The following is a 1,153,433-nucleotide window of genomic DNA, read 5'->3' on the forward strand; positions in this document are numbered from 1 at the left end:
CAGCTACATTCAAAGTGGTTTACATTATGTACAGGTACTTATTTGTACCTGGGACAATCGAGGGTTAAGTGACTTGCCCAGAGTCACAAAGAACTATAGTGGGAATTAACCCAGTTCCCCAGGATCAAAGTCTGCTCCACTATCCACTAGGCTACTCCTCCACACAGGTGTGCTGGTGTTTTTAGCGCGCACTAACCATATAGACGCCCATAGGAATATTATGGTCATCTACACGGATAGTGTGTGCTAATTTTTAGCATGCACTAAAAACACTAGTGCGCCTTTGTAAATAGGGCCCTTAGTGAATGATGCCATCAGGGGGTGGGCTCCCATATATATCTTGCTGGTGTCTTTGAGCTGTTAACATTTTGGGACTATGGAGGACTCGCCCTGTGTGATGCCACATAATGGATTGATTTACAGTATTTTTGAGGTGGTATTATTTAGCGATTAAATACAAAATATTTTTGACTATTTGATATATACTTGAAGTGTTCAGACTTACCTCTTGTTTTATTTATTTATGGATTTAATCTTTATGCCCTTAAAGAAGCGTTTTTGGGAAACACAGCTTGTGTTGGGGATAGCATTATGCATGAACTGTTTTGATTACACTTTTGGAGCATGGAGGTCGACCTGCCATTGTGAGAGCTTCATTTTCAGCATTCTCTATGTGCAAGTAAAGTGAAGTCCGACAACAGATAAGATTTCTATGCATACTATTCATTTTTCTTCCAAGCAGACATCATCGACCTGAGCTCAGTGTGAAGCTTGGAAGCTGCTATGTGTAGTCTAGCTGCTGTGGTTAAGAGGTTTTGTGCCAGTGAGTAAGCAAGCTCAGAGGAACACATTTGGTCACTAGGTTTCCATCACATCACATCCATGGTAATTCCTTTATAAACCAGAAATGTACCTCTAGGAGGAGGCATAGTGCCAGGGGTACAGTGAACATGCATATACTCTCCATGCCTATTCTCATATCATCATGCTACTGTGTCTGCAGTTCAGCACCGCATAGGTTAGAATACCCAGTGGGACATCCAGGAGTCAGGAGGACAGGCAGACAGCTTGGCAGTCTCCTGGAAAATCCAGGAAACTTAGGTTGTCTGAACTCCATCCTGTAAATTTCAACCATTCATATGAGGGTTTGACTGCTAGTTTATTCTAGATTGGAAGGTCTGCTCTTAGGAACTTTGCCAACAATTCTTGAGAAATGATAGGTATGCTGAGTCACTTTTCTACCCAGAAGGAATCCACGATAAAATTATGAGAAAGAAATGAGAACCAAGCAAATGCTGGCAGACCAAAGCAAAAAGCTCTTCTTGTTGAATTTGCAGTAACTTCTAAAAAAGTTTTTGCAGAAGAACCAAAAGCTCAAGAAAAGTGGGTCACTGCAGCTGCATGACCTAAGGCAGGTGAAACCACAAAACACAGGGGATAATGAATAAACCGTAGAGGGGTAAATCACACGATTATCATCAAAGAAAATTCCCATCCCAAGCAGGTATTAAAGCAAATGAATATAATAATCATGGCACTAAACAATTACAAATCATTCCAATCAAATTTGTATTGTTTTTTTAAATTGCAAAACTTCAAAAAAACAAAAAGTCATCCAATGTACACTAAGAAGGGGCTCATTTTCAAAACAGAAAAACATCCAAAAAAATGGCTTAACAGGCAGATATATGTATTTCTCGCAGAAAAACATCTAAAGCACATCATCAAACAAAAAAGCCTGTCCAAGTCCACTAGTCACAGAAAAGTAGACATTCCCAGAGGGAGCATTTTGGGGGCGTGACATGGGCAGTGTTGATGAATGATTTTTTTTTTTTTTTACAATAATGGATAGCAAAACAACTTCTGGTGGACAGAAAGAAAAACATTCAGAATCAGACCTGCTTTAAAAGCATCTAGGGTAAGACTAATCCTAACTTTGGACCCATTTGTGAATTTGCTGAGTTGAAGAGCGGCGAGGTGGGTCATTTTTGAGAAATAGTAGAGAGTTGCTGAGTGCTTTGTTACCTTTGTATGTTTGCCCCACTCTGAACCTTTTGACCCCCACTTTTCCTGCCTTGCCTCCTCTGTGTCTTACCAACTCCTTGCCCACACCTGCCAGCCCCCTCAGCCACATCCATCCCTTCCTCTGTATCTGGATCCCTCCTCTCACCAAGCCCTCACTATCCCCAACCCCCCCCCCCCCATCTCCTATTATACCTCCCTACCTGCTTGTCCTCTGTCTCTTATTGTTTCTCTGTTTGTCCACTCCCAGTTTGTCTCTGTGCTGCAGCTGTGTGTGATGACTATTTTCTGGTGGTGGAAGCGTGAATGCTTTAGTGCTACAGTTGTGTATGCCTGGACTGTTTGTTGGAGGGGGGGAAGTGAGTGTTTTGGACAGCTGGTGTGTATCTCACGACTGTATGCTGGTGCTAGGTCTCATGAGGTGCAGTAGGTGGAGGTGTGCACACTGGTGTTTCTAGGGTCAGTGGGTTGCACCTGTGGTGGTGGGATACCTGCATGTCAATCACAGATGCGCTGAATGCTTTGGTAGTTCACACCTTACTGGAGGTGGATAAGAGTTTGTAGGGGAGGCCCCAGAGGAGATATCTCTATCAGAAAGTCTTCAGGCCCCGCACTTCACTGACCAGGTATGCTTACTAGGTTCTGCTTTGAGAGGGCTGCCATACAGCACCTCTGTGACCAGCTACAACCCCTCCTCCCAGGGCCGTGCCAAGGGTCTCTGGCGCCCCCCTGCAGACTATCAGTTGGCGCCCCCCCCCCCCCCCCCCCCGGTGAAAATGATCGCTCACCACTTACCACACTGACAGGAATTGTCAGCAATATTCTTAGAAACAAATTGCTATACATTGCAAAATAAGATAGCAGATGTAAATTCTCAAAGTGGACATATTCCAAACGCTAAAATGAAAATAAAATGATTTTTTTTCTACCTTTGTTGTCTGGTGACTTTCTTTTTCTGATCATGCTGGCCCAGTATCTGATTCTGCGGCTATCTGTCCTCTTAACTCTGTTTCCAGGGCTTCCTTTTCATTTATTTCTTTCCTTTCCTCCTTTCTTCTTCATTTCTGGTCCTCAGCTTCTGCCTATTTTCTTCATCCATGTGCAATTTTTCTCCTCTTTTCCTTTTCCCTCATTTCATCTCCTTCATCTCTCTTCCCTCCCCTTTATGTCCAGCAGTTTCTCCTCTCTCCCTGAGCCCTGCCCTGCAATCCATATCCATCCATGCCCATCTGTCCCCTGCCCCCTCCATTCATCCCTATCCAGCAATTCCCTTCTCTCCCTGAGCCCTACCCTCCCATCAATCCATGCCCATCTGTCCCTTGCCCCCTCCATTCATCTCTGACCCTATCCAGCAATTTCCCTCTCCCTGAGCCCTGCCCTCCCAATCCATGCCCATCCATGCTCCTCTGTCCCCTGCCCCCTCCATTCACCCTATCCAGCAATTCCCCTCTCTCCCTGAGCCCTACCCTCCCATCAATCCATGCCCATCTGTCCCTTGCCCCCTCCATTCATCCCTGACCCTATCCAGCAATTCCTCTCTCTCCCTTCCATGAACCCTGCCCTTGCATGCTCCTCTCTCTCCCCTGCTCTCCGGCAACTATTCCCTTTCTTTTTTTTTTTTCTTTTAATTTTACCTCCGTGACCACCCAGCAGCGCAGCGTCAGTGCAGGAGGCGGCGCTCCCGATGTGTCTAGCCTTCCCCTTCGCTCATGTTCCGCCTTCTTCTGACGTCAAGGAAATGACGTCAGAAGAAGGCGGAACATGAGCGAAGGGGAAGGCTAAACCGGGAGCGCCGCCTCCTGCACTGATGCTGCACTGCCGGACGTAGGTAAAATTAAAAGTATTAAAAAAAGAAAAAGGGATTTGCTGCAGGAGAGAAGAGAGCGCGGGCAGTTGGGCAATGGGAGTGGGAGGGCGAGGAGGTAAGCATGGTGCGGCGGCGCCCCCCTGCCATGCTTACCTCGCTTACCATATTGGCACGGCCCTGCCTCCTCCAACCCAGGACATGCAGGAATTATTCCGTCCAGTCCACCTGAAGAAGGTCACTGCCTCCCTCTTTTTTCTGGCCACCAGCACTTTCCAGTCAGTGCTAGCAGTCAATTCAGGCCTCACCCAGCCTGCCATCTCCAACTGTTTTGCCCAGTTCCTCGATGCCTTCTTCACCCACACCTTACATTACATTACCTTCCCCCACTACCACCCAGGCACTCCAGAACAACATGGCTCAGTTTTACACCATAGACTGCTTCTCCTCAGTCATAGGCGTCATCAACTGCACACATGTTGCACTCAGATACCCCTCCCCCCTGTCTTTGCTACAAATATATATGTAAGGGAGACAGCTTGTTCTATGCACATTTCATCATTTTGATGCAGTCACATATTTGACCCCTGACCCAGGCGCTGTGCGCTGAAATATGGCCCAAATTGCCACTAATATATGTGCAAGGGAGAAAGCTTGTTCTCTGCACATTTCATCATTTTGATGCAGTCACATATTTGACCCCTGACGCAGGTGCTGTGTGCCAAAACATGGCCCATGTTGGGTCATTTTATGGAAGATTGATGATCAAGCTATACAATTAAAGGAACTGTGACTGTTTTGAAGGTTCTTGGTACTTTTTTGCTAGAGCATGCTACAGTTAAGTAACACATAACCCCCCCCCCCTTATGTGCCCTTGGCTTCTGGGTAATGGAAATAGGAAGTTTGGCATGACAACCCCGCAACAAAAACCGTTGTAATGCTCTATGCATCAAATGCTCATCCTGTGCTTTTAAATAAAGTGGAAGCATCTGAAACACATACAGCCAACGGGGTGCCAACATCATGTTAAAGAAGTGGATTCTCCCCAGAAGGGAGAGGGGGTAGTCGCGCCAGAGCTGCAAAAGGTGAAGCAAGTCCTGAAGAAAAGGGCAAATGTTATAGTCATACAAATGGGACAGCTGCAATGGTATAAATACCTTTAGGTACTTCAGGCGATCGGCATCCTAGCAAAGGGGAAAATCCCCTCGCCATCTGGACCTGAGTTCCTTCGTCATTAAGAGTGCCTGGGATTTATGGCAATTAAGCTGAAAACCCACCAGCTTCCCATATTGTTCTATAAGGTAAAGTAGGGCAGGCAGGGAATTCTGGGGATCTACCAAGGTCAGTAACACTTTGATTGTTCCAGCACACAGCTCAACACCTTTTTCATCCACAGCAGCTAGCACCATACAAAACAAAGGTTCTAAAGAAATCAGGAAAAGAAGTGGGGAAAGGGGACAGCCTTGATACGTGCCCCATTGAACCAAAATGGGGTGAGTATGCACACTGTTAACCAAAAGAGATGCTTGAAGAGCAGAACAAAGGGTGGACACCATACAAAAAAACACCCTTGTATCCCCACATGATGTAGAGTCCGAAACAAAAAGAGCCAGTATACCTGATTGAAGGTACGTGTCGCATTCAGGCTTCTAGCCAACAACGGAGTCACTGTCTGTCGTCTGTACAACATTGCCAATAAGAGCTTTTGTACGTTAGCTACAGATTGGCAACCACGAACAAACCCAACTTGATCTGATGAAATCAAGGTCGGTAACACCCCTGCTAATCGATCTGCCCAAATATGAGATAAGATTTTGATACCTACATTAATTAAGAAGATTGGGTGATACGCCTCTAGTACTATGGCACTCCGACTCGCCTTTGGGAGCAATGTTCTAAGGACCGGGTTCTCGTGGAGAGGAAAGGACTGCTGAGCTATCACCTCCCTATAATAATCAATCAAAGGACCAAGGAAAGAGGTCTGTGAACGTTTGTAAAATTCACCAGTAAAACCATCTGGGCCTGGAGCAGAAAGAAGTCTAAGCAATCAAATGACACCTTGCACCTCTTTAGCAGTTAAAGGATGATTCAGAGTAGCTACCAAGTCCAGAGTAACAGAAGGCATCTGAGAGCGAATCAAATATCATCACTCAAGGACAGCTCAACCATATTTCCCCCTCCAGATGCGTACAGGGCCTGAAAATGCTGTAGAAAGACCTCCACTGTTTTCTATCCCATTTAATTTCCTCAAGAGTTGTTCATGAGGTAGTGTGAGAGAGCATATAGGAAGTTACTGAGCCCCCTTAATAACTTACCCTGTCCTCAGATAGGTCTCCTTTGAGTTTCTGGATGCCTTGTTGTTTGTTACTTCTTGGTGTGTGACCTCCGCTAGCATTCTGGTGATGAATCTGCTGCTCTGCCTGCCCAGAACTTTGCCAGTTCCTGGACTTTTTCTCCTGCTTGCTGATTGGGTCTGGTTCTTCACTCAGTACTTCTCCCACCTTTTTTTTTTTTTTTGGGGGGGGGGGAACAGTATTACATCAGGGTTTTAAAAATAGAATCATAATGTTTACGTGCTGTTCTACAAATGGGACTGGAACAATCAACTTAGCAAAGAGCCTATTTAAGCTAAGCAATTGCTCAACTGCTAAAATGAGGCAGATGCGAACAGTTCCGTTTCTTTGTGCTGTTGAGTTCATGATGTGTGTTCTCACATATATGCTCAGCTTAGCGGGAGCACTGGTGGCGGGTATGTGGCATCATTATGAGTCCTGTATTTTTTTTTTTTGCTTAAATGCTAGTCCAGTCCCCAGGCCAAACATTATATCTTACACTTAGATAAACCCAGTTTGCAACAAAAAACAGGGCATAAGTTAAAGACTTTCTTCCAAAATCTAGAGATAGCAGGAATAACAGTGCCCTCCCTACATAAAGCATTAGTGAATCAGAGCCCCTCCAAAAGGTTTAGAGGCATTAAACAGAAGTGGGAAAAGAAATCTGGGAGGACTCTTGAGCGGTGGGATATAGTAGCCACACTGAAGTCGATACCAACTCTTACTATATGAGAGATTCTGAGAGTGGATATCGGGTGGTCCTGCGGGCATACATGTCGGGACAACAATGGGGGCATATCAGCAATACGCAGGAGGCAAAATGTGTTAAATGCGGTCATACCCCTCATACCCTATATCATGCCTTCAGGGGCTGCGGGCCTTTTGGGGGCAAATGCAGAGATTTATGGCCACAACACTTCGGGCACCAGTGAGTGGGATCTGGGACCATTTTGTGTTGGACACACAATCCGCGTTTCGGATGCAGACTAAAGGCCTAAAACATGGTGTTGTAAGATATGTCTGGTGGCACGTAAAAGTATTCTGCAATGCTGGATATCTACAGAGCCACCAGCATATTGGCAATGGCGAAACCAAATGCATGTTAGCCACTTGGGAAGCTAGGGAAACGAAAGGGGCCCTGAAACGGAAAAAGTGTTTTCTCTTGGTTTGGAGTCTGTACCTGCAGGGGTTGAGTCCATGAGGGCGCAATATGCTTTTAAACCTGCTGTAAGATGGGGGACCACTGGTTCTGTGATGTTATTTTACCCCAGGGATGGTTGGCATTAAGGGAGGGGGGGCCTACCTGGACTATCAGGAACCACGTTCAGGTAGGCATAGGGATTGAGGATTTTGGAGAGTTGGGAGAGGGAAGGGGAAAGGGGGATGAGGGAAGGCTAGTATGGGGGGGGGGGGGAGGGATCCAAAAGGGGTTGTTACATGTTGTGTTACACAAGGTTCAGACACATAAGTTGTTGTCTATGATTGTTCACACACCACAGATGAGTTGGTAACTTTGAATTAAGTGCTAGCTTAAAGACTGACATATAAGAGAAAAGGATGGGATGGGGATATAATGATAAAACAGAGAAGGACGTCCTGAGGTACTGTGCTCGTAGCGAGCATATCCTCATTAGGAGTTGCCATTGAGCACCATTAGACTGTGGCATCTGTACTTTTGGGAATGTCTTAAATAAAATAGTTGAATTACAACATGGACAGGGGGTGGGGGGGATAAAAAGTTAAAAGTTTGATGACAGATGGTAGCAAGTGACTTACCTGGATATATTTGTATATTTGAGTTTCTGTATGAAAAGTGTTTTTCCTCTTTGCTAAGTCATCAATAAAAATGTTGATACATAAATGCTAGTCCAGTCACCTGGTTATTTTTAATGAGACTAACAGAAAATAAAATAGGAAAGGTTTATACATTTTGTCAGCTCCCAAGTATAATTCATTCCACTTCTACCAAGTTTACTCCAGAAGCAGGCTAGGTCAGCCAAAACATCAACGTAGGGTTTTGGACTTTTTCCTGCTTTGAATGCAGTTAGACATTTTTCAGCCTACCTGCTTTGAATGTGGGTTTGAAGGCTTGCCTGCTGTGAATGTGGAGCTGAAGACGTGTTCAAAAAGAATTGTTACCACCATGATTATATCTAAGATAAATGACATCATTTATCTTTAAAATTATAGTGTTATTTACTTGGTTACTGTTGGCAAGGAGTGGCCTAGTGGTTAGGGTGGTGGACTTTGGTCCTGAGGAACTGAGTTCAATTCCCACTTCAGGCACAGGCAGATCCTTGTGACTCTGGGCAAGTCACTCAACCCTCCATTGCCCCATGTAAGCCGCATTGAGCCTGCCATGAGTGGGAAAGCACGGGGTACAAATGTAACAAAACAAATGATTACTTGTGATACCAGCCTTTGAATGATTAGCATAGCAGTTGTGTGAGTTCCATAGAATTGTGAGTGCTGAGTGGAGTTATTTTGATGCTAATATTTCATTAATATGTTTACATATAAAGAAATCTTTCCTAAGTCGTTTTTGAAATAATCCTAGTTTAATTGCCTGTGGTTGTTTAGGAAAGAAGCTTAGACAAAGACTTTATCCCATCCTTGAAAGACAGAGAGACATGATCATAAAGAAATTTTGAGATGTTCCTTGTCTTGGTGTAACTGAACCATTTCTGAATGATTAGTGTAGTCTGGCCATGCTAGCTCCCAAGAGGGTCAATTTGTTTTTGTGTGGATTCTTACAGGTCTCCAGGTTTGATGTAATGCCCCCTAAACAGATGAATTTTATTTTACCATTCCTTATTAGTGATTCATTCCACACACACTTACCTCGCAGATGGCTGGTCCTACATAGGACCTGAGCTCAGGGTCTTCCTTTAACTAGTCTCAGGCTGATGATGTGCTGCACCACGATTGGTTCCCTATGAATACCCCTGCTCTGATTAGTTCTTGTAGTGTGCATTGCTGCAGATTGGCCTCCTGTGCCTATATAATCCTGGCCCCCTTATTTACCCTATCCTCAGATAAGTCTCATTTGAGTTTCTGAACGCCTTGTTGTTTCATGGTGTGTGACCTATGCTAATCTCCTAGCAATGAACCTGCTCTACTTGCCCAGAACTTTGCCAGTTCCTGGACTTTGGTCTCCTGAGCATGAATCATCTGATGATCTTTCCCCACGTCTCTGTGAGATTTTTGTCTATCTGAAAGAAACTGCTGCTTTGGCAGGGGAATACCTTAATACTACAATGGTGTTACTTCTCAAGAAGAACAAGGATGAGTTGGATGTAAACTACTTCTGCCTGATTTCCTTTCTCAACATAGATGTGAATGTGTTGGCTAGGGTATTACTAGAAAATGTAATCCCAGTCCTCGTTCACCTAGACCAGACTGTGTTTATCTGGGACAGGCTTCGACTGATGTGTTATTTAATATCCATCAGTTAGCTGAGCAGGATCATGATAACCCAACACTAATAAAGCATCTGATTGGTTGAAAAGGCCTTCTTTTCTCAATTCTACAGAAGATGAGGCTTCCTGAGGAGTTCTTAGGTTAGGTTTCTATGTTATATTCCTCCCCTCAGACAAAACTTCTGATTAATATAATATTGTCTGACTTGTTGCCAATATTTTGTGGAAAGAGACAAGGTCACCCCTTCTCTCCTACTTTATTTGATCTTGCTATTGAACCCTTAGCTCTGGGCACATGAAAGTCTTCTGGTGTGTTGAGGGAATTGAACATAAAATATGTGTATGCCAACAATGTATTATGATATTTGAGTCAATTGGATACCTTGGGACCAGCTGTGATGCAGCTGTTAGGAGGTACCACACCAAATTCTTTTATCAAATTAATATAGTTAAATCAGAGCTTACGTTCTGTACGGTGCTATGTTTCACTTATTTGGGTTTCATATTCCAACTAAAATGCGACCTGTTACGGTCCATTACTTAATAAGATACAGACAGATTTGAGATTTCAGATAGACTTGCTGCTTTAGAGGGTCTTTTACTAAGGTGCGCTCACGATTTTAGCACACGCTAAAAACATGAGTGCGCCTTAGTAAAAGACACCCTTAATGAAGAACATGCATCAGCCTAATTACATATTCTATATTTGTTCCAGCCATTACCTTGTTTGATCCCCAGACTGGTTTTGTAGACTCTCCCTGGTAATCTTTCTAGTTTATCTAGCATAATATACTTCATAGGATAGGTTTGGATATCCTCTGAAGACCCAAATCAGAGGGTAGAATAGGGCTGCCTAATCTGGAAGTCTATTACTGATCCTCTTACTTTATGGGAGTCAGGGCATGGTACAGGGAAAAAGAGCCAAGTTGGGTTCAATTGGAGAGTGCACAGATAGTGAATGATACATACCTGTAGCAGGTGTTCTCCGAGGACAGCAGGCTGATTGTTCTCACGACTGGGTGACGTCCGCGGCAGCCCCCACCAACCGGAAGAAGCTTCGCGGGCGGTCCGCACGCAGGGCACGCCCACCGCGCATGCGCGGCCGTCTTCCCACCCGTGCGCGACCGTTCCCGCCAGTTGAATGACAAGCAAAAATGATGATGAAACGCAACTCCAAAGGGGAGGAGGGAGGGTAGGTGAGAACAATCAGCCTGCTGTCCTCGGAGAACACCTGCTACAGGTATGTATCATTCACTTTCTCCGAGGACAAGCAGGCTGCTTGTTCTCACGACTGGGGTATCCCTAGCTCTCAGGCTCACTCAAAACAAGAACCCAGGTCAATTGAACCTCGCAACAGCGAGGATACAACAGAAATTGACCTACGAAAAACAACTAACTGAGAGAGCAGCCTGACCAGAATAAATGCGGGTCCTGGAGGGTGGAGTTGGATTTACACCCCAAACAGATTCTGCAGCACCGACTGCCCGAACCGACTGTCGCGTCAGGTATCCTGCTGGAGGCAGTAATGTGATGTGAATGTGTGGACAGATGACCACGTCGCAGCCTTGCAAATCTCTTCAATAGTGGCTGACTTCAAGTGGGCCACTGACGCTGCCATGGCTCTAACACTATGAGCCGTGACATGACCCTCAAGAGCCAGCCCAGCCTGGGCGTAAGCGAAGGAAATGCAATCTGCTAGCCAATTGGAGATGGTGCGTTTCCCGACAGCGACCCCTAGCCTGTTAGGGTCGAAAGAAATAAACAATTGGGCGGACTGTCTGTGGGGCTGTGTCCGCTCCAAGTAGAAGGCCAATGCTCTCTTGCAGTCCAATGTGTGCAACTGACGTTCAGCAGGGCGGGTATGCGGCCTGGGGAAGAATGTTGGCAAGGCAATTGACTGGTTAAGATGGAACTCCGACACCACCTTCGGCAGGAACTTTGGGTGGGTGCGGAGCACTACTCTGTTGTGATGAAATTTGGTATATGAAGCATGAGCTACTAGGGCTTGAAGCTCACTGATCCTACGAGCTGAAGTAACTGCCACCAAGAAAATGACCTTCCAGGTCAAGTACTTCAGATGGCAGGTATTCAGTGGCTCAAAAGGAGGTTTCATCAGCTGGGTGAGGACGACGTTGAGATCCCATGACACTGTAGGAGGCTTGATAGGGGGCATTGACAAAAGCAAGCCTCCCATGAATCGAACGACTAAAGGCTTTACCTTCCACACGATAATGGTAAGCACTAATCGCACTAAGGTGATTCCTTACTGAGTTGGTCTTGAGGCCAGACTCTGATAAGTGCAGAAGGTATTCAAGAAGGTTCTGTGCAGGGCAAGAACGAGGTTCTAGGGTCTTGCTCTCACACCAAACGACAAACCTCCTCCACTTGAAAAAGTAACTCTTTTTAGTGGAATCCTTCCTAGAGGCAAGCAAGACACGGGAGACACCCTCAGACAGACCCAACGCAGTGAAGTCTACGCCCTCAACATCCAGGCCGTGAGAGCCAGGGACTGAAGGTTGGGGTGCAGCAACGCTCCATCGTTCTGCGAGATGAGAGTCGGAAAACACTCCAATCTCCACGGTTCTTCTGAGGACAACTCCAGAAGAAGAGGGAACCAGATCTGACGGGGCCAAAAGGGCGCTATCAGAATCATGGTGCCGTGGTCTTGCTTGAGCTTCAGTAAGGTCTTCCCCACCAAAGGTATGGGAGGATAAGCATACAGGAGGCCAGTCCCCCAATGGAGGAGAAAGGCATCCGACGCTAGCCTGCCGTGTGCCTGTAGTCTGGAACAGAACAGAGGCAGCTTGTGGTTGGTCTGAGAAGCGAAAAGGTCCACCGAGGGGGTGCCCCACTCTCGGAAGATCTTGCATACCACTCTGGAATGAAGCGACCACTCGTGCGGTTGCATGACTCTGCTCAGTCTGTCGGCCAGACTGTTGTTTACACCTGCCAGGTATGTGGCTTGGAGGAGCATGCCGAACTGGCAAGCCCAACGCCACATGCCGACGGCTTCCTGACACAAGGGGCGAGATCCGGTGCCCCCCTGCTTGTTGGTGTAATACATTGCAACCTGATTGTCTGTCCGAATTTGAATAATTTGGTAGGACAGCCGATCTCTGAAAGCCTTCAGTGCGTTCCAGATCGCTCGGAGCTCCAGGAGGTTGATCTGCAGATCCTTTTCCTGGAGGGACCACAGACCCTGGGTGTGAAGCCCATCGACATGAGCTCCCCACCCCAGGCGAGATGCATCCATCGTCAGCACTTTCGTGGGCTGCGGAATTTGGAATGGACGTCCCAGGGTCAAATTGGTCCGGATGGTCCACCAGAGCAGTGAAGTACGGCAACTGGTGGAGAGGCGGATGACATCTTCTAGATTCCCGGTGGCCTGAAACCACTGGGAAGCTAGGGTCCATTGAGCAGATCTCATGTGAAGATGAGCCATGGGAGTCACATGAACTGTGGAGGCCATATGACCCAGAAGTCTCAACATCTGCCGAGCTGTGACCTGCTGAGACGCTCTGGTCTGCGAAGCCAGGGACAGGAGGTTGTTGGCCCTCGCTTCGGGAAGGAAGGCCTGAGCCGTCTGGGTATTCAGCAGAGCTCCTATGAATTCCAGAGACTGTGTTGGCTGGAGATGGGACTTTGGGTAATTTATCACAAACCCCAGCAGCTCCAGAAGTTGAATAGTGCACTGCATAGACCGGAGGGCTCCTGCCTCCGAGGTGCTCTTGACCAGCCAATCGTCGAGATATGGGAACACGTGCACTCCCAGCTTGCGTAGGTACGCCGCTAACACCACGAGACACTTTGTAAACACTCGTGGGGCAGAGGCGAGCCCAAAGGGCAGCACACAATACTGAAAGTACCGTGCGCCCAGGCGGAATCTGAGATACTGTCTGTGAGCTGGCAGTATCGGGATGTGAGTGTATGCGTCCTTTAAATCCAGGGAACATAGCCAATCGTTTTTCTGAATCATTGGCAGAAGGGTGCCCAAGGAAAGCATCCTGAACTTTTCTTTGACCAGGAATTTGTTCAGGTCTCTCAGGTCTAGGATGGGACGCATCCCCCGTTTTCTTTTCCACAAGGAAGTACCTGGAATAGAATCCCTACCCTTCTTGCCCGGGTGGTACGGGCTCAACCGCATTGGCGCTGAGAAGGGCGGAGAGTTCCTCTGCAAGTACCTGCTTGTGATGGGAGCTGAAGGACTGAGCTCCCGGAGGACAATTTGGTGGCAGGGAGGCCAAATTCAGGGCGTATCCGCACCGCACTATTTGGAGAACCCACTGGTCGGAGGTTATGAGAGGCCACCTTTGGTGAAAAAATTTTAACCTCCCTCCGACCGGCAGATCGTCCGGTACGGACACTTTGAGGGTGGCTATGTTCCCGTGGATCCAGTCAAAAGCCCGTCCCCGGCTTTTGCTGTGGAGGCGCAGGGGGCTGCTTAGGCGCACGCTGTTGACGAGAACGCTGGGGCTGTCCCTGTGCCTGACGAGGCCTTCGGGCCGGCTGGGTGTACCTACGCTTTGCAAAAGAATAGGGCACAGCCTGCTGGGCCCGGGAAAAACGTCCACCTGCTGAGGTGGATGCTGAAGGCGCCCGGTGGGAGAGCTTGTCGAGAGCGGTTTCCCGCTGGTGCAGTTGGTCCACCAGCTGCTCGACCTTCTCACCAAAAATATTATCCCCCGGCAAGGGACGTCGGCCAGTCTCTGCTGGGTGCGGTTGTCCAGGTCAGAGGCACGCAGCCATGAGAGCCTGACATCACTATACCTTGGGCCGCAGCACGAGATGCCATGTCACAGGTGTCATAGATACCCCTGGACAGGAACTTTCTGCACGCCTTCAGCTGCCTGACCACCTCCTGATAAGGCCTGGACTGCTCCGGCGGGAGCTTATCGACCAGGTCCGCCAGTTGCTTCACATTGTTCCGCATGTGGATGCTCGTATAGAGCTGGTACGACTGGATGCGGGTCACGAGCATGGAGGATTGGTAGGCCTTCCTCCCAAACGAGTCCAGAGTGCGAGACTCCCGCCCCAGGGGCGCCGAGGCGGTATCCCTCGAACTCCGTGCCCTCTTGAGAGCAGAATCCACGACCGCCGAGTCATGGGGCAATTGGGGCCGCATTAACTCTGGGTCCGAGTGGATTCTGTACTGGGACTCTGCTTTCTTGGGAATGATGGGATTAGATAGTGGTCTCATCCAGTTCCGAAGCAGTGTCTCTTTGAGGACATTGTGCAACGGCACCGTGGAGGACTCTCTAGGTGGTGATGGATAGTCGAGGACCTCGAGCATCTCAGCCCTCGGCTCATCCACAGAGACCACGGGGAAGGGAATGCAAATAGACATATCCCTTACAAAGGAGGCAAAGGAGAGGCTCTCAGGAGGCGAGAGCTTCCTCTCTGGTGAAGGCGTGAGGTCCGAGGGAAGACCCGCAGACTCCTCTGAGGAGAAATATCTGGGGTCTTCCTCTTCCCCCCATGAGGCCTCTTCCTCAGTATCGGACATAAGCTCATGTAGCTGAGTCCTTAACCGGGCCCGGCTCGACGTCGAGGCACCGAGGCCTCGGTGTCGTCGAGTGGTGGATTCCCGCGCCGGCGGGGACGAAGCTCCCTCCATCGACGTCGAGTCCACCTGCGTGGCGGTCGAGACCGGCGCCACAAGCGGCGGCGGTGTCGACGGCCTCGGCACCGGGCTAGAGCTCGCCGGCGCCACAGTCAACGGCGCCGAGGGCGCAAGCACCCCCGGCGCCGAGGGCGCAAGCACCCCCGGCGCCGGCACAGCCTGGCGCATCAGCCCTTCCAGGATCCCCGGAAGGATGGCTCGGAGGCACTCGTCCAGGCCCGCTGCCGGGAAAGACGGGGGGGCCGGTAGAGGTGTCGGTGCCGGAAGCTGCTCGGGTCCAGGAGACTGCACCGAAGTGCTGGGACCCTGACGCGTCGGTACCTCCACAACCAAAGGGGATCTCTCCTCTCGACGCAGACGCTTCGGCGTCGACTCCTCACCGGTACCGAGAGCCGGATGCATCGAAGGCGACCGATGACGGTGCTTCTTAGATTTCTTACGGTGCCCGTCATCGGTGCCAGGTGGAATGGAGGAGGAGGTCGATCCCCCTCGGTCTCGAGGAACCGGGTCAGACAGGGTTCGGTCCCGAGGGCCATGGGCCGAGGGAGTGACCGGGGCCGATTGCCCACGCGGCCTCTCACCCCTACCCTCACCGGAGGACCGGCGGGCCCTGTGCTCCTGGGGTCGATGCCATCGGTGCCGATTTCGCGGGCATCGATACCGGTACCGAAGAACCGGCCGTCGATACCGATGCCGTCGACGTCGAGGGGCCGGCGCAAGTTCCAAAAAGACGGTCCCGAAGAACTTGCCTCGCAACCTGAGTCCGTTTCCGGAGACCAAGACACAAAGAACACGACTTGATATTGTGCTCCGGCCCAAGGCACTGGAGGCACCAAGCGTGGGTGTCGGTCTGCGAGATAGGCCGGCCGCACCGACCACACTTCTTAAATCCACTCAGGACCTTCGAGGACATCGACGGAAAAATCGCGTCGGCGAAGTTAAAGTCGTCGATGGTGGCGGTACATCACACCTCGAAAAATAATCGACCGCGCGGCCACAAGGCCGCAACGCGACGCCCCCGCTAGAAACGAGGGAAAATAAAGCGCGTGCTCTCTTTTTTTTTTTTAGTAAAGGAAAAGGAAAAACTGGAACGCGCAGCAACAGAAACAAAAAATAAACGAATTCGCGAAGAACGCGACGGTTTTCCGGGGCTGACTAAGAGAGAGCGGCAATCGCACGACTCTCTCCAGGTGCGGAAAAGAAAGGACTGGCGGGAACGGTCACGCACGCGCGGTGGGCGTGCCCTGCGTGCGGACCGCCCGCGAATCTTCTTCCGGTTGGTGGGGGCTGCCGCGGACGTCACCCAGTCGTTAGAACAAGCAGCCTGCTTGTCCTCGGAGAATGAGGTTCTCTCCTTCTGCTTGCTCCTCAGGGTAAAGATATAGCATCAGGTCTGCCATTTCTTGCATATTGGAAATGAGACAATCTCACCAATCTCCCCATTAGCCAAAATTCTTGGTATTTCTACTGAACTTTTTTCCTAGCAATGGTGCAGAAGGAAAACTAGCAGTGGAGGTTCATATCCCACTTCAGGGTAGGATGAAGGAGTTTAATGTTCTACATCACTTATACTTTCAAATGCAGGGGAGCTCTGGTGCAGTTGTAGAGAAGGGGGTGGTGAGGTTTGTTCCCAAGTCCCTTTAAAGTTTATATCTGTCACCCTGGTGGTGTTGTACCTTATGCCTGGTGGATCATGCTGTCTCTGGTCTTATTCAAATCTAGGTGAAAAGCCCACTTTTCTGAGGTTGCTTTTAACTCTTAACCCCTTATGCACCTGTTCAGTACCCATCTTTGTCTTAATTCCCATAATAACTGCCTAATCTTTTATGTATCCTGTGTGTCTGTCTTACAGTTTATAAAAATTTGATATTATCAGCTCAAGGCAATTTAGAATTTGAAAAAAATTCTAGAAAAGAACACCATAAATAAAAAAAGGACAGACGTAACATATATTCCAAGAGGAGAAAAATTTTAAATACATTGTATTCCATTTTTCATTTCCAGCAGTAGATCCTTCTCTCCCCTGGAGGTTGAATGAGTTTTTAAAAGGCCTTAGTATCTTTTTCAATTAATTTCTGCACAAATTACTTTTGGAAAATTATTCCAAAGGACAGGAGCCAACCAAAAGAATGCACGTGAGCATGTAGGTTCCCAAGGGGCCCTAAAATTGTGAGGTAAAACCATTCCATAGCCCTGTAAAGATCTAGAGTTCTTGTAGATAGGCTAGCTAATTACTCAAATGAGGTGGTAGCTGCTCATAAGAGGCTTTCCAGCTTATTTTCAAAAGATAAGGGTGGCCATATTTTCCGACCCAAATCGGGAGATGGTCGCCCTTCTCCCGTGGGCGCCCAAATCGGTATAATCGAAAGCCAATTTTGGGCGCCCCCAACTGCAGTCCGTCGCAGAGACGAACAAAGTTCCCAGGGGTGTGTCAGAAGGGTAGCGAAGGCGGGACAGGGGCGTGCCGGGGCATGCTTAAGAGATTGCCCCCTTCCCCATTCATCCAATACATTAAAAAATAAATAAAAATTACCCAGACACAGAAGAGGTTGAAACCAATGTTTATGAAGTTATACAATTCTATTTAATATGCAGATCTAAGCAAAGAGGTCACATAATACTGAATTTTCATTGAGGGACACCAGGTTAAGTGCTGTCTGTTGAAAATTAACCAACATCAAAAATCATATTTAGTAAAGAGGCCCTTTTACCAAACTGCGACAAAAGGTGGCCTCAGCGCACCCTTAGGCAGGTCTTTCCCAAATGGCCGAAAATCTTATTTTCTATATTAAATGGTCATACGCTTATTTTCCCAATAGCACATGATCCCCTACCATGACCAATTTTGTAGGAAGTAAGGGCGCAGGTGCTAACCATACGCTGTTAGCATGCGGCAATGTAGCTGAGCTATCTGATTAGCACAGACTGCACCTACTCTCCAGAACCGAATCATCCCCCTGCGCTACAAATTACTGTAGGATGCCTGAGCGCACCCCCACAGTGAGAACTTTTTTTTTTCCCACAGCTTTATAAAAGGGCCCCTAAGGAGGCAAATTTTTGTTTTATTTTTTTTTTGGTATGACAATCTCTGCAGTTCTCGAGCTTGCACTAATGCCAGTGTTGTGTAATGGTAGTAGTGGCATCAAAATATTTCCTAAATACTTGGTCTTGCCATAAAACAGCTACAATCTTTTGAGAAAAAGCAACATACAGCTTATAACACCAAACTTAAAAGATTAGCATGTCATCTTATATAATGTTTATCAAAAAGCTATTGGGAACAGCTCCAAAATGAATAAGAATTGTGGAAAGAAAAGGGGATGGAAAAGACTTCAGCAAATGCTGGAGAAACTCTAAAGGGGTCAAGTAGATCCTGTCACCCGAGATAGACAGTAGATTAGTTAATATGGGGGAAACAACGTATGAGAGAAATGTGCACAGGAAGTAGTAGGGAAATGGGGGTGGTGTTGTGGGTTTGGCTTAACAGGTAGTTAGACAGTTACGAGTCGGACACAAAATTGTTGTATACTTGACGGTTGGATGGTTATAAATGTACTATCAGAAAAATGCAATAAAAATTTAAAGTAAAAAAAAAAACAAAACAGAATTGTAGAAAGCAAAAATATATCTCCACACACACGCAGCATTGCTGTTCAGTTACAGTCAATCACTAAATTAAGCATTCCTAGTAAACTTTGGGGGTCTTTTACTAAGCCGCGGTAGCATTTTTAGCTCACGGTGAAAATCAGCTCGCGGTAAAAACAGAAACACTCATTATCCCCTGGATTCTATATAGCGTTACTAGAGATCCGTGCCAAAAATCAGCGAGTATTCTATAACAATGTTATTAATTTAACACACTAATGAGCGCTGATAACAGCACTTAAGCAATAATGAGCACTAATTGGCACCAATTAGAACTTAGGTGCACAACTCACTAAGCTTATTCTGTAACGATATGTGTCAAACTTCTAACATGTGCAGGGAAAAAAGGGGGTGGATAAAGGCAGGGAAATAGGCATTTTATGGACATTCTGAAATTTACGCACCTAGTTATAGAATATGGCCCAGTGCGCCTAAATCTTCTTGCCAGAATTTATGCCACATTTTCATTGGTGTAAATGGATGCGCATAATTTTAGGCGCCAAGATATCAACTAAGGTCATTCTATAATCAGCGCTAAATCTAGGCGCTGATTACAAAATATGCCTAGTCGTGCCAATTTTTTTTTTTTAAGCGCCATATCTAGAATCTCTCCCTATATTCATACGGGCATCTTGGCGTTTATCACCAGCTAATTTCTACCACGAGCAAAATACGCTACCACAACTTAGTAAGATACCCCCTTTGCCTCTAGTAATAAGTACTGGATTACAGGCACAAGCAAAATAAGACCATACTTTCAGGAAGGAATTTTTTTCAGTTTTCTTCCCAAGGTCAGCAGGATGTTGTTTCCAACAATTTGCTGGATTACACAAACAAGCAACTTGAATAAACATGTTCTCTTCTGCAACACTGTAGTGAGACAGCAGTATCCCAATCTCCAAGTCAGCATTTGCTCAGTGTTAATAACCATGAAGTTTAAAATATTGGGCCCTAGCAACAACATCATTGGAATAATCACCATGTGTGGTTTTAGCATCTACTTTATTGTAGCTTTTGACACTATCGACTCCCATATTGTAGGCAGCAAGTCCACCTAGAATGGAGAGGAAAAAATAAAAGGTAATGTCAACAATGACATGAAAGTCTTTATTTTCTACTTTTGTCATTTTATCTACTGGGTCCCATTTCTTTCTTCCTTTTTCTTTGGAAACTCATATCCTTACTTTTCGCATCCTAGGGCTGGCCTACACCATTAGGCAAGACTAGGAAATCACCCAGGGTAGCAAATAGTAACTAGTGAAAGCAAAAAACAGTTTTCTGACAGGCACTCAAACTTGAACGATCAGCGCCTACTTTTACCTGCAAAACAAAGTTTAATATTTAAAAGGAGGATGTCAAAATAATGTTTTCACACAGTTGTTCTAGGATGAACATGATTGTAGATATTAAGTTATCAAAACCTTGGAGTGGGGAGCCAACAGACTGAAAGAATAAGGGGGGAGGATTAAGACTAAATGTTCACTTTGGGTACCCAATACACTTGGCACCAACCCTGGTGCCATCCTAACATTGTTTTGCTCTGTATCCTTCCAGTTAATGCAGCTCCTATGCTCGCTGATGTGCGTTTTAATCATTCTCTTAGCTTTTCCGATGTACAATTAGTTACAAGGACATATACCTCCAGATTCTATAGCGCGTGCATAATCGGCACCAAAATCCAAGCGGATTCTATAACTACGTGCGTAACTTAACAAGCTTAATAAGAGCTGATAACAGCATTTAAGCAATAATGAGCACTAATTGGCAATAATTAAAATTTATGCACACAACTCGCTAAGCATATTTTGTAACATGCGCCAAACTTCTAACACGCACAGGCAAAGGAGGCGTGGTTGTGGGCGGAGAAATAGGTGTTCCGAAATTTACATGCGTAGTATAGACTATAGCACGTAAATCTACATGCTAGGATTTATGCCACGTTTTCGTTGGTGTAAACGGATACAAGCAGTTTTAGGCATCAAGATATCACCTAAGCGTATTCTATATACCGCACCTAAATCTAGGCTCCACATATATGATACTTAGTTGGCACTGATTTCCACGCTGATTTTATTTTAGGCGCCATATATAGAATCTACCCCATAATGACATAGAAGACTAATGTGGTGGTATAATCTGAAAATGATTAAAATTGAACTTCTTTCCAGTTTGGGGGTGTTTAAAATCTTTTAATTTGCATAAACTGTTTATATATATACGGGTCCCAGTGTCTGATGATTCAATTCTAGACAGAACCAAAATCTCTCGCAGTTTCTAATTTCTGGTATGTGCAAAAATAAGCCTCTTCTCTAAAACATGAATGGCTTTCTAATATGTACCAATGTTTTTGATGGATCTCTTGATGTTACTGGACAGGTGAGAGAATGGCAAGGTGCATACCAAATCTGGTGGTGAACTTCATGGTCATGGGACAAGTAATGTCTCATGTCCTGTAAGTAAAGCTTTGGTGTAACCTTCACATATAGAACTTTCAGGGTAACCTCTATTCTTGAAACATTTCTCCATAATGGCAGCTTGTTTTCCTAAATTCACCAAGGCCTTTTATATAGCCTCCTTAAGTGTAAGAATTGTGAATATGGTAAATTATGTTTCAAAACTCTAATGAAAAATTGTGATAATGAAGATATATAGGAAACCAAAGGATAAGAGTGCGTATGGTGATAAATAAATATCTGGTCTTGCGGATAATGATGTCAAGGAACGAAAGATTCCATATCATATTGCATTTTAAATCATAAATTTTGGAGCAATGATCAAGTACTAAAGGCTGCAGAAACAGAATCTAGAATCACTGATGCAGAAGAAAAACACGATCAAGTCTGGATATAAAACTGTATTCCAATTGGAGCTATCTTTGGATAGAATATGGTTGAGACTTCATTAAATACTAGTGGAAGGACAGACAGGGGCCCTTGTCCATTAAGATTTTTGGTTAATGTAACTTCCGCAGGATCTTACTGCACATTAGCTGCAAATCTAACACAGTAAATTACTAAAGGCATTTATAGTATTTCTTTTTATTCAGGTTATATGTTAATGTGCCCATTAGCGCAAGGTATTTGATCACAATATTTATTTGGATTTTGATCACACCTTTTTTCAGTGGTAGCTCAAGGTGAATTACAGTCAGGTACACTGGGTATTTGTCCTTGGAGAGCGTTAATGTGGAAGCACTGTACTTAAGGGGGAGATTCTATATATGGCGCTCAAATCAGTGCCGACTAAGCATTCTATAATTGGTGCCTAGATTTAGGCACCAGTTATAGATTATGCTTAGTTGATATTTCAGCGCCTAAATTCTTCATGCATCCATTTACACCAATGAAAATGTGGCCTAAATCCTAGCACGCAGATTTACGTGCACTGGGCCATATTCTATAACTAGGCACGTAAATTTCGGAACACCCACGAAACACCCATATCCCTTTTTGCCTGCACGTGTTAGAAGTTTGGCGCCCACTGTTACAGAATATGCTTAACGAGTTGTGCGCCTAAATTCTAATCAGTGCTCATTATTGCTTAAGTGTTTATGAGCGCTCATTAGCTTTTTAAATTATGCACATTTGTTATTGAATCCGCACCAATTTTGGCGCAAGTCTCAAGGTGTGCTATACAGAATCTTGGGTAAATGCTTCCACGTTAACAGTGAATTAGCCAGTTAACACGCTGTAAGTATAACATGCTAACTGGATACCATTTCCATACCTATTCCTTGTCTATGCTATGCCTCTTGATAGGGAAATTCATTAACATGTGATTCACCGCAAGATAACAGGCAAATTGTTTTCATATGTTAAATGCCTCACACACTTTTAGACCCCCATAGTTTTATAATACAAGAGTTACTGCATGAGTATTCCAAAGCTGTAAACTTTCCTTCTTATTTTATATGTTATATTAAAATTTGGTTTGCATAAAACTGCCTGCTTGGGTACATTTTAACATGATGCATCATTAAAAGGAAAACTTTTTGCTTAAATTATCTGATGAAGTTCCAGAAGTCCATTCAAATATTAAACCTTTGGCTCCACAGCACTCCTCCCTGCTGCGGCCCGCTCTCCTTAGCTACTTCCTGTGCCAACCGATGTCAGCGTTCTGGCAGGAGTTAGCCCCCCGACACAGGAGGAACACCAAGGCCTTCACTTCCAGGTCAGTGAGTATTTCAGGAAGCTCCCTGAACTCTTGCCTTTACATTCGCAACAGTCTCCTTGCCGTATCAGCTGCCTCATCTTAGGCGCCTACCTATCCCCAGCCAAGCCCTGCCCACCTAATCTCCAACCAAGCTTTGACAAGTTTCTAATCCAAGCCTGCTCTGCCTTGCCTAGTCTTTGCCCAGTGCTGGCCTTGCCCAAGTGACCTGCCGCCTGCTGCTAACTAGTCCCTGGCAGCAGCCCAAGGGCTCACCTTCCCCGAGCTCATGACAGCCATGAGATAGAGCAGCAGCTAAAAAGTTGCACTCCAGACCTACCCTTCCTAACAGCCCTCCTGTTCTGGAATAATAGAGGAAGCTGTGCTTTAGATAGCAGAAACTGTACACTAGTGTAATTTCATCCAGGAGTGACTTCACAGCCAAAATGTCAGCTAAAAATGCAGCATAAAGATAAGGAGAAGCAATGCATCCTGGAAAGCAAGATGGTGGCCCCTCCCCCACGTGGACAGTTAGAATCATAAACAGGAGTGATGGTGGCAGTCAAGGCAGCTCTTGATAAAAAGTTGTAAGGTTATTTTAACAATGTAGAAGTTGTCCACGATCAATTGGATACCATCATACCAGAGTTTAAAGCGGACTTTAGATAGAGAACTGTGTGGATGCTTAGATACATGGCTGCCACCATCCTTACAGTTTAGTAGAGAGCTGGCCTAAGGTACCCAGAGAGTTCCCACCCTCATTCAGTCATCTTTAAATTCTTAAATTTTGCACACAAGCAAGCGATTTTACAAACACTGAGGTGACCCACAAGGGGGCGCACATTACTTCACATTGCCTACTGCAGCAAATAATTATCTTGCTTCCCTGAATGGCAAGGAGAATTAAGCTGGGTTTTGTTTCCTGTTAGTCTGCACCCTGGGGACCTATGGTGACAGGGCCGGTCTTAGGCAGAGGCGACCGCATAGGGCCCCGCGCGGCGCACTTCAACTCTGCCTCTCCCTCCGACCCCCGACATCATCAATCGATTCGTGATCCCTCTCCAGTTGCACCGATTCGCTCCGCTGCCTCCCGCCGCCACAGCCCACCCCCCCACTCCCACCAGCACAACGACAGTGCAGAACTCGACGGCCCAGCTCCGCCCCGACACAGACAGTTGCAGCACAGCAGCAGCAGCAGGCACGACGAACGGCTCACCCCAGCCTTCCCGCTCAATGTCCCACCTCCTTCTGATGGTATTTCCTGTTTCCACGAGGGTGGGCGGGAGTCATTGAGCGGGAAGGGAAAAGGAGCTGGAGCGTGGTTGGAGCCTCGTGAGCCATTGACGTCGTCGATTCGCTGGGGAGTCAGAAGTGTGCCGAAGTAAGTGCGAGTCTCAGTTGTTATTGGCTGGTTAACATGCTGTGCAGCTGCTATGGCATGCTTAGAGCCTGAAGCTTACTGTAGAAATCTTTGTATACAAGACTGAAAATCTAACTCAAATATGAAGACCTAGAAGAAAGCTTCTCAGTAGAGGGCATTTTATTTCTACACAGGGATGTGCCTTGAGCTACTTAACAGTACTTGCAGTGGGACAGAGCCCAGGCATGAGAAGTCAGGCCGGGGCAAGCACAGTGTGAGTCTATGAGAATCATCTGGAAGTCAGATATTGTGTGGGCAGTAGTATAGCTAGTCCTGACGATTTGGGTGAGCCCAGAGTCAACAAGAGTGGGCACTAGGCATCTCTCTCACCTGACCAACTTCCCTCCCCCTACATACATATACACAGGTCCACATCTCTGTCCCTTTCCCCATGGGTCTGGCATCTATCTCTCCTGACCCCCCTCTCCCCAGCCCTGGTTCAAGCATTTGCTCTTCACCCTTAGTCTTTCAGTATGTTTTTCACCAGTAGCAATGAAGCCAGGTTACCTCCAGCCAGCCTAGGGTTCCTCTCTCTTCTACACCCCTCTCATGCAGCAACAAGAAGTTGCATCAGAAGAGGTGGATGGTAGGCCTAGAACTGGAATCAGCAAGGAGTATACCAGGCTGGAGCAAACACTGAAAATGAGTTTGAATGGCAGGCCTGGGACAAGCCATGTGCAAGAGCAAAAAATTCTAGTGTTATTGAAATGGAGGCGTGAAACATCCTTCCACTGGCCCTGAGTTATAATTCTGAAAAATCTTTTATAACTTGCAATTAAAAAAAGAAGTATTCAGAAAATATATTATACAACAAAAATTTCTTATCTTCTGAACGTGTCCCCATTGAGGTTAAAGAGCATTTGAAAGAACCATGTTTTGAAATTCATCCAACTTGGCCGGAAGTTTGCCTTGCAATTGTACCAGGAAAATCTTTAATATTTTACAGTGCTCTGAAATTAATAAAAAAAAGATGTTTTCACAATAAAGTTTTTTCAGTAATATATTTCTGAATACTTCTGTTTGAAATGATTAGTTGAAAGTTATAGCAAAGTTTTCAGACTGATGGCAGCACAGAAGAAGTGAGATGACAGTATTCTGTTTGCACCCTTCTTTCTGAAGTCTTTCCCTCCCTTTCAGTGACAAATTCTCTCTGAACAATTATTGAGTTGGCAGATTTTATGAAATTTATGATTCAGTTTATAAAGTACCATCATTGTACAGTTGCATGAAATTTAGTTTATCTGATATCGCAATGCCCTAATATTCTACCATTGAGGCCATGAGAACATTTAGAAACCTGATCTCCTTTTCTCATCCTTGGAATTGCAGCCTAGAAGTGAACATCAGGTAGCTCATGGGTGTAGTTTTTTGAAGGTTTTATACTTATATGTACTGTACGCTATACACATTCCTGGGGGGGGGGGTGCAATTTGGACAGAAAAGGGGTAGAGTTGCTATGCACACATGTTATAAAATACATGAATATAAGTGTAGAGTACATACACACATTTACCCCAGCTGTGGATCAGATATAAATATGTGTGTCAACATTTGTATTCTATCCTAGCTGGTTCTGGGAGCCTATTTTATCATGGCATAAAGGGGCCGATATTCAGAAAGCAGGCGTTAGCCAAGCTGATTCCCATGGTCGGCACATAGCTTGGATATTCAATGCTGGGCCGTTTCCAGTGACTGGTATTGAATATCTGGGTTGAAATTTCATAAATAAAAAATTTTTCTAAAAATGGAATAATCTTATCAATGGGGTGGAGCGGGGCTATGGTGGGGTGGGGCTAGGATGGGACTGGGCTAGGATGGGGCCCCACCAAATTGGTCTGCATAGGGCCCTGCACTTGCTAAGACAGGCCCTGTATGGTGATAGAGATTGCACCAGCAGTTGCCTGGAAATTTTGAACTTCCTATACTAGGCTGCAGCTCCACTTATTTAGATGGACAGATCAATTATTATGCTGGCATTGTGTACCCATGGTCTAATTGGTGTACCTTTTAAGAGGGAGCCTAAATATTGATGGGGTCCACAAGGAGACTGTGGCTCCCTAAATATTGGATATACAGGTTTAACAATTCGCCTGATATGACTAGAAAGCCTTTACATGAATAGGAGTATGTCAAAACACTACTACTAAACAATTATCACTAACCTGAAGAGGTCAAATAGGCAATTTAGCAAGCCCACTGCTTAAGGCCCCAGAACCATACAGTTTTAGGGAGATAATTCAGAGATTCCCCCAGGGATGGAGAATACAGCCTTTGGTCGCTGGGAAGCGGAAGGGATGTTTTTAATAGAGCACTTGGGTATTATTAGGAAAAGGTATGGAAAACAGGTGTGAGGATGTTATAATGAAGTTGTATCGCTCCATGGTGCGACCGCACCTTGAGTATTGTGTTCAATTCTGGTCGCCGCATCTCAAGAAAGATATAGTAGAATTGGAAAAGGTGCAGCGAAGGGCAACTAAAATGATAGCGGGGATGGGACGACTTCCCTATGAAGAAAGATTAAGGAGGTTAGGGCTATTCAAGCTTGGAGAAGAGACGGCTGAGGGGAGACATGATAGAAGTATATAAAATATTGAGTGGAGTGGAACAGGTAGATGTGAAGCGTCTGTTCACGCTTTCCAAAAATACTAGGACTAGGGGGCATGCGATGAAACTACAGTGTAGTAAATTTATATTTAAATCATTTTTATTGATGTGACAAGTAGTATAAACAAAATTGTACAACCTTTACAACTGTTCACCATCCATTTTCTGTTTATCCCCTCAACAAGCCCTCCCCCCAACTCTCCATACATCAACAAGGTTTAACATTCTTTGGAATGCAATAAATTCTGTATGTCTCTGCCCTGTATAATGAGAGGAGGTCGTACTCGTGGTATCCTGTCTTGGGTCCGAGACTAAATTGAAATCTCCCACCACTATTACTTTTAAGGCCTTGTATTGCAAGCAAATATTAACTAGCTTATTAAAGAAACCTGAGATATGCTCATTTGGGCCATATAAATTTACTATCATGAATTCTAGACCCTGCAACCATATTTTTGCGATGATATATCTTCCCTGCTTTCCTTGCGCGAGCACTTTAACGTTACATGACAGCCCTTTCCTTATTAGTATTGCTAGGCCCCCTCTCCGCCCCCGTGCTGCTATTGAGTGGCATTCTCCTACCCAGTTCCTACACAATTTGGCATGTTCAATATCATTCAGGCGTGTTTCCTGCAAGCAGGCAACATCTGCTTTGTGCCTTTTTTTTTTTTTTTATGTAATCTTTTTATTAATGAATAAGTGCATATCACAAATGACAACCAAATTCTGTAACTTCAATACACCTTAGCCAACAGTATACACCATTTGGTATATTAACATCAATTTTTCATTTTCCTTAACATACAAAATAAACGCTCTTCAATAGAATGTGATGGTCATTACCTAAACATAACATAACTATTCCCAGCCTCCAATTACATCAGATATTTTTGATCCCCTAAACTTCCCTTATCCCCCCTCCCCCCCACCCATCATCGGTACAGAGCATATCCTCATTAAATTCCTTTCCATTGTTCATACACATGCCATATTTTTTGGAATTGTTGTATTTGCCCTTTACGGATAGCTGTCAACTTTGACATTTGATAGAGATGGTGCAGTCTACCTTTTATTATCTGCATTTTGGGGACTTCTTTCTGTCTCCAGGCTTGAGCTAACGCTATTTTAGCTGCTCCCAGGAGATGGATAACCAATTTATGGCAATGTATAGGGCTCTTCCCCGGACGTGCATTCAGTAAGCAATACTGGGCTTGAGCTGGGTATTTTATCTTTAACATGTCAAATATCATATCTAGAATCTCGGTCCAAAACCCCTGAACTCGGGGACAATCCCACCAGATGTGCCAAAATGTCCCTCGTCCCCCACATTCTCTCCAACAGTCTGTTGTAATCTGTGGATAAATTTTATGTAGTCGCATCGGCGTATAATACCATCTATACAAGATTTTATATCCGTTTTCTGCCAATGACTGGGCCACGGTCAGTTTCAACAGATGTCTATATCCAACCGCCCACCACTCCTCCGAGTACTGTGTCCGGAGATCCTCCTCCCATCTCCTCGTATAAAAGCCTTGGGGCGACGAGAGGAGGAGTAATGCTCTATACAGTCGTGTTATGCTACCTTTCCCATCTCCCCCTCTCATCGCTTGCTCCAACCCTGTCTCAGTCAGTTCTAGTTCATCCCTGGCTCGTTTCAAAATGTAACTCCTTAAGCAGACATAAAATACCAGATCTCTTTCCTCTAGATCAAACTCTTCCTGTAAATCTTCAAAGGATTTTATTTCTCCATTACTCCATAGCTGTCCTAGTCTATCGAGCCCTTTCTTGGCCCATATTGAGTACGTTCTCTCTTCTTCTCCAAGGGGGAAGCCCGGTGCACCTCGTATAGCCGTCTGTAGAAAGTACTTTCTATCTGGAAACACCTTTCTCCTAACTTGGAGCCATGTATTTAGTAAGTGTTTGAGACCCATCGGGACTTTCCCTGCTGCTGCTAAGATCTCCCTTCCCGGGCCCCATAGTATGTCCCTCAGGTATCGGGTCCCCAACCACGCTCTTTCCCAATGTAGCCACTTCTTGCTGTTCCTTGAATCCCACCCCGCTAGAATCCTAAGTTGTGCTGCCTGGTAATACAGATAAAAATTAGGGACTCCCATTCCACCCTTTGCTGGAGTTTGAAACATCATACTCCTTCGTACCCTTGGTGGTCTCTTTCTCCAAATATATGCAAACATTTTCTTATTTAATTGTTGAAAGAAGGTTCGGGGAATCGGCAATGGGAGTGCCAGAAACAAGTACAGCAATTTAGGTAGAAGCATCATCTTTACGGCCTGAATTCTACCTAGCCATGTTATTGTTAGGCCTTCCCATCTGTCCAGCTCCTCGAACAACTCCCTCAGTTTCTTTGGGAAATTTTCCTGGACTATGTTCTCAATCCTAGATGTGACCATTATGCCTAGATATCTGATTGTTTTGGTTGCCCATTGAATTGGATATAATGCTTTCAACCTCTGGGCCTCATCCTGGGGCATGGTAAGATTAAGTATCTCTGATTTATTTACATTTATTTTAAATCCCGACATCTTCCCATATTGTTGCAACTCCTCCATCACCTGCCCAAGCGATTGTGCAGGATGAGCCAATGTCATCAGCACATCATCCGCGAAGAGCATAATCTTATGCTCTCGCTTCCCTCTAATTACTCCCCGTATATTCCCATGCTCCCTGATCTTCTTAGCTAAGGGTTCAATTGAGAGTGCAAAAAGCAGAGGAGAAACTGCACAACCCTGTCTCGTCCCTCTTCCCAGGTTCAGCAATTTCGTGTGGGAGCCATTTATTTTTAGCATTGCCATAGGGCTTGTGTATAATAATTGTAACCACTTTAGAAACCTCCCTCCCATTCCTATCTGTTCTAAGACTGTAAATAAAAAGGACCATTCCACTCGGTCAAAGGCCTTTTCCGCGTCAACCGAGAACAAAATTACTGATTCTGTCTCATCAGACGCCTGCTGGATGATATGCAAGAGGCTTCTGATATTATCAAACGTCTGTCTGCCCTCAATAAATCCCGCCTGATCATCATGTATAATATGTGGTAACATTTTTTGCAACCTATTTGCAAGGATTTTAGTGAAGATTTTATAATCAATATTTAATAGCGATATGGGCCTATACGAGCCACAGCTCATGGGGTCTTTTCCCGGTTTCTGTATTAAGACTACTTCAGCCAGTCTCCAGGAATATGGTAACTCCCCTGCCTCATCAAAAGATGTTATTACCTTCAGCAACAAGGGGCCCAACCATTTGGCAAACATTTTATAGAAACGTGCGGGAAAGCCATCCGGCCCTGGGGCTTTATTCGTAGGCATTTTCCTGATCACTGTCTCAATTTCTTCTAATGTCATGGGGATTGACAAGGTTTCAGTCGCTTCTTCAGATAGTCTTGGGAGCCTGACCTCCTGTAGATATTTCTCTATATCTCCCTGGGCTGTTTCCTGCTCTGAGTTATATATTTGGTCATAATAGTCCCAGAATATTGTTTGTATCTCCTCTGCTTGAGTTAACAGTTTACCCGTGTCGTCATATATACTCGATATATAATTCCTCTGAACTTGCTTTTTTAATTTGTTGGCCAACAGTCTACTAGCTCTGTTCCCAAATTCGAAATGTTCTTGCTGGGCTTGTTGCATCTGATGTGCTATATCTAATAATTGCAACTCATTAAGCTGGGCCCTATATTGTTGTAATTCCTGCAACATTTTTGTATCTGTCTGATCCCTTTTATGTGCTCTCTCACTGGTTTCTATCTTTTTTCGCAAGTCAGCCTCTTGCTCTATCTTTTTTTTGGTGGTATGGGACTGTAAAGCTATTAATTGACCTCTCAGGACCGCTTTCATGCCCTCCCACACGTGGGCTGGGTGCACCTCTCCCGTGTCATTATACTTTATATATTCCATAATATAGTTTTCTATTATAGGTATATTTTGTGGGTCCAATAACAATGCCTCATTTAATCTCCAGGGCTTTCGCCTTTTCTTCTGAGTATCTGATAGCATTGTTAGTACTACCATAGAATGGTCTGACCAGGTACATGGTTCTATCTCCACCTTATCTATTTTGGATCTCATGGTCACATCACCCAACCAATAATCAATTCTCGAGTATGTGTTATGTGTGGGTGCATAATGAGTGTAGTCTTTTTCTAACCCATGAGTGTCTCGCCATAGGTCCATGAGTCCCCATCTTGCCATCCATGCCCTAAAGGCCATACGCTCTCCTTTGGCATAGCTTTCTGCACCACCCGAATTATCCAATTGTGGGTTAGTTGTCAAATTAAAATCTCCTCCCACAATCAAATTGCCTTTGACATGATCCCGTAGGACCCGCTCCAGTTCTGCCAGGAACACCTTTTGGCCCTCATTGGGTGCATAGACACACAATAGTGTGTAGTACACATTACCTCTAGAGACTATCAGCAGTAAATATCTGCCCTTCTTATCTTTAACTGTTTTATGTATTATCCACGGGTGAGAACTCGAGAGCGCAATCAAAACCCCTTTTTTTTTTTATCTTCTATACTGGATGCACAGATTATGTTGGGATAGTGTTTATGCTTTACTAGGTGTTCATGTTGTCTTTTGAGATGGGTCTCTTGTAGAAACACCACATCTGCCTTTTGGCGCAGCATTTCTCTGAACATCTGCTTACGCTTTTGCGGGGAATTTAAACCCCGTACATTTATGGTAACATATTTAAACATGGCAGAATAGTAATGTGATATCTAATTCACTGAGAACCTTATCGTGTACCAAGATGATAGTCCCTTTTCCCTCTCTTCCCCACCCTCCTCCCTCCAATAGCATAATACCCCAACCAATTTCAGCTTCCCCACCCTCCTCCCCCCTCCCCTCAACCTTACCCCATAACTTTAACATCCGATCCCACAATTAGGTCGGAACTTAGATGGGGGGAAGTGACCCTCTTGCCCTCTTCCACCTTCAAACTCAGCCAAACATTAACTTTTATCTAATAGCCCTCTAAGCACCCCGGGCATAATATCTTCGACCCAACTTAACTTTTCAACCATATGTCCACAGTTAAACAGACAGCCAGTTCCACTCGCCTCCTCGAGTGTACCGTTAGCCTTCAGCCGGCCATCTTTCACCCAGCCTCCCGCAAACCGGAAATCTCTCAGGTGAGGCGTCCCGCTGACTTCTGGCGTTGCAGACGCCTCTGGCCTACTCTCTGCCATTTCGGGTGGGTTCGCTGACCTTGGACTGGCCGTGAGGCAGCTGGCGTGGACGGCGGATCTGCCTGCTGATCTCCCTGGAGAATCTCGTGGGCCTCTGCTAGTGATTTTATTTGATACTGTTGTCCATCTTTGTAGAATGCTATCGCAAACGGGTATCTCCAACGATAGCGAATCCCCAAGTCTCTCAATTTGGTAGTAAGTGGCTTAAGATCTGCTCTACGCTTTAATGTGATCGCGGCCAGGTCCTGATAAATTTCTATAGGGTACGAGTCCCATTGGAAGTCTGTTGTTTTTCGAGCCGCAGCTAATACTCGCTCTTTTAATTTGAAGTCCTGGAAACATGCAATTATGTCCTTAGCGAGATTTCGTCTATTGGCTCCCAGTGCCCGGTGGGCCCGTTCCAGGTTTACATTTTCTGGTGGGATCGGGTCAGCTGAGTCCGCTAGTATAGCACTCACAATCTTTTGTACCACCTCTTCACTATTTTGGTAAGTCGGGGTCTCAGGTATTCCACGAAATCGGAGGTTATGGCGTCTACTCCTGTTTTCCAAGTCCTCCAGTTTATCATTGATTGTTTGTTGCCCTAGCCGTTCATCGGCTATTTGTCTCTCCAAAGAGCCCAGAGTCTCCGCATGGTCATCCAGGCTGTTCTCCACTTCCTCAACTCTGTGGCCCAGCTCCTTTATCTCTCCTCTGAGATCGTTTCCAAGAGTAGCCAGCTCTGAGCGCATCGCTTTCAAATCGGCGCGAATCTCTTGAATCCAGCCACAGAGTTCTGGTAGTCCGGCGCCCTCCGAGTCTCCGCGGCCTTGTGTTGCAAACAAGTCCCCCGAAAACGGGATCTCCGCTGCCATTTGGTCCGCTGTCTCCTCTAGCGATTGAGGCGCCATATTTTTTTTGGACCCGTCGTTCGCGAATGCGAACTGTGAAAGATCGACGGCGTCCGCCCGCTTCTGCATGGCCCTGACGGGATCTCTCCCCTCCGCTAGTTCTGCCGCTGTTTTTTCCCGGTTGCACGTTGGGCTTTCACGCTCGAAAACGCTAATTATTGCGGTGGGCAGTCGGGAGCACGGCACTTAAGCGGCCATGTTCTCCGATGACGTCACTTCCTCCTGCTTTGTGCCTTTTTAATGCGCTCAGTATCTTTGCCCTTTTTATGGGGGTACTAATACCTCCCACGTTCCATGATATTATCCGGGCTGGCATATTACAATTTCACTGCTATCATCCGAACCTCCCAGAACCATCTGTACCAATTAGCACGCGGGGCACCTGAATCTTTCCCTGGGCACTCCACTCCTCAATTCTAGTCTGTCCTCATTTACATATCTTGAAACTCCCCACAACTTATATAAAATTATTGAACTTCGGGATTCCCTTACCCCACCCCAACTGCCCCCCCTCCCCTTCTTATTAACCCGCTCCGTCCCCTCGGACCTCAAGGGAAGGAGTAAGGCCACTCGTCGTGCCTGGGGTCCCCATCCCGCCTGTAAACATTATCAGTTATCTACCTAGAAAATTACATTCATATACCAAACCTCTTGGCGTTTCACTTAATTCACTGGTCACAAACAGGAGGCTACTATAAGTCAATTATCTTATGTTCCAATAAGTGGTGCTTAGCTTCCGCCATCGTGTTGAATGTCTGCCAAGTGTCTTGTATCTGTACTCTCAACTTTGCTGGGTATTGCATTGCGAAACGTATCTTTTTTGCAACTAAAGCTGCACAAAGTGGATGATATTGTCTCCGCCGCTCCTGCACTTCAGTTGAGAAGTCCTGAAAAATTAAAATGTTTTTCCCATTGTATTTGAGCGAATCTCTCTTTAGTCTAAATCCTTGCAATATTTCTACTTTATGTCTATAATTCAGAATTTTCGCCACCACAACGCGCGGTCTGTTTTGATTCTCCATTTTCCGACCTACGCGGTGAGCCCTTTCTATTATCAAGGCGCCCATGGTATCCGTTGTAGCTAGTTCCTTAGATAGCCAATTTTCCAGCCATATTTCCAAATTTCGTTCGGGAAGGGATTCATCCAAATCCACAATGCGTATGTTGTTCCGGCGAGCGCGGTTTTCAAGATCCTCTAACTTTTTCGCCTGCTCGTTTAATTGTTGTTGTGTTGCGGCGAAGTCTGGGCCATAACTTCGGGTATCATCCTCTAATGCTGATATTCGGACCTCTGCATCCGCCACTCGCGTTTGTAATCCTTCGAGCCGCGCGTTAAAGCCCTCCAGTTTGCAGTCCAAAGCCGCCCACTTGGGTTCCCAGGCCTTTGCAATGGTCTAACTGTGCGTCAGTGAATTCTTTTGGCGCCGTCTCCCCCTCGTCGGCCATCTTGGGTTCACCTCCGCTCGATTTTGTTTTGTCTTTTTTAGTGGTTTTCTGCGCCATTCCTGTCGGAGTACTTCTCAAATATTTGTCCATATGGGTGAGTTAATTTGAGCCAGCGATAAAGTAAGGTAAAATTATGTATAATCATACCTGATAATTTTCTTTCCATTAATCATAGCTGATCAATCCATAGACTGGTGGGTTGTGTCCATCTACCAGCAGGTGGAGATAGAGAGCAAACTTTTGCCTCCCTATATGTGGTCATGTGCTGCCGGAAACTCCTCAGTATGTCGATATCAAAGCTCCATCCGCAGGACTCAGCACTTAGAGAATTACACCCACGAAGGGACACTCTGCCCAGCTCACCACCGCCGAAACGGGGGAGGGGAATTAACCCAGCTCATCCCCACACAAGTGGGGGAGGGGAATCCGTCCAGCTCATCCCCGCGGAGCGGGGGAGGGACACCACACCCGCCGATGCGGGGGGATCTGGCTTATCCTGCAACCGCAACCGCGGGAGGAGCTGACTGACCCTAACACCGCCGAAGCGGGAAGGGTACAAAGCTGCCCTACAGCCGCACGAAGCGGGAGGGAGTGCCGGCAGAATTTTAAGTCTCAATCCGGCCCCGTAAAACGGAGGGGAGAGGAATGCAGCAGCTCACTGTAACACAAACTCGTCTTAACTCTTGAAGAATCCAAGTGAAAAAACTTGAACACGAAGTCTTTCTGAAGTAACTGAAGACTAAACTTGAACCTGAAATGCAACCAGAATAAAAACAGTACAGATATCTGGGAGGGGCTATGGATTGATCAGCTATGATTAATGGAAAGAAAATTATCAGGTATGATTATACATAATTTTACCTTCCATATCATCAAGCTGATCAATCCATAGACTGGTGGGATGTACCGAAGCAGTACTCACCCAGGGCGGGACATTGAAATCCCTGACCTCAACACTGAAGCTCCAAACCGGGCCTCCGCCCGTGCAGCCACAGTCAAACGGTAATGCTTGGAGAATGTATGAGCCGAAGCCCAAGTTGCCGCCTTGCATATCTCTTCCAAGGAGACGGATCCGGCCTCTGCCATCGAGGTCGCCTGAGCTCTCGTGGAGTGAGCCTTCAGCTGGATAGGCGGCACCTTCCCTGCGGCCACATAAGCCGCTGCAATGGCTTCCTTGACCCATCTTGCCACTGTAGGCTTAGCAGCCTGCAGACCCTTACGAGGACCTGCAAACAGGACAAACAGATGATCCGATTTCCGGAAATCATTGGTCACTTCCAAGTATCTGATGATGACTCGTCTCACATCCAGATATTTAAGAGCAGAGTACTCCTCTGGGTAGTCCTCCCTACGAAAGGAAGGGAGACATAGCTGCTGATTCACATGGAAGCGAGAAACAATCTTGGGCAGGAAGGAAGGCACTGTGCGAACAGTCACTCCTGCCTCAGTGAACTGTAGAAAAGGCTCTCGACATGAGAGCGCCTGGAGCTCGGAAACTCTTCTGGCTGAAGTGATAGCCACCAAAAAGACTGCTTTCAACGTCAGGTCTTTCAGAGATGCCCTTGACAAGGGTTCAAACGGCGGCTTCTGCAATGCTCTTAGCACCAGGTTGAGATTCCACGCAGGCATCACTGAGTGCAGAGGAGGGCGCAGGTGATTAACCCCCTTGAGAAAGCGCACCACATCTGGCTGCGAAGCCAGGGAAGCACCCTTCAGGCGGCCCCTGAAGCAAGCCAGAGCCGCTACCTGGACCTTAAGGGAACTGAGCGACAGGCCTTTGTCCAGACCTTCTTGCAGGAACGTCAACACTGAAGAAATTGGAGCAGTGAAAGGAGAAAGAGAGCCTGCTTCACACCACGCTGCAAAGATACGCCAAACCCTGGCGTAAGCAGTAGAAGTAGAGCGTTTCCTCGCTCTCAGCATAGTGGCGATGACCTTGTCTGAGAAGCCCTTCTTCCTCAGACGCTGCCGCTCAATAGCCAGGCCGTAAGACCAAAAGGGGAGGGATCCTCCATCACCACGGGACCCTGATGTAACAGGCCCTGCTCCACTGGCAACCGCAGAGGATCGTCGACTGAGAGTCTGATCAAGTCCGCATACCAGGGACGCCTGGGCCAATCCGGACCCACCAGGATTATCCTGCCGGGATGCTTTGCCACCCGGTCTAGTACCCTGCCCAACATGGGCCAGGGCGGGAACACATAGAGAAGCTCTTGTGTCGGCCATTGTTGGAGAAGAGCATCTACTCCCAGGGATCGAGGGTCCCGTCCTCTGCTGAAGAAGCGCGGCACTTGGCAATTGGCCGATGACGCCATCAGATCTAGGCTCGGCTGGCCCCAGCGCTTCGTGATGTCCAAGAACGCCTGAGCAGATAGCTGCCACTCTCCGGGCTCCAAGGTATGGCGACTGAGAAAGTCCGCCTTGACATTCATGACTCCGGCAATGTGGGCCGCTGACAGCTGTTCCAGGTTCGCTTCCGCCCACTGGCATAGACTCATAGCTTCCTTGGCTAGAGGGGCGCTCTTGGTACCTCCCTGGCGGTTGACATAGGCCACAGCCGTGGCATTGTCCGACAGGACCCGTACAGGCTTGAACACCAGTACCGGGATGAACTCCAAAAGCGCCAACCGAATGGCTCTGAGTTCCAGGAGGTTGATAGACCACTTTGCCTCTGCAGGAGACCAGAGCCCCTGCGCTGTCCTTCCCAAGCAGTGGGCTCCCCAGCCCGATAACGAGGCGTCCGTCGTGACGACAATCCACTCTGGGGACACCAGAGGCATTCCCGCAGACAACTTGTCTGTCTGCATCCACCAGCTCAGCGCCTTGCGCACTGCTGGATCCAAGGGAAGACGCACCGCATAATCCTCCGACATCGGAGTCCAGCGCTGCAGCAGAGAGTGTTGTAGTGGTCTCATATGAGCCCTGGCCCAGGGCACTACTTCCATCGTGGCCGTCATAGAGCCCAACAGCTGCACATAGTCCCAAGCCCGAAGAGGAGAGGCTACTAGGAACTGGTCCACCTGAGCCTGAAGCTTGACAATCCGATTGACTGGCAGGAACACTCTGCCCACTTGGGTGTCGAATCGAACTCCCAGATACTCCAGGGACTGAGTCGGGCGCAGCTGGCTCTTCTCCCAGTTGATGATCCATCCCAGGGAGCTCAAAAGAGCAACTACCCGGTCCACAGCTTTGCCGCACTCTGCATAAGAGGGGGCTCGGATCAACCAGTCGTCCAGATAAGGATGGACTTGTACTCCTTCCTTTCGCAGGAAGGCCGCTATGACCACCATTACCTTGGAAAAGGTCCGCGGAGCAGTAGCCAACCCGAACGGGAGGGCTCTGAACTGGAAGTGTCGGCCCAGGACTGCAAAACGCAGAAAGCGTTGATGAGGAGGCCAGATGGGAATATGCAGGTACGCTTCCTTGATGTCCAAGGATGCCAGGTACTCCCCTGCCTTCACTGCCGCTATAACAGAGCGGAGAGTCTCCATGCGAAAGTGCCGCACTTTCAAGGCCCGATTGACCCCTTTGAGGTCGAGGATAGGCCGGACAGAACCTCCTTTCTTTGGTACCACAAAGTAAATGGAGTAACGCCCCTTGCCAAGCTGACTTTCTGGCACCGGAACGACCGCACCCAGGCGGATCAGATTGTCCAAAGTCTGCTGCACTGCCACAGCTTTGACCGGAGACTTGCAGGGAGAGAGTACAAACCCGTCTCTTAAGGGTCGGCAGAACTCTAGCTTGTAGCCGTCTCTGATGACTTCCAGCACCCAAGCGTCTGAAGTTATTGTGGTCCACTCGCCCAGAAACGAGGACAGCCGTCCTCCAATCTGCACTGGGGCGTGGACCAATACCCCGTCATTGGGTACGAGACCCTGGGGGAGGACCGGAGGGAGCACCTCCGGGACGGCGGTCTCTGCGAAAGGAATGCTGCTTGGGGGAGAAATTCCTCTTAAAGGAAGAGGGGGCAGAAGCACCCGACCTGCCCGGGCGGTACCGACGGGCTTCCTGAAACCGTCCTCTGGAGGTACCGGGACGAGCACTAGCCCGAGCCCTGACCTCCGGTAACTTCTTGCCCTTAGACGTGCCGAGATCAGTCACGATTTTGTCCAGCTCGACCCCAAAGAGCAGCTTGCCTTTAAAAGGCAATCTAGCCAGGCGGGATTTTGAGGCGTGGTCAGCAGACCAATGTTTCAGCCAAAGCCACCGCCGCGCAGAGACAGTCTGAGCCATGCCTTTAGCTGAGGCTCTCAATACATCATACAGCAAGTCTGCCAAATAGGCTAAGCCCGATTCCAGGGCTGGCCAATCATTCCTCAAGAAATGATCCGAGGGGGAAGCCCGCTGCACCATAGTCAGGCACGCCCTGGCCACATAGGAGCCGCAAACTGAGGCCTGCAAACTTAAAGCAGCCGCCTCAAAGGACGACCTTAAGGCCGCCTCCAATCTCCTGTCTTGGGCGTCCTTTAGGGCCGTGCCACCTTCCACCGGCAATGCCGTTTTCTTAGTCACCGCAGTGATTAAAGAATCCACGGTAGGCCACAGATAGGCCTCACGTTCACTCACAGCCAAAGGATAGAGGCGGGACATAGCCCTAGCCACTTTAAGGCTCGCTTCTGGGACATCCCATTGAGCCGAAATTAAGGTGTGCATGGCAACATGCACGTGGAAGGTTCTAGGCGGGCGCTTAGTCCCCAGCATAATGGCAGAGCCAACAGGGGCTGAGGGAGAGACGTCCTCCGGAGAGGATATCTTCAAAGTGTCCATGGCCTGTAACAACAGGTTGGGCAAATCCTCCGGGCGAAAAAGCCGCGCTGCAGAGGGGTCATCCGCTCCAGCCGAGCGGGGATCCGTCTCCTCCAAGGAATCCGCAAAGGACCGTTGGGAGACCTCAGACACGCTGCCCTCATCTACATCGGAGGAGACAAATTCCTCCAAGGCCTGGGAATCAACCCGAGGGCGTTTACCTCTGGGAACCTCAACCTCTTTACCAGAGGAGGGAGCGGGGGCAGCGTTGTGCATGAGGAAGGCCCGATGCAGCAGCAAAACAAACTCGGGGGAGAAACCCCCCAGACTGTGCACCTCCGCAGCCTGGGCAACAGCCCTAGGCGCGCTCTCAACCGGCGCTCGCAATAGCGGGGGAGAGACATGCTGCGCATCCAAAATGGCGTCCGGCGCGAAACTCCGCGAAGGAGCCGCGCGGGAAGAACGGCTCTTAACTTTAGCCGCTTCTGTGCCGTCGCCCAAATTAAGGGCGTTCATGGCATTAATGTCTCCAACCTCAAGGGCGGCCCAAGAAGAAGCCGTCCGAGCCGCGTGGCCGGCCAAGATGGCGGAGGCGAGGAGCGGGGGATGGGCGTTTATGGCGGGAAAAAACCGCCACGCCGGAGGAAGGACCGGGACATGCATCGGTCGCGAAACTGTCACCCACCAAGGGCGAATCCGGCTTGAAGACCCCCGCATCCCCTCTAGAAGCGCTCGAGCGACCCGGGGAGCGACCCTTTGCGCCCTCGCCCTCCGACGCCATGAGCCACGAGGAGAAGAATCGGGGAACCCCCGCCCGCTATAAAAAGGTAAAATTACCTGCTGTCCGCTCCGAGTTGTAACGACCTGGTGTCTCAGTGAGTAGCTGCAATAGACGCTTAAATAAACGTCGAAATAAACGCCTTTAAGGCCGTTCAAAAAAATTTTTTTTTTTTTTTTTTTTTTTCTTTTTAACGGAGCCAGCGGGAGGGGGGAGAAAAGGAGGGACCTGGCACCACCAGGTTTGCACTTGCTCAAAAGAGCCCTCAACCCCAGGCACTCAACAAAACCTAAAAATTAGGCTTGGAGGCCTAGCCAGAGCTGCTGCTGTGTGTGACCACCACCTGCTGAGATAGAGAACATACTGAGGAGTTTCCGGCAGCACATGACCACATATAGGGAGGCAAAAGTTTGCTCTCTATCTCCACCTGCTGGTAGATGGACACAACCCACCAGTCTATGGATTGATCAGCTTGATGATATGGAAGGTAGATTTCTAAGTTTTCCCCGTGTGGCGGGATGGGGGCTCCGGAGCTCTCGCCAGCTGCTGCTATCTAGCTCATGGCACCCACGTGACCCCCCAGTGTAGTAAATTTAAAACAAATCAGGGAAAATTTTCTTCACCTAACGTATAATTAAACTCTGGAATTCGTTGCCGGAGAAAGTTGTGAAGGCGGTTAGCTTAGCAGAGTTTTAAAAGGGGTTGGACGGTTTCCTAAAGGACAAGTCCATAAACCGCTACTAAATGGACTTGGGAAAAATCCACAATTCCGGGAATAACATGTATAGAATGTTTGTACGTTGGGAAGCTTGCCAGGTGCCCTTGGCCTGGATTGGCCGCTGTCGTGGACAGGATGCTGGGCTCGATGGACCCTTGGTCTTTTCCCAGTATGGCATTACTTATGTACTTATGCTTCACAGTGATAGCACAGATTAAAATATACAGACCTCCAACAACTCCTTACTACTCGATGGGATAGTAAGAGCAGTTTACTTTTTGTCAGGCTAAGCGCTATATTCAATCATTGAATGCCAACAACCTAAAAAAAGCAAACCGGGAAGAAAATGTGGACTGTTTCAATTCAGTATCACCAGAAAGTAAGTCTAACTTTGGAATACACAGGGCCTTAGGTTTTTTGGGAGAATTTAAAGATTTTATGGACCTGCAAGGGTGATGGGAGAAAGTCTTGGAATGTGGCATCTTGTCTTAGAGGGATCCCTAGTTCATTGTGCAGACTTTATGGAATGCCAGTTCCAAATAATACACAGAGCCTATTTTACACAATCTCAAATGTATAAAGCTGAGATTTTAAAACACCTTTATATTTAAAATACCACAGGGAAGACCTACCACTCCCTTTAGCATTGTCCATGTATTTACTCTTTTTGGACAAGCATTGCCAATTATCTGAGCCCGTTGCTTCATCAATAACTTAATGTCATCTCAGTGATGTTTCTGCTTGAAATACCAGATAAGCTTAATGTCACTTGGAAGGGCAAGAAAGTATTAGTTCAGAAGACAGGCTTGGTGGGTAAAAAAAAATGCATATTGCAATTTTGAGTACATCCTGAGCCCTCCACACTTATGGAGAGTGATGCTTTAATATTGTGTTTTCAATGGCAAAAAAAAGACAAGCAGATTCCCTGGAGTAATGCAGAGCTTGCCTGTCTCTCATTGAAAAAGTGATAACATAACAGCAACCCCTCCACTGGCAGACTGTATTTGGAGGACTTCCACTCAGCTTAAAGGGAAGAGTGGGCTCAATTTAATATCCTGGTGATGTAGGAGGCAAGGGCACATCTCACCCATAAATATAAAAACAAATTTTGGTATGGGAACCCTACATACTATCTCTCCCCCCGAAAGCTAGAAGTTTGATGTTGAACCAGATGTTATAACAACGGAAGATGCCAGACCTCCATCAGCTATGCCATGTTCATTCCTCTTAGTCATAAGTGAGATTGGAAGGGTTATTTTTTGGAGGGAGATTGGGGGGGGGGGGGGGGGGGAGAGAACTGGATATAAGGGACAGGTAGAAGTTTCTTGGAGATGGAAGGTCACAGGAACCCAGAACTCTCATCTTTATAAAGTTTGATACTCTACTGTACTTGAGAAAAAAAGATAGAGGGTTGATTTACCCTCTCTCTTTTTTGACGCTGAGAAATACTTAAAATTGTATTGTTGTTTCTTGCTCTTGTTATTATGAAATAATTACAAAAGTGTTTTATGTTAAAATATTACACAGTTAAATGCACAGCTGATGAAGTAGATATCTGGATCTATTTTGCTTTGACTTCAGGTGCTATTTTACTGCTCCCGTTGACCACCTAGTTTTGCTAAAGGTTAAGTCAGCCACAGAGAAATTAAAACAGATTTGAATCACCACATACATATATCATGCAAACTAAGCTGATGATCTGTTCAAATACTGCCCCTTTTGCTACTATTTAGTGCATTACCTTCTCCACCAAATACCTACCTTTCAGCTGCTGCTCTGCTGTCCAGTCTGGAAATTTGTCTCCGATTGCATTGATCATATAAATTAGAATATTTGTAGCTTGTGTAAGGTGCTCTACACTATCCCATTCTCCTTCTAGCTTATGCCATCGTTTGTCAACCTAGGAAAAAAATAAATATTTAAAGCTCAAGATAAAAATGTGTGTGTTTGGATAAATTAAAGGAAAACAAAGAAATAAAACCTTTTTTTTTAATTAGTTGCACATCTTTTCACTCAGTATAGAAGGTACCTCATTATTTTACCTCATTTTGACAACCAACTGAACAGAACTGGGACATCACTGCTAAGAATATGCAACACAAATAAGCCATACTGAAATAAGTATTTGGTTTATTATTTTAGTCCTGTTTTGCAAAAACTAAAAAAAGGTGGTAGAATGCCTGCCTTTCTGTCTATATTTGCTGCATGTGCATGTGTTGCTGAAAGAATAGCAACAGGGCTTCCAATCCTGCCACCTGAAGGACTGGGATCAATTGTGACACAAACATTTGAAGTGCCAGCAGTCTTCCCAACTAAGTTGAAGAGAGGACCTGAAGTGGAACAGGGCATGTTCATATCCACTCGCACAACATATATTCACATCCATTGTACATACAGTGGGGGAAATAAGTATTTGATCCCTTGCTGATTTTGTAAGTTTGCCCACTGACAAAGACATGAGCAGCCCATAATTGAAGGGTAGGTTATTGGTAACAGTGAGAGATAGCACATCACAAATTAAATCCGGAAAATCACATTGTGGAAAGTATATGAATTTATTTGCATTCTGCAGAGGGAAATAAGTATTTGATCCCCCACCAACCAGTAAGAGATCTGGCCCCTACAGACCAGGTAGATGCTCCAAATCATCTCGTTACCTGCATGACAGACAGCTGTCGGCAATGGTCACCTGTATGAAAGACACCTGTCCACAGACTCAGTGAATCAGTCAGACTCTAACCTCTACAAAATGGCCAAGAGCAAGGAGCTGTCTAAGGATGTCAGGGACAAGATCATACACCTGCACAAGGCTGGAATGGGCTACAAAACCATCAGTAAGACGCTGGGCGAGAAGGAGACAACTGTTGGTGCCATAGTAAGAAAATGGAAGAAGTACAAAATGACTGTCAATCGACAAAGATCTGGGGCTCCACGCAAAATCTCACCTCGTGGGGTATCCTTGATCATGAGGAAGGTTAGAAATCAGCCTACAACTACAAGGGGGGAACTTGTCAATGATCTCAAGGCAGCTGGGACCACTGTCACCACGAAAACCATTGGTAACACATTACGACATAACGGATTGCAATCCTGCAGTGCCCGCAAGGTCCCCCTGCTCCGGAAGGCACATGTGACGGCCCGTCTGAAGTTTGCCAGTGAACACCTGGATGATGCCGAGAGTGATTGGGAGAAGGTGCTGTGGTCAGATGAGACAAAAATTGAGCTCTTTGGCATGAACTCAACTCGCCGTGTTTGGAGGAAGAGAAATGCTGCCTATGACCCAAAGAACACCGTCCCCACTGTCAAGCATGGAGGTGGAAATGTTATGTTTTGGGGGTGTTTCTCTGCTAAGGGCACAGGACTACTTCACCGCATCAATGGGAGAATGGATGGGGCCATGTACCGTACAATTCTGAGTGACAACCTCCTTCCCTCCGCCAGGGCCTTAAAAATGGGTCGTGGCTGGGTCTTCCAGCACGACAATGACCCAAAACATACAGCCAAGGCAACAAAGGAGTGGCTCAGGAAGAAGCACATTAGGGTCATGGAGTGGCCTAGCCAGTCACCAGACCTTAATCCCATTGAAAACTTATGGAGGGAGCTGAAGATGCGAGTTGCCAAGCGACAGCCCAGAACTCTTAATGATTTAGAGATGATCTGCAAAGAGGAGTGGACCAAAATTCCTCCTGACATGTGTGCAAACCTCATCATCAACTACAGAAGACGTCTGACCGCTGTGCTTGCCAACAAGGGTTTTGCCACCAAGTATTAGGTCTTGTTTGCCAGAGGGATTAAATACTTATTTCCCTCTGCAGAATGCAAATAAATTCATATACTTTCCACAATGTGATTTTCCGGATTTAATTTGTGATGTGCTATCTCTCACTGTTACCAATAACCTACCCTTCAATTATGGGCTGCTCATGTCTTTGTCAGTGGGCAAACTTACAAAATCAGCAAGGGATCAAATACTTATTTCCCCCACTGTACACTCGCAATCACATGTACTTTTGCAGTTACATGTTGGGTGAGGGTGCCGCGTACAATACAGGTGTGTTCTATAGATAATGCGGACGACGTTAACTGCAAGTGGACCACAAATTGTTTTTGTGAAAGTCTTGCCTGATTACCAAGAAATGTATTCTACTTCAATGGATGGATACAATCAGAACCTCCGATAGTTCCCTTATGGAGGAATCAAATGCATGAATTGCCGAGAATGGAAAGATCATCTGCACGTCGAGCTGGGGAAAAAGCTACAGTTGAGGAGCCATTTTACTAAGCCATGTAGGCACCTACGCACGCCCAACAAGTTAGAACTACTGCCTGGCTATCGCGTGGTCCTGGCGGCAGTGGCGTTCCTAGGCTGGCTGACACCCGGGGCGGATCGCCGATGCGCCCCCCCGGGTGCATTTTTACCTACTTGGGGGGGGGGGGGGGGGGGTGAAACGCGCCTGTCTGCTCCGAGTCCGCTCGTTCCCTGCTGCTCCCTCTGCCCCAGAACAGGAAGTAACCTGTTCCGCGCAGAAGGAGCAGCAGGGAGGGAACGAGCAGACTAGGCCAACAGGTGCGCGGCACCCCCCCCCCCCCCCAGCGGTGTGCACCCGGGGTGGACCGCCCCCACCTTGATACGCCACTGCCTGGCGGTAATTTCATTTTGTACATGCATCCAGTAGGTGCGCTGGAAATTTTCCGGCATGTGGCGCTAACCAGGCGGTAATCGGCATTGAACACTTGCTGATGATTACCGCCCAATTAATGTGCAAGACCTTACTGATAAGGTTTCAGGCCCAAAATGGACATGTGGCAAATTTTCATTTTGCCGCACATCCATTTTCGGCCCCCCCCCCCCCAAATTTTTTTTAAAGGCCTTTTTTGCAGGTGCGCTGAAAAATGGACCTGCACACGCCCAATACACACATCTACACCAGCCCAGGCCACTTTTTGGTGCACCTTAGTAAAAGGACCCCTAAGTTTTTAAAGATCTGGGACCCCTTTTTGAATTCTGTGACAGTGTGGTTAAGTAGTACACACTGTTAAATCGCTTTCAACAAAATAAGGGGGCCGATACTAAGGTGCACTAAAGGATTTAATGTACACCAATGATTAGCGTTCGCTAAATGATTTTTTTAAAAACCCATTATATTCCTATGGGCATCTTATTTAGCGCACGCTATTAATCATTAGTACATGCTAAATCTATTAGCAAACCTTGGTAAAAAGGAACCTATGGTTGTGATGATTTATTATGGTGTTAGAAGGGGGTGGGACTTAGAGTGGGATTTTGATAACAGAAAAATGAAAAGCTATGACTTACCAAAGGCAGCGCTTAGCCTTACACAGTGAAACATCACATCTTTAAAGAAAATAGCCAGCGATTATGAATTAAATATCTGCTTACCATGTAAATATCTAAAACAAGTTTTGAGAAAATTAAACAACCTGCACTTGCTATGGTTTGTTATTTAAATAATGTCAGTGCCGACATGACAGCGAAATGAATATCATTACCGTTCTTTTCACCATTATCACCAAGAGTTTGTTTTTGCTGTTTTGATCTTACTTGTATGGCAGTCCTGTGTTTTGGTGTCTTTGTAGTCTGGATTTATTTTTATTTTCTAAGAATATTTGTCCTTCGTGCTTTAATGGTGTACGGTCTTCATTTTCTCATCAGCCCATTTTCCATCAAGCATTGTTTCACTGGCCTTCAGTAGAACTCTTCTAACATTAGTTCACTGACCAGGTACACAGTTACTCAATATTGTTACACTCTGGTCACAGTTGGTCCCAAATCGTTCCTTCAACTACACAGATTGTGTTTTCACTTTCTTTTCTTGCATCTCTCACTGTTGGATCTCACTGATTTTTACCACATATCACTAGATCATGTTAATTTCTCTCTCCGTTTTGCTCTTTCAGTATGTCATATATGGGTTTCTGAGACTATATTCCCAGTCTAAGTTGTTCTTAGTGTTACATCAACCTGAAGTTTACTGTTATATCAACCTGAATGCTTTGCGTACGCTTCTCTCCTTTTAATAAGGTCTATTCTGTAGTCTACATTCGTTGCAGGTGGGATGAGTCTGGATAGGTCTAGTAGGACTCAAGAAAAGGAAGTTAGCAGGTAAGGTAAAAACAAATTTCAACTTCCTTATCATACTGCTAGACCAGTCTAGATGAATGGGATGTACCAAAGCTCCAAAGAACCTGGGTGGGTTGAAGATCTGGCCAGGAACTACACACACACTCTTCAAAGTGACAACACTGAACCTGATGATCCTCATAGTGATGGATGACCAAGGAACAGTGGTGCCAAAGAGAATATATATAGTCCCTAGTCCCAAGTACTGCTGTGCTGGGACCTACTGGAAGAGGTGCCCGTGCTGTCATCTAGAAAGGTCTAAAATTGCTGAACCCAACAGAAATAAGAAAGCCAAAGGGGGAAAAAAAAAAAAGCTTACACGGTTTCACTCCTCTGCTGATGGCCAAGTGGGGGAGCCTGACCTGCAAAAATACTAAGCCTGGGCATTGAAGCCCGAGTCCACAAAAGCAAAGACCAGGCTGGGCATCATCCTATTAAAACCACTGTAAAAACTGAGCCCAGCCAGCATTAAATGGAAGAGTACCCAAATATCAAGACCCTCTAGTCTGAGAAATCTGAACCCCAGAGGAGTACTGTTTAAAGTGTCTAAATCCAATAGATTACTCTGTTGCTTTTGGAATTCCATTGGCTGACTGCTCCTCCCTTGGTTGGTCTGTCTCTCTGCTCCTGTGTGTCAAGGTCTTTCTCAATTGCTCTTGTAGGTAGACTTAATGCCCTGCATTGTGTGTGTTTTGTCTTTTTGCTTAGTTGTATTTTATTGTTGGACAAAATTAATGACAAAAAAAAAATAAAACCTTGAATTCTATAGAAATTCTGCAGTGCTTCTCCTTAAGGGGATTTCTAGCTTAGCCCAACTCCAAAAGTTAAGCCCAGCTCCTATTAGTGGTAAAAAGCAACAAACAGAACAAATGACATCTATTCTTTTAAGAAGAAAACAGCTTTCAATCTGTCAAAATACCTGCATCAAGCCAAAAGCATTTCCATAATCACCCCATCCATCATCCAGTCCTGTTCCTGCACGGGACTCACGAGAGATGATACCTGCTATCACAGCTCCATCTATGCCCAAGTCTTCAGCAACAGTTTCAATATCTTCCTTATAGTTGTCCATATACGGCAAGTCAGTTTTAGCCATTCGTTCAGAGGCTTTAACTCCTACAGTCAGTGTAGAATTCAAACGTTATTAGTGTGGCATAATTGGATTACTTGTTCCTCTTTTAACAAAACTAGGAGTAGAACATAATCAAAAAAGTATAATCATCGGCTTTTAGAAATTGTGGTTTTCCTGATTTATATAAAGCAACACATGATAGAAGGAAAAAATTCCTTCGTGCGTCCCAGGAGGCTCGCACTCTTCGGATGCAACATGTGATACACATAGATATGTCTTTTTTGAGTTTTCACAGCTTCAGAGAAAAGAGGTCCATTCCAACAGAGGAAACATAAATAGAGGACAGTGGACTGCAAATGTACTTAATGGATTAGTTTGGACTTTCATAGAGAAACGGGGTAGGCCCAGATTTTTCCTTTAATTCCTTTTCTATCTTGGATTCTCTCCTAGATTTGTTTTAGTTCTAATTTTGAGACTGGGAGAATAGGCATCCAAATGGTAGATGACGTTTAATGTGAGCAAGTACAAAGTGATGCATGAGGGAAAGAGGAACCCGAATTATAGTTATGTGATGCAAGGTTCCACATTAGGAGTTACCAACCAGGAAAGGGATCTAAGTGTCGTCACCGATATGTTGAAACCCTCTGCTCAGAGTGTAACGGCGGCGGCTAAGAAAGCAAACAGAATGTTAGGAAAGGAATAGAAAGCAAAATGAGAAGGTTATAATGCCTTTGTCTAGTGCCATGGTGTGACCAAACCTTGAATACTGTTTGCAATTCTGGTCACTGCATCTCAAAAAAAGATGTAGCGGAATTAGACAAGGTACGGAGAAGGGCGACAAAAATGATAAAGGGGATGGGATGATTTCTCTAAGAGGAAAGGCTAAAGCAGCTAGGGTTCTTTAGCGTGGAAAAAAAGACGGCTGAGGGGAGATATGATAGAGGTCTATAAAATAAGTGGAGTGGAACAGGTAGACATGAATCGCTTGTTTACTCTTTTCAAAAATACTAGGACTATGGGGCATGCAGTGAAGCTACTAAATAGTAAATTTAAAACAAACCGAAGAAAACATTTCTTCGCTCAACGTGTAATTAAACTCTGGAATTTGTTGCCAGAGGATGTGGAAAAAGCAGTTAACTTAGTAGGGTTTTAAAAAGTTTTGGATAATTTCCTAAAAGAAAAGTCCACAAGCCATTATTAAGATGGACTTGGGAAAATTTACTGCTTTTTCTAGGATAAGCAGCATAAAATCTGTTTTACTGTTCTGAGAGCCTGACAGGTACTTGTGACATGGATTGGCCACTGTTGTAAACAGGATATTGGGTTTGTCGATATGTCTCAGTATGGCAACACTTTATTTTGTTATGAGTCAGACCATAGTCTGTTGAACCTAGCATAAAGCTTCTAACCAACAGTGGCCAATTCGGATCCCAAGCAGCTGGCAGATCCCAAAAAGTAGATATTCCTGTGCAATGCCAGCTTTTAAGAATGCAGTAATTCTTGGTAGCAAAAATATTTAGTATGAATTAATAGTTTCAACAAAAACTTACAATGAAAAGTTGTTTGGGTTGAGTGACTTAAGCATATGGTACAAAATGTCTCAGTTTGTCCTTAGGAGCACTTGGCAGTTCAGTACAAGTTATAAAAACAGCCCAAAACTGTGGCTCTGCCCTATTGTTTCTCCATAAGTGGCTGCTTCCTTAAAGGCTGTGCTCTATAAAGTGTGTGTGTGGGGGGGGGGGGGGGGGGGGAAGATGTGTGGTTGATCAGTCCTACAGCTTGTTTTACTCCAAGTCCAAAAGTCTAACAGCTTTTTAAGACCCCATTTGAAGAATTTTCATAGGACTATCCTAGCCCTGAGAACCTAGCTCACTCAGAGTGCAACAGACCTTGGGAGGAAATGCAAGAGGCTTGAGTTCTTAAAGGAACCACACCACTTTAGCACATCAGTGCAAAACTCCCACTGGCAAGTAATTCTGTCTTCACATATTCTCACTGCTCTCTAACAGCATGACCCTGGAGAAGGACTAGTCTGCAGGCAGGGTTCATAGAGAGAAGAAACTCTTACGAAGCACAGAAAACCAAAGGTTTGCATCTTTTGGGGGCAGAGTACTGAGAGTTACAGCATCCATTTCAGAAATCTGATACGGTGCTACTGCTATGATGTGTGCATCTGAATACTGGGGGAAAGGAGAGATTGAGGGGCTCATGTGTTAGCTAGGTAATGCTATATCCCAGTCACAGGAAACAGCAAATTATGTTTCTTTCTATGACAGTTACATTATTTACATTTGCCTCAGTCATGATGACTTCCAAGTCTGGAAATTTATTTCCTAGACTAAGACAAACAAACACAAAACAAGACCACAGCAGAGTGGATGAGAAAGGCTGGAGAGTGATTTGGCAGAAGAAACGCTAGATACTCTTATTGACAAATCGGAGACATAATTGCTTATTGGATGTGTGGATTTCTTTCCCAGGAAAGGTTCTCGATTGATTTTATATGGATCTAGTTTGTATCTAGACTTAAGATTTTTTACAGACTCCTGACCAAAGCCCTGTCCCTGAAACACGGTCGGTCCGTGTCATGTCACTTTGAAGATCTATAATGAAATCTTCAGCCTCTTTCATCCACTCCACTGGGTCTTGCTTGTGCTTGCTTTGTATGGAGTGTGAACTCTTACTTTTGTCCTGTTTGTTTACCTAGAATAGAAACATTTGTGCTCATAGCCTTCCAGAGTCCTCCTTCCCTTATCTGTGTCATCCCCCCCACCCCATGTTCTTTACAAACTATAGCATTTTTTAAAAAAATATTTCCTAAACACAGCCTGAAAGCTATTGAAGCGGTACACATCCAGGTACTACTACTACTATTTAGCATTTCTATAGCACTGCACAAACATAGAAGAAAGGCAGTCCCTGCTCAAAGAGCTTACAATCTAGTAGACAAAAAATAAAGCAAACAAATCAATTAATGTGTAGAGGAAAGAGGAGAGGAGGGTAGGTGGAGGCGAGTGGATACAAGTGGTTACGAGTCAAAAGCAATGATAAAGAGGTGGGCTTTCAATCTAGATTTAAAGATGGTCAAGGATGGGGCAAGACGTAGGGGCGTAAGGTACAGTAGGTATATTTCTGTCCCTAGAGAGTTCATAATCTGAGTCTGTGCCTGAGGCAATGGAGCATTAGCAGGCATAAGATAAAAAAACCCCATGCTGTTCTGAACAGCGCTGTAAAATTTAGTGCCAGATTAACAGCGTGGGGAAATAATGCCCCAGATGATCAGAGCTAACAGAATGCAAATTTAGGCGCGCACTATTAGCTCCGATGGGGTACTTCTGTGGGAGAATTGTGCTACAATCCTCCCCCAGAAGTTGTTTGATAAGTCTGGGCTGTCAAAAAAAAAAAAAAAAAAAAAAAAGGCCTGGACTTGTCAAATTGTCAAAGAGTAAAACAAGGACTGCAGGCCTGGTGGACCTCCAGACCCCCCCACAGCATCCTGGGATAACCTGGGCGAGGCTTCAGTACCATGTAAGGGGGGGGGGGGGGGTCTGTAAGCATGCTGGACAGAGCTCCCCATTCCAACCCAATGCTCTGCAAAACCTAATGCCAGCTCTGAGCTGGCCTAGGATTTGCTGCAGGAGCAGCACCAATGTTTGGCTCATGGCCCGCTGAACATTGGAGAGGAATACCTAATGCCTTGTCTAGCATGCATTTGCACATTACTTGCACTCAAGAGCCAGCAAGCTCATTGTTACACTCGCTCGCCAGCTCTGATCATAGGGCAAAGGCAAATGCGGGTGTTAGTCTGGCGCTAATGGACTCCACAGTTTGCCTTTGATCGTCAGCCAATAAGTGACTTGCTGAAGATCACAAGGAGCTGCAGTGGGATTCGAACAGAACTTCCCCGGTTCTAGCCCACTGCTCTAACCATTAGGCTACTCCTCCACAATAGTTGCGCTATGGAGGAGTTTTGTGGCTAATGAGGAAAGAACCCAACACTGAATAAAGGTGAGCCATTCTAGCTAGCTAAATAAATGCAAAAAAAAAAATGCAAGACCATAATTAGTATAGTATGTATTCATTTCAGTTCACCAAAACGAGTCAAGAAATAATGGGCACGTACCATTATACTTCAGATTGTCCCCTTTTGCAGTTTCCCAAGATGCTCCAGTGGTGTCCACATTCTCAATATCCCCATAGGATTTTGCAGCTACTGGAAAAGCAATTAAGTAAATTGAGATGTGTTGCAATTTCTATGGCAATTATTGCAAGTATGAAAAAAAAATAAGGGAAGGTTATATTAGCACCACGACAGTCAAGGTAAAATTATGTATCATACCTTATAATTTTCTTTCCATTAATCATAGCTGATCAATCCATAGACTGGTGGGTTGTGTCCATCTACCAGCAGGTGGAGATAGAGAGCAATCCTTTTGCCTCCCTATATGTGGTCATGTGCTGCCGGAAACTCCTCAGTATGTCGATATCAAAGCTCCATCCGCAGGACTCAGCACTTAGAGAATTACACCCACAAAGGGACACTCTGCCCAGCTCACCACCGCCGAAACGGGGGAGGGGAATCAACCCAGCTCATCCCCACACAAGTGGGGGAGGGGAATCCGTCCAGCTCATCCCCGCGGAGCGGGGGAGGGACACCACACCCGCCGATGCGGGGGGGGATCTGGCTTATCCTGCAACCGCAACCGCGGGAGGAGCTGACTGACCCTAACACCGCCGAAGCGGGAGGGAGCGCCGGCAGAATTTAGGTCTCAATCCAGCCCCGTAAAACGGAGGGGAGAGGAATGCAGCAGCTCACTGTAACACAAAATCGTCTCAACTCCTGAAGAATCCAATTGAAAAAACTTGAACACGAAGTCCTCCTGAACAGGAACTGAAGACTAAACTTGAACCTGAAATACAACCAGAATATAAACAGTACAGATATCTGGGAGGGACTATGGATTGATCAGCTATGATTAATGGAAAGAAAATTATCAGGTACAATACATAATTTTACCTTCCTTATCATCATGCTGATCAATCCATAGACTGGTGGGATGTACCGAAGCAGTACTCACCCAGGGCGGGACATAGCAATCCCTGACCGCAACACTGAAGCTCCAAACCGGGCCTCCACCCGAGCAGCCACAGTCAAGCGGTAATGTCTGGAGAAGGTATGAGCCGATGCCCAAGTTGCCGCCTTACAAATCTCTTCCAAGGAGACGGACCCAGCCTCTGCCATCGAGGCCGCCTGTGCTCTAGTGGAGTGAGCCTTCAGCTGGATAGACGGCACCTTCCCCGCGGCCACATAAGCCGCTGCAATGGTTTCCTTGACCCATCTTGCCACTGTAGGCTTGGCAGCCTGCAGACCCTTACGAGGACCTGCGAACAGCACAAACAGATGATCCGACTTGCGGAAATCATTGGTCACTTCCAAAGTATCTGATGACTCGTCTCACATCTAGATATTTGAGAGCAGAGAACTCCTCTGGGTAGTCCTCCCTACGAAAGGAGGGTAGACAGAGCTGCTGATTCACATGGAAGCAAGAAACAATTTTGGGCAGGAAGGAAGGCACTGTGCGAATTATCCGGCCCGGACGCTTTGCCACCCGGTCTAACACCCTGCCCAACATGGGCCAGGCGGGAACACATAGAGAAGCTCCTGTGTCGGCCACTGTTGGAGAAGAGCATCTACTCCTAGAGCTCGAGGGTTCTGTCCTCTGCTGAAAAAGCGTGGCACTTGGCGCTTTGTGATGTCCAAGAACGCCTGAGCAGATAGCTGCCACTCTCCTGGATCCAAGGTATGGCGACTGAGAAAGTCCGCCTTGAGATTCATGACGCCCGCAATGTGGGCCGCCGACAGCTGTTCCAGGTTCGCTTCCGCCCACTGGCATAGATTCATGGCCTCCGTGGCTAGAGGGGCGCTCTTGGTACCTCCCTGGTGATTGACATAGGCCACAGCTGTGGCATTGTCCGACAGGACCCGTACTGGCTTCAACGCCAGTACCGGGAGAAACTCCAAAAGTGCCAACCGAATGGCTCTGAGTTCCAGGAGGTTGATAGACCACTTTGCCTCTGCAGGAGACCAGAGCCCCTGCGCTGTCCTTCCCAAGCAGTGGGCTCCCCAGCCCATCAAACAGGCGTCCGTCGTGACGACAACCCACTCCGGGGTCCAAAGAGGCATTCCTGCGGACAGCTGGTCTGGCCTCAGCCACCAGCTCAGCGCCTTGCGCACCGCTGGATCCAAGGGAAGGCGCACAGCGTAATCCTCCGACACCGGAGTGCATCGCTGTAGTAGAGAGTGCTGTAGAGGTCTCATATGGGCCCTGGCCCAGGGCACTACTTCCATCGTGGCCGTCATAGAGCCCAACAGCTGCACATAGTCCCAAGCCCGAAGAGGAGAGGCTACTAGGAACTGGTCCACCTGAGCCTGAAGCTTGACAATCCGATTGTCTGGCAGGAACACTTGGGTGTCAAAACGAACTCCCAGATACTCCAGGGACTGAGTCGGGCGCAGCTGGCTTTTCTCCCAGTTGATGATCCACCCCAGGGAGCTCAAAAGAGCAATCACCCGGTCTGTAGCTCTGCCGCACTCTGCATAAGAGGGGGCTCGGATCAACCAGTCGTCCAGATAAGGATGGACTGGTACTCCTTCCTTGCGTAGGAAGGCCGCGATGACCACCATTACTTTGGAGAAGGTCCGCGGAGCAGTAGCCAACTCGAACGGGAGGGCTCTGAACTGGAAGTGTCGGCCCAGGACTGCAAAACGCAGAAAGCGTTGATGAGGAGGCCAGATGGGAATATGCAAGTAAGCTTCCTTGATGTCCAAGGATGCCAGGAACTCCCCTGCCTTCACTGCCGCTATAACAGAGCGGAGAGTCTCCATTCGGAAGTGTCGAACTTTCAAGGCCCGACTGACCCCTTTGAGATCGAGGATAGGCCGTACAGAACCTCCTTTTTTTGGTACCACAAAGTAAATGGAGTAACGTCCCTTGCCAAGCTGATCTTCTGGCACCACAACAACCGCACCCAGGCGGATCAGATTGTCCAAAGATTGCCACAGCTTTCACCGGAGACTTGCAGGGAGAGAGTACAAACCCGTCTCTTAAGGGTTGGCAGAACTCTAGCTTGTAGCTGTCTCTGATGACTTCCAGCACCCAAGCGTCTGAAGTTACCCTGGTCCACTCGCTCAGAAACGAGGATAGGCGTCCTCCAATCTGCTCTGAGCCATGGACCAGGACCCCGTCATTGGGTACGAGACCCTAGGGGAGGACCGGAGGACGCACCTCCGGGACGGCGGTCTCTGCGAAAGGAATGCTGCTTGGGGGAGAAGTTCTTTTTGAAGGAAGAGGGGGCAGAGGAGCTCGACTTGCCCGGGCGATACCGACGGGCTTCCTGAAACCGTCCTTTGGAGGAACCGGGGCGGGCACCACTGGCCAGAGCCCTGACCTCCGGTAACCTCTTGCCCTTAGACGTGCCGAGATCGGTCACAATCTTGTCCAGCTCGACCCCAAAGAGCAGCTTGCCTTTAAAAGGCAACTTAGCCAGGCGAGACTTAAGGCGTGGTCAGCAGACCAATGCTTCAGCCAAAGCCAGCGCCGTGCAGAAACGGTCTGAGCCATACCTTTAGCCAAGGCTCTCAAGACATCATACAGCAAGTCTGCCAAGTAGGCCAAGCCTGATTCCAGGGCCGGCCAATCAGCCCTCAAGGAAGGATCTGAGGGGGAAGCCTGCTGCACAATCCTCAGGCACGCCCTGGCCACATAGGAGCCGCAAATTGAGGCCTGCAAACTTAAAGCAGCCGCCTCGAAGGACGACTTTAAAGCCGCCTCCAATCTTCTGTCTTGGGCGTCTTTTAGGGCTGTGCCACCTTCCACCGGTAACGCCGTTTTCTTAGTCACCGCAGTGATTAAAGAATCCACGGTAGGCCCAAGATAGGCCTCCCGCTCATCTTCAGGGAGAGGATAGAGGCGGGACATAGCCCTAGCCACTTTAAGGCTCGCGTCTGGGAAATCCCATTGAGCCGAAATCAAGGTGTGCATGGCTTCATGCACGTGGAAGGTTCTAGGCGGGCGCTTCGTCCCCAGCATAATGGCAGAGCCAGCAGAGGCTGAGGGAGAGGAAATTTTCAAAATGCTCATGGCCTGCACTAACAGGTTGGGCAAATCCTCTGAGCGAAAAATCCGCGCTGCAGAGGGGTCATCCGCTCCATCCAAGCGGGAATCCGTCTCCTCCAAGGAATCCCCAAAGGACCGTTGAGAGAACTCAGATACGCTGCCCTCATCTACAACAGAGGAGACAGAGTCCTCTAGGGCCTGGAAATCCACCCGAGGGCGTTTGCTTCCGGAGGCCTCAACCCCTTAATCAGACAGGGAGGCCGGGGCAGCGTTTTGCGTAAGAAAAGCCTGATACAGCAGCAAAATGAACTCATGGAAGAAACCCCCCAAACTGTGCACTTCTGCAGCCTGGGCCACGGCCCTAGATACACCCTCAACCGGCACTTGCAAGAGCGGGGGAGGAACATGCTGTGCATGCAAAATGGCGTCCGGCGCGAAACTCCGAGAAGGAGCCGCGCGGGAAGAATGGCACTTAACTTTGGCCGCTTTCTTGCCGTCGCCCGAATCAAGGGCAACCCTAGCATTGTCTCCCGTCTCGAGGGCGACCCAAGAAGAAGCCGTCCGAGCAGAGTGGCCGGCCAACATGGAGTGGGCGAGCAGCGGGGGATGGGCGCTTAAGGCAGGAAAACCCGCCGCATCGGAGGAAGAACCGGGACACTGACCGGACTCCAAACTGATGCCCAACAAAGGCGATTCAGGCTTTGAAACCCCCGCATCCCCGCTAGACGCACCCATGCGGTCCGGGGAGCGAATCTTCACGCCCTCGCCCTCCGACGCCATAAGCCACGTGGAGACCGAACGGGGAACCCCCTGCCCGCTATAAAAAGGTAAAATTACCTGCTTCTCGCTCCGAGCTGTAACGAACTGGTGTCCCAGTGAGCAGCTGCAATAAACGCTGAAATAAACGTCCTTAAAGGACGTTCAAATTTTTTTTTTTTTTTTAACGGAGCCAGCGGGAGGGGGGAGAAAAGGAGGGACCTGGCACCACCAGGTTTGCACTTGCTCAAGAAGAGCCCTCAACCCCAGGTACTCAACAAAACCTAAGAATTAGGCTTGGAGACCTAGCCAGAGCTGCTGCTGTGTGTGACCACCACCTGCTGAGATAGAGAACATACTGAGGAGTTTCCGGCAGCACATAACCACATATAGGGAGGCAAAAGGATTGCTCTCTATCTCCACCTGCTGGTAGATGGACACAACCCACCAGTCTATGGATTGATCAGCATGATGACATGGAAATATCTTTTACACTACTGGCAGTATCACTTAAGCTAAAGAAATATCCCTTGTGATGATAATTAGGTGGGGTTTTTTTTTTCTTTTTTTGGTTTGGTTTCTTATCCATAAAAGATTAGCATTTCTTGGCGGGACATTTTTACCATGGTCTAGGAGTTCTCAACTCAGTCCTCGGGACACACCCAGGCAGGCAGGTTTTCAGGATATACACAATTAAAATGCATGACATATCTATAGAATAGAGGAAATGCATGAAAAATTGTCATGTATATTCATTGTGGATATCCTGAAAACCGGACAGGTTAGGTGTGTCCGAAGGACTGGGTTGAGAACCACTGCCATGGACTGAAATCAGTTTGCTTTGCATTAGCAACTAAGAGGCTTGTGGGACAGGGCAGAAAATTTGGCCCCACAACTATAAAGGAATTCTCTTGCTTCTGCTCTCAATAGTTATAAATAGGGCTTCTACTCTTAGGTTCCTAACACTGCTGTTAAGAATACGTGGAGGGGCATAATCGAACGCGAACGCCGATCTCCATGGGCATCTATCTCCAAGAACAAGTACATGAAGGGGCGGGACAAACCGTATTTTCAACAAAAATGGGCATCCATCTTTTTTCCCCGATAATACGGTTTGTGCCAGCCAAATGCATCAGATTTGTGCAGATTTGAGCTGGGCGGTTTCGTTTTTCAGCGATAATGGAAACCGAAGGCGCCCACCTCAGAAACGAACAAATCCAAGGCATTAGGTCGTGGGAGGGGCCAGGATTCGTAGTGTACTGGTCCCCCTCACATGCCAGGACACCAACCGGGCACCCTAGGGGGCACTTCTAACAATTAAAAAACTAAAGTTAACTACCTCTGAAGTCCTTAGCTCCCTTCCCTTAGGTGCTGAGCCCCCCCAAAACCCACTCTCCACAACTCTACACCATTACCATAGCACTTATGGCTGAAAGGGGGCAACTAGATGTGGGTTTTGGGGGCGGTTTGGAGCGCTCCCATTTACCACCACAAGTGTGACAGGTAGGAGGAGGGATGGGCCTGGGTCCACCTGCCTGAAGTGCACTGCACCCACTAACAACTGCTCCAGGGTCCTGCATACTGCTGTGATGGAGCTGGGTATGACATTTGAGGCTGGCATACAGGCTGGAAAAAAAAAAGGTTTTTAAAGTTTTTTTGGGTGGGAGGGGGTTAGTGACCACTGGGGGAGTCAGGGGTGGTCATCCCCGATTCCCTCCGGTGGTCATCTGGTCATTTAGGGCACTTTTTTGGGACTTGTTCTCATCTCTCCTCAGTCGATAACCATGCCCCAGTCCCGCCTTCACCACGCCTCCGACACGCCCCCGTCAACTTTGGCTGTTTCTGCGACAGATTGCAGTTGAAAACGCCCAAAATGGGCTTCCAATTTGGGCGCCCATGGGAGAAAGACGCCCATCTCCCGATTTGGGTCGAAATATGGGCATCTTTCTCTTTCGAAAATAAGCTGGCAAGGGTACTGGGGGAATTCTGTGCAATGCAGAATTTGCAGAGAATTCTTCATTTTCTGTGCAGAATTCTGGCAGTCGGAACAGCTTGGAGGTACCATGTCCTCACTGCCTCCCTCCCTCTCTGCTGCAATGAAGGAGGAGAGGCACAGCTGCACATTGGGCCATGTCCTTCTCCTCTTCTGCTGCCTTGGCCCTGAATAAACGTAACAAAAACCTGAGCAGGAACTAATGTGAACTGCAAAACTGTAGGAACGATGGTCCTACAACAAAGGGCATTAACTCAGAATGGAGGGAATGAAACATCCTCCCGGAGGGCATAAACTCATCCTCCACTGAGACATAACTGGAGGGAATAAACTCATCCTCCAAAACATGAAACTGGAGGGAATTAAGTCATCCTCCTTTAATTGAACGTAATTGGAACGAAGGCCAGACTAACTTCATTTCAACACACATGTGTAACCAACTCCAATGTACCAGTATTAGGAGACATCAACCTTCACTGAGAAGACCCAAATGCAATCAACGCATGAGAAAGGGAAAATTAGGTTCTTACCTTTAGTCATAGCAGATGCAGCCATTACAGATGGGTTGTGTCCATCAACCAGCAGAGGAAGATAGAGAGCACACTTTTTTCAGTGCCTCATACCAGCTTGCTCCACTGCCTCTCTTCAGTATGGCAAACCGCAATGGGAATAACATAAGCTTTCCTCACAGCGAACGATGGTCCTACAACAAAGGGCATTAACTCAGAATGGAGGGAATGAAACATCCTCCCGGAGGGCATAAACTCATCCTCCACTGAGACATAACTGGAGAGAATAACCTCATCCTCCAAAACATGAAACTGGAGGGAATTAAGTCATCCTCCTTTAATTGAACAAGAATCCTGAAGACTGTTTTCCGGCTTTCTCCCAAGGATGGAATCTCCAGGAAACACGAACAGAATCTGAAATAGATTTACAGCAGATAGCATCAGACAGGGAGGGATCATGGCTGCATCTGCTATGACTAAAGGAAAGAAAATTATCACGGTAAGAACCTAATTTTCTCTTCCTTGTCATCAAGCAGATGCAGCCATTACAGATGGGATGTATCAAAGCAATCCCTAGATAGGGTGGGAACAAGCCACACCACGCGCCAGCACTTGCGCTCCAAAATGTGCGTCCCTCCTGGCAGCCACATCCAGCCTGTAATGTCGGGCAAAAGAGAGCTTAGAAGCCCATGTTGCTGCACTACAAATCTCTTGAAGAGAGAGTGCTCCAGTTTCAGCCTAAGAAGAGGAAATTCCTCTAGTGGAATGCGCCTTAAAGGCATCAGGCGGAGGCCGGCCGACAAGCAAATAAGCTGAAAAGATAGATTCTTTAAGCCAGCGGGCAATAGTGGCTTTAGACGCTGGAGACACTCTGCGAGGACCTGATAGCAAAACAACAGATGATCAGAGGTCCTGAAAGAGTTAGTAACTCACAGGTACTGCAGCAGAGTCCTGCGCACGTCCAACAGGTGCAATTGCCCAAAGATTCTGGAAACTCCTCCTCGACAAAGGAGGGCAAGAAAATAGGTTGGATTAGGTGAAACGCTGAAACCACCTTAGGCAAGAAGGAAGGCACGGTACGAACCGTGACCCTGGACTCTGAAAACTGCAGAAAAGGGTCTCTACAGGACAGCGCCTGGAGCTCTGACACCCGTCTCGCCGAAGTAATGGCCACTAACAAGACGGCCTTCAGTGTCAAATCTTTCTCTGAAGCACGCCGAAGTGGTTCAAAGGGAGCACCCTGAAGGGCCTTCAGCACTAGCCCTAGGTTCCAAGCTGGACAAGGTGCACGCATGGGAGGACGGAGCCAAAGCACCCCTCTAAGAAACCGTGCCACATCCAGATGAGCAGCTAAAGACACGCCTTCAACCTTGTCACGCAGGGAGGCCAATGCTGCCACTTGCACCCGCAGGGAATTATAGGCCAAGCCTTTTTGTACACCATCCTGCAAAAAGTCCAGAATCGGCGAGACAGGAGCCCTCAGGGGTGCGATCTCTCTGGAAGCACACCAGACTTCAAACTGGCGCCAAATCCTGGCATAAGCTACGGAAGTGGAAGGCTTGCGGGCTTGCAGGAGAGTGGTAATTACTTTATTGGAATAGCCTCTGCCTCTCAATCACCAGGCCATAAGACCAAATCGGCCGGCGTCCTCCATGGTCACCAGACCCTGTGACAACAGGTTGGGAACCAGAGGTAACTGAAGGGGATCCTCCACGAGCATCTGTCGGAGGTCCGCATACCAAGGCCTCCTGGGCGACGAGAACCACTTCTCCTGGATGCAGCCAAATCCGCAGGAGCACTTGCCCTATCAAGGGCCACGGAGGGATCACATACAGTAGGCCCGGAGGCCAGGGTTGAGCCAAGGCATCCAACCCCACCGCGCGAGGATCTCTCCGTCTGCTGAAGAAGCACGGGACTTTGGCATTGGAGCTTGTCGCCATTAGATCCATCACGGGCTTGCCCCACTTGGCACATATCTGCAGGAACACTTCGTCTGCAAGTTCCCACTCCGCTTGATTGATCTGATGCCTGCTTAGATAATCGGCTTGCACGTTGCTCTGACCTGCAATGTGAGCTGCCGACAGAAACTGTAGATGCAGCTCGGCCCAGTGGCAAATTTGTTTGGCCTGTGCGGCTAGAGCTCTGCACTGAGTGCCGCCTTGTCGATTTATGTAGGCCACTGCTGTCGTGTTATCCGACATCACACGGACAGCCAATCCTTCCAGGGTCACTTGAAAGGCCAGAAGCGCCTGAAACACCGCTTTCAACTCTAGGCGGTTGATGGACCACTCCGACTCCTCGGGTGTCCATAGACCCTGGGCATGCTTCCCCTTGCAATGTGCGCCCCAGCCTTTCAGACTGGCATCTGTCACCACTAGGCACCAATCGGGGAGCGCCAGCGGCATTCCTCGCCGCAGCATGCTGTCTGAGAGCCACCACTCCATGCTGAGTCGGGCCACAGGGAGCCAAGAGAGTCTGCATTGGTAATCCTAAGATACTGGAGACCATCTTTGGAGTACAGCATACTGTAGAGGTCTCAGGTGCGCTCTCGCCCAGGGCACCAGTTCCATGGTGGCCGTCATCGATCCAAGCAGCTGGACAATGTCCCAAGCTCGCGGGCGGGGCATCCTCAGGAGCAGACGGACCCGATTCTGAAGCTTGCACCGCCTTTGCTCGGGTAGGTACACATACCCCGAGGCTGTGTCGAACCTGGCCCCCAAATATTCTAGAGACTGCGAGGGGGTCAGGTGACTTTTGGCCAAATTGATGACCCAGTCCAGAGATTGAAGTACTGAGACCACTCTGGCTGTTACATGCTGACTCTCTGCAGCAGAGTTTGCTCCAATGAGCCAGTCGTCCAGGTACGGGTGAACCCGAATACCCTCTCGCCTTAGAAAGGCAGCTACTACCACCATAACCTTCGAAAAGGTGCGGGGAGCTGTGGCAAGGCCAAAAGGCAAGGCCTGGAACTGGAAATGCTTTCCCATCACCGCAAACCTCAGAAACTTCTGGTGCGGGGGCCAAATTGGAATGTACAAGTAAGCTTCTTTCAGGTCCAGAGACGTGAGAAACTCTCCTGGCTGTACCGCCGCAATGACGGAGCACAGGGTTTCCATGTGAAAATGCCACACTCTCAGGGACTTATTTAATGCTTTTAAGTCCAGAATAGGCGAAAAGACCCTCTTTTTCGCGGCACCACAAAGTAGATGGAGTAGCGGCTGCAGCCGTGTTCGGCGGGAGTTACTGGGGACACGGCCCCTATCTGAATCAGACCTTGTAAAGTCTCCTCTACCGCCACCCGTTTGGCGGCAGAAACGTATCGGGACTCCACAAACACGTCTCTTACAGGGGCGTGGAATTCTATTCTGTAACCGTCTCTGATCAGGTCCAAGACCCACTGATCTGAGGAAATGTTGGCCCACTCCTCGGCAAAGAGGGAAAGACGTCCTCCGATGACAGGACTCGAGGAGAGGGCCGGCGCACCATCATTGAGAGGGTCGCCACTGAACTCCATGCCTTGAGCCAGTGGCTGTGGAACGTTTGTCCGAGCGAAAGGAGTTCCTCTGCTGAAAACGGGCACGAGAAGTGAACCCAGCAGAACGCCCCGGGCGGTACCTTCGAGCTTCACAGAAGCGAGGTCTGTAAGAGGAGTGGACCGCCGCACCCTTAGAGGAAGGCCGAGGCCTATCTTCGGGCAAGCGCTGGGGTTTAGCCTCACCCAGGCCCTTCACAATTTTCTTCAACTCCTCACCAAACAGGAGAAGGCCTTGAAAGGGCAACTTCACCAACCTTTGCTTAGAGTCCATGTCCGCCGCCCAATGCCATAGCCAAAGAAGACGGCGAGCCGCCACTGCTACTGCCATGTGTTTAGCCGAAGCTCTGATAATATCATAAAGGGCGTCAGCAAGAAAGGACAAGGCCGACTCCATCCGCGGAGCCACATTTGAAAAGGGCTCCGCTCCATCACCGGGCTGTTCCACTGCCTGTTGCAACCAAGCCAGGCAGGCTCCAGCAGCATAACAACTGCATGCAGACGCCCGAATAGTGAGACCTGCAATTTCAAATGACCGTTTAAGTGCTGATTCCAGTCTACATAAGTACATAAGTAACGCCATACTGGGAAAAGACCAAGGGTCCATCAAGCCCTGCATCCTGTCCACGACAGCGGCCAATCCAGGCCAAGGGCACCTGGCAAGCTTCCCAAACGTACAAACATTCTATACATGTTATTCCTGGAATTTTGGAGTTTTCCAAGTCCTTTTAGTAGCGGTTTATGGACTTGTCCTTTAGGAAACCGGCCAACCTTTTTAAACTCTGCTAAGCTAACCGCCTTCACCACTTTCTCCGGCAACGAATTCCAGAGTTTAATTACACGTTGGGTGAAGAAAAAGTTTCTCCGATTTGTTTTAAATTTACTACACTGTAGTTTCATCGCATGCCCTCTAGTCCTAGTATTTTTGGAAAGCGTGAACAGACGCTTCACATCCACCTGTTCCACTCCACTCATTATTTTATATACCTCTATCATGTCTCCCCTCAGCCGTCTCTTCTCCAAGCTGTATAGCCGTAGCCTCCTTAGTCTTTCTTCATAGGGAAGTCGTCCCATCCCCGCTATCATTTTAGTCGCCCTTCGCTGCACCTTTTCCAATTCTACTATATCTTTCTTGATATGCGGTGACCAGAATTGAACACAATACTCAAGGTGCGGTCGCACCATGGAGCGATACAACGGCATTATAACATCCTCACACCTGTTTTCCATACCTTTCCTGATAATACCCAACATTCTATTCGCTTTCTTAGCCGCAGCAGCACACTGAGCAGAAGGTTTCAGTGTGTTATCGACGACGACACCCAGATCCCTTTCTTGGTCCGTAACTCCTAACGTGGAACCTTGCATGACGTAGCTATAATTCGGGTTCTTTTTTCCCCACATGCATCACCTTGCACTTGCTCACATTAAACATCATCTGCCATTTAGCCACCCAGTCTCCCAGTCTCGTAAGGTCCTCTTGAAATTTTTCACAATCCTGTCGCGATTTAACGACTTTGAATAACTTTGTGTCATCAGCAAATTTAATTACCTCGCTAGTTACTCCCATCTCTAAATCATTTATAAATATATTAAAAAGCAGCGGTCCTAGCACGGACCCCTGAGGAACCCCACTAACTACCCTTCTCCATTGTGAATACTGCCCATTTAACCCCACTCTCTGTTTCCTATCCTTCAACCAGTTTTTAATCCACAATAGGACATTTCCTCCTATCCCATGACCCTCCAATTTCCTCTGTAGCCTTTCATGAGGTACCTTGTCAAACACCTTTTGAAAATCCAGATACACAATATCAACTGACTCCCCTTTGTCCACATGTTTGTTCACTCCTTCAAAGAATTGAAGTAAATTGGTCAGGCAAGATTTCCCCACACAAAAGCCATGCTGACTTGGTCTCAGTAATCCATGTCCTCGGATGTGCTCTGTAATTTTGTTTTTGATAATAGCCTCTACCATTTTCCCCGGCACAGACGTCAGACTCACCGGTCTATAATTTCCCGGATCTCCCCTGGAGCCTTTTTTAAAAATCGGCGTTACATTGGCCACCCTCCAATCTTCCGGTACCACGCTCAATTTTAAGGATAAGTTGCATATCACTAGCAGTAGCTCTGCAAGCTCATTTTTCAGTTCTATCAGTACTCTAGGATGAATACCATCCGGTCCAGGAGATTTGCTACTCTTCAGTTTGCCGAACTGCCCCATTACGTCCTCCAGGTTTACCGTGAAGTCAGTAAGTTTCTCCGACTCGTCCGCTTGAAATACCATTTCCGACACCGGTATCCCACCCAAATCTTCCTCGGTGAAGACCGAAGCAAAGAATTCATTCAGTCTCTCCGCTACGTCTTTGTCTTCCTTGATTGCCCCTTTTACCCCTCGGTCATCCAGCGGCCCAACCGATTCTTTTGCCGGCTTCCTGCTTTTAATATACCGAAAAAAATTTTTACTATGTTTTTTTGCCTCTAATGCTATCTTTTTTTCATACTCCCTCTTGGCCTTCTTAATCTGCGCCTTGCATTTGCTTTGACACTCCTTATGCTGTTTCTTGTTATTTTCAGACGGTTCCTTCTTCCATTTTCTGAAGGCGTTTCTTTTAGCCCTAATAGCTTCCTTCACCTCACTTTTCAACCAGGCCGGGTGTCTTTTGGACTTCCGTCTTTCTTTTCTAATTCGCGGAATATGTATGGCCTGGGCCTCCAGGATGGTATTTTTGAACAGCGTCCACGCCTGTTGTACAGTTTTTACTCTCTCAGTTGCCCCCCCCTAAGTTTTTTTTTTATTACCGTTCTTCTCATTTTATCATAGTCTCCTTTTTTAAAGTTAAACGCTAACGTATTTGACTTTCTGTGTACAGTTACTTCAAGGTTGATGTCAAAACTGATCATATTATGGTCACTGTTATCAAGCGGCCCCAGTACCGTAACGTCCCTCACCAGATCATGCGCTCCACTAAGGACCAAGTCTAGAATTTTTCCTTTTCTCGTCGGCTCCTGCACCAGTTGCTCCATAAAGCTGTCCTTGATTTCATCAAGGAATTGTATCTCTGTAGCGTGTCCCGATGTTACATTTACCCAGTCTATATTTGGATAATTGAAGTCACCCATTATTATCACACTGCCCATTTTGTTCGCGTCTCTGATTTCTTTTATCATTTCTGTGTCTACCTGCTCATCCTGGCGAGGTGGACGGTAGTACACTCCTATCACCATTTTTTTCCCTTTTATACATGGAATTTCAACCCACAGTGATTCAAAGGTGTGATTTGTGTCCTGCTGAATTTGTAATCTATCTGAGTCAAGGCTCTCTTTAATATACAATGCTACCCCTCCACCAGTCCGGTCTACCCTATCATTACGATATACTTTGTACCCCGGTATGACAGTGTCCCACTGGTTATCCTCCTTCCACCAGGTCTCAGTAATGCCTATTATATCCAATTTTTCATTTAGTGCAATATATTCCAACTCTCCCATCTTATTTCTTAGACTCCTAGCATTTGCATATAGACATTTCAGAGTATGTTTGTTGTTCTTATTTGCATGATGCTTAGTACCTGACACTATTGATTTGACATCTTTTGTCTGATCTTTAGTTGTATTTAAGGGCACCTGGCCTACCACGGTCTGTTGTGCAACCTCACTATCCAGAAACCCTATCTTCCCTGTTTGTGAGGTATCTTTGCAAGATACCTTTTCCCGAACCATGCGCTTTTGAGCGACTGTCGGCCTTCCCCCCATTTCTAGTTTAAAAGCTGCTCTATCTCCTTTTTAAATGCCGACGCCAGCAGCCTGGTCCCACCCTGGTTAAGGTGGAGCCCATCCTTTCGGAATAGGCTCCCCCTTCCCCAGAATGTTGCCCAGTTTCTAACAAATCTAAAACCCTCCTCCCTGCACCATCGTCTCATCCACGCACTGAGACTCTGGAGCTCTGCCTGTCTCTTGGGAAATACTGTATTAGAAAGGTTCATATTTACCGTGTCAGGCCTTTAAATATATCAGAAATTCTGCAGCAAACTCCCTATGTCACTACTGATTTAAGCAAATATTTATAACATTTTGCTTGCAACACCTCCTCTGGAATCTTGCCAGGTACTTGTGACCTGGAGTGGCCACTGTTGGAAACAAGGCTTGATGGACCTTTGGTCTGTCTCAGTATGGCAACACTTATGTACTTATAAGGCAAAAACTCTACAGTTAAATAGATATCTTAAGAACTAAGAGCTCTATAGCTATATATATATATATATCTAACTCATTACAACAAAACCAGATTATTCAAAATACAATCTCATTCTCATGGTTCATTTGGTCTTACTTGCAGGTCTCATATAATCATTTCTAAAATATAAATGTATTTCAGTTGTTTGTGCCGTTTACAAAGGATACCAGAATCCATGGAGGTATCTAGCTTCAGCACAGAAGCGCAGTTTGCTTAGCCTCATATCTAAACGTGTGAATACGCAGATGTTTTCACTTTACAGAACTTTTAAATTATCAGCACGGTGAGAGCCACACACAGATACAGTTTAATAAAAGCCAGTAACTTAACTGTGTAACAGCACAACACTTACAAGCTATAGAAACATGCAGTAACATTTCCTAAAACAGATTGCTTCAATCCCTCTAGGCTTGCCCTGTTGATAGATGCTGTATACAATATATTACCGGAAATTAAGTTTCTGACGCCACTAATATGGCTAAAAAGAAAGTATTTTAAACAGATTTTCTGAGCACAAGTTCAAACTTTGATAAGTTTACTGCTTGCAGCAGTTGCCCATAAATGTTATAATATATTAGGACATTGCAAGACCGCTCCCCAAGTTCATAACTGAACTCTGGCGATTCTACAGTATATACGCATTACTGTCGTCTCCAAAATAATTTTAAAGGGATACTTGAAAAGCAAATACTACCTTAAGACACACAAAGAAGTGGTTATATAGAAATTAAAGCGTACAAAAGTTATATTGAAACTTTAAAACATAGCTTTAAACAGGATCGAAATAAACATTCGGCAGAACATTAAGTGAACGAACAAATAACCAGAGTTAAAGATAATTATAACATTACCGGCACCCATTTTGCGAAGGTAGAGTTCTAACGTCTAGCTGAAGATATCCCACTACCTAAACGGCTGCTTTTCAGGATAGGTCTCTCGTCTCGAGTCGTCGCCCCTTGAATCCTGAATTTTACTGCAAGTTTCTCAGCTCAGCCTACTTCCTTTTAAAGCTACAGTACACCTCTAATTTCTGAGCCTGCACTTTGTCAGGTGGGATATATCCCCCCCGGCCCCAACTTAACTGACTGCTTTGCACAACACGTCGTGCCTTCCCCGCCCCCCCCAAAAGTATCTTTCTGTTTCGATATGCTATAAGAAGGCAAGAGCGTAAACAAGTTGAATTTCCAGTAAATTATTTGAGAAGGGCATCAGAGGGGCGGATGACCTCCCTTTTAGCCGACTTTATCAATGCCTTGCATCTAGTTTGCCAGCGCTTCTGCTGCTTCTTGTTTTCTTCATTCCGATCTTTCTTTCCACACTCTCTAAAAAGAGGTTGCTACACCAAGCAGGAAAAGCATCAATAAGGTTTGAGGTCCTCAGCCCTGCGATAACGGGTCCATCCGAGGGCAGCAGGAATGCTGCTAGGCTCATGGCCAGAGTCCAATTCTATTGGCCAGTGGCTGGGGAACTTCAGGCAGGGGAGGGAATTGGGCTGGTTGCAGTCAGAGTAGGGCAGAGACAAGAGTGGATGCATGTATTGAAAACCCAGTGTGTTTTTTCTAGTGAAAAAGGTGCTGGAACTCAAATGCCAGGCCACCCTTCCGGTGTGGGGTGATAATTGAGGTACTCACCCCACAATAGCCAGGCCCCCTGCAACCAGTCACAGAATCTATGACAAGGCAGAATTGGTGTATAGGGCCTCAGCTATTTCATTAAAACATGGGGAACATAGGTCAATTTTAGCAGACAATGGAAAAGGTGCAGGTACTCAGTACCTCCTCAAAAAAAGCCCTGTAAAAACCTGACTGGCTGGGGTGGACTGGGTGCTGCTGGCAGAGCCCATTCAAGACTATTAAGACTCTCTAGGACAGGGATGCAGAAGTTCAGGCCTCCAGTACTGCAAACAGGCCAGGTTTTCAGGACATCCCTAATGAACAGACTCCAAAACTGTAGATGGTAGAAATTAAAAGGTAAAATGATCCAGTTATTCACCACACATAAAACAATCCTATCTAATAAAACACACCTCCAACGTTCTGAAGCTGACTGCGTGCGTGGCTGTCTGGCTGAGGCATTCGTGCCCTGCTCTGCTGTAAGGCTACTGAACGTCACGTAGTTCCGGGAACATCAGCCGCAGTACTGACCAACCGCACGAGGCCCCACCCCTATTGCCCTCGCCGCAACACCACGCCCCCCAGGTTGCCACCACCAGGCGTGCAGGCTTGGCCCTTCTCTCTCTGTTAGCTCTGGTCCCGCCCTCATTTCCTCTTTCCGCAATGAGGGCGGGACCAGAGCTAAGACAGAGAGAAGGACCGAGGCTGCACGTCTTTAAACGCTGCTTTCCTGGGAAGATGATTTTTAAAACTTGGAGTGAGTGCGGCTGGAACTGGGAGGGAGGGAGGGACAACGACCCTAGAACTGGGAGGGAGGGGGACCCTGAAACTCAGAGAGAGGGGGGGAGGGAGCAGGGTGACCCTGGAACTCGGAGGCAGGGGGGGTGACCCTGTAACTCGGAGGGAGGAAGGGGGGGTGACCCTGCAACTCGGAGGGAGGAAGGGGGGGCGACCCTGCAACTCGGAGGGAGGGGGGGCCAACACTGCAACTCAGAGGGAGGGGGACGACCCTGGAACTCAGAGGGAAGGGAGGGGGACGACCCTGGAACTCGGAAGGAGGGGGTGGGACGACCCTGGAAGGAGGGAGGGGACAACCCTGGAACTGGGAGGGAGGGAGGGAGGGTGACGACTCTAGAACTTGGAGGGAGGGAGACCCTGAAACTCAGAGGGAGGGGGAGGGAGTGGTGCAACTCGGAGGAAGGGGGGCGACCCTGCAACTTGGAGGGAGGGAGGGGGGCTAACACTGCAACTCAGAGGGAGGAAGGGGGGGCGACCCTGCAACTTGGAGGGAGGAAAGGAGGGGGACGACCCTGGAACTCAGAGGGAAGGGAGGGGGATGACCCTGGAACTTGGAAGGAGGGGGTGGGACGACCCTGGAAGGAGGGAGGGGATGACCCTGGAACTCGGAGGGAGGGAGGGGGACGACCCTGGAACTCGGAGGGAGGGGGCCCATGGCACACACTCTCATTCTCACACACACACTCTCTCACAGACACACTCGCACCCAGTTTCACTCTCTCTCTCTGTCACACTCACACACTCGCACATTCACTCTCTCTCTCTCTCTCTCACACAGTCAGTCTCACACACACTCTCTCAAACATACACACTCCGAGGACAACCTTGCTAGCGCCCGTTTCATTTGTGTCAGAAACGGGCCTGTTTTACTAGTAAGTATATAAATCATTTAAAGCCTAACATAGCCATGTTTCGCCTTCTCAAAGGCTGCGTCAGGGGCCTGTCAAAATATCCAAAGGTATAGTCTCAGAGAGTGTCACCTGACGGACGGGATCCACCCCAGGATATTGAGGGAGATCAGAGAGGTTCTGGCGGGTCCTCTTAAAGATTTGTTTAATAAATCCTTGAAGATGGGAGAGGTTCTGTGGGATTGGAGAACGGAGGACGTAGTGGTGATAGGGAAGAAGCTGGAAACTACAGGCCAGTAAGCCTCACTTCGGTTATTGGAAAAGTAATGGAAGCGATGCTGAAGCAAAGGATAGTGAATTTCCTGGAAGCCAATAAGTTGCAAGATCTGAGACAACATGGTTTTACCAAAGGTAAATTGTGCCAAACAAATCTCATTGAATTCTTTGACTGGGTGACCAGAGAATTGAATCAGGGTACAAGAGAATCGTGGATAGGAATTTAGGGGAGATTTTGTCAAAAAAGAGATTGACATCTCAAACGGGACAGAATGAGCCGTGTGGGCATACACAGTGTGGAGCATGTGTATATTGCAGGTATGCTTTATGCACGGATCGAATATGGGTTCAGATGATAAGAAAAGATTTTTATTTGAGAGCACGTTCTGATTGTAATACAATTAATGTCATATATGGGATACGATGTCCTTGTTCCCTTTGGTATATTGGGGAGACAACTCGGAAAATTAAGATGCGTATTGCCCAGCATTTGAGCAACATTAGACTGCAGAAAATTGATACCCCATTGGTTTCCCATTGGGTACAATTGGGACATGCTGTGGAGGATTTGCGGTTTGTGGTTCTGGTTTGTTGGAAGGGAGGTGGACAAAATTGCGAACGGGAGCTTATTAAGAGGGAACAAAGGATGATTTATAATTGGGATACGGTGGAGCCCAATGGGTTAAATAAGGAAGTAGATTGGCCATTATTGATGACGTTATAAAAAGTGGCTGAGAGGACAGGTAGAGCCATCTGGTCAGCAGTGCGGTGAGCCGCATATTGGAGGAACTCCTTGGTGTTCCAGACAATTTTGAAAGGCTGTATGAGGTATGTGCAATATCACGCTTTAAAAATTATTCAGAAAAATGATTTAATTATATTTGTATTAGTATGGATTATTTATTATGAATGTTCTGTGAAGGGTCTCCTGATGAAGAGATTGAAACACCGCCGGTGTTGAGACCGTTTGCAAGTTAAGGATGTATGTGAAGATCACGTTCAGTTTGCTCAAGCCTTTGGTTATGTAGTGGAGGTGAAGATCTGTTTAAGCTCCTGTGAAGAGTGACGGATCAAGTACCAAGTGGATTGGATTATAATTGTGAGATTTTGAGAGTGTGGATTCTATTCACGTCCATCATTTCCGGTGAAAGTAAAACACTCAACAGAAGGTGTAATAAGTTGAAAATTGTGGACTTTTTCTCCTACATAACAGACTATTTTATGGGACTTGATGTGGGAAATGTGGGATTTTATGTGATGGTGTTGTTTAATTGTTTTGATAATAAAGAATAATGTAATTTGATTCAGATATATGATTTGTAGTAGTCTAATTGAAGTAGGTAAATAAGTAAGATCTACTGATATTTATTATAACCCTTGTATTGTGTAAGCTATAATGAATATGCATGAGATAGATTTGCATATAATAGGGGTAGTATATATATGCAATCTCTCTCATGCATATTCATTAGATGTATCCTGAAAACTTGGCCTCTTTGTGGCACTCAGGACCTGAACTTCTGCATCCCTGCCTTGGAGAACCTTCAGTGTTGCACCGCACCCCATTCTGGGTCTCTTCCCCTACCCCAGCACTTTAAGATCTCTCTGGTCCCTCTCTCTCCCACCCCCCACCCCCATAGTCCAGCATCTTCCTATTCTTTTGTTCACCCCTTCTGTGGGCCAACAGTCCCCCATCTGAGCTAGACATGTGCTCTGTGTGACACACCCCCTAGCACCCCACTGTGAGGGTTTTTAAGTCTGTGATAATTGTTTTCATATTTTTCTGCAATGTATTTCTCTAGTGTGGCCAGCAAGTGGTGCATGTTATATTTTAAGCTGTTGCAGATAAGCGAATGATTTCTCCTTTAGATTAAGCACAAAGAGGAAGTGCCTGCAGTGATGTTGTTGTTCTAGGCTCTGATTGGCCAGGAGTTTGACGTTACTCATGAGTTACAGGTTTTGCCTCCAGTTTCAGCCGGGGAGAAGAGAGAGATCTCTTTGCTGAAGCCCTGTGAAAATTTATATTTGATGACTTGTGAGTAGCTATATGTCTTGATCTCCCTAGGTACTATTTAGATAATATACACATGTTTAGATAGTGTTATAATTGATCCATATTTCAGTTACCTATTATTGTTTTGCTGATTGAACTTTTTCCGTTTCACTGTTCAAGTTCTGTGGCAATAAACATTTTCAGTTTATTGCTCCTGCTTGTCTGAACTGATTAAGAATCCTAGTGATTTGTGTGTTGGGTCTGTGAGTGCTTTGTGAACTGTGGGACCACTGGGAGTGTGGCTCCAGTAACCTAGAAATCACTGGGGATAATTTGAGAGTGGGAGACCCAGAGGTGGTTGTGACCCAGTCGGTGGGAGGAGGGTGCTAGTGTAGAGCACAAGCAGCAGGTGCAGGCGGACCTGAGTTGTGCTGGGGATAGCCCCTGTAAGTGGCCACAGGATAACCCCAGGCGGGTGGCTAGGCATTTTGTGACACTTGCTCTATCCATTGTCAAAGAGAGAATGGAGGGGGAGATATTATTTGCGCCCTTGTTGTCTCCCTTATGCCCTGCATAGTTGCACTCTTCACACAGCTCTCAGGACAGCCCTGCCAACATCTCCCCCTTCTCCTTCCTGTCCCGTGCTACAGTGGAAACTGAAAGTCTCATGAGACAACCAAGAACATAGCACTGCATAGCATTGTAATAAGGCAGAGGGCCTGAGTGCACGGTGCCGATATTAACATAGCACTGTGCACTCGTGTACCCATGCCCTGGTTGTGGAGGTGGTTTACTGCAGGAGGCAGAGTCCTGGTGGGCGAAAGGAAGTTTTGTGCCAAAGCGGGCTCCCTGGTGGAGAGAAAGGGACCTGAGTCAGGGGTTTTAAAGCCCACAAATTTACAGGAAGTGCCCTCTTGTTCCCGAGAGCACGAAAGAGAGCAGTCTCCTTTTGGAAACAGGTTAGGAGTGAGCGTCACTTGGCGCATGGTAACCTTTCTTAGAGAAGGCATTGTCTTGTTCAAAACAGGGGGTTGAGTACTGCATTGAGCACCTTTCGATAGAATAATTTAACTACGTTTATGGCTGAGACTTTCCTCCAGGGACTGCATGTCGAGTTTATTTAGAAAGGTGCGCCTTTTTGACTTCCTTTGTGCCCTTGGGGAGAATTGGCATCACCCAGGTTGAGTGGAACGGACGCCTCCTATGGCATTCTCAGGGCAAGAGCATCGGGTTTCTCCCTATTGCCTTTGTGGTACCCAGAGTTGTCTTCTTCTCAGCGCGACATCCGGGTCCTCCCCTCTCCCCTTCGGTATGGCTCTGGGCATTTGGGTAACTATACAGGGGCGTGTTGCGCCTTCAGAGAAACCATACCAGTACTGGCTGACATGGTCGCCCACCAGCCCCTATTCTGGTGCTGTTTTGCCTATTTTGAGATGAGCATTAGGTGGGTGGATTCATTCAGAGGGCCTTTCCCCCCTGTCTAACCCCCCCTCCCCCCGTTGCCCCCGTGGCTGGTGGGAAAGGGCACATAGTTCCTTGTGTTGCCCTTCTACAGCTGAGGATCTCATTCCCTCATCTTCAGGCAGGCACAACCACATTGGGGCAGTTGGAGTAATGTATGCAGATTTTGCATGCCAGTGGCGGTCTCCTATGGGAGGCCCACAAAGGAGTTAAAAGGCTTAGAGTAGGTAGCACTATCCTATACTGGATCAGAAGCAGGCTAGAAGTTAGAACTAAAGAAGTTAACCTATTCATGAGTGGAGGAAAGGAAAAGTGGAGGACCATAAAAATCTGTATTGGAATGATTAGTCAATTGACAAATGATCTAGCAAGGAACAGGACGCATGAGGTGATTTAAATTTGCAGGTGACTCAAGGTGGTTAAACCACATGTAGATTGTGCACAGGATGTCTTTGGGAGAAATGGAGACTAGGCATCCTAATAGCCGGTGAAATTTAATTTGGATGAATACAAAATTAAGCACATGGGGAGCATGATCCCAGGTTATAGTGACTCACTGCTAATGTGGGTCCGCATAAGGGGTCAGAGGAAAACTAGGTGTCATTTTGGACAACACAAAGAAGTCTTTTTCTCAGAGTGTGTTAGCAGCCAAGGAGCCAACAGTGTATTATGATATATTAAGATGAGATTAGAAAATAAAATAAAATAAAATATCACAGTACCTCTGTATCACTCAATGGTGTGTATTTTTGATCAATGCAACAACAACAACAACAACAAAAAGAGGAGATGGGGGCAGGTAGGGGCTGAAGTGAGGTTTTTTTTTGTTACATTTGTACCCCGTGCTTTCCCACTCATGACAGGCTCAATGCGGCTTACATGGGGCAATGGAGGGTTAAGTGACTTGCCCAGAGTCACAAGGAGCTGCCTGTGCCTGAAGTGGGAATTGAACTCAGTTCCTGAGTTCCCCAGGACCAAAGTCCACCACCCTAACCACTAGGCCACTCCTCCACAGCCAGAGTTCAGATGAGCAATCAGGGCCAGCCTAACATTACACTGGGCCTCAGGCAGGGGCATGATGGTGAGGTCGGATAGTGGATTCCCATTTAAACCCTACACTTACATTGATAATTTAACTCCCCTTTTTCCTCTGGCAATCGCCAACTGATTTCTGAAGTGGTGTGAGGAGACTGCTTGAGAGTGGGCCTATTACATTGGCATGCTCTGTTGGCATTTATTCATACTGGAGGACCTTTGCTTTTTCCACACCTGGTCTGGCAGTGCAAAGATAAAGAAAACCACCAACGCTTTGGGTTGTCATGATGATGGGGTCGCTTCAGGTGCTTCGATCCTGCACACATTGCATTGCTTTGTCAGTGGTATGCTTGGGACATTTCTGGGTGTCTTTTGGATGCTTCAGTCTCAGAGTTACCCCACAAACCTCTGTCACCTTGGTGCGATAGTTAGCTGCCATGCAAGATTAGGGGGAATCAAGGATTTATTACTCCACATTTGGATTTATAGCTACTGCGGATCTATATCAAAGTTTTTCATGCAAACTTGGGGACCCTCTTTGGCATTACTTCCTAGAAGACTCTTAGGATCTGTCCTCAGGGTGGAGGATCTATCCCTGGTCATCTCATAGGAGCCTCCATGTTCTGGTTGAAAGCGGGATATACGTTTGAAAATAGATAAAGAAATAAATTCTGCACCCATATATTGGGTGACATCCACCTCAATAGTGGCTTTAGGCAAGGGTGGAGGAGCAGCCTAATGGTTAGTGCAGTGGTCTGAGAACTTGAGGAGCCAGGTTCAACTCCCACTGCAGCTCATCGTGGCTTGGGCAGGTCACTTAACCCTCCATTGCCCCAGGCACAAAATAAGTACAGTTAGTTTGTTGAATTCAGTTAACATGCACACCTCAGCAGGTATGGGTTGGGTCCACGTCCCCAATGCTACCAGTGACCATGTCACAAGCTGATGTGTCCAACAGTAAGTGTGAACTGAGGGAGTATCATGCCCCTCCAGGGAACAGAATCCCTCAATTTTCACCAGTTGTAGAATACCCATTTGTTAATATGGTCTTTGCTCCTGTACAGGTGGTAGGAGTAAGGTAAAAGGAGTTAGCTCAGCAGAGCTTTAAAGAGGTCCGGGCATAGTTCCAAATAAGTCATTATTAAAATGGGTTATAGAAAAAAATTGCTGCTTATTCCTGGGATAAGCAGTGGACAAACAATTTTTACTCTTTTGAAATTTGACAAATTCCAACCTGGATTGGTTACCGCTCAATTAGGAGGCTGGGACCAAAGGCCTCAATCTGTTTCAGTATCGCAATCACAAGCTTGATGTTCTCATTCTTGGCACACATGCATTATCACTGCTTCCCCGCAGATTTTATCCTATGGCTGATATCACCGCTGCAAACAATGGGTTCTAGTATTGACTTCATGCCATTGCAGCATGTTTTTGGCACTCTCACTGTTGCCTGGATTGTGAGTTCACCAGTTTCACCTGGAACCTGGAAACTATGTCTGCTGGAATTGGAGTATCTTTAGACTCTATTGCTGGTCGGTCTAGTCCAGTTTTGTTGGCCATGCGAACAGTATCTGACAAGAAACTGGAGCACCTCTCGCGGCATTGCCTGCTTGTCAGGATTGATGGTACTCGGCACATCATTCTGCATGCTTTGGTTTTGGTTTCCGGTGGCTCTGTTGCTCAGTCCTTACCTCAAGTAATTCAAGCACTACAGGTTCGTAAGTTGCAGACACATGCTGTGGTCCCTGTGTTATCAACAATGTCTCCTTAAACATGATCCAGATTATTTTTTAGTGAACTTTGAAAGAACTGCTTGGATGGCTGGCTGGCCAGAGACAACATGGAGTACCTATCTAGGAAACCCGTTAACTGGTCGTAGTCAAGCAGCATTTCAGATGCTAAACCAGATGACAAGGCTGCCTATGCAGCAGTTAAGGCTGGCATCTTAGAGCAGGTGGGGTGACTGACGTGCCAATATGACTCTTTCCTTTTATTATTAGCATTGCTCAATCAGTAAGTTTTGAATAATGTTTTCTAGTGATGAAGACCACATGCTTACATAGGCTCTTAGTTGTCCAGCACTTTTATTGTGGTATTAACAGAATTTTTGTGCTCCTATGATCAGGCTGAATTTTCTTATTACTATTCAGTTTATCTGAATGATGGCCCTTGCTGAACTGTAGTACGTTCTGCAGATTGTACGCCTCTTTTAATGGTCCAGTTTTGCTATTCCAGGGACACTAATAACTTATTTTCTTCTAGTGTTATGTGTTAAGCTACATGATGGATGCGAGGGGATCGCATCAGACCTACCTGTAATTAGCATTTTTCCATATATTGGAACTACCCCAGTTTTGGAGTTGTTGTTTTTCTGTTATTAATAGTGGGGATGGAACCTGCTGCTTTAGGTTTTCTTGATTATATTGTTAATACTGACCATAAGGCTTGCACAACACTGGCACTTGAATATACACAGGTTCATAACCTGTATTGCCATTTAGAGGTTTGGATTCAACTTCCTCCTCTTCATTTCATAGTGTATAATAACATTTTTGCTGTTTTAAGTTATATCAGCTTACTTGGTTAATATGTCTATTTCTCACATGCCTTCAGCACGTATTTCATGTTATGACAGGTCTTGGGGGGGGGGGGGTAGGAGGATGAGGGAGCTTCACAGTGATCTTGGTCCTATATAGGGACGTCATTCTATAGCTTCACAGAGGTAGAGGGGAGAAGGGAAAAGGGTATGATTAGGTGAGGCGGGGTGAAGAGATCCGCTTTGTTTGTTTTGGGGTATTTTGAATTATTGGGGTTTTTTTAATGTTATTTTTTGTTGCTCATGGGAGGTGGGAGTCCATTGGCAATATTTTGTGCTTGTGTGTTGAGGTGGGGCTGCTGGCTGGGACAGTCTTGCCTTAAAATATGTCATTTATGGCCACTCATAATTATCACTCTTAGGAATAGTTGGGATGTTAGTTAAATTATTTTCGTGGAATGTGAACAGGATTACCTCCCCCATTAAGAGACAGAAAATCTTGCAAGCTTTGAACAGGCATTCAGCCGACATAGCCTTTTTACAGGAAACTCATTTATCTAAACAGGAACATGAGAAATTTAAAAAGTGGTGGGTTGGGGACATAATTGAAGCCCCAGCAGTACAACATAAGGCTGGAGTGTTGATGTTGTTTCATAGGATTGTAAATATCAATATTCAACAAGTTTGGTCAGACCCAGCTGGCAGATATGTCATAGCAAGGGTCATATTATAATGGCAGACCTTACTACTATGCAATATGTATGGGCCAAATGTGCTGGATAATAATTTTTTTTCATTCTCTCATAAAGGTTCTGATCGCACTGGAGGGACTCTTCAACATAAACAAGCCAAATTACTAGAGATTGCTAAACAGAAATTCATGGTGTTGGTCACACACACAGAACACAGATACCAAATGCAGAAGAACTGACAACAAACTAGAAATACAGTAGAAATATGTAGACAGAAATTAAACTGAAACCCCAAGAAGCCAGACCTTGCATGTAACACAACACCAGAAAAATAGAAAGTGGTATATTTCCCCCATGTGTTGTGCAACATATAAAGATAGCAGATGCCAGGGATGGTGTTAGGGGGTAGGGTAAGGTGCAACCAGGGAAGTTGACCTTGACATCCTGGCCAGAGAGTCCCAAGCATGCTTGAAACAGAAGGAGGCACAGCTTGGTATTGGGCCTTAGAGTCTCCTCCCAAATTTCTGCCCTGAGCTTCACCTGTGTCTAATACCAGCTCTAGTAGTGGTATATTCCAAAAAACTGACGTATTCTAATCAATAAATAGAAAATGACTTACCTTTGTCATCTGGTTTAATTGTATTGGTCCCATTCTCTGGTTTCTACTTTCCTTTGTTTTCTCTTGGCAATGTCTCATATGCATTTCACGTTTTTTTTTTTTCTTTCTCCATGTTTATTATTCATCTTCCCTCTATGTCCCTATCCTCCTCCAATGTTTCAGCATCTCCCCTTCTGTGTCCCTATCCTCCCCCCCCCCCCCCCCCCCGTGTTCAGCATTGTTCCTCTGTGTCCCTACCCCTCCAGCATTGCCTGTGTCCCTACCCCCTCCCCATCCAGCATTGCCCCTCTGTGTCCATCTCCCTATGCTCCCACAATGCCGAGCATCTCCCTTCTGTGTCTTTGTGCCTCCCTGTACCCAGCTTCTCCCTTCTCTCTGTCCTCCCCACTTAATATGATCTCTATCTGTCCTAGTCTTCCCCCATTCTACATGTGGTTCAGCATGTCTCTCTCCACTCCTATCTGACATCTCTCCCCCACTCCTCGGGTCCAGTTTTGCTCTCTTCCCTTCATGCCCCTCAGTCCAGCATCTCTCTTACTCTATCCCTCCCTCAATAGTCTAGCATCTCCCCACACTTCCCATTTCTCTCACCAGTAATCCAGCATCTCTCCTGTCCCCCTCCTCCCACAGATCCAAGAACATAGTACTAGTAGCTACCCCACCTTCTGCGCCTGCCCCTACTCTGCAGATGCAGCACCTCTTTCTCTTCCTTTCTCACCCCCCCCCCCCCCTCAAGTCCAGCACCTCTGCCTCTTACTCTCTCAGGCTGAAAACAGATAGTTAGTATCCCCCCTCCCACTAAAAAAAAACCCCTATACAAACACAGTACAAATTATACTGTGTGTTTGGAAGGCTATGATGGCAGACAATAAAATAGTGTATGACTATGAGAAAAAGGTTGCTAGCAGCTGCACAAGCTGAAAGAAGGTTGGATGAGTTTTTCCTAACTCTGTGGGCACTGGTGCTTATCTGTTCTAATAGATAAGAGAAGTATGCAAAAACTTGCTTTTCTGTGCTAGCCTGTAATAGTATCTTGGGTTGTTCTTTCTGTGCCAAACTAGGAACTTCCTGGGCCACAGCAGAAATTTATAACTTAAAGACAGTAACTGAGGCTCATTTTCAAAAGTACTTAGACTTACAAGGTTCCATAGGTTACTATGGAACTTTGTAAATCTAAGTACCGGTACTTTGAAAATAGGCCACAGTTCACATGTTTTGATTTGGTTCACATCAATTATATACAAGTTGAAAAGTGCACACTTTTTTCTTTTTCTGGTCACCCCTGCTGTATTTCTCCTACCACAAACTTTGTGGCACAATGGCACATTTTCCCTTCTTCCATTTGTGGATTAGGGCATGTTTGCATCGAGGACTTGGTGAGAGACATGGTATGTCTGAGTACCAACAATTGCTTGGGGTAGTGTGTGTGTGTGTGTGTGGGGGGGGGGGAATTATATGGTGTCTGTGGGTTGTGACCTTGTGATATGAATTATGCTTGTTTCCACATAGCTGCTCACAAAGAGTTTAAAAGTTACAGAGTGGTGGAGAGTCGTTAAGAGATGCTGAACATGCATGGGGGATGGGAGGGAGAGACACCAGGAGTCTTCAGCTGGTTGGACTTGGGGAGCTCCACCAGCCACATCAAATGTGCCACTGCTGGATAGGCCTGTGCTCACCTATGGCTATGCCATTGTATAAACCAGATGTATGCTTGCAAATCGAGAGCGAGGCTTCAGGGAGGGTGCCTTTTTAATTTTCAAGCTCCATATCAGTCTTGGAGGGGTGAAGGTATCAGGCCTGAGCCATCACAGAATAGGAGGTCTCCCTAGTGAATGGGATCTACAGCGACCTCCAATTCAAGGCAGAGGGGCCTTTAGATTCCAGCTACTGTTACTGTGCAAAAGGTGGCCCTTTGAGCAACCATAAAAACATGTGGGACAATACCTACAAAGCTCTAGTTGTATCCAAGGAAAACGAGCTCCCAGAGTCATGTTCACATGCTTATGTTCACTCTTTTCATTAATAAGCTGCTTTTCCTGATTTTGCATTGCAGCAGCTCATTAACGGACAGATTTAATTGAAGACATTCAAAATATAGCTGTGAAAGGGGAAGTACCACTTGTACAGCACTGCGTAACCCTGGCAGCGCTATAGAAATGCTAAGTAGTAGTAGTAGTAGGTGATTTCCTTGTCATCAAGCAGATGAAGCCATTATGTATGGGTTGTGTCCATCAACCAGCAGGGGGAGATAGAGAGCACTCAAATTTCACAGTGCCACATGGTCAGCTAGCTCCACTGCCTCTTCAGTATTCTCTATCTCCCCAAGCAGGGTGGTTGCAGCTTGATCAAGCTCCTTAAAAAATCTGCCTGGGGGTGGCTCCTGGCTTGCCAGTTGTTAGCCGGGGTGTTAGAGGCTATAGCAGCTTCACTTTAAAGGCACATAGGTTAGCCCTTTCCCTGCCTTACCCATCCCCCCAGTGGATGTGAGCACATTAGTTTCACTTTTCCCTGCCTTTCCCACTGTTCTGTATCTTCGGAGTTGATTTGATTGCCTCTTTTGCTGTTTTCTCTGCTTTCCTCACAGCGTTAAAAAAAAAAAAAAAAGCAAGAGGTTTTCTTCAGTTTCTACAGCATGACCGGAGCTTGTATACTCGGTCCAGTGAGGTAAGAGTGTTTTCTGACTCCTCCGGGGAGGGCCCGCGATCGGGACATTTTTGGCGCAAAGCCGCCATTTTGAATTTTCCACCATTTTTCGGCGATGGCTGCAGAGAGTGTTAAGCGCTGTTCCAAGTGTGGCAAGCGCAGATCAGCAGCGGGGCTCTGTAAAACGTGCTGTTCAGGCGTAAGAGCCGGCCCGAGCATGGCGAGTAGGGTTACCATTCGTCCAGATTTCCCCGGACATGTCCTCTTTTTGAGGGCATGTCCGGGGCATCCGGCGGATTTTGCCTGCACCCACGTTTGTCCGGATTTCTGGACAAACGTGGGCGCGGGTGCGGGCAGGCGCGTGCGTATGGGCGGGCGATCGGCGCCGTGGGTCTGGTCTCCCGTCCCCTCCCCTTCCTTACCATGTTCCCTGGTGGTCTAATGACGTCTTCGGGGCAGGAAAGAGCCCCCTCTTTCCTGCCCGGAGCGCTGCCTCCCCTGTCTATCATCCTCCTCGGTCTGGCTGGGGATTCAAAATGGCCGCCGAGAGTTGAACTCTCGCGAGGCCGCTTCAACTCTCGGTGGCCATTTTGAATCCCCAGCCAGACTGAGGAGGATGCAGCAGGCAAGGGCAGGCAGCGCTCCGGGCAGGAAAGAGGGGGCTCTTTCCTGCCCCGAAGAGAAGACGCTACTAGACCACCAGGGCTAGATAGTGAGGGGGGGGTATGTGAGAGGGGGGGAGGGGACTATGTGACGGGGGGGCGGGGAATAGGGGCGGAACGAGGACCCGAAGGGGCGTAGCGGGGGCGGGGTAGGGGGCGTGACATGTGTCCTCTTTTTCAGAGGACACAAAATGGTAACCCTAATGGCGAGCAATGATTCTTCCCGCTCGGTGGAGCTGGCAGCGGGCGCCATTTTGAAAGCACCACATGGCGCGACCCCCGCTGAGGTGGAGGGTCTGGAGACCGGAGGGGGCTCTCGAATTGAGGCTGGCCAAAGAGCTACTAGCCCTGGACTGGAACCGGGTGCCCAGGGCGAGTTTTTCTCCCCTGACTTTGTATTATTGCTTCATAATGCATATATGCTTAAAAGAGCTCAGCCACAGGGGTTTTCTACGGCCCCCCTTACTGCCCCTCTGGTGGATGCAGGCCTGGGATTGCCCTCTGAGGCATTTTTCCCTGATAGCTGGCCGCAAGAGAAGCGCAGAAGGGTAAATTCCCCTTCAGAGAGTGGCGCACCCCCCTTCCCCCCCCCCCCCCCCGTGGTCGGGATGTGGTGACTCTGAGGGGTCTGGCAGGCCCTCGTGGCCAGAGGAACCAGAGGAAGGTGCAGAAGGGCCACTGGATCCAGATGATCCGTCCGCGGTGAGGATTTTCCACCGCGAGGAGCTGCCAGCGCTTATTTCAGATTGTCTTACAGGTCCTCTCTATTGAAGATCCTGGGAGTGGCGTGGCCTCCTCTGGAAATCCGAAGATGGCAAGTACCAAAAAGCCTGCTCGAGCCTTTCCTTTGCATGACTCCATCCAAGAGCTTATTTCAGCTCAATGGGCTGACCCCGAAGGACCTATGAAAGTTTCCAGGGCTATGGGGCAATTATAACCTCTGAGTGAGGAGCATTTGGCTCGCTTTGCAATGCGTAAAGTGGATGCCCTAGTCACAGCTGTGACAAAGAGAACTACCCTCCCGGTTGAAGGAGGTGTTGCCCTGAAGGAAATGCAAGACCGTAGACTGCAATCAGCACTTAAACGGTCCTTTTGAAATTGCTGGTCTTACTATTTGGGCGTCTGCATGCAGTTGTTATGCTGCTGGAGCCTGCCTGGCATGGTTGCAACAGGCAGTGGAACAGCCCGGTGATGGAGCGGAGACCTTGTCTGAAGTGGCTCCGCGAATGGAATCGGCCTTGTCCTTTTTGGCTGACGCCCTTTATGATATTGTCAGAGCTTCGGCTAAACAGATGGCTGTAGCAGTGGCGGCTCGCCGTCTTCTGTGGCTACGGCATTAGGCGGCGGACATGGCCTCTAAGCAAAGATTGGTGAAGTTGCCCTTTCAAGGCCTTCTCCTGTTGGGTGAGGAGTTGAGAAAATTGTGAAAGGCCTGGGAGATGCTAAACCCCAGCGCTTACCTGAGGATAGGCCGCGGCCTCCCTCCAAGGGTCAGGCGGTTCACTCCTCTTATAGACCTCGCTTCCGTGAAGCTAGAAGGTACCGCCCGGGGCATTCTGCTGGGTCCACTTCTCGTGGCCGGTTTTCAGCAGAGGAACTCCTTTCGCTCGGCCAAACATTCCGCAGCAGCAGGCTCAAGACCTGGAGTTCAAGGGCGACCCTCTCAATGAGGGTGCGCCGGCCCCCTCCTCGATTCCTGTTATAGGAGGACGTCTTTCCCTCTTTCCCGAGCAGTGGGCCAAGATTACCTCAGATCAGTGGGTCTTGGACCTGATCAGAGGATACCGAATAGAATTCGATGCCCCAATAAGAGACGTGTTTGTGGAGTCCCGATGCGGCGGTAGAGACCTTACAAGGCTTGGTTCACATTGGGGCGGTTTCCCCCAGTGCCTCCCGCCGATTTCGGCTGCAGCCGCTACTCCATTTACTTTGTGGTGCCGCGAAAAGGTGGGTCTTTTTGCCCTATTCTGGGCTTAAAAGAATTAAACAAGTCCCTAAGAGTGCGGCATTTTCACATGGAAACCCTGCGCTCCGTCAGTGCGGTGGTACAGCCAGGAGAGTTTCTCACGTCTCTGGACCTGAAAGAAGCTTACTTGCACATTCCAATTTGGCCCCCGCACCAGAAGTTTCTGCGGTTTGCGGTGATGGGAAAACATTTCCAGTTTCGGGCCTTGCCTTTTGGCCTCGCCACAGCTCCCTGAACCTTTTCCAAGGTAATGGTGGTAGTAGCTGCTTTTCTCAGGTGAGAAGTTATCCGGGTTCACCCGTACCTAGACGACTGGCTCATCAGAGCAGACTCCGCAACAGAGAGCCATCAAGCTACAGCCAGAGTGGTCTCAGTACTGCAATCTCTGGGCTGGGTCATCAATGTAGCCAAAAGTCACTTGACCCCCTCGCAATCTCTAGAATATTTGGGGGCCAGGTTCGACACAGACTCGGGATATGTATTCCTACCTGAGCAAAGGCGGTGCAAGCTTCAGAATCAGGTCCGTCTGCTCCTGAGGATGCCCCGCCCGCGAGCTTGGGACATTGTCCAGCTGTTGGGATCGATGACGGCCACCTTGGATTTGGTGCCCTGGGCGAGAGCGCACCTGAGACCTCTGCAGTATTCCCTGCTTCAACGATGGTCTCCAGTATCTCAGGATTATCAATGCAGACTCTCTTGGCTCCCTGCGGCCCGACTCAACATGGAGTGGTGGCTCTCAGACAGCATGCTGCGGCGAGAAATGCCGCTGGCGCTCCCAGATTGTTGCCTAGTGGTGACAGATGCCAGCCTGAAGAGCTGGGGTGCACATTGCAAGGGGAAGCATGCCCAGGGTCTTTGGACACCCGACGAATCGGAGTGGTCCATCAATCGCCTAGAGTTGAAAGCGGTGTTTTAGGCGCTTCTGGCCTTTCAAGTGACCCTGGAAGGATTGGCTGTCAGAGTGATGTCGGACAACACGACAGCAGTGGCCTACATAAACCAACAAGGCGGCACTCAGTGCAGAGCGCTGGCCGCGCAGACCGAACAGATTTGCCACTGGGCCGAGCTGCATCTACAGTTTCTGTCGGCAGCTCACATTGCAGGTCAGAGCAACGTGCAAGCCGATTATCTAAGCAGGCATCAAATCGATCCAGCGGAATGGGAACTGGCAGACGACGTGTTCCTGCAGATATGTGCCAAATGGGGCAAGCCCGTAATGGATCTTATGGCGACAAGCTCAACTGCCAAAGTCCCGTGCTTTTCAGCAGACGGAGAGATCCTCGCTCAGCCGGGTTGGATGCCTTGGCTCAACCCTGGCCTCTGGTATGTGTTCCTTCCGTGGCCCTTGATAGGGCGTGTACTCCTGTGGATTCGGCTTCACCCAGGAGAAGTGGTTCTCATCGCCCCGGATTGGCCCAGGGGGCCTTGGTATGCGGACTTCCGACAGATGCTAGTGGAGACTCCCCTTCCTTTACCTCTGGTACCGAACCTGTTGTCGCAGGGACCGGTGGCCATGGACGACGCCTGCCGTTTTGGTCTTACGGCATGGCTATTGAGAGGGCGCAATTGAGAGGCAAAGGCTATTCCAATAATGTTATTTCCACTCTCCTGCAGGCGCACAAGTGGTCCACTTCCGTAGCTTATGCCAGGGTCTGGCACCAGTTTGAGGCTTGGTGTGTTTCAAAAGTGATCACACCCATGCGGGCTCCTGTCTCGCCGATTCTGGACTTTTTGCAGGATGGTGTACAAAAAGGCTTGGCCTATAATTCTCTGCGGGTGCAAGTGGCAGCATTGGCCTCCCTTCATGGTAAGGTTGCAGGCGTGTCTTTAGCTGCTCATCCAGATGTGGCACGGTTTCTTAGAGGGGTGCTTCGGCTCCGTCCTCCCGTGCGGGCACCTTGTCCAGCTTGGAACCTGGGGCTAGTTTTGAAGGCTCTGCAGGGTTCTCCTTTTGAGCCGCTACGGCGAGCTTCAGAGAAAGATTTGACACTAAAGGCCATTTTTCTGGTGGCCATTACTTCGGCGAGACGGGTGTCAGAACTCCAGGCGCTGTCCTGTTAAGACCCATTTCTGCAATTTTCAGAGTCCGGGGTCACGGTTCGGACCGTGCCTTCCTTCATGCCTAAGGTGGTTTCAGTGTTTCACCTAAACCAGCCTATTTTTCAACCCTCTTTTGTTAAGGAGTTTCCAGAATCCTTTGGACAGTTGCACCTGTTGGATGTGCGCAGGACTCTGTTGCAGTATCTGCGAGTTACTAATTCTTTCAGGACCTCTGATCATTTGTTTTACTATCAGGTTCTCGCAGAGGGTCTCCAGCGTCTAAAGCCACTATTGCCCGCTGGCTCAAAGAAGCTATCTTTTCAGCTTATCTGCTTGCCGGCCGGCCGGCCTCCGCCTGTAGCCTTTAAGGCACATTCTACAAGAGCGATTTCTTCCTCTTGGGCTGAAACTGGAGCACTCTCTCTTCATGAGATTTGCAGTGCAGCAACATGGGCTTCGAAGCTCTCATTTGCCCGACATTATAGGCTGGATGTGGCTGCTAGGAGGGATGCACGTTTTGGAGCACAAGTGCTAGCGCGTGGTGTGACTTGTTCCCACCCTATATAGGGATTGCTTTGATACATCCTATACGTAATGGCTTCATCTGCTTGATGACAAGGAAGGGAAAATTAGGTTCTTACCTTGGTAATTTTCTTTCCTTTAGTCATAGCAGATGAAGCCATGAGCCCTCCCTGTATGATTGTCTGTATGATGTGAATCTGTTTCAGGTTCTGTTCTTGTTTCCTGAAGGTCTAATCCTTCCTTGGGAGAAAGTTGGAAAACAGTCTTCAGGATTCTTGTTCACTTATAGGAGGATGAGTTCATTCCCTCCAGTTCATGTGTAGGAGGTTGAGTTCATTCCCTCCAGGAGGATGTGTGTATTCCCTCCATAAATACAAAGAGGAGGATGAGTTTATTCCCTCCAGGAGGATGTGTTCATTCCCTCCTTTTGAGTTCATGCTCTTGTTATGGGGCCATCGTTCGCTGTGAGGAAAGTTCATGTTATTCCCATTGCGGTTTGTTATACTGCTTTGGAAGCTTCAAATACTGAAGAGGCAGTGGAGCTAGCTGACCATGTGGCACTGTGAAATTTGAGGGCTCTCTATCTCCCCCTGCTGGTTGATGGACACAACCCATACGTAATGGCTTCATCTGCTATGACTAAAGGAAAGAAAATTACCAAGGTAAGAACCTAATTTTCCCTTTAATATGCCATTCTTCTTGATCTTTCCGCTGCTTTTGACACTGTCGATCACAGCATACTTCTCGATACCCTGTCCTCACTTGGATTCCAGGGCTCTGTCCTTTCCTGGTTCTCTTCCTACCTCTCCCTCCGCACCTTTAGTGTTCACTCTGGTAGATCCTCTTCTACTTCTATCCCTCTGCCTGTCGGCGTACCTCAGGGTTCTGTTCTTGGTCCCCTCCTCTTTTCTATCTACACTTCTTCCCTTGGTTCATTAATCTCATCCCATGGCTTTTCCTACCATCTCTATGCTGATGACTCCCAAATCTACCTTTCTACCCCTGATATCTCACCTTGCATCCAAACCAAAGTTTCAGCGTGCTTGTCTGACATTGCTGCCTGGATGTCTCAACGCCACCTGAAATTAAATATGACCAAAACCGAGCTTCTCATTTTCCCCCCCAAACCCACCTCCCCGCTCCCCCCGTTTTCTATTTCTGTTGATGGCTCGCTCATTCTCCCTGTCTCCTTAGCTCGAAACCTTGGGGTCATCTTTGACTCTTCTCTCTCCTTCTCTGCTCATAGCCAGCAGACCGCCAAGACCTGTCGTTTCTTTCTTTACAACATCCGTAAAATCCGCCCCTTTCTTTCCGAGCACTCTACCAAAACCCTCATCCACACCCTTGTCACCTCTCGTTTAGACTACTGCAATCTGCTTCTTGCTGGCCTCCCACTTAGTCACCTCTCCCCTCTCCAGTCGGTTCAAAACTCTGCTGCCCGTCTCATCTTCCGCCAGGGTCGCTTTACTCATACTACCCCTCTCCTCAAGACCCTTCACTGGCTCCCTATCCGTTTTCGCATCCTGTTCAAACTTCTTCTACTAACCTATAAATGTATTCACTCTGCTGCTCCCCCGTATCTCTCCACACTCGTCCTTCCCTACACCCCTTCCCGTGCACTCCGCTCCATGGATATATCCTTCTTATCTGTTCCCTTCTCCACTACTGCCAACTCCAGACTTCGCGCCTTCTGTCTCGCTGCACCCTACGCCTGGAATAAACTTCCTGAGCCCCTACGTCTTGCCCCATCCTTGGCCACCTTTAAATCTAGACTGAAAGCCCACCTCTTTAACATTGCTTTTGACTCGTAACCACTCGCCTCCACCTACCCTCCTCTCTTCCTTCCCGTTCACATTAATTGATTTGATTTGCTTACTTTATTTATTTTTTGTCTATTAGATTGTAAGCTCTTTGAGCAGGGACTGTCTTTCTTCTATGTTTGTGCAGCGCTGCGTATGCCTTGTAGCGCTATAGAAATGCTAAATAGTAGTAGTAGTAGTAGTAGATATTGTTTGTGGTATTCCTACTACAGGGATTTATAGAAGTAGGGAGAGCCTTGATTCTCTACAGGGTAAGCTATTCCACCAATTGGTAATGGAGTCCAAACTGGACTTAGTGCTTACAAATGGGGAGTGTGTTTCCAATGTTATGCATGATCATCTGGCATCCAGTGATCAGGGGATGGTGTTCTTTTTAATATTAAGACAGGTGTGGAGACTATTATAACAGCAACAAATCTTTTTCTAAGGAAAGTCAATAAAAAAAAGGCTGCTTTAGTTATCAAATGTAGTAGCTGAAAAGGTAAGGAAAAAGAGGTTAGCCTTCATAAACTATCACAGAAAGAGGAAGACTGGTGACAATATCTGGAAACGCTAAGAGAAGCTGGAAGAGTAGTCAGGAAAGCAAAGATGAAAATGGAAGAAAAAAATAGCCAATACAGGAAAATGTGTGTGTGTGTGTGGGGGGGGGGGGGGGGGCAAGGCATTCTTTTAGATATGTTAGTGATAGGAGGAAGTGCAATCTGGCATTGTGAGACTCAAAAAGGTGAAGGGGAGAAATGTGTAGAAATTGATAAAGATAAGGTGGAATTGCTTAACAACTTTCTGTTCTCTGTTCACAGCTGAAAGGCCAGGGCCAGGACCAGGACCAGGACCACAGAAAACAAACCCAAATAGAAATGGAGGTATGGTAGTCCCTGAATGTTTTTCAGAGGACTGTGTTCATGAGGAGCGAGATAAAACTAAAGTTGTACAAAGTGATGGGGCCGGATAGCATACATCCAAGGGTACTGAAGGAACTTAGGGAAGTTCTGGTGGCTCTGCTAATATTTCCAATGTGCAGGAGTGGTCCCGGAGGACTGCAGGGCAGATGCAGTCCCTCTCCACAAAAGTGGAAGGAAGAGGTTGGGAATTACAGACTGGTAAGTCTGACTTCTGTGGTAAGTAAATTAATGGAAATTCTTATAAAACAGAGAATAGTGAAGCTTTTGGAATCCAATAGATTACAGGACTTGAGACAACATGGTTTCACTGGAGGCAGGTCTTATCACACAAATCCGGTTAATTTCTTTAACTGGGTGACTAGAGAGTTGGATCAAGGGGGAGCACTAGATATAGTGTATTTAGATTTTAGCAAAGCCTTTAACATGGGTTCCGCATAGAAAACTAATAAATAAACTGGGTGCCCTCAGTCTGGGCCCTAACGTGACTGACTGGGTTAGGATCTGGTTGCATGGAAGGCAACAGGTGATAAATGGAGCACTCTGAGGAAAGTGCAACAGGGTTTGGTTCTTTTTAACATTTTTGCAAAGATATTGTTGAATGACTTTCAGGTAAGGTTTGCCTCTTTGCAGACGCCAAAATCTGCAATAGGGTAGACACCCTTGTTGGTGTGGAGAACATGAAGGACCAAGAGGGGCATTTTCGATATGACGTCTAAATCAGAATTTGGACATTTTACACAAAATGTCCAAATTCTGAACAGGAAAGAAGGTAATTTTCAACAAACAAAAACGTCTTATCTTTTCCTTTTGAAAATACTGTTGTGAAAAACGTTTTGTGATTTGGATGATTTATTTTTTGGTCCATTTTCAAACAAAAAAAAAACGTCCAAAATACACAAGAAAATCCACAATTGAGTGAAACCATTCACATGTTCTAGGTGTGGTAAAAGCTTTGGTTGTAATGTAAATCTCAAAGTGCATCAGAGAGACCACACAGGAGAGAACCCATTTGCATATAGGGACATATAAGCATCTCAATATGCATACTTTGGAAGAAAGACGGGAGATATGGAAAGGTTGGTGAATTGTGGAATGGCCTCTTGGTAGAGGTAAAGGCTATATTTGAATTCCAGAAAGTTTGGGCCAAGTACATAGGTTCTCTAAGTAAAAGGGAGAGTAGATGGCATGGCTGGGCAGATTGGAAAGGCCATATGGACTTTATCTACCTTAATTTTTCTTTGTTTCCATTTGCATAAAGTGTGGTTTTGTGTAAAATTTTACTACTGCAAAGTGACTTTGCAAAAGATCATACTGTGCATAAATTGCACACAATACCTGCATTTTAGTGTTTGAACATTTCCAAGTATTTTGTGCTGTTTTTCATGTGAAGTACAAGTCACTTCAAATTTTAGCTCAAAAGGGCAAATGCAAGGCGCAGATAAAGAAGGCCAAGAGGGATTACGAAAAAAAGATAGCATTAGAGGCAAAAAAAACATAGTAAAAATTTTTTGCGGTATATTAAAAGCAGGAAGCCGGTAAAAGAATCGGTTGGGCCGCTGGATGACCAAGGGGTAAAAGGGGCGATCAAGGAAGACAAAGACGTAGTGGAGAGACTGAATGAATTCTTTGCTTCGGTCTTCACCGAGGAAGATTTGGGTGGGATACCGGTGTCGGAAATGGTATTTCAAGCGGACGAGTCGGAGAAACTTACTGACTTCACGGTAAACCTGGAGGATGTAATGGGGCAGTTCAGCAAACTGAAGAGTAGCAAATCTCCTGGACCGGATGGTATTCATCCTAGAGTACTGATAGAACTGAAAAATGAGCTTGCGGAGCTACTGCTAGTGATATGCAACTTATCCTTAAAATTGAGCGTGGTACCGGAAGATTGGAGGGTGGCCAATGTAACGCCGATTTTTAAAAAAGGCTCCAGGGGAGATCCGGGAAATTATAGACCAGTGAGTCTGACGTCAGTGCCATGGAAAATGGTAGAGGCTATTATTAAAAACAAAATTACAGAGCACATCCAAGGACATGGATTACTGAGACCGAGTCAGCACGGCTTTTGTGTGGGGAAATCTTGCCTGACCAATTTACTTCAATTCTTTGAAGGAGTAAACAAACATATGGACAAAGGGGAACCGGTTAATATTGTGTATCTGGATTTTCAAAAGGCATTTGACAAGGTACCTCATGAAAGGCTACAGAGGAAATTGGAGGGTCATGGGATAGGAGGAAATGTCCTATTGTGGATTAAAAACTGGTTGAAGGATAGGAAACAGAGAGTGGGGTTAAATGGGCAGTATTCACAATGGAGAAGGGTAGTTAGTGGTGTTCCTCAGGGGTCTGTGCTAGGACCGCTGCTTTTTAATATATTTATAAATGATTTAGAGATGGGAGTAACTAGCGAGGTAATTAAATTTGCTGATGACACAAAGTTATTCAAAGTTGTTAAATCGCGACAGGATTGTGAAAAATTACAAGAGGACCTTACGAGACTGGGAGACTGGGCGGCTAAATGGCAGATGACGTTTAATGTGAGCAAGTGCAAGGTGATGCATGTGGGAAAAAAGAACCCGAATTATAGCTACGTCATGCAAGGTTCCACGTTAGGAGTTACGGACCAAGAAAGGGATCTGGGTGTCGTCGTCGAGAATACACTGAAACCTTCTGCTCAGTGTGCTGCTGCTTATTAGGAAAGGTATGGAAAACAGGTGTGAGGATGTTATAATGCCATTGTATCGCTCCATGGTGTGACCGCACCTTGAGTATTGTGTTCAATTCTGGTCGCCGCATCTCAAGAAAGATATAGTAGAATTGGAAAAGGTGCAGCGAAGGGCGACTAAAATGATAGCGGGGATGGGACGACTTCCCTATGAAGAAAGATTAAGGAGGCTAGGGCTATTCAGCTTGGCGAGGAGACGGCTGAGGGGAGACATGATAGAGGTATATAAAATAATGAATGGAGTGGAACAGGTGGATGTGAAGCATCTGTTCACGCTTTCCAAAAATACTAGGACTAGAGGGCATGCGATGAAACTACAGTGTAGTAAATTTAAAACAAATTGGAGAAAATGTTTCTTCACCCAACGTATAATTAAACTCTGGAATTCGTTGCCGGACAAAGTGGTGAAGGCGGTAGAGTTTAAAAAGGGGTTGGACGGTTTCCTAAAGGACAAGTCCATAAACCGCTACTAAATGGACTTGGGAAAAATCCACAATTCCAGGAATAACATGTATAGAATGTTTGTACGTTTGGGAAGCTTGCCAGGTGCCCTTGGCCTGGATTGGCCGCTGTCGTGGACAGGATGCTGGGCTCGATGGACCCTTGGTCTTTTCCCAGTATGGCATTACTTATGTACTTATGTACTAAACTGCATCAAGCAACAATGTGTACTTAATGTAGGAAAAATGGCCTAATGTGCTATTTGCACGTGCTAAGCACATGGTATTTATTTATTTTTATTGTGGAGGGGGCAAGTCAAGGGCAGAGAATGGCCATGAAAGTGCTATTCAGCTAATGTCAGCACTCTAGGGCATGCTGAGGGCCTCTTATCAACACAATGCCAACAGAGCCCGTTCAAAGTGAATGGGCTTTGTCGGCATTACTAAACCAGGAGCTGCTAGCGCGGCTTGATAAAAGAGGTCCTAAATAATGCTGTCAACGTGGGAGGCCTTAGCACCTCCTAAATAGCACTAATTTCTTTTTCAATAGCTGTGTGCTAATGCTAACATTAGTACATGGCCAGAAAAGAAATAATCAAAAAAAGGCCAAATTTACGGCCAGGCTAGAAATGGGCTTAGCGTGCGGGAAAAGTCCCATAGTAGGATGCACTAAACCCATTTAGAACCACAGTTTAGTCAAAGTGATTTAATATCATTTTATTGATCAGATGTGCATATTGTTTAGCTATATATTAGTTTGCAAAAATAAACACAATTTACTTCTCAACAACCAGAAAGATTCCTTAAAAACAGATAGTAGGGGGGAATGTGTTCTTTTATTCAACCTTATTCAAAGAGTTCATTAACAAATAAGTAAAATTACATGTTTAATTTAAAAAGTGAATATTGCTAAAAAGTAATGGCTCTTGGCAATGGATACAACTGTTTCACTAAGAAATTTTTTTTGTCGCGCTTCTAAAGGCTCCATTTACAAAAAAAAGAAGTCATGGCTCAGGAAAAAGCTTTGCAAAACAGAATTCAATTCCCCATAGAAACAGTTGCCACTGAGAGTGGCATCTACTGCACCATTATTTTAAATGAACATCTAAAAGTAGAATGTCCATCTTCAACATTTTTCTGACATTGACTACTATATAAATCAAAATCAATCACCTTATATGGTTGTTACAAAGGCATTACTTCCTATCTAAAGGTATAGAATTTTTAAACAATTCTGCAGTGCAAGATCATTGGACCAGACTGGTTCAAACTTATGGCACTAGTAGTGAAGTCAGCTATCAAAATAATAGTTCTTTAAATATTTTCAAAATTGGCATTATTCTATAGTCTAACATTGAATGCAAGTTAAAAATATGTTACTAGTTGAAATGGGTTTCCTAATTGCTACTGAACTAAGAAATTCGTTTCTGAAATTTTTTGCTGCATAACTGTCTAATTCTTTAGCTTATAAACATGATTCTCAAATATTATTTTTTATAAGTAACATCTGTGGCTCAATGTGGTATAAAACTGTATACAAATTGGAACATTGTAGGGGTAATTTCATAACAGGTCACCAATATCAAAAGGGCCAAACATATACCTATTTTATTCCTAACTTATAAAGAGTTACCAACAAGAGTATCCCATAAAGATTATAACACTTTTGAAATAGTTAAGCCTTTGTTCACTTTTACAAAGCTGCATAGTCCTCAGCTAAATGCTTTTTATTATAGAAAAGACTTTTGTAAGGAAGACTTGAGAAGAAAAATATAAGAAAAAGTAAAATAATAGGAGTAAGGAAGATTGGGAGCAACTTCAGAGCCTTTTGAAAAAGCAGGCTACCATATTTGTTAGCTGATGGTCCAGCTATTTATAAAGGGCCATGTTTACTAAACTGTGCTATAGGTGCGTTGGCATCTTTAATGTGTTAACAATGTACACGCATTAACCGTGTACGTGCCTACAAGCTTCCTTGATGTCCAGGGAGGCCAGGGATTCTCCCTTTTTCACCGCAGCTATTACGGAGTGGAGGGTCTCCATCCGGAAGTGCCGAACTTTCAAGGCCTGATTGACTCCCTTGAGGTCGAGAACAGGCCGAGCAGATCCTTCTTTCTTTGGCACCACAAAGTAAATGGAGTAGCGCCCCTTGCCAAGCTGATCTACTGGCAGCGGGACCACCGCACCCAGGTGGATCAGGTTGCTCAAAGTCTGCTGCACAGCAGCTGTTTTGACCCGAGACTTGCAAGAAGAGTTTACAAACCCGTCTCTTAGGGGTTGGCAGAACTCTAGCTTGTAGCCGTCTCTGATGACTTCCAGAACCCAAGCGTCTGAAGTTACCCTGGTCCACTTGCCCAGAAACGAGGACAACCTCCCTCCTATCTGCACTGGGCCATGGACCAGGTCCCCGTCATTGGGTACGCGACCCTGGGGGCGGGCCGGAGGACGAACCTCCGGGACGGCGGTCCCTACGAAAGGAATGCTGCTTGGGGGAGAAGTTCCGTTTGAAGGAAGAGGAGGCAGAGGAGGCCGACTTGCCCGGGCAATACCGACAGGCTTCCTGGAATTGGCCCTTAGAGGAACCAGGACGGGCACTGCCGGCCCGAGTCCTGACCTCCGGAAACCTCTTGCCCTTGGACGAGCCGAGCTCCGTCACGATCTTGTCCAGCTCGTCCCCAAAGAGCAGCTTGCCTTTAAAAGGCAGCTTGGCTAGGCAAGATTTAGAGGCATGGTCAGCGGACCAGTGCTTAAGCCAGAGCCACCGCCACGCAGAGACTGTCTGAGCCATGCCCTTGGCCGAGGCTCTCAAAACATCATACAGCAAGTCTGCCAAGTAGGCCAAACCCGACTCCAGGGTCGGCCATTCCGCCCTCCAGGAAGGTTCCGAGGGGGAAGCCCGCTGCAGAACAGTCAGGCACGCCCTAGCCACGTAGGAGCCGCAAACCGAGGCTTGCAAACTCAGAACGGCTGCCTCAAAGGACGACTTTAAGGCCGCCTCAATTCTCCTGTCTTGGGCGTCCTTCAGGGCAGTGCCACCTTCCACCGGCAGCGCCGTTTTCTTAGTCACGGCAGTGATTAAGGAATCTACCAAAGGCTTCCCGTTCCCCCTCAGGAAAGGGGTACAGACGAGACATAGCCCTGGCTACTTTCAGGCTCGCCTCAGGGGCATCCCATTGCGCTGAAATTAAGGTCTGCATGGCTTCATGAACGTGGAAGGTTCTAGGCGGGCGCTTCGTTCCCAGCATAATGGCAGAGCCAGTAGAGGCTGAGAGAGAGCCTTCCTCCGGAGAGGCAATCTTCAAAATGCTCATGGCCTGCACAAGCAGGTTGGGCAAATCCTCTGAGCGAAAAAGCCGCGCTGCAGAGGGGTCGTCCGCTCCATTCGAGCGAGGCTCAGTCTCAGCCATCGATTCCGCTAAGGATCTCTGGGAGAACTCAGACACGCTGCCGTCATCCACATCAGAGGAGACCGAGTCCACCCAAGGGCGCTTAAGCATAGAGGCCTCATCACCCCGATCAGAGAGATGGGCAGGGGCAGTGTTCTGCATAAGAAAGGCCTGATGCAGCAGCAAAATGAACTCAGGGGAGAAACCCCCAGTCTGTGCATTTCTGCAGCCTGTGCTGCGGCCCTAGAGGCGCCCTCCATCTGCGCTCCCAGTGGCGGGGGAGAGGTGTGTTGCGCATCCAAAATGGCGTCCGGCGCGAAACTCCGAGAAGGAGCTGCGCGGGAAGAAGGGCGTTTAAATTTCGCCGACTTCTTACTGTTGCCCGATTCAAGGGCGCCCAAGCCGTTAACGTCTCCCATCTCGAGGGCGGCCCAAGAAGAAGCCGACCGAGCCGCGTGGCCGGTCACGACCGGGAGGGCGGCCAGTGGGGGATGGGCGCCACGCTGCAGGAAAAGCCGGTGAACTCTCCCGGTTCCGAAAGGGCGCCCAAAAAGGGCGACTCTACCTTCGATCCTCCTGCTTCCCCGCTAGGCGCGCGAACGCATTCCGGGTAGCATCTTTTCGCGCCCTTGCCATCCGAGGCCATAGCCACGTGGAGACCGTTCGGTGAACCCCCTGCCCGCTAGTAAAAGGTAAAAATTACCTGCTTCTTGCTCCGAGCAGCGACGACTTGTTCCAGTGAGCAGCTGCAAATGGACGTCCTTTTTGAACGTTTAAAAATTATTATTTATTTATTTTTTTAACGGAGCCAGCGGGAGGGGGGAGAAAAGGAGGGACCTGGCACCACCAGGTTTGCACTTGCTCACGAAGAGCCCTCAACCCCAGGTACTCAACAAAACCTAAACAATTAGGCTTGGAGACCTAGCCAGAACTGCTGCTGTGTGACCACACACCTGCTGAGATAGAGAACATACTGGGGAATTTCCGGCAGCACATGACCACATATAGGGAGGCAAAAGATTGCTCTCTATCTCCACCTGCTGGTAGATGGACACAACCCACCAGTCTATGGATTGATCGGCTTGATGATAGGGAAAAATTTTAATGTACCTTAGTAAACAGGGTCCAAAGTGAACAAAAGGTTTAACTATTTCAGAAGTGTTACATTCTTTATGAGATATGCTTGTTGGTATCTTTTGTTTTTGGTAGCCCTTAGAAAAACAAACTATGGGCTCCTAAGCCACGGTAGTGATTCCCAGTGCAGCAAATGCAACAAAACCCACTCATGGGCTTCATCACATTTACCATGCAGGAATCACTACTACAGTTTAGTAAAAGAAGCCCTATATATGGGACCACACTACTGCATGCTGAGAGAGTAATTTATAAAGAGTGCATAAGTGACAATGTGGGGCTCAATTTCAAAGCACTTAGACATACAAAGTACCATAGGTTACTGCATAAAGTTTAGATAGTCTTTTTGTCTGTCCTAACTTTATGTGGTTTCTCAACTGATAGCAGATTGAAAATCTCTGCTAACTGGCTAGGATCCCACAGTGCCCTAACTCCGCCCCTGGACCCCCCCCCCCCCCCCCCCCCACCACACACAAACTAGCCAGCTTCAACCTGGGCAGTTAGAGGGTATATTCAGCGTCATTGTCCAGTTAAGTGCCACTCACTGAATATCCCCGGTTATCCCCGGACATGTGATTTAAATGGCCAGGATCCTCTCCTGGCCATTTAAATGACTTTGAATATCGACCCCATTGTTATTTTAAATTTTGAATGTGTTCTTAGTATGTTTGACTTTTCCTTCATTATTCATGTTGTTCTTTTTTTTCCTAATAATTTTTAAAAGTTGTAAACCACTTTGATTTGTATTGCAAGTAAAACGGTATATCAAATAGAAATAAATAATACTATTTTGAAAATTACCTCCTGTGTTACCATCTTCTTATGCTCCCAAATATTAGTTTCAGGTATAGTTAAACTGTCTCCAGTTTTGTTAAATTTAATTCATAAACTATATCTTTCTATGCACCAGTATTGATTTCTTTTTCTATTTTGTTTATGGAACGGTATAAAACTCTCAAAATAGGACAAACATTTCAAGCTATAATTTACAATATTTCTGTAAATATATATATATTCTAAGGACAAGCAGGATAAATTACATTTGTTGTATTTTTGTTCCTGTTTCATGGTAGTCCCGTTATTAACTTCAGTTTGCTGTTTTCAAGTTTCTAATTTTTTTGTAATTTGTTTATTCTTGGTCATTTTACTATTGTTATGCTGTTAACAAAATTGTAAAGTTTGATGTTAAACTGTGCCTGCTGTACACCGCCTTGGGTGAATCTCTTCATAAAGGCAGTTTAATAAATCTCAATCAATCAATAGGTTACTATGGTACCTTATGTGTCTAAGTGCTTTGAAAATGAGCCCCCCTAAGTATCTTTACAAGATAGTTCTGGGTGCTTGCCTATCGCCAACAACACACAAACAAATTTATGCCCGTTTCTGAAGGTGTAAATGTGTGCATGTTCTCTTCGAGTGTGAATTTTATAATATACTTCATACATCACATCTACAACTCTTCCAGACTACACCCCTGGGAATGCTAATGCACAAATCTTGTTAGCCTGTGTACTTACACACGCATATTTGTTTGTATGATTTTATGAGATCTTTTCCCCATGTAAAATGTGTTTTATTTGAAGAAAATGCTTTATAAAATTATTCTGATATGTATATAGTGAAAACAAAGGTCTGATTGAGGAGTTTTATAAAATAAACTGTCCAAGTGCACTCAAGCACAAACGAGCATTTATTATTTGGAGAGAAAAAAAAAGTTAGGCGATTTAATCATCATCATCATCATCCGAGTCAGAATCATATTTCTTTCCCCGAGTGGTTTTCTTCTCCATCTTTGTGAAATTGGTTCCAAATTGCTTTTGGCGTTGAAAAGGGGGCTCCATCAAATTTTCACTAAAAACATACAGGATAGCAAAATATCACTTGCCATTTTATTCATATCCATATCCAAAAAACTACAAGTGAGCACCTCTCCTAAATAAATCAAGTTAACCTTATGCATTCTTAGAAGTCAAAATAATAGGGCTGACTGAGTGGCAAGTGCTGTGTCCTGCCATGCAAAGATTAGATTCCTAGGATCAGCTTCTGCAACTTAGACTAACTGGAACTGGGGATGTCAGACTTGGGGGGGTCCATGTTGGCCATTTTCCATAAGAATCCATGGTTTGAGGCCTCTGGATGAAGTCTGTCACCACAATGATAGGCAGAATCAGAAGGCAGATATAAAATAAGGAAAAACAAAATTGCCTTGCAAATGGGCACCCATAGCACAAGAACCCATAACTGCAATACCATTTAACATACACACACACATGCATTCTGGTAGAAGTTCTATTCATAAAAATGGGGTCTGGAGTAACTAATTAATTTTCCAGCTAAAATACTACTGTACCTTTGTAAAATCAGGTTCTTGTCGATTAAAATAAACAGCAATATCTTACAGCTAATCAATAGGATATAATTAATTAATTTGATTTGCAGCCCATCTTAGTTTGGAAATGCAAATAATTAAATCTAAATAATGATTGGGCCACAAATATTTATTACAGCAGCGACTTTAACTCAATTCCTCAAAAGATGCAACTGTTTGTTACTTGACTAACGTCTTCTTTTAGATCTTCATTCCTACAACTCATTTCTTTTTCAACCTATGTGTTTATTATGCACTTCATAATCAATTTTTTTTAAACAAAGTCGTTAATCAAGACTACAATAAAATGGAAAGGAAATGGAAGAAATCTAATGAGGAGGAAGACAGTTTAGCAGGATGTAAAGAAGGGTAAAAGACCATAGCCTATTCGCTCCCCTACCACTCAGAGTGGCTCTAGAAAGCCTGGCAAAATAAAATCAGCCTTTAACGCCACTTAGAATCACAAGTAGGTTCAGAATAAAGAGCTGTAGGTAGGGAGTTCCATGCACAATTCCTAGTAGATTACAGATGAAAACAATGAAAGGACAGAACAACAAGATGGTAGTCTACAGCTGAACGGACTAATTTTGCAGCAATTGCACAGCTTTTGTTCTAAATAATGGGAACCAGAACCTTCAAGCACCATGTATGGATGACTGACGTTGCTTATTAAGCTAAGGCCAAGTCGGTGTTGCAAGGAGGGGCCCAACAGCACTGACTCTGCCAGTATGAGAGAAGAGAGGCTCCACTCTAAATTTCCAAAAATCTCCTTCACCCATTAGTAAAGTTTTCTCTTCATTTCTGCTTTCATTAATCCATACAATCAGAATCAGGATTGTCAAACAGCTGGTTTTCAGTCGGCCTGACTAGCATTTCAGTGGCCAGGGCAGCAGACCTTCAAAACCAGCAGTAGAAAAGCTAAGGTTTTGGTCCCCGACACCGAGGCACTTTGGCATCTCCCTCTCCGGTGTAGCATCTCTCCACATTGCTTCTGTCTCCACTCCCCCCCCCCCCCCCCCCCCCGGTCCATCCAACATCTCCTCTTCACCCCATGTACCTCCCAGGTTCTAAAAGTGCCTTTGCTGACAAGCAACACAGCCAGAGTGGTTCAAGCAAGAAGCCTCTGCATTTGGAGCCTTCCCTCTGCAGTGTCCCACATTCCATGACACAACTTCCTGTAGAGTGGGTGGGTCGTAGCCGAGGGAAGGCCCTGAATGCAGACAGAGGCTGTGTCACTTGTCAGGAAAGTCACTTTCAGGACCTGAGAGGTGCAGGGGAAGATGATGAAAAGTAGGACCTGCTGAGGACGGGAAACAGAGGCAGTGGGAGAGAAACTCAAGGAATGCTGACCTCATCAGGGGGAGGGAGGGAGGGAGACTCCCTGCAGATCCAGCATTTCAGAGAGAAACCAGTTTGGGTGGGGGGAGGGGTTGGAGAGGGGGAGAGATACTGGTCCTAGGGTGGGTTGTGTGGGAGGACAGGAAGAGGGATAGGGACATAGAAAAGAGATGCCGGGAATGGAGGTAGTATAGGGATAGGGACATAGAAGAGCAGTACTGGAAAAAGGAGGAATAGGGACATGGGGAAAATGCTGGAAACGGACAGAACAGGGACAGAGGCATAGAGAGGAGATGCTGGAAGGACAGATAAGAAACACAGAGGGAAACTGGATGATGGACATGGACCGTGAAGAAATGTTAAACAAACAGGAGATCCTGCAAAGACAGGAAAAAGAAAAAAGAGACAGTGAGACAATTGGTTGTAGAGGGGTGGGAAAGGTTTTGGGTTTTTCTCTATCAAATGTTGGAAACCATAATCCGAAAATGAAAGGCTTAATTTCAAATGGATAAAATGTCTAAGTGATGCTCTCCTCTCCACTTTTAAATACATCTTCTTCAGAAAAATAATCAGAACACTAAAAACTTACACTATGCATGAATATATATATATATATATATATATATTTGTACTACTGTGTAATGATTTTCATATAAGTATATAAGTACATAACTATTGCCATACTAGGACAGACCAAAGGTCCATCAAGCCCAGCATCCTGTTTCTAACAGTGGCCAATCCAGGTCACAAGTACCTGGCAAAGTACAATACATTTTATGCTGCTTATCCTATAAATAAACAGTGGATTTTCCCGAAGTCCATTTTAATAATGGTCTATGGACTTTTCCTTTAGGAAGCCATCCAAACCTTTTTAAACCCCACTAATATAACTGCTTTTACTACATTCTCTGGCAAAGAATTCCAGAGTTTAATTAAACGTTGACAGAAGAAACTTTTTCTCCAATTAAATTTACTACTTTGCAACTTCATTGCGTGCCCCCCAGTCCTAGTATTTTTGGAAAGAGTAAACAAGCGATTCATGTCTACCCGTTCCACTCCACTCGTTACTTTGTAGATCTCTATCATCTCTCTATCATACCATATCATTTTTGTCGCCCTTCTCTATACCTTTCTAATTCCACAATATCTTTTTTGAGATGCGGCAACCAGAACCGAACACAATATTTGATGTGTGGTTGCACCTTGTAGTGATACAAAGTCATTATAACGTCCTCATTTTTGTTTTCCATTCCTTTCCTAATAATACCTAACATTCTATTTGCTTTCTTAGTTGCCGCTGCACACTGAGCAGAGGGTTTCAACGTATCATTGGTGACAATGCCTAGATCCCTTTTCTGGTCGGTGACTCCTAACGTGGAACCTTGCATTACGTAGCTATAATTCGGGTTCCTCTTTCCCACATGCATCACTTTGCCCTTGCTCACATTAAACCCATTTACCATTTACATGCCCAGTCTCGTTAAGGTCCTCTTGTAATATTTCAATATTTTGTTTAACATTATGATGATCCCTTTTAGGCCATTTGTTAGAATAGAAACAGGTTTTTAGCATTCATATATGCAGATGTTACAATTTATATCCCATTCATCAAAGAATTACATGAGATTGCAAACAAAATTGAAGCAGGTATCAACTTAATAGAATCCTGGGCTCTTAATTTTAAATTGAAACTTAATCACCCAATAACCATCTCAAATTTTAAGATTGATAATGTTATTCTTTGGCTTCCACAATGAAAATCTTGGGGATCTTAATTGATCAGTTTCTCTCTTTTGATTGCCACATTTCTAAAGTAAAGTAGTCTCGAATGTTTTTAATTCACTGTGGAAACTTTGCACTTGATTTCTTGCCTCAATTTTCCAACCTGAATTGGCCATGGCTAACATAGAATCAAGGGCTCTTCTTCATCTGCACTGCATGACTCATTAGGTTTAAGCTGTGCATGAACTCAGGCATTATTTTTCCATCTCGTGTCTTGTGAGACTGGCACCAGAGTTCCTTTACTGTAGAGCTTGAACCTAAATTGACAGTCATGTAGCACAGCTGGAGAAGAGCAGTGGTGGCAAAGTACAGCGATAGTGAAGAGAGGTAAATTAAGCCTTCTGGTTTGCTGGTATGGGGGTGGTAAAGGGTAACTGGCTGACTAGATAGCTTACTCAAGGAGAACTGACTGGCTTGTTAGAGGTTAAAAGAGAGGGAAACCTGAGACAGGGAGGATGCTGGACACAGGAGGACATGTGATACAAAAAAGTAAGTGAAAGCAGAATGTGAGGGAACTGAGAAGACGACTAGGGGAACCTCAGTTATGATGATATGTGTACCCAAGGCAATTGCCTTTTGCTCCATGTATCAGATAGCACCAGCATGCTTGGTGGGGACAAGAGAACTACTGGCTTCTACACATTAACTCCAGGATTCTATATATGGTACCCAAATTTGGGCGCAATCTTGGAGGTTGACGTGCAAATAAATTAATGAGCTATTAACAGATCAATAATTGAATCTAATTTGGATTTGCATACAAATCTGGCTGCATGCGATTCTATAAAGATCTATGGCCAAATCCTCACACGCACGTCTATGGGAGGGGCATGGGCAGCTCAGGGGCATTCCAAAAAATTATGCACAGTGTTATAGATCATGGGGGTTGTGCGCCAAATTGCATGCCAGGCTTTACACCAGGTTTCACTTGGTTTAAGTCCTCATACCCAAAGTTGGGCGCCAGAATGCGCATTAAAAGTGCTATTCCATAAAGAATGCTCAGCCCAGAGTGCCCCTTATAGAATAGCACCAAGCATGAATTTTTCCCTGCATCTACTTTTCAGCACCACTTACTGAATCTGGCCCTAAGGGCCTGATTGATTAAGCTCTTTTGCCTTAGACACAGAATGGGAAAAACAGTAATCAGGCCCTAAATCTCTTAACTTTAGGGTGGGAGGAGTATAACGAGACTGCTGGTTTGTAAGTTTTTGGGCTGGCTTATGGATCTGAAAATTGTCAAGGCCTGTAGAAACTACTGATCACCTCTCCTTGGCTGTTTTGCAACTATATCATTATTTAAAGATTAACCTCATTTTTTGTGAGACAGCTAAATATTTTAATGCTGAATTATACTTACTATACATTTTTCTTACTTTCTTAACACTACGGGCCAGATTAAGGGGCCAAACATTTGATACTCAACGCTATTCTACAAAAGGTGCTTCAGGATGAGCACTCTTTATAGACTAGTACTGAGCATCAAATTCGGTGCTCAGCTTTAGGCCCAAGGACTCAAGCTAGCTGAAACCTAGTGTAAAGCCTGGCATACAAATTAGGCACGGATCCCTGCTATTCTGTAACACTGCGTGCATCTTTTGTGAATGCTGCTGACACACTCATGCCCATCCCATGGCCCCTTTTGAGTTATGCATGATCCAATTTAGGTGCCCACTCTTAGAGAACAGTGTGTAGCCAGATCAGTGCCCAAATCATAATTTGTGCCAAGTGCTTGTTAGCTCCAATAATTAAATCACTGGAGCCCATTAATTATTTTGGGTGCCAATTTGGGATCTGCGCCCAAATTTGGGCAACCTTTATAGAATTCTAGGGACATACCTATTAAAATATTGCCACTTATATTCATTTAATTGAAAAATACATAAGAGTAATATTTAAAGCACCGCTTCCCAATCTTTTTGTGGCTGTGATCCCATGACTGCAGCCCTGGAGGTAAAGCATAATGATGCACCTATGGAGGGCCCACCTAGGTCATGAACTCGAGCACGGATTTTGTGAACCCATCTGGGGACCCAATCCATAGTTTGGAAAGTTCAGATGTAAAGCAGTCTGTTTCCCCATTTTCAATTGTGATTCCTCAAAATCAACACTAGGTGGCATTCTATTAACATGTTTTACTACAGTGCTGTCCCTAATCAGCCCCCGCCATCACCTTGTCTAGATTAAGAGACTATTTTACTACTACTACTTATTTTACAATAATATTTTACAATACCTTTTCTCAAGATTACCTGTAATTAATAATAGCTGCACAACCTAATCTCCATTCCAAGGTCTCTGTAGTGAAGTCATCTGTGCCACCAAGATCACTAAAACCGACCACATACTCTTTAGTCTTTCCATCCTTTACTAATGCAAGAGTGGGAATAACTTTGATGCGTAGCCTCTCACACAGAAACGGTGCTTTCTCAACATTTAATTTAAGGAACTTGGTTTCAATATGCTTTTTTGCCAATGCTGCCAAGTGCTTATCTAATATTTTACATCTAGAGGAAAAAAAACAAACATACGGTCATTAGTACAAAACCATAATATTCCTTCAACAGTTGGGCTTTGAGTTAGCTAAGCATGAAGTTACAATGGAGTGTGGGTATCCTTGGTCAATTGCATCCTCCCTCACTGCATCACAAAACAAGAGATATCTTTGTTTAATGTTCTAAACTAAATCCCTTAGCTACTCAATTCTCCTTTATATAATTCTGGATTCTGTAGGCTTTAGAAATTAACTTTAGAATACAGTGAAACTGGGAAATCATTCATCCTTCTCGTTTTTTTTTTTATTCCATATTATGCAATTTTATATACCTTTACCATTTAATTTCAAAATCACAATTCAACATCCCAAGCAAGAACAACTTCCACGGCCCAAATGTATTCCTTTATGCTAGAATTGTAATAAATTAATTTCCAGTCTCTTACCCCATTCCCAAGGTATATAAGAAGTGATTAGCAGCAATTTACCTGAAAGTGGTATCTCTGTAGAAATGACAGACCACATTTTTACTTTCTTTTACTTCCTGGAAAAAATCTCTCTCACTTGGAATTTCTCTATATTCTCCATGCCCTTTGGAAAGCCATTCCTGATGAACAATAAGGAAAAGATCATCATTTATGTTCATATCTGGATGACCTTTTCTAAATAGTACTCAAAATGATTTACAAGATACACATTAAAATGCAAATATCAAATACATTTACAATAAATATAACAGTCATAAAACATCTCTGACATAAAATCAATATTTGAGTTATTCCCCAAAATATAATGTCCCCTTTTAAACTCACCAACAATCAAAACTATTTCCTTTAGATTGTTACAAGGGGATACAAAGTAGTTATCTGCAAACCTAAGCAAGCCCATATATTCTTTCACCTTCTTCCTCTAGCTTATTCCCTGGATACGCTTGTATTTAGTTATTGCAATAGTAAAATGTGTGTTCATAAACAATATTTATGAGAGTTGACAACCCTATTTCTAAAACACACTCACTTTCTTTCTGGTGTACTACAGTATATGTTTTAAGCATTTCATAGGATAACTTTCAATCAATTTATATGAACAAGTGCATAATATAAATGTATACTCATGACAACATTTTTTGGTACATGTGAGTGTTCCAAATACAAGTAGCATTTTACATATTATGAAAAGGCCTCGAAAGATTGGATGTTTGAATTGGAGTCTTGCATTCCCACAAGAACCACTATGAGAAGGGAACATTAACCACTGATAGTGCGTCTTTTGCAATGGAAGAAACACAAAAGCAAAGCATCTTTTCTACTATGAGGGCCTGAGCTCTTTTAAGCTGTAAAAATCTGAATAAAAATGCCCATGCAACATCAGACCTCATCTTCCCAGGGTATAAAAAGGGCAATTTACAGAAGTTTAACCACTCAAAGGGCCCCTTTTACTAAGCCATGTAGGCGCCTACGTGTGCCAAATTGGAGTTACCGCGTGGCCCTTGCGGTAATTTCAATTTTGGCGCACATCCGCTAAGCACATCTGAAAAATATTTTTTATTTTCTGACATGCGTAGGTCATTACCACCCAAATTCTTTACCGCTAGGACTATGGCTGGCGGTAAGGTCTCAGACCCAAAATGGACGTGTGGCAATTTTGATTTTTCAGAGAGCTTTTGTAAAAGGACCCCATGGACAGGATGCTAGGCTCGATGGACCCTTGGTCTTTTCCCAGTGTGGCATTACTTATGCACTAATCTTTTTACTGCCTTCCAGTTTCTGGGGGGAAAAGGGGTGGAGCCAGGGCAAGAGAAGTGGTTCAGCTGAAGTGCATACTGGGGTTATTTCTTTATTTAGATCCCAGGGAATTCTTCCTCCACAAAATTTATACCTACAAGTTATGTGGGGATAGAGATCCTTGCAGAACTAGCCAGCCACCAGATTTTCAAACAACTCCATAGGGAATTTCCCTTTACAACAGTTTGTAAGGCTGCAGATACAAAATCCTGCATTCTCCCCACACTGCCATCTATTTGGCAGGAACCATTCTGATGCCAAGATCTGCTTGTGCATATGGTTAATGAACTAGGATTACTTACTGACATAATAAAAGATAAATAACATCTTTTCTTTGGTAAAACTGTTACAGCTACCCAGAATAGAGCTATTCCTGTGCTAGTTTCTAACACAGAACAATTATTTAATAATCAGCAAATCCAGGAAATATTAACGTATATACTCGACTATAAGACCGAGTATAAGCCAATTTAACAGTGTTCCCCTGAAAAAGGGGGGGAAATTTAACATGTGTATAAGCCTGGGGGGGAGCATAGTGTTGGGAAACACTGTGAGGACAACAAGCTCCCCTCCCCAGCCATCATCCAGTTTCTCTCATGCCCACTCCCCAGCCTTCACCCAGATTCTCTCCCCCTCTACCCCTCGTTTACCTCTACAGATTGTCTCCCCCTTCACCCCTTGTTTACCTCTAAAGCAGAGCCTCTGGAATTGTTTTCTTGTCTTCCCATGCACAGCCAGACTCTGCAGAAACTTAAGCTGCACGATGCAGGAAGTTGTGGAAATCTTACAGCTTCAAGTCCTGTGAGAGTCCAACTTCCTGCACGGCATTGCTCAAGTATATGCATAGCTCAGCTATGCAGGGAAAAACAAGGACTTTGATGCTGTGCTGAGGAAGGAGAAAAAATCCGGAGCCCAGGCCCTCCTGTAGAGAGGTAAGTTTTACTTTACCAGGGACTTATATTCCGCTCACACCTCCAAAGGTTCAAAACGGATTACAGAACAGAGAAACCAGTGACAATTACATAGTAAGACAAGAAACATTGTTACACAGTGGGAGCGTGTATAAATTACAATATTACAAAGAAACAGATCTTCAAAATTAACATATTCAACTGGGCCTGTGGTGAATCAATTTCAGTTGGATTTTGACAGAACATATTTCTTACATAGTATGTATTTTATTTAGGGTTTTATGGATGGGGGCGGGGCCTAAATATCTCAGCTTATAGTGTAGTATATATGGCATTTCCAATATGGCTAAATGTTAATTAGTTAACCTCAGTTATGCTCACAAAACATGGCAAGAAAATTACTTGTTTCTGTTGCTGGGCCTTCTTCAGAGCTTCCAACCTTCTTTCTTTGAGACGTTCTAATTCATCTTCATCCATCTTGTCCAATTTCTCAAGCTCTTTATCAAGCTGCTCTTCCTTGATTTTAGTGGTCTGAAGCATTTGATTCTCTATCACTTTTGCAAGTAGCTCAACTGATGGATCAGCAGCCATTTTTTTTAAATATTTACAGTCAGACCTGACAAAACATAACAGAAACCCATGATGAATATTATCACATTATGATAGACACATTAAGGTTTTCAACAGTTTTCAGGCAGGGGCTGAGAACTCCTGGCCCATGGACCTTTCTTAAATGGCTCAATACAAAACTAGGAATCTGGAATAATCCTGTCATGTAACACAAACACAAGCAACAATGGTAATTTGAAAACTCCTCCTCTATCGCCATGGACAAAATGCAGTTACCATGTAGTCCCGCTGTTCTAATAATTTGCTTTTTGAGGGATAACAAGAGGTGGGAGTACATTGCGAGTACACATTCCTCCACTCTCTGTGCAACCTCTCTCACACTTCTCTAATTTGCATCATCTTCCTTTTCCCTCCCTACATTACCCAGGCGCAGTCCTCTTTTCCTCTTCTCCAGTCTTCCCTCAACTGAAGCTATATTTCCCTTCAGTTCTCTCTTTCCTCCTGTCCTTTCCATCCCTGCTGAAGCCTTCCCTATCCTGCTTGAACCCTTATGTTTGTTAATGGGCTATGAATTCAACTAAAGACAATGGGGCTCATTTTCAAAGCACTTAGCCTTCCAAAGTTCCATAGAAACCTATGGAACTTTGGAAGGTTAAGTGCTTTGAAAATATGCCTCAATATCACTTCCCTTAGGGGCCCTTTTACTAAGCCGCGGTAGGGCTACTGCACGGGTAGCACATGCACCATATCGACCCTACCGCTGGGGCAGTGTGGGCACCCAGCAATAGTTCCGAAGTTGGTGCGCGCAGTTTCCCCATGTTAGAAAGTTATTCTGTATTTTCTACCGCCAGGGTATTCCTGGTGGTAATCGGCAGCAAGGCCACACTGCCGTGCAGTGCCTGATTACCGCACAAGTAGCGTGTGAGCCCTTACCGCCATCTAAATAGGTGGCAGCAAGGGCTCAGGCAATAAATAGCCGCGTGCTAATATTTGCGCATGGTCATTTACTGCCCTATTTTTTAAAGCCTTTTTCCCACCACAGTAAAAAAAAAAAATAGCCCAGCGCGTGCCAATTTCATGCACCAAAACTAGCGCAGACCACTTTTTACTGCAGCTTAGTAAAAGGGCACCTTAATGGGCTATGAATTCAGTTAAAGACGACGTCACTTCCATCTCACCAGTTGAGAAAATGTACTTGACCAGAGACACTGGTTTTTTGAAACATGGGGCAACAGTATTACATAGAAAAGTGAAAAAAGCTACGCATTGTCCCTACAGCAGTCGAGCCGTCTATTTTCCTAATGGCACACAATACCTAATAAAACGAAAGTGTGGGTGTATGAGGAACAGGCAACAAGATTTCAGCTGGGATAGCACCATTACAGTTCCCATTATACCAATTAACTAGATGATCCAGAAATGGGGAGATGAAACCAAAGTACTTTAGAAAATGTATTTGTTTAATAAGATGCAGATATTTACAAGGCATATGCCTGAATTCTAAAACATGATATATGCTGCTTTGAGCATTATTTAGAAAGCAAGGCTAAAAAGAAATTTACAATTATATAAGACTGTAAGAATTATTTTTAGTCACTATGCAGAGCACAATCTCAACCTTAGGGGTGCTCTTACTAAACTGCAGTAGGGCTACCGTGCAGGTAGCGTGTGCCAAATCGACACTAACGCCGGGGTAGCACAGGCACTTGGAAGTAATTCCAAAGTTGGCACATGCTCATTTTCTATTTTCTACTGTGGGGGGTGTTCCCAGTGGTAATTGGTATTGCGGCCGTAATGTTCCAGTGGTAATTGGTATTGCGGCCGTAATGCCACACGCTGCCCGATTAACACACGAGTAGCGCGTGAGCCCCCCCCCCCCCTTACTGCCAGCTAAACAGGTGGCGGTAAGAGCTCAGGCAGTAAAAGTCACACGCTACTTTTAATATTGGCACATTGCCATTCATTGCCCCATTTAAAAAAGGCCTTTTTACCCACCACAGTAAAAAATGGCCAGCACGCACCAATTTCACATGCCCACACTAGCATAGGCCACTGTTTACTGCAGCTTAGTAAAAGGGCCCCTTCATTTTCAACCACACTTATATATTCCAAATTTATATGATGGAAAAAAATAATACATTGCCAGAGTTTAAAACATAAGAGACAGCTTATATCAAGCACCTATATAGAGACAGGCTGACAGAGTAACAGCATATACCTGGGGAGCCCTTTCTATGGTTAGATTTACCTGAAATTTGGTAGGATGACAATACTGCTGCCAAATTTCAGCCAAATCCAAAGAGGGTCCTCCATTAATTCACAGGAGTAGGTGGGAATCAGTGTAAAATGAGATGACAAAGATATGCTTTCCTTCTGTTAGTTAGAAATATACATATCGCCTGCTTGTTCAACTAGAAAATTAACAAGGACTTGGAAGGCAACCTTTCCAGAAAAAAAATTAACACAAAAATTAGTGGTCAACAAACTATACTACTTTATTTAAAAAGGGAAAACAAAAATCAGAGTGAACATGAAATTTAAAATAAAAGTGCTTCTAGAACATTAATCATTACCACACCACTCTTACTGTCATATGAACATAAGAACATAAGCATTTCCATACTGGGACAGACTGAAGGTCCATCAAGCCTGTTTCCAACAGTGGCCAATCCAGGTCACAAGTACCTGGTAAGATCCCAAAACAGTAAAACAGATTTTACGCTGCTTATCCTAGAAATAAGCTATGGATTTTCCCAAGTCCATCTTAATAACTGCTTATAGACTTTTCTTTTAGGAAGTTATCCAAACCTTTTTTAAACTCTGCTAACTAAAAATTCCAGAGTTTAATTACAGGAGTGAAGAAATATTTTCTCCCGTTTGTTTTAAATTTACTACATACTTAGTAGCTTCATTGTGTGCCCCCTAGTTCCAGTATTTTTGGAAACAGTAAACAAGCGATTCACAGCCATTCATTCCATTACATCATATCTCCCCTCAGCCTTTCCTTCTCCAAGCTGAAGAGCCCTACCTGCTTTAGCCTTTCCTCAAAGGGAAGCTGTCCCATCCCCTTTATCACTTTCATTGTCCTTCTCTATACCTTTTCTAATTCCACTATATCTTTTTTTTTTTTTTAGATGTAACCAGAATTGCACACCGTGAGCAAGTAATTTTCATCAAAGACAACAGCCATGACCTTAAAGAATTCTGTTTAATAAAACTAACTGTTAAATGTCGATAGTATTCAAAATAAATTACCTAGGCTCTGCTAATGCTCTCAGTAATCCCTTCCTTTACTTCCAAGTACATTCCCCACCAGCACCACCTGGTGATCTTCAATATTGCACAACATTCACTTCCAAGTTAAATTATGAGGCCAACTCATTCTCCTTTTGTTTCAGATACCCACTTAAGTGTACCCTTGTTGGGACTTGGCCTCAGTGCTATAAAATACAGTGGACATCACCTAGAAATATAAGATTCATATTTTTTTTTACTAATTACTATACCTCTATGACTTCCTAGGATTTCTGTTGGGACTAATCTGTATTGGAAATTAACCATGCATATTCATGTCCTGTTTAATATTTCATAAACGTATTTTTAACTACTATAATCTTTTACAAAATTTTGCTTTGCAATCCACCAGGCATTAAAATTGGTTGGACAAAGAAGATAGATGGCATTTTAAAACAGTTATTGGTACCCTTATTAACAGCTTTATCCAAAATGGCACTATAATAATATTACTATAAAAGAAATCATAAAAGTAAATGCAAAAACTGTGATGCACAAATTCAGTACGACATAAAATGTAAGGCATGAGGAAGCATAACGCCTGTTCGTTTGTATAAGAAATTCTCATCTGTCCACTGGCAATTGCAAGAAAGGAGCCCACATTACTTGTAACACATAGAAACATGCAGAGACCACATGAAACAATAAGGACCGGCGCGAAGAGCGAACGCCATACACGCACCCGCCCTGAGTGCCAGCCCGTAGCAACCATCGCTTCCGCTCTGCGAGACCCTAAGCACACGGATAATCAATGCACGGCCTTCACGTCCCCATTACAAAAAAAGAACAAAAACAAATGAACTCCGATCCACTCAAGCGTAGAATCCAACCACCATGGCTAGCTCCCAACTCACCCAGCAGCGCGCAATTGTCCAGTTCTCCAACCCCAATCCCCGGCACACCTGCAGTGCTTCCGGTTAGAATTACAGTAGACGACCACAACAAACGTCACAACAGAGGCCGGATTTACATATTCACGTCGCGTGCTTTTGGCGTCATTTCCACAGAAAAGGGAGAAGCGTTGTTTTTTTAGATTATAGTCATTCTGCATGTTGTTTTAGATTTTTTAATTTTAAATTTGTATATTATATTTCTTATCTTTTCATTACTTTTAATTCTTTTATTTAGGTCTGCATTTCAACTAAAATTTGTAATCACATGATTAAAGTTGGGGGGGGGGGCAACTGCAGTTCCTTGTGACTCTGGGCAATGGAAAGTTAAGGGGTCCTTTTACTAAGACGCACCTAAAAGTGACCTGCGTTGTTTAGGTGCATGTTTTGGACATGCACAGGTCATTTTTCAGCATGCCTGGAAAAAAAGGCCTTTTTTTGTGGCCGAAAATGGTCGTGCAGCAAAATTTAAGCCAGCATGCGACCATTTTCTGCTTGAGACCTTACCACAACCCATTGACTTAGCGGTAACGTCTCATGCGCTAAACGGGCGGTAAGCGGCCAGTGCACGTAAACTGCCGATTACCGTTGGGTAAGCACCACACAGTAGAAAATAGAAAATATTTTCTACCGCATGTTTTGGATGTGTCAAAAATGGAATTACTGCCTGGGGCATGTGGTAGCTGGGTAGTAGTTCCAGTTTGGCAAACGTAGGTGCCTACGCGCCTTAGTAAAAGGGCCCCTAAGTGACTTGCCCAGAGTCACAAAAGAGCTGCAGTGGGAAAATAAATAAACAACATTCCTTTAATGGTGATTTAAATTTTAATTGAAATGCAGCCCTATTTTCTGGATTTACTGATTTCATTAATGTTTTGTTACACTATGAGGGGCCTAATCGAAAGGGACGCCCAAGTTTTGTTGAGGACGTCCTCGCAAAACGTCCCAATGGAGGGGCAGGGAAACCTTTATTATCGAAACAAGATGGACGTCCATCTTTCGTTTCGATAATACGGTTGGGGACGCTCAAATCTTGAAATTTAGGTCGAATTTAGAGATGGTCATCCCTAGACTTGGTCGTTTCTGATTTTCGGTGATAGTGGAAACCAAGGACGCCCATCTCAGAAACGACCAAATCCAAGCCCTTTGGTCATGGGAGGAGTCAGCATTTGTAGTGCACTGGTCCCCCTGACATACCAGGACACCAACCGGGCACCCTAGGGGGCACTGCAGTGGACTTCATAAAATGCTCCCAGGAACATAGCTCCCTTCCCTTGTGTGCTGGGCCCCCCAACCCCCTAAAACCCACTACCCACAACTGTACACCACTACCATAGCCCTTACAGGTGAATGGGGGCACCTAGATGTGGGTACAGTGGGTTTCTGGTGGGTTTTGAAGGGCTCGCTGTTTCCTCCACAAACGTAACAGGTAGGGAGGGGGATGGGCCTGGGTCCGCCTGCCTCAAGTTCACTGCACCCACTAAAACTGCTCCAGGGACCTGCATACTGCTGTGATGGAGCTGAGTATGACATCTGAGATTGACATAGAGGCTGGCAATCAGTATTTTAAAAGATATTTTTTGAGGGTGGGAAGGGGTTAGTGACCACTGGGGGAGTAATGGGAGGTCATCCCCAATTCTCTCCGGTGGTCATCTGGTCATTTTGGCCATCTTTTTGTGCCTTGGTCGTAAGAAAAACAGGACCAGGTAAAGTCGTCCTAGTGCTCGTCAGGGATGCCCTTTTTTTCCCATTATGGGTCAAGGATGTCCATGCGTTAGGCACGCCCAAGTCCCGCCTTTGCTACGCCCCCTTGAACTTTGGCCGTCCCTGCGACGGAAAGCAGTTGGGGACATCCAAAATCGGCTTTCAATTATACCGATTTGGACGACCCTGTGAGAAGGACGCCCATCTTCCGATTTGTGTTGAAAGATGGACGTCCTTCTCTTTTGAAAATGAGCCTGTATGAGGCTCATTGTCATAGACTTACAAAGTTACATGTTAAGTCTAAGTGCTTTGAAAATGAGCCTTATAGGTTACTACGTAGCTTTTTAAGTCTTTGTGCTTTGACAATGTGTATCTATATTACAAAATTTCTATATATTGAGCTGTTGTCTTTAAAAGAGTATAAGGGGGGGTTGAAAGGAGAAGGGGGGAGGCTAGACTACAGGGTCAGTGGGGGAGATATGCTGGAACACAGGTACAACAGCAGTGCAGAGGGAAGAAGATGTGATGGACTACAGGGGCGACAGAGGCAGAGAGAGGACAGAGGGAAGAATGTGTCGAACTACAGGAGTGGCAGGAGGGATAAAGGGAAGGGGATGTGCTGGTCTATGATAGAGGCAAGGGGATGTGCTGGACTACAGGAGGGGGACAGAAGGAGGATGTGCTAGACTACAGGTGTGGCGGGAGGATAGAAAGGAGGATGAGTTGAGATGGGGGAGGGAGAGCACACATCAGCATCAAGGGCATCAGCTACCCTTTGGTGCATTTCTATAAATCTGTTGCCTAAATGCTATAGTGCACAATTACAAAGGGGGCATATACATGGGGGAAGCAGGTATTTCCAGAATAGCAGTTAAGCAGACCACAAAAGCAGAATACACATCTTCTGATATTGTAAAGCATTTATTCCAACCACTTTAAAACATATCATGCCCGATGTGGCAATGTTTCACCTTCCTAAAAGGCTGCGTCAGGGGCTAAAATTGTATAATCAAAACATATACAAATAAAAATCATAAGAATCTTAAACAGAATTGAATAAATTAGAATAAAACACAAATATGTACTCAACATGTATATCTACATATCTAGTTATAAATCCATTCATGACAAGGGTGTTAATACACATATACGTTATAGATTTCTATAACAAATTATAAACCTTTTTTACACATGTTGATACACAAGCTAATTAACATAAATGAGTGAATCAGACCCACAGGAATAAGTTAAAAGGTTACAACTTACATCACAATCATAAACTGACAAGGGTCTACAACATAAATAGATATCACAAAGACATGCTAGAACATATAAAAGGGACACATATCTATTAGGGTCCCAAATGGTTCTTGCACCTAATAGTTAACTGTTTATCCAAACCAGACAATAGGAACTGTCAGCAAAGCCTAAAGGCAGCACAAGTTATCAGCAGGGATTTCATAAAAAATTAATCTAGAATCAAATCATATTATTATTAAAATGGAGTAGATATAGCATCGTTCACGGAAGAGAGTGTGTATGAACAACTTCAAAATCTAAAGGTGGATGAAGCCATGGGACCGGACGGGATCCACCCTAGGATATTGAGGGAGCTCAGAGAGGTTCTAGCAGGTCCTCTTAAAGATTTGTTTAATAAATCCTTAAAGACGGGAGAGGTTCCGTGGGAGTGGAGAATAGCGGATGTGGTCCCTCTTCACAAAAGTGGTGATAGGGAAGAAGCTGGAAACTACAGGCCGGTAAGCCTCACTTCGGTTATTGGAAAAGTAATGGAAGCGATGCTGAAGAAAAGGATAGTGAATTTCCTGGAAGCCAATAAGTTGCAAGATCTGAGACAACATGATTTTACCAAAGTGGAATCATGTCAAACGAATCTCATTTAATTCTTTGATTGGGTGACCGGAGAATTGAATCAGGGACGTACTATGGACGTAATCTACTTAGATTTCAGCAAAGCTTTTGGCACGGTTCCCCACAGGAGGCTCTTGAATAAACTAGACAGGCTGAAGATAGGACCCGAAGTGGTGAACTGGATTAGGAACTGGTTGACGGACAGACGCCAGAGGGAGGTGGTAAATGGAATTCGCTCGGAGGAGGGAAAGGTGAGTAGTGGAGTGCCTCAGGGATCGGTGCTGGGGCCAATTCTGTTCAGTATATTTGTGAGTGACATTGCCGAAGGGTTAGAAGGTAAAGTTTGCCTTTTTGCGGATGATACTAAGATTTGTAACAGAGTAGACACCCGGGAAGGAGTGGAAAACATGAAAAAGGATCTGCGGAAACTATAAGAATGGTCCAATGTTTGGCAATTAAAATTTAATGCGAAGAAATGCAAAGTGATGCACTTAGGGAGTAGAAATCCACGGGAGACGTATGTGTTAGGTGGGTAGAGACTGATATGTACGGACGAGGAGAGGGATCTTGGGGTGACAGTATCTGAGGATCTGAAGGCGATGAAACAGTGTGACAAGGCGGTGGCCGTAGCGAGAAGGTTGCTAGGCTGTATAGAGAGAGGTGTGACCATCAGAAAAAAGGAGGTGTTGATGCCCCTGTATAAGTCGTTGGTGAGGCCCCACCTGGAGTATTGTGTTCAGTTTTAGAGGCCGTATCTTGCGAAGGATGTAAAAAAAATTGAAACAGTGCAAAGAAAAGCTACAAAAATGGTATGCGATTTGCGATACAAGACGAGGAGGTATGAGGAGAGACTTGCGGGCCTGAACATGTATACCCTGTAGGAAAGGAGAAACAGGGGTGATATGATACAGACGTTCAAATATTTGATAAATCTGCAAACGAACCTTTTCCGTAGATGGGAAGGCGGTAGAACTAGAGGCATGAAATGAGATTGAAGGGGGGCAGACTCAAAAAAATGTAAGGAAGTATTTTTTCACGGAGAGAGTGGTGGATACTTGGGATGCCCTCCCGCGGGAGGTGGTGGAGATGAAAACGGTAACGGAATTCAAACATGTGTGGGATAAACATAAAGGAATCCTGTTCGGAAGAAATGGATCCTCAGAAGCTTAGCCAAGATTGGATGGCAGAGCCGGTGGGGGGAGGCGAGGATGGTGGTTGGGAGGCGGGGCTAGTGCTGGGCAAGACTTCTACAGTCTGTGCCCTGAAAATGGCAGATACAAATCAAGGTAAGGTATAAACAAAAAGTAGCACATATGAGTTTATCTTGTTCGTCAGACTGGATGGACTGTGCAGGTCTTTTTCTGCCGTCATCTATTATGTTACTATCAGGCTTATTTTTGAAAGGGATCGCCGGCGATCTTCCGACACAAATCGGGAGATCGGCAGCGATCTCTCGATCCCGGCCAAATCGGTATTATCTAAAGCCGATTTTGGCCAGCCCCAATTGCTTTTTTGTTGCGGCGCTGGCCAACCTTCAAAGGGGCGTGTTGGTAGGGTAGCGAAGGCAGGAAGGGAGGAGGAGCGGGGCGGGGATTACGAGATGGCCGGCTTCACCTTATTATGAAAAAAAAACGCCGGCTCGAACGAGTATTTCGCCGGGCAGACTTGGTCCATGTATTTTTAGGACCAAGTCCCAAAAAAGAGCCCCAACTGACCAGATGACTACCGGAGGGAAACGGGGATCACCTCCCCTTACTCCCCAAGTGGTCACCAACCCCCTCCCACACAAAAGAAACAAAAATTAAAACATTTTTTGCCAGCCTGTATGCCAGCCTCAAATGCCATACCCAGCTGTGTCGGAAGATCGCCTGCGATCTCTTTCGAAAATAAGCCTGTATGTTACTATGTATTAATATATCCAGAATAGTAGTTACGCAGGCTGTTGGCAGTTATTTATTATTAGGATTTATTTGCCGCCTTTTTAAAGTTATAAGCATATCTGAACACATAAATGCATAAAAGCCATTATTTTAAACATTTGCATGTGTCATTGATACATAAATGCTAGCACCTATGTTAAAGATTACCCTCATAGTGCCAATGTTGTCTTTTGTGTCAATTATTGAACTGGTATCCTTGTTAGTGAATTAGATTTTCTCAGGTACTGATTCCTATTTCTGATTACATCATTAATATAAGTCCAATGTGAGCCATTGATTACTTTTACTGGAACAAGGTTTTCTCAACTAGAAGAGATTAAATTCTTTACAGGACAATTTTGAAACCCTACACAGGGTTCGCAGGCCTGCAGGGACATTTCCCCATGGGTCTGGAACTCCATATGGAATTTCCCTTTGAAAATGCAGGGCTAATCACACTTCAAAGAGGAAGGAATATTTTCAGCCCCTATTTTCCTTATTCACTGCTCCATTCCCTGGTAAAATTGTTTGAAAATCATCAGCATACATAAGAACATAAGCGTTGCCATATTGGGCCAGACTGAAGGTCCATCAAGCCCACTATCCTGTTTCTAGCAGTGGCCAATCCAGGTCACAAGTACCTGGCAAGATTCCAGAACAGCAAAACAGATTTTATGATGCTTAAACTAAAAATAAGCAGTGGATGTTCTCAAGTCCATCTTAATAATGGCTTATGGACTTTTCTTTTAGGAAATTATACAAACCTTTTTTAATCCTGATAAGAAAACTGCTTTTACAACAAATTCCAGAGTTTAATTACACATTGTGTGAAGAAGTATTTTATCCAATTTGTTTTAAATGTACTACTTAGTAGCTACATTGTGTGCTCCCTAGTCCTAGTGTTTTTGGAAAGAGTAAACAAGTGATTCACATCTACCCGTTTCACTCCACTCAGTGTTTTATAGACCTCTATCATATCTTTCCATATTCATCTCTTCTCCAAACTGAAAAGCCCTAGCCACTTTAGCCTTTCCCCATAGGGAAGTCATCCCATCCATTTTATCAATTTCGACGCCCTTTTCTGTACCTTTCTAATTCTGAGATGCATGTGGGAAAGAGGAACCCAAACTAGCTACATGATGCAAGGTTCTACATTAGGAATCACTGCCCTTGAAAAGGATCTAAGTATCATCGTTGATGATACGTTGAAACCCTCTGCTCAGTGTGCAATGGCAGGTAAGAAAGCAAATAAAATGTTAAGGATTATTAGGAAAGGAATGGAAAACAAAAATAAGAATGTTATAATGCCTTTGTATCGCTCCATGGTGCAACCACACCTTGAATACTGTGTGCCACTAAAAGCTTTTTCACAATTTGTGATTCTTTTCATACATGAAGCACTATAAGACAAAAGATACAATACAGAGCAACAGCTTTACATATAGCTTTATATATAAACCTCTATTTTGTTTTCTTTACTAGCTATTAAAACTTCAGAAATATAAGTAACTAAACCACTAACCAGCTTATAATCGAAAGTGATCGCCGGCCATCTTCCGACACAAATCGGGAGATGGCCGAGGATTTCTTAAAAGCAGTGAAATCGATATAATCGAAAGCGGCATTTTTTACAGCATCGCCGCTTTCCCGTTGCTTCGCCGGCGAAAGTTCAAGGGGGCGTGTTGGTAGATTAGCGAAGGCAGGACATGGGCGGGCATGGGCGTGGCTACCAGATGGCCAGCTTTCGCCGATAATGGAAAAAAAAAGCAGCGTTAAGCAGTATTTCGCCGGCTTTACTTGTTCCTTTTATTTTCACGACCAAGCCTCAAAAAGGTGCCCCAACTGACCAGATGACCACTGGAGGGAATGGGGTATGACCTCCCCATACTCCCCCAGTGGTCACCAATCCCCTTCCAAACTAAAAAAATAAAACTAAAAACTTTTTTTGCCAGCCTGTATGCCAGCCTCAAATGCCGTACCCACCTCCATGACAGCAGAATGTGTTGTATCCTCTGGACAGCCTTTCCCTGGTTGCAATGTGGCTCTCGGGTGAGTGTGACACCTTTTCTGTTAGGTGCCCTGCAGAGTCACATTAGCAATGCATCGTGGTGGGTGTAGGGTACTGGGCTCTACTCCCATGGTGCTTTTCTCCCCTGCTAACTGGGTCAGAGTGTGCCCTGTTTTGTTTCCTGTTGTAGTCCATGCAGTAGTGGCCATTTTTGGAAGCCAGTTTTAGTTCCCTTTCCTGTGTTACCCAGGCTAGAGAACGTAGTTCTTACCTTGAATAGTGCTGAAAGAGGGCATTGTACACCATTCTGCCAGCTCTGACCTACTGCTAATCTTAGTACCAGGGGACTCTTTGCCAGTGGGGCACAACCTCTGATCTGCAGTTAACTGTGAGTAAACGTGGTTATTTCAAGAAAGGACTTTTTCAGAGAGATTAGTCTTCAGGTGTGAACTGGTATGCCAAAGTTATACAGCAGCAATAAGTCCTAGAGGCTGTATGCAGGTCCCTGGAGCAATTTTAGTGGGTGCAGTACATTTGTGGGTAGTGGGTTTGGGGGGGGGGGGTTGGGGAGGCTCAGCTCCCAAAGTAAGGGAGCTATGCACGTGGGAGCTTTTCTGAAGTCCACCGCAGTGACCCCTAGGGTGGCTGGTTGGTGTCCTGGCATGTGAGGGGGGCCAGTGCACTAAAAATGCTGGCTCCTCCCACGGCCAAATGCCTTGAATTTGGCCGGGGTTTGAGATGGCTGACATAACTTTCCATTACCGCTGAAAAACAAACCCGGCCATCTCAAACCCAGCGAACTCCACGGCATTTGGCCGGGCTAAACCGTATTATCGAAAAAAAGATGGCCGGCCATCTTTTTCGATAATAGGGTTCCGGCCAGCTGTAGCGCTGCCGCCAACATAGATCGCCGGCGATCTATTTGGCCAGCGACGTTCGATTATGCCCCTCTAAGTCACTGTCTACATAGTTACTTGTTATTATTTCCCCACATACATATATAAAATTACACACACAAAACAATGCAAAAATTGTTCAATGTAGCTTGCCAAAAGATAATCTACAGTGCACCACTTCTCAGCAATTAGTGCTTAATATGCAGTTTCTCCTCAAATAGTTAATTGTTTCTCATTTTATGTTGCTGATAGAAAGAGTTATAGTACAATTCAGCAGAGAAATTATCCTATAGGAGTCACAAAGCATGACATCCTTCCCTTCCATAAATAGTACTGTGACCCTGCCAGCCTCATAAAATATGGAAGTGTACTGCCCAAATTGCTTGTAGAACTTAACTGTAAACCCATGAAGCCCTGGGGCTTTCCCAGGTCTCATGGATCTCAGTGCTTAATGCACTTCTATTTCAGTAATAGGCCTATTTAGGTGAACTGTATCCTAAGGAGCCACTACTGCCATTGGTATGGAGTTTAATAATTATCCATCATAGACTCCTCCACATCTGGGGTATGATTAGCAAAAATTTAAATAATCTTTATTTCTTCCCCCATCCCCCATGAGTTTAGTTCAGTCAGTACTTCTGGAAGTATCTGTGGCAATACTAGTCTCGTAAAGAATGTATCCATAAACTGGCGTTTGATAAAATGGAATACAACTCTCACTGATCTTTATATTAAAGTTATGGGCCTCGTCATTCTTGTCTTTAATAAACTTAGAATCCCTTGCAGCTTTAATTAAATGTGCCAGGCTGTTACCTACCTTTTTCTCATATTTAAATATAGCCGACTCCCGATTCAATGTACCCCAATTCAACAATTTTGGAAACAACAGACCAAACATTAAGTGGAATCCAAAACATTACAGTATTTTCTCTTCCTCTTCCCTGCACACGCTCTCGTCTTTGTGGCCAGCATTTGTTTCGCGGTATCTGTGAACTGTAGGCCCCATACACTCTAATCAACAAAGTCTTCAAAACCTAGTTCTATTGGTGGAGACAAGAGAAAGTGTATGAATTTATGTGTGGCACAGAAACGTGAGTTAATCAAGAAATTGGAAAGTGGAGTTTCAGTTGCCCAACTCTGTGCAGAATATGGGGTCAAAGAATATGAGGTCAAGAAACAAACCAAGTTGGATATTAAAAAAATCAAAGCTGAAACTAAATGAATTTGCTCTTAGGTATAGTGTTGAAGATGCAAATGGTATAAGAACTAGAAAACACATGAAAGTAGCAAGAGTAAAGATTTGGAAGAGGCGATATACAAATTACATGTTCAACAACATTAATGGGGTGGAATTAAGTGTTGCTGCACAGGAACTTGCTAAACATCTGAACATCAACTTTCAAGCAATAGACGTTTGTGGCGATTTCGGAATCGTCATGGATTAGACAACACTGGCATATTGAGAGATAGGCAGCACTGACACAGGAGTTGAGCCTTTCCAGATGCAGCTGAATGATTTAGTTACAAAGGAGGAGCTGCACCTATCAAGAGTGTACAATGTGGATAAGATGGGGCTATTCTGGTCGGCCCTGTCACGAAACACTCAAGTCTTTAAACATGAAGGCCAGATGCTTGTAGAAAGCTAAGTAAGGAGAGGTTATCTATGCTGTTATGTATGAGTGCTGATGATATGCATTGCTTCAAAGTTGTGGAAGTGGGGCAATCTGCTTGCCCATGTGCTCTCAAAGACTATAAGCATGATTTGCCAGCTCATTATTATCATTTGCAGAGGGCATGTGTTATGATCTCAGGGAAGCCTGCTGGATATCGGCTAGTGGCAGGAGAACCATCCAGGCAGGACAAGGTGGGCTAGGCAGGCATGGTCCAAAGCAAGGCTCTAGGCAAGGCTGACAGGGTCCAAAGCAAGACTCTAGGCAAGAGTAGTAGGATTGAAAGCAAGGCTGGTGTCAGACGCCTGGAGCTAGAGACTAGCAGGACTGGAACTAGAGCTGGTGACAAGCAGGGATGGAACTGGAGTGGGAGACAAGCAAGGTCAGGAAAAGCAGGTCAAGTCAGAATGGACAACACAAGACCAGGTATGCACAACTAGGCAGGAAACCTCGGTGCAAAAGCAATGCATGAGAGTTCCATGGTTCCTTTATAAAGGCCCTCACTAATGATGTCACAACCTCTAGTGTCTTGGAATGAGACTTGGAACACACTGAAGAACACAGCAGGGGCACCAGGGAGAGGCTAGAATACTGGGACATCACACTGACGCTTGGACAGTCTCTGGAAGGAGGCTAGAATGCTGGAAGATCAGAGTGAGGCTTGGATAATCTCTGGAATAAGGTTTGGAAAACAGGGAAACAGGCAGCAAAGGCATCAGTGCAAGAGGGACGCAGTGCCAGGGAGGTGGTCTGGAGAAGCTGCAGAGCCCAACCACTGGAAGGAAAGGTGAGTCGGGATGTGGGGGCACGGCCATGGATGTGACAGTACCTCCTCCCCAAAGACCCCATTCTCTTCAGTCCAATTTTGGGTTTATGAGGAATCACACGGTGGAACCTCATGATGAGTTTCGGAGGATGAACGTGCACCACAAGACTGGAGTTTAAAGGCATGGCTGGATCTTGTAGACAGGCGCCTGAGAACAGGGCCCTCTGTTCTTCTGGAGTTTGAAAGGGCTCACCATTTGCTATCTTACCTCAGAACTCTAAATACCTACATGCAACACATTTTGGAAATTCAGCCGTTGGCTAATTCGAAAGCACCCATCAAGTTTGAAGGTCACACCATTTTATTTGTGGCAGACCTACACAAAAAAGCAGTTCAGCAGCGACAACAATTTTTGCTAATGCGGCCGTAGCTGAAAAGATCAGGCGCGACGTATGGTCTCCTTTTTCCTGCCACCATGAAAGTGACCATCAACAATTCTACCAAATTATTGTTGCGTGCTCGAGGACCTTGGCATACTGTCAGGCTTCTTCCCCGGGAGCACTGGGTTCGTGAGCCCATGGGCCACTACCGTGGAGCAGCAGTGGCAGACAAGATCACCTCCAAGTTAGAGATGAGACAAAACTGGACCGGAACCCCGGACTGGAGTTCTACACCGGAATACACGGAACTGGAACGCACCGGACGGGTGCGCACTGGAGTGGAGCCCGCTGGACTGGAACACACTGGAGGGCCCCACAGGACTGGAACATACAGGAGTGAAACCCGCTGGACTGGAACACACTGGACCTAGGCTTCACCTACGCTAAACAAACACAGAGCACTAGCAAAGCTATACACAGGCTAACAAGCCACACGGTGCCTAAGCTGGCTAGTCAAACATAGAAACTCACACAGAGCAAACACTGAAACAGTGTACAGAGCACTCTATACACCAGGGCCCTAGATGAAATGCAAAGGCCAGGGCTGTAGTCTCTAAGTGATTAATAAAGCCCTTCTGCACCAGAGGCACAGATGCAGCAATCACCTTGCATCCAAACAGAGGCTTGACACACAGAGAAGTCAGCCCAGCGGGAGCCATCTTGGATACTGGCGTAGAGGAGTCGGCGGCAGCCATCTTGGAAAAGGCATAGCCCACACAGGTGAGGTTCAGTAGGGCAAGCAGCACACAGAGCCAGAGAGAAACTAAGACAGAGGCAGACACAAAGACTAGCAGAAGCCAGCACAGCCACTGACTCCCAGAAACAGGGTAAGTCTGAGGGTGGTCACGGCCACAGACGTAACAGTACCCCCTCCTCAAGACCCCCCTCTTGGTCTCCCTGAGGAGTTCAGGTGTCCAGGGGTAACTATGGTGAAACCTCCTGATGGGTCTCAAAAGCCAGACATAGATCACTGGACTGGAAGTCACCAGGAAGTTCAAAACTGGCAGACAAAAGTAGAACCTGTGACCAGGAGGCTCCTTCGAATCACCACGGGGCAACCTCAGGAACATGGATGCATCAAGAGGAACAAAATTCAAAAGTAACCCTTCCCAGAGGGAACCCACAATGTCCTGGACCTCTTGGCAATTCCGTGTAATGGCAAGAGCAAGGCTGAAGCCACTACCCCAGCTGACATCAGAAGCTGGGCTGGGGCCCAAAGTGGCATCCCAGTCTTGACAGGAACTAGAAGTCTGAACAGAAGCAGATCTGGAACTGAAACCTGGGTTGGCATCCAAAATGGAGCCGGGATTTGGACCCGGACTGGAATCAACCCCTTGACTGTAACTGGAACTGCAACTCGATCCAGACTCAGCATCTTGACTGGAACACCAACTCGGTCCAGACTCAGCATCTTGCCTGGAACTGCAACTCGGTCCAGACTCAGCCTCTTGACTGGAACCGCAACTCGATCCAGACTCAGCCTCTTGACTGGAACTCCAACTCGATCCAGACTCAGCATCTTGCCTGGAACTCCAACTCGATCCACACTCAGCATCTTGCCTGGAACTACAACTCGATCCAGACTCAGCATCTTGACTGGAACTCCAACTCGACCCAGACTCAGCATCTTGACTGGAACTGCAACTCGATCCAGACTCAGCATCTTGACTGGAACCCCAACTCCATCCAGACTCAGCATCTTGACTGGAACTGCAACTCGATCCAGACTCAGCATCTTGACTGGAACACCAACTCGATCCAGACTCAGCAGCTTGCCTGGAACTGCAACTCGGTCCAGACTCAGCATCTTGACTGGAACTCCAACTCGACCCAGACTCAGCATCTTGACTGGAACTGCAACTCGATCCAGACTCAGCATCTTGACTGGAACTCTAACTCGATCCAGACTCAGCATCTTGACTGGAACTCCAACTCGACCCAGCCTCAGCATCTTGACTGGAACTCCAACTCGATCCAGACTCAGCATCTTGACTGGAACCCCAACTCCATCCAGACTCAGCATCTTGACTGGAACTGCAACTCGATCCAGGCTCAGCATCTTGACTGGAACTACAACTCGATCCGGACTCAGCATCTTGACTGGAACTGCAACTCGATCCAGACTCAGCATCTTGACTGGAACTGCAACTCGACCCAGACTCAGCATCTTGACTGGAACTCCAACTCGATCCAGACTCAGCATCTTGACTGGAACTGCAACTCCATCCAGACTCAGCATCTTGACTGGAACTGCAACTCGATCCAGACTCAGCATCTTGACTGCCACTGCTGCAACTCGGAGTGGACACAGCATCACGGCTGGCCTCAGTACTCGGTGTAGACTCAGCCCACAGTACAGACTCAGCATCTCGGCTGGGACTGGCACTTGGTCCGGGACTACTAAGCCACCTTCTTTCAGCTTGGGCTTCAGGAGTATCCCGTAGGGTTGGCTCCGAGAGGAGTTGGAAGCGGTAAAAGAACAGCTTGGTAGATGGATCAATAGCAGAAACTGGGTTTTCTTCAAACCCAAGCCAGGAGACACGCTTTCTCTCTGCGGCAGCTTCAGGGGTATCCTTCAAGGCTGGATCAGACAAAAGGGCAACCTGGTACTCCTGGAGCGTCATAAACGGATCCAGCTCAAAAATGGGGTTGGAACTGGGATCCACACTGGTACTAGGAGACTCCGTAGACAGCGCCACTTGAACTGGACGCAGAGACTTGGCTTGACGTGCTGCTTGGACTGGAATCGGAGACTCGGTCAGAAGCACCCCTCAGACTGGACTCAGAGGCTTGAGTGGAAGCGCCACTTGAACTGGAGTCGGCGACTCGGTTAGGAGCGTCCCTTGGACTAGGCTCCGAGGCTTGAGTGGAAGCGCCACTTGAACTGGAGTCGGCGACTCAGTTAGGAGCGCCCCTTGGACTAGGCTCCGAGGCTTGAGTGGAAGAGCCCCTGGAACTGGCATCGGAGGCTCGGTCAGCCGCGTCCCTCGGACTGGACTCTGAAGCTTGGCTGAACGCGCTGCTCGGACTGGATTCAGAGGCTTGTCAGGGCGCTCTGCTTGAACGGGACTGGACCCCTGCTGGGCCCAGAGCATGGAATTCCCAAGACGTCTCCTCTCAGCGACAGCTTCAGGAGTATCCCACAAAGCTGGATTCAAGACAAGGCTGCGGCGATACTCTGAGAGCGTGATGAAAGGGTCCATATCTGAAACTGGGTTTTCAGTGATTCCAAGCCACCGGACACGTTTTCTCTCAGCTGCCGCTTCAGGGGTCTTCTTCAAAACAGGATGAGACAACAGTTTCCCACGATACTGACGAAGAGTCATAGAAGGATCAAGCACAATGACGGAGCTGGACCCCAGCTGGGTCGGCTGGGTGGGGGTTCTTGCCGGGCTCATGGCCTTTGCATTCTGTCGCGTGCTCGAGGACCTTGGCATACTAGGCTTCTTCCCCGGGAGCACTGGGTTCGTGAGCCCATGGGCCACTACCGTGGAGCGGCAGTGGCAGGCAAGATCACCTCCAAGTTAGAGATGAGACAAAACTGGACCGGAACCCCGGACTGGAGTTCTACACCGGAATACACGGAACTGGAACGCACCGGACGGGTGCGCACTGGAGTGGAGCCCGCTGGACTGGAACACACTGGAGGGCCCCACAGGACTGGAACATACAGGAGTGAAACCCGCTGGACTGGAACACACTGGACCTAGGCTTCACCTACGCTTGACCACCTTTCCCCGAGGGTTGAGCCCTCAGGTTCTGGCAGCCGGTAGGACTTACAGGAAAACCCGGAACTGGAACTTGCAAGCAGGAACAGCAGGAATGAAGATCCAGGAGTGCCCCCTGGCACCTAGGCGCAGGCAAGGCCGACAGGCAGGGACTGTCCGGGTTCTGGCAGTCGGCAGGTTTAAACACAATGACTAGTAAACTGTACCTAGGCTAATAGAAACACTATACCCAGGCAAACCAGTCATACACAAGAAACATACACAGAGCACACTCAGGAGACTTGAAAGCTATACACCAGCTAACAACAAAGCTGTGCCCAAGCTAACAAGTCATGCACTGGAAACAAACACAAAGCACTAGCAAAGCTATACACAGGCTAACAAGCCACACGGTGCCTAAGCTGGCTAGTCTAAACAAACACAGAGCACTAGCAAAGCTATACACAGGCTAACAAGCCACACGGTGCCTAAGCTGGCTAGTCTAAACAAACACAGAGCACTAACAAAGCTATACACAGGCTAACAAGCCACACGGTGCCTAAGCTATCTAGTCAAACATAGAAACTCACACAGAGCAAACACTGAAACAGTGTACAGAGCACTCTATACACCAGGGCCCTAGATGAAATGCAAAGGCCAGGGCTGTAGTCTCTAAGTGATTAATAAAGCCCTTCCACACCAGAGGCACAGCTGCAGCAATCATCTTGCATCCAAACAGAGGCTTGACACACAGAGAAGTCAGCCCAGCGGGAGCCATCTTGGATACTGGCATAGAGGAGTCGGCGGCAGCCATCTTGGAAAAGGCATAGCCCACACAGGTGAGGTTCAGTAGGGCAATCAGCACACAGAGCCAGAGAGAAACTAAGACAGAGACAGACACAAAGACAAGCAGAAGCCAGCACAGCCACTGACTCCCAGAAACAGGGTAAGTCTGAGGGTGGTCACGGCCACAGACGTAACAATTATTTGAGGATCCATTAGCCTTACATGGGCTTCCAAGATAAGGATACTTCTTATGTTTCTGCTTCAACCTGATAAATCTGGTGGTACTTTTCTACATTTTCTCTATGTGCATGGTTTAACCTATCTCTTTAAGAAGTAGCTCAGATTCCAGATTCAGACTCACTCTTTGATTTTATAAACAGGATATAAATCCTATTGCATGTTCATTATAACTTAAATTAGAGGTTCTATTCATTCTGTATTGGCATGCGTTTCTATTTTTCCCTCTAAGCAGCACTCCAAAATCAAGACTTAGCTCCGCTCTGTTGCATGCCGTTTCATCTCATCACATCAGCATGATGAATGTCTGTCACGTTTTCAAAGCAGAACCTGGATTCTGGGAGTGGCAGTGGCAGGCAAAACCACCCCACACAGGGATAAGGCAGAACTCTGGCAGGGCCAGCTAGACTTCACCTGCACTTGACCACCGTTCCTCAGGAGTTGAGCCTCTGGGTACAGGTGGCCGGCAGGACTTACCGGACAGGGCAGGAACTGGAAACCAGCAGGATAAACACAGGGTCTAGAATACACAGCTAGGCAGAATACTAGACTAGGACTCTCAGACAGACAAGAGTCAGAACTGAAAGCTGCAAGCAGCCACGGAAACAGGGAACAAACGCTGATAGACCAGAGACAGAACTGAAAGTTGCAAGCAGCCACTGAAACAGGGAACAAACACTGATAGACAAGAGACAGAACTGAAAGCTGCAAGCAGCCACTGAAACAGGGAACAAACACTGATAGATAAGAGACAGAACTGAAAGCTGCCAGGCTGCCACTAAACAAGAAACACAGGCAACTAATAACTAGACAAAGACATACAAACAAAAAACAGGACTGGGAAACAAGCAATACAGAATAAGAAGCTACACAAAGACTAAACTAGAATCAGGCAAGAATTACAGACTTTAAACTGGACTAGGCAGAAGTGCACCAGCACCCCAACATACCAGGGACCTAAGACGATGCAAAGGCAAACACAGAAGTTTCTAGGTGATTAATAAAGCCCATCAGCACCTGAGGCTCAGCTGCAGCAATCTCAAGGCAACTACGGGTGCTGTTCAGGCACAAACAAGAAAGACAAGTCTGGCAGCCTGGAAGATCCGGACCGGACTGGGCTGAAGCCTGGAACGGGTAAGGACAGCAAGACAGTCTATGTCAGCCACCGGTTCTGGTCACCAGAGGGCAAGGGGAGCACAAACCAAGAAGCAGGCAGAAAGCATACTGAAGCATACACAGGTGCAGCACAGTGGAGCAATCAGAGCCATGCTGGAAGCAGCCAGCACACAGAGGCAGAGCTAAGTCAGGCAACACACACAGGTGCAGTATAGTGGAGTAATTAGAGCCACGCTGGAAGCAGCCAGCACACAGAGACAGAACTAACTCAGAAAGGACAAACAGAAGCCAGCTCAGAAGCTGACCCCCCAGAAATAAGGTAAGTCTGAGAGGGGTCACGACCACAGACATGACAATGTCCTACTGCATGATTTTACAATTTTATATTGACTGTTTTGACTTTTTCTCTTCTTTGCTTTAAAGGTTTTGTATTTTTTGTATATTTCAATCTTAATGCAATCATTTGTCTTATTATATTTACAAAATGTAATTTATGTCTTTTCAGTATATAATAGTATTTTTGTTCAATGTTATTTTTACGGTGAAATTAGTTAATTGAATATATAAAAGTATGACATTATTTTTACCCTTTATATTTTACTTAAACCATAGCTCCATTTTTATTTTTCTATATTGCAATATTTATTAATGTTCAATACTCGGATCTAATTAATACTTCATTTGCTCATATATGGTATTTCTCTTTAAATTTAATCTTTTATCTTCTTTACTTTCTTTAACTCTGTTATTTTGATATACATATTATGAATATTTATATCTGACAGCTTTGGCTTATTTTTTTTTTATATATATTGGGACTGAATTTGTCCGTTCCCTATGCTATCACGCAGGCACATACACTTTTGCCTTTTGGCTGGTTACTAACGTTTCATGTTTTTCATCAGAAGATTTTGATGTTTAAATCATTATCAAGGTTCGTAAAGCATTATGGTTATCTTTTTCACCACTTATACTTTTGTCTATTTTATTTTTATTTATTTATTTTTATTTGTTACATTTGTATCCCACATTTTCCAACACATTTGCAGGCTCAATGTGGCTTACATAATACCGTGAAGGCATTCGCCGGTCCGGTATGGGAATAGTACAAAGTATTATATTGGGATAGGGAAGATAAGATTCAATCAAGTTGGGTTTGAGGTAAAAGGGTTTGTCAATGTTCAATACGATCTTTGATAGTGAAGTGTTGCAGGGTTGACATTACTGTTTGTAATGAAAGATTTTAAAGATTGTTTTTCAACTTTGCCTTGACTGACAAGTGCACTTGGGGTCTGTATTTTTTTTATTAGAAGTAATTCTGTTTGTGTGAAAGATAAGACACAGCTCTAATTAAATTGGTATGTGAAGGGAGAGGTGGAGCCTGTTTCGAGTTCAGACTGGCCACCTGGACTGAGAAACATGTGACCACATTCCCACAGTATGGCTTGTTTACCTAAACAGAGAAATTCTCAAGCATTCTGTAATTTTCCTTAGCTCTGAACATGAGTTCTAAGCCTAATAAAAAAGGGAGTTTCTGTCAGTGAAATTGAGAGCTTGTCTGTGAGTAATGTACATACTGCGCAGAGAACCATATTTCCTGGTGAAAGAAACTCCTGGCTTTCACTGTGAACAGGACCCCCCCAGCTGATGATAAGAGCCTGGATGATATAACGATCAGTGATGAACGTAAGTATATTATAATGTATTATTGCTTATTTTCCTGGTCTAGAAACTCCTATCATTGCCTGGATGCAGGGACCAGTGATGTAATGATTGTTTCTTTTTAACTGTAAATAGGTTTTGTTTCTTTTCAGTTATATAGCTTAATCATTGTGTATATAGCTTAATCATTATGTATCTTAGAACCTCTAATATAAGTCTCATTTACCTAATACGAATCCAAAAGAATCCACAGTAATTGTTGAGTAGTCTGTTAGTGCTGTGTCAGTGAGGCAGGCTGTAAAACCAGGGCACTTCCACCTAATCAACTGTCTAATTCCTTAAATATTATTTTTTTCAATATAAAGGGTTTGAACAATCCATTCAAAAGAAGCAAATTCTTGGTATACAAAAATAAACTTGCTCCTGATAGTCTGTTTTTACAAAAAAATCATCTAGATGTAAAACATTATAATCTGTATTCTAAATATTCACTGGCAGCAGTTTCTCCAGTGCTTGGTAGGAAAAATGGTGTAGCAATTTATTATAAAACTTCCCTTGCACTTACTATTAGGTCACAATACACAGATAATGAAGAATGCTGGATAATTTTTAATACTCTTATTGGTCAAATATCCTTTGTTTTTTTGCAATATTTATGCCCCTAATTTAGATGACCCTTTTTCCATACCACTGCAAATACCTTGCTTCTGTTTTCTGATATTCCTATTATATGGGGTGGTGATTTTAATCTTATTCTTAATCCTATATTTGATAGAAAATCTTAGGGCCCTGTTTACTAAGGCACACTAGCGTTTTTAGCACACACTAAAAATTAGAATGCACTAACACTAGAGACACCCATATAGTCCTATGGGTGTCTCTAGTGTAAGCATGCACTCAAAACATTAGCGCGCTTACAGCGTAGCTTAGTAAACAGGGCCCCAGATGTCTTTCTGCATCATCTAAAAGGAGTCCAGCAGTACTTAGCATAATAAATTAATTACTACTCTGTGAAGTATGAAGACTAACATATGCTAAAAAAAGAACAATGATCCCGCCTTTCAGAAAATATGTTATATTCATAAGCAATATAATTCTAATTGTGCTAAACGTGCAGGTCAACTTAATATTTATTTTGGCGCTTGTCAGAAACAAAATAAGGCAGGTCGGATGTTAGCTTCTTATCTTAAATGCAAACACACCAAGCATAGAATTTCCACTTTAAAAGATCCCATAAAAGGTATTGTCACTAAAGACATTGAGGGGTCCTTTTACTAAGCCACGGTAAAACGTGGCCTGCAGTAGTGTAGGCGTGTGTTTTGGGCGTGCTGGGCCAGTTTTTACCACGTCTGCAAAAAAGGGCTTTTTTTATAATGGGACAGGAAAAGGGCATGTGGTAAAATTGAAACCAGCACGCGTGTAAAACCGTCCTAAGCCCCTTAACACCATCCATTAATCTAGTGGTAAGGGCTCATGTGCTATGTGCGTGGTGACCGTTTGGTGCATGCCAACTGCCGATTACCACTGGAAAGGCCACATGTGGGAGGAAATAAATAAATCATCCAGGCGTTATGGGCGCATGTCAAATCTGAAACCACCATCATGGGGCGTGGTAGCCTGGCGGTAGTCTAATTTTGGCATGTGCTGCACATGCATAGAGTCTAATGCGCCTTTGTAAAAGGGTCCCTGATACAGCTGGTCTCTTCCAAGAGGTCTATAAATCTTTATACTCAACTGAATTTGTCTTGTCTGGGAAGAGTGTGAGCCCTTAGGTCCCGCAAAGCCCCGAAGGACCTCAGAGGACAGCCGTGCAACCCCAGTCTTCACCTGCGGCGACCGCCGTTCACCGGGGGTTGAGCCCCCAGCTGCAGGCGGCAAACGGGACTTCCGGAACTGCGGGGTTGACGGACTGACCCGGCACCGGAACCAGGAGCAGGGAAGGCAGGTGGAAATCAGAGTAGTCCAGAAACAGGCAACAGGTCAGGGCAGGCGGCTATCAGAGTCGTCCAATGACAGGCAACAGGTCAGGGCAGGCAGCTATCAGAGTTGTCCAACAACAGGCAACAGGTCAGGACAGGCGGCTATCAGAGTTGTCCAGTAACAGTCCAAAGGTCAAACCAGGAGAGCAAGGGAAACGCACTGAGTACTAGAACACACGAAGACTGGCCTCGGGAAACAGAACCTGAAGCAACGTCCTGTTCCAGCCCCGCTCCTTAAATACTGTCAGTAATCAACCGCCCAGCCCCAGCCGACATGGGCGGCCAATCGGAACTCGGCTACTGAAGGAATCCCTCTGGTTGGTTCCGTCCGGCCTCCCAGGTGGGGCTACAGTACTGGCATCCCAATCTGGTTCCTCTGAGGTGGAGCTTCGGGTTCCCGCGCCCGAATGTGGAGAAGACGCCGGCCATCGCGTCTCGGCGCCATCTTCCCTGCTGGCCTACGGGCCCGGCCTCGGACAGGGCGGCTATCGCTGTGACGGGTCCTGGCTCTTAGCCGCGGTTCTAGAAAGGCCGGCCATCGCCGCAAGGGATACCGGCTCGGCCCCGACTGTACTCGAGATAGGCGGCCATCCGGGGAATTGTCGGGTAAGTCCTCTCTGGCTGCGGGTCCTTCCTCCCGACCCTTGCTTCCCGCAGAGGAGCAGCCTGAGGGAGCGAAGGATGTGACAGTATCCTCCCCGGATGCCCCCTTCCTTCTGGGTCCTGGTTTCTGAGGATAGCGATCATGGAAGGCCCGGACCAACTCTGGGGCATGTACATTGGTGGCCAGTTCCCAAGAGTTGTCCTCGGGACCGAAATGCTTCCATGATAACAGGTAGAGCAGCTTCCCCTGGCGCCTCTTGGAGTCTAAGATTTCTTCAACTTCGTACTCAGGATCATGGTCGGCCTCTGGAACAACTGACTCCTTGCCCTGTGGATGCCACTTAGACCCCCGGAAGACCTTCAGCATCGAAACATGGAAAGCATTATGTATTCGTAGAGTTCTAGGTAACCGCAGGCGGTATGTCACAGCTCCGATCCGAGACTGGATCATGAATGGCCCGATGAACCGCTGCCCCAGCCTCTGGGAGGGCACCCGGAGCCTCAGGTATTTAGTACTCAGCCATACCTTTTGCCCCGGCTGAAGGATCGGAGCGGGGCACCAGTGCTGGTCTGCGAACGACTTATACCTGGCGGCTGCTTTCTGTAGATGTTCTCGGACCATGTTCCAGACTTCCCGCAGGTCAGCAAGGGTTTGAGTGACCAGGGGCATAGATGAGTCAGAGGGAATGGGTGGAGGAAGCCGCGGATGTTGTCCGTATACAATGAAGAATGGAGATTGCCCGGAAGCAGAGTGTTCACTGTTGTTATAGGCGAACTCGGCCCAAGGGAGAAGAGATGCCCAGTTGTCTTGCCACCTGTTGACAAAAGCCCGCAAGAATCTCTTTAGCGTCTGGTTAATCCGCTCGACCATCCCGTTGGTTTGGGGATGGTAGGCAGAGGAGAAATGGGGGACGGAACACAGGGCTCTCCAGAATCGCGAAGTGAATTGGGCTCCCCGGTCGCTGATGATCCTGACTGGTAGCCCATGGAGCCGGAAGATGTGCTGGATGAAGTGCTGAGCTAACAGTGCTGCCGACGGAAGACCTGGCAGGGGAACAAAGTGCGCCATGCGGGAGAACTGGTCCACCACCACCCAAATCACTGTGTGCCCCTGGGAGCGGGGAAGATCCGTAATGAAGTCCATAGACAATTCTTCCCAGGGGGCTGCAGGAATGGGCAAAGGCTGCAGATTCCCCCAGGGGTGCCCTACAACAGACTTGGTCCGGGCACAGGTAGGGCAGGTTGTGACAAACTGAAGGATGTCTTGGTTCATACGAGGCCATCGGTACTGTCGAGTGATCAGACGGAGGGTTTTTTGAAACCTGAAGTGTCCGGCCAATGCAGACGAGTGTCCCCAGTGCATCACCTTTCCCCGGTTCTGTGGAGGCACGAATTCCCGCGTTGGGGTGACCTCACCCGGGGCCGCACAGAGGCAGGCCGGATCCAACATAGGATGAGGTTCCTCAAGGTCCTCTGGAACTTCAAAGGCTCTGGAGAGGGAGTCCGCAGGGGTATTTTGCGCAGCCGACCGGAACACTAGTTGAAACCGGAACCTGGCGAAGAACAACGACCAGCGGGCCTGCCGCGGATTCAACCTTTGTGCCTCCTGCAGATACAAAAGATTCTTGTGATCCGTAATCACTGTAAATCGATGCTCTGCCCCTTCCAGCAGATGTCTCCACTCTTGCAGAGCTAACTTCAAGGCTAGCAGTTCTCTATCCCCTACGGTATAGTTGCGCTCCGCTGGGGAAAACTTCCGGGAGAAGAAGAAACAAGGTTGGCGCCGGCCTTTGGCGTTAACTTGAGAGAGGACAGCCCCGGTGCCCAAAGCAGAGGCATCCACCTCTACCACAAAAGGTTTGCCCGGATCCGGGGCCTGAAGGATGGGAGTGGATTCAAACGCTTTCTTCAATTGACTGAACGCCGTGTGCACCTCGGCCGGCCAGTTCTTGACATCTGCATGCTTCTTAGTGAGCGCTGTCAATGGAGCCGTCAATTGAGAATAATGGGGAATAAATTGACGATAGTAATTAGCAAACCCCAGGAACCGTTGCAGCGCCTTCAGGCCTTGGGGTTGGGGCCACTCCCGGATAGCGCGGAGTTTGTCTGGATCCATCCGCAGACCCCCAGGTAGGAGAATATGCCCCAAAAAAGGCAAAGTCTGCTGGTGGAAAGAGCATTTGCTAAGTTTGGCAAACAAGCGGTACTTCCGCAAGCGCTGGAGGATGGTCCGAATGTGGGCCACATGCTCCTGGGGATCTTTAGAGAAAACCAGGATGTCGTCCAGGTATACAATTACAGTGGAATAGAGCAGGTCTTCAAGGGTGAAGTTCATGAACCTTTGGAACACCGCTGGAGCGTTGCACAGGCCGAAGGGCATCACTAGGTATTCAAAGTGCCCCTCGTGCGTGTTGAACGCGGTTTTCCATTCGTCCCCCTGCCGGATACGGACCAAGTTGTAGGCCCCACGGAGGTCCAACTTGGTAAAGATCTGGGCCCCCTGCAGCCGATCAAACAACTCCGGGATAAGGGCAGAGGATATCGGTCCTTTACGGTGATGGCATTTAGACCCCGGTAGTCGATACAGGGCCTCAAGGAGCCATCCTTCTTGGTCACAAAAAAGAATCCTGCCCCGGCAGGGGACGTGGAGGAGCGAATGAACCCCTTCTGGAGATTCTCCCGGATGTAGGCTTGCATGACCTTCGATTCCTCTCGGGATAACGTATAGAGCCGGTCCCGCGGTGGCATCTTGCCGGTCATCAAATTAATAGCGCAATCAAAGGACCAATGTGGGGGTAGCACGTCCGCTTCCACGGGATTGAACACATCTGCGAAGTCCCGGTACTCTTCTGGCAGAGCAGCTTGACAGACTGGCATGGTTCTTGGAGTGGCCACCACAGCGGGGCAGCTGGACTCCTGACCCCTCAAACAGGTCTTGGCGCAGGCGCCACCCCAGGCTTGAATCTTCCCTAGAGTCCAATCTACTACAGGGGTGTGACGCCGTAACCAGGGCAGGCCCAGCACCACGGGATGAATGGTATGGGGCAGGATCAGAAATTGAGCCTCCTCTCGGTGGTCTTCCCCCACCTGGAGCCCCAGGTAATTGGCTGGGGTAACGCCGTTCCCTGGATGGACGTCACTTGCAAGGCGGGCCAATAGGGCAGTATAGGCCATCCCATCTGCTGCAGGAGCTCCTGACTAATAAAATTTCCCCCTGCCCCGGAATCCAACAAGGCTCAGGTGTGAACCACTGTCTCCTGCCACCGCAGGGTCACCGGGAGAGTAATCAAATTGTCTGGTAGGGGATTTGAGTGACCCAAGACCCCTCCCCTTATGGCGCCTTGGGAACGGCGTTTCCCGGCCGTGCGGGACAAGTGCTGACGAAGTGACCGGCCTGGCCGCAATACAGGCAAAGGCCGCCCCGGAGGCGTTGAGTCCTCTCAGATGGGGTTAACCGTTGACGGCCAATGACCATAGGCTCCTCGGAGACCTCTCTCGGCCCTCTGGAGCCCCGTCGGGGGGAGAGTACCCGACTAGGCCGGGGCCCGCCTCCGGACCCCTCTGCCGGTCGGCACAGGTTCTAGGCATCCAGCTGCCCCGGAACCTCCCGACCGGCCAGCTCGTCCTTGATCTGATCCTGAAGCCCCTCCAGGAAGATAGCAGATAGGGACTCCTGATTCCAGCGCAATTCTGTTGCCAGAGTCCGAAACCAGATCGCATAGTCCACCATGGTCCCTTCACCCTGCTGAATCCGCAGCAGCTCAGAAGCGGCGGAAGACGGCCTTCCTGGAAGATCAAACACCATGCGGAACTGGTGCTGGAACTCCGCGTAGTTGTCCAAAAGCGGATCTTGTTGTTCACATAGCGGAGACGCCCAGGCTAGTGCTCGTCCAGTTAGCAAAGAAATAACATAGGCCACCTTTACCTGGTCTAAGGCAAAAGCCTCTGGTTGCATTTTAAAGTACAAGTTGCACTGGTTGAGGAACCCTCGGCAGCTTCCAGGGACACCATCAAACCGGGTAGGCTCAGGGAACCGAGGTCCTGGGAAGGACCCTCCCTGACAGGGAGCCGCTGCAGCAGCCTGGTGCACCGCAGCGGCCTGGTTCAGCACCTGGACCGTGGTTAACTGGGAGCAGACATTCTGCAGGGCCCCCGACAGGGCGTTCAACTGCTCCTGCTGCTGCTGGAGAATCTTAGCCAGGTCTCGTAGATCGAGTTGCGTTGGCGAGCTCATGGCTTCAGGTTCCTGTCTTGTCTGGGAAGAGTGTGAGCCCTTAGGTCCCGCAAGGCCCACGAAGGACCTCAGAGGACAGCCGTGCAACCCCAAGTCTTCACCCGCGGCGACCGCCGTTCACCTGGGGTTGAGCCCCCAGCTGCAGGCGGCCAACAGGACTTCCAGAACCGCGGGGTTGACGGACTGACCCGGCACCGGAACCGGGAGCAGGGAAGGCAGGTGGAAATCAGAGTAGTCCAGAAACAGGCAACAGGTCAGGGCAGGCGGCTATCAGAGTCATCCAATGACAGGCAACAGGTCAGGGCAGGCAGCTATCAGAGTTGTCCAACAACAGGCAACAGGTCAGGACAGGCGGCTATCAGAGTTGTCCAGTAACAGTCCAAAGGTCAAACCAGGAGAGCAAGGGAAACGCACTGAGTACTAGAACACACGAAGACTGGCCTCGGGAAACAGAACCTGAAGCAACGTCCTGTTCCAGCCCCGCTCCTTAAATACTGTCAGCAATCAACCGCCCAGCCCCAGCCGACATGGGCGGCCAATCGGAACTCGGCTACTGAAGGAATCCCTCTGGTTGGTTCCGTCCGGCCTCCCAGGTGGGGCTACAGTACCGGCATCCCAATCTGGTTCCTCTGAGGTGGAGCTTCGGGTTCCCGCGCCCGAATGTGGAGAAGACGCCGGCCATCGCGTCTCGGCGCCATCTTCCCTGCTGGCCTACGGGCCCGGCCTCGGACAGGGCGGCTATTGCTGTGACGGGTCCTGGCTCTTAGCCGCGGTTCTAGAAAGGCCAGCCATCGCCGCAAGGGATACCGGCTCGGCCCCGACTGTACTCAAGATAGGCGGCCATCCGGGGAACTATCGGGTAAGTCCTCTTTGGCTGCGGGTCCTTCCTCCCGACCCTTGCTTCCCGCAGAGGAGCAGCCTGAGGGAGCGAAGGATGTGACAGAATTATCTATATCAGTAGAAGACATTGATTCTTTTGTATCTAAACTTCAACATTCTACTTTAAATCACAAATCAATATGTTTGACTCCCCCATTACTTTATCTGAAATTGCTTCAGCCATAAAATCCTTTCCTCTAAATAAAGCACCTGGCCCTGATGGCCTATCTGCTGAGTTCTAGACATGTTTTCTTTAGAGCTTTCTCCTAGTTTGCAAATTTTCTATAATCATATTGTCAATGATCAAAAGGTTGCTGGTTCTTTTGTGAAGCTAAAATTGTAGTTTTGCCAAAACCTGGCAAAGATCCAGCCTATGTAGCCAATTGTGGGCCTAATTCACTTATAAATTTGGATAGTAAGATATACGCTAAAATTATAGCCCTAACTTGGTTTTATCTTGAGAGTTGTCTGAGCTAAGTTGGGAATTTTCAGACTTGGTTTGTTTGCTTGTAAACTGAGGTTACCTGTGTCCTAGTTCCACCCACCCCTCTCCCATCCACCCAGTGGCATTCCTAGGGGGGACGGTGGGTGCGGTCCACCCCGGGTGCACGCCGCTGGGAGGGTGCCGCGCACGCCTGTCCGTTGTTCGTTCCATGCTCCCTCTGCCCCGGAACAGGTTACTTCCTGTTCCGGGGCAGAGCGGGAGTATGGAACAAACAAAGGACAGGCGCGTGCAGCACCCCCCCCAGTGGCGTGCACCCGGGGGGGGTGTCCTTTTGCCAGGGGGGGTCACGCTGCATCCAGGGGGGGAGGCGGGGTGCATCGGCGATCCGCCCCGGGTGTCAGCCCCCCTAGGAATGCCACTGCATTCACCCCTAGGCATAGGCGTAGTTTGACTGTTTCATTGGGGGGGGGGGGCAAAGGATGGGCGGAGCATATTAGCATATGGGCGGAGCTTATTAGCATATTCATTTGCATATATACATATGCAAATGAATATGCTAATATGGAAGAAGGAATTGAAATTTACAGGCAAAATATCACAGATGCACATTTCAAAAAGCTGACATATTTCAATTAATAAATTCTGAATAAAATACTTGTATCTACTTTTGTTGTCTGATCATTTAGTTTTTCTATTCGCTTTGGTCCCAGTGTCTTCTGTTTTATGCAGTGTCTTCTTTCCAGTAGGCTTCCCTCTGCTCCCCACCCCTCCCAGTCCCAACCATCTTCTGTTCCTTCCCTCTGCTCACCATCCCTCCATCCCATCCATCTTCTGCTCCTTCCCTCTGCTGTGCCTGACCTGTCCCAATCCCATCCATCTCCTGGTCCTTCCCTCTGCTCCCCACCCCTCCCAGTCCAATCCATCTCCTGGTCCTTCCCTCTGCTCCCAACGCTCCCAGTCCCATCCATCTCTTGCTCCTTCCCTCTGCTCCCCACCCCTCCCAGTCCAATCTATCTCCTGGTCCTTCCCTCTGCTCCCCACCCCTCCCAGTCCCATCCATCTTCCATCTGCTGCCCCCCCGCGCAGGGTCCAAGATCGTGACTCCGTCTACCCCCTCTCTTCCTCCCTCCCTCCCTCCGGCGCAGGCAGCAGTCTTTTCCAGCGTTCCTGGCAGCAATAGCGATGTACACACTGCCTTCGGTCTGCCCCGGAAGCCTTCTCTTCAAGTTCCTGTTCCCACCTATGCAGGAACAGGAACTTGAAGAGAAGGCTTCGGGGCAGAGCCAAAGGCAGCGTGTACAACGCTACCGCTGCCAGGAACGCTGGAAAAGACTGCTGCCTGCGCCGGAGGGAGGGAGGAAGAGAGAGGGGTAGACGGACACGCTCCTCTCCGTCTGCTTGGCTTCCCTGCCCTCTCTGCGTCCAGCCCGAAAGGAAATGACGTCAGAGGAAGGCAGGACGCAGACAGAGAGGGCAGGGAAGCCAAGCGGACGGAGAGGAGCGCGTGCCTGCTTGTTTTGTTTTTTTTTAACTACTGGCGCGGCGGCGCCTCATCGTCGTTTGGGGGGGCATTGCCCCCCCTCACCCCCCCCCCCCCCCGTCTATGCCCATGCCCCTAGGTTAATTCCCTTTATATAGGTCAATAAAGGGGACAAGTATCTTTATTACACTTAATTGGTCAATCTTACTCCTTGTTATTCCCTATCATAGTTCAATCCTACTTCTTGTTATTCCCTATCATAGTTCACCTGTTCACACTTGTGAATCACATCAATATGACCTTCATTCAATGCAATACATGTTCTACTTTAATCCTGAGGCAAACTATCTGGAACCTTAGAGCTTGTCCTATCTGTCTCCAAATATTAGCTTTGAAAGATGAGATCAATAAACTCAAGAAGGAATTAGCTACAATGAAAGAAGCATCCAGGATTACTAATTTCCCAGTCAATTTACCACCACCACTGCCTCAGAGAATGAAACAACAGAGGAATAGATGGGTCACAGTAGGCTCTGGTAGATTAAGATCTGTGACAAAGAAACACTCACACTCCCAAGCTTTGCCGCGGTCAAATTCTTTTGCAGCGTTGCATCATTATGATGCTGAATAAAGAAGTACTGTGGTGGGATCAGAGACAATGAAAGCAGCACAACCCAAGAAACACCCCCCAAATAATGACAGATTGGTGAAACGCAGAAAATTCTTACTGCTTGGAGACTTCATTATCAGAGGCATTAACTTAGGAACACAGTTCAGGGGTTCCAACCTACTGAAATGTCTTCCAGGATCTTCAGCTACAAGACCAAATACTGAAAGTGATCTGAGAAGAGAGCAAGGCTTCAAACACTGATATTGTAATTCACTTGGGGACAAATGACCTGGCCAACAATAGCAAGTTTATAGCACAGAGAGCATTTCAGCAGCTTGGGGAGGGACTGAAATCTTTAGTTCGGACTGTGGCTTTTTCTGAAGTAATTCCTACATGGGGGATTGGAGAGGAAAGACTACGCAAAACAGTGGAATTCAATAAGTGGCTTGAGTCTTGGTGTAAAGAAGAAGGTTTTAGATACATAAGAGCAGTGACGATCCTAGGTCGGCTGCCACCCGGGGCAGATCGCCGATGCGCACCCCCCCCCTGGGTGCAGCATGACACCCCCCATGGCGCATCCACCCCCCCCCCCCCCCGGGTGCATTCTTGGCTGCTGGGAGCAGCTGCGCGGCTCTCGGCTCCGCTGGCTCCCTGCTCCCTCTGCCCCGGAACATCTCCACCACCTCCCTGTGGGAGGGTATTCCACGTATCCACCACCCTCTCCGTGAAAAAATACTTCCTGACATTACAGACTATTATCAAGAACAAAATTACAGAGCATATTCAAAAGCACGGACTAATGAGACAAAGTCAACATGGATTTAGTGAAGGGAAGTCTTGCCTCACCAATCTGCTGCATTTCTTTGAAGGGGTAAACAAACATGTGGACAAAGGTGAGCCGGTTGATATTGTGTATCTAGATTTTCAGAAGGCGTTTGATAAGGTCCCTCATGAAAGACTACAGTGGAAATTAGAGGGACATGGGATCGGAGGTAGTGTCTTAATGTGGATTAAAAACTGGTTGAAAGATAGGAAACAGAGAGTAGGGTTAAAAGGTGTTAAAAGGTCAATATTCGCAATGGAGAAGGGTAGTTAGTGGGGTCCCTCAGGGATCTGTGCTGGGACCTCTGCTTTTGAACATATTCATAAATGACCTAGAGATGGGGGTAACTAGTGAGGTAATCAAATTTGCTGATGACACAAACCTGCTTATTTTCGAAGGAGATCGCCGGCCATCTTCTGACACAAATCGGGAGATGGCCAGCAATCTCCTGAAGCCGGCCAAATCGGTATAATTGAAAGCCGATTTTGGCCAGCGCCAACAGCTTTCCATCACGGAGCCGGCCAAACTTCAAGGGGGCGTTTCGGCTGGGTACAGAAGGCGGGACGGGGGCATGGTTACGAGATGGTCGGCTTCACATAAATACATTACTCATAAACCACAATAAAGCAACAGTGTCATAACTTATCCTATTATAAACTCAATTTAAATGATTTTTTTTCAAATAATAATCTAGAGCAGACCTGTGGCGGGAACCACTTCCTCTCCCTCCTCCAAACCGGCTAGACACCGGTGCCTGCGCTGTCAGTAGCCTGTAGCCCTTCCGTGTATTTAAATATCCTTAAAGGTGTATCAATGACCACCAATTAATCTCTTTATTAAGACCCATGGGGGTTACCGTTTGCAAGCGGAAAATAAATTGTCATTAAAATGTAATGTGAAGAAGTGTAGAGTGATGCACTTGGGGTGCAGAAACCCAAAAGAGAGATACTGGATAGGAGGGGAGAGATTAGTAAGCTTGACTCAGGAGAGAGACCTTGGGGTGTTGGTGTCTGAGGATCTAAAGGTGAAGAAACAATGTGACAAGGCGACGGCCATGGCCAGAAGAATGCTAGGCGGCATAGAGACAGATATAACCAGCAGAACAAAGGAGGTGTTGATGCCCCTGTAGACTCAGGAGTAACGTCAGGAAGTATTTTTTCACGGAGAGGGTGGTGGATACGTGGAATACCCTCCCACAAGAAGGTGGTGGAGATGAAAACGGTAATGGAATTCAAATATGCGTGGGATAAATACAAAGGAATCCTGTTTAGAAGGAATGGATCCTCGGAATCTTAGCGGAGTTTGTGTGGCGACGCCGGTAATTGGGAAGCGAAACCAGTGCTGGGCAGACTTCTACGGTCTACGCTGCTGGGCAGACTTCTACGGTCTACGCCCTGATCATGACTGAATAGATAGGGATGGGCTTGAGTGTAAATTTTAAGGGACTTCAACGTTAAGCTTCAGAACTTTTAGTAGAAGAAGAGTGCTAGGCAGACTTCTACGGTCTGTGCCCTGAGAATCAAACTCGGGTATACATATATAAAGTATCACATTCCATGTAAAATGAGTTTATCTTGTTGGGCAGACTGGATGGACCGTACAGGACTTTATCTGCCTTCATTTAGTATGTTACTATGTAAGACTTTCTTCCATTCTTCCCGCATTAATACATCCATATCAAAATGGATTTAAGACAAATAGGACCACTACTGACAACTCCAGACTTTTGTGCAATTTACTTTCACTAACTCAGTCCTCCGCTCAACCTCTGGTCGCAGTGTCCCTGGATGTAGAGAAGGCATTTGACAGAGTGGAATGGTCTTATTTATTCAGGGTTTTAACTTGGTTAGGTTTTGGTCAGGATTTTATTAATATGGTAAAAATTATTTATCTAAACCCACAGGCAAGGATTTTTGTCAATGATATGCTCTCTTCTGTCTTCTGTGTGTCTAGGGGTATGACAAGTTTACCCATTATCTCCACTTTTATTTAACTTAGCAATTGAACCTCTAGCTATTGTTTTACTACAGCATCCTTTCATTGAAGGTTTTAATCTCCCTCAGTCTGAAGATAAATTATCCCTTTATGCAGACGATCTGCTTTTTTATACCACAGCCCAATCTATCCCATATATACTTAAAGTTATAGATTATTTCTCACATATATCAGGCTATAAGATAAACTGGGATAAGACAGAATGCCTCCCTCTAAATAAATTGGTTATTTACAAGATTTAGCTCCTTTCCCATTTAAACTTCAACTCTCCTCAATCAAGTATTTAGGTATCCACTTTTAGACCTCCATCGATTAAACTATTGATAAAAATATCGAACTATTTCTCTCTTTTTTGAAAAATATCACATCTAATTGGTTCCCCCTGTTTCTTAGCTGGTGCGGCAGACTTCAAACAATTAAAATGACCCTCACTCCTAAAATAACGTATTTATTAAGCATGCTTCCTCTCAACATTTCCTAATTAAGTTTATAAAAAAAATTGACAGAATTCTACTTAATTTTCTTTGGAAGAACAAAACCCCTAGAATCACTTTAAAGGTTCTTTGACTTCCAAAAGATAAAGGTGGGGTAAGTATCATCATTTATTTTAAATCAAGTCTCAAAATGGTTCTCCTCTGCTGAATCTACCCCTAGTATAGGTAATAACATCTATTTTTCTTCCACTTGGCTACTTTTAGAGAGGAGTCTACTTCTCCCTATCCCTATCCAACTTTTTTTCCGGAAATTATTCCTAAACTTACTAATCCCTTTTTAGTTATATCTGCTTCTTAAGTCCTTAAGGGGCTCTTTTACTAAGCTGCGTAAGCGTCTACATGTGCTCAACGTGCGCCAAAATGGAGTTACCGCACGGCTACCATGTGGCCCTTGCGGTAATTTCATTTTTGGCACACGTCCGCTACATGCCATTGAAAAATATTTTGTCTTTTCTGGTGGTCAGCTACGTGCGCCAATTGGCATTTGGCACGTGTAAGTCATTACTGCCCAGTTACCGCATGAGAATTTACTGCTAGGTCAATGGCTGATGGTAAGGTCTCAGACCCAAAATGGACACGTGGCAGTTTTCATTTTGCCATATGTCTATTTTCAGCAAAAAGTTAAAAAGGGGCTTTTTTACAGGCGTGCTGTAAAATGGATTGGCACGCACCCAAAACCCACGCCTACACTACCGCAAGCCATTTGTCAGCGCACCTTAGTAAAAGGATCCCTAAGCATTTTGAATCCTGTCTTCCTACTGACTCAGATGTAATTAATGATATGCCTATTTGGAATAATCCACAATTTACTATAGATTATAAATGTTTGATTGGCCTTTTTGGTGCAAAGGAAATGGGCTCTGGCTTCTTTCTGAACTTGTATCTAATGGTGAGTTTGTATCCTTTGCACAGTTGCAATAGGATTTCCATCTTCCTGATTCTGAGTTCTTTAACTGGTTTAGATTACAAGAAGCAATAAAGCATTCACATCTTAACATTACAAACCTATCAGATTCCCTTCCTTATGCATTTTTTTCAATACCTTTCCTCCCCATACCCACTTTGCTTCTTTACTCTATAAATGTTTTCATACCCTTTCAAAACAATTTAGCATCTCTTCTCAAAAAGCATGGGAAACAGATAACGGTGAACAATTTCCCAATAACAAAATGGTGTCTATTTTGCTTATATGGTCCAAGAATCTTCCTTTCCTCTTTATTACACAATCACTTTTTTTTTGAACAACATAATATAGGCTCATTGGACTCCCATCAAATCTGACAAAAACAATTTATCTCCCAATGACTTGTGTTGGTCTTAAGGAACACTTCAACATATATTGTTTGAATGCAATAATGTACATACTGTATGGCCTGTACATAATGTATGGCCTAAAATATTAGAAATTTTACAATTTTCAGAGCCTTTACCCGTATTTTTCAAGTTTATTGTTTAGGAAATCCCTTGCTTTCTTATCGAAAACTCTCTTTCTGAAGAAAATACTTCTTTGTTTAAAAAAAAATTTCAATAGCACTTAATCTCATAATTCAAAATTGGAAGGATTATTCATGTATATCTATTTTTATGTGGTGGAACACAGTATTATTGTAATAAACGTAAACGGAAGGGTTGTAAAGTAGATAAAATTTTATTAGCATCCTCTCTGTAATGCTTTTCACACTACAGCTCAAATATTGTTATCATGTTTTATTTGAGATATTTCTTGTTTGAAGCATGTTATAACTAAGCTATTTCATTGCTGTTCATATTTCGGCTTAATTTGTTATATTGTACTTATTAAAATGTAAATAAAAATGATTTTGGAAAAAAAATACCTAAGCGACAACAGCACATCATTACGTCACAAAACACATTCCTAACTTGTTTGTAAAGCGGTACCTAAAGAGTTATTATTTCCTCAACAGAGCACGGTGTTCTTTAGGTCATCACGTCGGATGACGCAGGCAGCACCGAGACGCGCTTTTTGGGGTTATGCGCTTGCGCCCAAGGAGGTGCGCTCAATGTAACCTCCTTGCTTACGCCGCGCGTGAATCTTTCACCATATGTTCTGCTGTTTGTGGAGCGAGTGGTCTATGACCCTCTCTTCTAAGGTTCCTACCGCAAGCTACGGATACCCGCAGCACTTGAGTTTCTGGGCGCGAGCGAGAGAGCGTGGCCGACGCAAGGAGCTACCAAGGGAGGAAGGAACGTTGTCGCCATGGGGAAGAAACAGAAGAACAAGAATGAGGACAGGTAATGGTCGGCTTACGGTGCAGAGAGGCCAGCGGTGGAGAAGTGAACCCGAGTTATACATTCATTGTGATAATGCGTGGCATGGTCAGTGCTGGTTTTTCTCTTTGTGCCCTTTGACCTCCTCCAAAAGCTATGGGTTTACTGGTGCGGCCTGGATATGTCGCGGGGTTGTTTGGATTGCGTCTCCGAGGGCAGCTACTCCATGTGAAGCCTGTCGTTAGTGTGGTCCTCTGGCTTGTGTGCAATGTTTAGGGTCTAGGATAGGAGGGTGAACGAGAAGCTCTGGGCACGTGAATGGGGAGTAGGGGAGAGCTTGATGTATTGTCCCAACTTGTAAGAAATGAGAGCAACTAAAAGGTGTGGCCCACTGGGCGTAAATTCTGATTGTTGCCCATTTAATCAGCGCACTCCGGCCTGGTTACGAATAAAGACTCGAGATGTGGCGGTAAGGGTGACTGTAACCTGGCGATTGCCTTAGATCTGACCAACTATTTTGCTGACGGTGTCTGAATGTGTATTAAATATGAGCAGTGAGAATAATCCAGGTGTGATGTTACTACTACTACTTATCACTTCTATAGCCCTACTTGTTCATTTTGGAAGACAAGCAGCATTTCATTTAGTTGTGGACATTGAGGTAACACTAACAAATACATATTTTGTAATGCTACTATTGGAAGTAAAAAGGGTGTATCTCTCTCTCTCTCTCTCTCTCTATATATATATATATATACTAGTAAAAAAGGCCTGTTTCTGACACAAATGAAACGGGCGCTAGCAAGGTTTTCCTCGGAGTGTTTATGTGAGAGTGACTGTGTGTGAGAGAGAGTGAGTGAGTCTGGGTGCGAGTGTGTCTGTGAGAGAAAGAGAGAGAGTGTGCAAGTGCGTATGTGAGACATAGAGGCATATTTTCAAAGCACTTTGGGAGGCTAAGTTCCATAGGTTTCTATGGAACTTTGGGAGGCTAAGTGCTTTGAAAATGAGCCTCAAAGTGTGAGAGAGAGTGTTTCACACAGATACAGTGTGTGAGAGAGAGAGTGTGTGTGTGTGAGACACAGACTCTCTGTGAGACTGAGTGTATGAGACCAAGAGAGTGTGTGAGTGACTGTATGACACATAGAGAGTGAATGTGATACAGTGTGAGACATAGAGTGTGTGAGAGAGAGAGAAAGACATTGTGAGAGAGAGTGTGTGACAGAGATACCTCTCTCCCCCTCTCTGGTGTCAGGCCCCCCCCTCCCTCTCTCTCTGGTGTCAGGCCCCCCCTCCCTCTCTCTGGTGTCTGAGCGTTACTGTGCAGGACGCTGAGCTCTGGCTGTGCTTCAAGGAACTGACCAATCCTATTTAATAGAATGCACCTCCAACATTCTGAAGCCGAGAAACCTCGTGTGGTTGGTCACTTCTGCTTGTGACGAACCCGGAAGTATGTGATGTCAATTCAGGAGATGGATACAGAGAGCAGGAATGCCTCAGCCATGCAGTCAGCATCAGAATGTTGGAGGTGTGTTTTATTATATAGGATGTGTGTGTGTGTGTGCTTTTTCTGTACCATCTCTCTATATAAAAGGCAACACCAATGTTCTATGAAGCCTCCAGCCGGAAGTGTGAAGGGGGCGAGATATCCGGTTTCCCTATGAGTGTCTGCCCCGCCCTCTCTGTAACACAGTCAGTGAAGGAAAACAGCAAAGCACGAAATCAAATCACTGGCTCTGTAACAGGGGAGGGGAGAGAGGCAAGAGGGCAGGGACACACACACTCCCACATGCACACAGAAGAAAACATTGCTAGCCCCCGTTTCATTTGCATCAGAAACGGGGCTTTTTTACTAGTGTTTCTATAATTATTGGGGTATTTTCTTGAAGCTTTCTTTGCAAGTGAATATCTTGGTTTGTGTTCTTAAGTGAACGGGTTGAGGAGTAGTGGCAGATTTTTTGTGTAAAGATTCTTACAAATTGTTGGGACTGCCTAATAGCAAGTATTCTGTATATTTAATAAAGCTAGTTGGCTTCTAATGTGTTCAGCTGTCTATGACAGCCAATGTCCCTAGAAGTAAACCTAAAACTATTTTCCATAGTTAAGTTTTGTCTAGTTTTCTATTGACAGGCTGTAATTACTAGGTAAATACTATACTGTTTTATAGGTATGTTTTTCTGATTGGTTAATTCTTATTGACTGTAATTCCAGGTTAATGACCTAGTTTTCTTAATGTGATCCGCTTTGAACTATATGGTATGAGTGGAATATGAGCTGTAATGTAAAAATGTATGTAAATAAGTGAATTAAAGGTAGATTGTCCAAAGCTGTGACCATGGGCGTAGTTTGACTGTTTCATTTGGGGGGGAGGATGGAGTGGGGCATATTAGCATATTCATCCACCCATATCCAGCAAAATTCCTCTCTCCCCTGCCCCCATTCATCCATCCATGTCCAGCAATTCTCCTTTCTCCCCTTCCCTCCCCTCCCTTCCTCTCCATGTCCAGTGATCTGTTCTCTCCCCCTGCCCGCCTCTCCTCTCCATGTCCAGCGATCTGTTCTCTCCCCCTGCCCGCCTCTCCTCTCCATGTCCAGCAATGTGTTCTCTCCCCTTGCCCGCCTCTCCTCTCCATGTCCAGCAATGTGTTCTCTCCCCTTGCCCGCCTCTCCTCTCCATGTCCAGCAATCTGTTCTCTCCCCTTGCCCGCCTCTCCTCTCCATGTCCAGCAATCTGTTCTCTCCCCTTGCCCGCCTCTCCTCTCCATGTCCAGCAATCTGTTCTCTCCCCTTGCCCGCCTCTCTTCTCTATGTCCAGCAATCTCTTCTCTCCCCCTGCCCACCTCTCCTCTCCATGTCCAGCAATCTCTTCTCTCCCCCTGCCCTCCCCTCCTCTCCATGTCCAGCAATCTCTTCTCTCCCCCTCCCCTCCTCTCCATGTCCAGCAATCTCTTTTCTCCCCCTGCCCTCCCCTCCTCTCCCCCCACCCTCCCCTCCTCTCCATGTCCAGCGATCTCTTCTCTCCCCCTGCCCTCCCCTCCCATCCATGTCCAGCGATTTTTCCCTGCCCTCCCTCAGCTGCCCGACAGCCCTCTTCTCCGTTCCTTCCCCCCTCCCCGGCACGTTTAACCTTTTTATTTTCAGTGGCAGCGATGGCAGTGAAGAAGAAAGCACTCGGGTTCGCCTCCAGCTTCTCCCTTCCGTCACATAGTGTCCTGCCTTCTGCGATGATGCATTTCCTGTTTCCGCGAGGGCGGGACACTGTGTGAAGGAAGGGAGAAGCTGGAGGCCAGCTCGAGTGCTTTCTTCTTCACTGCCATCGCTGTCGCTGAAAATAAAAAGGTTAAACGCACCGGGGGGGGGGGGGGGGGGGAGAGGAAGGACCGGAGAAGAGGGCAGGACGGAGGGAGAGCTGCCTGCATGGTTGCGCCTGCCCTGCCTTTGGGGGGGGGGGCAATGCCTCCCCTCGCCCCCCAAACTACGCTCATGGCTGTGACAGCCAGTTGCATTCTACAGGCTGCTTGACAGCTGTTACAGCAATTTGTAGAACAAGTGAAATGTATTTATCAAAATTTTAATCAGTAATATACAAGAACCATACATACTAAAATGTTTTCTCAAAGTTATCTGAAAAACAATGCTCATATAAAGGCTTAAAATGTGAGTGGTAGTTAGGTCATTCTTCAACCAGAAGTACACCTTGGAGGAAGTGGCATGGCAGCTGGCCAACTCAAACTTAGGTTGCTCTTCCTTAGAGTGGTTTCAATGGCTTTTGTACCTAGATACTCTATAGAGGAAGGTCAGCCTAACAGGGCTGCCGAGAGACAAAGATGAGCCCGGGACAAACAATCTTAAGGGCCCCGACCCGAAGTCTGCCATCTCTGTCCCTCTCCACCTTGCCTGCGTACTAGCATCTTCCTTCCTGCTAGAGAGTTGCACGGGGACAGAAATCTTACCCATCCCCGCCCGTCCCTGCTGGAATCTTACCCGTCCCCACCCATCCCCACTGGAATCTTACCCATCCCCACCCATCCCCGCAAAAATTTAAACCATCCCAACCCGTCCCCACCCGTCCCCGCAAGAATTTAACCCATCCCCACCCATCCCCGTAAGAATTTAACCCATCCCCACCCATCCCCGTAAGAATTTAATAGTACATAAATGAAAGATCCAGTCAGCTCCCTCAGTCTCTTTCTGGATTTGAGCCACAGCACTGTAGGCAAGGAAGGAACGGAAGTTGGAACTTGGAACACTCTGGTGCGCACATGTAAGATTTGTCTCTGATTCACTGGCAGTGTGTGCTGAGAGGCCGCCACATGCACGCGCCAGTAGGTCAGGTGACATCTGATTCTCGTGCCTGTGTCAGAGCTGAGGTCTGTGCATCAGCCTGGGAGCAAAGAGGATTAATAGTAACATAGTAAGTGACAACAAATAGACCTGAACGGTCCATCCACTCTGCCCAATAGTCACACTCATGATCAATTCATCATTAAATCAACGAGTGTGATATTATATACTTGATTATGATCTTTCTTTTGTGTTTCTGGAACAAAGACCACAGAAGTCTATCTGGCCCCATCCTTATGTTCCAACTGCTGGAGTTGCCATCGAAGCCCACTCCAGCCTATTCATGTTCTCATTTGTGGGACACAGACCGTAAAAGTCTGTCCAGCACTGTCCTCATGTTCCAGCCACTGAAGTTGCTGTCTAAGCCCTTTCCAGCCCATCCTACACCAGATTGCCATGTATGAGACACAGACCATACAAGTCTGCCAGGTATCAGCTCTAGTTCATCACAGTCAGAGTTGCCATCTAAGTGTCACTTGACATAGCCACACACATGCAGCCATTTAAGGTTAACTTTTATATAACTTCCATTTTCTAATTAGAGATCCTCTGTGTTCATCCCACGTCTTTTTGAATTCCATCATCATTTGTGACTCTACCACCTCCTTAATGGAAGACTTTCCACATTTATGCTGTTAAAGCAAGGAAGAAGAGGAGGAGGAGGAGGAGGAGGAGGAGGAGGAGACAGCACTCAAATCAATTGGTATTCGGTAGATGAGAGGCTGGTGCAGGTGCAGCTTACACTTCCACGGGAAGCCCACAGAACTGGTTCCATCCCCGCGGGAACCCCGCAGGAACTGCCTCCGTCCCCACGGGAACCCCGCAGAACTGCTTCCATCCCCGCGGGAACCCCACAGGCACTGCCCCCGTCCCCGCGGGAATCCCGCGGGGACGGAAGCCGTGCAGCTCTCTACTTCCTGCACAGGCTGGCATCTTTTACCCTTCTTCCCCCTGCAGTCCGATATCGTTGTCATCCGTCTCTCCACCCTTTCAGTTGTCCTCCATCGTTTCTGTGGGCTGCCGACAGTGTTGAGCAAGCTACCTCTGGCTGGCCCTGGAAGCATTTCCTCTGCTGTCTCTTACCTATATGGACACAGGAAGTTGTGTCAGAGGAACATAACATAAGCGTTGCCATACTGGGACAGTCTGAAGGTCCATCAAGCCCAGCATCCTGTTTTCAGCAGTGGCCAATCCAGGTTACAAATACATGTCAAGATCCCAAAACAGTACAATACATTTTATGCTGCGTATCCTAGAAATCTTAGGGGAGAGTTCCGCACTTCAAAACTAAGCTAAGTTAAGCTTTTTCTATAAGTACAATTACAGCCTTGTCAGATTTGTCAGACTGTTCAATTACGAAGCTCCCGATGTGTATGCAATATTTGGTATTCGTAGAACAACAAAAACAAAAATTAAAAAAAAGAGATAAATAAGCAACTAAGGAAGGTGATAGGGCAAGTCGTTGATTACAATTGTCGTGAAATAGGGTTATATATGAGATTGCAATTGAACCCCCGCGACCTATGAGACTTCCCTACTAAAAGTAATGCTATGCTGACTGCATACGTATGAGTTCTACTGAGTTTTTGTGAGGTATATGTATCCTAGAAATCAGCAGTGAATTTTCCCCAAGGCCAACTTCATAATGACTTATGGACTTTTAGGAATTTATCCAAACTTTTTAAAACCCTGCCAAGCTAACTGCTTTTACCACATTCTTTGACAACGAATTCCAGAGTTTAATTGCACTTTGAGTGAATAAATATTTTCTCCAGTTTGTTTAAATTTACTACTTTGTAGCTTCACTGCATACCCCCTAGTCCTAGTATTTTTGGAAAGAGTAAGAACGTAAGAGTAGCCATACTGGGTCAGACCAATGGTCCATCTAGCCCAGTATCCTGTTTCCAAACACTGGCCAAGCCAGGTCACAAGAAGCCCAAATCTTGCAACATTCCTTTGCTACAAATCCCAGGACAAGCAGTTGCTTCCGTGTGTCTATCTCCGTAGCAGGCTATGAACTTTTTCTCCAGGAACTTGTTCAAACCCAGATACGCTAACCACTGTTACCACATCCTTTGACAAAGAGTTCCAGAGCTTAACTATTTGTTGAGTGAAAAAATATTTCCTATTTGTTTTAAAAGTATCTATGTAACTTCCTTGAGTGTCCCCTAGTCTTTTGGAACGAGTAAAAAAATCAATGTACTTCTACTCTTCTAACCACTCAGGATTTTTTTGTAGCCCTCAATCGTATCTCCCCTTATCTGTCTCTCTTTTTTTTTTTTTTTTTGTAAGCTGAAGAGCCCTAACCTCTTTAGCCTTTCCTCATATGAAAGGAGTTCCACCCTCTTTATCATTTTGGTTGCTCTTCTTTGAACCTTTTCTAATTCTGCTATACCTTTTTTGAGATACGACGACCAGAACTGAACGCAGTACTGAAGGTGCGGTTGTACCATGGAGCGATACAGAAGGATTATAGTATTTTTGGTCTTATTCACCATCTCTTTCTAATAATTCTTAGCATCCTGTTTGCATTTTTGGCTGCTGCCGCACACTGAGCAGAAAATTTCAGCGTATTATCTACAGTGACACCTAGATCTTTTTTTTGAATGCTGACCCCCAAGGTGGACCCTATCATCAGGTAGCTCTGATTCGGATTATTCTTTCCAATGTGCATTGCCTTGCATTTGTCCACATTAAATTTAATCTTCCGTTTGGATGCCCTGTCTTCCTGCAGTATTTCACAGTCTGCACGTGTTTTAACAGCCTTGAATAATTTTGTCATCTGCAAATGTAATCACTTTGCTCATTCCGATTTCCATATCACTTATAAATATATTAAATAGCACCGGTCCCAATACTGATGCGGCACTCCACTGTTCATCCTCCTCCATTGAGAGAAATGACCACCTAACCCTATCCTCTGTTTCTGTCCAATAACCAATTCCTTATCCATGACACAGCAGAGGGAACACTTCTGGGGCCAGCCAGAGGCAGCCTGCTCTCCTTATTGACACTGCTGGTAGCTTGCAGAAACGATGGAGGACCTCTAAAGGGGAAGAGGGAAGGACAACAGTGGAGGGCATGTCTAGGTTTTTATGGTTGGTGCTGGGTCCTCCTTGGAGGCCAGGCCCAGGGAATTTTATCCTTCCCTGCCCCCACCCCCTTCAACAGCCCTTCAGCCTTACGTTCTGCTGTGCTTAGCAAGCTGCCCAGGGAAGAGCTAATGCAGCTAGCAGGTAAATAAGCATGTTATTGCCTTTCTGAAAAGGGTATACTCTGTGTCAAACTTTGGAGTATGTTCTAGTGTAAATCATTTTTATTGTCCTATACACATGGCATGGTACATAATTGGTTGTTACATATTTACCAATGAAGCAAGTACAGCTTTCTTGTTGATAGCTCAGCTCTCCTTTCTTTCTATGATCTCTGTTCTATCTGCTGTCCTGTATACATTTGTAGTTCCTTTAAATGTTTTTGAACTTTTATTGTATTTGTAAACTGCCGAGTATTGCCAGTTGGTAGTGGCGGTATAGCAAATCTTAAGAAACTATCTATATATATATATATAAAAAAGGCAAGACCAACGTTCTATGAAGCCTCCAGCCGGAAGTGTGAAGCGCCAGAGATATCCGGTTTCCCCATGAGTGAAGGAAAACAGCACAGCACGAAATCTCACACAGTGAAGGACTCAGAGGGGGGAGGGGAGAGAGATGCCCTCACTCTCTCTGTAACAAAAACACAGAACAGCAGGAAACAACACTGAAGGACTGGACTCTGAGGGGGGAGGGGGAGGGAGAGAGAGAGAGGGCAGAGGGCAGGGACACACACTCCCACATGCACACTCTGAAGAAAACCTTGCTAGCCCCCGTTTCATTTGCATCAGAAACGGGGCTTTTTTACTAGTATATAATAATCCCAACCCTTACTACCATTCTTATATCTCTGTCCCATTACAGAATAGCACCAACTGCATTCTCAGCCATCAGTAAAATACTAAGACACAACCTTTCAAGGACTGTTCAAGATCATATTATGTAAATCACTGTCTCATAAGGGTACAGGGTATAAAGATTCCAGTTTTTTTTTTTCAAAACTCTTACTAGGTATAGACTCTTTTGCAGGTAACAAATATTTGCATTATCATCAAAGTATGAAAAAGATGACCACTGAGTAAAGAGAGGTCCTCTCATGTTAATATAGTTTTTTTTTTTTTTGAGTAGCCTGAATGCTTTCTGTATTTGTAAATGTTACAATCTTTTTGTTATTTGTTCAAAAATGTTCAAGAGAGAAAGTTCTGCTATTACTGCTGGTGGACAGTGTAGCAGTCTTGCTAAATACCAAGTTACAAATATACTTAACGATTTGTGGTTGTATTAAGACAAAACCATTTAGTTTATTTATAATTGATATCTTGATAGCTACCTCCAATATATATAAGCTGTTCTAATAACTTTGTACTGAAGTTCTCTCAGTACATTCTCTAAAAATGTTTGTATTTTTTCACATACATTTCTGCCATTGATAAAAGAAGCTCTGTGCTTTGTTGCATGCACCCATATCACATTTCACAGAAATAAAACTTTTGAAAGTCTTGCTATTTCCTGTGTCTTATGTATCCAAAATATCTCATTTATAGCCTATATTATAAACAGTTCTTTATGAAAATATGGCTAAAATTTTCAGTTACTTCATATTGTTAGCAAAAATGTAAGCAGTAACTGTTGGGGGGGACACACACATTAATTGCATTGCAGTTAACGTACATGCTCCCCAATGCCACCTGTTAATGCACATCACTTAACACAACCTTATCTGCTGCAGTAAGCTACTGTGTGTTGTGAGGTGCAATGCACACCACTTTCCATATTAAGCAGTTAACCATAGGTGGTTGGTGGCCCAACTGTTTGGGGAGGCTAAAGGGGCGGGGTTAGGGGTGGGGCTTATATCTATAGTTGTCTGACAACACAGAAAAAAAAGTAAAATAGTCACAATTAATACCTTTTATTAAATTTAGATATTAGATATGTATCATGTCAAAGAATAAAGTGGTTGTTCAAAGCATATATTAACCAATGTATATCATTAAAAAATGTTATAAATTATTAAGCACTGCTATTTCCATCCATGGAAAATCCCAAAATGAAATGGTCACATTAGTGAAGTAACATTATGCATGAAAAGGCAGCACTGTAAATATTACACTGGGCAGACCCATACGGAAAACACAGACCATCAACAATATGAAACAAGGGATCGTAATATCACAATTCCTCATGTGCAGCGACAAAACAACCTGTTAGGGTGGATAGTGTTCACAATGAACTCCTTTTATTAATGACCAGATAGAGATAAGAGTTTTCAATTTTGCCACAGTATAAATCTTCACAAGAACAAAATATAAGAAAACCAATGGACTGCATAAGGGGCTTATAGCCCATTTAGTTATGTTTAAACAAAAGAGATTTGCATGAAAGAAAATTTTTATTTTGACTTATGAAACCTCTCTGCCCCAATCCAACTTTGCCCCTATGTCTCCCCATCTCTCTCTCTCCTCCCTTCATCATCCAGCATCATCACCCCTCACCAGTCTCCTGTTCAGCAAAACAGTTTAGCAATGAGACCCAAACCAATGGACTGCATAAGGGGCTTATAGCCCATTTAGTTATGTTTAAACAAAAGAGATCTGCATGAAACAAAATATTTTTATTTTGACTAATAAAACCTCTCTCTGCCCCAATCCAACACTGCCTCATGGTCTTGCCCCCCACCACTATCCAACATTACTCCATGTCTTCCCATCTCTTTCTCCTCCCTTCATCCAGCATCATGACCCCGTCCCCTCACCAGTCTCCTGTTCAACAAAGCAGTTTAGCAATAAGAGACCCAAATATTCCTTACCCGCTTGCTTGCTTGCTCAATCAGCTTCCTCCCTCTCTGGCTTGGTCGGTGTCGATCACTGATTGAAAAGAGCCATCGCGTGCTGCAACACTCAGGCTCACAGGCACAGCCAGGCTTTGACGCGGGAAAGGCAGCAGGCAGGATGTGTGTCACAGGGGGAGGTTCCCTTCCGGCAGAGCCGGAACTGCTGAGGAAAGAACCTTAGGGGAGATATTGAGTCCGGCAGGCAGCTGTAGCAGGTAAGAAAAGAAATGAGTGTGTGTGTTTGTGTGTGTGTGTGTGTGGGGGGGGGGGGGGGTGGCAGGTGCTAGTGCCGGCGGGGAGAGGAAGATACAATTTTGTTCTTGTCTTAAATTCAAGGAGAAGGCAGGGGAAGCCCATGCCTCTTTTATGGGATACCTATGCACTTAATGCATGACGTTGTGTGGACTAAAAATGTTCAGTCAGCACGGTAAGCTACAGAAGCCATGTACTAACAGCGCAAACTAATTCACACAGTAAGGGGGTAATTCTGTACATGTCACCTAAAGTTGAGCACCTAAAGTATGTGTGCTAAGTGAGAAATCCTTGAAGTGAAGTTATTTGTAGCAGGGATGATGTCGTCCAACAGTCCAGTGCAGTCCCTGCCCAGTGTATACTGGAAAATTCTATCAGCATCATGCCATACGTGTGCGGGTGCTTTCCCACCCGATGCGTGAGTGCAGATTCCTCAGTATATTTTTTTTTTCCATGAAACTGGAAGGACTCATCTTGCGGTCTCTCTTCAGCACTTTTCAGTGATATTTTTTTTTGTGCTTTCCTGTGAGTTTTCCTTGTATTTTCTCTCATTCCACAAAAATTGTATTTTTAGTTCCTTCCCTGCCCCCCCCCCCTTTTTTCCCTTGGGGTTTAAGCTCTTAAATTATTTTCTTTTGCGATTGTTTACGTCTCTTGTAGGCTTGAGTACTGGCCCCTTTTGACGCTCAAGATTGAGTTTGTTTTAGTAGCAAGGAGTTAGGTCAGTACTGTAGGCTAATGAGTTCAGCAGAACATGAATAGTACAGTTTGAGACCGACCTAGCAGGCTGTTTTATTCATACTGCCTGGGAGCATCAGGTAATAAACTGTGGCCTGATGCTCTTGGGCCGTATGTTAAAGGGGCTAGGCATTAGTTATCCACCCTACCCCCTATATTCCCTCCTTTAAGTCTTCCCCCCCCCCCCCCCCGGTCTACCTGTACAAATCTGGGGGCTAGTGGGTTATGGGGCAGATGCAGACACCAGGGTCAAAAGGTGCTGGTGACCCCTAGTGGTAGTCTTGCAGAACTTATACAGCAGCTGGACCCCTAGCAATAGTACCACAAGGCTACTGCTGGGTCGCTGGTGCCATTTTTAACCTGGAGTTGGCAGGGGCAACGGGCAACAGTGACTGGGGATCGCACCTGCCTTCTACTCACAGATCCTATGGATTTATAAAGGTGGATAGGAGGGGCTTTGGGGCATGGTATACATTATGGGGAAATTTAGGCATTGTTTCCCCACCCCCTAAAAAGCAGTCCAGGAACATCCCTATTAGCTTATGTTATTTTTCTGAGAATAATTAATTTGGTAATGTTCCCTGCAAGCTGTTCTGTTATGTGTGTGCGTTCTTTGCATCTCATTATTCTGTGGTAACGTGTCCTATGGTAATACATGATATTACTGTTTAACATGCATTACGGCTGTAGTGTTCATTGTGGATGTCCTGGGGGCCTGACTGGTTGGAGTTTCCCTGGAGAAGTTTGGGAATCGCTGACCTAGGGCATCAGATACTAGCACCAGCCAAAGATTAGCTTTTTTTTTGTCGTTTGTTTCAAAGAAGGGTTTAATATTTATTTATTGGGATTTGTCGACTGCATCTGTGAAGGGATTCACCCAAGTTAGTGTACAGTTTAACATCAAACTTGCGGTTTTGTTGGCAGCATGACAATAGTGGAATGTACAAGTATAAACATAAGTACAATGAAGGAGGAAAGGTTGAGCGCAGTGGATTGGGGCCTACTAGTGGGACTACCATGGGGCAGGATTGGAAGTGTACACGTTTGGCAGTACTGGAGTTCAGATAAGACTTGGTGCGATGTGAGCATGGTGGTGATGGAATATCTAGTGGGCACGCAATTAGAATGTTCAAATAACATTGCTGTGATATTGATGCTTTTCTACAGTACGGCTTCCATGTGGCTGTGGGGTCAAATGCAGATATATAGACGGGGACAAGATGCGTGGTACAGAGTCAGTTGGGATAAATAAATGGGTATCTAAACTAAAGTCACGTTCTTTGTACAGTTAATCAAGATATAAGGAACTGGTAATCCAGGCCAAAGTATCAGCCTGCCTGTCTGACATTGCTGCCTGGATGTCTCAGCGCCATCTGAAACTAAACATGACCAAGACTGAGCTTCTTATCTTTCCCCCTAAACCAACCTCTCCTCCTCCCCCATTCTCTATTTCTGTGGATAACACACTCATCCTTCCTGTCTCATCAGCTCGTAACCTTGGGGTCATCTTCGACTCCTCCCTCTCCTTCTCTGCACATATTCAGCAGACTGCTAAAACCTGTCGTTTCTTTCTCTATAATATCACCAAAATTCGCCCTTTCCTTTCTGAGCACACTACCAGAACCCTCATCCACATTCTTATCACTTCTCGCTTAGACTATTGCAACTTGCTTCTCACAGGTCTCCCACTTAGCCATCTCGTTCCTCTTCAATCTGTTCAAAATTCAGTGGTTAGTGTATCTGGGTTTAAAAAAAGGTTTGGACAGATTTTTGGAGGAAAAGTCCATAGTCTGCTATTGAGACAGACATGGGGAAGCAACTGCTTGCCCTGGGATTGGTAGCATGAAATGTTGCTGCTAATTGGGTTTCTGTCAGGTACTTGTGACCTGGCATGACCACTTTTGGAAAATAGGATACTGGACTAGATGGACCATTGGTCTGACCCAGTATTTTATTTATTTGGATTTTGCTTACACCTATGGCTACTCTTATGTTCTTATGATTGGGGGGAGGGGGTTGAGGGCATTGGACTCCAGGGATCTGAGCCCTCCTGAGAGAGGGAGCATCAGAGGAGCTTCTAATACAGGCTATTAGGGCTCTGTAAAGTCTTCTACAACTGCACAAAGAAGACAGCTTTTTACATTTCTCAGGTAACACAGCTGGGAATGCAGGAAGTTCTAGCTATGGTAACATGAGAAATTTCTTACATTTGTTGGGGGGAGGGGGTTGTAAAAGTTTTCATTGCTATACTGGGTTCGATTCCCACTGCAGCTCTTTGTGACTGTGGGCAAGTCACTTAACCCTCCATTGCCCCAGGTACGAATAAGTACCTGTATATACTATGTAAATCACTTTGAATGTAGTTACAAAAAACCACAGAAAGGCGGTATATCAAGCTCCATTCCCTTTCTTATATGCAGTTGTGATGCAACTGTGAACTTCATTGGACATCCTTGTTACTGGAATTGTGGTTGTTCAAGAAATAAATGAAGAAGTAGGCTAGGCCTTGACTGACCAGAGTTGGTAACATATATTTTTTGTATATATGTTTATATTTTGGGCAAAATCTAGTATCTATATTGTGCTTACACAATTTTTCTGTGGTAAGATAGAGTTGGCAAGACTGTTAGCAATTTATATTCTGAATAGAAGTTTAGGAATAATGTGGCTTTACGGTTTTTCATTTTAGTGCCAAGGATGATGTTGACCTGGATGCACTTGCTGCAGAAATAGAGGGTGCTGGTGCTGCCAAGGAGCAGGAATCTCAGAAATCTAAAGGCAAGAAAAAGAAAGACAAGAAGAAGCAGGACTTTGAGTAAACAAACTTTTTATGCTTTATTTTATAATATTTGTTTTCATATTTTGTTCAGTGGTGCTATAAAAGGGACAATTTTTCATTGCAGTGAAGATGATATCCTGAAGGAGCTAGAAGAATTGTCTCTAGAATCACAAGGAGGACAGAACCAGGAACCTGTAGCAAAGGTAAAAGTCAGGTAGAGGGTTTGACTATTATAACACAGGTATTAATTTATTTTGATTAAATTGTAATAAATGCAGGGAAAATGGTGTATGACTGGAAGGATAAAAGAAAAACCAGATTTTGGATTATTTGAAATTTATTTAAACAAATTTATAATCTACACAATCCAAGTTTAAAAATACGAAGTGAAAGTTGCCTTCTCTATAGACAAACAGATGTGATCCTTTTCTGTAACTGGTCAATCGCAAACCTTTCAGAGCTTTCTGGTAAAGGCTGAAGAGAAACTTCTCAAAACAGGGTTCATGGATACATTTGTTATCTGGTCACTTTCTATTCAAAAATGGTATATCTAGTTTACTGGGGCAGAAACGTGCCTGTGTACTCTGGTTACATAGAACTACATATTTCCCAGAAATATACCTTTTCTTAGTCTGGTTAAGATTGTACACTGTGATTAATGCACATGCTTTATAGCTGCTGAGAACAGGGGAAGGAGGGCAGTGTTTCATACTGGCAGGGCTGATATTAGACATTATGGGGCCCAAGACAGAGTCTACCAGCAGGCTTGGCCGCCTCCAGTCTCAGACAGATGTGGGGCTCCCTGTGGCCTGGGAGTCCAAGCATGCCCTGTTTGCAGGGCTGGCGTTGGGGGGGGGGGGGGGGGGAGGGGTTCAAATAGGGAAGTTGGTCCATTCTGGATGATTGTAGGAAAATAGAATAAACATGTTTTGCTTGGTATCTCTGCAGTGAACTTGCTGCCTTTGCCTCTGAAATATTGGAGATCCTGAAGGGGCTATGCAGAAGTCCAGTATAAATTTTGTTGGGACATAACCTCCTAGATTACAGCTGGGCCGGCCGCCTTAACCCCAACCCCAGCCCCCGGGCCTATCTTTAAATGCCCTGGTTGTCCAGTGGCCTCAGCCAAAATGGTTGCTGAGACTTCCCGCAGCAGCCTTGCGAGTCTGCATTGGGAAGGTCAGAGTGCCAAGACTACTGCAGGAGTTCCCAGCAGCCACTTTGAGATTGGAACTGGCATGGACAGGAATACTCCCCAGTCTCAAAATGGCTGCCGAGACCTCCTGCAGTAACCATCTGACTCTGGAACAGGTGAGGGCAGGAGCAGCTGGGAATTCTGCTTGGAAGAGGCCTCTAGACCATCAGGGCATTTAAAGGTAGGCCCAGGGAGGGCCTTATGGTGGTGGGAGGGGCTGTGACCGGCTTGGCCCAGCAGGACCCACTTGCTGGTGGTGCTTGTGGTGGTGGTGAGGGGTGTGTGTGTGTTTGTGTTGATTTCAGCCTGAAATACACTGGCATTTTCGGCCAAAACTGACCAAACCTGGATTTTGGGTTGGTTTTGGTGCTGGAGCCAAAACTGAAACCAAAATTCGGTTGGACTCTTAAAAGTGGTGTTAACCCATTTACTGTCCTGCAATGGTAGAAGGAAGTAAGTTCCCTTGTGCTCAAAAAATGTTTGCTCCTTTCAAACTGCCTTCCCCTGATCTCAACTCTGCCCCTAGCACCCCCAAACTTCCCCATACTTACCTTCCTCCTTCCCCGCAGCTATCTCCCAGTCTCTCCAAACTGCCTTCTCTTTCCAAAATTAACCCCCTTGCAACCTATGTACAAATATACATTCAGAATCGCGCAAGCAATGCACAAATATGCTCACACCAACCAACCCACAGGTAACACAGGCATACAAGCACCCACATACATATGTAGTGGGGGGTGGAAAGAATTTTGAGCCATGCACAGCGTTCTATCCCAATTTGTTTTATATTATTTTTATTACTATGCTGTTCATAAGATTGGTGGCCTCTTTGCTGATTATTTTGCAATAGACTTCAGAATGTCTCATGAAACAGTAGATAGTAAGCATTATACCATCATTAGTCAGAAAAACCTCCCAAATAATTTTTTCTTACACTTTTTTCTATGATTTTTTTTCAATTTTTTTATGTATTGTATCTTTTTTTAATGACGGTGGCGAAATAAAAATAACAGTAACTTATCAGAAAATAGCGTAGCTCGATGGAGCTCTCCATTTCAAAACATAGCTTCCTCAGGAGATGCCTCCAGCGGCTAATGCAGCGTTTGATATTTATGTTCTAGAAAGAAGCAGCATTTAGAGTGGGGGTTGCTTCGTTGGCTATTGTAGCGTTTGTTATATTCTGGAAAGCAGCTCCTGAGAAAGCTATTTTATGAAACGGAGAGCTTTATCGAGCTACGCTATTTCAGATAAGTTGCCATAATTTTTATTTTGTTTTCGCTGCTGTAATACAAGTAATATAAAAAAATTGACAAATCATAGAAAAGTGTGAGAGAATTATGTAGGATGTTTTTCTGACTTGATGGCTTATTGCTTACTGTCTACTGATTCATGAGACAGAACTTCTGAAGTCTTTTTCTCCCTTCAAAATTAATATTGAAGTTAATACTGTTGAGGATTTTCCTTTTGGCTTACAATTGTGTGGTTGCTGTTACTGAGGTGACTCCACAATCGGAATATTTATTTAGTATGTTGAGTTGTGTGGGGGAAGGTCCTAGATCTGTATTCCATCCATGAGGAAGGGTGTGTGTGTGTTTACACACATGACCATCATGGAATTAAATGTAATGTCATATATGCTAGCTTCATAGAAGGTATAGCTCAATAGAAAAAAGGATGAGAACTGTTGTAATGCAGTGTACCTAAATAAGATACTGAAACTTTTCTGGAAGATAAATGCTATTGACATAAAATGAAAATGTATAATTTCTGTTCAGTTTGTAATGATATATTCATGACATGTTAAGTTTACAGCTAAATCCAGGAAAATCAGAGGTCCTTTGAATCAATAAAACAAAACGGTTTTGTTCTTAAAGTAATGATCAGTAGTATAATTCCTGTAGAAGATAGTGACTGGGCATCATTTTAGGTTCTGCAATCTTTATGATCCCGCAGATAGCCTTAGCAAGTATTAAATTTAAGATTTATGTGACAGATTTGCCCCCCCCCCCCCTTTTTAAACTTTCTTAATTTTTATTTTTTTGGAGGCATGATCACTATACAGTAATTCCTTACATGCAGGGTTACATTAAATAAAAAAAAAAATCCCAGTTGATGTAGAGTGGCCTAGCTCACATTGGGTATTAATTTGAAGAACATAAATTTTCCTGATTTTGACTGACTTGCATTGGCCACTAGTTAGCTATCACTTACAGTTCAAAATACTTTCTAGTATTTGAAGCTCTGTGTGACATGGGCCCTCTTAATTTTAATAGCCAGTTGATCCCCTTTGTCCTGCAGTCCATTTTTTATTCAGTTAATAAAGCATACTTGGCTGTTCTCTGTCCAGTATTAGACCGAGAAGTACCAGGTCACTGCCTCTTCTGGTTTAGCTCCGTTATTTTTGTATAGTTCCGTTTTATTGTGACTTGTTCTTAGATTTGGTGGTATGTCAAATTAAAGTGATAAAAGCAAGAAATAATTTCATAAATATTGTTTAAGCCAGATGAGAGGTTAAAAGAGGTGCAGATGCATTTTGATGTATTAAATGCTATGCAGTTTTTGAGGACTCATTCATTTTTTCATGGTTCTTAACTGTGTGATCTGATATTCTACATTCTATTTAAAGTTGTATAAGTGTTTTGTGTTTTTTTGTTTTACAGTTTATTTTTGAATTGTGAATTTTTTTTGTCTATTAGTATGTTGTGCCCTACCTGGGGCAGAGTTTATTTTGAAAGGCAGGATATGAATACTTGCAAACACTGGATTTATTTTAAAAGAAACTTCTAGATGATGTGCTTTAGTGTTGAGATGCTGGTTGAAGTGCCCGTAAAGTTTTAGCTTTGCCTTCCAAGGTTAAAAGACATGTATGCACACTTTCTGGGCTAGCTCTTGTAGCAGAAATACAGCTAGAAAAAGATTGCAGTTGTAAATGTATCCCTACAATGTGGCTATCATTTTCTTTCAGTCACATGAAACTTCTTTTAAAACAAAATGTATTCTGTGTCATTTGACAGAAAGACGAGAATGAAGTTGTTTCTGGCTTGTCCAAACAAGAAAACAAAAAGAGAGGACAGAAGGGGAAAAAAGCCAGCCATGGCGATGATGATGATGACAGTGAAGAAATGGAGGACAAAGATGCAAAATCTGAAAAATCCCAAAAACTTAAAGAGGATGATGTGCTTGACAACAGTAATGATTTTGATAGGCTTATTAAGAAAGGTAAAGCGAAAAATCAAAAAACAGTTAAAAAGTTGGACCTTTCCGAGGAAGATGAGGATTACAATAGGAAAAGTAAAGAAAAGGGCAAGGCAGATTTCTCAGGAGACAGCACTGAAGAATCTGATGAGATCCCTCAGACTAAAATGGGACAAAAGAAAAATCAAAAAGGCAAACCAGCTGCCAAACCTGAAAGTGAGGATGAGGAAGAGGACTCTACCTTCAAAATAAAAACAATGGCTCAGAAGAAGGCAGAGAAAAAGGAACGTGAGAAAAAAAAGCGGGAGGAGGAAAAGGCCAAGCTGAAAAAGCAGAAGGAGAAGGAGGAAGCAGAAGGTGGTAAAAAAGAACCTCTAGAGTCAACTATAGATGTGGCAGCTCCAAAAAAGGAACCAATGGCTATTAGTGAGGCCACTTCAGCTACAGCCACCCTTGAAAAAGGAGAGGCTCCTGAAGCAGCGGAAGGTTTGTAACAAAATTAGAAGGAAAGGTGCAAGCTGATTTTCACTGATGCATTAGTGAATCTGATCTTTGCATGGCCCATCCATCTGCTAGCACTTTTTAGTCTGCAAGTTAAGGAATGTTATTCAGCAGCAGATGCGGTACGCAAGCTTTGTGTTTCTTAGAGGTCTGGTGATAACTTTCGAATAGGGCTCCTCTAAAAGCTTCCAGAATATGCCTACTTATGCATGCTTTTATGAAGAGCATATAGACCTCTGTGTGCATTTATAAAATAGGCTCCCAGAACTTTGTCCAATAGTGCACAAATGCTTTTGTACAAACTTACATCTGCTCTGAGGCAGGTGCAAATGTGTGCATGCACTCTGTACATGTAAATATGCATTTTAAAGTATGCACACTCATTGTAAGCCAGGTCCCTGGGAACACCTACACATTTCTTATATAAAAGAGGCACTGCTTGTATGCATGCAGTGTGTTTGTATGTTGTGTGTTTAAAGATCTAGTTATGTGTAGAGAGAATTTTGTAAATAGTACACTGCTTCGTACAAATGTATAAAAGAATTCTAAGAACTATGTATGTATATTTTTTGAAGGTGATGAAAATGAAGGTGATAAGAAGAAGAAAGATAAGAAAAAAAAGAAGGGTGAGAAAGAGGAGAAGGAGAAGAAAAAAGGTCCCAGTAAAGCCACTGTAAAAGCTATGCAAGAAGCCCTGGCTAAACTTAAAGAGGAAGAAGAACGTCAGAAGCGAGAAGAGGAGGAGCGTTTGAAACGACTTGAAGAATTGGAAGCTAAACGCTTAGAGGAGGTAAAGTAATTCTTTCTGCCTTTTTTTTCAAGAGAAATTGCATTTATAGAACAGCAAGAATTGTGACTTAACTACAGTATTAAAACCCCCCCAAAAAACAAACCCTCTAATTCATATTTCTTAGAGTCGGCTCCAATGTTCTGAATTAGTGGGTGTTATCCCTTCCTATCAGCAGATGGATGTACAGAAAACTGAATTCTGCCAGTGACATCACCAGCTTAAGCTAAGGTGCTCCCTGGAACAATCCAGTATTTTTCTCTACCTTCAGGAGGTGGTAGGTTGTGCTGATGGTGCCCCTGTCCCAGCTCCCCGCTTTGCTGGTCACAGCCATATATTGTGGTCAAGCCTAACTGCCGCTCCCAGATCACAATCTCAGGACCAGCTTTGTTCCGAAGCCTCCAGTTGCACTTGTTAGTACCACTGTGTGAGGCCTTGGCTTGGTCCTGTGCGGCCTTCTCTGAGATGTGTGGGTCTCCTTCCCCCCAACCCCTCTTGCACGTTTACCCTCTTTGAGTGTACTCCCCTCCTTCCCTCCCTTCCCCGGGCTCCCTTTGCAGCTCCCAGGCTTTCCAAGAGTGCTTGCTTTGGCAGCACATATACCAAAAACAATTCAATTGGCCTGGCTAGTTTTATACCCTTTGTCAGACACTAATGCTATAGTAAAGAATTAAGTAGGGAATTTTCCTCTAGGCGCTCCCAGAGAGTGCTGGGGATAGCAGAGATGCTGGATCCCTGGGCCGAGTAAGGCCTGACAGGCCTGTGTGCGTCTGCCATGTGGTAGAGCATGCTGGTTGCACATGTGTGGCTTTCAGAGCCAGCAGCTGTGTAGGAGTAATGGGTTATTTTATAGTCTGTAAATATGGATTCCTTCAGTCTCTTTTCTCTCATTGAGCATTTTACATGTGCTTTTCCCTTCTTCAGCTCAAATGGATACATTTTTCTCTGTGTGCCTGCCAAGGCACTTTGACAGTTAGTCCTCTCTTCTTCTCTCAATTCACTCAGACTAGGAGGACAAATCCTTGGTTATGTGATGGGCTTTTTCATTCCTGTCTGCCCTGAGTTCCTCTGCAGGGGGAACCCATAGGGGCCCTGATGTTTCTTTGGCTCCAGAGCTTGACCCAGATGGTTAAGCAAGCTTCACAGGTCCCCTCTTGGGACTAATCCTAGGCCTTCCCCTAACACTCATTCTCTTAGTTGGAGTCCCCTGGAGTCCCTCTGGGGATTGACAGCGCCTGTTTGGGGTCTCAACACTAAGACTACCAACATCATTTAACACCATTAGTACTATAATTAATGATCAAGTGAGCAGTTTCCAAAAAATATATATAATTGGTATCCTGATCATAAATACAGCTTCTACGTGGGAAATGCAAAAAGAAGGAAGCTCCCACAGCCATAATTCGAGGCTTTAACTGTAGGAACTGTTTCCTCCTCTGTTGAGTTAATCTTGACACATCAGGAAAATACATCATCTTGTAACCACAATAAAGAGCATCTTTTTTTAGAAAAATAAGTTTTAAGAACCATCGTCTTTTCGGCCTCATTTAAAAAGGTGACAGCTAAGGTCACTCTGGTTAAGATGTTATCCTGAGTTGATTCCAGGAAATCAGTTAAATTAGTAATAGTAGAATCCCTCTCAACCGGGAAAAGCCTGGGCTGATCACCCCCCCAAAGGGGTTAAATAATACAATTTAGAAATTAATATATTATCCACATTAACAAGCTGCAAAATGTCATGAAAATAATTCTGTAACAAAATCAAAGGAGAGATAGGAAAATTAAGAATACACGTTTCTAGCTTTTTTTTTTTTAATTTATAGAAGATTTTATTGATCATTGCAGAGGATAACCGTTCCAAACTCAATGAAAGAAAGTACACTTTCGTAGCACAATATGAATCTAACATTGGGTATCTAGCAAAGGAACGCACCATCACCAACGCAATGCTTTAACAGTAGCTTATGTTACTTCCAACATTTTTAATTTTATACAACAGTCCCTCCCTCCCTTCACCTGCCTTGACCCTCCCCCCACCCTACCCTCCCGTCTTCCCATCCTTATCAGTAAAGACTGCTAATATTACATTTGTTATCCAGTTCCTTTTATGTGCTTTAAAAAGGGAGCCCAAATCTTTTGCCATTTTGGCAAGTTTCTCCCTTTCGCCGCAGTCAGTCTCTCCATTTCACATATGTAACTCACTTTAGTAAGCCAACCACTCATTGAGGGTACCTGTGGCCTTTTCCAATTTCGGGCCAAGTGGACTCGGGCCGCCACTAAGGATTGTCTTACCAATCCCCACTGATCAGATGTAATGCCCTCAGGTCTCTGTCCTAATAAAAAGATCAAAGGATGCCACCGCACAGAACTGCCGAGCCATACTTGAAGTCGAGAGTGTACACCCCTCCAATAGACCTGTGCCTTAGGACATAGCCACCAGATGTGTCCCATGGTTCCCTCCCCCCCACAGTTCCTCCAGCAGCCCTTTGAAACCTGTGTAAACATATGGTGTAATCTAACCGGGGTCAGGTACCATCTATAGAATACCTTTACAGCATTCTCCTGCATGTCCACTGCACGAGAGACCCGCAACAGACTCCTCTCTAAGGTCAGCCAGCTTGTCTCCGGTAACGAGAACTGTAACTCCTGTTCCCACCGTTTTCTATGCAATAGTGATGTTTTGGAGCCTTTCACTAAGTAAGTGTACAATTTGGAAATCAATCCTTTCGTGCCCTTGGGGTCCACACATACCTCCTCCAATGGGTGAGTATCCCGTTTCAGGCATCCTATGTACGCCTTCCCTTTCAAAAAGTGTTGTAGTTGCAAGTGAGCGTATCGATCCCCCCGTGAAAGACCAAAGTCAATCACAAGGGTCTCGAAGGGTACAATAGTCTCCCCCACATGTAATTGACCCAACATGTCCAAACCCGCCTCCGCCCATTTACAGAATGTAGTGTTTCCTATACCCGGGGTAAACAGCGGATTATCCACTATCGGGGCTAGTCCTGACACCAAAGGTTGCTGCTGAGGAAACAGGAGGTCCCAGTAGTGAAAAGTAGCTTGTACTGTAGGTGGGGAATTTATCCACTCGACCCCTATGATTACCTGCGATCCACATTAAATGTCCCAACTTACGAGAACCCACCAGATTTTGTTCAATGTCAACCCACAGCTTGTGGTCCTCTCGTCGAAACCAGTCTACTGCTGCTCTAGATTGTGCTGCACAATAATACCATTGAAGGTTGGGCATCCCCAACCCTCCCTCCCGTCGACTCTTGTATAAGAGGGCTCTAGGTAGCCGTGGTCGTTGCTGATTCCATACGAATTTAATCAAAATATCTTGCATCCCAGACATAAATGCTCTAGATACTCGCAGAGGGAGTACTTGAAATAAGTACAGGAGTCGTGGCAAAAAGTTCATTTTTATCGCCGCTATCCTCCCAAACCAGAAAAGACCCATAGCCCTCCATCTATCCAGATCTCTCTGCACTTCCCTCTTGAGGATCGGGTAATTGACATTAAACAGCTCGGATAACTTGCCTGTGATCTGCACCCCAAGATACCTCATTGCATCATTCTCCCACTTGAAAGCAAAGGACGACCTCAAGGTGTCCATCAGGTTCGGGGGAATTGCAACCGCCAGTCCCGTTGATTTGCTTGCATTCAATTTATATCCCGACACCCTCGCATAATCTTCTATCACTTTCATGAGATTAGGGAGAGAGGTCAGTGGTTTCGTTAAGGTCAAGAGAACGTCGTCAGCAAATAAAGCAATTTTGTATTCTCGGGCACCCACTCTAACTCCAGCAATATCATCATTATCTCGGATCGCCGCCGCCAAAGATTCCATTGCCAGGGCGAACAATAACGGGGATAATGGGCACCCTTGCTGCGTCCCACGCCCAAGTGGCAACGCCGCAGAGTGCCCTCCGTTCACTCGGACACAGGCCGTCGGCGATGAATATAATGCCTGAACCCAGGCTCGATATTGCTGACCAATCCCTGCTCTATGCATGACCTTATCTAAGTACCCCCAGTGGACCCGATCAAACGCTTTTTCAGCGTCCAACCCAAGCAGTACCACTGGTCTAGCTTTTGTCTGCGCGGCGTAAAGTAGGTCCACCGTCCTTCTGATGATGTTCATAGCTTGGCGTTGGGCTATAAAGCCCACCTGATCCGGATGTATTAAGCTAGGAAGCACTCTACCCAGGCGATTCGCCATCTCTTTAGCCAATATTTTCACGTCAGAGTTAAGTATCGAAATTGGGCGATACGAGGCACAGTCGGTTTTGTCCTTACCTGGTTTTGGTATCACGGCCACCCACGCCTCCAGCATTGTCTTAGGGAGAGGCGTTCCCTCTGTCACCGAGTTCATGATCATTGCCAAGTAAGGTGCCAATACTCCCACATATGCTTTGTAAAACTCGTTCGTGAAGCCATCTAGACCTGGAACCTTCCCTGTCGGAAGTTCCTTTACCACACGCTTAATTTCTTCTACCCCCACTGGCTCCTCAAGTTCCCGTCTCTGAGAGTCGGATAAGGTCGGCAGACCCCTGTCCACCAGATAGTCCTCTATTTTCTCAGTCTGTACGGCAGCATCCTCTTTATATAAAGTCTCATAGTATTGGACAAAGCATTTCCTGATCTGTGCGGATCTATGGAGCATCCCTCCCTTACCGTCTTTAACTCTCATGATTTGCCGATCTGATCTCAACTTTCTTAATTTGGCAGCTAACAGTCTGCCTGGCTTATTGGTACCCTCATAATAAATTTGCTTTACCCTTGCATGTACAAACTTCAAACTGTCCTCGTGCAACGAGGCAATCTCAAGCCTCGTGTCTTGAAGCTTTCGGTAGTTGGACACCGACCCCGTGGTCCGATACCTGGTCTCCAAGGCCCTCACCCTGTCCATACATTGAATCAATCGTGCTTTATGGGCCCGGGCCTTCTGACCTACACATTTCATAAAGTATCCCCTAGATACTGCCTTAAAGGTGTCCCACACTGTTCCTAGGGACGGTCCCGAATCCACATTGAGGTCGAAATATTCTAACATTACCGGGATAAATCCAGCCACAATTTCCGGGTCTCGTAGCAGGCTATTATTAAATGTCCATCTTTTTTTCTCTCTCTTCCTCTCGCAAGGACGGAAGCACCATCAAAGCAGGGGCATGATCAGAAATAGTGATGGAGCCTATACCCGAGTCCCCTCCCCCCTCTGACAATGTTTTATCAAGGAAAATATAATCCAATCTTGAGTAAGAAAGGTGTACAGGGGAGTAATAGGTATAGTCACGTCCTCTAGAATGCCCTTGTCTCCACACATTATACATACCCATTTCTTCTACAAAATTTTGCAACCCTCGAGAGTTTCTACAATCCACCGAGGCAGGCGGTGCCGATCTGTCTATACTTGGTTGCATAGTAGCATTAAAGTCTCTCGCCACTAACACTTTACCTGCTGCAAAGGATTGCAACTCTCTCAGAAGGCGCAAGAAAAAAACCCTCCTGCCCTTCATTTGGAGCGTAAACGTTAGCCAAAGTATATTCTTCCTGCTCCAGCAGTACATGCAGAAAAAGAAATCTACCCTCCCTGTCCCTTTTCCGGTGGAGAACCTGCATCTGGACATCCTTTTGGACTAGTATAGCCACCCCCCTCTTTTTTGCACCCGATTCATCTGAGGCACACACCACATGCGGGTATTGCTTAGATATCAGTAACCCTTCATATTTTTTTAGCAGATGAGTTTCTTGAAAAAAAAACAACATGCGGGTTCATCAGCCGCAATTCCCGCTGTAAGGCGTGTCTTTTAAAAGGAGAGTTCAGACCCTTTATATTATAAGTAAGGAACTTAAGATCCGCCATATATCAAAATCTGATCTACACTGAGCTTTGAAGGAAAACCCCAATTCCTCCCCATCTGCCCCACCCCCACCCAGTCTCACGATCCCTCTGTACCCACCCACCCATCTCCCCCCCCTCGACTGACAAGCCACCAACCAGCGCTATGTAGCGCTACCTGGGACCCAGAGGAATGTGACCCCCTTAACCAATTTTATAATAACAATACAAACTCTAACATAAAAGAATGACCACTCAAACCCCCCAACTCCACATCCCACCCTGCATAAACATTCACATAGGTGACTCTGACCACCCCACCCGTAAGGCACTCAAAATCAGCTCTCCCCCCCGACATCTGTTCACTGAGATTCTGAAAAAAGAAAGTTATCTTCCCTATCCAAGGAACCATTGCATCCCACCAGTCTTTCAAGTCTTGGATCTTGAAGCCTTTGCGGTTTTCTCCACACGCTTCCACCGCTGGAACCGGGCTTTCGTTGCAGGCGCTATCTCTGTCGGTAAAGATGCCGTCTGGGCCAATCCTGCTTCATGCAGTCGCTTCCACGCGTCACCTACGCTGCGGCATCTGAGCTGTTCTCCGTTAAGGATAAAACATATAGCAAACGGGAAAGCCCATCTGTAGGAGATTTTCTCTTTGCTCAGCACTTCTATGACCGGCTTCATTGCTCGTCTCAGGCTTAGGGTGAACAGTGAAAGATCTTGATATATTGCCACTCGGGCTCCATTAAATTCCAAACCAGAGGTCTGACGCGCCATTTGCCAGATCTGATCCTTACACGTGTATGAAGCAAAGCGTACCACTATGTCTCTTGGCCTATTTTCACATGGTTGGCCCAGTGCTCTATGGGCTCTTTCTATGCCCATCTCGTTGGAATTAAATTCAGGGCCCATCATTTGGGCACAGAGAGCACGCACCACTGCTGGGACGTCTTCTTTGTCTCCGTTCTCCAGGATACCCTGGAATCGAAGGTTTTGTCTGCGCCCCCGATTCTCAAGGTCATCCAGCTTATAGTGAAAGTCCTCAGCCTGCTCCCCCAATTTTTTAAGGAGTTGCTCTACCTCCTCGTTTTTCTCTTGCTGCTCGTCTGCCCGCTCTTCTAGGGCCTCCACCCTGCCTCCCAGCTCTCTCAAGTCCACACTGAGAGCATCCACATGCTCCAAAATCTCTTCTTTAGATGCACGAATCTCGGCCCTCATTACCTCGAAACATTTTGTGAAGTCCTGCGGGAGGTCCTGTACAGAAGCAGACTCACTCCGCTCCTCACGGGAAGACGCTGACCTCGATTCCGACATTCTCCGCGCCTTCGGGGAAGCATGGCGAACCAGGCCCCGATCCGTCTGTCTCGTGGAGGGCCGTTCGCTTTCGTGTTGCAGGGCGCCGCTTTTTTTACTCATGTTGCGGCTCCGGGTCGAAAGCAAGACTTTGCAGTCACTTTAAACGCCGGGAGGTAATGTTTGAAGTCGGGTGGTAGCTTATTTAAGGTGAGTTGGCACGGAGCTGCGGGACTAAGCAGCCATTCAGTCGCATGACGTCACTTCCTCCACGTTTCTAGCTTTTAATGAATTTTATATTAATGCTATATGTCTGTGCATACTCATACTATCCTTAATACGAGCAGCACCTACGTTCCGAATAACATTCACTTGTGATTCTAATCTATTAAGCGAACCAGCTACTTTAGACACATCAGATTCATGTTCCTTCAATTTAGCAATAGTCTCCTCCACCCAACCCCCACTGTGCCCTGTGCCCGCTGAACGGCCCCAGCTGTGTGCTCGGCGGGAAAACGCCGAGGCGAATGATGGAATGGGCGACCCTCAGACAGGCGTAGCCCCGGGAGGAACCTGGGGCTGCAAGCTGCGTTCGAAGTGTCGATGATCAATGTGTCCTTCAATTCACACTAATTCTCGCAGCTTCAGAGTCCCTTACAAATCCCTGCTGAAGCAAATTATTCTTAGCAAGCAACGTTCAATTATCTTTCAAAGAAATATCACCAGAAGAAGATGACTGTAAATCCAAATCAATTGGCAACTCAACAGGATTTGGAATTGGCAACCTGTCAGAAGACTGGAGATGGTCAAAGGCAGGGAGCCAGTCCAAGGTTGAAACTCATTCACTGAGACTTCTCCCTTAAAACCTGGACAAAGAGGTGGAGGCAGTCTCAAATTGGGGCTTAAAGTAGCCACTACAGTAGAGGGTGTTGATGGAAGAGGACTAACTAGAGCCAAATCACTCATCGGTTTCTGAAAGCTTACGTGTCTGTCCATAGGTCTTGTAACAGGAAGCAATGATGTTAAAACAGGCTTAACTTTTTTCGCTTTCCTTTTCCCCTTGGTGGATGAAAATTTTTTTTTCAAGACGCCAAAATCCAGATGAAAGAAATAGAAACCATAAGTATAAATATGCACGGCCGCGTTCCAGGTAGCTGCTGTCCTCGCTACCCTCTCGGGGGGAAGCAGCTCTTATCTTTGGCAGGCCGCTGACCTCACACACAGGGGCAGGGCACAATACTCCTCTCTGGGCTCACCAATCCCCTGGTTCCCATCAGGCTCTACTGGACCGAGGCACAGGATTCTAGGTAGCTGCTCTCCTCTCTACCCTCTTGGGGGGAAGCAGCTCTTATTCTCGGCAGGACGCTGACCTCACACACAAGGGCGGGGCACTACACTCTCCTCTCCAGGCTCACCACTCCTGGTGGTTCCCTTGAGGCTCTACCGGACCAAGGCACAGGACTACAGGTAGCTAGCTGCTCTCCTCCGGTTCCAACCCTTTTGTCATGAGGAGCTGTCTCGTCTCTTAGACTCGGGGGGGGGGGGGGGGGGGGAAGGAGCTTTGGTTTGCTTAAGTCTCCTGGAGTGGGCCCCAAGAGGCCGTAAAGCATTTTCTGCTCCATGAGGCCCTCATCTGCTTAATGATGGTAGAGTTGGGAGTCCCTGGATGGTCCCCTCAGGGTCGCTGGGGCTCTTTCTTATCTCTGCCTTTGCTGCGGAGGTAGAGAAGGTTGGGTTTTCCCAAAGGTGGACACCCTGGTTACAAAGGTCACAACAAAGGTGACCACTGAAGCTGTCCAAGGGGGTTCGATCCTTGTGGAGCTCCATGAAAAGTATGTGGAGCAGCAGCTCTGCCTGGCCTTTTCAGTGGGGCCCCCAGCATTTAGACTGCTATTTGTGGCAGTTATCTAGCTCTATCCTGTGTTGGTTGCAGCAGTTGCCAGATCCCCAGAGACTTCTCACCTGGAGTTCAGGTCGGCCTTTTTGGGCGAGTGTCCTATACGATCTGGCTCATCTTCTTCCTGCTCAATGGCGGCATTGAGGGTCATCGGTCTTCGCCACTGGGTGCAGATGTGACTTCCAAGAAGTTTATGAGGCATCTGCCCTTTAGGGGGTGCTTGCTGTTTGGTGATCGCTTGGAGAAGTTAATGAAGGATGGGGAGGTGTGGCTCTCCGTCTCCCTGAGCTGCGACAAGGGTGCGCAGCGATCTGCTCAAGAAAGCAGGCCGCTTCAGGCCCGCTTGGTGCCCTTCAGCCCAGGCTTGGGGAGGGGGAGAAGGACACAGAGTAGATCCTTTAAGCAGGGGTCCTTTCACGGCCTTAAGCAAGCCTGGCCCTCGGGTCCCTCTGATGGGACTGCAGCCACTCGGCCTGCCCAATGAGGGTGCACCAGGTCCCTTGTTTCCATTTTGGAAATAGGCTGTCTCTCCAACGCAACGAGTTGGTTTACATCACTTTAGATCAGTAGGTTCTGGAGGTGGTCCGGGGGGGTACTTCATAGAGTTCACCTGTCTGGTTCTGGATGCCTTTGCTTCCTCTCCCTCTGGTTCATGTATAAAGCGCCAGGTTGTCATTATTACCCTTCAGCATCTCTGCAGTATGGGAGTGGTAGAGTCACAATGGCGAAGCGTGGTCTGGATGATACTCCATCTATTTCATGGTCTCAAAGAAGGGTAGCTCCTTCCAGCCCATCTTGAACCCCAAAGGGGTCAATGCTTGCCTCAGTCCAGCACTTTTGGGTGGAGGCTCGGTACTTAGTCTGCGGGTCGGTGCAGCCAGGGGAGTGTGACTTCCTCACAGAGGATTATTTCCCATTTCCCATTGTGGTTCATCACAGGAGATAACTATGCTTCTGTGTGCTGGGGCAGCATTTTCAATTTTGGGCCTTGCCTTTGGCCTGGCTACGGCACTACGTACGTTCTCCAAAGTGATGTTGGTGGTGGCTACGCATCTTCGGCACCAGGGGGTTTGAGTTCTCCCATACCTGGATGACTGGCTGATTCGAGCGGATTCAGTGGCGGAGGCCAGTCAGGCCACCGCTCAGATAATCTCTCTAGGAGTTTCTGGGCTGGGTCGTAATTCGATCCAAGAGCCACCTCACTCCATCTCAGGTACTTCAACACAAGACAGAGAATAGATTTCTTTTTGGAGGCGCAGGCAGAGAAGCTGAGGGCGCAGAGACACCAGTTGTGTGAGTTTCAGTAGTGCATGGTCTGGGACTATTTGCAGCTCCTGGGCTCCATGGCTGCAACTCTGGAGGTGGTGCCATGGGTGAGGGCTGACATGCGCCCTCTACAGGGGGCTCTGTTGTCCTGGTGGGCGCTGGCCTCTCAGGACTTCCATCGTTCTCTCCTGCTATGCCCAGGGCGAGGATCAGTCTGGCTTGGTGGGACAGACTGGTGCACATTTCGAGAGGGGATCACTTTGCTTCCTCCTCATCACTATGAATGCGAGTCTGCTCGGTTGGGTAACTCACTGTCTTGGACATGTGACACGGGGCACCTGGTCAAGCCAGGAGGGTGTCCTGGTCCATCAACTGCCTGGAGACTTGTCTGTCTGGCTCTGCAGAAGTTTTAGCTGCTCTTGAAAGGGAAAGCAGTCAGAGTGATGTCTGACAATGCCACAGCTTTGGTGAACATCAAGCAGGGCAGAATCAGGAGTATTGATGGCCCTGGAGGTGGTGAGTCTGTCAGTGGGCGGAGATATATCTGTAGGCGCTCTCAGCAGTCCATATTGTGGGCAATGACAATGTGCAGGCGGATTTAGTTGCTCTCTCCTGGAAACGGGAGCATGGGAGCTAGGGTTTTAGGCCTTCCAGCTCATTATGAACTGCTGGGAGCCTCAGTTCGACTTGATGGCACCCAGAGTCAATGCAAAGGTGGAGCGCCTTTTCAGTCACCGTAGGGACCTGGTCTCTCGGGTTAGATGGCCTGGTACAGCCTTGACTGGTAGTGGAGCCTCTCTGTTTCTTCCCTCCATGGCCTCTCATTGACCACTTGTTGTGCGTCATCCTCATCTGGTCTTGTTGGTGGCATCAGATTGGCCTCGCGGACCTTGGTATGTGGATCTCCAGCGTTTGTTTGGTGGATGACCCGCTTCCGCTGCCCAAGGTTTGGGCTCGGCTCTGGCAAGGGCTGATAGAGATCTGGATCCCTTTTGACTTACAGTATGGCCATTGAGAGTCGAAGGTTAGAGAAGTGCGGGTTTTCTCCTGCAGTGGCTTCAACCTTGCTTCACTCCAGGAAGTCCTCTAAGTCCCTGGTGTATGTAAGGATCTGGCGTGTGTTTGTGTCCTGGTGAAGGGAACAGTTCCTGTCTCTCTGGAGGGCTCAGGTTCCTGATCTGGGTTTTCTGCAGCAGGGCCTGGAAGAGGGGCTGGTTTTGAGCTCCATGAGAGTCAAGGTGGGTGCGTTGTCCAGCTTTCGGGGAAAGGTGAAGGGCATCTTTTTGGGTTTGCATAGAGAAGTAACTCAGTTTTTCCTTTCCTTCTTGGGACCTCAATCTGGTCCTCTGAGTGCTGTCCGAGGCTCCATTTGAGCACTTGTGCTTGGCTTCCATCAAGAATCTTACTCTCAAGATGGTATTTTTTGTGACCATCACCTCTGCTAGGAGGGTTTCAAAATTGCCAGCCTTATGTTGGGATCCCTGACTATCCTTCTCAGAGGATTCCATGTCCGTGCGCAAACAGTATCATCCTTTCTTCTGAAGGTGATGTTTCCGTTCCATGCGAATCAGGAGGTTTGTTTGCCTTCCTTTGTGGCGCAGGAATAATCTCCAGAGGATTGGAGACTTCACAAGCTGGATATCGAGAACGCTGCTCGAGTACCTCAAGAAGCTGAACGAGTTTCATCTCTTGAACCGCCTCTTTATAGCTTTCCATGGCCTTTGGTAAGGCCAGGTGAAGACCTCAATTGCGAGGTGGATTAAGGCAGCTGTTGAGTCTGCTTACTTCGGCAAGAATCGTCCAGTGCTTCTGGATCTCTAAGCCCACTCTTCAGGCTCAGGCCATTTTCTGGGCAGAGGCCCAAGTGGTATTTCCTGAAGAGAGCTGCAGGGCGGTGACGGTCATCACTTCGTTCCTTTGCTAAGCACTACAGTTTGGATGTTCTGGCCAGAGTCCACTCAGACATTGGCAGAGTCGTTACTTAGGGGGTCTTGTCTTCTCCCACCTAACAGATCTGCTTCAGTACATCCCATTGGTTCAGAACAGTGGAGCTGATGCTAAGAAAGGAGAAATTGTCTTACCTGATAATTTTCTTTTCTTGTCAGCAACACTGTTCTGAAGTCTGACCCTTGGAAGACCTCTGCCTGGGGTTCTGGGTGTGGTCTGTGCTTCCTTTTCAGTGCTTAAAAAAAAAAAAATTTCATTTTGTGGTTGGCAACCATATGGGTTCCCATGATATGGCTATATCTTGGTATGCAGGGTAGCGAGTGCCACTCTATGGTGTTTTGCTGACTTGATTATCATTGCAGCTGCAGTGGTTGATGGGGTCATGGGTGCCTTACAAAGGGACCTTCTGCTGCTTTGGCAGATGCATACTGATTTGTTTCATGGAGCACCAGCACCTTGGCTTATGCTGGTGATATCACTGGCAGGATTCAATTTTCTCTACCTCCACCTGCTGATAGGAAGGGATAACACCAGTTGGTTCAGAACAGGGTTGCTGAGTAAAGAAAAGAAAATTATCGGGCAAGATATAATTTCTCCTATGAAGGCCCACACTCTCTGATACAATATTAGAGTGGAGGAGTAGCTTAACGTCTGTGCAGTGGGCTGAGAACCTGAGGAACTGGGTTCCATTCCCACTGCAGCTCCTTGTGATTCTGGGCAAGTCACTTAACCCACCATTTCCTCAGGCATAAAACCAGATTGTGAGCCCACTAGGGACAAAGAAAGTACCTGCATATAATAAAAATGTAAACTGCTTTGATCGTACCACTGAAAGGTGGGTATATCAAATCCCATGGGGTCTCAGCTAGCACTGCCCCAGGAGCTCCTCCATTCTGTGTGGTTAGAAGGATTCACATTTCTACAATGTGTCTGTTTTTATCTGCACACTCATGGGAGATTTCCAATAACTCATTTCATGCAAGTCAAGCATTGTTTTACCTGCTGAAATACCTTTGAAAATTGTCCTCCATAACCTATGCATAATGTTGTTAGCATACGTTATTTTTCAGAATTATATTGCCATTTGACTTGATGAAAATTGAGTTGTTTGATTTTGTGGTGTATGATTTTTTTTTTTTTTGTAGGAACGACTAGAACAAGAAAAAAAAGAAAGAAAGAAGCAAAAAGAAAAGGAAAGAAAAGAACGTTTGAAAAAAGAAGGAAAGCTTTTAACTAAAACCCAGAGGGAAGCTAGAGCCAGAGCAGAAGCTACACTTAAACTTCTTCAGGCTCAGGGTAAAAAGCCTCATGGTTTAAAATAAGATTGTTGAATGCCTTTACTGTTGAATTTTTAGTTTCCCCTTTAGTCATGGTTGTCATGCTATCCCAGGTACCACAGGTTAAACAAAAAAGTCACTTGTGTATACTCCTTCAAATCTATTATCAAGGAAAATAGTTTCTGGGAGTACAAGCAGAAAGACAAATCATCACAAATGGGAAGCCACATTAATTGACACTGGGGTTTAGATGCCAGTGGTCAAGAAGCATTCTTCATAAGGTCTTTGGGAGTGGCTGTGTGCTTGAAAGTCTGGGAGAGATGAGGGTGAGGTGGAGGTAGAATTGTCAAGATTTAGGCATTGAGAGTGACTTTATGACAAGGTGCCTAGGTTAATAGGGCGGGAAAGCTTCTATATTTTGCCTTGTAAAGATGCATAGGTGTGTGCATGTTTATAAAATACTAGTACAGGTTGTGTAGAAAATGCGCCTAGATTAAAGGCACGGACATAAATGCCTGCTCAAAAGCAGGTATAAATGTACATGCATGTTTTATAAAATAGATAATTGACTCTACTCACGTTAATCCAAACTGCCTCGAGTGTGCCTATTGTACAATTACATGCTGGCTTACACCACATGTACTTTTAGGTGTGACCTAATTTTGTAAGAGCCCATTTATGGACAATGATTTATAAAATTACCCTCCATATATGTAAAGCTGGGGGAAAGGGGTATTGGCTGAGTAGCAGAGGTATGCTCTTGTTCTTGTTCCTCTTACCCGCATGCACTTTATCATAACTGTAGGAGACCTATTTCAGGGTTGTCCACATCAGAGCCTTGCTCAAGCACCACACCAGCTACTTATTGAATAGTAACATCTTCTTGCTCACCCTTTCACCCTGGGCACTATTATGTCTGTCCTGGGAAGAGGAGTCAAAAAGCATTTTCTGCTCTGCATGGGCTGTGAGGAGCAATGATACCTGATTGATGAAACACAAGAAGTGCAAGCTGCATAAGGCAGGAAAAGAGGCTGAAGGAGGAAAAATGTTGGAAGGGATAAGGTGGAGAGCAAGTGTAAAAAGGAAGAGTTATAAATGTTTGATACTTAATTTTTCTTTAAAAAAGAAAAAAAAAATCCCACCTCTGTAAACAATGGGGCTGGTTATACTCTCTGCATTTTCGGGAATTTTATACTTGCATACAGATAGATCCATCTCATCAGAAGTATGTGTGGATTGTCATAGGGAAATACCACTTTCAGTACTGCCTTCAGACCTAACATCTGCTTCATAAGTTTTTGTGAAATAACTGTTGTAATATTCCTGGAGGGAAGGTTCCTAACTCAAGAGGGTTAATATTAGCTATTTCAAGTTACTTTGAAATCCTGAAAAAGGTGATGGATGGGTTAATTGAGAAATCAGATTAGTGCCAAATTCCATCCAAGCAGCTTCTCGAGTGCAGGGGGTGGCCCCAAAGAAAGGAAAAGACTTGAGGTTTGCCACTTCCAATTCGGAGGACCCTTTCCAAAATGCTTCTTAGGGGCCTTTAATTTTAACTTATTTATGATTGGAATTTACTGGATAAAGTAGTAATTACTGCCATTTTATCCTTTACCTGCATTCAGTTGGGCTAACAAAACAAAACAAAAAAAAAAGTAAATGTTTTTATTGGGCTACTATTTGACTAGTTTTTGGGAGCTGACACTTCTTTCCTCAGGTCATAACTGAATGAGCAATAAGTGATTCCTTAGCGTCCCTCCAGACTGGCCCAGAATGTGACTGATGGGTTGTGCACACCTTCCAGCAGGTGGAAACTGAGAACTGTGACTCGAGAGAGAGAGCTAATAAGAGCCCTTGCCAGCTAGAGAAAGATCCAGTATTCTCAGTCTCCAGCCCTTCACATTCCTTGCTATCTCTCTTCTATGGTTTCTTTTTGTTTGGTAGTTGGGGGGGGGGGGGGGTAACTTTGGACATCTTCTATGTATTTATCTCTGTGTAGTGCGAAGGCATTGAAGTGTCCATTTTGCCTTTTCTTGTTGCATGTAATGATGTTCCTATACTTTAAATGCAGAGTTACCCAAAAAACCCATTAAAAAGGCATATGACAGTTTTGGAAGTTTGTTTCAGTACAATATTGATTTTCGTTTCAGTATTATATTTTGTTGCAATTACACTTTACGGCCCAAACTGCATGCCGGTCTCAGTTACATGATTGATCTTGTAAAAAGTTTTTCATTGCATGATTAATTGCGATTACATTTTTTACTCATTCCCTTCCCCTAATTATAGTATTTTGTCTTGTTTTCTATCCCTTTCCTAATCCTAGCATTCTGTCTGCTTTTTGGTCACTGTCACACACTGAGTGTGTTAAAATGTCTATATTTTTGTAGGGGTTGAAGTACCATCCAAAGATTCTTTGCCAAAGAAGAGACCAATTTATGAAGACAAAAAAAAGAAGAAACAATTGCCTCAACAAGAAAATAAAGGTGAGAGCACTCTGTGCCTTTGTAATATGAAGAACTAGTAAAAAAGGCCCGTTTCTGGAGCAAATGAAACGGGCGTTAGCAAGGTTTTCCTCCCCAACCCCTACTCCCTACCCACCTCTTCGTCATTGTGAAGGCACTGACGCCATTGCTGCGCACCTCGTCAACGCACGCCACCTTCATCTTCTGAGTCCTTGTTCGTTGTGAAGCCACTGACGCCATTGCTCCACCCTCGATCTGTGATGCCATTGCTCCGCCCTCAACGTCATAACGTTTGACGCGAGGACGGGGCCCAGAGACAGTGATTTTGGTGGCTTCACCACCACGAACCCTTCGAACCCAAAGGAAGTGACACTGACGTCAGTGTCCTCAGAACGTTGAGGGTGAGTTTTATTATATAGGATGTTTCTGCACCACAAACCTTTTTTTGAATCTGTATATGAAATCTGGTGAGTAATGAATCTTTGCAGCAAATTTTTTTTTAGTAATGACGTGAACAATTTTCTACTCTGATCAGCTTTGTCAAAGAAATGGTTTAACGCACTGATGAAAAAAAAACACTGTCAAGTGGTATTCACATTTTATTGGAAACGTATCTTGTGTAAACTGTTTTTTAAAATAATCATCCTAAGACTTGTCAGTTTCCCAGATTTCTCTCTTCAGTTCTTTTTTTAATCTTTCAAGTATCTTTTAAGATGTTTTTGAAATGTAGGTTTCATTATTTGCTGTGTATGGAATTGAAGAGCTGCCAAGGAGAGCATGTTTATTTATGACATTTATGTCCTGCATTATCCCAAGAATTGAGGGAACGCTGGTGTACCAGATATTTTTGGAAATATATTTAATTACTAGTAAAAGAGGCCCGTTTCTGGAGCAAATGAAACGGGCGCTAGCAAGGTTTTCCTCCCCAACACCCGCCCCCCCCTTCTCCCTCCCTACTGACCCCTTCGTCGTTCTGACGCCATTGCTCCGCACCTCCTGAACGCACCGTACGCCATTGCTCCGCCCTCGGTGTGTGACGCCATTGCTCCGCCCTCGATGTCACCATGTTTGACGCGAGGGTGGGGCCCCGAGACGGCGATTTCGGTGGCTTCACCACCATGAACCCTTCAAACCCGTTTTGATGACAGAAGTGACGTCAGTGTCCTCAGAACGTTGAGGGTGAGTTTTATTATATAAGATTATTTTTTTTTCCTTCAAAGAGTATATACCTGCAACAGAGTAGTTTGAAGTTTTGGCTATATTAAACTGCTTTGAATGGTGTAAAATGACTTGAATTTGAAGATGAGGTTTATATAGTTTACCACCAAGCTAAGTGAAAGATCAGATTCTTGGGTACAGGCCACTTGTAACACAGGCAGTCATGCCTTAAAAATGCTCACTGCTAATTGACATGGATGACTGTTGGGAATGTTTACTAGATGTGTTCATGTGATCTGTAGTTTGTTGTGCAATCACCACTGTTAAGATTTCATTCTATCGTCTACAATACCAGACTAAGTAGAAGGAAGCAGGAAAAGAGTTGAGTGATGCTTTTATACAGTAATATTTAAAACTAGTAAAAAAGGCCCGTTTCTTAAGGCAAGGAAACGGGCGCTAGCAAGGCAATCCCCCACCCTCCCTCGCTGTGTCGCTCTGTCCCCATCCCTGGCTTGCCACCCACCCAGTTCAAGGCCCCCTCACGCCCCTCCCACCGAGTTCCAGACTACGCCCTCCCTCCTTTTTCAATACCCCCCCCCCCCCCTCCGTGTTACGGAGCCAGCTATTTCTGCAACATGAGGTATTTTACGTATTGACTGATAGGGTACATCATCTTTTATACATGCCATATTCACTATTCTTATTTTGAATTTGTAAAAAAAAAAAAAAAAATCCACTGCAAATAGTATCTTTCAGAAAGATATTTTATGTTTTCTCAGCTTTTGTTCACCTTCACTTAAGACAGTGTTCTTCAAGCTGGTTCTGGAGTATTCCCTAGCCAGTCTTGTTTTCAACAATGAAGATTCATGACATTAATGAGCAAAGTATCTATCTTCATTGTCAGTTCATGCCTGCAAAGTACATGTTTTTATTTTAACTATGCTTTTAGACAGGAGATGTAATACCATTTCCTGCTTTAGCCTCAGAACTCATGGAAGTGAACTCTCCAACAGAAGACCTTCCTGAATCACCTACTGTGGAAAAGGAAGAGATACCTATTTCAGTGGAACAAACAGGTTAGTATTCTTGAGTCATTGCTCTAATTTGACTTCAGACTTTTCAGTTGTGGTTAAAAACAATGTTGCCTAATTTTCCATAATCCCTAATATAATGCAAAAAGTTTGACCTAGAACTATAGCGGCCTACTTTCTGCGATGCATACATGCTGATCTCGTAAGCCTTATTTCATTTCAGAAAGATATAAAAAATGAAAAACTAGCTGTGATATTTTTAGCAATTCTGTCCTGAAAAACAAATTCCTATTTGATAAGCACTTGAGGAAAGGCCAGTGGGCTTTCTTTCCTTCATTTTTAAGTATTGATGGATACTTTTAAAGTAGTTCCCAATAGATGATTTGGAATATGATTAAAATATGATAATGGAGACTGTGAAATTGCTGTCTGTTTTCTTGGCTCCAGTTTTCCAAGTATATTCTGTTGAAACCTAACCATTCCATATGATGCATCTATGCCAAAAGAAAAAATATTTTTGGAACATAAACATGTCTAATAATGTGAAACTAAGGGTCAGATCTGTTGTCCGGTGAAAAACGTCTCCCCACACTTTTGAAAAACTAACGGCAGTAGAAGAGCCATTATTTATATTTATTTCACCTGTTTACCCACCTTAATTCAACATTGATAATGCGTATGTTTTATTTTTATCATTAAATGCTGCTGAAAATATACTAAAGGTTCGATCATTTGTCCACTAACTGGATTGATACTGGATAATGTGGAATAATTTTCTATATTCAAGAAGGTAGTTTTTGAGGGTACGTTTGGATATTAATTGCCCTGTGCCAGTGGTTCTTCACCAAGCCCTTGGGGTACACCCAACCAGTTTGGTTTTCTGGATATCCACAATTAATATGCATGAGAGATTAATATATCAAGGAGGTTGTGTGTGCAGATGTGTCATGCATATGATTGTGAATATCGTAAAAATATAATTGGTTGGGATGTGCCCTGTGAACTGGATTGAGAACCACTGTCGTATATGACATTCCAACTGAGGAAGTCTATTCCAAACATAAGTACATAAGTACATAAGTACATAAGTAGTGCCATACTGGGAAAGACCAAAGGTCCATCTAGCCCAGCATCCTGTCACCGACAGTGGCCAATCCAGGTCAAGGGCACCTGGCACGCTCCCCAAACGTAAAAACATTCCAGACAAGTTATACCTAAAAATGCGGAATTTTTCCAAGTCCATTTAATAGCGGTCTATGGACTTGTCCTTTAGGAATCTATCTAACCCCTTTTTAAACTCCGTCAAGCTAACCGCCCGTACCACGTTCTCCGGCAACGAATTCCAGAGTCTAATTACATGTTGGGTGAAGAAAAATTTTCTCCGATTCGTTTTAAATTTACCACACTGTAGCTTCAACTCATGCCCTCTAGTCCTAGTAGTTTTGGATAGCGTGAACAGTCGCTTCACATCCACCCGATCCATTCCACTCATTATTTTATACACTTCTATCATATCTCCCCTCAGCCGTCTCTTCTCCAAGCTGAAAAGCCCTAGCCTTCTCAGCCTCTCTTCATAGGAAAGTCGTCCCATCCCCACTATCATTTTCGTCGCCCTTCGCTGTACCTTTTCCAATTCTACTATATCTTTTTTGAGATACGGAGACCAGTACTGAACACAATACTCCAGGTGCGGTCGCACCATGGAGCGATACAACGGCATTATAACATCCGCACACCTGGACTCCATACCCTTCCTAATAACACCCAACATTCTATTCGCTTTCCTAGCCGCAGCAGCACACTGAGCAGAAGGTTTCAGCGTATCATCGACGACGACACCCAGATCCCTTTCTTGATCCGTAACTCCTAACGCGGAACCTTGCAAGACGTAGCTATAATTCGGGTTCCTCTTACCCACATGCATCACTTTGCACTTGTCAACATTGAACTTCATCTGCCACTTGCACGCCCAGTCTCGCAAGGTCCTCCTGTAATCGTTCACATTCCTCCTGCGACTTGACGACCCTGAATAATTTTGTGTCATCGGCGAATTTAATTACCTCACTAGTTATTCCCATCTCTAGGTCATTTATAAATACATTAAAAAGCAACGGACCCAGCACAGACCCCTGCGGGACCCCACTAACTACCCTCCTCCACTGAGAATACTGGCCACGCAATCCTACTCTCTGTTTCCTATCTTTCAACCAGTTCTTAATCCATAATAATACCCTACCTCCGATTCCATGGCTCTGCAATTTCTTCAGGAGTCTTTCGTGCGGCACTTTGTCAAACGCCTTCTGAAAATCCAGATATACAATATCAACCGGCTCCCCATTGTCCACATGTTTGCTTACCCCCTCAAAAAAATGCATTAGATTGGTGAGGCAAGACTTCCCTTCACTAAATCCGTGCTGACTTTGTCTCATCATGGTATAGCAAGGTGTAAAGTTCTCTTTTTTTCTGTAACCCTTGTTCTGTAAGGAGGTAAATCTGCTCTTAGGCCCCGTTGCTTTTAGTTTATTAGGCATTTGATATACCGCTCTTCAGTAAATATCATAGCTGTGTACAGAGCAATAAGAACAAAGGAAAGGAACTACAAAAACAAAAGGACAGGGATAGAACTGGAAGTATATTAAAGAGAAGGAGAAGTAAAGTTTAAGGTGTTTGATCAGGAAAGGCAACTGAGTAAGATCATTCGAAGGTGAGGAAGGAAAAGGCCTGGGTCTTGAGGAGAAACCGAAAGCGGGAATAAGATTGCTCAGCCTGAAGTTCCACAGGAAGAGCATTTTAAAGAGAGGGGGCAGTGCAAAAGAAGGCATAGTGATGAATTGATTAGAGACGGGAGCAATGAACAGGAGGAGTTAGGTGGGAAGTTGGTTCAGAATCCTGGAAAGTGTGTAGGAAGTGATGAAAGCAGAGAGATGGGAAGGGTGCCTGGTATGTAAGACCTTGGGAGCCAGAGTGAGACTCTTAAATTGTATCCGAAAGGGTATGGGAAGCCAGTGGTGGTGAGCAAGGGGGGGGGGGGGGGGGGGGATATGGATTTATGTGCATGGGAAAGCAAACAAATAGCAGTATTTTGTATCATTTGAGAGCAATTTTAGGGACGACCAGAATAAACAATATTACAGTAATCTGAACATAGAGTAGCACAAGAGGAATCATCTATGTAGCTATGGAGAGAACAGGTAAAGCAGAATGATTGGAAACAAGATCTAACTATGGCAGAGATGTGAGAACTAAAAGATAATTGAAGATTAGAAATAATACCTAGAAATTTTGTGAGCCAGAAGTCAATCTTGCTAAGACAGATTGGAAGAGCCGAGAGATCAATGTTTGCTGGTTTCTGAGAGTAAACTAATAAAATGTTGTCTGCATAGATATATAACTTAATAGGGGTAGATTGAATTAAAGAGGCCAAAGGGCTCAAAAAGATATTAGAGAAGTGGAGCAATGAGGGAACTTTGAGGGGCACTGCATTTAAGGGGTAAAGGATTAGAACAAGAACATGGGAGCATGACTGAAAAGGGTGTGGCCTTTCAAAAAAGAAGAAAACCAAGGAAGCAATCCTTTCAAGAAGAAGAGAGTCATGGGATAGGAGGCAAGATTCTGGCATGGATTAGAAATTGGTTACTGGACAGAAAACAGAGGGTAGGGTTAAATGGCCATTTCTCTCAATAGAGGCAAGTGAACAGTGGAGTGCTGCAGGGATCTGTGCTGGGACCGGTACTATTTAACATATTTAACAATATGAAAATCGGAACGACGAGTGTGGTGATCAAATTTGCAGATGATACAAAACTAATCAAGGTTGTTAAAACATGTGCGGACTGTGAAGTATTGCAGGAAATCCTTAGGAAATTGGAAGACTGGGCATCCAAATGGCAGATGAAATTTAATGTGGGCAAATGCAAGGTGATACACATTGGAAAGAATAATCTGAATCTCAGTTACCTGATGCTAGGGTCCACCTTGGGGATCAGCGCTCAAGAAAAAGATCTGGGTGGTGTTGTAGATAATACGCTGAAATCTTTTGCTCAGTGTGTGGTGGTGGCCAAAAAAGCAAATAATGCTAGGAATTATTAGGAAAGGGATGATGAATAAGACTGAAAATACTATAATGCCCTTGTATCGCTCCAAGGTGCGTCCGCATCTTGAGTATTGTGTTCAGTTCTGGTCACCATATCTCAAAAAAGATATCATTTAATTAGAAAAGGTTCAAAGAAGAGCGACTAAAATGATAAAAGGGATGGAACTCCTCTTGTATGAGGAAAGGCTAAAGATGTTAGCGCTCTTCAGCTTGGAAAAGAGAAAGAGACGGGTGAGGGGAGATATGATTGAGGTCTACAAAATCCTGAGTGGTGTAGAACGAGTAGAAGTAAATCGATTTTTTACTCGTTCCAAAAGTACAAAGACTAGGGGACACTTGGAAGTTACATAGAAATACTTTTAAAACAAATAGGAGGAAATATTTTTTCACTCAACGAATATTTAAGCTCTGGAACTCTTTGCGGGAGGAGGTGGTAACAGCGGTTAGCGTATCTGGGTTTAAAAAAGGTTTGGACAAATTCCTGGAGGAAAAGTCCATAGTCTGCTATTGAGAGACACAGGAAGCAACTGCTTGCCCTGGGATTTGTAGTATGGAGTGTTGCCACGATTTGGGTTTCTGCCAGGTACTTGTGACCTGGCTTGGCCACCGTTTGGAAAACAGGATACTGGGCAAGATGGACCATTGGTCTGACCCAGTATGGCTACTCTTATGTTGTGAGAGTGTCTTACCAAGGTACTGCTTCAAGCAAGGATCTTACATTAATACAAAAAAACTTGGTAATGTCAAGCTAGGTCTAAATGCAAAGTAATATAAAAGAAAAAGTAAAAATAGTGTATAAAATAAGTTGGACCTCTAGTTGACAGAAAGAACCATTACAGTCGATTTGTTAGTTGTGACATTTTAGCTGGTGTTGCTACACTGGTATACCCTGTTTTCAAGTCACTACTTTGTCTCCCTATCTGTTTCCTTATACAGTTCAAGTTTCTTGTATGATAGGATCAGTGGTGGTTAATCTTTTTTTTTGAACATTTGTCAGAGAACCATTTTATAGTTGTCTTTACTGTAGTTAAGCCTTTTTCTTGTATATTGCCTGTTCACAAAGGTGGCATTAGTTTTTCAGATAAACTGTTTCAACATGTAAAATTTTTAAAAAATTGAAATGTTTGTTTGCCTCAACTGTACCAAAAAGTTCTCAATTTGTGTTTTGATAGAGCTAGACAAACGTACTCATTTTTAATTTTCTAACATGTTTTTCAAAAAATTTCAAGCATATCGGTTCTTTTCGTGGGTACCTTCTCTACAGCCAGGACTGTCTGTCTTATGCTGTATGCACAAGATTTATTTATTTATTTGTTGCATTTGTATCCCACATTTTCCCACCTATTTGCAGACTCAATGTGGCTTACAATAATACATCATTAGCAAGCGTCAATCAAAAGTAGATAAACAATCTGTTACATAAAGAACAGGTCTAACATAATGGATATAATCAATTCAAAAAACATATCAGAAAAGATGTCTCTGTCATTTGCCAGTGCTGCTTGGCAAATGGCTGTGGTACTCAACAAGAGCTGCTAGAGAATGTTTGGGCTTTTTCCTACCCGGTAAGTTCAGTTGAGCTCTGAGCTGCTCCAGAAGCCTACAAAGACTCCAGTGTCAGTGAAAAGATCCATTCATTGTTAGGCCCTGTCCAAGCAGTCCTTAGCTGCTTTAATGTTGCCATGCAGGGCTAGGATTTGGAGCAAAGACTTGCCCAGTTTTGGTTGTCAACTGTTTGGAAGAACATAAGACACTCAACCAGTGAATACAGGTGTAATGTCACAGCACTGGCTAAGTCCTTAATGCACCAGCACTCGTTGCTATCTGCAAACAATTTGAAATATCAATCATCAGATATGATGATTTGATTCTCATGCCTCAAAAGATTTTATTTGTGCTGATCTCTTAGGTTGTTGTATGAGCCCTGATTGCACAAACTATACTAATTTTCCATTTGAAGTACAAGCATGTTTGTGTTGGTACTATTGCGAGCTCTACAGTAGTCTCCAGACTGAGACATTTCAAAATTTACTGTTCCAGAGCTGGCATGGTCTGTTGGCTCCAGCTCTTGGATAGGGATTGGAGATTTGGATTTTGGAATTAGTACACATTTTTTTGGTAGTAGCTAAAGGTGAATTACATTTAGATACAGTAGGTATTTGTGTCCCTCTAAGGGCTCATAATCAATATTTGTACTTAAGGCAGTGGAAGGGTGAGCAACTTGCTCAGGATATCAAGAGGTATCAGTGAGATTTCAGCCCTGGCTTCCCTAGCTCTCAGCTTCCTGTTCAAACCATTAGGTGGTTACTTTACTCGAGGGCTCACTGGGATCTTGACTGTTGGTTCCAGATTATTTTTAGAGCTCCTGTGCATGCTGTCCCCTTCCCCCCCCCTTTTTTTCAACAAAGGAGTCTATTGTAGTTTTCAATCCTAGGTGCCAGTAATAGTCTTTCAGCTGAGGATATTACATTTCCTTGTAAGTGAAAGATGTTAAGGTGGTGGTTAACTTAGAAAGCAGAAAGGGACTGCTGTGTGGATATTGAGTTACAGTAATATGCATCTAGAACCTCAGTGGCATTTCTCATCTACTCTGTTCTAGCTAGAACAGTGAAGCAGATGTACAGACAAGCAAAATCTGACATGGTATGAACAGCCAAGAAGATAATCTTTGTCTCCTATGTGCTTGGGCTTTCAATTGGGTTTGCAGTTAATCTTGCTGATGGTTTCATTTGCTGGCACCCTTTGTCCAGGAATCTGAGGCAATATCAAACTGAGATTTTCCAATCTGCAGACATTCCAGGTAAAGATAGCATTCTAGTGTAGCTGTAGGCCATGAGGAACCTGTTTGTGGACCTACTGCTACAGGAGACAGACCATAGAAGTTAATGAAAAAAAAATTAAGAGTACTAGACAGCATTAAGTAGACCCCTGAAAATAAAAAGGAGATAATGTACTGCTACTTTTATGATATATACCATGTATTTAAATCAAGAGTTTACAGAGAGGAGAGGAATACTGTCAAAGGGAAACTTGCAAAAGCAACAGCTTCACATTTTAGAATGAGTCCTCCTCTGCCTACACCAATTTTTCTTGCTAATATACCTGTACCCCAAGTGGAGACTGTCCGTTTTCTCAGAATACTTATAAGATTCTAACCTCTTATTTCTTCAGCAAATTTCCCAGGTAAACTCTCCTTTTACAAGCTACGATTTATTTGTTCAGTTTGCTCTCTGCTTCTGCCAACAGCACTTAACATATTAGTCCACTCTAGTTATTTCACAATTAGATTATCGTAATTCTTTTACAAAGGTCTTTGAGTTAAAGATATACGCCGCTTACAGATTATTCAAAATAGTGCCATTCGTTTCATCTCCAACTCGCATAAATATGACCACGTTACCTCCTACCTCAAAGAAGCTCACTGGCTCCTCATTACTCACAGTATTATCTATAAACTTGTGCTGCTTGTCTTTAAATCTTGCAAGTTTGAACAACCTCTTTATCTGTTCCATCACCTTATTCCTCATAGTCCTGCACTTCCACTCATATCTGCGCAGCAAAATCAATTAGTGATATCAAGCCATTGTGAGGTAACCCATGAGCACACTAGGCATGTTATTTTTGATGTGCAGGGGTCATATCTTTGGAACTCCCTGTTTCTGTTCACCTTCAGACATCACTCAATCAGTTGCCTTAAAATGCATCTTTTTAAAGATTCATATAAATGAGTTTATCTGTATCTCCAGCAGATATACTGGAAAGTACCTGGAAGATCTTGTTTTTTCCTTCCCCCTTCTGTCTTATCAATTAACATTCATGTCTGACTTTTTTTGTCTACCTTGTTTCTTTCTACATATTTTAGATTGTAAAGCACCCTGAAAGTGTCCCTAAGGGCAGGATAGTAAACCTATAATAAACTTGAAACTTCTATTCCTCTAATTTTTATTTATTACATTTGTAACCCACATTTTCCCACCTATTTGCGGGCTCAGTGTGGCTTACATTACATTGTGAGTGATGGAAATACAATTTGTTACAATACAATTATGGGTTACATTGTGAAGAGTTATGGGAAGACAAAGTCAAAATATCATTTGGGGAGTAGAACAATGGAGTGAAACAATGAGGAAATGATATGGCGATAGAACAATAGCAAGAGAACATTAGGGTATTACAATTGGGAAAAATCATTTGTTGGCTTAATGTACCGCCTCTAATTGAAGCTTGTTGAAGCAGTTTACAGTTGTTTAACCCTAGAACGCATATTGGGGGCCTTTTAGGCCCCCATGCTTACATTTTTGCTGTTATCTGCAAAATTACTTTAGTTAGAATTTTGAAACTCAAGGTATTCCTCAAGTATGTCATTGTTGATAATATCCAGTTGTTCATATAATTTTTTTTCATAGGCATTATGGTGTAACAATGCTTGTTTGGTGAAAACTACATCTGTACGAATTGGGGGCCTTTTAGGCCCCCGCTGTTTTTATCATGTTCTCAGAAGTGTTTGTGTCTCAAGTTACTTTATTTGTACTCAGTAATGCTGGTGGAGGGGCCAGGGTGTGGATAATAACATGTGAGGATGTCATGTGATTTTTGGAGGGAGTGATAAGGCCATGACATCACCTCAGGTCCTCTGAACACTGAGGACAGTATACACTGTGAGCTAATTGCTGAAGGACCTGTGATAAGATAAGCTGTTGAGAGGAAATCTGTTTCATTTTCTAACATCTAGTCAGCAATGGCACAGTCTTCCTCCAAGTGTCTGACTGACCAAGAGATTGAAGCGATTATGTTTCAAAGCGATGATGAAAGTGAACTATCTTTGTCTGATGAAGAATATCTGCCACCAGCTAATCAAACATCCTCATCCAGTGATTCTTCTGATGATGAAGAAGTGAATCTAGTGGATCCTCAAGAAGTGATAAGTAGAACATCCAAAACGAATGTTTTTTGGGACAGTAATCCTACATTAGTCGGACGTACTCCAATACACAATATTGTGAGACAGGCTCAGGGAGCTGTGGGAAGTCCCATTTACTTTACCCCTAAAGATGTATTCTGTACTTATTTTTCTGACAATATTGCAGAAGAGGTCCTATTATGTTCAAACCTAGAAGGAAGATGTATCGCTTCAGCAAAAAATAAGTCCTGGAAAAATATCTCAAAAGAGGAACTTTATGCATATATTGGACTTTTCCTGCTGGCAGGGAGTCAAAAATCGTATGATGTCCCAATACGAGAATTATTTCTGGACCCACTTTCTGATCCACACTATAAGGCGACAATGTCAGTGGGCAGATATGAGGAAATTAGAAGGATCATTCGCTTTGATGATAAGCGAACTCGTGCAGCGAGGTTTGAAACAGACAAATTAGCCCCTATCAGTTATATCTGGAACATATTTATCAAAAATTGCACAAAACTTTACAATCCTAGTACTAATGTTACTGTAGATGAGCAACTTGTACCGTTCAGAGGACGCTGCAAATTCATACAATACATGCCCAGCAAGCCAGCCAAGTACGGTATAAAAATCTTCTGGATGTGTGATTCTGCAAATTATTATGGCATAAATGGCGTAATCTACTGTGGCAAAGAGGTTGGTGCACCAGTACAGAAGGATCTGGGGTCTGAAATAGTCAAAACTCTTGCTGTTCCAATATTCAATTCAGGTAGAAACATCACCATGGACAATTATTTCACCAATGTTGAACTAGGCAATTTTCTGCTTGCAAAAGCTATTACACTTGTTGGTACTATAAAGCAAAACAGACGAGAAATTCCAGCAGCACTCAAACACAATCGTCAGCGAGCACTTTATGAGAGTGTCTTTGGATTCAATAACAAAGCGACTTTGGTATCTTACAAGGCAAAGAAGGAGAAATCTGTAATTTTACTCAGTACCATGCATCACGATTGCAGTGTTGACAGCAATAACCAAAAATTGAAACCAGAAATCATCCTGCATTACAATGCAACAAAAGGAGGTGTAGATAAAATGGATGAGATGGTGGGAGAATATTCGTGTAAGAGGCAAACAAAACGATGGCCTGTAGTACTATTTTCAAATATGCTTGATGTAGCAGCCCTAAATTCATTCATTATTTATACAGAAACTCATCCTGAATTTCATGCACAGAGGAAGGACAGGAGACGCTTATTCTTGAAGGACCTTTGTCATGAACTTGTAATACCTCACATGATAGAGCGAAGCGACTTGAAATGCTTGCCAAAGAAAACTAAAGAAGCAATGAAACGGTGTGGCGTACAGTTTCAGATTACTCCAGAGCCAGGAGAAAGAAAACGAAAGCGTTGTTTCATGTGTCCAAGAAACATAGAGAGGAAAACTGAGCGATATTGTTCCACTTGTAAGGAAACTGTTTGCAAAGAACACTCTTCTGAAAAAATAACATGTCAGAATTGTTTGGAAGACTAATATAATAGAAAAGAAAGTTAGAATAAAAATGTAGCTGCAGCTAATTTGCTATAGATTTCTATGCATTTTTGTGTGTTTTCATGTCTTTGCGTGAAATTTGGGAAAAAAAAGATTTTTTGGTGTTTTCTGTGAAAAATTATAATTAAAATGTTGTCCACTATTCATATTTTATTGAGCAATTTTGAAATAAACTTGTGAAAGTTATTTAAGTGTGTTTTTCTACATTATGTGCATGGGGGCCTAAAAGGCCCCCATGACGTTAATATGTATATTTTTAACGTCATGCGTTCTAGGGTTAAAAAACAATATAGTAAAAGAGAGAGAAAGGAACTCCATAATTGATAGGAAAGAGCAACCAGCAAAGACACTCAAAACAACAGGATATCACCACTCACATACCATCTATACTGCAAACTTTAAATACCAAACAAAACCATCCAGCATCTATTCTTTGTTCAAGGCCATCCCACCCATCGCAGGTATTACTCGTCGACAAATTCCAATTGGAAAAGGTAGGTTTTTAGGGAAACCCGAAAAGGGGAATAAGATTTCTCCAACTAAAGAGTTTGAGGCAAAGCGTTCCACAGAGCAGGGGTGAGAAAATAAAAAGCAGATTGGGTGGACTCCATCTTGCTTTGGAAGGAGGTGGTAAGGCTATCGCTGAGAGAGCAGAGAGCACGTGTAGAGGTGTATGGTGTGATCAGGGAACCTAAGTATGAGGGTAGAGTTGTATGAAGACCCTTATGAGTCAAAACAAGAACCTTAAATTTGAATCTGTATTTGATCGGAAGACTGGAGACTTAAGAAGGGGTAACATGATCATATCACTTTGCCTGACAGATAATGCGCATAGCCATGTTTTGGAGAGTTTGGAGACGGTTAAGATTGGATTTAGAAACACCAGTATACATGTTACAGTAGTCATAGTGGGTGTTTTATATAAGCATAAAAAAGTGAACATAGTGAATTGAAACTACGAATTGACCATAGCACTTGTGAGATTTGAGGGGCGAAGGACAGTGCAGTATCGGATTCTTTTCCTGTTTTAGATTTTAAAAAAAGATCTCTTTTAACATACATAGGTTTGTTACTCTCTATATAACTCTAATTGAAGAATATTAATTTACCTTCTCATATCCATAAACTTGTTCATCACCATACTACAAGCTATTCCCTTTGCCCACTTCAATGGGGGCATGAAGTCATACTCTTTTTGTATACTCTATAGAGATCTGTCCCTTCTGGCACTGTTAGTAGTAGCAGAATTGTTGGAGGGATAACCAAAAAGAAATCATTGTCACTTAACTATATATTGAGATCAGTTTTATTCGGGGTCTCTACTTTGTAAGAGTAATCCCTTGAATTAGGCCTACAACTAAACAATATACATCAGGAAAAAAGAAAAATTCCTAAAATATGACAGGATGGTTTTCCAAGAGCTACAGAGCAGTGATAGTGTCCAACTTACAAGGAAGGGAAGGGACGAAGTATCTTCAGTAACAGACTGACTAAAGTACTAAAGAGGGCTTTAAACTAGATTTGCTGGGGATGGGTGAGAAAAGCCCCAAAGTCATTAATAACCCTCAGTAAGGTAAGGCACCAAATACCCTTATAGAAAAGGGAAAAAAGAGTAACATCTGGAGAGCCTTGTATACCAGTGCCCGGTAGTATGGGAAATGATAGAAGCCAACTTGGTCACGGAGACATGGTTCACAGAGGACCATGACTGGAATATAGTTATACCTGGCTATAATCTATTCAGGAAGGACAGGGTAGGGAAAAAGGGGGGGAGGAGTGGCGTTATATGTTAAGAAGAATAATCAGGTAATAGAACTGCAGGACATACAGGGTAAGGAAGAAACACTGTGGGTTAAACTGCTAAGAGGGAAAGAAAAATATATTAACATTGGTGTACTATATAGATCACATTCTCAGTTGGAAGAAATGGACAGAGACTTAATTGAAGACATCTACAAGATAGTTAGGCAAGGGGAAGTACTACTGTTAAGTGATTTTAATATGTCAGACATCGATTGGGGCATCCCAGCCATGTGGTCGTCTGGAAGGAAATTGATCTTGGATTCTCTACAGGAAGAATTGTTTCAGCAGTGGTTAGTGGAACCGATGAGGGATGGAGCTATTCTAGACCTGGTGCTTACAAACGGGTGACAATGTTTCTATTGTTACGGAGGGAGATCGTTTGGCATCTAGTGATCACCGAATGGTGTGGTTTAATATTAAGACAAAGGAGGAGAGGGCTTATTCGAGATTGAAAGTCCTAGATTTCAAAATAACTTTGTGGAGATGGGGGAATTTCTCAAGGAACAGTTAGTTGGATGGGAACAGCTGAAGGAAGTAGAACAGCAGTGGGCAAAACTGAAAGATGCTGTTTTAAAGGTGACAAACCTTTGTTAAAAAATCATATAAAAGTAAGAGAAAAAGAAGGCCGCTCTGGTTCTCAAATGTAGTATCTGAAAAGGTAAGGGAAAGAATATTAGCCTTCATACATTAAAAGAGGGCTCAGAAAGATGAATACAGGCAAAAATACACGGAAAAGATAAAAGAAGCTGGAAAAGCTGTCAGGAAAACGAAGAGACACATGGAAGAAAAGGTAGCTGATATGGTAAAATTGGGGGACAAGACCATTTTCAGATATGTAAGTGACAGTAGGAAGTGCCATAATAGCATTGTGAGGCTCAAAGCTGAGGGGGAGGAATATGTAGAGGCTGATAAGGATAAAGCTGAACTGCTTAACAATTATTTTTGTTCTATGTTCACGGATGAAAGGCCGGGGGTAGGACCACAGAAAACAAATGCTAAGGAGGATGGATGTATGATAGACCAGGACCAATTCTCAGAAGACTTGTGTTTGTGAGGAGCTGGCTAAACTAAAAGTAGACAAAGTGATGGGACCTGATGGGATACATCCGAGGGTACTCAAGGAACTCGGAGATGTTCTAGTGGCTTCAATGCTTCCTTAGAGTCTGAAGTAGTCCCGGAGGACTGGAGAAGGGCGGATGTGGCCCCTCTGCACAAGAACGGAAGTAAGGAGGAGGTTGGGAATTACAGACCTGTCAGTCTGACCTCGGTGGTGAGTAAACTAATACACATGCTTCTAAAGCGGAGGATTGTCAGGTTTCTCGAATCAAATGGACTGCAGGACCCAAGGTAGCATGGTTTCACTAGAGGCAGGTCGTGTCAGATGAATCTGATTGATTTCTTTGACGGGGTGACCAAACAGTTGGTTGTGGGAAGGGAGCTAGATGTGGTGTACTTGGATTTTAGCAAAGCAGAGGCAACTGATAAATAAACTGAGTGCCCTCTGTATGGATCTAAAGTGACTGAGTGGGTTAAAAACTGGTTAAATGGGAGGACACTGAGGATAGTGGTAAATGGAGCTTGCTCTGAGGAAAAGGGCGTTATCCATTAGTGTACCGTAAGGATCAGTCCTTGGGCCAGCTCTTTTTAACATTTTTGTGAGTGATATTGCGGAAGGGCTGTCTGGTAAAGTTTGTCTCTTTGCAGATGATACCAAGCTCTGTAATAGGGTGGACACCCCTGAGGATGTGGATGGCATGAGGAAGGATCTAGCAAAGCTTGAAGAATGGTTCGATAATTGGCAGGGTCATACTCTTTGGTTACAAGAATCCAAGGGAACGGTACAGTATAGGAGGTGAAGTGCTTCAGTGTACAAAAGAAGTGTGGGACTTGGGGTGATTGTGTTTGATGACCTTAAAGTGGCTAAATAGGTAGAAAAGGCAACGGTCAAAGCTTGGGTGCATAAGGAGAAGAATGACCAGCAGGAAAAAAAAAGGTGATAGTTCCTTTTTATAAGTCTCTGATGAAACCCCATTTGGAGTACTCATGCAATTATGGAGACTGCACCAATAGAAAGATATAAACAGGATGGAGTCGGTCCAGAGGGTGGCTACAAAATTGGTAAGAGGTCTCTGCCATAAAACATATAGGGACAGGCTTATAAATCTCAACATATATACGCTGGGCGAGAGGTGATATGATAGAGACGTTTGAATACCTCATTGACGTTAATGTACAGGAGGAGATCCTTTTTTAAATGAAGGAAAACTCTGGAATGAGAGGGCATAGGATGAAATTCAGAGGAAATAGGCTTAGGAGGAATCTAAGGAAATATCTTTTACGGAAAGGGTGGTGGAAGTGTGGAATAGCCTCCTGGTGGAGGTTGTAGAGATGAGGACTGTGTCAGAATTTAAGAAGGCATGGGACAGGCATATGGGATCTCTTAGGAAAGGAGGAGTTTTTGGTTGCTGAGGAAGGGCAGACTGGATGGGCCTTTTGGCCCTTATCTGCCTTCGTGTTTCTATGTTTTTATTTACATTTGCCTTTGTTAATATTGAGGGATTGTAAGACCTTGAGTGAGGGATGGACTCTGGCGTACAAGGAGAGACTTAACGTATACCCTGGAGGAAAGGAGAACCAGCGGTGATGTAATACAGACGTTCAAATATTTGACAGGTATTAATCTGCAAACAAAACTTTTCCAGAAACGGGAAAGTGGTAGAACTAGAGGACATGAATTGAAGTTGTAGGGAGGAAGACTCAGGCATAATGTCAGGAAGTATTTTTTCGTAGAGAAGGTGGTGGATACTTGGAGTTTATTTATTTAGATTTTGTACCTTTTTCAGTAGTATCTCAAGGTGAGTTACATTCAGTACACTGGGTATTGTTCTGTCCTTGGAGGGCTCACAATTTAATTTTGTTCCTGAGGCAATGGAGGGTTAAGTGATTTGCCCAGTATCACGAGGAGCAGCAGTAGAATTTGAACTGACCACCTCTGGATGTCGACTGGTGCTCTAACCACTAGGCGGCTAGTCCACTCTGCCGTGGCAGGTAGTGGAGATGAATACTGTAATGAAATTTAAAAATGCATGAGAGAAACACGTAGGAATCCTGTTTAGAAGGAACTGATTCAAAGAAGCTTAGCAGAGACTGGTAATTGGGAAGCAAAGCCAGTACAGGACAGACTTCTACAGCCTGTGCCTTGATAGTGGCTGGATAGATTTGGATGGGCTGGAATGGAGCTTATCAAGGGCTTCAATAACAACTTCAAAAGTTTTTGAACAAGGACAGTGCCAGGCAGACTTCTACTGTCTTCGTCCTGAAAATAACATGGACAAATCAAGTTCAGGTATACATATTTTGTATCACCTTATACCTTATGTAATGAGTTTCTCTCTTTGAGCAGACTAGATGGATCGTACAGGTTTTTATCTGCCATCATCTACAGTGTTACTTCACAGTTCTCTTCACAACACCTCTAGTACACTTACATAGTTCACTTAAGTAGTGCCAGTGCTTCTAGCACTCTTCCACACTTCTCTAAGTAGTGCCAAGTCTTCTAGCACACTTCCATACTTCAATTAAGTACACCTGGATAGAGAATGACGTATCCCCGCCCCGTCCCCCACGAACTCTGTCCCTATCCACAGAAGCCTCACTGTTTAACCACCCTTAAGATTTACCTTTGAGTTTAAAAAGCAAAATCATGTGCATGTAAGGACTGCGTAAACGAATTAGAGCAAATGCCCTTAAAATGTAATAATAGTGGACTGGTCCGGCAAGCAATAATGAAACAGTGATGGAATAGTCATTCACATAGCAAGCAATAATGAGCACTAATTTTTCTAATCATTCTACAACTCCAAGCGCATTTAATTCTTTTCTCACTATACAAAACAGGGAACCACAGAAAAACAACTACTACTACTACTTAACATTTCTAGAGCGCTACTAGGGTTACGCAGCGCTGTACAATTTAACAAAGAGAGACAGTCCCTGCTCAAAGAGCTTACAATCTAATAGACAATCTAATAACTAGAGATCTCCCTCAAGAAAGCCAGACTCTGTAAGCAGTGTAAACACTGGTAAAAGAGAAAATGAAATGTATTTTCTCCTGCACTCTGCAAAATACAAAAATAGAAAAGATGTACATTTCACAAAGCAGGTACATCTCAGTCCTTAAAAAGTATTAAAAATATTTCTTTTCTACCTTTGTTGTCCGAGCACTTTATTTTTCTAATTGGGCTAGTCCCAGTCTCTCTTCCACTTTCCATGTGTCTGTCTTCTCTAAATTCTTTTCCACGTTGGCTTTTCCATTTCTTCTCTCTCCTCTTCTCTACATCTGTCTGGCAGTGACTTTTCATTTCATGTCTCCCCTTCCCCCCCTTATTTGTGTTTATCCCCCTTTCTCTTACCTTAGTCGTTGTTTCACTTCTTATCTTGGTCCCCTCCTCTTTTCTATCTACACTTCTTCCCTTGGTTCATTAATCTCATCCCATGGCTTTTCCTACCATCTCTATGCTGATGACTCCCAAATCTACCTTTCTACCCCTGATATCTCACCTTGCATCCAAACCAAAGTTTCAGCGTGCTTGTCTGACATTGCTGTCTGGATGTCTCAACGCCACCTGAAATTAAATATGACCAAAACCGAGCTTCTCATTTCCCCCCCCCCCCCAAACCCACCTGCCCGCTCCCCCCGTTTTCTATTTCTGTTGATGGCTCTCTCATTCTCCCTGTCTCCTCAGCTCGAAACCTTGGGGTCATCTTTGACTCTTCTCTCTCCTTCTCTGCTCATATCCAGCAGATTGCCAAGACCTGTCGTTTCTTTCTTTACAACATCCGTAAAATCCGCCCCTTTCTTTCCGAGCAGTCTACCAAAACCCTCATCCACACCCTTGTCACCTCGCGTTTAGACTACTGCAATCTGCTTCTTGCTGGCCTCCCACTTAGTCACCTCTCCCCTCTCCAGTCGGTTCAAAACTCTGCTGCCCGTCTCATCTTCCGCCAGGGTCGCTTTACTCATATTACCCCTCTCCTCAAGACCCTTCACTGGCTCCCTATCCGTTTTCGCATCCTGTTCAAACTTCTTCTACTAACCTATAAATGTACTCACTCTGCTGCTCCCCAGTATCTCTCCACACTCGTCCTTCCCTACACCCCTTCCCGTGCACTCCGCTCTATGGATAAATCCTTCTTATCTGTTCCCTTCTCCACTACTGCCAACTCCAGACTTCGCGCCTTCTGTCTCGCTGCACCCTACGCCTGGAATAAACTTCCTGAGCCCCTACGTCTTGCCCCATCCTTGGCCACCTTTAAATCTAGACTGAAAGCCCACCTCTTTAACATTGCTTTTGACTCGTAACCACTCGCCTCCACCTACCCTCCTCTCTTCCTTCCCGTTCACATTAATTGATTTGATTTGCTTACTTTATTTATTTTTTGTCTATTAGATTGTAAGCTCTTTGAGCAGGGACTGTCTTTCTTCTATGTTTGTGCAGCGCTGCGTACGCCTTGTAGCGCTATAGAAATACTAAATAGTAGTAGTAGTATCTACCTACTAACTTTTACCATTGCTCTCTCTCTGTCTCTCACTTATCCAGTCTCCTAAACCCCATATCTTTCCCCATCTTTCACCTACTTCCTTATCCCCCATTACCATCCTCTTAGCCCTCATCTACCCTCCACTGAATCTCCTTATCCCCCATTCCCATCCTCTTAGCCCTCATCTACCCTCCACTGAATCTCATCAACCTATCAGTCTCCAGCTCAATCCCTGTCTCGCTTTCATTCCCTTACTTCCAAGGCCATTCTTATATCTCTTAACCTATACCCCATGCCCTTCCTTCCTCTGCTCCCCCTCCCTCCCAGGTTCGGGCTGCCTCCCTTCCTTCCCTCCAAGGTCCGGTGTCGCTTTCCCTCCCTCCCCCCTTCACAAAGTCTGGTGTTGCTTTCCCTCCCTACTCCCTGCCCCCCCCCCCCCCCACAAGGTCCAGTGTTGTTTTCCCTCCCTCTCCCTCCCAAGTTCGGCGTCGCTTTCCCTCCCCCCCACAGGGTCGGTGTCCCTCTCCCTCCTTTCCCACAAGGTCCGGTGTGTCACCCGCCCTTCCTTCCCCCCTCCTTCCTTACAAGTTCGGTGTCGCTTGCTCGCTCCCCCCCCCCCCCCCCGGTGGGTCCTGTGTCGCACTCTCCCTCCCCCCTCCAACATGTTCCGGTGTCACTCCTCCTCCTCTCCGCTGTGCTCCCGCTGCATCCTTTCCATCTTCCGGGCTGCTGGCAACGTTAGCAATGTAAGCACGCTGCCTTTGCATGGGCCAGAACCCTTGTCTCTATTGCGACTTCCTGTTTCCGCGTAGGCAGGTTGTTCGCTGCAGAGAGAAGGCTTCCAGGCCGCATAAAGGCAGTGTACTTACATTGCTAACGCTGCCGGCAGCCTGGAAGATGGAAAGGCTGCAACGGAAGCACAGCGGAGAGGAGGAGGTGAGACGCCAGAGCTTGCGGGGGGGGGGGGGGGAGAGTGCGACACAGGACCCGCCGTGGGGTGGGGGTAGGGAGAGCGAGCAACACTGGACTTATAGGGAGGGATGACGGGGGAAAAAAGTAGGTGTCCGTTTTACCGCAGGTGCAGGGGTTATTACCGCTCCTGCAGGGTGGGGAAATAACCTCTGTTTGTACTCACGGTAAAACTTTGAAAGTTTCTCCCATTCCCGCGGTTTTACTGCGGATTACCCGCTCCCGTGTCATTCTCAACACCTGGAGGCATATTTTCAAACACTTACTTATAAAGTTACATAGCACGTATGGAACTTTATAAGTCTAAGTGCTTTGAAAATGAGCCCCCTGGGCCCTTAAACCCTTTCTCAGTAAAGCCCGCTAATTCTGCTCTCTTAGATTACAAAGCTTAACATACAGAGGGTTCTCCCCACCTTTTGCCTTGTGTCTCCCCAGCCCAAACCTTCTTCCAGGTTTCCTTTCTAGACTGTAATAACTTTCTCTAATTCTTTTTTCTCCCAGCCTCTCTTTACCTTTAGTCAATTCATCACAGTCAAAATAACACTTACAGCTTTTACCTTCCTGGGTCCTCTGAATCTGGGGGTGGGGGGGGGCTCAATTCCCTCCCTAAACCTCTGCATTGGGCATTTGCTGGAGCTTCTGTCTTCCCTTGGCCTCTGTCTCCTAGGTCTCTCAGTTCTGCTCTCTTGCTGAGCTTTTAACTTCCTCTTGTGCGTTGTGGAGCCACTCCCTCCTAGTCAGGCAGCCTTCCCACAATGCACTACTCTTTCACAATAGTTCTGCAGTTCAGCCCTTGACCCAGCAGGTTTTAGTGCCACCTGCTGCAGGATGTCTGAACAGCTCCCGACGAGGGAATATCTCTGGGGACATGTGCACTAAGTCCCTCACTGCCTCACAGGGATTTTAATATTGCAGTGGATCCTTCTGTTGATCGGTGAGGAGGAAGGAGCCTCAGAGTTAGTCATGGCCTCCAACATTTTTGCAAGGTATTAGATCTGGTGGATCCCTGGTGGATTTTTCATCCTTTAGATAAAGATTTTACCCATTTTGCTAGGGCCCACTTGACCATATCCTGCATAGACTATATCTTTGTGACATCCCTTCATTTTTATAGGGTTATAGATGCTGCTATAGATCTTTTTACGAGCTCCGATCATTCCTTAATTCGAGTAGATCTGCAGGGGGTCTTGGTACTCTCATTTTAGGCCCTACTTTGCTCAGAAGTGGCAACAATACTTAGCAGATAACAATCAGTACACCTCTGACCCCATATTATTTGGGGAAACTGCGAAGGCTATTTTGAGAGGGGAACCATTGCTTATGTGGCTGCTAAGAGAAGGAAATTGCCCAAAGACTTATTGTACTTGGAGCGTCAGGTTGACCGCTGTAAGCGGGAGTGAGTTCTGCAACCCTCTCCAGTGACTAAAGATAATTTACAAGCTACCAGAGTGGTCCTTAAGCCCATTGTGGAGGAGTGGCCTAGTGGTTAGGGTGGTGGACTTTGGTCCTGGGGAACTGAGTTTGATTCCCACTTCAGGCACAGGCAGCTCCTTGTGACTCTGGGCAAGTCACTTAACCCTCCATTGCCCCGTGTAAGCCGCATTGAGCCTGCCATGAGTGGGAAAGTGCGGGGTACAAATGTAACAAAAATAAAAAATATGCATGACCAGGTGGTTAAATCTTATCTGTACTATAAGCATAACTATATTGAGATGGGAATCGTTCTGGAAAGTTGTTAGCCCATTTAGTCTATCCTTGGGAGACCACCAGGTTTTCTACAGACATAAGTCATCAGGATAAGATTGTTTCTAATACTGGACTGCTGAGGCTGCTGTTTTCCCAATATTTTGCTCGATTTTATCAGCAGTCTTCAGTGCTAGTTGGAGCAGTTCAGTCATATGTGTCTTCTTTGGTATTACCCAGGGTCTGCCCTCAGCACGCTGAAAAATTGCATGCGCCGATTTTGGCCTTGGAGATTCTTCAGACCATAAAACAGGCCTTCGTGGCTAAGAACCCAGGCCCTGATGGCCTGAGTGCCAAATTTTATAAACCGTTGCAGGACCATATTTCTCTCCCTATGGAGGTGTATTTTGGGTGTGTCTGTGAAGCCGCTGCTTTCCTGGCTTGTGCAAATCGTTCGATAATAGTGGCTTTGCTTAAGCCTGGTCATGATTTTACTCTGTTGGACTCGTATAGACCCATCTCCTTACTCAGTTTTGAACTGAAACTGATGACTAAGATCCTCGCGGCTCGAGTAGTGGACCTCCTTCCAGGTCTTATCCATCAGGATCAGGTGGGCTTTGTGCATTCCCGACAGGCAGTTTGGAATGTTCATAAGGTTATGACTGCTATGGGGTATTGTGCTACTGGAAAAGTTCCTGCTCTCTTAGTTTGGATGCCCAAAAAGCATTTGTGTGCATTGGGACTATTTGTTCCTCTTATGGGATAAATGTGGTTTTGGGAGTCCCTCTCTGGATATGATAAAGATCCTATGTACTAATCCTATGTTGGCAGTGCTGGTCAATAGGGGGCTCTCTGATTACTTTTCTCTGGTGCGGGGCACCTGTCGGGGGTGCCATTTGTCACCAATTTTATTTCCTGCTTGCTTTGTAACCCCTCTTGATTGCATTGTTTGCAGATCTTGAAGTCAGTGGTCTCACTATTGGGTAGGAAGTGGTGAAATGTATGTTTTTTGCGGATGATATGCTACATGTCCTCACCCATCCAGGCTGCTCCTTACGATGACTTTTGCACTTGATGCAGTCCCATATTCAAATTTTTGTAAATATGAAGCTCTGGCCTTGGGATGGTACCAATATTCTAATTAGGGGGACAGTTTCCCATTGAAGAAGGTACATAAATTGAAGTATTGAAGGAAGTGAAACTAGGAAATCAAGTACGCTAGCGTTTAACTATAGAAAAGGTGATTACGACAAAATGAGAAAAATGGTGAAAAAAAGACTGAAAGGAGCAGCTCGCAGAGTAAAAAACTTGCATCAGGCGTGGATGCTGTTTAAAAACACCATCCTGGAGGTTCAGGACAAATATATTGCACGTATTAGAAAAAAGGGAAAAAAGACTAAACGTCAGCCGGCGTGGCTAAACAGTAAGATAAAGGAAATCATTAGAGCCAAAAAACAATCCTTCAGAAAGTGGAGAAGAGAACCAACTGAAAGTAACAGGATAGATCATAAGGAATGCCAAGCCAAATGCAAAGCGGAGATAAGGAGGGCAAAAAAGGACTTTGAGAAGAAATTAGCGTTGGAAGCAAAAATACATAGTAAAAATTTTTTTAGATACATTAAAAGCAGGAAACCGGCCAAAGAGTCGGTTGGGCCGCTGGACGAAAATGGTGTTAAAGGGGCGATCAAGGAGGACAAAGCCGTAGCGGAGAAATTAAATGAATTCTTTGCTTCGGTCTTCACCGAGGAGGATTTGGGGGGGACACCGGTGCCGGAAAGAATATTTGAAGCGGGGGAGTCGGAGAAACTAAACAAATTCTCTGTAACCTTGGAGGATGTAATGGGTCAGTTCAGCAAGCTGAAGAGTAGTAAATCACCGGGACCTGATGGTATTCATCCCAGAGTATTAATAGAACTAAAAAATGAACTTGCGGAGCTACTGTTAGAAATATGCAATCTGTCCCTAAAATCGAGTGTAGTACCGGAAGACTGGAGGGTAGCCAATGTTACTCTGATTTTTAAGAAGGGTTCCAGAGGAGATCCGGGAAATTATAGACCGGTGAGTCTGACGTCGGTGCCGGGCAAGATGGTGGAGGCTATTATTAAGAATAAAATTGCAGAGCATATACAAAAACATGGACTGATGAGACAAAGTCAGCACGGATTTAATGAAGGGAAGTCTTGCCTCACCAATCTAATGCATTTTTTTGAGGGGGTAAGCAAACATGTGGACAATGGGGAGCCGGTTGATATTGTATATCTGGATTTTCAGAAGGCGTTTGACAAAGTGCCGCACGAAAGACTCCTGAAGAAATTGCAGAGTCATGGAATCGGAGGTAGGGTATTATTATGGATTAAGAACTGGTTGAAAGATAGGAAGCAGAGAGTAGGATTGCGTGGCCAGTATTCTCAGTGGAGGAGGGTAGTTAGTGGGGTCCCGCAGGGGTCTGTGCTGGGTCCGTTGCTTTTTAATGTATTTATAATGACCTAGAGATGGGAATAACTAGTGAGGTAATTAAATTCGCCGATGACACAAAATTATTCAGGGTCGTCAAGTCGCAGGAGGAATGTGAACGATTACAGGAGGACCTTGCGAGACTGGGAGAATGGGCGTGCAAGTGGCAGATGAAGTTCAATGTTGACAAGTGCAAAGTGATGCATGTGGGTAAGAGGAACCCGAATTATAGCTACGTCTTGCAAGGTTCCGCGTTAGGAGTTACGGATCAAGAAAGGGATCTGGGTGTCGTCGTCGATGATACGCTGAAACCTTCTGCTCAGTGTGCTGCTGCGGCTAGGAAAGCGAATAGAATGTTGGGTGTTATTAGGAAGGGTATGGAGTCCAGGTGTGCGGATGTTATAATGCCGTTGTATCGCTCCATGGTGCGACCGCACCTGGAGTATTGTGTTCAGTACTGGTCTCCGTATCTCAAAAAAGATATAGTAGAATTGGAAAAGGTACAGCGAAGGGCGACGAAAATGATAGTGGGGATGGGACGACTTTCCTATGAAGAGAGGCTGAGAAGGCTAGGGCTTTTCAGCTTGGAGAAGAGACGGCTGAGGGGAGATATGATAGAAGTGTATAAAATAATGAGTGGAATGGATCGGGTGGATGTGAAGCGACTGTTCACGCTATCCAAAACTACTAGGACTAGAGGGCATGAGTTGAAGCTACAGTGTGGTAAATTTAAAACGAATCGGAGAAAATTTTTCTTCACCCAACGTGTAATTAGACTCTGGAATTCGTTGCCGGAGAACGTGGTACGGGCGGTTAGCTTGACGGAGTTTAAAAAGGGGTTAGATAGATTCCTAAAGGACAAGCCCATAGACCGCTATTAAATGGACTTGGAAAAATTCCGCATTTTTAGGTATAACTTGTCTGGAATGTTTTTACGTTTGGGGAGCGTGCCAGGTGCCCTTGACCTGGATTGGCCACTGTCGGTGACAGGATGCTGGGCTAGATGGACCTTTGGTCTTTCCCAGTATGGCACTACTTATGTACTTATGTACTTATGTACTTTATTTGACCAGTAAGGTGACTGATGCTTATTGGGAAAATTATACTGTATTGCTCAAAATGTCTTTGGATGTTTTTTGCTCTGTGGGCGCCACTGCCGCTGTCCCTCACAGGGCATATAGCTTGATATAAAATGGTTTTATTCCCAAGTGGCTTTATGCTTTATATACTTTTCTGTTGTACCTTACTAATTGTGATCTGGCTATTTTTCTGAAAAGTCTCATAAAGATTTATGGAATTACAAGAGGCCTTACACCAGGTTTCTCTGCCTTTTGGTAGGGGGGACTTAAATCTACCTGACTTGAGGTGCTATAATGTGGCCTGTATTGCTTGACATTTGGTGGACTGGATTAAAGGGACTGTTTACGCCTACTGTGCTGGAACAACAGTTGATTGCATTGACTCATCTGTTGTACTATCTTCATACCAAACAACCCAGGCAGGTGGTGACTGCTGCAGCACATCCTATTTAAAAACATGTGCCTGGGTTGGAAGTGGCTCTGCAAGCAGTTAAAACTCCCCTCTACCATGTTGCTCCCTCTTTGGGATGAAAAAGACTTGGACCCTGATGCGACAAAGTTGTACTTAAAATGCTGGTCTCACAACGGATGACTTATGTTCGCAACTTTGTGACGGATACAGGAGCTATGAAATCCTTTTTGCAACTTAGGAGGGGAGCCTGTGCCCTATTGACTGGTTCGCTTATCGTCAAGTACACCATTATGCAAGTGTGCTGGATGTATCTACCTTGAATGAGGAAGCCGTGGATTTAATCTCTGACTCTTGACTCAAACTACCAAGGCAAGTTTATCTTTTTATCAGCTCAGTTTGCATAGCTTTGCACCTGCTTGGGATTATGATGCTTTGGCTGAAGTTTGTATCAACTGAAGAGCGGGTTACCAGTGATGTGCTTCGGTTGTTAATGGAACTCTTGAAGTGTGTCTCAAGTTCAGCATCCTTTCAGGATCAACAATATACGTTTCTGCTCCGTCTCTATATTTCTCCTCATTGGGCATATCTGGCTCATATGATAGATATGGCAAAGTGTCCACACTAAAGAGCTGAGCCAGCAATGTTGGTGCATATGTTTTGGATGTGTCCTTTGAGCAATCCTTTCTGGATGCAGGTGCAGACTTAACTATCTATGTTATTGGGCAGATGCCTGCTGCTCTGTGCAGACATTCAATTGTTCTTGAATTTTGTTTCTTTGGGCCTAAGAATCCTAATCTTCTACATAAGGCATTTTTTCTGGCCAGCAAGTGCATTTTGATGTGCTGGAGGCAGGCTGCTGCCCCATCAGTGACCTCTTGGAGGAGTGAACTCTTAATTTAATGGAAATGGAGAGATTGGATGCTGGTCGGAGGTCACGTAGGGCCTGGAAAACCTTTCAACAAATTTGATCCCCGGTGTGGGAACATTTGCCACATTGCGCTCTTAGTTATCTGTTGAACTTATAACTTGAAGTACTTGATTTTTTGGAGAGGAGGGGTGACACTGGAGAGTTTATGATTGTGGGATCAGATTGCCGTGAATAATCAACATGTGCAGTCTGGTCCGATAGTTCTATATTTTCTTGATTGGGAAGGGGGTGGGGGAGGGGTAAAACTTGGAAAAATTGCCATGTATTCAATTTTTGGTGCCTATTTCGGTATTGTGTGGTTATAATAAAAACCAAACAAAGCGAACAGTGGATCCAAAAAATTCCTCTCTCAGATGGTGTTTCTTGAACAAAGTCTTTATTAAAATCAATAAAAAGCGACCCAACTTTGTTCAAGAAACACCATCTGAGAGAGGAATTTTTTGGATCCACTGTTCGCTTTTTTTTTTGGTTTTTGTTTCTCTTGTTGAGAGGTCACCTTCTGTAGGTGTTGGCGTGGTTATAATAAATACTTATTTAAAAAAGTAAGGTATACAACAAAACCATTTTCATATAAAGTAGATTAATTCATCAGGAGAAAGAGAAATCAAAATGTGAAGGTTCCCTTGTCCACAAATAGGTAAGCAAGGATTGCAGAAAAATAAACACCATCAGTAATGTAGAATAAATGTTCAGAATTATAGTTAGCAATAAGCTACACTTACAGAGAAAATATCTGGACTTATAGAGGGGTTTTTTAAACCCTTAGCACATAGGACAATCAGCTTTATACAAGATGCCACAAACTTTCTGAACAAAATTTAAAAAAAACATCAAGCAGCTACTATTGGATATTCTTCTGGTCGCAATAGATGTAGAAACACTATACAGCAACATTTCCCATGTAGATGGCATAGCGGCATATGATAAATTCCTAAAAACATCAAAGCAGTTTACAATTTAAAAAATCCATTGTGGACCACCAGTATTCACCACAAACTATTACCCATTTAACCCGTGCCCAGGGCCTACAGGCTGTGACTCTTTCTGGAACATGTTATGCATGCAAGCAAGCTGTCTGGCCAGTAGGTGTAGCTGACATCCTTTCTTTCAAACACCCAGGAGCTATGTATGCTGCCTTCACAGCAGCTGCAGTTGAACCAGGAATCAGAGATTGGGCTTACAAATGGACATCTGGTTTTGTGCATGCAAGTGCTGCTGCTGAGCCCCTGAGCTACCCCTGGTTTATTTCATATGTCAAAAGACTGAGGATACAATGTGTGCTTTTATGAGAGGACCTTAACTGACCCTTAACCTGACAGTGAAAGAAACAATCCCTAGTACATTTGGAGCATAAGGAACAAGATAGTTCTCATTCTTAAGGTGAGTCTGTAACAGTCCTAAACAGAAGATGAACTTTTTTGTTCCCCAGGAAGAAACATGCTGCCTTCATTAGAAAGAACCAACCAAATATCGGTCAAAATCCCAAGTGGATCGTCAAATATAAATTAACAAACTACTCCTGAATCCCTTGTTCATTGAAGCAGAGGATGTTAAATGTAATCACAGGCCATAGTTAACTATCAACTGGATATCCAAATACAAAAAAAAAAAATGATGACATTCAAAATCGTTTGTCTAGACTAGTTCATATAAGAAACTGTGAAAACTCTACTTATATAATAAATGCTGCATCTTCTAAGTTTACTTAGAGAAGACGCTATTTTCGGCATAATAGCACCAACACAATTGTGTTTCGATCATCAGAATGCTCTGCTTCAAGACAAATCTAAATTCAGTGTAGATTATAAGAACATAAGAACAAATCTTGTTCATTTCTATAGGCTGAAATGTATTTATTTATTTATGGTTCATTTCTACCCCACATTTTCCCACAAATGCAGGCACAATGTGGCTTACATGAGTTACAAAAGGAGAGAAGTACAACACATGAATTTTACAGAAGAATAAGAGTAAAATGCTAGCAACAAGTAGGATGACTAAACAGCAGAATCACTAATGGAGTATGTTTTTTTCAAAAAGGAATGTTTTTAGCAACTTCTTGAAAAGATGGTGATCAGTTTGTGATTTTTAGCTGCAAAGGTAGAGCATTCCAAGTCTTCGGGCTGGAGTAGTGGAAGGTATAGGCAAAAAGAAGCTTGTATTTGACACCCCTACAAGATGGTTAATGAAGTTGGAGATAGGAGCGCGCTGTGTTGATGGCGTTTCTTGGCGGGAGATCTATTAAATGAAGCATGTATTCCGGAGCTAATCCGTTAATTATTTTATGTGTTAGTGTGCAGATCTTGAAAGCGAATCGTTCTCTTACTGGTAGCCAGTGTAGATTGAGACATAGAAGCTATTTAAAATATATTTCCAGTATTGGCATTACGATAGTTGGTAATCTTGGTCTCCTCTCAGAATTGAGGGTGGAATCACGTCTATAATTTGCCACTGAATCTCAGTGTACGTGACATCTCTTGCCTATGGGAGCCAAAAGGTTCTGTCAAATGTACCGTATTTAGTTTTGAACTATGTTCATTCAATCTAAGCTTCACAGTTCATTTAGTATGTCTAAGCATGGACATAAAAACTCATAGATAACATATGCAGAATTACAAGTGGTCATCAACTTCACTGATACCTTAAAACGTAGACGGAATTTTCCATTCAGTACCTTCAATTGTCATACTGCTTCATGTAAAGTGGCTACATTTAAAGTGCCCTGGAATAGTTGCAGATGAGATCAATTCAACATGAAGCGTAACCCGTTCACCAGTGTTACACCTTCTTTGTTGTGCAATAATTGGAAAATCAGCCAAGATAGTATGACTCAAAACAGTGGGCCATTATATTTGCAAGATCCTAACCATTTTTTAAGTTCCCATTATGTAAGGTAGAGTACAAACTACACGATCTGTTGTGTCTCAGGGTTGAAGTAACCAGTCTTTATTTGCATATTTAGCTCTTTCATATGTTGCTCTCAAAATAGAGCCTCATATTCCCTCTCGATATCTATTGGGCAGATCAGCTGCTTGAATTTTATATTCCAAATGAGTAGTGCAGTTATGTCTTGATCTCAGATATTGTCCAACTGATAGATTACATTTAAGCTTTAATGGGTGAAAACTGGAAAATTTCAAAAAGTTAATCTGTTCTACACTTTTATAATGTAAAGTCGTTGCTAGTCTTCCCTGTATATATCTGAAGATAAAAAAAAAATGGTTCATTGTCCATAATGTATAGTAAAATGTAAGATGGTGTAACATCATTCATCCAGTCAAATTTTTGAAGTTCTTCTATACAGCTTGACCATGGAAAAAAGAAAAGTCATCCAAAAATTGTTTCCAGCACAGAATGAATGTATATGCAGGCTTTATATATGAAATGCTATTCAAAACTCACCATATACAGCATAGCAGCTATTCAAAGCATCATTTTCTGACCACACATGAAAAAGATCATGTGACAGTATGATTCTATTAGAATACTAACTGGACAGCTGTAATTATACATTACTAGAAATGCATTTGTGGCTAATGTGATCTAAACATTTTATGGACTTGAAGAATTTTGTTTCAGCTGTTGAACCAATGGAGGAAGAGCCTGGAGTGGATGACTGGGAAGCAATAATCAGTGATGAAGAGAGAGAGAAAGGTATATTTAGCTTGTGCTGTTTGTTTTATGGTTTACTAGTATAAAAGACCCGTTTCGGTAAGCAATGAAACGGGCACTAGCAAGGTAATCCCCCCCCCCCCCCCCCCCCGCAGCGTCCCTCCTGTCTTCCCTGCCGCCCCTGCAGCCACCCATCTGGTCTCAGGACCCCCTGCCCACCAACCCTCCTCTGTCCCTGCAGCCACGCGTGTGCAGCGGCACTCCTCTCTCCCCTGCTCCCCCTGCAGCCACCCATGTCCAGCAACCCTCCTCTCCCCCTGCAGCTATCCCTGTCCAGCGACCCTCCTCTCCCCTGCCCCCCTGCAGCCACCCATGTCCAACGACCCTCCTCTCCTTTCCCCTTGTCCCCCCGCAGCGTCCTTTCTGTCTCCCCTGCCCTCCCCTGCAGCCACCCATCTGGTCTCAGGACCCCCTCCCCACCTTCCTCTTCCCTGCCCCCCCTGCAGCCACCCATGTCCAGCGACCCGCCCCTACCCCCCCCCTCGGGCACATCAACCCCCTCGCCACCCACAGCCGCCAATACTAACGCTGTCCGGCCGCTGCTGCGTCTCCTATTGAGCAGCAGCGGCTGGTACAAAAAGAAAAAAGCCAAAAAAAGGTTTTAAACCTGAAACACGGCTCCGTAGACAGCCATCTGGCATTGGCTGTCATCTCTGCTGCACTCCTCCAGGGTCTTCCTGCAGGGGCAGTGACGTGGAGGGGAGAGGAGGAGCGGCTGCAGTGACGACAGCCAGTGCCAGATGGCTGTCTACGGAGCCGCGTTTCAGGTTAAAAATCTTTTTTTGGCTTTTTTCTTTTTGTACCAGCCGCTGCTGCTCCACAGGAGAAGCAGCAGCCGGACAGCGTTAGTATTGGCGGCTGCAGGTGGCGAGGGAGTTGATGTGCTCAAGGGGGGGGGTAGGGGCTTTGGTGATGCACCGGGGGGGGGGGGGCTTGGGTGATGCGTCGAGGGGGGGGTAGGGGCTTGGGTGCTGCGCCGGGGCGGAGGGGCTTGGGTGTTGCGCCGAGGCGGGGGCACTGAGAGCTGTTTGGTAGACAGGGGGAGGAGTAGGGAAACACGCTCCACGTGTTTCCCTACTCCTCCTCTTGCCTTGGAATCAGCTGTCAGTGACATCACTGACCTCAGTGCATTCTAAACTGCCTAGCAGACCACCTCTGAGGGAGCCACGGTCCCAGGCACATTAGAACGTTGGAGGTGAGAATTATTATATAGGATTTACTATACTGTCTTTATCAAGTAATTACGTTTGAAAAGGTATGAGTGGTAATAATCTGCATTGGATGGATGTTAAGGTTTACTGTTCATTGAGCATATGCATCGGAGCTGTATACTGGGGTAATAGCTTGTGCCACCGCTGTCAAGCACATATCTGTTGTATACACTAATTGTTATTGTTTCTCTTTAACTGAAATAAGGAAAAGGAGCAGAGACCAGAGCAAATATGAGAATTAAAATTAATGTGACTTCCATAATGCAAAGCTTGTCATTTTTTTGTTTCCTTATGTTAGATAACAGATTTGATTGTCCTCACATTAAATTCCAAGCTGTAATATTAGGGAAAAAAAACACTTTTGTGAGTCTCAATTAGAGAGCATTATAGAATTCTCAGGGCTAAGCACCTCTAATTGACTGTTTCTCTTTGAGGAATGTTTACATGACTTCATGTCCAGCTCTGAAATAAACTTAACAGCTTCTGCTTTTCTTCATAGAAGTTAAAACTGTGCATATTGAAGTCAATGAAAACAATGATGAGGAAGATGAGGAGGAGGATGACGAGGAGGCAGATGAGGAGGAGGGTGAGAGTGAAGAAGAAGATGAAGAGGAAGGAGAGACAGAAGGCAGTGAAGGTGAAAGTGATAAGAAGGAAATAGAAAAGCCCAGCAAAGAACTAAGTTCAGAGTCTGAATCAGATTCTGATGATGACCGTACCAAGGAGGAACGTGTCTATGACAAAGCAAAACGAAGAATTGAGGTACCTTTGTCTTTGCAGCATCTTGTGATGCTTTTTGGAAAGCAAAATGCAATTTGGTAGAAATTATAAGCCTTTTATCAGTATAGTTGCTTGTATGAAAACATTGAACACTTTTGTTTTATGACCACAATATTCCTAATTGAACATTTTCTTCTAAATACATATTTGAGTTTCAAAAAAACCCTCAACACTGTTCCTTCATTGTGGAGGAGTTATGTTTTCTGAACAGCCAGCACTACCTAGAAGAGAGGGCAGAAGCAGAAATGATTGTTTTGAGATGACAAAAAAATTGTGGATCTCATTATAAAATTCTGTTCACTGTCAGGATTTCCATGCAGTGACGGAGACGCTTATAACAGGAGATGAAGACTCCTTGTTTATCTAGGCTAGTTGTTGTCCTTTTGTAGTATGTTTTAAAATTACAGGGCCATCTTGATATCTAATGTTGCTTCCTCTCAACTAAGTATCTTCTGTTCTTATTATTTATTCTATTAATATTACTGTATTTGTCTCCCCTATCAGTACTGCAAGATTATTCCATGTGTTTGCCGCACCCCCTATATAAAGAAATATTTCATTGTGTTAATCCTGAGTGTACTCTTTTTGAGCCCTTGATTTGGAACCTGTCTTCCACTGAAAAAATGGTAGCTATGTATTCATTATTTTTTACCTTTGAACTTATACATTTTTCTCATATACCCTTTTTTCCCACTATTTAGATCCTTCTGTTCCATTTCATAGGGCTTATGGTACAGGTTCTGAACCATTTTTCTTACCCTTTTCTGGACTGCTTGTATATTTTTGGAGATTTAGTACCCAGAATTGGTCGTAGTATTGCAGATGTATTTGACATCTATTTGTGGTCCTTCTCAGTTTCTTTCAGCGAACACGGAGTAAAAATATTCAGTATTTTTTAAAAAATCTCATCACCCTTCACGCATTACTCCTTTATCCTTTACGTCTTACAGTCCTTGCTCTTCACATTTCTCCTCCCATGAATACCATTCTAAAACAAATCTTGTCACATTGATTTATTTGCCTCCAATATTTTTCCACTGAACATTTGATATCTTTTTACTTTAATTACTGCTGTATCTTTCCATATACTTTTTACCTGTTCTCCTTAGGTCTGTCTGTAACTTTTTAGTAACAGTATTTTGGCCATCATGTTTTTCAGCCTTTTCTCTTGAAAATCATACAGTTAGTGAATAAAGGAATTTTGATATAGAGCTGAGTTACTGTCAGTGGTGCTGACTCTTAAATTATCCCACCTTTCTTCTGTCTATTGGTATTATAAGGCTGCTCAGGTTGCTTTTGAATGGTTCCAAGCTAGCCCTCAAAAGCAGTGGATAGGTTTGGAACAGGCTTTGGTCGGTTCTTACCCTTTGCGTTCACTAATGTGGCTTCCGTGTAGATACCGCTCTTTGAGCAAAGATGCGTGTCCCTCAATTTTGACAACCTTTTATTACTGGGAAGGATTATTTGCCAAGCCTGATTCAGTTTTATCTAAACTTACACCAATATCATATAACCCACTCTTTCCTCTTGGCCTAGAACCAGGGCCTTTTTTCCGATGGTTTTTCCTGGGCCTTGAGACTTGGGGTCAACTTTTTGATGATGAGGCCTTCATCCCATTCGATACCTTGGCTGAAACTTATGCAGTTTTTCAGAACGAGATTTTTGCCTATACTCAATTGAAGCACTTCCTCTCTGCCGCTGAAATAAAGGCCAAGGTGATTCGAGAGGATTCCTTTCTTGAAGATTTTTGTGAAGACTCTAAGGGGACGAGGGGTCTTATTTCTTGTTTGTACAAATATCAACGTATGCAAATGCAACCCCATGTGCAGCATCGATTGCGTTGGCATCATGAATTGGGTGTGACGTAGGGTGATGAGGATTGGACCTTGCTTGAAAATGCTTTACAAAGGATCTCTATCTCTTACAGCATTTTCTTTAAAAGGAACAAAGTTTTATATAGGTGGTATCTTACTCCTGCCCGTCTTCACCACATGTTCCCTACGGTCTCACCGTTGTGCTGGTGGGAGTGTGGGCAGAAGGGTACCATGGGCCACCTTTGGTCCTGTGTGAAGGTTTGGGCTTACTGGAAGGCAATTCAATATAGACTTCAGTGTTGGCTGTCCAAGCCCATAAAGTGGTCACCTGAATATTTCCTTTTTCCCAAGAAACCTCCAGGCCTTACTAAATCACAGGCCGTATTGGTTTGTCATGCTATGTCGGCTGCTAGGGTCACTCTGGCTGCTCAGTGGGAATCTCCTTCTGTTCCTTCTTTGGTTTGCAGCACCTGGTAGCGCTTTAGAAATGTTGAATAGTAGTAGTAGTTTAATGGTTAAATAAGCTGTGGTACATATGTGAAATGGAGAGAATTTAGGCCATTCATTGCCATACTCTGTCCAAGTGGGAAGCTATCTGGAATCCTTTCCTGAAACATATTCTTGTTGAAAGCTCGTGGTTGGGAAGGGGAGGGGGTGGGGGGGGGGTTGTGGGGTTTTTTTTTTTCTCTTTTTTGGGTAGAAATCTTAGAAGTACATAAGCATTTGTTACTCTAGGCTTGAGAGTTGAATGCATATTGTTCATGTTCTCTCTGGTTAATGGAGGTTGTGTTCCTCCATTATGTCCTCCAGGATGTCTCAACGCCACCTGAAATTAAATATGACCAAAACCGAGCTTCTCATTTTCCCCTCCAAACCCACCTCCCCGCTCCCCCCGTTTTCTATTTCTGTTGATGGCTCTCTCATTCTCCCTGTCTCCTCAGCTCGAAACCATGGGGTCATCTTTGACTCTTCTCTCTCCTTCTCTGCTCATATCCAGCAGATTGCCAAGACCTGTCGTTTCTTTCTTTACATCATCCGTAAAATCCGCCCCTTTCTTTCCGAGCACTCTACCAAAACCCTCATCCACACCCTTGTCACCTCTCGTTTAGACTACTGCAATCTGCTTCTTGCTGGCCTCCCACTTAGTCACCTCTCCCCTCTCCAGTCGGTTCAAAACTCTGCTGCCCGTCTCATCTTCCACCAGGGTCGCTTTACTCATACTACCCCTCTCCTCAAGACCCTTCACTGGCTCCCTATCCGTTTTCGCATCCTGTTCAAACTTCTTCTACTAACCTATAAATGTATTCACTCTGCTGCTCCCCAGTATCTCTCCACACTCGTCCTTCCCTACACCCCTTCCCGTGCACGCCGCTCCATGGATAAATCCATCTTATCTGTTCCCTTCTCCACTACTGCCAACTCCAGACTTCGCGCCTTCTCTCTCGCTGCACCCTACGCCTGGAATAAACTTCCTGAGCCCCTACGTCTTGCTCCATCCTTGGCCACCTTTAAATCTAGACTGAAAGCCCACCTCTTTAACATTGCTTTTGACTCGTAACCACTTGTAACCACTCGCCTCCACCTACCCTCCTCTCTTCCTTCCCGTCCACATTAATTGATTTGATTTGCTTACTTTATTTATTTTTTGTCTATTAGATTGTAAGCTCTTTGAGCAGGGACTGTCTTTCTTCTATGTTTGTGCAGCGCTACGTATGCCTTGTAGCGCTATAGAAATGCTAAATAGTAGTAGTAGTAATTTTATTATACTTGATTAAGTAGCTGGTTTGTGGCTTGCTTGTCTTTTGTTATGCCTCTCAATATTTAATAAAGACTTCTATAAATTAAAAAACAGACAAACCGCAAATAAGTTGGCATGGCATTCCAGGAAAGTGGCTCAACTATGCTGAACATCTTAGAGCGCACAGTTTCCAAACAATGTCCGAAAAGATGGCACTATCAAACTATTTTGGGAACTAGATCTCGAAGATCACACTGGGACATAGGGAAGTAGCAAACCAGCAAGATATGATGGAATACCCTTACAATGGGCCTTGAAGACCAAACAAAGAAGCTTAAATTGTATCTTAAAAGAAGTAGGCAACCAGTGTTCCTTTCTCAGTAAAGGGGTAGGTAACATGATCATATTTGTATGAATTTGTCAACAACTTCACTGCCATATTTTGCACTATTTGTAAAAGCTTAATGTCAGACGCGTACCAATGTAAAGGGCATTCTCTGAGGACAAGCAGGCTAAATAATCCTCACAAGTGGGTCAGCGATCTGCGCCGGCCTGGGAACCGGTATTTGAAATAGCAAAAAGTTTGCTAGAGCCTTCTGAGCGCACAGTGCGTCCGACTTTGCATGTGCCGAGTGTCTTCCCGCCCACTGCGTGGCCGCGCTCCTCAGTTATTTATTTTTTTCATGTGAGGAACGGCAGTTGTTTTTCTGGCTCCGCTTCTTTGCCCGGGAGAGCCTTCAGTGCCTTGTTTTTTTTGCGGCATTTAGCCTGTATCTTTTTCCTTTAAGTATTGTTACAAAAAAAAAAAAAAGTTCCCTGTTAATTTCTTTATTTTTCAGTACAATCGCGTTTTTTGATTTGGCTAGGGCAGTCTTCCCTTCCATGTCATCAAAGACTCCCAGTGGCTTCACACGGTGTTCTCTTTGCAACCAGACCATCTCAGGCACTGATACCCATTCATGGTGTATTCAGTGCCTTGGGCCCGACCATAGCTCAACTCGTTGTGCCCTTTGTCTTCATATGAAGAAAAGGACTCAACTGGCTCGAGAAGCCCAGAAAGAAAACTTTTTGGGGCTTGGTCCAGTCCTTCAGCATCGAGGGAGGCATTGACGTCGGGAGTGGAGGTAGGTATGGTGAAGGATAACATGACAATGACTAAAACTCAATGATGGAATATTCATACTCTGGTTTCTAAATATTGTTCCAGAAGTTTCCATATAGATGTTGTATATAAATACAAATTTAAAGCATCAGAAAAAAACAAGGCATACAGCATGCCACCAGCATGTTTCTTTTAAGGTGGTTGTGTTTTTTTTCTATGATCCTAAAATCATTTGAAGAGCAATTGAAAGAAGTTCAGTAAAATATTGTGATCATCTTTTTAAGTTAAGATCAGATTGCAGTGATTGAATAATTATTTTGGAAAATGAGATTGGTACTTAAATATTCAGAATCTTTTATATAGTTTTTCAAATAGAACATCAAAAGCCATCTGTGATGAGATATTCGTAGAACATATTTTGTAAAGTTCCAATTGTAGTTATAATGCCAGCAAAAATGATAAATATGTAATTTTGCTTTATATTTCTGTTCTGGAGTCCATAAAGCTCTAAGCTAAAAAGTTAATAGATTGGAAATTCTGGTCCAAATGTGTTCCCATGGTATTGAATATTGTTAAATTCAGTTCTGTAGTCCAACGGGAAATCAATCTATTGTCTAAATTGAATATGGAATGATTTATCAGTTTGTAGGTAGATGAGAGAATTTTTCCTTCAGTCATCAACTTTGTACTAAGTACATATATAGAAGATGTCACGTAATGTATTTATTTCTATTGAGCTGCTTTTGATTATCTGTGTAAGTCACAACTAGTTGAAATATTCCGAAGAAGGAAACTTGTATTTTAGAGACAGCTCATCAGAGTTATAAAATTGTGATGGAGGAAGTGACGTCATCTAACAGCATGGCCGCATAAGAGCTAAGCTCCCACAGCCTCACAGAGGAATTAAGCTAAAACAGAAGAAATAGCGCTGTTTGAGACACGAGACAGAGCCAGAGAATTAAAGAGAAATCATAGCGGCGAATATATCTGGGATCAGAACCCAAAGTGGCGGATCTCTCCCGTTTTGCTTTTAAAGCAAAAACAGCGGCGTCCCGAAACAAAATGGCGGAGATGCGGAAGGCATCGGAGCTAGCGAATGGAGGGAAAACAAAGTCGGCGGGAAACGCATCAGAGCTCCAAAACGAGCGAGCAATAGACGACAAGGTCCCACAAAAATTAGAAACGTGGTTACAGGACATTAGCGCTGATCTGAAGGCACTTCGGGCGGAGATGGTGACGCTCAAAGAGGATCTGAGAGGGGAGATACGAGAGCTGGGCTCACGCCTAGAGGACATCGAAGCGCAGATGGAAACTCACAGTGAAGCCATGGGAAGCATGGACCAGCAACTTGGTGAGGTTCAGGGGACCCAGCAACAACTTTTGGACAAAATAGAAGATCTAGAAAATCGGGGCCGACGCAACAATTTAAGGTTTCGAGGCCTGCCAGAAGTACCCGCGTACCAAGACTGCGAACATGTGGTACAACAATTGGTTAGTGCACTGCTCTCAGACAACGGAGAAACGGTAGAAGCCGCTACCATACAATTAGAAAGAGCACATAGAGCACTGGGTGCCAATAGGAGCAATAAATCAAAGGACATAATCGCCTGCTTTTCTAACTTTAAACTAAAAGAGCGGGTGCTGAAAAGAGCCCGCCAGGTGCCAGACTTTCACTGGGACTCTTATGCTATCGAAATTTATCAGGACCTGGCTGCAGCAACTTTAAAAAGAAGGGGTGACCTGAAACCATTTACCAGGCACTTAAGAGAACTCAAAATTCAATATAGATGGAGGCACCCCTTTGCACTAGCTTTTTATAAAGATGGAAACATGCATCAAATAAAATCTATTGAAGAGGCGAGGGCTATTTGCCCTGAAACACCAGAACCGGAAGAGAGAAGAGCAGGGGGTCAAGAGAAAAAGAATATCACTAGACCCTTACCACCAAGATGGCAAAGAGTGGGGAAAGGGCCCAGAAGACTACAACGCCAACAATCGGCTACAAGAGTCACCTGAAATTAAACAAGACTCAAATGGACTCAAGTTCACTGTTAATGCATAAGCTGCAGATAATCTGTTAATGTAAGGTATGGAATCATGAGAACTCTGTGGGGTAAACGGGAAGCGGGGCGGCTACTTCCTCCATAGGTAGACACTCGCGGATATACCACGGGGTATTACACAATTGTTAGGGACATTGGGGGGGAAGGGAAGGGGGTTAATCAAAAGAGGGAGGGGGAGGGGGATTTGTGTTGTGTGATAGCAAGGGAGACTCAGATATATATAACAAAGATCACGGAGCAATTGGGCAGTAATGGCCAGCAAGCAAATAGGGGAAATAAGAGAAGTATAGTAACACTTTATGAGAATGGGGGAATTTAAATGTATGTCTCTGAATGTCAAAGGGCTAAACATTCCCAGAAAAAGGCAGCTGTTGTTTCGGGAAATGGTGAGACTACAAATAGACGTGGGCTTGATTCAGGAAACTCACCTGAAAACAAAATATGAAAAACTATGCAAACATAGGCAATACCCGATTATCTACTTTGCGTCCAGCAGGGATAACACGAAAAGCAAAGGGGTGCTAGTGATGTTTCGAGGGAATAAAACTTGGGGGATAAAAAAAGTGATAAAAGATAAACAAGGGCGATATTTACTGATAATTTTTGAATTAGCAGGCCAGACTTATACACTAGTAAACATATATGGGCCCAATACGCAACATTCGGAATTTTTTGCAGAGCTTGACCTCATGTTGTGTGGGAATATAGAAGGAGCCTTACTAATGGGAGGTGATTTTAATCTAACACTGAACCCGAATTTAGATAACTCAGCGACTACTACACACTATGCTAAGCAGGATAGACGAAATTTTCAGGATTTCCTTACACGCTGGCAATTAATAGACTATTGGCGTAAAGATAATCCTACTGCACGTACATACACCTTCTATTCAACAGTACACCATACGTCCTCTAGGATAGATATGTGGTTAGGGGATGCCTCCCTACTAGGGCGAGCTGAAACTCCACAGATCATTCCACATACCTGGTCAGACCACTCGCCGGTCATTCTACACATTAGGGGAGTAGGACCCAGAAAATCGAGACCTCCCTGGCGAATGGATGATGCACTACTATCGGACGCAAATAATGTAACACAAATAGAACAATCTCTTAAAGAATATATATCTATTAATGATAATGGAGAAGTTTCCCCAATCACCCTATGGGAAAGCCTTAAGGCTGTGACTAGGGGCTACCTTATAGCATTAAAATCACGGGTATGGAAAGCTCGCTGTACACAGGAGAATAATATCCGCCAGCAATTGGCAGAGGTTGAGGCACTATTGCAAAAGGGAGAACCCACAGATCTCACAGCCCTTAAGATGCAAGCACATGACCTGCGTTCGCAGTTGCATGATTTGGAATTAGCGGATATAAATGAGCAATTACAGCGAGTGCACCAGATACACTTTGAATTTGGTAACAAGCCAAGCAAATTGCTAGCCCATAAATTAAAACAACAGATAACAAGAACTGGAGTAGAAGGGTTACGAGATGAAGGGGGAAATATACATTCTGATCAAAATTTTTTGGAAGAGGCCTTTAGGGGATTTTATAAAAAATTATACAAACCAGAAAAAACACAGAGCCCAGAGGAGGTAGACAACTACTTAGAGGAAATAGAACTTCCAGTGCTTCCAACAGAAGCGGACCAAGCTCTAGGCAGTCCTATCACATTGGAAGAGATAGAGCAGACGATTAAAGGATTGGTGCCTAATAAAGCACCAGGGCCCGATGGGTTCACTAACAAATTTTATAGGTGCTTTGGACAGATATTAGCACCCATCTTAACAAGAGTTTTCAACTCCATAAATGAGGTCACTGGCTTACCACCAACCTGGAACTTGGCGACTATAACAGTAATTCCAAAACCGGGCAAAGATCCTCTTGCATGTAGTTCGTACAGGCCTATCTCATTACTAGGGGTAGATTATAAGATATTTACTAAGATTTTAGCCACTAGACTGCAGAAATATCTCCCCACACTAATACATGAAGACCAAGCAGGCTTTGTGCAGAACCGCCAAACCTTTGATAACATAAGGAGAACTCTGCAGGTAATTCAAGGGGCACAGCTTACAAACTCCCCAATGTGTATACTTTCCCTGGATGCCGAAAAGGCCTTTGATCGTGTTAGCTGGCCCTTTCTTTTTGCAGCACTAAAGAAGGCGGGTATTGAAGGGAGGTTTGCGGAATGGCTAAAAACTATATATAGACACCCGAGGGCAGGGGTACGCGTTAATGGGATTATATCTCGACCATTCTCTCTCCACAGGGGCACCAGACAGGGCTGTGCACTGTCACCATTGCTGTTTGCTCTGGTTATGGAGCCCTTAGCAGCCAGAATCAGGGCAAACGACGGAATACGAGGTCTACGAGGAGGGGGGATTGAAACTAAAATACTTCTGTTTGCGGATGACATTTTACTGCTCCTCAAGGATCCCATATTAGCTTTTCCATTGATTGGCGAGGAAATACAAAATTACGGAGATGTATCAGGCTTTAAAATAAACTTTGACAAATCAGAGGCACTGGACATAAACATAAAAGATACACAATTAGATCAACTGAAGGCCCAATTTCCATACAGATGGGCACAGAAACAGGTCAAATATTTGGGGGTGAATATACCTCGAAATATAGAGGAAATTTACAAAAGTAATTTCCCGCCAAAAGCAATGGAACTGTTTCGGGAGTTGGAAAAATGGGAGGGCCTAACATTATCTTGGGTAGGAAGGATTAGCGCTATCAAAATGATGATTCTACCAAAACTTCTGTATCTATTTATGGCCTTACCAATTGATATTCCTGAAGATTTCTTTCGGGGTCTGCAAAGGAAAATATTTTCCTTTATCTGGAGGAAGAGACCACCCCGGGTTAGAAGGGAGGTGTTATGCCAATTAAAAGATAAGGGGGGGATGGGAGTTCCAGCATTCCGTGAATATTATCAGGCGGCCCATTTAAGAATCTTAGCGATCTGGATGCAAAATAAGGGAAAGATATGGGAACGCATTGAACAGAGTTGGCTGGAACCATTTCCACTTAGGGCTATACCTTGGCTACAAAAGCAACAACTGAAAAGGGTACTAAAAGACAGTCCTCCCCTGATTCGATGGCCACTGAATACATGGTACAAGATTAGGGAGAAATTCTTCTCGGAGAGGAAGTACTTTAAACATGCATTCCTTAGATTCACACCTCAGTTTGGACCGGGAGCAATTGATAAAACGTACGAGGAGTGGGAGGTCATGGGATTATGTACACTGGGTCAAATGTCCGAAGAGGGGCAGATTCCTTCTTTCCGGGTACTGCACCGGGAACATGGGCTCTCACCTCTCCAAGTGTTTCAATACTATCAGGTACGAGATTTTATCTGCCGGGACGCAGGGGAGGAGTTGAGCTTAGCTGAAACAATGCTAGAAAAGGGGATGGTGGGCGGAGGGGAACGAGGTTGTATCTCAAGGATATATAAGGCCCTGCTTGCCTGGTCCCAGCCAGTAGAATACTACACAAGAAAATGGGAATTGGCAATGGGTGCACCCCTTGAACCTAAACAATGGGCACAGGCCTTTAAATCTCTCCTGAGAGTATCAATTTCCAGTTCATTAATCGAAAACGGACATAAGATTCTATATAGTTGGTACTACACTCCCAGCCGCTTGGCAACCATATATCGTTCAGGTTCAGCTTTGTGTTGGCGGCAATGCGGAGAGGTAGGAGATATGTACCACATATGGTGGGCGTGTAATCAGGCACAAAAATATTGGGGAAAGATAGGGGATTTTATTAACCAGGTAACAGGGACACAATACCCAATGACACCATATACATGTCTACTACACCTCAAGCCGCCAGGATTCAAAAACCACATTCACAGGTTTGCTACACAGGTGTTTGCATCCGGAAAAATGGTCCTGGCGGCATGGTGGAAACAATCACACTTACCAGATCTGTCCGTGGTTATAAATAAATTAAGGTCCATTCAATTGATGTCTAAGCTTACAGCAACACGTACTGGGCAAATCGCCCAATATCATAAGATATGGGACTCGTATATCACATGGGCCTCCAAGCATATAGCGACAGTTCCGATACACACACAGACATAGGGTTGGGGGGGAAGGGGAGGGAAGGGGGGAAATAAGTTTATGGTTTATTAAGAGACAATAGCTGACGCTGTTAGATACTCTTTATTTTCAATGTTTCTGTACAATATGCAAAGTTATTACAACACAAAATGGTTCTGTATGTTATGAACATTGAAGTTGGTTGATATTGAAAAATGTATAAATAAACAATATAAAAAAAGAGTTATAAAATTGTTGTTTCTGCATAAGCTGATCCAATGAGTTGATTCCAAGAGTGTCCCAAAGAGATCAGTAAGCTTACCTTGTACAAACTGTAGGACTCCAGTCTTGTTGCTACCAGATGCCACACGATGGAAATATGGTATAGAAAAATTTGACTAGAACGACCTGTCTACTGCCTGACTGCTATTAAATGGTAACTGAAAACATAAGAGAGACTATTTGAAATATGTTTTCTATTGTAATAATAGATAATAACTGTGAAGAAGTTTACTTTAAGGTTTGTTTTATTTTGTGTTTAATTACAGAAACGGCGAATTGAAAATAGTAAAAATATTAATGCAGAGATCCTGAGGGCACCTGTTATCTGTGTACTTGGACATGTGGATACTGGCAAGACTAAAATCTTAGACAAGGTAAGATGTGTAGTAGCAGCTTGAGTTTTCATTGTATTCTGACATGTTAAAATATAAATGAAAAAGGCGAAATGGAAGTTGGGAACAGCATCAGAAATTTAGAGGCTAAAAGAGGTAAAAAGGAGAAATGGGGAACGGAAGGGGTAAAATGAATGAAGGGCTGGGGTTAATTGCATCTGATTTCAAGGTGGCCAAACAAGTAGAAAAAGCAACAACAAAAGTCAGAAGAAAAGGAAGTGATAGTGCCTTTGTATGGGCCTTTGAAAACTCATTTGGCATACTGTGTCCAATTCTGGAGACTGCACCTTCAAAAGGTATAAATAGAATCAGGGCCACCGAGAGCCGGAGCCGGGCCCGGGACAAGGCCGCCCCCGGCCCCCCCCCCCACCCGAGATCGCCAGGCCCCCTCCACCCGCTATCGGGCCGGGCCCTCGGAACTAACTTTAAGCCTCCTTTCACTTCGCAGCAAGCAGCGGCAGGGCAGACCTCTCCCGTGCCCCGCCCTCGCGGACGTTGCGTCAGGCGAGGGCGGGACATGGAAGGAAGGAGTGGCCTGACCTGCTGCTGCTTGCTGCGAAGTGAAAGGAGGCTTAAGGTTAATTCTGGGAGTGACGGAGGGCGGGCCAGGTGGCGGCGGCGCCGGGCCCCCCTGGAGGCCCGGGCCCCAGGACTTTTGTCCCCCCTGTCCCCCCCTCTCGGCGGCCCTGAATAGAATGAAGTCTGTTCAGAGGGTAGGTACTATAATTGACAGTGGGCTTTGTCATAAAAGCATATGGGGGACAGACTTAAATATGTGTACTCTGGAAGAAAGGGGAGAGATGCTATGGAAGCATTTAAATGTCTGTATTCATAAATGCACAGGGGGCGGGCCTCTTTCAATTGAAAAGAAGCTCTGGAATGAAGGGGAATAGGATGAAGGTCAAATAATATGCTTAGAAGTAATCTAAAAGACTATTTCTTTATGGAAAAGATAGTGGACAGCTTTCCTGCAGTGGTGGCCGTTCTTGCATAATCTGGATTTATCAGTTCCATCCAATGGGTCACAAGGCCAGACTTCTGTTTTGATCTAGCAGACTCCTGGTTCAAGATATGAATCTCTCTGCCTTAAAAATTCCAGAGAGGCAAACCTATCTGCACTGGGCCAAATAAGCAAAGAAGCAGTGGTTAGAACTAATAGGAGCTATCAAACAACTTTATTCAAAACAGAACATGAGAAAAGAGTTTAGATAAATGTGGAAATCCAAGAAAGTCCATTGTGGATGACTATCGCCTGCATTGGGGCGAGGCAATAATTCTGTTGCCTCTGCACAAATCTGTTTTGAACCATCTGTGAAGAGGAGAAATTGGGAATAAAAGCAAAATAAAAATAAAATCAACTCAAAATATAATAAGTGAAACCAAAAGGCAAAAAAGAGAAAAATAAATACAGGAACATAGAAAAGGGGAATCAGTCGAGTGCTGGATAATATCCCAGGAGGTCTAGAGCTATTTTCAAATTAAATACTGTATGACTGGCCTCAGTCAGGAAATATTGGAGTGTCTTATGATTCTATGAGGGCATATTGTGACCTGTGAGTATTACTTAATTTAGGTGGTCATTTTAGAAGGGTTTGAGAGGTTGTAAACTGGTACTTAGATGTTTATGCAACATAAACATTTAAGTTCCCATTTAACAAAGCCAAGATATGCACACTGAAAATTCCAATACGTGCAAATGGCAAGGGGAGTGTGTTTTGAGTGAGGCTAGGGCATGCATAGAAGATGCATGTTTATTCCCCATTTCAGAAGGGGAATAAACGAAGTAATAACAGATTGACATCAGCATTTACACCTGGTACTAAGCACATTTAGGTTTAGACAAACTTCTCTGAGCATCACTACACTGGGGGGATTAGGGGAGGATGCCTCCTTAATCCCCCCAGTGCTTTCTGTCCCCCCCCCCCCCCCCCAAAAAAAAAAAAAAAAAAACCAAACTGGCAAGGAATGCTGGTTTCTATGACATCAGGAAACTACTTGTTTATATTTCTAAACTGTTTAAGATATATATGTGTGCTGGCACATACACATTTATGTTCTGGATAAATGGATGTTTATGCTGCATTTTAGAACAGCCTCTACATTAGCAGCTTCTGTTCTAAAATACGTGTAAAACTTGATTTTTCTGACCTAGACATCTCCGTTCCAAATTCTACATCCTTTCAAAAATGTGGCAGTTAATGGTTTTTTTTCTGTGTTTGTGTCTAAGCTTGTGTGTATGTTTATCAGTTTTTCTACTTATTATTTTTTGCACATTTCGTAGTTAACATTTTACAGTTTATTGTATCAATCAGTTTATTTTTAATGTTATCATTGCTTATCTTTTTACATTATGTCCACTGTATTTTCTTAGTTTTTTAAAGATGTTTCCTAATTTGTATACTTTGTATTGTGTGATATTTGTATTCATTGCTCTACTTTTTTCTTTTATTTTTATATTAGCTTTAAATTTAAGATAGCTTTTTATCATCAAGTGTTTCACTCTTCTCTAAACCAAACAATTTTCAGTCTTAGTGTGTGGTCTGTTCTCAAACTGTCATATAAATTTAAATGACTGTTTTTACACCCTTCAGGTCTCCTCTACGTTCTGAATCATATGGGCATTTGTTGTATGTTTTCTTTTTCCATAGCTGAGACACACTCATGTACAAGATAGTGAAGCTGGTGGTATCACCCAGCAAATCGGGGCCACTAATGTACCTTTGGAGGCAATTGATGAACAGACTAAGATGGTGAAGAGTGTAAGTAAGGTTTTTATGACTGACCATAAATTTATGTATGTAATTGAGTCTATCAGTTTTGTCTTGTTTTCTTCTGTCTCTTATCCTTTGCTTAAACTGGAGATAATGGAAGGATTGCTAAATTATGCCAAAATTTATAATTGGGCCAAATATAATGAAAAATTATGAGGCGTGGTTTGTCCTTTTCATTAACAAAAGGTGTTCCTGGTTGACAGAGTTCATGCTGGGGCAATGTCTCCAAATGGATTTGTTTTGTACATACCATGACTGTAATGCCCTTGTTCCCAAGCCAGGGTATGTGAAGTATCTGTCTTTCAAATTTACTTCTAGTGCTCACTGTAGTACTTGATAGAGGCTGTCCTAAACCAGTGGTTTTGGCCGAAATCTGCCACTCTGTTTCGGTCATAACCAAAACCATGGCCCTGCCTCCATTTCCACAAGCCCACCCCCTCGGCCGCCCATCAACTCCCACTGTCCCCTCCTATTAGCGTAGCTAGGGGTGCCTGCATCTCTCCCTGCCCGGCCCCACAAAGATCTCCCTCCCACTGTACATAAGTATTGCCATACTATGAAAGACCAAAGGTCCGTCAAGCCCAGCATCCTGTTTCCAACAGTGGCCAATCCAGGTCACAAATACCTGGCAAGATCTATACTGCTTATCCCAGAAATAGTGGATTTTCCCCAAATCCTTTTAATAATGGTCTATGGACTTTTCCTTTAGGAAGCCGTCCAAACCTTTTCTTAAAATCTGCTAAGCTAACCACCTTTACCACATTCTCCGGCAACGAATTCCAGAGTTTAATTACACGTTGCATGAAGAAATATTTTCTCCGATTCATTTTAAATTTACTACATTGTATCTTCATCACATGCCCTAGTCCTAGTATGTTTGGAAAGCGTAAACAGATGCTTCACATCTACCTGTTCAACTCCACTCATTATTTTATAGACCTCTATCATATCTCCCCTCAGACGCCTTTTCTCCAAGCTGAAGAGCCCTAGCTGCTTTAGCCTTTCCTCTTAGGGAAGTTGTCCCATCCCCTTTATCATTTTTGTTGCCCTTCTCTGCACCTTTTCTAATTCCACTATATCTTTTTTGAGATGCGGAGAGCAGAATTGAACACAATATTCGAGGTGCGGTCGCACCATGAAACGATACAAAGGCATTATAACATCCTCATTTTTGTTTTCCTTTCCTAATAATACCTAACATTCTATTTGCTTTCTTATCCGCAGCAGCACACTGAGCAGAAGGTTTCAACGTATCATCAATGACGATACCTAGATCCCTTTCTTGGTTGGTGATTCCTAACGTGGAACCTTGCATGATGTAGCTATAATTCGGGTTCCTCTTTCTCACTTGCTCACATTAAACGTCATCTGCCATTTAGACGCCCAGTCGCCCAGTCTCGTAAGGTCCTCTCGTAATTTTTCACAATCCTCCCGCGATTTAACGACTTTGAATAACTTTGTGTCATCAGCAAATTTAATTACCTCACTAGTTACTCCCATCTCTAGGCCATTTATAAATATGTTAAAAAGCAGCGGTCCCAGAACAGACCCCTTGGGAACCCCACTAACTCCCCTTCTCCATTGAGAATACAGACCATTTAACCCTACTCTCTGTTTTCTATCTTTTAACCAGTTTTTAATCCACAATAGAACACTACCTCCTATCCCATGACTCTCCAATTTCCTCTGGAGTTTTTCATGAGGTACTTTGTGAAACGCCTTCTGAAAATTTAGATACACAATATCAACCAGCTCACCTTTATCCACATGTTTGTTCACCCCTTCAAAGAAATGTAGTAGATTGGTGAGGCAAGATTTCCCTTCACTAAATCCATGCTGACTTTGTCTCATTAATCCATGCTTTTGAATATGCTCTGTAATTTTGTTCTTAATAATAGTCTCTACCATTTTGCCTGGCACTGACGTCAGACTCACCGGTCTATAATTTCCCGGATCTCCTTTGCAACCTTTTTAAAAAATTGGTGTTACATTGGCTACCTTCTGGTGTCTCACACTATTTTAAGGATAAATTACATATTTCTAACAATAGCTCCGCAAGCTAATTTTTCAGTTCTATCAGTACTCTGGGATGAATACCATCCAGTCCAGGAGATTTGCTACTCTTCAGTTTGTAGAACTGCCCCATTACATCCTCCAGGTTTACAGAGAATTCATTAAGTTTCTCCGACTCGTCAGCATCGAATACCATTTCTGGCACCTGGTATCCCACCCACATCTTCCTCGGTGAAGACCGAAGCAAAGAATTAATTTAATCTCTTCGCTACGGCTTTGTCTTCCTCCGATCGCCCCTTTTACGCCTCGGTCATCTAGCGGTCCAGCCGATTCTTTTGCCAGCTTCCTGCTTTTAATATACCTAAAAACATTTTGTGTTTTGATCTCCAACGCAATCTTTTTTTTTTTTCGAAGTCCCTCTTAGCCTTCCTTATCAGCACTTTGCATGTGACTTGACATTCCTTATGCTGTTTCTTATTATTTTCAGTCTGTTCCTTCTTTCATTTTCTGAAGGATTTTCTTTTAGCTCTAATAGCTTCCTTCACCTTACTTTTTAACCATGCCGGCTGTCGTGTGGTCTTCCATCCTCCTTTTTTAATACGCAGAATATATTTGGCCTGGGCTTCCAGGATGGTGTTTTTGAACAGTATCCATGCCTGATGTAAATTTTTAACCTTTGCAGCCGCTCCTCTGAGTTTTTTTTTTTTCACTATTCTCATTTTATCATAGTCTCCTTTTTTAAAGTTAAACGCAAACCTATTTGATTTCCTATGTATACTTACTTCAAAGCTAATATCAAATCCGATCATATTATGATCACTGTTATCAAGTGGCCCCTTCACCATTACCTCCCGCACCAGATCATGCGCTCCACTAAAGACTAGGTCTAGAATTTTTCCTTCTCTCGGCGGCCCTTCTCTCGGCGGCTCCTGTACCAGCTGCTCCATAAAGCAGTCCTTGATTTTGTCAAGGAATTTTACCTCCCTAGTGTGCCCCGATGTTACATTTACCCAGTCAATATCAGGGTAATTGAAATCATCCATTATTATTGTGTTTCCCAGTTTGTTTGCGTCCCTAATTTCCTTTAACATTTCTGCATCCACTTCTGGTCTTTGCCCAGACAGCGGCACTCATAGGCTGCCTACAACCTGCACCGGGGTTTTCTCTCTGAACCGTCCCGCCCTTCAGATGCTTAATAAACTTTCCTTTTCTCAAAGCTTTAGAAATTTTTAAAGTACATTTTTAGAAGTGGTTTTCACATAGTTTCCCTTACTTGTAAAATTTGCTTGTAAAATTTTACATAAAATATGAGGGTCAAAAAGTCTAATGGACTGTTATGTAGCTACTAGTAAAAAAGGCCGGTTTCTCAAAAAAATGAAACGAGTGCTAGCAAGGCTATCTTGTAATGGTGATTGTTTTTAAGGCTCTTGTCGAAGCAATTTCTCCTCTCTCCCCTGCCCTCCCCTCCATGTCCAGTGATTCTTCCCTCCCCTCACATCCCCTCCATGTGCACAGATTCTCCTGTGCCCTGCCGTCCCCTCTGTGCCTTGCGATTGTGGCTTTCCCTCCATTTCCAGCAATGCTCCTCTGCATTGCCCTCCCCTCAGTGTCCCGTGATTTTGGCCTCCCCTCCATGTCCAGTGATTCTCCTTTGCACTGCCCTCCCCTTGGTGTCCCTTGATTCTGGCCTCCCCTCCAGGTCCAGCGATTCTCCGCTGCACTGGCCTCCCCTCCATGTCCAGCGATTCTCCGTTGCACTGGCCTCCCCTCCATGTCCAGCGATTCTCCGCTGCACTGGCCTCCCCTCCATGTCCAGCGATTCTCCGCTGCACTGGCCTCCCCTCCATGTCCAGCGATTCTCCGCTGCACTGGCCTCCCCTCCATGTCTAGCGATTCTCCGCTGCACTGGCCTGCCCTCCCCTCTGTGTCCCACAATTCTCTTCTGCCCTGCCCTTCCCTCTGTATCCCAGGATTGTTATCTGCCCTGCCCTCCCCTCTGTGTCCCGCGATCGTCCTCTGCCCTTGCCCTCCCCTCTGTGTCCCGCGATTGTCCTCTGCCCTTGCCCTCCCCTCCGTGTCCCGCGATCGTCCTCTGCCCTTGCCCTCCCCTCCGTGTCCCGCGATCGTCCTCTGCCCTTGCCCTCCCTTCCGTGTCCCGCGATCGTACTCTGCCCTTGCCCTCCCTTCCGTGTCCCGCGATCGTCCTCTGCCCTTGCCCTCCCCTCCGTGTCCCGCGATCGTCCTCTGCCCTCCCTTCCGTGTCCCGCGATTGTCCCCTGCCCTCCCTTCCATGTCCCGCGATTGTCCCCTGCCCTCCCTTCCATGTCCCGCGATTGTCCTCTGCCCTGCCCTCCCATCCGTGTCCCGCGATTCTCTCCTCCCATCTCATCCGTGTCAATTCTCCTCTGTCCTGCCCTCTCCTCCCCTCGATGTCCCTCAATTCTGTTGTCCCCTACATGTCCAGCGTTCCGTTGCCTTCACTTGTCTTGCGTTCGTAACATCCTGACGTCAGCTCACCTCCAGCGTTCCCTTCCCTCTCGCTGTTCTGTCAGTTTCATCTTTATGCGAGGGCAGGACAGTGAGAGTGAATGGAACACTGGAGGCTTGCTGACGTCAGGATATTATGAACCCAGCCAGCCAGCCATGGAACGTTGACGGTACAAATTATTATATTAGATTATGGAAGACTAATCTGAATTTTTTACAATGTTTGTTTTAGTTCAGCAAAGAAAACACAAAGATTCCTGGAATGCTGATCATTGATACTCCTGGCCATGAGTCTTTCAGGTAAGCCATTTTTCTTTCAAACCCTACAAATTAGATGATATTAGTATTCTGCTATGTAATATAGTGTAATAATTTTCATGGATATATTTGTGCATATATGCTTTATGGTCAGGATAAAAGGGGTCTGATTCTGATTTGCCCATTGGGATACTAGGGGTGCTCCAAGTATTGAGACTCAATCAGCATAGTTGGTGTCCTTGTAAGTTCATGTCATGACAGCTTATAAGTGCCATGAGCAATCCAACTGTAAAACATCCAGGCCACACACATTGAGAAGTGCAGGAAATCCCTATTGACGTCTCAACTGCCCCAGTAACTCTGCAACTGACAGTGGCACAAACAGTCTACAATGACATGAAAAGCAGACTCCTATATAGCGACAGGCATGCTGTCTGCTGACAGTTGCAGGTACACTCTAATGCAAGCTAGTCAATAGGTAGCTGCCTTATAAGATGGCCAGCTTCATTGACCCTTGCTGCAACACCCTTGGCATAGAATTGCACTGTTCAAGCACGGCAGGTTTTCAGAACCTGAAACCTGGTTCTGCATTGATGGTATACGGAGTAAGTAATTAGACGCACAGAACACTGGTCTCTGTGGTTACTGCTATAATGTTTACCACCTGACAGCACTATCCACAGTCTGCTTTTCCCATTACTGATATTCCAGCAATCCATGCACCTTACCTTTTGGGACTGCAGTCATAACCCCAATCACTACCTATACTGCAGAGAATATTATGATGCCTGCAGCAATTTCCACTGACATCTATAGGACCACTGGCGTAAATTATAGGCCTCCAATATGTGGCTGCGAGCTCTTCCGGGTTTGTGGTTGCCTCTTGCTTCTGCTTGCATTTAGTTTTAGCTGCTCTGGCATGTCAGCCAAAAACCGGAGCCCTCTGGACCAGTTGAAACAAAATGTAGACAGAAGTAAGAGGTAGCCACGAACCGGTCCAGCTGAGGATCAAAGCTGCTCTGGGCCAATGATAGGGAGATGAGAGAGGCTAAACGGGGGAGGGAGGAGGAGGTAGATGAGAGATGCACAGGCAGAGGGTCAGGGTGCTCAGGCTGGTGACTGGGAAATGAAAAGAGACTGCACTATTTTGAGGAGGGGGGGGGGGGGGGTGAACAGGAGAAAAACAAAGGCTACATTCCATATCATCAAGCTGATCAATCCATAGACTGGTGGGTTGTGTCCATCTACCAGCAGGTGGAGATAGAGAGCAAACTTTTGCCTCCCTATATGTGGTCATGTGCTGCCGGAAACTCCTGTATGTTCTCTATCTCAGCAGGTGGTGGTCACACACAGCAGCAGCTCTGGCTAGGCCTCCAAGCCTAATTTTTAGGTTTTGTTGAGTGCCTGGGGTTGAGGGCTCTTTTGAGCAAGTGCAAACCTGGTGGTGCCAGGTCCCTCCTTTTCTCCCCCCTCCCGCTGGCTCCGTTAAAAAAAAAAAAAAAATTTTTGAACGTCCTTAAAGGCGTTTATTTCGACGTTTATTTAAGCGTCTATTGCAGCTACTCACTGGGACACCAGGTCGTTACAACTCGGAGCGGACAGCAGGTAATTTTTACCTTTTTATAGCGGGCAGGGGGTTCCCCGATTCTTCTCCTCGTGGCATATGGCGTCGGAGGGCGAGGGCGCAAAGGGTCGCTCCCCGGGTCGCTTGAGCGCTTCTAGAGGGGATGCGGGGGTCTTAAAGCCTGATTCGCCCTTGTTGGGTGACAGTTTCGTGACCGATGAATGTCCCGGTCCTTCCTCCGGCGTGGCGGTTTTTCCCGCCATAAACGCCCATCCCCCGCTCCTCGCCTCCGCCATCTTGGCCGGCCACGCGGCTCGGACGGCTTCTTCTTGGGCCGCCCTTGAGGTTGGAGACATTAATGCCATGAACGCCCTTAATTTGGGCGACGGCACAGAAGCGGCTAAAGTTAAGAGCCGTTCTTCCCGCGCGGCTCCTTCGCGGAGTTTCGCGCCGGACGCCATTTTGGATGCGCAGCATGTCTCTCCACCGCTATTGCGAGCGCCGGTTGAGGGTGCGTCTAGGGCTGTTGCCCAGGCTGCGGAAGTGCACAGTCTGGGGGGTTTCTCCCCCGAGTTTGTTTTGCTGCTGCATCAGGCCTTCCTCATGCACAACGCTGCCCCTGCTCCCTCGTCTGGTAAAGAGGTTGAGGTTCCCAGAGGTAAACGTCCTCGGGTTGATTCCCAGGCCTTGGAGGAATTTGTCTCCTCCGATGTAGATGAGGGCAGCGTGTCTGAGGTCTCCCAACGGTCCTTTGCGGATTCCTTGGAGGAGACGGATCCCCGCTCGGATGGAGCGGATGACCCCTCTGCAGCGCGGCTTTTTAGCCCAGAGGATTTGCCCAACCTGTTGTTACAGGCCATGGACACTTTGAAGATTTCCTCTCCGGAGGACGTCTCTCCCTCAGCCCCTGTTGGCTCTGCCATTATGCTGGGGACGAAGCGCCCCGCCTAGAACCTTCCACGTGCATGATGCCATGCACACCTTAATTTCGGCTCAATGGGATGTCCCAGAAGCGAGCCTTAAAGTGGCTAGGGCTATGTCCCGCCTCTATCCTTTGGCTGTGAGTGAACGTGAGGCCTATCTGTGGCCTACCGTGGATTCTTTAATCACTGCGGTGACTAAGAAAACGGCGTTGCCGGTGGAAGGTGGCACGGCCCTAAAGGACGCCCAAGACAGAAGATTGGAGGCGGCCTTAAGGTCGTCCTTTGAGGCGGCTGCTTTAGGTTTGCAGGCCTCAGTTTGCGGCTCCTATGTGGCCAGGGCGTGCCTGACTATGGTGCAGCGGGCTTCCCCCTCGGATCATTCCTTGAGGGCTGATTGGCCGGCCCTGGAATCGGGCTTAGCCTATTTGGCAGACTTGCTGTATGATGTCTTGAGGGCCTCAGCGAAAGGCATGGCTCAGACAATCTCTGCGCGGCGGTGGCTTTGGCTGAAACATTGGTCTGCTGACCACGCCTCTAAATCCCGCCTGGCTAGGTTGCCTTTTAAAGGCAAGCTGCTCTTTGGGGTCGAGCTGGACAAAATCGTGACCGATCTCGGCACGTCTAAGGGCAAGAAATTACCAGAGGTCAGGGCTCGGGCTAGTACTCGTCCCGGTACCTCCAGAGGACGGTTGCAGGAAGCCCGTCGGTACCGCCCGGGCAAGTCGGGTTCCTCTGCCCCCTCTTCCTTCAAGAGGAATTTCTCCCCCAAGCAGCATTCCTTTCGCAGAGACCGCCGTCCCGGAGGTGCTCCCTCCGGTCCTCCCCCAGGGTCTCGTACCCAATGACGGGGTCTTGGTCCACGCCCCAGTGCAGATTGGAGGACGGCTGTCCTCGTTTCTGGGCGAGTGGACCACAATAACTTCAGACGCGTGGGTGCTGGAAGTCATCAGAGACGGCTACAAACTAGAGTTCTGCCGACCCTTAAAAGACGGGTTTGTACTCTCTCCCTGCAAGTCTCCGGTCAAAGCTGTGGCAGTGCAGCAGACCTTGGACAATCTGATCCGCCTGGGCGCGGTCGTTCCGGTGCCAGAAAGTCAGCTTGGCAAGGGACGTTACTCCATTTACTTTGTGGTACCAAAGGAAGGAGGTTCTGTCCGGCCTATCCTCGATCTCAACGGGGTCAATCGGGCCTTGAAAGTGCGGCTCTTTCGCATGGAGACTCTCCGCTCTGTTATAGCGGCAGTGAAGGCAGGAGAGTTCCTGGCATCCTTGGACATCAAGGAAGCGTACCTGCATATTCCCATCTGGCCTCCTCATCAACGCTTTCTGCGTTTTGCAGTCCTGGGACGACACTTCCAGTTCAGAGCCCTCCCTTTCGGGTTGGCTACTGCTCCGCGGACCTTTTCCAAAGTAATGGTGGTCATCGCGGCCTTCCTACGAAAGGAAGGGGTACAAGTCCATCCTTATCTGGACGACTGGTTGATCCGAGCCCCCTCTTATGCAGAGTGCGGCAAAGCTGTGGACCGGGTAGTTGCTCTTTTGAGCTCCCTGGGATGGATCATCAACTGGGAGAAAAGCCAGCTGCGCCCGACTCAGTCCCTGGAGTACCTGGGAGTTCGATTCGACACCCAAGTGGGCAGAGTGTTCCTGCCAGACAATCGGATTGTCAAACTTCAGGCTCAGGTGGACCAGTTCCTAGTAGCCTCTCCCCTTCGGGCTTGGGACTATGTGCAGCTGTTGGGCTCTATGACGGCCACGATGGAAGTTGTGCCCTGGGCCAGGGCTCATATGAGACCACTTCAACACTATTTGCTGCAGCGCTGGACTCCGATGTCGGAAGATTATGCTGTGCGCCTTCCCTTGGACCCAGCAGTGCGCAAGGCGCTGAGCTGGTGAATGCAGACAGACAAGTTGTCTGCGAGAATGCCTCTGGTGACCCCAGAGTGGATTGTCGTCACGACGGACGCCTCGTTGTCGGGCTGGGGAGCCCACTGCTTGGGAAGGACAGCGCAGGGGCTCTGGTCTCCTGCAGAGGCAAAGTGGTCTATCAACCTCCTGGAACTCAGAGCCATTCGGTTGGCGCTTTTGGAGTTCATCCCGGTACTGGTGTTGAAGCCTGTACGGGTCCTGTCGGACAATGCCACGGCTGTGGCCTATGTCAACCGCCAGGGAGGTACCAAGAGCGCCCCTCTAGCCAAGGAGGCTATGAATCTTTGCCAGTGGGCGGAAGCGAACCTGGAGCAGCTTTCAGCGGCCCACATTGCCGGAGTCATGAATGTCAAGGCGGACTTTCTCAGTCGCCATACTTTGGAGCCCGGAGAGTGGCAGCTATCTGCTCAGGCGTTCTTGGATATCACGAAGCGCTGGGGCCAGCCGAGCCTAGATCTGATGGCGTCATCGGCCAATTGCCAAGTGCCGCGCTTTTTCAGCAGAGGACGGGACCCTCGATCCCTGGGAGTAGATGCTCTTCTCCAACAGTGGCCGACACAAGAGCTTCTCTATGTGTTCCCGCCCTGGCCCATGTTGGGCAGGGTGCTAGACCGGGTGGCAAAGCATCCCGGCAGGGTAATCCTGGTGGGTCCGGATTGGCCCAGGCGTCCCTGGTATGCGGACTTGATCAGGCTCTCAGTCGACGATCCTCTGCGGCTGCCAGTGGAGCAGGGCCTGTTACATCAGGGTCCCGTGGTGATGGAGGATCCCTCCCCCTTTGGTCTTACGGCCTGGCTATTGAGCGGCAGCGTCTGAGGAAGAAGGGCTTCTCAGACAAGGTCATCGCCACTATGCTGAGAGCGAGGAAGCGCTCTACTTCTACTGCTTACGCCAGGGTTTGGCGTATCTTTGCAGCGTGGTGTGAAGCAGGCTCACTTTCTCCCTTCACTGCTCCAATTTCTTCAGTGTTGGCGTTCCTGCAAGAAGGTCTGGAGAAAGGCCTGTCGCTCAGTTCCCTTAAAGTCCAGGTAGCGGCTCTGGCTTGCTTCAGGGGCCGCCTGAAGGGTGCTTCCCTGGCTTCGCAGCCAGATGTGGTGCGCTTTCTCAAGGGAGTTAATCACCTGCGCCCTCCTCTGCACTCAGTGGTGCCTGCGTGGAATCTCAACCTGGTACTAAGAGCATTGCAGAAGCCGCCTTTTGAACCCTTGTCGAGGGCATCTCTGAAAGACCTGACGTTGAAAGCAGTCTTTTTGGTGGCTATCACTTCAGCCAGAAGAGTTTCCGAGCTCCAGGCGCTCTCATGTCGAGAGCCTTTTCTGCAGTTCACTGAGGCAGGAGTGACTATTCGCACAGTGCCTTCCTTCCTGCCCAAGATTGTTTCTCGCTTCCATGTGAATCAGCAGCTCTGTCTCCCTTCCTTTCGTAGGGAGGACTACCCAGAGGAGTACTCTGCTCTTAAATATCTGGATGTGAGACGAGTCATCATCAGATACTTGGAAGTGACCAATGATTTCCGGAAATCGGATCATCTGTTTGTCCTGTTTGCAGGTCCTCGTAAGGGTCTGCAGGCTGCTAAGCCTACAGTGGCAAGATGGGTCAAGGAAGCCATTGCAGCGGCTTATGTGGCCGCGGGGAAGGTGCCGCCTATCCAGCTGAAGGCTCACTCCACGAGAGCTCAGGCGGCCTCGATGGCAGAGGCCGGATCCGTCTCCTTGGAAGAGATATGCAAGGCAGCAACTTGGGCTTCGGCTCATACATTCTCCAAGCATTACCGTTTGACTGTGGCTGCACGGGCGGAGGCCCGGTTTGGAGCTTCAGTGTTGAGGTCAGGGATTTCAATGTCCCGCCCTGGGTGAGTACTGCTTCGGTACATCCCACCAGTCTATGGATTGATCAGCTTGATGATATGGAAGGTAAAATTATGTATAATCATACCTGATAATTTTCTTTCCATTAATCATAGCTGATCAATCCATAGCCCCTCCCAGATATCTGTACTGTTTTTATTCTGGTTGCATTTCAGGTTCAAGTTTAGTCTTCAGTTACTTCAGAAAGACTTCGTGTTCAAGTTTTTTCACTTGGATTCTTCAAGAGTTAAGACGAGTTTGTGTTACAGTGAGCTGCTGCATTCCTCTCCCCTCTGTTTTACGGGGCTGGATTGAGACTTAAAATTCTGCCGGCACTCCCTCCCGCTTCGTGCGGCTGTAGGGCAGCTTTGTACCCCTCCCGCTTCGGCGGTGTTAGGGTCAGTCAGCTCCTCCCGCGGTTGCGATTGCAGGATAAGCCAGATCCCCCCGCATCGGCGGGTGTGGTGTCCCTCCCCCGCTCCGCGGGGATGAGCTGGACGGATTCCCCTCCCCCACTTGTGTGGGGATGAGCTGGGTTAATTCCCCTCCCCCGTTTCGGCGGTGGTGAGCTGGGCAGAGTGTCCCTTCGTGGGTGTAATTCTCTAAGTGCTGAGTCCTGCGGATGGAGCTTTGATATCGACATACTGAGGAGTTTCCGGCAGCACATGACCACATATAGGGAGGCAAAAGTTTGCTCTCTATCTCCACCTGCTGGTAGATGGACACAACCCACCAGTCTATGGATTGATCAGCTATGATTAATGGAAAGAAAATTATCAGGTATGATTATACATAATTTTACCTTATGGGGGAGGTTGAAAAGGAGATAACCAATGGTTGTGTTGTTGTGGGGGGTGAAAGGGAGAAAAGAGGCAGCATTTTTAATGTGTTATGCTGTGCACTGTATGTGAAATGCAGGGATGTTTTGGAAATGTTTGCTTTTTATTTGACCTTGGCCTGGTAGCTGGTTGTTGTTTTTCAAAACACCCCTGCAGTTCGATCAATGTGATTAAATGCACAGTTTAAAATTCCTAATCATGATTAATCGCATTGACCAAAATGCAGGGGTGTTTTGAAAACCAACATCTATGATCTGCATATGTTGATGGGAGAGAGGAGTGAGTGTTTTTGTGGATGCAGAGCATGTTTACATTTAATTCATAAGAACCACCATATTGTATCAGAACAAAGGCCCATGAGGGTCATGTATGAAGTGTAATGTATGTCAGCATTGTCCATCAGATGTGTCCCAACAGGAAAAAAAAGGTTGAAAACTACTGCTGTAGAGAGAATCAGGGTCCTAAAGTAAACACCTTACTAATCGAATTAGATGTAATTTATTTTTAAACAAAATTCTTTTAGATGTGGTATTTAAAGAAAGTATTTATTGTCTAACACCACTGCTAAGATTTTCAAGAATGAATTCCAGGATCCAAACATAGAAAGTGTATTGCTGGGATGTTTGTTTTTTCATCTAGTAAATACCATACCTTTAGTGTCGTAAATTCCTGTCCAGGGGTGCTTATGATACTTTTGATGTTGCATCCAGGGCCGATGCGCAGGCTCTCATGACTGTGTGCCACTGACCTAGACAGTAGAGTGCAGAAGCGAGTGGCGGATGCGTCTTGCCGGGGGGATAATATTTTGGGCGAGAAGGTCGAACAGGTGGTAGAACACCTGCACCAGCGGGATACCGCTTTTGACAATCTCTCCCACCGGGCGCCTTCAGCATCTACCTCAACTGGTAGACGATTTTTTGGGGGAAGGAGGAATGCTCCCTACGCTTTTAATAAGCGCAGGTACAATCCACTTTCCTGACAGCCGGCTCAGGCTAAACCCCAGTGCACTCGTTCTCGTCAACAGTGTGCGCCTCAGCAGGCCCCTGCAGCTCCCCAGCAAAAGCAAGGGACGGGCTTTTGACTGGCTCCAGTTGAGCATAGCCAACATCAAAGTGTCCGTGCTGGACGATCTGCCAGTCGGAGGGAGGTTAAAAGTTTTTCACCAAAGGTGGCCTTTCATAACCTCCGACCAGTGGGTTCTGCAAATAGTCCGGCTAGGATACGCCCTCAATTTGATCTCAAAACCTCCAAAATGCCCACCGGGAGCGCAGTCCTTCAGCTTCCAACACAAGCAGGTACTTGCAGAGGAACTCTCCGCCCTTCTCAGCGCCAATGCGGTCGAGCCCGTGCCACCGGGGCAAGAAGGGCTGGGATTCTATTCCAGGTACTTCCTTGTGGAAAAGAAAACAGGGGGGATGCGTCCCATCCTAGACCTAAGGGCCCTGAACAAATACCTGGTCTGAGAAAAGTTCAGGATGCTTTCCCTGGGCACCCTTCGTCCCATGATTCAGGAGAACGATTTGCTATGCTCTCTGAACTTAAAGGATGCTTATACTCACATTCCGATACTGCCAGCTCACAGACAGTATCTTTGATTCCATCTGGGAACACGGCATTTTCATTGGCTGGTGAAGAACACCTCAGAAGCAGGAGCCCTACAGTCAATGCAGATGACTATTCAACTCCTGCAGCTACTAGGGTTTGTGATAAATTATCCAAAGTCCCACCTTCTTCCAGTACAGAAACTAGAATTCATAGGAGCTATGCTGTAGACAGCTTGTGCCTACCTTCCCGAGACGAGAGCCAACAATCTCCTGGCTCTCGTCTCTCGGGTGTGGGCGTCTCAGCAGATCACGGCTCGACAGATGTTGAGATTGCTTGGCCACATGGCCTCCACAGTTCATGTGACTCCCATGGCCTGTCTTCACATGAGATCAGCTCAATGGACCCTAGCTTCCCAGTGGTACCAAGCTGCCAGGAATCTAGAGGATGTCATCTACCTGTCCACTAGTTTTCTCGAATCCCTACATTGGTGGACAATTCGATCCAATTTGACCCTAGGACGTCCTTTTCAAATTCCTCAGCTGCAAAAAGTGCTGACTATGGATGCGTCTCTCCAGCTTCACACCCAAGGATATTGGTCCCTCCAGGAAAGACTATTTCAGATCAATCTTCTGGAATTACGAGCGGTCTGAAACGCTCTAAAGGCTTTCCGGGATTGGCTGTCCTATCAAATTATCCAAATTCAGACAGACAACCAGGTTGCCATGTATTACATCAACAAGCAGGGGGGCACAGGATCTCGCCCTCTGTGTCAGGAAGCCGTCAGAATGTGGCTTTGGGCTCGCCGGAATGGCATGTTTCTTCAAGCCACATATTTGGCAGGCGTAAACAGTCTGGCCGACAGGTTGAGCAGGATAATGCAACCTCGCGAGTGGACTCTCAACTCGAGAGTAGTATGCAAGATCTTCGAAGCATGGGGCACCCCCTTGGTAGATCTTTTTGCCACTCAGATCAATCACAAGGTCCCTCAGTTTTGTTCCAGGCTTCAGGCCCACGGCAGACTAGCGTTGGATGCCTTCCTCCATTGGGGGAAGGGCCTCCTGTATGTGAATCCTCCCATACCTTTGGTGGGGAAGACTTTACTGAAACTCAAGCAAGATTGCGGAACCATGATTTTGATTGCACCTTTCTGGCCCCGTCAGATTTGGTTCCCTCCTCTTCTGGAGCTGTCCTCCGAAGAACCGTGGAGATTGGAGTGTTTTCCAACCCTTATCACTCAGAACGAGGGGGCGCTTCTGTATCCCAACCTCCAGTCCCTTGCCCTCACGGCTTGGATGTTGAAAGCGTAGACTTTGCCTCCTTAGGTCTTTCAGAGGGTGTCTCCCGAATCTTACTTGCTTCCAGAAAAGATTCCACTAAAAAGAGTTACTTCTTTTTATGGAGGAGGTTTACCGTTTGGTGTGACAGCAAGGCCCTAGATCCTTGTTCTTGTCCTACACAGACCCTGCTTGAGTACCTTCTACACTTATCTGAGTCTGGTCTCAAGACCAACTCTGTAAGGGTTCATCTTAGTGCAATTAGTGCATACCATTACCGTGTGGAAGGTAAGCCGATCTCGGGACAAACTTTAGTTGTTTGCTTCATGAGAGGTTTGCTTTTGTCAAAGCCCCCCATCAAACCTCCTACAGTGTCATAGGATCTCAATGTTTTGAGCCTCCTTTTGAGCCACTAGATTTCTGCCATCTGAAGTACTTGACCTGGAAGGTCATTTTTTTTGGTGGCAGTTACTTCAGCTCGCAGAGTCAGTGAGCTTCAAGCCTTGGTAGCTCATGCTCCTTATACCAAGTTTCATCATAACAGAGTAGTCCTCCTCACTCACCCTAAGTTCTTGCTGAAGGTGGTTTCGGAGTTCCATCTGAACCAGTCAATTGTCTTGCCAACATTCTTTCCCCATCCTCATACCCGCCCTGCTGAACGTCAACTGCACACATTGGACTGCAAGAGAGCATTGGCCTTCTATCTGGAGTGGACACAGCCCCACAGACAGTCCGCCCAAATGTTTGTTTCTTTTGATCCCAACAAGAGGGGTGTGGCTGTAGGGAAACGCACCATATCCAACTGGATAGCAGATTGCATTTCCTTCACTTATGCCCAGGCTGGTCTGACTCTTGAGGGTCATGTCACGGCTCATAATGTTCGAGCCATGGCTGCGTCAGTGGCCCAATTGAAGTCAGCCACTATTGAGGAGATTTGCAAAGCTGCGACGTGGTCATCTGTCCACACATTCACATCTCATTACTGCCTACAGCAGGATACCCGACGCGACAGTCTGTTTGGGCAGTCGGTGCGGCAGAATCTGTTTGGGGTTTAGAATCCAACTCCTCCCCCCTAGGCCCATTTTTATTCTGTTCCAGGCTGCACTCTCAGTTAGTTGAATAAGTTAGGTCAATCTCAGTTATGTCCTCGCCGTTGCAAGGCCCAATTGACCAATGTTTGTTGTTTTGAATGAATCTGGGGGCTAGGGATACCCCATCAGTGAGAACAAGCAGCCTGCTTGTCCTCTGAGAAAGCGAAAGCTACATACCTGTAGAAGGTATTCTCCGAGGACAGCAGGCTGATTGTTCTCACAATCCCGCCCACCTCCCCTTAGGAGTTGTGTCTTCCCTTTCTTTGCTTTTTACTGGACTGAGGAGCACGCTCGTGTTTGGGCGGGAAGACGGTCGCGCATGCGCAGTGTGCACGGGAGCACGAGGCTAGCAAACTCTTTGTTGCTAGGGAGAATTCCAGTTCTGGGGCTGCCGACGACGTCACCCATCAGTGAGAACAATCAGCCTGCTGTCCTCGAAGAATACTTTCTACAGGTATGTAGCTTTCGCTTTTTAGTATGTTCATGCACCATAAGCATCTCCAAAAGATATCTTTTAAAGATTCCATGAGAGGTAACAGTAGAAAAAGAAAATTTAGTACTCACAAATTAAATTGCTGAGATACATAATCCGAGACTTCTACCTTTATCTGCAGTGAAGAAAGATCTTTAATATTAGCGGATTGTAAAGCCTGAAAAGATTCGATTAACTGTTCAGATATGACCAACAGAGTTTTTTTATTGAATCAATTTCTTGATACAGTTGTATATTACTCTCAAACTGGCTAATTTTTCCCTCACAGAATTACCCTGAGGCAAAAAAAAAAAAAAGCTTCCCAAAGAGATTTCAAAGTTATAATGAATGATCTGGAGTCACGTGGTGCAATGAGTGAGTGAAGACTGTTTCTGTGCTTGTTCCAAGGGCCTGCTACATTTCTTTTGTATTTTTGTTTAGTATCTGCCCTCATTTCCCAGGATTGCTTTACTGGGGCTGGGACTTTAACAGTTATGGACAAATTTGTTCATAGGTCCCCCGAGCAATGATGAGTAAAAACAATAAAATAAGAACATTGTGGCAAGCCTCTTGAGGACAAGGTGGAGGCACTCGTCGGGACAGTGGTGACCCAGTTCTCTGAATCAGCCTTGGCACACCTTACAACGGCGATCATGAAGGTGCTTGATCCACGCCTGGAGCAACTCTGTACCCAGATTAATCAACTAGATGTCTCCTTACAGGGAATTAAGTCGGACCACAGAGCTCGAGGCCTGGGTGTCTATGATGGAAGATGACGCAGGGGCACCGAGGTCTGAGTTGGATACCTTATGGGAACAGGTCACAAAACACTACAGCTGCATCGAAGAATTGGAAAATCATTCTCGGCGAGCCAGTCTGCAATTTCTTGGCTTCTCAGAAACCATTGCTGATAATCAGATACTGCCCGTGCTGGAGGGCTGGTTGACAGACAATTTTTCCTTGAGGGAAGGCCTGGGCCCCATTAGACTAGATCGTGCACACCAAGTGGGGCGCCGACACGAGGACCGCTCAAGAAGGAGAATAATAATAGCCTGATTCTCAAGTTTCCCCTCAATGAATGGAGGTGCATCAATACTGCTCCAGTCGGTAGCAGTTCACTTATGACATGTAACAAATTTGTATATACCAAGATTACTTGGTGGATTTACAGGAGAAATGGTGATGGTTTGGTTATTCAGGATTCACACTAAACTTGACGAAGTTTAAAGCCTTACTGGTGTTACCAGAGGTCCACACTAGGTGGACAGGGACTTTTCAGTTTGCATGGGAAGACAGGCACTGACATACTTAGGGATTAAATTACGTGTAGACGTAAGCACTTTGTGCTGTTCGAATGTTAAAACACTCTTAGCGGACACTAGACAAAGTTGTGTCTCTGGAATACTTACCCTTATGGGGCTGGATCCACTTGTTTAATATGATTCAGGCCCCTAAGTGGCTTTATGGTTTTCAAATGCTATCCATTTTTCTTCGCCATTGCAAAATTATTTGTGGTTGGGGAAATGACCACACCTGCTTCTGGTCACAATTCAGACTCGAAAAACCCATGGAGGTACAGGGTTGCTTAATATTCAGTATCTAAAACACAGTGGCCATCGGCATGAGACATGTTAATTATTGGTACAGGGGAATAGACTCCTTTTCTGCCATGGCTCTGAAACGAGTCTGCTTCCAGGGGTTCACTTTATTCATATTTTACACGCTTCAGGCAGGTTGCCCTGAGGAGTTTTAACCCGTTATATTCTATTGAAAACAGCTAGAGACATCTGGAGATGGATTTTGTTGTAGGTTTCACTTTTCTACCAAGGTGACCCCGTATTTATTTTTATGTGATGACTCTGCTTTTCCCCCGGGAAAAATTGCTTCAGTATTTACTAGATGGGCCCGGAAGGGAATAATCTATTTAGTAAATGTGGTCATGGAGGAAGGCAAATTGAAACCATTTGCTGACCTGTAAAGTGCCTCTTCTCTCCCAGCAATTCATCAGTTTGCTTATTTTCAGCTGAGTCACTACATATCTTCATTGACATGGCAAGATCTCACAGAGGATGTTCAAGAGACTTTATCGGAAGCATTTGCATTGGAATCTCGGAGGCCTGTACCACTCCAGTTCCATCATTGCTATTTGAAAGATACCACCAGATATTGACTATGCGGCGCTGGTGAGGACTTAGTTGAACTATCTTTCCTGCACGGTTACAGAGACCCAGTTTAAAGATTTTGTTCTCAAATTACCCAAATACTATAGAAGTATGCTGCAGCAAGAACGTTTATATAAATTTGCCCTCCAATTACACATTTCTCCACATAGAGCCTTTGCAGCTTGCTTTACACCACAAGACAGTTGCTCAAAATGTGGAGGAACACCGGCCACTTTAGGCCATATGTTCTGTCATTGCACAGTGGTGAGTTCACCATTTTAAGAGTCGTAGAACAAAACTGGCATTGCATGGTGCACTGTAATCCCTTAATATTTTTTGGAGTATATGTTTCTATGGACCCCTTGCCACAGGGCTTTATGTTTAAATCTGTTTGTTGATGATGATATCAACACAAAAGTACAAAAGCAAGAAATCAAACAATCCAGAAACCGTCAAAGTTTTATATTTTCTGCCCCGAACAACCACTCCCCTCAACAACCAATCCCCAATCCTATCTAATGTCCCATACTACATGGGAACTATCAAGTGCACTTCCCCTGTCCAAACCACCCACACAAAATCTCCACACTACTAAATATAATGAAATAGAAAAGCCACAGAATTGCAGCGATATGTCCAATAAACAACATACAGGAATAAGCCAGACGTGAGAGGAAACAAAATAAAAGAAAATCATCAGTCCATCCTTCATCTAGACAAAAAAAATCAATCAATAAATAAATAAAATACAAAACTAGGTTCCAAAGATAAAGGCCCAAGGGTCAAACCTAAACCAAGCAACACAATAAACAGTATGCCTCCAATTAATGGAAGCAACTAACTAAGAGCCAACAGTGGCTGGGATAGTGTGGAAAAAAAAGATTGCGCTACCTCCACCGATAAAAAGATGAGTTTGACCCCCATAAGTAATCCGAAGTCGTGCAGGATAAAGTAGTGCTGGAAATCTTCCGCTGATACAATTGAGTGCAAAGAGGAGCAAAAGCTTTACGCTGAGCATGCACTCTAGTGGTATAGTCTTGGAAACAAAGAACTTTATGATTATCATATTTCAGACGATTCACATGGCGTAATGCCTGAAGTATGGCACACTTATGATCATAATGACAAACATGGAGAACCACAACACGAGGATAAGTAGTAGCAGTATTCCTTGAACTCATCGACGAACCCACTCAATCTTAAAAGGTACCTCCAAAGTACCCAAGTGTAAAGATTGTGGAATCCAGCTCTCTAATATACACACAAGGTCTATATCACTCAGGGTTTCAACTAGGCCCACGAGACGCAAATTATTGCGTCTTGCTCGTTCTTCAGAATCAAGTTTATTTTCCATTGACAATACTATACAACGCAATTGCTCCACTTCCCGAGAAGAACTTTGGGTCTGCGATTCCAATGCTCCAACCTGATACTGCTGTGAATCCAATTCCAAATCAAGATTATCCAAACGCTCGTGTGCAGCTTCTGTTCTATCATGAAGCTGTTGTAATTTAGCATCCAACGCTGCTTCCACTGCAGCCTGCACCTCCAGTACAATTTCTGAAGTCCACTTGGTGCTTACTGAAGGACTCGGTGGGGGTGATATAACTGCTATCTTCGGGCATAGCGGCTTGATGCTCCTGCCACTCCTACTGCATCTTGCAGCCTTTGTTTTGTAACGCTCACCACATCTAGATCGGATGTTGGAGGAGCCAAGTTTGGTGAGCACTGGGCCCGCATCTGTGGAGGAAGTACTCGCAGGTCCAGGCTCAGATTTCTGGCCCAGCAGCTTCACAAAGCTTTCCTTTATGTGGGTGAAGCTGAAGCAGGCCACCAACAGATCCCATCTCACAAGAGTTGGCATGGGAGTCAAAATTATCCATTGAGCCAGAAGTGGCAGGAGAAGCTGGTAAAGAGGGCTGTACCTGGTTTCAGCCTTTCTTCTCCAAACAGAAGAACAAACAACAAAGGTAAGAGAGTGTACTGCATAGAGCTAACACATGGCTGCCATCTTGGGACACATGCTGCCCTGCCCATATGCTGCTTTTTTTTTTTATTTAAAAAAAAGGTGTAATATATTTACTCCTTGTGCCTTGAAAGCTTTTTCTAAAATTAGCCTCCTTATACCTATTCTCTGCAAGCTTGAATTTTTCCACTATTGGAAAACTGTTCCGGGCTCATTCAGTTAGTGTGTTTTCAGATTCTCTTTTAGAGCTTCGTGCATTGATTATATTTATCCTTGAGCTTTTCTTTCTATGAAAAAAAAGTCTGCTTATATTAGATTATAGTTGGTGCTGCCAGTTTCCCATGATTCCACAGCCACGTTACTGCAGGTTAGTAACTTGCTTGGTAAATTTAGCTGTAGTAAAATTGTCTACCCCTCTTAATGTGCAAACCCATTCTTAATGTATACAAATATGCCACGTAATTGCCACTAAATATGGAAAATCTACTTCCGAAAATCAGAGGAGGCTGTAATTATAAAAATAATTTTATTTAAGAGTTCTTGTCTTGTCACTTTGCTCTGATGTTTTATTTTCTTTTAAGAAAGATGCCCTAGACAGAGTACCGTTTGACCCTGCTCTGCTTTTCAAATGCTTCTTCAGCTTGCTCTTAAGCATATCTGAGTTGCCTGGCTACTCTTAACATGTGAAAAGGGTTGTGGTACTTCAGAATAGTGAAGTACAGTATGTTGAGCCAGCTTGAATAGTGTGTTACCTTTTTATGACCATGAGAATTATTCATTGGATGCAGTGGTGGGGTTTCTTTAAAATCATTGAGGCTAATGCTTGTTCCTGTAAAAATAAAAAATAAAAAAAGCATTTTTTTCCTCCCTAAGAGTGCTGGGGTTTCCCTATTGAGAGCCCAGTGTGATGATCTATGGTATCTTTAAACACTACGATTTACTTATGACTTTCTTGCTGTAGTCTGATACAGTAAAGTTTTTATTGTGGAAAATCCATAATAAAACAATCATGCTAAAGCAGGGATGGGCAACCTTTATACACAGAAGGGCCACCTGAATATCAGTACTGATGCTAGGGTCCACCTTGGGGGTTAGCGCTCAAGAAAAAGATCTGGGTGGTATTGTAGATAATACACTGAAATCTTGTGCTCAGTGTGTGGTGGCAGCCAAAAAAGCAAATAAGATGCTAGGAATTAGTAGGAAATAGATGGTGAATAAGATCAAAAACACTGTTAATGCCTTTGTATCGCTCCATGGTGCGTCTGCACCTTGAGTATTGCATTCAGTTCTGGTCGCCGTATCTCAAAAAAGATAGCGGAATTAGAAAAGGTTCAAAGAAGAGCAACCAAAATGATAAAGGGGATGGAATTTTTCTCTTTTGAGGAAAGGCTAAAGAGGCTAGGGCTCTTCAGTTTGAAAAGAGACGGATGAGGGAAGATGTGATTGAGGTCTACAAAATCCTGAGTGGTGTAGAACGAGTAGAATTATATCAATTTATTACTCGCTTCAAAAGTACAAAGACTAGGGGACATTTGAGGAAGTTACATGGAAATAATTTTAAAACAGGAGGAAATATTTTTTCACTCAATGAATAGTTATGCTCTAGAACTCTTTGCCGGAGGAGGTGGTAACAGCGGTTAGCGTATCCGGGTTTAAAAAAGGTTTGGACACATTCCTGGAGGAAAAGTCCATAGTCTACTTTTGAGACAGACATGGGAAGCTACTGCTTGCCCTGGGATTTGTAGTATGGAGTGTTGCCACAATTTGGGTTTCTGCCAGGTACTTGTGACCTGGCTTGGCCACTGTTTGGAAAACAGGATACTGGGCTAGATGGACCATTGGTCTGACCCAGTATGGCTACTCTTACGTTTTTATGTAGTACTGTCCCTAGTGGGCTGCAGTATTATGTCAGAACCAGAAATGCACAGAACTTCATAGACCTGTGATAATTAAAAATTTAACTAAAAATGATGGAAACAAACCACTGGAGTGGCTATTCTGAAAATATTTGTGAAATACTCTATTTAGAATTGCCAAAGCTCTGGTTAATGATGTTTTCTGTGTATATTTCCCATGGTCTCATGAGCCGCATAAAATTCAGTGGCTGGCCACAGGTTGCCCACCCGTGTGCTAAGGAGTAGCATGGTGATTGTGCAGATCACATGCAAACCCACTGAACTGGGAACTGCTCACGTTAAGAAAAAAAATTACACAAAACTTTGACACGCTTTAATGGAGTGCAGTATCTCTGTTTCACCTTGGGGCTGAGGTGTAAAGATCCTACATGGGAGCAGCAATATCTGAGGTGAAATGCAGCAGTTCAAATGGGCCTCATAGTTACCCGTGTTCCAAGGCTATCTGGTCCAGGCACTTGGCACAGGGAGGCCTCATCTAGAGAGCCTCCAAAACAGCTGAAACATAGCCCTGGGACTGATTATTGCTGGCGGTGATGCAGATCAGAGAATGGATCAGAAGGCCCTGCCTGCATTGTTCTCCAATTCAGACCTCATTTTCTCCCCATATATAGAACGGGAGAGCTTATCAAACCCATACATGAGTGCCTGTGTTTCCACTTGAGCTTCCAATTATTGTATATTTAAAGCGGCGATTCTCAATTAGTATGTCATGGCATACTGGTGTGCATATGCCCTCTAAATTTGACTTGACCTCCAAGAGTACTGATAGAACTAAAAAATGAACTTATGGAGCTATTATTAGTAATATGTAATTTATCTTTAAAAACAAGCATGGTTCCAGAAGATTGGAGGGTGGCTAATTTAACACTAGTTTTTAAAAAGGGTTCCATAGGTGACCTGAGCAATTATAGACTTGTGAGTCTGATAGTCACCTCCATTTTTCCCAGCACTATCATAAAGAACAAAATTACTGAACATATACATAGGCATGGGATTAATGGAACAAAGCCAGCATGGATTTAGCCAAGGGAAATCTTGCCTCACAAATCTGCTACTTTTGACTATCTTATGAATGACTCCTGAGGAAATTAGAAAGTCATGAGGTAGGAGGCAGTGACCTATTGTTAATTAAGAACTGGTTAAAAGATGGAAAACAGAGTAGGGTCAATATTCTGAATGGAGAAGGGTAAATAGTGGGATTCCCCAGGGGTCTGTACTGGGACCACTGCTTTTTTAACATTTATAAATGGTCTGGAAATGGGAATAACAGTGGGAAACTGGCCATACAGATGGCAAGTGACATATGTGATCAAGTGCAAAGTAGTGCATGTAGGGAAGAAGAATCCAAACTATAGATACGTGATGCAAGGTTCTTCATTAGGAGTCATTGCCAACAAAAGCATTTAGGTTTTGTCAATGTACGTTGAAACTCTCTGCTGAGTGTGTAGTAGCAGCTAAGAAAGCAAATAGAATGTTAGGACTGGTTACGAAAGGTATGGTGAACAACACTGAGAATGTTATAATGCCTAGTGTATTACTAAGTGGTGCAAATGCACCTTGAATATTATGTGTAATTTTGGTCACTGTATTTAGCTCTTTGAGCAGGGACTGTCTTTCTTCTATGTGCAGTGCTGCGTACGCCTTGTAGCGCTATAGAAATGCTAAATAGTAATAGTAGTGTATTTCAAAAAACATATAACAGAATTAGAAAGGTACAGAGAAGGGCAGCAAATGATAAAAGAAATTGGACAACTTCTGCTTGGAGAAAAGACAGCTGAGGGGAGATAAGATAGAGGTCTATAAAATACTGAGTGGAGATGAACGGGTAGATGTGAATCACTTGTTTACTCTTTCCAAAAATACAAGGAGTGAGGGACATGAAATGAAGCTACTAAGTGGTAAATTTAAAATTAATTGGAGAAAATATTTCTTCACTCCATGTGTAATTTAAATGCTGGAATTTGTTGCCAGAGAATATGGTTAAAGCAGTTAGTTTAGCAGGGTTTAAGAAAGGTTTGGACAGGTTTCTACAAGAAAAGCCTTTAAGCCATTATTAAGATGGACTTGGGAAATTCACTGCTTATTAAGCAGCATAAAATCTGTTTTTACTCTTTTAGGGATCTTGCCAGGTACTTGTGACCTGGATTGGCCACCGTTGAAAACAGTATACTGGGCTCAATGGACCTTCAGTCTGACCCAGTATGACAATGAGGGGCATAATCGAAAGGGACGCCCAAGTTTTGCCGAGGACGTTCTCACAAAATGTCCCGGTGGAGGGGCAGGGAAACCCGTATTAGCGAAACAAGATGGACGTCCAACTTTCATTTCGATAATACAGTCGGGGGCGCCAAAATCTTGACATTTAGGTCGTCCTTAGAGAGTTATTTTATTTTTTTTAAATTTTTGTTAGATTTGTACCCCGCGCTTTCCCACTCATGGCAGGCTCAATGCGGCTTACATATTATATACAGGTACTTATTTGTACCTGGGGCAATGGAGGGTTAAGTGACTTGCCCAGAGTCACAAGGAGCTGGCTGTGCCTGAAGTGGGAATTGAACTCAGTTCCTCAGTTCCCCAGGATCAGAGTCCACCACCCTAACCACTAGGCCACTCCTCCACTCCATTCATAGACTTGGTCGTTTCTGATTTTCAGCGATAATGGAAACTAAGGACGCCCATCTCAGAAATGACCAAATGCAAGCCCTTTGGTTGTGGGAGGAGTCAGCACTTGCAGTGCATTGGTCCCCCTGACATTCCAGGACACCAACCGGGCACCCTAGGGAGCACTGCAGTGGACTTCATAAAATGCTCCCAGGAACATAGCTCCCTTACCTTGTATGCTGAGCCCCCCAAAACCCACTACCCACAACTGTACACCACTACCATAGACCTTACAGGTGAAGAGGGGCACCTAGATGTGGGTACAGTGGGTTTGTGGTGGGTTTTGGAGGGCTCACATTTACCACCACAAGTGTAACAGGTAGGGGGTGAATGGTCCTGGGTCTGCCTGCCTGAAGTGCACTGCACCCACTAAAACTGCTCCAGGGACCTGCATTCTGCTGTCATGGAACTGAGGCTGGCACAAAATATTTTTAAAGATGTTTTTTTTTTAGGGTGGGAGGGGGTTAGTGACCACTGGGGGATTAAGGGAAGGTCATCCCCGATTCTCTCCAGTGGTCATCTGGTTAGTTTGGGCACCTCTTTGTGGCTTGGTCATAAGAAAAACAGGCCCAGGTAAAGTCGTCCAAGTGCTTGTCAGGGACACCCTTTTTTTTTCCCATTATGGGTCAAGCACAGCCAAGTTCCGCCTTCGCTATGCCTCCAACACGCCCCTGTGAACTTTGGTCGTCCCCGTGAATGAAAGCAGTTGGGGACGCCCAAAGTTGGCTTTCGATTATACCGATTTGGGCGACACTGTGAGAAGGACGCCCATCTTCCGATTTGTGTCGAAAGATGGGCGTCCTTCTCTTACGAAAATGAGCCTGAATGTGTACATTCTGATGTTCTTATACATTCAATGACCATATGTGCCTGCTGGCTTGAGAAGAGTGCAGAGCAAGGTTTTAAATATGTGAAATCCCCATTCCTGTTACTCATTGCTGCGTCTCTCATGCCAGAAGATCATGCGACTGCCAGCCCAAGATAGAAATGTGGAGTTCTGCTCCCTCCCCCACAGATATCACTAACTGCAAAAAGGAAGATATGAACAGAGCCACCTCTCACATGATCATTATCTTTTTGTCAGGTATGATCATTGGGTAGATGGGGTGAGTATTGCAGTTGGTGAGCCTGGGAGCAGGGTTAGAGAGAAGACATGAGTTGGGAGAGGGAGGGTACCATGAGAGAGAAGGGTTGTGCCTGAAATAATGATGTTGCTATAGGCTCACAGGATTGACATTAGGTGAGAAGTCAGGATTTAGTGACTGAATGGAGATTTAGGGTCTGGGGCATGGGGATTCGAGGATTAGAGGCCAAGTATAGGGATATATTAGATAAATTAGGTTAATTTGAGATAGGTTATAGAAGGGTGAGGTGGAGAGATGATGTGAAATTGAAGGATCTGAGAGGGGATGAGAGAGAGGAAAGTGACAGATCTGTGAAAGAAGGTGGAAATGAGTAAAATGGAGATCAAGCAAAAGCAGGTAAGGTAATGTGAGTAGGGAGCAAGAGAAAAAAAAAGGATAAGCGATGGGGAAGGAGTTGGCGCTGATGAGGGGATGAGGATCATAGGGAATCTGGGGAAAGTGTGGTTACAAATGATAGAAATGGGGAACCGTAGGAGTGAGTGAAGGGAAGAATGGATTGACTGGGGAGGGGAGTGAGTTGGATGTGGTAGGTTGGTAGTAAAAGAGGGATATTGGAGACTAGAGGTTGAAAGAAGTCACAATCTCATTAAAAGTGAATAAAAATGGAGAGAAGTGAGAAACAGAAAAATGAAAGATCAAAATGAGAGTTGGAAATGGGGGAAAAGAAGGAAAAACACAGAGAGAAGTGAAAAATGAAAAGATCAACAGAAGAAAGGGGTGGGGGTAGAGATAAGGACAACCCCATTTATTAAAATGGTCATGCACCAAAGATAGAAAAAGGGAATTTTATTTTCACTTGTTAATGTTGTAATCAGCTTTGGAAATGCACACTTTTCATTTTTTTTTTTTTGTATTTTGCTTAGTACAGGATGAAATTCATTTGTTTTTTTCATTACATTACATATTAATCTTGTATTCCGCAAAAGCCTTCACAGTTCAGTGCGGATCACTAAAGACAGAGATAATTCGGGAATTTACAGTTTGAGTACAGTGAGTTAATAAAAATTCAGCGTATTTCTTAGAGAAATGTTTTCAATTGTTTTCTAAAAGTTAAATAGTCCTTAGATGACCTGATTATCGTAGGAAGTGAATTCCAAACTGAAGCATCCTTATATGATAGGCGTTGAAGCCAGCTGTTTTGTAAGTTTAATCATAGCCATAGAAGAAAATCTCAAAATTATCTGGCCCCTATGTAATTGTTCAACAAAGAGAAAAACTCAGCCAAATATAATGGAAGATCCTCATACAATGCCCTAAAAACCATACTACATAATTTAAAATAATACCTAGTGGCTACTGGTAACCAATGAAGTTTAACAAGGTAAGGAGATATATACTCTTCCCTACTCAGAGAAAAGATAAAACTGCAAAATTTTGAATCATCTGAAGTTTTTTTAGGATCTCATTCATGCAACCAACATAAACTATGTTGCAATAATCCAACTTGGAAAGCAACAAAGATTATACTATGAGCCTAAAACAATGTAATTAAAAAATTTCTACGTAATAGAAAGAAGGAGCTCTTTACCACCTTATTAACCTGATTTAACATTATAACAAAAGTCTCTTTACCTTTTATATTCTTAGGTGGACCTATCCAAAGAAATTTTGTTTTACCTTGATTATGTTTCAAGTGAAAACATGAAGCCCACCCTTCTATAACCTCTACACATTTTTGAATGTCTCTTATCTCTTCATAACTCTTTGAATAAAGCATCAGAATTAGTAATGTCATATGCATAGGTAAAGGTATATAACCTTAAACCATCTAGGACCTTACTTAGTGGCTGTAACAGATTAAATAAAATTGGTGAAAGGGGTGAGCCCTGTGGGACCCCACACGTTGGAAACCAAACATCAGACAGGGCACCCTGCATCTTAACCCTATAACTGCGACCAGTCAAAAATCCCCTAAACCAGTTTAACATTGCATCTTGTATGCCAAAGCTGTCCAACATAAGCAACAATAAATCATGGTTGACCAGATCAAAGGCACTTGATAGATCAAATTGAATAATAGTAACACTTTGACTGCGACTCGACAGATGTTTCCTATGTACCACCAGAGATCCTAAAACGGTCTCTGTGCTTTATCCTTTCCGAACTCCCGACTGAGATGGATATAACAAATCATATTTATCAATATAACATGTCAGCTGTTTCATGACCCATCCCTCTAAAATCTTAGCAATGGTATAGAGGCTACCAGCCAATAATTTGCACTTCTCATGATGAATATGGCTTCTTTGAGTTTCTTTTTTTTTTTTCTTTTTGTTTCTACATTTTTGGACCTTTTATTCTGTATTTGGTGAGTACTATCTGTTCTGCGTGTGTGACCAAGGTAGGAGATTCTACTAGTGTGTAGTTTTTTGTATGAGGATTTATAGGAGTCCTGAAATTGTAGCATTATGTCTCCATTGACAGGATTCTTGCTCTTGGGTTCTGTAAGTTAGTGCTGTTATATCATGGCAGGTTTGATTCATAGGCTCTTTTTGCAAGGTTCTGCATGTCTAAGGGAAGATAATTTTCAGAGACATTTCTGTGGTAAATCAGTATTTTATGAATAAAAATGGCTTGTAACAAACCAGCCTGCCTGAACTGTGGCTGGCTTGCGCATGGTCAGGCTATATACACATCAGCTTATGCACTGTTTGAGGAGATGTTTCTGAAGCCAGGGTTGGGAGGTGGGTTTGCGTTTTATATACAGCTTTTGAAAATTAAAGTGGCTGAGCTAAATTTTAGGAGCAGATAGAGGATTGGGAACAGAACCAGGCTCTTCAAAAAAAAACAAAAAACAAAAAAAAAAAACAGACCGAATATTTATAATATATTTATTGAGAGAGGACTCTTCAAGGTACCCTGTTTCGGCACTAGGGGTGCCTTTTCAGGAGTCTGGATACTTTGTCTTCATAGGTTACTATGGAACTTTGTAAGCCTAAGTGCTTTGAAAATATGCCTCAAAGTGTACAAGATAGTCTCTTGTGAATAAGCGTATTGGTCTTGAGAAAGACCTTTGGTATATAGTAGAAGATATGGCTACTACATGCCCTAGTAGTCATATCTTCTACCAGAGGTCTTTGCATAACTTTGTTTGAAAATCCAGCTGTGGAGAAGTAGCCTAGAGGTTAAAGCAGTGGGTGAAGAACCTGGGAAGCAAGGGTTCAAATCTCACTGATGCTCTTGTAATCTTGAGCAACTCACTTAGCTCTCCATTTCCTTAGCCCTATGGGGAGAGGAGAATACTTAATCTATCTGAATTTAACTTTTCTTGCGCTAAGAGGCTCGACTAAATTTAAAAAAAAAATCTTCACAGTGAAGTATGCATGTAAGAGTTTTAGAATTATAAACTTACCTTCAAAATGACCAACAGTGGAAGGATTTTGTATTGCTGTTCTGAAGTGATACTAGAATGTGAATATATTTTTCTATGGTGAGTCATAAGCGAAAATGTCATAGATTTGCTCTGCAAGTATTTCAGGACACAATAAACCACCTTGATATTGATGGAGGTTAAGGTGAGTTTGTTCAACCTTCAATCCTATATAGTAATTCTCACCTCCAACGTTCTGTGCTTGGGACCGTGGCTCCCTGGAGGTGGTCTGCTAGGCAGACATGCACTGACGTCACTGACGTCATGACAGCTGATTCCAAGGCAAGGGGAGGAGTAGGGAACCTGCCTCGGAATCATCTGTCACCCCCCGTGCTACAGCCCCTTCGACCCCCCCCCTTCTGCGAACCTGTCGACCCCCCCCCCCCGGCCCACCGAAATCCGCCCCCCACCGCCGTTGTGGACTACCTATGCTGATGGGGAACCCAAACCCCCGACAGCCGAAGTGCTGTTGTGCCCTTCGCGTTGCTTCCTCAATCATCTTCTCTGGAAGTTTCTCTGTGCGTGTTTCTGACGTCAGACGCACGCAGAGAAACTTGCAGAGAAGATGATTGCGGAAGCAACGCGAAGGGCACAACAGCACTTCGGCTGTCGGGGGTTTGGTTCCCCCGTCAGCACAGGTAGTCCACAATGGCGGCGGGGGGCGGTTTTCGCTGGCACGGAGGGGGAGTCTAGGGGGCCGTAGCGCAGGGGGGGGGGCGGAGAAATTGCCTGCCTAGGGCCCGTTTCCTTGCCTTCAGAAACGGGCCTTTTTTGCTAGTTTAAAAAAAAACCTGTCTAGCACATCTTTCCCAGATTTTCTTTTTTTTTTTTAACCAGTGAAGCAAGTGAGGATTAAAACTTTTGGAAAAAAAATGAATTTTATTAACAGCTTGTAAAAGTATGTATTCTGTTCCTTGTATCATATTGAACAAAATATTTGAACTAAAAATACAGCTGAGTCGTGTGTTGCATGCACATATGATATGAACATTTTGTGGATATCATATGGTAAAAAGATTGAGAACTACAGACTTAAAATAGTCTGCCAGACAGAACTGCCTGCATGATTGCTTGACTTTCTAGTTATAGCTGAACAATTATATTATTGCAGCCTGCCAGATGAACTCAGTTTCTCAGTATGGGGATTTGGGTCATTAGTTTTACAAACTGAGGGGCGGTTTTACAAAGCAGCGGTAGGGCTACCATGAGTGTGTAGCGTGTGCTAAATTGACACTACTGCTCGGGTTAGCATGCCCACCCGGCCATAATTTCAAAGTTGGTGCACACCATTTCCTATGGTAGAAAATATTTTTCTATTTTCTACCGTGGGGCCTTCCCGGTGGTAATCGGGAGTGTGGCTACATTGGCGCGCGCTGCATGATTACCGCACATGTATCGCGTGAGCCATGCATGCTGCTTTTAATTTTAGCGCTTGGCCATTTACTGCCCCAATTTTTTAAAAGCCTTTTTTTCCAAGTGCAGTAAACAAAATAAATGGTGCAGCGTGTGTGCCAAAAACATGCATCCATACTACAGGCCACATTTTACCGCAGCTTAGTAAAAGGACCTCCCCAAGCAGGATTTTGTGGTGGTATAAATTGGAAATCTAGAGAAAAGACTTATAATGGTGCAGGATCTCATCACAAACTTTTGGATACACATGAAAACATACAACAGTAGTAGTCTGTTAAAATTTTGTTCCTTTACTATTTTTATCTCATGTGAAAAATGTTGCAGTTTTGTCTATTCATTGGTGCAGTAACTTTTGTTAAAGTAGATTAATCAGGTTTAGACCTATTGCGAAAGCCAACCAGGGTCTTCAAATTTGCCATATTGAAATTAATCAGAACCTTATCAGTTGCCCTCAGTTTATACAGCTTTCATCTAAAAGCATAGTACTAATACCTCTTAGTTCTAGCATTTTGTTAAAACAGAAGTGCTAAAAAAAATCATTGCATATGCATGATTTTGACTACCTTTTTATATCTTCATTAATTATTTTTACCTCCCTTTCCTCTATTCCTTAGCAACTTGAGAAATCGTGGAAGCTCTCTCTGTGACATTGCCATTCTTGTGGTTGACATCATGCATGGTTTGGAGCCACAGACAATTGAATCTATAAATCTGCTAAAGACTAAAAAGTGCCCTTTTATTGTAGCTCTGAATAAGGTACGTTAGCTCTTTGATCAAGACTTATATACCCACCAATTTTCTATTTTCCAAGTTAAATCTGCTTTATCAGTTTCATTTCACTCTTTTTTTTTTTTTTTTTTTTTTTCCCCCCCCCCATTTTTTTAAGAACTTGACTGACATGGATTCTTTTCAGACTTTTGAAATGAGTTTACATATTTAATTTCTTACTAATGTATTTTGAAATAGCAGGTATACATGTCTACAGCTATTGCTTTAAAGGACGTTCATTTGGCATTTTTCTTACAAATTCATGCCCACATGGTAGGTAAAGTCATAAAATGTAAGACTGTGGACAGTACCCTCCTCTGTGCTTTATAAAGCTGTAGCAAAATTAAATGATATTGGAGGACCATTATCCAGTATATATAAAGGCTGATAAGGTAAGGCTGATAAGGTAAACAATTACATTTACTCCTTTGGAGTTGTTGTTGTTGTTTTTTTTTTTTTTTAACTAGGAACAGCAAATGCTTATTGAATTAATGGGAAAGGAGCCAGGTTACATCTAATTAAAGCCAGCATAATGGGTAAGAAAGATGTCTTCAGTGTTGGACAAAGGAAACTCTTACTGGCAATGGTGGAATAAATTTCATGCTCCCTTGATAATAGAATTCAAGGAGCAAGATCCAGTCTCAAAAGGAAGAAGAATTCTTGATATTAGATAATTACTAGTAAAGAAGGCCTGTTTCTCAGAGCAATGAAACGGGCGCTAGCTTGTTTTGGTGGGGGGGGGGGGGGGGGGGGGTGACTCACGGAGACCAGGAGCATGGCCATCCAAATGGATTTCTTCTGTCAGTGCTGTTCATGTTGTCGGTGCTGCAGTGTAAGTGAGCGGTTATGTGTTCATTGCTGCTTGCGCTCCGTTTTGTCCAGTGTCAGTGCTCCGCCCTCGTCGTCGTCATGTAGTGACGCGAGGGCGGGGCACACACTGATGGGGAAAGCGGCTATCTCGTCGCTTCAACTTCCGGTGGGGAAAGCTGATCTCGACGCTTCAACTTCCGGTGGTGGCTTTATTTAGAATGTTGGGGTTGTGAATTATATAGATAGATATTAGTAATGGGCTACAGTGAAATTGGGGGAGAGGCACTGGGGTTGGAAGCTTAACATTACCTCTGCTTTTCTTCGATCCATAATGGATCCTGTTGGAAGAAAATCTCACCTAAACTTTAAACAGTTCTATTCTCTTTGGTGTGAAATATAAATCAGAAAGTGTCATCTTAATTGTATGGTCTGCTTGCAAATTGATCTAACTAAAAATATTGTTCATACAGCTGCATTAACCTAGCTTGCTCTGCTTTTCATTTAACACTATTGTAGATGTTTTTTCCAACTTACAGCCTAATGTGGTTGCAAAAGTAGTTCTATGCTTCCATTTGCTGATCTAGTAACACCTTCAATAATTAGAAAAGTGATAAGGAGGCTATGAATTGTAGTTGACTATAGGGTGTATGATAGTTAAAGCAGCTTTTCAGATGAGAGAATTCTAATGCAGTTTCTTCTATGTTGTACTAGATACTGGGTGTCTAACATGTAACTTGCAGGCCAAATGCAGCCTGCCTTACCTTGGGGTACAGTCTGAGAATTCTGGCTCTCCATTTCTGCCTCTTGGTAGGTTCTGAGGCAGATGACTGTACAAACAGTCATGCATAAAGCTGCATTAGTTCCTTCAGCATCAGGCAGAGCAGAGGGACAGGTTTACATGTCTTATGCTAAGTACCATGAGATGCAGCTGCATAAGCAGAATTGCGTGCAACTTGCTTTCCCTGTAGTATCAAGTGGAATAGAGAGACAGGCCCAGACATGAATTACAAACATAACATTAGGACCAAAGAGAAACAGAGTCATGCAGTGTGGCTTAATTCAGTGGCAGATGCTGCAACATTGACAGTATGGCCATTTGCTATCTGCACACAGCATAGAAAAGCTGGATTCATTCACCAAAGATGGAGTACCTTCAGTGACAGGAAGTAAAAGCTCTAACTTATCCAAGTCAAGTGAGAAGGTTGGTGTGTGAGCTTCCATTGTATTATTCATCAGGAGAATTTTTGCTGTGAAGTTTGGAAGTGGAATTCATTGCACAATGTGATGGAAAAAGCGATCAAGGCTGTGGATTTTCTTAATGCTAGTTTCCTTAAGCATTGCTGGTTTATAGCATATTTAGAAGAAGTTGAAGCAGAGTGTGGGGATTTAGATTATTTTTGAGTAGTCAGATGATGGTTGTGGAAATTTGAAAGGATTTACTGAGCAGCTTTCTCAGATGTACTTTGTGGCATTATAAGTACATTAATATTGCCACACTGGGACAGGCCAGCTTCATCGCACGTGCCCTAGTCCTAGTATTTTTGGAAAGAGTAAACAAAGATTCATGTCTACCCATTCCACTTATTATTTTATAGACCTCTTATTATATCTCCCCCTCAATCGTCTTTTCTCCAAGCTGAAGTGTCCTAGATTCTTCAGCCTTTCCTCATAGGGTAGTTGTCCCATACCCTTTATCATTTTCGTTGCCCTTCTCTGTACCTTTTCTAATTCACTTTATCTTTTTCTGAGATGCGGTGACCAGAATTGCACACAATATTCAAGGTGCAGTCGCACCATGGAGTGATACAAAGGCATTATAACATCCTTATTTTTGTTTTCCATTCCTTTCCTAATAATACCTAACATTCTATTTGCTTTCTTTGCCGCCACAGCACACTGAGCAGAGGGTTTCAGTGTATCATCAATGACGACGCCTAGATCCCTTTCTTGGTCGGTGACTCCCTAATGTGGAACCTTGCATTAAGTAGCTATAGTTTGGGTTCCTCTTTCCCACATGCATCATTTTGCACTTGCTCACATTAAACGTCATTTGCCATTTATTTGCCCAGTCTCGTAAGGTCCTCTTGTAATTTTTCGCAATCCTCTTGCGATTTAACAACTTTGAATAACTTTGTGTCGTCAGCAAATTTAATTACCTCTGTCAAAACCCCCAGTGGCTCAGAAGATTGTACTTTCTTACTGATTTGACAAGACTCATGAACACGAATTTAAGACTTCAGGAAGAAAACCAAGAGCGTTGCTGATTGATTTATTTATAAAATGTCTGGCCCATATTATTTAAAAATCAAAGTGGGTTACAACCAACATATAAAATCAATCATAAAGCACGTAAAACAATTATAAAAGTAAATAAAATTTAAAACCGCACACAAAATGTTTCCCTAATACTTCTGTGCAAAACATAGTACCAGATTAAAAGTGCTACTTACTGTCCCATCATCTGTAGTAAAGAGTACAGTTGAAAAACCAGTCTACATAAAAGAGCCCTGCAGTGCTTTTGGAAAGTATGTCTTTCAGCATGACAGGCAAAGAATTCCATTATCTATGCATCAAACAAGAACACCTCTTTATGAGTCTTAGCCAACCATGCATAGTGATGTAAGGAACATCTAAATTACCATCATTGTTAATGGAAAATTAAAAAGTCATGGGATAGGAGGCAGTGGCCTTCCGTGGCTTAGGAATTTTTATTGGATAGAAAACAGAAAGTAGGGTTAAATGACCATTTTTCTCAATGGAGGAGGGTGAATAGTAGAGTGCTGCAGGGATCTATACTGGGATCAGTGCTATTTAACATATTTATAAATGATTTCGAAAATGGAATGAGTGAGGTTATTAAATTTGCAGATAAGACACAAAACTATTTAAAGTTGTCAAAAACACAATCAGATTGTGAAAAATTGCAGGAAGACTTTAGGAAACCAGAAGACTGGGGCATTCAAATGGCAGATTATTTAATGTGGACAAATGAAAGTGATGCACATTGGGAAGAAAAATCTGAATTGTAGTTATTTGATGCTAGGATCCACTTTGAGTCAGCACTCAAGAAAAGATCTAGGTGTCATTGTAGACAATACGCTGAAATCTTCTGCCCAGTGTGAGACAGCGGCCAAAAAAGCAAACCATGCTAGGAATATTTGGGAAAGGGATGCAAAATAAGACCAAGAATATTATAATGCCTCTGTATCTCTCCATGGTGCAACCTCACCTTGCTTTCAGTTCTGGTCTCGTTTCTAAAAAAGATATAGCAAAATTAGAAAAGGTTCAAAGAAGAGCAACCAAAATGATAAAGAGGGTGAAACTTCTCCCATATGAGGAAAGACTAAAGAGGTTAGGGCTCTTCAGCTTCGACAAGAGATGGCTGAGTGGGGATATGATTGAGGTCTATAACTACCTGAGTGTTGTAGAACCAGTAGAAGTGAATCGATTATCACTCTTTCAAAAAGTATAAAGACCATCGGACACTCAGTGAAATTACATGGAAATACTTTTAAAACAAAAAGAGGAAATATTTTTTTCACTCAAAGAATACTTAAGCAGTGGAACTTGCTGCCAGAAGATGTGGTAACTGCGGTTAGCATATCTGGGTTTAAAAAATATTTGGACAACTTCCTGGAGGAAAAGTCCATAGTCTGCTGTTCAGACAGACATGGGGGAAGCCAATGCTTGCCTCGGGATTGGTAGCATGGAATGTTGCTATTAATTGGGTTTCTGCCAGGTACTTGTGACCTGGATTGGCCACTTTGGAAGCAGAATACTGGGCTAGATGGACAATTGGTCTGACGCAGTATGGCTAATCTTATGCAGTAATGAATAAACTATCCATTTTGAAAGCTTCAGCATTCACAGTGCTATGTGGATTACTCTTTATCCAGTTTACTTATGATGCTTATGAAACAGCTTCTAGAACAGTAGCAGTTGCTGCTGTTGCCCATAGAACATATTGGCTCTGTGCTTCTGGTCTCAAGATCTCATGAAGACAAAACGCCAGTTAAAAAGTTACTCTCATTCTTGGCCCAGGCATTTTAGTGAAGCTTAAGACATAGAAACAGAGAAAAATGAAGACAAAGACCATATGGCTTAACCAGTCTGCCCAGCCATGCCATCTACTCTCCTTTTCATGCCCTTAGCGATCCTATGCATTTATCCCAAGCTTTCTTGAATTCAGATACAGTCTTCATCTCCACAACCACCGGGAGGCCGCTCCATGAATCCACCACCCTTTCCATGAAGAAGTATTTCCTCGGGTTACTTCCAAGTCTATCCTCTTAATCCTTCATCCTATTCCCCCTCATTCCAGAGCTTCCTTTCAGTTGAAAGAGACTTGCCTCCTGTGCATTTATTTAAGTCTTTATCATATCTCCTCTTTCTTCCAAAGTATACATATTCAGATCTTTAAGTCTATCCCCATCTGCTTTATGATGACTTACCGTTTTATGAGCCACCCTCTGGAATAAGGCAACTTCTGTATGTCCCCTTTGAAATACTAGGACAGGCACCTCTAAAATACCTAACTTGGAAGACACTATTCCTAATTGCAATAAATTCTGCACATAGAATAAATGAAATTTAAGTTCTTGTGTATCGTCCTTTGTGTACTCCAGTTCTTTCCTAACCAAGTGATGCTGCACACCCATCTCAAATTCTTGTCGGTTGTTTTGGAGTTCCTGCTCAATCAAAACATCATTCTAAGACACTGTAAGCTCTAGACGGCATACATAGCAAGCTATTCTATCTCCATTTTTGTTTAACCCTAACAGTCTTGGTTCACCTGTCAGCAAATACACAATCTCAGATTGGATTTCAGAATGTATTGTCTTGCTTTAACATTTTACACTTTGTCTCCAGGTTAGATGAGAATACTTCAACTCAAAGAAAAAGCCGCATCTGTGGCCAGTCTGCATGCAACTTCAGTTTAGAACATGTGCAGAGCAGCAATGTGATCCTCAGTCCACACTTTCACAAAACACTACTGCTTAGACAATCAAGAATTGTTGTTGCATTCAGAAAATCAGTCCACCAAAACCTCTTCAATTAAGCAACCATTCCAACCCTCCTGATTTCTCATTTCTTGGGTTGCAAATATAGGTGTAATTTATATCAACCCTCAACTTTTGAATAGTTGTCATTTGACTGCATTTTACTGTATTCTTACTGGAGAAATTGGTGTTGCTTTACCATAACAGGGGTTCTCTGTAGATAGCAGGGAAATGCAGCCACACTTTCCTTTCCTCCCAGCTCCACTAATTTACTGTATACCTATAGCCATGATATGGACATTGCAGACATGGCAGGGAAAGGGGGTGAATCTTTCAAAGTAAACAAGCTTGTTTGTCATCTACGCAGCTGCCATCATCGGGAGATATCACTTCTCTTCATGGTTCCATTTCTCTGCAGTGTGTGGAGTATCCCATTACAGGTAACCAACTCTGTTTAGATCAAGGCACAATTTGGAACCCCCATCACTGGTTTGAATAGATCAAAGACTGCTGACAAGAAATTTAATGGAGTTGGCACTTTTGTATTGTGCTTCATTTTGAAAAGCAGAGATTGTCTGTTTCCCTAAGAGAGCAGTGTCAGGATTGACATAATTCCAGGTTGTTGAATTCTATAGTTGTGTACTTGTAATAACCATGAATAAATTAATATGGAAGAAATAGTATGTTTTGTAAACTTTTAGGGCACTAAACTGAGTGATTGATACAAGAACATATTTTTTATTATAGGTGTGGCTTATAGTAATTGAGATGCTCTTTGAGATCTTTTTATGTGCGTAATATCTCTTATCTGCCTACCAGTTTGGACGTCAGAAACGTAGGAATGGAGAGTATGTTTCTGACGTTAAGGTGGTAGACCATTTGGCATCTAGTGATCTTCGTATGGTATGGTTCAATATTAAAACAGAAGAGACGGCTCATTCGAGATTGAAGGTCCTGGATTTCAAAGGAACTAACTTTGTTGAGATGGGGGAATTTCTCAAGGAACAGTTAGCAGGATGAGAACAGCTGAAGGATGTAGAACAGCAATGGACAAGACTGAAAGGAGCTATATTAAAGGCAACTAACCTTTACGTTAAAAAAATTACATAAAAGTAAGAGGAAAAGAGTTACTGTATGCATTACCAGTTTTGCTCATGGTATCTCTGCTGCATAGGAGCCTAGTAGTCTGTGTTGCACATTTCTGTCTGTCCTAGATATGAATAGAATCTATTGAGAGATGAGGAGCTTCCTGTTTCTCCAACAATCAACAAGTTAAGAAGTGACAAAATGGTGCATTTACCATTTCCTCTCCCTTCATTTGCAAAACTCATCTGTCTGTTTACAGACTGAGGGTGAAAAGACATGATAAAATGTGTCTTAGTAGGGTGGCAGAGACTATATCACGTGTATATGTCCTTGGTAGGTATAGATGGAGCCTCCCCAATAGACATTGAAATTTCATAAATAAAAATTTTTTCTAAAAATGGAATAATCTTATCAATGGGGTGGAGCTGGGGTGGGGCTAGGGTGGGGCCCCACCAAATTGGTCTGCACAGGGCCCCGCACTTGCTAAGACTGGCCCTGCCCCTTCCTTTCTGAATACGCTACCAGAGCCCTTATATAAAACCTTGTCACCTCTCGCTTGGATTATTGCAATTTGCTTCTCACTGGTCTTCCACTCAGCCATCTCTCTCCTCTCCAGTGTGTCCAAAATTCTGCAGCACAACTTATTTTCCGCCAAAATTGTTATATCCACACTAGCCCACTTCTCAAGTCACTTCACTGGCTCCCTGTCCGCTTCCGCATACAGTTCAAACTTCTCTTACTGACCTTTAAATGCATCCATTCTGCAGCCTCCAATTATCTCTGTACTCTCATCTCTCCCTATATTCCTTCCCGTGAACTCCACTCACTGGACAAATCTCTCTTGTCGTCCCCCTTCTCCTCCACTGCTAACTCCAGACTTTGTTCCTTTTCCCTCGCGGCACCTTATGCCTGGAATAGACTTCCTGAGCCTGTACATCTAGCTCCATCTCTACCTGTTTTAAAATCTATGCTGAAAACCCACCTTTTCACCACTGCTTTTGGCTCCTAGCCACTACTCAGTTGCCCTCCCCTTGTTCCTTCTCACCCAGTACTTCCCTCGCCCTTAATTGTCTTGTCTGTCTGTATTTTTAGATTGTAAGCTCTATTGAGCAGGGACTGTCTGTGTCAGTTGTTCAGCGCTGCGTGCGTCTGGTAGCGCTATACAAATGCTAATAATAATAATAATAATAATTCTCCGAGGACAAGCAGGCTGCTTGTTCTCACTGATGGGTGACGTCCACGGCAGCCCCTCCAATCGGAATCTTCACTAGCAAAAGCCTTTGCTAGCCCTCGCGCGCCGATGCGCACCGCACATGCGCGGCCGTCTTCCCGCCCGAAACCGGCTCGTGCCGGCCAGTCTTCTTTTGTCCGCGCTCGGTACAGTCGTGTTTCGCCATTCGTGCCCCGGAAAGTTGACCTCGCGCGTCGTTTTCGACTCGTTTCTTCTGAGAAAGTGTGAAAGTGTTTCGGGAAGGCCTTTTTCCGTTTTTTCCTTTCCCGTATTTCGAGCTTTTCGCCCCGGTAAGTTTTCTTTCGTCGTCAGGGTAGGCCTTAGTTAGGCCTCGGTCGAAATTTTCTTCTCCCTATTTTTGTGGTGCCAATTTTCGCCATTTCGAGTTTTGATCTCGCCGGCGTGATTTTTCTGCCCATGACATCGAAGCCTTCCAGCGGCTTCAAGAAGTGCACCCAGTGCGCCCGGGTAATCTCGCTCACTGACAGGCACGCGTCGTGTCTTCAGTGTCTGGGGGATGGGCACCGCCCTCAGGCCTGTAGTCTGTGTTCCCTTTTGCAAAAGCGGACTCAGGTAGCGAGGTTAGCCCAGTGGAACATTTTGTTCTCGGGCTCTTCGTCGGCATCGGCACCGGGGGTATCGAGTGCATCGACGTCTTCATCGTCCAGACCTTCATCCTCGGCTGCCAGTGCATCGAGTGTATCGAGGCATCGACCCTCTGCATCGGCGCTGAGACATCGGACGACTGTATCGACGTCGGTGGTACCGGGACCTCGTCTGCTGATGTCGTCGGACGGTGGTGCTTCGTCTGGAGTGCAGGTGAGGGCTGTCCATTCCCCTGCTGGTGGCGGTGAGCCTTCGGGTGGGTCTCCCCCTACCCTGAGGGCTCCTGCGGTACAGCCCCCCCGAGACCAACCTTCTTCGGCCTCGGCCCCGAGGAAGAGACGGCTGGATTCTACGTCCTCCTCGTCGGTGCCGGGAAGCTCCGGTGACGTGCTTCGTTCCAAAAAATCGAAGAAGCATCGTCACCAGTCCCCTTCCTGTGTCGGCACCGAGAGCTCTGGGTCGCCGAGGGACTCGGCACCCAGCAGGCATCGGCACCGAGAGGACCGCTCACCCTCTGTCCAAGAGGTGTCGATGCGCTCCACTCTGGACAGCCCGGAACAGCCTCCACGCCCGGAATAGAATCTAACATCGACGCCTGCATCGACCTCCATGCCTTTTTCTGCAGCCGCTCTGAACGAGAGCCTCCGGGCCGTTCTCCCAGAGATCCTGGGAGAGCTGTTGCGCCCTACCCCTCCGGTACCGGCGGTGCTTGCGCCACTGGTACCGTCGAGCGTGGCGCCGGCTGGTCCATCGCCTGGGGTGAGGTCTCCGGCGTCAGTGCCGCGTGCGGTACCGACTACGGTCGCCTCCCAGGAAGGCTCCCCGACTATGTTGGCGGAGGGAGCTTCGCCGGTGCGGGCGAGGGAGTCTACCTCTCGACGCCCCCACCGTGGCCGTGGTTCCACGGAGTCGAGCCGGGCACGGTTGCAGACACAGGTTCGTGAACTTGTGTCTGACACCGAGGGTGAGGCCTCGTGGGAAGACGAAGGAGACATCAGATATTTCTCTGACGAGGAGTCTGAGGGTCTTCCTTCTGATCCCACTCCCTCTCCTGAAAGACAGCTTTCTCCTCCCGAGAGTCTGTCTTTCGCTTCCTTTGTCTGGGAGATGTCTACGGCCATCTCCTTCCCGGTGGTTGTGGAGGACGAGCCCAGGGCTGAAATGTTTGAGCTCCTGGACTATCCTTCTCCACCTAAGGAAGCGTCCACAGTACCCATGCATCATGTCCTAAAAAAGACATTGCTGGCGAACTGGACCAAGCCTTTAACTAACCCCCACATTCCCAAGAAGATTGAGTCCCAGTACCGGATCCATGGGGACCCAGAGCTGATGCGCAGTCAGTTGCCTCACGACTCTGGAGTTGTGGATTTGGCCCTAAAGAAGGCCAAGAGTTCTAGGGAGCATGCTTCGGCGCCCCCGGGCAAGGACTCTAGAACCTTGGACTCCTTTGGGAGGAAGGCCTACCATTCTTCTATGCTCGTGGCCAAAATTCAGTCTTACCAGCTCTACACGAGCATACACATGCGGAACAATGTGCGGCAGTTGGCGGGCTTGGTGGATGCGCTCCCCCCTGAGCAAGCCTAGCCATTTCAGGAGGTGGTCAGGCAGCTGAAGGCGTGCAGAAAATTCCTGGCCAGAGGGGTGTATGACACCTTTGATGTTGCGTCCAGGGCCGCTGCTCAAGGTGTGGTGATGCGCAGACTCTCATGGCTGTGTGCCTCCGACCTGGAGAATAGAATCCAGCAGCGGATTGCGGACTCGCCTTGCCGTGCGGATAACATTTTTGGAGAAAAAGTCGAGCAGGTGGTAGAGCAGCTCCACCAGCGGGACACCGCATTCAACAAGTTCTCCTGCCGGCAGCCTTCAGCCTCTACCTCTACAGGTAGAAGATTTTTTTGGGGAAGGAAGACTGTTCCCTACTCTTCTGGCAAGCGTAGGTACAATCCTCCTCGACAGCCTGCGGCCCAGGCTAAGCCCCAGCGCGCTCGCTCTCGTCAGCAGCGTGCGCCTCAGCAAGGCCCCTCGGCTCCCCAGCAAAAGCAAGGGACGAGCTTTTGACTGGCTCCAGCAGAGCATAGCCGACATCCAAGTGTCAGCGCCGGGCGACCTGCCAGTCGGAGGGAGGTTGAAAGCTTTTCACCAAAGGTGGCCTCTCATAACCTCCGATCAGTGGGTTCTCCAAATAGTCCGGCAAGGATACACCCTCAATTTGGCCTCAAAACCTCCAAATTGTCCACCGGGAGCTCAGTCTTACAGCTTCCAGCACAAGCAGGTACTTGCAGAGGAACTCTCCGCCCTTCTCAGCGCCAATGCGGTCGAGCCCGTGCCATCCGGGCAAGAAGGGCTGGGATTCTATTCCAGGTACTTCCTTGTGGAAAAGAAAACAGGGGGGATGCGTCCCATCCTAGACCTAAGGGCCCTGAACAAACATCTGGTCAAAGAAAAGTTCAGGATGCTTTCCCTGGGCACCCTTCTTCCCATGATTCAGGAAAACGATTGGCTATGCTCTCTGGACTTGAAGGACGCCTACACTCACATCCCGATACTGCCAGCTCACAGACAGTATCTGCGATTTCAGCTGGGCACACGTCACTTCCAGTACTGTGTGCTACCCTTTGGGCTCGCCTCTGCGCCCAGGGTGTTCACGAAGTGCTTGGCTGTAGTAGCAGCGGCACTTCGCAGGCTGGGGGTGCACGTGTTCCCATATCTTGACGATTGGCTGGTGAAGAACACATCCGAGGCAGGAGCCCTGCAGTCCATGCAGATGACTATTCGCCTCCTGGAGCTACTGGGGTTTGTGATAAATTATCCAAAGTCCCATCTTCTCCCAGTGCAGAAACTCGAATTCATAGGAGCCCTGCTGGATTCTCGGACGGCTCGCGCCTATCTCCCAGAGGCGAGAGCCAACAACTTGTTGTCCCTCGTCTCGCGGGTGCGAGCGGCACAGCAGATCACAGCTCGGCAGATGTTGAGATTGCTGGGCCACATGGCCTCCACAGTCCATGTGACTCCCATGGCCCGCCTTCACATGAGATCTGCTCAATGGACCCTAGCTTCCCAGTGGTTTCAGGCTGCTGGGGATCTAGAAGACGTGATCCACCTGTCCACGAGTTTTCTCAAATCCCTGTATTGGTGGACGATTTGGTCCAATTTGACTCTGGGACGTCCTTTCCAAATTCCTCAGCCACAAAAAGTGCTGACCACGGATGCGTCTCTCCTGGGATGGGGAGCTCATGTCGATGGGCTTCACACCCAAGGAAGCTGGTCCCTCCAGGAACGCGATCTGCAGATCAATCTTCTGGATTTGCGAGCGATCTGGAACGCTCTGAAGGCTTTCAGAGATCGGCTGTCCCACCAAATTATCCAAATTCAGACAGACAACCAGGTTGCCATGTACTACGTCAACAAGCAGGGGGGCACCGGATCTCGCCCCCTGTGTCAGGAAGCCGTCAGAATGTGGCTCTGGACTCGCCGTCACAGCATGGTGCTCCAAGCCACATATCTGGCAGGCGTAAACAACAGTCTGGCCGACAGGTTGAGCAGGATTATGCAACCTCACGAGTGGTCGCTCAATTCCCGTGTAGTGCGACAGATCTTCCAGGTGTGGGGCACCCCCTTGGTAGACCTCTTCGCATCTCGAGCCAACCACAAAGTCCCTCAGTTCTGTTCCAGGCTTCAGGCCCACGGCAGACTGGCATCGGATGCCTTCCTCCTGGATTGGGGGGAGGGTCTGCTGTATGCTTATCCTCCCATACCTCTGGTGGGGAAGACTTTGTTGAAACTCAAGCAAGACCGAGGCACCATGATTCTGATTGCTCCTTTTTGGCCGCGTCAGATCTGGTTCCCTCTTCTTCTGGAGTTGTCCTCCGAAGAACCGTGATTGGAGTGTTTTCCGACCCTCATCACACAGGACGAAGGGGCGCTTCTGCATCCCAACCTCCGGTCCCTGGCTCTCACGGCCTGGATGTTGAGAGCGTAGACTTTGCCTCTTTGGGTCTATCAGAGGGTGTCTCCCGCATCTTGCTTGCTTCCAGGAAAGATTCCACTAAGAGGAGTTACTTCTTTCTGTGGAGGAAGTTTGCCGTCTGGTGTGACAGCAAGGCCCTAGATCCTCGCTCTTGTCCTACACAGACCCTGCTTGAATACCTTCTGCACTTGTCTGAGTCTGGTCTCAAGACCAACTCCGTAAGGGTTCACCTTAGTGCAATCAGTGCATACCATTACCGTGTGGAAGGTAAGCCGATCTCAGGACAGCCTTTAGTTGTTCGCTTCATGAGAGGTTTGCTTTTGTCAAAGCCCCCTGTCAAGCCTCCTACAGTGTCATGGGATCTCAATGTCGTTCTCACCCAGCTGATGAAACCTCCTTTTGAGCCACTGAATTCCTGCCATCTGAAGTACTTGACCTGGAAGGTCATTTTCTTGGTGGCAGTTACTTCAGCTCGTAGAGTCAGTGAGCTTCAGGCCCTGGTAGCCCAGGCCCCTTACACCAAATTTCATCATAACAGAGTAGTCCTCCGCACTCACCCTAAGTTTCTGCCAAAGGTTGTGTCGGAGTTCCATCTGAACCAGTCAATTGTCTTGCCAACATTCTTTCCCCGTCCTCATTCCTGCCCTGCTGAACGTCAGCTGCACACATTGGACTGCAAGAGAGCATTGGCCTTCTATCTGGAGCGGACACAGCCCAACAGACAGTCCGCCCAATTGTTTGTTTCTTTTCATCCCAACAGGAGGGGAGTGGCTGTAGGAAAACGCACCATATCCAATTGGCTAACAGATTGCATTTCCTTCACTTACGCCCAGGCTGGGCTGGCTCTTGAGGGTCATGTCACGGCTCATAATGTTAGAGCCATGGCAGCGTCGGTAGCCCACTTGAAGTCAGCCACTATTGAAGAGATTTGCAAAGCTGCGACGTGGTCATCTGTTCACACATTCACATCTCATTACTGCCTGCAGCAGGATACCCGACGCGACAGTCGGTTCGGGCAGTCAGTGCTTCAGAATCTGTTCGGGGTTTAGAATCCAACTCCACCCCCCTAGGCCCATGTTTGTTCTGTTCCAGGCTGCACTCTCAGTTAGTTGGTAAATTTTTTAGGTCAATCTCAGTTATGTCCTCGCCGTTGCGAGGCCCAATTGACCATGGTTGTTGTTTTGAGTGAGCCTGGGGGCTAGGGATACCCCATCAGTGAGAACAAGCAGCCTGCTTGTCCTCGGAGAAAGCGAATGCTACATACCTGTAGAAGGTATTCTCCGAGGACAGCAGGCTGATTGTTCTCACAAACCCGCCCGCCTCCCCTTTGGAGTTGTGTCTTCCCTAGTCTTTGTCTTGCTACATATGAGACTGGCCGGCACGAGCCGGTTTCGGGCGGGAAGACGGCCGCGTATGCGCTAGCAAAGGCTTTTGCTAGTGAAGATTCCGATTGGAGGGGCTGCCGTGGACGTCACCCATCAGTGAGAACAATCAGCCTGCTGTCCTCGGAGAATACCTTCTACAGGTATGTAGCATTCGCTCTAAGGTTTAATCCCAAAAAATGCAGGGTCATGCACTTGGGTGACAAGAATCCGAGGGAACGGTACAGTATAGGGGGTGAAGTGCTTCAGTGTACGTAGGAAGAGCGGGACTTGGGGGTGATTGTGTCTGATGACCTTAAAGCTTCCAAACAGGTAGATAAAGCGACGGTCAAAGCTAGAAGGATGATTGGTGCATAAAGAGAGGTATGACCAGCAGGAAAAAGGAGGTGATAGTGCTGTTGTATAAGTCTCTGGTGAGGCCACATTTGGAGTACTGCATGCAGTTCTGGAGACCGCACCTACGGAAAGATATAAACAGGATGGAGTCTGTTCAGAGGGCGGCTACGTAATTAGTAAGTGATCTTGAATGCAAAAATTATAGGGACAGGCTTATGAACCTCATCATGTATACACTGGAAAAGAGGAGGGAGAGAGGAGACATGATAGAAACGTTTAAATATCTCAAGGGCATTTATGTTCAGGAAGAGAGCCTTTTTCAAATGAAAGAGAGCTCTGGAATGAGGGGGCATATGACAAAGTTAAGAGGGAATAGGCTTAGGAGTAATCTAAGGAAGTACTATTTCACAGAAAGGGTGGTGGAGGCGTCGAATGGCCTCCCGGTGGAGGTGGTGGCATCTAGGACTGTTCCATAATTTAAAAAGGCATGGGATAAGCATGTGGGATCGCTTAGGAACAGGAAGAATTAGGGGTTACAGAGGATGGGCAGACTGGATGGGTCATATGGCCTTTATCTGCCGTCATGTTTCTATGTTTCTATTAATAAATGCTTCCAATTTTGCTATACTTTTTCTTGCATGAGAGCATTGTCATTTCATTTTACAGTATATATCACAGTATCTAAAAAAATATGGTTAGGAACATTGTTCTATGAAGTCTGTAAAACTACATTTAGGGATTGCAGTATGTATTAGAGTTGCTCATGCATATAGATTTTAAATTAGCTATTTAAAGAGAAGAGAGAAAATTGTTCTGGTTGAATGTCTTAATTACCTTTAAATAAAATGTTTAATTGACCGCACTCCATATGAGAGAATCATTTCATAATCTTCATAGTTGACGGTCTTTGTGAAGCTTTGTTTAGAGATTCTTGCACACTTGTTTCCCTGTATGAGTTTTTTATGCAGGCTATTAGGAAAGGAATGGAGAATAAAACAGAGAATATCATAATGCCTCTATATTTCTCCATGGTGATTGCATCTAGTCACTGCATCTTAAAAATGATGTAGCGGAACTGGAAAAGGTATGGAGAGGCAACCAAAATGATTAAAGGGATAGAATGACTCTCGTACGAGAAAAGGTTAGGGTTCTTCAGCTTGAAGAGATGTCTGAGGGGAGATACAAAAAAGGTCTATAAAATCCTGAATGGAATGGGATATGTTAACGCAAATTATTTACTGTTTCAGAAAGTGTAAAGAATAAGGAACACTCCATGAGGTTATACAGTAGCACATTTAAAATTAGAAAATATTTTTTTCACTCAGCATATCGTTAAGCTGTGAAACTCATTGCCATAGCAACTGGGTTTAAGAACATTTTGGACAAATTCCTGAAGGAAAAGTCCATAAGCTGTTAAGGTTGACCTGGGGAAAGCCACTGCTGATCTTCGATGTTAAGTTGCATTGAGTCTTGCTACTTTCTGGGACTCTGGCAGGTTGTTGTAAGATGGTGTTGGCACTGTTGGAAATAGAATACTGGGCTAGATGGGCCCTTGTTTTGACCCAGTACAGCAGCTCATTTTCTTATTAGTTTTAGGTTATTGTAAAATAGATTCACCGAGGACAAGCAGGCTGCTTGTTCTCACATGTGGGTCGACGTCCGTGTCGGCCCAGGAGTTGGCATTTTGCAAGCAAAATATATAAAAAAAAGTTTTGCCAGAGTCTTCTGACGTGCGTGCGTGGACCGATTTCCCACCCGCCACGTGAATGCGTTCCTCAGTTTTCTTTTCTTCGTGTTTTCTGCGCTCCTCTCAGGCCTGGGAAAGAGTCTTCGACAGTTTTTTGGCTTTTTGTCTTATTTTTCTTTATTTTATTTTCATTTTGTTTTCAATTCTACAGTTAAAAAAAAAAAGATTCCTGTAGTTTTCTTTACTCTTGTCCACCTTTTAAAGTTTCCTTTGTTTTCGAGCCGGCCACGCGGTCAGGTTGTTCCCTTATTTTTATGCCCTTTTTTCTTTTAACAGGCACAATCATGTCTTTTGATTTCACCAAAGCTGTTTTTCCTTCCATGTCATGGAAGACACCCAGCGGCTTCAAACATTGTACTCGGTGCAACCGGACCATCTCAGGCACCGATACCCATGCCTGGTGTATTCAGTGCCGTGGGCCTGACCATAGCCCAACCACTTCTAGTCTGTGTCTTCGTATGAAGAAACAGACCCAAGCGTCTCGAGAAGCCCAACGAGAAAAGCTTTTTGGGGCTCGGTCTGGTCCTTCGACATCGGTATCGAGGTCGGTGGCGTCGACTTCGAGGGAAGCATCAATGTCGGGAGCAGAGGTAATGACTGCTGAAAGACCTATTCGCGATGGGAGCAGTGATGCGTCGAGTGGGTTTCCACCTGCCTCAAGGCCTCCTGCTATGCAGGCCCCCCGGGACCGACCTTCGTCAGACCCGGCCCCTAGGAGGTGTGAGGATTCCACATCCTCGGTACCGAGGAGTCTCGATGACGTACGTTGAGCGAAGGCGAAGAAGCACCGTCATCGTTCTCCTTCGACACACAGTGCCGGGAGCTCCGGGGCATCGAGGGAATCGGCACCCAAGAAGCATCGGTGCCGAGAGGATCACTCCCCCTCTATTCAGGAGGTGCTGATGTGTCGGTCTTCTGGCAGCCTGGTACCTGCTCCCGAGCCTCGACAGATTCTGCCACCGGCTCCTTTACCGACCCTGCAGCCTTTCCCGACGGCGGCTTTCGATGAGCGCATCAGGGCCCTGCTTCCAGAACTTCTGGAAGGATTGCTGCGCCAGTCTGCTTCGGTGTTGGGGGTGCTTGCGCCTTCCGTAACGTTTGCTGCAGCAGCATCTGGCCCTTCGCCTGTGGTGAGGTCCCCGACCTCAGTGCCGTCTGCCACCCAGGTCGGCTCCCCTTCGACGTCGGTGGAGGAAGCTTCACTGGAGTCCAGGTGGGCGTCGACTTCTCGGCATCGCCATCGAGGACGTCGTTCCTCGGCGTCGAGGCAGGCTCAGTTTCGGACTGCTCTGAGGGATGTCTTGTCCAATACTGAAGATGAGCATTCGTGGGAGGAAGAGGAAGATCCCAGGTACTTTCCTTCTGACGAGTCCTTTAGGATTCCCTCTGAACCTTTCCCTCCACCAGAAAGGAGACTTTCTCCACTGGAGAGTCTATCCTTTACCTCCTTTTTCCGGGAAATGGCTGTGGCTATTCCCATCCATATGGAGGTTAAGGATGAGCCCCCAGGGCTGATATGCTTGAGGTGCTGAATTATCCTTCTCCGCCTAGAGAAGCTACAACGGCTCCTTTGCATAATGTACTGAAGGAAGTCCTTATGCGAAAGTGGTCGTTCCCTCTGTCTAATCCCGTGATCCCGAAAAAAAATGAATCCCAATATCGGATCCACGGTAAGCCTGGATTGATGAGGTCTCAGCTACCTCTCAATTCCATGGTGGTGGACTCCGCCCTCAAAAGAGCCAAGAGTACTAGGGACTATGCCTCGGCGCCCCAGGTAGAGAATCTAGAATCTTGGACTCTTTTGGGAGGAAGATGTATCAACCCGCTATGCTCGCTGCCAAGATCCAAACATACCAGCTCTTCACGAGCGTCCAGTTGTGGAACTGTGTGAGGCAACTGTCGAGCTTGGTTGATGGCCTCCCTCCGGAGCAGGCCGAGCCTTTTGGCCAGGTGGTCAGGCAGCAGAAGGCGTGTCGTAAATTCCTGGCCAGGGGTATGTTCGACACTTTTGATGTAGTATCCAGGATTGCTGCCCAAGGTATAGTGATGCGCAAATTCTCATGGCTGCGTCTCTCTGACCTGGATCATTCGGTCCAGCAGCAGATGGCGGATGTTCCTTGCCGGGGAGGTAACCTTTTTGGTGATAAAGTAGAGGATCTAGTTGAGCAGCTCAAGAAGCACAATGATGCTGTGGATTCTCTCTCCCGCCGGGCGTCTTCTGCTATTACCTCCTCATCTAGGAGGTTTTTTGGAGGGTGGAAGAGTGCTCCCTATTCCTATTCTAGGCGTAGGTGCACTCCTGCTTCTCGGCAGCCTGCCCAGGCTCAGTCCCAGCACGCTCATTCTCGTCAACAGCGTGCGCCTAAGGCCACTGCGGCTCCCCAGCAAAAGCAAGGGACGGGCTTTTGACTGGCTCCAGTTCAGCATAGCCTCAGTAAACGTGTCCATACGACGACTTGCCGGTTGGGGGGAGGTTAATGTTTTTTTCACCAAAGGTAGTCTCTTATAACCTCTGACCGGTGGGTTCTTCAGACTGTCCGGTTAGGATACACCCTCAATCTGGAATCCAAGTCTCCAAATTGCCCACTGGGAGCTCAGTCCTACAGCTCCCAGCACAAGCAGGTACTTGTAGAGGAACTGTCCGCCCTTCTACATGCCCAAGCGGTCGAACCCGTTCCACCAGGGGAAGAAGGGCTGGGATTCTATTCCAGGTACTTCCTAGTGCAAAGGAAAACGGGGGGGGGGGGGGGGGGGGGGGGGGGGGGGGGGTGCATCCCATCCTAGACCTAAGGGCCCTGAACAAATTTCTTTTTCGAGAAAAGTTCAGGATGGTTGCCCTGGGCACCCTTCTTCCTATGATTCAGGAAAACGATTGGCTATGCTCTCTGGACTTAAAGGATGCTTACACACACATTTCGATACTTCCAGCTCACAAGAAGTATCTTCGATTTCAGCTGGGAACACAACACTTTCAGTACTGTGTACTGCCTTTTGGCCTGGCGTCTGCGCCAGAGTGTTTACAAAATGCTTTTCTGTAGTCACAGCGTCGCTACACAGGCTGGGAGTGCATATGTTTCCTTATCTCGACGATTGGTTGGTGAAAAGCACCTCCAAGGAAGGTGCTCTGGAGTCCATGCGAATGACTATTCGGGTGCTGGAGCTACTGGGGTTCGACAGTAATTATCCCAAGTCCCATATCACCCCAGTCCAAAAACTGGAATTCATTGGAGCTCTGCTGGACACTCAGACAGCTCGAGCTTATCGTCCCGAGGCAAGAGCAGACAACCTTCTGTCCATGGTTCGAGCGTCTCAGTAGGTTACGGCTTGGCAGATGTTGAGACGTCTGGGGCACATGGTCTTCCACATTTCATATAACGCCCATGGCACGCTTACATATGAGATCTGCTCAATGGACCCTTGCTTCCCAGTGGTTTCAAACTGCGGGGGATCTAGAGGATGTAATCCAACTATCCATCGAATTTCAAAATTCTCTTCAGTTGTGGACGATTCGATCCAATTTGACCATGGGGTGACCATTCCAAGTTCCTCAGCCATGAAAAGTGCTGACGACAGATGCATCTCTCCTGGGATGGGGGGCTTATGTAGATGGGCTCCACACTCAGGGAGCCTGGTCCTTTCAGGAAAGAGGTCTGCAGATTAACCTCCTGGAATTAAGAGCGATCTGGAACGCTCTAAAGGCTTTCAGAGATTGGCTGTCCAACCGAGTAATCTTAATTCAGACAGACACAATCAGGTTGTCATGTTTTACACCAACAAGCAGGGGGGCATTGGATCTCGCCCTCTGTGTCAGGAAGCCGTCCAGATGTGGCTTTGGGCTCGCCATCACGGCATGTTTCTCCAAGCCATTTATCTGGCAGGAGTAAACAACTATCTGGCCGACGGGTTGAGCAGGATAATGCAACCTCACGAGTGGTCACTGAACATGGGCGTAGTCTGCAGGATCTTCTGAGCATGGGGCACCCCCTCGGTGGATCTTTTTGCCACTCAGATCAATCACAAAGTCCCTCAGTTCTGTTCCAGGCTTCAAGCCCACGATAGACTAACATCAGACGCCTTTCTCCTGCACTGGGGGACAGGCCTTCAGTATGCGTATCCTCCCATATCTCTAGTAGGGAAGACTGCTGAAACTCAAGCAAGACTGCGGAACCATGATCCTGATTGCACCTTTCTGGCCGCGTCAGATTTGGTTCCCTCTTCTTCTGGAGTTGTCCTCCGAAGAACTGTGGAGATTGGAGTGTTTTCCCTCATCACTCAGAACGAGGGGTCGCTTCTACATCCCAGCCTCCAGTCTCTGGCTCTCATAGCCTGGATGTTGAGAGCTTAGAATTTGCCTCCTTGGGTCTTTCAGAGAATGTCTCCCGAGTCTTGCTTGCTTCCAGAAAAGATTCCACGAAGAGGTGTTACTTTTTCAAATGGAGGAGGTTTGCCGTCTGGTGTGACAGCAAGGTCCTAGAACCTCTTTCTTCTTCTACACAGACCCTGCTTGAATACCTTCTACACGTGTCAGAGTCTGGTCTCAAGACCAGCTCCGTAAGAGTTCACCTTAGTGTGATTAGTGCTTATCATTGCCGTGTAGAGGGTAAGCCTATCTCTGGACAGCCTTTAGTTGTTTGCTTCATGAGAGGTTTGCTTTTGTCAAAGCCCCCTTTCAAACCTCGACCAGTGTCATGGGATCTCAATGTCGTTCTCACCCAGCTGATGAAAGCTTCTTTTGAGCCACTGAATTCCTGCCATCTGAAGTACTTGACCTGGAAGGTCATTTTCTTGATGGCTGTTACTTCAGCTTGTAGGGTCAGTGAGCTTCAGGCCTTAGTAGTACATGCACCTTATATCAAATTTCATCACAACAGAGTAGTCCTCCACACACACCCTAAGTTCCTGCCAAAGGTGGTGTCTGAGTTCCATGTGAACCAGCCAATAGTCTTGCCAACATTCTTTCCCCATCCTCATACCCGCCCTGGCGAAAGCAGTTTGCACACCTTGGACTGCAAGAGAGCATTGGCTTTTTACGTGGAGTGGACAAAGCCCTTTAGACAGGAAGTTGAAACAAAGTAGGCGGGACTCACAGAGAGAAGCTCTGACTCTGGCAGGCTGTCTTTATAGCTTCACTGGCTGGCAGGCAGTGGAGAAGGAGGAGGGCTGGGGGAAGAAGAATTGCTGGACATGGATGGGAGGGGAGGGCAGGGGAGAGAGAATCACTGGACAGAGGATCACTGGACATGGATGGGAGAGGAGGGCAGGGGAGAGAGGAGAATTGATGGGAGGGAGGGCAGGGAAGAGAGAATTGCTGGACATGGCTGGGAAGGAGGGCAGGGAAGAGAGAATTGCTGGCCATGGCTGGGAGGGGAGGGCAGGGAAGAGAGAATTGCTGGCAATGGAGGGGAGGGCAGGGGAGAGAGGAGACATGCTGGACATGGATGGGAGGCAAGGGCAGGGAAGAGAGAATTGCTGGACATGGATGAGAGGGGAGGACAGGGGAGAGAGGAGAATCGCTGGACATGGAGAGGAGGGCAGGGGGGAGAGGAGAATTGCTGGACATGAATGGGAGGGGAAGGCAGGGAAGAGAGAATTGCTGGACATAGGTGGGAGGGGAGGACAGAGAGGAGAATCACAGGATATGGGTGGGATGGGAGGGCAGGGAAGAGAGGAGACATGCTGGACATGGGTGGGAGGGGAGGGCCGGGAAGAGAGAATTGCTGGACATGGATGGGAAGGGAGGACAGGGGAGATAGGAGAATCGCTGGACATGGAGGGGAGGGCAGGGGAGAGAGGAGAATCACTGGACATGGAGGACAGAGGAGACATACTGGGCATGGGTGGGAGGGGAGGTCAGGGAAGAGAGATTCGCTGGACATGGATGGAAGGGGAGGGCAGGGGAGAGAGGAGAATCGTTGGATATGGATGAGAGGGGAGGGGAGGGAAGGGGAGAGAGGAGAATTGCTGGACATGGATGGCAGAGGAGGACGGGACAGAGGAGAATCGCTGGACATGGGAGGGGAGGGCAGGGGAGAGAGGAGACATGCTGGACATGGATGGAGGGGAGGGAAGACAGGAAGGAGATGCTCATGGAGGGGAGGGCAGGGGAGAGAGGAGAAATGCTGGAAATGAATGGAGAGGAGAGCAAGAGATAGAGGCGAAATGCTGGACTTAATGGAGGAGAGGGGAGAGAGAATTATTGCTTTATATGAGTACAGGGGAGGGAAGAGAGAGGAGAAGTGCTGGACATGGATGGAGGGGAGGAGAGAGGAGAAGTGCTGGACATGGATGGAGGGGTGGAAAGAAAAAAGAAGATGCACATGGATGGAGATGAGTGAAAGGAAAGAGAGGAGAAAAACTGCACTTGGATGGAGAAAATAGTCAAAAGCTGGATCCACGTTATACCTCCTCCAGTCAATTCCATGGAGGAGGACCCAGCTTTTACTTTATGGATGTAGGGCAAGAAATTAAGAAGAAAGGAGGAAAGTAAAGAAATAAATGGTGAGCAAGCCCTGGAAATGGAGTTAAGAGAACAGATAGAGAGCAGCAGAATCAGAGACTGGGACCAATAAGGATAGAAAAATAGTCACCAGCCAACAAAGGTAGAAAATAAAATCATATTATTTTCATTTTAGTGTTTGGAATATGTCCAATTTGAGAATTTACATCTGCTGTCTTATTTTGCACTGGGAATACTGGAGCTGTAACAGCTTACAGAAATTATTTATAATGAAAAAAATGTACTAGTATAATATTTTCAATGATGTCTGTTTATATGCGCCATGGCTGGTATAAGGGGTGTGGCTATCATAGGTGTGGAGCCATATGTGGTGACCCTGCCCATAATGAGTACCGGCACCTTTTTTTTTTTTCTACAAATAAAGCACTGAGCATACTCATCTGGTATTCTTGCCCATCTTCAGATAGGGTGCAGTATTTTGTGTTGTGAATGGGATCTTCCTGTGTACTGAAAATTTATTTGTGTTTTTTTAAGATTGATCGGTTATATGATTGGAAGAAGAGCCCAGATACAGATATCGTTGCTACCTTGAAGAAGCAAAAGAAGAACACAAAAGATGAATTTGAGGAGCGCACGAAAGCGATTATAGTAGAATTTGCACAGCAGGTACCTAATTTTGCTGATTATTCTTTTAATATTAGGGAGTGGGAGTGGGACATGAATTAAGACATTACTTGTATCCTGACTAAAATCTTACTAGAGGTGAAATAGTTTTTAGCTTCCAACAGAATGGTATTTAAAATAAATAAACAAATTGTCCTTTCACACAGGCTCAAGGACAGTTTTAGCCCAGTATCCATATTTAATATTGTAGTACAGATATTTAGTAACTGTATAGAAAACTGAGTTCTCCAAAGCTATTTATTACATTGTTGTACCAGAAATATCTTCACATGACCTATGAGGTCTCAAACGTATGTATGGCATTGCCCTTATAGGATTGAGGTTAGTCCAAAAACAGTTCTGTCTTTCATGTTGTGTAGGAAAATGACAAATAACATTTATTTGTAACTGTTTCCACATGAAAGGGTAACCGTGGTGACAAGGCAATTATATACCTATTTATTTTCTGGTTGCCTTGGGGGGGAGGGGGGGTCTTTTACTAAGCCACAGTAGCATTTTTAGCTTGCATTAGAAATTAGCTGGCAGTAAACGCTGAGACGCCCATAGAAATATAATGGACGTCTCGGAGTTTGCTGCCAGCTGATTTCTACTGCGAGCTAAAAATGCTACCGTGGCTTAGTAAAAGACCTCCTTAGTATACTAAGAGGTGTATTTTCAAAGCACTTCGACTTACAAAGTTCCATAGTACTTATTGAACTTTGTAAGTCTAAGCGCTTTGAAAATGAGCCCCTAACTTTCTTCACCTCCTCACATTTTTCTCTCATTTTAAGAAGGTTTTCAGCTTATGTAGTAATGTGCCTGTGATGTCTATACATACATTATAAAATTAACTGAAATGTTAGCTCTCGGATGCTATTTTTGTAACATAACCAAACTGAGGCTGTAGCACCCCAGGGTGCTGCAGTGAACTCGGGGTACCGTGGCATATTTTCTTCACCTCCCTCCCACAGACCTGCTAAGACTACCGCTTTGGTGGGTCATCTTCCATGCTTCTGCAAAAGTGGGAAATTCTCCTGTTGAGACACAGTGCCACCACCGCATTGCCGCCGCTGCTTCTTCAATGATCAGTGGCAGCAAAACAGAAGGCAAGCATGGAGCCGCAGCCTTCAGGCATGCGCTGTTAGCTCTGCCGGTCCTGTTCCCCTGCTGATGCCAACTTCCCGTTCTAGGGAGAAGACTGGCAGAGCCAACAGTGCATGCCTGAAAAGGCTGCAGCCCTGCGCTTGCTGTTTGTTGTTTTGCTGGGCTGCTGCTGCTCATCGGAAGAAGCAACAGTGGCTAGGAAACAAGGTAGCAGGGGAAGGGGGAGGGGCATGGAGAGAGGCAGGAGATGCTGAATGGAGAGAGGGGAGGAAAAATGATAGAAGAGTGGGGACGCTGGATAGAAGAGGGGTAGAGAGAGAGATATGAGTGGAAAAATGGGGACAAAGTGGAGAACACACTGGATGGAAAAGGGCTGGAGAGAGAGAAGATGCTGGATAGAAGGGTGGGGAGAAAGGGGGAGACCATGTCTGGAAGGATGGACAGAGAAAGAGGAAAGGTACTGGATGGAAGGAAGGAGAGAAAGCGGGAAGATGCTGGAAGGATCGGGATAAAGAGGGGAGACACTGGATGGGAGGATGCAGAAGGAAGACAGGAAGGATGGGGAGAGAAAGAGGGAAGACTGGATGGGTGGGTAGGAAGAGAAAGAGGGAGGATGCTGGAAGTTTAGTGAGAGAAAGAAAAGAAACTGGAAGGATGAGGATAGAGGAGACACTAGAAGGATGAGAGAAAGAGGGAAGGTGCTGGATGGAAGAGAAAAGGGAGAGAGAAAGTGGACAGAAGCTAGATGGAAAGGGGAGAGAAGGTGGTTAGAAGCTGGATGGAAAGGGGAGAGAAGGTGGGGCAGAAGCTGGATGATGGATGGAGAGAAGGTAGGGCAGAAGCTGCATGAAGGAGGGAGAGAAAGTAGGGCAGAAGCTGCATGAAGGAGGGAGAGAAGGTGGGCAGAAGCTGCATGAAGGAGAGAGAGAAGGTGGGCACAAGCTGAATTGAAGGTAGGACTCAATACCATTGGCGGTGGGGGTGTGAAGACTTGAGAGGAAATGTTTAGCCTAGGGGCGCCATGCCCCTAGAAAGTTTGGGAACCACTGATGGTAACCATTTATAAGATTACCTAACTAGATGTGATGTGAAAAGGCTTGTGTGTTTAGCAGAAGCTTATGAATCATTGTGGAAGCAATAGACTTGATACCAAGGAAGGAGGAAATGCCATCTATTGGTCTTAAGTAGTGGTGAGGGGTTGAGGAGATGCTTCTTCAGTACTTGGGCTAGTAATCATTTTGAGTGCTCTCTGCGATGAGAGGAGATCGGGAAAGGGAAGGAGAAACAACCAAGTATGTACATCAACATTGAATGCATTTTGTGGAGGTCCAATAAGATATGACGATTTCAAGCTATACTGTGTGAGCATCTTATTGGTGATTGATTAAGCATTTGAATCAAGGTGGGTTCATTAAGGTATCAGGGCTCCAGGGGAAGGGTGGAATTTTGGAGTGGGGGTATATTAATGGCTGATTACTTTATCTGCCAACTATTTGTATGCCTAGTTTCCACTTCAATGCCAAGAAATGCAAAGTGATGCAATTAGGGAATAGAAATCCACGGGAGACGTCTGTGTTAGGTGGCGAGAGTCTGATAGGTACGGATGGGGAGAGGGATCTTGGGGTGATAGTATCTGAGGATTTGAAGGCGACGAAACAGTGTGACAAGGCGGTGGCTGTATCTAGAAGGTGGTTGGGCTGTATAGAGAGAGGTGTGACCAGCAGAAGAAAGGGAGTGTTGATGCCCCTGTATAAGTCATTGGTGAGGCCCCATCTGGAGTATTGTGTTCAGTTTTGGAGGCCGTATCTTGCTAAGGATGTAAAAAGAATCGAAGCGGTGCAAAGAAAAGCTATAAGAATGGTATGGGATTTGCGTAACAAGACGTAAGAGGAGAGACTTGCTGACCTGAACATGTATACCCTGGAGGAAAGGAGAAACGGGTGATATGATACAGACATTCAAATATTTGAAAGGTATTAATCCGCAAACGAACCTTTTCCGGAGATACGAAGGTGGTAGAACAAGAGGACATGAAATGAGATTGAAGGGGGACAGACTCAAGAAAAATGTCAGGAAGTATTTCTTCACGGAGAGAGTGGTGGATGCTTGGAATGCCCTCCCGCGGGAGGTGGTGGAGATGAAAACGGTAACGGAATTCAAACATGCGTGGGATAAACATAAAGGAATTCTGTTCAGAAGGAATGGATCCTCAGGAGCTTAACCGAGATTGGATATCAGAGTCGGTAGTGGGAGGCGGGGCTGGAGGTTGGGAGGCAGGGATAGTGCGGGGCAGACTTATACAGTCTGTGCCAGAGCCAGTGGTGGGAGGCGGGACTGGAGGTTGGAAGGCAGAGATAGTGCTGGGCAGACTTATACGGTCTGTGCCAGAGCCAGTGGTGGGAGGCGGGACTGGAGGTTGGGAGGCAGGGATAGTGCTGGGCAGACTTATACGGTCTGTGCCAGAGCCGGTGGTGGGAGGCGGGGATAGTGCTGGGCAGACTTATACGGTCTGTGCCAGAGCCGGTGGTTGGGAGGCGGGGCTGGTGGTTGGGAGGCGGGGATAGTGCTGGGCAGACTTATACGGTCTGTGCCCTGAAGAGCATAGGTACAAATCAAAGTAGGGTATACACAAAAAGTAGCACACATGAGTTGTCTTGTTGGGCAGACTGGATGGACCGTGCAGGTCTTTTTCTGCCGTCATCTACTATGTTACTATGTTCCTAAATTAGCTGCACTAGGTTCCTACATTTTCTTCCTACCACTTTTTCAGGTACCTGAATTTAGGCACAAGAGGAGAGGAATTTTCACTCTGGCAGATCTAGATGCTTAACCCCTTAAAGAAGGTGTCTAGATCTTTTGAATAGTTACCCGTTAACAATTTAATATTGGTTGTCAGTCTGTAGCTGAGGAAACAAGTCCTGGCATAGCCCACTTCAGCACTTCCTCCTGATTGACTGCACAGCTTCCATGTCCTCTCAGATGTTGCAGCAGGCTGGGCCACCGTTGACTAGGATGCAGACTTGTTTGTACATACTGGGTAGAGGAGAAACGTTTTGTTACAGCGGGTTTCAAATTTGTTTAAATGGTTAATCTTTTTCAATTTCAGTTGTTTTAAATTAACGTTTTAAAATATTTTCATCCTTAAATGCTAATAAATCATGGTGACTTCTACAATATTTTTAAGATGGATAACCAAATTGCTAAACTCTCATATCCATAGGCATAGTTTGCCTCCTTGGTTTGCTTGCTTATCTTTCTTTCTTTTTTATTATTTATTTTGATTTCTCTAGCCTTTGCTCCTTAATTCAATGTATTTCTTTCCACATTTCCTCTCCACTCTGATATTTAAGTTTTTATTTTTCTGTTAATCATTTTATTCTCTAGGCATTTCCTCTAGATTTTTCCATCCTGTTCTAATCTTTAGTTTACGTATATTATTGTGTTTCTTTATCCTGCCTTTATTGTAACACTTTCTTCTCCTCCTGCTCTCTCATACACCCTGTGCTTCTCACTTCTACAAAAATTCTTCCTCAGCATTTGCTCCTCTCTGCCTCTCAGTAATGCCCTCATCTTTCACCTTCCTTATATTTCCTCCTTCACTCCTCCTTCCTGGCTTCTCTCTCCAGTTTTTGCCTTTCCCACCCTTTTCATTTCTTCTTCCTTTCCTCTTCCCTTTCCCCTTCCTCACCTTCCATCTCCTCTTGTCTTTACCCATCTTTTTCCTTTATTGCCCTCTCTTCTCCCATTTGTCACCTGTCCCTCCTGGCACTCGTTCACATCCTCCCTGATACACACACTCTCCCTTCTGGCATATTCTCTCTCCCCTGCCACTTCAGGTCCAGCCTCTCCCCTCACCCCCCCAAGTGACTTGTACATCTCCCTCTTCTCCCCCGCACCCCCCTCCCAATTAAACCTCCCTTCTTGCTGGGGCACCAACAAAAATTTTAAATGCAGCAACAAGCACCATGTGGAGCTTTTGTGCTCCTGTACAGCTGTCTCATCTTGCCTCCATATGGCAACAGGAAGGGCGTGGCAGAGCCTCCAGCGGCACAGCAGCATGAAGCCTGTGCCGTGTTCATTACTGTTTTTAAAGTTGCTGTTGCTGCTCTGGCAGGAAGAGAGGTTTGAAAGGGCGAGACGGTAGGCTGTTGAGGGGAGGGGGCATGCAGAGGACTGGAACCTAAAAAGGGAAGAGCACCAACAGCTTGGAGGGAGGTTAAAAATTTTGACAGGCTATGAATTTTGTCCTTCCCCTTTCCAGTCCAGTGTCGGCCTGAAGAGTTTGAGGAAGCATCAAGACCCCTGCCTCCCCTACCCTCAACTCTGCCCATACTTGCATCCTTTTCTTTTAGTCCAGGGATATCAGAATAACTGTGCATGCTATACAAATGATTATTTCTTGTTTTAGGGTCTGAATGCTGCTTTATTTCATGAGAATAAAGATCCACGTACTTTTGTTTCTCTGGTGCCCACCTCTGCTCACAGTGGAGATGGAATGGGAAATCTGATAGCCCTTCTTGTCGAGTTAACTCAGACCATGTTGAATAAACGACTAGCACATAATGAAGAGTTGAGAGCTCAGGTTATGGAGGTAATTTTCATTTATATACTTAATTTTTTTTTTAAATTAAAAATTCGGTAGGTGAAGACTCAAGAGGGGAAATGACTGTGATAAAATTTTTGTTCTTCAGGTTAAAGCCCTTCCAGGGATGGGTACCACAATTGATGTCATTTTGATCAATGGACGTCTGAAGGAAGGAGATACAATTATTGTGCCAGGTGTGGAAGGACCCATCGTTACCCAGATCAGAGGTCTGCTTCTACCTCCACCTATGAAAGAATTGCGAGTAAAGGTATGGTTATACCTGGCATTTACAGAAGGGTGTGTGACAGGTTATTCATTAGAAGCATTGTGCCTAGTTTGAAAGTATGCAAAGTAATCTGTATGGTTGAAGTTATATGAAGTCTGCATAGCAGAAAAGGGGAGGATCCATGATTGAGCATCAAAAATACCCACAATCAAAGATAGTCCCCCAACCTGCCATCTATGAAACACTGAATTCTGCAACCAGGGTGAAAAATCTAAATGTCTAGCTATTAGCAGCATAGGTGAAATGGTGGAATCCCTCCGTCTGACGTTACGAATAAGCGTTGCCATACTGGGTCAGACCAAAGGTCCGCCAAGCCCATCATCCTGTTTCTAACAGTGGCTAGTCCAGGCCACAAGTACCTGGCAAGATGCCAAAACAGTACAATACATTTTATGCTGCTTATCCTAGAAATACAGTGGATTTTCCCCAAGTCCATCTTAATTAATGGCTTATGGACTTTTCTTTTAGGAAGTTATCCAAACCTTTTTTTAAACTCTGCTAAGATAACTGCTTTTACCACATTCTCTGGCAATGAATTCCAGAGTTTAATTACATGTTAAGTGCAGAAATATTTTCTCCGATTTGTTTTAAATTTACTATTTTGTAGCTTCATTGCGTGCCCCCTAGTCCTAGTATTTTTGGAAAGAGTAAACAAGCGATTCATGTCTACCTGTTCCACTCCGCTCATCATTTTATAGATCTCTGTCATCTCTCCTCAGCCGTCTTTTCACAAAGCTGAAGAGCCCTAGCCGCTTTAGCCTTTCCTCATAGGGAAGTCATCCCATCCCCTTTATCATTTTCGTCACCCTTCTCTGTACCTTTTCTAATTCCACTATATCTTTTTTGATATGCGGTGACCAGAATTGCACACAGTATTCGAGGTGCGGTCACACCATGGAGCAATTCAAAGGTGTAATACCTTACTCATTTTTGTTTTCCATTCCTTTCCTAATAATATCTAACATTATATTTGCTTTCTTATCCACCACTGCACACTGAGCTGAGGGTTTCAACCTATTATTATGTTGAAACAACATTTATTTCCAAGCCCACCTTATGTATTTCCGGACAGCATACTTTTGTGAGGCACTATCCTAGTCTCTGACGAGACGTGGAACAAATAATTCCCTGAAAGGGAGGATAACTTCTCCCAATTCTAGCCTTGAGGAGGTAAAAAGACTTGTGTTCTGTATCCAGTCTCATACATGCCTCATGCTGCAGGCCAGGTTATACATTTGGCAATCTAAAAGTCCCTAGCCCCTTTTATTCAGCGGTAACATAAGAACTTGTAGGAAAATTTTAGCCTTCTGTAAGATTCTCAAAGCATTATAAAGGTGTTTAAGGCCCTTGCTCTTAAGAGACATAGGTGGTGTTTGGAACATATATAGTCAACATGAAATAATTAACATAATGTAGAAAGATCCTCCCTGATGAAGCAAGAGGTAGCTAATTAAGCAATTTGTCCATGGTACTTTTAAGCATAGGTTGAACATTTAGATCTAAAGTTTATCCATTGTGGCTGGGTTGTTGTCTCCCAGGTATTTATTTATTTTTGTAACTATAGATTTTTATTGCAAAAAGAATACAGAAAGCTGTATCACACCAACAAAACAGTAAGAAACATTTTAAACCCCACAAAAAAAACAATTACTACAACCTGACAAAGCATAATAAACCACAGCCCACCAAGATGAACCAACTTTCCCCAATCCTCCATAGTCTCACTTCTTACCATCTGGGACCCAGGAACTCTTCAGTGTCCCAAATCTGTAAACCCCCTCCGCCGTACCCTCTCCCCCCTCCCTTTAAGAAGGTCTCACAGTTTGCACCTTGTGTTCAAGGTGAGTCCATTCATTAGCAGTTAAGCAAAATGCCCCAAACGCCTGTCTGTCTTTTGCTCCATTTCATCAATGAGCCTGAATTTCAAATTTCAATCTAGTGACGTTGGACAAGGCGTTTCCAGTGAGCAGCTGTAACAAATTTAGCAGCTGCCAGACACATCCTTTTGAAGCACTGGTGCCATTTAGGATCCCTCTGATTACTCAACCCCAATAAAACACCACTTAGGGTCTCTAAGAAAAACACACCTCAATACCGTGTCACTAGTCCAAAAGTCTCATATTGGTCCACATTCCCGTCCAGTATGTAAGAAAGTTCCCTGTTCTACCCCACGCCTCCAATAGACAGGCACCGTGGGGAACATTCTATGAAGTTTTACAGGGGTATTATACCATCTAGTAAGAAACTTATAACCATTTTCCTTCAACAAAAGACATGAAGATGCTTTTTTAATCTCTAAACACACAGCTGCCATTCACCCATACTTGGTATACAACCTAAACCCGCTCCCAATACTCCATAAAGGCATATTTCTGAAATTCTTTACCTTAGGTAAAGTGATAAAGAATTGAGAGAGCCCTTCTGAGTTTTCCCAAACCGTTCCATAAATTCTTAAAATGTTCAGTGTCATCTGGATCTACCCTCAACAAGCCCTGCTGCGATATGTAGTATTTAAGCTGCAGATAGGTCAAGAAATCTTTATTGGAAATATTAAATTTATCTTGCAATTCTTGGAACATTGGTAGTTCTCCCACATCTAACAAATCCCGAAACCTAAGCAGCCTAGCTTGTGCCCAGTTCTGCAAATTAGTTCTCCCCTGTCCGACTGAAAAAGCAGGTTCATCACCTATGTGAGCTAGAGATGAAGAGCGCCGCCCTCCTCTAAGTTTCAGTTTGAGAAAACCCCACAAGGAAAGCAAGTGGAACACCCAAGGATTATGCGTAACTTGTTAGTAAACATTTTGAGAGAGAGAGACCTAAAGGCACTCCCCATGTGATATCTTGTACCCCATGCTGCTCCATCCTAACTGCCATTGACTGCAACCCACTCTCCCATACTGAAATAAACTTCAGTTGACAAGCCCAATAGTACCAAAGGAGATTGGGGACCCTCCCTCACCCTCCCAACTTAACATCCTGCTACAGCACGCTTATTAAGCTGATAATGGTGCCCACCCCAAATAAAAGCCAAAATCTCTCCTTGAAGGACGCATAAGTCAGTCCAAGGAACATTTTTCAGGCAGAGTTTGGAATAAAAACAGTCTCAGAAGCATGCTATATGACCCCATGACGAGAACGACTCCCCTCGGCAATGTTGCAAATCTTGCCAAAGCTGCTGAAATAGAGATGTATAATTCAATAAAAACACCTGTGTCCATGCCCTCGGAACCTGAATCCCCAAGTATTTAAACCTAGGCACAGCTCACCGAAAGGGAAAGCTTTGCTTTGCAGCTGTGCCTCCTCTTGTGGGGTGGTAGCGATTTTCATCAACTCCGATTTATTGTAATTGACGTAAAATCCAGTCAGCTCACCATAAACCTGAAATTCCTGCATCAAGACTGGCAACTTACAATAAAATAAAAGGTCATCTGCAAAAAATGCAATTTTGTACAGTGGTGGAAATAAGTATTTGATCCCTTGCTGATTTTGTAAGTTTGCCCACTGACAAAGACATGAGCAGCCCATAATTGAAGGGTAGGTTATTGGTAACAGTGAGAGATAGCACATCACAAATTAAATCCGGAAAATCACATTGTGGAAAGTATATGAATTTATTTGCATTCTGCAGAGGGAAATAAGTATTTGATCCCCCACCAACCAGTAAGAGATCTGGCCCCTACAGACCAGGTAGATGCTCCAAATCAACTCGTTACCTGCATGACAGACAGCTGTCGGCAATGGTCACCTGTATGAAAGACACCTGTCCACAGACTCAGTGAATCAGTCAGACTCTAACCTCTACAAAATGGCCAAGAGCAAGGAGCTGTCTAAGGATGTCAGGGACAAGATCATACACCTGCACAAGGCTGGAATGGGCTACAAAACCATCAGTAAGACGCTGGGCGAGAAGGAGACAACTGTTGGTGCCATAGTAAGAAAATGGAAGAAGTACAAAATGACTGTCAATCGACAAAGATCTGGGGCTCCACGCAAAATCTCACCTCATGGGGTATCCTTGATCATGAGGAAGGTTAGAAATCAGCCTACAACTACAAGGGGGGAACTTGTCAATGATCTCAAGGCAGCTGGGACCACTGTCACCACGAAAACCATTGGTAACACATTACGACATAACGGATTGCAATCCTGCAGTGCCCGCAAGGTCCCCCTGCTCCGGAAGGCACATGTGACGGCCCGTCTGAAGTTTGCCAGTGAACACCTGGATGATGCCGAGAGTGATTGGGAGAAGGTGCTGTGGTCAGATGAGACAAAAATTGAGCTCTTTGGCATGAACTCAACTCGCCGTGTTTGGAGGAAGAGAAATGCTGCCTATGACCCAAAGAACACCGTCCCCACTGTCAAGCATGGAGGTGGAAATGTTATGTTTTGGGGGGTGTTTCTCTGCTAAGGGCACAGGACTACTTCACCGCATCAATGGGAGAATGGATGGGGCCATGTACCGTACAATTCTGAGTGACAACCTCCTTCCCTCCGCCAGGGCCTTAAAAATGGGTCGTGGCTGGGTCTTCCAGCACGACAATGACCCAAAACATACAGCCAAGGCAACAAAGGAGTGGCTCAGGAAGAAGCACATTAGGGTCATGGAGTGGCCTAGCCAGTCACCAGACCTTAATCCCATTGAAAACTTATGGAGGGAGCTGAAGCTGCGAGTTGCCAAGCGACAGCCCAGAACTCTTAATGATTTAGAGATGATCTGCAAAGAGGAGTGGACCAAAATTCCTCCTGACATGTGTGCAAACCTCATCATCAACTACAGAAGACGTCTGACCGCTGTGCTTGCCAACAAGGGTTTTGCCACCAAGTATTAGGTCTTGTTTGCCAGAGGGATTAAATACTTATTTCCCTCTGCAGAATGCAAATAAATTCATATACTTTCCACAATGTGATTTTCCGGATTTAATTTGTGATGTGCTATCTCTCACTGTTACCAATAACCTACCCTTCAATTATGGGCTGCTCATGTCTTTGTCAGTGGGCAAACTTACAAAATCAGCAAGGGATCAAATACTTATTTCCACCACTGTATATATCTCCCCCCCCCCCCCCCCAACCCCTTCAGTATCATCCAATGAGTGAACCCGTTGCGCTAACGGTTTGATAGTGCAAAAATAATAGGGGATAAAGGGCATCCTTGCCTAGTTCCTTGCTCAATCAAAAAGGAGTCCGTGTACCCCCCCATTGATCCAAAGACGAGCTGCCGGTTTCTCATACAATTGCTGTAAACCCCATTGTCGACAAGGTGTGTCAGAGGAAGGGCCAAGAGACTGTTGAAGGCCTTCTCAGCATCAGTAGCTAAGAAGGCCACCAGGTGTCCCAGAGACAGAGCCGCCCACATCCTACAAATATTATCAGCCGCCCAGACTGGTCTGAATGAATCAATCCAGGGAGCCTGTGGCATAACCTTTCAGCCATAATCTTCACTTATGTTTAAGCACCAATCTTTCTTAACTTTTCCACTTAATATTTTTATTCTTTTAATTCATTTTTTGGGAACTTCAGCGGTGCTCATTGCTAACGAGAAGCAATGTATCTAGCACCCACCTCTTCATTGGCTCACCCAATTACCTTATCGTCCTATATATTTGTATTAGGAAACATCATTTTACTTTGAGAAGTCTGAAACAAAATACTCATCTTTTTTTTGTCTGGCTTACGGGGTTAAAAGCGTCCGACACGCATGTTTTGCCCATCCACGGGCTGTCTCAAGGACTCTCCCTAAAAAAAGAAAAAACATAATTCAAGGTACTGCAAGGGCTTACTAACTTCATTCGCCCCTGCAATGTACCCGGTGTCACTATTTGCAAACTGTAAATATACCACTGTTCCCTATAATTCAGAAGCTTATTTATAGAACCCCCCTCTCTGCCCAGCTGCACCTGTTCCACTGTCCTCCATCTCATATCCTCTATCTTATGTTGTTTCTCCTACCAATGATCCACTAACGGGGCTTGTGTGTTCATCGTGGTAATATGAGACTTAAGTTCTGTCATCCGGATCTTCACTGGGCGGGTAAATGATATGTTAGAGTCCAAAGTATTAAGCCATTCTATAAATTTGTTCAGTGATTCTTCGGATTCTGTCCATAGAAAAAATATGTCATCCAAAAAGCGTTTCCACAACAAGACTCCTCTAAAATTTTCAGAAGGGTAAATCAGCGTGGATTCCAGGCGAGCTATGTACAGGGTGGCCCCCATTGCGACCCCCTTTGGACTCTAACATATCATTTACTAAATCAGCAAGTAGGAAGGTCATTGAATGTTTAGATTTATGGGTATACAAAGAAGGGACGAAGCTATCCACAACTATGTACCGTAAACCGGTGAATCGTAATACTCTGTTACAGTTTGGAAGTTTTCATCCATACCAATTGAAATACAATCTCCCAGTGAGTCAGTTTCTAAGAGCTAGACACGTTTGCTCTTCTATGCAAGCATTTAAAGAACAAGCCAAAGATCTGCAGCAGAGATTTATGATGAGGGGGTACCCTAAATTGATGATTAGAAAAGCGTATTTAAGAGCCCACTTTGCCCAGCGTTCACTCCTTTTGAAAGAACATAAGAATATGGAACCAGAAAGTAAAGAGGAGGATCAGGATAGATTGAAAATATATACAAAGCAGATCGTTGAAAAACCAAAATATATTTTATTGATGAAAACCAATTAAAATATGTATACAATAGCCTGACACAGGCCGTGTTTCGCCCAACTGGGCTGCTTCAGGGGCTACACAATAATCCTTCACTATTGAAATATAATGATGATAACAAGGAAAACGACTGTAACTGAATATACAGGAGATCACCTTGATTCTGTCTTGATAAAAACAGCTCACTCAGAGATGCCAAAACCAATAAAAGTTGACATGAAGTCAAACAAACAGCCTCTTGTCTCTGAAAGCATATACCAGGGGCAAAACGATGGGGGAACGGCTGGCCCCCAATAAGTTCCATGAATGGTATGAAGAGCCAGGGGGAGCACTGCACGTGTGGGAAGTGCCAGTGGTGCAGACTAGCAGTAGTGGGATTAGAATGGGTGGTGCCAGGTACGGGCAGATTGCTGAAAGCGAAGGATTTTACAAATTGTGATACGAACAGTGTTATTTATGTAATAGAATGCCCTTGCAAATTAGTGTATGTAGGGAGGAAGACCTGCCCAGTGAAGATCTGGCTGACAGAACATAAGTCTCGTATTACCACGATGAACACCCAAGCCCCATTAGTGGAGGATAGTGGAACAGGTGCAGTTGGGCAGGGCGGGGGGGGGGGGGGGGGGGTTCTATAAATAAGCTTCTGAATTATAGGGAACAGTGGTTTTTTTTTACAGTTTGCAAACAATGACACCGGGTGGGCTAAATGCAGAATTAGAATGGGCTTCTCTGTTGTAATATGGAGGAGATGTAGTAGCCTATGGGAGCCGGGGGGGGGGGGGGGGGGGGGACATGACGTCATAAGCGGGAAATGTTTTAAATAAGAATAGATGAATGCCGTCGCCATCTTTGCAGAAGGGTGGTCCCTGAAAATAGTTACAGAGCTGGTGCTATTTACGGTAGAGGGTAAGAAAAGAGAAGTATTTTATGGGAACATAGCAGGGGCGAATGAAGTTAGTAAGCCCTTGCAGTACCTTGAATTATGTTTTTTCTTTTTTTAGTGGAGAGTCCTTGAGACAGCCTGTGGGTGGGCAAAACATGCGTGTCGGACGCTTATAACCCCGTAAGCCAGACAAAAAAGATGAGTATTTAGTTTCAGACTTAAGCTCAAAGTAAAATGATGTGTAATGCCTAATACAAATATATAGGAAGATAAGGTAATCGGGTGAGCCAAAGAAGAGGTGGGTGCTAGATACATTGCTTCTCGTTAGCAATGAGCACCGCTGAGGTTCCCAAAAAATGAATTAAAAGAATACAAGTATTAAGTGGAAAAGTTAAGAAAGATTGGCGTTTAAACATAAGTGTGGGATCTGAGCCGTTTGACAGAGTTCGTTTTGCAAATATTTAGTGGCATCATACATCTCTCTCTGCTTAAACGTACTGCATACTAAGTCTTGAAACACAGTAATCAAGCAGTTGTTCCACTTTATCTTGCCCAGAACATGAACCTTCCTCCATACTAGTTCTTTCACTCCAAAATCTTGAAAGCATGCAATTAAGTCATGTGGAACTGCATCCCATTGGGGCCCAAGACTCCGGTGAGCCCAATCCAAGGTAATCTTGCACTTGGCAAGCTCTGCTCCATCTACTTTAACCCCTTGTAGAAGCACCACACAAATATCCTTAACTTGCTGATTGTTCTGGTATTTTTCAACCTCTGGCATGCCTTTGAACTGCAGATTACAGTGTCAAGCGATTTTCAAGGTCCTCCAGAGAGCTTGCAGTTCCTGCCTCATTTTACTTTCCTGTTGCAAATCTGTTTTCAGCATGCTTAGAGCGGCATCAGCACCATCAAGCCTATCCGCCACCTGCCAGTGTCCCTCACTTCCGTGCGCAGCTCCACCACTGCAGTTTTAATATCTGTGCGGACCACTAAGATCTCATTCTTTAAATCTTTAAACCGTGTCGCAACTGTGCTTGCAGAAAGCTCACCATCACTATGCACCATGTCGTCATGCACCTTCTCCTCCAACTCGGAGTCCACTGCTGCCATTTTATGTTGGGCCCCAATGCTTTTTGACAACATGCTTTGGGAACTCTTGCCACCATCAGCTGTATATTTGAACTGTTGAAGCTTCTTTCACGTCGACTGTCTTCTCCAGCACTCGCATCAAGGAATAGGGAATATTCAATCCCCCAGGGGAGCAGGTAACCACAATTTCAGCAAAGACCCTCATGGAGCTATGCTTCTTGATATCCATTACCTAGCAGTGACGTCACTTCCTCCTCCAGGTATTTGTTTTTCTTTTTTATTAGGGTTTATTTACCACCTTTTTGAAGGAATTCACTAAGGTGGTGTACAGCAAGAATAAGCCAAACATAAGCAATAAACATTTACAGTAATAAAAATATTCAAACAATATAACATATGGCATCGTATGCTACCTTACAGTGTCAACACAATACGCAATAAAACAGCATAAGGTGTAAACCAGTGGTTCTCAAACCTGGTCTTGGAGGCACCCCAGTCAGTCAGGTTTTCTGGATATTCACAATGAATATTTCTGAGAGAGATATGAATACAGTGGAAGCAGTGCATGCAAAACTCTCTCATGAATGCTCATTGTGGATATCCTGAAAACCTGACTGGCTGGAATGCCTCCTGGACTATGTGTATTTCCGTCCCTTAGACCCCCAGGGAGGGAAAACACAGATAAGAAAGAGAACTTAGACTCATTTAGGCGCAGCCAGTAAATTACCTTTATTAGTATCTCACAGAGCCAAAAATTACAAAAAATAGTTCTCTTCCTGGAGCAGGTTGTCAGTCAGCAGTGCACATCCTGAAAGAAGAACTGCTCAGCTCACACCTCTCAGACATTACGTATATACTGTTACAAGTTCTGCTTTCCCAGAAATCACGTGACTTTTGTCAAACTAGAATCAGAAAGTAGCCTCTTCCATATATGGGTATATCAGTCTCTCCTGACATTGTGGGCACATGCACCCTTAGTGGCCATTGGCTAATCAGTTATCTGTTCTTCATGCACAGCCAGAACAATACCCTTGTGTCCTCTCTCTGTCTATTTCCCCAAATGAAACATTCTGGACATGTTCAGCTCACACTGGGTCCTCAGCCTGTCTCCTACCAACTTACAAAGTTACATCCACCCTATATGAAAAACATACTCAGCTGCAAACAAATGTTATGAAGTGTCAGTTCGCAGCTCCTGAGAAAGCAATGATTGTTACACAAGATGCTGAGTTAGTAGGCTAACATGTGAGAACCAAACTGACAGTACAGGCCCTAGGCCTAGCCCTTAGTAACAGGCCAAGCATAGGAAGGCATATACAACCAGGTTTGGGAACCACTGGTGTAAGCAAATGGAACATATAAGGGGACTAATTTAAGAAAGTTGCAAATGGGATCAGGTGCTTGAATATTATTTTAGCTAGGTTAGGAGTGGGTAAACATGTTCTGTTATAGTATATGCAGCCGGTGTCACTCCTTGTGTGTGTGATTAGCAAGTTAGTTACTGCTTCCATTAAAGGCCTGGTTGAAGAGCCAAGCTTTCACTTGCTTCCTGAAGTAGAGAAAGTCTTATGAGAGAGTGTATTCCACGGTGTGGGCGCTATTCCGGAGAAGGCTCACTGGCCGGTGTCTCACATCACATGATGCCCTTTGGAGAGGGTGTGGTTAGAGATACTCCTTGGGGAGAACCTTAGTGACCTTTGAGATCCTGTTCAAGCACTCTGGGCCATTTAACCCATTAGTGCCCAATGTTCCCATATGGGCACTTATTATGGGAACATTGGGCACTAATGGGTTAAGGGCCTTAAATATCAAATATAGAGTTTTAAATTTAGCCCTCTATTGTACTGGTAACCAGTGAAATTTTTACAAAAATGGTGTGATGTTACATCGCTTCCAACCTTCTATTAGTCTTGCTGCAGCATTCTGAATTATTTGAAGATGGTGTAGACCTTTTGTAGTCAGACCAGTGTAGACATCATTACAGTAATCAGTCTTGATGTTATCATGGCGTGCACAACTGAGACAAGTCTTGCCTTCTCAATGTAAGGAGAGAGAGGCAGTGTAGTTTTTGCAAATGATAGAAGCAGCTCTTGAAGGTTTCTTGGATTTGAGGGATCAGAGTAAGTGTTGAATCTAGCTGTATCCCAAAGTTCCCGATTTGTGATTGGAGGGGGAGTTTTACTTGGGTTCAGGCAAAGTTTGTTGTTTAGCCCATTCTTGAATTGTTGTTAGCAGGTAGTCAGTTTATTCAGGGCAGTGGATAAATCAGGCTCAATGGATATGAGTAGCTGCACGTCATCTGCATAGATGTAGAACTGAATGTCCATTGACCAAATCAGCTCGGATAGTGGCTTGGTCAGTATTGAACAGAATAGGTGACAATATCAATCCTTGTGGTACCCTACAGGTCAGCGCCCATGGTGGCGATGAGGTGCTGCTGAACAGTATGGACCGTTGTCTGTCTAATAGATAGGACCTTAACCAGGCAAGTACTGTTCCATTGATACCTGTTTCTGCCAGTCCTGCTAGTATGATATTGTGATACACAGTTCAAAAGCTGCTGAAAAATCTAGCAGTGCTAACACCAAAACAAATCTACTGTCTCTGTTTCTGTGAAGATCATCTAGTAGGGGTTCAAGAACTATTTCTGTTCCACAACTGTGTCTGAATCCAGATTGGCATAGATCTAGCCAGTTTCTCTCCTAGCCAGTCATTGAGTTGATCACACTGTTCTATAAGTTTTTCTAGAAATAGGATGTTAGGTACTGGTGAGTAATTCAAGTTTGTCCTGGTCAAGGTGGTTGTTTAATTTTATTGGTAAAGTATGCAGCAAAATCACTTCAGTTCAATTTTGACTGGGCAGGCTGGTTCTGTTTGGGGGGGGGGGGTGTAAGTAGGCTGTTTACTATGCTGAACAGGTATTTGGTTGAATTGGCAGCCTGTTCAATGGATTGAGAGAGAGAGAGTGTGTGTTTTTTTGGCTGCTATTAAGGCTTGGTGGTACGTGGTACTTTATGTGATTTAACCTTGCCCTTCACTTTCAGTGAGAAATTCATCCAAAATAGATTCACCTGGAAATTGAGAGGCATGGCTTCCAATTTAGAAACATTGCCAGGCATTTTACATATGCTCTGCCTATTTTGAATACCTCTGATGTCTGGGTGAAGTTTAAGATGAGCTAACAATAGATATAACACTGGGGAGAGAGGGCAACCTTGTCTGGTCCCCTCTCTGATTGATTTGATTTGATATATACCACGTAATACAATAAGGTTTTAAAGCGGTTTACAATAGTAAAGTGTTCAAAACATAAAGAGATAACCCAGGGCCACATTGTACCCTCTGGAGGACGGCCTACACGGTGTGTTTGCTTAGCCCTCAGTGGGTCATAGGTCTCATCTGCCAACAGTTTAGTTGCAAGCTATGATTTCATAGAACTCCATAGTTCTGCGTCATTTAGGGTCTCAGGGAACCCGATCAGCCTGATGTTTCATTGTGACCTATTCTCTAGCTCATCTGGTTTGTCCTCCTACCCTTTGACCAGCTTGCATAGTTTCTGTAATTCCCCATGGGTGTTTTTTTACAGAATCCTCTCTCTCTCACCCTGTAAACTTACAACTGATTGTGATAAAGTTTGTAGGTTATTGTTAATTTTGGTAAGTTTCTGGTTCAAAGCAAATATGGCCTCCATGAGCTTCTTCATAGGTTTCACGTGTGTGACAGGCCGCTCTGCTGCTGATTCCTCCATCTTGGGCTTAATGTGTTCTGGAGTCTTCAGCTCAGGGCCGTAGCCATGGGTGAGCCTGGATGGGCCCAGGCCCAGCCACTTTCCCTCCAGGCCCGCCCACCCAACATCTCCCGGGGTTTAAATCTTTTTTTTACCTCTGTCGAAGCGGCCACGTCATTGAAAGCCCTGCCCATCAAGCCTTCCCTTCGTGAGTTTGTTCCCTCAGAGTCCCACCTTCTGACATTTCTTCTTTCTGCAAGGGCTGGACTCTGAGGGAATGAACTCACGAAGGGAAGGCTTGATGGGCAGGGCTTTCAATGACGCGGCCACTTCAACGGAGGTAAAAAAAGATTTAAACCACGGCACGCAGGGTGGCACTGTGGCAGGAAGAGAAAGGGGGATGTTGGGGGGGAGAAGAGGGCGGGCAGGTGGATATGAATGGGAGGGGAGGATGGGGGTGAAGGAGAATCACTGGACATGGATGGGAGCGTGAGGGGAGGGCAGGGGAGAGAGGAGAATCCCTGGGTATGGATTGACGGAGGGGGGCAGGGGAGAGAAGAGAATTGCTGAGTATGGATGGATGGAGGGGGGCAGGGGAGAGAAGAGAATTGCTGGATATGGATGGATGGAGGGGGGCAGGGGAGAGAAGAGAATTGCTGGGTATGGATGGATGGAGGGGGCAGGGGAGAGAAGAATTGCTGGGGATGGATGGAGGGGGGCAGGGGAGAAGAGAGAATTGCTGGATATGGATGGATGGAGGACAAGGGAGAGGAGAGTAGCTGGACATGGGTGGATGGAGATTAGGGGAGAGGAGAGTTGCTGGACATGGGTGGATGGAGGGAAGGGGCAGGGAAAGAGGAGAATTGTTGGACATGGATGGAGGGGAGGGAAGAGTATGACAGGAAGGAGATGCACATGGATGGAGGGGAGAGAGAAGAAATTCTGGACATAGAGGGGAGGGAAGACAGTGGAAGGAGATGCACAAGGATGGAGGGGGAAGGGAGAGAGAAGAAATGCTGTACATGGATGGAGGGGAGGGAAGAGAAGAGAGAGGAAGTGAGATGAACATGAATGGAGGGGAGAGAGGAGAAATGCTGGACATGGATGGGGGCGAGGGAAGGGAGAGAAGAAATGCTGGGCATGGATGGAGGGGGAGGGAAGAGAGAGGAAGGAGATGAGATGAGGGAAAAGGAAGAGAGGAGAAAAAAAACTGCTCATGGATGTAGAAAATAGGCAGAAGCTGGATCCACTGGACAGTCAAGTCTGCGGAGGACCCAGCTTTTACTTACGGATGTAGGGCAAGAAATGAAGAAGAAAGAAGGAAAGTAAAGAAATAAATGGAAAAGAAGCCCTGGAAACGGAGTTAAGAGGACAGATAACAGCAGAATCAGATAGTGGGCCAGCATGATCAGAAAAACAAAGTCACCAGACAACAAAGGTAGAAAAAATAATTTTATTTTCATTATAGTGTTTGGAATATGTCCACTTTGAGAATCAGGTGCTCAACGTTAAAAGTTTATATTTATTTACTTATTTATGGCATTTTATCCCACATTAAACATGAATTACATTGGAACCTGGGATCATTTAATTTTTTTTTCCTGGAGAGAGTAATGCATTGCCCCCCCCCCCCCCCCCAGGCACTCTCCCCAGCTATAAGCCAGCTCTGCAATTTTGAGGGGAGGCACAGAGGTGGACGAGGGGCATAGAGGTGGATGGGGGGGGCGCAGAGGTGGAACAGGGAGAGAGCCTGTTGTTAAACATTTACCAGCACACCACTGTGTAGTGTCCACCTATCGAACCTGTTGGCCCACCCAAAAATTGCCTTCTGGCTACGCCACTGCTTCAGCTTGTCCTTATTTTTTTTTTTGCTGTTTTATAGCCATTTTCACACCACTTTTACAGAGAAATTTGTACATAAACACACCTCTGAAGGGACCTTAGAAGCAGAGTTTAGACTGTTGGGGCTGTGTTTCCTGAGAGGGCATCTGAGCTCAGGAAAAACACTGCTTCCCGGCTCACTGCATCATGTGATCTCCACTATATACAATGCTTCACCTGTTTTCTTTGTGGTGTTTCTCCATGGCTTACATTTTATGCCTGTCTGATTTCTTATAGGACCCGATAGGGATAGGTAAAGTCAGTTGTGGGGGGGGGGGGGGGGGGGGCACATGAACTTGTATTGTGGTTGTAAGGTCCAGACAAATATGGTGCTTATTTTCAAAGAATATGGAATCTCCAAAGGCCGAAATGTACGTCCATGTACTTGAAACATCCTAGTACTGATTTTGCAAAGACAGAAAAGGGCCATCCAACACTGCAGTAGCCCAAATAGCAAGGGGGGGACATGTTTTGGGTGTGATTAGGTAGAGCCTGAAATCTGGACAGCCAAGAGCAATTACAGAAGTGGAGGAAAAGTCCATGTCTAAAAGAAGTGTGTCCTTATTTAGACCTGTTTCAGGCACATCCAGGGTACAAAAAGGTGCCCAGATTGAGCATCTGTCCACGGGAGGGATTAAGGCATGACACCACCTTTATCCCCCAGTGGCTACTGTCCTCTTCCCTGAAAATAAAACCAAAAGGGAATACTAGGTTCTATGACAGCTTCAGGTATTATGGACATTCTTAAAGCAGGAAGCAAGTCTGAGGAGTAGCCTAATGGTTACTGCAGTGGACTGTAAACCAAGGGACCCAGGTTCAAATTCCACTTCAGCACTTATGTTTTTGTTTGTAATAACTTTTTTAACTGTGAGCCCTCCAGAAATCAAAATATGTCTACTGTATCTAAATATGTCACTTGCAAGCCTAAAGGCTATAGAAATGGTGTACATACAGGTACAGTAGGTATGTTATTCCTGGAGGGATCACGATTTGAATCAGAGTATCTTGGTTCACAGTCCACTGCACTAACCACTAGGCTGGCCCTCTGTTCTGCATGGTTGTCTGTGTGGCCATTTTCAACTAAATAAATGTAAACAATGCCAATGGTACTTTTTAACACAGATTAGAATTGCAAATACTTCATACTATTCCAAACAAATGCAGCAGGCTTCTAACTCACCTAAGCAACTTTTTTCTATAGTAAAACAAATAACAGCAAAACCGCAGTCTTGTGAAACTACAACCCATGTAGATGTAAAAATCTTAGCTAGTTTCTTTCTAACGAAGGTAGGCAAGTTACGAGCACAGTTTGTAAACATTACTAACATAGTAAATGTTAATCCTTTCTCAAGTCTCTTGGGATCATGGCATTCATTTGAGTTTCTCATTCACTTCATTTCAAAAGATAATGTCTATTACTTATTATTCTCTTGATCCTATACCTTCAGATTGGCTTAAAATTTAATCTTTGGGTTTATTAACTCGCCTACCTTCAATGACAGTAAAGATTCTCCAAGGACAAGCAGGCTGTAATATACTCACAAGTGGGTCAACATCCGCATTGGCCTGGGAACCGGCATTTTGCCATAGCAAAAAACAAAAACTTTGCTAGAGCCTTCTGGCGTGCGTGTAGTATGCACACTGTGCATGTGTGGACTGACTTCCCGTCTGCCGCGTGAGTGCGTACCTCAGTTTCTTTTTTTCCCGCAATGAGGTGCGGCAGGTTCCTCCTGTAGTCCTCATTTTGGCCCGGGAAGAGTTGCCTTTCAGCAATTCGGGTTGCCTTTTTGTTTGTTTAGTTTTTTTTAAAAAAAGGGATTCCTCTTAGTAAATCCTCAGTTTCTTTTCTCCCAGCTTGTTTTCTTTCTTTTTCGATGCGGCCGGCTTTATGGCGCGCGGTCGGGTTTCTCCTCCTTTTTGTGCCTTTTTTATTGGCACAATTGAGTCCTTTGATTTCGCCGGAGCTGTTTTTCCTTACGTGTCATCGAAGACACCCAGCGGCTTTAAACGTTGTACTCTGTACAACTGGTCCATCCCAGGCACCGATACTCATTCTTGGTGTATCTAGTGCCTTGTGCCCGACCATAGCCCACCTACTTGTGCTCTGTGTTTTTGTATGAAGAAGCGGCTCCAAGTAGCTCAAGAAGTCCAACGTGAGAAACAATTTGGGGCTCGGTCTGGTCCTTCGATGTCTGCATTGACATCAGTACCGAGGTCAGCGACGTCGACATCGAGGGAAGCATTGACTTCAGGAGCAGATGTAATGGCTGCTGAGAGGCCAAAACACGCTGGCAGTAGTGTGGTGTCGAATGGGTCTCCACCTGTCTCGAGGCCTTCTGCTGTGCAGGCCCTATGGGACCGACCATCATCGGACCCGACCCCGAGGAGACGTGAGGATTCTACGTCGGCACCGAGGAGCCTCGGTGACGTGCATCGAGCAAAGGCGAAGAAGCACCATCACTGTTCTCCTTCGACACATGGTGCCAGGAGCTCTGGGGCATCGAAGGATTCGGCACCTGAGAAGCGTCTGCGGTGAGTGGACCGGACCGCTCCCCCTTCATTCAGGCCGATGCGTCGGCCTCTTAGCAGCCCAGTACCTGCTCCTCAGCAGATTCTGCCACCGGCTGCTCCACCGTCCCCTCAGCCTTCTCCGATGGCGACTCTCGACGAGTGCATCTGGGCCCTGCATCCAGAGCTTCTGAAAGGACTGTTGCGCCAGTCTGCTTCAGCATCGGGAGTGCTTGCGCCTTCCGTTCCGTCTGCTGCAGCGGTATCTGGCACTTTACCTGTGGTGAGGTCCCCGTCTTTGGTGCCACCTCCTGCCACCCAGGTCGACTACCCTTCAGCGTCAGTGGAGGAAGCTTCACCGCAGTCCAAGCGGATGTCGGCCTCTCTACATCGCCATTGAGGACGTTTGTCCTCGGTGTCGAGGCAGGCTCAGTCTTGGAGTTACCTTAGGTAAATGCTTTCTGATACTTGAGAGTCAGAGGAAGATCCCAGATACTTTTCCTCCGATGAATCTTTTGGGATTCCCTCTGAACCTTCCCCTCCACTTGAAAGGAGACTGACTCCTCCTGAGAGTCTCTTTTTTTCATCTTTTGTTCGGTAAATGGCTGCTGCCATTCCATTCTCTCTGGAGGTGGAGGATGAGCCCAGGGCTGAGATGCTTGAGGTCCTGGATTATCCCTCTCTACCTAAGGGAAGCTGTGACGGCTCCTTTGCATAAGGTACTCAGGGAAGTCCTTATGCGAAACTGGTCGTTTCCTCTGGTCCTGTGATCCCGAAGAAGACTGATTCCCAGTACCGGATCCACGGTGAACCTGGGTTGATGAGGTCTCAGTTACCCCACAATTCCATGGTGGTGGACTCCTCCCTCAAAAGAACCAAGAGTTCTAGGGACTATGCCTCGGCGCTCCCAGGCAGAGAAGCTAGGACCTTGGACTCTTTTGGGAGGAAGATGTGTCAGGCCGCTATGCTCGCTGCCCATATCCAGTCTTACCTTGATCGATGCCCTCCCTCCGGAGCAGGCCCAGCCTTTTCGCCAAGTGGTCAGGCAGCAGAAGGCATATCGTAAATTCCTGGCCAGGGGAGCTTACAATACTTTTGATGTGGCATCCAGACTCTCATGGCTGCGTGTTTCTGACCCTGGATCATTCAGTCCAGCACAGGATGGCGGATGTACCTTGCTGGGGGGATAACCTTTTTGGAGAGAAGGTGGAAGATCTGGTTGATCAGATCAAGAAGCACAATGATGCTATGGCTTCTCTCTCCTGTCGGGCACCTTCTGCTACAGCCGCCACATCCAGGAGGGTTTTTTTTTTGGGGGGGGGGGGGGGGGGCGCAGAGTGCTCTCTATTCCTATGCTAGGCGTAGGTACACTCCAGCATCCCGACGGCCTATTCAGGCGCAGCCCCATTGCACTCGTTCTCATCAGTGGCGTGCGCCTAACGCCCCTGCTGCTCCCCAGCAAAAGCAAGGGATGGGCTTTTGACTGGCTCCAGCAAAGCATTGCCACAGTAAAGGTGTCCATACCGGATGACTTGCCGGTTGGAGCGAAGTTAATGTTTTTTTCACCAAAGGTGTGGCCTCTTGTAATCTCCGACCAGTGGGTTCTTCAAATAGTCCGGTTAGTATACACTCTCAATCTGGAATCCAAACCTCCAAATTGTCCACTGTGAGCTCATTCATACAGCTCCCAGCACAAGCAGGTACTTGCAGAGGAACTGTCCGCCCTTCTAAAGGGCATGCGGTCGAACCCGTTCTACCAGGTGGTGTCGGAGTTCCATCTGAACCAGTCAGTTGTCTTGCCAACTTTCTTTCCCCATCCTCATACCTGCCCTGGTGAAAGCAGTTTGCATACCTTGGACTGCAAGAGAGCATTGGCCTTTTACATAGAGCGGACACAGCCCTTCAGACAGTCCGCCCAGTTGTTTGTTTGTTTCGATCCTAACAGGATGGGAGTCGCTATCGGAAAATGCACAATCTCCAATTGGCTAGCAGATTGCATTTCCTTTACTTATGCCCAAGCTGGGCTGACTCTAGAGGGCCATGTCACGGCTCATAATGTTAGAGCCATGGCTGCATCAGTGGCCCACTTAAAGTCAGCCTCTATTGAAGAGATTTGCAAGGCTGCAACGTGGTCATCAATCCACACATTCACATCTCACTACTGCCTTCAGCAGGATACTCGACGTGACAGTCGGTTTGGGCAGTCAGTGCTGCAGAATCTGTTCGGGGTTTAGAATCCAACTCCACCCCCCAGACCTATTTTTGTTCTGTTCCAGGCTGCACTCCCAGTTAGGTGTTTATGGTTTCAGGTCAATCTATATTATGTCCTCACCGTTGCGAGGCCCAATTGACCAATGTTCGTTGTTTTGAGTGAGCCTGGGTACTAGGGATACCCCACATGTGAGAACAAGCAGCCTGCTTGTCCTCAGAGAAAGTGAAGATACATACCTGTAGCAGGTATTCTCTGAGGACAGCAGGCTGATTGTTCTCACAAACCCGCCTTACTACTACTTAACACTTCTCCCCTTTGGAGTTGTTGTTCTTTCTTTGTTTTATGCTTTTTGATTAAACTAAGGAACCACGCTCACGCAGAGGGCGGGAAGTCATTCGCGCATGCGCGGTCCGCGCTGCTAGCGCGACGGATCTCTTTAGAAAACTTTGTTTTATTTTGCTTGCAAAATCTTCTGATTTCTGGGCCGCCGCGGACGTCGACCCACATGTGAGAAAAATCAGCCTGCTGTCCTCAGAGAATACCTGCTACAGGTATGTATCTTCACTTCGCTGTCTTACAGAAGGAGTTGTACCAATAACTCTTAAAGAAGGCTTGGTAAAGCCCAGTTTTAAAAAACCCTCACTTGATCCTCTTTGCCCAAGAAACTATTGACTGGTTTCAAATTTTCCTTTTTTGACAAAGATATTGGAAACCATCGTATTTTCACAGCTTCAATCACACTCTGAATCTATAAATGCATTACACCCAAGACAGTCGGGTTTTAGGAAAGGTTATAGTACTGAGACAGTAGTGACAGCCCTTTTGAGTGAATTACATTTAAGACTTGAACAAGGCAGGATTGCCTTACGTATCTCACTTGACTTACTTGCAGCATTTGATTTGATTGATCACAGTCTATTATTAGAACACCTGCAGTCACTGGGAATTTCTGGTACTGTTTATAAATGGTTCGCCTCCTTTCTTAGTAATAGCTCATTTAAAGTGGTACAGAAATCAACTATCTTGAAATCTCATACTGTTTCCTGTGGTGTTCTACAGAGCTCAGTCCTGTTACCGCTATTGTTTAATTTATTTGTCAGCCCAGTAGCACTGCTTATTCAATCATCGGGTATCAGTTCATATTCTTATGCTGATGATTCATTATGTAGATCCATCAAACATAGATTTAAAGCCTATACAAGACTGTCTTAAGCAAGGTTGCAAGCTGGCTTTTTAAGCACAAACTGCTACTAAATCCTGAAAAGACAATAGCTTGTTGGATAACTGGTTATAGTCCTACCTTGTTTGACAGGCAAATTGTTCTGGTACAATCTGTCAAATATTTAGGTGTGATTATAGACTCAGTTCTATTGATCAGATATCAGAAGTAGTAAAAAAAATTCTTCTATCATCTAGTACAATTACGCTCTATTAGAAATACAATAGATAACTCACTGCATATCTTGGCTTACCCTAACATTATGATACACCTTGATTATTGTAATATCATTTATTCGGGCATTATGAAATTCAATTTGAAACACCTACAAACTATTTAAAACACAGCTGCACGTATAATTTGTAGAGCCTCAAGATACAATAAGGCTACGCCTTTATTACATCAACTTCATTGGATCCCGATTTATCTGAGAATTTCATTTAAAACACTGTACTTAGCTACACCTTGCAAACTTAACTATTCCATACACACTGTTGTGAACTTTACATTCACTTACTGATAATAGGCTGGTAATTCCACCTCCCTCGAGAGCTAGGTGGGAATTGACCCGAGTCTCAGCCTTTTGCTTTCTATCACTATCACTGTGGAACTCCCTCCCAAACTTTATCAGGGTGGAAGAATCATTTACGCTCTTTCGTAAGGCTTTGAAAACCTAATTCTTCGAAAAAGCTTTTGAAATCTAGTGCTGTCAATCTAGAGAACCACTCAGAAAGGAAAGAAAATATAGCTATTGAACAGGGAATATATATTACCAAAGGTAATAGTATTGAATGATGTGATGTGTATGATTGATAGAATAATTTGTTTTGTTCTCTTTGGTATGGAAGTTTTTGTTAGAGCTGTCCTACCATAAAATGGATTTCTTTTCTAAGAATATCATTGTATGTTATTTGTATTTTAATATTTATTTTATTTTATTTATTTATTTATTGCATTTGTATCCCACATTTAATAGATGTAAACTGTTCTGATTTGCTATCAAGAAGTAACGGTATAGTAAATAAACGATAAATGATAAACGAATGCTGCCATACAGATGTTCATGTCCCTTGTTCCCCCTCCCCCTGTTTATAATTTGAATATTCCAGTTTGTAAAATGGGTGTTTATGCTGGACATTTCCAGCATATAGGCGTCCATCTCATGTATTTTTGAACAGGAAATCTTGATGTATTTCCTGTTCAAAAATATTTGTGAGATGGATGTCTGTTTAGGATGTTGTGACTTGGACATCCTTTCAAAAATGCCCCTCCACATGTCCTTTTGAGAGCTCTGTGTGACCCTGGGCAAGTCACTTAACCCTCCATTGCCCCAGGTACAACAGTAAAAGTACATCTTAGATTTTGAGCCCACTAGGGACACTTAGGTATAAGCAGTAGATAAATACTTGAATGAATGAAATGAGGAAGCCTGAAGTTTGAATTTGACAGCGATGCTTTTTCCTCTGCCTCTACTGCTGTGCCGAGCAACTGCTTTTTCCCCCAGGCACATGCTTGGGTTTGAAACTGAGCATGCGTGATGAGAGAAAAAAAAGCAGCTGCAGGGCAGGCATGGAGTGTAATGCTGGATTCTTCCGCTGGCAGGGCCTCGGGATCCCCGCCAGCCCCAAGGTATTTGAGTTGTGGCAGCAATCCCGGGGGGGGGGGGGGTGCCCTGCCCTGCCCTGCCCTGCCCTGCCCTGCCTCTCTGCGGCCCTGGTAACTATGATTCAGATTATTCTTTCCATTGTGCATCACCTTGCATTTGTCCACATTAACTTCCATCTACCCACATTAACTTTCATTTCCCATTTGGCTGCCCAGTCTTTCAATTTCCTAAGGTCTTCCTGCAATATTTCATAGTCCGCTCAGGTTTTAATAACCTTGAATAGTTTTGTATCATCTGCAGATTTAATCACCTCACTCGTAGTTCTGATTTCCATATTATTTATAAATATGTTAAATAGTACCAGTCCCAATACAGATTCCTGCGGCACACCACTGTTCACCCTCCTCCATTGAGTAAAATGACCATTTAACCCTACCCTCTGTTTTCTGTCCAATAACCAATTCATAATCCACACCAGAACCTTGCCTCCTATCCCATGGCTCTTTAATTTTCTCAGGAGTCTCTCATGAGGAACTTTATCAAAAGCTTTCTGAAAATGTAGATGACATCAACCAGCTCACCTTTATCCACATGTTTATTCACGCCTTCAAAGAAATGAAAGCAAACTGGTAAGGCAAGACTTCCCTTGGCTGAACCCGTGCTGACTGTGTCCCATTAAATCATGTTTGTCTACGTGTTCGCAATTTTATTCTTTATAATAGTTTCCACTATTTTTCCTGGCATCAGCATCAGGCTTACCGGTCAGTAATTTCCCGGATCACCCCGAGAACCCTCCAGTCTTCAGGTACTATGGACGATTTTAACGACAGGTTACATAGTACTAACAGCAGATCAGCAATTTTATGCTTGAGTTCTTTGAGTACCCTTGGATGATTTACTGCTCTTTAATTTGTGAATTTGGCTCAGTACATCTTCCAGGTTCACAGAGATTTCCCTCAGTTCCTCCACATCATCACCCTTGAAACCATTTCCGGTACAGGCAGATCTCTTATATCTTCTTCCGTAAAGACAGAAGCAAGGAATTCATTCAGTTTCTCTGCTATGTCTTTATCCTCCCTGAGTGCCCCTTTTGCTGTTTTGTGATCTAACGATCCCACGGATTCCCTTGCAGACTTTCTGTTTCTGATATACCTGAAAAAGTTGTTACTGTGAGTTTTAGCCTCTGCGGCAAGTTTCTCTTCATATTCTCTTTTAGCATTCTTTTAGCCAGTGCTTATGTTGCTTCTTATTTTCTTCATTTGGATTCTTTTTCCATTCTTTGAAGGACCATCTTTTGGCTGTAATAACCTCTTTTACTTCACCTTGCTGGCTGTCATTGTCTCTTCTTTCCACCTTTGCAAATGCGTGGAATGCATCTGGACTGGGCTTCCAAAATGGTATTTTTGAATACTGTCCTCACCTGGTTAGTGTCCTGACCTTAGCAGCCAATACTTTTAGTTTCATTTTAGCCATTTTCCTCATTTTATTATAATTTCTGTTCGAAAATTAAGTGAAGCTACAGTAGATTTCCTTTGCAGGTTCATCCCAGATAGTAGTTTGAACTTAATGATGTTATGATCACTGTTTCCCAGGGGACCCAACACTGCCACCTCCCGCACTATGCCCTGCACGCCACCAAGGTCCAAATCCAAGATGGCTCCCTCTTTCGTCTGTTCCTAGATCAGTTGTTCCAAGAAGCAGTCATTTATTACATCTAGAAATTTTATCTCCCTGGCATTCCCTGATGTAACATCTATTCTAGTTGAAAGGGAGTAGACAGTATCGGTAGAGAAGGTGAGAAGGGAAAGATGGAGAAGTGAGATGAGTAAAGAAGACAGGAAGTTCTGGATATCTAGCGTGAAGTGAACTGTGTCAGCACTGTAGTAGAATCAGCTCATAATTTGTGAGAGACCCTTCCCCAGGCTTCATTCTTAGTATATGCACTATGGTAATGCAAGCATATACACAACCAGAAAAATATTAAGGGAAATAATACTCAGCAGCTAAATCATGCATGTTTTGACTTGAGCTGCCACACCATTCAGTGGCAATTGAATCTGCTGTCATGAAGTAAAAGCAGATGAGAATATGCTTGTGTACTCATCTGCATAGCCTCTTACTAGCTCTTAATGAGCCAATATATGCAAAATACTGTGGACAATGGTGGTCTATGTTTCTTCTTCAAAGAGTAATATGACCAACTAAGGAGACCAGTAGACAAGTGTAATTAATGAGTGTTTGACACTATCTGAAAGAAAGCTATACTGCCAAGTAAGTTTTGCAATAACTCTGAAACATGTTTAATATTACCCTTTTTCAGAATCAGTATGAGAAACACAAAGAAGTTTTGGCAGCCCAGGGTGTAAAGATTCTCGGGAAAGACTTGGAAAAGACACTGGCAGGGTTACCACTGTTAGTGGCCCACAGAGAGGATGAAGTTCCAGTTCTAAAAGTAAGAGCATTGTGTGTAGCATAATTGTTTACCAGACAGTATTGCAAGCTAAGCAGCTGATATTAGAATGCTAGTGTAAAGGGAAACTTGTACTCAGCTATGTGAGACAAATTATGTTGAGAACAAAAATGTTAAGTGATATACTGTATTTTTTTTATATATTGGGGCTAATACCATTCCCCAATAGTTTCCTCATCTGTTATGTTTTAAAATTGGGTTTTGTCTAGTCTGTAGTAGCATATATTTTGGTGTATGTGATGGGTGTGAAAGTGATAATTTCATCAGATACTTGCCACTAGCATCTGATAGAGCAGTTGGCTGAGGGCCAGGAAAGCCATAATTCAAATCCCACTGATGCTTTTTGTAACCTTGGGCAAGTCACTTACTACTTCATTGCCTCAGGTACATACTTGTATTAAAAACCCTCAAGGGGCAGGGAAATATCTTCTGTACCTGAATGTAACTCACCTTGATCTACTACTGAAAAGGTGAGAGCAAAATCCCAATAAATTAAATAGAAGCATACACATAATTAAGAAAAAAACTTTCATTAGAACTAGAACCAGGGCTTGATTTATAAAAAATAGAAAGTGTAGCAGAACACAACTGTGAAGTTGGGAGGGCTTTGACTATCATTTTAATCAAACAAGAATTTTGAAGTGAATATTTATATGTAGGTTTGACTTAAAAATAATATTTACTTTCCTTCTTTTCTAAAGGATGAGCTGATACACGAGCTAAAGCAAACACTAAATGCCATCAAACTAGAAGAAAAGGGAGTTTATGTACAGGCATCTACTTTGGGCTCCTTGGAAGCATTACTAGAATTCCTGAAGTCATCAGAAGTGCCAGTATGTGTCTGATTCCAGTTCCCTGCTAGTCTGCTTTTCTTTATGCCAGTATTCGTGTTACAATCAGAAAGTTTGTATTCATCGTTTTGCTTTTTTCACAGTATGCTGGAATTAACATAGGTCCTGTTCATAAAAAAGATGTTATGAAGGCATCAGTTATGTTGGAACATGATCCTCAGTAAGTAGTGTTTTTTTCAAATTTGCCACATTAATCAAAATAAGCTCATTTTATGTTCTACGTTGTTATGTTTTTTTTCTTGCAGGTATGCAGTCATTTTGGCATTTGATGTAAGAATTGAAAGAGAAGCCCAGGAAATGGCTGATGGTTTAGGAGTTCGAATTTTCAGTGCAGAAATAATTTATCATTTGTTTGATGCCTTTACTAAGTACAGGCAAGATTACAAGAAACAGAAGCAAGAGGAGTTCAAGTAAGTGGAGTGCTTTCCAGTATGGAAATTCTGTATGGCTAAGTTGTTTTTGTGTGAGGTTGATTTAATCTCAATTTTTGACTTTATTGGACATTACAGGGAAACCTTCCTCAGTTAGTATCGGGGCGTAGCCAGACTTCCGTGGGAGGGGGGTCCAGAGCTCGAGGGGAGGGGGCACATTTTAGCCCCGCCGCCGCTGCCCCCCCCGTCTCTGCCGACCCCCCTCCCGGCGAACCCGCCGCCGCCTACCTTCCATTTTGCTGGCGGGGGACCCCACTCCCCGCCAGCCGACGTCCTCTCCGACCGTAGAACGCAGCGGCAGCCGGCAGAGAAAAGTCTTCTTCTTTGCATGCTGGTCCTGCACGTTGTACGTGCAGACGTCAGACTCAGAGAACTGCTCTCCGAGTCTGACGTCCTGTGCAGGACGTCAGCATGCAAGGAAGAAGACTTTTCTCTGCTGGCTGCTGCTGCGTTCTACGGTCGGAGAGGACGTCGGCTGGCGGGGAGTGGGGTCCCTCGCCAGCAAAACGGAAGGTAGGCGGGGGCGGGTTCGCCGGGAGGGGGGGTCCCCACTGAAATCTACGGGGGCCCAGGCCCCCTCAGGCCCCACGTAGCTAAGCCACTGGTTAGTATGTCTCTATCTCAGCAGGTAGTGGGCAGCTTTTTCTCCAGCTCCTGGGCCCAAGGCCTCTGAGGGTGCTCCTGGGCCGGTGGCCAGTTTGAGCCGGGGGGTGGCGGACTGGTGGTGTCCCCTTTGGCAGCATATGCAGTTGCCGGGTCCCTGCTGCACCTCAAGTTCCCTCTGAACAGGCTTTGGCTGTTTCTTTCCTTCCCTATTTGTTTCTGCCTCCTCACTAAAAAAAAAAAGAGAACCATAGAATTTGTTTAAAAGAGAAACAGAGAAGCACAGGGAAGTGTGTTTTTGCTGAGAGCAGGTTTGTGTTACTGCTATCCGAGTCCTGTTTTCTGTTGCCTGCTTGTCTGAGCCTGCCTCGAAGTGGAGTCGGAGAGTTTTTTTCTTCGGCTCAGGTGTCAGTTCCGCGCTTTCCCGGTCCGGGGTAAGTCCTGCTGGGTTCCTGTTTGGGGGCAGGCGATGGCAGCGGAGGCGGTAAAACGCTGTTCCCGATGCAGGAAAGTGCGGTCGTCGTCGGGCCTTTGCAGCGCAGGGTGTGCTGATTTTGCGGGACTTGACCCAATCTGCACAGACATCACATGAAAATAGCCGGTGCCAGTCAAGCCCCCACCCCTGTGGGCCAACACTTTACAAGACCAGAACACTGCACCAGTGATTTCACAGTAAGAATACTGAAAGGTAATTTTAAAACAATACAGGAACTTAAGACCTTTGAAATAAGAATGATTGAATATTTTGACACCCAACAAACAGGACTTAATAAGGATCTGGGTTTTCTAACCCATTATAAACCATAAAGCTGTATTTCTCTGTTTATTACCCTCCTCTCACCTACCAACACCCATCCTGTTAGAATATCAATGAAATGCTTTGATGTCCCCATGCATACCCCCACCCTCCCACTCTGTCAGACTGTCAAAGTAATGCTTTGAAGTTTCTCTTATATATACTATCTGCTACCACATTTGCTTATTTCCGATCTGACGAAGAAGGGCAACCTTTGAAAGCTAATCAAGAAATGTATTAAGTTATGTCCAATAAAAAAGGTATCATCTTATTTTCTTTTCCATGTTTTATTTTGTTTGATTTCTATTGATAACCTAAATAACAAGTAACCAGTCAGTGTCCTTAAATGAATCAGTAAGGAATTCTGTACATGAGCAGCCAAAAAAGGCAAACGTAGAAGAGAATAGCAATTTCAAATGAACATTCTTAGCACTTGGATATTTAAGTAAGGGTTTCTAGAAACACCTATCCTGGTAAAACTAGGGAAACCAATTAAATCTAACATATGTGATGGAGAGTTACCATGTAAGATATTATAAGCCATAACACACATGACCTCCATAGCAACCAATGCAATTTTACCTATAAGGGGGTCGCTCGCTCATTGAGATGTGCTGAGAAAATTAACCTAACTTCCCGTTGGGCAGCTAAAGTAAATATTACAGTAGTCCAATTGTCTTAATATTGAACTTTGAACCACTAACGTGAAAGCAGTGGGCACCAATGTATTTCTAATTTTCTGTAGTTTTTTCATTAGATTGTAAGCTTTTCTAACTAATGCATTTATTTTGAGGTTCAGATAAGAGTGTATTTGATATTAATACTCCTAAGATCTTATGAAACGGAGGAAGGCCTTCATTTGTTTGAAAAGTCAGAAAGTTTGTTCTGCTTTCCTTGAATCTTCACAAGATAATATATACCTCAGAGGGCCATACTCCTTGTTTTATTGTTATTTTTTTTTTTTAGATTAAAATGGTTTCTAAATCTTACTTGAAATGGAAGGATGTTTGTTTTTGTGAACCAAAGATTCAGTTCCCAGATGTGGCTCAATAACCCAATTAAGGTGCAAGGCATTTCTCCAGTTGCAAGCATAGTAGTTTGAATTGGGGGACACTTTTTTCCCCCCAAGATTTCTTTGTAAATGTTTGATTCTTATTCTGGGAATCCCTATGTTTTCTTTGAGCCCACTCAGTTGGAGAAGTTCTTAAATCGGGGATGGCTAGAATTGTCTGAATTTAGTGATTTGTCTTTGGATGGGGTAGGGTTATTGGGGTTAAATGACTGGAGCTGTGCTAATCAGGAAGTTTCTTCCTATATTGTACTTTTTAAAACTTACTTCTTAAGTGGGCTATATAAAAATTCACTTGCTTCCTTATGTTTTACTTTCTCTATTATTTTTAGATGTGGAACATTTTTTTTCTGTTCCTTTATTGAATTTTGAAATTAATTAAAAAAAATAATGAAAAAAAATACTGAAAGTTGAGATAACAGTAAAATGATTGTCTCATTTTAACAATGTATTTTCCTCCTATCCATTTTATAGGCATATAGCAGTATTTCCTTGTAAGATAAGAATACTCCCTCAGTTTATTTTCAATTCTCGGGACCCAATTGTCGTTGGAGTAATTATAGAAGCAGGCCAGGTGAAACAAGGAACTCCAATTTGTGTACCTAGCAAAAATGTAAGTAAATATTGTATGTTTTTAAGTGTCACAAAAAACAATTACAAAATGATGGACTAGAGGAATTGCCCTTCTATAATACTACTCACAAACTGAGCCCCAAATATTATATACTTTTTACACAAAATACTGTTGAAGTAGAAGGAAAAAGACCGCAGTGGCTGTCATGGTTCCATGATAAGGAGACCATAGAAAAACCTTACATTCAAACCACCATCATCGGTCAAGAAACCTTCATCTGTTTTTTTTAAATAAATTGTGCAATATATCACATGCTCTCCATCCTACTTCTATTTTCCAAATGAATTGTGCAAATAATTTATCTTATATCCACATGCTTATAAACAAATGATTTGACTCACCATAGCTTCATTTAAACTTGAACCATAATTCACTTATCAAACTACTGCTCTCAAAATCAACGGAGCTGTCCGTTTCACCACTAACGGCTTCCTCGGGAACAAATCTGTCCGCTTTTTGATAATGAACTGGATAGCTGAAACCCACTGCAAAGCAGCGTGGTTGCTATATCATAGTTTTTATCACTACAAGCTTTTTCCTTTTACTTCAATAGTATTTTGTGTAAACAGTATATAATATTTTAGGCTTTAACAGATATTACATTTTGGAATCAGTTTGTGAATATTGTTTTTAAGTGTGAAATTTTTAGAAATCCTAGTCTTGATGTACGCTTGCTTTGAATATTTTTCTCGTACTTATACATTTTGCCACCTGTGACCATTAATGATGGAGATAATGCTGGTTATACAGGGATGTGTAATAAAAAAAAATTATAATATTTTGCTCCACAGTTGGTTGCCTTAATTCCTTTGAACGGAGATGGAGAGTTATCCAAGATTACAGAAATAAGGAGGGTTGTTAGTATGTCTTTATTGTATCAGTTAGTTGCTTAACAGTATTCTTCTGTGAGATCATGCTTTAGATATTATAGTTTTCTTTTGTGTAATATTAATTAAAAACAATAGTTAAAAGGATTTATATAGCCATTATGGAGACTTACAAGCAGGAGTGAATTAGGACATTGGGTCTGAGTGATGTATAACGAATGACGTGAATTACATTCCAAAGATAGAGTATCATGCATTCAAATTTGATCACATGACTAGTTGCATGCCAGGTTATGTGACCCGCCAATATGATCTTGTATGCTGTCTTCAGATATTGTCAACTATAAGGTGTATAGGCATCCTGAACATTTGTAAGGCTGGGGCCATGCAGCAGGTCACATAATTCATCAACTTGACTACAGAGCACAATTGGCAGATAATTACCCAGTGCTGACAGTAAATTTGACTTTGCAGAAGATAACTTGTAGACAAATAGAAATCTGATGTTCGGCTACGGCTATCTAAGTGTAGTGTTTATGTGTGTGTGGATATAGCTATACACACTCATATGGACAAGTTCCTGGTGGATAGGTCATATTGATTGTATTAATTAAAACATCTACAATGACTCCTTATATCAGTGAATTACACTTAAAAAGATAAGTTAGTTATCTTAACCATGTCCTCCAGAAACAGATTCCACATCTTAATTGTGTGCTATATGAAAAAAAAAATAATTACTATGATGACTCCTTGTGTCACCTTGCACCATTCTAAAGATGTCTGTTTCTGTGGATATCACTGTTACAAAATCATTCCATTCCTTAATAACTGTTTGGAGGTGGATCCATAATTTTTTTTTCTTTTTAAATTAAACTAACATATTTTGCTTTTTGTTCAAATAACAAAAATTACCCAGTTCACCCCAGGATTGGAGCAACCAGCTTACCTGACCTAGAGTACTAATAGTCTTTAACACTATATGGCAGTTTTCATCTCCTGATCTTACTATGGTTATTCCTTTTCAGGAACTGAAAGATAAATGGAATATACTGAACACTCAATTTGTTTCTCCATAATTTTGATAGTCTTAAAAGCCAAATTGGAGAATAAACCTTGGGGAGAGGGGTGAATTGGATTACATAAAAAAAAAAAAGGCCCATTAAACAAAATTACATGGTGGTATAAAATTAAGAGATGGGTTTAGGTTTATGTTAAAATGTTATACAATAATACAATTTACACTATAACATCCATAAAAAACATAAATACACAAAACACAATTTTAAGATCAAATAAAAACAACATGGGTAAATAGCTGAGAAATGGTCATTAGAAATGAATGCTACTATTGACTTTCAGATATAGAAAAAAGGCTTTGAGTACCTGTTTAAGATAACATCAGCCATTCCAGAGAACAAATTTTACACTTTTACATAAGGCATACCTGGAGCGAGAGTGAGTTTTGTTTAAAATACTTTGATTCTGACATGATTTAAAAAAAATCTTGCTGTGTATCTTATTACATTTTTTTTTTGGTGCTAAACATTAAAAAGATCTTGACTGGAACATTTGATTGACTTAAAGAAATTACCGGGGAAAAAATATAATCTCTTGACGTTGTCATATTCAAATCATTTGCAGCCCTTTTCTTCTCCCTTTTCTTCTCCTCATTCTGCAGTGGATTTAGTGGCACCAAGACAGTCAGGTAGTAGAAAGGATCAGCCTTTCAAAATCCTAAGCACGTGGCGCAAGAGAGTTGCTGGGATCTGTTGTGGAGAGCTCATAGTGGTGAGGATCTGGGTCCCCTGGTACAGATTGAACATGCTCATAGAGCACTTGGGCGCCAGATGGATAATAAACCTCGAGATACTGTGATTTGCCTGAACAGCTTTGCCATCAAGGATGAGATTTACTACTAAACATTTCTAGAGCGCTACTAGGGTTACGCAGCACTGTACAGTTTAACAAAAAGGACAGTCCCTGCTCAAAAGAGCTTACAATCTAATGGGTAAAATGTCAAGTGGGGTCAGTCTAGATTTCCTGAATAGAGGTATGGTGATTATGTGCCGAAGGCGACATTGAAGAGGTGGGCTTTGAGCAAGGCTTTGAAGATGGGCAGGGAGGGGGCCTGGCGTATGGGCTCAGGGAGTTTATTCCAGGCATGGGGTGAGGCGAGGCAGAAAGGGCAGAGCCTGGAGTTGGCGGTGGTGGAGAAGGGTACTGAGAGGAGGGATTTGTCTTGAGAGCGGAGGTTACGGGTAGGAACATAAGGGGAGATGAGTGTAGAGAGGTAAGGAGGGGCTGCAGATCGAGTGCATTTGTAGGTTAATAGGAGAAGCTTGAACTATATGCGGTACCTGATCGGAAGCCAGTGAAGTGACTTGAGGAGAGGGGTGATATGAGTATATCGGTCCAGGCGGAAGATAAGACGTGCAACAGAGTTCTGAACGGACTGAAGGGGGGATAGATGGCAAAGTGGGAGGCCAGTGAGGAGTAGGTTGCAGTAGTCAGGGCGAGAGGTAATGAGAGAGTGGATGAGAGTTCGGGTGGTGTGCTCAGAGAGGAAAGGGCGAATTTTGCTAATGTTATAGAGGAAGAAGCGACAGGTCTTGGCTATCTGCTGGATATGCACAGAGAAGGAGAGGGAGAAGTCGAAGATGAGTCCGAGGTTGCTGGCAGATGAGACTGGAACGATGAGGATGTTATCAACTGAGATAGAGAGTGGAGGGAGAGGAGAAGTGGGTTTGGGAGGGAAGACAATAAGCTCGGTCTTGGCCATGTTCAGTTTCAAGTGGCGGTTGGACATCCAGGTAGCAATGTCGGATAAGCAGGCTGATACTTTGGTCTGGGTTTCTGCAGTGATGTCTGGTGTGGAGAGATAAAGCTGGGTGTCATCAGCATAAAGATGATATTGGAAACCATGAGAGGAGATTAGGGAGCCCAGGGAAGAGGCGTAGATTGAAAAAAGGACAGATCCCTGAGGGAACTCCAACAGAGAGTGGGATGAGGGTGGAGGAAGAACCCTGAGAATGTACTCTGAAGGTACGGTGGGAGAGATAAGAGGAGAACCAGGAGAGGACAGAGCCCTGGAACCCAAATGAGGACAGTGTAGCGAGAAGTAGGTTGTGATTGACAGTGTCAAAAGCGGCGGATAGGTCGAGGAGGATGAGGATGGAGTAGTGACCTTTGGATTTGGCAAGGAACAGGTCATTGCAGACTTTAGATAGTGCCATTTCTGTCGAGTGTAGGGGGCGAAAGCCGGATTGAAGCGGATCGAGGATGGCATGAGAGGAGAGAAAATCAAGGCAGCGGCTGTGAACGGTGCGTTCAAGTATCTTGGAGAGGAAGGGTAGGAGGGAAATGGAGCGGTAATTGGAGGGAGAGGTAGGGTCAAGTGATGGTTTTTTGAGGAGTGGTGTGACTACAGCATGTTTGAAAGTGACAGGGACAGTTGCAGTGGAGCGAGAGAGGTTGAGGATATGACAGATGGGGGGGGGGGGGGTGACAGTAGGAGTGATGGTGTTAAGTAAGTTGGTGGGGATGGGGTCTGAGGAACAGGTGGTGCATTTTGAGGAGGAGAGGAGATGGGCGGTTTCCTCTTCGGTGATATCAGGAAAAGAGGAGAAGGAGGCCGTTGGTTGGTTAAGGGAGTGGGTTATAGGGTGAAGAGGAGGAGATGGTTTGGTGGTGAATTCGAGGTTGATCTTCTGCACCTTGTCGCGGAAGTAGTCGGCCAGAGATTGAGGAGAGAGTGAGGGGAGGTGGGAGCGGAGGGCACTTTGAGGAGGGAGTTAAGGGTGGCGAAGAGACGACGAGGGTTAGAGCTGAGGGAATTAGTCAGTTGGGTGTAATAGTCCTGTTTGGCGAGGAATAGGGAGGACTGGAAGCAGGATAGCATGAATTTGTAGTGAATGAAATCAGTATGGGTGCGAGATTTCCTCCAGAGTCGTTCAGCTGATCGGGTGCAGGAGCGAAGGTATCGGGTGCAAGGGGTCAGCCAGGGCTGGGGATTAGTACGCCTTGTGGGACGGGAGATGGACGGTGCAAGGGCATCCAGAGCAGAGGAGAGAGTGGCATTGTATGTGGAGACAGCCTTGTCTACAGACTCAGAGGACATGATGGAGGGGAGGAGATCAGAGATACTAAAGGATAAGGTGGGAGGGTCAACAGCTTGGAGATTCCTGGAAATAGTGGTTAGTGTTGGGCGGGACTGAGGGGGAGGGTGATGAAGTGTGAAAGTGATCAGGTGGTGGTCAGAGAGAGGAAGAGCTGAGGTGCAGAAATTAGAGGGTGAGCAGGTAGAAGAGAGGACGAGGTCAAGACAGTGGCCAGATTGGTGAGTAGGGGTGGTGGAGCTCAATTGGAGGTTGAAGAAGGAGGTTAGAGTGAGGAACTGAGAAGCGTATGAGTCGGATGGATTATCAGTGTGTATGTTAAAGTCACAAGAATGAGGGATGGGGATGAGGGCTCAAGAAAAACGGAGAGCCAGGCATCGAAGTCGGTAAGGAAGGAAGGGAGGGACTTATCAGGGGACGGTAAATGACTGCAACTCTGAGTGGCAGCGGGTAGAATAGATGGATGGAGTGGACTTCAAAGGATGAGAAGCAGTGAGACTGCGGTAGGAGGAGAGGTTGAAAACTGCAGGAGGGCGAAAGTAGTAACCAGACGCCGCCACCGCGGCCAACTGGGCGGGGAGAATGGGAGAAAAGATAACCTCCGTGGCAAAGGGCCGCGATTGAGGCAGAGTCGTCAGGGGTGAGCCAGGTTTCAGTTAGGGCGAGCAGTTGAAGGGAATGGGAGATGAAGAGATCATGGGTGAAGGAAAGTTTGTTGCAGACCAAGCGTGCATTCCACAGGGCGCACGAGAAGGGGAGGGGGGAGGAGGGGAATAGAGTTTCGATTGGAGATACCGCGGAAACGTTTGCAAGGATGAGACGAGGACAGGTGTGGGGGACCTGGGTTGGGATTGATGTCTCTCGCGGATAGCAGGAGAAGGGGCAAGAGAGTGCGGAGGAGGGTGGGGGAGGTAAGGCGACGAAGACGGGGTGCGCTTAGGAGGAATGGGGAAGGGTTCATGGCAGGAAGGAGGTGTTGAAGGTTGAGAGCTAGGAATGAGGAGGAGGACAGTAGGGATGGTGAGGTGGTGGGGGACGGGTGGGTAGGGTATTGCAGTAATGAGCAGGACGGGAGAGGACATGGATGGTCAGTGAGTTTGTGCGGTATACAGCGGTGGGAGGGGGAAAAGATTAGGGAGGGACAGGGCATGGAAGAGAATGTGTATGGGGGCCATAAGTAGTGACTGAGGTTACAGGTGCCTATGTAGTGACTGAGGTGTTAAGCAACAGCTAGGGCAGGAAAGCCGGACTGAAGGCTTAAGACTGGAACAGCAGGCAACGATTTGGAATAGGAGGTGGGTAGGCTGGTGGGTAGGCAGGGTGAGCAGTCAGTCAGGAGGGTGATGGGTGGGGAGGCAGGTAGGTATTTGTGCAGGCTGGGAGGCAGGCAGGTTGAATGCTCGCAAAAATTTAATGACTATCAGTGGATAGGGTTGAAGGTGGAACCTTTTCAAGGTTTGTCCCTAGTGAGCCTAAAGAGAAGACATGATCTTCAAGGTGTTACCCGGTCTTTATGGGACAAGGGTTATAAATACCGATGGCTATTCCCATTCACTTTGGCCTTTACCGTTGCTGGTATTACTAAGCATATTAAGGACCAGACTGAGGCCTGGAAGGTGTTGGTGACTTTAAAGGCTGATTATTTGCCTGTGGATCTTCACAACATGCATACTTCTGCAAGCCTCACCAGGCTTCCTTCCCGATGGTGAGGGTGCGAGGGGCTCAGTTATAGAGACGAGCTACTGGATCAAGTGCTGACGGAGCTGTGAGATGATGTGAACCAGTGAGCAGTTGCTACTATTCTCACTTTGCGTGGGATGCTGAATAATTCAAGAACTTGAGCTTTCTGTTGGGTTTATGTATGGCTATGGGAGTGTGAATGTTGGGTGTATATGTGGGTTGATAGGGGTTCAGACGGAAGGTTGTAGTGGGGATTGTGTGAATGAAGTATGTCTGCAGTTTAGGCGGGGAAAGGGAGGGTGGTTTTAGAGGGTTTTACACTGGCGTGGATTTTTTGTTCTGGTGCTTACTTCTCCCGGTAGTGCCTGACTGGTTATGTCTTAGTCAAGTAAAGGTCAGGAAGGTGTTTCTCAGTGGGCTCGGGGGGGAGGGGTTTGGGGGAGGAGGGTGGAGCTGAGGCTGGGGGGTGGAGGTCGGTATGGGTAAGGATGATTTTAATTGTAAGATGGAATCCTTTAATATTTGAAACCTCAATTCTTCCTGTAAGCAGGGTTGCTTTTAAAAGAACTTTTAAAAGTGCCGCACGAAAGACTCCTGAAGAAATTGCAGAGTCATGGAATCGGAGGTAGGGTATTATTATGGATTAAGAACTGGTTGAAAGATAGGAAGCAGAGAGTAGGATTGCGTGGCCAGTATTCTCAGTGGAGGAGGGTAGTTAGTGGGGTCCCGCAGGGGTCTGTGCTGGGTCCGTTGCTTTTTAATGTATTTATAAATGACCTAGAGATGGGAATAACTAGTGAGGTAATTAAATTCGCCGATGACACAAAATTATTCAGGGTCGTCAAGTCGCAGGAGGAATGTGAACGATTACAGGAGGACCTTGCGAGACTGGGAGAATGGGCGTGCAAGTGGCAGATGAAGTTCAATGTTGACAAGTGCAAAGTGATGCATGTGGGTAAGAGGAACCCGAATTATAGCTACGTCTTGCAAGGTTCCGCGTTAGGAGTTACGGATCAAGAAAGGGATCTGGGTGTCGTCGTCGATGATACGCTGAAACCTTCTGCTCAGTGTGCTGCTGCGGCTAGGAAAGCGAATAGAATGTTGGGTGTTATTAAGAAGGGTATGGAGTCCAGGTGTGCGGATGTTATAATGCCGTTGTATCGCTCCATGGTGCGACCGCACCTGGAGTATTGTGTTCAGTACTGGTCTCCGTATCTCAAAAAAGATATAGTAGAATTGGAAAAGGTACAGCGAAGGGCGACGAAAATGATAGTGGGGATGGGACGACTTTCCTATGAAGAGAGGCTGAGAAGGCTAGGGCTTTTCAGCTTGGAGAAGAGACGGCTGAGGGGAGATATGATAGAAGTGTATAAAATAATGAGTGGAATGGATCGGGTGGATGTGAAGCGACTGTTCACGCTATCCAAAACTACTAGGACTAGAGGGCATGAGTTGAAGCTACAGTGTGGTAAATTTAAAACGAATCGGAGAAAATTTTTCTTCACCCAACGTGTAATTAGACTCTGGAATTCATTGCCGGAGAACGTGGTACGGGCGGTTAGCTTGACGGAGTTTAAAAAGGGGTTAGATAGATTCCTAAAGGACAAGTCCATAGACCGCTATTAAATGGACTGGAAAAATTCCTCATTTTTAGGTATAACTTGTCTGGAATGTTTTTACGTTTGGGGAGCGTGCCAGGTGCCCTTGACCTGGATTGGCCACTGTCGGTGACAGGATGCTGGGCTAGATGGACCTTTGGTCTTTCCCAGTATGGCACTACTTATGTACTTATGTACTAACTGTTAAGATTACATTGCGACACTGCTTTGCTTGAGGAAACTCGTTTGCTTAGGAGGTCTGAGCACTTAGGGGTGGATTCTGAAAACTCCAGTGCTGTATGGATCAGCATAGCAGAGCTAGCTTTAGCAAGTTGGTACAAATTTCTGGTGCTTTTTTGATTGGGAGGGTGCATAAATCTCTAAAGCAGAGTGAAAGAAGGAAGTAAGCACCAAGGTAATCATCTGCTAAAATCCGACCTCCCACACCACTTTTTGCTTGTAGCTTTCCTTTTCTCCGGGAAAAACAAGAGATGCCAAGCCCCCCTTCCTATCCTTATATCATTACTGATATGCTCTGGAGATCCTGAGCAACCCCCCCCCCCCCCCAAGCTGGGTTCTAATGAGAAATCCCCTTTGAAACACCCTAACACCAGCTCAGAGCAGTAAGGGCTCTCTTTTTCTGGGCGCTGTTCTCTGAGCATCGGAGGGAATATGAAACAACTTCATTATAATCCTTTTGACTACATTAGCATGCGATTAGCACTGATTGCTAGCAAGCTCCTTGTTTTCCAGTGGTAAGGGCCTCTGAGCATTATGCGCTGGCAAAAGTGGGTTCTAGTCCGGCGCTAATGGCCTCTAGCGCCTGCGTTTGCTTCTGAGCATTGGGATCTTATTGTCTGATAAACATTTTTCTCGGTTCTATTTTAGCTCCAACACTAGGGCAAAGAAGGCAGTGGGGGTGAGCATTTTGATTAGCAAGCACTTCCCCCTTCACGTAATAGGTATAGAGAGGGATGTGGAAGGCAGATTGTTATTACAGAAGGGGGAACTCTGTGAGCCCCTTCTGATCTTCTTGCTCGTTTTTAGAAAAGCTTGGGTACATTTTTAGGGAAGGGGGACTTGGAACCTTTATTTATTTTTTTTTTTGGGGGGGGGGGGGGGTGATTGCAATTTGGTACTAAATCCCATATGGGATAGATTTCCAAGAGGAGTGGTTGGGCTGCAGGCTTTAAACTGTTGCTGTTTATCATGCAAGATTTTCACTTGACTGATCTCTGGCGAAGTCATCATCCAGCAGGCAGAGACTATTCCTCTTTTTTCCTCCTGCTATACCAGTTACTCCCATATTGATATATTTTTGGGTGACCCTTATTAGTCTTAGTGTCTATCGTACACAGGGATAGAGTCCCAAACTCTGTCCGATCATGCACCAGTATGGGCTACCTTTCACGCTGATACTGTATCGCCTGGCAGAGGGATATGGCATTTGAATGCAAGTCTTCTTCAAGGTGATCAGGTAGTTGAGGATGTAAGGAAAGCAGTTGTATAGTGATAACAGGGAAGTTCAGGTTGGGATGGTCTGGGAGGGGCTGAAGGCTGTCGGGGTTTAAAAAAGGTAGAAGCTGTCCCTTGCTAAGTGTTGGCTCAGATTGTGATACTGGAAACTCAGCATAAATAGGGCTGTCTTAGTTCTACCTACCAGTCCTTACAGCAAAAGCAGCTTGATTTGCACAAATTAAGGTGGATGATATAGCTCATTAATGAGCAACTCCTGGATAAACTAGGTATCGGCGGAAATATCATCAAATGGATAAAAAGCCTTTATCACAACTTCAACAATCTCATCTCCCTGGTCATCAGTTTGTGGTGTACCCCAAGGATGTCCTCTATCTCCGATCCTCTTTAATCTTATGATGATCCCCCTAGCTAAATCCCTATCCAGACACGGTCTCAACCCTTTCATCTACGCTGACAACGCCACCATATTCATCCCCTTCAAATCCAATCTATCAGAAATCTCCGACAAAATAACTACTGGCATGAACATCTTAACCTCTTGGGCCAGTGCCTTTATGATGAAACTGAACAAAGAGAAAACACAATGCCTAATTCTCTCATCCCAACACTCTTCACTCCTCCCAACTACTCTTAGTACCCCTGATGTCACTATCCCCATATCCAACAACCTGAAAATTCTTGGAGTGACACTAGACAAACATCTATCACTTGAAACTCACGCAGAATCCACTACGAAGAAAATGTTCAACATGATGTGGATACTGAAACGTGTTAAACCGTATCTCCCCCTGAAAACATTCCGCAACTTGGTACAATCCACCGTACTTACCCATGTGGACTACTGCAACAGCATTTTCATAGGCTGTAAGGCCCAAATCCTGAAAAATCTTCAGACTGCCCAAAACATGGCAGCCAGACTCATTTTTGGCAAATCACGATTTGAGCATGCATCACCCCTTCATGAAAAGCTTCATTGGCTCCCTATTAGAGACCTGTTGAATAAACTTCAAGGTCCATACACTGATTCATAAGATCATCCATGGAGAATCTCCGAACTACATGACCGACTTGATCGACCTACCCACCAGAAACACGTCAAAATCCTCTCGAAATTACCTCAACCTGCACTACCCTAACTGCAAAGGACTCGTATAAATCCTCGTATGATTCCAACTTCTCCTTCAAAGGCAGTCAACTCTGGAATGCCCTACCTAGATCCATTTGTTCTATTAAAGACTACCTACCCTTCAGAAAATTGCTGAAAAGCCATCTATTCAAGGACGCTTACCCCAATGCCACGACCTAACCCTACGAACCCACCTATTCATCACCTGTTCCTGTGACAACGACAATGACTCAGACCACGCCTCCTCCAATTTTCCATTTGCTTATCCTAACCCTATCCCTGATTATCGCAATCTAACCTAATACTAGCACTTCCTCCTACCTCCTCTTCCCCTCTCCCTTATAATGTTACCTATCCACACATCTCCATTACTCTGCTAAGCTTAGCCTGTTTTTCTCTGCATTATACTTTGTAATTCTACTACTATGTAAGCCGCATTGAACCTGCTATGAGTGGGAAAGTGCGGGGTACAAATGTAACAAACAAATAAATTATAACGGGCTCAACAAATACGTTGTGAATTTGGTAACAAACCTGGCAGGTTGCTTGCTAAGAAGCTTAGGCAGACGCAAAAGAAATGAGCTATTTTTCAAATTAGAGGGGCGGAGGAGAGTTAACTTTACAAAGAGGCAGACATTCAGCTGCAGTTTGTGTAGTTTTATAAACATCTTTATAGTCGGGCATCTCAAACTGCAGATGATGCAGTTGGAGAATGCTTGTGGAATGTGTCCAGATCCACAGTATTGGCTGCCCTGTGGGACCAATTTGATTCAGATATATAATGGCCCAGGAGCTTTACAATACCATTAAGCGTCTCCTCATTGGCAATGCACCAGAGTTGGATGGCTTCTCCTTAGGTTTTTACAAATCCTTTGCTATACAGTTAATGCCTTTGCTGATCAGAGTGTTTAATGGGGTCCACCAAGGAGAGGCATTGCCCAACTTGATGAAAATGACAGTTATTACTATTTTGTGTAAGCTGGAAAGGGATATTACACTGTGAATCCTATCATCCAGTATCCCTATTGAATCTGGATGTAAAGATTCTGGCTAAGCTCTTGGCCGATAGGGTTAGCAGCTTTGTTCCCTCAGGTGGTTCATCCTAACCAAACTGGGTTTGTTAGTGGGAGGCAGGGGGTGGATAGTATTAAAAAGGGTGCTTTATTCCATTTGGCAGTACATGGGGGGACCCCCACTATGCTTTTGAGGATCGACCTGTACTATGCTTTTGGAGACTGACACAAAAGAAGCATTTGATTGGGTGAACTGAGCCTTTATGCTTGCTATGCTTCATAAGGTGGGATTGGGAAGTCAATACATACATTGGATAGTAAATTTGTATACTTACCCCACTGCTGCTATAAAGATTAATGGAGTTTACTCCGACACTTTCTCCTTGGAGCGGGGAACCCAACAGGGGTGTCCCATATCATCTTTATTATTCACCCTGGTGATAGAACCTCTGGCATCATATCCGAGACCATCCTGATATTAAGAAATTGCAAGTAAGGGGGGATGAATACAAGATTTCTCTATTTGCTGGTGAAATCCTACTTAGTGACTCAGCCCCTTACTTTGATCCCTAATTTGCTAGCAGAATTATTTTCCTATGGGGCAGTATGTGGATTTATTATTAATTTTTTTATTTTTTTTATTTGTACGAAGTCTTTATTGATAGAAAATACAGCAATCCAGTAAAGTATGACAAGAAAGGCCTTATATCCTGATACATTACGTTGAACACAGCTCAGAAAGATCATAATGCAAGATACATTATTCAGTTAACATCACATTGCTGCCTCCATAGGCCCTAACCCGGCTGTTGGAAGAACTAAGAAACCGGAACAGCGAAACCATCACAAACTTCAAATTTTTTAGAACTTTTGTCAAAAGATAATAAGACCCTAGCCCCTACCCTCCTTATTCCCCCCTCCCTCCCATTCCGGACTTGCATCACTAATTCCCATACTTTCATCATGTGTGTGCATAGCGGAGATAAGCATCCCATGTTGAGCGCCACCTGGGCATTTGATTTCGTCTCTCAGCCATGAGCCGCTCCATCTCACAGACATACCCCATCTTTCGGAGCCATCTATCCAGCGGTGGGACCACTGGTAATTTCCAACAGGCCGCTATTACAATTCTAGCAGCACATGTGGCAAAGCGCAAAAGAGCTTGCTGGGTAGGAGAAAATCCCGCCACTCTTGCTGAGAAAAGGAAAATGGTTGGCTGCCAGGGAATCGCCCCTCCCAGCCAAATCTGCAATCTACTTCGGACCATTTTCCAAAAGGCTCTAATCTTCCTACAATGCCACCATATATGACCCATGGAACCCTTGAGACCACAGCCCCTCCAGCACAAACCCGACAAAGCAGGGTAAATGTGCTGAAGACGCTCTGGTGACATATACCACCGAAACAGTACTTTAATAGCATTCTCTTTAAAAGGTACATGAGACGACACCTCCGCCGCAGCCCGCTCCATTCTCTCCCATGCCACTTCCTCTAGTTCTATACCCAGCTCTCTCTGCCAGCTCTTCCTGTGTATGGTATGACGTGGTATAGACTGATTAAGAATGTGGTGCAGTCGGGATATCAACCCACCTGTCGTGATCTGTCTCTCACAAAGTTTTTCCAAAGCTGAATGCTCCCTCTGTATCACCTCCCGGACTGCTCGTGTATTAAGGAAATGAGACAGTTGAAAGTATGCATATTCGTCTGTCCCCACTACCGGGAATTGCTCTCGAGCCATCGGGTATGGTATAAGGGACTCACCCTCAAATAGTTGACCCCATGTTTGCAAGCCACCCTCATACCACCTAGTAAAGGGTCCTACTTCAGTTCCCGGGTAAAACAACGGATTGTATGCTATCGAAGACAGGCGAGATAGTGTACATTGACGCTTTGGAAAGAGACTATCCCAATTGGTAAAGGTAACATATATAGAAGGGCACAAACCCTCCCCCAAAGCCCGATGAGAACTCGGCATCCACATGAGTGCCCTCAAGGGCCGAGTACCCACTGTAGATTGTTCTATATGCACCCACTGCCTGTCTGGGTAATCCTGATACCATTCCACCGCCGCACGCGCCTGCACTGCCCGGTAATACCGAGCCAAGTTGGGGACCCCGAGTCCTCCCCTACTCTTCTCCTGATACAGAAAAGCCCTTGCTAGCCTGGGGCGCTTACCTGCCCAAATGAACCTCACAATACGATCTTGCAGCGCAGCTAAAGATTTGCGGGGCATCTCTATTGGGAGGGCCTGGAACAAGTACAGCAGGCGCGGCAAAATATTCATCTTAATGGCGGCTATACGGCCAAACCAAGAAAGCCCAATATCTCCCCAACTTTCCATATCTTCAGCAAGTACCCGAGACAAACCCTTATAATTTGCAGTAAAGAGTTCCGAAAGCTGAGCAGTGATATTCACTCCCAGATAACGAAGACTCTGATTGGCCCACCGAAAGGCATACAGCGATTTAACTTCATCCACGGTTCCTTCAGGAAGAGTCACATTTAAGGCTTCAGTTTTTGACATATTTACTTTAAACCCAGAAACCTGCAGAGTACTCTTCAATGTCCCTCAAGAGCCCAGGGAAGGTAGTTAGAGGTCTAGGGACAAACAACAGCACATCATCCGCAAATAAAGACAGCTTATGTTCTCTCCCCCCTATGGTTATGCCAGTGAACCCTGGGTTAGATCGAACCCTTGATGCAAACGGTTCCATAACCATGGCGAACAATAGCGGAGAGAGAGGGCACCCCTGCCTAGTACCCCTGTGTAGGGCAAACATATCGGAGTTACCTCCATTCACTCTAATACACGCTTTGGGTGAGCTATAAAACGCTTGAATCCATCCTCGAAACTGCGGCCCTATCCCAAAGGTCTCCAACACTTTATACATGAAGGGCCAATGCACCCTATCGAAAGCTTTTTCAGCGTCCAGGCTCAGGAGACATAAAGGCCTGTCCAGTTTTTTAGCTAAATACATGATATCGATTACTCTCCGCGTATTGTCTGTTGCCTTGCGGTGTGAAACAAAGCCCACCTGATCAGGGTGGATTATCGCAGGGAGCAGAGGGCCCAGCCTATTAGCCAGGACCTTAGCTAATATTTTGGCATCAGCATTCAAAACCGAGATAGGGCGGTACGAGCCACAATCCGCATGATCTTTATCAGGCTTAGGTAACACAGCTATCCACGCCTCCAGCATAGAGGAAGGAAGCGACTCCCCCTTCCCAATTTGATTAAACAACTCAGCCAGTAGTGGTGCTAATTCGGGGGCAAATTTCTTATAAAATTCGTTCGGGAGGCCGTCCAACCCTGGGGACTTACACGATGGCAAATGTTGGATAGCTTGCAGAATTTCAACCGGGGAAACCGGGTCATCCAAAGTTGCTCTCTGTTGGGGTGTCAAAGAGGCAAGATCGCTCTCCGCTAGATATTCTGTAATGGAGTCTGCTGACGGGTTAATCTCCCTAGCATACAACTCCTGATAGAATTCAGCGAAGCGCCGCCGTACGGCCTCCGAAGTGTTCAGTATATCCCCCCGTGTCCCCCGGATATGTGTGACCGCACGCAACACCTTTTGCTTGCGCAACCTTAGGGCCAAGAGTCTGCCTGCCTTATTAGTAAATTCATACGCCCGGGCCGTCATTCTAGATTGAAGCTGGCATAAGTGGTCTGAGTAAATGGAGTCTAACTGAAGTCGCTGAATACGCAGTTCCTCCAGAGTAGCCTGTGAACCACTTGCCTTATGTCTAGCCTCTAGTGCCCGAATCTTGTCCACACATTGTGCCAATTGTTTCCTACGTATCCTAGCACGTTGACTAGCTATCTTTAAAAAGTAGCCCCTGGACACAGCTTTCATTGTATCCCATACAATACTTAGGGAGGGTCCCGACTCTTTGTTCAGTTCCAAGTATTCCTTCAACACCCTCCTGTAGCCCTCCACTACCTCTCCCTCCTGCAGCACACTGGTCTTTAACCTCCACCTTAATAGAAGGCAACGTAACCCAGACAGGCGCATGGTCGGAAATCGTCACATTCCCAATGCCTGCCCTCGGGCCCCGCTCTGAGAGCGTTACATCTATGAAGATATAGTCGATACGGGAGTAAGAAGCATGTACTGGAGAAAAGTAAGTATAATCCCTCACCTGTGGATAACTGAGCCTCCATATATCCAGGGTTCCCAAAGAGAAAGCCAGTGAACCTAAGGCCAAAGAGTCCCTATTCCCCACAGGCTGGGCACTTCCAGACCGGTCTAATACCGGATCCATGACCCCATTAAAGTCACCCCCCATAACCAGAGAGCCCCGGGCGAATGTGGCCAGGAGATTCTTCACCTTAGTGTAGAATGCCCCTTGGTGGTCATTAGGTGCATATATTGAGGCTAAAGTTATGTCCACTTGATCTATAGTTATGTGTAAAGACAAAAAACGCCCCCCAGGGTCCCGTTTAATTTTTACTATTTGGGCAGATAACTGTTTATGAATCAAAACCGCCACCCCCCTTTTCTTAGAACCATCCACAGAGGAGGCAAAAAAAACCTTAGGGTAATGTGGCTGGGATAGGAGTCTCTCATCCCGCTGACGGAGGTGTGTCTCCTGCAACAGTACAATATGAGGCTTCAAGTGCTGGAGTTCTTTAAATAGTTTTTGCCTTTTTTGGGGCATGTTCAAGCCTTTTACATTATAAGATAATACCTTTATATCTGTGCTCATAGCTGATATCTAAGACTGAGCGAACATTCCACCGTAGCCCACAGCATGCTTCTACGATCTTCAACTCTCACTTTGTGCAAGTCCGGACTTCCCCCCCTCCCCCCCCACATCCGTACACCAGACAGGGAAACAAGTCCCCTAAATGGGAAAAAAGAAGAAGAGAAAATAACCCACCACATGCCTGGCAGCCCGCCTCCCCGCTCCCCCAGCCACCTCCCAAGAACCATCAGTTCCCCAGGCCCATTGAAACATTTCCACTCTGAACAGCTCACATACATACCCCACTTATTTCCCACTTCTCCATGTCACGCTAAACATTACCCACCCGCCGTTTCACATTAACCACCATCACATCTTAGGATCCCCTCTAATTTAAGCTCTCCCAGACTGCAAAACATATATACATATGGGTCCCAAGTTAGAACATCCTCAGTACCACCCGGTGCAAAAGAGAGAAGAAAGAGAAGAAAAACTTCTAGGCTTAATAGCCACAATCATTTATACACCACCGTTTCACCCTTTGTTCATCTCGCCCTCTCAGTTGCAAAGTCAAGCTCTACAAACCCCAAATGAGTTACTTCACCAAAGTTCAGGTTCCTTCTGCTGCAACCCGCCGCTTCGAGTTGTTCTTCTTGTTGGATTCGGGGATCCGTTGCCACTTTTGCAGTTTCGCTTTAGTGGCAGGTGCCACCGCTCCCGGAGGTGTGCCTGAGTTCACCAGCCCCGCCGCCTGCAGGGACGCCCAGGCGTCTGGCAATGAGCAAGCTCTATGCTTAGTCCCTTTGATTGTAAAGATCACCGAAAAGGGGAAGCCCCATCTATATGCAATACGTTCCTTAATGAGGACATCCAGAGCGGGCTTCAGCAACCTTCTCTGTTGCAAAGTGAATTGGGACAGATCTTGATAGACAGAGACCTTTGCCCCGCCAAATTCCAAGTCCTTCGTTTTCCGGGCACAAGATAGTATCTGCTCCTTAACTTCAAACTTATGGAACCGAACAATGATGTCTCGCACTTTATTCTCTTGTCACGGGCCCAGGGCTCTGTGCGCCCTGTCCAACTCAATGGACGCTCCATCGGCCGCCTCGTCACCCAGCAAAGAAGCACACAAGGTATGCACAATTCGAGAGACATCCTCCATATCGCCTCCTTCAGGGACTCCACGGAAGCGGAGATTATTTCTCCTGCCCCGGTTTTCAAGGTCATCAATTTTGTAGGTTAGTTCCTGAGTTTTACGATCTATTTCTTGTAATTTTGTCTCGTGAGAAACCAGGGATTCCGCATGCTCTTCCAGTCTCACTTCCACATCCTCCACTCTGCCCCCCAGTTCTTTAAGGTCAGAGCTCAGAACTTCCATTCGCTCCAGTATTTCATCTTTTGATTTTTGAATATTTTCCTGAATACCAGATAGAATCTGCCGAAGCTCAGCCGAGACTCCCTTTTTTGCGGGTGGCTTTCGTGATTCCGCCAACGAAAGCGCCGAATCTGAATCCGATGGTGAGCCCGGCGCCATTACCTCGTGGAGCTTTGATGCCCGACTAGAACCGCCGCCTGCGGGTTTCTCCGAGTCTTTGTTTCGCGTCGACTGTGCTTTGCTCATATCAGGTGGTGGTCAGAGGCTGTGGGAACGTGCTGTTCGCCGTTCAAAACACCCGATGGCTGCTATATCTTGCTTTTTATGGCTTCAAGGATCGGGAGCTGTCGAGCTAAGCCGCCATTAACAGCGGTGACGTCACTTCCTCCCCGATTTATTATTAATTTTGATAAGATGGAGGCTTTGAAAATAAATTTAACAGGGGTTAAGTAAAGCTGTTGAAAAATTTCCTTTTCGCTGGGTTCATTCTTCCCACGAGAGACTTATGTGTTAGGCGGTGAGAGTCTAATAGGTACTGAGGGGGAGAGGGATCTTGGGGTGATAGTATCCGAGGATCTGAAGGCAACGAAACAGTGTGACAAGGCGGTGGCCGTAGCGAGAAGGTTGCTTGGCTGTATAGAGAGGTGTGATCAGCAGAAGAAAGGAAGTGTTGATGCCTCTGTATAAGTCGTTGGTGAGGCCCCACCTGGAGTATTGTGTTCAGTTTTGGAGGCCGTACCTTGCAAAGGATGTTAAAAAAATGGAAGCGGTGCAAAGAAAAGCTACGAGAATGGTATGGTATTTGCGTTCCAGGACGTATGAGCAGAGACTTGCTGACCTGAACATGTATACCCTGGAGGAAAGGAGGAACGGGGGTGATATGATACAGATGTTCAAATACTTGAAAGGTATTAATCCGCAAACAAATCTTTTCTGGAGATGGGAAGGCGGTAGAACGAGAGGACATGAAATGAGATTGAAGGGAGGCAGACTCAAAAAAGATGTCAGGAAGTATTTTTTCACGGAGAGGGTGGTGGATGCTTGGAATGCCCTCCCGCGGGAGGTGGTGGAGATGAAAACGGTAACGGAATTCAAACATGCGTGGGATATGCATTAAGGAATCCTATGCAGTAGGAAGGGATCCTCAGAAGCTTAGCCGAAATTGGGTGGCGGAGCAGGTGGGGGAAGAGAGGTTGGTGGTTGGGAGGCGAGGATAGTAGAGGGCAGACTTAGACGGTCTGTGCCAGAGCCGGTGATGGGAGGCGGGACTGGTGGTTGGGAGGCGGGAAATACTGCTGGGCAGACTTGTACGGTCTGTGCCCTGAAAAAGGCAGGTACAAATTAAGGTAAGGTATACACATATGAGTTTATCTTGTTGGGCAGACTGGATGGACCATGCAGGTCTTTTTCTGCCGTCATCTACTATGTTACTATGTTCCCTAAAATATCTGGGTATTTAGATCACTTCCTGGCTGGAAGATCTCTTTCAGGCAAATTATGGGCTCCTGGTTACAAAGATCTGGTTAGACTTATCCCATTGGTAGAGTGGATCTTTCTGTTGGCTGGGCAGGGTGGGGGCAATCTTTATTTCAGTCCCTCCCTTTGTTCATCCTGAGGAATCTATTTAAGCAATGGCAGCATGATCTTACTAGATTTATCAGGCAGGGCAAACCTCCTCATATAGGGATGCCAATACTTCGAAAACACAAGACTGAAGGTGGGTTGGGTATCGGGTGTTATATGAGGCTGCACAGATTCGCCACCTCTGGGATTAGTAACCTGAGCTAGAACTCAAGTGCAATGGTACAGGCTCTGGTGTGGGGGGGGGGGGGGTATTAGGTTGCATGTTTTGCCATGGGCACATAGGGAGCTTAGGGAGGCTTGTGGGATCCCCAACCCATTTACTAAGCACTTACACTTTGGTGGAAAATTTGGGATGCTGAATGTAGAGTCTCTGTACTGCTAGTTCCTTGTTACTCCCTTTAATTGAGAAATGAAGAGAGGACTGGAGGGTAGAATGGGAGCAGTGGTGGGGTGGACTAGATATGGGGGGGTGGTATTGTTACCAGCTATTTGATGGAGGAGTTCTTAAGTCATTCTCTCAACTACAACAGGAGTTTGGATTTTCCTATAAGGAATTCTATAATTATTTGACGGTTAGACATTTCATGGGACAGAGGGATTGGGACAGTATGCAGCATGGCCTAAAATAAATGGGAAGAATTATGGGTTGTGCATCAGGGGTTCAATCTCTTCCCTGTATACTCTTCTTGTATCTCCAGAGTTTCTCAAGCTGCTTTATATGATTGCTTGGGAACAAAATCTGTGAGTTAGTTTCTCAGAGGTTCAGAGATCCGAGATCCTTGTTAAAGCCCATAAATTCTCAGTCTCTGCTGCTATCAAAAAAGCTAACTTGAAAAGTATTGATGGGCTGGCATTTTACTCCTGGTTGCCTTCATAAGATGACCCCTAATAACTCTGATGCCTGTTGATGGGGGTATGGGATGCGGGATACTCTTTTTCACCTTTACTACTACTACTATTACTTAACATTTCTAAAGCGCTACTAGGGTTACGCAGCGCTGTACAATTTAACATGGAAGGACAGTCCCTGCTCAAGGAGCTTACAATCTAAAAGACAGGTGTACAATCTAAAGACGATCTAAACAATCTAAAGACAAGTGTAGAGTCCGTCTGATAGGGCATACTATATTTCACGAAAGGTTAGGTGCCGAAAGCAGCATTGAATGGCCCATGGGTCAGAAATTTTGGGCGTTAATATCACAAGAGCTGCTGGCAATCTTTGGGCAGTCTTTTTTGTTAGAACCTGCCTGCATGCTGGGTGTCAATGGGAATCTTTCTCCAGCTGCTTCATAAGTATCTCTCTGTTGGCTGATGGCTACATGAGCCCAGGCTAAATATTGGAGATCAGTGGAGTCTCTTCCTTTGAGTGCATGGAAAACTTATTTGAGAGAGATGATCTCGATGGAGACTGTTACAGCAATTAGGTTGAACAAGACTCCACGCTTTGTATCACAATGGGATGTTTTGGATACCTATCTTAAATAGTCTTATATGGTCTTGTGGACTGGGAGTGGGGGGAGGGGAGGGGGGTTTGGTTAGCTTCAGAGAAAACTGTTGTGGCTTATCCATGGTTGTTTTGTATGGCTCATTTATTGATTGGGATTCATTAACCACCTTTATGAAGAGATTCACCCAAGGTGATATACAGCAGGTACAGTTTATCAAAAAAAATTACAATTTTGATGACAACATAACAGTAGTAAAATAACCAATTGTAAACATAAATACAGTAAATGAGGTAAACTTGAAAACAGTAAACTGAAACCTAATAATAGAACTACCATGAAACAGTATCAAAAATATACACTTAACAGCATTGGAATTCAAATACCAGAGATATAATACAATGTTAGCATAATACTAATGATACACCTAATAAGCATGCATTAGAACATTCAGCTAACATAGATATGATGCTAATGATTTTTTACAATACAGCTTACCATATAGCTGAGGGACCAAGTGCAGATGTGATGGGAACAAGATGCATGGTACAGAGTCAGTTGGGATAATTAGATGGTTAGCTAAACTCAAGGCAAGTTCTTTGTATAGTTAAGCAAGAGTTAAGGAACTGATCTAAGTTAAAGTGTGTGTAGCAAGCTAGTCCAGGTGCGGAATGAGTGTATAGTTAGTCACCTTATCTATGTGAAGTTTGGGGTGGGGTGGGGATGGAATATGACTTTCTGATTCTTGCGATGAATGTAAATCCTTCCTTTTGTTTTGCAAAATTCCAATAAAAATATTAATTAAAAAAAATGAAATTGCGCCTCCAAACATTTATAGGGTTTATCTCTGTTCTTTATAACGCCATTTTTCATTCAGCAGGTCACATATTGTCTTGCTCCTGGCTGGGAAAGCTATTTAGGGTTTAGGCCACAGATCAACCACCCACAGTTACACTGTGAAGTGGTTTATGAAAGGGGTGCTGTTTTACATTGGTTTCCATTTTTCTGAGTATGCTGGCATCCATAATACAGGACATTGAACTATGCAGGTTTTACTATCCAGACGACATTCAGCTTCACTCTTCCCCCTTGTCTAGATTTAGTGAGTCATTGGCTGGTAACTCAGCTGTTGTTTATGGGAACCCCCATTGTATGCATTTGATTAATTTTTGGTTGTGTAGTGGTTTCTTGGCTAAATTTTGGTACTCTTTTCTGGCTCTGAAAGGCGTGTGTGCCATTGGGAATTGTTTTAACCCCCTAGTTCCTCATACTTCAGTCCATTCTCTGAAAATTCCTTGCAATTAAATTTGTAATAGTATTAGGGGAACAGATATTCAAAGACTCCAAAACTTTCAAAATGCTTCTTTTAAATTTAACTTGTCTTGCAAAGAAATACAACAGGGTCACACCCCTGTTGATTGACAAGCACTAGCTTCCTTTTTCTTACAGAATAAAATTTAAGATTGTAATCTCGGTGAACGAGACCCACTATAGTGACATACCACAGTAAACTTCTCATTCCCTATATTACATGTAGTCTTCAATCCCAAAATGTGAGCCTTCTAATAATTCTGTTCGTATTCCGTGCTTTGAATCAATTAGACATTCAGCTTTATTTTTACTTGGCTGCATCACTTTAGAATTGCACCCCTCTCTCTATGAGCCAAAACATTTTGCAAGAAATTTAAGAAGGACTTGAAGAATTTTTTAGGTCACCTTCAGTTAGTGGGTATTTGGCCTCTGGGGGCCACATTGAAAGAGGTAGGTAGTTCCTTTGTTAGTCTGTCATTACCTTTCAGTCCTAATGATAATTGATTTCCAAGTATGCTTTGTCAATAACTGATGCTATGCTGTTTTTGTTCTAATTTGTATATATTGTATTACACTGTGAAGTGCTTTGTTGATTCCTATACGGCAGTATACTAAGACCCCAATAAACCTATAAACAGACCTATATGAACATTTGAGGAAATTATTTGAGCAGGTGCTAGAAAAAATTTAAACATTTTTCTTTGGCTTACAGTTTGTTGACATTGGAATAGTTACAAGTATTGAAATAAACCACAAACAGGTGGATGTGGCAAAAAAAGGCCAGGAAGTTTGTATTAAAATAGAACCTATCCCTGGTGAATCTCCTAAAATGTATGGACGACACTTTGAAGCTACAGATTTTCTTGTCAGTAAGGTAAGATTTTTATAAACACAAGACTCTGATGCATTATAAACAAAAACACTTGTGTAAGTAAAGTTGCTTATCTTTAATAAGTCTTCTCTGAAGACAGGAGAATGACCAATCATAACAGAGTAGCGCTATATGGAGAAGCACGCCTCAGTTCCATTGTTGAGCTAGTAAACCTAACTTGAGAAAGAAAGGAGGGTAGCTGTATGTAATTGGTGATTCCTCAGTTGAGAATGTTTGCTATATGTAAGCAACTTCATCTTCTCTGAAGGCCAGGTAAATCAATGCATTAAGAAGTAAAAGGGGATGCAGAGAAGGGATCTTGAAATCTGAGGCAATTTACTGAAACTTTCTAGACAGACTGAAGCTTTTAAAGTAATTTGCCCGCTAACTTGTATACACTTTATGTAGCATTGCAGCATTAAATGTGATTTCTTTGGTAGTATAACTGTGCAATACTGTAATTTTAGAAACATTTTAGCACTGCTAGTGGCTAAGAGCGCATATATAACTGTCAGTCATCAGCAGTGGATGTGGTTTAGGAAGGGAGTATGATGATTTTGTTGATAGTCAAAGGGGTGCAGGAACCAAAAAAGATTAAGAACCGCTGGTTTATAGCCATCTTTATAGTTATGCATCCTAACACTATGCTTATTCTATCATATAGATCACTCGTCAGTCAATTGATGCCTTGAAGGACTGGTTCAGAGATGAAATGCAGAAGACAGATTGGCAGCTAATTGTTGAACTGAAGAAAGTGTTTGAAATTATCTAATATGGAATTTTTTTCATCAATGGTCACAGACTGAAGCATAGACAATATTCTTATAATTTAATAAGAAGGAAACATGAGGGAAAAGAGATAGGAGAGACTAATGAACCTGTGGTTGGGAGAAAAGATGTGGTTAAAATGTTTTCCATGGGAAACCAAGTAATTTACACTGGTTTGACAGTGGTCAATTTTACATGTCCCCACAGTTCCAATGTGCCTGTTCACCTCTCCCTCATCCTATTCCCTTTCCCTTCTGCTGGCTGCTGTTTTAAACATTTTGGCCCAGAATTTTATTACCTAATGAAAGCTCTTTGAATTTTATACTGATAAGATCAGTACTGCAGTATTTAATTAACCTTAAAGCTTCTGCAGATAGTAATTCTTGAACTTTTTTGATGTAAGAAATACTTTATTTATGCATACCTTACCCTGGTGATTTTTTTTTCCTGCATTCTTCTGCTTTATGCCTGTAGGATTTTTTTTTTAAATAGAAAATTAGGTGACTAGGATATTTCAGTATTTCCTTTTTGTGAAACAATGATGTAAAACGTATTTGGCTGCCTTTTATTGCTTGTACAGTTCGTAAAGTCAGGTTAAACTGTAATCATTACACAGAGCCAGAAATAAAGGAAATGAACAGTATGTCCTCCTGTCTTGTCTCTTTTATTTTCTCCCAAATCAGTGGCCTTCAACTTTTGTTGCTGTGAGCTACTTCCCTATGATTTTATATCTGCTGACTAGCTAGCTGTTTATCCTCCGTGGGACTTGCTTATAAATTTGGAAAAATCTGAATAGTTCTAAGTTGACCACACACTCTGATACATAATCTATTGAAAATACAGCCTGCACACTTTCTCAACTCTTTCCCATCCTTTTTCTTTTCTAAAATTAGAGAAACAAACTGCACATCTCTCCTCCTCCAAACTCCCATTCCCACCCAGCTACTCGGCCATCTCTCTTGCTGTCATCCCTTCCATCTGTTAGTCTTTCTCAGTGTACCACTTTTCACTGCAACTCTTCCTGCTGCTTTCAGACATACTGTTCATCTCTTCTTGATCTATACCAGTCTGGTTTTCTCCCTTGCCAAAGTCATACACAGGTATGAATAGGAGAATAAAGGGTTAAGATTTAAAACAGCCTCAAAAAGGTGAGATTTTAGGCTAGATTGGAAAAAGAACAGAGGAAGAATGATGCACTGACTCAGAAGTCTATTCCAGGCATATGGCACAGCAAGGTGGAAAGAACAAGAGTTTGGAGGTGGTGGTGGTGAAGGGCATGAGCACAAGTAAGAGCAGTGGTTCCCAGACCTGGTTCTGGAGGCACCTCAGCCAGTCAGGTTTTCAGAATATCCTCAATTAATATTTTTGAGAGAAATTTGCATACACTGCCTTCACTGCATGCAAATTTCTCATGAATATTCATTGTGGATATCCTGAAAACCTGAGGGGAGGGGGGTGGCAGCGGCGCCCAAAGAGCTAGATTGGAAGCTGGACATTAATTGTTTGCTTTTATTGCAGTTTTTTGTCTGGTACTCTGCTGACAGATATCCAATTCTGTGGCCACATTTTCCAAGACATTGGCTCTTCTTGATTATAGAGGCTGCAGTTGTTAACTTTCTGTAGCTGCTCAAGTGCAGCTTTTCCTTTCTGTTTGTAGTTCACAAAAAAATAATTCCCTGGGAAGGGCAGTTGCAACGGGCCTACTTGGTCACTTTTTTTCTCTCAGTATGTTGGTCACTAGCCATCTGACTCCTCTCCTATATTTTTGGAAACTCATTTTTCTATGCCTCCTCCTTTCTCTGAATTAGCTAGTCTCTCTGATCAGTGTGTTTTGATTATGGCCAACAGCACACAAGGGGTGCATAGGGTTTCTTGCTGGGACTCTCTGTACATAGTAACATAGTAGTAACATAGTAGATAACGGCAGAAAAAGACCTGCACGGTCCATCCAGTCTGCCCAACAAGATAACTCATATTTGCTGCTTTTTATGACCATTCTTTCTAACTAGATTTCCAGGCCTTATTGTTTGGCTCAAGTTCTGAACCTGTATCTTGTTGCAGTTTGTAGTCAATTTTCCTGCAGACTTCTATTGCCTGAGTAGTCTAGGCTGCTTTCCTTGGGGGATTCTTCCTGGTGCTTTGCTCTCCTTTGGATTGTTCCTTACACTGGTTCTCCTTACTTTACCAGTGGCCTTGTTTTTCCCCTACAAAATAAGACATCATGGGTGTAGTTTTTTGTTGGACTGTCTCCCTTGGGTTTGCATTGGACTCACCTGCAGTAGTATAAGGATTTTCCAGTCCATTGATGTGAGCTTGGTCATCATAAGCCTCAGCATTTCTCTTCTAACTCTTTCTTTTAAGCTTTGTGCAGTCTTGATCACTCGTCCTTTACAGAGACTATCTCTTTTCATTTGGTAGTGGCGGAAAAGTTACCACATCTTCCAGACTCTCTTCATCTTGGAGAAGATGGCTGAGGAGATATGATAGAGGTCTGTAAAATACTGAGTGGAGTGGAATGGGTGAATGTGAATCGCTTGTTTACTCTTTCCAAAAATACTAGGACTAGGGGGCATGCAGTGAAGCTACTAAGTAGTAAATTTAAAACCAGAGAAAACATTTCTGCACTCGGCGTGTAATTAAACTCTGGAATTCATTGCCAGATAACGTGTTAAAAGCAGTTAACTTAGCATGGTTTAAAAAAGGTTTGGATAAATTCCTAAATGAAAAGTCCATTAGCCATTGTTATTTATTTTTATTTATTTATTTGTTACATTTATATCCCACACCTACCCGGTACTTTGTAAGCTCAATGTGTGGCTTACATAGTACCGGGTAGGCGTTACAGACTCCAGTGTAAACAAATACAAAGTGATATTGTGGTAAGATAAAGTTCATGTGGCTCAGCCACACTAGGGAATCGTACAATGGAGGAGTTGTGTTATGTCCATTACGTTCTTTAGTTTTGTTGTGTTGCAGAGATCAGGCATTTATGTTGGATCGGTAGGGTATGCCTTTTTAAACAGGTTAGTTTTTAGTGTTTTCCGGAAGTTTAGGTGGTCGTTCGTGGTTTTCAAGGCTTTTGGTAATGCGTTCCACAGTTGTGTGCTTATGTAGGAAAAACTGGACGCGTAAGTTGATTTGTATTTGAGTCCTTTGCAGCTTGGGTAGTGCAGATTTAGGTATGTTCGTGTTGATTTGGATGTGTTTCTAGTTGGTTGATCAAGTCTGTCATGTATTCTGGAGCTTCACCGTAGATAATTTTGTGAACCAGAGTGCATATTTTGAAAGCAATGCGTTCTTTGATTGGGAGCCAGTGTAGTTTTTCGCGAAGGGGTTTTGCACTTTCAATTGCGTTTTTCCGAAGATAAGCCTAGCTGCCTTGTTTTGAGTGGTCTGAAGTTTCTTTTAAGGTTTGTTCTTTGCATCCCGCATAAATTCCATTGAAGTAGTCTACATGGCTTAGTACCATTGATTGTATCAGGTTGTGAAATGTTCCCCTTGGGAAGAATTGTTTCATGCATTTGAGTTTCCACATTGAGTGGAACATTTTCTTTGTTGTGGATGTCACTTGGCTCTCTAGTGTTAAGTTGGGGTCCATTGTAACGCCGAGGATTTTCAGGCTGTCTGAGATAGGGAGGGTGTAATCTGGGTTGTTGATAATTGTGGGGTTGTCCGCTCTGTGTAGGGATGAGAGGATGAGACAGTGCTTTTTCTTTGTTGAGTTTTAGTTGAAATGCATTTGCCCAAGAGTCTATGATGTTCAAGCTGATCTTGATTTTGTTGGTGATTTCTGTCAGTTTAGATTTGTAAGGAATGAATATTGTGACATTGTCTGCATAGATGAAAGGTTTCAGGCCTTGGTTGGATAAGGACTTGGCTAGTGGGGTCATCATTAGGTTGAAGAGAATCGGTGATAGCGGTGATCCTTGTGGTACTCTGCAGTCTGCTTTCCATGGTGATGATATGTTTGAGTTTGATTTTACTTGATATGTTCTTGTGGTTAGGAAACCCTTGATTCAGCTAAGTATGTTTCCACCAATCCCGAACTTATCTAGTAATCTTATTAATATATTATGTTTTACCATGTCGAATGCACTAGACGTCGAATTGGAGGAGGAGGATGTTTTTGTCTGTTGCTATTTCCTGCTTGAATTTGGCTAGGAGAGTGAGTAGTACTGTTTCTGTGCTGTGGAAGGGGCGAAAACCTGTGATTCGTGTAATATTGAGAATTAGTTTATTTAATCAGTACGCTGTTTGGCTACCATGCTTTCCATCAGTTTGACTGACAATGGAATGGATGCTACTGGACGGTAGTTAGTGATTTCATTTGTTTTTTTCTTGGTGTCTTTGATATTGGAGTGAGTAGGATATTGCCATTTTCCTTAGGGAAGAGACCTTGCTGAAGCATGTAGTTTAGGTGGGATGTGAGGTCTGCTATGAAGCGGTCAGGGGAGGATTTCATTAGGTAGTTGGGGCAGGTATCTAGTTTACAGTGAGTGTTGGAGAACCTGCTGATCCCTTTGCAACTGCATCGACGGTAAGGAGGGTGAATTTTAACCAGGTTCGGTCAGCCGAGTATTCTCCAGTGGTTGGGTCCAAATCATTAAGAAAGATTTTGATGTCGGTGTTGTCCTGAGGTAGCATGTTGCGTAGGTTTGCAATTTTTTCATTGAAATACTTAGCAAGTTTGTCTGCAGATGGGATGTCTGTATTCGATGTACTGACCAAGTTGAAGTCTAGGAGTTTGTTCACGAGTTGGTATAATTTCTTTGTGTCTTTGTAATCTGTCCCTATTTTAGTTTTATAGTATGATCTTTTGGTCTGTCTTATTGCGTATTTGTATTTTCTTTGTGATCGTTTCCATGTGTTGAGTATGTGTTCGTCTTTTTTGTTTTTCTCCATGCTCGTTCGAGTTTCCTGGATTGTGTTTTTAGCTTTTTCAGTTCATCATTGAACCATGGTATTGAGTTATACTTACGTGAAGTTCTTGTTCGTAGGGGTGCTATTTCATCTAGTATGCATTTGCATCTTTTATTCCATCCCACGAGGTAATATATGGAGTCTGTTTGTTCTGTCCATTCATTGTTGTATATCTGTTGCCAGAATGTTTTCGTGTCTGCTTGACCTCTTGTGCTGTAGGATGTGTGTTGGTGTAATCCCTTCTTCCGCCAGTGTAGGGATAAATTTAATTTGTAGTGATCAGTCCAGGGTGTTTCTGTCCATTTAATATCTGTTATTATTAGGTTCTGGTCTGTTGAAAGTTTGTGTGAGATAAGATCAAGTGTGTGCCCTTTGACATGGGTTGCTTGCATTTGTGGCCATTTGAGATCCCATAGGTGGAGGAATTCCTTACATTCTCGTGAGTTGATTGAGTTTGGGTCTTCTAAGGTTGATGTCTCCTAATACTAGTACATTGGAGTTGGTTACACGTGTTTGAAATGAAGTCCACGAAGTTAGTCTGGCCTTCGTTCCAATTACCTGGAGGTCTGTAAAACAAGACACAATTCAAATGATTGCGTAGATTTTGTTGTGGATTCTGATTGAGGCAGTTTCAAGTTCAGGTGTCATGGACTCGGCAGTGGTTTCGGTGGTGAAGTGGGATTGATAGATTAGTGCTATGCCTCCGCCTCTCTTTTCCTTTCTGGCCCAGTGTGTGATTTTGTATCCTGGAGGGCACAGGTCTAGAATTATGGGGTCCTTTTGGTCGTGGATCCAGGTTTCATTGATGAAAAGTAGGTCAAGGTCTTCTGCCATGATACAGTCTGTTAGTATTGCTGTTTTGTTTACTGCAGATCTGGGGTTGATGTAGCCCACTTGGATTGTTTAGAATTAAGACGGACTTGGGAAAATCCACTGTTTATTTCTAGGATATGAAGCATAAAATCTGTTTTACTTTTTTGGGATCTTGCCAGGTGTTTGTGACCTTGCCAGGTGTTTGTGACCTAGATTGGCCACTGTTGGAAACAGGATACTGGGCTTGATGGACCTTTGGTCTATTCCAAAATGGCAATTCTTGTGTTCTTTATGGCAAGGACACAGCTTTCTCTGTTGCTAGAGTTGGTTTCATAGTAACATAGTAGATGATGGCAAAAAAAGACCTGCACGGTCCATCCAGTCTGCCCAACAAGATAAACTCATGTGTGCTACTTTTTGTGTATACCTTACCTTGATTTGTAGCTGTCATTTTCAGGGCACAGACCGTTTAGGTCTGCCCAGCACTATCCCTGCCTCCCAACCACCGGCTCTGGCACAGACCGTATAAGTCTGCCCAGCACTATCCCCGCCTCCCACCCACCAGCCCCGCCTCCCACCACCGGCTCTGCCACCCAATGTCAGCTAAGCTTCTGAGGATCCATTCCCTTGGTGAGCTGTAATACACTGCCATCTATGCTGTATAGGTGTTTTTGGATGTTACTCAGTGTGCTGTATGGCAAAATCTGGTACAAGGGGAATCCTTGCTATTTGATTAAAAAAAAAGGGGGGGGGGGAGTATAAGAAAGTTGTCGTATCTGGCTCATTTATTTCTCCTATAGTCTAGTAGTTACTGTTCTCCATTTTCTCCAGGTAGTTTTATATGACTCCAGAATGTTAGTCCTATCTATTTTCTCTTAATTCCTCTCCAGTTTCCTGGCTCTTCTGCTTCTGCATGGAGCCAATTCTTCAAGCAGAATTTGACAGACCGTCCCACATTCAGAAGTGCTTTACTACATATATTTGTACTGTGTTTATGATAATTCCTCCAGAAAGAGATATGTCTCTGCTTTAATTTTTCCTTTCCACAGGTGGGGTTCTGTGACTGTGACAGCAGCTTCCCTGCAACAGAGCCCTTAAAAAAGGAGCTTCTGCTGTCTTGTACTATTCAGGTAGTGAACAAATGTTTAGATAGTTTTATAATTGATTCATATTCAGTTACCTGTTATGTGCTGTTTTGTTCCATCTGTTTTTATGGTTCACTGTTCAATATTTTTATGACAATAAACATTCGTAGTTTATTGCCTAAGAATTCTTGTGATTTGTGTGTTGGGTCTCTGGGTGCATTCTAGGAACTGTCGCCCCAGTAACCTAGGAATCACTGGGGATAATTTGAAAGCGGGAGACTCACCCATAGGCAGTTGTGACCCAGTCGGTGGGAGGAGGGTGCTAGTGTAGAGCACAAGTGGCAGGTGCAGGTGAACCTGAGCTGTGCTGGGGATAGACCCTCTAAGTGGCTGCTGGGTAACCCCAGGTGGGTGGCTAGACATTTCATGACAGACCTGTCGAGCGGAATCATCTAATGTGGCCTGTTCAATCCTAACCCATGGTTTTGGTTTCTCCCATTCCATAGCTCGGGTAGCCCAATAGTACTGTTTAAGGTCTGGAACACCTAGGTCCCCCTGTATCCTCCTTTTAACCATAATTGGAGGAAAAGATCACCACAGGTTTCTAGAACAAACATACAAAAAAAACCACCAATTGGAGCAAAGCATTTTCTGGTATTCCAAGGGGTGGTATTTATAAATTCAGGAATTGAAGCAGCAGCAGCAGCATCCTTTTATAGACCGGTGAGTATCCGGGAAATTATCGACCGGTGAGTCTGACGTCGGTGCCGGGGAAAATGGTAGAGGCTATTATTAAAAACAAAATTACAGAGCACATCCAAGGACATGGATTACTGAGACCGAGTCAGCACGGCTTTTGTGTGGGGAAATCTTGCCTGATCAATTTACTTCAATTCTTTGAAGGAGTAAGCAAACATGTGGACAAAGGGAAGCCGGTTGATACTGTGTATCTGGATTTTCAAAAGGCGTTTGACAAGGTACCTCATGAAAGGCTACAGAGGAAATTGGAGGGTCATGGGATAGGAGGAAAAGTCCTATTGTGGATTAAAAACTGGTTGAAGGATAGGAAACAGAGAGTGGGGTTAAATGGGCAGTATTCACAATGGAGAAGGGTAGTTAGTGGGGTTCCTCAGAGGTCTGTGCTAGGACCGCTGCTTTTTAATATATTTATAAATGATTTAGAGATGGGAGTAACTAGCGAGGTAATTAAATTTGCTGATGACACAAAGTTATTCAAAGTCGTTAACTCGCGACAGGATTGTGAAAAATTACAGAAGGACCTTATGAGACTGGGAGACTGGGCGGCTAAATGGCAGATGATGTTTAATGCGAGCAAGTGCAAGGTGATGCAGGTGGGAAAAAAAACCCGAATTATAGCTACGACATGCAAGGTTAGGAGTTATGGACCAAGAAAGGGATCTGGGTGTCGTCGTTGATAATACACTGAAACCTTCTGCTCAGTGTGCTGCTGTGGCTCGGAAAGCGAATAGAATGTTGGGTATTATTAGGAAAGGTATGGAAAACAGGTGTGAGGATGTTATAGTGCCGTTGTATCGCTCCATGGTGCGACTGCACCTTGAGTATTGTGTTCAATTCTGGTTGCCACACCTCAAGAAAGATATAGTGGAATTGGAAAAGGTGCAGCGAAGGGCGAGTAAAATGATAGCGGGGATGGGACGACTTCCCTATAAAGAAAGACTAAGGAGGCTAGGGCTTTTCAGTTTGGAGAAGAGATGTCTGAGGGGAGACATGGTAGAGGTGTATAAAATAGTGAGTGGAGTGGAACAGGTGGATGTGAAGCGTCTGTTCACGCATTCCAAAAATACTAGGACTAGGGGGCATGTGATGAAACTACAGTGTAGTAAATTTAAAACAAATCTGAGAAAATTTTTCTTCACCCAACGCGTAACTAAACTCTGGAATTCGTTGCCGGACAACGTAGTGAAGGCAGTTAGCTTGGCAGAGTTTACAAAGGGGTTAGACAGTTTCCTAAAGGACAAGTTCATAAACCGCTACTAAATGGTCTTGGGAAAAATCCACAATTCCGGGAATAACATGTATAGAATGTTTGTACGTTTGGGAAGCTTGCCAGGTGCCCTTGGCCTGGATTGGCCGCTGTCGTGGACAGGATGCTGGGCTTGATGGACCCTTGGTCTTTTCCCAGTGTGGCATTACTTATGTACTTAACTGCAATTCTACCTAATCAGGTATGATTTGTTCCATGCCATCTGTCAATGTCATGAGATAAATTATGATAAATGCCTTAAAAATCTAACTTAGTACCCACTGGGCTGAGCTGTATCCCTAAGATACCTCATAATGTACTGTGTTTTGCTCAACAGAAATGGAGGGAAACCTGAAGGCCTGAACTATATCAGAAGCTAATGAGACATTCAAAATTTCTGATTTTGTAGTGTTTCGTTTTAAACCCAGAGTATTTAACATATTCTGCTAGTACCTCACCAGTATTTGGGAGGTCCTAGCTGACTATGGTAAATACTCAGGGTGTGACCAGTCAACAAAATATCATCCGTGACTAATTAAATCTTGAATTTCCCCCTGCCTCTTCAACTCCTGTAATTGTTGGATCCTTATGAATTTGCAAAGCCAAGGGCTCCACTGACAGAGCAAACAATAGTGGGGACGGGCTAACCCTGGCAGGTTCCTTGACACAGAGAGAACGCTGCAGACTAGCCTCTTTTCACCCATACTCTTGCCTTGGGAGTAGAATAAAGTGCTGAAATCCATTTGCAAAAATTCAGACTAAACCCAAATGCACACAGAACCTCTCTGAAAAAGTCCATTCCATGTGGCTGAATGCTTTTTCAGCTTCAATCGCCAGAAGCACTATGGGTATTCCCTCCTTCCTAGTGCCCACCTCATTAAGTACAATGCCCAACATACATTGTCAACCATTGTCCTTCCAGGGATAAACCCACACTGATCCTCATGTATAATGTCGTTAATATAGGCATCAGTCTAGTGGCTAAAATACTAGCCAGCAGTTTTAAATCCAGATTTAGTAAAAAAATAAAAAATAAAAAGGGGCCTGAAAGAGCTGCATTAAAGAGGGTCTTGACTGCACATGCTCCTTCCCTGCCAGCACCTTGTTAAAAACAGATGGCAAAAAAATGTGCAATGAAACCAGAGCGGGTTTAAAAAAAAAAAATGGGATGTTAAAGCCATCCAGCCCTGAGGATTTTCCAGGTTTTAAGTGTTTAATGGCATCTTGGACTTCCTGAACCTGTATTTCTTGGTCAAGTTCTGATGTTCTGACAACTGAAGAATTGCTACCCCATGAAGATAATGTTTTAGATCATGGGTACAGCAACAAGCCTCATAGGTGTATTCAAGGCTTGTTAAAAATCCAGAAAGTATTTTCAAATTTCTTTGCATTTACTCTTTATATGTCCGCTGGTATCTTTCACAGATATAAGCTGGGTTTGCACCAATTAGCCTTAAGTGGGCGAGCTAATAGCCAGCCAGCTCTATTTCTCTCCTCAAAGAACTCCCTTTAAGAAACTTGCAAGTCATATGCCACCTGTCCTGCCCTTGCTTGTTAAGTCTACTGGCTCACATGAGAAACTGCCCCCTAATAAAAAGCTTTGAAACTGTCCCTTCTTTAGCGTATGCAGCAGATGAATCCAGGAACTGGTGGTTATGTCCATCTACCAGCAGGACATAACCACCAGTTCCTGGATTCATCTGCTGCTACTAAAGGAAAGAAAATTATCAGCAGATAAGGCATAATTTTATCATACCAGCCCCAATGTGACTCCCAGGATGATATTTAACTGGAATACCTCAGGAATCTGTTTGGAGATGTTGCTAAACCTCTTCATTGTGGTGCCAAAAGGCTCCATATCAACCCCCTTACAAACTGACCAAACCGGAACATGATCAGACCAAACAATAGCATCAATTCCTGCATCTTGAACCCTGGATACTAACTTTTGTCCATAAGGATGTAATCAATACAAGAAAAGGAGAGAAGTTCTTAAAGGTAAAGTGATCTATTCTTCTAGACTGGGTATTAGCTGTGGAATCCAATTGTGGGTTTCTTGTACTATTGAAATCCCTCCCCCCCCCCCCCCCCCCGGTATAATCAAGAGTCACTAGCTTTTGTTCCAATTGCAGGTAGAAAGGTCACTGATTATCATTGGGGGTATACACTGATACAAAATTATATATAATTCCACCTATATCCACCCACATGGCCAAATGTTAATATTTATTCAGTAGCCTTGATATACCTTATCAAAACTTGGTCAAAGTGGTTAACAATTGTAAAATTAACAAAATCATTGGAAAGGAACACCATTAAAATTTACAGCAAAGTGTACATATCCAACCCTAAAACGGAGGAGAAAGAGATTGCTCACTGAATTTCAGCCTGAGGTTATGTCCCCTTTAGGGTCCTTAATAAGTTGCACATAGTTGGATGCAAAGTAAAATAAGAAAACGTAAGCTCCTTGTAAAGACATTGCCAAAGGGTGTATTGAGACCCTTAACAAAGATGATGTTTTCAGATCCCCCATCTGTAAGACCAAAAAGAAAGCAATAGTCCAGCCTGATGGATAGAAACAGTTCCTCACTTTTCAATCCTTCCCTCTTCTGATTCCATGTGTGCAGCCTAACCTGTCCCTCACTCTATTTCATCCCCAATGCCCTCCTGTCCTTTCCATGTCTCCCACCCTACATTACTACTCTCCCCTTACCTTCTAACCCAACCCCTCAAGTAGGCTGTGAGTGGGCACAAGTCACCACTGTTATATCCCGGTAGATGGAAATCTCATAGGTATTCCATACTATAATGCCATTCACATGTGCTTTGTGCAATACAACTTCCTTCTGTTTGAAGCTCTGGAAACATGCCACAATCTCCTTAGGCATATTTGCTCTAGCCTTACCCAGGGTATGATGAGCACATACATCAATGGTTTCAGGTCTTAAGGGTTCTCCTTCCATGGAAAGTATAGCACTAGCAATCTTTTGCACAACTGACTCACAATCACCATACTTGGGCCCTTCGAAACTGCAGATTACAGCGGTGGCTGCAGTTCTCAAGGTCTTCAATTTTGTCTGTCAGATCTCTGTGCATCTGTCCCACCTGATTATCTAGATTTACAATTGTGTTGGCCTGCTCCTTAATTCTAAGTTTGATCTCCTCGATGCAGTGACTCAACTCAAGGATTTCTCCTCTTAAATCCACTCCCAAAACATGTTAGCTCCTTAATTCTAAGTTTGATCTCCTCGATGCAGTGACTCAACGCAAGGATTTCTCCTCTTAAATCCACTCCCAAAACATGTTAGCTCCTCTCGAACAGCTTTAAGGTCTGATCAGATATCCTTTAACCAGGCCCTGACTTCCATCATTAGGTTGCCATCCATCTCCACAATTATTATTATTAGCATTTGAATAGCGCTACCAGACGCATGCAGCGCTGAACACCTGATACAAAGAGACAGTCCCTGCTCAAAAGAGCTTACAATCTAAATAATACAGACAGACAAGACAGTTATGGATGAGGGAAGTAATGGGAGCTAAAAAGCAGCAGTGAAAGGGTAGGTTTTCAGCATAGATTTGAAAACAAGTAGAGATGTGCACAGCGGGAGTGGCCCACTGGTGCTGTGCATCTGTCATCTTTGAAGCCTGCCCCATCTTTAGTTGAGCAGCATTGCAGTAGGAGAAATCTGACAGCTTCATTGTTCATTCCCTAATACTCATCCGAGCAAAAAAAGTAGGACAAACTTCCACCACGCCATGCTATAAGGGTGGTTGGTAAAGGGCCGATGCCACTGATTTTCTACAGTCTTTGGGTTGGGGTTGAGGAGGTGGGAGATTAGGCAGCTATTCCGTGTGGTGACATCACTTCCCCTGGGGGGGGGGGGGGGGGGGGGGGTTAACCACTGGTTAAGTTGAAATTCAGTGCTAACCAGTTAACTTTTTAGCGGTTTAAAATAGGCCCGTATAAACTGTTGTCCTAGTTGCTTGCTAAACTTATCCAGTTAGGCACTGAATATCAAATGCCTAACTGGATAAGTAGTGCAATATTTATTCATGACATTTATACCCCACGTTAGCCTGAAATAGACTTAAGTTCAAGGTAGCTTACAAAGTGAATAAAACATAATAATGTACAGACTATAACACAAATTACAATAACTTCAAGAAGCAAATTAATACATGTGCAGTGAGTAACCAGGGATTTAGACTATCTCAAGGACAAACAAAGAATTAAGGGTAGATAGGTGAGATCATAATGAGGCATAGACTAGATGGGAAATGTGATTAAAGAAAAGGGTGTGAGTAAAATTCAAATAGATTTCTTTGTATTCAGAAAGGCCAGACCGAAGAAATGTGTGTTTAGAAGACTTCTAAAAGTTAGGTAATCATCTGTAAACTTGAATGATTTAGAAAGAGAATTTCAAATTTCGGTGCCTTGATGGGAGAAACTAGCAGAGTGAATTGTTTTACATATCACATTCTTACAGATAGGGAATTATAAGACAAGATATTCTCAAGATGATTAAACAGCATTATGCGGGGTAAATTCAATAAAATTATTCATATATGATGGGGCTTGACCAAACAGGATGTTGCTCATATAAAAGAGGAGCAGCTTTGGTGAAGTTAGGAGATCTATATATAAGATGAGCAGCAGTATTTTGGGCTGTTTGTAATTTTTTGAGAAGACCACCTTTAAGTACAGCATAGATGGAATTGCAATAGTTGAATTTAGTGAGGATAAGGGATTGAACCAAGGTACAAAAGACAGATATAGAGAAAAATGGCCTCAATCTTTTTAGCTTCCAAAGTGAGTGAAAGACACTCAAGGTCAACTTAGAGACTTGGTTTTCAAGGGTGATAAACCAACATTGAGCCTACAGATAGGTGGGAAAATGTGGGATACAAATGTAACAAATAAATAAATAAATAAAAACCTACTGTGACTCCCAAGATTTTCATTGACAACTCACGGGAATAAGTTTTGTTCTTAATACTTGATTATGCACTAACCAGCAATGTTCAGTTGGAGATAACCAGTTGTCTCCCACTGAATGTTAGCAATTAGATGCCAATATGCTATTTAACTGGTCAGCGGCCATGTCTGGCTGGTTAAATAGCTATGAATATCTGGTAGACTCTTTCTATTTGTGAGCACAAGATCTAGCATCACCCCCTCCCCTTGTAGGTTCCATCACCATTTGTTTCTGCAGTGTACTTTGAAAAGCATCCCATCTGATACTCAATTTGGCAGGTTGAAACATCCAAACAGTACCTCCCCCTTCATTCCCAACTTTTGGATATCTATGACCACGGTTTTGTCCAACTTTACTGTTTGTGTTGGAATTCTGTAGACCATATAAGGATGGAGGTTCCATCTTCTCTTTCTAAGACAATCCATATTGCTTTTTCCTCTCAGGTCTCCTGCATTTCAGGTGTTCTAATATTGTTTTTCTACCTATAAAGCTACCCCTCCACCTTTATGACCATCTCTATCTTTCCTAAATACAGTATAGTGTGGTATGTTTGCATCCTATTTATGGGAGTCATTGAACCATATCTCTGTGATAGAAACAATATCCAAGTCTGCCTTATCAGAGCTTGCAGATCATGAACTTTGCTGCATAGATTGCAAGCATTTGTGCACATAACTTTCCAGTTATATACTTTCTCTCTTGCCCTACTAATGGCATTAATATGTGCTGTCTGCTGTCATTCCCCTTATATTGCTGTGGGAACACTGGTAGACAGTATGTTAGTAAAATATGTACATGTTCCTAGACTAACAGTTTGTGAAGCAGGGACAGTGTCACAATGTACGCATGTATTTTACAAAATATGCAGGTACATGCACATAGTTACACCTTTAGAACCAATGTAAATTTGTGCCTGAAAATCTGCATGGTATGAGAGATGGCAGAGTGCTTATTTTATAAAAGAAGTGCCTTTTTGTTACATTGAGATAGGCACACTCTTATACAATTACCCCTTACACAAGGGGGTGGCATCTGATATACTGCCTTCCTGTGGTTACAATCAAAGCAGTTTATATATAGGTACTTATTTTGTACCTGGGGAAATGGAGGATTAAGTGACTTGGACAGGAAAGCAAGAATATAATCTCTACAGAAACACAAGCCAAACACTAGCAGCAGAAGTGACTTGCCCAGAATCACAAGAAACTGCAGGCCACTGCACTAACCATTAGGCTGCTCCTCCACTCCATACTAGCTAAGCATTTGAACTGTACTCTTTCTGAAAAGTACATTATATATATTAGAACTATTAAGGAAAACTATGTAATATTTTGGACAAATATGATCACCTATACAGAATGAACATGGCTGTACATGACTTTGTGCTTGTCTATGCAAAATTCAATAGCTCTATTTCCTAATCGAATCTACTGCGTGAGCTTACTAAGAAAAAGGGAAGCAGTAGTTTGTGTATTGACAAAATGAGCCCATACAAAATATACATACAGTTCTTTATTAAATTCTGAACACATCAATGTAAAAATTTCTTAAAACTTTTATAAACAATCATTTTGTAAATACAACCTATTCTACAATAAAAGAATTTTTAAAACAATTATGTACATGCAATACTGACAAATTTGGCACTTTTATGAAAAAAATATACAAAACACTTGTTTAAAAAATGGAAAATTATCATAAAAACTCAGTAAAACCGTCATGCACCTTACGAGCACTTATGGCACAGTTAGTATAGAGCTCCAGACCCTTATCAACGTTCTCTCTACCAGATCAGTTATGTAACTTTTAATGTACTTCCATAAGTCTGCTGTAAGACTACTTGAACATTGTCAAGAATGAAGTCAAATGCCATATTCCAAACTGACTCCACAGACTGCTGCATTAACCTGTAAAACAAAATGGTACATGCAGACTATTTAGTCCACTGTATTTCAGAGTTATAAGATTAACTAAAAGAAAAGGTTTTCCACACACACAAAAGTTGTTTAAATAGCTACACTCTAGTAAAAAAAACAAAAGATTCAAAATATTATTTAACCAAAACAGTTTTTGGTTCAAGAGGCTCTAGATTCAAAAGGGCTTTCCTATTTCATATTAGTCACAAAGGGGTCCTTTTATGAAGCTGCAGCAAAAAAGGGCCTGTGCTTGCGTCGGTGCATGTTTTTGACAGCAGGTAAAAGGCAGGTTTCCCTTTTCTTAAAGAAATGGCCGTGCGGCAAGTGAACCACTTGCCATGTGGCCATTTCGGGACAAGCACTTACCGCCACCCACTGAAGTCATTAAAGGCATAAGTGACTCTTGCTGCATAGTAACATAGTAGATGATGGCAGAAAAAGACCTGCATGGTCCATCCAGTCTGCCCAACAAGATAAACTCATGTGTATACCTTACCTTGATTTGTACTTGCCTTTTTCAGGGCACAGACCGTACAAGTCTGCCCAGCAGTATTTCCCACCTCCCAACCACCAGTCCCGCCTCCCATCACCGGCTCTGGCACGGACCTTATAAGTCTGCCCTCTACTATCCTCGCCTCCCAACCTCCAACCTCTCTTCCCCCACCTGCTCCGCCACCCAATTTCGGCTAAGCTTCTGAGGATCCATTCCTGCTGCACAGGAATATATGCCACAAAGAAAAGTAAAGGAATGAACAGAGGAAGCTCCTTGCAAAGCATCAGGCACAAAGCCCCCTCAACATTTTAGTACAAGTGAAGATCAGAGAATAGATCTTTAGCAGCCAGAATCAAAGTGTTGCGACTTTCAGGGCTAGTTTTACTGAAGCGAACTGCCAGGTAAATGCCCATTATTCACAAATAGGTGCTACTGCATAAAATGGCCCTACAATAAGTAACTAAATGTTAATGTGCTACTTCACAATGACCTATTACTGGCTAAATCCAGAGGTCAATATTCCATCCTCATTCTTCTTGATCTTTCCGCTGCTTTTGACACTGTCGATCACAGCATACTTCTCGATACCCTGTCCTCACTTGGATTCCAGGGCTCTGTCCTTTCCTGGTTCTCTTCCTACCTCTCCCTCCGCACCTTTAGTGTTCACTCTGGTGGATCCTCTTCTACTTCTATCCCTCTGCCTGTCGGCGTACCTCAGGGTTCTGTTCTTGGTCCCCTCCTCTTTTCTATCTACACTTCTTCCCTTGGTTCATTAATCTCATCCCATGGCTTTTCCTACCACCTCTATGCTGATGACTCCCAAATCTACCTTTCTACCCCTGATATCTCACCTTGCATCCAAACCAAAGTTTCAGCGTGCTTGTCTGACATTGCTGCCTGGATGTCTCAACGCCACCTGAAATTAAATATGACCAAAACCGAGCTTCTCATTTTCCCCCCCAAACCCACCTCCCCGCTCCCCCCGTTTTCTATTTCTGTTGATGGCTCTCTCATTCTCCCTGTCTCCTCAGCTCGAAACCATGGGGTCATCTTTGACTCTTCTCTCTCCTTCTCTGCTCATATCCAGCAGACCGCCAAGACCTGTCGTTTCTTTCTTTACAACATCCGTAAAATCCGCCCCTTTCTTTCCGAGCACTCTACCAAAACCCTCATCCACACCCTTGTCACCTCTCGTTTAGACTACTGCAATCTGCTTCTTGCTGGCCTCCCACTTAGTCACCTCTCCCCTCTCCAGTCGGTTCAAAACTCTGCTGCCCGTCTCATCTTCCGCCAGGGTCGCTTTACTCATACTACCCCTCTCCTCAAGACCCTTCACTGGCTCCCTATCCGTTTTCGCATCCTGTTCAAACTTATTCTACTAACCTATAATGTATTCACTCTGCTGCTCCCCAGTATCTCTCCACACTCGTCCTTCCCTACACCCCTTCCCGTGCACTCCGCTCCATGGATAAATCCTTCTTATCTGTTCCCTTCTCCACTACTGCCAACTCCAGACTTCGCGCCTTCTGTCTCGCTGCACCCTACGCCTGGAATAAACTTCCTGAGCCCCTACGTCTTGCCCCATCCTTGGCCACCTTTAAATCTAGACTGAAAACCCACCTCTTTAACATTGCTTTTGACTCGTAACCACTCGCCTCCACCTACCCTCCTCTCTTCCTTCCCATTCACATTAATTGATTTGATTTGCTTACTTTATTTATTTTTTGTCTATTAGATTGTAAGCTCTTTGAGCAGGGACTGTCTTTCTTCTATGTTTGTACAGCGCTGCGTATGCCTTGTAGCGCTATAGAAATGCTAAATAGTAGTAGTAGTAGTAGTACTTCATGCCAACAATGTGACACGCTTTAATAAATCTAGCCCTCAGTTTGAGAGGCTCCTTGTTTTTTTAATCTCATAAGTTATTTAGTCCCCCACAAGTAAAACCATTCAGAATACTTTGCTTTAATTCCTTCCACAAAAATTTGGAAAACTAAACTGCTTTTTTCTCATAATAAATGAGTTATCTATACGAAAAAGTGAGGGTAATTTTCAAAGACAATTTGCAGATTGAGTCTTACTTTGTGTAGATATCATCTTTTATAAAACTGCTCACCTTTTAATGCATACATCTACAGAATGACTTTACCAAAATTGAGAAGAGATGTTCCTAGAGAAGGAGTGAACAATGGTTTGAACTGGTGTGCAGGCTTTTGAAAATATATAATGCATAAATTAACCCAGAAATTATGTGCATGTAAGCACATAAATTCCCTGGGGTAATTTTCAAACTGGAAGTACATATACGATTTCACGTTGAAAATTTATCATGAGTGTACAAATAAAACCAAGTCATTAATATTTAAGCAGTAAGTGGATGTATCTATTTAATTGAATCACGACTTTCACACATTAAGTTTTGGCTTTAAATATCTTGTTTCTAATGGCATTGCCTAAGTGTTACCTTTTCATGTACTTTATCACCAGGTCTAATTTTTCCAAATCTTTTTCTTCTATAAGGTCAGTACAATACTTTACAACCTGAAGTATATCCTCCTCCATGGGATCTATACAAACACACAAGAAAAAAAGTGAATGCTAACTTGATATAGACTAGCAATTATGATCTTTCAAATGTATGTTATTTATATTTTAATATTTGTTAATTTACAGGTTTCCCTTCTCTGGTGGATGCCTTGGGGAATCTTAATTTTCATCTATTGGTCACTAGCTGAAAGGGAAGGTTAAATACTTCACTATCCACTTTTGTCAACAACAGTTACCCATACAATGGTTAGCCACAGAAAGTGACTAACTTTGTTCATGTCAAAAACCAAGAATTAAGGGTCAGATGCACTAAACTTTACGAGCCAATAACGAGCAAGTAGTAACACTGGCATACACTACTTTTTTCCAACGACGATAGCAGCTAAGCAAATTGTGTAGAAACCCTATTGAAATGAGATGCACTAAGCTTTTCCGCTTGCCCTAACGCTGGTAAATCTAACGAGAGGTCTGTACCTCTCGTTGGAGCTGCACGGGCTTGGAAAACTTATAAAATGTAAAAAAAAAAAAAAATCGGGAGGGGGCAAAAACAACCAAGTGCTCGTCAGGAGCATCCTTTATGGACGTTCTTCACTGTAGTGTATTATAAAAAAAAAAATCACAGGCTCTGATGCTGCTGGCATCCGCTGCACCTACCATGGTTTCTCCGAGGACAAGCAGGCTGCTTGTTCTCACTGATGGGTTGACGTCCTCGGCAGCCCCCTCCATCGGAAAGTTTACTAGCAAAGGCCTTTGCTAGTCCTCGCGCGCCCATGCGCACCGCGCATGCGCGGCCGTCCTCCCGCCCGAAACCGGCTCGAGCCGGCCAGTCTTCTTTCGTCCGCGCTCGGTACGGTCGTGTTACGCCGTTCGTGCCCCAGAGAGTCGACCTCGCGCGTCCTTTTCGACGTGTTTTTTCCTTGTTTTTCTTTCAAAAAGTTCGGGAAGCGCTCCGGAAGTGTTCCGGAAGACCCTTTCGGGTTTTCTGCCCTTCCCGTATTTTTCTCAACTTTTGCCCCGTAAGTTTTCTTTCGTTGTCGGGGTAGGCCTAGTTTGGCCTCGGTCGAGATTTTTCTCCCTTTAAATTTTGGTGCTTCAATTTTCGCCATTTCGGCTTTTGATTTCGCCGGCGTGATTTTTCCGCCCATGACATCGAAGCCTTCCAGCGGCTTCAAGAAGTGCACCCAGTGCGCCCGGGTAATCTCGCTCACTGATAGGCACTCTGCGTGTCTTCAGTGTCTAGGGGCCCAGCACCGCCCTCAGAACAGCAGTCTGTGTTCCCTGTTACAAAGGCGGACTCAGGTAGCGAGATTAGCCCAGTGGAACGTTTTGTTCTCGGGCTCTTCGTCGACATCGGCACCGGAGGCATCGAGTGCATCGACGTCGTCAGCGTCCGGACCATCTTCCTTGGCTGCCGCTCCATCGACTGCATCGAGGCATCGGACCTCTGCATCGGCGCCGAGGCATCGGGCGACTGCATCGACGTCGGTGGTACCGAGACTTCGTCTGCTGATGTCGTCGGACGGAGGTGCATCGTCAGGAGTGCAGGTGAGGGCTGTCCATTCCCCTGCTGGTGGCGGTGAGCCTTCGGGTGGGTCTCCTCCTACCCTGAGGGCTCCTGCGGTACAGCCCCCCCGGGATCGACCTTCTTCGGTCTCGGCCCCGAGGAAGCGACGGATGGATTCTACGTCCTCCTCGTCGGTGCCGGGGAGCTCCGGTGACATGCTTCGGAAGAAGTCGAAGAAGCATCGACACTGGTCTCCTCCCCGTGTCGGCACCGAGAGCTCTGGGTCGCCGAGGGATTCGGCACCCAGCAGGCATCGCACCGAGAGGACTGCTCACCCTCTGTTCAGGAGGTGTCGATGCGCTCCACTCTGGACAGCCCGGAACAGCCTCCTCGCCCGGAACAGGTTCTGACGTCGACGCCTGCATCGACCTCTCAGCCTTTTTCTGCAGCCACTCTGAACGAGAGCCTCTGGGCCGTTCTCCCGGAGATTCTGGGAGAGCTGTTGCGCCCTACCCCTCCGGTACCGGCGGTGCTTGCGCCTCCGGTACTGTCGAGCGTGGCGCCGGCTGGTCCATCGCCCAGGTTGAGGTCCCCGACGTCGGTACCCGCGTGCGGTGCCGACCGCGGCCACCTCCCAGGAAGGCTCCCCGACTACGTCGGCGGAGGGAGCTTCGCCGATGCGGGCGAGGGAGTCTACCTCTCGACGCCCCCATCGTGGACGTGGCTCCACGGAGTCGAGCCGGGCGAGGTTGCAGACACAGGTCCGTGAACTTGTGTCTGACACCGAGGGTGAGGCCTCGTGGGAGGACGAAGAAGACCCCAGATATTTCTCTGACGAGGAGTCTGAGGGTCTTCCTTCTGATCCCACTCCCTCTCCTGAAAGGCAGCTTTCTCCTCCTGAGAGTCTGTCTTTCGCTTCCTTTGTCCGGGAGATGTCTACGGCCATCCCCTTCCCGGTGGTTGTGGAGGACGAGCCCAGGGCTGAAATGTTTGAGCTCCTGGACTATCCTTCTCCACCTAAGGAAGCGTCCACTGTTCCCTTGCACCATGTCCTGAAAAAGACATTGCTTGCGAACTGGACCAAGCCATTAAGTAATCCCCACATTCCCAAGAAGATCGAGTCCCAGTACCGGATCCATGGGGACCCAGAGCTGATGCGCACTCAGTTGCCTCATGACTCTGGAGTTGTGGATTTGGCCCTAAAGAAGGCTAAGAGTTCTAGGGAGCATGCTTCGGCGCCCCCGGGCAAAGACCCTAGAACCTTAGACTCCTTTGGGAGGAAGGCCTACCATTCTTCTATGCTCGTGGCCAAGATCCAGTCTTACCAGCTCTACACGAGCATACACATGCGGAACAATGTGCGGCAGTTGGCGGGCTTGGTTGATGCTCTTCCCCCTGAGCAAGCCAAGCCTTTTCAGGAGGTGGTCAGGCAGCTGAAGGCGTGCAGAAAATTCCTGGCCAGAGGAGTTTATGACACTTTTGATGTTGTGTCCAGGGCCGCTGCTCAAGGTGTGGTGATGCACAGGCTCTCATGGCTGCGTGCCGCCGACCTGGAGAATAGACTCCAGCAGCGGATTGCGGACTCGCCTTGCCGTGCGGACAACATTTTTGGAGAAAAAGTCGAGCAGGTGGTAGAGTCTCTCCACCAGCGGGACACCGCATTCGACAGGTTCTCCCGCCGGCAGCCTTCAGCATCTACCTCTACAGGTAGAAGATTTTTCGGGGGAAGGAAGACTGGTCCCTATGCTTCTGGTAAGCGTAGGTACAATCCTCCTTCCCGACAGCCTGCGGCCCAGGCTAAGCCCCAGCGCGCTCGCTCTCGTCAGCAGCGTGCGCCTCAGCAAGGCCCCGCGGCTCCCCAGCAAAAGCAAGGGGCGAGCTTTTGACTGGCTCCAGCAGAGCATAGCCGACATCCAAGTGTCAGTGCCGGGCGACCTGCCGGTCGGGGGGAGGTTGATAGCTTTTCACCAAAGGTGGCCTCTCATAACCTCCGATCAGTGGGTTCTGCAAATAGTCCGGCAAGGATACACCCTCAATTTGGCCTCAAAACCTCCAAATTGTCCACCGGGAGCTCAGTCTTACAGCTTCCAGCACAAGCAGGTACTTGCAGAGGAACTCTCCGCCCTTCTCAGCGCCAATGCGGTCGAGCCCGTGCCATCCGGGCAGGAAGGGCTGGGATTCTATTCCAGGTACTTCCTTGTGGAAAAGAAAACAGGGGGGATGCGTCCCATCCTAGACCTAAGGGCCCTGAACAAATATCTCGTAAAAGAAAAGTTCAGGATGCTTTCCCTGGGCACCCTCCTCCCCATGATTCAGCAAAACGATTGGCTCTGCTCTCTGGACTTGAAGGATGCCTACACTCACATCCCGATACTGCCAGCTCACAGACAGTATCTGCGGTTTCAGCTGGGCACACGCCACTTCCAGTACTGTGTGCTACCCTTTGGGCTCGCCTCTGCGCCCAGGGTGTTCACAAAGTGCCTAGCTGTGGTAGCAGCGGCACTTCGCAGGCTGGGGGTGCATGTGTTCCCATATCTCGACGATTGGCTGGTGAAGAACACATCCGAGGCAGGAGCCCTGCAGTCCATGCAGATGACTATTCGCCTACTGGAGCTACTGGGGTTTGTGATAAATTATCCAAAGTCCCATCTTCTCCCAATGCAGAGACTCGAATTCATAGGAGCTCTGCTGGATTCTCGGACGGCTCGCGCCTATCTCCCAGAGACGAGAGCCAACAGCTTGTTGTCCCTCGTCTCGCGGGTGCGAGCGTCCCAGCAGATCACAGCTCGGCAGATGTTGAGATTGCTGGGCCACATGGCCTCCACAGTTCATGTGACTCCCATGGCCCGCCTTCACATGAGATCTGCTCAATGGACCCTAGCCTCCCAGTGGTATCAGGCCGCTGGGGGTCTAGAGGACGTGATCCACCTGTCCACGAGTTTTCTCAAGTCCCTATATTGGTGGACGATTTGCTCCAATTTGACTCTGGGACGTCCCTTCCAAATTCCTCAGCCACAAAAGGTGCTGACCACGGATGCGTCCCTCCTGGGATGGGGAGCTCATGTCGATGGGCTTCACACCCAAGGAAGCTGGTCCCTCCAGGAACGCGATCTGCAGATCAATCTTCTGGAGTTACGAGCGATCTGGAACGCTCTGAAGGCTTTCAGAGATCGGCTGTCCCACCAAATTATCCAAATTCAGACAGACAACCAGGTTGCCATGTACTATGTCAACAAGCATGGGGGCACCGGATCTCGCCCCCTGTGTCAGGAAGCCGTCAGCATGTGGCTCTGGGCTCGCCATCACCGCATGGTGCTCCAAGCCACATATCTGGCAGGCGTAAACAACAGTCTGGCCGACAGGTTGAGCAGGATTATGCAACCTCACGAGTGGTCGCTCAATTCCCGTGTAGTACGACAGATCTTCCAGGTGTGGGGCACCCCCTTGGTAGATCTCTTCGCATCTCGAGTGAACCACAAAGTCCCTCAGTTCTGTTCCAGGCTTCAGGCCCACGGCAGACTGGCATCGGATGCCTTCCTCCTGGACTGGGGGGAGGGTCTGCTGTATGCTTATCCTCCCATACCTCTGGTGGGAAGACTTTGTTGAAACTCAAGCAAGACCGAGGCACCATGATTCTGATTGCTCCTTTTTGGCCGCGTCAGATCTGGTTCCCTCTTCTTCTGGAGTTGTCCTCCGAAGAACCGTGGAGATTGGAGTGTTTTCCGACCCTCATCACACAGGACGAAGGGGCGCTTCTGCATCCCAGCCTCCAGTCGCTGGCTCTTACGGCCTGGATGTTGAGGGCGTAGACTTTGCCTCTTTGGGTCTGTCAGAGGGTGTCTCCCGCATCTTGCTTGCTTCCAGGAAAGATTCCACTAAGAGAAGTTACTTCTTCCATTGGAGGAGGTTTGCCGTCTGGTGTGACAGCAAGGCCCTAGATCCTCGCTCTTGTCCTACACAGACCCTGCTTGAATACCTTCTGCACTTGTCTGAGTCTGGTCTCAAGACCAACTCTGTAAGAGTTCACCTTAGCGCAATCAGTGCATACCATTACCGTGTGGAAGGTAAGCCGATCTCAGGACAGCCTTTAGTTGTTCGCTTCATGAGAGGTTTGCTTTTGTCAAAGCCCCCTGTCAAGCCTCCTACAGTGTCATGGGATCTCAATGTCGTTCTCACCCAGCTGATGAAACCTCCTTTCGAGCCACTGAATTCCTGCCATCTGAAGTACTTGACTTGGAAGGTCATTTTCTTGGTGGCAGTTACTTCAGCTCGTAGAGTCAGTGAGCTTCAGGCCCTGGTAGCCCAGGCCCCTTACACCAAATTTCATCATAACAGAGTAGTCCTCCGCACTCACCCTAAGTTCTTGCCAAAGGTCGTGTCGGAGTTCCATCTGAACCAGTCAATTGTCTTGCCAACATTCTTTCCCCGTCCTCATTCCTGCCCTGCTGAACGTCAGCTGCACACATTGGACTGCAAGAGAGCATTGGCCTTCTACCTGGAGCGGACACAGCCCACAGACAGTCCGCCCAATTGTTTGTTTCTTTTGATCCCAATAGGAGGGGAGTGGCTGTAGGGAACGCACCATATCCAATTGGCTAGCAGATTGCATTTCCTTCACTTACGCCCAGGCGGGGCTGGCTCTTGAGGGTCATGTCACGGCTCATAATGTTAGAGCCATGGCTGCGTCGGTAGCCCACTTGAAGTCAGCCTCTATTGAAGAAATTTGCAAAGCTGCGACGTGGTCTTCTGTCCACACATTCACATCTCATTACTGCCTGCAGCAGGATACCCGACGCGACAGTCGGTTCGGGCAGTCGGTTCTTCAGAACCTGTTTGGGCTTTAGGATCCAACTCCACCCCCCGAGGGCCCTGTTTGTTCTGTTCCAGGCTGCACTCTCAGTTAGTTGGTAAATTTTTTAGGTCAATCTCAGTTATGTCCTCGCCGTTGCGAGGCCCAATTGACCATGGTTGTTGTTTTGAGTGAGCCTGGGGGCTAGGGATACCCCATCAGTGAGAACAAGCAGCCTGCTTGTCCTCGGAGAAAGCGAATGCTACATACCTGTAGAAGGTATTCTCCGAGGACAGCAGGCTGATTGTTCTCACAAAACCCGCCCGCCTCCCCTTTGGAGTTGAGTCTTCCCTTGAAGTGTATTGTTTTGCTACATACTGGACTGGCCGGCTCGAGCCGGTTTCGGGCGGGAGGACGGCCGCGCATGCGCGGTGCGCATGGGCGCGCGAGGACTAGCAAAGGCCTTTGCTAGTAAACTTTCCGATGGAGGGGGCTGCCGAGGACGTCAACCCATCAGTGAGAACAATCAGCCTGCTGTCCTCGGAGAATACCTTCTACAGGTATGTAGCATTCGCTACACCGCTCCCCCCTCCGCCCTGCATTGAAATCAGAGCTTTCTGCAGCCCCACCCCCCCCTGAAATGACAGCTTACGTCAGACGAGGGCGGGCCAGGGAGGGAAGTCTGGAGAGGCGATCAGCTGTTGTTGCCGGTGCAGCGCCTTCACACGGAGGTGAGAGGCGCTGTGAGGACCCGGTGGCAGGAGGGTGGAAGCGGCGATGACCTCAGGGGGGGCGGAGGATGGCGGGGAAGCTGTCATTTCAAGGAAGGAAGGAAGGGAGGGAGGGGGGCCGGGGCTGCGTAAAGTTCTGATTTCAATGCAGGGGGGAGGGGGGAGTGGCAGCGACCTCGGGGGGGGGGGGGGGGGGGGGGGGGGGTAAGGCCGTCCATAAAGGATGTGTTTTTTTTAATGTCCTTGGCATGCATAGAGCAGCCAGCATAACGCTTGGCTGCTCTGCGCATGCTCTACCGGCCAATCATCCGACGGTTTTACAAGGGATTAGAGAATGCAAGTAAGCTACAATGAGCAGCTCATTTGCATTCCCTTTCCTTCATGCACAACTGTTCCCTACCGATTCGCTATGGAATTCAGTAGGGAAAGGCTCTAACGACGACTTTAGTGCATCTTGGCCTACGTGTCCAGTGCTTGACATGCATTAATAATTACCAGTCACATTTGGGCTGATATTCGAAGGCACTAGTGGTGGTGACACCAACTGCCTAATTGCTTAAAAATAATTCAATGGAACTTAAATGGATATTTTTGAAGGTATAAATTATTATGTAAACAAAGTTATCTGTCGAAAAAATGGGGCAAAAGATTGGGGATGTTCTGAGGGCAGTGCTACCTACTGTATAGTGCTGCTGAATATACATATAATTTGAAACAGTCATAGGTGGTCGGTGGACAAAAGTTTGGGGAGGCTAAAGGGGGTGGGGTCAGGGGTGGGGCTTACAGCCATAATTATCTGACAACACAGAAAAAAAAGTAAAAGTAAAATAGTCACAATACCTTTTATTAAATTTAGATATTAGATATATATCATATGTCAAAGAATAAAGTGGTTGCTCAAACTGTCTGAGAGCTTGATGGCTGAACAGTACAGTTGGAAGGAAAGTGCATTTCTATAGAATAGGCAGCCAGAACTTTTGGATGACACAAAAGCACCAGTGCTAAGGTCCAATTTCCAGAGTGCAGAGATACCAAGGGTGTCCCATCCCAAATGTGAAAAGTACCACCCCAATTAGTGAGATTCAATGTTAGCAAGTGAAAGTTGAGCTACTATTTGAGAATGATATGAGCTAAATCAAGTCCAAATACTAATATTAGGCATATTTAAAAGTAATACAAAACCTTAAAAAGTAACTCAGGACCTATAAAGCAAATTGATTGTAACATAACAACAGCCATACTGAGTCAGACCAACAGATTTAAATTTCAGAAACTGACACATTGCACTCACTAAATTAAAAAATGAATAAATATTTGAAACAAAAATGTGTAATAAGGTGATACCTTTTTATTGAACTAATTTAATAAATTTGTTGACTAGCTTTTTGGAGTTTACTAATCTGAGGAAGGAGGTTTAGACCTCTGAAAGCAAGTCAAAGAAATGTATTTAGTCCAATAAAAGTTGTCATCTTATTTTACATTTTTTGTTTTATTTTTACTTATTAACCTGTAAAGAGGGGCATAATTGAACGAAAACGTCTATCTCCATGGGCGTTTATCTCCGAGAACGGGTCCGTGAAGGGGCGGACCGAACCGTATTTTCGAAAAAAATAGACGTGCAAGTTTTATTCGACAATTTGTGAGCTGGGCGTTTTTGTTTTCAGTGATAATGGAAAATGAAAGCGCCCAGCTCAAAAACGAATAAATCCAAGGCATTTGTTCGTGGGAGGGGCCAGGATTCGTAGTGCACTGGTCCCCCTCACATGCCAGGACACCAACCGGGCACCCTAGGGGGCACTTTTACAAAAACAAAAAAAAGGTAAGAGCTCCCAGGTGCATAGCACCCTTCCTTGTGTGTTGAGCCCCCCAAATCCCCCTCAAAACCCACTGCCCACAAGTCTACACCATTACTATAGCCCTAAGGGGTGAAGGGGGGCACCTACATGTGGGTACAGTGGGTTTGGGGGGGTTGGACGACTAAGCATTAAGCAGCACAATTGTAACAGGTAGGGGGGGGGGGATGGGCCTGGATCCACCTGCCTGAAGTCCACTGCACCCCTAACAACTGCTCCAGGGACCTGCATACTGCTGCCAGGGAGGTGGGTATGACATTTGAGGGTGAAAATAAAAAGTTGTGAAACATCATTTTTTGTGGTGGGAGGGGGTTAGTGACCACTGGGGGAGTCAGGGGAGGTCATCCCCAATTCCCTCTGGGGTAATCTGGTCATTTAGGGCACTTTTTGGGGCCTTATTCGTGAAAAAAACAGGGTCCAGGAAAAGTGCCCTAAATTCTAGCTACAAACGCATACTTTTTTTCCATTATCGGCGAAAGGCGCCCATCTCTCCTCGGCTGATAACCACGCCACAGTTCCACCTTCGCCACGCCTCCGACCTGCTCCGTCAACTTTGTACGCTTCCGTGATGGAGTGCAGTTGAAAACGTCCAAAATCGGCTTTCTATTATACCGATTTATTCGTTTTTGTGAGATAAACGTCTATCTCCCGATTTGGGTCGAAATCTAGGCGTTCTTCTCTTTCAATTATAAGGTGGATAGTGGACTAACATGGTTACTTCATTCTACATTAAAAATAATTTTACTTTTGCTGTCTGGCATCTAAGTTTTCTAATTTTATATGTCACAGTCTCTGGTTACTGCCTTTCTGTCTTCTTTTAACTCTTTCCATATCGCCTGTCCATTTATCATTTTTCTCTCTTCGCATGTCTTCTTCACATCTTCTACTACATCCATCTCCAACACTGATATTTTCTTTTCTGCCTCTCTGACCACTCAGACTTATCCATGCTTCATTTTCCCTGTTTTCCATCTTTTTCCCTCACCCAGGGTGTGTGTCTCTCAACTCCCCCTCAGCCATATCGGATCTGTTTCTCCTCTTTCTCTCTCTCCCACCCCACCATCCAGGATCTTGTGTGTGTGTGTGTGTCTCTCCCTGCCTACCATAATCTCCTCTCTGTTTCTCTCCCTCCATCTAACTTTCTTCCCCCTCCCTGCCATACAGCATTTATTTATTACATTTGTACCCCGCGCTTTCCCACACAATGCAGGCTCAATGCGGCTTACATAGTAATTCGAAATACAAAGTCTTATAACAGAAATTTCAAAACGGTAGTGAAACATTATGAAGTTGAGCTTGAATAATGTATAATAAGTTGAGTTTGATAATGTATGATTAGGATAAAATAGGGTAGACAGGATTGGATAGTATAAGTTGGGGGAAAAGGGGTAAGGAAGGATATAATAAAGGGGGGATGGAGAAGAGAAGGATGGGATGTGTAGAGGGGGAATGGGGAGGAGGGATAAGTAAAACCAATGATGAGGTCGGTATCTAAGTCAGAACAGAATTAGGAATGGAGGTTGGTAAGAATAGGTTGGGACATTAGAGTAGGCTTGCTTAAAGAGGTGAGCTTTCAACATTTTTCTAAAGGGCAAGTAGTCGTTAATTAATCATATAGGTCTTGGTAGAGCATTCCAAAGCTGGCTGCCCAAAAAGGAGAAACTGGATGCATAGTAGGTCTTGTATTTAATTCCTCTGCAATTGGGAAGGTGTAGGTTCAGATAAGTTCGTGAAGAAATAGATCTATTTCTGGCAGGGGAGGTCGATCAAATCACTCATGTAGCCGGGGGATTCACCGTGTATGATCTTGTGGGTCATTGTGTTGATCTTGAAATTTATTGTGCAGCCCTAATAGAAACGTAAACTTTCCTTGAAAACCACCTCTCAAAACCTATAGATTAGTAGGAGAGAGCAAATATTAGGTGAACAGAAGCTTTCTAATTACACACGTGTGAAGAAATATACTCCTTCCCATTGTAGTTGAGGTTATCAGAGAGAGTCTAAAGGACACTGCTCCTTCCCCTTATGAATACTCCCTCACAGCATCTCTTTTCTTTCTTCCCCTACCCCAGGCACCCAGGATCTCCTCTCTCTCCCCCACCTCACATACCATACGGATTTCTTCTCTGTCTCTCTCTCTCCCCATACAACAATGCACCTCTGTCTCTCCCCCCAAATTCCAGCATTGCTTTTCCCTCTCCTCTCTCACTCTACCACTCTTCTTCCACCATGCAGCAGTGCCTGTTTTTCTTTCCACTATCCAGCTTTGCTCCTGTTTCTTCTCTCCCCCTAATATCCAGCTTTGCCCATCTGCCTCTTCTCCCCCAAACATCTAGCCTTGCTTCTCTGTCTGCCCCCCCCCCCCAAAATATCCAGCATTGTGCCTCTGCCTCTTCCCTCCCCCATCATCCTCGCTCTTTCCTCCCTCCAGCATTATCTTCTCTCTTTTTTCTTCCTCCTAGCTGCAAAAAGAAAAAGAAGCTAGAACTTCCCTTCCATGCTGCATTGCTGCCAAACCCACTGCTCTCCGATTCAGTGGCCATTGGTAAACAAACACTGTGCATGGGGCCATAGAGCTCTGCATGGCAGCGCTGACAGCTCTTCTGGTCCCACCCTCTATGATGCAACGTCCTGTTCGGGCAGGAACCAGCAGAGCTGTCAGCGATGTGCAGCGCTCTATGGCCCCGCACATAGTCTGTTTATTGAAGGCCACTGAATCGGGGAGCAGAGAGTCAGGCAGAAAGGCAGCGGGGATGGGAAGCTCCAGTTTATATCTTATGCTGCTGCCAGATTGGGAAGCAGTGCTCCAAAAGAGGAGAGAAAGGTTGCATTTGGGGCGCCTATGGAAACAGTGAAGTTAGATGTTTCAGACTATGCATTCACTGCTTGAGTATTGATCTCTGAGTCTCATGTATGTTCTACAGCTGTTGTCATGAAAAAAAATGAGTACAGAAATATTGTTGATGAGAAGCATGTTCATACTCTATTACAATGGCTGAAAACAAAACCTTTCTGTCCACAGTGGTAATTAAACAGATTTACATAGTGTGTGGTCCCACTGATCACAATGGCACTAAAACCAAATAGCTCATTTAATTCAGACAGTCATTTAAGTTAGTTTAAAGGGACATGAACCAAAAATGCCCTTGTTCATCACATTTACCTTAGTTTTTTATAATAATGTATTTCTGCAGTATCTAGTGCAGATTTTATTTATTTAGATTTGCTCACACCTTTTTCAGTAGTAGCTCAAGGTGGTTACATTCAGGTACACTGGATATTTCTCTGTCCCAGGAGGGCTCACAATCTAAGTTTGTACCTGAGGCAATGGAGGGTTAAGTGACCTTCCCAAGATCACAAGGAGAAGTAGCGGGATTTGAACTGGCCACCTCTGGATTGCAAGACTGGTGCTCTAACCACTAGGCCACTCCTCCACTCCGTTTGCTGCTGGCTACACCAACTTGCATCTTCAGTTAACTAGAAAGGCAGCACAACAATTTCTGTTCTTTTTTTTTTAATTTCAAACAGCTTATTACATAACACTAAGAACTTCTTTGATTAAACCGTGCTAGTGATTCCAGCGTGGCAAATGAGAGGAAGCCCATTTAATTCCTATGAGCTTCCTCTCATTTGTCACGCCGGGAATCACCAGTTTAGTAAAAGAGGCCCTAAGGCATCATATACAAAACCAGTTAAAAAAAAAAAAAAAAAAAAACACCACGCCACTCATGACCAGGTGGGATATGTAATTATAATTTCAGGCTGTTAAGATGCTCACTCAAAACCCTTTCTGAGAACAGAAAGGAGGAGCTTTTCAATCTCCTGGTCTAATACAACACTTATCTATGCGGCCTTGCCCATTCTTATATCTTCAAGAAGGGAAGATAGGAAAGAAACAGAATAGTAACAAGTAAAGTTAATGCTTCAAAATAAACTAAAAGAGAACCATAGGATAAAAGTTGTTACAAGATAGAGAGGAAGGGGGTAAGGAGAAAGAAAAGTATCCCTACAAAATTTTAAATTCACTTAGGAGAATGGGGAAAATATTTGTATGGTATCCATTCTTACACATCTATAAAAAAAAAACCCAAAAAACTGGAGAGCAAAATATTCACAGAAACTAATCAAAACCATAAATTTGCTCTAGAACTGACTCTAACGTAAGATATGTGGAAGATCTAAGCAATGTTTAACCAAATGAAACCTCAACAGCCTGGGGTGCCTACAACGATGGTCAACCCCAATTCAAATGGCTTCTATCACTGGTTCCAAAGTTCCTCCAAACCCAACTGCAAGGAAAACAACTCCATAATGGAGAAAAAAACCTACGCAGCCCAAAAAAATACCAGCGGGACAATTCTATCTTCAAAACACTATGATATATTGGGTTAGAGTCAATATCATGCTGAAGAAGATCCAAAACTTCAAAAAATTGCAATATATGCACAGAGAAAACTCAATTTACTTAACTTAGCCACCTGGGTGGTAACAACTGTCTTCCAAATTGTCAGACCTCCAACTGGGACTCACTTCAAGTTCATCAACTGTAGCTCCTTGCAGTATCCTCGACAGAGGGCCCCCTGTTTCGTCTTTGCCTCAGGAGGAATCTATCAGAAAGGTCTCTCAAACATGTAAAGGCAACAAAATGGCGACCAGCTATAATGATGCCAACTTTAACACCGCCCAAAAGTGATATGGGTCTATAGCTTACTCGCTTTGTAGTATATTTCCCTTCTTTTGGTATCACTGAAATCAAGGCCTTACAGAATGAAAAACTGCAGGAAGATTGTAGGAATCTGGAACACTGGGCATCCAAATGGACAAATGCAAAGTGATGCACATTGGGACAAATAATCCAAATCATAGTTACCTGATGCTAGGGTCCACCTTAGGAGTCAGCACTCAAGAAAAAAAATCTAGGTGTCATTGTAGACAATATGCTGAAATCTTCTGCCCAGTGTGCGGTGGCGGCAGCCAAAAAAGTAAACAGAATGCTAGGAATTATTAGGAAAGGGATGCAAAATAAGATCAAGATTATAATGCCTCTGTATTGCTCCATGGTGCAACCTCACCTTGAGTACTGCGTTCAATTCTGGTCGCTGTATCTCAAAAAGGATGAAGCTATGAGGAACGGCTAAAGAGGTTAGGGCTCCTCAGCTTGGAAAAGAGATGGCTGAGGGGGGATATGATTGAGCCCTACAAAAATCCTAAGCATTGCAGAACGGGTATAAGTAAATCGATTTTTCACTCTTTCAAAAAGTATAAACCAGGGGACACTCAATGAAATTACATGGAAATACTTTTAAAGTAAATAGGAGGAAATATGTTTTCACTCAAAGAATAGTTAAGCTGTGGAACTCGCTGCCAAAGGATATGGTAACAGCTGTTAGCATATCTGGGTTTAAAAAAGATTTAGACAAGCTCCTAGAGGAAAAGTCCATAGTCCTTGTGATCTGGATTGGCCACTGTTGGAAGCAGGAGCTAGGTGGACCATAGGTCTGACCCAGTATGGCTATTCTTATGTTCTTATCAATGAAAACCAAAGTAACCAGGCCAAGTTGGATTTGGGAGAATTTATGATGAACCCTAGCAATGCCACCATCTGGACAATGATGTGCATGGATTTGCTTGTTTCTACTTGATGTCCTTGTGACCAGCTAATTGTCCAAGTGGGAAAAAATAAATCCCCAGGTTGCATGAACAACTGGCAAATATAAGAGGTGACCGTACCAAATGGTACTACTATATGAAACTGTAGATGGTATTTCACTATGAAAAATCTGAGATCATTATACTGTATAGGGATATAATTCAGTCTCAGGTATCTGCATCCTTGAATCCATAGAGCATAAGGTAAAATTATGTATCATACCTGATAATTTTCTTTCCATTAATCATAGCTGATCAATCCATAGACTGGTGGGTTGTGTCCATCTACCAGCAGGTGGAGATAGAGAGCAATCCTTTTGCCTCCCTATATGCCGGAAACTCCTCAGTATGTCGATATCAAAGCTCCATCCGCAGGACTCAGCACTTAGAGAATTACACCCACAAAGGGACACTCTGCCCAGCTCACCACCGCCGAAACTGGGGAGGGGAATTAACCCAGCTCATCCCCACACAAGTGGGGGAGGGGAATCCGTCCAGCTCATCCTGCGGAGCGGGGGAGGGACACCACACCCGCCGATGCGGGGGGGATCTGGCTTATCCTGCAACCGCAACCGCGGGAGGAGCTGACTGACCCTAACACCGCCGAAGCGGGAGGGGTACAAAGCTGCCCTACAGCCGCACGAAGCGGAGGAGTGCCGGCAGAATTTAAATCTCAATCCAGCCCCGTAAAACGGAGGGGAGAGGAATGCAGCAGCTCACTGTAACACAAACTCGTCTCAACTCTTGAAGAATCCAAGTGAAAAAATAACTTGAACACAAAGTCTTCCTGAACAGGAACTGAAGACTAAACTTGAATCTGAAATGCAACCAGAATATAAACAGTACAGATGTCTGGGAGGGACTATGGATTGATCAGCTATGATTAATGGCAAGAAAATTATCAGGTATGATACATAATTTTACCTTCCATATCATCAAGCTGATCAATCCATAGACTGGTGGGATGTACCGAAGCAGTACTCACCCAGGGCGGGACATAGAAATCCCTGACCGCAACACTGAAGCTCCAAACCGGGCCTCCGCCCGAGCAGCCACAGTCAAGCGGTAATGCTTGGAGAATGTATGGGCCGAAGCCCAATTTGCCGCCTTGCATATCTCTTCCAAGGAGACGGAACCGGCCTCTGCCATCGAGGCCGCCTGAGCTCTTGCGGAGTGAGCCTTCAGCTGGATAGGCGGCACCTTCCCCGCGGCCACATAAGCCGCTGCAATGGCTTCCTTGACCCATCTTGCCACTGTAGGCTTAGCAGCCTGCAGGCCCCTACGAGGACCTGCAAACAGGTCAAACAGATGATCCGATTTCCGGAAATCATTGGTCACTTCCAAGTATCTGATGATGACTCGTCTCACATCCAGACATTTGAGAGCAGAGTATTCCTCTGGGTAGTCCTCCCTACGAAAGGAAGGGAGACAGAGCTGCTGATTCACATGGAAGCGAGAAACAATCTTGGGCAGGAAGGAAGGCACTGTGCGAATAGTCACTCCTGCCTCAGTGAACTGCAGAAAAGGCTCTCGACATGAGAGCACCTGGAGCTCGGAAACTCTTCTGGCTGAAGTGATAGCCACCAAAAAGACTGCTTTCAACGTCAGGTCTTTCAGAGATACCCTCGACAAGGGTTCAAAAGGCGGCTTCTGCAATGCTCTTAGCACCAGATTGAGATTCCATGCAGGCACCACAGAGTGCAGAGGAGGGCGCAGGTGATTAACTCCCTTGAGAAAGCGCACCACATCTGGCTGTGAAGCCAGGGAAACACCCTTCAGGCGGCCCCTGAAGCAAGCCAGAGCCGCTACCTGGACTTTAAGGGAACTGAGCGACAGGCCTTTCTCCAGACCTTCTTGCAGGAACGCCAACACTGAAGAAATTGGAGCAGTGAAGGGAGAAAGGGAGCCTGCTTCACACCACGCTGCAAAGGTACGCCAAACCCTGGCGTAAGCAGTAGAAGTAGAGCGCTTCCTCGCTCTCAGCATAGTGGCGATGACCTTGTCTGAGAAGCCCTTCTTTCTCAGACGCTGCCGCTCAATAGCCAGGCCGTAAGACCAAAGGGGGAGGGATCCTCCATCACCACGGGACCCTGATGTAACAGGCCCTGCTCCACAGGCAGTCGCAGAGGATCGTCGACTGAGAGCCTGATCAAGTCCACATACCAGGGACGTCTGGGCTAGTCCGGACCCACCAGGATTATCCGGCCCGGATGCTTTGCCACCCGGTCTAGCACCCTGCCCAACATGGGCCAGGGCGGGAACACATAGAGAAGCTCTTGTGTCGGCCACTGTTGGAGAAGAGTATCTACTCCCAGGGATCGAGGGTCCCGTCCTCTGCTGAAAAAGCGCGGCACTTGGCAATTGGCCGATGACGCCATCAGATCTAGGCTCGGCTGGCCCCAGCGCTTCGTGATGTCCAAGAACGCCTGAGCAGATAGCTGCCACTCTCCGGGCTCCAAGGTATGGCGACTGAGATAGTCCGCCTTGACATTCATGACTCCGGCAATGTGGGCCGCTGACAGCTGTTCCAGGTTCGCTTCCGCCCACTGGCATAGATTCATGGCCTCCTTGGCTAGAGGGGCGCTCTTGGTACCTCCCTGGCGGTTGACATAGGCCACAGCAGTGGCATTGTCCGACAGGACCCGTACTGGCTTCAACGCCAGTACCGGGATGAACTCCAAAAGCGCCAACCGAATGGCTCTGAGTTCCAGGAGGTTGATAGACCACTTTGCCTCTGCAGGAGACCAGAGCCCCTGCGCTGTCCTTCCCAAGCAGTGGGCTCCCCAGCCCGACAAAGAGGCGTCCGTCGTGACGACAATCCACTCTGGGGTCACCAGAGGCATTCCTGCAGACAACTTGTCTGTCTGCAGCCACCAGCTCAGCGCCTTGCGCACTGCTGGGTCCAAGGGAAGGCGCACAGCATAATCCTCCGACATCGGAGTCCAGCGCTGCAACAGAGAGTGTTGTAGTGGTCTCATATGAGCCCTGGCCCAGGGCACTACTTCCATCGTGGCCGTCATAGAGCCCAACAGCTGCACATAGTCCCAAGCCCGAAGAGGAGAGGCTACTCGGAACTGGTCCACCTGAGCCTGACGTTTGACAATCCGATTGTCTGGCAGGAACACTCTGCCCACTTGGGTGTCGAATCGAACTCCCAGATACTCCAGGGACTGAGTCGGGCGCAGCTGGCTCTTCTCCAGTTGATGATCTACCCAGGGAGCTCAAAAGAGCAACCACCCGGTTCACAGCTTTGCCGCACTCTGCATAAGAGGGGGCTCGGATCAACCAGTCGTCCAGATAAGGATGGACTTGTACTCCTTCCTTTCGCAGGAAGGCCGCGATGACCACCATTACTTTGGAAAAGGTCCGCGGAGCAGTAGCCAACCCGAAAGGGAGGGCTCTGAACTTGAAGTGTCGTCCCAGGACTGCAAAACGCAGGAAGCGTTGATGAGGAGGCCAGATGGGAATATGCAGGTACGCTTCCTTGATGTCCAAGGAAGCCAAGAACTCTCCTGCCTTCACTGCCGCTATAACAGAGCGGAGAGTCTCCTTGCGAAAGTGCCGCACTTTCAAGGCCCGATTGACCCCTTTGAGGTCGAGGATAGGCCGGACAGAACCTCCTTTCTTTGGTACCACAAAGTAAATGGAGTAACGTCCCTTGCCAATCTGATTTTCTGGCACCGGAACGACCGCACCCAGGCGGATCAGGTTGTCCAAAGTCTGCTGCACTGCCACAGCTTTGACCGGAGACTTGCAGGGAGAGAGTACAAACCCGTCTCTTAAGGGTCGGCAGAACTCTAGCTTGTAGCCGTCTCTGATGACTTCCAGCACCCAAGCGTCTGAAGTTATTGTGGTCCACTCGCCCAGAAACGAGGACAGCCGTCCTCCAATCTGCACTGGGGCGTGGACCAAGGCCCCGTCATTGGGTACGAGACCTGGGGGGAGGACCGGAGGGAGCACCTCCGGGACGGCGGTCTCTGCGAAAGGAATGCTGCTTGGGGGAGAAGTTCCTCTTGAAGGAAGAGGGGGCAGAGGAGCCCGACCTGCCCGGGCGGTACCGACGGGCTTCCTGAAACCGTCCTCTGGAGGTACCGGAACGAGTACTAGCCCGAGCCCTGACCTCTGGTAACTTCTTGCCCTTAGATGTGCCGAGATCGGTCACGATTTTGTCCAGCTCGACCCCAAAGAGCAGCTTGCCTTTAAAAGGCAATCTAGCCAGGCGGGATTTAGAGGCGTGGTCAGCAGACCAATGTTTCAGCCAAAGCCACCACCGCGCAGAGACTGTCTGAGCCATGCCTTTAGCTGAGGCTCTCAAGACATCATACAGCAAGTCTGCCAAATAGGCTAAGCCCGATTCCAGGGCCGGCCAATCAGCCCTCAAGGAATGATCCGAGGGGGAAGCCCGCTGCACCATAGTCAGGCACGCCCTGGCCACATAGGAACCGCAAACCGAGGCCTGCAAACTTAAAGCAGTCGCCTCAAAGGACGACCTTAAGGCCGCCTCCAATCTTCTGTCTTGGGCGTCCTTTAGGGCCGTGCCACCTTCCACCGGCAAAGCCGTTTTCTTAGTCACCGCAGTGATTAAAGAATCCACGGTAGGCCACAGATAGGCCTCACGTTCACTTTCAGGCAAAGGATAGAGGCGGGACATAGCCCTAGCCACTTTGAGGCTCGCTTCCGGGACATCCCATTGAGCCGAAATTAAGGTGTGCATGGCATCATGCACGTGGAAGGTTCTAGGCGGGCGTTTCGTCCCCAGCATAATGGCAGAGCCAACAGAGGCTGAGGGAGAGACGTCCTCCGGAGAGGAAATCTTCAAAATGCCCATGGCCTGCACTAACAGGTTGGGCAAATCCTCTGAGCTAAAAAGCCGCGCTGCAGAGGGGTCATCCGCTCCAACCGAGTGGGGATCCGTCTCCTCCAAGGACTCCGCAAAGGACCGTTGGGAGAACTCAGATACGCTGCCCTCATCTACATCGGAGGGAGACAAGGTCCTCCAAGGCCTGGGAATCAACCCGAGGGCGTTTACCTCCGGGACCTCAACCTCTTACCAAACGAGGGAGCAGGGGCAGCGTTTTGCATAAGGAAGGCCTGATGCAGCAGCAAAACAAACTCGGGGGAGAAACCCCCCAGACCGTGCACTTCCGCAGCCTGGGCTACAGCCCTAGACGCACCCTCAACCGGCGCTCGCAAGAGCGGGGGAGACATGCTGCGCATCCAAAATGGCGTCCAGCGCGACACTCCGCGAAGGAGCCGCGCGGGAAAAACGGCGCTTAACTTTAGCCGCTTTGGTGCCGTCGCCCAAATTAAGGGCGTCCATGGCATTAATGTCTCCCTCAAGGGCGGCCCACGAAGAAGCCGTCCGAGCCGCGTGGCCGGCCAAGATGGCGGAGGCGAGCAGCGGGGGATGGGCGTTTATGGCGGGAAAAACCGCCACGCTGGAGGAAGGACCGGGACACTCATCGGTCACGAAACTGTCACCCAACAAGGGCGAATCAGACTTTAAGACCCCCGTATCCCCTCTAGAAGCGCCTAAGCGATCCGGGGAGCGACTCTTTGCGCCCTCGCCCTCCGACGCCATATGCCACGTGGAGATCAATCGGGGAACCCCCTGCCCGCTATAAAAAGGTAAAAATTACCTGCTTTCCGCTCCGAGCTGTAACGACCTGGTGTCCCAGTGAGTAGCTGCAATAAACGTTTAAATAAACGTCGAAATAAACGCCTTTAAGGACGTTCAAAAATTTTTTTTTTTTTTTTTTAACGGAGCCAGCGGGAGGGGGGAGAAAAGGAGGGACCTGGCGCCACCAGGTTTGCACTTGCTCAAGAAGAGCCCTCAACCCCAGGCACTCAACAAAACCTAAAAATTAGGCTTGGAGGCCTAGCCAGAGCTGCTGCTGTGTGTGACCACCACCTGCTGAGATAGAGAACATACTGAGGAGTTTCCGGCAGCACATGACCACATATAGGGAGGCAAAAGGATTGCTCTCTATCTCCACCTGCTGGTAGATGGACACAACCCACCAGTCTATGGATTGATCAGCTTGATGATATGGAATTTATTTTTTTTAATAAGAGGAATAATGAGAACTTTGTTAGAGCCCAGGACCGTATCTTCTAGTTTTCTGGGTTCCAGAAATATATATGGCCTTATGCCCTCCCCTAGCTGTGGGAGAAGTTTGACTGCTCTGATCTCTAAGAGGGTGGATAGCTCCTTTTTCAGTATTTCCTGATGTGAAGTGAAAATCACCTCTTAGGAGGGCAAATTTGAGAGATTTTCAGTAAACTGAAGTTTTCTTTTATTGTGTGGAGAGACCAAATTTCTAATGTTAGAAGTGACTTTGAAATATGGCTCACGTCACAGTCTCAATCACACAAAAATATCAACTAAAGAAGACTGCGGATACACTGTATTCACTGTTAATTGTGGAGAAAGTGGGGGAAAAAGTCTCAAGAATCACCCGGTCACACATCCTCAATATAGGGAAATTTATTGTAAGACCTTTATGGTGATTAGTCTAATCATCAACAGAAAACCCCCCTCCATCCATATTAACGTAACATGAAATTAAATGACTCAAAATTAGTGAATTTGTGCATATAATCTTAACGATATCATAAGTTAAATTGAATTGCTGGGTGACCAATGCAACATATATTCAGCAGGGCTGCACTTATCTTTGGCTCTGTATGTCCCGACGGACATCCATTTCGCCAATTCGCTTTCTCAAGGGAAACGAGCCTAAAAACCTGCAAACAAAAAAGTCAACAAGTTTAAGTCAGCAAACCAGTGAATACATATTAAAAACCAAACAAATTCTGACTCACAGCAGCTTCTCTCTTGCCTTGCCGCATTCTCCATCAGCTGTCAAAAAAATGGCGGCGGTTTTAAAAGAAAGCAACCGGATATAGAATTGAACTGGAAACTGTGTATCGGCGCCCAGATCAATGGAGTTCTTAATTCACATGTAACACCCCATTGTAGACTAGTATTGAGACCTTGTGGCACTACAGAATGCAAACAAAAAATCCAAAATAGCTCCTTCTGTAATAAAATGCGATTGATATCACCACCAAGTGGGGAGGGATAAATCCGGTCCGGTCAATGGCCAAACATCTCAATTCGCTAAACTCATGATGTAATACAGTGTTGGACAATTGGAGCTCATATACGCCATTTGGTAATACAGGATCTGTGCTCACTGATACGGGTACGTAAAGCCATTTTAGTCTTGCCCACATATAACTTCTCACAGGGGCATTTCAACACATATACAACATGTGTGGTCAAACAAGAAGTGTGATGTCTTAGATGATAAACCTTTTTATCTGCTGGATTACAAAAATTATCGGTTTGCTGAGTAATCTCACAGGTCTTGCAACTTGCGGATTCACATTTGAAATCCCCCCCCCCCACCCCCCGTAGTGGCAAGGAGTTGTTAACACATGGTAGTTGTTATCATTAAGATTATATGCACAAATGCACTACTTTTGAGTAATTTAATTTCAAGTCACGTTAATATGGATGGAGGGGGTTTTTCTGTCGATGATTAAACTAATCACCATAAAGATCTTACAACAAATTTCCCTATATTGGGGATAAGTGTGACCGGGTGATTCATGAGACTATTTCCCCCACTTTCTCCAAAATTAACAATGAATACAGTGTATCCGCAGTCTTCTTTTGTTGATATTAATGTTAGCAGTGGCCAACATTTTCTACAAATTCTCAGCCTTCTCCCAACGGGCAAATCTTCTGGCTAGAAAACGGGATTTCTATGTACTATGTATCTAGTCAAAAACTCTTCTCTGCTTTTGCATAGCTTACCATATGGGCTTAGGAGTCTCTACAGTTATGTGAGCAAGACCTCAAGCTTGGTTGTTGATAAGTGGTAAACATGTGGAGGAAACTGTATCCCTGGATTACTCCAGCATATCCTAAAGGTGGAAAAGTAGATTGAAGATGACAGCAGAGGATTCGACATACTAAATAGAGGTCATACACAGTCTTCTTGAACTTATCTCCAAAGAGATTCTCTTTGCTGTGTGGCACATCTGTGAATCTATCCTGCACATCCTCTGTGAGGCTGGAGACCTGTAGCCATGAAAGCCTCGTGTGCTTCGGCAGCTATGATTGAGGAGATTAGGTAACATCAAATGCAATGTAAGTTGAATAAACCAAATGTTTTCCATACTTCTCTCTTTGCTTCACTAAGTGAATTTCCTCTAGATTCTCTAAAGGAAAAAAACTCAAAGAACTCCAGCATACCTTCATAATATGTACAACCTCAATTATGAGGATTTGATAGGATAACATGCAAGAGTTAAGCATGACATTCTGGAAAGTCTCCCATGCAGGTCTAAGACTGTTGCCCCCAAGGGGACCAAAGAAACCTCGAACTTCTTAGCTTTTTTTCAGGGTACATTTAACAACCATAGACTGATGTGGTATCTGAATTCTGTTGAATCCAGAAGCTTCCTGAGCACTATATTTAATATCTGCTCCTTTCCAAAAAGAACAATAGTGTGTGGTATTTCCCACACCCTTTTCTATACACCTTGAAGATAGTTGTAGATAGGCACTACCATCACTTCTTTAAAAAAAAAAAAAAAAAAGAAGGCTTTTCTGCCATTCTTTGCACAAAGGTGGAGAAGAGTAGATCCTCAAGGGAGTGGTGATATAATCTTAGCCTGCAAATACAACAGAACTCTGAAGACTGCATCTGTTCTAAATCACAATTCTTCACTCTATAAGGAAAATCCCAGGATTCCTTATACCGCAAAATTATAAGTGGAGAAGATACCTTAGGGAATGACCAACCTTAGGGGCCCTTTTACTATGGTGCGTAGGTGCCTAAGCATGTCCAACTGGCACTACTGCCCGGCTACCACATGCCCCGGCGGTAATTTCATTTTTGGCATACGCCCAAAACATGCAGTAGAAAATATTTTCTATTTTCTACCACAGGGAGCTTACCCGGCGGTAATCGGCAGTTGGCACGCGCTAGACACTACCTGGTTAGCATGTGATACCTTACCACTAAGTCAATGGCGGCGTTAAGGTCTCATGCCGAAAATAGACGTGTGCGGGTTTTCATTTTGCCGTTCGTCCATTTTCTGGCACAATAAAAAAAAATCCCTTTTTTCCAGGCGAGCTCAGGAAATGGACCAGCATGCGTCCAAAATATGCCTACACCACAGCAGGCCACTTTTAGGCGTGCCTTAGTAAAGGGGCCCCTAAGTGTAATATTCTCTCAGAGATGTAGGAGTACTTTACTTTGATTTTGAGGCCTATTGACCCCAAGTAGCTAGAAAAGCCTTGTTGTTAGAAGCTATTCATTATGACTCAGTGTAGGTGATGCCTCATGGGGTCAAGGCATTGATATCAGTGTTGAACCGCTTAATATCATGCTGAAAGTTTCAAAGACTAGTTCTATCAGTACCACAGTTGATATTGATGTGCTTGATGCAGACACATTCATCAACTGGAGGTACTGAGAGTCTCAAGGATTCACTTTGAGGATGAACATGTTCTACTAAGCTACCAAGGGAATGTACATACAAAACTAAGTATATAATGGCAAAAATCTGGAAGTGTACACATATAACATGACAAGTGCATTTATCATGATACTTCTCATAGTACCAATAGCACACAAGCTCAATACCTGAAATTGTTGTGATCCATTCTTTAAGTAACATCTTGACATCACTGAATTCTACAGCTCCAGCTAAGTTAGGAGCCTGTGGTTTGAGAGAGGGAGATATTTTTGTCACAGTTGGTGGTGCTGAAACATTTGATGTTGAGGGACCTGCATCAACCTATTCACAAATATAACAAATAAATTACCAACTTCATGTTTTCCTACTTTTCAATGCACCTATATTTTTGTACTACAGCACTATTTAATATGTCATCATGGGTTTGTGAAAAATGTACTAAAGATTTACAGGAAAGAAAAATTCATAGAACATATCAAGGCCTCCAAAACCTGTCCTGAGGCCCCCTCAGCTCACTGGATTCTGAGGATATCCACAATGAATATTTATGAGATAAATATAGATGGCTTAAAGGTCCAGCACATATAAATCTCTTATGTGCATATTTGCAGTGGGTAGAATGGAAGATGCAGAAGCAGACAGGGTGAGAGATGAATGACAACCTTTATTGTATAATGCGGGTAAAAAGGTTGCCTGACGTTGCCGTGTTTCACCCTGCTCACCTTCTCCAGGGGCGATTTAATACCTCAAGTATATGCTATGAATGAGCAGAGATCCTCTCTATACTGAATGCTTTGTTTTCCTGGATGTTTACCATAGGTATTCTACTTTGACAGAATTACTCCTTGAGGTACTGTATCGCCCCTGAAGCAGCCCAGCAGGGTGGACGTGTACAGCACGCTTTTACCCCCATTTTAAAATAAAGGTTGTCATTCATCTCTCACCATGTCTGTTTCTGTGTCTTCCATTCTATTGGGACTAGCGGACCGCTTGACCACTTGTTTCCTAGGACTGTATTTGTTGTGGGTATCCTGACTACAGAGTGCAAAAACATTCATAACTGGACAGATCAATTGAAACATTAATATAATTTTCTTCTTTCTTTCTTTTTTTTTTTTTTTACAGGATCCTATTTTGGAGTTTAATTTTAAAGTTTTTAATTTTAAATCTGATAATGTATGCATGGGTGTTATCTGGGTGGGAGTTTCAGCATTTAAGGAGGGCTCTCTTTCAGTGAGCACATTTTTTTTTATTTGCAGAAGCAAGCATCAGAAAAATATATAACTGTAGTAAAGCTAAAGTACAACAAATGACAATACCGTGCCCAGATACACCAGGACAACAAGAACAATAACAAATTTCCATAAATTTATTTAATCAAAGACAAAAATTCCCAACCCACCCCTCCCTCAATCTGTGGAAGATGATAAACCCCCAAACCAAAACAAGACAAGTAGGTACTCATATCCCTCTTCAAGCAGAACATGCAGTCAAACATGGAGGTGAAATAACTTCCCACTTAGAAAAGGTCTTCTTCAACAAAATACAACTCTCTATATCACAAATATACCACAACTTAGTTATCCATTCTACCAAAGAAGGCACGATACATTGCTTCCAATGCCGCGCCAAATTAAGGAGGGCTGCATGGAGAGTATGATGAACCAACGAGGATTGCACATCAGCCCTACCCTTCCCTACCCCCCCCCCCCCCAATCCATCCCCATAGTCCGGCATCAGCCCTACCCTACCCTTCTCTTCCTATCCCCCCAATCTATTCCTGTAGCCCAAAATCAGCCTTACCCTTCCCTACTCCCCCATCCATATAACCCAGCATCAGCCCTAACCTTTCCTAACCCCACCCCTCCCTGTAACTAGTGCCAGCCCTACTCTATCCCCTACCCCATAGTCTGGCATCAGTCCTGACCCATCCCCTACCCCATAGTCTGGCATCAGCCCTGCTCTTCCCTCCCCTCTCCCCCACCCAGAAGCACACTAGCATTAAACACTTTTTTTTTTTTTAACATCCCGGGTACTGCAGAGCCCATCTCCACCCAAAAACCCCACCATGAATGAAATACAATAATTTATTTTTTAATCTGGGCAATGCAGACAGAGCCCACCCCCACTCAGAAGACCACCAGCATTACATAAAATAACTTTTACCTGGGTTTGAACTTTCCTGCAGAGGTCTACCACCCCCGGTGAGGCCCAAGATCACCTGGTACAAAGTGCAGCCTGGAGAGGAGGCCCAAGATCACCAAGCTGATTCCTACAGTGTGCCCGATTTCTCCAGCACTGCTCAACTCTCCGATTTTGCCCTTTGCAGCAGGTTTTCACCAGCCCGCATTGAGTCCCGGAGCTCAATGCTATACTTAGCTATGCTGGTATGGAGGGAGACCGGTTGACGTGGGCCGCGGGGTCACTTGTCAAGCATCACCATCATCACATAAGCAGCACTGCAGAATTGACCGCGAGCTGGGGATGGCAGATCCTGAGGTATGCAGCGCTGCGGCCACGTCATCCGCCGAAGCAGGTCCCCACCGGCCCGCCCCAATGCCTGACTCCCAACGCCGACGGACTCCCAGTAAAGATAGGAGGCGCTGCGGGAGTGCTGCTTGTTTGCTGGACCAACTCCCGGAGGCTGCCTTGCGCGTCTGCATGTGATGTGACCGATTGCAGCTGTGATTGGCGGTCACAGAAACTGGGCGGGCCTTAGATGAGTTTGGGTGGGCCTGGGCCCACCCAGGCCCACCTGTCGCTAAGCCCCTGCTTTGAGCAGGGGGAAAAGGGATCTTGTGATTATTATGGGCAACAGAAGGGGTAGGAAAGGAATAGGGGTAGAGGAACTGGGACTGGGATCTTGGGAATGCAAAAGGAGAGATCATGGATGGGAAGAGGGGATGAGGAACAAAGGATGAAGGATCCCCTGTTTCATTCATTCTATCCCTCAAACACTATATCCACCCCTTACCTCTATTTTCTCAAATACCTCCCCCCCCACCTCCCTTTCTCTTAGCTGATCTACAATTTCATCTTACCACCATAGCTCCTCTCAAGTCCATCCCATCAATGCTGAGTCTGTTGCAAAAAGGAGAGTAACAGTACCCTAGGATGACCTTCCTCCTCTGACAATCAGGACTAGAGTAGCTGTTTAAACTACAGAGGATATAATATTGCCATGTAGGTCAAAACACTATTCAGGCTTTGGGCTATACAGTAAGCAGTATGTGCCCTGAAAAATGGCTGTTCTCCTACTGACGGTTGGCTTCTGGACCCAGAGCTAGGGAGGATTTGGTACAGCAGGGGATCCCTTGAGCTTATGTTCAGCAGCATATGTCCAATTTCATGCTGTTCTGGAGGGGCTGGACAATTCTTTGGCAAGGGCCAAATTCTGTTGTCCTTGATGCAACTGTATAATGATGGCAAACCAGGGACCCTGCATATAACACTGTAAAACTCAGGAGTGGTCTTAAATGCCAAGACATGAATGCTAGGGAATGAGGGAGTTAATGTGGGTTGCACTTGGAAACAGAAGATGAAGACACTGCACAAAAAGCACTCAAGACTGGTAAACGGCTCTTACAAAAATAAAATTACCTGGAACTTATCTGAAGTAGCAACTTCCTGTTTTAAAACACCATCTCTCAACTTCTGTGGACTTTCAGTAGATAGAAAAATATTTTTAGCTGGGCTGCCAAACATCTTGTTTTTCAGTGGACTCTGAATCTTTTTCACAGGACTGACTTGATTTTTTTTCTTATTCTTTTTCTTGATTTTCATTGTAGCTTGCTTTAACTGTAGTAAAGGATGTTTTGATTCTGTAACATAAAAATCAGTGTTTTTAAAGCAATATTCATACTTTAAAATGCGTACTACAGCCCTAAGTGCACGCCTTAGAAATCTATGTAACTACCTGAATATAGAATTTCCACGCCACAGAACATATTTTTTTATTGTGTGTATAAATCCTCAAAACAAAATGAGCCATAGAATGTTGGGTCTATTCATACCTAGGTTCTTTGCTCTATCCTACTTAGGGCATTCACTTGTTTTATTTATTTTATTTATTTATTGCATTTGTATCCCACATTTTCCCACCTTTTTGCGGGTTCAGTGTGGCTTACAATATGGGTTAGATATTGGAAGTACAATTTGTTACAGATTGGTTATGGATTACATTTTTCAGAATTATGCGAAACAATTGAGGTGTCGTTAAGGAATGTAACACTGGAGTAAAAAACATTGAAACATTGGAAGGAAACAATGGGAGCTTAGAGGGCGATAAAAAGGCATAAGAACATATGATAAATATTTTTCTGTGATTGAAGGTAAGAATGATGTGATGTTACAGGAATGAGAGTTCAGAGGTGAATGTGTGGTGCATTCGTGAACAGTAGGTGTGGACTTTATGTGTTTTGGTCCTTTCCGTAAATTTTTTCGAAAAGATGGCCCTTCAATGATCTGCGGAAGGAAGCTTGATCGTTGATTGTTCTTAATTTGCGTGGCAGTGTATTCCAATACTGCGTGCTCATGTGAGAAAAGGTAGATGCATGTAGCGCTTTGTATTTCACGCTTTTGCAGTTGGGGAAGTGGAGGTTTAGGAAGGTTCGGGATGATCTTTTGGCGTTTCTGGGTGGTAAGTCTATTAACTCAGACATGTAGGCTGGGGCTTCGCCGTGAATGATTTTGTGGACTAGTGTGCATACTTTAAAAGTGATGCGTTCCTTTAGTGGAAGCCAGTGCAGTTTCTCTCATAATGGTTTTGCACTCTCATATTTTGGCTTTCCAAAGATGAGTCTGGCTGCCGTATTCTGGGCAGTTTGAAGTTTTCTCAGTGTTTGTTCTTTGCAACCTGCGTATAGTGAGTTGCAGTAATCCAGATGGCTGAGCACGAGGGATTGCACTAGGCTGCGAAAGACGGATCTTGGTAAGTATGGTCTTATCCTTTTCAGTTTCTACATGCTGTAGAACATCTTTTTAGTTGTGTTGTTAGCATGAGTTTCGAGCGTTAGGTGGCGGTTGATAGTGATTCCGAGGATTTTTAGCGTCTCTGAGATTTGAAGGTTCAGGTTTGGTGTGTTTATAGCTGTGAATTCTTTTGTGTTGTATTGGGAGATGAGTATTAGGCATTGAGTTTTTTCTGTATTTAATTTCAGACGGAATGTATTTGCCCATGTGTTCATGATGTGTAGACTTTGACTGATTTCGTTGAAGATTTCGTTAATGTCTTGTTTGAAGGGGATGTATATTGTCACATCATCAGCGTATATATATGGGTTGAGGTTATGGTTTGATAGGAGTTTTGCCAGAGGGATCATCATTAGGTTGAAGATGGTTGGTGAGAGAGGTGATCCTTGTGGTACTCCACATTCCGGTGTCCATGCCTTAGACGTGGTCGAATTTTATGTGACTTGATATGAACGTTGGGTTAGGAACCCTTCGAACCAATTCAGGATATTTCCTCCAATGCCAAAGTATTCGAGTATGTATAATAGGATTTCGTGATCAACCATATGGAAGGCACTTGACATGTCAAATTGGAGGAGTAGTATGTTGTTGCCGGTTGCAATTATTTGTTTAAATCTATTCATAAGGGTGACTAATATTGTTTCTGTGCTATGATTTGACCGGAATCCTGATTGGGCATCATGCAGTATTGAGTGCTTGTTTAGATAGTTTGTGAGTTGTTTGGTTACCATTCCTTCAGTTATTTTGGTTATTAGTGGTATGGAGGCTACTGGCCTTTAGTTGGTTAATTCACTCGTGCATTTCTTTGTATCTTTAGGAATTGGGGTGAGTAAGATTTTTCCTTTTTCTTTTGGGAAGAGTCCGTTCTGTAGCATGTAGTTCACATGGCTCGTTAGGTCTAATATGAATTGTTGAGGAGCAGATTTCATGAGGTTATTTGGGCACGTGTCTAGTTTGCAGTGGGATTTGGCATATCTTTTGAGAGTTTCAGAGATGAGGTCTTCTGATAGTATTTCGAATTCGGTCCATGTTCTGTCTGCAGGGTAAGTTCCTTCTTCTGGGTCAAGACAATCTAAGAGTGTGGCGTACTCAATAGGGCTTGTAGGTATTTTGAGTTGTAGTTGTTTAATTTTCTCCTCGAAGTATTTTGCAAGGTTGTCCACATCTGGTACATCTTTGCCGTTGTTTGTAGCTGGTGTGGTGTCTAACAGTTTATTCACAAGGTTGAAGAGTTTATGTGTGTCTTTGTAGTTTGGTCCTATTATTGTTTTGTAATGTTGTCTTTTGGTCTGTTTTATGGTGTATTTGTATTGTCTCCGAAGTAATTTCCATGCGTTTAGTGTTTGTTCGTCTTTTATTTTGTTCCATTCTCGTTCTAGTTTCCTGACTTGTGATTTGAGTTTTTTCAGCTCTTCAGTGAACCATGGATTTGTTTTTTTCCTGTGTTTTGCCTCTCTTTTCTGGAAGTATTCTCTTGAGCTGCAGCTAGAAAATAACTATTTACCAATCCATAAGAAATTAATGGCCTGGCTGTTCAAACAAGCATTTCATTATTAGCCTGCTAGTGAATGTATTTTTTTTTGTATTTGGATAAGATAGGGGTATTGCTTTATTTTTATAGTATCTGAATTACATCATTTGGACTGTTGCTTTTAGATGTAATGTGCTTTGAGGTATACAGGGGAAAAAGGTTCAAGATCAAATCACAATAAATAAATAAAATAGAACAGAAGCTAAGTAGCAGAAAAAGTTTATATATATATATTCTTTTGTTTTTAAGATTACAGCAGGATGTCAACATGATAAATCCTTAAACATAATAGGACAACTAATATTTTAAACAGAAACCAGTTTCTCTGAGTAGCTTTTCAAAGAAATGTAATGCATAAAATCTTAAAGTAATCCTCATCTCTTGCAATGCAGATAAAAGAAAAAGAAATCCAAAGCATTAAACCAAACATTCTTCTTCCACATACATGAAAGCAGAAATCAGTGGTTTGCAGAACAGTGACAATAGGATCATAATCAAATGACAATTTGAGATTATTTCCTATATGGTCATTAAATTATTTATATTATCTATCTAAATATCAGAACCCTGCATAAAGCGTTACATAATCAAACTTCATCTTACTTAGATGCATCAGTGCAATCATATAGGCTAGGGAGATCGCTTAGATCATCAACAGCTCACATGTTGGCATTGCTTGCCTGATGGCCACTAGGAAAAGTACCTCTTTTTGGGCAGGTCCTATTTTATGGAACTGCTTCTTGGAGCTAATTTGGAGAAGGTTTTATATAAGAAATTTCAAGTGTTACTGAAAACTCATTTGTTTCTGAAGGCTTTTGGTAAGGCAGTTCTGGGATCTGGTTTGACTTGAAGCACCTATATGTATGTTTATATGAACGTGTTTGTCTTTGAGAATGGAGTAAGGTGTGGGTGGTGGGAGAGGAATGAATGCTCTTTAGTCAGCAGTACCATCTTTCTTTCCTGTCGTATTTAGAATTCTTTTCTTCTCTTAAATGTTGATTTTGTTTTTAAACTGCCTAGACTTTTTTTTAGACCAGGCAGTATATCAAGAACTAATAAACTATGAACTGGGTGTCTGCCTAGGGTGGCAGCATTTGGGGCGGCATGCAAGCAAGATATTCTTTCCTCCTCTGTGCCGTGTTCAGTACTCACCCCACCTCGCCCTGCTGCCCTAACTGTTCCCTGCCTCAGGGAACAGGTAGGGAAGAGGAATGAAAATGCTGGATATGGACAGGAAAACGAGATGCTGAACAGGGAAAAGGGGTATGCTGGCCACCTGGGAGAAGAAGGGGAGATGTTAAACAAATGTGGAACGACTAGGAAAGGGAAGGGGAGATGCTGAAATATAGAGGGGGGGGGGGGGGGGGGGGGGGGGGGGGAGAGTAAGGCCTTGATTAACCCCAAAGGAGGGGGACACATGGCTGAAGGTTTGCCTAGGGCATCAAGTGCCCTTAGGCCAGCCCTGCTAAATATATTAACACAGCAGCATTTAGTCAACATGCAGAACATCGTTTTGAAATGTTAAAGGCAGATTACAGCACAAGTACCAGTATCAATATATTATGTGCTACTACAACAATCTGAGTTTACCTAAACACAAGGATATAATTTACAAATATGCATCAATAGTTATACCTGTCATGAAGAATTTTCTTGTGCTAGTAAATCATATAGAATGTAGTACTAAAGATAAATTGTTACAGAAATATGGAAGCCAACTAATCCAATGATTAGGGAAGGCTACTAAGCCAAAATTTACAGAGAAGTGCAAAATGTTCTGCTTGTTGTAGGTGATAAGAACAGGTGAGGACAAAGAGTGTCAAGTTGATGTAATCAGAACATATAAAGTACAAGAATTTCCTTGTCTTAACCAACTCAAATCCATATAGTACTCAAAAAGTGTTTCAACTTGATAAGAACAGGGGAAGACTTATCAAATCTGCACGAAGAGAGATGTTACAGAAGAAACAGATTATCAGGACTGGTTTTCAAAAAAAGTAGGGGAGTACAGCACAGAGTTGGAGGGTGTGTTTGTGTGTACCAAATGTTTGCTTTGGAATGAGTTTAAGTGTAATATATTGCACCACAAATGAAAAAAAAAAAAAAGCAAGTTTAACTTTTCTGGAGAGAGAGGGGGTAAGCCAGGAAAAAAATTATTACATAGAATAAAACAGGGAGGCTGGGGGAGGTGAGCAATCTAAAATGCATATGGAACACTGCATTAGAACATAGATGAACTTAGTGTAATGCACTGCCAGGTAACAGAATAGGACAATCAAGTTAATTAGAATTGCACATGCACTGTTCTTTGCCATCCACAACAAATGTTTAACTTAGGTTTGATGAAATTCCACAAACCACATTTCATATAAATAAATCCTAAAGATGAAAACAATGGTCTCCAGATGAACTGGTGGTTTACTGAAGTAGAAAGGAGGGGCACCAAACACTGTCTGAATGAAACATCCATACTTATATTTGTGTGTATACAGTTCTGTTATGGTTTATTCTTACCATCAATATTATTTGGCTGGAAATTAGTGATGCTGGCTGTCTGTTTATGTCTTTGATCATAGGCTGCTCTCAGTTCTTCCTGAAGCTCAATAGGCAATGCAGCAAAAACATCAGGGTCCACCTGAATGACAACACAAAAAATTAGTTTGATTCCATAGTTCGTAGAGGGTTTTAGATGAAGGTCTTGGTCCAAAAATCTAGCTGAAATATTATATAGTCAGTTAAACATTAATCAGTATTTTACTCTATTAGTCACCTCCAGTATTTGATTTTAAATTTTTGGTACGTTATAATTAAGTATCCTAAAAAAGAGCTAAAAGGAGACAATAGGTAAAGCATTGCTTAAAGATTCAGCTTTGGGTTGCTGACTTTAAATGATATTGAAATGTGGTATGCTTTTAAGTATTAGAACAGAGGCCCCCAAAATATGGGCTGCAAGCAGGATCTGGACCATTTGAGGTCAGCTGTTTGGCCCTCTCATTTCAAGAAAAATATTTGCTGTAAACATGCATTAAAAAAATAACCTTCTGCTACAGAATGAAGTGGCTGGGGCCCAGACTCTGGTAGGAGCAAGAGAAAAGAGGACCAGGCATCAATAGAAGAATATGGATGGACAGAGGGGCCTGGGCTAGAACCAAGATATAAGGAAGGGTTGGTGGGGGGGGGGGGGGGGAGGAGGAAAAGAGAGGAAGCAAGAACAGAAAATATTGGCAAGATAAAGGCCAAGGTTCTTAGGGGGTATGGTAGGATTGTGAATTACCTGGAAATATAGAATTAGTATTCTCTTACTCCATCTGCTCCACCCCAGAGATCCCTACCTACCCACTCCTGCAAATTTTTGGCTCAAATTTTGATGGTGAGTGAGCTCCTCTTTCCCCCTAATGCTCCTGGTAATTTGAAATATTCTATAAGGTCCTAGTTGTGAAAAGTTTAGTAATCCTTGTATTAGAGAATTTTCTATTTGCTTCATCATGGTTACAGTGTTACACAGTACAGGGGATTCAACTATGAAAGAAGCATGCACAGCCCATTTAAGTGTTTGATGCTATACTGAAAGCTGGGTTCAACAATGTTTGTAAAACATCAACACATGGAAAGACCATATATAAATATATATAAACGAAAGCATACTTCCTAACAACAGTAAATTATAGTTAAATTAATTGAAGCATTAAAATAATCACTTAGGGCTCCTTTACTAAAGCTCAGCATGCGCTATTTGATATTAGTGCGTGCTAAATGCTGTGTGTCCTATTTTATACCTATGGCCCCATGTGCACTTAGACATACTAATGTCCATTAGCATGTACTAAGATTTAGTAAAAGGGCCCCTTAGTTCTGAAAAAAAACATTAGAATAGGTTATATATACTTATAGACTGCCTTCGTTGAACCAATATTCAACCCAAAGCAGATTACAACCAATGAAACAATACAATAATCAAATAGATCAATGCAATACAGAAGAACAGCACCCAAGCAACCAGATACTAAAAGTATATGATTATGATATAAATAATTAAAAGATAATAAAGCCCTAACATGGCCATGTTTCGCCCTAAGCCTGCACTGGGGTAAACAATTCATGCATAAAACGATTTACTACGAGGCTCATTTCAAAGCACTTAGACTTACAAAGCTCCATACGTTACTATGAGACTTTGTAAGTCTAAGTGCTTTGAAAATACGCCGCTATATGTATTAAAAATATTTAATAAACCAATGCTGAATTGGGAACTGGTGTTTTGAGGGGTATCACTATACTGTCAAGTTGTTGAATGCCAGTTGATATTTCAGCAATGGTTTGTTAAATATTTTTGATGCATATGGTACATCACTGTGTGCGAATTGCTTACATCTTTGGGCAAAACATGCTCATGTCAGGTTTTATCATCTTTTATTTTTTTTATAATAAACATACACTTCTTAGTATGTGGTTGCTTGGGTGCTGTTCCTTTTTTCTGGTTGATATATTACAGCACCGGCCCCTCCTCTATTTTTTCCTCCCCCATCAATAAAATATATCAATAGCATATACATTCATCAACAAAATACAATAGTTTTGTTAACGGTTAAAATTATTATAATATTTTTGAGAAGGTCCTAGATGTTGGAATAAGACTGGGAATGAGTATGCTTCTTCTCCTTGACTAGGACTGTAAACTCTAGGAGGTTGAGACTGTCTGTAATATGTGACACTCAAGAGTTGCATATACCTGGTAGTTCTATACAAATTAGTACATAGTAATAATATACTTCTCTACTTAGAAATAACAGAGGAGTACAACAAAAACAGATCTGACTAGTAAGAAGTAGCCTAGTTTGCCTATTGACTTTCCCCCAAATTCTATATATGGTACTTAAGTTCTACGCGCTAATTTGGCAGCACGGCCAAATTGTGCACACAGCTTAATTAACAAACTGATCAGCGCTGTTAATTTGTACTTAATTAGCGGCACTAACTGGCTTTAATTATAATTAACGCGCACCACTTTTTGGGTATATTCTATAATGCGGGCACATAAAGGGGTGTGACCATGGACGGGTTGTAGGCGTTTCAAAAAACTATATGCGCTACTATAGAGACACCTGTTCTGAGCCTAACTTAGGTGCAGGTATTTAGGTCTGGTTTTAGGTGGCCTAAATGGGTGCTCCTAAATTTCTGTCGCAAGAACGGCGCATGAGCATATTCTATAAACTACGCATAACTTTAGGCGCAGTTTATAGAATCATGCTAAGTGTGTGTTTTTTTCGGCGCCGATTTTTACGGTGCCATATATAGAATTCACCCTTTTATGCATAGTATCTACACAATTGTTCTTTGGTACCAAGTGATGACAAAAAGCAGGAGCGAAGCTAGAACTAGTTTTTTTTCTTGTTATCCCTATTATAAAAAAAAAAGATTTTAGGACCACAGGCAAAAGCAACACAGATATTTAACATTTTCAGAATAAAATTATTTCAATGTTTTTATTACATTAGAAAGTACTAGCTATAAATCCTTTAAATACCACATTAGCATACAGTTCATTAAAAGATAATGCAAGCATAGTATGACAAAGAAGAAGTTCTCCTGACAAATTTATATATAAACATTTTAAAAGCCTATTTTTGGCTTGTGAAAAATCAAGCATTTTTAATGGTAAGGTTGTTAACTTATCTAATAAAAAGCTTGACTGTAGCAAATATTCAATTCATACTGAACAACCTAAGATGTCTTCCCTTATAATTGTCCTCTCCTTTCCTTTTAATAAACAAGGCAAACAGTAGTGAATGACATCTACAAGTGAAAAACTTAAAATCAAATATACATAGTTATTGAATTTCAACTTTTATTAAAAATTAAAGAGATATAAAACACCTCATTAAACAGCCATAAAAGGTGAGATGACAGATGCACCATACATGACAACATTATTCTGGATAACAAAACGTACATCATACTAAAGACGATCAAAGAGAAAAAGGTCTCTACAAATTCTATATGAAAAAGGATTAAAAAAAAACATGCATAAGAACTGTGGGGGCTCATATTGGAAGAAAACCTAATCCCAGCTTGGAAGGCCAAAATACTTTTAGGAACAAAGGTAATATTATGAAGAAAAGCAAAAAGAGAAGGTGTGGACACAATACAATGGAGGCAGTGCCTTCAAATCAATTTTATGCATATTAATTGTGGATATCCTGAAAACTTGACTGGCAAGGGGTACTCCAGGACTGGACTTGAGAAACACTGATTTACAGGTGTGGCACGTTGCCGGCTAAGTTTGCTGGCCACATCTGGCCATGTGAATAGCAGGCTTATCTTTGTCCAGTTCCAACTTAACTGGCCAGCGCTGAACATCGGCTTGGACGGTTAAGTTGGAACTGGCCAAAGATAAACCGGATATTCAATGACGGTCATCGGAAACAGCCCTGTATTGAATATCCAAACTCAGTGCTGACCACGGAATGCAGCCCAGCTACCTCTTGCAGTCTGAGTATCGGGCCCCTAAATGTTTAATTTAGTCTAGATGAATAGCAGGGTGTAAACTAAGAGGTCAATATTCAGCAGGACTTATGACTCCATATCTGGGTTTTCAGCAGCATGATTCAGATAATGCTCCTAAAAATCCGGTCAGACTGCTTCAGCACTGTCTAGGTAGCACCAGGTTGGTCCGGCTCAGGTAGCGCTGGGAGTTACTTGGATAGCAGCAATATTCGGTTCACTAGCCAGATAACTATCTGGATAAAAGTAGGACAGCAAAAATACTGTCCTAACTTTGGGGCCCTTTTACTAAAATGTGGTAGCAGTAATGCCGGATGCCTCACAATAGCTTTGTTTTGCCGTGTGCCATTTCTCACACTGGAAAATAAATTTGTATTTTCTAGCTTGGGGGGGGGGGGGGGGGGGGGGGGGGGGGGGGGGGGGGGGGGGAGGGGAGCAGGTGTGCCTGACGGTAATCGGGCAGTGCAGTGTTAGTGCATGAGCCCTTATTGCTCACTAAATAGGAGGCGGTAAGGGCTCAGGCAGTAAATGGCTGTGCGCCAATTTTTTTATTATGACATCCATATAAAAAAAAATAAAGTTTTTACTGCCATGGTAGTAAGTGGCCTTGGCACGCGGCAATTGCACACGCCCACTCTATCGTAGGCTATTTCCTACCGCAGCTTAGGAAAAGGACCCGTTTTATCTGTGCAGTTATCCAGGCACAGGGCTGAGTATTTCTAGTGTCCGGATAAGTGCCAATAGCCAGCTTATACCCACATATACCAGCACTGAATATACAGGTATATTATTATTATTACTAGTAAAAAAGGCCCGTTTCTGACACAAATGAAACGGGTGCTAGCAAGGTCTTCCTTGGAGTGTGTATGTTTGAGAGAGTGTGAGAGTGCCTGTGTGTGTGAGAGAGAGAGTGAATGTGCGAGTGTGTGTGTGAGAGAGAGAGTCTGGGTGCGAGTGTGTCTGTGAGAGAGAGAGTGTGTGTGTGAGAATGAGAGTGTGTGCAAGTGCGTATGTGAGACACAGTGTGAGAGAGAGAGTGTTTCACACAGATACAGTGTGTGTGAGAGAGAAAGTGTGTGTGAGACACAGACTCTCTGTGAGACTGAGTGTATGAGACCAAGAGAGTGTGTGAGTGACTGTGTGACACATAGAGAGTGAATGTGATACAGTGTGAGACAGAGTGTGAGAGTGAGAGAGAGAAAGACATTGACTGCGAGAGAGAGTGTGTGACAGAGATACCCCCCCCCCCCTCTCTGGTGTCTGAGCGTTACTGTGCAGGGCGCTGAGCTGTGGCTGTGCTTCAAGGAACTGACCAATCCTAATTAATAGAATGCACCTCCAATATTCTGAAGCCGAGAAACCTCGTGTGGTTGGTCACTTCTGCTTGTGATGAACCCGGAAGTATGTGATGTCAATTCAGGAGATGGATACAGAGAGCAGGAATGCATCAGCCATGCAGTCAGCTTCAGAATGTTGGAGGTGCGTTTTATTATATAGAATTATTATTAGCATTTGTATAGCGCTACCAGACGCACACAGCGCTGAACACCTGATACAAAGAGACAGTCCCTGCTCAAAAGAACTTACAATCTAAATAATATAGACAGACAAGACAGTTACGGGTGAGGGAGTAATGGGAGCTAAAAAACAGCTGTGAAAAGGTGGGTTTTCAGCAGAGAATTGAAAACAGATGGAGCTAGACGTATAGGTATAAACAATATAAACGTATAGGTATAAACAACTTACAGCCACCAGAGTTTTAAAAACACTGACCGCTGCAGGCTGAATATTGACCCAGAAATGGACAGTGCCAGCACTGTGACTCTGTGTGTGCATTCAGTGCCACCACCTATACAGATAGAAGTGCTGAATTTGTACTTAGTAAGTGTACAGTCACTGCACTGGCTGAATATCAATCCTGTCCTTCCATAGTTGAAGCTTTGTTTCAGAGCTGAGGGGGGTGTCAGAGTTGCAGCACTATGGGAACATCTGTGTTTGGGCAAAAAAAGCCTTTCTACAAAGCTTTGGCAAAAATGTTCATCCTGTTGCAAACACAGTAATGTGACCCCCTTGTGTGACTAGTGAACTGCTGTCTTCAGAGAACCTCTGTTACAGGTAAGCAGCTTCACTTTACTTCTGTCTTCTTTTAGGTAATTGCCTGGAATTGTGTGCTTCCTGCACAATTAAGTGAGTTTTCACTGGCAGGGACTCAAAATGGGCCATTATATGGTTTGGTGCATTCACATTATCTTAAAAGTAATTTTCGTCCTTCGTTAAAAAGAGCTTCAATTTTAAATAAAGAGGCCACATTTATATCCTTTGAAACCAGTAGCTATCAGCCAGTTTCCAATCTCCTTTTTTGGAAAAATCATCATGTATTTGAGGGAAGTGGTAGGTATGCATATCCAACATATAATATACTACCACAATTATGAATATTCCAAAATCTTTATTACAAACTTTAAATTATATAGTAAAATATCATGAAAATATAAAATCACATGATAGTGCTGCTTTTCACATAATTTAGACATATATCATCACTATCCTATATACTGTAACAAATACTACCCACTACCCTGCTGCTAGACAGGACTGATGCAAATCGTCACAGAAAATGATGTACATATCTCAATGGTCCTCCAATAGTTTATTCAGGGTAGTAAATTTAAAATGAATCGGAGAAAAATTTTCTTCACTCAACGTGTAATTAAACTCTGGAATTCATTGCCAGAGAATGTGGTAAAGGCGGTTAGCTTAGTGGGGTTTAAAAAAGGTTTGGATGGCTTCCTAAAGGAAAAGTCCATAGACCATTATTAAAATGGACTTTGGGAAAATCCACTGCTTATTTATAGGATAAGCAGCATAAAATGTATTGTACTTTTTTGGGATCTTGCCAGGTACTTGTGGCCTGGATTGGCCACTGTTGGAAACAGGATGCTGGGCTTGATGAAAAAGATAAGAAAGAACCAAACAATCCTCTTCCTCGGGCAAATAAAGAACTCTCCTTGCTACTCTTGGGGGGGTCATCTTTGCCAGACCTCTACTGGAAATGCCATGAAAAATATAGCAATTTGGGCAAAATACTCACTGTGCTAGTGACTATATGGCCCATCCATGGTATGTTTAAACTCACCCACTTATCTGTGTCGCTACAGATGATATTTAAGAGGGGCCATTATTCAGTTGATATAATTTAGTCCAATGCACTGTAATATTTACACCCAAATATTTGATAGGCTCCTTTACCCACTTAAATGCAAGTGAGTCCTGTAAAAAGCATCAAGCTGCTCGTTCAAACTGATCTGCAGGGTTTCTGAATTTCCCATATTAATTTTATAACCCCATACCCTACTATATTACTGGAAATCCTAAAACAGAACCACCAATGGTATGATTGGATGGTTAATAGTAAATATATCATCATCAGCAAACAATGGCAGCTGGACTCAACCTGGAAGCCTTCAATGTCTGCCCTATATTGTACATATTTGGCAGAGGGCTCAAGCACTAATGCAAACAGAAAAGACAACAGACACACTTTCATCATGCCCCTCTCAAGCTTAAAAGATCCAGAGTATCCTCCATTTACTTTTATACGTGTTTGAGGGAATGTATACAGTGCTCTCATCTAATATAATAATTTGCTCCTGCAACGTTCCAATGTCTCTGCCTGCTTTCGTTACCATCTCCTGACGCCACTCTCCCACAGTAGAAGCCTGCTTGCTTGACTATATAAATGAGCTGGGACCAACGTGCCACACATGCGCACAACAGTGATTCTCCTCTCTCCCCTGCCCCCCCTCCAGCCACCCAGCGATTCTCCTCGCTCCCCTGATTACCTCCGTCGAAGCGGCCGCATCATTGAAAGCCCTGCCCGTCTCCAGTCTTCCCTTCGAGTTCGTTCCCTCAGAGTCCCGCCTTCTGACGTCATTTCCTCTTTCCGCGAGGGCGGGACTCTGTGGGAACGAACTCGAAGGGAAGGCTAGCGACGGGCAGGGCTTTTCTATAATGCGGCCGCTTCGACGGAGGTAATCAGGGGAGCGAGGAGAATCGCTGGGTGGCTGGGGGGGCAGGGGAGAGAGGAGAATCGCTGAGTAGCTGGAGGGGGGGCAGGGGAGAGAGGAGAATCGCTGGGTGGCTGGAGGGGGAGCAGGGGAGAGAGGAGAATCGCTGGATGGTTGGAGGGGGGCAGGGGAAAGAGGAGAATCACACTCTCTCTCTCTCACAGACACACTCACACTCTGTCTCACTCTCTGTCACACACACACACTCACACATTCACTCTCTCTCTCTCTTACAGTCACTCTCACACACACTCTCTCAAACATACACACTCCGAGGAAAACCTTGCTAGCGCCCGTTTCATTTGTGTCAGAAACAGGCCTTTTTTACTAGTCTATTTAATAAAATCTTATATACTGTCCCTACTCTTTGCAGTATCTGAAGCATTATCCCCCAACTCAACCTAATCAAATGCTTTCTAAGCATCAACCACCAATAACAAAGATAGGATCTTATTCTTTTCTGCCCTCCATATCAAGTTGGGCAGCCTTACCTATATTGTTATTAGCCTGCAAATGGCTGGCTAATACCTTCATCAACAATTTAGTATCTAAGGGGGGGGGGGGGGGGGTCGATGTTTAGTGTGGTTTAAGAGCGTATGAGAGGCTCTTACCCACTTAACCACACTGAGTGGCACTTAATGGGACAGTGTTATTCAATATTGGATCTGCCACAGCACTCCCCAGTTAGCGCTGGGGTGGCTTGGAGGAGGAGTTGGGAGTTATGCATCATTGATGACCTGGATATTCAGTGCTGGTTAGCAACAGCCATTCGCATTAAAAGAAATGATCACTGCCAGCTGAATATTGCCTTGTAAGCTTATCAGTAGGAACTGCATGAGCTTGCATTCTTACCTGGTTTAGATGTAACAGTGATGTCTGCAACATTCACTGAATCAGGGACACCTTCACCATTAATTATTAAATTAAACTTTTTCATCTATAGTTCTACCAATGCTTCCTTAAAGTTAATACAAAACTTTGCTGCGAGGGTGCCCAGGTCCTGAGCTTTACCTTTGTTATGTGAGCCATTTTGTCTGTAAAACTTTCATTTAAAAGAACCCAGTCTAAAGGTTCCATTCCCTTTATCATTTTGGTCGCTCTTCTTTTCACTTTTTCTAATTCCGCTATATTTTTTTTGAGATACGGCGACCAGAATTGAATGCAGTACTCAAGGTGAGGTCATACCATGGAGCAATACAGAGATATAATAATATGAGATGCAGTCACACCATGGAGCGATACAAAAGCATTATAAAGTCATTTTTGTTTTCCATTCTTTTCCTAATAATACCTAATATAACTTAAACACCTGAACCCTGCAACACAACAAAACTTATACCAGAACTGGACAAAACTTAACTCTTCCTCCTTGACTACCTAAGTTACTCTGTCACTCTTGAACTTTAACGCAATACCACTCTGTATTTCTCATACCGGAATTGGCGATCGCCATCACAGTATTATGTAAGCCACATTGAGCCTACAAATAGGTGGGAAAATGTGGGATACAAATACAATAAATAAATTCTTGGTCTTATTTACCATCCATTGCGTAATCATTCATAGCATCCTGTTTGTTTTTTTTGGCCGCTGTCACACAATGAGCAGAAGATTTCAGCGTATTGTCTACGACGACATCTAGGATCTTTTTTATTATATTATTTATTTATGATTTTTAAAGTTACAATCCAAGCAAACACGCTTGTACAGAAAGTAGTTAAATACAGATCCATTAAAAAAAATGTAATAGCATAACAGGGGGGTGAATACAAAACAAATGGATTCAATCCCCTATTTATATTTAAACCACTAAAGCAGGGGCGTAGCCACGGGTGGGCCTGGGTGGGCCCAGGCCCACCCACTTTCCCTCCAGGCCCGCCCAGGCGCCCATTCACATCCTTCGCTCGCTGCTTCTCCCCAGGCTCCGCTTCATCGCTCAGCATTCTTCTTCTCGCCTGTCGCGCGGTGCTGCCATTCATGCAGGCAGCTGTGCTCTCTCCTGCCGCGTCCATCCGGTCCTAACAGGAAGTGCATCAGAGGCCCGGATGGACGCGGCAGGGGGGAGCGTGGCTGCCTGTGTGAATGCCTGCGTAGCGTGCAGCGTGGCAGGCGAGAGGAAGAGTGCAGGGAGCGACGATCATGCGGCGAAGCGGAGCTACATTTGGTGCTCACTCAGCCAAGGTACCGGGCAGGCAGCGGAGCAGAGGGAGAAATCTTGTTTAGTGGGAGGAGAGGGAGAAATGCTGCCTGGAGGGAGAGGGGGATAGGGACAAGAGATATGGGGTGGATGGAGAAGGAGAAATGTTGCATGGAGGGGGAGGGAGAACACAGGGAGAAATGTTGGACACAGGTGAAGAGGAGGGAGAGATGGTGCATGAGGGTGGAGGGAAGGAAGAGAGAGAGAGACAAAGGGGTAGAGGGGGGCAAGAAAGGGAAAAATCTTGTATATGGGGCTGGAGGGGAGGGAGAGATGGTGCACGGAGAAGAGAGGGAGAAATGTTGGGCATGACAGTGGATGGGAAGAAGGGAGAGACGCTGTATGGGTGGAGGAGAAAGACATATTGGACCTGGGGCACAAGGGAGGGGGAGACAGAGATGGTGGACAGTGGGAGAGAGATAGAAATGTTGGACATGGTGGAGGAAGGAAGAGAATGCTGCATGGGAAGGAGGGGGAAGACAGCTATTGGATCTGGGGTACAAGGGAGGGGGAAAGAAGGATGTGGACAATGGGAGAGAGGGGGAGATGTAGGACATGGGGTTGGATGAGAGGCAGGGGAGATTCATAGGAGAGGGGAGAGAGGGAGATATTGGATCCAGGAGCAAATGAGAATGATGGAGAGATGCCAGACAATGGGAGGAAAGAGAGAGGGAGAAATGCTGGACCATGGGGAGGAGAGAAGGGACAGGGGTGGAGAGAAGAGAAGAGACAGGGAGCTAGAAGGGTGGATGGAGGAAGATGCTGGGAATGGTGGAACCATGTGGGAGATGCTGGAGGGGGGCGGAAGAAGAGGGTGGCAAGGAAATGGATGAGAGGATAGTGATTACAGAAGATAGAAATATAGTAATGGGGAGTAGATTAAAGATGAAAGGGAATGGCTGGAGAAGGAGTGAGTTGGGTAATGGGAGAGCTAGTGGGTGAGAGAAGAAGATGACGATCTGATAGGCAGCTGTAAAGTAAAAAGAAGGAGAAAGGCGAGAAAGAGTAAAATTTGAGTTGACAGAGAGGCAGAAAATAAAAAAAAGAGGAAGCAGCTAAAAAGGAATGATCAGTATGTCGGAGGTAGATGTAGTGAGGGAATAGACAGTAGAGAGGAGAAAAGACAAATGCACAGCAGTCACTTGAAGGAGAATTAGTAGACGCCAGGAAATTAGAATTATATAGAATTATATAGAAAATGTGCATTTAGAAATGAAAATCATATTATGTGTATTTAAGACTTAATTCTTACATGGTTTAATTTAATCTTGCAAACATCACTTCACGGCACATTATATTTTATTGAGAAGCACAGTACAAACCGGTGCAATTTATTTCCTGTGAGATTTCTCACAAGCATATAGGTCAAGGTTCAAGTATATTATTTATTTGTTACATTTGTATCCCACATTTTCCGACCTATTTGCAGGCTCAGTGTGGCTTACATATTATCGGAGAGGCGTTTGCCGATTCCGGTAAAAAAACAAATACAAAGTAGTGTCCGGTAAGAAAGACAAATCTGGTGAGAAAAACAAATACAAAGTAATGTTGGGTAGTATAGATTGGAGTGGAATAAACACAGTTATGGCATCTTTGAGCAGAAGAGTTATGCTATGTCAATTTCGTGCTTAGGGTTCGTTGTGTTGCAGAGTCTGGCTTTGGGTTTGTTGTGTTGCAGAGTCCAGGCAATTAGGTTGGGTTGGTCGGGTAGGACTTTTTGAACAGGTTGGTTTTTAGTGATTTCCGGACAGTACACCCCCGATGTTATTTGAGGTGTGTTCACATTATTTGCACACAGTATCTGTGGCTTTTTACAAAGTTACATTTACATAGGGTTACTACTACTACTACTACTACTACTACTATTTAGCATTTCTATAGCGCTACAAAGCAGGGTTAGTTGATTTCCTAGTGCAAGTTGCCACAACTGCATGAGTTAGGCACTGTTCCATCCCTGTTCATTGTAGTTTATTTATATTTATTTATTTCATCACATTTGATATACCACTGGGGCCTTGACATAGGCATAAATCGATTTAAAAGTATAAGCTAAAAAAGAAGACAGAGAGTGGGGAAGGAAAGGAGGGGAGGGAGGCTACATAGTCGTAAAGAAAGGAAATAGAGAAAAGAGTTTTCAGAGCGGAGAGGGGGTTGGTGAGGAGGGGGAGGTCATTCCAGAGTTTAGGGCCCAGGTAGCTAAAAGGGGTATCGTGTGTGGTGGACAGTCGTATAACTGAAGGTGGTGCGATGGAAAGAAGGTTGTGGATAGAAGAACAGAGGCAGCAGAGAGGGGAATAAGGAATTAAAATGAAATTAAATGGAAATACTTTTATTAAAACAAAAAGGAGGAAATATTTTTTCATTCAACAACAGGCTCTGGAACACTTTGCTGGAGGATATAGTTTTAGCTTATCTGGGTTTAAAAAAGGTTTGGACAAGTTCCTGGAGGAAAAGTCCATACTCCGCTATTGAGACAAATATGGGGAAGCTACTACTTGCCCTGGGTTTTGTAGCATGGAATGTTGCCACTATTTGGATTTCTGCCAGGTACTTGTGACCTGGCTTGGCCACTGTTGGAAACAGGATACTGGGCTAGATGGACCATTGGTCTGACCCAGTATGGCTATTCTTATATTATGTTGTGCTTTTTAAATTTTACTTCCTCACAGTTCTGCTTCTTATAAGTGTGGGCACCTAAATGTAGCACAGATGCATGTAACTTACACAATTCTGTAAGTTGTGGGTGTAAGTGGGAGCCCTGCCTATGTCCTTCCTATGCTCCACTCCTGTGTATGCCCCCTTGAACAGTTCACTTTATTTTTTATACCGCAAATAGTTAAAAACATCTAAGCAGTTTACATTCATAGTAGATGAGTAAGGGGAAAAAGAAAACTGGAAAAAAACTATGACACAAATTGCAAATTATAAGGGAAAGAGGGATAGTGTGGAGAAATTAAAATTCAATTGAGATACAGGAAGAGGGTAGGACGTGCTAAAGATCTCAAAGACATCACTGATGAAGTCATATTGGGATAACTGCAGATGCAGCCCTTATAAACCAATATTACCTGCTATGTAAGTTAAGTGGGTATTTGCAGAGTACTACTTAGACAGAATATTGGCATTTATGTGTGTAAATGTGAGTGCCCATTATATGTATATACTCGTATAATCTTGTTTTTTCCTTCAAATGTCTATCAAATTTACTGACTCCATCAGACATTTTCAGTTCCCTCTGTAATACCCAGAGATCAATTTAATCTCCTTTAAGTTATCCAAAGTTGGGTTTAATATTAAGTTAATGTTGTTCCTCCTCCCCAAATTAAGGGGCTCAAAGCCACCCCCAGTAACTACTCTCAAACCGCATAAAAAATTGCTTTTCATTTATATTTGGACCATATAAACAGGCTAGAACTAAGGCTGTCCCATCAATCACAATCTTTAATCGTGATGTACCTACCCTTAGGATCCGTAATAATCTCTTGAGCCTCAAGGGTATGTTGTCCCGCTACCAAAATCCCCACTCCCTTCTTCTCAGCCTCCGACACATTAGCTGTAAGAAATACATAGGGATAATCTCTGTGCCTTAAAAGATGCTCATGTATTTTCTATAAATGTGCTTCCTGTACATGAAATATCAGATTTTAGCCTATAGCCCTCTTTATTTAAATAATGCCTTTCTGTTCCCTGAATTAAGACCTTTAATCTTTATCAAGGGCACCCTATAAGTCACTCGCCCTAGTTGCTGGACTTGTGTCATCTAGTGATTCCCCCTAGCTGCTGAGTGTGGGCAAGACCGCTTTTGGAGCCAAGAACCCTTATATACCTCTCCCTCCCATTACCATCTGCCTATCCCCACCCTCCCTTTACTTGATCCAGTCCATCCCCACCCACCTTTCTTCAAACTTCTTTGGGACAAAAGATGGAAAGTGCCCTTTTCCCTGGCTCCCCATGCTGCTGCCATCTCTAGGACCTCAACAAAAACTAGGCCAAGCTCCACTAGGGTGCAGGCCCTATATATTCTGTCACATACAGTGAATGCAAATCCAAATGTAAAGAGCCATTTTTAATGCATATTAGTTTCTCTCAGCTTTGTAGTGCCACAAAGTTTCTGGTCCCACGTCAGATTCCACTACCTGCTCTCTCCTCTGCGATTTCCACAGGGTTTATTTATTTATTTATTGCATTTGTATCCCACATTTTCCCACCTCTTTGCAGGCTCAATGTGGCTTACAATAACATAGTAGATCATGAATAGTGGCAATATAAAAGAGATGGACATTTAATATTACAGAAGGATCTTGAGCAACATGGTAATGATAAGCTTGATAGTAGTATTATAAGCAGATATTGTAAAACAATTCTGAATATATGTGGAGGAGTTGTGTATGTTCACATTGGTTTATTTTTTTGTTCTCATACCATTGATATTCAAAATACACCTATATCCTCTCCCAACATTTGTGCAAGATCATGGGATTAAAGCTTTCTACTATGCAAATATATCCTTCTAATTGACTATCTTGACCTCCTTCATACTGACCTCACTAGGATACAACATTGTTTGGATGTTATAATAGACTGGTTCAGCTAATCACTTAGTTCTAATCTCCCTCAAAGACTGTAGCCAAAATCCTTTTCATCTACTCCAGTACCAAATTTAGGTAAAACTAAAATATTTGTTGTTGAAGAACTCAAGTATTCAGGGGTAGTAATTCATTAGCATCTCACCTTTGTAACCCAAATAGGGAATCTTGTCAAAAAATGCTTTTGGGTGCTTAGATTGTTTCACTGAGTTCACTATTACTTTGACAATTCTTCTCAAGTAACCCTTTTATATGTCTTAACAGCTTCACTCCTCAAATACTGCAATGTTATTATGAATGTTATTTAAGCTAGACTTCCTTTGTATATTCTTAAATGCCTTCAATCATTTCAAAACAAAATAAAGATAAAGATTTTCTGTCAAGTGGTGTGATCACATTTCTCCTTTACTGAAAAAAACATCACTACCCATTCGTTTTCATATTGAATATAAAATTCTCACAATTGCCCACAGGGTACTCTACCACTGGGACTCCCTGTTACCTGGCCTCACTGATCACATTCCATACACCTTTTAGGGCTGTATGCTTCCTGCATGATGGATAGTTGCAGTTGCCTTCCCCTTATGCTGCACACTTAAGACTCTACTCGTGACACTGCATTATTTTGTGCAGCCCTATTTTTATGGAATTCCATGCCCCGTTATTACATATGGAACCTTGGAATTCCATGCCTCTTATTACATATGGAACCTTCCCCAAATTTAAAGTGGCATTGAAAACCTCTTTTTGAAAAGACCTATGATGGATCTTAGCAGGAGTGGATGATCTGGGACACAGGCTTCCTTTGCTGCTTTCTCTGATCTTTATCTTATGAATATGGCATTCCTCTTCCTTTTTTAATTAGATTGTGAACCACCTTGCCATGTCTTGCAAGAAAGGTGATATATAAAACTCATTAAACCATAGCCATAACTTAAATTCCTCCTTCGTTGCAGCATTGCAGGTGACAAGTCTACAAGAAAAGCTATGTGGTAGCCCTCCCTGTCTATCTGCACACAGATATCTTGAGGAGAATTCACCTCCCAGACCTTAAGAGCCCTAATGTGCTCTGTCATATTTAATGGTTGTTTCCTCCAATTCCTCTTTACTGTGCAGAACTATATTGCAGATTCTGGCCCCCACTTCCATACAGGAGTGGGGGGTGGGGAATCATATAAACTCAGGAGATGAGATTTAAAGAAAAAATTATTCAATTAAGGCTTAACATGTTCAATTCACCCTCATATTATTATCTCTTTCCCTTAGATCATGACCTTACAGGTCCTACAAATCTTACATTTTTTTTGAATCAATAAAACATCTTAGTTGTTCCAGGAGAAAAAAACACATATTTTACATCCAAGAATTTAACATTACATTTACAGGGGTAGTTTAAGTTAAATGATGCTCCTAAAGCTACGGTTTCAGATCTTAATGCTAAGAAAGCTTTCCTCCTTTCTTGGGTTTGTTTAGACACATCTGAAAATACCCAACTTTTTCCTCCATAGAATAATGTTTGTAAATTCTTAAGAGCCATTCTTCTCACCGCCTCCATGTCCTGCTCAAATATGAAAGAAACAAGCAAAGTTTGTCTTACAGATGACGTAAAGACATTTCTAAAAGTTCCGAAGCATTCAATTCTTCTTGTTCTAGTGGCATTTGCTCCTGTAATTTCTCCTCTTTTTTCTTATTAGGTATATAATATATTTTATTTAATGGAGGAATGGATTCAGGGGAAATTTTTAAATTTTCAATCAAGTAATGCTTAAATACTTCCTGTGGAGTGTATACAGGTAACCGAGGAAAATTCAGTAAACGGAGGTTTAACCTCCGATTATAATTTTCGAATTGTTCCATTTTTCGAAGTAATACCACATTGTCTTTAATCAACATAGTTGAACTTTATTTCACTTTCTTAACTTCTGCTTTTAAGATGTCTTTTTCACCCTTTACTTCAGCTTTCATAGTAGAAAAAGCTGTAGATAAATCCTTTATAGTACTCACAAGGGTTGTAGTTTGATTTGCTGAATCTGATACAGTCTGATCTAAACGCTGGAGTATACTCCAAATAGACTCCAGCGTTACCGCCGCTGAGTTGATTTCTGGCATCTCACGCCAAGTCGAAGAAACAAAAGTTCTCTGACCTCCCGCTGGTTCCTTGTCCATTTGACCCCGACTCAATGAAGTTCCAGTTTCCGCTCCAGGAACGGAAGGACTTGCTAGTGGATCGGGACCAGCAGGGTGCGGCGGTGGAATGAGGGACGGAGGTGAGAGTGTTATGTCTAATCCCAAGGTCTCGGCTTCTCTTTGCTCCGAGACAACCGCAGGAATCGCTCCGTCATTCTGTGGGGTGAAGTTCCTCGTCGTGAAACTCTCGATACTCTGCTGTATAGACGATGAAGTTCTGGTCGTCGGGGTAACGACCTTCACGGAGCCTTCCCCTTTGTATGAGGCATAGCTTATTTAAAAAGGTAAGAAGAAAACCACGAAATATACAGCTTTTCACAGAGAGAGCTCAGGGCGATTCTACCGTGCCGCCATCTTGCTCCCCCCGCCTTGAGTGAATAGAAATAAATGATTTAACCAAAGAAATGGATCCCAGACATATAGAAAGGTGGGATGGACTTTGAGAGAAGTGAGACATGAAGGAAGTATAGAAAAATACAAAGAAGGTAAATACAGGTTGAGAGAATAAAGAAAGAAAAAAATAAAGAAAAACTACTATGCAAAACCTAGAGTGTTAAACTGGAACACAAGAAGAAGCCTGGAGACATACAAGATAGAATATGTATTTGATTTTAATATTTTATATACTGCTTAGCATAGAAGTATTAAAACTGTTTACAGAACAAAGAAAAAAATACAAAATGCACAATACACTTAATTTACCTGTGACAATGCTGGCAGAGCTATGATGTTAATTCCAGTATCACCACCCGAGTCTTGAGGTTCTGGTATCTGTAAGAGGACTGCTGAAACTGGTTGTTGAACAACCCCAGTACTACATCCATTCATTAGCTCCTTTTTATTGGCAATGTGCACTGCTCCTTGTTGCATAGAGTATGTTTGCTCAACTTGTTCTCTGATATCTCGTGGCAGTGCTTCCAAAACAGACTGATCTAGCTGCAAAACATTTTCAAAAATTATGTTACATTTAAAATGTATCTTGATATCTAGCTCCAACCATGAGGTCCCTGCTCACGGGAGAATCGGGCTGCAACTTTGTGGCCTGATGTTCCCAAGTGGTGCGTGATTTCAAGGTCCTAATGCGACTTGCAGTACTTCACCACAAGTAGTGTTAGGGTATTTGCACTGTAAGGAGATGTAAAACATGCAACCCGTGGCAACTTAAATATTGCCACAGGAAATTAAATCAGGCGGAACTAGGGCCCTTTAAGTCACATTAAGGGGCTTACAACGCAACTTAAAGCCCTAATGTACCTTGATAACTTCTGTCCTAAACGTGTTCAGTAGAAAGAAACAAAATCATCTCCTAGGAATGAAAATGACACATGAAGCCCAATTTTGTACAAGTTGTCCAGGTCAGAAAAATAGTGTCTGAGTCAGGATGTTCACAATTTGCAGTGTACAAAAAGTATGCATAATAAAGAGCCTTTTTAAAATATAGTCAGAGAAAAAAATATTTAAATTTGGTGGCATGCATAATGGGACCATTTTATTAAAAAAAAAAAAAAAAAAGGGAAGTGCATGACTTGGGGCTTTTGTGTGTGTAAATGCTGGCACTTCCATGCAAAAGTTGCAGATTCTGGATTTAGCACACATCTTGTTCTGTTGTAGCTCAAGGCGAGTTAAATTCAGATATAATAGGTATTTTCCTGTCTCTAAAGGGGATAAGTTACTTGCCTAAGATTACAAAAGTTGTACTGGGATTTGAATTGGACTTTGCTGGTTTGCAGCCTACTGCTCTAACCATTAGGCTATTCCTCCATTTCACATATAAGGGGAGCCAATTAAGGAGCCAGACTACATATTCTTTTTTTTGCTTTCTTATTTTTGCTGTTTGAGTTTTTTTAAAACACCAGACAGCTAAGAACAATTCCTCCCACAATCACTCCTTCCCACAAGAAATTTACTGAGGGCTGTGTTTACTAAGGTGAACTACAGGCGTGTTAGTGTTTTAAACGCACATTAGCGTTTAATGTGCCTTAACTTTAAAGGCGCGTTTAAAATGCTAACGCACCTTAGTAAACATACCCCTGACTGTTTTGCGTGCCTCAGAGCACATGTAAATATTTTGTATATATGTATTTTTGTTGCAAAACATGAAATAAATATATAATTTTAAGGTCTGCTTCAACTACATCCCTTTCATATCTGTGGAAGCCAGATACGTACAAGCAGCACCTCTTTTAAAACTATTTATACTTGTGCACCAATTTACATGTGTAAACTGCAATTTTTTAAAAATATGTGCAAGCCATCTAAAATAGACCTTTAAAAGATACAAAGGATGTATGAGAGAAATTTCATTTTTTTTATTGGACATTGACTCTTTTCAATCTTTAGTCCTTTTGTCTACATAAACTTGAAAACGATATTCTTAAGCAGCAAACACTAACTGTATAGCTCAAACCTACTTGGGAAGGTGGTGGAACTTCAATGCTCAGATTAAGCCTGGACTTAGCATTTAAAGATGTATGTAGGCCATTACATTTGACTGAAGTTTCCACTTTGCTGGTAGTTGGATTGATAGGTGGCATATAGGAGCAAGTTCCTGAAGCTGATGATATTTCAAGATCCATAGCACCTACAAGTAATGTAATAAATCAGAAAATGGTCTTTCAGTTTCACAATAACAATTATCCAAATACAAATAAGCCCATGCTTATTCAATAATTATTCAATAATTTTGTTATCAGCAAATATTTTAATTAGTAGAAAAATGCGTTTGTCAATGTTCAAAATTATTTAACTGCCGGACCTCCAGCCCGTTTCGCCTTGCTCAGGGCAGGGATAGTTGGGGTCTGGTGGTCCCATGGACCTCTAGACCCTGTGTTTGACAGGTCTGGGCTTCTGACAGCAGTATTTTTAGAGCGCTGTTTGGAACAGCACGGGGCTTTTGATCACCTGCTCATCAGTGTACTATTGTCAAGGTAGCATCATCGGAGAGTGAGTAAGCGAGCTAGTTGCTGCATCTATAGGTGCCAGGGGGGCCCTTGATGGGCAGCTTTACAATGTTTATATTGACAACAGGTACATCACAAGACACAGAGAGAATGAAGGTGAAAAGAGGACAGGCACTTTGACAGAGGCACCCTTCTTCCTGCTTAATAGCTGGGGTATGGAACTACTGACCCAAGGAGCAGAGAAAGCAGGTCTAATTGAATTACGTGGCAAGGGTCTACCTGTAGAGAGATTCTCCCTGTTTATATATATGAGTCATCTGTGAGTTCAGTTGGCAGCCTTCAAGGAAGGGTGCAAACAGTTTGGAGTATGTAGCAGCAACTAAAACAAAGAATACAGTACCATTACCCTTGAGAGTCAGTTACCAACAGGCTTTTGCTGGAACATCTGTCTGTGCTGCAAGGAGGTGGTATTTTTATTTATACCTGTATATATTTATTTATTATTTATATACACACAAACACTTTTTACATGAATGCAGAATTTGTTTTTGTTTTTTTTTTTGGGGTGGGGGGGGGGGGGGGGGAAATAAAGGTATGTAAAAGCTTGAGTAAAACCCAGACTTAAATGTTTATTAAATGGAACAAAAAATACATCTAGAAGTACTGTATGGACCTCAAAAATACAAAGCACCAAATTCAGGACCCAGGAAGGAAAGGAAAGGCATACTGAAGGTTGCAAATGAGCAACCCCCTTCAGAAACCAGGCCATATCCCTAAGCACTGCCAGGAAAAGGATCTGCACTATGCCCTGAATACTGGAAAGGGCAGCCATCTGGACTTTTATGGAATTTAGTGCCAGGCCCTGATCCAGCCCTTGCAGCAAAAAAAAATCTAAGCCCTCAGGAATCTGCACCTTCCAAGGAGATAGTGCCCTCCCCGCACACCAACAGGCTTATTTTCGAAAGAGAAGGGCGCCCATCTTTCGACACAAATCGAAAGATGGGCGTCCTTCTCCCAGGGTCGCCCAAATTGGCATAATTGAAAGCCGATTTTGGGCGTCCTCAACTGCTTTCTGTCGCGGGGACGACCAAAGTTCACGGGGGCGTGTCGGAAGCATAGCAAAGGCGGGACTGGGGCGTGCTTAACATATGGGCGACCTCGGCCGATAATGGAAAAAAGAAGGGTGTCCCTGACGAGCACTTGGCCGACTTTACTTGGTCCATTTTTTCTTGCGACCAAGCCTCAAAAAGGTGCCCAAACTGACCAGATGACCACCGGAGGAAATCGGGGATGACCTCCCCTTACTCCCCCAGTGGTCACTAATCCCCTCCCACCCTCAAAAAACCCTTTTAAAATATTTTTTGCCAGCCTCTATGTCAGCCTCAAATGTCATACCCAGCTCCCTGACAGCAGTATGCAGGTCGCTGGATCAGTTTTAGTGGGTGCAGTGCACTTCAGGCAGGTGGACCCAGGCCCATCCCCCCCCCTACCTGTTACACTTGTGGTGGTAAATGTGAGCCCTTCAAAACCCACCACAAAACCCACTGTACCCACATATAGGTGCCCCCTTCACCCCTTAGGGCTATGGTAGTGTTGTACAGTTGTGGGGAGTGGGTTTTGGGGGGCTCAGCACACAAGGCAAGGGAGCTATGCACCTGGGAGCAATTTCTGAAGTCCACTGCAGTGCCCCCTAGGGTGCCCGGTTGGTGTCCTGGCATGTCAGTGGGACCAGTGCACTACGAATGCTGGCTCCTCCCATGACCAAATGACTTGGATTTGGTCGTTTCTGAGATGGGTGTCCTCGATTTCCATTATTGCTGAAAACCGGGGACAACCATCTCTAAGGTCGATCTAAATGTTGAGATTTGGGCGTCCCCAACCGTATTATCGAAACAAAAGATGGACGCCCTTCTTGTTTCGATAATACGGGTTTCCCCGCCCCTTCGTGAGGACGCCCTCAGGAAAACTTGGGCGCCCCGTTCGAATTATGCCCCTCCAAGTCTCTGTACATAAGCCAACAAGGTGGAAGACTTCCAGGACATAAGCATAAGAAGATGAAACTGCAGGTGAAAAATTGCATCTTGCTAAATGTCTCCTTTCAATGGCTAAACCTAAGTCTGACGGTATCTGGACAACAACAGACGATGGGGGAAATCTGGACACTGTATTTGCCCGCAATATACACTGCCATTACAGCTTGAAGATGCCTCCCCACCTAACAGCTGAGGTTTGCTGCCTGTTGGTTTGCTGGCTCCTGGTGTCAATTGCTCATTTACATAGACCACTGCTATAGCATTAGAACATAAGAACAGCCATACTGGGTCAGACCAACAGTCCATCTAGCCCAGTATTCTGCTTCCAGTAGTGGCCAATCCAAGTCACAAGTACCTGGAAGAAACTCAATTAGTAGGAACATTCTATGCTACCAATCTCAGGGCAAGCAGTGACTTACCCCATATGCATCTCAACAACATACTACAGACTTTTCTTTCAGAAACTTGTCCAAACCTTTTTTAAACCCAGATACGCTAACCGCTGTTACCACATCCTTTGGCAGCGAGTTCCAGAGCATAACTATTCCTTGAGTGAAAAAATATTTCCTCCTATTTGTTTTAAAGGTATTTCCATGTAATTTCACCGAGTGTGCCCTGGTCTTTGTACTTTTTGAAAGAGTGAAAAATTGATCCACTTCTCTCATTCTACACCACTCAGAATTTTACAAACCTCAATCATATCCCCTCTCAGCCGACTCTTTCCAAGCTGAAGAGCCCTAACCTCTTTAACCTTTCCTTATATGGAAGGAGATATATCCCCTTTTATCATTTTGGACACTCTTCTTTGTACCTTTTCTAATTTCGCTATTATCTTTTTTACATAGTCACATAGTAGATGACGTCAGAAAAAGACCTGCACGGTCCATCTAGTCTGCCCAACAAGATAAACTCATATGTGCTACTTCTTGTGTATACCTTACCTTGATTTGTATCACCCATTTTCAGGACACAGACCGTAGAAGTCTTGCACAGAACTAGCCCCATTTTCAGGACACAGACCATAGAAGTCTTGCCCAGAACTAGCCCCACCACCCAAACCCAATCGCGGCTAAGCTTCTGAGGATCCATTCCTTCTGCACAGGATTCCTTTATGTTTACCCCTTTATGTTCCTTTATGTTTTTTGAGATACAGCGACCAGAACTGAATGCAATACGCAAGGTGAGGTTGCACTATGGAGTGATAGAGAGGCACTATATTATTCTTGGTCTTATTTTCCATCCCTTTCTTAATAATGCCTAGCATCCTGTTTGCTTTTTTGGCCGCCGCTGCACACTGGGCAGAAAATTTTAGTGTATTGTCTATAATGACACCTAGACCTTTTTCTTGAGTGCTGACTCCTAAGGTGGACCCTAGCATCAGGTAACTATGATTTGGATTATTCTTCCCAATGTGCATCAATTTGCATTTGTCCACATAAAATTTCATCTGCCATTTGGATGCCAGTTTTCCAGTTTCCTAAGGTCTTCCTGTAATTTTTCACAATCCGCAAGAGTATTGACAACTTTGAATAGTTTTGTGTCATCTGCAAATGTAATCACCTCACTCATTGTTCTGTTTTCCAAATCATTATCCATCCAGCTTTCCCACAAATTAGCAGAAGGATTTGTAGCTTTGTTGCTTGATCCTCCAGAAGGATCCCCTGAGCTCTGCTGAATCTAATTCCCAGATAATCAGGACCTGGGTAGGGAGCAAGTGACTCTTCAGGTGATTCACCACCCTGCCCAGTCCTTCCAGGAGGTCTACAAACTGTTAAGTTTCCCACCCAGCTCTGCCTCTGAGTTGGCCTGAATCAGCCAATCATCCAGATAAGGATGTACCCGGATACCCTGGCACTTCATGTAGGCCGTCACCACCAACATCACCTAGGAAAAAGTGAGGCAGGATATGGCCAGCCCAAAGAGCAAAGCTTGAAACTGGAAATGGAGACCAAGCACACAAAAGTGGAGATACTGCTTGTGATGATCCACAATGGGAATGTGTAGGTAGATAAATACATAAGTAATGCCACACTGGGAAAAGACCAAGGGTCCATCGAGCCCAGCATCCTATCCACGACAGCGGCCAATCCAGGCCAAGGGCACCTGGCAAGCTTCCCAAACGTACAAACATTCTATACATGTTATTCCTGGAATTGTGGATTTTTCCCAAGTCCATATAGTAGTGGTTTATGGACTTGTCCTTTAGGAAACCGTCTAACCCCTTTTTAAACTCTGGTAACCGCCTTCACCACGTTCTCCGGCAACGAATTCCAGAGTTTAATTACGCGTTGGGTGAAGAAAGATTTTCTCATATTTGTTTTAAATTTACTACACTGTAGTTTCATCGCATGCCCCCTAGTCCTAATATTTTTGGAAAGCGTGAACAGATGCTTCACATCCACCTGTTCCACGCCACTCATTATTTTATATACTTCTATCATGTCTCCCCTCATGTCTCCAAGCTGAAAAGCCCTAGCCTCCTTAGTCTTTCTTCATAGGGAAGTCGTCCCATCCTCGCTATCATTTTAGTCGCCCTTTGCTGCACCTTTTCCAGTTCCACTATATCTTTCTTGAGATACGGCGACCAGAATTGAACACAATACTCAAGGTGCAGTCGCACCATGGAGCGATATAACGGCATTATAACATCCTCACACCTGTTTTCCATACCTTTCCTAATAATACCCAACATTCTATTCGCTTTCCGAGCCGCAGCAGCACACTGAGCAGAAGGTTTCAGTGTATTATCGACGACGACACCCAGATCCCTTTCTTGGTCCGTAACTCCTAACGTGGAACCTTGCATGACGTAGCTATAATTCGGGCTCTTTTTTCTCACATGCATCACCTTGCACTTGCTCACATTAAACGTCATCTGCTATCTAGCTGCCCAGTCTCCCAGTCTCGTAAGGTCCTTCTGTAATTTTTCACAATCCTGTCGCGAGTTAACAACTTTGAATAACTTTGTGTCATCAGCAAATTTAATTACCTCGCTAGTTACTCCCATCTCTAAATCATTTATAAATATATTAAAAAGCAGTGGTCCTAGCACAGACCCCTGAGGAACCCCACTAACTACCCTTCTCCATTGTGAATACTGCCCATTTAACCCCACTCTCTGTTTCCTATCCTTCAACCAGTTTTTAATCCACAATAGGACTTTTTCTCCTATCCCATGACCCTCCAATTTCCTCTGTAGCCTTTCATGAGGTACCTTGTCAAACGCCTTTTGAAAATCCAGATACACAATATCAACCGGCTTCCCCTTTGTCCACATGTTTGTTTACTCCTTCAAAGAATTGAAGTAAATTGGTCAGGCAAGATTTCCCCACACAAAAGCCGTGCTGACTCGGTCTCAGTAATCCATGCCCTTGGATGTGCTCTGTAATTTTGTTTTTAATAATAGCCTCTACCATTTTCCCCGCCACCGACGTCAGACTCACCAGTCTATAATTTCCCGGATCTCCCCTGGAACCTTTTTTAAAAATGGGTATTACATTGGCCACCCTCCAATCTTCCGGTACCATTCTCGATTTTAAGGATAAATTGCATATCACTAGCAGTAGCTCCGCAAGCTCTGTATGGTCCAAGGATATCAAAACTCATCAGCCAAACCGAGGCGATCAACAACCAAAGAGTCTTCATGCAGAAATGCTGTACCCAGAGATAAGCATTCAAATCCTTTTAGATCTAGGGTGGAGGGAAGGATCCTCCCTTCTTTGGGACCAAGAAATAAAGGGAATATCGGCCCAGAGACTGTTCTTCTAATAGGATGGGTTCCACTGCTGCCAGACTGAGTAAATATAAGGTAAGGGTGACAGTCTGTCACTTTAGCTCCAAGCCACACAGCGTCACCATGAAGGTCTCTGGAACAGCGTGGCCAAACTTCAGGAGTAATCTTATCTGACCACCTTCAGAACCCACTGATCTGAAGTGATGGGGGCCCACTCTTGGAGAAAAAGGCCAACTTGCCCCCCGCCAGAAACACCGAGGGACCCAGCACAGCCTCACTGGGTAGGCAGAGCTGCCCCAGCCCCTCTGGAGATATGAGTCACCACAAATGAAGCTTGGCCTGAATGATCTACCTGAACCTGAGGTCTGGTGTGCAGACTGCCTAGGCCGAAACAGACTCACTTCCCTGGAGTGGTCTCTAGCGGCCGATGACCTCTGGGAGATCTTTTGCCTCAACTTGGGGAGAGGCCACGCTTCCCCCATATCTTTCACCTACTTCTCCAAGATCTAACCAAACAGCAAGCACCCCTTAAAAGCCAGCTGAACAAGAAGCTTCTTGGAGGCCACAACTGTGATCCAGAACCAATGGGGCAGTCAAGACATACCAAATCATAGAGGGTGTCTGACAGGAAGGGTGTGTCAGATTCCAGCTGACAAACAGCCAGAGATTCCGACAGCTGCTGCAGCCACATAGCCACCAGAGACAGCAGCCTGAATGCCAGATGTCCCATAAGCAAAGGCAAGGCTGATCCACCTGCTTTTCATGTAATTCACAAAGAGGTGACCTTCCCTGCAACGGAAAGCAGTCTTTTTGGTGACTGCTGTGAAGAACGTGTCCGTCTTGGGATACGTCCAGTACTGCTCAATGTCCTCAGTAGAAAAGGTATAAAGGCCTCCTTAAGAGCCCCATCAGGGACTCCCACTCTGCCAATATCATTCGGGTGATGACCTTGTGAAGCCGAAAATGCTTCGGGGACCCCATGAGGCCCTCCAATTAGGGATCTCCAGCAGGAACCTTTAGCATCCCAATGGTCTCTGGCATTTCATCAATGAAACATGAAAGCTCCTCCAGGTGGAAGAGCCAAATAACATGGCATAGCTCCTCTGTAGGAAGAGGATTCTCCTCTAAATCAGAATCCAAGGGAAAAGAGGGTCTGAAAGGCTCTCCTGATCCTCTGGATCCATCTGCAGATTCTGTGGACATATTGCCATTTCATCATAATCAAAGATTTACTTGTGTCTTTGGTGGGTTTGAGTTTTTTTTTTTTTTTAATTTTTGTTTTTGTATTTGTTTTTCTACTTTTAACTGCAGGACCATTCATGAGATATTGTCCATGTGGCCAATGTGCTTTGCGCTGAACTCAGTTTGTACATCCACAAATGCAGAAGTACTATTGTCTCCCATTTTCCTCTAATTGTAGTACATCTGGAATGATCTATGTCATAGTCTATCCTTACTTTTTCTTAATTTTGAGATAACATTATGTGCTTATAAAGACCAGCATTTCTGAGCGCTACAGATGTTTGAGGCACTAAAAGGCAGAATCATCTTTAGTCAGTCATTGGATTGACCAGCAACACAGTATGGAAAATCTCATCTTCTGTGATCTAGATGTTCCTTTGCAGCACCACCAAGTTAATTTTCCTTTATACTTATGCAATAAGGGCCGCAATAGATATTCCATCAATCATCAATGCCTCCCCAGGGGCTTAACCAAGCATCAAGCATTTCTACCCAATGTAAAAGCTAAATCACTTTTTGCATATCATAAAAGGCATAAGGGGTTAACCTGCATGTTGCAGCAGTTACACACCTGACCATGCTGGTCTTTAATATGTTACTATGAATAGTAAGCACTTGTGTGTTTTACAGAGACATTTTCTTCTTTAGTAGAATTCTCTCAATTCATGGTCAATGAACAACATGTAATCTTTCATACCAGTTTCAATACTGCCCAGTAAACAATAAAGTGTCAAATTGCAAGTAAGACTGAGATTGTGACTCTGTGCACTTTCTGTTTCTAATATTTTCTTCATTATTTGTTTTTTTTGTTTTTTTTTTGGGGGGGGGGGGGGGGGGGTTGCCATTCGAAATGTATTTAGAGTGGCTCTGGGTGAACATTTAAGCAAATATTATTCAGAGATTGAAAATGAATCAGTATAACTTTTATTCTTCATTTTAGGTTCAAGACCCATTGTGATAGCGATGATACAAAACAGTTTGTTTTGGAGCAATTACATCACTCTCAGAATGAGTCTTTCGCACCATTTTCTTTCTTTTACAAGGGTGTTATACTACAAAAATTCAGCTAAATTATTTTAATAATTTTAAGTTTCATGATAATATTATACTATGGTTACAACAAAATAGCACTGAGGTAACTATATATAGACAATGATATGAACAAAGCTTTGATATGAACAAAGCTTTTTCTTACAGTTTGTAAAGTTTGCACAGGATATGAACATGAATACTTTTACTTTTTTGATCATAATTTGATCTGCTATTAATATTTTTCTTTCAAGATTTCATTTTTCCCATCTTACACAAATACAAAATACTGGAACCAAAGAGATTAAACGTACTGACCTTCATGTTGTTTATCTGTACATTTCTTTGATTTCTGAAGTTGGAACAGGTCAATCACAGAGTGGGATCCCCCATGGAAAGGGCCAGATCTTGTTGTTGTGGAAGTAATTGAAGGCAACTTTTCAACCGAAACCAGCTGATGCATCTGAATTCCAACCTGAAAAAAATGTGACTACCATTTTAAAAATAAAGCAAGAAGTATTGTTATACGGCATTGATCAAAGCTATTCATGTTATATGCTTCAATGACAAAGATAGTAGCAAGTATCTGGCAGAAACCATCTAGCTCAGTTTCTTGTTTCCAATAGTGGTCAATCCAGGTCACCTGGCAGAAACCCAAATAGTAGCAAGTACCCCAATAGTACCCCAAATAGTAGCAAGTACCTGGCAGAAACCCAAATAACAACATTCCATGCTACCACTCCCAGGACAAGCAGTGGGTTCCCACATGTCTGTCTCAGTAGCAGACTATGAAACATTTCCTCCAGAACTTGTCCAAACCTTTTTCAAACCCAGACACACTAAAGTGAATGATACATACCTGTAGCAGGTGTTCTCCGAGGACAGCAGGCTGATTGTTCTCCCGACTGGGAGAGGTCCGCGGCAGCCCCCACCAACCGGAAGAAGCTTCGCGGGCGGTCCGCATGCAGGGCACGCCCACCGCGCATGCGCGGCCGTCTTCCCGCCCGTGCGCGACCGTTCCTGCCAGTTGAATGACAAGCAAAAAGATGAAAACGCAACTCCAAAGGGGAGGAGGGAGGGTAGGTGAGAACAATCAGCCTGCTGTCCTCGGAGAACACCTGCTACAGGTATGTATCATTCACTTTCTCCGAGGACAAGCAGGCTGCTTGTTCTCACGACTGGGGTATCCCTAGCTCTCAGGCTCACTCAAAACAAGAACCCAGGTCCATTGAACCTCGCAACGGCGAGGATACAACAGAAAATTGACCTACGAAGAACAACTAACTGAGAGTGCAGCCTGACCAGAATAAATTCGGGTCCTGGAGGGTGGAGTTGGATTTACACCCCAAACAGATTCTGCAGCACCGACTGCCCGAACCGACTGTCGCGTCGGGTATCCTGCTGGAGGCAATAATGTGATGTGAATGTGTGGACAGATGACCACGTCGCAGCCTTGCAAATCTCTTCAATAGTGGCTGACTTCAAGTGGGCCACTGACGCTGCCATGGCTCTAACACTATGAGCCGTGACATGACCCTCAAGAGCCAGCCCAGCCTGGGCGTAAGTGAAGGAAATGCAATCTGCTAGCCAATTGGAGATGGTGCGTTTCCCGACAGCGACCCCTAGCCTGTTAGGGTCGAAAGAAACAAACAATTGGGCGGACTGTCTGTGGGGCTGTGTCCGCTCCAAGTAGAAGGCCAATGCTCTCTTGCAGTCCAATGTGTGCAACTGACGTTCAGCAGGGCGGGTATGCGGCCTGGGGAAGAATGTTGGCAAGACAATTGACTGGTTAAGATGGAACTCCGACACCACCTCGGCAGGAACTTTGGGTGGGTGCGGAGCACTACTCGGTTGTGATGAAATTTGGTATATGGAGCATGGGCTACCAGGGCTTGAAGCTCACTGACCCTACGAGCTGAAGTAACTGCCACCAAGAAAATGACCTTCCAGGTCAAGTACTTCAGATGGCAGGTATTCAGTGGCTCAAAAGGAGGTTTCATCAGCTGGGTGAGGACGACGTTGAGATCCCATGACACTGTAGGAGGCTTGATAGGGGGCTTTGACAAAAGCAAGCCTCTCATGAATCGAACGACTAAAGGCTCTCCAGAGATGGCTTTACCTTCCACACGATAATGGTAAGCACTAATCGCACTAAGGTGATTCCTTACTGAGTTGGTCTTGAGGCCAGACTCTGATAAGTGCAGAAGGTATTCAAGCAGGTTCTGTGCAGGGCAAGAACGAGGTTCTAGGGCCTTGCTCTCACACCAAACGACAAACCTCCTCCACTTGAAAAAGTAACTCTTTTTAGTGGAATCCTTCCTAGAGGCAAGCAAGACGCGGGAGACACCTTCAGACAGACCCAACGCAGTGAAGTCTACGCCCTCAACATCCAGGCCGTGAGAGCCAGGGACTGAAGGTTGGGGTGCAGCAACCCTCCGTCGTTCTGTGAAATGAGAGTCGGAAAACACTCCAATCTCCACGGTTCTTCTGAGGACAACTCCAGAAGAAGAGGGAACCAGATCTGACGGGGCCAAAAGGGCGCTATCAGAATCATGGTGCCGTGGTCTTGCTTGAGCTTCAGTAAGGTCTTCCCCACCAAAGGTATGGGAGGATAAGCATACAGGAGGCCGGTCCCCCAATGGAGGAGAAAGGCATCTGACGCTAGCCTGCCGTGTGCCTGAAGTCTGGAACAGAACAGAGGCAGCTTGTGGTTGGCCTGAGAGGCGAAAAGGTCCACCGAGGGGGTGCCCCACTCTCGGAAGATCTTGCGTACCACTCTGGAATGAAGCGACCACTCGTGCGGTTGCATTACTCTGCTCAGTCTGTCGGCCAGACTGTTGTTTACGCCTGCTAGGTATGTGGCTTGGAGAAGCATGCCGAACCGGCAGGCCCAACTCCACATCCCGACGGCTTCCTGACACAGGGGGCGAGATCCGGTGCCCCCCTGCTTGTTGGTGTAATACATTGCAACCTGATTGTCTGTCCGAATTTGGATAATTTGGCAGGACAGCCGATCTCTGAAAGCCTTCAGTGCGTTTCAGATCGCTCGGAGCTCCAGGAAGTTGATCTGCAGATCCTTTTCCTGGAGGGACCACAGACCCTGGGTGTGAAGCCCATCGACATGAGCTCCCCACCCCAGGCGAGATGCATCCGTCGTCAGCACTTTCGTGGGCTGCGGAATTTGGAATGGACGTCCCAGGGTCACATTGGTCCGGATGGTCCACCAGAGCAGTGAAGTGCGGCAGCTGGTGGAGAGGCGGATGACATCTTCTAGATTCCCGGTGGCCTGAAACCACTGGGAAGCTAGGGTCCATTGAGCAGATCTCATGTGAAGACGAGCCATGGGAGTCACATGAACTGTGGAGGCCATATGACCCAGAAGTCTCAACATCTGCCGAGCTGTGACCTGCTGAGACGCTCTGGTCTGCGAAGCCAGGGACAGGAGGTTGTTGGCCCTCGCTTCGGGAAGGAAGGCCCGAGCCGTCTGGGTATTCAGCAGAGCTCCTATGAATTCCAGAGACTGTGTTGGCTGGAGATGGGACTTTGGGTAATTTATCACAAACCCCAGCAGCTCCAGAAGTTGAATAGTGCACTGCATAGACCGGAGGGCTCCTGCCTCCGAGGTGCTCTTGACCAGCCAATCGTCGAGATATGGGAACACGTGCACTCCCAGCTTGCGTAGGTACGCCGCTAACACCACGAGACACTTTGTAAACACTCGTGGGGCAGAGGCGAGCCCAAAGGGCAGCACACAATACTGAAAGTACCGTGCGCCCAGGCGGAATCTGAGATACTGTCTGTGAGCTGGCAGTATCGGGATGTGAGTGTATGCGTCCTTTAAATCCAGGGAACATAGAGGCATATTTTCAAAGCACTTTGGGAGGCTAAGTTCCATAGGTTTCTATGGAACTTTGGGAGGCTAAGTGCTTTGAAAATAAGCCTCATAGCCAATCGTTTTTCTGAATCATTGGCAGAAGGGTGCCCAAGGAAAGCATCCTGAACTTTTCTTTGACCAGGAATTTGTTCAGGCCTCTCAGGTCTAGGATGGGACGCATCCCCCCTGTTTTCTTTTCCACAAGGAAATACCTGGAATAGAATCCCTGCCCTTCTTGCCCGGGTGGTACGGGCTCGACCGCATTGGCGCTGAGAAGGGCGGAGAGTTCTTCTGCAAGTACCTGCTTGTGATGGGAGCTGAAGGATTGAGCTCCCGGAGGACAATTTGGTGGCGGGGAGGCCAAATTCAGGGCGTATCCGCACCGCACTATTTGGAGAACCCACTGGTCGGAGGTTATGAGAGGCCACCTTTGGTGAAAAAATTTTAACCTCCCTCCGACCGGCAGATCGTCCGGTACGGACACTTTGAGGGCGGCTATGTTCCCGTGGATCCAGTCAAAAGCCCGTCCCCGGCTTTTGCTGTGGAGGCGCAGGGGGCTGCATAGGCGCACGCTGTTGACGAGAACGAGCGCGCTGGGGCTGTCCCTGTGCCTGACGAGGCCTTCGGGCCGGCTGGGTGTACCTACGCTTTGCAAAAGAATAGGGCACAGCCTGCCGGGCCCAGGAAAAACGTCCACCTGCTGAGGTGGATGCTGAAGGCGCCCGGTGGGAGAGCTTGTCGAGGGCGGTTTCCCGCTGATGCAGTTGTCCACCAGCTGCTCGACCTTCTCACCAAATATATTATCCCCCCGACAAGGGACGTCGACCAGTCTCTGCTGGGTGCGGTTCTCCAGGTCAGAGGCACGCAGCCATGAGAGCCTGCGCATCACTATACCTTGGGCCGCAGCACGAGATGCCACGTCACAGGTGTCATAGATACCCCTGGACAGGAACTTTCTGCACGCCTTCAGCTGCCTGACCACCTCCTGATAAGGCCTGGACTGCTCCAGCGGGAGCTTATCGACCAGGTCCGCCAGTTGCTTCACATTGTTCCGCATGTGGATGCTCGTATAGAGCTGGTACGACTGGATGCGGGTCACGAGCATGGAGGATTGGTAGGCCTTCCTCCCAAACGAGTCCAGAGTGCGAGACTCCCGCCCCGGGGGTGCCGAGGCGGTATCTCTCGAACTCCGTGCCCTCTTGAGAGCAGAATCCATGACCGCCGAGTCATGGGGCAATTGGGGCCGCATTAACTCTGGGTCCGAGTGGATTCTGTACTGGGACTCTGCTTTCTTGGGAATGATGGGATTAGATAGTGGTCTCATCCAGTTCCGAAGCAGTGTCTCTTTGAGGACATTGTGCAACGGCACCGTGGAGGACCTCGAGCATCTCAGCCCTCGGCTCATCCACAGAGACCACGGGGAAGGGAATGCAAATAGACATATCCCTTACAAAGGAGGCAAAGGAGAGGCTCTCAGGAGGCGAGAGCTTCCTCTCTGGTGAAGGCGTGGGGTCCGAGGGAAGACCCGCAGACTCCTCTGAGGAGAAATATCTGGGGTCTTCCTCTTCCCCCCACGAGGCCTCTTCCTCTGTATCGGACATAAGCTCATGTAGCTGAGTCCTTAACCGGGCCCGGCTCGACGTCGAGGCACCGAGGCCTCGGTGTCGTCGAGCGGTGGACTCCCGCGCCGGCGGGGACGAAGTTCCCTCCATCGACGTCGACGGGGACTCCACCTGCGTGGCAGTCGAGCGGCGGCGGTGTCGACGGCCTCGGCACCGGGCTAGAGCTCGCCGGCGCCACAGTCAACGGCGCCGAGGGTGCAAGCACCCCCGGCGCCGGCACAGCCTGGCGCATCAGCCCTTCCAGGTTCCCCGGAAGGATGGCTCGGAGGCACTCATCCAGGCCCGCTGCCGGGAAAGGCGGGGGGGGGCCGGTAGAGGTGTCGGTGCCGGAAGCTGCTCGGGTCCAGGAGACTGCACCGAAGTGCTGGGACCCTGACGCGTCGGTACCTCCACTACCGAAGGGGATCTCTCCTCTCGACGCGGACGCTTCGGCGTCGACTCCTCGCTGGATGCATCGAAGGCGACCGATGACGGTGCTTCATAGATTTCTTGCGGTGCCCGTCATCGGTGCCAGGTGGAATGGAGGAGGAGGAGGTCGATCCCCCTCGGTCTCGAGGAACCGGGTCAGACAGGGTTCAGTCCCGAGGGCCATGGGCCGAGGGAGTGACCGGGGCCGATTGCCCACGCGGCCTCTCACCCCTACCCTCACCGGAGGACCGGCGGGCCGACGGGACCTGTGCTCCTGGGGTCGATGCCATCGGTGCCGATTTCTCGGGCATCGATACCGGTACCGAAGAACCGGCCGTCGATACCGATGCCGTCGAGGTCGACGTCGAGGGGCCGGCGCAAGTTCCAAAAAGACGGTTCCGCAGAACTTGCCTCGCAACCTGAGTCCGTTTCCGGAGACCAAGACACAAAGAACACGACTTGATATTGTGCTCCGGCCCGAGGCACTGGAGGCACCAAGCGTGGGTGTCGGTCTGCGAGATCGGCCGGCCGCACCGACCACACTTCTTAAATCCACTCGGGACCTTCGAGGACATCGACGGAAAAATCGCGTCAGCGAAGTTAAAGTCGTCGATGGTGGCGGTAAATCACACCTCGAAAAATAATCGACCGCGTGGCCACAAGGCCGCAACGCGACGCCCTCGCTAGAAAATGAGGGAAAATAAAGCGCGTGCTCTCTTTTTTTTTTAAAAGAAAAAAAGGAAAACTGGAGCGCGCGGCAACAGAAACAAAAAATAAACGCATTCGCGAAGAACGCAACGGTTTTCCGGGGCTGACTAAGAGACAGCGGCAGTAGCACGACTCTCTCCAGGCGCGGAAAAGAAAGGACTGGCGGGAACGGTCACGCACGAGCGGGAAGACGGCCGCACATGCGCGGTGGGCGTGCCCTGCATGCGGACCGCCCGCGAAGCTTCTTCCGGTTGGTGGGGGCTGCCGCGGACGTCACCCAGTCGTGAGAACAAGCAGCCTGCTTGTCCTCGGAGAACTGCTGTTACCACATCTCTGGCAACGAGTTCCAGAGCTTAACTATTTGTTGAGTGAAAAAATATTCCCTCCTGTTTGTTTTAAAAGTAGTACAATGTAACTTCCTGTCACCTAATCTTTGTACTTTTTGAAAGAGTAAAAAAATCAATTCACTTCTACTCGTTCCACACCACTCAGGATTTTGTAGACCTCAATCATATCTCCCCTCAGTCATCTCTTTTCCAAGCTGAAGAGCCCTATCCTCTTTAGCTTTTCCTTAAATGAGAGGAGTTGAATCCCCTTTATCATTTTGGTCACTCTTCTTTGAAACTTTTCTAATTCCACTAAATCTTTTTTGAGATACGGCAACCAGAACTGAATGCAATACTCAAGTTGAGGTCGCACCATGGAGCGATACAGAGGCATTTTAGTATTCTTGGTCTTATCTACCACCCCTTTCCTAATAATTCTTAGCATCCTGTTTGCTTTTTTGGCTGCCGCTACACTCTGGGCAGAAAATTTCAGTATATTGTCTACAACATGTAGAACTTTTTCTTGGATGCTGACCCCCAAGGTGGACCCTAGCATCAGGTAAATATGATTTGAATTATTCTATATTAAAATTTATCTGCCACATTTGGATGCCCAGCCTTCCAATTTCCTAAGGTCTTCCTGCAAGTCTTCACAATACGCATGTGTTTTAACAACTTTGAATAGTTCCTGTCCAGTTAAATAGTTTTGAATATCAGTCGGTTAGTTTTTTTCTTCTTAGATTCATATTTATCTCCCATTGCATCTTTTTTTGTCTATCTTCCCTGCTTTTTAACTCAATTATGATCGACTGTAAATCACTTAATTATTTATATTTGCAGTATATTAAATAAAATTTAACTGTGAACTGTGAAGATGTGATATGCATCCAGCAGCAGTATTTAACTGTGTTCCTGATGCAGGCATTTGAATGCTGAAATATGTTGGGCATTGAAAATAACTCTAAATGGTAAGAGACAACATTAATTCACACAGCTAACAGAGGTTGCTCGTCCAATAAATGTGTAAACATCTACTGCCACTGGTTGTTTGGTGTTGCTGCCCCTGTTTTTTGAGCAGAAGGTACATGCTAATTTGGAGGATCCCGGGTGCTGCTCTTTTGTAGATAGAATTTCTGCTGAAGATGATCTGGCGAGATGTGCAGTCAGCCGATCTTGCCTTTCTGAGCAAGCAGCTGCCTCTTTTCCACTTCATACTGATTGCTCAGTTGATACAGGCAATCTTTTACAGCTTGTGAAACATCTGTCCACAACCTGTGCAGTCAGCCTGGTTGTGGTCTGAGCCTTGATAAATTAGGTATTCTGGGTGTCAAAGTTTTAGTGGACCTGCTCTTTTTCGGCAGTTAGGACAAGGGATAAAGATAATGGATAAATACTGTAGGTATCGTTTTGTGTATATCTTACTTTGTATGACTGGTTTATATCTTTCCTATTTTTATATGGTGTTCCTTTCCAAAAAGTTTATGATCGTTTTATTGTAAGCCGTTATGACCTGTGTTCAGAAATGGTGGGATATTAAGAGTTTTAACAAACATCTTTCTTCAATATTACAATCAGGGGCAGAACCCTGACTTGGTCTGGGGCATTTCAATTGAGAAATCAAATCAAATAAACTGGAGGATTTTTTTTTTTTAAGAAGACAAAAGAAATGTTGTTAACACACAGAGGGAGAGCTTTGCTTCACATCTCTTAGGCAAAATGGAAAAAAACTACACTTAGGTTCCAAGCACGAAGGAATGATTGCAACTACTCAGAAATTTACACTACTTCTGAGCACTGGGACAGCTGTTCTTTCCCAGTGCCGATGGATGACATCACTCACATGTATGCTTGACGAAATCTTGCTTGTCAATAGAAAATGAAATATTGATAATGAATTCACTGTGGAATGAAGCAGAAACACTTAAAAATAAACTGTATTAATCTTACAGATTTAATAACTCACCCCTCTCATATCTGATATATTCAATTTCATTGTGTGAAACATATTCAGTATTTCCTTTCCAATGACTTTAGCACTATCTGTAGGATGATCAAGAGTTACAGTCCTAAAAAGACCAAAGCATGGAATTATGATTCTAGTAAAAACACCAAAAATGATCAAATGCTTAACAGGCAATTAAAACATAATTAGGGAGCTTCAATTTGAAGATTTTTATTTTCCCAGGGGCGTATTAGCATTTATTACAAAAATAGCAACAATAAGAGAAAAAGTACATATCAAAGTTTATTTTAATGGCTAGAAATGGAGATATAGACATATAAATTTCAGAATAGGATCCTTACAGCAAGGACTGCCAAACGTTTATGTAAAGGTAACAACTTTTCAAAAATCATTGACAAGATTAGATTAAAATTGTAATGTCCTCTTTCCCCTTTTCTTTCCCTTCTTTCCTTGCAATGTCCCATCTCCTCACAGCCCTATCCTTCCTGTTTACACCTCTCCCCCCCCCCCCAAGAATTTTCCCCTCTCCTTCCTCAGTGCTTATCTCTTCTTTACCTCTCCCACCAGCATATTCTTCTCTTCTCATCCCTCCCAGCTTTCCTGTGTTCAGCAGAGAGTTCCCTATGCCAGTGTGATGTTGTGCTAGTCCACTTTAAAGGTTAGTACACAAAAAGAAAACAAAAAACAACAAAAAAATGTGGTGACACCTTTTTATTGGATTAAATACATTTTTTGACTAGCATTAATAGATTTTAGAGGGCAAACCCACCTTCAGGTTGGGACAGTATACTGTTGTTATAGTACACTGTCCTGACCTTAGAAAAGAGGTTTTGGCCTTTGAAAGCTAGTCCAAAAATGTACTGTTAGTTCAATAAAGAGAACCATCTTACATTTTTTGATTATTTAATTTTTAATGTAATGGTTGGAATATGATCGTTTTTGAAAATTTATATCTGAATCATATTTTGCACAGTAAGAGGAGGAGGGGCATGCATCACTGTTTGTTTCTCTAGACTTTTACTGTATGCATCTGGCTTTTTATGGGGTTCAGTTTAATTTTTGTCTACATATTTCTATTTTTAGTTTTTGGTTACTTATTCAATACTTACTGAGGGCCTGTCTGTGTCATTTGTGAAAAAGACGAGGTATTCCACTGGCAGTGAATATCTGTACTAATCTGGCTTGTTTAGTTTTCCAGTACATGTATTAATGTTCTAGTGCTCACTCATGGATGTAGTTTGGGGGGGGGGGGGCAGGGGGGCATTGCCCCCACAAATGCAGGGCTGGCGCAACGCTGCAGGCAACTCTCCTCGCCCTCAGCTCCCAGACAGGCTTCCTCTTCATTCCTTACTGCCCCCCCCCTCGTGCGCGTTTAAACCTTTTATTTTCCTCGCAGCGACGGCAGTAAAGTACACAACACAGCAGGCTTGCCTCCAGCCTTTCCCTTCCCTCACTCGGTGTCCTGTCTTCTTGCGGTGATGCATTTCTTGTTTCCGCGACGGCGGGACACTGTGTGAGGGAAGGGAAAGGCTGGAGGTGAGCCTGCTGTGTTGTGTGCTTCACTGCCGTCGTTGCGAGGAAAATAAAAGGTTTAAACAGGCGTGGGAGGGAGGGCAGGAAGGAACGGAGAGGAAGGCTGTTGGGGAGCTGAGGGAGGGCAGGGAGAATCGCTGGACATGGATGGGAGGGGAGGGAGAGAAGAGATCGCTGGACATGGAGAGGGGAGGGCAGGGGGGAGAGAAGAGATCGCTGGACGTGGAGAGGAGGGGAGGGCAGGGGAGAGGAGAATTGCTGGATGTGGAGAGGAGGGGAGGGCATGGGAGAGGAGAACTGCTGGATGTGGAGAGGAGGGGAGGGCAGGGGAGAGGAGAGGAGAACTGCTGGACATGGATGGATGGAGGAGGCAGGGGAGAGAGGAAATTTGCTGGATATGAATGGAGGAGAGGGCAGAGGAGAATGGAGAGTTTCTGGGCATGGATGGAGGGGAGGGCAGGGGAGAGAGGACAATTGCTGGACATGAATAGATGAATGGAGGGGGCAGGAGAGAGAGCAAATTTGCTCGATATGGGTGGATGGATGAGAGGGCAGGGGAGAATGGAGAGTTGCTAGATATGGATGGATGGAGGGGAGGGCAGGGGAGAGAGGACAATTGCTGGACGGAGGTGGCAGGGGAGAGAGGAGAATTGCTGGATATGGATGGAAGGAGGACAGGGCAGGGGAGAATGGAGAGTTGCTGGACATGGATGGATGGAGGGGAGGGCAGGGGAGAGAGGAGAGTTGCTGGACATGGATGGATGGAAGGGATGGCAGGGGAGAGAGGAGAATTGCTGGACATGGATAGATGGAAGGAAGGGAGGGCAGGGGAGAGAGGAGAATTGCTGGACATGGATGGATGGAAGGGAGGGCAGGGGAGAGAGGAGAATTGCTGGACATGGATGGATGAATGGAGGGGGCAGGGGAGAAAGCAAATTTACTGGATATGGGTGGATGGAGGAGAGGGCAGGAAGAATGGAGAGTTGCTGGACATAGATGGATGGAAGGGAGGGCAGGGGAGAGGGGAGAGTTGCTGGGCATGGATGGATGGAAGGGAGGGCAGGGGAGAGAGGAGAATTGCTGGACATGGATGGATGAATGCAGGGGTCAGGGGAGAGAGCAAATTTACTGGATATGGGTGGATGGAGGAGAGGGCAGGGAAGAATGGAGAGTGGCTGGACATGGATGGAGGGGAGGGCAGGGGAGAGAGAACTGCTGGACATGGATGGATAAATGGAGGGGGCAGGGGAGAGAGCAAATTTGCTGGATATGGGTGGATGGAGGAGAGGGCAAGGGAGAATGGAGAGTTGCTGGACATGGATGGATGGAGGGGAGGGAAGTCAGGAAGGATATGCACATGGATGGAGGGGAGGGAAGAGAGGAGAAATGCTGGACATGGATGGAGTGGAGGGCAGGGAAGAGAGGAGAAATGTTGGACATGGATGGAGTGGAGGGCAGGGAAGAGAGGAGAAATGTTGGACAAGGATGGAGGGAAGGAAAGACAAAGGAAGGAGATGCACACGGATGGAGTGGAAGGGAGAGAGGAGAAATGCTGGACCTGGATGGAGGGGAAACTGCTGAATTTAAGGGCTGGATCGGAACACTTTGAGGGCAGATACTGAAACTGGAGGAAGGATAGGGACAGGGCTACAGATGGTAGACAGGACGCATAAGGACACAGGAGGATGGTGGACATGGTGAGTGAAAAAATATCAAATGGAAAGAAGACACTGGGACCAAAGCGAATAGAAAAACTAAATGATCAGACAACAAAGGTAGAAAACTTCTTTGTGATTTTTATTAGGTCAAAATAAAGTGTGATAAGACTGATGACAATTGAAGTGAACCGTGAGGCAGGGTACCTCATGTGAAAAAAAGAGCTGCTACTGAGGTCTGATAATAAGTTTCATTTGAATGATATATAATTAGTGCCTAAGAGAAAAAAAGAGGCGCTAGGCTTTACATATTGAGTTGACTTTAGCCCCCGTTTGATTGGCCACTGTCCTTTTACTGCTGATATAGGTGTTACCTCCTACACCCCAAGAATTTTAATTTGCTCCATTATGCCCTGTCCCACACCCTCTGATCACTGTCCCACTTTAGCCTCCCCAAACAGCTGAATCACTGATCACCTATGGTTATGACTGGTATCAAATATATAAGTGTTGAGAAAAACACTGATTAGTCTGATATTTATGCTACTGTTGGTGGTATTCTTTAAAATTTATTGTATGAACGATCAAGACCAAACCCTTGGGCCAAGACAAGATTCTGGTTTCATGTGATAAATGTACATACATTGAGTACCTTGTGAAAGAAGTACAAGAACTAAGAGAAGAAGTGGTAAGATTAAGAAACATCTGGGACAACCAGAAATTTGACCCAGAGACGCAGGTCAAAACACTGAGGACTTCCAGCAAAGGGAGAGAAGATCTTGGGCAGACAGAGCACAGCTGGAAGCAGGTCACCAAGTCCCACAAGATCAATCCTCCAACTACACCTTCTATTCAGCTAACGAATCGGTTCACAGCCCTGGAGGTAGAAGAGCTAGAAACATCTAAAAAAACAGGAGGAAACAATGACCAAAAATGCCATCACAGCCGGACAATTGGCCCAAAGAAAGCGAAAGGTAGTGGTGGTTGGAGATTCACTTCTCAGGGGTACCGAAGCTCACATCTGCCGGCCAGATGTTGTCCAGAGAGGTATGCTGTCTGCCTGATGCCAAGATTCGCAATATTGTGGAAAGATTGCCAAGACTCATCAAGCCTACGGACCACGCTCCTTTGCTACACATCCATGTTGGCACAAATGATACAGCTAAGTATCCTACTGAACGTATGATACGAGACTTTGTGGCTTTGGGTCAGAGGGTGAAGCATCTAGGTGCGCAGGTGGTGTTCTCATCGATCCTCCCTGTCGAAGGTAAAAGTCGAATAAGAGAAGCTTGCATCTTGGAGATAAATGAGTGGCTGATTGGTTGGTGCCAACGAGAGTGCTTTGGTTTCGTAGTTTTTACACTTCAGATCCCTCAATTCACGAAGCACTGACAAAGAGGACATAGAGTCCTTAAACTACATGGTCCCAAGTCTGATGCTGGACTCTTGTGATGTCTCATCGGTGCACCGGATGTGAATGCTGATGCAGGTTTCACGTCGAGTGCTGAATCCCCTGCCATGCTCAATGCAGATGTCGATGCAGAACCAAAATGTTTTTCACGCTGGACCCTGCTGTTTTTAAGGGTCCTTGCTTGCATGCACAGGCAGAGACTACACTGTATGTTCCGGTGCTTTGGACCCAAGCACTGAACACACCAGTTATAGGGTCTGTATCTGAAATAGTCCTGAATTAATTCTCTATAAACCTGGAGGATGTAATGGAGCAGATATATAAATTGAAGAGTAGCAAATTTCCTGGACTGGATGGTATTCATCACAGAGTACTGATAGAACTGAAAATGAACTTGCGGAAATATTGTTAGTAATATGTAATTTATCCTTAAAATCGAGCGTGGTACCGGAAGATTGGAGGGTGGCCAATGTAATGCCAATTTTTAAAAAAGGTTCCAGAGGAGATGGGCAAAATGGTACAGACTATTATAAAGAACAAAATTACTGAGCATATTCAAAAGCATGGATTAATGAGACAAAGTCAACATGGATTTTAGTGAAGGGAAATCTTGCATCATCAATCTACTACATTTCTTTGAAGGGATGAACAAACAGGTGGATAAAGGTGAACCGGTTGATATTGTGTATCTGGATTTTGTTTTTAATCTACCCCTCTCTAGACCCCCGTGGGATCCTTCCACACGGAGGTGTACAGAGGGTTTGTTCTTCTACGATCTTGTGGACCGCCTCCCTGAATTCCAGTGACACCCCTTCCCATGGGTATCGCCGCTGGGGAGGCATCAGAAGGCGCAGTTCAAATCTAATTCCCATGACCACAGCTTTCTGTCTATTTGGATCTAAATGAATCTTTGGCCATTTATGTACCCACATAAATTCTATGAAAAGTCTATAAAACTGTTTCAGTGAGAAATCTTACTTGTGTGTGTGTGTGTGTTAGTTTGCAAAACAGATAGAAGATAGAGAATAAATTGAAGCAAGGACAGAAACAGTGTAGTTAAAGAAATAGTCTTTTTATTCTTACCAAATCAGGCTTTAATCGGGTACATTCAGCGGACAGATTCTGGGTTCAATCGGCCAGAGCCCTGCTCCTTCAAATGCGTTGGGGAAAAATGTTCCAACGAGGGCTCTGAGCACCTCCCTTATATACAATCTGGTTCCAATACAAGTCTATGGAGAGGGATTTTTTTCCTAATGTTGCTTAATCAGTGAATCATACTCTACGACCGGTCAGGTGCCCACCTCTCCTTTCCGTTTTGCTATTGCAAATTATTGTGTAATTTCCTTTTTTGTCAACAACTCCTTAGTTACGGATATCCAAACATGCACAAATCTGTCTCATATCATCTTGTGATCTGGGTGCCACCTTATAAAGACAGACTCCATGTTATGAACCAAACTTCTTAGGATTTTAGCCATCAATTCCTTGATCTTGGCTTTTGCACTGCTTTTGAATGTCACACTAAATTCTAATAAGGCTTATCAAGCAGCCCTGCTTCTGCAGGTGCTTAGCAACAAGGCCATCATCAGATTTTTAGGCCTAGTCAGTGCCTTTTAGCAGTTTAAGCTGTTTAAGGTATGTAAATTGACCCACCACTATTCCAGTGGATGGATCCCAAGCTGGGACACATATTAACTTGCAGGAAAAGCACGTCCTTGCGCAGCCAGTCATAGATTTTTAAACCTAGCTGGTATTTTACAGCCTGAGTCCTAAAATCTGGCCTTCCACCCTTCCGGTGGGCATCCAGTGAGGGCCTCTTGCTGTACTATAATTATACATTCTCCACTTGTCACCCCAGCAGCTGGGGGTGACACAAAACTAGTTTGTCACTATCTATTCCAGAAGGTGCCAAACTATCAAACGAGAGGATGAGTTTTGCTCTTATGGATTGCTAGCAGATATTATGCAAGACAGGAAACTTCATTCTCAGGTGGTATAGTTTTTGGGCATATGGAATTCCCTTTATATTACCCAACCCCTTGGGCCTTAATCCTGATGTTACCCCTCTTGAGGTAATAGCAATTTCAGGTGGATCATACTAATAAACACTTTCAGGTCTTTCTATGGCTTCTATTATATCTGTTGCATAGTGCATGGGGAGATAATCTAATGTATCTATCTCAGTGGTCCTCGGAAGGAATAGTGGTTTTGATTAAGCATTGTTATGGTGGCTCAACAAATATATGGTTAGTACTCATATTGCAGGCTGTTTTAGGTTGTAGGTATTCAGAATCCTTAAACAGGTCGGAATGCCTGGACCTTACTATTACTCATCATTAGCATCCAATCATGAGCACTAAAAAGTGGATAGCAAGTATGAGGTTACCTCATACAGCAAAAAGGGTCAATCCTAGGAAAATTTATATTAACAAAGGTCATGCATGGAGCTTGACATATGCATAATGACCTGGAAGTATGGGAAGCATTTTATATATCCGTTACCCCACTTGGAGCCTAGTCAAACCTACAGAAAGACATGCAGCTTAAGTAAGCCTACACCAAAGTTAAACAATTGCATAACAGGTTGATACTAACAGGGTTTACACCTACATTATGATATCATAGCCAGTATTAGGGTTTGATGTTACCCTTGTATCTGAGCAATATCAACTTCAATTTAAATTACATAAACAGAAATAACGGGGAAACTCTTAGAAAAACAATAAGAACAATAAAGGAAATAATAGGAAAATAAAAATAAAACCTTTTCAATATATAGACAGGATTACTGCTAAACTGAAAATAAAACAAAATATGAATCTATAATGTCCATAAACAGCAACAGTAAATCTCAAATTAAGTATCAGTTCTGAATTCTCTTTCATCGATCATGGTTGAGGTGGTGGAAGCGCTGAAGAATCTGGACGGAGATCTGGAAGATCTAACAGGGCTGGGTTTTCAGGCTGGCCTGCTGAAGGAAGTGGCCGGTCTTGAGATGGTTAGGCTGGTAACATCTGGTTCTACGGCTGAGTAAACCCGTATATCTTTCACATGGACCCAAGACTTGTGGTCCAATAGTTTGCAAGGTGTAAAGATTATTGCCACAACCTTGGGGGATCTAACATCATTTGGGCCTGGATAGATCTTGAAGACGTACTTGTGGTGTACAAACTTGGATCTTTCCATGTCTTTATTCTAGGCATGCACCATCATAATCAGTCCATCAAGAGTCAGAGGCTGGCAAAGGAATAAGCAAAATGACTGTATGCCTGAATGATACATTGCTATATCTTGGTGGACATAATCAGTGTGAATTGAATAAGCAAAAATAATATATAGATGTCAAGAGACGTGAAAGACAATGTAAACATGGAGAAAACAGTGCTAATTACGTGCAAAAGCAAAAGGAAAACCATAAGGGTACAATAATGAATTTACATAAATAACAATAGTATATATGAAATTATATCTCCTGATTGATAGGGGTCAGAGCTTCAACTTCAACCCTCTTAATACTAGGAATTGGGATTTGCATAATATATCCCCACTTCTGGCTTGCATAATGTGCAAGACAGATTGGTAATTATTACGAAGAGATGATCAAATAACAATGGTTAAGTATATGGAACAAAAGAAAAGAGTACAAAAAACCAACAACAAAAATTAAAATTTAGAAATGATGTTGATTGTTCAAATTATTGATGTATGGAGGGTTAGGAATATGGTGCACAAAAATAGTCAAAAGGCACGGGCAATGCGTTACAATCTATCGCCAGTAGGTATGGAATCTTCACCTGCGATGACTACCATTCACCAAGGGTTGGGCCCTCAGCTGCAGGAGGCCAGCAGGACTTACGAGTTAGATGATTCAGGAAGAAGGGTAGAGGCCAAAGCTTCTTGTAACTCCAGTAAGTGGAGAGCCTGTCTCTTTTGCTCATGGACCAATTGATGCATCTGTTGAAACTCACGCTCAATAATGTCTCGTATCTCACACCGGGTAATGTTGGGGTCTGTGCATCTGTCCTTTAATCTAGCGATTCTTTGCTGCAACATAGCCTTCAGATCAGATACATTATCAGGTAGCTCTTCTTTGCTAGCAGTCGTCTCCTCGGTGAGGGACGTCAACGGAATTCCTGTATCCATCTGGGGAAAGGCAAAACTTAAACAGACCAGTAGTGCATAATGCTAGCGAGAGTCATGAAGAACAAGTGCGTAATACAAGAATTAGAAAACGAGCAGTCCAGGGGCCGATTTCAGACAGGAGGTTAGGAGGCGGGTCGTGGGTATAAATGGGGGCCAGGAAGGAGGCAGGGTAAGAAACAAAGCATCGAGAATGAAGGCGTTTGACAAAGTATCTCATAAAAGACTCCAGAGGAAATTGGAGAGTCATGGGATAGGAGGCAGTGTTCTATTGTGGATTAAAAACTGGTTAAAAGCTAGAAAACAGAGAGTACGGTTAAATGGTCAGTATTCTCAATGGAGAAGGGTAGTTAGTGGGGTTCCCCAGGGCTCTGTGCTGGGACCGCTGCTTTTTAACATATTTATAAATGACCTAGACATGGGAGTAACTAGTGAGGTAATTAAATTTGCTGATGACACAAAGTTATTCAAAGTCGTTAAATCGCGGGAGGATTGTGAAAAATTACAGAGGACCTTGGGAGACTGGGCGTCTAAATGGCAGATGACATTTAATGTGAGCAAGTGCAAAGTGATGCATGTGGGAAACAGGAACCCGAATTACAGCTACGTCATGCAAGATTCCACGTTAGGAGTCACAGACCAAGAAAGGGATCTAGGTGTCGTTGTTGATGATACGTTGAAACCTTCTGCTCAGTGCGCTGCTATGGCTAAGAAAGCAAATGGAATGTTAGGTATTTATTAGGAAAGGAATGGAAAACAAAAATGAGGACGTTATAATGCCTTTGTATCGTTCCAGGGTGCGACCGTACCTTGAATATTGTGTTCAATTCTGGTCACCACATCTCAAAAAAGATATAGTGAAATTAGAAAAGGTGCAGAGAAGGGTGACGAAAATGATAAAGGGGATGGGACGACTTCCCTATGAGGAAAGGCTAAAGCAGCTAGGGCTCTTCAGCTTGGAGAAAAGGCGGCTGAGGGGAGATATGATAGAGGTCTATAAAATAATGAGTGGAGTTGAACGGGTAGATGTGAAGCGGCTGTTTATGCTTTCATAAAATATTAGGACTACGGATCATGCGATGAAGCTACAATGTAGTCAATGTTTCTTCATTCAATGTGTAATTAAACTCTGGAATTCGTTGCCAGAGAATGTGGTAAAGGCGGTTAGCTTAGCGGAGTTTAAAAAAGGTTTGGACGGCTTCCTAAAGAAAAAGTCCATAGACCATTATTAAATGGACTTGGGGAAATCCACTATTTCTGGGGTAAGCAGTATAAAATGTTTTGTACTTTTTTGGGATCTTGCCAAGTATTTGTGACATGGATTGGCCACTGTTGGAAACAGGATGCTGGGCTTGATGGACCTTTGGTCTGTCCCAGTATGGCAATACTTATGTACTTACGTATGCATGGAGTATACTTCTTAAATTTACTTGGCACCCTCACTGACATGGTGAGAAAAACAGCTGATGAAAATTCAAAAGCCCGGGGAGCTGGAGTAGTCGCGTACCTGAAAAGTGTCGATGGTTCCTGAGCAAAAGATGGGCTCAGAGGCGCCATACGCCGAAAAATGAAAAATTGAAAAAAAAATGACTAAATTTAACAAATTAGTATTGAAAAAAAGTAGAAGATGATGAAGAAGAAAAAATATCCTAAAAAAGGGAAGTTATCAAAACGGCAAAAAGTGGATGATGTCACCCATATGTGAAAATATTATGCCTGCGTGTCCTTGAAGATTTTTCAAGAATAAATACGTATCAAAGATAACACCACCTCAATACATGCAATGAAACTTTTATTCATTCAAAACCCAAAATGGCCACCTTTCACCCTCAGGCAGCACAAAGTATTTAACGTAAATTACAAATGACATAAGACATGATAAAAATATTGGTAAATATGTACATTTGTTAATCAATTAAGCACAGCTGGAGATTTAATAAAAACATGGACATATATTACCCAGCCTTTGTGATTTGTTGAAAGATAACACCTACATTTCTGACATCTTTCTTAACCGTAAGAAGTGAATTAATATTTGGCAAAAGAACAAAAACCTCCAAATAAGCTTTATGATATACCTTAAAAACTTCAGTCGTCACTCAACGTGTAATTAAACTCTGGAATTCGTTGCCAAAGAATGTAGTCAAGGTGGTTAGCTTAGCGGGTTTTAAAAAAGGTCTGGACGGCTTCCTAAACGAAAAGTCCATAGACCATTATTAAATGGACTTGGGGAAAATCCACTGCTTATTTCTGGGATAAGCAGCATAAAATGCATTGAACTTTTTCGGGATCTTGCCAGGTATTTGTGACCTGGATTGGCCACTGTTGGAAACAGAATGATGGGCTTTATGAATTCAGGTTGAGAACTGCCTAGTTTTTTTTTTCAACCAAGAACTGCATGTCCCAATAAGCTTCAATAATTCTTGCACTATTTTCTCAAGGGTCTCTTATGCTGGATCATCAACCCATATATGTTCAATACATAATTCTCATTCTCCCAACAGTTTGCAATTAAATATTAAACATGGGAGAAGGGATATATGATAGACACTTTCAAATATTTCTATGACATACATGCACAGGAGGCAGTCCTGCCTCTCAACTAAAAGGAAACTCAAGAATGAGATCATAAAATGAAGTAATCTAAGGAAATATTTCTTTATGAAAAAGGTAGTCGATGCGTGGAATGGCCTCCCAGCAGAAGTGATGGAGGCAAGGACTATATTTGAATTCAAGAACCCTGGGACAAGCAGAGGATATGTAAGGGAGAGGAAGGGATTACAGAGCTTAGAAGCAGGCATGGATGGACAGACTGGATGATCTTTATCTTCTATCATTTTTTATGCTTCTATGGTAACATTTCTGTAGCCAACTTAACCTGTTAGCAAAAGTCTGAAAGAAATGAACTAAACCATTCTAACACATAGACGCTAAGTCCCGAACACTTTTACCTGCTGAAGCAAATTAACATGGCTGTGCATATCATATGCCACAAAGATTTCTACCCAAATCAATGCCACAGGGTAAAGACTTCAATAAATTGAACTAAAAACGCCTTTGTTCTGTGCCCTCTATGAAATCCTGACTATTATCAAAACTGAACTTGGTAAGCCACTCCATGAGGGGATTAATTCTGTAAACTGAAAACTATACTTCATGTGAGGAAGCTCTGTGTAGCTTTTCAGAAGCACATGGCCTCACATACTTAATTTTTTATGTTTTTGCTGATGCCAGTAGAAATTACACTAGCTTGCTTCCATGGCTCCTTCAGGCTTTTAGAGATATCCTGCCTCTGCTGTAACAGTTTGCTTGGTTGTGTGAGGGGCCCAAACAGATACTACTACTACTCAACATTTCTAAAGCACTACCAGACTTCCGCAGCGCTGTACATTCAAACATGAAGAGAGACAGTCTCTGCTCAAAAGAGCTTACAATCTAAAGGACATAGCAACAGAGACAATCAAATTAGGACAGCATAGTACATCAGATTACACAATAGTTCATAGGGACAGACTAATAGATGAAAGACTTTGAAATTGTCTAAGAGGCCCATTTTTCTGTTGCAGGCCAGGCACTTTGTAAAATCTGAGTCCCCCACAGACTGTTTGATTCAGTGTTTCCATTTTCACACACATTTTTCTTAAATATGAAAAGTGAAAATAAAATGGAAGAAATAAACATTTAGGAAGTTTTTGAGAAAAATTCACTGATGTAGGGGTGCAAGGGGTACTTTACATATCCAGACAGTTGAGCGGAATAAAGAAAACTGAGGTACCAGTACAGTGGCATGAATGCGCAGGACAGCCTATATTGTGCATTCTTATATTCCTCACTGCTACCAGATGACATCTACTTATGCGGCTGATTCACCCTGTTTGACAACAGAGAAAAATTTCAATTAACAATTAATGATGGATTATTTTCTATGCAATGTTACCTGGCAATGTTGTCACAGATTCCATGACCTCCAAATTTTGCAGGTTCTACTGGTGCTCCAGCTTTCCTGACCATGATTTTTAAAGTTAACCGTTTGCCCTTCATACCAGCTGTTTCAAGCCTTCGTCGGATCTCTTCTGAAAGATTCAGAAGGAAAGTTTCTGCTTCCTTAGGCTGAAAGAAGAAAACTAAATTAGCACTATATTTCTCAAAATTGTTTGAAGATTAAAAATAAAATAGATTATTGTTGATATGTATCAACTTAGATGTAATTTCTTAAACTACAGTAGAACCCCTCCCCTCTCTCAGAGCCCTTCTATTTCAAGGCATTGTAACAGTGTCCCTGTCTGTGTGAGGTCAATCAGGCTGCTCCTCCTCCTCTCACCCATACCCTCCTCTAACCATACAGCTTGCCTTACTCTTTCTCTGTAGAAAAACCTTTTATGTTGTGAGTTTATGTGAGGAACAGAGGCAATACATACTGTCATGAGAAAATAATCCAAAGATCCACCTATCCCCTCCTCCTTTCACTCCCCTCCTCTAAATGCACAGCTCTAGTACACAGAGACTAACCCCGCAGTACCACCCCTCCCTCATTCAGGCAGGCAAGGTCACATGAATGAAATGTATGGCAGCTTCAGTGCTTCCGGGCTTTTTTTGGAAAACAGCATTTCATACTACTAAAACGTCTTTATTGACTGGAAACAGATACAGCTCGTCTGTCATACACAACCCTGTGAATTGTTTTAAGCACATGGCTCTCCATGAGCCATTGGGCTTTGTTCCTGACAATCCCTTTTTGCTGTATGGATATTTTTGTTTGTTCAGCCACTGGAACCCTTGGGTCATAATCCAAAACTAGATAATTTAGACTGCAAAAATGTATATATTTTGAGGCCTGCCAAGACAAACTCTGTGATATGCTCACCCTTAGGTATCTCACTCATTAATTCACCTAAATAATCTCCCCGTGTTTTCCACTCACCCTTATTTGCTCACAAAAAAATTCACAGTCAGTGTCTTGATAAAGACTTTGTCTTGTTGTACTGCTGCTATATGTCCAATACAAGCATGCTACATGCTTAAAAATTCAGAGGGTTGTATGTGACAAACGAGTTTTGGTTTAAATATTTAGCATGTTGCTGTACGGCTACTGTTTTATGTCCATACACCATGTGTATAGTACTCAAAAACTTCTTTGCCTGTGTTTTACTTAACTTTTTCCTTACTAAAAAATGTGTACCCGTTTGTATTGTATTGTAATCACAATCTTTTGGCTTGCATTTTACAAAGTGCTTCTTAGGTTAAAACAGTCAGAGCAAACGTTCCACGTATAAAGTGTTGTTCTGTAACTAATTTTTTTTTTTTTAAGGTTTGCTTACCTGTATCTGTTTCCAGTCAATAAAGACAATTTACTAGTATGAAATGTTTTTTTCCAAAAAGCCCGGAAGCAGCCATTCATTTCATTTCTGTGACCTTACCCCCCTGGATTGGGGGGAGGTGCTACGGGGGTTAGTCTCTGTTTACAAGAGCTGCACTGTTAGAGGAGAGGGGGGGTGAGGCGTGTATGGGGAGTAGGTAGGAGGCTGATGGATAGCTGGATGCTGCATCTCTATGAATAAGAGCTTTGGGATTTGCCAGCATTTCCAATCTGACTGCAGGGATGGAGAGAGAAGGGGTGCAGGTGGGTAATCTTCTTTGCTAAAGGAATGCCTGTGTTTTGCATGACTTGTGCCGCATTGATAGAAAACATTGTGTAAGTATGGCTCTGGGGGTTTGCTCTCTAACCTAAAAAAAAAAAAAAAACCCACACAGCTCTGCTTTTTCTGAATTGCCCGCTGAAAGGGGGGTTAGGGAGGGGTGTTTATGCACACACCGTTATGTAAGGCTCTAGTCTTTAAAAACAGCTTTTTTTTTTCTTTCAACGTGCTTGGGGAGCGGAGAGAGGGAGGCCGCTTTGCAGCCTGACTGAGCTCACACTGCGTCGAATAGTTTAAAATCAGCATGTTTGCTGATCACTATGTACGAAAAAAGTTGCACAGGGGAAATGACTGTAAAACCAGTAGGTTTGTTTTAAAATTTCAACAATAACCACAGACACTAATTCTTTTGCATATGTGCCCTTTAAAGCCTAAAATGTGTGTGGCTACATACTCTTAAACGGCCTACTGTTTTTTTGTTTTTTCTTTTTAAAAAGCAGACCAGTCTCAGTCCAGCTCAAACACAATTTAAACAGCACGGTATACTTTTGAAAGAAAAAAGAAAAAAAAAAAAAAGAACCAGGTAGTCTGAAGGATAAAAACTGCCTATTTTCTTTCCTGATAGAGAGCTAGTTGGGGTGGTGGTGGTGGGGGGAAACTTTAAGCTGCGCACAGTCCTCCCAGGCTGTAGACGGCAGTGGTGGGTAGGGGCATTTGACACCACTTCCAGTAACATGTCCCAAGATGGCGGCAAGTAGTGTGAGGATATGAAAAAAATCCACCAGGGAGGAGCAACGCAGAAATCCTACAAAGAGCGCAAAGATCCAAGAACAGTGGGAAGTGGACCAGGTTCTCCAAGGGCAAATCACACAGATGTCAAGTTCTTAATTACACAAATTTTATTGATAGAAGATTCAACACAGCACTGTGTTTGTCTCAGGTGTTTTTATAAAAGCTGTGAAGTGAAACCATACAATGGTAAATATGCTAATCAGCAATATAATTAAGTGGTCTTAAAAAAGACCTTCAGTGAAAACACAAGTAATAACGATCGTGCTTTCAAGATGAATGGCGAATTGTAAGAAGTGTGAAACAGGAAGTGACGTAGGGGTGTCCAGTGGGTGCTGCCATCTTGGAAAAGTGGTACGACCTGGGCAGAGTTATGTTGTCATTTTATGTGACAACACCCAAAGGGGCAGGGCTCGGGGTGGGGCTGTGCAAAAGGGGTGGGATTATGCAACAGGGTGGAGTTTGGGTGGGGTTATGCAAATAAGGTAGGATGTAGTGGTGGGGTTATTCAAAGGGGGTGGGATGTGGACAGGGCCATGACCACATTGGGCGATATCATATGCATGAAAGATATTTGCATATAGTGGAGGTAGTGTATGCGGATCAATCTCATGTATGTTCATTGTGGATGTCCTGGGGACCTAACTACTGTGTGTGTGTGTGTGTGTGGGGGGGGGGGGGGGGGGTATTCCAGGGCCGACTTGGAAAACACCACTCTAGGGTATGCATATTCAGGTCTTCAATTCTCTTCTTATACCGTACATTTTTTGGACCAAACCCCATACCGTTTTCATCATTTTCCTCTGAACTTGAGACATGGGGACAGAAATCTTACCTGCCCCCGCCCATCCCCACAATTTAACCTTTCCCCATCCAGTTCAGCAAGAATTTAATGGTACATTAAAAAATGAGACGACAGGCTGGAATGGGCTTAGATAGCAACTCCAGCAGTTGGAACTTAAGGATAGGCCGAGCAGACTTCTATGGCCAAAGAAAGACTGTAATCAAGTATATAATATTATGTTCATTGTTGATTTAATCATGAATTGATCATAAGTGTGACTATTAGGCAGACTGGATGGACCGTTCATGTTTTTATCTGTTTTCTCTTACTATTAATCCTCTCTGCTCCCGGGATGATGGCGCGGACACCAGCTCTAAAGAGAATCCACGTACGTGGAGAACTCAAAAGGTCCCATGGAGAAACTCAACCAGGAAGGGAAGTGGGGGTGAGAACCAGGCTATCCAAAGACATGACCACTGAAGTGGTGAAATGAAGAAAGGTTTATTGAAAAACAAACTAACTCGACACAACGTTGTGTTTCGGCCAGATGGCCTACATCAGGAATCCATCCAGTATGCCCAATAGTCACACTCATGATCAATTCATGATTAAATCAACAATGAACATAATATTATATACTTGATTATGGTCTTTCTTTGGCCATAAAAGTCTGCCCCGCCTATCCTTAAGTTCCAACTGCTGGAGTTGCTATCTAAGCCCATTCCAGCCTGTTTTCTCATTTGAAGGACACAGACCGTAAAAGTCTGTCCAGCACTGTCCTCAAGTTCCAGCCACAAAAGTTGCTGTCTAAGCCCTTTCCAGCCCATCCTAAACCAGATTGCCATAAATGAGATATAGACCGTACAAGTCTGCCTGGTATCGGCCTTAGCTCATCGCAGCCAGAGTCGCCATCTAAGCGTTACTCGACACATCCACACACATGCAGCCATTTAAGTTTAATTTTTCTTATAACTTCCATTTTCTAATTAGAGATCCTCTGTGCTCATCTCATGCCTTTTTGAATTCCGTCACCATTTGTGTCTCTACTATCTCCTGAATGGAGACTTTCTGCATCTGTGCTGTTAAAGCACAGAGGAGGAGGAGGAGGAGACAGTACTCAAAGAACTTAGTACTTGGTAGGTGAGAGGCTGGTTCAAGTGCAGCACACACTTCCACGGGGACCCCAAAGGAACTGTTTCCATCCCCATGGGATCCCCGCGGGTTCTGCGGAATTCCCACAAATCCCGTTCCCATGCAGGTCTCTACTCTGAACTGCTTCAAGTCTTTTTATGTCCTTAGTGAGATAAGCCTCCAAAACTGAACACAGTACTCCAAGTGGGGCCTCACAAATGACCTGTACAGGGGCATTAACACAATCTACTGGTTATACCTCTCTGTGCAGCCTAGCATCCCTCTGGCTTTGGCCACCACCTTGTGACATTGTTTCACCACCTTGAGAGCCTCTGATATTTATTTTTATTAAAGCTTGATATACTGCCACTCGTAATAATAAAGTGTAAGGGTTTACAATAGATACTATCACCCCAAGGTCCCTCTCCTAGTCTACGCATATCAGCCTCTCACCCCCTATCACATACAATTCCTTTAGATTTCTACACTCCCAAGTGAATTATTATGCACTTCTTCGTATTAAAATTTTAACTGTCAAAGCATTAAACCATACTTCTAAATTCACATCTCATGTTATCTACTGCCTACTGAATGTCCACTGTGTTGAAAAACTTCATATCTGCAAAAAGGCAAACTTTTCCTTCTATTCCATTGCAATGTTGATCACAAATATATTGAATAGAATTGGCCCCAGTACCAATCCCTGAGGCACTTTACTATTCACCTTTCTTTCCACTGATTGTGTTCCATTTACCAACACCCTTTGTTATCTGTCAGTCAACCAGTTTCTAATCCATTTCACCTCTTTGGATTCTAATTTCAGCCTCTCAAATTTTTTGCATTTATTATGTGTCCTTGATGCAGTTCTCTGGCCACTTAGTCAAAGAAATCAATCAATCCTTTGGTCTTCCACACCCTCTATTCAGAATGAGATAGCTTCGACTAATCAGATCATTCTTTGACCAAAAAGCCTTTGTACTGTTAGTTCAAAATAATGCTAGTCCTACCACATCTGGACTACTGTAACATTATTCCTTGGTATTAAGTGTCAATATCTGAAAAAAATTGCACATTATACAAAACACAGCTGCCAGACTAATACCTTATCGAACTGCACTAGCTTCCCATTTCTGAAAGAATTAGGTTCAAAGCTACTTGTATAGTCTTCCAAATCTTACAGGGCTTTATATCTGAGCTGCTGACTAGAGTTCCTTCACTATCAGGGGCATTTTCGAAAGAGAAGGGTGCCCATCTTTCGACACAAATCAGGAGATGGGCGTCCTTCTCTCAGGATCGCCCAAATCGACATAATCGAAAGCCGATTTTGGGTGTCCTCAACTGCTTTCCATCGCAGGGACGACCAAAGTTCACGGGGGCGTGTCGGCGGTGTACCGAAGACGGGACGGAGGCATGCTTAACAGATGGGCATCCTCGGCCGATAATGGAAAAAAGAAGGGCGTCCCTAACAAGCATTTGGCCAAATTTACTTGGTCCATTTGTTTTCACGACCTAGTCTCGAAAAGATGCCCAAACTGACCAGATGACCACCGGAGGGAATCGGGGATGACCTCCCCTTACTCCCCCAGTGGTCACCAACCCCCTCCCACCCTAAAAAAAATTAAAAAAAAACATTTTTTTTCCCGCCTCTATGCCAGCCTCAAATGCCATACCCAGCTCCATCACAGCAGTATGCAGGTCCCTGGAGCAGTTTTTAGTGGGTGAAGTGCACTTCAGGCAGGTGACCCAGGCCCATCCCCCCTACCTGTTACACTTGTGGTGGTAAATGTGAGCCCTCCAAAAACCACTGTACCCACATCTAGGTGCCCCCCTTCATCCCTAAGGGCTATGGTAGTGGTGTACAGTTGTGGGGAGTGGGGTTTTGGGGGGGGGTTGGGGGGCTCAGCACCCAAGGTAAGGGAGCTATGCACCTGGGAGCAATTTGTGAAGTCCACTGCAGTGCCCCCTAGGGTGCCTGGTTGGTGTCCTGGCATATAAGGGGGACCAGTACACTATGAATGCTGGCTCCTCCCATGACCAAATGCCTTGGATTTGGTCGTTTTTGAGATGGCATCCTCGGTTTCCATTATCGGCGAAAACCGAGATCGCCCATCTCTAAGGTCAACCATCTCAACATTTAGGTCAACCTAAATGTTGAGATTTGGGCGTCCCCGACCGTATTATCGAAACGAAAGATGGACGCCCATCTTGTTTCGATAATACGGGATGCCCCACCCCTTCGCGGGGAAGTCCTCAGAGATGGGCATCCTTAGAGATGGTTGTCCCCATTCGATTATCCCCCTCCATGTCTGGTACAGTCCAACAGACTGAAAGACACCCCGATGCAGTCACTATCTCATAAAGATATTTGTTATCAGAAGATCTTTGGCTCTCTTTTCCTTGTTCTAGGAGTTACATTATGGAATTCTTTACCAATCATCATTAGAACAGACAACAGCTACCTTAGCTTCCAGAAAAAGTTAAAAACCTCTCTCTTCCCAAAAAACGTTTCTTAATGATCCTTTACTACCTTGGTTTCCCCGAATCATCCATACAATTCACTTGTAATGCTCATTGTCTTGCTTGCACCCTGACCGTTTCTATTTGTGCCATACCCAGAATGTAAAATGCACTAAACCCTGGAACGATGATATTAGTGGTATACAAAAGCCAGTGAGGTATACTACTCTCCTAGAATTCTTCCAAGTTTATTCCAATTTGATACCCCGCCCTTTTGCAAACTGTTAGAGCGGTGTACAAATACATAAAATTCTTTAAAAAGAGGAAAAGAAATTCATATTCCATAGGAAAGGGAAGAAAAAATTCTTCCCTATTCTCTGTTTCTACTTGCACAGCTCTGTTTTGAGCATCCCCTTCCAGGGCCAGGACTAGGGGGTGGTAAATGGGATAACTGTGACAAGAGGTGTTAAATACTCTTTCCCCTAATTCCCTTCTTCCTTTCCTCAGTTCTCCACTCTCCCCATCCTCCTAGGTTGAAGAGGCCATCACGAGTTACTAATATTCAATCCCCTTCCACCTTGCAGTTCAACAGGCTGGCATCAGAAGACACATTTAATCTGATGTCATCTCCTGCTGTGTGGACCAGTAGGAAAACACAATGGGTGGGGGATCCAATGTGGGTAATCTCATGGTGGCTTGTTCAGCCTGGGAGGATGGGGAGGGTAAGGTAGCAAGTGAAGTTAGGGAAAGAGTTTGGAGAAGGACAAATCAGGTTGAGAAAAGAAGAAATAGTATTAAGAGAATAAGGAAAGGTATGAGGAGGAAGGAAGAGCATTAGGAAGAGCTAATATAGAGTGAGAAGGGAGAATATCAAAAGATAGGGGTTAAAAAGTGCTAAAGTTTTTCTGAATGGTGGGAGAAGAAGGGTGAAGAGCAACTACAGAGAGAGAGTTAGAAGATGGAATAGCATTTGGAAGGATAAAGAGAACAGATGCAAAGAGGGATGTGTATCTGTAGAGAGGAAAGGTGGGAAGAGTATCAAATTATTGAATATTAGATAAACTATTTTTTTTTTAATTACATTTGTACCCCGTGCTTTCCCACTCTTGGCAGGCTCAATGCGGCTTACATATACAGGTACTTATTTGTACCTGGGGCAATGGAGGGTTAAGTGACTTGCCCAGAGTCACAAGGAGCTGTGCCAGAAGTGGGAATTGAACTCAGTTCCTCAGTTCCCCAGGACCAGAGTCCACCACCCTAACCACTAGGCCACTCCTCCACTCTTAGACGTAATATCACTTAAAAGTACTTAATAATGTAAAAATCTCTTTCCAAACTACTAACCTAAATACTGCTTTAGTAAAAATAGTTCTGGGAGTTAATGCAAAATATCTTGTAGCACAAAGAGAGGTTTACTGTTTCTAAGTTGATAACACAATTTATTTTTGTCTATCTGTTTTTTGGTACCACGAGTTGTAAGGAGAAATACCTAACCACCGTATCTGGGGGAATGATGAGTGTGTTTTATAGAATCAGAGGTGCAGATTTTATACTGAGATTCTTCTCTCTAATCCTGTATAGAATTCAGGCTTTACTCCTATATAGAATAAGGAGTTGAATAATGCTATCAGTTATAATGGTAGTTTTACTAGATGTCTGTTGCTGACAGCGGGTGTGGGGGTTTAAGGGAAAAAAAAAGGCTCTTGGGACTTCTTATATTGTCTTTTATAACTAATTTAAAGACATGAGAGGTTATGATATAGTGGTGGGTATGACAATGTCACTTTGGCTTCCCCTCCACTTACCACCCAACATTGTTCTGTCCAGAGATACCACTGATCTATTGCCTGCCCCATCTTCACCCTGATCGACAGATCATCTGGCCCTGACATGTCATGAAGAGAACTGTTGCTCCATGCAACTCTCCTCCTGCCCTCACAAGTAAAGCTCAAATTTCTAAAAAGAGGGAAGGATGTAATTCTGAATATCTGCCCCAGGTGCAGAAAAGGCTGGTCCCTATTCTATTTTTTTTCTTGCTACCTGCCCCTTTTCTCTACATTCCTTCTTGGTGTCTCATGCAGTTGTCAGAAAGAAGGTTAGCTCATAGCATTCCCAGCAACCAGAAACAAAACAGACAGAGAACCAGGGGGCTAAGGGCGTAATCTATCTATCTATATATCTCTCTATAGTTGTGTGTAAAAGTTTAGGTACTTCTGGTCCAACTGTATTTCAATTAACCCCTAGAGAAATAGAAGCTGAGAAAAGCTCTACAGGGTACAACGTTAAACACAACATCATTCGGCAAATTTTAATAATCCATATTTATATGCTGATTTTATCCAATTGAAAATTATTATTATTTGTTGCATTTGTATCCCACGTTTTCCCACCTCTTTGCAGGCTCAATGTGGCTTACAATACAACATGAGTAACAGAAATACATGAAAAAGTATGCATGTAGTGATATAACTGCAGGATTTTGGGTAGTATGTTAATGATAAAACATAATAGTGTTTCAGCAAACAAACATATTAAGAAGTATCTAAGAAATATATAAGAATTGTATAAGAAAGTATACATTTAGTAGTAGTTACAGGATCTTGGGTACCATGATAGTGAAAAACATGATGGTGTTTTGGCAATTTGATATAGTAGAGGTAGTTCTGGATGTGCGTATACGAGTTTATATTTGTTGATCATTGTTGTATGCCTTGTTAAAGAGATGAGTCTTCAGTAGAATTCGGAAGTTAGCTAATTCATAGATCGTTTTTAATTTGCGCGGCAGCGCATTCCAGAGTTGTGTGCTCAGGTAGGAAAAGGTTGACGCATGCGTTAGTTTGTATTTGAGACCTTTGCAATTTGGGAAATGAAGATTGAGGAATGTGCGGGATGATTTTTTAGCATTCCTGGGTGGTAGGTCTGTCAGGTCTGACATGTAGGTTGGTGCGTCTCCGTGAATAATTTTATGAACTAGGGTGCATACTTTGAACGTGATACGTTCTTTAAGTGGAAGCCAGTGCATCTTTTTTCGTAGGGGTTTAGCACTTTCGTATTTTGCCTTGCCGAATATGTCTGGCTGCAGTGTTTTGAGCTGTTTGAGGTTTCTTGATTACTTGCTCTTTGCAACCAGCATAGAGTGCATTGCAATAATCTAGGTGGCTGAGTATCATTGATTGTACCAGGTTGCGAAAGACGGTTCTTGGGAAGAAAGGTCTTGCTCTTTTCAGTTTCCACATTGAGTGGAACAGCTTCTTGGTTGTGTTTTTCGGTGACTCTCAAGTGTTAGGTTTCGATCGATGGTAACTCCAAGAATTTTTAGGGTGTCCGAGATTGGAAGCTTTAGTTTTGGTGTATCAATGGTGGTGAATTTTTCGTGTTATGTTGTGAGGTGAGTATTAGGCATTGGGTTTTTTCTGCATTGAGTTTCAGCTTGAACGCGTCCACCCATGTATGCATGATATGTAGGCTTTGGTTGATGTCATTGGAAATTTCCTTTACATCATGCTTGTATGGAATGTAGATCGTTACGTCATCTGCATATATGTATGGGTTCAGGTTCTGGTTTGATAGTAGTTTCGCCAAATGTATCATCATTAAGTTGAAAAGAGTCGGTGAGAGGGGGGATCCCGGTGGAACTCCGCATTCAGGTGTCCATTTGGATGATGTAGTCGAATTAGATGTCACTTGATATGATCGCGTGGTTAGAAACCCCTTGAACCAGTTGAGAACATTTCCTCCAATTCCGAAATACTCAAGGATATGTAATAGTATCCCATGGTCAACCATATCAAAGGCGCTAGACATATCAAATTGCAGCAGTAGTATATTCTTGCCAGTTGCAATTGTTTGTTTAAATTTATTCATGAGAGTAACTAGTACTGTTTCCGTGCTGTGGTTGGACCAAAATCCTGACTGGGAATCGTGTAGTATTGAGAATTTGTTTAAATAATTTGTGAGTTATTTGGTTACCATCCCTTCCATCAGTTTGGTTATTAGGGGTATGGATGCTACTGGCCTGTAGTTAGTTAGTTCACTGGCGCTCTTCTTTGTGTCTTTGGGTACTGGAGTAAGTAAAATGTTGCCTTTTTCCTTTGGGAAGAGTCTGATTTGTAGCATATAGTTTACGTGGTTTGTGAGGTCTATTATAAATTGATGAGGGGCAGATGTCATGAGGTTGTTCGGGCATACATCTAATTTACAGTGAGATTTGGCAAATCTTTTGAGCATTTGGGAGATAAGATCCTCCGATATTGTCTCGAAATTGGTCCAGGTTCTGTCTGCTGGGTGTACACCTGGTTCTGGATCTAGACAGTCAAGGAGTGTGGCGTAATCGGTGTTGCTGTCTGGTATTTTAATTCGTAGTTGTATGATTTTCTCATTAAAGTATTTCGCGAGATTGTCTGCTCCTGGTGTGTCTTTGTTGTTGGTTGTGATTGGTGTGGTATCTAGTAGTTTATTCACGAGTTGGAAGAGTTTGTGTGTGCCTTTGTAATTCAGTCCGATTTCTTTTTTATAAAATAATCTTTTAGTTTGTCTTATGGTATACTTATATTTTCTTTGAAGTTGTTTCCAGGCGTTGAGTGTTGGGTCGTCTTTCTTTTTATTCCACGCACGTTCTAACCTTCTAACTTGTGTTTTTTCAGTTCTTCGGTGTACCATGGTGTTGATTTCTTCCTGTGTGATTTTCTGGTTTGGATTGGGGCAATGTTGTCTAGTATTGTTCTACATTTATCGTCCCATTCTTGTAGGAATTGGATTGTGTCTGCTCTTGTTGTACATACATTTTGGTAGATCTGTTGCCAGAATATTACCGGGTCTATTTTTCCTCTCGTGGTGTAGGTTTTTCGTTCTTGTTTATTAATTGTGTCTTTCGTTTGCCATTGGAGGGAGATGTATGCTTTATAGTGGTCTGACCACGGTGCAGGTGTCCATCTTGTGTCTGTTAGTAGAAGATTTGAGTCAGGGTCGAATTTGTGTGTGATGATATCTAGTGTGTGTCCTTTTATGTGTGTTGGTTGTGTATTTGGTTCTTGAAGATCCCATAGTTATAGGAACTCTTTGCATTCTTGTGTGCTTGTTAAGGTAAGATCTTCAAGGTGCAAGCTGATGTCTCCTATTATGATAAGGTTTGCGGTGGAAACACATGTGTTCGAGATGAAGTCCATGAAGTGTGTTTGGGAGTCTTGCCAGTTGCCTGGTGGTCTGTAGAGTAGGATTGCGTTGAGGTGATCTTGCAGATTTGGGTGGCTGATTCTTACTGAGGCAATTTCAAGTTGTGGTAGGATGGATTCAGCTGTGTAGTGATGATGAAGTCGGATTTGTAAATTATGGCTATTCCACCTCCTCTTTTTCCATTTCTTGTCCAATGGGTAATTTTGTATCCTGGTGGGCATAGATCTAAGATTATGGAGTCTTTAAGGTCGTGGATCCAAGTTTCCGTGATGAATAAAAGGTCAAGATTGTCTGTAGTAATCCAGTCTGTTATAGTCTCTGTTTTGTTTACTACTGATCTGGCGTTTACGTACCCCAGTTGTATTAAAAAGTGAATATGGCAGGTGCAAAGGTCTGGATATCCATCAAGTTGCTTCAATACTACTTTTTTTAAAAGTTGTTAAAAGCTGAAACTGTTTAATGATTTGCTAGGCCTTTAGTTATATTAAGGAAATTACACACTTTAACAAATAATCTATCCCTTATAACTGCTCAGCTTGTGACCGTTCTATTTACTTTCATTAGTAAGAGCTCCTCTAAGCAGGTGTATTTTAGCATTTGTAATTCACTCTTACAAAGCATGAGAAAGCACTAAAAAAAAAAACTCTCTCAATGTTTTCAACTTTCCTCCATCTCTACCATTGTTATATCTATCTTACAAATATGTTACTAAAGGCAGCTGTCTAGCAGAAATTACAAAATTCCTACACAGAGATTGTGATGTTCAACTTACCTGTGTAAACCGTATCCCATAGTTGATCTCAGCAGAAACAGATTTTCTTTCCTTCTCTTTTTGAACAGGTCTATCATCCAAACCCCGACAAAATCGGTACAACATCTGGCCTGTTTTTGGACCAAAATCTTTTTGCAGTTTCATCATAGTCATGTTTTGTAGGTCACCACAAGTTTTAATGCCCAAAGAAGCCAGTTTACTTTCCATTGTCCTACCAACTCCTAACAGGTAAAAAAAATAATAAACAGAAGAACGTGTTATTTTGTGTTGAAGAATGTGAGATATTAGTTTCCCATCAAAAGCAGCAACCGAATTACAAGTTTTGGTTTTTTTTTTTTTTTTTTTAAAATATCCAGCTTTGGCCCAGAATTTTTCTCCTGTTCCACTAGACCTTTCTCTCAATCAAACTGGCCTTTACATTAGGCTACACAGGCTTCATGTGCAACTAATTAAGGATTTTGCTCCAAATTAACGCCTATCCAGTTATTTCACTCCCGTCATCACAGTGACAGTTCTTGGCTCGAAAGCACAAATGTAGACACTGAATTTGGTCAGTGGGTGTTCAGCAACCTTCCTTCCCACCCATTGCTGTGAATACTGTCTTCCATAGCATCCCTAGCCAGTACAGGGAATATACTGTCCTGGCCTGGAAATCAAACCCTGGCCCTCTATATTGCAGCAATGCTAATGAGCCACCAAGTTGATCCCATTCATTTAAGTAGACAACTTCAGAATTACACGCATTCTTAGACAATTAAGAAGCAACATAACATCTTCTAGCAACAAGAAATTTCAAACAATTTATTGTATCTATCTGAAAGGCAAGTAATACTATAGTCTTCAAGGAGAGGTAGGAGAAAACTTGTTTATAAGAAAAGGAAGAAAGTATTAATGAGCTTCTGCAAATTTCCACATTAACGAATAGAGTTAACCAAGCTAATTTTGAAAATCTTGTTCTCTATGGGGCTCATTTTCAAAGTACTTAGACTTACAAAGTTCCGCAGTAACCTATGGAACTTTGTAAGTCTAAGTGCTTTGAAAATATGCTTCTACATCTATTATAATCCTCATGTATAATAATGAGATCCTGAAGTTGTTAGAACTCAGTCTAAATACTGACAGCTTCTACTGTTTAGCTAGTAGAAGTTGTTTCTTTTGTAGAACTGTCATGATTAGAGCCAAACAGCCAATAATCATTGGTCTTTAAGATGAGCCTAGTGTAAAATGCTTGTACTTTTTCTTTTAATTGAGTTTATTTCCAGTATCAAAATAGAATGTTCACATATGTTGCATATTATCTGTGGGTCTACACACTAGCCCCAAATAAAGGAAAACTGCAATTTCAGTGGATTCAATAGAAAATATCATAAACCCCTTCCACCTCACCCTATCAAAAAAAAAAATGTTGAGAACTCTCATTAAAAGGACATAATTGCAACTACACTCTATAATATGTATATACTAGCCGTTAAGCCCATTAAAACGGGCGAGATTTGTGTTTTGCAAAATGTAATAATTCTCACCTCCATCCACCCATGTCCAGCAAACCTCCTCTCTCCCCTTCCCTCCCCTGATCCATATCCAGCAACCCTGCTCTCTCTCCTGCTCTCTCCTGCCCTCCCCCCTCCCATGTCCAGCAGCCCTCCTGTATCCCCTGGCCTCCCCCCGTCCACCAACCATCCTCTCTCCTCTGCCCTCCCCCCATATCCAGCAACCCTCCTCTTTCCCTTGGCCTCCCCCCCCCCCCCCGTCCACCAACCCTGCTCTCTCCCATGCCCTCCCCCCATGTCCAGCAACCCTTCTCTCTCCCCTCCCCTCCCCTCCATTGATCCATGTCCAGCAATCCTGCTCTCTCCCCTGCCCTCCCCCCCCCCATGTCCAGCAGCCCTCCTGTCTCCCCTGGCCTCACCCTGTCCACCGACCCTCCTCTCTCCCCTGCCCTCCCCCCCCATATCCAGCAACCCTCCTCTCTGCCCTGCTGTCTTCCCCATGTCCAGCAACCCTCCTCTCTCCCCCCTGCCCTCCCCCCATGTCCAGCTACCCTCCTCGCCGCCGCTCCCTCCCCCCTCCGTGCCGGGCCCCCTGCACTGACATGAGAGCGCCTCTCACCTCCATGTGAAAGCGCTGCAGGCAGCAGCAGATCACTCTGCTGCTGCCTGCAGCGCTTCCACATGGAGGTGAGAGGCGCTATCATGTCAGTGCAGGGGGCCTGATACGGAGGGGGGCGGGAGCGGCGACTTCAGGGATGGGGGGAGTGGAGGTTGGTGCGCCAGCGATGTTGCTTCGTCTCCAGGCTCCAGCGTCCGTTTCCCTCTTTGTTCCACCCTCTGACATCATCACGTCTTGACACGAGGACGGGACAGAGAGGGAAGTCTCTACTGCCCATTTGCGGGTGAGTCGGTCACTGGTCATTTATTTATATGTTTGATTGGGAGAGTTAAATTTCACATTAAATTCAGATAAGAGAGACCAAGTATCCATTAACAGTTTTAGCACGTCACATATTATAAAAGTTAATCTGGCAAATGATTAAGAAAGGGCAAAATTGAATTGACTTTTCGCTCTTTCAAGAAGTACAAAAACCAGGGGACTCTCAATGAAATTACATGGAAATACTTTTAAAACAAACAAGAGGAAATATTTTTTCACTCAAAGAATTAAGCTCTGGAACTCTTTGTTGGAGGATGTATTAACAGTGGTTAGCGTTATATGGGTTTAAAAAAGGTTTGGACAAGCTCTTGGAGTTTGTCCATAGTCTACTATTGAGACAGACGTGGGGAAAGCACGGCATGCCATGGGATTGGTAGTATGGAATGTTGCTACTATTTGGGTTACTGGGCTAGATGGACCACTGGTCTGACCCAGTATGTCTATTCTTCTGTTCCCATATTCCAAATCATATGAGCTCTATGCCACCAGTCACAAAGAGCTGTGGAAGCGGAACTTTTTTGATGCTTTGTCACAACCAATTGTGTCACCATCAGGAGAGTCACCAACAAGCTGTGTTGGACTGTGGGAAACTCATCTTGAGAAAACATTAAGGCATGCATTCAACATCTTTTCCAAATATCCAAGAAGTCTTGATAATTAGGCAATTTCACCTTATATAAAACGAAGATACTTACCAGTAGAAGGTATTCTTCGAGAACAGCAGACCTTATAGTCGAATGTATGGGTAATACAATCCCACACTGCCCAGTCCGGAGCTTATGACAAGCTATTAAGAGCTTTATGGAGAATGAGACACGCTCCACTGCTCATATACAAGAGCCTTCAAGCCTGTCGCGAGAGCACGATTACTGCAGTACAATACTACAGCATAAAAAATAAAAGACAAAAATGGAGACAACTCCAAGGGGAGGAGGGAGGGTTGTGAGAATATAAGGTCTGCTGTCCTCAAAGAATACCTGCTAAAGGTATCATCACTTCCTCTGAGGACAAGCAGGCCTATTTATTCTCACATATAAGGAATCCCTAGCTACCAGGGCTCACCATAAACAACCACCATAGGTCAATTGGGCCTCACAACAGAAAGGAAATAACAGATTAAACTGAAACTATATACAAACTATGAGACAGTGCAGTCTGGAACAGAAGAAAATGGGCCTAGAGGGGTGGAGTTGTATTCTAGACCCCAAACAGAATCTGCAGTCCAAACTGTCACATCAGTTATCCCTGCTCAAGGCACTAGTGTGATGTGAATATGTGGACTGAACACCATGTCCTGACATTGTGAGCCTTGACATGACCCTCCAGGGTCAGCCCAGCCAGGGCATAAGTGAAATAAATGTAATCTGCCAGTCAATTAGAGATTGTGCGGTTCCTTTAATCCTGTTGTGATTAAAGGAAACAAAAAGTTGAGCAGACTGTCTGTGGGGTTTAGTCTGCTCTACATAAGAGGCCAATGCTAGCTTGCAGTTCAAGGTGTGCAAGGTGCTCTCGCCAGGATGGACATGAGGTCAGGGAAAGAATGTTGGCAAGACAATTAACTGGCTCAGATGGCACTCCAATAACACCTTTGGCAGAGGGTGCGTGAGGAAGACTACTCTGTTGTGATGAAACTTAATATAAAATGCATCCACTACTAAGGCCTGAAACTCACTGACTCTTTGAGCTGAAGTAACAGCTACCAAAGACATTCCAGGTCAAGTATTTCAGATGGCAGGAATCCAGAGGTTCAAAAGCAGCTTTCATAAGCTGGGTGAGAATGACATTGAGGTCCCATGACACTGGCAGGGGCTTTGACAAAAGTAAACCTCTCATGAAACGAACAACTAGAGGCTGTACAGAGATGGGCGTACCCTCAACACGTTGATATCAAATCACGTTGATTATAAGCACTAATCGAACCAAATCACGTTGATTATAAGCACTAATCAAACCAAGGTGAACCCTTACAGAATTGTCTTAAGACCAGACTCAAAGATGCAGAAGGTATTCAAGCAGGGTGTGTGTAGGACATGAAATGAGATCTAGGGTTTTGCCCTCACACCAGACAGCAAACCTCCTCCATTTAAAAGAGTAGCACCTCTAAGTGGAATCTTTTTTTTGAAGCCAGCAAAACCTGGGAGACATCCTCTGGCAGACCAAAGGAAGCAAATTCTAGGCCGTAAGGGTCAAAGACTGGAGGTTGGGATGAAGAAGAGCCCCCCCCCCCCCCCCCCCCCCGTTTTGCATGATGAGGGTCAGAAAACACTCCTATCTCCTTGGTTCTTCAAAGGATAACTCCATAAGAAGAGGGAACCAGATCTGTTGAGGCCAGTAAGGAGTGATCAGTATCATGGTCCTGCGGTCTTGCATGATTTTCAACAAACTCTTCCCCACAAGAGGTATGGGAGGATGGAAGAAAGCATGAAGGAGGAAAGCATCCAACGCTAGTCTGTCATGGGCTTGGAGCATGGAACAGAACCGAGGGACCTTGTGATTGATGTGAATGGCAAAGAGAGCCACAAAAGGGGTGCCTCACACTCGGAAGATCTCGCAGGCAATGCCCATGTTGAAAGACCACTCGTGTGGTTGATTGACCCTGCTCAGTCTGTCGGCCAAGCTGTTGTTTTTGCCAGACAGATAAGTGGCACAAAGGAGAATACCATGATGGACAGCCCAATGCCATATCCGAATGGCCTCCTGATACAGAGGACGTGATCTGGTGCCCACCACTTGTTGGTGTAATACACTGCAATCTGATAGTCCATTTGAATGAGAACAATTTGGTGAGACAGTCGATCTCTGGAAGCCTTTAGAGCGTTCCAAATAGCCCAAAGCTCCAGGAGACTGATATGGAGATCTGTTTCTTAGATGGACCAAACACCTTGAGTGTCAAGATAATCTACATGGGTTCCCCAACCGAGGTGAGATGAATCAGTCATCAGCACTTTCTGTGGCTGAGGAATTTGGAATGGAAGTCCCAGAGTCAAATTGGATTGAAGTTCTCATGTGAAGATGTCTCATGGGCATCACAAACTGTGGATGCCATGTGTCTCAATAACCGCAACATCTGCCGAGCTGTGACCTGCTGAGAGGTTTGAATGCAAGAATCCAACGCAACTAGAGTGTCTGCTCTTGACCCCGAAAGGAAAGCTCGAATCTTCTGCTTATTGAGCAGGGCTCCAATGAACTCAAATTGCTGGGCAGTGTGTAGATGGGACTTGGGGTAGTTTAAAATGAACTCTAGTAGCTTGAGCAACCACATGGACCCCGAGCACTGTCCTCCGACATGCTCTTCACCAGCCAATCGTTGAGATAAGGGAATACATGGACTCCCAGTTTGTGTAGCAACGCTGTGACTACTGCTAGACATTTGGTAAATACCCTGGGAGCTGACGCGAAGCCAAATGGCAACACGTGGTACTGGAAGTGATGTGTTCCAAACCAAAACCATAGACACTTCCGCTAGGCGGGAAGAATCAGAATGTGCATATATGCATTCTTTCAGTCCACAGAGCACAACCAATCGTGTTCCTGAATCATGGGTAAAGGGTGCCCAGGGAAACCATCCTGAACTTTTCTTTGACTAGGAATTTGTTCAGGACCCTTAGGTCTAGGATGAGATGCATCCCCCTGTCTTCTTTTGCATGAGGAAGTATAGAATCCTTGCCCTTCCTCTCCTGGTAGAATGGGCTCGACCGCATAGGCCTTCAGAAGGGCTGAGAGTTTGCCTGCAAGTACCTGCTTGTGATAAGAGATAAAGAAATGAGCTCTCTTGGTGGGCAATTTGGAGGTTTCTGATACCAACTGAGGGCATATCATGGATTATTTGAAGAGCACACAGGTTGGAGGAGATAGAGTCACCATTTGTGAAAAAAAACTTCAGCCTCCCCCAAACCCCCCTCAACCAGCAAATAATCCATCATAGATACTGAGACCGGCTATGGAGCCAGTCAAAAGCTTGTCCCTTACTTTGACTGGGGAGCAGTAGGGGCCTTAGGCGCATGCTGTTGATGAGAATGGGCGCGCTGGTGCTGAGACTGTGAAGGTGGGCGAGAGAAGAAGGTGCACCTACATCTCTGCAAGTAGTAGGCACTCCTTCTCGTCTTACCAAAAGACCTCCTAGAAGCAGAAGGCACCCTGCAGGAGAAAGAAGAGATGGTATCAATGTGTTTCTTGATCTGGTCAGCGACCTCAACCTTCTCTCCAAAATGGTTATCCCCCTGGCATGGGGCATTTGCCAATCTCTGCTGGACCGCCGGTTCCAAGTCAAGAGACTTGCAGCCATGAGAATCTACTCATCTCTACTCTTTGGGCAGAGATTCTGCATGCTTACGACGCACCTTCTGCTGCTTGGCCAACTGGCGAAGCAACGCGGTCTCCTCTGGTGGGAGAGTCAGCCAAATCTATAATCTTGTGCACACAGTCCCGCAAGTAGATGCTCGTGAAGAGCTGGTATGATTGTATACGTGACATGAGCATAGAGGCCTTCCTCTATGCATGTTATCAATCTTTTTAGACAATATAGAGACAGAGGGGACTCCAAGTTCCGCACAATAACGTCCTGCAGGATCTCATGCAGCAGAACAGTCATAGCCTCTTCAATCCATTGTAGGAAGCCAGCCATCAGCATCGAGGGCCCAACCAGGAAGGCCTCGGGCATCAGCTCGGAGACAGTCTGCAGAACCGCTGGGGTTGAGATGGGAGGCTGGTTCTGGCTGTTTGGAGACCTCCGCACCGGCACCTCTTGTATGGAAGGGGAGAGGTCCTCCCAGCGCCAATGCTTCTTGGGTGCCAAATCCCTTGACACCACGGAGCTTCAGGCACCATTCATTGAGGGGGATCGATGCCGATGTTTCTTAGCCTTCGCCCGAAGCTAGTCATCGAGGCTCCTCGGTGCCAACAAGGACGACACTGAATCCTCACGCTGCCTCAGTGTCAGGTCCGATACAGGCTGGTCCCAGGGGCCCTGCATAGCAGTCGGCATCGAGGCAGGTGGAGACCCCTTGATGCACAACTGCTCCCAGTGTCCACAGGTCTAGCAGCCATGCGTACCAATGCAACACACAACGTCGAGGATTTGGACCGGGCTCCAAAAATAAGCTCCTGTTGAGCCTCTCTGGCCAACTGGGTATTTTTATTCATACAAAGACACAGGATACAGTTAGGATGACTATGGTCAAGCCTTAGGTTCCGAAGACACCAAGAATGGGTGCCCTTACCAGAGATGGTCCGACTGCACAGGGTACAGCGCTTAAAGCCACTGGGAACTTGAGTGGACATGGAAGGAAAAACCTCAACAGTGAAATCAAACAACTCAATGGTGCCACAAAAAGGGGCAAGGAACCAGAGAAAAAGAAAGGGAAAGCGCGACCAAAGTCAAGGCCTAAAAACGGCACAGTAACGTGGAAAAAAATTAAACTTAGAAGCAGGAAAAAGAACTAAAACAATAAGTGAAGGAAGAAAGACTGACCCAAACAGGGAAACAAGAAAAGGGCAGCATGGAAAACATGATGAAAGGCACTCAAAAAAGCTCTTTGGACTGAGCTGTGAAGAGCAGCAGAAAAAACAGTCACTCTTCACTGTGGTAGAAAAAGAACTGAAGTAACTGCGCTTCCGCGGAAGGCACTTGTGAGTGCACAGTGGAGCGTGTCTCGCGCTCCACAAAGCTCTTAATAGCTTGTCATAAGCTGCAGACCAAGCAACGCGGGATTGCATCACCCAACGCAGGATTGCATCACCCATACGTGAGAATAAATAGGCCTGCTTAACCTCAGAGAAAGATTCTTTGTTAGCCACACCCTTGCTAACATTTCAAATGATCCCATTTATGAATATGAGTAGAGTTGACAAGAGATCCTCATCATCATGTTTGAGTCCAGGCCATATCAGCACATCACAAAATTTTAAATGGGGAAATTATCAATGTGGGCTACTGTTAAGTCAGGTTATTTTACCATATCACAGGGTCCCATTTTATGAGAGCCTGTGCTAAAATAACCTGACTTAACAGTAACCCACGTTGATGACTTTCCCCCAAATGTATGGTCCAAGATTCTCTGCCATAGCGAATATAAGGATTCTTGATTCAACACATTGGACCATTGTGTAGCACTGACGCAGGTCACTCAGAAAAGAAAGTAATAAGGCTACTTATATGCATGCTTCTGAAATAAGAAAGTTCCAAAGATTCTTTATTATCAAAAAGAGGAACAAAAATATGAATTGAAAGAAGAGAAAATAAGAGTGACAGTTCTAAATCTGATTTCAATTTATCCTTGGTTTTAAAAAGTTTCCAATCAAAATGAAAAAGATTAGAAAAAGTGGACCAATCTTCCTATAAACGGAGTGAGTAACTGTCTCTAACATACATTTAATAAATCGTTGCACTAATAAGGGGCATATAGGGGGAACTACCATATATATATATTCATAAGTCAATCTCATGTAAAAGTTGAGGGCAGTTTTAAGATTAAAAATGGCCAAAAATACTGTAATCTGTGTATAAGTCGATGCTGTCACACATTGTTCTCCCTCTCTCCTCCAGCATCTCCCCTGCCTGACCATTGTTCTGACCCAGTATGGCAAATTTTATGTTCTTACTATTACTATTTCTACTACTAAACATTTCTACAGCGCTACTAGACGTAGGCAGCGCTGTACACATTATATACAGGTACTTTCTCTGACTCTAGGGGGCTCACAATCTAAGTTTTTTGCACCTGGGGCAACAGAGGGTTAAGTGACTTGCCCAAGGTCACAAGGAGCTGCAGTGGGAATCGAACCCAGGTTGACAAGATTAAAGCCCGCTGCACTAACCTTGGACACTCTGCCTGCTGCTCGGGACTTCATTAATCCTTTGGACAATGTGGCACAGGACTCTGGACCTTAATTGTAGACTTTGGATTTATGCTCTTTATCTTGAGACCGCAGTATCATTGGCATACTTCCTGTGTTCTCGTTCAGAATGTGGTCTAGCGGACATTGTGTTACATGGTTCTGTTTTAGCAGTGTGCTTATGGTCCATTACTGGCTCAGGACCCCTTTTGTGAGTTTTTATTTTTAAAGGAGTTTGGAACATTTGTTTACTAAGTGAGCCCTAAACGTTGTCTTCCTTGCCTTATTTGTAGCCTGCTTTGTGCCTGGGGGCCCTTGTTCTATCCATGTGATTCTTGAATTAAATGGGGTTTTATATCCCCTAAATCTACAGGGAAGGCTGTTACCAATTCCATCTGACTCCAATCATTGAACCCTTTGAATTCCATTCAAAACTGATTAACTATGGCCCATTCATGTCACCCAGTACAGTAGAAGTTCATAGAGCAACTTACTATGATCTTCCAACTCTGTCAGGGGTCTTCCTGGGGATGTGGACTTCCCCAGCCAGACCCAGAAGGATTATCATTTTATTCTAGTTAATCTTTAATAAATTGCCCATAAGTAAGAAATAAAGAGAATTAGAGACAGGCTCAATTATAGGATTTATTACTCACCAAAGCCAGGTTACATATGAAGCATCAATAAGGTAAAATTATGTATAATCATACCTGATAATTTTCTTTCCATTAATCATAGCTGATCAATCCATAGACTGGTGGGTTGTGTCCATCTACCAGCAGGTGGAGATAGAGAGCAAACTTTTGCCTCCCTATATGTGGTCATGTGCTGCCGGAAACTCCTCAGTATGTCGATATCAAAGCTCCATCCGCAGGACTCAGCACTTAGAGAATTACACCCACGAAGGGACACTCTGCCCAGCTCACCACCGCCGAAACGGGGGAGGGGAATTAACCCAGCTCATCCCCACACAAGTGGGGGAGGGGAATCCGTCCAGCTCATCCCCGCGGAGCGGGGGAGGGACACCACACCCGCCGATGCGGGGGGATCTGGCTTATCCTGCAACCGCAACCGCGGGAGGAGCTGACTGACCCTAACACCGCCGAAGCGGGAGGGGTACAAAGCTGCCCTACAGCCGCACGAAGCGGGAGGGAGTGCCGGCAGAATTTATGTCTCAATCCAGCCCCGTAAAACGGAGGGGAGAGGAATGCAGCAGCTCACTGTAACACAAACTCGTCTCAACTCTTGAAGAATCCAAGTGAAAGAAGAACTTGAACACGAAGTCCTCCTGAAGTAACTGAAGGCTAAACTTGAACCTAAAATTCAACCAGAATATAAACAGTACAGATATCTGGGAGGGGCTATGGATTGATCAGCTATGATTAATGGAAAGAAAATTATCAGGTATGATTATACATAATTTTACCTTCCATATCATCAAGCTGATCAATCCATAGACTGGTGGGATGTACCGAAGCAGTACACACCCAGGGCGGGACATAGAAATCCCTGACCTCAACACTGAAGCTCCAAACCGGGCCTCCGCCCGTGCAGCCACAGTCAAACGGTAATGCTTGGAGAATGTATGAGCCGAAGCCCACGTTGCCGCCTTGCATATCTCTTCCAAGGAGACGGATCCGGCCTCTGCCATCGAGGCCGCCTGAGCTCTCGTGGAGTGAGCCTTCAGCTGGATAGGCGGCACCTTCCCCACGGCCACATAAGCCGCTGCAATGGCTTCCTGGACCCATCTTGCCACTGTAGGCTTAGCAGCCTGCAGACCCTTACGAGGACCTGCAAACAGGACAAACAGATGATCCGATTTCCGGAAATCATTGGTCACTTCCAAGTATCTGATGATGACTCGTCTCACATCCAGATATTCAAGAGCGGAGTACTCCTCTGGGTAGTCCTCCCTACGAAAGGAAGGGAGACAGAGCTGCTGATTCACATGGAAGCGAGAACCAATCTTGGGCAGGAAGGAAGGCACTGTGCGAATAGTCACTCCTGCCTCAGTGAACTGCAGAAAAGGCTCTCGACATGAGAGCGCCTGGAGCTCGGAAACTCTTCTGGCTGAAGTGATAGCCACCAAAAAGACTGCTTTCAACGTCAGGTCTTTCAGAGATGCCCTCGACAAGGGTTCCAAAGGCGGCTTCTGCAATGCTCTTAGCACCAGGTTGAGATTCCACGCAGGCACCACTGAGTGCAGAGGAGGGCGCAGGTGATTAACTCCCTTGAGAAAGCGCACCACATCTGGCTGCGAAGCCAGGGAAGCACCCTTCAGGCGGCCCCTGAAGCAAGCCAGAGCCGCTACCTGGACTTTAAGGGAACTGAGCGACAGGCCTTTCTCCAGACCTTCTTGCAGGAACGCCAACACTGAAGAAATTGGAGCAGTGAAGGGAGAAAGTGAGCCTGCTTCACACCATGCTGCAAAGATACGCCAAACCCTGGCGTAAGCAGTAGAAGTAGAGCGCTTCCTCGCTCTCAGCATAGTGGCGATGACCTTGTCTGAGAAGCCCTTCTTCCTCAGACGCTGCCGCTCAATAGCCAGGCCGTAAGACCAAAGGGAGAGGGATCCTCCATCACCACGGGACCCTGATGTAACAGGCCCTGCTCCACTGACAGCCGCAGAGGATCGTCGACTGAGAGCCTGAACAAGTCCGCATACCAGGGACGTCTGGGCCAATCCGGACCCACCAGGATTACCCTGCCGGGATGCTTTGCCACCCGGTCTAGCACCCTGCCCAACATGGGCCAGGGCGGGAACACATAGAGGAGCTCTTGTGTCGGCCACTGTTGGAGAAGAGCATCTACTCCCAGGGATCGAGGGTCCCGTCCTCTGCTGAAAAAGCGCGGCACTTGGCCATTGGCCGATGACGCCATCAGATCTAGGCTCGGCTGGCCCCAGCGCTTCGTGATGTCCAAGAACGCCTGAGCAGATAGTTGCCACTCTCCGGGCTCCAAGGTATGGCGACTGAGAAAGTCCGCCTTGACATTCATGACTCCGGCAATGTGGGCCGCTGAAAGCTGCTCCAGGTTCGCTTCCGCCCACTGGCAAAGACTCATAGCCTCCTTGGCTAGAGGGGCGCTCTTGGTACCTCCCTGGCGGTTGATATAGGCCACAGCCGTGGCATTGTCCGACAGGACCCGTACAGGCTTCAACACCAGTACCGGGATGAACTCCAATAACACCAACCGAATGGCTCTGAGTTCCAGGAGGTTGATAGACCACTTGCCTCTGCAGGAGACTAGAGCCCCTGCGCTGTCCTTCCCAAGCAGTGGGCTCCCCAGCCCATCAAAGAGGCGTCTGTCGTGACGACAATCCACTCCGGGGTCACCAGAGGCAATCCTGCAGACAACTTGTCTGTCTGCGTCCACCAGCTCAGCGCCTTGCGCACTGCTGGGTCCACGGGAAGGCGCACAGCATAATCCTCCGACATCGGAGTCCAGCGCAGCAGCAGAGATAGCTGTAGTGGTCTCATATGAGCCCTGGCCCAGGGCACTACTTCCATCGTGGCCGTCATAGAGCCCAACAGCTGCACGTAGTCCCAAGCCCGAATAGGAGAGGCTACTAGGAACTAGTCCACCTGAGCCTGAAGCTTGACAATCCGATTGTCTGGCAGGAACACTCTGCCCACTTGGGTGTCGAAACGAACTCCCAGATACACCAGGGACTGAGTCGGGCGCAGCTGGCTCTTCTTCCAGTTGATGATCCATCCCAGGGAGCTCAAAAGAGCAACTACCCGGTCCATAGCTTTGCCGCACTCTGCATAAGAGGGGGCTCGGATCAACCAGTCGTCCAGATAAGGATGGACTTGTACTCCTTCCTTTAGCAGGAAGGCCGCTATGACCCCCATTACTTTGGAAAAGGTCCGCGGAGCAGTAGCCAACCCGAAAGGGAGGGCTCTGAACTGGAAGTGTCGTCTCAGGACTGTAAAACGCAGAAAGCGTTGGAGAGGAGGCCAGATGGGAATATGCAGGTACGCTTCCTTGATGTCCAAGGAAGCCAAGAACTCTCCTGCCTTCACTGCCGCTATAACAGAGCGGAGAGTCTCCATGCGAAAGTGCCTCACTTTCCAGGCCCGATTGACCCCTTTGAGGTCGAGGATAGGCCGGACAGAACCTCCTTTCTTTGGAACCACAAAGTAATGGAGTAACGTCCCTTGCCAATCTGATTTTTTGGCACCGGAACGACCGCACCCAGGCGGATCAGGTTGTCCAAGGTCTGCTGCACTACCACAGCTTGACCGGAGACTTGCAGGGAGAGAGTACAAACCCGTCTCTTAAGGGTTGGCAGAACTCTAGCTTGTAGCCGTCTCTGATGACTTCCAGCACCCACGCGTCTGAAGTTATAGTGGTCCACTCGCCCAGAAACGAGGACAGCCGTCCTCCAATCTGCACTGGGGCGTGGACCAAGGCCCCGTCATTGGGTACGAGACCCTGGGGGAGGACCGGAGGGAGCACCTCCGGGACGGCGGTCTCTGCGAAAGGAATGCTGCTTGGGGGAGAAATTCCTCTTGAAGGAAGAGGGGGCAGAGGAACCCGACTTGCCCGGGCGGTACCGATGGGCTTCCTGCAACCGTCCTCTGGAGGTATCGGGATGAGTACTAACCCGAGCCCTGACCTCTGGTAATTTCTTGCCCTTAGACGTGCCGAGATCGGTCACGATTTTGTCCAGCTCGACCCCAAAGAGCAGCTTGCCTTTAAAAGGCAATCTAGCCAGGCGGGATTTAGAGGCGTGGTCAGCAGACCAATGTTTCAGCCAAAGCCACCGCCGCGCAGAGACTGTCTGAGCCATGCCTTTAGCTGAGGCTCTCCAGACATCATACAGCAAGTCTGCCAAATAGGCTAAGCCCGATTCCAGGGCCGGCCAATCAGCCCTCAAGGAATGATCCGAGGGGGAAGCCCGCTGCACCATAGTCCGGCACGCCCTGGCCACATAGGAGCCGCAAACTGAGGCCTGCAAACTTAAAGCAGCTGCCTCAAAGGACGACCTTAAGGCCGCCTCCAATCTTCTGTCTTGGGCGTCCTTTAGGGCCGTGCCACCTTCCACCGGCAACGCCGTTTTCTTAGTCACCGCAGTGATTAAAGAATCCACGGTAGGCCACAGATAGGCCTCACGTTCACTCACAGCCAAAGGATAGAGGCGGGACATAGCCCTAGCCACTTTAAGGCTCGTTTCCGGGACATCCCATTGAGCCGCAACTAAGGTGTGCATGGCATCATGCACGTGGAAGGTTCTAGGCGGGCGCTTCGTCCCCAGCATAATGGCAGAGCCAACAGGGGCTGAGGGAGAGACGTCCTCCGGAGAGGAAATCTTCAAAGTGTCCATGGCCTGTAACAACAGGTTGGGCAAATCCTCTGGGCTAAAAAGCCGCGCTGCAGAGGGGTCATCCGCTCCATCCGAGCGGGGATCTATCTCCTCCAAGGAATCCGCAAAGGATCGTTGGGAGACCTCAGACACGCTGCCCTCATCTACATCGGAGGAGACAAAAGTCCTCCAAGGCCTGGAAATCAACCCGAGGGCGTTTACCTCTGGGAACCTCAACCTCTTTATCAGAAGAGGGAGCAGGGGCAGCGTTTGCATGAGGAAAGCCTGATGCAGCAGCAAAACAAACTCGGGGGAGAAACCCCCCAGACTGTGCACTTCCGCAGCCTGGGCAACAGCCCTAGATGCACTCTCAACCGGCGCTCGCAATAGCGGGGGAGAGACATGCTGCGCATCCAAAATGGCATCCGGCGCGAAACTCCGTGAAGGAGCCGCGCGGGAAGAACGGCGCTTAACTTTAGCCGCTTTTGTGCCGTCGCCCAAATTAAGGGCGTTCATGGCATTAATGTCTCCAACCTCAAGGGCGGCCCTGAAGAAGCCGTCCGAGCCGCGTGGCCGGCCAAGATGGCGGAGGCGAGGAGCGGGGGATGGGCGTTTATGGCGGGAAAAAACCGCCACGCCGGAGGAACGACCGGGACATTCATCGGTCACTAAACTATCACCCATCAAGGGCGAATCAGGTTGTAAAACCCCCGCATCCCCTCTAGAAGCGCTCCAGCGATCCGGGGAGTGACCCTTTGCGCCCTCGCCCTCCGACGCCATTGCCACGAGGAGAAGAATCGGGGAACCCCCTGCCCGCTATAAAAAGGTAAAATTACCTGCTTGCCGCTCCGAGCTGTAACGAACTGGTGTCCCAGTGAGTAGCTGCAATGAACGTTTAAAGAAACGTCGAATTAAACGCCTTTAAAGACGTTTAAAAATATTTTTTTTTTTTTTTTTTAAACGGAGCCAGCGGGAGGGGGGAGAAAAGGAGGGACCTGGCACCACCAGGTTTGCACTTGCTCAAAAGAGCCCTCAACCCCAGGCCTCAACAAAACCTAAGGATTAGGCTTGGAGGCCTAGCCAGAGCTGCTGCTGTGTGTGACCACCACCTGCTGAGATAGAGAACATACTGAGGAGTTTCCGGCAGCACATGACCACATATAGGGAGGCAAAAGTTTGCTCTCTATCTCCACCTGCTGGTAGATGGACACAACCCACCAGTCTATGGATTGATCAGCTTGATGATATGGAATTAAATATTCTTATGGGGAGATCTTTGATATGGTGATGCAGGTCAACCTCTAGTCTCAGACTGTCCCCTTATAGGGAGACTGTCAGCCATATTTATACTCTTGATTTACATTAGGTTCTATGGAGTTCTAAAAAAACTACTTTTGCGCAGATGGCCGGATGGCAGTTTTTTTTAACACTAACCGCAGATTTCGATAATTTTAGATGGATCAACTTCTGGAGGAGGAAAAATTTGTTGGAAGCCTTAGAATCTTCACTCTCATACTGACAATGTCACTTACTAGGAAATGAGGTACAAAGTGTTGATGAGTCTTTATATCTCGCCAAAAAAAGCTTTTGTGCTGAGGCTGTGACCGGATGCTATCTGCCCTAAGTGTAGTTTTTCCAACGCAACTCTGGCTCGTATGTTCTGGTCCTGCCCGCCAATAGTGTCTCTTTGGAAGGATATCGTTCATTTTATTCATACCATTTGGAAAACCCCTGCTGCATACACACCCTGATTACTTTTTGGAACCTTCCCTTGGCCTCATCCCATGAGGAAGGGTTTTGCATGCTTTCTGTGCTGGTCTCTCTTGCTGGTGTTAAAACTCATATTGCAGCACTAACTTTCTCCCACAATACTTACTGACAGTGCAAATACGGTGCTGTCTGATGATTAATCTTTTGATAGTGGAGAAGAACTATATTCAAGACCTCAATTCTCTCATGGGCCACAAGTTTCAGGACACCTGGGATCCTTTCTGGCTGTCTTTAACCTCAGTAGCCCACAGTCATATCCTTACTGGTTGATTTTTCTGTGGACTTTTAGTTGTAAGTTCTCCTTGTACTATGGGGATCTGTCGAAGTGAAAGGGAGGGGGTTGTCTATTTGGCAGGGAAATTTTCATTTGTTTAATGACCAAATTGTACTTTGCTGCATATTGACCATTCAGATGTCGTTGTTTGCTGCTCTGTTTTTCACCTTGTTGCTCAATAAAAATTACTTTAAACATACTTTATCATGGTCTTTCTTTGGTGTTCCTGGAACATAGACCATAGAAGTCCGCCTGGCATTGTCCTTATGTTCCAACTACTGGAGTTGCTGTCAAAGCCCATTCCAGTCTATCCGAATCCGTCTTGTCATTTGCGGGACTCAGACCATAAAAGTCTGCCCAGCACCATCCTTGGTTCCGGCTACTGAAATTGCCATTTCAACCCTTTCCAGCCCATCCTAAATGGAAATGCCATATACAGAACACAGACCTAGAAAGTTTGCCCAGCACCAACCTTAGTTCTTCACAGCCGGAGTCGCCATCCAATCCATTTAAGATTTTTTTTTTCATACCATCCGCTTTCTAAATACAGATCCTCTGTGTTCATCCCATGCCTGAGTTCTTTGCTGGTGGCAGCAACAGCAGCAGGCTGTCTGCACCAACTTAAATCCTTCCATCTGCAGCATCTTGGCCCTCTGATGTCTTATTTAGGCACAGGAATGCAGTGGCCTACCAAGGGGGGGGGGGGGCGGTGGGGGCGGTTCGCCCCGGGTGCACACCGCTGGGGGGGTGCCGCGCGCCTGTCGGCTCTTCGTTTTCATGGTCCCTCCCAGAGGGAGCATGAAAACGAAGAGCCGGCAGGCGCGCGGCACCCCCCCCCCCCAGCGGCGTGCCCCCGGGGGGGGGGGGGTTCTTTCGCTGGGGGGTCGGCGGGTTTTTCGCCAATGGGGGGGCGTCACACTGTTCCGGGGGGGGGGGGGGGGGGGGGCGCATCGACGTCCCGCCCCGGGTGTCAGCCCCCCTAGGAACGCCACTGCGGGAATGAATAAAATCCCCCCAAATTCCCAGATATATATAATCATAACCTGGCTTAATTGTATTGTTCTCTCTTTTAAATCTTATTCACAATCATTATTTTTTTATACTTAGCTGACTATTACAATGAAAGAAAATTGCAGACAGTTTACCTGGAAGATTAATAACTAGCTGGTCTCTAATAAAATCATCCACATCTTCTGGCTTCAAATGATACTGTCCATCTGGCTTAGCTTGGCGGGTTGCCATTCTGGCTAGCAGAATATTGGATCCTAATAGATAAAAACAAAATAAAACTCATAAACACTAAAATTAAGAACACATCTGAGTAAAACTTATTTTTTTAATCCAAAAATGTGATTTTATGACTTCTATCTTTGCAAGGTAATGGGATGTTTAGTAGTTGCTACAGTGATCTTGGCTGCGATAGCAACTATTTACTGACAAGATAATGGCATAGATAGTGAGTATAAGCAGCAAGGCACATATATAGCATAAACTAAAATTATTCCACTACATAAACAGAATTTGTTTAGGATAGTCATTCAATGGAAACTGTGCTTGAAATAATTGTGAAAAATAAAATTATGATAGAAAACCTTATATTAGGAACACTTGTAATTTCTTGAAACAGACTATTCCTTAAAATCTGTGTCTTTTAAATGTAATTTCTAAGAGCCCACATGTTTGTGAAAAATGGGTGAAAAGAAGATGTATTTTCTTTTCTGTGTTCTTTTACAATTTTGTATTACCCTTTTCCAATATAGTATAGTTAAACCACTCAATACATATGGAATACAGGCACTATGCCCTCCAACATCAACAATCCAACTTGACATAACTATTATTGAAATACAACACCCCCCACCCTCAGAGGTCAAAATCCAGATAACATGAACAAAGTGGCAACCTCCAGGGTGCAAGTCAAGTTTTTAATGTCAGACTGCAGCTCTATATGGCAGGGTTCAGATACTGGCCCCAGACTCGCAAGAAAGCTTCCCAATGAAAGGGCTTTATGCAGTGTTGCTACAATTTTCTAAATCATCATTATATCATGGAGTGCAAAATGCAATTGTGTTAAAGGATCAAAGGTTGTCTCCAATGCAGCAGTCTTTTTTTGTCAACAAAAAAAAGCTTTCTGACATAGCTGTCTTAGCCCTTTGTCCATTATAAATGAAGTAGAGCAATCTAAAACCATCAGTTCTAGTTTTCTTCGGGGGCAAATATTCATCACTTCTGTAAGACAGCAAAACCACTGTGGATCAGAAAAACGTCTAAAAATTGGTTTTGAAAATAACAATTTGCACGTTTTTGTGAGAAAAATGTCCAAATGCAGATTTATGCCACTTTTTGGACGCTTTTCTCTTTTGAAAATGAGCCTAATAGCCAACATGGATTTAGTGAGGGGAAATCTTGTCTCACCAATCTATTACATTTCTTTGAAGAGGTGAACAAACATGTGGATAACGGAGAGCCAGTTGATATCGTGTTTCTGGATTTTCAAAAGGCGTTTGACAAAGAACCTCACAGAAGACTCCAGAAGAAATTGGAGAGTCATGGGATAGGAGGTAGTGTCCTATTGTGGATTAAAAACTGGTTAAAGGATAGAAAACAGAGAGTAGGGTTAAATGGTCAGTATTCTCAATGGAGATGGGTAGACAGTGGGGTTCCCCAGGGGATCTGTGCTGGGACCGCTGCCTTTTAACATATTCATAAATGATCTAGAGATGGGAGTAACCAGTGAGGTAATGAAATCTGCTGAAGACACAAAGTTATTCAAAGTTGTTAAATCGCAAGAAGATTGTGAAAATTTACAAGAGGACCTTACGAGACGGGGCGTCTAAATGGCAGATGACGTTTAATGTGAGCAAGTGCAAAGTGATGCATGTCGGAAAGAGGAACCGAACTACAGCTACGTAAGGTAAAATTATGTATCATACCTGATAATTTTATTTCCATTAATCATAGCTGATCAATCCATAGACTGGTGGGTTGTGTCCATCTACCAGCAGGTGGAGATAGAGAGCAATCCTTTTGCCTCCCTATATGTGGTCATGTGCTGCCGGAAACTCCTCAGTATGTCGATATCAAAGCTCCATCCGCAGGACTCAGCACTTAGAGAATTACACCCACAAAGGGACACTCTGCCCAGCTCACCACCGCCGAAACGGGGGAGGGGAATTAACCCAACTCATCCCCACACAAGTAGGGGAGGGGAATCCGTCCAGCTCATCCCCGCGGAGCGGGGGAGGGACACCACCCCGCCGATGCGGGGGGATCTGGCTTATCCTGCAACCGCAACCACGGGAGGAGCTGACTGACCCTAACACCGCCGAAGCGGGAGGGGTACAAAGCTGCCCTACAGCCGCCCGAAGTGGGAGGGAGCGCCGGCAGAATTTAGGTCTCAATCCAGCCCCGTAAAACGGAGGGGAGAGGAATGCAGCAGCTCACTGTAACACAAAATTGTCTCAACTCCTGAAGAATCCAATTGAAAAAACTTGAACACGAAGTCCTCCTGAACAGGAACTGAAGGCTAAACCTGAAATGCAACCAGAATATAAACAGTACAGATATCTGGGAGGGGCTATGGATTGATCAGCTATGATTAATGGAAAGAACATTATCAGGAAAGCCTGATGGAGCAGCAAAATGAACTCAGGGGAGAAACCCCCCAGACTGTGCACTTCTGCAGCCTGGGCCACGGCCCTAGATGCACCCTCAACCGGCGCTCGCGAGAGCGGGGGAGAAACATGCTGCGCATCCAAAATGGCGTCCGGCGCGAAACTCTGAGAAGGAGCTGTGCGGGAAGAACGGCGCTTAACTTTGGCTGCTTTTTTGCCGTCGCCCGAATCAAGGGCAACCATAGCATTAACGTCTCCCACCTCGAGGGCGGCCCATGAAGAAGCCGTCCGAGCAGAGTGGCCGGCCAAAATGGGGGGGGGGGGGGGGGGGGGGCGAGCAGCGAGGGAAGGGCGTTTATGGTGGGAAAAACCGCCGCACCAGAGGAAGAACCGGGACACTGACCGGCCTCCCAACTGACGCCCAAAAAAGGTGATTCAGGTTTTGAAACCCCCGCATCCCTGCTAGATGCGCACACGCGGTCTGGGGAGCGATTCTTCGCGCCCTCGCCCTCCGACGCCATAGGCCACGTGGAGACCGATCGGGGAACCCCCTGCCGCTACAAAAGGTAAAAATTACCTGCTTCTCGCTCCAAGCTGTAACGAACTGGTGTCCCAGTGAGCAGCTGCAATAAACGCTGATATAAACGTTGAAATAAATGCCCTTAAAGGACGTCCAATTTTTTTTTTTTTTTAAACGGAGCCAGCGGGAGGGGGGAGAAAAGGAGGGACCTGGCACCACCAGGTTTGCACTTGCTCAAAAAGAACCCTCAACCCCAGGTACTAAACAAAACCTAAAAATTAGGCTTGGAGACCTAGCCAGAGCTGCTGCTATGTGTGACCACCACCTGCTGAGATAGAGAACATACTGAGGAGTTTCCGGCAGCACATGACCACATATAGGGAGGCAAAAGGATTGCTCTCTATCTCCACCTGCTGGTAGATGGACACAACCCACCAGTCTATGGATTGATCAGCATGATGATATGGAATGCAAGGTTCCACGTTAGGAGTTACCGACCAAGAAAGGAATCTCAGTGTCACTGTTGATGAGACAATGAAACCCTCTGCTCAGTGTGCTGCGGCGGCTAAGAAAGCAAATAAAATGTTAGGTATTATTAGGAAAGGAATGAAAAACAAAAGTGAGGATGTTATAGTGCCTTTATATTGCTCCATGGTGTGACCGCACCTCGAATATTGTGTTCTGGTCATTAAATTTACTACTTTGTAGGTTCATTGCATGCCCCCTAGTCCTAGTGTTTTTGGAAAGAGTAAACAAGCGATTCACATCTACCCGTTCCACTCCACTCATAATTTTATACACCTCTATCTTATCTCCCCTCAGCCGTCTTTTCTCCAAGCTGATGAGCCCTAGCCACTTTAGCCTTTCCTCATAGAGAAGTTGTCCCATCCCCTTTATCATTTTCGTTGCCCTTCTCTGTACCTTTTCTAATTCCATTATATCTTTTTTAAGATGCAGTGACCAGAACTGAACACACTATTCGGTTGTGGTCGCACCATGGAGCGATACAAAAAAGCATTATAACATCCTCATTTTTGTTTCCCATTCCTTTCCTAATAATATCTAACATTCTATTTGCTTCCTTAGTCACAGCCGCCACACACTGAGCAGAGAGTTTCAATGTATCATTGATACCTACATCCCTTTCCTGGTCAGTAACTCCCAATGTGGAATCTTGCGTTAAGTAGCTATAATTTGGGTTCCTCTTTCCTACATGCATTACTTTGCACTTGCTCATATTAAATGTCATCTGCCATTTAAGTGTCGAGTCTCCCAGTGTCAAGAGGTCCTCTTGTTAAATTTCAAGAGGATTGTGAAAAATTGCAACTTTGAATAACTTTGTGTCATCAGCAAATTTAATTACCTCACTAGTTACTCCTATCTCTAGACCATTTATAAATATGTTAAAAAGCAGCGGTCCCAGCACACACCCCTGGGGAACCCCACTATCTACCCTTCTCCATTGAGAATACTGACCATTTATCCTACTCTCCATTTTCTATCTTTTAACCAGTTTTTAACCCACAATAGGCCACTACTTCCTAACCCATGACCAATTTCCACTGGAGTCTTTCATGAGGTACTTTGTCAAACTCCTTTTGAAAATCCAGATACACAATATCAACTGGCTCACCTTTATCTACATGTTTGTTCATCCCTTCAAAGAAATGTAATAGATTGGTGAGGCAAGATTTCCCCTCACTAAATCCATGTTGGCTTTGTCTCATTAATCCATGCTTTTGAATATGCTCAGTAATTTTGTTCTTTATAATAGTCTGTACATTTTGCCCAGAACCGACGTCAGGCTCACCGATCTATAATTTCCCTGATCTCCTCTGTAACGTTTTTAAAAAATCGGCGTTACATTGGCCACCCTCCAATCTTACGGTACCACGCTTGATTTTAAAGATAAATTACATATTACTAACAATAGTTCCGCAAGTTCATTTCTTAATTCTATCAGTACTCTGGGATGAATACAATCCAGTCCAGTAGATTTGTAGCTCTTCAATTTGTCAAATTACACCATTACATCCTCCAGGTTTATAGAGAATTCATTCAGTTTCTCTGACTCATCAGCTTTTAATTCCATTTCTGGCACTGGTGTCTCTCCCAAACCTTCCTCGGTGAAGACCGAAGCAAAGAATTCATTTAAACTCACTGCTATGGCTTTATCATTTGTTTACTATACCGTCACTTATTGCATAGCAAGCCAGAACGGTTTACACATCAAAAATGTACAACAACAAACAATGTAGTTTAAGCTAGGAAATCCATTATATGATAGGACAGCACAGACAGATCTTCCATACTGGACAAGGAGACACAAATCTTTAGAAATTGCGTATGACTGATGTAATGATTGTCTATGTTATTGTCTCCTTGTGCAGTGTAAAGCATTTTTCATACCTGTGTGCAGTGGCGTAGCTAGGGTAGTTGACACCCGGGGCCGGTCATTTTTTAACACCCCCCCCCCCCCCCCCCCCGAAATCCAGTACTAGGCATACCGAGAATACAAAACACTCAGGACCTATAGAGCAATTCTACCATACCATAAGCAGTAATTTGTACGAGTCACACAAGGAAAAGGAATGCATCTTAAACACTACAGTGAGCACTAGAACATCAATTCACCTATTGTAAAACAAAAACAGACAGATTAGTACAGATCGTCGATCCTGCACAGTCAATGCCAACCGAAAGCCATGTCTTTTTCACAAATAGATACACCCTAATCCACTATAGAATAAGTAATCATAAACTTTCTATTTAGACAAAAATTAAACTGAACCCCCGATGCCAGACTCTGCATACAATGCAACACCACAGAAACAGAAAATGTCCTCTAGTACTGTGCAAAATATAAAGACAGCAGATGTAAATTTGAAAAAAACTAACAAATACCAATCACCACTTTACAAATTAACAAATAGAAATAAAACAAATAATATCATTTTATTGGACTAATACATTTAGCTTTCAGAGGCCAAAACCTCCTTCCTCAGGTCAATTCAGTATAGTACTGTTACAGTGTCCTATCCTGACCTGAGGAAGGGGGTTTTGTTCTCCGAAAGTAAAATGTATTAAAATTAGTCCAATAAAAAGATTACCTTATTTACATGTTCTATTATAAACATTTATTAACACAGCTACAATACTACTTTATCCTAAAGCAAAAAAATAAAAATATATATTTACAGTTCGTTGTCTCTGGTTTCTGCTTTCCTCATCTTTTCACTGTCTTCCTTCTATCCAGCATCTGTCTTCGCTCTCTCTGCCATCCAGTGTCTGCCCTCTCTCTCTGCCCCTTCCATCCACTGTCTGCCTTCTCTCCCTTCCATCCACTTCTGCCCCTTCCATGCACCATCTGCCCCAGTCTGCCATATCTCTCTCCCCCTTCCATCAACATCTGGCCTCTATCTCTGCCCCTTCCATCCACCATTTGCCCCAGTCTGCCCTCTTTCTCTATCCCCTTCCACCCACCATCTGCCCTTTCCCTCTGCCCCTTCAATCCGTCTGCCCTCCCTCTCCCATCCGTCCAGGGTCTGCCCTCCCTCACGTGCCCCCCTTCCATCCAGGATCTGTCCCCTCTCTCTCTGCCCCCTCTTTTCAGCCCCCAGTTCCAGTCCTCTTCATCCACCACATGCCTTGCATCCCCCCCCTTTCAGCCCCAGACCCATTCTCCCACCTGCCCCCATGTCAGACCCCAGTTCCAGCTTCAGACCCCTTCTCCCATCTGAGCACTCCCCTCCCCCCCCAATCCCCTTCTCCCCTCTCTGAGCACCCATCTGAGCTCCCCCACCCTCCCTAATCCCCTTTAAGCACCCCTCTGAGGTCCCCCACCCCTCCCCAATCCCCTTCTCCCCTCCTTGATGCTCTCCCACCCTCCCTAATCCCCTTTAAGCACCCCCTCTGAGCTCCCCCACCCCTCCCCAATCCCCTTCTCCCCTCCTTGATGCTCTCCCACCCTCCCTAATCCCCTTTAGGAATCCCTCTGAGCTCCCCCACCCCTCCCCAATCCCCTTCTCCCCTCTCTGAGCTCGCCCACCCTCCCTAACCCCCTTTAAGCACCCCTCTGAGCTCCCCCACCCTTCCCCTCCCCTCCCCAATCCCCTTCTCCCCTCTCTGAGCTCCCCACCCTCCCTAATCCCCTTTAAGCACCCCTCTGAGCTCCCCCACCCTTCCCCAATCCCCTTCTCCCCTCCCTGATGCTCTCCCACCCTCCCTAATCCCCTTTAGGCACCCCTCTGAGCTCCCCCACCCCTCCCCAATCCCCTTCTCCCCTCCTTGATGCTCTCCCACCCTCCCCAATCCCCTTTAAGCATCCCTCTGAGCTCCCCTACCCCTCCCCAATCCCCTTCTCCCCTCTCTGAGCTCGCCCACCCTCCCTAACCCCCTTTAAGCACCCCTCTGAGCTCCCACCCCTCCCCTCCCCAATCCCCTTCTCCCCTCTCTGAGCTCCCCACCCTCCCTAATCCCCTTTAAGCATCCCTCTGAGCTCCCCCACCCCTCCCCAATCCCCTTCTCCCCTCTCTGAGCTCGCCCATCCTCCCTAACTCCCTTTAAGCACCCCTCTGAGCTCCCCCACCCCTCCCCTCCCCAATCCCCTTCTCCCCTCTCTGAGCTCCCCACCCTCCCTAATCCCCTTTAAGCACCCCTCTGAGCTCCCCCACCCCTCCCCAATCCCCTTCTCCACTCCTTGATGCTCTCCCACCCTCCCTAATCCCCTTTAGGCACCCCTCTGAGCTCCCCCACCCCTCCCCAATCCCCTTCTCCCCTCCTTGATGCTCTCCCACCCTCCCCAATCCCCTTTAAGCACCCCTCTGAGCTCCCCCACCCCTCCCCAATCCCCTTCTCCCCTCTCTGAGCTCGCCCACCCTCCCTAATCCCCCCTTTAAGCACCCCTCTGAGCGCCCCCACCCCCAATCCCCTTCTCCCCTCTGAGTCCCCAACCCGACCTGAGATCCGTTCTCCTACCCTGTCCTGCTTTAAAAAATTGTTTTTGAAGCGCTGGAAAGTGGCAGGCAGCGCGCCTTGCGTCTGCCCTGCTAGTAAAGAAGATCTCGCTGACGTCGTCGCCCTTCCCACATTGAATCCCACCCGCCCTCGCGGTAATAGGAAGTTGCCTCAGAGGGGGGCGGGACTCAATGTGTGAAGGGCGACGACGTCAGCGAGATCTTCTTTACTAGCAGGGCAGACGCGAGGCGCGCTGCCTGCCACTTTCCAGCGCTTCGAAAAAAAAAAATTTAAAGGCAGAGCAGCGGGAGCGGAGCACCCCCTCACCCGATGACACCCGGGGCGGACCGCCCCCACCGCCCCGCCCTTGCTACGCCACTGCCTGTGTGGTTTTCCTACTCAAATAATGTTGTATTTCAAAAACTGCTTGATAAAAGTACGTTTTCAGAGCTTTACAGAAAAGAGGGTATGATTGTTCTAACCTAATTGATTGTGGAAGGGAATTCCACAGTGCTGGGGACAAAAAGAAAAAGGCTGAAGCACGGATGGATTCTCACCTAGCTCTTGAGGGTGGCGGGATCACTAATCTATTGTAAGTGAACAGAGCGTTCACGATGGTGTGTATGGAATAGTTAAGGTTGCAAGGTAAGATGGGGTAGCTGAATGAAGCGCTTTATATGTCAAAATGAGAACCTTAAATTTTACTCTTAAGTCTACCAGGATCCAGTAAAGACGACGTCAGAGGCGTGGCCCTATCATATTTTGAGGCTCAACAGATATTACGGGCAGTCATGTTTTGAATAGTTTGTAAATGTTTTAAGTTAAGCTTAATAATAATAAATAATATTACAGTAATCAAAACGTGTTGTAATGTAGGCATAGGTTAAGATAAGTAAGGAGTCTTTATCTATAGCGTTTCTGATACAGCATAATTGTCACAGGTGATAGAGAGATTTTTTTTTTTTACTACATCAGATATCTGATCATTCAAAGAGGCAGCAGAATCTATGATCACACTTAGATATTTAAAATACTGCACCGGAACAATTTGCCTATCAAACAATGTAGGAATTAAGGATGGCACAGGACTATGACCCGTTATCAAGTAAGTTATTGTTTTATTGGGGTTTAATATCACATGATGCTAGGAGAGCCAACTGGCATCCTCACTGAGACAGTCCTGACTGGCTTTAACCCATTAGTGTCCAATGTTCCCATCAATCTGTTCCCATATGGCTTATTACGGGAACATTGGACACTAAAGGGTTAAATCAATATTTGATAGATTTACATAATGAATCAAAAGGAAATCATCTGCATAGGAGTTTAAGCTACTACCCAAGAACTAAATGAGCAACATCAATGGACTGACAAATAGATTTAACAATAGTGGTGTTAAAACTGATCACTGTTGAACCCCACAAGAGATGGAATGAGATTCTGAAATAGATGTACTACTTTAAAAGAACGACTGCTAAGAAAAGAGGAAAAACATTTGTAGACTGCCAGAGATACCGAGTGACCACACCTGTTTGAGTAATAAGCTATGGTCAATCAGATCAAACGCTGCAGATAGGTCAAGTGAGATAATCAGAGCAATATGACCTTGTTCAAGTCTTGAATGTAGTTCACTTAAAAACGCTGTTAGTACTGTCTCTGTGCTATAACCTCGCCTGAAACATGACTGTCTAGGATGTCTGAATACGATTGAAGCTGTGAGAACACAATGGTTTCCAATATCTTTGCCAAAAATGGAAGACTGTAACCTGGGCAATAGTTACTTGGAGAGAGAGGGTTTCTTTAGACTAGGTTTAAGCAAAGCTTCTTTAAGAGCTTTTGGAACAACTCCTTCTGTGAGACTTTTTACTAGCAATGTGTCTATCAATCCTGATCATTATTTCTGTCATAACCTCACTTTGTATTTGTTCATGCCGGTATTGGCGACTACCACTACTGCACTATGTAAGCCACATTGAGCCTGCAAATAGGTGGGAAAATGTGGGATACAAATGCAATAAATAAATAAATCATTGAGTGTAAGTGGGCTGACAGACCCAAGGAAGGAATTTTGTGCCAATCTGAAGGTATAGGGTCTAGAGAGCAATAACTGATGGAGAAACTTGATATTATTTTCTGAAATGATGTGAAAGAAGGGGGATCAAATGAGTGCCATGACCACCAGATATCTAAACTGACAGCAATTAGAAAGGGTCACCTTAATTTGTTCCAGAAAATCTGGTTACCATACGAACAGAAGAGAGATGTGCTTTTGTCACCACCATAGTGCGGGAGAGTTGGGGGGAGGGGGGGAAGGATAGGGGGGCCATGGGGGTTGACTTATATGTAACTGCTTTGAGGCTGTATTTGAAAGCATATGTTTGCGAATTGGCTATTGATGTTTATGTTGAATTTGAAAAATGCAATAAAAATATTTGGAAAAAAAAAAATGAGTGCCATGACCCAGAGAGACTTGAGACGGAAACATCATCTAACGTATTTCCTGTACTAGAAAAATGTGCTCGTAGCTTGTCAACTTTTGATATAAATTAGCTAAGATCTCAGAGTACACATGTGGTGTAATTACCCTTTGTCTTCCCTGATTGCTCCTTTTACCCCTCGGTCATCTAGCGGTCCAAACAATTCTTTTGCCAGTTTCTTGCTTTTAATATACCCAGAAAATTTTTTACTACGTGTTTTTGCCTCCAACGCAATCTTTTTTTCAAAGTCCATCTTTGCTTTCCTTATCAACGCTTTACATTTGACTTGACATTCCTTATGCTGCTTCTTATTATTTTCAGTTGGTTCCTTCTTCCAATTTCTGAAGGATTTTCTTTTAGCTCTAATAGCTTCCTTCACCTCACTTTTTAACCATACTGGCTGTCATTTGACCTTCCTGCCTCCTTTTTTAATACACGAAATATATTTGGCTTGAGCTTCCAGGATAGTGTTTTTGAACAGCTACTCCTGTAAGGTTTTTTTTTCACCGTTCTTATTTTATCATAGACTCCTTTTCGAAAGTTAAATGCTAATGTATTGGATTTCCTGTGTGTACTTACTCCAAAGCCGATATCAAATCTCATCATAATATGATTACTTATCAAGTGGCCCCAGCACCATCACCTCCTGCACCAGATCATGCGCTCAACTAAGGACTAGGTCTAGAATTTTTCCTTCTTGGCTCCTGTACCAGATGCATCATAAAGCAGCCCTTGATTTTGTCAAGGAAGTTTACCTCCCCCGCATGCCCTGATTTTACATTTACCCAGTCAATATCAGGGTAATTGAAATCATCCGTTATTATTGTGTTGCCCAGTTTGTTAGCCTCCCTAATTTAAGACAACATTCTACATCTGTCTGTTCATCCTGGCCGGGTGGACAGTAGTACACTCCTATCACTACCCTTTTCCCCTTTACACTTGGAATTTCAATCCTTAGGGATTCCAAGATATGTTTTGTTTCTTATATATATACTAGTAAAAAAGCCCCGTTTCTGATGCAAATGAAACGGGGGCTAGCAATGTTTTCTTCTATGTGCATGTGGGACTGTGTGTGTCCCTGCCCTCTGGCCTCTCTCCCCTCCCCCCTCTGAGTCCTTCACTGTTACAGAGCCAGAGATTTGATTTCGTGCTCTGCTGTTTTCCTTCACTGACTGTGTTACAGAGAGGGCGGGGCAGACACTCATAGGGAAACCGGATATCTCGCCCCCTTCACACTTCCGGCTGGAGGCTTCATAGAACGTTGGTGTTGCTTTTATATAGAGAGATATATATATTTATTACATTTGTACCCCGCGCTTTCCCACACATGGCAGGCTCAATGCGGCTTACATAGTAACAATATAAATAATTACATAGTCGTAAGATTCTTGCAGAATTTTCAATGTATTTGCTTCAAGGCCCTCCTTAACATACAATGCTACCCCTTCACCAATTCGATCCACCCTGTCACTACAATATAATTTGAACCCTGGTACAACAGTGTCCCACTATACCTATTGTATCTAATTTTTCATTTTGTGCAATATATTCTAACTCTCCCATTTTATTTCTTAGTCTTCTGGCACTCGCATATAGACATTTCAAACTATGTTTGTTGTTCCTATTTACATATTGCTCAGTAGTTGACAAGTGTTAATTTGCAAACTTTTATCTGATTTTTATTTAAAGACACCTGATCTACTATGTTCTCTTTTGAAACCTCACTGTCAGGATACACTATCTTCCCTGTTTTGGTGATATCTATGAATGATACCTTGTTCTGAACCATGCGTTTTTGAACAACTGTCAGCCTTCCCCTGGGTTCTAGTTTAAAAGCTGTTCTATCTCCTTTTTAAATGCCAATGCCAGCAGCCTGGTCCCACCCTGGTTAAGGTGGGGCCCATCATCCTGGAATAGGCTCCCTCTTCCCTAGAATGTTGCCCAGTTCCTTACAAATCTAAAACCCTCCTCCCTGCACCATCACCTCATCCACGCACTGAGACTTCGGAGCTCTGCCTGTCTCTTGGGCCCTGCACATGGAACGGGTAGAACTTTGGAAAATGCTATCCTAGAGGTTCTGGGTTTGAGCATTCTACCTAGGAGCCTACATTTGGCTTCCAGAACCTCTCTCCCATGTTTTCCTATGTCATTGGTACCCACATGTACCAAGACAGCCAGCTTCTCCCCAGCACTATCTAAAATCCTATCTAGGTGGCATGTGAGATCTGCCACATTCACACCAGGCAGGCAAGTGATCAGGCGATCCTCATGTCCACCAGCCACCAAGCTATCTACATGCCTAATAATAGAGTCAACAATTACCACAGCCATCCTAACCCTTCCCTCCTGGGCAGTAGCATTTTTGATATGACATCTAAGTTGTACTTTGGACGTTTTATGCTAAATGTCCCAAATCCGAATGGGAAATATGGTCATTTTCAAAACAGCAAAACATAACCTATAGTAAAAGAAACATAACAAATAATAAAAGAAACAAAGTGAAATCGTAGATCAAGTATTTATTTCAGTAGGATTAGCACAGTAGAGCCCTGTATTATTCATATTTAAATCAATATTCAGATGAATATGAATAATGTACTATTCAAGGTACTTTTCTGGGTCAAATCAAATCGAATACAAATATTCAGGACAGCATTATTGGATACATACCCATCCCAATAGATGCAATACATTTAGTCTTCTCTTTGATTTCCATACGGATGGCATTTGCAATTTCATTAGGAGTGAGACTGGTCTCTGCCAGAATTTCCGTTGTGTCCACTAGAGCTTCATCACAACTAACAGCCTCAATGTCACAGGTATAGCTATAAACACAAGGCACAAAAAAAATGAAACAGAACAGAGCAACATCCATTAAAAATATTGTGAATTCATATATGCAAATGCAACAGCCAATAAATGCTCTATAAAACATATTATACTTGCAAGTTTGGAACTATGTACATGATATTCAGCCCACAGCAGTCAGCAAATTTAAAGGCATTGACTAGCGCGGGCTGATTTTGACCTGGATATTCAATGTCAGGCCTAATCCAGAATACTGAATGGCCAAGTCTGGCTGGCTGATATTCAGACCAGAGCCCACATAACCTGGATAAAGTTAGCACAGCCTGTTTGCTTGCCCTACTTTGGGAGGGGGGGAAGGGGGAATTATCAAAGTGGGCTACAGTTGATGTGTGTTATTTTACTGTTCACTCCAGTAATTAGTTAACCAGGAGGGGCATTTTTGATATGACATCTAAGTTGGACTTTGAACGTTTTATGTTAAATGTCCCAAATCCAGAAAGGAAATATGGTCATTTTCAAAACTGCTATCTTTTTTTCTCGAAAATGGCTACATGCAAGATATTTTCGTGCTCCATGCATTTATTTTTTTGGGCTATTTTAGAAAAAAAAAAGTCCAAGTGAAAAATGTAGAAAATTCAAGCCACTGGGATGTTGAAGGAACCGGCATTCTTAGTAGACTGGCCAAAAGAGAGCAATGGGGCACCCTAGGGGGTACTTAAGTGGACTTCATATAAAAGCTTCCAGGTACACATCCATGTATACTGTATGCTCAGCCCTCCAAAATCCACCAAAAACCTACTGCACCCAACTGTATACCATACTACAACAACCCTTATTTATTTATGCATTCTTGTATCCCACTGTTATTCAAAAACAAGTTTCGGTTCAAAGTGGCTTACAAACTACATTCTGGTTAACAATTACAGTATTGATTTACATTTTACAGTTGAGGCTTATGGTGCTGGTTTACAAATTACAGTTTATATTTTGGTTAGGGATTAATAATGAAAGTATAACTATATTATTTATCATAGAATTTTTTTAAAGACGTATATTTTCAGTTCTTTTCTGAACTGGAGATAGTTTGTGATGCATCTTGTGATCTTTGGTATTGAATTCCACCATTTGGAACCCAGGTAATTAAATCTGGCCATGTAGATAGATTTGTAAGTTATGTTTCGACAACTGGGTAGGTGAAGAAGTAGGTAGTTTCTGGTTTCAGGATTTGCGTTTTTGGGGATAGCTCTATCAAGTCTAGCACATAATCTGGAGCCAAACCAAATAATATTTTGTAGATAATGGTGCACACTTTGAAGATCAGTCTTGCCTTGATTGGCAGCCAGTGTAGTGGGTGAAGGGGTCACCTATATGTGGGTACAGTAGGTTTTGGGGGGTGTGGAAGGGCTCACACTTTCCACCACAAGTGTAACAGGTACAGTGGGATATGGGCCTGGGTCATCCTCTCTATAGTGTACTCCACTGACCATTAATCTACTCCAGGGACCTGCTTGTTGCTCTAATAGACCTGGCTTTAACATCTGAAGCTGTCATAGACCGGTAATACTTTTAATCACATCGTTGGTGGGTGGGAGGGGGTTAGTGACCACTGGGGAGTAAGGGGGAGGGTCATTTCTGATTCCTTCCAGTGGTCATCTGGTCACTTAGGGCACCTTTTTTTGCCTTAGTTATTCTAAAAACAGGTCAAGACCAAAACGTTATAGCCCTAAACATTTTTGTTTTTTCATTATGGCTGTATGCCCTAAGCCCGCCCCTGAAACACCCCGGTCACGCCCCCTTGTGATTTGGAAGCACTGAAGATGAATTGCATAGATAAACGTCTGCAAAATAGGTTTTAAAAATACCGATTTGGATGTTTTGAGAAGAAATTTGTCCAAATGCTGCTTTATGCCACTTTTTGGACATTTTTCTCTTTTGATAATGGGCCCCTAGGTCTCACTGCATAAGATAGGACCTGTGCTAAAATGACACGAGTTAGTAGTAAAATAATGTTTTAACATTGATAACTATGTCCCTTTATCCATGCACTTACCCAGAGAGTGGAATGAAATTCACTTTTAACTGGGTTTCAGTCTTGCCACTGAATACGTGCTCTGGAGCCAACCAGAGGAATTTAACTGGGCAGGATGATTTTCTACCCAGTTAAATCGGTTTGAATATTTATTCCTATGTACTTAGATCCTTTATCTTCTCCAATTTATGTTATTTTTTATGTAAATTATTTTACATCAAAGTAGTTAAAGTAAACTGAGCAATCAGGAGAAAACAAAGTTGATCATCTGTAATTGATATTCTCTGTGAAAAGCAGGAAAAGTCAGTCACACATATTTATTAGGACAGAACTCCTCTCGTATGAGGAAAGGCTAAAGAAGTTAGGGCTCTTCAGCTTGGAAAAGAGATGGCTGAGGGGAGATAGGATTGAGGTCTACAAAATCCTGAGTGGTGTAGAACGAGTAGAAGTAAATCGATTTTTTACTCATTCCAAAAGTACAAAGACTTGGGGACACTCAAGGAAGTTACATGGAAATACTTTTAAAACAAATAGGAGGAAATATTTTATCACTCAACGAATAGTTAAGCTCTGGAACTGTTTGCCGGAGAAGGTGGTAACAGCGGTTAGCTGGGTTTAAAAAAGGTTTGGACAAATTCCTGGAGGAAAAGTCCACAGTCTGCTACTGAGATAGACATGGGAAGCAACTGCTTGCCCTGGGATTTGTAGTATAGAGTGTTGCCATGATTTGGGTTTCCGCTAGGTACTTGTGATCTGGCTTGGCCACTGTTTGGTAAACAGGATACTGGGCTACATTGACCACTGGTCTGACCCAGTATGGCTACTCTTAAGTTCTTATTTACCACATTTGTTTTATTTTTAAAAGTAGTATTTATTGAACTTACAATATTTGTATTGTGACTATTAATTCTGAAATAAACACTATCCCAATAAATCAAACACAATAACTTTTGTAACGAAACAATATTACTACTTTTAATTTGTCCACAAAAAATAAAGAAGCAATAGGAACCAAGATGAGAAATTAAAAGAAAATACATTGCATGAGAAAAATCACAGTATCCCACCTACAAGCACCAACCCATTCAGCATAATCATACAACAATCCTTACTTCTTCCTTGGCCGAAATAAATTCCAAGAACTGTTTTGGCTCAAACAACAAATAATTCTTAGACTCAAAACTAACCAAACAAAAACAAGGGAATCGTAACACAAAGGTCATGCCTTAGTGTTATTGCTCTGGGACTAAAAGCCAACAAAGCCCTAGTGTCTCCTCCGTCTCTCTCTCACTAAATCAGGAAATACACAAATTTTAGAGCCAAAAAATAGCTCATCCATAGAATGAAAATCGAATGCTACATACCTGTAGAAGGTATTCTCCGAGGACAGCAGGCTGATTGTTCTCACTGATGGGTGACGTCCACGGCAGCCCCTCCAATCGGAATCTTCACTAGCAAAGGCCTTTGCTAGCCCTCGCGCGCGCATGCGCGACCGTCTTCCCGCCCGAACCGGCTCGTGTTCGTCAGTCCCGTATATAGCAAGACAAAGACAAGGGAAGACACAACTCCAAAGGGGAGGCGGGCGGGTATGTGAGAAAAATCAGCCTGCTGTCCTCGGAGAATACCTTCTACAGGTATGTAGCATTCGCATTCTCCAAGGACAAGCAGGCTGCTTGTTCTCACTGATGGGGTATCCATAGCCCCCAGGCTCACTCAAAACAACAAACATGGTCAATTGGGCCTCGCAACGGCGAAGACATAACTGAGATTGACCTAACAACTTATTCAACTAACTGAGAGTGTAGCCTGGAACAGAATAAACATGGGCCTAGGGGGGTGGAGTTGGATTCTAAACCCCGAACAGATTCTGAAGCACTGACTGCCCGAACCGACTGTCGCATCGGGTATCCTGCTGCAGGCAGTAATGAGATGTGAATGTGTGGACAGGTGACCACGTCGCAGCCTTGCAAATCTCTTCAATAGTGGCCGACTTCAAGTGGGCCACAGACGCTGCCATGGCTCTAACATTATGAGCCATGACATGACCCTCAAGAGCCAGCCCAGCCTGGGCGTAAGTGAAGGAAATGCAATCTGCTAGCCAATTGGAAATGGTGCGTTTCCCCACAGCCACTCCCCTCCTGTTGGGATGAAAAGAAACAAACAATTGGGCGGACTGTCTGTTGGGCTGTGTCCGCTCCAGATAGAAGGCCAATGCTCTTTTGCAGTCCAATGTGTGCAGCTGACGTTCAGCAGGGCAGGAATGTGGACAGGGAAAGAATGTTGGCAAGACAATTGACTGGTTCAGATGGAACTCCAACACTACCTTCGGCAAGAACTTAGGGTGAGTGTGGAGGACTACTCTATTATGATGAAATCTGGTGTAAGGGGCCTGGGCTACCAGGGCCTGAAGCTCACTGACTCTATGAGCTGAAGTTACTGCCACCAAGAAAATGACCTTCCAGGTCAAGTACTTCAGATGGCAGGAGTTCAGTGGCTCAAAAGGAGGTTTCATCAGCTGGGTGAGAACGACATTGAGATCCCATGACACTGTAGGAGGTTTGACGGGGGGCTTTGACAAAAGCAAACCTCTCATGAAGCGAACAACTAAAGGCTGTCCTGAGATCGGCTTACCTTCCACACGGTAATGGTATGCATTGATTGCGCTAAGGTGAACCCTTACAGAGTTGGTCTTGAGACCAGACTCAGACAAATGCAGAAGGTATTCAAGCAGGGTCTATGTAGGACAGGAGCGAGGATCTAAGGCCTTGCTGTCACACCAGACGGCAAACCTCCTCCATAAAAAGAAGTAACTCCTCTTAGTGGAATCTTTTCTGGAAGCAAGCAAGACATGGGAGACACCCTCCGACAGACCCAAAGAGGCAAAGTCTACGCTCTCAACATCCAGGCCGTGACAGCCAGAGACTGGAGGTTGGGATGCAGAAGTGTCCCTTCGTCCTGTGTGATGAGGGTCGGAAAACACTCCAATCTCCACGGTTCTTCGGAGGACAACTCCAGAAGGAGAGGGAACCAGATCTGACGCGGCCAAAAAGGAGCAATCAGAATCATGGTGCCTCGGTCTTGCTTGAGTTTCAACAAAGTCTTCCCCACCAGAGGTATGGGAGGATAAGCGTACATTAGGCCTTCCCCCCAATCCAGGAGGAAGGCATCCGATGCCAGTCGGCCGTGGGCCTGAGGTCTGGAACAGAACTGAGGGACCTTGTGGTTGGCTCGAGATGCAAAGAGATCTACCAAGGGGGTGCCCCACACTTGGAAGATCCGGCGCACTACTCTGGAGTTGAGCGACCACTCGTGAGGTTGCATAATCCTGCTCAACCTGTCGGCCAGACTTTTGTTTACGCCTGCCAGATATGTGGCTTGGAGCAACATGCCGTAACGGCGAGCCCACAGCCACATGCTGACGGCTTCCTGACATAGGGGGCGAGATCCGGTGCCCCCCTGCTTGTTGATGTAATACATGGCAACCTGGTTGTCTGTCTGAATTTGGATAATTTGGTGGGACAGCCGATCTCTGAAAGCCTTCAGAGCGTTTCAGACCGCTCGTAACTCCAGGAGATTGATCTGCAGATCGCGTTCCTGGAGGGACCAGTTTCCCTGGGTGTGAAGCCCATCGACATGAGCTCCCTATCCCAGGAGAGAAGCATCCGTAGTCAGCACTTTTTGTGGCTGAGGAATTTGGAAAGGGCGTCCCAGAGTCAAATTGGACCAAAACGTCCACCAGTACAGGGATTTGAGAAAACTCGTGGACAGGTGGATCACGTCCTCTAGATCCCCAGCAGCCTGAAACCACTGGGAAGCTAGGGTCCATTGAGCAGATCGCATGTGAAGACGAGCCATGGGAGTCACATGAACTGTAGAGGCCATGTGGCCAAGCAATCTCAACATCTGCCGAGCTCTGATCTGCTGGGACGCTCGTACCCGGGAGACGAGGGACAGCAGATTGTTGGCCCTTGTCTTCGGAAGATAGGCACGAGCCGTCCGAGAATCCAGCAGAGCTCCTATGAATTCGAGTGTCTGTACTGGGAGAAGATGGGACTTTGGATAATTTATCACAAACCCCAGTAGCTCCAGGAGTCGAATAGTCATCTGCATGGACTGTAGAGCTCCTGCCTCGGAATTGTTCTTCACCAGCCAATCGTCGAGATAAGGGAACACGTGCACTCCCAGGCTGCGAAGCGCTGCTGCTACTACAGCCAGGCACTTCGTGAACACCCTGGGCGCAGATGCGAGCCCAAAGGGTAGCACACAGTACTGGAAGTGACGTGTGCCCAGCCGAAATCGCAGATACTGCCTGTGAGCTGGCAATATCAGGATGTGCGTGTAGGCGTCCTTCAAGTCCAGAGAGCATAGCCAATCGTTTTCCTGAATCATGGGAAGAAGGGTGCCCAGGGAAAGCATCCTGAACTTTTCCTTGACCAGATATTTGTTCAGGGCCCTTAGATCTAGGATGGGACGCATCCCCCCTGTTTTCTTTTCCTCAAGGAAGTACCTGGAATAGAATCCCAGCCCTTCTTGCCCTGATGGCACGGGCTCGACCGCATTGGCACTGAGAAGGGCGGAGAGTTCCTCTGCAAGTACCTGCTTGTGCTGGAAGCTGTAGGACTGGGCTCCCGGTGGGCAATTTGGAGGCTTCGAGGCCAAACTGAGGGCGTACCCTTGCTGGACTATTTGAAGAACCCAACGGTCGGAGGTTATAAGAGGCCACCTTTGGTGAAAAACTTTCAACCTCCCCCCGACCGGCAGATCGCCCGGCACAGACACGTTGATGTCGGCTATGCTCTGCTGGAGCCAGTCAAAAGCTCGCCCCCTGCTTTTGCTGGGGAGCCGTGGGGCCTTGCTGAGGGCGCACGCTGCTGACGAGAGCGCGCGCACTGGGGCTTAGCCTGGGCCGCAGGCTGGCGAGAGGGAGGATTGTACCTACGCTTAACAGAAGAGTAGGGAACAGCCCTCCTTCCCCCATAAAAATGTCTACCTGAGGAGGTAGATGCTGAAGGCTGCCGGCGGGAGAATTTGTCAAAAGCGTTATCCCGCTGGTGGAGCTGTTCTACCACCTGTTCGACCTTTTCTCCAAAAATGTTGTCCGCTCGGCAAGGGGAGGCCGCAATCCGCTGCTGGATCCTATTCTCCAGGTCGGAGGCACGCAGCCATGAGAGTCTGCGCATCACCACACCTTGAGCAGTGGCCCTGGACGCAACATCAAAGGTATCATATACCCCTCTGGCCAGGAATTTTCTGCACGCCTTCAGCTGCCTGACCACCTCCTGAAACAGCTTGGCTTGCTCAGAAGGTAGCTTGTCCACCAAGTCCGCCAACTGTCGCACATTGTTCCGCATATGGATGCTCGTGTAGAGCTGGTAGGACTGAATCTTGGCCACGAGCATAGAGGAATGATAGGCCTTCCTCCCGAAGGAGTCTAAGGTTCTGGAGTCTCTGCCCGGGGGCGCCGAAGCATGCTCTCTAGAACTCTTAGCCTTCTTTAGGGCCAGATCCACCACACCAGAGTCGTGAGGCAACTGAGTGCGCATCAGCTCTGGGTCCCCATGGATCCGATACTGGGATTCGATCTTCTTGGGAATGTGGAGATTAGTTAATGGCTTGGTCCAGTTCGCCAGCATTGTCTTTTTTAGGACATGATGCATGGGTACTGTGGACACTTCCTTAGGTGGAGAAGGTTAGTCCAAGAGCTCAAACATCTCAGCCCTGGGCTCATCCTCCACGACCACCGGGAAGGGGATGGCCATAGACATCTCCCGGACAAAGGCCGCGAAAGACAGACTCTTGGGAGGAGAAAGCTGCCTTTCAGGGGAGGGAGTGGGGTCAGAAGGAAGGCCATCAGACTCCTCGTCAGAGAAATATCTGATGTCCTCCTCCTCCTCCCACGAGGCCTCACCATCGGTATCAGACACAAGTTCACGAACCTGCGTCTGAAGCCGTGCCCGACTCGACTCCGTGGAAACACGGCCACGGTAGGAGTGTCGAGAGATGGACTCCCTCGCCAGCACCGGCAAAGCTCCCGCCGCCGACGTCGTCAGGGAGTCTGCCTGGGAGGCGGCCGTAGCCGGTACCGCAAGCGGTACCGATACCGGAGACCTCACCTCAGGCAAGGGGCCAGCCGGCACCTCACTTGACGGTACCGGTGGCGCAAGCACCCCCGGTACCGGAGGAGAAGGGCGCAACAGCTCTCCCAGAATCTCTGGAAGAACGGCCCGGAGACTCTCGTGCAGAGCGGCTGTGGAGAAAGACTGAGAAGCCGATGCAGGCGTCGAGGTCAGAGTCTGTTCCGGGCGTGGAGGCGGTTCCGGGCTGTCCAAGGGGGAGCGCGTCGACACTTCCTGAATAGAGGGTGAGCGGTCCTCCCGATGCCGATGCCTACTGGGTGCCGACTCCCTCGGCGACCCAGAGCTCTCGGTACCGAGACGGGAAGGAGACCGGTGTCGATGCTTCTTCGACTTCTTCGAGCGAAGCATGTCACCGGAGCTTCCCGGTACCGACGAGGAGGACGTAGAATCCAACCGTCGCTTCCTCGGGGCCGAGACCGAAGAACATTTGTGAAAAGCTTTGTTTTCAAATTTTGGATATTCTGGGACAGTTCAGTCTGTAGACTGGATTGTACATGGACAATTTTACATTTGCATATTAAGATGGATTTCAAGCCTGGCTGGAAAGACATCATTTTCAGAGGAAGGTTTATTCTGCTGGACTGCTTAAGAGGGAGCAAAAGACCACTAGAGACAGCACTATAAATGTGGCATTAGATGGCACCTTCCAGAATTACCAACCTGATGGGAACTCACAATGATGCTGTTGGAGACTCTGAGGCTCGTTTTCATCTAAGAAAAGCCCAATGTTTACTGGTACAATGACTTCATGGTTAAGGTGCACCTTCTACATAGTGCCAGTGGGACAATATTGTGTCCCCTCAAGTCACATCTGAGACGGACAAAGTTGTTTGTGCATCGACAATAAGGTCAGGAATGCACATCACCAACCCAGCTGCTGCCTGCAATTTCTGCATAAAGGAGGCTCATATCAGAGAAAAAGATTGTTGCTGTTTTTGCTTCCATTAGATCTGAAGTGCTGTCCCTGCTCTGCCTGTTTGACTGACCTGCCTGAAGAACACTCTGACACCTGCTAGATGTCGTGTAACATCTCTGCCTAGGTTGTATGGTTGCCTGTGTTGCTGATTTGGGGTTAGGATAACAGGCTGAACTAGAAGCCTACTTTAGGGTTTTATGTGCGCGTTTGTTTTAGGCTGAATAAAGATAAGACCATCTGTGTCATTATTCTTTAATCTCTTTCACTGTTCTTGCTGCTATGTAAATAAATTATCTTCTATTTTTATAATACCTTGGGGTGCTTTGTAAGTATTTGTTAGTATACTTAGGCATAAGGACTCGAGTCTATAGATAAAGGAAACATAGTTACTTCCATGACAGTGCATTATCGAATACCAAAGTATTTTGTTTCATATTTTTCATAATTCATACTGAGTGACACTTTCCCTAATTACACCAGAAAGGGTGTAATCTGTGTATGTCTCACACTTATCTTGATGTTGGAATTTAAGAACTGTCATCAAGAGATATATTGAGTTACTACTTTTCTATATTCTGTCAGATAAGTAAAATATTTTTCATATTTTCCATAACATTCATTGGAACAATTTGTATATAGTTATCAAATATTTTTTGTGACATTATGATGGAATATTATGGGGCCCTTTTACAAAGGTGTGTAAGGGCCTACACTCGTCCAGTGCGCACTAAATCAGTATTACCGCCTGGCAAACGCATACCCTGGGCGGTAATTTTGAATTTGGCGTGCACCAAAAACACGCGGTAGAAAATATTTTCTATTACGTGGTGCTTACCTGGTGGTAAACAGAAGTGGGTACGTGCTGCATGTCTACAGCCCAGGTAGCATGCGAGACCTTAACACTAAGTCAGTGGGTGGTGGTAAGGTCTCAGGCCAAAAATGGACGTGCACTGGTTTTTATTTTGTTGCACATCCATTTCCTGGCTCCTTAAAAAAAAGGCCTTTTTTCTAGAACGTGGCAAAAACTGGCCCGGCACGTGCCCAAAAGATGCGCTCACATTGCCAGCCACTTTTTGCCGCGGCTTAGAAAAAGAGCTCCTGAGTCTTTATCAGCAAGGACAGGTCATGTGTGAACATCTGTTTCTACTAAATGTTTAGAAGCCTATATCGCAGCCAGTTGAGAATCCTTTGGTACTCTAAAAAGTTAGAGGACTGCTTTAGCTAGTACTGTATTTTCTTGTGAAATGTACTCTTATCTCCACTGTAAACCCGTTTGTAAAGTTCTTTTGTGGCTTAAGCCGTGAGTTTTTTTGTGTCTCTTTTCTGGATTCTTTTATTATCTTTTAATATTAGGGCTTCCGCTGTATTTCCTTATAGCAATGTATTTTTCTGTGCTTGAATCGATTGTAAAATCAATAAAAATAAAATAAATAATTTTGTCTCACAAAGTACAGTGGGTACATGTCCAAACTGGATGTCCCACAAGACAGCAATGAAGTAAGCAGGAAATCACCAGCTTCTCAAAAGCTTCCATATTAATCTAAACGGGGGAAATTTCTCTCTGTGGGTTCTTTTGGATGATGCTACTTATTTGTGAGAGCTTGGTATCTTGCTCATCCTCTAAGAAATCTAGATACAGGTTCAGACCATAGTTTTTCTTTCTGGTTTTTGCCAGCTGAGAAACTATGCTTCAGAAAACTAAGGGGTCCTTTTATCAAGCTGCGGTAAAAAGGGCCCTGAGGTAACAGCGGGGGCCGTTTTTCCCGTGCTCCAGGGCCCTTTTTACCGCAGTGGGTAAAAAGCCCCTAAAAATAAAATGGTCATGAAGAAAGAATATTCTTACTGTGTGGCCATGGGGCGGAGAGCATTTACTACCACCCATTGAGGTGGCAGTAAGGGCTCCTGTGGTAAATGGGCAGTAATTGATCGCTGGGTTAGTGCTGTGGTAAAAATAAAAATATTTTCCGGCGCACTGGAAATGGCACAGGCTCAAGGTGGAACTACCGCCAGCAGCCGCACTGGGCCAGCGGTAGTTCCAGGTTACCACGTGGCAACCCTTTTCTAAAAGGGCCCCTTAATTTGAATCTTAAAGCCAAAAAAAAAAATCCTTTACCTTGCTAGTATTTCATACATTGCAACTGCAACTTCTTTGTATGCATGAAAATCATATGGTACTGCTTGAAGATTTGGACACAGCTGTTTTGCTTGACCAAAACACATTCCATTCTTTATGCCAGCTTTTCTGCAAGATAAAATGAATCCATATCAACTTTCAAATTAGTAAAAACATTTTCCAAGAGAATTTAAACGATAACACTGTATTTGTATTAACTAGTTTCTAAATATAACACATGAATAGTCACTGCAGAGATATATCACAGGCATCAGAATGGGGGAAACCACAGGTGCAATAGCACCAACAAAATACTGAACATGATCTATTACATCTCTTTCTTCCTGCTGCAGCACCTCCTGCTCTTTGCCTTTATCAGGCAACAGATGAATTCTCAACACAAGGCACTTCCTCTTAATGTCAAGCATTGTGACAGGATATTCTCAAATTTGTTCCTACATGCTCACCATGAAAAGGTGCTGCGACAAAGTCTCACTGAGCTTCAAGAACTGTATCTGCTCTGGAATCATTGATCATTTCTAAATTAAAGAGAACATTTTTCATCAAGTTGTTAAGAAAAGTAGAGAAGGAACCGTGCTTAAATGGAGAACTGCTCTCTTTGTAAGAAAATGTTTCTGAAAGGAAGCTTAACACCAGAACTCTAGAAGGATGCTTCAGAAAAAGGAAATGTATAATTACACTGGTTAGAGAAACTGATTTTCTAGTTCTAGCAAGAGGTCAGACTCTGCCTCATGTCAGAATAGTCATGTTCACTATACTATCTCTGATTAGGTGCAAAATGTAAAGCAACTGCTTACCGGTAACTGAGGTTTTCAGAAAAGTCAGTTATACAGATTGGTGATACCATCATCCCTCAGAGTCAATCAGAATCTTTTCAGAGCTTTGCATGAAATTCTTAAAAACCATTCTTCACACGCTCACACATTTCAATACTGCTGTGTCCCTGCGGCATATTTTAGTTAGTTCTAGAATATACAAGCTCAACCCCAGCAAGAAGGGAAAGAAATGTCTGAATGACATTTCCCAAATCTGCTACAGTTAAGCAAAATGTGTTTTTTTTTAAAGATAAAATGAATCACCAGTCACCAAACAAGACTCCTTAACTAAGGGCTGTCCTCAATAAATAAAGGTAATCCGTCCAGAGTAGTAATTGGTTTTGGTGAGTAAAAATTAATAATTTTTTAAAAATGTATTTAATTTTAATTTTAAAATTAAGACAAGCCTAAAGAAAATGGGCCATAGGGGGACCGAAGCTGGGCTCTAACCCTCAGAGGAAACCCCCCTCCTGAAAACCCAAGTCTGCCACATGACATCAAGAGTCTGTATCTAAACAACGTAATGTGTAGACTGAAGTTCAAATCACAGCCTTCTAGTGGGATATACTGCCCATACCTGTTTGTATGCACAAGATATGCATTGCAAACCTGAGGCCTATGAACCAAACTCTGATTAGGCCGGGCATCATCTTCTTAGGACAATACTTAGGAGTGGAGGAGTGGCCTAGTGGTTAGAGCACCAGTCTTGCAATCCAGAGGTGGCCAGTTCAATTCCCACTACTGTTCCTTGTGATCTTGGGCAAATCACTTAACCTTCCATTGCCTCAGGTACAAACTTAGATTGTGAGCCCTCCTGGGACAGAGAAATATCCAGTGTACCTGAATGTAACTCACCTTGAGCTACTACTGAAAAAAAGGTGTGAGCAAAATTCAAATAAATAAATAATACTGTCATGGCTTTTACAAGACTTCCAGCAGCATTGGACACTGACATTCCAAGGGACATCTGTGTTTTCTCTTTCTGGTGTGAAGCTGCAATAATACAATTCACACTGACACTGGTACATGGTAATCTTACTGACCATCAAGCAGTACCAGCTCTGATAAGGAGGACCATCACCAAGGCTAGGACTTCATTATATCATCTGCACAGGGAATCCTGTGCCCAGCTAATGACAATTACCATCTGGTTAGCTCAGTGATCCTACCATACTGTCCACGTGCATACCGTATGCAAGCAAGTTTTTGAGTGCCCAGCTCATCCAATCAGAGGACTGTTATATGTGTGATATGACGTGAACTATATGAGGAAAACTGAGACGTCTACTCAAGGAGTTAAACACAACAGCTAGCTAAACAGACAGTTAAGCCTGCTAGACAGAGACAGACACCTTTCTCTAATGGGTATTATTTCACTAGCCAACATATAGTCCACTCTGAATGTTACTGAGGGGCTAAAGATCTCAGTGCTCATAAAGGCACTGAACTAAGAATATGTGCCGTACTAAGTAACAACCAGTACTGGGTAGCATCTTATCTTCAACTAAGATAGTTCCAGAGAAGAGCTGTGTGAAATCTAGCTTAATCACTGATGGCCTTCCACAATAATCACAAACTATAGACACAGTGGAGCAGACAGCCTATCTACACAGCCTTGTTCAGGTGCCGGATGGGAAACTTCAGTTTGGAGTACGAGAAAGAAAGGAGAGACCTGCCACACAGAGGGAGCACAAAGACTTTCCAGGCAGCCTACAGGATGAGGTCAGCTATCCTTCATATAGTCGGACCAAGACAGAAAGAATTACCAAGTTTCAAGTGAGCCAGAAAACTTTGGCATGTGGTCTTAGGTTAACACCGGTAGTTATGTCTCAGGAATAATTATTATCTACTCATAAGCTTTGCTAATTATACTTATGATACAGCGTCTAATTATAAAATCATTGTAGCCCTTGTATTAGTAGGAATAATTATTAGTTACACTGATATTGTTACCTTACTGTTCTACCATGTACTGATAGGTCTAGACGCTAAATTTTCCTTATTCCTTTGCCATACTAATATATATATCCTTCTATTTTAGATAGATAGATAGATAGATAGATAGATAGATAGATAGATAGATAGATAGATAGATAGATAGATAAAACCAATAAATTGCAATACACTTCCAAAGTGTGGCCATTCTTCTCTCCTATTGTCAGCAAAACTTTCATAAGAACACTTTCCTTTGTTTTGGGACCATTTTAGGGCACAATCATACTCCAAGCAGATGAAACAAGCCACAACTCTAACCAAAGTAATTATTAGCTAATCACCTTATTAGCCCTACAGCCTTACATATCTCCACAACAGAGATCGGTCTTAGATTATGGACGATGCAAGGGTAATGAGCACTCAAGGCAAATTTTCAATCTTATGCTCCCACTCCCTCAATTAACGTTCAGACCTCTAATCTCTCCACCCACCCCACAAGAGATCATGTTTTTAAACATTGTTGTGTGCATATGTGTACACACACAAATGATGGAAGTCATTTACCCAATTAAATTGGCTATTTGAAAACTGCCCACATCTTCTGTAGGTGAAAACACATATCAATGCTTCTTTGAGTTTGTATGGCTGTCAAAATTGAATGTTTTGCTTTGACTGCCGCTGCTCTTTTCTGCCCTGCAGGAAGCTGTTGCCTTAGGCAAGTGCCTAGTGTTGTCCAATGATTGGGCTGCCTCTGCTTTAGATATAGTGATGCAGTGATGATGCTGATATTATGACCTCTGGCATGCCCCTTCAAGATCAGAATAGCCTAGGCATGAGTGCTAAGTGAAGGAGATGCAATCTGTTATCCAAATATGCCAATTGTCTGGTACAGCAATTCCATGTTTAATGAAGCAAAACAAAACCAAAAAGATGGTGGATGTTCTATGGTAGATTCAGATTTTAGATTTACTTGCCTTTTTCCACATCTGAGCTGAAGGTGAGTTAAAATAAAGTATATGAGTTACCACCACAAACTAAACCTCTCCCTACAATGGCGAAAAAAAGGCTCATACCACAAGCAAGAACACACAACCTACACCATGAGAGGCAAAATTGACCCTGTAACATTCTGGCAACAGATTTACAATAACGAATGGATAGCACAAACAGACTCCAAACACTACCTCCTAAACTGGGACAACAGATGCAGAAGCATATTAGACAAAATTGCACCATTACAAATAAGAACCTCACGAAGACACATCTCGATACCATGGTTTAACGAAGAACTGAAAGAATTAAAAACACAAGTAAGGAGACTGGAACGAGCATGGAAAAAAATGCAAAGAAAATATAAATATACAATAAGACAAACCAAAAGGTCATACTACAAATCCAGAATAGGGCCAGACTACAAAGATACACATAAACGTTTCCAACTCGTGAACAAACTACTTGACACCACACCGGTTACCACAACCAACACGGACACCCCATCAGCAGACAGCCTGGCTAAACACTTCAATGAGAAAATTATAAAACTACGATCCACACTACCACTTAATATCTCTGACCACGAAAAATTCATTAACTGTTTGGACCCAATCACCGATGAATATCCAGCAAATCTGGATAAACTTCGACCTACTGACCGACGAAACCGTCACCCAAGCAATCAACAGGTCCGCCAAATCTCACTGCAAACTGACCATATGTCCTAACAACCTAATAAAATCCGCCCCTCGACGCTTCGTAACAGACCTCACGTCATACCTAAACTACATGCTACAACATGGACTCTTCCCTAAGGATAAAGGAAATATATTACTCACCCCAATACCCAAAGACAAAAGCAAATGACATAACCAACTACCGCCCGGTAGCATCCATCCCTCTGGCAGTAAAACTGATGGAAAGTATGGTAACCAAGCAACTTACCGACTTCTTAAACAAATTTTCAATACTACACGAATCACAAACAGGATTTTGATCCAACCACAGCACTGAAACCATACTAACCACTCTCCTAACAAAATTCAAACAAACAATTGCAACTGGCAACAGTGTACTTCTCCTACAATTTGACATGTCTAGCGCATTTGACATGGTTAGCCATAAAATACTATTGAACATCCTAGAATATTTCGGGATTGGAGGAAGCGTACTGAGATGGATCAATGGCTTCCTAATCAAAAGATCATAAATTTCTGAAATCCAGTAACTATAAATACACATACAGCTTCTTATCATACTAATTCAAAATCTTCCAGAGTCATGTATCTTTGTAGCTTTTATCTAAGTATCTTCAAACCATCTCTCACTGGTTTCCCCAGAACCTCAGTGATGTTAATCGCTACAACTTCAATTGCAGTGATATATATAACATCTAAATCTTCATTGGTTCTTCTACACCTAACCTCCTCTTGTATTTATGAAAACTTTTTCACTTATATCATTGCATCTTGCTTTATTGTCGGACTCAGGGGGACAGATGTCCGACATGCACGTTTCGCCCAAACCTGGGCTGTCTCAAGGACCTTCTCCAGCACCTGTATGGTTGTGTGCACCAATCCTTCCACTTCTTCTGCAGATGTGTTCTTTTCCAGCCAATTGTCCAAATAGGGAAACATGTACTCCCAGTCTAGCCAAAAAGGCATTTTTTGACTATACAAGGAGCTGGCAGGAAAGCAAATGTCAATACACAATACTGGTACTGATATCTTTCTATGACAAATCAAATGCCTCTTATGAATGGGATGTATCCTTATGTGGAGGAATTTGTTCAGACTTTTATATCTAGGATGGGGTGGAATGGGTTCGACAGCACTTGCATCCAAAAGGGAACAGAGTTCCTTTATAAGTATTGCCAATAGAAACTACATTAAGTTTGGGACTAGTAAGGAAGACTATTAGATTGTAAGCTCTTTGAGCAGGGACTGTCTTTCTTCTATGTTTGTGCAGCGCTGAGTATGCCTTGTAGCGCTACAGAAATGCTAAATAGTAGTAGTAGTAGTAGTATTCCACATTTATGCTGCTTTTCAGCCTCAGGTCACACAGCTGCCTAGGTACCAAAAAAGATGGGAGGAAAATTTAGGAAGACTCACTGGGATAAAAAAAAAAAAAAAAGAGTGGGAGAAAATTTATGATGGATTATTTAAAGTGGCTCTGGCTAACAACATGCTGGAGAATGGGCATAAAATGTTCTATCACTGGTATTATATGTCTGATACATGGGTATAAAATGATCTATCACTGGTATTATATGCCTGATAGACTAAAAAGGATCTTTGGTGCTGGAAGCACTGAATTTTGGCAATACTGTGGTCTGGTGGGGACAATTAGGATGACAAAATGCAGGATGACAATTAGGAAACAGATGAAGCTACATATAATTTCTTGAGTTTGGTGGATGCTTTAGGTTGGAGGTTAATGAAGGATTCATCCAATCATCTTCAAGGTCATTGTTTAGATCTTATTTTTATTGGTCAATATTTAACTTTTTGAGCTTTGCTCACTGATGAGATTATGTTGGTTCATGGCTGGATCATGCTGTGATTAAATTTAAACTTAAACTAGAAAAAGTTAATTACAATGTTCCAAGAACTATAACGTTTGTGACTCATATGTGATCTCAGATTTAAAAAAGTTCTGTTAAAATTAGGGATTTGGAAACTCTAGATGTGGAACTGCAGTCACTGTTTGGAATGATTCTTTAAATTGTGCCTGTGGACTTCCGGTGATGGAGTGAGAGGGGAAGACGTGTTTTCTGTCTCTCTGAGAACCCTCCCCCAACAACGCTAAAATAGCACTAAAAACAAACGAAATAACAGCGATTTGCGATCATAGGAACAGTCCTATATGGACCAATACCTCATTCGTACAGCAACAACAATGCCGGGAAAAACAGTAAAGAAAGAAACCGAACGACACCGTGGACTGAGTGAGCCCAAAATGGCGGAAAGCCCTGCGCAGATGAACTCACCTCCGGTGTTTACCCCGTCGCAACTAGCACAATTGACGGAGGCAGTAAAAACAGCTATGGCGCCCCAATATGCCCAGATATCCGAACAACTAGCAGCGGTAGAAACATTACTGGCAGATACAACAAGGAGGACCGGGGACCTGGAAGGCCGCATAGTAGTAGCCGAGGAGGCAGAACATGCTTTGCGGGAGCGAGTGCGGGAATTGGAAAAATTAACTACAACCCAGGCTCAACAACTAGACGATCTAGAAAATAGATCACGGAGATCGAACTTGCGGATAGTGGGAATTCCTGAGACAGTACCTGACCAACTACTCCAAACACAATTAGAACGCTGGCTAAAAGAGGAATTTGCGCTGTCGGACAGCGCGGGGCCTCTCTGCCTGGAGCGCGCTCATCGATTAGGCCGAAAAGGAACTGGAAATGGCAGAGCAAGAGTAGTGATTACAAAGATCCACAACTTTGTGCACAAAACTGAAATTCTAAGAGGTGCACGCCAGAAATGGGACGCATTGACATTTGATGGAGCAAAAATAAAAATCTTTCAGGACTACTCGATAGTACTGCAGGAACGCAGGCGAGCCTTTGGACCAATATGCACAAAATTAGCAACATTGAATAGAAGATTCATGCTCGCTTATCCGGCACAATTGAAAGTACTGCAAAATGGAAACTGGAAAATATTTCAGACACCGCAAGAAGCACAGGATGGGCTCCAAGATCAACTGAACTCTGAGGACGCTAACACATGAATCCAGTACAAAACATCTGAGGTATAGATTTGAATACCCTGAAGTAGGGAGTACAACTATAACTTAAGAGGACTTGCTGACTATTACACTATATTGAGTTAGAGGGGGAAGGCAATTAGACCTGCACAAGACTGAACACAAGAAATTGGATAATATAGAGAATAAGCGGGTTGGGGGAGGGGAACCATCACTATAAGTCTTACACCATAAGGTGGATGGGGTGGACCAAGGATTATGGGAAGAAGAAATGGGGGAGGCGGGAGGGGGGGAGGGAGGGAGGGAGGAGGGGAGAAAAACGGAAGAGAGCAGGACACAGGAGATTAAAGAGGGAGGGGGAACTATCACAGGAGCAACTAACACAATTGAAATTACAACCACAAGAAGGGAAGACAGGTAGTAAGAGCAGAAGGGAAGTAACTTCGGGGAGGGAGGGTAGGAATAGAACACCCTTATATGCGCTGAGTAGGACAAAAATCAAGGAACCCACAGATAAGAGCAGACCAATAGAGAGGAAGGCGAGGCTGGGCGCCCAAATCTCAAGTTTACTAAAGAACAACTGGTTTTTAATATGGCTAATGCTGTGCTGGGATGGCTAAGACGATCCGGTTTATATCTTGGAACGTGGGGGGCATAGCAACCCCTGTGAAAAGGTCGAAAATATTACAGGCATTGCAGAGACATAGAGCAGATGTGGCTTGTCTACAGGAGACTAGACTTTCGGAAGATGAACACTGTAAATTGAAAAGAGCTTGGGTGGGGGAAGTATTTTCTGCTTCTGCTGCAGGCAGGTCGAAGGGAGTAGCAATATTAATAAGGAAGGGAATAGCAGCTAAGGCAAAATTGCTCCAGGCAGACCCCCAGGGGCGATACGTCCTAATACGTCTTTGGCTTCAAAATAAAGAGTTCTTGGTTATATCCTTATATGGGCCTAATGATTTCTCGCCAAACTTCCTCCAAACCATAATAAAACAGTGTGCCCCGTATGCATCTCTGAAATTGTTGATAGGTGGAGATTTTAACTTAGTAATGGACCCAATGATGGACACCACTAACCCAAGAGAAGCACCACAAGGGGGGAGTAGAAAGCGGGCACTCTCGACATTCATACGCACGTTAAGCCTGGTAGATACTTGGAGGGCATTACACCCAGAGACAAAAGATTATACACATTTATCTAGGGCACATGGTACCAGCTCTAGAATAGACTATATACTTCTGGACAGTTCGGCATTCTCCTGGGTACGAGGTACTGGAATAGGCCCTACAGAAATATCGGATCATGCAATGGTGTGGATGGAGATAGAGGCTTCAGAGTATTATAGGCATGGAGGGGGTTGGAGATACCCGATGTACTTACATGGAGACAAAGAATTCACCCGTTACATTAATGCTAAATGGAAGGATTATGAACGGTTTAACAAACAGCACATGAATAATCCAAAACTATACTGGATGGCCTCCAAGGCAGTGGTGCGGGGGGATATAATTGCCTTTGTACACAGCCGTAAGAAAAAGCAAGCAAGGGCAATTTTACATCTAGAAACCCAACTTAGGAAAGCTAAACAAGTTTATATAAAAAACCCAACAGCAATAAATAAGGAACAATACTTAACGGCCCAAATTACCCTTAATACCCTAATTCACAAGCAGACTATACGATCCTTAACATATTATAAATGTAGATTACAACGATTTGGTAACAAAGCGGGCACTATATTAGCAAGGCTGCTGAAAACAGAGACCCCAGGACGGGTAATCACTGCAATACAAGACCACAAGGGGGTGACAAAAAATAAGAGTGAAGATATAGGGAAGATATTTCATACTTATTTTAGTTCCTTATATGGGGGCTTGCCGAGAAAGGACATAGGGGACTTGGAGGAATATTTAGATCAAATGGGCTTCCCCAAACTCCAGCCACAACAAATAGACATGTTAAATAGTCCTATAACAGGGACAGAATTGCAAAACACGATCAAAGCGTTAGCCATGAGCTCGGCACCTGGGCCTGACGGCTTTATGGGAGAATATTATAAGATACTATCGAAAGAAGGTTTGGAAGCCCTGGGAAAATACTTGGAACAGGTAGTAGAAGACAAAGAATTCCCCCAGTATGCCAATGATGCACTAATCACTTTGATACCTAAACCAGGCAAGGAGAGCACACAACCAGGTTCCTATCGGCCAATCTCTTTGATAAACTTAGATGTAAAGATACTGGCTCGCATTCTTGCCACCAGATTAGGACAACTCCTTCCTGATTTAATAGGGGAAGAACAAGTAGGTTTTGTGAAGAACCGGCAAGCAGGGAACAATGTTAGACGACTGCTCTTGGCAATGGCAAAGAGCCAACAAGACCAGGAACCAGCTTTGGTTCTTGGTCTGGATGCTGAAAAGGCATTTGATAAGGTAGACTGGGGATACTTGTTTGGACTCTTAAACTATATGGGTATTCAAGGATGGTATGGAGATGCATTGGGGGCATTGTATAACAAACCTCGAGCAGCAGTTTTGGTAAATGGAATAAAGGGAACTTCCTTTGAGATCAAACAGGGAACCAGGCAGGGGTGCCCGCTCTCGCCCCTTTTGTTTATCCTGGCAATGGAACCACTGCTACAAGTGCTTAAAGCAGATGGAGGGGTGAGGGGGGTGCCCCTGGCAGGAGGCACAGTCAAAGCCCTCGCCTTTGCTGATGATTTATTAATAATAACCCAACAACCAGAACGGGCAATACCTAGAATACTGGAGATAGTAAGGGAGTATGGGGACCTGTCAGGGTACATATTGAACATTCAAAAATCTAGGGCTTTGGAGGTATTGCAGGGGGACGCTCTCAGACAGACACTAGCATTACCCATGGAGTGGGAGGCAGAGACAATAAAATATCTGGGTGTATTAATACCTCGAGATCTTACACAGCTATATGATCGAAACATGAGGAAACTGATGAATACAACAAAGTTAACTTTACAAATGTGGCAGGGATTCCCATTATCACTTCTGGGTCGGATAGCCCTTTATAATATGGTAACAGTGCCCAGATGGCTCTACATATTCCAGACTTTGCCTTTGTACCTGACTAAGGCTGATGAAAAACAATTAAACAAGTTTTTACAGACCTTTTTGTGGGCGCAGAAAAAACCAAGAATAGCACTATCCACACTTCATCTATCGAGGGAATTCGGAGGCCTGGGACTATTGAACCTCCGGGAAATGACAATTGCAAGTGGCATGAGGCACTTAAATGATTGGCTAAGACGCACACAATATTTTACTCCCTCTCATCTCAAGCTGCAAGAAATAGGCCAGAGACATATCAGCTCCCTGATACATAAAAAGAATAAAGCAGAAATGAGCTTGTTAAGAGCAGCACAAATTTTACATACTGCTCAAGCGGTGTGGAGTTGGCTCTGCAGACACCATAAATTTCGAGCTGCCACAACCCCATACCTTCCAATTTGGGGTAACCCAGAATTCCCACCTGGACAACAACATGCGGCCTTTGTACGTTGGAAGGAAAAAGGATTGGAATACATGCACCAGGCCTTAGACAAGGATGGGAAGATTAAATCATGGGAGCAACTTAAAAACCAGTTTATGCTTGACTCATCAGATTGGTTTCATTATTTGCAGCTGCAACATTATAGCCGTAGTCTCCCACAGGAAACAATGACGGAAGATGTACAGGAGGAGCTGGGATCGGCCCTCTCATTGGGAGCACAACAAAAAGTGCCATTGAAATTTTACCATAGACATTTAAAGGAAATGGCAAAAGAACCAGATTTCGTGACACTATCTAAACTGTGGAGTGCGGAATTGGGAGTGGATATAACTGCAGCATTGATCCGGGAACATTTGATTGGATATCGTAAGAATACGGACCTAACGTATTATTGGGAGATGCAGTTTAAGTTTACGTTGAGAGCGTATGTCCCTCCGAGACGCGCATTTCACATGGGCATATCACCAGATGGAGCATGCCCCAAGTGTAAGGCGGAGGGAGCAACATTGGGACATATGTTCTGGAGTTGTCCACAGATTGGATCATACTGGCAGGCATTGATACGACGAGTGGCAGACATGTGGGATATACAATGGCAAGTAGAACCAATGTTGCTGTTTGGCCACCCAAAACTATCGGGAAGCCCTCCAAGAGGATGTCGAACATTTGTGTTTAAAACAATTATGGTGGCCAAGAAAACAATCCTGTTGATGTGGTTGTCAGCGGAGAGCCCTTCGGAATCTCACTGGAGAGGGCAGATGATTAACCTGTTGCGCACGGAACGGATAAGCCTGAGAGGTCGGGGACCCCTTGTTACAAAGAACTTTTGGAATTGCTGGACCCTGTTTTGGTTGACTTTGACTCCCCAAGCCAGAGGTCAAATAATAAATATGTGAGAATTAAAGTGGACTAAGAACTAAGCGTGATGTGAAGTATAACTGTGATAGAGGGTGGGTAAGGGTGGGAGGGCAGGGGAAGGGAGGGAGGGAGAGAAGGGAAAGGGAGGGGGGAAAAAGAGGGGGAAAATAAAGAATTGGAGAACAATAGATCAGTTGGGCGATAAAAGGGCAGATATCTAATATGCCATATATTTAGTTTATTTCGCTGTACAATGTATAAAGATGCATAAGTTACTGTTAAGCTGTAAAGGTTCAATAAGATGTTGATGGTGACGTAAATAAGTTACAACAGAAGCCAAAATACTGTTGAATAAGTTTATTTAAAAATTTTCTCCAATAAAAATGATTGAAACATAAATTGTGCCTGTGAAGGAAAAATGTCCTAAATGTGCCCTTAGAGTGCCTTGGTTTATAGATGAGCTTAGATTTACGAAAACATGATCTGAGGAAATGTGAAAGCGAATGGAGAGAATATCCCTCCAGAGTGACTCTTGATCCACATAACATAAAACTTTTAGTTTATCAAAAAGCAATTCAATCTGCTAAATGCTCATATTCTAAAGATATAACTGAATTTTATCCACTAGGATCAAAAGAATTGTTTGCAATAGTTAACAGATTGTTAAATAATCCAAATAAGTCTGAAGAGACTGGTCTGTCTATTACAAGCTAGGATTTTGCTGTAGGTTTCTCAAACAAAATCATGATTACTACTAATCAATTTGATTTTGAGAATTTACCAACAGCTCAGAACACGGCAGCCAGACTAATATTCGGCAAATCAAAATACGAAAGCGCAAAACCCTTACGTGAAAAACTACACTGGCTCCCACTCAAAGAACGCATCACGTTCTAACTTTGTACCCTAGTCCATAAAATTATCCATGGTGACGCCCCAGCCTACATGTCAGACCTAATAGAACTACCACCCAGAAATGCAAAATAATCTTCTCGCACAATCCTCAATCTTCATCCTCCCAAGTGTAAAGGCTTGAAATACAAATTAATGCATGCATCTACCTTTTCCTATACAAGCACACAGCTCTGGAACGCGTTACCTCGCAACCTGAAAACGGTCTATGAATTGACCAATTTCCGCAAACTATTGAAAACCTCTCTCTTCGACAAAATATATCACAAAGATCAACACGTGTAACTGTACAATCTTTAACATATCCAGAAATGTTCTTTAATGTCTTTTGCTTTAACACTATCATTTTTTTACCACCATGTAACCTACAACCCTCTGTAAAACCAAATGTATATTCTCTTCTATTTCCAGTATCCATGATGAATTGTAAGCCACATTGAGCCTGCAAAGAGATGGGATAATGTGGGATACAAATGCAATAAATAATAATAATAAAAATGATCTATCCATTATCTCCAGATAAAGTTTGGTCTAAACTGCAGCAGGTTTCTATTTCACAATTGGAAAACGTTTTTTGCAAGAATTAATACCTCTTTCTGTAATCTTTCACTTATTAAAGCTTTGAAAGATTTTTCTATACCTGCTTTTTTCTGTATCATTAATAAGTTTTTAGATACAGAAATTGTTCTCACTGCTTTCAAAACAGCAGTAGTGAAACCTTTAAAGCTCTTGATTTGAAAGTGGTTGATTATTTATCTCCTCCTTACCATTTCTTGCTAACATAATGGAGAAAGTGGTCTATGACAAACACTTATTCTTTTGGATCTAATACATCATGTTTTTCCAATCAATATTCCAACTTTTGTTCTAGTTTGAAAATGACAAGATCCCTATTATGGATAAAATTTGAAATTAAGGACAATCATAAATTCCACACTCAGTATAAAAGTTCAAGTTCTTAAAACTGTCAAAGATTTTTTTTTTTTAATTTGAGACTGTTAAGATGATTAAAAGACTTTCATATGATCCAAAGTATTATTCCTCCCTGTTTTGATTATTATAATATTCTCCTTGTGGGAAAACATAAGAATCAGTTGAAAGCTCTTCAGGTAGCACAAAATTCTGTAGCAAGGGTTTTAATGGGTTGTAGCTGATTCATTCATATTTCACCTATTTTAAAATAACGTCACTGGCTCCCTATAGAGTATAGGATTAGATTTAAAATTTTGTGTATTGTTTTTTAAAGGTTTTTTTTTGAAAGAAGTTTCTGTGATTATTGTCACTAAGTGCATACTTATCAACTGTTACAAGCACTAAGATCTGTTGGAAATTCCATCATATAACAAAATCAGACTGGAAGAATATCAATCATTCATATTTTATGTTATTAGACCAAGACTTTGGAATAATTTGCCACTAGAAATGAGAGAGATGCAAAACTTAGGAGTATTTAAAAAGGAACTTACATTTTCTGTCAACAAACTTACTTAGGAGTTTAAGATGAGATATAATTTATTAAAATGAAGGTTTAAGATCTTTTTATTTGTGAAGAGGAAAGTGGAGATTCAATGTTGGATTTTGCTGTATATAACGCGTTTGTTTTAGAAATTATGTATGTTACTAGTTGTAATCCGTATAGAATATTTAAGATTGTGCAGACAATGTGCTTTAAATAAATATCAGATGAACATGCCCACAAATTCTGTGATTTTGGGAAGAGATAGCGAATGATACATACCTGTAGCAGGTGTTCTCCGAGGACAGCAGGCTGATTGTTCTCACGACTGGGGGTTGACGTCCATGGCAGCCCCCTCCGACTGGAAAAAAACTTTGCGGGAGGTCCCGCACACAGGGCACGCCCACCGCGCATGCGCGGCCATCTTCCCGCCCGTGAGCGACCGTTCCCGCTCAGTTGAATGACCAGCAAAGGAATGAGGAAAAACGCAACTCCAAAAGGGAGTAGGGAGGGTAGGTGAGAACAATCAGCCTGCTGTCCTCGGAGAACACCTGCTACAGGTATGTATCATTTGCTTTCTCCGAGGACAAGCAGGCTGCTTGTTCTCACACTGGGGTATCCCTAGCTCTCAGGCTCACTCAAAACAGAAATTGACCTACGAAGAACAACTAACTGAGAGTGCAGCCTGAACAGAATAAAATCGGGTCCTGGAGGGTGGAGTTGGATTCAAACCCCAAACAGATTCTGCAGCACCGACTGCCCGAACTGACTGTCGCGTCGGGTTTCCTGCTGGAGGCAGTAATGTGATGTGAATGTGTGGACAGATGACCATGTCGCAGCCTTGCAAATCTCTTCAATAGTGGCTGACTTCAAGTGGGCCACTGACACTGCCATGGCTCTAACACTATGAGCCGTGACATGGCCCTCAAGAGCCAGCCCAGCCTGGGCGTAAGTGAAGAAAATGCAATCTGCTAGCCAATTGGAGATGGTGCGTTTCCCAACAGTGACCCCCTTCCTATTGGGGTCAAAAGAAATAAACAATTGGGCGGACTGTCTGTGGGGCTGTGTCCGCTCCAGATAGAAGGCCAACGCTCGCTTGCAGTCCAATGTGTGCAACCGACGTTCAGCAGGGCGGGTATGCGGTCTTGGAAAGAATGTTGGCAAGACGACTGACTGGTTAAGATGGAACTCCGACACCACCTTTGCCAGGAACTTAGGGTGAGTGCGGAGGACTACTCTGTTATGATGAAATTTGGTATACGGAGCATGGGCTACCAGGGCTTGCTCACTGACTCTACGAGCTGAAGTAACTGCCACCAAGAAAATGACCTTCCAGGTCAAGTACTTCAGATGGCATGAATTCAGTGGCTCAAAAGGAGGTTTCATCAGCTGGGTGAAGATGACATTGAGATCCCATGACACTGCAGGAGGCTTGACAGGGGGCTTTGACAAAAGCAAACCTCTCACGAATCGAACTACTAAAGGCTCTCCAGAGATGGCTTTACCCTCTACATGATAATGGTAAGCACTAATTGCACTAAGGTGATTCCTTACTGAGTTGGTCTTGAGACCAGACTCTGATAAGTGTAGAAGGTATTCAAGCAGGTTCTGTGCAGGACAAGAACGAGGTTCTAGAGCCTTGCTCTCACACCAAACGACAAACCTCCTCCACTTGAAAAAGTAACTCTTTTTAGTGGAAACCTTTTGAGAAGCAAGCAAGACACGGGAGACTCCCTTAGACAGACCCAGCGAAGCAAAATCTACGCCCTCAACATCCAGGCCATGAGAGCCAGAGACTGAAGGTTGGGGTGCAGAAGCGCTCCTGCGAAATGAGAGTCAGAAAACACTCCAATCTCCACTGTTCTTCAGAGGACAACTCCAGAAGAAGAGGGAACCAGATCTGACGGGGCCAAAAAGGCGCTATCAGAATCATGGTGCCATGGTCTTGCTTGAGCTTCAGTAAGGTCTTCCCCACCAAAGGTATGGGAGGATATGCATACAGGAGGCCGTTCTCCCAATGGAGGAGAAAGGCATCCGACGCCAGTCTGCCATGTGCCTGTAGTCTGGAACAGAACTGAGGCAGCTTGTGACTGGTCTGAGAGGCGAAAAGGTCCACCGAGGGGGTGCCCCACTCTCGGAAGATCTTGCGTACCACTCTGAAATGGAGCGACCACTCGTGCGGTTGCATGATTCTGCTCAGCCTGTCGGCCAGACTGTTGTTTACGCCTGCCAGGTATGAGGCTTGGAGAAGCATGCCATACTGACGTGCCCAACGCCACATCCTGACGGCTTCCTGACACAGAGGGCGAGATCCGGTGCCCCCCAGCTTGTTGATGTAATACATTGCAACCTGATTGTCTGTCCGAATTTGGATAATTTGGTAGGACAGCCGATCCCTGAAGGCCTTCAGTGTGTTCCAGACCGCTCGGAGCTCCAGGAGGTTGATCTGAAGATCTTGTTCCTGGGGGGACCACACCCCCTGAGTGTGGAGCTCATCGACATGAGCTCCCCACCCCAGGCGAGATGCATCCGTCGTCAGCACCTTCGTGGGCTGCGGAATTTGGAATGGACGTCCCAGGGTCAAATTGGTCCGATTTGTCCACCAGCGCAGTGAATTGCGGCAACTGATGGACAGGCGAATGACATCTTCTAGATTCCCGGTGGCTTGGCACCACTGGGAAGCTAGGGTCCACTGAGCAGATCTCATGTGAAGACGAGCCATGGGAGTCACATGGACCATAAAGGCCATATGGCCCAGGAGTCTCAACATCTGCCGAGCTGTTATCTGCTGAGACGCTCTGGTCTGGGAAGCGAGGGACAGGAGATTCTGAGCTCTCGCCTCGGGAAGATAGGCCTGAGCCGTCTGTGAATTCAGCAGAGCTCCTATGAATTCCAGAGATTGGACTGGCTGGAGATGGGACTTCGGTTAATTTATCACAAACCCCAGCAGCTCCAGAAGTTGAATAGTGCACTGCATGGACCGAAGAGCTCCTGCCTTGGAGGTGCTCTTCACCAGCCAATCGTCGAGATACGGGAACACGTGCACCCCCAGCTTGCGGAGATACGCCGCAACCACCACGAGACACTTCGTGAACACCCGTGGTGCAGAGGCGAGCCCAAAGGGTAACACACAATACTGAAAGTGACGTGTCCCCAGACGGAATCGGAGATACTGTCTGTGGGCTGGCAGTATCAAGATGTGAGTATAAGCATCCTTTAAATCCAGGGAACAAAGCCAATCGTCTTTCTGAATCATGGGGAAAAGGGTGCCTAAGAAAAGCATCCTGAACTTTTCACACACCAGATACTTGTTCAGGCCTCTCAGGTCTAGGATGGGGCACATCCCCCCTGTTTTCTTTTCCACAAGGAAGTACCTGGAATAGAATCCCTGCCCTTCCTGCCCGGGTGGCATGGGCTCGACCGCATTGGCGCTGAGAAGGGCGGAGAGTTCCTCTGCAAGTACCTGCTTATGATGGGAGTTGAAGGATTGGGCTCCAGGTGGACAATTTGGTGGGGTGGAGACCAAATTGAGGGTGTATCCGCACCGCACTATTTGGAGAACCCACTGGTCGGAGGTTATCAGAGGCCACCTTTGGTGAAAAACTTTCAACCTCCCCCCGACCGGCAGGCCGTCCGGCACGGCTACTTTGATGGCGGCTATGTTCCCATGGATCCAGTCAAAAGCTCGCCCCCTGCTTTTCCTGTGGAGGCGCAGGGGGCTGCTTAGGCACACGCTGTTGACGGGAACGAGCGCGCTGGGACTGTCCCTGTGCCTGAGGAGGCCTTCAGGCCGGCTGGGTGTACCTACGCTTGCTGTAGGCGTAGGGTGCAGCCTGCTGGGCCCGGGAAAAACGTCCACCTGCTGAGGTGGATGCTGAAGGCGCCCGGTGGGAGAGCTTGTCGAGAGTGGTTTCCCGCTGGTGTAGTTGGTCCACCAACTGCTCGACCTTCTTGCCGAAAATGTTATCCCCCCGGCAAGGGACATCCGCCAGCCGCTGCTGGGTACGGTTGTCCAGGTCAGAGGCACGCAGCCAGGAGAGTCTGCACATCACTATACCTTGGGCCGCACCTCGAGATGCCACATCACAGGTGTCATAGATACCCCTGGACAGGAACTTTCTGCACGCCTTCAGCTGCCTGGCCACCTCCTGAAAAGGCTCGACTGCTCCGGAGGGAACTTGTCGACCAGGTCCGCCAGTTGCCGCACATTGTTCCGCATGTGGATGCTCGTGTAGAGCTGGTATGATTGGATTCGGGTCACGAGCATGGAAGATTGGTAGGCCTTCCTCCCAAACAAGTCCAGAGTGCAAGACTCCCGCCCAGGGGGTGCCGAGGCGGTATCCCTCAAACTCTGTGATCCACGGCCGCCGAGTCATGAGGCAATTGAGGCCACATCAACTCTGTGTCTAAGTGGATTCTGTATTGGGACTCCACTTTCTTGGGGATGGTGGGATTAGATAGTGGCTTCAACCAGTTCCGAAGCAGCGTCTCCTTCAGGACATTGTGCAGCGGTACCGTGGAAGACTCTCTAGGTCAGTGATGGTGAACCTTTCAGAGACCGAGTGCCCAAACAGCAACTCAAAATCGAATTATTTATCGCAAAGTGCCGGTACTCATTATGGGCGGGGTCACCACATGACTCCACCCCTATGATAGCCACACCCCTTACAGCAGCCATGGCGCATATAAACAGACATAGGCGGGACCAGAGCTTGAGAGACAGAAAGGAAGGCGCGCCGAGCGAAGAACACCACGCGCTTCGCTGCCGCTGCTGACGCACGCCACCTGAATGAACTCCGAGGAGGTACGCTTTTAAAATTTAAGAGGAGAAGGGGGGGTTCTGGTGCTGGAAGGGAGGGAGGACGGGCGGGTTGATGGTTGTTTGTTTGGTTGGAGGGAGGGCGGGAGGCAGGCCTGGTGCTGGGAGGGATGGAGAGTGGGCGGACCAGCGATGGCGCGCGTGCCAAGGGAGAGGGCTCTGCGTGCCCTCTCTGGCACGCGTGCCATAGGTTCGCCATCACTGCTCTAGGTGGTGATGGATAGTCGAGGACTTCGAGCATCTCCGCCCTCGGCTCATCCACAGTAACCACTGGGAAGGGAATGCTGATAGACATATCCCTGACAAAGGAGGCAAAGGAGAGGCTCTCAGGAGACGAGAGCTTCCTCTCTGGTGAAGGAGTGGGGTCGGAGGGAAGGCCCACAGACTCTTCTGAGGAGAAATATCTAGGGTCCTCCTCCTCCCCCCACGAGGCCTCCTCCTCGGTGTCGGACATGAGCTCTCTCAGCTCAGACCGCAACCGGGCCTGTCTCAACTGCGAGGAAACACGTCCTCGATGATGGCATCGAGCGGTGGACTCCCGTGCCGGCGGGGATGAAGCTCCCTCCATCGACGTCGACTCCACCTGAGTGGCGGTCGACACCGGTGCCGCAAGCGGCGTCGGCGGCCTCATCGTCGGGCCAGAACCCACCGGCGCCTCCATCAACGGCGCCGGGGGCGCAAGCACCCCCGGTGCCGGTAGAGCCTGGCGCATCAGCCCTTCCAGGATCCCCGGAAGGATGGCTCGGAGGCACTCGTCTAGGCCCGCTGTCGGGAAAGGCAGGGGGGCCGGTGTGGGCGCCTGTGCTGGAAGCTGCTCGGGTCCAGGAGAAGGTACCGAGATACCCGAGGACCAGAGCAGCGACACCTCTTCGACCGAGGGGGAACACTCCTCCCGGCACTGCCGCTTCCTGGGTGTCGAGTCGTCCCTCGATGTCCTGGAGCTGCCAGTCCCGTGCGTCGTGGGCGACTGATGGCGGTGCTTTTTGGCTTTCTTCTGATGCCTGTCATCGAGCCCCCACGGCCTCGAGGTATCGGATCCGACAGGGTTCGGTCCCGATGGCCCTGAGCAGCGGGAGTGGCCGGGGCAGACTGCCCGTGCGGCCGCTCACCACCGCCGTCGCCGGCAGGCCGGCGGGCCAAAGGTACCTGTGCTCCTGGGGTCGATGCCATAGTCGGTGCCGACGCCGTCGACATCGGTACCGGCACCGAAGACCCGGCCGTCAACACCAATGCCGTCGAGGTCGACGTCGAAGGGCCGGCGCAAGTTCCAAAAAGATGGTCCCGCAGAACTTGCCTCGCCACCTGCGTCCGTTTCCGTAAGCCGAGACACAAGGTGCACGTCTTGGAATTATGCTCCGGGCCGAGGCACTGGAGACACCAAGCGTGAGAATCGGTCTGTGAGATCTGCCGGTCGCACCGACCACACTTCTTGAATCCGCTCGGGACCTTCAAGGACATCGATGGAAAAATCGCGCCGGCGAAGTCAAAATCGTCGATGGTGGCGGTGAAAAGCACAACCGAAAAAGAAAGAAACGACCGTGTGGCCACAAGGCCGCGACGACACGCCCTCGTGACTGAGAACGACGAGGGAACTTTTTTTTTTTCAACGAGAAAAAGATAACGCGAACGCGTACTCTAAGAAAAGAAAAACCGCGGGCTAGGCCGCAATACGGTTTCCGGGGCTGACTAAGAGAGGGACGAAGACACGTCTCTCTCCAGCGTGGAAAGGAAAAAAACTGAGCGGGACAGTCACGCACGGGCGGGAAGACGGTTGCGCATGCGCGGTGGGCGTGCTCTGCATGCGGGACCTCCCGCGAAGTTTTTTTCCGGTCAGAGGGGGCTGCCATGGACGTCAACCCCCAGTCGTGAGAACAAGCAGCCTGCTTGTCCTCGGAGAACATGGAATCTTTTGGGAAGATGATACAGTCTAAGGTAAACAGCAGACAAAGACACTTAATCAGTCCACCCCTGGAATAAGGGAAGAGAAAGCTCAATTTATCACTTGGGTAATTGCAGCCTGAATAGTGAGGCAGCAAGCAGAGGTACCAACCATTAATAGGTTTCTGGACAGACTGGATCACAATTGTTTGATGGTAAACATCACTGAGCTGCACCAGAACAAGATAGCGAGATTCCCAAAAGTATGGGAAGCCTTTGGGAAATTGCAATCAGATTAAGGACACTTTGTAAGTGGTTTGGAAGGATGAGAACTCCTCATTCAGAGAGTGGAATTTGAGAGTCCTCTGGGAGGGAGGGTGGAGTCTGTTTAATTATAGTTTACTGATCATGAATATTGTTGTTATACATTATTTTTATTACACCCAGACTTATGTTATATGAGACTGGTATTGCAGGACTGGTACATATGACAGGGTGTAAATGTGAGGTTATTGAAGTTATCAATAAAAGACAAGTTTAAAAAAAGGCTTATGAAGGTAATATACTAAGATCAAAGGATTATAAAAGGAAATGGGAATAACTGTTGTAGAAGTTTCTGCAAAAGATTAAAATGGCATTCAGGTTTCACCTACCTTGCTTCATAACTACAAGATGCTATTTCAGCCAGTGACAGTGTCGATAAATCCAAATCCACTCCATTCATTTGTACAAAATCTGAATTCTCCCAGTTAGTTTTATCTAGCATATCCAAATCTGTTTGGAAAGCAAATATAGTTCCATATATTACACACATAATTTCTTCTCAGTCTTTAATGATCTATATCCTGTTATGATATATCATATAGAAGATATGTTATTCACCTTCATCAAGGCTGTTAGCATCCCTCTCCTTCAAAATTCCCCTGCCCTGCCATGTTTTATTTTTTGTCTCAGTAAGCTCTACTTTCTCACACTTCTTCCAGCCAAGCTGGAAATGGCATTGGAATCCTGGTCCATAAGCTTTCATTCACAGCCACTTAGGAAAGTTTCTTCTAGATTTAAGAGACCCACATTACCATCAGGGCCGGTCTTAAGGCGAGGCGGCCGCATAGGGCCTCGCGCTCAGGGAGGCCCCGCGCAGCGCGCCTCAGGTCGCCCCACCCCGACCGCCCGAGCACCACTCTCCCTCCCTCCGAACTTCGAAGTTGAACAACGCGCGACGGTGACGTGGTGGTGGGGGCGGTCCGCCCCAGATGTCAGTGGGGGGGGGGGGGGGTGCTCCGAGTCCGCTCCCGGCGCTGCTCGTCCTGTCTTTAAAGAGTAGTTACTTACCTGTAACAGGTGTTCTCCGAAGACAGCAGGCTGCATATTCTCACAAGTGGGTGACGCCACGTCGGCCCCGGAGGATTTTAAAGCAAAATCTCAAAATCTCTTTACGGCGTTCCGTCGCGCGAGCGATCGTACTGCGCATGTGCGCACACCTCTTCCCGCTCGCCGTGCGGACACGCCCCTCAGTTAAATCCAAAAGATGGAGGAGACAACTCCAAAAGGGGAAGGTGGGAGGGTTTGTGAGAATATGCAGCCTGCTGTCTTCGGAGAACACCTGTTACAGGTAAGTAACTACTCTTTCTCCAAAGACAAGCAGGCTGATATTCTCACAAGTGGGGTATCCCTAGCTTCCAGGCTTACACAACAAACAGTGGTCAATTGAGTCTCGCAACGGCGAGGCCAGAATAAAATTGACCTGAAAAGAAGAAATATCTAAATGAGTGTAGCCTGGAACAGAACAAAAATGGGCTTAGGAGGGTTGGAGTTGGATTCTAAACCCCAAAGAAGTTCTGCAGCCCCGACTGCCCAAACCGACTGACGAGTCGGCTATTGCTGAAGGCAGTAGTAAGATGAAAATGTGTGGACTGATGACCACACCGCAGCTTTGCAGATCTCTTCAATAGTGACTGATCTTAGAAGAGCCACTCGACTTAGCCATGGCTCTAATTTTGTGAGCCGTGACATGGCCTTCTAGAGTCAGTCCAGCTTGGACAAAAATGAAGGAGATGCACTCTGCTATCCAAGAAGAAATTATGCAGTTTCCGACAGCAACTGGCATTAAAAGAAATAAACAACTGGGCGGACCGTCCGAGGGAGCTCGTCTGCTCCACGCAAAAAAGTGCGGAGCTTGCTTTCGCCAGGGCTTGTAAGATGAGGGAGAAAGAATGTTGGCAAGACAACTGACTGGGTCAGCTGGTACTCTGATACCAGCGCCAGTAAGAACTTTGTCTGCATGCAGAGAACTACTCTGTTAAGATGAGAAGTAAGGTAAGGCGCTTGAGCTACTAGAGACCGAAGCTCACCGACCTTACGAGTTGAAGGAACAGCCACTAAGGAAAACGACCTTCCAGGTCCAATACTTCAGATGGCAGGAATCCAGTGGCCCGAATTGAGCTTGCAGCAGCTGGATGAAAACGACATTGGGACCCCAAGATACTGGATAAGGAGTGATAGGAACTCTGACCGAAGCATAAGAGTCAACTGTCAAAATTATTGTGGGTGGTAAGCCCAACAGAAATAATCTCCCCTAGACACATACAAGGAATTCTCTCAATATTGGGGGAGAGATAAACCTCTCGTGAAGTGGACAGCTAAAGGCTGACCTTTCACACGTTGATGATAAGCTCTATTGCACAAAGATGAATACTGACAGAGTTGGTCTTGAGACCAGACTCAGACAGGAGTAGAAAGAACTCAAGCAAGGTCTGTATAAGACAAGATGCAGGATCTAGGGCCTTGCTGTCACACTAGACGGCAAACCTCTTCCATGAAAAAGAATAACACCTCTTTGTGAAATCTTTTCTGAAAGCAAGCAAGAGTCGGGAGACACTCTGGAAAACTCAACGAAACCCCACTCTCAACATCCAGACCGTGTGAGCCAGAGATTTGAGGTTGGGATGTAGAAGTGCCCCCTCGTTCTGCGTAATGAGAGCTGGAAAACATTCCAACTCCAGAAGAAGAGGGAATCCTATCTGACGCAGCTAGAAAAGAGCAATCAGAATCATGGCTCCACAATTTTGCTTGAGAAACAGCAAAGTCTTTTCCACCAGATGTATGGGAGGATACGCATACGGAAACCTGTCTCCCAAAGAAGGAGAAAGGCATCCGATGGTAGCCTGCCGTGAACCTGCAGCCTGGAACAGAACTGAGGGACTTTGCGATTGGACTAAGTAGCAAAAAGATCCACTGAGGGGTCTTTCGAACTATAGGCATGCTCAACTGTAGCATTATCCTGCTCAGCCTGTCGGCCAGACTGCTGTTTACGCCAATATATAAGTGGCTTGGAGAAAAACATGCCGCATTGCGGGCCCACCGCTACATCTGCATGGCATCCTAACTCAGAGGGCAAGATCCAGTACTCCTTTGTTATCGAGTACATCACAACCCGATTGTTTGGTTGAATTAAAATAATTTGGTTGGATAGCCAGGAGGGATGCAACCTTCGTCAGCAGCTTTTGACTGAGTAAGATGCCTCAGAATCAAAATAGAGAGAATTAACCACCTCTGAGGGGAATACCGAAGACTGGCGAACAGTCGGGTTACATCCTCTAGATACCCTAAACTTGATACCACTGGGAAGCTAGGATGCACTGAGCGGATGTCATGTGCAAAAGTGCCATGGGAGTTACATGAACTGCGGAAGCCATGTGTCTAGAAGTCTCAATATGTACTGTGCTGTAATCTGTTGAGACGGGCAATCATTGTGTTAAGGGAACACATGCACTCCCAGTCCATGAAGATACGCTGCAACAACAGCCAGGCACTAGGAAAAAAAAAAAAAAAAAAAACATACTCTGGATGCAAAGAGAGTATAAGTATCCTGTAAATCCAGAGAGCATAACCAATCGTTTTCCTGAAGTATGGGAAGAAGGATGCCCAGGGAAAGCATCCTGAACCAAATCTGTTTAGGCCCCTTATGTCTATGATGGGACGCAACCCACAAAGAAAGACCTGGAATAGAATCTCAACCCTTCTTGCCCTGGTGGAACGGGCTCGACTGCATTGGCGCTGAGAAAAGCAGAGAGTTCCTCTGCAAGTACTCACTTTTGATGGAAGCTAAAGGATTAAGCTTCCAATGAACAATGTGGAAGGTTTGATTCCAGATTGAGAATGTATCCTAACCGGACTAGTTGAAAAACCCCACCGGTTGGAGGATAAAGAAGTCACCTTTGGTGGAGAAAATGTAAACTTCCCCCCCGACAGGCAGAATGGCCGGTACGGACATTTTTTTTTTTTTTTTTTTTTTAGTGGCTATACTGAATTGGAGCCAGTCAAAAACCCCTCTGTTTCCTGGGGAATAGCTGCAGAGGCCTGATTAGGTGCACGCCGCTGACTAGAACGAGCGTGCTGAGGCATAGCCCGAACCGGCTGTCGAGAAGTAGGAGTATAGGTACGACCCCTTAAGGCACAAGAAAAACTACTACTCTCTCTAAAGAACTTCCAAGATGAGGAAGTGTATGTACAGCATATCTATAGTTTTCTGCTGAGTCTCCTCCTCCAGGAGAGAGGCACACAGTCATGAGAGTCTGCGCATCACTGTACCTAGAGCAGAAATCTAGGTGTTACATTACAAGTGTCGAAAATGCCCTTGGACAGGAACCTGCGACACACCGTGTGCTACCTGACCACTTGGTGAAAAGGTCTAGCCTATTCCGGTGGGAATGCTCGTAAAGATCTGACAAGACTTGATTTGGGATGCGATCATGCCAGCCTGGTACGCCATTCTCCAAAAGAGGCTAAGGATGTATGCTCTGGCCCTGGGGGCGCCAAGTAAGTTCTTAGAACTCCTATCTGTTCTGAGTGCAGAAGACTCAGGTGAAGATAGTAGTCCAGGACCTCTAGCATCTGGGCATTGGGATTCACAATCTCCACTGTAATGTCAAATGACCATCATTGAACTGAACTAACTACTCAAACAGAGCAGCTCAGATCCAAACACGTCCGATATGGAGGCTACTATGGGTCGAGAAGTTGCCCCAGTAGGGTGCGAACACCCATACCAGAGGCAGCATCGGTGAAGGAGACCAGGTGAAAAGCCAGATGCCGCAGGAGGCGGTAGCACCCATGGCATCCAATGGTCCCCATGGTCCCGAAGCCAAGGACAAAGTCTGGAAATGCAAGGGAATCGAAACCAGACAGCTAGACCATGGCACCGACGGTACCGATGATACACATGGTACCGATGGACCCCGGTACCAATGGTACCCATGGTACTTGGTACCGATGATAGTCATGGTATCCGGTATCGATGGTACCCATGATACCTGGTACCGATGGTAACCATGACATGTGGTACCAATGGTACCCCTGATATCCGGCACCAACAGCACCGACGGTACCGATGGTACACATGGTACCGACGGTGCCCATGACACCCGGTACCAATGGCACCCATGGCACCGATGGTACCTGGTCATGATATCTGGTATCGATGGTACTCATGTGCCGACGGCATCCATGATACCTGATACCCATGTATCCACGGTACCGACGATACCTGATAGTATGGTACCGATGGCAGTCATGATACTCGGTACCGATGGGCGATGATACTTGGTACCGATAGTCGATGGTGCCCATGATACCTGGTGCCGATGGTGCCCATGATTCCCGGTACCGACAGCACCCATGGCACCGATGACACTCGGCATCAACGGCACCCATGGTACCGATGATACCCGGTGCCGACGGGACCCATGGTACCGATGATACCCGGTACCGACGGGACCCATGACACCGACCATGGTACCAATGTAGTTGGCATCGATACTCCTCGGTACCGACGCACCGATGATATTCGGTACCGACAGTACCCATGGCACCGATGATACTCGGTACCGACGGCACTCATGGCACCGATGATACCCGGTACCGACAGCACCCATGGCACCGATGACACTCGGCATCGACGGCACCCATGGTACCGATGATACCAGGTGCCGACGGCACCCATGGTACCGATGATACCCGGTGCCGACGGGACCCATGGTACCGATGATACCCGGTACCGACGGGACCCATGACACCGACCATGGTACCAATGTAGCGATGATATTCGGTACCGACAGTACCCATGGCACCGATGATACTCGGTACCGACGGCACTCATGGCACCGATGATACCCGGTACCGACAGCACCCATGGCACTGATGACACTCGGCATCGACGGCACCCATGGTACCGATGATACCCGGTGCCGACGGGACCCATGGTACCGATGATACCTGGTACCGACGTACCGGTGCATCGACGTCCAATGCCAGGATACCTGCATAACAGAGGGAGCAACGCTCTCGGCACCGACTGATGTCTGAAGCCCGGATACCTCCATAACCGAGGGAGCAAAGCTCTGGGCATCTCCTTTGGGCATCCCTGGCAGAGTAGAATACGTCTCGTTACTTTGAGACACTACTTGCGCTTCACAGGGAGATGATCCGGCCCAAGACACATCCGCCGATGCGCCCGAATGACCTGCCAAGCAGGAGGCGCCGAGGCAGGTGGAGACCTATTCGATGCATAACTATACCCAGCGTGCATCGGTCTCTGTCGGACTCCAGAATGATCTCCTTTGGGCCTCCCTGGCAGAGTAGAATACGTCTCGTTTCTTTGAGACACTACTTGCGCTTCACAGGGAGATGATCCGGCCCAAGACACATCCTCCGACGCGCCCGAATGACCTGCAGAGCAGGAGGCGCCGAGGCGCGTGGAGGCTCACTTCAAAGGTTACACCACTGATATTGTGTCACCAGGTTGCCCATTCAGTGGCTGACCAGGGATGCACCTGCTTAGGTTCCTGGTTTTTCCTGTGACATACACCTTTTATCACTTGTGGGGCTTAAATACAGTGGTGTGCTGGAGCAGGCTGTCACAGCTCTAGAGAGCCGTTTGAAAAGTTTTAATAAATGGATCATAAAAATGTGGGCTTGTTTAGTTTGCTGGCTAGAGAGAGCCCACAGATAACAATATACCAGCACTTTCAAGAAAAAAGAAAAGAGAAGCTTAAATGCTTTGTTCAGGCACAGCCCCTTGTGACTCTGGCAATTACTTAAATTTTTTTCTTGCCTCAGGTACAAAAAATACCTGTATATATAAGCCACAATGAGCCTGCCATAAAAAGTACAAATGAAAAAATAAAAAAGAGATTTAACTCCGAAGACCTGAAGAAAACACGAAGCCCTAACGAACTCCGTGTCTCCTCAGATGCGGAAAAAGAAAAACTGAGGGGCGTGTCCGCACGGCGAGCGGGAAGAGGTGTGCGCACATGCGCAGTACGATCGCTCGCGCGACGGAACGCCGTAAAGAGATTTTGAGATTTTGCTTTAAAATCCTCCGGGGCCGACGTGGCGTCACCCACTTGTGAGAATATCAGCCTACTTGTCTTTGGAGAAATACCCAATTTGAAGCGCTGGAGTAACAGGCAGCAGCGCCTGGCGTCTGCCCTTCTACTAAAAATCTCTTCGACGACGTCATTGGGCCTTCCCACATTGAGTCCCGCCCTCCTCTAAGGTAACTTCCAATTACCGCGAGGGAGGGCGGGACTCAATGTGGGAAGGCCCAATGACGTCGTCGAAGAGATTTTTAGTAGAAGGGCAGACGCCAGGCGCTGCTGCCTGTTACTCCAGCGCTTCAAATTGTTTTTTTTTTTTAAAGGCAGTGAGGGTGGTGGGCCTGGGCGGCAGGAGAATGGAGCTGGTAGGTGGGGAGGGACTCAGATGGGAGAAGGGTGTGGGGCTCTCAGGTGGGGGGGAGGGGGTTCTCAAATGGGAAGGAGACTGAGATGGGGAGGGGGTTCATGGATGGGAGAAGCTTAAGGGGGTGGGAAGGGGGTTCTTGGATAGTTGAAGGGGACGGGTGGGGAGGGGACTGGGGTTCTTGGATAGGAGAGACTGGGGAGGAGGTTCTCGGATGGGAGAAGGGGACGGGTGGGGAGAGGACTGGGGTTCAAGGATGGGAGAAGGGGAGGGGGTTCTTGGATGCTTGAAGGGGACGGGTGGGGAGGGGACTGGGGTTTTTGGATGGGAGAGACAGGGGAGGGGGTTCTCAGATGGGAGAAGGGGACGGGTGGGGAGAGGACTGGGGTTCAAGGATGGGAGAAGGGGACTGAGGTGGAGAGGGGGCTCTTGGATGGTTGAAGGGGATGGGTGGGGAGGAGACTGGGGTTCTTGGATGGGAGAAGGGGACTGGGTCTGAGAAGGGGCAATATGGAAAAATGGGGGCCATGCCTGGGGCTGGTGGGAAAATGGGGTATGCGTGGGTCAGGTGGGAGAATGGTTCTGAAAAGGGGGGCCCTAATACAAGGCATGTGGATGAAGGGGGCTGGAACTGGGGGCTGAAAAGGAGGTTAGGTGGGATAAGAGGCTGGAGACTGAAAAGGGGCAGGGGCAGGGGCTGAAACTGGGGACTGGGGGCTGAAAAGGGGACAGGGAGAAGTGGCTGGGGGGCTGAAGATCGGGACTGGTGGGAGAAAAGGGCTGGGGCTGAAATGGGGGACTGGTGGGATAGTGGGGCTGGAACTGGGGGCTGAAAAAAAGGGGCGGAGAGAGGGGCAGATCCTGGATGGGAGAGAGAGAGAGAGGGCAGACATTGGATGGAGGGGACAGCAGAGAGGGCAGACACTGGATGGCAGAGAGAGACCGAAGACAGATGCTGGATGGAAGGAAGACAGTGAAAAGAAGATGAGGAAAGCAGAAACCAGAGGCAACAAACTGTAAATAAAATATATATTTAAATTTTTTTGCTTTAGGATAAAGTAGTATTGTAGATATGTTAATAAATGTTTATAATAGAACATGCAAACAAGGTAATCTTTTTATTGGACTAATTTTAATACATTTTGGCTAACTTTCGGAGAACAAAACCCCCTTCCTCAGGTCAGGATAGGATACTGTAACAGTACTATACTGTATTGACCTGAGGAAGGATGTTTTGGCCTCTGAAAGTTAAATATATTAGTTCAATAAAATGGTATTTTATTTTCTATATTTGTTTTATTTCTATTTGTTAATTTGTAAAGTGGTGATTGGTATTTGTTTGTTTTTTTTCAAATTTACATCTGCTGTCTTTATATTTTGCACAGTACTAGGGGACATTTTCTGTTTCTGTGGTGTTGCATTGTATGCAGAGTCTGGCATCTTGGGGTTTCATTTTATTTTTTGTCTAAATAGAAAGTTTATGATTACTTATTCTATAGAGGATTAGGGTGTATCTGTGTTTGTCAAAAAGACATGGCTTTCAGTTGGCACTGACTGCAGGATCGACAAGCCCTGGAGCTGGGGGCCTTGGAGCTCGGAGGGAGGGGTGGCGGGCCCTGGAGCTAGGGTGGGGGCGGAGTTAGGGTGGGGGCAGGGCTAGGGTGGGGCCCCATCAAATTGGTCTGCATAGGGCCCTGCACTTGCTAAGACCGGCCCTGATTACCATTACTCCTAATTGGTCATTGCAGCAATATTCTGAGGATAGATAGAAGCTGCACATTGGTGCTCTTCCCTGAACCCTGTATAACAGCCTAAAAATCTGGCCATCACAGCTTTAAAGAAACTTTAGGTAAATTTCCCATTTTAGAAAACTAATATTCCTAAGAAGTCTGTGCCCCTATTCTTCCTTCCCCTCCATGTCCAGCAATTCTCCTTCCTCCCCTCCATGTCCAGCAATTCTCCTCTCTCCCCTGCCCTCCCCTCCCATCCATGTCCAGCGATTTTCCTTTGCTCCTATTCTTCCCTCCCATCTATGTCCAGCGATTCTCCTCTCCCTCCTGCCCTGTCCTCCCCTCCCATCCATGTCCAGCGATTCTCCTTTGCCCCTATTCTTCCCTCCCATCTATGTCCAGCGATTCTCCTTTTCACCTATCCTTCCCTCCATGTCCAGAGATTCTCCTCTCACCCCTCCCCTCCATGTCCAGTGACTCCCTTGCCCCCTATCCTCCCCCTCCCTTCCATGTCCACTGACTCGCCCCATCCTCCACCTGCCCCCCAAGATTGTTCAATCCCCAGCCCCACCTGCCTGTCCTCAGCTCCCCGACTTTCCGTTCGTGCACCCGTGCTTCCTGCGTGTCAATCTTCTGTTTACCTGAAGTCACGGCGAACCGGCAGTGAAAGCAGCAGAAGGACAGGCTCGACTCCTCGTCGCTTCCCTTTCCTCTCAGCGCATCCTGCCCTCGCGGAAAGGAAATTACACCAGAGGAAGGCAGGATGCTGAGAGGGAAGGGAAGCGACAAGGCTAGCCTGTCTGTCGCTGCTTTCATTGCCGGTTCGCCACGTATCAGCACAAAAAAAAGCACTGAACAGCAGGATCAATCAGCACCTAGGAAATGATTTCAGAAGTATTCTAGCACAGCTCTGAAACAAACATCTGAACAAACACACAATATCATCACATACTCCATCTATGTGGCTCACTGCAGCTGCTTGATAGAGAAATGAAAATCAACTCATCCTAACATAGCATTAACCCAGGATTTTTTCCAGCATCAAGCTACATGTCCAAACTTATGACTGATCCTAAATGTTTAGTAAGTGACGCCCCAACATAGTCTGCCACTGCAGACAATAACTACTCTGAGATATTAGTTAAGTCCAGTGCATTTTTTCTAGCGAAAAAGGTGCTGGTACTCAAACACCAGGCCACCCTTCAAGGGTGTGGTGATCACTGAGGGACCCACCCCACAATAGGCAGGCCCCTTGCAACCAGTCACAGAATATATAACAAGGCAGAATTTGTGTGTAGAGCCTGAGCTCTTTCATTAAAACTTGGGGACCATGGGTCAATTTTAGCAGACAACAGAAAAGGTGACGGTACTCAGTACCCCCAAGTACCCGCTCAATAAAAGCCCTGGTTAAGTCTATTCACACCCGTAGTGTTGCATGAAAAGGGGACCATGTGGTTAAGATACCAGAGTCCTTATTCCAACACTTTCAAGGTATGTACAAGGGCCTGCAGTTTAATAAAATGTTTATTTGGCATCGGCCAATTTAAGATTATCTTCTCTTGGCCAGCCAGTGGTAGTTCTATACCCCATAATTTTCAGGCTAGGACTCCGATTCACAGGCTGGTCAGGACTTGAAATGCTGCAAATAAGGATGGGCTGTCATTTGCAATGACACTGGAAATGTCAACAGCACACCCCATGCTGTTGCATGTTGTTAAATGAAAACAAGCAAAAAGCAAGACATTTTGTGTTTTTGTCTGCTGATAATAATGTGTGCTCTTTGAAAAGAACGAGCACTCAACATTACTTCCATAACAAAATGGCCAAAAACGATGAATAAAAAAAATTCCTGTATCAACACAGGAAAACACGTGAAATGAACATTTTCCTGCTTCCCATTCCTAGCTGCAGAAGCATTTGTTCACAATCTCTGAAGGAAAGAAAGCTCAAGCTCTTATCAACAGTGATACTTGGTGGCCAGACTAAAGGCCCTCAGTATTGCATTCTAGAAAGCTGCAATCTGTGGTCCCTAGACAAGAACCATTTTGCAACAGCTGAGCTTCCTGAGTTCAAAAAGCATATAAAACAGAGGGAAAAACACCCAGGTAACTGTGAAAGCTAGCTCATAGTTCTGGAGCTTTAAAAGAAACCTAATTCCAATAGTACTACAACCCCTATGGAAAAGGAGAAAGCTGCAGTCTCAAAAATAAAAAATTATAACTATTCTTCATACCTTTGTGTTTTATTTTGTTCTGGTAATATTGCTTTTCAAGATGAGGGTCAGCTCCTGGTCGCAAGGATGTCCTTCCTGCACCTTTATTACTGGTAACAGCCACTGGCTTTCCTGTGTTTAAAAAAATAATATACATAAACTGAGATTTACTCCTATATCCTATAGGATTGGCACACAAACTGCAAATGGTATGTCACGCATACACACTCAAAAGGATTAACTGTACGCTTTTTATCATCATTCAAGTTGATGGCTGGTAGAACCTGGGGAACCCCTTGCCCTTACCTTGGCTCTTAGGTTTCAGCACCCAATGTGTGTTTGGGAAATAAAACACAACACAGATTACATGTTAATAATTAGCTTAAAGCCAGCTTCAAGAGTTTGTCACAACTGCAAATCACAGCAACCTTGCCAAACAATTCTCCGTCCTCCCTTCCAGCAGAGCTGTCTTATTAGCAAATTTTAAACTACAGATTCATTCTTAGGTATGGTAACATAATTGACAAGCAACACAACTTCTCTTTCTCAGGCTCTATCTGTCTTCATACATCAATAGATAGATATTATCCTTCTTTTGCTAAGCTACGTGGAGGAGCATTTTTGATATAACATCTAAGTCCGATTTTGGATGTTTTCCACAAAACATCCAAAATTTGAATAGAAAAAAAGGTCATTTAAAAAAAAAAGAAAAAAAAATGGTAAAATTATGTCTTACCTGATAATTTTCTTTCCTTTAACGCAGATGAATCCAGGAACTAGTGGGTTAAGTCCGCCTACCAGCAGGTGGAGATAAACAAACTAAAGGAAGTGATGTCAGATGGCCAGCTCCTTCCTCAGTTAGTATGTCATTCGTAAGCATCTGCCAAGGCCAAAAATATGAAACCAATAACAACCAGAAACCATCCTCACTATGAAAAACAGAGAACCAAATAAGAACTTCGAAATAACTGCAACTTGTTCCACAAATCGGAATCCTTTCCGTGTTCCCATATCTGTCTGAACTCTGCAAAAGAGAACCCGGAAGGAAAAAATAGCCACACTGCGCGGAAAATGAAAAAACAGTTGGCTGAACTAGGGAGGGATCCTGGATTCATCTGCTGCGTTAAAGGAAAGAAAATTATCAAGAAAGACATAATTTAACCTTCCTTGTCACTTGCAGCAGATGAATCCAGGAACTAGTGGGATGTACCAAAGCATTCCTTAAGTAGGGTGGGAAGGCGACACTCCCCGCTCTAACACTTCCGCCCCAAAACTCGCATCCTCCCAAGCAGACACGCCTAGCCTGTAATGCTTCGAAAAAGTATGACGGGACGCCCAAGTACCCGCCCGACAAATCTCTTCCAAAGATAAGACCAACGCCTCCACCCAAGAAGCCGCCTGTGCCCGAGTAGAATGCGCCTTCAGGGCCACTGGAGATGCTCGCCCTTGTAGCAGATACGCCACTCCAATGGCTTCCCTAATCCAGCGAGCAATGGAAGCCTTAGAAGCCGCCTCACCTCTTTTCGATCCCAACAAGAGCACAAAGAGATGATTTGTGCGTCAAAACTCATTAGAGATCTAATGAGTATCGAAACAAGGCTCTCCGCATGTCCCGGAAACGTAGCGAGGCAAACTCCCCCAGATAATCCTCTCTTCAAAAAGACGGAAGATAAACCGCCTTATTGACACATGGAAAGCCGAAACCACTCTAGGTAGAAACGACTGCACCATCCGGATTGACACAACTGCTTGAGAAAACTGCAAAAAAGGATCTCTGGAAGACAAAGCCTGAATTTCAGAAATCCTCCTAGCCAAAGCAATGGCCACCAAAAACACTGTCTTAAGTGTTAGATCCTTCCCAGAAACCTTATTCAACAGCTCAAACAGTGGGGCCTGGAGGGCTCGCAGTACCACATTCAAATGTCACGCCAGGCATGGCTGCCGCAGAGGAGGCTGAAGCCGAAGAGCCCCGCGTAGGAAACAGACCACATCAGAGTGAGCTGCTAAAGAGGAACCATCCAGTTTGCCCCTAAAACAAGCTAGCACAGCCACCTGTACTCGAAGGGAATTATATGCCAATCCCTTTTGAAGACCATCCTGAAGGAACTCCAGAATAACCGGAATGTCCGCCCGAAAAGGCGATTCAGCATGCAAAGCTCACCACGCCGAGAAAGCTTTCCACACTCCCGCGTATGCTGCTGAAGTAGACTGCTTCCATGCCCCCAAAAGAGTGGCAATGACTGGTCCTGAAAATCCATTCTTCCTCAGCTGCCGCCTCTCAATAGCCAGGCCATAAGACCAAAGTGAGAGGGATTTTCCATCTGAACTGGCCCTTGATGCAGCAGATCGGGAGTCACCGGAAGTCGCAATAGTGGCTCAGAGTGCTCGAACGGCCGTCGGGGCCAGTCTGGGGCCACTAAAACGACCGGCCCACGATGCCGCCCTATGCAGCAAAGAACTCTCCCTATCAGAGGCCACGGAGGAAAAACATACAGTAGCTGTTCCGGCCATGGCTGGAGAAGAGCATTCAATCCTGCGGATCCTGGCTGCCGTTTGCAGCTGAAGAACTGGGGAACTTTGGCATTGCAAGCCATGGTCATGAGATCCATTACGGGTCTTCTCCAACGTTGACAGATCAGCCGAACAGCCGAGTCCAACAGCGTCCATTCCGCTGCGTCCAAAAGAGTCCAGCTGAGAAAATCTACTTGAACATTGTCTTGACCCGCAATGTGTGCTGCCGACAGACTCTGAACATACGCTTCCGCCCATACTAGAAGACGAGACGCTTCCACTGCCAAGGGAAGACTGCGAGTGCCCCCCTGCCAACTGATGTAGGCCACCGTCGTGTTGTCCGAGAATACATGAACCGCCTGCCCCTGCAGAAGGTCCTGAAAACTCCGCAGTGCATTCACGACTGCGTGCAACTCCAGACGATTTATCGGCCAAGTCGCTTCGAGAGGGGTCCACGATCCCTGGGCTACTCGATGAAGACAATGGGCTCCCCAGTCTGCAAGGCTGGCATCCGTCACGACTACCACCCAATTGGGAGAGGCCAGAGAAACACCCTTCTGCAAACTGGCTGATCGGAGCCACTATGCGAGACTGTCCTTGGCCCGGCTCGACCAAGGAAGGCATTGTTGATAATCCAGCGACGTCATCGACCATCTGCTCAAAAGGAAATTCTGAAGAGGCTGCATATGAGCCCTTGCCCATGGAATGACCTCCAAGGTCGCAGTCATGGAACCGAGGAGCTGAACATAGTCCCACACTCGGGGAGCGCGACGACTCAATAAGGTCCATAACTGAGAAAGCAATTTGATCCTTCGCCCCTCGGGGAGACACCTTCCCCCGCTTCGTATCAAATCGCACTCCAAGATACTCTACTCTGAGTAGGAACCAGATGACGCTTGTCCATATTGACCACCCAACCTAAGGATTGCAACACCGCAATCACTCGGTCGGTGACCACTCGATTCTCCTCTGCTGTCGTCACCCGAATCAGCCAGTTGTCGAGATATGGATGCACTCGAATCCCCTCCTTCCGCAGGAACACCGCCACCACCACTACCATGACCTTGGAAAAAGTGCGTAGGGAGGTGGCCATTCCGAAAGGAAGGGCCCGAAACTGGAAGTGCTGACCCAGCACCGCAAATCTGAGAAATCTCTGATGGGGCTGCCAAATGGGAATGTGCAGGTAAGTGTCCCTCAAATCGAGAGCCGTCAAAAACTCGCCTGGTTGAACAGCAGCAATAACTGCCCTTAATGTCTCCATACGGAAGTGATGAACTCACAAAAACTGGTTTACTTTTCTGAGATCGAGAATAGGATGAAAGGCCCGTCCCTTCTTTGGAACCACAAAGAAGATGGAGCACTGACCTGTGCGCCTTTCGAGAGGAGGAACAGGCACGATAGCCCCTATCCTTAGCAGGTCTCACAAACACTGCAGAACCGCTGTCCTCTTGGCCCGTGATACACAGCGAGACTCCAGAAAAAATTCTGTGATGGGAGAGAAGAATTCTAGCTTGTAACCTTCTCGCACCACATCGAGGACCCACTGGTCCGAATTAATTCTGGCCCACTCTGGAAGAAACAGAGAAAGCCGACCACCAATTTGCTCTCCTCCCGAGTGGACCTGCGCCCCATCATTGGAAGGCCCGAGAAGAAGCCCCCCGACGAGAGGGGGGTCCAGCCGGACGCTTCTCATTCCGAAAGGAAGAACGCTGCCCAAAACAAGGACGCTGAAAGGCTGCGTTGGACCGCACCGGGCGATACCGGTGCGTATCTCTGAAACGTGACCTCGAGGCTCCCTGCCTGGAAGTAGACTTGGGTCTATCCTCTGGAAGACGCTGAGATTTGGAATCCCCCAAATCTTTAACAATCTTTTCTAGGTCTTCCCCAAAAAGCAATTTCCCTCAGAAAGGCAATTTAATGAGCCGTTGCTTAGAGGCCATATCTACGGCCCAATGATGGAGCCACAGAAGATGCTGAGAGGAAACGGTCAAGGCTATGAGTTTGGCCGAAACACAGAACAAATCATACAAGGCATCCGCCAAGTATGCCAGCCCAATATCCATCAGCGACATCTGAGGAGTTCCCGGAATATCAGACTCCGAAATTGAATCCATGACAGAATGTAGCCAATTGAGACAAGCTCTAGCCGCATAAGAACTACAAACAGAAGCTTGAAATGTCAAAGTGGCCACCTCAAAAGCACGTTTTAAAGAGGCCTCTAGCCGTCTGTCTTGCATATCCTTAAGTGCCACACCACCTTCCACTGGAAGAGTAGTCTTCTTAGTGACCGCCGTCACCAGGGCATCCACTCTAGGTAGAGCAAACTGCTCTAAACGGTCCACTGAAACCGGATACAGCCTGGCCATAGCCCTGGCTACTTTCTGCCCCCCATCCGGATCCGCCCACTGGGCCAAAATAAACTTTTCAATAGCTTCATGTACCGGAAAGGCCTTAGATGGTCATCTAGTACCAGCCATCTTGGCGTTGACCGCCTGAGAAGCTGCAACCTCAGGGTCCTCTATATTCAGGGTTTCCAGCGCCTGAGAGATAAAGGAGGACAACTCCTCCTTATGGAAAATCCTCACGGCGGAAGAGTCCTCCGGTTAGTCAGTGAGGACACCGTCCTCCACGTCCTCTACCCGTCTCTCCGAGACAGCCACCACAGAGGAAGCTGCAGGCGACCGTATGCAGGACCCCTCCTCAGACCCCAAAGAAAGCCTAGGCTTTTTAAGGGAGGAGAAATCCTTTGGGAAAAAACCCAAAATCTCTTGGTTACCCCCAGACCCCCTGAGAGAATTTAATATATTTGTGAGAGATATTGCTGAAGGGTTAGAAGGAAAAATGTACCTTTTTGTGCATGACATGAAGACAGTTAATAGAGTGGATACCCCGGAGGAAGTAGAAACCATGAGAAGATATCTCTAAAAATTAAAAGAATGGTCAAAAGTCTGGCAGTTAATATTTAATGCAAAGTGCACAGTGATGCACTTGGGGTACAAAAGTCAAAAAAAGATATACAAGATAGGAGGCAACAGATTGATGAGCACAGCTCAAGAGATGGACCTTGGAGTGTTGGTGTCCGAGGAAATGATTCAGAGAAAAGCAACAAAAATGGTATGGTATTTGTGCCACAAGACGTATGAGGAGAGACTTGATGACCTGAAGAGATATACCCTGGAGGAAAGGAAATACAGACATTGAAATATTTTGAAGGTATTAACATACAAACAAACCTCTTCCAGAGACAGGAAGACGGTGGAGGACATGAATTTAGGTTGACAGGGGGGCCAACTTAGAAATAACGTTAGGAAGTACTTTTTCCATGGAAAGGGTGGTAGATACCTGGAACGCCCTCTCACAGGTGATGGGAGATGAAAAACGGTAACAGAATTAAAAAATGTGTGTGATAAACACAAAGGAATCCTGTATGGAAAGAAAGAAACCAAACTTAATGGTGATTAGATGGCAACTCTTTAATTGGGAAGCAAAACCAGTACTGGGCAGACTTCTATGGCCTATGCCCTGATCATGGCTGGACAGATTCGGAAGGACTGTAATGAGGCTTCAATGACAGCTTCAGTAGTTGGAGAACAAGGCCAGTGCCGGGCAGACTTCTACAGTCTGTGCCCTGAAAATGGCAAGGACAAATCAAGATCAAGTATGCATATCGCATCATACCTTATGCAATGATTTTATCTTGTTGGGCAGACTGTATGGACCATACAGGTCTTTAGCTGCCGTCATCTACTATGTTACTATGTTACGTGTCTTGGTTGGGCAGAATGGCTAGTATAAAGATATGGTGATGTTTCCCCAGCTGTTATTTTTATTTATTAGTTTTATCAATTTACATCACAGCCAGCGTGCTTCAGAGGAGACTCCATCATTTTATATGGAAGTGATGCCAACATGAGTCTCAAGGGCAGTGTGTTTTATTATGTAAAGAGTAAGGGAGGCTTGGTGGCACCATGCCTTTGTAACTTATCTAGTCACAGTTATGTGTGGTTACGGCATGGCATAAGAGCCTTGAAAAGTACCAAGTCCTGACTGTACAGCTTGCTGGGTATGGTAGGCCTATCCCGTGTCATATATGAGCCCAGGGAAAGAAGGTATTCTAGGGGGGAATGGATAATCCCTATTGCTTGCACATACTTTGGTTATGAAAAACTCTAGAGAGATTGGGGAGGGCCGAGGTCACAATCATTTAACTTCAATTTGATAAAATTAGAATTTCAACCAGATGTAGATTTTGCTGCCATTCGGATATGGGATGAAAGGGGCTGAGGAACTGCCATGTTGTACAGGATAGTAGATCAAGAAGTTTGAAGAACAGAGGGAACAATATACCCTAACACCTAGAAGTTATTATAACTACCTACAGCATGATATCTTGGGGTTCAAATGATTGATTTTGAATATTATACGAAGGACTGGGAAGGGCTTAGGGCCAGATTCTATATAAGGTGCCTAAAAAATCCATGTGATAAACATTTCCGACTAAGCGTATTCTATAAGCGGCACCTAGATTTAGGCGCAGTGTATAGAATATGCTTAGTTGATATCCCAGCACCTAAAACTACGAGCCTCCGATTGCACCAATGAAAACATAGTGGCATAAATACCTGCGTGACTTGCTTAAAGCACCTGGTCCTGATGGGCTCCGTATAGAATTTTATAAGATCCTAGGGGAACACATTGCTCCGACATTAACTAAATATTTCAAAAACATAGTTGACAAGGAACAACCCCCGGAAGGCCTATCTTTAGCACATATAGTGGTGCTGCCCAAGCCCGGTAGGGACCCACAATGTGTGGAGTCATACCGTCCAATTTCCCTATTGAATGTGGAAATTAAATTGCTAGCAAAAATCCTGGTCAACCGCATGAAACAGGTCCTGCTGAAACTAATTCATGAAGCCCAAACTGGATTTGTGGAAGGCAGGGTAATAGCTAAGAACTTACGGAAAATCATAGGGGCTCTAGAAAGGAGGAAGCATACAGATACACCATCCCTCCTAATAAGTTTTGACGCCGAAAAGGCGTTCGACAAAGTACACTGGGCATTCCTGTTCGCCGCATTAAATAAATACGGATTTGATGGTCGCTTTATGTCAGGGATTCGGGCCCTCTATCATAGACCAAAAGCGAAGATACGGGTCAATGGGCTGGAATCGGAGGAGTTTCAGATATATAGAGGAACCCGACAAGGATGCCCGTTATCCCCGTTGCTATTTGTCTTATCGCTTGACCCATTGATCAGAGACATCGAGGCTAGTCAGACGATACAGGGTATGCGTATAGGCCAGGCCGAATTCAAAATAGCAGCCTTTGCAGATGATCTCCTAGTAATGCTTACAAAACCTAAGTCATCGTTCCCGGCTCTGATGGAGATCTTGAAAGAATATGGAGACTATGCAGGCCTAAACCTGAATTTGACTAAGTCAGAAGCACTGGCCTCCTCAGAGGAAGTGAGGGCCCTATGGGGTCAGGGTTTCCCTTTAAGCTGGGCAGAAGGATCTTTCAAATACTTGGGGATTCAACTGACCATGGAGTTAGAAAACCTGCATGACTTAAACGTACACACCCTGTTAGAAGGGACAAGACATCGACTGGATAGCTGGGAGGGCCTCCCGTTATCATTAACTGGCAGGATAAATCTAATACGCATGGTGATATTCCCACCCAAAGTGGTTGTATCTCCTGCAGACACTCCCTCTTCGACTGACACGCAAAGAATTAATGAACATTAACAGGGCCTTTAGCAGGTTCTGTTGGGCGAGAAAGAAACCCCAAATAAAGGCCACAGTGATGAAAGGTAGATGGAATAGGGGAGGATTGGGAATGCCAGATCTTGCCTTATACAACCAAGCTTGTCTCCTCAGACATATAGGAGACTGGGTAGGCCACTCAAATGTCTTTACACCATTGAAAATGGAACAGGAATATTTCGCTCCATATGATGTTATCACATTATTGCACTTAGAACAGGGACAAATCCCGGCCCAGTTCAAACGTTGCCATCTGCTGCAATCCATGCGTAAGGCATGGAAGGAGTTAGTTAGGACCCTGGGGGGAATACCAGGAACATCAGAACTCTTAACATTTAGAGGGAACCTGAGTTTTGAGCCCGGACAAACTAACTCAGCCTTCCTTCGATGGGAGGCACAGGGAATCACAAAAGTGGAACATCTGCTAGGAAGGGAAGGAGATATGAAATTTGAAGACCTGCAAAATAAGATAGGGAATACATGGGGTGACTATTTTGCATTTGTACAAGCTAAACATTATATTTCTAGCCTTAACCAGCCGGCACTCCAATCAAAAATTGGAGGTCAGAAACAAGCCTTCTTCCTGGCACTGGAAGCAATAGGAATGACAGTATCTTCTATAAGCCGAGCAATGGAGAAAAACGCCCCCATTAAAAACTTGGACTATATTAAACATAAATGGGAACATGAATTGGGAGGGTCATTAGAGAGGTGGGATGTAGGGGCCACACTGAGGCGCATTCCGATGCTCACCATAGATGAAAGGCTTAGGGAGAGTGGATATAGAGTGGTAATGAGGGCATATGTGTCAGGAAAGCAATGGGGACACATGAACACCATGAGGAATGTGAAATGTGTCAAATGTGACCAAGAAGCCCCCACATTATTTCATGCCTTTTGGGATTGCCTTGGAGTCCGTATGTTTTGGAGACGAATTCAATGTTTTCTGACTGCCACGACACAGACACCGGTAAGGGGGGCATGGGAGCACTACGTGCTAGACACGCAACCAGCATTTACTGCATTGGCGAAAGGGCCTAGGCTTTGGTGCCGTAAGGTCTGCCTGATAGCACGTAAGACTATATTGCAAAAATGGGTATTTCCCGATCCACCCGCCTATTGGCACTGGCGAAACCAAATACACGAGATGGCCATATGGGAAGCCAGAGAGGCAAAACGTAATCCAAAACGGAAAAAATGTTTCATGCAAATATGGGGACTTTATCTACAAGGGCTTAGCCCAAGGGGCAGAAGTCTATTGCTCAACATGTTGTGACACAGTTACGGTTATTTAAATAGAGAGTAAATCTTCTCCCGAACAAAGGTTGGTAAGGGGGAGGGAGGAGGGATTGGCGAGATCTTGTATCATTATAGAAAGGGAATAATTAATATACATGTTTCCAAATGTATTGTATCATTGATATTTAAGATCTGGTGGATATGTAGGCAATGCTTAACAGTATTGATGGATCAGCCGTGAGGGGGCCACAAGAACAAGGGCTCCCTCCCGGGATAATGGATGCCTACCTGCAAACAGTGGTCCTATGCAGAGACGGACCAAAGGATACGACCAAAATAAGAGTCAGGAGAACTGAGAACTATTGAAAGCATACCATGATGACTTTTTTCAAAATAAAAATAAACATTGCCTAGTCCAACTTGCATTTGGGACATGAGGGAGGGGAAAGGGAGGGGGGAGATGGGGGGGAGAAAATGAAACAAAATCTTGATGGTAAACATTATTCACCTTGTATCGATGTATAGTACTTGTATTTTATAACTGATTTTGAAGTTACTCGGTTGTACGTACCAGATTGTTCCATCAATAAAAAAGTTGAAACATAAAATCCACTTAAGACTCAAAAAAAAAAAAAAAAAAAAAAAAAAAAACCTGCGTGACTGGGCCATATTCTATATGCATGTACATTTTCGAACACACACAAAACACCCATTTCCCCGCCCCTTTTGAACCGCATGCATTAGAATTTAGGCGCAGTTCATTACAGAATACGCTTAGCAAGTTTTGAAAAGTAAATTCTAATTATTGCCAATTATTTATTTATTTATTGCATTTGTATCCCACATTTTCCCACCTTTTTGCGGGCTCAGTGTGGCTTACAATACGATATGAATGATGGAAATACAATTTGTTACAACTTGGTTATGGAATACATTGTGAAGAGTTATGCGAGACAATCACAGTGTTGTTAAGGAGTATAAACACTGGAACAAAACCTTGAAACATTGGAAGGAGACAGCGGGAGTTTAAAAGGGCATTATGTATGGTATACATATTTCTGTGAGTAGAGGTATGAGTGAGGTGAGACTACGGGGAATTAGAGTTCAGAAGTGGATGTATTGATGCATTAGTGAACAGTGAGTGTGGACTTTATGTGTTTTGGTTCTTTCCGTAAATTTTTTCAAAAAGATGGGTCTTCAATAATTTGCGGAAGGAGGTTTGCTCGTGGATCATTCTCAGGTTGCGCGGCAGTGCGTTCCAGAACTGCGTGCCCACGTGAGAAAAGGTTGACGCGTGTAGCGTCTTGTATTTTACGCCCTTGCAATTTTTACGCCCTTGCAATTAGGGAAGTGGAGGTTGAGGAAAGTTCGGGATGATCTTTTGGCGTTTCTGGGTGGTAAGTCTATTAACTCAGACATGTAGGCTGGAGCTTCGCCATGAATGATTTTGTGGATTAATGTGCATACTTTAAAAGTAATGCGTTCCTTGAGTGGAAGCCAGTGTAGCTTCTCTCGTAAGGGTTTTGCACTTTCATATTTTGGTTTTCCGAAGATGAGTCTGGCTGCTGTATTCTGGGCTGTTTGAAGTTTCCTCAGTATTTGCTCTTTGCAACCTGCGTATAGTGAGTTGCAGTAATCCAGATGGCTTAATACGAGGGATTGCACTAGGCAGCGAAAGACGGATCTTGGGAAGAATGGTCTTATTCTTTTCAGTTTCCACATGCAGTAGAACATCTTTTTGGTTGTATTGTTTGCATGAGTTTCGAGTGTTAAGTGGCGGTCGATAGTGACGCCAAGAATTTTTAGCGTTTCTGAGATTGGAAGGTTTAATTTTGGTGTGTTTATAGCGGTAAATTCATTCGTGTTGTATTGGGAGGTGAGTATCAGGCATTGAGTTTTTTCTGCATTTAATTTCAGACGAAATGCATCTGCCCATGTGTTCATGATGTGTAGACTTTGATTGATTTAGTTGTAGATTTCTTTGATGTCCTGTTTGAAAAGGATGTATATTGTTACATCATCGGCGTATATATATGGGTTGAGGTTATGGTTTGATAGGCGTTTTGCCAAAGGGATCATCATTAGGTTGAAAATGGTTGGTGAGAGGGGTGATCCTTGTGGTACTCCACATTCAGGTGTCCATGCATTTGGTTGAATTTGATGTAACTTGATACGAACGCTGGGTTAGGAACCCCTTGAACCAGTTCAGTTAGTGCTCATTATTGCTTAAGTGTTGTTATCAATGCTGATTAGCTTAAGCCACTTAAGTTATTCACATTGGTACAGAATATGCTTGGATTTCAGCATGGAACTCTAGGCATGATATATAGAATCCGGCTAAATAGTAGTAGTAGTAGGTTAGTGTCTAAAATATACAAACCGTTGATAAGGAAAGATGAGGTTAAACCCAAACATGTCCTAGCATGGGAGAAGGAACTTGGGGTCACCCTGGAGATCGGGGAATCAGGTATGGGCAAATTTTATCAAAGGATTCAGCTTCAAATAACCTAGTTGAAAATGGGTACAAGATATACTTTAGGTAGTAGTAGTATCTAACCCTATATGGACTGAGTAAGATAATCTCAGGCATTCAGAAAGATGATCATGGGGGGTTCACCCTGGAGATCAGGGAACAGAAACAGATATGGCAAATTTTATCGAAGGTTTCAGCTTCTGCTAACCTAGCTGAAAATGGGTGCAAGGTTTAGGAAGTATCTAACCTTGTATGGACTGAGCAAGATAATCTCAGGCATGTCTTTCGCAAATCTCTGAAGACATATTTCTTCAACAAGGCCTACAATGAGAACCTACAGCCCCACTAATCCACTTCACCAACCCACTCAGTTATGAAAGCCCACCTGCTATAAATACCCTTATAAATCCCTTCCTTCTTCTTTCTTCCCCTAATTAACCTCTACACAAGACTAAGGAGGCTAGGGCTTTTCAGCTGGGAGAAGAGACGGCTGAGGGGAGACATGATAGAGGTATATAAAATAATGAGTGGAATGGAACAGGTGGATGTGAAGTGTCTGTTCACGCTTTCCAAAAATACTAGGACTAGGGGGCATGCGATGAAACTACAGTGTAGTAAATTTAAAACAAATCGGAGAAAATGTTTCTTCACCCAACGCGTAATTAAACTCTGGAATTCGTTGCCGGAGAACGTGGTGAAGGCGGTTAGCTTGGCAGAGTTTAAAAGGGGGTTAGACGGTTTCCTAAAGGACAAGTCCATAAACCGCTACTAAATGAACTTGGGAAAAATCCACAATTCCGGGAATAACATGTATAGAATGTACGTTTGGGAAGCTTGCCAGGTGCCCTTGGCCTGGATTGGCCGCTGTCGTGGACAGGATGCTGGGCTCGATGGACCCTTGGTCTTTTCCCAGTGTGGCATTACTTATGTACCTAATATACTGGAATTAACTATGTTAACAATACTATGTAAGCCACATTGAGCCTGCAAATAGGTGGGAAAATGTGGGATACAAATGCAATAAAATAAATGTTGGCAAAATTGTGGGCAAAAAGGAGATCTGTTTAATATCTGGTGCAAACCTCCAGAGATATCTGGATTGGTGTCTGAAATATATACATAGGAACTTTAACATCAAACTAACAAGAGACCCAAAATCTTATTTGCTGCATTATAAACCAGCTGGCATATAAAAATCATCTTGATCTATTACTGAAAAAGGCTAAATCCAAAATAAAATAAAATGTTTGGGAGCTATATGTTAAGTGTGCCCTTGAGGTGGAAATAAGGTGGGTTCTTGTTAGAATTTATCAGTAAGTTGCATATCTACCTGTTTAGTGGTTTACATGGTTTGTAAAGACACAGAGAAAGTTAAAGAATGTACAAGACAATGAGGAAGATGATAGGGAAGAGGGAGGGGAAGAAAACTAATGTGCTGCAAAGTTTAATATGTGTGGGGGATGAGGGTGAGAGTTGTCTATACTGTGAGACAATTCTTATTTTGTTTGCATTAAGTCTTCATGTGAGGAATGGAAGAGTAGCCTAATGGTTGGTGCAGCGGCCTGAGAACCAGGGAAACCGAGTTCAATTCGCACTACAGCTCCTTGTGACTCTGGAAAAGTCACTTATCTCTCCATTGCCTCAGTTACAAATTAAGTACCTATATATAATATATATACTGCTTACCACAGAAAGGCAGTACATCAAATCCCATCCCCTTTCCCTTTTAGATGTTCTGGTTTTTGTACAGTTTGTATTTTCCAATAAAGACCTCTAAAAATTAAAAAAAAAAAGTTTAATATGAAATAAGATTGCATTATGATTCTTAATGTGAAAAAAATGAAAAGTATAAAAATCAGTAAAAGTAAAAATAAGCAGCAATAATTGGAACCAAATGCTGCCTATAATTTGGTTTCAGTCTTTCACATCCCTGTTAAGGAATCTTAGCCCACTATTCTTTACTAAACTGCTTTAATTCTGACACATGGGAAAATTAGGTTCTTACCTTGGTAATTTTTTTTCCTTTAGTCACAGCAGATGAAGCCATTACGTATGGGTTGTGTCCATCAACCAGCAGGGGGAGATAGAGAGCACTCAACTTTTCACAGTGCCTCATGGCCAGCCAGCTCCACTGCCTCTTCAGTATTTGAAGCTTCCAAAGCAGTATGGCAAACCGCAATGGGAATAACATGAACTTTCGTCACAGCGAACGATGGCCCCTTAACAAGGGCATGAACTCAAAAGGAGGGAATGAACACAACCTCCTGGAGGGAATAAACTCATCCTCCAAAACATAAACTGGAGGGAATGGACTCATCCTCCTATAAGTGAACATGAATCCTGAAGACTGTTTTCCACCTTTCTCCCAAGGAAGGAACTTCAGACAACAAGAACAGAACCTGAAACAGATTCACAGCATACAGACAATCATACATGGAGGGCTCATGGCTTCATCTGCTATGACTAAAGGAAAGAAAATTACCAAGGTAAAAATTTTCCCTTCCTTGTCATCAAGCAGATGAAGCCATTACGTTTGGGATGTAACAAAGCAATCCCTATATAGGGTGGGAACAGGTCACACCACGCGCTAGCACTTGTGCTCCAAAACACGCATCCCTCCTAGCAGCCACATCCAGCCTGTAATGTCGGGCAAAAGAGAGCTTAGAAGCCCATGTTGCTGCACTGCATATCTCTTGACGAGAGAGTGCTCCAGTTTCAGCCCAAGAGGAAGAAATCGCTCTGGTAGAATGCGCCTTAAAGGCTACAGGCGGAGACCGGCCGGCCGGCAAGCAGATAAGCTGAAAAGATAGTTTCTTTGAGCCAGCGGGCAATAGTGGCTTTAGATGCTGGAGACCCTCTGCGAGGACCTGAGAGCAAAACAAACAGATGATCATAGATCCTGAAAGAGACAGTAACTTGCTGATACTGCAGCAGAGTCCTGCGCACATCCAACAGGTACAACTGCCCAAAAGATTCTGGAAACTCCTCCTTATCAAAGGAGGGCAAGAAATAGGCTGGTTTAGGTGAAACGTTGAAACCACCTTAGGCATGAAGGAAGGCACGGTCCGAACCGTGACCCCGGACTCTGAGAATTGCAGAAATGGGTCTCTACAGGACAGCGCCTGGAGCTCTGACACCCATCTCGCCGAAGTAATGGCCACAAGAAAAACGGCTTTTAGTGTCAAATCTTTCTCCGATGCTCGCCGAAGCGGAACAAAAGGAGAAGCCTGCAGGGCCTTCAAAACTAGCCCCAGGTTCCAAGCTGGACAGGGTGTTCGCATGGAAGGCCGGAGCCGAAGCACCCCACTAAGAAAACATGCCACATCTGGATGAGCAGCTAAAGACAAGCCTTCGTCCTTACCACGAAGGGAGGCCAACGCTGGGAATTATAGGCCAAGCCTATTTGTACACCATCCTGCAAAAAGTCCAGAATCGGCGAGACAGGAGCCCGCATGGGTGTGATCGCTTTTGAAGCACACCAAGACTCAAACTGGCGCCAAATCCTGGCATAAGCCACGGAAGTGGAACGCTTGCGGACCTGCAGGAGAGTGGAAATGACTGTTTGAATAGCCTTTGTCCCTCAATTGTGCCCTCTCAATCGCCATGCCATAAGACCAAAGCGGCAGGCATCTTCCATGGCTAACGGGCCCTGTGACAACAGGTTTGGTACCAGAGGTAATGGAAGGGGAGCCTCCATTAGCATCTGTCGGAGGTCCTCATACCAAGGCCTCCTGGGCGATGAGGACCACTTCTCCTGGGTGCAGCCGAATCCGCAGGAGCACGCGCCCTATCAAGGGCCACGGAGGGAACACATATAGTAGACCCGGAGGCCAGGGCTGAGTCAAGGCATCCAACCCTGCCGAGCGAGGATCTCTCCGTCTGCTGAAGAAGCACGGGACTTTGGCATTTGAACTTGTCGCCATAAGATCCATCACGGGCTTGCCCCATTTGGCACATATCTGCAGGAATACTTCGTCTGCTAGTTCCCATTCTGCTGGATCGATCTGATGCCTGCTTAGATAATCGGCTTGCACGTTGCTCTGACCTGCAATGTGAGCTGCCGACAGAAACTGAAGATGCAGCTCGACCCAATGGCAAATCTGTTCGGCCTGCACGGCCAGTGCTCTGCACTGAGTGCCGCCTTGTCAATTTATGTAGGCCACTGCTGTCGTGTTGTCCGACATCACTCTGACAGCCAATCCTCCCAGGGTCACTTGAAAGGCCAGAAGCGCCTGAAACACCGCTTTCAACTCCAGGCGGTTGATGGACCACTCCGACTCCTCGGGTGTCCATAGACCCTGGGCATGCTTCCCCTTGCAATGTGCACCTCAGCCCTTCAGGCTGGCATCTGTCACTACTAGACACCAATCGGGGAGCGCCAGCGGCATTCCTCGCCGCAGCATGCTGTCTGAGAGCCACCACTCCATGCTGAGTCGGGCCGCAGGGAGCCAAAAAAGTCTGCATTGATAATCCTGCGAAACTGGAGACCATCTTTGAACTATGGAATACTGTAGAGGTCTCAGGTGCGCTCTCGCCCAGGGCACCACTTCCAATGTGGCTGTCATCGATCCCAGCAGCTGGACAATGTCCCAAACTCGCGGGTGGGGCATCCTCAGGAGCAGACAGACCTGATTCTGAAGCTTGCACCGCCTTAGCTCGGGTAGGTATACATAGCCCGAGTCTGTGTCGAACCTGGCCCCCAAATATTCTAGAGATTGTGAGGGGATCAGGTGACTTTTGGCCATATTAATGACCCAGCCTAGAGATTGAAGTACCGAGACCACTCTGGCTGTAGCTTGATAGCTCTCTGTTACAGAGTCTGCTCTGATGAGCCAGTCGTCTAGGTACAGGTGAACCCTGATATCTTCTCGCCTGAGCAAAGCAGCTACTACCACCATTACCTTTGAAAAGGTTTGGGGAGCTGTGGCGAGGCCAAAAGGCAAGGCCCAGAACTGGAAAAGTTTTCCCAACACCGCAAACCTCAAACTTCTGGTGCGGGGACCAAATTGGTATGTGCAAGTAAGCTTCTTTCAGGTCTAGAGACGTGAGAAACTCTCCTGGCTGTACCGCAGCAATGATGGAGCACAGGGTTTCCATGTGGAAATGCCGCACTCTCAGGGACTTGTTTAATTCTTTTAAGTCCAGAATAGGGTGAAAAGACCCACCTTTTCGCGGCACCACAAAGTAGATGGAGTATCGGCCGTAGCCGTGTTCGGCGGGAGGTACCGGGGACACGGCCCCTAACTGAATCAGACCTTGCAAAGTCTCCTCTACCGCCTCCTGTTTGGCGGCAGAACCGCATCGTGACTCCACAAACACGTCTCTTACTGGGGTGTTGAATTCTATTTTGTAGCCATCTCTGATCAGGTCCAGAACCCACTGATCTGAGGAAATCTTGGCCCACTCCTCGGCAAAGAGGGAAAGACGTCCTCCGATGACAGGAAGTGAGGAGGGGGCTGGCGCACCATCATTGAGAGGGTCGCCCCTGAACTCCAGGCCTAGAGCCAGTGGCTGCGGAATGCTTGTCCGAGCGAAAGGAGTTCCTCTGCTGAAAAACGGGCACGAGAAGTGAACCCAGCAGAACGCCCCGGGCGGTACCTTCTAGCTTCACGGAAGCGAGGTCTATAAGAGGAGTGGACCGCCTGGCCCTTGGAGGAAGGCCTCGGCCTATCTTCGGGCAAGCGCTGGGGTTTAGGATCTCCCAGGCCTTTAACAATTTTTTTTTCCAACTCCTCACCAAATAGGAGAAGGCCTTGAAAGGGCAACTTCACCAACCTTTGCTTAGAGGCCATGTCCGCTGCCCAATGTCGTAGCCAAATAAGACGGCGAGACGCCACTGCTACTGCCATTTGTTTAGCCGAAGCTCTGACAATATCATAAAGGGCATCAGCCAAAAAGGACAAGGCCGACTCCAGCCACAGAGCCACATCCGAGAAGGGCTCCGCTCCATCTCCGGGCTATTCCACTGCCTGTTGCAACCACGCCAGGCAGGCTCTAGCAGCATAACAACTGCATGCAGACGCCCGAACAGAAAGACCTGCAATTTCAAAGGACCGTTTAAGTGCTGCTTCCAGCCTACGGTCTTGAATATCCTTCAGGGCAACTCCTCCTTCCACAGGGAGGGTAGTTCTCTTTGTCACCACAGTGACTAGGGCATCTACTTTAAGCATTGCAAAGCGAGCCAAATGCTCCTCACGCAGAGGGTATAATTGCCCCATAGCCCTGGAAACTTTCAAAGGTCCCTCGGGGTCAGCCCACTGAGCAGAAATAAGCTCTTGGATGGAGTCATGCAAAGGAAAGGCGCGAGCAGGCTTTTTGGTACTAGCCATCCTAGGATTCACAGAGGAGGCCGTGCCACTGTCAGGCTCTTCAATAGAAAGGACCTGTAGAGCATCTGAAATAAGCACTGGCAGCTCATCACGGTGGAAAATCCTCACCGTGGAGGGATCATTCAGATCCTGTGGTAATTCTGCACCTGACTCTGGCTCCTCAGACCACGAAGGCCTGCTAGAACTCTCCGAATCCTCACAGCCCGACCACAATCTGAAGGGGAATTAGCCCTTCTACGCTTTTCTTTATGCCAATTATCAGGGAAAATAGCCTCAGTGGGCAGTCCCAGGCCAGAATCCACTGGGGGGGGGACAATAGAAGGGGCCTCAGATGACCCTTGAGGGAGAGCTCTTTTCAGCATGTATGCTTTATGCAATAACAACACAAAATCAGGGGAGAAAAACTCGCCCTGGGCACCCAGATCCCGTCCGAGGCTAGCCGCTCCCTGAATAGCCTCAATTCGAGGTCCCCCCCCTCCCGGGCTCAGGGCTCTCCGTCTCTACGGAGGCCGCACCATGCGGAGAATTCAAAATGGCGTCCGCTGCCAGCTCTGAGTGGGAAGAATCATTGCTCGCCATGCTCGGGCCGGCTCTTACACCTGTACAGCACGATTTACAGAGCCCTGCTGCTGATTTGCGCTTGCCACACTAGGAACAGTGCTTTACATTCTCTGCAGCCATTGCCGAAAACAGCGGGAAAATTCAAAATGGCGGTTTCGCGCCAAAAACGCCCCGATCGCGGGCCCACCCCGGAGGAGTTAGAAAACACTCTTACCTCACTAGACCGAGTAACACAGCTCCAGTCCTGCAGAAGAATCAAAGGAAAACCTCTGTTCCATTTTTTTTTTTTTTTAACGCTGTGAGGAAAGCAGAGGTAATAAGAACTCCGGAGGCTCAGATGAGTGGGAAAGTGCCTGCATCCACTGAGTGGGAAAGGATAGGGAAAAGCAAGCTAATATGTCCACATCCACGGGGGCATGGGTAAGGCAGGGAAAGGGCTAACCTATGTGCCTTCAAAGTGAAGCTGCTATAGCCTCTAACACCCCGGCTAATAACTGGCAAGCCAGGAGCCACCCCCAGGCAGATTTTTGATGGAGCTCGAAGAAGCTGCAGCCACCCTGCTTGGGGAGATAGAGAATACTGAAGAGGCAGTGGAGCTGGCTGGCCATGAGGCACTGTGAAAAGTTGAGTGCTCTCTATCTCCCCCTGCTGGTTGATGGACACAACCCATACGTAATGGCTTCATCTGCTTGATGACAAGGAATCATAATTTTCAGGCATAAACTGCACATTTCAGGTCTACTAACCCAGCTATTCCAACAGCATGGTCTGCTATTTTGTTTTCCCCAGACTTCCATTTCTCTGTCTTTTTTAACCAGCTTTGAAAACTTAAGAGGCTCATTTTCAAAGTACATAGACTTTGTAAGTCTATGTGCTTTGATAATTAGCATCATACTGTTTCATGGTAAAGTTCAGGCGCTAATCATTTTCTGCAAAATGTATTACTTTCAAAGAGATAATAGTAGCTCAGAATCTAGCCAATTAGTATAGATGGGTAGATGATCCCAGCAGCAGACACACCTATTCATCAGATTAAATAAACCAAGATTGCTTGTAAATCTTGACCACTTCCTTATAATAAATACATTTTTATAGATTCTCTTGTTTGTTATATAAGTTATCTTGACTATATTGCAGATTCCATGGAAAAGGGATTTATATGCAATTGCACAGCACTGCTTACACTGTAGCAATTTAGAAAAGATTAGTGGTAGTAAAAGAAAATTTAAAGGTAAGTTTGTAGCAAAAAGCATTTCATCCAAGCTATCTCACAGCTCACGAAAACTTTCCTAAGGGAACTTGTGATGTCATTCACTTGTGTGACTGACTCATCCTGTTTGTCAGAGAAATATTTAATATTAATCATAAATTAGTAGATTACAGTTACCATCTTTAAAGAAAATACAGCCAATGGAAATCCTTCTGGAAAGCAAGCATACTTTCTACAAACTAAACAGTAGGCCTTTGCTTTGGGTGAAAATTTCCCGAGGGCTGTACATGGTGCTAGACTCACCAACTCCCTTCACTTGTTTGGTTCCCTAAAGGCCTCCAAGCATAAAATATACTAGCTCCTACTGCTCCCAATGGTCCATGGGATGGTGAGGACTTCTCCAACTCTGCTCCTGGCTCCCTAGCAACAAACAGGATCAAACATCTACACATTCTCTTTGTTGCATTAGATTCAAAAATTTGCTGCTAAAAGAGCTATACAGGAAGCCATCACAATGAGCCATGAGGTCCAGCTGGGGAAGGGCAGCAGTTTAAATACACATGACTTTGTGTAGGGAGAGAAGCTGCACTAGAGGTCACAGGGAAAAAGAAAAGGCAGGTGGGCTAGCATCAGAGTTCCAAGTGGGGGAGGTGTAGGGGTGGACTGAGCATTTAGGCAACTGGGCAGTGCCCAAGGGCCCAGAGGCTTCCCCCACCCCCAAGCCTCAGTGGACCCACCTTGAAGAGCCCTGGTGGACTAGTGGTTTCTGTGGGGGCAGAAAAGAACAACACTGTTTCCTGTTGCTGCTATTCTGCCCTGTACCTCCGTGTTTTAAAAATGGCTGCTAAGACTCCTTACAGCTGTCTTGTGAGACTGTTAAGACCTACGAGAATAATGCAGGAAATCTTGGCACCCATTTTGAAAATACGGAGCACCGGGCAGAATAGTGGTAGTGAGGCAGCCATGGCATAATTATATATATAAGAAATGATATTAAAAGCTTGAAGTTTGAATTCTAGCTTTTTACCTGGCAACTAAAGTGAAGGAATGTCATCTGGTTTAGGTTATTTACGTTTGCCGGGCTGGGTTAGAAAGGTCAGAGACAGGAATTTCTTTCACCCTGGTGAATGATGAAAGCTAGCTCAACAGCTGTATATTATTAGGCATACTGAATAGTTTTGTAAGCAGGCAGTTTGTTTAGGATTAAATAGAACAATGCTTAGAAGGAAATAGTTAGATTCTAAATAATCCTAGATATAAATAGATTAGAATTTAGAAGTTCTTGCTTATAAGAAATACTGATTCTGTGTAAATTAATAATTCTGTGTGGAATGTTTGTTCAACTCTCTGTCTGACGTTCTGAGTAGGGCTGCAGTGAAGAGGCCAACATGTGGTTTGACTTAGCCATAGTTCTGGCTGGTTCAATGTATAAGCTGATAGGTGAACGAGGTCAGGACTAGTCAGCTCTCTTCTCCTTGATTAATTATAGGTAAAAATGTAGAAATGGTCTTGAAAGTGATAACCTGATATGTATGCTATTAAGTAAGATTGACTTTTGACCCCTTTAATGAATGCCAGAGTTTAGTTAGTAGTTAGTACTAGGAATATGAGAAATCAATCATAATAACATGTAAGAGTTCTGGAGACCAAATGTCTGGCTTAAGGGGCCCCAGGTTAGAGGTCAGTTTGAGGAATACCAAACCTATGTAACTGATATTTCAAAAGAAATGATTGGTTGAGGCAAAGTGACCAATCTATTCCTTAACCAATTGGAGAGTAAGGGGGCTGGGCTAGGCTAGGCTGGATAGAACTGTATTTAAGTAGGAGCAGAAGCAGTTTACGTCAGAAGGAGCTCAGAAGAAAGAGAAGGACAGAAGGAACAGACAGAAGAAGGAGAAGACAGCATAAGAAGAGAAGCAGCTGAGACAAAGACACAGAGAGCTGAGAGAGAGAGAAGAGAGCTAGAACTGATGTCCTGCTTTGTTTGCTGGCAAATAAAGAAGATTACTCTCTCATACTGGTGTGTGCTGTCTGACTCCTGAAGCATCACAAATTCATGCATCCATTCCTGCAACAGTAGTGGGCAGGAAAGAGTGGGGTTCTTTCCTGTCCCCGAAGAAGCTACTTTACAACCAGGGCCCTTTAAGGTAGAACCGGGAAGGGTCCACTGAGGCTCAGGGGACTGTAGGGTACAGAAGGAGGAGGAGGGCGGCAGCTATGGCGGTAAAGGGGGCTGTACCGTGTGAGATGGGGACTGCGGGCAGCGGCTGGGGGGCCCAATGACCTTTACTGCCCCGAGGCCCAGGTTCACCCCTGGGGTGGTAGTTGCAAAATTGAAAATTTGAAGCTTTTGGGGAAAAAATGGAGATGGCACCAGAGATAAATGAAGAAAAGGAGAAAAACAGAGGGCAAGGAGGGATAGAGGTCTGACATCTAGAAGAGAAAATATTGAAGGTTTACGGAGAAAAGAGCTTGGGACCAATAGTGACTAGGAGCAACTGACAGGTTAATTCATCATCAGTTAGAGAGCTTATAGGTCTGAATAAAAATTTGTAGGGAACTGGAGTGGAGGAGTGGCCTAGTGGTTAGGGTGGTGAACTTTGGTCCTGGGGAACTGAGCTCAATTCCCACTTCAGGCACAGGCAGCTCCTTGTGACTCTGGGCAAGTCACTTAACCCTCCATTGCCCCATGTAAGCCGCATTGAGCCTGCCATGAGTGGGAAAGCGCGGGGTACAAATGTAACAATAAAAAATATCTTCCAACATTCAAAAACAGAAAAACAGTAGTTACCTTTAAGATCTGGCCTATTTCGAATACCCACAGATACAAAAAAGCAGTCCATATCCACGTGCATTATACAGTTCTGGCATCTAGTTGATCTCGAAGCAGACATATTACCTGAGATAATACAAATAAAGGACTCATAAACCTCTGGTACATTTTTACTGCTTCTGTAAATACTGTAAAATAAAGTGAAGATATTTACCTGCAGCAGGTATTCTCCAAGGACAGCAGGCATTATATTCTCACAAGTGGGTAATGTGGCTCTGTGTTGCCCGGTCTGCAGCTTATAACAAGCTTTAGAGAGTTTTGTGGAGCATGAGACATGCTCCATCGCGCATGCGCGAGTGCCTTCCTGCTCACCGCAAGGTAGCAGTTACCGCAGTTGAATACAACAGCATGAAAAAATAAAATAATAGGAGACAACTCCTAGGGGAGGTGGGAGGGATTGTGAGAATATAAGGCCTGCTGTCATCGGAGAATACCTGCTAAAGATAAACATCTTCGCTTTCTCCGAAGACAAGCAGGCCTATTTATTCTCACAAGTGGGGAATGCTTAGCATCCAGGCTCAACAAAAACAAGCATTGATCAATTGGGCCTGACAATGGCAAGGACATAACTCAGATTAACCTGAAAGTATATACAATCTGAATGAAAGTGCAGCCTGGAACAGAGTAAAACGGGCATAGAGGGGTGGAGTTGGATTCTAGACCTCAAACAGATTTTGCAACACTGTCTGCACGAACTGACTGTCATGTTGGGTATCCTGCACCAGGAAGTAATGAGATGTGAATGCGTGGACTGAAGACCACGTCTAAGCCTTGCAAATTTCTTCAATGGAGGCCGACTGCATGTGGACTACAGATACAGCCATGGCTCTGACATTGTGAGAATTGACATAACCCTCTTGAGTCAGCCTAGCATGGGCATAAATGAAAGAAATGCAATCTGTCAGCCAATTTAGAGATTGTGCATTTCCCCTTGGTGACCCCCATCTTGTTGGGATCAAAAGAAACAAAAAGTTGGGTGGACTACGTGTAGGGTCTTGTATAGGCCAATGTTCGCTTGCAATCCAATATGCACAAGGTGCTCTCACCAGGATGGGAATGAGGTTGGGGAAAGAATGTTGGCAAGACAATCGACTGATTCTGATGTAACTCAAGACACAACCTTAGGCAGGAGCTTAGGGTGCATGCGGAGGACTACTCTGTTGTTATGAAACTTAGTATAAGCTGCATCCACTACTAGAGCCTGAAGCTCACTGAATCTACGAGCTGAAGTAACAGCCACCAAGAAAATGACCTTCTAGGCCAAGTACTTCAGATAGCAGAGAGTCAATGGCTCGAAACAGGCTTTCATCAGCTGCGTGAGAACACTGAGGTCCCATGACACTAGTGGAGGTTTGAAAGGGGGCTTTGACAAAAGCAAACTTCTCATGAAGCGAACTAGAGGCTGTCCAGAAATGGGCTTACCCTCTACACATTGATAAGCACTAATTGCACTGAGGTGAACCCTTACAGAGTTGGTCTTGAGACTAGACTCAGAGAAGTATAGAAGGTATTCAAGCAGGGTCTGTGTAGGGCAGGACACAGGATCTAGGGCCTTGCCCTCACACCAGACGGCAAACCTTCTCCATTTGAAAGAATAACACCTTTTTGTGGAATCCCAGCAAGACCCGGGAGACACTCTCTGACAGACTCCAAGAAGCAAATTCTAAGTTCTCAACATCCAGGCTGTGAGGGCCAGAGACTGAAGGCTGGGATGCAGAAGAGATCCCTCGTTCTGCATGATGAGGGTCGGAAAACACTCCACAGTTCTTCGGACGATAAGGTGTAATCAAGATAATGGTCCCCTGGTCTTGCTGGTATTTCAGCTAAGTCTTCCCCACAAGAGAAATGGAAGGATACACATACAGAAGACCTGCCCCACAATGCAGGAAGAAAGCATCCGATGCTAGTCTGTTGTGAAGTCTGCGGTCTAGAACAGAACTGAGGTACTTTGTGATTCAGTTGACTGGCAAAGAGATCCACCGAGGGGGTGCCTCATACTCGGAAGATCTTGCGGACAACACCCATGTTGAGAGACCACTCGTGTGGTTGCATAACCTTGCTCAGACTGTCAGCTAGACTGTTTTTGCCCGCCAGATAAATGGCCTGCAGGAACATGCAGTGTTGGAGAGCCAAGTGCCATATCAGGATGGCCTCCAGACACAGAGGATGTGGTCCAGTGCCCCCCTGCTTGTTGGTGTAATACATTGCAACCTGGCTGTTTGAGTGAGCACAATTTGCTTGAACAGCCGATCTCTGAAAGCCTTTACAGTGTTCCAGATTGCCCAGAGCGCCAGAAGATTGATCTAAAGACCTGTTTCCTGGAGGGATCAGGCTCCTTGAATGTGAATCCCATCTACATAAGCTCCCCACCCTAGGAATGATGCATCAGTTGTCAGAACCGTTTGAGGCTGAGGAATTTGGAATGGTAGCACCCTGAGTCAAATTGGATCAAATGGTCCACCAGAGGAGAGAGAGTGAACAAGCTCTGGAGACACTCGGATGACATCTGCTAAATCTCCCCGTAGCCTGACACCACAGGGAGGCTAGGGTCCATTGAGCAGATCTCATGTGAAGGAGTGTCATGGGTGTCACATAAACTGTGGAAGCCATGTGGCCCATTAACCTCAACATCTGCCGAGCTGTGACCTGCTGCGAGGCTCGAACCTGAGAAGCCAGAGCAACTGCACTCGGTCCTGGGAGAAAGGTGCGAACCTGCTGTGTATCGAGCAGGGCTCCAATGAATTCCAATTGTTGAGCAGAGCGAAGATGGGACTTGGGGTAGTCCTCCACATGGACTCCTGAGCACCATCCTCAGACGTGCTCTTCAACAGCCAATCGTCAAGGTAAGGGAACATATGGATTCCCTAGTCTGCACAGCGACACTGCGACTACCGTTAGACATTTGGTAAATACCCTGGGAACTGAAAAGAGGCCAAAAGGCAACACGTGGTACTGGTAGTGATGTGTTCCCAGCTGAAATCGGAGATACTTCTGGTGGGAACAAAATATTGGGATATGAGTATATGGATCCTTCATGTCCAGGGAGCATAGACAATTGTTTTTCTGAATTATTGGTAGAAGGCTGCCAAGGGAAAACATCCTGAACTTTTCTTTGACCAGGAATTTGTTCAAGGCCCTTAGGTCTTGGATGGGACGCATTCCCCCCATCTTCTTCTGAATAAGGAAGTACCTGGAATAGAATCCCAGCCCTTCCTCCCCTGGTGGAACGGGCTCGACCGAATGGGTCTTTAGAAGAGCGGAGAGTTCCTCTGCAAGTGCCTGCTCATGCTTGCAGCTGAAGTAGTGAGCTCTTGGAGGGCAATCTGTAGGTTTCTGAAGTCAATTGAGGGCATATCCAAAGTGGACTATTTGACGAACCTACTGGGCGGAGGTTTTTATTGCATTTGTACAAGGGGCCACCTTATGTAGAAAAACTTCAGCCTCCCCCCAACCAGCAAGCTGTCCAGGATGGACACTTACAACATTGACTGGGGACCAAGAGGGGCCTTTGGTGCACACTATTGATGATAACGAGCTCGTAGGGGTTGAGCCTAAACAGGCTAGTGAGAAGTGGTGGCGTATCTACGTCTCTATAAGTAGTAGGCACCCCTCTTCAGCTTGCCAAACGACCTCCTGGCTGAGGAGGCTGATGCAGAAGGCACCCGGCAGGAGAAAGAAGAGATAGTACCCATGTGTTTCTTGATTTGGCCAGCGATTTCCTCAACCTTCTCTCCAAAAAAGTTCTCTCCCCGGCATGGGGCATTTGCCAACCTCTGCTGAACCAACTGTTCCAAGTCAGAAACACACAGCAATGAGAGTCTGCGCATTGCTATACTTTGAGCAAAGATCCTGGATGCCACATCAAACATGTCATAGCCCTGGCCACGAACTTACGACACGACTTCTGCTGCTTGGCCAACTGGTGTACCAACTCGACCTGTTCCACTGGGAGAAAGTCTGCCAAGTCCAACAGTTTACACACCGAGTCCCATAAGTACACGCTTGTAAAGAGCTGGTATGATTGGATATGGGACATGACCATTGAGACCTGGAACATCTTCCTCCCAAAAAAGTCCAAGGTCCTAGCTTCTCTGCCTGGGGGACACCAAGGCACAGTCTCTAGAACTGGCCCTTTTGAGAGCAGATTACAACACCATGGAATTGTGAGGCAACTGGGGCCTATCATAACCAGGTGTGTGGGATCAGATACAAGGTGTTGATCTTCTTAGGCAGGCAGGGACCAACAGAGGGGACTCCCAGTTCCTACTGAGGACTTCCTTGAGTACCTCGTGAAGAGAGACAGTCACAGACACCCAAGGAGGGGACTCATAGTCCAGGACCTTGAGCATCTTAGCCCTGAGCTCATCCTCCACTTCCAAACAAAATGGAATAGCCTCATCCATTTCCTTTAAAAAGAAGGGAACAAAAGGCTCTCCTCCGGAGACTTTCTTCTTTCAAGGGGAGGGTTCAGAGGGAGTGCCATACGATTCATCCTCCAAAAAGTTCCTTGGATCCTCCTCTGAATCCCATGAGCTTTTCTCATCTGTGTCAGACAGAAATTAATCATGGGAGGGCTGAGACCGAGCCTGCCTCAACGTAGAGAAGCCATGACCCTGAGAGGGGTATTGAGAAGTCAGCTCCCACCTCGACTCCAGCAAAGCTTCCTCTACCGATGTTGAGGGAGTAACTGCTTGTGTGGCAGTTGATGCCAATGCCGCACACAGCGCTGATGTCCAAGCCACAGGCTGAGGGTAAAGCAAGGCTGCAATTGGAGGTAGGGTAGGCGCAGGCACCCCCAATACCGATGCCCACCATTGCAAAAGTTCATCTAGCAGCTGAAGGAGCAAGGCCCAGATACACTCATCGAGGGCCGACACCAGGAAAGACTGGGGTGCCGGCTCAGACAGGCTGCAGAACTGATGGGGCTGAGACCTGAGTCGGGTCCTTGCTGCCTGGACACAGACGCATCAGTACCTTCTGGATAGAGGGGGAGTGATCCTCCCGGAGCCGATGCTTCTCAGGTGCAGAATCCCTCAACTCCCCGGAGCTCCCAGCACCATGTGTCGAGGATGACTGATACCGATTCTTCTTGGCCTTCGCCTGAAGCTTGGTGTCGAGACTCCTCGGTGATAACGAGGACGTCGAGTCCTCATGTCACCTCAGGGTCAGGTTGGACTTTGGTTAGTCCCGGGCACCCCGTCCAGCAATGGAGACCCACCCAATGCACTACTGCTCCCAGTGTCTATATGTGTCTCGAAGCAGCCATATGGACCGATGCTTACGATGCAGTCTTCGACGTCGCCGCCGCCGCCGCCGCCACTGACGTCAAGGACTCGGACCTGGTTCCAAAAATCCTCTCACTTTGGCAACCTGAGTCCTCTTCGTCATCCAAACACAAAGGACACAGTTGGCAGAGCTATGGTCAGGCCCTAAACACTGAAGACACCAAGAATGGGTGTCTTTGCCAGAGATCGTCCGATTGCAGAAGGACAGCATTTAAAGCCACTAGGTACTTTAGTGGACATGGAAGGAAAAACTTCCAAAGCCAAATCAAAGGACGCTGCGCGATGGTGCCTGAAAAAAGAGGCAAGGCACCATGAAAAAAGACCCAACCGGAGACTAGGCCTAAATGCAGTCTAAGTCACGGAAAAAGAAAAGAAACTTAAAAATTGGGAAAAAAGAAACTAAGAAAATACAGGAAAAAGGGACAAAAGCCCAACAAGGCACAGCGAAAAGTAAGACATGAAAAGGCACAAAAAGGTGGTTTTCTAAACCAGATGTGAGGAGAAACTACAGACACAGTCCTTTCCTGTGGTACTGCGGTAACTGTGCCCTCGTAGTGGGTGGGAAGGCACTTGCGCATGCATGGTGGAGTGTGTCTCATGCTCCACAAAGCTCTCTATAGCTTCTTATAAGCTCTAGAATGGGTAATGCGATACCACGTTACTCTCTTATGAAAATAAATAGGCTTGCCTGTCCTTTGAGAAAAACATTTAACACTGCTTCATTCAAAAGAAAATTGACTAAAAAAAAAAAAAAAAAAAAGAGATGTTTGATAGTATTTCCTTTACACAAAGAATATGCCAAATTTACGTTCTTTTGCATTTAAAGGGCAATTTTCAAAGTCATTTCAAATATATAAAACAGGATTTTATGTGCAGAAATTATGAAAGCTGCCTGTAACATATGATGAGCATACATATGACCTGTGGCTAACAAATGCAAAAATATATGCATGTATCAGAAAAAGGCTCCTGGAGTTCAGGTTTGGGTAAGTAGTGTATTTAGGAACACACTTTTAGATTTCTGAAAGGTTATGTGTGAAAATCTTCAGGGAAAGTATGTGCACAAATAGCAGATGCAGTTGTGCACATATTTTCCAGTCAGTTTTCATAGCAAAATGTATCACTTACAAAAACGGATATAAAGTCTCTGGGTAGAGTACCCATAGACTTTAAACATGCATGTATTGTTTGAAAGTTGTTCCCTAAAAATAACTGATGGCAACTAGAATAATACTGCAAAAAAGTTTCTTCTACACATAAGAAAAAGAGTTTGTATTTTCTAACTAGGAGATAAAATCAGGATACATGGGATGTGAACAGCTCACAAGAGAAATATTCTCTTCTATGAAATCCAGTATTTAGCACAAGGCCATAAAAATGTTTCTAAATTTACCAGCTTTACTAGATTATTTTCTATTTGCACTACAGAATATCAGATTCTAGTTTATAGTCTGTCCTCCATTGAAAAGACATACCATGGCACTGAACTTCAGATGTCTGTGTCTAAAAAAATAGCCTCACAAATCTGCAACAATTGCAAGTAAATGCACTCAAGTAGAAGTAGCTGTAAATTTATGCGCATAAATCTCTGCATACCCTCCTCCCATTCCCACATCTACACTCAGGTCAGAGAAAAATACACAAACATTTTCCAGGGTAATTTTATGAAAACTCTTTTCTGCAGTTAGAACAGTGTTTACTTGTGGGGGAAAAAAGTCTATACAATTACCCCAATGTGGTCAATTCACATCTAGTCTCCAGAGAGTAAATAAACCAGGAAAATTCATGCTATGCCAATTACTAGGCTTTTTTGTTTAAATTTCCTTTTTGAATATGATTACATACAAATAGTCAACTTTCAAAAGGAATTTACCTAGTTAGCTATTTATAGACATAAATTGGCTCTCTGAAAATTGCCCTTGCTCAATATGACTGAAAGTATGCACAACAGTGAGGTTAATAGTGCCCATACTCTCACAATCATGAAAGCGGCAAGGGCTCTTCAGCTTGGAGAAAAGGTGACTGAGGGGAGATATGATAGAGGTCTATAAAATAATGAGTGGAACAGGTAGATGTGAAGCGTCTGTTTACACTTTCCAAAAATACTAGGACTAGGGGGCATGTGATGAAGATACAAAGTAGTAAACTTAAAACAAATCGGAGAAAACTTTTCTCCACTCAATGTGTAATTAAACTCTAGAATTCATTGCCAGAGAATATGGTAAAGGCAGTTAGTTTAGTAGAGTTTAAAAAAGGTTTGGACAGCTTCCTAAAGGAAAAGTCCATAGACCATTATTAAATTGGACTTGGGGAAAATCCACTATTTCTGGGATAAGCAGTATAAAATGTTTTGTACTTCTTTGGGATGTTGTCAGGTATTTGTGACCTAGACTGGCCATTGTTGGAAACAGGATGCTGGGCTTGATGGACCTTTGGTCTGTCCCAGTATGGCAATACTTATTGTCTAATTATATTTTATTGTAAACTGCTCTGACAGGATCCCTCTAGAGCAGTATATCAAGTACTAATAAACTTGAAACTCAATGTTTAAATTATTCCTTACTGGTCTGGACTATATATATATATATATATATATATATATATATATATATATATATATATATATATATATCCATCCTATATAATAATTCTCACCTCCAACGTTCTATTGGTCTTGCTGCCTGTGTTCCGTGACTTCTTCGGAGTAGGTCTGCTAGGCTCCATAGCACAGGCTGAAGTCACCGTACCCATTATGAGGTCCACATCAGAATCCGTGAAAAAAAACATGCATGCTTCACAGCTGATCCACCCCCCCCCCCCCAAACTGGCACGCGCATATTATCCCGTCAAACTCATACCTGGGATCGCACACTACCAGCCCCGCAGCTTTCCTTCTTCAGTGCCCTGTCCCCTCTGACACAACTTCTCTTCCTCAGAAGTTCCTGCCTGCCATGCCGAAAACAGGAAGTCGCCTCAGAGGAGAGCACTGCGTTCTGGACGCTGGAGAATTGATAAAGTTGCATCAGAGAAGGGCGGAATTCCCTGGAGAGTGTACAAGCCTCTCAACTACCTACCCACTGTCTGTCTTACCCAGGTTCCTCCGATGTCTAAGTACCGCCCCCCCCCCCCGACCTTCTCTCGGCAATACAGCGTTACAGAGGGTGTCTGGAAGGAGAAGCGAGACACGTGCGCCCAATGGGAAAGAGCAGGGCGGGCGGCAGCAGCCAGGCCGCAGCGATCAGGAGCCGCACCCGCCGGCAGCTCATCAGGCGCCCGTAGCGCAGCAGGAAGAACACTCGGAGGGAGAAAGGGACCCTGAAACTCGGAGGGAGGAAAGGAGGGAGGGACCCTGAAACTCGGAGGGAGGGAGGGAGGGATGACCCTGGAACTCGAAGGGAGGGAGGGAGGGGGGGGATGATCCTGGAACTCGGAGGGATGGAGGGAGGGTTTTTGGCAACAAATATCACTTTTTTTTGGCTTTACTCCTTGGTATAATTTTGGTCTCTTGTATGTCACCTCTCAAAAGAGATATAGCAAAACTAGGCGAGACATACAGAAGGGCAACAAAAATACAGTAATAAAAGGAATGGAACAGTACCTTTAGGAAGAAAGGTTTAACAGGATAGGACTAGCATGAGAAAAAACATGAACCGGCTGATATTCAAAGTGATTTAGCCAGCCATTGACTGGTTAAATCTCTTGGTCGGGGCTTGCTGCTAATTTTCTGCAGCATTTCACAGCTAAGTGATATTGAAATTCATGGTTACTGTCTAACTCAAAGTCAGCTATATTGGGGGTGTTTCGGGGGTGGAGTCATCACTTGGCTGCTTAAGCACCGATATTCAACCCTTAAGCAGCCAGGTTTAGCACATAAATGGGACCGCACAAAAGTCTGTCCTATTTTTATGCGCTAACCCATGGCTGCTTAAGGGCTAAATATCGACCTGAGCGGCTATGTGTTAGCGAGCTCAAAAATAGCTGGATATTCAAAGCCTCCATTGTATGCAAATAGGTTTCATACATATTCAATGTGGAAATCCTGAAAACCTGACCTGGCGAGGGCTGAGGTTAGCCACATCTGGTTTAGAGCTTAACATAGGCTCGCTAAAACTCACTCGTTGCATTCTTGTGTAGTCACTTTATCTGCAGCATACAAACTAATGAGCTGGAAGAAGGGTACAGGCCTTGCTTACTCTTGAGACAGTTGAAAGGAGGGTATTTAAGTGAGCATGGGCAGTTTGTGGTGTGGTGGGGCAGATAGTGGGGTGGAAGTTTAGAGGAGGCAGTTTGCTGTTTGGGGGCAGTTATGGAGGGTAGTGTAGAGCACAGGGGCAATTAGTGATGTAGAAGTTATGAAGAGTAGTGTAGGGGGCACAGATGGGAGGAGGCTGCGTGTAGGACAGTGGAGCAGTTTCATGGGGAAGTTTAGAGGGAGCAGTTTGTGGGGTGTTGAAGTAGTTGCAAAGGAGAGAGAGTGCAATCTGGGATATTGCGACAGCTATGGATGGTAATTTGGAGTAAGGCAGGTAGAGGCAGTTTATGGGGTGGGGGCAGTTATGGGAGAGAAGAGGAGAGGTAGTTTAAAAAAAGGAGGGAACCCTTAAATGCTATTTCACTTCATATAAACTTCTATGCTGCAGAAGCTGGAAATGCTTTTCCCATAGAAATGCATCAAGCCATTTATTTTGGGGACCCATTTCCAAAACCTTTTCACCATTTCTCCCATGTCAAGTTTCATCCCATCCTGTTTAATTTTTGGAGAGTCATTTTGCCCCCAATAGACAATTCTCAATCCCTTTTGTGTAATTCTTTGCAATTTCCATCGGGTAAGAAAAATAAAATGGGGGAAATGGGTAAAAACCCAGAATGTCAACCAACAAGAAACAACTATGCTTTTAATCAGATCAGACCATGCATGTGTGTTTTGTTGACGCAAATGGATTTATCAGCAGCTTTTGATATAGTCAATCATAATTTGCTATTATAGAAGTTACTACTACTACTATTTAACATTTCTAGAGCGCTACTTGGGTTACACAGTGCTGTACAAATTAACAAAGAAGGACGGTCCCTGCTCAAAGGAGCTTACAATCTAAAGAACAAAATGTCAAGTTGGGGCAGTCTGGATTTCCTGAGTAGAGGTGTAGTGGTTAGGTGCCGAAGGCGACATTGAAGAGGTGGGCTTTAAGCAGTGATTTGAAGATGGGCAGGGAGGGGGCCTGGCGTATGGGCTCGGGGAGTTTGTTCCACGCATGGGGTGAGGCGAGGCAGAAAGGGCGGAGCCTGGAGTTGGCGGTGGTGGAGAAGGGTACTGAAAGGAGGGATTTGTCTTGAAAGCGGAGGTTACGGGTAGGAACGTAAGGGGAGATGAGGGTTGAGAGGTAAGGAGGGGCTGCAGATCGAGTGCATTTGTAGGTTAGTAGCAGAAGCTTGAACTGAATGTGGTACCTGATCGGAAGCCAATGAAGTGACTTGAGGAGAGGGGTGATATGAGTGTATCGGTTCAGGTGGAAGATAAGATGTGCAGCAGAGTTCTGAATGGACTGAAGGGGGGATAGGTGGCTAAGTGGGAGACCAGTGAGGAGTAGGTTACAGTAGTCAAGGCGAGAGGTAATGAGAGAGTGGATGAGAGATCGGGTGGTGTGCCCAGAGAGGAAAGGGCGAATTTTGCTAATGTTATAGAGGAAGAAGCGACAGGTCTTGGCTATCTGCTGGATATGCGCAGAGAAGGAGAGGGAGGAGTCGAAGATGACACCGAGGTTGTGGGCAGATGAGACGGGGACGATGAGGGTGTTATCAACCGAGATAAAGAGTGGAGGTAGAGGAGAAGTGGGTTTGGGTGGGAAGACAAGAAGTTCAGTCTTGGCCATGTTCAGTTTCAGGTGGTGGTTGGACATCCAGGCAGCAATGTCGGATAAGCAGGCCGATACTTTAGAGAGTAGAACTGAGTGGAGGAGTGGCCTAGTGGTTAGGGTGGGGAACTGAGGAACTGAGCTCGATTCCCACTTCAGGCACAGGCAGCGCCTTGTGACTCTGGGCAAGTCACTTAACCCTCCATTGCCCCAGGTACAAATAAGTACCTTGTGAGAATCAGAGAAGCCACAGAGCCCAGAATGCAGGGGGGAAGAGAGAAAAGCCAGAGTGGAAAAACTACAGATCCCAGAATGCATTGCGGGAGGGGAGGAGGCAGGAGCGTAGAGAACACAGATTTCAGACTGCCTGGAAGAATAGGAGAGAGGAGGACAAACGAGTACCTGAGCCACAGGAGAGGAAAAGAGAGGGGGCTGATTGGGAGATGGAATCAGCTGAGGAGAGGGTGGAACACCTGAGGGAGGGGGTGGAGAATGAGGGGATGGAATGGGAGGAGTTACATAAGTACATAAGTACATAAGTAGTGCCATACTGGGAAAGACCAAAGGTCCATCTAGCCCAGCATCCTGTCACCGACAGTGGCCAATCCAAGTCAAGGGCACCTGGCACGCTCCCCAAACGTAAAAACATTCCAGACAAGTTATACCTAAAAATGCGGAATTTTTCCAAGTCCATTTAATAGCGGTCTATGGACTTGTCCTTTAGGAATCTATCTAACCTCTTTTTAAACTCCGTCAAGCTAACCGCCCGTACCACGTTCTCCGGCAACGAATTCCAGAGTCTAATTACACGTTGGGTGAAGAAAAATTTTCTCCGATTCGTTTTAAATTTACCACACTGTAGCTTCAACTCATGCCCTCTAGTCCTAGTATTTTTGGATAGCAGGTAGGAGGAGAAGGTATGGAAGAGGAAATGGAGGTGGGAGAGGAAGTGGCTGGAGGAGAAGAGTGACTTCTAGAGGAGCCAAAAAGTATCAAGAAAAGAATAATAGTCAGGAGAGATCCGGCGGGTGGATGTCAAGAGGTAAAGTGTTGACAAATGAGGGTGGTGGATCTTTAAAGCCTGACTAAGCCGGGCTGTGTTAAAAGCCTAGCTAAGCTGAACTGTTGGAGGCCTTGCTGAAGAGGGCGGTGTTTGAAAGCGGGGCTAGCTGAACTTTGGAGAGAAAGCCTGGCTAAGCTGGGCTGTGTTTAAAGCCTGGCTAAGTTGAACTGTTTTGAGGTCTTGCTGAAGAAGGCGGTGGGGGAAGGCCTGGCTGGCCGAACTGTGTGGAAGCCTGACTAGCAGAACTGTGTTTAAAGCCTGACTAGCCGAACTTTGTTGGAAAGCCTGGCTAGTTGAACTGTGTTTGAATCCCGGCTAGCAGAACTGTGTTTAAAGCCTGACTAGCTGAACTTTGTTTAAAAGACTGGCAAGCTGAACTGTGTTGCCCCGCCTTGCTAGCGGAACTGTGTGGCAGTGAGAGCGAACTGCACGGACGAGTGTGGAGTCGGAAGCAGACAGCACGGATAAGGGAGAGAGACAATTACACGGCCGAGAGGAGCGGCTGACATATGGTGGCAGTGGTGGGATTACAGTGAACCTTCATGTGGAGGAGGAGAGGCCTCTGGAAGGCCGAGGGAGTTCCAGACCTGACCCGTCAAGTAACCAGAGCGAGGTGGTGGTGTCCGGGAGATTCTTGAAGCCGGTCGAGGGGGCCAACGCTGACAAAGGCGCATTACTCGCCTACCCAGGTAAAGGGTACCTAGGGAGGAGGCGAGGGAGGATATAATAAACGGGGAGGCACAGTGCCTGTGAACTATAAAAAGATTTTTGTGAAAGTCCGCACTTGGGTGGCTGTTTTTTTTGTTTCCCCGCAGATACCGTGGAGCCGGTGGACAAGATGGATCCCAAAGAACTGTTTGCGTTTATGACACACCAATTTCAGAAGCAGCAGGAAATGGCTCATCAACTTTTGCAGGAGTCGTTAGCTGCTTCCCGAGCCCAGCAACAGCCACTTTTGGATTTATTTCAAGAATTGCTGCGTAGTGGAGGCGGACTGCAGGGAGCAGGATTGAACTTGAGGCCCATCCGTGTGGAGGAAGGAGCGGGGACTGCTGTTCTTCCTGGGGTAAACTGGCTGCCTTGGGGTAAGCTAACTGACTCAGACAATATTGAGGATTACTTGGGAGCGTTCGAAAGGGTGGCTACGGCAGCCGGCTGGCCCCAAGAGCAATGGACCATTCGGTTGGCACCCGCCCTATCTGGAAGGGCTCTGGCTGCTTTTCGGGCTCTCCCTACCCCGGAAATAGCTGATTATGCGAAACTGAAAGAAGCTATTCTGGATAGGTATGGGCTAAATCGTCAGACTTATAGGAGACGATTTCGGGAGTGGAGGTGGACAGAGGGGGAGACACCTAGAGCACTGCTGCAAAAACTTTTAGATTTAGCAGGCAAGTGGCTGGAACCAGAGAAGAGATCCATTAATCAAGTGTTCCAGGATGTAGTATTGGAGCAATTTTTAGAAGCTTTGCCGAAGGCTCTTAGGGTGGACCTAGTGAGGAAGGGATGTGGGACCCTGGATGAAACAGTCAGGAGTATGGAGAATTTCTTAGAGTCCCAGCATTGTGGTGAAAAGGGAGGTCAGTTAGGTGAAAGGAGGCAGTTAAGCTTGGGGTTTAAGCCTTCATCTACTGAGGAGAGGGTGTGTTATAGGTGTGGATGCAAAGGGCACTTGAGAAGGGACTGTGCTTCGAAGTTAGGGCTCACCTCTTATTCTCAGGGTTCAGTGGCTGAGCAGCTTAAACAGACGGTAGAGATCTTGGGGGTCAAGGTCACTGGTTTGTTAGATTCAGGAGCTGATCAAACGATGCTGTCTCAGGGTTTGTGGGAGAGAATAAAAGGAAAGGGGAAAGGGTGTTTGAACAAGAAGAGGCAAGAGGTAGGCATTCAGTGTGTGCATGGAGAAGTAACTAAGTACCCTTTGCAGCGAGTTAGTATAACAGGGCCTTTGGGTAGACACTGGGTCTGGGTGGCTATCTTACCCCGTCTTCCTCAGGAGCTTATTTTAGGAAAAGATTGGCCTTCTTTTTCTCACTGTTTAAGGGAGAAGGAGGGGTTGGTGGTTACGAGGGCTCAGGAGAGGGAGCAGAAGGATAGAGGGAAGGCATTAGCGCAGATATTTCCCTTTCATGATGATGTGTTAGAGAGGCCAGGGAAGACTCGGGGGGAAGGAAGGGTAAAAAAACTAGCGCGTCGGGGGAGAGCGCAGATGTTGGAAGGAATGAGGCACACGGAGGACTTCCCAAAAAGGCCAGGGGAGTTGTTGGAGCAGTTTCCTTCTTTTCTTAAGGAACAGGAATCGGACCCTATGCTGCAGTATGCATGGGAGAGGCCCAGAGAAGAAGGGAGCAGGACGCAGGGACCAGCTTTTATTATTGAGAAGGGCTTATTGTTTAGGGTAACAAAAGCCAGAGAGGGGGAGCCGCTGGTGAAACAATTATTAGCCCCTCATGGGTTTCGGGAGGTGATACTAAGAATAGCCCATGATCACCCATTGGGAGGACATAAAGGGACCCAGAACACCTTAAAACAACTGCTAGGTCGGTTTTATTGGCCTGGGGTGTATAAGGAGGTGAAGGCTTACGGTGATTCCTGTGGGTTATGTCAGAAGGTGGCGGAGAGAGGGCCAGGGCCAGTACCCTTACATCCGCTTCCTCGGATTGGGGTTCCATTAGGGCGAATTGCTATGGATATTATAGGCCCGCTTATTAGGTCCACAAGGGGGTTTATGTATATTCTGGTGATCATGGATATGGCTACGCGGTTCCCATGGGCAGTTCCTCTGCGTACCCTATCAGCCAAGTTTATTGCAGCAGAGCTTATTAGGCTGTTTTGTGAGGTGGGGTTTCCTAGGGAAGTATTGACTGACCGAGGAACGAATTTCCGGTCGGGCACACTTACCCAAGTATGGGAAGCTTTTGGTATTGTTCATATTAACACCTCGGCATACCATCCCCAAACTAATGGGCTAGTGGAAAGGTTTAATAAAACCTTGAAGAGGAAAGGATTAGGCTCTCACTATGAAAATTGGGACCAACTACTGCCGTTTGCTCTATATGTGAGCCGAGAATGTGTTCAGTCCTCCCTTGGGGTTTCGCCCTTTGAGTTGATGTATGGGCGAGCTCCGAGGGGGGTGCTTGACATGGTAAAAGAACAGTGGGTTTCACCGGGGCAGGAAGATAAGACAGTGATCTCATATCTGTATGACTTAAAGGGGCGGTTACGGAGATTAGGGGCGTTATCCAGGGAAAATCTCAGGAGAGCCCAGGAGTATCAGAAAGAGAGGTTTGATAAAGGGACTCAGGAAAGGTCATTTGAAGAAGGGGATAAAGTTCTGGTCAGGATCCCGGATGGTCCGCATAAATTTACTAGTAGATGGAGGGGACCTTGTACAGTGAAGAGGCAGTTGGGGCCCGTGACATATGAAGTGAGGAATGAACGGGGGAGAAATCAAACCTATCATGTTAATTTGTTGAAACCTTGGATGGAGAGGAAGGTCTTTGTGGGGAAGGTATGGGAGGAAGACGAGGAAGACTTAGGGCCTCAAATCTCGGAAATCTTTAGCCCCAAAGAGCCAGTGGTGGGGGAAGGGTTAGAGAAGCAGCAGAAGGAACAGATTCAGAATCTTTTGAGAGAATTTCAAGATGTGCTTACGTCTTGCCCTGGTGAGACACATCTGATAACTCATGTTATTACAGAAAAAGGGAGGGTGGTGCGACAGAAACCGTATAGGTTATCACCAGTTAAACAGCAGGAAATAATCAAGCAGGTGGGGGAAATGCTGGATTTTGGGGCGATAGAGGAGTCAGGGAGTCCGTGGTCTAGTCCGGTGGTGCTGGTGCCGAAATCGGATGGGACATGGCGCTTTTGTATTGACTTTCGTCAAGTTAATGCCCTGTCCCATCCTGATGCTTATCCTATGCCCCGTATTGAGGAGCTGATAGACAGGCTGGGGCCTGCGCAGTTCTTGTCTACCTTAGATCTAACAAAGGGATATTGGCAGATTCCCCTTTCATTGGAGTCTCAACAAAAGACAGCATTTTGTACACCGGTTGGGCTGTTTCAGTTCAAGAGGATGCCTTTTGGATTGAATTCGGCAGCAGCATCCTGCCAGCGTCTGCTGGACAGGGTTTTGAGGCCGCATCAGGAGTATGCGGCTGCATACTTAGATGATGTTATCATTCATAGTACTGATTGGGAAACTCATCTAGTACAGCTGAGGAAGGTATTACAGTCTTTTAGGGAAGCAGGACTAACTCTAAATCCACAAAAATGTCATTTTGCAAAAAGGGAGGTTAAGTATCTTGGATATAAAGTGGGGAATGGACAGGTGAGACCATTGTGTGACAAGGTGAAGAGTATCCGTCAATTTCTCTTGCCCACCACCAAGAAAGGTTTGAGAGGGTTTCTGGGGTTAATAGGATACTACAGAAGGTTCATTCCTCACTTTGCCTCCCTGGTGGCTCCATTGACAGACATGTTGAAAGGGAATAGACCTAATCATCTTAGATGGGGAGAGAGAGAGAAGCAAGCCTTTTCGGCTTTACGGTTAGCATTGTGTGAGGAACCCCTGCTTAGAACGGTGGACTTTGAGAAATCTTTTGTGTTGCATACAGATGCTTCAGGTGTGGGGTTAGGTGCTGTATTATCCCAGGTACATGAGGGGGAGGAACACCCAATTTTATATTTAAGCCGGAAGCTGCTGCCTCATGAAACTCGGTATGCCACCATTGAGAGGGAGTGTCTGGCCATTAAGTGGGCTATTCAAGAGTGTCAGTATTATTTGGAGGGACGCCCTTTTAAACTGATTACTGACCACGCTCCTTTAAAATGGTTAGGGCAAATGAAAAACAATAATGCAAGACTCATTAGGTGGTATTTGGCATTACAGCCCTTCCAGTATTATATTGAGCATCGGGCGGGGAAGTTATTGCAACATGTGGATGTGTTGTCCAGGATTGCTAGTCTGGATGGGGAAAATGGTAAAAGGGAAAGGACTAGCAATATTTTGAGCAGGGGGGTATGTGAGAATCAGAGAAGCCACAGAGCCCAGAATGCAGGGGGGAAGAGAGAAAAGCCAGAGTGGAAAAACTACAGATCCCAGAATGCATTGTGGGAGGGGAGGAGGCAGGAGCGTAGAGAACACAGATTTCAGACTGCCTGGAAGAATAGGAGAGAGGAGGACAAACGAGTACCTGAGCCACAGGAGAGGAAAAGAGAGGGGGCTGATTGGGAGATGGAATCAGCTGAGGAGAGGGTGGAACACCTGAGGGAGGGGGAGGAGAATGAGGGGATGGAATGGGAGGAGTTGGAGCAGGTAGGAGGAGAAGGTATGGAAGAGGAAATGGAGGTGGGAGAGGAAGTGGCTGGAGGAGAAGAGTGACTTCTAGAGGAGCCAAAAAGTATCAAGAAAAGAATAATAGTCAGGAGAGATCCGGCGGGTGGATGTCAAGAGGTAAAGTGTTGACAAATGAGGGTGGTGGATCTTTAAAGCCTGACTAAGTCGGGCTGTGTTAAAAGCCTAGCTAAGCTGAACTGTTGGAGGCCTTGCTGAAGAGGACGGTGTTTGAAAGCGGGGCTAGCTGAACTTTGGAGAGAAAGCCTGGCTAAGCTGGGCTGTGTTTAAAGCCTGGCTAAGTTGAACTGTTTTGAGGCCTTGCTGAAGAAGGCGGTGGGGGAAGGCCTGGCTGGCCGAACTGTGTGGGAAGCCTGACTAGCAGAACTGTGTTTAAAGCCTGACTAGCCGAACTTTGTTGAAAAGCCTGGCTAGTTGAACTGTGTTTGAATCCCGGCTAGCAGAACAGTGTTTAAAGCCTGACTAGCCGAACTTTGTTGGAAAGCCTGGCTAGTCGAACTGTGTTTGAATCCCGGCTAGCAGAACTGTGTTTAAAGCCTGACTAGCCGAACTTTGTTGGAAAGCCTGGCTAGTTGAACTGTGTTTGAATCCCGGCTAGCAGAACTGTGTTTAAAGCCTGACTAGCTGAACTTTGTTTAAAAGACTGGCAAGCTGAACTGTGTTGCCCCGCCTTGCTAGCGGAACTGTGTGGCAGTGAGAGCGAACTGCACAGAGTGTGGAGTCGGAAGCAGACAGCACGGATAAGGGAGAGAGACAATTACGCGGTCGAGAGGAGCGGCTGACAACCTGTATACAATATGTAAGCTGCATTGAGCCTGCCATGAGTGGGAAAGCGCGGGGTACAAATGTAACAAAAATAAAAATAATCAAGTTAGACCTTGGTTCTCAGGATTTTTGAAAAACTGATGGTACGCCATGAATATGCACAATGAAATTTCCCCAAGCTGGATTCCTGTTTGCCGAGTGATACAGAGGTCTCTGCTATCATAATATCTTTTTCAGTTCCTTTGGCATGGAACTAAAATCTTTGGGGCGGGGGGTATATCGTACTATATTTATGCAGATGATGTTCAAATTGTTTTTCCAGTTAATTCTGTACATCTGTTGATGATACTTACTAGTTTATGACTATTTGTTTCAAAAGTATTTCTACATGCATGACAACCCACTTAAGTTAAAATCTGAAAAGACATTATTTTAGGTGGTGGAAAATCAAACATCATACCTTAATTAAGCCTGATATTAAATGGTAAAAGTATTCCTCTGCAAAGGACGGTTAGAAGCTTGGGAGTATTGACTGACTCTGAAATAGAAGGAGGACACGAAGTTTGAGATTTAATTTCTGGGGTATTTTATAAACTTTGATTTTTGTGTCAGATTTGGAGGTTGATCTTTTAGAAGACTTGCAGAAGTTGGTCCATGAATTTTTTTTTTCATGTCTGGATTGCCTGATACTGATGTAGATATTTCTATACCATGATTACCAAATATTTGGCTCACTGCAGATTCACAACAAGTTTTGCCAGTCATTTATGGGATGTCACAATCATCAAACTTATCAAAAATCAATCAAATATTATAAAATTTCAAAAATAAAGTTTTTAATTGTTGACAAAACAACTTACAGTTTGATTCAGACCCAAGTGGTATTAAATTACACAATTTGGCCTCTTGTTAAGGAAAAGAAGGTGCAAAACAACTATATTTTATATTTTTCCACAGATGGACATGTCAAAATTAAGGGATTATTAGAACAAGATATTATTTAAATGATTGTCTATTCATCAACTGAAGCATGAAATATGGTGCTTTTCCAAATAAGATTTTGTGGACTAGGTACATAATTTGAAGTGTATACAGGCAGCGATTGGCAAGAAATGTAGATTAAGCAAAAATGGTGTTACATGGTTGAATCTCTTTGCACTAGAGAGTGGTTCCAAATCCTGGTCCTGGAGACACCCCAGCCAGTTATGTTTTCAGTATATCCACAAGGAATATTCAGGAGATAAGATCCGCATGCATGGTGTTTAGCTCAACCCAGTGCATCCCAGAATGCACTGGGCGGGGCCTGGGCGCTGCACTGTTCCGGGCAGGCCCAAGGCGGGAGCTGTTGCTCCTGCCCTCTTGACTCCACCTTCTAAAGGTACACGGAGGGGTGAGGGTGGGGTCAGTTGGGGGTGGGTGGGTGCACGCATTGGGTGGGGGGGAATGTCCTGATCCACTGAAACACCAGAGAAAATTGTTAAAAAAAAAAAAACAAACACATTCGGGGGGGGGGAGAGTCGCAGTCCACTGGACCGCCAGGTAAAAATTTGTTTAAAAAAAAAAGGGTTCTGGGGAAGGAAAATTAAAAAAAAAAAAAAAAAAAAAAGATTGGGGAGCTCTGAAACTCAGGGGTCATTTTACAAAGGTGCACTAGCAGTTTTATGGCGTGCTAATCATTAGCGCATGCAAGACGCTAGTGATGCCCATAGAAATATATGGACGACCAATGTTTAGCACATGCTTATTTTTAGCGCGTGCTAAAATCGTTAACACACTTTTGTAAAAGGACCCCTTCATTTCTTATCTAGGGAATTATCTTGCATTTGTCTCAACAGTAGGACTTTAGTTTTAGCTATATTTAATTTTAATAAATGTGGAGTTGCCCAATTACTTTAACACATTTCTGAAAAAATGCCATATTACCTATGCTGGGTATGATAGGGATTAATAAAGTGATATATTTGCATATATGTAGAATACAACGTTCAATTTCAATAATGCTTTACCTCACATACTCATTAAAACATTAAATAGTATAGGTGAAAATGGAGACCCGTGTGAGATTCTACAAATGAAAGACCAAGATTCGGACCATTCATCTAAAAATTTTAATATATATATATGTTCTTGCAAAAAGCCCCTAAACCAGTACGTAGCATTGCCTGCAAGACCTATATTATCTAATAATTGAACAATTAATACATGATCAACAACATGAGAGATCAAACTGCAGCAATATAGCCTGATAACCTCTATTAAGAAGAAACTGGATGTCTAATCAATGTTCCCAAAGTTGTCTCAGTACTATAACCTTGTCAGAAACCCAACTGGGTCAAATGCAAAAATTTAAATTGATCCAAATAATTTGTCAGTTGGTTATCTACAACTGATTCTTGTATTTTGGTAAAATAACAGAATACTGGCAATTGTCTTTAGTTGCACAGCTCATATTTACTCCCTGTAGGGTTTTTAAGGACTGGATTGACAACAATTTTGCTCAGCTAGGATGGAAATACACCAAATTTTAGTATATCAACTACCCAAGTATAACACTATAGAGAAAATAATAGAGGAGGATTCTATAATAGGAAGGGCAGGAGTCAAGTTCACAATGTCCAAATGAGAACTTCTTTAATAAGCTCAAAACTTCATTTATGGGATAATTTTCTCTCAATTCAACTAATTTATCTACTGGTATTTCATTATCTATTTCAGTGATCAATTCTGATTTGTTCTTTTGTACATCATGAGAGATGATAGTGTCACGTTCAGCACTTCTAATATTAGATCCAGCATTCGTAACTATTTTTGAAATAATTAGCTAGCTTATCTGCTGTAGGTAGCATTCCACCTGAGGTATTAGAGAAATTTAAATCTACTGAATGTGTAAGATTTTCTATCCTAAAGAGTTTTTTTTGGCATTCAGTTGATATAGGGTATGATACATACCTGTAGCAGTTGTTCTCCGAGGACAGCAGGCTGATTGTTCTCACGACTGGGTTGACGTCCGCGGCAGCCCCCACCAACCGGAAGAAGCTTCGCGGGACGGTCGGCACGCAGGCCACGCCCACCGCGCATGCGCGGCCGCCTTCCCGCCCGTGCGCGACCGCTCCCGCCAGTTGAATGACAAGCAATAAAATATGAAACACACAACTCCAAAGGGGAGGAGGGAGGGTAGGTGAGAACAATCAGCCTGCTGTCCTCGGAGAACAACTGCTACAGGTATGTATCATACCCTTTCTCCGAGGACAAGCAGGCTGCTTGTTCTCACGACTGGGGTATCCCTAGCTCTCAGGCTCACTCAAAACAATAACCCAGGTCAATCGAACCTCGCAACGGCGAGGGTACAACAGAAATTGACCTACGAAGAACAACTAACTGAGAGTGCAGCCTGACCAGAATAAATTCGGGTCCTGGAGGGTGGAGTTGGATTTACACCCCAAACAGATTCTGCAGCACCGACTGCCCGAACCGACTGTCGCGTCGGGTATCCTGCTGGAGGCAGTAATGAGATGTGAATGTGTGGACAGATGACCACGTCGCAGCCCTGCAGATCTCTTCAATAGTGGCTGACTTCAAGTGGGCCACCGACGCTGCCATGGCTCTGACACTATGAGCCGTGACATGACCCTCAAGAGTCAGCCCAGCCTGGGCGTAAGTGAAGGAAATGCAATCTGCTAGCCAATTGGAGATGGTGCGTTTCCCGACAGCGACCCCTAGCCTGTTAGGGTCGAAAGAAATAAACAATTGGGCGGACTGTCTGTTGGGCTGTGTCCGCTCCAAGTAGAAGGCCAATGCTCTCTTGCAGTCCAATGTGTGCAACTGACGTTCAGCAGGGCGGGTATGCGGCCTGGGGAAGAATGTTGGCAAGACAATTGACTGGTTAAGATGGAACTCCGACACCACCTTCGGCAGGAACTTTGGGTGAGTGCGGAGCACTACTCTGTTGTGATGAAATTTAGTATATGGAGCATGAGCTACTAGGGCTTGAAGCTCACTGACCCTACGAGCTGAAGTAACTGCCACCAAGAAAATGACCTTCCAGGTCAAGTACTTCAGATGGCAGGTATTCAGTGGCTCAAAAGGAGGTTTCATCAGCTGGGTGAGGACGACGTTGGGATCCCATGACACAGTAGGAGGCTTGATAGGGGGCTTTGACAAAAGCAAGCCTCTCATGAATCGAACGACTAAAGGCTCTCCAGAGATGGCTTTACCTTCCACACGATAATGGTAAGCACTAATCGCACTAAGGTGATTCCTTACTGAGTTGGTCTTGAGGCCAGACTCTGATAAGTGCAGAAGGTATTCAAGCAGGTTCTGTGCAGGGCAAGAACGAGGTTCTAGGGCCTTGCTCTCACACCAAACGACAAACCTCCTCCACTTGAAAAAGTAACTCTTTTTAGTGGAATCCTTCCTAGAGGCAAGCAAGACCCGGGAGACACCCTCAGACAGACCCAACGCAGCGAAGTCTACGCCCTCAACATCCAGGCCGTGAGAGCCAGGGATTGAAGGTTGGGGTGCAGCAACGCTCCGTCGTTCTGCGAAATGAGAGTCGGAAAACACTCCAATCTCCACGGTTCTTCGGAGGACAACTCCAGAAGAAGAGGGAACCAGATCTGACGGGGCCAAAAGGGCGCTATCAGAATCATGGTGCCGCGGTCTTGCTTGAGCTTCAGTAAGGTCTTCCCCACCAAAGGTATGGGAGGATAAGCATACAGGAGGCCGGTCCCCCAATGAAGGAGAAAGGCATCTGGCGCTAGCCTGCCGTGTGTCTGAAGTCTGGAACAGAACAGAGGCAGCTTGTGGTTGGTCTGAGAGGCGAAAAGATCCACCGAGGGGGTGCCCCACTCTCGGAAGATCTTGCGTACCACTCTGGAATGGAGCGACCACTCGTGCGGTTGCATGACTCTGCTCAGTCTGTCGGCCAGACTGTTGTTTACGCCTGCCAGGTACGTGGCTTGGAGAAGCATGCCGAACCGACACGCCCAACGCCACATACCGACGGCTTCCTGACACAGGGGGCGAGATCCGGTGCCCCCCTGCTTGTTGACGTAATACATTGCAACCTGATTGTCTGTCCGAATTTGGATAATTTGGCAGGACAGCCGATCTCTGAAAGCCTTCAGTGCGTTCCAGATCGCTCGGAGCTCCAGGAGGTTGATCTGCAGATCCTTTTCCTGGAGGGACCACAGACCCTGGGTGTGAAGCCCATCGACATGGGCTCCCCACCCCAGGCGAGATGCATCCGTCGTCAGCACTTTCGTGGGCTGCGGAATTTGGAATGGACGTCCCAGGGTCAAATTGGTCCGTATGGTCCACCAGAGCAGTGAAGTGCGGCAACTGGTGGAGAGGCGGATGACATCCTCTAGATTCCCGGTGGCTTGGAACCACTGGGAAGCTAGGGTCCATTGAGCAGATCTCATATGAAGACGAGCCATGGGAGTCACATGAACTGTGGAGGCCATATGACCCAGAAGTCTCAACATCTGCCGAGCTGTGATCTGCTGAGACGCTCTGGTCTGCGAAGCCAGGGCCAAGAGATTGGTGGCCCTCGCTTCGGGAAGGTAGGCCTGAGCCATCTGGGAATTCAGCAGCGCTCCTATGAATTCCAGAGACTGAGTTGGCTGGAGATGGGACTTTGGGTGATTTATCACAAACCCCAGCAGCTCCAGAAGTTGAATAGTGCACTGCATGGACCGGAGGGCTCCTGCCTCCGAGGTGTTCTTGACCAGCCAATCGTCGAGATATGGGAACACGTGCACTCCCAGCTTGCGTAGGTAGGCCGCTACCACCACGAGGCACTTTGTAAACACTCGTGGGGCAGAGGCGAGCCCAAAGGGCAGCACACAATACTGAAAGTGCCGTGCGCCCAGGCGGAATCTGAGATACTGTCTGTGAGCTGGCAGTATCGGGATGTGAGTGTATGCGTCCTTTAAATCCAGGGAACATAGCCAATCGTTTTTCTGAATCATTGGCAGAAGGGTGCCCAAGGAAAGCATCCTGAACTTTTCTTTGACCAGGAATTTGTTCAGGCCTCTCAGGTCTAGGATGGGACGCATCCCCCCTGTTTTCTTTTCCACAAGGAAGTACCTGGAATAGAATCCCTGCCCTTCCTGCCCGGGTGGTACGGGCTCGACCGCATTGGCGCTGAGAAGGGCGGAGAGTTCCTCTGCAAGTACCTGCTTGTGATGGGAGCTGAAAGACTGAGCTCCCGGAGGACAATTTGGAGGCAGGGAGGCCAAATTCAGGGCGTATCCGTACCGCACTATTTGGAGAACCCACTGGTCGGAGGTTATGAGAGGCCACCTCTGGTGAAAGAATTTTAACCTCCCTCCGACCGGCAGGTCGTCCGGTACGGACACTTGTAGGGCGGCTATGTTCCCATGGATCCAGTCAAAAGCCCGTCCCCGGCTTTTGCTGTGGAGGCGCAGGGGGCTGCTTAGGCGCACGCTGTTGACGGGAACGAGCGCGCTGGGGCTGTCCCTGTGCCTGACGAGGCCTTCGGGCCGGCTGGTTGTACCTACGCTTCGCAAAAGAATAGGGTGCAGCCTGCCGAGCCCGGGAAAAACGCCCGCCCGCGGGGGCGGGTGCTGAAGGCGCCCGGTGGGAGAGCTTGTCGAGAGCGGTTTCCCGCTGATGCAGTTGGTCAACCATCTGCTCGACCTTCTCGCCAAAAATATTATCCCCCCGGCAAGGGACGTCAGCCAGTCTCTGCTGGGTGCGGTTGTCCAGGTCAGAGGCACGCAGCCATGAGAGCCTGCGCATCACTATACCTTGGGCCGCAGCACGAGATGCCACGTCACAGGTGTCAAAAATCCCCCTGGACAGGAACTTTCTGCACGCCTTCAGCTGCCTGACCACCTCCTGATAAGGCCTGGACTGCTCCGGCGGGAGCTTATCGACCAGGTCCGCCAGCTGTTGCACATTGGTCCGCATGTGGATGCTCATATAGAGCAGGTAAGATTGGATGCGGGTCACGAGCATGGAGGATTGGTAGGCCTTCCTCCCAAATGAGTCCAGAGTGCGAGACTCCCGCCCCGGGGGCGCCGAGGCGGTATCCCTCGAACTCCGTGCCCTCTTGAGAGCAGAATCCACGACCGCTGAGTCATGGGGCAACTGGGGCCGCATGAGCTCTGGGTCAGAGTGGATCCTGTACTGGGACTCTGCTTTCTTGGGAATGGTGGGGTTAGTTAGTGGTCGCACCCAGTTCCGAAGCAGCGTCTCCTTCAGGACATTGTGCAGCGGTACCGTGGAGGACTCTCTAGGTGGTGATGGATAGTCGAGGACCTCGAGCATCTCGGCCCTCGGCTCTTCCACAGAGACCACGGGGAAGGGAATGCTTATAGACATATCCCGCACAAAAGAGGCAAAGGAGAGACTCTCAGGAGGTGAGAGCTTCCTCTCCGGTGAAGGCGTGGGGTCCGAGGGAAGGCCCGTAGACTCCTCTGAGGAGAAATATCTAGGGTCCTCCTCTTCCCCCCACGAGTCCTCATCCTCGGTATCGGACATTAGCTCATGTAGCTGAGTCCTGTACCGGGCCCGGCTCGACGTCGAGGCACCGAGGTCTCGGTGTCGTCGAGCGGTGGACTCCCGCGCCGGCGGGGACGGAGCTCCCTCCATCGACGTCGACGGGGACTCCACCTGCGTGGCGGTCGAGACCGGCACCGCAAGCGGCGGCGGTGTCGACAGCCCCGGCGCCGGGCTAGAGCTAGCCGGCGTCACAGTCATCGGCGCCGAGGGCGCAAGCACCCCCGGCGCCGGCACAGCCTGGCGCATCAGCCCTTCCAGGATCCCCGGAAGGATGGCTCTGAGGCACTCGTCCAGGCCCGCTGCCGGGAAAGGCGGTGGGGCCGGTAAGGGTGTCGGTGCCAGAAGCTGCTGGGGGCCAGGAGACGGCACCGAGGTGCCGGAACCCCGACGCGTCGGTACCTCCACCACCGACGGAGATCTCTCCTCTCTGCGATGACGCTTCGGCGTCGACTCCTCTTCAGGGTGCACCGAGGGCTCCCGGTGACGGCGCTTCTTATCTTTTTTCCGGTGCACGTCACCGGCGCCGGAGGGCATGGAGGAGGAGGAGGTCGATCCCCCTCGGTCTCGAGGTACCGGGTCCGACAGGGTTCGGTCCCGTGGCTCACGAGCTGAGGGAGTGACCGGGGCCGACTGCCCACGCGGCCTCTCAACCACACTCTCACCGGCGGACCGGCGGGCCGACGGGACCTGTTCTCCTGGGGTCGCTGCCATCGGTGCCGATGTCTCGGGCATCGATACCGGTACCGAAGAACCGGCCTTCGATACCGATGCCGTCGAGGTCGACGTCGAGGGGCCGGCGCAAGTTCCAAAAAGACGGTCCCGCAGAACTTGCCTCGCAACCTGAGTCCGTTTCCGGAGACCGAGACACAAAGCGCACGACTTGAGATTGTGCTCCGGCCCGAGGCACTGGAGGCACCAAGCGTGGGTGTCGGTCTGCGAGATCGGCCGGCCGCAGCGACCACACTTTTTAAATCCACTCGGGACCTTCGAGGACATCGACGGAAAAATCGCGTCGGCGAAGTCAAAGTCGGCAATGGTGGCTAAAATCACACCACGAAAAAATCAATCGACCGAGCGGCCACTAGGCCGCAACGTGGCGTCCCCGCTAGTAAGCGAGGGAAAAAGGGAACGCGTGCTCCACACGCGCGAAAAATTTCTTTTTTTTTTTTTTTTTTTTTTTTTTTTTTAAAACAATACAAACAAGATGAGAGGAAACCGAACGGGAATCCAAGCAACGATCCGCGTAAACGCGGTCGAAAATCCGGCGGCTGAACAGAGAGAGAGGCGATTGCACAACTCTCTCAGTCGCGGAAAAAAAGTAACTGGCGGGAGCGGTCGCGCACGGGCGGGAAGGCGGCCGCGCATGCGCGGTGGGCGTGGCCTGCGTGCCGACCGTCCCGCGAAGCTTCTTCCGGTTGGTGGGGGCTGCCGCAGACGTCAACCCAGTCGTGAGAACAAGCAGCCTGCTTGTCCTCGGAGAAAAATTTATTACTATGAAATAACTGACTATTTCCAGCAAGCCCCTAACTCTGGGTCAATTTTTTTTCTCCATGCACATTCCAGTCTTTAACAAACCTTTCTTTAAAGAGTATAAATTTTTATTAAACCAGGGCCCTTGTGCTTTTCTACTAGAATTCCTTATTTTTAATGGGGCTATTTGCTCAAGAGAATTAAATGACATTCTTGTCCATTCCTGCACTGTTACAGTGGTGGAAATAAGTATTTGATCCCTTGCTGATTTTGTAAGTTTGCCCACTGACAAAGACATGAGCAGCCCATAATTGAAGGGTAGGTTATTGGTAACAGTGAGAGATAGCACATCACAAATTAAATCCGGAAAATCACATTGTGGAAAGTATATGAATTTATTTGCATTCTGCAGAGGGAAATAAGTATTTAATCCCTCTGGCAAACAAGACCTAATACTTGGTGGCAAAACCCTTGTTGGCAAGCACAGCGGTCAGACGTCTTCTGTAGTTGATGATGAGGTTTGCACACATGTCAGGAGGAATTTTGGTCCACTCCTCTTTGCAGATCATCTCTAAATCATTAAGAGTTCTGGGCTGTCGCTTGGCAACTCGCAGCTTCAGCTCCCTCCATAAGTTTTCAATGGGATTAAGGTCTGGTGACTGGCTAGGCCACTCCATGACCCTAATGTGCTTCTTCCTGAGCCACTCCTTTGTTGCCTTGGCTGTATGTTTTGGGTCATTGTCGTGCTGGAAGACCCAGCCACGACCCATTTTTAAGGCCCTGGCGGAGGGAAGGAGGTTGTCACTCAGAATTGTATGGTACATGGCCCCATCCATTCTCCCATTGATGCGGTGAAGTAGTCCTGTGCCCTTAGCAGAGAAACACCCCCAAAACATAACATTTCCACCTCCATGCTTGACAGTGGGGACGGTGTTCTTTGGGTCATAGGCAGCATTTCTCTTCCTCCAAACACGGCGAGTTGAGTTCATGCCAAAGAGCTCAATTTTTGTCTCATCTGACCACAGCACCTTCTCCCAATCACTCTCGGCATCATCCAGGTGTTCACTGGCAAACTTCAGACGGGCCGTCACATGTGCCTTCCGGAGCAGTGGGACCTTGCGGGCACTGCAGGATTGCAATCCGTTATGTCGTAATGTGTTACCAATGGTTTTCGTGGTGACAGTGGTCCCAGCTGCCTTGAGATCATTGACAAGTTCCCCCCTTGTAGTTGTAGGCTGATTTCTAACCTTCCTCATGATCAAGGATACCCCACGAGGTGAGATTTTGCATGGAGCCCCAGATCTTTGTCGATTGACAGTCATTTTGTACTTCTTCCATTTTCTTACTATGGCACCAACAGTTGTCTCCTTCTCGCCCAGCGTCTTACTGATGGTTTTGTAGCCCATTCCAGCCTTGTGCAGGTGTATGATCTTGTCCCTGACATCCTTAGACAGCTCCTTGCTCTTGGCCATTTTGTAGAGGTTAGAGTCTGACTGATTCACTGAGTCTGTGGACAGGTGTCTTTCATACAGGTGACCATTGCCGACAGCTGTCTGTCATGCAGGTAACGAGTTGATTTGGAGCATCTACCTGGTCTGTAGGGGCCAGATCTCTTACTGGTTGGTGGGGGATCAAATACTTATTTCCCTCTGCAGAATGCAAATAAATTCATATACTTTCCACAATGTGATTTTCTTTTTTTTTTTTTTTTTTTTATTATGCATTTATTAATAATTTCAAGTATACAAACTTGTTCAGAAAAGAAAATAACAGCCTCTAATTATAACATCATTAATATAATCAAGAAAATTATTACCGTATTTGCTCAAGTCCTCATTATAGATTCAAGAGGTTTATACAATGGAATTAAATTTAAATTTGAAAACATCAATAAAGAAATAGGATTGCATGATTCCTAAGATTATCGGTTCCATATTATTACAACAAGAGAGATTGTTATCCTTAACCCTACTTATTTTTAGATGTTAAAAAGGCTGTTAGTTGGGCAGGCTCAAAGAAAACATACTTTGTAGATTGAAATTTAACCACACATTTACAAGGAAACTTTAAAAAAAAAGTAGCCCCCAATAGAAGTACACCAGGTTTCATCATCAAAAATTGTTGGCGTCTTTTTTGTGTTTCTTTCGCAAGGTCTGGAAAAATCTATATTTTTTGTCCCAGAAAAGGTTTTCCTTGGTTTTTAAAGAACAGTGTCATAATCCAATTTTTATCTGGAGCCAGGGCAACTGTAGCAATTAAAGTTGATGATGTAATCGGATCAGAGTCCGATGATTCCAGTATTGCTGAGATATTAAGATCTTGATTACCTTGATCTACTTGATTTACTGGAGTCTTTAATGGTAAATAGTAGATCTGTGAGAAAGGGGGTATGGCTTCTTCAGCCATCTCCAAAACTTCTTTTAAATATTTCCTCAGCATTTCTCTTGGTGTTACAGTAAATTGTTTTGGAAAATTCAAAAAACGTAAATTATTACTTTTAATTGAATTTTCTAGAAATTCTGTTTTCCTTCGTAATGAAGTTAAATCTCTCATTGAGATTTCCTGGAAATTTTGTAATTTTTTCATATCCTCTCCTTGGTCTTTAACTTGCTGCTTTACCATGTCCAATTTTGACTCCATTTCTTTTGAATTTTGTTCTAATAACACAAAGTCCTGAGACAATTTTTGTATTTGAGGGCTTAAAGCCTTGCCAAGATCCACAATTAATGACCACAAGGAATCTAGTGTAACTTCTTTAGGTTTAGACATAGAAATAGGAAATAGTGTGGACAGTACCTCCGCCATTTTTGGCTGCTCTATCTGCTCCAAACCTTCAGCTTCTTTCTCCTTCGGTTCTTCAGCGGTCACAGAGGATTCCGCCTGGGTCGTCTGTTCCTCCACTGCCCGGAAAAATCCAGTTGTTTGCACCGCTTCCCGCCTCACTTCATCCAACCCCGATGGGGAAAATGGTGCAGGGGGCGCCAACAGAGGAGAACTACTGCTCGAAGGGCGAGGGGGAGGTACTCTTTCCTCGGGGCTGAGCGTCAGCTCTAATCCTGGAGACGCACCGGCGTCTCCATTCACGCCGGTGCGATTCAGCGGATTAACCCTTTCGGAGGTTGGAACCGGTAGTCGCTGGAGGTGCGGTATTATCCCTCCAGTAGCAGGAGTATGTCGTGGCGGGGCTGCGGAAGCTGGACGGCCCCTTCTCTTCGGCATATTCAATAAGGTAAGCCTTCACGGAGCTAGGTCAGGATCATGCAATCGCTACGGCGGCCATCTTGAATCCAACCACAATGTGATTTTCCGGATTTAATTTGTGATGTGCTATCTCTCACTGTTACCAATAACCTACCCTTCAATTATGGGCTGCTCATGTCTTTGTCAGTGGGCAAACTTACAAAATCAGCAAGGGATCAAATACTTATTTCCACCACTGTATTTTCAAATGATCCAATGTATCTTGTAAAGATGGAAAATCTTAGACCACAATTGGTCATAGTCTACTTTTACCTCTGAATAATAATCTTTATGCATTTTAGTACAATATGTATTTGTTTTCCAATTCACTGTGAATTCTAATGCAAAGTAGTCTGACCATATGATAGGATTCCAACTAAAACTTAAGAAATTTTGAAAGCAACATAGTTGAGATAGTAGCCCTTTTCATGAGTAATACTAATCTGTGATGGAAAATCTGTCACATTAAAATCGGATATTTTCAAGGTGGATTTACACCCCCCAGCTCTATGCAATGTTAAAACAACAATGTATTTTGATTACTGTAATTCTTCTTTATCTGGGGCCTTTCCGTGCCAGACTACATTTCTTAAAGAATACAATGTAAGTCCAAGTATGAAAGAGCTAGTCCATTCTGAAAAACTACACTGGCTGCCAGTTGCTGCTCATGTGGAATTTAAAGATTTACACCATATGGAACTGTCCAGAGTGAACTTGGTGTCTATTCATGCAATTCACATCAACACACTTGATCTTCTTTCCGTTTCCTTCACTCATTTGGCTTCATCTCATTCTAAGTTGTTCAACACAGCTGTACCTAAACTATGGAATGCTTTGCCTTTCAACATTAGATGCAAGAATTATCTCAAATTCTGAAAGCTATTGAAGACATGGTTATTCACCAAATATTTTCAACAGACTTACAATAGCACTTGAATCTACATTCTTTCTTAGCATTATTATCTTGAGTTTCTAATCTTTTAATTTTATTGCAATAATTAGTTACATTGAGAAATATTCTCTCTCATAAACTAGTAAAAAAAATGAAACGGGCGCTAGCAAGGTTTTCCTCGGAGTGTGTATGTTTGAGAGCATGTGTGTGAGAGTGACTCTGTGTGAGAGAGAGAGAGAAAGTGAACGTGCGATTGTATGAGAGAGAGAGAGAGAGTGAAACTGGGTGCGAGTGTATATGTGTGAGAGAGTGAGAGCGAACGCGCCAGGGGCCCCCCTCCTCCCTAGTTCCAGGGGCCCCCCCTCTGAGGTTCAGGCTCCCTCCATCCCCCCCCCCCCCCAGTTTCTGGGTCCTCCCTCCCAGTTTCAGGGTCTCCCTCTCTCCCCTCCCAGTTTCAGGGTCTCCCTCTCTCCCTTGACACGCACCTTCCGACTTGAAGCTGAGGTGGTTCTTGGGGGCGAGCTTTTCCACCTCGTCATTGCACAACATGGCCACCAAGGGCACAAAAGCGTCATGGAGAAACTCTTGCATGGACTGCAGGCACCGCGCCAATGCCGCTGGCTGTTCTCGGGAGCAGGTGTCTCTCTCATCAATTCTCCTGCATCTAGCATGCAGTGATCTCCTCTGAGGCGACTTCCTGTTTTTGGCATGGCAGGCCAGGCGGGAGCTTCTGAGGGAGAGAGCTGACACATGCGCGTTTTTTTTTCACAGGGGCGGGCAGTGCCTCGGCTACTCCGCCCCTCCATGCTTCTGTTTGTGTGAAGCTCCGCCTCCGCCCCTGTGTCTTGTTCCTTTCGCCCCTCCTCCTCCGTCTCTTGCGTTCTACGCGACATCAGCCTGGGAGGGGGGGCGCCGCATGCGCAGAACAGCCTGAGCTACGGAGCCTAGCAGACGAAGGCGCCACAGTCCTAGCCAGCAAGATTAGAACGTTGGAGGTGAGTATTATTATATAGGATTAGATTAATTAAGACCCAGGGAGGGCACTGCTTTTTATCAAAGGGGAGAGGCAAGGAGTGGTTGAACTTTTGGTTTGGGGTGGGGAGGGGAAAAATGCAGTTGCTTTTCATCTACAATCGAAACAAGGCCAAATCTATATTTCAGGCCACTTTTGGAGCAGAAGCTGAACCCAAAATTCCGTCAGCCTCTAGGTATAAAGCAAATACAGCATGTCACAATAAGAACATCATACCAACACTCAAACATGGTGGTGGTAATGTGATGGTGTGGAAATGCTTTGATGCCTCAGAACCTGGAAAACTGTCCATGGGGGTGGGGGTGGGGGGATGAAGGAGAGAGGCTGGACCTACAAGGGGAGGGGGACAGGAGAGGTGCTGCACCCATGGCAGGCACAGCAGTTACACGTTTAACTGACAGTACTCTTAAAGCTTAACGTGTAAGTGCAGAAGGATGGACCCAAGTCAGCCCAGACAGCATGCTGCTGATGCCACAAGGAAGTGTCAGACTCTGAGGGGGGAGGGGTAGGGAAGAGGCATTGGACTTACAGAGAGGGAAGGAAGAGGTGCACGATTTGTGGAGATAGAGGAGAGAAAACAGGGAATAAAAAACAAACTGGAAAAAAAAGCCACTCTGAGTGCCAGCCCTGCAACATGCCTCCCGTGTGCTCGCGACACACCAGTTGAGAACCGTTACTCTAGATCACTTCCTCTGCTCCTGTGACTAGAGCTCCTTCCAGTCTTCCACCACCACCACTAGCTTCTTATTGGCTGAATTCCACCTAGTGTCTCTGCTACTAGTAACGATGGAAGCAGGAAGGGTAGACTCAATCACATGGGGGATAAGGACCACAGAATTACAGAAATGCACACAGAAGATTTAAAACCAGAAAAAATTCTAGACATATTACGAATCCTTCTACCTGCTGAACGTCATTGTAAAATTCTGATAACTTCTGAAAAAAGCCAGACAGTTGGCAATCCTAACCTTTTGAGTCCTGAGAACATTTCACAGGACCCACTCCCCAAAACAAGCAGACACAACATATCTGCACAGTTTGGCAAAGGCATACTCTGGCCCTGTCCACAGCAACAGATGTTACTTAACAATAAACATAAGCAACCAATAAGAAAATCATGTGATTCTTGAAGTGGCTTTCAAAATAGAACCAAACCAACAACAAAGAAAATTAAATAAAAGGAGTGGCCTAGTGGTTAGGGTGGTGGACTCTGGTCCTGGGGAACTGAAGAACTGAGTTCGATTCCCACTTCAGGCACAGACAGCTCCTTGTGACTCTGGGCAAGTCACTTAACCCTCCATTGCCCCAGGTACAAATAAGTACCTGTATATAATATGTAAGCCGCATTGAGCCTGCCATGAGTGGGAAAGCGCGGGGTACAAATGTAATAAAAATAAAAAATGTATATCCCCTGTATGTGTCTCTTTGGGTCTGCATGGGTGTACCTATCTCTGTTCTATGTTTTGTGTGCGCTCAGCATTTGTTCTGCCTGTGCGGGGAAGTAGCAGATGGTGGGGGACAGTTTAGAGTATGTAGAGGTAATTGGGGGTCTACGTTTATGGGTGGGAAAATTTGTGGGATGATAGGGAAGTTGCAGGGGATAGCAAAAAGAGGTTCAATTTGGGGATGGTGGGGCAATTGCACAAAACTGATTTTTTTTTTTCAAGTGTAAGAGCTGTTGCAGAAGGGTAGTTTATGGAAACAGAGATGTTTGCAGGGGGTAATTTTTTGGGTTGTGGAGACAATAAGCAGGAGGGGAATTTATTGGGAGGTATAACAGTAGCAAGGGTGAGTAGTTTTGGGGTTTGAAAGAGTAAAGAATTCCACCACTGAAACTGCCTTGCTCTGTTCTCTGTCATATTTCACTGTTTCTATGCTATAAATGGTCATATTCCTAAGAATGTAAGAATAGCCATACTGTGTCAGATCAATAGCCCATCTAGCCCAGTATCCTGTTTCCAACAGTGGCCAAACCAGAACACAAGTACCTGGCAGAAACCCAAATAGTAGCATTATTACAAAGAAATGAATTGGGCCCATTTGTTTTGGATGTGGAGGGAGGAATTTCTCTCTCTGGAACCCTCAGCGCATTTTTGAATTCAACAGTTTTTCCCACATGCCAAGTTTCACATCATTCTGTCAACATTTCTATGCTACAGATGTTAGAATTCCTCTCATACGAATGCATCAAACCATTTTTTTTTGGGAGGGAGGGGGAGCAGGTCTTATATCTCTGGAATCCCCAGCTCAGTTTGACCCATTTCAAACTCAATGTAACTAGTTTTCCCCCTTCATATTAAGTTTCATCCCATTCTGTTAAATTTCTGCAGTTATTTTACCCCCAGTACACAAAGAGGCAGATGGAGAGACATTCTCAATCACGTTTGTATATTTCTTTCCAACTTCCATAGATTTGGAAAGAATAAAAAAAACATAAATTGAATTGGCATATTAACAGTGAGATGCTGAATGCTGACATTTGAATACTGGCTTTTTTGAAAAAAATGAATTTGAAATAGATTTTATTCCTAGATATGATTATTAACTTATGAATGACCACTATTATGAACATTTAAGTTTACTGCATTTTTCCACTTGGAGTCTGAAGTGCAAATTTTACCCTTTAACAGTTGTTTATTTTGACTGCCACGTGGGTGTGTTAGTTGTCTGTGAGCACTATTCCTTTATTATGGTGCTTTCTCCTGGTTATTTGTTCATGCTAAAAAAAACTATAAAGCATTATTACTGAAAGCATCATGCATATTGAATCCATAGCTGCTTGATCTATACACCAAAGAAAAGAAATTCACATTTTCAACACATCTAAAAGGTACTCAATGCAGTTTAAAGTGAGCACATTCTAGTTTTGGTCCTACCTGTCTCCAGTTTTTTTAATTTTTCCCTGCCCGGAAAAACACCACTACTTTTTCTCTGCAAGGAACGGACAAAATCTGTAAACTCGCACTTCCACGTTGATATGTGATGCAATCTTGAGTGTGAATAGAAATCAGAGATAAAATTGAGGTCCACAGTTTTAGGCAATGTTGAAGAAACTGCTATACTATGTGAAGGTACTGAAGTGCTTTTTGTGCTTGAAGGCCTCTGAATAGGAGAGTGATGAGCACCATTAATTTTTGTATTATTGTGCAAAAATGAATTGTTCATAGTTCTGTGTGGGCTAAACAAAATGTTTGTGTTTTTGTTGCTTTCTACCAACTTCTGCATAGTGCAGTCTCTAAAATCAATGCTGTCTTTTTCAGTCATATTTTCCTCCTTGCGATGTACAAAGCCCAGAGAACATTTGCTTGCAGCACAATTGCCAGAGGGTATCATGTGGTCCTGGGTCTTTAAGGCACCATTAGAACTATGACAGTGTCCATTAAAAAAATAAGTGCTGTCCTTGTGATCCTTAATTCCATTATCATTTTCCCCAGGAAAGAAATGTTCCAGCTCCTTGAATTCAAAATTTCCACCCATTTCTTCTTCCTGGCTCTGAGTTCCAATTCCGTTGAGTTTAATTTCATTTTCATGCTGTTTTTTTATTGAATGATTTCTAGGAAAAAAAAATAAAAAGGAGTGGGGAAGACATCCTGAATTACAAAGCTCAACAATGACATTTTAAAAAACAATTAAAAAAAATTTAAAGTCTAATTTATTAATGCAGGTTTAGGTACTCGGCATTTAGGAGCCTGTTTACTAATCTGTGCTAGAGGCGCATTAGCATTTTTAGCGCGTGCTAAGCATTGGCACGTGCTGTGTAGATGCCCATAATATTCCTAGGGCAACTATATGGATAGCGCACACTAATTTTTAGCACACGCTAAAAACCCTAGTACACCTTAGTAAACAGGGCCCTTAGTTTACCAAGCTTTTGTCCCATAGACACTAAGGAGATCTTTCACAGGACCCATTTTATTCCAATAGGCCCTGCTCCAGATAACATGCACTTATCTTTAGTACAAGACCCCTTAAGTGGAAAAAGTCTTATTAAATTAGGCTGCCAAAGCATTTCTTCATTGAATTTAATGATTCATCTTAATAATGACAACTTATAAACAAACTCGGTAACAAGACAATATTTAAGGGAGTTACATCCCCAGGTTCATCTCCAATAACTACCTTCTCCTGCTTATACAGCAGAAAACACATTTTTATGTATTTAAAATATTCATATTGCATCATCCACAGCTCTTAGCAGGTCACAAAAACAAAACACACACCAACGCATACATAAGATTGTCTAAAAAAAAAAAAAAATTAATCTCCTCTGTCCTTGTGTCTCTTCTCCCCTCCCCTCCATGGGCACCATCTTCTCTGGTCTCTCCTCCCAACCTGGGAGCACCATCTCCTCTCTTTTCCTTCCTCTCTATGGGCACAATCTCATCCATCTCTCTTCTCTTTCACTCTATGGGCACCAGCTCTCTTCTCTTCCCCTCTATAGGAAGCATCTCATCTCATTCCTTCCCTTCCTCTCACACAATCTTATTTCCCTTCCCCCTGTAAGTTCCTACAGCTTTTTCCCTCCAGCTGCACTGCATTCTCTCCTACCCCCCCCCCCCCCCCCCACACACACCGACAACTTTTTATTTTCTTTCCTACCAACCTGTGACTCTCACTCTGCATATATTTTTCTCTCCTACCAGTGCTCCCCCCTCCCTCCCCAATGTTTCTGCAGCTTGTTCTCTCCTGTCCATCACACCGACAGCCTTTTTTCTGCTTCCACTGAGCTCTCTGGCATCTCATCTCACCCCCATCCCCCTCCAAACTTGCCTTGTACACATGAAGGCATTAACCACATGCTGCTCCGCTCCTCTCTGTAACCGGAGCCCTCCCTCTTTAGTGTCCAACTCCTGCAGCAGGAAACAGGAAGTTTCATTAGAGAAGGCAGGATACTAGAGAGGGAGGGCTCCCATTACAGAGAGGAGCGGAGCAGTAAGTGCTTAATGCCGCTGTGTGTATAAGGCAAGTTCGGAGGCTGGTGGGTGGGTGAGATAAGATGTCAGAGAGCGGTCTGGCAGGAGAGAATAGGCTGCCAGTGTACGATGATGGGTAAGAGAGAACAAGCTGCAGGAGCACCAGGGAGGGAGGGGGCAGTAGTAGGAGAGAGCAGCATGACGTAATGAATCACGTTAAAATTATTAGCGTAAGTTAAACATTTTAACGCATTAATCGCGTTAAAAACACATTAAATGAACAGCCCTAATTATCACATATTACAGACTAAAAAAAAAATATAACACACTATGACACCAAGTTGTAAACTTAAGATCTTCAACAATAAGCTTGCTTTAAAAAAAAAAAAAAAAGCCTTCAGAGGTTTGTGGAAGGTTGTAGTGTCTGTCCTCCTTAATTCCATGTGCAGCTTATTCCATTCAGCTGGGGCTATTAAATCAAAAGCAAGAGCCTAGATCCTGACCCATCCACAAATTCTGAGTGGGTTACCAAAAACATGCATAAAATCAAATAAAAATTACAATGCAACAAGTAAAGGGCCCTGTTTACTAAGCCGCACTGTAGGTACACTAACTTTTTAGCATGGACTATCGATAGAGAGACCCATTATATTCCTATGGGTGTTTCTAGCATTAGCGCGCACTAATTTTTAGCTTGCACTAAAATGTTTGCGTGCCTACAGCGCAGCTTAGTAAACATGGCCAAAAACATAAAAGTACATGTAATAGGAATGCAAAAATAGTATTGTAATAGGCTATTTCATTCTTTGATCATGTTAAAATACCCTGCCATTTTCCATGGGAAAGTTGCAAGTGCAGAAATCATGCCCTAGTCAATTAAGGCCAAATGTATGTAGAAATTGAGCAGATTCAGATTAATTTGTATCCACCCTTTCCCAAGGAGACCAAAGACAAAATGTAGATTTCCTTTCCTTGAGTCCTACTAGACCAGTACAGAGTGAGTTGTGTCCCTTACTACCAGTAGATAGAAGTAGAGATACTGAACTATTTCAGTGACATCACCAGTATAAAGGCTGGTGTAACCTGGAATTTTCCAGTATGCCACTGCAGAAACAAATTCCTCTGTGGTACTTGCCACTTTGTACTCCATCTAAATACTGCAACAAACTATAAATATTACTGAACTATCAACAACTACTTGGTTAAAGGAGCTTACCTCCAAAGGAAGGATCCCAAACTCTGCTATGTTCCACGGTGGACTCTGGACTGGTCTAGCAGGACTCAAGGAAAGGAAATGTATTCATACTTGTTAATTCCACCTTCCTTATCTTTTATGCTAGACCAGTCCAGACCAATGGGATATACAAAAGCAATACCTCACTGGGAGAGTCCAAGTTCAAATTTCATACACTGCTAATCTAATAAAAATCTAAGTGCTGTACAAATTTAGTAGGAAAAAAAAAAAAGGGGGGGGGAATAAGTATAAATTAAAAGCAACAAAGCTATATCAAGAGAGGTGATAAAGGATAGGAAAGTTTACAATTCTTAACAAGGGAAAGTTAACAGTTGAGACCCCAAGAGGAAGGTAGTCTAAAATAGCATTATTCTTATTCTTCTAACACCAGCATGATCAGCCATAGAGAGGTGGATAAGATTAAGGGGATTAGCCCTGCAAAGTAGACAGGAAAGCCTAAGAAAAGAACAAGGACTCAAATTTTTCAAGTAATATCTTAAGCTTGAGGTATAGGGGGAGGCTGTTCCAAAGTGTAAGAGCAGCTACAATGAAACCTGAGGTTCCCACTGGTATCAATGTAAATATGGCAGAAAAAGGGAATGACAAGGAGATTCTGTATTGATAAATGGAGGGTTTCAAAGGGAAGTATGGAATAAGATGGCTACACAAAAATGAAGACAGACCACAGAACTGTATTTGATGACATTGTAGCGATAACACAAGTGAATGGCACAATTACTCAACAAAAATCATGAGGCCAGTAATATCTAGGGTTGTGTGTTATCCAAAAGTTCTTCCTGGATTTTGGGAATAAAGACTGGACCATGCAGCCTCTGGCACAGACAAGAAATCTGATTTGTTGTAGATAAAGATCAGTACAAAATTAAACTAGCAAAAATATAATTCTCTGGCAACAAATAAATCACAATAGATCTGATCTGGTAAAAAGCACTAATAATTCCTGAGTTACAAATATTGATTTTCCCATAGAGAAAACTGCAATACATATCAGCAAATGAAAATTCTGACTTCACACATGCCAAGATTGCTCTCATTTCCCTGTCACCTTACAAAGATTTCTTTTGCTAATCCCAAAACTATAAAAGTGTCTCCAAATTCACCCTGACTGTCCCCTGTGACTCAGAAGAAATGGAAACACTTATCTCCGCTCTAGCAGCTTTTCCCATTATGAGTAGAGTCTGCCTCAGCAAGAGGGTCTGGAATGCAAAAAAAGCTTCTCCTCTCAGCCAGGAAGGCTAGAGTTCATCAGTATGTGGTCCCAGGCACTATAAATGCCATCTTCACATACCTTCAGTCTCCTCTCTGTGGATGGACACAGTCTTTCTCTGAGAGGTTGGGAGCTTAGGTATTCTGATGGGGAACAGAGTCTAGTGGAACCAGTCAGGTGAATACCTTCTGAAACGCCTCAGAGTAACCGTTTGATTACAAACAGGACAGAAACAGCATCACTGACTAGCTGTGACTGAGTCTTCACTGCCCCAATCTGGAGTCCCCAACCATTCACCCAGCCTGCTTGGTGGTTTCCCTCCTTATTCTTTCACCACAGAACTGGTTCTAATTATTTCTCATACAATATTGCTGCTCAAGATTCTCCAAGCTATCCACGGCCAAGAACCCAGCTCGTACAATAGAAAAAGATGATATTCAGGCAGGCAATGTCCTTGCTGGCATAGCACATCTTCACAAAACTGCAGTGAAGGAAATTTTTGTGGCAGAAGCCATGTCAGTATGGCTCACAGCATGAGTGCCCAATCAATAAAGAACAATCGCACAAAACTAGTGCAGCTAAAAAAAAAAATCATTAAATGTGGAAAACCATACACCAACCCAAACATTTACATTTTTTTATTTTTTAATATCTTAAAAAAGAGGGGAAAAAGGCCTCAGCAGTCAAAGGTTATTGCCATGGAAAAAGGCTACAATCACCTAACCCACTTTGTGCTATTTTCACAAACCACAGCACCTTATGACTAAGACCAATCATTGCCCAAAAACCTCCAATACTTTTAAATTTTAATCTGAAACATCTTCAATATCATTCTTCAATGTCACCAATTTAACTTCAATGCCACTACAATGTTCAAATTAATATTCTTGAAACCTTTCTGCCTTTACAATTACACTTTCATCACGGAGCACTGAAAAGAAGCATTTAAACTCTGTTTCATGAACGGGGGGCTGCGTGTTAGAATCAAGGAAACATATTGTCAGAGGTAAAACCTGCAAACCTAATGGATTAAAGGGAAGGGGAGTTCCTAGAATGGAAAACTGGAGTGAAATGTTGTTTGATAGTTGTGAGGAAAAGATCATGAAGGTAGACTTGCTAGCATTTAATTTCAATTTGTTTTCTGTGAGACGATCTGCAACTGCATCGGGCTTGGTAGACATCAAGGCAGAAATGGAGGGGAAGGAAGGATCAAGAAGGAAAAAAGTTGGATATCATCTGCATAAATAAAGAAGGTAAAACCAAGGGATTGAAAAAGTAGGGTGGGAGGGGCAAGAAAGATGTTTAAGAGTATCGGGCTGAGAATCAATCCTTGGAGGACCACTGATAGTAAGGGCCACTGTAAAGATGTAGAATTAGGAGTGGTGAACAACAAAGGAGTGCCCTGTGAGCAAAATTAAACTAGAGAAGAGCTACAGTGGAGATGTTGAGGTCAGCGCGTCGAAGTAGAACGCGGTGATCAACCAAATGAAAAGCAGCAGACATATCAAAGGAGAATAAGGCATCATCTCTTTCTCTATGAAGGATCAGTTTAACAGTTTACCAACCAAGAAAAATTTGTTTAGTTGAATGATGAGAGCAAAAACCAGTATGACAGAGGTGTAAAGCACTTGTATGTTCAAGAAAATCAGAGAACCAGGTGGCCACAATTTTCTCTACATTTTTGAAAACTACATCCTTTGGCAATGAGTTTCAGAGCTTAACTATTAGTTGAGTGAAAAAATAGTTTCTTCTATTTATTTATTTATTTATTTATTTATTTATTTATTGTCTATTAGATTGTAAGCTCTTTGAGCAGGGACTGTCTTTCTTCTATGTTTGTGCAGCGCTATAGAAATGCTAAATAGTAGTAGTAGTAGTATTTGTTTTAAAAGCACTACCAAGTAACTTCATGGCGTGTTCCCTAGTCTTTGTATTTTATGAGAGAGTAAACAATCAATTCATGTTTACCTGTTCTAATCCATTCAGGATTGTGTAGACCTTGATATGTCATAATTTATATGTATACCCGAGTTTAATTTGTCCTTGCCATTCTCATCCATATAAGTCTGCCCAGCACTCTTCTTGTACCAAAAGTTCTGAAGCTAACATCGAAGTCCCTTAAAATTTATACTCAAGCCCATCCATATCTATTCAGTCACGATAAGGGTGTACTGTAGAAGTCTGCCCAGCACCGGTTTTGCTTCCCAATTATCAGCGTCACCACCCAATCTCTGCTAAGATTCACTTCACCCCCCTTCCTCCCACCCACCCTTCCATCCCTACACTTTATACTCTCCACTCATGCTTTCCCATTCTCTTACTCCTCTCTGTCCCTACTCTACAGACTCCGTCACTAACTGTCTCTTTCTATTTGGAAAGTCTCTATTCTCTCTGGCCTCTACCATATCACCGCTCAGTTATCTCTTCTCCAAGCTGATGAGCCCTAACCTTTCCTCATATGAGACTAAATCCATCCCCTTAATCAATTTGGTTACTCTTCTCTGAACCTTTGCTAATTTGGCTACATTTTTCTTTGAAACACGGTTACTAGAATTGCACACACTATTCAAGGTGAGGTCACACTATGGAGTGATACAGAGGCATTATAATATTTTCTCTTCTGTTTTCTATCCCTTTCCTAATAATTCCTGTTTGCTTTTGGCCGTCACTGCACACTGCAGATTTCAACACCCAGATTTTTCCTAACATGGAACCTAGCATCATGTAGCTATGATTTGCATTCTTCCCAATGTGCATCACTTTGCACTTGTTCACATCAAATTTTATCTGCCATTTTTAAGTCACTCTTCCAATCTTGTAAGGTTCTCCTGCAACTTCTCACAGTCCGCATGTGATTTAACTTGGAATAGTTCCATCTCATCTCAATTATTCCCATTTTCAGATCATTTATAAACATGGGCCCTCAAGTACACTGGAAACCCCACTCCCACAAATGGGGGGGAGCCACTTCAAGTTCAGACTTGGTTCAAATGTTCAACGCTTAGGTGGCCACTTGACGTCTATACAAGCTCCAAAATAAGTAAGTTTGTTTGACAAGCCAAGGGATTTGTACCCACCAACCTAAAGGAACCTCTGTGAAGACTCCAAATGTTTTTGCTCAGGAAAGGCTGCAAGACAACATTCTGATAAGCATGAACAGTGACCACCTTCAAAGAGGGGAGAGGAAGACATCATGCAAACAGAAATCATTACTTCTGAAAAAAGAATGGGGATTTCTGAAGGAGAGGACTGGAAGAATGACATCCTCCTAGAAGAGATGGCCACCAAAAACACCATCTTTAAGGAAGAAACTTCGCCAAAGTACCCATCCACACCTCAGAAGGACTGGAGAGAATGTTGAGGGCCAAGTTAAGATTCCACTGTGGAAGAATATGTATCAGGGTTCCCCACTGCTAATCCCTGCAACAAGGAATGCCAGAGATCCATGTGCACAGTGACAGAGCTCCTTAGAACAGTAAAAACAGCAGAGACCACCACCTAGACAGTCAAAAAGCTAAGGACAGAGCCCTGCTCCAAGCTTTATTTTAAGAGGTCCAGAAAGCAAAGATACTTACCTGTAGCAGGTATTCTCCAAGGACAGCAGGCCGATTGTTCTCATATGTGGGTCGACGTCTGCGTCGGCCCAGGAAATGGCAAATTATTCAACAGCAAAAATAAAAAAGTTTTGCAAGAGCCTTCTGACGCGCGGACAAGTTCCCGCCAGTCGCTCGAGCGTACCTCCTCAGTTTAATAAAAAAGCATATAAACAAACAAACAACAACTCCAAAGGGGAGGTGGGCGGGTTTGTGAGAACAATCAGCCTGCTGTCCTCAGAGAATACCTGCTACAGGTAAGTATCTTCGCTTTCTCCGAGGACATGCAAGCTGCTTGTTCTCACATGTGGGGTATGCCTAGCAACAAGGCTCACTCAAAACAATGAACACTGGTCAATTGGGCTTTGCAACGGCGAGGACATAACTTAGATTGACCTGAAACCATAAACAACTAACTGAGAGTGCAACCTGGAACAGAACAAAAATGGGTCTAGGGGGGTGGAGTTGGATTCTAAACCCCAAACAGATTCTGCAGCACCGACTGCTCAAACCGACTGTCGCGTCAGCTATCCTGCTGAAGGCAGTAGTGAAATGTGAATGTGTGGACTGATGACCACGTTGCAGCCTTGCAAATCTCTTCAATGGAGGCTGACTTTAAGTGAGCCACTGACGCAGACATGGCTCTTACATTATGAGCCGTGACAAGGCCCTCTAGAGTCAACCCAGCTTGGGTATAAGTGAAGGAAATGCAATCTGCTAGCCAATTGGAAATTGTGCGTTTTCCGATGGCGACTCCCCTCCTGTTGGGATCGAAAGAAACAAACAACGGGGTGGACTGTCTGAAGGGCTTCGTCCGCTCCACGTAAAAGGCCAATGCTCTCTTGCAGTCCAAAGTATGCAAACTGCTTTCGCCAGGGCGGGTATGAGGACTGGGAAAGAATGTTGGCAAGACAATTGACTGGTTCAGATGGAACTCCCACACCACCTCTGGCAGGAACCTAGGGTGAGTGCGGAGGACTACTCTGTTATGATGAAACTTTTTTTTTTTTTTTATTTAACCATTTTAGAATTTTTGCAAGCCATTTACAAACTTGAGTAGGCAATACAGATTCATATTTTGAAATCATAACATGCAAATAATAAGGAAAAAAAAATTTTCTTTCCTTTTCCTTTCCTTCCTCCCTTCTTTTTTTTTTTTTTCTCATCCTCCTTAGACCACAAGAATGGGGATCACATGAAGGAAAAATAACAGAAATCTTAAGAAGAAAAAAAATTATAACAGATATATAGCACACCTATCCATTTAAACATTATTCTCGGCAAGAAGCTGGTACTAACCAGTAGCCAATTTCTTAACTTTAACAAATTCACTAAGATGTTCAGGTTGAAAAAATATGTACTTTATCCCTAGATACTTTACCACACACTTGCAGGGGTAATTAAGATAGAATAATGCCCCCAGAGCTAATGTTTCAGCTCTAAGAGCTAAGAAAGCTTTCCGTCGCTCTTGAGTAGATTTAGTCACATCTAGGAACATCCATACCTTTTTGCCCAAAAATAGGGCTTTTGCATTTCTAAAGTATAAACGTTTAACCGATTCTAAGTCCTGCTCAAATACGAAAGTCACTAATAAAGTACATCTTTCAGAGTCCTCGGTCATAGAAGTCTCTAGAAGCTCAGACAAATTCAAAATGTCCTTATTTTGAATTAAAGGATTCAGTAGTTTGTAATCCTGATTGAATCTCAGACGCTTTTTTTGATTGAATGTAGTAGATCTTACTTATCGGAGGAAACATTTCAGGAGAATAATGTAGAGTTTCTTGTAGATATTTCTTAAATGCGTCTAGTGGACTAACCCCTAAGGACTTTGGAAAGTTCAAAAAGCGTAATGTTAGTCTGCGGTGAAAATTTTCGATCTGTTCTATTTTTCGATGGATAAAAGTCCTATCTTTAACAGTTGTTAGATTAAATTCCTGTAGAGTCTTCATTTCTTGTTTAACTTCCACCAATTGAGAAGCAAATTCTTGTTTTGTATTTTCCATAGTATTATGAAGTGAATCTACTTTACTCACAAGAGACGAGATTTCCTTTGTAGAATTGGCTACTGATATGTCCAAACGCTGGAGAGCTTCCCAAATACTCTCCAGCATCACCGCCCCAGATTTAGCGACTAGAGCTCTCGGCTCAGGAGTAGGGATTCCTCCCTTCTTCCCTCCGTCGGGTTTCGCCATCTCCATTCCTCAATCCGCAGGCTCTTGTGCACCCGATCCCGGTCGCAAGAACCCCGTCTGGAGAAAACGCCCTTTGTGTTGGGGCGGCGGCTCGAGTTCCGGGGAAGAAAGTGTGACGTTGAGTCCCGTACCCTCATGGTCTCCTTCCACAGAGGTTGCAGGACTATCCCCGGAAACCTGGGTAGGTGCCGTTGTGGTGTATCTCTCCATTGTTTGCTGCCCTATGGAAGGCCTGGGTGTCGAGGTTCCTGCCCTAACTGTTCCTTTGCGCTTTGTATGGGGCATTCTTGAAAAAGGTAAGAGTTTTCCTGTTGTGATGAAACTTAATATAAGATGCATGCACTACTAAGGCCTGAAGCTCACTGACCCTACGAGCTGAAGTAACAGCCACCAAGAAAATGACCTTCCAGGTCAAGTAATTTAGATGGCAGGAATTCAGTGGCTCAAAAGGAGCTTTCGTGAGCTGGGTGAGAACGACGTTGAGATCCCATGACACTGGTGGAGGTTTGAAAGGGGGCTTTGACAAAAGCAAACCTCTCATGAAGCGAACAACTAAAGGCTGTCCAGAGATAGGCTCACCCTCTACACGGCAATGATAAGCACTAATTGCACTGAGGTGAACCCTTGCGGAGTTGGTCTTGAGACCAGACTCTGACAAGTGTAGAAGGTATTCAAGCAGGGTCTGCGTAGGACAAGAAAGAGGATCTAGGGCCTTGCTGTCACACCAGACGGCAAACCTCCTCCATTTGAAAGAGCAACACCTCTTCGTGGAATCTTTCCTGGAAGCAAGCAAGACTCGGGAGACACCCTCTGAAAGACCCAAGGAGGCGAATTCTAAGCTCTCAACATCCAGGCTGTGAGAGCCAGAGACTGGAGGTTGAGATGCAGAAGTGACCCCTCGTTCTGGGTGATGAGGGTTGGAAAACACGCCAATCTCCACGGTTCCTCTGAGGACAACTCCAGAAGAAGAGGGAAACAAATCTGACGCAGCCAGAAGGGAGCAATCAGAATCATGGTTCCGCAGTCTTGCTTGAGTTTCAGCAAAGTCTTCTCTACTAGAGGTATGGGAGGATACGTATACAGGATACCTGTTCCCCAATGCAGGAGAAAGGCATCTGACGCTAGTCTGTCATGGGCCTGAAGCCTGGAACAGAACTGAGGGACCTTGTGATTGATCTGAGTGGCAAAAAGATCCACCGAGGGGGTGCCCCATGCTCGGAAGACCTTGCGGGTGACATTCATGTCCAGTGACCACTCGTGAGGTTGCATTATCCTGCTCAGCCTGTCGGCCAGACTGTTGTTTAAGCCTGCCAGATAAGTGGCTTGGAGAAACATGCCATGACAGCATGCTCGAAGCCACATCTGGACGGCTTCCAGACACAGAGGGCAAGATCCGGTGCCCCCCTGCTTGTTGGTGTAATACATGGCAACCTGATTGTCTGTCTGAATCAATATGATTTGGTTGGACAGCCGGTCTCTGAAAGCCTTTAGAGCGTTCCAGATCACTTGCAATTCCAGGAGATTGATATGAAGACCTTTTTCCTGAAAGGACCAGGCTCCTTGAGTGTGAAGCCCATCTACATGAGACCCCCACCCCAGGAGAGGTGCATCTGTCGTCAGCACTTACTGTGACTGAGGAATTTGAAAAGGAAGTCCCAGAGTCAAACTGTCTCAAACGATTAATGTCCATAAAGCACCAAGCATGGTCATGTTACACTTGTTAGACTGAAGTGCTTGTATTCAGAGAAAATGTTGATCTTTAGTCAGCAAGCTTGATATATAATACTCAGGGGCTGGGTGCCTTTCTCTATTCACGGTATCTTCAGGGAATAATTATAGGAAAGTAAATATCCTGGTTCCAAAAAGAATCATAAATACACACATGGAGATTAGTTATCTAAAAACTATATGTGCTAAAAGTGCCAACCAAAGAACAAAGGCAGAAAGATAGTAAACCAAAATAAGAAAAAAAATGTTTTTAATGCACATGAACAATTTTAATTCCTACATTTTTAGAATCTAAAATAAAGATAAATGGAGCCATTGGTTAGGAATTGTTATTATTTCTACCAGACAAAAGGAGGCTCTGTACGGACATATAAAATTATATAGAAGTGAGGCACAGAGAGATCTCAAATACTGTATACTACAAGAAACTGAATGACGTATCCACACAGACTAAACAAAACAATTGAAAAACCTTATCAAGACATTTCCAAGCAAATACAATCTCACACACACACACATTATTAAATAAAATTCTAAACCATTATTCTGTGGGAACATTCTATATGCTATCCAAGATCCATAACCCTGGCAATCTGGTATTGGCACATACACAGAAGAAATATCTAGACTATGAGAGGGAATCCTTAAACTCCTAGCACACAAAATAAACAGCTTCATACAAGATACCACAGACTTTCTGAATAAAAAAAAAAAAAAAACATGAAGCAGCTACCATCTGGCACTCTCCTGGTCATAACAGATGCAGAATCAATATAAAGCAACATTCCCCATACAGAGGGCATAACGGCATATAACCAATTTCTCAAAGCATCTACCCTGGACCACCAATAAACACCAGAAACTAAAATTAATCAAACTCATCCTAACCCACAACCACTTCTACTTCAATAATGACATCTATCTACAAATCATGAGCACTGCTATGAGCATAGGGTGGCACCACAATATGACAGTCTTTCATAGCAGAACTAGAAGAGACATTTTTGAATACATGTCGGACTAACCTCTTTAAATATTAGTATATTGAAGACATGTTTATTTATTTCTGGATTTAATATGCAGCCTTCCTGTGGTACAACAAAAGTGGTTTACATATATTGTATGAAAGTACTTTCTCTGTCCCTAGTGGGCTCACAATCTAAGTTTTGTACCTGAGGCAATGGAGGGTTAAAGTGACTTGCCCAGGATCACAAGGAGCTACAGTGGGAATTGAACCCAATCCTCCAGGTGCTCAGCCCACTGCACTAACCATCAGGCTACTCCTCCAATCCACTTGTTTATGATTTGAACTGAAGGAGAAGACACTCAATTTCATGATTCTTTTAATGCATCCTATCCTTCTATCGGATTCAAAATTGACTACGTCACAGAAAAAGTACTCCAGCTTCCAACCTTCATATACAAAAAAAAAAAAGTCCATTATACACAGTCAAGCCACATGATACAGACAGAGATAAATGCCTCAAAACCCTAACACAAGCATAAAGGCTATAACCCCAAAATGATCTCCAGGAAGACTACCTCTTCACTTAAAATACCCAGGGAAAACCTACTACAGTACAAAGAAAAATAAAACCTCAGAGAGTCCCTCTTGTAATGACACTGAATCCAGAGCTGGAAAAACAGATAAATTATAACAGACACTTAGTCACTACTACAGCAGGATGAATCAGTATGAGAGATATTCCCATTTTCACCAATGGTGGCCTTCCAAAAACCAAATTTCAAGGTAAATTAGTAGAAAACAAATTCCAAACAGAAGCTCAAAAGATAATACCCTCTGCAATGTACCAAAACTGCAAACTGTGCCAGCACATTCTGGGTTTCATTTTCTGACTTCCAGTTGAGCCTTCATGCTGAGTGGACATGTGTAAGATCACTTTGTATCCTCCTGCTGTATTCCCTTGGTTTTTGGCATCGCTGCCACCACACGGAGCTGGAAAAAGGCTGAAGTGTAAGGCACTAGAATGCTTTTAAAGAAATGTATGCGAGCAAGCTCCAAAGCATGGTACTCTACTAGGAAACAGCCCCACCGGAAATGCTTTCCCAGGGGACTCACAGCTCCCTCCAGACCCATAGAAAAAATTCAGAAGATGTGCTTGCACATGTTCTTCATGAACTCAGATCAGCTAACATGGAAATACAGCAAAGATACTTACCTGTAGCAGGTATTCTCCAAGGACAGCAGGCTGATTGTTCTCACATGTGGGTCGATGTCTGCGTCAGCCCAGGAATCAGCATTTTGCAAGAAAAATATAAAAAACGTTTTGCTAGAGTCTTTGGCGCGCGTGCAGCATGCACCGCACACCTCACATGCGCGGACCGATTTTCCACCCATCGCGTAAACGCGTTCCTCAGTTAAATCAAAGACCATAAAAAGAAACAAATAACTTCAAAGGGGAGGTGGGCGGGTTTGTGAGAACAATCAGCCTGCTGGTCCTCGGAGAATATCTGCTGCAGGTAAGTATCTTCGCTTTCTCCGAGGACAAGCAGGCTGCTTGTTCTCACATGTGGGGTATCCCTAGCAACCAGGCTCACTCAATTGGTCAATTGGGCCTTGCAACGGCGAGGACAAAACTTGACCTGAAATCATAAACAACTAACGGAGAGTGCAGCCTGGAACAGAACACATATGGGTCTAGGGGTTGGAGTTGGATTCTAAACCCCAAACAGATTCTGCAGCACTGACTGGCCAAACCGACTGTCGCGTTGGGTATCCTGCTGAAAGCAGTAATGAGATGTGAATGTGTGGACTGATGACCACGTTGCAGCCTTGCAAATCTCTTCAATGGAGGCTGACTTTAAGTGAGCCACTGACGCAGCCATGGCTATGACATTATGAGTAGTGACATGGCCCTCTAGAGTCAACCTAGCTTGGGCATAAGTGAAGGAAATTCAATCTGCTAGCCAATTGGAGATTGTGCATTTTCCGATGGTGACTCCCCTCCTGTTGGGATCGATCAAAAGAAACAAACAACTGGGCGGACTGTCTAAAGGGCTTCGTCCGCTCCACGTAAAAGGCCAATGCTCTCTTGCAGTCCAAAGTGTGCAAACTGCTTTCGCCAGGGCGGGTACGAGGACGGGGAAAGAATGTTGGCAAGACAACTGACGGGTTCAGATGGAACTCCGACACCACCTTTGGCAGGAACGTAGGGTGAGTGCGGAGGACTACTCTGTTGTGATGAAATTTGATATAAGGTGCATGTACTACCAGGGCCTGAAGCTCACTGGACTCTACGAGCTGAAGTAACAGCCACCAAGAAAATGACCTTCCAGGTCAAGTACTTCAGATGGCAGGAATTCAGTGGCTCAAAAGGAGCTTTCATGAGCTGGGTGAGAACGACGTTGAGATCCCATGACACTGGTGGAGGTTTGAAAGGGGGGCTTTGACAAAAACAAACCTCGTATGAAGCGAACTAAAGGCTGTCCAGAGATAGGCTTACCCTCTACACGGCAATGATAAGCACTAATCGCACTAAGGTGAACTCTTACGGAGTTGGTCCTGAGACCAGATTGTGACAAGTGTAGAAAGTATTCAAGCAGAGCCTATGTAGGACAAGGAAGTCTTGCTGTCACACCACAAGGCAAACCTGCTCCATTTGAAAAAGTAACACTTCTTCGTGGAATCTTTTCTGGAAGCAAGCAAGACTCGGAAGACATCGTCTGAAAGAACCTAGGAAGCAAATTCTAAGCTCTCAACATCCAGGCTGTGAGAGCAAGAGACTGGAGGCTGGGATGTAGAAGCGACCCCTCGTTCTGAGTGATGAGGGTTGGAAAACACTCCAATCTTCACGGTTCTGTGGAGGACAACTCCAGAAAAAGAGGGAACCAAATCTGACGCGGCCAGAAAGGTGCAATAAGGATCATGTTTCTGTAGTCTTGCTTGAGTTTCAGCAAAGTCTTCCCTACTAGAGGTATGGGAGGATACGCATAAAGAAGGCCTGTCCCCCAATGTAGGAGAAAGGTATCTGACGCTAGTCTGTCGTGGGCCTGAAGCCTGGAACAGAACTGAGGAACCTTGTGATTGATCTGAGTGGCAAAAAGATCCACCGAGGGGGTGCCCCATGCTCGGAAAATCCTGCGGAATACGCCCATGTTCAGTGACCACTCATGAGGTTGCATTATCCTGCTCAACCTGTCGGCCAAACTGATGTTTACGCCTGCCAGATAAGTGGCTTGGAGAAACATGCCGTGATGGCGAGCCCAAAGCCACATCTGGACGGCTTCCTGACACAGAGGGTGAGATCCGGTGCCCCCCTGCTTGTTGGTGTAAAACATGGCAACCTGATTGTCTGAATTAAGATTACTTGGTTGGACAGCCGATCTCTGAAAGCCTTTAGAGCGTTCCAGAGTGCTCTTAATTCCAGGAGGTTGATCTGCAGACCTCTTTCCTGAAAGGACCAGGCTCCCTGAGTGTGGAGCCTATCTACATGAGCCCCCACCCCAGGAGAGATGCATCCGTCGTCAGCCCTTTTCGTGGCTGAGGAACTTGGAATGGTCGCCCCATGGTCAAATTGGATAGAACCGTCCACCACTGAAGAGAATTTCAAAATTCAGTGAATAGTTGGATTACATCCTCTAGATCCCCCGCAGCTTGAAACCACTGGGCAGCTAGGGTCCATTGAGCTGATCTCATATGTAGGTGTGCCATGGGCGTTACATGAACTGTGGAAGCCATGTGCCCCAGAAGTCTCAACATCTGCCGAGCTGTGACCTGCTGAGACGCTCGAACCATGGACACTAGGGACAGAAGGTTTCCGCCCTTGCCTCGGGAAGATAAGCTCGAGCTGTCTGAGTGTCCAGCAGAGCTCCAATGAATTCTAATTTTTGGACTGGGGTGATATGGGACTTGGGATAATTGATGACTAGCTCCAGCACCCGAATAGTAATTCGCATGGACTCCAGAGCACCTTCCTTGGAGGTGCTCTTCCCCAGCCAATCATCGAGATAAGGAAACACATGCACTCCCAGCCTGCGTAGCGACGCTGTGACTACAGCTAGGCATTTTGTAAACACTCTGGGTGCAGACGCCAGGCCAAAAGGCAGTACAAGGTACTGAAAGTGCTGTGTTCCTAGCCGAAATTGAAGATACTTCCTGTGAGCTGGAAGTATCGAGATGTGTGTGTAAGCATCCTTTAAGTCCAGAGAGCATAGCCAATCGTTTTCCTGAATCATGGGAAGAAGGGTGCCCAGGGAAACCATCCTGAACTTTTCTCGAAAAAGAAATTTGTTCAGGGCCCTTAGGTCTAGAATGGGACGCATCCCCCCTGTTTCCTTTTGCACAAGGAAGTACCTGGAATAGAATCCCAGCCCTTCTTCCCCTGGTGGAACAGGTTTGACCGCTTGGGCCTATAGAAGGGCGGAGAGTTCCTCTGCAAGTACCTGCTTGTGCTGGGAGCTGAAGGACTGAGCTCCCGGTGGGTAATTTGGAGGCTTGGATTCGAGATTGAGGGTGTATACTAACCGGACAATTTGAAGAACCCACCTGTCGGAGGTTATAAGAGGCTACCTTTGTGAAAAAACATTAACCTCCCCCCAACCGGCAAGTCGTCTGGTACGGACACATTTACTGAGGGTATGCTGAACTGGAGCCAGTCAAAAGCCCGTCCCTTGCTTTTGCTGGGGTGCCGCAATGGCCTTAGGCGCACGCTGTTGATGAGAACGAGCACGCTGGGACTGAGCCTGGGCAGGCTGCCGAGAAGCAGGAGTGCACCTACACCTAGCATAGGAATAGGAAGCACTCCTCTTCCCTCCAAAAAACCTCCTAGATGAGGAGGTAGTAGCAGAAGATGCCCGGCAGGAGAGAGAATCCATAGCATCATTGTGCTTCTTGATCTGGTCAACAAGATCCTCTACTTTCTCACCAAAAAGGTTATCCCCCGGCAAGGAACATCCGCCATCCGCTGCTGGACCGAATGATCGGACAAGACATCCCTCAGAGCAGTCCAAAACTGAGCCTGCCTCAACGCCGAGGAACAATGTCCTCCAGGACTCTGGTGAAGCTTCCTCCACCGACGTCGAAGGGCAGTCGACCTGGGTGGCAGCAGACACAGATGCCGCAGGTGGCACCGAGGTCAGGGACCTCACCACAGGCGAAGGGCCAGATGCCGCAACAGCAGACGGTACTTAAGGCGCAAGCACCCCCGACACCGAAGCAGACTGGCGCAGCAATCCTTCTAAAAGTTCTGGAAGCAGGGTCCTGATGCGCTCGTCGAAAGCCACCGTCTGACAAGGCTGCAGGGCCGGTAAAGGAGCCGGTGGCAGAATCTGTTGAGGCTCGGGAACAGGTACCAGGCTGCCAGAAGACCAACGCATTGGCACCTCCTGCATAGAGGGGGAGCGATCCTCTTGGCGCTGACACTTCTCGGGTGCCAATTCCCTCGACTCCCCGGAGCTCCCGGCACCGTGTGTCGAAGGAGAACGATGACGGTGCTTCTTCGCCTTCGCTCAACGCACGTCATCGACACTCCTCGGTACCGATGAGGACGTGGAATCCTCACGCCTCCTACGGGCCGGGTCTGATGAAGGTCCATAAAGGTACGGTACAGTTTTTCTGCGCTCCTCTCAGGCCCGGGAAAGTCTTCCCCAGTTTTTTGGCTTTTTGCCTTATTTTCTCTTCAAGGAACTTGTCCAAACCTCTTTTAAGTCTTACTCTCACACACCTTGATCACATTGTCCAGCAACAGAATGTAAAAAATGTAAATGGGAATGAAGACTTGTACGAAGCACTGCATACATGTATAAACATATAAATATATGTAAATAAGATGTTGCCTGCAAGCCTCTGTGTTGGTTGTTCTGCATTCCAACCTGGAAACACTTACATTCTGTTGAGCTCTTCAGCAGTGTTGCTTGAACCCGCCAAAGGATCTTCAGATTTGCATACATTATTGAAGTTAAGACCTCTTTGAGCACCTGACATCTTGGTGTAAAGCTGATATGGAATATATGAAAGGAGACGTCCAGCTTTTATGCTGAAAAAAGAAAAATACAAATCATTTTAAAAACCGGACACCATTATTTCTTACATAGTAGTAACCAAGTACTTGCTTATGTTTACATTGCATTACAATTTCTCTTATAGTTCGCAAATATCGTAAAGTTCTATGCGGATTCCAATATAAGAAAACTAGACAAACCCTTGGATGCACATTAGCCGCACTGAGCCTGCTACCAAGCGGGAAACAGCGGGGTATAAATGCAACAAATAAATAAATAAACAACAATAGCAATAAGTTTCAGTACTTCAAATCTAAATAATTTTTAAAATAAAGAACATTTTAGGGTCTTACAAAATAACAAGTAATTTTTGAACAACCTAAATTGCAGCATAATTGATAAGCAAAGCATAAGGAGAAAATTCTCTTTTAGCACAATGCCTTGGGATGCGGAAAATGAAGTACTTGTGTATCTGGATTTTCAAAAGGCGTTTGACAAGGTACCTCACGAAAGGCTACAGAGGAAATTGGAGGGTCATGGGATAGGAGGAAATGCCCTATTGTGGATTAAAAACTGGTTGAAGGATAGGAAACAGAGAGTGGGGTTAAATGGGCAGTATTCACAATGGAGAAGGGTAGTTAGTGGGGTTCCTCAGGGGTCTGTGCTAGGACCGCTGCTTTTTAATATATTTATAAATGATTTAGAGATGGGAGTAACTAGTGAGGTAATTAAATTTGCTGATGACACAAAGTTATTCAAAGTCGTTAACTGGCGACAGGATTGTAAAAAATTACAGAAGGATCTTACAAGACTGGGAGACTGGGCGGATAAATGGCAGATGAGTTTAATGTGAGCAAGTGCAAGATGATGAATGCGGGGAAAAAGAACCCAAATTATAGCTACATCATGCAAGGTTCCACGTTAGGAGTTACGGACCAAGAAAGGGATATGGGTGTCGTCGTCGATAATACACTGAAACCTTCTGCTCAGTGTGCTGCTGCGGCTAGGAAAGCGAATAGAATGTTGGGTATTATTAGGAAAGGTATAGAAAACAGGTGTGAGGATGTTATAATGCCATTGTATCACTCCATGGTGCGACCGCACCTTGAGTATTGTGTTCAATTCTGGTCGCCGCATCTCAAGAAAGATATAGTAGAATTGGAAAAGGTGCTGCGAAGGACGACTAAAATGATAGCGGGGATGGGACGACTTCCCTATGAAGAAAGACTAAGGAGGCTAGGGCTTTTCAGCTTGGAGAAGAGACGGCTGAGGGGAGACATGATAGAGGTAATGATAATGAGTGGAGTGGAACAGGTGGATGTGAAGCGTCTGTTCACGATTTCCAAAAATACTAGGACTACGGGGCATGCGATGAAACTACAGTGTAGTAAATTTAAAACAAATCGGAGAAAATATTTCTTCACCCAACGCATAATTACTCTGGAATTCATTGCCGGAGAACGTGAAGGCAGTTAGCTTAGCAGAGTTTAAAAAGGGGTTAGACGGTTTCCTAAAGGACAAGTCCATAAACCACTACTAAATGGACTTGGGAAAAATCCACAATTCCAGGAATAACTTGTATAGAATGTTTGTATGTTTGGGAAGCTTGCCAGGTGCCCTTGGCCTGGACTGGCCGCTGCCGTGGACAGGATGCTGGGCTCGATGGACCCTTGGTCTTTTCCCAGTGTAGCATTACTTATGTATCAGTTTATTTTGTAATACCTAAGACCTATTACCTTTTGGAAAACATATCAAATCTAACATATAAAGGGGAGCCCTTCCATATATTATGTTGAATATCATAGTACATAGTTTAAATTATACAAGCACATCTATGGACAACCAGTGAAGCACAAGAGTGATTTTGTCATATCTGTGCACAGAATATATCAGTCTTGCTGCCATTTTCTGAATTGTTTCCAATTCTTTAAGAAAATATGTCATAACCTCTATAGACTACAATACAATGGTCCAGTTGAGATAGCAATAGATTTTGTACAGCTAACGAAAAGATGGCAATTCAAGGTAGCTCCTGAGTCTCTGTAATTTCCTTCATAATAGGAAAGATATTTTAATCATTGCATTTACCTGTAATTCAGGTACTAAACTGCTATTTAACAGAACTCCTAATATTTTTAGACCTGATTCAAATTTGAAAGTAGAATTTCCTAACCTTAATGTATCGTCATTCCAAATATTGTCATTGTCTAATTAGTAAAAAAGCAAAGATACATACCTGTAGCAGGTATTCTCTGAGGACAGCAGGCCTTAATATTCTCATAAGTGGGTGATGCCGACCGCATCGACCAGTCCGAGACTTATGACAAGCATAAGTAGAGCTTTGTGGAGTGTGAGATATGCTCCAACGTGAATGCGTGAGTGCCTTCCCACCCACACCCACAAGAACACGGGTATGTTAGTTATATACTACAGCAAAAAGGTAAAAATAAGAAAGGAGACAACCACAAAGTGAGGTGGGAGGGACTGTGAAAATATAATGCCTGCTGTCCTCGGAGAACACCTGCTAGGGGTAAGTATCTTCGCTTTATCCAAGGACAAGCAGGCCTATTCATTCTCACAAGTAGGGAATCCCTAGCATCCAGGCAAACCAAAAACAAACACTGGTCAACTGGGCCTCACAACTGCGAAGACAGTATTTAGATTAACCTAAAACTATATACAATCTGAATGACAGTGCAGCCTGGAACAAAATAAAATGGGCCTAGGGGGGTGAAGTTGGATGCCATACTCCAAACAGATTCTGCAACAATGTCTGCCAGAAGTGACTATCATGTCGGGAATCCTGCTCCAGGTAGTAATGAGATGTGAATGTGTGGACTGAAGAATGGAGGCTGACCAAAGTGGGCTACCAACGCAGCCATGGCTCTGACATTATGCGCAGTGGCATGACCCTCTAGGGTCACCCCAGCCTGGGCATAAGTGAAGGAAATGCAATCTGACAGCCAATTAGAGATGGTGCATTTCCAGATGGTGACCCCCAAAAGAAATAAAAAGATGCGCGGACTGTCTGTGGGGCCTGGTCCGCTCCATATAATAAGCCAATGCTCTCTTGCAATCCAAAGTGTGCAAGGCGCTCACACCAGGATGGGCATGAGGTCGGGGAAAGAATGTTGGCAAGACAAGCAACTGGTTTAGATGGAACTCCGACACAACCTTTGGCAAGAATTTAGGGGCGTGCGGACTACTCTGTTGTGATAGAGCTTAGTATAAGGAGCATCCAGTACTAAGGCCTGAAGCTCACTGACTCTACGAGTTGAAGTAACAGCCACCAAGAAAATGACCTTCCAGGTCAAGTACTTCAGATGGCAGGCTTAAAAGGGAGCTTTGATCAGCTGGGTAAGAACAACATTGAGGTCCCATGACATCTGTGGAGGTTTGACAGGGAGCTTTGACAAAAGCAAACCTCTTATGAATTGAATTAGAGGCTGTTCACAGATGGGCTTACTTTCTACACGTTAAGAAGCACTAACTGCACTGAGGTGAACCCTGACAGAGTTGGTCTTAATACCAGACTCAGATAAGTGTAGAAGGTATTCAAGCAGGGTCTGCGTAGGACAAACAAGGGGATCTAGTGCCTTGCTCTCACATCAGACGGCAAACCTCCTCCATTTGAAAGAATAACACCTCTTAGTTGAATCTTTCTTAGAAGCCAGCAAGACCTGAGAGACACTCTCCAAAAGACCCAAGGAAGCAAATTCTAGATTCTCAATATCCAAGCTGTGAGAGCCAGAGATTGAAGGTTTGGATGCAGAACAGATCTCTCATTCTGAGTTATGAGGGTTGGAAAACACTCCGATCTCCACGGTTCCCCAGAGGGTAATTCCAGAAGTAGAGGGAACCAGATCTGTCAAGGCCACTACAGCGCAATCAGAATCATGGTCCCACTGACATGCTTAAGTTTCAACAAAGTCTTCTCTACAAGAGGTACGGGAGGGTACGCATACAGTAGACCTATCCCCCAATGGAGGAGGAAGGCATCCTACACTAGTCCATGCTCTTAGAAGCTTAAGGAGCAGCTCTACTTCCAGACTTCAGGGAAGCTTCCTCCACCAATGTTGAGGGTGGCACTGCCTGCCCAGGCATTGATATAGATGCCTGGTGAGGCACTGGCATCGAAGACCTGGGCACCGGCACTGATGGAGCCTCGGGGAGGGCCTGATGCTGTTTTGGCAATGGCCCAAGCACCCTCGAGGCCAAGTGAGAGCCCCTTGCAGCAACTGCATCAGCTCCTCCCAGAGCATGCTACAGAACTACTCACTGAAGATGGACATCAGCAGAGGCGTGAAAGCTGGGGCAGAGGCTGCCTGAGAAGTTGGTACCAAATCAGTAGCAGGGACCGAGCCACTCAGTGACTCGAGTACCTGCACCTTTTCCAAAGAGAGAGAGTGCTCCTTCCAGTGCCAGCGCTTCTCAGGTATTGGATCCACTGATGCCCCGGTGCTCCCGGCATTGTGTGTCGAGGAAGACCAGCACTTGTGCTTCGTGGGCTTCCCCTGATGCATAGAGCCTCAATCTCCCGGTGCTGATAAGGACACTGCCGAAACCTCACAGGTCAAAATCAGTGTTGGGTCCAAAGCTAACAGGTTCCAGAACCTGCTAACAGTGCCTAGTGTTGATGAAGGTGGAGACTCACTCATGTCTGTGTTCCTGTGGATGCCAGAGACGGAACAGCCATGGAGGTCAATGCTGCCGGTGCCAAAGTCGATGGTCCGGCCATCAAAGAGCCAAAAACTTGCTCCCTTTGAGTCATTCGCACTCTCCGAGTTCTTGCCTGCATATGCGGAGTCATGATCTGACCCAAAACACCATAAGCACCAACTGTGTGTCCATAGCAGATATCAAACGCCTGCATTTAGTGCAGCACTCAAAACCACTGGGGGGGGGGGGGGGGGGGGTGTCTACTGGGACATTGTAAAAAAGAAGCTCCGCCAAATTAAACACCTCAATCTTGAATGAAAAAAAGGGAAGCATTCAAATTGAGGTCGGGGCTGCGGCCTAAGCATGCTGCCACACACGAAAAAGAAAGGGAAGTGCCGAAAAAAAAAAAAAACCTACAAAAAAAAACAATAAGAGGGAAATACCTGAATGGGAAGGCACTTTGAAAACAAAAGCACAGTGTGAGGCAGAGAATAAAAAGCACAGAACAAAAGATTCATCATCCTCAGTTCCGCAGAAAAAACAAGACTGGAGGACCCGTGCTCAAGAGTCAGGCGAGAAGGCCCCAGAGCCTGCACAGTGGGACGCTGCTAGACCTTTCTACTTTTCAAACTATTCAGAGTCCACACCTGGCTCCATCAGATGACGTAACCCACATGTCAGAATAATGAGGCCTGCTTGTCCTTGGAGAATATTAACAGGATGTACTCTGGTCACAAGGAAAGTCACCAGTAGAGTGCCACAAGGAACAGTGCTGGACCCAGTCCTTTTCAAGAGGAAGTGCTATAAGGGAAAGTGTGCCTATTTGGAGATCATATGAAAATTACCAGAGTAAACATGCTGGGGGGATAAATAAAATTAATTTCTTTTAAATTGGAAATACTGTTACTTAGATTTAATATGTTTTAATCCAAGTAAATGCAAAATTGTGCATTTGGTATGCATAAATCCAGAGGTCAAGTACTTTTTTGCAAGTGAAGAAATGGCAATCACTCATCAGGAGAGGCACCTGGAGATCATGTTTGATGACCACAAGATAGCCAGTCAGTATGTCAAAGCGGTTAGGAAAGCCAATAAAATGCTTGGGTTCTTTAAGAGAAATATCACTAGTAGAAAGAAGGAAATAATATTCCCTCTTTACAGATCTTTGGCAAGATCCCACCTCAAGTACTGTGTTCAGTTTGAAGGCCCATATCTGCAGAAGAAAATTGATACGGTAGAGGCAATTCAGCCACCAAAAAAAGCATTACACAAAGACCAAAAAGAGTTAAAGGTGTATTCCTCTGGAAACAAGAAAAAAAAAAAAGAGGAGATATGATAAAGTACCTAGCAGGCTTCAATAAAGCACAAGGTAGCTTTTTCTATAGAACGGAATGTTCAAGAACAAAGAGTCACCATATGCAACTGAAGGGTAGGAAACACAAAAACATGAGAAAATACTTTTTCACCAAGGTGAGGGACACCTGGAGAAAAGACTTTCAGCACAGGTTATAAGCTCCAAAACATGACAGCATACAATAGACACATAAGAATCTTAGTGGCAGAGCAAGGGGAAGGACAATAAAACTACTAAGACCTGTGGAAAAAGTTCAGGCAGGTACAAACAGGCAGATTGGGTGGGCCAAAATAATCCTTCTCTATGTTTTAATTTCATGAATGAAGTCAATGAAAACGATTTTCTGGGTGGGGGAGGAGGGGGGGCTTCCTCTCTTCCATCCAAGGAAAGGAAAAAAAAACAGTGGGAAACTAGTACAGCCTTCCACTATACATAACACCACTGGTTTATTGTGAAACCAACAGGAATGTTCAGGTTCTGCACACAAAAATACCCAAGTAGGGAAATCTGAGTTATGCTTGGCTAATAGTCAAAACTTCAGTGAGGGTGCTTCTTTACTACTGGCATCTATACCTCAACGTTGATCCATGTCTTGGGGAAACTTTCTTCACGGGGTATTTGACACAGACATCAGGGTAGCTGACATAAAACTCCCTTCCCCGCTGATATACAACTCCCTTTCTCCCCCCACCCCCACGAAAAGACCAAACAGCCAGAGTCCAGAACATTAGGCAGGAGAGAGGGGATATGATAGAGACATTTAAAATGAGCCTTTTTCAAATGAAGGAAAACTCTGGAATGCAAGGACATAGGATGAAGTTAAGAGGTTATAGGCTCAGGAGTAATCTAAAGAAATACTTTTCCATAGAAAGAGTAGTGGACACGCAGAATAGCCTCCCAGTGGAGGTGGGAGAGACAAGGGCTGTCTGATTTAAGAAAGAATGGAACAAACACATGAGATCTCTTAGGGAAAGGAGGAGATAGTGGTTGCTGAGGATAGCCAGTCTGGATGGGCCATGAACCTTGCAACTGAAGATGTTTTAAACATCAAGGCTGAAGGTATAGCCATTAGTTTCAGAATTTGAAAGGTCCTACCCTCTGCTGGAAGCAGACAACACTTCTCCACAGTCTTGCCATGCTCAAGACCTTCACTCGGAGACTCCCATTCTGCAAAGAACTTATGCTTACCAGTAATGAGGAGTGGAAAGGCCTTGGGGGATAAGGTCAGAAAGCCATTCAACATAACCGATTTTCTTCAGTGCTCCTCTTGCCCAGCAAACTGCCCATTCAAAGCGAGAAAAGCCCAGATAATGAGGGGCACAGTTTCTCTTTCCTAAAGTTTCTAATTATATAGAAGAATGAAAATACACATGTCCTTTAAGAAATTTCCATGCCAGGTTTTGCACCTGCTCCAAAGCACACCCATGTATCAGCTTGATTGCTTGTACCTGGAGTCTCCACCAGTGATTCAGGGAGCAACTGTGCTAACTTCTGTGTATATACCACTACTTCAAAAATTCTGAAATAAAAACTTGTTTTGCTCCTCTCCTTAATTTGGCTCTTCCTTTATGTGCAGGTTTGTAAAATCTGGCACATTCACATGTAAGTGCCATCAAGTACATGTGCATATTGCGAAAGTGGTACCTACTACAAGTGTAAAGCTCGGCGACAGTTCTTTTTCTGCAAGTGCAGATTGGTAAAATGGGTGCTACAGCTTTACATGCTTGCAAATACAGGTGCACTCCTGCATGTCCTTTTAAGTATTTTATAAAAAAAAAAAAAGTCTCCGCTTTTGATGGAGCCTTTTGTAAAACAGTGTGAGAATGTTAAGTGTTTCAACCTGGATGTCCTTTATCCCAGGTAGAGCCCTTATGCAAAATGGGACTTTAAAATCTTAGAGAAAAACAACTACTGAAAGAGCAATATTCATGACATCCACAGTAGAACAAAAACTGTGCATACTTTTACCCATGGAGTTCACATAAATTTGAAAGATTCTTGTTGAAGAGGGGCAATTTTCAGACAAATGATTAACATGTGAAAAAATTTTTACCTTTATAAATCACTTTTAAAATGATCCTCTAAATAAGAAAGCTTAACTAGACAAAAAAAACCCCCAAGGATTAGAAGAATGAAGGCAGCGGTCTCAAAAATGGTCAGCGCAGTTTGAAGAGTAGCATCACTGTGATTATAACAGAGCTAAGCTTGGTTTTAGAAAACGGTGGATAACAACAAAATAAATCAATACAAGGAAAAATACAATCTTAAATTTTAAATGGCTAAGCTCATACTGATAATACCTATTCATCAGTAGAATTAACACTGCCCAGAACAGTTATTGATCATTTTCTATCCACTCACCTTTCTACAATCCATGATGGGTGAACCACTTTTTCTCCTTTCAACTCCTTTATTTTGGCGTTTGTAAGATTTGTTGCGATAATGTGTGTTGTTTTAGACCTGGAATAGTACAAATGGTACTGACCTCCATGCAACATCATCAACCTCCGTAATTCAGCAGCTGATGGATCTGAAATCAAGAGAGCTAAGTTAACTTATCTATAATAGATAGTCTCTAAAGACAGTGAGATATCAAGCCTTACATGCGAGAGGCATCACAGGATAGAGACTAAGCCTGAGCAGTAACCAGACAGCTTTTATGGCTTTCTGACATACATCACACAGTGGCCGTGCTAGGCTACCCTATGTTAGATATAGAACTATAAATTTGATAAGCCAGTTCAATGATGAGATGGGTGTGTTTTGTGAGAACCGATAGCCAGACGTCTTCAGAAAACACCTTTACAGGTAAGCAAATTTGCTTTCTCAGAGGACAAGCAGGATATGCATTCTTCACATATGAGAAAAACTAGCTACAGACTAGGCTGCCTTCAAACTACAAGGGGAAGTAACAAAACAAATAATTATACCAACCTGGAAATAATAAAAATGGTTGTTAGGTTGGATAAAGTAAGATTCCAAGCATCAAAGAGCCTCTGCAAGACAGATTGATCAAAACTATTGTCACTTCCAGACAGTAATGGAATATAAATGTGTGGATGGATCTCCAGGTTACAACCTTGCAAATAAGTACATAAGTATTGCCACACTGGGACAGACCAAGGGTCCATCAAGCCCAGCAACCTGTTTCCACAAGAACAGATTTAAGTTGGGTCACTGCTGCAACAATGAGCCTTGATATGCCCTCCCCGACAAGCCACGGAATCTTAGCAGAGATTGGGTGGCAACACCGGTAATTAGGAAGTAAAACCAGTGCTGGGCAGACTTCTACGGTCTGTGCCCTAATTGTGACTGAACAGATATGGATGGGCTGGAGTGTAAATTTTAAGGGGCTTTGACTTTAACTTCAGAAATTTTAGTACACGAACAGTACTGGGCAAACTTCTACGGTCTGTGCCCTGAAAATGGCAAGGAGAAATCAAACTCGGGTATACATATAAAGTATCGCATACCATGTATAAAGAGTTTCTCTTGTTGGACAGACTGGATGGACCACACAGGTCTTTATCTGCTGTCATTTACTATGTTACTATATATATTCCAGCAATCTTAAACCCAGTCTTTAAAGTTATACTGTGTCAAACTGGCAGGGCTTAGCAGAAAACCATGACTTCTGGCAGAAAACTGGAGTCGTCTTCTCTTCTCTTTTAACCCTTAACAGCAAATGCTTACAAGAAACTTTTCCACCAAAGAAATCTCCTAACCACCATTCAAGACTCCCAAATACATTTAAAGGGCTTATCTTAATTCCTTTTCCATTTTTTCCTCCTATGAGGCATCTGTGCTCTGCATTCTGCCTTCCTCCCATGGGGCTTCTCCAAATCTGGTTTCAGGAACCTCCTTGCCCTGAGAATGGTTAACCTGTACCTTGTTCCTGGCGCAGCATCTATTTTAGAGACCTCATTGCCCAGGGTTGGATAGCCCATTTACTCCAGCTACCCAGTTCTGAGGGAGTTCCTTTCTCTCCTTCTGCCACACGTCATATAAATGGAGAATATATTGTATGAATAACTCCAATGAGAATGGCCTATCAAGGAGTAAGTGGTGATCAACAGTGTTGAAAGCAGCAGAAAGTCCTCGAATGTTAAGAATTTAGTAAAGGCCCTTGTATTATAGCAGGAACAAGTTATCAGAAAATTTAGCAAGAGCTATTTCTGTAGAACATAGAGGCTGAAAGCCAGATTAGAGCAGATCAAGATGAGCTTGAAATTAAAAAGTGAAGACAGAGGAGATGGACACATTTGAATAGTCTGAATAAAAACAAGGAGGAAAATAGATCTATAGTTAGTGGGACAGGTAGGGTCCAGCAAAAAATATTTGGACAGTATGATCACAGCATGTTTGAAGGTAGAACAGCTGCAGTGGAAGGTTTATGTTTATTAGAGTTTTGATATACCACCTTATCTTACAGAAGGTTAAAGCGGTGTACAATATAAAACAAGTACAGAAAGGAAACGCCAAATAAAATAGTAAAGAATAAAAACCATTCATACTTAGCAAAATTAGAGAGTGTAGTAGGGGGGTGGGGAAGGGGTGGAAAAGAAGCTATTGTGCTTAAAAGCCTTTTTGTCTTAGATTTTACACATACGGACAAGCAACTTAAGAAGGTATAAAACCAAAGGCAGTTTGAAAGAAAAAGAATTTTAATTTGGTTTTTCGGCAAAGATTGCTCAGACCTAATGTCCAGAGGTAAGCAGTTTCATAGATGTGTGCTAAGAAAAAGAAAGCGGAGTGACAGGTAGACTTGTAGTGAGCTTGTTTAGGGGCAGGCACTACAAGACAATTAGCATGTAAAGGGCAGAGCGCACGGGAAGGGGTGTATGGAATAATGAACGATGAAAGATAAGGGGGATTGTTAATGTGGAGGGTTTTATGGGCAAGAAGAAGGATTTTAAATTGAATGCAGTAGAAAAGAGAGTCAGTGCACTTTTGCTAATAGCGGAGTAACAGAATCAAACTGCAGAGCCTTGAATAACAGATGGACATGAGTTTTGGAGGAGGCAACCAGGGCCGTGCCTAGGGTCTCCGGCGCCCCCCTGCAGTTGGCGCCCCCCCCCTCCGGCGCCCCCCCTGCAGTTGCCCCCCCCCCCCCGAAAACGATCGCTACACTACCCGCCCTCTTCTCCCCAGATCCTTTTCCTTTTTTTTTTTTGTTTAAATTTACCTCTGTCCGACGGCAGCGTAGCGTTAGTGAGAAGGAGGCGGCGCTCCCCCGCCCCGACGTGTCAGTCTTCCCTTCGCTCAGTGTCCCGCCTTCTTCTGACGTCATTTCTGATGTCAGAAGAAGGCGGAACTGAGCGAAGGGAAGACTGACACGTCGGTGCGGGGGAGCGCCGCCTCCTTCTCACTAACTCTACGCTGCCGTCAGACAGAGGTAAATTTAAACAAAAAAAAAAAGGAAAAGGATCTGGGGAGAAGAGGGCGAGGTAAGCACGGGGCGGCGGCGGCGGGGCGCCCCCCCCCCCCAGAGGATGGCGCCCTCCTGCCATGCTTACCTCGCTTACCGTGTTGGCACGGCCCTGGAGGCAACCCGTGTAAACTGTATTGCAGTAATCAAGCCGGTATATAATAAATGAGAGAAGTGTGAAGAAAAATCCAGGAAATGCCTGATGGAACGTAGCCTATGAAGCCAAAAGAAACCTTTTAGCACTACCTGAGAGATTTATTTTTCGAATGCAAGTTTGGAATCAATGATACCGGAGTACTTGAATGAAACCATAGGGGTGATTGGAAGGCTGAACAATGAAACAGGATTTGTGGGTTTTAGAAAGAGGTCCAGTAATCAGCAGGCAGTAGTTTTTGCTAGATTGCGAACAACCAGTGAGATAGATGCTGCAAAGCAGTATGAAGAGGAGCAAGATCAAAGTGAAAAGGAAATACTGGACAGATCAATAAGATATCATCTCCACAGATGAAGACTTGGATATTGAGGTCTTATTGAAGCTGCCTGCCTTATATATAGATCGCTGCGTTCTGTTAAAGCATCTCCTCTTCTGAAGGATCTACATTGGTTACTTATCAATGAAAGAATTTCATTTAAGCTCTGTGCTCTTGTTCATCAGATTCTTTATGGTATCTTACCATCTTATGTGATAGATCTCATTAAGTTATCACCACGAAATGCCACCTCATCATCTAGAGAATACCTAATATTACATTTCCCAAGTCGTAAAAACTTAAATCTACAAAACTATCGATAATGCTAATTTTTCTTACCAAAGTACCAAACTCTGGAACTCATTACCCAAATATATCAGACACTCAGTTGATTATATGTCATTTAGAAGTTTAGTTGATATGTCATTCAGAAGTTTACTTAAAGTCCACTTCTTTAGATCTGTGTTCAGCTAATATGAAAATAATTTTTAAAATAATTGTATTCTTGTATTAATATTAATTGTCTTGTAATGCTGCATCTTAATTTGTTATGTAAGCCACATTGAACCTGAGCTTTCTTGGGAAAATGCAGGGTAGAAATTTCATAATAAATATAATAAATAGTAAAGTAGCAAGAGGGCTGATGAAAATATTGAACAAACGTGGAGAAAGGACTAAACCTTGAAGTACTCCTGAACAGAGGGGGAATTTAGAGGACATCCTGTAAGGGGTAACTACTGAAAAAGTATGATCTGAAAGGAAAGAAGTAAACCAAGCTAGAGTATGGCTGATGAAAGGACAGACAGAAGAATATCAGTAGGGGAAATACGGCTGAGGAATTAGGTGGGAATGGGACTAAAGGACTAGGTAGTAGTTTGGAAGAGAGAAAAATGTACAGTTTCTCCCTCTCAGATTTTAGAAAAGAAAGTGTGACAGAGGCAAGAGAAGTGACTTGGTAAACAGCTTAAGATCTGTCTTCTGAACCTTATCATGAAAACTGTAAGCTATAGTCTACAGATAGAATGAACGGTGGACTGGAGGTACTTTGGGGAGAGAGATGAGTTTGAAATAAAGATGATGAGAGCTGATGCAAAGGGAGTTTGTTACATGAACATACTAGAGCTGATTAGAAAGAAAGCAGCGTGAATTCAAAATGCATGAATTCAGCTAGGACACATGATTTTAGCGAGAGGTACTCTGCAAAGCAAACAGAACACAAGGAGCAAATTCTGGAGCTGGGTTTTGGAGAACATTAAAGGAAGATAAGGGGGAAAGCAAGGGCACGCAAAGCCTTATTGACAGACTGATAGTGTAGTGGATGAGAGGAGAGATGAGACTGTGGTAGAAAGTATATACTACTACTGCTTATCATTTCTATAGCGCTATTAGCATCAATTGCCTGGAGATTCCTAAATGTGTTGGTAGTGACTGGACAAGAATGTGGAGGAAGTTGACCAGATGTCAAAGTTATTAGATGATGGTCAGATGGGAAGAAATTAGATGGAGAAGTCTGAGAAAGAGAACAGTTGGAAAAAGGACTAGGTTCATGCAGTGGGCATGCCAGTAGAGAATGTTTGGAAATCAAATGGGAAAGTTAAAGTAATGAGTCAGAGAGGTCATCAGCCTGAAAGTTAAAATCCCAAGAATGAGTAAAGGAAAGATGGTTCAAAAACAGAAGCTAAGAATCAAATTCAGAAGTGACGTGTGGAGGCAAAGGGTCCCTGCATAAAGAATTATATACAGCACTGTATGTTTCTATATAACAAAGATATAAGGGATTATAATAAATCGCACTATCCAGTATTACTAGCCTGACACTGAATGCAGACTCTAGCTGATCTCATCTTTCATGCAGAAGAATGTTGTCTAATAAGCCTCAGCCATGTATCTAGGCAAAGAACGCTGCCAAGGATGCTAATGTACCAGAATGTCTGAGCTATTTGATAGATCATGTAGATTTTCACTCTAAAACTAGAGACAAAAGAACATGTCACAATTCACTTTTTGTTTTCCCACCTATTAAGGGTGTAAAGAGATTTAAAATATTTGATAAGACTTTTAGCAGTTCAAGCATCTAGGCTTTGGAGTGATTTTTTTATGTTTTACTGTACACTCATTCTGCTCTCATTTTAAGAAAAATGTGAAAAACATCTTTTTAAGAGATTTGTTTAAAATTAGTTTTAAGTCAGTTATTTGGGTTCATATTATTCTTACCAAGATACTGTCTTGGCTTTTTTGTTCTGTTTTTAGTTTCAACAATTTTTATTGATGATTCATCAATATAAATAATCAACACGTTCACATTGAGCCTGCAAATAGGTGGGAAAATGTGGGATACAAATGCAATAAATAAATACAACCAAAAAAAGAAATTGTTAACTTATCCTTCTGCATGCGAAAGAGATAATGGTGGCATCATCAAAAAAAATTTTTTTTATATTTCCTCCCTTCCCCAACTCAACCTCAAACCCCATCCCTCTCTCGCACTTTATTATTATCTCAGTTCATCAGGGAAGTGCATAAACATATGAACCCTGTTTACAAAATAGTCACATACAACAACCACAAAGGTCAATGTGCAGTGTAACTATGTATGCCCTGCATCCTATTATAGCCGGAACATTAAATATACTAATAAAACCCCTCCAAGCGAGAGACCTTGTCTCTTTTAGCCTCTCGCGACCTATACACCAACATTCTTGTGACGGGTTATCTAAATATGCCCCATACAAGACATAGAACCTACAAACAGACCACCCCCACGAGTGGTGCAGAAGAGTATCCCCCAAACCTCTCTCCTCCCACTCCCCCCCCCCCCCGGAATCCCCCCCCCCCCCAAAAGAAAACTAGTCCAATGATCGGAAGAGAATTCAAAACAAAACTTCGAGCTCTAGGGGACAGAGACTGTATATATGGCTCCCAAGTAGCGAGGAACAAACGACACCTCCGAGAAGATAACCCAACCACCCAGCGCTCTAATAACATGAGTTCCTGTAATTTATTACGCCAATGCCAATAATCAGGTGGTGACTCCCCCTTCCACATGCAGAGAATAACCCTTTTCCGCAACATACAGGCTTTACGTACTAATAGAAGTGCACCCCCACCATTCAAAGCAAAAGATTCATGTTTATCCAGCAGTGCGCCCAAAGGAGAAGGCGTTATCCGGGTCCTCAACAGGTCTCCCAAAAATTTAAACAGGGACCCCCAAAGAATCTGAACCTTCGGGCATTCCGAATGAAAAAAAAAGAGTTCACCCCATATTTGCATTTAGAGCAAAGAGGCTCCTCCACACCTCCCATTCTAAAAATTTGGGCCTTAGTCAGATATGACCTATGTAGGATTCTGTATTGGCATTCGCGAAGATCCGCGTTCATGGACAGTGTAGGAATACGGGCTGCGCGGCCACCGCCACAGAGAAATCCTGGAAGCACAAGACTCGCTGGTTCTCATAATGTAAGGCTCCCTTCTGTTGCAATGCCCTCAAAATGTCGTTTATGGGCATAATTAAGGACTTTCATGATTACAATTCGTGGGCGGGCCATCTCCGTAAGCACTGCTCCCAACCGGTGCGCTCTCTCAATCCTTAGGGGCCCCTCAGTTAGCGGAAGTTCCAGCACTTTAGTTAGCCAAGTCTCCAGAAAGCTGCGCAGGTCAGACTCTTTTATAGTTTCTGGGAGGCCCACTAACCTGGGATTATTTCGCCGCGATCTGTTCTCCAGATCGTCTAGTTTAGCCTCTAGGTGTTCAATCTTGCTCTGCATTTTCTGCTGCAGACTGTCTTGTTGATTACATTTGTCCTCCACATCCGATAATTGCTGTTGAAAGGTAGTAAGATCGGACCTTAGCCCCTCCAGCTTGCCGGCCATCGCCTCTAATTTACCAGATATGCGCTACAGTTTCCGGTCCACCGTCGGTTCCAGCAGCGCCTAGACCTCCGCCGCTATCTCTGCCACCCATGCAGAGCCCACAGTCAGCTTGCCTGCGGAGCTAGTCTCCGCCATCTTGGAATCTCCCGTGCGGCCTCATGTTCCGTCTTTCCTTTGTGATTTCGCCACCATCAGCGCTTCCAAAAATCTCTGGTCTAGCTTCCCGGGATCTGTGCTCCTTCGCCCACCTTAAATGGGATTTTTTTTGGAGAAGTTCTACCCCGCGAATCGCTCGATGTTAAATGGGGGGGGGGGGGGGCGGAGCTCCTCTCTATGGCTGCCTCTCGCTAGCCTACCATCATGTGATCTCCCTTTTTGTTCTGCTTTATTTTTTTACTTATTGTAAACTGCTAAGAACCTGGTGATTTCAGCAATATAGAAATACATTGCAATTGCAATTGTTGTAATTGTAGAATAACAATGTTATCAACGCTGACATCATGGCCAGACCAGAGGAGGACTATCAGAATTTCCCTTGCAGCTGTGGAGGTACTATGGCTGGAAAACACTGCACACTGCTTATGAAACCCATCTCATTGTGAAGGTGATCCCTTCAACATGGTGCCAGTGAGACAATACTGTGGCCTCTCAAGTCACATCTGAGATAATCAAAGTTATTTGGTATCGACAACAAGGCCAGAATGCATGTCACTAATCCAGCTGCAGCTTGTGATTTCTGTATAAAGGAGGCTCATATCTGAGGCAAAGATGCTTTTATTTGCATTCCATCTGAAGTGCGGCCCCTGCTCTGCCTCTGACTGATCTGTCTGAGGAAAACTGCCACCTGCTGGATGTCCGAAACCATCTCCATTCAGGTTGTATAGTTGCCATGTACAGTTGTTTTGTAAGTGCTATGGGTTAAGAGCAGTGTTTTCCAAGTCCAGTCCTGGAGTACTCCTTTGCCAGTCAGGTTTTCAGGATATCCAAAATGAATATGAATGAACTTGATTTGCAAACACTGCCTCCATTATATGCAAATCTCTCATGCATATTCATTGTGGATATTTTGAAAAACTGACTGACAAAGGGGTACTCTAGGACTGGACTTGGAAAACACTGCTCTAAACCCACAGCACTTACAAAACAACTATGCATCACTTTGCATTTCTTCACATTGAATTTTAATTGCCAAACGTTAGACCATTCTTCTAGCTTCTACAGATCATTTTTTATGCTTTCCACTCCCTCCTGGGTGTCCACTCTTACAAATCTTAGTATCATCCACAAAAAGGCAAACTTTAGCTTCTAACCCTTCGGCAATGTCACTCACAAATATATTGAACAGAATCGGCCCCAGCACCGATCCCTGAGGCACTCCACTACTCACCTTTCCCTCATCCGAGCGAATGCCATTAACCACCACCCTCTGGCATCGGTCCGTCAACCAGTTCCTAATCCAGTTCACCACGTCGGGTCCTATCTTCAAGAGCCTCCTGTGGGGAACCGTGTCAAAAGCTTTGCTGAAATCTAAGTAGATTACGTCTATAGCACGTGCATGATTCAATTCTCCGGTCACCTAGTCAAAGAATTCAATGAGATTCGTTTGGCATGATTTACCTTTGGTAAAACCATGTTGTCTCGGATCTTGTAACTTATTGGCTTCCAGGAAATTCACTATCCTTTCCTTCAGCATCGCTTCCATTACTTTTCCAATAACTGAAGTGAGGCTTACTGGCCAGTAGTTTTCAGCTTCTTCCCTATCACCACTTTTGTGAAGAGGGACCACATCCGCTGTTCTCCAATCCCACGGAATCTCTCTCATCTCCAAGGATTTATTAAACAAATCTTTAAGAGGACATGCCAGAACCTCTCTGAGCTCCCTCAATATCCTGGGGTGGATCCCGTCCGGTCCCATGGCTCTGTCCACCTTTAGATTTCAAATTCTTCATACATACTCTCCTTCCGTGAACGGTGCCATATCCACTCCATTCTCATATGTACTTTTGCCAGTCAATCGTGGTCCTTCTCCAGGTTTTTCTACTGTGAAAACAGAACAAAAGTATCTATTTAGCAAATTTGCTTTTTCTTCATCATTATCTACATAGTGGTTCGCAGCATCTTTCAGTCTCACAATTCCCTTTTTAGTCTTCCTCCTTTCACTAATATAGCTGAAGAAATTTTTGTCATCCCTCCTTACATTTCTAGTCATTTATTCTTCCACTTGCGCTTTCGCCAGACGTCTCTCTCTATTGGCTTCTTTCAGTTTCATCCGGTATTCCTCTCCGTGTTCCTCTTCTTGAGTTTTTCTATATTTCAGGAACGGCAACTCTTTAACCTTTATTTTCTCAGCCACTTGCTTGGAGAACCATATCGGTTTCCTTTTTCTCTTGCTTTTATTTACTCTCCTTACATAAAGGTTTGTGGCCATATTTATAGGTTCTTTCAGCCTGGGCCACTGTCCTTCCACTTCTCATACACCCTCCCAAGCCCATCAGCTACTTCCTCAGGTATTCCCCCATTTTACTAAAGCAAAAAAACAGCACAATGGGCCTTTAAAAACAAAAGGGAACACAGTTTTTTCATTAAAAAAATCCTTTAATAGTGATTGAAGAGAAACCCGACACGGGCCGTGTTTCGGTGCTACTGCACCTGCGTCAGGGGTCTGCATTAAACATATTACAATAAACAATAAAAAAATATATATAAATAAAAACACTTAAATAGGAACCAAGAATATCAATAAAAATAGATAGATCTAGATACATACATACAATAAAATATTATGTATTTCGAACTTGTACCCACTCATTAACAAAGAAATAAGGCAAATGTAAATTGTTTGCTTAAAGATTTTTCATATAAAAAATATATTTCATTTAATAGTAAGAACACACATGCAAATAAACAGATCAAAAAAAGAAAGTGTGTGTAAGCCAACTTTTCATTCTCATTTTCTTCTCATTTTTATTTTTTTATATATATGTGTTTATATATATATATATATATATATATATATATATATATATATATATATAAAAATGAAAATGAGAAGAAAATAATAACTCACCACACCAATGACAAGGAGGCTTCAATAGACTAATTTCAAAAGGCTGATGCTTTCCAAAATTTTGTGTGATATATTCCTTTTTTTAAAAAAAATATATAATATTTGACAGCAAATTACATATTAATATCACATTAAAAAAATTTCAAGCAACATTGCCAACAAATCAGATAATGAATACACAACATGCTAAACACAGATAAATCTAATACATTTGGTTCCCTCTCTTTGTCCCATTTTACTAAAGTCAGAATGCTTGAAATCCAGGACTTTGAGTTTTGAGTGGCTGCCCTCCACTTCAGCTGTCATAGCAAACCAAACTGTTTGATGATCACTGCTGCCCAGGTGGGTACCCACTCGGTCATTTGACACACTATCCCCATTTGTGAGCACTAGATCCAGCGTTGCTCCCTCCCTCGTGGGTTCCGTCACCATTTGTCTGAGCAGAGCACTTTGAAAAGCATCCACGATCTCTCTACTTCTTTCCGATTCCGCAGATGGAACCTTCCAATCTACATCCGGCAGATTGAAATCTCCCAGCAATAGCACCTCTCTCTTCTTTCCCAACTTTTGAATATCTGTGATCAGATCTTTATCTAGTTCCTCCAATTGTGTCGGCGGTCTGTAGACAACACCCACGTGGACAGAGGTTCTATCATCTCTTTTTAAGGTGATCCATATCGCTTCTTCCTTTCCCCAGGTCCCTGTCATTTCAGTCACTGCGATATCATTTCTCACATACAGAGCTACTCTTCCACCTTTACGACCATCTCTATCCTTCCTAAATAGATTATAGCCTGGTATGTTTGCATCCCATTCATGGGAACCATTGAGCCATGTCTCCATGATTGCTACAACGTCTATGCCTCCAACATCAGGGCTTGAAGGTCATGAACTTTATTGCTTAGACTGCGAGCATTTGTGGTCATCACTTTCCATCTACATTTCATTGGAATTTTTATCTTCTGTTTAGTTTCTTGTTTAGTCTCACTTCCTGCTGTGTTGGTAAGAACTGATTTGCTAAGATTGTTGTTTTCGTTGCTTTCTTTTCTACTGACGCATCTTGTCTTTAGCTTTAGCTGGGGGTGACCACTTGAAGTGAACTGCCTCCATATGCCACCCCCGCCTTCTAGTTTAAATGTCTAGAAATATATTGTCTGAATTTCTCCCCAAGGATTTTTTTTCCTGCCACAGTGAGATGCAGCCCATCATTACAGTATAGTCTTTTGTTTTTCCATGTATTGCCCCATCCTCCTATGTACCTAAATCCTTCTTGGTGACACCAGGCTTTGAGCCAGCTATTGAAATTCTCAGTACTTTGCAATCTTTTCTCTCCCTTTCCAAAAGTAGGTAGTACTTCAGAAAAAGCTATTGTTTGTATCAAAGGTTTTAACCCCTCTCCCAGCTCCTGAAAAGCTCTCTGCATGGCAAGTGGGGTATTACTGGACAAGTCATTTGTTCCCAGGTGGATAGCAACATCAGTGTTTGACTCCTTAGTTTCTTCTCTGATTATAGAGATTACTTGCTTGGTACTCCTGGTAGCTGAAGAGCCTGGAAGGCATTTCACTTTGCATGGCCCCTTGAACTGTCAAAGTTAATGCCTCTGATAATGAAATCCCCTAGTAGCAACAGTTTCCTGGTATGAATTTCAACATTAGTGATTTGGGGGTGTCTTTTCTCTTTGGGTACCTTCGTATCTTTTTGTTCCACCTTCATTGCTTTTTCTTCCGCCTCAGTTCTATTTTCAGGAACATCACAGTGCTGTAATGGAGCAAAGGAATTCTGTAGGGGCAACACTTGTGAGGGCGGATGCTTCTGTGCCACACAACGTAGTCTGCCTGAGCCTACCCGTGAACCATCCATTCTTAGGTGGTTTTATCCTTTGAGGCAGTGGTGAGAAGTTGGTATGATTCTGTGCAGTCCTAGAAGCTGCTTTAAGTGCATCCAATTCCTGCTTTACTTTACTGAGCTCCTGTTTTAAACTAGCAAGCTGAGTGGAGGAGTGGCCTAGTGATTAGGGTGGTGGACTTTGGTCCTGGGGAACTGAGTTCGATTCCCACTTCAGGCACACGCAGCTCCTTGTGACTCTGGGCAAGTCACTTAACCTTCCATTGCCCCATGTAAGCCGCATTGAGCCTGCCTTGAGTGGGAAAGTGCGGGGTACAAATGTAACAAAAAAAAAAAAAAAAAGACAGATAGGACAAGCATTAAGTCTCCAGATGACTGGCCTTGAAACTAAAGCACCACAATTATTACAGAGAATAAAAGTCATCCTGATTGGTTGAAATGAGTATAAACAGGTGTACTATGATGGGGTTAACAGTCTGCAAGATTGCCTATGTGTGACTGAGGAGTAAAGTTAATGGGTTTTGGCTTGTCTATATATGACTGGAAAACCCTGGGGAGGGTGGGTGGGACTATAAGTCCCAGTGAGTCAGCCAAGTGCTGTATAAAAAAAAGTTCTCTAGGTATGAACAGAAATGCTACAGTCTGATCAAAGAATTTTCAGTTGATTTAACTTTCAAATTCCACTAGAATATAACTTTCCTTTAGTAAATAAATCTAAATATTCCCAATAATTATAGCAGTTTCATCAATGTAAAATGTAAATTTAAAACCAGTTGAGAGATTTAAGTTTGTGATTTTGCCTAGGACTGGCAGAACCTTTCCACAAAGTTGGAATGCTACAGGACCAGAAGCAGTTAGAAAAGCCAATCTTCTATCAGAGTTAGGCAGGAAAGGAAAGAGGGTATTATTTTTTTTTGTTGTTTTTGTCTTTTTGGGAGGGGGGGCAGAGTTAGAAGACAGAGAAGTGCACCACAGTAGAGATACACGGACAAATTAATTAAGCAATAAGCATTAAAGAGAATATCAGGTAGCTAAACCTATAGCCAAAAAGTTGAGAAGTTAGAATAAAATAATCAGAAATCACTTAGCAGTATCTTGGTTCAGGTCCAGCACATGGATAGGTCCCAGTTCAGACTACAACTATGGAGTCAGGCTGGACAAGAAATCTTGCAACCTCTTAAAAATGGTATGCATGCATAAATTTGTTTTTATTGTTACTTTCATTATTGTGTACATGGTTTATTCTTTAGCACACACTATTTTATTTTACTTTTAGTTTTATAGACACCTTGTCAAGGTAACATCTTTCTATTTCTCAACCATTCATTTGAGTTGGGTTGTTTGTTATGCCTTTTATATTTTGGCACATCTATATATTTTAAGTTATGAATTTTGAATATATTTTACTGTATTTTTGTGAAGTTGTACTCCTGATGTAGGCCCTGTTGCCAAAACACAGTCCATGTCGAGTCATATGAAGAATAGTTAATAAAAGATCTCCAGCCATTTAAGTCTACTCCACTGTTGTTTTCCTGCTTGCTTGCTCTGTGTGGAGTGTGGACTTGAGTTTGTTTTTCTTGCATGTATTGAAGCATGCGAAACTGATGAGCTACAATTCAGGCAGACGGCATTGCTCTCTAGAACACTTTCATGCTTATGTGATCCAAAAGTCTAGGAACTCTACCAAATGGTGTATTTATGTATTTATTTATTTTATTTGTGACATTTATATCCCTTATTATCCCAAACAAGTCTGAGTTCAATGTGGCTTACAATAAACAGTATAGGATACATAAAGAACAATGCATAACAACGTAATTTGTTGTAAGAACCCAAATTTACAATACAATATCATAAACATACTGGGATAGCTATGGATGTTTAACATTTAGAAAATCTACTATGAATGAAAAATTGTACATGAAGCAAAGAGAAAGTTAATGGTAAATAGAGTAATAACCAATTCAGTTAATAATTAATTGTTTGAGATATGGTCGTTCTTTGTGAGGGTTTGTTTGAATAGGAACGATTTGAAGATTTTGCGGAATCTAGTATATTCCTGTATATTTCTTATTTTGGGTGGTAAGGAGTTCCTCCATTTGGTTCCTATGTAAGTGAAGTAAATAGAGTGGACAGTTTTATAGATCACTTTTTTGCAATTTGGGAGGCGTAGTCTGAGATAGTTTCTTGCCTCATATTTAGTGTTTCTTTGAGGTAAGTTTATTAATGGTACCATATAGTCTGGAGCTGTGCCATTTAGTATTTGAAAGATAAAGATAAATAATTTGAAGGTGATTCTCGCTTTGATGGGAAACCAGTGTAATTTGATTAATAAAGGGAATGCACTTTCAAAATGAGAGATTTTATATATGAACCATGCTACAGTGTTTTGAGCTGTTTGGAGTTATTTTCAACAGGTACTCCTTAAAGCCAGCATATATGGCATTACAATAATCGAATTGGGATAATATTAATGATTGTACCAATAGTCTGAATGTTTCCGATAAGAAATAGGGTCTAATCCTTTTTAGCTTCCAAAGAGACCTGAAAGATTTTGAGATTACTGAGGAAACTTGAGTTTCAAATGTTGTCTATAATTATACCTAGAATTTTCAGATTATTGTCAATGGGGAATAAAGTGTTGTCAATTCTTTAACTCTAAACCCCCAAAATGCCATATACTGCCAGGTGCAATCCCTTTATCATATCACAACAGGATTAGGATTCCCTTCTCTCTACATTATTTTCAATAAAGTGGTTTACAGTTGCCTCTCCCTATAAAAATTGTATTTGCCACTCATTTCAGAAAAAGCATCATTTAACAAAAAGAGAAACATTTTCTTCCAAACCACATTTAAATCATTTTAAAAAAATTATTATGGAAGACCTTGTATTCACCTAAATACTTTTACAGAACAGCTTTAGACAAATATTTGAAAGTTAAATAAGGCTTAGTAAAAGAAAAAAAAATACCTAAAACAAGAAGATAGTTATTTTGCTCCAGTAGAACCAAGAGTTGGAGGAGAAGCCAAGTGGTTAGTGCAGCAGCCTGCAAACTAGGGGAACTGGGTTCAATTCACACTGCAGCTCCTTGTGACTCTGGGCAAGTCACTTAAACCTCCATTGCCCCAGGTACAAAATAAATACCTGTACATATTATGTAAACCGCTTTGATTGTAACCACAGAAAGACGGTATATTAAATCCCATCCCCTTAGAAGGTTGAAGGAAGGGCAGAGAAATAAAGAATACATTTTTCTTTTCATAAAATTCTGAAACCATTCAAGTTCAGATATACACAAATTCTTACAATATTCCAATGATGAAGCATAAGAGAAATCCACTGTATGTGCAAGAAATGGCTAAAAAGCATACCTGTATAGCCATTGACATATATAGCAATCCCATTAAAAAGGGTGGATGATGATTCATCTTTCTGCTGCTCCTTTGTAACATCTGAGCAGAATTGCTCCTCTAATTTCTGAACTTTTGCAGCCATATATCCTCCCTAACATATTAATAAAAAAAGATTAAAAGGATGAGAAAGGACACCTGCACAAAACTAAGCATACTGGTATAGTACGTTGTGACTAAAAAGCAACAAAATTTATTGTAAGCCTTTTTTTAAATATAAAAACACAGCACACAAATATATATATATATATATATATATATATATATGTAAAATATGTATATATTATATACACATGTTTATTTATGTATTTATACACACACACATGTGAGTGTGTGTGTGTGTGTGTGTGTGTGTAAAAAAGAAAAAAAAGTGCTAATAAAATGGTTGAAGAAATAGGAAACCAGTGCCAGGTTTTACACCAGGTACATACACTACAGAGGCCACAGATCAATCCAGGGAACCTCTCCAGATTTGCTTTTCATTGGGTGCTAAAGTTTCGGGGAATTCACCCTTCGCCAAGTCCTGCATCCAAGAAATGTTCCCTGAAAATTACTTCAAGTGTTTTGGCAAAACTGACAGGAAACACTGATGCTTTAGCCTAGTAGACCTGAACAAACTCTGCAAACTTCTTCAATTATCTTGAGGTGAGGAAACGACTTTCCATCCACTTATTTAAACCCCTTCCAGGAGAAGGAGGCAAAAAGCCAAAAAGTGGTGAAACAGAGAGGGGAAGGAAGGCGGAGGATGAAAAACTTGGACTCAGAATACCATCCTTGCTCTAGGTCCAATTCAATTGCTTTATGTCAGGGTTCATGCATCGTTTGGACAGCATCAGCAGATTTGTCTTAATTTGAGTGAACCTTTGGAAGAATATCTATATATGCCAAGCCATAGACCCCTGAAGAAGGCCTCTTTGGCCGAAACACGGACCGTGTAGGGTCTTAATAAATGAATTTGGCTTTTTTACATCTGTGATTTTAGTTTGGTCTTTCTGTACATCTTCCGTTCTTGTTGTTTTCTTATGTCATGGCCTGCCAGCATGCAGGACTCACCGGGCTTCTTCCCTGCACCACCCCCCAAATCACGATTTTGTTCTGTCTCCTGTCTTTTCTTTTTTTAGTACCTATATTCCCTTGTACTCGTTCACCCCCCCCCCCCCCCCAAACACACACTCCAAGGACTGCCTGGAGCTGCAGGGAGCTCAGGAAGGCAGAAGCGAGGATGGTTTTCATGGCTACTCTGGATATTTCGGCATCATTTGATATGGTCAACCATAACATTTTACTTAACAGATTAGAGAGCTTTGATCTATATGGTAGAGTTTTAGTAGAGTGGTTCAGTTTTCTTTTTTTTTTAATAATTTGTTTTATTAACGATAACAGTAACTGAAAGTATAACAAAACCTCTATATGACATTAGTCCAACATTATTTCCAACAACATTGCAGTAATTGTAGTCACTTATGCATGCCATCATTTCGTTTTTCCCCCCTTTTTTCCCCCCTCCCTCCCCTCCCTCCGGATATTGAATGGGTGAACACCAATGTTAAAGAAAAGTTGCCTGGTCAGTTTTCTTTTTAAAAACTAATCACTCTTGTCAAATAAGCACATATAAACATATCAAAATGTTTCTTCCTGGGTCTCTCTTGAATCTGGCATCCTACAAGAATACCACTAGCAGGTATTCTTCAAGGACAGCAGGCTTTATATTCTCACAAGTCGCCCAGTCCAGGACTTATGAAAAGCATAAGTAGAGCTCTATGGAGCGCAAAACACTCTCCACCACGCATGTGCAAGTGCCTTCCCACCCAATGTGAGAATGCAATCTCCTCAGTTTTATACTACAGCAAAAACAAAAGTAAACATAATAAAGGAGACAGCTCCAAGGAGAGGTGGGAGGGATTGTGAGAATATAAAGCCTGCTGTTCTTGAAGAATACCTGCTACAGGTAAGTATCTTCACTTTCTCCGAGGACAAGTAGGTTTGCTTATTCCCACAAGTGGGGAATCCCTAGCATCCAGGCTCACCAAAAACAACAACATTTGGTCAATTGTGCCTCACAATGGCAAGGATGTAACAGAGATTAACCTGAAACTATATACAATCTGAATGAGAGTGCAGCTTGAAACAGAATAAAATGGGCCTAGGAGGACGAAGTTGGATTCTAGACCCCAAACAGATTCTGTAACACTGTCTGCCCGAACCAACTGTCACGTCAGGTATCCTGCTCAAGACAGTAGTGTGATATGAATGTGTGGACTGAAGACCATGTCACAGCCTTGCAAATTTCTTCAGTGGAGGCCGACCTCAAGTGGGCTACCGACGGAACCATGGCTCTGACATTATGAGCAGTGACATGACCTTCTAGGGTCAGCCCAGCCTGGGCATAAGAGAAGGAAATGCAATCTGCCAGCCAATTTGAAATGGTGCGTTTCCCAGTGGTGACCCCAATCAAAAGAAATAAAATGTTGGGCGGACTGTCTGTGGGGCCTGTTCTGCTCCATGTAGTAGGCCAATGCTCTCTTGCAATCCAAGGTGTGCAAGCTGCTTTCATCAGGATGGGCATGAGGTTGAGGAAAGAATGTTGGCAAGACAATCAACTGGTTCAGATGGAACTCCGACACCACCTTTGGCAGCAACTTAGGGTGAGTGTGGAGGATTACTCTGTTGTGATGAAACTTAGAGTAAGGCACATCCACCACTAAGGCCTGAACCTCACTGACTCTACGAGATGAAGTAACAGCCACCAAGAAAATGACCTTCCAGTTCAAGTACTTTAGATGGCAGGAATTCAGTAGCTCAAAAGGAGCTTTCAGCAGCAGGTGAGAATGATGTTGAGATCCCATGACACTGGTGGAGGTTTGACAGGGAGCTTTGGCAAAAGCAAACCTCTCATGAAACGAACAACTAAAGGCTGTCCAGAGAAGGACTTACCTTCTACTTGTTGATAAGCACTAATTGCACTAATGTGAACCCTTACGGAGTTGGTCTTAAGACCAGACTCTGACTGGTGTAGAAGGCAGTCAAGCAGGGTTTGTCCCACAAGAATCGGCCCTCTCGATATGTTTGCGCAGGTCTCCGATAGATGTTGGAGGAAATGTGATGCCGTAGGTACAATGGGTCACATATGGTGGACATGTACAAAGGCTAAAGCGTACTGGAAGGCGGTCCAGGCGCGCCTTCAAAAATGGATTGGTAGGCCTGTACGGTGGCATCCACTAATATTCATATTGGGACAGCGACCAGAGGGTCTTAGAGAGCATGAATGGCTTCTGACAAGAGGAGCCTTGCAGACGGCCAGAGTGAATCTGGCTCAGAGTTGGAAATCGCCTAGCGTGCCGCCATTAGTGCGCTGGCTTACCAAGTTACGATATGTGTGTGAGATGGAGAGACTGATTGCAGTTAAATCTATGGTCTTGCCTAAGTGGGAGAGAATATGGCTGCCATTCCTGAATGCTGAGTAGGGGGAATGTCACTGGATTGTCCCCAGGAAGGAGTTTGTACAATATGACGAGGGGGGAGGGAGGGGGGGGAGGGGGGCAGTAGGGGGGGGGGGGTAGGTTGGATGGGGTAGTTCTGTATGAAAATGAAAAAGTTGAAGTTACTTGAAGATTTCTGTTAGACTTGATACGAATTAAGATCATTGCTTACTTTTGTACTGCTATTACCGCTGTAATCTGGAAATGTTTAATGATGTTAATACCTTGCTATGTATCTAAATCAGTACAACAAAAGACTTCTGAAAATTTAAAAAAAAAAATCGGCCCTCTCGGCTTTACTTTTTAGCCTACACGTGATGCCAATCTGTAAATTGCTGATCTAAGTTTGCACTATAAGATTTATGCCTATGATTTATAATTTATTTTCCAGCTGATAACATAGTTGAGGATGTTCTAAAACATCTGTCACTTCCATCAGACTGATTCAAAAATGGCAACGAGCAGATTTCAAACTGCTGGAGGTAGAAAGAAATACTGGAATTTTCCAGGAGTGTAGGGCACCACCTAGCCAAACTGTGCACATATGAAGCCTGTACTAAAGCAAGGGCTTCTATTACCAAGTATTGTGGATTTGTCATATAACAGTTTCTGCCATGCAGCAGTGCGTGAAAAGACATAGATAGTCCGTTTGCTTTGCCATATGCCGGGGAATAAGCTAAGCTAGGCAAATCCACTCCAATTTTGTTTGCCTGGAACTACAGGGGAGCCCAAGGGGAGAACACCCAAAAAGGTACAAAGGCTACAAGAGAGGTATGGGGACCCCTTGGAGCAGGGACACGCGAGGTCATCATAATGTGATGACTAGGGGCAAGGGAGCAGCACTCTGCACTTGACAAGGATTCAGGAGCATGAGAGCCAGCTATTAGGCTCAACCAGTCTGTGCATCACTAGCATCACTAGCGAGGTAATTAAATTTGCTGATGACACAAAGTTATTCAAAGTCATTAACTCGCGACAGGATTGTGAAAAATTACAGAAGGACCTTACGAGACTGGGAGACTGGGCGGATAAATGGCAGATGACGTTTAATGTGAGCAAGTGCAAGGTGATGCATGTGGGAAAAAAGAACCCGAATTATAGCTACGTCATGCAAGGTTCCACATTAGGAGTTACGGACCAAGAAATGGATATGGGTGTCGTCGATAATACACTGAAACCTTCTGCTCAGTGTGCTGCTGCGGCTAGGAAAGCGAACAGAATGTTGGGTATTATTAGGAAAGGTATAGAAAACAGGTGTGAGGATGTTATAATGCCGCTGTATCGCTCCATGGTGCGACTGCACCTTGAGTATTGTGTTCAACTCTGGTCGCCGCATCTCAAGAAAGATATAGTAGAATTGGAAAAGGTGCAGCGAAGGGCGACTAAAATGATAGCGGGGATGGGACAACTTCCCTATGAAGAAAGACTAAGGAGGCTAGGGCTTTTCAGCTTGGAGAAGAGACAGCTGAGGGGAGACATGATAGAGGTATATAAAATAATGAGTGGAGTGGAACAGCTGTATGTGAAGCGTCTGTTCACGCTTTCCAAAAATACTAGGACTAGGGGGCATGCGATGAAACTACAGTGTAGTAAATTTAAAACAAATCGGAGAAAATATTTCTTCACCCAATGCATAATTAAACTCTGGAATTCGTTGCCGGAGAACGTGGTGAAGGCAGTTAGCATGGCAGAGTTTAAAAAGGGGTTAAATAGTTTCCTAAAGGACAAGCCCATAAACCACTACTAAATGGACTTGGGAAAAATCCACAAATTCCAGGAATAACATGTATAGAATTTTTGTATGTTGCTTGCCAGGTGTCCTTGGCCGGGATTGGCCGCTGTCGTGGACAGGATGCTGGGCGAGAGAGAGAGAGAGAGAGAGATCCTTAAATAGATGAATAATTTAAAAAAGAACCCTAATTACGTGTTTACTTAGGTTTTCTTCGTCTCATATTACATTTTGTTTAAAGATCAGAAATCCTTTACTGTGACATATATGGAATAATAGGAGAAATCAGAAGGGGAGGACAAACTTGTTCACATCACTATATATTTCTTTCCATTGGTTGCCTGTGATGCCAGATCCACTAGTAACTACATCCATTCCCTACGGGTCAGAAAACTGGGGGCGAGTCCCAATTGAGGCACAGGATGTGGGGATGGAAGTAGCCATTCTACTTTTAACCACAAGCACCAATCCAGCAAAGTTGGTTGCCCAGTCACTTCAACAAAGCACGAGGTCATACCATCCCATCTCTTTGTTGAATTCTGAAGCAAAACGTTTGGCTAAAATTATGGCAATTAGTTGGCGAGGGTGCTTCCATTGTTAGTGGCAGAGCTGCAAGTGGGTTTTACCTGCAGAAGAGCAATTTCTACAACCATGAGGCGGATTTTGGTGGCTTTAGAGGTGCTGTGCTCAGCCCTTGAGATACCGGACAACTTTTGCTGATGTAGGCAGACTCAGTAGCTGCCTTAACCCACCTCATAAATGAAGACCTAGAGGCTTGCCTTGCCCTTCCAAGGGCCATGGAAAGCACAAAGAAGTGGACAGAGACTAAATGTATTCATCTCCCTCAGGTACCACAAAGACATCCTCTGGGTATCTAGCTCATGGAGCTTCTAATCTGCAGGACCCTAATCTTTTGTCCACCAGGAGGCATTGGAGAACTGCACACCATGGCCTGCAAGGCCAGTCCGGCACCACAAGCAGGACCAGATGTGGATGACATACAATCCTGTGCAAGAAATGGCCTATCAGAAGCCAGGAAGAGAAGATGTAGAGGGACTCCTCCCACAGCCACGGTTGAATCAGAGCAACTATCCTCTGGGAGGGCGGCTCCTTCCGCTGACTGCTCATCCTTGATGCCATCAAATCGGACTGAGGAGGGCAACAGTGATTCAGAATGAGCTGAAAAGCCTGTTGCCCCAGCACCCACCCTCCCAGATTCAGGAGAGAGCAACTTAACTTCTGCCTGTATCTTGTCCTTGTCTGCAATGTGGACCACTGAAAGGGTCTCCACCCATCGACAGAGACTGTAATGTGGACCACTGAATGGGACTTCACACACTGACAAGAGACACAGTGCCTCCAGGGCTACCATCCGACTCCTGGCACTGCACTGTTTGTTTATGTACACCACTACCTTGGCAGTGTCCGACATCACTCTGAATGCTTTCTCCTGGAGAAGCAGCCGAAACTCCTGCAGAACTAGGCAGATCATCCAGAATTCCAGGCGATTTTTGAACCAGGATGCTTCCTGGCTTCACCAGCCACTCTAAACCCCCTGGCCCAGGCAGCATGCTCCCCAATCAAAACCTGCATCAATGGTGACCAGAACACATCTCAGCAGGTGAATCGGACTGTCCCTCACTAGGCTAGACTGAGCCTTACCTTGTGGTGTAGAGGAAGAGGACAATGGAAGTCCTACAACATCAATGTCCATCGGACAACAGAGGCCGCTCCAGAGGGCGCATATGAGCCCTCACCCAAAGCACTTCCAGCATAGCAGCCATGGAGCCCAAGAGCTGCAAGTAATCCCAAATCATGAGCTCCAGAAGATCACACAATCGGCGCAATTGCGCCCAGAATTTCTCTGCCCACTCCTCCAGAAGAAAAAACATCCCTCTGGCAATGTTGAATCAGACCCTGTGATATTCCAGAGACTGAGACAGGGCCAGATGGGTCTTGGGCCAATTCAATACTCAGGTATTCAAGCGTCTGTTCACGCTTTCCAAAAATACTAGGACTAGGGGGCATGTGATGAAACTACAGTGTAGTAAATTTAAAACAAATCTGAGAAAATTTTTCTTCACCCAACGCATAATTAAACTCTGGAATTCGTTGCCGGAGAACATGGTGAAGGCAGTTAGCTTGGCAGAGTTTAAAAAGGGGTTAGACGGTTTCCTAAAGGACAAGTCCTTAAACCACCACTAAATGGACTTGGGAAAAATCCACAATTCCAGGAATAACATGTATAAAATGTTTGTATGTTTGGGAAGCTTGCCAGGTGCCCTTGGCCTGGATTGGCCGCTGTCGTGGACAGGATGCTGGGCTCGATGGACCCTTGGTCTTTTCCCAGTGTGGCATTAGTTATGTACTTACTTATGTACTTAAGGAGGGAAATGGCTTGCAAGATAGTCAAACTGGCCTCTGAAGCCAGATCAGCCCGAATTAGCCAGTTGTCCAGGCGGAGATGAACCAAATACCCTGATGCCGTAGATGTGCAGCCACCACCCCAACACCTCGGATAAAGCGTGGGGTACCATCGCCAGGTCAAAGGGCAAGTCCCAAAAGTGTTGCCCCCAACGCGCAAATATCTCTTGTGATGATCTGCACTGGAGAAGTGAAGATGGGCCTCCATTAGGTCTAGGGAAGTCAAGAACTCCCCTAGCTGCACCAAGGTGACGACCGAGTGAAGTGTTTCTGTCCAAAAGCATGGGACTTGCAGACAAGCATCCACCACCCCCTGAGGTCCAGAATGGGGTGAAATGACCAGCACTTCTTCAGGACCCATGAACGATGGAGTACCTGTCCAGAATGCGCTCCGCCGGCAGACCAGATTCCACAACTCCTACACTGCAGAGATGCTAAAGGGTAAGAGCAATAGCCTGGCAATTTAGAGCCAAGCCACAGGGAAAGGTCACGAAGGCATTCGATAGCGGACAGGAACGCTCCATGAAGTATCCCCCTTGACCACCTCCAGAACCCACTGTTTGTAGGTGCTGTGGACCCACTTGTTGCGGAAGAGAGACAGCCTGCCTCCCACCGGAAACAAGGGGCCTGGCGCATGCTCATTGGGCAGGCCGAGCGGCTGCAGTCCCACGAGGGACCTGAGGGTCCAGCTTCCTTGGGGCCTCAAGAGGACCCTTGTTTGATGGACCTCCCTTGCCCACCGCCGCCACTCCCTTGAGACCGAGGATTGCTGCGCACCCTTGCCACATCTTAAGGAGATGGAAAGCCATGTCTCCCCCATATCTTTGACCATCCTTTACAACTTATCACCAAACAGGAAGTGCTCCCTAAAGGGCAGCTGACTCAAAAGCTTCTTGGAAGTCACATCTACACCTAGTGGCAAAGCCACAACCAATGGCAACCCTTGATGTCGCCACTGAAAAGCCAGATGGACAGATCATAGAGGACATCTGCCCAAAAAGTCTGTCCCAGGTCCAGGTGAGAAACTCTGGGGACCCCAGTAACTGCTGGAACAATGCAGCATGGAGCTACATAACTACCACAAATAGCATCCTGAATGCTGAAGCCCTCACCAGAAATGCCAGGTGAAGCTGCTGCTCCACATTCATTTAATGGAGCTCCCTAAGGGCCAAGCCCCCTTGGACAGGTACAGCAGCCACAGTCGTGACTGCCATAACCAGGGCATCCACCTTCGAGAAGACCCAAACACTTCTCAACCTCCTGAGTGAAGGCATAGAGACGATCAAGAACCCCAGCCACCACCATGCAGATGAGGGCCTTATGGAGCAGAAAAGGCTTCAGCCATCGGTTTAAACATAGCCAAGGCCCCCATGACCTAGTCTAAGAGACAAGACAGCTTCTCTTGACAAAAGAACTAGAAACCCATGGGACTGCTCTTCAATAGCCTCCCAATAGCGATGGTCTTCAGAACCAGAGTCCATAAGAGACTGGGAGTCTGAAAGGACCTCTGAGTCCTATTCTGTTCCCTCCAAAGAACCTTCTCTGAAGCGTGTGGCTGGACTCCGGAATGTGGATATGGAGCTATCGGGGACCGTAGAGACCCTTTTAAAATCCTTGTCTGCACATTTCCCATTTGTGATTTGAGTTCTCTTTATCACGTCACTTGATGATTTTATTTTACTACTGTCAGCAGCTACAAGACTCCTGATGTAGGCCATCTGGCCAAAACACAACGTTGTGTCAAGTCATTTTTAATGTGGAATTGTTTTATTATCATTTGTTTGAAAATTATTAAATTTTGTTTATTTTAAACTTTACTTCAGGTCCAGTTATTGGATAGCCTGGCTCATATTACCACCTTTTTGTTTACATTTTACGTTTCTTGGGGTCTATTGAGTTCTCCACGCACGTGGATTCTCTTTACCCTCCAAAGAACCTGCACTCTCCAGAATGACTAGATTCATTCTGTTAGTTTCTCCCCCCCTATTTGCTTCTTTTATGCTTGCCTAAGCTTTTAACTTTGTACTCTTATTTAATTCTCTGTAAGCCACATTGCGCCTGCATGAGTGGGAAAATGTGGCATATAAGTAACCCATAAATAAATAAATAAATAAATAAATTCTACGGTGCTGATACCCCCAAAATGGCGCCTCCACCAATCCCCTTGGGATCCCCCACCAAGAGGATGAGGATTAGGGATAGGGCTAGGATTAGATCCAAAGAGGGAACCTGTGCAGGGAAAATCCAGTCTGGAGATTCAAAATAATAGGCCTTACCAATAGGTGGAATCCTGTCTGAGGAGATCTTTAGTATTTCCACAAAACATTTCTTAATAGACTCTCTAGGACCCAAACCTTGGCTCTTGGGAAAGTTTAAGACTCTTAAGATGTTTTGTATAGTTCAAGATGTCCCAGCATTCTACTATAGATAGTTTTATCTTTAACTAACAATTTTTGTATCTCAGTCACATCTTTCTCTGTGGATTCCAAGTTCCCCTGGAACCTCTACAGCTTATCCTCCATTTGCTCTGTCTTGCTTTTGAACTCAGTAGATAGAACATTCAGTTCTTTAGAATAGTTAAGTAAAAAACTATCAAGTCTTAACAATACTTTCGAAATTGAACAGAGGGTAAAAGTGAAACAGTAGATGTTCCAACAGCATTTGCTTCTCCCAACACCAGCACTGTGCTGACCTTGGGGCCATTCCATTCTCGTGCCTCCCCAATTGCTCCCGACTCAACCACAATATCCAAACCCAGTCCCGCAGAGCGAGGCACTGTCATTAGATCCAGAACACCAGCCTCCCTTCCAGATGGCCTTGCTCCTTCAGCCGGTCTGGAAGTTCTCAAAGCCAATGATAATTGCAGGTGGGGAGGGGGGGGGGAGCTGAGCAGCAGCTCTTCTCTCATGCTGCTCTGCCATCCCTCTAGTGAGCAGACAGCAGGAGAATCACCCCCTCCTTCCAAACGGTTGCGTTGCATGAGTACCAATCTTTCTCTGTTCCAGGGGCACTGCAACTCAGGAAGGGATTGGAAAATCCATTTTACCCTTCCTTTTCTACTTCAGAGCCTTATCAAGCAGGAAAAAACAAGTCCACAGAAATTTTAGAGTGAGAGCAAGTCGCTATAGCAGCTCATCACACCGCCATCTTGAAACTCCCCCCAACCCCCATTCACCTTCGCTATTTTTGTTTTGTATTACTGCCTACTCTTTTGCTCTACAAGAACAGACAGAGAAAGTACTATCAGTAGTTCCTGCTGTTGGACCCACAAAGATGAATAAAGTCACTAGATCCACCTTAATGCGGAACCCATTAGTGTGGTAACTCAAACCCCAACTGAGTCATTGCCCACCCCCCTTAGGAATCAAGACTCAAAAAGGACTGTTGCCTGGAGTGTTCCCTACACTCAGTCTATACTCCACTGGGAACCTGGTCCTGAAGCCTTCCCAGGAACAGCCTATTTCTAGCTACTGCACTAGGCCTCATATCTACAGAAAGATAAATATTGAGGCGCTGAAGGCAGCACCAGCCCCTTATGAGGGGACTAAAGTCAGCTCTGAGTTTTTTTTCCACCTTTTGGCATTAAGATATAACCCACTCATCTGGACAGGTCTAGCATGGATACAACACATTTTATTTTTAAAAATTTTATAATCGCTGGCAAGCAGGTTCAGAAAATTAGCCACCAAACTTGCCTTCCCTTTGTTTCTACTACACAGGCTTTCCAGAGCAGTACATATGCTCCATTACAGTTTGCTAAAAAAAAAAAAAAAAATTCAACACAAATATTTGAACAGGCATTACAAAAAAAAAAAAAGTGTATACCTTGTTTACATCAACTGTACATACAAGTGGTAAGACCTTTCCAAACCTGTGGTGAAGGCAAGCTGTAATTCTAAATCTCTATGTTTGGAAGATCATGTTCATTGTGTGTAATGTTATTTATGACAATAAAGTCAATAAAGCAATCAAATCCAAGAAGTGAGAGTTACTATGAGATTCTTTTTACTCAGTATTCACTGAAAAATCCCCCGATTAATCATGCCCACACAACTATTATTTTATCTAAAATATTCTGAATATTTTAAGTTTTTCAGGCAGGTAGCATATGAAAAAGAAGTATAGAAAAGAACATAAAACTTAAGTACAATAAAACGTAAGTTATTTTAAACTATATTAGTCATAAAACTGTAGACCACAAAGCTTTGTTTGGAAACATACCCATGCTCCCCAGCCATCTCCTTCGCGAGCCCGTTTTTGCCATCCTCCTCTGTGCATAGTAGAGCCACTTTCTAAAAGAAATCAGAGGATTAGTTACCTGCTATTGTCATTTTAATACCCCTAAATAACACAATTGCTCAACTATGACTCATTATTGTTAAAAGCTGTCAGAACAAGCAAAGTACATTTAATAAATAAAAATAAGTTTCTGTTGTTGATGATGTAGGTTATACCTGTTAAATTTCCTTCCCTTGAGCCCTGCTAGAACACTACAGACGAACAGGCTGAGTCCTACCAAAAGTAGATGGAGGTAAAAATACTGAACTCTTCCAGTGACATTACCAGTATAAGGGCTGGTAGAGTGGACTACTGCCAAAGCAGAACTAGATCAACCTTAACACACCAAATTTGAACCCCGTAGCACATATCAGAAAATCATTACCCCAATATATAAAATATCCAGAGGAGAGCAAAGAGATACCCCAACACTGTAGTCTTCCAAGGCAGGCCCTGGACTGGTCTAGCAGAATTCAAACAAAGGAAATTAATAGATATGAATACATTTCACATTCCCCTATCATCCTGCTAGATCAGTCCAAACCAATAGGATATACAAAAGCAGCACCTTACTGCGAAGGTGGAAGACCCACTGAATCACCCCTGGCAAGAACATCAATTTGCAGTGCTTCACGAAGGAGTGCAGCAAGAACCACACTGCCACCTTGCAAAGGTCTTCTGATCACTCAGACCTTTGCTCAGGAAGTCACCTAGTGGAATGTGATTGCAACCGCAGGCAAACAGTAACAAATTGCTGACAAATGATTGCAGCCTTAAACTACCATGCTATGGAGGATTTGGAAGAAGCCTGCCTTTTGCACTGCCCCTGGAACAATACAAAAAGCCCATCAGAAATATGAAAGGAATTGATATCCTCCAAATAATGCAGCAACACCCTAAGAACATTCAGCCTCTAGAGTTTCTGTGACATCGCCTAGCTCCCCCCACTTCTCAAAGGCTGGGAGAGAAACAATCCAATTCACATAAAAGGGAAATACTACTTTTGGCAAAAATGAAGGCACAGTTTGAAGATAGATGGGATCATCTGAAAAGGACAAGTAAGGATCCCTGCAAGACAGCCTGCAATTCAGACACCCATCTGGCAGAACAAATAGCTACCAGAAAAACTGCCTTCAGGTTGGCCCTCTTCAAAGGCTCAAACAGCAGACACATCAAGACATTGAGAGCCAGGATAAGTACAGCGCACAAGCAGGCTGAACGTGGTTCACCCCAAACAAAAATGCACAATATCCACTTGCGCCACCAGGGAACACCTATGGATCTTACCTTGGAAAAACAAAAAAAAGCCATGCCCTGGTCCTTCAGGAAGCTTAGAAACAAGCCCTGCTCTATGATGTTCTACAAGACCTCCAGAATAGCAGGCACCTCTGCTCACAAGGGGAAAAGCTTGTGCACTGTGCATCAGTGTTCACAGACCCTCCACACTTGAACTTATGCCAAAGACAGACTGTCTTTGGGCCTTGAGCAAAGTAGAAAACAACAAAAGCTAAATAGCCCCTATTCCTCAGATGACACCTCTCAAGGGCCAGGTCGTTACAGTTAGTTTATTAAACTTGCTATACCACTCGGCTTAAAAAATATAAGAACTCAGCAGTGTACAAATCATATTTAAAAAATAAAACAAACAACAACACACACAAGAAAGGAACTCCAATATGTAACAGGAAAGCACACACACCCAGAATCACTAGCACATATATGCACAATCAAAGCCAACTTCCACTATACCTTCATTACTACTGGCTACACCAAGAACCCTCACCAAAAGCAGCAACAAAATAATAAGCCAGAGAGACTAGAGAACCTCCAACACAACAGTGCTTTGCCTCAGGATCCCCAGTCCTGCGTGAGCAGAAGTAGGGGGCCCACCAGCAAACACACCAGATCTGTGTACCAAGGTCGATGGGGTCTGCCCAGAGCCACCAGGATTACAAGAAATGGATGCCTAGCCACCTTCCAGAGAATTCTGATCAAGAACTAGGGTGGAAACACAGAAAGGCTTTGCTGTGGCCAGCGTTGCACCAGCATATCGATCCCTGCCAAGCTGAACTCCTTCTTGTGGCCGAAGAACCAAGCATACTTTCCATTTTCATGCGATGTCGTCAGGTTGAAACAAAGAGGCCCCCAGAGATCCAACAGGAGCTGAAGGCCAACTCACCCAGATCCAGGGCATTCAAGCTGAGGAATTCCACCTGCACATTCTCCACATCTGTGATATGTAGTGCCAAGATTGCCGAGAAATGGACTTTCTGTCTAAATGCAAAGCCAACTGGCTTCCAGTATCACCACTACACTCCATGTCCCTCCTTGCTGGTTGATATAAGCCACTGTCTTGACGTTGACCAACATCACCCAGACTGCTTTTCACCTCTACAGGGAAAGGAAACATCGGACTGCAAAGCGAATGACATTCACTTCCAACTACCTTGCACAATCAGACCCAGACAATGGGCTCCCCAACACTGGAGGCTCATATTGGTGGTCACTACCATCCACTGAAGAGGATCCAAAGGAAACCCCTTGAGTAGATGGTCAGGATTGTCCCACCAACCCAGCCTCCAATAAAGAACCCAGGGAAGCAGGAAGGAGGGAATTATCAAACTCCTGGGACTGAGGGACTCAGTGAGACAGCACCATCGTCTAGAGAACACATATGGGCCCTTGGCTATGGCACCATCTTCAGAGTCGCCGTCGTGGATCTGAAGTCTATAAGTGGTTCCAGGTCCAAGAGCTTCCTTAACATACAGCTCTCTTCTCTGGTACTGCAGTTCAAGCATGAGCTCCACAGGAAAGAACATTGTTCCCATGTTTAGTGTTGAAGTACATACCAAGGTACTCCAGCTCCTGAAGAGGGCATCAGTGGACACTTGGAATAATTTACCTTTGAGCCTAAGCTCTCCAGCAAGTGAATAACCACTGCTGCAGCTACCCTTTCTTTTAATTTATTTATTTAAATTCTGTTTCTTAAACAGCCTTGGAATCACAACATAAACCATAAACAAAAGAACAATGTTAAAAGTAGAGTACAAATAACTCCCTCGCATGCTGGACTCTGATCCACAGGGGGTCAAAGTGATCTCCATGATTGTGTATTTTTCATAACCAAGAAATGTCTAAAACAACCACACCATCACACATACCAGCATTCACACAAACAACCACCCTCCCAACCATACTCCTTCCCTATCATACCAACTCAGTCGTCACATTTATGTATTTAAAAATGTCTAGTCTGCCTACAACTAGGCAGATCACAAGTCAACATGCAGAAAAAAATAAACAGTAAAACAAGCAAAGAATTATACAATATTCAAAATAAAACAGACATCAGTCCCATACATGTTCATGATCTAGTGCAGGGGGTAACGATACGAGGGCCGCTTGATAACAGTGATCATAATATGATCGGTTTTGATATTGGCATTGAAGGAAGTGAAACTAGGAAATCAAGTACGCTAGCGTTTAACTATAGAAAAGGTGATTACGACAAAATGAGAAAAATGGTGAAAAAAAGACTGAAAGGAGCAGCTCGCAGAGAAAAAACTTGCATCAGGCGTGGATGCTGTTTAAAAACACCATCCTGGAGGTTCAGGACAAATATATTCCACGTATTAGAAAAAAGGGAAAAAAGACTAAACGTCAGCCGGCGTGGCTAAACAGTAAGATAAAGGAAATCATTAGAGCCAAAAAACAATCCTTCAGAAAGTGGAGAAGAGAACCAACTGAAAGTAACAGGATAGATCATAAGGAATGCCAAGCCAAATGCAAAGCGGAGATAAGGAGGGCAAAAAAGGACTTTGAGAAGAAATTAGCGTTGGAAGCAAAAATACATAGTAAAAATTTTTTTAGATACATTAAAAGCAGGAAACCGGCCAAAGAGTCGGTTGGGCCGCTGGACGAAAATGGTGTTAAAGGGGCGATCAAGGCGGACAAAGCCGTAGCGGAGAAATTAAATGAATTCTTTGCTTCGGTCTTCACCGAGGAGGATTTGGGGGGGACACCGGTGCCGGAAAGAATATTTGAAGCGGGGGAGTCGGAGAAACTAAACAAATTCTCTGTAACCTTGGAGGATGTAATGGGTCAGTTCAGCAAGCTGAAGAGTAGTAAATCACCGGGACCTGATGGTATTCATCCCAGAGTATTAATAGAACTAAAAAATGAACTTGCGGAGCTACTGTTAGAAATATGCAATCTGTCCCTAAAATCGAGTGTAGTACCGGAAGACTGGAGGGTAGCCAATGTTACTCCGATTTTTAAGAAGGGTTCCAGAGGAGATCCGGGAAATTATAGACCGGTGAGTCTGACGTCGGTGCCGGGCAAGATGGTGGAGGCTATTATTAAGAATAAAATTGCAGAGCATATACAAAAACATGGACTGATGAGACAAAGTCAGCACGGATTTAGTGAAGGGAAGTCTTGCCTCACCAATCTAATGCATTTTTTTGAGGGGGTAAGCAAACATGTGGACAATGGGGAGCCGGTTGATATTGTATATCTGGATTTTCAGAAGGCGTTTGACAAAGTGCCGCACGAAAGACTCCTGAAGAAATTGCAGAGTCATGGAATCTGAGGTAGGGTATTATTATGGATTAAGAACTGGTTGAAAGATAGGAAGCAGAGAGTAGGATTGCGTGGCCAGTATTCTCAGTGGAGGAGGGTAGTTAGTGGGGTCCCGCAGGGGTCTGTGCTGGGTCCGTTGCTTTTTAATGTATTTATAAATGACCTAGAGATGGGAATAACTAGTGAGGTAATTAAATTCGCCGATGACACAAAATTATTCAGGGTCGTCAAGTCGCAGGAGGAATGTGAACGATTACAGGAGGACCTTGCGAGACTGGGAGAATGGGCGTGCAAGTGGCAGATGAAGTTCAATGTTGACAAGTGCAAAGTGATGCATGTGGGTAAGAGGAACCCGAATTATAGCTACGTCTTGCAAGGTTCCGCGTTAGGAGTTACGGATCAAGAAAGGGATCTGGGTGTCGTCGTCGATGATACGCTGAAACCTTCTGCTCAGTGTGCTGCTGCGGCTAGGAAAGCGAATAGAATGTTGGGTGTTATTAGGAAGGGTATGGAGTCCAGGTGTGCGGATGTTATAATGCCGTTGTATCGCTCCATGGTGCGACCGCACCTGGAGTATTGTGCTCAGTACTGGTCTCCGTATCTCAAAAAAGATATAGTAGAATTGGAAAAGGTACAGCGAAGGGCGACGAAAATGATAGTGGGGATGGGACGACTTTCCTATGAAGAGAGGCTGAGAAGGCTAGGGCTTTTCAGCTTGGAGAAGAGACGGCTGAGGGGAGATATGATAGAAGTGTATAAAATAATGAGTGGAATGGATCGGGTGGATGTGAAGCGACTGTTCACGCTATCCAAAAATACTAGGACTAGAGGGCATGAGTTGAAGCTACAGTGTGGTAAATTTAAAACGAATCGGAGAAAATTTTTCTTCACCCAACGTGTAATTAGACTCTGGAATTCGTTGCCGGAGAACGTGGTACGGGCGGTTAGCTTGACGGAGTTTAAAAAGGGGTTAGATAGATTCCTAAAGGACAAGTCCATAGACCGCTATTAAATGGACTTGGAAAAATTCCGCATTTTTAGGTATAACTTGTCTGGAATGTTTTTACGTTTGGGGAGCGTGCCAGGTGCCCTTGACCTGGATTGGCCACTGTCGGTGACAGGATGCTGGGCTAGATGGACCTTTGGTCTTTCCCAGTATGGCACTACTTATGTACTTATGTACTTAAAATATGTCTTCAGTAACTTACTTAATTGGACCTTGCTACTACACAGTCTCAGGTAACCTGTTAATTTGTTCCAAATTTGGGGGCCTGCTATTGAAAATACAGTATTCCGTGTATTAGCATACGCCATAGTTTACAATTTTAACATTAGCCAAGAACTTCACATTTTCAGACCACAAGGATCTAACAGGATGGTATTCCTGAATTACATCTTTTAAGATAATCAAGGAACACAATCAGAGAACAATGCTTGGTGTACCAACCATACCACCTTGTAATGTACTCAAGCGTGGACTAGCAACCAGTGCAAAGAGCGTAAGATTGGAGATACATGCTCAAACCAGGACACACCCACCAACAGTCAAGCAGAAGCACTTTGTATCACCTGCAATGCCTGTATTTTTGATTTTGGCAAATCCAAACATAGAACATTGCACTAAACTTTGTACCACTGACAGAAAATCACATTGTTACATCATGGGCTTCAACTTTGCCAATAAATGAAGCTGAAAAAATGCTGACTTAACCACCTGCAATACTCAATCTTTCATAGACCAATCACCTTGGATCAATCAGTTATTCAGGTATGAATATAGCCAGACCCCGTCTGCAGAGGTGAATTGACACCACTACGCAAGACTGGAAAAAATCTGGGGTGCCATTGCCAGGCTAAAAAGTAGAGCTATGAACTGACAGTGTCTATCCAAGATGTATAAATTAAAAAAGCACTTGCAAGGTAAGATACTCGCTCAGCCTGACCAAAGCTATCACCGACCATAAGGAACCATGGGGCTCAGAGGGAGGTGAGCATCTTTAGATCCAAAATAGATCTTTTGCAGCCATCTTTCTTTGGAATTATGAATTAGAATAGCATCCCCACCCTTCCTCCTAGTGAGGAACTAGCTCCACAGACACCAGCTGAAGCAAACACTCAAGGACAACAACTACTGTCTCTCTTTTGAAGGGAGCACATCAGGAGGATACCATAAAGGTATCTGAAATGGGTTCAGCAAGCTCCAAGGCATACACCACCTCCAGGGTTCACTGATCAGAGGTGATAAGGATACAGTCATCATATAACAGGCAGCGCCTGCTGCCTCATTGCACCTCTGTGGAGATCCGCTGACCCTCACTGGGGGACAGGGGGTTCTTTCTAGGCACCACAGAGGATGTGGCTCAAGAATCTCTTGCCTCTGAGAACCATGAAAAGGCTAACCCTTAAAGCCCTTTGACAACACCAGGAGGAGGCCCAGGGACAGCAGAAGCAGCTCCCTTCCTTCAACTGAGCCTACCCTCAGAGGAGCAAGGTGCAGCTTATGGGTAGTCCTCCAGAAGCCACTGGAGCCTGGCCTCTCCCAGGTCCTTCATTAATTTATCTGTCTTTACCACACAGTAAACAATCACAAAAGGGCAGCTTACCTAAACAGGCCTTCAAGGCCGCAACGGCCACCATACACCGCAGCCAGAGCCATCTACGAACCACTACTACTGATGCCACTGAATAAGGGCAGATGCAGACGATGTCATAGACTATGCTCAACAGGAAGGCTGCCCTTAAGTACGCCACCTCTAGGAACTCCGGCAAGTGCTAAGCCCAGTGCAGATGGATGAATGACACATAGCTCCCAAGCACTGAAGTCTGGATCCAATGGCTGAGGAGGCAAAGGCATGCTTAAGGAGCTGCTCCAACTTCCTGTTGTGGGCATCCCTCTGCAAAGAGTCTTGGCTGACCAGGATCATCATGTATTTGGTCACTACCATGTCCAGCACATCTACCTTAGAGAACCGGAACAATCTGTCCAGTTCCTCACTTGTATGGGAATGGGTACAGCCTGCCCAAGAGCTTAGTGTCTTGGTGCTTCTCATCCAGCCAGGGACCTCCAAGACAGGACTCTATGAAGTAGAAAGGTCTTAGGTGGCCTCCAAAGGGCCCCAAGGACTGGGTCCCCATCTAAGGGTTCTGACTGAGGTGCCACCATAATACGCAGGTCACTGAATCATTGAACCAATAAGCAAACAGCTGGACCACCAGAGAATCCTTTTCCTCCTCCAATAAGATGTCCCCCAACTTAGAGTAGGCAACCTCCCATGTGGAGCTATTGATGTTCTCAAGTCCCCAAGGGTTCCCAACTGGGAATGCAGGCAGGAAGAGGGCCTGGTCTGGGTCTGAATTCCCACTTAGCTACTGATACTTCTAGGTGTTGTGGCTGCTGCCCAGTTAGGTTGGGAAATCCTAAGGTGGGGGGGGGGGATGTTTGACCCTCCATCAGAGTCTGCCTCACACACTGTATTAGGGCCTGCAGACCCTGCCATCTGAAACTGTTAGTGGGGGAGCCCATCCACCCCCATCCCAAGCCCCATCCTCTTCATGCTGCACTGCACTGTGATGGGACAAAGGCAATATAGTTGCCATTCCTATATGGTTTGGGAGACAGATCAGAAATACTGCGATACCCGACTGCCCTCCCCCTCGGTGGCTCTCTGGACCACATCAGGACTGTGATAGGATCAGCTCTGGCATGAAGCCAGCATGACAGCTCTGGCATAACAGTGGGCCAGCTCATACACCCCCAAATCGGGGCCCCAACGTTTACCTTGCTGGGGCATCCTGACCTGCCTGCTGCCTCACTATGTGGCTACAGAATTGCTACTCCCTGCTGTGCAGCTTTAGAGTGTGATTTCTTTTTTTTTTAATGTAATTTTTTTTCTAATAATTTTATTCCCTGAACAAATCTTAAGGGAATAAAGCTGTTTAACTAGTTCAGATTTTTTTTTTTTTTGCTGAAGGTAAGCATAGTGCCCGTGGAAGGAGAGACTCCTTCGTGGTCAACTAGGGTAAGGACCATGGCTCGAACCTCAGAAGCTACACCAGCCCAAGGATTTGATCTCAGAAGGTGCAGGCCACAGACTGTGCCCCAGGGAGTCAGGCCTGAACAAGAGAAACATGCTGCACCAGACTGACCTACACCATCTGTCGGAGGTAGAGAAATACTAAAGGATTCCAGGCTGTACCAGCCCCTATACCGATGATGTCACTGGAAGAGTTCAATCTCTACCTCCATCTGCTGGTAGGGGGGGGCACAACCCACTGGTTTGGACTGATCTAGCAGGATAAGAAAAGATTTAGGGAATCTTTTATCAAGCCGCACTAGTGGCTCCCAGTGCAGCAATGCCAGACAAGTCCATTGACTCTATCGGCATTGCTGCACGGGAACCGCTAGCACAGCTTGATAAGAGGCCCTTATTTAGCTGCTAAATTTAAAAAAAAAGAAGAGCAAAACCAATATTTTGTAACTAAGCAGTACTTTTATATAATTCACACTGCACTGTAAAACGCAGCATTTTTCATACAATTTTGAATAACTATTAAACCTGTTAAGACTAAGGGCCCCGACTACTAAACTACACTGTAGGCAAGCTAGCATTATTAGCGCATGATAAAATTTAGCAAGCGCTAAAGCTAGAGACACCCATATGAGTGTCTCCAGCTTTAGCATGTGCTAAAAACACTAGCACACCGTAGTAAATAGGGCCCCAAATATTAAGTCACATATTGCCTAAGAATTAAAAATTTGAAAACAAAATTGAATTATTTCAGCTATAGATATGAGATATGCAGAAATTCATTTACAACTTTATTTTTTAAGAGTATTTTCCTGAAATACATCTTCACAACTAGGCATGCAATACAGGTTAAACAAGAATGAACAACTGTAATTTGCAATAAATGTTTGTGATTTAGATACCTACTACAGAAGGGAATAGCTCTTTAAAACATGATACCTTTTCAAACTTTCCTCAAGGGCATGAAGTATTATTTCAAATGTATTAAGTCCCCACTGCATCATGAAATGCAGGTTCAGGTTTCTTGACATCATCACCCAAATTAATTGCTGCAGTAGATGTTTACTATCCAGTCTCTACGGAACCAATGATTGTCGACAACAGGTAATGTGTGCACTATGAAGTCATGTCAGAAAAACAAGCTCAGTTTCTGTACAATGGCTCATTTTCACTGTCCCTTTAGCCCCTCATTGACAATTACAACTTATGCTAGAAAAGCAAAGCGAGTTGTTTACTGGTAACATGTGTTCTCTGTAGACAGCAGGATTATTCAGGCACACAAATGGGCAACACCATAAAACAGCATTAAGTCAAACTATCCCAGAGCTCAGAATTACTGTAACATTCTAGAATGCATAGACCTCCCTGCCCACGGCAATCTCCTCAGTTACCCTCGGTAATACAGAGTGTCAACGTACACAAGATGAGCCATAATATAATACAAAAAAGAAGCATAGATCTGTTCAAAACACTTGAGCTTCCAACAAGAACATAACATGGCTGTAGACCAGAATAATAAACCTTACTTCTCCAATAAATCACAACCAAATAACTCTGGCTATAACTCTGTGTAGCCTTTTTGAGTTTTAAACATTCACTTCATGCAACGCCATCTTACAGCATTCCATAAGACTTGACAAATTGGTAACTTCCAGATAACACAACATAACCCCTGACAATATTAAACTTATCGAGTTCCGGTGAAACCTCTAATCATCCCCCCCACCGGGTCTGAAAAGCCCAGGATAATGGATCACCCGATTTACATGAAAAGCAGATACCACTTTCTGCACAAATGAAAGGGTCCCTGCAATTCGGAGATCCATCTGACTGAAGAAATTACTACTACAAAACGGCCTTAAGGGTGACATCCTTTACGGAGGCTCTCTCTTCAAAGGCTCAAATTAAATTTTTTTTTAGATTGTGAAATGTTAACCTTATTGCTATCATTGACCACTTGAGCAACTTTTTTTGTCCAATATATCATTTGGATTTGGCATATGATTTTATATTTTTGTATGGCATATTATAAAGTTTTATGTTTATATAGTCTGATGTATGTATACACATTTATTTTTATCAGTGTTTTAATTTAATATTGTATGTATCAATTTTTAGACCCCTGAAAAAGGTTTTTATGCCAAAACACAGTCACATGTCGGGTCTTTTCAACTTTCTCAATAAATACATCTTGTGAGCTTCACAGCGTACACGTGCTCTTTGTCGCTCACTTGCATTCTCTATTCCATCGTTAAACAGTCAGACAGTCAGCCGGTCGAGCATGCACAGAACAGCCAAGCGTTATGCTGGCTGCTCTGTGCATGCCAAGGACGTCCTTCACTATAAAAAAAACTCCCTCTAAAAAGGCGCTCTTTTTACAGGCTACAGTTTATTTATTTATTGTTCACTTATATCCCACATTTTCCCACTCATGCAGGCACAATGTGGCTTACAAACATTAAATAAAATACAGAATAGGAAAACTTAGAAGAATATACAAGGAGTATGCAGGTGGAGAAGCATCTAACAGGGCGAACTAGCAGGGTAGGAGCCAGGGAGGGTACATCAAGCAGCGGTATAAAGTGAGGAGTAGGTCTTGGCAAAGAAGTAGGTCTTCAACAACTCCTTGAAGAGGGCGTGGTCCGCTTGAGTTTTAAGGTGTTGCGGGAGATAATTCCAGTGCTTAGGACTCCAATAGCGGAAAGATGAGGCGAAGATCCTCTTGTACTTGACACCCTTACAGTTTGGGAAGTGAAGGTGGAGGAAGGAACGAGCAGCAGGGTTGGCATTCCTGGGCGGGAGGTCGATCAAGGGGTGCATATACTCCGGGGCAAACCCATAGATAATTTTATGGGTCAAGGAGCAGAGTTTAAAGGCAATGCGCTCCTGAACAGGCAGCCAGTGTAATTTGAACCGTAAGGGTTCGGCATGCGCAAAGCGTTGCTCTCTCAGGATGAGTCTCGCAGCAGTGTTCTGAACTGTTTGGAACTTTTTCAACAGAGAGGCCTGGCAGCCCGCGTAAATTCCGCTGCAATAGTCCAAGTGGGAGAGGACAAGCCAGTGGACAAGTGTGCGGAACAAATCTCTAGAAAGGAAATATCTGATACGCCGAAGCCTCCACATGGCGTGAAACATTTTTTTTTGGTGACCAAGTGCACATGATTGTCCAGTTGGAGGTGTGTGTCCAGTTGCACTCCTAAAAGCCGCAGGCTTGTGGCAATTGGAAGTTCAGAGGCAAGAGAATAAAAACTAACCTGACGATACGGAGGAGCCTTGCAGCCCAGAAAATCGGGACGTGAGAGGACACAAATCAAAACTTTTTGGACGTCCCTCCCTCTAGGTCTCTCTCAGCCAATCACAGCGCGTTTAGCTGATACTGGTAACAGCTAAAAGCTCTGGGATTGGCTGAGAGAGACCTGGAGCTGATCAGTTATGCTATTACTTACTTGTTCTGGAGTGCTGTATTTTGTTATGCTGTTTTGATAAATGTTCAATAAAGACTTCATATAATTTAAGAAAGTGGAAAAAAAATCCAAGTGCTCGTCCTTTTTTTTTTTTTTTTTTTAACAAAACTATTAGTGGAATTTGAACCCGCCACCTCTGGATTACAAGACCGCTGCTCTAACCACTCGGCCACAACTGTGCTTACTTGAATGTCCCTCCCTTACTTCCAGGTCTCTCAACTGAGTGAAGCACGGCCAAAAAGGACGTTTTTATTATTGCAGGGGGGTGGGGGGAGGCCGCCCAAAATGGACTGTTTTTTTTTAAGTGAAGCTTTATTAAAAAAAAATCAAACAGGCTCCGATGCTGCAGGCTCTTTTTTGGACATTCAACCCCGCAATAATAAAAACGTCCTTTTTGACCGTGCTTTACTCAGCTGAGAGACCTGGAAGTCTCTGAGCCACTCACAGCGTGTTTAGCTCAGCTAAACGTGCTGTGATTGGCCGTGCTTCACCCAGCTGAGAGACCTGGAAGTAAGGGAGGGACATCCAAGTAAGTACAGTTGTGGCCGAGTGGTTACAGTAGCGGTCTTGTAATCCAGAGGTGGCGGGTTCAAATTCCACTATTAGTTTTGTAAAAAAAAAAAAAAAAAAAAAAAGGACGAGCACTTGGATTTTTTTTCCACTTTCTTAAATTATATGAAGTCTTTATTGAACATTTATCAAAACAGCATCGGAGCCTGTTTGATTTTTTTTTTTTTTTAATATAGTGAAGAACGTCCATAATGGACGCTCCTGATGAGCACTTGGCTGTTTTTGCCCCCCCCATTTTTTTTTTTACATTTTAATAATTTTTCCAATCCCTCACAGCCCCAACGAGAGGTACAGACCTCTCGTTAGATTTTCCAGTGTTAAGGCAATCGGAAAAGTTTAGTGCATCTCATTACAATAGGGTTTCTACACGATTTGCTCATCTGCATTCCATTTTCGTTAGCTGCTACCGTCGTTGGAAAAAAGTGTTTAGTGCATGCTTGGGTTTACTACTTGCTCGTTAAGGGCTCGTTAAGTTTAGTGCATCTGGCCCTGAATCTATTCAAGAAACCTAGACTACCACAACTTGTCATTTCGTCCTTTAGATTGTAAGCTCCTTTCAGCAGGGACTGCCCTCTTTTATTAAATTGTACAGCGCTGCGTAACCCTAGTAGCGCTATAGAAATGTCAAGTAGTAGTAGTAGTGAATCTGGAGAGAGACAATAAGAGCCCTGGCCAGCTAGCCCCAGATCAGTATTGTCATAACAAAGCAAAAGAAGAGAAAGACCAGCAAAAAGAAAAAACATTCTAAGCATCTGTGAAGCCTGAGCAGCCACCAGCACCATATTAACCATGAATTAGTGCCTGTTTCTACACATGCCCTTGAAGAAAGGCAAACATGCTTGGAGCATATAGTGTGGTATTAATTGTGTGGGGGTTTTTTTTTTTGTTTTTGTTTTTTAAGAACAATGCAACAGCAAACCAACAACGCAGCTCATTAAAAAAAAAAAAAAAGGAAAGAAACTTCTATCTGTCGAATATCACAAGGGAGGGATCTGGGCCGGTCCGGAGGGACTGAAGGAAAGCAAATTAGCAGGTAAAAACTAATTTCTCCTTCTTTAGTGTCCCTCTGGACCAGCCCAGAACGTGACTGATGGGAAGTAACAAAGCAGTAAACTCAAGGGAGGGACCATAACAGGCCATTCAGAAGAACGTTCACACCAAAAACCGCGTCTTGTCAACTCTGTAATGCTTGGAAAAGGAATGCAATGACGACCAATCCGCCACTCTACAAATTTCCAAAGGAGGCACCAGCGACAGTTCAGCCCACGATGACGCCCGACCTCTAGTAGAATGTGCTTTGACTCCTTGAGGAATCGAAGCTGATTGGAAGCAACCATTTCTTTAAGACACCAAGAAATGGTGGCCTTAGAAGACGCGAGCCCTTTACAAGCCCCTCCAGTTATCAGAAAGAGACAATTCGTCCAACAGAATTCCTCCTTAATCTTCACACAGTGCTTCAGGACCCTCCTGACATCGAGACACTTCAACCAACGCTGCTCCTCCAACCCAGAGGAAGAGAATGGGCAACACCACTGACTGAGATAAATGAAACCTAGATAAGACTTTAAGCAGAAAGGAAGGAACTGGGCACAACACTACCCGATCCTTTGCAAATTCTAAGAACGGAGACCGACAAGAAAGGGCTTGTAACTCCAACACCCTTCTAGCCGAGGCAATAGCCACCAGAATACTGCCTTGAGAGTCAAATCCTTTAAAATACAGGGCACTAAAGGCTCAAAGGGAGACTTAGTGAGTACGGAAAGAACTAAGTTAAGGTTCCAGAGTGGAAATATAGCTTGAACAGGAGGACGTAGCAGGCCTGCCTCACATAAGAATCGAGAAATATCTGGATGAGAAACTAGAGCTTTACCCTGAATGTGTCCCCGAAAACAAGGCAAGCGCCAGGCCTTTTTCAAAGCTACGCTGAAAAAAGTCCAAGATCTGTGCCACTGACGCTTGAAAAGGAGAGATAGCCCAATCAGCACACCACTCCTCGAAAACCCTCCAAGTTCTGACATAATTGAAATGAAACTACGTCGCAACCGCAGCGTGAAAATCATGCATGCCAAATAACCTCTCTTCATCAACCGCACCCGCTCACGAGTGAAGCCATAAGACAAAAATCGAGCTGGGTCGGGATGTGTAACCAGACCCTGAACCAGAAGCCCGAGAGCCTCCGGAAATCTGAGAGGGGAATGACGAGAAGGTGCAGGAGGCTGGCATATCAAGGCCTTTGAGGCCAATCCAGCATCACTAGGATCACCTGACTCCCGTGTGCTTCGATCCTCTGAACTAGCCACCCTAATAAGGGCCACGGAGGAAATGCATAAAGGAGCCCTTCCGGCCAAGGCTGAAGAAGGGCATCCACTCCCTGCACCTTGGGATGTTTTCGGCGACTGAAGAATTGAGGCACCTTCGCGTTCAGAGAGGAGGCAAAGAAATCCATGACCAGAAGCCCCCAGTAATGCATGACTGCTTGAAAACCTCCTTCACTGAGAGCCCACTCCCCGGGATCCAGTGTTGCGACTGAGAAAGTTTGCCTGAACATTCTTCGCCCCCGCTACGTGAGACGCTGTAAGAGCCACTAGATGTAGTTCCGCCCAACTCATAAGCTGTGCGGTTTCGAGTTACAACAGATGACTCCTTATCCCGCCTTGACCACTGACATAGGCGACTGCCATGGCGTTGTCTGACATGATGCGAACCGACGAGCTCGCCAAAAGAAGAAGAAATGCTACTAGTGACAGGCAAATCACCTGGTTTCCAAGAGGTTGATTGTGCAGGATGTCTCCTACTGTGACCAAAGACCCTGTACATATTGCCCCTGACAATGCACCCCCCCCCTTGAGACTGTCGTTCGTTGTGACTACTATCCACTGTGGAGGATCCAGAAGCATCCATCTGGAAGGTGGGCCGTCCAAAGCCACCAGCGGAGGCTGTCGCGCTCCTGAGCTGATACTGTCAGTTTTCTCTGCAAAGGATCCCTCTGCAGAGACCACCTGGAGAGAAGGGATTTCTGAAGAGGTCTCATGTGTGCTCTGGCCTAAAGGACTGCCTCTATTGTCGCCACCATGGAACCTAGACCTGAAGATAAATCTCTCGCACACGGCGCAGATGATTGAAGAAACTGTCTGATTTGTGCCTGTAATCTGAGAATTCGAGGCTGGGGAAGACTCACCCCTGACGAGTGTCAAAGCACACCCTCAGGTAATCCAACAACTGGGATGGCTAAAGGTGACTCTTCTGTGCGTTGACCACCCATCCCATTGTAGGAACTGAACCACACAATCCATGACCTGCAGACTCTTCAGATATGACTTTGCTTTGATCAGCCAATCGTCCAAGTAGGGATGTACTAAAATCCCCTCCTTCATGAGGGCCACTGCCACTACCACCATTATCTTTGAAAATGTGGGGTTGTAGCCAGGCCAAAAGGCAGTGCCCGAAATTGAAAATGCTTACCCGACACTGCAAAGCGCAGAAAACATTGATGCAAGGGCCAAACAGGGATGTGCAGGTAAGCCTCTGTTAAGTCTAGAGAGGTTAAAAACTCTATGGTTTGCACTGCCACTATGACCGAACGAAGAGTTTCTATACGAAAAGAGGACACCGAGAGCTCGAATGACCGCTTTGAGATCTAGAACTGGTCTGAAAGAACCCTCTTTCTTCGGGATAACAAATTAAATGTAATGCCGGCCCTGTCTGATTTCCGATAGAGGGACTAAACAAATTGCCTGAAGGCCTATCAGCCTTTTTAGAGTGTCCCTAACCACATTCGCCTTGAGACGAGACCGACAGGGAGACTCCAGGAAAGCATCTGGAAGAGGCTGCGCAAATTCGAAGGAATACCGGTCTGAATAACCTCTAACACCCACCGGCTGGAGGTAATCTGGGCCCACCTCTGATAAAACTGTATTAACTGAGCTCCCACAGGAATCAGAGACTGGGCATGGAAGCCTTCATTGCACAGGATGAGTGGTGGACTGGAACGGGGTTCTCCCATCTCTACCTCTCCTTCAAGCTCCACAAAAGGACTGATTCCTCTGAAAAAAACGGGACCTCTGAGCCAGAACCGATCTACCCAGCCTAAAACGGCGAAAATCATGTCCTCGACCACGCCCTGAGAACAGAACGCAACCTGACATCTTAGGCTGGTCCTCAGAAAGACGCAGCGCCTTAGTATCTCCTACACTACAAACCAATTTATTCAACTCTTCATCAAATAACAGAGAACCCCAAAAGGGAATCCTACTGAGCTTAGACTTAGATGCCGCATCCACTGACCAACCTCGTATCCAAAGGGACCTACAAGCAGCTACATCCAAGGCCATAGCCTTAGAGGAGGCTCTTAACAGATCATATAAAGTATCCACCCAAAAGGCCAATCCCATCTCTATTTTAGCCACTTGTGTCAATCAAAGACAAATCATCTGAAGTTCTATCCAGGACCCTTTTAGACCAGCTGAAGCAAGCTCTAGCCACCAGGGAACCACATATAGCTGCCTGGACTGCCAGAGCAGCAACATCAAAACTACTCTTCAACAAAGTTTTCATACGGCAATCCTAGCATCTTTAAGCGCAGTGCCCCCATCTAAGGGAACCGTATTTCTCTTGGTAACCAAAGAGACCACCGCATCAACCACAGGAGGCTTAAGAAGGGTCTTGTCTGCATCAGGCACTGGATAAAGGCGAACCACAGACTTAGCCAGCCTAAAAGATGAATCAGGCACATCCCACTGCGCCTGAATGATGTCTCTGATAACCTGGTGCACAGGAAAAGTCTTACCTGGTCTACCAATGCTCTTTACCAGGAGATCCACCTTACGGACCTCTACAGAAGATGCCTCTTCTTCCTCAAAATGTAAAGTAGATGACACCAAAGAAATTAGCTCCTGTAAATCTTTGTGAAAAAATTCTAACCATAGAGGGATCTTCCCCTGGGAGCAAAGCCTCTGTACCTTCAATGTACCTATCTACCTGCCTAGGGTCTTCTGCAACCTTTTCCTCACCTAAAAATTCTGGCTCGTCCAGAGAAGGCATCTCCTGGTCAGGATCAGAGCCTAGATCTTCCTCCAGATAATAGAACTCACTAGGGCGATTAGCAGAGACCAGCCGCCCTCCAAGGACCTTCTCACAGAGGCAGAGGGGGTTCCCAGTTTGTGTATAAGAAAGGATTTGTACATCTGAAGAATGAACTCTTGAGGAAAACTTCCATCCGACCCTGCTAAAAGAACTGACAAAGTCCCTATAGCTTGCTCCGCTGAAGAAACAGGCAGGGATCCCGGCCGCTCCTCTGATACTGAAAAGGGGGGTAAAATGGCAGTGCTTCCCGCCAAAACTGAAACCGGCATTTTCTCCTTCACCCCAGCCGTATCCTTACTCAAGATCGCCAGCAGGGAAATAGCGACAGAGGGACCTACCTCCGAAGGGCATTCCACTGCTGTGCAATATTTGCTACTTCCACTCGCTTCTCCCAGATCCCGCCGCTGACACACAGTACAGCGGTGGAGTTTCTCTGCCATCTCGGCTAGAAAACAAAAGTTTTTTGTTTGTTTGTTTTTTCCGGCAGCTCTGGGAACAAAACAAAAGAGCCAAAGTCAGCTGCCACGCCAAAAGGGAAGGGAGCTGCCTTGCTTGCACCTCTGCCTCTACTAGACCAGAAAAATAAACTCTCCGTTTGAGGGCTTTTTGGTTTTTTTTTTTTTAAATGTAGTTGCCTCTCCCTTGCCTCAACCACTCTTCCCCTGAAGAGACAGACGCTTTAAATCAAAGTATCACGCTGAACAAAGAAAGGACTTGGGGGAGGGAACCGGTCACCCAGGTGTGACACCCTTGAGGCTCACAGAGACCCCCATGGGCCTCAGCCTACACACGCAGGCAAACACAGAGAAGAGATGCACAGAATAAACAGAAAAGAATAACAGCTCACTACTCGGTGCAACAAAACCACTAGTAAATATTAACTACTAAATATGAAATATTAAAGAAAAAGAAAAAGTTTAAAAAAAGGAGACTAAACGGCTCACCACCTTTCACCTGCTGGAGACTGAAAATACTGGATCTGGGGCTAGCTGGCCAGGGTTCTTATTGGCTCTCTCCAGATTTAGAGTTTTCCATCTCTACCTGCTGGAAGGCATGCACAACCCATCAGTCATATTCTGGACAAGTCTGGAGGGACACTAAGGAAAATCTGAATCATAGTTACCTGATGCTAGGGTCCACCTTGGGGTAAGCACCCAAGAAAATGATCTAGGTGTCATAGATAATACACTGAAGTCTTCTGCTTAGTGTGTGTCAGCGTCCAAAAAAGCAAACAGGATGCTAGGAAGTATTAGGAAAGGGTTGGTGAATAAGATTGAAAATACAATAATGCCTCTGTATTGCTCCATGGTGCGACTTCATCTTCAGTACTGCATTCAGTTCTGGTTGCTATATCTCAAAAAAGATATAGTGGAATTAGAAAAGGTTCAAAGAATGACCACAATGATAAAGGGGATGGAACTCCTCTCATATGAGGAAAGGTTAAAGAGGTTAGGGCTCTTCAGCCTGGAAGAAAAGACGGATGAGGGAAGATATGATTGAGGTGTACAAAATCCTAAGTGATGTAGAACAAGCAGAATTAATTTTTTTACTCGTTCCAAAAGTACAAAGACTAGGTGCCGCTCAATGAAATTACATGGAAATACTTACAAATAGGAGTAAATATTTTTTCACTCAACGAATAGTTAAGCTCTGGAACTCTTTGCCGGAGGATGTAGTAACAACAGTTGGCATATCTGGGTTTAAAAAAAGGTTTGAACAAATTCCTGGAGGAAAAGTACATAGTCTGCTATTGAGACAGACACGGGGAATCTATTGATTGCCCTGGGATTGGTAGCATGGAATATTGCCACTATTTGGGTTTCTGCCAGGTACTTGTGACCTGGCAGACACTGTTGGAAACAGGATACTGGGCTAGGTGGACTATTGATCTGACCCAGTATGCCTATTCTTATGTTCTTATGTAAGTATGCATTCAGCATATACATGCAAGTTACCATTGGGAAAGAAAACTGGAGCTTTCACTCATGATAGACACAGAACTGTCTCCTGCTGGGAGGAAGGATGAACAGAAGACACTGAGAAGAATGAAAAAAGAGATACTGGGGGAAGGGGGGGAGGCTGGACACTAAAATAAGAGGGAAGAGGAAAGAAGGTGTGGGAGAAAGTAAAAACACTGGAGTGAAGGGAAAGAAGAGAGTAAACACTGGTGAGATGGGAGAAATGTGGAAAACGAGGAGCGCTGAAAAGAAAAAAAAAAGTAGAAAGGGAGATACTGAAAATGTCACCATTCTAGCCTCATCAATAATTTAGAAAAGTTATGTAGCTCTTCACATTAGAGAATGACACGGTCCCCACGGGTTCTGTCTCCATCCCCACCCCACCCCCGCAGGTTCTGTCTCCATTCCTGCCCCATCCCCCAGATTCTGTCCCCGTCCTGCCCCCGTGGGCTCTGTCCTCATCTATAGAAGCCTTGAACACTTACGATTTTATATTTAAATCTTTTTATTAAAATATAAAAAGGAACAATATGCTGTGCAACTGTTGTGTATAACTTACAAATAGAAAACAATAACAATGAGCAGCTTTAACAACCCTCCTTCCCATCACCACCCTCTACTCTTCCAACTAGAAAATGACATGGGGACAAAGTTTGTCCCTGTGGGCTCTGTCCCTATCCCTGCGCCCTGTCCCCGTGTCATTCTCTACTTCACATACAAAAAAAAAAAAAGTTTGGAAACCTCTGCTTTAGGATTTCAAAAACAAAGTGATATTTACCCTGGAAAATTATTTTTCCACATAATTGTCTTTTGTTTTTCTTCATGTTAAAATAAACTTAATAATTTATGGCGAATAATCAAACTGAAAAAATGTAGTCTCAAAATCATACATCTGTCTGGATGAATTATTTTCTTTTCAGCAAACCAAAACAAAGCTGAAGTTCGAGCCCGGGGCTGGCAGTGGGGTTGCTTGGCAACCAGTTCAAAGGCTGATTATATTTCTTTTTAAACACAGAGAAAAAGAAAGCGGAGATATAACGTTCTTTGGAAGAGGATAGCCCAACTACATATACAGCCAAAAAGGGGCAGTGACCTATAGCGTTCGCTCCCCCCATCCTAGACCAAACACAGAGCTGAACTCCTTCATACCCAAAGCCTCCAGTGCGCTGCAAAAGCCGCAGAATATGTCAAAAGTCACATACTGCCGATAAACATCGAGCACCCCTCTTTTCATCAATCCAAGGAACCAGTGCCCTACCTCCCCTCCACCGCGGTCCAACATCTCTCCCTACCCTGCGCCCTATCTGCTGTCCATCATGCCCCGCACCTGCAATCCGCCAGCTCTCCCTCATTCTCAAACCCCGTACCCGCTTCCCTCATCCTACCTTCAAACTTGTCTGTGAGCCCGCCAGCACTGACTCACATAGATTGACTACGTCTGTCCCAGACCCGGAACCTTCACTCTGTCCACCACCACCGCCTCCCTCATCCAGCCCCACCGGAAGTAGGAACTTGCGTTGGGGGGGGGGGGGGGGAGGGAGGAAACATAACAAGCAAGTTAGATTGAAAGTTTAACAAGTAGGTTGGATGAACAGGAGACGAAGTGAACCCAAGGAGGTTTAGTAAACAGGAGTGGAAGTGGGTCTATCTAATCCATTGTAAGAGGTGAAGCCAGTAGAAGCTTGCTTGCGGTTTTAGTACACCCAAAACAATAGCACACGCTAGTGAATGAAAACAATCGCACAAGATTATTGGAAATAAGGGACTGCCTATGCGTGCTCCGTAACAAGTTTAAAGCGGATAGGCAGTGCCTTAAAAGGTTGAGGACAAAAGTTTTGTTTTGTTTTTTTTTACTTATTGAACAGCTTTTTAATTTATTTGAAAGTTTCCTACGCCTAGCTATAAATAATCATGAAATAAAATTTGAAGATCACTAAAACAGCTTCAAAAATTGTTGTAGCTGGTAGCAAAAGCAGTTATAAACTCTGTTCTTAAGAACATATGAGTAGCCATACTGGGTCAGACCAATGGTCCATCTAGCACAGTATTCTGTTTTCCAAACAGTGGCCAAGCCAGGTCACAACAAGCACCTGGCACAAACCCAAATCGTGGCAACACTACCTACTGCAAATCCCAGGGCAAGCAGTTGCTTCCCATGTCTGTCTCAATAGACTATGGACTTTTCCTTTAGGAATTTGTCCAAACCTTTTTTAAACCTAGCTAACCGCTGTTACCACCTCCTCCGGAAAAGAGTTCCAGAGCTTACCTATTCGTTGAGTACAAAATATTTCCTCCTATTTGTTTTTAAAGTATTTCCATGTAACTTCCTCGAGTATCATCTAGTCTTTGTACTTTTGGAACAAGTAAAAAATCGATTTGCTTCTACTTGTTCTGCACCAGTCAGGATTCCGTAGACCTCAATCATATCTCCCCTCATCTGTCTCTTTTCCAAGCTGAAGAGCCATAATCTCTTTAGCCTTTCCTCATACAAGAGGAGTTCCATCCCCGTTATCATTTTAGTCACTCTTCTTTGAACCTTTTCTAATTCCACTGTAGCTTGTGCTCATTTTTCAATACTGTTCTACACAATACAGATGGCCAAATTTCAGTGAGGCTATCCTGTTTCCTAACTGGTTCAGCTTAACTGTTATTTTTTTTTTGTTACATTTGTACCCTGCGCTTTCCCACTCATGGCAGGCTCAATTGTAATCTGTCTTGGAAAGCCTGGCATTATAAAGATGGTGGAATATATTGAAATTAAATTAAGTAAAATTACATTCTCCTTTCATTGGAGAACATGGAATCACATCTTCATCTGGTTTGTAGAAGTTTACTTTTAGATACACAAATGGATTATTCTGTTTTTGAACATGTTTTAGGGACAAGTGGTTTTATAATTCAAAATAAAAATAAATATTTTGTTTCATGCAGATTTCTTTTGTTTAAACATAACGAAATGGGCTATAAGCCCCTAATGCAGGCTATGACTTATACTGTGCCAAAACTGAAAAAAACAGTGAGACAGAATAACAAAATTAACATCCACAATTTATTTTTTATGTTTTAATCATTTATATTAAAAGCATAACATGTTGGTTGATAAGCTTAATACAGAAGAAAATAAAAACAACAGTAAATCATCCACCATGGCACAATAAAAACTTTTACAGAGAGCATACCCCAAGAACTCTTCTCCTCCCTCCATATAAGCCCACCTGACCATTTCCACCCACCAAAATTTAACACAACAGATGTACAGATCAGTAGGACCCAAAGCATTTCACAACAAAGTTTATTCCAAATTGTTTAACCACACTTAGGTTTTGCCTTCGGGTTTAACAAGCAATACCATGTGCATATAAGGTATACATAAATGAATTAAACAATCTATGCTTAAGGCATATGCCCTAAATATGTAATACTTGGTAGCAATAATTAAACAGTGATGGCAGGTTTCAGGAAGTGGCAAGTGTATTTTGTTATCAGGATTTGGTATGGGTGGTGTGTTAAATGATTGGGATGTATCTGGATTATTTAACAGAACTGTCTCTGAAGTGGCAGGTTCAAGAAGTGGCAAGCCTATTTTGTTATCAGGATTTGGTTTGGATGGTGTATTAGATGATCATAACTTTGAAAGTTTTTGGGTCTTTTGGACAGTTCAAAGATAAGATGGAAAAGCATCAAATATGCTTGGCACAGCACCTTCACGCAAATGAACTAAAAAGCTGCTTCTGTCAAAGTCCTCTTCCCTGAAGTGCTTTGTGCACAAAACTGCAGTATGAGGTCAAAATCTTTACATAGAACATCAGAAATCCAACGCTATTGAAGAAAGGGTTCTGAGGGAAACCTAAGCAAACATGTGACAATTACCAAATTGTAGATGGTGGCTACTGTTGTATGAATGTGTTACCCTAACTACCATCAGAGGCAGACACGGTCATATAATTAACATAATTTTATTTGTATTTGGGTAATTCCACAAAACAAAAGGCGCAAGTTCCCACAAACCATCTTTCTCTTTTGATCTAGGCACAGGAAAAAAAAGTTTTTAAATTCTCCCAAGTTTCAACCTAATTAATGTTAAATGTGGGATATGAATGTCATAAATAAATAGAAACTCTTAATGTGGAGCACCTGATTCTCATAACATGATGTCTGTTTTAGTGACCCTTTATCAGGAGAAAAAAATCTCTTCACGAATACAGGGTGTCTCTATAACCAGGTCCTCCAAATGACACACTGATTACAATTTATAAAACACTACTCTACCTATGAAATGTTATTCCATTATTACACTTTCTCTGTGTTCATCCGTACGCTGCACAAGCCAACATGTTTTAAAATATAAGTGAAATTAAATACAAATGCTACCAATAATAAAGAACGACAACATGGATGCAGCAGCTCATAGGTTTGCTTTGTTTTGTTTTGAGTGTACTGGATGACAGCTGTGAGGGGGAGTGGAAACAGAGATTAACCTAACTGCTTTCATTGTGTTGACATCACTTGGGGGTCCTTTTTCTAAGTTGTGCTGAAAATGGCTTGCGGTAGTGTAGGCGCGGGTTTTGGGTGTGTGCTAATCCATTTTTCAGCGCGCCTGTAAAAAAATCCTTTTTAAAATTTTTGCTGACAATAGACGTGCAGCAAAATCAAAATTGCCATGCATCTATTTTGGGTCTGCAACTGTTATGATTCTGCTGGATAGGCAGGGGAATGGGACTCGCTCCTGATTGGCTTGTCAGGGGCTGAGCCAGCAGATGTCAGAAGCTTGATCCATTTAAGCCTGCCTTTCCCTGCAATCCTTGCTTTAGTGTTGATTGCTTTGTTTGCTCATCTGAAGCCAGCCTGTGCTTGGGCGCTTGTGTTCACGTTGGAGTTTAGCCTTTCTTCTCGGTGCTTGTTTTGTCTGTGTGTGTGTGCTGGGTATTCCCAGCATGAGCTTGATTGCCTCACTCCCCTACACCTGGTCTGCTTTATGCTGCTCTAAGGTTGTGCTGTTTATGGTAAGTTTGTGCCATGTATTGTTCCAGTTTGTTTGTTTAGTTCTCTCTCTCTCTCTCTCTCTCTCTGTTCCCTTTGTTGTGCTGAGCTGTTGCTCAGTTCCCTGTGGTTTCTGCCTCGGTTTGGCAGTCCCCGTGTTCTTGTATATTGCTCCTGTTTGTTGGTTTTAGTTCTCTTTGTTTGCTGAATCTGTCTCTTGTTTCCGGTGAGCAGTGCTCCTTTTCTGGTCTGTGTGTGTCAAGGCAGCTTCCTCTGTTTGCTTACTGTTCCCTTTTCCCTTGTGTGTTGTTGGGCCAGCTTTGTGTATTCTTATAGGTAGTTTTCCTTTTCCTTTGTGCGCTGTATGGTTCAGCCTAGTGTGTTCCTTGTAGGGCTTCCTGTATCTTTGTATGCTGTAAGGTGCAGCCCAGTTTCCTTGAGTGCTGTGGGGTACAGCCTAGTGTATTCCTATTAGTGGTTTCCCTTTTTTCCTTGAGTGCCTAGGGGCATACCTTAGAGTATTCCTTTGAGTGGCTTCCCCTTTCCCTGAGTGCTGAATGGTTCAGCCTAGAGTGTATTCCTTTAGTTGGTTCCCTTTTTTCCTTGAGTGCTGTATAGTACAGCCTAGAGTGTTCCCTTCTAGGGCTTCCTGTATTCTTGATCGCCCAGTGGCACAGCCTTGTGTATACCTTTAGAGGTTCTGTCTCTCACCCTTTTCCTTGTGTCTCTACCCTGCACTGTTTACGCTGCTTGTGCTCAGTCCCTTGGGGACCCTTTGTTGTTCTTTCTCCCCTCCCAGAGTGTGACTGGGTTCCTGGTCAGCCATGAGGCCCACTCGCTTGGACTCTGCGCAAGTGGGTTCCCGGTCGGCCATGAGGCCCACCTGAATGCTCTATCTCCCATTTTCTGGTGGTGCCTATTAGCTGTTGTGTGTGTGTACAGGGCTTGGTGGCTGGGGTGGTGTGTAGGGCTTGTTCGGTCTACCCTAGGCCTTGGCCTGGGCTCAAGGGCTCACGTCCAGAATAACAGCAACCTTACTGCCAGCCATTGACCTAGCTGTAAAGTCTCACGTGGTAACCGGGCGGTAATGACCTACGCGCGTCAAATGCCACTTGGTGCACGTTTGGTACACGCTTCTGCAAATAAATTGTCTGTTGCGCATATTGGATGTGCACCAAAAATGAAATTACCGCAAGATCCACGTGGTAGTCGGGTGGTAACTCCATTTTGGCGCACGTTGGGTGCACGTAGACGCTTCTGCGGCTTACTAAAAGGGCCCCTTGGTCTCCTTTCTTCTATTAAATCTCCTTGAAATTAACCTACCTAGTCTATGATATCAGCCGAAGCCAGTAGGTGGACCTTCCAAGCAGTAGGCGGAGCTTTACAAAATTTTAGTACACCCAAAACAATAGCAAAAGCTATTGGAAACAATAGCCAAAGATTAGTAGAAGTAAGGGACTGCCTATATGTGGTCCATCTGTAAAAAGTCTAAACATGTTCCAGTTGGATAGGCAGTGCCTTAACAGATGGAGGACAAACAAGGTACCTCATAAAAGGCTACAGAGGAAATTGGAGGGTCATGGGATAGGAGGAAAAGTCCTATTGTGGATTAAAAACTGGTTGAAGGATAGGAAACAGAGAGTGGGGTCAAATGGGCAGTATTCACAATGGAGAAGGGTAGTTAGTGGGGTTCCTCAGGGGTCTGGTGCTAGGACCGCTGCTTTTAAATATATTTATAAATGATTTACAGATGGGAGTAACTAGCGAGGTAATTAAATTTGCTGATGACACAAAGTTATTCAAAGTCGTTAACTCGCAACAGGATTGTGAAAAATTACAGAAGGACCTTACAAGACTGGGAGACTGGGTGGCTAAATGGCAGGTGCCGTTTAATGTGAGCAAGTGCAAGGTGATGCATGTGGGGAAAAAGAACCCGAATTATAGCTACGTCATGCAAGGTTCCACGTTAGGAGTTACGGACCAAGAAAGGGATATGGGTGTCGTCGTCGATAATACACTGAAACCTTCTGCTCAGTGTGCTGCTGCGGCTCGGAAAGCGAATAGAATGTTGGATATTATTAGGAAAGGTATGGAAAACAGGTGTGAGGATGTTATAATGCCATTATATCGCTCCATGGTGCGACCGCACCTTGAGTATTGTGTTCAATTCTGGTTGCCGCATCTCAAGAAAGATATAGTGGAACTGGAAAAGGTGCAGCGAAGGGCGCCTAAAATGATAGCGGGGATGGGACGACTTCCCTATGAAGAAAGACTAAGGAGGCTAGGGCTTTTCAGCTTGGAGAAGAGACGGCTGAGGGGAGACATGATAGAGGTATATAAAATAATGAGTGGAGTGGAACAGGTGGATGTGATGCGTCTGTTCATGCTTTCCAAAAATACTAGGACTAGGGGGCATGCGATGAAACTACAGTGTAGTAAATTTAAAACAAATCGGAGAAAATGTTTCTTCACCCAATGCATAATTAAACTCTGGAATTCATTGCCGGAGAACGTGGTGAAGGCGGTTAGCTTGGCAGAGTTTAAAAAGGGGTTAGACGGTTTCCTAAAAGACAAGTCCATAAACCGCTACTAAATGGACTTGGGAAAAATCCACAATTCCAGGAATAACATGTATAGAATGTTTGTACGTTTGGGAAGCTTGCCAGGTGCCCTTGGCCTGGATTGGCCGCTGTCGTGGACAGGATGCTGGGCTCGATGGACCCTTGGTCTTTTCCCAGTGTGGCATTACTTATGTACTTAAAACAGCTTCAAAAATTATTGTAGCTGGTAGCTAAAGCAGTTATAAACTCTGTATTTTGTGCTAATTTTTCTACACTGTTCTATACAATACAAATGGCCAAATTTCAGTGAGGATATCCTGCTAACTGATGGGTTCATCTTAACTATTGTTGTAATTTGCCTTGGGAAGCTTGGTATTATAAAGATGATGGAATATATTTAAATTAAATGGAAGTAAAATTAAACTCTCCTTTCATTGGGGCACATGATTTTTACATTTTAGATACACAAATAGGTTATTCTGCTTTTACACACATTTCAGGGACAAGTGGTTTTATAATTCAAAATAAAAGTAAATATTTTGTTTCATGCAGATCTCTTTTGTTTAAACATAACTAAATGGGCTATACGCCCCTAATGTAGTCCATTGGTTTTCTTATATTTTGTTCTTTTGATGACTTACAAAATCTCTTCTAGTTGGTCGATAATAAAAGGAGCTCATTGTGAACACTATCTACCCTAAAGAGTTGTTTTGTGGCTGTACATGAGGAATTGTGATATTGAATAAATAAATGTATGTTTGTGTCCATAGTCATGCATCCCAAAGTTTTTTTTTTGTTACATTTGTACCCTGTGCTTTCCCACTCATGGCAGGCTCAATGCGGCTTACATATTGTAAACAGGTACTTATTGGTACCTGGGGCAATGGAGGGTTAAGTGACTTGCCCAGAGTCACAAGGAGCTGCCTGTGCCTGAAGTGGGAATTTAACTCAGTTCCTCAGGACCAAAGTCCACCACCCTAACCACTAGGCCACTCCTTTTATAATCATTTCAAGATAGCCAGTTAATTGTTTAACTTATTAGTGGAACATAACCACAGATGCATGGTGTGATCGCATTTTCACTATGGTAATACTAGGGCTCAGCTAAGGAACAGGTTATTTTGAGTTAGTCTTCACTGGACCAAACTTGCTTTCCTTGTGTCATCCCCATCCAGCTGGATAGGCAGTGTCTTAAAAGGTGGAGGATAAAGGATTTTTTTTTGTTACATTTTGTCCCACATTATCCCAAGCAAACTTGGGTTCAATGTGACTTACATTTAAAAATACAGTGAGACAGAATAATAGAATTCAGTTATATCATGGGAGCAAGTACATGGATATGTCTGAAACATTTAACAAAGATGAGAGTACTATATATACGCAGCTGGGCATTTAAAAGTCTGTCCTTTAATGATGCCACATGTTCAGAAATCATAGCCATACGTATAGACAGTTATTCAAATATTATCACATGCATACACCAGAACAGGCATCCATACACACATTGCAAAAGTAAACAACAACTTTTATAGAGTACATCCAAAATTTAATTTTTATTTTCTAAATTTACTTCCAAAATTCCAGACAGGAGATGTGCAGATCAGTAGGACCCAAAGCAGTCCAAAACAAGTAAATAAATAATAATAATCATTAAAGAAAACCACAAACAAACAACAACACCGTTTATACTTGTTCGACCACCCTTAGGATTCACCTTGGGGTTTAAAAGTAAAACTATGTGCATGTAAGGACTGGCACCTCAGAACAGGTCAGCTGTATTTATTTATATATTTTACAAAATTGCACCCCTTTACACTAATGAAAATGTTTTCAAGTTAAATTAAATGAAGGAGCACCAAATTGGAACGTGAACTGTTTGTTAATACACAGACACACAGAAGGAGCCAAAAATGTGCTCTCTAGAATATAGAAAAAAAGATGACACAAACATTTAATATCTATCAGGCTTCAATAACATAACAGAAGGTATAGTTTTCTTTAGAATTAATTTGAGGAGGAGAAGGAGGGAGGGCAAATTGCTGTAGATTAAGAGCAGGAAGGAGGAATAGCGTACTCATAGGAAGAATGGAGAAAATGTGGGACTAGAATATTGAATGATGAAGTTGAAAAGTGTAAGAGAGAGAGAATCAGGAGCAGTGGCGTAGCCACAGGTGGGCCTGGGTGGGCCGGGGCCCATCCACTTAGGGCTCAGGCCCACCCAACAGCAGCACATATTTAGTGCTAGCTAGTGGGGATCCCAAGCTTTGCCAGCTGAAGACCTCCCCCTGATGGTGCTGAAAGCATTGCTTTCCACTTCAGCAGTCTAAGCTTCCTAAGCTGCTGATACTGGCCTCATCGCATTGGGGGGGTGGGGGGAGAAAACTTGGTGCCCACCCACTTCTTGACTAGGCCCACACAAAATCTGCTGTCTGGCTACGCCCCTGATCAGGAGAAAGGGGTACAAAGATATAAAGCCAAGGAAAAGAAAGTATTAAAATATCCACTGGTAAAGGAAGAAGAAAAGAGGAAGAAGAGAGATGAAAATTATAAAAGGAGGATGACACTAGAAAGAACCAAAAAAGGAAAAGAAGACAGTAGAGAATGAGAACAAAAAAGGGACACAGAGCACAAAGTGTGTGAGTGTGGTGGGGGGGGGGGTACATTTTGCCTCACCCTACCATCACTCTACGACCCTCCCATGACCCCAACATACCGAAGCTGTGTGCATAAATTTTAATTGTTGCCAATTAGTGCCAATAATTGATTGTTAGCACCCAATTATTGTCAATTAACTGCTAATTTGTCAAGGCGTGCGCAGAATTATGGAATACACCTGATGTACCAAATTTTGGCACAGAATTGTAGGCACCATATATAGAATCTGGGGGTTATAGGTAATACCATAATTGTATGCCTATATGTAAGGCACTCAGAGTGCACCTGAGTGGGCACCTGATTGGGACAAGGATGCCCTGTTGCTTTCCTGGGATGTCACTTTTCCACTACCTGATGCCAAGCTTTCTATTTTTTTAATAACATCTGAGCCTTGTGTCTATTGTTGATCATTAGATTTGGGCTTTGAATTCAGATCTATAGATGAAAAGGAGGTCTCATTACATATATCTAGATACCAGAGTGCTATTTTCCCATACTTCATAGCAAGAGTGTCCATTTCCTAATTACCTGTCCCAATGCAACTGAAGCTTTTACCTCCTCAGTGCATGTAAATGGTTTCATCCCTGTGTGGATTCTCTGATGCCATGTGAGGCTTTCTTGCCAACCAAAGCTTTTACCACACTCAGGACATGTAAATGGTTTCACTCCTGGGTGTATTCTCTGGTGCATTGTGAGGTTTACCTTCTGACCAAACAAAGCTTTTACTAGACTCTATACATGCAAATGGTTTCTCTCCCATGTGGACTTTCTGATGCACTTTGAGATTTACATTACAACCAAAGCTTTTACCACACTTAGAACATATGAACGGTTTCACTTAATTGTGAATTTACTTGTGTATTTTGTACATTTTGCATTTGAATGTATTTGTTTGAAAATGGACCAAAAAATAAAACATCCAAATCACAAAACATTTTTCCAAACAGCATTTTCAAAAGGAAAAGATAGACTTATTATGACGTTTTACAAAAAAACGTCCAAATTCAGACTTAGATGTCATATCCAAAAATTCCCCTTGTGTATTTGACTTGCCCAAAGTCACAAGGAGCAGCAGTGGGAATTGAACCTATGTTGCCAGCATCAAAGCCTGCTGCACTAGCCATTAAGCCACTCCTCCTCTGTTTTGAATGTCTTGCATTTGGGCGTCTTTTATTCGAAAATGGACCAAAGAAAAAGGACATCCAAATCACAGGATGTTCATAGTATTTTCAAACACAAAAGACAAACGTCTATCTTTTTCGAAAATGACCTTTCCTGTTTGGAATTTGGACGTCTTTATAAACGTCCAAATTCTGATTTAGACGTTTCTTTTGAAAATGTCCCTCAGTGTGACCCTAAAATGTGTTTAATGCTTTTACTGTTATTCTCACTTCTAAGGATTTTTACTGCTGCAGTCCTCACTGCAAAGATATATGAGCAAATGCATTGTGTGTAATGTAGTCTCACATGTAATGCAGCCACATATGCCTGTCTGTATAAGGACTGTTTCTATTGGTCTACTCTGCTGCAAGATCTCTTCTCTTTCTCAGCCAAGCTTGGCTCCTATCTCTACCTGCTATCATTTCCTGGTCATTCTTACTATCTCTGTCCTGAGAGGTTAGTGGCAGTATGACCATTCCTTCAAATCGAGGGCTGCCCTCTGGGACCACCCCTGCTACCTGATGGCTGAATCTGTCCTTATTGGTCCCTTTACCTCCTCCTCCCTGGGTCTGTGTGAGCCCCTTCTTGACCTCTCTTTCTCCATGAGGCATTCTCCATCTTGCTTCAGAGAGCACTTGTTCTGCTAAGCTCCCTGTAATGAACTTGGTTTTTACCTTGTAATATATTTCTCTAATGAGATATTGCACTTTCCAGCCACCCAGCTCTGAGCTACTTCTACCTGTCTAATTATTTTCCCACCTCTGCAATAAAGCTGCCTTTCTTCAGATTTCTATCTCCAACCACTGATACAGCTCTCAGAATTACAGAGTATCTGTTGCCTTGGGGCAATACTTCTGAACATCTGACTGTGAGTAAATTATCTATATTTATGAAAAAGAAAAGAAAATTCAGAAAATAAAGAGGCTTCAGGTGTGTGCTGGTTTGCCAAGGTTATACTCTAGGATATCAGGGCTTTACAGATATTAAGTCCTGCGAGGCCTGACAGTAAGTGCGTAAATGTTAGTGGATAATTCTATAAAGAGCACCAAGGACATGTATATTACCAAAATACCAGCATACATGCAAGTATGTGTACACACGCATGCTTAGATGACAACATTCTGTCTCACTTTTCCATAAACTGGCACCACTGTTTCTCTTAAGCTGAGCAGGAGTCCTCCAACTCTATTGCTGTCAGTAGGGGGTGGTGTTTTAATGTTATGTTTTCATTGGCTGGGGACAGGAAGGTTCCTTGGAGTCCTGCAGAGCTTGCCTGTCCCTCACTATTGAAAAAGTGATAGTGAAACAGAACTCCACTGTCAGGAGTGAAGGTGGAGGACTCTTGCTTAGCTCTAATAGTGACTGGCACCTATGATGGGGCATAGTTTGAAAGTGGGCATACACATGGGCTGAGTCCGAGTGGAGCAGGGCAGGGCATCGTCATGTGTACAGATAACAGGATACTGTAATCTGCTTTAAAAAAACCCCAAACACGTAATCTAGGCATGAGCATTTTCACCATCTCTATAGCTAGTGTAAGTGGTAGCCAATCAACTTTTCAGGATACCCACAATCGGGGCAGAGATTGTAGAGACATGCCTTAATTTTTTTTTCATAACAATTTTTAATCTGATCCTGTCCAATCAGTTCCTACTCAAGGCATTTCACTGGCACATTGCCCTACTTGAAAAACATTCTGAAATGAACCTTGCATGTAGAGATTAGTAATGTTTATAGCTGCTTGGACTATGCATTATTGTGTCCTTGGATGGCATTGTTGGTTACCATAGCAATCGCACTGGGACCAGCTAATTGGCTGAGTTTAGATAAAATTCTGAGCTGCATAAATCCAGACAAATGAGTTTGTCTTGTCTCCTTTAGCAGTAATGATAGCTGGTGCTGGATTCAGCACTTAATTGAGACTACAGTATGCATCAGCTACTATTTGTGTATGGAGGGCTTTCTCCTTGGTAAAAACTATAAGGTCCAGATATTCACTTATATGGAGGCTAATTTTATAAGAGGAAACCTAGGATAAAGGGGGAAGATGAACCCTACCTAGCAGGTATTTAACAAAAAATAGGCACCTATTTTTCTTTATAAAATACCAGCATAAGTGACAAGCATAAATTCGTAACCTGCCCTAGAGCTGGTGTAAATATCTGTGCTATATGTAAAGTTCATGTATAGATTACAGTATTTTATAATACAGTGCAATCCGCTTAAGTGCAAGGGTCTGGGACCAAAGAAATACACGCAGTTAACCAGAGCGTGCACTTAACCGTTGTGTCCCAAAAAAGAAGCTTGACATCTGATAAACATATGTACAGTACTGTTTATTATACATACAGTATGCAGTCTCCGTTAACTGACGTTAGGCTTACTTGAAGTAATCAGTCATAGTCCTCTGTACACTCTTGTGTCTGTGAGTTCCATAGACTACGTCTGCTAGACGGTAAAAACTGTCATAGCACTGACATCCAGTGGCCTCCAGATAGGCCCACATGGTGTTGAGACTCTCCAGCGCTCTTGCAAAAGTGACAGAAGGTTGTTGAATTTCGTCAGCATGTGCCTCACTGCTCATTTCATCATCTGTTTCATCATCAGCCGTTGCCTGCGTGTAGGCACATATCTGGATATCAGTGCTGTCATCAGCTGTTTGTAGATCATAATCAACAGCTACGTAGTGATGAAACTCCTCTTCAGTAACACTGGCTGGGATGTGAATAGCCTGTTCATCTGACGCGTTTGCAACAGCTGCATCTGTTTTGTCCCTTTCCACATCCCTAACAAAGCTTGCCCGCTTGTAGCAGTTCACAATGGCTGCCTGTGTAACATGATTCCAGGCTTCTTTCTGCATATGTAGGGAATCCAACAGTGATAGATTACAAGCCAGTTCAACAGCACGTTTATCCTTGCCAGTCTGGTCATCCATAATGCTTATCAGACAACGTAGCACAGGAGCCCAATAATGTTGTTTGAAATTGGCTATTATGCCCTGATCCATAGGTTGGATCAGAGAGGTAGTGTTTGGTGGCAGGAAGACCACCTTGAGGTTAGACAGCCTGACATCAACACTGTGTGCAGCACAATTATCACAAAGCAACAAAATCTGACGCTTTTGTGCCCGCATTCTAGTGGCTAAGTTCTTTAGCCACTGCTTCCAAATTTCCCCAGTCATCCATGAATTTGCGTTAGCCTCGTATGACACAGGAAGTCACTTAACATTCTTGAAGCAACGGGGCTGTTTGCTCTTTCCAATGACGGGTGGTTCCAACTTCTCAATCCCATCCATATTGCAGCAAAGGAGGATCGTCAGTCGGTCCTTCAACATTTTACTTCCTGTAGTTTTGGCTTATTTGAATGCAAGTGTTCCATCAGGAATCGCTTGCCAGTAGAGTCCGTTTTCGTCAGCATTGAAAATGTCACGAGGTGCAAACTCGTTCAAGATGGTAAGAAGAACTCAAACAACCCAATTTTCAGCACCAAAGTCATCAGCGTCTTGTTTTTCACCATGTTGTTTCTTGAATTTTATGTTGTACCTCTCCTTCCATCTTTCCAACCATCCAACAGTGGCTTTGAATTCAGTTAGTCTAAGACTTTCAGCTAGCTGATTAGTTTTCTCCATAAGCAGTGGACCACTGACAGGAAACTGTCTGCTCCTGACTTGAGAAACCCACCGAAGAAGAGCATCTACCGCCTCAGCTTTTCCCGCCTGTTTTCGTTTCCGGTGAGGATTTGTATTGTTTTGCCAGTCTTCCAGAAGCTGGTCTTTCTGCTTCAAAATACGTGAAATTTGACTGGGATTGACACCATATTCTTTAGCAACAGATGCTTGACGTTGTTTTCTAATTTTTTAAGAACTTCTATTCGTTCAGCCAGTGTTAAAGTCTTACAGTTGCACGATGACGACGACTCCAGTGTACACTCTAACAACATTCTTTCGCTTCTTCTGCCTGTGGCAGTTAACTAACGAGATTTCAAATTTACCGCCCCTTTGTCACGCGCCAATTGGCTTCCATATTCCGTGCGCGCTTATGCGGAGTCTTTCCTGCAGAGGAGCGGTCTTAAACCATGCATATAAGCGAATCTTGCACTTATCAGTGGTGCGCTAAACCGAAGTTTGTCCCCATAGAAATTGATGGCGCCAAAAACAGGACCGAAGTACGGCATGCAGTTAAACAGAGCATGCGCTTATCCGAAGTGCACTTAAATGGAGTGCTCTGTATATACAAATACGTTTGCACTCCATCCATGCTCCTCCCAAACTTCACCCCTGTGTATAACCACTGGTAAAGTACATGCCATTGCTTAAAAGTACATACTTTTGCACTGGTTAGAATTGTATAAAGAGGTCATTTATCTGCCTAAAGTGCCACTTTCATGCATGCTTTAAAATAATTACATGTACATGCATTGCTCATGCCTAAAACTAGGCACCACCTTATAAATTACCTCCTAAGGGGTGAATTCTATACATGGCGGCAAAAGAATTGGCCCTAGGAAACAAGTAGGTAGGGGACTCACAAGATCGAGCATGGAGAAAAAAAAGCAGCAAATCACCAAAAACGTTCATAAAAATTGAATCTATTCACCACAAAATCTTAAATTTATAAGCCTGACAAGGCTGTGTTTCTCTCTCCTAAAGGGGCTGTGTCAGGGGCTTGATATACCAACCCAGTTGTGCAGTCTAAACATTCCACCTACTGGACTTAAAACAGCTTTCCTCCTAAGAAACAGCAGCAACAACTCATGGTGGAAAGTTTTAGAACATACGTAATAGCCATTCCCACAACTAAAATTTAAACACAACTAATTATATCAACTAAAACCTAGCATAAATATTCACACCTAACTTAGGGCCAGATGCACTAAACGAGCCATTAACGAGCAAGTAGATTACCCTGGCATGCAATAAAGGCTTCTCCGAGCCATTTTCCGATGACGGTATCAGCTAACGAAAACGGAATGCAGATGAGCAAATTGTGTAGAAACCCTATTGTAATGAGATGCACTACCATTTTCCGATTGCCTTAACGCTGGAAAATCTAACGAGAGGTCTGTACCTCTTGTTGGGGCTGCGCGGGATTGAAAACTTCAATAAATGTAACAAAAAATAAAATTGGGGGGGGGGGGGGGGGGGGTGAAACATCCAAGTGCTTGTCAGGGACGTCCTTTATGGACGTCCTTCACCCGAAACAACGCCCAAGTGCTCGTCAGGGACGTCCTTTATAGACGTTCTTCACTCAAAAAAAACCACAACAAAACCCACCCTTAAGCTTTAGTGGTTATTATTAGTGCGCATGCTCGACCGGCTGGCTGACTGTTTAGCGATGGAATAGAGAATGCAAGTGAGCTACAATGAGCAGCTCATTTGCATTCCCTTTCCTTGATGCATTCCCGTTGCTTACCGATTCGCTAAGGAATCGGTAAGCAACGGGCATTAACGATTGTTTTAGTGCATCTTGGCCACCAAGCAGGTATCAGTTAAGTATGACCCAAAACCACCACTTACCAAAATGGAAGCCAAAATCCAAATCTCCAAAGAGACCAGACTCTATTTTCTGGGGCCTCCTTGGTTTCTAAGTTCTCTCAACAAGTCCCTTTCGGTAGGAGATACGTTTACACACACACACTAGGAATGTGTATTTGCTATTTGGGTCCTAACCCCCCCCCCCCCCCAAACTGTTGTCCTTCTAGAACAGGAAATCAGAATTGATATGTTTCTTTCCTGCTCTATATTAGACTTAAAAATCATGTTCCTTTAGGGCTCAATACCAAAAGGTGATTCAAGCATTTGTATTCTGCATTTGGCCTAGCCATTTTAAAGGGGTATGATCAGTAACTAACACAAAATGTCTCCCCAAAAGATACCACCGCCCATTTCACTGCCAAATATTCCTTTTCTGTTGATGTGGTAAATTTGGTGTTTCCCCCTGCTTTGGTTAACCTCATTTGTCCAGGAGCCTACTTGCCGAGTTACAGGAAAGGGGCCTTCCAATTGGGCCAATAACTTGTTGGCCAAAATGGGAAGAAATACCAGCACATTATTGTGTGCCTTAAACTCCCGTTGTCTTGCTTTCTGATCATAATAACCCTTCTGTTTTTGTTGGGTTTGGATCAGGTTATCTTTAGCTATCCCCCTTATCCGTAACACTTTCTACCTTAACTTCTGCACGTATATAGAGACTGATGTTACCTGAGAGTCCTTCCCTACCCAGGTGTCCTGAACCATGCCCAACTAAAAAAAAAGAAGACGTCCCCGACGAGCACTTGGACGTTTTCACCTGGACTTATGTTTTTTTAAGGTTGTAGACGGCAATTTATTTAAGGTTGTAGATGGCTATTATACAATCAGCTTGTCTGCGTGTATGAAGCCGTCTTTGGAATGCGCAGAGCAGCCACTAATAATGCTTGGCTGCTCTGCACTGGCTTCCCCTCCATAGGAAGGAAATCGTGTGCAAATGAGCTAACAGCGAGCAGCTCATTTGCATGCGATTTCCTTCATGAATGCCCGTTCCTTTCCGAATCGCTAAGGGATTGGTAAGGGAAGGGCTTTTTCCGTTCAGTCAGTGGGACCAGTGCACTACAAATGCTGGCTCCTCCCATGACCAAATGGCTTGGATTTGGTCATTTCTGAGATGGGTGTCCTCGGTTTCCATTATTGCCGAAAATCGGGGGCGACCATCTCTAAGGTCGACCTAAATTTGCAGATTTGGGTGTCCCCGACTGTGATACCGAAAGGAAAGATGGACGCCCATCTTGTTTCGATAATACGGGTTTCCCCGCCCCTTCGTGGAGCCGTCCTGCGAGGACAGCCCCAGGAAAATTTGGGCGCCCCGTTCGATTATGCCCCTCCAGGGGGCTCATTTTCAAAGCATTTAGACTTACAAAGTTCATTAGGTTACTACAGAACCTTGTAAGTCTTAGGGGTCCTTTTTACAAAGGCATGCTAGCGTTTTTAGCACACACTAAAAATAAGTGTGCGCTAAATGCTACAGATACCCATATATTCCTATAGGCGTCCCTTTCATTTAGTGCGCACTAAAAATGCTACCATGCCTTTGTAAGAGACCCCCTAAGTGCTTTGAAAATACACCTCTATATGTCCCTTCTCCCCCCTCCCTCCAAGTTTGTCAATGGTCTCTTGCCACCTCTTCCTGCTGTTGCTGTGCTACTCCTTTAGGCTCATATACGCCAGTGCCCCCACCATCTCTACCTCCTGTGGGATATAATGGGGTAATAATATTTTTAATTTTTGTGAGGAATAGGAACAGTGCTAGTCATCAATCTATGTATAACTCTGAGGGATAGATTTTGGAAAGGTGACGATGATAAAGAACTTAAGTTTCTTTAAATCAACAAAGAAGTCAAAAGAAGTGGCAAATGTTATAGGTGACTCTCAGAAAGAGACCAAATTGTGACATTGTTCTGCACAAATAGTGAGTATATTAACCTTAGTTAAGAGTATGCATTGCACAAATGTTTAGCACATCCACTGAATCCCCTGCTCGAATTCTCACCGCACACTACTGTAGTCAAAGTAATCATGCAGCTAAAGCCTATGAACACACACATCCTGTTGTGTTTGTGCCCCAAAAGCAGATGCAGGATGAAATGTGGCACCACGTCAGGTGATTCTTGCTGTTTACAATAAAGGATATCAGATTTGTTAGAGCAGCTTGCTGTTTGGTTTCCTGGATGATTTTGTGAAGCAACTATGCCTCTGTTTTTGTCCCTGTCTTTTTCACAAATGATTACTTTCCCAACACATATGGCAGGTCATATGTTTGACCTTATTTTTCTGCCCACCAACCTTCTTCTTCATAATCTCCATAACTCAGATCATGTTATCCCTTGGTCTAATCACAATGCCATCTCTTTCCATTTATCCACCTTAATTAAAAAAGGTGGATTAAGATGAAGTGATTGTGGTTAGGAATATTTCAGCTATTTCTGATGTTTCTATTGTTTCCATTACCACCTTCTTTCTGGCTAACTTCTCAGAACTTCAGTTTGCTTTTTTATATTTTTATTCTGCCTATCACTAACCTACAATTCCTCCTTTAAACCCCAATCTTTAAGTTCCCAAAGCACAAAGCAAAATGATGTTCACTTACCAGAGAAATGCCCTCTTCTCTCAGAAAGCTTTTGATAAAGTTCCTCATGAGAGACTCCTAAGAAAATTAAAGAGTCATGGGATAGGGGCAAGGTTCTGGTGTGGACTAGGAATTGGTTATTGGACAGAAAAGAGAGGGTAGGGTTCAATGGTAATTTCTCTCAATGGAGAAGGGTGAACAGTGGAGTTCCGCAGGGATCTGTACTGGGACTGGTACTATTTAACATACATATTTATAAATGATATGGAAATCAGACCGATGAGTGAGGTGATCAAATCTGCAGATGATACAAAACTATTCAAGGCTGTTAAAACACGGGCGGACTGTGAAATATTGCAGGAAGATCTTAGGAAATTGGAAGACTGGGCATCCAAATAGCAGGTGAAATTTAATGTGGACAAATGCAAGGTGATGCACATTGGAAAGAACAATCTGAATCATAGTTACCTGGTACTAAGGTCCACTTTAGGGGTCAGAACTCAAGAAAAAGATCTGAGTATTGTTGTAGACAATATGCTGAAATCTTCTGCTCAGTGTGTGGTGGCGGCCAAAAAAGCAAACAGGGTGCTAGGGATCACTAGGAAAGGGATGGTGAATAAGACTAAAAATAATATAATGCCTTTGTATCGCTCCATGGTGCATCCACACCCTGAGTATTGTGTTCAGTTCTGGTCACCGTATCTCAAAATAACGGAATTAGAAAAGATTCAAAGAAGAGTGACCAAAGTGATAAAGGGGATGGAACTCCTCTCGTATAAGGAAAGGCTAAAGAGCTTAGGGCTCTTCAGCTTGGAAAAGAGACAGGTGAGGGGAGTTATGATTGAGGTCAAGATTTTTGAGTGCTGCAGAACGAGTAGAAGTAAATCGATTTTTTACTTGTTCCAAAACTACAAAGACTAGGGGACACTTAAGGAAGTTACATGGAAATACTTTTAAAACAAGTAGGAGGAAATATGTTTTCACTCAACGAATAGTTAAGCTCTGGAACTCTTTAACGGAAGAGGTGGTAACAGCAGTTAGCGTATCTGGGTTTAAAAAAAGTTTGGACAATTTCCTGGAGGAAAAGTCCATAGTCTGCTACTGAGACAGACAAGGGAAGCAACTGCTTGCCCTGGGATTTGTAGTATGGAGTGTTGCCACAATTTGGGTTTCTGCCAGGGACTTGTGACCTGGCTTGGCCACTGTTTAGAAAACAGGATACTGGGCTAGATGGACAATTGGTCTGACCCAGTATGGCTACTCTTATGTTCTTATGTATCATGAGACACTAATTTACAGACAGCTATAGCTCCTCTGAAACACCATTTCTGAATCATGCCTGGAACTATGGGTGATATCATCCACCTATTCATCTGCTTAAGAGACATCAGAAACATGCTGAAAAGTAATGGTGTAAGGGGGGCACTCACGAGCCTGAACAGGTATGGACACATAGAGCCTTCACTCCGCAGGATCTCCAATTAATTTCTTTTTCATATGGACTAATATATTAAAACAATCATCTTCTTTCATTGGTGAAATGTCAAATCCCAAACAACATAAAAAATCAGAACCCTCTTCACAACTGAGACAGGGAGTCAAGTGTGCTAATCTTGAACCATCCTCGCCGAGTAAATATGATCCCGGTAAGTCTAAGGATATTTCTCTTACTGCCTTGATGCAAGAATACTCCAAATAAAAGACATCTTAAAAGATAACTCTGATTCCCTGGCTGAACTCAAAGCTGAGATGCTAAATATGAATCAGAAAATATCATCACTTTCAATCAGTGTTGAAACTCATGACAATAGACGTAATGCACATGACTCACAACTACAGGTCTTACCTTGTGTTCACAAATCTATCCTCCATCTTGAATGCTTGGTAGAGGATTTAAATAACTTCTCAAGAAGAAATAATTTCCGTATTCTTGGATTACCAGAAGGCATTGAAGGACCAGATATTATCTCTTATTTAGAGAAATGGATTCCACAATTCCTTCAATTACAATTTTCATCTAAATTGGAACTAGAAAGGGCTCATCGGACTCCTTCCTTCATTCCGGCCGGATCCTAATATCCTTGCCCAATCGTCGCAAAAGCACTCCGTTACCAGCATACCAGCATGATACTTCAAGCTGCTAAAGCTAAAGCACCACTAAAACACAAAGGGCATACTATAATTATAGTAATGGATCTTCACAAACGCACAGTGCAACGAAGGAAACAATTTCTCTCCCTCCGTCCACTTTTTGTGCAATGCAGGCATAAAATATGGCCTCTTCTTTCCAGCAATATTAAAAATAACACTAACTAATACCACAAAATCTTTTGAAGACCGAGATCTCCTCTGCGAATATTTGGATCAACATGGAGTGAACACAATAGAAAATTCAAATCATCATTCATATGCCTCCAAATGATTTGTATCCTGCTGGTATTCAGATTTTGAACGTAACACTGATATTTTTCTTTTTTCTCTCAGATTGTTCTACACCTGCCTGTTTTCAAGAGCATATTCAACACTATACATTCAATCTTCATTATATACTTTGACTTATTTTTTTATACAGACAAATCCATTTGCTTTTTGAATTTCTTATACTTTACTGATATATATGCAGACTCACATTATCCTAATGACTTTACACTTTTGAGTAAATCTCCCAATATCCCTTAATATTAAGGGATTAAATAACCCATTCAAGAGACAAAAATTCTGGTGTTACATCACCAATCATGGACATAATTTTTCTCCAAGGAACGCACTTAAATTCCAATCACACTCAACTCCTTAAACACAAATATTAAACTGTTGCAGCTGCTTCCCCTGTTTTCAACAAAAAGAATGGCACAGCCATTTTCATAAAACTTCTCTTCTTATACAAATTAATTCTATACATACAGACATAGAAGGGAGATGGATATGTCTTCTCGCCTCACAGTTTAATTCTCCTCTCCTTTTCTGTAACATTTATGCACCCAATAATGACAATCCATCTTCCTTCACTGAGATAATGAATACTCTCCTACAATTTCCTAAATCTTCTATAATTACCGGAGGTGATTTCAACCTCACATTAAATCCAATTTTAGACAGAGAATCCAAATGCTCTGCACCAACCTCCAAAAGCAGACAAATGCCTCTTAATCTCATTTCTAATCTCAATTTAACAGATGTATGGATACTTTTCTATTCCTCCGCACATGATTATATATTTTATTCCATACCACACCATACTCATTCCTGAATTGATTTTTTTCTCATTTCTAATTCCCTCCTTCAACTAGTCTCCAACTCTAGCATACTGCCCACTGGGAACTCTAATCACACACCTATCCAACTTCAACTAGTCCTCAAAGACGTTCCAAAACCAAAGCCACAATGGAGATTTGATCCTAAATTCATAAACAATCCTGAATTTATAAAAGTGATCAAAAAAGCTATACATGATTATTGTCAATTCAACAAAATTGAAGATCATTAGCCTCCTGGTGGGATGCTTTTAAAGCAGTCCTCAGAGGTTCAATTGTTAGCTATACTGCTTTCCGGCATAAACAACAAAAAGCCAATCTAAATACACTTGAATCAGAAATTAGATCCCTAGAATTAATATCTGCCAAATCACCTAATAATAAATTATTCATGGAACTTAACAAAATCCGTAACAAATATAATTCTATTTACAATAAATTGGCACAAAACCAAATAGCCAACACTGGTGCCAGATACTATTCGCAAGAAAAATAAAGCTAGACGCCTTCTAGCAAACTATCTCAAAGAAATGAGGCTTAAATCCAAAGTAACTTCTATCAAAGTTCAGACCAATAAAACTCCCATAGTGAATGATGTAGACATTTTTAAACAGTTTCAACAATTCTATAAGCATTTATACTCATCAGAACCCACTACTTCAACTCAAGATATTAATAATTTTTAACACCCCTTCCACATTCGACACTCACTGACGCTCAAGCCAAACAATTAGAATCCCCAATAACATTATCAGAAATTCAATCAGCAATCAAGGCGCTACCACTATATAAAGCACCATGGCTAGATGGCTTTAGTGCTGAATACTATAAATGTTTCTATAAAGAACTCTCCCCACTATTACAATCCTTATTTACCAATATGATAAAATTACAACAAGTTGAAGGCACCTTTGCCCAAATTATTGTCCTTCCTAAACCTGAAAGAGACCCTACCTCTGTTGCCAATTACAGACCAATCTCATTGATTAATCTAGACAGCAAAACTTTCGGAAAAATCCTAGCTTTGAGATTGGTCAAAGTACTCCATTGTATAATACATTCAGACCAAAATGGTTTTATGCCAAAAAGAGCTACAGCTGACAATTCTGTAACATTTTATCTCTTCAAAACAAATGTCCTAACCAACTAGTGGCTTTGGCTTTGGATGTGGAGAAAGCCCTCGACAGAGTAGAATGGTCATATTTATTTGAAACCCTCCAGTGGTTTGGCTTCAGTCCACTCTTTGTTAACATGATCACGGTCTTAAACTTAAAACCTTCTGCTATGATTTATGATAATGACCAACTCTCTGCCCCTTTCTCCATGTCCAGAGGTACAAGACAAGGTTGCCCTCTCTCCTCTTTTCAATTTAGCAATTGAACCACTAGCCATAGCCCTTAGATCCGTTCCTAATACAGCAGGCTTTAGATTAAAAGACATAGAAACAAAATTATCTCTTTTTGCGGATGACCTTATGTTATGTATCACCATACCCTCCATTAAACATGTATTATCAACAACTGAATCACTCTCTATATCTCCAGTTACAAAATTAACTTGGATAAGACAGAATGTCTTCCCATTCATGATAGTATCAACATTCAAGAATTATCTCAATTCCCCTTCAAAATTCAACACTCACATGTGAAATACTTGGGCATTTTATTTTGTCGTTCAACATGCAAAACTATTGATAAAAACACAGGAAAATTTACTTCAATCATTAAAAACATCTACATCACATTGGTCTCCCTTATTCCTCACTTGGTGGGGTAGACTTGAGACAATGAAAATCACACTCGCTCCCAGAGTAAATTACCTCTTAAGTATGCTCCTGCTCTCATTTCCACCATCTTTCTTTAAACAATTAGATAAACTGCTAACAGACTTTCTCTGGCAACACAAACCTCCTCACATAGCTGCTAGAATACTAAAACTTCCCAGACTTTGTTCAATACCACTCAGCATTCATTCTAAATCAAGGAAGTCAATGGTTTCATACATATAATTCATTTTCTACACCTACTTGGTTGAATTTGGAAACAGCTTTATCTTCAAATATCCCATTGAATAAACTAGCATTTACGTCACCTACTCACTTAAATATACCTTTGGTTTTAAAAACTACCCTTGTTTCATTTCAGTTATTAGAAAAGATTTTATTAAAGAAATCCAATGGGTTTCATAACTCTGTCTTATGGAATAACTCGATTTGGCAAGCCCATAACATCTGGTTCATAGATCAATTAATGCTAAATAATAAATGCAAATCATTTGCTCAACTTAAAACTGAATACAACCTTCCGGATGCAGAATTCCTCCACTTCCTACAATTGGAAAATTCTATAAACCATCTCCTCAATTACCACAAATCCTTCCTTAAAGAATGTACAATAGAAGTTTTAATGTTAAAGACTCTTCACTGCTCTCATCGCTCTTCGATTTACTATAAGACATTTCAATTAAATAAAAGAAACTATAGCCTAGCCACTCAACAAGTATGGGAAAAGGATTTGAACACCCATATACCAGAAGAATCATGGAACTCATTTTGGATCCATGGCCCTTGAGTCGCTATCAGACTTATTTTCGAAAGAGAAGGACGCCCATCTTTCGACACAAATCGCAAGATGGGCGTCCTCACAGGATCGCCCAAATCGGCATAATGGAAAGCCGATTTTGGGCGTCCTCAATTGCTTTCTATCGTGGAGACGACCAAAGTTCACGGGGGCGTGTCGGAGGCGTAGCGAAGGCGGGACTGGGGCATGCTTAACACATGGGCGTCCTCGACTGATAATGGAAAAAAGAAGGGCGTCCCTGACGAACACTTGGACGACTTTGCCTGGTCCTTTTTTTGTTACGACCAAGCCACAAAAAGGTGCCCTATATGACCAGATGACCACCGGAGGGAATCGGGGATGACCTCCCCTTACTCCCCCCAGTGGTCACTAACCCCCTCCCACCCTCAAAAACAAATTTTAAACATATTTTTTCCAGCCTCTATGCCAGCCTGAAATATCATACCCAGCTCCATCACAGTAATATGCAGGTCCCTGGAGCAGTTTTAGTGGGTGCAGTGCACTTCAGGCAGGTGGACCCATCCCCCCACCTGTTACACTTGTGGTGGTAAATGTGAGCCCTTCAAAACCCACCACAAACCCACTGTACCCACATGTAGGTGCCCCCCTTCACCCCTAAGGGCTATGGTAGTGGTGTACAGTTGTGGGGAGTGGGTTTGGGGGGGTTCGGGGGGGGGGGGGCTCAGCACACAAGGTAAGGGAGCTATGCACCTAGGAGCAATTTCTGAAGTCCACTGCAGTGCCCCCTAGAGTGCCCGGTTGGTGTCCTGGCATGTCAGGGGGACCAGTGCATTATGAATGCTGGCTCCTCCAATGACCAAATGGCTTGGATTTAGTCGTTTCTGAGACGGGTGTCCTTGGTTTCCATTATCGCCGAAAATCGGGGACGACCATCTCTAAGGTCATCCAAAATTTCTCAATTTGGGCGTCCCCAACTGTACTATCAAAATGAAAGATGGGCATCTTTCAATAATATGGGTTTCCCCGCCCCTGTCTGGGGATGTCCTGCGAAGACGTCCTCAGGAAAACTTGGGCATCCCTTTCGATTATGCCCCTCTATGTTTGCTTCAATCATATAATCCTTATATTTAATTTATCATTGTTCACTTTGGACCCCCAGGAAAGCAAGGGCCAGTGGTTAATCTCCGTCAGATCAATGTTGGTTATGTTTCAAAGTAATCGGTACACTTTCACATATGTTATTTGACTGTAGCAATCTACAAATTTTCTGGTCCAAGGTTTGGAGTAAAATATCTGATATCCTTCACTTGTTAACTACTATCTCCTTGAAACTTATTATATGGAAATCAATTATCCTATCTGAAATATCTGATGAATCTGACAAATTTCTATTTGATTTTCTAATATCTGTTGCCCTTAAACTTATTGTTAATCATTGGAAGAATAACTCACCTCTTTCTTTCCAAATGTGGTGGAATTGGGTTATATTGTATATGAAAATAATTTAAGTTGTACTTTCCAGAAATCTCATAAGTTGTTAAAATGGAAAACTTTAGGTAAATATTTATCTAATATATAACTCACAAAGGTCAACCACTTTGTTATCCGAGAGTATTTATACTTTGATCCTAGATGTACACATGCTTTCTCTGTAGTACTTGTTGTACTGTTCTTGTGACTGTTATACATTTGTGACTTCCTTATACCTGAATTTAACTATATATTTTTGTATTTTCAATTATACTCAATAAAATATTAAAAGAAAAGAAAAGCAATGGCATAAGACCAAGAAGCATGTTGATTGGCTTAGAAAGAAAGTTTCAGTCCAAAAGCTTGTCTTGATGGACAAGTTTAACTTTGGGCTAGCCCTGGAAGCGTGATCCCCTGGGTTGCATGGGGTCATGGAAGCCCAGGGGCTAGCTAGGTAGGAGCTAATTGGATGAAGGGGGAGGGAGAGGAGGCTAGGTGAAGGATCTCAAATGATCCGGGAGGGGGGTTGTGGGCTATGACCTGGTTGGTCAGCCCGGTTCAAAAATGGCATTCCCGCTGGACTAGGGGGTGTTGATTGACGGTGAGTGGAGTTGATGGTTGAGTAAAAGGCAAGGTTATTTAGGGGCAGCCACTTCCGAGGAGCAGGGTCTTTTCTTCTGCTCTATGGAGGTGGCTTAGGCATTTAAGTGCCATTTGCAATTTACCTGGAGCTTGGGAGTTTTTTTCTGCGGTCTCTTGGTAGCTACCACGGTGTCAGGGGATTCTCCTTTTGGTGCATCGGCAGATGATTTTGCAGAAGAGATGTCTTTGATGGTGAGGGACTCCTTAGACGATGACTTGAGTCCTGAGCAATTGGGTTCACTCCCTTCCCCTTTGCCACTGTGCCATTCCAATGTCATGGCCTTGTTGGCCTTGTCCTTAGAGGCTTCCAGTATGCGGGAGGGGAGACAGGCCAAGAAATCCACATGTAGGGGCATGAAAGGGAAGGGCCTGGCCAGTCACGTGATGCTCTCTAACTCTCATGGCCTTTGGGGAGAGGTGTTATTGGTTGCTGGTGTTGATAGGTGGCGGGGCCTGCCCGTGAGACCATCAGGAGCAGCTGCACAGCCTGGACCTGCATCAGGGCTGGGCCTGGTGCTCCCCTGTCTACTCCTCTAGGTAGCTCAGCAGCTGGGGATGGTTTCTCCTCAGGGATGTTTCGTGAGGCTACTGGGCACTATAGATTGGGGTTTGGTTCCTCCAGGTCCATGGAGGTGGATGCCTTTAATCCTTGGGCCGCAGCATTGTTCAATTTGTGGCAACAAGGTTTAGGATTGCAGCGCCTGGGCCCTACATGGTCTATGGGGATGGGCTCTACAGCTTAGCCTATGTCCCCTGGAACTGGTGGAAAGGGTGTAGCGATCGGTGCAGGGTGCATGCCTCCTAGGCCATTGCCTGAAGTTCCTGGTTCCATTTCTGCTGGTTTTTCTTTTGGTTTCTTCGCAGGCACAGACCCCTGAGACCAGATCCAGCAAGGTGTTGGACAGTGAATTGTCATCAGGGCCTTCCACTTCAGCTGCAGTGGTGGAAGCTCTGTGGCCCATACAAGCAGCTCTGGGACAATGGGGACTTGCAGGGAGAGTTTTTGGCAGCCCACGAGACAACAGAACCCTCTACAGCAGCAGCTGGCGATGAGACAGCTTTGGCGGCTGTATCCAGAAGTGGTAGCAGTAGAGCTGCCAGTGCTAGTAATGATGCAGCAGTGGCCCCTAGGGAAGCTGGTGCAGAAAATAAGAAGAAGCGTGGGAAGGGCAGGTGGAGCAGGGATTATTCCTCTTCTTCTTCTACCAGTTCTTCTCTCCTTTTTTCTTCTGCTCCTGGTGACAGGCAGGTACAAGGGGCTGAGGGCGGTGCTGGAAGGGGAACGCCTGCTTTATTTGCCTCACAGAGTTGTGGGAACGAGTACAACACTCGATACGTAAGAAAATCAAGTGGCTTACCTGCATAGATATCTTTAAGCTTATGAAGAGCAGAGTCAGGAGGAGGGATAGGAAGAAATGAAAAGTGGATCTGATTGTGGGTAAAACTAAGAAGGTACCATGGACGGTACTGAATTGGGTGCATGTTTTTTTGTGTTTGACTAGCACCTGATGTATGTGGACACAGTGCTAGATGCCCACCAGTGCTTTGGTGGTTGGGCTTGGCTAAATTGTAACAAGGCATTTAGGGACAAGATGGAGGAGAAACTCTATATGTCCTGGGGCACCCAGGACAGGCACATATGTCCCAGAGGCCAGCTGCTGTGTCTGGAATGGGGAGGGGGGGGGCGACGATTAGCGTGACTCCAAATTGGCCATTTTGGGCTATAGCCGCCCCAGGGGGCCCTGGGTCAGGGGCAAGATCGGATGTATGCTGGAGGTACAATAAGTCCTTCTGACCCTTCCTGGATTGCAGATTCAAGCATGTTTGCTCACAGTGTGGACAAGGCCATTTGGCAGTTAAGTGCCCCAAGCAGGGGCCCACTGGCCCTTCTGGTTTGGGCACATAGTACTGCTTTGCTGAAAGCCCCCTCTCCCGTTAAGCTGGATGTTATGTTACCTTGATTATGTTTGTACTGTGATACGGAGAAGGCCTATTTTGAGATATTCAGTACCTTCCTCCACTGAGTGACAGAACAGAGGTCTGGAAGAGCCTACCTAGTCCATTATTTGATTACTTTTTTTGTTGGTCCTCCAGAGAAGGAGATTGCAGGGTCTAGTGGCCTAGTGGTTAGAGTGGTGGACTCTGGTCCTGGGGAACTGAGGAACTGAGTTCAATTCCCACTTCAGGCACAGGCAGCTCCTTGTGTCTCTGGGCAAGTCACTTAACCCTCCATTGGCCCAGATACAAATAAGTACCTGTATATGTAAGCCGCATTGAGCCTGCCATGAGTGGGGAAGCATGGGGTACAAATGTAACTAAAAAAAAAAAATTATGGAGGTTGTGGGTGGTTTGGTGTTCCATTTTCCCAGGACAAAACTGAAGGCCCTGTTCCCGTCTCAGTTTTTCTGTGTATCGAGATCAAATATGGGTATGGTGAAGAGGTGGAGCAGATCATTGAAGCAATCACCCGGGTACGCAGAGCCGCTAAGTTTACTCTGCTTATCAACCAGTCCTTGATAGGGAATTTGAATTTTGCCTGCCAGGTGATTCCGATGGGTAGGGCCTTCCTTCGGTGCCTTTCAGCCTTGACGATGGGTGTGAGGAAGCCAGATCATTTTTTATGGTCCCCAGCAGGGGTTCAGTTGGATCTGCGTATGTGGTTGAGTTTCCTTGGTGCCTTAAATGGGACTTTGCTTATTCAGAATGTGGAAGTGTCCAATGTGACTTGGAACTGTATACAGATGCAGCAGGGGGTGTGGACTTCGGAATTTATTGTTAAGGGGCTTGGTGCACTCTAGCATGGCCCATGGATTGAGTTCAGAGTGGTCTTACCTAGAATATCACTTTTCGTGAATTGTTCCCTTTTGTAGTGGCTTGCGAGGTTTGGCCTGGGAGGCTGCGTGATAGACGGGTGATAATCTAGTCTGATAATAAAGGAGTAGTGGAGGTTGTTAACAAGCAGGAAACCAGATGCTTAAGGGTGAATACACTGATGAGAGCTTTGGTTTTGCAATGCTTGAATCTTTATTTGCGGGCAAGGCATGTTCCCGAGACGGTAAATAAACTTGGATGGTCTCTCTTGCTTTCAGGCTTTGGCACCAGAAACAGAGAACGGGGTATCCATGCTGGCTCACCTTTGGGACCTGGGTCAGATACAGTCGGGAGGATGCTGGGAGGCTCTGTGGCAGAATCCTGAAGGTGAGAACTTTCCTATTGAGACTGGGTTGGGTTCCAGGGCTGGTGGCCGAATACATTGAAACAGGAAAAACCTCTACGATGAGTCCACACAGTACACAAGGAGTAGAGGCTGACCACAGACTAAACCAACTCAGGAGATGATGATGATGATGATGAAAACTCTTTATTAGTTGCTCAAGGGACCCAACACGGCCCATGTTTCAACGCACCCAGGTGTCTGCTTCAGGGGTCAAAAAATGAATTCACAGAATGTGCACATTAAACAGAAATGCAACCAAATGTGAACTCTATGAAATTCAAACCAGGTTTCCTCCATATACTAGCTCGGTGGAGAAAAAACCTTCAGCATCAATTCTTCAGCGCCATTTATATAATTCAGTCCTATATGGGAATATGTTTAGCAGCCAACACAAAACATATTAGTGCTTTTGAATATTGGCCTCCAAGGGCCCTGTTTACTAAGTTGCGCTAGAGGTGCGCCAGTGTTTTTAGCGCATGCTAACGATTAGTGCGTGCTAGGAATATATGGATGTCTCTAGCACTTAGCACGTGCTAAAAATACTAGCACACCTTAGTAAACAGGGCCTCAAGTGTTTATTGAAGACAACTGAATGTTGCTAATAAGTCCAACTACTACCCTACGTATTTTGAAGAGATATGGTAAAAAGTCACATATACTGATGCCCCCACAGAAGCTGAAAATCGCAGTGTCAGAATATTAGAGAAAAAAGGTCCAGCAACAGAACAAATGAATACATAAATCAGCATTTAAACCACCAATATAAAGTGGCTGCTCACAATGATTACAATATCCATGTCTGGACAGCCGGAACTATGCTGATCCTCAATAAAATTTCACATTCATGGCATTCTCTGTTTGGACAGACTATTTCCTGAGGGGCCCTTTTACTAAGGTGAGGAAGGGCTAACGCACAGGTAGTGTGCCAAATTGGCACTACTGCTGAGCTAGCGAGTGCAGCCAGAGGTAATTCTGAGTTTGGTGTGCGCTGAATCCCGCGGTAGAAAAGAATTTTCTAATTTCTACTGTGAGGGGCGTTCCCGGTGGTATTCAGCAGTCGGCACACGCTGCATGGTTGCCATATGGGTAGCACACGAGCCCTTACCACTAGGTCAATGGGTGGCAGTAAGGGCTCAGGCCGTAAATCGGTGCACACTAGTTTTAATTTCAGCACATGCCCATTTCCCGGACCATTAAAAAAAGCTGTTTTTCCCAGTCGAGGTTAAAAAATGGCCCAGCATGCATCCAAAACACGCAGGCCACTTTCTACCACTTAGTAAAATGACCCCTGAATAATAAAAAAAACCACATTTCAGATAGCTGTCTGTGCACACAGTACAACAAAAGATGCTTGTCAAGAACTTGATTTGCTCCTTGATTAATGCAACTATTCCAGAAGTACAGATCACACGTGGCCCTCACAAAACTATAGATATTTAAATAGTTTAAATGGATACCTACTAGACAACTCCTTTTACTTTTCTAGACATCTATATGCAACATCACAGTTCTGATTTTTTACCCCATGCAAAACCGGGGCTCTAGACTCAGGCGGTGCCTTTCTGGAGAACAGTACTAGAAGTCCTTAAAAGTATCTGTGGAGGGGGATCATGCGACAGAGATGAACTGGCAATTGCTTTTCATCCTGTAAAGCGAAAACTGGAGCCAAGAGGTACCGAAAGTGAAGATGACATTTACACAAGCAAAATGCACCGAAACAAACAAGGGTCAGAGAAATCCTTTGTAACAGCTTTTGTACATGCACACTCCAAAGAAGCCCATAACCTTTGCATGGTACGCTGGTTTGTGCCTTTTTAAATCTAACACCCAGCAGACACATACATACTGCATTGCCTTCGTATGCTAATACTACAGGAAAAGTGGGAAACCAGAATACAGAGCAGTAGGGAAGGGGAACCCTAGTTGGGTTTCCAGCCCACCATAGACGGTAAATAGCCACACACCGACCGTGTACTCACATGCAGTGTGTAAACGAAAGTTACAGATCTCAAACAGCTGCTGTGACCCTTCATAGCGAAGAAGGAGAGCTAAATACCAACCAATTTTTGCTTCCTTCTCCCTCGCCGCCGCTTTGTACTTTCCCAGTCTAGCTGCAGGTGACCAGGCAGGCAAGATTCTTTTTTTTTTTTTCTTCAATGGCCACGTGACGTCTAGCCGACTGGGTAGGTGACTGGGAGTAGAACGGCTGTTTCCCTCTGCAGCCACCTTCCACCAACCTATTTGTGCAACACGAGTTCAGCCAGTCTGTAGCAACGTCTGTTGCCGTGACCCGAGATCATAGTAGTACGGAAGAAGGAGGGGGCATCCCCCACTGCACCAAGTGAAATCTATCTGCAGACTGACAGTTTTGTTTGTACTGCAGGAACAGCCTGTGCTGCATCAAATATACGAATCCGAATGACCGTTGTTCTAATGGAAACCAGATCACTTTAATGGGAATAATTTTCATGTACGCCCAAAGGACGTTGCAGCTTGGCAACAGATTTTTGTTGCAGGCAATTTATAAGCAGGCGCATCATTTTGCCAATTTGAATTTAAATAAGGAAAAAAAAATCAAACAAACATGTGACAGCTTACCCTGAAAAATTATTTGAAATCACACGTTATCAAGTCAATGAACGCTAGATTCGCCGCGGCATTTTACTGGGGAGATTGAGGCAAGACTACTAATGTATCTGCTCGCTTTCATGTTCCCTGCACTGCAGGCATAAAAGAGAGGCGCGCATCTAGAGAACGGATTCCGGGATCGTTTGGCTCTTCCTTTCATAGCTGGAGAAAATGCCCTGCAAAATGTGTCAGTATACGTACAGGACTTCACACCAGGAGCAAACTAGTCCAGTGGTTCCCAAACCTGGTCCTGGAGGCACCTCAGCCAGTCAGGTTTTCAGGATATCCACATATTCATGAGAGAAATTTGCATTCACAGCCTCCACTGCATGCAAATTTCTCTCATGAATATTCATTGTGGATATCCTGTAAAACTGACTGGCTGGGGTGCCTCCAGGACCTGGTTTGAGAATCACTGGACAAGTCCATGCATGAGACACTGTTTACAGGTGTCCAACAGTCTGTTTACAGGTGTCCAACAGTCTTAGGGTGACATCTAGTGGATTGAGGCCTGCCTTGTAAATAGGGTTGTAAACAGAAATACTGTAAAACAAAGAAAATAAAATAATGAATAGAAATAAGGAAAAGAAGATGATACCTTATACCTTTACAAGTGGACTAATTCGGCAACTACAGCACTTCACTCTAAATCTATGTTATTTGAATGTTCTATTATTGCTTGCTTATGAGGTGTTTCATTGGTATTATGCTGACTTCATATTATATCTATATTATTTTATTTTTATTTATTTATTAGGATTTATTTACCGCCTTTTTGAAGGAATTCACTCAAGGCGATGTACAGTAAGAATAGATCAAACATAAGCAATAGACAATTACAGCAGTAAAAATATTCAAAAACAATACAAAGTATGGCATGGTATACTATTTACAATGTAAATACAATATGTAATAGAGCATTATAATTGATGGTGAAGGGTAAAGCAAAGAAGTAACATATAAGTAGGTAAGAAAGAAGGAAGAGTTAGAAAGTAAGGTGATTGATTTAAACAAAGTTGCACATGAGGTCAGAGAGATGGTTAAATATTATCTCAGCTAGGGGTAGGAGTGAATACTATTTGAATATTCTTCCATGCTGTCTATTATGGCATTGTTTGTATTGTACTATTTACAAATTTCTCTCATCTAGGGCCCATTTTACTAGACCACCCTAGCGCTTCCCATGCGGCAAATACGACAAAGTTCATTCAAATTGAATGGGCTGCATCACATTTACTATGCTGGGAATCACTAGCGCAGTTTAGTAAAAAGGGTCCTTATTGATCATGATTCTATCTGGTCATTTTACTATTGTTGTGATGTTAACAAAATTGTAAGTTTTATGGACCTAGACAGCCTTGGGTGTATTTGTTCAAAAAAGGTAGTTAATAAATCCCAATAAATAAATAAATAAGTAAATAAATAAATAAATAAATAAATGGGGTTGCCAATTGGCTCCAGATTCCCTGACAGAGTTGATCCAGTCCAGAGTTTTTCCCTATAGCATATAGTTCTGATCTCCAAATTAGATTCCCTAAGAAAAGCAAGATTACAAGTTCCTGCATGCAATGGGGTAAACCCAGGCTGAATCAACCCTGTCAGGTGAATCTGGAGTCAGTTGGCAACCCTAATTGTAAGCCTTTAAATCACAGTCCTAAAGGTACCCCATCTAGTGAGGAATCTCTAATTCTGGGTTTGCAATAGGATAATGTATTCCCAGTACTTAAGTCTTTCAACCAGCTTTTTATTTATAGTCTGAAAGGTGGTGGTAGGGGGAGGGGCTCCTATTAGAAACCCACGGGGCGTGGGTGCATTTTCAACCTTGGCTTTCATCATTAAAACTTTTTATTAAGTTTAATGTATTTTTAGTTTTTATTAAGTTTAATTTATTTTCAGCAGTTGATATAATGCTAGTAGTGATCCTTGAGGCAACTATGTGTACATTGCACTGCTCCTAATGGACTCACAATCCAAGTTATATATTGTACCTGGGGCAATGGAGGGCTAAGTGACTTGCCCAGGGTCACACGGAGCAGCAGAAGGCATTGAACCTGGCTCCCTAGGTCTGAACCTGCTGCAGTAACCATTGGGCCACTCCTCCATTGATGAGCTATAAGTGGAGATTTACATGTAGTATAAGGGAATAGTGTGATTGCCTAACCAGATAGTAAACCTAATCCTATATGCTGTAGAGCAGTGATTGAGGCCTCCTCTGATAACCCCTTGTGAACTCCATTTACCAGTACTGTCTATTGCCTGTCACTCAGGCAGCTTCTAACTGCTTACCATTGACCTTATTGTCTTAATGAAATATTGAAACAGCACATCCAGTATTTTCCCTGTGCTCAGGGCTGGTGTTAAACATACTGGGGCACAGGGCAGAGATTTGAAAGAGGGTTCTAAAGCTCACTAGAAGGCTATCCAGCTTATTTTCAAAAGAGAAAGACACCCATATTTCGACCCAAATCGGGAGATGGGCGTCTTTCTCCCGTGGGCGAACAAATCGGTATAATTGAAAGCCGATTTTGGTCGTCTTCAACTGCACTCCGTCGCAGGAACGAACAAAGTTGATGGGGGCATGGCAAAGGCGGGACTGGGGCGTGGTTATCAGCCGAGGAGAAATGGGCGTCTTTAGCTGATAATTGAAACAAGAAGGGCGTTTTTAACGAGAATTTGGTCTGCTTTATTTGGACCCTTTTTTTTTCAGGTCCAAGTCCCAAAAAAGTGCCCCAACTGACCAGATGATCACTGGAGGGAATCAGGGATCACCTCACCTGACTCCCCCAGTGGTCACTAACCCCCTCCCACCAAAAAAACCCCCACTTTACAAACTTTTTTTCCCAACCTGTATGCCAGCCTCAAATGCCGTACTCACATCCATGACAGCAGAATGTGTTCTATCCTCTGACAGCCTTTCCCTGGTTCTGATGCGGGTCTTGGGTGAGTGTGACACCTTTTCTGTTAAGGGCACTGCAGAGTCACATCAGCAATGCATTGTGGTGGGTGTTGGGTATTGGGCTCCATAATTCCACTAGCTTGTGTTACATGCTCACAATGTTGGTAGTTGGTAGGCTCTACTCCCATGGTGCTTTTCCCTCTGCTTACTGGGTCAGAGTGTGCCCTGTTTTGTTTCCGGTAGTCCATGAGGTAGTGGCCATTTTTGTAAGACAGTTTTAGATCCCTTTCATGTGTTAGCCACGTTACAGAACTTAGTTCTTACCTTGAATGTTGCTGAAAGAGGGCATTGTACACCATTCTGCCAGCTCTGACCTACTGCTAATCTCAGTACCGGCGAGACTCGTTGCCAGTGGGGCACAACCTCTGATCTGCAGTTAACTGTGAGTAACATGCTTATTCCAATAAAGGACGTTTTCGGAGACATTAGTCTTCAGGTGTCAACTGGTATGCCAAGGTTCTACAGCAGCAACAAGTCCTAGAGGCCTGCTTGTATGCAGGTCCCTGCAGCACTTTTAGTGGGTACCGCAGTGCACTTCAGGCAGGCGGACCCAGGCCCATCCCCCCTACCTGTAACACTTGTGCTGGTAAATGGGAGGCCTCCAAGACCCACTATACCCACATGTAGGTGCCCCCTTCACCCCTAAGAGCTATGGTAGTGTTGTACATTTGTGGGTAGTGGGTTTTGGGGGAGGGGGTTGGGGGCTCAGCACCCGTGGTAAGGGGCCTATGCATGTGGGAGCGTTGTCTGAAATCCACCGCACTGACCTCTAGGATGTCCAGTTGGTGTCCTGGCATGTCAGGGGGGCGAGTGTACTACGAATCCTGGCCCCTCCCACGACCAAATGGCTTGGATTGGGACGTTTTTGAGCTGGGCGTTTTTAGTTTCCATTATCGCTAAAAAAAACAAATGCCCAGCTTGGAAACGACTAAATCCATGGAATTTTGGTCCGTACAAACTGTATTTTCGAAGCGGAAGATGGACGCCCATTTTTTTTGAAAATACGGTCTGTCCCACCCCTTCACGTACTCGTTCTCGGACATAGACACCCATGGAGATGGGCGTTCGCGTTCGATTATGCCCCTCCGTATCTCCTTCAGAATTAGTCAGGCTTGGGGCCTCCTATAGCATAAAGGGCCCAGGACAACTGCCCTGTTTGCACTCCCTTAATGCTAGCCTTGCCTGTATCCACTTCCGGTGCTGTAAATTGTAAAGGTCTGTTTAACAGGATCAGGGATAAAACGTGTTGCCTTGGATCTGGTAGTTTTTCTGATTCAAGAATCTTCTCTATTTTGTTTTTATTTGCCCCTCCACAGCCCACTCCTCAAGGGCCAACTAAGCAAAACTAGGAAAAAGGCAAGTTAACAATGAGAATAAGCCATATGCTTTAATCTAAGCAAGACATTGTCCACAATCTGTGCTTTTAGAACAACACTGACAAACTTTTAATGCTTTTTAATTTTCTCATATTAACTTTCTTCACTCACATATTTAAGCTTATAAAATTAACTTCTTCCATAAAATTGTGTGCTAATCTTTAATTTCTGAAAATCAACAGGTCTGAGACCTATATCTTGCGGTGGTTTTTTTCTTACAAAATGACACCGATTTTGGCATCAGTATTCTGTCTCCGCTTTAGACTAATTGAGCCATTAAACCAATTAATTAGACCAATTGGGACTGAAATTCAGACCATGGGAGGAAGCCTGGCTAACTCCCACGGTCTGCAGTCAGCCCGGATGTTCAATGCTGGGCCATTTCCGATGACTGACATTGAATATCCGGTTTATTTTTAGCCGGTTTAAACATAACCGGCTAAGTTGATATTCTGAGATAGCTGGTTAAGTTTAAACTGGCCAAAGATATTCCAGCTATAAATAGCCAGCTATATGCTGAATATACGGGTATAGCTGGCTATATCACATAATATAGCCAGTTATCTCCTAGCCACTAACCGGGAATATTCAGCGGGAGATAGCCAGCTATCTCCCGCTGAATATCACCAGATAGCCTGTTAAGTGCCATTTAAGTAGCCAGGTGCTGTTCCTGACTAGTTAAATGGTTTTGAATATTGGGGGGGATTGACTTTTAGACCAACTGACCCATTAATGTTGTGTAATTTAGACCAATTGTCACTAGAACAATTATCCATTAGACGAACTGCCATTAGACCAATTGTTGGGGACCAGAATTAGAAAAGGTTGAAAGAAGGGTGCCATGAAATGCCTAGCCACCCGCCTGGGGTTACCCCATGGCCACTTAGAAGGGTCTATCCCCAGCATAGCTCAGGTTGCCCTACACTAGCACCTCTACACTAGCACCTTCCTCCCACTGACTGGGTCACAACCGCCTCCAATAATCCCCCTCCAATTATTTATTGTCTTAAAAATTGAACAATATGGAAACGGATATAGTGAAAATTCAAGAACAGCAATCTCAAATGGCAGGAGATCGTTTGATTATCCATAGAAAACTTGAAAATCTAGAAAATTCTTCAAGAAATTTAAATCTACGCTTATTAAACTTTCCTGCAACACAGTATATGTCTGCTAGAGAGCTGTTTAATAAACTTTTGAAGGAGATTTTCAAATATCCAGAGGATTCTTTACCTCCACTGCAAAAAATATATTACCTTAAACTACAAGGGAAAAATTCTCAATCGTCTCCTACTGAGTTACAAACATCTTCTGAATCTCTGGATGTATCCGGATTATTGGAGCAATCTCAGGAAGAAATTAAAACTCGTGCTACTTTGATAATTTCCTTTGTCTTTATACAAGATAAAGAGGCTCTATTAAGATTGTATTTTAAGAATTTACAGCCTCAGTTTATGGGAGATAAGATTTTGATGTTCCCTGATATTTCTAAATGGACTCAGCAAAGGAGAAAGAAATTTCTGGAATTGAAGCAGAAAATGTGGAAATAGAAGCCATTTTTCAATTAAGGTTTCCATGCAAATGTTTAATTTTTTTCAAGAATAACAGATATATATTTTATGAACCTGAACAACTGTCTAGATTTTTACTTATGCATGGGAAAAAAGAACTGACCAAATAAATGTTGGAATTATAGTGAAGATGTAAATTTAGAAACCGCCTGCTCTAACTTTAAATGTTAATTATTTCCACTTTAACCAACTTCCTTTGGTGATATTTGGATTCTCTTTAATTTGTGGACTGCTGAAAATCAATGTTTGTATAAATTCCTTTTGGAATTTAAAATTTGGAATAATTTACTTTAAAGTTGTTATTTAAAACATTGATGTATCATTCAAAGTGTGTTATCTTTGTTTAAATCAAAATTAATAAAGAAATAAAAAAAAAATTGAACAATGAACAAAAAAATGTGCAATCAGCAAAACAATAACAAGTAACTGAAATATGGATATTATTATTATTACATTTGTATCCCACATTATCCCACCTTTTTGCTGGCTCAATGTGGCTTAGGTTATAAAACTAACTAAACGTTTGTGTACTTCCTAGAAAGTACCCGGGGCGATCAGGGCATATATCTGTTCACAGAGCTTCAGCAAAGAGACCTCTCTCTCTCTCTCTTCTCCCAGGCTGAAAATGAAGCAATAGCCAGCATCTGCTGGGTAATTTCAAAACTCCAGGCCACTCAGAGCCCAGAACAGTCAAGTTTCAAATAAAAACTGGTTACATCACTACAGGCACGTCCTGTTATCTGTGTGCCAACTAAAAGAAAGAGAAGTCAGTCCTCTGTAACAGCTTTAAGCATAAACATGCACCATCTTCTAGCCAAACTAGAGAAATACTCTTCAGAATTAATTTGGGGGCTCTTTTACTAAGCCGTGAAGGCACTTACGCACACCCGTGTGCCAATTCGGAACTACCACCTGGCTACCATGTGGCTTGGGCAGTAATTTCATTTTTTAGGTGCATCCAGTACACGCACTGGAAAATCCGGTGCCTGGTTAACGCTTGAAACCTTACCGCTAAGGGTGGTGGTAAGGTCTCAGGCCCAAAATGGATGAGCGCCAATTTTTATTTTGCCGCACGTCCATTTTCAGCCAAATAAAAAAGACCTTTTTTGCAGGTGCGCTGAAAAATGGACCTTTGTGCATCCAATACATGTGTCTACACCAGCGCAGGCCATTTTTCAGTGCACCTTAGTAAAAGGACCACTTAGGCAGGAAAATATCCAATACATTTTACAGGCTTAAAACACGCTGGGCACCTTTTACCAAGCTGCGGCAAAAGTGCATGCTTTTCTCGTGTGTCGAGGCCCCCTTTTACTGCAGAGGGTAAAAAGGAAGTCTCTCTTTCCTGCAGAAAATGGCTGTGCGGCAAGTAAAGCACTTTCTGAGTGGCCATTTCAGGGGGGAGCCCTTACCGCCACCTATTGAGGGGGCGGTAAGGGCTCCCATACTAACCTGGCGGTAACCAGGCAAAGCGTGACACTGCCTGATTACTGCCAGGTACACTCCGGCACTACAAAAAGAGATATATTTTTGTAGCAGTGGATGTGATGGCACTCTAGGGGTGAGAAGTACTGCTGGGCTGCTGCAGTAGCCTGGCGGAACTTTCTGTTTAGCAAGCAGTAAGCCTGCATTGGGATTACCACCGCTTAGTAAAAGGGACCCACTGTTTCTTCACAAAGGGCAACCAAATGAATAAGGTGATGGAACTCCTCTCATATGAGGCTTAAGAGGTTAGGGCTCTTCAGCCTGGAAAAGGGACAGCTGGGGGGGGGGGGGGGGGAGCGGGGGATATGATAGAGGTCTACAAAATCCTGAGTGGTATAGGACAGGTAAATGTGAATCAATTGTTTATTCTTTTTAAAAGTACTAAGACTAGGGGACACTCAATAAAGTTACATGGTAATACTTTCAAATGAATAGTAGGAAATATATTTTCACTCAATGAATAGTTAAGTTCTGGAGCTCATTACTAGAGGATGTGGTAATAGCGGTTAGCATTCTCACCAGAGTGTTTTGCTCACGATCCAGTCATCAATTTACGCCAACGGTCTTTCTAAAGACCATATTAATTTATCTCCCCTACTCCCGGACTCAAAGTTTTCTCGACGAGTTTACAGACTCCTGATGTAGGCCTTCTGGCCGAAACACAATGTTGTGTCGAGTCATTTTACTTTTCAATAAATATTGCTTTATTTTAGAACCTCCATGGTCCTGTTCTTGATTAGCCTGGTTTACATTCCTACTTTCCTTCTTTGATTGAGTTCCATGGGATCTTTTGAGTTCTCTGCACCTGTGGATTCTCTTAGGATTTGATATGCCACCTTTCTGTGATTACAATCAAAGTGGTTTACATATTATATACAGATACTTATTTTGTACCTGGGTCAATGAGTTAAGTGACTTGCCCAGAGTCACAAGGAGTTGCAGTAGGAATCGAACCCATTTCCCCAGGTTCTTAGACCACTGCACTAACCATTAGAATACTCCTGGAGGAAAAGTCCATAGTCTGCTACTGAGACAGAAATGGGAAAAGCCAATGCTGTCCCTGGGATTGGTGGCATGGAATCTTGCTACTATTTGGGATTCTGCTAAGTACTTGTGACCTGGATTGGCTACTGTTGGAAGCTGGATTCTACGCTAGATGGACCATTAGTCTGCTTCAGGGTGGCTATTCTTATGTTCTTAAGAGTTCTGAAAGCTTTTGTAGTCTATCATTTTAGAAACTGCTTGAAAACCACAGGAAAATGTGAAATGTTTATAGTTTTTGCAATGTAACTGCTGATTGAATCATTTAAAAGAATCTTGTCTTTATAATCATATGGTATTACCATTCAGAACAACGAGACAAAAGCTGATACAGTTAATGACAATGTCTGTTTTATGGATGTTCACAATGTACCAGTAAATGCGAGCAATATAAAATGAACACCCAAAATCTCTACTTACTTTGATTTGTGCAATCAGTCAGTGATATTCTATCAAGAAAAGCCTTAAATGTTCTGTTCCCAAGAGTCTGTTCATAGCCAGTGGAGTAAATCTCTCTCTTTATATGACAGGAATTGAAAAAAAAAGTAAAAATATTCCTTCTATAGGGGGGCTGAAATGACTTTCAATGGTTGCTCATGACTTTTCAGTTGTAGAGATCTAAAGACTGCACAATCTGAGCTGAACATTTTCTTTTAGATGAAATGTAGCTGAATTCACATTTCATGGAGAGAGGTGAAATAATTTGTTCAGGGTTAGAGGCAGTATAATGAAATCATTTACAAAAAATGGATCTGGTTATATGTGTGCAAATTGCTGTTCACCATAGAAATTTGACTAAAGTCGCTTGTCATGTTGGGTGTCCCACTGCTGTCGATGAAACGTGCTTTTTTCCTAGCACTCATTCAATGTCTGATTCAAATCAAATTGCCAATAGATTTTTTTTTTAATTTGTGAGAGTGATTTCAAAGCCATTTCCATGGGTAAAGTGGGAATTAGTCTTTTTTAAATTAGACATCTTTTGTGCAGGTGAAAGTATGATGATGTTTCACAATGCAGATACTTTTACTCACAGACTGCATTTATAGGGTGGGGTGAGTTTGGGGAAGCAATAGTTTCAGGTTTCTTTATTATTTGCTATACTGTCAATCAAAAGCTGTCTGAGCGGTTTACACATATACATAATTCACTCTCCGGAAGGCAATATTTTCTGAATCTGGTCCCACCATTTGGAATAACCTTCCTTTAAAATTATGGCATGTGGGTTCCCACTCAGAGTTTAAAGTATTTCTTAGACTCCTACATGGGTCTGTTGCATCAGTATGAGCCTGGATTGCGGCTACTTGGTACGTGTTTGGTGGTAGGGATACTGGGCCTGTTGACATTTGGCTTTTAACCTTGCTTGTTTGTGTTTTACTTTTGTGGTTCTCTTTTTCTTTAAGTTAAAAGACTCGGGGGGGGGGCCTTCTACTAAGCCGCGTAAGTACCTCGCGTGCCCAATGCGCGGCAATTTTGAGTTACCACCTGGCTACTGCGTGGCCCATGTGGTAATTTTATTTTTTACGCGTGCCCAATACATGCGCCGGAAAATATTTTTATTTTCTGGCACACGGGCGGTAATCAGCATTTTACACGTGAAGACCATTACTGCCTGGCTACCATGTGAGACCTTACCGCTAGGCCAATGGCTGGTGGTAAGGTCTCAGACCCAAAATGTGTGTATCCCTGTTGCATTTAGGCACCTGTACTGGGTAGGGCTCACATGTATGTAACCTGTAGAATATTGTAAGTATCAGATGTCCCTGCCACATTAATGTTGTCACAGTTATGCTATTTCTATGACCAATGTCATTACGGGCACCTAAATGTTAGGTGCACTGATACCAGGTTATGCTAGTATTTTATAATGGCATCTGGGTGCCAAGACAGCGCTATCAAATAGGCTTTCATTGCATGGCATCAGGGCACAATGGCCAACACTTATACCTCTAGAAGCACAAGGGTGTGACCCCTGCAATAAGGCAGCCCCCAATCCAGTAATGTTGAAACTAAAAAAAGATATGTAGTGGCAATTGTATGACCAGCATTATGTGTGGCACTTTGAATACGTTCACAAAAAAATATCCAGGCTTGATGGTCTCATCTCATCTACGGGCAAGTTACAATCCCCTCAAAATATTGCAGTGTACATTTAAATTAGTAGCAGTGATCAGCTCAGCCAGCAACAATGGGTCAATTTAAGACCAGGTAAGCAGGTGATATAGGACCTACAAGGACTAATTCATGAAATTTAGATCTGAAATAAAGCATTAACTTCCAATTGTCTTCAATGGGTAGGAACCAGGAGCAAGGAGTTCTCAAACTGCATCTGAGGACCTCAGGTCCCACAGTCCCGATTCAAAGACCCCTGCACCTCAATGGTCCGATTTTGGGATCCCTGCATTGTTTCATATACTATTTTTTTTCTTGCCCATCCACCCTTTCACCCATCTAGTAACCTACCACCATTCACTCTCTCACCTATCCAGCTCTCCACTGACCCAACTCAACTACTTGCCTGCCTACCTACTCCCCCACCCACCATCTTACCTATCTGTTCCACTCCAAACAGCAGCATTTGCTCTTTTCACAGCTCGCAAGCACATAGCTCACAGGGGTTGATGCAAAATGCCGTGTGATAGAGCCACATTACTTTGGCTGAGCACGTAGCTTCTACCGCAGGCATGCAGTAAGCAATGAGCATGCAGATTACTGCTGTGTTAAAAATGTGGCAATAATCTGCAGCCCATAGTGAAATGTCCCCCTTTCTGTCAGTGCATGAGAAATGAATGGCTCACACAGTGCCAGGAGTGACGTTTATCAAAAAAATGCTGTTGGGTCAGCATCAACCCAACATCAAAATCCCTGATAGTTTATTGACCCCCCTCCTTCCCCTGACTTGACCTGACCCTCCCTACCTCCAGTAATTTTCTGTATTGGCTATTGTCCTTGGTGTCTAGTGGCACACCCTCCCTCTCTCTCGAACTTATCCCCTGCCCCTGAAATTAAAAATAAAATCTGGGGAATAGCCAGGATGGCAGCACTGTTGATGCTGAAAGCTGGTCAATGTTAGAACTGCATTCCAGTTTATTTTATTACCTTCTTCTTCAGCGCTATGCCCCATACTAAGAGGAAAGGGTGGTTAAGACCGTTCCTACTGTAGTTCGTATGCCGCCCTCAGTCCAGTAGCTTATTGACTGCTTCATCATCGGAACCCCTTCGTTATGTGGGGAAGCTGGCGCTGCAGTGAGGCTTGATGGAGGAGAAGTAGCCTCTTTGGGGCATGAAACATTCCTTTCACCGCTGAGGTCTACAGTTCCAATGTGTTCGGCGTCAGCATCCATTTGGGGTGTGGCAATGCCTGCTGCTGAAGTTGCTGTGGGAACTGCTGCTTTGGAGGACACCAGAGCGGATGTGGTTGGCCCAAGTAAGGATACATCAGGAGCTGTGAAGTTTCCACAGTCTCTTCTGGAGGTGACACTAGAGCAGATTTGGAAAATGCTGCAAAAATTGGATATTGTAACTACCAAGACTTCTGGAGAGGTAAATGCTTTGGGGAGAAAGATGGAGGATCTGACGAAAGCTGTAGAACAGGTTAAACAAGATTTTTAAATTCCAGTTAATCAAATGCAATATGGGGAATTAAAAAGCCTTCATGATTTTAAGGTGACTGTTGTTAAAGATAACCTTACTATGCTCAGAAAGATTGAAAATATTGAGAATTATAATCGTAGACTGAATCTCAGGCTGCTAAACTTTCCAAAGTCCCCTGGAGTACTTCCTCTTGATTTTTTTTAAAGAGGTATCTTATTGAAGGTTTGAAATATTCCCCTGAAGCTGCTCCTCCTTTAAACAAAATATACTATATACCATCATCTTAATATCTAGGGAGAAATGGAGGGTGATCGTGACCTGAGGGCTCAGTTGTAATTTAATAATATATTAGCAATTCTTGAAGAATCTTTGGGGTCCTTTTACGAAGCAGTGGTAGCTGTACAGCTGTGTTGCTGCACGCCAAATCAGTCTTACTGCCTGTCTTGCTCAGGAGCCCGGCGGTAGCTCTGGCTTTTGGTGTGCGGTGATTATGGTGATAAAAAATACTAACATAGGGGGCATGGCTGGTGGTAATCGGGCAGTGCTGTGTGCTGCCCAGTTATTGCTGGGCTACTGCCGGAGCCCCTACTGCCTCCTAAACAGGAGGCAGTATGGGCTCTCCCAGGAATTGGACATGTGCCAATGCCTTGGTTTAGCACACAGCCATTTCCTTCTGGAAAAAAATGCCTTTTAATGGCAGCGGTAAAAGGGGGGCCTCAGTGTGCGGCAAACCTGTGCACTGATGCCGCTGCAGGGCCCCTTTTACCACCGTTCGGTATGAGGATCTCTTTATCAGAGGCCTCTGAAAGAGCTACTTTGTTGGTCTCATTAGTATTTGAGTAAGATCTCAGTGCAATTTTGAAGTTGTATTTTTGCCATGCATCAGAGTTATTTCATGGGAAAAAGATCTGGCTTTATCCAGATGTCACAAAAAGTACCCAAGAAGAAAGCTGTTTTTGGCTATGAGACAAGAGACTAAAGATCTGGGTGCAAGAGTTTTTTGGCATATCAATGTAAATGTGTGGTTAAACTTGGAGGGACGAAGTATGTTTTTTTCACCGCAGAGCAGTTGAGGGTTTTTCATTAATATGAAGAAGATCATCAACAAAACTCTACCAAAACCAGACAAAATCGAACTCTCTACACTTGACTGTTTCATTGACTCTTACTAATGAACGTTAACGCACTACCACTTTATTCCTCATGCCGAAATGAACTCCTAACTTACTCTATACTTTATTCTATTAACTATGAACCCTAATGCAATAACACTTTGTATTTAAATGGCGATCGCCATTACGACATAATGTAAGCCACATTGAGCCTGCAAATAGGTGGGAAAATGTGGGATACAAATGCAACAAATAAATACATAAATACGATGTAAATATTATTAAGGGGTTTATTACAGTGATATGCTTTTTGTGATCTGTTAATTCAGATTTAGAAAATGTTTTCCTTTCATTTTCTCCTAATATTCTTTAAATCCACCCCTCCTTTCTTCTTTTGTGGTCTAAGGAAGAATTGAGAATGTTTCTTATAGTTGTTCTAAGGAATAATTGAGAATGTTTCTTATAGTATTTTTTTCTTCTTTATATATTGATTTTCTGTATTGCTTGGGCAAGAGTAATCTTGTATTGTTATTTGAAATAATAATCCCTGGTGTTTAGCAGCAATCTTTCCTCCCTACAACCTGAGCCCCCCCCCCCCCCCCACTTTGATATTAAAAATAAAATCCCTCGTGTCTAGCAGCACCCACCCCACTCCCTGTGACCCCTCCACCATGTATCTTGAAGAGGGAGGAGCAATGTCCACTTTCTTCTGTCTTGGTGCTGCTATCTTGATAAATGGTAGTGCCTGACCACATGCAGTGCATTCGGGGAAAATTATCTTATTTGGCAGACTGACTCCGCACTGTGTGGGGTCAGGGGTCAGGTGCCATTTTTCAATAAGGTGGTACCAAGGAAGGAATGCGTGGGTTTTGCTCCTGCCTCTTCAAGGTATATGGCGGGAGGATATGGAGGACCAGGGGTTTGGGGTGGGGGGTAAGGTATGTGCTGCTAGATGCCAGAAATTTTATTTTTAATGTCTGGGTGGGGGTGGGGGAAGTCAAGTTGTGGGGAGGGAGGAGGTTGTTAGACACCAGGGATTTTACTTTAAATGTTGGGGCAGATGGGAGTTGAATTTTGGGGTAAGGGATGGAGTGTTCCTAGACACCAGGGATTTTATTTTGAATTTCAGTGACAGTGGGGTTGGTTCTGGGGGATGGAGGCAGTGCAATTAGATATCAGGGACAAAGGGCCCATGTGAAAAGCAGGGGGTCAGCTTGGGTCGGTGGGTTTTAAAATCCCCTCAACTAGCCCTTCTATACTGCCTCAGACCTGGCAGTATATTTCTTGTGTTAACTTATCCGGTAGCCAGTACACAGCTGAAAAACTTCTCTGCATTGCTGTGGACTAACTAATAGCCAACCTTACCATACATATTGTGCGCTGATGTCTAGCACACAAGTTTACTGCAGCGGTGAAGCCCTTTACGCATCATGTGAGTACGTAGACTGCTCATCATTCATGTGCTTCTTCTGGTGGCAGCTTTCTGCACTGGCCCCACAGTCACTATACAATGATGTCTGTTCCTTTCACAAGCCTCAAGCCAACAACCCTGGACAGTGTCTGGCTACCTTTCTCATCCCTGTCTTTGAGTGAAAATTGGACCCTGTCTCTTGTAAAGTTCCAGTAATTCAAGGTTTGATAGGAGCTCCCTTTTCCTTCTAACAGTTTTCAGGTTTACACTACACACAGAGATTGCGGGCTGTGAATGGAACGGATACTGCTGATTAGAGACTGAATAAATGTGCTCAAGTCATCATATATTATAAAAGAAGATACACGCATGCCATCACAGAGTAGAACAAGCAGGAGAATCATAGATTGTATTAAAGCCATCACAAAGGACAAGATTTGGAAAAGAGACAGCTGAGGGGAGTATGATTGAGGTCTACAAAATCCTGAGTGGTGCAGAATGAGTAGAAGTAAATTGATTTTGTACTCGTTCCGAAAGTACAAAGACTAGGGGACAGTCGAGGAAGTTACATGGAAATACTTTTAAAACAAATAGGAGGAAATATTTTTTTCACTCAACAATAGTTAAGCTCTGGAACTCTTTGCCAGAAGAGGTGGTAACAGCAGTTAGCGTATCTGGGTTTAAAAAAGGTTTGGACAAATTCCTGGAGGAAAAGTCCACAGTCTGCTATTGAGACAGACATGGGAAGCAACTCCTTGCACTGGGATTTGTAGTATGGAGTGTTGCCATGATTTGGGTTTCTGCCAGGTACTTGTGACCTGGCTTGGCCACTGTTTGGAAAACAGGATACTAGGCTAGATGAACCATTGGTTTGACCCAGTATGGCTACTCTTATGTTCTTATGTCTATATGTGGAATATAAAGAAATTGTGATCAATAATTGGGGTCACATAAATATGATGATATATGAAAACCTAAAACCTTTAAAATGAGAGGTAGAAATTTAGCACTCAGGAACATGTAAAGCAACAGGCAAAATTGACACAAATGGCATTAATTTTATGGTTTATTATCACATTAAAAAAGTAATTTTACTGATGATTTTTTTTAAATATAAAAAGTTCTCAATCTTACAAATCCTTAAGGCTCATTCCATTACATTAGATTAAGGATATTTCACCATTCCAGAAATTGTGCTATGTGGGTTAAACATAAACTTAAGAAACAAAAAAATCTCACCCTGTACTGAAAAGCAAATAAATGTTAACTTTGTTCTTCTTGAAATTAAACGAAAATATTCTGAATTATGGATTTTTAAAAATATAGAGTAGAAATTTATGGATTACAAACTCATGATTTCTTATGGCTATAAAAATAGTTACTGTGCAGTATCAGTATGCTTGTATAAAGAAAAATCCAGAAAGCATTTTTCTGTCACAATCGTGAGTGACCACCAAACACTTCAGATGTAAGCTTGTATATAAAGGTCTAGAACATAACCCCAACAATGTAATTTATTCTTGGTTGGTGAGATATCCAATATTTTAAGCATGGACTCCTCCTTCTTGCATACATGAAAATGATTATACTTTTATTCTTAACAGCTAAGGCATTTAGAATTACTACAATACATGCTTGAGTTACACAAGTAGTACACAATCTGCTCATATCACAAAGTACTATACATATTAGGAATGCTGTTATTGATTTGCCAGTGAAAACATTTTGGGGCCCAGAGCAGAAATTGGGGAGGGAGTCCCAAAGCCCACTAGCAGGCTATATTTTCTTTAGCTTCAGGTAGGCTTTGGGGACCCCTGTAGCATGGGGGCTCAGGACAAGTGCTCTGTTTGCACCCCACTAATGCTGGCCGTGATTGAAAATGCGTTGCTTCAGAAGACAGTAGGATTACTGTTCAGCCTTGTATGAAAAATTGTGTCTTTTTCATATTGTATTGGTAGGTATTAATATATTAAGAGGCTCATTTTCAAAGCAAATAGACTTACAAAGTTTCATAGGTTACTATGGGGTCCTTTTAGTAAGGCGCGCCGAAAAATGGCATGCACTAGTGTAGACATTTTTTTTGAATGAGCGCAGGTCCATTTTTCAGTGCGCCTGCAAAAAAGGCCTTTTTATTTAGCCGAAAATAGATGTTCGCCAAAATAAAAATTAGCGTGCGTCCATTTTGGGTCTGAGACCTTACCGCCACCCATTGACTTAGCGGTAAGGTCTCACACGTTAATCGGGCAGTAATCATCCTTGCGCGTACATTGCTGATTACCGCCCGGTTAGCGCTGCATGCCAGAAAATAAAAAATATTTTCTGGTGCGTGTATCAGATGTGTGTAAAAATTAGAATTACCGCTTGGGGCACGTGGTAGCCAGGTGGTAGTTCTAATTTGACGTGCATTGCACACATGTAGGTGCCTACGTGCCTTAGTAAAAGGGTCCCTAAGTAAGTGTGTAAGTCTGTGTGCTTTGAAAATGAGCACCACAATTATGGAGCAGTCCAGTGGCAAGTGCTGTGTAGTGTCATATAAAGGGCCTGGCTCGGCTTCTGGGATGGCTCAGAATGCTTTGTAAGCAGCATTTTTACAATACCTTGGGAAGGGTTGGAGTAGGAAAGGAATCTAAGCCATCGCTCAACAGCAACAGCTAGTAGCCAGGCTTTGGGTCCTTAAGAGCAATGGTGTAGAAGAAACCACAGTTGTGTGGGAGAGGAGACATTTGTACTGCTAAGATTAAAGGCTCATGACTGATCAAGTGGGATTCCAGTTGTAGAGAAGGGATGTGCCTTGCTGTCAGGCAAGAGCAGATGATGACATAAATAACAAAATCAATGGTGCAATCAAAACTGACTCGGATCTTTAGGGTTAATGAACCAGGTGTCCAATTCCAAAGTGTTGGCACATACAGTACAATTATTACACTTATGGTGCCTTTCCTCTGTAAGTTACATAGTTAATTGGGAATCCCCTTAGGTTCTGTCATTGCTCTGCCCTATGCACAGCCCCCTGAGAAATACCCATTCTGTAAGTGAAGGTGGTAGCTTAGGTGCTGTTGTGTATCCCTGTTGCATTTAGGCACCTGCACTTATGCCAGCTTTATAGGGGTAATTCTGAAAAGGTTGCCAAAATTTAGGCTCTAGGATGACATTTATAGAATACTAGTAAAAAAGGCCCGTTTCCGAAACAAATGAAACGGGCGCTAGCAAGGTTTTCCTTGGAGTGTGTATTTTTGAGAGAGTGTGTGTGAGAGAGAGAGAGAGAGTGAATGTGCGAGTGTGTGTGTGTGACAGAGAGTGAGTGAGTGTGGGTGTGAGTGTGTCTGTGAGAATGAGTGTGTGTGTGATGTGTGTGGAAGTGCGTATGTGTGACACAGTGAGTGTGAGAGAGTGTGTTTCACACAGATACAGTGATTGGGAGAGAGAGAGTGAGACTGTGTTCGAGTGTCTGTGAGAGAGTGAGACTGTGCGCGAGTGTCTCTGAGAGAGAGAGTGTGTGTGTGGGAATGAGAGTGTGTGTGAGAATGAGTGTGTGCCAGGATGGTCCCCCCTCCTGCAAGGTGCCCCCTCCCTGTCTCCCTGCCATGTGTAAGTGTGTATTTGTGAGAGAGTGAGTGTGTGTTTGTGAGAGAGTGTGTGTGTGGGAATGAGAGTGAGTGTGAAAATGAGAGTGTGTAGCAGGATGGGCTCCCCTCCCTCAGATGTGGCCCCTCCCTCTCCTCCTGCCAGGTGCAAGTGTATGTTTGTGAGTGTGAGAGAGTGAGACTGTGTGCGTGTCTCTGTGAGAGAGTGTGTGTATGGGAATGTGAGTGTGTGTAAGAATGAGAGTGTGTGCCAGGGTGGCCCCCTCCCTCCCAGGTGCAAGTGTGTGTTTGTGACAGAGAGAGAGAGAGTGTGTGTGGGGGAATGAGTGTGTGTGCCAGGGTGGCCCTCCCCCTCCCAGATTTAAGTGTGTGTTAGTGACAGAGAGTGAGTGTGTGTGAGTGTGTTTGTGAGAGAGAGTGTGTGTGTATGAAGGAGAGTGTGTGCCAGGTGAAGGTGAGTGTGTGCCAGGGTGGCCCCCCTCCCTCATTGTCTGCTTCCCTGCCAGGGGCCCCCCTCCCTCTCTTACCTCCTCCTCCTCCAGCCCTCCCTGCCACTTGATCCCGTTCTTCGTTACTCCTCCCTCTGCCTGCTAGCACTGATATTTACCTCCTCCTCTTCTGTCCCTCCCTGCCTCTTGATCGGCGATCTTCGTGACTCCTCCCCCTGCCTGGTACACATCTACCTTCTCCTCCTCCGGGCCGCCCTGCCACTTGATGTTGTATCTTTGGTACTCCTAGGGCTGGCGCTATAAAAAGAAGCGCTCAGCTGTCCTGAGTGCTAACTACAAAAAATGTTTAAGAAAATGTAAAAACGCGGCACCGCAGGCAGCCTTGAGGCATTGGCTGCTGGCTGTGCAGGCTCCTCCCGTCTCTTACGTCACTGCCCCCGGAGCGAAGTAGGGGTAGTGATGTAAGAGACGGGCGGAGCCTGCACAGCCAGCAGCCAATGGCTCAAGGCTGCCTGCGGTGCTGTGTTTTATTTTTACATTTTTTGTTGTTTGCGCTCAGGTTAGTCAGCTGATTTTTTTTTGTAGCACCGGCCCTGCTGCTGAACATGAAAAGCAGCAGTGGCCGGCAATGGGAGCTGGGGCTGGCGCTGTCGTGGTGGAGGAAACGTGGGCTGGCAGGGCCCGTCTAGGGCCGGCCGTGGCTACGTCCCTGGCAGCAGTCTTGAGCGATTCTACTCCTCCCCTGCCTGGGTTGGTGTTTGCTGGGGTGTGGCGTTCAGTGTGTTTGCGGTGTCAACCTTGGGGGGGGGGGTGTTTTGGTGATGGGCGGCGACTTTGGTGGGTGGGGGACGTGCTGGGGGGTTTTGTTCCGTGTGTTAGCGGTGGCAACCTTGGGGGGGGGGTGTTTTGGTGACGGTCGGCGACTTTGGGGGGTGGGGGAAGTTGGGAAGGGCGGATAGTGTGTTTCCAACCTTCTAATGGGACGTCATTTTACGTTGAGCGCTGTTATTTGCTGAGTGTCATTGCTCCGCCCTCGACGTCATTACGTTTGACACGTGGGCGGGGCAGACACTCATGGAGCAAAAAAGTGGTCTCAGCCGCCTCACTTTAGAACGTTGGGAAAGTGAGGCTTCATTAGAATGTTGGAGGTGCGTTTTATATAGAGAGACTAGTATAAGTTGGCAGTTATGCACCAACATTTAGCTGTGGCTGTTTACACCATGTCAATGGTTGGTGTAAATGATCCTGACTAAATATTGCAGTTGTGTGCATAAATATCAGTATTCTAGAGTTACCAAGGGGGGCTGGATCGCTGAGAGAGAGATTTTAGCCACCCCCCTAGCTTCATCCAGCCATGTCCCCAATACCCTCCCACTCTACCTCTTGGCTCCACCCCTGACAGACCTCAGATGGCACCAAGAAGCCGCTTATCTTTTGGGCAGCAGGAGATGGCTTAAAAAAATGTTTTCAAAGCACTTAGACTTACAGTTACATAGAGGGGCATTTTCGATATGACATCTAACTCAGACTTTTTGCGCTAAATGTCTCAAATCCGAATAGGAAATATAGCCATTTTCGAAAGTTCAAAACATCTATACTTTTTTTCAGAAATGCCATTTGTAACAAGGTTTTGCGCTCTGTGTGTTTATCTTTTCAGGCCATTAAAAAAAATGTATAAGTTAACAAATGTAGACAATCAAGCCATTTGGATGTAGGTGGGGCCAGTATTTTTAGCAAACTGGTCCCCCAGACATCCCAGGACAGCAATGGGGACCCTAGGGGGCACTGCTGTTGACGTCATATAAATGCTCCCATGTACACATCTCACCGTTGCTCCCTTATCTTATCTACTGAGCCCTCCTAAACCCTCTCAAAACCCACTACCCCCAACTGTACACCACTTCAATAGCCCTTTATGTGGGTACAGTGGGTTTTTAGTGAGTTTTGGAAGGCTCACAGTTTCCACTACAAGTGTAACAGGTAGGGGGGTATGGGCCTGGGTCCATATGTCTACAGTGCACTGCACCCAACTACTACACTACTCCGGCGACCTGCATGCTGCTCTAATGGACCTGGCTATAACATCTGAGGCTATCATAGAGGCTGGTGAGTACTATTTTTATTCACATTTTTTGGGGGTGGGGGTCAGTGACCTCTGGGGGGAGTGAGGGGATCATCCCTGATTTCCTCCAGTGGTCATTTAGGGCACCTTTTTGTGCTTTATTAATTCTGAAAACAGGTCTAGACCATAACGTTAAAGTTTTCCACCTAGATGTTTTCATTTTGTTCCATTCTAGCTGTAAAATGACCAAGTGTTAGGCATGCCCTAAGTCTGCCCTAATCCCGTCTTTGAAATGCCAATATGCCCCCTTGTGATTTGGATGTAATGCAGACAAAATGCATAGCTAGACATCTGCAAAAAGGTTTCAAAATACCGATTTGGACATTTTGAGAAGAAATCTGTCCAAATAGTGCTTTATGACACTTTTTGGTTGTTCTTCTATTTTGAAAATGAGCCCCGTAGTAATCTATGGAACTTTGTAAGTTTAAGTGCTTTGAAAATGAGCCCCATACTCTGGTATACTTTGAAGTCACATAGAGTTTGGATTATATCTAAAAGCGCACTATACACTGGTAGTGCCTGTTCAAGGGTTCCAGGTTATTTCCCATTAGGGGAGGAAAAGTACTCTCGTAGATGGCATTTTTAAATCTTGATGGCCAGCTTCCCAGCAAAATCCTATTTGCAGAAAGAGCAGGTAGTAGTGAGTGCATACACTTTGTACCCATTGCAAGTTTCAAAGCAAAAGAACATGCATACTTTTTCTTTGTAAAAGTTATATGTAATCATTGTTTTAGGGGGTAATTTTCAAACTGTTCTCATGAAGTGCATTTGTGCAGTGTTTCTGGATAATGTCACACATCTAACTTACAAAGACTTCTACTGACATTTCTTGAGAAAAGAGAGGAAGAAGGTTGAATAAAACGTTTTGCCTGTATTGCTGTCATTTAGGATGTACAATAATTCCAAGTCAAATGAATAGCTGGTAGATTGCAGCCTGTTCTGAGTTTGATAATAATTTTTGGATTTTTTTTCAGATTCATTGGGTTAATCTGCCTTTTTATGGTCAGCTAAATTGAGGAAACTGCAAAGTGGATGAGCTGGTTCATAGCAATGTTCTAGATTTTCTTGAATTTGTTTTGCCCCAGATCTAGTTGCAAACATGAGTATTCTTTAAGAAACAGTCATATTAAGTCACAGCCTTCAGAATATTTTCCAGGTGCAAATTCTTTCTTCATTTTTGTCCTTTTCTTGTAATGAAGTCTGTACATCTCAGTGTGGGTAATATTTGTTCTCTAAGGGAGTAGTTTTGTAAAAATGTTTCCAAATGTAAAGCATGTTTTACATGTAGAAAAGAGCTTTCATTAAAAAAAATGTGCAGCATTTGCACAAACTTACATGCATATTATGCAGAGGTGTTCCTGGGGTGTAGTTTGGGTGAGGCAGAGATTTAAGTACATGCATATTTTAGAAAATGTGTAGGTACTCATATAGGGGGGATTCTATGTATGGCACCTAAAAAATTCACACGGAAAACATTTCCGCCAAAGTGTATTCTATAAACCATGCCTACATTTGGGTACGGTGTATATAGAATACCCTTAAGCAGCAATCATAGTGCTTAAATCTACTCACCTCCATTTACACCAATGAAAACCTGGTGTAAATCCCAGTGCATGGATTTGGGTGCTGTGAAGAAACAGTATATCTTTCTTTTGTGGATGATTTTGGGGTCCTGTGAAATATTTTGGCATATTTTGCAACTGGATAAATCCACAAAGGAAAGATATTCAACATAAAGGGATCTTTCACTTGCTCATCTTCCAATGTGGTATATATCATTCAGTGTAAAAAATGTAATGAAGGATGCTATATTGGAGAAACAGGCCAGATGCTTAAGACAAGATTCAATTTACATAGACATCACATGAACAATACTGGTGCCAGTAGGGTTCCCACGCCTGTTGGTCAACATTTTACAGGACCAGGACACTGTACCAGTGACTTCACAGTGAGAATCCTGAAAGGTAACTTTAAAACCATACAAGAACGTAAGACCTTTGAAGTCAGAATGATTGAATATTTTAACACCCAACAGAAAGGACTTAACAAGGATCTGGGGTTCCTAGCCCATTATAAACTATAAAGCTGTATGGCTCTGTTGATCACCCCACCCCTCACCTATCCACACCCATCCTGTTAGAATATCAATGATATGCTTTGATGTCCCCATGCATACTTCCTACCCACCCCCATCCTCCCACCCTGTCAGACTGTCATAGTAATGCTTGAATGTTTTCACTTATATACACTGTCAGCTATCACATTTGCTTATTTCCGATCTGAGGAAGAAGGGCGACCTTCGAAAGCTAATCAAGAAATGTATTAAGTTATGTCCAATAAAAAAGGTATCATCTTATTTTCTTTTCCATGTTTTATTTTGTTTGATTTCTATTGATAACCTTAAGAGTGGACTAACACAGCTACCACACTCCTCTACTTGATAATACTGAAAATATGTAAGATACAAAGGTTGATAAGTCCAATATATCAAGAAGACTGAATGGACGTGATGCAGTCCCACACTTCGGAGTGGCAAGAGCCTGCTTCAGAAGTCAGAGATATTCCAGTCTAGTTGATAAATGGAAAATTGTTAGCCAGTGAATGGCAGTACAGGGTTATCAGCCAATAAGTCACACTATAACATAAAGCTGTAACACCATCAAAATGATGAAACAACAATGTGTGGAAATGAGAATGTTTATGTGTCAAAAAATACAGCATAAGAGCCATTGGGGCTCATTTTCACAGCACTTAGACATACAAAGTACCGTGAGTAACCTATGTTACTTTTTGCATCTAAGTGCTTTGAAAATGAGCCCCTTTGTATCATACATATTTTCAGTATTATCAATAAATTGTTTCCCTGGGTTGGAATTACATTAGTCTACCTCAGTTGTTTTTCTTTGAGCACCACTCCCAAACATTCCGACATCTTGCTAACCATGGGAATACCTTTCCCACACATTCCCTCTTGAAACAACCACTGTAATAGAAAACTGTGAATTAATATTTAAATTTAGCTTACATAGCTTGTTCAGTACCTTTATTTTATTATCCTCCACCTTAGTAATTCCCTTATCTCTTATTTGTCCTGTTTGTCTGTCCTAATTAGCTTGTAAGCTCTGCCGAGCAGGGACTGTCTCTTCACGTTCAAGTGTACAGCGCTGCGTACATCTAGTAGCGCTATAGAAATGATAAGTAGTAGTAGTAGTACATAGGTAGGTCCCTACTTAAATAAAGATGACTCATGTTTTGAATATATAGACTCATCCATTTAGTGACCCATTTGACCCACTGACTCATGACCTGTTGACCTATTGCTTTCTTTGATGTGGCAAGGGTGAAATGATTCCTCTTAGTATATTAATTCAAAAGGAGTGAAGCCTGTGAAACTGGGATTACCTTAATCAGTGGGAATTGGGTTAGAGATTCAAGTGTTTGTATTGTTAAAATTTCTGGTTTTAAAAGAGAAAAAAATGAAATCAGGTGTATTATTTCCACTAATATTGGACAATAAGTATGTTTCCAACGAAATTAATTGACTATACACCATCTTGGGTTTGAAGAAGCCAACCAGACGATCAATGTGGAATAATGATTCAGATAAATAATAACTGGGGATAATCAGGATAACACCACGTTTTCTTTGTTTACTGTTGTTTAATTGATCTCCTTGTCTTGTTTCACTCTCCCTATTTATTTTGTGGTCTAAGAAAGAGAAAGGTTGTATATAATCCATTTATCTAGTTGAGATTGTTTTCCTCTAATATTGTATTAATGTACAGTCATCTCTGTATTACTGTTTGAAAGTGACCCTTGTAAAATGAAAAATTATAAATAAATGATTAAAATAAAAAAAAAGATGTGGCAAGGGTGCTTGTAATTTACTGTAATCTGTAAATTATGCTGGTAAGTGGGAGCTCGGTCCTTGTCCTGCCCATGGGTCACCCACAAGTCCCTCTTACAATTATGCATTATCACCTGGATTCTATGAAGGTTGGCAAAATTTGGACTTGGATCCAGATCCACACACAAATTCATTAGTTAGTGAGCTGTCAATCAATTATTGATGTTAATTGGCACTAATTAGGACTTGCATGGGGATGCTTATGCCCTGTTCTATAATACTGGGCACCTAAATTGTCTTGCTTGCAACTCAAAAGGGGGCAAGGCCAGGGGAGGGTCATGGATGGGTGAGGGGCTTTCCAAAATTTAGGTGCACTTTTATAGAATACCAAAGTTATGCGGCTAACATTGGGCAGTTGGGCGCAAGGATTTACACCAACTTTTGGCAGGCAGAAGCAGTGACATAGCTACGTGGGGCCACGGGGGCCTGGGCCCCCATAGATGTGGCCCTGGACCCCCCTGCCGATGATCCCTCTCGACCCCCCTCCTGCCGCCAACCCGCTGTCGGCGTTGCATATCTTTGATGGCGGGGGACCCCACCCCCGCCAGCTGAGGTCCTCTTCTTCCTGCGCAAGGCTTTGTTCTGTTTCTGTGAGTCTGACATGGACGTCAGACTCAGAAACAGGACGAAGCCTTGCACCGGAAGGAGAGGACCTCAGCTGGTGGGGGTTGGTGTCCCCCGCCAGCAAAGATAGGCGACGGCGGGTTGGCGGCGGGAGGGGAGGTTGAGAGGGTCATCGGCGGGGGGGGGGGCAAAGTTGTTGTTGTTGGTGGTGGTGGTGGTGGGGCTAAAATGTGCCCCCTCACCTCGGGGTCTGACCCCTCTCCTGCCGAAGTCTGGCTACACCCCTGGGCAGAAGTCCTCATGCCCAAAGTTGTGTGTGGGAATCATGCTAAGTGCTATTTTATAAAGGTTGCTTAGCACTAAATGACCGTTATAGAGTTGGAGCTTGTTGCAGATTTTAACAAAGCCTAACTTTGGCCTTATAGCACTTAACACTCGCCTTTATAGAATAGTGAATAGGGCACTTGTGCATGTAAGTACTAATTTCTCTTGAGAATTAAGGGGTGTGTAACTACGGGTGTTTGGTTACAGAATTGCCTTTGTAAAGTAAACACACATTTATACTTTTTTGGAACAGCTGTAAATTTGTGAATGGGTATTTGTGCGCTCTTGGTGATAGATCTGTGTGTCTGAAATGGCACATAAATGCCTTTATAAAATAAAGAACAACAAGATCTTGAATAGCAATAAGCAATAGTATAATACAAAGAACATCAACTGGTCCTGCCCTCATTTCCTGTTTCCACGACGACTCGCCTTTCACTGTCGCCGCAACCTGAGGTAAAATTAGTTTTAAATTCTGGGCGGCAGGAAGGCGAGGACAGAGGATTGTTGAGGGAGAAGAGGGCGGGCAGGTCGGGCAGGGGTTGAAGCCGGAACTTTGTTCCGATGGCAATATTGGGGGTACTCGAGCACCCACAGCACCCACGGAATCGGCGCATATGCTGCTACAGTAGATTTCCTTAGTGACTTCACTCCAGATATCAACTGAAATTTGATCATTTTATGATCACTGCTTCCCAGAAGATCCAACACCATTAACTCTTATACCATGCCCTACATTTCACCAAGAACTAGATCTAAACTAGATATTTTTGGTTCTTGGATCAGTTGCTCCAAGAAGCACTCATTTATTACATATATGAATTTTAACTCCCCAGCACTCCCTAATGTAGCATTTATCCAATCAATAATGGGGTAATTGAAATCACCTATAATTATAATGTTGCCCAATTTGCCAGCTTTCCTAATTTCTGTAAACATTTTTTCATCTGTGTGTTCATTCTGTCCTGGCGGACGGTAGTACAGCCCTACCAGTATACTCTTTCCCTTCACACATGGAATTTCTATCCACATGGACCAATGTTTAGATCTGATAGTGGAGTCAGTCGTGGCGAATAAAGCTGCCTGTTGCTCTATGAAAGTCCTGATATCATATATATATAATATCATATATACAGATATTTACATAGTTGTTTTGAAGTTGATGGCTGAAAACTCAGTAATGCTAATTGAATACTTTTGATGGCCTTTATAAAACAGGATTACTTCACAAGACACATATGTAGTCACTGAACTGTGGTGATATCAAATTCCTTTGTTTATGGAGGAAAAGCCTCTGTATGTCCCCGGTCACCGTTTTAAGTTTTTGTGACTCAAGAGGGCTCCATTGCCTAAAAAACCTCCATATTTTATGCTTTTAATTCTTCATACTGTGTTATTTTGTATTAATATTATTGTTTTTTAAGCATATATCACTTATCTGTTTTATCTATCCTTTGTGTACAAGGATGGATAATCCAGATGTGGCCAGTTCAAATCCCACTGCTGCTCCTTGTGATCTTGGGCAAGTCACTTAACCCTCCATTGCCTCAGCTACAAACTTAGATTGTGAGCCCTCCTGGGACAGAGAAATATCCAGAGTACCTGAATGTAACTCACCTTGAGCTACTACTGAAAAAGGTGTGAGCAAAATCTAAATAAAAATAAATAAAAAAACTTACCATAGGACACCTGTGCGTGCACTGCGATAAGTCCTTTTAAGCTGTGGTAAGCACACACCAGTGCTTACCGCAGCTTGGTAAAAGGACCCCCAAATCAGGTAGATAAGATTATGTAAATATTTATTTAATAAAGTGTATTATATGACAGAACACACTTCCATGCTTTTGCAAGGGTTCATGTGTGCTATATACAGTATTTTTGCAGGGACTGTGTACCTATTACAGCATGTCTTGCATAAAACAGAATGTTCTATATAGTGCAAAACATCACAAATGAAAGCAAATGATGAAAATCAAAACAGAAAGCACAATATTTCAGCTACTAATAGTTCACAAAATATTATGAAGCAAAATAATGAAAATTCATAATGTGGAAATAAAAAAGGCTAGACTTTAGCTGATGAGCTCAATACAATTTGATTTTAGTTAGTTAGTATAGGATGATCATTTCCCCTGTAAAAAAGGACAGTCTGCAAACAGGACTTGGAAACAAAGAAAGCCTTGGCAAAGGATTATGATTGAGGAGTCAGCAAATTATAATGGAGCACCAGTCTTAATCCAGTTTGCAATAAACTAATATTATAGACAACATGGTATTTTAAGTAATGAACAAATGCATTAAGTCGGACAATAAAGATAGCTGGGGCAAGATGAAAACGCAATAAAGTAATAATGAGTGGCATTAAGATGAAGGCTATGCTGTTCAAAACCAAAAAGTATATGATGTAGAAATTAAAGCTGTACCAAATAGTATATTTTACTTTTCGGCAAAATTCGAATAATAACAAATATTATTCGGCTGAATATGAATATGAATACCGAATATGAATAATGGGCATTGAGCTGTAACATGACAAATAGTAAAAGAAGCAATGTGAAATCAGAGATCAAGTGTTTATTTCAGTACGATTTAGCACAGTAGAGCCCCGGCAGCTAAAGACTTGAATGGTCCATCCAGTCTGCCCAACAAGATAAACTCATTTTACATTCAAATTAAAAACACTATTCGTCCGAATACGAATAATGTATTTGGGGCTGAATTGAATATGAATATTTGGTACAGCCCTAATATAAATGCTCTGTGTGTATGTGTGTGTATATGTGTTTGTGTGTGTATATAGTTATCTTTATCTATATATATATATATATTTGAAATACAGGAAATTTACTTTCACTCTCAGCTTAAATTTTTAATCGAGACAGAAACATATCATCTCGATCATATAGGAAATTAAATAAAAAGGAAAATCATATTTATATCTTAGGCTCTATTTTCTGCTTCCTTAGACCCCAATATCAAATGGGGGGGGGGGGGTTATGAATAGAGAAGATTGCATAACATAAGCATTTAATATTTAACATTGCGGTGTTTCCTCGAATTATTATTAATGATGTTATTTTTTCAGTTGTTTCATATCTAGAAAAGATTTTAGCTGCTCTGGTGAATAAAATATATATTTTGTTTCTCCCAGTTTTACTATGCACTTACATGGGTAAGCTAGAAAAAAAGAACCCCCTATTTCCACAGTTCTTTTCCTCATAGCCAAGAATGCTTTCCTTTTTTGCTGGGTTTGATTTGTTACATCAGGAAATAACCACACCTTCTCACCTCCAAAAAGGGTTTTAGCATTCTTAAAATAAAGTCTCATAACTGAATTAAGGTCCTGTTCAAATACAAATGAAACAATAAGTGTAGACCTTTCAGTTGCTCCTTCTAAAGATTGTTCCAATTATGCTGAAATATTGTTCAAATCTATGTTTGCTTTCACTGCAACTCCCATCCCTCCTTCTTCTCTCCTGGAATTCGGAATATAATACAATTTATTTATAGGAGGCATTGCTTCTAAAGGTAACTTCAAATTCTCAGTCAGGTATCTTTTAAACAATTCCATTGCGGTATTTCCAGGAAGTTTAAGAGGCGTAAATTCAAACGCTGATTAAAATTTTCTAACTGTTCAATCTTTCAACATAAATCTGTATTATCTTTTGCTACCGTATCTCTAAATGCTTGCAGTGATTCAACGTCTTGTTGTAAGTTTAGCTGCCAATTCTTGTTTGACCGAATCTACTGTTAACTTCAACTCTTCAAATTTAAAATTAAAGGTAGCCTTCTGTGGGCACATTCTACATGCTACCCAAGATCCATAAACCGGGAAACCCTGGCAGACCAATCATATCAGGTATTGGCACACTCACGGAAGAAATATCTGGATTCACAGAGGGAATTCTGAAACCTCTCGTACACAAAACTAACAGCTTCATACAAGACACCACAGACTTTCTGAATAAATTGAAAAATATCAAGCAACTACCACCTAACACCCTTCTGGTCACGATGGATGTAGAATCACTATACAGCAACATTCCACATGTGGATGGCATAGCTGCATGTGGAAGACTCCTAAAAAAATCCACACTGGACCATCACACTCACCAGAAACTATTACAAAATTAATCAAATTCATTTTAACTCACAACTACTTCCGCTTTAACAATGATATCTATCTACAAATAATGGGCACTGCGATGGGCACCAGGACAGCACCCCAATATGCCAACCTTTTTATGGCTGAGCTGGAAGAGACATTTCTGAATACACACCAGACCAAACCTCTAAAATACTACCGGTACATCGATGACATTTTTATGATTTGGACGGAGGGTGAAGAAACTCTGAAACAATTTTACTCTTCCTGCAATACATACCATCCAACAATCAGATTCAAAATTGACTACTCCCCAGAAAAAGTCAATTTTTTGGATACCACGGTCTCAATCAGTGATGGTTGTATACAAACATCTATATACAAGAAACCCACAGACAGATGCAGCTACCTCCACAACTCCAGCTTCCATCCTTCACATACAAAAAGATCCATCATTTACAGCCAAGCCACAAGATACCACCGTATCTGCTCTGACCCAGGGGACAGAGACAGACACCTTAAAAGCCTGACTGCATCCTTCAAACAGAAAGGCTACAACCCCCAAATAATCTCCAAGAATATGCCTCCTCCCTCAAAACACCCAGGGAGAATCTGCTACAGTACAAGGAGAAAAAAGCCACAGACAGAATCCCCCTTGTAGTGACATACAATCCAGAGCTGGAAAACTGAGGAAAATCATAAGAGATCTACAACCTATACTCCAGGAGGATGAATTACTGAAAGAGATATTCCATCCCCACCAGTACTGGCCTTCCGACAGCCACCCAACTTAAAACACAAGCTAATCAGAAGTAAACTTCCATCACAGACTGAAAAGGAACAGAAGGGCACACTTCCCTGTAATTTATCCAGTTGCAAACTATGCCAAAACATTTCACAGGACCCCACAGTCATCCACAAAGGAAAGATATTCAACATAAAGGAATCTTTCACTTGCTCATCTTCCAATGTGGTATATATCATTCAGTGTAAAAAAATGTAACGAAGGATGCTATATTGGAGAAACAGGCCAGATGCTTAAGACAAGATTCAATTTACATAGACATCACATGAACAATACTGGTGCCAGTAGGGCTCCCACCCCTGTTGGTCAGCATTTTACAGGACCAGGACACTGTACCAGTGACTTCACAGTGAGAATCCTGAAAGGTAACTTTAAAACCATACAAGAACATAAGACCTTTGAAGTCAGAATGATTGAATATTTTAACACTCAACAGAAAGGACTTAACAAGGATCTGGGGTTCCTAGCCCATTATAAACCATAACGCTGTATTTCTCTGTTGATCACCCCACCCCTCACCTATCCACACCCATCCTGTTAGAATATCAATGATATGCTTTGATGTCCCCATGCATACCTCCTACCCACCCCCATCCTCCCACCCTGTCAGACTGTCATAGTAATGCTTGAATGTTTTCACTTATATACACTGTCAGCTAGCACATTTGCTTATTTCCGATCTGACGAAGAAGGGCAACCTTCGAAAGCTAATCAAGAAATGTATTAAGTTATGTCCAGTAAAAAAGGTATCATCTTATTTTCTTTTCCATGTTTTATTTTGTTTGATTTCTATTGATAACCTTAAGAGTGGACTAACAAGGCTACCACACTCCTCTATCTTACCACAAACAAATAAACTTGCAAGCAAATTCAAGCTGTTTCTCAAATACTCACAGAAAGCTAGACAGCCTCCATATCCAGGCCCAGATTTAGATAATGTAGGAATCTGAAGGTGCCACAGCAGTTGAGTTGAGGGTGGGATGAACGGGAAACAATGTATTGGGTATCATGTCATCTTTCTGCATTACGTAAGTCTGAATCAGGTCTGTCCTAGATTACTGAATTTCCTCTTTGATGGCGTAGAAATGCCAATGTAAAGCACAGAGGCCAAGACAATGACCATATACATGCAGAAGTTCTGAATGTCTGCTATTTGCCATCATAAAGACTGATGGAGGAAAAATGCTTTGAATACCACCTATGCCAGAGCCCAGAGCCTCTACAAGGGGAGATGGATGTTGTTGGACAGGAAGACAGCAGGCTTTAGGGCTGGGCAATCTCTGGAAATTCCAGCCACCCTCTGGAGGTGGAAGACCTTCGTAGAAAGTTTGTAGATTTAGTACATATGGGTGCTAAATTATTAAAAATACTAGGGACCTCTGTTCTGGAGTATGAAAAGAAGTGATAGAACTGAGTTCCAGCCCATTCTTACAAACATACAAAGCATCCCCTAGAACAAAGAACCACTCCCACCCTCTTAATATTGTATCACTCTTGATCACCTATAAAACACATTTTGGAAATTTTGCACTCAATCTAATGCCTTTGGAAATATGTACTCCATGGAGTACACCCATCCAGTGTGGAGGTAAATTTTCAGCAGTCTACATAAACTTAAACAGATTTGTTTCAAAGTTATGCAGAATTTCAGCAAGCTTAAATGCATAAGTGAGTGCTCTGGAAATTTTAAATTGATACCATTTACAGTTATTCCTATCATTTATGTGTTTGGAGATACATGTATGTATAAGTTGTGTGTTCAATGGCTGAATTTCACCATTAAATGGCTAATTTTGAATGCCACCCCAGCATGCTCTAAAGCTTGCTCAATTCTAAAATGCCAAAGTTATCCATTTAAAGAGGTCTTTTACTAAAGTGCATTAAGTTTTTGCATTTAGCACGGAAACTCTTCTCTTGGCTCTTTATGAAACTATCTGTGCTGCATTGGATCATCGTTTTTCTGCTATTATTGTTTCCCTTGATATTTCCTTCGCATTTGAATTAGTTGACCACTCTCTACTCCTTCATCATCTCCACTTCATAGGTATTTCTGGCTCAGTTCTGTCCTGATTTTCTATCTGACAGGCTGCTCTTTTCAACTCCCACACCACACTACCCATTCTGCCTCTCTTCCTCTGTAGTCTGGAGTCCCCTAGGGTTCCATTCTCTCCCCCATGCTGTTTAACATTTTTCTGGCACCCCTTCTAACTCTTATTCAGGAACAAGGTTGTTTACCTTTTTGCTATGCTGATGATATTCAGATTCTCTTTCATATCTCTGACCCTCTTGCACCTCTGAATTCCTGTCTTTCTCCTGTGTCCACCTGGCTTAGCAAAAACAGTCTCTTCTTAAACTTATCCAAATGTGAGGCTATCGTCTTTTCCAGCCCTCTCTCCCTTTTACCATCGGCCCCCCAACAGCTTCCTTTTAGGGATTCTATAAGAATTTTGGGTTTTATCTTTGATTCTAAGTTAACTTTCAAAGCCCAGGTGGACTATTGTTCGCTCTTCCTTCGTTGCCCTCCACCGCATCCACTTGGTCCATCTGTTTCTTTCTACATCTATCCGCTCTCTGGTTCTCGCTATGGTTATTTCTCATATAGACTACTGCATATCTCTATTTGCTGGCCTTCCTCTCACTGCCATCAAGTGTCTTCACTTAATTCAATCCACAGCTATCAAACTCGTTCACCACACACATCGCTTTGACCATGTCACCCCTCTTCTCCCTCTTCAACATTGGCTTCCTGTCTGCATTCATATCCATTTCCAGTCACCCATGATGGTCTTCAAATGCTGCTCTCCCTCTATCCCTGCTTATTTACACGTTACTCAACTCCTATCACCTATCCCGGAGTCTCTGTACTTCTTCTGATCATCTTCTTTGTGTTTCATCTCCTTCAGCTGTTCACCTTTCACTCTCCCAGTACACGCTTTCAGTTACCTAGGCCCCAAGCTTTGGAATTCTCTTCCTCCTTCCCTCAGAGTGCTGATGCTACTACTGACTTTTAAAGACTTTTTGATTCTGCCTCCTAGCCTGTTTAATTTTCCATAATTCCTCTTTCCTCTCCCCTCTGCCCTTTCCTTCTACCCTCGCATCATTCCCTCCCCTCTCTTCCCCCACGTCCTTGCTTATACCTTCATCAGTATTGTCCAGAATTTTCTTTTTACTTTTGTGAACTGCTTAGTCGCCAGTCCAGGATGAATTATGAGGTATGTCAAGTGTGTGAAAGTAAATAAATAAATAAATAAATTAATCAGCACATGATCAGATCAAAGGCTGCGCATTAATTATTGGGGGAATGCCTGGCATGTCCTTTGGAGTTAATGCATGGATAGGTGCATCAGCATTCCTAGAAACTGGATAGTAACATAGTAGAAGACAGCAGATAAAGACTGGTACGGTCCATCCAATCTGCCCAACAAGATAAACTCACTGTGTGTAATGCATTATATGTATACCTCACCTTGATTTGTTCTTGACATTTTCAGGGCACAGACCATAGAAGTCTGCCCAGCACTGGCTTTGCTTCCCGATTACCGGTGTTGCAATCAATCTCCGCTAAGCTTCTGTGAATCCATTCCTTCTAAACAGGATTCCTTTGTGTTTATCCCACACATTTTTGAATTCCGTTACCATTTTCATCTCCACCACCTCCCGCGGGAGGGCATTCTAAGTATCTACCACTCTCTATGAAAAAATACTTCCTGACATTTTCCTGAGTTAGCCCTCCTTCAACCACAATTCATGTCCTCTAGTTCTACCGCCTTTCTGTCTCCGGAAAAGGTTTGTTTGTGGATTAATACCTTTCAAACATTTGAACGTCTGTATCATATTATCCCCGTTTCTGCTTTCCTCCAGAGTATACATGTTCATGTCAGTAAGTTTCTCCTCGTACGTCTTGCTACATAAATCCCCTACCATTTTTGTAGCTTTTCTTTCACCCTCTCCAGCGTTAGAACGCTTTAAATTTTGAAGTTTTGTGGTGTGGTTCCCTGAAGAAGAAGAGCGAAACGGGACCTTTGGGACTGCACTTGAATTACTACACAAGTTGGAACCTACCATTTTAGATGCAATTGGACAAGGAGAAAAGATAAGTCCCTTTAATTTCATCTATCTGATATGTAAGGACGTTAATACATTAGGACGTTGATTAAGAAGTTCCTCCTTTGTTCTTGCAAAGAAAACTTAAACTCAATCACAATACAAGAAAGAAAGGGTTTTTTTTGTCGATGATTACTTTTTCACACTGTGTGCAATAGACAAATGAGTTTATGCCGCAGTTTGATGAGACTTTTTCCCCCTTAACCTATATAGACACCCTTTAACTGCATGTGAGTGGCTTGAGATTATCAATATTAGCAAGCAGTGGAATTGATCTGGGTTGATTGTTAAAGTTATATGTCAACAAAATAAATGACAGTTGTAATTGCTGATGCCTAATTGTGCCCTGACATGAGTATACTCTCAGGAATACTTTCAGGCTCTCCCGTTCATATCTTAACCTTCATTATCCAAACAGCAACGGCATCAAGTACATATCCACGTATGCTACATCCTTCTCTTTCATCAGTACTCAGCTTTGGAACTCTTTGCCGAAAGCCATAAAAACCATCACCAACCATCTAACTTTCAGGAAATCACTAAAGACCATGTTATTCGGAAATGCTTATCCCACGGCCTCTGCATGTGTCTCCACTGTTGGATGCACATCGATCTAGAGACATTTTGGACACATTCCCCTTCCCTCCTGGTTTCCCTATTCCTTCCATCAATTCCTACTCTTCCCCATTATCACTTGTAGATTTTCCTGCTGTATTTGCTTCATTTTACTGCATTGGCGTTTGCCTCTGTGGTGCGCTGTAAGCCACATTGAGCCTGACACTGTTGGGAAACTGTGGGGTACAAATGAGATAATAAATAAAAATAAATAAATAACTTACAGTATTCTAAAAGTTATGCTCATATTCCAGAGACACATCCATGACCCACCCATACTACACCCATGTTTGTGCTAAGCAATTTTGTGCATATGTTATAGAATAGTGCTTAGCATTTATGCAAGTAATTGCCAATTAAGGGCATCAATCATGCAAGCAAATGCTATTATGCACACAATTTAGGCACCAATTTATAGAATTGCTCTTTAAATACATTTTTTGTTTCGCTCTTCAATGAAGAAGATATGGGGGAGATACCTATGCCAGAAATGATACTGAATGGTGATGGGTCGAAGAAACTGAAATAAAACTCTGTAAACCTGGAAAATGTATTGGTAAACTAAGAGTAGCAAATCATCTGGACCAAATGTAACTTATCTCTAAAATCAAGTTTTGTATACAAAGATTGAAGGGTGGTCAATGTATGAAATTTTTATAAAGGGTTGCAGAACTGAAATGAGAAATTATAGACTAAATGGCAGCAACTATTATAAAAAAACAAAATTGGCATAGATTAATGGGACAAAGGCAACATGGACTTAGCCAAGTGAAATCTAGCCTCACCCATATGGTACAGTTTTTTGAAGGTGCGAACAAACATATGGATAAACATGAGCCATTTGATACTGTGTACATGGATTTTCAGAAGGCATTTGACAAAGTACCTTATGAACAACTTCTGAGGAAACTAAAAGTCATGGTATAGAATAGAAGGCAATGTCTTATTGTGGATTAATAAGAACTGGTTAAAAGACAGAAAACAGAGAGTAGGATTAAATGGTCAATATTCTCAATGGAGAAGGGTAAATAGTGGGGTTCCCCAGGAATGTATGCTGGGAACACTGTTCTTTCATATTTATAAATGGCCTGGAAACAGGCATAATGAGTGAGATAATCAAATTTGCTGATGACATAAAGTTATTCAAAGCTGTTAAATCACAAGAGAATTGTGAGAAATTGCAAGATGACCTTAGGAGACTGAAAGACTGGACATCCAAATGACAGATGAAATTTAATGTGAGCAAATGTAAAGTGATGCACGTAGGGAAGAGCAACCCAAACTACATGACGCAAGGTTCCATATTAGGAGTCTTCACCTAGGAAAATGACCTAGGTGTCCTCATTGATGATAAACTGAAAACCTCTGATCAGTGTGCAGCAGTGGCCAAGAAAGCAAGTAGAATGTCAGGAATCATCAAGAAAGGAATAGAGAATAAAACAGAATAGTATAATACCTTTGTATCACTATATGTTGTGACCGCACTTCAAATATTGGTGAAATTTTGGTCACCTTATCTCAAAAAAGTTATAACTGAATTAGAAAGGGTACATAGAAGGTTGACCAAAATGATAAAGGTGATGGGAGAACTCCCCTATGAGGAAAGGCTAAAGAGGTTAGGGAAATTCAGCTTGGAGAAGAGACAACCAAGAGGAGATATGACAGATGTCTATAAAATAATGAGCCAAATGGATCAGGTAGATGTGAATGGATTGTTTACTCTTTCTAAAACTACAAGGACTAGGGGGCATGCAATGAAGTTACTAAGTAGTACATTTAGAACAAATTGGAGAAAATATTTCTTCACTTATTGTATAATTAAGCTCTGGAATTCGTTGCCAGAGAATGTGGTAAAGGAAAGTCCATAAACCATTATCAAGGTAGATTTGGGGAAACTCCACTGTTTATTCCCGTGACAAGCAACATAAAATATATTGTACTCTTTTAGGATCCTGCCAGGTACTTGTGACCTGGATTGGCCACTGTTGGAAACAGGACATTGGGCTTGGTGGACCTTTGATCTGTCTCAGGAAGGCAATGTTTATGTACTTATGTCCTTATGAAGTAGGCGCAAAGCCCTGTGTGTATCCTTCCTGCCTAGTCTAGAGAGTTTGAGAATGTGGTGAGTGAGAGGAGACAAGAGACCAAGAAACAGGCAGATGGGACCTGGTGTGTGTGGAGACACTACAATGAAGTCAAGAAGGAGAAGGCATATCCCCTTTACCTTATAACTGAAAAGCACAAACAGTAAGGAGGAGGACAGGGGCTGCCAACTGCCTGCAGCAACTAAGAGGCACTCACAAAAGAGCAGAGAGATACAAAACCTGTCTAGAGTAAGAGAGTGGAAACAGAGAGACCCTGGACAACATAACAGCCAGTACCTCACAAAGCAGACCAAGAGATATTAATCTAGTAAGTTTAATACATTTTGCCATCACCTTACTTTGTTTTTCTGTATATGAAGAACAATTCTACTAATTAGGTGCTCACACTTATACCTGCATTCTGCATGTAAATGTTTAGAACCATGGCATACATGTGTGTTATCTGCGCACATACGCAAATAAATGCCAAAAGTCTGTCTGAAATCTGTTTTGCAAATACCCACTTAAATTACACTGGGGACAATTCTATAACTTAGCGCCAATATGTAGGTACACATTGGGATAGACTTAGCACCAATTCTGTAATAGCACTTAAACATGCTTAAGCCATTACAGAATACTAGCGTAAAGCTGCACTGGCATGCCAACATGTAGGTGTGCCCACATATGACAGGTCAATGGCTGGTGTAAGTTGGCATGCCTGTGTGTCAAGTTTCGCACATCACTTGGTGACAATGTAGAGGGTATAGCCCCCCTTGTCATAATATAATCAGTGTATCACAGACCTTAACTTACGAAACCTGTGGTGCTGGATTATGATGTAACCTGAATGTTCTGTGCTCTGTGCTGAAAGACTTGTGCCTTGCCTTCCATCTGAGAAGGATACTGGCTGTGACCCTGAGGAACTGTCTATCCAGTGACATATCTGACTCAGTCTGGAGGTGTGCAGATAATCTTGGACAAGGACTACTGTTTATGTAGCTCCAGACTACTTGATTTGCCTAGTCACAACAAAAGGACATGGGACAATCACCAAATATAATGACAACATGGCGTGAAGGACATCTCTGATAAGAAACTGTATTTAAGCTCCACCTGTAAAAGGCACTGGCACCTGTGGCGTAGCTACAGGTGGGCCTAACAGTAGCACATGTTTAGTGGTAGCTGGTGGGATCCCAAGCTCGGCCAGCTGAAGACTTCTTCCTGATGGTAACGAAAATGCTACTTTCCATGATACCGGCACCTGCATATGTTCAGTTTTCAGCGCATGCCTGCTACAGACTGCCAAGGTGGAAAGAAGTGCTTTTTTGCTTTCCCACCAGCTGAGATATTTTTTGGGTGGTGGTTGGGGGTGGGGGGGAACAATTGGTGCCCACCCAGTTCTTCCCTAGGCCCACCCAAAACCTGTTGTCTGGCTACGCCCCTGGCACATATCAACTAAGTCACAATTTCCACAACATGCACTGATACAACAACAACAACAACAAACATCCAAAGTTTGCATAATTTAAGTTCTGTGTGTATTAGTATTCCATCCAACATCTGTTCCTTTTATTATCCTAACTGTTTGTATTAGGGGCTTTTGAATCTGTTCTAAAACTTCATTTTTGTCCACAGCTTGTTTTTGCACTTTATGTTTATGACTAAATATTTCTCTATTTGCTCTGTGTGGTCCGTGTTGTTTATCGGTGAATAATAAGAGGGAATTCTGAATTTGAGACCTGTGTTTAAACATGTTTCCTCCTAGATTTAGCATCTTTTGTTTATACGTTTATATAATACGTTCCCCAGAGGGTGTGTGTCATAGCTGGTGCCATGACAACACACCCATGGTCTGCTCATGCTTTGTCCCCATATGGCTCCTTTGCAGTTACATTCTAAACAATATAGGTACATACTATATAGAATAATGCCTAGCATATAATGTATGTACATGCCAATGCTTGGCACCTCTGATGCGTGTAAGTGCTAATATTCTCTAAACTATGGGGTCCTTTTACAAAGGTGCGGTAGCATTTTTAGCATGCACTAAATGCTAGAGATGCCTATAGGAATATATGAATTGTCCAATTTAAACAGTATCGTTTAAACTTTAGTGGAGGGGGTTGTCATTAACTAATCCTTATCAATACACAGCTCCAATCAATCCTTATCAATATCTTTTATTTAGCACTTAAAGGGTTTTGAGTATTGAATCTATCAGATAATCATGTCACCACCATTCAGGCTATATATATAAGCCAGGTATTTCGTTATGGTGGGCATGTATTCGTCATTGATCCATGTTTTCCAACATTTTCACTTTCAACTAACAAATTTCAACTTTCAATATTCAGTCTTATAGCATCTAATGTACTTAGCTTAGAAGAGCTTTCACTGTTCTTTTTTTTTCTTTTTCTTTTTTTTAAATCTTTATGAATTCTTGTTTTCACAAATAGTTATTCATCTTGGAGACATCTTTAATCCGACATGAAATCATTGCTCTCCAACGGATATGTTTCCAGCTTATATAGAGGAGACGTTCCTTGACACAGCGACTTGTGCGAAACATGATTTCATGTCGGATTAAAGATGTCTCCGAGATGAATAACTATTTGTGAAAACAATAATTCATAAAAGATAAAAAAAAGAAAAAGAAAAAAAAAAAGAACAGTGAAAGCTCTTCTAAGCTAAGTACATTAGATGCTTTAAGACTGAATATTGAAAGTTGAAATTTGCTAGTTGAAAGTAGAAAGTGAAAATGTTGGAAAACATGGATCAATGACGAATACATGCCCACCATAACGAAATACCTGGCTTATATATATAGCCTGAATGGTGGTGACATGATTATCTGATGGATCCAATACTCAAAACCCTTTAAGTGCTATATAAAAGATATTGATAAGGATTCATTGGAGCTGGGTATTGGTAAAGATATAGGAATATATGGGCATCTCTAGCATTTAGCACATGCTTATTTTTAGCATATGCTAAAAACTCTAGTGCGCCTTTGTAAAAGGACCCCCCCTATGTGCACACTAATTTATACTGTAGGATGAGGGAGATAATGCTTATTATAAGGGAGAGAATATACGGGTGGAGAAGGGTGGGGCTCTGTGGCTGGCATAAGTGCAGGTACCTAAATGTTAGGCGCATCAATACTGGGTTATGCTAGTCTTCTATAATAGAACTTAGGCACCTTGATTCCATTATAGAACAGGCTCCTATTGTCTGACCTCAGGGTGCCTAAAAGGAGCACATAGTTATAGAACTACCCCCTATATTCCTTATTGTTTTCATTGCACTACTTTTGTATATTTTTGTTTGCTTGGGGAGGGCCTGATGAATGTTATTTTATTTAATTCTTAGGGCATACTTTGTAGACAAAGGGAACTGTAAAGCCAGGGGAGGGGTCAGATGGGCCAGGGGCAGGAGTAAAAGGAGCTGGATTAGACAGGAGGGTGACTGTTTTCTGTTCTGATCTAAGCTCTCCCTATCCCTTCCTCTTCTCTGCAGGTTGACAGAAAGGGAGGAGCTGAAGCAGGTGAACCTCTGCTGTTATGGAGTATGAAAAGAAGTGATAGAACTGTGTTCCAGGCCATTCCCCCACAAATTAAGCTCTGCAAATCTCTACCAGCTTCTCTCAGTTATTTTTTCAGTGTGGGTTCCTTGTGCCTGTCCTGAGACCATTCAAAGACTAGACAGCCAGCCTACAGGGACCCTTTTTACTTTGTTTTGTATGAATGAAGAGAGAATGCAGGAGGAAATTTTTGAATTTATTGCCACACACACCAATAAATAATGTGTCCCTGCTGCAGGGGTCACCCTAAGCCCCAGCAAATCAGGGCTCCAGATACACATAAAAATAGGTGCTGCATTTTCCTAGGACCTATTTTTATTTTTATATGTGTACATGCTGGGGCTCTTGTATGAGTGCCCAGTTAGCATGTAAAATGTTATTCTATATGCTCAAGTCACTTAGGACCCTGTTTACTAAGGTGCGCTAGCGTTTTTAGCGCGTGTACAAAATTAGCATGCGCTGTTTAAGCGCCTACTTGAATATTGTGGGCGCCTACACAGCTAATGGTTAGCACGTGCTAAAAGCACTAACGCGCCTCTAGCGTGGCTTACAGGCTTATTTTCGAAAGAGAAGGGCGCCCATCTTTCGACACAAATCGGGAGATGGGCGTCCTTCTCCCAGGTTCACCCAAATCGGCATAATCGAAAGCCAATTTTGGGCATCCTCAACTGCTTTCCGTCGTGGGGTCAACCAAAGTTCACGGGGGCGTGTTGGAAGCGTAGCGAAGGCGGGACTGGGGCGTGCATAACACATGGGCGTCCTCGACCGATAATGGAAAATAAAGAAGGGCATCCCTGACGAGCACTTGGGTGACTTTACTTGGTCCATTTTTTGTTACGACCAAGCCTCAAAAAGGTGCCCGAACTGACCAGATGACCACCGGAGGGAATCGGGGATGACGTCCCCTTACTCCCCCAGTGGTCACCAACCCCCTCCCACCCTAAAAAAAAACTTTTAAAATATTTTTTGCCAGCCTCAAATGTCATACCCAGCTCCATGACAGCAATATGCAGGTCCCTGGAGCAGTTTTAGTGGGTGCAGTGCAATTCAGGCAGGGGGACCCAGGCCCATCCCCCCTCCTACCTGTTAAACTTGTGGTGGTAAATGTGAGCCCTTCAAAACCCATCAGAAACCCACTGTACCCACATGTAGGTGCCCCACTTCACCCCTTATGGCTATGGTAATGGTGTACAGTTGTGGGGAGTGGGTTTTTTTTTGGGGGGGGGTTGGGGGGCTCAGCACACAAGGTAAGCCTGGGAGCAATTTCTGAAGTCCACTGCAGTGCCCCCTAGGGTGCTCGGTTGGTGTCCTGACATGTGAGGGGGACCAGTGCACTACGAATGCTGGCTCCTCCCATGACCAAATAGCTTGCATTTGGTCATTTCTGAGATGGGCGTCCTCGGTTTCCATTATCGCCGAAAATCGGGGACGACTATCTCTAAGGACGATCTAAATTTCACGATTTGGGCGTCCCCGACCTTATTATCGAAACAAAAGATGGATGCCCATCTTGTTTCAATAATACAGGTTTCCCCACCCCTTCACCGGGATGTCTTGCAAGGACGTCCTCAGGAAAACTTGGCTGCCCATTTCGATTATGCCCCTCCATGTAAACAGGGCCCTTATTAAATTACCATCTGAGGGCTTTATTGAGTAAAGACATTTTCCAGTAGAACAAAATGGAAAAAGTTCAGGTCTTCTCGGCTTGATTTTGCCAAGATTGATAGACCTTAGCCATGCACATACCATACTCATAAACCCGGATTCTATAAAGGTCACCCAAATTTGGGTGCAGAAAATTTGGCGTGGATCCCAGATTGGCACCCAAAATAATGAGCTTCTGGGCTCCAATGATTTAATTATTGGAGTTAAAAAGCACTTAATTGACACTAATTAAGATTTGGGCACCAATCTGGCTGTGCGCTATTCTGCTGGCACCTAAATTGGATTGTGCACAATTCAAAAGGTGGCATGGCCAGGCAAAGGGCAAGGACAAGTCAGGGATGTTCACAAAAGATATGCGCAGAGTTATAGAACAGTGAGGATCTGCACCCAAAGTCCTTGAGCCCAGAATTGAGTACCGAACTCAGTGCCAAAGTTGAGTGCTGAATTTGGTGCTCAATGCTATCCTGAAGCACCCTTTATAGATTAGTATTGAGCGCTGAATTTTATTGGCACTGAATTTTTGGCACCATTCATAGAATCTGGCCCAAAATGGAGAATGAGGTGTTACACTAAGGTAAAATAGTCAACTGTGCATATTCTGTGGAGCAGCCAAATGGGTAGTCAAGTTCTGGGTGTGCTTACTGTGTGTTGGCTTTTGTTGATTTTCTTTTGCTGGTCCACAACTTAGTACTTTGAAGGAAAGTCTATGGGATGTTGTATGGAGAACAGTTGTGATCACATACCCTCGGATTCTACATATGGCACTTTGAGTTGCTCATGCAAATTTGGACGTACATCCAATTTGTGCATACAACTTAAAGGAGCCAATCAGCGCTGACAATTGAGCAATAAAAAGCAATTATTGACACTAATTGGCACTAATTAGTATTTATGTGAATTCTATAAAGAGGTGCACTTAAATTGTAGTGCAGAGATCTGAAAAGGGGTGGGGCCATGGAAGGGTATAGGCCCTTTGGGGGCATTCCTAAAATGTATGCGTGTTATTATAGAATTAACAGAATCTGGGCCTAATTTGTGTGTGGAGATTTATACCAGCTTTCATTGCTAGTAAATGTAGTGTGGTTCTTGCTGCTAAGCTTTATTCTATAAACCATGCCTAACTGTAAGCATGGTTTATAGCATAGCTTGAAGCGCTACTTTTTTGGCGCCAACTTTTTAGGTGCCATTTATAGAATCTAGTCCACAGTATATAACTCTACATATGTGCATATATATGCACATATATATAACATGTATAGATACACCTATTGATTATATATATATATATTAATGTATATACAGAAACATGTGTACACATATGTACACATATTTACTCTGAAAAAATATTTTAACACAAAGACATTTTTATCTGCTTTTCAACAAATTTCACAATCATTTGTGCAGCACAGTGTCCAGAATAACTGAGTAGTCCATGAGAAAACAGATTCCTGTAAAATGGCAGTCCCTAAGATCAGTGCGCACTAATCCGTACCCAGTGAAGCCCTTGTCGTGTGTACTGAACTAGGTGCTCCATGCTGCTGTGCAAGGTCACAGGTCCCATCAATGCATCCAGGTCATTAAAGAATTCTGTGAAATAAAGATATCAAAAGTAGAATAGTCAGCTATAGCGTTCCTTGTTATTATTGTGCAGTGTGGTCTAACAGGATATGGGTTAGACAAGTTATTTACATCCTAGCTGTTCAAACTTTTCACAGAGCAAAGTCAGGTGATATTTGAGACATTATAAACAAAGGAATTGCTTATACTTCCTATTATGCTAGACACATTTAATTATTTAAAATCTGAGGCCGAATTACAAAGCTGTGCAGACGAATGCTAATTCTAAGATTAAACGGCTGCAGCTAGCTATTAACGCATACTAATCCGCAAAGCTAACCAGGACAAATTCCACACTGAGGCAGAGAATGGAGAGATTGCACATTACAGGTAACTTGAAGGTGAAGCTAACTGAATTGTGTGTTATCTGCTGTGTAGTTAACATGCAGTTGTGGCTTTTTCTTTGAATTAATTGCTCAGCAGCCCCCCCCCACCACCCTCGAGAAATGCTGGGAACACCCTCAATAGTTAATGCAGATATTTTGCAGGTACCGTACATTAAGTTTGGCAATTACCATGTGGTAACTCCAAAATTGACTTCATTTTAATAAATAGGGACTTCTGAGTATCACACTCAGGAGTATCCTAGTGGTTAGAGCACCAGTCTTGACATCCAGAGGTGGCTGGTTCAAATCCCACTGCTGCTCCTTATGATCTTGGGCAAGTCACTTACCCTCCATTGCCTCAGGTACAAAATTAGATTGTGAGCCCTCCTGGGACATAGAAATATCCAGTGTATCTGAATGTAACTCACCTTGAGCTACTACTGAAAAAGGTGTGAGCAAATAAATAAATAAATAAATAAGGATGCAGAATCCACTCAATGCAGAATACAAACTTAGTCAAATTACAACCATGAAAATTCAACATAATTCATACAAAAGAATTATAGTAACCACATTAATTAAAAAACATGAAAGTAAGTCATAGAAACAATAATCACTGGTCCATAGAAATATAAAACTAGGGGAATTACCATAAGACAGGGACCAGAAGGAACCCCTGTTACTAGGAGAGGAGACAAACCAAGGAGTCTGAGCAAGCCCTGTTATAAGTAGGCAGTTATGGTAGCACAAAATCTTGGATTCCCAGTCAGCAGTAATTGAATGATACTAAGGAAAGGAAAAGGGGATGGGATTTGATATATGACCTTTCTGTGGTTACAAGTGGTATACATATTATATACAGGTACTTATTTTGTACCTTTGGGCAATGGAGAGTTAAGAGGTTTGCCCAGAGTCACAGGGAGCTGCAGTGGGAATCAACCCAGATATATTAATCATATTTTTAAAATGTCAACGATTGGGGAATTGTATTTGATTTCTAAAATGTGTTCATTTCTTTTGAATATGGGGTCTTATTTCTTTGACATTGAAAAACATAAAAACATTAATCAACTTGGATACATGCCATATATTTCCTACTTCCTCTTGACAAATTATGCTGTATCAATTTGTGAAATTCTTACTGTTAATTGTGTTTGCATTGTAATATTACTGTTTAAACTGTAATATTGGAGTGGAGGAGTGGCCTAGTGGTTAGGGTGGTGGACTTTGGTCCTGGGGAACTGAGGAACTGAGTTTGAATCCCACTTTAGGCACAGGCAGCTCCTTGTGACTCTGGGCAAGTCACTCAACCCTCCATTGCCCCATGTAAGCCGCATTGAGCCTGCCATGAGTGGGAAAGCGCGGGAGGTACAAATGTAACAAAAATAAATTTAAAAAATACACTACGTTACTACTACTACTTATCATTTCTATAGCGCTACTAGACGTACGCAGCGCTGTACACTTGAACATGAAGAGACAGTCCTGCTCGACAGAGCTTACAATCTAATTAGGCCAGACAAACAGGAGAATAAGAGACAAGAGAATTACTAAGGTGAACCCTATTCAGGGGAAACTAGCCCGGTTTTAGAAGGTGCCATTGATAATGCACATTGACCATATGATTTCGTAGGATTTAAAATTCACACTAACGCAATACAGTCTTTGAGGGTGGTTAGCTTCCTCAGAAGGCGTATGTTGTTGAATCCTGTAGAAAAGAAAACGTCAGTTGCAGGGCTAGTTCATCATTTATTGTATTCTAGGACACCATCTCCTAGTTTTATAACATTAGGGGTGTTAATGCTATACAGTAGCACCTAAAAATTTGGTTGCTGAAAATTTAACACGCTTAGAGGGGCATTAATCGACGTGATACGCCCATCTCCATGGGCCGTCTATCTCCCGAGGAACGTGAAGGGGACGGGTGCAAACTGTTATTTTGGAAAAATAATGGGCAATCCATCTTTTTCAATACCATTGGTTTGTGCCAGCCAATGCCTCAGCGTTGTGCGATTTGAGCTGGGGGTATCGTATTTTCAGCGATAATGGAAACCGAAGGTGCCAGCTCAAAAACGACCAAATCCAACGCATTGGGTCGTGGGACGGGCCAGGATTCATAGTGCACTGGTCCCTTCACATGCCAGGACACCAACCAGGCACCCAAGTTCATAGCTCCCTTCCCTTGGGTGCTGAGCCCCCCAAACCCCCCCCAAAACCCACTGCCCACACCTCTACACCATTACCATAGTACTTATGGCTGAAGGGGGGCAACCTACATGTGGGTACAGTGGGTTCTGGGGGCGGTTTTGAGGGCTCCCATTTACCACCACAGTGTAACCAGGTGGGGGGGGGGATGGGCCTGGTCCACCTGCCTGAAGTCCACTGCACCCACTAACAACTGCTCCAGGGACCTGCATACTGCTGTGATGGAGCTGGGTATGACATTTGAGGCTGGTATACAGGCTGGAAAAAAAGTTGTTAAAGTTGGGTTTTTTTGGTTGGGATGGGGTAGTGACCACTGGGGGGAGCCAGGGGTGGTCATCCCCGAATCCCTCCAGTGGTCATGTGGTCATTTAGGGCACTTTTTTGGGACTTGTTCATGAAAAAAGGGTCCAAAAAAAGTGACCCAAATTCACGCTAAAAACGCCTTTTCTTTTTTCGATTATCGGCCGGGGACGCCCATCTCTCCTCGGCTGATAAACACGCCCCAGTCCCGCCTTCACCATGTCTCTGACATGCCCCCGTCAACTTTGGCCATTTCCGTGACAGATTGCAGTTGAAGATGCCCAAAATCGGCTTTCGATTATAACGATTTGGGTGCCCAGGGAGAAAGACGCCCATCTCCTGATTTGGGTTGAATATGGGCGTCTTTCTCTTTCGAAAATAAGGAGGTTAGTGTGATTCTATAAAGAGTATGCATCCTTTATAGAATCACACTTAGGTATAAACCACCTAACTGTAGGCACCTTCCGGTAAGCCTGCTAAACTTGGGATCTTTCCAGGTATTTGTGACCTGGATTGGCCACTGTTGGAAACAGGATGCTGGGCTTGATGGACCTTTGGTCTTTCCCAGTATGGCAATACTTATGTACTTATGTAAAGGAAGTTAATAAATCCCAATAAATAAATAAATAAATAAATAAATAAATAATAAATAAATAAAAATATAACTAGTAAGTAACTCAAGCTAGGGACCTGACACTGAATTAATTAGCTCTTTTTCCAGTTTAAATACTAGGAATGTTAATTTTTCAGTTTGTGTACAGCTCATTTAGGCTTTTTTCCCACCTGATTTTTGATTAATTTTCATTTTGTTTTACACATTAGCTTTAATAAAAAAAAACTTTATAATGCACATTAGAACTTTTGAATGAATGATAATTGACTTCATCTGTGTTAATTCATAATGTGCACACTATGGGTCCCTTTTACTAAGTGCATAGGCGCATAGGTTGCGATTCCCATGACGAAGCTCATTCGAATTGAATAGGCTGTGTTGCATTTGCCATGCCAGGAATCACTAGTCCAGGGGCCCTAAATTTGTTAGGGTGTGTTAAACTGAATGTGTGCGAATGAATGCACACCCCAATTAAAAACCTATCAATGTATGATCTAAATTTCTCATTAGTGATCCTTTTTCCTTTCACAGAAAGATATAAAATATCACTATAATGTAGAATTTTATTATTATATATATGTCTCCAGCCACCAATATACCTAAAGCCACCTTTTTTGCACCTGGCTGTGGGCTATACATTGAAGCTGTTGATATTGTTATAATTTATTTAGGACCACCGGGTGTATGCAACAGCTAAAGGCAAAAGAAATGGCATTCCTGACATACAGAACGACACAAGAATTGGAACACAGAAAAGAATACTGGATAAAACTCAAAAGAAGTACAGAGAGAAACATGGCTGGCAAAAGCAAAAAGCAGAAGAAAGATGACTAGAGATATAAAAGAAGTAACAAGACTTTTTTCAGATATATTGGTGAAAGGAGTAGGGCTAGAAATTGAATTGTAAGTGAAAGATGCTGAAAATTGCTATATAGAGTGTGATGAGGATAAAGTGGACATGCCAAACAAATACTTCTGCTCTTTGTACATGGAAGAAAATGCTGGACATGACCCTCAGTCAGCTGACAAAGGTATATAGTAACGCAGTAAATGACGGCAAATAAAGACCTGTACGGTCCATCCAGTCTGCCCAACAAGATAAACTCATTTACATGGTATGTGATACTTATATGTATACCCGAGTTTGGTTTGTCCTTGCCTTTCTCAGGGCACAGACTGTAGAAGTCTGCCCAGTACTGTTCTTGTACTAAGTTCTGAAGCTAACATCAAAGCCCCTTAAATTTACTCTCCAGCCATCCCTTATCTATTCAGTCACGATCAGGGCGTAGACCGTAGAAGTCTGCCCAGCTCCCGTTTTGTTTCCAATTACTGGTGTCACCACCCAATCTCCGCTAAGATTCCACGGAACCATTCCTTCTAAACAGGATTCCTTTGTGTTTATCCCACGCATGTTGAATTCCATTACCGTTTTCATCTCCACCACCTCCCGCGGGAGGGCATTCCACATATCCATCACCCTCTCCATGAAAATACTTCCTGACATTAGTCCTGAATCTGCCCCCCTTCAACCTCAATTCATGTCCTCTAGTTCTACCGCCTTCCCGTCTCCAGAAAAGGTTCGTTTGCAGATTAATACCTTTCAAATATTTGAACATCTGTATCATATCACCCCTGTTTCACCTTTACTCCAAGGTATACATGTTCAGGTCAGGAAGTTTCTCCTCATACGGTTTGCAACCCAAATCCCATACCATTTTCGTAGCTTTTCTTTGCACCGCTTCCAGTCTTTTTACATCTTTAGCAAGATACGGCCTCCAAAACTGAACACAATACTCCAAGTGGGGCCTCACCAACGACTTGTAGAGGGGCATCAACACTTCATTTCTTCTGCTGGTTATGCCCCTCTCTATGCAGCCTAGCATCCTTCTGGCCATGGCCGTCGCCTTGTTGAATTGTTTCTTCACCTTCAGATCCTCCCGACACCCAACACCCCAAGGTCTCTCTCCTGAGTCGAGTTTTACTAATCTCTCCCCTCCTATCCGGTATCTCTCTTTTGGGTTTCCGCACCCCAAGTGCATCACTCTACACTTTTTGGCATTAAGTTTTAACTGCTAGACCCTCGACTATTCTTCTAACGAGTGGATACTGCACTGTTCATGGAAGAAAGTGTTTATGAAAAACTTCAAAAGCTGAAAGTGGATAAAGTCATGGGACCAGATGGGATCCATCGCAGGATATCAAGGGAGCTCAGGGAGGTTTATGACAGGAGATGAGATTTCTTCAATAATTCACTACAGGGGCGTAGCCATGGGTGGGCCTAGGCCCACCCAGTTTGGGTTCAGGCCCACCCAGCAGAGCACCTTCATTTGAACGGCAGCAGAGGGAGCAGGCTGAGCTCCCCTGATCCTGCATCTGCCTCCCTCTGTCCCCCTGCAGCGCTTCCCAGACGCTACCTACCTACCGCCGCCACGATCCTCCCATTTCAGCAGCAGCATGGACCAGCGGTAGCGATTCATGCTGCTGCTGCTTCGTTCTAACCCGGAAGCGACTCCTCTGCAGCGTTCCACCCCCATTATTACAACTTCCTGTTTCTGCTGGGGCAGGACGCGGGCGCTCGGCAGAGGAGACGCTTCTGGGTTAGAACGAAGCAGGAGGCTGCATGAATCGGGAGGTACATGCAGGATCGTGTTGGTGGTAGGTAGGCAGCGTCTGGGAAGTGCTGCAGTGGGACAGAGGGAGGCAGATGCAGGATCGGAGCTCAGCCTTTTAAGGGTGGTGCCCCATTGAAGAGGGGGGAGGTCTTCTTAAGATAGATGCTGCATGGGGGTCATGAGGTGGAGAGGGACAAGAGAGGGAGAAATGTTGGACATAGGGGGGTAGTGGTGAGGGAGAGATGGTAAATGTTGGACAGGGGGGTGGTGAGGAGGAGAAGATAGATGGTGAAAATTGGACATGATGGTGGAGGGCAGGAAGAAATATTGTAGGGGGAAGCAAGAGATGTTGGATGGGGCACAGGGGAGGAGGAGAGGCAGAAATGTTGGACATGGCACGGCAGTGGAAGGGAGGAAGAGAGAAAATGCTGCATGGGGGGAGGGGGAAGAGAAGTGTTGGACCCATGGCACAAGAGAGGGAGAAATGGTAGAACGTGGGAGAGAGGGAGATATATTGGACCTGGGGGTGAATGAGAGGGAGAGAAAAACACAGGAGGCGGAGAGGGAAGAAAGGAGGAGATGTTGGATTCAGGAGCAGAAGGGTGATGGAGAGATGCCGGACAGTGGGAGTGAGGGAAGAGAGATGGAGAAATGTTGGAACATGGGGGAGAGGGCAGGAGGGAAGAGAGATGTAAGGCTACAAGAGTGGGGTGGGGAGAAAGAGGGAGCAGATGCTGGGCTACAAGGGTGGAGGGAAGGAAGATGGTGGAACCATGTGGAGAGGCCAGGAAGGAGAGGAAGAGGGTGACAAGGAATAAATAAAAAGATAGTGATTACAGAGGATAGAAATATGTAATGAAAGGAATGGAGGGCTGAGGAAGGAGTGAGATGGGGAAATGGAAAAGCTAGTAGGTGAGAGAAAAAGATGAAAATATGATAGGTAGCTGTAAACTAAAAATGAGGAGAACAGTGAGAGGGTGAAATTTGAGTTGACAGCAAGGCAGAAAGAAGAAAAAAGAGAGGAAAGAGCTAAAAATAAGAAGTCAATATGTCAGAAGCATGTGTAGTGAAGGTAAAAGAAGACAAATGGACAGCAGCCGCTTGAAAGAGAATTAGAAGACGACAGACAGGAAAGCAGAAAAGAAGCTGCAACCAACATGATGGAAAAATACAATGTCCAGACCACAAAGGTAGACAACAATGTATTTGAATGTTTTAAATTGGAATATGTTGGCTTTGGGAAATCTACATAGCAAATGTGTTTGTATCGTGTTCAGGAGAAAGGAAATGCATTTCTGTTTTTATTTCTCCAGTGTTGAAGTACAAGCTAATTTTAACTTTTTGGGGGTTCCGAGTTCAATTTTGTCTAAATATTTTTATTTCTGATACGCGATCCCATGTTCTGTATTTGGTGAGGGTCTGTTGGTGTGACAGTAATGGCAGGTTGGGAAATTGGAGGGAAGGCAGGGAGGAGAGGGGATCAGGGAGGGGGCCCTAGCATGTCTAACACCAGTTCTGACCCTTGCTGTATAGCTGGTAGGGATCCCAAGCCTCCCCAGCTGAGGACTTCCTCCAAAGACGGCCATAACTTCCTTCTACCAAGCTCTGCAGTCAGTGACAGCATTCTTGAGTCACCGACAGCTAAGCACATATAGGGTGCTGGCATCAGTGGCTTACGGATGTTGCTACTGCCTGTCAAGTTTGGTAAAAGGGAGTTCTGGCCACCTTCAGAGAAAGTCTTCAGCTGACAGAGTTTGAGGATCCTTATTAGCTAATGTATTTATATTTTGCGGTAGGGCAGGGCAGAGAACATATTGTGCCCACCCACTTTGGGCTCAGGCCCATCCAAAATTGGCTGTCTGGCTAAGCCACTGAATTCCTAGGAGACAGGAGAGTTCCATGGGATCAGAAAAGAGCACTGCTTCTCTATCACAAAAATGGTGATAGAGAAGCAGTGGAAAACTATAAGCCAGTAAGCCTAACTTTGGTGGTTAGAAAAGTAATAGAGGCACTGCTGAAGGAAAGGATAGTGAACTTCCTGGAATCCAATGGATTACAAGATCTGAGGCAATATGGTTTTACCAAAGGAAAATCATGCCAGACAAATCTGATTGATTGCTTGACCAGAGAACTGGGTTGAGGACACACACTAGATATAACCTACTTGGATTTCAACAAAGCCTCTGACACAGTTCCTCATAGAAGGCTCCTATTAGAAACTGGTTGACTGACAGGTGACAGAGGGTGGTGGTAAATGGGATTTCCTCAGAGGGAAAAAAGAAGAGTAGTAAAGTGTCTGAAGGATCAGTACTGGGGCTGATTCTATTCAATATATCTGTGAGTGACATTGCTGAAGGGCTAGAAATAAAAGTTTGCCTTTTTGTGGATGACAATGAAGATTTGCAAGAGTGGACACCCTGGAGGGACAATATGAGGTGTGATCTACAAAAATTAAAAGAATGGTCTAATGTTTGGCAGTTAAAATTTAATGCACAGAAGGGCAGAGTGATGCACTTGGGGAGTAGAAATCCAAAGGATTTGTTTGTGCTAGGGGACGAGAGGTCCATATCCATGGATTGGGAGAAGGGCCTTGGGGTGATAGTGTCTGATGATCTCAAGGTGGTGACCTATTGTGACAAAGCTGTGGCCACAGCCAGAAGGATGCTAGGCTGTTTAGAGAGAAGCATAACCAGCAGAAGAAAGGAGGTGTTAATGCCCCTGTACAAGTTGTTAGTGAGGCCTCATTTGGAGTACTATGTTCAGTTTTGGACATAAAAAGATTTGAAGTGGTTCAGAGAAAGATGACAAAAATGGTATGGGGATTGTTACAAAAGACACCGACTACTTCAGGCGGCAGTGCCTCTAACGGCATCAACAAGGGAGCTCATTTCCCAGTATATTAAAGCATCCTCATGGCAAAATTCAGTCATATTGATTTGTGAATAAAGTTATACTATCCCTTAAGGTGTTAGAGAAGACGATCCCAGTCCAACAGCAAAAACAAAGGCAAATAACCATAAAATATGAGTAGTCTGTTGTCTGATGCTCTCTCCTCAAGGCACACATTCCACAATTGCTTTAAGGTCATTGGGATCAGTGAAAAACAATATCACCCGAAACTTAGCTGGGAAAAGCAGTGCAAATCGTAGACCTTTATTAAAAAGGTGCTTACAGTGCTGTCCCATTTCGTTGCATTGCTCTGTTACTCTTTGTGGAGTAATTCTGGAAGAGCAAGATTTTTGAACCCTTGTACTCCACTGTGTGCTGTGCTCTGTATCGCTGAATACGTTTTTCTTTTTTCATTATAATTGAGCATTCGAGCCAGAACTGGTCTAGACCTATGCTCACCTTTCTTGAGTGCTCTCACTCAGTGGATATATTCCACTTTCATGCTGCTCTCAGCCAGACCTAGCCCCAGATGAGTGGGCATCCAATACTCCACAAAAGTCCAAAGTTCTTGTCCTTGATGGACTCGTGAAGGCCCACAGTTTGAATGCAATTTCTTCTGCTTCTATTCTCTTGGTTGTCTATTTTGTTGATCAATTGAGAGCAATAAGCTTTCACAGTTGTTAGCCATTATTCCAGTGGCCCACCCGCTCCTCTTGGTGCGAAATCCTGTCCTCTGCTTGTTGCAGGCACATCTCGTGCCTTTCCATGGTTTCTTTGATATCATCGACAGGGGCTTGTAATTTGGAAAGCTTCTCATCCAGGTCCGCTGTTACCTGCTTGGTAAGCTCTTGAATTGTCTCTTCCTGGAGGGTCACAACCATTATGCAAGGTTGCTCCAATGCCATTTTTGGACTCAGTTTTGAAGTACCCTCATTCTCTAGCTTGGTGTCTTTGCTGGCATGCTGTCTCATACTGCCTCAGCATTGGCTGCAACCCGCCAAGGAAAGCCCTAAAGCTTCCACTAACTGATAGTGTTCTATAACTCCATCAGTCAGGGCTATTCTTCGAGTTTTATTCACTAAATCATGCAGTGGAAATGGAATGGAGTAGAAAGTAGCATTATATGACCCCCACCCCAATTAGCCGATGATATAACTCAGGGTTGTCAAATCTCGGTCATTGAGAGCCGCAATCCAGTCAGGTTTCCCCCAATGAATATGCATGAGATCTATTTGCATGCACTGCCTCCATTGTATGCAAATAGATCTCATGCATATTCATTGGGGAAATCCTGACTACCCGACCTGATGAAGGCCGAGGTTGGGCACACCTGATATAACTTTTCCTCTCCTTTACCATGTACAGTTAATACTTCCAAAAATGCCTTGTTTTTTTGCGAGACGTCTAAGCTTCTTTCCTAAATTACTATACTGATTCCACTTCTAGCCAGGTCATTGGTCCTCATATGAACTGTACATCAACCAGAAATTCTTCTTGCTAGTTGCTAAGCTCACATATAAGAAACATTGACCAACATATATAAATAGAATGAGATCAGAAGAAAATGAACATTTATGTACCCTAACTTTCAACTATACGTGACCCAGAATAAAATCATAAAACCAATAGTTTTAAAAGGGGAGAAGACTAGTATCCAATGCATGATGGTTTTGGGGTTCCATTAGATGCCTATGGAAAAAGGCACTAACCTTAAGATGTAGAAGTAACTTACACACCTTTGTTATCTTTGGTGAGATTGTCAGCAATCTCCCAGTAGTCATAGCTATGCAAGATGCTGTTGGTGATAGTGACATGGTTTGCTGCCATCTGGTGAATCCTATGTGGAATGCTGATGATAGAAGTAGGAGAGGGGGCACCACTGGTAGAGCTACTCCCCTGAGATCCAGTTGAACTGACTGGAGAAGGGTTTGGGGACAATGGGGATGGAACTCCTGTGCTCCTGAAAAACAATGTGAACAAAAGATTGTAATGGCATCTTACTTTTTTCATATACAGTTTCTTTTTGGATTTCAGGTTAGCTGATTTCATTTTCTTGTTAGTATATGATGGGAGTTATAATAAGTCATAAGTAGAGAGAGAAACGTTATTAATAAAACTTACTTTCCATCGATACCCCATGGTGAAGGTGCTTGAGCAGCTTTAGTGGAATTCTGTAGAAAAAAAAATTAAGTGATTCTCAGAAAAGACTGTTTGGCAGCTACTCCCTATGTCTTAGCAGTGGAGGCCGTATGACACTGGCAGACAATGATTAGCTTTGCTTGATTCTATTGTTGATGTTCTTGGGTGAATGGTTCCTCTCCTGTTTTAATATGGTATTCTTTTCAATTAATGTTCTATTAGTTTTTTTTACTTTGTAAACTGCTGTGACCTATACTTAGAAATGGTGGTATATCAAACTTAATAATAAACATAAATATAATTTACATGAGAATGTAACTCTGCTCGTGCTTTCATTATGTCTGTTCTGCTTTTCACTAAAACTAGGTATATATCTTCCTTATTGAACAGATGTTTAAAGGGAGCAGGGTGGAGATGAAAGATTTAAAAAAAGGAAAAATGATCAGAGTGACTATCAAGGTTATCCAGAGAAATATCCAGGTAGAAAAGGTGATAGTAAAAGCCAAAAGGATGCCCGGGTGCACAGAGAGAGGAATGGCCAGCAGGAAAAAGGCTGTTGTTGATTTAGTGGATCACACTATTTTCTTGGACAGACTCTTTCAGATTGATATATGTGATGCAGCCCTTGAATGGTTTCAGTCATACTTTTCTAACCGGTCTTATGCAGTTGAATTTCACAATATTAGATCAACTGAATTATCATTTTCAGCATATTTATAGCACCCTTATTAACCCTGGCCCAGTCCCTAGGCTTCATGGCCTTCGTCTATGCAGACGATATCCAGATATTACATGCTTTAGATCCAGATGATACTCAAATGATTCACATTATCAACAATAACCTGATCCACTTAAGCAATTGGTTAAGAGAAAATAAGTTTCTTCTCAATCCTGAAAAATCGTTCTTTTTTTTCTAATTTAGCAACTACCTTCCTATCAACACCTATTCTTCTTATCATCCCCTATCATTCCTCAATCCTATGTTAAGGTATTTGGTGTCATCTTGGACAATACACTTTCTTTCTAGCCACAAATTTCTTTGACAGTAAAAAAAATGTTTTTTTCAAGCTCTGTCAGATTCATTTAATCAGATCACTACTCTACTCCTGCTTTAAACATATTAATCCATTCATTCATTATAAGTCAATTAGATTATTGAAATACCCTCGATGTGGGCCTTAGAGCGAGCGACATTCAACGATTACAACTAATCCAAAATACTGCCATAAAATTAATCATTGGTGTGAGAAAATTTGATCATGTTATTCTCTTGAAATCAACCCATTGGGTACTGATACCACACTGACTTGTCTACAAAATAATACTCTTAGGCCCCTGCTTACAAAGCTTCACTAGTGGCTGGTGGTGTGGTACTGCTAGCATGGCTTTGTAAACAGGGGGGTTAGTGTATAAGATTACCTCTCTCAATTAATAATCCCCTACACTATCTCAAGAATCCTAAGATCCTCAACCCCAAATCAGTTAACCGTACCTTGGCTCTGAGAGATTTTTAATAAGCCCACAAGACATGCAATCTTTTCTGTCCAAGCAGTGGTGTTCCTAGGGTGGCTGACACCCGGGGCGGATTGCCGATGCGCCCCCCCAGGTGCAGCGCAACCCCCCCACCCCGGCGAAAGGACACCCAGTGCGACCCCCTCACCCCTGGCGAAAGGACACCTCCCCCCCCGGCGAAAGGCTACCCCCCGGGTGCATTTTTACCTGCTGGGGGGGGGGGGGGGGTGCCGTGCGCCTGTCTGCTTCGCTCGTTCCATGGTCCCTCTTCCCCAGAACAGGAAGTAACCTGTTCCGGGTCAGAGGGACACAGAACGAACAGAGCAGAGAGGCGCGCGGCATCCCCCCAGCGGCGTGCACCCGGGGTGGACCGCCCCCCCTTGGTATGCCACTGTGTCCAAGGCTCTTCACATTGGAACAAACTGCCCCTACACCTCTGTAACCAGACATCATTGGAAACCTTTAAAACATCTCAAAACTTTACTGTTTACAGATTTGTATGGCTCTGTTTCCTGAATGACAACCTGCCATACTGGTCCTGAGAAGACAGCCTGAACGATCTACCCCGCTCCTTATATGTGAACCTATCTATGCTTTCAATATTGTAGTTCACTCCCCTTCTCTCCTCTATATCTTGTCCAACCTCCCCCTCTTCCTCTCTTTCACTCTTTTTTTTTTTTTTTTAGAGTATAAGCTGCCCAGATGCCATGTGTGATGGGCGGGATAGTAAATTCTTAATAAACTTGGAAACTTGGAGATGATAGTGCCTCTGTATAAGTCTATGGTGAGACCACATTTAGAGTACACTGTACAGTTCTGGAGACTGCACCTTCAAAAAGATATAAACAGGATGGAATCAGTCTAGAGGGCAGTTACTAAAAAAGTCATGGTGATAGACTTAAAAATCTCAACATGTATACTTTAGAAGAACGGCTGGAGAGGGGAAATATGATAGAAACATTTAAATACCTCAGTGGCATACATGCACAGGAGACGAATCTCTTTCAACTGAAAAGAAGCTCTGGAATAAGGGGGCATAAGGTGAAAGGGGACAGATTCAGGAATAATCTATGGATAAACTTTATGAAAAGTGTGGTGGATGAGTGGACTGTAAGTGTGGGAAAAGCACATAGGGTCTCTGTGGGAGAGGAAGGGATAGTAGATTACATGAATGGGAGGACTGGATAGGCCATGTGGTCTTTATCTGCTATCATTTCCCCTGTTTCTATGTTGAAATCCTTATATTTTCGTATATTGTATGTCCACAGTTAAAGAACTACACCAATTACTGTTACTCCACATGGTTTTGTTCATTTTTGTGTGTCATTTGTTTTATTGAAGCCATAGGGAAGAAAGGAGATAAGGATAGAGGGAGTATGGGGAGTGAAGGGAGAGGATCAGGGAGGAGTCACAGGTGACAGTAGGAACTGGGAAGAAAAGGGGAAGGAGAGGAAGGTAGAAGAGAGCGATGGAAATGGACAAGGGTGGGATTGGGGGATGCCTTGGGAGGGATGGAAGAAACACAAAGGGAGCATAAGAGGAAGGAGAAAGAATGACAAATATCAGTCAAGGCCTCCAAAGCTCTAGTGGCCAGCACATGTATAATTAGCTCCGGATATTCAATGCCAGTGCCTGGACATGGCCCAGCTTTGAATATCCAGGCCTAATTTTTCCCATGCTCAATTTCACTAAAAGGAGTGTGCCAGATATGAGGGGAAGAGAGAGCAGGACAGGCAATGCGGTGGCACCGGAGACCAGCTCTCGCCAGCCAAACCAGGGTCCCAGAGCACATTTGGGGAGGCCCAGGCCCTCATGGCCCCACATAGCTATGTCACTGCTATATAAGAAATAAATAGAAAGAAGATGGCCCTGGGTTCTTGTTGTCCTATGACTGACAAGGAAGGCCATTCCCATTGCTTCAGATTATCTTAGGGATCACTGTAGGAGCTGGGACTCCAGAATGTTCCTCAGTGTACACATAGGGGGGGAAGTCTATAAATAGCATCCAAAGTTAAACACCTGTAAGATATGGCCTAAACTGGTATTCTGCAAAGGGAGCTCTGCATGGAGTGTCCATTACAGAATATTAACAATGCAGATCTCACACCTAACTTTCAGTGTGGCACTTACGCTTGCTGGAACCTGGTGTAAATGCTGGTATGAATCTAATGGTAGCTGGGCATGTAAATGACCCTATTCTATAACACTGTTCCTTTCTGGGAATGCCCCTCCCATGGCCATTCCCCCTTTTGAGTTGTGTGCTATTAAATTTAGGCACAAATTTTATAGAATAGGGTACAGGGCAGATCTGCACTTAAACCCAAATGAGTGCCAATTGACACCAATTATTGATTGCTAATGGCTCATTAACTAATTAGTTTGAATGCGGATCTGGGATCCGCGCTCAAATTTGGGTAACCTACATAGAATCTGGGGGTAGAGGGCACATTGTTGAAGTGTCTGCTACAGAGAGTCATATGGCCATAGATGAGAGGCAGGCTGCTTGGAGCTTGACATACATTCAGTGGAAGGCTTGGAGCTTGACATATATTCAGTGGGTCAAGAGGTCACCCCTACTGCATCCCACTGCTAATCAGCCTATGGAACATGGTGCTCATTCACTGCTCAATGACTGTGCCTCATGCACCTTCCGATTTGTCAATATTTGCTAGATCCCACCACTGCCTTTTAAGGGAGTCATGTTATATTGCCTTATACATTTTCAATAAGTATTTCTATATAGTTTTGTTAATATAAGTACTTTAGGAGACGTGTCCATGTAGGTGCAAAAACCTCAGAAAAGCGGTATATCAAGTCCCATTTCCCTTTCCCTTTCTCACAGATGTAATTGAGGGAGAAAAAAAGAGATGGATGTGAAACTTTGATGGAAGGGAGGGGAGGCCGCCTCTATCCTAAACTACCAATTTTCTGCCTATTATCCTCCCTATTTAGGATCCTGCCACCTACTGTGTACTAAGCCACTGTACTCCATCCTTCCAACTTAGTATTGATCCCAGCTCCTTCCACCTGAGGTTCAGTCCTTTACTCCTCCTTCTACTCAGTGATGATCTGATGAATTAGAAAAGAATAATAAAATGTGTGATGCCAGGACTGGCATTTCAGTCCAATAATCTGGAGACAGTCATCCTCTTACTCTTCCCTGTTATTTCTCTGCCCTCCTTCCCTTCTCCATTTTCCTCCTTCACTCTCTTTCTCTTCCTCTCACTCTGCTTCTCTCTGATTCATTTGATGCTGCTTCTCTTGATGCTGTAACCAGAACTCAACAAACTTTATTGGAGAAGTAGGTAGCTTTAACAGTCTGTGATACGGATTGGTGATAAAAATATGGCAGTAGAGTATGACTGCTAATTATCAGGTGCTATATAGGATAATTTGGTAACAATTCTCCTAACTTGTGCAGCAGGTATGTGTATAAGTTCTACCAATTTTCAAAGGGAAAGTACATGCCTGTTTTCAGTTTGAAAATTATCCCACTGAAAATACCCATACACATTTACATCTGCTATTTAGTACACACACACATTTCAAGAATATTTACGTTTGGAAGAATATTTATGCTTGATATAACCAGATAGCAGAACATTTGGGCCACTGGTCCTGTGTCCTGACTACCTTCTGCCCACATAACATCAGCAACTAGGGAGCTTGGGGGGCAGGGATGGAATTTTGTTTGTTTGGGCCTCTCAGTCCAAAAGATATTCCATGCTCCTCAGTGTGGATTTCAGGTCATCAGTGCCAACATTCAGCATTATCCAAACTTTATGCAGTTAACTTGGACCACACAAATAGTTATCTTGAAGTTAAGCAATTTACTTAACCAGTTAACTGTAGGATCACATTAGTAGTGCTCTGACTTAACCGCAACAGTCAAGCCATCTGCTTAAAGTTCACTGGATTAGTGTTCCAGTTAACTTTAAGAAGATTTCTTAATGCTGAATTTACACTCTTTGGTGAACAGATTGATGATTTGTGTGCAGACTCATTATGTCTTCAATGGACAACAACGCGTATACTTTTACTTGCATACAGCATGGGCAGTTTTAAAAATAACCCATGTTTTGCGAAAATAGCTTTGGGAAAATTACCCTCTCCATATTTATTATCACATGTTCTTCTTTATTATCTGACCTCAAACTTTTCTTAGGGGCCCTGTTACGAAGCGGCGCTAAGTCCAATGCGGGCTTACTGCTCGCTAAAAGGGAAGTACCACCAAGCTACTGCAGCAGCCCGGCAGTAATTCCCTCCCCTAGCGTGCACCATTTCTGGCACTGCAAAAATATTTACATTTTTGTAGCACTGGTGTGTACCCAGTGGTAATTGGACAGTGCCATGCGCTGCCCAGTTACCGCAGGTTTAGTGCGGGAACCCCTACCACCATCTCAATGGGTGGTGGTAAGTGCTCCTCCCCGAAATGGCTGCGCAGCAAGTGATTCACTTGCCACATGGCCAATTCTTTAAGAAAAGGGAAACCTGTCTTTTACCCGCTATGGGAAAAGGGGGCCTCAGCGTGCAACAAAAACACGCACTGACATCAGCGTAGGCCCCCTTTTGCTACAGCTTTGTAAAAGGACCCCCTTAATTTGCTGTAATTTGGGGTATTTTTACTTGACATAAGATGATTAAAATTTCAGATTAAGCAGTGAAGGTTATTGAAGTGGTGTACATTCAGGCACAGCAGGTACTTTTCCGTTCTTGGAGGGCTCACACAAAAAAAATCACAAACAGCAGAAGTGGAATTTGAACCTGGATCCCTGATTCTTAACCCACTGCTCTAACCATTAGGCTACTCCTCTGGTCTGCATGGACACCTGTGTGGCAGCATAGGAACATCCATTTTATAAAGTGGATGTTCCTATGCTGCCACACAGACGTCCATGTCCCTTGGTTTTCCCCCATTCATAATTTGGATGTTTCAGTTTGCAAAATGGATGTCCATGCTGGATGTTTCCAGTACATGGATGTCCATCTCACATGTATTTTAGCACAGGCTGTTCTAAAATACATGTGAGATGGACATTCATTTGTGACTTTCTGTCTTGAACATCCATATTCTGAGTTGAACATCCTTTCTAAGATGCCGCTCAATGTGAATATATCTAAAAAATGATTCATAATGTTGTTTTATTGATATTAAAATATAAATGCTTACTTAAGCAAAGAAAGTACCTTAAAGTAGTCAATGAGTGCTTTTGAATACTTTACAGCATGATTTCGTTTGAGTCGAAACATCCTCCAGTACAGAAGTGCCAAACACCGATAACTATAAAAGCAAAGCAAAACAATAATATCATATAGAGATAACATTGTTTTTAAAATAAGTCAAAACGTTTTGCCATTAATGATATTAAAACAAGAGCTTTATACTAATTTCATCTAGAAGGCAATTCTTTGTTTAATTTTCCTTTTCAAGTCTTTGCTACACATAGACATGACAAATGAATTTGATTCCAAGAGTAAATAGCATACTGCTTTTAAATGTTTTGCCACAAGCCTAGATTATTCTAGACTGTTTGCCTTTTTATTTATTTATTTTTAAACCAGTGGTTTCCAGTTAATATGGAAGCTGGGATACAAGGAACTAGCTTCTACTGCAGTAGTTAATACTGTCCTGGAGGCACACCTAACCAGTCTGGTTTTAAGGCGATTTATAATTAATGTGCACAAAATCAAGCTGTATGTGTTGGAGCTCCAGTACATGTGAATATGTCTAATATGGGTCTCCTGAAAAGTTGATCACCTAGGTATGCAGTGCAAGGTTGAGAATAACTGCTTTACTCGGTCATGACGTCACAAGCCTTCATGTCACAACTGCCCAAAGTGTCCCCTCATTTTACAAACCCTCCTCCCAATCATCAATAACAACAGCCATAGCACTGTATGCTTCTGAAACCTAATAAAGTAAAGTAAAAGCAGATCAATTCCAAACAAACAAGTAGATAAAAGAGAAGTGGTTTATTAAAACAATTATCTGAGGTGATCTCGTTTCGCCCTCAGGCTACATCAGGGGTATAAAGACTAAAAGGTGGTAGGACTAAACATACTCCTAATAGTATAAATCAAACCACTCAACACACTTCTCGCCGTGACCTGTTCCACTCATCTCTGTAAACATTTGTTCATCTCTATCTTCATTCTGTCCTGACAGATGGTAGTACAGCCCTACCAGTATACTCTTTCCCTTCACACATGGAATTTCTATAGTAACATAGTAACTAATGACAAATAAAGACTTGTATAGTCCATTGAGTCTGTCCAACAAGGTAGCCAAAGTTGTTTCTGGCACTCTGCACAAGTTACACTTCTTCATGATTAAACACTGGCATAATAAACAGGGCAGTCAGTAACTGGTCACATTGCTAACCTGTATGGTCCATCCAGTCTGCCCAACAAGGTAAACTCATTATATATGGTATGATGTGATACATCATGAGGGGCATTTTCGAAAGAAACGTCCAAGCTGCGATTTGGACGTCTTTGTAAAATGTCCAAATCCGGGGGCGGGGAAAAACGTATTTTCGAAACAAGATGGACGTCCATTTTTTGTTTCAAAAATACTGTCAGAAACGTCCAAATCCAAGGACGTCCTTAAATTTGGACGTCCTTGGATTTGGATGTCTTTGACTTTCAGCAATTTTCAAAGCCAAAGATGACCAAGTCATTTGGACGTGGGAGGAGCTAGCATTTCTAGTGCACTGGTCCCCCTGACATGCCAGGTCACCAACCAGGCACCCTAGGGGGCACTGCAGTGGACTTCATAAACAGGGCCCTTAGTGATTTAAGCTAGATAATTGAAATATGGAGGAAAAAGGTAAAGGGCTAGGATTAACTGGAATAGACAGGAATAGTTAGAGGTGAAATGAGGTAAAAATTAATGCCATGAGTTTATTTGAGAAGAGTGCTTATTTCCTTAAAGGCTAGACTGAAGAAGTGAATTTTCAATAGACTTCGGAATAACAATTAATCATCGGTGCATTTGATGGTTTTAGGTTACTTTCTTACAATTTAGGAAACAGGAAATACATCATCATAGGAAAGCGGGACACTGAGTGAGGGAAGGGAGAAGCTGGAGGCGAGCCCACTGTGCTGTCTTCTTCACTGCTGTCGCTGCGACTGAAAATAAAAGGTTTAAACACGGGGGGAAGAAGGAACGGAGAGGAGGGCTGTCGGGGAGCTGAGGGCGGGACGGAGGGACCGAGAGCTGCCTGCAGCATTGCACTTGCCCTGCATTTGGGGGGGGGGGGCAATGCCCTCCTCGCCCCCCAAACTACGCCCATGATTATTACCTCTACAAATGTAGAAAAGACCAGTGAATCAAGCCCTAAAGGATTTGTTTTCAAGAACTGAAAGACAGAAGGAGTTTTAAGAATAAATACATTTACAAACCATAAGGCAGCCAGTTGTTTGTCCTCTGGAGTGGTGTTAGAGCCTGAGTACATTTTTAACCTCATTGCATATCTTGAAAAAGAAAAAAAGAGTGAAATCAGTATAATATATTAGGACAAGTTTGGGTAGATACTGTTATCTACAGCAGTTATAACTAGCTTGGTAAGAACATTCCTGGGAAATATGAATAATATGGCTGATATGATTAACACTATTATAAAATTTAAAATACTGAACAAAAACAGGCATGAACACTCTATAAAAAGGATAAATTAGTTCTTACCTGCTAATTTTAATTTCTTGAGTTCTTCCAGACCAGTCCAAATGCTTGGGTTTCTGTGGCACTGGCAGCAAATGGAGACTGAGAAAAATTGAGCTTTGATGTTATCGCTTAAGAACCCTGTACAGCTCCATGGCCAGTCAGTATTTATCATAGCAAACCAGAAGAGCAAAGGCAATTAAAAGAAAAAACTCCCCTAGGAACTAATAAACTGCTCAACAGAGAACCACCAACAAAGTATAAAGCTCTCTAGACTAAAGATCCAACAGGAATAATTAATTAGCCAAAATCAAAATCTTTATGCTTCAGTAGATAGAAAACAAACTGATGCTAAGAATTGTAGGTGGGTTCTGACTGGTCTGGAGGGACTCAAGGAGAGAAATTTAGCAGGTATGAATTAATTTACCCTTCCTTATCATCTCACCAGAGCAGTCTAGATGTTTGAGGTGTACCAAACCACTACTTACTGAGGGTGGGACACAAATCTCTGCCGCTAACACTCTGGCCACAAGGACCGCATCACTTCAAGCTTGAACATCCAATCTGTAGTGACAGACAAAAGAATTCATAGATATCCAGGTTGCCACAAGTTTCATGAGGAGGAACTATGCAGTGCTCTGCCCAAGAAGCTGATAGACCCCTTGTAGAATAAGCTTTCAAAACTTCTGAAACTGGATGACCATGGAGAATATATGCAGAAGCAATAGCCTCTTTAACCTATCAAAAAATTGTAGCTTTTGATGCTGCTTCTCCTTTTAGGGCTCCACCAAAAAGAATAAAGAGTTTATCTGATTTTCTTATTGCCTTCATACTCTTTAGGTACTTCAACATGCATCCAATTTGTGCATGGCAATTGCACTACTCTCATTTTTAAGATCCTGAAAAACAGGTAGAGAGATAGTTTGATTCAGATGGAAAGATGACACCACTTTGGGAAGAAAGGATAGAACCAGTTTAACTACAACCTTTCCATTACTAAAGGCCAAAAAGGGTTCTCTATACAGGACCTATAATTCTAAAATTCACCTAGTTGAAGAAATAGCTACAAGAAAAACTGTCTTAAGGCTAATATCTTTTAGGGATGCGGAATCCAGAAGTTCAGAAGCAGGCTGAACTAAAGTAGACAACAACTAAGGTTAAATCCCAGGGGGAAATCAACAGACGATGTAGTAGATTGATAAGTTTAACCCAGTTGAAAAAATGTACCCCATCTGGATGCAAAAGAAACTTCTTTCCTTTCACTAGGGGCCCTGTTTACAAAGGTACGCTAGTGTTTTTAGTGTGTGCTAACAATGTAGATGCCTATAATATTCCTATGGGCGTCTACATGGATAGCAGGCGCTAATTTTTAGCGTGCATTAAAAACACTAGCATGCCTTTGTAAAGAGGGCCCTAGACCTCTAAAACAGGAAAAAGCAGCTAGTTGTACCTTCAATAAGGTGAACACCAGCCTCTTGTCCAAATCATCTTGCACGAAATTAAAAATATCTGGAACAGAAGAATGCAGAGGAAAAACACACTTATCGTGAAACCAATTCTCAGAAATCCTCATGTATGCTAATAAAATAGCTACCTTGTTACATTCTAGAAAATGGTCTGTCACCTTACTTGAATAGCCTTTCTTCTTTAGCTTTTCCCTCTCAAGAGCCAAGCCATAAGACAAAACTTGACGCGTCCAGCATGTTGATCGGGCCTTAAATCAACAGAAGCTCCTTGCTTATCAGAAAGAGAGGATCCTCTATTTTCAGACACATCAAGTCCCTGCACCAGGGTCTTCTTGACCAATCTAGAGCAAAGAACACTAGACCCTTAATGCTTCCCTATTTATTGAATGACTCTGCCTATGAGTGGCAGGGCAGAAATACATCTAGAACATACCGCAGCAGACTAGGATATAAGAATAACAAAATTGTATTAGAACAAATGCACAATGTGTCCATATTTCACCTCCCAGAGGCTGCGTCAGGGGCTGTATTTTCCACTAAAAAATACACATAAACTCAAATAAAAATTGTCACAGATCACAGAAACATATATCTCATGTTTAGACAAACATAATAAATAGTAAATTAGATAAAATAAAAACAAGTACACCCAAATCAATCAAATGAAAATTAATATACATAAAACATATATGTTAATGCATTCAAAAGGAATAAATATCTGTCAAACTCCATCTAAAATTATTCACATAAAAACATATATGCTAATGCAATCACAGGCCATAAATATATGCCAGACTTCATCCAAATAATTAATTAACCACAAATAAAATAATATAACCCCAAAACATAGAAATGGACCATTTATTTGATAAAACAACTATACAGAAGGGCATGTACCTACTAGTGTCCCAAAGGGCACATACACCTAATAGCTGGTAACATATACACACACAGCAGCAAGAATTTGGGCATTTGTTCCAATAAACTTGTGTTGTTTTTATATCCTGGTCTGTTCGAGGATTGTTTATGCGCAGATCATTGTCTCTGTAAATGAATTCTCTGTAAACCTGGAGGATGTAATGGGGCAGTTCTACAAACTGAAGAGTAGCAAATCTCCTGGACCGGATGGTATTCATCCCAGAGTACTGATAGAACTGAAAAATTAGCTTGTGGAGCTATTGTTAGTAATATGTAATTTATCCTTAAAATCGAGCATGGTACCGGAAGATTGGAGGGTGGCCAATGTAACGTCAATTTTTAAAAAAGGTTCCAGAGGAGATCCGTGAAATTATAGACCAGTTGTTGCAGGAATGGATGCATGAATTTGTGATGCTTCAGGAGTCAGACAGCACACACCAGTATGAGAGAAAAATCTTCTTTATTTGCCAGCAAACAAAGCAGGACATCAGTTCTAGCTCTCTTCTCTTCTCTCTCAGCTCTCTGGGTCTTTCTTCTTATGCTGTCTTCTCCTCCTTCTGTCTGTTCCTTCTGTCCTTCTCTTTCTTCTGAGCTCCTTCTGACGTAAACTGCTTCTGCTCCTACTTAAATAGGGTCCTAAGCCCTCCTCCTAGCCTAGCCCCCTATACTCCCAATTGGTTAAGGAATAGATTGGTCACTTTGCCTCAACCAATCATTACTTTTGAAATATCAGTTACATAGGTTCCAGACATCCTAAACTGACCTCTGACCTGGGGCCCCTCAAGCCAGACATTTGGTCTCCAGTCTCTTACATGTTATTATGATTGATTTCTCATATTCCTAGTACTAACTGCTAACTAAACTCTGGCATTCATTAAAGGGGTCAAAAGCCAATCTTACTTAATAGCATACATATCAGGTTATTACTTCCAGGAGGCCAGTCCTACACTTAGCTATAATTAATCAAGACTTTTCCTGACCTTCTTCACCTATCAGCTTATACATTGAACCAGCCAGAACTATGGCTAAGTCAAACCACATGTTGGCCTCTTCACTACAGTCTTTGCTTTAGAAACATCAGACAAAGAATTGATACAGAATTTAAAAAGGTTTCCTACCTATTAACTACACAGAATCAGTATTTCTTATAAGACATATTCTAAATATCAAAAACTTGTAAATACTAATCTATTGCCTCTCTCTCTCTAAATAGTATTTTCTATCTAAGCATTTTTCTATTTAATCCTAAACAAACTGCCTGCTTACAAAACTATTCAGTATGCCTAATAATGTACAGATGTTGAGCCAGCTTTCATCATTCACCAGGGTGAAAGAAATTCCTGTCTCTGACCTTTTTAACCCTTTTGCTCGACAGCTAGAGTTCAATATAATCTGAACCATCTGGCATACCTTCACTTGCTAGCAGAACTGAGAATTTAAACTTCAAGCTTTTAATATCATTTCTTATGTATCAGAGTTAACACTTTCTTTGCCCACTGCCTCATTCCCCCCTTTGAGACTAAAATCAGCTTATGCAGAGATAAGTCTCACTACTCAAACTCTGGAGATTATAGTGATCCTAACTGGGAATAGACTTGTGAATCACCATTACCCTACTTGTTAAGGTCCGACGGCATACTGCCGAAGCACATGAGGCCAGGAAACAAAACAAAAACCCTGCTAAAACTAAGACTATTAGGGAAATGAACAAGGGACGTATCCAGGAGGTCAATGACCACCACCAGGAGGTAAGGTCTAATCCTCCTCGGTAATCCTCCACATTAAGGCTGGCCAACTGTAGGACTTTATCCATAGCATGCCTAACTACATGCGTCCTATTTATGACAATAGTACAGCACTCTGAAGAATTTAGCACTGTGCAGAGGCCACCCTGAGCTGCAAAGAGGTAGTCAAGGCCCATACGATTATACCGAGAAACTATACTTAATTCATTAATTTGATCCTGCAATGCATTGACTACCACGTTCAGCTCATGAACTAAAACATGGAGTAGGGACTGAAGTCTCCGAGTAGCCATACCTAGTTCAGTAATACCCGCTACCGGGCCTCCAATTGGAATCCAGGCCGTGGCAGAAAGGGCTACAAGTCTCTTTTTAGTCAGAGGATAAGTAGAATTAATATACTGGAGGGCTAATTCAATCGCCTCATCCTCTGTGGCAACGGAGGAAGGTAAGGACAAAGCCTCTCGCTTAGAGCGGTGCGGGGATAGTGGCTTAAGAGGAATAACTTTAGGAAAATAATTCAAGGTTACCAATACACAAAAATCATATGTGGCGGGAAGAATCATGTGGAGGACATTATCACAGAGCCAGTAATGACCAAGGAGAGGGTGAGGAAAGTTCCCAATAAATGTTGGCTCAGGCTGGACAGGGTACTTAGGGTGCCCATAATGCGAGCCCCTATCCCAGGGGGAACGAAGACGAAATGGAGACTTTGCACACCATAGGCGCCAATCCCCAATTGTGACAGGCTGCTCATTTGTTAGTAACTCTTCATACCCCGGGGACTTATGAAAGTAGAAAATAAGCTTGGACACTATAGTCTTCTCAGTGGTACGCTTAGGAGCCAGATAATCACCTGGGTCATAATCTACAGGTATGGTAGCAGGGCACATAGGAGTACCTGGAGAAACTACCCACACAGATTCTCCTTTTTCTGGGAGAACATTAGTATAATTACAGGGAATGGGAAGAACAGTTGAGATGCTTCTTGTTAAACAAAACACTCCAGAGGCTGGATAGGGAGACGTAAAAACTGGCCTTAGAGAAGATTCAGAGGGGGAAGTAGCATTATAAAAGGACCACCAAGTATAATCCTGGCTCCAAGGACCTGAACTCGAAAAATAGGGAGGTATAAGAGCTGGGAGTTGCACAGGGACAGGTACAGCTGGGACATCTGTGGTATAAGGAGAAAATCGGGAACACACAATACAAGGGGAAGTAATCTTTGCCTGGCTAATTAGTTCCTGGACAGAGTGTAACCAAAGGTTGGAGCGAGTTGGGGTATTAGGAACAAGGAGGCAAGGAGTAGAAAACAACAAAAGCATCCAAACTACTAACATTTTCTTTCTTCCTAATCTAAAACAAATACAGCAAACTAATTAAGCAATAATATTTCAACAGTCTGTGCTAATCACAGATTACTCTCATATAGTGTTCTCAGTCTTTGAGTTCTTATACCAGTTGGGATAAACCCTCAACTGATAAGGATCAAGCTTTCAAATTCCAAGAAAGCCAAAATCTGGACAGAAAGAGTCTCAGTATGAAGCCGAAGTTCAGCAGCTCCTGCAGCATGCAGTTGACCCTTCTTTTCAGCTAGTAGATTCTTTGGTTCGGGTCAAGCGCAACTTCAATGGCTCCGCTGGATCTCTTTCTGCTCTCCACTGTCTAGGCTCCGTCTGATCCGTGCTGGGCTCAGTCTGGTCAGCAGACTTAATTCGAGACCAATGGACCCATGGAGTAATCCCTGCGACCTTCACAGCTGTAGGAGTAGAAAGCAAAACAGTAAAAGGTCCTTTCCATCGGGGCCCCAAAGGCTGGAGCTTCCAGTCTTTCACCCAAACTCTATCCCCTGGCAGGAAGGAATGTACCTGAGCCTGGAAGGGGACAGGGTTTATTTCTCTCACATAAGACTGAAGCTCAGAAATTATCTTACCCAGGAGGGCTACCTGCTCCTGCACCTGGGCAGACCCTAAAATCCCTATGTCTCCCTTAATTCCCTGTAAAATGGCTGGGGGCTTCCCATACACAATTTCAAAGGGAGAGAGGGCTGTTCCTTTAGTTGGGGTGCATCGGAGGCGAAAGAGGGCTAGTGGCAATGCCTGTGGCCATTTCAATTGGGTTTCCTGACAAATCTTTGCTAGGCTATTTTTCAAGGTTCTGTTTGCTCGCTCAACCTGCCCTGAACTCTGGGGACGGTAGGCACAATGCAATTTCCAGGTAATGCGCAAAGCGCGGGACAGGGCCTGAAGTGTAGCTTCAACAAAGGCGGGACCATTATCTGAACCTATGGCAAGGGGCAGTCCATACCTGGGGATGACATCCCTAAGGAGGGCTCGAGCTACTTCTGTGGCTTTCTCAGTGACTGTAGGATATGCTTCCACCCACCCAGAAAAGGTACAGACCATGACTAAGAGGTATCGGAACCTACCACTCCTGGGCATTTCTGTGAAGTCTATAACTAGGGACTCAAAGGGTGTTAGTCCTCTAGACTGAACTCCTGGTGGAATACGGGGTCCCTGACGGGCATTATTCTGGGCACAGAGAGTACATCGGGCAGAGGCAGTGGCAACCAGACTATCCAATCCTTCCAGCACCACTACTCGATTGAGTAGACGGGCTAGTGCTGTTTTCCCTAAGTGTGATAGGTCATGAGCTTGAGACACTACAGGCCAAGCTAGGTGGCGTGGCACCAGAACTCTGGTATCAGGGAGATGTAACCAGCCATCAGGTCTCCTTACTGCACCTTCTTCTTGAGCCCATTTCTCTTCCACTTGGGTATACATAGGCGTCCATTCTTGCAGTCGGATTTGGAACAGGGGAGTCACAGTACTTGCTGGGGGTCCTCGAGCAGCTTCCTTGGCCACCCGATCAGCATGGCGGTTCCCTCGGGCCACTGGAGTATCTATTCTTTGGTGTCCCCTGCAGTGAATAACAGCTACCTTCTTAGGGGCCCACACAGCCTCTAGCAGCTGAAGTATTTCAGGTCCATACTTAACAGGTTGGCCTGCAGCATTTATGAGTCCCTTTTCCTTATACAAAGCTCCATGAGCATGTAGGGTTGTGAAGGCATACTTAGAATCAGTATAAATGTTGGTTACCAGTCCTGCTGCTAACTCCAGAGCTCGTATGAGGGCCACAAGTTCTGCTTTCTGGGCTGAAGTTCCTTGGGGCAGGGCTCTTGCTTCTATCACCTTGTCCTCTGTCACCACAGCATAGCCTGCCAATCGCTTGGAGTTCTCCACATAACTGCTTCCATCTGTGAAATAAATTACATCTGGGTCCCTCCAAGGAACATCTTTAAGATCTGGTCGACTGGAGTACACCTCATCCATAGTTTGGATACAGTCATGATCTGGTGGTCCCTCAGATGCTGGCAAAAGAGTAGCAGGATTGAATGTAGCCACTGTTTCCAGGTGTATCCGTGGATTCTCACACAAGCTGGCTTGGTACTTAACCATGCGGTTATTTGTAAACCAGTGGTTGCCCTTATACTCCATGAGGGTGAGAACTGCGTGGGGGACTTTAACAACCAGTTCTTGCCCCAAGGTCAACTTATCAGCTTCCTGGACCAGTAAGGCTGTTGCTGCAATGGCCCTCATGCAGGCTGGCCATCCTTTAGCCACTCCATCCAGCTGTTTAGACAGGTATGCAACAGGCCTCTGCCAGGATCCCATCATCTGGGTCAGCACACCCAGAGCAACCCCCTGTCGCTCATGGACATACAATGAGAAAGGTTTCTCCACATCAGGAAGGCCTAACGCAGGGGCTTGGAGTAGGGCTTTCTTTATGGCAATGAAGGATTGTTGAGCAGTAGGTCCCCATTCAAATGGTTCCTTTTCACCCCCCTTTGTGGCTTGGTAAAGGGGTTTCGCCATCAATGCAAAATTTGGAATCCAAATTCTGCAGAATCCAGCTGCTCCCAGGAATTCCCTAACTTCTCTTCTGGACTTGGGTTGGGGAATTGCAGCTACCGTTTGCTTCCTACTAGCATCCAGTCTCCGACTTCCCTGGGAAATACAAAAGCCCAGATACTTCACTTCTGACTGACAAAGTTGGGCCTTTGAGCGTGAGACCTTATAGCCTGCATCCAAGAGTAGCTCCAGCAATTCTCTGGTAGCCTCAAAACACTCTTCCTGGGTCACTGCTGCAATCAGGAGGTCATCTACATACTGGAGTAAAACTCGCCTGGAAGGCTCAGATTTAAAAGTCTTAAGGTCTTGCCCTAGGGCTGTCCCAAAAATGGTGGGGGAATTCTTGAACCCCTGTGGCAGGCGGGTCCATGTATACTGAAGCTTCCTTCCTGTTACTGGGTTTTCCCATTGAAAGGCAAAAAGCAGTTGACTGGCGGGGGCCACCCGAATACAAAAGAAGGCATCTTTTAGGTCTAGTGTTGTGAAATGGGTAGCCCCAGAAGGTATCAATCCTAGCAGGACATATGGATTAGGCACTACAGGGTGTAATGAGATAGTGGATTTGTTAACCACTCGTAAGTCTTGGACTGGCCGGTAGTCCTCAGTCCCTGGCTTCTGAACTGGCAATAGTGGCGTATTCCATGGAGACTGGCAAGGACGAATAATTCCATAGGATAACAGACGATTCAAATGTGCTTGAATCCCTTCCAGAGCCTTTCTGGGAATTGGGTATTGACGAAGATGGATTGGCCGGGCACTTGGAAGTAAATCTACATGTACAGGAGGAATATTTCGGGCCAACCCTGGGGGATTATCTTCTGCCCATACCCCACTAACCCGAAAGCTGTCTGCCAGGGGTAGGTCAACTTGGCCCTGCGACTGATGCAGCCGCCATTCTTCTTCAAGAGGGCAACAGAAACTCAATATACCCTTAGGGCTGGATATCGGGGGCCGAAAGGAGACTGAAGTCTGGCCATCAGAGTCAAAAGAAATTTGGGCCCTAAGCTTGGACAGCAGGTCTCGACCTAACAAAGGGATTGGACAGTCTGGCATATACAGGAATTCATGAGTGACTATGTGTGAGCCTAATTGGCATCTACGGGTTGTCAGGAAGGGCCTCCGGTTCTGCACCCCCGTGGCTCCCACCACTCGGACAGTTTTTCCAGACACAGGCGCTAATCGCTCCGTCACAACAGAATGTTCAGCTCCTGTATCAATCATAAATGGAATTGAGCGGCTCCCTATAGTTAGCTTGACCATAGGTTCCTGGGAGCCCAGTTTGTAGGAACCCGGTCTGTCCTATTCGTCCCATTCTGCCATCTCGGCTATCCCGATGATGTCAGATTCAGGAGGCTCATATCTTCCCTCTCGAACTCGGCCTCGGCTTCCTCGATCTCCTGGTCCCCTTCTCAGTCCCTGGCGCCTCTGGGGGCATTCATCTTTCCAGTGCCCTCTTTCCTTACAATAGGCACACTGATCCCTCTCCAATCTTGGTCTGGGATTCTCCCCCCTTGGCCGGGATTGATTGAAGGAATCTCGGGGCCTGACTGGTGGTCCGGGGTCCCACTTTGGCTTCCCATTAGCTAGAGGTCGACCTCGGTTAAGGGTGGAATTAGTAATGGCTGCCGCTAAAAGGTCGGCCTTCTTCTGCATCTTCCGGTCAGCCTCTCGGCGCACCTCCTGATCTCTATTAATGAAAACCTTGGTTGCGATCTCAATTAGCTGGGTGGTATTCATCCCTGCGAATCCCTCCTGACGCTGCAACTTCTTCCGGATATCTGGCATACTCTGGGCCACCAATGCACTATTCACCATTCTCTGGTTTTCTTGGGCTTCAGGGTCAAATGGGGTGTATGTTCTGTAGGCTTCAATTAGTCGCTCTAAAAAGGCCCCAGGGGATTCAGTTGCCCCTTGGAGAATTTCAGAGACCTTTGCCAGATTAATGGGCCTCTTTATGCCTTTCCTCATACCTTCCAGCAAGTCCCGGCAATAGCCAGACAACAGTTCATAGTGCTGCCCATCATTTGGATCCCAATCTGGAGCTGCGCGAGGAAACCGAGCTCTAACCCATCCCTCTGGGTCTTGTGTCCCCCCGGGGACACGCTCTCGCGTGATGGCCTCAGCATTTTGCAAAATCTTCCGCCTCTCCTCAGTTGTGAAGAGGGTCAGGAGAAGTTGTTGACAATCAGTCCAGGTTGGGTTATGGGTGGCCATAATGCTAGCCACTAGGTCCACCACTGCCTGAGGCTTTTCAGTATAAGAGGGGTAATGCGTCTTCCAATTCAGGAGATCGGTGGTTGTGAAGGGTACATACTGGTAGGCCTGTGCCTGTATAACCTGACCCTGATTATTAGGATCCGGTCGAGTGGTAGTTACCTGGCGGAGGGGCAGAACTCTCGAGGAGGTGGGAATGGAACCTGAGGTAGAGCTAGGAGCTACCCTCCTATCATGCTCAAAGGTGATTGCAGCAGGTCTAACCCATTCAGTGGAGGTATGTTGAACCCCTGAGGGATGGGGAGGGGTACTCATAGACTGAGAGGTGGTCACAGGTGAGTCAGTCCATTGAAAGGGATGCCGGGCCCCTGATGAGTGGGTAGGGGTATTAGAGGGAGAGGCTGGGCTGTCAGGAGTTGAGGAGTCAGGGAGTGGAACCCAAAGCGGGTCTTCAGAGGTTAACAGGAGAGGATGTGGCACAGAAGGGTAGAGGCCGGGTGAAAAGTCCAACCTAGGGTGTGGCAGGTTTGGCACAGGAGGGGAAGAACTATCCGGAGAAGCCTGTGCTGGAGAAGCTTGGGCTGGACGGCGTGGATCTCTGGGGGTAGCACGGAACCCCAACAATGGGCCATAAGGTGGTGGCTCAAGGTCTGAGGGGTCATCAGAGAGTATGGGTTTCTCGGACAGGGTAGGGGCGGAAGCCACCGATTGGGTGGTAAGCTTCCTAGGGCTCTTTCCCTCTTCTAGTTTAGATTTTCTAATCTTTCTTTGAACACGGCCTAACATGAATTTTACTGGGGATCCCATATAAGTTTTCAACCACGAGGGAGGGTCAGTCACAAGGCTGTCCCAGGAATCTATATAAGGGAGTTGTTCAGAATATTCTGGTTCTCCTACAACTATGCTGTAGACCTTCCGGATTACTTCAATATCTAAGCTGCCACTAGGGGGCCACCCCACTCCCATAGATGGCCACTCAACTTCACACAAGGTTCTTAGAGTACTTGAGCTTAAAGTCTGTCCATAGTCATTAATTAAAAAGCCTTTTTTAAAGTTTTTAAGCATACAATCTAGGGGGGTAGCAATTTGTCTAGACGATTTCCCACCCATAATGCTTACAGTTACAACACACAAAGAGGGGGGGAATTTTTGAGAATGCAGTAAGGGGTCTGCACTCTCGAGACACTAGGTAGACAGACAACAATCGCTTCCTTCCGTTGCTGACCAATTGAACTCGTGTTAATTGGAAATGCAGCTATAAGAAGTCCGCACTCAATAATCATTCACGCATCACACATTCCATACAGAAAATCCCACCCAACAATTTCAGATTTCTCAGATACAGATAAGCTCAAGCGTTTTCGCTTCTAATCTCCTCTAGATTAGAAGGTACTAGGGCCTTCGCTGAGAGTTGATCAGGCTCTCCTTCCCTCCTTCTTGAGGGGCTGGTTTATAACTTCCTAGCTAGGATTACAATACAAAATACAGAATACATACCCGGCGAATGTTCTCCAGTCAGTTGGGTGCTGGGATTAATGCAGGATTCATCCCACCGCTGCCACCAAGAATTGTTGCAGGAATGGATGCATGAATTTGTGATGCTTCAGGAGTCAGACAGCACACACCAGTATGAGAGAAAAATCTTCTTTATTTGCCAGCAAACAAAGCAGGACATCAGTTCTAGCTCTCTTCTCTTCTCTCTCAGCTCTCTGGGTCTTTCTTCTTATGCTGTCTTCTCCTCCTTCTGTCTGTTCCTTCTGTCCTTCTCTTTCTTCTGAGCTCCTTCTGACGTAAACTGCTTCTGCTCCTACTTAAATAGGGTCCTAAGCCCTCCTCCTAGCCTAGCCCCCTTTACTCCCAATTGGTTAAGGAATAGATTGGTCACTTTGCCTCAACCAATCATTACTTTTGAAATATCAGTTACATAGGTTCCAGACATCCTAAACTGACCTCTGACCTGGGGCCCCTCAAGCCAGACATTTGGTCTCCAGTCTCTTACATGTTATTATGATTGATTTCTCATATTCCTAGTACTAACTGCTAACTAAACTCTGGCATTCATTAAAGGGGTCAAAAGCCAATCTTACTTAATAGCATACATATCAGGTTATTACTTCCAGGAGGCCAGTCCTACACTTAGCTATAATTAATCAAGACTTTTCCTGACCTTCTTCACCTATCAGCTTATACATTGAACCAGCCAGAACTATGGCTAAGTCAAACCACATGTTGGCCTCTTCACTACAGTCTTTGCTTTAGAAACATCAGACAAAGAATTGATACAGAATTTAAAAAGGTTTCCTACCTATTAACTACACAGAATCAGTATTTCTTATAAGACATATTCTAAATATCAAAAACTTGTAAATACTAATCTATTGCCTCTCTCTCTCTAAATAGTATTTTCTATCTAAGCATTTTTCTATTTAATCCTAAACAAACTGCCTGCTTACAAAACTATTCAGTATGCCTAATAATGTACAGATGTTGAGCCAGCTTTCATCATTCACCAGGGTGAAAGAAATTCCTGTCTCTGACCTTTTTAACCCTTTTGCTCGACAGCTAGAGTTCAATATAATCTGAACCATCTGGCATACCTTCACTTGCTAGCAGAACTGAGAATTTAAACTTCAAGCTTTTAATATCATTTCTTATGTATCAGAGTTAACACTTTCTTTGCCCACTGCCTCACAGTGAGTCTGACGTCGATGCCGGGCAAAATGGTAGAGACTATTATTAAGAACAAAATTACAGAGCAGATTCAAAAGCATGGATTAATGAGACAAAGTCAACATGGATTTAGTGAAGGGAAATCTTGCCTCACCAATCTACTACATTTCTTTGAAGGGGTGAACAAACATGTGGATAAAGGGGAGCCGGTTGATATTGTGTATCTGGATTTTCAGAAGGCGTTTGACAAAGTACACCATGAAAGACTCCAGAGGAAATTGGAGAGTCATGGGATAGGAGGTAGTGTTCTATTGTGGATTAAAAACTGGTTAAAAGATAGAAAACAGAGAGTAGGGTTAAATGGTCAGTATTCTCAATGGAGAAGGGTAGTTAGTGGGGTTCCCCAGGGGGCTGGGCTGGGACCGCCGCTTTTTAACATATTTATAAATGACCTAGAGATGGGAGTAACTAGTGAGGTAATTAAATTTGCTGATGACACAAAGTTATTCAAAGTCGTTAAATCGCGGGAGGATTGTGAAAAATTACAAGAGGACCTTACTGTCACAATCTGTCACACTGGTCAGGAAAAGTGAGCCCTTGGGCCACTACTGATAACCGGCAGCGGCAGGAGAACCACCCAAACAGGCAGCAAGGTGGACCACAGACAGACGGGCACAGGCAGGACTGGAGCAGTTGGACTGGAACAGAAGCAATAAGCAGGAGAATAGTCCACAAATGAAGCAGAGTCTTACTGGCAGGCAGCAAAGCAGAATAAACCAGGAAACAAGCAGAGTCTTGGGTAGGCAGCAAACAGTAGCATAAACCAGGAAACAAGCAGGGTCTTGGGAAGGCAGCAAATGGTTGAATAAACCAGGAAACAAGCAGAGTCTTGGGTAGGCAGCAAATAGTAGAATAAACCAGGAAACAAGCAGGGTCTAGCTGAAACTGAAAGTAACAAGGTTAGCACTGCAATGAACTCTCACCGATGAAAACTCTTCTGAGGACCTCTGTTGCAAAGGCAAACTAAAAAGTTTCCAGGTGGTTAATAAAGGCAAAATACCAGGGAGGTCACCAGGTAAGGGTGCTGCTTAATTCCAAAAATCCCAACAGTCTGGAAGACTGGAAGATCCGGACCAGACCGGAATGATTTCTGGAACATGGGAAACAGCAAGCAGATAGTCCATCGCAGCCACCAGGTTTGACCACAAGGTGGCAAAATGAATGAGAGCATGAAACATGGGCACAATCGTGGCACTTACGAGACTGGGAGACTGGGCGTCTAAATGGCAGATGACGTTTAATGTGAGCAAGTGCAAAGTGATGCATGTGGGAAAGAGGAACCCGAATTATAGCTACATCATGCAAGGTTCCACGTTAGGAGTAACAGACCAAGAAAGGGATTTAGGTGTCATTGATGATGATACGTTGAAACCTTCTGCTCAGTGTGCTGCTGCGGCTAAGAAAGCAAATAGAATGTTAGATATTATTAGGAAAGGAATGGAAAACAAAAATGAGGATGCTATAATGCCTTTGTATCGCCCCATGGTGCGACTGTACCTCAAATATTGTGTTCAATTCTGGTTGCCATATCTCAAAAAAGATATAGTGGAATTAGAAAAGGTGCAGAGAAGGGTGACGAAAATGATAAAGGGGATGGGACAACTTCCCTGTGAGGAAAGGCTAAATTGGTTAGGGCTCTTCAGCTTGGAGAAAAGGCAGCTGAGGGGAGATATGATAGAGGTCTATAAAATAATGAGTGGAGTTGAACGGGTAGATGTGAAGCGTCTGTTTACGCTTTCCAAAAATACTAGAACTAGGGGGAATGCGATGAAGCTACAATGTAGTAAATTTAAAACGAATCGGAGAAATTTTTCTTCACACAACGTGTAATTAAACTCTGGAATTCGTTGCCAGCGAATGTGGTAAAGGCGGTTAGCTTAGCAGAGTTTAAAAAAGGTTTGAACGGCTTCCTAAAGGAAAAGTCCATAGACCATTATTAAATGGACTTGGGGAAAATCCACTATTTCTGGGATAAGCAGTATAAAATGTTTTGTACTTTTTTGGGGATTTTGCCAGGTATTTGTGACCTCGATTGGCCAATGTTGGAAACAGGATGCTGGGCTTGATGGACCTTTGGTCTTTCCCAGTATGGCAATACTTACAGTATGTACTTATGTACTCTGCTGTAAGGGCAGATGTACATACAGAAGACCCAACTGTGGCCATGGTCTAATTAAGGCATCTATTCTTTTTGACTTCCAATTCTTTTTCTGCTTGAAAAAGGGTAGAAACTTTGCATTCGGGCTTCATCAGATAACCCTAATGGTGTACCACTTCCAAGAAAGCATCCTCCACTAGACTCCATTCACCTGAATCCACAGAACTCCTCATGAGGTAATCCACCTGGATATTTTGGGTCCCAGCTACATGTGCCACTGACTCAGATGTCTTTCAGATTCTCTTTCACCTAATCTATCAATATCTGCACCTCTTCTGCCACTTTCAGACTTCTTATTCTTCTCTGTTTGTTGACATAGGCTACTGTCATTAATCATCCATGCCTCCAAATATTGACTGAACATTGAGTTCCACCAAGGACCACTGATCTTGTGCCCATCTATTGAGACAATGTATCCCCCAACCCATGAGACTTGCATCTGTGCTTAAAAGGTTTCAATTTGGGATTTCAAAACTCTTTTGTTTGGACAGATTGTTGCTGCAGAGATACTTTATCTGACTTCTGGTGCTAGTGGCACTATGAATTGGAACTCTTGACTCAGTGGAGATTATCAAGAGAGTAGAGATCTCTGTTAAAGAATCATGTGCATCCTGGTCCATGGCACTAACTCTAAGGTCACAGCCATTGATCCCAACACTTGAAAGTAGTACTACACCATTGGTTTGCAAAGAGTGAGAAGGTTTCTCTTCTGAGATTGTAGCTTTTCCCTTCTCACCCCAGAAAGAAACACTTTGCCTTGGAAAACGTCAAACTTTGACCCCAAATATTACAATGTTTGGGATGGAGTAAGGATACTCTTGGAGAAATTGACAACTCATCCCAAATCTTGTAAGAAGTGCACTACTTGCTGTGTTACTGTTCAGCTTTCTTGAAATGAGTTCACCCTTATTTACCAGGGCAGACCAAAAGTCCCTTTTTGTGTAAGGGACATCATCACCTTTGTAAACCTTGAGCTCTTTGAGCAGGGACTGTCTTTCTTCTATGTTTGTGCAGCGCTGTGTATGCCTTGTAGCGCTATAGAAATGCTAAATAGTAGTAGTAGTAGTAGTAAACCTATGTGGTACTGTGGCAAATCTGAACGGTAGAGCACAGAACTGGAAATGGTGTCTCAAGATTGCGAACCTCAGGTAACATTGATGAGACTTTCTTATGGGGATGTGTAGATAAGCTTCCATTAAATCTAAAGAAGTAGAAACTCTCCTTGCTGCACTGCCACAATCACCAAAGTTTCCATTTGAAAATTTGGAACCCTGAGAAATTAGTTGACTGCTTGGAGATCAAGAATTGGATGGAAAGTGCTTCTTTCTTTGAAATTACAAAATAAATTGAATAATGTCCTGTTCTCTCTTCTGGAGCTGGAACTGGAACCACTGCTTCTAACTGAAGTAACCTGAATAAGATCTGTTGGACTGCTACCACTTTTAGGCGAGAACAACAAGGCTATTCCAGAAATGCCTTAGGAAGAGGGTGAGCAAACTCCAGAGTGTAACTATTCCAAATAATTTCCCACCTTTGGTAAAATGACTTAGTTGACTTCCCACTAAAGACAGAAGAAAGCAAGCCTACACACCTTCACTGTGAACTGTTTGTAGTACCCGACATTCCTGTGAAGAAATCTTGGCCTCCTCTATGGCTACCTTGAAAGGACTGACCTCTTAAAGGACATGTACTGTGCAGAGTAGCATTCACACTTCTTGTTCTATATCCCCTGGATTCCCTAAAGCATCTTCTAGATGAAAAACCTCTAAAAGAAGGTTTGGGGTGATTTTCTGAAACCTTAGGAACCTTGGACTCAAAGACTTTTTAAACAATTTTTCTAAATCCTCACTGAAAAGCAAACCTCCTTTAAAAGGTAATCTATTGAGATGCATTTGAGAATAATATCTGCAGACCAATTTCTGAATCAGAGACAACGCTAATCAGCTACAAGGAGAGCTTTTTTTTTCTTCGTTTTTTGCCAAAGCTACAATTAAATCATATAAAGCATCCACCAAATAGGTCACATCCAAATCTAAAAAGGTGGAACCTTGATCACCCCCCAACTGCATAGCTTTTTCCGCCAATTGTTCTGACCACCTAAAATATGTCCGGGTTACGTGGCCTCCACAGACAGCCACCTGCAAGGCTAACATAGAGATTTCAAATGCTTGCTGCAAAAGAGACTCAATCCTGCAGTCCTGGGGATCTTTCAACACAGTACCCTGCTCAACAGGATAGTAGTTTTTTTTGTTACAGCCGAAACCACTGTATCTACCTTAGACAGCTATAGTATTTCAAACTGCTAAGATATTATCAGATAAAACCTAGCCATAGACTGCCTAATATAAAAACTTGCAGCTGGAACCTCCCATTCCATAGAAATTATATCATTTATCACCTGAAGGATAGGGAACACCTTGGAAGGCTTTCTGATACCAACCTGGGAAACCAACCTAGGAATCAGAACCAAAGTTGGGCTTATCTACCAAAATCTTAAGAGTGGACAAAACCTGGGAAATTAAAGTAGCCAAGCCCCCCTTACCAAAAATATAGATCACAGAAGGATCCTCTGTCAGTGGAACTTCATCCCCCTCAGAAAGCCCAAACTATTACTCTACCAAATTTAAATTTAGCTCCTCCTCCACTCCAGAGACTACAGAAAACCTATCATCTTGATCTTCTACCCTTTCCAACCTGGGCTGCTTAACTGCTACATTAGGAGAACAAGCAGGATCTCTGCCCATACAAAAGGTCTGTGCAACAAAAGGATAAATTCAAGCAAGAAATTCTGAGCAAACCTAAGTTCTGTGAGCTACCCACCTAGAAAAGGGTCTGTCGCTGCCAGAGGGGAGGGAGACAAGTGAAGAGGCTCATTTCTGGCAGCAACTGCCACAGATGCTGCAACATGGCAGTGATTCCCACCAAAACTGGGTCTGCAACTGCTTTCTCACATTAACTGTCAGCTGTGCTCGGCTGGAGGAACCAGAGCAATGTTCATCCAATGGTCCTTTGGCACTGAAAGAAAAGGAAACCAAAGGTTTCTCCACACACTGTAGGCATTTTCCTCCCACTGCTGTAGCTGATGTTTGTGCTCCACAAAAAAACAGCACTTGTTTTTATTCTGCAACATTGCCATAGTGAACACACACCAGATACCTTGCACAGAAGCTTGTCTGACAAGAAAACCAATGGAGTAAAACACAACAACAACAAAAAAACCCAAGCCTTTCCAGAACGGCCTTTTTTTTTCTTCAGGTAAACCACAATGGATACATAAAGATCAAAGAAGCATTAACACAGGCAACTGCTGGTCAAACTGTCTGTTCAGCAGAAATTAAGTCTGGGCACTCAAGGGAAAGATCCAAGGTACAAGAAAACCCTAACTCCTTAAGAAAAGGATTTTTTTTTTTGGGGGGGGGGGTGAAGGGACCCCCCATGTGTTACACCCCTAAACTCCTAACAGAAATTGCCCAGGAAACCTACCACCTGCTGGAGACTGAGAAATACTGACTGGCCAGGGCATTGCACAGGGTTCTTAAGTGATGACATTACAGCTCAGTCTCCAACTGCTGGAAGGACAGCACAAACCCAAGCATCGGGACTGATTTGATAGGATAATAAGGATTATTTGCCTCTCCTAATACCTGTGGGGCTAAAACCCCTACATAGCACTATGCAGCTTTGCCAACCCGATATGAAAAATACAGATTCTGGCTAACTTAAATTTCATGTAAAGGCTAATTGTTCTAATAGGCCTCAGACTTGCATGCAGACAGGAAGGACACTGTCAGATATTGTCAAGGTTGCAGGTGGCCAAGACGAACAACAACTGCACATTGTTTGTTGGAACAAGCAGTTCACGGTCAGAATGTCTCTGCAGCATGATGTATGTGGTACAGTGTTTTGGTTCCCCAAATCACAACATTGGGAATCAACAAACATGTCATTCCAAGCTTTGAGTTCATTCCATCCAAGAAATGGTATAAGAAGTCTCTGCACAGATATAAAGTTATCTGGACAGTATCTGGAGCAGTTTCTAACTGCTAATAGGGGAACAGATGACAGCTAGGTCCGAGCTTACTGTAACATGAAGATAGGCCATGTTTAATGAGCTCAGGATATCTGCCTGCCTGCTCCAGCTTCCATTTCCTGTCATCACCATTCAGAGAAAGAGAGAGATAGCACTCAACAGCCCTGCCTGCTCATCCTATCTCCATCCAGAGAGAGATGGCACTTGACAGCTCCCTGATGGCCGTCTCTTCTGGTGTGTGGGAGAGAGAGAGGTCCCTTTATCATTCAGATTGTAAACTGTCTATATCATAGTGCTGGGAAGCATAGCCCCCCCCCCCCCCCCCCCCCCCCCCCCCCCCCCCCGTATAAGAGGCTTGGATCAGCTGTTTCTATAGAAATGCTAAATAGTAGTAGTAGTAGTTCTCTGGGGAGTCCAATCTTAAATAGCAGCAGCTGCAGTGAAAGCCATCTCTAGCTGTTTGTAACCAGAGCAGGGGGGAGGGGGGTTAGCTGGGCTTGTCCTGGGTTGCCATGGAGATATTTAACTAGGCTGAATTCCTGCACATGAGCACTTCATACCAAAGAGACGTGCCTGAAATTTTAAAAGTGCTAAAAATAAGTTTTAAAAGTATTTGAAAGATCATTTTATTTTCATTATAGTGTTTGGAATATGTCCACTTTGAGAATCAGGTGCTCAACATTAAAAGTTTATATTTATTTACTTATATATTTATTTTAGTTACATTTGTACCAGGGGCGTATCTGGAATCCGGCGGTAGGAGGGGCCAGAGCCAGAGAGGGGGGCACAGCCGAACTGGATTCAACGAATCAGCACTGCAGCGTTACTTCCTTGAAGCACATGGCCACGGAGGAAGACGAAATATGGAGATTGCGGGTTGGACCTCGGCTGGCGGGGGTTGGGGCCCCCCGCCAGCAAAAGTAAGCAGCGGGGGAGGGTTGACGGCGGGGAGGGGGGCCAGGGCGAAATCTGCGGGGGCCCAGGCCCCTGTGGCCCCACGCAGATACGCCCCTGATTTGTACCCCGCGCTTTCCCACTCCTGGCAGGCTCAATGCGGCTTACATATACAGGTACTTATTTGTACCTGGGGCAATGGAGGGTTAAGTGACTTGCCCAGAGTCGCAAGGAGCTGCCTGTGCCTGAAGTGGGAATTGAACTCAGTTCCTCAGTTCCCCAGGACCAGAGTCCACCACCCTAACCACTAGGCCACTCCTCCAAATGTATAGCATTTTATCCCACATTAAACATGAATTAGGATGTTTTGTGGCTCTACATGAGAATTGTGATATTATGATCCCTTGTTTCATATTGTTGACGGTCTGCATTTTCCGTATGGGTGGTATATTGGTGTATTAGTTCTGCCCAGTGTAATATTTATGGTACAATAAGGTTCTGAGTGTGTTTTTGCACAAAGTTGTGCATAGTGTTTTGCAGTTGAGCGATTGTGCTTAGAATATGTTTTCAGCAACCACTTTATTCTTTGACATATGATACATATCTAATATCTAAATTTAATAAAAGGTATTAATTGTGACTTTTATTTTTATTTATTTTTCTGTGGGTTATCAGACAATTATGGATTTAAGCTCCACCCCTGGCCCCACCCATAACCCCGCCCCCTTTAGCCTCCCCAAACAGTTGGGCCACCGACCGCCTATGCTGGGAAGATAGTAGTCCTTACTTTAGGACTTAGGTATATAGTGTGCATTCTCTTTACCTTGTTCTAATAGGTACATAATTACCCATTGCTCCAACCATCAGTCTAAGTATTCTAGCATTTATAGGTTGTCTCTGACTTATATTATTTTTCATGCTGACAACAATAAATTGCCTTCTACTTTTATCTGAGCCTTGTGTCAGTCTTTATTAGTATACTAGCCGTTACGCCCATTAAAACGGGCGAGATTTCCAGCTACCCTCCTCGCCGCCGCCACTCCCTCACCCCTCCGTGCCGGGCCCCCTGCACTGACCTGACATTGCCTCTCACCTCCGTGTGAAAGCGCTGCAAGCAGCAGCAGATCACTCTGCTGCTGCCTGCAGCACTTCCACACGGAGGTGAGAGGCGCTATCAGGTCAGTGCAGGGGGCCCGATAAGGAGGGGGGTGGGAGCGGCGGCGGGGATGGGGGGGAGGGTGGTGTGCGCGATGTTCGTTTCCAGGCTCCAGCGGCAGCGGCAGCATCCAACAGTCCGACTCTGTTTCCCTCTCTGTTCCGCCCTCTGACATCATCACGTCTTGACACGAGGGTGGGGCAGAGAGGGAAGTCTCTACTGCACATTTGCAGGTGAGTCGGTCACTTGCCATTTATATGTTTGATCTTTAGGCTGTAGGATTTGGGTCTATAGGTAGAGGGAAGTCTTGTTACACCTATCTAAATACCAGAGTTGTACCTTTTTATATTTTTCCTTTCATCTATACTTAAGTGTCACGTCCGTGGCCGTGACCACCTTCAGACTTACCCTGTTTCTGGGAGTCAGTGTCTGTGCTGGCTTCTGCTTGTCTCTGTGTCTGTGTCTGTCCTAGGTTCTCTCTGGCTCTGTGTGCTGATTGCCCTCAGGGTTGCCAGGTAGAAATTTTTTTTCCAGCCCAATCCGGGCTAGAAACCAGCCCAAAACCCGCCCAAACACAAACCCCGCCCCTGACACCCCCACCCCCGCGTCACCGGCCCCGCCTCCCACGTCATCGGGCCCGCCTCCCCGTCATCAGCCCCGCCTCCCACGTCATCGGGCCCGCCTCCCCGTCATCAGCCCCGCCTCCCCGTCATCGGCCCCGCCCCCCACGTCATCGGCCCCGCCCAAAACGTCACTAACCCCGCCCAAAAACGTCACTAACCCCGCCCCCCGCGGCCGAAAAAAATCAAAAAGCCGCCCAAAAAGCCGCCCGGAAGCCTAAAAAACCGCCCAAAAAACCGCAACCCGCCGCGGGCAAAAATTTCCCGCGGCGGGTCGCGGAAAACCGCCCAATTGGGCGGTAAAACCGCCCACCTGGCAACACTGATTGCCCTACTGAACCTCACCTGTGTGGGCTATGCCTCTTCCAAGATGGCTGCCGCCTCTTCGTCTCTGCCAGTGTCCAAGATGGCTCCCGCTGTTACTTTCTATGGGATGCCTGCTCTGAGTGTCAAGCCTCTGTTTGGTTGCAAGGTGATGGCTGCAGCTGTAGCTCTGGTGTTGAGGGCTTTATTAATCACTTGGAGACTACAGTCCTGGCCTTTGCATCTCATCACATCTCATCTGATCTCATCTAAAGGTCCTGCTGTATAGAGTGCTCTGTACACAGTTTCAGTGTTTGCTCTGAGTGAGTTTCTATGTTTGTGTATACTAGCTAGCTTAGGCACCGTGTGGCTTGTAAGCCTGTGCATAGCTCTGCTAGCTCTCTGTGTTTGTTTCCAGTGTATGACTAGTTAGCTTAGGCACCGTCTGGCTTGTTGCCTGTGCATAGCTCTGCTAGCTCTCTGTGTTTGTTTCCAGTGTATGACTAGTTAGCTTAGGCACCGTCTGGCTTGTTGCCTGTGCATAGCTCTACTAGTTCTCTGTGTTTGTTTCCAGGGTATGACTAGTTAGCTTAGGCACCGTCTGGCTTGTTGCCTGTGCATAGCTCTACTAGTTCTCTGTGTTTGTTTCCAGGGTATGACTAGTTAGCTTAGGCACCGTCTGGCTTGTTGCCTGTGCATAGCTCTACTAGTTCTCTGTGTTTGTTTCCAGGGTATGACTAGTTAGCTTAGGCACCGTCTGGCTTGTTGCCTGTGCATAGCTCTACTAGTTCTCTGTGTTTGTTTCCAGTGCATGACTAGCAGCTTAGGCACCGTCTGGCTTGTAGCCTGTGCATAGCTCTGCTAGTTCTCTGTGTTTGTTTCCAAGTGATAGACTAGCCAGCTTAGGCACCGTGTGGCTTGTAGCCTGTGCATAGCTCTGCTAGTTCTCTGTGTTTGTTTCCAAGTGATAGACTAGCCAGCTTAGGCACCGTGTGGCTTGTAGCCTGTGCATAGCTCTGCTAGTTCTCTGTGTTTGTTTCCAGTGATAGACTAGCCAGCTTAGGCACCGTCTGGCTTGTAGCCTGTGCATAGCTCTGCTAGTTCTCTGTGTTTGTTTCCAGTGATAGACTAGCCAGCTTAGGCACCGTCTGGCTTGTAGCCTGTGCATAGCTCTGCTAGTTCTCTGTGTTTGTTTCCAAGTGATAGACTAGCCAGCTTAGGCACCGTCTGGCTTGTAGCCTGTGCATAGCTCTGCTAGTTCTCTGTGTTTGTTTCCAGTGATAGACTAGCCAGCTTAGGCACCGTCTGGCTTGTAGCCTGTGCATAGCTCTGCTAGTTTTCTGTGTTTGTTTCCAGTGATAGACTAGCCAGCTTAGGCACCGTGTGGCTTGTAGCCTGTGCATAGCTCTGCTAGTTCACTGTGGTTGTTCCTAGTGTTAGACTAGCCGCCCTTGCTAGTCCCTATCCCAAGACTGAGTTTGTTCCTAGTGTTAGACTGGCCGCCCTTGCTAGTCACTATCCCAAGACTGAGTTTGTTCCTAGGGTTAGACTAGCCACCCTTGCTAGTCCCTATCCCAAGACTGTGTTTGTTCCTAGTGTTAGACTGGCCGCCCTTGCTAGTCCCTATCCCAAGACTGTGTTTGTTCCTAGTGTTAGACTGGCCGCCCTTGCTAGTCACTATCCCTAGACTGTGTTTGTTCCTAGTGTTAGACTAGCCGCCCTTGCTAGCCTCTCTCCCAAGACTGTGTTTGTTCCTAGTGTTCAGCTAGCCGTCCTGCTAGCCCTTCTACAGTGTTGTGTCTCCTGCTAGCCGTCCTGCTAGCTACCTCCGGAGACAGTGTTGTGTCTCCTGCTAGCCGTCCTGCTAGCCACCTCCAGAGACAGTGTTGAATCCTGCCGACTGCCAGAACCCGGACAGACCCTGCTTGTCTGCCTTGCCTTCGCCTAGGTGCCAGGGGGCACCCCTGGACCTTCATTCCTGCTGTTCCTGTAAGTCCTACCGGCTGCCAGAACCTGAGGGCTCAACCCGAGGGGGAGGCAGTCAAGTGTAGGTGAAGTCTAGGTCCAGGGTGTTCCAGTTCCGCGGGTTCCGTTCCAGTGTGTTCCAGTCCAGCGGGTTCCACTCCTGTATGTTTCAGTCCAGTGGGGCCACCCCAGTGTGTCCAGTTCAGTGGGCCCCACTCCAGTGCGCACCCGTCCGGTGCGTTCCAGTTCCGAGTGTTCCGGTGTAGAACTCCAGTCCGGAGTTCCGGTCCAGTCTTATCTCCTCTCTACCTGGAAGGTGATTTTGCCTAAAGGACTCACAAACCCCGCGCTCCCGGGGAAGAAGCCTGAAGGTATGCCAAGGTCCTCGAGAGCGCGTCAAGCGCGAGAGACGCGACATTAAGAGTGTATGTCCCCTAATTGCCTGCCCTCCACCTGAGGTATGGTAATTGTAATAGCCCCAAAATTGGAGGTTCCACTAAGATATTGATAAGCTAATAGCTTTTACTTTGTGTGTACATACTAATCTGTGACAGATAGAAGGTATTTAATAGCTTTGACAGCTTCAGGGCTATCTCACATGTCTGTTTTGTCTCTGTGCATTAGCCTCCTACCCAGTGTTACGAGTGCATTCCCTCTGCTTTGCAGTAGGACACCAGTGATTTACCTTCTGTCTTAAATCTACTCTTACATTTCATGGATAAGACTAGCATTTATATTTCACGGCTCTAAAGGCACATAGGTTAATCACTTGTGCTTTCTTTATTACCAACTACTAAAGTAAAGTTCTTTGAGTAAACATCTTTCTTTCTTTATTTAAAAACTTTTATTCCGCTCAATCCAAAGCTCTCAGCAGATTACATAATCACATGCATAATATAAAAATAAACTAAAACATACAAAAACATTACAAAATATCTTAGAAATCAAAATTCTTTGGCAGCAGTGTTTCCTAGGCTTATCATGTGGGTTCCCTGCTAGTCTGAAGGGACTCTATCTACGTATGTCAGAAGAGATATTGAATGCTGATTTTTTTTTTTACACAAATAACTAGCAGCCTAGCTGTGGCAAATTTTAGAAAAAATCAGATTGTGACCTAACTAGGCAGGAATTAGAAATTACAAATGCCTTGTTAGAAGAAGCACAAAGTGCCTGGCAGGACATGCAGAACACTTGCCAATTGTTGAGTTTAGAAAAGGATAAGATTGCACAGTACTTCTATAATACGTTAGAACATTTACAATACATTTCCTCAAAGGCTGAGTCTACATTTGACACTTTAATACTAACTAATTACTGGGTAGAATCTCAATTGGCCTTAGAATTCTTAACAGATTTGTTTGTTCAGTATCAAAACCTGAAAGCTAACTTTTTTCAGAGCTCCATATTCATTGAAAAAATTGCAGGCGAGAATTCAGACTTTATTTTGCAGAGGTCAAAAGTTACATCAGTCTGTCTCTCAGAAGATGGCCCAACTCAGTGTGATTGAATTTTAAATAGAATCTTTAATTCAACTGCATGTTAGCTGTCCATTTAAATTTTGCGAACAGTAATTGTTCCTTTCACTTACAAAAGAATCAATTCACCACTAATTTGTTTTTCTCTTTGCTACATAAACATAGCATAGAAAGTCAATTCATCTTTTAAAAGCACAAGTGAGAATGTTCACCAATATAAGTCACCGCCAGAAGAACCAGCCAAATCATCAGCGGAAAAATATGAGTGATTCAAGTGCCTTTCCATACACTTCATTCAGATTCAGAAAACATCTCCTAACCTGAGTCATCATTAGTTAGAGCCAATTCTCTGAGGTAAGCATTTTTAGTCCTTCCCTTTCTCATAGGAGATAGCCCTACTCCTTGAGTGTTGGGAAAATGTTTATTAAGGGGTTATAAATATACTAGTGTCTCCCTTGTCTATATGGGCCCCTTCTCTAGTCCTATAGTATACTTAGAATAAGGTTTCCCCCATATCTGACTAGAATCTCTAAAAAGCTTTCAGCTAAATTACTGAGGCATTGTTTTCTCCTTGATTTTGTTAACAAACAGTGATATGGAGGATATCAGACGGACAATTTTTGTCTGAATCATCATGCTTGCATTAACTCTGATTGTCCTCTAGAGGGCAATATCGCTTCATGTTAAGAAGGCATTATGTACCCTTGTGCACCAACTTAATATTACAGTTCCTATTTTAGATCAATGCCAAACATTTATGTAGGTATTGGTCTTAGACATGGAAGGAATCCATTACCTCATTGTTATACCTTTTCTGAGTTGATTGACTAACATCATTATTTTCCTTAAGCTGTGTGATTAATACATCTTAATAAATCTAAAGCATTTCTAAGCTATAACGACTTCACCCTCAAAGATTCCCTTTTCTGTTTTCATCTCCGCTGAATCAGAGAAGAATAAGTAATGCCCTAATTGAAATTCTTTCCTTAAAAAAAAAAAAGCTTGTCTAAGGAATTTACAGTTGTGAAGTACTAGGGTCAATAAGGCATCTGTGTCTGTTTAAACAAGTTACCAAATGTGCCATGTTAAAATAATAAGACCTGACACGAGTAAACGTTTGTGACGTTTCAGCTCTCATATGTTAGATCCTTATTGCTTATGGCTGTACTTCCAGAACCCCCCCCTGTTTACAAAGCTGCGCTTGCGGCTGGTGGTGCAGTAATGCTGACACAGCCCATTCACTTTGAATGCTGTGCGGCTTTGTCAACAGGGGCCTAAATGTTTAAACGTTTCCATGGCTCTTGACTTAATCAGATAAATAAATACAAGACCAAAAATGTAAAACATTTAATAGTCTTGTGATTAACCAAAGTACCACTTTTAAATCTTTAATAACATACAAGAAACCACTTTGTATACAAAGGTTAAACAACAAAAATCATAAGCTAAGTTTTATCTGAGGCAAAGATAATTACCACTGTCAAAGGTTAAATTAAAATAACTCATTCTGACAAGCTCTATTTTCACAGGAATTAAGAATTCTTCTACATCCAGCTATGTGAAAAATATGTCATCACTAACCTATACTTTTTCAGCAGGGGTTTTGGTCTTCCCCTCTTGAAAGGAGATTTACTTCTAGACATGCCGATTCATTGCCTGAAACTGTTACCAGCTAAGGGAATGGGTGAGTTCCAGGGTCGGACTGACCATTCGGGCAACCGGGCAATGCCTGGGGACCCAGAGGCTCTACTTGGTTGCCCACCACCACTGCCACACACTACAGTCCCCCAGAGCACTGGTGGTCAAGTGGCTACTGCCGCTATTCTCCCTGGTGCCGCTGTGATTTAAAAATGGCTGCCGAGACTCCCTGTGGCAGTCTTGTGAGACTGTCGAGACCCGCAAGACTACTGCGAGAAGTCTCGGCAGTCATTTTGAAAAGAAGGCACTGGGCAGAGTAGCGGCAGCAGGCAGGCAGGCAGGAAAGAGTGAGGTTCTTTCCTGCCCCCGAAGAAGCCACTAGACCTCCAGGGCCCTTCATGGTAGGGGGCGGTAGTGTGTGTGGGAGGGCAGTGGTAGTGTGTATGGGGGTAGCAGTAGTGTATGTGTGGGGCGGTGGTACTGTGGGAGGGTGGCATTAGCATGGGCAATCATTCCTCCTTTTGTTACACTCATCTTCTAAATGCATATTAATGTCTCCCATAATTGAGCTATAAGAACTAGCTATAGAGTTTTTAAAAATAAATTCACTAAACAAGGATATGCCTTAGACCACTTGGCAGGAGGAGAATAACAAAGTATAAAAGTTAAAGTACCTGTTAAAGTATAGTCCTTAAGTTGACATGCAAAAATGTCTATATCTGGAGTGCTGAGGGAATCATAAGTACATAAGTAATGCCACACTGGGAAAAGACCAAGGGTCTATCGAGCCCAGCATCCTGTCCACGACAGCTGCCAATCCAGGCTAAGGGCACCTGGCAAGCTTCCCAAACATACAAACATTCTATACATGTTATTCCTGGAATTGTGGATTTTTCCCAAGTCCATTTAGTAATGGTTTATGGATTTGTCCTTTAGGAAAACGTCTAACCTCCTTTTAAACTCTGCCAAGCTAACTGCCTTCACCACGTTCTCCGGCAACGAATTCCAGAGTTGAATTATGCGTTGGGTGAAGAAAAATTTCTCCGATTTGTTTTAAATTTACTACCATGTAGTTTCATCGCATGCCCCCTAGTCCTAGTATTTTTGGAAAGCGTGAACAGACGCTTCACATCCACCTATTCCACTCCACTCATTATTTTATATACCTCTATCATGTCTCCCCTCAGCCATCTCTTCTCCAAGCTGAAAAGCCCTAGCCTCTTTAGTCTTTCTTCATAGGGAAGTCGTCCCATCCCCGCTATTATTTTAGTCGCCCTTCGCTGCACCTTTTCCAATTCCACTATATCTTTCTTGAGATGCGGCGACCAGAATTGAACACAATACTCAAGGTGCGGTTCAACGCATAATTAAACTCTGGAATTCGTTGCCGGAGAATGTGGTGGTGAAGGCGGTTAGCTTGACAGAGTTTAAAAAGGGATTAGACGGTTTCCTAAAGGACAAGTCCATAAACCACTACTAAATGGACTTGGGAAAAATCCACAATTCCAGGAATAACATGTATAGAATGTTTGTATTTTTGGGAAGTTGCCAGGTGCCCTTGGCCTGGATTGGCCACTGTCGTGGACAGGATGCTGGGCTCGATCGACCCTTGGTCTTTTCCCAGTGTGGCATTACTTATGTACTTATGTAACAGAGCATGCTTTCACACCCTGTTGGAAAAACGTGATGGTAAGTGCAGGAATTGCTGGTCTTCAGAGCCCATTTCGTGAAGGAAACAGTACTACAGTATGACAGAGCTAGGCACATGGTAATAAGTCATCTGAACTACTGTAACGCACTATACGCTGGCTGCAAAGAACAGACTATCAAAAAACTCCAAACAGCCCAGAATACCGCCGCCAGACTCATATTTTGAAAAACTAAATATGAAAGTGCAAAACCCCTAAGAGAGAAACTTCACTGGCATCCACTCAAGGAACACATTGCGTTCAAGATTTGAACGATTGTACACAAAATTATTCACGCAGACGTCCCAATCTACATTCTAAACCTTGTGGACTTGCCTCCCAGAAATGCCACAAGATCATCCTGCAAATTTCTCAATCTGCACTTCCCCAGCTGTAAAGGACTAAAATACAAGCTGATACACGCCACCACCTTCTCCTACATGAGCATGCAGTTGTGGAATGCATTACCCACAGCCCTAAAAGCTATTGACGAAATAACTAACTTCCGCAAATCATTGAAGACACATCTCTTCAACAAGGCCTACAAAGAGAACCCATAACCTGTTTATTTTCTCAGAATCTGCCTTTGCTAATCAGGCAGTGGATGCCTTTGAACGCACTTATCATTTCTATAGTGCTTCTAGACGTACACAGCGCTGTACACTTGAACATGAAGAGCCAGTCCTTGCTCAACAGAGCTTACAATCTAATTAGGACAAACAGGACAAACAAGAGATAAGAGAATATTAAAGTGAGGATGATAAAATAAGGATTCTGAACAAGTGAATAAGAGTTAGGAGTTAAAAGCAGCATTAAAAAGGTGGGCTTTTAGCTTAGATTTGAAGACGGTCAGAGATGAAGCTTGGCGTACCGGCTCAGGAAGTCTATTCCAGGCATATGGTGCAGCAAAATAAAAGGAACGGAGTCTGGGGTTATCGGTGGAGGAAAAGAGTGCAGATAAGAGAGATTTACCCAGTGAACGGAGTTCCCGGGGAGGAGTGTAGGGAGAGATGAGAGCGGAGAGGTACTGAGGAGCTGCAGATTGAATGCACTTATAAGTCAATATACACACATATATTCAATCCTACTCCATTTCAGAGAACTCAGTTATGAATTTCATATAGAAAAGGAACAGCATAGCTACTCCCATCATCAAGGAATTCAGCTTCTGAAGTCTAGGGACATGTAGAAAATCCTTTAATTTTCTATTTTGAAGAAATGTCTTTCCTTCCGTGTAAGTTTTGTTTGATAGCATCATAGTCCCTGAATACATACGGTTTTGCTGACGTGATCTACAGGTATATCCAGGCATGGCATAATTTTAAATTCTGACATCAGTTACCTCGTTAACCTTTGCACAAACTGTTTTTTTGGTTTAAAAGAACACGTGGAGAATATCTGAATTTAGTACCCACACAATGTCCAACAGGGATTTTTTTTTCATTTCAAACCACCAAAATAACCAAATAAAATCGTTTTCATGGTACAGAGAAAAACAATACCTAACAAAAGCTTCACTAACATCCAGACCCCACCATTCGGAATAACCCTTGCAATCAGAATCTTCTTTTGCATTTGAAACAAACTATTGGAAAACACTAGAGGTGATGTCCAAGTAAACAGGCTGCTGCTGCAGGAAACAGGGGCCTCTTTCTCGACCTGTTTCTCCCGGTACTTTCACCTCCACAACACCACATCGGTCCACCAAGCACCAAATAAATCAGTAACTGGGCCTGGAGAGCCAGGTGGAAGTGCCTGCCTCTCCCACCCCATCAAGAGCAGCACAACCCGGCAGAGTACGTCCATCACCCATTCTGCCTACCCCTACCACTCAGTCACTACTTACAGGAAAGGTCCGTAGGTGCACCTTGGTGCCCGTGCTTTTGCTGAAGTTCGACATGTTCAGCGGCTTTGCAGGGGGGACAGGGAGGGAGATGAGGCGGCCGTCTACAACTCTGCGCATCCTTTAACTGAAGCCTGGCAGCCAGGGAAGAAGAGGCGACGCGTTGAGAAACCATCCTGAGGGCTGAGAGCGCCGCCTATGACCGTGAGTGCCGGTGCTGCAGGAGCGAAGCGGGCAGAGTTGTGGCGCGCCGTGCGGGGTCCCCTTAGGCGCGAGACCCCATGCGGCCGCCTTGGCCTAAGACCGGCCCTGTCACGGCCCGCAACAGCAGCGATACTGGTCTGGTCTGGCAGAAGCCAGAAGACTTTCCTGTGTGCCACTGTGGCGCCTTTCTGTGCATGGGGAGGGGAGTGGGGGTTCAGACAAGGCAAGGCAGCGAGAGTGAAACTGGATGGTCGGACTTGCAGGAAGGGCAGGATCAGGACCTATATACTTCGGTGCACTTTAAACAAAAAAAAGGTTGGTACTGTGAAGGAGGGCTTCTGGCAGCAGTGCAGGCTGCATGTGGATGAGCAGAGCAGCGAGCCACAGCAGAAAGGCTGTGTACTCCCACTGTTAACCTGCGCCTATCAGGATAAATTGGGTGGGCCTGGGCCCACCCAGGCCCACCCGTAGCTACGCCCCTGGTCCAACCTATGGCCCCCAAGGCAGAACCTGGCCCACCATGTGATTTTTTTCTGGCCCTTGGAAACTTGGCAATTCTTGTGGTGCTTACAGCAGGATTTCTGCTTTCCTGCTGTGACTCAGCTCTCTGTAAGCAAGAGCCATATGGTGCCAGAAGTTTAGGCTTATCTCAGAGTTTCAAGTCTTGTGAGACTTGAAACCATGAGACCAACCTGTCAGACTTGTGAGTTCTTGTATCAAGTAGAGCGCTGCTGAGCCCGGTACTTGGACCAGGTTCTGCTTGGCTGCTGGACAACCCCGGGTTTCACCTGTGCTGACCGCTGTTCCCCAGAAGTTGAGCCCCTAGGTGTGGGCGGCCTGCAGGACTTACGGGATGGAGCTGGAAGCAGGGTGAGGAATGTATCGGCCAGGCAGGCAGCAGGTCAAGAGAGTAATCCAGGTACAAGCGGAAGTCAGTAGGCAGGCGGCAGGCGAAGAGTGATCCAGATACAGGCGAAAGTCAGTAGGCAGGCAAGAGAGTAATCCAGGTACAGGCAAGTCAGTAGGCAGGCAGCAGGCAAGAGAGTAATCCAGGTACAGGCAAGTCAGTAGGCAGGCGGCTTGCAAGAGATTAATCCAGGTACAGGCAAGTCAGTAGGCAGGCGGCAGGCAAGAGAGTAATCCAGGTACAGGCAAGTCAGCAGCGAGGGACCAGAAAATAAGAAGTAGACTACAGAGTTAGTAACACTTACCAAAGTAGAAGCTGAAGCAATGAAGCAGGGGAAGAGCTTCCCAGAAATAGTGCTGGCGTCTGATGTCAGCAGGAACCAGCTGGGGAGGACAGCTGTCATTGGCCAATGGTAGTGAGGGAAAGGGAGCAGGAGACCGCCTGCGGAGGCCAATCCCCGTGGAGCAAGGAGGCGGGGCCATGGCCCACAGCAGACCGCAAGATGGAGTGCCAGAGGAGAGATATTGGCGTGTGTGCGAGCACCGCGCCGCCAAGAGAAGCGTCGGACCCGCTACGGAGGTGAGGAGCGTGACACAGCCTGAACTTCCAGCACCGAATGGCTCAAGTTTGCAGAGAGCGAATTCATGGAGAGGAAGCAGGTATCACACTATTTGTTTCTGCGGCTGAAGCCAGTTGAGGGAAAAGAAATTGAGTGAAGGCTGGGGGAGGGGGTGGTTACATGAATGAGAGAGACTGGGTAAAGGCTGGGGAGGGGGTGATGCACTGTTTTATTTTGCCATTATTTGATGAATCATGCGGCAAAATATGATGGTTCATGTTTTGGCTCTCTGAATGTTACAAAATATAAAATGTGGACCCCAACAGAAAAAGGTTGGACAAGTGAGCAAGTGATGGAAACAAGATGCTGGGCTTGATGGACCTTTGGTCTGTCCCAGTATGGCAATACTTACGTACTTACTTAGCATGCTGTACATGATAGGATGAATTCTCTTTTCAAAAGGAAGACTCTAGCATCACTTTTGATGAACTATATTTGCAAATCCCCATTTCTTATGAATTCCGTAAGGTAACAAAGTGATGGCCAGAATGCAATGTGAAATGTAATACCAAAAGCGATTCAGGTACTAGCCAATATGTGATTTATATAAAAGTGACTAAAAAATTGGGGAGCATAATACTTCAAAAATGTGGGTCAAAAATAAACCTTTATTAAATAAGAGTTATGCCACTTTAAGGGTCTGAGAGCTGTGAGAGGTATCTTTAAGGTAACCTAAACAAGATGTACCAGAATAGGAGTTCAATCAAAGGATTTGAGAAAATGAACTATCTCAAAATTCCCTGAAATGCATTATATAGACATTGCAGAGGAATGGAAAAAAAGGATGAAGCTATCTGAGAAAGTGTCTTTCTGTCAATCCACTAGATGAAACAGTGTTAAAAGGTTTTAAACAATTGATGATTAGAAGCTAGCATTTTTTAAAAATGTGCGCTCATCAACATCATTGGCTAGTTTTGAAAGTACTGTCCAGTTTCGTTTGATTATGCATATATTCTTACCTTATGAGTTCAACTGTTTCTGCATACATTGTGTAAGGAGATTTAGACTCCACAGGACCATGTTCCATTGCACTTCCACACTCGATGAATAATAATGCTGCTTCAGTGTAATGCAATGCTTTGTCAAATTTCTCCAGCTTGGCAGAAAAAAAGGTGTGGAATTAATATGAAAGTACTATAGAATGCAGAATTCATATATATGACTAGGGATGATAGGAGTAAAGACAATATTTTACATTGCAAATCATTTTTTCATGCTATTATTTCAAATAATTATACCAGGATTTCTGTTTCCTGTTTACATATGAAGACATTTGAGGATAATTTTAATTTGTAAAACACCCTGATTGTTATGTGTAGTAGCGCGGTTTAACAAGAAATGAATAAACATAAGCTTAGTTTTAGAAAGAATTTTTTCAGGTACAGGCCTTTTCATGCACATTAAAGAGCTTTCATAAAATTAGCTAAGTGGTTAGGAGTGTAAAAGTACATGCAGTGGGTGCCAAGAAGACACATACTTTTATGTAGCTTGCATGTAAGCTAGAGATGTGCATTCAATTGAAACAACATGGGAAATGTCCCCAACTTATCTATTCTATAAAGGCTATGCTCCTAAATGTATGCTCCTAAAATCTAAATTATGAGCATACGCTATGCTCCAAAATAGTTTATGCTTGTAATGTATGAGCATAAATTTAGGAGCGTAAATTATGCTCATAAATTAGGAGCATAAATTTTAGGCATGTAAATTTAGGACCATAAACTTCAAAACTGCATGTGCAAATCTGGGCACATGCCCAAATTGTGCACGCAATTTAATTGCTTAATGAGCCAATCAGCGCTGATAATTGGGCACTAACAATTACTGGCAGTAATTGGCAATAATTGGAATTTATGTACACATGTTTATAGTTGCTATTCTCTAAAGATGCAAGCGTAACTTTTTCTGCATAGATCTGAAAAGGGGTGTGGCCATGGAAGGGGCCTTGGCAGCTCAAGGGTGTTTCTAGGATTTGCACGCAGTGTTACAGAATTTGGGGGTCTGTACCTAATTTAGGCACAGGGATTTATACCAGGTTTCAGTGCCCAAAACTAGGTGTGGATCCTGGCAGTAAGCGCTGTTCTATAAATGGTGCCCAACTTGGAGTGCCATTTATAGAATAGCGCTTAGCATATATTTTTTGTGGTGCCCAAACCCATTTACAGAATTAAGTCCTTTGTGTTGCTTTTTTGCTTCAAATGACAGGAAAAAACCTAAAATTTGTGTCATTAGTAGTCACACTCTTCCAAAAGAGTTCGCACTCTTCTGCAAAACTAGATGCACTATAAAGGAAGAATGTGCACTCTTCTATAAGAGTGCACATTCTTTGTGAATTATGCACACTCTCTGTGAATAGTGGACAGTTTCAGTACAGTGCACGCTCTTTTTAGAAGATTCCGCATTCTTTCCGAAAGAGTGTACATTATTAATGATATTGCTCCTATAATGAAAAAAAAATGAGCAAAACAAAAATTTCATTAATCTTATATGGAAACATGACCCTAATGGTAGTACCGAGAGACCACTGCTAGAGGTAAGCAGTGCCATTTTGGAAGAAGGTGCCAACAAGGGCTGGAGTGAATGAGGATGGGGGGCAGGGGGGTTTAGACAGGAGAGCAGACTACTGCGTATGGATGGTCAGCTATTAGGAGGGGCCATTAGGGTTTAGGGATACTGTTTGGGCTGGCAGGGCTTGATGGGGGGAGCATGAGGGATTTTCTGATTGGGGGGGGGGGTGCTCTAGCCACCTCTTTTACTGCCTGTTACATGGTGACCCAATGCTCCCAAGTGAACAATAAATTTGCTTGAGAGGTGGCTCACAAGTAGCATTATTCCTTTACTATAGGAGTCAGCAGCCCTGCAGTATTGAGATATCACAGACTGGTGATTCTTGTGGTAAATCAAGGTGTGTTAAAAGCACCTTTTACCACACCTTTATACCTTCCCCTCTAAATGTCAACAGCCTTTATACTGCAATAGAGTTACAGGTGAAGTGGAGATCTGAAAATCAGCAGTAACTTTGTACTATCAAGTGGCTGTACTATAGAATTTGTTGCCTTTAGAAATTCATAGTAATTTTATTATTTGCCATTTTGCAAAACTTTAAAAACTTGGCTATGGGTTCAGGAGGGGGCTTGTCAAGATGGCAGCATGCTGCTGACCATGGCTGAGCTCTTTTGACAGTTGCTCTGAATTAACGGTTTTCCTCAATCCTGATGCCTCATACTAAACGTAAAGGGACGGTTAAGGCTGATTCCTCGATGGCCAGAACCTCCTCTCCACAGCAGCAATCAATTGAAAGGTTCACCACGAGAACCCCCGCCCAAAACACCGGGAGGAGTCCTGCTGTTGCTCTAGGAGGAGGAGACCCTGGAGACTTCAGGCTGGATGTCACTCTCTCTCCCCCGGTTCTCAACCCACTGCTTCTCCCAGAAGGTCGCTTGTCTCAATGGAGGTCTCCCGAATTGGAATGCGTTGAGGGTAAGCCTCTGGATTGAGGCATTGAGAAGGCGAGTCCTGATGGAGGTTTGAGGCCTGCTTGTGTCTTAACTGAGCGCATTGCGCCAACAAAGAAGCCAGAGACGGTAACATTGGAGAGCATATGGGAAGCTCTCCAACAATTGGATACTAAAGTGGCCAAATCTACGGCTGAAGTTTCAGCTTTAGTGAGTACTGTTGACATTCTATCTAATTCTTTAGAAGGCATTAAGACAGAATTTAATACTCTACTACTACTACTATAAATCACTTCTATAACGCTACCAGTCGTACGCAGCACTTTACAATTGAACATGAAGAAGACAGTCCCTGCTCAAAAGAGCTTACAATCTAAATCAGGACAAACAGACAGGACCAAAAAGGAGAAGGGAAGGACAGACAGAAGGACACATAAGGATAAGATAAAAGTTACAAGTCAGGAGTTGAAAGCAGCATCAAACAGGTAGGCCTTTAGCCCAGATTTGAAGGCAGCCAGGGATGGAGCTAGACGTAATGGCTCAGGAAGTCTATTCCAGGCATAAGGTGCGGTGAGATAAAAGGAGAGGAGTCTGGAGTTAGCAATGGAGGAGAAAGGTGCAATTAGGAGAGATTTGCCTAGTGAATGGAGTTCTAGGGAAGGAGTGTAGGGAGAGATGAGGGTGGAGAGGTAGTGAGGGGCTGCAGAGTGAATGCACTTATAGGTCAACAAAAGGAGCGTGAATTGTATACGGAAACGGATAGGGAGCCAGTGAAGTGATTTCAGGAGAGGGCTGATATGGGCATAACGACTTTGGCGAAATATTAGTCGTGCAGCACAGTTTTGAACAGATTGAAAAGGAGAGAGATGGCTGAGTGGAAGACCTGAGAGAAGCAAGTTGCAGTAGTCTAAGCGAGAGGCGATGAGAGTTTGGATGAGGGTTCTGATAGCGTGTTCAGAAAGGAAAGGGCGAATTCTGGCGATGTTATAAAGGAAGAAACGACAGGTTTTAGCAATCTGTTGAATATGGGCAGAGAAGGAGAGGGAGGAGTCGAAGATGACCCCAAGGTTGCGAGCAGATGAGACAGGAAGAATGAGCGTGTTGTCGACAGAAATAGAGAATGGGGGAAGGGGAGAGGTTGGTTTAGAAGGGAAGATAAGGAGTTCAGTTTTGGACATATTGAGTTTCAGGTGGCGATGAAACATCCAGGTAGCAATGTCAGAGAGGCAGGCAGATACCTTGGACTGGATTTCTGCCGAGATTACTGGTGTGGAGAGGTAGATCTGGGAGTCATCAGCGTAAAGGTGATACTGAAAGCCGTGTGATGAGATCAAAGCACCAAGGGAGGAAGTATAGATGGAGAAAAGGAGAGGTCCTAGAACAGATCCTTGAGGTACACCCACTGACAGCGGGATAGAGGAAGAGGAGGAACCACCAGAGTATACACTAAAAGTACGCTGTGAGAGATAAGAAGAGAACCAGGAGAGAGCAGAATTCCGAAATCCAAGTGAGGACAGCGTGTCAAGGAGTAGGCTGTGATCAACAGTATCAAAGGCAGCAGAAAGATCGAGAAGGAGGAGGATAGAATAGAGCCCTTTGGATTTAGCCAGGAATAGATAATTGGAGACTTTAGTAAGTTGAATGAAGGGAATGAAAGCCAGATTGGAGTGGATCAAGAATAGGTTGAGAATAAAGAAAGTCGAAGCAGTGACGGTGGACTGCACATTCTAGTAACTTGGATAAGAAAGGAAGGAGGGAGATGGAGCGATAGTTGGAAGGAGAGGTAGGATCCAGAGAAGGTTTTTTGAGGAGTGGGGTGACTACAGCATGCTTAAAGGCATCAGGGACAGTCTCAGTGGAAAGTGACAGATTGAAGATATGACAGATGAAAGGGGTGACACCAGGAGAGATAGTGTTGAGTAGGTGAGTGGGAATAGGGTCAGAGGAGCAGGTGGTTAGTTTTGAGGATTGAAGAAGAAGTAAAGTTTCTTCAGTGATTTCAGAAAAGGAAGAAAAGGAGGTAGGGGTAAGAGGGTTGGGAGAGTGGACTAAGGGAAGAAGGGGTGGAGGAGAGCTGGTTGTGAATTCAAGTTTTATCTTGTGAACCTTATCGTGAAAGTAATCAGCCAAAGTCTGGGGAGAAAGTGAAGGGGGAGTTGGAGGAGAAGGCGCTTTGAGGAGAGAGTTAAGCATGGCAAAGAGACGTTTAGGGTTTGAAGTAGTAGTCCTGCTTGGCAAGTTGGAGAGCAAACTGGAAAGAGGTCAGCAAGAACTTGAAGTGTATGAAGTCAGCATGGGCACGAGATTTAAGCCAGAGGCGTTCAGCAGAGCGGGCACAAGAGCGTAGGTGATGGATTGTAGGGGTCAGCCAAGGTTGAGGTTTGGTACATTTAACAGGACGAGACACGGGAGGAGCGAGAGTGTCCAGAGCAGATGACAGAATAGTATTATAGGAAGAGACAGCCTCATTGACGGACTTGGTTGACATAGCAGTAGAGAAGAGATTTGAGATGTTGGAGGACAGAATTTAATACTCAAGTGATTACAATCAAAGAAGATGTTAAGAAGTTACAAGACTTCTCAGCTATAATGATAAAAGACAAAATGATATTGCATCGAAAAATTGAGCAGATTGAAAATTACAACAGCAGATTAAATCTTCGCTTTTTGAACTTTCCAAAATCCCCGGGTGTTACCTCTTTGGAAGCGTTCAAGAAATATTTGCTTGAAATTTTGAAATTTACCCCGGAAACTATTCCTCCGATAAACCGGATATTCTATATACCAAATAAAAGACTCTCGGAGGAACCCTTGGAAATGATTCATCAAGAAAGTAAGAGAGATTTATTGAATATATCTGAATTATTAGAAGCATCATTGTCTGAAGATTCTGAAAGAGTGACTTTATTGGTCTCATTCGTATTCGAGCAAGAAGCGGTGAAGCGTTTATCCCTTCGAAATCTACAAATTATGTTTTATGGAAAAAAAATTTGGATATTTCCTGATGTTACAAAACAAACACAAGAAAGGAGGAAGGCTTTTTTGTCTCTAAGAATGGAAACTTTGGCAATAGGGGCATCTTTCTATCTTAACTATCCATGTAAATATGTAGTTAAGTATATTGGGTTAAAATATGTATTTTTTCTTCCAGAACAATTATGTGCCTTTATAGATTTAAAAAAGGTGACCACAGGTAATATCCAATAGTTGAGATTAGTAATGGTTAGGGTGGGGATATAGCGTGTTAAGCATTTTTGAAGTTATTTCTTTAAGCTTGTCTCCCGAGTATTTTTATGTACACATCCCCCCATAGGTGGTCTAAAGAGGAATAATAATTCTTTTTTTTCCTTATTGTGAAGTATGTTGGCTTATATAATTTACTTTCTGCTTTTCTTGTTTAAGGATTTGACTTGTAAAAATAGTTGTATAATAACAATAAATAAAGACAAAAAAACTTCGCTATTTGAGAAGTTTCTTGGAGCTAGTTGATTTATTGTCAGGTTATAATACGTACTTTGCTGGATGGTTGTGGTCCAGTATCTTATTTATGTAATCTACATCAAACTGATTAGGTATTTGTGGACTAGAAGCAATGTATAGTATAGTAACTATTGGACAGGAGGAAAATTTAGTTGTGTCTAGACTTAGCTTTAAGATGTGGTTGAACAGCAAGGCACAAACAGCTTGGAGGGAGGTGGCTTGCTTGAGGGATGGTATTCCAGCTGGGAAGTTTTTGAGACTGAGAAGATTGTCATTCGAAGGAGACATTTGATAAACATGCAGCACATTTACATCGCAGACTCACGCATAGAGGTTATCCTGGGAAGATACTTAGAAGAGCATATAAGCAAGCTAGAAATGTTTCACAACAATGGTTAAGACATCCTCAGAATTCTACACGTAAACATCAAGATCAGATTGTATGTGTACTACCGTTCTCTTCAGAGGCTAAGCACATCAAGCAAATTATTCGCAAACACTGGCCAATTTTAAGTTTACATGATGTACCTAGGCACATATGTTTCGCACATACTAGAGCCTGTAATTTGGCTGAAACATTCAATAGGAGACACGAGCAAGATTTTTCCAGTAGTCAGGATGGCCACAATCAGTGTGTCCATTGTGTATATTGCAGATATGCTTTGGTCACGACAGTTGTTAAGAATCCTATTACTGGTAAAAATTATGTGATAAAGTATTCCACGAATTGTGAAACAGCTCGTGTGGTATATGGCATATGTTGCCCTTGTAAAAAATGGTACATTGGCCAAACCAAAAGGAGACTAAAAGACCGCATTGCGGAGCATGTGAGTAATTTGCGGGTGCAGAAACATGAAGCTCTGCTGGTTTCGCATTGGGCGGATCTCAAACATGAAATACGAGATCTGTCCTTTGTAGTGTTATATCAATTACCTAACACCTTTAGTGGGGATGTAGTATCTGCATTAATTCAAAAAGAGCAGCGCTTTATTTTTCAGTGGCGCATAGTAATCCCATCAGGGCTAAACAAGGAGATTGATTGGTGGGCTTTGTCCCACCTCTCGGGGATTTAAATTCATGAAATGCAGTATGGGTGCATTTACTGCGCATGCACCGGCGTTCTGGCCGTCTGAGGGAGAGGAGTGTAAGCTGTTCCTGCCTGAAGGTAGTCGTTATATGATTTATAATTTTTGAGAAGTTTATTAGTAAGTCAGTAATGAACAAATGTATATTAAGATAGTAAGTTCTGCATTCACATAGGGATTGATTTTAGTTACACGGGACATTTTGATTTTTGTTTTTAGAATGGTGTTCCCCTGAAGACGCTACAGCGAAACATGCTTGCATGTAGGGCACCAACAGAGGATGACAACTGGGAACTGGGTTAAAAACTCCATTTTGATTTATTTCACTGCACGTTTTTAAAGTGACTGAGATCGCTTCTAGATAGTTGGACCATCTTGTCAAGCACCAAGATAAGTGGTTTTTCTATGAGTCTGTGAACTACATATAAAAGAAATTATTTCCATCTTATTAGAAATATAATATAACATAGGATAGGCAGGAGGTGGAGTGCAATGATGTACTAAATGAGAAAAACACACTGTAAGACTGCAAGTCAGTCTAGAAATGTTTTTCCAGTCACTGAGCACTATTTGAATGCAAAAGAAAAATAAAAAAAAAGGTTTGTTTGGAGAGTTTGTGCTATTTTAATATTGCACTGCACGTAATATAAAGCATATATACAGCATATTAAGGGTTTATTGGTTTATATCTAGGTAATAAATAGAAACCCTGAAGGGATAGTTATACCCCAGTAGTGAATACTATTAAAGTTTAACTACCTATTAACACAGGGGAATAATGCCTCAAATTAGAGTACGGAACCTTAAATCAAACATAACAAATGTATTCCAATATTATCATGAACCGGATTTTTAATTTACTAATACATGTACATATAATAACAAAACCCACATTAGGTTTCCCGAGCTCCCTTACTTCTGTCTCGCATCCACTCAAACACACTCCCCCATACACCCTAATTAATCATTCAACCCCAAACACCATTAGTTAATAAGTGCATATTGACTAGAATTTATAAAAATTCAATCTACTTCACTAAACAGTGATCAAATTCAGAGATCGTAACAGTTCAAAGTCCAAAACCATAAAGGGAAATTACTCCCGCTAAGTTTCTTTACTAGTGGTGAGGAGAAGATGAATGTATAAAATTTCAAGCCTTCACAGTTATTCAAGTTCCAAAAACCTTTAGATGACTTTGGTTCAAAACAAGATCAGCTTGAACGGATGTAGCTCCAGCATTTATTTGTGCTTGACTGAAGGAGAGGCTCTGTGAGATCCACCAAAACCCACAGGGGGGGGGGGGGGGTGCGCAATCTGCCCTAGGTGGCAGCCAACCAAGGAACACCACTGCAATATAAGCACTTACATGCAGATGTGCCTAAGCGCTATTCTGTAAATACCTGTGTAACTTATATAGCATATATTTGTAAGGGAAGGGGGGTGTACACATGGTGGGAACATGGCCGGGGCTCCCACTTACACATGCAACTTACACAATATTGTAAGCTGCGTGTGTCCCTACCGCACTTAGGTACCCACACTTATGCTAACCATGGCTGGTGTAGCTGTGGGCACCTAATTGTTAGGCATGCTGATACACAAGGCATTGCTAGTATTTTATATCGGAACCTGGGCACCCAGGGTTTATTTTATAGAATAGGATCCTATCACATGGCCCTGGGGTGCCTAAATGGAAGCATCCAGTTGTAGACTTGCTCCCATTATTTCTTTGCTGTATGCCTTACTGTCTAGATCAGAGTTGATCTCACACTTACCTGCTTGCATTGATTTCAAACTATCCTGTTTGGTGTTCAAGATTTTACATGGTCATGCACCATTTCACTGTAGTAATTTGATTTCATATGATACAAACAGGCATATGAATAGATCCACTGATCTTTTCTTGTTGACATTTCCTTCATTTAGAGGTACTCTTTTTGAGAAGAAATTCTTTGAGAATCTTCTTTTTTATTTCAAGCAGTTCAGGTTTGGAATAACTTTCCATTAAATATAAAATCTCAAACATCCTACTTATCTTTCAGAAACTATTGAAAACATGTCTTTTTGAGAAGTATTTTTTGATGTAAGTTTTTGACTGTCACTGATACATTCAACAACCTTCCAGTGGAAATAAAGGAGACAAGAACTTTATCTGAATTAAGAAAGCACTGGATAAGCATAGAGGATCTTTGAGGGAGAGGAAGGGATTGTAGAACTTAGGAGTTGATATGGATGGGCAGATGGGATAGCCCAAATGGCCCTTATCTGCCATTTTCTATGGGCATCCTCCTTCCCCATCAAAATACTCTAACACCTTTCCCATTTACTGGCACTGCACATCTGCTCCCTGTTCTTCCACTACCATCCTGGAAGCAACAGTCTCCTTTTTCTTGCATCTCCCTTGCCAACAAAGATGAACGCCCTCTCCCTAGACTCCTCCAGCCATTCATCTCATCTATGGGTTTAAATGAGGCAGGGCAATCCTCGATTGCTTCTGTCCTACTGCTTACTTTCCAAAATAGTGCCAACACACCTGAGACCAGTGCCATTTTGCTGTATGGATTGAATGGTTGGTGCCATTAAAAAAAAACAGAAGCAGCAAGAAGCGAGTGACAAGGGATTGCTTTTGCCTTATTTAAACCTGAGAATGGCGTAGGAAGGGAATAGAGGGATTTGGGGAGGGGCAAGGAGCTACTTATTTTACCAGTTGGTGATTCGCAAGGAAAGGGGGGATACATGGCTTTCAGGATCATAGCAGTGGCAGAAGTGACATTTTCCATATCACTCTGTTCAGTTGAAAGAAGAGGGCTAGAAAGAAAAGTTACGTGGGCTGGAGATTCCCCACTCTTGATTTATATCTATCCATCCATCCATCTACCTATATATATATATATATATATATATATACATACACCCTATCTCTATCCATCTATATACATACACCCTATCTCTATCTATCTATCTATCTATCTATCTATCTATCTATCTATCTATCTATCTATCTATCTATCACATTCACTTTATTTGATATACTGCCCACACAAACGGGATAAGTGATTTACAATTAAATAAAATCTTGAGGGGGTGGGGTTAGACCGTTAACTACAGACAATTATCATACAAGCAAAAAAAAACCCATAAAACAAATTTTGATTTGAGGGAAGATTATATTTAGGGAAGTATTACAATAGTTACATGAGGCTAGTAGGGAAGGGAAGAAACACGAGGAAGGGAAGAACTAAGTACTTCTAGAAGGGAACAGCCTGCAAGAGTCATTATAAAGAAAGTGAAGCTGTAGAATGTTTGGAAAGGCAAGTGAACAATAATATGCCTTAAGATGGGATTTGAATTTATCATAAGATTTTTCCGATCTAAGGTAAAGTGGAGACTATTCCAGAAAGCTGGGGTAGATACACTAAAACAAGATGCTCTAGTAGTGTCTACAAAAGCTTGATAAAATGAGGGCACATGTTGAAGTTGAAGTGCTGAATGAATCATCCTTTGTAAGGGATAAAACAGCTTGCTAAGAATATGGGAAAAATAGAAGACTGAATTTGGTGGCAAAGAATATTAATCTTGTATGGAATTTTATAAACGGTTGGAAGTCAATGTTCAGAGGACAAAAGAGGTGTAATGAGATCCTATTTATTATAGCCATGCATATGTTTGACTGCAGTATTTTCTGTACTTTGGAGTCTATTGAGCAGATAGGCGGGTAGCTCATTTAGAAATGAATTACACTAATCTAATTTAGCAAGGACCATCGCATGTATTGGGATCCGTATTGATGATGATTCTAGGAGTGAGCATATTGACTGTATCCATCTTAAGGCAAAGAATGATGAAGAAACCACATTTAAAATTTGAGGTTGAAAAGAAAGAGTGTCATTACTAGTGACACCTAGAATTTTAGTGGTTTTATGAACAGGAAGAGGGACCCCTTAGATATTAAAAACTGGCTTATCCTTAGTAGGGGTCCTGTTTGAAAAATCATAGCCACTGATTTTGAAGTGTTAAATTTTAATTTATCTGCCAACCAGTCAGCTACAGCATTTTTGAGAAATGAGAAGTTGAATATCATCAGCATATATAAAAAAAGTAAATTCAAGTGACCGTAAAAGAAGAGTTAAGGGTGCTAAGAAAAAAAGTTTGCTCACTTGCTCTCTCTCTCTCTATATATATACACATCATATTTAGATCCTTTAAGTTTCATCTGACAGGGATTTTAGTGCAAACCATTTTGGCAAACCTTCTCTATACACTTTCAAGAGTACACCATTGAGAACTGGACACAAACTCCAGAGGAAGTTTCACCAACAACTTGTACAGAGGCAATATCAACTCCTTTCTTCTGTTACCTATGTCTCCCCTTATGTTATAGCCACTTACTTATCTGTCACACTCTTTTGCTACTTTTAAAAATATTTATCATTTCTTCTAATACCACTAATATGTTTTTGTACTCTAATCTTTAATCATTTGGCAGTGTATCCTAAATATTGTTTTCCACGGGTAAAGGAAGAAAATATAGTACATGGTGAAATTTATGAAGGCTTGCGTCTTAAGTATCAATCCACAAAGAGAGCTCTGAACTTATGATTTATTTAGGGGTCCTTTTACTAAGGTGCGCTGAAAAATGACCCACAGTAGTGTAGACACATGTTTTGGGCGTGCGCAGAATTATTTTTCAGCACACCTACAAAAAAAATGCCTTTTTAAAATATTTGCTGAAAATGAATGTACGGCAAAATGAAAATTGCCACGCATCTATTTTGGGTCTGAGACCTTACCGCCATCCATTGACCTAGTGGTAAAGTCTCACATGGTAATCGGGCAGTAATGACCTACGCGTGTCAAATGCCACTTGGCGCGCGTCCAATAAACGGGTCAAAAAATAAAAATGATTTTTCAGACGCGCATATAGGACATGCACCAAAAATGAAATTACCGCAAGAGCCACGCAGTAGCCGGGTAGTAACTCCATTTTGGCGCACGTTGGGCATGCATAGACGCATAAGCAGCTTAGTAAAAGGGCCCCTTAAAGTTGTATATACCACCCTTCCTGTGTACATCACAGGGTGGTTTACAATAAAATAACTTCTGTTCGTTGCCACATATTTGTATATATTTAATCTAGAACAAGTAAAAAGAATAGCATAAACAAAATTAGCTTATTATATATGAGGCAGATATTCAGGGGTCCTTTTACAAAGGTGCGCTGAAAAATGGCTTGCGGTATTGTAGGCACGAGTTTTGGGCGCATGCTGGTCCATTTTTTAGCGCGCCAGTAAAAAAGGCCGAAAATGGATGTGCGGCAAAATAAAAAGTGCCGCAAGTCCATTTTGGGTCTGAGACCTTACCACCAGCCATTGACCTAGTGGTAAAGAATCTGGGCGGTAATGACCTACACGCATCAAATGCCACTTGACGCGTGTCCGTTATGTGCACAAGCAAATAAAAAATATTTTTCAGATGCATGTAGCGGATGCGCACCAAAATTGAAATTACCACAAGGGCCATGCAGTAACCGAGCGGTAACTCCAATTAGGCGTGCGTTCGGCGCGCATAGGCACCTATGCGGCTTAGTAAAAGGCTCCTCAATGACCTATCTTGAACAGAAGAGAAAGAACCCCCAGCACCAACTCCTTTTCTGGAGAGCAGGGAAGGGAATCCTCTGCAGGGTTTTTTTCTTTCCTTTCATTTTCATAACTCAAAGACTTGCAAAAAAAGGAGATGGATGAATGCAGAACATTTTTTTTACAGCCTCAGGCTGGAATGGAGATTGAGCATGGGACATGTGTGGTAATTCACATTATTGATAGTGTAGGCTACCAATGTTCCCTCTAAGCTGTGCAAGAATCCTCTATCTACATTCCTGCCAGTGGCAGGGCTGTTGCAGTATCACATTTTCAATAGCTAGGGATAGGAAAGCACTGCAGGACTCCAGGGAAATTGCCTGTCTCCAGCGATTGAAAACATGGTATTGAAACACCACCTCCACCACAGCAAAGTGGTTGGAAGACTCCCTCACAGCTTAGAAGGAACATTGCAGATCACCAGATTACTGAACCAGCTCAAAGTGACTTGCCCAAGGTCAGGAATATCAATAGAGGAGCTGGCATCAGAACTTGAGTTTCTCTTATTTTTAGATCATTTCATTAACCAGTAGACTATTCCTTTCTTGGGTGTTTTCTTTTGAAAATATACTTTCAGGATCAGGGGTTCAAGGTACCTATGGTTTTGCAAGTTCTCCGTAAATTTTTAAAAATTACCTTTATAATATAACATTATGCTTTTTTCAATTAGTTAACAGTGCAATGATTATTTTGTACAACAAATAGGAACATGTTAACTAGTAAATGACGGCAGATAAAGACTTGTATGGTCTATCCAGTCTGCCCAACAAGGCCACCAGAGTTGGCACTTCTTTGTGATTAAACTAAAATTGGGCAACCAACAATTCTCCACCATGCCACCCCCATAGAGGCATTTATAAGTGATACAATCTTGGAACACTATACCGTGTCAATAGTCCGAAAAATAGTTTTGTTATTATGGTTGCAGCATAGTCATGTCCATTATCAAACAAAATTTTACCTGCTAATTTCAAGCTTAAGATGTCTTCTCCTTCCCCACTGATATATTCAGCACATATGGGGGTCTTTTACAAAGGCGCAGTAGCGTTTTTAGCGTGCACTAATCATTATCGTTTAGCGCACACTTACTTTTAGCAGTCGCTAAAAACACTAGCGCCTTTGTAAATGGCCCACCTAATCATGTAATAGTTTTGCATTTTGAAAGATAGCCCTAGAGAGGAAGCATGGTGTAAAAAACATAACTGGAGTCTTTCAGTTTCTGGGATTATCAATCATGCTTTGCAGTGTGTTTTAGCAGATGGACTTTTTTTTAAAGGTGTTTTAAGATCTGCCAAGAAATTTGAAAAATCACATAAGGGTCTCTGAGGGCCCAATATTCAAAGCTATGTATCCAGATAGCAGGTACTGCCTACCCAGTTAAGTTGTGCCCCCTTTTACTAAGGGCCCAACGCAGGCTTACCGATTGCTAAACAGGAAGTACTGCTGGGCTACTGCAGCAACCCAGCAGTAGTTCCCACCCATAGTGCGCCATCATATCTGGTGCTACAAAAATATATTTATTTTTGTAGTGCTGGAGTGCCTGATTACCACCAGGCTAGCGCGGGAGCCATTACCCCCACCTCAATGGGTGCTTTACTTGCCCCACGGCCATTTCCTGCAGGAAAGAGAGACTTCCCTTTTACCCGCTGTGGTAAAAGGGGGCCTTGGTGCACGTGAAAAACAACCTGGTAAAAAGGGACCTAAGTGACTTACCCAGAGTCACAAGGAGCTGCAGTGGGAATCGAACCTGGTTCCCCACTGGCATTGGATATCACCGTTATCCAGATCCGATTGGTAGTGGCTAGTATATCCAGATATTCAATGCCTATATATGGATAGAGGCTGGCACTGAATATTTGGGTATATCTTCACCAACATTAAAAAAAACATCAAGCCTGGAGTTTAAATATTACCCAATCTATTTTTTATTTATTTAGTTATAAAAATTACAATAATGTAAACACAATACAAATTTGCAAATCAGGGACTTCCAAATAAACTGGATTCCTACGTGTGTTTTAATGACGTTGCAGAATAAGTTGTAGGTAATACCCTTTTGTTATATGTAATGCCTCCTAACTTGACTAAAGTAATATGTTTGCTGTGCTGGTCCACTTAGAGAAGCAGGAGAAACATTTCTTGACTTTTAGTTCTATAAAATGAAATGGACCAGCATATTTCAGAAACATACAGAGAGTCTTTACTTCTCTTATCATCTCATGCTGACTAGTGTCTATTGACTCTATTTAAAGTAGTAATTAAGGAACAGAAATAAAATGAAAATTCCATTTATCCAAGAATTTAACTTAGTGAGCCTTTAATGTATTTTGAAAGTTGTGGTTTGTTAGGTTAGGGACACTTGACTGCATAAACATTCTTTAATTTAACAAATTCAGTCATCCTTGTAATAGATTTTATAATTATGTTTGCCACATTACACTGATGATGGTCACATGCAAATGAAGTTCCAGCACAAAAATCATTTGGAATAATGTATCTGGAAAGAAAATATTCTCACCATCGCATCTGCTTTATGCTTCATCCGTTTAGCTTCTTGCATATAGTAATCTGCTCGATGAGGTCTACATGAGGAGCATAAAAATATATTGTATGAAAAGCAAATGCATTTTCCTGCTAAGTACTGCAATAAATGCTAAAGCAATTCTTTTTGTTGGGTGAAAATGTTTTGAAGAATATACTATTCTTATACATTTTAGGCTTGATTCTACCAAATTATTTCTGACCTCTAGAGGATGCTTATAGGCAAAAATCTGAGCAATGAGATATTTGGAGAAATTCAGCTGAAAGAAAAGGTATCTGGTTTAATATAAAGAAAGATATTCAGGGTATGGAGAAGAAGGTCACATTATGACCCTCATTTTACAAGTATTATTCGAGTTTAATACATGCATAAACACTCACTTAAACATTTATTTTGCATAAACATCTAAGTTCCCATTTTACAAAGCCTGGGATATGCACGTATTAAACCCAAGAACATTTTTGGGTGAAATAAGGGTGTAGCAAGTTCTTTAGACCCCATTTCAGAAAGGGACTACATGTCTATGTTCTAAAAGATCAACATTGGGACAATATCACAGAAGAATCATTTGCGCAGTGTTTTGCTCTGATTTTGGATTCTTTCACTTCCCTTCGTATAGATGATCAAGCTGCTAGTTTATTTTCATCTCTTGCATCAACATATGACTCTCTTGCCCCATTACAGCTGGCATTCTATTGTAAGACATAGGTAGCCGTAGTTTGGTCCTTCTTTGTATCTCTTAAAACACAAACTTCATTATGAAGAGCAAAAATAGCTTCATTCACGTACTTCCTCCAGTCTTCTTCTACAAAGCCTTTGCTTTGACTTACAAACACTCTATCCTTCTCGCAAAATGTGACTACTATTCTAAACAAATTCGCTTGGCTTGTTCTTCATTACAGCTTTATAACATATCTTGAACACTGACTACCTCTAAGCATATTGCACCATCTCCTTCTTTGATATCTGTTCAGATTCTAGCAGATTTCTTTCACACCAAAGTGACTACAATGCAGGCTTAAGTGCATATCTCCTCATTGACCTTAATGTTGTCTTCACCTATGGATCCAGAAGCCATTGGCTTACCATCATGCCGTAACGCCTTGTCTTCTATTACAGCTGTCTCTAAAGTGCTATATTCTATGAATCCCAAAACAGCTCCTCAGGATCCATTGCCCTCTATTTTGCTCAAGCGCTTGGGGTTTTTTCTACTTCCGTTTTTACATCATTTTATTGCTACTAGTTTGGCAACCAGTTCTGTTCCCGCTTCATGGAAATCTGCGGTTATCTTTCCACATCTTAAGGATTCAAAAAAAGACTGCTTCTGTTTGTTCCAATTAAAGGCCTATAGCTAATCCTCTATTTATTTCCAAAGTCATGGAAAATATAATTCATTCTCAGTTACAAGATTTCCTAGAAAAAACACATGCTTTGCACCCACATCAAAAAGGATTTTGTCAACACCATAGTACAGAGACTGCCTTACTAGGAATCATCACTACTATTCAGACTTTTATCGATCAAGGAAAAACTGCAATTTTGCTTTCATTGGATCTTTCTGCAGTGTTTGATCTTCTTGATTACTTGCTTCTCCTAACTTGGATTGCATACCACAAGCATTACAGGAACAGCTCTTCAATGGTTTGCATCATATCTCACTGGTTGGTCCTATACTGTACACCTCCAGGGAACTCAGTCAGAATCTTTTTCTTTCACCTGTGGAGTTTCTCAAGGGGCTATTTCGGCATCTACCCTATTTAACATATTCTTGTCTCCATTACTTAGTTTAACCAGAAAATCCAGACTAATTTGGATTAGCCGATTAACAATAAATTAAAAATAATCCTGAAAAATTCAGCAAACGTCGTCTGTCCACAAGGACAGATAAGATATTTTGATGAAACTCCTGTAAAAACACCGTCAGTCAAATCAAAAACCACCAAAGTGTGGTTGTATCTACTCAAATTCCCATTTTCCCCACCCCTCCTCAGCATTCATACCACTCATACTGGCCATAAATTCTACAGACTATCCTTTAACATTAGACTATGTGCTCTAGGAGGTAATGCTTCCTACACAGGTCCCCATCAGGGGCATATTTAAAATGCTCAGGGCCGCATAGTGGTAGAAGCCAGCATCTCCCCTTCCTTCCTCTGTCTCCCCCCCCCCACATGTGGGTCTGGCACCTCTCCAGTCCTCCCCCGCACAGTCCTCCAAAAGTGTGGAAGGTCGCTGGTAGAAGCACTGCTGAAAATAGACTGTCTCTGGTGTTCTAGCTGGCTCCGCCAAGGCCTGTCCTCTGCTGGGTCATGACCACAGGAAGTTACATCAGAGGTGGGACATGGAAGAGGAAAGTCCTGGTGAGGCTGGCCGGAGGCAGTCTGTTTTCATTTCTGAATCTTGCAGCGACCTCCTGTGTGTTTGGAGGACTGGTGGTGGTGGTGGTGGTGGGGGGTGCTGGAAAAGTGCCGGACATGTGGGAGGTGGGGGAGGAGGGGGTAATGGAGAGATGCCAGATCTGGGGGGCAGTGGAGCAGTAGAGATGCTGGACCTGGGAGCAGGGCCGCTGAGAAGGGGAGCAGGGAGGCAAGATTCTTTTGGGCTCAGCCTCCAAGGGGGGGGCCTGGTGCTGGCAGCCCAGGTGAGATCCAGCATCTTTCTGTCCATTCCAACCCCCTCCTCACGCCCCACTTTTGTGGAAACAGGAAGTTATTCACAGAAGGCGGGACATGGCAGGACCCATGGCAGGCATATTAACACCAGGCAAGTAGAAGACCGGGGAGGGCAGTGGTGGGGGTGTTTGCCCTGGGCCAGGGGAGAGAGAGATAGAGAGACCTGCCCCCCACATTTCCCCTGTAGGGGCTTTATGTTGCTAAAGGTGGGGGTTGCTTCAGAACCTGTGAACATATGGCCTAGTGTGGATATTCTTTCTATTGCTTCCAAGGGTATGGTTCCTCCTGGATCCCTGGGTTGACCAGACAATGCCTTCAAAATTTGGCACTATAAGCAGTTGCCTACATTGCTTATGTGCAAACCCAGGCCTGTCCATGAGCATCTCTTTCCTTTTTCCTCTATCCTTTCTGTGATAAGTTCCTCAGTATTATTCAGTTTTCAGATGCCAGTTCATTGCTATTCAATGAGGGGTGAAGAAGAGATTGAAGCTGCAGAACTACAGAACACAGAGGTGAGGTATTACTGAAGGGAATGATCTTCTTGCTCTGCTCAGAATTTGGTCAGGAGAAGTCAAAGCATACAATGGGGATAAGGCACTATTTATCTCATTTTGGCCATCTGTATATGCTCATACTATTTCCATTTATTTATTTACCATATATTCCTAATCAGTTAGAATATGAATAGGCTGAAAAGGATGTAAAAGGATGTTCCTGGTGAATGCAGTATGGACAAGTGTTTTAAGCTTCTTGCCCTTATTTAACAACTGACATTTGTATGCAAACATGCTTCATATGTGTCCTTTATAGATGTTGCTGATGTCATGAAGATTTCAAATAATGATATGAGGTAGACAATATATTACACCAATCAGAGAGGGGGCTGTCCTATGAAAAGTCTTGCAAAGAGATTCATTTGCCTTTTCTAAGGAACTTAGGAACTTTGAGGTAGAGGAGGTCTGTGGGGGATGCAAAGGGTTGTGGGGTCATATGCAGAGACTCTTTCAGGGCCTCAGAAAAGTGGGGCCATGTGCACAGTTGTTCAATGGTAGGATTTGATGAATGCTCTTTTTAATCAAAGAAGGTGAATGTTTTTATTCACTGAAGTAGCAGAATATCTTTCAGCAATGGTTTTAGGTTTTAAGTTTCAAGTTTTAGTGAATTGAGTTTTTAATTGGGTGCAGGATACACTTGCTGCCTTGCTCTATGGGGAAATCTGGCTCCATATTACAGTACCTTTTAATATGAGCACCTGGCTCACAGTTCAATTAATGAACACACATGTCATTTGCTAGCATAATATATATGTGAAATCTTTGTTAGCTGTCCCTACAGATCAGAAATTAAGGGTCCAGAGATAGACTTAAATAATTGCCTGGTGCATGAATCTTTTCTATCTCAGTAACAAAACAATCCAAAGAGCTGTAATAATTTCAAGCCTAATTAACACTTGATGCAACTGTGAACCATAAAACACCGAACAGATACATAATCAAGGAAAATATCACCTTAAGGAGTTAGCAATTGTGTTTTTATTTCACTTATTAAATTGTGACTATCCGACTTACAGTCTCATTAAACAAGAGATGGGAGTGTCTGTGTAGTAAAGAGGACTCAGGTCTTATTATAGGGGAGAGTATTTTTCAACATTTTTATTAGTGATGATATAAAAGGGCTAGCAAGAAAAATATGCTTGTTTCAAGATAGAATGAGAAATCTATAACACCACAGACATGCTGAAAGGCACAGATTAAAAAGAAAGATGACAATATAAAATTTGAAGAATGATTTAGGGCAGTGTTTCCCAACCTTTTTGCATTCGCGGACCAGCAAATTGGCTGAGAAAGTGTTTGTAAACCAAGGTTGGAGGCAGAAACAAAACCCAGCAGAATTTGGGCTTTTCTTCCCCCTCCCTCACTGTCCCTCCCCTCTCTACTCAACTTAAAAAAAAATACCTGAGGTGATGAGGATCCCAAACACCACCAGCTGAAGACCTCCCTCAATGGCATCAGAAATGCTGCTCTCTACCTTGCCAGTCTGCGACAGCTCCCTGAGCAGCCAACACTAGCACATGCTTAGGGACAAGGTGGATTACAGTAATATAACTAAGTATGCTTCTGATCTACAGCCAAATATAAACTATTAAAATCACATTTTCTTCAACTCATATTCTTAAAAATACATTATTACAGTTTTAAGAACATCTGAAATTAAACTGAGCCCCAAGAAACCAGACTCTGCAGGCAATGCAACACTAGAGAAAGAGACAACAGTGACACTGTCTGTTTCCCCCACCCTTACTATCCCAGCACCCCAGTGACTGCTATTTTCTAGGACCAACCATGGTGCTGCATTCTCTATACATGTAATCCAGAGGTGGCCGGTTCAAATCCCACTGCTGCTCCTTGTGATCTTGAGCAAGTCACTTAACCCTCCATTGCCTCAGGTACAAACCTAGATTGTGAGCCCTCCTGGGACAGAGAAATATCCAGTGTACTTGAATGTAACTCACCTTGAGCTACTACTGAAAAAGGTGTGAGCAAAATCTAAATAAATAAATAATACTCCAATCACATTAGAAATTAACAAATAATAAATCAAACAAAAAATGGAAAATTAGGTGACACCTTTTTATTGGACTAACATAATACATTTTTTGATTAGCTTTCAGAGCCCAAAACCTCCTTCCTCAGATCAGAACAGCATGCTGCTGTTTTAGTACGCTGTCCTGACCTGTGGAAGGAGGTTTTGGTTTCTGAAAGCTACTAAAAAATGTATTTAGTCTAATAAAGCGAATGCTACATACCTGTTGAAGGTATTCTCCGAGGACAGCAGGCTGATTGTTCTCACTGATGGGTGACGTCCACGGCAGCCCCTCCAATCGGAAAACGTTACTAGCAAAGGCCTTTGCTAGTCCTCGCGCGCTGATGCGCACTGCGCATGTGCGGCCGTCTTCCCGCCCGAACCGGCTCGTGTTCGTCAGTCCCATATGTAGCAAGACAAAACAAGGGAAGACACAACTCCAAAGGGGAGGCGGGCGGGTTTGTGAGAACAATCAGCTTGCTGTCCTCGGAGAATACCTTCTACAGGTATGTAGCATTCGCTTTCTCCGAGGACAAGCAGGCTGCTTGTTCTCACTGATGGGGTATCCCTAGCCCCCAGGCTCACTCAAAACAACAAACATGGTCAATTGGGCCTCGCAACGGCGAGGACATAACTGAGATTGACCTAACAACTTATCCAACTAACTGAGAGTGTAGCCTGGAACAGAATAAACATGGGCCTAGGGGGGTGGAGTTGGATTCTAAACCCCGAACAGATTCTGAAGCACTGACTGCCCGAACCGACTGTCGCGTCGGGTATCCTGCTGCAGGCAGTAATGAGATGTGAATGTGTGGACAGATGACCACGTCGCAGCTGTGCAGATCTCTTCAATAGTGGCTGACTTCAAGTGGTCCACTGACGCTGCCATGGCTCTAACATTATGAGCCGTGACATGACCCTCAAGAGCCAGCCCAGCCTGGGCGTAAGTGAAGGAAATGAAATCTGCTAGCCAATTGGATATGGTGCATTTCCCCACAGCCACTCCCCTCCTGTTGGGATCAAAAGAAACAAACAATTGGGCGGACTGTCTGTTGGGCTGTGTCCGCTCCAGATAGAAGGCCAATGCTCTTTTGCAGTCCAATGTGTGCAGCTGACGTTCAGCAGGGCAGGAATGAGGACGGGGAAAGAATGTTGGCTTCGCAGGCTGGGAGTGCACGTGTTCCCCTATCTCGACGATTGGTTGGTGAAGAACACATCCGAGGCAGGAGCTCTACAGTCCATGCAGATGACTATTCGCCTCCTGGAGCTACTGGGGTTTGTGATAAATTATTCAAAGTCCCATCTTCTCCCAGTACAGAGACTCAAATTCATAGGAGCTCTGCTGGATTCTCGGACGGCTCGTGCCTATCTCCCAGAGACGAGAGCCAACTACTTGTTGTCCCTCGTCTCGTGGGTGCGAGCGTCCCAGCAGATCACAGCTTGGCAGATGTTGAGATTGTTGGGCCACATGGCCTCCACAGTTCAGCCTGCTTGTCCTCGGAGAAAAAGGTATCACCTTATTTTCCATTTTTTTTTTATTATTAGAGTGGAATAACATGGCTACTACACTACTTCATCCAAATTAAAAATAAAATTCTTTTTTCTACTTTTGTTGTCCGGCCATTTAATTTTTCTATTCATGTTGGCTCCAATCTTCTGGTTTCTACTTTCTTCCATCTTCTCTTAACTCTCATGCAAGAGTTTCATGTCCATTTGTCATTTTTCTCTCTCCTCCTGTCTTCTTCACCTCCTGCACTACATCCATCTCTAATATTGTTTTTTCCTCTCAGTTCTTCCATTTATTTTTCCCCCTTTCTTCATTCATTCATACTATACAATTTCCCTCTTTTTTACTGTCTACCTACAAACGTCCATCTTTTTTGTCTCACCATGGCCCTCCCACTCCCCTTCCTCTTATTCCCAGTCTTTTACTAACTCTATCCTCTCCCCTTCCATCCAGCATATCCTTCTCTCTCCCCTTCTATCCAGTGTGTTTCCCCTCTCTCACTCCCCACTTCCATCCAGCATGTACCCCTTCTCTCTTTCTTCCTCCTTCCATCCACCATGTCCTCATCTCTGTCTCCCTCCACTTCCATCCAGTGTCTCCTCTCTCTTCCCTCCATCCAGCATCCCCCTCTCTTTCCCCTTCCATCCTGCATCTTTCTCTCTCTCCCCTTCTATCCAGCTTCTCCTCTCTCTCTTCACTTCCATCACATCTCCCCTCTCACTCCCTCCAACCAACCAGCATATCTCCCCTGTCTCCCATCTCTCACCCTTCTATCCAACATCTCCCTTCTCTCTCCCCCTTCCATCCAACATACCCCCCTCTGTCCCCTTCTATCTAGTCACTAGTGTGTCTCTCTCTCTTCACCTTCTATTCAGCATTTCCTCTCCCTTCCTCCTTGCATCCAGTGTCTTCCCAATCTCTGTTCCCTTCTATCATCTTTCCTTTCTCCACCTCCCTTCCATCCACACACCCTTTCTTTCTCTCCTCCTTCTTTCGATCAGTGTCTTTTTTCTCCTGTCCCCCTCGACATTGTCTGTTTCCCCCACTCTTGCTATCCCAGCTCCCCAGTGGCTGCTGTTTTCTAGGACCAACCATGGAGCTGCATTCTCTATACATGTAAGTGCTGACTCTGTCACTCTTACCCACTGCTTTTCAGAACAGGAAGTGATGTCGGAGGAGGGTGGGAATGGCAGAGCCAGCAGCTACGCGTATACAGGCTGTGGCCCTGCAGCTCTCTTATGTTCTTTTGCCATGGCTGCAGGTCTTTGGAAGCAGTGGCATAGCCAGAAGGCAATTTTTAGGTGGGCCAACAGATTGGATGGGTGGGCACTTGAGTTGCCAACTTTTTGAAAGAAGAAAAAAACAGCAACCTGATGCACCCATGCTCTGTTCCTACCCCACTCCATGCTCAACCTCTACCTCATTCCCAATAACTTCGGTGAGGGTAGCAGTGCAGGCTTCAGTGGCTGCAGGTCAAGTGAGAGCTAAGGGAAGTACAATAGACTGCACTCTTCAGCCCCTTTGAGCCATGGTCCTCCAACATACATATGGTACATTCCACATCCAGAGAACCTCCTGGCCTTATACCAACAATGAATACAGAGCAGAGCAATGACATTTCCTCATAAAACTCACCATACAAAGAAATTTTGGTTTCTAGTGTAATCTCAATAACAGACATTTAAAGTAATTTTTAAAAATCTATAAAACAAAAGTCACACAGAAACTAGAGCAAATCTACTATGCCAGCAGTAACTTCCAAAACAAGGATCCTATCTATGAAAAAGCAGTGCCTTAAATATTATAGTGGGGACCTTAAATACCAATACATTTATCGGGAAAGCTGAACAAGCCAAATTACTACAGAATGCTACATAGAAACTTCACGCTAACAGAATACCTCAGTCACACACACAGAACACAATTACCAAATACAGAATAAGTGACCACAAACTCTAGAAATATAAATGAAACAGAAACCCCAAGAAACCAGACTTTGCACGTAGTACAACACCAGAGAAACAAGAAAGAAAGGCATTTCCTCCTGTGGAAAATATAAAGACAGCACATGCCAGGGATGGTGTTAGGGGTTGCAACTAGGGCAATTGTGCTTGGTTCCCTGGCTAGAGAAAGCCCCAAGCCTGCTGGAAGCTGAAGGCGCAGGATAGTAATGGATTTGAGGTCCTCTCCTAGATTTCTGCCCTGGACCCCAGCAACACCAGCTCTGGCAAGATGTACGTTCCAAATCCAACATATTATATTCACAACACAGAAAATAAAATAATTTTCTGTGCCTTTTTGTTTTCTGATCATTTTATTTTTCAAATCATATTGGTCCCATTCTCTGGTTTCTGCTTCCCTCTGTATTCTCTTAACTCACTTGCCAGGGTCTCCTGTCTATTTGACATTTCCTCTTTCTCCATTTCTATCATCCATCTCCCATCTTTGTTTCCCTATATTTCCTTGTCCAGTATCTTCCCTGTGTTCATATCCACGCATCCATCATCAATCCTCTGTGCACCTATGCACTCCATGCCCAGCTTCTCCCTTCTGTGTTCCTATTATTCCCCCTTGTCTGGTATCTCCCCTCTGTGTCCTTATACTCCCTTCTTCAGAGTCCAGCAGTGTATCTCTATACCATATCCCCCTTACCCCCTTGTCAGGCATTGCCCCTCTGTGCCCACATGCCATCCCCATACAGCATCTCATATTTGTGTCCCTGTCCCCATGCTCCCACCTAATGCCCATCATCTTAATTCTGTATTTGTATACGTCCTTATGTCCTCTTTCTCCCTTCTCCACACCAATGTGTCCCTCTCCTCTCTGACCCCACCCCAATCAGCTTCTCTTCCTCTTTCTTCCCTTCCCCTTATGCATCTGGCTTTTTCTCCCACTGTAGGTTCAACATTTGACCCCCTTTTCCTTTATCCCTTTTCCAGCATCTCTCTCCATGCCCTCCAGCCCTCTTTGCAGGTCCACATCTCTCTCCCTTCCCTTCAGCCATCCCCTGCATATCTAGCATCTCTCTCCCTTCCCTTCAGCCATCCCCTGCATATCTAGCATCTCTCTCCCTTCCCCTCAGCCATCCTCTGCATATCCAGCATCTCTCTCCCTTCCCTCCAGCCTCCCTGTACATGTCCAGTACCTCTCTCCCTTTCATCTAGCCTCCTACATGTCCAGCACCTCTCTCCATTTTATCCACCCCCCTCGTATGTCTATCACTTCTCCCCTTCCCTACAACCCCCTGCATATCCAGCACCTCTCTCCTTTCCTCCAGCCCCCCTGCATAACCAGCACATCTCTCTTTCCCTCCAACCCCTCTGCATATCCAACCCCTCCCAGCATCTCTCCCCTTCCCTCCAACCCCCTGCATATCCAGCACCTCTCTCATTTCCCTCCAGCTCTCCTTGCAGGTCCACATCTCTATCCCATTCCTCCAGCCTTCCCCTGTATATCCAGCATCTCTCCCCCTTCCTTTCAACCCCCTGCATGTCCAGCATATCTCCCCTTCCCTCCAACCCCCCTACATACCCAGCACCTCTCTCCCTTCCCTCCAACCCCCCTACATATCCAGCACCTCTCTCCCTTTCCTCTAACCCCCCTACATATCCAGCACCTCTCTCCCTTTCCTCTAACCCCCCCTACATATCCAGCACCTCTCGCCCTTCTCTCTAACCCCCCCGTTCACAAGTCCAGTACCTCTCTCCATTCCCTCCAACCCCCCTCCCCCTCGCAAGTCCAGCACTTCTCCCTCCCCTTCAGTCCCCTCCCCTCCCAGGGCCAGGACCTCCAGCACTTCCATGTCTTCTTTCCCCCCCCCCCCCCACAAGTCCAGCACTTCCATGTCTTCCTTACCCTCCTGCAAGTCCAGCACCTCTGCACCTTCCTTACCCCCCCCTGCAAGTCCAGCTCTTCTCCCTTCCCTTCAGCCCCCTCCCCATGCAGGGCCAGCACCCCAACGTCTTTCTCACCCTCTCTCATCCCTGCCGCAGCACTTGCATTTAATGCTCTTGGTGCATTGTTCCGCCCTGCATAGACAGGAAGTTGCAGTGATGCAGAGAGAACGCCCCAGAGCAGGACACCGCATCTGTGAGTTGCTTCCAGGCAGCGCCGATAGCAAAGTGCAAGCACTGCAGTGGGGGTGGGAGAGGGTGAAGAAGACACGGAGGTGCTGGAACTGCGGGAGGGACTGGGTCCGGCTGAAGGGATGGTGGTGAATCTTATGTGGCTGTGCTTCTGGGTGGGCCTGAGGCAAAACTGGGTAGGCCTAAGGCAAAACTGCATGGGCCACCCATAGCTATGCCCCTGTTTGGAAGCAGTAATGGTGGCAGTGGGAGTGGGACAGCAGTGGAAGCAGAAGTGCAGTGGGAGCAGGAGGGCAGTGGAGAAGGCAGACCGGCAGAAAAGTTTTGCAGACTGGTGGTTGGGAAACGCTAATCTAGAGCAGTGCTCACTGAAAGAGTAGATGGGGCCAGTGGCCATCTGCCTCTTTCCCCCTCTCTAGATCCCCCCTCTCTAGAATTCTTGCTAGTGACACTATATCCATGTTAGTTTTCCTTTCTATAAGTTTGAACCATGTATTACCTAAATTCATTCACTATTCTCATAAGACTAAGATAGCAGTGTGGGAGATTGGGCACTGAGCAGCTCAAACTTATTCAGTCTTGTGGTGCTAGCAGAACAGCTATTCCAGAGGTTGCACTGCTAACAAATCTATAGAGCAAATATAGAATTTTAAAAAACTGTGTGTTGGGGGGGGGGGGGGGGGAGGTGGAGAGCTAGCGTGAATGGATTGAAAATGGAGACAAGAAGGTGAAGGCTAACTGGGAAGTGTGGAAGAGGAGAGGAGATAGCATGAGGATGGGAATTGGAACTAGCTGGGAAAGAGTTGGAGGACAGTGTGTTGGGAAAGGGGATGTGAGGAACAGGGATAGAAAATATGTGAGGGAGATGGTCTTAGGAAAAGAGAAAATGTGTGGGGGATAGATGTTATTTTGGTTAGACAAATTGCTCTGAATGCATGAGCAGTGAGGTCGACTGTATTAGATGGGGAACCTCTGAGAACCGCTATATCAGTAGAGGAGCCCTCTATCCCGAACAGTGTGCTGTCTGCTTTGTCCAGCAATGATTTTGGATCCCACACAGAAGTTTTTTAGCCAACATGGGCCTACTAGAAAAATAGTGAAGATCACTGATCTAGGGCCTGGAAACTGGGTTTGTGGAGGATAATTCTATAACAGGGTGCTTATCCTATTCAGTAGAAATGTACATAAATTATGCCTATTTTATACAGAGAATGTATGCCATTTATATAATTATCCTCCTTCCCCCTTCCCCTCCCACCCTTCGAAAACAGATGCCCATACTTAAATTTGTTCTGAGGCTCATGCAAATGTCCCAGTTTATTTTATGCATATTTTACAACATTTATGCTTAGGTGCTAGTTCCACTCAAATGTTGGCTCATATATCCTGGGCAATTTTATAAACGCCTATTTCTGTGTAAACAATGTAGCATATAAGTAGTATGTGCATAGCATTCATCAAATTTGACAAATGCCACACACACCTCCAGTTTTCAGCCAATTAGAAGTGAGGACACACCCACTCCCCACCCATTTCGATGATGTTACTGCCCAAACCACACCCAAGCCATGCATACTCCCCACTCCCAGGGATGATGTCACTGGAAATGACGTCTCAACCACGCACAAACTCCACCCCTTTTGTATAACCATGCCTCTGGCTCAGCCTTATTTGCATAACCCCTCCCCAAACCCCACCCCTTTTGCATAGCTTCACCCAAACCAGTGCCCTTTTGGTGATGTCACAGGAAGTGTCTTAGCCACTCCCCTTTTCCAAGATGGCGACCACAACCATATGCATCACAACACTTCTTGTTTGCACTAATAGCTGCCATCTTGGATAGGGTCATGTGACAGGAAGAAATGTAAAAAAAAACCTCCAACACTGCCCCCTACCCAGGGGTGTGCTGGTAAATTTTTAACAACGGGCTCTCTCTCCAGGCATAGCTGGCCCTGAAATTTTGGGGGGGGGGGGGGGGATACATGCCTCTCTCTCCCCTCCCTTGTGTAGGCACGCTAGGCATACCTTTGCCGAGCCCCACCAGCCAATAAATGGACTGCCACCATTCTCTGCTGCTTGTTTCTGGCTCTGAGCAGCATGATGGAACCTTCTTGTGCTTGTATGAAAAGTCTCAGCCTGATGCTCAGAAACAAGGAGCAGGGAGCAGCAGCAGTCTATTTACTTGGCTGGTGGGGCCAGCATCACTGCCAGCAAAGTAAAAGAGAATTCAGGAGGGGGCCCAAGCCCACATTTTGGGAGTCAGTTGTTAAAGTAGCCATGGGGAGGCCTACTTTAACAACCGGCTCCGAAAATTCTTAAAAACTTAACAAACGGCTCTTGCGAGCCCGCTCTAGCACACCACTACCCCTACCACATCAGTGGAGTTTAGTCATGCATGCACACCTTAATTTTTTTTCCTCACAAGAAAGAAAATAGACATTTTACTTTTTCTTATAATTTTTTTCTTCCAAAAGCTTTAAAAGCTATTTCTTCACTTTTTTCTCAAAGGAAAATAAGTAGGCATTTGTTAAAGATGACACAGAAAAGGCCACCTTTTTAAGCTGGATCATATTTTTTTCAGTCTGCTGTACAAAGCCTGCCTGCTTTTTCACGAGAGATCACAACAGATGTTTTTTTCTGAACAATGGTGCAAAAAATATATATATAAAAGTCTGCCTGCTTTTAAAAAGGACAGACTTTCTTATTTGTTTTAAAGAAAAAAGGCAAAGCTGTTTGCTTTGCTGTTCTCTGTATGAGATCATTCTGTAGCCTCCACCCTGTGACCCCTCCCCTTAAGCTGGATTGTCTGATTTTTAAGAACAGCAGAGCGACCCCCCCTCCTCTCCCCCCCCCCTGCCTAGCTAGCAACAAAACTTATAGGGAGAACCACAACTCAGATGTAAGACAGATGAACTTAAAAGTTACAGACAAGCCAAGGCGGAATGATAGAATAAATGCTTTTCTGTTTTTTAGCAATCCATTCACACACAGGCAGAAGCCCCTGAGCCGTGCTCACTGCTTTTTTTCCCCAGAGATGGTAACAGAGCTGTTTTATGCTTTTTTAAGACCACAAGCCCCAGAACTAGTGTGAAGGCTACTTTTCAGAGCTAGAGAAAAAAGTTACAGATAAGCAAAACTTTTCCCCCTTCCTCCTAGCGCCCCCTCCTCATCTCCACTCCCCTTATATGGCTCCCTACCCACCCTATAGCATTAGTGTTGAAATGAGCGCTGCCCTATGAAATCATGTACAAAAAAATCCTAAACAGAATTTACTATGATCCAGAGGAGTGGCCTAGTGGTTAGGGTGGTGGACTTTGGTCCTGGGGAACTGAGGAAATGAGTTTGATTCCCACTTCAGGCACAGGCAGCTCCTTGTGACTCTGGGCAAGTCACTTAACCCTCCATTGCCCCATGTAAGCTGCATTGAGCCTGCCAAGAGTGGGAAAGCGCGGGGACAAATGTAACAAAATAAATTTGCATTCTCACTATGGCTACTGATGAGTTTGATGCTCACTTGCACCATCCCTTCCAGTGTATCATAGGGGGATCCTCAAATAGTGGTAAATGTTTTCTTTCTTAAAAGAATTGTTAGAACACCCCGATCATAGGTTCAGCATTAAACCCGATCAAATCGGGTTGGCAACCCATGTATGAAGAATTGTCAAACCGTTATCCGTTTATACATTGTATGGATTTGCTGCTGGTTACGTTTAACAATGACCTATTGTTTCTGCCCTATGAACTAAATCTGGTCATCATCGATGATTTTATGGAAACCGGTTATAAAAATGATGAGATTGAAAAAGCCTTTACCAAATATACACACCACAGAAATTTAAGTATTATATATATCGTCCAAAACATTTTTTGTCAAGGCAGAAAAATAAGCCCATCACCTTAAATACAAAATATATGGTGTTGTTTAATAATCTGAGAGATAAACAGCAGATATCTGTTCTTGCCAGACAATTGTACCCGGGCAAGACGCGTTTCTTTCTCAAGGCCTTGGAAGACACTACCAGAAAACTATATAGCTATCTCATTTGGATTTGAACGTGTTGACGACCAAGGCTTACAGATTGAGGAGGGACATCTTTCCCCCTGCGTTGACGGTCATAAAAAAGCGCCTATAAAAAGAAGTGATAAGCCACCACTTTTTCCACATGCTGTAATTGCGCTCTCACAGGCAACAACAGCTCTAGCCATCTGAAGAGGAACCTGGAGCTTTTGAAACTTTTAGTTCAGGCTTAGCCCCACTAGAGAAAGGCCATCCTTGATATCGCTTCGGATGATTTAATAGTGGCTATAATGGAGCTAGCCCTAAACACTCGGAAAGGTAACATACTGTTATCACAGCACCAGATTAGCATCCTAAAAAGATAAAGGCATGCAATAAAGAGTCTTGGGGACAAAAGGATACCTCTTAAAGAAGAAACTGGTGGTGCAGTCTGGGGATTTATTGAACCCTTGCTAAGCTTTGCCTTACTGCTGATCATGAGCCTTATCAGTAATGCAGTATGCTGAAAAGATGTACTTGGTCCTTAGCCAGCAGCTCGATATTTTAAGAGGTCCTCTGGGACCACATGAAAATATTAGAACAGATGCCATTCAAAGGCTTGATGAAGAAATGAGCGGTATTCTTCAAAGTTCTGGACTAACCGACTATGAAAAGGCCAAACATTATTTAGCCATATTACAGCGCTACCTGTTGTTTGCCAGACAGGGCAAAAGGGAAACAGAAAAAAAAATAAACCTTTATCTCCCCAAAGTCCTAAACAGATGGATGTGTCGCTAGATAGCGATGGACCCTGTTCTTCAGAAAGTGTTAAAAGGAATTGGTACGCATTACCAAATTACAAAAATTTCTTCAGGTATATTAGTGAAAGGAGAATGACTAAAAAGGGAATTGTGAGACTAAAAGATACAACGAAACGCTATGTAGATAATGATGAAGAAAAAGTCAATTTGCTAAATAGATACTTTTGTTCTGTTTTCACTGAAGAAAATCCTGGAGAAGGACCGAGAGGGACTGGCAAAAGTACACCTGAGAATGGAGTGGATAGAGCACCGTTCACGGAAGAGAGTGTGTATCAACAACTTGAAAAGCTAAAGGTGGACAAAGCCATGGGACTGGACGGGATCCACCCCAGAGTATTGAGGGAGCTCAGAGAGGTTCTGGCGGGTCCTCTTAAAGATTTGTTTAATAAATCCTTGGAGACGGGAGAGGTTCCGAGGGATTGGAGAACGGTGGATGTGGTCCCTCTTCACAAAAGTGGTGATAGGGAAGAAGCTGGAAACTACAGGCTGGTAAGCCTTACTTCGGTTATTGGAAAAGTAATGGAAGCCATGCTGAAGGAAAGGATAGTGAATTTCCTGGAAGCCAATAAGTTGCAAGATCCGAGACAACATGGTTTTACCAGAGAGAAATCGTGCCAAATGAATCTCATTGAATTCTTTGATTGGGTAACTGGAGAATTAAATCATTGACGTGCTATAGACGTAATCTACTTAGATTTTAGCAAAGCTTTTGACACGGTTCCCCACAGGAGGCTCTTAAATAAACTCGATGTGCTGAAGATAGGTCCCGAAGTGTTGAACTGGATTAGGAACTGGTTGACGTACAGACGACAGAGGGTGGTGGTAAATGGAGTTCGCTCGGAGGAGGGAAAGGTGAGTAGTGGAGTGCCACCGGGATCGGTGCTGGGGCCGATTCTGTTCAATATATTTGTGAGTGACATTGCCGTAGGGTTAGAAGGTAAAGTTTGCCTATTTGCGGATGATACTAAGATTTGTAACAGAGTGGACACCCGGGAGGGAGTGGAAAGCATGAAAAAGGATCTGAGGAAGCTAGAAGAATGGTCTAAGGTTTGGCAATTAAAATTCAATGCGAAGAAATGCAAAGTGATGCACTTAGGGAGTAGAAACCCAAGAGAGACTTATGTGTTAGGCGGTGAGAGTCTGATAGGTACTGAGGGGGAGAGGGATCTTGGGGTGATAGTATCCGAGGATCTGAAGGCGACGAAACAGTGTGACAAGACGGTGGCTGTAGCGAGAAGGTTGCTAGGCTCTATAGAGAGAGGTGTGATCAGCAGAAGAAAGGAAGTGTTGATGCCCCTGTACAAGTCGTTGGTGAGGCCCCACCTGGAGTATTGTGTTCAGTTTTGGAGGCCGTACCTTGCGAAGGATGTTAAAAAAATGGAAGCGGTGCAAAGAAAAGCTACGAGAATGGTACGGGATTTGCGTTCCAAGACGTATGAGGAGAGACTTGCGGACCTGAACATGTATACCCTGGAGGAAAGGAGGGACAGGGGTAGCGAATGATACATACCTGTAGCAGGTGTTCTCCGAGGACAGCAGGCTGATTGTTCTCACGACTGGGTTGACGTCCATGGCATGCCCCCACCAACCGGAAGAAAACTTCGCGGGCGGTCCCGCATGCAGGGCACGCCCACCGCGCATGCGCGGCCGCCTTCCCGCCCGTGCGCGACCGTTCCCGCTCAGTTGAATGACAAGCAAAAACATGAGTAAAACGCAACTCCAAAGGGGAGGAGGGAAGGTAGGTGAGAACAATCAGCCTGCTGTCCTCGGAGAACACCTGCTACAGGTATGTATCATTCGCTTTCTCCGAGGACAAGCAGGCTGCTTGTTCTCACGACTGGGGTATCCCTAGCTCTCAGGCTCACTCAAAACAAGAACCCAGGTCAATTGAACCTCGCAACGGCGAGGATATAACAGAAATTGACCTACGAAGAACAACTAACTGAGAGTGCAGCCTGACCAGAATAAATTCGGGTCCTGGAGGGTGGAGTTGGATTTAAACCCCAAACAGATTCTGCAGCACTGACTGCCCGAACTGACTGTCGTGTCGGGTATCCTGCTGGAAGCAGTAATGAGATGTGAATGTGTGGACAGATGACCATGTCGCAGCCTTGCAAATCTCTTCAATAGTGGCTGACTTCAAGTGAGCCACCGACGCTGCCATGGCAATGACACTATGAGCCGTGACATGACCCTCAAGAGTCAGCCCAGCCTGGGCGTAAGTGAAGGAAATGCAATCTGCTAGCCAATTGGAGATGGTGCGTTTCCCGACAGCGACCCCTTTCCTATTGGGGTCAAAAGAAATAAACAATTGGGCGGACTGTCTGTGGGGCTGTGTCCGCTCCAGATAGAAGGCCAATGCTCTCTTGCAGTCCAATGTGTGCAACTGACGTTCAGCAGGGCGGGTATGCAGTCTGGGAAAGAATGTTGGCAAGACAATTGACTGGTTAAGATGGAACTCCGACACCACCTTCGGCAGGAACTTAGGGTGAGTGCGGAGCACTACTCTGTTATGATGAAATTTAGTGTACGGAGCATGAGCTACCAGGGCTTGAAGCTCACTGACCCTACGAGCTGAAGTAACTGCCACAAGAAAATGACCTTCCAGGTCAAGTACTTCAGATGGCAGGAATTCAGTGGCTCAAAAGGAGGTTTCATCAGCTGGGTGAGGACGACGTTGAGATCCCATGACACTGCAGGAGGCTTGACAGGGGGCTTTGACAAAAGCAAGCCTCTCATGAATCGAATGACTAAAGGCTCTCCAGAAATGGCTTTACCCTCCACACGATAATGGTAAGCACTAATCGCACTAAGGTGATTCCTTACGGAGTTGGTCTTGAGGCCAGACTCTGATAAGTGCAGAAGGTATTCAAGCAGGTTCTGTGCAGGGCAAGAACGAGGTTCTATGGCCTTGCTCTCACACCAAACGACAAACCTCCTCCACTTGAAAAAGTAACTCTTTTTAGTGGAATCCTTCCTAGAGGCAAGCAAGACATGGGATACACCCTCAGACAGACCCAACGAAGCGAAGTCTACGCCCTCAACATACAGGCCGTGAGAGCCAGAGACTGTAGGTTGGGGTGCAGCAACGCTTCGTCGTTCTGCGAAATGAGAGTCAGAAAACACTCCAATCTCCACGGTTCTTCGGAGGACAACTCCAGAAGAAGAGGGAACCAGATCTGACGGGGCCAAAAAGGCGCAATCAGAATCATGGTGCCCCGGTCTTGCTTGAGCTTCAGTAAGGTCTTCCCCACCAAAGGTATGGGAGGATAAGCATACAGGAGGCCGGTCCCCCAATGAAGGAGAAAGGCATCCAACGCTAGCCTGCCGTGTGTCTGAAGTCTGGAACAGAACAGAGGCAGCTTGTGGTTGGTCTGAGAGGCGAAAAGGTCCACCGAGGGGGTGCCCCACTCTCGGAAGATCTTGCGTACCACTCTGGAATGGAGCGACCACTCGTGCGGTTGCATGACTCTGCTCAGTCTGTCGGCCAGACTGTTGTTTACGCCTGCCAGGTATGTGGCTTGGAGGAGCATGCTGAACTGGCAAGCCCACCGCCAAATCCCGACGGCTTCCTGACACAGGGGGCGAGATCCGGTGCCCCCCTGCTTGTTGATGTAATACATTGCAACCTGATTGTCTGTCCGAATTTGGATAATTTGACAGGACAGCCGATCTCTGAAAGCCTTCAGTGCGTTCCAGACCGCTCGGAGCTCCAGGAGGTTGATCTGAAGATCTTTTTCCTGGAGGGACTACAGTCCCTGGGTGTGAAGCCCATCGACATGAGCTCCCCACCCCAGGCGAGATGCATCCGTCGTTAGCACTTTCGTGGGCTGTGGAATTTGAAATGGACGTCCCAGGGTCAAATTGGTCCGAATGGTCCACCAGTGCAGTGAAGTGCGGCAACTGGTGGAGAGGTGGATGACATCTTCTAGATTCCCGGTGGCTTGAAGCCACTGGGAAGCTAGGGTCCATTGAGCAGATCTCATGTGAAGACGAGCCATGGGAGTCACATGAACTGTGGAGGCCATATGACCCAGAAGTCTCAACATCTGCCGAGCTGTGATCTGCTGAGACGCTCTGGTCCGGGAAGCCAGGGACAGGAGGTTGTTGGCCCTCGCTTCGGGAAGGAAGGCCTGAGCCATCTGAGTATTCAACAGAGCTCCTATGAATTCCAGAGACTGGGCTGGCTGGAGATGGGACTTTGGGTAATTTATCACAAACCCCAGCAGCTCCAGGAGGTGAATAGTGCACTGCATGGACCGGAGAGCTCCTGCCTCCGAGGTGTTCTTGACCAGCCAATCGTTGAGATATGGGAACACGTGCACTCCCAGCTTGCATAGATACGCCGCCACCACCACGAGGCACTTGGTGAACACCCGTGGGGCAGAGGCGAGCTCAAAGGGCAGCACACAATACTGAAAATGCCGTGTGCCCAGACGGAATCTGAGATACTGTCTGTGAGCTGGCAGTATCGGGATGTGGGTGTATGCATCCTTTAAATCCAGGGAACATAGCCAATCGTTTTTCTGAATCATTGGCAGAAGGGTGCCCAAGGAAAGCATCCTGAACTTTTCTTTGACCAGGAATTTGTTCAGGCCTCTCAGGTCTAGGATGGGGCGCATCCCCCCTGTTTTCTTTTCCACAAGGAAGTACCTGGAATAGAATCCCTGCCCTTCCTGCCCGGGTGGCACGGGCTCGACCGCATTGGCACTGAGAAGGGCGGAGAGTTCCTCTGCAAGTATTCGCTTGTGCTGGGAGCTGAAGGACTGAGCTCCCGGAGGACAATTTGGTGGAGGGGAGACCAAATTCAGGGCGTATCCGCACCGCACTATTGGAGAACCCACTGGTCGGAGGTTATAAGAGGCCACCTTTGGTGAAAAAATTTTAACCTCCCTCCGACTGGCAGATCGTCCGGTATGGACACTTTGATGGCGGCTATGTTCCCATGGATCCAGTCAAAAGCCCGTCCCCGGCTTTTGCTGTGGAGGCGCAGGGGGCTGCTTAGGCGCACGCTGTTGACGGGAATGAGCGCGCTGGGACTGTCCCTGTGCCTGATGAGGCCTTCGGGCCGGCTCGGTGTACCTACGCTTGTTATAGGCGTAGGGCGCAGCCTGCCTGGCCTGGGAAAAACGTCCACCTGCTGAGGTGGATGCTGAAGGCGCCCGGTGGGAGAGCTTGTCGAGAGCGGTTTCCCGCTGATGTAGTTGGTCCACCAACTGCTCGACCTTCTCACCAAAAATGTTATCCCCCCGGCAAGGGACGTCAGCCAGTCTCTGCTGGGTGCGGTTGTCTAGGTCAGAGGCACGCAGCCATGAGAGCCTGCGCATCACTATACCTTGGGCCGCAGCACGAGATGCCAAGTCACAGGTGTCATATATACCCCTGGACAGGAACTTTCTGCACGCCTTCAGCTGCCTGACCACCTCCTGAAAAGGCCTGGACTGCTCCGGGGGGAGCTTGTCGACCAGGTCCGCCAGTTGCTTCACATTATTCCGCATGTGGATGCTCGTGTAGAGCTGGTAAGACTGGATGCGGGTCACGAGCATGGAAGATTGGTAGGCCTTCCTCCCAAACGAGTCCAGAGTGCGAGACTCCCGCCCCGGGGGCGCCGAGGCGGTATCCCTCGTACTCCGTGCCCTCTTGAGAGCAGAGTCCACGACCGCCGAATTCATGAGGCAATTGGGGCCGCATTAACTCTGGGTCCGAGTGGATCCTGTATTGGGACTCCGCTTTCTTGGGGATGGTGGGGCTAGATAATGGTCTCAACCAGTTCCGAAGCAGTGTCTCTTTGAGGACATTGTGCCATGGTACCGTGGAGGACTCTCTAGGTGGTGATGGATAGTCGAGGACCTCGAGCATCTCAGCCCTCGGCTCATCCACAGAGACCACAGGAAAGGGAATGCAAATAGACATATCCCTGACGAAAGAGGCAAAGGAGAGGCTCTCAGGTGGCGAGAGCTTTCTCTCTGGTGAAGGAGTGGGGTCGGAGGGAAGACCCACAGACTCCTCTGAGGAGAAATATCTGGGGTCCTCCTCCTCCCCCCACGAGGCCTCTTCCTCGGTGTCGGACATGAGCTCCTGCAGTTCAGTCCTCAACCGGGCCCGGCTCGACATCGAGGCACTGAGGCCTCGGTGGCGTCGTCGAGCGGTGGACTCCCGCGCCGGCGGGGATGAAGCTCCCTCCATCGACGTCGACGGGGACTCCACCTGCGTGGCGGTCGAGACCGGCGCCGCAAGCGGCGTCAGCATCGAAGGCCTCGGCGCCGGGCTAGAGCACGCCGGCGCTGCCATCAATGGCGCTGAGGGTGCAAGCACCCCCAGCGCCGGCACAGTCTGGCACATCAGCCCTTCCAGGATCCCCGGAAGGATGGCTCGGAGGCACTCGTCCAGGCCCGCTGTCGGGAAAGGCGAGGGGGCCGGTAGAGGTGTTGGTGTCCGTTTCCGGAGACCGAGACACAAAGTACACGTCTTGGTATCGTGCTCTGGCCCGAGGCACTGGAGGCACCAAGCGTGAGTGTCGGTCTGCGAGATATGCCGGCCGCACCGACCACACTTTTTAAATCCACTCGGGACCTTCGAGGACATCGACGGAAAAATCGTGTCGGCGAAGTCAAAGTCGTCGATGGTGGCGGTAAAAATCACACCTCGAAAATAAATCGACCGCGCGGCCACAAGGCCGCAACGCGACACCCCCGCCAAGATACGAGGGAAAACAAAGTTAGCATTTTTTTTTTTAAGAAACTAAAAGAGAAAACGAAGAATCAACGAAAAAAGAGAAAATTTCGCGGCGAAAGCGCGATCCGGTTTCCGGGGCTGACAGAGAGAGAGACGAACGTGGCTCTCTCCAGCGCGGAAAACAAAAGACTGAGCGGGAACGGTCGCGCACGGGTGGGAAGGCGGCCGCGCATGCGCGGTGGGCGTGCCCTGTGTGCGGGACCGCCCGCAAAGTTTTCTTCCGGTTGGTGGGGGCTGCCGTGGATGTCAACCCAGTCGTGAGAACAAGCAGAATGCTTGTCCTCGGAGAAGATATGATACAGACATTCAAATATTTGAAAGGTATTAATCCGCAAACAAATCTTTTCCGGAGATGGGAAGGCGGTAGAACGAGAGGACATGAAATGAGGTTGAAGGGGGGGCAGCCTTAGGAAAGATGTCAGGAAGTATTTTTTCACTGAGAGGGTGGTGGATGCTTGGAATGCCCTCCCGCCGGAGGTGGTGGAGATGAAAACGGTAACGGAATTCAAACATGCGTGGGATATGCATAAAGGAATCCTGTGCAGAAGGAATGGATCCTCAGAAGCCTAGCCGAAATTGGGTGGCGGAGCAGGTGGGGGGAAGAGGGGTTGGTGGTTGGGAGGCGAGGATAGTGGAGAGGAGACTTATACGGTCTGTGCTAAAGCCGGTGATGGGAGGTGGGACTGGTGGTTGGGAGGCGGGAAGTACTGCTGCGCAGACTTGTACGGTCTGTGCCCTGAATAAGGCAGGTACAAATCAAGGTACAAATCAAGGTAAGGTTTACACATATGTTGTCTTGTTGGGCAGACTGGATGGACCGTGCAGGTCTTTTTCTGCCGTCATCTACTATGTTACTATGTTACTGTTACAGAAAAAACGCCAAAGTGTTGCTTGATAAGATATCCAAGAATAAGGATGTGGTGACCTGGGGTGCCAATGGGAATTTTGTGTATAAGGGGTACCCCGTCAGCGTTTCTAATCTGCTTTATCTAGTTTGCGGGGCTATGCAGACACACCGTCTTTCCCAATAAAGGAAACTCAGAGACTGGGAGGAGTTCATAAGCTCCATGGCTAAAATCAATATGCCCTCAATGGTAGTCGGCAATGCGAGCAACAGGCATTTGCTTGAACTTCTTAAAGAAAACCCTTCTGAAGATTCTGTGAAATTCACCACCCCTGTGAAACCCCAAGAAACTCACCCCTTAAAAAAGGAAACCTGTGAAATATGTTAGCCTCCCCTATAAGAAAACATTTGCATTGAACAGATGACAGTGGTTAAATATGTAATACGTGCAGTTGTAATAAAAATACTTTGTACACAGACACATGATGCAAGAAAGTGATTTCTTTGTTCAGAGTTTTATTTAGAAGCCGTATGGCACTCTTTGTAGGAAACACATTTCTGTAGGTTGCAAAATAGACTTTGAAAAGATCTACACACACACACAACTTATGTAAGTTTGTTGCTAGCTGGGGGGGGGGGGGGGGGGGGGGGTGAAGGAGAGGGGGATCACTCTGCCATTCTTAAAATAAAAAGCAGATGATCCAGCTTAAGGGCGGGGTCGTGGGGTGGAGGCTAAAGAATGATCTCACACAGAGAAGGACAAAGCAAACAGCTTTGCCGTTTGTGTTTAAAGCAAAGAGGAAAGCCTGACCTTTTTAAAAGCAGACAGACCTTTTTTTTTTCAGTGTTGTTTAGAAAAAAAAAACGTCCATTGCGATCTCTCTCGAAAAAGCAGGGAGGCTTTGTACAGCAGACTGAAACAAATATGCTCCAGCTTAAAAAGGTGTCCTTTTCTGTGTCTCTTTTTTGAAAAGCAAATGTCTACCTTCTTTCCTGTGAGAAAAAAGTGAAGAAACAGCTTTTAAAGCTTTTGAAAGAAAAGAATTATTATTTCCTTTCCTGTGAGAAAAAAAGGTTAAGGCATGCATGCACGACTAAATTCTGCCGAGGTGGTAGGGGGCAGTGTCGGGGTTTTTTTGATATCACTTCCTATCACGCAAACAGGAAGTGTTGTGATGCCAGAAGCGGAGCCAGGTTGACGGCGTGGGGGGAGGGAAAGCAGACTTCCGCCGGTGCCAGAGCATATTTTCAATCCAACACATTGAAAAAAAATAGGCCCCAGCGCCAGCAGAACTCCATTTGGGGGAGCGGCCGCTCCCCTGGCACCCCCCCTGGCTACGCACCTGTGTGATGCATACTGTGGTGGTAGCCATCTTGGAAAAGGGGCACGGCTACACATCACTTCCAATATTACCAAAAGGGGTGGGGTTTGGAGCAGGAGTATGCAAATAAGGCAGGGCAAGGGGCATAGTTATGCAAAAGGGGTGGGGTCAAGACATCATATCCATGACATCATCCATGGGGCGGGGAGTGGGCATGGCTAGGTAGTGGTTCAGATGGTGACATCATCAAAAGGGGTGGTGAGTGGGCATGGCTGAAACTGGAAGTGGGCATGGCACCTGTCAAATTTGACAAAAGCTAAGGACATATATTGCTACTCATATATGTATTACTTATACACCAGAAGCAATCTGGCTGTTAAAAATCATAAATGTGAGAACCAACCAGTGGCTTTCAAATAGTTGGAGGAGTGGCCTAGTGATTAGGGTGGTGGACTTTGGTCCTGAGGAACTGAGTTCGATTCCCACTTCAGGCACAGGCAGCTCCTTGTGACTCTGGGCAAGTCACTTAACCCTCCATTGCCCCATGTAAGCAGCATTGAGCCTGCCATGAGTGGAAAAGCGCAGGGTACAAATGTAACAAAAAAAAAGAAATTTACTGAAAGAGCAACGCTTGATAACAATGTGTGCTTATATTGTCCTACCATATAGGCATTTTAATAATAGCCCAACATGTTTTGGCAGCATACTGCCTGCATCTAGGGTACATTTGATACTTGTAATTGGGACATATTAACACACCTATAAATAATAAATCAAATAAGAACATACATACATAACAAAATCATTATAATTAAAATCAAAATGATTACTATAAAACTAAGACTCATAAAAAGAGACTCATTAAAAGAGTGGACATCTGCACATTAAAAGTAACACACTCAATAGGTAAAAAAAAAACCCCATGCAAAATAAATAAATAATAAACAATAAATAATCAATAAAAAGGAGGGGTATTACCTTGAAACAGGATTTTCAGTGGATAAAGGTTGCCTACATTGTGCTCCTCGAGGCATAAAGCATGACAGAGCAGCAAGGGAAATGTATTACCTTGGCCAACAAGTTGGATTAACTAGGATTTTTTTCACTCATCCAACTCTACAGTAACCATCATGCTTATCAGTACTTCAAGTATTTCTTTGTGCCAGACTATATTCATTGTGACTTTGTTGATATGTACTAAGCTCCTATTCAGTTTCTTCCACTTTACTGAGTTTTTTTTAGAAAGACCTACTTACATATCATCAGTGATGAGCTTTGGTCTTCTGCACTCTGAATGCCCATTAGAGAAGGGTAGCCACAGTTGCCTCTGGGATTGTTGCTTGTTGCAGAGAAGAAAATTATCTGAACAGTTGTGGAATGTCTTCTAAAAACAAAACAAAACAAAATTAACGAAGATTGAGAAAATGATCATTTAGTTGGGAAATCAATCAGTTCCTCTTTGTGAAACTAACTTTTGTTGAGACTGAGGGAGGAGGGAGCAGGACCAGTGTAGCAGACCAAACGTTGCCCTTAAAAAGAACAAAAATTTTTTTTAAATTGTAAATAGTAAGTATAAAACAGGTAAGAATTGCTCATTTTCATATGCTGATACTTATAGGTGATTACTTTAAAAAGTTTTCTGCATGTAAAACACAGAGTTGGTGCATGAGTATTGGGCACCCTATATGAACCTTCAGCCTTACGCCCTCCTCAGTTAATTTTCATGTACCTAGCTTGTTGGGTTCCCCCTCCAAGATTATGACAATTAAACTTTACAGTCATTGGAAGCACCAAACATAAACAAACTACCCTTCTCAATATTAGGGGTGCTCTGTACCCATTGGCACCCACAGAGCTGGCTCTGATGATAACCATGATGATCATCCTAAAGCCTATAAAAATGCATACATGGACATCATACTTTTAAATATTAAACTTTGTTTTGCAGATAAAAGAATGTGATAATGGTTCTTTGAGTTTTTGTGGCTTGACTGCGGCTTGTTGTGCTACCCCAGTTGAAAGTGCTGCCTGCACAACTGCCTAATCATTACCTAATAGTTAAGCTGGCCTTGAATTACACATGGAGAAAGGCTTTCATAAAATTGCATGTCTGCATATGCATGTAAAAAGTAGGCACACATAAAGAATGTACCTACTTTTTTGGGATCCGCACAAAGGTATTCCCAGTGGTGTAGTTTGGATGGAGTGGATGGAGTTGCAATGTAAACACAGTGAGGATACCTTTTGAAGGGAGTGTCTAGTATAAGAGAGCAATAAACTCCTAATGAGGTGCTATTTATGGAGGGGCATAATCGAACGGGGCGCATAATCGAACGGGGCGCCCAAGTTTTCCTGAGGGTGTCCTCGCAGGACGTCCCCACGAAGGGCTGGGGAAACCTGTATTATCGAAACAAGATGGGTGGCCATCTTTCGTTTCGATAATACGGTTGGGGACGCCCAAATCTCAACATTTAGGTCGACCTTAGAGATGGTCGACATAATTGTTGATATGTGGGGAAGCCAGCATTCGTAGTGCACTGGTCCCCCTGACATGCCAGGACAACAATCAGGCACCCTAGGGGGCCCTGCAGTGGACTAACTGATGCACTAACTGAACGGAAAAAGCCCTTCCCTTACTGATCCCTTAGCGATTTGGAAAGGAACGGGCAAGCATGAAGGAAATCGCATGCAAATGAGCTGCTCACTGTTAGCTCATTTGCACCCGATTTCCTTCCTTAGGAGGGGAAGCCAGTGCAGAGCAGCCAAGCATTATGCGTAGCTGCTCTGTGCATGCCAAAGACGGCTTCATACATGCAGACAAGCTGCGTATATAATAGCCATCTACAACCTTAGAAAAATGCAAGTCCAGGTGAAAACTCCAAGTGCTTGTCAGGGACGTATTTTTTTTTTTTTTTTTTAGAGTATAGGTGAAGGATGTGCTTTGCTATGCCTCTGTCCCTGTGATGGCAGTTGAGGATGTTCAAAGTGTGGATGTTTCTGTGAGAAGGATGTCCATGCCTGGATGTTTCTGAGAGGAGGACATCCATGCCTTTGCTAGGTCTCTGACACCCCTTTTATTTATTTGGATTTTGGATCACAAGTAGCAGCAGTGGGATTTGAACTGGCCACCTCTGGATTGCAAGACCAGTGTTCTAACCACTAGGCCACTCCTCCACTCCACTCCCTTGAAATTTGGCTGTCCCTTTGGGGGGGGGGGGCAGTTCAGGACGTCCAAAATGTTTGAAAGAAGGACGTTCATGCCTTCGCTATGCCTCCACTGACACACACATACCTCCCCCCCCCCCCCCCCCCAAGGACCTGCATACTGCTGCGATGGATCTGAGTATGACATTTCAGGCTGGCAAAAAAAGTTTTTAAAGTTGTATTTTTTGGGTGGGAGGTGGTTAGTGACCACTGGGGAGTCATCTGGTCAGTTCGGGCACCTTTTTGAGGCTTGGTCGTAAGAAAAAATGGACCAAGTCGGCCAAGTGCTCGTCAGGGACGCCCTTCTCTTTTCCATTATCGCACGAGGACGCCCATCTGTTAGGCACGCCCCAGTCCCGCCTTCACTACGCCTCCGACACGCCCCTGGGAACTTTGGTCGTCCCCGTGACGGGAAGCAGTTGGGGCGCCCAAAATCAGCTTTTGATTATGCTGATTTGGGCAACCCTGAGAGAAGGACACCCATCTCTCGATTTGTGTCGAAAGATGGGCGCCTTTCTCTTTCGAAAATAAGCCTGAAAGGCACCTATATGTCTCTAAAAAACACTAGTGTACCTGGCAGAAACAGTGCCCATATTGTAAGTTCAGACAATTATGTCCATTCCTATATTATTAAAGTACATAATTGTAAATGCTTCCTTTGCTCTGCCCAAACTCTGCACCTGAACACACCTGTAACAAGAAATAATTTATACTTGGGGATATTGCTCTAGAGCACTTGCTAATATTTATAAGTTTTAAGATATATATTGAATAATTCTCCACCAGTTACCCATTAAGGCAACAAGATTCACAATTGCAATGAATTAGAGGAATTAGATGCTATATTTATTGGATTACATTAACCTGCATTACCAGGTTTAAGATCATATGTAATGAACAGACCATATATTTAGCTTCAAAAGGGGTTTATTTAGAATACAACTGCAAGCAAGAGGTAGTTTCTTTTAAGGATCTGGGAACAGATAATTTGTGCCAAAATCAACAAAGTAACAGGTTTAAATCAAAGGTTTTTAACTTACAGAAAAGTCTTTGTTGCAGAATTGTTGAAGCTGAGAGAGTGAAGAAGGAATCCTCTCTGCTGAAGGAGTACTTTTTTTTTAAAGTTGGTTGCTGGAGCCTGGAGAGAAGTCTTGTCTGGATGTGTGTGTGTGGAGTTCAGCAGAGGAAACAGGTCCCAAGAGCAACAGATTCCCAAGAGAGTGAGCTGGGCTTTTTTCCAGGCTTTTTATACAGTCTGTTTGCAGGGAAATATGAGTGCATGTCCTGTGTGCATTTGCTTCCTGGTTTGCACTCGACCCTGAGTAGTTGCAAAGCATTGTGGTATCTGGTCTCATGTCTTATGACATCATAAGACTTCCTCCACAGGTTTTCTGTCTCCTTGTGTCTACTGGTTGCCTTTTGATCCTTTATTCACCCTCAGGAAGGCCTTTTGATCAGAGGAAGGGAGTAAGTTTAAAAACACTCTTTGAAGTAGCCTCTTACTTGTTTGAATAGTTCTTTTGTTAAGAGTCCTAGAGGTGTTAACTACCTTGCCAAGCTTTGGCTGTCAAACGTTTCCCAGGAAAAAGGGAGGGGGAGATGAAATCCAGGCTAGCTGATTTCAAAGCTGTATTTTTATATTGGTATCTGATTCAGCACAATTAATAACTCTGACAAACTTATATCATGTTACACACCTACCAGCAAAGTATACACCATCATGTCAAGGTGCATATCTATATGCAAGTCAGAATTTTATACTAGCCACCTATGCTTGTATTTATTTATTTAGTCATGACATTTATACCCCACATTAGCCTGAAATAGACTCAAGTTCAATGTGGCTTACAAACAAACAATAACGTGAATAAAACATAATAATGTACAGAATATAACAAAAATTACAATAAGTTCAAGAAGCAAATTAATACATATACAGTAAATAACCAGGAATTTAGACTATCTCAAAGACAAACAAATAATTAATTAATTAAGGGTGGATAGGTGAGAGCATAATTAGGCTGGACTAGATGGGAAACAAGATTAAGAAAAGGGTGTGGGTAAAATTCAAATAGTATTCCGAAAGCCAGACTGAAGAAATGTGTTTTTAGAAGACTTCTAAAAGTTAGGTAATCTTCTGTAAACTTGATTGATTTAGGAAGAGAATTCCAAATTTTGGTGCCTTGATAGGAGAAATTAGCAGAGTTAATTGTTTTATATATCACATTCTTACAGATAGGGAAATGTAAGACAAGATAATCTCTAGATGATGAAACAACATTATGAGGGTGTAAGTCAATAACATTATTCATATATGATGGGGCTTGACCAAAAAGAATTTGGTGAATGAAAATGCATAATTTGAAAGATATTGTATCTCTTATTAGTAACGAATGTAGCTCATATAAAAGAGGAATGACTGGCAAAGTGAGGAGATCTACATATAAGACGAGCAGCAGTATTTTGAGCTGTTTGTAATTTTTTTAGAAGACCAACTTTAAGTCCAGCATAGATGTAATTGCAATAGTCGAATTTGGTGAGGAAAAGGGATTGAACCAAAGTACGAAAGACAGATTTAGAGAAAAATGTTTTAGCTTCCAAAGTGAGTGAAAGATATTTGAAGTCAATTTAGAGACTTGGTTTTCAAGAGGAAACGATCTATTGTGACTCCCAAGATTTACATTGATGACTCAAGGGAATAGGTTTTGTTCTTAATAGTAACGTTACTAAGATTTATAGGATGGTGAGGGTTAGTTATAATTAGAAACTTAGTTTTATCTGTATTAAGTTTTAGTTGAAATTAGAAGCCCATGATTCCATATGTTTTATCTCTAGACTAATCGTGTGAGTTATGCCAAGTAATTCCTTAGAGAATGGAATATAAATGGTGACATCATCAGCATATATGTATGTCGAAAGACCATGTTTTTCTAAAAGTTGACCAAGAGGTATCATCATAATGTTAAACAAAATGGGGGAAAGAGGGGAACCCTGAAGGATCCCACAGCCAGGAGACCAAGTGGAAGAAAGTATACCTGACTGTTTGATTTGATACGACCTAGAACTTAAGAAGCCAGAAAACCATTTCAGGACAACTCCACAGATTCCATAATAGTCAACAATATTATGATCAACAGTATCAAAGGCACTCGATAGATCAAATTGAAGTATCAATATTTTGTTGCCAAAACTTAATTCTCTCCTAAAATTAGCTAAGAGGGTGGTAAGCACAGTTTCTGTACTGTAAGAGGGCCTAAAACCAGATTGTGAACTATGCAAAATGGCATGAAGGTGGAGATACTCCATAAGTTGGCGCATGACAAGTCCTTCCATTACTTTAACAAGAAGAGGAATTGAGGCTACTGGTCTATAGTTGGAAACTAAACTTAGGTTAGTTTGGGTAATTTTAGGTATAGGAGTCAAAATAATATTGCCATTGTTAGAGGGAAAGAAACCTTTAGACAACATCAAAGAAAGATTCAAGTGCAAATGACAAAAATAAATCAGGAGCTAACTTGAGATAAGTAGGGCATGTATCAAGCAGACAATGTGAATGTGTGTATTTGCATAAAGCGTGATTGACCTGATCAGTAGTGATTGGATGAAAAACGGACCAGATTCTATCTGCTTGAGAATGAGGCAGTAAAGGATCATGTAAATAGAGGAAATAGTCTATAGATGAAGGGATATCGTTAACTTGTAGTCTGATTTTAGCTGCTTTCTGTTTAAAATAAGTAGCCAATTGGTCAGCAGTAGGTGTGGGATCAGTTGAATTGGTTATTAGTTGAGTGTCCAATAAACTATTAACTAATGAGCAAAGTTTCCTCGGGTTGACTACTGTATCACCAATGAATTTGGAATAGTAGGAGGTTTTTGCCTTGGAGACCATACCTTTATAGATTTTCAAAGGTTTTTTTCCAAGCGATCCATTGTTCAGTGGATTGTCCTTAGCTCAAATTCTCTCCTGTCTCCTGCATTTACGTTTCATTTGTAAAAGATCATCATTGAATGTGGTTACATATGCACAGAAGTATTTTATAAAATGACTACCAATGAGTGCATGCACATATTTGCACCTTTTTTCAAGGCAGGTGTAAATTTGCACATGGGCATTTGTATGCTATTGGGGCAGGTCCTGGGAGCATATTTTATAAGTGCATAGAGGTGCCTGTGTTACGTTTATAAAATATATTGCTTTCACTGAGATTCACACATTAAAGTTGTCATAAATCCGATCATGTGAAACATGTTGGATACTAGTCCTCGAGCTGACATTGAAAGATGAGCAGAAAAACATTTATTTTGAAATAAATAAGAGTGAGTTTAAAAAATAAAAAGTTTAAATAGTTTAAAAAATTGAAGAGCATTTTAATTGGACTTATGATGACGTTGGTGTGTGAATCTCGGTGAAAGCAGTGTAACTCACAAGTGACACTTTTGAAGGTCCGATATATGTATTATCTAGTGAGAAAAGTTACTTATATATGATTTGAGTCCTCCTAGATTTAATAATTTGCCTGTTTGGGATTTATACCTTTATAAAATAAAGGTTACCCGTGGTGCAGCTTATTGAGTTTAAACTTTTGCTATTGGTGTTTTAGGTGCATCAGGGTATTGCTCCCATGGCTTTAGTTCATTGTTTGCAGTCCTATTGTCTGCCTAGTATTGCGGTCTCAAGACCAGAATTTGCTGGTTGTTCTGTCATTTCATCAAGTGCGATTGGAAGAAATTCGTAGCCAGGTTTTTGTTGTTGCTGGTCCCTGTTTGCGGAATTCTTTACCTTTGGCCATGTGCCAACTTGTGCCTATTTCTCAATTCAAGAAGCAGCTAAAAACTGGTTGTTTTGTAAGGCATTTGGCTGATGGGTGGGTTTTGAGGTTTTTTGGGTCTTTGCTGCTGGTGTGTTTTTGTATTGTGAGTTTATTTTATGAGTGCTTTATTGTACCTCGCCTAGATGGTTGGATAGGTGGGTTATACATGTATCAAATAAATAAATAGATAAGCTTAAAACAGGTGCCTTATTGGACTTCTCACACAGATGTCCTGTTGTAAAGTAACCCTCCACTGAGGGTAATTTTATAACACAGTGCCTAGGCAAGGAAGGCACATAGGTGCATATGTTGTGCTTGCTTTATACATGCAACATATGCAAATAGGTGCCTTTATAAGACTGCCTCCCTGAAAGCTTGTACAGCAGGGGTAGCAGGTGTTCTTTGTAGACAGCAGGGTTAATTAGGTGCACAAATGGGTGATGACAATGGATGGTGTCAGGATGGAACGGTTGTCCCAGAGCTCAGAAATAGTGGATAAGGTGCTCTTTTTGTTTGTATTTATGGCTCTTTTCTTTGTTGATATATGTGGGATTATAGATTTTATTTAATATTTTGTAATGACTCCTTGTAGATTGTTAGCCATATTGAACTCAAAATTGTGCGGGAAAATGTGGGGTATAAATGTCATAAATAAATAAATAAATTTTGAATTTCTCTTTTAGGAATAAAATATTGAGGTCCCAGGTGTGATGTAGTCTCCACCATCTACCTTGGAATGAGAAATTATCTGGTGTAGAACACCCAATTCCTCTCTGGCAATGGAATAGGTTCTATTGTCTTGGCTGGGAGCATTAGATGGGTCTCATTTTGATGAAGGTGGGTATGGGGCAGTGATAGGAGAGATCAGCTTAAAGACCTTTTGAGAAGAATGAATAGAAGTTAATGGTAATATCAGGACCTGTAGAAAAGCTGTATCCAACACCCTAGAGCAGGGGTTCTCAACCCAGTCCTTGGGACATACCCAGCCAGTCAGGGTTTCAGGATGCCCACAAATGAATATGTATGAGATACATTTGCATACAATGAAGGTAGGGAATGCAAATCTATCTCATGCATATTCATTGTAGGTATCCTGAAAAGCTGACTGGCTAGATGTGTTCCAAGGACTGGGTTGAGAACCCCTACCCTAGAGGCAGGACAGGGTGTGGTTTCAAGAAAAAAAATGACAGTATTTGGATAGTTCAGTCAAAACAATGTCAGTTTTGGGGCTTAACAGAAGCAATTTATTTTGACTGTCTTCTTTCTCTCTGGCAAGGTTTAGAGTAGGATTAGCATTGGGCCAACTGAGCTCCTTTTCTGAAATGAGAACCTTGTCTATTGAGTGATATTTGTTAAGCTTAGATGACAACATGTGCTCTGAGAGTAGAGCAGAAAGATGTTGTATCTTTGAAGGTATTGACTTTTCTTTAACTTTGTCACCAAAAAGGTTGTCCCTGGTGCAATGTATATCTGCCAGCTTTTGTAAGATCTGAATCTTATATCTAAGCAAGGCAGCTGGCTAAAATGCCAAAATTCAAGAAGAGATGTCAAAGACATCATAAGTTGAAGAAATCAGGTGAGCCGTACACTCAGACTCAGATAAAATCAGTTAGTTCAGTTTGAGTCTGAGCATGGGGGTAAAATCAAATTCCTTGAACCTTTTGAATCAAGGTATGCATATATTGCACCATATATATGCAGCAGGATGCTAAAAGGTGCTTTCCTATGCAGTTGCAGGAAAAACATCCTAGGCCTCTGCTCCAGAAAGGTGCCAATCAAGTTGGAGAAAAGTGGCCTAATAGAATTGAAGCTTGAACTTTTGGAAGGAAGTATAAAGGTCTGAGTTCAATGGTGGAGTCTGTTATTTCTTCACCAAGAAAGGGTCCAAATAAGGGTCCAAGAAAGGGTCCAACCCAGTCGTTGGAAATGTAAAGCTTTACTCTCACGCCCACAGGAGCTTTGGCTCTAGGGACCAAGGGGAAGGAGAGAAAACAGGGGTTGCCAGTCTTCTCCACAGCTGTCCCCTGGTGCATATTGAAAGAAGAGAGGCCAGTGCCCAAGAAGACTGAATAACTCAGGGGTTGCCAGTCTGATCCATAGCTGTCTCCTGAGGCCCAGTGTGTCACACATAAAAGGGGAGGGATGGGGTTATTGGGGAGACCTGAAGCTGATCCTCTGAAGAACAGAATAGATTGAAAACTGCTTCCAAAAGACAATCTTACAGGGAAAGTATCTGGAAGCTGGTGAATGCTGATACCTTAAAGTAACAGGAAATAGAACCTACCCAGGATCTTATCAATTTACCTGGAGAGAAAATATATACTGGGGAACATAGAGCCACAAAGGAGCAAGAGGGAGCACAGATGAACTGTTTGCCAACAAAAGAGAGAGGAATGAAATACTGGGATTAATCATTACCCAAAGAACTAAACTATCTTATAAAGGAGAGAGAGGCTTCTGATAAACATAAAGAAGGATAAAGGCATTATATCTGTCACTCTGCAAGGAGGTATGAAAGATGCATGAGCCTGATGTAGAAAGTACTGTTTAGAGGAGACCAATAATTGCTAATCAATTAAGATGGTTGGATTCTTCTGTAAGTACTTTACTTTGTTTGTTTGGATTATTTGCCTTATTGTTTTGCTATCTCCACTTTCTGTATATACTAGTACATTATTGGAGAACCTTATGAAAAGGAGTATTATTTTATTTAAGAACAGTCTCCCAGGACCTTTTTGCCTTTGCGCTTATTGTGCCTATTTACTACTACATTTTAAACCTCCCATTAGGGGCCCTTATTAGTCTGTGTTCATATACTGAGAAAGTTTGGGAGAATTGGTGTGTGTTTTAGACACAGATCACTAAATTGTGCAGCAGCCTCTGGGGTATTCCTTAGCCCCACTAATCTGATTAAATATAACTAACAGGAAGCAACCCTTGCCATCAGCATGGCACCCTGGATGATAATCCTTCCTAAGTGGTCCAAGAGCTTGCAATTCTTCCCTGATGGCATATTACAATAGTCCCTTCTGCTTCTTTTTTTTTTTTTTTTGCTTTCTTCATTGTTGATTCAGCTACCACAGATTTATGTGAAAACTGTCTTACTGAATTCAGGAGTTGGTTGCACCTTATATTTAAGGTCTAATTTCTTGGAGACTGTCTGTACCAGAGTTTGCCACCTATGAAGTTGATGTTCTTGCAGTAAATCATTAATCAGAACTGCTACTTGAGACCTTTGAAGCTTTCTGTTACGTCTGGGGAAGTGAGGCCTTGTGCCCCGGCTGAGCACGGCGAAGATGGAGCAGCACTGCGCTCGGTCAGGCAGCCAGACAACCCCTAGCTTCACCTGGGAAGCGACCACCGTTCTCTGGGAGTTGAGCCCCCAGGTGCAGGCGACCACCAGGACTTCTGGAACCGGTGGGGTGTACGGCCACCAACCAGACAGGCGGGGGAACTGACACAGTCCAAGGACCAGGAAGACAACAAAACAACAGAGTAGTCAGGAAACAATCCAAGGGTCAAAATACAGGAACCGGTAACAGATCACAGACGGGAACTACAACCTCTACAGCAATAGAAGCTGAAGCAAGGATTGACTGGAGGCAGGGCTTTAAATAGTGTAGGAATCAGTCTAAAACATGTGCAGCTGATTCAAGATGGCAGCCTCCATCAGAAGAGATGCTCTATGCCCAAATATGTACTTCCTTCCTGGGGCTGCCTAGCACCAAGATGGCCGCCCTTAGAGGCTGATCAAACTGCACTTCCCAAGATGGCCGCCCCCACAACTGAACCAACCAAGATGGCCGCCGCCAGGAGCAGCCAGGTAGGAGTGTAACACTTTCATAAATTTTAACAAGCCAAAGACACCAATTCTAGGTTCTGCTTTCTGGAGGAGAGGGAAATGAGCATGCCTTGATGTTCTGGGGTAAGAGATGCCTCCACAAATAGAGAATATACATTCTATTCCAAACATCATGATAACTATTTCAGAACTGACTACTTTCTGGTCTCAAATAAATTGATCTTGCAAGTCTTAAAGGTCGATATTCTCCCCATTTTGATTTCAGATCCTGCCGCTATTAGCATTGATATACAATTGAGAAATAATTTTTGTAATAAAACTCATTGGAGATTCAATAATGTCTTTTTATTAGATCCAGAATTTCTTAATCATATTGAAAACTTCACATCAGAATTTGTGCAATATAATTCAATAAATGATTATGATGTAGTCTTTCTGTGGGAAATGTATAAAACTGCACTATGTGGAGAAATACTTAGAGACTCTTTTACTAAGCAGTGGTAAGCCTACCACAGGCTTACCATGTGGCAATCTGAAACTACCGCTGGCCTAGCTTGGGCATCGGTGATAGTTCCACCCCTGCATGGCATTTCCGGTGCTATGGAAAATAGGTCCCTATTTTTTTACCATAGCAGTTACCTGGTGGTAATTGCTGCCTGGTTACCACGGGAACCCTTATTGCCACCTCAATGGGTGGTGGTAAGTACTCCTCCCACATGGCCCTGCAGTAAGTACAATCTTATCGCATGGCCATTTCTTTTTTCAGCCTTTTTACCCACTGTGGTAAAAAGGGCCTCAGCGTGTGGCAAAAATGGCCACCACCACTAGCTCAGGGCCCCTTTTACCACAGCTTAGTAAAAGGGCCCCTTAGCTATTCCTCTTGGAAAAAGAGAAAATACAATTTAGAAATGAAACAATTAGAAAGTAAGATTAAACAATTAGGATCCCAACATTGAAGTACCATATTATGCACAACTCTCACAAAATTAATTGCTACAAAATATATACAAAATATAAACTAGCAAATAAGATGGCTGGCTCAGATATATTCTTATAAAAAACTGGAAGATATATAGGAGAAAACGATGCAGGAAGAATGTTATCTCAATATTTTAAAGGAATATTTTTAAAAAATACAAATTGCCTCTATTAAGAACTTGGTACTAAAGTATGTACTAAATCAGAGGATATTGTGAGAGCTTTCACTGGCTTTTATGAACAGTTGTTTCAATCTAAATTTAATTCTTCTTCTGAGGAGATAGACTCCTTTCTTGAAAATATCACTCATCACCAACTTACTGCTAGACAACAATCATTATTAGGTGGAAATATCACAGAAAAAGAAATAATACATTCCATTAAATCACTACCGGCTAACAAGACCCCAGGTCCTGATTGCTACATCTCAGAGTTTTTAAAAAACCTTTCATAAAATTATTTCTCCACTTTTGTCCAAGTATTATAATTATCTTCATCAGTATCATTCTATTCAGTGCAATTTTGCAAATGTTACCATTACACTGATTCCCAAACCTGATTGAGATCTTATCCTGACTCAAAATTATAGACCAATGACTTTACTAAACCTTATTATAAAATTTTAACTAAAACTCTAGCATCTAGATTAAACAAAATATTAACCTTCATTATTCACTCAAACCAAATTGGTTTCATGAAACAGAGATATACAGAAAATAATCTCAGGCTATTTTGTGATCTTATTTTGGAGTATGCAGTATATAAAGTCTTATTAAACATAAATATTCTATATATGGCACTCAGATTTGCATGTGTAAATTAATTGCTTATCAAGCTCACTGACATCAATAATTGGGTGCAAACAACCAATTACTGATGTTAATTGGCACTCTAATATTTGCTTGTGAATTTGGCTGCATGCTATTCTATAATGCAGTGCGTTTAACTCCCATAGCATATATCTTGAAGGAGGCGTGGCCATGGCAGGAGCATGGGTGTGTCAGGGGGGCACTCTAATAATTTGCATGTGCAATTATAGAATATTGGGTCAGTGCATCTAAGTTAGGAACCAGCATTTACATTAGGTTTTAGCAGGTATAAGTCTGGCATCCAAAGTTAGGTGCAAGATCCACATCTTTTACAAAATAGCACTTAGTGCTGATTTTCTACGGCACCTAACTATGGAAGCCATTTATAGAATCTGGCCCATAGGAGCAAAACAAGCACTATAAACAGCACTATATGTTCCTATATAACAAAGGTATACGGCATTATCCAGCATTACCAACCTGACTTTAAAAATGCAGACTCAGACTTATTTCATCTTTCACTGCTAAAGCCTGTTGTTTAATGAGCCTCAGCCTTGCATACAGACAAAAGAATGCTGCCCAGAGTGCCAATGTACAAGAATAACAACATTGTCATCAGCACCAATGTCATGGCTAGATCAGCCAAGGACTCTTGGAATCTCCCTTGCAGCCAGAGAGAGGGTGTGCCTGGCAAAACTGGACATTGTTTATGAAACCTTGGCTCATTGTCAAGGTGACCCCTTCAACATGGTGCCAATGAGACAATCTTGTGGCCCTTGAAGCTACAACATCTGGGATAAACAAAGTTATGTGTGCATCACCCACATGTCCAGAATGCACATCATCAGCTCAGCTGCAGCTTGAGATTACTGTATAAAAAGGGGCTCATATCTGATACAAAAGGTTGTTGTGTTGACATTTCATCTGAGGTGCAGTCCCTGCTATCTGACTGACTATCTGAGGAATACTCTGCTATCTGCTAGATGTCTACATCAGGTTGTATAGTTGCCATGTATAGATGTTTTAAATGCTGTGGGGGTAGAGTAGCTAACTGAATTATAAGTCTGTATAGGATATTGTACGCTTACTCTGAACTGTTTCTGTGATAAGACCATTTCCTGTCTTCATTCCTGCAACGTTCATATTGTTCTGCTGCTATTGTAAATAAATAAGCACTCTATTTTTATAATACTTGGTTATGGAGTAGTTCTGTTATTATTTGGGCATTGTGAATTCAGGTCTAAAAATAAAAGTGAACACATTTGCTTCAGACACTACATTGTCTAATGCTGGAATGTGGCAAAGTCCCAAAAGGTTGTTATCTGTGTACGCCCCACAGGCCCATAGCATCTAACAAAGAAGAATCCTATGTAGCTGAACAAGCTTTTGACAGAATAGAATGGTCCTATCTTTTTAAAATCATAAACTGGTTCAATTTAGGTGATGACTTTTTAAACTGGCTTAAAATTCTTTATCATTCACAATCTCAAGAATTATGATCAATAATAATATCTCTAGTCCAATAAAATGTAATAAAGACAGTGTTGTCCTGTCTCTCCATTATTTTTTTATTTGGCTCTGGAACCATTGTTACTGGCTACCAGACAGAATTCTAATATTATAGGTTAGGCACAACTAATACTAAAATAAAAGTTGCTGCTTATACAGATGATCTTCCCTTATTCTTATCCCAGCCAGAATCATCCATCCAATATTTGATGAATACAGTTAATAAGAACATAAGCATAAACATAATAGCCATACTGGGTCAGACCAATAGTCCATTTAGCCCAGTATCCTGCTTCCAACAGTAGCCAATCCAGGTCACTAGTACCTGGCAGAAACCCAATTAGTAGCAACATTCCATGCAACCAATCCCAGAGCAAGCACTGACTTCCCCTATTTGCATCTCAATAACAGACTATGGACTTTTCTATTTTCTCTATATATAAAATTAACTGGGATAAATCTGAAATCATCTATACTCAAAAACTGTAGAGATTAACTTGGACTGCATGGAAGCTCCCACAAACCAACAAAACATCTCAAAACGTCCAACAATGAGTTTTTACACCTTGACTCTGCACATACTTGATATCATATATTTATATTCAAATATGTGAAAAAGGACCTCAGTAACCAAAGAATACAGACCCATAAATATTTAATCTGTATTTATACATTGGTTCATTTCTCATTGATCAGTCCTGAAAAAAATATTTATTTCAACAGTCCTAAACACAAAATTATAACTCGTTCCCAAAAATGAAGAAAATCATGCATCTAACCAATAATAAGCAATGAAAGGAAAGCCTCAAAGAACTCTAGGTGTAATAGCCCTTAGGAGCTAAAAGCACTTCATCATCGGCATAAAGCGAATGCTACATACCTGTAGAAGGTATTCTCCGAGGACAGCAGGCTGATTGTTCTCACTGATGGGTGACGTCCACGGCAGCCCCTCCAATCAGAAACTTCACTAGCAAAGGCCTTTGCTAGTCCTCGCGTGCCCATGCTCACCGCGCATGCGCGGCCGTCTTCCCGCCCGAACCGGCTCGTGTTCATCAGTCCCGTATGTAGCAAGACAAAGACAAGGGAAGACACAACTCCAAAGGGGAGGCGGGCGGGTTTGTGAGAACAATCAGCCTGCTGTCCTCGGAGAATACCTTCTACAGGTATGTAGCATTCGCTTTCTCCGAGGACAAGCAGGCTGCTTGTTCTCACTGATGGGGTATCCCTAGCCCCCAGGCTCACTCAAAACAACAAACATGGTCAATTGGGCCTCACAACGGCAAGGACATACAGTGGGGGAAATAAGTATTTGATCCCTTGCTGATTTTGTAAGTTTGCCCACTGACAAAGACATGAGCAGCCCATAATTGAAGGGTAGGTTATTGGTAACAGTGAGAGATAGCACATCACAAATTAAATCCGGAAAATCACATTGTGGAAAGTATATGAATTTATTTGCATTCTGCAGAGGGAAATAAGTATTTGATCCCCCACCAACCAGTAAGAGATCTGGCCCCTACAGACCAGGTAGATGCTCCAAATCAACTCGTTACCTGCATGACAGACAGCTGTCGGCAATGGTCACCTGTATGAAAGACACCTGTCCACAGACTCAGTGAATCAGTCAGACTCTAACCTCTACAAAATGGCCAAGAGCAAGGAGCTGTCTAAGGATGTCAGGGACAAGATCATACACCTGCACAAGGCTGGAATGGGCTACAAAACCATCAGTAAGACGCTGGGCGAGAAGGAGACAACTGTTGGTGCCATAGTAAGAAAATGGAAGAAGTACAAAATGACTGTCAATCGACAAAGATCTGGGGCTCCACGCAAAATCTCACCTCGTGGGGTATCCTTGATCATGAGGAAGGTTAGAAATCAGCCTACAACTACAAGGGGGGAACTTGTCAATGATCTCAAGGCAGCTGGGACCACTGTCACCACGAAAACCATTGGTAACACATTACGACATAACGGATTGCAATCCTGCAGTGCCCGCAAGGTCCTCCTACTCCGGAAGGCACATGTGACGGCCCGTCTGAAGTTTGCCAGTGAACACCTGGATGATGCCGAGAGTGATTGGGAGAAGGTGCTGTGGTCAGATGAGACAAAAATTGAGCTCTTTGGCATGAACTCAACTCGCCGTGTTTGGAGGAAGAGAAATGCTGCCTATGACCCAAAGAACACCGTCCCCACTGTCAAGCATGGAGGTGGAAATGTTATGTTTTGGGGGTGTTTCTCTGCTAAGGGCACAGGACTACTTCACCGCATCAATGGGAGAATGGATGGGGCCATGTACCGTACAATTCTGAGTGACAACCTCCTTCCCTCCGCCAGGGCCTTAAAAATGGGTCGTGGCTGGGTCTTCCAGCATGACAATGACCCAAAACATACAGCCAAGGCAACAAAGGAGTGGCTCAGGAAGAAGCACATTAGGGTCATGGAGTGGCCTAGCCAGTCACCAGACCTTAATCCCATTGAAAACTTATGGAGGGAGCTGAAGCTGCGAGTTGCCAAGCGACAGCCCAGAACTCTTAATGATTTAGAGATGATCTGCAAAGAGGAGTGGACCAAAATTCCTCCTGACATGTGTGCAAACCTCATCATCAACTACAGAAGACGTCTGACCGCTGTGCTTGCCAACAAGGGTTTTGCCACCAAGTATTAGGTCTTGTTTGCCAGAGGGATCAAATACTTATTTCCCTCTGCAGAATGCAAATAAATTCATATACTTTCCAAAATGTGATTTTCCGGATTTAATTTGTGATGTGCTATCTCTCACTGTTACCAATAACCTACCCTTCAATTATGGGCTGCTCATGTCTTTGTCAGTGGGCAAACTTACAAAATCAGCAAGGGATCAAATACTTATTTCCCCCACTGTAACTGAGATTGACCTAACAATTTATTCCACTAACTGAGAGTGTAGCCTGGAACAGAATAAAACATGGGCCTAGGGGGGTGGAGTTGGATTCTAAACCCCGAACAGATTCTGAAGCACTGACTGCCCGAACCGACTGTCGCGTCGGGTATCCTGCTGCAGGCAGTAATGAGACGTGAATGTGCGGACAGATGACCACGTCGCAGCTTTGCAAATCTCTTCAATAGTGGCTGACTTCAAGTGGGCTACAGACGCTGCCATGGCTCTAACATTATGAGCCGTGACATGACCCTCAAGAGCCAGCCCAGCCTGGGCGTAAGTGAAGGAAATACAATCTGCTAGCCAATTGGATATGGTGCGTTTCCCCACAGCCACTCCCCTCCTGTTGGGATCAAAAGAAACAAACAATTGGGCAGACTGTCTGTTGGGCTGTGTCCGCTCCAGATAGAAGGCCAATGCTCTCTTGCAGTCCAATGTGTGCAGCTGACGTTCAGCAGGGCAGGAATGAGGATGGGGAAAGAATGTTGGCAAGACAATTGACTGGTTCAGATGGAACTCCGACACAACCTTTGGCAAGAACTTAGGGTGAGTGCGGAGGACTACTCTGTTATGATGAAATTTGGTTTAAGGGGCCTGGGCTACCAGGGCCTGAAGCTCACTGACTCTACGAGCTGAAGTAACTGCCACCAAGAAAATGACCTTCCAGGTCAAGTACTTCAGATGGCAAGAGTTCAGTGGCTCAAGGAGGTTTCATCAGCTGGGTGAGAACGACATTGAGATCCCATGACACTGTAGGAGGTTTGACAGGGGGCTTTGACAAAAGCAAACCTCTCATGAAGCGAACAACTAAAGGCTGTCCTGAGATCGGCTTACCTTCCACACGGTAATGGTATGCACTGATTGCACTAAGGTGAACCCTTACAGAGTTGGTCTTGAAACCAGACTCAGACAAGTGCAGAAGGTATTCAAGCAGGGTCTGTGTAGGACAAGAGCGAGGATCTAGGGCCTTGCTGTCACACCAGATGGCAAACCTCCTCCATAGAAAGAAGTAACTCCTCTTAGTGGAATCTTTCCTGGAAGCAAGCAAGATGCGGGAGACACCCTCTGACAGACCCAAAGAGGCAAAGTCTACGCTCTCAACATCCAGGCCGTGAGAGCCAGAGACCGGAGGTTGGGATGCAGAAGCGCCCCTTCGTCCTGTGTGATGAGGGTCGGAAAACACTCCAATCTCCACGGTTCTTCGGAGGACAACTCCAGAAGAAGAGGGAACCAGATCTGACGCGGCCAAAAGGGAGCAATGAGAATCATGGTGCCTCGGTCTTGCTTGAGTTTCAACAAAGTCTTCTTGACCAGAGGTATGGGAGGATAAGCATACATTAGGCCTTCCCCCCAGTCCAGGAGGAAGGCATACGATGCCAGTCTGCCGTGGGCCTGAAGCCTGGAACAGAACTGAGGGACCTTGTGGTTGGCTCGAGATGCAAAGAGATCTACCAAGGGGGTGCCGCACACCTGGAAGATCTGTCGCACTACTCGGGAGTTGAGCGACCACTCGTGAGGTTGCATAATCCTGCTCAGTCTGTCGGCCAGACTGTTGTTTACGCCTGCCAGGTATGTGGCTTGGAGCACCATGCCCTGACGGCGAGCCCAAAGCCACATGCTGACGGCTTCCTGACACAGGGGGCGAGATCCAGTGCCCCCCTGCTTGTTGATGTAATACATGGCAACCTGGTTGTCTGTCTGAATTTGGATAATTTGGTGGGACAGCCGATCTCTGAAAGCCTTCAGAGCGTTCCAGACCGCTCGTAACTCCAAGAGATTGATCTGCAGATTGCGTTCCTGGAGGGACCAGCTGCCCTGGGTGTGAAGCCCATCGACATGAGCTCCCCACCCCAGGAGAGACGCATCCATAGTCAGCACCTTTTGTGGCTGAGGAATTTGGAAAGGACGTCCCAGAGTCAAATTGGGCCAAATCGTCCACCAATACAGGGATTTGAGAAAACTCGTGGACAGGTGGATCACGTCTTCTAGATCCCCAGCAGCCTGAAACCACTGGGAAGCTAGGGTCCATTGAGCAGATCTCATGTGAAGGCGGGCCATGGGAGTCACATGAACTGTGGAGGCCATGTGGCCCAGCAATCTCAACATCTGCCGAGCTGTGATCTGCTGGGACGCTCGCACCCGCAAGACGAGGGACAACAAGTTGTTGGCTCTCGCCTCTGGGAGATAGGCACGAGCCGTCCGAGAATCCAGCAGAGCTCCTATGAATTCGAGTCTCTGTACTGGGAGAAGATGGGACTTTGGATAATTTATCACAAACCCCAGTAGCTCCAGGAGGCAAATAGTCATCTGCATGGACTGTAGAGCTCCTGCCTCGGATGTGTTCTTCACCAGCCAATCGTCGAGATATGGGAACACGTGCACCCCCAGCCTGCGAAGTGCCGCTGCTACTACAGCCAAGCACTTCGTGAACACTCTGGGCGCAGAGGCGAGCCCAAAGGGTAGCACACAGTACTGGAAGTGACGTGTGCCCAACTGAAATCGCAGATACTGTCTGTGAGCTGGCAGTATCGGGATGTGCGTGTAGGTGTCCTTCAAGTCCAGAGAGCATAGCCAATCGTTTTCCTGAAACATGGGGAGAAGGGTGCCCAGGGAAAGCATCCTGAACTTTTCCTTGACCAGATATTTGTTCAGGGCCCTTAGGTCTAGGATGGGACGCATCCCCCCTGTTTTCTTTTCCACAAGGAAGTACCTGGAATAGAATCCCAGCCCTTCTTGCCCGGATGGCACGGGCTCGACCGCATTGGCGCTGAGAAGGGTGGAGAGTTCCTCTGCAAGTACCTGCTTGTGCTGGAAGCTGTAAGACTGAGCTCCCGGTGGACAATTTGGAGGTTTTGAGGCCAAATTGAGGGTGTATCCTTGCCGGACTATTTGAAGAACCCACTGATCGGAGGTTATGAGAGGCCACCTTTGGTGAAAAACTTTCAACCTCCCTCCGACCGGTAGATCGCCCGGCACTGACACTTGGATGGCGGCTATGCTCTGCTGAAGCCAGTCAAAAGCTCGTCCCTTGCTTTTGCTGGGGAGCCGAGGGCCCTTGCTGAGGCGCACGCTGCTGACGAGAGCGAGTGCGCTGGGGCTTAGCCTGGGCCGCAGGCTGTCGAGAAGGAGGATTGTACCTATGCTTGCCAGAAGAGTAGGGAACAGTCTTCCTTCCCCCATAAAAACGTCTACCTGTGGAGGTAGAAGCTGAAGGCTGCCGGCGGGAGAACTTGTCGAAAGCGGTATCCTGCTGGTGGAGCTGCTCTACCACCTGTTCGACCTTCTCTCCAAAAATATTATCCGCACGGCAAGGCGAGTCTGCAATCCGCTGCTGGATCCTATTCTCCAGGTCGGAGGCACGCAGCCATGAGAGTCTGCGCATCACCACACCTTGAGCAGCGGCCCTGGATGCAACATCAAAGGTGTCATACACCCACTCTGGGCAGGAATTTTCTGCACGCTTTCAGCTGCCTGACCACCTCCTGAAATGGCTTGGCTTGGCTTGCTCAGGAGGGAGCTTGTCCACCAAGCCCGCCAACTGCCGCACATTGTTCCGCATGTGTATGCTCGTGTAGAGCTGGTAAGACTGAATTTTGGCCACGAGCATAGAGGAATGGTAGGCCTTCCTCCCAAAGGAGTCTAAGGTTCTAGAGTCCTTGCCCGGGGGCGCCGAAGCATGCTCCCTAGAACTCTTAGCCTTCTTTAGGGCCAAATCCACAACTCCAGAGTCGTGAGGCAACTGAGTGCGCATCAGCTCTGGGTCCCCATGGATCCGGTACTGGGACTCGATCTTCTTGGGAATGTGGGGATTAGTTAAAGGCTTGGTCCAGTTCGCCAGCAATGTCTTTTTTAGGACATGATGCATGGGTACTGTGGACGCTTCCTTAGGTGGAGAAGGATAGTCCAGGAGCTCAAACATTTCAGCCCTGGGCTCGTCCTCCACAACCACCGGGAAGGGGATGGCCGTAGACATCTCCCGGACAGAGGCCGCAAAAGACAGACTCTCGGGAGGAGAAAGCTGCCTTTCAGGGGAAAGGCCAATGGCTGCCGAAGGAAGGCCATCAGACTCCTCGTCAGAGAAATATCTGATGTCCTCCTCCTCCTCCCACGAGGCCTCACCATCGGTATCAGACACAAGTTCACGAACCTGTGTCTGAAGCCGTGCCCGACTCGACTCCGTGGAACCACGGCCACAGTGGGAGCATCGAGAGGTAGACTCCTTCACCCGCACCGGCAAAGCTCCCTCCGCCGACGTCGTCGGGGAGCCTTCCTGGGAGGCGACCACAGTCGGTACCGCAAGCGGCACCGATGTCGGAGACCTCACCCCGGGCAAGGGGCCAGCCGGCGCCTCGCTCGACGGTACCGGTGGCGCAAGCACCCCCGGTACCGGAGCGTAAGGGCGCAACAGCTCTCCCAGGATCTCTGGGAGAACGGCCCGGAGACTCTCGTGCAGGGCGGCTGTGGAGAAAGACCTGGAAGCTGATGCAGGAGTCGATGTCAGAACCTGTTCCGGGCATGGAGGCTGTTCCGGGCTGTCCAAAGGGGAGCGCACCGACACCTCTTGGACAGAGGGCGAGCGGTCCTCTCGGTGCCAATGCCTACGGGGTGCCGACTCCCTCGGCGACCCAGAGCTCTCGGTACCGACGCAGGAAGGAGACCGGTGTCCATGCTTCTTTGACTTTTTCAAACGAAGCATGTCACCGGAGCTTCCCGGTACCGACGAGGAGGACGTAGAATCCAACCGTCGCTTCCTCAGGGCCAAGGCCAAAGAAGGTCGGTCTCGGGGGGGCTGTACCGCAGGAGCCCTCAGGGTAGGGGGAGACCCACCCGAAGGCTCACCGCCACCAGCAGGGGAATGGACAGCCCTCACCTGCACTCCAGACGAAGCAGCACCATCCGACGACATCAGCACTAGTGGAGGTCCCGGTACCACCGACGCCGACGCAGCCTTCCGATGTCTCGGCCCCGACGATGCAGAGGGTCGATGCCTCGATGCAATCGATACCGTCGCGGCCGAGGGCGGAGGTGTTGACGCTGTCGACGTCGACGCACTCGATACTCCCGGTGCCGATGCCGACGAAGAGCCCGAGAACAAAACGTTCCACTGGGCCAATCTCGCTACCTGAGTCCTTTTCTGTAAAAGGGCGCAAAGACTGCAGGCCTGCGGGCGGTGCCCAGCCCCCAGACACTGAAGACACGACGCGTGCCTATCAGTGAGCGAGATTACCTGGGTGCACTGGGTGCACTTCTTGAAGCCGCTGGGAGACTTCGATGACATGGGCAGAAAAATCACGCCAGCGAAATCAAAACTCGTAATTGCGGTAAGGCACCAAAAAGATGGGGAGAAAAAAACTCGACCCGAGGCCGCAAAAGGGCCTACCCCGAAAACGAAAGAAAACTTAACGGGGCCAAAAACTAGAAGTAAGGGAAAGGGAAAAAGACCAAAAGGCCCTTCTCCGGAATCCCTTTTTTTTCTTTTAGCGAAAAGTCAAAAAGACGCGCGAGGGTCAACTTAAGGGGCGCGAATGGCGCAAACACGACTGTACCGAGCGCGGACAAAAGAAGACTGACGAACACGAGCCGGTTCGGGCGGGAAGACGGCCACGCATGCGCGGTGCGCATGGGCGCGCGAGGACTAGCAAAGGACTTTGCTAGTGAAGTTTCCGATTGGAGGGGCTGCCGTGGACGTCACCCATCAGTGAGAACAAGCAGCCTGCTTGTCCTTGGAGAAAAAAACTTTCACTGTACAAATTTCAAATTTATTATATACTCAGCAGCAACTTCTACCACAATCTTTGCAAGAACTTAAAAAGGTTCTACTTAGCTCTCAAGTTGCATTGCTGGTAAATCTTTTTTGAAAGGCAATGCAACCCCAAATAAACACATATTGTTTTGTTTTTTTTAAAAAGGAGTGATGAATGAGAAATGAACCAATTTATGAATACAGATTAGAAATTTATGGGTCTGTATTCTTTGGTTAACTGAGGTCCTTTTCCCCATATTTGAATATACATATGTATATAATATCAATTATATATAGCGACAAGGTATAAAAACTCATTGTTGGGCAACTTGAGACTTTTTTATAAATCTGAAATCTTGTATTGGAATCGTCGTACTACACAACTGTCACGATTGTGACTGTATTCCATGCCTGCACTCACCTTGCCCCCTCGGGTAACCGGGCCCTGTGGTTGCTGTGGACTGTTTTTTTCCAGGTTCCATTCCGTTCCTGATGTTCCAGCACTCCAGACTTGCCCTGCGGTTTCTGCTGCCAAGCCTCCCCTGTGACCTCATCTGTAATTGCCTTTATTAAGCTCCTGGGAATTGTCAGACTTGCCTTTGCAACAGAGGTCTTCAGATGTGCTTTCGTCTGTGAGTGCTTGTTGCAGTTCTAGCTCTGCTAGTCCTTGTCTAGTTTGTCGTCAGTTCTGTTCCTTATTGCTGTATCTTCCCTGTGTGTCTTTAGCTTCTGCTCCTTACGGCTGTATCTGCCCTGCGTGTCTTTAGCTTCTGTTCCTTACTGCTGTATCTGCCCTGTGTGTCTTTAGCTTCTGTTTCTTACTGCTGTGTCTGCCCTGTGTGTCTTTAGCATCTGTTCCTCTTTTAAACCCTAATCTTTAAGCTGTGGCAGAAACTTCAAGTTTTAAAACTATGGAGAAAAGGGTATGGAGACTCGCTAATAAAGTTTGCTTGCTCTTTTTATATTAAAATTCTGTGTTTATCAATATCCTACAATTCCTCTTTTAAACCCTAATCTTTAGGCACATGCACTACACCGGTGGCACTGCCGATTGGGCACGCGCTACCTGCGCATTAGCCCTCCCACTCCTTTGTAAAATGGCCTCTAGGTGTTTATTTTCCAGCTAATTAGGGGTTCTTAAAAAATATATATTTATCAGTGTTTTCACAATGCAGTTGCCATTGCTGGGTATTTTTTGTGGTGGAATTAAACACATTCATTTGTGCAACCGAGGCCTCATCCATGTGGAAAAAGCACAAAACGAGGGGGAGGATGAAAGAGTACTATGAGATTTTACACTTTTGCACCGGGGGTGTTTTATCTATGTTTCTTGATTAAAACCTAAAATCAGAAGCTCTAATTATAAATATTGGGAATTGCTGTAGCGTTAATGTGGTATTTACTGCAGCTGTGCACTTTTGTAAGCTAGCCTGATAATCAAAGATGTGCTGACAGTTTCTTATCACTGGTCTCTTGCCAGCTCTGCTCCACTTGGGGATCAATGTTCTAGGCATTTTTCCCATAGAGACAAAACAAGGGAAACAGTATGTCAGGCCCCATTTGCTGAGACATAGTTTGCTTACGTAAAATCATTTTAACCCTTAGCGAAGTCTCTTCATAAAATAAAACATAAATGATAGATATAACATGCAGTAACTTGATATTTAAAATCGCATTCCAATTATGGAATCCTTGGTAGACTCTGATACCTTTCAGTGGTGTAATAGAACAATAATCCCAAAATTTTATATATGAGTTTTCAAGAAAAAAAAAAAACCAATAGAACAAACTTACATTTAGGAGGACTACATTATCAGGCTGTGACTGACTTTCTGTCTTATGTTTGCTGCAGGAAGAAATACTGCCATTTGATCTGCTGGAAGAGGTTAACCCATCACTGCAGAATTTGTGTTTTAGTGCATCAGGTAGTGGCGAGATGGGTGACAAAATCATTTTCTCATTTTTAAGTATTGATAATGCCAAACTGCAGATAAAAATTATAGAAAAGACATTTCACAATGACAAATTTAGCAAAAGGTATACTTTCCACAGTTTCATTACATACCCGGCCCATGTCATCCCCAAGCATTGGGTCTGCAATTCCACTGAACCTTATCCCCATGATATGGTTCAGTCACAAACACAATGACTCAGTAATGTGCTTCAGGGGGCTTCCATAAGCTTCTGGAAGCTTGCTCTTGAATTATTTTATGAAAAGAGGAAGGGTTGCATCTCATGAAGCACAGTCCCTTAATGAGAAACTTCTAGCACATCACTGGAAAAACTCAGGCCACAAGCTTACAGTTGTAGGTGGCATGGTTTGAAATCTATTCTATCAGACTTTCAAAAGCCCTTGTCATTCCTTCTTTTATCATTCCCTTCCCCATTATAAAGAAGTATATGTATCATCTATGTCCCTGCAGTTACTAGAAGATAGTTTCTGTGTGAGAGTACAGTGTGCTGAATCATAGGAAGTAGGGGCAGCTGATGGGGGATGTGAGGTCAGGTGCAGAGACTCCCTGTGGGACTTCATTGGTATAAACATTTGCATAGGTTGGTAGAGATTGAAAAGTAGGGCCGTGTGCAAAAGACACAGCTTATGCTTAGGGCTAGCCCTGTCCTCCCCTTTGTAAGGGTAAAGGGTCATGGATTTGATATACCACCTTTATGTGGTACAGCCAAAGCAATTTACATTTATTATATAACTAGGCAATGGAGGGTAAGGTGACTTGCTGAGGATTACAGATACAAAATATGGGCTCCAGGTTCAGTAACCATAAATCTGAACTGAGATTCTAAAATGAAGTGGTAACTGTGGAAAAGCAGGACAAGCAGAAAGAGTACATAATTCTAAATCTGGAACACAATGTATAGTGTTTCTGTCATAGATATCATGCCATTGTGATTTCACACTCCCTCACAGGGCCACTTTACGAGGGCTAGCTCTAGAGTGCTCAGCAGGAAAGGCATCATTCAGTCAGGGATGATAAAAGCTCAGAGCAGAGACAAGTTGGCGAGGCCTGGAGTAGGAAGGAACAGCCTTCCAGATTATACCTCTACAAATTATGTATGAATGACTAGAAGGTTGGCCAAGGTAGGTAAAATTCTAATTGCAACATTGTGACTTTTTATAGCCTGGCAGAAGCCAGCCCTTTTCCTGCTTGTTTAATATTGTATTCATGCTGACACATTTGCATAGGTTGGTAGGGATTGAAAAGTGGGGCCCTGTGCAAAAGACACAGATTATGCGTAGGGCTAGCCCTGTTCTCAGAATTTAGAGTTTCCTTTCTTTGTAAGGGTAAAGGGTCATGAATTTGATATACCGCCTTTCTGTAGTACAGCCAAAGCAATTTACATTTATTATGTATCTGGGCAATGGAGGGTAAGGTGACTTGCTGAGGATCACAGGTACAAAATATGGCTCCAGGTTCAGTAACAATAAACCTGAACTGAGATTCTAAAATTAAGTGGTAAATGTGGAAAAGCAGGACAAGCAGGAAGAATATATATTTCTAAATCTGGAACACAATGTGTAGTATTTCTGTCATAGATATCATGCCATTGTGATTTCACACTCCCTCACAGGGCCACTTTACGAGGCCTAGCTCTAGAATGCTCAGCAGGAAAGGCATCATTCAGTCAGGGATGAGAAAAGCTTAGAGCAGAGACAAGTTGGTGAGGCCTGGAGTAGGAAGGAACAGCCCTCCAGATTATACCTCTACAAATTATGTATGAAAGATCAGAAGGTTGGTCAAGGTAGGTAAAATATTCATTGCAAAACTGTAACGTTTTATAGCCTGGCAGAAGCCAGTCCTCTTCCTCTTTGTTTAATATTGTATTCATGCTGACACTCTTGTGCACACTATTACCCTTTTTGTAGCCTGGTGGGAGCAAACCACTTTTGATGATTGAAACTGAACTGTGTATATTTGTTTGGAAACTCCATTAAAGGAGTTATACTTTACTTTTACAGCCTGGCTGTGTCTATGGAGGTTCCATTCTCTACATCTGTTCACACTATCACAGCCACAGATACGTGAAGATTGTGAACAGATTATCCACATGTAGATAGGACAGTGTTGAATTCAACAGACTGTCTTCTTATAAATAGCATGATGCTACAATGGTTCACTGTTTTTCTCCTTTAGGGACCAATGAGAAAGATATTGGTTATCTGGGAAGAAGGCTGATTGAGAGGTTTTTTGGGGCCTGACTTAACACTAAGCACAGCCTCACAATGATAGAGAAATTAGGATTTAAATGCCAAACTGAAGGAGGAATGTATAAACCTGAGTGAGGCAGCTTGACCCTAGTGGTAGTACTGTAAGACTACTGCTAGGGGTTAACCAGTGCCATTTTGAACTGGGTGCCAGACTGAACAGGAGCAGCCTTTTGACAGGGCAGGAGTGACTAGTGACTGCTCTTGCCCCACCCGCTAGACACCAGGGAAACTCCTTGGGGAGAATGGCTGGTGGGGTTTAGAATCGGGGAGTGGGGGCCTGGATGTGGGAAGATGAATATCAGAAGTTGGGGGGGGGGTGGCTCCTTGGTATCAGAAGTTGGGGGGGGGGGTGGCTCCTTGGTATCAGGAAATCAGTACCTGCCTTGGCCCTTTTCAGAGATAGTGGGTCTGACTTGGGGCCCACTATCTTTGCATTGCTGATTTTTTAGGTGTGATTTATAGAATTCACCCCTAAATACTAAAAGCCCATAGGTACTGAACAGGCTTCAGCATTTAGGAGGAGATTCTATATATGGTGCCTAAAATATCAGTGCTGAAATCAGTGCTGACTAACTACATTCTATAATCGGCCCCTAGCTTTAGGCATGTGCATAGTTGACATTTCAGCGCCAGTATCTGCGCGCATCCATCTACAACAATGAAAACCTGGTGTAAATCTCAGCGTGTAGATTTAGGCGCACTGGTTCATATTCTATAACTAGGCGGCTAAATTTTGGAATGCCCATGAAACGCCCCCATTTCTCTGCCCATAACCACGCCCCTTTTCCCTCCACGTATTAGAAGTTCGCAGCACATCGTTACAGAATACGCTTTGTGAGTTGTGCACCTAAGTTCTAATCAGTGCCAATTAGTGTTCATTATTGCTTGATAAGTGCTGTTATCAGCGCTCATTAGTTTGTTAAGCCAATTAAGTTACACATGGTGTTATAGAGTATGCATATGTACCAATTTTGGCACCTAAATCTAAGCGCACACAATTAGAATCTGGGGGTTAGCACGTGCTACTTCCTTTAATGCACATTAAGGCCATAACACTGCTTGATGACTTCCCCCCTCAGGTACTAATAACTAGGGTTAATGGTAAAATAACATGTCTTAACAGAAGCCTATATTGATAACTTCCCCAAAGTGAAAGGGGTTTTAAATGACAAACTTACATCACAGATAATACATATTTAACTTAAGTAGCAGACATTAAGAGTTTTGTACTATACAAATGCAAGGGAAACAGCTGTAAATGTCAGCTGGAGAGGAGAAAACATTTAAATCCCCAATTTACATAGAATGTAGAGATTGAAATTAAGACATTCAAGTGGAATGTGTTCAGTTCCAGTGATATTTTAGAAAAGGATCTGCTGACGCAGAGCTGTTTCTAAAATATCTACAGGAATGCATATATATTTGCTAGGACATGGAGTGGGAACAGCCATTTTACAAGCATACAGGTTAAAAAAAAGTAAATTGCATGGATCCAACAGATTCCACATGTTGTCAACACTTACACTTGGAAATGATCATTCCATAACTTACACATGCACATGGTGCCAGTGCTGTGAGTAGTTGCCCCATTTTACAAACCTATACATGTAAGTGCCACCAATTAAGTAGTTAGACTGCAATTTAACTTGGTGAAATAAACTATAAGGGATTAAGGGAAATGAATACTTTAATTCTTTGTGTAAAGCTCTGGCTAAATCTGTTAGGGCGCCCAAGACTCCAAAGCTAAATCAGAGCTTGATTTTAATAGCTGCAATGCAGTTCTATAACTAGGAACCTTCTTTTTTTTTTTTTTTTTTTAATAAAGTGTATTTTTATTCAGGAATGTAAAAGGGTTTATTACACCAAAAATGGCAGAAAATCAATAGAAAAATATTTATTTTTCTGCATAAATATTAGTAGTGTATCTCACTGTCATTTCTCAGACCTAATCTGCGTATTTTTTGACAGGTGGTCGCACCCACTTCCGGTCCCAACAGCCAATCAAGCCCTACCTACTCCCTGTCCATGACCCGCCCCTTAGATGTCACTGGATATGTCATAGCCCCACCCCTCTGCATAGCCCCACCCCTAAATGCCTTATTTGCATAGCCCTGCCCCAAACCTTGCCCCTTTTTGTATAGCCCAACCCGTTTTGGTGGTGTCACAGGAATTGACATCATAGCCACAGCACCTTTTCCAAGATGGCAGCCACCACTGGTCACACTATGTCACTTCCTGTTTCTACTGCTGGTTGCCATCTTGGATGGGAGTCACGTGATGGGAAGTGAAATAAAAAAATTTGACACTGCCACCCACAGCTGTGAAGGAATGTGCTCATGCATAGCTTAACTTTTTTTTCTCACAGGAAAGAAAATAGATATATTGTTTTCTTTTTCTTATAATGTTTTCTTTCAAAAGGATACCTTGTGCTTATTTTTAAAGCTGGATGCTAAGCTGTTTTGAGATTAACTTACACAAGAAACTGTAGGGAGTTTGGCTCATTAGGCTTTCAGATCCATTCACACCGGCAGAAGCCCGTGAACCAGGGGCGTATCTGGACTCCGGCGGTAGGGGGGGCCAGAGCCAGAGGGAGGGGGCACATTTTAGCCCCCCCTCCCCGCCATTGCCAGACACCCCCCTCCCCGCCGTCGCTTACTTTTGCTGGCGGGGGACCCCAACCCCCGCCAGCCGAGATCCGCTTCCTCCTCCGAGTCCTACCTTTAAAAATATTTCTTCAGCTGGTGGGGGACTCCAACCCCCGCCAGCCAACCCGAGATCTTTTTTAACTTTCTTCTATCTTCGTCCTCCGCGTGGCCGATGTGTTGCTGCTGTTGTGCAAAGCTGAAATGATTGACTCTGCGACTAGTGACCAAGTACATCTTTTCAGCGTACTGCATTGCTGATAAGGCTCGTGATCAGCAGTAAGGTAAAACTTAACAAGGGTCCGATAAAACCCCAAAATTGTGTCACCAGTTTCTTCTTTGCTTTAAGAGGTATCCTTTTGTGAGCGAGATTCTTTATTGCATGCCTTTGTCTTTTTAGGATGTTGATCTGATGCTGTGATAAGGGTATGTTATCTTTCAGAGTGTGTAGGGCTATCTTCGCTATAGCCGATATTAAGTCATCCAAAATGATGCCAAGGATGGCTTTTCTCTGCCGGGACGAAGACTGAACTAAAAGTTTTAAAAGCTCCAGGTTCCTCTTCAGATGGCTAGACATGTTGTTGTCTGTGAAAGCGCAATTACCGTGTACGGAAAAAGCAGTTGGTTGCCACTTCTTTTTATAGGAGACCATTGTTTTCTCAACATATACAACCATCAATGCTGGGGGAAAGATGTCCATCCTCAATCTGTAAGCCTCGGGCGTCAATGCATTCAAATCCATGAGGAGATAGCTGTATGGATTTCTGGTAGTGTCTTCGAAGGCCTTGAGAAAGAAATGCATCTTGCATGGATACATTTGCCTGGCAAGAACAGCTATCTGCTGTTTATCTCTCGGATTCTTAAACAACACCATATATTTTGTATTTAAAGTGATGGTATGGGTTGTTCTGCCTTCAGAAAAAAATATTCTAGATGATATATATAATACTTGAAAGGTATTAATACAGAAACAAATATTTTCCAGAGAAGGGAAAGTGGTAACACTAGGGGTCAAGAATTGAGGTTGCAGGGTGGTAGACTTAGGAGTAATGTCAGAAAATTCTTTTTCACGAAGAGGGTGGTAGATGCCTGGAATGACCTCCCAAGGGAGGTGGTAGAAAAAAAAACTGTGATGGAATTCAAAAAGGCGTGGGATGAACACAGAGGATTTCTAATTAGAAAATGAATGATATAAAAAACAAAACTTAGGGTTGCATATGTGTTTGCATATCAAGTGGTGCTTAGATGACAACTCTGGCTGCATCAACTAAGGCTGGTGCTGGGCTGGCTTGTCTGGTCTGAGTCTTACATATGATGATCTGGTTTAGGATGGTCTAGAGAGAGCTTTGACAGAAACTGTAGTGGTTTGAAACATGAAGACAATGCTGGGCAGACTTTTACAGTCTTTGTCCCACAAATAAGACAAGACGAATTTGGATAGACTGGAGTGGGCTTTGATGGAAACTCCAGTAGTTGGAACATATGGACAGAGCTGGGTGGACTTCTATGGTCTATGTCCCAGAAACACCAAAGAAAGATCATGATTATATAATATCACTCTCATTGTTGATTTAATACTTGAATTGTTGAATGTGACTCTTGGGTAGACTGGATGTACCATTCAGGTCTTTATCTGCCTTCACTTACTCCGTTACTATGTTACCAGGTTACTTACATTTTTGTGGTGTATATATTTAGTAAAGGCTTTTTCAATCTCATCATTTTTAAAAGCTGACTCCATAAAATCATCAACAATGACCAGATTTACAACAGATTATCATTAAATTCACCAACAGCAAATTCATAAAATGTATAAACGGGTACTGGTTTGATAATTCTTCACACATAGTTTGTCAACAGGTGTAATGCCATATGATTTGATTGGGTTTCATGCTGAACGTAAGATCGGTGTGTTCTAACAATGTTTTAACAAAGAAACTTTTACCACTATTGGAGGGTCCTCCTATGATGCACGAGAAGAGATAGCAGAAGCATGTGTCAAACTTGTCAATAGCCATAGTGAAAATGTAAACTCCCAACCACCTCTGGATCAAAGTAAATTCTGCTTAGGATTTTTTTGTACATGACTTCATAGGGTGATGCGCATTTCAACACTAGTGCTGTAGGGTGGGGGGAGCCATATAACGGGAGGGGGTAGGGGGTTGCATTTCTCACGCTTCTGCTAGGGGAGGAAAAAAATTACCCAACCCCTGTAAGGCTACAGATTATGTCCATACTCTTTGCATATGCTTTACTTAACTTTTTAAAATATTATATGCTTCCTAAATGAATACTGTTAGGGTAAAGCAATCCATGTATAAAGCATTTTCCCTAGCTTTGTCACATGTGTTGTGTTTAACTTTTTTTTTTAAACTTCTATGATTCTTAGGTGGACACAGCTAGAGCAAAACACTGCAGGGCACGATCTCATACAAAACAGAAGGAGTGTGACAAGGTGCTGATGTGCACACTGGTAGGATCTGCAGGAAAACAAGGTGGGGGGGGGGGGGGTTGTGTGGGTAGGGGTTTGTGGATCATCTCACTCCAAGAAAAAAAAGATGGCTTTGCTAAATACTACGTTGTAGGTTTGCTTTCCATATGCGACATAGCTTTTAAAAAAATTTCCTTTCGAAGTTGCTGCAGAGAAAACCAATACTTGCAGGTGGGGTTCACGGACTTCTGCATGTGTAAATGGACCTGAAAGCCTAACAAACCAAACCCCCTATGGTTTCTTGTGTAAGTTAATCTCAAAACAGTTTAGCATCCAGATTTAAAAATAAGCACAAGGTATCCTTGTGTGGAGGAGTGGAGGTTAGTGCAGCAGACTTTGATCCTGGGAAACTGGGTTCAATTCCCACTACAGCTCCTTGTAACTCTGGGCAAGTCACTTAACCCTCTATTGCCCCAGATACAAATAACTACCTGCATATACTATATAAACCACCATGAATGTAGTTATTCAAACCACAGGAAAGCAGTATATCAAGTCCCATTTCCTTTTGGAAGAATAAATTATAAAAAAAAGAAAGCAAAATGTGTATTTTCTTTCCTCTGAGAAAAAAAGTGAGGCTGCACATGAGCACATTCCTCTACAGCAGTAGGGGGCAGTGTCAGGGTTTTTTTGATGCCACTTCCCATCACGTGACCCCATCCAAGTTGGCGACCAGTAGTAGAAATGAGAAGTTATGTAGTGCGACCAGTGGTGGCCGCCCTCTTGGAAAATGGGGCATGGCTATGATGGCACATCCTGTGACATCACCAAAATGGACAGGATTAGGGCGGGCATATGCAAAAGGGGTGGGGTTTGGGAGTGAGGCTATGCAAATAAGGCAGGATTAGTGGTGGGTGTTTTATAAAAGGGGTGGAGCTATGGCATCTTATCTGATGTCATCAAAGAGGATGGGCCATGGGCAGGAGTGGGTATGGATTGAACCAGAAGTGGGAGGGGCTTTGTAGTGTCCTCACTTGATTGGCTATTGGGACCAGAAATGGACGTGGCCACCTGTCAAAAATATGCAATTAGCTTTGACAAATGCTGGTGAGATACACTACTAATATTTTAATTTATTTTGGAGGACAGAACCCAAGGTAGTAAAAAGAAAAATTATAGTTTATTAAAATATTGCAAGCCACAATGTACTAATTAGTTCTGTACTTCTGGCCAATCAGTGAGGAATTATGGATATTGTCCACATTCTAATTATTTAAGAGCTTGAACACTGAACTGCTACGAAATATTGTATTTCTTGTCTCTGCAGGAATGGGTAAGTGTGGGCTATGGCTGTGGCTAGGATCAGTAGTAGTCTGATTCCTACTACAAGAGTTTAAGGCATCCAAAAGTTTGGGTGAAAATCAGATTTAACCGAGTCTCACCTTCTGAATACTACTGACAGAGCTGTAGCAAGCTATATGGAGCCAGTGAGGTTACATAGCTATCCATTGGCTTCCCTTGCCCTGATGTCACAAAAGTAGGCGTGGCAGAAGTGCACTGTGTCAGTTGGGGGCCTGTTGCACAGGGTGCATTTGGCAGTTGTGGAGCTCCTGGCTGCTGATATGGACATAAATTTAGGCCCTGCACCCAGAATGCCCCCCCTTAACTTGAACAACTTTATAAATATAGTGCTAGATTTTATATTTCATGCCTAAAAAATTGTCACTGAAAAAAAAATACGCCTAGGCATATTCTATAAACCGCACCTAAATTTAGGTACGGGTGACTACATTTGGTTGCGGTCATTTACACCAATGAAAATCTGGTGTAAATGCTGCCATCTAAATTACACGTGGAACAGTCATATTCTATAACAGTGTGCGTAAATTCTAGGAAGGCCCACCACATGCCCATGGCCCTTCCATGGTCACGCCCCCTTTTCAGATCCACATCGTAGAATTTATGTGCATCATTTTATAGAATCTGATTAGACATTTGTGCATATAAATTCTAATTATTGCCAATTGTCAATAATTGCTTGTTAAGTTCAATTATTTGTGATGATTGGCTTGTTAAGCTAATTAATTTGTATGCGCAAATTCAGAATATGACTGGATTTGTGTGCACAACTCAATTCGCACTATATAGAATCTAGGGGATAGCTTTTTACAGTACATTGACTGGGAAGTTCAAATAAAGCAATTATTCAGCCAACCCCTGATTCTGACCACATAAATGCATTTGAAAATTAAGTCTATGACGTTGAAGCAAAATTGTACGGGGTCAATATTCAAAGCATTTTAAGTGGGCAAGAGAGGTTCCTGCTTGCTTAAATTGTGTTCAGCAGGCCAGCTGAATTTAAGTTCAGCAGCACTTAATTGGGCAGTGACACCACATATTGCACTAAGTGGCCATTTTAAAAGTTGGCAGGAGTGGGATATTCTAGAGGTGGAGTCAAAGAGGAGCTGGAATCTATATGGGTGCCAGTAGAATTCAGTGCTGGTGCCTGCATAGCTAAGCAACTAAATAGGATTGCATAAATAGCAGTCCTAACTTTGGTCTCTTAGCTAAAAAGGTGGCGCTGCTGAATATCAGTTGCTACTTTCACAGCTGTCAGTGGTGGCCTGAAGCTCATCGAAGCTCCCTCCCACTGGGATCCACATAAGTAGTAGTAGTAGGCACATTTGGAGTCAGGAAAGAAATGTTTTATTTTTTATTGCTGCAGTACTGATTTACATGTGAAGAATTAGGTATATTTTGTCTTCCTATTGACTGCCACAAAAAGGCAGATGTAAGACAATCAGACGATGAATGCATTTGGCAGACTTCTTGTTTTGCAAAATTATAGAACTATATAATACAATACATACTAGGGTATAAACATGGAGCAAATAAAGGTTTTAGATAAAAATCAGCTTTTCCAAAAATTGAGAAAAACTGCACAAAAAAAATCTAGATGGTGTACAACTTCTTTTAAACAAGTGGAAGGAAATGCATACTTATTGCAGTTCACGTCATGAGGGCTTGTTGAGGAAATGCAGTTAGTAGACACAGTGCATCGCAGAGAACTTTCTTTTCCCACAAGATTCTTCTTATTATCCTTGCATGCTTCCTCTTTTTCATACTGCATGAAAAGAAAAAATGATTCTACTACACAGTTAGCACAAGCCTCAGAATTGTACCACCAGAATTGTGTCTTCGTTCTTATTTGTGCTCAAGATTCAGTAGAAGGCCTTCTAAGTTGTGGCTCGTTAACAAGACTGTGCTTTTCTTCAGGTAACAGTTGAAATTACACAGTGTAATTAAACTAATTTTTTATATTAATTAGTATTTTCTGTTGAGAGCAGGTAAAAGGGTTTAAGAGCACAAAAAAACAGTGGTGTAACTACCACTCCCTCCCTTCCAAGCCCAATATGGTTACCATATAGATTTTCTACCTTTAACAAAAATGATTGAGGAATTATGTTTATTCCACACTTGATATACCGCCTTTCTGTAGATACAGTCAAAGCGGATTACATGTAATATTTTTAATCATAGATATGAAGATCATTACAAGAGCAAAAATAATTTACAGGTTTTGAAATATTATCAAAATAGATGTATAAAAACATGTTTGCATACTTCAGTAAATCTACTTTTATATCTATGTCAAGCTTATTGTAGTAGAAGCCTCTAACCTATCAGTGTTGGAGCTCTGGAGGACAGTGAGTCATATACATTTGGAAGCCTCTATTTTGTGTCTTCGGATTGTACTGGCAAATTTTCAAGACAAAGCTATGCATGTAGTTTCATTTTGAGACTCAGCCTAAGGAATTTGTGTACACATAATTACACCTGTACTTTGGAATATCCCACCGAACCAACATAAACAAAACCTGGACACCTGCGACACAACGAAATGGACATCTTCAACTCTTCTTCTTCCTTCTCTAACTTCCCCCACTGACTTTACAATACACGAACCTTAATCTACCATAATATCACATTGTATTTGTTCATACCGGAATTGGCAAACGCCATAACGGTATTATGTAAGCCACATTGAGCCTGCAAATAGATGGGAAAATGTGGGATACAAATGTAACAAATAAATAAATAAATAAAATACACTCATATAATCGCTCTTCTCCTTATTGGTTTCTATTTACAGTTCAAACTTCTCTTGCTGACTTATAAATGCATTCATTCTGCAGCTTCTCAGTATCTCTCCTGTCTTATTTCTCCCTATACCCCTCCTTAGGAACACCATTTTACATGTAACTCACTCTTATATCTACCCTTCTCCTTCACTGCCAACTCCAAACTCTTTTCCTTCTGCCTGTTGACCTATACATCTGGAATAGACTTACTCAGTCAGTAAGTCATGCTTCGTCTGTGGCTCTATTTAAATCCAGGCTAACAGTACACCATTTTTGAGAATGCATTTAATATGTAACCCCTTATTCACCTGTTTAACACCCATGTTATTCTAATTATTTCCATAATTTCTTATTTATCCTTTTGCTGTGGATAAATTGTAAGCTCTGTTGAGCAGGGACTGACTCTTACATGTTTGTGTACAGTGCTGCGTATATCTAGTAGTGCTATAGAACTGTTAAGTAGTCGTAGTAATAGTAGGCATACATTTCCTGACATAATTTTTATATATACATGCATATTTTATAAAGTATGTGTATAACCAGTAATTGAAGAACACAGTAGGGATGACCACAACAAAGAGGACAGAACTGGATCTTGAAAACTTTGTGTATTGTAAATTGGAGTACACTTTCTAAAAGTAAAGTTGGATTCAACATGGGCTGTATATCAGCATCATCAGCTGCATCAGGAGTCCATCTATACTAAGGTCAGATAACATCAAGTATTAGCTGTAAAACTCTACATAGAAACAGGAGAAATCAACAAGTTATTCTAAAGGTAATAACCTACTACATTAAAAATAGAGTTATGGATGGCATCCAAGTCTATAAGTTGAAAAGATGGCAGTCAAAGGGTTCTGCTGGGAAGAGCGCAACACTATTGATGATGAATGAGGTATAAGAAAATGTGATAAAGAAAGTGGTAAGCTAGAATAGAGAATTTTATAAACTAAAATTAAGATTTTAAATATGATCCTGTGAGACACTGAGAGCCAATGTTCTTCTTTTAGCAATGGAGTAACACGATCCCATTTTCTTGCACCTTTAATTAAGTTCACTTTTGTATTTTGGAGAATTGGAAGGTGCTGAAGATCAATTGACTGAATTGCTTTAAGCAAGGAGTTGCAATAATCAGCTGGGGAATAGATCAACATTCTTAGGGCCTCTTTCACTAAACCATGCTAGCAATTCCTGGTATGGCAAATGAGAGGAAGCCCATTCAAATCCTATGGGCTTCCTCTAATTTGCCATGCAGAAAATAAGGACTTAACTGAGCAGATCATATGCAGCTTAAAGAAACATTCTTATATATATGGGATATAGGCTGTTTAAATAATAGGTCGTCATTATTACTCCCACAATTTTGAAATATGATATCCATAAAACTGAGGAGCCAGACATAAGTATAGGTGAAGTTAGTGTATGATTCATGCTTATTAAGTAGCATGCCTTTAGTTTTTTCTGGATTTAGTTTCATTTTTGTGATGAGATAGCCATTTTGCAATCCTGTAAACTTGTCATTAACAGAGGCAATCCTCTGAGCATCATAAAAATCTATGGTGGTGAAAATCTGGAAATTGTCAGCATATGTGAACAAGGGACTGAATCAGTCCAAGCAGCAGATTACAGAGCATGGGCGCTAACAGAGAATCCCAGGGCACCCCACATGTAAAATATATAAGTCAGAGAAGGAACCATTATGCAGCATGTTATGTTCGATCTATCAGGACAACTTCAGAAACACTAATTGATCAGAGTTTATGAATCAATAGTTAATGATCCACCAAATCAAAAGCTGCAGATAAGTCTAACGATAAAAGTATAACAGTTTTATATTGATCAATATGAGTCTGTAAGTATGTATGTAAAGCAAGTAAAGCTGTCTCTGTGCTATGTGATTTATGAAAACTTGATTGGCGTGCAAGCTGTTATTTTTTTTCCCGAAAAAATCATTTAGTTGTTTTGCTACCAAGTGTTCAGCTATTTTAGATACTAGAGGAAGATTAGCTACCAGATGATACTTGAAAATGTCAGAGCTACCTAGTATAGTGTATTTAAGTTGAGGACACACGATAGTGTCCTTCCATGCTGTAGGCATTATACCAGGTTGAAAGCTTGCAAAAAACATTTGAAAGATGAATGGAAGTAATACTCCTTCAAACATTTTTAAGAGCTTGGGAGGGCAGGGGGTATTGGATAGTGTGGTGCTGTTACAAGCCAAATAGTTTATAAGGCCTTTTGAAGTATAGGATGGCAGTATAACATAGAAAATACACTAGTTAGTAAATTTCTATTATTTTGAAACCCTGGAATCCAGCTACAAGAATTCAATGGTGCCTGAAAATTCAGCTGTAAATTGTGAGCCTTATCTGAGAAATATTCCGCCAATGGCTGATAAGCTTTCACCTCAAGTAGGGGTCCTTTTACTAAAGGGTTGCCTCGTGGCAACCTGAAACTACCACCAGCCCAACGCGGCTTCCAGCGTTAGTTACGCCTCGAGCGTGCGCCATTTCCAGCACAACACATTTTTACCATGGCACTAACCTGGCGGTAATTGGATACCACTGGGTTACCACGGGAGCCCTTACCGCCACCTCAATGGGTGGTGGTAAGTGTTCTCCGCCGCATGGCCACACGGTAAGAGTAATCTTACCTTATGGCCATTTTTTAGGGGTTTTTTTCCCCACTGCGGGAAAAAGGGCTCTGGCACGCGGGACAAACAGCTCCCGCCAGTACCATAGGGCCCTTTTTACCGCAGCTTGGTAAAGCATTAATTACTATTAGAGCTTGCAAGGATCTACTATATTATATTGGGCCTCATCTGAACTATGTGAACACTCATTTTTGTACATTTTTCTTTCAGCCCCAGGCTGCCAGCTGTTGTGGATGGGTTTGGATTTAGACAGCTAGTGTACTGAAATTGATCTTAATAATAATAATTTTGAATTTATATAATTTCAGTAACATAAGCACAAGAAAAGCAAAACAGAGCAGGAAACATCATGAAGAAGAAAGAAAAGAAATATGTTCTTTTATAACAGCAAAAAGTCTATTGCTCTTTCTTAGACCATAATACAGGAGACAGTGGCTAACAGATAAGGAGATCAAGAGGAAAACAAATTTATTATTAGTAAATCCGTATTAACTTCTAGATTCGACCAACCAAAAATATAATCAAGTAGTTCCAACTGTGATCTTCTTTAAGACTAAAAAAGCTCTTAGTTATTCCAGGGCAACCCCCCCCCCCCCCCCCCCAAACATACTTAGTCCCAGGATAACGAACTAAACATTTGCATGGATAACTTAACAGAAAGAAAGCTCCCAAAGTCTTAATTTCTTCTCTTGGGGCCATAAACACCTTCCTCTTGTCTTGAGTACTTTTAGTCACATCAGGATATATCCAGATTTTTTGACCAAAAAATAAAGATTGAGAATACCGGAAGTACATTCTTAAACAGCACTTAAATCTTGTTGAAAAACAATGGAAGCCAACAAAGTGGCTCTGTCATGTCCAAGAAGGATTCCTCCAATAATGCTGCCAAATTGTTTAAATCTATTCTCTTTTCCTGGTAGCACTCCTGGATCATTCTTAGTGGAAACAGGAATGACGTAAATCTTATTTATAGGGGGGAATAGCTTCAGAAGAAACCTTGAAGTATTTCTTAAATAAATCTCCAGGTGTTATCCAGGAAAATTAAAATGAAGATTGAGGACTTCTTTTATAAAATCCGCGCTAGCGATTCCTGTGTGGTAAATGAGAAGAAGTCCATTCAATTCCTATGGGCTTCCTCTCATTTGCCATATGGGAATCACTAGCGCGGCTTTGTAAAAGAAGCCCTGAGTCTCCTATTATAATTCTCAATATGTTCAATCTTTCATTTGATCTTTTACTAGTAAAAAAGGACTGTTTCTGTTTTAAAGGAGAGAGAGAGAGAGTCTGACAGTCAAGAGTGTGTGTGTGTGTGTGGGTGAGACAGAAAAAGAGAGTGTTTGTGTGTCAGAGAGAGAAAGAGAGAGAGAGAGAGAGTGTCTGAGAGACAGAGTGTGTTTGTGTGTCGGTGAGCCAGGAAAAGAGAGTGTTTGTGTGTCATAGAGAGAGAGAGTGTGTGTCTGACAGAGTGTATGTGTGTGTGTGGGTGAGCCTCAAAAAGAGACTGTTTGTGTGTCAGAGAGTGTGAGAGAGAGAGAGAGAGTCTGACAGCGCTACGTACGTCTAGTAGCGCTATAGAAATGATGAGTAGTAGTAGTAGTGTGTGTGTGTGGGTGAGATAGAAAAAGCGAGTGTTTGTGTGTCAGAGAGAGAAAGAGAGAGTGTGTCTGAGAGACAGAGTGTGTGTGTGTGTGTGTGTGTGTGATACAGTGTTTCCCCTTTCCCACTATAAGGTCCCTCAATCCTTAGTGGATCATCCAGTACCTGCTCAGCCTCTTCACCCAATGTCCAAGTCCCCATCTCCATCCTCCCAATCAATAACTGCTGTTCCCCCAATCCCCAATCTGGTTTTCCATTTTTCTCTTCCTTTGTCCCCATCCCAGCATTCATACAGAGTGTGTGTGCACTCCCTTCCATGTCAATTCCCCCTTTTCCCATCCGTTTCCTCATCATCAGTGTGTGTGTGGTTTTTTTTGCTGGGTTACCTTTTTTCGCCACTGCCGTTCTGCTGTCATTCAATTTCCCCTTTTCCCATCCGTTTCCTCATCCTCAGTGTGTGTGTGTGTTTTTGTTGTTGCTGTGTTACCTTTTTTCAGTACTGCTGTTCTGCTCTCAGTGGCAAGCGCCTGCGGGTCTTCGTTTTTACCGCAGCTGTCAGTGTCTTCTTATTTGGGCTCCCGCTCTTCTTGTTTCAGCTGCTCTGTGAACGCTGAAGCGGCTCCCGCTCTTCTTATTTCAGCTGCTCCGTGCCCGCTAATTTGGGAGGCAGGCAGGCAGGCACAATTGAGGCTCCAAGGGGCGGCAGTTGTTTCGTCAGCTGGGGGGAGTTTCAGGAGGGCGGCAGCGGTTAGGGAGAGGAGAGGGATGTCGCCGGCGGTTTTTTGGGGGCGGTTGGCAGGGGGAGGGTTTCCCTACTCCTCCCCCTCCACATTGGACACTCGCGGCTCCTCCCCTCTCCGTGACGTTTCCCTACTCCTCCACCTCCACATTGGACGCTTGCGGCTCCTCCCCTCTCCCTGATGTCACAATTATCTATTACATGAGGGACACCACCTCCAGCGGAAACCACCAGGCAGCCTCAGAACGTTGGAGGTGAGCTTTATTATGTAAACCCCCTGCTTTAGAAATGTCTAGTAGTAGTAGTAGTAGTAGTGGTGGCAGAGCAAGGTATTAAATGATGGTACCAAATATGTCACAGTGTTTCCCCAAAATGACTCAACACCAACCAGGGAGTTTAACAATAAAAAGAAAATATTATTTTTATTATTTGAATTATATTTAAATGCTAATGAAATCTTACCAACTTGCAAATTTAACATGTATTTCAATTACAGGTTTGCAACACAAATCAGTTTAGTCTCTAGAAACATTGAGAGCATTTTCAGATAAGTATAAATATTAGTTACATAAATCATTTAAGTACATTCAATTCTGCAAAACACTAAATTCTTTAAAGTTTCTTTTCTCCTGTCTTTCAGATTTCCGGAGACCTTCAAGGATCTCAACATGTAAGTTTTCCTCTACTTTTAGTTATCTCTCACTTATTGTTCAGGTTTCCTTTACTATTTTCTCTTATATGCACTTTTTAAAATAGTTTCAGTCACTTAGCTGCTCTCTTTGTTTTCTCTCTCTGGCTCTCTTGAACGGTGGGCGCCTTTTCTTTCAGGTGATGATCTCCAGCATCAACTTTCTTCCAGTCTTTTCCTAGTAACATGTTCTCACCAATAGAGCTCCATCCCAACTGCCAGCCTGAGCTGTTTGTCACTCTCCTGAGAGTTCCATCAGCATGCGGAACACTTAGTGCATGCACACAGACCATTCAGTTTCACTGCACTGCTCACTGTCTCCACACCAGATCCAGAAGGAGCCAGGTAATCTTTTAAAATTTAACCCATAGGGTTACAATTATATAGGATTATCATAGCCAGTGGCGTAGCCAGACAGCCAATTTTGGGTGGGCCTGAGCACAATGTGGGTGGGCACAAAATTTTCTCTCTCCCCCCCCTCCCAGCCAAGCATCTGTTCCCTCTTTCTACCCTCCTCGCCCTCATAGCTTATTTCCCTATACCTTTTACCTCCCACCACCAGCATCTTCCTGTTCCCTCTCCCTTCCCCCATTGTCCAGCATTTTCCCTTTCTCTTCCCTACCATCCATTGTCTATCTTCTCTTCCTGGATCCATCTTCCCTCTTTCTCCCCTCCCCCGCTTGTGCATCTCTCCTTTCCTCTCCTCTTCTCCACCTTCTTCATGTCCAACTTTTCTCCCGCTCCCTGCCTTGAGCCCCTGGTTTAACATCTCTCTCCCCCTCCCACCATCTCTCCATCCTTCCTTTCTCTCACCTCAATGCCATGTTCAACATTTCCCCTCTCATCTCTCCCTCCCTTCCACTTTCATGTCCAACACGTTTTTTTCTCTCATGCCCTTTCCCTCCCTCTCCCCATCCTACCCATATCCAACCATTCTCCCTCTCTTTTCCCTTGCAGCATCTCTCCGTCCCTCCCCCTATCTGTCTCACTCCCTCATCCCAACAGTGCTCCTGTCTCTCCCTGACCCCCCCCCCACCAGCACACACACACACACACACACACAACAAACCTACCACCCGCCAGCATGCTGCAGGTTTTTTTTCCCTCCCTTTCCCCAGACACCACTCACTGACATGCATGCTGCAGGCCTTCTTTCCCTCGGGCCCTCCCTCCCCTTCGGGCAGCGCCGCAGTCTACCTGAACAGGAAAGCTGCACGGCACCGGGTCGTCCTGCCGCTACGCTGCTGCCCTCCGCTCCAGTCATCATCTTTCTGGCACAGAGCTCTTCTGCTGCTTATCTGCAGCGGATCCGCGCGCTGCCAGGGCTGTATGCTGCTGCGACTGCTTCTTCTGCGCTGGCCCCGCCTTCCGCCTCTTCAAGAAGGCGGGGCCAGCGCAGAGGAAGCAGTCGCTGCAGCATACAGCCCTGGCAGCGCGCGGATCCGCTGCAGATAAGCAGCAGAAGAGCTCTGTGCCAGAATGATGATGACTGGAGTGGAGGGCAGCAGCGTAGCGGCAGGACGACCCGGTGCCGTGCAGCTTTCCTGTTCAGGTAGACTGCGGCGCTGCCCGAAGGGGAGGGAGGGCCCGAGGGAAAGAAGGCCTGCAGCATGCACCGTTGCTGGGTGGGCCTGAGGCCAAAGTGGGTGGGCCCCGGCCCACCCAGGCCCACCTGTGGCTACACCCCTGATCATAGCAGTAGTTTCATGAAGCATTTTAACTTAGTTTTCAATATGCTGTATTTGTTTTGTGCAATCTAATTTAACCCCATCCAAAATTTTAGATATTAAATCCACTTTACTCATGAGAGTAGACACCTCTGAGGAACAGAAACAGTTGAAGTCTTCCAAATGTTCTTTAAAATTACCACCATTTGAGCTTCAGTGTATACTGCTGCTCCAGCGATCCCTCCCTTGGTAGTCTCCTTGCTGGGTGTGGCACCTTTGCCGGGAACTTTCTGTGCAATGACATCTGTAGCCAGAGTCCCTGTTTGCACAGATGCTGACTCTGCCAAACATGGTAGAGGTTTGAGGACCAGAGCAGAAAAAGATGCATCATGCTCTAAGGTTTCTGACGCTCCTTTGTCGAGAAACATGGCAGGGCACACCTCTCTGGTTTTAAATGCTGGGGCTCTGGCAGTGTGTCAGTCCATCTTCCGCTGGATGGAGGACAAAGTCTTGACCAGTGAGGGAATGGTCATATCTACCCTCTTCCTTTTCTGTGGCATTATAGATCCAGAAGGAATAAGTTACCAGCAGAATTACAGAACTGCAGACACTGTCATCAGAGTTCATGCTGCCATCTTGGCCATTCCCCTCTCGATCTTCATACTTTGTGTCAATGTCTTTAATTCTGACTGTTTAAATTCTTGCAGATACTCTTTCTATGCTATGTACAATGAATTTATTAATTATATTCTAGTAAAGTTGTTTGCTGATGAATACAGTATGTTTTCTGATAAATTCTGGGGTGCAAAGGGGCTACTCATACAGCTCAGGAAGCTGATGTCTCTTCTGAAATCAACCATGCCCATATTAACCACCACAGGTCCCAGAACTCTGATTCCATGTACAAGAGAGCTTATTCTTACAAAACCCAAAACTCCTCATACCTGAAGGTGTACCGGGATCAGCCTCCAGCAGGGCATAAGCAGTCATAGTGCAAAAAGGAGACCCTAGGGCTACACCTATAGTTGCCTAAGTTGAATAAACTGTAAAATATTGCCAGCCAGCCTTATTCATTGCCACTCTTGTTTTGGGATTTTTCCTGGGAGGAAGGATGGGAAATCCTATCCGCTAACACCCTTCTTCCTCAGGTGGAGGCACCATATGCCAAACATTCAAGGAATGACAGAGCCTGCCCAAGGAGGACTCCAGCCAGGTCAGCTCAAGACCCATGGACACCTACAAAGGAGTATTACACACAATAAAGAGGACAGTCAAAAAGCAAAAACATTTTTCCCTGCTACTTGAATCCCTTAAAGAGAATAATGCTGCTAGCTGGTGGTCTTAAGTTGATTTTAGGCTTTAGTTTATGGCTTTTAACAGCTATCTCATGGTCATCTGCTGACTTTCCCTGGGTTTCTTCCTTTATTTCCCACACTGCTGCTCCTGGTGTTCTTTCCTTGCAGGTCAGCCAAAGAATAGAAAAACCGCTGTACTTACCCAAGAAAAGAAACACTTACTTTTAACCCATGGACAGGGCTGGTACAAAGGTACTAGGCACCCTAGGCATACATTCTCACATCCCTCCTGCCTTCTCTTGGAGTTGTCTTCTTAGCTTCAGTACCATACTGCTGGTCCCATGCTCGAGCATTGGGCGGGAAGGCACCCATGCATGTGCAGTGGGGGCACTGCCTCAAAGATTTAAAGTGCCAATGCACTTGGCAGTGTCTGCACTGGGCTCCATGGATGACGTCACCTACATATGAGAATATATGCCTACTGTCCTCACAGAACACCTGCTACAGTTAAGTAACTTAGCTTTCTCCGAGGACAAGCAGGCTTAATATTTTCACATGTGTGACTCACTAGCTACCAGGCTCATAATATAAATCAGTTTCTGCAACTAAGGAGATAGTGAGCCTGATGGAAAAAAGGGCCAGAGGGCAAAGTTGCTCCTCTGACTTGAAGTTCCTCTGGTGGAGCATTGCAATAATGTATCACATAACCTAAGGGATTCGTTTTTTTGTCCTGTTTGTCTATACTGATTAGATTGTAAACTCTGTCAAGCAGGGACTGTCTCTTCATGTTTAAGTTTACAGCACAACATACATCCAATAGCATTATAGAAATGATAAGTAGTAGTAGTAGTGGTAGAAGTTGACTTTTAAGTAGTAAAAAGATTCTGCAAGCCTGCTTGTCCAAACTGGCTATCCAGCCTGGAATGCTGCTCCATATAGTAGTGAGCAGTGAAGGTGTGGATAGAAGACCATGTAGCCATCTTGCAAATGTCTTCAATAGAGGCAGAGTGGAAATGGGCTACTGAAGCCACCATGGCCCTTACATTGTGAGTTGTGACTCAGCCAAGAAGTGTCAGCCCAGCCTGAGTATACGTGTAGGAGATACAGTCAGCCAGCCAAGTTGAGACTGTATGTTTTTGGAAAGGGAATGCTTAACCTATTAGAGTCAAAGGACACAAAATGGTAGGAGGATTTCCTATGAAGTTTTGTATGTTCTAGATAGTATGCTAGAGCACGGCTTCAGTCCAAGGTATGCAGTGTTGCTCCTCCAGGATTACAGTGTGGCTTAGGGAAGAAGACAGGTAGTACAATGGATTGATTGAGATGGAACTCTGATACCACTTTAGGGTTGGGTTTGGAGTAGAACCCTGTTGTGGTAGAACCTGGTGTAAAGTGGGTCTACCATAAGGACTTGAAGCTTGCTGACTGTTCTGGCAGAAGAAAGAGCTATTAAGAACACTACCTTATATGTGAAGAATTTTAGAGAACAGGAATGAAGTGGTTCAAATGGAGGTTTCATGACAGCTGTTAGGATGACATTCAGATCCCATACCATCGGAGGTGGTTTCATAGGAGGTTTGGTATGAAAGAAAGCCTTTCAGGAATCTATTAATGGGTGAACTGAAACTGGCTTATTAACAACCTTAAAATGAAAAGCACTCATAACACTCAAATGTACTCTCACTGAGTTAGCTTTGAGGCTAGAATCTGAGAGTTACTCTAGAAAGGGAGGCAGAGAATTTGTAGTAGGATCAAGAGCTCTGGCTGCACTCTAGAGAGAAAGTAATTTCCACTTTAAATGGTAACTTTTTCATTTTGGGTTTCCTAGAGGCTAGGAGTATTCTAGAGACTGCATAAGGAAGGTTTAAGAAATGTAAATCTACGTCATCAGGAATCAAGCTGTCAGGGCTAGAGAGTGAGGGTCTGGATGAAGGAGGGATCCTTCATGCTGCATTATTAGGGCTGGAAAATGACAAACTTCAATAGTTCCCTTGACAATAACTCTAGAAGAAGAGGGAACCAAATTTGATGTGGCCAGTAGGGAGTTATTAGAATAATGGTCCCCTGGGCTAGAGAGTGAGGGTCTGGATGGAGGGATCCTTCATTCTCTGTTATTAGGGTTGGAAAAGGACAAACTTCAATAGTTCCCTTGACAATAACTCTAGAAGAAGAGGGAACCAAATTTGATGTGGCCAGTAGGGAGCTATTAGAGTAATGGTTTGAGAAGTTTTTTTCCCCTACAAGAGGTGGGGGGGGGGGGGGGGGGGAAGCGTATAGGAGGTCTGTTCCTCAGTGAAGCAAGAAAGCATCTGGGGCTGTAAGGTTGGGAGCATATAGTTGGGAACAAAAGCAGGGAAGCATATTGTTATGAGGAGAAGCAAAGAGATCTATTGCTGGGGTCCCTAACTGCTGAAATACTTGATGAAGTACCAAGGTGCTGAGGGACCAACCATTTGTGAGGTTGGAGGACTGCTCAGTTTGTCTGCTATAGAATTTTGTTTGCCGGCTAAGGTAAACAGCTCTTAGAAAGATGTTTTGAGAAGCTGCTCAAGTCCACATCTAGATTGCGTGTTAGCAGAGATAGTAAGAACCTGATCCTCCCTGTTTGTTTAGGTAATATTTCACAATCTGGTTGTCCATGCGAATCAGTATTACCTGCCCGAGGATACGGTTCTGGAAAGTTTTGAGAGCATTCCAAACTGCTCATAATTCTAGGAGATTGATATGATATCTTTTCTCCTGTGGGGACCAAGAACCTTGCGTGTAGAGATCTTTTAGGTGTGCTCCCCAACCTGTCATGGAGGCATAAGTGGTAAGGATCTTGTGATGTGGAAAGGGTTGGAACGGAAGATCGTGGGTAAGATTCTGAAACACTATCCACCACTGTATAGAGTGGCATTGTTGTGCAGTGATCCGAATATGAGCTGATAGTGGTCTCATGGCTTGAGGAATATGGAAGTGGAGATGAGCCACTGGTGTTACATAGACTGTTGAAGCAATGTGACTGAATAGGCAGAGCATCTGATGAGCAGATACTTGGGTGGAATTGAACACCTGAATGGTGAGATGTAGTATGTTGTTTGCCCTCAGTTGAGGAAGGAAGGCCCTGCCCTGAGTTGTATCAAGGAGATCCCCTATGAACTCTAAGGTCTGAACTGGTTGAAGATGTGATTTGGGGTAATTGATCACAAATCCTATGAGTTCTAGGAGCTTTATGGCAGACTGAATGGAGGTGTTAGTGGACTCTCTGGAGGTCACCTTGATTAGCCAGTCATCCAGGTAGGGGAAGATGTGTATGCCCCACTTGTGAAGTGTTGCATCTACTACTATCAAACAGTTTGTGAAGACTCGAGGAGCCAATGCCAAACCAAATGGTAAGATCTTGTATTGATAGTGTAGAGATCCACAGTGAAAGCAAAGGAACTTTCTGTGTGCCAGGAAAATGGGTACATGTGTGTATGCCTCCTTGCGATCTAGAGAGCAAAGCCAATTGTTGAGCTGTATCATGAGAAGTAGTGATCCCAGAGATACCATGCAAAATTTTTCTTTTAGTAGAAACTTGTTTAAGTCTGTCTTTGGTATGAGAAAGTATCTGGAATAGAACCCTCGACCTCTGTCTGGCAGAGGAACTGGTTCTATTGCATTCTGCCAGAGGAGGGCCAAGAGATCCTTTTGAAGTAAATTCATTTGGAGGGAGTTGAAATGAGACTATCTTGGTGAATGGTTTTCTTTGCCATTGCAGAGTATAGCCATGCTGAATGGTGTGTGGCATCCAATGGTCGGAGGTTATGAGAGGCCACTTCTGTTGGAAGAGACTGAGCCTCCCTCTGACAGATAGGTCACTTGGCAAGGACAACTGTATGGTAGCAATCTTCTCTAGGAAGGACTCAAAAATTAGACTTGTAGTAATTGGGGCATCAATATCCTCCTGCAAATCTTCTAGAAGAAGAAGTAGCAGATGTTTGTGGCCTGGATAGAGTCTTAATAGTATCTGTATGATTTTTAAATTAGTTCGGCCACTTCCTTGACTTTGTCACCAAATAAGTTTTCTCCATGACATGGAACATCTGCTAGACACATCTGGACAGCAGATTCGAGGTTGGAGACCCTGAGCCAGGAGAGATATCGCATAAGGCATTATATCAGCAGACATTTGGCCTCTTTATTATGTTTCAATGCTTCATCAAGAAATTTGAGGTCAGCTAATGTTTCTCTATTGGCCCTCCTTGATAACTCCCAGGCTTGCCTGACTGTTACTAGGGAATCTGTATTTTTCTGGTAGGCTTCTGTTTTATGGAATCAATTCCCTTTGGAGTTGCAGGTGGAGGAGTCCTACCAGCAGTTTAAGGTTAAATTAAAAACTTATTAGTTTTTAGAAGCATTTGGTCCTACTCGTTGATATAGAAGTAGGGAAAACAATGTAGACCTGGAGTCCGAAAAATTATTTATTGAAATAAACCCATCCATTCCAAACACCATCACACTGGAATAATCCTGAAACAATATATATGTGGACATCATACAGTACTTTAAAATACTAAACTGTGTTTTGTGAATATATACTTAATGAAGGCAATTTCCAAAAGGGAAAGAACAAAGGAGAACAAGATCCTCATGGAAAACAACCGAAGGAGGTGAAGTGAGGTCAAAACCAAAGGATCAAAGAATTCTAATGATTTGTAGAAGTCTCTTCTATTTATTAATAAACACTAGAGAAACGGTCTTCCTTATCAGATGTATGTTGTCAAACATAACATCCGCTGGTGCACGAGGTAAGTAGTATAAGGACTCTATTCCACTGGGTAGAGTTAATAAACAGAAAAGACTTCTAATTTGTACTCTTTGATCCTTTGACCTCATTTCACCTCCATTGGCAATTTCCAAAAGCCATTTACAGTACAAGGTAAACAGGCTATTTGAAAAGGTTCCATTCTTCTTGAAGGTAAAAGTAGGTGCTGACGATTCTTTGAGTTTGTGTGGCTGCCAAAATCTACTGATTTGCTTTGACTGCAGTTGCTCTGTGCTGCCCTCCAGAAGCTGCTGCCCTAGGTGACCACCTAGTTTGTCTAATGGTTGGGCTGACTCTGCTCATGAAAAGAAGGAGATGGCAGCCCCCCTTTTCTAACTCGGCCTCGTTCTTCCCATGCCAAACTTTCCGCCTTCAGCTAGTTGCTAAATGGTATCAAAAAAATCAGCGATGGGATCGTGAGCTGGGCAGGCTGTCCAGAAATATCATCAGCCCACACCTCTGGGGGGTCACTTTCTTTTTGTGGCTGTGATAAGTAAATTTGATAAGCGCTGTTCTGGGCCATGCTAGGCTCAAGTGCCGTCCTATGGCCTCCTTTTCTGAATGCACCAGATGCATCTAAAGGTATTGTAGTATGTGAACTTTCCGGATCTCTTTGACTTTAAAATATGTTTATAGTTATGCTTTAATTTTGGACAGTGGAATTAAATTGGGCTGTACTAATCTGCTTCCAAGGGTAATTATTATAATGTTGTGACACTAGACATGTGAATACTCATACAGTGCTAATGCAATGTCATTTGATTGAATGAGCCAAGATATGTAGATTTTAGCACCATAGTTTCTGGGTGAAATATTTTTTCTTTTTATAGAATATGATGATTGAGAAACCTTTTACAAAAAGGACACCTTGCTGTGACATGTAATCGAAGTTATTTATTTATTTATATATATAGGAGAGTACCGAGGATATGTAGGGATGCAATTACAGTGTCACCCAACAGTGCTGAAGACTGTACATGTAGCACAATATGATCTACATTAAAGACGGAAAGCTTTTGATTTCCTTTCTTGAAAGCAAACCATATTAACTGGGAAGAAGTAATTTTTATATAACAGCTTAATCCACTGCTTTACTTTTTCATGTATTTAAGCCATTTCTTTTATTGTACAAATATGGTAGAGAGGGATATCCAATGGCTGGTGAGACTGTACAAATATCATGATAGACAGGGGTATCCAATGATTGGTGTGATTATACAAATATCATGGTAGACAGGGGTACTCAATGACTGGTGTTGCTGAAAAACAGCAGAATCAGTGCCCTATATAAATGTTACGAGATCAGTCACCACATACAAGGGTAAGATGCTCCAGAAAAACCTTTATTGGGACCCAACACGGACCGTGTTTCGGCTATATCAGTCTTCTTCAGGGGTCAATTGATGAATATATGGTGATATATCGATTGATGGAGCATTTAATGATCATTAATAAGAATCACAGAAACCTAAGGACAAAGTCAGATGCTTTGGGAGAGGTAGTTCCCCTGCAATTGTGGCAGCTGCCTCAGGAGTTAATCAGCCAAGCTGCTCCCTTCTACAAGTAGACCTAGAACTACCTCTCCCAAAAAGGAATGTCCAATTATCCAGATTTTTCATTATCCGGATTGCTCTTTGCAGAGGTTAGTCTGGATAATCGGCGTCCTACTGTACATGTGTACATCCCAAGGGCTCTGGGTGTCTCTAGCATTAGTGCGCACTAAAAACGCTAGCACACCTTAGTAAACAGGGCCCCAGATCTGCTTCCATTCCACCCAATGTATGGCCTTGGGAATGCTTATGTGCAGATTGCATAAACACAGGCGCACAGTTTCTATGCACATGCTTTGTACGCCCTTTTCCACATATAAAACAGGTTTTTCAAGTGGAAAAAGCTTTATAATATTACCCACCCCCATTATTTTTAAATTGTTTTACAGGTAAATGGAACAAAAGCATCTAGATATATGATAGGCAGTATAAATAAGAAAAAAAAACAATTAAAAAAATAATGCTTACCTTGCGTTTCCTTCTACATTTTGGCAAAACCTTTTCTGTTTGTTGTTCTACTGCATGGTTTTGGCTTGGACTGCCTGTTTCGTTGACCCTGGGGTTCATAGCTAAAAGTGCCTCAGGTAAATGTTCTGGAATTCTAGACAAAAAAGCCAGATCAATTTTGACCCAAAGAGCCTTCACCTCATCACAGTCCTTCAGAGGGGACAGGAGCTCATTTCTGCCGAAAGGGACTAATGTATAAAGCTGTTCTTCCAGGTCTTTGGCTATATCATTAGTGGTCCTGCCATTAACCGAATTAATGGCACCAGAGTTATTGGCTCTGCTGGTGTTGCTGTTCACGTCATCCTTTGGCTTGTGATTATAGGCAACTGAAGTCACAGCTGGTTTGGTTAAAAGCAAATCCTCTTGTTCAGATTCTGTGCCCAGGTCTGACGATGGTAATGAGGACCAAGACTCGGTCTCTATGAAGTCTTTGGATTTTGGCAATGTGTTACTTGTCCCCCTTGTATACCTCTTTTCACATGCAAGCACAGCAGGATGGGATTCTTTTTTCTGCCCAGTTCTGTTGCTGCAAGCCAGCCTGGTTTTAAGTTGTTCAGAGACGTTACTTTCTACAACCTGACTCAAGACAAGTTCCTCAGATCTGTAGCAGTTCACATAATTGCCACCAGAGGTCCTCTCTGTCCTCCTTGGTTGCGTTTTACAAGTTGTCTTTCTCTGAGGTGCGCCTTCTCCAGAAACAGCAGCAACAACAGGAGTGATAACAGCTGGGGGTTTCTGTTTCCCTCCTTTATTTCCTGGGGTTTTATTAGCAGTCTTAGGCCTCTGCTCCTCTTTGCTGGGGCTCTTGCTGTATTTGTCCCTAAGGCTAGTTTGGCAAACCTCAGGGATTTTCTCACTTGCTTGTCTTTCGTGCTTTATTTGGCCATAAAACTGGATTTTCTCCAGCTCATGGTTGTCATTTTGGTTGAGAATAGAGTTTTTATGAGGATTAACTTTGTTTAACCATTTATCCAGCTGCCATTTGTTTGGTGATGACTGTTCAGGCTACAAAACAAACAGTAAGCGTTAAGTCATTTCCATAGTTTAAGTAAACATAATTTAAGTGCTGTGTTATCATGTTATTCCACTCTAAAGGTAATAGACAGATATAAAACAAAAACAAAAGGAAAACAAGGTGATACCTTTTCTATTGGACTAATTAAAATGTATTGTTAGTCCAATAAAAAAAACAGCTTTACCTTATTGTCTCTCTCTTATTATGTTTTATTTCTGTTTATTATAATTTAAGTGTATGATTAGAAATGTGAATTTCTTTAAAGTATGCACATTGACCAGTTTACCAAACTTAGGGGCCCTTTTACACAGCAGCGGTAAGCTCAATGCGGGGTTATTGCTCGCTAAAAAGGAAGTATCACTGGGCTAACGCAGCAGCCAGGTGGTAGTTCCCACCCCCAGCATGTCTTCATATCCAGCGCTACAAAAATATTTTTATTTATGTAGTGCCAGTGTGTACCTGGTGGTAATCTGCAGTGCCCCCTAGGGTGCCTGGTTGGTGTCCTGGCATGTCAGGGGGACCAGTGCACTACGAATGCTGGCTCCTCCTTTCTGAGATGGGTGTCCTCGATTTCCATTATCACCGAAAATCAGGGACAACCATCTCTAGGGACGACCATCTCTAAAGTCGACCTAAATGTGGAGATTTGGGCGTCCCTGACCGTATTATCGAAATGAAAGATGGCCGCCCATCTTGTTTCGATAATACGGGTTTCCCCACCCCTTTGCGGGGACATCCTGTGAGGACACCCTCAGAAAAACTTGGGCGCCCCATTCAATTATGCTCATCTACGTCTTTTGAAGGATTCTTCCAGTATGGTTTTGAAAGATCCTCCCAGTACAGGTCAGTCTGACAGTTAAATTCCCATTAAAATTAGAACAGGCTTAATCACTTCCTAAATCTGATGAGCCATGTGTTTCTTGGGATAAGTTCCAAACAGTGATAGTGATAGATGTAATTAAACATCTCCAGTCTCTCAATTCTTCTGTTGTATTATTGGATTTAATTCCTTATCGTTATCTGTCTCTAGGCAAAGAATCTATTGCTTCATTTTCTGACTCATCTTATCATTGACTACTGATGAGGTCCCAAACTGTCTCAAAAAGGCCATTATTACTCCAGTTCTCAAAAAAGGCAAGAAATTAAGTGATGGCTAATCAGGCTTTTGTAGTAGAGTTGCAAAGAGGCAGTGTGACCTGTGTGTGCTCAATCCACAAACAAAGCAGAGCAGACCAACAGGATATAGAGAAAATGTTTTTTATTCAATGAGCCTGAAGAGGCCACATTTCACCTTTAAAAAGGCCGTGTCAGGCGCAAAACTGCCAATTTAGACACATAAAGTTAAAAACAAATTAGTACATTAAGAATACTCTGTACTAGGCAGCTAAATAAATAAATAAATAATAAAATAGTAGAACAGTAAGATAAATAATACACATCAAAATACAAATGATAAAACAACTAAAACACATGGTTAAATATAAAATACAAAAATAAAACTGTGACCAAGATTGAGATCAGTTAATGTTGCTTGACTTGAACCTCATTAAAACCAAAGTTGACAAACTCCTCAACCGTTGGTCACCTCTAGCTCTGTCTCATGGTGGGATCACCGGGAAGCAATAAAATGACTATTGTGCCTATTTTTAAATACTATTTACATATGCTTCTTAAATTAGCCACTTGTTCTTTTTATAAATGTGTTTAGTTTAAAATCTCTAAATATCTGGAGAGATAAACCCCCACATATTTATATGAAAATCCTTAAAGATGCCAAATTAGATGGTGGAGTTTGTTTTTTTGACTTCTATCTATATCATGTAGCAGCTACATTGAGATATAGTTCTTGCTGGTTATCCATATCTAATCTCCCTCAAAATTATCCTGTCTGGCTTAAACTTTAGAAAGACCTACTCCATCCTGTCCCCCTGCTTAGTGTTGCCTCTGCACCTACAGCTATTCTACCATTCATACAATACATAGCCTTGCTTCCTTATGTTTAAAATCTGGATGTCTTTTTGCAGACACCCCAACATGGTATAACTCCAAAATACTAATTAATAATCAACTTATTTTTTGGGCAACTGGCATAAGGGCATTTTATGTTTAGATCACCTTTTTGACAATAACACCTTATTAGCATTTTCACAACTTTGTGAAAATATCATTGGATATTATGTACATTCTGATTTCAGCAATGTTTTTGTTTTCTTTCTTATGAAAAAGCAATAACATATATTACAATAACAAAAGGACCTCAGTACATGTAACCCTGCCTATATATATGGTGCTTGCATATGAGTGGTGCTGTGATCCTGGGGGGGGGGGGGGGGGGGGGGGGGGGGCAATGCTTCACATTCACCTTTCTAGGCTGCTCTTTATAGATCTCCATGCCCTCATGAAGACATTGTGTGGGGGCAGGTGGTGGTGGTGTTTCATTATTGGACCATTAGCTCTGTCTGCTTCACAGAGAATTTTGGTTCCCTTAGAGATTTAGCTGGGCACTCTGAGGAATGTTCCTCTACATGCAGAGATATATATTCACATTTTGCACGTGGAGGGAATATCTTACCAGTGCCGAGAACATTTTTTTCACACAGGGACTAGTACTGCCATTGCACATTTTGCATAGTATATTTTTGATTGACAGAAACTTTTATCTCTGAACATCTACAAAGTAAAACCTTTTTCAAAACTTTTTTGTGTATTTTTGAATACTGGAAAACATTTAGTTTTTTCTTCCATTATGGACTTTGATTTTTAAACATTTCCGAAAAATGTTTATTTTGTCATTTGGATGTCATATCGAAAATGCCCCTCTAAACTAGGAAGTTTATATAAATTGTGCTGGAGGTCAAATTTCAAAGAAATAATTAGTGGAATCGATAGAGCAGCTTTTGCCCACCCTGAATTGCTATGTTTTATGAAAAAAGTGCTGCACAAAAATGCTTAAAATGATAAATAACTGCCAACCATACATATCAACATAAGTCATCAAATCTATGCTGTTTCAAAATTATGTGCTCCACAAGTTAGAACACATGATTTTGAAACAACATAGATTTGATGATTTACGTTTTTTTTTTGACTATTTACAAAATTCAGGCTCATTGAAGAGGGGGAGATGTTAACAAATTACTTTTGTAAGAAGAACAGAAATTTATATTTAGATATAACACTGTGATACCAAATAGTCTCAATATGGAATCAGATCTTTGTGTATTTCTATGATCTTGTCACTAAAAAGGCCATTCATATTTGCAAGTCTAAAAGATGGCCATGCATATATTTGATCTGAAAATATAGCAATGTTTGATCTTATGTTAATAAGTATGATTGGCAGTTATTTATAAATGATTTTTTATGATTTGCTGTATTTTATGATTTGATGATTGTTTGATTTTATGTTGATATGTATGATTTGCAGTTATTTATATATGATTTTTTAATGATTTGTTGTATTTTATGATTTGACAGTTATGTATATTTTCATTTTTACATATTATGACAGTTTTATTTATTTATTTATTTGGGAATTATATAGCTTTATAACATGCTTCTGAGTAACATAAAGCAGTCTGTGTGCAGTTTCAGCTTTTCCCCCATTCTTATGACAACATTCGTGTCATTGGAAATCATACAAAATGGCTGCCTGGAATGCATAAGTTTTTATGTTATTTTTAGCATTTTTGTAGCATTTTTATATTAGAATAGTGATTCAGGGTGGGCAGAAGCTGCTCTATTGATACCACTGATTATTTCTTTGAAATTTGACCATTCATGAATTGATCTATCTAAAATGTGAAAATGGCATTTTTTAAAGGTTTCTTTGTATTAAATATTACTTTTTGAAGGCTTTTTGTTCCTTTTCATATGAGATTTCAAATGTTTTTGTGGTCTTTAACTGCAGTTTATTGGTTCTTAGTTAATAAAGCACCTTTGACGCCTAGCATATAAACTTACACATAAACTTGCTAGCTTATTAGTATGGTTGTTTATAACTGATCAAGGAGGCTGCTCTGCGGAGATACTGCTACTGGTGTGAGTAATTGTGTTCTATTTAAACTGTTTTTTTAAAACCTGTGTTTATATTATGCTCATTGAAACATTTTATTTGTTACATTTGTATCCTACATTTTCCCACCTATTTGCAGGCTCAATGTGGCTTACATAGTACTGTAATGGAGTCTGCCATTTCCGGTATGAACAAATACAAGATGCTATTGTGGTAGAATAAGGTTCATGTATGGTAAATACATTGGGGGAACTTAGAGAGGAAGAAGAAGAGTTAGGATATGTCCATTATGGTCTTTGGGTTTGTAGCGTCGCAGGTACCCAGGTTTTTATGTTGGGTTGGTGGGGTATGCCTTTCTGAACAGGTTTGTTTTTAGTACTTTCCGGAAATTTAGGTGGTCAAGCGTAGTTTTTACTACTTTTGGCAGTGCGTTCCATAGTTGTGCACTTAAATAGGGAAAGCTGGATGCATAAGTTGATTTGTATTTGAGTCCTTTGGTGCTTGGGTAGTGGAGATTTAGGTATGATCTGTTATTTCTAGGCTTTGCTTACAGATTTAACTAATATGGGAAGAAGCGTTTTGAGTCTCTTTTAGGTATGTGTCCTTTTTGGCAGAGTCATTGAGTACATTGAAACTGAATGCATTGTCAAAGACACTTGTGCATGATTCCATAAAACACATAGGGCCTTGTTTACTAAGCCTATAGTGTGGCTTAGTAAACAAGGCCCTATATGTTTTATCACTTGCACTTTAATGTGTATTATTTATCTTGCTGTTCTACCATTTTATTATATATTTGTTTAACTAAATATTAGACAGTATTCTTAATTACTAATTTCTTTTTAACTTTATGTGTCTATATTGGCAGTTTTGCCCCTGACACAATTTTTCTAAAGGCGAAACGTGACCACATTGGGCTCTCTGAATAATAAACGTTTTCTCTACATCCTGTTGGTCTGCTCTGCTTTGTTTGTGTAATCAGGCTTTTGGGCCGTTTCTAACTTGTCTTTACTAACTAAAGTACTTGAAAAGACAGGTTTGGTTCAATTAAATGATTTTTTGGATAATAATGGTCTCTTATACAGTTGTCAGTCTGGATATTAATGTCATCATAGTACTGCATGGATGAGATACTAGTAAAGGCAGATCAAGGGTGTCATGCCTTGTGGGTTCAATGCAACATCTAGGAAGTTTTGTAATTGAATGAAAGGTTTTGAAATGGTTTGGTTCTTATTTTTCCAATCGTACACTTTCAGTCTGCGGGAACCAAGAAATTTTGGGGGTCTTTTACTAAGTTGCACTAGCATTTTTAGCTCATGTTAAAAATGAGCTGGTGTTAAATGCTGAGAAACCCATAGGAATATAATGGGCGTATCAGCATTTAGCACCAACTGATTTTTAGTATGAGCTAAAAACGCTTGCGCGCCTTAGTAAAAGATCTCTTCATCTGAAAAAGAACTGTTGCGAGGAGTTCCTCAAGGATTGCTTCTCTCATTGATTATGCCGATTTGGGCGACATTGGGAGAAGGCCGCCCATCTCCCGATTTGTGTCAAAAGATGGTTGCCCTTCTCTTTCGAAAATAAGCCTGATAGTATACTATTTACAATGTGAACACAATATGTAATAGAACATTTTAATTGACAGTGAAGGGTATAAGTAAAGATGGAACATTAAGAGGCCCTTTTACTAAGCAACGTAGGTGCCTATGCGCATCCAACACACATCAATTTTGAGTTACTGCCCAGCTACCGCGTGGCCCTTGCAGTAATTTCATTTTTGATGCTCGTCTGCTACGTGCGCTGGAAAATAATTTTTATTTTCTGATGCGCAGCAAAAACTGGGTGGTAATCATCATTGTACATGCATAGACGATTACTGCATGGTTACCGCGTGAGACCTTACTGCTAAGTCAATGGCTGGCGGTAAGGTCTTAGACCCAAAATGGATGCGTGACAATTTTTATTTTGCCGCACGTCCATTTTTTGGCAAAAATTTTAAAAAGGTCTTTTTTACAGGCACGCTGAAAAATGAATCTGCGTGCGCCCAAAACACACGCCTACACTAGCACAGCCCATTTTCAGCACACCTTAGTAAAAGCGCCCATAGATAGGTAAGAGAGTAAGAGGAGTTAGAAAATAAGGTGATTAATTTAAAGAACGGGACACAAGAGGTCAGAGAGATGGTTAAATGGTTTCATTTTCATGAAAGACGATCAAGAAGAAGTCATTTTCAGTCAATAAAAAAAGTTCAGATTATGACAGACTAGATATTTAAGCATGATTTAATTTTGAATGCTGATAAATTGTCTGCAATATGGATCTCACATAATCAGTGTGTCCTATGAGTGCCACCTGAAGACTATGACAAACCTCTTTCATTCTCACATGATTTAGGATCTTTGGGTTTTTGTTGTGCTAGCATATTGTCATTTAACCTACAGATTGTAAACATTGTAAAATCTTGTTTCTTCCATCTTTGGATGATACACCAATTGAAACGGGTTCCAACCAAATGTAATTTAGAAAAAATAGTGCATGCTTTGATCACCAGTAGATTATTGCAATTCTCTTTTCAATGGACTGAATAAAGCCAACCTACAACAGTTACAAATAGTGCAAAATACTGCCGCCTGAATAATAACTGGAAATAAAAAGTACGATCATATCATGCCTATTCTGTAACAATTACACTGGCTACCAGTGGACACTTGAATTATTTTTATGTTATTGTGCTTAGTGTACAAATCTTTCCATTTTAGATGCCCCATCTACCTTTCACACGTTAATGAGGTATACTCCTCTGTGGCTATTGTGCTCATATCAAAAAAACGTACTCCAGTTGCCAGGTCTAAAGGTGATTAAGCCCTTATCAATAAGGAAAAGTGGACTTTCATATGCTGAACCATCACTCTGGAATTCTTTACCAGATGTACACTTTTAAAAACTTGGCTATTTTAGCAACGTTTTAATTAATGTTTTTACTTTTTGGATTTGTATTTTTGGAAATTGCATGTTATATTATACCACACTGCATCTGTAACTAGCTGTTTTTTTGTAAACCGCTTTAACACTTTAGTACAAAGCGGTACATGTATATCAAATCAAAAAAATCCAATTCAATCCAGTCCATTTTTATGGCTTGATACTACTAAAATGATCTCCTTTATGTGACAACACAAACAATCAAATGCACACTCTGCATCCAAACTAGTCACCACCAGAGGTATTTCTTTCCATTGACAAAGGGAGAGGGCCAGCAATAACTTGCGGATATTACGTACAGACTGGCATCTTTTAACAAAGCGAACTTGATCTGTATGAATGTATTCTGGCAGCCCCTCAGCCAACCTGTTAGCCAATATCTTAGATAGTATTTTGACGTCTACATTTATGAGTGAGATTGGGCGGTAGCTCCCGGGCAAGTCCCTGGGACGGTCCAGCTTAGGCAGGAGGCAGATTAATGCTGTGTTTTCATGTCTTGGAAATCCTTGTGTTTCAATCACCTCTTCAAGATAATCTACAAGGGGGCCCAATATTTGAGTCTGCATCATGTTATAAAACTCTCCCTTGAAGCCATTGGGGCCTGGAGCCAAATTCAGTTTTAAGCCTTTAATCACTCTTTGCACTTCCTTAGCAGTGAGTGGAGCATTGAGAGCGTTCACGAAGTCTCCTGCAAATCTAGCCAACCCTGACCTCTCTAAATACGCTTGGATGTCGGGCGGTGCCACCCCTGTCGTTTCAGGATTAGCGTACAATTCCTGAAAATGAGTCATAAAAGTCTCCGCTATCTCTTTAAAATTAGATGTGAGCCGCCCTGAAGAGGTATTTACGGTTGGTATGTGCCGGGGGCCCTCCCACTCAATGACCACCCTAGTGAGCAGTGCACCCATTTTATTTCCAAATCTAAAGAATTTCTGCTTCATTCGTAATAGCAGCGGTGAGGTGCGTTTGTGAATGTGAGAGTTCAAGGCTAACCTAGTGGCCTGTAGAGTGTCTAAAGTGGTGTCAGAGGGGCGGGCCACATAGGACCGTTTCGCCACCCTCAGTTTCCACTCCAGTGTTATCATGCGTTAACCATTTTTTGCGGGCACTGACATATGCGATGATATGTCCCCTTAGTACAGCTTTACTCATGGGCCAAAACAATTTGGGGTCTTGATTGTACCGTATATATTCATCCCATTGTCGTTGCATGTAGGCTAGAAAGTCTCTGAAGTGATACAAATACTAGGGAAAACGTCACCCCGAGGTTTGATGTGCACCTGGGGCCGCCTTCACATCCACCCATATCAGGGCATGATCGAAGATTTCCTCCGGGCCAATCACCGCTGATACTACCTGGGGAAACAGGCCACTACTCACAAATAATCCAATCGAGAAAGGGACTGGTGTGCCCGAGAGGTGTGTGTATAATCACGCTCCTCAGGGTGTAAGAGCCTCCATGGGTCCAACAGGCCTAAAGCCCTGCAAAGCTCTTGTAGTTCACTCTCTCCCCACCCCACTCGAGTTTGCGGTGCCCCAGAACGATCCATCTCTGGGTCCAATACCATGTTCATGTACCCTGCAACTATCAAGGGGTGGGTCATGTATTCAAGGCATTCTTTTAGGAGGAGACTGAAGAAAAATGGTTCCCTAGGGACCGGGCCATATACCTCCACCAGCACCAGTTCCCTGCCCTGTAAAGTCAACATTATCCCGATGTATCGGCCCTTGTTGTCGTGAAATAGATGTTTAGCTGTGCACTGTAGGGATTTATGTAGTAATATGGCTACACCTCCTCGCCACCCCACCAAGGGGGAGCAGAAAACCTGCCCCACCCACTGGCATTGCAATTTAGAATGTTCTGCCCTCGACAACCTGGTCTCCTGTAGACACACTATTGTCCGCTTTATGGCATTTTAGGGCCCCTAAAATTTTGGCTCTCTTTACCGGGGAAGTAATGCCTCCCACATTCCAGGATATATATCTAACGTGTCTCAGTTTTTGGGTGGCCATCATCTAAGGGTTATATGTCTCGACAATTGGCAAAGTCCCCATTCAACGCACATCACCAGGCGCCCAGCCTCACCTAGTGATGTCTCCGCATCCCCAGCACATACACCATATACACATTCACATTCCACTTCTACAGAATCCAACCATAGTCCCCTCCGCTCCCATGCAGCACCCCAATCTCCCCATAACTCCCCAATTCCCTCCCCTGTCCCACCATCCCCTTCCTTCCCATCCCCATCTATTCCCTTTACAATTCCCACCACACACATGTGAAGAAAATGGGAGGTTCACTCCAATGTTACTGGGTCCCACACCCCAATCTGTTAAATCGACAGCCTGCCAACAACAATCTATACATTTAGTAATTATACTTATCAGTCCCAGATCCTGCCCATGTGATCAGGTTGAAGGGGTCACCGTTTCCCGAAAGTCATTTAAACATTGCTGTGTTGCTGCTGTAGGCAAATCAAACACGTTCCACTGTCCCTGGTGGAATATCTTTAACAATGCTGGATAAAGAAACATAAAATGGGCTTTAAGCTCGCGTAGTTCTGTGCAAAGGGGGGAAAAATGGCGTCTTTTCTCCTGCAACGCCACCGAGTAATCTTGATAGAGCTGTACTGAAGCTCCATCATATTTAAGAGTGTCTTATTTTTGCCGAAAACCTCGTAAAATCTCTTGCTTGTGTATACGGCCCACCAGGTGCACTCTTTCCAGGCAGAGAGGGCCCATACTATCCAACAGTGCAAATTCTGTGCGGAGCCACCGCTCCAACAGTTCTAGAAGGTTCTGGTCCGGTAGGGATTCAGGTAGGCCAATCAAGCGTAAATTGCTTCTCCGTGACCGATTCTCTAGGTCGTCTATTTGAGCTTCCAAAGTCTTTACTTGTTTCTTCAATTGCTCCATTTTTTTTTGTCCTCTCTGTCCCCGCGTCTTTCGTCGCCGAAACTCTTTCTTCCAGCTCTGTGGTTCTTTTATTCGTGTCCACCAACATCGATTCTACTTTAATGAGCTGGTCTGAAAGCTTGTTCAACCATGGTTCCAAAGCACGACTTACGGCTTCTGTGATTTGTTGCAGCTGCGTTGTTGAGAAAGCCAGGGCCTCGGAGTGCTCAGCCAGTGCCATTTTGTCTTCACAGGTGTGGAGCTTCTCACGTTCGGGCTTTTGATTTTTAGCAGGCATTTTGCTCACCGGCGTCACCAGGAATCTGCCCATCCACTGCCTTGGGGTTTCAGCATGAAATTCTCACTGAAGGCTTCTGGAATGGCTGCTAAAAAGGATGATCAGAGGATCGAGCACATGTCCGCTCTCCTCAGCACATCATGTGACCTCCTTTTTTTTCCTTTTAAAAATCTTTTGTAATCTGCACTAAGTCAAAGAGGCAAGTAGCAGAATAGACATTCTCCTATTGTATTGTATAAAGACAAGGCCCATCTAGTCGCCTGACCTCTGATGTAGTCCTAAAAAGTGTACACCTTATTAAGCTTTAACAACACATTCTCAGACCTCTTCATATTCACACAGTCACTGCTGCAAGCAGCACTTTAATCTAGTTTACAACATTAAAATGATCCCCCATGGTATAAGGTGCTAAAGTAGAGTGCAGTTCATTCACAGACATAAAGAATAATGTTCTAGAATTGTCTAATAAGGAGATTTTTCTGAGAAATATAAGAGGCTTTCTTCTGGGCACTGAGTTTATTAAGGAGCTGTTTTATAGGACTGGGGCCACATATACCACCAGGAAAGAACTAGCCATTTTCTCTAGGGCAGTGCTTCTCAACAGAGGTTTAGTCAGACATCCAATTTTGGGTGGGCCTGAGCCCAAAGTAGATAGACATGACAACCCTCCCCCCCTGATATATAGAAAAAAAGTGAGGAGGACAAATGAGGATACCAAAAAATTGTATTTATTCATATAAAATGACCCACACCAAAAAGTCATTTTATATGAATAAATACAATTTTTTGGAACCCTCCCCCCTGCCCAGTATCTCTCTCCCCCCACTCCCCCGAACCCCCCCCCCCCCAACATTACTTTTAAATTCTTTTGGTCTTTGCTGGCAGTGAGCAGCAACATATTCCCCCTGCTCGCGCCGGCTATGAGCCTTTCCTCTGACACAACTTCCTGGTCCCACGAATGGGAAGTTGTGTCAGAGGGAAGGCTTGGGCCAAGAGGAATGTGTTGCTGCTTGCTGCCAGCGAAGAACTAAAGGATTTAAAGTGGGTGGGCCTATGCCCACCCAGGCCCACCTGTAGTTATACCACTGCTTCTCAAACCAGTCTTTGGGGCCCACCAAGCCAGTCAGGTGTTCAGCATATCCACAATGAATATGCATGGGATAGATCTGCATACTAAGGAGGCAGTGCATGCAAATATATCTCATGCATATTCATGCATATCCTGAAAACCAGACTGGTGTGCCCTACGAATGGGTTGAGAACCACTGCTCTAGGGTACACCAAGTCCTAAATTATAGCAAAACCCTTTGTATGAGGCATTAGTTTCTCCTCTTAAAGTTGTAGGGCACCACATTTTAGTCCTTCATACCTGTGAAGAGTTCCTTAACCTGTCGTTTCAACAGCGGCGGACCCGAGCGAGGGAGAGATGTTGGTGGAGGAGTCAGACAGTGGATGTGGTCGGGCACAGCACGGGATTCGCTTAATGCTGCAGTTTCGTCGCAGCAAGGGCGGGTGTCCATGTTGCTGGAGATGCCCCGGCGGCCGCGGAGCCACAATCCTGTCAGCAGCAGCGGAGTGCAGGGTGGTGGTGCAGGAGGAGGGCTGCATGGTCCCAGAACAGGCCCATAGCGTGGCAGTGGTGCAAAGCCAAGGGATCCAATTTAATCGCATATCCAGCTCTGAGATAGAAGAGGCACCAGAAAACAATTTAAAGCCGGAGGATGTTTTTCACAGCCATTCATGAAGCCGAGTGGTCGGTTGAGGAGCAGCTTTCTCCTTCTTCTGCAGTCTGCTTTTTCGCATCTCATCATTGCCACTGTTCTCTACTTTCAGAGACTGGCACAGGCAGCAAAGGGGGGCTCAGCCTACACCTTGACCTCCAAATATATCATCTGAAGTCCTTCTTACCAACTTATTTATGGCCCATTTTGGACTTTTCTCATCTTTCCTTCTTGCTTCTTTGTTTCTGTCTAATCAATTTCTGTTTTAAAATGTACCTGTATCTCCTCTGATCTGGCCACAGCCTTTCAGTGCATTTTCCCTTCCTTCCCTTCTCCCTCTGATTCTTCTACCCTCTATACTGTCATTGTACTTGTTTTCTCAGTTCATTGTAAGCCGCTTTGAGGCTGCTTAAGTGGTATAAAGCGGGGTATAAATGTTCTGAAATAATAAATAACTGACTTTTTAAAGCAGCTAAGCCATAAGTGGTGCTTTATGATACTAACATTTTTTAAAACTTATTTTTACCAGTATCTACATTTCCTTTTGATAAGGAGTACAGCCTATCATTTTTTTTTTTTTTGCTTTGATCAACTCTCTAGTATTAGTGCTCTATAGCAGCTTAATCCCAGGAGATGCTGAGCTAGGGGTGCTCACTGGCCACTCAGCTTTAGCCTTGAATATGAACCCATGAAAAAAAAATCACACAATCACCTTGAAAGGCATAGCGTGTGTTAGAGCATTTTAAAGCCCTGGTGTCTCCTGACTACTTTATGCTCTTGCTGACCTGGGATTGCTTTATTAGACAACCACTTATAATTGTTTTTCTCTATACTACTGGACTTAGAAGGGGAACCTCCTCCTTTGGGGCTGGTGGGAGGGGTGGATCAGGAAAGGACTGGTTTGACTTGATTTTGTGTGTGTGTGTGTGGGGGGGGGGGGGTTGTTTATGTTCTCTTTTGTAGGAACACAGCTTGCTGAAAATCAAAAAGTGGGGCTGTACTTAGCCTCTGCCCTATTATTGTCTGAAAAGTGACCTTGATCTTGGGTGGGGTATAATGGTTTGCTGTGAGGAGTATTTGTTATCACTGTTACTGTATTCCTTCCTAGAATTTGGATAACACAATTAATAAAAGACCTTGTTAAATTAAAATTTAAAAAAGCGTAGTGTATGTTGTTATCAGAGTTGGGCTGATAGATGAGTGAAGGGTCCAAGTCCTTACCTCTGGGCTGGAGCAGTGAGAAGCTTTCCCACCATCATTAGAGTCGCTGTCACTCTCTGAATCAGATTCTGAGCTGCTCTCAGATTCACTGGAGGAGGAGCTGCTGGTGCTGGTGCTGCTTGAGCCCTTCCTGGAAACTCCTGATGCTCTGCTAGCGGACTGCTGAACCACAGAACTGTTAGCGCTGCCAATGTCCCAGAGAGGAGCGAAGGGGGAAAGAAAAAAATAAACCAAACATAAAACTTCTTTCTAGGTTCAAACAATATCATCATCAGAGCTTGAAATGAATCAGAAAGAAACCAAAGCAAAGAAAAGGACAGGTTAGATAGATTGAAGCTTAAAAGGCTGTAAAAATTAATAATTATAGCTGAATTGTTGAAAATGATTATCATCTTTAAAACAAAACAAAAAAGGAGTACTAATGGCGCTGAGTATATAATATATTGATTAACCTAACATTTATAAAAAATTAATCGTGATTACTGATTAACCACACTCCCTCTCTCCCTCCCCCGCCCGCATGCCCAGTCCGGCACCTCTTCAACCCCTCCCAGACTGCCAGTGGCTCTCCCCTCCCTTCCCCTCCTGGTTTACCTTGTTACTTGTTTTGTAGTAAGTCTTCATCCTGCAGTAGCAGCATATTGAAATGATGCCTCAGCTTGCACCGGGCCTTTCCTTCTTACCCGTCCCACCCCCTTCTGACATGAACTTCCTGTTTTCAGAAGGGGTGCTGGGTCAGAAGGAAAGGCCTGGTGCAGGCTGAGGCAGCGTTTCAATATGCTGCCACTGCAGGATGAAGACTGCAAGACAAGTAGCAAGGTAAACTGGGAGGGGAGGAAAGAGCCGCCGGGGGCGGTACAGGAGAGATGGTAGGCGGGGGAGGGAGAATGCGGGAAGGCAGGGGAATTGAGAGAGTACACAGGCAGGAGGGAGGAACTGAGGGAAAACACTGGAGAGAGAGAGAGAGAAAATGGGTGAAGGCACAGGGGACACAAGGAGGGAAAGAGAATGCATGAAGGCGCAGGTGGGCACATGGAGAGAGAGAGAGAAAGAGAGAATGGGTGACGGTATGGGGGGCACATGGAAGACAGGGAGAGAGAGAGAGAGAGAGAGAGAATGGGTGAAGGCATGGTGGGAGGTACATGAGAGAAAGAATGGGTGAAGGCCCCCTCCAAAACTACAGTACCTGTTCAATGGCTGGCTGAATAGCTGAAGCCCTGCCAATTGAAGAAATCTGTTGGCTGAGTCACCTCCTTCCTTCTCGTACTGCCTCAGGAGCAAGGAAGTCAGCAGGGTGCCTCCAGCTTCCAACGCTTGCGCTCTCCAAAAATGCTCAGTTTGTGCATGAACTGAGCATGCTTGAGGAGTGTCAGCATTGGCAGCTGGAGGCACCGCGTTGACTTCTTTGCTCCTGAGGCAATACGAGGAGGGAGTGATTCAGGCAGCAGATTTCTTCGACTGGCTTTGGCATCCCCACCAGCAAAATTATGATATCTAATGTGTGTGTGTGAGTGTGTGTGTGGTGGGGGTGGGGATGGGGAAGGAGAGAAAATATGTGCCTACCCCAGTCCATCCCTATGCTCCCCCCCAAGAACAGCTGGCTATGGCCCAACTTTAATCACGTGATTAATCATGAATAAAAATGTTAATTGAAATGCAGCCCTAGTTTTAAGTAATAAAAAGGGCTTATGTTTTTGTTTTGTTTTTCCATTTGTTTGTGACACTAATGTCATAGGTGGAGTTTAGCAGGCAAGTGGAGAAACCAAAAACATAAATGCAATGGTGGCCATAGCAGCAGACCTGGCATCGGTCCCCAGGTTCTGCCAGCTGAAGACATGAAGAAAGACATGAAGAAGCCAGGCATCATGCACATGCATCCCTTCGTTTGTTGATGCCTCTCCTAAAGCTCTTAATGTCTGTCTCCTCTGGTTGCTGCTGGCATCCATGGAAGGGCAAGTGGTGGGAGAGTACAGAGAGAGAGAAGGAAGTGGAGGGTGAATATCAATAAAGAATGCATGAAATAGAGGGAAGAGTGTAAAATATGGATATAGAAAGGAGGTCAAAAGAGTACGGGAAGCAGGAAAATGGGGATGCAAAGCAGAGTTGAACCCAAGGGGGTGGATAAGATGCAAAAAAGTGTGGGAGAGGAGAGCATGGGGTAAAACCAGGAGGTTAGATTGAGAACAGAGACAGCATTACGTCAAAAAGTTGAAGCCAGCTCAGCATTGCCTCCCCTGCCTTCCCAGTGCAGCCGTCATCCCCGTGCACCCAAAACAAAGCAAATAAACCTATCTGTTGTCGTTCTTTGTAGCATTTTTATTTGATCTCACTTATATTTTCAAACATACTGGCTTGTGCAGCATATGGATGTACACAGAGGAAGTATCGGTTTCATCAGCTAGAGTACTAAATTTTTTCTAAATCATAATCAGTGTACCATTTGGAGGAGAAGGTTATAGGTACTTCATAGCACCCTAGCAGGTGCTATATTCGTTTTCACCTAATAAAGGGCCACCAAAACAGACATCATGTTATAAGAATCAGGTGCTCAACATTAAGTTTCTATTTATAAGTACAACGTTTTTTTTTTTAACCTTAATTAGGTTGAAACCTGGGAGCATTTAGCATCTTTTTTTCCTTGCATCCATCAAAAGAAAAAGATTGTGTGTGGGAACTTGCTCCTTTTGTTTTGTGAAATGCAGTGGTATATTATAAAAATGCACTTACATTTTTTATTACTACTATTTCAAAGACATCATGCAGAACTTCTGTCCAGAGTCAGTCTAAGTGTGCCAACATTGTCCAATTCTGTTCTATATATTTATTTATTCTTGATCAAGTCTGTGTGGCTATAAGAGGCATTTTAAAAAAATGTTTGTCTCCCGGCTGTGTTCTTGTATATAGATGAGTGTGATTTTATTATGAAGACAAACAATACACCACCAAAATACAGTAGCCAGCAGCACACTATTAGCTGCCAAGTTCATAGAAAGTTAATTATGTGACTCTTTGAATGTCAGAGTCTAGTTAGGGATTTATGTGTGTTTACCTAAGTCTATTCCTGTAATGAGATTGGCTTTGTGTGGAGTTAGTTCCTTCTATTATTTTGGCGCAGTGGGCTTGGATCTAAGGATAAGGGGAATATATTTGCATCTGACACTTCCCTTACCAATGTAAGTCTTCTTTGGGACTCATTTCTTTCAGAATTTACACTAAGGAGCTCATTTTCAAAAGAGAAAAATGTCCAAAAAGTGGCATAAATCTGCATTTGGACATTTTTTCTCACAAAAATGTACAAATTGGTATTTTCAAAATCAATTTTTAGATGTTTTTCTATGAAGTCCTTCAGAAGTGCATTCAAATCACAAGGAGGTGTGTCAGGGGCATGTTAAAGGTGGGATCTGGGCATTCCTAACACTTGGACATTTTTCAGCCATAATGGAACAAAACAAAACCATACAGGACTACAACTAAGATGTTTTGAGCTAGACCTGTTTTCATAATGAATAAGGCACCAATGGATGGGCTAAATGACCAGATGTCCACTGGAGGGAATCAGGGGTGACCCCCCAATACCCCCCAGTGGTCACTGACCCCCTACCACCCCCCACATATGTGAATACAAATATAATTTAGCAACCTCTATGACAGCTTCAGATGTTAGAGCCAGGTCTATTAGAGCAGCATGCAGGTCCCTGGAGTAGTGTAGTGGTCAGTGCAGTGCACTATGGAGTGGGGGCTCTGGTCCCTATCTTCCTCTACCTGTCACATTTGTGGTGGAAACTGTGAGCCCTCCAAAACTCACCAGAAACCCACTATACCCACATATAGGTGCCCCCTTCACCCTGTCCAATCCTAATGTCCTTATTTTAAGTGACGTCAATCTGCACCTAGATGACTACTTGTCCCGAGACACCCATGACTGTCTAGACTTCCTCCACTCCTGGGACTTTACATGTTGGACTCAGCAAGTTACCCACATAAAGGGACATACGCTAGACCTGCTCTCGCATAAGTCAGGTGATCCCCTCAATATGCAGCTGACTGGCATTAATTGGACAGCTGTTCCTTGGTCTGATCATTTCAGGTTAAACTGCCACCTTTCCTGGCTTGTGAAAGGCACAATGCTGACCCGGGCTCCGCAGGCCTACCAAACAAGGGGAAAGATAGACCCTAAGGAATTTTGGCCTTTAATCTGCAATACGGATTGGTCTGTGCACGCTGATTCGAAAGACTTCTTCCTAAGCTGGGATGAAACCTGCAGGGGTGTATTGGACGCTATGGCACCAATTCAAACGCGCACGTCAAGACGGCAAAGAGTTCCACTGTGGTTTTCAGAGGACCTCAAAGAGCTCAAAGTCATTTCAAGGAGGCATGAAAGAGCATGGAGAAAGCGGAAAGATGACCTTAACCTTTTTGCCTGGAAGAAATCTCAGCGAGCATATAAATATGCAATCAGAAAAGCTAAAACTTTGTACTATAAAACCAAAATAGGGCCTGACTACAAGGACACCAGAACACTTTACTACTTCATCAACAAACTACTAGATTCCACAGCACTCACCTCCCCATCAACCGTCATCCCATCTGCTGATCAGCTTGCCACATTCTTTAAAGATAAAATACTTTGTCTCCGGAGATCACTGCCACAGTGCTGCTCAGGAATAGAACAGTTCATCGATAACCTAGTTTCGGATCCAGAAGGGTGCCCAGTAGATAGAATATTTTTGCACGTTTCCACACTTACTGTCACTTCCGTCACGCAGGAGATCCGCAGATTTTCTAGTAAGTTTTGCTATCTGGACACCTGCCCAAACTATCTACTTAAAAGTGCTCCTGCTTGCTTCATAGCTGATCTAACACAGCACCTGAACTTCATGCTAGGCAATGGGTTCTTCCCTGACACTCATGGGAATATATTGCTCACCCCAGTTACAAAAGATGCCAAAAAAAGATAGTACTGATCTAACTAACTATCGCCCCATTGCATCAATACCGCTATTTGTAAAATGGAGAGCATGGTGAACAAACAGCTCGCTGAGTATCTGGATGGGTTCTCCATATTCCATGAATCACAATCTGGCTTTCATACCCTTCACAGCACTGAAACAGTGCTTGTCATGCTTCTATCAAACTTTAAGCAAGAAATAGCTGTAGGGAGAAGCATTCTTTTACTGCAATTTGACTTATCAAGTGCTTTTGACATGGTAGACCATGCCATCCTTTTGAGACTTCTTGACTACTTTGGAGTCGGTGGGAATGTTCTAGCCTGGCTAGCCAGCTTCTTAACCACCAGGACCTACCAAGTGAAGTCTGGCTTACAGTTATCCTCTGGGCTGGACTGCTTTACTGCGAGAATGGAGGGTGTTGAGTGAGTGGATTACACTGCCAACAAGTCTCCAAGCTCAAACTGGTCCCAGTTCTGACCTCCCTACAAATTATAAAAGTATATTAAAGTAACCCTCCTGATGATCACTCAGACAAGAAAAGGTTTCACTGTTTTGGTGCTGTATTAAGGTTCCTTCTCCCTGGGCACCATCTTAGTAGGGGTGCCACCCAGCAGCAGCACAGCAGCAATTTGGCTGGCAGGGATCCCCACGTCCCAACAGCTGAAGACTCTCGGCATCTCTCCTCTCTTCCCCCTGGTAATGGGGGGATCTCTTAATTGCACTCCCTCCCCTGGAACCATTTAAATCCTTCTATTCTTCGCCGACAGCAAGCAGGGACTCCTACTCCCTGCTCACACTGGCCCCGAGCCCCCCCGTGATGTAACTTCCTGTTTGTGGCAAAGATATAGACTCACAGGCAGCGCAGAGTTGCTGCGAAGATCACAAGACATATGATGAACATTCCAGGAATGAACACAAAGCCAAAAAGTAGCACATGGTACAGGAAGTAGAATGTCTCCAGTTGAAATTAAAGAGACTGCCCGAGGATAGCTATCCATCAAGTCTAGAGGGTAGAGCCAATGACTGCCCAGAACCATGGGGAGTAGAGTGCTCAGGGAAAGGAACCATTCCAAATTGTTCTTTTGCTGAGAAAGTAGCAAAAGATTCGAAGAGGCAGGATGGAAAGTATCCCCGTTGTGCACTTTGACAGAAGGGGGAACAAGGATAGAACCCCACTATCTACCCTTCTCCATTGACAATACTGACCATTTAACCCTACTCTCTGTTTTCTATCTTTTAACCAGTTTTTAATCCACAATATTACACTACCTCCTATCCCATGACTCTCCAATTTCCTCTGGAGTCTTTCATGAGGTACTTTGTCAAATGCCTTTTGAAAATCCAGATACACAATATCGACCGACTCACCTTTATCCACATGTTTGTTCACCCCTTCAAAGAAATGTAATAGATTGGTGAGGCAAGATTTCCTTTCACTAAATTCATGTTGGCTTTGTCTCATTAATCCATGCTTTTGAATATGCTCTGTAATTTTGTTCTTTATAATAGTCTCTACCGACATCAGGCTCACTGGGCTATAATTTCCCGGATCTCCTCTGGAACCTTTTTTAAGGAGTCCATCAAAAAAACAAAAACAAAAACCCCAAAACATCAAAACAAACAAACCCAAACAAAACCAAACCAGATTGAATTGCCTTTTTCTTTTCAGGGAGCGAGAATGTGGAATAGTCTTCCAAGGCAGATTAGGGAATTGCCGATTTATTTACTCTTTTGGAAAGTTTTAAAAACGTATCTATTCTCAAAATCAATACCTGATTGATAATATTGTATAATTTTATTAGGTTGTATTGTAGTTCAATTTATTGTTGAAGTCTTTTTATTTGTAATCCGCTTTGAATCCTAATTTAAGGAATTTAGTGGAATATAAGATTGGAATACAATAGAATGCTCTTCCTGACCTTAAAAAGGAAGGGGTGGCAAGTACTTATGAAGGATTTTTTCTTCAAAGCCTTGTGACTGAAGGTGGTAACAATATTTCCAAGATATGATTTATTCCAGTGTCTGTTGAAAGCAAGCAGAGTGATCTTGGGGGACTGAAGAGATTACTGCTACAAAAGAGCTGTTCCTGGAGTCACCCTTGACCCAGGAGCTTACAAGAGGTTTGCCTTCACAAACTATGAGGGATCACAGGGGAAGGAATATGAGTAAAAATATGTAGAGAAGCTAAATGAAACTGTTAACGTAGTCATGAAAGCAAAGATGTAAATCAAAGAAATAAGAGCCAATGCAGCAAAATGGGTAGTGAGGGGGGGGGGGGGGGGGGGGGAGACATTTGTTTTTAGATATGTTAATGACAGGAGGAAGTGCAAAACTGGCATTGTGTGACTCAGGGGTGAAGGGGAAGAATATTTAGAGGCTTACAACAATAAAGAGGAATTGCTTAAAAAAAACTTTCTGCTCTGTGTTCACAAGTGAATAGCCAGGAGTAGAACCTTAGAAAAAACAAACAGAAATGGATCTTGAATGATTTTCACAAGACTGTGGGAGTCTTTTACTAAGCCATGGGAGCGTTTTTAGCTTGTGGTAGAAATCAGCTGGCGAGATGCCCATAGTAATATAATGGGCATCTCGACGTTTACTGCCAGATGATTTCTACGCAAGCTAAAAATGCTACTGCAGCTTAGTAAAAGATCCCCTATATGTTTGAGGAGCCAGTTAAATCAATAGTAGACAAAGTGATAGGGCTGGATGGCATAAATCCGAGGGTACTGAAGAAACATAGGGAAATTCTGACCTTTTCAATGCTTTAGGGTCAGAAATAGTCATGGTCACTGTCCACCACCTACAGTTCTGCCAGTTGGGGGAGCTGTTTCCCTATCACATTTTCAATAGTGAGGGACAGGCAAGCTCTGCAGACTCCAGAGAACCTGTGTGACCCTATCGACTGAAAATACAATATTGAAGTACCACCCCCTACAGCAGCAATGGAGTTGGAGGACTCCTGCTCAGCTTAGAGGGAACAGTGGTCATGGAGGCCTGCGGACCAGCACATGTGGTCCCCTCTACAAAAATGGAACTAAGAGGAGGTTGGGAACTACTGGGTGTTTAGTTTGACCTCTGTGGTTAGTAAATTAATGAAAACACTTCTAAAACAGAGGATAGTGCATTTTATGGAATCCAATGGATTGTAGGATCCCAAGCAACATGGTTTTACTAGAGGCAGGTCTTGTCAGATCAATCTGAGCAATTTCTTTGATTGGGTAACCAGAGATGGATATAGAGAGAATGCTAGATGTGGTGTATTTCTGCAAAACCTTTAACATGATTCTGCATTGGTGACTTAAAAATAAACTAAAAGCCATTGGTATGAGCCCTAAAGTGACTAACTTGGTTAGAAACTGGTTTAATGGGAGGAGAAAGAGGGTAGTGGTAAATGGAGTCACTCTGAGGATAGGACTGTTGCCAATAGTTTTCTACAGAGGTTGGTTCTTGGTCTCGTTCTTTCTAACATTTTCGTAAGTGATATTGCACAAGTGCTTTCAGGAAAAATTTGCTTCTTCGTGGATGATACCAAAATCTGCAAAGAGTAGACACCCTGAAAGGTATGGATAAATTCAGCAGGGATTTAGTGAAGCTTGAATCTAGCAGTTAAGATTAAAGCTAAAAATTGCTAAGTCATGCATCTAGGCTACAAAAACCAAGGGAGCGGTAGATTTGGGGTGGTGTACTCCTGTGCACAAAGGAAGTGTGGGACCTGGAGATGTTTACATCTGATGATCTTAAGGTGGCCAAACAGGTACAAAGGTGACAGCAAAAACCGGAAGGATGTTTGGATGCTTTGGGAGAAGAATGACCAGCAGGAAGAAGAAGGTGATAGTGCTTCTGTATAAGTCTCTGGTGAGACCTCATTTAGAGTACCTTGCACATGGAGACTGCACCTTCAAAAGCATATAAACAGGATGGAGTCAGTCCAGAGATAGGGTACTAATATGATTAGTAGTCTTTGTCATATAGCATATGGGGATAATCTTAAATATATTAATATGTATACTTTGGAAGAGAGGTGGGAGTGGGGAGATACAGTATGATACAGATATGTAAATACATCTGTGTTTTAAATACACAGAAGGCAGGCCTATTTCAGTTGCAAGGACACTCTGGAAAGAGGGATCATAGGATAAAGGTGAAAGGGGATAGACTCAAAAGCAAGGTAAGGAAATATTTCTTTACAGAAAGGATGGTGAATACGTGGAACAGCCTCCCAGTGGTGGTGTTTCTACATATTATTTTAATTTTAGTTGTGCTAAGTGTGCATGAGATTTTGATTTCCGATTGTTGAATGGCATTCCTTTTCTTTATTCTGTTTTTTTTTAATGGACTGTACACTGCTCCAACCAGTGCGCCAGATGAAGCAGTGTATCAAATACTAAAAAACATAAATATAAATATTTCAAGTTGCCAAGCAATTCTGGACTTCCTTAGAGTTATCAAGGGCTCATTTTCTGTGTTACAGTTCAATACACACGATAAGAAAAATCAGACCTACATTTTACAAGATTTCACTATGAGAAAGAAGAACAACATTGTTATGAAATGTTCTGTTATCTTCAGCAAGCAGAAAGAAATAAATGAATTCTTTAACTACGGAGTAAGCAGTTGACATAAATTGTGAAGGAATGCATTGTACTCCACCGTGTTGATAAAGTTTGCCAAGAGAATAAGATGAAATGTATTTTGAATTCTGTCTTTTCATAGCTTCATCATCCATATGTTTGGTATAGATAAACTAGGGCTGAATGTGAAATTTCCCCATGGATATGTCTAAGTAGTTTGAGGTTTTTTTTTAAATTCCCTTCTTCTCAATATATTGATACTATTTGACCCGGCATTAGGCGGTCACAAGCAAAAATAGGCGGTGGCCCAGCATTGCAGGAATAGGAGGTAGGAGAGGTGGAGGGTGATGGGAAGTATAGAAGAGCTTGCAAGCACAGGCAAGTTAGGAAAGGGATAAATAAGGGGGAGGCATTAAAGAATAGAGGACCTATAAGGAGGCAGGTAACAAGACAGGAAGCCTGGGAGATGGGGAAAGAGGTGACCTCTGGGAGTAAGAAGGGCAGTGTCTGTGAATATGTACTGTGTATGGTGTGGACTGAAAGGAGAGTGCTAAAGTGCCACCTGTCCGATTTGATATACCATTAAAATTCTTTTTTTCTTATTTGAAATTTTCAAATGCTCCAAGTATCATAATAATATAGTGGATGTTGGCAGATAAAGACCAAAATAGTTCCATCTAAATCTGTTTAGTTAAGATAATTAGGGTTACAACTCTAATTCTTTCAGGTTACCTCACACCTTTATTTAGGGTTATATCTGCTGCTCCATGCAGCTTACCTCCTGCATGGAGAAATATGCTTCTTCTTCACCGAGGAAGATTTGGGAGGGATACCTTTGCCGGGACGTTTTGCGAGGACGTCTAATAACTAGTTTACTCTGTTACAATTAATTCCCAGCCTCTTAATATTGTGACCCACATTGAATCTCTAAATACGAAGCTTGTGGGATATAAGAAACAATGTAATGGTAATGGTAACTGAGTTATTAATTGGAGAATAAAAAGGGTTTTCCAAAGAGAAAATTTAAGGGTCTGACATTTAAAAACATATTGTACATATGTACAATCTGCTATTTGGATAAATGCTGCTCATTGGGGCCAGTCACTAATTTTCAACAGCATTATCCGGATAATGACACTGGAAAATCATTACAGACTGCACCAGTGTGATCTGGATAGTGCAAAGGGAGTCAGAGGGTGGAGATGGTAAATACCCAGACAATGGCAATATTCAGCGCTGGTATCTGGTTAACTCTCTGGGTAACTTAGGATATCAGAAAAACTGCCCCAAGTTATCCAGATACTGGTACCGAATAATGCTGCTTTCTGGATAACAGTAGTGGTTGGTGGAATGTACACAAAACGTCAGGGCCCTGTTTACTAAATTGCAATGTAAGCACGGTAGCGTTTTTAGCACACATATTCCTATGGGTGTCTCTAGCATTAGAAGACGCTAATTTTTAGAGTGCGCTAAAATCGCTAGCGCATCTTAGTAAATAGGGCCCTCAGTGTCGATATCTGGATTACCGCTCGTGCTGAGTACCCAGGTATGTATGTATATATTTATTTATATTTTGAAATTTGCAATACAATATAAAAACTACCAAGTAGACCACTTGTACAGAAAAATAGCATGGCAATTATTCAAATATAAATATATAAAGAATAAATAAAGAAATAAAAATCCTTAATGTCATCTATCTAATTCCACAACATAGTGGGGCAGACTTCAAAGGAAAACTGTCAAGAAAAAAATACAGACTAGGAATAAAGACAAAAGCAGATTAATCACCTACATTCAAACATAATGGCACAGACCGTATAAGTCTGCCCAGCATTGTCCCCGCCTCCCACCACCCAATCTCGGCCTCAGAAGCTTAGCCGAGATTGGGTGGTGGGAGGCGGGGACAGTGCTGGGCAGACTTATATGGTCTGTGCCAGAGCTGGTGGTTGGGAGGCAGGGATAGTGCTGGGCAGACTTATACGGTCTGTGCCCTGAAAATGACAGATACAAATCAAGATAAGGTATACACAAAAAGTAGCACACATGAATTTATCTTGTTGGGCAGACTAGATGGACCGTGCAGGTCTTTTTCTGCCGTCAACTACTATGTTAATATACAAATCTATTCCCTAGCTGTTTCCAAATATACAGAAGATGCACCAGTTACTGCTATATGCGAGCTGTCAGTTGAGCCGCTGGGTACATATTTAAATGCTGTACCAGGCGTTTAAGAGAGATGCTGACTACTGAGAATAGATACTGACACATAAGTTTCTTTACTGACAAAACACTTCAACAATTGCTGTCACCAGTTTGGCTTTAAGTATCTACCTACCTGTTGTTCTTCCTAAGCACAATCTAAACCACAGAAGTTTTAAGAAGAAATGAGGGCTTTCTGTGAAAGACTTCCTTTGTTGTAACTACAGACAGATTTTGTAAGATAACATATACCCCCTGATATACCGGCCAGGAATCGCTCCTGGCTGGTTAAATAGCATTTAAACTCCTAACAGCAGATATTCAGTGGGAGATAACCGGTTATCTCCTGCTGAATATCCCAGTAAATGGCTAGCCACTAACCGGCTATGTCGCGTGGGAAACTGGCTATACTGAGCAGTCAAAATAGGCCACTTAAATAGAAGGCCCATCTTTGACCACTAAAATGTTAACTGGTCAGCACTGAATATTGGCATAGCTGGTTAACCTTTTATTGGCCAAAATAAACCCGGATATTGCTGCCTGGATGTCTCAACGCCATCTGAAACTAAACATGACCAAGACTGAGCTTCTTATCTTTCCCCCTAAACCAACCTCTCCTCCTCCCCCATTCTCTATTTCTGTGGATAACACTCTCATCCTTCCTGTCTCATCAGCTCGTAACCTTGGGGTCATCTTCGACTCCTCCCTCTCCTTCTCTGCATATATTCAGCAGACTGCTAAACCTGTCATTTCTTTCTCTATAATATCACCAAAATTCACCCTTTCTTTTCTGAGCACACTACCAGAACCCTCACCACACTCATCACCTCTCGCTTAGACTATTGCAACTTGCTTCCCACAGGTCTCCCACTTAGAGGCATATTTTCAAAGCACTTTGGGAGGCTAAGTTCCATAGGTTTCTATGGAACTTTGGGAGGCTAAGTGCTTTGAAAATAAGCCTCATAGTCATCTCTCTCCACTTCAATCTGTTCAAAATTCTGCTGCATGACTAATATTCCGCCAGTGTCATTATGCTCACATTAGTCCTCTCCTCAAGTCACTTCACTGGCTTCCTATCCGTTTCCGCATACAGTTCAAACTCTTCTTATTGACCTATAAGTGCATTCACTCTGCAGCTCCTCAGTACCTTTCCACTCTCATCTCTCCCTACATTCCTCCCTGGGAACTCCGTTCACTGGGTAAATCTCCCTTATCTGCACCCTTTTCCTCCACTGCTAACTCCACACTCCGTTCCTTTTATCTTGCTGCACCATATGCCTGGAATAGACTTCCTAAACCGGTACGTCAAGCTCCATCTCTGGCCGTCTTCAAATCTAAGCTAAAAGCCCACCTTTTTGATGCTGCTTTTAACTCCTAACCCTTATTCACTTGTTCAGAACCCTTATTTTATCTTCCTCACTTTAATATTCCCTTATCTCTTGTTTGTCCTGTTTGTCTGTCCTAATTAGATTGTAAGCTCTGTCGAGCAGGGACTGTCTCTTCATGTTCAAGTGTACAGCGCTGCGTACGTCTAGTAGTGCTTTATAAATGATAAGTAGTAGTAGTAGTTATGGGAGGACCCAGCATTTGTAGTGCACTGGTCCCCCTGACATGCCAGGACACCAACCGGGCACCCTAGGGGGCACTGCAGTGGACTTCATAAATTGCTCCCAGGAACATAGCTCCCTTACCTTGTGTGCTGAGTCCCCCAAAACCCACTACCCAGACTGTACACCACTACCATAGCCCTTACAGGTGAAGGGGGTACCTAGATGTGGGTACAGTGGGTTTGTGGTGGGTTTTGGAAGGCTCACTGTTTCCTCATATGGGCCTGGGTTTACCTGTCTGAAGTGCACTGCAGTACCCACTAAAACTGCTCCAGGGACCTGCATGCGCTGTCATGGACCTGAGTGTGACATCTGAGGCTGGCATGACATATTTTTAAAGATGTTGTTTGAGGGTGGGAGGGGATTAGTGATCATTTCGGGCACCTTTTTGAGCCTTAGTCATAATAAAAACACGTCCGGGTGAAAACATCCAAGTGTTCGTCAGGGACGTCCTTGCTTTTTTCGATTATGGGTCAAGGACGTCCAAGTGTTAGGCACGCCCAAGTACCGCCTTCGCTACACCTCCGACACGGCCTCTTGAACTTTGGACGTCATTGCGACGGAGTGCAGTTGGAGACATCCTAAATCGGGTTTCGATTATACCAATTTGGACGTCCCTGGGAGAAGGACGTCCATCTTCCAATTTATGTCGAAAGATGGGCGTCCTTCTCTTTCGAAAATGAGCCCAATAACGTTCATAAATGCGTTTCAATTTCACCTTCAATTTAAGTTATGCACAGTAATTTTTAAAACTTTTTATGGAGAGTTGCCAGCCATAGTGGCAGGTTTTTTTCAGCCTTTAAATAATAATAAGCTTTATCATGTGAGAAATCAGATGTTACTCAGGGGGGTCTATTACAAAGGCATGCTAGCGTTTTTAGCGTGCGCTAAACGCTAGAGATGACTATAGGAATATATGGGCATCCAGTGTATGCTTATTTTTAGCCCACGTTAAAAACCCTAATGTCTGGGGAATAACTTCATTGAAAGTGTGTCAGTCCTCTCTGATTTATCAGGCTGCCTCAATATGGAATTCCAGTTTCTTTAAGATCTATTTATGACTATCTTCTGTTTAGAAGGTTATTGAAATCTTTTTTATTCTGAAAATTTGTAATGGCTTAATTTGATAATGTGATTTTGTTCTTGAGTTACTGCAATTCCTGGAGTATGCTCCGGTGTCTTTTATTTATCTCGCACTGTACTTCTGGTAAATGCGGATTATAAGCAATATTGTAATGTAATGTAATTTTATAAATTTCTTTCATATCCTTTCTCAGTCATACACTTTACTATCTGAATTGTCCTAGTCTGTTTAGCATTTCTTCATATGAAAAGTATTCCATTCTCTTTATCATTTTGTTGCCTTTCTTAGAACCATTTACATGACTGCTATATCCTTTCTGTGTTGAAAAGGGGTGACCAGAACTATACAGGAATACAACAGTGGTCTAAGGTATGAGCTAAGCATTGGGAAAATACTGAATATTATACAAGACTAGGTTAGTACAGTAGCTAATAATATATGCACGTCAGATGTTGATAGGAGATCCCTATATGATATGGGGATCTCCTATCAACATGGCAATGTATGATTCTATTTGGCCCATGAGGGCAAGAAGATATCTTGGCCACCCCTCTCCCTAGTAAAAAAATTACAAAGTTAGAAACTGTACACTGCTAGCATAATATAAGAAAAGTGCATTTTGTAATCCTCTTGTGACCAATATTCAAAACAAGCTACATGTTTGTATATTTTCAGAAATTATATGGACAGTACCAGGCTGTTTATATCTCTAAGGGGTATATTATCAACATGGGTTACTGTTAAGATGTGTTATTTTACTGTTAATTCTAGTTATTAGTAAATGCATAAATTGGGACCTGTGTTAAAATAGCACAAATTAGTGATAAAATAATACATTTCAATGGTAGCCCATGTTGAAGACTTCTCCCTTAAATGGTTGGATATTTTTCATTTAACACAGGGCTGGTGAGAGGCTGTGCTAAAAATTATCCAGCCAATATTGAGCCGGTGGGGGTCAGCCAGTCAGTTTTCAGGATAGCCACAATGAATATTCATGAGGGATATTTGCATGCAGTGGAGGCAATGTATGCAAATTTCTCTCATTAATATTTGTTGTATAAATACTCAAGTAACCATACAAATATACAGTGGGGGAAATAAGTATTTGATCCCTTGCTGATTTTGTAAGTTTGCCCACTGACAAAGACATGAGCAGCCCATAATTGAAGGGTAGGTTATTGGTAACAGTGAGAGATAGCACATCACAAATTAAATCCGGAAAATCACATTGTGGAAAGTATATGAATTTATTTGCATTCTGCAGAGGGAAATAAGTATTTAATCCCTCTGGCAAACAAGACCTAATACTTGGTGGCAAAACCCTTGTTGGCAAGCACAGCGGTCAGACGTCTTCTGTAGTTGATGATGAGGTTTGCACACATGTCAGGAGGAATTTTGGTCCACTCCTCTTTGCAGATCATCTCTAAATCATTAAGAGTTCTGGGCTGTCGCTTGGCAACTCGCATCTTCAGCTCCCTCCATAAGTTTTCAATGGGATTAAGGTCTGGTGACTGGCTAGGCCACTCCATGACCCTAATGTGCTTCTTCCTGAGCCACTCCTTTGTTGCCTTGGCTGTATGTTTTGGGTCATTGTCGTGCTGGAAGACCCAGCCACGACCCATTTTTAAGGCCCTGGCGGAGGGAAGGAGGTTGTCACTCAGAATTGTACGGTACATGGCCCCATCCATTCTCCCATTGATGCGGTGAAGTAGTCCTGTGCCCTTAGCAGAGAAACACCCCCAAAACATAACATTTCCACCTCCATGCTTGACAGTGGGGACGGTGTTCTTTGGGTCATAGGCAGCATTTCTCTTCCTCCAAACACGGCGAGTTGAGTTCATGCCAAAGAGCTCAATTTTTGTCTCATCTGACCACAGCACCTTCTCCCAATCACTCTCAGCATCATCCAGGTGTTCACTGGCAAACTTCAGACGGGCCGTCACATGTGCCTTCCGGAGCAGGGGGACCTTGCGGGCACTGCAGGATTGCAATCCGTTATGTCGTAATGTGTTACCAATGGTTTTCGTGGTGACAGTGGTCCCAGCTGCCTTGAGATCATTGACAAGTTCCCCCCTTGTAGTTGTAGGCTGATTTCTAACCTTCCTCATGATCAAGGATACCCCACGAGGTGAGATTTTGCGTGGAGCCCCAGATCTTTGTCGATTGACAGTCATTTTGTACTTCTTCCATTTTCTTACTATGGCACCAACAGTTGTCTCCTTCTCGCCCAGCGTCTTACTGATGGTTTTGTAGCCCATTCCAGCCTTGTGCAGGTGTATGATCTTGTCCCTGACATCCTTAGACAGCTCCTTGCTCTTGGCCATTTTGTAGAGGTTAGAGTCTGACTGATTCACTGAGTCTGTGGACAGGTGTCTTTCATACAGGTGACCATTGCCGACAGCTGTCTGTCATGCAGGTAACGAGTTGATTTGGAGCATCTACCTGGTCTGTAGGGGCCAGATCTCTTACTGGTTGGTGGGGGATCAAATACTTATTTCCCTCTGCAGAATGCAAATAAATTCATATACTTTCCACAATGTGATTTTCCGGATTTAATTTGTGATGTGCTATCTCTCACTGTTACCAATAACCTACCCTTCAATTATGGGCTGCTCATGTCTTTGTCAGTGGGCAAACTTACAAAATCAGCAAGGGATCAAATACTTATTTCCCCCACTGTACATACAACTTTATTCAATATATAATCATCTTTATACATAAATGCTTATACCATCTCATTCACTCACATCTCCATTCATACCACCCTATCTAAAATCCTCTTGACATTCACACTGCAAACCCTCGTTGAGACCAAACAATTTTTACATACTTGTTAAATCTTGGATTAATGACTCTCTTAATATGTCTACTAATTATATTTCACATAAGATTACCCACCATTGATCTTACATATCTAATCATATCTAATATTATCCCATTATTTATCTTATTTCAATCTATTAATCCAACATAGATCTCCTTCATTACGCTGTGAGTCACTCCTAAGACCTTCAGTGCGACATCTTCATTTCAAATTATGTACTCCAACTGATACATGTCTCCTTTAATGATTTTGCTAACTTTAAACAACCATTTGTCCAAAATACCAGCTGCTTCTTCCTCTCCCAGATTTTCTTCATACATTACCAACAAATCTCCCCTTCTGTTAAAACCCAACACAGTTCTGTGGGTTTAACTGAAACAATATCGTGCATGGACAGGAGTTGATGAGACATATTCCTAAAACCCTACCCAAATTCTCTCCATTATATTTAACTATTTTATAGCATACCTTAAAACAATTCTTTCTCTGTCTTACAATCACTAATCCAGGAGGCACTTCAATACTCCTGCTGAGTGGGTTGGCCCCCTTGGCAGCTCTGAGAACCTCAGATTGTCAGGTTTTCAGGATATCTACAATGAATATTCATGAGAATGATTTACATACACTGCCTCCTTGGGATCTATCTCATCTCCTGGTCTGGATTTTGTGGGTGGTTCACTGGAGTCATTAGGCAATTCTGCTATTGAAGGCCTAGTATGTAAAATTTAAACTATATGTAAGGAGATCCACCTCAATAGTAAAGTGCCTCTCCATCTGAGAATGCTGGTAGCTACCATTTTGGGAAGTAGGTAGAGTGAATAATAAGTGCTTCCCATTGGAAAGGCCTGTTTGAAAAGTAGGGGATACGTGAAGGGGCATAATCGAACGGAAACGTCTATCTCCATGGGCGTTTATCTCCGAGAACGGGTCCGTGAAGGGGCGGACCGAACCGTATTTTCGAAAAACATGGATGTTTTTCTTTTTTTGAGCTGGGCGTTTTTGTTTTTCAGCGATAATGGAAACCGAAAGCGCCCAGCTCAAAAACGAATAACTCCAAGACATTTATTCATGGGAGGGGCCAGGATTCGTAGTGCACTGGTTCTCCTCACATGCCAGGACACCAACCGGGCACCCTAGGGGGCACTTTTACAAAAAAAAAAAAAAAAAGGTAAAACAGCTCCCAGGTGCATAGCACCCTTCCCTTGGGTGTTGAGCCCCCCAAATCCCCCTCAAAACCCACTGCCCACAAGTCTACACCATTACTATAGCCCTAAGGGGTGAAGGGGGGCACCTACATGTGGGTACAGTGGGTTTGGGGGGCGGTTTGGAGGGCTCCCATTTACCAGCACAAGTGTAACAGGTGTGGGGGGGATGGGCCTGGGTCCACCTGCCTGAAGTCCACTGCACCCCCTAATAACTGCTCCAGTGACTGCATACTGCTGCCAAGGAGGTGGGTATGACATTTGAGGGTGAAAATAAAAAGTTGTGAAACGGCATATTTTGTGGTGGGAGGGGATTTGTGACCACTGGGGGAGTCAGGGGAGGTCATCCCCGATTCCCTCCAGTGGTCATCTGGTCATTTAGGGCACTTTTTGGGGCCATATTCGTGGAAAAACAGGGTCCAGGAAAAGTGCCCTAAATTCTCGCTAAAAATGCATATTTTTTTTCCATTATCGGCGAAAGGTGCCCATCTCTGATTGCCCGATAACCACGCCCCAGTTCCGCCTTCACCACACCTTCAACACGCCCCCATCAACTTTGTCTGCATCCACGACGGAGTGCAGTTGAAAACGTCCAAATTCGGCTTTCGATTATACCGCTTTATTCGTTTTTGTGAGATAAACGTCTATCTCCCGATTTGGGTCACAATATAGGCATTTTTCTATTTCGATTATAAGCAGGATAGTTGCTGAAGTGAGAGGAGAATGAATTGGAATCCCTATCCTGAGTGAAGGGTAACTGCAGCATCCAGCTCTCTGGAGACTTGGAGAACTAGAAGAGCCAATGGAAAATGGTTTACAAAAGTTCCTGGGGGGGGGGGGGGGGGGGGAGGGGGGAAATCCATAAAAATGTGTTATCCAGGTACATTTGGGAAAGTCACTGCTTATCCCCTTAAAGAAGCTATATAACACTAATCATAACTATGAATAATAATGTTCATTATTTTCACCTTTAGTATACTCCAAAAATATTATGTATATAAAAGCTTCCTCTCAATTTAGCATTAATATCCCACAACCTCTGATAATCATCTTATGTATCACAGCATAGGCCTTCTATTCCTGCTAGACCTATATCACAAAGTATACATATCATTTACATTTTAATTTTCAGTCTCTTTATGATTTTAGAGTCAACAGGGTAAAGTTGTTCCTGCTACAAGTTCTTGATCCTTCATTCATCAAAAGTATTTATGGGAAAATTCCCCTTTAACTTATCTGTTTGCGTAGTAGTTCGGTCCTTTAAACAAAGATGCTGGGGATTCCCAATTGCTATGTAGCTGTCCTTGATTTCTCACCAAGACCTATACACTGTGATCCAAAGATTTAAAAATCAAACTCCCTAGCATCGTTGTTTAAAGGACCGAGCTACTATGCAAACAGATAAATTAAAAGGAATATATATATATACACACACATACCCAGACAGGAAACAAAAACGCCACCAGCAGGAAGTGTAGGTCAGGGAGCTAGGAGTACTAGACACTAATCCCAGAGACCCACAGAGGCCCCTGCTGACAGAAGGCAAGTTCTGTCAATTGGGGCTTTATACAGGGTCCCTTGGGAAGTGTATAAAACCTGATTTTGAATTCTAAGGGCATGCTTCCCCAACAGCAAACAGAGAAAGCAGCTTACTTGTTTAGAAAATGGGCCAGGAAGTGTATGAACATCCACAGACAAAGTTGTTTGAGACACTGGTTAACAGTGTTGGATCTATCAACTTTGCAACAGAGGAAGAAGAAAGAACCTGTCATTTCTAGTTGCATTAAATACCACAATATATTAAGAGCTCTATTTTCTATGGAAATAATGCAGGTTATTGGCTAATTAATGAATGTTAATTAGCAATAAACTGTGCTATTGGCAAATACCATGTTAATGAAAAAACAATAGGAGCTCAACTTGTGTTAAATAATAATGAGCTTTGTCATGTGCAAATGCATACAAATCAACTCATTATTAGTAAGCTGCATTATTAATGGAAACAGGTGCTGTTAATTTTCACCTGAGAGCATTGAGATTAATGTAGAAACTGATGTTTCTGGGGATGAAGTTCAAGGTATTACTGAATGTGAACAAATAGCACCCACTACCAATCTCTTGTAAAAAATGTTGACATCCACCCATTCCTTGTTAAAACTTCTGGCAGCATCCTGACATTCTAGAACCTCTTGGCACCACTGGTGTCTACTGAGGCTAAGATCAATTCCCATCTCCAGCAGCTCAATTTTCAAAAATACAGTTGCCAAACCCCTAGTGGTAGTCTCATGGCACTACCACTAGAGGTCAGACTGCAAAATAAGGGTAAGCTCCTTTATTTTGTAGCCTGATTTCTAGTGGTAATACTGTGGGATTACAGATAGGGGCATGGTGATGCCATTTTTCAAAATGGAGCTGCTGAAGCAGGAGTGATTGGAGATCATTTCTGTTCTCCACTAGACACCCGGATATTGACAAGTGCCAGCATTTTTAACAAACGAATGGCAGTGGGGTTGATGCCAGAACACATTTATTTATAATTTTTTTTACATGATATCAGAGAGATATTTATTTCAATTCATTTTCTCCTTTAAAATGTAGCAGCTGAGGGCCAAGGCTGAGCATACGAATGCACAAAATTCCCAGATGCGAGAACAAAAATTATTGCTAGATTTACTAATGCACAGTATTGAAGTTCCATTGATTACTGAATCCTATGGTAAGTTTTCCTTCAGTAAAATAGTATGCAAATGTACTATTTTACTGTAGATTAGCAAATAAGAGTCTAAGGTTTGGAACACCATCTTTGTGTCTGAGACAGTTTTGGTGAAAGTGTGCTTGTCCTTTGAGTCTTGAAGAGAGGGATTCTGTTTCTCATTCGGAGAATTCAAACCTAGCTTTCCACAAACAGGGAGGGTTTGGAACCTCAACTGATGTACTGCTTGGGTTGTAAGGGACAGCCCAGCAGGGGGACTACATCTGAAAAGCCTGTCATATTATGAATGATACATTTGATAAATATTCTGAGATCTGTCACCACTTCAAGGGTCCAACTGGAGTCTTTCTAAAAATACAGTCCCTAAAGACGTACTAAAGATGCTTCTGCCATTGCCTGTAACTTCAGATAACTCTTGGACTGCAGAGCTGTGAGAGAAGTGTGTGCTATTACATTTTGGATTAAAGAGATTTTATTTTCCTCTTAAGGGTCTTTAGTCTTTATCATTATACCTTTATCATGTAAAACACATCTTGCTGAGGCAACTGCAGCAAGATGTATGGGATTTTATTTAAGTAAAGTGGATATAGAGTGCATTTAGAAATAAAGATAATGGAAATGCAAACCTTTTCTAGTTTTATGCTATTTTCAGTTACATTTGAAGACAATTTATGTGATTTGGTCTAGTTAACACATTATTCCTTGCAGATAGTGAAGTCTACTACAAAACTACTTGTTATAATCATTTAAAGATTACACATAATGCATGACTCCATACAAAATCAGATTATTCTAATGTAATTGAAGAAGGCAATCTTCTAATAGTATGATAGTCAAGTGATGCAAGGCCCCATGTTTCAGAGACAGTTGAGACCCAGGGGAGCCACAATACATATCCTCTCTCCACAAGTCAGGGTGAAGGTGACATGCTCAATCTCTAAACTCCCTTTCCTTAGCAGTTCCTAACCCCTGGCCAGCAGAATGGCATTAAATTCATACTATGCTACATGGTTGAGGAGCATAATACTTATACTGTGGAAACAATTTGTAATATTCATGAGAAGTATCTTAACTTATCTTATAAAGTTTTTATATACAGCTTACAAGTTAACAAAAACAATTGAAGTGGTGTACAAACAACAACAACAAAACCCCTCCCTACATCAACCTCTTTCCTCTCCAAATCCAATAAAACATACAAAATTAGGCCCTCAAAATTGAAAATCATAAAAAAATTCTTGTGTTCATTTCCTCCTCTCCCTCCTCCCCCAATAGCATAATCAAGCTCATCTTCAACCATCACTACTCTCGCTAGGGAACAGCAAGGTTTTTAAGTTTATTTGAAATTTCTCATAATGGTCAATCATATGGAGTTCAGGTAGCAATTTAATCCACATCATGAGAGCCACTACAGGGAAGGATTTCTCTCTAAGACAAGAGCCTCCAATATGGTGCACAGACAGGATTTCTATTAACATCTCTTCGATAGCATGGACACTCTTGGGTGGGGTGAACCTAATTTTTTGCCAGATATAAAGAACCTTTGAGGGGAATAATCGAACGGCGCCAGCAAAATAGATTGCCGGCGATCTATTTTGGCGGCGCCGCAAACAGCTGGCCGAACCGTATTATCAAAAAAGATGGCCGGCCATCTTTTCTTTTGATAATACGGTTTGGCCCAGCCAAATGCCAGAGTTTGCCGGGTTTGAGATGGCTGGTTTTGTTTTTCAGTGATAATGGAAAAAAATGCCGGCGATCTCAAACCCGGCAAAATCCAAGGCATTTGGTCATGGGAGGAGCCAGCATTTGTAGTGCACTGGTCCCCCTGACATGCCAACCGGGCACCCTAAGGGGCACTTCTAAAAATTAAAAAAAAATATACAAATACCTCCCAGGTGCATAGCTCCCTTACCTTGGGTGCTGAGCCCCCCCAAATCCCCCCCAAAACCCACTCCCCACAACTCTACACCACTACCATAGTCCTTATGGGTGAAGGGGGGCACCTACATGTGGGTACAGTGGGTTTTGGGGGGGTTTGGAGGGCTCAACACTTACCACCACAAGTGTAACAGGTGGGGGGGGGGGGGTGGGCCTGGGTCCGCCTGCCTGAAGTCCACTGCAACCAACAAAAACTGTTCCAGGGACCTGCATACTGCTGTCAGGGAGCTGGGTGTGACATTTGAGGCTGGCATACAGGCTGCAAAAAAGGTTTTTATTTTTATTTTTTTAGTGTGGGAGGGGGTTGGTGACCACTGGGGGAGTACGGGGAGGTCATCCCCCATTCCCTCCGGTGGTCATCTGGTCAGTTGGGGCACCCTTTTGAGGCTTGGTCGTGAAAATAAAAGGACCAAGTAAACCCGGCGAAATACTCATTAACGCCGCTTTTTTTCCATTATTCGTGATAGCCAAGCCCATGCCCACCCATGTCCCGCCTTCACTACGTCACCGACACGCCCCCTTGAACTTTCACCGGCTCGGCGACGGGAAAGCGGCGATGGTGTCAAAAATGCAGCTTTCGATTATATCGATTTCACCGCTTTTGAGAGATCGCCGGCCATCTCCCGATTTATGTTGGAAGATCACCGGCGATCACTTTCGAAAATAAGCCCGTTTATCATCTAAGACCATACAGGATTCCTTAAATTGTGTACTAGCTGTCATTGGAAGCTAGTGCAATTTATCCAACAGGGGTGTTGTCGAAGACCATCAAGGCACCTGAAAAATCAAGCATGCTGCTGCATTTTTTGTTACCCGAAGGAGTCTCCACAGAAAGGATGATAATTAAAGGGGATGATAATCAAAGGAGTACCCATACTTGTGCTAATTGTCTCTCATGAGGTTTGCACCTATAATCAAAACAAAATTACAGGGGTATTTTTGCTGTGATTATTGCCCTTTTAAAATTACTTGCAGAGATTTGTGCCTGCTTTCTGTGTGGGTAAACGTTTTGCTAAAAACACAAGGAATTCAGTTTCCAAGGGAGTTATATTTTTGCTGGAAGCCAGTGAATGCTTAACTCTGTTATCGGGGCATTTTCAGCCGATATGGGGTGAATTCTATATATGGTGCCAAAAAAACCGTCACCGAAAAAAGCGCTATTCTATAAATCACAATGATAGGCACAGTTTATAGAATAGTGTTTATGCCTGGGAATCATGGCTAACTTTAGGCGTCCATTTGCACCAACTGAAATGTGGTGCAAACATGTGTGCCTAAATTGGGTGTGTATCCCCCTTATTATATAAAAACGTGTGAATGTTAGGAATGCCCCCATTCTGCCTATGCCCCTCACATTTCCACGCCCCCTTTTTGAACTCACGCATAACATTTAGGCACTGATCCCACACCTAAATTTATGCACGTATATTTCGATTAAATCTAGTGCCAATAATTGGTTATTTACAAGCCAATTATTGGCACTAATTAGCTTGCTATTCAAATAAATTACATATGCAAACTGGGCATGTGCCCAAATTTATGCACAATATTTTTAGCAACTTTTATAGAATTTGGAGGTATATGGATAGTATCAGGTTGAAAATACATTTGTACAGTAAAGTAACAGAGGGAGGATAGAGCCACTATATGAATCATAATGGGTTAAAAATACATCTGTACAGTAAAGTAACAGAGGGCAGCACCCAAAAATCTGGATAGCAGCGATATTCAGCCACTATCCAGATAAGCTATCTGTCTAGATAGTTCATGCAAATGATCTCATACATATTCATATCCTGAAAACCTGATTGGCTAGAGGTGTCCCGAGGACTGGGTTGAGATCCCTTGGACTAGCGTATAACACATACAGTATATATTTAAAGTCACTGACTATGGATATAGTGGCACTGAATAAGTTTTTCAAATTTTAGAATAGTTCAAAGCGCGATCATGCCATGGAGGACTTCGTGGAGGACCCATGAAGGCCCTCCAAATAGCATAAAATGCTGCAGCTCGTGTGCTTTTTGGGTATTCACAATATTGCCATATTATTCTGGTTTTCCAGAGCTTCATTGGCTTCCGATTAAACAGAGAATAACTTTTAAGATTTTTAAAGTTTTGAACGATTTGGTATCACCTGTGTTCGGTTCAACTTTGCATATTTATCAGCCAGCAAGAACTCTGAGATTCTCGGATGTCAGTCTATTGGAAGTTCCTTCTTTTATATATGTTAGATTAGAAGAGTATTGTTCCACTATTTTTAAAGTTGTTGGTCCTAAATTATGGAACAACATCACTGAGTCTGTGAGCAATAAAAAATGTTGATCAGTTTAAAAAACAAAAAGAGTTAAAAACTTTATTGTTTCAGGCGTTTGGGGCATAGTGTCCTGATTCTGCTATAGGTGAGCCCTTAGGTTCCCTGAGGCCCCGCAAGACCTCAGAGGACAGCCGCGCACCCCGGATCTTCACCCGCGGCGACCGCCATTCACCAAGGGTTGAGCCCCCAGCTGCAGGCGGCCAGCAGGACTGCTGGAACCGCGGGGTGATGGCCGGCCTGGCTGGTAGTTAGCAACTCAGTCTCTGAAGGGCAGCTAGCAAGGACGGCTAGCACTGAAGAGGAACACAGTCTCTGAAGACAGCTAGCAAGGACGGCTAGCACTGAAGAGGAACACAGTCTCTGAAGACAGCTAGCAAGGACGGCTAGCACTGAAGAGGAACACAGTCTCTGAAGGTGGCTAGCAAGGACGGCTAGCACTGAAGATGGACCCAGTCTCTGAAGGTGGCTAGCAAGGACGGCTAGCACTGAAGATGGATCCAGTCTCTGAAGGTGGCTAGCAAGGACGGCTAGCACTGAAGATGAACACAGTCTCCGAAGAGCAACACTCCGAGATCCACTGTGTCGGCTTCTGACACCTGAAACGGAAGCACTGGACCCTTCCAGTTCCGTTGTTTAAATCTCCCGCCAGTCCATCCCTTCCCTGGAAGAGGAGCCAATCCCCCCGGCCCTGGCAGGCAAGGAGCGCCTGGATTGGCCAGCCTGCCATGCAGGCGGAGTCTCAACTTCAACGCGCCAATCTGGCGCGAGTAGGCGGAGCTTCCTCGCTGGTTCGCTACGGGCCAGGGAGACGACGCCGCTGGCGCCGCCATCTTGGCCGGCGTGTTCCCTTCTCCGAGGCCGGCGTTCGCTCCAGCGGGTCGCCGGCCTCGGGCCGACCCGCGGCAGCGCTGGCTCCATCGGCGGCTCGTCTCCGCCGCCCTGGACACCGCGAGCCCCGCCGACCATCGCTCTCCCCCGCGGGAGTACAGGTAAGGGCCCGAGACGGGACACATAGAAAGTTCTGTTTTCCCCTCCAAAGGTTTGTCAGATTTCTGATCAGGATATCATATGTTTTTAGCATGCATTGATATGGTCTGTCTGGTTTTGTTTTAATTATGTTTTTATTATGAATGTATTGTTGTGGACCACTGAGTACTTGTGAATCGAGTGGTCTATAAATATTTTAAATAAAATAAGTAAATAAATAAATAAATAAACAAACAAACAAACAAACAAACAAACAAACATACATGTTAATTTAAATGCCAGTACCAATAAATCTATTAAATTTGTATTTTAGAGTAGAGGGCTTATGTGATTTCCTTATTGTTGGAATAATGGTTAAGAAAATTTAAAATTTAGAGGTCCTGGACTTTTTATTTAAAAATTTAAACTATGGGGCCCTTTTACTAAAGCATATTAAACACTTTGGGGTAAATTCTATAAATGGTGCCTAAAAATCAAGCTCTGAAAATTTTATATGCTGAGTGCTATTCTATAAAGAGTATGAGTCATTTAAGGCCCCTTTTACTATGCCGCAGTAGGGCTAATGCGTGGGTAGTACACGCTAAATTGAAACTACCATTGGCGCCCTGCATTGGTTTTGAAGTTAGCACACTATTTCCTGCAGTAGAAAATAATTTTCTATTTTCTACAGTGGGCGGTAGGATGAGTGTATGTGTGTATGTTCCTGGCAGTAAACCACATTGCCATGTGCTGTCTGATTACCACATGAGCCCTTACTGCCAAAGTAAATAGGTGGCATTAAGAGCTCGGGCAGTAAATATCTGTGTGCTACTTTTAATATTAGTGCACGGCCGTTTACCGCCCCATTAAAAAATGGCCTTTTTACCCGCCACGGCAAAAATGGCCCAGCACGTGCTAATTTCATGCATCCAAACTAGTGAAGGCCATTTTTTACTGCAGCTTAGTAAAAGGACCCCTTATCGAATAGCACTTAAGGCATAAACCACACCTTTTTTTTTTGTTACATTTGTACCCCGCGCTTTCCCACTCATGGCAGGCTCAATGCGGCTTACATGGGGCAATGGAGAGTTAAGTGACTTGCCCAGAGTCACGAGGAGCTGCCTGTGCCTGAAGTGGGAATCGAACTCACCTAAATTTAGGTGCCGGCAATTATGCCTGCTAAAAGCAAGTGTAAATGTCGTCACCTAATTTAGGCATGGTTTGGCTGAATTCTATATTTATGCACGTAAAAATTTGGAATGCCCCTAGCTACATCCCTCAAATTTACATGCATTAGGATTTATGTGTAGATCATTATAGAATATGAACTGTATGTGATTCCTAAGGCCAATTAACACCAATTGGTAGTTAACAGTCAATTACTGGCACTGATTGGCTTGCTAAGCAATTAAGTTGCGCGTACAAATTGGCTATGATTGCTGATTTGCATGTGCAAATAAAGTCATCATTTATAGAATCCAGGAGTTAACGCACAGTAAACCATGTGGCAACTGCTAGCATTGTGCAATTCTGATGCAGAATTGTATCATCAATCAAATAAGATGGCATCAAGACTTATGCCTTTTTCTGGGCATAAGTTACTCTAATCATAATTTGCTTTTTCGGATTAACAACAGGAGGAAGAATATTGGGCTCATTTTCGAAAGAGAAGAATGCCCATCTTTCAACATAAATCGGAAGATGGATGTCCTTCTCCCAGGGTCATCCAAATCGGTATAATCGAAAGCCGATTTTGGATGTCCCCAACTGTTTTCCGTCACAGGGATGGCCAAAGTTCAAGGGGGCGTATCGGAGGCGTAGTGAACGCGGACTTGTGCGTGCCTAACACTTGGACGTCCTTGACCCATAATCGAAAGAAACAAGGACGTCCCTGACGAACACTTGGACAACTTTACCTGGTTGTGTTTTTCTTATGACCAAGGCACAAAAAGGTGCCCGAAATGACCAGATGACCAACGGAGAGAATCAGGGATCATCTCCCCTTACTCCCCCAGTGGTCACTAACCCCCTCCCACCCTCAAGAAATATCTTTCAAAATATTGATTGCCAGCCTCTATGCCAGCCTCAGATGTCATACTCAGCTCCATCACAGTAGTATGCAGGTCCCTGGAGCAGTTTTAGTGGGTGCAGTGTACTTCAGGCAGGCGAACCCAGGTCCATTCCCCCCTACCTGTTACGCTTGTGGAGGAAACAGCGAGCCCTCCAAAATCCACCAGAAACCCACTGTACCCACATCTAGGTGCCCCCCTTCACCCGTAAGGGCTATGGTAGTGGTGTACAGTTGTGGGTAGTGGGTTTTGGGTTTTTTTTGGGGGGCTCAGCACACAAGGTAAGGGAGCTATGTACCTGGGAGCAATTTATGAAGTCCACTGCAGTGCCCCCTGGTGTGCCCGGTTGATGTCCTGGCATGTCAGGGGACCAGTGCACTAGAAATTCTGGCTACTACTACTACTTAACATTTCTAAAGCGCTGCCCGGGTTACGCAGCTCTGTACAATTTAACAAAGAAGAACAGCCCCTGCTCAAAGGAGCTTACAATCTAAAGGACAAAAAGTGCAGTCAATCAAATTGGGGCAGACTAGATTTCCTGAATAAAGGACAAAAGTGCAGTCAATCAAATTGGAGCAGACTAGATTTCCTGAATGGAGGTATAATGGTTAGGTGCTGAAGGAGACATTGAAGAGGTGGGCTTTGAGCAAGAATTTGAAGATGGGCAGGCAGGGGGCTTGGCGTATGGGCTCAGGGAGTTTATTCCAAGCATAGGGTGAGGCGAGGCAGAAAGGGCGGAGCCTGGAGTTGGCGGTGGTGGAGAAGGGTACTGAGAGGAGGGATTTGTCTTGTGATCGGAGGTTACGGGTAGGAGTGTAAGGGGAGATGAGGGTAGAGAGGTATTGAGGGGCTGCAGATCGCGTTCATTTGTAGGTCAGTAGGAGAAGCTTGAACTGTATGCGGTACCTGATCGGGAGCCAGTGAAGAGACTTGAGGAGAGGAGTGATATGAGCATATCGGTCAAGGCGGAAGATAAGACGCGCTGCAGAGTTCTGAACGGATTGAAGGGGGGATAGATGGTTAAGTGGGAGGCCAGTGAGGAGTAGGTTGCAGTAGTCAAGGCGAGAGGTAATGAGAGAGTGGATGAGAGTTCGGGTGGTGTGCTCAAAGAGGAAGGGGCGAATTTTGCTGATGTTATAGAGGAAGAAGCGACAGGTCTTGGCTGTCTGCTGGATATATGCAGAGAAGGAGAGGGAGGAGTCGAAGACGACCCCGAGGTTGCGGGCAGATGGGACAGGGAGGATGAGGGTGTTGTCGACTGAAATAGAGAGTGGGGGGAGAGGAGAAGTGGGTTTGGGTGGAAAGACAATGAGCTCAGTCTTGGCCATGTTCAGTTTCAGGTGGCGGTTGGACATCCAGGCAGCAATGTCGGATAGGCAGGCCGATACTTTGGCCTGGGTTTCCGCAGTGATGTCTGGTATGGAGAGATAAAGCTGGGTGTCATCAGCATAGAGATGATATTGGAAGCCATGAGATGAGATCAGCGAGCCCAGGGAAGAGGTGTAGATTGAAAAAAGAAGGGGTCCGAGGACTGATCCCTGAGGAACTCCAACAGAGAGCGGGATGGGGGTAGAGGAAGATCCATGGGAATGTACTCTGAAGGTACAGTGGGAGAGATAAGAGGAGAACCAGGAGAGGACAGAGCCTTGGAATCCAAATGAGGATAGTGTGGGAAGGAGTAAATTGTGATTGACAGTGTCAAAAGCGTCGGATAGGTCGAGGAGGATGAGGATGGAGTAGTGACCTTTGGATTTGGCAAGGAACAGGTCATTACAGACTTTAGTGAGTGCTGTTTCTGTCGAGTGTAGAGGGCGAAAACCAGATTGAAACAGATCGAGGATGGCATGAGAGGAGAGAAAATCAAGGCAGTGGCTGTGAACAGTGCGTTCAAGTATTTTGGAGAGGAAGGGTAGGAGGGAGATGGGGCGGTAGTTGGAAGGACAGGTAGGGTCCAGTGATGGTTTTTTGAGGAGTGGTGTGACTACAGCATGCTTGAAGGTGTCAGGGACAGTTGCAGTGGAGAGAGAGAGGTTGAGGATATGATAGATGGGGGAGGGGGGTGACAGTAGGAGAGATGGTGTTTAGTAGGTTTGGTGGGGATGGGATCAGAGGAACAGGTGGTGCATTTCGAGGAGGAAAGGAGGTGGGTTGTCTCCTCCTCGGTGATATCAGGAAAAGAGGAGAAGGAGGCTTGGGAGGTTGGTTGAAGTGAGTGGTTTCCTCCTTGGTGATATCAGGAAAAGAGGAGAAGGAGGCCTGGGATGGTTGGTTGAGGGAGTGGGTTAAAGGGTGAAGAGCAGGAGGTGGCTTGGTAGTGAATTTGAAGTTGATCTTCTGCACCTTGTCGTGGAAATAGTCAGCCAGTGATTGAGGAGAGAGAGTGGGGGGGGGGGGGGGGGGGAGCGGAGGGCACTTTGAGGAGAGAGTTAAGGGTGGCGAAGAGACGACGAGGGTTGGAGCTGAGTGAATTAGTCAATTGGGTGTAATAGTCCTGTTTGGCAAGGAATAGGGAGGACTGGAAGGAGGATAGCATGAATTTGTAATGAATGGCTCTTCCCACGACCAAATGGCTTGCATTTGGTCATTTCTGACATGGACGTCCTTGGTTTCAATTATCGCCGAAAATCAGAAATGACCATATCTAGGGTCGACTAAATCTAGGGACAACCAAATTTCAGGATTTGGACGTTCCTGACCGTATTATCGAACCAAAAGATGGATGTCCATCTTGTTTCGAAAATACGGGTTTCCCCGTCCCTGGATCTGGATGTTTTGCGAGGACGTCTTCATCAAAACTTAGATGTCCCTTTCGAAAATGCCCCTCTATGTGTGCTTCCTTATTTTCTTCAATTTATGAAATTATAAAAATTATACAGTGGCACTGGTCAACTCTAAAATTCATAAGGTCTTTATGGAATGGGAAAGGAGACTTGATATACTGCCTTTCTGTGGTTTTTGCAACTACATTCAAAGCGGTTAACATATATTCAGGTACTTATTTTGTAAGGGGCAATGGAGGGTTAAGTGACTTGCCCAGAGTCACAAGGAGCTGCTGTGGGAATTGAACTCAGTTCCCCAGGATCAAAGTCCACTGCACTAACCACTAGGCTACTCCTCCAAAGTTTGCTTTTCAATGTGGTAAGAACCTCAAAGAACTCATTTCTGATAGAGTTACTCCATTATTTGTGTGATTATATTGACTGCTGAATGAGGCTAGATTATAGTTTAAAATGTGCACTATGATTTACAAAATACTTTATGGAAATGCACCGATATATTTGAAGGATCTGGTTCAACTTTTAAAGGGTAGTAGATTGATGAGGAATTTTATGTTGTTACATTTTCTGGACCCTGAAGGGTTACGATATAAGGATAATTTTCCATTATGTATTAGGCTTCAGTAACCTGGAACTCATTGCCATGGGGATAAGGAAAATACTTGCTGTATCAGAAAGTCTTAAAAGCATTTCTTTTCAAAGAAGTATTTAGTATTCATTTCTTTTAATTCCTTTTTGGAATTCTTTTCCGTCTGCTATCAAAATGAAGATGAATTATGTCATGTCCCCTACCTCAACGCAAGCGGCATCCTCGGGCTGCACAGGGTCCCGTCGACACGCACACTTGACTGGCACAGCCCTGAGCCATGTGTGTGTAGTTCTCTGGCTGCAGGCTCGTTGATTGCTTTGCTTCCATTCACCTGGGTCTGCTCTCTCTCTGCCTGGCTTTCAGGCTCCTTGATTGCTTTGCTTCCATGCACCTGGGTCTGCTCTCTCTCTGCCTGGCTTCCCTTGCTTCTCTCCTATTGGTCTTCCGGTTCCTCCTTCCCCTGCTCTTGTCCTATGGCTGTGCTCCTTCTCCCTACCGGTCCCTGCTGTCAGACGCCAGCACTTTATCAGCTGAGCTCTTCCTGGACTCCATGCTTCGGCTTCTACTTTGGTAGGTGTTACTTGCTCAGTAGTTTGCTTCTTCTCTACTTTGTCCCTCGTTGTTGACTTTGCCTGTACCTGGATTGCTCTCTTGCCTGCTGCCTGCCTATTGACTTTACCTGTGCCTGGATTACTCTCTTGTCTGCTGCCTATTGACTTTACCTGTGCCTCGATTATTCTCTTGCCTGCTGCTTGCCTACTGACTTTGCCTGTACCTGGATTACTCTCTTGACCTGCTGTCTGCCTATTGACTTTACCTGTGCCTGGATTACTCTCTTGCCTGCTGCCTGCCTACTGACTTTGCCTGTACATGGATTACTCTCTTGACCTGCTGCCTGCCTGGCCGATACGTTCACCACCCCGTTTCCAGCTCCATCTCGTAAGTCCTGCAGGCCGCCCGCACCTAGGGGCTCAACCTCTGGGGAACAGTGGTCAGCGCAAGTGAAACTCGGGGTTGTCTGACCGCTAAGCAGAACCTGGTCTGAGTACCGGGCTCAGCAGTGCTCTACTTAGTACAAGAACTCACAAGTCTGACAGAATTATTCTGTATTTCGAAGAAAGCTGAAAACGTATTTGTTTGGTAGATTATGATTGTCAAAAACATTGTTGGTTTCTTACTTTCAACAAGATGTATTGCTGTTTTTCTTAATCTGTAAACTGGATTGGACCCTTACGTGGGGATATAGCAGTCAATAAGAGTCCTATTGATGCCAATATGATTTGTTTAAGGTTTTTAGTTGTTCACTCCCAGAGATGTCTGGCCTCTTTGTTATCTGTTCTGAACTTTATGGTATGTAGCAGAATAAAGAATATTTGTATAAGTTGTAGAATACTACTTTTTATACCCATATGACTAGAACTTAGGCACACATACAGTACTTAGCCAGCTCTGTGGCTGACATAAGTTCTTGTGCCTGACTTATAAGTGGATATTTTTATCATGGACTCAAAGAAGGTGAGTCCTTGGGCTACCTCTGAGCACTGGCTAGCAGCAGTCGAATCACTTAGGCTAGGCACAGCACTAGGTGAAGAACTAGGCAAAGCTGGCACAGGTTAGAGACAGGCAAGGCTGGAAAAACAGGCTGAAGACATGGCAAGGCAAAGCTGTACTGGAGACAAGGCAAGCAAGGCTGGGACTACAGACAAAGCAGGAGCTGGAAACAGGCAGGGCTGGAGACAGGTAGATGAGGCAAGCAATCAGGAACTGCAATACACTGTGAAAACGAGGCGTCTCCTCCTGCTCTCCAGCAGGCCTCACCGACCTGTGGCTCCTGAGCAGGACTCGATCTCTCCCCAGCATTCTGAACACACCAACCTCAAGATCCGGGGTCCCTTTTCCACTCAGGGTGACCTTGTTCCTTCTGCCCCCCCCCCCCCAACTGCTGCCGGTCCTTCTGGGGTGCACCCTCTGTTCCTGGGTCACTCCTCAGGCCTGCCTGGGCTGTCCTCTGCACTCCTCCTTAGGAACTATAACCTGGTTTCTTTATCTTGTATTAATATGCAAATTAGATGTAGATTAAGCAGTTCTCAACAACAGCATGTTCATCAGGCAGCTCTGTCCTCCAGCCCCTGGCTGCTAGCTCATTGTTCTTAATGCATAGTTCTATCCACAACAGACTAACAAAAGTCCCTCAGAGTCCAGCCAGTACCTTCAAAGGGGGATATTCTTCTTTCAGCTGCCAGGTCTCCAGCTCCTCTCTCTTCTCTTTCCTTTCAAAACTCAGGTTGTAGGTATAAGGTGGTTAATTATCTTCCTCCCCTTTAGGCTCTTCCCCCTAATTCCAGGCAGGACCCAGCCCATAACATCTTCCACCTGTTTTCCATCCCAGGACTCTCCTTGGTCCTAGCAACCTCCACCTGGACATTCCCCTACTGGCTCCCCTGATGGACTCCTCAATAATGACATGACTTGGACCTTTCCCCCCCATTTCTATGGGAACAGCGCCATCTAGTGGCCTACCCAGGACAGGACAGCCCCTTACTCTTCACAACACGCAAGAGATCCAAGGTGACCTGTTGTGAAGGCAATGATGAGAGGCAGGACCCTTGCTTAAATAGCCCCAATTCTGGAAGTGTAGGCATTCCTCATGGGTCCGGTGCTTCCTGCTGTCAGTCCCCCAAACCAGGTCCTTCGGCATGCGCACTTGTGTGCACCCAAAAACTGGCGTCGGTCAAGACTGGAGGAGCTGCAGAGACATGGACTGCTACCCTAGGGAGCGTCACGGGACCCGGGAAGAGGGCAAAGGTGCATCGGGGCATGGGATGTGGCAATACCTGTGACAATTTTGCTGTTATATTAGCATTTTATAAAGGAAAATAGGCACTTATGTTTCTTTATAGCATAATGCTCCTTACCAGGTACTCAGTTATGGAATTATCCCATAGTGCAATATTCAGCCATCCATATAACTTTTACGTTCAAATTTGAATTTAGAAAAGGCGGGGATAATTTTACATGGGTAAGTTAGCTGTATTCAGTTTTGCTGGCATTTTCAGCATTCTTGTTTTATCACATAGCTGAGTTATCTGTACATCTTTATATGGTTGCTAGACTGCAGAATATTGTTCCCCAATATTTTAATTTACAACATACTATTGATTTAAAATGCAGTTTTTTGTGCTATAGAACCAAACAGTATAAGTAGACTTTTCTATCTGGGTGAATGAAATATTGAATTTGATGTAGCCTTTTTAATACTGATTCCAAATCCATATGCTTAAGCAGGCAAATTGCTCATATCAAAGCAATATTTCACCATTTAGACAAGTTTATTTTTTCAATTCCAATAGGATTTTTCTTTTTTTTACTGTTATATCTTTCTCGGTATTTCTGTGTATGCTCTTTTCATTATTTATAGAGACAACATCCTAATCTATTGTTTTTGACTGAACATTTTAAATTGGTCAGCTTACCGACCTCCCCCTCTTTAGATGGAACTGCTCTTGTGAGTCCATTAATATCCTTGAAGAACAGAGAAGCATTTCCATACCTCATTCACATAATGGATGGGATGTGAGGTCAGAATCATGATGAGTGGGAGCCCTGGAGGTTGCTTGCTCTGTCACAGTATATATTGCTACTATGAAAGCACTGTATTATCCTCGTTGTGTCACCTCTGCACACCAGAGCCAGCAAAGTACAGCTGCCAGGAACAGAGTTCACGGGCTCTGCATGTACAGGATTTTTATCACTGTACCCAGGAATTGTTTCAGCTGTGCTTACAATAGTACATTAAAAATTATCCTAATAGAAAGCTAGAGTAAATCAACTCCCCCTCGCAACAATTGCCTCCTTGACCTCAATGAATTCATCCTGTAGTTTAACTTTTCCCCTATGCAGTCCCTTGTTCAAATGTTACTTGAACTTTCACTGTCTTAGTATCTCTGCTGACGTGACACACAGGTATTAAGAAATATTGAAAAATCTTTTATGCTATTGTCATATTTCTTACAAATAATAGCTCTATTAATGTCAGTAGTAATATTTTGTCTGTGCCTCTAAGTAGGAGATGGAGAACCTACAGGCCAATACTCAGAACTCCCGCAATAAAACCAACAGTGCAGAAAAATAGTTCTCTAATACTCAAAGGAAATGATATTCAAATTGTATGCATGTTGTAAAAGCAAAAGCAAGGAGAGGAATGTGGCACATCTGCAGAAGAGTTTCATGGTAAGCACAGCTCTTGTGCAAATGCACCAGGCAACCCCGACCGTGAAGCACACATCAGTACTGCTCTTCTGCACATTTATATATGTGTTTCTTTTTTTTTTTTTTTTTTTTTTTTTACTTAGAAGGCTTCTATTTAAGCACAGAAAACAGGTGCCATTGTGTGCTTTCACTTTTTGGTTTGCTCGGAATTGCGCATATTTATTTCTCAGTACCGGGCGCTTACAGGCTTGTACGGATTTCTTCCACTTCCAAGAGAAACCAAAACTGGCAGATTTTAAACTGGAAAGCAAAATAAATCCTCTGTTCAAACATTCCACCGCCAACTCTGAGCTGGCATTTTTCCAGTGGTAAGAGCAGGGGTTTGTTTGTGCGCTGTTCTCTGAGCATTGGGAAGGCACAGCAAATGACGTTATTAACATTTGTTTGACTATATTTAAATACAATTTGTGGTCATCTCTGCCACACATGTTGTTCCCATGCTACAGCTCTCTGAGCATTCCGCACTAATTGGCCTTACTGCCGGTAGTAGGTTTTGAGAATTGGCTTGCTGGTTATTGGTGAAGGAAAGAGAACTAAATGGCTGGAGCCGCATTAATTTGGGGATGAAGTGATTAGTCAGCGGGCTGACAGCTGTGTTAGAAGACTGCTGCCAGATTCCAATGCAAGCTTTCCTCTGACTGTCAAGGGTTTGCTTGTCTCATCAGATAAATGGAGCATCAGCAGTGTTTTATTTGACCTGCTCACAAGAAAAATAAAGCAACTCTGACTTTCTCTCTGTATTTGCACTGACCTTGTATCAGCTAGATATAAACAGCAAGACTCTCCTGACCAAGAAATTAACCCTGTAAAGGTTAAACAGCTTGTTCAGGGCAGGAACTGAATTCCCTTTAGGTAGTTATCAAGTCAAAGGGAGTAACTGAAAATAAAAACATACAATAGCTACATAGTGCCTTCATATCACTACCTATTTAGAACACATAGGGCCTCTTTGACAAAGCCGCGCTATTGATTCCTGTGAGACAAATAAGAGGAAGCCCATAAGAATTGAATGGGCTTCCTCTCATTTGCCACGTACGAATCACTAGCACTGCTTTGTAAAAAATGAATGGCCACGCGCTAATGTTGCCATTAGTGCGTCTGTCCAGAATCCCCCCCCCCCCTCCCCAAGAGGAACAAAAAGTTGCAGCACAGGTCCAAATGTCACAAAAGAAGCAGCCAAAAGAACCAACTAGTGGCAAATAAATATTAAGGGACCCTTTTACTAAGGTGCGTAGGCACCTCTGCGTGCCCAACGCATGTCAAATTGGCACTACTGCCCAGCTACTGCGAGCCCTGGGCAGTAATTCCATTTTTGGTGCATGCCTAAAACACACAGTAAAAAATATTTTCTATTTTCTACCGCATGGCGCTTAGCTGGCTGTAATCCGCAGTTTCTTGCGTGTTGAACGCTTACCACCCAGATAGCGCGTGAGACCTTACTGCTAAGACAATGGGCGGTGGTAAGGTCTCAGGCCAAAAATGGATGCACGCAGGTTTTAATTTTGTCACATGTCCATTTTCTGGCACAAAAGGATGCCTTTTTTCTAGGTGCGCTGAGGAAATGGACCAGCACAAGTCTAAAACACGTGCCTACACCAGCGTAGGCCACTTAGTAAAAGGGCCCCTAAGCTTATTACATGAAGTACTTTGGTGGCCAGGTGTGATATATATTGTCCTATCATAGAAGTGTTTCAATCATCGCCCAGTTAGGGTGCAGCAATGCTGACGTGCTGATTAGCGCAGAAATACCCACTCTTCACCCCCTGACACGACCCCTCGGCCAAAAAATAAAAATATTTTTGTAACATATGGGTAACGCATGCACATTTGAAATGTACTGTGGGATGTTTCAGCATGCCCTGCAGCTAGCCCTTTTAAGCTACGAAAGCATGCATTAATACTTACTGCAGCTTAGTAAAAGGACCCCCAAATTATTTGACATACTGAACAAATACAAATAATTGCATCCTACATTTGGAAAAAAGCATTTGCGAGGCCCCAAATGTCTCAGAAAATCTAATTAACAACCATTAACCTCCTAATTCTATAAAATTGGGCATCGTGTGCAAAACTGGATGCTCAGTTTATAGAATAAGGTTAGTTGCATGCACAACTTAATTTAATAATTTAATTTAATTGGACCTAACAGTCAATTATTGGCTTACATTGATGTTCATTGGTGTTAATTGGCAAGAATTGGCAGTTGCGTGCACAACTGACCTTAGTCACTATTCTAGAAGCTACGTGTGCAATTTCTGACATGCAATTTCTAGAGGAGTGTGACTGTGGGAGGAGCATGGGCATATTAGGGGCGTGCCTATGAGTTAGTGTGTAGGTTATAGAATACTATAACTCCCACCAGGCTTTGACATGGCATAAGTACATAAATCGAAGCTCAGCCACGACACTGCATAATTAAACTCTGGAATTCGTTGCCGGAGAACGTGGTGAAGGCGGTTAGCTTGACAGAGTTTAAAAAGGGGTTAGACGGTTTCATAAAGAACAAGTCCATAAACCACTACTAAATGGACTTGGGAAAAAGCCACAATTCCAGGAATAACATGTATAGAATGTTTGTACATTTGGGAAGCTTGCCAGGTGCCCTTGGCCTGGATTGGCCGCTGTCATGGACAGGATGCTGGGCTTGATGGATCCTTGGTCTTTTCCCAGTGTGGCATTACTTATGTACTTATGTATGCTAGTATTCTATAATGGCATTTCTGTGCAGAACTGCCATTATAGAATTCACATTCAGGGGCCCTTTTACTAAGCAGCGGTAAGCCCACAAGTGACTGTGGCCTTACCATGCACCAATCCAGAACTACCGCCGGACTGCTGCAGGAGCCCGGTGGTAGTTCCCACCTCTAGCACATGCCATTTCTGGCACTACAAAAATATCTATTTTTGTAGCACTGGAACTTAATCAGCAATAATTCGGCAGCGTCACACTCTGCCCGGTTACCACCGGGTTAGCGCAGGAGCCCTTACCATCATCTCAATGGGTGGTGGTAAGAACCCCCTGAAACGGCCACACAGTAAGTGTTTTACTTTCCACACAGCCATTTCTTTTCCTCAAAAAAGACAGCCTTTTACCCGCAGCTTAGTAAAAGTGCCCCTCAGCGAGCATTATGCTGGTACCTGGTGCCATTTGTTGAATTTATGCCCAATACATTTTTAGGCCAGTCTCTATTCTTTAGAGTGTAATAAATTCTCAGACTCAATACAATATTCCTCACTCTTTTTTGTATATGTAAAGCTGCTCTTCTAATGTCAGTCACATCTGGACTAGAAGGAGGAAGTAACATAAAGAGTAAGTAAGAGAGAACAAAAACAACACAAATAGAAAATGGACGATGTAAATATTTTCACAAATAAAAACATTAAGATATATTAAAAACAACATTAAAAAAAAAACATAGCTATGTTTTGTCAATTTGGCTGTACCAGAGATATGAAAACATTACATATCATATAAATTGTAATTAGGGCTTCCATTTTTAGGTGTTTATAAATGGCAATTTTTTTATGTTTATTTTGCAGCTAATTAGGATTCGTTTGAGGACACAAAAATCTGTGTTTATCTATGAGAAAACAGTAGTGCTGTCATGATTCTCTTTTAATAAAATGCTGTCAAAACACTGTATAAATTGCTGCATAGGGAATTACTTGACAGCACTGCTGATTTCTAATTCGATTGCTGTCATATTGGAACTAATGATCTGGGTTCTTGATGCAGGCAAGTTGGCAAACCATGGCTGTGTTGGGTCATTCTGTAGAATAAATTGTTTCTGCCTTCCATCGTTTGCAGATTTTTCCTTTTTTGGGGCCATTTGTGCTCTAAAAAGGTTTGTTATATAAAAAAATTGACATTTATAGAGGTGTGTTTTCAAAGCACTTAGACTTACAAAGTTATGTGGAGTGGCATTTTTGATAGTGCATCTAAGTTGGACATTGTACTTTTTGCGTTAAATGTGTCAAATCTGAATAGGAAATATACCCATTTTCGAAAAACATTTCAAACAAGATTTTGTGCTTTGAACATTTAGGGGTCCTTTTACAAAGCTGTAGGAAAAAGGGCCCTATGCTAGTGGTGGGGCCGTTTTTCCCGTGCAGCAGGGCCCTTTTTACTGCAATGGGTAAAAAGCCCCCAGACACACATGACCATGCGGTAAGAGAACTCTTACCGCATGGCCATGTAATGGAGAACCCTTACCATCACCCATTGAGGTGGCGATAAGGGCTGCAGCGCTAACCTAGCAGCAACCAGGCAGTGCATGACGATGCCCGGTTACCGTTGGGTTACCACCACAAACCATTTCTGAGGGGGTTTTTCTTTTCCCTCCAGAAATGGTGCATGTTCTTGGCGGGACTACTGCCGGTGGCTGCGTTGGGTGGCGGTAGTCCTGGAAGAACGAGTGGTAAGTCTGTGTTGGGCTTACCATCGCTCTGTAAAAGGGCCCCTAATCTTTTAGGCCATTTTTGAAAAAACAAAACCCTTCACACATTAAAAATGCACAAAATGAAGCCATTGGGATGTAGGAGGGGCCAGCATTTTTAACATGCCCAATTTTGGGTGCAATGATTTACACCAGCTGAAACCTGGTGTAAATCATGGCATGTAAGTTAGGTGTGAATCCCCAGTATTCATTAATACTGAGCACATCTTTTGTGAATGTCCCTGACCATCTCATGCCTCTCTCATGGCCACACCCCCTTTTGAGTTAGGCGCTATGAAATCTGCGCTTAGCAAGATGCAAGTTCAAATCCAAAATTTTTTTGTTACATTTGTACCCTGCGCTTTCCCACTCATGGCAGGCTCAATGCGGCTTACATGGGGCAATGGAGGGTTAAGTGACTTGCCCAGAGTCACAAGGAACTGCCTGTGCCTGAAGTGTGAATTGAACTCAGTTCCTCAGTTTCCCAGGACCAAAGTCCACCACCCTAACCACTAGGCCACTCCTCCACTCCACTCAAATTGTTACCATGTAATGCCAATAATTGATTGTAAGCACAAATATTGGTGCTAATTGGCTCATTAGCCAATTTAGTTACGCGTACATCTCAGGATAGCGCACAATTTTGTACGCGTAAATTTGTGCACCATTTATAGAATCCGGGGACAGTGACTGTATCTGATGGTATCTGACTAATTAAATAGATACTCAATGTTTTTATTCGTATTTGTTTTGTCTTTACAGATTGATTGATTTGTCTTTCTAGATTGATTTTAAACACTGACCACCGCAGGGAGAATTAGCCCCATGGGGAGAAAGATCTTGAGGTACTCATATTTTTCTCCTCTGAATGCATTCCATTTATCACTACCTATTGTCACCTATCACTCAGTCAATTTCTAATCACTTATAGAAACATGAAAATACTACAGCAGGTAAGAAATATATGGCCCATTCAATCTGCCCACCACACTATTTTCTACCTTGGGATCTACCCCTAGATTGCTCAGTTTATTCATGAGCCTCATATGTGGAGCAGTGTCAAAAGCTTTACTGAAATCAAAATAGCCACTTCCTTGTCATCAAGCAGATGAATCCATTACGAGTGGGTTGTGTCCATCAACCAGCAGGGGGAAATAGAGAGCACTGAAAAACCATAGGTCCTCATGGCCAGCTACCTCCATCTGCCTCTTCAGTATTCTCTATCTCCCCAGCAGGGTGAACGCAGCTTGTTCAAGCTCCTTCAGAAATCTGCCTGGGGTGGCTCCTGTGCTGTTGCCAGTTGTAGCAGGGGTGTTGTGGCTGATGGTGCCCACTTTAAAGGCACATAGGCAAGCCCTGTCCCTGTCTTTGCCCACGCTGTGGATGCAGGCACATAGGTTCGCCCTTTCACTGCCTTTCCCACACTACTGATCCTCCAGAGTGGAAAAAGTTGCCTCTTGCGCTGTTGCTTCAAACTTTCCTCACAGTGTCAAAAAAAAAAAAAAAAAGTTGCTTCGCGCTGTAGCGCTGCGATCCAAGAAAAGAGGCTTTCCTTCAGTTTGTGCAGTGGATCGGAGCTCTGTCAACTCGATACGGAGAGGTAAGAGCATTTTGAAGCTCCTCCGGGGTGGGCCCACGTTCAGGGCAATTTTGGTGCAAATCCGCCATTTTGAATTTCCCGCCGTTTTGGCAATGGCTGCGGAGGTTGTAAAGCGCTGTTCCCGTTGTGGCAAGCGCAGATCAGCAGCAAGGCTCTGTAAATCATGCTCTTCTGACATCAGAGCCGGCTCGAGCATGGCGAGTGAGGTTTCTTCCTGCTCTGTGGAACTGGCAGCAGGTGCCATTTTGGAACAGCATGGCGCGACCCCCACTGAGGCGGAGGGGTGTGAGCCTGGAGGGGAACCTCGAATGGAGGCTAATATGAGAGCCATTTCCCCCGGACTGGAACCGGGAGGCCAGGGTGAGCCATTCTCCCCTGAATTTGTTTTGCTGCTGCATAAAGCATTTATGTTAAAAGAGCACTCCCGCAGGGGTCTCAATCGACCCGGCTGCCTGTGTCCCCTCCAGTACAGCCCGGCCTTGAATTACCATCAGGTGCATTTTCCCCTGACCGATGGCCGCAGGACAAGTGCAGAAGGGTGGATTCCCCTTCAGAGAGTGGCACACCCCCGTTTCCCCCCCCCCCCCCCCCCCCCCGTGGTCGGGATGTGAGGAGTCTGAGGGGTCTGGCAGGCCCTCGTGGTCTGGAGAGCCAGAGGAAGGTGCAGGATTGCCACTGGATCCGGATGATCCTTCCTCAGTGAGGATTTTCCACCGTGATGAGCTGCCAGCGCGATTTCTAATGCACTGCAGGCCCTCTCTATCGAAGATCCTGCGAGGAGCTCTCCTCTGCTAATCCGAGGATGACAAGTACTAAGAAGCCTGCTCGAGCCTTTCCTTTGCATGACTCCATCCAAGAGCTATTTCAGCTCAATGGGCTGACCCCGAGGGGCTTTTGAAAGTTGCCAGGGCTATGGGGCAATTATACCCTCTAAGTGAGGAGAATTTGGCGCGATTAGCTCTGCCTAAAGTGGATGCCCTAGTCACAGCTGTGACAAAGAGAACTACCCTCCCGGTTGAAGGAGGAGTTGCCCTGAAGGATATGCAGGACCGACGCCTTGAATCAGCTATAAAGCGGTCCTTTGAGATTTCAGGCCTATCCTTACGGGCATCTGCATGCAGCTGTTACGCTGCCCGAGCCTGCCTTGCTTGGTTGCAACAGGCAGTGGAACAGCCCGGAGATGGAGCGGAGCCCCTTGCGGAGGTGGCACCGCAGATGGAGTCAGCCTTGTCTTTCTTGGCTGACGCCCTTTATGATCTGGTCAGAGCTTCGGCTAAACAGATGGCTGTGGCGGCTCGCCACCTGTTGTGGCTACGGCATTGGGCGGCTGACATGGCCTCTAAGCAAAGGTTGGTGAAGTTGCCCTTTCGAGGCCTTCTCCTATTTGGTGAGGAATTGGAGAACATTGTTAAAGGTCTGGGGGATGCTAAACACCAGTGCTTACCCGAGGACAGGCCGCGGCCTTCCTCCAAGGGTCAGGCGGTTCCCTCCTCTTACAGACCTTGCTTCAGAGAAGCTCGAAGGTACCGCCCGGGGCGTTCTGCTGGGTTCACTTCTCGTGCCCGTTTTCAGCAGAGGAACTCCTTTCGCTCGGACAAACGTTCCACAGCAGCTGGCTCAAGGCCTGGAGCTCAAGGGCGACCCTCTCAATGATGGTGCGCCGGGAGGACGACTTTCCCTCTTTCACGAGGAGTGGGCCAAGATTTCCTCAGATCAGTGGGTCTTGGACCTGATCAGAGAAGGCTACAGAAAAGAATTCAATGCCCCGATAAAAGACGTGTTTGTGGAGTCCCGATGCGGTTCTGCCGCCAAACGGGCGGCGGTAGAGGAGACCTTACAAGGCTTGATTCACCTAGGGGTGGTGTGCCCGGTGCCTCCTGCCGAGTTCGGCTCTGGCCGTTACTCCATTTACTTTGTGGTGCCGCAAAAAGGAGAGTCTTTTTGGCCTATCCTAGACTTAAAAAGAAATCAACAAGTCTCTGAGAGTGCGGCATTTTCACATGGAAACCCTGCGCTCTGTCATTGTGGTGGTACAGCCAGGAGAGTTTCTCACGTCTCTGGACCTGAAAGAAGGTTACTTGCACATACCAATTTGGCCCCCGCACCAGAGGTTTCTGCGTTTTGCGGTGATGGGAAAACATTTCCAGTTTTGGGCCTTGCCTTTTGGCCTTGCCACAGCTCCCCAAACCTTTTTAAAGGTAATTGTGGTAGTAGCTGCCTTTCTCAGGCGAGAGGGTATCCGGGTTTACCCGTACCTAGACGACTGGCTCATCAGAGCGGACTCTGCAGAAAAGAGTCATCATGTTAGAGCCAGAGTGGTCTCAGTACTGCAATCTCTGGGCTGGGACGTCAATTTGGCCAAAAGTCACCTGAACCCCTCTCAATCTCTACAATATTTGGGGGTCCGGTTCGACACAGCCTCGGGGTATTTATACCTACCCGAGCAAAGGCGGTGCAAGCTTCAGAACCAGGTCCATCTGCTCCTGAGGATGCCTCGCCCGCGAGCTTGGGACATTGTCCAGCTGTTGGGGTCGATGACGGCCACCTTAGAAGTGGTGCCATGGGCGAGAGCGTACCTGAGACCTCTGCAGTGTTCCCTGCTTCAACGATGGTCTCCAGTATCTCAGGATTCTCAATGCAGACTCACGTGGCTCCCTGCGGCCCGACTCAGTATGGAATGGTGGCTCTCAGACAGCATACATCAGTGAGACTGGTATCTGAGCTCCAGGCGCTGTCCTGTCGAGACCCATTTCTGCAATTCTCAGAGTCCGGAGTTATGGTACGTACGGTGCCTTCCTTCATGCCTAAGGTGGTTTCAGCGTTTCACCTAAACCAGCCTATTTTCCTGCCTTCCTTTTCTAAAGAGGAATTTCCAGAATCATTTGGGCAATTGTAGCTCCTAGATGTGCGAAGGGCTCTGCTGCAATATCTGCACATATCAAATGCCTTCAGGACCTCTGACCATCTTTTTGTTCTATTGTCAGGTCCACGCAGAGGGTCTCCAGCGTCTAAGGCCACTATAGCCCGTTGTCTCAAAGAAGCTATTTTTTCAGCATATCTGCTGTCTGGCCTGCCTCCGCCTGAAGCCTTTAAGGCACATTCCACAAGAGCGATTTCCTCTTCCTGGGCTGAAACTGGAGCACTCTCTCTTCAAGAGATATGCAGTGCAGCAACATGGGCTTCTAAGCTCTCTTTTGCCCGACATTACAGGCTGGATGTGGCTGCCAGGAGAGACGCGCATTTTGGAGCACAAGTGCTGGTGCGTGGTGTGGCTTGTTCCCACCCTATCTAGGGATTGCTTTGATACATCCCACTCGAAATGGATTCAACTGCTTGATGACAAGGAAGGGAAAATTAGGTTCTTACCTTGGTAATTTTCTTTCCTTTAGTCATAGCAGATGAATCCATGAGCCCTCCCTCAGTGGTTCATTATGTGATTGATGTTAACTTTATGTTCAGTTTTTCCTGTAGATATGTTCCCTCATTGGGAGAAGTTGGAAAACAGTCTTCAGGATTTCTGTTCTGTTACAGGAGGTTGAGTTCGTCCCTCCTTTGAATTGTTGCTCCTGTTCTGGGGCGTTCTTCCGCTGTGAGGAAAGTTCATGTTATTAAGCTTTGCGGTGTAACACTGCTTTGGAAGCTTCAAATACTGAAGAGGCAGATGGAGCTAGCTGGCCATGAGGCACTATGGTTTTTCAGTGCTCTCTATCTCCCCCTGCTGGTTGATGGACACAACCCACCCGTAATGGATTCATCTGCTATGACTAAAGGAAAGAAAATTACCAAGGTAAGAACCTAATTTTCCCATCCTTGACCTAATTCCTCTGACAACCAGCTGAAAAAAAAGTTAGAACCAATTGACATAATCTGCCTCTAGTAAAAACCATGCCGCCTCAGGTTTTGCAATGCACTGAACTGTAGACAGGTTACTATCCTTTCCTTCAGCAGCACCTCGATTAATATTCCTACCACCAAATAGGCACCTATGTGTCTTTATAAAACACTGCCTATGTAGGCATCAACTTGGCCTCTTAGCCCAGGTGCCATGTTATAAAATTCCCCTTATATGTCTTAACCAAGGGTACAATATCCCTCATAGAACTGAAGTGTACCCAATAAATACAAAATACATGTTATCCTTTTCTCTGACCTTACTACTATAAGTCTGTGAAGTCTCATGGGGGACATTTTTGACATCCTTACATTAATTTTTATTTTCTTTCCCTACTTTTCTTTTTTCCTTTCCATTTGAACTGGAATACTGAAATAGCCATAACAACCCATGAGACCATGCTTTCATTCTTATGTTTTATGGTTTCATCTCCTTGCCCTATTAAAGTTTATTGTTTAGAGAGCATTTGGCTCTTTTCCACAGATCTCTCTAGTGTAGTGGCCTTACCTTTGTCACTGACTTTAACAACCCACTATGGGACTGTTACACTTACAGCTGCAAAATTACCATTTCCTGACATCAAAAACGTGACTACGAATGGAATTCTCCACAGGTGCTTGCAACCTATCTTTACTGCAAACTTCTAATCAAGAGGTGTTAAAAATACATGTAGCCTTGGCATCCCTTTGTGGCCAGTAAGCCAGGTGCCTCAGTGACACATCACTCTCCCTACCGCAAAGCATCTCTTAGCCCAGTCTCTGGATTTCTTATTTCCTTCTTTGAATCTGCCAGCAAGCACAGCCATGATTCAATAACACAGCCAGAATTTGGCTGTATAAACAAAAGTACTGGAAAAATGATGCAAGTTCAACCCATATAAATTATTATGGGGTTGATATTCAAAGTGATTTAACTGGCCAAAAATTACTCCTGGCTAGTTAAATTACTTGTGCAGGGATATCCATTGAGAATTGAGATTCAGTGACACTTAACCAGTTACTGGCGCTGAATATTCCCACAGACTATTAAAGCGAAGCCGGCTATCTTGTGTGTGGTCCAGGGGCAGAGTTGACACTTCTGCGATTAAGGCCCAGATGTACAAAACCTAACGAGCCAGCAATGTGGTTTTTATACCAGTTTAGCTGGTTTAACGAGCAAGTAGTAAATTGAGACATGCACAAACGGGTTCTTTGAGCTTTTTTCCTATCACGGTAGCAGCTAACGAATATGGAATGCACAGCTATGCAATGCTATTATAATGAGCTAATTACTATACAAATGTGCATGCAAGGTGTTGCACAGCCATTTTCCGACCCAATGCACAGAAGCAGTCCCTAGCTTTACCGTGGAAAAGTTAACAGGAGGTCTGGAGCTGTTGGTCTTGACAACTCCAGACCTCCTGTTAAATTTGAGTGAGCTTCGCACAACAAAATATCAGGGCAGAGGGACTGCTTTTCACCAGAACACAAAAAAGTGTGACAAAAATCCAACCTGAAAGGCTGTAGGGAGCTGGTGAGTCCTTGCGGTGGGAAGAAAGGATACTGCTTCAGCTGTCCAAGGTCAGGCAGAGACGAGGGAGAGCCAGAGTTCTTGTACTGCTGAAGCAGGGGTGGCAGAGGAGAGAAGAGAACCCCAGAGCCCACGAGTGAGAACCTGGGAGGTGGGGGTGGGTCTACTGTTCCTGAGAACTGCAAGTGTTTCAGCTGTCTCCCTCTTCCCACCTTTTGTGCTGAAGAGAGCAGCACAGTGGCGTAAGAAGGGGGGGGGGGGCGGGGGGGCGGTCCGTCCCGGGTGCACGCCACTGGGGGGGGTGTTGACTTCGCTGGTTCACTGCTTTCTCTGCCCCGGAACAGGTTACTTCCTGTTCCGGGGCAGAGAGAGCGGGGAGCCAGCGGAGCTGACGCAGCTCCCAGCGACGACATGCACTCGGGGCGGAGCGCCAGTGGTAAGAATGCGCTCCGAGGGGGGGGTGCGCGTGCCGGGGGGGGGTGCGTCGTGCTGCACCCGGGGGGGGGGGGGGTGCGCAGCGGCGACCCACCCTGGGTGCTGGGTGTCAGCCGCCCTCGCTACGCCACTAGAGCAGCAGATTGCTAACTCCCAGAATCAGCAGACCGCACCCCCCCCCCCCCCCCGGCAAGATAGTGCAGGCTCCCAGCTTGTTTTTGAAGAAAAAAAACCCTACACCAGCTCTCATACACTTAGCTTGTCTGCGTGTATGAAAGTCATCTGTAGTATGCGCAGAGCAGCCACGCTTAGCGATGGGCTGCTCTGCGCATGCTCAGCTGGCTGACTGGCTTCCCCCCTATCGTACACAAAAGCAACGAGCAGCACATTTGTATGCGATTCTCTTTGGGAATCCATCTGTATTTCCAAATCGGTAATTTTTACTGATTTGAGAATACGAATGGATTCTTAACAGGGATCTTGGTGCATCTGGGCCTAAGTGCTGATATTCAGCACTTAACCACCTAAGTTAAGCGGCCAATCGGACCACATAAAAGGCAATCCTATTCGGCAGTTTTTGTTATTGAAACCAGGTGTTCTTCAGATTGGGGGTTCCTTTTTCTTAAGATATCCTTGTAAATGCATTAGATATAAATCTACTAATTATGTTTTCTTTGATCTATCACATCTTTCAGCCTTTTTGGTAACTAAACAAGTGTCAGGAGATTGATGGAAGCTCTTTATTTTGTTTAGTGCTGTGCCCAAGCAGCTTATGTGTGTATTTGCCCGATTTGTTTCTTTGTTTTTCCTCTTTTTAAGTCTTGGATCCCCTTTATTTTGGACATATGAATATAAGAGTAGCCATAATGGGTCAGACCAATGGTCCACCTAGCCCAGTATCCTGTTTCCAACAGTGGCAAATCCAGATCACAAGTACCTGGCAGAAATCCAAATCATGGCAACATTCCATGCTACCAATCCCGTGCCAAGCAGTGGCTTCACCATGTCTGTCTTAATGGCTTCACCATGTCTGTCTTAATAGCAGACTATGGACTTTTCCTCCAAGAATTTGTCCAGACCTTTTTTAAACCCAGATAAGCTAACTGCTGTTACCACATCCTCCGGCAAAGAGTTCTAGAGCATAACTATTCATTGAGTGAAAAAATATTTCCTCTTACCTAGTCTTTGTACTTTTGGAACAAGCAAAAAATTGATTTACTTCTACTCATTCTACCACTCAGGATTTTGTAGACATCAATCATATCTCCCTTCATCTCTCTCTTATCCAAATTGAAGAGGCCTAACCTCTTTAGCCTTTCCTCATACGAGAGGAGTTCCATGCCCTTTATCATTTTGATCACTCTTCTGTGAACCTTTTCTAATTCCGCTATATCTTTTTTGAGATATGGCAACCAGAACTGAACACAATACTCAAGGTGCAGTTGCACCATAGTGTGATACAGAGACATTATAGTATTTTCAGTCTTATTCACTATCTCTTTCCTAATAATTCTTAGTATCCTGTTTGCTTTTTTGGCTGCCGCCGCACACTGAGCAGAAGATTAGTTGAGCAGCGTATTATCTACAATGACACCTAGATCTTTTTCTTGAGTGCTGACCCCCAAGGTGGACCCTAGGATCAGGTAATTATAATTTGTATTATGGGGACCAAGATGGCGGCCTGAAGGGAGGGCGGCGAGGTTGCTCGGCGGTGCTTGTTTTCCTGAGTCCCGTTTACCTGCGGAATGCCGAAGCGGAAGGGTAAGCGGGTGCCTGGTCCTGGGGCACTCGCGGGACCCGCTTCGGGCACGATGGACCGCTTTGTTGTGGTGGGAGGCAGCCAGCTGAGTTCGGGAGTCTTGCTGACGGGAGGGGCGGAGAGAGGTGAAGCGTCCCTGCTGCCTGAGACGGAACTCAGCCCGGAGGTGAGGGAACCGCCTCCCATGCCTGCGTCGGTGCGAGATGTGAGCGGACAGGGCTTCCTGGCTTCCGAGGAGGGGGCGGACGGCTCTGTGCCAGGACCTGCTTCGGGCAGGAGCGCGCAGCATACCCCGGAAGGGGGGATTATCAGCGTGCAGGGCGGCAGTGCTCCAGGGGGACGACATCTGGAGGAGGGGGCCGGTTTCTCTTTGGGGTCCGAGAGGAGTGCTGAAGTTTTGAGTAAGTCTTCACTTTTGCCTAAACCTCCGAATTTTACCTTGGAAACTATCTGGGATGCTTTGCTTACTTTGGAAACTTCATTGTCCAAGAAAATGTTATTACTGTCGCAGGCCTCTCAGCTTCCAACTGAGACTGTTACCCAATTGGGACTGGCAATTAAAGACAGTGGGAGAAAGATCTGAGGCCCATGACTTGGCCATTAAGTCGGTTCAATCGGTACAAACAACCATGATTAAAGAAAATAAATGGTTGCATAGGAAGGTTGAGGCTCTTGAAAATCGGCAGAGGGCAAATACTCTGCGAGTGATAAATTTTCCTAAACAACAGCTGACTGCACCGATACTGACTTTTAAAAAATATCTCTTTGAAGTGTTAAAGGTGTCTGAACCGGCGTGCCCGCCTATCTCGCAGATTTATTATTGCAACCTTTCAAGCGAGTGGCTCAAGGCGAGCAGGCTGATAGTGAGGAGTCTGCTGGGCGGTTTGACACCTTGGACTTTATTCGGGAGTTGGAGGGTGAAGAGGAGCGGCGGGAGCGAGCTACTCTTATAGTGACATTTGTTTTCACAGTTAGATAGAGATAGGATTCTGAAGTTATTCTTTAAATTTCGGAAAGAAAAAATTGTTGAATGTACAAGTACGGATGTATCCTGATGTGACCACGGTAACGCAGAGGAGGCGACAAGCTTTTCTTAAGCTGCGCCCCACTGTGTTTCAGTTGGGGGGCCTTTTTTGGCTCAATTATCCCTGTAAATGTGTGGTGAAGTGAATGCTGTAAAGTATGTGTTTTTTGAACCTTTGCAGCTGAAAGCATTCCTGGACTCCCGGGGGGGGGGGGGTGGGGGGGGGGGGGGGGCGGGGTGCTCCTTCTCTGGCACCTGGTGCGGAGAATGCATCTCCACTTCAGTTATACTTGCCTTCCACATCTCCCCTTCAGTGTCTCTTTTGGTGTTGGATGTTATAGTTAAATTTTTTCCCAGAATAGTGGCTTGGTCACTCACTTCTGTTGTGGACTACCAGGGGAGGCGGGGAGAGAGTGCGTTGGGGGTAGAGATTCCTGTGTAAAGATGTACCTACAGTTCTCCTAAGTTGTACAAGCGGTGTTCTTGGTACTGTATATGTGAAATGTATAATAAAGAAATAAATAATTGTATATTTCTTCCAATATGCATCACCTTGATTTTGTCCCACATTAAATTTCATCTGCCATTTGGATGCTCAGTTTCCAATTTCCTAAGGTCTTCCTAATATTTTCCACAGTCCATTGAATAGTTCTGTGTCATCTGCAAATGTAATCTCACTTGTCGTTCTGATTTCTATATTATTTATAAATATGTAAATAGCACCAGTCCCAGTACTGATCCCTGTGGCACTCCACCCTCCTCCATTGGACTTAAGTGATGTTTAGTTTTTTTTATCAGGTTTAGATAGATTACTCTCTCATTACCTCTCGCCTTGACTACTGCAGCCTACTCCTCACTGGCCTCCCCACTTAACCATCTATCCCCCCTTCAATCAGTTCAGAACTCTGCTGCAACGTCTTATCTTCCGCCTAGACCGATATGCTCATATCACCTCAAGTCACTTCACTGGCTTCCGATCAGGTACCGCATACAGTTCAAGCTTCTCCTACTAACCTACAAATGCACTCAATCTGCAGCCCCTCACTACCTCTCTACCCTCATCTCCCCTTACTTTCCTACCCGTAACTTCCGCTCACAGGACAAATCCCTCCTCTCAATACCCTTCTCCACCACCACCAACTCCAGACTCCACTCTTTCTGCCTCGCCTCACCCTATGTGTGGAATAAACTCCCTGAGCCATACGCCAAGCCCCCTCCCTACCCATCTTCAAATCTTGCTCAAAGCCCACCTCTTCAATGTCGCTTTCGGCACCTAACCATTTGTACCTCTATCCAGGAAATCTAGACTGCCTCAATCTTGATTGACTGCACTTTTTGTCCTTTAGATTGTAAGTTCCTTTGAGCAGGGACTGTCCTTCTTTGTTAATTGTACAGTGCTGCGCAACCCTGGTAGTGCTTTAGAAATGTTAAATAGTAGTAGAAGTAGTACTTGCAGGCTCATTTTTGAAAGAGATGAACATCCATCTTCCGACATAAATCGCTACTTGGACGACCATCTCTTAGAGACTTCCAAATTGGTATAATCGAAACCCGATTTTGGACGTCCTAACTGAAGTCGTCGCAAGGACGTCCAAATTTCAAGGAGGCATATCGGAGGTGTGGTGAAGGCGGGACTTGGGCGCTCCTAAGACTTGGACGTTTTTGACCCATATCCAAAAAAGCAGAGATGTCCATGACTACAACTTGGATGTTTTCACCCAGACCTGTTTTTATTACGAATAAGGCACAAAAAGGTTCCCTGAATGACCAGATGACCACTGGAGGGAATCGAGATGACCCTCAAATTACTCCCCCCCCAGTAGTCACTAACCCCCCTCCCACCCTCAAAACATTATTACAAATATTACTTGCCAGCCTTCAGATGTCATACTCAGGTCTTATGACAGCGAATGAGGTCCCCTGGAGCAGTTTAGTGGGTGCAGTGCATTTCAGACAGGTGGACTCAATCCCATACCCCCTACCTGTTACATTTTGTGGAGGGAAACAGTGAGCCCTCCAAAACCCACCAGAAACCCTCTGTACCAATCTAGGTGCCCCCTTCACCTGCAAAGGCTATGGTAGTGGTGTTCAGTTGGGGGTAGTGGGTTTTGGGGGGCTCAGCACACAAGTTGTAAGGGAGCTATGTACATGGGAGCATTTATGAAGTCCACTGCAGTGCCCCCTAGGGTGCCCAATTGCTGTCCTGGCATTCAGGGGGGCCAGTGCACTAGAAATACTGGCTACTCCCCCGTCCAAATGGCTTGCATTAGGACGTTTTTGACTTGGCCGTCTTTGGTTCGAAAATCGCCGAAACTCAAAAACGTCCAATCTAAGGACGTCCAATTCTAAGGACGTCCTTGGTATTTTCGAAAGGAAAGATGATGTCCATCTTTTTCAAAAATATGCTTTCCCCCACCTCCAGATTTGGACATTTTACAAAGATGTCCATGTCCCAATTAGACGGTTTCTTTCAAAAATGCCCCTCTTTATGTTCTAAATGCTTTATATCACTTTGCTGTACCAGTGTTTATTGCTAGGATTTATGTTAAAATTTCAATAAATATTAAAAAAAAGTCAGTCCTACCTTTAAACAGTGTCATTTAGGGCCCTGCCGCACATACATAAAGGCCTGTCCTACTTTATAGACTGCAGTTCTAAGTCCTTTTCTCCAAAGCATTTTATCTCATCAGATTTATGTCTGGACTGCTTCCTCTCTAATTTTCTTCTCTGCCTCTTCAGGAAAAGAATATCCTGATTGTACCAGGGAGACACCAAATGGTGTGAGTTTGGGCAAAACTTTGATGGGAGCTATACTATCCAGGGTAGAACTACATAACTCATCACCATGCCCCTTTTGAACTGTGTGCATTAAAATACAGAATATGCTTAGCAGAGTTGGTGTGTGTAAATTCTAATTATTGCCAATTAGTGCTCATTACTGCTGTTATGCACTGTTATCAATGCTGATAGCTTATAGCCCCCCATACGTTACATGCATTGTTATGGAATACACTTAGATTTCAGACAAGAACGCTAGGTGTGCTATATAGATCTGGCAGATAATGCCTGAATATTGCCAGTAACCTTGCCCCACCCTAACTCTGCTCCAGCCCAATATAGGTACTTGCTAGGCTGGAACTATCCACATTGGGGCTGATTATCTGTGGTCATAGCAACTCATGGGAGTAACCTATAAAGAACTGCTTAGTTATAAGTGGCAGAGGTGAGTAAAGGTAGTATTCTAGTCATTACATATGTAAGTGGTCACTTATGCATGTAAATGACCTCTACAGAATACCGACTAGCAGAACAGTATATGCCCTGATTTGATGGTACACACTTTGCTGGTGGACATGCACATGGACCAAGTTTGGGCAGAGCAAGGACAGAATGCACAGACATGCACATAAATTTTACGAGTAGAATTTATACGAGTAGAAATTCTATCGTTACATGCGTTGTGCTAACATCTAGGGGTGGACATTTACATCAGTAATGTAACTGGCGTAACTGATCCACCTAAATGTAAGCATGTTTTTGGTCACTTGCACCAGTATTCTATAAAGAAAAGTAGGTGCCTACTTTTTCTTTATAAAATAGGCTTTAATCAGCACTTATAGTGGGTACCCTGTTATAGAATTGCCCTCCATGAGGGCAATTCCATAAGAGGGTGTCTATTTTTTGGCACTCCCTATACAATATAAGGGGGTAACAGTGAGATGTGTACCTGAGAACGTTTATGTAAAGTCCACTGCAGTGCCCCCTAGGGTGCCCCACTGCTCTGCTAGGTTGTCGTGGCGGCCAGTCTACTATGAATGCTGGCCCTCCCACACATCCCGATGGCTTGTTTTTGTGTGTTTTTCTCTTGGATGTTTTTTTTATTTCGAAAATGGTCCTAAAAGATAGACTCACAGAGATCAAAAACATTTAGCAAATGGACATTTTTGAAAACAAAATGTTGGATATTTTTCTGGTTTGAAAATGTCTATCCTGCTTATTTTTCGAAGGAGAAGGGCGGCCATCTTCCGCCACAAATCGGGAGATGGCCGGCCTTCTCCTAAGGCTGGCCCAAATCGGTATAATTGAAAGCCAATTTTTGCCGGCTTCAACTGCTTTCCGTCGCAGGGCCGGCCAAAGTTCAAGGGGGCATGTCGGCAGTGTACCAAAGGCGGGACAGGGACGTGGTAAGAGGATGGCTGGCCTCGGCCGATAATGGAAAAAAAGAAGGCTGGCCCTGACAAGCATTTGGCCGACTTTACTTGGTCCCTTTTTTCCACAAACAAATCGAAAAGGTGCCTGAACTGAGGGACCAGATGACCACCAGAGGGAATCGGGGATGACCTCCCCTTACTCCCCCAGTGGTCACCAACCCCCTCCCACCCAAAAAAAATTAAAACACATTTTTTTGCCAGTCTCTATGGCAGCCTCAAATGTCATACCCAGCTCCATTACAGCACTATGCGGTCCCTGGAGCAGTTTTTAGTGGGTAGAGTGCACTTCAGGCAGGCAGACCCAGGCCCATCCCCCCCCTACCTGTTACACTTGTGGTGGTAAATGTGAGCCCTCCAAAACCCACCCGAAACCCACTGTACCCACATGTAGGTGCCCCCTGTTACCCTTTAAGGGCTATGGTAGTGTTGTACAGTTGTGGGTAGTGGGTTTTGGGAGGGGGTTGGGGGGCTCAGCACCCAAGGTAAGGGAGCTATGCACCTGGGATCAATTTGTGAAGTCCAGGCAATGGCCCCCTAGGGTGCCCGGTTGGTGTCCTGGCATATGAGGGGGACCAGTGCACTACAAATGCTGGTTCCTCCCACGACCAAAGGGCTTGGATTTTGGCCGGGTTTGAGATGGCCGGCATTAGTTCCATTATCGGTGAAAAACAATGGCGGCCATCTCTAACCGCCGGCGATCTTTAAGGGTGGCCCAAATGTTGAGATTTGGCCGGCCCCGACAGTATTATCGAAACGAAAGATGGCCGGCCATCTTGTTTCAATAATACAGTCGGGTACGCCGCTTGACGGGGCCGTCATTGGAGATGGCCGCCCTTATAGATGGCTGGCCCCATTCAACTATTCCCCTCTATGTTTGCTTCTGGATTTTAGGACATTTTTCTAAAATGCCCACAATTGTATTTAGATGTCAAAACAGGTATCAATAGAAATCAAACTGGGTCAGGTTAAATATACATTTTTTCACCTGATGCCCTTAAATCTTTTCTTGATTCTAAAGAGTTGTAATATTATAAGGGAATATTACGCCACTTTATTATTTTTGTGAAACTATTGTTATATGTTCCCCTAACTCTTTTCATCTCCTCCAATAATGAGGTCTAAGGAAACAATAATTATCATGTTAGTTAAGAATTAAGATTATTTTTTGAAGTAAGTTTTACTTCTTTAAGATGTTTTCTTCAAGGAATTTCATTACTTCTGTATAAATTGTACTATGGCTGTATTTCAATAACAAGTATATTCTTCTTAAAATGTTTAAAATTAATAAACAAATTGAAACATCAATAGAAATCAAACAAAATAAAACATGGAAAAGAAAATAAGATGATACCTTTTTTATTGTACATAACTTAATACATTTCTTGATTAGCTTTCGAAGGTTGCCCTTCTTCCTCAGATCGGAAATAAGCAAATGAGGTAGCAGATAGTATATATGAGAGAAACATCAAAGCATTACTTTGACTGTCTGACAGGTGTTTTCTTTTCCATGTTTTATTTTGTTTGATTTCTATTGATAACCTTTAAGAGTGGACTAACACGGCTACTACACCTCTCTACTTAAGATGTCACAACAAAAATGCCCCTCCACATACATCAATGAATCATTTAACAGAAAAAGACAAAGTATAAAATGGCATCATAAAAAACACATTTTATAAAAATACACTAAGATCCATTTCTTGGCTTAATTCATGGGGTATGAGAGTAATAAATTTAAAAATAAAATGCTGCTGTGTTTGTAACAACAGTCTATTTCTGTCTCCGCTTCTCCAGGAGACACTAGGTTTATTAATCACCATAAACTTAAAATATTCAGAAACATGATTCTGTAAAATAGATTGTTCAACCACTGTAATAGTTTGTTCAAAGCCTTTCTTTTGATTGCACTATGGTGTTCTATTATCCTTTTATTAAATTTTGTTTTGCCAATGCACATCAAATTACATGGGCACATTGCCAAACACACAACCTTTTCTATCTTACAGCTAAAAAAAAATTTCAATAACTAAAGGCATTTCCACAGGTAAAAGAGAATGTTACCAGCACAAATGAGCTCATTCATTTTTGCCCACCCTCTTTGCAGGTAAAGTTACACATATTTTTAACAACACAGATACGTTTAGATGCTTACTGTGGAAGTGTTTCTAGGTGTGAAAAGAGGATGGAGAATGCAACAGTGTGCATTGTTTTGATTATACTAAACTATAAACATTGGAAGGAATTATATAAATGGCACTCAAAATTTGGTACCGTAAATAGTTGGCATTATACACTATAGAATCACGCTTAGCACCAATTCCCATGCCTAACTTTAGGCATCAGCACTTACGCCTGCTGAAACCTGGTATAAATGCTGGCACGCAATTTAGGCGTGTTGAGGCCGTATTCTATAATTCCGCACACAACTTTTAGAATGCCCCGATACGCCATGGCCACGTCCTCTTTTGAGTTACCCCGCAGTAGTTAGGTGCCATGCATTATAGAACATTATAGAATAGTGCAGAGCCAGATGTATACACAAATTTTAATGAGTGCCAATTAACTTCAATAATTGGTTGCTAACACTCAAGTAAGTTGTGTACGCCTCTTAGGCACGTGCACAAATTTGGATGTGTAATTCTAGGCACCATATATAGAATCCGGGGGATTTTGTTTCAAAACAATTGCCATGGCAAAAGCAAAGGTAAATATATGTTGGTAATTTTTGATAGGCAATAATCAAAACAAAACATCACCTTTCAGAAATTACAGTGAGGCTCTTCCTGGAGGGAATTAATGAACTTACAAAGAAGGCAAAGAGCAAAGCATGTGTAAAAATTCAGTTTCTCAGGCTTTCTTATGTATTAAAATTTTCAGTTATCTTCCAATGATTGTGCCAAAGGAAAGGTACAATTGAGCAAAATATATAAATAATGAAACGTATCATGCAAACCAGATAGGTCATTAACACACACAATCATCATGAGCAAATTGACATCCAAAAATTGGAATCTGATCCTATTATATATAAACATAATACACAAAAGTCCACTGAAAAATAATAAAACAGCAAACAGTCATAAAACAGTGGACCAATCATCCTGCTGGGGGAAAAAAAACTGACCTAATGATCCAAAAATGACTGCAAGAACCAGCTAAAAATATATAGGTTAAGGGCTATGATATAACTCTGTACCTGCCATATATTTCTAAGTGAAGTAACCTTTAATAAACTGTGCCATCTCTTATTTTCTCCTTTACTTCTTTTTTGTTCAGTTGTTGTCTTGATGTCTACTAGGCCAATAAGAACAAGATTACAGTCATGTGATAATTAGCTAAGAGCCTTTCATTCAGTTTTGAACTCAGTGATGACTCATTGCATTAACATTATTTATTTTGTAAACATTTGTTGTTTGTTTTTGAAAACATGTTTATTCTTATATTCAATATCACAATAAAATTACTCATTCAAGTAAAAATTACATTTTTTGTAAATGATATTAAGGATTCATAGAAAATATTATTTTCTAGCCTATTGCTTTGAAGTATCCCTGCTTATAGCACAGTGACTCTCTCTTCAGAAACAGATGGATGCACACCAAGGGTATGATTATCTTTTTAAGTGGTTGCAATTTTCTTCTGTCCTGTTTGCCTTATAGTTTAGGAATGACTTGCTTTTACAGCAAAACACAAGGCTGTACAATGTGATAAATCACCAGAATATATTTTGATCACGTTATCTACTCGTTTGCTGCTCTACTCAGCAAGCTTAATATTATCTTAGTATATATATAATTCTGCACACATCTGCCCTCTTCCTTCCAAAAACCTCTTACATTTTCTCCACAGTGTAAGGACATGCCTCTTTCCTCTACACAATAGCTATCTCTTCAAATAATATATAGGGGTGATTATATAAAGCATTTGAATTTGTGATTTATATAAAATGCCACTTATAAATTAAAACCCCCCCCCCCATACAAATACCAGTGCAATCCGCTTAAGTACAGGGTCTGGGACCAAAGAAATACATGCAGTTAACCGGAGCATGCACTTAACTGTTGTGACCAAAGAAGCTTGACATCTCATAAACATATGTATTATACGGTACAGTTTACAGGTCTCCGTTAACTGACGTTAGGCTTATGGAAGTAATCAGTCATAGTCCTCTGTACACTCTTGTGTCTGTGAGTTCCATAGACCTATAGGTGTATTTTCAAAGCACTTAGACTTGCAAAGTTCCACAGTAACCTATGGAACTTTGTAAGTCTAAATGCTTTGAAAATGAACCCCTTTGTCTGCTAGATGGTAAAAACTGTCATAGCACCTGACATCCAGTGGCCTCCAGATAGGCCCGCACGATGTTGAGACTCTCCAGCGGCTCTTGCAAAAATGACAGGAGGTTGTTGAATTTCGTCAGCATGTGCCTCACTGCCTCATTTCATCATCTGTTCATCATCAGCCGTTGCCTGTGTGTGTAGGCGCATATCTTGACATCAGTGCTGTCATCAGCTGTTTGTAGATCGTAATCAACAGCTACGTAGTGATGAAACTCCTCTTCAGTAACACCGGCTGGGAAATCAATAGCCTGTTCATCTGGCGCGTTTGCAACAGCTGCATCAGATGACATAGCACTAGAGCCCGATAATGTTGTATGAAATTGGCTATTATGCCCTGATCCATAGGTCAGATCAGAGAGGTAGTGTTTGGTGGCAGGAAGACAACCTTGACGTTAGACAGCCTGACATCATCACTGTGTGCAGCACAATTATCACAAAGCAACAACATCTGACGCTGTTGTGCCCGCATTCTAGTGTCTAACTTCTTTAGCCACTGCTTCCAAATTTCCCCAGTCATCCATGAATTTGTGTTAGCCTCGTAAGACACAGGAAGTCACTTAACAATCTTGAAGTGATGGGGCTGTTTGCTCTTTCCAATGACAAGGGGTTCCAACTTCTCACTCCCATCCATATTGCAGCAAAGGAGGATCGTCAGTCGGTCCTTCGACATTTTACTTCCTGTAGTTTTGGCTTATTTGAATGCAAGTGTTCCATCAGGAATCGCTTGCCAGTAGAGTCCGTTTTCGTCAGCATTGAAAATGTCACGAGGTGCAAACTCGTTCAAGATGGTAGGAAGAACGGAAACAACCCAATTTACAGCACCAAGTCATCAGCGCTGTGTTTTTCACCATGCTGTTTCTTGAATTTTATTTTGTTCCTCTCCGTCCATCTTTCCAACCATCCAACAGTGGCTTTGAATTCAGTTAGTCTAAGACTTTCAGCTAGCTGATTAGCTTTCTCCATAAGCAGTGGACCACTGACAAGAAAATGTCTGCTCCTGACTTGAGAAAACCACCGAAGAAGAGCATCTTCTACATCCTCAGCTTTTCCTGCCTGTTTTCGTTTCCTGTGTGGATTTGTATTGTTTTGCCAGTCTTCCAGAAGCTGGTCTTTCTGCTTCAAGATACGTGAAATTTGACTGGGATTGACACCATATTCTTTAGCAATAGATGCTTGACTTTGTTTGTTTTCCAATTTTTTAAGAACTTCTATTCGTTCAGCCAGTGTTAAAGTCTTACAGTTGTGCGACGACGATGACTCCAGTGTACACTCTAACAACATTCTTTCACTTATTCTGCCTCTCAATGAGGTGTAAATGTCTGAGGCAAAGGTGGCAGAATGGAGTGTGCCATAGGCGCCGACTCCATGGGTGCTGTGGGTGCTCGAGCACCCCCAAAATTTGACCCGCCGGCAGTCCCAGAATGGAAGTTCCCAGCCCCCTCCCTCCCTTTCTTTCCTCCCCTCTCTCTCCTCCCTCCCTCTCTCTCCGAGTGCTAGCCTGACCTGCGCTGCCCTCCCTCTTCTCCCAGTCCTCCGCCTGCCCATCGCCTTCCTGTGTGCCGCCCAGAATTTAAAAGTTTTTACCTCGGGGTCTGGCGGCAGCAGTGAAAGGTGAGCAGGCTCAGTGCTTTAGCCTGCCTTCCCTTTTCTCTCAGCTCTGCCTCTGGTCCCGCCCTCATTTCCTGTTTCTGCAAGGGCGGGACCAGAGTCAGAGCTGAGAGAGAAGGGAAGGCAGGCTAAAGCGCCGAGACTGCTCGCCTTTCACTGCTGCCACTGGACCCCAAGGTAAGAACTTTTAAATTCTGGGCGGCACTCAGGAAGGTGAGGGGCAGGCAAAGGACTGGGAGAAGAGGGCAGGCAGCGCAGGTCGGGCTAGCACTTGGAGGAGAGGGAGGGAGGGGGGCCTGGAACTCGGAGGAGAGAGGGGCCTGGAACTCAGAGGAGAGGGAGGGGGAGGCCTGGAACTCAGATGAGAGGGAACGGGAGGGAGGGAGGGGGCCAGGCTGGAAGTTGGAGGAGAGGGGGCCAGGACTGGGAGGGAGGGGGAGGGGACCAGGCTGGAACTTGAAGGAGAGGGGGTGGGAAAAGGAAAGGGAGGGGGGAGATGGAGGGGGAGAAGGAGAGGGAGGAGGAGAAGGAGGGAGAGGAGGAGAGGGAGAGGGGAGGGGGAGGAGAGGAGGAGAAGGAGGGGGTAGGAGGAGAGGAGGAGGAGGAGGAGGAGAGGAGGAGGGGGGAGGAATGCACCAACCTTGTAAAAAAAAAAAATCCGTACCCCCCATCATTTTGAAAGTTGGCTTCTATGGAGTAGGCCACTGGCCCTACCACTATCTTGCTCAGCTAACATCAGTAGATAGGAGCTTGTGGATTTAGCTGCAATTTTACAGTTTGCAATTTTATAAATATTTATTGGTGCCTATAGAGCTCATTTTCAAAGAGAAAAACAACTAAAAAAGTGGCAGAAGCAGCATTTAGGTGTTTTTCTCACAAAAACATCCAAACTGATATAAGCCGTAGTGTTTTAAAGCCACACTTTATCTTTATTTTCTTTGTCAGTCCAGGAGCAAATAAACTTCACTCTCTCTCCAAAGAAATTCCTCCCCACTAGGCTTTATGAAACCAATATGAACTTTACTTAAATGCTGCAATAGGCAGTTTATTCCATAAATACATAAGTATTACCACAGTGGAACAGTCCAAAGGTCCACCAAGCAGGGGCGTAGCCAGACATCCAACTTTGGGTGGGCCTGGACTCAAGATGGGTGGGCAGAAGAACCCCTCCCTGTCCCCACAGGTGATTTGGTCTCTCCTTGTCTCACCTGCATGCCATCTGCTATTTACAAAGTATGCAGGAGGGACAGTTGTTGGGAGTTTTCAGCTGGTGGGGCTAGGGACATCAGCATAGGTATGCTGCTACTGGGTGGCCTGTGCCCAAAGTGGGTGGGCCTGGCCCACTCAGGCCCACCCTTGGCTACGCCACTGTCACCAAGCCCAGCATCCTGTTTCAAACAGTGGCCAATCCAGGTCACAAATACCTGGCAAGATCCTGAAAAAGTTCAATACATTTTATGCTGCTTATCCCAGAAATAAGCAGTGGATTTTCCCAAGTCAATTTAATAATGGGCTATGGAGTTTTCTTTTAGGAAGCTGCCCAAACCTTTTTTAAACTCTGCTAAGCTTACTGCCTTTAAAACATTTTCCGGCAACGAATTCCAGAGTTGAATTACACATTGAGTGAAGAAACATTTTCTCTGATTCGTTTTAAATTTTCTACTTTGTAGGTTCATCGCATGCCCCCTAGTCCTAATATTTTTGAAAAGCATAAACAGACGCTTCACGTCTACCCGTTCAGCTCCACTCTATTTATAGACCTCTATCATATCTCCCCTCGGCCGTCTTTTCTCCAAGCTGAAGAGCCCCAGCTGTTTTAGCCTTTCTTCATAGGGGTGTCGTCCCATCCCCTTTATCATTTTCGTCGCCCTTCTCTGCACCTTTTCTAATTCCACTATATCTTTTTTGAGATGCGGCGACCAGAATTGAACACAATATTCGAGGTGCGGTCGCACCATGGAGCAATACAAGGGCATTATAACGTCCTCACTTTTGTTTTCCATTCCTTTCCTAATAATACCTAACATTCTATTTGCTTTCTTAGCTGCTGCAGCACACTGAGCAAGGGGTTTCAACATATCATCAACTCCATATCAAAACAGTTCAATTTGTATCCACAACGGTTTATAGCTTAAAGAGGTTTAAAAGTGCTAGATTCTTGGTGTAATTTAATAGTCCACTTATAAATCCTAAGGTATTACATATCTACAGCTCCACCAGTCCAATACTGGAGGAGTGGCCTAGTGGTTAGGGTGGTGGACTCTGGTCCTGAGGAACTGAGTTCAATTCCCACTTCAGGCACAGCTCCTTGTGACTCTGGGCAAGTCACTTAACCCTCCATTGCCCCAGGTACAAATAAGTACCTGTATATGTAAGCCACATTGAGCCTGCCATGAGTGGGAAAGCACGGGGTACAAATGTAACTAAAATAAAAAAAATTAAATACCCATCCTTTTGAGCAGAATAAACCAAGGCTGGTTTGGAGCAATTATGCAACAAGTTGTCTCCACTTAGCAGGGCCGGTCCTAGGGTCTCTGGTGCCCCCCCTGCAGACTATGAGTTGGCGCCCGCGCGCCCCCCCTCCGGCACCCGCATGCCCCTGCCCCCCAGCATCTCCTTTCTCTCTTCTCCCACCCTGCCCCTGTCCAGCGATTCTCCTTCGCCCCCATCCCCCGCCGCCCTTGGTGCTTTAAATCTTTAATTTACCTCCATTCCAGCAGCTGCGTCATTTGAAAGCCTTGCCCCGTCTCTAGCCTTCCCTCCCTTCGTGAGTTCGTTCTGCAGTCCTGCCCTCGAGGAAATGACGTCAGAAGGCGGGATTGCGGAATGAACTCACAAAGGGAGGGAAGGCTAGAGACGGGGCAGGGCTTTCAAATAATGTGGCTGCTGGAATGGAGGTAAATTAAAGATTTAAAGCACCAAGGGCAGGCGGTATGGTGGCACAGCGCCACAGCGACACCCTTGAAGGCAGGCGCCCACCTGCGGCACTTACCCCCGCTTACTGGGTTTGACCGGCCCTGCCACTTAGGACCAGACTTCTCTGTATGTCCTTCTCTCCCAAGATGCACTTCGCTGAGCTGCTGCCTTTGGTACCCAAACAGGCTCTTTCCTGTTCTGCTCCTGGGCTGGGTTAACCAGTTAATGCTTTTATGGCAAAAACCTTTCTCTTAGTTCAACCTTAGGTTATTGGGCCTATCCAGGACAGCCCTCTAATCAACCGATCCTGGCGGGGTTAGAGGCAACCAAAGTCCATGTGCTTTGCAACAACACCTCTGTATGACCTTTCCTTTTCATCTAAACTCACCAAACTTGGCTACAGCAACTTTGCTATAAACAACGCCCCTTGGGGCTGGGCTTCTCACTATCCCTTTCCAACCCACTCCCTCCCCCCCAGAAACTCTAAAGGAAGAGTCTCTCATTAGTTTTAGTAATGCCCACTATATTGGGGGCTTGCACATATATTTCTGTGAATACTGGACAAAATTGTAGAAAGCTGCTTTATGCCTTTTTGGATTACTGACTACATTTCTGAAACAACTTATTTCCTGTTGCTCAGCAATGCTCACAAACAGTTTCAAGCAGTTTGACATTTGGCAAGATCAGGGACAAATTCACATCAGATCACCATTTACACACAGCATCATAGTCTGAACAGATATCTGTCAAAGTAGTCCTCAGATGTAGTGGAAACTAGGCTCAGTGTTGGTAGCAATAACAAGCACCTTGTGATCAAAAACCAGCTTATTTGTGGGTAACAGAACCATTGATGATAAGTCTAATTCTTAGAAGAGTGAATCACTCTTAAACTGAATGGGCAGAGCAATAAAATAGGCATCAAGGTTATTCTCATGTCTGTCATGGCAAAGGATTCTTTTTATTATGCATGAAACATAGCCAGAAAGCTTGATTTTCACAGTAACCAGTTTCATGCATTTAAATCAAATCAAATGTTTAATACTGAAGCTCACATACACTATCCCCCTAATGCTATAAAAGTCGCCCAATTTGTGTGTACAATTTAATTGAATAATGAGCTAATTAGCACCAATAACTGGCTTTTAACAAGCAATTATTGACACTAATTGGATTTAATTGGAATTTACACACATAATTTAGGTGCGGGATACATGCCTAAATTTTACACGTGAGTAAAAAAAAGGGAGGTTTAGAAATGGGAGGTTCATTGGTGGAATGGGGATATTCCTACCATTTACTCATGTTATTATAGAATAAAGGGGGGGGGGGGGGGGGGTACACGTTTCAGTTGGTGCAAATAGCCGCACCTATAGTTAGGCGCGATTCCCGGGCATAAGCGCTATTCTATAAACCATGCCTAACTTTAAGTGCAGCTTATATAATAGCGCTTTTTGGTGCCATATATAGAATTCACCCCCTATGGGGGCAGTTCTGCAACCGGGTGCCTCTATTAGGTGCCCCGAAGATGTGCAGTGTATACTCTGTTCTATATTTCATGACGCCTTCCTTTAATTCTTCCATTTTTTTTAAATTGGCACCTCTGGCTCAGGATGAGTCCTGATCCCATTTCGAGCATTCCTCATGTTTTTTTCCCATCCAGTTTTGTAGTAAATGCAGTAGGGACACATATAACTTTGAGTATCCTGTTAAATCATGCACATATGGGAGCTGGGCTATGCTCTGGCCATGTAAATGCCCCCTTGCATTACCTTTCTCTGTAAGTTATGCGTGTCATTGTAGTATGAGTAAATATACAGTTGAGTGCATAAGCGCTAGTATTTTGTACATTTATGTGACAAGGGGATTTAATATGGGTACTTAGATTATAGACAAAACTCTGGACCGATATTCAAAACCATTTAACCAACCAGGAATGACACTGGCCAGTGAAATGGTACTTAGGGGTCCTTTTACTAAGGTGCACTGAAAATGGACGTGCGCTAGTGTAGGCATGTGTTTTGGGCACACGCAAATCCATTTATCAGTGTGCCTGTAAAAAAGGCCTTTTTTATTTTTGCCAATAATGGACGTGTGGCAAAATAAAAAAATGGCATTTGTCCATTTTTGGGTCTGAGACCTTACCGCCACCCACTAACTTAGCGGTTAAGGTCTCACGTGGTAACTGTCTACGCGTAAAGAATGATGATTACCGCCCGCACGCAGGAAAATAAAAATTATTCTCCTGCGCGTGTACCAGATGCACGTAAAAAACAAAACTGCTGCCTGGGCTAAGCAGTAACCAGGCGGTAACTCCAAATTGATGCGCGTTGAGTGCACGTAGGCGCCTATGCGGCTTAGTAAAAGGGCCCCCTTACCCGTCTATCCGCAATAATCAGTGGGAAATAGCCGGCTGTCTATTCCCAGTTAACACTTAGCGGATAGCCAGTTATATCGAGCAATATAACCGGCTATCTGTCGATTTTCAATGCATTGCTGGCTAAGTTTTGCAGCTAGATAGCAGGTCTATCTTTGGCAGCTATGAACTTAGCCAGCCAGCGCTGAATATCGACTGGGCCGGCTATATTCTTAGTGGCCAAAAATAAACCAGATATTCAATGCTGGTCACTGGAAACAGCCCAGCATTGAATATCCGGGCTCAGCGCTGACTGCTGGAGGCAGCTTGGCTATCTCCCGCGGTCTGAATATCGGGTTCAGTGTTTCATGAAGCAATTTATAGGTTGTAAAAATTACCAAAAAGTACCTATCAGACAGAACTTAAAGAGTTGACCTCTGTGATGCCTGTTGGGAATAACAAAGGAAGAAGGATTATCTTGGTATTCTACCTTAATGTTTGGCGTTCAGAGAGCAGTGGAAGAACCCACTTATATGTTGGGGAGGACAATTTTGACAATGCCCACCAGGGGCGGACTGACAGTGATTGGGCCCCTGGATCATTGGTCCCTAATCACCTATCAGAGGGGTCCTTTTTACTAAAGCACGCTAGCGTTTTTAGAAACACTCATAGGATATATGGGTATCTCTAGCGTTTAGCATGTGCTAAAAAAATCTAGTGTGCCTATGTAAAAGACCCCCAAAGTGATTAAACTGTATGAAGTCTAGGGGGGAATGGGACCCCTACTGTTGTGGGCCCTCAGGCCCTGACCTATTGTCCAATGGCAGTCCATCCCTGCCTGCCCACTTTGCTTTTCAGGAATCTATTAACCCAGTTTATCTTTGAAAATATGGCTGCACACATTTTATACCTGAGTGCTTTGCACAGCATGTACCTTTAATCCTCAAACTAAAGTGGTCTTTTCCATGTGAGGAAATGGCACTATTAAAATATTTTTACCCAATGTGGAGTAAGGGGTAATTTTGAAACCATTTGATTCAATTTCAGTCTGCAGCAATCAGTGGGCTTTGTAACATAGTAACATAGTAGATGACGGCAGAAAAAAGACCTGCATGGTCCATCCAGTCTGCCCAACAAGATTGTGAGTGATTAGAGAAGGAAGGCCAGGCGGGGAATACCACTTCACCCCCTCCCAGTATCATTGGCACACAAACCCTTCCCGCAGCATCCTATGACTTCCCCCTTTCATCTCCTCTCACCCCTGACACTGAGATCCCCTCTCCCTCAGTGCACACATTCTCCCTCCATGACAACCCCCCAGCTTATCCCCATACATTTCTCCCTCCCAAAGCTCTTAAAAACAAGGAGTGGCTGCTGCATGTCAGGCCACATCCTCATCCCCTGCCTACACTGGCTCTAACTGCTGAATTTGAACTGCAAGGCTCTCTACAGTGTCCTGCCAGTCCAGCCACAGTGAGCCACCACCCAAGGATTGAAGCAATGAATTAAATCCAATTAACACTGGTCACCATAGTGCTATATAAGATCAGACCCGTCCAATATAAAATCACTACATGTTCCTTAAAAGCTAAACCTCAGTAGTGTTGGGATCCTTGACATCATGCTTGTTATGGAACCTGATACAATATGTCTAGCCAGCATGATTACTTACTACCAAAGAGCCAGCTAACTGAAGAATGCACTGGCAAATAAAGTATAAAAACGTTTCAGATTTCTTTGTGGATAACTGCCAGTCAATGAACTAGGCAGGTAAGCTGATAGACCTTTTTTTTTCTTCTTCTGGTGGTGAAAGCAAAGTCAGATACCTTAGAAATAGAAACCTAGAATTACACTCTTGATCATCAGGACAAGGAGAGGTAGTTTCAGCTTACTTTCCCCCTCTTGCTATACAAGGCAACAGAAAAAATGTTTATCCACAAACTATATTCCTACTGTTAGAAGGATTAAAAAAAAATTGTAAATTAAGCAAAGACAAAAAGAAAGGCCCCCAACTTAGGCATCCCCCTCCCCCTAAGGAAAAATTGATAAAATGGTGTGGTAGCTGTGTTAGTCCATATTTAAAGGTAATGTATTGTTTTCTTTGGTTTTACTTCTATTCTTTTTTATGGGACTAATAATACATTTTTCACTAGCTTTCGAAGGCAATTCATTCTTCTGATAGGAATAATTTGCTCATTTCTGATCTGAAGAAGATGGTATTGCTTTTTTATAGCTAGTCAAAAAAATATACTGGTCACTGTGGGTTGATTTAGAACTGGATACCCAGCACTAGCCCATACTAGGAAACTGGTGCTGAATATCTGGCTCATCAGCAGCCACCAGAAGTTATCCAGGTACTGCCAATATTCAGCACCAGAACCTGTATAGCTGGCTGGGCAAGTTTGGACAGCTTTATATCCGGCCCAGCTTGCCTGGATAGTTAGCTGGGTATCAGTGCTAAACAAGGAGATTTTATGACAGCACACAGCATGATGTCAAAAAATTGAAGCTGTCTCCCCCCCCCCGCAGCCGCCATATTGTGTAACCTCAAACATTCGCAGATGCTATTGAAAATGATAGCAAACTTATGAGGTTTATGACTGCCTATGAGTGTGTGTGTTTTTTATTTGACAACTTTTTATTTATTTATTTGAAAGCTTCTCATATGTAACCCAAGTTTTTTTTATTACCTCGGGGGGGGGGGGGGGGGGGCGGTCCTGGGGGGGTGATCCACAGTCCCGCCATGGGTGCTGGTGCTCTGGAGTGGCAGACTTGTTTTTGGAGCTGCAAGAGGCTTCATTTTTGTAGGGGACAGCTTTAAGAAAGGTCCCAGCTCTGCCTGAAGCTTGGGGCCGAGTTGTGGGGGCTCCTGTGGCTCATCCCCAGGACCCCCCCCCCCCCAGGAAAAAAAAACCCCTTGGGTTACATATGGGAAACTTTCAAATAAATAAAAAGTTGTCAATAAAATAAACATACATAAGCAGTCATTAAACCTCACTAGCGTCTTTGAATGTTTGGTGTCACACGATATGGTTGGCAAGCTCTGCCCACTGGCTTTAGCTCACAGAAACCACCTTATTTTCGAAAGTGATGGGCGCCCCAGAATTTCAACCCAAATCGGAGATGGGCGCTTTCTCCCGTGGGCGCCCAAATCGGTATAATCGAAAGCCGATTTTGGGCGTCTTCAACTGCAATCTGTCGCGGAAATGGGCAAAGTTGATGGGGGCGTGTCGGAGGCGTGGTGAAGGCGGGACTGGGGCGTGGTTATCGGCTGAGAGATAGGCGCCCTCGGCCGATAATCGAAAAAAGAAAGGCGTTTTTACCGCGAATTTGGGTCATTTTTTTAACCCTTTTTTTTCATGAACAAGTACCCTAAATGACCACATGACCACCAGAGGAAATCGGGGATGATCACCCCTGACTCCCCCAGTGGTCACTAACCCCCTCCCACCATAAAATAACAAACTAAGAACTTTTTTTTCCAGCCTGTATGCCACCCTCAAATGCCATACCCAGCTCCATCACAGCAGTATGCAGGTCCCTGGAGCAGTTGTTAGTGGGTGCAGTGGACTTCAGGCAGGTGGACCCAGGCCCATCCCCCCTACCTGTTACACTTGTGATGGTAAATGGGAGCCCTCCAAACCGCCCCCAAAACCCACTGTACCCACATGTAGGTGCCCCCCTTCAGCCATAAGGGCTATAGTAATGGTGTAGAGTTGTGGGCAGTGGGTTTTTTTTTTGGGGGGGGGGGATTTGAAGGACTCAGCACCCAAGGGGTGGGAGCTATGAACTTGGGAGGTATTTATTTATTTTTTTTAACTTTTTACAAGTGCCCCCTAGGGTGCCTGGTTGGTGTCCTGGCATGTGAGGGGGACCAGTGCACTATGAATCCTGGCCCCTCCCACGACCCAATGCCTTGGATTTGTTCGTTTTTGAGCTGGGTGCCTTCGGTTTCCATTATCGCTGGAAAACAAAACCGCCCAGCTCAAATCCGCACAAATCCTATGCATTTGCCCGGCACAAACCGTATTATCGAAAAAAAAGATAGACGCCCATTTTTTTTTGAAAATACGGTCTGTCCTGCCCCTTCCATGTACCCGTTCTCGGACATAGATGCCCATGAAGATGGTGTTCGCGTTCGATTATGCCCCTCAGAATGGGCTAATAGGCTCATGCCATCTTCTGTCATAAAATCTCCTTGGTGCTAAACATTGATAATGCCTGGATAACTTCCAGTTCTGCCTATCTGGATGGTACCGAGGTGGTCAGACTGATATTCAGCAGCACTCTTTGGTTAAGTACCACTGAATATCAGCCCAAGACCAGTCAGCATGAATTAATTGGGTGGGAACCACTCTTACCTGGTTAACTCACACACTGAATATTGACCCCTATGTTTTTAGGAACATGATTATTCTAAACATATATTAAATCAACATAATCCCTAACCTCCCCCCCCCCCAAAAAAAAAAAAAAATCCAGTATACCAGAGGGGATACTTAACTCTTATATACTGGACACTTTGTTTATTTTTAGGGGTTATGTTGATTTAATGTATGTTTGGGATAATGTTACTTCCTAGGGCTGACCTACTTTTAAATATTGTAATCTGCACTGATCCAGAATATGGTTTGTAGTGGAATATACATTTAATTGCAATTGTAATTGCAATCATGTCAGAACACAAGCATTTATTCACATAAAAACCTTTGAATATTGTCCCAAACTCATCACATGATTAAGTGTTAAGATTCTTTCAAAGCATTATAGAATGAACATAGAACAAAACAATACAATAAGAACATAACAAACAATAGATTTGGGTCATAAACCAGAGAATTGTGATGTAAGTGATACCAATGTTCATAGTATATTTAAATATATTTTTATTTACACTTTCAGGACCTGCTAATCAAAGCGGTTTACATAAAAATAAAGGAAGAAAAGACTGCCAATCAATCAATAGGAAAGAGCCAGCAGAAAAGAGGACAAGAGCAAAATGTTTTTTTGCATCTATTTGAAAATCGGTGAACTCTCTCCTCTAGCAATAGTTCCACCCAGTTTTCATTCTATTGCTTTCTTAAGGGTCAATTTTCAAAAGGATTTATATGGCAACCACTGGCAGCCAGTGCTCATGCCAATCCACTATCCATCAACTTTCTGTGCATACATAGATAGTGGAGGGCTGGAAATTCATCTAATACTTCACCACTATATTGTTTATTGTTTATGTACTTGATATACTGCTTTCTCTTGTTAAGAGCTGCAATGCTTAACACCTTGTTAAAACAATTAATCTATGTGTGTAGTCATAAAATACACCTGGATTTATGTGCAGAATTGTGCGTAAATCTAGGCACGCTATATAGAATCCGGGTGTAAGGGGATAATTTTATAACAGAACACATACATAATTAGTGTGCGCATACTTGTTCCTATGGACTACTGGTGAATTTTCAAATGAAAATAAGCATGCACTTCCATTCTGAAAGTTATTCCCAGGGAATTTAAGTGCTGGCATTTACCCAAATTGCCTAGGTTAATTTATGCACATATAATATCCTCCACAGAACACCCATTATAGAATACCATTCAGCGCCAATTTTTGAGCTCCATTTGTAGAATTTTCTCCTTTATGTGTACCCACATTAAAAAAAAAATATGTGCACACATTGCAACTCTGCCCCTGCTCTGCCCAAACTATGCCTCCTGGAATGTCTATGCCCAGACCGCATAAAAGAAGGCGCACACTTTCCATGAATGTACATTTTATAAGCATATGCAATTAGACAATTTTATAAAAGCTTTTTTTATGTGTGAAAAAACAGACTTTAAATGCAGAAAATGTTTTATAAAATTACCCACTTAGGTCTTAGCTTAGTAATATGAGGATGATTTTCTTAGTAATTTCTGCAGGTAAAGTGTTGTTTTACCCTCAGAAATTGGTTTTAACAAAATTGCTCACCTGATAATGCAGGCAAAAGTATGCATCTACAATCTTTATATGCAAACTTTTACCCACAGAGAGGGTCAAGGGCTGGGGAGGGGTTTGCACTTACATTTTCTTCTTTTTAAAAATTCAAACACATGAGTGTAATTTTTCTCAGAAAATCTGTGTGTACCATATACCAAATTTCAAAGTGAAAGCACATAGACATGTATTTTCACCTTGAAAATCTGGCAGAGTTTGCACAATGGAAAGCAGTAGGAGGTGGCTAGAGAGAGAGGTGGAAAGAGGAAGAGAGACCAAGAAGGTCATGGGGAGAGGGAGGTGAGAGCACTAGGAAAGGGGAGAGTTAGACAGACTGGTATGGAAAGAGAAAGGGGATAGAGAGTAAGTGACTGGGGCAAAGAGGGAAGGAGGAGGACAGAGTGGTGTTGAGAGGGAAGGAAAGGTGGATAAAGATTGGTGTACAGAGAGGGAGAGGATGGAGAGTGATTAGAGAGGAAGCATGGGGTATAAAGAGAAATGGTGTAACTAGGGGGAGGAGGAAGGAAAAGGGCATGGAGAGAGATCATGTGACTGGTGGGGGAGAGAGAAGGATATAGAGAGAGTGCTGGGTTCGCATTTTGGCTGGAGCAGGGATGGGCAATATTTAGGAAAAGTGATGGGACATGAAAAGTCGAGAGATTCTTCTTGAGTACTGGTTCCCTTACCTGATCCTGGAGACACCCTAGCCAGTTAGGCTTTCAGGATATCCACAATGAATATTCATGAGATAGATTTGCATGAGGTGGAGGCAGTGCATGCAAATCTCTCTCATGAATATTCACTGTGGATATCCTGAAAATCTGATTGGATGGGGTGATTCCAGGATCAGATTGGGACCACTGGTCTGGTAAATTTCACCAGGTATCAGCTTGTTATAGTGTTGCAAATTAGTGATGTAAATTATCAATAGGAAATTCAAACTCTCCTGGTAGACAAGAAAAATGCAGAGACAAAAGATGACCTGAGCAACTCACACTATAAAGTGTAAAAATCTAGTTACAAGGGATCGATATTCAAAGTGATTTAACCAGCCAGGAGAGGCTCCCAGCCAGTTAAATTGTTTGAGTGGGGTTATCTGCTGATATTCAGCAGCACTTAACCAGTTAGTCCTGCTGAGTATTAGCACTCATTGCTAAACTGAAAATCAACTATTTTGTAGGTGGTCCAGGGGCGGAGTCGGCACTTATGCTGTTATTTAGCACTTAACTTCCTAAATTAAGTGGACAAATCAGACTGCATAAAACACAGTCCTATCTTTATCCAGTTTCACTTAAGTGGTTAAGGGCTAGATTCTATATATCTCGCCTCATTTTCCATGCAGAAAGTATATTCTATAAAGTACACTTTAATTTAGGCATATGTTATAGAATACGCTGAATGCTGCTCCGAAAGACTAAATTTATCTGCAGTCAATGACCTGGTGTAAATCCTGATGCATAAATTAGGCATGAACCGAGTGTATTCTATATCAGCGCATGTATTTTAGAAATGCCCACAACCCGCACATTCCACTTCCATAACCACGCCCATTTTCAACTGTGCAACTTAGAATTTACACACACCACGCGTAACTCTTAACTAATGCCAATTAGTGCTGATAATTGCTTGTTAACGTCCAATTAACAGCACTGATTAGCAAGTAAAGCAATTTAGCTATGCGCATTGTTATAGAATACATTTTGATTTCCATGCAGAAATTAATGCACCATATATAGAATCCTGGGGTAAGTGCTCACTTGGCCGGGTTTATGCAGCCAGCCAAGAGAGAGCTGGCTGCATAAACCCGGATATTCAATGCTGGTGCACGGTCATGGCCTGGCATTGAATATCCGACATAGCAAGGGTGGCAGCCAAAAAAGCAGCTGAATATTTACCCCAATATATCTAACAAATTGCCCAGTTTTACCATTTCAAGTGCCACAAATTGTCAGATGCTAGCCTTTTCAGCCACATAGATGTAGCTTACAGATATAGGGGCCCTTTTACCAAACAGTGGTAAAAAGTGGCCTTAGTGTGCCCTTACACGGGTCTTTCCGGCATGCTAAAGTCATTTTTACCACTGAGGTAAAAGGCAGAATTTCCTATTTTTTGTATTAATGGCCATGTGCTAATTTTGCCATTAGCATGTGGCCATTAAACCAGATTAGCATGTGGGCCTTTACCACCACCCATTATGTAGACAGTAAGGGCTCACATGCTAAGCATGCATTAATTAGTTAGTGCATGGCAATGTAACTGCTCTAATCGATTAGCACAGAATACACCCATGCTCCACCCCCTGGACACACCGTCACTGTAAAAAAAAATTCATTTTTTAGCACATGGGTAGTGCGCACACATCCCAAAATTATTGTGGGATGCCTCAATGTGCTCCCCCATTTTTTGCTGCAGCAAGCTCGTATTGGTGTTTACCGTAGCTTTGTAAAAGGGCTCCATAGTGAGAACAAAACTCATTGATCTGCCCATGGTTCATTAATCATTCATGAAAAATTCTTTTACTACCCAAGACTCCCTGAGACAAAACAAGTATTCTGCCAGCTGTAATCATTTTCAGGTTCTCATGCTCTGAAGATTGCATTTACTCTCCATCTTTCATTACGCTGAGCCAGTGCTTGGGAACAGAATAATCAGATACTCACATTGCAATGTACTCCAAATGAACTACTCAAATTACTTCACATGTCACTACTTACAGTTGCTGATAGGAAATGAAAGAGGAAATTAAGTGGCTATGGGGGTAATTTTATAAGCCACTTGAACATGTAGAACAGGGTTTATGAGCTCAAGTAGGCACTCAGAATATTGCCCGGCGGTATACCCGCATAAAAGCTGGTGCTCAGAAAAGACAGTGCCTATTTAATGCAACATAGAAGATAATTCTATAAGGGGGCACCTCTTTGAAAACTATAAAGAAAAGTAGGCACCTATTTTTAAATAAAATATTAGCATAAACCACCTTACGCACACCTACTTTAAGATGCATTTATTTGGAATTTTCCATACCTCTCGTGCTGACTCGCAGGTCAAAGCTGTTTACAGGCTAAAATAACATTATATAGGGAAGTCTAATATTCATTCCAAACCTAAGCAGGCACAACAAACAAAGGGTACAGGCTGTTATCAAGGTGGTGGAGCCCAGAGCTGACAGACCAGATACTTAGCTATAGGCTGTATGCCCAGTCGAATGGCAAAACAGAAGAAAGCAATCTTCGCAGATAAACCAGGCAGGGCAGGGCAGGGCACCACAATTTTGAAGGCGGCGCCCCAGGAGGAGGGAGTGCTACTCCTTCCTCCCTTCTAAAGGTACCGGAGGGAGGATTTGGGGGATAGCAGGCCACAAGGGCGCATGGGGTGGGGGTAGGGTTGCCCATTGGGCCACCAGGGACAGGTTTTTGGTGTTGGGGGGGGGGGTAGGGGGGGCTAAAAGTCCAGACCTCCAGCCCCCTTGTGCCCGGGGGGGGGGGGGATCAGAGGTAGGGAAAAGGCCACTGGACCACCAGGGAAACTTGTTGGGGGGGGGGGGTTAGGGAGGCTAGAGGTCTGGGAGATTTGCTCAGGGTCACAAGGAGCTGCAGTGGAAATCAAACCCAATGCCCCAGGTTCTCAGGCACAACACTAAACATTAGACTACTTCTCCACTCCCGTACGAGGAGAGACTTGCCGACCTGAATTTGTATACCTTGGAGGAAAGGAGAAACAGGGGTGACATGATTCAGATGTTCAAATATTTGAAATGTATTAATCCACAAACAAACCTTTTCTGGAGACGAGAAGGTGGCAGAACTAGAGGACATGAATTGAGGTTGAAGGGGGGCAGACTCAGAAGTAATGTCAGCAAGTATTTTTTCACAGAAAGGGTGGTAGATACATGGAGTGCCCTCCCACTGGAGGTGGTGGAGATGAAAATGGTAATGGAATTCAAATATGTGTGGGATAAACACAAAGGAATCCTGTTTAGAAGGAATGGATCTACGGAATCTTAGCGGAGATTGGGTGGTGACGCCGGTAATTGGAGAGTAAAACCAATGCTGGGTGGACTTCTATGGTCTATGCCCTGATTGTAACTGAATAGATATGGATGGGCTGGCATGTAATTTTTAAGGAGCTTCAATGTTAGCTTCAGAACTTTTAGTAAAAGAACAGTGCTGGGCAGACTTTTACGGTCTGTGCCCTGAGAAAGGCAAGGACAAATCAAACTCGGGTATATGTATAGAGTATCACATACCATGTAAAATGGGTTTATCTTGTTGGGCAGTCTGGATGGACCGTTCAGGTTTTTATCTGCCGTCATTTACTATGTTAGACCGCGGGATCTGTTGCTTTTTCACCTTAGGATACCTTGCTCCTTGGACCTGTTGGGTTGCAACTCAGTGTGTCCTTTCAATTTTGAAGGGTTTAGCAAACTGCAGACTGAGGAATTTGGGCACAAATGACTCAGTAAAGGGCAGGCTATTGGATCCATGCTCTCCAACCCCTAAGGAGCTCCCATGTGGCAAACGTTATTGCTCCAGGTTCAGCTATTTCACCAACACATTGACTCCGACTCAGTTTACACTCTACATCAATGGTACATTCCTCAAGTGCCACTACGCTAATGTTGGAGGCTACAAGTAATGCGAGCTCTGCTTTATTTTCAGTTACTGAGTCATGAGTATCTTTTATCAAATCTTTAAGAAGGGCTGGTATCAAAGGGTGGCAACGCCCTAGTTGCAACTGCTATGTGCCAGCTTTGAGCTGAAGGAGATAAAAGTCTGACAGTGGGCAATGGAGCCCTCTCCTCAGTTTCTGCCCTGGATCCCTGCCCATCTAACACAGATCCTATCTTAAATGGAAAGTGTCTCCATCATAAATGCTGCTAAGGTAGGCTCCTCCTGCTTAGGGCTGGTTGCCATCTTCAGCGGTGAAGTCAGTTCTAGCTTTGATTGTTTGGCAGCAGGCCTAGTTGTTGAAGGAATTATGGACTCTGGCTTAGGCATTGCTAGATGCTTAATGAACCATGGTGACTAATTCTATGCCTGTGGTCAATGTTGGTAAAGAGCTGTTTAGTGATTTTAGACTTGCTTAACAGAGCAACTCTTCCGTACCACCAACGTGAGTGGACTAACCAATGCCCCTCTATTCAACACTGTATTAAGTGTAACATGCTAAGCATTTCATGAGAGACACAAAAATATTCAATGTTAATTGTATAATTCTAACAGCTTCCGTGCATTTTATATTTCAAAGCTATTTTCCTCCTCATATGTGTCACCATAAAACATATTTTGAGTTAAGCCGAATATAAAGAACACTTTCTCACCTGATTAATGTCTTCTTCATCACTACTTAGTTTTAGGTCATCTTCTAGCATTCTGGAAAAAGAAAAAAATGACTAAGCATTAGAAAAGTTATGTTAACGCACATTTAAGTTTTTTTTTAAAATAACAAGCACTATGGGGGTAATTTTATAACTGCGTGTCTCCATTTAGGTTCCCCTGAAGCTGTGGGGTAGAACCCTATTATATAATGGAACCAAGACACCTAGTTCTATTACAGAATACAAGCATAACCCGCTACCAGTGCACCTAATATCTAGGCACCCACACTAAAGCAGCCATTGAGCTGGTATAAGTGTAAGTGCCTAAATTTAGCAGCAACATGTATAATTTATGATATTATCGTTTACCGTTTATTCATTTACTATACCATTTCATTCATGACTGAGTCGAAGTGGTTTACAAAAGCTAAAACACACATTATAAGAAAAAGAGAATTCCATAAAATGATAGGAAAGGATAGTCATTCAACAAAACAGAATAAAGAAATCAGACATGACCCATCATTATCCCACTGAACCCTTAAGCCCGCTCTTCTGTTGCAGATATAAGCAGCCAGCATACCTAGCTGTTGAATGCTAAATGAAAAAGATAAGTCTTCAGAGAAACTCAAAATGAATATGATCTATCCAGTCGAAGATAGTGAGGAAGAGAGTTCCAAAGTGTGGGAGACTGAAAATAAAGCACACTGGATTTTGTTGATTGCCACCTCGCTTTAGATGGGTGGAATAAAATAAGCCTATTGTCATTGAGTGATCGGAGGGTACGAGAAGGAGAGTACGGAATAACCAGAAATGCCAGATATACTGGTTTATTACTATCATAAACCTTATGTGTCAGTGTTAAAATCTTAAATTTTACTCTAAACTCAAACGGAAGCCAATGTAGTTGTTTGAGAAGTGGCATAGCTTGAACGAAATAGTTTACTCAACAAAGAATTCGTGCTGCGGTATTTTGGAGATTTTATAAATGTTTGAGATTGAGTTTAGTAATGCCTACATAAATAACTTTACAATACAATGTTGACCAGATCTTCTGTTGGAGATTTTCCACATACATCATCTTATGCATCTCTTCATTAGTGATTTTGTATCAATACGTATAACATCCAGGAATGCCCCTAACCATGCCCCCAAATTGTTATGCATGATAGGATTTAGACGCAACTCAGAGAATCGGATATGCACCTATAAGCTAATTATTGCCAATTAGTGCTGTAGGAGTATTTACCTGCGCACCTCACAGAGACCATGGCTCCAAGTTTTTAATGAGAATCAAGAGGGAGGTTTGCTACCATCTGCTAAGAGTTTCTTTGCTAATTACAAAGGCTCTCTTCGTGACCATAAATTCTGCTGGACAGAATTACAATGCTGTGATTGGTCCATAGGTATCATCTGACCCAGAAAGCTACCAATGTTGGACTGAAGAAAGAGAAGTAAGGAGAAGACCAGAAGATTGGTTGGAGGATAGATGGCTCTGAAATAGAGAGCAAGAGACTGATCTTCTAAACACCAGTGAACTGCATACCTTGTAACAAACTGACAAGGTTAGCTCAGCTACAATACATGGCCTCACCTGAAAGACTGTGCTTTCAGTATCAGAGTATAGACCTTGGATTTTATTCCTGGACTGAGAGACTCGCTGGGGCTTCAGCTTAAGTCTCAGAGGAGGAATCCGCTTCTTTACCATTGGAAGTCTGCCAGACAGCAAGGTGAGATAACTGGATATACTACCTATGGTCAGGGTTTAGTTAGTCCATGGTTTTATCTGGGATAGATTGGTTTTATTTCAGGATTGGTGGTCAGTGAATTATTAGCTGCTAAGTGTGTATTTGGCACAAGACATAGGTAAGTTCTCATAATAATCCATAGGATGTTAGTGGTGTGATCAGTTAATTATTCAGATAGTCTATTTGGATAATCATATATCTTTATATATATATATAATCTATATTTTATCTGTGGCATTGTTCCTTTCATTGATACAGCTAGCTAGCCGAAGGGCCAATTAGGTATTGTCATTCCCCTGAGTAAATGAGTCCAGAATAATTGCTTTTGTGGTGATTATTAGATATAAAGTACCTTACAGTGCTGATAATTAATTATCTCCCAATCATCAGTGCTGATTAGCTTGTTCAATTAAGTTGTGCACACTCTTTACAGAATCACACTAAGTGTGTCTTTGGTGCCGATTTTTCAGGCGCAATATATAGAATTTGGACCTAAGTGCTTAAGTGGAGAGGTCACATGTAAATTTAGGCACCATCATTTGAACCAATGAAAATGTAGTGCAAATGCCCACACGTAAATTTACACATGCAGCACCCATATTCTGCAATTATGCAAGTAACTCAAAACCAAGCTCCCGTTCCACCCCAAAACACCTATGACCCTCCCATTTCCACACCCCCCTTTTTGGACTGCATGTAAATTTTAGGCATGGATCCTAGGCCTAAATTTACACTCATTTGTCCCAAATAAATCTGATTACTGGCAATAACTGATTGTTAAAAAGCCAATTATTGACTCTAATTGGTTCATTATTCTATTAAATTGTGTGTGCAAATCAGGAACATGCCTACATTTGCACACACAATTTTTGGCGAATTTTATAGAATCAGGAGGAAAATGGACTTCTTAGCATTTAGTGTGCACTAATTTCATTAGCGGGTGCTAAGCTTTAGTAAAAAAATATCTATCTATTCTTGCTTCTAGAGTTTTTCTTGCTCTTCCTTGCAGAACTCCTCTAACTCAGGTTTCCTTGTACAAATTCAGGACCCATGCAAGACTTATGTGCCCTAGTCAAACCTCTCAATTTGCTTCCTGGCCCTTTGCCTAACTACTCAGCATTCATGATCAACACCCCAATATCATCCCTCCTGGAACAATCCTGTAAAAATGCATAATTCTACGTAATATATTTATTTTATAATAAGGGCAATTTCCAAAAGCCATTTTCCTGGATAAATTGACTATTTGAAAAACAGCCTACCACCCTGCAGGTAAAAGTACACACTTGATGGTTCTTTGAGTTTGTGTGCTATACTTTGATTGCTGCTGATCTTTACCATTCTCTAGAAACTGTTGTAAAATAGAAAACACATATACAATTTTTTATACCACCCAAATCATATCCAGAAGGTGCCTCCTTAAAGTTATCTGGTTAACTTTATGTTAGCAATTTGTTTGACCAAATTTAACTGGAAAAAGCTATCTGGTTCAAAAATAAACATGTCTCTGGCACACCCTTGATCCTTCCATCTTTCATCTGGTTATGTTTTTATCAGTACACTGAGTTCTCCACATAAAAAAATAAGCGGTTGTCAGAGTGGCAAATTTAAAACTCCTAAAATTAACTAACAAATCTTTTGAATATTGACCCTTAAAATAATGCCTTAGAGACAGCTTTTATCCACCTGCCTGTCCTTCTCTGACTTATAGTTCCTTTTACTAAGGTGTGCTAATGGATTTAGCGTGCACTAAATGCTAAGAAGCCCATTTTATACCTATGCGCTTCTTAGCATTTAGCATGCACATTATAATCATTAGCACACCTTAGTAAAAGAACCTCTTAGTGTCAATGGAGAAACCAATGGATGGATTTTGAAGAAAGTTTGAGATATTATTTATGACATTTATATTCCGCATTAGCCTGAGTAGAACTCAGGTTCAACGTGGCTTACATAACAGTTAGAAAAGCATGAACATGTTCAAAATATATTAACAGAAAGCAAAATATATAATGATAGACCAGTAAAACTTGAGTTAGAAGCAGATGTAATTAAATACTTAGGGCCCTGTTTACTAAGCACGCTATAGGCGCACTTGCGATTTTAGCATGAGCTAAAAATTAGCGCACACTAATTCTAGAGACACCCATATATTCCTATGGGTGTCTCTAGCGTTAGTGCATGCTAATTTTTAGCACACATTAAAAACATTAGCACACCTTTGTAAACAGGGCCCTTAGGGCCCCTGTTACAAAGTGACGGGCTTATCACTCGCTAAAGAGGAACTACCACTGGGCTACCACAGCAGCCCTGCGGTAGTTCCCACCCCCAGCGCGCCGTCATATCTGGCGCTACAAAAATATATTAATTTTTGTAGCACCAGTGTGTGCCCGGCGGTAGTCGGGCAGTGCCGCATGCTGCCCGGTTAGCGCAGGAGCTCTTACCGCCACCTCAGTGGTTGGCAGTAAGGACTCCTCCCTGAAATGGCCACACGGTATGTGCTTTACTTGCTGCATGCCCATTTCCTGCAGAAAAGAAAGACCCACCTTTTACCCGGCTACAGTAAAAGGGGGCCCCGGAGCACCTTAAAAACATGGGTGCTGCAAACTAAGGGGTCCTTTTACCAAGGTGCACTAACAGATTTAGAACATGTTAACTATTAGCGCACTCTTAATGCTAAGAAGCCCACAGGAAGAAAATGGGCTTCCTAGCTTTTACTGCTGGATACTATATAGCGCACCTAGCATTCTGTGCTGAAATTTAAGCATATTCCATAACAACATGCATAACTTAATTGACTTAACAAGCTCATCAGCACTGAAAACAGCACTTAATAAGCAATAATGAGCACTAATTGGCAATAATTAGAATTTACATGCACAGCTCACCAAGTGTATTCTGTAATGACCTGCGCTTAAATTCTAATGTGCGTAGTTCAAAAGGGGCATGATTATGGGCAGGGAAATGGATGTTTCACGGGCATTCAAAAATTTACACATGTAATTATAGAATGTGACCCAGTGTGTGTAAATCTATGCACAGGGATTTATGCCACCTGTTTGTTGGTGTAAACAGAGGCACATAGTTTTAGGCTCTGGGATATCAATTAAGCATATTCTATATACCACATCTACATCTAGGTGCCGCTTATAGAATACGCTTAGCCAGAAATGTTTATCGCATGGATTTTTAGGTGCCTTATACAGAATCTGGCCCTTAGTGTGTGCAAATAATTAGCATGCATTACATCCATTAGCACACCTTAATAAAAGGAGCCCTAAATTGTTTATATAACGAAAAGACTAAAGCACGTTTAAAATCACTTACCATGGTAAGTGCCAAATTTGCACATGCTAATCACTCTCTAAAATAAATATGTAACATTTTTTGAGGGGGTGTGACTGGGGCGGGTGGAGAGTGGACATTCCTGTGCTAATCAGTTAGCACAACTACATCACCACGTGCTAACTAGTTAGCACAATAATAGTGCATGAACCCTTTCCACCTACAAAATGGGTGGCGGTAAATGCTCATATTCTATTTATTTTTAATAGCTGTGCGCTAATGGCAACAATAATGCATGCAGTAATAAAAAGAGAGAAAGATGACTGTGGCTCTAAAAAATCAAATTAGACATAATGTTGAAGAGTCCAGTATTGATGCAAGATATATCTTACTAATCTTGCTAACACGAGGGAAAGACCTCAATACACCCGAACACCGACTTAAAATCTAGAGTCTTTTACTGGGGTTGTGGTGATCATCATCGGTCTTAAAACCTCATAGTATATATTTTTTAATTTTTTAAATCCGCTTTTATTTATTGAATTTTAGTCCTTAATTTAAAACATATACTTATTACTTATATATTTGTTTCAGTTTTTTTTACTACAGATAGCTTTCATTTATTATATATTTCAAAATCACTTTATGTTAATTTCATTTCTAAAAAAAGTCGCACACTTAGCTAACACCCGATGGTGGCCAGTTCCATTTCAATCCTACAGCTTCCTCAGGTGCTGTGCTTCAACATTTACTGATTTCCAAGGATGGTGTCATTCATTTCAATGATCACATTGCATCCTATATGTCATGCTCAACAACAGGTTGGGAAAATGCCTCAGCTTAGTAAAAGGACTCCTAAATGCATAATTACCTTGAATAGAGGGATATAGGTTTGGGGGTCCTTTTACTAAAATATGGTAAGAAGTGGCCTTAGTGTGCCTTAACACAGTCTTTCCCACATGCTAAGGCTATTTTTACTGCAGCAATGATAAACCCCTATTGTCTATGTATTTCATTTATGGCTGTGTGCATGTCAGTGGCATAGCTATGGGGGGCCATGGGGGCTGGGCCCCTCCAAATTGGCTCTGGAGCCCCTGGTTTGGCTGGCATGGCTCCCCAACCCCTGCCAGTTGAAGCGTTTGTCCAGCGCTGGTCTCCGGCTCTCTGTCACATTGCCTGCCCTATTCTTCCCCTCATGTCGCGTGCATGCTCGTTTTAGTGAAAAACAGTGCAGGCAATGCGGCATAGACCAGCACTGGACAAATGCTTTAGCTGGTGGGGGTTGGGGACCCCCACTAGCCAAGGTATGAAAGACTGCGGCGGTGGCAGTGGGGGGGGGGGGGGGTTACATTTTGGCCTGCCAACCCACCACTCCCCCCTCGCTACCACCGTTGCTCCCCCACTTATGCTCATAACTTACAGAATACTGTAAATTACACGCATCCCTGCTGGACCTAGGCGCTTGCACTTTGTCAGGCATCCACGATCTCTGTTTATTTCTGATTCTGCAGATGGGACATTCCAATCCACATCAGGCAAGTTGAAATCTCCTAGCCACAGCACTTTCCGCTTCATTCCCAGCTTATGAATATCAGGTCTTTGTTCAGCTTTATCAGTTGTGCTGGAGGTCTGCAAATGACACCAGTGTGGATAGAGGTTTCATCTTCTCTTTTCAGAATGATCCATATCACTTCCTGTTTTTCCCAGGTACCCTGCATTTCATGTTGTTTTTTCCAGCAGTCCACATGTCTCTCCTCCACCCCTTCTGCGCTCCCTATCTTTCTTAACAAGATGAGCTACTTAGACGCTTAGGTTCCTTTACAGAATAGGCTCCTACCATGCACCCTGTAGACACATAACTGGAAGCACCCAGGGGTCCTTTTACCAAGCTGTGGGAAAAAGGGCCCTGTGCTAGTGGCGAGGGCCGTTTTTCCTACACTCCAGGGCCCTTTTTACCACGGAACTCTTACTGCGTGGCCATGCGATGGGGAGCCCTTATCTCCATCCATAGGAGTCAACTTTTCAAAATGATTGGGAGTGCTGAAATTTTTTTTTTACAGGTGGTACATTCCCCCCTTTCCCCCCTCCATTCATATCCAGCAATTCTCCTCTCTCCCCTGCCCTCTCCTCTATTCATATCCAACAATTCTCCTCTCTCCCCTCCCCTCTCATCCATGTCCAGCAAATTCTCCTCTCTCCCCTGCCCTCCCCTCCCTCCATCCATGTCCAACAATCTCATCTCTCCCCTGCCCTCCCCTCCGTACAGTGATTTCTCTTCTCTCCCCTCCCCTCCATGTCCAGCAATTTCTCCTCTCTCTCCCCCCTCCATGTCCAGTAACTCACCCCAAACACCACCTGCCCCTTTTCATCCCCCCTCCTCTGAGTTCCAGGCCCCCCCTCCTCTGAGTTCCAGGCCCCCCTCCTCCGAGTTCCAGGCCCCCCCTCTCCTCCGCTCTGAGTGCCAGTCCCAACCCCAGCCGACCTCTTCTTCCAAAACAGTCCTCCGTCCTCACCTTCCTGCTGCCCAGAATTTAAAACTCATCTTACCTCAGGTTCCGGCACCAGTGAAATTTTTATTTTATTTTTTTATTTTATTGCATTTGTATCCCACATTATCCCACCTATTTGCAGGCTCAATGTGGCTTACATAGTTTTATAAACATTGTCATTACAGGATAGCAGATACATTTAGTGTTGTGCAGAAACTAAGTGAGGGAAAAAAGAAGAAGGAAGGGAGTGGATAGGGTAATTATAGAAGGTGGGCTTTCTTAACTGAGTGGGTTGGTGAGGTGTACTGGTGTGGCTATCGGTTCTCATTTTAGGTCTTGCTGAAGAGATATATCTTCAGAGATTTGCGGAAGACAGTTGTTTCGTCGATTGTTCTCAGGTCTGTAGGCAATGCATTCCATAGTTGCGTGCTTATGTAAGAGAAGGTGGTGGCGTGCATCTGCTTGTATTTTAGTCCTTTACAGCTGGGGAAGTGTAGGTTGAGAAATTTGCGGGATGATCTTGTGGCGTTTCTTGGCGGTAGGTCCACGAGGTTTAGCATGTAGATTGGGGCGTCCACGTGAATGATTTTGTGTACAGTCGTGCAGATCTTGAATGTAATGCGTTCCCTGAGTGGGAGCCAGTGGAGTTTCTTAAGGGTTTTGCACTTTCAAATTTAGTTTTTCCAAATATGAGTCTGGCGGCTGTATTCTGGGCAGTTTGGAGTTTTTTTGATAGTCTGTTCTTTGCAGCCCGCGAATAGTGCGTTGCAGTAGTCCAGATGACTTATTACCATTGACTGTACCAGGGTACGGAAGATGTATCTTGGGAAGAAAGGTTTTACTCTTTTAAGTTTCCACATGGAGTAGAACATCTTTTTCGTCGTGTTTTTCACGTGGGCATCCAGAGTGAGGTTTCGGTCAATGGTGACTCCAAGAATTTTCAAGTTTTGTGAGATAGGAAGAGAACAATATGGTGTGATTATGGTGGAGAAGTGTTTTGAGTTATGTTGTGAGGTGAGTACAAGACATTGTGTTTTTTCTGTGTTAAGTTTTAGTTGGAATGCATCTGCCCAGGTGTGCATTATTTGGAGGCTTTGGTTGATTTCGTTGTTGATTTCATTTAGATCATGTTTGAATGGGATGTAGATTGTGATGTCATCTGCACATATGTAGGGGTTGAGGTTTTGATTGGCTAGCAGTTTGGCTAAAGGTATCATCATCAGGTTGAATAAGGTTGGCGAGAGGGAGAATCCTTGGGGGACTCCACATTCAAGTAACCATGGGGGTGATCTGTCCGCGTTCATTGTTACTTGGTATGATCTTGTGGTCAGGAATCCTTTGAACCATTTGAGAACTGTGCCTCCTATTCCGAAGAATTCTAGTATATGTAATAGTATTTCATGATTAACCATGTCAAAGGCACTGGACATGTCGAATTGTAGGAGGAGTATGTTATTTCCAGTTGCAATTGTTTGTTTAAATGAGTTCATTGTGGACACTAGAACAGTTTCAGTGCTGTGATTTGACCGAAATCCTGATTGAGACTTGTGTAGGATTGAATGTTTATTTAGGTATTCAGTAAGTTGTTTCATCACTATGCCTTCCATGAGTTTCGTTATAAGTGGAATAGATGCTACTGAGTGATAGTTGGTTAGGTCCATTGTGCTTTTCTTAGCATCTTTTGGTAGCGGAGTCAGTAAGATATTTCCTTTATCCTTGGGAAAGAGACCATTTTGAAGTCTGTAGTTTATATGATTCGTGAGGTCTTTTTTGAATTGTTTAGGGGCAGATCTTATTAGGCTGTTATGGCAAATGTCTAATTTGCATTGTGACTTGGCGTATTTACTGAGCCAATGTGATGTTTCTTCTGACGATATTGTGTCAAAGTTGGTCCATGAGCGATCTGCTTTAGCCTTCCCTTCTCTCTCAGCTGTGGTCCTGCCTTCGCGGAAACAGGAAATGAGGGCAGGACCAGAGCTGAGAGAGAAGGGAAGGCTGAAGCTGAGCCTGCTCACCTTTCACTGCTGCCGGGACCCGAGGTAAGATGAGTTTTAAATTCTGGGCAGCAGGAAGGCGAGGATGGAGGACTGTTGAGGGGGAAGAGGGCGTGCAGATCGGGCTGGCTGGGGTTGGAACCAGAATGACGGAGGGGTAAAATATTGGGGGTGCTTGAGCACCCACAGCACCCACGGAGTCGGCACCTATGTCTCCATCCATTGAGGTAGCGATAAGGGCTCCTGTGCTAATCTGGCGGTAACCGAGCAGTGTGCGGTGGTAACCCACTGAGCAATGCCCGATTACCACTAGGTCACCGCCATGTAAGCCATTTCCGGTAACCCGCGCTTGGGGCGGGCGCGTTGGGCCAGTGGTAGTCCCAGAAGAGTGAGTGGTAAGCCCCTGTTGGGCTTACTGCCACGTAGTTTCTCCAGCTAATTTGTCTGGAGACTCTACTTCTGTGGACCTTTGGGGATGACCTGAAGGGCACTGGAAGGAAAGGTGAGCAAAGCTGTGATATTTAATTTCAGGACTGAAGAAATGAAGAAGGAACTGCATGGCAGTTTTAGAAGATGCAGGAGAAAGTGCTGGTACTCTGCATCAGCACCCTCATTCTTAAGATATTATATTGTAGCTTTGGATGTCACAAGAATAACAATTTTTATTTTTCTAACATCAAATCAGTAGAACACAGTTTGGATTGTCAGTATGTGGTGATAATGCCAAAGTATGAACAATTATGCTCATTTTCACAAATTACACCTACTATGACCATACTATGAATCACTGCTTTCAGCCCATTCTTTCTGCTGTGTCAAAGTATTTTTCTCCAAGAGAAAAATGATCATAAATTTTGAATCTACATGTGATACAGTTCTCCCTCTGTGAAATATGAGAGATTTCTGCAGTCCTACTACAAGACTTGTTAAACTATGTGATAAATGCTCTCTTTTTTAAATGAGACATTCCTTGCTTTAATGTATGATAGGAACGCTGAGATCAGCTTTAAATAAAGGTTCTAATATAGTTTAAGGACTATGCTGTGAGGTTTCTGGTATAATACAATATAAAAAGTCAGGCTACATGCAAGAATTACTTTATTGATGCCATCACTGCTGCTGATAAAGGAATAAGAAAAGAACTTCAGCACACACGAAGATTTTTTTTCTCTGAACATTAGAACTGGCACAAGTGTCTGATTCACTAAATCAATGAGCATGAGCCTTTTAACAGTAAATGTATCAATTTCTAGAGAATAGGCTAATTTACACTAATTGTAGTCATATATTCAGACCAGAGGAAAGTGACCAAATCTGAAAACATATCCCGTTTACAACTAAGTAGGTAACAAAAAACATACATTTAAAAAAATCAACATAAAACAGTACAAGAAATACAAAACAAAACATCAAGCAGAAAACTTAGGGGGCCTTTTACTAAGCCATGCTAGTGATTCTTGGCACGGCAAATGAGAGGAAGCCCATTCAATTCCTATGGGCTTCCTCTCATTTGCTGTGTGGGAATCACTGGTGCAGCTTAGTAATAGAAGCCCTTCGTTATTTATCTATAATCAATTAGCCAGTCCTTCAGGTGTATGGCAAGGCAGCCTCCCTTTAAATACATAAAAAATGACAAAAGATGTAAAGTACCAGGAAGTTTGTTCCAAAAGGAGAGTACAATAACTGACATTGTGTAATGGCTAGAAACTACATAGCGTACTCCTTGAGGCACTTGTAGCTGCTTCACACCAGTGGACTACAATGGACGAGCAGGGTCATAAAGTTGCAAAGTCTGCTTGAAGTAGTCCAGAACTATTCCATTCAAAGTCTTAAATACAAGTATCATCAATTTATGCTGTGCCCTGAACCGTACTGGGAAACAATGTAAAGCTTTCATTGAAAGCTTTTATTATACTCTCTGGTTCAGCTCCTAGTCTTCAACACAGGGATTCATCAGGTTTCTTGTTGCAGCAAGACGGCCCCATGAACTTCTTTCTTTTGCAGGCCAAAGTTCCTCTTCTTTGAGTCTAGGGAGAACCAATCCAGCTCTCTGGTTGGGGGCACCTCCTTCCTCTTCTTGGCAGGAGCTTGTTTGGAGAAGTAATCTAGTAGTTGTTAGATCACCTGGTTAACAACCAGAGAAGCCAGGTTCAAGGCCTATTCATACTCCTTGTGATCTTATGCATGCTTCCTGTGATCTTGGGCAAGTCACTTAATTTTCCATTACTTCAGGTACAAAATTAGGTTGTAAACTCTCTGGGGACAGGGAAATGTACCTGGATGTAACTCTTCGTGAGCTGCTACTGAAAAGTTGTGAGCAAATCTAAATAGATAAACTAATAAATTTGGTACACTGGATGTCTTCCTTCATCCAGCCTCTCTTAATGGTAATAGATGCTTCTTTGGGGGTTGGAGAACACTATCTGTCACTGCCTCCTCTTCCTGCTGCATCACAGGCATTTTGCCCTTGGACTGTTTTTTTCCCCCAAAAAATAGTCACAAAAGAAAAATGCACTGAACACAAAATGTCTACAAAAACGTCTAGGTAATGGCCGTTTTTGAAAGAAAAGATAGACATTTTTCAGGTTTGAAAATGGCCATGTTCACCACTTGATTTTTGGACATTTTCAGTAATACATCCAAAATTGGATTTAGAGGTCATATCGAAAATGGCCCCTCCACAAGTTACTATGTGCATATGTGCTAAATTGCTGCATTTACATGTTACTGATATGGTGTAATTGGGTGCACCTAAATTTAGGCACATTGATGCTGATTTACACACTAGTATTCTATAATAGAATCTTGGCACCCTGGTTCTACTATACTATTATGTTATAATGTAAACTGCTTAGATTTTTTGTTGTTGTTTGAGGTATATTAAATAAAGATGAAATGTGAAATTAGTGTTCAGTGTGTGTCATCTAGATGCTTAAACTGTGATGGCCAGGTATAGAATTGCTTCCTTTGTTTGTAGGTGCTGAATTCACAGAAAGAACAAAGTAGGTGACAGGTTGTATCAGAGCTCTCTATTACCCACTGCTTATTTCTCCTAGGAAAACAGTGGCTACACAATAAAACATTCTGTCACAAGTTATATCTTCAGAAATTGGACAAGATAAGGATTCAGGGATAGAAGACAATTCTTTCTCCTGCAATTCTATGTGGATTTAATCACCCTAGGATTGGAGTATTACTACTGAAAAACATTGTAGTTCTACACATTTGCTTCAGATGTGGAATAATGAGCAAATGTGAAAGACAGACACATGCCTAGATACACATGAAGGAAGAATGTTATTAGGGTGCTAGAATTTTACCATAAAAGACCCAAACTACTGGAAACCATACAAATCTGAAAAACCTTGGTTCTTAAGAGATTAAAATATAAACCATTTATATGGGTTTAATGTAAATTAATAAAATACTGCTGCTATAAACCAACATTTTGCAAAACACACTGTGGTCTTTTTTATTTTAAGCTTTCAACTCTATTCAAGCACTGCCTTGTTTTAATAGAGCACACCATTTTTCCTATATGATTTCTTAGGCATACCTGTTGTGAAAACAAGGAAATGTGAGCCTGGCACATATATGGGCCACTGGAAGTAGTATATAAAACAGAGTTATCATTTTAACTATGAAGGACACATATAGACACCTATCAATTAATTCAACGTAGACCACACATCCAACAAGTGAATTCACTAATCTTCACAATATTTCTCATCACAGGTTAAAAGAAAGTGCAAGAAGTGTTTTGACTTTTTTTTGGTTTAAAAACATTTTACTTTTGCTCTCTGATTTCCCTCCCATCTCTCTACTGCCTCCTCTTTTCTACCACTCATTTCTCCCATACCTTCCCTTCTATACTGTATTTATTTATTTATTTATTTATTTATTTATTTATTCATTCCCTTTTCCTTCTTCTTCCTGCTGCCCACTCTTCACTTCTCCTCTTTCTTCCCATTTATGTCTTTCTCCTCTGCTTCCTACTTGCCTCTACTCTTTTCTCCTTCAACTCACAACAGTCTTTGCCAAAATGTTGTTCTTCTCTCAGTCTACTCTATTCCACATTGATCCAGTTAACTGACTTCATCCTTCTCATCCAGCTACAGTCTTCAATGGCACAGTGAGTTGGATTCTGTTGGGCTTCTCTGGAGGCAGTCAACAGTTTTCAGGCCACTGGAGGAAGTGATGGAATGATCCACAAAGGGAATGAGGTGTGTGTTCTTTGACTGGCAGGGCATGGAAAACCACACTAGCATTGGTGCCAGCTCCTTCTTCTCTTCAGCTGGTGGAGTTTAGGAAGCAATGCCAACCTCTGGCATGTTTATGTTACCTTTTATTTGACTGCTTGCTATCTGCAGCTGCAATAGACTGCTAAAACCACTAGTTTCCCTCCTGCTGCTTCAGTGTAACAGAAGGATGGATGGATGGACAAAATGATAACATGAGAATACTTTCATTTTTATAAAACATGTGTAAGGAGGAGTGGTAAAAACTCCTTACTAATTCCTGACTTTATGGTATTTTGGCCCTAGATATTCACCAGATATCTGATGGCAACTGATCTTATGTAGCTGTAGGGGTAATCTCTATCCTTGGTAGCAGAGTGATGTATTTATTATGTGGAGAATATATGAAGGTGGCTTCCTCTATTTCAAGTGTCATAGGAGGAAAAAGTAAATGTGGTATCATCATGTAAGAAAATACATCTTAGTAAGTGGGAGGCATTTTTGCTTTTTCTGTCTTTTTTGATGGGCTCCCAGAGGTTTTTGGCCTAAACAGTAAGGCCTGAAACCTGGGGATGTTAGGTCCCAAGCATCAGAGGTATGAAGACAAAGAAAAAGAGGCCTGGTCTGGTTTACCTTTTTTTTTCCAACCTGAGGAATAGCCAGAGTTCAAGGTCTTAGCTTCTGGACTCCCTGGGCTGCGGTCCCCAGGCTAGAAGACCTGAAATTAGGAAATAGTGCACCACAGTGTTTGGAAGAGGTTTCCTACCTGAGATAATCTTCATAGGTAAGGTCATGGCTCAAAGTTGGAGTCCACAGACTCACACTAGAGGGTCCTGAGGGTCATTGGGGCCCAGGGATGGAAAAGGAAACAGAAACTATATTTTGAAGCAAGAGATTTCTGTACTTTTGGAGTTTGCTCCCTGCAGATGGCAAAGAGGTTCAATGAATTACAAGAAGAGGAGAAGAGGAAAATGAGTCAAGATCCAGAAGCAGAGGAGCAGTAAACTAGGAGTTGAAATTTTTTGTACCAGAAGCCCAATAGCCTGAAGGAGAAGAGGTCTGCAGCATCCTTCTTAGCTGTGTTTTCAGCTGTTGGTCTTCTAACCCACCTACGAAACTGTTTACAATTTTCATTTTCTATGGCCTTGTCTATATATATTTTTTGTTTTAGTAAAAATCCCTATTTGCTTTTCAGTCGAAATCTGGACTGGATTTCAAGTTTCTTTGGATGAGGGAAGATAAAGTGCTGGAAATGACAAAAGTGTGCACTGAACATAGCACTGGGGTGCCCAAACTCTCAGGATTTTGACGATGTATCCATTGTATTATATAGATCTCGTGCATCTTCGTTGTGGAAAACCTGAAAATCTGACTGGGGTATGGCATTCGAGGACCAAGTTTGTGTACCTTTGACATATGGTCTTGAAGTTGAAAGAATCTTCCTCGCTGTCCATCAATAGCCCAGAAGGTAATAAAAGGGTTTTTCCATTTATCCACATAACCCTCTGGATACACAGTAAGGGAAGCTACCAGGATAACTTACATATGCTAAAGAAGTTGTGCAGTACCTTGAAACAAGCGGATTATGGAAAACCAGATGACACTGATTCACAAAGCAAAGATCCTATCAGACAAACATGGTTGAATAAGAGAGACTCCCACCTGGTTAAATTCTGCTGAGCTGGCTGGCCACCAATATTCATTGACACTTAACTGGGTAATGCCAATGAATATCTCCGTAAACATTGGCTACATTAGGGGCAGAGCTTGGGCAGAGTTTTGGTCTGCTGGCTAAAAAAGTGCATAATGTACTAAATTCTATAAATGGCGCCTATAAAATTGTCAAAGAAAAAAATAGCGCACAATGCTAGTCTATAAATGGTGCTAAAAGTTAGGCACTGTTTATAGGATAGTGTTTAGTGCCAGGAAACACAACACAACGAGAAGAAAAGTGGGAACAGAGACCACGGGTTCCAGAGACTGGACCATACAATATTTGGAGATTAAAACAAAGTTTATTAAAAATCAAAAACCACTCAACACAATGTTGTGTTTCGGCCTGACGACCTGCATCAGGAATCTGAAACAATATATATATTGTATAGCTTATGAACATGAAAAAATGATACAATGTACAGTGCTAATTTATATAAACGATAACAAATATACGTTAATATTGAAGCACATAAATAAAAAAAATACATAAATACAACTGGATCATTATAAGCAAATGCCATAGGCTGATGTGTATACTAAAATGTCATTAATGTGTTAAGATTGGTAATTAGCATATAATTAAAAAAACGAATAAATGATTATATATATATATATATATATATATAAAAATGAATAAAGGATCATATGTATGGTCTATGAGAGGGAAAGAAACAAAAAAGGGGTAGAATTTTAGCATATCAGAGAAAGAAATGCTGATCGAAAAAAATAATAATAAATATAAACCAGAAAACGCACAGCCAACATGCAGATAGTGTGACAGTTATGAAGCAAGTGTATCATAGAAGGGTAGAATGAAGCCTGAAAACTAAATATAATGCTAAATGAAAGAGTGCCCGATAGGGGTAAGAGCTAGTGGGATGTGAAAAGACCAGAAAGATGTGCCGTTAATCACACGAGAAAGACTTGCCGAGTGAAAAGACCTATGTAAAAAATGTATGGACACTTATAGAATAGGAACCAAGGAAAAAACAAAGATACTTTTGGTACCAAATTAGTGAAGAATACAGTGTGAAATCTCATAAGTGTGAAAATAGACTAGAATAATCCAACAGCTGAAAGGACAAAAAGGCTAGAAAACTAAGATGCTAATGATTACAGGAAACCGAATAAAAAAGAGGAATGTGGAATGCTGTTTGACATGCAATGCATTACTATACCAGCAAGAAACTGAGATGATATATATCAAACTTTAAAATCTAGACTTGTATGGAGAGACTAACTTACCTTTAGAAAGACCTAAATGTAGGGGCAACCATATACACCAACAAAACCTGGGTGTAAATCCCCACACCTAAATTAGGCATGGATCCCCTTTATTCTATAACAGAGCGCATACATTAAAGGAACACCTCTGATCCGCCCATGACCCTCCCATGGCTGCACTCCTGTTTGGACCCATATGCAAAATTTCCGCACAGAACCCATGCTTAAATTTACACGTGTAAATTTTAATTAACTCCAATCAGCACCAACAATTGCTTAAGATCTCAATTATTGGCAATAATTGGCTCGCTATTCAGTTAACTTGCACATGCAAATTGGGCATGTACACAAATTTACATGCGCAATATTTAGTGACTTTCATAGAATTTGGGGGAATATGGATACAAATATAATAAATAAATAAATAAATAAATAAGAGCCTTTTAGTCAATGAGGGGGTGTTTCAGGAGGGAGAGTAGGATTGGGGGTCTTCAGGAGGGGGGGATCTTAGATCGGGATGTGTTCATGGTGGGGGAGGGTTGTGGTGGTGGGGCATTAAGAGGGGAGAATCTTCAGAGTGGGTGGGAGTGGGTGAGTTTGCGATTGGGAGGACAGCAGAAAAGGGGAACTTTATTGCCATTTAGCCGGCCCCTTTAAGGATCAGCCAGGAGCATCGGGCCACGGCTTTACGGCCTGATGCTCCTGGTCAGGAAAAATACTACTATTTGTTTTTGCCCAGATAGTTATATGGTACTAGCCCAGTTAAGTGTGGTTGAATATCCTCTCTTGAGGCACCCAGCATGATTTAACTGGGCAACAGCCTCCCCTGCCTAGTTAAATCCTTTGAAACATTGGGCCCTTTAGATCTATTAGTCTAACCTTGATGGAGTGTAAGTTAATGGAATCACTGTTAAAGAGAGAATATTGTTGTTTCTGGAATTCAATAGATTAATTTATTATAACACCTCTTATAGCCTGCCATAAAAAACAAAAAACAAAAAAACCCCAACACTTTATCAGTTCAAGACAGGTTACAAAATCCAAGAGACCAGAAACAAACATTCTAGGAATTACATTAAACAGTCAATTATTAGATCTTATAACCATTAAATATAACAATTAAGACTCAAAATGCAGGAACAAGAAGGTTTTCAAATTCTTTCTAAACGATGCATAATGTAAACAATGTTGCAAGACTAAGGGAACTGAAGTCCATAATGCAGCCATCTGGTAATAACGGGAACAGAGAAATGTCTAATTGACTTTAAGGCAGCAGAGCTAGGAAACTGCAAAAGGAATTGATTACATGTCTGGGATCTATGAAGGAGATACACTAAAAACATTATATACAAAGAGACTGCTCCTGACAGAATCTTTAATATCATACATATCATAATTATCACACTTTGAAACAAATGTGTTCTTTGATGGGCAGCCAATGTAATTGCATATAGTATTCCTTTATTGAGTTGTAATGTGTTAGATCATAAATGAATCTGTCTGCAATGCTCTACATAACTGGCAGTCGATCTCGTAGTTTCATAGAACAACCAATAACAGCCAGATTTCAATAATCAAATCTGGACAATACAAGCACCTAAATGAACAATCTGACATATCAGTTGTGAAATACCTTTTTCACAAGTCCATTTTCAAAAAAAGCAAACATCTATTTTTTTTTGAAAATACTGTTTCGAACAAGGGTTTACACAAAGGATGTTATTTTTTGGTCCATTTTCAGGAAGGGCCAGCATTTTCAGTAGGCTGGTCCCCCAGACATCCCAGGAGAGCAATGGGGCACCTGTGCACTTCATAAAAATGCCCCCAGGTACACATCTCACCTTTTCTCCCTTATCTTGTCTCCTGATCCCTCCAAAACCCACTGCCCCCACTACAGTAGCCCTTATGGGAGAAGGGGGCACAGTTTCCACCACAAGTGTGACAGGTAGAGAGATAGGGGCCTGAGTCCCCCACTCCATAACACACTACACCGATCACAACACTACTCCAGAGACCTGCTTGCTGCTCTAATAGACCTGGCTATAACATCTGAGGCTGTCATAGAGGCTGGTAAGTCTTATTTTTATTCACATCTTTGGGGGGAGGGGAAGGGTCAGTGACCACTGGGGATGTAATGGGGGTTCACCCCAATTGCCTCCAGTGGTCATCTGGTCATTTAGGGCACCTTTTTTGTGCCTTATTTGTTCTGAAAACAGGTCTAGACCAAAATGTTGAAGTTTCAACTCCAGACGTTATGATTTTGTTCCATTATAGCTGTAAAACATCTAAGTCCTAGGAACGCCCTAAGCCTGCCCCTGAAATGGCCCCAACTTAGGATAGGCCCCCTGGGCCTACCTAAAGTCCCTGATGGTTCAGTGGGGGTGAAAGGGGCAGAAGCAAACCCTACTCACTCCTGCCCGTAGCAGTTGTGTCTAGAAAATGGCTGCTGCTCTCAAGCACGTTGGCTCTAGAATAGGGTCTCTCAACCCAATTCTTGGGACAGTTGAGTACAATGAATATGTATACTTTTCCTGCATTGCTAACTCCTATCTCCACTCTCTCAACCGTGTTGAGCCATTTGCCTGGAACAAACATCCCAAGTTGGTGTATCATGCTCTGTTCTCTAGCCATGATCAACTTCAGAATAAAGCACCCACATTTTTTAGGTTGCTTTTATACTTCTCTATAATACATTCTCCTAAAATTTATTCTCATCATGTATGTTTATTTTGACTAGATTGTAAGCTCTGTCTCATATATATCTGTGCAGTACTGTGCATGACTGGTAGCCCTTTAAAAATAATAAATAATGGTTTTAGTAGTACCAGAAAGGAGAATACTCAAATAAATCTTCCATTTTCTACAATACCTCTAGGTGGCACTAAAGTCTTCCTTCCACAAGTTTTTCTTATAATGGTATTTTACTGTTAAATTAGTCTACAGTAAGGTAAGGTAGACTCTCAATCGAGCATATATTAAATAAAAAAGATGGAAGATACGGAGTAAAAACAATTTAGATTCTAGTAAATTGTACAATCTGGCAACAGAGTCATATGCACGATAAAATCAACAGAGAAACAGCAAACTCCATTTGTTTGGACTCCATCTGTATTCTTAACATATATTCATTGTTAGAAGAATTATTTATTGCAAAAACCACAGCATTCAGCATTAAACAAATCCTCTATACCCTCTTCTGAAACTAACCTTAGGGCCACTTTCAAAGTCATCTCCCAACATATGTGTAAAAATATGCACTTAGTACAATTTTATTCATACTTTTATTCACAGTAGGGAAATATGTTTTGGGAGCTATTTTTCATGAGACAATTTTCAAAAGGAAATGCATCCATATTTTATTTTGAAAATCCTGCAAAATCAGCAGAGTGAAAGATATGCGTGTACTTTTTCATCAATGCAGGCAGATATAATTCATTATGGGGCTAATTTTAAGACACTTTGCAGGATTTACAAGACGTGGCACTCTGAATTTAAATAACGGGAAGCACAGCACATAAATGACAGGTCAGATGCTATTGAAAATTCACAAGACTAAGATAGATTTTATTTTTCTCAAATGGCATGACAAAGGAAACAATTTTTAGAAAATGAAGATCTCTTCTTTCTCTGACATGCCAAATTGAGTTAATTTATCAAATCTTTCTTTTTCCTTGGAAGCTTCAGTGTCTGCTATTTGTGCACTGGTTGGTTGGTAAGTCAGCGCCTATGTGTTGGAAAAAGAAAATGATTGGGGGAAAGGCAGGTAGAAGGCTTAAAAAAAACTGTGCATCAGGGTGAAGGTGAACACTGATATATTGCAAGTGTCTTCTTCTATCTATTTCTTGACTGCTTTTATTAATTCAAAAACAGCAACAAAACCATGAGAGAGCAGAGATAGGCGTAATTGGATTTCAAGTAATTCAGAGGTGAAGTTGCACTCTTTTAAAATTACATCAGTACATCAAAGGCATATGTGACATGGGATCATTTAGCAAGTATAATCTCTTGCAGTGATCTAGCAGTGCAGAAAGTCTAAAACCAGCAGTATCTGAACATAATGACCACCTTAGAAAAATTCCCTGTTTAGTAATCTTTTAGAACCAACTCCTTTAGCACCAGAGGGCCATTTTGAGGACCTGACAATTTCCCTACAAACATTTTCATCATAATTGGGTCCATATTTAGCTTTAGTGGTGGTTGGTTTTTTTTAACCACCAGCTACTGTGGCTAAAAAAAAAAGAAAAAAAATTCCAGATATACAGTGCTGGTTTCCGGATAGTGGCAAGGGCTGAATATCTGAATAGAACGGACAGTGCTGGTGCTATCTGGACAGTTTAAGATGGCCTTTAACAACATTGAACATTGCTTTTATCCTGAAAATTAGATGCCATCCATACTCTGCCAACAGACCATTTTGGCATTATCCAGATAGTATTGAAGTAGTCTTTAGGACAGGGGTCCTCAAATTTAGTCCTTGAGGTCCACAACCCAGCCTGGTTTTCAGGATTTCTACAATGAATATGAATGAGATCTATTTGCATGCAATGGCTGCAGTGAATGTAAATATATCTCATACATGTTCATTGTGGAAATCCCGAAAACCAGGCTGGGCTGTGGACCTCAAAGACTGGTTTTAAGGACCTCTGCTGTAGGATATTCAGCACCATTATCTGGATAGTGCTGCTGAGTGTCTTAGAGGGGCATAATCGAACGTCACCGGCCAAATAGATCGCCGGCGATCTATGTTGGCGGCGGCGCTACAGCTGGCCGGAACCATATTATCGAAAAAGATGTCCGGCCATCTTTTTTTTCGATAATACGGTTTAGCCTGGCCAAATGCCGTGGAGTTCGCCGGGTTTGAGATAGCCGGGTTTGTTTTCCAGCGATAATGGAAAGTTATGTCGGCCATCTCAAACCCCGGCCAAATTCAAGGCATTTGGCCGTGGGAGGAGCCAGCATTTTTAGTGCACTGGCCCCCCTGACATGCCAGGACACCAACCAGCCACCCTAGGGGTCACTGCGGTGGACTTCAGAAAAGCTCCCACGTGCATAGCTCCCTTACTTTGGGAGCTGAGCCCCCCCAAACCCACTACCCACAAATGTACTGCATCCACTAAAATTGCTCCAGGGACTTGCATACAGCCTCTAGGACTTATCGCTGCTGTATAACTTTGGCACACCAGTTCACACCTGAAGATTAATCTCTCTGAAAAAGTCCTTTCTTGAAATAACCACGTTTACTCACAGTTAACTGCAGATCAGAGGTTGTGCCCCACTGGCAAAGAGTCCCCTGGTACTAAGATTAGCAGTAGGTCAGAGCTGGCACAATGGTGTACAATGCCCTCTTTCAGCACCATTCAAGGTAAGAACTACGTTCTCTAACGTGGGTAACACAGGAAAGGGAACTAAAACTGGCTTACAAAAATGGCCACTACCGCATGGACTACAACAGGAAACAAAACAGGGCACACTCTGACCTAGTTAGCAGGGGGGAAAAGCACCATGGGAGTAGAGCCCAGTACCCTACACCCACCACAATGCATTGCTAATGTGACTCTGCAGGGCACCTAAGAGAAAAGGTTTCACACTCACCCGAGAGCCACATTGCAACCAGGGAAAGGCTGTCGGAGGATACAACACATTCTGCTGTCATGGAGGTGGGTACGGCATTTGAGGCTGGCATACAGGCTGGCAAAAAAGGTTTTTAGTTTTATTTTTTTAGTTTGGAAGGGGATTGGTGACCACTGGGGGAGTATGGGGAGGTCATACCCCATTCCCTCCAGTGGTCATCTGGTCAGTTGGGGCACCTTTTTGAGGCTTGGTCGTGAAAATAAAAGGACCAAGTAAAGCCGTCGAAATACTGCTTAACGCCGCTTTTTTTTCCCCATTGTCGTCGAAAGCCGGCCATCTGGTAGCCACACCTATGCCTGTCCATGTCCTGCCTTCGCTAATCTACCGACACGCCCCCTTGAACTTTCGCCGGCGAAGCGACAGGAAAGCGGCGATGCTGTCAAAAATGCCGCTTTTGATTATACCGATTTTGCCGCTTTTAATAAATCGCCGGCCATCTCCCGATTTGTGTCAGAAAATGGCCGGCGATCACTTTCGATTATAAGCTGGTTAGTCATCAGCCCTTATCCAAGTAGCAGGTGCTAATGGATATTGACTCGGATAATAGTAATGTAGCCTCATAGTCTGTGATCCCTCATGGTGTGTTAATTCTTTGTGGGGAGACCTAGGATACATACTTCATGAGAGGTAGCACTGTCTTGCTTAGGTCCATCACATGTGGTACAATAGGGTTCTTGGAGTCAGGACCAGCTGGTCTAGGAAGCCACTGGCCCTTGAGTCATTCATTCTTCCATTTCTAAACACTCACAAGCAAGTGCAGGTGTTGTTTTGAACCACTAAAGTTTACGAACAGACAAGTAGTCAAAACAAGTGGTGAAAGGGTGCAGAGCATAGCTCGTGGAATTCTTTAGTGTCTCTCTTTGTGCACATGTAATGTGTATATGTCTTTTGTCTGTATATTTATATCACTGTTTTTTCTGTTTATCTGTTATTTCTATTTTGTTTGTGTATGTATCTGTATTTTATATGTATGTGTTTGTGTGTGTATCTTTGTGGGCTGTGCTTGTTTGTATGTATTGTGTCAGTGCATGTATGTATGAATATGTATTTGTATGCCAGTGCATGTTTGCATGTGTGTGTGCCTGAGCAGGAGTGTTAATGTGAGCATGTATTTATATCTGTGTCGCTTCTCCGTGTTTCTGTATGACTGGGAGATGAGAGGGGAGGACTGTTTGAAAGCTGCAATTGCTATGTTAGTGTGCATAATTGTTTGCATGCTGTCACTCTTGGAACTGCTTTTCCCATCTGGGGAAAGGAATGGTTACTGTTCAATCTGCTCTATGATGATAGTTGCTAAAGAATTTTATGACCATTATCGAGTTGGACATTTTCTTTAACAATTTATTTATTTATTTTTCACATTTTTATCCACTTTCGACCAAAGCAGGTAGCAAATTAAACAGACATAATAAAATCACAAGTGGCAGTCTAGTCATGTAATCTATCTTTTAATCTGTCCTTGTCAGTTATATTATGTAGGACAAGATAAAGACTAGATTAATTGAGCACTGGAGCAGCAACCATTGGGGGATTAAGGTGGTGGCCAGCTGCTCAATCAGTGCACCTTTTTGTACCCTAGATATGATTAAAATGGTCTAATTAATGATGTCCTTTTTAGACTTGTGAGCCCTTTTATGAAGGCACGGTAGGGCTACTGCACGGATAATGAATGCCAGCATTCCCGCCAGGTGCTCCCTGGCCCCAGGCAGTAGTTCTGATTTGGGCGCGTACCATTTCCCACAGTAGAAAATAATTTTCTATGTTCTACTACCAGGGGGGGGGGGGGGGGGGGGGGGGGGGGGGGGGGGGGTTCCCAGTGGTAATCGGCACATTGGTGCATGCTGCCTCATTACTGCCAGGTTAGTGCATGAGCCCATACCACCTCCTAAATAGGAGGTGGTAAGGACTCATGTGGTAAATGGCCAGGCACTAATTTTGAACTTAGCCCCTTGCTATTAATACCATACTTGAAAAATCGGCTTTTTTGCAGCTGCGCTAAGAGGTGGCCGAAGCACACAGGAAAACCAAGCGTTATAGCTACCGCTGGCCACCTATAGGGGCCCTTTTACTAAGGTGCAGCAAAAAAATGGCCTGCGCTGGTATAGGTACGTGTTTTGGATGCACGCAGGCCCATTTTCAGCGTGCCTGGAAAAAAGGCCTTTTTTATGGCTGAAAATGGACATGTTGCAAAATTAAGACCAACCATCCATTTTTGACCCGAGACTTTACCGCCACCCATTGACTTGGCATTAAGGTCTCACGTGCTAATTGGGCGGTAAGTGTCAGAATGTGTAAACTGCCGGTTACCGCTGGGTAAATGCCACGTAGTAGAAAATAGAAAATATTTTCTTCTGGGTGTTTTGGACGCGCATCAAAAATGGAATTACTACCTAGGGCATACGGTAGCTGGGTGGTAGTTCCAATTTGACGTGCGTTGGACATGCATAGGCGCCTATGCACCTTAGTAAAAGGGCCCCTTAGTGTGTCTTCATAAAAGGACCCCTTGAACATTTCCTTCCCTTCGGTAATTGCTGTTGGACACCCTGATTTTTTTTTAGGTACATTAAAAGCAGGAAATTGGCAAAAGAATCGATGACCGAGGGGTAAAAGGGGTGATCAGGGAAGACAAAGTCATAGCGGAGAGATTAAATGAATTCTTTGCTTCAGTCTTCAACGAATTGGAGTGGAGGAGTGGCCTAGTGGTTAGGGTGGTGGACTTTGGTCCTGAGGAACTGAGTTCGATTCCCACTTCAGGCACAGGCAGCTCCTTGTGGCTCTGGGCAAGTCACCTAACCCTCCATTACCCCATGTAAGCCGCATTGAGCCTGCCATGAGTGGGAAAGCGTGGGGTACAAACGTAACAAAAAAAAAAAAAAAAGATTTGGGTGAGATACCGGTGCCAGAAATGGTATTTGAAGCTGACGAGTTGGAGAAACTGAATGAATTCTCTATAAATCTGAATGATGAAATGGGGCAGTTCTACAAATTGAAGAGTAGCAAATCTCCTGGACCGGATGGTATTCATCCCAGAGTACTGATAGAACTGAAAAATGAACTTGCAGAGCTATTGTTAGTAATATGTAATTTATCCTTAAATTCGAGCGTGGTACCAGAAGATTGGAGGGTGGCAATGAAACACCAATTTTTAAGAAAGGTTCTAGAGGAGATCCGGGAAATTATAGACCAGTGAGTCTGACGTCGGTGCCAGGCAAAATGGTAGAGACTATTATAAAGAACAAAATTACAGAGCATATTCAAAAGCATGGATTAATGAGACAAACCAGCTTATAATCGAACGAGAAAAACGCCCAAGTTCCGACCTAAATCGGGAGATGGGCGTTTTTCTCACAAAAACAAATAAAGCGGTATAATCGAAAGCCGAACTTTGGACGCTTTCAACTGCACTCCGTCGCGGATGCGGACAAAGTGGACGGGGGCATGTCGGAGGCGTGGTGAAGGCGGAACTGGGGCGTGGTTATCACCCGAACAGAGATGGGCGCCTTTCGCCGATAATGGATGCGTTTGTAGCTAGAATTTAGGGCACTTTTCCTGGACCCTGTTTTTTCACGAATAAGGCCCCAAAAAGTGCCCTAAATGACCAGATGACCCCCAGAGGGAGTCGGGGATGACCTCCCCTGACTCCCCCAGTGGTCACTAACCCCCTCCCACCACAAAAAAATGATGTTTCACAACTTTTTACTTTCACCCTCAAATGTCATACCCTCCTCCCAAGCAGCAGTATGCAGGTCCCTGGAGCAGTTGTTAGGGGGTGCAGTGGACGTCAGGCAGGTGGACCCAGGCCCATCCCCCCCCTACCTGTTACAATTGTGCTGCTTAATGCTTAGTCGTCCAACCCCCCCAAACCCACTGTACCCACATATAGGTGCCCCCCTTCACCTCTTAGGGCTATAGTAATGGTGTAGACTTGTGGGCAGTGGGTTTTGAGGGGGATTTGGGGGGCTCAACACCCAAGGGAAGGGTGCTGTGCACCTGGGAGCTCTTTTACCTTTTTTTTTGTTTTTGTAAAAGTGCCCCCTAGGGTGCCCGGTTGGTGTCCTGGCATGTGAGGGGGACCAGTGCACTATGAATCCTGGCCCCTCCCATGAACAAATGCCTTGGATTTATTCGTTTTTGAGCTGGGCGATTTCATTTTCCATTATCGCTGAAAAGCAAAAACGCCCAGCTCAACCTTGGCGAATAAAACATGGGCGTCTATTTTTTTTGGAAAATACGGTTCACTCCGCCCCTTCACGGACCCGTTCTCGGAGATAAACGCCCATGGAGATAGGCGTTTCTGTTCGATTATGCCCCTCTATGTCAACATGGATTTAGTGAAGGGAAATCTTGCCTCACCAATCTACTACATTTCTTTGAAGGGGTGAACAAACATGTGGATAAAGGTGAGCCGGTTGATATTGCGTACCTGGATTTTCAGAAGGCGTTTGACAAAGTACCTCATGAAAGACTCCAGAGGAAATTGGAGAGTCATGGGATAGCATGTAGTGTTCTATTGTGGATTAAAAACTGGTGAAAAGATAGAAAACAGAGAGTAGGGTTAAATGGTCAGTATTCTCAATGGAGAAGGGTAGTTAGTGGGGTTCCCCAGGGCTCTGTGCTGGGACCGCTGCTTTTTAGCATATTTATAAATGACCTAGAGATGGGAGTAATTAGTGAGGTAAATAAATTTGCTGATGACACAAAGTTATTCAAAGTCGTTAAATCACGGAAGGATTGTGAAAAATTACAAGAGGACCTTATGAGACTGGGAGACTGGGTGTCTAAATGGCAGATGATGTTTAATGTGAGCAAGTGTAAAGTGATGCATGTGGGAAAGAGGAACCCGAATTATAGCTACATCATGCAAGGCTCCACGTTAGGAGTCACGGACCAAGAAAGGGATCTAGGTTTCGTCATTGATGATACGTTGAAACCTTCTGCTCAGTGTGCTGCTGTGGATAAGAAAGCAAATAGAATGTTAGGTATTATTAGAAAAGGAATGAAAAACAAAAATGAGGACATTATAATGCCTTTGTATCACTCCAGGGTGCGACCGCACCTCGAATATTGTGTTCAATTCTGGTTGCCGCATCTCAAAAAAGATATAGTGGAATTAAAAAAGGTGCATAGAAGGGTGATGAAAATGATAAAGGGGATGGGATGACTTCCCTATGAGGAAAGACTAAAGTGGCTAGGGCTCTTCAGCTTGGAGAAAAGGCGGCTGAGGGGAGATATGATACAGGTCTATAAAATAATGAGTGGAGTTGAACGGGTAGATGTGAAGCGTCTGTTTATGTTTTCCAAAAATACTAGGACTAGGGAGCATGTGATGAAGCTACAATATAGTAAATTTAAAACGAATCAGAGAAACATTTTCTTCACTCAACGTGTAATTAAACTCTGGAATTCGTTGCCAGAGAATGTGGTAAAGGCGGTTAGCTTAGTGAAGTTTAAAAAAGGTTTGGACGGCTTCCTAAGGGAAAAGTCCATAGACCATTATTAAATGGAGTTGGGGAAAATCCACTATTTCTGGGATAAGCAGTATAAAATGTTTTGTACTCTTTTGAGATGTTGCCAGGTATTTGTGGCCTGGATTGGCCACTGTTGGAAACAGGATGCTGGGCTTGATGGACCTTTGGTCTGTCCCAGTGCGGCAACAATTATGTACTTAAGAATTCAACAGGATCTCGGAAGTTCAATCAGTTTGTCACCATTAGAACAGTTTGTTCAAATCGCTACTCAAAACTCCTGAAGCAGGAATACTGTTGCTGAAACACGGCACTGTATTGAGTCCACTGTATCTCCTTTATGGCAATAAAGACTTTTTATCAATTACTGAAGTCCTAGTTGTCTTTGGCTGGCCTATGTCCTTTCCCTACTCTGTTGGACAACGTTTTCTCTGTAGGTTCCTTCCTTGTTTATCAGAGAGGGTAGATCTACATGGATGTTAAAATCACTGACAATTAAAAGATCAGGAAAGTGGATTCTAGTGTCAGCAAGAGAGCAATAAGGCATCCCACTCAAGGGGGGGGGGGGGGGGGTAATAGAAAGTGGACAGTAACAGACTAACACACAGAAGGGACTTGCATAACTACAGATAGTTACCTCAATAAGGGATGTAAACAACTGTATATTTGCTAAGCATCTTCATGTATACGAGAAGCTGAAGAGAGGCTTTGCACTATTAAACTCCTCTTATCTGTCGAATGCAGGAGAAGGGTTGTGATAAAGTCACATCCAGGATAGTTGGGTTAAGGCAGTTTCAGTCTGAAACAGGGGCGTATCTGCGTGGGGCCTCAGGGGCCTAGGCCCCCGCAGATTTCGCCCTGGACCCCCCTACCGCTGCCAACCCTCCCCCTCCGTTGTTGTCGCCTACCTTCGCTGGCGGGGGACCCCAACCCCCGCCAGCCGAGATCCGCGTCCTCCTGCCGCTGCCGGCTGCCGTTAAAAGAATTCCGTCAGCTGGCGGGGGACCCCCAACCCCCGCCAGCCAAGCCGAGGTCCTTTCATTTCTTCTTCCAGGAAAGCTGGCGCCGAAAGTTTCTTCTGAGTCTGACGTCGCTGCACGTTGTACGTGCAGGACGTCAGACTCAGAAACAGAATGAAGCTTCATTCTGTTTCTGAGTCTGACGTCCTGCACGTACAACGTGCAGCGACGTCAGACTCAGAAGAAACTTTCGGCGCCAGCTTTACTGGAAGAAGAAATGAAAGGACCTCGGCTTGGCTGGCGGGGGTTGGGGGTCCCCCGCCAGCTGACGGAATTCTTTTAACGGCAGCCGGCAGCGGCAGGAGGACGCAGACCTCGGCTGGCGGGGGTTGGGGTCCCCCGCCAGCGAAGGTAGGCGACAACAACGGAGATTGGCAATGGCAGCGGCTGGGGGGAGGGGGGGGGCTATAATGTGCCCCCTCACTCTGGCCCTGGCCCCCTCTACCGCCGCAGTTCAGATACGCCCCTGGTCTGAAATACAAGTCCCAGAAGGCACTGCAGGCAAGGAGCCAGGGGGTGAGATGAGGAACCTGGACTGGACTCCTAGCTGCAATGGGAGAAGATATGGGTGTAAGCTGGCAGGATATGTAGACTGGCTGCCACTAGTGTTACATAATACTATTGTAACTTGGTAGCAGCCCACCTAACATCTAGGTACCCGCACTTATGCTAGCCATAGACATGGCCTGGCACTTAATATCTGGGGCTAATTTAGTTGGTGACTGTCAGTATTTTAAAAAATATTGACCGCTGGTGGCAGGTGTTCATCTTTATCCTGAATGCCAAGTAAAGGTGTTCAAATGAAGCTCAACAGATAGCAATAGCCCACATATCATAAATGTGCCCAATCGAGTGATTGCAATCTAATATTATTAACAGAGCAAAAAAAGCACAATGGGCCTCCAAGATTGGTTGTGGCTTCCAAACTTTAATAAGAAGCCACAACCAATCTTGGAGGTCCATTGTGCTTTTTCTGCTATCCTCAGTTCCTCACGATTTGGATTCCCTCTTTCTTGCAACCTATCATTATTAGGCACCTGATGTAAAAGCTGTTGTGAGGACCTCAATGACCTTTGGAGCTGATATAAACACAAGCGTTCCCTCAAATATAATCGACCATCTAAACATGTGCAAAGGGGAAAAGGATAGTGATAGGAGTGTACTACCGTCCGCCTGGCCAGGACGAACAGACGGATGCGGAAATGTTAAAGGAAATCAGGGACGCAAACAAACTGGGCAACACAATAATAATGGGGGATTTCAATTACCCGCATATAGACTGGGTTAATGTAACATCTGTACACGCAAGGGACATAAGATTTCTTGATGAAATCAAGGACAGCTTCATGGAACAGCTAGTTCAGGAGCCGACAAGAGAAGGAAAAATACTAGACTTAGTCCTTAGTGGTGCTCATGATCTAGTGCAGAGGGTAACGATACGAGGGCCGCTTGATAACAGTGATCATAATATGATCGGTTTTGATATTGGCATTGAAGGAAGTGAAACTAGGAAATCAAGTACACTAGCGTTTAACTATAGAAAAGGTGATTACGACAAAATGAGAAAAATGGTGAAAAAAAGACTGAAAGGAGCAGCTCGCAGAGTAAAAAACTTGCATCAGGCGTGGATGCTGTTTAAAAACACCATCCTGGAGGTTCATGACAAATATATTCCACGTATTAGAAAAAAGGGAAAAAAGACTAAACGTCAGCCGGCGTGGCTAAACAGTAAGATAAAGGAAATCATTAGAGCCAAAAAACAATCCTTCAGAAAGTGGAGAAGAGAACCAACTGAAAGTAACAGGATAGATCATAAGGAATGCCAAGCCAAATGCAAAGCGGAGATAAGGAGGGCAAAAAAGGACTTTGAGAAGAAATTAGCGTTGGAAGCAAAAATACATAGTAAAAATTTTTTTAGATACATTAAAAGCAGGAAACCGGCCAAAGAGTCGGTTGGGCCGCTGGACGAAAATGGTGTTAAAGGGGCGATCAAGGAGGACAAAGCCGTAGCGGAGAAATTAAATGAATTCTTTGCTTCGGTCTTCACCGAGGAGGATTTGGGGGGGACACCGGTGCCGGAAAGAATATTTGAAGCGGGGGAGTCGGAGAAACTAAACAAATTCTCTGTAACCTTGGAGGATGTAATGGGTCAGTTCAGCAAGCTGAAGAGTAGTAAATCACCGGGACCTGATGGTATTCATCCCAGAGTATTAATAGAACTAAAAAATGAACTTGCGGAGCTACCGTTAGAAATATGCAATCTGTCCCTAAAATCGAGTGTAGTACCGGAAGACTGGAGGGTAGCCAATGTTACTCCGATTTTTAAGAAGGGTTCCAGAGGAGATCCGGGAAATTATAGACCGGTGAGTCTGACGTCGGTGCCGGGCAAGATGGTGGAGGCTATTATTAAGAATAAAATTGCAGAGCATATACAAAAACATGGACTGATGAGACAAAGTCAGCACGGATTTAGTGAAGGGAAGTCTTGCCTCACCAATCTAATGCATTTTTTTGAGGGGGTAAGCAAACATGTGGACAATGGGGAGCCGGTTGATATTGTATATCTGGATTTTCAGAAGGCGTTTGACAAAGTGCCGCACGAAAGACTCCTGAAGAAATTGCAGAGTCATGGAATCGGAGGTAGGGTATTATTATGGATTAAGAACTGGTTGAAAGATAGGAAGCAGAGAGTAGGATTGCGTGGCCAGTATTCTCAGTGGAGGAGGGTAGTTAGTGGGGTCCCGCAGGGGTCTGTGCTGGGTCCGTTGCTTTTTAATGTATTTATAAATGACCTAGAGATGGGAATAACTAGTGAGGTAATTAAATTCGCCGATGACACAAAATTATTCAGGGTCGTCAAGTCGCAGGAGGAATGTGAACGATTACAGGAGGACCTTGCGAGACTGGGAGAATGGGCGTGCAAGTGGCAGAAGAAGTTCAATGTTGACAAGTGCAAAGTGATGCATGTGGGTAAGAGGAACCCGAATTATAGCTACGTCTTGCAAGGTTCCGCGTTAGGAGTTACGGATCAAGAAAGGGATCTGGGTGTCGTCGTCGATGATACGCTGAAACCTTCTGCTCAGTGTGCTGCTGCGGCTAGGAAAGCGAATAGAATGTTGGGTGTTATTAGGAAGGGTATGGAGTCCAGGTGTGCGGATGTTATAATGCCGTTGTATCGCTCCATGGTGCGACCGCACCTGGAGTATTGTGTTCAGTACTGGTCTCCGTATCTCAAAAAAGATATAGTAGAATTGGAAAAGGTACAGCGAAGGGCGACGAAAATGATAGTGGGGATGGGACGACTTTCCTATGAAGAGAGGCTGAGAAGACTAGGGCTTTTCAGCTTGGAGAAGAGACGGCTGAGGGGAGATATGATAGAAGTGTATAAAATAATGAGTGGAATGGATCGGGTGGATGTGAAGCGACTGTTCACGCTATCCAAAAATACTAGGACTAGAGGGCATGAGTTGAAGCTACAGTGTGGTAAATTTAAAACGAATCGGAGAAAATTTTTCTTCACCCAACGTGTAATTAGACTCTGGAATTCGTTGCCGGAGAACGTGGTACGGGCGGTTAGCTTGACGGAGTTTAAAAAGGGGTTAGACCGCTATTAAATGGACTTGGAAAAATTCCGCATTTTTAGGTATAACTTGTCTGGAATGTTTTTACGTTTGGGGAGCGTGCCAGGTGCCCTTGACCTGGATTGGCCACTGTCGGTGACAGGATGCTGGGCTAGATGGACCTTTGGTCTTTCCCAGTATGGCACTACTTATGTACTTATGTACTTATGTACACACAGCTCTGAACTCCAGACAAAGAATCTTAAACTGAACACAGGCATCAATCAGTAAGCAATGAAGCTCCAATAAATCAATGCTACATTGTTAGATGCCTTTTTAGGCATTCGTAAGTGTGCTGCCATATTCTGGATTACCTGCAGCCTCCTAATTTGATATTTGGGTAGGCCACAATACAGGCACTTAACTGGCTATAGTTTAGCCAGCTCCAGAAACTCAAAAATGCCGGAGCCTGGACATGCTCTGGCATTGAATTTCTGGGCATAATGTCAGCTGTGGTCTGCATAAGGGTGAGCGCTGCTGGCTGAATATCAACTCCAGAATTTCTCTGTTATAACTGAATATAAATTAAGGGATGGGCCTGGGGTGGGTGGGAGCTGGGAGAGGGAAAACTATGTAAACCTAGGACAAATTAATTTTAGACACTTTGAACAAGCCTGGACGGTGTCTATGTGGTGCCTATTTTCCTTTATAGGATACCAACATAACAGGCGAAATATGCTCCTACAATTTAAGTGCATGCACTTATGCCAATCATAGAGCTGGTGTAAGTGCTCACATCTAAATGCCTAAAAGAATCTGAAGGCTTGGTTTTACAAGAAGGAGTTTCCTTTGGTGATGGTGTTAGCATTTTAAGAAGTATGGTATAGATGAGCTTTTATTTGCATTTGATTTAAGGTAAGTCATCAAATGCTGTAAAGTAAAGTAACTTTCAGTATTCTATAAGGTATAGATGTAAATGTGAGTCCCACCCAGACTTGGCACATGTTTATGTCTATCTGTCAACTATGTGCTTTGTAAGATATGTTCATATTTGCAAGAATAGTGCTTAATGGCATTTACCAGAGCCAGCTCAAGGGACTTTGGTGCCCTGAGATAACTTTTGCATCGGTGTCCCCCTCACTCCCCCAATCCAGTAGCTCTCTTTCCACTCCCTCTTCCCTCCCTTCCCATGGTCCGGTATCTCCCCCACTCTTTCAAGTTCCCCCTCCCACTAGTGATCAAGAGCACCAAAATCACAGTCTGGCATCCCTCCCTCTCTCCTTACCATCTTGTTGATACTGAAGGGGAAGGGGAGAGAAGAGAGAGGAAGAGATGGAAGATCAGGATTTTGGCACCCTTTATCACTAGTGGCCTAAGCCAGTGCCTTACCTGGTCCATAGGTTAAGCCGGCTCTGGCATTTACACACTGAACTGCACACAAACACACATATCATTATTCTAATCAATAACATGCATATTCAGCATATAAATGTTAACAGCCACTTTACAGAATACCATAGAAGTATGCCCGGCACTGGCTTTGCTTCCCAGTTACTGGTGTTGCCATCTAATCACAGCTAAGCTTGTTTGGTTCCATGCCTTCCATACAGGATTCCTTTGTGTTTATCCCATGCATTTATGAATTCTGTTACCATTTTCATCTCCACTGCCTCCCGTGGGAGGGCATTCCAGGTATCTACCACACTCTCCATGAAAAAGTACTTCCTGACATTATTCCTGAATAAGTCCCCCGCAACCTCAATTCATGTCCTCTAGTTGTACCACCTTTACATCTCTGGAAAAGGTTTGTTTCTAGATTAATACCTTTCAAATATTTGAATGTCTGTATCATATCACCCCTGTCTCTCCTTTCTTCCAGGGTATACTTTTTGTTCAGGTCCTCATGTCTGTCCTCATTCATCTTGTGACGCAAACCCCATACAATTTTCATCGCTTTTCTCTAAACCACTTCAAGTCTTATGTCCTTAGCAAGATACAGCCTCCAAACTGAACACAGTACTTCAAGTGGATCCTCATCAACGACTTGTACAGGAGCATCAATACTTCCTTTCTTCTGATGGTTATACCCCTCTCTATGCAGCCTAGCATCTTTCTAGCCATGGTGTATACAATATCCTCTATACGTTTAAGAACTTTGTCTGGAATCTATAATTTAAAAATGTGAAGAATTCAGTGTTACCTTTACTGATACCTTCTAGCTTAAAAAGTTCCTTTTTCGTCTTAGAATTTTTTCTTTTTGTTCAGAGTTGGTAGATGCATATTAGGTTGCTGCTAGGGTATTTTTGGATGTTAAATTGGCCTACAGTGTTCAATTCCAAACATAAAAGAAAAAGAAGAAAATCTATCCTTGTGCTGAGAGGAAATTGGTTTGTGTGAAGCTGAAGACACATGAAATGCAAAAAAGGAAATAGCCTAATGTTGTCTTTTCAAATCTAGCTGCATTGATAAGGGGCCCTTTTACCAAACTGCAGTAAAAAGTGGCCTTATTATGTCCTTACATGGATCATTTTTATGCACCAAGGCCATTTTTATCGCTAGGGTAAAATAGCCGATTTTTGCATTTCACTATTAATGGCCACGAGCTAATTTTCCCATTAATGCAATGGCCATTAGCATGTGAGCTCCCACTGCTACTCATTATGTACAGTGGGGGAAATAAGTATTTGATCCCTTGCTGATTTTGTAAGTTTGCCCACTGACAAAGACATGAGCAGCCCATAATTGAAGGGTAGGTTATTGGTAACAGTGAGAGATAGCACATCACAAATTAAATCCGGAAAATCACATTGTGGAAAGTATATGAATTTATTTGCATTCTGCAGAGGGAAATAAGTATTTGATCCCCCACCAACCAGTAAGAGATCTGGCCCCTACAGACCAGGTAGATGCTCCAAATCAACTCGTTACCTGCATGACAGACAGCTGTCGGCAATGGTCACCTGTATGAAAGACACCTGTCCACAGACTCAGTGAATCAGTCAGACTCTAACCTCTACAAAATGGCCAAGAGCAAGGAGCTGTCTAAGGATGTCAGGGACAAGATCATACACCTGCACAAGGCTGGAATGGGCTAGAAAACCATCAGTAAGATGCTGGGCGAGAAGGAGACAACTGTTGGTGCCATAGTAAGAAAATGGAAGAAGTACAAAATGACTGTCAATCGACAAAGATCTGGGGCTCCACGCAAAATCTCACCTCGTGGGGTATCCTTGATCATGAGGAAGGTTAGAAATCAGCCTACAACTACAAGGGGGGAACTTGTCAATGATCTCAAGGCAGCTGGGACCACTGTCACCATGAAAACCATTGGTAACACATTACGACATAACGGATTGCAATCCTGCAGTGCCCGCAAGGTCCCCCTGCTCCGGAAGGCACATGTGACGGCCCGTCTGAAGTTTGCCAGTGAACACCTGGATGATGCCGAGAGTGATTGGGAGAAGGTGCTGTGGTCAGATGAGACAAAAATTGAGCTCTTTGGCATGAACTCAACTCGCCGTGTTTGGAGGAAGAGAAATGCTGCCTATGACCCAAAGAACACCGTCCCCACTGTCAAGCATGGAGGTGGAAATGTTATGTTTTGGGGGTGTTTCTCTGCTAAGGGCACAGGACTACTTCACCGCATCAATGGGAGAATGGATGGGGCCATGTACCGTACAATTCTGAGTGACAACCTCCTTCCCTCCGCCAGGGCCTTAAAAATGGGTCGTGGCTGGGTCTTCCAGCACGACAATGACCCAAAACATACAGCCAAGGCAACAAAGGAGTGGCTCAGGAAGAAGCACATTAGGGTCATGGAGTGGCCTAGCCAGTCACCAGACCTTAATCCCATTGAAAACTTATGGAGGGAGCTGAAGCTGCGAGTTGCCAAGCGACAGCCCAGAACTCTTAATGATTTAGAGATGATCTGCAAAGAGGAGTGGACCAAAATTCCTCCTGACATGTGTGCAAACCTCATCATCAACTACAGAAGACGTCTGACCGCTGTGCTTGCCAACAAGGGTTTTGCCACCAAGTATTAGGTCTTGTTTGCCAGAGGGATCAAATACTTATTTCCCTCTGCAGAATGCAAATAAATTCATATACTTTCCACAATGTGATTTTCCGGATTTAATTTGTGATGTGCTATCTCTCACTGTTACCAATAACCTACCCTTCAATTATGGGCTGCTCATGTCTTTGTCAGTGGGCAAACTTACAAAATCAGCAAGGGATCAAATACTTATTTCCCCCACTGTAGGTGGTAAAGGCCCATGCACTGAGCACGCACTAATCCGTCAGTGCCTGGCAATGTAGTTGCACTAACCGATTAGTGCAGAACATCTCCAGTCTCCGTCCCCAGACCTGCCCCAGCACTAAAAGAATAATTTTATTTTTTAGCACACGGGTAGCATGCACACATTCAAAAATTACCATGTGACACCTCAGTGTGCCCCACAATAAGCCATTTTTTGCTACAGGAAGCATGTTTTAGTGCTTACCGCAGCTTAGTAAAATGACCCCTAAGTTTCTGGTTTCCATTTTAGACATATTCACTGTGGCCTCTTTCCCCCGTTTCCAGTATATGCAATATAAAAATCATTCCTAACCTAATACACACAAAACCCATTCTATTCTTCATCTAGATTGAGACCTGCAGCAATACCTCAAAAAGAATCTGTAGCTCTGACAAACAGTTTGCAAAAGATCTCCAAGTTCTTTATTCAGACTAACACATTCAAAAAGCAGTAGTTGGGTTTACTGATTTCAAAAGTGCTGTTGCATGTTTATGTAGTCAAACTAGACTCTGCTATCATGGAATCAGTAAGTAAGGTGAGCAAACATGTAGTGATACAGAAATCAAGGACGCATCCAGCATTAGGGCATGACAAGTGATCTGGGTAACTAAAGATCAGTGAGCCTGATGTTGGTTGTGGGCAACACGGCAGAAGCTATTCTAAAAAAACAAAAATAACTGACCATACAGACAGGCTTTAATGAGAATGGGTGAACATGAGTTTAGTAAAGGCAGGCCTTGCCTTACCAATTTATTAATTTTTTCTTGAAGGTGTTAACAGATGGATTAGGGATGTGCATTTGCTTGAAAGGATATGGGATGTGCCAGGAGCAGTACAGACTAGAGGATGACTCACGACTCTTGTCGGGAGTAAAAGATGGAAAATTCTTTATAGAGTCACCAAAGTTAGACCCAACATAGGTTCGGGTTTTGGAGGACTGGCTGCCTGCTTCAGCAGTCACTGAACTGTATAAAAATATTCATAAAATATATTAGAAAATAACATACAAATTTAAATGCAAGAAAGTATATCTAAAAGTGTGATTACATTAAAACAAGTGTTGTAATATAAAAGACATGGGCTGCATGGTATGGAGCTGATACTGCAACAAAAATTTCACTGTAATGTATAAAAATATTGTGAGGGAAGAGCACGCCCCCACTGATGATACTGTTCAGCCACCTTGCAGCAGGTGGTGTTAGTCTGCCAAGGCTGAGGCTGATGCTGAGACAGAGGGGCGGGGCTCAGATCAGGCTGCAGCTAAAAGCCCTGAGGCTGCAGATATCAGGGAGGCCAGATACAGAGGATACAGAGGAAGGTCCAGAGAGGTGAGGACTTCATTGCAAGCTGAGCAGTAGTACCCGAGGAGACAACCAGGGAAGTGGTGTGGCTCAGGCTTCATTGGTATCAGAGTTGTATGGGAAGATTGGCAAGGTAGGAGACACCTTCCATTACATTCAGAAAGTAAACGTTTTGATGTGATTAGACAATATTTTGGGCTAGGCTGGGAGCAAGCTCTAATTAGAAACTGGACTTTTGCTGGATGAAAGCCTGTGAAGTAACAGGGTGCAAATAGTGTGTCAATTTACCTCATATTGTGGTAGTTGTGGGATTTTTGTGTCTCTTGTAAAAGAGACAATTCACAAATCTCCAGAGCTGGGGTTCTCAGTACAGTTTGGGAGGGGGGGGGGGGGGGTAGGTGGGGCATTTTATTAAACAAGGTTAAGGAGAGTAGCTCCACCTTAGGGCTAGATGCACTAAAAAATCGTTAGAGCCCTTCCCTTACCGATTCCCTTAGCGAATCGGTAAGGAACGGGCATGCATTAAGGAAAGAGAATGCAAATGAGCTGCTCGTTGTAGCTCACTTGCATTCTCTATTCCATCAGTAAACAGTCGGCCAGTCGAGCATGCGCAGAGCAGCCAAGCGTTATGCTGGCTGCTCTGTGCATGCCAATCCTTCACTCAAAAAAAAAATAGCAGCACATCCGATCCCCGCTGCACAAGGGCTTAGCTGCCCCCCAGCACCGTCTATGGTTTCCTGCCGCTCCCTCCCCGTCTATGACAGTCTCTTTCTCTCGCAATCCCTCCCTTCCTCCTGCCCCCAGTGTCCTGGCTCGCTCGTTCCCTCCCACCATGTGTGATCGGGATCCAAGAAGAAGGCACAGCTCTCTCCTCCAGGTGTATCTCAGCCAATCACAGCGTGTTTAGCTGTCACTGGTGTCAGCTAAACGCGCTGTGATTGGCTGAGAGGCAATGCGCTGCTCTCCCTCCTGGCTGCTGATCACCTTTGTGCCGGATGCTGCGCTTACTTTGGCCGCCTTGTTCACGCCGTACTCCACTCGATGCAGGGCAGTTGAGGCCGCCCATCCATAAAGTCATTCCCCCCCCCCCCCCCCCGCAATAATAAAAACATCCTTTTTGGATGTGCTTCACCCAGCTGAGAGACCTGGAAGTCTCTGAGCCAATCACAGCGCGATTAGCTATTATATTGTGCCTTTACTTTTGATGGCATTGCTCTTTGTATGATGATATGTCTTAGAAAAACTTGTCAAAAATATTTTTTAAACTAAAATGTTTAAGAAATTTGTGTGAATTCTTAAGTGCTAATAACTTTCATAGCATAGTTCAGGAATTTGTCTTCGCATTATTTGACTACTGTAATGCCTTGCTGTTAGGTCTGTCAAACAGGTCCCTTCATGCACTTCAACTAGCCCAGAATGCTACAGATTATTATTATTATTAGCATTTGTATAGTGCTACCAGACGCACGAAGCGCTGAACACCTGATACAAAGAGACAGTCCCTGCTCAAAAGAGCTTACAATCTAAATAATACAGACAGACAAGACAGTTACAGGTGAGGGAAGTAATGGGTGAGAAGGGAGGAAGGGACAAGGGGAGGGCAATTGTGGCTTGGAGCTAAAAGCAGCAATGAATTTCAGAGGTGTCCCATTATGATCAAATTACACTGACATTAGTGCAGTTACACTGGTTTCCCATCACCTGGCGGATCTGCTTTAAGATCAATGACACTGGTGTTTAAAATACTTCATGATGAATCCCCTTTATGCCTCTCTGCTGGCTTTTAAGATCTATACTCCTACTTGCTCTTTGAGGTCTGAGTCTGAGTTGCCTTGAAATTCCCTCATTTAAGCATGTTAAACTAGAGTAATATAGAGAGATGCTCCCAAACTATGGGGACCTTTTACTAAGGGGCAGTAAGCTGCACGCTAAAAGGCACTATCATGAAACGCGCTCAGGCGTCCCGAGGTAGCTCTGGGATTGGCGCATGCCAATCCTATGCTAAAAAGTATCAAATATTTTTTAGCATGGGAGGAGATGTGTTTTGGGGCAGAGAGTAGGCATGCCCTGTGCTAATCGGCAAATTGCTATGCACTGCCGATTAGCATGGGTTTAGCGCAGGAGACCTTACCGCCTAGTAAATACTAAATTGGTGGTGGTAAGGATTCCCGTGCTAATGGCCATGTGCTAATTGGGAAATCAGCATGTGGCCATTATTGAAAAAAAAAAAAGAAATTGCAGCCATTTTACCACCATGCTAAAAGTGGCCTCAGTGCACGGGAAATCCATGCGCTAAAAATAGCACAGGCCACTTTTTAGCGCGGCTTAATAAAAGGGCCCCTAAGGGACAAGTTCAATCCTTGTTCTCCTTTAGGAAACAATTAAAAGCCTTTTTTTTACCAGCCAGGTTTTGAATGATTTCAAATTCTGTTTTAGGGTATGGAGTAATTCATGTAATTGTTGTCTTTTTGATATGGTTTGCATTTTATGTTTGTTAATTTTATTATGAATTTTATTATGTAAGTTGCCTAGAATTGCAGATGTTGCAGGAAACAAATTAAATGCATTTAGTGAGGATCTGTTGGTATTCTATTTGTGACTTAGGCAAGGTATTTTGGTGAAGTTTCTGTGTAGGGACCAGTGGCGTAGCTACGTGGGGTCATGAGGCCCTGGGCTCCCCAAATTTCCTCTGGGCCCCTGGTTTTGCTAGCAGGGGTCCCTAACCCCTGCCAGCTGAAGTGTTGTCCAGCGCTAGTCTGGGGTGCCACCGTGTTGCCTGCCCTGCTCTGTCTTCCCCTCATGTCCGCCACGCTCCTTTTAGTGAAATTGAGCATGCTCAATTTCACTAAAAGGAGCATGCAGGATGTGAGGGGAAGACAGAGCAGGGCAGGCTATGCGGCGGCGCTAGAGACCGGCGCTCAACAATGCTTCAACTGGCATAGGTTGGGGACACCCGCCAGCCAAGGTACTTACTGTGGCAGGGTGGTGAGGGGGGGGGGCGAGACGGCAGAACAAAATGTGCCCCCCACCTCAGGCTCTGGCCCCCTCCCACTGCAAAGTCTGGCTACGCCCCTGGTAGGGATGTATAGCAATCCTGCTTCTTCTACTTTCCTATTGTGGCCAGTATTAAAGGTGAGGCATAGGCGCCCCGTATACTGTGACCTTTCTGTTGCTGCTGCCCCCCGCCACAAGCGCAGCGCTGGCAGCTCTCGGATGGTGCTGGTCCCTCCTTCCTTCCCCGCCCTCAGCTCCCCAACCAGTAGTCCTCCTCTCTGTCCGTCGCCCGCTCCCCCCCCCGCACCCACCCACCCTTTTACTTTTCGTGGCAGTGACGTCGTCAGTCAAGAAGAGGCACTGAGGGCTCGCCTATAGCTTCTCTCTTTCCTCTTCACACAGTGTCCCGCCTTCTTCGATGACGCATTTCCTGTGTCTGCGAGGGCGGGACACTGTGTGAAGAGGGAAGGGTGAAGCAGGAGGCGAGCCTGCAGTGCCTTTGCTTGACTGACGTCGCTGGCACGGAAAGTGGTTAAAGCAGAGAGTTGTCTTTGTATAAGAAATTCATCCAATGAATTAACGGGGAGTGAGTCACCTATGTGTGGCTTAGTCACAGGGAGGCATTGTTTACCTGAGTGGGGGCTGCTCATCATAAGCTTCAGTGATGACCCTGCTGGTTGTCAGTTATTTCTGGTAGCAGCTGGGAGTCACAGTTTGACTGTAGGTGTTGTGGATCATGTGCTTCAGATCAGTAGCATATGGAATAGCTATGATAATGTTCAGTGGGCATGAGAAGAGCTACAGTATTGTAGGATGTACTGTCAGACAATATACAGAACATAAGAAATTATCGTAGAGAGAATTTATGCATAGGTTTTTGATTTGGCTTAATGTGTCTTGCCTGAGGTTACAACAGTACAACAGAATGTGACAGTAGCAGAGTATGAACTTGGGTCATCTACTTCCCAGTCGTTGTTTGTTGTATCATAAGTCAAGACATCTGATTCTTTCTTGGATTTTTTTTCCTTTCTTGTTATATTGGGTGGATGGGGATGTGTGTGTGTTTATATATAATATATGTGTGTGTGTGAATTCATCAACAGTCACTGATAACAGTCACTGCTGGAATTCAAATATGCGTGGGATAAACACAAAGGAATCCGGTTTAGAAGGAATGGTTCCATGGAATCTTAGCGGAGATTGGGTGGCGATGCCGGTAATTGGGGAAACTGAATGGGAACTGGGCAGACTTCTACGGTCTACGCCCTGATCGTGTCTGGATAGGCATGGGCTGATGTAAATTTTAAGGGGCTTCGACGTTAGCTTCAGAACTTAGTACAAGAACAGTACTGTGCCCTGAGAAAGGCAAGGACAAATCAAACTTGGATATAAAGTATCACATATCATGTAAAATGAGTTTATCTTGTTGGGCAGACTGGATGGACTGTTCAGGTCTTTATCTGCCGTCATTTACTATGTTACTTTTTGGGGTTCTACATGGAATGTTGCTACTAATTGGGATTCTAGAATCTTGTAACTCTTTAGGATTCCAGAATCTTCAGAACTTTTAGTACAAGAACAGTACTGGGCAGACTTCTACGGTCTGTGCCCTGAGAAATGCAGGGACAAATCAAACTCGGGTATACATGTAAAGTAACACATACCATATAAAATGAGTTTATCTTGTTGGGCAGACTGGATGGACCATACAGGTCTTTATCTGCCGTCATTTACTATGTTACTATGTTAAACGCGGAGGGGGGGCTGTCGGGGAGCTGAGGGAGGGCAGGGAGAATCAGTAGACATGGATGGCAGGGCAGGGGGAGAGGGAAGATCGCTGGACATAGAGGGAGGGGTGGGCAGGGTGGGGGGTCAGGAAAGAGGGCTGTCGGGGAGCTGACTGAGGGCAGGGAGAATTGGTAGACATGGATGGGAGGGCAGGGGGAGAGGGCAGATTGCTGGACACAGAGAGGAGGGGAGGGCAGGGGGAGAGAACAGATTGCTGGACATGGAGAGAAGGGGAGGACAGGGGGAGAGAACAGATAGCTAGAGAGGAGGGAGGGCAGGGGGAGAGAAGAGATCGCTGGACTGGAGAGGAGGGCATGGGAGAGAGGAGAAATATTGGACAAGGATGGAGGGAAGGAAAGACAAAGGAAAGAGATGTACACAGATGGAGGGGAAGGGAGATAGGAGAGATGCTGGATATGGATGGAGAGGAAATTGCTGAATTTAAGGGCTGGATTGGAACACTTTTGAGGGCAGATGCTGAAACTGGAGAAAGGATAGGGACAGGGCTACAGATGACGCATAAGGACACAGGAGGATGGTGGACATGTGAGTGAAAAAATATCAAATGGAAAGAACACATTGCATAAAACAGAAGACACTGGGACCAAAGCTAATAGAAAAACTAAATGTTCAGACAGCAAAGGTAGAAAACATTGTTGTATTCAGAATTTATTAATTGGAACATGTCAGCTTTTGGAAATGTGCATCTGTGATATTTTGCATGTAAGTTTAAATTTTTCTAGTATTGCTGCATGCTGAGTCTGACTTCTTGAGGTAACTTTCCAGTTCAGTATTTTGCCTTCATATCTGTTGTGTCATGTGTTTTTCATGTGTGATCAAGGTGCAGTATTCTGCTAGCGTGTAGTATTTGCAGCCCTTTTTATTTGAGGTTTATTTTTTTCACTAGGTTGTGTACTGGTGTTTTGGAGCCCAGTGTAATTACAGTGCTGCCTCTCCACACATAAGGTTGTAGCTCGTCCTGTCCTTGGAATTAGTGCTTTTATGGTTTGGTAAGGTTCTGAGTGTGTTTTTGCACAAGTTTGTGCATAGTGTTTTGCAGTAGAGCGATTGTGTGTTTGCCTTACTGAGGTGGCACCAAAACATCAGAAAGGGTGTACAGCCTAAATATGACACAATACTCTTGAAGGATCTACATATGATCATTGATAAAAGGAGCTCATTGTGAACACTATCCACCCTAAAAGGGTGTTTTGTGGCTCTACATGAGAATTATGATATTATGATCCCTTGTTTCATATTGTTGACGGTCTGCATTTTCCGTATGGGTGGTATATTGGTGTATTAGGGTCTGTCAAGTGTAATATTTATGGTACAGTAAGGTTCTGAGTGTGTTTTTGCACAAGTTTGTGCATAGTGTTTTGCAGTAGAGCGATTGTGTGTTTGCCTTACTGAGGTGGCACCAAAACATCAGAAAGGGTGTACAGCCTAAATATGACACAATACTCTTGAAGGATCTACATATGATCATTGATAAAAGGAGCTCATTGTGAACACTATCCACCCTAAAAGGGTGTTTTGTGGCTCTACATGAGAATTATGATATTATGATCCCTTGTTTCATATTGTTGACGGTCTGCATTTTCCGTATGGGTGGTATATTGGTGTATTAGGGTCTGTCAAGTGTAATATTTATGGTACAGTAAGGTTCTGAGTGTGTTTTTGCACAAAGTTGTGCATAGTGTTTTGCAGTTGAGCGATTGTGGTTAGTATATGCTTTGAGCAACCACTTTAGTCTTTGTCATATGATATATATCTAATATCAAAATTTAATAAAAGGTATTAATTGTGACTATTTTATTTTTACTTATTTTTTTTTCTGTGTGATGTCAGACAATTATGGATGTAAGCTCTGCCCCTGGACCCACCCCCTAACCCCGCCCCTTTAGCCTCCCCAAACAGTTGGGCCACCGACCGCCTATGAGGTGAGGCAACATGAGAGCAGGACTACAGTAGGGGGCGAAAGGCCCTCCAGTAAGCATGCCCAAGTGCCCCGTATGTGGGCACCAACACCTTTTTTTCTGGAAAAATAAAGCTTCATCAACAAATTATTCCTGAAACTTAATCTGAATATTGGTCCATTTTACAGTGACATTGTCACATAGCACACTCATGCTTACAACACAGTCCCCATCATCTTGAAAGTAGCTATGAAAACACTGCAAAAAAAAGTCCACAGGGCTTTCCATTCATAAATAAACTCTAAGCTACTTTCAACCACTCAGTAAAACTTCCATAAAAATTATTAGCAATTCATCTACACCAGAGAGAAATCAGGATAGAACACAATTTCAGTATAAACCTATCACACCAGTTTTATCCTCATCACCAGTGCAATAGCCTCAAATCACCATGAAATGGATACCAAACTTATGAATGCACAACAATGCAGAATTTGTCATCTAGCCAGCTACTGCCCTGCTTTCTTTTCAATCGCTTCCTAGTCAAATTATCTACTTGTCACAAGTTTTCAAGGCATAAAGCCTTAAGAGGCATGTTTACTAATGTGTGCTAAGCAGTTAGAAGGGAGTTCAATAAATGATGCTGAAAGTTGAGCGCCAAAAAAACCCCGTATTCTTCTGCACATAAATCTAGGTATATTCTATAACTACGTGCATAGATTAATTGTTTTAACAAACTGCTAAGCATTGTTAACAGCTCTTATCAAGCAATAATAAGCACTAATTGGCAAAAATTAGAATTTACATGTGTACGTTGCTAAGCGTATTCTGTAATGTACTGTGCATAAATTCTAATGTGTGCAGGCAAAAAGGGGAGTGTTTAGAGGCGTGAAAATGGGTGTTTCGTGGGCTTTCCAAAATCAATGCACGTTGTTATAAAATATGGGCCTACGCGCAGGGATTTACACCAGCTTTTCATTGGCATAAATGGACATACATAGATTTATACTCATGAACTACGCCTAAGCATATTCTAGTTACCATGTGTAGATTTACATGCGGTATTTAGAATACGCTTAGGTGTAATTGCCTACTGTGCGTTAATTTTAGGTGCCATATATAGAATTGGGCCTTAAGCGCTATTCTATAAAGGGTGAATGCCTTATATAGAATAGCATTTAGCGCGGATCCTGTGCTTAACTTTTGGGCGTGGGAATAATGCTGAAACCTGGTGTAAATGCAGGCACCCAAGTGTAGTGGAAGTGAATTTTAAAGATTGTTTTTCAACTCTGCCTTGACCGACCAGTGCACTTGAGGGTCTGTAATTGTGATTAGAAGTAATTCTGTTTAAAAATGATTGTTTAACTTTGATTGTGTGAAAATAAGTTGGAATGTAGAAGATAAGACACAGCTCTAATTAATTTGGTATGTGAAGGGGGAGGTGGAGCCTGTTTTCAAGTTCAGATTGGCCACCTGGACTGGGAAACATGTGAGCACATTCCCACAGTTTGGCTTGTTTCTCAAGCATTCTGTAATTGTCCTTAGCTCTGAACATGAGTTCTAAACCTAACAAAAAAGGGGGGCTTCTGGCAGTGAAGTGGGTAGAAAAAAGGGGGGCTTCTGGTCAAAGAAGCCCCTGACTTTCGCTGTGAACAGGGCCCCCCAGCTGATAAGAGCCTGGATGATGTAAGGACCAGTGATGATTGTTTTATTGCTTCTTTTCCTGTTCTAGGAACTCTTAACATTGCTTAGATGTAGGGACCAGTCATGTAATGATTGTTTATAGATAGAATGATTACAGGTATTGTTTCTTTTCAGTTATATAGCTAATCATTGTATATATATCTTAATCATTGTATATATCTTAATCATTGTAGATTTTAGCACCTCTAATAAAAGTCTCATTTACCTAATACGAATCCAAAAGAATCCACAGTAATTACTGAGTAGTCTGTGTTAATGAAACAGGCTGTAAATCCATAGCAGTACACCAAGTTAGGCGTGGTTAAGCAGCATTCTGTAATTCTGTGTGCGACTTTTTGGAGGCCACCACATGCCCGTGGCCGTGTCTCCTCTTAAGATATGCACCATGCCTTATACAATAGCACACATCCAGATGCACACGCATATTTTAACAATTGCCATTTAACACCCAGTTATTGAAGGTTCAGACCTCATTATCCAATTTATTTGCATGCACATCTTGGAAATGCGCCCAAGCTGGGCGTGTAATGTTGGATGTCATATATAGTATCTGGGGGTTAGTGCACAAGTGAAATAACTATTACCATGCTGGCACAACAGTGCACACTAAGTCATGCTTGGAGACTAGGTTCTTTAGCTCATAAAAGGTGTCTAACTTTAGGTGCCAGCAATTATGCCTGCAGAAAGCAGATGTAAATGCCAGCGCCTAAGTTAGGCGTGATCGAGTCTATTCTATAACAATGCGTGTAAATTCTAGGAATGCCCCTGGAATGTCCCTGTCTATGTCCTGTTAAAATTACGAGCTATAGGAATTCCACGCACAGCGTTAAAGAATACAATGGGGCTCATTTTCAAAGCACTTAGACTTACAAAGTTCCATAGGATGCCATGTAACTTTGTAAGTGTAAGTGCTTTGAAAATATGCCTCAATGTGTATTTAACTCCCAATTAATGCCCATTAACTACAGAATCGCAAGAAATAGTAAATAACCACAATAAACTGGGGAGGTACAAAAACTGTGACACACAGGGACAAAGTGTGTCCCTGTCCCTGCCCCATCCCCACAGGTTCTGTCTGCATCTGTGCTACATCCCCATAGGCCCTGTCTCTGTCCCCACAGGCCCCGTCCCTATTTCTGTTCCGTCTCCGTGGGCTCTGTCCTCATCTGCAGAAACCTTGAACACTTATGATTTTATATTTACATCTTTTTATTAAAGTATAAAAAGGAACAACATTCTGTGCAACTGTTGTTTATAAATCACAAATAGAAAACAATAACAACAACAAGCAACTATAATAATCTTCCCCATCCTACCCTTACAACCCCAACAATAGCTGACTTCTACTACCCCAAGGAACCCTAATCTACCCTGTTAAAATGTCCAGGGGTACAAAATACAACCTGTTCAGTATGCCCTAGCAGGGGAGAAATATGCCCTATGAAACATTGTTATGATTTATTAATCTGTGGATGAATAATAAGTCATCAACAATCTCAAGATTCAGTCTAGCTCTCCTGTCTTCCACAGTCCTTCCTGCAATAGAAAATGTCTTCTCAGAAGATGTGCTTATAACAGGAATTCACAGGATTCCCTGTGCAATTTTTGCCATTTGTGGCCAGCACTTTTGCTTGTATTTCCAAAAAAATGAAAACACCGTTGTCTGTATCACTTGAACATAAATAACTGTCCAGTTCATTAACAGACTTTAAAGTAGAGAATGACAGGGAGACATAGTTTGCCCCTGTCCCCCTGGGCTCTGTCCCCATCCCTGCCCCGTCCCCACTGGCTCTATCCCCATCCCTGTGGTTAGCGTGGGTCCCCATCCCCATGTCATTCTCTAACATTAACACCAGCAACTGTATGGAGACAAGCTTGGAATGTCCCTAAAAGCAAAGAGCCTTTGCACTTACTGTGCATTAGTTTTTGAATTTAGCATGCGCTAAGTGGAAGACTTTATCACATTTTTAATAAATTTGCCCCTAATATTGATTTTGAACCATCTGCCAATTAACTACTCTCAAAATATCTAAGAATAATTAACCACCAATTCCACTCCGTCTAGTTCAGTCATTGTAGCAGCAGTTTGTGGTCAGACACTACAAACTAGAGCTCCTTACAGAGCCAGACTTACATCCTGAGTCTGGCCCCTAGATGTTGCTTTGTAAATAATTGAGAATGCTTCCCTCTAGAGACTATGAGAGCAGCTTTTGGAGCATCCCTAGCCTCATACAACATTACTTCTCATCATGCTGGGTGCCACAGGCTTGATTAAAAACAATGTTCAGCATTTTGATCGATTGCCTATATATGTAATGCAATGCTATGCTACACTGTTCTTCTATTCCGGAATGCCAAAAAAATAGTTCAATCTGGATTACAATAACTGAATAAATAATCTGGGAATTTACAAAAAATACAAAAGTTACAATAATTGTAATATTTGATGAAAAAGTAAGTTTTAATTTCCTTTCAAAAAATCCAATAAAACACAAATCTGTATTGGTAATGAGTTCCACACTGACACTATCTGATAATGTATCGAAGAGTCAAACACTCGCCTTTGTTTGACTTGCTTCACTGAAGGAAAACTGAGTAGTATTTGATTGCGAGTTATGAACTCTGGAAGGAAGCTCTCTTTGACACAATGCAAGTACTATGGCGAGTGTTAGTAGTAAATTTGAGAGACTGAGGTCATCTTCCACATAACTTGTCTTAAGAGTGAGGCTTGTTACTGTTGTGGTATGTACAAAAATAATATCATTCATGTAACTCAATACATTTAATAAAGCAGAAAACCGATGTAAAACATTATGCTGAAAAAAAAGGGAGAAAAAGCAACTTCGGGTACAATTGCCCACAGTCTTTACCATGGCAATTTTTATCGATCTCTGCCAAGGATACTTAACAGTGGGCCCCTAAAACAGTATTCTGGTGGTAAAACAAAGATCTTTGACCCATTTTCAGGTTTTGAAGTTTATGAGCAGCTAAGTGTTAATGTTTTCTTTTGAGAACAATTGAAGACATGATTGTGCACTTGTTTTGAGAATTTAAGAACATAATATTGAATTGAGAGGAGTTTTTTTGGAACTGGTGACCAATATAAATTGCAACAGTAAAGACTTTGGACAATTGTACTGAAGTTCCTTTTTTATCCTCTTTCTTCAGTACAAAATTTATAGTGGTTTTCTGCTGTATTTGAGATATTCAATTGTGTGAACAATATTATTTGTGCATCTTTTTTTGATTCTGTGATTTTTGTGATTATACAAAACTAACCCATTTGGAGATACTGCTCCTGCTATAGAAGCAGAAGGTGGATTTCAAAATTAAGTCCAGGTCTACAGAAGACGTACAACTCTGACACTAAGAGGCCCTTTTACTAAACCGTGTAAGCACCTACACGTACCCAACGTGCGTCAATTTGGAGTTACTGCACGGCTACCGGGTGGCCCTTGCGGTAATTTCATTTTTGACGTGCATCTGCTAAGTGCTGGAAAATATTTTTATTTTCTGGTGCGCAGGGTGGTAATCGGGCAGTAATTGGCATTTTATGTGCACAGACCATTACCGCCTGGTTACCACATGAGACCTTACCACTAGGTCAATGGCTGGCGGTAAGGTCTCAGACCCAAAATGGACGCACAGCAATTTTCATTTTGCCACATGTCCATTTTTGGCAAAAATTTTTTAAATGGCATTTTTTACAGGTGCGCTGAAAAATGATTCTGCACGTGCCCAAAACACACATGTACACCACCGCAGGACATTTTTCAGCTTGCCTTAGTAAAAGGGCCCCTAAGCCATCAGACCAGATCTCAAAATTACTTTATGAAAATTGACAAGTGTGAACATGTCTAAACAAGCTTTAATCTTAGAAAGGAAAAGTACATAATGAGAGAGATAATCTGAACAGAAAAATGTAATCTACTATACTACAAAAATATAACAAATCTCAGCTCATAATGAGAAGAACTTGACTTACGACGTTTGCGTTTGGGATGTGCCATCAGCCACATTCTTTGCTTCAGCTTCTCCTTTCTCTTTAGAAAAGAATATAAAAACAATAAGCAACCAAAATAAACAGATATCTAGGAAAGTATTTTAATTTTATTATTATTATTAAACAAAGCTGCAAAAAATATGGAGGGTGATGATTTTTAAATATCCCCATAACCTGAATTAACCCACGTGCTAGTTCATAAAAAGTCATTAAGGGGGCCTTTTACAAAGCTGCCACAGCACGTGCCAAATCGGCTCTACTGCCAGGTTAGCGTGAGAGCCCAGTGGTAGTTGTGAAGTTGGTGGGCGCAGTTTCCCCGCGGTAGAAAATAATTTTTTATTTTCTACCACAAGGGTGTTCCTGGTGATAATCAGCGGTGTAGCCACATTGCCGATTACCATGGGTTTAGTGCTTGATCTCTTACCACCTTCTAAATAGGTGGCAGTAAGGGCTCATGTAGTAAATAGCCGCATACTAATTTTAATATTAGCACATGGCCATTTACTGACCCATTTAAAAAAAAGGCCTTTTTCCCGCCATGGTAAAAAGTGGCCTAGTGCATGCAAATTTCATGCACCAAAACTGTGGCTTTGTAAAAGGGCCCCTAAAATATGTATTTAAAAACAGTGAATAAAACCATGATAAAGTATCAATATGCTACAGATGGAGCCCATTATTTCTATCTTATTCAATATGCTATTTTCAGTCTCTGAGCATTGTGCATAAAAGGTGGTTGATGTTTATTACTTCAAGCTATTTCTTTGTTTCTTGTACCATACTGCAGAAGTTGTGTGTTTCTAAGATGCTCTGATGATGCCACCCCTGCAGATACTAAAGAAGGTAAATATTGGAATAAACACTAGGAGTTGAATTTTCAGCTATTTATTTCAGTACATTTGATAGTCCGCCAAAGGCCTACACATAGGCATCAAAGTGGTTTACAACATAAAAGGACTAGAAGAAAAGGAATAAGAAAAAAAATGATAGGGAGAGAAATAAACTAAACAGTGTTAGTGAAGGAAATTAAGAACAGGTGGGTTTTTAAAGCTTGCTTGAAGGCAGAGAGTGTTGACAGGTTCCTGATGTTCAGCACCACTATCTGTGCTGTATAAATATACAGAATCTGGAACAGTGTGGACAGAATACCATACCCATGAGACAGAATTCTTTTACAGAGATCATGATCATACATATCATATGGGGAAGATTGCTTAATATATGGGCATTAAGCAAGACATTTAAACACGCAAGAGGTGCGTAAATGCAGCCACCTAGATTATAGAATTGTCTTTACATGATGAATATGCAGGTGAATTGTGACCCCCCCCCCCCCCCAGGCCACAGTCTGGCATCTTCCCCCCTTCCTTCCTCCATCCCTTTCCCCGAGTTTACCATCTTTTTCTATTTTCCAAAAGGCAGCGGCGGCAGCGATTCCCATATTCTCTACTGTGGCCCGGCTCTGAGGAAACAGGAAGTTACATCAGAGAGGCGTGTTACAGTATAGAGAAGAGTCCAGTGCTGGCAGCAGGGCAGTGTATGGGAAACGTTGCTGCTGCCGCCACCTTTTGGAAAATGGAAAAAGAAGGTAAACTTGGGGAAGGGGAAGGGGGGGGGGGAGTGGAGGAAGGAAAGGGAAGATGCCACTCCCTGAAGAATGCCACCTGAGGCCCTCGCTGCTGTACCGCATTCATCTCCAGCAAGCACTGGTCACAACTCACCTGCATGTTCACGGTATAAAGGCAATTCTATAATCTAGGTGACTGCATTTACGCACCTCTTGCATGCTTAAATGTCTAGAATACTAGTATTTGCACATGTGTGTGTACACATACCCACAAAAGTGCCAGCAGGGCACCCAAGTGTTATTTTGCAAATACATGCATAACTTATATAGCACATATTTTCAATGGGATGCACACATGGGTAGAATACTGAAGTCAGACATGCCTCTGCCACATTTAGGCATTTGTGCTTATGCCAGCTCTACGGCTGGTATAACAGCGGGCGCCTAAATATTAGGCATGTCAATACAGGATTATGAGAACATTTTATAGCAGAACCTTGGTGCCCAGGTTTCGTTATAGAACAGGCTCCTACCACACAGCCTCGGGATGTAGAATTCCCCCCCTCCCCGCTGCTTCCCAAACTTTTATTTAATATGACCCCATTTCAGCTACTGAAAGTTCAAGTGACTCGAAATAATGATGAAAACAAAATAGCAAACCTTCACTTCTCTCCCCTCCTCCCACTTATCCAAGGCATGGAGGTAGCAGCAGCAGAAGTGGTAGCAACAGTAGCTGCATTCAGACAGAGCTATGTGTATCAGTGAGTTCAGAGACCCCAGAACTCTGCATGTGTTACCAGTTGAACAGGAAGCCCACCCAGGAGGAGGGGGACAGGACCTATAAATGCATAGATCACAGTGGTGGTCTAGAGCAGCGTTTCCCAAGTCCGGTCCTGGAGTACCCCCTTGCCAGTCAGGTTTTCAGGATATTCACAATGAATATGCATGAACTTGATTTGCATACACTGCCTCCATTATATGCAAATCTCCTTTATGTATTCATTGTGGATATATTGAAAATCTGACTGGCAAAGGGTACTCCAGGACTAGACTTGGGGAACACTGGTTTAGAGGGAGGGGGAGCAGCCCTGTTTCTGTGACTACATCCATTGATAATGTGACCCCAGAATTTGGGGACTACTGCAGCAGTTTATTTGGAAGAACAAAGCCAGAACAAAGCCATATGAATTGAGTTTGTTATAATACTGGGATGATATCACTGATAGTTCTGCTATCTACTGGTTAATACCAGTTTGTCTGTATTAATGTGGAACATGTTTAAATTTAAGCATATTGAAAATCATTGCCTGCTTTGAAAACAGTGTCAGAATCCTGGAGCATTCACTCAACAGGAACGCTACAAATTACTACTACTACTATTTAGCATTTCTATAGCGCTACAAGGTGTACGCAGCGCTGCACAAACAAATGTGTGGAGGGTTATTTCATAAAAATATGACATCAGGCTGTACATACAAAAATGAGTCTGGGCAAAACTGTGCCTATATTTTATAAACTGCTGCAAGAGCAACACAGCAGGACTGATCTGGGTAGGAAAGGCAGTTTACTATCCAGATACTGCCAGGGCAGTCTGGGGGTGGAGCTGGGGCAGAGACAAGAGTTATCTGGGTCGAGGTGTTTTTCAGCACTGCTACCTGGATAACTATCTGGATAACTTAGGAGAGCAAAAAAGATGTCCTCAGTGTATCTGGATAAGCTATCCAGATATTGCTGCCATCTGAATAGTGCCAGGAACTTACTGCTGGCTCTGAATATTCAGTGGCAGACACTATCTGTATACTGCTGCTAATATCTGGATTATTTTGCCCAATGCAGCTGGCATTTATAGAATAAAACGCAGTAAAAGGGGCAAGATGGCTGCTGATGAGCAAGAAAGTGCACCTTGTTGCTCCGAGTGAAAAATTTACTGCCATGGTAAGGAAAAAAAGGGGAAGGTTGAGATTTATCCAACTGACACCTCTCCTGTTCCCCTGGTGGGATCCATTGAGTGGTTTGTAATCCAAGCTGCAGATTTGGGGCTCACTCAACTAACTTCAGCGAGAGAAGGTAGCTTGGAGCTTGAAACAAATTGAGGGGCCCTTTTACTAAAGGTTTGGCGCTCGGCAACAGGCTTGCTGCACGCCAATCTGGAACTACTGTCGGAGCCCGGTGGTAGGTCCCATCCCCAGCACACGCCATTTCTGGTGATACAAAAATATTTTCAATTTTGAAGCACTGGGCAGCACCGCATGCTGCCCGTTTACCACCAGGCTAGCACGGGAAACCCTTACCGCCACCTCAATAGGTGCTCCCTCCCGAAATGGCTGCGTGGAAAGTGGTTCACTTACCGCACGGCCATTTCTTTTTGAGACAAAAAGACAGCCTTTTACCCACTGCAGTAATAGGAGGTCTCAGTACACATGAAAAACACGTGCCGATTCTAGCTCAGGCCCCCTTTTACCGCAGCTTAGTAAAAGGACCCCTGTGCAACTTGTTCCCCCTTTGGTGCCTGGTTCCAGAGTTATAAGTGACACTACCACTGAGAAATATGCTGAACTTGTGTCTGTCTCAATGTCTGTTGGGGGTGGAATACCAATACCATCAGATGGATCCAGAGTAGTTTCTAAACAGATTGGTTTGGGGGAAGGTTTTCTTTCCCTGGACTCGTCTAGTAGACATTCTCCTTCCAAGATTCTGGAATGTGGTGCCTCTGAGTCTATTGAGAGGTCTGCTATGAAAACCATCTTATCCTGGAATGTTAAAACCCTCAGGGGTCCTTTTACTAAGCCGTGTAGGCGCCTACGTGCGCCCAACGCATGCCAAAATGGAGTTACCGCCCAACTACCGCGTGGTTCTTGCTGTAATTTCATTTTTGGTGCGCGTCTGATATATGCAGCTGAAAATTATTGTTTATTTTCTGGCAGGCATAGCAGACACATGCCAAGTGGCATCTGATGCACGTAGGTCATTACTGCCCAAATTCTTTACCGCTAGGTCTATGGCTGGCGGTAAGGTCTCAGACCCCAAATGGACAAGCAGCAATTTTGATTTTGCCACACGTACACTGTCGGCAAAAGAAAAAAGGCCTTTTTTACAGGTGCCCTGAAAAATGATTCTGTGCACGCCCAAAACCCGCGCCTACACTACCACAGGCCATTTTTCAGTGCGCCTTTGGAAAAGGACCCCTCAGTGATCACACTGGATTCTATTTGGGCAGCTATTGAAGCTCTGTATTGTAAAGAAGCGATTCAATGATCTTACTATCCTTACTATAGAAATTTAGGGGAAATGCCAAATCTATGATAATGCCTTTCTGGATCTTGCTATGAAAATTCAGGAACTGGAAAAGGAAAGTTTGGATTTCTCAGCTTTGATTCAGAATTTGCTTAAAGATAATAATAGACTAACTGCTAACTTGAAAATTTGAAGAATTATCAAAGAAGATTCAACTTGAGACTGTTACATTTTCCTTGAAGTCCATATATTTCTGCAAGAGATGTCTAAAAATATCTCTCTGAAATTTTGCATTTCACTGCTGAAAGCTTTCCTCCAACTGAGAAAATATATTGCCTTCCAATTTAAAACATTTCTTCCTCTGATGGAGTTCTGCAAATTACCCCTGAAGTACCAGTGGATAATGTAGATAGTTCTCTGATTTTACAAACTTCCTTAGTCTCTGAAGTGGTATCATCAACCTTACTGGTTGCTTTAGTATTTCACAGAGATCATGAATTGCGACTACATTTTCATAATCATGACTTGTATATTTTTGGCTTAAAACCATATATTTTCCCTGATGTTTCTAAGAGTACCCAAGCAAGAAGGAAGAATTATCTGGAATTGAGGCCTCTTACTTTACAATGTGGGGCTCAATTTTGTCTGTTTCCATTTTTTTTAACTACAAGGGAGAGGATATATTTTTTTGGTTACCTGATCATCTAAAACATTTTCCCCGGGATTCTATATATGGCCTCTTAATTTCCGTGTGGAAACCAAAGTGTAGTCTATAACAATGTGCGTAACTTAATTGGTTACCTTGATGATCAGTGCTGTTAATTGAATTTTAAGCAATTATCAGCACTAATTGGCATTAATTAAGATTTACATACAAAACTCGCTAAGCATATTCTGTAACATGGTGTGCCTAAATTCTACGTCGCATAGTTGAAAAGGGGGCATGGCCATGGGAGGGGCAGGGGAGTTTTTAAAATCAATGTATGTTATAGAATACACCCACTCTGCACCTGATGGCTGCGACTGTATTTGGTGACATGGAGAGACACTTGGCGTACTCTACATACCAAGCAGAAATTTAAGCCTGTTCTATAAAATTTAGATGTATTTTACAGCATACGTCTAGGTATACTTTTTTTGTGCAGAATTTTCAGGCGCCATATGTAGAATCTAGCCCTTTTTGTCTAATAAAAGGTTGCCCCTGAGGTAGCACCTCAGGTTTAGGTTAATCTCAGGCAGAAATTTGCTTAGATTTATTGCATTCTCTCTCACTGGCTATTATTTATCTGCATAATGATTTTCCTGTTCAGTTTTCTTATTTTTTTTTTATCTCTCTTTTTGAACTAAGGTCTAGGAGGGCTTGCCATTTGACTTATTTCTTCCAAAATTTCAGATTTATTTATTAAGTAGCCCTTTAACAATGGCGTGGTAGGCTCTATGCATGCAGTGCACACCAAAACCAGACTACCACCACGCTAGTGTGCCCCCTGGCTGTAATTTCAGATTTGGCACGTGCCCATACTGCTGGGACAAATTTTTTTGTAATTTTTTACTGCATGTGGTGTTTCCGACGTTAATCAGCAGTTGGCACGTGCCGACTGGTCACTTCTCATGTAGAGCATGAGCCCTTACCGCTAGATCAATGGGTGGCATTAAGGGCTCATTGCCCTATCTGCTTTTCTTAATAGACAGACAGTACCAGCTATCTTGTCTACTATCTCTGCACAAGTTGCTTTATCAAGGTTCATCCATCCATGCCTGCTGGGGTGACATTTCCTTTCAAAATTATCCATGGATAGCATAACAAGAATCTAGGCACTGCAAGGACTATTGCTTATTCTAGCAGTGTTCTAGAAGACTCTAAGAAGTATTTGTTCCTGAATTATCACCTACAAGGTGTCCATTCCACTTTGGCCTTTTACATAGCTGTCTTCCTGTTGCATATCCCAGCTTTACACTACTCAGGTACAGTCTTAGAATCCAACCTTGGTGCAAGCAAGAGACAGAATAAGTAATGCCATTCAATGGGGCTGGGATGGAGTAGCTTTCTCGGATCTCAGAAAAAAATGCAAAAATATTTAAAGCGTGTGTGGGCCCCTTTTAATGTGTCACTACCACAGATTACCTCAGTTACTGTATAGTTCAGCATTAACTATCTGGGAAGCAGGAGGGACTATCTGTCTGGTTTATTCTGTCATCTACTAAGAACATTTGTTTCAGGTAAGCAATTTTCCTTTCTCTGTTGACAGGCAGGACGTGGTAGCCTTGCAACTGTGTTCTCCCAAGCTAAGGAATACATAGCATGTGCACACCTGACCATAGAGGCTTTGCAGATTGTAGTTTCTGCATGTGGACAATGCCTACAGTTCAAGGTTTGTTCAACATTGATAAAACATTAGCAAATCCCCCCCCCCCCCCCATATTCAAAACTATTTAACTGGCCAGGCATGGCCGTTGTCCAGTTAAACAGCACATCTGTACCTAACTGCTAATATTCAGCAGGAGATAACTGGTTATCTCCCACAGAATATTAGTGGTTAGTACCTAGCGCATAACCGGCTATATCACGTGACTTATTCAGTTAGGTGGTGATATTCAGCTCCTATCTGGATAAGTAGCCGTCAAATAGGACCACACAAATAACTCTCCTATATTTGACCACTAAAAAGTCCTTCCGTGAGCCTTGCTAGCCAGTCAGCCACCACACTTCTCTTTCTCTCTCTCTCTCTCTCCTCCTTGTTGATTTTTAAGAAACTCTGACACACTCAAGCAGTTAAAAGCAATCAAAGTTCTTTATTGTGCCAGCTCTTTTCACACCAGATTAATCTTGCTTAAACACCTCCTTCCATCAGTAGACTTCAATTCATAATGGGTCATCCTCCCATCTTTACATATTACAAACTCATTTTCCCCTTTACAATGGCAGTTTTCTGTTTTAAATCCTTCCAAACCTCCAGCAGCACTATCTTATCAGCAGACAGTTTTGGAGATTCGTTAAGGCCACATCATCTCTTATACAATACAGTCTGAGTTTTCTCGTGCACAGTCCTGCTCAGAAACAATCTCACTTCCAACTGCACTACCTTTTGTGAGCAGACAATATTGTAGCAAGTTGTGCTCTCCAGTCTCTTCTCCATTGCTTTACTCCCAGCTTTCCCCAATTCCACAACCGGGGCAATGCTGAGGCCACAAAAGCCTTTACCTTGTCTGCCCGGGTTAGAGCAAAACCAGCCACCTCCATACACTCTTCACCCCCTTCTCCTTCTACCTCCTCTTTATTACAATCCATTTCCTCCTCCTCCCCAAGCTCCACATCTCCAGGATCAGACCTCATCTCCCAATCAGTCATTCCTCCCTCCCCCTCCTGGGAGTTCAGCTGACCCTGAACTGGCTTCTGGGGAGTGTAATTTTTCTCCTAAACTAAAGCTTTCTCTGGCAGCTTGGCCCCTAGAGGGCGCACTGCTCTCCTAGCTGGGCTGAATGACCGGGGATGATGCCGGCTAAAAGAACTACTATCCCCTTTCCCCTGCACCAGCACTCCAGAGTGCTCACACTGGTTAACATTTTAGCTATTTAAAAACTCCAGATATTCAATGCCGGTCGCAGGAAATGGCCCAGCATTGAATATCCAGGTTTAACACTGGCGGTGGACAGCAAATGCGCTGTCCGCCGCTGGCTGAATATTGGGCCCATAGTTCTTTAACACTGCTTGTCTTCTTGCAGTGTTTCTCAAGCCAGTTGTAGAACATCCCCTACCCAGTGGGCAGTGGTGTGCTGGAGCCGGCTCGCTCCGGCTCGCAAGAGCCGGTTGTTAAATTTTGCATGGACTTGCGAGCCGGTTGTTAGAAAGGGCGAGCCGCCTCTCCCTCCCTCCTCCCTCCGGATCCGGTCCCTCACCGACCCTGGCTTGGCCATCGAATTCTTCGGGGCAGGCAGTGTTGCCTGCCCGCTGCCATCGCTGACTCTCCCCTGCTGCCGGTTCGCACTTTAAAAATGGCTGCCGAGACTTCCAAAGGCGGCCTCGCGAGACTTCTGCTGAAGTCTTGGAGGCTGCCCTGTAAGTCTCGGTGGCCATTTTGAAGCACGATCGGGCGGCGGGGGAGAGTCAGTGATGGCAGCGGGCAGGCAACACTGCCTGCCCCAAAGAATTCGATGGCCAAGGCAGGGTCGGTGAGGGAGCGGATCCAGAGGGAGGGAGGAAGGAGAATTTGCTGAACAACTCGGGAGGGGGTGGCAGGGGAAAGAAGGGAGTCGCTGGGCATGGGTGGATGGAGGGGAGAGAAGGGTTGCTGGTGCATACAGGACAGGGGAGAGGAGAGGAGGGTTACTGCTGGACATGGGTGAATCATGGAGGGCAGGGCAGGGTCACTGCTGGACACGGGCGGATCATGAGGGCAGGGCAGGGGAGGGTCACTACTGGACATGGGTGGATGGAGGGCAGGGGAGAGGAGGGTCACTGCTGGACATGGGTGGATGGAGGGCAGGGGAGAGGAGGTTCACTGCTGGACATGGGTGGATGGAGGGCAGGGGAGAGGAGGGTCGCTGGACATGGGTGGATGGAGGGCAGGGGACAGGAGGGGAGAGAGAAGAAATGCTGGACATGGATGGAGGGGAGGGAAGAGTGAGGAAGGAGATGAGATGAGGGAAAAGGAAGAGAGGAGAAAAACTGCACATGGATGAAGAAAATAGGCAGAAGCTGAGGACCAGAAATGAAGAAGAAAGGAGGAAAGGAAAGAAATAAATGGAAAGGAAGCCTTGGAAACGGAGTTAAGAGGACAGATAGCAGCAGAATCTGATACTGGGCCAGCATGATCAGAAAAACAGTCACCAGACAACAAAGGTAGAAAAAAATCATTTTATTTTCATTATAGTGTTTGGAATATGTTCACTTTGAGAATCAGGTGCTCAACATTAAAAGTTTATATTTATTTACTTATTTATGGCATTTTATCCCATATTAAACATGAATTAGATTGGAACCTGGGATCATTTAATTTTTTTTCCCTGGAATAATGCATTGCCACCCCCCCCAGGCTCTCTCCCCGGCCATAGCCAGCTTTGCAATTTGGGGGGGGGGGGGTGCAGAGGGGGACCGGGGAGAGAGCCTGTTGTTAAACATTTACCAGCACACCACTGCCAGTGGGTCACATGTGACCTCAAGATGACAGCAAAACCCTCCATGAAAATAGAATGCTTGGTCATATGTATTGACATGTAGTAGCCTTTCATTGTCCACAATTAATATGCATGAGACAGACTTGCATGCACTGCCTCCATTGCATACAATTATGTCTCATACATTTCCATTACGGATATATTGAAAACCAGACTGGTTAGTGGATACCTCAAGACTAGCTTGAGAAACACTGTCCTACTGCAGTCTTTCCTAGATGCTTGATGCAGACAATAATGAAATATGAAATTATGCAGTAAGAATCATACGGAAGCTCTGCAAGTGTCCTCCATGGGACCACCCTTTAAATGAGATACTGCCATTGACATGATTGATTTGGTGGGCTTTCACCTTGCCCTATCAGTTAATCTGGCTTGTAGGTAACAAAATTGAATGCAGTCCACTAACCAGTTGGAGATGATTCACTTAGCAATGACAGGTCCTGGCTGGTTTGAGTCATGGTTCATACAAAGCTGGTTAGACTTTTTGTGAGCTTCTATTCATCTTAGATGAAATACGAGAACTTTCTTGCAGTTTACAGTTTGAAAAGCTTTTTTTCTCTGGAATGAGAATAAGGTTTCACAAAAAACAATAATACGTTTTGTGCTGGTTCAGATGAAAGGAGAAACCACCTTTAAGAGAAAGTTTGGATGAAATCTCAGACTGCCCTTGTTAAAAAAAAAAAACAACAACAGACTTGGGTGTGAGGCAGTTGCTGCAGAAGCGGCTTAGATTTACTGTCTCTTCTGGCTGTAGTGGTGCATAAAAAAAGGTAACTCCATTAGTTCAATTGAGGGTTTTATTAACTGCATTAGGGAAATATTTAGATCTCATGGGACCAGCGTTTATGAATAGGAGGCTTGGTATGAAAAAGACCTTTCATCTGGAAATTAAGCACTATTTTACAACTGGACACACTTTCACCCTATCATGATAGGCTGATATGTTTATTGCTGCTTGATATACCACCTTTCTACTGCTTGCTTCTTCAGGTGCAATGGCTAGACTAATCATGTACCCTCTTCTCTTTGTGGTATGGTACAATGGCCAGGGAAGCAGGAGCCAAAGATAAAGAAATTGAAACAGGGCTAGATTTTTATATCAAGCATAGTTTCCCTTCAAAAGGGGTCTCCTTCTCCCATTAATTCACTGGTCAGAAAGGCCCACCCCTTGTTCTAGAAGCATCCAACTTGCACCCCTGAGAAGGTCTATGTGCAGATCAAATAAAAGTAGGTACATTCTTTCTGTGCATCAATTTTTACAATACATTTTTGGTCACGTAGTTTTGATGAAAGCTATTTTCCATTTTTAAAACAGGCAGAAAAAGCTTTATAGAATTACCTCTTTCTGGAGTAATTTTATGAGGCCATCTATATGGAAATTCAAATTGGTGCCTATGTGTCTTCATAAAACAGGCACCCAGAACTAGCCTTAGCAGTGCTAGGTATCTAGGCAAGGGTACAGATACCTTGGCCCATAAGACAATTTATGAGCACAGTTAGTACATAATTTACTGTTTTAAATACTCACATTGCTATATGTAAGTCTACGTCCAATTAACATTTCATATGCTTTATGTGTGTGTGTGTGTGTGTGGGAACGTGAATGAGGGCAGGTCCAGAGCACTGATAAATTCCACACAGTGGGTTAAAGTTTAACATAAAATAATTTATTAATGTGCTGGGTGAGGATATCCTCTTTGTTTCACAAGTAAGGAAGGATGAACACCAAAACTCAGTCCTTAGACTCATGAACTTCCTCCTGAGGCCTGCTCCTACAGGGCCACGGCATATACTACTGTCTCTCATAAAACAATATACTCAACATTCAGAGATCAGTTCAGTCAAGATGGCATCCCCTGGCTGACCTCAGGACAGATTTTCATACCGAGTTTTGCAAGGTTTCAAGATGAACTCAGCATACCTGAATGTAATGTCTGTAGGCGTCTTGGAGACACATGTATGTGGTGGAGGCGTAAACAGTAGGGCTTTGCTTCCTTTCTTTGGGCCTTCTCAACCTAGGTGTCCCCTGAGCTTTTATACTTCCTGGGCCACACCCTCCTGGTTCTGCCTTTCCTGTGTTACCTTTCCCTTGTGTGGGAGTCTTATAGTTAAGGTGTTTTTGCAACTTTGAGAAAGTTAAGGTGGAGCAGCAGCTTCCTATAGACTCCCTCACAGTGTGGTATGATCCCATGGCTACTGTGTCTTATGTTTAACGTTTGAGTCCAGCAAAGATTTTATCTATTCATAGTGACCTTCACCTTTTCCACATCCATGTTGCATGATAGCATTGATAGTTTTTTGTTGTTAGATGTACATTTTCTGTGTCTTACTGGAAGAGGTTGATTGTGCTGGATCAGTCTTTTACATGGACATGTGTTTATGCATATAAAAATTCTGTGGCATGGAAATGTGAGCATGTGATGTGTAAATGACAGTGTTTGTGAAAATATGTTGAGAAGTAAAGGAAAAACAGTCTTAGGTCTGTCTAAGATAGAGGGTGTGAATGTTGTTTGGAATAATGTTTGTAAACATTAGGTTAGGCCAAAGTATTTTTAAATGAAGCAGGAAAAACTGCACTGGTCATTTAAAAGTGACTTTTGCATAAGCCAGTGTTTAAAAATATGAGAACACCATTATCTTAACTTTGGTGTTAAGTGACAAAGGAAAAGAAAGGATTTGTTGAGCTACAATAGGTTTTTTTTTAATAGTCTCAAATGATAAATGCTTTTAAAAAGTGTCAAAATTGCTTCCATAGAACAAATTAATGGGAGTTACAAGGTTGTGCTAGTGCTCTGGCCTGGATTATACTGGACTAGAAGGCATTAAGGGCTGCTAGAGAAAAATTAAAAGCAAATATTTATTTGGGTGAATATATTTATGGGTATGTCTATGGATGGAATAAAAGGCAAGAGTGAAGAATCTATGGTAGCAACTCCTTTGTGCCCTAAACAACTGTTTTCAAGCCATAAAAAAGTTATTTTTTTTTTTCTGAATATATGCTTTCAAAACAATATGCTTTTGGAGTTTTCTGATATTCACCTTCACCTTTCAGCTGAAATATTTTGTACTGCGGGTCATATCATGAAACCTCTGATTGGCTTAGATGTTCATGCAGTGATGTTTCCAGATACTTGTCCCTTTCTGAAGAGGTCATTCTCTTTGCTGATAGCATCATTATAGGCTTCTGGGAAAGAACTCAGGAAAACAACCTAGCCAATGCTGTTAATAAGCCCTTGACAGACACCATCACAGGCCAAAAGATCTATGCCAATTACAGGAGACATCTTGGAAGGATCTCATCACTGGAAAAAAAAACCCAAAACTAAATTTGCTGTAATTTCCAACATATGTCACTATTATTTTGCTGGACACTATTATTTTGCTGGACATGTAGCTTACTGCATTATAATTTATCCTAAAACTAAAATAACTATTTTATCTTTTTTTAATGTATTGAATATAGCAGATGAGCTAGTCATGGCCATTAATATTTTATTAATTTAAGGTACAATCAACAGTTTATAGCCAATGTATTTATCCTTCTAATTCCAAAAAAATATATGGTTCAATAAGTCATTAAATATGAACCTAATTACTTGCAAATGAAAGAGAACCCCTCACAGGAAACACCAAGAGGCAGGTGTACTAAACAGCTAGCATGTGGCAGCCATGAGCTCAGGCAGCAGAAGAGGGGGAAAGGGAAATGGGACTTGATATACTGCCTTTCTGTGGTATTTTGCAACTACATTCAAAGTGGTTTACATATATCCAGGTACTTATTTTGTACCTGGGGCAATGGAGGGTTAAGTGACTTGCCCACAGTCACAAGGGGCTGCAGTGGGAATTGAACCCAGTTTCCCAGGATCAAAGTCTGCTGCACTAACCACTAGGCTACTCCTCCATAGGGTCCAAAAGTACATAAGTCCAATAGGCAACACAAATGAAGCACAAACGGGCCTTCAAAGTTGGAATAACGTAACAACTTTAATGGGAGGTGAACCAACACGCCGTGTTTCGGCACTCAAAGCACCTGCCTCAGGGGTTGAAGGGTAGACGTCTCAAATGCCACTTAGCAAATGGACCATGTAGCGGTAGACACACCGTATTAATCATCACAAAGACTATAGTGCGTAGCAGCAGGTTCTGTGAATCACCTGAGTATGACATTTGAGACTGGCAAAAAAAGTTTTTAAAGTGATTTTTTTGAGGGTGGGATGGGGGTTAGTGACTACTGGGGGAGTCAGGGGAGGTGATCCCCAATTCCCTCCGGTGGTCATCTGGTCAGTTGAGGCATTTTTTGGGGACTTGGACCTGAAAAAAAAGGGACCAAATATAGCGGACTAAATTCTTGCCATGGACGCCCTTCTTTTTTCCATTATCGGCCGAGGGTGCCCATCTCTTAACCACGCCCCGGCACACCCCTGTCCCGCCTTCGCTACCCTTCTGACACGCCCCTGGGAATTTCGGCTGTCCCGGCGACGGAAAGCAGTTGGGGACTCCCAAAATCGGCTTTCGATTATACCGATTCTGGCGCCCCTGAGAGAAGGACGCCCATCTCCCGATTTGTGTCGGAAGATGGGCGTCCTTCTCTTTCGAAAATGAGCTGGATAGGCACCCTCTAGGTGCTTAAATGTAGGCACACTGTTACAGAATTGATCTCTAATTGCCTGCCTTGTATGGTAAATTCAGTGCAGATGCTGAACACACCTCCCAAATTTTATGTACAGGCTTTGCATTTACTGTGAAAATAAACAGGAGACAACTCACTGCAGAATGGAAGCAAATGATACAACAGCAGTTTTATTGGAAAACAGGACCCAACCTGGCCAAGTTTCAGACAAACCTTCGCCAGGGGTCACACAGGTTTCCAAACTAAATCAATGAGGCTTAAAGCAGATGTTTTGATTCCTGCATGAAAAATTCTTCAGCACAAATGACAAAAAACATTTTTTTCCAACTGAATTCAGAAGAGGTGGTCTCTATAACAGGGGCTCCTAACAATATTCAGAAAAAAGGCCCAGCGCTAATATAAACATTTCTTCTTGAATTTTTAATACTTTATTGCAAATCTTTCTGGAAATGTAGCAGACCGACCGACAAGGCTATGTTTCATATCTGCTTCAGGGACAGTCCTAAAATGCAATAAACACATTTAACTTCTCTAAAATTTACAAATAATTGAAATACAAATTTTTACTATAATACAAAAGAGCTTTCAACATATTCTAAATACACGTCAAGCCATGATTCTCACTTCTTAGTCACAATGCTCTCAAAATGGTGCTGGCGTGATAGCGTATAAACGGGGCAAAACCATTGGGGAAATGTTGACCTATAAGAGATTAGATTACATTCAACATCAAAATGACACTGACATGTATGGCCATTTTAGGTGTGACCAATGTCAATGGTGTGGTACTACTATTGAAGGTTTAGATTGGAAAATTCCAACCAATGGCCAGAGGTTGTTGGCATGCCATAATACTACTTGTGATTAATAAAATGTGAGCTTTTGTGTATGGGGTGTTCCAGCCAAGCTGTCAAATTAAGATTGAATGAGCACAAATCTAGGATTAAAAATGGTGTGATGGCAGCTCCGTTGGTTGCTCACTAGCTTGAAAAAAAGCACGGAGTTACTGATTTTAAATGGAGAATACGGGATAGGATTACAGTGGGTTGGGTGGGTGGTGACATTAATGTATTATTAAATTATAAGGCGCAATGGTGCATTTTCAAATTACATACTGTTTTTCCAGTGGGTTTGAACATGGAACTAGATTGGGGATCATTATTGTAAGTGTTATTGGTCCAAATAATCAGCTGATCCTATAAATGAGAATCATGGCTTGTTGTGAGTACATGGAATATGCTGAAAGCTCTTTTATATTATAGCAAGAATTTGTATTTCAATTATTTGTAAATTTTAGAGAAGTTAAATGTGTGTATTGCATTTTAGGACTGTCCCTGAAGGCAGATATGAAACATGGCCTTGTCGGTCGGTCGGTCTGTGATATTTCCAGAAAGATTTGTAATAAAGTATTAAACATTCAAGAAGAAATGTTTATATTAGTGCTGGGCCTTTTTTTCTGAAAAAAACCTGTCTTTTGGCATTTGTACTGAATAATTATTCATGCAGGAATTGAAGCACCTGCTTTAAGCCTCATTAATTTGGTTTGGAAACCTGTGTGACCCCTGATGAATATCCTGTTGTCCAATAAAATCTTGTTTGGATGAACTATTGCCTACTCTTCTTTCCCTGGATCGCTGCTGTTGTTGTGTCATTTGCATTTACTGCACCTTACGTTTTGCACTTAATGTTCGGTTAGTACACAAGCATATTGCACTTTACTAAACAGGCCCCTAAGCTTCATTACAAATTGAGGTAATGAGATTCTAACTGGCTTGCAGGCAGAGATTAGTAGTGAAGCGTGCTTTAGGTAATTAGCTAAGCTTATAGCATCTTTCTGTCTGCAGCTATGAAAGACCTAATGTACTCTGGCACTCTAGGGACCAGACTGAGCCAGGAAGGACACTGACATGAAAAATGTCAATGGGGGTCATTACTTTCATATTGATAATCAATTAACCCACTGTTTCACAAAAACCAATGAATCAAATAGAGTCTAAGATACAAAGGATTGTCTCTTACTTTCTGCTCAAGGCAAACACTGTGCATTAAACCCTTTCGCTCCCTGTAAGTCAGTAGAAGCAAAAAAAAGAAAAAAAAGAAAAAAAGAAAGAACAAAGAAAGCAGCAATTATAACTTTGACCCACCCAATCTCAATTGCTCTGCACATGTGGTAATAAGTGTTAAGGTTTTAAGTCAAAAAGCTTTTGATAAAGCACTTGACCCTCCTACATAATTTCTGCCACATGTGAAGTAAATTCGATAAAATGTTTGTCTGATTTTGGTTTTGCTAAAAATGTCTAAAAACTGAGTGGCAAACATAGCCATTTTCAAACCTGATAATTGTCTATCTTTTTGGTTTGAAAATTGCCTTTCTAGACATTTCCCCCCTCAAATCTCATAAAAGTCACTAATAATTGTGTGTGCAAATTTGGGTGCATGCCCAATTTGCGTATACAAGTTAATTGAACAATGAGCTAATTAGTGCTGATAATTAGCTTAACCAATTATTAGCATTAATTAGATTTAATTGAAATACATGTGCATAAATTTAGGCATGGGATCCGTACCTAAATTTTACACTTGAGTTCAAAAAGGTGGCATGGAAGTGGGAGGGTCATGGGTGGAATGGGGGCATTCCTAGCATTTACGTGCGTTGTTATAGAATGAGGGGGATAAGCACATAATTCAGGCATGTACAACAATTGCACCACATTTCAGTTGGTGCAAATGGCCGCACCTAAACTTAGCTGCAATTTCCAGGCGTAAGCACTATTCTATAGACTGTGCCTAACTTTAAGCGTGGTTTGTAGAATAGCATTTTTTTGTTGCGAATTTTTTTGGTGCCATATATAGAATTCACCCCTTTGTGCTCAGTGTTTTTTGCTTTTGGGACCATTTGGGGAAAAAAATGGCCAAGAGAAAAATGCCCAAAAACCAGCCACTGAGATGTCTGGGGCCCATCATTCTTCGTAGACTGACCACATAGATATCCCAGTAGAGCAGTCTAGGGGGCATCACAGTGGACTTCACATAAAAGGTCCCAGGTACACATCTCACCATAACCTCCATATATTGTATGGTAAGCCCTCTAGGAACAGAGAAACACTTACTGTACCTCACTGTACACCACAATAGCCCTCAAGCTTGCAGGTGTCACCTATATGTAGGTATAGTAGGCATTTAGTGATTTTTGGAGGGTTCACACATTCCACCACAAGTGTACCAGTTACAGTGGGATATGGGCCTGGGTCCCCTTCTCTACAGTCCACTGTACTGACTACTAGGCTACTCTTGGGACCTGCCTGCTGTTCAGGGCTGGTGTTAGAAATTCAGGGGCCCAGGGCAGAAACCGGGGAGGGGGCCCAAAAGCTGGCCTTCAGCCTGTGCCTCCTTTAGCTTGTGGAAGGTTTGGGGCCCCCTATGGTATGGGGGCCCAGGGCAATTGCCCTGTTTGCCACCCCCTAACACTGGCCCTGCTGCTGCTGTAAAAAAAATGGTCATCATATCTGATGTGGTCATAGAGCCTGGTATGATCTGTCATTGTCACTTTTTAGGGGGGAGGGAGGGGGTCTGTGAGTACTGGTGGAGTAAGGAGGGGTTATGCCTTAATCCCTCCAGTGGTTATTTGGTCATTTAGGACAAATTTTGGTTACTTATTTATGATTAAAGCAGGTCTAGCCAAAAAGCCTTAATTTTAGCCGTAGACATTTTTGTTTTGTTTCATTGTTGCAGAAAAAAAGTCTATCTTTTGATAGCACCCATGTCCACTGAAAACAACCCCCTAACATACCGCCTTGAAATTTGGACAAACTGTGGAGAAAAACATCTAAAATCGGAGTGTTGAAAATTGCAACTTGGACTTTTTGAGAGAAAAACGTCTATCTACCACCTTATGACATTTTTTTTGTTTTGAAAATGAGCCCCATTGTTAAAATTCAGTATTGAATTACATGCTGCACTTCCTGATCTCCAATAATTATTTTACAATATTCTAACTCAATTTTCTTCAGCATATATTATTGTTTATACTTTATAGTAAATATTAAAGCTGTGTGTGTTTATATGCTATTTTGAAGAATAACTTAAAACATTCCTCTCTTATCCTTCATTCAGGAGATTCAGTCAGCGAAATAACCCAACCTGTTTGGCTACATGGTTTTAAGTTAGTATACAGCTGCGATGGATATTTTGCAGGCAGGACTTCCATTAAAGACGTCAAGATCTCCCAGTAGAGGTTACTGCTATTACAAGCAGCAAATTTGCATGCTGGCATATTTTGGAAGTACTATTACTGAACACCATGACAGTATCCAGGTTCCTGTTTTTCTGCTCTACTCAGTTGAAGTGGTGAGCACAGAATAAATACATTGATCTTAAAATGCCAAGTCTCATTAGGAGACGTTTTGCTTGATTTAACCATGCAGAATAGAGTGCTAAATAGGTCAACATAGCTCTTACTCTGGCTATACAACATCAATATAGATGTGTAAATAACACCTTTTGTAATATTGAACATTATGAAAATATTAGAAAATTAAAGGTTCTAAATGAACATATAACTATTCAAATTACATAACTTAAATATATGTGAAGAGTGTGCTCAGAACTATATGTTTATTCCACACGTCCCCATATGTGTCAAATGACTACCAATGGCACTGGTTGAATCACTGCACACTGCTAATATAGATGTAAAAACAGTTGTAAGTCTTGAAATATGATAAGTTTATCAAAAATGTGCTTATCTTGCTTGAAATATAATATGTGGTATGCACGATTCAATGCCAATGACTATACATATATATATATATATATATATATATATATCACTACCAGTTTCTATAAAACTGAATAATACATTTGCTTCAGAAACATTAGTGTGCTGTTAATAGATCTCCATGTAAGGCCTCTGGTTTCTTAAATACAATATTATTATTATTATTTGTTGCATTTGTATCCCACATTTTCCCACCAATTTGCAGGCTCAATGTGGCTTACATTGTTCTGTCATGGCAATCACCATTTCAGAGTAAAAGATACAATTAGTATTACATAAAGAACATGGATGACATAATAGAATTAAGCAATCTGAATGAAGAGGTCATATTTGGAATAACAGATAAAGCGTTAATGTGTTACAGTTCTTATGATGGATCGTTGTAGTATGCTTTGTTGAAGAGATAAGTCTTCAGTGATTTCCGAAAGTTGATTAGATCGCGTATTGTTTTCACATCAAATGGTAGTGCATTCCACAACTGCGAACCCATGTAGGAAAAGCTGGATGCATGTGTTAATTTGTACTTTAGTCCTTTGCAGCTGGGGAAGTGGAGATTCAGGAATGTGCGTGCTGATCTTTTAGTATTCCTGGGTGGTAGGTCTATGAGGTCTGACATGTAGGCCGGGGCTTCTCCGTAAATGATTTTATGAACCAGAGTGCAGACCTTGAACGTAATACGTTGAGTGGAAGCCAATGCAGTTTTTCTCTTAGGGGTTTGGCACTTTCGTATTTTGTTTTACCAAATATGAGTCTGGCTGCAGTGTTTTGGACTGTTTGAAGTTTTTTGATGATTTGTTCTTTACAACCAGCAAAGAGTGCATTGCAGTAGTCTAGGTGACTTAGCACCATTGATTGTACCAGGTTGCGAAAGATATCCCTTTTGAGTTTCCACATTGAATAGAACATTTTTGTTGTTGTATTCTTCACATGGCTTTTAAGTGTGAGATTTTGGTCAATGGTAACTCCCAGAATTTTCAGGCTGTCTGAAACGGGAAGGGTAAAGTTTGGTGTGGTTATAGTGGTGGATTTAACCGTGTTATGTTGTGTTGAGAGGATGAGACATTGTGTTTTTTCTGCATTAAGTTTTAATTGAAATGCATCCGCCCATGAGTTCATGATTTGGAAGCTGTGGTTGATGTCGTTAGTGATTTCTTTTAGATCATGTTTGAACGGGATGTAAATCGTGACATCATCTGCATATATGTATGGATTGAGGCCTTGGTTGGGTAGTGATTTGGCCAAAGGTATCATCATTAGGTTGAAGAGGGTCGGTGAGAGTGGTGATCCTTGGGGAACTCCGCATTCAGGTTTCCATGGAGCTGATGTATTCAACTTAGATTTCATTTGGTATGTTCTTGCAGTTAGGAAGCCTCTGAACCAGCTAAGAACGTTTCCTCCAACTCCGAAGTACTCTAGGATGTTTAATAATATTTTATGGCTTATCATGTTGAATGCGCTAGACATATCAAATTGTAGTAGAAGTATACTGTTGCCAATTGCAATTGCTTTTTTAAAATTTATTTAGAAGGGTAATTAATACAGTTTTGGTGCTGTGGTTGGACTGAAATCCTGACTGAGAATCATGAAGAATTGAGAATTTGTTTAAGTAGTCGGTGAGTTGCTTGGTTACTATACCTTCCATTAGTTTGGTTACTAGAGGGATAGATGTTACTGGGCAGTAGTTGGTTAAGTCACTTGTTTTTTTTCTTTGAATCTTTGGGTATTGGGGTAAGAAGAATATTTCCTTTATCCTTATGGAAGAGTCCGAGTTGTAACATATAGTTCAAATGCATCATGAGATCTGTTATGAATCATTGAGGGGCAAATTTTATAAGGTTGTTGGGGCATATGTCTAGTTTGCAGTGGAATTTGGTGAATCTGTTGATTGCTTGGGAGATGGTATCATCCAAGAGGTGGTCGAAGTTTGTCCAGGTTTGGTCTGCTGGGTGTTCATCGGGGGTTGGGTCTAGGCAATCAAGGAATTTTACATAGTCGGTGGTATTGGATGGTAATGTAAGTCGTAACTTTACAATTTTCTCATTGAAGTATTTTGCAAGATTGTCTGCTGAAGGGGTGTCAGTGATGTTAGAAGTAACCGGTGTAGTATCTAATAATTTGCTTACAAGTTGGAAAAGTTTATGTGCATCTTTGTAGTCTGGCCCTATTTTAGTTTTGTAATATGATCTTTTGGTTTGTCTAATGGTATATTTGTATTTTCTTTGTAGTTGTTTCCAAGGGTTGAGTGTGGAGTCATCTTTCTTTTTATTCCATGCTCGTTCTAACCTTCTAACTTGTTTTTTCAATTCTTCATTAAACCATGGTATTGAGTTCTATCTACGTGAGGTTCTAGTTTGCAATGGAGCTATGTTGTCTAATATGCTTCTGCATCTATTGTCCCATTCTAGGAGAAAGTATTTCGAGTCTGCTTGTGCTGACCATTCATTCTTGTAGATTTGTTGCCAAAATATTACCAGGTCAATTTGGCCTCTTGTGGTATATGTTAAACGTTCTTGATTATGGTAATATGTAATCCTCAGGTTGGATCCAGGTTTCACCAAACAAGATTGACTTCTTGAGGAGGAGCTGTAAAATAGGTATTTTTAGATCATGCAAAACCATTGTGTAGCTATGGGATAAGCAGTATAAAATGTTTTGTACTTTTTTGGGATCTTGCCAGGTATTTGTGACCTGGATTGGCCACTGTTGGAAACAGGATGCTGGGCTTGATGGACCTTTGGTTTTTCCCAGTATGGCAATACTTATGTACTTATGTACTCTGCTGTAAGGGCAGAAGTACATACAGAAGACCCAACTGTGGCCATGGTCTAATTAAGGCAGTTAGCTTAGCAGAGTTTAAAAAAATGTTTGGATGACTTCCTAAAGGAAAAGTCCATAGAGCATTATTAAATGGACTAGGGGAAAATCCACTATTTCTTGGATAATCAGTATAAAATGTATTATACATTTTTGGGGATCTTGCCAGGTATTTGTGACCTGGATTGGCCACTGTTGGAAACAGGATGCTGGGCTTGATGGACCTTTGGTCTTTCCCAGTATGGCAATACTTATGTATTTATGGGATCTACTGTGGCTCCTAACATATCTTGTCTTTATATGGGGCAGTTTGAAGAACAGTACATCCATGTTCACAAAATTTAGTGGCTTGGAAACATTATATAGATGAAGTGTGTAAGTTATTTGGGAAGGTAATCATCAAATTTTATAAGAATTCAGGGGTCCTTTTACAAAGGCGTGCTGAAAAATGGCTTGCGGTAGTGTAGGCACAGGTTTTGGGCACACACCGATCCATTTTTTAGCGTGCCTGTACAAAAGGTCTTTTAAAATTTTTTGCCAAAAATGGATGTGCGGCAAAATGAAAATTGCCGCGCATCCATTTTGGATCAGAGACCTTACCACCAGCCATTGACCTAGCGGTAAAGACTCACGCGGTAACCGGGTGGTAATGACATACGCGTGCCAAATGCCACTTGGCGTGCGTCCATTACATGCGCCCGAAAATAAAAAAATATTTTTCAGATACACATATTGGACGCACACCAAAAATGAAATTACCACAAGAGCCATGCGGTATTCGGGTGGTAACTCCATTTTGGTGCACGTAGATGCTTACACGGCTTAATAAAAGGACCCCTCATTCTGCAAATGAATGTATGTGACCCTACCATACATTTCACCTCTCATACTAATTTTTCCAAAAATCATTTTTTTAGACATTCAACTTTTTTCTTATAGCAGAGGGGTTCAGCACGTCTATTTATAAGAATGATATTGACATATTTTACTTCATGAATGACCAGATGACAACTGGAGGGATTAAGGCATGACCTCCCCTTACTCCCCCAGTAGTCACTGAACCCCTCCCACCCCCCAAAGATATGAATGAAACAGTACATACTACATACTAGCCTCTATGACACCTTCAGATAATATGGCCAGTCCTCTTAGAGCAGCAAGCAGATCCCTGGAATAGCCTAGTGGGTGGTGAAGTGCACTATAGAGAATGGGGACCTAGGCCCATATCCCACTCTAATACACTTGTGGTGGAAAGTATGAGCCCTCCAAAACCCACCAAAAACCTACTGTACCCACATATAGGTGACACCTGCAACTTTAAGAGCTATTGTGGTGGTATACAGTTGGTGCCTATTTTCGTTTATAAGAATAGGCTGTCAATAGGAGTTCTCTTGGCATCCCTTTATAGAATTTCCCTTCACGTGTCTACCAGATACAGTATATTTTTGTACTATGCAGCTGGAGGTATCATGAACCCTGGCATCAGCATAAGGTTATGAAACACCCAGAGATTGGCAATCGAAGATAGACAAAAGTAGTAGTAGTAGTAGTGCATCCAGGAACTCACACATGAGACCTATCAAGGGCAAGGCAACATAGGAGTTTCTGGGTTTAAATATTTTCAGAGAACCAATCAGAACAAGTTGCAACATCAGTGTGCAGCTTGCAATGGCTGAAAAAGTCAGGGAGAAGCAGTTGCTCACTTCTTAGGTGAGGAGGGTGTTCTGGGGAGTAAGCCACAAACTAACAAGGGAAGTAGTAGCCCGTGAGAAAGATGATACTGTTTGATGCAAACTACTACAGAAAGGGGAAAGCCATTGAGAGGTGTTCCATCCATGGTGTGAAACAGGTTGAGGCTATTGGAGATAGGCAACCCCCTCAAAAAAAAAACCTGGGAGAGAAGCAGAAAAAGGAGGGAAAGCCCCGATGGGATGAGACTGAGAACACCTTACACTATCCATCAGAAGAACCATCCACATGAACCAAAATAATGTATAACTACTATGAGAAATTCAAGATTTGCTATGTACCCTAACATATGCTTATATTATGACACGTCTTGATTATTGCAACATCATCTCTGCAGGCCTTACTAAGATCAATATAAAACATTTACAAATGATACAAAATACAGCAGCCTGTATTATTTGTAGGGCTTAAAAATATGATAGGATTACACCTCTCTTATACCATCTTCACTGGCTCCCAGTTGAAGCCAGAATAAAATTTAACATTCTCACTCTGACACATAAAGCCTTACATTTACTGACTCCATCATATTTAGCCAATCTCATTATACCATACTCTCCCATATGAACACTTCGATCACTTACAGATAATAGATTAGTAATTCCGTCACCCCAAAAGGCCAGATGGGAGTCTACCAGAACCTCAGCTTTCTTTTTTCTAGCCCCTTCACTTTGGAACTGCCTTCCAAAAACTATTAGAATAGAAGAGTCCTATATTCACTTCCGTAAATTCCTGAAAACATATTTGTTTCAGAATACGTTCAACAATAATCTGGGATGAAAGGGAAAAACAGACAGAATGAATATGTATTAACTAGTAATATGTATAATTATATTTTTGGCATGGATGGTTGTCTATTGTCTACATACCTTTTAATATGGATGTTTTTTGTTTTGCTGTGCTTTTCTATCAAATTAATGGATTTCCTGTATGTTTTTAATATAAATGTTCTTTTTTAAGATGTAAACCGTTTTGTTTTGCAAATGCAATAAGAAACGGTATAGTAAATAAATAAACAATAAAATTGCAAGAGTAGTATGAGGTACGTACAGAGAATGCCTTGAGAGCTGTAATAGTGCAAAGGTAAGGCTGTCAACTTGATCCAATCCTGAGTTTATCCCAGTGCATGCTGGGACTTGTAGTTTTGCTTTTCTTAGGGAATGCAATGAGGAAATCAGAACTACAAGTTCCTGCATGCAATGGGTAAACCCGGGACTGGATCAACCCTATCCTGTGAATCTGGATCCAGTTGACAGCCTTATGCAAAGGCATTAGACAGAAGCTAAGGTGAGAGGGGAAGGGACTCACCTATGTAAGGTTAATGGGAGAGTGCTAGAGGAGTATATACATTCATTTTATAGACTCAGACAGCAGGAAGTGGAGAAGGAAAAGCCCCAGATACATGGAAACACCTGGGCCGAGACCTAGGAGAAAAGGAAATTGGAGGAGAGAACCCATGATTCCATCAGAACCCTGAGCACAAAGAATCTGTTTTTGTTCTGAGTTAGTCTTACCTGAAAAATTCTAAAGTGACAGATGAACTTGTGTATAGTATTTTTGATCACCCAGTAAACCAGCTCATTGGGTATGATTAATGTGTATCTAGTGGGTGAACTCCAAAGATATGACAGGACAAGAAGCTGAGCTGCACATTATGAACTTGAAGGTACAGTCTTGCCCCCCTCTGCCCCTCAGAACCCAAAACAAATAGCATTCACTGTAGTCCTGGAAACCATCTCTTACCCAGGGGCACACTGACACTGATCTGGGCCTCAGGGCCCCCACCCCCACCTTTGATTTCACCACCTCCCTGCAAGCTATAGCCCCCCCGGGCCTACCTTGAAGAGACTTGGTGGTCTAGTGGGCTCTTCGGGGGGCAGGAAAGAACCCCACTCTTCCCTCCTACCGCTGATGCTCTACTTGGCTGCGGCGGTGCTTCTTCTTAATGGCTGCCGAGACTTCCTGCAGCAGTTTCTCAGGTCTTGGCAGTCTCGGTAGCCATTTTGAAGATGTGGCGGTACCAGACACTTGTACAGAGCAGCACAGCAGGCAGGAAAGAGTGGGGTTCTTTCCTGCCCCCCAAAAGGCCACTAGACCACCAGGGTCCTTCAAAATATAGATCCTGTAATGAAAAAACTTAGAACAAAAATGAATGAAACAAAAATTTCCATAAACATGTGAAACAAGATGAAACAACATTTTTTGGGCTGCACACACCTAATATTCTACTATTATATTCAGTACCACCCCTTCTACAGATAGTAGAATATTAGGTGTGTGCAGCCCAAAAACTTTTGTTTCATCTTTTTTCCCATGTTTACACTGGCTCTGCAGAAAGCAGTGATATTAAGCTAATATCCATATACTTAAATGGTTTAAGTTAGGATAGCCTTTTTGCTGTTCAGAAATAAAAATAGCTATAGAGATAGTAGTTGAATATCACGCTCTACCCTTGCTTCTCCCAGGCACAATCCAGACAGTCTAAAAGAATTTTCTGCACCACTATCCATATACCCCCTAATTCTATAATCTTGTGTACACAATTTTACGCTTAGCACATGCAAGTGTCAGTTATGCATGTACCTTAATTGCTTAATTAGCTGCTAATTTGCATTAACAACCCATAATTGGCACTAATGTGCAGTTATGTGTGTAACTACAAATTGTGCACTCGAAATCCAAAGCTCACAACTGCTAGGGGGCCAAGGACCTGGTAGAGGCACAATGGATCAGGGCATGCCTAGGACTTATGTGCACGAGTTACAGAATACTATCAGTGAGGTACCTAATTGCCAGCAGTTAGGCACAAGCATTTACACCAGCCATTGAGCTCATGTAAGTGGTCATGCATAAAGTTAGGTGCATAACTGCAGACCTACCCTAGTATACTAGAATGACAATTACAGAATTTGTGCTTACCCTCGGATTCTATATAGCGTGCCTACAGTTACGCGCAGTTCTGTGCATAAATCTAGGCATATTCTATAACTACACATGCAGATTAATTATTTTAACAAGAGTTAACAGTTCTTAACAAGCAATAATGAGCACTAATTGGCAAAAATTACAATTTATGTGCGTACATTGATAAGCGTATTCTGTAATGTACTGTGCAGGCAAAAGGGGGCATGGTTAGGGTGATGGAAATGGGCGTTTCATGGTTTGTTATAAAATATGGGCCAGTGTGCATACATCTACGAGCAGGGATTTATGCCAGTTTTTTTATTGGCATAAATGGGCGCACATAGATTGTCGCATGAACTATGCCTAAGCGTATTCTAAATACTGCATGGGCACACAGTATTTAGAATACGCTTAGGTGTCATTGTCTAACGTGCGTTAATTTTAGGCGTTATGTATAGAATTGGGCTATTAGTGTGTATTTTCCTGGTGTGTAAATTTAGGTGACCTGTAGAGAATTCCCCCCACAGTGTCACTGAAAATTCATAGATAGGGAACTTATCCATATAAGGGTGAATTCTATGTATTGTGCAAAAAATAAATCGGCACTGAAAAAAACGCACTATTCTATAAACTTCACCTAAGGTTATGCATAGCATCCATTCCCATGACTACAATTTAGGCATGACCATTTATGCAAACTAAAACCTGGTGTAAAAGCCCGTGCCTAACTTAGGTGCAGGTTGGGCATATTCATTAACAGTGCACATAATTTTTAGGAATGCCCACAATCCGTCCATGCCCCTTATGAGATCCGCATGTTAGAATTCACATGCACCACTTTACAAAATACACTTAGAAAGTTGTGCTTGTAAGTTAGTGACAATTAGAGCTGATAATTGCTTCTTAGTGGCCAATTATCGGTGCCAGTTGGATTGTTAAACAATTAAGTTACGTGTGAAATTTGGCCACACTGCCACATTTGTGCACATAACCTTAGGTGCCATGTAAAGAATTTGGGGGATAGTGGGCAATGCTATATGGATAACTCCTTCTGAATAGCTGGCCTAAAGGCTTTTAGATTGCATGAAACCAAAATGAAAAATGTTTATATGTTTAACTATTTACAATGAAAACCAGGGACCCAAAAGGAAAAAGAACCACTGGGTGACCTGTAAAATATATAACCACAAATAATATCCATGGATCCTGCCATTGCCATAAGATACTTCAAAATCAGCAACTCTGTTCAACTGATAATGTCAAAGAATGGAAAGTAGATCCAGAGACCAGAACAGGAAGGGGAAATGGGCATATGAGATGTGCCTTGTGGTCATTACCTTATGTCACAGTTTGTTTATATGTATGTTTCTGAATCTAGTCAACACAAAAGATGCGGGGAGCTTAACTCTCATAAACTAGCCATAAATATGATTGGTAACTTGTATGTTAACCCTTATTTTTACATATCACAGTTGACTCAGAGAGCAATCACTTTGGAGCCCTGTTACCAAACTGCAGTAAAAAGTGTCGTTACTGCAGCAGTAAAATGGCTGCATTTCATATTTTTATTGTAGTAATGGCCATGCACTAATTTTCCCATTAGTGAATAGCCATTAACAAAGATTAGAGCATGATCACTTACTGCCACCTGTTTTGTAGGTGATAAGGGCTGAGAAGCTAATCATGCGCTAATCAGTTAGTGTAGCTGCACTAACTGATTAGTGCAGGCATCTCCACCCCCACACACGCCTCATCTGTGGAAAATAAAAATTACTTTAGCGCACAGTTTATACACACACATCCCAAAATTACTGTGGAACACCTCAGTAAGCCCCATGATAATCCCTTTAACATTACTATGATAAGCACACATTAGTTCTTACCACAGCTTTGTAAAAGGACCCCTTTATCTTTTAAGAAGTAAAATAATTCTTACTTTGACTGCTGTGTTCTATGGTTCCACGCTGAGCATCCTGGAATTATACAAAAAAAATGTAAATACTGTATTTAGTCATTTGCGATTTCATGCTTTATCATTTATTAACCCCACGATGAGTCATTATAATAAAAACAACTTACAGTAGAATAGCTATCAAAAATATATCAATTTAGATAAACTTAAGCTCATTGATATTTAAACTCTGTGTTTGGAGATGCTTTATAATGATTATGGCATTTAAACTTATATCGCATTTTCAGCACTGAGCTATATATGGATTCAGGTGATGAATATCTAGGTACAGTATGGCCACCAGAAATGACCTGGGTAATGCTGTTGTTGAGAGTTGGTACCTGGATAGCTATCCACAAGGTAAGACAGGTATATTGCCCAGACAGTTATATCAGCAGTACTAGAATAACTTAGGGACCCCTTTTACCAAGCAGTGATAAAACGTGGCCAGTGGTAGTGTTGGCGAGTGGAATTGGCACGTGTCGAGGCCACTTTTTACCATGGAGGAAAAAGGAACTTTTTGTTTTGGAGTCAAAAATTGCCATATGCTAATATCTAAAATTAGCGTGTGGCTATTTACTGCCTGAGCACTTACCTCACCCCCCATGGTAGAAAATAAAAATTATTTTCTAGCATGGGAAATGGTGCGCAGCAAACTCAGAACTACCGCCGGGCACCCAGGGGCCCAGCTGTAGTGCTGTTGTGCCACACACTACCTGTGCGGTAGCCCTACCGCTGCTTGGCCCCTTGTTCTGCCTTGGCACTGCCCCTGGACCATCTCAGAACTACCCAGATGTTCAGCTCTAAAAATCTAAGTATGGCCCCAGTGAGTGGCACTTATCTGAGAAGAGCTACTCCTACCTTGATAACTGCCACTAAATATCTGGGCCATGGTATCCAGACAAATGTATATGAAAAATGTTTATGTCCATAAACCAAAAAAACCTCCAAAACAAATTAAAAAAAAACCATAAATACAAACAATAGGAAAATCAATGAAACCTGAACTACGCATCCTCTACCAATATATAACCTGGAAAAGATAGTGTAAACGGCCAGAATTTCATATATCTTCTAATGAGAAATTACCTTGTTTAGAGCAAATCTCTAAAGAGGAACAGTGTTCCATAACAAAGTGGCTATGCAGTTAAATGCTGACTTTTGAGTGAAAGCTAATTAAGCCAATGAAGGTGGTGGAAGAGACAAAGGAGCTTATTGCCATGAACACAGAATTCTGCTAAGGGTGTGGTACTAATGAACCTCTTAAATACACTGGTCCTGCATGATGAAGGCATTCTTTGCATCTTAAATTTTAAGAGACACAAAGGTTCCTGAAATATTGCAAAAGAAGACAAACAAACTTGCATATGACATAGATTGATTGCAGAAAAGCTTTTGTTTCCTTACCATATAGCTGGATCACCCAAACCACTGATGGGTCCTTTTACTCTGCTGCAGTAAAAAGTGGCCTTACCATGTCCTTATGTGGGTCTTTGCTGCACACTGAGGCCATTTTTACTACAGCTGTAAAAATGACTTTTTTTTCCTGTTATTTTCATTTCTGGCTGTGTACTAATGTTCCTACTAGCATGTGGCCATTTTTGAAACTTACTGAGGCGGCACTTACCGCCACTTATTTTTAGGTGGTATGGACTCTTGTGTTATCCACACTCTAACCAGTTAGCACACGGTAATGTAGATGCACTAACTGCTTAGCGCAGGAAAGCCCACTCTCCGCCCCTGACATGTCCCCTCAAAAATGTTGAAAAAATATTTAATGCATGGTTAATGCATGCACAGGGCAACATTAACGTGGAATGTTTTAGCACATCCCGTATTAGGCCAGTTTTGCTGTGTTAGGCACTCATTAGTGCCTAATGCAGCTTAGTAAAAGAGCCCCCTAATTATTAGTGAAAATGTTCATGAAACTCTAAGAGCCCTGTTTACTAAGGGGCACCAGCATTTTTAGTGCATATTAAAAATTAGCACACACTAAAAACGCTAGCGAGCCCACAGAGCGGCTTAATAAATAGGACCTTAAACATTAATGAAATTTAGGAAAACAAATCTAATGCTAAATAGTAAAGAATTGTGTGAAATGTTAATTTAGAGGTATTTCAGTCACCTTTGCTCTTCATTCTATTATTGATCTCTCTAACAGCAAAAACGAAGCTTAGAAGGACCTTCAACAGAGGGACAATCAAAATGCCTTTAATAAATCTTCTTTGCTACCTGATCTCCATATCAAAAATATTAAACAGTACCAAATGTCAAAGTAAAGTATGAAAATCTCACAACTGTTATACACAATTTGCTAATTACAGTGGGGGAAATAAGTATTTGATCCCTTGCTGATTTTGTAAGTTTGCCCACTGACAAAGACATGAGCAGCCCATAATTGAAGGGTAGGTTATTGGTAACAGTGAGAGATAGCACATCACAAATTAAATCCGGAAAATCACATTGTGGAAAGTATATGAATTTATTTGCATTCTGCAGAGGGAAATAAGTATTTGATCCCCCACCAACCAGTAAGAGATTTGGCCCCTACAGACCAGGTAGATGCTCCAAATCAACTCGTTACCTGCATGACAGACAGCTGTCGGCAATGGTCACCTGTATGAAAGACACCTGTCCACAGACTCAGTGAATCAGTCAGACTCTAACCTCTACAAAATGGCCAAGAGCAAGGAGCTGTCTAAGGATGTCAGGGACAAGATCATACACCTGCACAAGGCTGGAATGGGCTACAAAACCATCAGTAAGACGCTGGGCGAGAAGGAGACAACTGTTGGTGCCATAGTAAGAAAATGGAAGAAGTACAAAATGACTGTCAATCGACAAAGATCTGGGGCTCCACGCAAAATCTCACCTCGTGGGTTATCCTTGATCATGAGGAAGGTTAGAAATCAGCCTACAACTACAAGGGGGGAACTTGTCAATGATCTCAAGGCAGCTGGGACCATTGTCACCACGAAAACCATTGGTAACACATTACGACATAACGGATTGCAATCCTGCAGTGCCCGCAAGGTCCCCCTGCTCCGGAAGGCACATGTGACGGCCTGTCTGAAGTTTGCCAGTGAACACCTGGATGATGCCGAGAGTGATTGGGAGAAGGTGCTGTGGTCAGATGAGACAAAAATTGAGCTCTTTGGCATGAACTCAACTCGCCGTGTTTGGAGGAAGAGAAATGCTGCCTATGACCCAAAGAACACCGTCCCCACTGTCAAGCATGGAGGTGGAAATGTTATGTTTTGGGGGTGTTTCTCTGCTAAGGGCACAGGACTACTTCACCACATCAATGGGAGAATGGATGGGGCCATGTACCGTACAATTCTGAGTGACAACCTCCTTCCCTCCGCCAGGGCCTTAAAAATGGGTCGTGGCTGGGTCTTCCAGCACGACAATGACCCAAAACATACAGCCAAGGCAACAAAGGAGTGGCTCAGGAAGAAGCACATTAGGGTCATGGAGTGGCCTAGCCAGTCACCAGACCTTAATCCCATTGAAAACTTATGGAGGGAGCTGAAGCTGCGAGTTGCCAAGCGACAGCCCAGAACTCTTAATGATTTAGAGATGATCTGCAAAGAGGAGTGGACCAAAATTCCTCCTGACATGTGTGCAAACCTCATCATCAACTACAGAAGACGTCTGACCGCTGTGCTTGCCAACAAGGGTTTTGCCACCAAGTATTAGGTCTTGTTTGCCAGAGGGATTAAATACTTATTTCCCTCTGCAGAATGCAAATAAATTCATATACTTTCCACAATGTGATTTTCCGGATTTAATTTGTGATGTGCTATCTCTCACTGTTACCAATAACCTACCCTTCAATTATGGGCTGCTCATGTCTTTGTCAGTGGGCAAACTTACAAAATCAGCAAGGGATCAAATACTTATTTCCCCCACTGTATATGGAAAATCTATGGGCCCTGTTTACTAAGGTATGTTAGCGTTTTTAGTGCGTACTAAACGCTAGGTACACCCATAGGAATATATGGGTGTCTTTAGCACTAGACCATAGTAGCACGCCCTTAGTGCAGCTTAGTAAACAGGGCTCTAAGAGTGAATTTGAGTCACTACTCTACACTGTTCACCCTTTCAGTGAGGCTATTTCAATGGAATTTGGATTTGACAAATGTATGATTTTATTAAAAACAGGAAAAGATAAAAATACAGAAGAAATTAAACTTCTGAATGGTAGCATCATTAAAAGACTACCTTTGCAAGAAACCTACAAAGAAGTGGAATTCTCAAAGCTTCTGAAATTATGCATGTTCAAAATAAAAACAACTATGACAGAATATGTTAGGCGTGTTTGGAAAATTTTAAAGTCAAAACTCAATGGAGGAAATACAGTAAAAGCAATAAACACAGGGATATACTCATCCTTTGATACACTATGAGCATAGTTGAATAGACACAATCAGATTTTTTTTATTTTATGGTTAAAATAATTTTATTGAGTTTTAACAGAGACCAAGTAGAACAAAGACACCTACAAATCATGGGTGCAAAGAAAAAAAACACTAAACATTTGCAAGGAAGATACATACTCTTTTAAACATAGCATCAAATCCATCCCCCACCCTCCTACCTACCCCCCCCCCCCCCCATCCACCCTTGAAACACAAGCACAAGAATATTGAATTGGGTAAGAAAAACAAAATCAGTCATTTAAGATGCAACTCCCAGCTACAGTGGTGAGAGTAGACCAAAAAGACTCCCAGGTAGTCTGAAAGAGCACTCCGGCTGCGGAAGTGAGATAATGAACATGGCACCATTCCAAGGATAATAGTCCAATCAAATGCGTACACCAATTTGAAAAGACAGAAGAAATCCAATGCTGTTGGATGACATGCAAAGTTATTAGGACAGACCAATGATAAAAACTGAGAAAGCCCTTATGAGCTGGCCTGGGTCGAGGAAGATCTCCAAAAAATCAGACGAGGAGAAAGGGAAACTGATATTTTCCAAATAGAAATAATGAAGCTTGATACTCCTATCCATAGAGTAACATAACTGGATAGGTCCAAAACATATGCCCAAAATGATGCCTCAGAGAACTCACACTTAGGAAAATCCACAGAAAGCCAAAGTCTCAACAGACACGCCTTCTTGGGAGACACATAAAGGCACATGACTAGTTTGTACTGCATCTCCCAAAATGAAAGGTTCTCAGAATTGGTCTTTGGGCTCTTTAAGTCCATGTAAAAGTCACTCTTCTTCCAAAGGCACAATAAGATCAGTGGAGCAAACCAATAACAGAGTTGCATATTCCATCTGAGGCCTATGATCTTGCAAGTGGCGACGATGAAACCTTAAAGGCACTTTTTGTTGTGAATTTAATGTGTAAGCAGTAGACAATTGCTCATAAACTTCCAAGGTAAGGCAAGTAGATGGTATAGTTGCTACATAATGACAAAGCTACAGGTAAGAATAGAGATCCTGAGAGGTCAGATGAAATTCCAGATCGTGGCAAATAACTTGTTACCCCTCATCCATCAAGACTTGTAACAAGTACTGGATACCTTGACATTCCCAGTGGAAAAAAGAGGGAGAGTCAGTACCTGGAAGGAAGGCTCAATTTTTTTGGATGGGCAATAATGGAGTTCATTTGGCATCAAAACTATTAAATTTACAAAACCCATTTCCAAACCATACACAAGGGCCTGTTTAACAGAAGTCTATTAACAGTAGAGGGAGTCCATGGTACCACAGCATGGAGATATGTGCTAAAATGCTAATGTCCAAAAAGAACTAATTCCAGGGAAGTACAGGAGAACATAGAATCGGTGTGAAACCAATCATTTATATGCCTCATCCCACATCCAATGGTCAGGTATCAAAGGTTCAGGAGACCTAAACCCCCTTTATCCTTGGGACAGGAAATATGATACATGGAAAGCTGAGCTTGCTTACCTTGCCATAAATAAGTCTGTAGAAGTCTACATAATGTCTTTTCATTAGAAGCTCTAAGATACAAGGGTAACACTTGAAAATGTATAGCCACCTCAGTTCAATTAATATATTATATAAGTGAATGTGCCTAATCAAAGACAAAGGATAGGCCTGCCACCCATGGAGGCGGATCTCAGTATAATGCAATAAAGGATTGACATACAACAGATACAGTTTAGACAAATTAGCAGGAATGAAGACTCCCAGATATGTAAAAGAATCTACCGCCCACTGAAGAGGGAAATGGCCCTCCCACAATGTTCGAATAGTAGGAGTGGAAGGCAGGGCTAAGGACATAAACAAATTAAGGGTAAACTCCAAAAGACACCTGAAAGGAGTGGAGGAGTGCCCTAGTGGTTACAGCACTGGTCTTGACATCCAGAAATAACTGGTTCAAATCACACTGCTGCTCGTTGTGATGAATACATAGGCCCATCAAGCCCAGCATACTGTTTCCAACAGTGGCTAATCCAGGTCAAAAGTACTTGGCAAGATCCCAAAACAGTACAATACATTTTATGCTGTTTATCCTAGAAAAAACTGTGGATTTTCCCCCAAGTCCATTTTAATAATGGCTTATGGACTTTTCTTTTAGGAAATTATCCAAACCTTTTTTAAACCCCACTAAGCTAACTGCTTTTACTACATTCTCTGGCAACAAATTCCAGAGTTTAATTACATGTTGAGCGAAGAAATATTTTCTCTGATTTGTTTTAAATTTACTACTTTGTAGCTTCATTGCATGCCCCCTAGTCCTAGTATTTTTGGAAAGGGTAAATGATCGACTCAATCTACCCGTTCCATTCCAAGTGGCTATGGCTCTTCTCCAAGCTGAAGAGCCCTAGCCACTTTAGCCTCTCATAGGGAAGTCGGCCCATACCCTTTATCATTTTCATCACCCTTCTCTGTACCTTTTCTAATGCCACCATATCTTATTTGAGATGTGGTGACCAGAATTCCACACAATATTCGAGGTGTGGTTGCACCATGGAGAGATACAAAGGCATTATAACATCCTCATTTTTGTTTTCCATTCCTTTCCTAATAATACCTCACATTTTATTTGCTTTCTTAGACGCTGCCGCCGCACACTGAGCAGAAGGTTTCAACATATCATCAGCAATGATACCCAGATCCCTTTCCTGGTCGGTGACTCCTAATGTGGAACCTAGCAGGATGTAGCTATAGTTCGGGTTCCTCTTTCCTACATGCATCACTTTGCACGTACACACATTAAACGTCATCTGCCATTTGGATGCCCAGTCTCCCAGTCTCATAATGTCCTCTTGTAATTTTTCACAACCCTCTTGCAATTTAACAACTTTGAATAACTTTGTGTCGTCAGCAAATTTAATTACCTCACTAGTTACTCCCATCTCAAGATCATTTATAAACATGATATAAAAGCAGCAGTCCCAGCACAGACCCCTGGGGAACCCCACTATCTACCCTTCTCCATTGAGAATACTGACCATTGAACCCTACTCTCTGTTTTCTATCCTTTAACCAGTTTTTAATCCACAATAGAACACTACCTCCTATCCCATGACTCTCCAATTTCCTCTGGAGTCTTTGTCAGATGCCTTTTGAAAATCCAGATACACAATATCGACTGGCTCACCTTTATCCACATGTTTGTTCATCCCTTTAAAGAAATATAATAGATTGGTGAGGCAAGATTTCACTTCACTAAATCCATGTTGGCTTTGTGTCATTAATCCATGCTTTTGAATATGCTCTGTAATTTTGTTCTTTATAATCGTCTCTACCCTTTTGCCTGGCACTGACATCAGGCTCACCGGTCTATAATTTTCCGGATCACCTCTGGAACCTTTTAAAAAATTCGGCATTACATTGACCAACCTAAAATCTTCCGATACCATGCTTGATTTTAAAGATAAATTACACATTACTAACAATAGTTCTGCAAGTTCATTTTTCAATTCTATCAGTACTCTGGGATGAATACCATCCGGTCCAGGTGATTTGCTACTCTTCAGTTTGTCAAATTGTGCCATTACATCTTCCAGGTTTATGGAGATTTTATTCTGTTTCTGACTCGTCAGCTTTGAATATCTTTTCTGGCACTGGTATCTCTCCCAAATTTTCCTTGGTGAAGACTGAAGCAAAGAATTCATTTAATCTCTCCGCTATGGCTTTGCCTTCCCTGAGTGCCTCTTTTATCCCTTGGTCAACTAGCAGTCCAACTGATTCTTTTGCTGGCTTTTTGCTTTTAATATACCTAAAACAATTTTTACTATGTGTTTTTGCCTCCAACGCAACCTTTTTTTCAAAATCCCTCTTTGCCTTCCATATTAGCGCTTTGCACTTGATAGGCCATTCCTTATGTTGTTTCTTATTGTTTTTCTGAAGGATTTTCTTTTAGCTCTAATAGCTTCCTTCACCTCACTTTTTAACCATGTGGGCTGTCGTTTGGTCTTCCTTCCTCCTTTTTTAATACATGGAATATATTTGGCCTGGACTTCCAGGATGGTATTTTTGAATAGCTTCCACACCTGATGTAAGTTTTTGACCTTCACAGCTGCTCCTCTAAGTTTTTTTTTCACCGTTCTTCTCATTTTATCATAGTCTCCTTTTTGAAAGTTAAATACTAATGTATTGGATTTCCTGTGTGTATTTACTCCAGAGCTGACATCAAATCTGATCATATTATGATTACTGTTATCAAGCAGCCCCATCACCATTACCTCCTGCACCAGATCATGTGCTCCACTAAGGACTAGGACTAGAATTTTTCCTCTTCTTGTTGGCTCCTGTACCAGCTGCTCCATAAAGCAGTCCTTGATTTCGTCAGGGAATTTTACCTCCCTAGCATGCCCTGATGTTATATTTACCCAGTCAATATCAGGGTAATTGAAATCACCCATTATTATTGTATTCCCCAGTTTGTTAGCCTCTAATTTCTGACAACATTTCTACATCCATCTGTTCATCCTGGCCAGGTGGATGGTAGTACACTCCTATCACTATTCTTTTCCCCTTTACACATGGAATTTCAATCCATAGGGATTCTAAGATGTGTTTTGTTTTCTGCAGCATATTCAATCTATTTGATTCAAGGCCCTCCTTAATATACAATGCTACCCCTCCACTAATTTGATCCACCCTATCACTGCGATATAATTTCTACCTTGGTATGACAGTGTCCCACTTGTTATCCTCCTTCCACCAGGTCTCAGAGATGCGTATTATATCAAATTTTTCATTTAGTGCAAAATATTCTAACTCTCCCATCTTATTTCTTAGGATTCTGGCATTCGCATGTAGACATTTCAGACTATGTTGTTCCTATTTACATCTTGCTCAGCAGTTGACAGTGTTAATTTGCATCTTTTGTCTGCTTTTTATTTAAAGACACCTGGTCTACTATGGTCTCTACTGCAAGCTTGCTATCGGGATATCCTGTATTCCCTGTTTTGGTCTTATCTTTGAAAGATACCTTGTTCTAAACTATGTGCCTTTGAACGACTGTCGGCCTTCCCCCAGATTCTAGTTTAAATGATCTTGGGCAATTCACTTAACCCTCCATTGCCTCAGGTACAAACTTTGATTGTGAGCCTGACAGGGAAATATGTGGAGGGGCATTTTTGAAAGGTTGCCTCGCGAAGTCGGCCAAAATCAGGTAGGTATGATCGAAAAAATAGTATGGATGTCCTTAGACATTCCATTATCGCAGTGCAAAATACCCAAATCAGGGACGCCCAAAGTATATGGGTTGAAGAGTAGCCTAGTGGTTAGTGCAGTGGACTTTGAACCTGGGGAACTGAGTTCGATTCCTACTGCAGCTCCTTGTGACTCTGGGCAAGTCACTTAACCCTCCATTGCCCCTGGTACAAAATAAGTACCTGAATATATGTAAACTGCTTTGAATGTGGTTGCAAAAACCTCAGAAAGGCGGTATATCAAGTCCCATTTCCCTTTCCCTATAGTAAAAAGGACACCCATCTTCCAGAGCCGCAAAAGGACGTCCCTAAAACATTCACTGTACTTGCCAATTTGTCATATCAACGTCCTTCGCCGGTTCTACGAGAAAGAAGTCCTTATTACTATAATTTGGACTTCTCTGATGTACCTGGTTTTCCCGCAAGTACAGTGCATGTAGTTGCATAAAGTACAGTAACAAGGACGTGTTTCTCACAGAACTGCTGAAGGACATCCATCTTACTAGGCTCACCGAAGGATGGCAGACCTGTAAGAGGGACGTCCTTCGGCAGTTCTGTGAGAAGCACGTCCTTGTTACTATACACTTATGAATGTTCCTTATATTTCCCGTACCTGGATGTCTGCAACTACATGCACTGTACTTGCGGAACATGCAGCTATGGGACATATAAAGAACATACATATTTTATTGTGTATATATGAAGAGGTTCGCACACTTGATAATGATCCATATAAGGAAGGCTCCGCACGTTTGAACACGTACTCATCCAAATAAGGCCCCGCATGCGTGACGACGGTCCATGCATGTCATGGACGTCCATGCATCATGGTCGCCCATGTGCCAACCCATCATATATGGGGCAGGATGTCCATGTGCTGACCCGGTCATATATGGGATGGTCGTCCATATATAGAACTGTGCATGTCAGGACGGCCATATAAGGTGATGCACGTTTTCCAATGGTTATTCACTGAGAAACATGGCTCTCAGACGCGAGCCAAACTTTAGCGTGGCTGAGAGTCTGCTCCTAGTGCAGCTCTGCCTGAGGCACCAGCGCAGGCTCTTTATGCACCACCACCACCTGCCCCCCAGGACTGTGTCCATTAGAACATGGACACAGATATGACAGAGCCTGGAAAGGTAACTGCTTTCCCCTCCCCCCACTGTTCCTGGGCTATCAGGTCCCCCTCCTGTAGCACCACATTTAAGAGCTCCCTCAGCAATGTAAGCACTAACTGTTGTCTGCATTCAGGGTAATCAGTGATATGTGCACATGCACATTCATTAATAGAATCTATGTACTAAAAAGGAAAAACATTCCCACATCCTTACAATACTGCACACAAATGGTACTCTCTGTCCTCATGTCCACCTCAATGACATCACCTGTACCAATGTAATGTCCCCCCCCCCCCCCCCACACACAATTATAAGTGTTGTGTGTCTCTACAATTTGGCTGCCAAATGAATTTGTGTTGTGAAAGCAAGAAGGGCCACCCCCTGACTCCTGGTGTACAAACTTGTATCTTGCAGATGTTTTGGCATTTGGAGGGACCTTTAGTCCCTGAGACGCTGGTTCCGCTGTATACGAGTATGCGACGGTGCCTCAGGGCTCGATGTAAGTATTGTAAACAGGGCACCTGTACTCATTTGTAAATGCATTTATTTAATAATGCAAATGCCATTTACAATATCAGTTTCCATGTGGCTAATAGACAACTAGTAAGTCATAACACCTCTGTCCCAGATCAAGGCCTGAGGTTGCAGCTACTCTCCCATGAGTGTGGCTGTAACTTCCAACTAACCTCCTCTGAGATGAATGAGATGACATGCCTCACTTCTGTATCCCCCTTTCTGGGGTGGATACTGTTTCATGGTATTCTTGCCTGATGTCCTGCTCTTAGTGGATGTCATAGCATAATTTGAACGTAATGTAAATAAATAGTACTTCCACCCCCTTCCTCCCCCCCCCCCCAAAAAAAAATGTCAACCTACCGTATTCACAACTCAAAATGCTAACATGCTGCTGAGGAATGAGTGTTCCCTGCCAACATATCTTATAGTGTACTCCTTTTTCAGACCAGCTTCCAGGGTTCCCTGTCATGTTATCTCATGCATCTCACACCCCATGTGTCTAGCCCAGGGCTCATCACTGACCCCACCTTTCCCCATTCCTGCCTCATGCCAGCCAGCCAGCTCCTGCACTGTGCAAGCCATGCTGAATGTGCTGATCTCAAGGACAATCCTTTTACATACACAGGGCGCCAGCAGCAGGAGGAGGAGGAGGCTGGACTGCCTGCTCCGGTGGTGGAGGAGGAGGAGGCAGGACTTCCTGCATCAGTGGTGGTGCAGGAGGAGGAGCAGGAGCAGGACCCGTGGCATGATATGCCTCCCCTTGAGAGGAGGGCCCAACACCACCAGCCCTCTCCACACCATCCCCAGCACCAGCCCCATCACCATCCCCAGCCTCCTGCAGCAACTGGTGAATAGCCAAAATCAGTTGCTGCAGGAGGTGTCAGCGATGAGGCTGGAGGTGTCAGCGATGTGGCAGGCTAACAAGCAGCACTTCAGGGCATAGAGGCTGCTCCTGGTGCTGCTCGTTAGCCTGCTGCACAAGGCCATGCAGGGAGGAGGACGTGGCCTCCCTTGAAAGACTTTGGGGGAAAAAATTGTAAATAGTTATATTTTTTTGGTTTACTTAAATACACATTTCATATTTTTCATATAACAGGGTGTGTGTCTCTACTTTGTGCACTACATATTATCAAATGCTGGGGTTGATGTGAGAGGAGGCAGCAATCTGGGTTGCATGACAGGTGAACTGTGACAGAGAAACTTTGGTACATTTGTGTCATAAGTGTGGCCATACAGAAGGTCACCTGTTCCTTCCAAACTTGCATGGCTGTATGGTAACGGGGGGGGGGGGGGGGGGGGGGGAGGCATTTCTGTTACAGAAATGCCCATCCAGCCTCTCCCACCCTTACCATAGAGCCCCACAGCACAGAGTTCTGTAAATAATAGGTATGTTGTCTAGCACTAGTGATCTGCCAAGTGCAGATAACCATAGATAGTGCATAGACGATGTTTGCTCTCTGATCACCAGACACCCTTACCCACAACCAAACCACACTGGTGAGGGCCATGAAGGAGCTAAATCAGCTGGGTCATCTTTTCACATTAAATGTATCAGCAATGGTATATAGTGCTGAGGAGAAAAGGGAAAACAACAGTAAAAGCATTAGATGGATGTTTACTTCATCACAATTGCAATATAATACATCAGGTACAGAAGGGCACAGGCTAGGGGAATTATATAGGCACCAGGCTGTAGCCACCTGCAGGTAATTTAGAATAGGAACTGTAACCAGAACCCCTCTCCCTCACCATGACGTAAGGGCTCAAGGCTGTGGTAGGCACGCACCTGTGGCCACCTTGAAAATGGTTTGCAGGAAAGAATTTAGAAATGTTGTTCCACTAGACGTTTCATGAATGAACATCTTAGATCTACAGCTGTGCTGGCGATCTGGACATTTTGATTTCCATTAGGGGTGTGCTTTCTAAACGTCTCTGGCTGGGCTGACGATTTGGATGTTTTTCTTTAGATTATGGGCAACATTTCTAAAGTTGAGCTAGCGATCCAGACACTGCCAAGATTATGGGCCAAACCCAGACACTCTTTCTTTTAATTATGCTCCTCATGTGTACAAGTTTGGGGATCCTTGCACTATACTGAAGGAGAATTGGTTTGGGGGCGGTCTATCCTTGCTTTGAAAATGTTTCAGACTGGGTGTTGGCTTATCATATACTCTCTATTTTCCAAACCTGACTCTCCATTCTCCCCCTTTCGGGATCAGCCACCTGCACCTAGGAAGCTTTCAGCCAGATGGTCTCTGCCTTTTTCACAACTTTTGTAGGTAAGCACAAACCTCTCATCCATCCCTTCCCCTTCTGCTGACCTGACACATACTCTGCACTATGTAGGTGCTAACCAAACACTTCTTGCATCTTGCAGGACAGAATACAGCACTGCAGCTAGTCAGCAGGATTGCAATGGACAGCAGTGGACTCTGATACAGTGGACTATGATAGTGATAATTGTTTCTACCCTATGTAGATATGTCTTGTTCTCAACTGGACACACTCAGTTGTGGCTCCTGTGGGAGGAGAGGGAGGGGAGAGGCCCTGAGAATGGATGTGTGCACCCTCATAGAATGGGGAGCCCTTGACAATGAGAGAAGAGGGTGCACACATCCATTCTCAGGGCCTTTCCCCTCCCTCTCCTCCCACAGGAGCCACAACTGAGTGTGTCCAGTTGAGAACAAGACATATCTACATGCTTTTTCTCAGGATTCAGATCTCACCTCTATTTTCACCAGGCTCACAGGTATCCACATCTGATGGCTGTGCTCCCATTTTGCCTCTCATGTGTCTCCCCAGTAAGCTCCATCCCTATTTATATGGTGAACCCCAATCCCCTTTTCTTAAGTGCCCACCCATTCTCATGGTTCGGGGAGGTTGGGTGGGTGGGAAGCATGTATGTACTGAATGTCTTTTCCAGAGCACCCAACACACTCCTACAATCCTCCATAGTTAGGGAAGTGCAAAATTTTTCTGTCCAATTCTGCAAACCATTTTCTATCTGGCCACAGGTGGGTGTCTCTCACAGGCTCAAGCCCATATGTCATGGTGATGGGGAGGGCATCTTGTTACAGTTCCTGTCCTAAATTCTCTGCAGGTGGTTCCAGCCTGGTGCCTACATAATTCCCCTAGCCTGTGCCCTGCTGCTTCCAGATTGAAGCTATTTATTCCTATGGGGAACCTCTTCTGCTTTTCAGTACCTGATTGTTTTGCAATTGTGATAAAATATACATGTATCTAATAGTTTAATTAACTTCTGACTATTGTCAGTATCTCCCATAGTTGTACATTGTTGTTTTTCCTTTCCTCCTCACCAAATTATACTGTTGCTGACACATTCTCAATGTGAAACTATGACCCAGCTGTTTGCAGGACCTTCCTGGCCCTTAGCCATTTTGATTGTGGGTAAGGTAGCCTGCTGAACAGAAAACAAACAATAGTCTAGGCACTGCCTATGCATATCTGCAGGTTTGTACCTGGCAGATTGCTAGCACAAGACAACATACCTATTGTTTAGGCAGCTCTGTGCTTTGTTTTCCAAATGGTGTGGGGCTGTATGGTAAAGGAGGGTAATGGGGCAGTTCTATAGATGCAGGTTATAAGGAACATGTGGCCTTCTACATGGCCACACTTATGACACTTATATACCTAAGTTTCTGTGTCACGGTAGACCTATCATGGAACCCAGATTACAGCCTCCAGCATGTAGCTGGACTTGTGGACTCACATGGCAGGTGGCCACCAATGTTTTCTGTCACATCAACCCCAGCATTTGATAATACTGCATATATAGTGCAAAGTAGAGACACAGGCCCTAGTATGCAAAATAAAGGAAACATTTGTATTTAGTAAGCAAAAATAAACTATTTACAAAGGGAGTGGGCTCAATGTTCATTCCTCTCAAGTATCTGGCCTGTTTCTCCAAAATTGGAGAAACAGGCCAGATGCTTAAGACAAGATTCAATTTACATAGACATCATATGAACAATACAGCCAGTAGGGCCCCCACCCCGGTGAGACAGCACTTCACAGAACCAGGACACTGTACCAGTGATTTCACAGTGAGAATACTGAAAGGTAACTTTAAAACCATACAAGAACGTAAGACCTTTGAAGTCAGAATGATTGAATATTTTAACACCCAACAGAAAGGACTTAACAAGGACCTGGGGTTCCTAGCCCATTATAAACCATAAAGCTGTATGTCTCTGTTGATCACCCCACCCCTCACCTATCCACACCCATCCTGTTAGAATATCAATGATATGCTTTGATGTCCCCATGCATACCTCCGACCCACCCCCATCCTCTCACCCTGTCAGACTGTCATAGTAATGCTTGAAGGTTTTCACTTATATACACTGTCAGCTAGCACATTTGCTTATTTCCGATCTGACGAAAAAGGGCAACCTTCGAAAGCTAATCAAGAAATGTATTAAGTTATGTCCAATAAAAAAGGTATCATCTTATTTTCTTTTCCATGTTTTATTTTGTTTGATTTCTATTGATAACCTTAAGAGTGGACTAACACGGCTACCACACTCATCCACTACATGCAAATACCAGGACTTCAGGCAGGAATATCATGAAACATTATCCACCCCAGAAAGAGGGATAGAGAAGTGAGCTACCCTGATCCCCTATGGTATGGGAAATGGATTTGTGAAAGGATAATGACAGAAAAGGTGAACTTAGGTGGTAACGTTTTGATGTTCCTTGCCTTAGCGGTTGCAATTTAGTTTTGGTGGCTGGTGGCATGTGAGCAAGGGGTTCCTCCTTTACCCATTCATTTCCATGTCATCTCATAGGTGGTGAGTTCAGTACAACACATATGGGGTTTGCAGCCATACGCTAGGGAGGGTAGCTGCCACCTCAAACCTTGATCTGGGACAGAGGTGTTACAGCATTTGCCCCATTATGCTTTGTTATTTCATTCTTTATATATTTATGATTCTTTCCTTATTGATATATGTGGCTTTATATATATTGTTTCATATTTTGTTATGACTTCTTTTTAGGTTGTTAACCACATTGAACTTGAAATTGTATAGGAAAATGCCATAATTAAATAAATATATAAACAAATAAATAGGGTGCTCTATTTGTGATATTTACATCGGGCCATGATGCACCATTGCACACGCTGGATCATGTCTGGGTTTTCCCACCGGACGTGCCGGTACTGGCACCTCAGGGATTTCAGCACCCTCCTAATCCTGAAATGCCTGCATGATACAAGTTTGTATACCAGGGTTCAGGGGATGGTCCTTCATGCCTTCACAAACATAATTCCTTTGGAAGCCAAGTTGTGCAATGGACCTCACATTGGGAGAGACAGATAGCACTGATTGGGGGTGGGGGGGGGGGGGGGCGCATTACATAGGCACAGGTGACATATTAGTTGAGATGGACATGAAGACAGAAAGTACCCTTTTTGGACAGCATGTGCAGTATTGCAGGGATGTGGGAATGGCCAGTGAGTGACACCTGGTGTTACTTTCTAAGATATTGATTATTTATGGATGTGGATGTGCACATAGCCCTGATTATTCTTGAATGAGAGACTTCAGTAAGTGTTTGGATTGGTGAGGGAGCTCTTACATGTGCTGCAACAGGAGGGGGACCTCAGTGCCCATGTCCATTGCTGGGGGGGGGGGGGGGCTGCCATTGCTGAACACTTACCTTGCCAGGGTGTCTCTTATTAGGGTCCAGGCCCTTATGGAGACATTCCTAGGGGTCAGGTAGTCATACTATTTAAAGAGGCACCATTTTGTTGTGTTTCTGGCACACTATAATTTGGCTCTCGCTTCAGTGCCATTTTGCTCTCTGAATGAACGTTCTTATACGTGCAGAGCCTTATATGCATGTTTCTAGCATGATTGTGCACGTTTTAATACGTGCGGGGACATTTACGCGATGGACATTCTATGGCGGTGGGAAACCGGAAGGCGTTTTCTGTGGCACGTTAGACGTTTCCATTGTATACGCTCATTGTAGATATTTTGGAACATGCAAAAATGTCTATAATGTTGTCTCATTATACTCTGTATTTTTTGGATGTTTTTGAGTAAACGTCCAAAATTGGACTTAGACGTCATATCGAAAATGCCCCTCCACATCAACATATCCCCCATACTCAAATCAATGTTATTTATCAAACAAAATGTTTTAAACTTTTTTTGAAATATTAAATGAGCGGGCTCTAATAGAATCCATGCTGGTAACATATTCTATGAAGAAATTATAAAAAAGGAATATAAGGTGTTAAATATTCGCAAATACTGAATACCCCTTGCACAAGGAGGTTGAAAAATCAGCAAATTGTGCAGCTGAGAAGAATAACTAAACAAGGTAGTATTCAGTAAGCCACTTAATAATTCTGAAGTAAGGCCATACACCACCTGAAATAATAAGTATAATGATTTAAACAAAATTCTCTGGTGTATTGTTAAACAGGGTAGTATCTTCAAATAGATCAATCTTGTTGAGGTGTTCTGAATAAGTTGCAGTTTACTCATCAATTTGGAAGAGAGACCCAAATACAATACATTACAATAATCTATGTGACATACTATCAACATCTGGACCAAAACGGCAAAAGATATTTGATCAAAATAAGATCTTACTAATCGTAACTGTCTTAGGGTTTCTTTTACAAAGCTGTGCTAGTGTTTTTCGCTCATTGTAAAAATCAGCTAGCGGTAAACGTAGAGACGCCCATTATATTCCTATGTGTTTACTGCCAGCTGATTTTTACTGCGAGCTAAAAACGCTAGCGCAGCATTGTAATAGGCTCCCTTAGTTTAAAGAACTTCTTCTGCCAGAGTTGATTTTGTTCGAGGCTCTAAGGATAAGGCTGAGTCAATAATAACCCCTAGTACACAGATTTATGTTCCATAGGGAAAGAACTACCCAATGGAAAAGCAACAGTGTTGGGAACTACAATTTCAGGGTTTTTAACTCTTGATATATGTTTCCTTTAGCATGTTATGCCAATTCAGTTTTAAAATACAATATTCACAAACAGTCTTTTTTTTCTCCTTCCCTAGCCCTCAGGGAATTATCTCAAAGAAAATGTTTACTAGACTGTATTCTTTTCAAGCTGCTTCTCTGTGGCTGTTTTTGTCATCCATTGTAAGTTGCATGCTTAGTTATGACACTTTTAAGAAGAATTAAAAGACATTGCTGTTCTATAAACATGTAATAAGGAAGTAATTATAGTGAAATGTATACTGTTATATGATTATTTACTGTTACATCCTAGATTCGTTTCATTAATCTAGTATCTTGGCTGTAATTTGCTATGAACTTTTTTTTTTTTGGTACGAGCAAGCTATAAATGAGCTAACTATAACTGTAACTGCTCCCTGCCTCATGGCCACGTGGTATGAGTTATCTTGCCACATGACCATAATTTTTGGGGGGAGCTTTATACCTGCTGCAGTAAAAAGGGCCCTGGCATGCAGGAAAAACAGCCCCTGCCGCTACTGCAGGGCCCATTTTCCCGCAGCTTAGTAAAAGGACCCCTAAGTAAATAATCACTCTTCTGCTCCTTTCTCTGTGTCCAGGGGAACCAGATAAGGTTGCCCTCTGTCTCCATTATTATTTAACCACTTAATATAGAACCTTTAGCAATGGCAGTTACACAAAATCCAATGATTGCTGGTTTGCATTGGTAGTCACATTAAAAAACGCTCTTTACACTGATGACTTGTTGTTATACACCAACACATAAAAAGCACAAAAGGGCCTCCAGAACTGGAACAATGGTACAATCTTAAAATAAAGTAGACCCATACTCTGTGTACTTTTGGACCCTCTCTTTTTTTTGCTGTCTTATTGTTATACACCACCATTCCTTCAATACCTCACGTCCTTTCTGTTTTAGAGTCCTTTTCAAAAATTTCAGATTACAGGCTCAGTTGGGACAATGCCTACCACTTCATAAGATTATATAACAAAATTTGGCCTCCTTTCCCTTTAAAACTTAATTATCTTGTATCAAATATTTAGGCATTTACTTTTGTAAAACTATTCATGAAACTATTGATAAAAATACTGATTATGTTCTATAATCTCTTAGGAGTTCCATCTCAGGATGGTCTCCATTATTTTTGAGTTGGTGGGACAAACCTGGGATTATAAAGATGACATTGGCACTGAAAGTTAACTACATGCTAAACATGTTACCTGTTACTCTACCTAATCATTTTTTCTAAACAGGTTGATATACTGTTATTACAATTTTTGTGGAACTCCAAACCTCTGTGTACTAGTGCTTTAAGAGTTTTAAAACTTCCAAAAGAATATGGTGGTGTGAACTTTCCTGACTTCACAAATTACTACACAGCCTTCATTCTAAACAAAGGATATAAATGGTATCTTGTTAATGCTCATAATAATATTCCAGTTTGACTGCATTTAGAAACTGAACGTAGAAGAGTGAGGTTTAATGTGCCTACAATATCCCTATAGGCGCCTACATGGTTAGAGTGCGCGCTAATTGTAGGCGCGTAAAAAATGCTAATGCGCCTTAGTAACCAGGCCCTTAGACACATCACCCCAACAGAGCCTGAATTACTACAAGTCTGGGTAGATGAAAAAATCAACTAAACAGGCCATTATTTTTCAAAGCTATATGTATATACAGGACTTAATTTGTGGACAGGGCCGGTCTTAGGCAGGGGCGACAGGAGCGGTCACACAGGGCCTCGCGCCTCCAGGTGCCCCGCAGCACTTCCTCCCGCTCCCTGCCATTCGATCCTCAGCTTTCCTTCCAGCTGCCCTGCGTTTAAATAGTCACAGCGGCGGCAGCATCAGCGAAAAAGTAGGCTCGCCTCTAGCCTTCCATTCTCTCTCAGCGTTCACTGTGCCGCCTTTCTCTGATGCAATTTCCTGTTTCTGGTTTCTGCGAAGGCGGCATAGTGCATGCTGAGAGAGAAGGGAAGGCTTAAAGGCTAGAGGTGAGCCTGCTTTTATGCTGATGCTGCTGCCACTGCGACTTTTTAAACGCAGGGCGGCTGGAAGGTAAGGAGGGCTGTTGAAAACTGAGGGCACAGGTGGGGCGAGTCACTGGACATGGAGGGGAGGGCAGAGGAGAATCGCTGGATATGGATGGGATGGGAGGGGAGGACAGGGGACAGAGGACAATCACTGGATGTGGATGAAAGGGGAGGACGGGGTAAAGGAGAATCGCTGGACATGGATGGGAGGAGAGAGCAGAGGAGAACTGCTGGACATGTATGGGTGGGGAGGGCAGGGGAGAGAGGAGAGTTGCTGGACATGAATGGATGGAGGGGAGGGCAGGAGAAATGCTGGACATGGGTGGAGGTGAGGAAAGAAAGGAAGAAGATGCACATGGATGGAAGGGAGTGGAAAGAGGAGAAATGCTGGACATGGATGGAGTGGAGGGCAGGGAAGAGAGGAGAAATGTTGGAGGGAAGGAAAGACAGAGGAAGGAGATGCACACGAATGGAGGGGAAATGAGAGAGGAGAAATGCTGGACATGGCGGGGAGGGAAGACAGAGGAAGTAGATGCACATGGATAGAGGGGTGGGGGAGAGGAGTAATGCTGGACATGGATGGAGGGGAGGGAAGACAGAGGAAGTAGATGCACATGGATATAGGGGAGAGGAGAAATTCTGGACACGGATGGAGGTGAGGAGAGAGAGGAGAAATGCTGGACATGGATAGAGGAGAAGGAAGAGAGAGGAAGGAGATGCATATGGATGGAGGGGAGGGAAGAAAGAGGAAGGAGATCCATACTGATGGAGATGAGGGAAAGGGAAAAGAGGAGAAAAACTGCACATGGCTGGAGAAAATAGGCAAAAGCTGGATCCACTCTATACCTCCTCCAGTCAAGTCCGCAGAGGACCCAGTTTTTACCTATGGATGTAGGGCAAGAAATGAAGAAGAAAGGGGGAAAGTAAAGAAATAAATTGAAAGGAAGCTCTGGAAGTGGTGCACAAGGTCTTCCTAGTCGTGCCTCAGTGCCGTGCTACGCACTGCAGATTGTGAGCACTGCATGGCCGGCCAAAAATGGCAACCGCGCTATGGTAAACCCATCTGCCATGCGCCATGGGCAGCGTATGTGGGACTCTAGCCTAGTGCACGTAATGCCGTGAGATAGGCAGCTAACCCGAGATGGCCGGCCATCCTGGAAAAACTAAATGGGGGTCGGCAGGAGAAAGCTAAAATGCCTTGCACAAAGTTTTAAATGTCTACATACCGTAAAATTTGTTCTCAATTTGCTGGAATATCGTGCTCTGCTGTAAGAGCTTCTTTGGCTGTACTCTGTACAAGCTCTGCCCAGGGCAGACACAAAACATGTGCCTGTAAAAATTTCAGGAGCTGCTGCCCAGGGTTGCTCTTCTCCTGCTTCCAAATTCAAAAGGACTTCCTGTGCAGTTCAAATTCCTCTCTCCTCCTCCCTTGCTCCTCCCCTTTTTTCCTGCCCCCTCCCCTTGCTACCCCTTGTTTCCCTCCCACTACTACCTCTGCTCTCTAGCTAGGCCCTCCCTGTACCCTCCCCCACACTTCTGTCTTTGCTGGCCTTCAGCCCGGTTGTGGTCGGCCCCCCTTTAATGGGTGTGCCTGGTTCTTTCTAAACAAAGGATATAAATGGTATCTTGTTAATGCTCATAATAATATTCCAGTTTGACTGCATTTAGAAACTGAACGTAGAAGAGTGAGGTTTAATGTGCCTACAATATCCCTATAGGCGCCTACATGGTTAGAGTGCGCGCTAATTGTAGGCGCGTAAAAAATGCTAATGCGCCTTAGTAACCAGGCCCTTAGACACATCACCCCAACAGAGCCTGAATTACTACAAGTCTGGGTAGATGAAAAAATCAACTAAACAGGCCATTATTTTTCAAAGCTATATGTATATACAGGACTTAATTTGTGGACAGGGCCGGTCTTAGGCAGGGGCGACAGGAGCGGTCACACAGGGCCTCGCGCCTCCAGGTGCCCCGCAGCACTTCCTCCCGCTCCCTGCCATTCGATCCTCAGCTTTCCTTCCAGCTGCCCTGCGTTTAAATAGTCACAGCGGCGGCAGCATCAGCGAAAAAGTAGGCTCGCCTCTAGCCTTCCATTCTCTCTCAGCGTTCACTGTGCCGCCTTTCTCTGATCGAATTTCCTGTTTCTGGTTTCTGCGAAGGCGGCATAGTGCATGCTGAGAGAGAAGGGAAGGCTTAAAGGCTAGAGGTGAGCCTGCTTTTATGCTGATGCTGCTGCCACTGCGACTTTTTAAACGCAGGGCGGCTGGAAGGTAAGGAGGGCTGTTGAAAACTGAGGGCACAGGTGGGGCGAGGCACTGGACATGGAGGGGAGGGCAGAGGAGAATCGCTGGATATGGATGGGATGGGAGGGGAGGACAGGGGACAGAGGACAATCACTGGATGTGGATGAAAGGGGAGGACGGGGTAAAGGAGAATCGCTGGACATGGATGGGAGGAGAGAGCAGAGGAGAACTGCTGGACATGTATGGGTGGGGAGGGCAGGGGAGAGAGGAGAGTTGCTGGACATGAATGGATGGAGGGGAGGGCAGGAGAAATGCTGGACATGGGTGGAGGTGAGGAAAGAAAGGAAGAAGATGCACATGGATGGAAGGGAGTGGAAAGAGGAGAAATGCTGGACATGGATGGAGTGGAGGGCAGGGAAGAGAGGAGAAATGTTGGAGGGAAGGAAAGACAGAGGAAGGAGATGCACACGAATGGAGGGGAAATGAGAGAGGAGAAATGCTGGACATGGCGGGGAGGGAAGACAGAGGAAGTAGATGCACATGGATAGAGGGGTGGGGGAGAGGAGTAATGCTGGACATGGATGGAGGGGAGGGAAGACAGAGGAAGTAGATGCACATGGATATAGGGGAGAGGAGAAATTCTGGACACGGATGGAGGTGAGGAGAGAGAGGAGAAATGCTGGACATGGATAGAGGAGAAGGAAGAGAGAGGAAGGAGATGCATATGGATGGAGGGGAGGGAAGAAAGAGGAAGGAGATCCATACTGATGGAGATGAGGGAAAGGGAAAAGAGGAGAAAAACTGCACATGGCTGGAGAAAATAGGCAAAAGCTGGATCCACTCTATACCTCCTCCAGTCAAGTCCGCAGAGGACCCAGTTTTTACCTATGGATGTAGGGCAAGAAATGAAGAAGAAAGGGGGAAAGTAAAGAAATAAATTGAAAGGAAGCTCTGGAAGTGGAGTTAAGGGAGCAGAGAGAGAGAGAGAGAGAGAGAGAGCAGCAGAATCAGAGACTGGGACCAACATGATCAGAAAAACAAAGTCACAAGACAACAAAGGTAGAAAAAAATAATTTTATTTTCATTTTAGTGTTTGGAATATGTCCAATTTGAGAATTTACATCTGCTGTCTTATTTTGCAATGTATAGCAATGTTCTGTATTTCTAGTATTGTGCTGCATGCAGAGTCTGTATGCTAATTTGGTTTGTGTCATTTTGGGTATACTGGAGCTGTAACAGCTTACAGAAATTATTTATAATGAAAAAAGGTTAATTTTCTTCTTCTGTACTGGTGTAATATTTTCAATGATTACTGTTTATATGCGCCATAGCTGGTGAAAGAGTGTGTCTAAATATGCCAACATTGTCCAGTTCAGCACACTATTAGCAGCCAAGTTCATACAAAGTTAATTATGTTCAGTGTAAAATAAATCTGTTGGCTCAGGCTGCTTGCTATTTGAATATTCAATCACCGTTTCATTATTGCTACCAAGTATTACATATTAAGGGGATTCGTTTTAATTAATTTATGCAGTCCTTATGTGCACATGGTTTTGCTTTTTAAACCCAAGGGTTTCCTAGTATAGCATTTTTCATGTTTGAATTAGTTTTTGTATACAAGTTTTGCTTGATTTGTCTTTATTTGAAATAAAAGAAAATGTTTAAAACGTATCTTGTCTACAAGGGGCGGGGCTGGGTGGGACTGGGAGGGGGCCCAGCGAACTGGTCTGCACAGGGCCCCTGTTATGATTCTGCTAAGACAGGCAGGGGAATGACTGGGACTCACTTCTGATTGGCCTGTTAGGGATTGAGCTGACCTCTGAGGCAGCAGACGTCAGAAGTTAGATCTATTTAAACCTACCTCTCCCTATAGTCTATGCTTTAGCGTTGATTCCTGTCCGCTGAAGCCTGTTTCCCTCTCTCTGTTTGTGCTAGTAGCACACCGTGCTTTTGTTGGAGTTTGCTTACTCCTCTCGTTGCTTTTAGCTTTTCTGTATGCTGGTTGTTCCCAGCATATGCTTGTTTGCTTCCCTAGCTTAGCTGCTTTCCGTGATTACCTTGCTTCTGTGTACCTATGGGTGCTCTGTTTGTTCTGTCTCTCTGTGCTGCTGAGTTCTTGTAGGAACATTGTTTGTGTTTTCCCTTTGTTAGCTTTAAACTTTTGACTGCAGTGTAAGCCCTGCTTCTTCCTGACTTGAGTGTTGAAAGCAACCCTTCCCTTTAGCCTGCTTTAACTCTTTGTCTGCTGTGGTTGTTTCCTGATTCTTGTGAGCATTGCTCTTTATCTGACTGGTGTATGTAAAGGCAGCTTTCCATGTTTGCTTGCTTTTCCCTTTGTCTCTAGTGTCTGTTATTTGACTCTGTGGCACAGCCTTGTGTACTCTTGTGTGTGGATTCCCTTGACCCTTGAGTGCTGAGTGGCACAGTCCTGTGTATTCCTATAAGTGGTTTGCCTTAATCCTTGGGTGCTGTGTAGCACAGCCTTGTGTATTCCTATAGGTGGCTTCCCTTTTCCCTTGGGTGCTGTGTGGCACAGCCTAGTGTATTTGTGTGCTGTATGGTACAGCCTAGAGTGTTCCTGTGGAGCTTTGCTCTTATAGAGTCTGTGTCCCATTCTGTCCTTGGCTTTCCCTTCCCCTGGTCGTAGCCTGTACCTGCCAACTTCTTTTGTCACCCTTCCCTTGTGTCTAGCTAGTGCTATGTACGTTGCATGTGCTCCAGTCCCTTTTGGGACCCCTCGTTGTTCTTTTTCCCTTCCCTAGTGTGTGACTCGGTTCCAGTTCGGCCGTGAGGCCCTTATGCTTGGACTCTGTATAAGTGGGTTCCTATTTGGCCGTGAGGCCCGCCTGAGTGGTCTATCTCCCTTTTCTGGTGGTGCTAGTTGATTGTCCTGAGCGTGCGGGGCTTTGTGGCCGTGGTATTGCTTAGCGCCAGTTTGGTCCACCCTAGACCAAAATCCTTCCTAAGCCTCGGCCTAGGCATAAGGGCTCACGAACAGTTTAACAACCCCACAATTGCTAAGACCAGCCCTGTTTGTGGACAACAAGGAAGTGGAAAAGTAGAACTAATGAGAGAGGGGCTGCCAGACCAGGACCAGGAGCAAAAGGAGAAGTGAGGCTGAAAAGCAACAGAGTATCTTCTCTGCTCTGTTCCAGGCTCACCTTCAAAGGGAAGGGCTGAAGTATAACATGCTACACCACTGGAGTCTGAAAAGAAGTGGTGGAATTGTGTCCCAGGTCGTTCCCCCTGAAATTAAGCCCTGTGCATATATATTTTTAATCTGAGATGTCTTCCAAGATAGAATAAGGACTCACCTTGTTCAGGGATTGGTTTGGTTCAGCTTTTCCAGGCGTGTGAATAGCAGATAGAGGAGGAGGCCAGGAATAAGTCATTTCCTAGAAATAAAACATCATTGTAAGACATTAGTCATATCCATGCCACATTAATACATATGAGAAGAGCTAATAGTGGCATATCAATTATGTACAGATAATATAATCAGAGCTTATACAAAGATAGTAGGCACCCTAGGCAAACATTCAGCAGTACCCCACCCCCGTTAACTTTCAGGCACCTAGCCTAAAACCCTCCCTAGATTTTTGATATGTAAACTCAACAGTCACAATCATCAAACAAAAAAACTATAAAATGGCAGGTTAAATTTTGTGCTGATGATTCTTTTGCGTTTTGTAGCTGTAAAGACCTAATGTTTTGTTTTGTTCTTTGCTGCCTGCAAGAAGATGCTGCCCTAGGCAACCACCTACTTTTGCCTAATGGTTCAGCCTGCCTGAGTACAATATATATAACTAGACTTAGAAACTTTTAAATTGTTAAAGTCTATTTTTAAGTATGTAAGGGCACATGCAACATTGGATTCTTAGCTACTGGAAAGAAAGCCAATTAGCATATGGGTTAAATAAAGAATGCTGGGCTTGATATTCAAAGAAAGTAGCCAACAGAAGAGGTTCTTGCCCAATTAAACCCTACTGAGTTGGCTGACTTCTGATATTCAATATCAACTGGGCAGTGCCACTGAACATTAGCTCTAACTAACCATTCCCTAACTGGTTAGAGGTGGTCCGGGGATTAGAGATTGGCCAGAGCCACAACTCAGAAAGTTAGTGGCAATATTCAGTCCTCTAACTGACTAAGTATGCATATAAAATTAGGACAACAAAAGAGCTGTCCTAACTTCCACTGAATTAACAGTGCTACAGCTGCGTTTAAAGCAACTGTCGGGTCAGCTGGCCAATCTCAAGTTTCTGCTTGCGGACACCACCTGCTGCAAGACCGAACTGGAGGAGTGGGTGTCTGCTGCAGAGGATGCAGGGACCGTTGCAGCGACATGGCTGGTGGCACTGGAAAAACAGGTGAACGGACAGGCTGACCAGCTAGGTGACCTGGAAAAATCGGTCCCAGATGGATACCCTTCAGATTGTGGGACTACCTGAAACCCTGCTGGAATGCACGCTGGATACCTTGCTGGAATGTTGGTTGTGCTCGGATTTTGCTCTTTCAGGTAATGTTGGCCCCCTTTGCTTGGAAAGGACCCACTGTGTAGGCTGCCTCCAGGATGGTGGCAATTGCCCAAGAGCGGTGCTTGTGAAGGTGCACAATTATATTCATAGAAACATAGAAACATGACGGCAGATAAGGGCCAAATGGCCCATCCAGTCTGCCCTTCCTCAGTAACCATCAACTCCTCCTTTTCCTAAGGGATCTCACGTGCCTGTCCCACGCTTTCTTAAATTTTGACACAGTCTTTGTCTCCACAACCTCCACCAGGAGGCCATTCCATGCATCCGCTACCCTTTCCGTAAAAGAGTATGTGCTTAGATTCTTCCTAAGCCTATTTCCTCTTAACTTCATCTTATGCCCTCTCATTCCAAAAAGGCTCACTTCCTGTACATTAACACCACTGAGGTATTTAAACGTCTCTATCATATCTCCTCTTTCCCGCCTCTCTTCCAGCGTATACATATTGAGGTTCATGAGCCAATCGCTATATGTTTTATGACTGAGACTGCTTACCAGTTTGATAGCTGCCCTCTGGACTGACTCCATATCTTTCCATAGGTGCAGTTTCCAGAATTGCATGCAGTACTCTAAATGGGGCCTCACCACTTATACAAGGGCATTATTACCTCTTTTTTCCTGCTGACCATCCCTCTCCTTATGCACCCAAGCATCCTTCTTTGACCATCATCTTTTCTGTTTGACCACCTTAAGGTCATCAGACACAATCACCCTAAGTCACGCTCTTCTTTCATACACATGAGCACTTCACCCCCTATATTGTATTGTGCCCTTGGATTCTTGTAACCCAAGTGCCTGACCCTGCATTTCTTAGCATTAAATCTTAGTTGTCAATTTTTGGACCATTCTTCAAGCTTCGCCAGATCCTTCTTCATGACATCCACACTCTCTGGGGTGTCCAGCCTATCACAGAGGTTGGTATCATCCGCAAAGAGACAAACCCTACCAGCCCTTCACAATTTCACTCACAAAGATGTTAAAAAGAGCTTGCCCTAGAATCGATCACTGCAGTACACCACTGATAACATCCCTTTCCTCGGAGCAAGCTCCATTTACCATTGTCTCCTCCCATTTAACCAATTTTTAATCCAATCAGTCACTTTAGGTCGAAATTCTCCAGGGGTACTGACAGAAATGGGGCTCTCTGAAGTATGAGGAAGCACTGATGCGTATCTTCCAGAATTACTCAGTGGCATTACAGCAGCGTCGGTGCTGCATCTCCTCCATCTGTTCAGAGTTTTGGGGCTTACAAGCTAGATTCATGTTCTTATATCCAGCCCTGCTTAAAGTGTATCACCATGGACAATGGCACAGTTTTGACTCTCCCCAGGCTGTGCAGGAGTGCTTGTTAGAGATCAGGAACTCTGCTAAGAAGAAAGATTGAAGATCACCTTTACTTTTTTAAAACTGTGCTGCTGGGGGAAATGCATTGAGTGTTTTCATTACCTGTTTGCACTGTTTGCTATGTTTTGATTTGTGGGGAGCTTCTTTACTTTTTTGGGGCACAAATTTCTTGCTTTTTGCATTGTGTATTGAATATAATTGGGTTTGTCAGAATGGTTTGGGCAGCGGAAACAATGGGATTTCTACTACCCTGAAAAGGATTGCATATTCCATTAAGATACGTAATTACTCTGACCTTGTATTTGCTCATGACTGCTTTACACAGTCTGGGCAGTGGCAAGCTCCATAATTAGAAAGAAACCCAGTAGTCAGTAGATGTAATAATATAGTTTATTAGCATCAGTATCTTACTCAAAGGCAGTACAGGCAAATTAGGCGTTCATCTCTGGATCATGATGGGACAACGTTTCACACAGCAGGTGCAGTCTGATCTCTCTCTTCAGCCTTCTGCCCTGATACCCTTCAGACTGACCTTTTTATACCCTTCTGGCTCTATTCATCCCAATAGACCCTAGCTTTCTCACCAGAACTCTTTGGTCCTTATCAGTTGATAAGAATGACTTCACATGTTCCCAAGCCTTCCTCTAGCCCCTTCTTTTGGATGTTCTCATCCTACTTGCACCTGACCTACTGCTATCTTCCATTAGCCAGAACATCTTCGCTCATGACTTCTTGCAGGTGCCGGTCCCCTTATTGTTTACAGAGCAGATTCCCCCACCCCTGTCAGCTCTCTGAGAACTCACTTCAGCATATTTCTACAGTATGGAATGGTGGCGTGTGGGACCCCTAAAATCTGAAGTGGTTTTTCCAATTTCCACTGCATGCAGCTGTGGTGGGATGACTGTGGGCATGAAGTGGGCGGGGTTTTATGGGGGTTCTAGGGGGTGGGGAAAGGGAAGGCAGGGGATGGCAGATAAGGGGAGGGCCAGGGGTTGCAAATGAGGGGAGGGAGGATGCTGTGTGGGTTTCAGAGGCAGGGTTGGGGAGGTTGGCTGTGTGAGAGTATTTGTGGTTTGATCTTGGCTGCGTGGTTGACTGTTAAGACATTGGACTGTTTTCCACTCTCAGGTGAGGTGTAACAATAATTGGGTTTGCTGTAGATGCCTCGCATCTTTATGTGGGCTGTGAGTGGTATGACTCCTGGTAACATATGATTTGTTTCTTGGAATGTCTATGGAATTAACTCCCCAATAAAGCACACTAAAATCTTGGGGGCCCTGAACCACCATAAAGCTGACATTATATGCCTTTTGGAAACTAGTATTTCTTTAGCTGAACATCAGAAGTTAAAGTGCACTTTTTTGTTCTCCCTCAGAGGGGCTTAGGGGAGTGGTGGCGATTCTGGTGCGTAAGTCAGTGCGTTGCATGACTTGGCAGCTCTTCTAAGATGTGCGGGTTTATTATATAGATGTTCATTTAAACTTACAGGGTAGGGGAGATGGTCTTGGTTGGGATGTATTGCCCAGGTGCTAGGGATCCATCCTTTTATCGCCAGTTCTTGAAAAAATGTCATCATACACCGATCTTCCCATGATAGTAGCATGTGATATGAATCTGGTTCTTGATCCCCTTTTAGATCACTCTAGTGCGTCCCTGAGACCTGTGGCTGGTGATGGTGACTTGCAGTCCTTTTGTAGAGCCTTGGACTTATTGGATCCCTGGCAGCTTCTCCATTCTGAGGAGCGGGACTACACACACATCCTGTGTTCACCACTCTTTCTCGTTTAGATTATATTCTGGTGAGAAGAGGCTTGTTTCCCCAGGTTGCCTCAGTCACTCTTGGACCAGAAGAGGACTCCAATTATGTCTTGATCTGGTTAGATTTGGAATTGAGTCCATATTTTTTTTTCAGATGCCTGGTTGGAGGTTCCCCTCTTATTTATTTTCATGTCAGGAACTACTTGCCTATTTACACAAACAATGGGAGGATTTTGAGCAGAATAATTTGCATCACACTTCCAACCTGGAGCTTTTTTGGCCTGCTGGGAAGGCGGTGATGCGGGGGGCCATCATTGCCTTTTTAAATGCCCATAAGAAGTGTTTGGCCCAAGGGATCATAGATTTGGAGCAAGTTAAAAACTACTAAGTGGAGCTATGTCGCTTGCCCAACACCTTGTGCCTTCGATACCCTGTAGTCCACTAGAATGGCGTTAAACTCTTACATCCATGAGCACACATCCCGCTTAGTTTTATAGAGAAAAAAAAAGTTTTTTTTGGTTTAGATATAAGGTGGGGAAAGTTTTAGCTCAGGTGACGCGAGCATGAGGAGGTCTTCCGTTCATTCTTACTATTCGAATACCCAAGGGACGAGTGACTTCCAAGATGGATGAGATTGTAGAGGTATTTGTTACCCATTTCTGAGAGCTTTATGCTCCAAGGGAGGTCACTCCCGGGACTTCTGCTCATATTAGAGAATATATTGTCTAGTCGGGTATGCCTCGCTTTACTCAGGAATTTCAAGACACTCTTGACAATCCTATCATGGCCAAAGAGGTGCAATTGGCTGTTTGGGCTCTTAAATTATAGTCAGCCTCGAGCCCTGATGGCTTTACTGGTGAGTATTATAAGATGTTACAACTCAAATTGGTAGGGTCCTTAGTGGGCTATATTGAGGCTGTGGTGGAGTCCCAGCGGCTTCCTCTCCACAAAAATATTGCTCTGGTTAGTTTGTTACCCAAGCCAGATCGACCTTTGGCCAGACCAGGAAATTGCCGTCCGATTTCTCTTATCAATGTCGATCTCAAAATTTTATCCCGAATTTTAGCCTCCCAGCTGGCAGAGAGCATTCCAGAGCTTATTCATGGAGATCAGGTAGGTTTTGTGAGGGGTCACAAATCTGTTCTTAACATTCATAAGCTGACCACGGCGCTCTCGTATTGTCAATGGAAGGATACCTCTCTTCTGGTGACTAGCTTAGATGCGGAGCCTACCGTTGATCAAGTACATGGGCTATTTTGTACATTTTATATGCCTAGGTTCATTTTATTTGATACACTGCCTATTACACCTATATGGTTTACAACAGTACAAATAAAATGAATTAAAATTTAAAAAAATCCAACACAGACATAACTTCAGTTCCTTGGTTGTCTAGGTTGACCAACTAGATAGAGAAGAAAGCTTTAAGATTCACAGATTGTAATATATACAGTAATACAGAGAGAAAGGGATTATTATTTCTGGGATGTTTCCTTTTTTAGTAGCCAGGTTTCCTATAAGACAGGGGTTCTCAACCCAGTTCTCAGGACACACCCAGCAGTCAAGCTTTCAGGATATCCACAACGAATATGCATGCATGAGATAAATTTGCACGCACTAACTTCACTGTATAAAAATCTATCTCATGCACATTCATTGTGGATATATTGAAAAACTAACTGGTTAGGTGTGTCTCGAGGACTAGGCTGAGAACTGCTGGTTTAGGAAAATTGTACCTATGAATTCTTGTTTATTTCCCCAATAACTCTTTTGAACAATTCATTTAGGGGCCTTTTTACTAAGCTGTGGTAGGCTACCACATGGGTAGTGCACGGTAAAACAGCACTACTGCAGGTAATGCTGAGGTACCCTGAAGTACTTTTTTGTTTGCTATGCGGCGTTTCCCACGCCAAAAAATACTTTTCTATTTTCTAGTGTGGGGGCACGGTATAGACGGTATGCACTGTCTGATTACTGCCGGGTTGGTGTGTAAGCCCTTACCACCTACTAAATTGGTGGTAGTAAGTGCTCAGGCAGTAAACTGCCACACACCAATATTTTTATTAGCGCACAACCATTTACATCTTCCATTTAAAATAGTGGAAATTCTGGCTGCATTAACAAGTGGTCTCAGTGCACGGCAATTTCACACACCCACACTACTGCAGGCCACTTTTTACCGCAGCCTTGTAAAAGGACTCCTTAATAACTTTTAAGGGCAATGGAAGACTTTTTTTGGTTGGAGGAGTGGGCCATCAAACAACTCTTTCTTTAGTTGCTGATGCAATCTGGGCATAACATTGGTTGGGCTATGGCCCTACTGGCCCAATCCCTTTCCTTGGAAATGAGTTTCAAACCATTCATATAATTTTCTTTGAATTTCTGTCAGTGGTAGTACAACACTTTTGAAGTTACCTTGCCATTGGCTAATGCTTGAGACTGCCAATAGCCTTCATTTTTTTGCCTAGTTTCTATAGAAAAAAAACTCTCTCTAGTGTTTACTGATTTAATTATTTATACATAACTTCAGGTAGTGAATGTTGTCATAACCATATTCAAATTTCTGTATCAAGGGAAGCTGGGTATCATGAGATGTTCACACATCCCCTTGTTTCTATAGGAAACGGCTTAGTGCAAGTCACCGTTTTTATCTTTAACAGTTTACTCAGTTTAAGATGAAAAAGTCTGACACAGATTGTCAGCTCAAATCCAAAAGAGTGTCAAGTTAAATTAAACCATTTAGTTGAACTGCTTGCTGCATAGTATTTCAACTGAATTCCACAAGCCGTAAAGGGAAAATCAAAACGATTGCTTAATTCCTCAGCATCTCCTTAGGAAGTTAAATGAAAGCAGTGGTCTGTGGGATGTGAAAATTGTCTCAAAATTACAGTGGTCCAGGCAGGCTGAGATGATGTGGTTAATCAAAGCACAATCTTTATTAGTGAATTAACCTCTTGACCAGGAACTGTGGATTCTAATTCTAGAACTATCATGTGAGACAGATGCAACTAGTTTCCTGGACTCAGTTTGGCAGCATGCTAGGACAAGGGAGATAATAATGATGAATGGTTGCCCCTTGGGAGAAGGGAACAGACCTGAGTTACTTCAAGTTCCAGATCTGTGCCTACTTTAAAAGCATGCAGAATGCAATGTTTTCAGATATCCTTCCAGATGTACTTTTTGCATACTGAACATAAATTAGGATTATTGTAGATAATGTTCAGCAATTTGAAACAGATGATTACAAAAAACAAACAAACAACACCCCCCCCCCCCCCCAGAAACAGCAGACAACAAGGGTCAAGCTATTTACCTGCTATCGACAGATGGCTGCATTTATGTAGTCAGTGAAGTAATGTAAAAAATCTCTGTCATCTAAAAGTGGTTGCCAAAAATACAACAGGCAGAAATATTTGCAAAATAATTGACATTTTATACTCAAGTATGTTAGTCTGCAAAATATATTTTTTACTCTAAAATAATTTTCTTAGGGGTTCTTCTACTAAGCTGTGGTTAAAAAGTGAACTTAGTACAATCTTACAAGGGTCTTTCCTGTGTTCCAAGGCCATTTTTACTGCAGCCAGAAAATGCCTGATTTTCTTATTTTTTAATTAATGACAATGTGCCATTAGCACTCGGCCATTAAAAAAACTTGGCACATGAACACTTACCGACACCTACTTTGTAGGCAGTGAGAACAAAAGAACATAAGAATAGCCATACTGTGTCAGATCAATGGTCCATCTAGTATCCTGCTTCCAACAGTGACCAATCCAGGTGATGAGTGCCTGCAGACCAATCCAGGTGATGAGTGCCTGGCAGAAACCCAATTAGTAGCAACCAATCCCGTTCTACACAGGGCCGCCGAGAGGGGGGGGGGGCAAAATTCCCTAGGGTCTGGCCTCTAAGGGGCCTGGCGCCCGCCCAGTGCTAGCATAATCTGCTCCTGTGCGTCGTAGAGTTATCTTGCTATTGAGTTAACTATGCTCTGACGGCCAGAGGTCCTTCTTCCTGCCACAGCCTGCCTCCTGTGTGAAGTACTTCCTGCTTGGACAAGGCAGGAAAGGAAGAAGGACCTGTGCAGTGCAGCAGAGCAGAGCAGAAGAGGAGACACACAAGTAGGCCTGGAGCAGTGGGGGACACGGGACTGGAGAGGTGTTTGCCCCAGGCCCGACTTTACCTCTCAGTGGCCCTGGTTCTACAACACTCCTGATTTTATAGACCCCAATCATATCCCCCCTCAGCCATCTCTTTTCCAAGCTGAAGAGCCCTAACCTCTTCAGCCTTTCCTCATATGAGAGGAGTTCCATCTCCTCTATCATTTTGGTCACTTTTCTTTGAACCTTTTCTAATTCTGCTATATTTATTTTGAGATATGATGACCAGAACTGAATACAATACTCAAGGGAAGGTCGCATCATGGAGTGATACAGAGGCGTTATAATATTCTTGGTCTTATTTTGCATCCCTTTCTTAATAATTCCTAGCATCCTGTTTGCTTTTTTGGCCGTCAATGCACACTGGGCAGAAAAGTTTAGCATATTGTCTACAATGACACCTGGATCTTTTGCTTGAGTGCTGACTCCTAAGGTGGACGTTAGCATCAGGTAACTATGATTTGGAGTGTTCTTCCCAATGTGCATCACTTTTCATTTGTCCACATTAAATTTCATCTGCCAATTGCATGTCAAGACTGCCTGTTTTTCTAAGGTTTTCCTGCAATGTTTCACAATCCACATGTGTTTAACAACCTTGAATAGTTTTGTGCCATCTGCAAATTTAAACACCTCACTCGTCGTTCAGATTTCCAGATCCCAGTACAGATCCCTGTGGCACTCCACTATTCATCCTCCTCCATTGAGAAAAATGGACATTTAACCCTACCCTCTGTTTTCTGTCCAATAACCAATTCCTAACCCACAGAAGGACATTGCCTCCTATCTAATGACTTTTTAATTTTCTCAGGAGTCTCTAATGAGGAACTTTGAAAATCTAAATACACTACATCAACTGGCTCATCTTTATCCACATGTTTATTCATGCCTTCAAAAAAATGAAGCAAATGGTGAGACAAGACTTCCCTTGGCTGAACCCATGCTGACTCTGGGTTACATGCTAATCAGTTAGTGTGCGTAAATGTAGATGAGCTAAGGGGAGAATTCTATTAATGGCACTCCAATATGTGTGAAGAAAAAATCAGTGCTAAGTGCTATTCCATAAAGGATGCACACACTTTATAGAACAGTGCATAGCATTGATTCCTGTGCCAAATTTGGGCACTAGTTTTACACCTGTTTAGACCTCATGTAAATGCTGGCACCGAAGTTAGGCATGCTTATCCAGAATTCTAAAACTTTTTGGAACACCCTGACACACTCATGCCCCTCCCATGGTGTTCTGTCCCTTGACAGCCTGGCACTAGTTATAATGTGTCCCTGAAATGTGTTAATGTCTTCACTGCTAGGATATGTGTGTGAGCAATGCATTGTGTGTAATGTAGTTCACAGACAACGCAACTCCACTTGCTTGTCTGTATAAGATCCGTTACTACTGGTTGTGATGCTGCTTAGATCACTCCTCTGTCTCAGCCAAGCTTGGCTTCTTTGTTTATGTGCCAGCACTTCCTGGCCATTCTTGCTATCTCTGTCCTGAGAGGTCAGCCAGGTATGACCTTTTCCTCCAATCAGGGGCTGCCCCCTAGAGCTGCCCTTGCCACTCGAGAGCAGGCTTTGTCCCTATTGGCCTTTCTACTCTTTCTTCTCTGAGTCTGTATGAGCTTCTAGCTCCGCCCCCCCTGTCCATGAGGAGGACAGTATCCATTTTGCTCCAGGACAAAGCAATGATCCTGTTGTAGCTCTGGAAAAGCACTAGTCTTTTCACCCTGAAAATACCCTTCTAGAAGAGGGTACTGCACTCCCAAACACCTAACTCCAAGCTGCCTCTATCTGTGGAACTACTTTTCTTATCTCTGCAATGAGCTGATCCCACTTAAACTTCGACATTCTCTTCACTGATACGGCTCATGAAACTACAGGGTTCCTTTGTGCTTATGAACATCTAACTGTGAGTAATCATCTATGTTATTCAATAAAGGAACTTCAGAAAAGAACAAGAGATTTAGGTGTGTTGATGTGCTAGGGGTTTATACTTCAAGATATTGAGACTTATAGCTAAATAACTCTTAAGAAACAGCTATACAAGTCTCGAGAGACTTGACACACGGCCAGACCCCTTTTTGGGATATGTGCTATGGGAGTTAGGTGCCCTGCAATACAGAATAGCATGCAGCCAGATGCATGCACAAATTTTATGCTTCAATCATTTTTATTAAAACATAATATGCAACAACAAATATAATGCAGAGAACAATTTTTGGAACCACATGACCCAACCCTCCCTTTCCCAAACCACCCTCCCCACTTAATCTCTAGTCATAACTAGACAAGAATATTCATTGGTTGAATAGTCGCTTTCGCACAGCTGGAGACGTGGAGGGGCATAATCAAACGCGAACGCCTATCTCCATGGGCATCTATGTCCGAAAACGGGTATGTGACGAGGCGGGACAGACCGTATTTACGAAAAAATGGACATTTTTCAGCTGGGCGTTTGTTTTTTTTTAGCGATAATTGAAACTAAAAATGCCCAGCTCAAAAACGTCCTAATCTGAACCATTTGGTCGTGGGAGGGGCCACGATTCGTAGTACACTCGCCCCCCTGACATGCCAGGACACCAACTGGGCACCCTAGAGGTCAGTGGGGTAGACTTCAGAAAACGCTCCCACATGCATAGCTCCCTTACCACGGGTGCTGAGCTCCCAATCCCCCCCCCCAAAACCCACTACCCACAAATGTACAACACTACCATAGCTCTTAGGGGTGAAGGGGGCACCTACATGTGGGTACAGTGGGTTTTGGAGGCCTCCCATTTACCAGCACAAGTGTTACAGGTGGGGGGGGGGATGGGCCTGGGTCCACCTGGCTGAAGTGCACTGCAGTACCCACTAAAAGTGCTCCAGGGACCTGCATACATGCAGGCCTCTAGGACTTGTTGCTGCTATATAACATTGGCACACCAGTTGACACCTGAAGACTAATCTCTCCGAAAACGTCCTTTATTGGACTAAGCACGCTTACTCACAGTTAACTGCAGATCAGAGGTTGTGCCCCACTGGCAACGAGTCTCCCTGGTACTGAGATGAGCAGTAGATCTGAGCTGGCAGAATGGTGTACAATGCCCTCTTTCAGCCACTAAGTTCTGTAACGTGGCTAACACGTGAAAGGGATCTAAAACTGGCTTACAAAAATGGCCACTACCTCATGGACTACCGGAAACAAAACAGGGCACACTCTGACCCAGTAAGCAGGGGGAAAAGCACCATGGGAGTAGAGCCTACCAACTACCAACATCGTAAGCATTTGCCACAAGCTACTGGAATCACGGAGCCCAATACCCTACACCCTCCACAATGCATTGCTGATGTGACTCTGCAGTGCGCATAACAGAAAAGGTGTCACACTCACCCGAGAGCCACATCAGAACCAGGGAAACGCTGTCACAGGATAGAACACATTCTGCTGTCATAGAGGTGGGTACGGCATTTGAGGCTGGCATAGAGGCTGGAAAAAAGTTTTTAAAGTGGGTTTTTTTTGTTGGGAGGGGTTAGTGACCACTGGGGGAGTCCGGGGAGGTCATCCCCGATTCCCTCCAGTTGTCATCTGGTCAGTTGGGGCACTTTTTTGGGACCTGCTCGTGAAAAAAAAGGGTAAAAAAAAGTGACCCAAAATCGTGGTAGAAACACCTTTTTTTCGATTATCAGCTAAAGACGCCCATCTCTCCTTGGCCGATAACCACGCCCCAGTTCCGCCTTCACCACGCCTCCAACACGCCCCCGTCAACTTTACCCGTTTCTGCGACGGATTGCAGTTGGAAACGCCCAAAATCGGCTTTTGATTATACCGATTTGGGCGCCCACGGGAGAAAGACGCCCATCTTCCGATTTGGGTCGCAATATAGGTGTTTTTCTCTTTCGATTATAAGCATGATTGTATTCCAAAAAGGGGCCCAACATGCTTGGAATTGTAATCCAGAAGGAGAAGAAATATCTCGCACTGCTATGCGTTCCACACGCAACAATCCATTCATCTACGAGCACCACACCTGCATGGACAGACCACTCGGGGACAACCATTCCAACAGGATCATCCATTTTCCAATGGTAGTCGCATACGACACAAACTCTTCAAATCTTTTAGGTGAAGGAGTATGCACAAATTTTAATGAGTACCAATTAATAATAATAATTGGTTGTTGCTGCCCAATTAATGATGATTAAGAGTTTGTTAATCAATTAATTTGTGCACACATCTTGGTAGCATGCACAAATTTGGGCTACCTTTGAAAGCTAGTCATAAAATGTATAGTTAGTCCAATAAAAAAGGTATCATCTTATTTTTTTAATGTTTTATTTTATTGCTACTGATTAGCTTTAAAAATGGCACTATATATAGAATCCGGGGGTAACAGATTAGCACAGAAGTACCCACTCTTTGCCTCCCAGGCATGCCCTCTCTCAAAAAAATTAGCATGTGGTTTGCATAAGTAGACCGAAATTTACTCCAGGATACTTGAGCATGACCTGAGGTATGCCATTTTACCAGCACTTATCTCAGCTTAGTAAAAGTACCCCTTTGTTTTGGGGTAAAGAGTTTGGACGTAATAATACAGTGTGAAAACGATAACACTGCAGAGGAGATCCTGATGAACAAGAAACCAATTTTTACTTCTCTGCCCTTCAAACCTCATAGATAAGGTGGTCATTTTTAAAGCATTTTCATGTGGAAATAGTGTCATTTATACTTGAGACTACCTCTACTTCAGGAAGCAGGCGAAAGCCTGGCTGTTCTCCCAAGCATTTAATACATAGGGTGAGTGACTATACACTCATTCTGCACCTGGACTATCTTGCCACACACACTGTAACTTAGATCATAAGAACATAAGAGTAGCCATACTGGGTCAGACCAATGATCCATCTAGCCCAGTGTTCTGTTTCCAACAGTTGCCAAGCCAGGTCACAAGTACCTTTAGAAAACCCAAACCGTGGCAACGTTCCATGTTACCAATCCCAGGCCAAGCAGTTACTTCCCCATGTCTGTCTCAATAGCAGATTATGCACTTTTCCTCCAGGAACTTGCCCAAACCTTTTAAAATCCCAGATACGCTAACTGCTGTTACTACATCCTCTGGCAAAGAGTTCCAGAGCTTAAGTGTTTGTTGAGTGAAAAATATTGTTGAGTGAAAATTATTTCCTACCATTTATTTTAAAAGTATTTCTATGTAACTTCATTGAGTTTCCCTTGTCTTTGTATTTTTGGAATGAGTAAAAAATTAATTTACTTCTACTCGTTCTACACCACTCAGGATTTTGTAGACCTCAATCATATCTCCTCTCATCCAGTGGTGTGCTGGAGCAGGCTCTCACAGGCTCGCAAGAGCCAGTTGTTAAGTTTTTAAGAACTTTGGGAGCCAGTTGTTAAAGTAGGGCCCTCCATGGCTACTTTAACAACTGGCTCCCAAAATATGGGCTTGGGCCCCCTGCTGAATTCTCTTTTACTTTACTGGTGGGGATGCTGAGCCCTGCCAGCCAAGTAAATAGACTGCTGCTGCTCCCAGCTCCTTGTTTCTAGCTCTGAGCAGCAGGCTGGGACTTCTCCAGCATGTGTGAGAAGTTTCAGCGTGCTGCTCAGAGCAAGACGTTGGGAGTGGTGGCGGTCCATTTATTGGCCACCAGCAAAGGTATGCCTAGTGTACCCGCACGAAGAGAGGGAGGAGAGAGAGGCAAGTGTTGCTCCCCCCCCCCCCCCCACGGCTACCCCTGGCCCTTCCAACTGCAGAGCTGGCTACGTCCGGAGAAAGAGCCTGTTGTTAAAAGTTTACCAGCACACCCCTGCCCTCATCCATGTCTTTTCCAAGCTGAAGAGCCTTAACCTCTTTAGCCTTTCCTCATACGAGAGGAGTTCCATCCCCTTTATCATTTTGGTCACTCTTCTTTGAACAATTTCTATTTCTGCTCTATCTTTTTTAAGATACGGCGACCAGTACTCAAGATGAGGTTGCATTACAGTATTTTCGGTCTTATTCACCATCCCTTTCCTAATAATTCCTAGCATCCTGTTTGCTTTTTTTTGGCACTCTGTGAGTACCTCCCTAAGGGGTCCTTTTACGAAGCTGTGGAAAAAGGAAGCCTGCGCTGGCGTTGGTGTGTGTTCTTCATGTGTGCTGAGGCCTTCTTTTACTGCAGTGGGTAAAAGGCAGGTTTGCCTTTTCTTTAAGAAATGGCCATATGGCAAGCGAACCACTTGCCACGCAGCCATTTCGGGGGGGGGGGGGGAGGAACAATTACTGCCACCATTGAGGTGACAGTAAGGACTCCTGCACTAACCCGGCGGTAACCGGGCAGTGCTGATTACCACCAGGTACACACCGGCACTAAAAAAATCGAAATATTTTACCTGGCACTAAAAAAAATCGAAATATTTTTGCATCATCGGAAATGGTGTGTGCTGGGGGTGGGAACTACCGCCGGGCTTCTGCGGTAGCCCGATGGTACTTCCTTTTTAGTGAGCGGTAAGCCTGCATTGGGCTTACCAACACTTTGTAAAAGGGCCCCTATGCCTCAATATCTCTGGAAATTTTAAACAACCCCACCTACAAATTATTATAGGAATCATCCAATAGAGTAATATCCAAGTGGTGGAGGAAAAAGCCTCAGAATTATTATTTGAGTACACTTAAAGTACTTCCCAACAGGCATAAAAATCCTCCACCCGCAGTTAATATTATAAAGTGCTGTACCATAGTATAATTGTCACACAATGGCCCAGGCCTCCGAAGCATCGCTGGCATAATGGGTAGAATCTTGCAAAGTAAAAAGAATTTCCAAGGGGTACCCCTATTTATATCAGATGTTCACAGAGCATAAAAAGAGGGTCACCCCTTAAAGGCCCTGCATTTCTGCTATGTCAGGGGAGAGAGATCTGGATACAATTCGACAACCAAATCTTTCCACTTAATAGCGCCATGTGCTTGCGATATTCCAAGCAACTGTTCCTTGGCTGCATACTCATGCAGACATACCAGGATGTCACGAGCCCACTGGTCTTTCAGGGCTCCTAGTGCTCTCAATAGGCAGTTCTCCAAGGTCTGGTCCTCCAAGGTCTCAGATGAACCAGAAAAATTCCAAAACACTTGCTGGCAAGTGACGTCAATGGAGGAATATCTCGTATCCGAACACTGCTCCTGCAAGACCTATTTTCCAGGTCCTCTATTTTTCAAGGAGAGCCCGAACATGTTTGGCCAGAGAATCACTTTGGGAATGCACATCATCCATTTGCTCCTCGCAAACCATCATTCTCTGTATTAGGTTGTCTTGTCGCTCTTTAAGCGAGCCAATTTGATCCTTTATATCCCAGTGCAGAGGAAATATCTTGTTGCACTAAGAAAAATTCCTTCTTTAAGTCCACCATCCAGTTAGCCAATCAGCGGGAGCCCTGTGGGATACCTTTGTGCTCGGCGTCTGTGTTGTAATCCCCCTCTGATTGCTCAGAATAGGTTGGCACCAACTTCAAAGCATGATTTCCCATCAGAGCAAAGAGGGACTGATGAACTCTGTCCTTAAAAGATGAAAAGGAAAGCTGGCAAGTTCGCAGATCAGAGTTGTGATCCTTGATCCAAAGACTTGCTGCTAGATCGAGGGTTAGCCCAGATGTTCGTATCATTGAGCTGGAGCCCTGGACTTAGGCAGCCATTGTAAGTGGTGATGTCACTTCTTCCTGTGGACGGGTTTCTATGATCTGTATCTCGTACATGGATAGGCTGGAGTAGGTTTCATTATCAACTCCAGTAGCTGAGAAGTAGGTCCAGTGCAGGGCAGACTTTTTTAATGATCTGAACTCTGAAAATGGTAAGGACGGATCTGGACTAGAGCATACCACATTCATATTGTATAAGCACGGGTCGTGTATATCTCAGTGGGGAAGGGGAAGACATCATATAGTGAAACTTAGTGAGTAAAATGTTGTAATAATATTATTGAATTGTTGGTTCAATAATGCTTTGGTAGCCACATTGAGCCTGCAAAGAGGTGGGAAAATGTGGGATACAAATGCAATAAATAAATATGATTAGATGGACCATACAGGTCTTTATCTGCCGTCATTTACTATGTTACTATCAGGCTTATTTTCGAAAGAGAAGGGCACCCATCTTGACACAAATCGGGAGATGGGCGTCCTTCTCCCAGGGTCACCCAAATCGGCCTAATCGAAAGACGATTTTGGGTGTCTTCAACTGCTTTCTGTCGTGGGGACGACCAAAGTTCCCAGGGGCGTGTTGGAAGCATAGCGAAGGCAGGACTGGGGCGTGCTTAACATATGGGCGTCCTCAACATATGGGCATCCTCGGCCGATAATGGAAAAAAGAAGAGCGTCCCTGATGAGCACTTGGCTGACTTTACTTGGTCCATTTTTTCTTGCGACCAAGTCTCAAAAAGGTGCCCGAACTGACCAGATGACCACCGGAGGGAATTGGGGACGACCTCCCCTCACTCCCCAAGTGGTCACTAACTCCCTCTCACCCTCAAAAAAACCCCTTTTTAAATATTTTTTGCCAGCCTCAAATGTCATACCCAGCTCCATGACAGCAGTATGTAGGTCCCTGGAGCAGCTTTAGTGGGTACTGCAGTGCACTTCAGGCAGGCAGACTCAGGCCCATCCCCCCCCCCTACCTGTTACACTTGTGGTGGTAAATGTGAGCCCTTCAAAACCCACCAGAAACCCACTGTACCCACATGTAGGTGCCCCCCTTCACCCCTTAGGGCTATGGTAGTGTTGTACAGTTGTGGGTAGTGGGTTTTGGGGGGGGGGGGGCTCAGCAACCAAGGTAAGGGAGCTATGCACCTGGGAGCAATTTGCGAAGTCCACTGCAGTGCCCCCTAGTGTGCCCGGTTGGTGTCCTGGCAGGTGAGGGGGACCAGTGCACTACGAATGCTGGCTCCTCCCATGACCAAATGGCTTGGATTTGTTCGTTTCTGAGATGGGCGTCCTCGGTTTCCATTATCGCTGAAAACTGGGGATGACCATCTCTAAGGACAACCATCTCTAAGGTTGACCTGTTAAGATTTGGGTGTCCCCGACCGTATTATCGAAATGAAAGATTGATGCCCATCTTGTTTCGATAATATGGGTTTCCCCGCCCCTTCCCGAGGACGTCCTGCGAGGACGCCCTCAGGAAAACTTGGGCGCCCCGTTTTGATTATGCCCCTCCACGTTACATTAAGTTCTAAGCTCTGGGAGAGCTGTTATGTCCTGGCGAGGTATAATGACATCACCCACTTGTGTGCGCCACTGAAGTGGAGGGGCAGCCTAATAGGTAGAGCAGTGGATGAGAACTAGGGAAACCAGGCTCATATTCCACAGTTGCTCCTTGTTATTTTAGGCAATTCACTTAACTGTCCATTGCCTCAAGTACAAATTTAGGGGCCATATTACCAAAGCTTAGCATGCACTAATAGACATAACATGTGCTAAGTAAACATGTGGCCCATAGGTATAAATTAGGACATGCAGCATTTAGTGCACATTAATGTCTGTTAGCACGCGCTAAGTTTTAGTAAAAGGACCTCTTATATTGTAAGCCTTCTGAGGACGGAAATACCTACTGTACCTGAATGTAGCTTACCTAATTACTGAGAAAAGTGTGAGCTAAAATTCAATTATTCCCTTCTTACCAGTGAATACCAAGGGATCTGTACCCATTAAAATGTATCAACATGCATCCTAAAACATCACTTAGTGTGACTTATGAGCTAAAATGGCTTCCATAGTGGAAGAACATTAAACCACAGCGTGCAAATATTAAACACTGCATGCTATTCCACAAGCACATTACATAGCCTTATCATGCGCCAAGGGTATGATTTTTATTATTTTACTGTAATGCAATTAATAAAAAAAATCAAATGAATTTTAAACCATGAAGTTGTAGAGAAATACAGTAAAAGATAAAAGCTATAGACTCCAATTAATTCTTTTATATAAAGCTAGCAGAACAGCGTAAAGCATTTAGCGGAGTCTGGTTGGTTTAATTGATAGCTTCACTGTGTCACGCTGCTAGTCCTTACATGTATTTTACAGCGTTAGCCTCAGTGACTAGATTCAAATGATGCCATCAGTTACTCATGTTGATGCTTGATCTCATTAGTACTGCTATTTATATTTATACTGATACAGTCACAAATGCTTCCAATACTACCCTAGCTAAGGATTATTTATTGTTTCTCGCCCCGTATATCTACAGCAATATTAACACAGTCAAGCATCACGATCAGTACTTGAGGGCATCATTAAATTCAGCCAGTGTTCACTGAGAGATTTAATGATGGATTTAATGGTATTAAATGGGGAAAAGTGCCCTTGGCCTTTACATTCTCATTTAAAAACATATAAAAAGTAGTATTCAGGCAGTTTTATGTTGTCCAAAGATTTTACTTTAAATCAAACCCACCAATATGAGACTAGTTCTTGCTGTAAGTGCTGACCAAAGCTGGTAGATGTTCCTGTCATGACTAATAAATTAAAAACTAGTTCATTCTTACAAAAAAAAATTTTACAGTAAGAGAGATGACGAGGATCATGCATGTGTAATTGAAATCAGGGAAGTAGAACATAGGTAGCAGGGATGTGCAGGCAGAAAAAATATCATTTTGTTTAGTTTCCTGTGTCATTTGCAGGTTTTTTTTTTTGTTTGTTTCATTTAGTTTTTATAAAATTTTTGTTCAGGGCAATTTTACTAATTAAGAAGTGGCTGTGGCTGTTGCCCAAACAAAAAAGAAAAGTCTGCTCATGACAAACCACTCCAATCTCCATGACCACAGCCTGAAACTCCAATAAAAACCTGCAGCCCCCCTCAAGAACACCACCTGACCCACCCCTGTCTCTCCAAACCTAAGAGGCATGGCAGTTCTCATCCTGCAAGGGTGTAACCAGGCAAAAGGGTTTTTTTTCTTTTGAGGAGACAAAAATGTCTACCTAGACTTCTCTGTAAGAAACTCCTGTGGGTGTGCCTGGAACCACTGGAAGCAATTTATTAGTAACCTCTATAATGCAGAGATGCCAAGTTACCCAGTTCCAGGCGGGAGACTTTTTTTTGCCCAATCCTGGTTTTGAATTTACATCCTAAATTAGTGTGGGACTTATAGTCCCTGATTCTACCCATTGAAATCTATCCTGTTATTTCTCTTCCCCAAGCATTACTTTCTCCCCATTTCATCTACCAGGCTCTGCTAACCCCTCCTCCAATTTACACTCCTCCCCCATATTCCTTCCCACTCCGAGTTCCAACTGAACTCCTCACCCAATCTCCAAATTCATGCTCTTCTACTAAACTTCCCAGTCCCTGTTCAACCCCCACCTCCCACAACATGTACCTTCTGCATCTTCTTATTTTAGCCTCCTACTCAGCATAGGTTTCTCTTGCTGTATCTCTTCTCAGCATGGACCTCTCTTACTTCTCTCTGTAGGATGTGAAAAGTAGGAAGTCTTGCCGTGGTTCATTCATTTTTTCTGCCTGCATGTCAGCATGCTCAAAATGTGAGGGCAGGACCTGCTCTGATACTGAATTCTGCCTGCCTATGTATTTTGGGAGTAATTCTCAAAGGTCGCCTAAAGTTAGGCGCCGGAATGATGCATGCTAAGCATGAATTCTATAACGGCAATTGCATGCCCGGTTGGTGTCCTGGCATGACATGGACTTCTTTGGTTTCAAAAATTGCCGAAAGTCAGAAACGTCCATGTCTAGGGAGGACCAAATCTAAGGATTTGGACATCCCTGACAGTATTTTCAAAACGAAAGATGAACGTCCATCTTGTTTCAAAAATACGGGTTTCCCTGCCCCTGGATTTCGCTGTTTTGCAAGGACGTCCAAATCGCAACTTGGACGTCCCTTTCGAAAATGCTCCTCTATAGGAGCATTGCAACAAATGCCTATTCAGCTTTCCATAGAGATCTGTGCAGAGGAAGAAGAGAAGTTGTGTGTCCTTCAGGATACAATATTGCGTACGACCTACTAAAAGGGGAAGAGGGATTGGAATAGTATATAAAAGTTTCTTATGATTCAATTTATTGGATTCATTAATAATCCCAGGACTATAATTTATGCTTTGTCAATTACATGATGATTTACTACAGAGTTCTGTGGATATTCTTTTAGTGTATAGGCCTCGAGGCAACTTGACTTTAATTTGGACTCCGTTTTTAGATTTTATTTCTCAGTATTCAACTACTTTTACACACTTATTATTGCTGGGGGATTTAAATTTACATTTAGATTATAATTCTGACTTAATATCTAGACATATGTTTTGCTATTTGGAATCTATGCACTTTCAGGTTTAAAGATAGAACCGACACATGAAAAGGGACATGTTAATTGACTTTAGTGCATACCTTCCTAAACAATATTTTTTTTCCAAATGATATCTAAAATTTCTTGGTCTCCAGTGCCTTGGTCTGACCACTATTTAGCTGATTTTATATTATATCTTCCTTATCAAAGGAGAAAGACCGCTGAAAAATCTCAGGTTAATCAGATGAGAAGAACAGTTGCTGTTAACCACAGAGGAATCTTATTAGCGTGCAAAGTCTGAGGCACTTCCACCATCCTGTCTGCTTCTTGTGCTCCTCTGAAGAGCAGGGTTTGCAGCATAATCTGCTTTCAACTAAAGACCCTGCCCACTCGTTTTTCAACAGAATGGCATGAAGCCACACCCCCTTGTGATGTCACCAGTATCTTCAACATGATTTCATGGAGGAACCTTATCAGCATACCAAGTCTGAGACATGTCTACCATCCTGTCTGCTTCCTGTGTTCCTCTGAAGAGCAGGGTTTGCACCATAATCTGCTTTCAACTAGAGAATCTTTCCTGCTTGTTTTCCAACAGTGTGGCTCAAAGCCCTGCCCCCTTGTGACATCAACTAGAGAACCTTTACTATTTGTTTTCCAACAGTGTGGCTCAAAGTCCTGCCCCTTTGTGACATCAACAGTTTCTTCAACATGCTCTCATGGAGGAACCTTATCAGCGTGCTGAGTCAAGGCACTTCTACAATCCTGTCTGCTTTCTGTGCTTCTCTGAAGAGCAGGGTTTGCAGCATAATCTGCTTTTGACTAGAGATCCTTTCCTGCTCGTTTTCCAACAGCGTGGCATGAAGCCTCACTCCCTTGTGATGTCATCAGCATCTCCAACATGGTCCTGCGGATGAACCTTATTTATAAATATGTTAAAAAGCAGCAGTCCCAGCACAGACCCCCTGGGGAACCCCACTATCTACCCTTCTCCATTGAGAATACTGACCATTTAACCTTACTCTCTGTTTTCTATCCTTTAACCAGTTTTTAATCCACAAGAGGACACTACCTCCTATCCCATGACTCTCCAATTTCTTCTGGAGTCTTTCATGAGATACTTTGTCAAACACCTTTTGAAAATCCAGGTACACAATATCAACCGGCTCGCCTTTATCCACATGTTTGTTCACCCCTTCAAAGAAATGTAGTAGATTGGTGAGGCAAGATTTCCCTTCACTAAATCCATGTTGGCTTTGTCTCATTAATCCATGCTTTAGAATTTGCTCTGTAATTTTGTTCTTTATAATAGTCTCTACCATTTTGCTTGGCACCAATGTCAAGCTCACTGGTCTACAATTTCCTGGATCCCCTCTGGGACCTTTTTTAAATATCACGGATACATGGGCTACCCTCCAATCTTTTGGTACCACACTTCATTTTAAAGATAAATTACATATTACTAATACTAGTTCTGCCAGTTAATTTTTCAATTCTATCAGTACTCTGGGATGAATACCATCTGGTCCAGGAGATTTGGTACTCTTCAATTTGTCAAATTGCCCCATTACATCCCCCAAGTTTATAGAGATTTCATTGTTTCTGGGACTTGTCAGCTTTGAATACCATTTCTGGCACCTGTATCTCTCCCAAATGTTCCTCGGTGAAGACCGAAGCAAAAAATTAATTTAATCTCTCCGCTATGGCTTTATCTTCCCTGATTGCCCCTTTTATCCCTCAGTCATCTAGCAGTCCAACCAATTCTTTTGCCAGCTTCTTGCTTTTAAGATACCTAAAAATATTTTACTATGTATTTTTGCCTCCAGTGCAATATTTTTTTCAAATCCCTCTTTGCCTTCCTTATCAGTGCTTTGCATTTGGCTTGACATTCCTTATGCTGCTTCTTATTATTTGCAGTTGGTTCCTTCTTCTGTTTTCTGAAGGATTTTCTTTTAGCTCTAATAGCTTCCTTCACCTCACTTTTTAACCATGCTGGCTGTCGTTTGGCCTTCCTCCCTCCTTTTTTAATAAGAGGAATATATTTGACCTGGGCTTCCAGGATGGTATTTTTAAACAGCATTCACACCTGATGTAAATTTTTGAGCCTCACAGCTGCTCCTCTAAGTTTTGTTTTCACTGTTCTTCTCATTTTATCTAGGGGCATCACTGCTATGGGGCCACGGGGGCCAGGGCCCCCCGTAGATTTGGCCCTGGACCCCCCTACCGTCGACCCCCCCTGCCCACTCGCCTACCGGCTCACTCACTGCACGTTGTATGTGCAGGACGTCAGACTCAGAAACCTGAAAGGAAGGAAGAAGACTTCGGCTGGTGGGGGATGGGGTCCCCGCCAGCCCAGGTAGGCGACGGCGAGCGAGCGGGCAAGCGAACGGGCGGGGGGGGGGTGGAAAAGGTCAGCGGCGGTTGGGGGGGGGTGTTGGCGATGATGATGGTGACGGCTGCGGGGTGGTGGGCGATGATGATGACAGCGGTGGCGGCGGCGCCAGGGGGGCTAAAATGTGCCCCTCACCTCGGCTCTGGCCACCCTACCGCTGAAGGTCAGATATGCCCATGATTTTATCATAGTCTCCTTTTTGAAAGTTAAACGCTAACGTATTGGATTTCCTGTTTATACTTACTCCAAATATCAAATCTAATCATATTATGATCACTGTTATCAAGCGGCCCCATCAGCATTACCTCCCACACCAGATCATGTGCTCCACTAAGGACTAGGTCTAGAATTTTTCCTTCTCTTGTTGGCTCCTGTACCAACTGCTCCATAAAGCAGTTCTTGATTTCGTCAAGGATTTTTACCTCCCTAGCATGTGCTGATGTTACATTTACCCAGTCAATATCAGGGTAATTGAAATCACCCATTATTATTGTGTTGCCCAGTTTGTTAGCCTCACTAATATCCGATAACATTTCTACATCCATCTGTTCATCCTGGGCAGGCGGATGGTAGTACACTCCTATCACTATCTTTTTCTCCTTTACACGTAGAATTTCAATCCATAGGGATTCTAAGATGTGTTTTGTTTCCTGCAGAATTTTCAATCTGTTTGATTCAAGGCCCTCCTTAACATACAATGCTACCCCTCCACTAATTCGATCCATCTTATCAATACGAAATAATTTGTACCCTCGTATGACAGTGTCTCACTGGTTCCATCAGGTCTCAGAGATGCCTATTAATATCAAATTTTTCATTTAGTGCAATATATTCTAACTCTCCCATCATATTTCTTAGGCTTCTGCCATTTGCGTATAGACATTTCAAACTATGTTTGTTGTTTTTATTTACATCATGCTCAGTACTTGACTGAAGAGGATTATGGGTCAATTGAATGCGTGTATTTAAATGTGCACTCAGTCTGTAATAAGACAATTTTAATTCATGACCTGATTAATGATACACAAGTGGATTTATAAAAGAAACTTGGTTGCCAGTCCCTAATTCTCCCCATGTGTTAGAACTTTGTCCTATAGGTTATCGGATATTACATAATCCTAGACAAGACAGAAAGGGAGGTGGGTTGGCTATTATTTATAAAGATTCTTTTACCACCACAAAGGTAGAAAACATTATGGAGATGGGTTTAGAAGTGATGGTTTGCCAATTTACTGATTTTATGAAGGAGAAACTGGGGATAATTTTAATCTATAGGCCACCCAGATCTTGGAATGGCATTAGTGAATGGATACTTAAAATCATAGCTCGATATACACTTGTTTTTAAGGAATTAATTATATTAGGACATATAAATACCTACTTGGAAAAGTATAGTAATGTTTCATTACAGCAGTTTTTAGACTTTTTGTTGCAATTGGATTTTAGGATTTATACTGATCAAGCGACGCATAAAGATGATCATACACTTGAATTTTTGGCTTTCACAAAAAGGAATGACTTAGACACTAATATGACATCAGAAGTGGGATGCAGTTCCTTGGACAGATCATTTTGTTTTGAAATTTTTTCTAAGACCATTTAAGAGCTTTCAATCCAAGTCAGAGATCAATATATGTCTTGGCTGGGGGAAAAACTGATATAGAACGTTTTTGGCAGAAAGTGGACAGAGAACTAATGTCAGAGTTACAACAACCGGAACAACAGCTACAGGTATGGAGTAATGCAGTGTCTTTATCCTTAGATGAATTAACACCCCTGAGAGTCTTAAGAGGAGCTGTAGAAAGCTAGAGAGATCCTGGAGTAAAGCTAAGGATCCTGGTATTTATAGGCAGTGGAAAGAAGAGATTAAAATATATAAAAGTTTTGTTGTTGTGTCAAAAAGGGAATATTATAGAAAAATGATAGCTGATTCAGAAAATTCATCAAAACAGTTTTTCCAAAATTTCAACTCATTGATAACAGCTGATAAGGTGCAGATGATTTCACATGATATACAACCTACAGCAGATGAGTTGGCAAATTATTTCCACACTTAAATAGATATTGTTAGGCAATGTTTTGTTGAAACCAGTCAGGATTGCCAATGGTGGAAGCAACAGGAGAAGAGAGGAGATAACTCTGTGAAAGGAGGCATGCTATGGAATTAACTTTTGGAAGTTGAGTAAAATTAGTTTATCTTGCTGGCCAGACTGGATGGACCGTTCAGGTCTTTATCTGCCATAATTTACTATGTTACTATGTTAAGTTGATACAAATACTATTAATATCTATCTCAAAAGGTTGTCTAAGAAAGCTAGTTACAGTACTTAGATGTTTATCCTTCCTATTTACCTAAGGCAGCTCCCTCTGACAGTGGTCTGGTTGACAATGTTTGTTAATTCTATTCTGAGTACTGGGAGTTATCCCCTTAATTTGGCATATATTATGCTGACTCCTATTCCCAAATCAATGGGAGCCAGTTTATCTATGGGTGAAAATTATAGGCCAGTGGCAAACATACCATGGTTGTGAATACTCAATTATGTGACTACTTGAGCAAATTTGACATTCTTTATATTTCAAACACGGTTTCAGATCACTACATAGTACTGAAACTTTGTTGCTGGAAATGGCAACTGAAATCAGACTGACTCTTAGTAAGGGAAAGCTAATGATTTTGCTACTATTCGATATACCAGCTGCCTTTGATGTGATGAACCATGAACAACTGTTGAATAGGCTTAATCAGATTTATTTATTTATTTATGGGTTACTTATATCCCACATTTTCCCACTCATGCAGGCGCAATGTGGCTTACAGAGAATTAAATAAGAGTACAAAGTTAAAAGCTTAGGCAAGCATAAAAGAAGCAAATAGGGGGGGAGAAACTAACAGCGTGAACTAGGCAGGATAAGGGACAAGGGATGCATCAATCAACATGGTAAGTTGGGGGGTAAGTCTTAGCAAAGAGGTACTGTTTTGAAATGGTTTAATGAAGTTTTACAGAGTAGAATATATAGTGTAAGAAAGGATTCTAAGGTATCCTTGCAGTGGATTGCAGAGTTCCTCAAATGTCACCAATGTCACCTTCCTTGTTCAACATCTATTTAAGTATGATAGAAACAGTGCTGTCCACCTTGGGAGCATTGGTCTACTTATATGCAAATGATATTTTTCTTCTGTGCAAAGCTCGAGAAAAGTGTGAAGATACTATGACTTTCTTGAGGGAGATTGTCATCAAAACTGATAATTGGGCTAAAGCTAATTTTCTGAAATTGAATAGACTAAAGACTAAGGTTGTTTGGTTTGAAGGTTATGAGAAACTGACAGCTAAGTGTTTGTAATTGGATACAGGTGAGAAACTAATGATTGAGGACTACTCAAAAGTGCTAGGAGTCGTAATTGATTCAGGCTTAACTTTTGAATTGCATGTGAAGTTTTTATCTAAAAAGAATTGTTTCCAAGTTTGACAGCTGAGAGCAATTCAATCTATGTTACATTCAGATAACTTTAGAACAGTGGCACAGGCAATCCTGAATCTATACTTAGATTATTATAATTCGCTATTTGCGTGTCTTACTAAAAAACTGTTACAAAAACTTCAATTTCTACAGAATACAGCAGCAAGGTTGATTTACAGCCTGAGAAAGTATGAAAGAGCATCCCCACTGTTGTAAGAGCTACATTGGCTTCCTATAGCTTCAAGATTGAAGTTTAAGCAAGCATATATGATGTACAAAATGCTGTATGGTGATGGATCTGGTAGACTAATTATTTGGATTTCCCATCATCGTTTTCCTCAGGTAGATTGGAACGCTGTTTGAAATTAAACTATCCATCTTTTAAGAGTGTTCAGAAGAAAACCATGCTTGAGCGTTCCTTTTTTACATTAGAGAATTAGACTTTGGAACAGACTGCCATTAGAAATTTGGAGAATTGCACAATATTATTCCTTCAGGAAAGTGTTAAAGTCTTTTTTGTTTGACGAGCAAGGTGTTTTTTTAGTTTCAATGTATTTGATGAGAAAGATGCATTTTAGTTCCAATGTATTAGATATACAACTGTAATTAATGTTTTAGATGTGCAATTGATGAGAGAGATTTTTTCTTTTTAGTTTCAATGTATTAGATATGCAGTTGTAAATTCTCCTGAAGAAGGACATTGTTTATAATCCACTTAAAATCTCTTTTGAACTTAGCGGAATATAAGAATCATAAAGCACAGAATAGCAGAAACTATTTTAAGATTCCTATAGTACCATGACAATGACTTCAACCAGGAAATTGTAAAATATAGAATGAGAGTTCACATTTTTGGTAATAGTTCAGACTCTAGAACAACTGCACATCCCATGCACTTACATGCCTGCAGAACTCAGTACTGCCTTTCACAAAGAAATTTGCATCTTCTCAGATGCTTCTGAAAAGGCCATAGCAGCAGTGGCCTACTTGAAAGCTACAGACACAGAGATACATCCATTCTTGCTACAAACAATGCATCTTCATCTCATCAATCAGCTTTAAGAAAGGAAGTGCTTTGGACTACAAATATTAGTCTTCTTGCGTTGCTCTTTAATAGGCTTTTCCTGAGAACATGTCCCAGTTTCCTATGCCTTGTACAACTTTTCCTATTGGCTGGTATCTTGTCTGTGTTTGATGAGATGTAGCCTGCACACAACTCGGGCATTCGGCACACACTCAGACGTATCAACCCCCGCCCCCTTCAATACCACACTACAAGCCGTATCTTCGATAGAATTGGATTTATTTTGGCCGCAGCCAGGAACATCAAAATTGTTACAACTTAAACAAATTACATTACATCTTCTACTAATCATTATGCCAGCATGCATTTCTACCTGGGTACACAGCTTCTACACATAGTTGCATATTCTGGGCCACAGGCCAAGCCGTACCAAGCCCCTGTGGCCCCCTGTGCTGTTTTCCAAGCACCCGACATCACTTGGTGTCTCCCGTTGAAGGAGGCACCTACCACATTTACAAAATGACGTTCTAGGCCTCCCGGCCGCCCAAGCCAGGAGACAAGCTGTACACACGTTGTTTCCTTATAACAAGGCTGCTCACATGCAAGCCTACCATTTGCATCAACTTGATAATTTTCCACACAACTCTTTCTGCAGCAGTAGTTACCCCAAACTTGTAACTGTTATGTGTCAAGCTGCTGTGTACCCATTGCTGGCTGTGCGTAAACATTGTAGTCTAACGCCACAGGCCACGGCAACGACACCTCGTTTGCCGTGGTCCCCCACCCCTCCTGGCTGCGATCATGCCCTAACGCTATGGCTTGTATCTATTCGCAAGTCATGTGGGATCGTATGGCTTTTAATGCACACATGAATGCCTGACGCATCCCTCCCTTACCTATACCCTGTTATGGCTCCTCTATCGCCCTGGCTCCTCTATCGCCCTGACAACCCAGGCTCTCACTGTTCGGTGTCACTGCTGCCCTTCTATGCGCCCTCCTCTTCTCCTGCTTCCAAATTCAAAAGGACTTCCTGTGCAGTTCAAATTCCTCCTCCCTTGTTCCTCCCCTTCTTTCCTGCCCCCTCCCCTTGCTACCCCTTGTTTCCCTCCCACTACTACCTCTGCTCTCTAGCTAGGCCCTCCCTGTACCCTCCCCCACACTTCTGTCTTCGCTGGCCTTCAGCCCGGTTGTGGTCGGCCCCCCTTTAATGGGTGTGCCTGGTTCTTTCTCTCTCCATTGAGTAATAGGAATCTGTCTAACACTGTGTCTAGCTGCTTTAAGCCTTTCAAAAGCCTTGTAACATTATCAAATTTTCATCATTTAAAGTAATGACAGCTTTATTCATCAGCCAGTGCTGAGATTTCCTGCCTTCCCTGGTTACAGGGTGAGCTGGTAGAGGACAGACTCCCAGTTCTGCAGGGCAGAGACTCTTGTGTATCACTACAAACTGTAATATTTTCATTGTTTGATTTGCAATAAGTACATTTTGATTCAAGAGTTCTGAGTCTACAAAGTGAAGCTCTATACTACTGTTTAGCTGACAGTCTAGCTAAGTGTATGAAATAGCACTTCTGCAAGGACTGTACAGTGTGTGGAGGCAGCCAAAAAGGCAAACAGAATGCTAGGATTTATTAGTAGAGGGATGCAAAATAAGATCACAAATGTGGTGCAACCTCACCTTGAGTACTGTGTTCAATTTTGGTCGCTGTAGCTCAAAAAAGATATAGTGGAATTAGAAAAGGTTCAAAGAGGAGTGACCAAAATGATAAAGGAGATAGAACTGCTCCTGTGTGAAGAAAGGCTAAAGAGGTTAGGGCTCTTCAGCTTGGAAAAGAGATGACTGGGAAGATATTATTGAGGTCTACAAAATCCTGAGTGGCGTGGAGCAGGTGGAGGTGAATTGATTTTTCACTCATTCCAAAAGTACAAAGACCAAGGGACACTCAATGAAATTGCATGGAAATACTTTCAAAGCAAATAGGAGGAAATACCTTTTTACTCAAAGAATAGTTAAGCTCTGGAACTCGTTGCTAGAGGATGTTGTAATGGTGGATAGCATATTTGTGTTTTAAAAAAAAGTTTGGACAAGTTCCTGGAGGAAAAGTTCATAGTCTGTTATTGAGATGGACATGGGGGAAGCCACTGCTTGCCTAGGGATTGGTGACATGGAATGATGCTACTAATTTGGTTTTTGTGCCAGGTATTGTGATATGAATTGACCACTGCTGGAAGCAGGATACTGGGCTAGATGGACCATTGGTCTGACCCAGTATAGATATTCTTATGTTCTTATAGATTGTCCCTTTGTTATTGAGAAAAATTATTTTAACACCAATTCCAAAATCTCATGGAACAGACTTAACTATTGTATTGAATTTTCACCCAGTAGCCAGTATAACTTGGATGTCTAAATTATTGGGGTCTATATTTGAATCTCAAATTACATCTTGTCTGCATGATTCTCAGTTTGGATTTAGAGTAATGCATAGCACTGAATCTCTATTATTGACTTTGGCATCGAAAGTTATAGAGCTTTTGAGTAACGGTACTCAATCTGTTCTACTTTAATTTGATATATCAGGTATATTCAATACAGTTGACCATAATATACTTTTGAGTAAATTAAGTGAGTTTGGTATCTCAGGAGCAGTTCAGAAACAGTTACAGTGTTTCCTTAAAAAAACAGGCAATACTATGTTAAGGGAAACAATTTTCATTTGGTTGGAGTGCAAAATACGATGTTCCACATGGTTCGCCATTCTCTGATTTTATGTTTTTATGAGTTCTCTGGGGTTGGTCTTGGATCCACTATTGTTTTTTGGTTATTCTTATGCAGATGATATATTTGTAATGATTCCATTAACTTCAGATTTTTTTTACTTTGAAAACCTCAATTTCAGATTGCATTTCTATTATTCATTCATGGGCAAATCAACACTTATTAAAGCATAATGCATCCAAGACAAAACTCTACTTTTTCAGTAATGATTTACTGATTGTTCCATCTTAAAGTTGCTTGTTTAGTATTTAAAATGCTGTATGGCTATTGTCCCTATTTGCATACACAATTACTTTTCCAGTTTTTTGGAGAAATTATTGTTTTCATTCTACAGTGTTACTTGTATCCAACTATTATGAAGGTTTGACATAGAAGAGTCTTAGTTCATTTATGTATCAATCTAGTAAAATTTGGAACTCTATTTCTGAACAAATGTGTAATCTTCCAGAGTATGTCTCATTTCACAAAGTTCTGAAAACATATCTTTGATATGCATTTTAACATTTGATGTGATATGATTTTTGTATTTCAAATCTTATTGTAACCCGCTTGGATTCCTTGTTGACATAAGCTGGGTATAAATACCAAAAATAGAATAGATTAGAATAAGAAGGACTGGTGTATGCTCTGAAGTACTTGCTTAGAGTGTACTTACAGAAGACTGTGGTGGATCTGCTAGACCCTTGCAAATGCATTATACGTGGAAGAGAAGGGGACCCATCTAGTTGCTCATCAGGGGTTCGGAGAAGGGGGAAAAGGTGGAATGAGAGTCAACTCAGTAAGATTAAAGACTGAGTGAAACCAGAGAACTTTAATTTTGAATTGTATTATTTTGTCTTTTTATTTTTATACCTTTTTCCTTTGTATGTTTTTTTTTTTGGGGGGGGGGAGGGTAGGGAATTTACAGTACATATTACAGAGGGCTTTTTAAACATTGGTCTCTGTGAGACTTTTTCTTGCTCTAGCAATGGTCATTTTTCCAGCTGAGGCCTCAACAGAAGCCTCAGTCAACCAGGACCATTCTATCTGTGCCTTGTGAGCCGTGACAGTGTTTTTTTCCAGAGGTTATTCCCATTTTAAAACAGCTGACATTGTTGAATAAATTACTTTGTAGGGCCTCCAGAGCGACACTCACCCCAACTGATGGAGAAGCAGCCATAACAACAGCTCTTAACAAGGAAAACAAAGAACAAACTAGAATACAAAGAAGAAAAGGCTATTGCTAACTTCCCCAGGTATGTATGTGCGTGATAAATGGCACAGGAAGCAACACATTCTCTCATATCAGGTTGCCATGTACTATCACTGGACTTGGGGTGGGTTGGAAGAATATTCTTGGATGCAATCACTCACCCACTGCAGTTTCTCTCATACCTGGTTTAGATGAACAACCCAGAACTCAGTGGTTTGTGCTGCATCCGGCCAGAGGATACATGGTGCTGCCCACATGAGTAGATACAAACACGAGACACAGTATTTCAGGTCACTAGTACACTCCCCATCCCTACAACCCAACCTGCCAATGACTACTCCTTTCATGTTTTTGTTAAGTATTTTTCTCTTATTTTATTTATTTCAAAAAATTATATCTCACACTATCCTACACAAATTAAAACATTAAATATAAAACATACATAAATTCAAATGGTAAAACAAACACACGTGAAGGGGCATTTTCGAAAGAAACATCCAGGTCGGGATTGGGTCTTCTTTGCAAAACATCCAAATCTGGGGGCGGGGAAAATCGTATTTTTGAAAAAAGATGGATGTCCATCTTTCGTTTCGAAAATACCAAGGACGTCCTTGGATTTGGCTGTCCCTAGACATGGATGTCTTTGACTTTTGGCGATTTTCGAAACCAAAGACGTCCATGTCAAAAACGTGGGAGGAGCCAGCATTTATAGTGTACTGGTCCCCCTGACATGCCAGGACACCAACCGGGCACCCTAGGGGCACTTCAAAAATCTTTAAAAAAAAACACTGCAGTGGACTTCATGAAATGCTCCCAGGTATACAACTCCCTTACCTTGTGTGCTGAGCCCCCCAAAACCCACTACCCCCAACTGTACATGCACCACTATCATAGCCCTTACGGGTGAAGGGGGCACCTATATATGGGTACAGTGGGTTTGTGATGGGTTTTGGAGGGCTCACTGTTTCCTCCACAAACGTAACAGGTAGGGGGGTATGGGCCTGGGTCTGCCTGTCTGAAGTGCACTGCACCCACTAAAACTGCTCCAGGGACCTGCATGCGCTGTCATGGACCCGAGTATGATATCTGAGGCTGGCACGAAATATTTTTAAAGATGTTTTTTGAGGGTGGGAGGGGGTTAGTGACAACTGCGGGAGTAACAGGAGGTCATCCCCTGATTTCCTCCGGTGGCCATCTGGTCATTTCGGGCACCTTTTTTGTGCCTTATTTATTATAAAAACACGTCTGGGTGAAAACATCCAAGTTACGTCCTTGCTGTTTTTGATTATGGCTCAAAGATGTCCAAGTCTTAGGCATGCCCAAGTACTGCCTTCACCATGCCTCCGATATGCCCCCTTGAGATTTGGACATCCTCGTGACGGACTTCAGTTGGAGACGTCCAAAATTGGGTTTCGATTATACCGATTTGGACATCTCTGGGAGATGGATGTCCATGTTCTGATTTATGTCGAAAGATGGATGTCCATCTCTTTCAAAAATGAGCCTGATAGTAACCCACTCTGTAAATAGTTACTGTTATCTTAATATGCCATTTTGATTATCAAGTTGCCTTTTACATCATCAAAGTATGGTACATACAGTATCTCAGTTAGAGAGCAAATCACCATAACCTTCCTGAATAAGTTTATCTTTAAAATTTCCTAAAAGAGATATGATTGAATATTAGCTTCTGCTCAGTAGGTAGAGAGTTACATAAGGTGGGACCATCAACATCAAATATTGATTAATGAAATTCATTAAGCTGTATCTGCTTAAATGGTGGTACCTCAAGAAGATTTTTATTTGCTGAGCAAAGCAATCTTGGAGGACAAATTTGATTGTACTTCTGTTATTAAGTTTTTGTTTTTTTTGTAATTGGCTGAGAACTATATAGATTCTGAGGGATTTAAGACCTGCTAAAAAATATAGACACATACATACATACTCAGACTTCCCATCTTCCAGCAGATGAGGAAAAAGCAATAGGTTGCCCAACCTAACAACACACCTCCCTGCATTTGGTGACACATAGGTTGAGAACCACTGCTCTAGAATTTTCTGTCCTTCCAATTGATCACCCCTCTGGCATGTAGTAGTCCTTTTTGTTTATCTCTGCAATTTGACTAAAGCTTACTGGCCCTGGTGACACCTAAACACATATCTCTTTGCAGTAACTTGCAGTACTATGGTGAAAAGGATACATGGTACAGGTATTCTGAGTGCTGTCAGATGGGATTTCTACAGCACTTGTCCAAATTATTTTCTCTATGAGCACACACACATACTCACAATTGCAAGATTAATGAATTCAGACATCAGAATGTGCATGCTCATGCATGAGCATGTGTTTAGCATTAGTTGTGAATTTGGTCAAAGCAGAGATGGAAAAATTTGGAAGTGTTATTTTCTCAACTAAGATAAACACTCAGATTCAAATTCAAATCAGCATGCATACTGCACAAATGATGTTGGTTACATGGAACATATTGCCTAAAATGAGGAATATTTGATTATAAGGAAAGAAGAAAAAGAATACAGAGGCAAGGGAATGTGTAGTGAAGTCAACTATGGCTCTTTTCCCTAATTACACAATATAATTCCCACTAGGTGCATAAATTATAGACCTTGTTAACAGTACCTTGAATAATAATTGATATACTTTCTGCCTTGAATCTAAATATTCTTTCTGTATAACTTCACCTCTTATTCAGCTCTTTAAAAGCTGGACAGCTAATTACAATTCCCATTACAGCAGATTTATTTCATTTTTGCCCAAAAGTATGTATGATCGCTGTCTTTTTTTTTCTAGGAAAATACAGTCACAATTCTTCAACATATGGAAGAAACTGTTAGTAATTTATTCCCAGTTGAGACTGTTTTGGTTCCTTTACTTATTTAGTCACAGCTGATTTGTCTCTTTTCGCAATTCATTATCCCATTCCCTGCACTGTGAGTATTTTATCCACTAAAAAGTGTGAAAACGAACAGTCTGACCATTAGAGAATCTAATAAAAGAGTGACAAGTAGATATGGATCTAGATTTTCCTTCAAAAGAAAAATCACAAATAAGTTAACAATAACTTCAGTTTCTATCTTTACTGACAAGCATGAAACACATTTTAATATTTATACGGGTATATCTTGCTTGGGATCTGATTCATTAACTAAAAAAATGTCAGAATTATGTCAGCAAATCTATGACTGTTTATAATTGAGTAATCCTACATTGTATTCAATTAGAGTTGTGACAGAGCAGTCAAATAATGACCATGGAATAGTAGGTACCAGCACTAAATGTCAACAAGTTTGTAATTTCTGACTATTATGAAAGCAAGAAAAATTATGGGCTAGATAATCTGCTAATGAAACAAAAGATGCACTGAGCAGATTAGGACTTGAATTTTCTCTTGATTAGGTCAAAAAAGTACACACGGGTGCTGTATTTCAAGTACATGTAGCTTTTTTTTCAGTTTTGCTATCCTTTTATTAAGCCATTTTTTTTTGCTATGCACAGAATTATCTGTTTTGAACTTCAACTACCATACAGCAACTACATTTGGTTTTGCAAAACTCTTCCCCCTGATCACCCCCTTTTATTCTCCTCCACACCAGAATTCCAATCTCTCCTTTCATGCAAGGTTTGGGCTGCCCTGGAAGCTGGCTTCATACCTAGTGCCTCTTTTTGGTCATCATAGCAGTATGTTTCTTCAACTCAGACAAGACTTATCAGGAATGGTACAAAAGAAAAAAGAAAATCAGCTTTCACAAAACTGACAAAATAAAAATAAATATCCAGAAAAATACTATACGAGGCAAAAAATTAAAATGTCCTCCATAACAACACTGGATATTATCTTTAAGTTCCTATAAACAAGTGCTGAAAATGAAGGCATTCAAGAACAATAAAGATCTCTTTTACAAAGAATTGAAATGGAAAAAGCCCTCCTTAAAATACTCCTTTAATCACCTAAGCTAGGTAATTCAACAGAACACAAGTTCTCCAAGCTTGAAAGAATCTGCTTTGCTACCTCTTGAATGTTTTAAGAAGAAAAGCTGGTTTCCCCAACACATCTTTTGTTGACATTCGGCAAATAATACCATCTAACAATGTGCCAAACTTTTCTTCTTGTTGGTAAGTTTGTATATCTTTTTGACTTTTACAATGTCTGCCATTTTCAATAGTTCCATTACAGACACCTGCTGGCCCTCTACTTGGGATGCTATTTCTTCAGGATGTACAGCTTTCATTCCATCTTCAATCAAAACAATGAGAACTGTTTAAGCATGCAGATTTTTGTTTCTGTTTTTTTGCACATTTAAGTTTTAAACATTTGTTAACATAACCACTCTGGGCATGTTGTTAACCATGGGCTCAATATTCAGTTGGCAGCGATCAACATTGTACTGACCACCACTGGTGTTAAGCCCAAAAATTCAAGTACCGACTCCATCCCCGGAACGCCTCCAAAATAGCTGGCTTTCAGTTCAGTGCTAACCGGTTATTTTCAGCAGCACTAAGTGTTACAATGTCACACCTTCGTTCATCCATTCACTAAGAAGGAATATGTACTGAAATCCTTTTCCAACTATGAAAAAGAGAATGTAATTTAGTGGGGGTAGTTATCAAGATGTGTTATGGACATAGCCAGGGCCAGTCCTAGGGTTTCTGGCGCCCTCCTGCAGCCTATTAGTCGTCACCCCTACCCATCCAGGGGCGGGATCACTATGGCTCTGCCCCTACAATAGTCACACCCCTTTCACTAGCCATGGCATCATTGAAAATATTACACCAGTACAGAAGAAAAATAACGGGTTTTTTTGTTTTCATTATAAATAATTGCTGTAAGCTGTTTCAGCTCTATTATACTCAAAATGACACAAACCAAATTAGCATACAGACCATGAATTATGAGAACAGAGAGTCTTGCCAACTCTGAAAAACAATGTGTTAGCAAAATATCTGAATCTAACAAATAGATCCCTATTCAGACACTTGAAGAGGCATATTTTCAAAGCACTTTGGGAGGCTAAGTTCCATAGGTTTCTATGGAACTTTGAGAGGCTAAGTGCTTTGAAAATGAGCCTCATAGCCTTGCAGTCACACATGCAGAACAAAGATAGCCCCTCTTCAAATTCTTCAAAAATTAACCTGAAATTCTAAGAAGTTAGACTCTGTATGCAGCACAATACCAGAAAAACAGAAAGAAGCACATTGCTATACATTGTAAAACAAGATAGCAGATGTAAATTCTCAAAGTGGACATATTCCAAACACTAAAATGAAAATAAAATGATTTTTTTCTACCTTTGTTATCTGGTGACTTTGTTTTTCTGATCATGCTGGCCCAGTATCTGATTCTGCTGTTATCTGTCCTCTTAACTCCGTTTCCATGGCTTCCTTTCCATTTATTTCTTTACTTTCTTCCTTTCTTCTTCATTTCTTGCTCTATATCCATAAGTAAAAGCTGGGCCCTCCGCAGACTTGACTGTCCAGTGGATCTAGCTTCTGCCTATTTTCTCCATCCATGTGCAGTTTTTCTCCTCTCTTCCTTTTCCCTCATCTCATCTCCTTCCTCTCTCTTCCCTCCCCTCCATCCATGTCCAGCATTTCTTCTCTCTCCCTTCCCCTCCATCCATGTGCATCTCTTTCCTCTGTCTTCCCTCCCCTACATCCATGTCCAGAATTTCTTCTCTCTCCCCTCCATCCATGTGCATCTCCTTCCTGTCTTCCCTACCCTCCATCCATGTCCAACAATTATCTCCCTGCCCTCCCCTCCATCCACCCATGTCCAGCAACTCCCCTGCCCTCCATCCATCTATCCATCCATATCCAGCAATTCTCCTCTCCCCGGCTGCCCCCCTCCATCCATCCATATCCAGCAATTCTCCTCTCTCTCCCCTGTCCTGCCCTCCATGTCCATCCTTGTCCATTGATGCTCCTCTCTCCCCTTCCCTCCTCCATCCATCCATATCCAGCAATTCTCCTCCCTCTCCTCCCCTCCATGTCCAGCAATTTCTCCTCTCTCCCTGGGCCCTGCCCTCGCATCCATGTCCATCGATGCTCCTCTCTCTCCCCTGCCCTCCTCCATCCATCCATATCCAGCAATTATCCTCCCTCTCCTCCCCTCCATGTCCAGCAATTTCTCCTCTCTCCCTGGGCCCTGCTCTCCCATCCATGTTCATCGATCAATACTCCTCTCTCCCCTGCCCTCCGGCTCCCATGTCCACCTGCCCGCCCGCTTCTCTGGTTTAAATCTTGTGTTTAAATTTACCTCCGATGTCGCAGCAGCTGCGCAGCGTCAGTGAAAGCGCTGCTGCCAATGTCTCCCAGCCTTCCCTTCGCTCGTTCGTTCCCATTCAGTGTCCCACCCTCGCAAGTAAATGATGTCAGAAGAAGGCGGGACATTGAGGGAACGAACGAGGCGAGCGAAGGGAAAGCTAGAGACGTTGGGCAGCAGCGCTTTTACTGATGCTGCGCAGCTGCTGCGATGTCAGAGGTAAATTGAAATACAAGATTTAAATCCCCCAGGGCGGCGCGGGTACCGGAGCAGGAAACCAAAGGCAGGGCTGCTGTCGGGGTCCGGGAGCGGAGGTAAGCGGTGAGGGTAAACATGGCGCGGCAGCGCCCTCCAGAGGTCGGCGCCCTCCTGCCATGCTTACCTCACTTACTGGGTTGGACCGGCCCTGGACATAGCATGCATTATGTGACTGTTAACACATGTTAAAGGACACTAACATGCATTACAATACCGTAACACATTCTAGTTTAAGTTACTGTAGGTTCCAAACTAATGAGATGCAAAATATGCAAATGCATGTAAAACACTACAAGCTGTCATATTCCTGGAAAAATATTACCAGCAAAAAGCTGGTGTTAGTTTTCTGTACCAGGAGCACTGGAGCCAGCAAAAGAGGCAATGAGCTCCCCCCGATACCCTTCCAATCACAAACCCCCACTTACCCAGAAGTCCCCTAAATTCAAGCTCCCCAATCAGACGGCTCCCCCCAGAAAAAGCCCTTCCACCTGGAAGACCCCATCAAGAAATTCTTCTCATCCACTCATAGCCCCCCTAGCCTACCCTGAAATATCCTTGGGGGTCTAGTGGAGTTAGGGAAGAAGTGATCCTTAGTCACTCTGGCCCTTGCTGGAACTGGGTTCAAAATGGTATTGGCAACCCTTAGTGGTAGTACCATGAGACTACCACTAGGGATAAAGTTGCTGTAATTGGACCTACAATAGGTAAGTTACTCCCATGGTAAATTAAGGTGCAGTAAAAGCCCAATTTTTGTCACACATTAATAACTACCTTCCCCTTATTTACTATTTGTCCCTAGGATGAGAAATCAAAGAGGAAATTTAGAGTAAGATTAAACAAAGGAGTTATGCTGCTCGAAATTCAGCGCTATTTAACTGGCCAGGAATGGCACCTGGCTAGTTAAAAACCGCTTAACTGGCTATCTGTAAATACAGACCAGGAGATAGCCAGTTATCTCCTGCTGAATATTCCTGGTGGATAACCAGCTACATCGCATGATATAGCTGGCTATCCACAAATATTGAGTACATTACCAGCTAAGTATGGTGGCCAAATTGGCCTGCTGAAATAATAGGTCTATTTTTGCTGGTTCATACTTAACTGGCCAGTGCTGAATATCGACTTCACCAGTTCAAACTTAACCGGCCTGCGCTGAATATCGACTGGCCGGGTAAATTTGAACCAGCCAAAAATAAAGTTGATATTCAATGCTGCTCTCCAAAAATGGCCTGGCATTGAATATACGGGCTCATTATTGACCACGGGAGGCAGCCCAGATAACTCCCATGGTCTGAATATCGACCCCATAGTGCTTATTTTAGAAGTGCTATTAAGGTTTTAGACATGTATAAACCAGCTTTTAGGAAGGTATTTATTGAAGTACACTAAAAGTTGTACTTTTACTGCATCTTACTTTCCCATGGGTGTGACTAACCTGTAGTATTTCAGTATTGCAGGTTAGTCTCTTCTGCAGTATGGGCTTCTTTTACTATGCCGCACTAGTGATTCCTGCACAGCAAGTGAGAAGACGCCCATAGGAACTGAACAAACTTCTTCTCATTTATTGCATCAGGAATCGCTAGCATGGCTTAGTAAAAGAGGCCCTGTATGAATAAGGCAGTTTGAAATCCACCTCACAAGTTGCACTGTTCATAGTGCCCAGGATAATCGGGCACTAAGCATATTTTGGATTTTCAATGCATGCAGATTTATCCTGAAAACTAAACTATCTGTGGAGTCCCCAGGACTGGTTTAGGAAGTTCTGGGCTACATGCATATGTACATCAAGATACATACTTCATCAAATTTATAGAGGAACAACTCTATACGTGTGGTAATTTACCTTAGGTCTCTATTTTTTTTGTCCCTTTCAGTATATTAGAGCATCTCATTTAACCTGTAACCCAGAGATTTAAATCACAATCAGTGCAGTACTAGTTGTTAACTTGGGAACCTCGCCCAGACATAATTAAGTGCCAGAATTTGTCTCTTGCTATGGATAAATTACTTTTGTGCTGATAAGGAGTACAGGCTGCAATTACAATTTCATTCTCACTTATAATTAACTCAATTTGTACTTGGAACCTATCTTAATAGGTATATCAGCCTTATTATGGCAAGTACCAAATATATATATATATATGTGAGTGTGTGTGTGTGTATATATATATATATATATATATATATGTGTGTGTGTGTATAGATATAGATAGATAGATAGACACATAGATATAAAGGCTGCATGTTAACTGTGATTAATACATGATTAAAGCAATATCTTATTAATCACGATCACAAAAATTAATCATGGTTAGTAAAATTAATTGCTGCCTTTTCTTCCCGCATGTCCCCTCCTCTGGAACAACACTTACTTTACAATTGCTTTGTCTTCCCTACTAGCCTCAACATTCCACATCATCACAAAGAAACTTAATAAGGGCCTCTGGGATTGGCTGTGTACCCAGAGGTTGCTGGGGAGCCAATGAGGAGCCAAATTAGAGGAGGAGCTGGATTAGATCCTGCTCCCACCAATGCTCTGCCTACGTCTGCCGTTACTGCTGCCACCAAGGAAGTAGTGCTGCCTGCCGCGCTGCTGTCAAGTAGGGAGTGCTGGGTCTGCCTGCCTGTACCTGCTGCTGCCCAGTATGTGCTGCCAGCTGCTACAGGTGAATAAGACCCCCTCCCCAAGGTCCAGTATCTCTCTCTTCTCTTCTGTCCTCCCCCCTTTTTTCCCCACAAATATCCATACTGGCTCACAACACCAAACCAATATGTGCTTGAAACAGGGGAAATGTTGGACATAGGGGGAATAGGAGCTGAAGGCTGGGAGAAAGGAGGAGCAGAAGAAAGAGATTAGATTTAGAGGCAGACGAGGGGAATAAGGCTAGGGAAGGAAAGAGTGATTGGCGAATAGAGAGGGGGGGGGATCTTACCTCTTTAAAAAAAGAAATTAAAAAAATGCTGCTACCTTTTTCAACAAAGTTTGCTAATACTGGACTCAACACAACTCCTCCTCACTACGATTCCCAAATATGTCTGTAACACAAGTATCTATTCCACCATAATACCACTTTCTATTTGTTCATTACCGGCTTGGCGTACGCCTACGGTATTATGTAAGCCACATTGAGCCTGCAAATAGGTGGGAAAATGTGGGATACAAATGTAACAAATAAATAAAATAAATAATATATATCTGCTGATACGGTGGTGTTCTGGTGTACTGTTGCATATAGCTATGTTGTAGTCTTGGGGATGGGGGAATTGAAATGGTGAAAGCTGATTTTTGTCAAATTTGGAATTTTGTCTAGTTTGCAATAAAAGTGAAAACGAAGCCACTGCTTAATGGTCAATTCACGTTCAAAGACCAAGAAACAGTGATTGTAATATTGTAAAGGCAAATTCAAGTGTCATTGCAGCTCAACATATCTATTTTATCATCTCCACACTAAACATACATTTTTTCAAATCGCATTTCCAACAACAAGTGAAGGACTCTACTAGTCAACATCAGACTACCCTACTTCAGTTACAAGAAAAGAGACAGACAAAGCCAATGGATCCAAATAACAATGAAAACCTTACGAATGCTATTGCCAGTTGGATAGCCAAGGATGGTTGCCCCATTAACATTGTTTCTGATAATGGTTTCCAGGAAGTTCTAAGGGCTGCAACAGGATGTCAAACCTACGTTCTTCCAAGCAGGTCAAATATTGATGAACGCATCAGAGATTTGTATGGTTTGGAAATGTGCAATATCCAAGCAATTGTGGATGAAGCAGCCCACTTTGCACTTACAGCAGATTACTGGACATTATTATCCAACGATAGGTACTTGGGAGTCATGTGTCACAGGCTGGACCATAATTGAATTCTGCGGTCTTAGCCATTAACTGTTTACCATGTGGAAGGATGCCACTTTACTGCAGTTTGTGCAGATCACTTCTCTCTCTTTTCAAGGGAAAGGGGAATCCATGACAAAGTCACAACTATTAATACTTACAATGCTCACAATCTGAGCACTGCAGTTGGTCTTCTGCCTTTTGAGCACATGCCATGCTTTGCCCACACTCTCCAGTTGTCTGTTAACAAAGCAATAGGTGAGTGTGGCATAGAGGTCATTTTGGTGAAATGTAGAAATTTGTTGGCCACTTCAAACAGAGCCTCGTAAATCAAGTCGAGTTAGAGAAGCAACAGTGAAAACTTAATGTGAAGTCTGACATGTTTGCACAGGATGTGTCCACAAGGTGAAATCTACCCTAGATGTGATTGAGAGACTGGTTCGGAACAAAGAAGCGGTGATGGCAACTTTGACACCCTCTGCATAAACACACATTGATTGAGCCTGCTAACACTCTGAGTGGGATAAGCAAGCTCCATGTGATACAGACCATTCTTGAACCCTGCAAATATGCATTGGAGTTGCTGGGTGGAGATTGATATATCTTATGTTCAGTGATACTGCCAACCATATGCCATCTTCATCATGCTATGATGGTGTCAGACGATGATCCAGCATATGTGTTTCACTTCAAAGAAGCATTTAGCACTGATCGAAGAGGCCGACAGCTAAACTGGTCCTGGCTGAACATTGCAACTGCATTGAACCCAGCTTCAAAACTCCTCAAGTGCATGCCAAAGGAGCAGCAAAGTAATGTCTGGAAGGAACCACGGAGTCTAGTGTCGTGTGATGAAACAGATTCTGAGACTGAAATGCCATATACAGAAACACCAAGAAAGAAGGTTCGCTTATATGTAGATATTCATCAGATTCCAACAATGATATGTTACTTGAAAAAACATCTTGTAACAAGGCTATTGACCTTTACATTGCCAAACCTCAGACAGATCAAGAGTTATGCTCACTTCAGTGGTGGAAGAAACATGAAGTGTCACACCCACAGACCTGCCAAGCCTCCCGCTTTTGCAGGTCATCTGCCGCACTCCTGCCGAGAACCCTGGATCTCCTGCTGAGTGGCCTCCCCATTCAGTGGCAGCAGGAAACACCTTCATAAAGTACTATCTCATGGAGCCGCTGATCCCACAGCAATAGATGACGTTTTATGAAGGCGTTTCCTGCTGCCGCTGGATGGGGAGACCACTCCTTTTCCCATTGGGCGTGAATCAGCTGTGCTGGAACAGACCAATGGGTTGGGCTGGATGGAGCAATGGGCAGAGTTGTGGGCAGAGCTGTGTGGAGTAATGGGTGGGGCAGGGCAGAGGCAAAGCTGCGACAGTGTGGGGTGGGCTGGGGCGGGACCTTTATCTCCTGCTGAGTGGGTCAGTCCCCTTGGCACCTCTGCATTCAGTCATTGCTAGACTGGCTATGAAATACTTAGGAACACCAGCTACAACTGTCCCCAGTGAACGCTTATCTTCATTATCAGGACACATAGCCCGTGGGAGGTAACCTGCCTTTTGTGTCGCTTTTTGGGCGCCCTTTTCTTTCAAAAATGCCCCTGATAGTGATGCTCCTTGAGAGGACCTTAGAGGTCTCAAAAGTGTGTCTGTCCTTATATAAAATGCTAGCACAAACCCTGCAGAAATCATGAAGAGACTGAAGATATAGACACCTATGCCTGTATTAGACACAAAGTACGCATATAAATTACAACTCCACCTACACTTTGCCCAAACACCAACCATGAACACACTTAAAGTCACATAAGTATGCACATAATGGCAACATGCGTGCTTTTAAGTGTGATATTTTATAAAAGCCCTTTTACACACATAATTTTTAAATAAAATTTCCTCCTATGTATCTATATTCATATTTTATAAACTCTGCATGTACATCACAACTATGCCCCAGGTCCGCCAATACTATGCCTCTGGGAACACCTTTATGCAAATCACATAAAAATAGGCAGAATTTTGTTGTGCGTGTATCACTGCATGCAATTTTATAACAGCCATTTTCTGCATGTAAAACTGATTTATATGTTGAAAATGCTTTATAAAATTATTTCCATATTTTGCTAGAAACATCAAAGTAAATGGGTAAAGGAAATGAATGCATAAATCACATTAAGCATAAACTGAAGAACTGAGGCCCCTTTTACTGGACCCTGTACAATTAATTCCCTTCAAAAACTGTGAAAAGGCATGCATCATTATTTATAATCTCCTGAAGAGCAGCATTGACAAAAGGACCCCTGAAGGAAGAAGTGATTCTGCAACCTTTTCTTGGTCAGCAGCACCACAATCCACAAATGTATAGGTCTGTTTCAGATGAAAGCTGAGGTTTTCATAGAAAGAAAACAGCCTGGAGCTCAGAGACTATCTCATGTTATGAATTTGCTATGTGTACTGCAGGCATGTACCATACTTAATATGGTTTCTTTTTTACATGTATATATGTATTGCACTGTTTTGCTTCTTTTGTAATAGCGTTAAGAGAAACTTGTCTTCTAGTTTGGGAAGAAGATATAGCCTGTAAAACTAGGGAACATGAAATTCATAAGAACAATGAAATTTACATGTGCAATCATATTTTTGTGAATAAAATGCTGTATTGCATATATATAACAATTCAGACTGTAGATTAAAAGATCAAGAATAATATTTTTCCCTATAGGAAACTTTAAAGCAGGGAATGCCCAATCTCAGGCCTTGAGGGCTGTAACCCAGATGGGTTTTCAGGATTTCTGCAATGAATAAGTATGATATCTATTTGCATGCCTACCTCCATTATATACAAATAGATCTCATGCATATTCATTGTGAAAATCCTGAAACCCGATTGGGCAAGGGCCAAGGTTGGACACCACTGAAAAAAGTATAGTAGCATCCACATGGACTTTCTACCATAATATCTAATGTAACCTTATTTAAGCATTAATATATCAAATTTCTGTTTAAAATGCCCTTACCCGTAAAATTTCTTCAACACAACTGATGTCTCCACTACCACCATCCTGTAATACAGAAGGAAAATTAGTTCATCAGAAAAATTGGAACAATGATCTCCCAAACATATCTCAAAAATATTATCATATAAATCATATATAATAGAGTAATAAAATTAAGCTGAAAGATGTAATATAATCATGATGAGATTCACAGTTGTTTTTTAAGGGTGTGTAGAATCACATCAGATTCTGTTTTGCAGATCTTGACACAAAGAAAATTGTCAGTCCATGCTAAGACTGATTGCATTGTTTAAACAGCAGAGCAATATATTGTCTATCAGTCATGTTGTGATAAATTCAGGGAAAATATTTCAAGGTGAGAAATAAAATATTCCTGCTCTGATACTCCAAACATTTTTATGCTGATTATAGGACTAAATTGCATCCTATCATGTAGATAAAAATGCCATGCAGTTCCTTACTTTGAATCAAATATAGGGATTACAGAGAAAATTGAAGAGCACGGTTTCAGTATCAGACCAAACAGCTCAGAGGGCTGAGGTAATGTAGTTCTATTACCACTATTGAAACACTGCAGTAGGTACTATGGGGTAATATTCACTGGTTACCATTTTAATTTAAATGACAAGAACAGCATTTAAGTCAATATCTGGCTTATTTTTGAAAGGGATCGCCAGCGATCTTCCGACACAAATCGGGAGATCGCCGGCGATCTCTCAATCCTGGCCAAATCGGTATTATCGAAAGCCGATTTTGGCCGGCTTCAACTGCTGTTTCATCGCGGCGCCGGCCAACCTTCAAGGGGGCGTGTTGGGAGGGTAGCGAAGGCGGGAAGGGGGCGGGGTTACGAGATGGCCGGCTTCACCTTATTATGGAAAAAAAAAGGCTGGCTCGAACGAGTATTTCGCCGGCATGACTTGGTCCATGTATTTTTAGGACCAAGTCCCAAAAAAGAGCCCCAACTGACCAGATGACCACTGGAGGGAAGCGGGGATCACCTCCCCTTACTCCCCCAGTGGTCACCAACCCCCTCCCACACAAAAAATGTCATACCCAGACATCAGTATGCAGGTCCTTGGAGCAGTGTTTAGTGGATGCACTGCACTTCAGGCAGGTGGACCCAGGCCCATCCCCCCCCACCTGTTCCACTTATGGTGGTTAATGTTGAGCCCTCCAAAACCCACTGTACCCACATGTAGGTGCCCCCCTTCACCCCTTAGGGCTGTGGTAATGGTGTAGACTTGTGGGCAGTGGGTTTTGTGGGGGGATTTGGGGGGCTCAGCACACAAGGGAAGGGTGCTATGCACCTGGAAGCTAATTTTGTTTTGGTTTTTTTAAAGATTTTTTAAGTGCCCCTAGGGTGCCCGGTTGGTGTCCTGGCATGTCAGGGGGGCCAGTGCACTACAAATGCTGGCTCCTCCCACAGCAAAATGCCTTGCTTTTCGCCGGGTTTGAAATGGCCGGGTCTGGTTTCCATTATGGCTGGAAAACGAAGCCGGCCATCTCATCTAAACCCGGCGATCCTCCGGCGATCCTATTCTAAATCAGACGAGCGATTTGGCCGGCGCAAAGCGTATTTCAAAAATACGGTTGGTTCCGCCCATTTAAGGCACCAGCCCCAAAGATGGCCGGCCATAGATTTCACCAGCACAGTTCGATTATGCCCCTCTAAGTATATTCAGCAGCTCTGAATATACATAGTAAATAGTGACTGCCAGCATAGGCCTAAACAAAACATATAGTATAGTTTATCCAGATAGGGGGCAATCCTAGAACTGGGCGACTACATTTAGGTGCCCTGAGGCCATGTGATAGGTGTCTATTCTATAATAGAATCTAGGCGATCTAACCCTCTATCAGTGTGCCTAACACTTAGATGCCCACATTTATACCAGCCAAAGAGCTGGTGTAAGTGTGAGTACCTAAATATGGCAAGGCTGCATGCAACTTACAGTATTCTGTAAGTTATGCATGCAAGTAGGAGACTTGCTCATATTCCACCCCTGTGTATGCTCTCTTTGCAAATATGTACTATTGACCTCTTTTACAAAGCGGCGGTAAGCCTGGCGGTACTTCCCACCCCCAGTGCACCGTCATATCCAGCGCAACAAAAATATATTTATTTTGGTAGTGCCGGGGTGTACCCGGCGGTAATCGGGCAGCACACCGCCAGGTCAGCATGGGAGCCCTTACTGACACCTCAATGGTAAGTGTTCCCTCCTCCCCATCAAAATGGCTGCACGGCCAGTGCTTTACTTGCCACATGGCCATTTCCTACAGAAAAGAAAGACTACCCTTTTACCAGCTGCGGTAAAAGGGGGGCCTTGGTGCATGTCAAAAACATGCGCTGACACCAGCACAGGCCCCCTTTTGCCTCAGCTTGGTAAAAGGGGCCCTATGTAAGTTAAGTGGATATTTGCAGAATAGTGCTTTGGTGCCCTGATATGTGTAAATTCTAATATTCTAAACATATATGTACGTAATATGCACATAAATGTGGGTGCCTATGGGGCTCATTTTCAAAATAGAAAAACGTCCAAAAACCAGCATAAAGTGGCAGATGGACATTTTTCTTTCAAAACGTTCAAATCGCTATTTTAAAAACACATTTTTAGATGGTTTTCTATGCAGTTCATCTGCAGGGCATCCAAATCCCAAGGGGGCAAGTCGGGGGCCAGTTAGAGGTGGGATTTGGGCATTCCTAACTCTTGGACATTTTTCTGCCATAATGGAACAATGCAAAAACATCCAAGGCTAAAACCTAGATGTTTTGGGCTAGACTGTTTTAATAATGACTAAATTACAAAAAGGTACAGAGGGATTAAGGCATGACCCCCCTCCCTTACTCCCACAATGGTCAATGATCCCTCCCACCCCCAAAGATGTAAAAGAAACAGTACAAACCAGGCTCTATGACAGCTTCAGATTTTATGGTAAGATCTATTAGAGCAGAAAGCAGGTCCCTGGAGTAGCCTAGTGGTCAATGCAGTGCATTGTAGAGAAGGGGACCAGGCCCATAACCCACTCGTAACTGTTACAATTATGGTGGAAAGTATGAGCCCTCCAAAACCCACTAAAAACCTATTGCACCCACATATAGGTGACACTTGCAGGCATAAGGGCTATTGTAATGGTGCACTATTATATGGAAAAATGAGAAATTTATTGGAGGAGAGAGAGGAGGACTTTTCACAGGTTCTCATACAAAGAGGAGAGAAAATAATCTATGAAGCAATAAAGGAAAGGGAATGGGACTTGTTATACTGCCTTTCTGTGGTTTTTGCAACTATATTCAAAGCGGTTTATATAGTACCTGGGTCAATGAAGGGTTAAGTGACTTGCCTAGAGTCACAAGGAGCTGCAAGAAGGATAAGTGTACCTATTTGTGAAGCCTCTGCCTTAGTACTGCCTCTGCTATTACTGTGTCTTAGTTTAATAATTTTCAGTACAAGTTATATGGTTCAGAACACATCTGATGGTGTGGCCTACATTTTTGAGAGGAAGAAGTGTGCAGTGTGTGAGTGGACAGAGCCTTCCAGCCTTCTGGAGATATTTCCAGTCCAGAAATAAATACTATTATGTACCGGACCGTGCTCATGATCCTGCGTCCCAAGTAGGCAATCATATAGGTGAAAACCAAACCAGGCCCCTGTTACATATACAAAGATTTAAACACAAGGCAAAGAACTTTACATTTTATTTGAGTGGAAGCCAATGCACAACCAGTCACAACTTGGGCTGCAAAATCTGCATTAACTAAACACTTTTAATATGTCTAATCAAATCCAATTTGAGGATTTATAGACCACTTAATCCCAAATCAAGGTCAAAGCGGTTTACAAAAAGAGAGAAATAATTACAGTGCCAAAAATCAATGTTATTCTAAATATTTTTGAAAAAGATAGTGTTTTTAATTGCCTGCAAACTATGATGCAAATATGATCAATCGAAGATGGTAAAGAGTTTCATATCTGAACTGCTTGATAGAGAAAAGACAGTTCAAGTGTTTTCTTAAACTGTATCATCTTGAAGGATGGAAAATATAACAATGATGTTCCTTAATCTAGGTGAACATCTGGTAGAGCACTGAAGAATCAAGTTAGATGTTCTCAGGAGCAAGGCCAATTAAGATTTTAAAAGCAAAGCAGACCAGTTTAAATTCTACCCGAGCCCTATTTAAGGCTGAAAGATGATATATTAAGGCTTCCAATAAACTAAACCAAACATATGCCCATATATATTAGTATTTTGATCATTTACACATGTAACTTGGGCCTAAATGTTAACATCAACTCTGTAGAATTACCTCTTAAGTGCATCCATGTTACTACAATGCAGTAAATATGTGGTTAGTATATTGTCTCTGCATTAGCACTTTGGGAAGATATTGGGCATACCCTTAACAGTTACTGTATGTTAACATTTGCAACTAATGTGTGGTAACTGTAAATTTTTACTATATTTTCATGAAAAGGCTTCCAAAAGTACGCATATGGTGAAAGAATACTTTCAGGTGGCTTTTAAGATAGGTGCATTCAGTTAATCTACCTGAGTAATGCCTTAGAAATTTTACCCCACAACTTAGATGAAAATCGCACAAATTCCCATCACAAATTGTACTTCTACTGGTAATACAGGAGAGTAAATTAAAATGCAAAGCACAGGGAGTCTTTGGAAAGCTGAGATCATAACTGTAGAAAAGCTACATTTAGTTTTCTGGAAACAAGATGTCATTTTGGATAGAGTTTTTTCTATGCATACTTTAATTTATAGAGCTACTTTCATTTCCCAATTAATATTGTTAAGATCTTTTATTAAATGTTAGTCTGTTGATGTTAAACAAGGGTACAGTATAGTTTTATTAGATTTTCTATCTGATGAACTTCTCTGTCTTTTGTTTAGATTTCTATAGTAATAAAGGCAGAACATTTCACAAACAATCAAATGTTTCTATTAAAATAAAAGCTAATGTACCACATTAGCTATACTTGAGCAACTTTGCCGACAATATTTCTTGCATATTATAGATCATGACTGGACGCACTAGCCAAAATGATGCTTCCATCAATTTATGGATCAGATACCTCTAGACAGAAAATGAAGATAGGATGAAGAATTTAAAAAATAATACTTTAAATTAATTTAAAGTCATTAATATTCCACTTGTAACTCAAAAGGGATTTAGAGAAGGAAAAAATACAAATAAAACTGTAACATAGTAATATATTGTAACCCTTTCTTGCACGGGTAAGCATGAGGCAGGCAGGGCCGGTCAAACCCGGTAAGCGGGGTAAGTGCCGCAGGGGGGCGCCTGCCTTCAAGGGCGCCGCTGCGGCACTGCGCCGCCATACCGCACCGCCCTTGGTGCTTTAAATCTTTAATTTACCTCAGTTCCAGCAGCCGCATCATTTGAAAGCCCTGCCCCGTCTCTAGCCTTTCCTCCCACCTTCTGACATCATTTCCTCGAGGGCAGGACTGCAGAACAAACTCACGAAGGGAGGGAAGGCTAGAGACGGGGCAAGGCTTTCAAATGACGTGGCTGCTGAAACGGAGGTAAATTAAAGATTTAAAGCACCAAGGGCGGCGGGGGATGGGGGTGGAGAATCGCTGGACAGGGGCAGGGTAGGAGAAGAGAAAAAGGAGATGCTGGGGGGGCGGAGGCATGTGGGCGCCGGAGGGGGGGCGTGCGGGCGCCAACTCATAGTTTGTAGGGGGGGCGCCAGAGACCCTAGGACCGGCCCTGAAGGCAGGTGACTTTAAGTAAATTTTAGAGTTTGTAGAAAGGTCAGGGCTGAGCTGGGAGGCCAGCTGCCGTAGAGGGGCATAATCGAAAGGGACGCCCAAGTTTTGTTGGGGACGTCCTCACAAAATGTCCCGATGGAGGGGCGGGGGAACCCGTATTATCGAAACAAGATGAATGCTTGAATTCCATTACCATTTTCATCTCCACCCCCCCCCCCCCCCCCCCGCGGGAAAGCATTCCAAATATTCTCCACCCTCTGTGAAAAAATACTTCCTGTCATTACTCCTGAGTCTGCCCCCCCCTTCAACCTCAATTCATGTCTAGTTTTACCACCTTCCTGTCTGTGGAAAAGGTTTGTTTGCAGATTAATACCTTTCAAATATTTGAACGTCTGTATCATGTCACCCCTGTTTCTCCTTTCCTCCAAGGTATACATGTTCAGGTCGGCAAGTCTCTCCTTGTATGGTTGCAATGCAAGTCCCATACCATTTTTGTAGCTTTCCTTTGCACCGCTTTCAGTCTTTTTATATCTTTAGCAAAATATGGCCTCCAAAACTGAACACAATACTCCAACTGGGGCCTCACCAACGACTTCATTTCTAGGCCTCTATCACTCAGCAGATAGCTTGGAGGCAGTTTCTGTTGTGGTCTTTCTGTTAACTTGCTGCACCTGTCAGGAAATTACATGCTCACACTGGAAGAGGTAGAGGTAGAGAACTAAGGAGTCTTTACCGCTAAGTAAACGGCTGGTGGTAAGGTCTCAGACGCAAAATGGATGTACGGCAATTTTCATTTTGCCGCATGTCCATTTTTGGCAAAAATTTTTAAAAAGCCTTTTTCACAGGTGTGCTAAAAGATGGATTGGCGCGCACCCAAAACCACCTGTGCCTACACTACCGCAAGCCATTTTTCAGCACGTCTTTGTAAAAGGACCCCTAAGCTTTTGGGTGTGATTTTGGATGCTCAACTTACAGTGAAAGAACAAATTCTGCATGTGGTTCAATCAGCTTTTCATCAACCAGGGGCGTAGCCACGGGTGGGCCTGGACGGGCCCAGGCCCACCCACTTTCCCTCCAGGCCCGCCCATACAAATCCTTTATCGCTGTCGCTGCCTTTTCTCCCGCGGCTTCGGGGAACGGCCGCCCGGGAGGCAGCGATCAGCGTTACCTGTCAGTGCCTGCCCTAAAATTGTGCTTCTCTTCTCCCCGCTCTTTTCTTCGCTCGTCGCGCAGCGCTGCTATTCAAACAGGCAGCTCCGCTCCTCTCTGCCGCGTCTATCCGGCCCTACTAAACAGGAAGTGCATCAGAGGGCCAGATAGACGAGGCAGAGAGGAGCGGAGCTGCCTGTTTGAATAGCAGCGCTGCGCGACGAGCGAAGAAAAGAGCGGGGAGAAGAGAAGCACAATTTTAGGGCAGGCACTGACAGGTAACGCTGATTGCTGCCTCCCTGGCGGCCGTTCCCCGAAGCCGCGGGAGAAAAGGCAGCGACAGCGATGAAGGATTTGTATGGGCGGGCCTGGAAAGTAAGTGCTGGATTTGTGGTTGGTTGGTTGGGGGGGGGGGGGGGGGAGAGGGAAGGGATACTTTTGCCAGAGACAGAGAGGCATATTTTCAAAGCACTTAGCCTTCAAAAGTTCCATAGGTTTCTATGGAACTTTGGAAGGCTAAGTGCTTTGAAAATGAGCCCCAGAGTCAGACTTGTAGGAGGAAGGGGATTCGAGGGAACTGGGAAGGAAGAGAGCTGCTGGAGATGGGAGGAAAAGGAGGAGGGGATCAGGATAGAAGGGAGAGAGCTGCTGGACATGGGAGGAAGGGGCTGGAGAGCTTCTGGACAAGGGAGGAAGAGGGAGGGAAGGGAGAGAGCTGCTGGACATGGGAGGAAGAGGAGGAGGGGACTGAATGGAAGGGAGAGAGCTGCTGGACATGGGAGGGAGAGGAGGAAGGGGCTGGAGAGCTGCTGGACAAGCTAGGAAGAGGAAGAAGGGACTGGAGGAAAGGGGGAGAGCTCCTGGACATGGGAGGAAGAGGAGGAGGGGACTGGATGGAAGGGAGAGAGCTGCTAGACATGGGAGGGAGAGGAGGAAGGGGTTGGAGAGCTGCTGAACAAGGGAGGAAGAGGAGGAAGGGACTGGAGGGAAGGGAGAGAGCTGCTGGACATGGGAGGAAGAGAAGGAGGGGACGATGGAAGGGGGAGAGCTGCCTGAATAGAAGGGAGAGAGCTGCTGGACATGGGAGGGAGAGGAGGAAGGGGTTGGAGAGCTGCTGGACAAGGGAGGAAGAGGAGGAAGGGACTGGAGGGAAGGGAAAGAGCTGCTGGACATGGGAGGAAGAGAAGGAGGGGACGATGGAAGGGAGAGAGCTGTTAGATGTGGGAGGGAGGAGGGGATCTGGATGGAAGGGAGAGAGCTGCTGGACATGGGAGGAGAACTGGAGGGAAGGGAGAGAACTGCTGGTACAGCACAAGGAGGGAGGGAAGGAAAACAGAGATACCAGACCAAGGAGATGAAGGAAAAGGGAATATTAAACCTACAGCTTGAGGGAGGGAGGGAGGCAGGAAATCAAGCAACCAAACCAGATGCTGGAAAGAGGAGGGAGAGAAGCTGGATGGGGTAGGGTCAGAGAGGGTAGAGATATATTGGCACTGGGGACAAAGAGAGGGGAGAAGATGGACAGAGTAATATAGGGACACAGAGAAAAGGAGATACTAAACATGGAGGAAGATAGAGGTACAGAGATGGAAGGATGGCAGAGAAAGAGGGAAAACGGATGGAAGGATGGCAGAGAGAGGGAAAACAGATGGATGGGGAGAGAGACACTGGATGGAAGGATGGGGAGATGGATGAAAGGATGCAGAGAAAAAGGGGAGAGACTGGAAGGATGTGGAGAGAGAAGGGACACTGAACAGAAAAGGGTAGAGAGATAGACACTGGTTAGAAGGAGGGAGAGAGACAATGGATGAAAGGATTAGGAGAGAAGGTAGATGGGTAGAAGGATGGGGAGAGAAAGAGGGAAGACGCTGGATGGAAGGGTAGGGAGAAAGAGGTGACACGATGGAAGGATGCAGAAAGAAAGAGGGGAGACTATTGGAAGGATGGGGAGAGAGAGGGGAGACACTGGAAGGATGGGGAGAGAAAGAGGAGAGCTGCTGCATGGAAAGGGGGAGTAGTGAAAGATTGGAGAATAAGAGGAAGGGGCATGGGGAGAACAAGGGTGAGAAAAAGATGAAAAGCCATAAGTAGATGAAGGAAATTAAAGAATGGATAGTAAGAATGAATTAAATCTGGACACAGAGAGAGGCAGAAAAATATTGAAGAAAGCAAAGAAAAAGGAGAGAAAAATGACAAATGGCCAGGAAACCTTGGCAGAAGAGTTAAGCGAAAACGAAGGAAAGCAGAATCTAGAGACTGGGAGCAACACAATGAGAAAAAGTAAATGGCCATACAACAAAGGTAAAGAAAATAATTGTATTTTTAATTTAGGATAAAGTAATATGGTGTTAATAAAGTTTCAGAGATCAATACTTCCTTCCTTAGGTCAGGTGAGTATACCTTAACAGCGTTATACTGACCTGAGGCAGGAGGTTTTGGCCTCTGAAAGCTCACTGAAAAGGATTAGGCTATTAAATAAATTGTCTGAAATTGGATGCACTGAAAGCAGCACTTTACCCTGTGTGACAAATGCATCTGAGTGTGACTAAATTTTGCTTGGGGGGGGGGGGGGGGGGGGGGGTAGAGAGAAAATTTTGTGCCCACCCACTTTGGGTTCAGGCCCACCCAAAATTGGCAGTCTGGCTACGCCACTGTCATCAACTGTGATTATTGTTTCGGTTGTAACCTGTTTGACTGATTTCAGGAGTGTTATTCAGGCTATGGGTTTGTCAAGGATTGACTCTTTATTTGGAGGTTGCAGAGTATAGGCTTAAAGCATTACAACTGTGCAGAAGGCAGCTGTCAGATTGGTCTCTGGAATCTCCAAATTGGACCATATTAAGCTAGTTTTGAGGCAACTTCACTGGTTACCGGTAAAGTATAGAGTGCAATTTAAAGTTCTGACCCTTATTCATCAGGTGGTTCATGATAAAATGCCATGGTTTTCAGGAACAATTTTAAATCTGTCTTCTCTAAGGGCCCTGTTTACAAAGGTGCACTAGCAGTTGTAGCACACACTAACTGTGTAGACACCCATAGGAATATTATGGGCATCTACATAGTTAGTATGTGCTAATGTTTAGTACACGCTAAAAACACTACCACACCTTTCTAAACAGGGCCCTAAATGTTTAGATTTATGATTAGTGTTTTCTGTACATTATGTTGTTACTCGTACTTCAGCATTTTCTATTGTGGGAACACTTATATAGAATGTCTTGCCTGGTCTCTTGAATGTAAATGTAATTTAAGATGTTAAAGACACAGTTTTTTGTCCATGCTTTTGTTTGATGGGCAATGTATTGCTGGAGGGGTCATAATGGCAGCAGTCATAATGCCAGCACTTGATGTTATCTGTTTTGATGGTAGATGATATTTTTTTTGTAGTTTTATGTGAATTTTATTATGTATGTTTATATGGGAGATGCTTAGAGGGAGATAATCGAACGGCGCCGGCCATCTCCATGGTCGGCCATCTCCGAGTACGGCGCCACAAAGGGGCAGAGCAAACCGTATTTTTGAAAAAGATAGCCGGCCATCTTTTTTTTCGATAATACAGTTGGGGCCGCCCAAATGTCAGAGATGGCCGAGTTTGAGATGGTCGGCCTCGGTTTTTGCCCATAATGGAAACTGAAGCCGGCGATCTCAAACCCGACCAAATCCAAGGTATTTGGTCATGGGAGGGGCCAGGATTCGTAGTGCACTGGTCCCCCTCACACGCCAGGACACCAACCGGGCACCCTAGGGGGCACTTCTAAAAATAAAAAAAATAAATAAAAATAGCTCCCAGGTGCATAGCTCCCTTACCTTGGGTGCTGAGCCCCCCAAATCCCCCCAAACCCCACTCCCCACAACTCTACACCATTACCATAGCCCTTATGGGTGCAGGAGGGCACCTACATGTGGGTACATTGGGTTTGGGGGTGTGAGGAGGGCTCCCATTTACCACCAGAAGTGTAACAGGTGGGGGGGATGGGCCTGGGTCCACCTGCATGAAGTGCACTGCACTCACTAAAAACTGCTCCATGGACCTGCATACGGCTGTCAGGGAGCTGGGTATGACATTTAAGGCTGGCATAGAGGCTGGCAAAAAAAGTTTTTAAAGTTGTTTTTTTAAGGGTGGGAGGGGGTTAGTGACCACTGGGGGAGTCAGGGGAGGTGATCCCCGATTCCCTCCAGTGGTCATCTGGTCAGTTCGGGCACTTTTTTGGGACTTGGACCTGAAAAAAAGGGTCCAAATAAAGCGGACCAAATTCTCGTGAAGGCCGGCTTTCTTTTTTCCATTATCGGGCGAAGCCAGCCATCTCAATGCACGCCCCCGTTTCGCCTTCGCTACCATGCCAACACGTCCCCTTGAACTTTTGCCGGCCCCGAGACGGAACGCAGTTGAAGCCAGCCAAAATCGGCTTTCGATTATACCAATTTGGCCGACTTCAGGAGATCGCCGGCCATCTCCCGATTTGTGTCGGAAGATGGCCGGCGATCTCTTTCGAAAATCAGGCCCTTAGGGTATAAGCAGGTTAGAAATGTTTTAAATAAATAAATAAATACATATATGTTTCTACAATTTTTAAGGCTTTCTTAGATGCATTTGAAAAACTTTATTTTTCTCTACAAAACATAATGGCATTTTTTAAACTGCACTTTTTTGAATTATATATAGTTTCAATTTTCTTCTGTCCCCTTTCTCATTTGTTTTTAATACCTGTAAATGTGAACATTTCATTGTTTATTTATAAATATATTCATTATGCTTCACAAAGAACATACATAGTGTGAAACAAAAGAAACAGCGTATGACACTGGATTCAAAGTGAAAAATCCATCACACAAAAAAATAAAGTTACCAGATTAATTTTCTGTCAGACATCTTTTGAATAAAGACCTGATGGACCTGTACAACAGCCTTATGATAAAAAAAAAAAAACCAGTGATCTCTTTTTAACTTCTGAAAGATGTCATGGGGCATGCAAGCAGGAAATTCAGTTGCCAGGGTATCCATTCCAGTGGTGGTTGCACAGTTTTACAATAATTCTTTTGAACAAAAATTGCTATTATAAATGTCAATTCACATTTTTGTTCCATATTTCTCTTTTCTACCACTAGAAAAGAATTAAAGACAGCATTAATTGCCACAGCCATTGCATGACCCTGCTGTGCTTTGGGAATGAATACAGATTAGTTCCCATTAATAGCTTCTTTAGTAACTTAATTACAAATGCACAAAACTGTTTGGTGTAAAAAATATATTAACCAGGTTGTAATCAGTGTTGATGTTAAACTACTTCATTTATTGCCAATTAAAATACAGACCCACCCCAGCATCCTAAGCCCTCCATGAGTTTAATTTATTGAATATTGTGGCCTAATAGCAATAGGTGGTATTTGTACATGTCGAGATTCCTTAATACATATTTGGTCTTGATTTTATAATGGGGCACCTAAGTAGGAAACCCAGAAAGGTGCCTATGCATAGGTTCCTACACACAAGTTTACACCTGCTTCAATGAAGATATAAATGTATGCATGTACTACTCTTCACGTGTCTCTGTATATTTTATAAAACTGCTACCCCATCTCTGCTCTCTCCAAATTATGCTCCTGGTAATACCTATATGCAGACTGAGTGAAAGTAATGCACACTTTCCAGGCACATACTTTTTATGCAAGTATGCAATGGTACAATTTTATAAAAGTCCTTTTCTGTGTGTAGAGCAGGTGAAAAAAGTAAACTTTCCCATTAACGTTCAGTTCCTCCTAAAACTAATATAGAGGGTAATTTTATAAGAGAATGTTTAGACAGGAAGTCCGAGTAGGTAGCTATGGGTCTCTATAAAACAGCCTCAGAAACCTGTAACATTAATGGAAAAGGGATCACAAGTTAGTAATAGGAATATAAAAGCCAAAATTGAACTGGGAACCCCCCCCCCCCCCAAAAAAAAAAAAATTAAACTCGGCAAGTACTGCAATACTGGAGAAATAAAAACAGAAATGCACTTCCTTTTGTACTGAACACAATCAGTGGCATAGCCATGGGATGGGATGGGGGGCCTGGTTCTCCCCACTTTAAAGCCTCCTAAAATTAGCCATCATCTTTGCTGTGGCTTAAAGAGATCCCCAAGCTGCACTAGCTGAAGACCACCTCCTCTTCCTTTAGTTCAGCAGCCAGGTCCAAAGCCAGGTCCCTCTGACCCCTCCTACCCATGCAGAGACAGGAAGTGATGTCAGAGGCAGTGGGATGGCCCAGATGGAAAGTTTCAGAGCAGGCTGAAAGCAGTGTATGTGCAATGTTGCCACTGCCGAGGACCAACAGAAGACCTCATTTAAGGTAGATTGTGGGGGAGGAGGGATTGACATCTGTGATGCACATATCCCAAAGCCAACAAACAGGGCTATGGAGTTGGTACCCATCAGTTCCAACTCTTACTCCAACTCATACTGATGTTAGGCTTTAAGGGGTCCTTTTACTAAGATGCGCTGAAAAATGGCCTGCGGTAGTGTAGATGCGGGTTTTGGGCGCGCGTAGAATTATTTTTCAGTGCACCTACAAAAAAAGGCTTTTTTTTCCAAAAACAGATGTACGGCAAAATGAAAATTTCCACACATCCATTTTGGGTCTGAGACCTTACCGCAAACCACTGACCTAGTGGTAAGGTCTCATGTAGTAACTGTGCAGTAAAGGTCTATGTTCGTGAAATGCCACTTGACATGTGTAGCTGCCGCATGCCAGAAAATAAAAAATATTTTTCAGATGCGCATAGTGGACACACGCCAAATTTGAAATTATCGCAAGGGCCACACGATAACTGGGTGGTAACTCCAATCTGGCACGCATTGGGTGTGCAAAGGCATCTATGTGGCTTAGTAAAAGCACCCCTAAATTTTTTGTTCTGGATCTAACTTACATTTACTAGTACTTTACATCCAGGACAAAAAACAAAAATATATGTAAGTTTTATTTTGAAGCTGTAGTCTGATGTTGGCGTGCTGCTACCTGCAGCGATGGGGATCTAAATCAAATTAGAGGAGGGAGAGAGTGAGAGGGAGGATCGACGCTGCATCGGGGGGGGGGGGGGGGAGCCTCCAGTAGCGGCGATCTGAATTAGAGGGACTGCACTGCAGGGAGGGAGTGAGAGAGAGAGGCATAGACGGACGCTGCATCGGGGGGGGGGGGCTACTGGAAACATGGGACATCTGTGGATGTCTTCGGACAAGGTGCTAAACGGGCCTCTGCAAACCTCACTACTACTACCCTACCCCATTGCCTTCCCTCCAAAAATCTCAGGTGCATCTTGCTCAGGCCTCTCCCCAGTGGTGCAATTTCTGAATTCAGAACTGGATTTCGGCAGGGAATTTCTGCTTCTCCTCCCTCACGGAGAAGAAAGCTGCTAAAAAGTGTGAGTATGTGAAAACCCAAATCCTCCTTTAAATATTGGTGGTTATTATTCACATTGAAGTTCTGTCCCCAATTCTTAAGAGAAATATTTTTCAGACCCCCTGTCTCCCCTGCCCCATGGTTTTGGGGAAGGCAGAGTGTGAACGTACTGGGAGGTCATGCAGGCTGCCTTGTTTTTCCATTTTCGCAGGGGGGGGGGGATGAGAGAGAGAGCCTGCCAGTAGTGGCGATCTGAATTAGAGGGACTGCAGGGAGGGAGTGAGAGGGATAGATGCTGCATTGGGGGGGGGGGAACGAGGGAGAGGGATAGACACTGCATTCGGGAGGGAAAGAGGGAGAGGGATAGATACTGCAATGGGAGAAACAATGGAGAATTGCTGGGCATGGGTGGATGGAGGGGAGGGAGGGAGGAGAATTGCTGGAGATGGATGGAGGAGGAGCAGGGGAGAATGGAGAGTTGCTGGACATGGATGGATGGATGGAGGGCAGGGCAGGGAAAAGGAGAATTGCTGGGCATGGATGGATAAATGGGGGCAGGGGAGAAAGGAAATTTGCTGGATATGGATGGATGGAGGAGAGGGCAGGGGAGAATAGAGAGTTGTTGGATATGGATGGAATGGAGGGCAGGGAAGAAAGGAGAAATGTTGGAGAAGGATGGAGGGAAGGAATGATAAAGGAAAAATGCACACAGATGGAGTGGAAGGGAGAGAGGAGAAATGGTGGACTTGGATGGAGGGGAGGGAAGACAGAGGAAGTACATGCACATGGATGGAGGGGAGTGGAGTGAGGACAAATGCTGGATATGGATGGAGGGAAAATTTCTAAATTTAAGGGCTGGATTGGAACACTTTGAGGGCAGATGTTGAAACTGGAGAAAGGGTAGAGACAGGGCTACAGATGGTAGACAGGACGCATAAGGGGACAGAAGAATGGTGGACATGGTGTCGCGCCTCACGCGCTCGCCGCGCTCTCGAGGACCTTGGCATACCTTCAGGCTTCTTCCCCGGGAGCGCGGGGTTTGTGAGTCCTTAAGGCAAAATCACCTTCCAGGTAGAAAAGAGAAAAGACTGGACCGGAACTCCGGACTGGAGTTGTACACCGGAACCCTCGGAACTGGAACGCACCGGACGGGTGCGCACTGGAGTGGGGCCCACTGGCCTGGACACGCTGGAGTAGCCCCACTGGACTGGAACATACAAGAGTGAAACCCGCTGGGCTGGAACACACACTGGAGCGGAACACACAGAACTGGAACCCCCTGGACCTAGTCTTCACCTACACTTGACTGCCTACCCCCTCGGGTTGGGCCTTCAGGTTCTGGCAGCCGGTAGGACTTACAGGAGCAGCAGGAATGAAGATCCAGGGGTGCCCCCGGGCACCTAGGCGAAGGCAAGGCAGCCAGGCAGGAACTATCCGGGTTCTGGCAGTCAGCAGGATTCAGCACAATGACTAGTAAGCTGGACCCAGGCTCATAGGGACACTGTACCCGGGCAACCCAGTCATACACAGGAACATACACAGAGCAAACTCAGGAGACTTGGAAGGCTATACACCAGCTAACAGCTAAGCTGTGCCCCAGCTAACAAGTCATGCCCTGGACCCAAACGCAGAAGACTAGCAAGGCTTGACACAGGCTACAAGCCAGCGGGGCCTAAGCTGGCTAGTCTACACTAAGAACAAACACAGTCTTGGAATCGTGGCTAGCAAGGGCGGCTAGGCTCACTCTAGGAACAAACACAATCTTGGAATAGTGGCTAGCAAGGCGGCTAGTCTAACACTAGAAACAAACACAGACTTGGAAATGGCTAGCAGGACGGCTAGCTGACACGAGGAACAAACATGGTCTAGGAAATAGCTTAGCAGGACGGCTAGCTGACACGAGGAACAAACATAGTCTTGGAAATAGCTAACCGGACAGCTAGCTGGCATGGGGAACAATCACGGGGAACTAGCAGAGCTATGCACAGGCAACAAGCCAGACGGTGCCTTAAGCTAACTAGTCAAACCTTGGAAACAAACATAGAGAACTAGTGGAGCTAAGCACAGGCAACCAGCCAGACGGTGCCTAAGCTAACTAGTCCTACCTTGGAAACAAACATAGAGAACTAGTAGAGCTATGCACAGGCAACAAGCCAGACGATGCCCTAGCTAACTAGTCATACCTTGGAAACAAACACAGAGAACTAGAAGAGCTAGGCACAGGCAACAAGCCAGACGGTGCCTAAGCTATCTAGTCAAACAAACATAAAACACTAGCAAAGCTATACACAGGCTATAAGCTACACGGTGCCTAAGCTAGCTAGTCAAACAAACATAGAACACTAGCAAAGCTATACACAGGCTATAAGCTACACGGTGCCTAAGCTAGCTAGTCAAACAAACATAGAACACTAGCAAAGCTATACACAGGCTATAAGCTACACGGTGCCTAAGCTAGCTAGTCAAACAAGCATAGAACACTCACACAGAGCAAACACTGACACCGGGTACAGCACTCTATACTCCAGGACCTTTGCATGAGATTAGATGAGGTGAGTAGAGGTTAGATACAAAGGCCAGGACTGTAGTCTTCAGGTGACTAATAAAGCCCATCAACACCAGAGCCACAGGTGCAGCAATCACCTTGCAACCAAACAGAGGCTTGACACTCAGAGCAGGCATCCCATAGAAAGTAACAGCGGGAGCCATCTTGGATACTGGCAGAGACGAAGAGGCGGCAGCCATCTTGGAAGAGGCAAAGCCCACACAGGTGAAGTTCAGTAGGGCAATCAGCACACAGAGCCAGAGAGAACCTAAGACAAACACAGACACAGAGACAAGCAGGAGCCAGCACAGCCACTGACTCCCAGAAACAGGGTAAGTCTGAAGGGTGGCACGGCCACCAACGGGACACATGGTGAGAGAAAAAATATCAAATGGAAAGAAGACACTGCATAAAACAGAAGACACTGGGATCAAAGCTAATAGAAAAACTAAATGCTCTGACAGCAAAGGTAGAAAACATTTTTTTTAATTCAGAATTTATTAATTGGAATATGTCAGCTTTTGGAAATGTGCATCTGTGATATTTTGCGTGCAAGTTTCAATTTTTCTAGTATTGCTGTATGCTGAGTCTGACTTCTTGAGTTCTTGAGGTAACTTTCCAGTTCAGTATTTTGCCTTCATATCTGTTGTGTCATGTGTTTTTCATGTGTGATCAAGATGCAGTATTCTGCTAGCGTGTAGTATTTGCAGCCCTTTTTTTCACTAGGTTGTGTACTGGTGTTTTAGAGCCCGGTGTAATTATAGTGTTGCCTTTCCACGCATAAGGTTGTAGCTCGTCCTGTCCTTGGAATTAGTGCTGTTATAGTTTGGTAAGGTTATGAGTGTGTTTTTGCACAAGTTTGTGTATAGTGTTTTGCAGTGGAGAGATTGTGTATTGGCCTTACTGAGGTGGCACCAAAACATCAGAAAGGGTTTTAGAGCCTAAATCATGTCACACTACCTCTTGAAGGATCTACATATAGTCGTTCATAAAAGGAGCTCATTGTGAATACTATCCACCTTAAAAGGGTGTTTTGTGGCTCTACACGAGAATTGTGATATTATGATCCCTTGTTTCATATTGTTGATGGTCTGCATTTTCTGTATGGTGGTATATTGGTGTATTAGGTCTGCCCAATGCAATATTTATGGTACAGTAAGGTTATGAGTGTGTTTTTGCACAAAGTTGTGCACAGTGTTTTGCAGTTGAGCGATTGTGGTTAGTATATGCTTTGAGCAATCACTTTATTCTTTGACATATGATACATATCTAATATCTAAATTTAATAAAAGGTATTAATTGTGATTATTTTATTTTTACTTATTTTTTTTCTGTGTTGTCAGACAATTATGGATGTAAGCCCCGCCCTGGCCCCACCCCCTAACCCCGCCCCCTTTAGCCTCCCCAAACAGTTGGACCACCGACCGCCTATGACTGTTGAGCATAGATGACTCTGTTAAAAAGTTCTTTGATCACTAAAACTCTCGTCCCCCTTTTCCTTGGCTTTTGCTGCTGCCAGGTGAGAAGAATTTGGACCCTCCTTGATCGTCTGGACTCTTGATGTACCTCAATCCGTGAACTCAGGAATTCTGCCCACCATCTGCCCATCACTGAGGTGACAAGCAAACTCACATTTAAAAGAGGTCTGAACTGTGGCATACTCTAAAAAAGAGTACAAATAAGGATCTTTGCTCTTTAGTGCACTTCTTTGTGCGCACCTGCCTAACTTTATTTCTTTTATAGGTTTTTGGTCTCCACTGTGCATCTGATATCCTCTGCCCTGGTTATCTGAGGATGTGGGAGAAATTGGCGCACTGAGATGAACTGCATACCAAAAATTGGATGTTTGCTTCTGTTATCCCAGGCCTCATCCTACTCAGGTTAATTACACTGTGCTAACTTTTCAGCTCTGATATGGCTGGGGCTATTTAATGTACCATCAATTCAGAGTAAATACCCTATGATAAAAGATCTAATTGTTCAGTATAAATTACATATTCTTTGCATCACAGAGAGTTAGCTCAAAGAAGATAAATAGACATATCTTTCATAACCATGCCCAGTGTCATACCAAGAGCTGTGCAAGTGGTGTAATTGCTCCCAGCTCACTGTCATCTGTAATTGTCAGTGGTGAAGCGGATAAGGGGGGAGGGCACCAGTGGATGAGTTGCACAGGGTGCAATTATAGCTCAGTACAGTCCTTATCATGTTCCCAAGATTTTCCTTCTCCACAAATCAGCAAATGGGGTGCCATTTTTTCTTTTCATTCTCTGTATGCTGCACAAAAAGTGAACTAAAATAAGCATGCTTGTGCTCTCTGAAGCACTCATGGTGCAGCTGTCCATTGACTCAGCTTTTAACTTCCTATTACTCCATTATCTCCCTCCCTCATGCACTGCATGCTAGTGGAATTATAACAGGTTTTGCACCTCAGACCACCAACCTAATTGTGCTAGAGGATTTTAATATTCATACAACACGAATAAATTTACCGCTATTAACACACCTAAACTAAATCTGCCAATCTCAGAAACTTAAAAAATCCTTGGAGTCACTATTGACCGCCACCTAACACTTGAGACTCACGCGAACAACACAACCAAAAAGATGTTCTACTCTATGTGGAAACTGAAAAGAATAAGACCATTCTTTCCAAGATCTGTCTTCCGCAGCCTAGTGCAATCACTCATACTCAGTCATCTGGACTACTGCAACTCACTTTACGCGGGCTGCAAAGAGCAAATACTGAGGAAACTTCAAACAGCCCAGAATACAGCAGCCAGACTCATCTTCGGAAAACCAAAATACGAAAGTGCAAAACCCTTACGTAAGAAACTACACTGGCTCCCACTAAAGGAACGTATCACCTTTAAAGTATGCACCTTAGTTCACAAAATCATTCACGGTGAAGCCCCTGCATTCATGTCTGATTTAATAGACCTGCCACCCAGAAACGCTAAAAGATCATCCCAAACTTTCCTCAATCTCCACTTCCCTAAGTGCAAAGGCATAAAATACAAAGTACTGCATGCTTCAACCTTCTCTTATATGAGCACGCAATTCTGGAATACATTACCATGCAACCTGAGAACGATCTACGAACTAACCGACTTCTGCAAACTATTGAAAACTTATCTCTTTGAGAAAATTTATTGCAAGGATTAAAACACATGATGAAGTCCATACACACTAATAGAAATGCATCAATAGACTCTCTTCTGAATTCTCTTCCCCCATATTTTCACCACACTTAAAACTCTACCCACAGATAAAATTGTTATACCCTAATGTTCTCTTGTTACTGTTTATCGCCCTATCATTTCCCCATTGTTAAATTCAATTGTTCTATTCCCCAAATGATGTTTTGACTTTGACTTTGTCTTCCCATAACTCTTCACAATGTAACCCATAATCGTACTGTAACAAATTGTATTTCCATCATTCACAATGTATTGTAAGCCACACTGAGCCCGCAAATAGGTGGGAAAATGTGGGATACAAATGCAATAAATAAATATAGAAGATCCACAATCACTACACTAAAACTTTTCTCTAAGACCTTCATTTAAATCAGCTAGTACAGACATCTATTCATAAAACTGGGTAGATTTTAGATGTTTGTTTTATCTCAAAACCCATAGTATTAGTTATGAATGATGTGACCATTAGTCCAATTTCCTGGTCAAATCACTCTCTAGTTTCTTGTTCTTGTGCTTAGCCTTCTATAGCCATAACCAACCAGAAGTTAAATAATGTGAGGAAGGGGGGGGGGGGGGGGAGCCAGAACAGGAGGAATAGGCAGAATGTGGTAGAACTTTGGCGGGGCATTTTTCAAAGGACGTCCAAGTCAGAATGACAGAATAGAGACATCCAGCTTGTAACATCCAAAACAGACGTCCATCTCATGTGTGTTTTCCAACAGGAAATACGTCAGGATTTCCTGTTCGAAAATATATGAGAAGGACATCCATGTACTGAGGACATCTAGCATGCACAGCCATTATAGAAACTGGAACATCCAACATGTGAGCGGCAAAAAAACAGGGACAAGGACGTCCATCTGGCAGCATTCTTAGAAGAATGGCCACACAGACATCCCTGCAGAGCACAGGGGGAGCCTAGTGATTATTGCAGTGGACTTTAAATTGATACCCAAGTTCACATCCCACTTTAACTCTTTTATTTTGTAATTGTGAACCCACCTCAATAGACTTCAGGCTTGCAGGTAGCTTATACATTTAGGTACAGTAGGTATTTTTCTGTTTCTGGAGGGCACAAAATTAAAAAAAAAATTAAGAGTTAAAATGGAATTTGAACCTTGGTCCCTCAGATTAAAGTACACCACTCTAACTACTAGGCTACTCCTTAGACTTACTTCCTGCTTTGCTAAGAATGTCTATAATACTTGAAGTTGTCATAATGCCTGGTATCCCCTTTCAGTTTCACTTTCAGGGGAGAGGGAGGAAGGGGGACAGCAACCAATTGGAGATTAAGGAGGTGTCATGCCTTAATCCCTCCAGTGGTCAGCTGCTCACCCTTTGTACCCTGGACATCTGGACATGACTGAAACATTTCTAACTTAAGCCATTCTTCTTTTAGGTGGTTATCGCTGTTGGATGTCCTGATTTTGGGCCCTTGCTAGTAGGGGCGTAGCCAGACCTGACATTTTTTTAGGGGGGGGGGGGGCAGAGTTAACTTGGAAGTACTAGGCATATAGGTGTGAATAGTGTTTGATATACTCCTAAACAATGCCTTAGAGTACACTTGATAACAGATTTCCAAAAAAACAGTCTGTCTTGCATCAACATAAACTACATGCACACTTATGGAAACCTTGGAAACACTGACATTTTAAAATGAAGTTGCATTATCCCATTGCTTAAACTTTGCCATTATAGTAGACTAGAGTCTGGTCAACCTCTCAACACACATCACAGCATCCTGGAAAATAATCACTGCGGTGGCACATTTCCCTCAACTTTGTTTTATAACAAATATAAAATGCCTTATTAAGCTGTATTAATAAAATAAGTCTTCTTGTTTCTTCCTCTGGTTCTACTGCTTTCTCTCCTTTCTGAAACTGACATTAACCAGTTCAAGTCCCTAGAGTTCCTGACAGTGTTCCTTCCACCCCCTTCACCTTACAAAGAAGCAGACAAATAAAGGATTGTCTGCCAAATTACTTTGTGAAGTAACATTAAATCCTGCAAAAAAAGCTTCTCAAAGCCTAAGTAGCAAGCTTAACAACACCAATTCTGAACACAAATATCAGTAACTGTACCTTTATAAAGAGCAGCAGTGAACATACAGAACCACAATTTGTTTCCTATTGGAAAAAGCCAGACAAGTCCGACTCCTATGGTTCCACACATTTTCAATATGGCATTACTAGAGCACAGCTAAGGAACAGGTTATTCTGAGATAGTCTTCAATGCACCAAATGTGCTTTCCTTGTGCCATCACCATACAACTGGATAGGCAGTGTCTTAAAAGGCGAAGGATAAAAGATTTTTTTTTTACATTTATATCCCACATGAACCCGAGTTTGCTTGCGATAAATGTGGCTTACATTTGAAAATACAGTGAGACAGAATAATATAATTCAGTTATATCATGGAAGCAGTAGATGGATATGTCTGAAACATTTAACAAAGTTGAAATTAGAATATATACCTAACTGGGCATTTAGAAGTCTATCCTTTAATGATGCTACATGTTTAGAAATCATAGCCATATATATATATATATATATATATATATATATATATATATAT

The 1,153,433-nt window shown here is 44.1% G+C and overlaps 4 protein-coding genes across 8 annotated transcripts; 1 reads left to right on the forward strand and 3 right to left on the reverse strand.

Annotated features, from left to right (window-relative positions):
* Positions 1–19,107: 19,107 nt before the first annotated feature.
* Positions 19,108–68,230, reverse strand: LOC115469104 (lysozyme g-like). 2 transcript variants are annotated; one of them, XM_030201412.1, is made up of 5 exons: positions 68,013–68,230; positions 52,141–52,227; positions 47,865–48,061; positions 42,565–42,703; positions 19,108–19,897 (listed from the first exon to the last, which is right to left on the reverse strand). In XM_030201412.1, the coding sequence occupies exons 1-5, from the start codon at positions 68,020–68,022 to the stop codon at positions 19,764–19,766; spliced, it is 567 nt and encodes a 188-aa protein (XP_030057272.1). In that variant the 5' UTR covers positions 68,023–68,230; the 3' UTR covers positions 19,108–19,763. The 2 variants fall into 2 exon arrangements, with proteins under 2 accessions (XP_030057272.1, XP_030057271.1); XM_030201411.1 differs by having other exon boundaries at positions 52,141–52,230; positions 68,013–68,227.
* Positions 68,231–98,708: 30,478 nt separating this feature from the next.
* TXNDC9 (thioredoxin domain containing 9) lies at positions 98,709–112,731 on the reverse strand. The gene is made up of 5 exons (XM_030201414.1): positions 112,665–112,731; positions 108,349–108,562; positions 105,740–105,858; positions 105,010–105,264; positions 98,709–99,123 (listed from the first exon to the last, which is right to left on the reverse strand). The coding sequence occupies exons 2-5, from the start codon at positions 108,535–108,537 to the stop codon at positions 98,997–98,999; spliced, it is 690 nt and encodes a 229-aa protein (XP_030057274.1). The 5' UTR covers positions 108,538–108,562; positions 112,665–112,731; the 3' UTR covers positions 98,709–98,996.
* Positions 112,732–147,019: 34,288 nt separating this feature from the next.
* Positions 147,020–344,518, forward strand: EIF5B (eukaryotic translation initiation factor 5B). The gene is made up of 24 exons (XM_030201415.1): positions 147,020–147,272; positions 161,191–161,316; positions 161,405–161,483; positions 165,487–166,153; positions 166,744–166,958; positions 180,346–180,496; positions 182,868–182,963; positions 185,081–185,176; positions 214,127–214,201; positions 215,930–216,192; positions 227,546–227,653; positions 230,320–230,430; positions 235,175–235,242; positions 261,932–262,073; positions 285,242–285,373; positions 290,883–291,065; positions 291,166–291,327; positions 315,458–315,589; positions 316,309–316,440; positions 316,542–316,618; positions 316,704–316,868; positions 319,832–319,970; positions 342,949–343,110; positions 343,772–344,518. The coding sequence occupies exons 1-24, from the start codon at positions 147,238–147,240 to the stop codon at positions 343,877–343,879; spliced, it is 3,624 nt and encodes a 1,207-aa protein (XP_030057275.1). The 5' UTR covers positions 147,020–147,237; the 3' UTR covers positions 343,880–344,518.
* A 14,743-nt stretch (positions 344,519–359,261) lies between these two features.
* On the reverse strand, positions 359,262–698,365 carry REV1 (REV1 DNA directed polymerase). Of its 4 annotated transcripts, none has more exons than XM_030201417.1 (23): positions 698,322–698,365; positions 646,024–646,094; positions 634,132–634,264; positions 618,440–618,608; positions 609,951–610,100; positions 591,094–591,770; positions 555,693–555,800; positions 532,832–532,942; positions 521,782–521,902; positions 500,199–500,327; positions 488,866–489,020; positions 475,774–475,893; positions 458,013–458,233; positions 445,209–445,381; positions 432,533–432,635; positions 423,950–424,106; positions 415,106–415,275; positions 413,397–413,630; positions 395,671–395,791; positions 390,255–390,475; positions 386,822–386,975; positions 362,548–362,650; positions 359,262–359,584 (listed from the first exon to the last, which is right to left on the reverse strand). In XM_030201417.1, exons 2-23 carry the CDS (start codon positions 646,078–646,080, stop codon positions 359,473–359,475), a joined length of 3,699 nt encoding a protein of 1,232 aa, XP_030057277.1. In that variant the 5' UTR covers positions 646,081–646,094; positions 698,322–698,365; the 3' UTR covers positions 359,262–359,472. The 4 variants fall into 4 exon arrangements, with proteins under 4 accessions (XP_030057277.1, XP_030057276.1, XP_030057278.1 ...); XM_030201416.1 differs by lacking the exon at positions 698,322–698,365 and adding an exon at positions 667,149–667,238; XM_030201418.1 differs by lacking the exons at positions 359,262–359,584; positions 362,548–362,650; positions 698,322–698,365 and adding exons at positions 383,222–383,903; positions 667,149–667,238.
* Positions 698,366–1,153,433: the final 455,068 nt, after the last annotated feature.

Source organism: Microcaecilia unicolor, chromosome 4, assembly GCF_901765095.1.
Source record: "Microcaecilia unicolor chromosome 4, aMicUni1.1, whole genome shotgun sequence".
Lineage (NCBI taxonomy): Eukaryota > Metazoa > Chordata > Amphibia > Gymnophiona > Siphonopidae > Microcaecilia > Microcaecilia unicolor.

What these genes read in the sequence shown, in the direction of transcription:
- REV1 (XM_030201417.1), bottom strand. Translation starts at nt 646,080, where the DNA reads ATGCACAGAGGAGGATGGCAAAAACGGGCTCGCGAAGGAGATGGCTGG. An exon ending in ATATATCAGATATGAGAGGG is followed by an intron (nt 424,107 to 432,532) that starts GTGAGTTATTAA and finishes CATTTTTTTCAG; the next exon opens with GTTGGAATTCAGATGCATCA. An exon ending in ATGGATCACAACAATTTCAG is followed by an intron (nt 362,651 to 386,821) that starts GTATTGAGCTTG and finishes GTGTTTGTATAG; the next exon opens with ATCCCATGGAGGAGGATATA.
- LOC115469104 (XM_030201411.1), bottom strand. An exon ending in ATGCTTTTGGCTTGATGCAG is followed by an intron (nt 42,704 to 47,864) that starts GTATTTTGACAG and finishes TTTTTTTCCTAG; the next exon opens with GTTGACAAACGATGGCATAA. An exon ending in AGCAGAGCAGCAGCTGAAAG is followed by an intron (nt 19,898 to 42,564) that starts GTAGGTATTTGG and finishes TCTCCATTCTAG; the next exon opens with GTGGACTTGCTGCCTACAAT.
- TXNDC9 (XM_030201414.1), bottom strand. Translation starts at nt 108,537, where the DNA reads ATGGCTGCTGATCCATCAGTTGAGCTACTTGCAAAAGTGATAGAGAAT. An exon ending in AGGCCCAGCAACAGAAACAA is followed by an intron (nt 105,859 to 108,348) that starts GTAATTTTCTTG and finishes ATTGTTCATCAG; the next exon opens with GAATGGCTTTCCAAAGGGCA. An exon ending in TACAGAGATACCACTTTCAG is followed by an intron (nt 105,265 to 105,739) that starts GTAAATTGCTGC and finishes TTTTTCCTCTAG; the next exon opens with ATGTAAAATATTAGATAAGC.
- EIF5B (XM_030201415.1), top strand. Translation starts at nt 147,238, where the DNA reads ATGGGGAAGAAACAGAAGAACAAGAATGAGGACAG. An exon ending in AAGCAAAACGAAGAATTGAG is followed by an intron (nt 216,193 to 227,545) that starts GTACCTTTGTCT and finishes GTTTAATTACAG; the next exon opens with AAACGGCGAATTGAAAATAG. An exon ending in TAGTAGAATTTGCACAGCAG is followed by an intron (nt 285,374 to 290,882) that starts GTACCTAATTTT and finishes TTCTTGTTTTAG; the next exon opens with GGTCTGAATGCTGCTTTATT.